The 1,153,433-nt window shown below is 43.9% G+C and overlaps 6 protein-coding genes and 7 long non-coding RNA genes across 77 annotated transcripts in view; 4 read left to right on the top strand and 9 right to left on the bottom strand.

The window, feature by feature from the left end:
* LOC120399870 overlaps window positions 1–9,538 on the bottom strand; it is a 20,504-nt gene extending 10,966 nt beyond the window's left edge. The window contains exons 1-3 of the long non-coding RNA XR_005595395.1: window positions 9,418–9,538; window positions 4,929–5,227; window positions 4,254–4,380 (exon numbers count right to left, since the gene is read on the bottom strand). This is a non-coding gene — a long non-coding RNA (uncharacterized LOC120399870). The remainder of the gene's footprint in view (window positions 1–4,253; window positions 4,381–4,928; window positions 5,228–9,417) is intronic.
* Window positions 9,539–19,139: 9,601 nt separating this feature from the next.
* GAP43 (growth associated protein 43) lies at window positions 19,140–95,043 on the bottom strand. 4 transcript variants are annotated; one of them, XM_039528144.1, is made up of 3 exons: window positions 94,939–95,043; window positions 54,505–55,111; window positions 19,140–19,435 (listed from the first exon to the last, which is right to left on the bottom strand). In XM_039528144.1, exons 1-3 carry the CDS (start codon window positions 94,966–94,968, stop codon window positions 19,347–19,349), a joined length of 726 nt encoding a protein of 241 aa, XP_039384078.1. In that variant the 5' UTR covers window positions 94,969–95,043; the 3' UTR covers window positions 19,140–19,346. The 4 variants fall into 4 exon arrangements, 3 of the variants coding, with proteins under 3 accessions (XP_039384078.1, XP_039384079.1, XP_039384080.1); XM_039528145.1 differs by lacking the exon at window positions 19,140–19,435 and adding an exon at window positions 50,930–51,056; XM_039528146.1 differs by lacking the exon at window positions 19,140–19,435 and adding an exon at window positions 52,857–52,891.
* LOC120399785 lies at window positions 27,019–75,758 on the top strand. Of its 9 annotated transcripts, none has more exons than XR_005595388.1 (4): window positions 27,019–27,147; window positions 50,872–51,039; window positions 57,567–57,706; window positions 75,537–75,758. It is a non-coding gene; the product is annotated as an uncharacterized LOC120399785 (long non-coding RNA). The 9 variants fall into 9 exon arrangements; XR_005595391.1 differs by having other exon boundaries at window positions 57,561–57,706; XR_005595385.1 differs by having other exon boundaries at window positions 50,872–51,064.
* Window positions 95,044–268,847: 173,804 nt separating the features above from the next.
* Window positions 268,848–301,295, bottom strand: LOC120377777. Its single transcript, XR_005587486.1, has 3 exons — window positions 300,996–301,295; window positions 271,070–271,133; window positions 268,848–268,946 (listed from the first exon to the last, which is right to left on the bottom strand). It is a non-coding gene; the product is annotated as an uncharacterized LOC120377777 (long non-coding RNA).
* A 35,178-nt stretch (window positions 301,296–336,473) lies between these two features.
* Window positions 336,474–983,352, top strand: ZBTB20 (zinc finger and BTB domain containing 20). Of its 41 annotated transcripts, XM_039497059.1 has the most exons (16): window positions 373,758–373,885; window positions 452,138–452,196; window positions 495,885–496,006; window positions 549,754–549,958; window positions 572,893–572,968; window positions 619,435–619,531; window positions 628,426–628,503; window positions 697,779–697,916; window positions 757,626–757,718; window positions 818,606–818,660; window positions 860,436–860,577; window positions 900,058–900,142; window positions 931,932–932,033; window positions 942,453–942,640; window positions 968,420–970,021; window positions 981,857–983,295. In XM_039497059.1, the coding sequence occupies exons 13-16, from the start codon at window positions 931,969–931,971 to the stop codon at window positions 982,273–982,275; spliced, it is 2,274 nt and encodes a 757-aa protein (XP_039352993.1). In that variant the 5' UTR covers window positions 373,758–373,885; window positions 452,138–452,196; window positions 495,885–496,006; window positions 549,754–549,958; window positions 572,893–572,968; window positions 619,435–619,531; window positions 628,426–628,503; window positions 697,779–697,916; window positions 757,626–757,718; window positions 818,606–818,660; window positions 860,436–860,577; window positions 900,058–900,142; window positions 931,932–931,968; the 3' UTR covers window positions 982,276–983,295. The 41 variants fall into 41 exon arrangements, with proteins under 41 accessions (XP_039352975.1, XP_039352997.1, XP_039352995.1 ...); XM_039497041.1 differs by lacking the exons at window positions 549,754–549,958; window positions 619,435–619,531; window positions 628,426–628,503 and adding exons at window positions 336,474–336,824; window positions 398,103–398,234 and having other exon boundaries at window positions 373,841–373,885; XM_039497063.1 differs by lacking the exons at window positions 373,758–373,885; window positions 549,754–549,958; window positions 619,435–619,531; window positions 628,426–628,503 and adding exons at window positions 336,474–336,824; window positions 341,545–341,609; window positions 469,966–470,048.
* LOC120377756 lies at window positions 697,338–731,618 on the bottom strand. 3 transcript variants are annotated; one of them, XR_005587484.1, is made up of 7 exons: window positions 731,458–731,618; window positions 729,237–729,351; window positions 722,518–722,662; window positions 719,038–719,138; window positions 715,451–715,554; window positions 699,916–700,283; window positions 697,338–697,511 (listed from the first exon to the last, which is right to left on the bottom strand). It is a non-coding gene; the product is annotated as an uncharacterized LOC120377756 (long non-coding RNA). The 3 variants fall into 3 exon arrangements; XR_005587483.1 differs by lacking the exon at window positions 715,451–715,554 and having other exon boundaries at window positions 731,458–731,611; XR_005587485.1 differs by lacking the exon at window positions 715,451–715,554 and having other exon boundaries at window positions 699,916–699,947; window positions 731,458–731,608.
* On the bottom strand, window positions 869,848–909,766 carry LOC120377788. Of its 2 annotated transcripts, none has more exons than XR_005587488.1 (6): window positions 909,577–909,766; window positions 905,681–905,781; window positions 894,363–894,520; window positions 891,955–892,088; window positions 873,515–873,612; window positions 869,848–870,294 (listed from the first exon to the last, which is right to left on the bottom strand). It is a non-coding gene; the product is annotated as an uncharacterized LOC120377788 (long non-coding RNA). The 2 variants fall into 2 exon arrangements; XR_005587487.1 differs by lacking the exon at window positions 909,577–909,766 and adding an exon at window positions 909,029–909,111.
* Window positions 983,353–1,013,176: 29,824 nt separating the features above from the next.
* Window positions 1,013,177–1,065,246, bottom strand: TIGIT (T cell immunoreceptor with Ig and ITIM domains). 2 transcript variants are annotated; one of them, XM_039491028.1, is made up of 5 exons: window positions 1,065,113–1,065,246; window positions 1,064,292–1,064,441; window positions 1,019,191–1,019,514; window positions 1,015,275–1,015,384; window positions 1,013,177–1,013,988 (listed from the first exon to the last, which is right to left on the bottom strand). In XM_039491028.1, exons 2-5 carry the CDS (start codon window positions 1,064,371–1,064,373, stop codon window positions 1,013,755–1,013,757), a joined length of 750 nt encoding a protein of 249 aa, XP_039346962.1. In that variant the 5' UTR covers window positions 1,064,374–1,064,441; window positions 1,065,113–1,065,246; the 3' UTR covers window positions 1,013,177–1,013,754. The 2 variants fall into 2 exon arrangements, with proteins under 2 accessions (XP_039346962.1, XP_039346954.1); XM_039491020.1 differs by lacking the exons at window positions 1,064,292–1,064,441; window positions 1,065,113–1,065,246 and adding an exon at window positions 1,023,119–1,023,376.
* DRD3 (dopamine receptor D3) lies at window positions 1,053,952–1,073,248 on the top strand. The gene is made up of 7 exons (XM_039491012.1): window positions 1,053,952–1,054,154; window positions 1,058,316–1,058,615; window positions 1,067,900–1,068,012; window positions 1,069,282–1,069,424; window positions 1,070,175–1,070,365; window positions 1,071,402–1,071,741; window positions 1,073,052–1,073,248. The coding sequence occupies exons 2-7, from the start codon at window positions 1,058,334–1,058,336 to the stop codon at window positions 1,073,246–1,073,248; spliced, it is 1,266 nt and encodes a 421-aa protein (XP_039346946.1). The 5' UTR covers window positions 1,053,952–1,054,154; window positions 1,058,316–1,058,333.
* A 22,336-nt stretch (window positions 1,073,249–1,095,584) lies between these two features.
* Window positions 1,095,585–1,117,840, bottom strand: QTRT2 (queuine tRNA-ribosyltransferase accessory subunit 2). Of its 5 annotated transcripts, none has more exons than XM_039527830.1 (9): window positions 1,117,446–1,117,614; window positions 1,113,941–1,114,170; window positions 1,112,973–1,113,028; window positions 1,110,445–1,110,521; window positions 1,106,237–1,106,446; window positions 1,104,952–1,105,151; window positions 1,101,669–1,101,820; window positions 1,098,408–1,098,525; window positions 1,095,585–1,097,002 (listed from the first exon to the last, which is right to left on the bottom strand). In XM_039527830.1, exons 2-9 carry the CDS (start codon window positions 1,114,138–1,114,140, stop codon window positions 1,096,771–1,096,773), a joined length of 1,245 nt encoding a protein of 414 aa, XP_039383764.1. In that variant the 5' UTR covers window positions 1,114,141–1,114,170; window positions 1,117,446–1,117,614; the 3' UTR covers window positions 1,095,585–1,096,770. The 5 variants fall into 5 exon arrangements, with proteins under 5 accessions (XP_039383764.1, XP_039383758.1, XP_039383784.1 ...); XM_039527824.1 differs by lacking the exon at window positions 1,117,446–1,117,614 and adding an exon at window positions 1,117,663–1,117,840 and having other exon boundaries at window positions 1,095,586–1,097,002; XM_039527850.1 differs by lacking the exon at window positions 1,117,446–1,117,614 and adding an exon at window positions 1,110,870–1,110,946 and having other exon boundaries at window positions 1,095,587–1,097,002; window positions 1,110,440–1,110,521; window positions 1,113,941–1,114,026.
* An 80-nt stretch (window positions 1,117,841–1,117,920) lies between these two features.
* Window positions 1,117,921–1,151,696, top strand: CCDC191 (coiled-coil domain containing 191). Of its 4 annotated transcripts, none has more exons than XM_039527720.1 (17): window positions 1,117,921–1,118,040; window positions 1,118,477–1,118,515; window positions 1,119,729–1,119,870; window positions 1,122,344–1,122,490; window positions 1,123,020–1,123,198; window positions 1,130,157–1,130,353; window positions 1,131,177–1,131,327; window positions 1,133,714–1,133,904; window positions 1,134,881–1,135,130; window positions 1,136,656–1,137,131; window positions 1,137,760–1,137,854; window positions 1,144,464–1,144,546; window positions 1,146,586–1,146,687; window positions 1,147,826–1,147,969; window positions 1,148,813–1,148,965; window positions 1,149,442–1,149,596; window positions 1,150,994–1,151,696. In XM_039527720.1, the coding sequence occupies exons 1-17, from the start codon at window positions 1,117,972–1,117,974 to the stop codon at window positions 1,151,124–1,151,126; spliced, it is 2,706 nt and encodes a 901-aa protein (XP_039383654.1). In that variant the 5' UTR covers window positions 1,117,921–1,117,971; the 3' UTR covers window positions 1,151,127–1,151,696. The 4 variants fall into 4 exon arrangements, with proteins under 4 accessions (XP_039383654.1, XP_039383645.1, XP_039383660.1 ...); XM_039527711.1 differs by having other exon boundaries at window positions 1,130,157–1,130,380; XM_039527726.1 differs by lacking the exons at window positions 1,117,921–1,118,040; window positions 1,118,477–1,118,515 and adding an exon at window positions 1,118,314–1,118,428 and having other exon boundaries at window positions 1,130,157–1,130,380.
* Window positions 1,121,438–1,141,327, bottom strand: LOC120399529. 3 transcript variants are annotated; one of them, XR_005595213.1, is made up of 7 exons: window positions 1,141,008–1,141,327; window positions 1,139,026–1,139,205; window positions 1,136,537–1,138,172; window positions 1,128,579–1,128,825; window positions 1,122,589–1,122,662; window positions 1,122,339–1,122,468; window positions 1,121,438–1,121,938 (listed from the first exon to the last, which is right to left on the bottom strand). It is a non-coding gene; the product is annotated as an uncharacterized LOC120399529 (long non-coding RNA). The 3 variants fall into 3 exon arrangements; XR_005595211.1 differs by lacking the exons at window positions 1,121,438–1,121,938; window positions 1,122,339–1,122,468; window positions 1,122,589–1,122,662; window positions 1,128,579–1,128,825 and adding exons at window positions 1,135,006–1,135,113; window positions 1,135,260–1,135,300; XR_005595212.1 differs by lacking the exons at window positions 1,121,438–1,121,938; window positions 1,122,339–1,122,468; window positions 1,122,589–1,122,662; window positions 1,128,579–1,128,825; window positions 1,139,026–1,139,205 and adding exons at window positions 1,135,006–1,135,113; window positions 1,135,260–1,135,300 and having other exon boundaries at window positions 1,136,537–1,138,240.
* LOC120399535 lies at window positions 1,150,419–1,152,868 on the bottom strand. The gene is made up of 2 exons (XR_005595218.1): window positions 1,152,823–1,152,868; window positions 1,150,419–1,150,765 (listed from the first exon to the last, which is right to left on the bottom strand). It is a non-coding gene; the product is annotated as an uncharacterized LOC120399535 (long non-coding RNA).
* Between the last annotated feature and the right edge of the window lie 565 nt (window positions 1,152,869–1,153,433).

Below are 1,153,433 nucleotides of genomic sequence, written 5' to 3'. Positions count from 1 at the left end.
TTCTGTTTCCTGGCACCTTGTGTCTTTTTACACCCATTTAGCTCCGCTGCCCTTCTGATTCAGTATCGTTTTACACCCACCATGCAGAGGTGCGAAGTGGAGGGTAACAAAGAATGAGGCCTGTTGTTTCTTAAAAATTGAAAGAAGGGGAAGGCGAAAGGATACATTTTGGGGCATGGACTCCACTCCTCTCCGTGTCTGACTGACCAACCCTTCCTTGTGTCTGATGGGATGCTGGCTCAACAGGTTTCAAGGCGCGGAAGGCAGAGATAAAAGAACAGGGGAGAGCAAATGATTTCAGATCCCAGTGAGGCTTAATGGCAGAGGCATGGCAGCCTTCCAGTGAGACCAGTGACTGTGATTTCTGCCAACCCAGACAAGGTACTCACTTGTGAGCTTCAGACCCATTTGGGATAGGAAAAGAGAGTGAGCTCCACTCCTTTCCAGCCATCCCTCCTTTAGTCTCTCCTCTCACCCTTTCTTCAGTACCTCTCTAGTCACATTGCCTTCGGATTACCAAGCAGATGGCAGGAGGGACACAGCCACACGTACAATCACAGAGAGGCACCTATGCCTCTCCTCTCATGGGTGCACACGTGCACCTACACACAAAGGCCATCCATGCAAATCCACACAGTCACAAGCAGAGGCACCCATACAGCCAAAGGGCCTACACGCAGGCAATCTTAGCTCAAACGTCACATTAATATCACTACCAAAATGGAATCATACTATTTAAAGAGCACAATATAGTTCTATTCATGTTGGTGGTCAGCTCTTGTTCTCCCCCTTATCTGATCAGCTTCACAGCCACACTTTGGTTTATAAATGTAGAGCATTTACATGAAAAAATAAAAAAAACACCGCTAATGAGTAAGTGCTTGCTGGCCAGAGTATGTTAAAGTGAGCAGACCTTGATGTGGCCAATGCACAATACAGGAAGGTTATTGTAGGGCAAAATAGAAAGGGGACTCCACCGGTTTTGATGGTTGCAGGTTGCCATGGGTGCTGATATTATGTAGTAAAGCTATATTACATCAGCTTGTATGGTGGGGTGGAAAAGAGGACAAGTAGGAGGGGGTAAGAAATATGTAAAAAGAATCCACAGCCAACCATATACATGTATGTCATCCACCATGTTGGCCAATCAAGGGACTGAACCGGGGACTTCCAGAGTTAGGAGCATAAATCTGCAGAGCTTGAGCTAAAGAGCCATCTTCTGGTGATGTCTCAGCCTCGCATCCTCTATGGACCAGGCACAGAGTGAGAGACAGAGCACACACAGAGCAGTGAGTGATATACATACAGTGTGTGGAACATCCCATGGGCTCCCAGCCACTTTCCCAGTGTGTTGTGCAGGAGGTGGGAGGGAACTTACTGTGCTGTTTGGGTTCCCTTGAATTTTGTTAGGGGAGGGGAATGTGCAGCTAGTGGCTCAGCAGTTACTTAGGTGAAGTAATTTACCCCTTTTCTTACAAAAAATTGAGCTGAGGATCTCTGCCAAGGAGCTAAAGGGGAATTAATTTTTTTCCCATCTAGTGAAGAGACAGAGCTGGCCTGTAACAAACATAAGGGGAATCCTTTATTGAGGTGGCTCGACACAGACAAACCCCATGTTCGCTCTGGCTGCCACACATCCCAAATTCTGAAGGGCTATAGGCTCTCAGAGATCCTCCCTTTGACCCAGGGGGTGGCATACTGAGGGGGAGTTCGAAGTCTTTCTATGAAGAAGTAGCTACTCTATGAATCAAAGGAACTGAGAGAACAGCTGCTCTGTTTTATAAGGGATCTGGACTAAGAAGGGTAGACTAAGAAAAGGGCTTAGCTCACCTGTGGGCCATTTGGGTTCTGTTTGCAATTATAAAAGATTCATTTGTTTGGGAGCAAGGGAAAGGCGGCTGTGGGCATGCCCAATGACATACATTTAGGCATCTAGGGAACGTTATTTGTGGAAATTGAAGTGCCTAGGGAATCTACGCACTGAAAGCATTAGGTGCTAGCTGAACAGGGGGGTTGAGAGGATCTTAATTTTGGATTTGGGCCCCTAAAATGGCAGTTAGGTGTCTATGTGATTTTGAAAATCCCATTAGGGCTAGATCCACAAAGAGATTTAGGTGCCTAATTCCAATTGGTTTTAATGGGAAAGTTAAGCACCTAGGGAGGTTAGGTACCTAGGTGCTTTTGAAGATCCCTCTAGACATCTATATATATGTTTAGGTGCTTAAGTGCCTTGACAAATCTGGCCATTGTGCGCTCTGTGCCTCAGTTTCCCAAGTGTAACATGTGGATACTAGCACTGCCATGCCTCACAGGGATATTGTGAGGATACATACATTCACGTTTTTGAGACTCTCAGATATTACCGTGAGGGAGACCATATACATAGTGAGATACATAATCATCAATGTTAAGGTGAGAAGAGACCCCCCCACCAGAGCCTTCAGTCCGACCCAAGATCATAGCCACAACTTTAGTATTACTAAACTATGCTCTGATTAGCTGAGCCATCGGGCTGAGCTAACTGGCCAATCTGTCTTTGGGCAACCTAGATTTATTTCGCATCACAACTAGTCCTTGCCTGAGCACTCACGCAAACCTGCTCATGTGAATATTCATGAATAGTGAATAAAATGGGCCATGGAGCTTGAGCATAATGGTGTGGGCCATTTTTAAAATACAGCATGTGAACAGGAAAAGGGCATGTCCTCTGTACAGTCCAGTCTGGATGCACATGTGTGTGTCTGTCTGTGTACCAATCAGTCTCTGTGTGTATATTTGTGAGCTTTTTCCATGGTTTTGTATGGCACTGGTGGTCGTATCATTTCTCTATTGCAAGCTTATTAGCCATTGCAGGCTGATTCTGGCGCTATTGTCTGTATTGAAATAAAGCCTCAGAGTGCACTAATGGGATTTTATGGCATTAATGCAGAGCACAGTAGAGTGAGAAATGGGTTTTCTGGTCCTGGGCTTCTTGCTCTGACAGCTCAGCCAGGCAACCAATGACGAGCTAAATGTAACTCTGGACATTTTAAAGGCTTTTGATCTGTGCAGCATGTTGAAAGACCATTGCTTTGAACTCTGCTATTAGATAAGCCAAAGGAGATGAGGGGAGCTATTGGTGTGAAGCCCCCCACCCCTTATCAAGCTGAAGGCACACACATATATATTAGATATACCATGGAGAGAGGACTAGGGGAGGCAATGGTGTGAGTCGGCTTATCAGATATACTGAGTAGGGAAGCATGAGTGGGGCTATTGGCGAGTAGCGCGCACACCCCCTCCTCCCCACAATACATTGCGAAAGTGTCAGGTACCTATTGAGTAGGGGGGGGTCACCATCCAGATTAATGGGAATTGAATGAAAGACCATGTTCTCTTGCCAATCCCAGTGTGAATCCTAGACCAAACTGGTTTCAGGAAGTTCTGGTGAGCAGTGGAGAGCCTCAGAAATTGTGGGATACATAGCACTACTTTAGATAATATTCAGCATCCTGGAAGATTTTGGCATACAAATTTCGAGTACAGGTCAGAGTGGGAAATGGATAGGGAATTCAATGTCAGCGTGGATTAGTACACAGGATATTCTTTCTCTAGAGATGTTGGTTCAAGGGTGCTAGGTCACAAGTGAAACAAGGTAGTCTCATCCAATTCCCCAGGGAGAGGCGGCCATGCATCACAACTCCATCACACACACTTACAGGATTAGCCACCTGCTCAGAAGTGGTCAAGCCTGCAGTAACGAATGGTACTATAGACCTAGTTGTCTGGGTTGAGGACCACACACTGGCAGAGCTGTGGGGGCAGCCCGGCTCTGGAATCGCTGAAGATGCGGCAAGACAGGAGTGAGGGGCATTGGCAGAGGTGGGTGGGGAGCCCAGGACTGGGATAGCAGAGGAGGCTGCAGGGCAGGAGTGAGGGGCATTGGCAGAGCTGGGTGGGGAGCCCAGGACTGGGATAGCAGAGGAGGCTGCAGGGCAGGAGTGCGGGACATTGGCAGAGCTGTGTGGGGAGCCCAGGACTGGAGAAGCTGTGGGGGATGCAAGGCAGGAGTGAGGGACATTGGCAGAGTTGGGTGGGGAGCCCAGGACTGGGATAGCAGAGGAGGCTGCAGGGCAGGAGTGCGGGACATTGGCAGAGCTGTATGAGAGAGAAAAGGGGGCAGGACTGGAAGAGTAAGAAGTGAAGGAGTTCGAATTTGAGGTGCTATATGGCTGTTAACAGAACAGTGTAAGGGAAACTTGTGCAGCACCTACCGTGCACTGCTGTGGGATCAACATTAGCCAGGCTTATTGGCTGCTCCCTTTCACAAGCAGCTTAATTCCCCTGCCAGCTGTTTCAGACAAGAAGACTTGATGAGGGACTGTATGCAAGACTTAGCACCTGCACCAAATGCAAAGGAGAAAGGTTACAGGATACGAACTGGTACCCCCTGTCTCAATATGGTGCCAAGTCCTGTATTAAGCTCTAACCGAAGGAACTGTACGCTACACTACAGGGGCACACAGGTGATTATATGCTTCATACCCTGGGCTGCATATTCTGGAAACAGATCCGGAACTGAACTTTCCCAGAGAGTGGCAGGCCAGATCCTCAGCAGATGCAACTTGCAAAGCTCCACTAATTGCAGCCGAGCTATGCTAATTTATGCCAACCCAGGATCTAGCCCTGGTGTGCTTTGCAGCATTTCCATCAGCAAAACCCAACCCATTGGTTTTCCATCCAACACTACTTTTATTTGAGAGAAAGGAACTGGCAAAGCAAGAAAGAACAAAAGTCAGGTCTCCAAGAGAGGGCGCAGTATGTGTGAATGCACTGTGACAGGCCGCAGCCCCGCTGAAAACGACATGTCTCACACCGGCGGAGTTGCTGTGCATGTGAAGGTATAGCGCACAGAAAACAAAAGGCATCACAGTTTTATAGTCACACACCTCACAGTTTTGGATCCACGGATTTGGTTCAGCCCATGATGATGATAGGAGCCAGTTGCAAAATTCAAATATGAATTTCAAACCTTCCAAACTTCTGGCTTGTTTAGAAGTGGGGTTGTCTTTATCTGCTCTGGGAGCACAGTAGGGAAGTGAACAGAGATCAGAGAAAGCAAACAGAGATCAGTGTCTGCTTAGAGGAGGCATTCACAGGACATTAGAGATCATACTCCCGCTGCTCTCAGTCGGTATCTCTGCTGCTGTGCGGCTTCCGCTCTGTAAACCTTTTTTTCTCGCTCCCCCTGAAAAATAGAAAGTGAGAGACGGAGCTCTTGATCTTCGAAGCTGGCTGGCAGCAGGATAGAATCAGGCAAACTAATTCATTGACATGCTGCACAGAGCTGCCTTGGAAGAGCCTGTGGGCGGGTGATGAATACCTGGTAATTAGGCTGATTGTGGGCTCCTCTATAACAATTCCACATCGATGCTGCACATTCGGCAAACTAGTTCATAAACATTTGACGCCTGGGGCACGCATGTGTGTGTGGGCAGCCTGATGAATATTTTCAGATTAAGCATAAATAGGGAGTTTGGGGGTTTTTTGATCCTAAATCATGCTCAGGGCAAGAAGTTGGGCTTCAAGAATATGTGGAGCAAAGGAATGTCATATGGAGCAAAAGGGGCTGGGCCCAAAGGAAAAATAAATGTCAGTAATCTCTGGTCTCACAGTCTCCCCACTGTCAATCATAGGAACAAGCCGATCAGCTTCAAGATCTTGCTCAGCCAGCAAGTCATAGTGCTGATGTAAAACAAGCCAAGCATAGCTTTTGTATCCACCTCCAGGTGCCCCTGACATTTTTGCCGAGGAAGCATTTTTATTATTTGTCTAGTGGTGGGGAACTGTTCTTCAGTGTGGATTGGATCCGACCCTAGAAGTCAATGGAGTCATGAGCAAGTCTTTATGTCACACTATTAATGAGCAAGTTGGGTGGCAAAAGTTTGGCTGAAGCTCTGAAAGTCTCTCCCAAAGTTCTGGGAGTTTGGATCTGGAGCTTTGATTCAGGCTTAGCTGTTATTTAGTCAGATAGATTCCTGGTTCAGTGGGCAGGTTTGGTGGATGATCGCACATTGCAGAGTGGCCCATTTGATATCATGATACTGATATGCTCCAGTTCCAACCATATCTACCATAGTGTTGGGGGCAGTGTGCTGCTGGGAGGTGCTATTTGTTTAAGGTGGACATGTACTTGTCTCCAGACACCCCAGCATGGCCCTCAGAGGCACTTTGCAGTGAAAGGTACTGTAGATATTTCATCTACCTACATGCTCAGTATGGCATTCTGCCTTGCTATGGATGGTGTCATTCATGACATTGGCATATTCTATATTTGAGACCCAGGCATGACATTAGCAGCTGCTGAACAGTCTTCCCCCTCCAATGCTCCATCTCCCATAGCCCTGGCATGCCAAGCGTGGTGTCTAGATAGTGTCCTAGCACTGGAGTGGGACTCAGCAGACCTGGGTCCAGTTCTCAGCTCTGCCATTGGTCAGCCGGGTGACCTTGGGCAACTCATGTTGCTGATCTGTGACTCAGTTTCCCCCATTGTAACATGGGAATAATGATACTGACCTCCTTTGTAAAGTGTTGTCAGATCTGCTGATGAAAATCACTACATTATAGCTAGGTGTTGTTAATAATGCCTAAGACAGAGAGGAGGTACAAAGTGCTATCATTCATAACCTGTGCAAGCTCCCTCTCTCATCATTCCAGCCTGGCACTTGGCCTGCTGTGCTGCAAAAGGCACTGCCCTCACTCACGGTGCATCTCCCAAAACTTTAGTGTGGCAGCAAGGGGGAGACTGAGGCGAATGAGCAGTGGAGTAAATTAATTGCCTGCGGGCAGTTCCCACTGGCTTTTAGAACCATTGTGCTGTTCCTAGATACTAGCATGGCAGCACCTTGCAAATGGTGATGGCAGATAGACTGTTGTAGAAGGGGGTGGGCAGGCAGTAACTTCAGATAGACATTTCTGCTCAGTTAGTTTCCTTCCTTTCTCCTTGTATTAATCACCTCCCTGGGGTAACTTCAGATCACCCTCCTGACCTGATGTAAGCCCCTGTTAGACTGAGAGGGAAGAAGCAGATGGGGAGTGGCACCTGGAATGAACCATTCCCCAGAAGTTTCTGATTCAGCTGATCAGAGCAGCAGCAGGTCCCTTTATTAGTCTCCCCAGCTCCTCTGCAGCCCACTTTCCTCTTTGTCCATCTTGGATGCTTCTCTAATGGAGGAGGAGGTGGTGAGCATGAAATGCACCATGAGAGGCCCATGAATATTTCAAAGGCAAAAGTCAGGGGACTCCATTAAATCCCATTTAGTCTCTGTCGATGGAGCTGGAGGGTGAATAATGAGAAACTCCAGCAACATTGGGAAGATTTCAGGAATACAAAAAACAGGACCCACATGATTCTCCAGGTGGTGTTACCACCCAGAAGCCACCATGCCCTACCAGCCACACCTTAACTCCCTCTTCCCCTAACACCATTCCCACCCCACCAGCTCCTCCTGCCATCCTATCCTTAGCACCCACCCAACGACTGTGCTCTCCAGCAAATCCAATACTCTTCCCAGTAATGTCCCACCCAACCCCTCCCAATACTTCGTCCCAATACTTCCCAACCCCTCCCAATACAAAGCCCCCAGCCACCCAACATCCCTTCCCATAACCTCTGCTCAACCTTCTCCCACAACCCCAACTGTTCTCCCCAAAGCTATACACCAACAGCCTCTCTGCAGTCCTGCCACCCCACCTTGTCACCCCTTTCTCACCATGTAGTGAGCCCTCTTAAACCACCCTACCCCAGCTGCCCTTCCCAGAAATCCCTCCGACCCCACCACAACCACTCAGACACGTCTTTCAGCATCAAACCACCACAGAAGCCGTGGCTTTCTGAGTGGCAAGAGGACAGTGCCTGACAGACCCGTATGTTTCAGCAGATACAGCTCTTCCCGCTAATGGACCCAGAGGAGCACAGCTTTCAAAGGCTTCAGCGTGGAAGTGACAAGCTGGAAAGCCTTATTAATGGTCTCTCTATCAGCAAGTGCTGCAAAGGCAGACTGTGTAAAATAGTTCAGCACTGCTGCTGTCTAATGACTGTTTGGCAAAACTACCCCACCCCCATCTGCAAACATCCCCCATGGTGTTATGGACACTGCTGACATACGACACATCAGCCTCCTTCCCACCTCTGTATCTAGCCACCAAGCTCGCTCTCTCTCTCTCTCTCTCTCTCGTTTACCATCCTCAGGCATAAAACGCAGCAAAAAGCCCTTAGAAGTTTTACAGGGAACTGGTGTGTGTCTGAGTTCATTCAGGCCTGCTCTTAGCCATCTAGTCCTGGGCTTTGGGCTATGAGATTTCCTGTGTGATTCGAGGATTCACAATATTGCTCTAAGGGGAATAATAGCTCCATTGTCAGGGACAAGTCTTTTTTATGATGACAAGAAATTTTGTGGAATTTTCAAAGGTGGTTGTAAATTGTGAGTGGTCCTGCTTCCCCTACACTGCTCTGCTACTACACCTCACTTGTGATCTATAGCCCCCGCTCCCTGCTGTTCCAGGCCTCAGTTCCCCACACAGCTCTGCCTGTGCTCCTCACTCCTGCCCTGCAGCCCCCGCTGCTGTTCCAGTCCTGCGCTTCAGCAAGCACCCCTACTATTCAACTCAGTGTTTCGCTTGCAGAGACTGTCGGTAGACATGGCTGTTAACTTCTGAGAGTGGATAGTGTAAGCGGGGGAATGGTCCCGCTATTGTGGGGAACTTTCCTGGCTTCTGTGCTATCCCAGTGAAGTGGGCTAGTGAAAGGATCTGAGTCCTCGCTCCCACTTCCTTTACCCAGAGACCTCCCTGCCCTTGAAGACTCTCCTGTCTGGCAGAGTTCTTGTAGCCCCAGCAAGGCTGGGCCCAGGATTCCTGGGGGGCTCAACCCCCAACCCTGCTGTGGCCACCTAGGACAGGGGCTAAGGTGTCCCCACTCCGGGGTACCCTCCCTGCACTTGGCACCTCCCTGACCCACTGATTATTCCATACAATTTAAAGCAAATTCAAGTTGTTTACTTAACAATCAATTTAAAGAAAAGAATAAGAATAAATGGGAACGGTTACAGGGAAACACATCACCCTGCTCTGCGGCAGGGAACATCACAAACAGTGTCTCTGGGATGTCAGGGCAGTTCACAGTCTGTTCCTTGTAGGCCCCAGGCCTCCTTCTCAGGCCCTGGCTGTGCTGCAGGGATGCTGTGGGTGGGACACTTGAAATGGTGGTGACCACACACCTCCGGGCTTTGGGTGGTGGGACCCTTCTTCCCAGTGCCAGCCCCCCGGCAGGTTAAGGTCCCCCTCCCAGCCTGGCCTGCATGGACCCTTGGCTGGGGGTGTCTTTTTGTGCTGGGCCCTTTGCCCAAGGTCCCCCCTTGGCTGGCCCCAGTTGCTCACCACACTCTGGCTCTCTGGCTGCAGCTCCGCTCCCAGCACAGGGTCTGCTCTCCCTGGGCTGTGCCTCTGGCCCCGCTGGATCTGACCCGGCTCCGCTCTCCAGCTCAGCTTGGCCCCTGCTTCCTCCTTTGCTCGGCCCCACTCTGTCTGACTCCGGCACATTCCTGCTCACACACAGAGGACGGGACCCACACTGGCCTTCTGTCTCCCTGATTAGCCGGCCTGCCCTGTCAATCAGGCTGACCTGGAGCATTGGCCTCTTGCCATTGTTCCTGGGGACTGTCAGTCTCAGGGTCCTGATTTGCCATCAATCCCTCCCCTTTTAGTGCTGGGAGCTAGCAACCAAAACACCCCCACTGAGTGTTAGTAAGGGGGCAACAGTCCCATTACAATAGCAAGCCCAGCACCATAAGAACACTTTGCCGTTGCGTGTCTTTTTTTCCCCACTTTGAGGTTTGCACAGAGACCATTGAAACAGAAAGCAGGCCCTGCCCACCATGCCCTTCTGCCCCTGCTGCCTCTCGGGCAGGCCCTGCTGCCTGCCCTCCCTGCCTGCTCCAGCCCCCTACCTCTGGGATTGGCCCCACCCCCGCCCATCATGGCCTAGCCTCCACTGGTAACACATAGTGTTTTGGTGCTGGCAGATGGCAGGGACTAGCAAACTGACCTTTTCTGATCTCAGCTAGATGTGAACCTGAGACATTGAGGGAGAAACTTAGGTGTATTAAACGAGCTGGGTGCTGGCTGGTGAGTCTTGCCCACATGCTCAGGGTTTAACTGATCGCCATATTTGGGGTCGGGAAGGAATTTTCCTCCAGGGCAGATTGGCAGAGGCCCTGGAGGTTTTTTGCCTTCCTCTGCAGCATGGGGCACGGGTCACTTGCTGGAGGATTCTCTGCAGCTTGAGGTCTTCAAACCACAATTTGAGGACTTCAGTAACTCAGACATCGGTCAGAGGGTTGTTACAGGAGTGGGTGGGTGAGATTCTGTGGCCTGCATTGTGCAGGAGGTCAGACTAGATGATCATAATGGTCCCTTCTGACCTTAAAGTCTATGAGTCTATGAGTTCATCCCTATGAAATGTTGCAACAAAATGTTTTCATATTTGAACAAAAAAGAAAGGAGGCAGAGCAGTATCACTGTCCTGTGGGATCTGCCCTAGAGTTTTCTGATTAAACACATCATGTTCAGGTCTGGTTCTGCCCTGGAAAGTCTTTGTGTAAAAATGGCACCTTGCGCCACCTGTTTGAAAAGTTAAAAGGCTTTTATTAATACTTGCATGATGGTAGCAGGTACAAGTCCCAGCTAGAGCTGGGGCCCCATTGTGCTAAGTGCCGTTCAAACAAAAAGTAAGAGACAGGCCCCACCCCAAATACTTAAAGGCTGGAAAAAAGGAAACGTCATTTCCCCCATTTGACAGACAAGGTTCTTTCCTGATGTCATACAGAGCCTCCATGAGCGAGGCAAGACTTAAATCTAGCTCAAAGTCCCCTGCCTAACATGCAAGATCATCCAGCAACTTGTGAGAATCTCATACTTTGCTCATCTCTTTGTGGCTGATTTATTTGGCTCACTTGTGTGGCTCACTTTTTTGTGCAAAATGAAATTTAAAAAGGGAGGAAAAATTGTTTGAAAAAGGATCTTCATGTCTAATTAACCAAAATGTAATCAGTGACGCAAGAGAGTAGTTTCCTTTGCATATGTGTATTCCTTTTATCTATTTTTCTTAAAGGCTTTTCTGTTCATCTTTACAAGACAGCAGCCTCTACCAATCTTGATATCATGATGATGTAAGTCATTTGCAGGCGTAAAATAATACAACAGAGCAAAGTGTAGCAGATCAGGAGCCTGTGAAGAATTGTTCCCTACAAAGCGACAAAGAGTCCTGTGGCACCTTATAGACTAACAGATGTATTGGCGCATAAGCTTTCGTGGGTGAATACTCACTTCGTCAGATGCATGTGGTGGAAATTTTCAGAGGCAGGTATAAATATGCAGGCAAGAATCAGTCTAGAGATAACGAGGTTAGTTCAATCAGGGAGGATAAGGCCCTCTTCTAGCGGTTGAGGTGTGAACACCAAGGGAGGAGAAACTGATTTTGTAGTTGGCTAGCCATTCACAGTCTTTGGTTAATCCTGAGCTGATGGTATCAAATTTGCAAAGCAGTTTCTCCTTCCCTGGTGTTCACAACTCAACTGCTAGAAGAGGGCCTCATCCTCCCTGATTGAACTAACCTCGTTATTTCTAGACTGATTCTTGCCAGCATATTTATACCTGCCTCTGGACATTTCCACCACATGCATCTGACGAAGTGCGTATTCACCCACGAAAGCTCATGCTCCAATACGTCTGTTAGTCTATAAGGTGCTACAGGACTCTGTGTTGCTTTTTACAGATCCAGACTAACACAGCTACCCCTCTGATACTTGTTCCCTACAAGACACTTCATAATAAATGCCAAGTCAATGGCAGCAAGTTTAGCATTGAAGCTCTGAGTGACATCTTTGGGCATGATGAGCTTTTGCAGATGATGTCAGTAGGGCAATAGGTGTGGCACATTCATTGCCAACCCACTTGTCTTGCCAGAACATAAGAAGCTACCAACCAAACTCTGCTGCAGGAGGAGAGCTGAAGAGGTTAAGAGGGTGTGATAGGCCCACAGCCATATAAGCATTTAGGCAATGATTTTATCAATCTGGGGATAGGCTTGGAGGGGATGAATAAGTGGCAGAGAGCTCTATGCCATCCAAGGATTCCCGTCTCTCAGGGAGAGTCCTTGGCTGTCCCTTTAAGGTTTCCATGTGTCATGTGTGTGCTGCTGGGGCTTCACTGCATGCCAGTGGTTTTCAAACGATTTTCTGGCGACCCAGTTGAAGAAAATGGTTAATACCCACGACCCAATGGAGCTGGGGATGAGGGGTTTGGGCTGTGGGAGGGGCTCTGGGCTGGGGCAAGGGGATGGGGTGTGGGAGGGGATCAGGGCTCTGGGCTAGGGGTGCAGGCTGTGGGGTGGGGCCAGGGATGAGGGGTTTGGGGTACAGGAAGGGGCTCTGGGTTTGGGGGGGCTCAAGGCTGGGACAGGGGATTAGGTCGCAGGCTTACCTCAGGTGACTCCCGCTCAGCAGTGCAGCGGAGATGCTAAGGCAGGCTTCCTTCCTGTCCTGGCACCGCAAACGGTGCTGCACCCCGGGAGTGGCCAGCAGCAGGTCCAGCTCCTAGGTGGAAGCACGCAAGCGGCTCTGCGCTGCTATCGCCCGCAGCACTGCCCCCCCATCTCCCATTGGCTGGTTCCTGGCCAATGGGCATGTGGAGCCAGTGCTCAGGGGCAGCATGCAGAGCCCCATGGGCCCCCTACCTAGGAGCCTGACCTGCTGCTGGCTGCTTCCAGGGTGCAGCGCAGTGTCAGAACAGATAGGGACTAGCCTGCCTTAGCTGGGCAGCACCACTGACGAGACTTTTAATGGCCCGGTCAGCGGTGCTGACCAGAACCACCGCGACCCAGTGTCTTACATTCCACTACCCAGTAGTAGGTCCCGACCCACAGTTTGAAAACCACTGCTGTATTGCATCTAGTCTTAGCTAAGCCACTTTGAATTTTCAATACCAAATACTTGAAACAAACTGTTTGCAAACAAGCTACAGACCATGAATTATTTGCAGAAGTTCTTTGGGAAGAATGATTGCATTCAAGAATATGCTGATCTATTAATCTGGTTTTAGTTTTAAGTCTGGCATTTTGGCCATTTCCACATGAGGCTCCATGTTACATTCTCCCTCTCTATATTCCCCAGACAGTGCCATGCTGGATAGGGTGTGTGACAGTGCACCCAATAAGGCATCATGGAAATATGCTTATGAATGTATATATATGACGTAACTGGAATAATATTTTATGCTACATATGCCATGTAACATATCGCTGTAAAGGTTATGATCTACTGAATCTATTCATCCTATTTGTATGCCTGTGTCGTTGTTGTATTCGAAGTTATGAATATTGGCTGTGTACTTGCTTGGTTTCTAAGTAGCCTTAGTAAAGCATTTGGTCAGCTTCTTGAGAAAGGAATGTACAACTTAAGTGCACAATCAAGAAACACATAAAGGACAATGAATCTTGGAAAGCTCCAATCCATATACGCTGCATCCAAAGATGCTAAAGGAGTTGGCCGATGTGATTGCAGAGCCATTGGCGCATTATCTTTGAAAACTCATGGCCATCGGAGGGGATCCCGGATGACTGGAAAAAGGCTAATGTAGTGCCCATCTTTAAAAAAAGGAAGAAGGAGGATCCGGGGAACTACAGGCCAGTCAGCCTCACCTCAGTCCCTGGAAAAATCATGGAGCAGATCCTCGAGGAATCAATTCTGAAGCACTTAGAGGAGAGGAAAGTGATCAGGAACAGTCAGCATGGATTCACCAAGGGCAAGTCATGCCTGACTAACCTAATTGCCTTCTATGACAAAATAACTCGCTCTGTGGATGAGGGGAAAGCAGTGGACGTCTTATTCCTTGACTTTAGCAAAGCTTTTGATACCATCTCCCACAGCATTCTTGCCAGCAAGTTAAAGAAACATGGACTGGATGAATGGACTATAAGGTGGATAGAAATCTGGCTAGATCATCAGGCTCAACAGGTAGTGATCAATGGGTCCATGTCTAGTTGGCAGCCGGTATCCAACGGAGTACCCTAAGGGTTGGTCTTGGGGCCGGTTTTGTTCAATATCTTCATTAATGATCTGGAGGATGGCGTGGACTGCACCCTCATCAAGTTTGCAGATGACACTAAACTGGGAGGAGTGGTAGATACACTGGAAGGTAGGGATAGGATACAGAGGGACCTAGATAAATTAGAGGATTGGGTCAAAAGAAATCTGATGAGGTTCAACAAGGACAAGTGCAGAGTCCTGCACTTAGGACAGAATAATCCCATGCACTGCTACAGACTAGGGCCCAAATGGCTAGGCAGCAGTTCTGCAGAAAAGGACCTAGGGTTACAGTGGACAAGAAGCTGGATATGAATCAACAGTGTGCCCTTGTTGCCAAGAAGGCTAATGGCATTTTGGGCTGTATAAGTAGGGGCACTGCCAGCAGATCAAGGGATGTGATCATTCCCCTCTATTCGACATTGTTGAGGCCTCATCTGGAGTACTGTGTCCAGTTTTGGGCCCCACACCACAAGAAGAATGTGGAAAATTGGAAAGAGTCCAGCGGAGGGCAACAAAAATGATTAGGGGGCTGGAGCACATGACTTATGAGGAGAGGCGGAGGGAACTGGGATTGTTTAGTCTGCAGAAGAGAAGAATGAGGGGGATTTGGTAGCTGCTTTCAACTACCTGAAAGGGGGTTCCAAAGAGGATGGAACTAGACTGTTCTCAGTGGTATCAGATGACAGAACAAGGAGTAATGGTCTCAAGTTGCAGTAGTGGAGGTTTAGGTTGGATATTAGGAAAAACTTTTTCACTAGGAGGATGGTGAAGCACTGGAATGGGTTATCTAGAGAGGTGATGGAATCTCCTTCCTTAGAGGTTTAGAAGGTCAGGCTTGACAAAGCCCTGGCTGGGATGATTTAGTTGGGGATTGGTCCTGCTTTGAGCAGAGGGTTGGACTAGATGATTTCCTGAGGTCCCTTCCAACCCTGATATTGTATGATTCTAAGCCACTCTTCTTATAAAAAACCCTGTTTTATTTGCAAAGCGCTCTGAGAAATGTTAAGATGCAGTTGATACCTCCCCTGATAGCAGAAAAAGACCCCTATTTCAAAGACAAGGAATGCCTAGGAAGAGAGAAAAATGTTTCCATAGGTTGAGGAGGGAGGAAGGGCTTCAACCAGGAAGGAGTGAGGAGCAGACTGTTCATCTTCATCAAGCAGTGAAAGGGCAGATTAAAATGTTGGGATCCAAAGGCAGAGGGGCTGGAAAACCCTAATGTCATTCTTTCGACCCTTTCTGTTACAGTCAAATCTAAAAAGAAACCCTAGTACCATGATGAAAGATGAGGCTAAATAAAAGATGTCACCCCATGAACCCCTCCTTCTCTCAAATACCAAGAGCTGAATTCCAACTCTGCTGAATCTGTGCCCGAGAAAGGTTTTGCTTCAGATGGCAGTGTCTGAGAAAGATCAGACATTTTGTGCACCAGGAGCCACAAATGCGCTATGCCTTTCCAGAAGGGGCTGTGCTCAGTTTCCCTGTGATAGCAATTCGCCTCATACTCCCAGACCCATCAACTTCCACAACAGAGATGTGGAAGTGGGTGAGGTCTGACAACTAGTCCAGATGTGCCAAATTTGCTGGGTACTCGGGCAGCAGGGTTTCTAGGGTTTATGGCCCATCATGACATGGGAGAGTTAGGTTATATGCTATATATGACACAAATCTGTTTTAGAGAGACAAGGTGGATGAGGTAATATCTTTTATTGGACCAGCTTCTCTTGAGAGACAAGTGTTTGAGCTGCACAGAGCAGAAGAGCTCCGTTGCTATCTCTCTATAGTCGCCTCCTCTTCCTTTCTTTCAAATATTTCTAAGCACTGTAAGTGGCAATGCCAGGATCTATATACCAGTGGAACATTAAATGAAACCAGCTGCTTTTTGGTTGCATTTCCAGCAATCCAGTTTACTTTCAGATTAAGATCTCTGAGGCAATACCATGCATTTTTTACTTTTCTCTTTGAGGAGGAGGAGAGAGGAGGAACATAAGAATGGCCACACTGGTTCAGACCAGAGGTCCAGCTAGCCCAGTATCCTGTCCTCTGACAGTGGCCAGTGCCAGGTGCCCCAGAGGGAATGAAGAGAACAGGTAATCATCAAGTGATCTATCTCCTGTTGCCCATTCCCAGCTTCTGGCAAACAAAAGAGGAGTGGTGAGCCATTCTTCTGAAGCTGTTGCTTCTGTCACTGCATGAGACAGCCAGTGGCAAATGCATTGTGGGTAGCAGAATATCCACAGCCAGATGGAGCCTTTCTTTTGGTGTTACAGCTGTGAGGCCGGTTATTCCCATCTCCTGTCAAGGGCAATATTGCACAATAAGAGCACGGGGCACCATGGTTATCTAGTGTTGCCAAGAAGCCACAGTAAGAGCTGATGGGGGAGCGGGTGACAATAATCAGGACAGTGAAAGCGCACCACTCTGAGGAGTTATTACAGTCTTAAGAGAGCTTTTACAGAAGAGGCTATAAAAAGATGTTTCAGTAACACATTTAAATTGTTCTCTCTTACAGCTAATAAAGAGAACAGCAGATACTGACAACCACACTGCTTGGGGTGATAAGCCTGTCAGATCGCATCCATTAAGAAAGGCTGGCCCTAGGGAGTACTCGGCTGGTGATCTCCAAGGAAAACCCAGGGCAGGAAGTGGCACTAGTGACAGGAGGTGGTGCCTCTTGCTTCTGGGTCTGTGCCGAATCAATCTTCTAGCTCAGGGGTTCTCAAACTGGGGGTGGGGACCCCCTCAAGGGGTTGTGAGGTCATTACATGGGGGGTTGTGATCTCTCAGCCTCCACCCCAAACCCTGCTTTGCCTCCAGCATTTATAATGGTGTTAAATATTGTGATGAACTAGGAATGTTCTTAATGTTTTCTCTGAATACTGTGTTGGTGCCTCAGTGTCCCCTATGCTTAAGTATCTAGCAGAGCAAAGGGCCAGTGCACCTCAATGCCTGACGCTCTGTCTCCTAGAAACTGATGGCCTGGGCCCCTTCTCTGCAAAGGTGCCAACTGAAGGTGTTAGAGACAAAGGAGTCAGGTGACCTCCTGGCCCAGGGAAAGGAGCTGAGCAGAGGAGGAGGGGCTGGAGGGGTTTTCAGTGTGGAGCTGGCTGGGAACGAGGAGTGAAGTGCAGACGTGGGGGTCTGGCTCACTGCCCCCCAGAATGGACCCAGCCAAGGGGTCCAGTTCGTGGTACCTACAAGCTCTGTTTTAGACCGTCATCCTGTCATCGAATAAACCTCTGTGTTACTGGCTGGCTGAGAGTCACGTCTGACTGCGAAGTGGGAGTGCAGGACCCTCTGGCTTCCCCAGGACCCCACTGGGGCGGGCTCGCTGTGGGAAGCACACGGAGGGGCAGAGGATGCTGAATGCTCCAAGGAGAAACCCAGGAGGTGAAGACGTGTGAGCTTCTTGCCCTGAAAAAGTCTGCTCCAAGGGAGAGGAGGCTCCCCAAGGTCCTGACTGGCTTTGTGGGGAGCAGTTCCAGAGCATTGCCCAGGGACTCCATGACAAATATATTAAAAAGTGTATTTAATTTATTGGGGGGAGGTGTCGCACTCAGAGGCTTGTTATGTGAAAGGGGTCGCCAGTAAAAAAGTGTGAGACCCACTGCACTGGCTGGCTGCTAGGATGCACTGTGCTGCTGGAGATCAGACTATAAACTTAGGCCCTAATTAGAGCTGAGGCTAAAAAAGTTCAGCCCTTTCTTTGAAAAATAGGATGCCGTTCCCTTGCTCAGTACTGCTATTTCACCAGTTCTAGCCCTGGCCACATGGTCACGAACAGCCTGTCTCTCTGAGTGGTGTCCAACCTAGTCCCCCAAACATATTATTTCTGAAAAGTCAAGAGGCCCTAATAAATACTGGAACTACTGCTCTGGGCTCAGGCAGAGCTATGTGAGCTCTGATGCTGCTCTCCCTGGGGCCCAGCAGCGAATCAGGCCATGGCGCAGCTGGAGCTACTCTCCCCCTCGCTCCTCTACAATGCAGCAGGGGAGCTGTTGCACCAGGAAGGGAGAGCAGCCAAGGAGCGCTGCTGGCTCACCCCTAGACCTGCTCCCTTGGGGACGAGGAGCTGTGAGGCAACACCTCCTTTTAAAGGCACAGGGCCTGCTGAGGGAGCACATTGTCAATTCCTAATCAAACACAGATTTTCTTCCTAATGCAGTCACCATTGAGGGCCACAGCTTAGAGCCTCGAGGCCGCACGTGGCCACGCCTGAGCTACCCTAGAGTCTTCACCATGCGGTGTTGAGTGACTGTCATGATCAAACCCTAAGGGTCCCACAGTAGGTTGGGTTTTTTTGGTGTGTTTTATGCAGGAGTCAGCACATTAACCCTGATGCCCAGGCCAAAATCCAACCTAATGCCAGCCTGCCTCTCTGAAATTCCCTCAGTAGTTTCTGATGGCATCACCACTGTCCTGCTGTGTTGTGTTGGCTGGAGCAGAAGATGCTCCACCCAACATGTTGTCCAAAGCAAGAATCTCCCAACATACTCCATCAGGACGGACGGCACTATATAAACGCAAGACACTGGTATCATGATCATTATTCTTATTTATTATTATCATCGTCGTTCAGTTTGAAAAAGGAGCCTGGAGCCACGCGTGACGCTAATTGGCACATTTTGCTTTATTTTTTAAAACAAACGGGGGTGGGGGGGTTAATTTTCCTTCGTTTGTTTGTTTTTTTGTTCTCTTTAGTTCATTCCATCACATTGAAAAAGGAAGAAAAAGAAAAATGTGGGTTTTTTTTCATTTTTAACTCACTTGGTAAGTCTGGACTCCTCAGATGAACGGAACATTGCACACACACTTGGAACAGAGAGGGAGGGGAGGGGGAAGAGAGAGAGAGAGCGCTCGCGGCGGGCAGACAAACACACGCACGCGCCAGATCAAAGAACTCTGATACAGTGCAAGAATTTTCCCAAAATGATTGGATCATCATCATTACCAAACAACTCGCCATAACAACACCAAGAAACAAAGAAATGTTTAAGCCACACTGGTCGACTGGGATTTTTCCTGCTTTTTTTTTTTTTTTTTTGCTTTTTTTTTCTTTAAATGTTTGCCACACAGAGAGAAAAGGGGTTTAAGTGGGATGCGGGAGGGACGGACAGGCCCACGGGGGCGAGCAAGAGGTGGGAATCAAGATCGGGGGTGGGTACAGGAAGAAGGATACAGGAAAGGGGAAGTGAGGGGCAGTAGGGAGTCATTTCTTAATGTTCAGGCATTTTCTTGGTCCGCCTTGTTCTCATCTTCTTTCACCTCTTCCTGCTGGGCACTTTCAGTAGGTTTGGTTTCTTCTACAGCATCTAGTGGGGAAAGAGAGACGTGAGGGTTAGTTGTCTGAGCTACAGTGTACTTTTCACACACTTGTTGCAGGGGTCCTGAATGACTCCAGGTCCTTGTTCCCAAATGGGCCAAAATCTGACAGTTCTTATCTGGCATGTGTGTAGGTGACTGTGTGAAATGAATTTATATTGTCCAGATCCTAGTGGACAGGTGTATGCTTCACACAAACCAACATCATGATAAGCACTAATTAACCTTCTGATTTAGGGAGCCAGAACAGAAAGGCTGAAGGAGTGAATCAACCATACAAACACAATTGTAGAGAGGCAACACACCTGTTAGATCACCTAGTTTATCCTAAATCCCTGCCCAACCCCTAGAGCCAGTTGCAGGTTGTTTCCTTCTATACATTAGCTCATGTTTTTTCCCCGGTCTACTCTTAAGTAGGCCGTGAAGAGTGAACTCTCCACTCACTCCTAAGTGTTTGGAAGGTTACTTAGCCATACGGAAAAGTCCTATAGATTTTGATAGGGATGAGACCAAGGTTCTCTATACACATGACAGAGTTCTGCGGAAATTATTCTAGAACCCTATAGAATTGAATAGCAAATAGGAACCTATATCTATAGATTTTTTTTAAAAAGTACAGAAGTCTATAGCAGGGAGCTAATTTTCTATTAAATGCTATAAGAAGTTATAGAAGGGTTCTTATTCTCTAATTTCTCCTTCAGGACTTTCTATGGGCTCTAGTGGTGCAACGGGTTAGCACACAGTACTTATAAAGCAGTGTTGTGGGGAGTGATGCTGAGGTTGTGAGTTCAAACCTTGTTTGATGCACTAGTTTGGGGGGAGGGATAGCTCAGTGGTTTGCACGTTGGCCTGCTAAACCCAGGCTTGTGAGTTCAATTCTTGAGGGGGCTGTTTAGGGATCTGGGGAAAAAAATCTGTCTGGAGATTGGTCTTGCTTTGAGCAGGGGGTTGGACTAGATGACCTCCTGAGGTTCCTGACATCCTGTAAAGATACATCTGCCTGAGCTGTGACTAGAGGCCATCAGACAACTATCACCTGCCCTCAGTTAACATGAAATGTTAAAGTAAAATACTTTAAACAGGTGTCATTCTAGACATGTATTAAACAAGAGATCAGGAAGGGGGGGGCATTAGGGGGGAGACAAAGTAGATGGAAGTGGAATGATTTAAGTTGGAATGGACCTGCTTTTGGGTCATCCAGCCCATTCTCCTGTAGTAAGGGGGGCTGAGTGAACTGTTGCTGAAGCATCCCTGACACCCACACATCTTGTCTGAGCCTAGGGGATTGCTGGGGCTATAAACCAACTTTGCACTTTTGTAGTTTGTGATGCAAAGCTGCCGTAATGCACTGGAGAATCTGGTCTGCTTTGCCCAACGGTAACTGACTACACAAGATACAACGGAGTGGAGAATCAGGACCATAAATAGTGAGCACACGGATAGAAGATTCCAGGACTCACTTGTCATAATGGTTGACTTCAGGACTGTCCCTCTGTGTGTATAGGGTTGGTTACATTTCTTTAAAAACAGTCATATTAGTGTAGTGCTGGTGAAAGGTAGTGAATTGACACCACTGCAAGCTAAAGTGCTTGGTTCAGCAGTGCAAGACGCACAGAAAGGGCAGTGGCAGAGCAAACCCTCTCCTCTCCCTCCCCTGCCCCCACTGATGTGCCTCAGCCCTGAAATGCAGTGACCATCCTGTAAAGGGGAGTTTGGTCACATGTAGCCCATTCACTTCTTGCACTGGACTAGGACTCCTTGCTGAACATCAGTGAGGCTGCCTCTTGGCATGTGGATAGTCTTAGGAATTGAACTGAGACCAACTCAATTTTGCTAAGCTATTCAGTGCCATCAGATGGCAGACATGCATTTACTACCAACCTTGGCAAACAGCCAAGACCCCTTAACCTACCTCTTTAAATACCTTCCCTAACCCTACGTCCCTAAGGATAGCCTTTAAAATGTGTGCAACCCCCCTGCCTCCTGAGCCAATTAAGTGCTTTTATTGCACTTACACTGCTTGGACGCCAACCCAGGTGTCACACTGAGCTCCTACTGTAATAGTTCCCCAAAAAAATCTGTTGTGCAGCACCTTGGCCCAGTAACCCTGCCTTGTCCCTGGGGCTGCAGACTTCCAGCCAGCAGAAGCATATACATGTTTGCTTTCACTTGCTCTTAAGCAACAAAATCCAACAGCTTTGCGAGGCCTCCCTTGCATGAATTAGTACAACTACAACAATCAACAGGGAGTGAAATAAGCTGCTGATTTAAATGGGACGCACACAGGGTTGGGGAGCCCAAACAGGTCAAGCGATCTTAATGGTTTTACTAAACTTTCTTGCAGCTACAACAATTTTACATTGGTTGGGTCTCTCCCCCATCCCACAACTCATCTCTAGTGCTGGCTAGCTGAGGGTTTTATGATGGAGAAATGGAAGCACAGAGAAAAAGATGTGATTTGCCCATGGTCACACAGTGGGAAAGGACAATAGAACCCAGGAGTTCTAACACCTAGGGGTGAGTTTTAGCTACAAGATTGTTTTATCTGCTAGCAGCGCAGACTCTGCAAGGACTCATCTGAGCCTTCTGAAACAAAGCCATCTACAGATTTTCTTACAGGCAGGCATACACAGGATGGGTGGGTGAAGCATGCATGCTTGCACACACACACACACACACACACACACACACACACACACACACACACACACACACACACACACACGCAAAAAGCTAGAGGTGGGTGAACCAGTTCAAACAACATAAGAACTACCCCTGGAATTTTGTTCTGTATTGGCATTATGTACAGTGAAAATGTATATACTGCTGTGCCAACATTAACTTAATCAACTCCCCAGTTAGGTGGGTAAAAATTAACTCAGTTTTACAGAGATGGAGGAACTGAGGCACAGAATGGTTCACATGACTAGTCCAGGCTACACAGTATCAGAGCCTGCTTTAGAATTTGTGTCAATCCCCATGCTCAATCCGGTAGGTCATAACACCTCTCTATGTACCTTAGCAATTAAGGTCCTGGTCCTGAAGCCTGGGGCATCACTTAAAATACCTATGGACTTAATTGACAGTTTTGGGTGGTCAAGAAATGCAATACCAGGCTCTAAATGTGGGGTACTGGCAGGCTCAGAGCAGTGCATGGAAGCTCACACTAATGCTGCCTTGTGCTGTTCATGCTCAGTGGATAAACAGAAGGCTTCAGTGCACAATGTTCTGCCACACTACAGCCCCTTTACATTGCTCTAGTGCAGGGGTGGGCAAACTTTTTGGCACAAGGGCCAAGAATGCTCACAAAATTGGGGCTGGGGTGCAGGAGCGGGAGCAGGAGCTGGGGATGTGAGCTCTGGGGTGGGGCTTGGGATGAGTTTGGGGCATAGGAGGGTGCTCTGGGCTCAGACCGAGGGGTTCAGATGGCAGGAGGGGGATCAGGGCTGGGGCAGGAGGTTGGGGCACAGAGAGAGGCTCAGGGGTGCAGGATCCGGGTAGTGCTTACTTCAAGTGGCTCCCGGAAGCAGCGGCATGTCCCTTCTCCGGCTCCTATGCAGAGGCGCGGCCAGCTGGATCTGCACACTGCACCATCCGCAGGCACTGCCCTTGCAACTCCCATTGGAGCACCAGAAAGGGCCATTGGAGCACGTAGAAGCCAGAGGGGGGGCCATGCCTCAGCTTCCAGGAGCCGTGTGGAGCGGTCCCCCTGACCCTGCATCCCAGCTAGAGTGCCAGAGCTGGGCAAGCCCCAGACCCTGCTCCCCAGCAGGAGCTCGAGGGCCAGCTTAAAACGGCTAGCAGGCCAGATCCAGCCCGTGGGCTGTAGTTTTCCCACCCCTGCTCCAATGGGACAAAGGGGCTGAAAAGTGGCAGATCTCACCCCAGGTCATACTCCTGGCATAGGGGAATCCTCAGGTGGCATGGAACTTGTGTGGTGGCTCAACACTATCCCCCTTCACTTTGCCCAGTATCAGGGTCATAGGCAGAGCCATAAGGACTTTATTGACAGCCTGGCCTCATGACTGCTCTAACTTATACTGGGACTCACCTGGCCCCTGGTTGGGTCTGGAATCAGGGAGCCACAAAAGTGACATAAAGCCACCTTTGTCACCCACTCGGGCCCTGCACCAAGCACAGCTCGGCTGGACAAGGGAATCAAGGCTTCAGTCACCAGGGCAGTCCCAGTCACCTTTCACCAGCACTGAATTCACATAAATAAACGAGAAACCTGCTCCATGAAGAAAGTTAGCAAGCAAGATTCAGTTATCTGCCTCGCTCTTGCTTGGATCTGAGCAGGGAGCATCTGGGAGGGGAAGTGTTCTGAGCACATGTGCACCGGCTGCTGCTGGGATGTGTTTTTGCTTAACAGCTATGGCAGTGTCTCACTGAATTTGAGGACAGTGAAAAATCAGAACCTACTGGTCCGCAACGAGGTTTGATCACAGGTGGCAGCACAAGGATATACAATTGTGTGCAAAACAGGTTCAAAGCACAGAAATGCTACATCACAGAATCCTAGACATCAGAGTTGGAAAAGACCTAGGGACAGATCCTCAGCTGGTATAATCTGATGTAGCTCCATTGATTTCAGTACCAATTTACACCAGCTGAGGATCTGACTCCTAAAAGTATGTAAAATAGCCTCTCTCTCTCCCCCTTCTCTCACTAGAGCATGCTTCTTCCTGGGTATGTGTTCTGACCAGGGATTTCTCCAGTCTAACTTTAAATGTCCCACACGAAGGGGCTTCCACCCCTTTCCTTAGGAGACTACTAGGCAGTTATCTATTAGCTGTCACTTGTCAGAAGGCTTTTCTTGATATTGGGCCTAATTCTCCACTCCCTTGCACCTTGGGTTGTCATTTACATTGGTGCAGCGTGGATGTGTAATTTGCCTGTCAGCAACACAGGCGGTGGCATTTGACACCCACGTTGTACTCTCGTTGTATAGGCATAAATAGTGATACGAGATGCAAGGCAAGGGAGAATCAGGCCCATTGAGCCAAAATTTTCCTTCCCTTTTTCAAAATTGAAATGCACCAGCTGCAGCTCCTTTTGGGTGGCCAACTTTCCACCCCCATAGAAACTGCCACACCTGCTCCTGCCAGGCATGCTAAGATTCAATGCATTGACATTGTGAGACCTTCTCCCATGACCCTGCCTCTCCATTTTTGTGGGCGGAGTATGAACAAAGAAGAGGCATTGGTTTATTTGGAAACAGGCCAGTGGGTCTGAGATACATGGAGCTGGAGCAGGAGAGGCTCAGATAGCTAGAGATGTGGCAGGAGAGGCCATCAGCTGGAGCAAGGGAGGCTGGTTATGTACAGACAGCAAATGGAGCCCCAGCACCCAGAAAATGAGAGGAGAGGCCCTGGGGTATGTCAGAACATGGAATAGGATGTGCCAGGAGATTGAGAAGAAATGGGAAGGGCAGTGACATGAAGCTGAAGGGACTTGGGATATGCAAAAAAATAAAGCAAGGGAGGCCAAAGGACAAAGAAGGAGTGGCTTTTTGAATTCTTCCCATATGTGTGGTGATTCTGGGTTAGGGACAAATGTCAGACTTGAGATTCAGCTGAGATGCAACCACTCTCATTTTAATCCTGGATTTTGGAGGAGAAGACCTGGTTCAGAAACCCACTGGGCCACCTCAGAGCCCTTGTGTGATGCTTTAAATTGACATGGTGCATTTGCACCAGTATTAAACTATGGGGTTGTTTGGTAGATTGAAGCTGAAGTATATTTCTGTGCCCTCCTGGAGTGGACTTTGGGCCTGATTCTGAGAGGGGCTGAGAATCTACATCCCTATTAACTTCAGGTGGCAGTGGTAAGTGCTCATCACCTCTCTGGATTCGGTCCTCCAAGTACTGTGCCAGGGAGTGTAAAGCATGGAACTGAATTACAGAGCCCTGCTGAAATGAACTTGAAAAAATCTCCTGCCTTTCAGTGCTCCATTTATTTCCTGGAAAGGGGGAGAACTGTGTCTGAGAACCCCACTGGCAAGTGAGTGCCTTGAACATATGCAGCTACGGTTGCTATAAAGCTGAGCTAGGCAGGCAGGCAGCAGTTTCATTGGATGGTGGCACTTCCAGCTGCTTTCGCCTACGCCACGTTCTAATGGCTGAGCTTGCAGGACCCGCTCCAAGTCCCTCCACTGCCCTACATTAGTGAAATTAGGTTGAGTGGATTTCTGGGTAAATGTTGCCTCTTGGGACCTGCCCAGCTCCATTTGACTTGCCAAGATTAATTAAATTCAAGCAGACTTCAGCACCTGACCATAGTAGTAGTAACCTCTCCACTGATCATATTTTTGTGGCTGGTGGCTTTGGTTTTGTTCTCTTTTTCCTTTCTGTTCTCTTACAGATCTGTAAATTGTCACAGTCAACACCAAGAGAAAAGAAATTACACAAACACTTTGAGTTTAATACAGCCGACTCAGGGATTTTGCCTTTGTCGCTTTTCCATGATTTTCAGAATTATTGCTCATGCTCCTCGCTCAGAAATTATTGTCTCATTCCTTATACTACAGTATTCCACATCCAACCAGCTTGCATTCACCTTGACCTCTGCTCTGGCCCCAGCCTAAGGGAGTCACAATGGTGGTCTACCTTCCCCTCTCCCCCAGAGTCCTTCACTGCTCTCAAGTGTTGTGCAGGGTCTACTACACTGCTATCGGCAGTCATGTTCCAGCCCAGAGGCAGCTGTATTTAAATTATATTTTTTTTTAACTTTGGAAGCTCTGGTTTAGGGGTCCCAATCAAAACCTCAGATCTCAGCCACTCCAAGCTGTGATGATGTTTGGATCCAGAGCTGAACTTCTCAGCTTGGATCTAGCTAGCTAGCTACCCAGCCACTCAAAAGCTGATTCCAGGCATAGCATGATAAGTCTGAGACTGTTGAAATGGAATCCATTTCAGGCTCAGAGCCACTGCAGTTACCATTCTCCCTTCCCCATCTATCTCTAAAATGCATCCTTGCCCCAGTCCCCCTCCACTGAAATGCCTCATACATCACGTAGCCTGTTAAGAGTTCCATGGAAACCACTGTCCCTTTGAAGGCCCAGTCTGCTTCACTGAGTGACCTTTGTGGGCCTGTTGAATACTGGAGAGAGGGGAAACAGAGTCTATCATGGGTCTCTCCTCCATGAGGAATGTCTCCTGCTAGTCTTCACAATTGTCTGATGAGTCACTCACTACAGTCAGATCAGTAGCTGGCCCACAGCACACCTAGAGCGCCTTCTCAGTTGAAAGGGAACAATAAAACAGCTTTTTTGGAGGGAAGTGTCTGTCCATTGTATAGAGGGCTCCTTTCCTATAAACAGATGTATGGAAGTATAATTCTTGATGATGTGTAAATCTACCTGTTTACTCACACTATTCCTTTCTTGTAACTTCACACTTATAAATGAGGGGAAAGGTGTGTGGGGCTGGTAGCTCTCCACAGGGCCCTCTGCAGTTCCATCTTAGCTCAGGCTCCCCTCGGGAATATTGTGAGCTCACCTCCACCCAGGGATCCTGGTGACATCATAGAGCCAGTGAGCTCAGAGCGTCCTTAGTGATCACACAAGGGGGGGTCTCAATCCCCTGGCACATGCAGCAGCAGGTGGCAGTGGTGCCCAGATAGCCCAGAAGACATCAGAGAGAAGTGGATGGGGGAGTAGAAGATTGCAGCTCCCTGCATTGACTCTTAGAAGATTTCTCAGGTAAGGGGGTCATGGAGCATGCTGGGGGAGGGAGTCCCAGGAAAGGGTTGGGAGGGGGAAGGTCAGGTCCTCAGGAAAGGTAGCAATCAGTCACATATCACTAATATTCATTCCAATTTGGGTCTCCCAATCCTGATACTCCTCTCCGTGTTGTGATCAGCCCCATATCAGCCGAGATCCAGAGCTGGGCAGGGAGAAGAAAGGGGCAATGCTGTTGGTCCTAGCAGACCAAATTGTCTGCTGCCTCACATTTTCTGACCAAGCTAAATCCTCTGAGGACAGTCAGATCTGTCTCTGTTGCCACAGCTGCCTTCTTGCTTCGTCAAGCTGAGGAGAAGGTGGCTTTGGGATTTTCCCCACACACCCCGCAGCCTGTGGAAAGGAAACTCCATTCCATCATTGGTCATTCATGTGTGCAGTAAATGGAAAGGAAAAGGGTGGAAGTGTGTGTGTGGCGGGGGGGGGGTGTAGGGTTGAGGGGACCTAGAATTGCAGCTCAATCGCAAGGCATCTCTCACAGTGTCTAGACACCAGCTGCCTGGTTGCCATGGAAACCCTCCAACTTTGGCTGATGGGCATCTCTCCAGAGAGATAAGGGGAGTGGGGGAAAGGAGAGATGCTCTTTGTGAATGTGTGGCGTTAACCCTGATACAACCGCATTTATAAACGTTCTGCTTCCTTGGGAAAGGGAAGAACTGACTCCTCGTCATTCCCTTCACCGCCACCCCTCCCACATGCACATATATGGTGCTACACCCAACGGCTGAGGGGCATTGGCTAAGCTATTGCTGGCAGGTTGCTTTTTCACTCCTATCTACTGCTCTGTGGTGTCAGTATGTTCGCTCGCCCTCAGCAAACCAATGCGTTCTGCACTGAAACAGGTACCATAACTGAGCCATTCAAACCCACCAGAGAGGGGGCTACAGAGCCTATTATGGCTTTACAGGCAGCAGGGCCTCCCTTGTCAATGGGGAGTCTCCCCTCACACCATTTCCCATAGGCAGCTACAGCCTCTGGGAAGGTAGCACCTTCCTCAGTTGGTGCAGCAGCAAAATCAGCAATGAGGCTTGTTTCAGGGATGCTTTATATTGTACTTCGAAGGGGAGGCCTGGTGGCTCACTGTCTTGGAAAGTGGTAGGGGAGCATCTTTCAAGTAAGAAGATGCATTGAGCAACAGAAACCTTGTGCAGCTGCAGAGTGGGCCACTGGCATCTGGCTGTAACACTGCTGCTTTCAATGCATTTACGCTGAGGAAGCATTTGTCCCACAGAGCACGACCAAGGTAGCAAAGGCTCAAGGTTCAAGTACAGTTTGCACCCCACATAGAACAGGCATAATGATACGGAACCACCTCACTGAGGGAATCAGACTGGAGGTTCATGGAGCTTCATTCAGTAGATCTGAAATTACTGTAAATATACATCAGCTGGCAAGGGCTACAGATGCCAAGGGATGGTTATTAGCTCAGTTTACTGTGTTGTCACCAAACAGGTTCCCTCACCTGCGGCGCACACGGCCATATAGCCGTGCTCTGCGGGTATGTGTATATAAAGTACTTTGCTCTTTTTTGGAGGCGGGGGGGGGGAGTGACTATAGTGCTTGTACAAGAGGGCAGCCTGGCAGCCCTGGTTCAGGCTAAAGGACCCTATCCATAGAAAAAGTGCAGCATGGAGAGCAGCCAGTGAGCTTCCCGCAGGCTGTTCCATAGCCAGATGCTGTGTCCCCAGTTCCCATATGCTTCATTCTGGGCGCTGGGACAATGCAGTTCTCAAAAGGAGCAGAGATGCTGGGGTTGCTCATAGATTGGAATTCAATCTTTGATGCACCTGGGGCTTGATCAATTAATTAAAGCTTTGAAAATTAGGACCAAGGCCTTAAAGTGGCTTTGGAAAATGACTGGGTCCCAGGGGAGGGGCCTGAGCAGAGGCCTGGTGTGCTCACTGAGGCCTGAGCCATGGAGAAGGCAGGCAGCTGCGTTCTGAACTAGCTGGTGCTGGCACACCATCTTCACATTCAGCTTCAGGTACAGTGAAGTCAGAAATACAGCTGGAGGGGACAAAGGCGTGGATCAGTGTGTCCAGGTCCTTGTACAAAAAGGGATGACATTTCCTAGCTAGCTGTAAGAGGGACAAGGCTTTTTGAGATACTCGTGCTACCTGATCATCCAAACTTAGTGAGGAGTCAAACAAGACCAAGAGGCTTCACACCACTTTAACGAATGGGGGCTGTGTGCCTTCAGCAAAAGGTAGAGACAAGGTATTGACAAGCTCATCAAAGTGTTTTCCCTTCCAGACAGCATCTCTTCAGTCTTGCCTGGGTTCAGCATGAGCCAGTTGGTCTTTTTCCAATAGCTCATTTCCTGTAGACATTCTAGTAGCAGCATCAGTAGAGAATAAGACATACAGCTTAATGGCATTGGCATGCTGTTCACAGCCAAGCCCATGGCATCTCACATCTCTCCCTGTGGACTCACGTAGATATTGTAGAGGAGAAGTAGCTATTCATCTTTATTCTGAGTTCTGTTGGAGTGATTCTAATCCTGGGCCATCTACCCCTTTTATGGCACATAGGTGTTTGTAGCAGTACCTAGAGTAATAGATTCTAAGTCCAGAAGGGACCATTGTGATCACCTAGTCTGATCTCCTGTCTAAACACAGGCAATAAAACTTCCCCAAAATAATTCCTAGAGCAGATCTTTTAGAAAAGCATCCAATCTTTAAATGATTTAAAAATTGTCAGTGATGGAGAATCCACCACAACCCTTGGGTAATTGTTCTAATTACTCTCACTGTTAAAATAATAAGCCTTATTTCCAGTCTGAATTTGTCTAGCTTCAACTCCCAGTCACTTTGTATGCTAGATTGAAGAGCCCATTATTACATATTTGTTCCCCATTTAGATACTTATTAAATGTAATCAAGTGACCCATTAACCCTCTCTTTGTTAAGCTAAATAGATGGAGCTCTTTTTTTAATCCTTTAAACATTCTTGTGGCTCTTCTCTGAACCCTCTCCAATTTATCAATGTCCTTCTTGAATTGTGGGCACCAGAACTGGACACAGTATTCCAGCAAAGATCATACCAGTGCCAAATATAGAGGAAAAATAACCTCTCTATTCCTTGTTGTATGCTGTATCAAAACTGCAGAGAGATCCATCAGTATGAGCATGGAGATTTTACCTGTGTCCATGGCCATAACGTCATTGTTGGGGGGAGTGGATGGCTTGTGGCCAGTGGTAGTTGACAACAGGTGATTGTATTGCTGTATTAACTCATTGGCACCTTGACCTTGTAGTTGGATGTCTTGTTCTCCTAGGGTGAGATGAAAACCAAGGGAGTTCATGAGTCTTTTTTGGGGGGGGAAGAAAGGTGGACGAGCTTTGGCTCACTGTCCTGGCAGGAAGGAGGGAAGGCTCTGATCTTTGCTTGCAGGAGGCAGTGATGAGACCAAGAGAGTGGTATGTTGGTGACCTCTCCAATATCCATTCCTAGGCTGAAGATAATGTCCAGCATATGTGCGGATCCAGAGACTGCCTAGCAGAATCCCACAGAGGCCATGAGATCTAATACAGTTGTATCAGTGGCCTTGTCTATGTGGAGAATGAGATCACCGAGGACAAGGAATCTGGGGGATTCCACTACTCTTCTGGTCAGCAGCTCTGCAAGTTCCTCCAGTAAGCTGAAAGAGTTTCCAATTGGAGTCTTGTACCCTACTAGGAGCCCTAGGTTCTTCGTGTCCTTTGCCTGACAGACCATATAGGTGCACTCAAATGTTTCTGTTTCCAGACTGGAATGTCTTCTGCATCCTAGGCTGGAGGGCAACAGAATTGTTCCTGTACTTCTTCTGCTGTTCTTGGTGCATTCTGGGGTCTGTCTTAGCTTTTGACATCTGGCGAGTCCTGTGGGCTTCCTTCCAGTGCCTGGTTTTTGAGTTTATCCTAGTGCATGGTGTTCTCAGGGCACATTGTGACAGTTTGAGTCATTTCCTGCAATATCTTTGAAAAACTTTATTGAATTAAGTTTAAGTATCTTTGGAATCCATTGTATTGAATGCAAAGTTTATGTATTATTCTGGGACTGGATGTAACTTCTTTGAGGGGGAGACATGGTCAATTCAAAACTTGGGAATGAATTGAGCTTCAAATGATTATTTTAAACAAGAAGGAACTTTTGGGATAAACAAGAAGGAACTTTTGGGATAAACAAAAGTTAAGTGTGTTTCCTAGGAAATACCAGGGGGAAGGTGAATGTAAATTTCCACCTCTGGACACAACCATTTGTGGCTACGCCCTGAGGAGAGAACCATTGTCTGCTGATTACCAGTTCCTTGAATCTGAAGTTCAAAAGCCCAAGTTGTATAAAGGACATGCTGATGTATTCATGTGTGTTCTTGCTCTGAGCAAAAACGGTTATGAAATTGTAATCACAGAAGAACCCCTGTATGGGTGTGAAGGACTGATCACTTACCAGAGTTCTTGCTGGAGTTGGGGTGAACTCCGGTAAGCTTGCTAGCACGTTTGTAAATTCTTTTATTGTTTTAATATGTTTTCTCTGTAATGCTTTCACTTTAAGAATAAATGTGCTTGCTTAGAAAGAGTTGTGTGGTAACTTAAAATGGTGGGCAATTGTTCATAGCCTCAGAGGAGAAAGCACAGCAGAGACAAAGGCCAGTTTATGCTGTCTGGCATGCTGGGAACATCACAGCCTAGATAGGGAACTGTGCAGCCTGGAAAAAACCCTGATCAGAAGAGAGAGAGGCAGGTCTCCACCAAAGAGAGGTGATGGCTGAGGAGGCAGGAGCCTAGCTTGGGTGCCCTTGCTGGACCATGGAGGGGGAATCGTGCCCTAAACTGTGACATATGTTTCCTCAATGCAGTGATAGTGGGGTTTGGAGGATGTGGTGTAAGGGGGTTTGAGATCCTTTGAAGGTGCTGGTGTTCCTGTTCTCCAGATCCTGAGAGACTGGCCATGTTGTGCTGTATCCAGAACATTTGCATGATTATCCTTAAACAGGTTTATCAGATGAAGGCTGATCTTAAATTACAGGATTTTGGCATGAGTGGTAGAGGGAATTTTCCCTCCTGCAGAATTTTGAAAATCTCAAAGCATTTTACAAACATTAATTCTCACAGCCACCTCTGTAAGGTTGAAAAGTATCATTATCCCCATTTTACAGAAATTGAAGAATGGAAAGAAGAAATTACTTGACAAGATTGCCCATAGTGTTAGTGGCAAAGCTGGAATAGAACCCAGAAGATCTGATCTAACTCCCAATCCCCTGCTATATCCACTGTCTAGGCGACAAAAAGCAGCCAGCAACTTTTGGCTGCTCTCTGAGCTGGATTTAAAGTGGTAAAGACTCCCAGTAATCACTTTCCTGACCCAGCCAGTCCCCTGAGGATGTTATTCCACAGTACCACAGGCAACTGTAATACTGGCATTTCCTAATTTTCAGCTGCTTAACTTTGCAACCTTAATTTTAATATAGTTTTCTGGAATGTTTTACATAACATACACATATATAACACACACACACACACACACACACACACTTAAAATGAACTCTGACCTCTGTGGTGCCTGCATTATGACCTGCCCAGATAGTACCTATTTCTCAGGTCTATTCCAAACAACAACCCTGGGGTGTGAGCAAGTGCCATTAGCCCCATTTAACAGATGGAGAATGGAGGCATCACACTGAGTAACTTGACCCAGGTTACATAAGAAGTTTATGACAGAACCAGAAATTAAACCTATGCCTCCTCAGTCCACTACCTTACTCACTTGACCCTCCATCCTGACCTCAGTGTTACTTTCACTGTTGTACTTACTACCCATGGCCTTCGCAGCAAGAGCTGCTGCAGAGCCAAAAGTCCGGAGAGGGATTTAGAGCCTGAGAAATTCCACAAAAGCCCTGTCGTAGGCCAAAACCTGAGGCTGGGCATTTTTTCAGAACTAGCACCAGCACAGGGGGGTATGGTAAGTCATGACCTGATTGGCTCCCAAGCCAGGGGACCTGAAGGAAAGGCAATTCACAACCTATTTTCTGATCTCTTTCTCTTCCCTAAGAGCCTACAAACTGTAAAACCTGCTCATCCTACTCCTTCTGAGAAATACTTTGATGTGTGAACAGCTTGAATACGCAGGTTTTCTTCCAACTGTGGAATGTGACATTTGACGGTAGTAGGAAGCTCCTATTGGCACACAGATTGGAAAAGATGTCCCCATCCCATGTAGCAGCAGTGCCCCTCTGTGTGACATATCTGTGCCCTATTTCTGGGGATCTTGCAGTCTCTAGAAGATGCTTTGGGAGATGTGTGTGGGAACTTGTGTCAAGGCAGATCAGTGGTTGAAGTGTCCAATTTTCTTCAGCCTGTCATCCAGAAAGAAGATGCAGTAAAGAAATTAGAGAAGGCTTAATATTATAAGGAACTGAAAGGCCCAGACAGAAGAAACCACAGCTTGCTTACCATGGAAATTACTCAAGTGCGTAAGGAGATTGGCTGTAAAAGCAGGTCTATCTTAGCCAACAAGCTCTTGAGGCTGAGGGTACAGCAGTTTTAGGGGCACTGTTTTGGCGAGGCCTAGCAGGTGTGGGGGAGCTGTGATGAAAGCTATGTAGACAGGTGGGATCCTCAGGTGCATGTTTACTTGCTGCAGCTCCTACGGGAGGGTTTGTAGCTGCGTGTTAGTTGTGCAAAGGTGAAGAGGCAGGCTGTGGGTGAGAGAAAGGCTGGCTGAGCAGAGCCAAGGCGGACTGTAAAAAGAGGTGGTAGCACCAGTGGGAGCACGGTAACCCACTGATAGCTGAGCCAGGGTAAAAGCATTAAGAACACGAGGGGAATGCACAAAACTGTAGGGTCCATGTGCTCTCACTGAGTTGATCCAGCTCTGTATATAACTTCCTCCTTGTCATAATGGACAAGCCTTGTCGCCACAACATGGGACGCAGGCCTTGCGTGTGCTCCTCTCTCCAATTGGACATGGGGAAAATGGTGCTCCCTGTTTGCAGCAAAAAGCTTTGGAAATTCTTCCAGTGCCTTCTGAACTGATGACAGCCCCTAACCCTGTGACACCCTCCCCCCCCCCCCCCAGACACCACTCCACCCTCATCTCTTATTGACAAAAGAACAAATTGCTTCAGCCTTACTATACAACCCCACGCCCACCTCCCCTCCCCCAGTCCAATGGATGCATACCATTCATGATCCGCCTCACTGCCCAGTGTCCATTAATATACACTCTACAAGGCTGATAAATTGGGGATTCACAAAACCTGCAAGCCTTCCACTAAGCCAGATTGCCATGGAAACCAGATCTGCTCTTAACATGAGTGGAGTCTCAGAAAAGTGAGTTGACACCATCCCCAGTTTGTACCCTCTGGGACTGATTCTCAGCTGCCTATCTTTTATGCCTCCGACACAAATTATTGGGCCCAGGACAATAGGGTGACCAGACAGCAAGTGTGAAAAATCAGGATGGGGCTGGGGGGTAATAGGAGCCTATATAAGTAAAAGACCCCAAAATCAAGACTGTCCCTGTAAAATCGGGACATCTGGTCACCCTACAGGAAAAGGGTAACTGAAGGACATTCTGTGCCCTGTGTTATGCAGGAAGTCAGATTAGCTGATCTAATGGTCTCTTCTGGGTCTCACATGCTATGAATCTATGAGTGCATGTTACACCTGCTCAGCAATCACTTTACACTGGTGTAAATGACTGCAATTGGGGCCTGGAACCTGGGACTTTTGACCAGGGTATAGAACAGAGTAGGAATGACAAAGCAGGAGGGAGGCCTGTCAGTAAAGTCTTACGCATGAGGACTAACCAATGTTTGCACAGGCATTCTTTTCCATTAAGATGGCTGCCAGTGGCATAAAGAATTCCAATTTTAATTAGAATCTGGGCATTTTTTAAACTACCGCTCACAGTTTGTGCCCTGCAGGAGGGACTTTCCACCCTCTGAACTTTCTGAATGCTGCACCCAGCAAATAAGGGGCAGCTGCCTTTCAATAGCTGCCTTGTTTTAATTGGCTGACAAGCTTTTTACAATAAGACTTCAATTGCTCCGTTAATGAATTCAGGCTCAATGAGAGACCATCCCTGACTAGGCGGCTATGAAAACAGCTCTAGATGACCAGAGTGCAGTGGCAAAGCCCAGCTCTTTAATTACCCAATCAGCCCACACACTGGAAAATACAAGGCTTCTCCATTGTTGCCCAGTGCAGTGCAGATCTCTGGACAGCAGAGGGCACTGGTGTAATTCTCTTACTAGCTGTGGCATGGGTCTGCATAACAACTCAACTGAGCTCTGATAACGCTGGGAGGCTTGATCTGAGTAGTGTGACCAGATGTCCCAATTTTATAGGGACAGTCCCGATTTTTGGATCTTTTTCTTATATAGGTGCCTATTACCCCCCACTCCTGTCCCGATTTTTCACACTTGCTGTCTGGTCACCCTATCTAGGTAGGGTGTGGGATCCAATGCCCCAAGCAACCCAAATGAAGACTCCAACAAGCAGACATGGTCCAATGGAGGTGCTCTTTGTTGCTAAAGCTGATGAACAGACTCTAAAATTAACTTTATCAGTGATGAGCAAAACTGGGTCCTAGAATGCATGCTGGGTCTGAGTCTCCTCTCACACTGGGGTAAATCAGGAGTAACTGCACTGAAGTCAGTGGAGCTGCAATGTTGTGACACTCGTGTGAGAGGGAAATCAAGACAAGGAGTGTGTGTTCCCAGAGCCATGACTGGAACAGGCAGCCCTGTAGCATTATAATAAACTCCTCCTCCTATAAGGGCCAGATGGAAACTCCCTGTACTCTTAGTACCGGAAATAATGTCTGGGTTATGCTGCCTAGAATCCTTAAGAGGTGATTGGTTGATCTATCCCTGGAGAGTGACCGACAAGCCCCAGAAGATTGTTAGTAGTGAAGATTAAGGTCTCCCTGTTTCTCCAGTGGAAAAATATTCCACAATGTGCGCACAGTATGACAATTGCCCTCGACTGGTTGACCTTGAAACTGCCTCTTTCCCCAGTAAAGGAAAAGGCAATTAAAGAAATCCAGTCATTCTTTGCAGCAGTGACTCTATCAGGGCCGGCCCTAGATTGCATTAGCCAGCTAGGAAAATGTGTGATTGACTGACTTAACTTAATCGGTCCCTGCTCATTTCTTCCCTTCAACCCACGCAGCTCAGCCACTTACGGCGTCATTTCCTCCTCACAAATACTGTCTTTGTCTCCACTGGTCAGAGTGTGGTGGGTAACTTTAGGTTCCAGACTCTGGCTAAAGCAGTGATTTACAGGAAATGACCAAAAGGCTTCTGATAGGCGTTTGGGACCCACAACTGTATGGAAACATGAGTAAGCAATTCAGGATTTCTGATTAACTGACCAGAAATCCCCTAAGCAGTTGCCTACTGATCTTCCCATACATCTCACTCTTTCAAGGTTCCTGTATGCTTCCCTGGATTGTCGGGCACATAGGGACCAGAAATGTAGTGATCCCATGGAATATCCATCTGTTTTATCAGTGCTGCTTCCTGACACCAGGATCTGACTACAGCACCAGTCCTTTTGACTAGTGAAGGAAACTAGTATTTTTTTCCCATTAGCAATGAGTAATATAGTGCACTAGCAGTTCCTTCCATGACTGCTTTGTCCCGGCTAGGACTTAGTAGACCCTGTGTGGTGACACTGGTCAGCACAGGTTGTGTTAGTCATTCAAGGAGCTACAGTGCTAGACAGAACCACAGGTTCTGTGTCCAGCAGCTTTGGTAACAAGTCTCCTTTCAATTCATTACAACTTAGTCCTGTGTCTTCCACAAGGGACACTGCAGGCAAGACTATACAACAGGTCCATGTAGTGTAAGTCCCTGAATATACAGACAGGTGCATTTTATACAGGCTGCATGCCACCATCACATGCCAGCCAGGCTGGGAGAATGTCACACTCAGAATTTCCATGTGGTAGCCCATTAAACTGTCACTCCCCAGCTAGGCTGGCCACTTTGCTCATTTCTACAAGCACAAGTGTGGAAGGGATATTTGGTAGAGAAAAGGGTGGTAGGGTTGTCTTCTCCATTACTCAAGATTGGCTGGCACTTTCCCTTTAGTCCCTATGGTAAAAATCAGTGATTCCATCCATCTTCCTCACAGTCGTTTGGCTGCAGACCTGAAAAAGGTTTCTAGCGCGAGACACAAAGAAACCTTTTCTTTCACACTGTGTATCTGTTGAGTGCTGTGACAAGTGGGAGCTGAAGCCCCTTGAGACCGAAGTCTGCTGTTTATCCAAAGAACATCTGCTGGACTGGCAGCAGTGTAGGGTTGCCAACTTTCTACTCGCATAACACTGAAGACACTTGCCTTGCTCCCTGCCACTCCCCTCCTCCGATGCCTTGCCCCCCACTCACTCCATCCCCTTCCCCCCCGTTTAGGGTGACCAGACGTCCCGATTTTATCGGGACTGTACCAATGTTAGGTCGGGACACTGACAAACAAGCCCATTGGATCCTTCCATCCCCCCCTCACTGCCCCATTGTCTCCTCCCCAAATCCCGCCTCTTTCCAAGCATGCCATGCCCAGGAGACTCATCTGGCCTGGCCCGAGCAGGCAGGACTCCCACCTGGGCAGGGGACTCGGGAGCAGCGCGCTGCAGCTCCACTGCTGCGGGGAGCCTGGCCAGTTGCGTCTGGGCTGGCTGCCCGGCTGGTGCAATCCCGTGGCAGAGGCATCGGCAGCCCAGTCTGCAGGACTCGGCGGGATGCGGGGGCTGGGGCCTGCTGGATTGCACCAGCTGGGCAGCCAGCCCAGGTGGCCAGGGGCTGGCGCCAGAGCCGCAGCTGCTGAGCGCAGCAGCGGCTGCTCCCAAGTCCTGCTGCCCAGGTGGGGAGAACAGCCGCTGCCTGGCGCCTGAGTCCTGCCTGCTCGGGGCCAGCTGGACTCACACTCACCCCGGCCCGCTCCCCCCTCTCTCCCCTCGGGGCCTCCAGCACTTGCGGAGGGAGGAGGAATCGGTGGGGATTTTTTTGCTCTGATTTGACCTGGGTGATCTGGTCACCCTACCCCCGTTGCTCACTCTCCCCATCCTCACTCACTCATTTTCACTGGGCAGGCTCAGGCAGTTGGAGTGTGGGATGGGGTGAGGGCTCCAGTTGGGGGTGTGGGCTCTGGTGTGAGGCCAGGGCTGAGGGATTTGGGGTGCAGGAGGGGGCTCTGGGCTGGGGCTGAGGGGTTTGGAGTGCACAGGGAGCTCTAGGATGGGACAGAGGGTTGGAGTGCAGGAGGTGAGGGCTCTGGCTGGGAGTGCAGGGGGTGAGGGGTTTGGGGTGTAGGAGGATGCTCCAGACTGAGACCAAAGGGTTCAGAGGGTGGGAGAGGGATCAGCACTGGGGCAGGGGGGTGGGGTATGGAAGGGGGTCAGGAGTATAGGCTACAGGTGGTGCTTACCTCAAGCAGCTCCTGGAAGTAGCAGCATGTCCCCCCTCCAGCTCCTATGTGGAGGCGCGGCCAGGCAGCTCTGCGCACTGCCCCTTTCACAGGCGCCATCTCCACAGCGCCCAATGGCTGAGATTCCCAGCTGATGGGAGCTGCAGAGCCAGCACTTGGGGCGAGAGCAGCGTGCGGAGCCCCCTGGCTGCCCCTACGCATAGGAGCCGGAGAAGGGACATGCCACTGCTTCCAGGAGCTGCCTGGAGCCACGGCAGGCAGGGAACCTGCCTTAGCCCCACTGCGCTGCTGACCAGACTTTTAATAGCCCGGTCAGCAGTGCTGACTGTAGCCACCAGGGTCCCTTATCGACTGGGTGTTCTGGTCGAAAACTGGACACCTGGCAATCCTACAGCAGTGATATGTGTTTCCTCTTGCTGCCCTGGCGTTGGGCCTCATCCCTGCCCTAGAAGAGCACCCTCTATCGGCAAGAGTGGGGTTCAAATTGCATTGCCCATGCACTCTGGCTGCCCTGCTGAGACTGCCCACAAAGGGTGACAGTGGTGGTGGGTTTTGTGATGTGGACCCCAGTCCACTGAGAACTAGACAGAGATATCCCCGCCACACACACACACTCATTTCGCATAACCACTGATATATTACGTTTGAGAACTTTGGAGCCACCGCTTCTCATCTGCCATCCCTAGTTGAACTCTGATCACTCTCTAGCCCTCACCATCCAATGGTCTATTGGCCAGAATATGAAGAGAAGGTGGAGCGGATAACTGCAGCTACCTAAAGGATCATCAATGAAAATGAATTTAAATGCATGTACTAAAAACTGCTTAAGCGATTTAAGGGTCCGTGGTTCGCTCAAAATTCTGATTGCACTCCAGGTCCTGCAAATGCAATGCATGCAGAACTTCTATTACAATTGATGGGCGTTCCACCTAGGGAGGCCACAGGTCTCAGTGGGCAGAGCACTGGACTGAGCATCAGGAGAGCTGGATTGTAGTCATGGCTCTGTCACTGAGTTACTGTTTGGCAGTGAACAAGTCATTTCACCTCTCTGTGCCTCAGGGTCTCCTTTTCTGAAGTGGGGCTAATGATCCTTACCCTTCCCCATAAGTGCTTTGAGAGATAGAGCTGTGAAGTGCTATGTACATGGTAACCATTGTTATTTTGATATTGACGTTTGAGCTTGCAGTGCACAAATGATGTAGGATGGGCCCTAGTATCCCAAAGCATCAACGGAATACACATGAAAACAAAGGGCCAGCCCCGTCAATTGGTTTAAGTCAGCGTAGCTCTGCTAAAGCCAGCTGAGAACCTGGCCCATAGAATTTACAAATAAATACCTTTTAAAATAGTTGAAAATCCGTTGCCTCCTTACTTATCTACCTTGAACTGAATTAAGAGTTCAGTTTTTTAACTCTGCTACAGTCTGGCTCCTAAAACAGTGTCAGGAACTCAAGGAACTCCATGGCCCACCATAGGTCTACATTCAGATCTTGGCAGGTTAAAGAGCTTCTCGTTGACCAGAAAGACCATATAGTATGGTATTTCACTAAATATCAGAACTTGGATGGAGCTCTCCAAAGAACATCTAAGTGCTGCAGCTGATTCAATTAGGGACACTGTTCTCTGTGAGTTGGTACTTAACCAATGTTCCCCCATCATGTTAAGGCACACTGTGTCTGCTGCAGGAGCCATCTTTCAATAAGTTGTACAATCAGTAGTCTCTAAAGGTTCTACGGCACTTTTCTCAGCAAGGGGGGGGTCGACACTGGCAAAGTTCCAATTTGGTTGCTTCCTTAAATTCCTCTGCAGTTTAAACTGGATCTTATATTCTTTACTTCTTTTCCCAAAAGGTTGTGTAGTGAGGCTATTTACTACTGAACAACTACTATGTACCACCCCAGACATGGCTTTGTTTCAGTGGGGGAGTGTTTGTAAATAGTTTTGAGAGTGTTGTGTGAAAGACGTGATATATTAATAATAATTAATAGTAAGTAATGTGTTGTCATCATGAATAATCATGACTATTGGGATCAGGGCCACAGTGAGTGGCCAAACATGACCCATGACTGCAATGTTTATAAAAGAAATTTTACCATAATGGTTCAAAAGGCTTTAGCAATAAGCGTTTCTACAGTGTTGTAGGACATAAAATGTTGTAGTGGGGTTTATAAAGGTTGAGAGAATGAGAACCAATTTCAAATGAAGGAAAGTCATTTCTATTACAACAGCTCATGGAATCCATGTTGACCATCTCCCCATGTTGCACTGCAGTCCCTGGCATCTCTGTGGAGCAGTAGTAGATTTCAATTGAAACACAGGGCCCCAAGTGTAGCCAAATGGGAGAGGAACCAATGGAAAAGGATGGGAATGGGGCATATCCTTGAAACCATTCAACCTAGCAGATTCCATGGTGACACCTAAATTGTTTCTCTGTGCAGCTGCTGCTCCAATTCATGTTGGGATTTAAGCACATGTACCCAAAAAAACCCACACCGATGTTCCAAAATACCAAAAAACTTCAGTACACACAACCTCCTCCCCAAAACACATCTCTCAAAACAACCCCCCCCCCAACACACACACACACATACAGTGTTGTTATCATAGGGTCAGTTGTGGTTTACTCCCACTTTGACCTTCATTCTTCTGCATCTGATACCCCACATGGTCAACACCAAGCCAAACAGAACATGCATCAGAAAATAGCCAGGTGTCTGAAGGGCTTTGAAAGAGCTAAAATAGACCTTTTGTCTCCTCCAACAGAAAGGGAAGACAGAAAGCCAGTGTCTTCCAAAGTGGGCTAACTCATATCATGCCACACATTAGAATTCATGCAGTCAACATTTAGATAGGGGAAGAAACATACAAATCCTTCACTAGAGGGTGTAGGAGAATCAAGCCCCTAGACTCCCTTAGACTCACATGAACTTATCAAAGGGGAACTTAGGCCTGGTCTACACTAAGGGGGGGGGGGTCGAACTAAGGTATGCAACTTCAGCTACGCGAATAGTGTAGCTGAAGTCGAAGTACCTTAGTTCGGGCTACTCACCCGTCCAGACGCCGCGGGATCGAAGTCCGCGGCTCCAAGGTCGACTCCACCACCGCCGTTTGCGGTGGTGGAGTTCCGGAGTCGACCGGAGCGCGTGGGGAGTTTGAACTATCGCGTCTTGATTAGACGCGATAGTTCGAACTCCGAGAAGTCGAACTCTCCGCGTCGACCCGCGCGGTAAGTATAGACCTACCCTTACTGTGGCAGGATGGCAAAGTGTAACATGGGCCTTATTCTCCATTGGCTTGCCTCTAGTGTCATTACTTACACAACTGCAAAGGAGGAATGGCACCCTTCTGATATAGTGGCATTGTGCACCCACTTTGTACAGCTGTAAATGACTAAACAAGGCAGTAGTCCAGAATCAGATCCTAAGACCTTGTACCAAGATATATGGCTCTTCTGTCAAGTCATCCTACGGAAACAAGGTGGTTGAGGTAATATATTTTATTCGACCATCTTCTGTTGATGAAAGAGAACAACTTACAAGTTACACAGAGCTCTTCTTTGGGGCTTCAACATGAATTGATCTAATAAAAGATATTACCTCAATTATCTTGTTTCTCTAGTATCTTGGGATCAACATGGCTACAACAACACTGTAAACAAATCATCCTAGGCTCAGGTGCTAACACCGTAGGTGAAATCCTGGCCCTATTAAAGTCAATAGGGGTTTTGCCACTGACTTCAATGGGGGCCGCGATTTCACCCCAAATGGCTGGATTTCACTGCATTCAAATCCAGCCATTACTACTGGGTCATGCTAGCTGGTGGGTCCACTTAACTCCACATAGAATATAAGTGTAGTTAGAGGGAACTAAGGAGCTAGGACAAAGAAGGTCCCAAACCCTAGGAGCAACTATCATGGGGAAGAAGCATAGGATGAAGTTTATGTCATGTTATTGGTTTTGAATTACCAGTAAAGCCTAGCTCCAGGAAGGGGATGAATTTAGATACTCAGTTATGTCTGTGCTGTAATGAACTCAGCCCATTTGCACTTACACTGAACCCCTCACCTTCCCTCTTTACACATTGCATCAAGTCCACATGCCAAGGTGCCAGAAGAGAGAAGTACATCAAGAAGAGCACAGGGTTTTAAGGTGTAATCATCCCCTATTTTAACTTATATCTTCTTACACCTTCTTCCAGCTCCCCCAGGGGATCTACTTTAGGTTCCCACAGCTCAGCTTCCCTAGAGTCAGCAATGTTGAGAACTCTATTATCGACAGGTCCTGGCTGCTCACACCTTTCTCAGCACTGTGTCTATGAGGCCTTCTGTAGCACGAGATAGCACATATTTTTCAAATGCAAAAGGGACTTCTTATCTCTTCAGCAAGTATTATAGCTCCACCCGGGTCAGGGTCACATCCAGTCATCCTCACTAACATCCCCTCGCCTCCATCTCTTGCTTTTCATACCTGTTGCTCTCCTTCATGATGAAAAGGAGACATTTGCTATTGGCAAAAAAGATGGATGGAAGCTGTGTGGTACCATAAGTAGTAGTTAAGTGTGATTACTGATGACTATTTAAGCCTATTTACATGAAAACTTTGAGTCTCATTGTTGCCAGGGTTAAAAAAAAACAGTCTTTTCCATTAGAGGTTTATCCTGGTCCAGCCTTCCATAGTTCTCTGTCTTTTCATGCAGCTCTACAGGTGACAGCTGTACAATATGGGCTACTGTATGCTAGGAACTCAGCTGAGATCCTCAAACCCATCCAAGTGTCCCATGGATTGAATGAAGTGTCTAAGGACACAGGAAGAAAAGGCTAAAGTCAAGACTCCTTGTATTGTGCAGTGCATTAGATCTACATTATGTGGCAAGGCCCCTCAGAATTATACAGCAAGACCCGTGGAATTAGGTAGAAAGTCCCAGCATAGTGGAGAGACCACCTTCACCAGCAGCCTGTTGCCACAAACCAGCCAAGCCTCCAGAGAACAGCCTACCACAGCCTATAACCACCCCCCACCATCCAACTTATTCTCACAAGTTAACTTGAAGCTCCTCTTTTTCCTTGAGAGATGCACAGCAGCCGCCCAAGGAAGGTTTCTTCTCAGAGTTGACCCTGGCACAACAGGGAGTCCGCAGAACGGGGCTGTGGCTGAAGAGTTGATAAAATTGAACTGGGGGGTGCGTGGAGCTTGTTGGAAGAGATACCTGCCCTGAAGATGTTCTAAAATCCAGAGAAAGAGAGCGAGACCCTGTTCTTGTGGAGTTTTGTAATTCCATAGGGCAGGAATGTCCCTAGCTGTAGAGGTCCTAAGGAGTATATAATTGGCGCCAGCCTGCTTTTGCTTCACTCTGGCAAAGCTCCTAAGGAATGCAGGAAGGAACTACTTTGCTGAGCATCTTGGGAGCTCCAGAGCCAAAGAAGTGCTTGTCCTGCAGAGCTCTGATTCTCCACAAGAGCAGGAGCTGTGCCCCAGCAGAACTCAGCATTGCAACCGACTGCTCCGAAAGCATCCTGCTCCTGTCTACAATTTTTGGCCTCTTTAGCCACTGGTCCACTCTACAGCCAATCATGTGTCTCAATACAAGATTTATGCAGCATTTTTACAAAAGGGAGAATGATCAAGTCAGGAAAGGGACCTGGAGATCACTATAGAGAGCTCAATAAAGACCTCAGCACAATGTGCAGATGCAGTCAAAAAAGCAAACAAGATGTTAGGATGCACATGGAACAGGATGGAGAGGAATAAAGAAGATATGACAATGCCATTACATAAATCTGTGATGCAGCCTCCCCTGGAACACTGTGTGCAGTACTGGTCACCCCATCTAAAAAAGACTGGACTGGAGAGTGCTTAGAGATAAATTACCAGAACGCTCAAGAGCCTGAAAAAGCTCATATATGAAAATACTGGGACTGTTTCTCATAGAAAGGAGATGGATAAGAGGGGACATAATAAAAATGAATGGCCTAAAGAAGGTAGATTGGGACCTTCTGTTATCTCTGTCTTATAATACAAGAACAAGGAGACATTCAATGTAATTAAAGTGTGGCAAATTTCACACAACATGTGATTAAACTGTGCAACTCACTGCCAAAGGAAGGTGTTGAGGCAAAGAATTTAGCAAGATCCAGAAAGGGATTTACAGTTATATGACTATCAAGAATATCCTGAGTTATCATAATAGCAGAAATGTTCAAAGGGATATCAAACCTCCTGCTTCACAGTTTAAGACAATGTCGAGCTATCAGAGATCAGGATGAGCCCTAATATAGGGGGAAGATTAACCCACATCTGCCTGCTGTGGCATTCTTACACCTTCCTTTGAAGCATCTGGTACTAGCCACTGTTAAAGGCTGGATACTGGACATGATGGATTTTGGCTGTAATGTTATATAGAGATATACACCTATCACATAGAACTGGAAGGGACCTTGAAAGGTTGTCAAGTCCAGCCCCCTGCCTTCACTAGCAGGACCAAGTACTGATTTTGCCTCATATCCCTAAGTGGCCCTCAAGGATTGAGCTCACAATCCTGGGTTTAGCAAGCCAATGCTTAAACCACTGAGGCTATCCCTGGCAATTCCTATGATCCTATGCAACCATTTGCATGGCTGCATAATTTCAGAGTGCATAGGTCCACCTTAGCCAAGTCCATGGACTTGCTGCATGGATTGGAAGTGATCAAGGAATGTTCATCTAATCTGAGCACACTGACCGGGTGGAATTTGCCTAAGCCTATCATTTTATGGATGAATTAGTGCTTTCACCTTAAAGGAATTGCAGCACAAAGGGCAGAGCTGTCTAACCCCGACGGCCTTCTTGGATTTGCTCCTTTGGCTAATAAATCCCAACTGATACTTGATATGCTTAGTGTCCAGCTGCAACGTTCAGCCTAGCAGCCTAGCAGCTCATGCTATACAGAGAATCCATGGCTGCAGTGCCCTGCATGACTATGACTGTACGGTACGCAGCAGCTAGCTACATTTCATAGAGATCACGCTAGCTGTCTAGCATTGATTTTATACTGCCAACCATCACCTTAGTATATGAGTGCCTTCCATTTAAAATCAATAGCAATAGTGAAGTGCATTGTGGACTTTGTGGAGTCTCTGGCATTTTTCCCTTTTTGGGGTCAATACTCTGCATGGGCTAGGGGTTTTTGTTTTGTTTTTGGTTGGTAGGAATAAAAGGGGGGTGCTTGTATTGTGAGCATCATGGCTGAACGGCTTTCTCAACAATAGCTAGGTTCTTGCTTCACCTGATCTCATTGGGAAGATTGTTCCATAGCCAGATCCCATATAGATATTACTAAACACAGTTATTACCATGAATATAAGCAGGGCTTGAACTCAGGTCCTTCTGCTCCAAACGTACAACTCCAACACACAGTGTGTAAGGAGAACCTCATTCAGTAATAGTTTTAGTGTTAACACTGGAGCAGGTAGAACGCTCCCTCCTGTAAAGTTTCTATCCACAAATCTGCTACAAACCTTTTGAAGATGTGGTGTCTGCTGCTCCCTTGCTCTGCACCTTGTGTAGTCATTTGCACCAGGGCAAAATGCATTCATAAGCATTTTACACACACTTTGCACTGATGCAAATGACTATAGTGCCCGGGGCCAAGGTGGGGAAGCTAATGATCCAACCAGCAAACCAAATCCAGTGATGAATCCTGTTCACATGCCACCTGAGGCACATTGCGCATACGCTAAGAAGAAGACTACAGTGCAACAGAAAATCAGGCTCAGGCTTTATAGTGCTGGGGCATGCTATGAGCAATGCTAATGTTTGTTCTTAGCTTGTAACTATAGAGCATTACAGTAGACAAGAAGTGCTGGCAAACTGGCTTGCAGGTTACAATTACACCACTGTTCCCCTGGGGAAATGTGCATGCATCACTTTCCTATGCTACTTTTTGTAGATGCAGGGATAAGTGCAACTGAAATAAGTATGCTAGTAAAGGTGCTCTGTATTGTGCCAGTGATGCATAGACCAATGCTAATATTTCAGTTACACACTCTGATCCTCCAATGTAGATCAGACCATACACACTACCAAGTACATTACAATAGACAGTGCTGCCCATAGGCAAATCTTTACATAGGCAATGCTCCCTAGGTTGTCCCTGGGTCAATATTCGGATACAACTCAAAACAAAGCTTTTACATCGTGAAAAGTGTCCCTGGAGACTTGTTTTCTCTAAGGAAGTGAGCGGAAGTGGTGATTGCTAGTGTGCATTGCTCCTGGGATGTAGAGCCCTCTGGGAACTGCAGACCTGCCAGACTTGTAAAGTGATTGTAGGCTGACAGATTATTCCATTGTAATGGGGAGACTACTCCATTTTAAGGTTATTTCACCAAGCAGGAGAGCATTCTTCATTTCTGTACAAAGGAAGAACAATTTGCTTCCCTAAGCACATTTACTAGTTGAGATTTCTGTGCTTCACTGTATTCTTACCTGGTGTTCTAAGAGTGCTTTTGATGTGAGGGTGAGCCAAATTCAGAGGTGAGTTTAAGACAATCTAGAAAAGACAAAAGGCAGTCTAAACGGGTGTGACTCACACCTTCTCCTGCACCCCACCATGTGCATGTTACACCAGCTATCATAGACTCCCTCAAATCAACCAGACTGGAGTCTGATCTCTCTTTACACCTATCTAAATCTGGAGTAAATCCACTGACTTCAGTGGAGACACTCCAGATTTAAACCAATGCAACTGAGAGTAGCATATGGCTCGCTTAATTAGTCCATGTCCACACTACAAACTTTGGTTGGCACACGTTACATTGGTATGCAGACGCCAACGTTTTTATAAACCCCCGGGCATAAGCATACTTGGCTGCTTGTGTCAGTGATGTGTGTATGCACCAGAAGGGTGTGTGTTGATGCAAAGTATGGTAGACGATTTATAGGTATCCCAGCATGCCATGCGCTGCCATCCAGAACAATACATTTTGGGCCATTTTTGCAATGTTTTGTGGGATAGTAATAACTCACCCAGAGAGCTCTGGGAGATAGAGGTCAAATTCCCAGCATGAAATTTTCTCCGTCCCATAATGCCATCCATATCCCTTAGCTTTTAATCTTTTTTAAAACAATCCCACAATCCCATGCAGCACTTTTCAGTCTCTGCCATCTCTGAGAGAATCATGGTGCCCACAGAGTTCTGTACTATTCTCCTGAATGTTGCAAATACACAAGGCATGAGTCTCCTGTATTTGCAGATCCTCAGGAAGTAATGCAACAACCGGGGACATGAGGATTTCTTCAACGACCATTTGCGGCGGGACATAGCGAAAACCCATTCAAGGTTGTTGTTGGTGTTCACAGAGCAGCTGCAGCTGGTGGAGAACTGCTTCTGGGCTTGAAAAATGAGCATTCACTGGTGGGATAGCATCATAATGCAGGTTTGGGATGACGAGCATTGGCTGCCGAACTTTCAGATGCGAAAAGCCACATTCCTGGATCTGTGTGCTGAGCGTGGCCTACCCTCCAGCTCAGGGACACCAGAATGAAAGCTGCATTGACAGTGGAGAAGCAAGTGTCGATCGCACTCTGGAAGCTTGCAACACCGGATTATTACTGGTCAATGGCAAATAATTTTGGTGTTGAAAAATCCACAGTGGGTGCCATTGTCATGCAAATGTGCGGGGCCCATTAATCATCTCCTGCTATGCAGGACCATGACTCTCGGCAATGTGCAGGAAATAGCGGATGGATTTGCAGCAATAGAGTTCTCCAACTGCGGTGGGGCAATAGATGCATCTCTCTGTTTTGGCACCAGAGCACTTTGCCACAGAGTACATCGACAGAAAGGGCTACTTCCATGGTTATGCGAGCATTGGCGGAATCACTGGGGACACTTCACCAACATTAGTGTTGGCTGGTCAGGGAAGGTGCATGATGCTCGCATCTTTAAGAACACAGGACTGTTCAGAAAGCTGCAATTAGGGACATTCTTTTCCAACTGGCAGATTACCTTTGGGGATACTGAAATGCCAATAGTGATTTTGGGGAGACAGCCTACCCCCTTGCTCCCCAGCTCATGAAGCTGTACACTGGCCGTGAATCAAAGGGGGAAAAGCTGCCACCAGCGTGGAGGGCAAAGGTGGAGAGACTGCCTGCTGACTTTGACCAGCCAGACCCAAGGGCTATTACAAGAGCCAGATTTGGAGCTATGTGGTTGTGGGAGGCTTTGAAAGAGCACTTGAACTATCAGCCACAGTAGTATTCTCTGCCAGAGTGTTCTCTGGGCCTGGAGCGTTGCGTGCTGCTAAGAATTGTGTAGTGTTTGCTGTATATTAATAAATGTGACAGGGTTTTTTCCTTAAGCCATGAATCCTGTGGTGCTTGGGTTGCATTTACAAGTGCTGTTTGCTTTGAGTGCCACTATGCATTCAGCAATGTGTGTTGTGAGTTAATAAAGATAATTTGGTTGTCCCAAAATTGAACTTTATTGAGTAGAAAAAAAAACAGTGCAGAAAATCCGTGGGCAAAGAAACCATAGGCAATGTTATACAAATTTTCAACATAACTTAATGGGGTGAAAAATTAGAACTATAAAGGAAATAAATGTTTATGTCCATGTGAGTAAATAAATGTAGTCCATTGTGGCTACGCATACACCAATTGTGGTGCTCACAGGTCATTGTGTGTGAAGCTGTGGGTTTCCTCGCTGTATCCTGGAGTGGAGTGTGGTAGGGATAATGATGTGGCCCATGATGTCTTGTGGTATGTTGGGCAGTTAGGGAGCAGCGACAGTGGAGTGCTCCATGGACTGCAAAAGTGGAGAGTCCAGGATTTTTGGACCCGTAGGCCAGTCAGGGTCTGCAGCATTTGGGTTTGCTGCCTGAGAAGACTCATTATGTCCTGGTGCTTTTCCCTTTCTTACACCTGCTGAGACTCCTGGACTTCTCCTTTCCTCTCTGTCTTTCTCCATACTGTCAGTCATATTGGCCTCCCAGGCCCTTCGTTCATGGGCTGATGCAGCATGGCTTGCAGGAACTTGCTGAATGTGTTCTCCTTAGTCTTCTTCTTTTTCCTGCTCATCAGGGCCAGGCATTCAGCGGGTGTGGCGAGGGCATCCCTCCAGGCCACCATGCCAGAAGCTGCTGATAAAAACAGACAGATGTACCATTGGATTTACAGCCACATGGGAAAGGGAAAGAAATTTCAAAACACCCTTCCCTGATTCCCACAAACACTTTTAATGAGAAATGCTTATTGACACTTCAGCTTTGGAGCACCCCTGTGCAGCACTGCTCTCCAGCCCCAGCCAGGGTGAGTATGGCCCACAGGGGCGAGGGGAGTGGGCAAAGATTATCTGTTGCATGAAGCTATAACATTTCAGACCCTATTCCAGTCCCTATTTCAGGGGATGAGTATAGGACAATGGCACTGGATATTGGCACCATTTCCCACAGCTGGTGGTGATTTTAGCTGGTATCTCACTCCTGATGGTCACAAAGGCACAGAGAGCACAGCTGCTGCTGGCATCCTTAAGCCACCTGGGTCTGTATGCTGCTACCTGTGTACTGCAGTGGTGCCAGCTGAACTCATTGTGGAGTGGCGTGGGAAAGTGTCCTACCATGGAGGAAGAAATAAATCTGCCATCCCCAGAAACCTTCAGGAGAGGATTGCAAAGGCCCTCTGTGCAAATTTCATGGAGACCTCTTAGGAGGATATATGAGACATGCCTATATACCTAAACAAAGAACTCCGCATGAACACATTCACCCTGCCACCTAGTCCAATAGGGGTATGAAAAGCAGATGCCAACTCTACCTCTGTTTATTGTACCACTACCTCTTCTCATAGAAGTAAAACAATGAAAAGTAGATACCTGTGTCTTAGTAACTTGGGGATGGGCCAGGCGCCATCTTTAAATGTCAACATTTTAAGGAAAAATGCATGCACACACTTACCTGAGTTCCCTTCCCCTTCATCAGGATCACCCGCATTTGCTTGGTGGGACTGGCTACACTGTGGCAGAATTTCCAAGGGGTCCTGGAGTTCCCAGCCACGTCTCCCTCCTCCTCACTCTTCATGGCAGGGGTCACTGTCTTGGGCTTCTCCGAGGTTCCACAGTGTTCTGCTGGGTGCCCATGGAGTCTCTGCCAAGTATGGCATGCAGTTCATTGTAGAAGCAGCAGGTCTGCAGTCCAGCACCAGATCTGTTGCATTCCCTGGCCTTGTGGTATCCCTGGCAAAAATCCTTCTGCTGACCCCTGTTGTACCCCTTTCCCTGTATCCCCCTGCATTCTACTCATAGGTGTCCACATTTCTATGTGTGGTCCATAGTTATGCTTCACAGCATCTTCACCCAACAGCCCCAGGAGATCCAGTACTTCCAGTGTAGTCCAGGCAGGAGCGCATCCAGTATCTCTCGGTGTGCGTGGAGCCAGCATGGTTGGTGGGGCGCCGGTTGCACTCAACAAAGGTGAGCCGCTTGGTGTGCTTATGAGGTGAGCAATCAGGAAAAGACATTTCAAAAATATGCAGGGGCCTTAAAGGGGTGGGGGTTGTGGGTGGCTTCTGGTCTCTATGACCCTTGGACAGCAGAGTTTAAAATCGTGACCAAAGTGATCACTGTCTCAGGGAATGGGGCACTGTGGAGGACTGTTAGGGTCGACACAGGTGTCTACACTTGCATTGCATTGACCTCAGTAGATTGACAATGGTTCCATGCCATCTGGGGAAGCGGTTTTACTGTGTCATTGTAACAGGCACTTACATCACCGGGAGACAAATCTGAGTGCAGAGACATGCACATACAGGTGAATGCAAGGCTACTTACGTTGACCTAACTTTGTAGTATAGACTAGGCCTTAGACATGCACCTCCTTACCAATATGTAATGTAGATACTCCTTACACTTCCCTGCTGACTTTGTCCCACTGAGTAGGACAGAGTTTAAGGGGCCAGAAGCCAGGAATGTGGCAAGAAAAGCAACAAACAGGAGAGTGTGAGGAAGTGTAAATTTAAGTAGGCCACCTCCTAGTTTAACTTACATCTTCTCCCAGCTCCTCAGATTGTACGTGGCATCAACCTACATCTACACACAGGGAAGGGTATGTGAGGGGGGTCTAAGGATTCTAACTTAGGTCAGCCTCTGAATTTGGCCCCGTGTCTCATTCATGCCTTATCCTGGGTAGAACCCCACATCTTTGCTTCATGGTCCAGCAGCCCTAATCAGAATTATTTAGAAGGTGCTTTATAATAAAAATTCAGGGAACTCTGAGGCACCAAGTAAATTAATACTGGACACCGGATTGCTTGGTTAAAGCCAGTTTCCAAAGCAATTACCTAAAAGACAAGATTAATAGAGTATCTCAGGCTGAACAGTCGGGGGATGATGGGTGTGTTAGTGGAGTAAATACTGTTCTGGAGGAGCTGCCCCACTTCCTGTTCACTGCAGAAATGTTTAATTTTAAGCATTACAGGTAATGCAATTTGGTTAATTGATTGACTCATTCATTCAGTCTCTCCTTTTCTTTCTTTCACTCAGATGCAGAGGTAAAAGACCTCCCAAGCATGTAGGTCAAATGCCCTCATCCACTGCTAGTGGTACCCCAGGAACATACCAGTAGATGAGGTGATGAGTGTAGCAAAATTCTACCCAAATGAATAACACCACACAAATGTAGAATGACCTGCACTTACTCTTCATAGTAGTAGCAGCCAAGCGTGCCATGGCAATGAGCCAACCAACGAGGCTGGCCAGTAGCCAATTTGATTTATTTATTTTTGGCAGCCTCACACTGCATAGTTCGGTGCTAGTCTTCGACCACAAAAATGATAAAAGATGAACTTTGAAAGCCAAGAGAATGACTTCAGGGAGAAATAGCCTGATAGAGCTGAAAGAGGAGATTTTGAGAAAAGCTGGAGAGATCAGTCCCTGGACTGGCAGAGTGCTGGAGTGACAGATGTTTAGTAGTCCTTGCTCTTTCATGGATGACCAAGCCACCACAGCACTGCTGGGAGTTGGCAGGATAATGCATAACTAAATGATGACTGGGGGGACATGGTCACTGTGCATGAGTCTAGGAAGGGAGTAAACGCCAAGGAAGGAGAAGCATTGTTTAGAGGGACACGGGGAAGTGATAGGATGCAATTAGGAAAAGAAAAATGTAGGCTGTGTATCACGGAACATTTCCTAGCCATGAGATGTAGGAAACACTGGAAGCTCCACTGTGGTAGCCCTACTGTTGTGAAAGCCCTTCACAACTAGACTAGGCAAAGTACTGTGGAACATATTTAGACTTGGAAGGATTAGAAAACGTCGATTTCACCTTATGCACACAAACAGATGAAAAAATAGTTCCATCAATAATCATAACATATGACAGATAGGCAGAATAAGAAAAATGCCACTTGAGAACTTAGAGTTTGATTTAAGGCTGTTTGCTTTGTATATTTTGACACGTGATGTTGACAATTTGTGTTTTAATGGTTGTAAAGCCTTAACTTTTTGAATCTCAGTATCTCCCATCATTAAATAATTATCTGACCCCCTCCACACACACACACACACATAATTTCCCCAAACTGTGAACATTTAAACTAATAAAAATTGAAAAAGGCTTACAAATAAACATGGATATTGACTGTCAAAATTATAAAAAAATAAAAATCAAATTCTGCCACACCTAAATACATATTGCAGGGAACAATCCCACATCAGGGAAATGGATAAAAAGACATATTGGATCTTTTTTTCCCCCATCTCTAATTTCTGTGATCCTAGAACACACCAACTGTGTGAATTTGTGATTGGAAAAGCTGATCAACTAGTGGGAAAGGAGATTTTGTTACCAATATTCATTAGCATCCCAAAGGGAATTTTGATTTGACTGTGGTCAAAAACCTTCTACATTTGCTTTCTGAAAACACTCGAGAGCTTGAGTTCCACTAGCAAGAATATCAAATGAATATGAATAAAAAGCAAATGTTGTGCTTGAATATTCAAATATTCACTGAAAGCTAATTTTAAAAAGTGTATATGCAATGGTAAAATTTACAACTCACTCCGTGTTGGCAAGCTAAGCTATTTACTTATGTTAGAGCATGAACTGCAAATTGTATATTCAATTGTAATGTTCACAATTCCAGTGATCTGCAGGCCAAGAAATATTTACTGAAGAAATTTGCAAATAATTTAGAATACCGATTAGGTGCAAGAATATTGTAAACAGCTCACTGACAACCTGCAAACAAAATAGATGAAAATAATCAAATCAATATCTGCTGTAATAAATTACTTAGCTCTGGTCATTACAATGGAGCTGGTGCATGTATGTCCTCACTATTAAAGGGGACGATAACATCCAAACGAAAGGAATGTTGCACCTGTGCCAAGGGAGTGCAGAGTGGGTGTAAAATTCTACCAAATCAAGATTCTCTGGTTGCTCACACCAGTGATGGCATTTTACACCCACTTTGCACAGGTGTAAATGTTGACACAAAGGGCAAAACAGTGGAGAATCAGACCCTAAAGAATCAAAGTTGAGGGCATGAATTCAGGGGGTTGTCTCTGGGCAGGCCCAAGGGAAATGAGGTTAAAAAAATCTCTTCAGAATCTGCTTTCACCATAGATCTGGATTCAGACTCTTGTTACCCTCAAAAGATTCCCTGCACTGGAGTCCGTCTTCTCCCTCCCACCCATTTAGCCATATCCCATATCATTCAGCTTCCATAGGTATTTCCACAAGCTCAGGGGTCTATTATGAAAATCTCTCTCACCTTTTCCTGAAACACGAAGATGACTGGACTGGTCATTGCCCACCTGTCTTCCTCACTTATAACTTCTTACCACTCTATCTTTGACACTCCAGGGAACCACAGGGAGGCAAGGGGCATTTCACAGTCCATTTAGAGAGAGCCCTGCTCCTTGATGTCCACTTACCTGTCTTCTCTTCGGTTTGGCTGCTCTCCGCCGTCTCCGTTTGTGCTGTTGCCTTGGCAGTAGCATCCTCTGCAGCAGTGGTGGTGACAGCAGCAGGCACATCGGCTTGTTTAGGCTCCTCTTTGTCTTGGGCTTCGTCAGCCTTCAAGGACGGCGAGTTATCAGTGGAAGCTTTAGTGGCACTTTCCGTTTCGGTGGCAGTGGGAGCGGGCTTCTCCTCTGAGGAGGAGGCGGGAGTGGCTGCTTGCGGAGCTGGCTGCTCTGAGCCAGCATCAGCAGTGCCTTCCCCCTGCTTCTCCTCCGAGGGAGCACTGCCATCTTTGCTGCCCTCTGCAGGTGGGTCGCTGTCAGACGAAGCAGCTTCTGTGGCAGCAGGAGCATTGCTCTCTTTGTTCTCTGCCACACCATCAGACGGGGCCTCATCCTTCTTCTCAGCAGCCTCAGCATCGGCCGCTTGGACATCTCCCTTCTTCTCCCCCTTGAGCTTTTTCCTTGTTATGTGTCCGCGGAAGCTGGCCTGGATTTTGGTGGCTGCCTTATGAGCTTTATCTTCTGGTTTGATACCATCTTGCTCAATCTTTTGGTCAACGTCATCATTTTTTTCAACCTTTAAGGAGAAAGGGGAGAAAGAAAGGAGTCAGATAAAGAATTTTACACATGCAGTCAAAGCTTGTTTCATTGATAGCATCTCATCCACCCTTCTCTCGACTGGGCAAGGCCTGTCAAGAGTCAAGCACGTGCTAGAGCAGCACCCATGTGGCAACAATGTGGCAAAACTACCACACTTTTGTTTATATGCATGTGTGTGTGTGTTATTTTGCATAGTCACTTCATACAGCAAGTCAGATCCTGTCCTTCAATTTAGCAACTTCACAGCAGACCCCAGAACAAAGTTGTTTTAACATGGTGGATTCAGGCTCACGAGGTTCTCCCCTACACAGGAAGTTTCTTCAGCGGTATCCAGCTATGGCTGTGCAAAAATGTTGAATTCTTTTCTGTGGAAAATAGCCAATGAAATAAAATTGCATTTCCCTTGACATTTCCCCTCATAATGTCCCCATTGTTTGATGGAATGATCTGAAACGAACATTGGTTTGGAACTGATTTGAAACCAATAAAAAAGAATTTTGATTTGATTTGAAGCACCTTTTTTCTAGGGCTTACTTATCTACTTGGGTTTTTTCAGAAGAAGACAAACTTTTTTTTTTGTTTATATTCAATTTGATTCAAACTGATTTTTTTCTTATTTTGAATCATTTCACTGAAAAAATCAGAAAATGTAAATCAATATGAAAATGTTTGTAAAATTGCGGGTATTGTTCAAAAAGTCATTTTTTTCATTGAAAAACCTTTTTGATAAAAATGCAGTGACCAGTCCTATATACAATACCTGCAGTGGCTCCAGAACCACCCCCCTGACCTAAGCATAGGGGCATGGCCAGGGAAAAAGGGGTATAGGGATATCCCAACACCCTGGCAATATCTGGCCACAACAGTGTCCCTTGGAGTTATGCAAAGGTGATTCAAAGCCACTTTTTCAGCCAATCAGCTGTGCCTAGTGCTCTTTGGCTGCAGCGGAGGACCTGAGCTAACTTTTTTGCCTCTCTTTAATTTCATGTGATTTCCCCCCCCCCCCCATTAATTTGTGATATTTACCAGGTATTTGCTATCAGTTTAGAAATGTTGGGTCTCTATTTATTTTTACTGACTCTTCAAATCCACCCCCCCCCTCCACCCTACAAAACCCAACCCATGCTGCTTTCAGGGTGGCTTTGTGTCAGGCCTCGGTGCTAGCAGTGTTGAGTTCAGTGTCACTGGTGTCTTTTGCCTGGGGGGAATCCCACTGAAGGGTTATACTGAGGTATGATCCACCACGGATAACACACAAATACTCCCTCTCACACACATGCTCACACAATATATGCCTCACAAATGCCCCATCTACAACCACTCTCTCTTGTCCCCAGTCTCATCTGCTTGTGCTTTCAAAGCCAGGTTCACTGAAAGGAAAATAAGTAGATAGTGATAAGTCATCCAGTGTTACAAGATAATTGGTATCTCTATTAATTCCCCCTGTGCAGAGGGCCACAGACACCACGTATCTCATAATCCCTATGTTGAAGTCTTAAGCAGAAATACAATCCATACAGGCCTCGTGCTGGTCTCATGCATCAAGGTAGATTTTACCCTTTAGAGTGAAAGGAGCCATTATGATACGTACTGTACTTCTGATAATTTACCAGCACTTGAGTAGGTAGTTCAACTGCATATTGACAAGGGGATACTTTTCCATCAATATTCCAATCTAGTAGTTATCAAAAGAGCTATTAAAAAGCAGAGGCAAGCTGGTAATGCAGTGGCTTCTACACTATCAATACATGTCTTCAGACACCAGGGCCTGGGCTTCACTTAAAGCTTAGGTCAACATAGCTACAGAGCTCAGAGGTGTGAAAATGCCACATCCATGAGGGCCACCTGTGCCGACCGAAACCCCAGTGTAGATGGAGCTAGGTCACCAGAAGGAGACATCAGTGCACAAGAATGAGCATGCAGATAGATTGCACCCACGCGAATGTGTGAGTATGAGGAGTGGCCACGCCCACATCAATATGTGACAGTGAGCAAAGGCTGAGCACATACATCAGTGTCACCCACATCAATGTAAAAATGAGCATGAGGAGTGACCGCGCCCACATCAATGTGAGAGACTAAGTGTGGGGACTGCCCATACAACATCACTGTGTCATAGCATCTGTCCACACTACAATCCCCTACAGCTGCACATTCTTCCATCAACCTAGCTGCATCGACAGGAGGGGGTTAGGTCAACCTAACTACATTGCACCAGACATGAAATTTTGCACAGCCCTGAGCGATGCAGCTAGGTTGACCTAAGTTTTAGATCGCTTGGAACTGACATGACTTAGATATTATCTTTCATTGGACCAACTTCTAATGGTGAGAGAAACAAGCTGTCAAGTCACACACGGCTTTTCTCTCTCACCAACAGCAGTTGGTCCAATAAAGAGATACCTCACCCACCTTGTCTCTCTAAGTTTTAGGTGTAAACCAGACCAGAGTGAGTGTGGGAAGTAACCACACCTGCACCAACATGTGCACGTTACCATGGGGATGTACCACGCCTACATCAATGTCTGCGAGTGAGCATGGGGACTGGCCATGCCCAAATGGACGTGTGCAGGTGAGCATGGGGACAGTCCATGCCCGCACCAATGTGTGCAAGCGAGCATGGGGATGGACCACACCCACACCAATATGAGCAGATGCGGTTGTGGATATTCACAGCCCATTTTTGCAGATCACAGATCGGATGTGGATACAAATTTGGTATCCCCACAAGGCTCTAACCATGTCCACATAAATGTGAAAATGAGGCTAGGACTGACCATGCCCACTCTAAATTGTGAACATGAATGTGGGAAATGACCCCACCCACATCAACGTGTGATAGTAAGCACTGGGTGACCAGACCCATGCCAATGTGTGAGAGTGAACATGGGGAGTAACCATGCTGACCCAAGGTGACTGCAAATGGGGACTGATCACACCCACATCAGTGAGAGTGTGCCTGGGGAGTGACCATGCCACATCAATATGATGGTGAAAGTTGGGAGCAACCATACCCACATCTGTGTGTGCGAATGAGCATGGGGAGTGACTACATCACAGCTAAGTCAATGAACGAGCATGCAGACTGACTATACCCACATGTAACAGGGTCAGACTCACCCCTGCGGCGCCTCCTACTGGTTGCTCTGGGGAATTAGCTCTGTTCCAGCCAGGAGCGCCCTCTGCAGGCCGGTGATCCACCTGCTCATCACTACTGGCTCTGTATCCCTCCCAGGACCCCGGTGCCCCTTTAACCAGGTTGCCCCTTCCCAGGGGGAACCCCCACCCTACTATCCCCACTTCGCCTCAGTAGTGGCTACTGCCCAGTCTCTATCTAGCCCCCATTCGCTGGGGCAGACTGCAGTATCCAGCACTCATCATTGGCAAAGAGGGTTTTGGACCTGCTGCCTTGGCCTACCCCTAGGTTGCCCCCTGCAACCCCCAGTACCTTTTGCCCTATGCTAGGCCGCAGCCTGGGGCTTTCTAGGCTGGAGCTTCCCCAGCTCCTCAGCCTTTCCCCAGCCCTGCTTCACCCTAGGTACCTTGTCTCAGTTCTCTGCAGCCAGGCCCATCTCTCTCTGAAGGCAGAGAGAGACTGTCTGGATTCTGGCTTCCCTGGCCTACTTATAAGGCCCTGTAGCTCTGTTTGGGGCATGGCCCCAGCTGCAGCCACTTCCCCAATCAGCCCAGTCAAAAGGCCCTTCCCAGGGCTGTTTTAAAGCCCCAAAGGGCAGGAGTGGGTAGCCACCCCACTACACCACATATACCTCAGAGTGAGCGAGGGGACTGACCCCAACCCCCATCCATGTGTAAGAATAGTGTGGGGACTCACCACACCCACATCAGTTTGTGAGCAGGAGTAAGCATGTTCATATCAATGTGTGAGAGTGAGCATTTGGCGTAACCACTCGCACGCTAACCTGAGCATGGTCTGACCACACCCACAGCAACGAGTGAGCCTGGGGAGTACCCACGTCCACAGCATGTGAGTGAGCAGGGGGACTTGCCATGCCCACATCAGTGTGAGAGTCAATGAGGGGATGGACTGTGCTCACATCAGTGTGTGAGGGTGACCACACCCACATCAGTGAGTGCGAGTAAGCCTGGGGACTGACCACGCCCACATCCATATGTGAGAGAGAGCCAGGGGATGGAAGACACTCCTGTGAACATGTGAGTTTGCATAAGGTGTGACCACACCTATATCCCTCAGAGTGAGCATGAGGGTTGACCATGTCCAGTCGACATGAGAGTGACCGTGGGGTGTGACTATGCCCCAAGAATCTAGTGAATGGGTACAATCATGCCCATTGCATAGGGAGGGGGTGAATTTACGTTTACTAATGTTTCCAGAATGCATTAAGTGCCTCAGATGCAAAGTGCTACAGCACTGCAAACTTTCAGCGAGCAGTAAGGCCGGCCTGCCGGGTGACATGGTGTCAACAGGACCATGGAGTCTATGAGCCTGTTAATATGTTATGCCAGCTGCTGTGAGCATCAAACAAGTGCCTGCATTAGCAAAGCTGCCTGTGTCCGTGTGTTAGTAGATACCTAGGGTCATACCTTTCAGCTCTATTTAAGTCTCCCATTGGGCACAAAGGGGTTTTAAAGCTTCCTCAGTCTGGGAAAAACCTCAGCTGGTGTCAAGCCATCTCATCCCCACACAGGCGCACTAGGGGCAGGAAAGCACAAAGGCACCACACAGTGTTCCAGCCAATTGAGAGGTCTCTGTGTGTGACCGCTCCAGGCTGTGTCAAGACTAGGAACCATGTCAACTCCCTGATAGCCCCAGTATCAGGGGAATGGAAGGGTGGCTTAAGGCCAGCTGCATCGAACATAACCACAACACAGTTAAGGATCTAGTCCCCAGCATCCAGCTGTTCCCACACTCATCAGAGAACGTGATGGAAACATCAACCCTCGGATAAAAGGGACACACAAAGAGGAAAGGGTTAATTAATGTGCTCCTGTCCTCTGACCACCATATTACATGGGCCCTGCATGGAGTACTGAATCCCTTTCCCACCATTCCACTCGGCCTTTCCCACCCCAGGCACCCCCAAATAACCATCATCAGTGCACACATAGAAGGTAGCGTATGCCATGTGTTCAATATTTGCCCAGCTCTATTAACCAGAAATTTACAATATGCGCCCCCCACTAATGCAATTACATTAACTGTCTCGCTTGTCAGGAGTCCTAGCTAAGGTCATGGAGACTGACCTCTCCTCTCACCCCCCAGAGGAGAGTCCCTCCAGGTCAGTGATTGAGCCTTATCTGCAGGGCTTGCCTCGCTGCTGACCATGCTGTATCTGCCCTTTGGCTGAAAAGTGAACTCTAGTTCAGAGCCTGGCCTGCCTCACCAGCACTTAAAGTGAACTGCTGTCATGATGACATCACACTCTTAGCCCTGCTGTGATTACATCGTTTCCTCATTGCCTTGATTTGCTCGCAGACACATTGTGTTACACAGACATGCTTTTGGTATCATTTCATATGTGAAATGAAAGGAGGTCTTTGGCAGAGAGTGGGAGGAGGTAAAGCACGGGAGGGATTTCAGGTCAGTGTGTGGGGAGGGGAATCCAATAATAATAATAATAATTAGACCACTTCCAGCTCAGGAGTACAGTGATTCAAACACGGCTAGAACCACTCAATAATAAGTGTTGCATTTCTAGAACATCTACCCCAGAAGCCACTGAGGAATAACATGTTACATTTCCATACCAGCTTTCCTCCTGGAGCATGCCCAAGTACTTCACAAACCATGTATGTGCCGCACTGTTGGAATGCAGCCACTTCTGGGGTGGAACACAGATGCTAACCAGTGCATGTGTCATGCTGCATATACCACTGGGGCAGGGAGGCATTTTGGCCAAGGAAAACCTCTGCTGTCAGGAAAACAGGCACTGGATCTTCATCACTGAGTTTTACACACACTGCAAACAATACCTTACTTACGAAGGTTGGGTCAAAAATAACCCATACACAGTGAACAGCCCGGAACGCAATATATCTTCCCCGGAAGAATGAAGAGGTGAGTCAGTCTTTCCAGGACATGAACATGGTTCCGAGGAATCCCAGTGGAAAAGGGAAATCTATCTGTCTGTCTATCTACACTCATGATATCCGAGTACTATTTTAATGGCTTCTTATTTACTGTTATTATTAATAATAATAATAATTTGTACAGTGACAGTGCCTAGACGCTCCAGTCAGGAATCAGAGTCCAACAGTCCTAGGTGCTGCACGCATACTTACGTATAGAGTGAATTCTGTATAGACAATATGGAAACTAACCAACTGTGCAAGTTATGCACTGACATCATCATTCTGCACAGAGTAGGTGTTGCCTGTATTGTACATGGTGGGTCGAACCCTAGACATTACCGTGATGGAAAGTCAGAAATAGTGACAGATCCATTGATAGTCACTGAAGACAATGGGACTTTGGCACGAATAAGATGTGCAGGATTTTGAAAGCTCTTTGTGAAGCACACAGCTAAGCAGCTTTGTCTCTATCTACACAGCACAGAGTCTGTCTTCTGTACAGAGACATGATCTTGTTCCGCATCTCTGTCTGCCTCTGTCTGACACACCCCAAGCTCACATGATAGGCTTTCCTTTTCAGGCAGGCAGCTCCTGTCAGAGTTTCCCTCTCAGAGGTAGCTGGGGAGCATGAGGCAAGAAGATAAATTATCCCAACATAGAGGAGTGTCGATCAGCTGGAAAGAGCCAGCAGTGAAGAATTCCAGGCATGCAAAATACATTGGCCTTTGACCCCAGTAAGGTTTCCCCTCTCGCTCACAGAGCTGACTTGGCCACTACCACCAAAAACTTGTAGAGGGGGGCAAATTATTGCTAGGGATGGAGAAGGTGCCCCAGACCTTCCAGCTCCATTTAAATGTCCCATATCCTGTCACCGGAGGAGGCATGTGACAGGGAGCACATCGCTCCATTTTTTAAGACCATTGACTGATTTGCTTCTGCTCCATTTTGTGACACTCCAGAAGCCCCTCTGCTGCACACCGGGAGGGCCTGCCTCTCCACCTCTCCCACCAGAGTCCCCTCTACCCCACACTGGCTTGCAAGGGACTGTGTCCCTACCTGTTACCCCCAGAGACAACTCCGGTACACACCCAGAGGCATTACTTTCCCTTTCCTTTCCTTTTTGTCCCTGGACTGTATGCATTAAAGCGAGGATTCCTAGCTCCCTGGTCACTGGATTCAGGGTGTATTACCCAGAAGTTCTGGGTTTATTGTTTTCAAGTATTAACAGAAGAGAAAGCAACACACATTAAATGGACCAGAGTCTGTACCCGTGGAAAGGCTGGCAGAGGCTGATGGTTGGCATTCCTTCTGCAAGTTGGGAGAGGGTGTCCCTCATTTTAGCCTCCCCTCCTCCATACTCTCTTTCCCTTGCCAAAGGTACAGAGCCCTAATGTGAACGGGGAATCTTCCTCATTCTGTCCTTGTCTCTCCCCTGCACTGGGATATTCTGGGGACTCCTCTCATTGATCTGGATGGATGCCACTTAGAAAGCTAGTCCAGGGACAGCTGTTTGCCTGTGGTATTTGCAGGACTCCTGAGGGCAGCTCCCCCGGAGTTTTCCATGTGCCCTACTCCTGACTAGAGCACACAGTAAGGTAAGCCTTGGTGCCATTAGGGACCCTCCCTCAAGGTGAGTGATTTTCCTTTGTCTTTCTTGTTTATAGTCAAGTCAGCCATTGCTCCTTCATTTCCTCCCCATTCTTGTCCAGCCACTGGGATAAGCCCATAACTCTCACATACCTACTCACTCTGGTTTCCTTCCCAACTCTCCATCTTCCTTTCCTCTTGGGAGCCAAACGCATTCCTCCTGACCTCTGACTTGAAGGACAAAGGGACTCAATGAGTTGCAGGCCAATGAGGGGAGGCATTAGTGGTGCCCCAAAAGGTAGATGAGCTGGCGCCTGAGTGTAAGGTCAGAAAGGAAGGAGCTGTGTTATGGGAAAAGCAAGAAAGTTTGTCTGAGACCTGGAAGCTGAGGAGAGACGCACATGAGAAAAGACTGTACCAGCTGTCTCCACAGAAGGAGCGAAGCGTGAATGCATGAGAGATAGAAAAGACTTTCGCACCTTCTGAAGTGAGGAAGCAATTTAGCACTGAGAACAGCTTTGCTTAACCCAGTTAAATGGTGTGAAGACACCAGGATAGAGGATTGCCCCTCCCTGCTCAACCTGTCTGCAGTGTGAGGAAACAAGAACATGATTCCTTTTTCCAGAGTGAGTATTGCTGTTATGGTCAAAACATAATTTAGAGAGGGAAAAGACCTGTTAGTTCATCTAGTTCACCTCCCCACGGGCCAGTGATGGATAGTTCTCTATTGTATATTTAACAGGATAGTGTCCCATCTAGCTTCAAATCCCCCAAGCAAAGAGGCTTCCATCCCTTCCCCTGGAAGACTATTCTACAGCCTAATGGATCTCATGGTTAGAACGGTCTTCCTCTCTTTTCTGGTGCCCAGAATGCAGTGCATTAGTGATAGATAGATAGATAGATAGATAGATAGATAGATAGATAGATAGATAGATAGATAGATAGATAGAGTAGAGTTGCCAACTGTCTAATGGCACAAACCTAAATACACTTGACCCGCCCCCTTCCCAAGGCTACCCCCATGCCCCGCACTTTCTCCAAGGCCCCACCCCCACTCACTCCATCCCTCCTTCCTTCATCTCTCACTCTCCCCCACCTTCATTCACTTTCACCGGACTGGGGCAGGTAGTTGGGCTGTGGGAGGGGGTGCGGGCTCTGGGCTGGGGCAGGTGGGGCTAGGGTGACCAGATGTCCCAATTTTATAGGGACAGTCCCAATATTTGGGGCTTTTTCTTATATAGGTGCCTATTGCCCCTCACTCCCATCCCAATTTTTCACACTTGCTATCTGGTCAATCTAGGTGGGGCCAAGGGGTTTGGAGTGTGGGAGGGGGCTCCGGGCTGAGCCTGAGGTAGGGGGTTGGGGGTGCAGGAGAGGGTGTGGGTTGCAGGCTCTGGGCGGGAGTTTGGGTGCAGGAGGGGGCTCAGGGCTGGGGCAGGGGGCTGGGAGGGAGTGCAGGGTGCAGGTTCCAGCTGGGAGGTGTTTACCCTTGGGTGGCTACCAGAAGCAACCAGCATGTCCAGCTCCTAGGCTCAGGAGTGGCTAGGTGGCCCTGTGTGCTGCCCCTGCCTGCAGGCACCACCCCTGCAGCTCCCATTGACCACAGTTCCTGGCCAATGGGAGCTGCAGAGCCAGCACTCAGGGCAGGGGCATCACACGGAGACCCCCTGGCCGCCCCTGTGCTTAGAAGTGCAAGATGCCGGCTACTTGTGAGAGCTGCACGGAGCCAGGGCAGGTAGGGATCCTGACTTAGCCCCGCTGCGCCACCGACCATACTTTGGCCTATTAAAATCTCCTGGATTGCCTTTAATAGTCACCAGGAGATTGAGACCAATTCTAGGAGACTCCCAGCCAATCTGGGAAGGTGGGCAACCCTGATTAGATAGATAGATAGATAGATAGATAGATAGATAGATAGATAGATAGATAGATAGATAGATAGAAAGGAGTGTTCACACTACTTTAATATTTGTAGATTATTATGTTCTCTCCTCTGTCCATTACTGACTGCAGCCTGACATATTTAGCTTCTTAATCACTCCCAAATCAGTCCCACCAACCCCCTCATCCATTTTCTTTCTCTCCTCTGAACTCCTTTCTGTTTGTTAGTATTTCTGTTAATATGGTGGTCAAATGTTATATCCTCCCATGTCAAGACCCCTAGCACCTCGCTGGGTCAGTGAAGAAAGGCATCTAAATATGCCAAGCTGAACTGATTATCAGGGCTAGATGAAAATTTTCCTTTGAAACAGTTTGACAGAAAATTGGGTTACCAGATAAACAAAAATTTTCATAGGAAGTGTCTGTTTTCCTTGACAATTTTCAATTTTTTGCTAGAAAACCATAAGCCTGAACTCTTCAGTTTTTGGGGTGGAAATATTTTAATTTACAGCAGTTTTTGGCTAGATTTTTTTTGTTATTTTATTTTATTTTCAGCAGTTTTTGGCCAAAAAAATTGATTTCAATGAAACTTTTTTTTTGTTTGTTTTTCTTTTCATTTTCATCAAAATCTCCTGGGTTGTTGTTTCCATTTTCCACCCGGCTTTCCTGACCTTATTAAAAGTACTGCCAATACTAGAGACTGTGTGCATGCTCCCTATTGGGTAAAACACAGGACAGTCATTGTTAGAATGCCCAAGAAATCACATGTGGGTTGCTCACTATGGGACACTTGCACCCTCACATAGGACGGAATAGAATGGATTGCATCAGAGAAAGGTCTCCTGGTGCAATGGCATAAAATGCCCAAGCAGAAAGTGTGCATGACCCTGTGGGCAAACCTGAAGACGAACTCTGTGTACATTTGAAAGCATGTCTCTCTCACCAACAGAAGTTGGTCCAATAAAAGATATTACCTCACCTATCTTGTCCCTTTGTGCATTTGCAATATGCAACTGAAAACAATTTGGTGGCAGAATAAGGAAGGGATTAAACACCAGAGCTCTCAGCCTGCAGCTTGTTTAGGCCTTAAATTGCCTCAGATGGTCCTGCATTGAGGAAGGCCAGCTCAATGGATGCCGGGAATCCTAAATGTACTTTGTGCCCTTCCCCTCACAAGCTGAGTGATAAGTGGAATTTCAGATGACTTCAACTGAAGATAGGATCGGACCAAATCCAGGATCTTAAAACCACTAGACTTTGGGGAAATTAGGAGCCAGATCCAAACACTGTGGCTTGGGCCTATGGAGTTTCCAGTGCGTCAGAGCAGAGACCGTGTTCTTCTATGTGTTTATATAGTCCTTAACACATTCAGGACCTTTTTTGCCTTCACAATATAAATTATTATTATTAATAACTCCCGAACCATAAATCCCTGCAGACTCTGGCGATTCTGGCCTGCATTATACTTTTGTAGGGAAACTCAAAATTCGGTGACTTTATCTAGTTTTGGGTCTCACTATGGAGGCTCCACACAAACGTTGTGATTGGATGATTCTCATTTCCAGCAGTTCAGAACTACTGTTCCCATGAGATCTGGGCATCCCTGCTTCCAGCTTCAGCCAAGACCAAGGGCCAGAGGACAGGTGCTAACCTATGACTAATGCTTCCTTCAGATATGGTGCAGCCAGTCACTGAGGCTGAGCTTCCACGGAGGCCAAGGTGTTGTGACCTCTCCGGAACTCTTTTTAAAAAGGAGGCAATTTCTGTCCCACTTGCTTTCGCCCATTCCCCTCTCTCTGAATGTACCACTGCATTCATGGCTCTGGAGAGGAAAGGCCTGCAGCGAACCCTCTGATTCCTCAATCCTCTTTTTCAACTGCCCATTAACCCTGAACTTACTCGGATGCCCACTGCAGACAGTGAGATGTCACTGCGGTAAAACAGTTCAGCCTAATGATCAGAGGGAGCTGAGCAGCTCCCAGCATCTTCCACACTTGGCTGTGTGAGTGTGGGGCTGTATTTGCTCTATTATTATTATTTTTTAATTTATGTCATTGGAAATAGGGGCAATTATCTTCCCACAAAGCATTTACAGGTTCGTTAAAATCAAACAAACATCCCAAGCAATTAGGGAAAGTGAGGCGCGGATTAATTCCCAGTGGTTTGGAAAACAGCTAGAGAGCAGGCTCCGCCAATGCAGCTGGTTCTCCGCTCCTGCCGCAGCACCAGCCGCCACCGCTGCCTGGGGGAGAGTCTCCCCTCCCAGCACAGACACAGACAGGTGCCACACCCTTTCTGCCTTCTGTCTGGAGAAGCCGCCAGGAGCAAAGCTGAGACTGAAAGAAGATTAGAGTCACCCAGGCTGAAAACAGCAAGGGACAGAGCATGGACCAGGGACAGCTGGACAGGGAAGAGAGGGAGAGAAATGAAAAGGGGGAACTGCAGGGGAAGAAGATAAGAAATGAGATGAGAGAAGAAGGAAAAAGAGAAAAGGGCAGGAACAAAGGAATGAGAGACAATAATTAGAGGAGAAAAGGAGAGACAGGGATGGAGAGAGAGAAACTGGCCAAAATCAAGAGCCAGAATGGGAAACAGACAAAGAAAGAAGAGAAAGAGGTAGGTTGAGAAAGGCACATGGAGAGACGCAGAGTGAGAGACAGACAGACAAAAGAGTAACTGATGCTTCTCTGACGTGTATGAGAGAGAGAGATGCCACAAAAAGGAGAGTGAATAGCTGGACAGGTTCAGCAGAAGCAGACCTGTGTGAACAGAAGACTATTGCTGCCGCAACTCAGGCACCACTTGCTGATCTTTCCATGGCACGCCCAGTGTCACTGCACTGAGCCCTGAACGCCATCTGCAATGCACTGGTTGCAGGGACCCCCGGATGAGCATTTCCCCAGCAACGGCAGGGCTATTCCTGCAAGCGTGGCTGGCGGCAGTGCCCCTCCAGGGAATTAGCCTTGTCAGGAAGGATATTGATTTGGCTACTGATGTGTTAATGTGTGGCAGCTTCGGGCATTGCTGCTCCCTTCCCTTCCCCACTTCAGACAATAGATATGGGTAGCAAACTGCACTAGCCAGACATGGGACTCTCTTCTTGGAAGACAGGGGAGAGGAAAAGAAGGCAGCCTGCTGTCCAGTGAAGCGAACTTAGAGCATCTATAAAACCTTTTCTATTCCAAGTTATCCCAAAGGGACAGCAATGAGCTAGATACAAGGAATGCCGGGAGAGTGTAGGAATATGTTGCAGCCATTGCATGCTCAGTAGTAGCTCTCACGCAGTCTGAGGCCATGTCTACATTACCACTTTTGTCAGTATAACTTATGTCTCTCAGGGGTGTGGAAAAAAACACACCCCAGCGCGACATAATTTACACCAACAGAAGTGCCAGTGTGGACAATGCTATGTCCGTGGGAGAGCTTCTCCCACCGACATAGCTACTGCCGCTCGCGGAGGTGGTTTTATTCTGTCAATAGAAGAGCTCTCTCCCGCTGGCACAGAGCAGCTATACGAGAGATCTTACAGTGGTGGCTAGTGTAGCCACAGCCTCAGATGTTAGACCTTGCTCTGTAAAGGGAGAGGAGGGACTACTGGCCAGAGCAGCAGGTTTATGATCCCCTTTCTGTGCTCAGAGCGTGCCAAGGGATCTTTGGAGAACATACCAGAAAGGAGCAAAGGGAAATGTCAAGGTCTGTTTGCTTGGGAGGTATCTACTGAAATTCCCTGTTCAATCCTTGGCCTTTCTCCCTCCTCTCGCTGAAGACTGATAGCACTGCTGTGGGGTGGGCTGAAGCAGGATGGGCCACACTGACACATGGAACCCTGCAGCGACAGTCACCACTAGGAAAGTGGCATTGAGAGCAGCAGTGAGAGTCATGACACCTGAGTCCTATTCCCAGCTCTGCCACTGACGCCCGGTGGGGCCTTGGTCAAAACACTTCCCCTCTGTGTGTCTCAGTTTCTCCACTTGTAAAAAGGATATAGTGATACATATCTTTATAAAGCATCTTGAGATCTATAGGTGAAAAGTGCTTTGCAAGTGCAAAATATTATCATGAGTATATTATTATTACACAACAAGGGCATCAAACAGACCATGCTTCTCATGTGTCAGCTGAAGCCTGGTTGAGAGCAATTTCATGGTTACACAAGTGTCTCCTGTGCATTGCTGCACTGCTGAACAAGACCACATCATTCTGACACACCAATAATGCAGGAAGAAACTCTGTGGTATCCATAACTGCCTTCCTCTCTGCTCCCGGGGCAAGGGATTATAATAATGAATTGGTGACATTTCTGCAATACTTTTCATCCCAAAGTGCTTTACAGACATTACAGATACAAAAACTGCCTCATCCATGCCTGAAATGCAGCCACTTCTGGGGTTAACCACAGCAGCTGCTTAACAGTGCATAGCAACCATACACCACAGTTTCAGACAGGACGTGAAGAAGACCACTGCATCCAATTAAAATTGCAGGGAGAACTGAAAGAGGCAAACTGTAATTACTCAGACTGGGATTTGGCCAGGACACCAATGTTACCATCTCTTTTCTTATGTGGGATCTTTAGTTATACCCCGTGAAAGAGCACAGTGCCCCAGCACCTCTCTGGCACACAGGTGTCTGTACTGACTCAGAGAGAAAAACACCATCCCCACACTGCAGCACCTAGGTACAATCTGCACATCTCCCATCCAAATACAGGCAGGGCCAAACCTGCTTAGCTTATGATAGCCCCTCCCCAGATCTGACCCCCTTCATTCACTAGAAGATCACCCTCATTTTCTCTCTGAAAAGTTGATGTGCATGTGCTTAGAGATCCTGCAGAAGATCCTGTTGGCCTTGCACCTATGGATTCCTGCTCCCTGAGGCACATGGTTCACACCCTTGATATAGACTCCAGCTGCCTGCCTGGCTCTTTTGGCAGCCTCGGGGTATTGCAGGTGGGAGCAAGCCTCCCAGCCTGGGTAAACAGACTTGCATTCCTGGGGCTCGAGCTAGCATGCTAAAAATTGCCGTGTGGACGTTGTGGCTCAGGCTTGACGCCCTGGGTCTGAGCTTGGGTGTCTAGCCCAAGTCTCCTCCAGAGTCGCAACGGGCCACACAGCTATTTTTAGCTCGCTAGCTTGAGTGAAGCTAACACAAGTCTGTCTACCAGGGTTGGGAGGCTCGCTCCCAGCTATGGTGCAGACATACCCTTTGAGCACAAGCTCTGCCTCCCTGCTGGTCGGGGCTGGCCTACCTGGCACAGCTTCTATCTCCTTGGGGCCTGGTTGGCCCAGTTGGCACCAGTTCTGGCTCCTGTGGACTAGGGGCTGGCCTTGTTGGTACAGGCTCAGGATGCTGGTGCCAAAGTGGCGTCAAGAGCTTAGGTTCTGATTCCTGGGGACTGATAGGGCAGCTGGCATCCCTGGTTCATGCTCTGGCTCCTGGTGCCCAGCTGGCCCTGGACTGATACAGAGACGGGCTCCATGCTCACACATACTATTATGCATATCGCTTGACCCAGCAGATCCCGACACTCTGGCTGTGGAAGGCTTCCCCTACAGGTGTCCAGACACGGTGGCAGAAAGGGCGTTGACTCAACACAGCACTTGAATGAAGTCCCTGTGAGCAGGGAGGGCAGGACACAACCCTGTCTCGTGTATCTGACTTTTCCCCAGCAGCAGCACGTCTTGGATGCCAGAGTCCCATATGCCACCATTTTTGTGAAATCACTCTCGGCCTACATTTCTGATGTTTTTAATTGTACATAGAGGGAAAATATCCCCCTCCCCATGCGCGCACACACACACACATTACCTTCCCATCCCTCAACTCTGTCCAAGAAGTGAGGGAGGGCTGTACACCCAAAATAGCCTCTCTGCTTGGTCACCAGTGTGTGGGAGAAAGATGGGAGTAAAATCTACTGTAGATATCCAGGATATTAGATTTTTAAGTGATAATGGTTCCTGGTCCCTAGCCGTGGCACAATAACTCTCTCACTGGAAAGCATAGCCCTTTAAAAGAGATAAGAATGGGAGACTATGCTTTTTGCTAGCTCATTTTATGATCATGTGGCAAAGAGAGAAGCTCCCTGCTCCCAAGATGTGCAGACACACACCACTGCGATCTGCTGGGTAAGGCTCACCGGACAGGAGAACTGAAGTTGAAAAGGTTTTTGAGTGGAGCCCACGCACCTTTTGCACCAAAAGTTGTCCAAATAAAATGGAGACTTTCATTTGAGAAGCAGATGTGTCCATGTGCTACTGGAGAGTCAGGGCTAAATTCAACACTGGCTGGTGTAAGTGGGTGCAGCTCCATTTATTTCAATGCCCTCTTTTTCCACTGGAGAGCCTGGCCAGTTGCTCCCACACAATTTGGAGAGGGCACGGCAATTCTCATCCCTTTACTATTGGGGAGACACAAAGCACAAGCTAAATGAGCACCTCACCTACACGGCCTTAGCTCCACTAGCAGCGGACAGATAGCACAGGAGCATCCATGGCCTCTGCTCTCAGCACCTTCCCATCCCCACCAACCGCATCCTTGTGGCATTCCCCTTTGTGATGTCTGGCAATGAGGCAAATGACAACAACTAGGGAAGCCAATGGGATGAAAATAGGAACAGCCATCTGAGCAGAGGACAAACCTGTAGAGAAAAAGTCACTCAAATACCGTGGAGGTTAGTGCAGTAAGAGAAGCTATCAGAATACAATAGACATACACCACATGACAGAAGTTGGCTTTTGGTTAAAATTAAGAAAGGAAACAAAACAAACACTGGTTATTAAAGATTCCTCTTAATGGCAAAGGAGCGACGAGATCTAACCACGGGTGTCTGCATTTACACCACGAACACTAGAAGAACTCAGACAAAAATTCAGGGCTACATGCTCTCAAGAACTTTCCTGAAAGAACCAAGATGAGATCGAGTCGGGATGATGAGAACAAAACTGATTCTGCTAACTTCTCCTGCATTCTGCCGCAGTTTAACCTGAAAACCCGAAGATCACACAACCAGTTTCTCCCTCCCAGCATTCACCAATCAGGACTGAGTATGGTTTCATAGTTATGGTAAAGAACTTGGAGTCACAAGATCTAGGCCAGTGGTTCTCAAACTATTGTACTGGTGACCCCTTTCACATAGCAAGCCTCTGAGTACGACACTCCCCCCTTATAAATTAAAAACACATTTTTATCTATTTAACACCATTATAAATGCTAGAGGCAAAGCGGGGTTTGGAGTGGAGGCTGACAGCTTGTGACCCCCCATGTAATAACCTCATGACCCCCTGAGGGGTCCCGACCCCCAGTTTGAGAACCCCTGATCTAGGTTCTAATTCCTGGCTCTGCCATGGATATCCTGAGTGACCCTGACAGAGTCACTTTGCTCCTCTCTGCCTCTGCTGTCTCATCCTACCTCATAGTGGGACTCTAAAGCTAGACTCCTTAATGCTTGTGGAGGGTTTTGAGATTCTTAAATGGAAGGTTCTGTAGTAGGACAAGGTAGAGTACAATACTCTCCGGCCCCTTTCCTGCCTATCAGTGTATCAGGGTATGAAATCACTGACAGGAGGTGTGTTTGTAAGATCTATGTCTCTAGTAAGGACTTTGGAAGGGATAAAATAGAGCAATCCCCCCCACTAAAGAATCCATCACAGGTTACCCAAGAGAACCAGGGCTTGATTTTCTCTTGTCCCTTAGCTAGTTTATGCTGCTCCAGTGCTTTAAAGGGACCATGAAACGGATGAACCTGGCTACCTGCTGCAGGGGTAATTCCTGAGGGCAGAGAACCAGTGTGACAGTGTTATGCCACGCCCCTCTCATAGCCCTTTACGTAGAGGGGATGGCCAGAGGAAAGCGGGGGTTGGCCCGAGTACAGCAGAGCTCTGTCTATTCTTGGCTGCTGGAACAACCCTTTGTGGCCACAGGCAGTTGAATGGGAGTTCGAACAGCCTCAGGGCTGGCCCTGTAATATGGGAAATGCAAATGTGGCTTTAAGCCATCCTCGCTCCCACTCTGTTCCTGCACGGAGCACACAGCTCAGCCAAAAATGCTAACTGGACCTGCAGTGTAGGCTGGGACAGGACACTTTGGTGGCTCTGCAAAGTCAGATCTAAAGGGAGGCGTTAAATAGAGCAGCTAATGAAAGGTCCTGAAGTATATTAATTTAAGGCTCACAGTAGCCTGATGCACATCAGCCCACCTCTAACCACTGCTACACTCTTCCAGAAGTCCCGCCTAAGCTCCCTGCTTAGTGCCTCTTTGCTTTCTAATTTTTCTGCTCTTTGCTCACGGGGCTTCCACCTCCAAATTGTTATTAAAACAGGGCTTGAGCTGGCGCTGAACACCTCAGGCGTAAACTCAATTCTCCTGGCTTTTGTCCAGCCTCCAATCAGCAAGCATTATAGTAGCTTCAAAGTGAGTTCTACTGCCACGTGTTCTTCCCGGACAGATTAGATAGACAGAGATCCATCTGATGCATTTATAACACACCCATCACTGAAGTATATAGGTGCCATCAAAACAGTCTCTTTAGGGTGCTTTGTCCAGCGTCTCTTGCTGAGTTAGCAGAAGAAACCAGGCAGAGGGGGTTTTCTGGATAGAATATGTGAACGGTGTACGTTGCATGAAACTTTTTCCATTTCTTTCTAGTATACTTTGGAGGTGGGGGCAAGTTTTCATCTTGACCAAGCAGAAGGTGTGGGGTTTGGAAATAGGGTCCTTCGCTACCTGACATTCAGTACACAGCCACAAAGAGAAAGTGCCAAGAGGGGTGAACAAGAACATCGCTATTTAGAAGCTGCAGTAATTTGCTTGGGAGCAACTGCTAGTGAAGGATTGACACACCACAGACTGTGAACAACCACTGTAGATCCTTTTGGATTGGAATGGACTCTTTTTTGGGGTCATCCAGGACTGATTTCATTGCTCTTAAGCCCTCCCTGATAGATGGGTATCCCGTCTCAGTCTTGGGGCTCTCCAGAAATGGTGATTCCACAGCTTCCTGTGGCAGCTTATTTCATTATGGAACTAAATATACCCAGCTGCAGCTTAAGCCTGTCCATTCCTTCTTCTTCTGTCCTAGGTACCTAGTGAGAACAATTGGTCTCTGACCTCTTGGTAACATCCCTTCATATATCTGTAGCCCTCATTTCTCACATCAGTCTTCTCTCCTCCAAACTGATCATACCCTGCTCCCTTAACCTCTCCTCAGAGCTCTTATTTCATTTCCTGGAGTCCTATTTTGTTATACTGAGAAATGACTAAATGTCTTCCCAGTTTCCATGAATAGCAAAACACACCATACTAACAATAATAATAATTAGCCATGTCGCCAAAAATAGACCAATGTGTGGAACTGACTCTCAAAGGCAGCCGGGGAAGCTGCAACCATGAACATAGATGGTGAAGAAATTAACTAAGCACCTGGAGAGAAAAGATTTCAGAGAATTCATAAGTGGAGCAGCGTGCCATAGATGGATGACCATCCCTCCTCATTGTCACATGACAGTCCTGAGTTTGACTGCCCTGTGTCTTGTCTGCTGTCCAGCCTCCTGAAAGGTATTCAGAACATTAAGGAGCTCTCTGAGGACATTAAATGTGGGGATGGCTCAACAAGGCTAGGTCAAATAAGATCTGGAGGAAGGAAGTCAACCACTTTTCTGAGGTTCCAATATGTCTGACTAACTGTTTGCACCAGGGTCCTCTTATCTTTAATTTTCACATGGCTCTGAGCTTTCAGGTCCAGATGGAAGGAGATTACTGTGAGGTAAGCCGAGCTTCTGATGATTTACCATGTTGGCGTTATTACTGGTGTTTTTACTACTACATCTTGGTAACATTACCGTGGTGACATCCAGAGATGAAGCAATGAAACAAGCAACGGCAACTGGAAAAGCCAATGGGGTGGTGTGAGACACAAAAACAAACTGCATGAGCAGGATACAAGCTTGCAGAGGAAAAGGCACTCACATACCCCAGAGGTCAGCCCGGCTTATTTATGTATTATCATCATCATCATTATTATTATTATGGTAGCACTCACAATGTGCTAGATACTTTCCAAAAAGAAATGAAGTTCCTGCTCTAACTTCTGCTCTCAGAGGTAGCATCAGGACAAGGCTGGTTCTTACCAGCCCAATTTTCTTGACCCAAGAGAATAACAATCCCTAATACGTTCCCAGATAAATAACCCGAGTTGAATAAATAATTGGTAGAGCTAATCAAATGATGCAAAAGTTGTGACTTGCAAATTAATGTGTACGCCCTCATCACTATTATTTGGCCTGGACATATTATTAGGTGCATGCCAGTATTTCGATAACCATCGGTTTCTCCATGAATATGCTTATCAATCCCATAAGTATCATACATTTTAACTCAAATGATTATTGGTCTGAAAATTCATATAGGAAAGTACACCATTTGTTACTTCCTATTAGCCATTCTTTATCCACCGTTCTCCTATCCACTCAATAATCAGAAATAATGCCACGTGAGTGTCACGAACCAAGCACCAGTAACAGTGAATATTAGACAGTGAACAATTTGCAAGTAACCCATAGCCTGACATCTGTCTGCATAAACAATTTGCTGAATACTTATGAATAATGAAATCAGGGTTGATCTGCAAACAGAAAAAAGGGCTAAATTCACCAAGTATCACTTGATCAGTTCCAGTGTGAGCAAGGAACATGTTCACAAACTCTTTTAGAATTCTTTCAAACAAGTACCTTCCTCAGTGGTTTTGGATATTGACTAACCATAACTGGTATCTATGAAGAGTTAAAGCAAACCTGGAGAAAAAAACCTGTTGATATTTTAAGTTAAGTAACAATTTGATCTCTGTAGAATTAATATGAGCTTTCACTTATTTTTTGTTTTGGTTACAGAAGCCATTGATGATTTGAAGGCACAAGGAAATGTAACAGTCCTCTGCACTGTTATGCCCTCTTCCAATTGAGATTCTCAAAGCACTTTACAAACATAAATCAGTTGCTTATAACTTTACCCAACTCTGAGTGTTCAGGCTAAAGTTTTCCATCCCAGGTGTCTCACTCAAGGCTGAATACATTTGGAAAATTTTCAGCCAAAAGTGTTGGGCTGTTTCTGAGAACGAGGTTAGAGGAAAAGATGTTGTTTCGCCCACCTTAAAAAAAATTCTGGTGACCTTTTATTTGAGAAGCTCTGGTGCCTTCGTGCTTTGGAAAAGGGACTTGAGATTTGGTGGGAGGGAGTGGCCCTTATGGCAGGGATGTGCCTTTTGCAACTCCTGTGAAAATCTATCCAAATGTGGTCAAATTATAAGCCACTGAAAAATCACAGTTCACACACATTCATGTGCATGCTCATTAGAGAACTGTTAGAACTCTGAAGCTAAATTCTCCAAACATTCCTTCTGCACTGGGCATGCCCCAGCCCAGGGACACACAGGACATCCCCTGCAACTGCAGCTCTGGGATGTTGCAGGCAGAGGCAGATTATGGTTTTGTGGGGCCCTAGGCCAGGACAAATGGGGGGGGGCTCCCTCCCCTTTTTCCTGCAGTCCTCACCCCACTCCCCTCAATCCTGCCAGGGAATGGGGTTAGGGTGTGGGGGCTTGCCCTGCTCCCCCCGCCCAGTCCCCCAATGGCCAGGGTTCCTGGGCATGGACCCCATTGGTCCAGTGACTAATCTGCCACTGGTTGTGGACTGAGACTGGCTGAGTGAGAAGAATTGGACTGGAATGAAGAGCCAGTGGTGGGGAAGAGACAGGACTGGGGCAGGTTGGAGGGGCTGGAGAAGAAGGGATCAAGCTTGTGGATACAGGAAGAAGGATCTGCCCAATAGAACACACTCCCCACCAGAGCCTGGAATGGAATCACAGGTGCCAACTTCTCATGGCGCCGGTGGGTGCTCGCGTCCGCCGGCCCCGCCCTGACTCCACCCCTGCCCCACCCCTGTCCTGCCCCCCCATTCCAACCCCTTCCCCAAATTCCCCACCCCAACTCCGCTCCCTCCCTGCCCTTATTGGACCCCTCCCCAAATCCCCATCCCGGCCCTTCCTCCTCCCCTAAGCATGCCGTGCTCCCCCTCCTCCCCCTCCCTCCCAGGCTTGCCGCGCAAAACAGTTGTTTCGCGGCATCAAGCGCGGGGAGCCAGGGGGAAAAAGCAGTCACATGTCATGCTCAGGGGAGGAGGCGGAGCGGAGGTGAGCTGGGGGAGGGGGTGGGGCAGGGAGCTGCCAGTGGGTGCAGAGCACCCACCAATTTTTCCCCATGGGTGCTCCAGGGCTGTTGGAGTTGGTGCCTATGAATGGAATCCAGATTCCTGAGTGTCCCTGTTGCTCTGCTGTCAGCAAATATCTGTGAAACCCACTGGCAAAGTAGGTGTATTGTTGCTGGTCCCCATAGAGGATGACAACATACTGCTGCTATCAGTTATGCTATTAGCTCAAGTGGCAGATTGGGGTTGGCTTTTAGAGCTTGTCTATATGAATTAATTTGTGGCAAGTTAGGGTGTAAATCTAGCCTGCCACTCACTAGCCGTCCATGTAGATTCTGCTGACATGGACTAAGTTTCTTAGTGTGCTTTAATCTACTCTCACTTCAAAGTGAGGTGGATCAAAGCACACTAGGGAACTGCTAGGGTGTCCACATGGAGACTTAGTGCTTGGCAGGCTAGTGAGAGGTAGATTTTCATCCCAGTTTGCCACAAACTACATGTTCACGTAAACAAGGAGTCCGGTGGCACCTTAAAGACTAACAGATTTATTTGGGCATAAGCTTTCATGGGTAAAAAACCTCACTTCAGTTTATGACCAAATAAATCTATTAGTCTTTAAGGTGCCACCGGACTCCTTGTTGTTTTTGTGGATACAGACTAACACGGCTACCCCCTGATACTTGACATGTTCACGTAGACAGCCTTAAAGGTTCCAACACTGCTGATGACTCATGTGGGAAAATATGATGCCACATGATGGAATTTTGGGGGGGAGGGGTTCTGTTTGTTTGTTTGTTTTTAATACCTAGGAAATTACATACACAAAAACTAGGTTAAATGAACATTATTAGGACTGCAAAGTGAAGCACTCAGAAGTTAGGAAATGCCACAGTTAAGGTTGCCTGTGTGGCTTTAATTTGGGCTCCTTGTGCATATGGATTATGCTCAGAGCTGTGCAGAGAATGGAAATTCCATCATGTGCAGGATTTTGAAGTTTGGTTTTGGCTCAATTAGTTACTAAACCTGAACATTTCAAAATTCTCCATGAAAGAAAATCCCCCCCCCCAAAAAATACATATAGTTTGGATTGACCAAAATGTTTTGTTTTGACATCAAAACACTACATTTTGGTTTTGTCTATATTATAATACATAATACATTTAAAAAAATCAAAATGAAAAGTTGTTTTGAAATTAAAATGTTGGAATTCAGAAAATGGCAGAATAGGCTGGAACTGCATTTTCTGACAGAAAACTATTTCATCAAAGTTTTTCCAACCAGCTCTGATTATGGTACAGTCTTTAATTACATGACCACATACTGTTTTGTCCACAAGACCCCTGCCTCATTAAATGCTCGGAACAGATATGCTCTGGGAATGAATCAGGTTTGTAGGAGGCTTGTGTCTGTTGGGTCTTGCTTCACTTGTTGCAGAAGTTGAAAGATTTGTGGCTATGGGATGGGCGAAGTTATAGCCCAGAACGAAAGGTCTGCCCCCTCAACCAAGGGAGAGGAACCAGTGAACCAAGGCCACAACCGAAATCTGGGGCAACAAAGGATAAAAGCAGGAACACAAGTGAAGGTCAAAGATCAAAGGTTAAAAATCAGGGAACCAGAAGGGGACCCAAGCAGAGAAACCATGACAATGCCCGCAGCTCCTCAAAGGCATGTAAGAGTCAGTGGACTCCACCCAGAGGAACTCTGATCAGAGGTGTGACTTAACAAGGGACTGGTACTCAGGAAGGAAGATGCTCTTGGCTGTGCCTGAAACCAGGAAGCACTCGGAGCCAAGTACCTAGAAAAGGGTCTACAGTTTGGTGGTTCAATGGCCATGCTTCTACTCTGAGTGCAGGCTGAGGGGCAGACTCATGTGCAAGACTTTGAAGACTAGGGGACTAGACCTGGGAGGGAAAGTGTCAAAGAGTGAGTCTCCCTGTCAGTAGAGACAGGTTCGAACCATAGCACAGAGCACAGGAAGAGCAGCAAGGTGAACCCTAGCAGGAGACTCAGCGCATAGTATTTGGCATCAGGGAAAGACGGAGAGTGCACCGAGAAGGCCCTCCAGGGTGTAGAGTGGACACATAGCTGCACTGCCATGCTACTGGTGCCTCAGGGCTACTGTAGCCTCTATGGTCAGTGTCCTCCCCATTAGTGGGGGAAAACAGCCAGTGGATCCATGTAATTGTGGATTGCCTAATCCCACTCTTCTTCCAGCTGCGATCTGTGCTCCCCACAAATCGCCCCCTACACTGAGGCACAGTAAACCCTCCTGTGGTGTGCACAGGAGCGGGGTTTGCCCCAAACAGCCTACTTCAGACTCACTTTGTAACACTGGGCCCGCACATCCTAAAATGACAGGTTCCCTGTTTCTATGTTTAAATAGCACAGCAGAAAGCCTTTCCCTCCAAACTTGGTGGTAGATCCTCTCTTTGGGCCACCTACACCCCAGCCTCTGGCTCTAATAAACATTTTACCCTACCAGTTAAGTTTATTAAGTTTGGGGCAGCACAGAGGTCTGTGAGCAAAACTGTTGAGCCAGAGTTGGGAGGTGGCCAGCTGCTCAGAAGCCATGCTGCAGTCCCTGGGCCTGACCCAGCCTGTCCAACTTCAGCCTTTTATAATATTAAATCATATGGAAAAATACTTTTCTCTCTGCTTCTCAGACTGCTGCTGGTACAAGACCTCTTCATTTTGTGATCTGATACTAGAACGGCATTCTTAAGATTCTCTAAGCACTCCATTTCCTATATAAAACAATAGTAATGGGATACTCTGTTATAATCTCAAATATGGGGAAATGTAATCCTTTCCCAGGCTGGATCACACTTACTGACTGAAGCGCTTGTGAGACTTTATACCCAACTTGACAGTATTTTTCTGTTTGTAAGTATTGTCAGCATCTAACACAATAATTTTGGAATGCTGTATCCAATACATTTCAAACTTCCAGGGAATGTTCTACACATCAAGGAACAGATTATTGATTTAGGGAAAATTGGAAAACCAAGAGGGGGGAAACGGGGAGCATATGGAGCCCCAGCCATCTGATTAGCACAGCCACATCTTCAAACACTTCTGCAATGGTGTATAGATCAAACGAGTGTTTGACTGGACCCACTAATGCCTTCCAGCATAACAACATCCCATCTCAACTCTGCGCAACCTCCTAATAGTTTCACATGTTGACACCCTGAATGATTTATTATCCAGAGAGAAAGAATAATAATGGTGAAGGGATGGTGAAAAGGAGGTCTGCATACAGCCCCTGGAACATGGCGGAGAATAAGGGACAGGGGAATGGGACACACAGAATCCCTGGTGTAGGTGGGGGAAGTTGGGGGACTCTAGTATTGGGTGAGGTGGAAATGGGCATACAGATCTTCTAGCATGGGGGAAAAGCGGGGGAATGGGTGGCAGACAGAGCCCCTGGCATGGGAGGGGAAGGGGAAGTGGGAGTAAGGGGTAAGGTAGGTTCATATACAGCCCCTGTGATGGGGAAGATTGGGAAACCTGGTGGGGGGTGGGGAAATAGGGGTATACACAGAGCCCCTAACATGGGTCGAAGAGTGGGAGGCTCTGGAAGGGAAGCCACACAGAGCCCCTGTCAAGGAGTAGGAATGTGGGAACTGGGGAGATGAGAGACAAGGCACACAGAGCTCCTGGAGAGGGGAGAGTGGGGGACCCTGGAATGGTGGCACTCGGGTTGCAGGGGAGTTTGGGGAAATCGAGTGTGGGGGAAGAGGAGCCTCCAAGAGCCCCTGAAAAGGAAACGAATGGAGGGGAAATGGGAATGTGTTGCACACAAAACCACGGTATGGGGGGAGCGAAGGAGGGGCCTGGGTATGGGAGGAGGAGGGAATGGGGGGCACAGCCCATACCAAGGGCAGACTATGGGGGGACTGTGGAGGGCTGCAATAAGTATCAGCCTACACACACTATGAAGTGTGTCTGACCCCCTAGTTATAACAGTATCTAAAATTTTCCCTAAGTAGCTCAGAGTGAACTACAGCCACTCTCAGAAAATGAATCCAAAGGGCTTCTGCTGAACTTTTCGGGAAACACGGCAGTAAGCTCAGTCAGTGAGTTAGAAGCAATAGCATGTGACTTCAGTTGTGTGACTTCAGCCATGTGACTAATCTCACCATTGACCAACATTGACATGTTTGAAGAGAAGTCCAGGCCACCACCAGAACCACGGCAGCAGATGCCAAACACAGCCGAGAGCTGGACTTGGCACACCGTATTCGCACCGTACACAGACTGCAGCTGGGGCAGTTTGGATTCTGACCCAGTCTGTTGCCAGTCAAGGTGACTGTTACTGATAAAAGGAGTGTTTGCACTGAGCGTCATTTTGGTGTGATTCCTGCCTCCTCAAAGGCAGTAGGCGGGGTCTCCAAGCCAAGACATGGGAGGATGGGGGGCAGAGCCTGCAACCTATTACTAGCCAGGGGGCGCAAACTTGACACAAAATTTCAACCCACTGCAATGGGAGCGCTGCAAAATAGGAGCTAGGATACACTTGAAAGGGATATAAACCCTCATTCATGGCACAAGACATCCACTAAGAGTGTAAACCTAGGAAGAAACTTCCCCTATGAGATTCCATCATGGTCCATTATGGGGTAGTACACGTTCTTCTCTGGATGACACCCAGCTCTATGCCACCTTTACATCAAACCATCTCAAGGCTTTCTGAATACCTGGCTGAAATCAGCATATACATGGTAAGCAGCCTGCTCTTCTGGTAGGCAGTGGGAAGTGCTTCAAAGAGCATGTCTTCTCATCCCCCACTACTGAGGGTATCTGGCTTCAGACAGTTAAGTTGTTTTGAAGCCTTTTGTGCTCCTCAATGTTACTGGATGCCCAAATAGCTGTGGTGGTAAAGCCACCTACAGGGGCGGCTCTAGGAATCCCGCCGCTCCAAGCAGGGCAGCGCACCGTGGGGGGCGCTCTGGCGGTCGCCGGTCCCGCGGCTCCGGGGGACCTCTTGCAGACATGCCTGCGGAGGTTCCGCTGGTCCCGTGGCTCCGGTGGAGCATCCGCTGGCATGACTGTGGAAGGTCCGCCGGAGCCGGCTGCCGCCCTGCCGGCAAAATGCCGCCCCAAGCGCGTGCTTGGCGCGCTGGGGTCTGGAGCCGGCCCTGGCCACCTAGCTCCACCTGTGACTGGCCAGAAGGCCGTGCCCCATCTTATGAGCCACAGTACTGGCATACATGACCTCCACAATTGATTACTGAAACTTATTTTAGCTAAGGAGGAAGCAACACATTCTAGAAATGCTCTAGTTGGTACAAAACACAACATCCAGTCTCCTCAATAACACGAGTCACTGTGAATACACCAGCTGGGTGCTCTCCTCTCTGCAATGGCTTCCCCTTGAGTCCCATTGGAGGTCTCTGACCTCAGAGCCTCCCATGGAATTGACCCATGTCACTGAGAGATTGCCTGGGAACACAGCCATTGTTGGAGGCCAACCCAGGGAGAGGTAATCATAAAACTGTCAGCCAAAAATGGGAGGCTCCTGAGTGGGGGACACAGAGCTTACACAAGACCCAGACTGTGAAATGCACTCCCCTTATGGCAAGAATGGCCAGGGACCTCTCAACTCTCTCATCTCTCCAACATAGCCCTCCCTCAGTAAGCTCTTCAGATGAACGTTCTCACACATAAACGCCACCCACGCACCAACACACACAAATAGAAACAGGCAAACAAATAAAAACAAAGAAACAAGCAGACAAATAAAAACAAACAAAAACAGCCTTTACACTAATCAAGCTATTTCTTCTCTGGGCTTGGAAGACAGAAAATTGCTATTATTGTCATTTCTATTTTAATTCTTGTAAGGCACTCAGACACGAATGTGATGGGGGCCAGATAGAAAGACAGGGAGTGTCCTTAGGCAAGTCATTCCACAACTTTCTGTGCCTCCATTTCCTCATCTGAAAGGGGGCTAATACTAGTGACCTACCCCACAGGAGCGTTCTGAGGCTTATTTCATTATGAGACTTGGCCAATTTCAGTTGAAGTCAGTGGAAGTTTTGCCAGCAATTTCCATGCCAGGGTTCTGTCTCAGTCTGAATGATTCTGGACAATTTCAGCCAAAACATTTTTGAGAACAAGGCTAGGGAAAAAACATTATTTCATAATGTGAACAAAATTCTGGTGACCAATTCTGGTGACCTTTTCTTTGGAAAGCTCTAATGCCCCCATGCTTTTGAGGAGATACTTGCAATTTGGCAGGTAGATGGCCTTGGTGTCAAGACCGTGCCTTTTGCCTTCCCTGTGACAAACTGCCCAAATTGGGCCAACTTATGAGCCTTTGAAAAATAGAAGTTCACACAAACTCAGCTGAGACTTCCTTAACCCTAGCTAAAATCTTCAAAGATTCTGCCATCACTGAACATGTTTGAGAATCTCCCAGCTCCGAGTACTGACCAGTCTGCACATGTGCCATCCCCACAGAGCAAGTGAGCCTACAGCTCCATCCCCAAACATCTCCTACGTGTGACAAAATCGCTCATGCACCATCCCCACCAAGTGACAGGGCATGCTCCAAGCCAGAGGTACCAGAATGGGGGGACTCAGGAGGACTTTCCCTGTAATGATTGCTCCCAGATGCTCCAGGCCGGGATAGGACAGGGCACTAGAACTGAGAGCAGGGGGCCTGTCTATTCTCTTGTCTCAGTGACACCCTGCCCCCGTTGCTGACACCCAGGCAGCATGGAGCAGAAAGCCATCTGATTCAAAGGCATAGGGGAAAAGAGCCAGACCTAGGGCCAATAGTCTGGGAAGCAAAGACTAGGACTGGAGGTTGGCAAGAGGCAGAGCCTGGGACTGCGGGAGCAAGGAGAATAGGTCGGGGAGCTGGGGATGGAAATGGCACAGGGAGACAGCTGGCCAGTGGGTCAGGAGGAAATTGAGATCAGAGGAGGCTCTGAGGGGGGAGACAGGGAATGGTAGGGCAAGGAGGAGACTGGGACTGGGAGCCAGTGGGGCAGGAGGAAGAAGGTGTGGGAAGGGGAGGCAGATCTGACACGGAGTTGGAAGATGGAGGGGAGAACTGTGACTGGCTGGGCAAAGAAACTGGGATAAGTAGTTGGGGAAGGCAAGGACAGTGAGACAGAATGAGAAGCCCAGGGAGAGAGACTAGGACTGGAAGCCATTTGGGATGGGAAACATGGGTGTGGCTGGTGACTGGAGACAAGAGGGTGGGAGAGAGAGAAAGAGACAGATTAGGGAGTGGAGGAGGGAGCTAGGACTGGCTGGACAAGGGTACTGGGGATGAGGAGCCAGGAGTAGGGAGAGAACTGGATATGCTGGGAAGAAGACTGGGAGTAGGAGTATGGGGGAGACTGGGAATGGGACAGACTGAGACAGGGAGTCAGACAGGGACAAGGATCAGAAGCCTGAGTAATGGAGACTGGCAATGACTAACATGGGCAGCGGGTATAATAGTCCCTCCCCTAATCCAGGCCGTAGCCCTGTCCATGCTCTGCCCCGAGGCCCCACCCTCACTCCCCCTCTTCCCTGAAGTCAGCAGGGGCTCAGCTCGGGCCAGCGGCCTGGCCAGCTTTGAGCTCAAGCTGGCCAGTGGCTGGGGGTGGTTTGGGTCAGCCTGTGGCTCAGGCCAGTGCTCTGGCTGACCAGCAGCCCAGGACAGTTTGGGGCAGGCCTCCTCTGGGTGGGGCCTCAGGAGGAAGGGGCGGGGCTGAGGAGCTGGCCTCCCCAAAAAGGGGGTTCACCCGCCGCCCATGGCAGGAGAGGAGAATGGGACTGTGAGAAGGAGCTAGTGGTGGAGTAGATATAGAACTGGGAAAGGGACAAACTTGGGGAGAATGGGGAGAAGAGTCTGTGCCTACTAGAACAGGCTCTCCTCCAGAGTCTGGAATTGAATCCAAGATCCCCGAATCTCACGATTCCCCTAGTGTCAGCAAATATCGATGAAACCCACTTTGAAATTGTCCCGTCCCCCTCTAGTGCTGGCCCTATTACTGCTATCAGTTTCTCCATTAGCTCAAGTGGCAGACATTTGTGTGGTGAACCTCAAGGTTCCAACCGTGTTGATGAGGCATGTGTGTGTCAATAAATTGAAGCCTGAATTTTTTTAGGCAGAACTTTCAAAAACTTAGTTTGACTTGTTTTCGCACTGTCTCTGCACTTCTGGGTTCTGACCAGACAGGAAGTCCTGAGTTACCATGTTACAGGCTCCTCTCACAAGGTTTCCAGCTAGGCCACCAGTCTAAAGCACAAGAAATCATATAAGAAAGTGCATCCTCTTTGTTTCAGAGTAGCAGCCGTGTTAGTCTGTATCAGCAAAAAGAACAGGAGAACTTGTGGCACCTTAGAGACTAACACATTTATGTGAGCATAAGCTTTCGTGAGCTACAGCCCACTTCTTCAGATGCATAGAATGGAACATACGGTAAGCAGATATTTATACATACAGAGAACATGAAAAGGTGGAAGTGGCATGGGTACTCCTGGTTTTTTTCTATCCTCTTTGTGATACCCAGCCCAGTTTTAGAGAACCATAGGGTTCAGGAAGATCTGGAGACTATGTCTACACTTTTTGAGGGGGATTCTCTGATCCAAAACCCCTTGAATCTTTTTGGGCTTAACTGTTGCTAACATACAATTCAGAAATGGGGAGATCCTTTTTGCCATATATCTATTTCTAACACATAAAATGGAATTTCCTCTCTTATTTATCCAAATTCAACCTTTGTTGGCTGCCTTTTGGGCACAATGCATGTTCTGCTTATTCTCTTTAACTTTTCATCTCTTCTTTTGTTCTGGGGGGCAGTGGGGCAGGTTGCTTTTCCTAGTCACTCTTTCTTTTATGTTCTTTCAGTTAATTGGGGATCATTTTCTTCCAGTTGTTAATCTGGCTGCCCTGTGTCTATAAAGGCATGCTCTTTTATCAGACCCTATGGTTCTGGTTGGGCCGATTGCTTCTTCATTTAGATCAGTGGTTCTCAAAACTAGGGCTGCCGCTTGTTCAGGGAAAGCCCCTGGAGGGAGAGGAAGGTTTGTTTACCTGCTGTGTCCGCAGGTTCGGCAGATTGCGGCTCCCACTGGCCGCACTTCGCTGCTCCAGGCCAATGGGGGCTGCAGGAAGCGGCGCGGGCCAAGGGACGGGCTGGCTGCCCTTCCTGCAGCCCCCATTGGCCTGGAGCAGCGAACCGTGGCCAGTGGGAGCCGTGATCAGCCAAACCTGTGGATGCAGCAGGTAAACAAACCGGCCCAGCCCACCAGGGGCTTTCCCAGAACAAGCGGCGGCCCTAGTTTGAGAACCACTGATTTCGATCTTGTTATAGGTTTGTTATGGTGCCTTGAAAGGACTTGCCTCCACCAAACATCATCCTCTACTTTAGACATATGTTCTCAGAGTCTCAAGCTGGTATGCAGCCTTGGGGTTCTTCTAGACACCCCACCGCCAAGCTATGGCTGTACAAAACGTCCTCTTCCACCTTTGGCTGGCCTAGAGATTGCCCCATCCCATCAGATTCCAACTTGGCTACTATGACCCATGCATTTGTAACCTATGGCTTGACCATAGCAGTGCAATGAAATAGGAAGGAAAATGCTGACCCTGAAAAAGCTCCAGTTGGTTCGGAATGCAGAGGGCCATCTACTGAACAAAATGGGTTGCCAAGAGCACTTCATTCCAGTGCTTCACTCTGCATTGTCTTCTTATTGAATACAAAGGCATGCTCAGTGTTACAGCACAGCTATTCAAAGCCCTGCCCTGGACTGGTCTGAGCTACCTATGTCAGCACCTGTCAGTCTGTGAATATGATCTCCCACAAGAGTCATGTTTATCAGGGACAAAGAAACAGTCATTCTCACCAGTGAAACTAACAAGTGCAGAAAAACAGAGCTTTCTCGGTAAGCTGACAACAACTGTGGAACTCACTTCCGCAAGAGATCAAAATAACTACTAATCAGATGGCCACCAGAGGAAAATATAAAGCTTATTTCTTTAGGCCCCAATTTCCAGCAACAAAATAATATACCGAAAATGACATAAATGCATCATTCAAAAAGAATTTACTCCTTAAGAGGGAGTTGGAGGAATGGAAGAGCAAGTGAGAAGAACAGAGATCCTGGGCCTAATTCTCTGCTGTCAGATCAGAATGGTAATGTTTCATGCCCAATTGCACTGGTGTAAATGACTCCAGGTGGTGCAGGGCAATGGATAACGAGCCCCTCCCCTCCCTCACCCGCGTATTTATAGCATTGAGAATTTGTAAGGTGCCTGGAGCATGCAATAAATGGATTAGATTTCATCAGACAGAGTGAGTGATAGATGCTTATTGCTAAGGACCTTTTTAAGTATTTGAATAAAAGAAATTCTAAATAATTCTGGAGACAACTGATTACTAACGATAGGCCCAAACCACAAAGTACAGGGGATCTTGATCCTAGAGTTTTGGTTTAAACCTATTATGGAGGGGTAAGGATAAAGCCAGTTGCAGAGTTTAGGTCTGGATACAATAACCCCCCAAATTCCAGGGGTATTCAGAGCAGGGGTGGGGTTAACTCAGACCCTATTAACTCTATTAATTACCAGACTTGTGCCTCTAGAGAAAGGCAGCTCCTATAGAGAGGACGGTTCAATATTGTGAGACGCGTCTGCTTTCTATAAATAGAGATGTACAGCGATTATCACTGGAATTAATTCAAGGAAATTCAGAAGTAGATGAGTAATGAATGGGGCTAACATTTATTGGTTATAATCTGAAAGGAGATAAGTATCTCCTCACTTCCCTTTCTAGGAATCTAGCCCAATGAACCCTAGAAGGGGAGGATAGACTCAAGAGAACCCCTCTCAGGCCAACAAGAGAGTAAGAGAGCTGTCTGCAACCACCACAATGAGATGAGTAGTGGAAGTGAACCCAGCAGATTTGGCAGGAAAATGGTATGTGTGGGGGGTTAGTTATTGCTCTGCATCACACATCCTGGCCTGCTTCAGAATATTTGTCCTCCCCTCCCCTCTCCACCCCCAGCACAGGGATAATGCTAGTGGTAGCCTGCAGATATTGCCCATACCAACATCAGGGATATACTGGGGGGAAACTGCAGTTACTACTCCTCTATCATCATGGGACACTGCTGAGACATTGTGGGGTTGGAGAGGCTACCACCCTGCCTGGCAGCAGGAATATATAGACATGGAGGGGTAACTCACATAATGTGGCACTCTGTCCCCCTCGAGAGGTGACTGTTTCCAATTGCTTCTATAGGCACCCAGGCAAAAAAGACACCTTGAGGCCTGTAAAAGCAACTGGAAACAAGGCGGAGAAGCCATCTGAGCTGCCTCTTCTCTGGGCTGTTGATGTAAAGTGGAGGACGAGAGGAAATAGAAGTTGCCATCGGTGACCAGAGCTGTCCTTAGGATAGGAATGTCCCAGGGAATACTGGAGAAGGAAAGCAGAATAGAGGAAGACTAGGCATGTGCAAAAGAGAGGACCACATGACAGTGAAGTATGCGCACAAGGTGGGGAGGAGGACTTAGCATCTGGGAAGCACGTGCAAGAGAGCAGGGAGAGAGCAAGGAGCAGAGCAGATGGAAAGAGGAGATGAAATGAAGAACAGAAGGAGACAGTGTGATTTAACTTCATTTAAAAAGGACAAACTCCTTGGTGCACTATGAAAAGCTAAAAATACATCACTACTTTCTTAATGTTGTTTTTCCATGCAAGCAATTGCTGTAGGTTGCTACATAGCTGTTGCTTGATCACAGATGGGAAGGGAGGTGGTTGGTGTGACAGCAAATAGAAGGAAAAGCTCCATGATGCCAATGTTGTGTTAAGGTGTGGTCCACACTCAGAACCAGTCTGATAAACCTTGAATTAAGAGGGCAATAGATGGGTTGTGTAAGGCAATGCAAGCAGGCGATAAACATTTTAGGGCTCCACAAATGATCTAGAATGGAGAATAGAACTCTTTGTCTATTAACAGCACCTTCCATGTAAGGGTCTCAAAACACTTTACAAATGTTAACTAATTTAGTCTCCGAAGCCTTCTCAGAGGTAGGAAAGCATTACCCCTGTCTCAGAGAGATACTGACAGGCAAATAGCCTGCCCCGGCTCAAGTCAAACAGCAGAGCTGAGAACTGAACCCAGTTCTCTTGATGCCTATTTCTGTATGTTAACCACTGAGCTCTACAGTTATCAGCATAAGCCCACAGGAGTCCTGAGTGTGCAGATAATCTCCCAGGATGTTCAGGAGGACTCCTGGGGTAAAACATGAAATGAATGTGGATGGGTTTCAGGATCAGAGTTTAGACGATAGCTGGTGAAGGGGGTTGGATGTTGGTTCCATTAAATTTAATCCCGCAATATGCCTTAGTTTCCAAACCCTTCTTCACAGTACTCCAATAAACCCCCTCTCCATTCTGACAGAGATGACACAGCACCCTCCACAGGCCTTCCCCTACTGTGACTTCAGGACAATGGATCCAGTTGCCAGACTCAGCAGGTCTAGTATCCTCTATGCTGAGCTGTGGGCTACAGCTGTTGCATTAGAATATCCACCATGGGACTTCACTGCTCAGAGGTGCCCAAGTGTGCACGGTCTGACAAATATCCCCCGGGGAGGATACTTAACCTCACAGAAAAGGGAAGAACCAGGCAACGCACTCCCAGGTATCCCTGAGCACAGAGTAAACAAGCTCTACTGCAGAGGTGGTGGCGGCAGCAGCCTGGACCTATGACCAGATCCATCACCCACTCTGAAATCCAGGTAAGGTGGAGATAAATCCCAGAGGGATGCAAGAGAAGCAGGAGGTACGTAAAGTGCAGGAAGTCACTGGGAGGAGGGGACAGTGGTAGAGTTAAAGAGGGATACAGTGTGGAGGAAAGCATGGACTAAGTGACTGCTAGTCAAGTTATGCACACCCAGCACGGAGCAGGCTGAGGCTTCAGGTTACATACACTCTCTAAGTTTGGGACCAGAGTAACCATCAGTTTATACACTATTTCAGCATGGGAAAGGCAAAGTCCTCAGGCTCTGAATGCAGACATGCCAAGCCACAAAAAAAACGCAGAAACTGGGCTTGGTTTTGGCTTAATTGGCCTGTGAGTTGCTTGTTGGCTCGTTTTTGGCTTGTAGTTTGTTGCTTCTTTTTTTTTGATTGGCTCCCGGCAATCAGGGGCAAGCAAGGGCAAGCAGGGGCAAAAGCAGGAGAGTCAGGGGTGCACAGCGGGCCCACCACAGTCCCAGGCAGCACGCTGGGGGAATCTAGTCACCTAGAGTGTTGGGGTTCTTAGGGATTGGCTTGTTTTGGCCTGTTTTTGAAATGGGATTAGCTTGATTTTTGGCTTATTGTGAAAGTCGGGGTGTTTATTTACCACATGAAAGTTGGCAACTGTGTCTACATGGTCTCTTAGCTTGAAATGCACTCAGCTCTTAGGTAATAAAAGAATCAGTCAGCATGGGACTGGCAGTGCCCTCAGGTTACAAATAACCTCACAATATAGGGCCGGCAGAGTCTACAGGTTATAGACACCCTTGCAATATGGGACAGTCGGAGCCTACAGATTGCAGCTGTGGCCGACTGGGAAACCCCTCTGCATGGGGTATCTCAGGGTGATATAATGGCACAGCTGGGGGAAAGATAGCATGGTTGAAATGCCTCCATAGTTTGACTATTTCCAGGTCTTGGAATGGCCCCATGGATCCATGGACAGCTGTGCAATTAGAGCAGCCCTGAGGTTACTCTAATAAGATGGTATAAAACCACATTTAACCTGCCTCCTTAGGTCCTCTTCTGAGCACCGCTCAGCCAAATGTGCCATGTTTTACACATCATGTTCAGCAGACCCTCACTCAGAAAGGACTCCAGTTGCACACGTGCGCTCAGTGTGAGACAGAGGCAGCCATGCGAGTGTAACCTACACACACTACACCCTGTCAGGGTGAAGCAGATATTGCCCTCGGGTTATTCACATCTTCTCATTATAGGAGATATGGGAAGCCTCTGGTTATACAGCCTGCTCAGCATGGGACAGGCACCGCCATCGGGTTCTGAGGCTGAAGGAGCTCACAAATGATTTCAACCCTTTCAGCATGAGGCAGAAAGAACCCTCAGTTTTATACACCCTTTCAGTATGAGAGAGCAGGAGTCCACAGGCTGAATACACCCTCTCAACCTCAGACAAGGAGGTGACATGGCATCTATAGACCTCTGTGAATATGGGGGATGAATGGATGCTCATTCCTCTGTTATGGCCTCTATGCACCTGTGAGTGGTGACAGGAAACTTAGATTGGCAGTTAGACTGGTGTCTCTTCCACTAAGCATTATGGTTGTATTTTCCCCTCTGGAAGCACTGCCTGCAATTAATTCCCCAAGGGAGCTCACATGTGCCATCCAGAGTGGTTATGTTACGTGATTTAGGAGAAATCAATTTCTCTCACAGTAAGGAGCTCACTGAAGGCAGCAGAGGATGAGGTGGGGAAGAGTGGGATGGGTATTTCTGTGGAGACTTTCATTTCAGAAGAAATCCACACAGACACTATCCAAGGAAGGAAAATAAGAGCCATAAGAACTTTAAGCAATGAACCTCACATGCAGAAACCATTTACCAAAAGAAACAAGAGCCAGATCCTCAGCTGGTATAAATCAGCATCTCTCCTTTGAAGTCAGTGGCTCTACAACAATTGACATCAACTGGCAGCCTGGCTCAGAAGCTTTTTTAAGAAGGAAAAAGACTTCTCTTTCTGTGCTAGCATCTAAAGGTACGAACACGCCTTGCAAGTTTTGCAGCATCTGCATCATGCAGCATAATTAAGTTATTTTAAATGAGGCCTGAGACATTTAATATCCTGAAGCAATAAAATCTCAGGTTGATGTTCATTCCTCTCTCTCCTTCTCTCTCTCTCTCTGTCTTTTTCCCTCTCCATCTTCACCTCTGTGGCTCCCAGTGTGAGAAGACACCGAGCTGGTTGGCTGTAATTGCTGGAACAGTCCCCTAACGCTTGCTTCCTCTCCAATTGCATTAAACTGCATCTTTATAGATACAGCCCTGTTTATTCATGCTGCTCATGTGGAAGAGGAAAGAAATGCAGACTCTCTCTGCCTCCTCCTCCTCCTGCCTTTCATTTCATGGGTGTGGCAGGGTTCAAACCTTTGCAGTCTCTCACAGACACAAGTGTGATGAACAGAGGACAGTACTGGAGGGAAAGCCATAAAACACGGCTGGCGATGAATGAAAATCATTTCACCCACAAGTGGGAAACCGGCTTGTGAGTTATCATTTAATCATTCATGCAATCTAGTACTGAGCACTTGCCCTGATAATGTCCATCCATTCTAGTGTAGGTATATGGAATGCTTATCTATCTATCTATGCATGCTATGCTATCAAGAGATACAGTAGATAGCACAGTATATTTCCAAATAGTATTAAATAAACTTTAGGGCAAATTTCAAAGGTTCTTCAACCCAGTCTCTCATTTTGCATCTATTTAGCTCCAGATTTTATGGGTATAAATTTGCAGGTACAATCAGTTGGTACAGATGATAGAATTTAGACATCTAGGTCTCTTCATTTGCAGGTGCAGTCAGTCAGCTATTTAGTTCTTTTCCACTATTATCTCCACTCACAAATATATATGTATATGTGCACACACTTTCTCTAGAGGTGTGTGTGTATATACACACCCACTCCTGTAATTATATATGAATTTAAAGAGATTTCTCTGAATCTGTATTTGTAATCTTAGCACTTTGCTCTTTTTCAATCAGAAAGGCAGGATGATGGGAGCTTCCCCAGAAAAATGCCCCGAAAGAGGAAAGCTGTCTTTATTTTGGAAGGAAGCTCCTGTTTCCTTATGAAGAACCTGATCTGATTTCTTTCCATTTGCGAAAGGTTAGGGCAGGGAGAGAGGAAAGCAGGCTGAAAACCTAGGGGTTTTTTTCCCCCTCCAAATTAAAGCTTCTTTTGGGCTATCATCAGCTCTGCTTTCCAAAGTTTTACATTGTCAATGTAGCAATTTTGTGTGTGTGAATATGTATGAATGCATGTATGGGCATAGGAGTATGAATGGGTGTGTCTGGCTATGTGTGGTTGTACTGGGGCTGGAAGGGCTGGATGTGTGTGTGTGTGTGTGTGTGAATGTACGGGGGGGATGAAGGGGTGTGTCTGGGTGGGTGACTGTATTTAGGGGTGTGTGTGTATGCCTGATCTAGTAATATGTGTGTCGTAAGTTTATAAATATTTTGTAATAATTATAATTATAATAATAATAAAGACAGGAATAACATATATAGATTTAAAGAATGGGTAAAACTGGGTATTAACCATGTGTGCTAAAGCCCAGCCTATTAAAGTATGGTGAAAAATACCCCCTGTGGCTCTTCCCAGCTTATGGCCTCCAAAAAATCCCACAGAGACTGCTATTTTATTTTAAAATTTGCTGTGCCTCTCCACCCACTGCCCTGTCATTCTGCCTCTCCGTCTGCCTTCCTCCTCCTCCTCCTCTTCTCTTTTCATCCCACATTGGCCGACTCAACGTGCTCTGCTGGCTGGTTGCAACGTGTTCCCCCTCCCACCCTTCTCAGGTTTTAGTGACTGTATCATTAATTGCAGAGTAACAGAAACCTGCATAGGGAAAATATATATAAGGCTGGGTCTCTTTCTATCCCATTCACCTGCCCCTTTCAGTTATTTTACAATATGACTCCTTGGCTTGGGAGCACACACATTGAGGCACAGAAATGCACCTTAACCTTCATTGTAATTATATACAGTATTCTACAGTAATTGTCCAAATCGCTACAGCTTCCAGCAGTGTGTTGGGCTATTACTGTAGAGTATTGCAGTAACAGACACTGTATATTGCAGTTACAGACACTGTAAGGTATTTATAATGGAGGTGCCAGTTGCCGTTCTGTAGTTACAAGAGTGAGACAAGATTTACACTTAAAGCAGGAATCCCACCTCTTTGTTATTATCCCTAGGGAGAAAGTAGTCATAATACCTTTGAAATGCACCAAGGGCCAAATCCTGCCCTGACTACATTGGTGCAAATCTGGAATAGTTCCAACTGAAGTCAAGGGAGTTAAACTGAGGTAACAGAGAGCAGATTTTGGCTTTCAAGTGAACAGTTTGAAATGGAAGGGGTGTGGGGGGGAATGAGCTAGCTAGCTTTTTTATTTCATTATTTTTGGCTTGCCGTGTTTTATTGTTGAAAATTAGCTGTCTCCTCGCCCCTCTTGCCACCCTCATCAATGAAAGCCATGTGGTACCAGTAGCGAGAATGAACTGGTTTCCAACAGGTTTGTACCGTTCGTCTCTCTCATCCCATCGGAGCTCAGAGCTAATAGAGGCGTGGTCCTCTGTCTCTTTACCAGCTGGTGCACAGTTGTCTAACTGGTCGTACTAAGAAAGGGATCGCAAAGAGGGCTAGGTTTCCCCCCCCCCCCGACTTCATGGCCAATTACTTTTGCTATTAATTAATTGTACTTGATATTATTAACACCAAAAAAAAAAGAAGAAAGAAATTACCAGTTTATTTTTGTTCACACTATTTTAACTAAATGCACCTGTCCCCTTTGCCATCTCAAAGCTCATGCACATAAAGCAGCTTTAATCTCTCAGCGCAAAGAGCAACAGAAAGCCAGCATCCTGATCTTGGATCACGGTTCACTGAGTATCTTTTTATTTATTTATTTTTGTGGCAAAAGATGAAGAATTGCTTCCCCCATCTTTGAGGTAGAGCCACCTCTCATCACATTTCCCTCCTCCCCCTTCCACATCCACACCCTCAGAATCAGAGACAGAAAACCCTATGCAATGCATCTGCCCACAGTTTAAAAAAAAAGGGAGGGGGATCCTTGTTTCTCCCCAAACATGAAGATAGGCCACCCTCTCCCCACATCACCAGCACTAGAAAGACAAACAGTCATCAGGAAGGGTGTGAAAAGAGCCTTCAATTGCAAGATGCTAAAGAATTGCAAAGAAGACATCTGCTTAGAAGCAGTTAAAAATTCCTCCTCCCGCCCCTTATACACATACACACACATCCAACAGCCTGGGAATTTCTCCACAGAAAGAAGTATAAAATTGTCAGCTCTACCTGTTTTGTTCTTCTCATACAGCACAGCATGATTGTATTGTCCCCTTCCTTCCTTCTTCTTCCTTCCTTCTCCTCTCTCCTTTTTCCTCCTCTCTCTCTTATCTCTCCCCCCCACCCTCTCCACTCCCTCCCTCCCTCTCTCTCTCTCTCACTCTCTCTCTCTCTCACACACACACACACCAGGGCAGTTAGCTGCAACTGTAAGGTCCACAGCTATTGCTCATCACACATGCACAAGCTGGCTGTCTCTCTCTCTCCCCCTCCTTCCCTCCCTCCCTCTCCGTATCTTTCCCAGAATTGTTCACTAGCTCTCAATGACTAGTCACCTCCCCACCCCACCCCCCACTACAATCCAGGCTGCCGCCCCCTCCCAGTCCCCTGCCAGTCTCATGAATATTTAATCATCTCCAATCTGGACCCAATTACCCAACGACTTTCCCACTGTACTGAGACTAGCAGGAAAGGGAACATTATAGATTGTTGAGGGGGTGGGGTGAGGTGTGTCTGTGGGGGCTTGGGAAGGGGAAGTGGGTGAGGGCTTACATTTTTCTGCCACTCTTTTTCCGCATTGGCACTGGAGTAGTTAAAGCAGAGAGCACAGGGCCCCAGCCAAGAGAGGATTTGTATGTTAAGAAAACTAGTGGGGTTATTTCCATGGCATTTCATGCACAGGTGACATGCTGTAGGTGGGAGCTGTGGTAGGTGGGGAATAACAATATATGTATGAATGTCTGTGGATCTTCTCCTTTCCCCCTCACATGCACAGTCACAGACAGATATGCACATACACACATGGGAGGATATGCACATATACCTACATACATGCCCTATAGAATATAATGGAACATAACTTTTATACAGGTTTCTGTGCAATTTAATAGAAAATTATATTCTTGCCATAGAGTTATATAGGGTGGTTTTACAAGCAACCTATAGGAAGGATGTTGTTCTCTATTGTCTTTCTCTACTGATTTTTTAAATAATTTCTGTAGAATCCCATTGATTTTTTTTCTTTATTAATTTCTATAAAACTTGCCATAAGGGACACAGGCACAATCACACACCCACAAACACTAACATACACACATATGCACCCAAATACACACGTATCAGATGCTATAACGTTGTGCTTTCTCAGAATTTATAGCAGAGTGACTATGTCTGATAATATGGAAAAGAGAATCTAGGCAATGCATGGATTTCAGCCAAAATATGACAGTGATGAATACACTAGAAAGGAAAAGATAGATATAATCTATCTAACAAAATTAGGATTAAGCCTCCTTTTTTTACTAAAAGCCAGATTCTGAACTCTGTTACATCAGTGTAAATCAGGGAGTACCATCACTGAAGTCTCCTTCTGAACTACTACATTGATCTAATTCTGATTTATGGTAAACCAGCCTAAGAGCAGAATGTAGCCCCAAGTAATTATTCTGGCTTTTACGTTTTAAATATAAGCAATATGTGGTTACTGGAATAGCCTCAGAGCAGATTCCCTCATAGTCATATTCAGTTGCTATGACATCACTGTAAAAGGAAAGTAAATAGAAAGGCTTGCAAACATAATCTATCTATCTATGTCTATGTATGTAGTTTAGGGGAACTTCCTTGTGTGGTACAGCAGGTACAGTGTTAGGTCTGGATTTGTGATCTGGAAGGGGGGAAATATAGCATGATAATGAAATTCACAGACAATACTGAACTGGGAAGAGTTGCAAACAGTAGCTGACACAGAGGAACAGTACATAGAGACCAAAGGGTTAAATAACAAAATGAGATTCAGTTTGGAAAAATGCATCCAGGGGAAAAGAATCCAAAATATGTGTAATTAAGAGAAGTAAGAAACCTGAGAAGTGGTGCTGCAGAAAATGACCAAGGGTTGATAGAGGGTATCAAATTAGATAGAAGTTTGCACTATGGCTGCACATGCCAAAGACATCACATCCTGGAGAGGAGAAGGAATACGGGAACATTTTCAAAAGTGCCTAAGTGACTTAGGAGTCAAAGTTCCACTTTCAAGAGTCATATGGCCAGAGTTTTAAAGGTATTTAGACACCTAATCCCTATTGGGGTTTAAATAACTTTTAAAATCTACAGTCTCATTAAAATCAACATGTGTAGGCTCCTATGTCCCTTAGGCACATCTAAACATTTTTACCTTTAGGCACATAGGAATCAAAGTTATTGGGCTGTCTAGAGGAGTGACTGGATAAAATGTAAGGGCCTGCGAGGTACAGGTCAGCCTAGATGATCTAACGGTCCCTTCTGGCCTTAAACTCTATAAATCTATTCTGCTAAAATGGAGGGAGTTTAGAAAGAGGATCAAAAATTGGGGGTGGGGCTGGTAGGATGGGGTGGGTGATGAAGAAAGATTTAAAAAGCTAAATCTGTGAAGCTTGACTAAATGACAGCTAAGGGGGCAGAGGAGCACGATAAAGACATAAAGCCCAAGGAGGGAATTATTCAATGTGATGCCTAACTCACTGTTCAGTGTGTGTTACATCTCCCCCTCTAAGCAGTCCACAGAGTACATGAGTCTACTACATCCAGTAGCTACCCAGAGTTACTCCTTTAAATGAAGTGGAAGAGTCTCATGCTTTTAGCCTTAGAGGGCCCTGGTTCAATCCCACCAGCAATGACACCTGTTGGTTGCTGTTACATGGTACACTGGGCTATAACTAGGAGAAATGAGAGGAAACCAAGAAAAGGGAAATTGAGGCTGAATAGGAGGAAAGATGTCCTGATATTGATGTGTATTAGGCTGTGGAATAGTCTCCCCAGGGGAAGTGGTTTGGAAGCCCCACCATTTGGGATGTTTAAAGTTAGCATAGAAAAAAATATTGAAGTGATGAATGCTGCATTGGCTGGGAGAAGGACTGGGTGATCTCATGATTTATATATTATGGACATATGTGGTAGCCTTTCCTTTTTTAAGGTTGTAGTCTTATTCCATGATGAAGTGATTGGACCAGATTTGCAAAGGTATGTAGATGCCTAACCTGCATAGGTGCTTTTGAAAATGCTATAAGGCATCTCTTTGCCTCTTTACCTTTGCAAATCTGGCCCAATGTACCTAGGTTCATCTTGCACCTGGGGTAACTGAAGAAGAAAGGGTTCAAATGACTTGCCAAAGGTCACATAGATCTTTTCTACACAAGATAGTTGCAACGATTTAACTTTGTGACCCAAGAACCTCTTAATGCCAACTGACAAAGGGGTAGAGAGGGGTTACAGGAATTTCCTGAGTCTGGGATGTATATTCTGGTCCACCAAAGAATGCCATGTGAGGTCTCAAATGAAAGCCAGTGACACACAGGTCATCAATATCACTGTGAAATGTATGTATGGGTATTAGGTACGGAGCTGTGTATCTGTACCATAAAGTTATGTTCTTAAACATATAAAGTTAAAAGCGGGTCACCAAAAGGTGACATGTCTTAGACTGGTTCCTCCAGACCAGAGGTAGGAGGCATCTCTCTCTCTCTCTCTCTCTCTCTGTGGGAATGTAAATTAAGTACTGTTCGTTAACACAATGGAGGCCTGTTCACATACCAAGTCAAATGTTAACCAAGTGATGTGAAATCAACAAGAAAGGGGCACACAGGAAAAAATAAGCCACAGGGGGTTATCCTGTCTATGAGTAAATACCTTTGGAGGTATTTCTAGAAGGCAAAGAATACACCCTTGCACCTAGGAAGTAAAGAGATAGTGCATTTGCATTCATGGAAGCAGGGCCGGCTTTATGAAGGGCGGGGCCCGATTTGAATACCTGGCAGCGGTCCGCGGCACCGAAGGACCCCCCTCCGCGGAAGCCCTGGAGTGGACTCCCCTCCTCTACTGTCAAAATGCCACCAAAGACCCGGAGCAAACCACCCCACACCAGCAGGTGAGTAAAAAAAAAATTAAAAGATGCCTAAGGTGCGGGGCCCTCTTAGGTGTGGGCACGAGGCCCGATTCCAGGGAATCGGGGGAATCGGCTTAAAGCCGGCCCTGCATGGAAGCAAGGTCTCAGACAGCTTAGGATGAAAATGCTGAAACGAACTATGAATGAGATGAAACTTCTTTTAGACAGGAGGTTAACCTGTTAGTTACGTTTAGTCTCTAAAAAGCGTGTTATGATTTTGGCTTATATGTAGTTATCTGTTTCCAATATTCTTACTATTACTTGAATCTTTGATAGTAAACTTATTCTTGTTTTCATTATAATTACATCTAAGTGCTGTGATGTTAGCAAAGGGCTGGTCCTAAGATGAATCTTACAAGCTGGTGTGTACTGGTCCTTTGGGAACAGCTGACTGGTAACTCTGTGAGTATTCAGTGGATCACAGGCTTGACACTGCAGGGAATGTTCCAAGGATCTGGGGGTTTGTGTGTACCTATTGCCACCTACACAGAGAGCGTGCAGAGACCTAGAAGGCAGTGCTTGTGTTGCCAGAGGCTGATGGATTCAGGGAGCTGACCCACAGCAGGAACAGACAAGTCTGCCTCGTGCTAAGGGCAGGTAGTGGTGAAGTGCCCTCAGTCAGGGGCGGCTCTAGACATTTCGCCGCCCCAAGCATGGCGTCATGCCGTGGGGGACGCTCTGCCGCTCGCCGGTCCGCGGCTCCGGTGGACCTCCCGCAGGCGTGCCTGCGGAGGGTCCGCTGGTCCCGCGGCTTCGGCGGAGCTGCGGGACCAGCGGACCCTCCACAGGCAGGCCGGCCGGAGGTCCACCGGAGCCGCGGGACCAGCGGACCCTACGCAGGCATGCCACCAAAGGCACCCTGCCTGCTGCCCTCCTGGCGACCGGCAGAGCGTCCCCCGTGGCATGCCGCCCCAAGCACACGCTTGGCATGCTGGGGCCTGGAGCCGCCCCTGCCCTCAGTACCTCTGTGGAGTGTCACAACCTTAAATCAGTTTAAAAACCAATGTAGTTAAACCAGTGCAAATCCTTGCATGAACTTCCTTATTTCAATGGAAAAGTGACTTATTGCAGTTTAGCTTTAATTTATTCCTGATTGGTTTAAAATAAACTAAAATAATCCTGGTTTAAACTGAAAAAAACAAAACACCAAGAGTGTCCATGTGGGGTTTTGCACCAGTTTAAAGCAGAGTTTGTCTACACAGCAGCTGGGAGGTACATGCACAGGGAGTTACTCCTCCCAGCTGCTGTGTAGACAAACCCTAAATGGCTTTAAATCACACTTTTCAATAAACCAGGGAACTTTCTCCTTTAAGCAAAGGATTTAACTGCCCATTGGGAGAGTGCTCTAACCCACCCCATGATATTAATGACTGGCTGGCTGCTTATACTCAGCAACTCAATATACACCTGTTGCCATTACACTAGTCTAGGTAATTTTTTACAGGTGTTTTACATTTATTCACTATCATTTTTCTCTTCTTCTGAGCCCTATACAGCCCAAGTTGACTCTTGGTAACAAAGCACCCAGTGCCAGGGATAGAGATACAAGAAAAGGTCCCAATAATATTTTTAAACATTCTCAAAAACATTCCTGTAACATGTGTGGCATTCCTGTGGCACGGAACACATGATAGTGTGTGTGCGAGAAAGATTTTAGCACTCATGGGGGGTGGCCTACATAACTCACAGGTCATTATTTATTATTATTCAGCCTCAGCATTCTCAACAATGCAAATGTTTACTACAATTAAATTCCAGCTTAGTGTAGTGCTTAGAAACCATAATCCTTCAATAAAATTAAAATCTTGTCTGCTTGTCTATAATGAAGTTAAATGTCACAACAGAAACCAGACTGCAGATGTCACATTAGCTATTATTATTAGTGTATCTAGTTAGTACAATTGGGTGTATGGCACTATACAATGCACGTTTGATATAGGTTCATGCTCTATGGACCTTGCGATCTATGGTCTTATTCCTGCAATCTTGCAAGCTGATCTCCGAGTCTGTGTGGAGCTCCACTGAAGCAGTGGATCAGAGCAAAGCTTTAATACAGTCCTGCCCTCTTTAAAGCCTGCAGCCTTTGTAGGCCTCCTTCCCCTTCCCTTCTCAAGGAATGGTATTGAGATTTGCTGAGCAGACAGTTCATGCAATGAGTACGCAATGTTTTTAACATTTAAGTGTTAAATGTATCTTAATAAGTTTTGTGACCATCCCGTGAATCAAGAGGAATGACTGAGGCTGGGAGAGAAAGCAGTCGCATTGATGGGGTGTGGTGGCAGCAGCGGCAGCAGCCTTTGAAATGTATGGAGCTGTAGGTAGGTAAGTCATGGCTGTTGAGGGCTAGCAGGAAGTTCACAAGCAGAGAAATCTTGAATGTTTGCACAAGCCAAATCTGTAGCTCTGAAAGAATTAGAGGTTGGGGCTTTTTATAAACTCTTTCTTGCTGTGGAAAACAGCTGTCCTGCTTCTGATCTATTTTAGGTTTGAAGAGAGTGGAAGCACCATGTTCGTCAATCAGTCTGATAAATATGGCATGTGTTTTCCATTGACTTCATTGATAGTTGAGGTTTCTCCTTGGAAAAGGGGGAAACTCCCCCCTAGTGGAACCCTCAAACATCCTGTCATAGCCTTTAGAATACCCATTGTCCTCCAGATTTTGAGCACAATGGTGGAGGATCAAAGGAAGGATGGGGTGAGCTACCCAGCCCAAAAGGGGCTGCTCAGCCCAAGATCCAGGCTCAGATCTGAAGATGGCCCATGGCTAGGGCTTGGGCTTGATATAGCTAAAATCTCGTTCAATTGCTTTCCGTTATTTTGGATGAATCCCAAGAGGAAGCAGAAAATGGGCTCATTGTGGTTTTGGATCTAGCCCAGAAACAGAACTGTAGGGGCTCTGAAGAATCAAACTGCAACTCCCTTGAAATATGAATGGGTCTGGATTTGGCCCATAAATGTTATTGCATTCAGTCTGGAAATTAATCCTGGGAACCATAAACCTCCCCTTCCCCTTCACCATTATAACTGTGCCCTTGTATTTACAGGGGCATGATAGCACATGGTCCTGGAGATAATACACTGATCCTACAGTGTTGTTTCAGAAACATGCTGCTATTCAATAAAAGTCACTATAGTGGTCTGGAAAAACCCTCCAGGACAGATGGAATTTTAAGGGTCTGGGACAGTGTATATGAAGAAATATCCAGTTCGTTTATCTAAAGTTACAGAAGAAAGGCCTGGTTAGACCCAGATCTACAGTTTACCTGTATTGAGTTTCTTGCTGATCAGTATTAGCCCTTTGGATAGTGCAACATTTAATACCTGGGAGACTGGCTAGTTTCCAAAGTGTTTGTGAAGGCACTGGGGAGCAGGGATGGTTTCTGGGTGACTGGACTTGGAGCAGGTTCTATTCTATTCAGGTTCTTATACAGCCCACATCACTATAGCATTTGGGTACCTTCTGGAACTGCATTAAGTGACAGAACTAGCATCTGTCACTTGTGTATGATAGTGGGACACTTGTGAGAAGCCAGTCCTGCTATATTCCTACTAAGAACCTTTCTATCACCCCCAACCTGTGTTCCCAGAGGTCCAGCCTCCTGCATCCTCCTGGCATGACCTTCAGCCCACCGGTGCTGGTGCACTCAGTCTAGGAGTTGAGGTAAATCATACCATGAGCTGAGGTCAGGGAGGAAGAAAGACAGTGTGAAAAAGGCAGTGGGATGCAGCAGGTAAGTGAGGCCCAATAGCAGAGAGGACATGAAGTTTTCTACCTACTCAGATGATGGCAGGAGGAATCTGGTGCTCAGCAGAAGGGATTTGGGTGGTGGAAGGATCTTCCATAGCTTGAGAGAGAGAGACGGAAGAGAGAATTTATTTAGCTTATACAGCAGAGAGGATAAGTACACTTAGTCTTGACATTTTTCTGTTTTCTCCGGTGTGCTCAGTCGCAGAGTGGAAGGGGTGGATATTTATTTTAAAAAGCATATACTGTCAACCAAAATACAACTCCCACCCACTGATAGTCATGAAAGTGAAGCACTGGTGAGAAAAGTGCTGTGTCTTTGTATTATATTATATTATTCAGTGAAAAATGATGAATTTGACAATCTGCTTAACTGGTGTTGAGTGCTCATGTAATGAAAGATCCCATTGTTATGAATATGTGCAAGATGGCAGAGCTATATCTGCTGTAGGAACATAATTCTGAGTTTTCCTCATTTTTGGAGTTATTCCAGTCACAAGGTCAGGGTTGTAGTTACATGGTTTTTACATAGAATTTCCTTGGGTTTTGTTTGATGTTTTTATGTGAAATATCCTTTTATTTTATTTTTTTAAAGACAAGACACATCTGTGTCTAATCATCTCAGGGTTACGTACATCACAAAGCTAAGGAGGAACTGGCCTTTTCATTCAATAGTAGTCCCAGTTAAGGCCAAAAACTTTAGATGACGTTAGCCTCCTCTCTGTCAAGAGAAAAGGCTAAAAAGAGACCAGAGAATACAATAGCAAGTGATACGACAACACCAAGCACAAAGAAATAACAACCCCACAGAGCACCAGATTATTAAGTATTAAGACACTCCAAACAGGTTGCATAGTTTGTAACAGCATAGGTTGAACAGAGCAGCATGGCCTTTCTTGTTCAAGCTTCTGGCTACTGTCTTCTACAGTCTGTGAAAACAGCCATTCATTCAAGGAAGCACATATATCTCTAATATGGTTATGCCATTAGCTTTAAAACTGTATATACTGCTGCACTGGTGACAAAAGAGGGTTATTGTTGTAGGCTTGATGGCAGGGCTCATCTTGGAGTATCTGCTATTTAAAGGGTGTATAATTGTGCTGTACGAAGCTGAGAAAGCATTTCTGCCCTTTTCCAGTGTCATTTCATATAACTCTATTACATTTGAATTTGGGATCTATTCCTGACTGCCTCTATGACTCATTCTATGACCTTGGGCAGTTTAATTTCTCTCCTCTTCCTCCATCTGTAAAATGGGATAATAATATTTATCTACCTTTGAAATATTTATCTACCTTTGAAAGGGACTATAACAAGTGTAAAATACGGCATTATTAATAATCACAGTTAAGTGTTTTTTCCACCATTCGCCCCTCCATACATCACAACTTATCCACATTGCATCTTGCTGCATGTTTAAGACAAACATACTGTACATGATGACCGCACTTTCTAAACCATCCATAGCTTGGTAATTTTGAAACCATATGAGGCAACGCTCATGTTTCTCATTCAGGGATGTGTACATTCCAAGTCTGAAGTTTTAAGGATGGGCTGTTATTAAATTATCTGAGCACGAAAGAGAAAAAAAAGCCCCTGAAAAATGCCTTAGTAGCTGGACGTCCATATATTTTGTTCACATTCAAATAATTCTAAGGTAGTTTGAACAGATCTTTTTTTAAATGAAATTTTCCACAATAATTTGATTTTGGGCTCAGATCAAATGTGAAAAAAATCTCTGCCAGAAAGGGAATTTTGGGAGAACGTTATAAGTAACTGAAAAAAAAATCAAGATTTTGAATGGTAACACTATCTCTCAACCACAACTATGGTCAAGCATCTGTATACTTCGAGACAAGCTGGACCTAAGTTCTACAGAAAAATTCTTGGATTCTGTGGCAACTTCATTTACATTAAAAAATTCAAATTAAATATGAAAACTGAATAATACAATCAGTCCAATGGCCTCTGTTATTGATTTTGATACTAAATTCAGCTGGTTTTACATTTTCCTCACATATTCAGTTTTCAGTGTGCCATAAATTTTAATCTTTATCAGATATAATTATATCATAGAAATTGTCAGGGTGCAAATCTCTAGGTTTTGGCAACTGTGGCTTTTGACACTTAAAGTGCTATGGGAGGCAGGTGGAGTTTGTGGGCTAAGGGTATTGGCTGGATATTTCTGCTAAAATAATTGTCAGTGAAATCGTTAATGTTAATAAGTCATTGTTATGTTTCAGAGTTAACATCCCATTGAGATGAATGAGGCAGTTCACATCTCTGTTATTATTACAAGTGTCTGCAGACTCAGGAAGGCAAGACTGCAGTGGTTTACATCGTCGCTTTTTCCAGGGTTTTTTTTTTTAAATGAAAGCTAGGACTTTTCAGTTACCAATATTTTGCACACCATGAGCATGGAACAGTTTAATACAAAAGCACAAGCCCCCTGCCACCTGAGCTCAAGGAGAATGTCCTTGAGCTGTAGCAGTGTTAAGACTAAACACACACTTTTGGATAAGGCTGATTCCACCCAGTAGGATACAGCAGTACATGCGCCCACTAGCTAGAAGGTTCAGGTTGATCATTCCTGACTAGAATGTCAGAGTCATGCCCTCCACTTTGGGCAAATGCCAAGTCTAGAGCCAAGCTCCCATAGCAGCTATTCAAGAAAATCTTCATGTTTCTCTGGCAGAGTCATGCTCCTAGCATCCCAGTGTTGGAATTGAGCCGTGCATTTAGTATAGGACTGCAGCTGCCACTTATTTATTTCCCCGGCGTAGTAACTTTACTGTTGCGTCCAATCTACAGGTGCCTTTTGAGTGACAAGCAAGCAGCAAACAGACACTATAAGGCAGGCAGTTGGCAGGGAAAAGAGCCGCCAAAGAAGCAATTGCACAAAGCTTATTACAAAGGGCAGCTAAGTGATGCATCGGCCCCCTCCCTTGCAAACCACATCTTATAAATATTAGTTTGAAATTATCCTTGTGGTATAAGCTGGCTTGGTGGTGATGTTGTGTGCATGTGTGTGTATAATGTTCTCTCTCTCCCAGAAGGAAGACCCCTCCCCTCCCCCCGCCAACAGCATGGTGAATGGTTTCAGCTCGATTTACAATCCTTGGCCCTGGGCTATTTCTACAGTCAAACATAACCCTGCTTTGGTGTAATAGAATTAGCAAGATTTTCACAAACCAGGGTAGACCTGGCACACTGGCTTGTGCTTTTATGGTCTTGCAGGATAAAAAAGGGAGGTAGGAAGAACAGAGGTTATGATCTGGGGTGAGGGGGCATGCTGACAGGGTGGGGTGGGAATCAGAGTTGCCACCCTACTCTGGTCCTGCTATTGCAGAATTAGCATCGAGTAAGTTTGGAGGGGCATGGGGCACAAGTGGCTGCTGACGTGCATTTTACTTAAAGCCAACTTTGAAAGTTGGGGAAGGGGGATGAGATAAAGATTGTATTTTAGTCCTATGACAGCTGGCTGGACTTGTGACACTGCATAAGCTGCTAAATCTCACTTTGTGGGTTATTAGCAGCAGCTTGCATGATGAGTTTCATTCTAATCTTCCAGTGGCAGGAGGCTTTGGGGCATGGACTGTCATTTATTTTGGTTGCACTGAACCAAGCACATTGGAGCTCACCCTGGTAGAGGCCTGTAGGAGCTATTGTAATAATAATAATTAATAATAGGACTGATGCTAAGAATTATCACTAGATTTTATTTTCAGGTTGGTCCTGGCTTCTCAAATGATAAAGGGGAAGTCATTCCTGCTGGGCAAGATGAAATCATGCCTGAGTTTTCCCTGTCACTGATGGAGGAGCTTGTGAGCTGCCCTTGTGTCTGCTTTGGTATGTGTCCAGCAGGGAGAAGGTCAGTCAGAAAATGGGGGAGCAGGTGAAGGAAGGTGTTGCTCAGAAAACTTTGACTTTTTATTTAAAAATTGAAATTTTTTGGCCCAAACCCACATATTCAGTTTAACAAAATGATGATAGTTAGGAGACACTTTGTGAAAAAAAATTTGTTCAGTGAAAAAAAGATTTTCCATCTAAAAATAGTTTTGATGGAAGATTTTCAACCGGCCCTATCCTTAATTCCTTTCCTCAATCCAGTTTTCAGACTGTAAAATACCTTGCTTCCACCACACCTTACAGCAACAACCTCCTCTAGACATTCCCATTGCTTCCAGTTAGCACAGCCCCCAGCGACTTGTACCATATGTGCATGGTATTATTAGTGCCTGTGTTAGGGCTCACACACAGTTTGTGATGAGTGCCTCCTAGGAGTACTACCCAAGCATCCTCCATTCCCACTGAGGCCATTGCAAGTTGAATGAGTTCAGCATCTGCATCTTGCTGAATCAGGTCCTTAGGTGGTAAGTTCATGGAGGCAGGGGAGTTGTCTTGTGAGAGCTTAGTACAATGCTGAGCAAATATCTGGGGCATGACAAATAACATTAATCCTGTTAGTCTGTTAACACAGTAGAGAAATAAGGAGGAAGAAGTCTGACAAGGAATAGAACTTGAATCAGATTTCTGTACCCACCTTGGATGGTGCTGCTCCTAAAGAAGAACCTGAACTGGATTTCTTTGTCCACCTGAAACTGGCCATCAGTGCGGCTCTTGAGAGGAAAGGAACCTGAAATAGATTTCTTTGCCCTTCTAGAATGTAGTCTTCCTTACATCCCCTGTAAGCAGAAGAATGGGATGAGGATATATATATTCCCCATTGGAAATGGAATAGTCTACAGCTTCCTTTCCCCCATATGGTGTACTTGGGTATTGCACTCTGGCATTCCAGATATATTCTATACTGTATGTGCACCACAAAAAACACTCAGAATATCCTGTTTCCTATTCCAGACACAGGAATGAGTAAGGAGGGGGCATGCTTGGCGTCTTCTACAGGCAGTACTAAACAACATGATTAGCTATAGCAAAACCAACTGTAGCTGTTAGTGGAGACGAGCACTGGAGTCAGTGTGTGTGCATGCATGTGTGTGACCCTTCTCCTTTAGCTAATTCCATGGCCTAATTGCTTAGTGTGCCCTGTAGCTCCACACAATAAAACACATTGTCCAAATATCCTGCTTGCTCTGAAGTCTAAATTAATCATTTTTGTTTCTGGAAATGGGCTTGATGCCTCCCATGAACCCCGTTGTTGCCTAGGGTCATACCACAGGCAGCCTGCCTCAGTTTCCCCTCTTGAACTGTTGAAATAAAACTTCACCCAGGCTTTTTTGTGATCAAAAATACCCCTCCTTGGGGATCAAGTTCATTAATGTAAAATAAACTCCAAATAAAACTCAGAATTCTCAAAACAAAGTCCATACACAACAAAGGTTTATTTTCCTCCTCCCAGGCCTTCCTTTGGCAGTCCCTACCTGGCTGGAGTCTCAGGCCTGATTCTCTGCTAGGCCCTGATCTCTCTCGACTTGACTCCACTCCACTCTCATCTCCCCCAGCTTTTCCCCCTTTTGCTGCAGCTGCATTCTGCTCTTTATAGGGCAAGCACCTGATTGTTCCCAGGTGTCTCCTTAATGATCAGGTGTGGCTGGCCCCAGGCCTTCCAACCTTTAGGGGCATGCCAAAATGTTATACTGTCCTAGGTAACTGGAAGAGTACAGAAGAGGAAACACAACTAACCTGCCAGCATTGTCTGGCATAGGGGCTTACTCTGGGCTCAGTTTGGGTCCTCTCTCTTCTTCTTGCTGCATGTCGCTGCACTAATGTAACAGCACTGATCCCAGAACAACACTCTACAAAAATAGTTCCAGTTGAAAAAAGGAAAAGAAAACTCTGGCCCCATGGATGTTATGGGATTCAGCTTTCTGCATGTAATCCTTTAATTGATCTTTCTGATGAGGAGAATTTGATGCTTAGTTTTACTGCTTCCTGGATGAGCTTTAGGCAGATCTCACTGGGACTAGGTCACACTCATTTGGAAAAAAGTAGATCCTGGGAAAGCATCTGGCAAGCTTTCCCAGAGAGTTCCTTATTGACCTCAGTATATGTGCAATGGCACAGAGGCACTCCAGGAATGAGGAGGTGGAGGGGCCCATGGTTCCTTGATGATATTGCAGTGTTCCGTACAATGTCACAGACAGGGGCGGCTCTAGAAATCAGGCTGCCCCAAGCAGCGCGGTGCGCTGCGCCGCCCCTTCCCCCCCCCGGCGGTCCCTTCTCTTCCCGGCTCTGGTTGAGCTCCTGCCGGCATGCCGGCAGATCAGATCACGGGGCCGGGGACGGCAGACGAGCAGGCAGCGCGGGCGAGCGGGCTCAAGCGCGCAGCGGGAAGGGGGGAATAGCAGTCATGCCTGCGGCGCCGTCCTCGCCGTCCCGGGCTCCGGCGTGGCCTGCTGCCCTGCCAGCTCAAGCCTCACCGCCCCCAAATGCGCCCCAGGAAAGGGGGCTGGCTGGCTGCCTGCTTGGCTGCCTGCTGGGCGCCCCCTGGTCACAGAAGATTCTTGTGTAGGAGGATGAGAAGCCAGGGGTTCACAGATAGCATCATATGTTTTGTATCATAAAGAGGGAACTGACATTTGCAATGATGTCACAGATGCATATCGGGTATGAGGAGGAGTGGCAGAGGGTATTCCAGTGACATTGCTGCTTACTGTATGATGTCACGGAGACTTGGTTGGTGTGAGGAAAAGGGCTGAGGATCCCTCTTTATAGCATTATTGACACCAGAATGCCACAAATATTCCACTTGTAGGTTCTTGTGAGTCCCTTTGTGGTACTGAGGCTTGTGTATCACCCTGTACCACTCACTGAAGATATGTGGTGACCTCTTGATCAGCTCAAAAGTCCCATTTTCAGATACTTGTAGGCCTCTTCAGAGCTGTTGGAACTCTTGAACTGGCTTAGAGTCCTGTGTCGTACCCACCCCCCCAAAAAAAAGTGGGCCTCCTTTGAGGCACATAGGCCCCATAGATCTCCCTGCAGCCCCCATTCTCAGACACTTGGGGAGCCCCTTGGCGCACATAGAGCCCAATGATCGGCTTGCACCCAGGCACTCAGTGACCGCTTCATGGCACAGGAGCCCTTACTCTGCCACTGCTTCTAGTTAGAGCTATGTCAAAGGGGAGTTTGGGTCTTTAGTATATATGCAAATAACTAGAGAGTGCAGGTCAGCACAGCCATGCAGAGGGGGTATTAATGACCCTATAAAATATTTCAATGTATTCCATCCAGCTTGTGGGACAAGACTGGGAAAAGGGATTTCTATATTGAAATGTTTTGGGAGGCCTAGTCTTAAATTCATCATCCCTTGCCTAAGAAGAAACTGTTCCGTTTTGGAAATCCCTATGGACACTTTGCATGCTGTTGGAAGGGACTGGGCCTCAGGCTGGGAGAACAGAGTTAAAAGACTCTTTGAAAAAGGAGACAAACCCCTCTTATCGAAACGATGACAATACTGTACTGTGACACTGGCAGGCCAGGTACCAGCTCATGCCAAGGCCCCTAGGCCTCACTGAACATGGACAAATGCAAAACTGGAAACCAGTCTGACTCATCTGTGTTAGTACTGTTAAATAGGTATTAGATTTCTAATAGTGTGTTTAGTATTTAGACAACCAAATACTTATGAGTTGCTGAATGCCTTTATCTCACTTGTATTATCTGTATCCCATGCTATAAGGTAGTTTTTAGGTGTTTGCTCTGAAGCTGTAAGACACTCCCCCCGCCCACATACACACACACACACGCAGAGTCAGGAGAGAAGCATTACCAAGTCTGAAATACTAGTTTTCCACAAGTGGTGTCATCTCCTGCCCAGCCAAAGAAGGCCCATAGACACCAGACAAGCCATTGTGGAACATCAGAGGACCAAAGACTTTGTTGATTGCTCCTTCCACACCCATGAAAAGGAGATGTGCAGATGGACTGATCTCATCAGCTTGAACTCTGGGGAAAGGCAATAAAAATCCCTGATGAGAAGGAACTGGGTCTTTATGGTGCTTGGCCTGGGTTAGGCCTCGAGGACACATAGAGATTACATATTATGGCAGCTTCTATCACCCTTTGGAACCTAAGGCTAACTCATTTGTGTGTGTATGTTTACCTGCTTTAACCTTGTAAATAACCCTCATTCCTTTTTCCCAGTTCATACATCTTTAGTTAATTTATTATAGGATTGACTACACATGTGGTCTTTGATATAGGATCTAAGGTGCTATTGACCTGGGGTAAGTGACTGGTCCTTTGGTACAGGGAGTAATCTGAATATTATTGTGATTTATGGTGTAAAGGACCATCTATCACAAAGGCAAGCTTACCTGAGAGGCAAGAGATGGGCGTACCCAAGGGGACTGTTTGTGACTCCACATTACGGCTGGTATAGTGCTTGAGGAGTTCACACTTGATACTTGGTTGGTGAAATCTAAGTATAGAACTCACAACCAGTTTGGGGTTTGGGCCCTGCTTCTTCACAGTCTGCCCTGAGGTTAGTACTCGCACTCATGAGCCACTCCAGACAGCTTGACAAATACCTTGTCCTTCTGTAGTACTCAACAGCCAAACATTTCATAGATCAACACACTTAGCCTCCTCCCCCCATCCCCCTAGAGAAGCATAGCATCATCTGCATTTTATGGATAAGGAAACTGAGGCACTAAAAGGAGAAATGACTTGCCAAGAATGGACAAGCACCCATGAGTCCTGTGCATTGCCCATATTATATGGAGATATACCTATCCCATAGAACTGGAAGGGACCTTGAAAGGTCATTGGGTCCAGTCCCCTGCCTTCACAGCAGGACCAAGTACTGTCCCTGACAGATTCTTGCTCCAGCTCCCTAAGTGGTCCCCTCAAGGGCTGAACTCACAATGCTGGATTTAGCAGGCCAATACGCAAACCACTGAGCTATCACCTACCCCCCCTAGATAAATATTCCTATTTGAAGATGAGCCACTGGGGAAACATTCAGCTAGACCTGGAACACTAATGCAGCACACCTGATTGGGTTGGGTGAAGAGGCAACGTGCAGGATCCAGTCTTCACTTACATGCCACTGAGTAAAGGTCTCGGGATTTGGCCCTAAAAGCCTTTCATAGCCCTTGCCGGCTCTGTCACTTTGGGCTGATATAGTTAACAAGGCTTCTGGATTTTACGCCTCAGTGTCATGGTATACGTGTGATGAAAACGAGCCAAATTAACACCAATCTAGCTAAAAATAAAAGTGTGACCTCTGAGGTTGAGCCCGTAGTGCACGGTGAGAGTGGTGAGGTGGGATTGGCAGAGCCATGCGTCCATCGCGGCTGTCACCACGGCACACCCACGCCAACATCTCCACGGAGACACAGCACATTGCTAGCTCTTGCATCACCAACTTGTTGCCAGGGAAACAGGAGGATGCAAAAAAAATCTCAATGACATTCAATTTTGTGACAGTCAAGAAACCCCTGAAAGGGATTTAAAAGGCGCCTGGATATGAAGCGGAAATTGGGCTTCTAATTACAGATTCTCAACCAACTCCTTTTTATTCCCTGGTTATTTTGTCTGCTCACGTCACTGTCTTCCTGCCTTTCTCTGTCTTCCAAGGCACAAACACCAGACATCAGTGAAAAGAGAATGAGAAAGAGCTTTCCTGGAGTGAGGGAAGACAGGATCGGGAGATATGGGGAGGAGGTTATTCAGTACAAGCAAAAGTAGAAGTCGAGCTCCCATAGCATAATAAAGGACATGGGCATAATTTTCAGAAAGAAGGATGTGTGGAAACAATACAAAGTGGGGGTGAATGCTGTTGTAAGAAGCGTGTATGTGCATGCATTTCTGTATGCAGGTGTGTGTGTGTGTGAGAGAGAGAGAAAGTAAGCAAGAAAGCACAATGCTCTGATATTTGCATGTGGGCTCGTGAATATTTGGGTATGTACCCAAGAGTGTATCAGTGCAATGTACATAAGTGAATATAACCAGAAGTGTATGAATGAGGAAATGCAGTATTGGCAACCCCAAGTGGTCAAAAAACGAGTTGGGCCCATAAGAAATCACAAGGTTGGCTTAAAAATCATATTTTCAAATAATAATACTAAAAATTGCAGGGTTCTTTTTATTTGGCTTCTGATTTTTGAGCCATTAGGGGTCATATTTTCAGGCTTTTCTCCTCAACCACAAGGCCTAGAAACTTAGGAATTGACTACACAGGAAAAAGCCCAGAATAGCTACTAAGAGTGCCTTTGTACAGTTTAGCTTAATCCACTTTGGAAGTGGATTAACTTAAACCACAAAAAAGCACTCCTGATATGGAATAAGAATGTACACATGGGGAGCTGGTATGGAATAGTTTGCATTTTAAATTCACACCCTAACTATTTTGCACTAACTTCCACATGAATTCCCCATGTTGTTTTTTAAACGAAAGCTGAGATTTTCATGTAATCACCTGACTCCAGGAGCTGAACCATTAAAAAAAACCCCACCAAATATTGTGAGACTCAAAATAATGAGAGATTGAAACACTGCATGTGTGTGAATGGGAGTGTGTGTATAGCAAGGTGTATCAGTGCCAACAGGTGTGTGTTTGTGAATGGGTGCACATGTGAGTACTTGCAGGCAATTTCAGTTCAATTCAATGAGATTTTATTGGCACTACACACTATACAAGTGCTGCCAAAGTGGATCTGTCAGAGATATTTACCATCTACCCAGCATAGGGCTACATGCATGCATCTTTTGGGGTTTGCATGAGCATGGAGAGGAGTGAGCATTTGAGTGTGTGGACAAATGTACCAGAGAATGTGCATTTGTTTAAATCCACCAGCTGCAAACAATAGATGCAATTACTGCCTAAATCAATCTCTCTCTATCACCCACACACCCTCCAAAGCTAGGACTAGCAACTAATCCTTCATCTCCAAAATATAACAGCCCTGTACCGCTTGAGCTAAAGAAGATCACCATTAGATTGCATTGGTACTAAATCTGTCATAAGATCTGGGGACTAGCTTCTAGAAGGCAATATTGCTCACTCACTCAGACCTGCCTAATAGCCGGCGTATCTGGGGAATCAGCTTGCTACTGTCCACTCCCAGCTGGCAGTGACTCAGCCTGTTACCTAGGTCACTCGCTCTGCGGCCCTTCTCTTGCTGGGCCAGAGCTGCTGCGCCTCCCCTTCATGGCATAGCCTTCCGGCCAAATCACTATCGTCCTCCCCTTCCAGGGTATTATCAAAGTCTCCTTCCTCAAAGTCTCAGGCAGTCTCCATCTGCACTGTGCTGACTGTAACACTCCTGCAGTGACTGGTAGGGGAACCCAAGCCTGCCCTCTATACCAGATTCCAATTCAGGGACCCTCAAACCAGCAGTTCATATCTATCCCTCTCAGGCCCTACTGCTCCTTCCCTAGACTGCTTCCAGTCCTGCCTTTCTCAGGCTCCTGCTCTCCCCCTGTATCCGGGAGTGTGACTGCAGCCTCACCTCACTGCAGCCTCTGCACTAGACTCAGCTTCTAGGCTTTATAGAAGTCCCATCTCTTCCTGCCCATTCTCAACCAGTGTCCTTGGCCCTTAGCTCCCCAGCAGGTGCAGCCTAAGGCTAATTGGCCTCTCTTGTCACTTTAACCCCATCCGTGCTGGTGTGGGGTGAACACCCCATCACAGAAGCCTTTCATACCCGATCACACAAGTGGTACTGGGGAAAAACAAGGCCGAGGTTGCTTGTGTGTAATATGCCATTGGCTGGCTGCTTCTTGACCAGACGTGGTAAAAGCCTTTGTTTCATCTGAAAGACAACACCTCCAGCAACACTGAGGAGGGCCATTAAGGTCAGCCCTGACCGGGAGGGAAGAACTCTGTATTTTCACTCACAAAGATCACCTGGGTTTTCCCTGAAGATCTCCCTATCCTAGAGTTCACCAGATCTAACCCTGCTTAATCTTATGGACTCCATCAGTCTGGCAGCCAGTGGTGGTGGTACGGCTGTAGGCCAGAGAGTCAGACATATAGGCCAATAGTAATTACCAGTAATTGCAACAAGGGCCCTATAGAATGACCCTGGGGCATCCGCATTGATGCTAAAAGAGTTCATCCAGGCTGAATCTTGGCTCAATTCATGATTTCATGTCATTGATAGTAAAAAGCTGCCGGCCCATCCCGGATGGAGAAGAACCATTGGTATCCAAATAAGAATGTCACTGTGTCCCTCCTCCTCTGTCCCATGGATATTCCCTGAATGAACAACAGGACCTGATGACTTCCCTTTTCCCTACTCATTTCTGTTGGAGGCAGTTGTGGAGAAGGGTAACAAGCGTGTTTTTCCAACATCTTTCCATGAATACTACGCGGCACCATCAGTGTTGGCAGGGTGACAACCTGTTCCAGGGTTGCCATGTCCCAGAGGAAGCCATTACAGGTGTTGACCATTGACCCTTGACCTGATCTTGGAGGTTCTATAGTTGAGGGTAAAATATAATCTATCTGCTAAACATGCTTTTAGAAATCATAATGGAAGTTACTGAAGCTGTAATAGCAATTAGAAGAACCAAAATATATGTATTAAAAATTTCCTTGGCTATAGATCTTAAGCATTAAGTGTTTAGGGCTTAGAGTGAAGCCCAGTAGAAGTTGGCATTTAGCCTGAGTATTATGTGCTTGACCAAAGCTTATGAAATGATACGTGCTTAACCTAAGGTTATAAAATTAAGCAATATGTATCTTGTGATAGTTCAGCAATACATCTTGTGATAGGGACAGGTAAACCACAAACGAACAGTTAGTAGCATCTTAGGAGCTTTTTGCAATAAGAGCTAACTGCATTGACATATCAAAACTATTGGGAAAGAGAATGATGTGACTGGTTGGGTTAACTGTTGGAAATGTAATTATGGGCAACTGGAATACCACATATGGACAACCATACCCATAAAATTTGGTCTCCCAGAATACCAAATATGAATGGGGGCTGAGACTTAAACAGATGTGGTCTCAGCCATCTGTGGTGGAATGGAAAAAGGTGTACAGAAGGTTGTCAAACCCATCCTGAATCAGGACAGTGGGGGACAACATGGGGCAACTGTGTCTAAATGGTCTCTATAAGGTTGTAAGTACGCACAATGTCACATTGTAAGTATGGACAATTCAGGAAACCACTTTAATGTACTTATCTCGTTCTTATACTTATGTATATTGATTTTTCTATTATTTCAATTATATGCGTCTGTATTAAGTAAAGCTCAAAGTTTCTGTGTGTGCTTCACCAATGTCATCTTTTTAATTAACTCTAAGTAGCTGCCTGAAAAAGGAACCTGTTATTTGTGACCCTAAATTAATCCCAAGCTACATGGGAATGGCATCAGAGCAGTGACCATTAAAACTGTGCAGGTGTTGTTGTGGAGAATGCCAGGCTAGATGCAGACACTGTACTTATGTAAGAATAAGCAATTCCTGACCTGCCGGTTCTGCATTGCTTGATGCGGGATTGCAAGTCATAGTACATGCCTGCCTCTGAGCTCCATTATTTTGGGGGATCTTCTCTCACACATACACAGCAGGATGAAAACATTGGGAACAAATAGCCTGACCAATGCAGCCAAAACCAGATTAAGACCATCTGAGACTGTACACGCATCCCTACATAGAGCCCTCCATAGACCCACTCACATGCTGTGACCCAGCCTCTGCTTGGGGTGGTAGTAATAGAGACCACCAACACAAAAACCCTCTATTGGACTGGTGTGGGGGCCACCACAACTCCTTTTGGGGCAGGCTAGGACTTCCCTCCTCCTAGGAATACAGCTCCCTATCTTCAGGAAGGCTGGGTTCCATACAAGAAGACTCAGTATTCACCCACCCAAGCAGAAATATTGGTGGGGCCACTACAGACACCACTCCAGAAGAGGCATGATGTCATCTGATGCCTGAATTTGGGAGTAAAACACTGGTGGGAAATGGGAGAACAGGAGCTGCTGTAATGATGCAGGGACTGGTCTGAGTCAGTGAGCGAGCATATATTTCTCTCCCTCTCTCTAATGTATACAGTGTAATCTTATAGCTCTCTCTGTAAAACATGCACACAACCCTACCACACACACCCCTGTGCAAAATCTTAACCCTCTCCCTCAAACCACACACACACACACACTCCATTAAGATGACCATATTTGCAAAATAAAAAAGCAAGATGTTTTTATGCCAACAATTTTAGGGTACTAAAAAATGCATACAAAAGCAAAAAGTACACCCTTTTTGAAAATGTGTGCTTGGTGTCACTGCTGCCAGCTTCTGACTCAACAGTGACACATGCATATTTCTCAGAGTGGAGGATGTTTTCCAGTAATGTAAGTGCTCTGAATGAGTTTATCATGAATCTCTAACAGGTATCATGGACATTCACTTTGGGCAACAGCTTTGATTGTGTCTACACCCATTTGACTTTTCTCTTCACTCCAACCGCTGTTCATCACACTGGGCTGGTAAATGCAGAGCACATTCCACTAGGTGTTGCAGAGCATCTTGAACAAACATTTTTTTTCAAGTATTTATTTTCAATTATTCCATTTTTTTTAAGTTTCATCAATAAAAACAATGGACATTTCAAATGTTGGGTTTCCTTGCTGGGACTCTCAAACACACACAATGTAATCTCCCTCCCTTTAGCACACACATGGTGTAATCTTTCTCTCTCTAATATATAGAAATGCACACACACGCACAATGTAATCTCTCTCTAACACACAAACTCTGTATTCTCTCTAACACGGATGCACAGAAACACAATGTTCTCTCTCTAACACTCACACATAGTAATGTCTCTTTCTAACACAATGTAATGTCTCTCTCTCGAACACACACAAGCGCGCACCCACAAACAGTAATTTTAAAACACACTCACATACGTGCACAGTCTCACTCATTCACATAACTAGGGTATCTACAGTAGTAGCAAGAAAAAGACAGAGGAAAGTGAGGACTTCTACTTGGCAGGAAAGGAGAGCTACTAATGGGCAACATTAAAAAGATTCGGGTGTTTAATGCCTATTCTGCATCAGTTTTCAGTAAAAAAAAAAAAAGGAAATTGTGACAAGATACTTATCCCAATTAACACTAACAGCAAGAGGGATGGAACACAAGCCAAAACAGGGAAAGAACAGGTTAAAGAATATTTAGATAAGTTAAATGTATTCAAGTCAACAGAACCTGATGAAAGTCACTCTAGGTACTTAAGGAACTAGCTGAAGCAATGTCAGAACTGTTAGTGAATATCTCTGAGAACTCATGAAGGATGGGTGAGGTCCAAGAGGACTGGAGAAGGGCAAACATGGTACCTAGCATTAAAAAGAGGAACAAAGAGGACCTGGGGAATTATAGACCACTGTATATGCCCGGACATCACTGAGACATTTCCGCCAGCATTTCAAGTGATCGGCCGAACCTGCAGATGCGGCAGGTAAACAAACCAGCCTGGCCTGTCAGGAGCTTTCCCTGAACAAGCGGCAGCCCAAGTTTGAGAACCAATGTAGTAGAGAATATGCTTATAAAATATGCAGATGACACCAAACTGGTAGGGGTTGCAAGCACTCTGGAGGATGGGATTAGAATTCAAAACGACCTTGACAAATTGGAAAATTGGTCTGAAATCAGTAAGATGAAATTCAATACCGATGTGCAAAATACTACATATAGGAAGAAAAAAATCAAACACACAACTACAGAATGGGGAATAGCTGGTTAGCTGGTAGTACAGCAGAAAAGGACTGGGGGGTTATAGTGGATCAAAAATTGAATATGAGTCACCAATGTGATACAGTTGTGAAAGAAGCTAATGTCATTTTGGAGTGTATTAACAGCAGTGTCATATGTAATTCCCCACTCTCCCCAGCACTAGTCAGGCTTCAGATGGGTGTTCTCTCCTGTTCTGGGCAGCACACTTTAAGAGAGATGTGGAAAAATTGAGGGAGTTCAGTGGACAGCAACAAAAATGACAAAAGGTTTAGAAACCCTGATCTGTGAGGAAAGGTTAAAAAACTGTTTATGAGTATTTACCAGATTTGACTCCCTCAGACTGTTCCCCAAGTTGAAGGAAGACCTTAGTGGGAAGAGTTTCAAATAGGATGAGGTGATTGCAGCAGGAATACTGGAACTAAGGGTGCTGTGGTGCAGAGCAGCCGTGGCTTGAAGTGGTTCCCCTCAGATACAGAGTTTACAGTTTGGTTCAATGGTTTTCAGCACCCCCTCTATAAAAATTGTTTCAGCACCACATCAGGGAGTTTCTGGACATACCAGACAAGGATTTCTACATGCCGGGTATAGCAAAGCTGCTCCTGTGCCGACCAAGTGCATCAAAGTAAAGGAGGATTATATTGAAAAATAAATAAACTATTGGACGCAAATCATGGGGTTTTTGTCTTTGTCAGGCTAGAAACTTTCTGAATGCCCTTCATACGCTGATAACTCATAAATAATAAGAGACTCAAATGCTTGATACAAATGTGAGAGTTTATATAAAAATAGAATATTGGCTATATTATTATCATTGTCAAACATTGTATTGATATGTTTCAGGATATGTACTACAAGCAAATTACAATATGCAGTTACATCAGTATCTCCTGTGACATATAATGTGCCATAAACCCTGAGAATTCAAAAGCAGAAGAGAAAAATGTATAGAGGAGGTTCCACCTCCACTTAAGCTATTATTTCCACAACAAAAGTCTATGGTTAGCTTGACTGTATTAATAGGATGATGTAAATTGTTCTAGTTCTCTAACTGGAATAATAGAACCACTGCTTTTGGGAGCACAGGTCCGTAACATAACGGGGGTTGGATACCTCAGGGAATGGGGTACAGAACATTTCACCTTCGGGTCATTGGTTTAAATATGGTCCAGGCTGAAAGTGAGTTAATGGCCTCAGTCCAATTTGTAGCATCCCCCCCCCCACCCAAGCATCTCAGATGTTCTCTCTTGAGCAGTCTCAGTAGCACTGTATGGACCATGGAGCCCAAACTATCCTTTCTTGCCTAAAAATGGTGCTTCTAGGTCAGACTTTAGGTACATTGGCCCCTGCCAGGATAATACCTCTTCTGTTGTGACACTGAAGGGACTGCTCTCCAGAGATGTCAATCTGGCTACCGCAGACACTAAAAAAATCAATAAAACCGGGCATATGACAAAACTAGAATCTTTCAGACCATTTTTTACAAGAGAAAAATTTACTAAAATTCTACAGTAGGAAAAGTGCATTACCACAGACCGTGAGAAATCCCTAGGATCTATCCTAGCATTGGCCTCTATTTCTCCACAGAAGTGATACCGCAGGAGCCGCTGCGGAGTTATAAGCTTCCCCCTCACACCACATCCCCAATATGCCTTCTCTCCCCTGACCCTATGAAAGGGAAGTTGTATCTCATGGCCCATTCAATAATGACATAACACTTATACGTACCATCTTCTACCTGGGGATTTGAAAGCACTTTACAAACTTCAAACTGCAAGCCCTCTCCTTACCCTGAGAGGCTGATAAACATCATTATCCCTGTTTTACAGATGAGGAACTAACTGACTTACAGCATGTCAATAACAGAGCCAGGAATAGAGCACAGATTTCCCTAAGCTTAGGTTGGTGCTCTAGCCAATTGGCAATATTGCCTCCCTTGCCCTCTGTGCTAAGACTACTGATAGTATGGAAACCTGTCCAGTAGAAATTGTTAACTAATAAACAGACTGGGACATGAACTATACCCTAAGCCACTCCAGGCTTGTTTACTTGTCCTGGCATTTGGGGTCCTTCAATGATCTTCATGAATGATATTTTTAGGTCATTCCTGATTGACTCCCAAGGAGTATTTGGGGCAGGGGGGAAGTGTCTCTTTCTTCCCTCTGTTCTGCCAATTAAGGGTTTCTGACCTTCAGACCTTATTTCACTTGTGCATATGAGAGAACTATAATTGTATTTAGAAGGTGCCTTCCATTCCCTCAATCCCCATCATAGTCAGTCTCTGCAGATATCTGAGGGGAAAGCCTGGCAGGTAACACACAGTGGCCTCCCGCAGTTAGCCAAGCCTCCAGTGGGATTGTGCTGTTGGTCATCACAGAGTCAACACACAGTTGGTTCCCTTGAATAGTTGTTGGCAGTCTGCATCACTTCCTGGCAGTGTCTGGGCCACACATGTGCTACTGGAAACAAGCACATCCTTTCCTCCAGTGGCAGGTATATGCTGCACAAACAATCCCACACGGTCAACAGCAGAGAAACACTTTCTGTGGATGCCACTGTCACCACCATCTTTGTCTCAGCTGCCTCCCAACTTTGTTGTTGTCTTACCGGCCATAACCCAGGCCCTGCTGTCAGAGTTTCCCAGGTTGAGTTCAGCCTCTGGACTCCTACAGTGCTTCCTTTTTTAGCTCTAATGAGATTGACCTATGGGGGATGCTCCGGAGCTTCCTGTCATCAGTGTCCGCATGCCTCTTGTAAGCCTTCTTTGCCTCTTCTAAGTGGCTCTTGAGCTCCTCCTGGATGAGATGGATTTGTTGGATCCAGTTGGTGGCAGCTGGTAGATTTGGGTGAAAATGGGGGTAGAACCTGTAATTCGCAAAGGCAGGGCTCTGACCAGTAGAGGCATGGTCAGTGCTGTTATATGAAAACTCTGTCTCTGACAGGAGTGTGGACCAGTTATTCTGGTGATAGTTTACAAAACACCTCAAGTATTGTTCTAGTACTTGGTTCACTCTTTTGGTTTGTCCATCTGTTTGGGGGTGTGTATCTATTGGGTTTCCGGGAAACGGGGCGGGCAAAGCCCGCCCCATGCTAACGGACCCCCCCCCCAGCCTAAGGGGAGCTTCCACAGGGCCTCAGAAACCCACTAATTGCAGGGGACAACTAATAAAAGAACAGGGACAGGAGTGCGGTCAAAGAGTCATAAGAAGGGAGCCTGACGGGGACACCGAGCAGAGAACCCCGGACAGCGCCCACTGCTCCTCGAAGGTGTCAAGGGAGCCAGCGGACGCCGCCCAGTGGAACTCCGCCCGGAGACGTGAACGGACTAAGGATCAGAAACAAGCCCCACAGTCGCAGGAGTCTCCATTGGCCAACCGCCTCTCCCTGGTCACGTAGATGGCCATTTTTGCCAGGGCGAGGAGGAGGTTGACCAGGAGGTCCCACGACTTCGTGGGGCCATGGATAGGGAGTGCGTGGAGAAGCAGGTGGGGGGAAAAGTGCAGCCAGAAACGCAAGAGGATATTAGTGAGGAGCCGGTATAGGGGCTGCAGCCTAGCTATAGGCCAAAGGTACTGTGGGTTGCAGAGGGCAGCCCAGGGGTAGGACAAAGCAGCAGGTCCAAACCCTCCTTGCCAGGAATGAGTTGGCTGAGACTGCAGTCTGCCCCAGAGTGTGGGGCTAGACAATGACTGGCAGTAGCCATACACTGAGGCAAGGTGGGGATAGAAGGTGGGGGTTCCCTGGGAAGAGGGAAACCCAGTTACAGGTTAAAGAGGCACCGGGGTCCTGGGAGGGACTCGGGCCAGTAGCAAACAGGTGGATCACCGGCCTGCAGAGGGCGCTTCGGGCTGGAATAGAGCTAATTCCCCAGAGCAACCAGTAGGAGGCGCCGCAGGGGTGAGTCCGACCTGTTACAGGGTGGTATGTGCTGGAGATGGATATGCAGATGTCCAATAACGGGAGCACTTCGTGTCAAAAGCGAGAGATAAACTGTGGGCTTTGGTGTGAAACTATGTGGCCTGAAAGTCCGTGAAGACAAACCATAGTTTGCACCAGGAGTAGGGCAGTGGTCTCATCAGTGGGCACGTGGTAGTAGGAGATGAAGTAGGACATTTTAATCAGTCCACAACCATTAAGACTACTGTGTGGCCATCAGATGCTGGAAGTTCCACAATGAAGTCCAGAGTGATGGTGGACCAAGGCCTGAATGGAGTCTCCAGGGGCACTAAGATTTTGAGGGGTCTAGTCTGGGACCTAGTCCACGTAAGCATTGGCTTTGGCCTGCATGTGGGGCCACCAGAAAAAAAAACAGACAACCATGCAGGAGATCTTAAGGCAGCCAAAGTGACCCACCAATGGAGTGCTTTGGCACAGCTGTAGCACCTTAAGTCGGAGGAGCCCCAGTGGAACATGTGCGCTTGAAATATGTTACCCCATCCCGCATGTAGCAGTGCATCTTAGCCCCTAATGGAGTAGACTGTTTCTTGGATGAGGAGGTCTTCTTTTGAGGCAGATCAAATGAGGGAAACTAGGTGTTGATAGACTGGGGCAGTGATAAAGTTACTAGGCTTGAAGAGGTAGGGTGACTCAGAGGTAGGTTCCTCATTTTCCTTGTAGTATTCCCCCTTCCATGACGGAGCATCAGCTTTCCCATTTCAGTTTCCTGGGTGGTAGGTGATAGTAAACTTGAATCAAGAGAAGAACAAGGCCCACCTTAACTGCCACTGGTTCAAAGCTTGGGCCTTATAGAAGTACACAAGGTTCCTATGGTCAGTAAAAACCTGTACTGGGTGCCAAGTTCCCCTGAGGTGTTTATGCCATTCTTGTAAATGAGTTTTGTCCAGTATTTCAGAGTTCATTTCTGCAGCGGTGAGTTTTCAGGAGTAATATGCACAAGGATGAAGAACTGACTGGGGTCCGAGTCACTGTGAGAGTATCACCCAGAGGGCCATGTTGGACACATCCACCTCCAGTATAAATGGACAAGTCAGGTTGGGATTTGCAGAATCACTCAGGAAGGTGATGGTGAAGGCAGACTTGAGCTGGTCAAACGCACGCTGGGCTTCAGGCAGCCAAATGAACCAAGCAGCTTTACGAAGGAGGGAAATCAGGGGGGTATTTGTTCAGATAAGTTGGTGATGAATCACCTATAAAAATTCACAAAGCCCAGGAAGTGTTGTGTTCTCAGAGGGTCTGAGCTGCTTAGGGTGACCAGAGGGCAAGTGTGAAAAATCGGGATGGGGTGGGGGGTAATAGGTGCCATTATAAGAAAAAGCTCCCAAAATTGGGACTGTCCCTATAAAATCAGGACATCTGGTCACCCTAGAGATGCTGCCCATTTGTAGATGGCCTCCACCTTCTATGAGTTCATCTGAATGCCCTCCAGAGAAATCATGTAACCCAAACATTCAATGGTTGCCTGGTTGAAGGTGCACTTCTCTAGTTTGGCATACAAACCATACTTCTGTAGACTCTCCAGGATGGACCAGACATGATGGTGGTGCTCTTCAGGGCTCTCAGAAAACACCAGTATATTATCAAGATAGATGAACACATATTAATGCAAGGTGTCCCTATACACATTATTTACAAAATGTTGGAACATTGTGGGGGAGTTGATTAAGCTAAACGGCATTACTTAGTATTCAAAATGCCCATATTGGGCATGAAAAGTGTTCTTCCATTTGTCCCCAGACATAATGTGCACTAGATTGTATGCCCCCTGAAGATCTAGTTTAGTGAAGATCCTGGTGGTCCTCAGGCAGTCCAACAATTCCAGGATGAGGGGCAGAGAATACCAGTTATGAATAGTCATCTGATTTAGTGTGCAGTAGTCTACACAGATGTGCTGTGACCCATCCTTTTTTGCACAAGAGGACTGGTGCCCCCGCTGAAGAGGTGAATCGTTGAATGGAACCTTTTGGATTTACACACGTAGGGCCTCAAGTTTGGTTCAAACACGGTGTATATCCATTCGTAGGGTACCTTTGCCCCAGGTTGTAGGTCTAATGGATAGTTGTAGCCCTTCTGGGGGGTAATGAATCCATGTTTTTTTTTCCCTTCAAACATATCCAGGGAATCTCCATATTTGTTGGGGAGGCCAGGGCTGTGGTCTAGAGCCTCCTTCTTCTGGCTAGCCCCTGCCATCTGGGGGCTCGCTTCTGAGGGTCTTATCCAATCCTGGGGCCTAGGGTGCAAGTCACCTGGGGGTTGGTTGATTTGTTGGAGGCAAGATGTCCGGCAATATTTGGAGGAGATGGCAATGCTCCTCTGCCACCAGGATATCCATAGGTCTTGCTGCTCCAACCAAAGAATGCCAAGAATTATCAGGAAGAACAGAGAGGGGATAACATCAAAGCATATTATTTCCCAGTGCCCTTCCATTGCAGTTTCTAGAGGGATGGTCTTTTGGGTCGCTGGTGCCAAAGATAGGAGTGACCCATCAATCGTCTCCACCACATCCGGACTGGGTTTGGCTGGAGAGGGATCCAGATGGTTTGGGCTGCCTTAGAGTCTACAAAGTTGGCAGTGGCTCCAGAGTCTTCCATCACCAGTTGCAGAAGTTCTGGACTCAGTCTTGCCTCCCCCAAGACATGCAACCGCAGCCGCAGCTGGAAATGTGGAGAGGCCCTGTGGTTCCCAGAGTGGGTTCTACTCAAGGATTGGGGCTGGCTCCGGAACATAGAGCGCTGGTGAAGCCGAGGCTGTACCCCTCGCCCTCCCCCATTAGGCCTGGTCTGGTCCTTTTCCTGAGCTCTTTTGAACTGGACAGGCGACAAAGGCATGTCCTGGAGACCCCAGTGAAAACAGAGGTTCAGCTGCCATTGACGACCTTTCTCCTCCAAGGTCAGGCATTGTTGACCCAGGGTGACCTGCATGAGTTCTGGACTCAGTTCTATTTCTTTGGCATAGCAGGCAGATATGGGGGCATCAGGCTTCCCCTTCTTTTCTCCTGCTTGCGCAGCTGAGTCAATGTGCAGGGTGAGATCAATAAAGGCCTCTGGGCAGGTGGGATTTTCAATGCAAGATAGCTCATCTTTTGCCTCCTCACTGAGTCCCCACCAGAACTGGTATAGCTGGGCCACCTCATTCCATTTGACATCAGCCGCATGTAGGTTTTGTGCCTAGGCAGCAAGCTGCATCACCTGGGCCTGCAACCAGGCAAACTGCTCGTGCAGTTTGTGCTTCAGTTGCAAACTGCATAGCTTGGGTCTGTAGCATGAAGTTCTCCGCCTGCAGGTGGGTGACTTGGTGCTGAAGGTCTCAGTCCCTGGAGGAACAGCTGTTCAGAGGGCAACCTGCCCCTTCTGTCTTCTGTGGAGAGGCTGGATGGAGGGCTGAGCAAACTGCCAGGGCCGGGCTGTGCACTGGTCAGTTACCAAGTTGCAGTCAGGAGATAGGTTTAGGATCAATAGCCATCCTACTGAAGAACTAGTATCAAACATGTCAAGGAATTTCCCATTGTGAAGGCATGGCAGTGTGTGTGTGTGTGCAGGTGGGAATGGTGATTTCCAACATGGGATACACTGGAGGGATGTGCCCCATGAGCAGTATATGTGATCAATTTGGAGCTTGGTATAATGCTGGGACAGTTGCTTTCAGATCTCAGCATGAAATGTTTGGAAGGGAAAAAAACCAAGGACACACTTAATCTCAGGACAGACCTTTTTTAAGTTTGTCCAACTAAATCCCAAGATTCTGGGCTGAATTGGTCAGACCTGAGTGTTATGTTGCCAGACTCAAAGTCCATGCTCCAAGAGCCATACTTTCCCCCGAGAATGGGGGGAAAGGGAAACAGGAGCTGGCTGTGGGAAGAAGCATCTGGTCTTGCTGTGTGTGTTTTCCAGGAGCCCTTTCCAAAGCTCAGGAAGAAGGAAAAAGCTGGCCACATTGGGAAGCACATGGCCAAGAAGGCCCTGTGAACCTGGAGCCAATTCTAGGCATTTGGGAAAAGACAAGGGCTGGATGCACAAGAAAGCAGCTGGTTCAAAGGAGTGTTATGCTTCAGAAGGCCATCCCTTGGCTGTCGAGCGAAGAATGTGCATTTCAGCTGTAAGATTATTGCCAACGCCAACCATTCAAAATTGATGACTCAGGCCCTCAAAAATCATAAAATTTTTAATATAATACATGGTGGGTTCTTTTTATTTTCCTTCTGGCTTTTGAGACTTTGTGTGTGCTTGGCTCATGTAATCAACCTTTTGTTTGCAAACAAGCCGGGGGGGGGGGGGGCGCGTGTTAAATGAAAGCTCAGATTCTTCTCTTATCACATGACTCCAAGAGCTGGAGTTTTAAGAGACATATCCAACATTGCTAGACCCATGATTGACTGATGAAAGTTGGCAACATGTCCCTAAGAGAGACATGTTGCCAACTTGCTGCCCCCATGTTAAATCATCCACACGCACATGACTAACAATTGTTTTTATGCGTATGGGTTTGTGGAACTTCTGAGCCATACCCCATGATCAAGGCCCCATGTATTATGTGGTAAGTCAGACCTAAACTGGTGGCAAGACTTCTTCACTACAAGGCAGCCTATCACAGTGACTCTCAACCTTTCCAGACTATTGTGCCTCTTTCAGGAATCTGATTTGTCTTGCATACCACCAAGTTTCACCTCACTTTAAAAAGTACTTGCTTACAAAATCAGACATAAAAATACAAAAGTGGCACAGCACATTATTACTGAAAAATTGCTTACTTTCTCATTTTTACCATATAATTATAGAATAAAGCAACTGGAATATAAATATTGTATTTACATTCCAGTGTATAATATCTAGAGCAATACAAACAAGTCATTGTCTGTATGAAATTTTAGTTTGTACTGACTTTGCTAGTGCTTTTTACATAGCCTGTTGTAAAACTAGGCAAATATCTAGATGAGTTGATGTACCCCCGGAAGACCTCTGCGTACCCTCAGGGGTACATGTACCCCCGGTTCAGAACCACTGGCCTAGTGGATCGGGAAAGCAATGAGAGCTGCACCCACTGTAGAGCTCACACTGGAGTCTTTATCCAAGCCAACACTTTCTGCTAATGTAGAGTCCACATATCATTGGAATACTCAGAGGGAAGTGGTTCCCAGTAATGCACATCATGGAGTCCTTGTTTGTCTCCCCCAGATCTTACCAAGGGGACTGAGTGCTGCACCCCCAGACTCTAAGGGTCTGTCTCTCTCCCTTAATCTTTACTGAGAGGCAGGAGTTTACATCCTTCTCCAAGTCTTCAGACTCAGGCTAGCAAGGCTATCAGTGCACTAGAGGCCACACACTCCACCCCCATTGGCCTCTGATCTTTCATCAGTGGCCCCTCTGGCTGTTTCAGGAACAACACTCAAGTAAGTGCAATGGGCTGTTGCCCAGATGCAGGTGGCTTGAAGATGAGGAAGAGCGTACAGGGTATAATACTAGGGTAAGACTAACGGCTTTAAGAGTTGGAGAACCACAAGCCCATGGACACAATGCCTCCCATCCCCACCCCACTGCTTCTAGAGAGTGAGGTTGCATGGCAAGTTTGCGTGTGACAGCACCATCTTGGCTCACATACCAGCCATGGAACTGGGGACCTCCAGACCTGAAAACATGACCTGTTACTTATTGAGCTAAATATTCAACACTCTGGAGTGTGAGGGGCTGTAATAGACTCATATCCTCTGTGGATTGCTTGGAGGGGGAGCCAAAACACACACAGAACAGTGTGCTACATATGCATTCCCCAGGTGTTTCTCATGGGGAATGTCTCTGCTTCTCCTATGGATCCTGAGTGCCTGGGACACAAACAAAAGACGAAAGAGCCCAGCCTCATGCCATCATTACTGCCTTATGGGAGCTCAAGTGTCACTTGTTACTACAAAAGGAAAGTATACAACCGTGTTAGGGAGTTCTAGACTTAGGCTCTCTACAGGGGATGGCAGGGCAGCCCCCTCACCTTCCCCAAGGTGGGCAGAAGGTCAAAGGCCAGCCAGCAGGCGGCACAATGAAGCTATCCCCAGAACATGTTCTCCCCACAGCCAGTAAAATGCAGAGGGCAATTGCTAGGAAGGAGCCAGGCTAGCTCTCTGGTGTGAGAGTCCTGCTCCTCAAACTCAATTAAGTGGATTACAGATGAGCTCATTCCCAGCTGTGGGTCACATTCCATTAGAGGCAGGCTTGATGCCAAGTGGAGTCAGCAGTGCCGGGATGGCAGTGCCGATCGAAGTCATCCTGCCACTTACCGGCTCTGCCTGCATTCTCACCGGCTTGCCATAACCTGCAGGATTTCCCACCCCACTCCCTGTCATGCTGTGGCAGACCCATCAGTCATCCTGGCTAACTCTCCTAGTGAGATAATAGAGGTCAGCATTAGGTCGGCATGAGAGGTCACAGGCCGCTACTACCCTCTCTGTGAAGGCCCAGTGCTCTGTTATCTTTAACACTGAGAGAATAGCCTGATGGTGGGGAAGGAGGAGAAAAATTGATGAGAGCAGTGGGATTTGATGAGAGCAGGAAGAACAAGAAGAAAGGTTTCATGGGGGATATTCAAGATGAGGGGCTGTGTGGGATGGAAACAGCTGGCACCATTAATTGTGCCAACCTTATCTCATGTGAGGGGCAGCCAGGGAGGGAGCTCAGGGCTTTCCACTCACCATGGCCAGGGGTCCCTCCTCCCCTCGAAACAGATGTGATCTCACAATACGTGTGCTACCTCCAAAAATTGTGCCTAGATCGCAGAGGTGTGCGTGTTTATGTGACAGTGGGTTTGCGTGGGGGGAATGAACAAGTGTTTCAGGAGTGGATATACGTGTTTGTCGTGTGAAAGAGTCGGTCTGTATGTTTGAAAGAGAGAAAGACAGAGGAGGGTGAATGACTTTGCAAGAGGCGAATGTTTGTGTTTGGTGGACAGAGAGATGGGTGAATGAGTGTGTGTGTCATATACAGGTTAGAGTTGATCAAATAGTGTAAGCATCTGTGAGCATTTCACCAAACTAGCGACCAGATTTTGCTTTGGCCTGTTCATCCAACTTTGTTCTGCATTGTTTGCAAATGTTCCTAGCAGCACGGTTTAATTCATAGAAATAGGCAGCCAGTGCAGAGAGCCAAGTGTGAGTGAAATTGATTGAGGAAGAGGAGGTTTATGGACATAGCCAAGTCAGAGAGGCTTTGCACCATCTGGAACTTGTGTACTGAGTCCCAGGCGAAGGCCTACAAGTGAGATCATTCATCCACTTCCCCATACCCCATGCTGAAAAAAAATACATCAGACCAGCTGTGGAGTAACACATGCAGCCTGGACAATGATTCTTATGGTGAATGAGGCTGGCACAGCATAGGCATCTGCCATCCTGGTGCATGAGACCTCCTCCACTTGTCTTTCCTTCTTTTTCACACCTACTCTTTATTTCTGTCTCTCTCTGTTTATTCAGCAACACCATTTTCTCTGCAATTTGGCTACTATTGTTGCAAGTGCCTTCTCCTCTCCAGAACAGCTTCACTGCACATTCCCATATCATGGATCCTTCTCTTTTCCTGGCCGAAAGTGTACTTGGTGTTCCTGCCTATAAGTGGACTTGTATATCAGCTGATCCTTTTGTTTCACCATCACCATACACAAACAGCAATGGGCATTGTAGCAGGGTGGACCCTGCTCCTGCTGTGAGGGGTTTAAAAGCGGCCTGGCAGGGCTTGAGAGCTGCGGCTCTAAAAGCTGGGCTGATTGGGGAAGTGGCTGCAGGTGAGGCCATGCCCCAAACTGAGCGACAGCTGGCCCCTATAAAAGAAGGGAAGCCAGAAGCCCAAGACAGCCTCTCTCTGTATTCAGAAGGAGATGGGCCTGCCTGCAGGGAACTAGACCAGGTACCTGAGTGGAGCAGGGCTGGGGAAAGGCTGAGGAGCTGGGGAGCTCCAGCCTAGAAAGCCCCAGGCTGCGGCCTAGCAGTGGGCCAACAAGTACTGGGGGTTGCAGAGGGCAGCCCAGGGGTAGGCCAAAGCAGCAGGTCCAAACCCCTTTGCCAGTGATGAGTAGGCTGATACTGCAGTCTGCCCCAGAGTGTGGGGCTAGACAATGACTGGCAGTAGCCAATACTGAGGCAAGGTGGGGATAGAGGGTGGGGGTTCCCCAAGGAGGGGAGACCCAGAGAGAGAGGGTTTACTGCCGGGGGGGCAGCACCCCATGTGAAAGGGCACCGGGTCCAGGGAGGGACACAGGGGCCTGAAGACAGGCGGATCACCGGCCTGCAGAGGGCGCTCCAGCGCTGGAACGAGCTAATTCCCGGAGTCACCAGCAGGAGATGCCGCAGGGGTGAGTCCAACCCGTTTACAGGCATATAGAATGACGCCTTCTCCCTCTGGCCAGAAGGGAGAAGATGTGTTTCCCATCTAACAAATCCCTCTACCAGGCAGGAAGAGGAGAGAGAGAGCAGCAGGTCCCGCCTGGAAAGCCAAGGCATGATGGAATGGAGAAAACCATTTTCATACTGACTTGTGCATACAATGACTTTCACAGAAGCTGATTTGAAATGGTGGTGGAAATGTCTCAGTGACGTCCGGGTATATATGGTATCTTTTCTCCATTGTAATTCCTCTCTCCTTCTGCTATTAACTCTGTGACTCTATTTCTTTCAGTCAAGCATGGTAGGACACAACTTCTGTGAAAAATCCTTTGCAAAATACAGCCTCGCATCCCTTGAAATGAGTGATGATAGCTGCTGAGCCTGCCACAGCACAGACAGCAAAACTCGCTGCTTGCTTTTAATTACACTGAGTCAAATTAATGTGGTTGAGGCCACTGCTGTTCTTTGCTTTGGAATTGACGCTTCTGCCAGGCAATCCTGCTGCTGCTGCTATTTCTACACTGTCTCAGGAGGAGAGATCAGGAAGGGGACATTCTAATTGGCTGGCTATGGCTCAGACCTCAGAGCAAGGTGTATCAGTCATACAGCCCCCTCCCGGGGTGCTCTCATCTCCCAACAGGCATAAGCTTTTGCAATATGAACTAGTTTTATTGTCCAGGATTTTTGGGCCCATCCATGTTTGCTAAGAGCTCCTGTTTCCTCCTTAAGGCTTTGCCCCAACTCCCATTAAAGTCAATAGAATGACTCCCCCTGACTTTAATGAGCATGGGGACGGGGCCTTAATCCACTTCCCTCTTTCTGGAGTTTCACATTCTTTGGCACCCCCAAGTCTAAGAACTAGAGAGAAACCTCTAGCCTGTGTCTCCCAGCACTGTCTCCTGGGCCATGCAGGTCATCCCACTTTGCCTCTAGCTCTGGATCATTTGTCGGCATCATTCTTGGCAGTCACGCAGGATTCGAATTTTCAACAAGAATTTCCAGGATATTTGAACAAGGAGTACGTGTGGCACCTTAGAGACTAACAAATGTATTTGAGCATAAGCTTTCGTGGGCTGATACAGACTAACACGGCTACCACTCTGAAACCTGGATATTTGAGTGAATCCTTAGGTTTGTTAAAGTGAGTGAGCAAGTATATTGCATCAGGCAAACAACAGGCTGGCATGGATGCTTCAGGCCTGATTCACGCGGCCTTGAGCCTTGTGTTGTCATTTACACTTGCACAAAATGGGTGTACAATGCTAGCACTCTGATATGATAACATTTTCCATCCACTTTGCAAATGTAAATTTCTACACAACGTGCAAGGCCCTTGAGGATTTCGAGATGTGTTCCCCCATCCCCAATACCATCTATCATTCCAGTACTTCACTAGCTCTGCTGATGCACCTCACTATGACCTGCTGCCCGCTGCCATTCCAGTCCTGAGCTCCCCTCACACAGCTCTGCCAATGCCCTTCACTCCTGCCCCGCAGCCCCCCTGCTAGTCAGCCCTTCACTTCCCATGCACATCTCAGCCCATGCCCCTCACTCATGAGCTTCCTGCTGCTGTTCCAGTCCCTCTCTTGAGAAGAAACTAACTACCTTGCCAATCTATGCTGTGGTTCTGGTCTCTATGGCTGTCAAGTGGAGACTAGGCCCTGATCAACCAGTTCAATTCACTTTTAACATACAGTACTGTAACACAGACTGTCAGCCCTGGAGTCCCTGGGATGACAAAGGCTGGTGCATTAACCTGCAGTAGACACCTGGAATTGCCACTTTACAGTTCATGGAGGGCACTGCTTTTCTACATCCCCATGCTAGAAATCATTCTAAACTCTGCAGTGAGGACAAACTCCACATGTTATCCTCTGGCTTGTTTTGTCTGGGTATGAATCCCTACACGATGGGGTGTCCACCCCACACAAGCCCTGAGTGAGTTAATGTGGGCCAGAAGGTGCCAATTAGCATTGTATGCTAGTCCTCGAGGGGAACCAGGGACTGATAATGACTAATTGCCAAGGAAGCCCATCTGGGGGGCGGGGGGGGGGAGGCTAGGCTAAGATAATAATAAAGCCAGGAAGTGAGAGCAGGAAGATCTGCAGTCACTCCCTAGAGAGAAAGGGAGTTGGTTAGGGACAGGGAGGAGATCCAGGGGCTAGTAGAAAGTTTTAAAAGAGGCCTAGAGAGGTGAAGTAGCCATGGGGAGTGGAGGAATCTCCAGCAGTAAACCCAGAGATAGGCATGGAGATAGAGCAGTGGTTCTCAAACTGTGGGTCGGGACCCCGAAGTGGGTTGTGAGTTCGTTTTAATGGGGTCACCAGGGCCGGTGTTAGACTCACTGGATCCCAGGGCAAACAGCCGAAGCCTGGCCCCAAGCACAGGACTGAAGCCTGAGCCCAAGCCCCGTGGGGATGAAGCCCTCAAGTTTTGGCTTCAGCGCTGCATGGCGTGGCTTGGGCATGGGCTTTCTGCCCTGGTCCCCAGTGAGTCTAACGCCAGCTTTGCCAAACCCTGAGCCTTGTCACATGGGGCTGAAGCTCATGCCCTGACAACTTAGTTTCACGGGCCCCCTGTGGCATGGGGTCGTGTAGTAATTTTGTTGTCAGAAGGGGGGTCACAGAGCAATGAAGTTTGAGAACCACTGAGATTGACGGATGGGGTAGCCAGGAGCTCTGGGAAACAGCAACAGGGTCTGAGGCTCAGCAGACCTAGATTGTTAATCATAGGGTCCCTGGGCTGGGTTCCCCTACCAGACACTGGGGAAGTGGCACAGGCCCTGAAGCTGGAATAGAAGACTACCTGAAATGGCATATGGACAGCTGGTCCAGTGGGACTTGATACCCTGAAAGGGCGTGCTGGAGGGACAGAGAATATAGTGAAGTGGCTGGCGGGCTGAATCACGAAGAGAGAGCATTCCAAGTTGTGAAGAGAGAGTGGGGTCACAGAGTGTGAGTAACTGATGGCAGGGGCTGGCAGCTGGGGCAAGAGCTAATTCCCAGCCCCAGCCACAAGGAGGTGCACCTGTGGTGTGTGGACCCCTTTGCACGTTATCCTGGCTTTTCTAAATCTGTGAGACTTTTGCCTTCGCAAAACACCTTCTTCCATCCTGTAATCTAACACAACAGAAGTGCTGAGACGAACTAACCCTCCCTCAAGAGCTGCTGGAGCTGCAGCTGCGGGATTCAACTGGGCCAACCTGCTAAATGTTCTACAGGAGAATGGCCGGTGCCTCTAACAAGATTCCTGACACGGAGCTCCTTGGAGGGTGCAGCTGCCGAGATGTATTTAGCATTCACTGGGCCAGACCTTTATTAGAGCTAATGTAATCTGCAGCCTGCTGCAGTGGAATCCCAACACTCTCTTCTTCCTCCTCCTCCTCTCTGCACGGCCAGCCACCTCACTAAAGGCTCTGCCAATCAATGAACTGAGATCCAGAAACTAGCCAATTATGCTCTCCGGGGGTAGAGTGTTAGGAAAACCGCTCTTTGGATTCGCGATGGCCATGGTGCATTGGCACGGCTGTCTTGCCCCCTTGCACCTATTGGCACTTGATGGAAATGTGGCGCACTGGGACAAACATAAAAGCACATCCTGAGGGGAAGGGGGGATGGAAAAGGATCCTGGAAAGGATCCACTTGTTTGTGTCACCCTGGAATAAGGCACATTTTCTACAATATGTTTCTCGGGCATGAAACAAACACACCCCCTGCTGCCTTCGCCTTTGATTTTTTTTCCTGGGCTTGTGACATGATTTAAGAATCTGAGCATTTGCCTAGCAAAGGGTTAACTCCCTCTGCCTCTCTCTGCCTTTTCCTCTCTCCCTCCCTCTCTCTCTCTCCATTTCCTCCCTCCCCCCACTATCCCTTATTTAAATACAAATATCTCCCCCCTCTTGTCTTTCCTCCCACAATCTCCCCCCATTTTACATCATGCTAGAATCACCATGGAAACCGGAACACTAGCAGCTGGCTGCTGCTGCTGAGACAGCCAAGAATTCACAGATAAAGGCAACAGCAGCAGCAAAGAGGTGTGAGACCTTTCTGCGGAGATGACATTTTCCTTCTTCACTGAGACATTGATGAGTCTGGAGAGGGGAGTCTGGCTAGTGCGGAGGAGGGGGGTCAACATCAGCCACCTCCTCTAGAGAGCAAAAAGAGTGGAGGCAGGATGATGAAACCTGCCCCCTGCCCTGGAGAGGACCCCAGGAGAGCGGAATTCAGTCCCGGCTTCTTTCCACGCTGCTTTACCTAGGGATGCGTCAGCTCTAACCTGGAGGTTTCTCTCTCCTGAGCTTCTAAGTGAATCCAATCTCTGTGTCCATTCAAAGCATCCAGCAATGGAAACTGCAAGGTCTCCAGGCTCTCAGGAGCTGGGAGGGACAGTCAGTTTGGGTTCCCTTATTCTACTGTCGTTAGGAGTAAAGACACAGCTTTAGTGGGGCACATGTGCACCAGGCAGGTTCCTTTTTTTCTAGATCTGTAGTCAAAAGTATGGCAGGGGTGCTGGTGTGAATTCATTCGGGATCCATTTTGCCTTTTGCTCCTTTCCAGAAGGAAATCCAAATGGACTTCCAATGACCAAACTCTCCTGAAACACAGCAGGTTAGCTTCAATCTCACCTTGGATAAATGACTCTCCAGTTCAGACATTCCACCTCAACTAAGAGGTGCATCTCTGGAGACACCCCCCCTCCCCTTCTACTGAGGGTATGTCTCAACCGCAGGGTTAGCCGAGGCTGTAATTCAGACATTGCCCCAACATGCCACCCATCCACACACAACACCCTCTCAGTCAAGTGTACTAGTGATAGGGTGACCCAACAGCAAGTGTGAAAAATTGGGATGGGGGTTGGGGGTAATAGGAGTCTATATAGGAAAAAGACCCAAAAATCAGGACTTTCCCTATAAAATCGGGACATCTGGTCACCTTAACTGGTGATTTCAGCACAGATTAGGGCGAGAGGCTAAAACCCAGGTGCTGCTTTCACTTGGGCTGGTAAGCTGTCCTCTTTGCAGCAAGGACACTGGTTAAACCATTTGAGTACTGATGGACCTCCAAAGCCGCACAATTCCTCATGTACCCAAAAGGACCGACAAGCTCTCCCACAATCCACCAGGAAAGATTCACAGAGCAGCTCAGCTTACTGCCACACAAAGAACCAGGGACTATGCCCCCAGAAATCCTAGCAACACATATAGGGAGTGCAGTAACTCAAATATGACTTTGAAGTGTGGCAGTTCACACCTGGCCTATGCTAACCCACATGTTCATCTCCCAACTTAACTCTGCAGTGAAGACATAGCCAAAGGGATGTCTTTAAACTAAATTAAAGGAGAGTGTGGAATGGGGCTTTGCCTTCCTACCATTCACACTGGACCCTATTTTACCCCATGTTCCTACCCCAGATCCCATGGCTGGTAAAATACTGTCCTCAGGAGTGTCTCAGAGACTCACTATACCTACTCCGATGTAAAGCTGCAATTGGGTCCCAGCCTTGGCCTTAACTCGGTTCTTACCCTTGGTACTGACCCTAAACCTCTCCCTCATCCTTTGCCTAATCCTAACTCTCAGACAGCTGCAGTGGCACAGAGCCAGCAAACAGAGCTGTAAACAGAGGAGTTTGAGTGGGAGTTTTGTTGGAGGAGAAGGCATTTGTAGAGGCTGGACTTAGGTGGGAAGGTTATGACAGATACAAAGGCAGCAGTGGTAGTGACCCAAGCAGTGGAAGACACAATGAAGATGACTGGATGTGGAAGCTGCAGCATGTACATGATCCTGGAGGGGGTACCTGAAAAGAGTTTCGTCTGCATGAAGTGTCGCCTGATAGAGCTAATGGAAGAAAAGATCTGAGGATTGGAGATGCAGGTGGTAACTCTGGTTGAGTTTAGAAGGGGGTTCGGGCCATATGATGGAGCAAAGACATGAGGGGGCTGAAGGGAAAAGCTCAGACTTGCAGATGGAAGCAGGACCAAATAACTCTGAGGGGAGATTGCTGGGTGAGGAAAGTGGACAGTGGAAGCATGTGACTAAGAGAACCAGGCAGAGGAAAACATGGGCTAGTGAAGGAGAAATAGAGCTCAGGAACAGGTTTGCAGAGTTGGAAAATGAAGAAGGGGCACAGCAGGTGGTCGCTGAAGGTGGGAGGGAAAGGAAGAAGAGAAGAGCAGCTAGTTCTATAGGAAGAGGGGAAGCATCAATGGAGATAACACCAAATATGAGCCCCAGGAGGATACGGGATGGGTTGCAGAGGATTGCAAGGGAGAATAAGAATCGAGAGGACTTGCAGCCAGAGGGAACAGGGGATAGATCAGAGAATTGCACCATCACCAGGAAAAGGCAGGTCTACGTGATTGGGGACTGAGAAGAATAGACAGGCCTGTAACCAGAGCTGATCCAGAAAACAGAAGGGTGTGCTCTCTGCCAGGTGATAAGATATGGGATGTGGACCTGAGGCTGAAGAGGATCCTAACGGGAGCGGGAAAGAATCCACTGATTGTCCTTCATGTGGGAATGAATGATACGGCTAGATTCTCACTGGAACATATCAAGGGAGACTATGCCAGGCTGGGGAAGACACTCAAGGAAATCGAGGCTCAGGTGATTTTCAGTGGGATTCTGCCTGTTCCTAGAGAAGGGCAACAAAGGTGCGACAAGATTATGACGATCAACAGATGGCTCAGGCAGTGGTGCTATAAGGAAGGCTTTGGGATGTATGGCCATTGGGAGGCATTCATGGACAGAGGACTGTTCTCTCAGGATGGACTTCACCTGAGTAGGGAGGGAAATAGACTTCTCTGGCAGAACTGATTAAGCTTTAAACTAGGAATTTGGGGGAGATGGTTGGGAGATGTTCAGGTAATCTCCACACCGGATTTTAACATTGAGAGGGAAGAAAACGAAATAAGAAAGGATACAGCTGTGGGTAGGAGAATGGACATAAGGAGGAAGGGTACTGTAGATACCAATCTAATAGGTGATACTGGCGGTAGAATGTCTGGGCCTAATCAGGTAAAGAACGTGAGCGAAGCCAAACAGCAAAAATTAAGATGTTTGTACACCAATGCGAGGAGCCTAGGTAACAAAATGGAGGAACTAGAGTTACTGGTGCAGGAAGTGAAACCAGATATTATAGGGATAATGGAAACATGGTGGAATAGTAGTCATGACTGGAGTACAGGTATTGAAGCCTATGTGCAAAGGTGGTGGAGTAGCATTGTATATCAATGAAGAGGTAGACTGTAAAGAAATTAGAAGGGATGGAATGGATAAGACACAGTCTGTCTGGGCAAAAATCACATTGGGGAAGAAAGCTACTAGAGCCTCCCCTGGGATAGTGCTTGGGGTGTGCTATAGACCACCAGGATCTGATTTGGATATGGATAGAGACCTCTTTAATGTTTTTAAGGAAGTAAATACTAATGGGAATTGTGTGACCATGGGAGACTTTAACTTCCCAGATATAGATTGGAGGACAAGTGCTAGTAATAGTAATAGAGCTCAGATTTTCCTAGATGCGATAGCTGATGGATTCCTTCACCAAGTAGTTGCTGAACCAACAAGAGAGGATGCCATTTTAGATTTGGTTTTGGTGAGTAGTGAAGACCTCATAGAAGAAATAGTTGTAGGGGACAACCTTGGTTTGAGCGATCATGAGCTAATTCAGTTCAAACTAAATGGAAGGATAAACAAAAATAGATCAGTGACTAAGGGTTTTGATTTAAAAAAGGCTAACTTTAAAAAAATTAAGGAAATTAGTTAGGGAAGTGGATTGGACTGAAGAACTTGCAGATCTAAAGGCAGAGGAGGTCTGGAATTACTTCAAGTCAAAGTTGCAGAAACTATCAGAACCCTGCATCCCAAGAAAGGGGAAAAAATTCATAGGCAGGAGTTGTAGACCAAACTGGATGAGCAAGCATCTCAGAGAAGTGATTAAGAAAAAGCAGAAAGCCTACAAGGAATGGAAGATGGGAAGGATCAGCAAGGAAAGCTCCCTTATTGAGGTCAGAACATGTAGGGATAAAGTGAGAGAGGCCAAAAGCCATGTAGAGTTGGACCTTGGAAAGGGAATTAAAACCAATAGTAAAAGGTTCTATAGCCATATAAATAAGAAGAAAACAAAGAAAGAAGAAGTGGGACAGCTAAACACTGAGGATGGAGTGGAGGTTAAGGATAATCTAGGCATGGCCCAATCTCTAAACAAATACTTTGCCTCAGTCTTTAATGAAGCTAATAAGATGCTTAAGGAGAATGGCAGGATGACAAATGGGAATAAGGATATAGAAGTAGATATTACCACATCCGAGGTAGAAGCCAAACTCAAACAGCTTAATGGGACTAAATTGAGGGGGCCCAGATAATCTTCATCCAAGAATATTAAAGGAACTGGCACATGAAATTGCAAGCCCATTAGCAAGAATTTTTAATAAATCTGTAAACTCAGGGGTTGTACCGTACAACTGGAGAATTGCTAACATAGCTCCTATTTTTAAGAAAGGGGGGAAAAGAGATCCGGGTAACCACAGGCCGGTCAGTTTGACATTTGTAGTAGGCATGATCTTGGAAAAATTTTCAAAGGCGAAAGTAGTTAAGGACATTGAGGTCAATGGTAATTAGGACAAAATACAACATGGTTTTACAAAAAGTAGATCTCCTTCCTGATCTCCTTCTTTGACAAAGTAACAGATTTTTTAGATAAAGGAAACACAGTGGATCTAATTTACCTCGACTTCAGTAAGGCATTTGATACGGTTCCACATGGGGCGTTATTAGCTAAATTGGAAAAGATGGGGATCAATATGAAAATTGAAAGGTGGATAAGGAACTGGTTAAAGGGGAGACTACAATGGATCGTACTGAAAGGTGAACTGTCAGGGTGGAGGGAGGTTACTAGTGGAGTTCCTCGGGGATCAGTTTTGGGACCAATCTTATTTAATCTTTTTATTACTGACTTTGGCACAAAAAGTGGGAGTGTGCTAATAAAGTTTGCGGATGACACAGAGCTGGGAGGTATTGCCAATACAGAGAAGAACCAGGATATCATACAGGAAGATCTGGATGATCTTGTAAACTGGAGTAATAATAATAGGATGAAATTTAATAGTGAAAAGTGCAAGGTCATGCATTTAGGGATTAATAACAAGAATTTTTGTTATAAACTGGGGACTCATCAGTTAGAAGTAACAGAGGAGGAGAAGGACTTCGGAGTATTGGTCGATCACAGGATGACTATGAGCCGCCAATGTGATATGGCCATTAAAAAAGCTAATGCAGTCTTGGGATGCATCAGGCGAGGTATTTCCAGTAGAGATAAGGAGGTGTTAGTAGTACCATTATACAAGGCACTGGTATTCCTCATCTGGAATACTGTGTGCAGTTCTGGTCTCTCATGTTTAAGAAGGATGAATTCTAACTGGAACAGGTACAGAGAAGGGCTACTAGAATGATCCGAGGAATGGAAAACCTGTCTTATGAAAGGAGACTCAAGGAGTTTGGTTTGTTTAGCCTAACCAAAAGAAGGCTGAGGGGAGATACGATTGCTCTCTACAAATATATCAGAGGAATAAATACCAGGGAGGGAGAGGAATTATTTAAGCTAGTACCAATAAACTGGCCATCAGGAAGTTTAGACTTGAAATTAGACGAAGGTTTCTAACCATCAGAGGAGTGAAGTTCTGGAACAGCCTTCCAAGGGAAGTAGTGGGGGCAAAAGACATATCTGGCTTCAAGACGAAGCTTGATAAGTTTATGGAGGAGATGGTATGATGGGATAGCGTAATTTTGGCAATTAATTGATCTTTGACTATTAGCGGTAAATATGCCCAATGGCCTGTGATGGGATGTTAGATGGGGTGGGATCTGAGTTACTACAGAGTATTCTTTCCTGGGTGTCTGGCTGGTGAGTCTTGCCCACATGCTCAGGATTTAGCTGATCACCATATTTGGGGTCGGGAAGGAATTTTCCTCCAGGGCAGATTGGCAAAGGCCCTGGAGGTTTTTTGCCTTCCTCTGCAGTGTGGGGCATGGGTCACTTGCTGGAGGATTCTCCACACCTTGAAGTCTTTAAACCATGATTTGAGGATTTCAATGGCTTAGACATAGGTTAGGGGTCTGTTGTGGGAGTGGGTGGGTGAGATTCTGCGGCCTGCGTTGTGCAGGAGGTCAGACTAGACAATCGTATTGGTCCCTTCTGACCTTAAAGTCTATGACTCTATGACTCTCATTCCAGCCCAATCCCAATCCCAACTCTCTTTCTTACCATAGCCTTTTCCCTGACGCTAAACCTCTCGCTGATGGTAAACCTGTCCCTAGCCCTCTCTGACCAGGTCTCATTCTGCCCAATTTGTGTGTAATGCTGCATTGTGCCCCTAATCCTTGGCTGTAGGTAAGTGCCAAAGAGCAAGAATAGCTTCTCTCTCCACACTCAGGCTTCTTCTGAAACTAAGATTTTGATTGTGGATTAGACAAACGCCTATTCTCAAACTGGAGTCTGATGCTTGACTCAGACCAACAGCTACCTTTCCCCCTCACTTCTGCAGGTTACACCTCCTCCCTCAACTCTCTCAATCCTTCTTCCCCTTTGCTCTCCACAACCTCCAGGCTGGAACAGTCCCTAATACATGGAAGCGCAGGTACTGCTGTCTCTGTTTGATATCACTCAGGAAACATCTATCACTCAATGCCATTAGTTAATTATAAGATCTGATACAATCTAATAGATATGGCTATTAGATGTGAACCATCTCAGTCGAAAAGCATCAGGTGTGAGAGCTGACAGCTCTGTGTAAACCACTCTCATTCTATTTTATGTGCTTCTGACACACTCTTTATTATGCCAAATAAATGTAAACTCCCCTACTAGAGTCACTCACCTACCAGCCATGTACACCCACACCCATACACGTACATATACATATAGGTATTCAAGGCACTCCAGTAATACATATGCATGGAATGTTAAGGTTGTGATTTAAATACATAAAGAGTCTAGGGAATTCAAGCTGTGTTATGTGATGATAGACCAGTTCTCTAACCCTACCATCAATAGAGGGTGTTAGAAAGAACACAAATTAAAAGGATACAAATTTTAGGTGTAATGTGGGACATCCCACTACTCTTGGATATACAGATTGCTGCTGAGGTGTGGATGACTTCTTCTTCCTTTTCCCAGTCAGGAGATTGTGCCCTTTCCTCTTGGATGAGGACCTAGACATGAGGATCCACGCAGTTGTGACTTCCAAGGCTTGACTATTGCAATGACCTTGATAAAGCTCCAACTGTTCAGAATGCAGCACTAGCCACTGAGTGTCACAAATCACAAGTACACATTACATCAGTACTCAGCTCTCTGTACTCATTCCCCATTGAAAAAAGAGTCAAGCTGAAAGGTTTTAGTCTTGTCTTCAAAGCCCTTAATGGGATTGGCCCTAGTCATCTGAGATATCATCTCCCCCTACATAACTATGGCCTTCCATGACATCTACATTCCTTTGGAACAATGGAATGGCCAACTTCAACAATGATATTCATGAATCCAGCATCTGGCCCACAACCATTCCACAAGTGAGTAAATTGACCATGGATCTTAACACTTCCAGAACCTCATGCAAAACTCTCTTCTTTAGACCCCACTTTGCAATAAAACAAACAATGAAGGAAACAATGAACAAAAGGTAGAGGAAGTGAAACAGAGGGTTTTTAAATCAATATGCCTTTTCAGAAAGTCCCCCCCACCCCCGCCACTTTAGCTGACACTTTCTGACACCTCCTTCTAGCCCCTTGGAGTGTAAGGTACACCATCTTAGGTCTCCTTAGGCTCATTTGCCAATGTGTAACTTATACTGTCTAACACAATAGTCCTGAATTTGTAGTCACCTGGGCCTTTGGTGCCTCAGCTCCTTCACATGGTCATTAACTGCCACGAAATGCCCTTCCTCTTGATCAACATTGCTTGCTTAATCATAAACTGAGTGGACTGTTGAGAAATTTTCAAGCCATCTGATTGGTTAATGTGCAGGGCACTAATTCTTTAGAGATGCCCTGCACATGCCAATGAAACATCATCACCCTGTGACAGGGTCATGGGACCCTGTTTGTTTTCTGGCAGACAGGGAGTTAACTTGTAGCTTAGGCCTCAGCCATGGCTGGAGACATAAGGCAAGGCTGGGGACCCAAAGCAAGCAGAAATTAAGGTGACTGTTTAGCTTATGGTGCACATATGTCCAGAGCTGTACCCTGTTAGCTTGTCAGTTATGAACATGAAAGAGTTCCTTCCTTTCTTTCACCTGAGGAACTTACATTTAAAAATGCTTTTTAGGGCTGCATGTGTTAAATCTCAAAAAAGAGTGCCAGGCAATGCATAAATGAAGGCTTCTCCAGCAGTGTCACCTTGGACATCCTGTACATGGTAGACATGTAATGACACTGGGGGAGATTCTCACCCCTTCCTGGACTCTGCAAACCAGGCAAAGGGGTCAGAGCAGCATCAAGGGCCTCTAAAAGCTATAAGCTGTCTTCTGAGGACCCTCACAAGCCATGATGATGAGGGACTGTCACAGGCATGACTGGGGGTAGTAGCAGCATGTTGCAGGCAGGGCTGCAGCACATAGCACTGCAGAAACTTTGGGCACCAACTGAGGCCCATTGGCAAGAAGGGACAGATTGCCATAACCTAGCCCCCTCCCCCCTAGTCTGTCTCGGTTACCCCCGGGGCTACTTTGGCCCTTACAGCAGCCCAGAATTGGGAGGGCACAAAGGTAGCTTAAAGCCCACTGGGCTGCAAGCACAGAGTCTCACCTGTAAAGAGTGATATACTGAGATACATATTTAACAAGGACAAGGCAACAGAATATACTTCATGGGCCAAATTTTTCTCTCATCTATGCCTCGGCAACCCCACTGAAATCAGTAATGATGCTTGTGTGTAAATGAGGACAAAAGGAGGCCCAATATGTGCTGAAGGGCCAAGTTAACATTGGCATAGGAACCTTCTTCACCCCACTTCCTAACATTTTTATATTTAAGTCATACATCCTTGACAGTGAATTAGTGTAGCTTGTCCCATTGTCATTATATTATTGTAATTAACCCATCCTGGGTCATCAGCCCAGATAGAAAGCAGGATCTTCATCAGCACAAGTTCCTACCATTGAGGCTAAATGCCTTGAGTAACAGACTCTTTATCCTCCATGTGGACCAGCCATTACAGGGAAACTCCATCCCATAAACTTAGCCAGCGTGATTTGTGTTTACATTATATTGTGTGGCGTCCTGCCATTTTGCTGAACCATATGTCTCAGTGTCCAGTGTTGGATGATCACGTAATGAGAGACTCTCTTGCAATGTGTATGAACAAGGGGACAGAGATATGATTGCTGTGGGAGCCTTAGCTCTACGTAGCTCTGATTTATGTGCGATTAAAATCTCAGCCTTAATGCTTCATTAACATAGGTTCCCCTATCCCCTGCCTTTTTTCTACAATTTTCTGTAGAAGGAAGCCTGTCAATTGTTGCTCAGTTCCTGGTCTATTCAGAGGAAGCACCATGACCTACACGTCTGCCCCTGACCTTTAGCCTGATCAATAAAACTACAAATTGGTCTTTTCTTATCCTCGGCACTTTAGTCATAAAATCTCCATTGAGATGGAATGAGACTTTGAACTTTATCTCTACAAGTCGGGAATATACTCGGGGTGGGGGTGGGGAAGATTGGCAGCATTTCAGCCACCAAATTTAAGGAGCCTCTCTCTCGGTGCAGCATCCGCATAGTTTATATTCAGTCGCTGTAGCACATCTTATCATCTCTATATCCAGACAGTTTCTCATCACTTTCTGAACTTACAGAGCCTCTGGTGTCTTTCAGCAGTGCTACTGCTTCCCATAATCCTCCTCTCTGTGTCTTGTCCCTATATGCATGCACAGAGATCCTGGGCTCTTCTGAGGGTTGGTGGCCAAATTCCACTTCCCCCGAATGCTACCCTTTCGGCTACAACAATGTACAATAGCAGGAAAAATAACACTGACAAGAAGTCCTAGAAATCAACTTTGTCCTCAATGTATCAGTAGCTGGGGATGAGAGATGTGGATATGACATAAATACACTCCCGCTTGAGTGCCTAGTAATAAATACCTGTTTCAGTACAGAGTTCAACCTAGCAGGGTGGAAAGAGCAGAAATTGCTTTGTGGGTTACAAAGATGAGAGGTTTCCGTGGTAGCCATATTAGTCTGTATCAGCAAAAAACTGAGGAGTCCTTGTGGCATCTAAGGGCTTGGCTACACTGGAGAGTTGCAGCGCTGGTGTTGGGTTTACAGCGCTGCAACTTACACAGCATCCACACTTGCAAGGCATATACAGTGCTGCATCTCCCTGGCTTCAGCGCTGGCTGTACTCCTGCTCTGCCTCGGGTATAACTATTGCAGCTCTGGTGATGCAGCGCTGCTCCGCCAGTGTGGCCACCAAAAGCGCTGTAATTGGCCTCCGGCAGAATTTTCCCATAATGCTTTTAACTAAAGAACTCTCTTTGTTTTGTTATGATGCCTCTCTTTGTTTTGTTGTGAACTCGGGGCTCCCGGAGCTGCTTATCTAAAAAACAAACACAGCTCCTGTTTGCTGTGAATGAGGCAGGCAGGGGGATGAATGTCTACAGCTAGTGTTTGCTTTAGGAGAGAAACAGCATGGTGGGGAGGGGGAGGAGGGGAAAGGGAGTCCCTCGGAGCAACTGCTTATCTGGTCTGCAGGCTATCTGCATTTAAGAGTGAATGAGGCGTCGGGGAAATGGTCAGAATTTGCAAGGCAGGGAGCTTACACAGTGTCGGCTCCAAAAATCCACTCTCTCTCTCTCTCTCTCTCCCCCCCCACACTCCCTGTCACACTCCACCCCACCCCCCTCTTTTGAAAAGCAAGTTGCAGCCACTTGAACGCTGGGATAGCTGCCCATAATGCACCACTCCCAACACCACTGCAAATGCTGCAAATGTGGCCACACTGCAGCGCTGGTAGTTGTCAGTGTGGCCACACTCCAGCGCTTTCCCTACACAGCTGTACGAAGACAGCTGTAACTCCCAGCGCTGCACATCTGCAAGTGTAGCCAAGCCCTAAGAGGCTAACAAATTTATTTGGGCATAAGCTTTCGTGGGCTAGAATCCACTTCATCAGATGTATGAAGTAAAAAATACAGGAGCAGGTATAAATACATGAAAGGATGGGGGTTGATTTTACCAAGTGTGAGGTCAGTCTAACGAGATAAATCAATTAACAGCAGGATACCAAGGGAGAAAAAGTATCAGAGGGGTAGCTGTGTTAGTCTGGATCTGTAAAAGCAGCAAAGAGTCCTGTGGCACCTTATAGACTAACAGATGTTTTGGAGCATGAGGGAGGAAAAATAACTTTTGAAGTGGTAAGAGAGTGGCCCATTACAGACAGTTGACAAGAAGGTGTGAGTAACAGTAGGGAGAAATTAGTATTGGAGAAATTAAGTTTAAGTTTTGTAATGACCCAACCACATACTGATGAGTGAGTTTGAGACAGCCCCTCCCAGTGTGGGTGTAGAGTATTGAGACACTAAAGAGTTAAACAGTGTTATACTGCATCCATCACTCAGAGACAAGCTTTCTCCCTGCTACTCTCAGAGGCCTGTACTAGCAGCAGACAATACAGCAGACACAAAAAGCAAGTCATTCCCAATGTGTGTTTCCAATTATTCCTGAGCCATAATCACTATACTAGGCCACAGGAGACTCCAGGGGGAGAGGCACAGAGACAACCCCTCCCAGCGTGGGGCTGAATGAACTGTGTTGGGGGGAGATATATTCCAAAAGAACAACAGCCAGTGGTGGAGCTGAATTATAATTCACCTGCAAAGTGAATTGGGTTGAATGTATTACTACTGCTACTATTACTACTACGATGATGATGATGATGATGCTACATTTAATTGTATTGTAGTCACACTCAGAGGCTCCCATCGGGGCTCGGGTGACATTGTGCTAGGCAGCATACAACACACAGGGAGGGACAGTTCCTGGACCTGATTTTCATTTACACCAACACCCTTCACCACAGCTCTGGCAGTGTAAAGGGGATTAAAGCAGGTGTAACTAATTAAATAGAATGGCCTTTACAACCATTGCAGTTAAAAGGGCCTTAATGGGAAAGAGCATCTGGCCCCGACAGTCTTATTTAGGATGATACACATTGAGACACAAGTGTGACGAATGATAGTTGGAAATGGTTATAGGGTAGGTATATGCAGAACTGGAAGGATTTATTCCACCCACCCGACAGTGAATTTCCTGGTGGTGAAGTCATGCTACTCCTCCGCTCCGACAGAACAGAGCATAGCAAGGGCATGGTGCCGTTACTGAAAGGCTGAAAAACTATAGGTTTTCACTCGGCTCTACAGCCAAGAGTCTCTTGGGAGGGGCCCTGAATATCCTCTTGCTTCACTTGAGGGCATTTAGTTTAAGCACGGAATAAATTAAACACAGCTGTGAATCAGAGGAAAAAAATCACAGCAGGCTCTCTTCAAATTCCCTTCAGATAGTCAGCCACCTCCACACACCTGAAACACACGGTGTCCCATCCGGCTAACAAGTGGCCAGAAAGCCAGCCTCATGCCACTGCTCCACGCTGGAAGGACTGGAAGTCTGTCAGGTACATGCTAGTCCAAGAGGAGTTGTGGGAAACTAACACCTCTTCCTGTGTCTGTTGCACACTCAGCGGCAGCTCCAGGCACCAGTGCTCCAAGCGCGTGCCTGGGGCGGCAAGCCGCGAGGGGCGACCTGCCGGTCGCCGTGAGGGCAGCGGTCAGGATGCCTTTGGTGGCATGCCTGTGGGAAATCCACCGGCCCCGCAGATTCAGCAGCAATTCGGCGGCAGGTACGCCGAATCCGCAGGACCGGGGACCTTCTGCAGGCTGCCACCGAATCTGCGGGACCGGGGTCCTCCTGCAGGCAAGCCGCCGAAGGCAGCCTGCCTGCTGTGCTTGGGGCGGCAAAAAAGCTAGAGCCACCCCTGGGCATGCTGTATCATGAATGGGCCAGATGGTGTTACTTACCCTGCTGAGGATACAGACATGCTTTGCCATACCTCTGCCTTGGCTGGAATACAGCAGTTATTCTGTGTTAGTATCACAGCACGACACAAGGGTGAGACTGATTTCTCCAGCTTTGCACACCAGATAGGGAAAGCCTAGCCTTTAGAATGGTATCACAGGCCTTTAACAATCACATGTGGTCAGGACCAGAGCGCTACACATCTTAAATATTTGTATTGCAGGAGCATCTAGAGGATCCAGCAAAGATCACGGCCTCACTGTGCTGGGTGTGATAGCAGCAAAGGGTTGCCAACCCTCCAGGATTGTCCGGGAGTCTCCAGAAATTAAATATTAATATTTAATTAAAGATTATGTCATGTGATGAAACCTCCAGGAATACATCCAAGGAAAAGAGTAACTTCCCCACACAGCTTACAGTCTCAAAAGACGAACAAAGAGTGAAAGGGGAAATAGAGGCACAGAGACAGGAAACACTTGCCCAAGGTTGGTCAGGAGCCAAGGTAGGACGAGAGCCAAGGCCTCCTTTGGTCAAGTGCTCTATTCACTGGACCAAACAACCTCTATTAGCAAAGTTTCCCCTAATACCATGCTGGGGCACTGCTTCATTGTACACTCCACATCAAAAACCTCTCTTCTGTCCTTTTCATAGTGCTTCTTCTGCTAGTGACCTGATGTCTCTTCTCTTCATCTTCTTGTAACACCAAAAGTGTTGTTCTTAGCAAGGACCACCAACGGAAACGTGTTTGATTTTATTGTTGATTATCATTATGTATTGCTATGTCCTTCTTCTACCCTTCCTCAGTGCTTTTGATCAAAGCAACTATTTAAATAGGTGAAATGGAATGTCCTTGGGGACCACTTCAAGTTGCAAAATTCAGATCTGACTCCAGATTTCAAACACCCCCATGTCCATCAATCGGTCCAACCCTCTGTTGAATCTGTGGTTCCAATCCTGCCATCAGATAGATCTTCATGGGAGGAATTCTTTGTCCATATAGAGACCCACTGCATCTGACCGTAAGATCCAGTTGCAGGACAAGGGGCAATGAGTGAAATCCTGACTATGGCAATAAACGGCAAAATTCCCAGTGACTTCACCGTGGTCAGGATTTCACTCTGTGTGTTTACAGTGTGCTCATTGGCGTGGTCTCTGAGCATGTAACTTAAACCACTCCACATGATATACATTTAAAATATGCTCCCTACCTTCAGACTTATCTTGGAGAGGATGTGGTCATTCTGACCTCTTTATGCATATGGTTGAGCTGTGTTAGGAATAAACATGTCTGGTACTGAGTTCAGTGAGAGTATATATTATTGTAGACAATAAGATATTATCTTCTCCACTGGAATTACTGTGAGTTGATAGCATTTTGCAAAATACTGAAATAGTATGTGGCTTAATCTCTTGTGGGCTTATCATCATGCTATCTGCTACAATAAATCTTGGGTCAAATGCTGCCTTCACTTATACCCTAGCAGCCCCAATGATTTCAGTAGTATCAAAGGGGGTATAAATTAAAGCAGAATTTGACTCCTTATAATATCTCATTAATTCCTACCAGTGACCATGTCTATAGATGGTACATATAACCACTCTAGTTTATTATATACTGAGCCAAATTCACCCTTAGTGTAACTCCTCTGAAGTCAGAGTACACCAAAGAAGAACTTCCAGACCAATAATTTAAGATGATCTGTGTGACATATATTGGGATTCTTGCCCGTTTTCAAAATATATTGTGGGGTAATGCATAGGTTATATTGGGAACCTGAGACAGTAGTAAAAGTATCAAGTTCATGGAAAAATAATAATAGAACTTATCTTGCATTAACTTTGAAAGTCTCTGCTGTTCTACAGCATTCAAATGTTAAACTGCATTTCCTGTGTCCTAATCCAACATCAAATTGTCCGCTTGGGAGTTTTCTGTGTGAGCAATATTATTTTTTTATTATCATCAAAACGCTCTCAAAGAGTGGTGTCAAACAGCTGCCCCCAGGGCCGGTGCAACCACCAGGCTAACTAGGCAGTGGCCTAGGGCGGAAAGTAGTTGGGAGTGCCCATGGCAGTCCTCAGGCATAAGCAGCTGGGTATGGCACCTGAAAATTTGGGGCACCTCTGGGTCTTAGTGTCCACCCCACTGGTGTTCCTATCCCTGTTCTAACCCCTCCTGCAGGCTCTGAGTCTTCCTGGGAAGGGGATCTCATAGTTAAAAGAGAAAAAGTCTCCAGCCTGCCAGACCTATTAGCAAAACACTGAAACTGTTAAAGAGCCATTCAAGGGGTAATGAAGCCATTTAACCGGCATTTGCCAACCCCCAGGTATCTACTGTCCGTTTCTGAATGTACTGACAAAAACAGTTGTGCATGACTGTAATATTTACTCAGAAAATGTCAGTCTACAGGACCTTAGTTTAAAATTTGCTTTAAAAATATTTCATTAGTGAGTTTGTGAAGATTATAAAATCACATCTCTAACAAATCCTTGCATAGATTTTTAGATGCACAATCATCTTTAGCCTTAAATGCTTGGATCTTCAGACATATGGTTTTTTAAATAAATTCTTCAAAAGACCACCCTTATCTAAAATACACATTTTAATTGCTATAGTAAAAAAACTTACTTCCAAAGTCTTCCTGTCCTTTCTGTCCATCCATTTTTCCCTCTCCACGCCCCCCCCCCCACCCCCACCCCCCGCAAAGGAAGCAACAGCCCTTTGCTTCCTGATAGCTGGACAAAGAGTTTCCCTTTCTTTACTTCTGACTACCTGATGAGCTAGTATTAAGCAAAATCCGTACCCTAGGGTACGTCTTCACTACCCGCCGGATCGGCAGGTAGCAATCGAATTCTCGGAGTTCGCTATATCGCGTCTCATCTAGACGCAATATATCGAACTCCGAACGCGCTCCCGTCGACTCCGGAACGGCGGTGGCGGAGTCGACGGGGGAGCTGCGGACGTCGATCCCGCGCCGTGAGGACGGGTAAGTAACTCGAACTAAGGTAGTTCGACTTCAGCTATGCTAATCTGTGACTGATTAATTTAAAATAATGTCTGTTTCAGTGAGTTAAATATGTAGTAATCTGGAATGAGTACGTTTAAGAGTATGTTTAAAATATAAAATCAGCTTAGAAATACTGATTAAGAGAATGTAAAACAGAGAAGAGCTTCATCATATATTCCATAATATTTAATGTTGTATTCAGCAAGACAGCTGACTCACCCTTACTACAAAGCTTTTGCAAATAAATGTCTGACAAACTTCAGGGCATATCAAAAAACCTGTGACTGACATTTTTTATTCCCAAGTTTAGTGTTTTAATTAGGTACCTTCTGCATGTCCATTCTGTGTGAGGGAGAGGGCACAGGGGTCTCTGTGGGGAACTGTGACTCTCCGCCACCATGAGGCAGGCTGGGCGTCTTGTTATTCTTTCTGTCTTGTCCCTCTGCCCCTGCACCCGCCGGGCTGCAAGCTCAGGCTGCCATCGGGCATAGGGGCACCAGTTTAATAATACTGCATAGGGCCCCATAAATCCTTAGGACAGCCCTGGGGGCACCAAGAAGCGGTGCCCTGGCTTGGCAGGGAGGGGCCGCCTTCTGGAGGCACTGGAGAGCCAGAGTGTCCTGCTTACGGCGGCGGCGAGCCCCAGCCATGGAGGAGCCGGCGTGGTGCAGGGGGGCAGCAGCCCTGCAAAGGCGGTGGCGCCGCTAGTGGGGAGCAGCTGCGCCACCCACCCCTCCTGCCCAGGCTGCGGCCTGGTGCCTGCCCGGGGGGCTCCTTCAGGCTGCAGCAGATGCATGCGGACAGAGGCCCCTGTGTGCCCTCACCACGCTCGGGCTCAGCGGCTCCTGGGCATGTGAGCTGCCGCCGGGTCGCGGGGCCCTTAGCCTGCTCCAGGAGGGGCAGTGGCGGTGGCAGCTCACGCTCCCGGGAGCCGCAGAGCCCGAGCGTGGTAAGGGAGGAGCCGGGGGGGTGCATGGGGGCCTCTGCCTGCATGAATCTGCTGCAGGAGCCCCCAGAAGGCGGCTCCTCCCTGCCGAGCTGCTGCAGCGGCCCAAACCCGGCAAAGCCAGTGAGTGGACTCAGGGCGGGGGCCGGTGGGGTGGGGAGGGCTCACGGGGGGGCTGTTCACTCTCCAGGTGAGTTCAGGGAGGGGGAAGGGGGAACCTGGTCTGGGGAGCAGCCCCCGGGCACGGCCGGCCCCTGGGCTCTATAAAGGCTCGTTGGGATTTGCCCCTCAATGAACCGATGTTACGGGGGTGGAGTGGGGTGGGGCGCAAGGTGGAAGTTTCGCCTAGGGTGCAAAATATCCTTGCACCAGCCCTGGCTGCCCCTCTTGGGGTATTTATGTGGCCCACATGGCATATTCAGCTTCTGCAGAATGTAAATTATTTTTTAAAGTGTCCAGCCTCTATGGTCTTGAGCAAAACCTGTCAAATGTGAGCTGAGACTCTGCTTGCATCCGTAGCTACTTGAGCTTGAAAAGATTGACTCTGAGACCTGTGATCTCCTGTACCCGCCACGAACCTCATTGCAAGCCTAAGGATTGCCCTTGAAATGTCGCACTTAGCTAGTTCATTGCTGGTCATTTAGTGGACAGAATGGAGAAAGATGGAGGAGTGATGTTGGGGTGGAAACTGGAAGTTGCTGCAAGGAAAGAAATACAGATGCAAGAAAGGAGAGACACACAGAAAGATGAGGAACAAAAAAGAAAAGAAAAGAAAGATGGGAAGGAAGAGAAACAAAGGGTAGAAATAGTAATAGTCATAAAGGTGAGCACATTTTCACACAGGTAAGTGTGTAGGCGCCCTAAGCCCCCCTGGGCTAAGCAATGTACAAACACAGAGGTAGACTCAGGTCTATCTATTCCAAACCAAAACACATCTTAAAAAGAGTTAAGTTTGAAAACGTGTTTCAGTGGAGTCCAACTCATAGCCCCCCCCCTTAAGATACTTAATCCTCTTCACAAAATATATACTCCTTACTCAACTCAAAGAGTTAAAAATCCTGGAAATGAACAGCTAAGGGATTCAGTCACTGCCTCGCTGCCATATAATCCCATCATTCCACCTGACATAGAATGCCCAGCCAACTTTAACTTTGTCCTCTTCCTTTGTTCTGTAATAGAATGATGCTATTGGACGCATACTGTTGATTTTATATATTATTTATTAAATGTGCAATAAAGATTTCAAGATGACTATAGTCTTAGGGTACCTTACATTACATTTTATAAGTTTTATCACAGGGTGATGTGTTGGAGGAGCTGAAGAATGTTTTTATGAATAGACAAATATTGTTTTGAACTGAAATGATTGATCTGTTGGGAATTATGAAGAGTGTTGATTATAGTGTTGTAGGTTTTTGTAAGTGTATGTAGATCTTAAAAGTGTTTATTTTAACTATAATAGTAATATCGTGTAGCAATTCACATGGCGGGGTATTTGTTTGTTTTTGTAGTGAAGAATGTAATAGTATATAGTAGCGTTACTGTAAATTGCAACTGGATCTCTTGAATAGGAAATGTGATTTTATAATTGCCTAGTAGTTAATTCCAGGTAAAATTTTCAAAAGATCCAAAGTGACTTAGGAGCATAAGTCCTATCTTAAAAAAAGGACTTAGGAGCTCATGAGCCTAAATCTTATTAAAGTCAATGCAACTGGGGAACCTAAGGCACTGAGGTGCTTTTGGAATGTTACCCTTCATCCTTTGTGTATAATTTTACAAGTTCTAGGGGGGCAAAATTAAGGGTGAGTGAGAGGTGTCAGAGGGATGGGGAGATGATGGATGATGTGCAATGTGGCATAGGAAATTTCAGGACTGGGGGTTGAAAATAGAGTTTATGATCATAATGGGATGTTAGCTTCAACTTTAACAATTGCGCCACTAGTTCCACTCCATAATCCATCTAGCTATCCCATGCCACCCTCATCGTTGCCGTTTCTGAGTGTTTACACTCTGTGCCAAACCCAGCTCATCTTGAGGTATGTCTACACTATGAAATTAGGTCGATTTTATAGAAGTCGGTTTTTAGAAATCAATTTTATACAGTCGACTGCGTATGTCCACACTAAGCGAATCAAGTCAGCGGAGTGCGTCCTCACTACCATGGCTAGTATCGACTTACAGAGCATTGCACTGTGGGTAGCTATCTCACAGTTCCTGCAGTCTCTGCGACCCATTGGAATTCTGGGTTAAGCTCCCAATGCCTGATGGGGAAAAAACATTGTCGTGGGTGGTTTTGGGTACATGTCATCAGTTGCCCCTCCCTCCGTGAAAGCAAAGGCAGACAATTGTTTCGCGCCTTTTTTCCATGCAGACGTCATACCACAGTAAGCGTGGAGCCCGCTCAGCTCAGCTCACCGTCATTGCTGCTGTTGTGTCCTGGGTGCTGCTGTCAGCAGACGGTGAGGTAGGACTGCTAACCGTCGTCATCCACCGCTTATGCTGCACCTCTGCTCTCCTGCTCTTGTAAATGAGCTTAGTCTCAATAGCAAATTTCTCCATGTTGTCTGAAATGCGTGCGGTGCTAACTGTCCTCATCCACCACTTCTGCTGCAACTCTGCTCTCCTGCAGATGTCATACCATGGCAAGCATGGAGCCCGCTCAGCTCACCGTCACTGCTGCTGTTGTGAGCATTGTAAACACCTCATGCATTATCTTGGAGTATATGCAGAATGGGCTAAGAGACGCCAGCACAAGGAGGATTTTGATGAGGACATAGACACAGACATTCCTGAAAGCATGGGCTGTGGCAACTGGGACATCATGGCAGCAGTGGGGTTGGTTGATACAGTGGAATGCCGATTCTGGGCCAGGCAAACAAGCACAGACTGGTGGGACTGCTTAGTGTTGCAGGTATAGGATGATTCACAGTGGCTGCGAAACTTTTGCATGCGTAAGGCCACTTTCCTGGAACTCTGTGAGTTGCTTTACCCCACTCTGAAGCGCAGGAATACCAAGATGAGAGCTGCCCTGACAGTTGGGAAGCGAGCTACGATAGCCCTGTGGTAGCTTGCAACACCTGACTGCTACCGGTCAGTCGGGAATCAATTTGGAGTGGACAAGTCTACTGTGGGGGCTGCTGTGATCCAAGTAGCCAATGCAATCATTGACGTTCTGTTATCAAGGTTAGTGACTCTGGGAAATGTGCAGGTGATAGTAGATGGCTTTGCTGCAATGGGGTTCCCTAGCTGTGGTGGGGCGACAGATGGAATGCATATCTCCATCTTGGTACCGGACCACTTTGCCAACCAGTAAACCGCAAGGGGTACTTCTCAATGGTGCTACAAGCACTGGTGGATCACAAGGGACGATTCACTGACATCAGTGTGGGATGGCTGGGAAAGATGCATGATGCTCACATATTTAGGAACTCCAGACTGTTAGAGCAGCTGCAAGAAGGGACTTATTTCCCAGACCACAAAATTACCATTGGGGATGTTGAAATGCCAATAGTTATCCTTGGGCATTCAGCCTACCCCTTGCTCCCATGGCTCATGAAGCCGTACACAGGCAGCCTGGACAGTTGTAAGGAGCAGTACAACTATAGGCTGAGCAAGTGCAGAATGGTGATACAGTACAATGTGCCTTTGGACATTTAAAAGCTTGCTGGTGCTGTTTGCTGACTAGGTCAGACCTCAGCACAACCAACATTCCCATTGTTATTGCTGCTTGCTGTGTGCTCCATAACATCTGTCAGAGTAAGGGGGAGACGTTTATGGCGGGGTGGGAGGTTGAGGCAAATCGCCTGGCGTCTGATTTTGAGCAGCCAGAAACCAGGGCAATTAGAAGAGCACAGCAAGGCGCGCTGCCCATCAGAGAGGCTGTGAAAACCAGTTTCATGACTGGCCAGGCTTCAGTGTGACACTTGTGTGTGTTTCTCCTTGATGCAAACCCACCCCCCTTTGTTGATTTTAATTCCCTATAAGCCAACCACCCTTCCCCCCTTCAAAATAAAGTAGCTATTGTTTTGACACCATGCATTCTTTCTTTAATAATTAAAAAAAATGAGATAACGGACAAGGTAGGCTAGGTGGGGTGGGGGAGGAGGGAAGGACAAGGCCACATTGCTTATTGTAGCCACACTAAAAAACAAACTGTTTGAATGACAGACTGCTGTTCCTTGGGCCATCCTCTGGAGTGGAGTGGCTGGGTGCCCGGAGCCTTCCCCCACCCCCCGCGTTCTCAGGCATCTGGGTGAGGAGCCAATGGAACATGGGGAGGAGGGTAGGCGGTTATACAGTGGCTGCAACAGGAGTCTTTGCTCTTGTTGGCTTTCCTGCAGCTCCAACACATGCTTCATCAAGTCCATTTGCTCCCCCAACAGACGCTTCAGCATGTCCATTTGCTCCCCCATTAGCCTCAGCATCGCGTCCTGCCTCCACTCTTCGCACTCACCCAATTCTTTCTTGGCCTCTGCCACTGAATGCCACCATGCATTAAGCTGTGCCCTATCAGTGTGAGAGGACTGCATCAGCTCGGAAAACATGTCATCGCAAGTGCATTTTTTTCACCTTCTAATCTGCGATAACTGCAGAGATGGAGATGATAGGGGGAGTGTAGAAACATTTGCACCTGGGGGAGAGATAAAAAGGGAGAGTAAAATTGGGTTGGCTTCTTACGCCTTCATAACACGTGGGAATGTTTTCAAACTGCAGCGCTCCCCTTCCCAGAGCAAGCAATGCCGGTTGGGTTTCACATTTAAAAGGAAGGGCTGCAGTATTCGGGTAGATGTACAGCACACACCTACCCCCACCCCACCACATGGCTATTCTCTGGGATGATCCCTTCTCCCCTCCCCCTGCCACGTGGCTATTCTCCGGGATGATCCCTTTTAGCCAAGCACAAACAGCCCAGCATGAACGGGGGCCTTTTACTGTTCCCTTACAAAAATTCCCCTATTTCAACCAGGTGACCATGAACACTATTGCTTTTAAACCCTGTGCTGTAGTTACAAATGTACACTCAACAGAGGTGCCTTCTCCGGCTTCAGGGTTGGGGGATCCTGCCTTGGGAGGGTATTGGCTCCAGGGTGATGAAAAGGTCCTGGCTGCCGGGGAGAACGGATTCACCGCTTGCCTGCTGCGCATTCTCCTCCTCCTCCTCTTCCTCATCCACAAAATCCTCCTCCGTATTCCGTGAAACTCCCCCTTGCAGGTGTCCACGGATAGTGGTGGGGTAGTGGTAGGGTCCCCCCTAGAACGCCCTGCAGCTGTTCATAGAAGTGGCATGTATGGGGCTCTGACCCGGAGCGACTGTTTGCCTCCTTTGTCTTTTGGTAGGCTTGCCTGAGCTCCTTAACTTTCATGTGGCACTGGTGTGTGTCTCTGTGTAGCCTCTGTCCAACATGCCCTGTGAGATTTTGGGAAATATATTTGCATTTCTTCTTTTGGATCGGAGTTCTACCTGCACAGAGTCTTCTCCCCATACAGCAATCAGATCCAGTGTCTCCCTTTCAGTCCATGCTGGAGATGGTTTGTGATTCTGAGACTGCTTGGCCACCAGTGCTGCCGCCATGCTGACCAAACAGGAAATGAAATTCAAAAATTCCTGGGGCTTTTCCTGCGTACCTGGCTAGTGCATCGAAGTTCAAAGTGCTGTCCAGAATGGTCACAATCAGAGTCGACTCTGGCTTTTTTGCTGCCCCAAGCAAAAAAAAAAAAGGGGGGGGGAAGGAGTGGCCAGAGCAGCAAAGCGGGGGGGGGGGGCGGGGAAGCAAACCTGGGGCACAGCCGGAGTGGCAAAGCAGGGGGGAAAAAAACCTGCAGCATGGCTGGAGCAGTAAAACGGAAAAAAAAACCACAGCATGGCCGGAGCGGCAAAGCAGGGGGAAAAGAATAAAAATGGCGTGGCTGGAATGGCAAAACAGGGAGGGGAGGCAGCCGGGGGGAAATGGCGCGGCCGGCAAAGCAGGGCAAAAAAACAAAACAAAAACACCCTACAGGGTGACCAGAGCCAGGGTGCAGGGAGACTCCCTGTGCTGCAGAGTGCACTCCCGGTCTAATGGGGGGGGAGGGGAAGGGAGCAGGGGGAGAGAGAGAAGGGGGCGGCCAGGGCTTCAGTGGGGCACTCACCCCGCGGCCCCGACCGCCGCGCTGCACCGCCTGCCGGGAGGGCTCTGCGCTGCTCCGGTCAGCTGGGAGGGAAGGACGCAGGCTGCCCTGCCGAGTTTGCTGCAGGGCACTCCCCTCCTCCGCCCCCTATAGGGCCGCTGGATTGGGGAACCAAAAAAAAAAGCGGCCATGTCGCCCTAGGATTGGGCGGAATGCCGCCCCGTAGAATGTGCCGCCCCAAGCACGAGCTTGCTTGGCTGGTGCCTGGAGCCGGCCCTGGTCACAATGGAGCACTCTGGGATAGCTCCTGGAGGCCAATACCGTCGATTTGCATCCGCACTACCCCAAATTTGACCCAGCAAGGTCAATTTTAACGCTACTTCCCTCGCCAGGGAGGAGTACAGAAGTTGATTTTAAGAGCCCTTTAGGTCGACGGAATGGGGTTGGTTGTGTGGACACAGTCATTTTTAAATCAACCTAATGCGGCTAAATTCAACCTAACCCCGTAGTGTAGACCAGGTCTTAGTTAAGTGAACATTCCACTGAAGAAGAGTGAGTAGGATTTTGTCAGATGATGGCTAAAGATGAGGCATAAGTATGATCTGGGGCTATCACATTCCCGGATCAACCTGGAAACCGTTCCATTGGAGCTGTGCCGTTCCCCTCTCACCCAGTGTCATCAGCACCCCCGCAAGTCACTCGCCCTCCTGCCCATCACTGTGTCTGCAAAATGCCTGTGATTTCCTTTTTAATTGAAAACAGCTGTTGCTAGGGAACTGTTTAAAGCAAAGATGAGAGGGAGGGAGGGAAGAGAGTTGCCATTGAAGGACGGCAGGCCAGAGGCTGAGGAGTGGGAAGGAGGCTGAGGGGGAAAAGAAAAATCGAAGAGAGTGGGGTTGGAAAAGGAATTATTTTTCATTTTGCCACAGAGCAATAATTCATCTTTCCTTCCAGCTCCAGCTTTTCTAAAACAACTTCCCATGGACTTTTCCCACACTGCTTTCCTTTCATTTAGCTCATTTTCACATTCTACTCTTGCACTTAATTTGATTTTTTTCCCCAAGTCAGCTTTATGTGTGTGAGGAAAAATACAACCCTTACTTCAGCCTCTCTCTCCCTCTATGATCATCACTCTGTGGCAATGAAATTTATTGTGCATGTCCTGTTTTACACATTCATATTAAACCAACAGCTTTCTTTCTCTCTCCCTCTCTCTCTCTCTCATGTACTATATGTCATTCTTCCTAGAATTAGTGGGATCCTGAGAGGTGACTATGGTTATGTGTCCAAGAATCACCTTGGGGCATATAACTACTTCCCATTCATAACCATCCAAGCTCCAGATAAAATCTATTTTGTCCAGTCCTAGGGCTTGAGCCAAAGCCCACTGAAGTCAATAGGAGCCTGTCCACACTCCCTCCAATGGGTTTGGCACCAGACCCTTTGTGATAATATTACAAACCACTACACACAACAGCCTCTAACACAAGGTCTTCAACATCAAGGGTGCCATCCTGCCAGCTGCTTAAGACCCTCAACTCACAATGAAGTCAGTAAACACTGAGCACCAATCAGTGCTTCCATTGCCTGCCGAAGTCACTGGGGATCTTTCTAGGGACGTCAATAAGTGTTGAATCAGGCTTTCAGAACTTTGCCAAATCAGGGTTCAAGCTACTAATGTCAAATTCAGAAAGGGCTGGGTCATGTAAATCCTTACTCAATAGGGTAATCTTCACTCACACAAGGGATTCCTATTAACTTCAGGGCTGTAGGATTTGGCTCCAGACTTGCTGATTTTAGGGTATGCTCCAAAGTCTATCTCAGATTTTTTTCCTGAGAGTGTGTGAGTAGGAATATATATATGGAGAGGGTGGTCTGAGTTGGGTGAATTTTAATGGTGGACATTGTTAATGCTGTATACACAGCTGGAGGAGTGGATCAGTACATTTTAAATCAATATAAATAGATCAATAAAAGTATACATTTTATTACTAAACAAAAAGAAAAAAATGTCTTGCAATTTAAAAAAAAGATTTCATGTGGCTAAAAATAAAAGGACGTGTGTGTACACACACACATGCTCAATAAAGAAAATATAGCATACTATATGTGAAATCTCCAAACTCAACTGTGGCATAAATATCCCCAAAAGGAAGCCGTCACTTGTAATAAAAAATTACTGCAGCATTGGTTCTAAATGCTAGAATTTACTTATGACACGGGGTTGGTGGTGGGAGATGCAGTATTTCACTTCCAGGTGGCTGAGCCAAAATCAGCCCTGGGTAGCAGTTATTGAAAGTTATTAACAACTGATGGCTCTTTAGCGGAACATGTGAAAGGAGCTGGCGGTTTCAGTGCACTTCTTAGTGGACAGGTGCCCATACCACAAAAACCACCGCACTTTTGGCACTCGTGTTTTTGTTAGCAGTTGCAGTGGAGAGGCTGGGGACTGAATGAGCCTTAGAAACATAACTCATCTTTCTGCCTCAGATCAGGTCCTCCAGTTCAGTGTTGTGGCCCATTAATGGGAGTGTGTGAACAACAGTGCCCTGCTGCTGTCGATGCTGTACCTACTAGATAGAGGACTTCCATCTTCAGTGCTCTCCGCCCCTTTCATCTCCTCTTAGGGAAAAATATTGCTGAGCCTACAGCAGCCCATTCTTCACTGTGACCCTGGGTGAAGGATCCAAGTCCCAGAGTCATGCCTGGGCTCTTGTTTCCAATTTGGCAGGCAGGTTTTGGAGAGAGGAAGCACCTTCTTGCATCATTCTGCAGGGATTCTCTTGGCTGGACTGATGGAGCCATGATGTTGATTGGCAGCTCAGCACTGAGTCCAGCTATTCTCAGCCATAGGTGTCATTGTCATGTTGCACAGGTGATCCTGAGGACAAAAGAAATACAATGGAAGAATGGGGATGATGTCATCCTCTGGACATGGACAACTCCCTACATCCCGCTGCTCAGCTCCAGGGAAGATGACTGAACTCTGAAAATGAAGGATCTTTGACAAATCAGAGTTGCTCTTTAGAGGTTGTTCGCAGTGCTCTGTAGCATGCATTTGTGACTGACATTTATGTTTAACATTTTGCAGGCTTTGCTTTCGCCATGTTTTCTTCCCCCATTGCTTCTTGGCAGACAAATAAATCCACCTGTCTTTTGGTGGCTGCCTGTCACGCTTCCCCTCCTCATCTCCTGGGCTCTCTTCATTTTCTTCCCTCAGTGTCATTAGCTCAGAGGCACATCTGCTCTGCAGCTGTATTTATTTGCTGCTTGACTTTGCAGCACCTGCCATGCAGTTCATCCTCTGAAACTGTCACACCCCCGAGGTTCTCTGTGTATTGGGTGGTTGGCTCATTAAACCCTTTCATCTTTTACATCTTTGCTGCCATATGAGAAATGCACCGTAAAAGTGGCTTGCAGAGCTTGAGGGGGTGAGCCTTGATCAGCAGAGTGGGGAAGGCAGGGGCAGCCACTGGGCCCAGGCCACGTGGGTTTGTGTTCTTTATAGTTTCCCTTGTGTGTCCAGATAGATTGTATGTAAGAAGATTCAGCAATTATCCTTCTTCCATGATCCTAAGGAGCCCTGAATGGTGTCATGTGCCCTGTGTTGGGTAATAGCACGAAAAGACTTCAGACTTGTAAAACCAAGAAAACTATTTACCGGGATGCAGCCATTATAGCTATCGCTCCAGCCATGTGCGCACAGATGGTGTTCCTTGTGTATCCTCTGTACTCTCCCCTCCCGCAACCTGTGCTCCTCCTACCAAGTTCCATGCAGCACCTCTGTGTCATCACAACAACTATCTATACAGCCAAAAAGCACAGAGTGTGGCTTTTCGAGACTGCCACTGCTGCTCCTAGCCAAGCCAGGGGGAGCTGCTGCAAAGGCATATCAAATACTCCCTCCTTCTCACCCTTTGAGTGTGCTGCCTCTATCGTGTTCCTAATCCTGACAATCCTGAAACAAAGAACAGGTGCTGAGCCTCAAACTCATCTCTACTCTAACTCTCTCCAAGAATAACATGTTGCACCTACCCTTGCACCTCTCATAAACAGCCTCCTGGCTGCTTTCCTGACAAAACCCTCATTCAAAATTGGCTCTCCTTAGGGAAGTTGTGATGCTGGCTCCCTTCCTCCTCCTGTTTTTCCTCCTCATTTATATTATCCCCTCTCCTCTCTCCATAATCTTGGCTCTGTAGGCAAGAGTTGGATCAAACCTTATGGGTCAGCCAGAGATCAGATAGCTGCTGTGGTGTCTCAGCACTAATAGAGTCAAGAGCCTTCCCTATGGAAACTAAGTGCTGAGGCTGAAGTTAATGGCACAGCAAAGCGTAGATGTGATGTTAACAATAGCACAAGGCATCCCTGAATGGTAATTATTGATATGGCCCTTACCAATTCTACTAGAGGTTGGGCGCTTCCCAGATATCTCAAGTTTCTTTTTATTTTCTTAAAGGTGAATTCATTGCTGGTGAAAGGTGCCAGAGTAGCAGCCTGTAGATCTCTGTATATCCACAGAACAGGATCATCACTGGCAGCTGAAGTGCAAACTTCCCTCACACACTCTCTGTCCATTACCAACAGTGGCAGCTCCAGGCACCAGCGCTCCAAGCACGTGCCTGGGGCAGCAAGCAGTGGGGGGTGCCACCTGGGAGGGTGGCAGTCAGGCAGCCTTTGGCGGCGTGCCTGCAGGAGGTCTGCCAGTCCCACGGATTTGGCTGCAATTCGGCAGCAGGTACGCTGAAGCCATGGGACCAGCGGACCTCCCACAGGCATGCCGCCGAATCCGCGGGACCGGGGACCTCCCGCAGGCGTGCTGCCAAAGGCAGCCTGCTTGCCATGCTTGGGGCGGCAAAAAAGCTAGAGCTGCCCCTGATTACCAATATAGATTCATAGATTACAAGGCCAGAAGAGACTGTTGAGATCATCTTGTCTGACCTCCTGTATAGCACAGGCCACAGAACTTCCAAAAAATATTCCTTTTGAACTGGAGCATATCTTTACAAAAAAAGTCCAATCTTGATTTCAAAATAGGCCTCAGACTTGACTTGTAAAGACCATCCCTTGGGGCAAGAATGGAATTCATTCTCCATGGCCTGCTCAGTTCTTGGCTCCACGGCTGTAACTACTAACCACAGCCCAGCTATGATGGAGCTTTCTGTGATGTGAGTATTGGCTACTGTCCACTAGGAACAAGAAGGAGACAACCAGTTATTTGCCTCTGTTACATTTATACCTGTAGTATTTGCCTTAGTTGAGATGACCACAAAATAATCCAGGTTATGAAGACATTAGTCATCTAAGGGCTTCTCTACATAGAGATACTAGGAAAAGTTAATCTGAATTAACTAACGGTGTAAATTAAAAGTGGATTAATTAAATTGCACTAAACCTCTGTATGGATACTCATTCATAATTAAAGTGGCTGTAATTTGGTTTAGCACCATCATTAGCAGAGGGAAGTTAGGGAAGCTCCTGCCAGCCTCAGTACATGGAAAGCCCTGCCACTCCAGACAGTTGGGTCAGTCACAGCAGACCAGGACAAGGAAGCCCAACAACCCCAGCTGAGACGGGGTGGGATTCTCTGGCCCAGTTGCAGTCTATCCTAGGGCAAAGGGATTGAAGCATCTCATATACACCAGCCTGCCCCTCTGCCTGCCACAGATCTGCACCCCCCTGGCCCCTACCACTGCTCCCACCCCAGTTAATCTGACTACTGTCACCACCCTTTTCCTTAAATCCTCTTCTCACTTCTCTGTACCTCTTCCCACTCCAGACTCACCCCATCCCACACCAGGAGAGGTCTGTGTTTCTCATTTTTCATCTCTTTGAAAGAGAACCTTTTTCCTTTAACCCATTTCCTCCCGCATCCCATTAAGTTCCCTCTAACCCTCATCAAGAAGGTTTATGCCACTTAATTCTTTAGCAGAGAACATTGTTTTTCCTGTTGCACTGTAGCTTCTCTCCTGTGAAAAGAAGCTGAACTTTGGGTTTGAAATGGGAATGTGCTCTCAAACAGGGCTGCCTTGGTTCCCCCCAGTTCACTGCAGAGCATTAGACTGCAGCCCTATGGGCTCCTGGTCCTTGCAGATTTCTACAGCTGGACTTCAGCACCTCTTCCAGTCTCTTTTCCATATTCCTGTATAAGCAGAACGTCCAAGGAAACAAAACCCTGACTGAACAAGGTTCTTGGCTATTTCAGATGTCCTGAGCACCCCTGAATGGGTCTAATAGGAGCCGGAGGGGTGCTCAGCACCCATGAAAATCATCAAATAAAATGATAAAAGGGGTGTTTAAATGCAGAACCAACCCAAAAGTGTATGCTTCCAAAAGCCAAAGAATTATTTGCAGTTCTGACTGAGCAATGAGCATAGGCGGACCTCATTCTGATTGTATGACCTCGTACAAGTTGCGTCACCTTTCTGAGCCTTAGTTCCCTCCTCTGTAAAGCAGGGGAAATGATACTGGTCTGCCTCACAGAAAGGGGGTGCAAAGCTTAATCCATTCATGTCTGCAAAGCACATTCAGCTCCTCAGGTGCAAGGTGCCCGCAGTGGACTGACACTATTATTCAAAGAAGCATATTCAGAAAAGGCAGCATTTGGAAATTGTTCATGGATCTAGGAATGCTCTAAAAAGACATGTGCCCATGTTAGCTATGCCCTTGCGTTTTAATGAGCACCATGGGTCCAAAATGTTGGCTTTTTTTTTCAATCCTTCTTCTGCCTCTTGTTTACTTCATCAGAGTCTTTTTCATTTGCATTACAAGTTAGGGAGTTTCTCTTCCTAGGTGCTAGGTGCTCTCAATGCCCACCGACTTCAATGGATGTTGATGGAACTCAACACCTTGTAGGCCTGGTCCACAGCATCCTGTATGTTAGAAAAGGAAGGAGGGAGCAAATGTGTGTGTGTGTGCCACTGAGTGTGTGGGTGTGCGCGCGGGAGAAAAAGAGGAAGTAAGAATGTGTGAGAGCAAAAGAGAGACCGAGAGACAGAAGGGTGTGTGCGCGCGCGTACACGCATGCACGCATGTATGAGACAGAGACTAGCATTGCCAAAATTGAAGTGATAAATCATACCTGAGATCTCCCCAGAGACCTATAAATAGGAAACTGGAAGCATTTCCTTCTATTTATTTTTATAAGTGCAATAAACTTTATCAGCTTTTACTATTGGAAACTTGTGCAATATTTATGTGCTGTTTACTTTAGAAGTTATTCCGAGGTTAGTGTCAGGAGGCTAATGAAAAAGCAAAGTGGGAAGGTAGGGGGAAGAGGGCTTTTCCTATCTCCTGTCAGTAAAGATGTACAACTGCTGAGCCACTCTGCACTTCTGTGGCTGTCACTGGCTCGAGATGTGCTACTGATTCTCTAGTGAGCACCTACTGTAGGCCCCACAACTCCACAGAGGTCATTAGGCACCCAGGCTTTGTTACAAAAGTTATGTACTCGCTCTTGGGCTCCCACAAGGAGACAGGTGGAGAGAGAAGAGAAGCTGTGCAATGAGATGGGGGGTGGCGGGGGTGGCGATGAGAATCCCCTGGACAGTTCGGTGTACTAGGACCCTCTGTGTATGCATCAAAATCCATGAAAACCTTCAGTTAGTCATCAACTAAAGCACAAGGGTAGGGCATGGAGGGAAGCTCCTGCCTTTGTTTTGTAGGCCAAGGGCTGTCATTAAGGATGAATCAGTGGGTTTGGATAAAATAAGGGCCATCCCTACTCCCCACAGAACTTCACCCAAAACTCAGACCAAATGTCAAAGTCTTTTTTTATGTCCAAAAATGATTACTTTGCCCTCCTCCTCATTCTTTTTCATTTATGGCCTTTCTACACTTCCGATTTCCTGATGGAAGCAGAAGCATCAAGATACTGGGATAGGAAAGGTTGTTCTCAACATTTTCATCTATGGAAGGAAAAAAATCTCTCTGAATTTCTAGACAGTCTAAAAGAGTTTTCTACTATCTGTCAATATGAGGGCCCTTCTCTGAACAGGCTTTAGAGATAGTTTTGGTTTCAGCATAAGGAACAGTGACTGTAAATAGGCTGCAGGGCACAGCTGGCACCAAGGGGAGCCCTGGAAAGAGCTGTGGAAACAAGAGCACATTGAAAAACACTTAACAATGAGAGGAAGCAACTTACTCAAGCTTGCCATAGTAGGAAGGCAGGCCCAGTCCACAGGTGCAGAAGGCAAAGTGGTTCAACACATCCAAGATGGCATCAGCAAAGAACAGGGATCATGTTACCATTGCCTGGGGACACTGCATTGACCAGAGCTGTGTTTCTTCTACGAGTTAAGCGCAGAAACTGTGCTAAGAGGGAACATGATGTCCAGGCCCTTAGCACACCTCAAGAGGACATGTAGTTTATCAAAAAGAAGATGAAGAGGTGACTTGATTACAGTGTATAAGTACCATTGTGGGGGGAAATACCAGATACTAAAGTGTTTTTTACTCTAGAGAAGAATGGCAAGAACCAATAGCAAGAAGTTAAAACCAAACACATTCAAATTAGCATCAAGGCTCAGATTTTAAAATAGTGTGTGTGGGGCTATTAACCAATGGAACAAACTGCCATGGGAAGTGATGGATTCTCCACCTCTTGAACTCTTTGGATCATAGAATCATTCAAATGTAGTGCTGGAAGGGACCTCAAAAGTTATCCAATCCATTCTCACTCTTCTGAGACAGGACCTAGTAACCCTAGACCATCCCTGACAGGTGTTTCTTCAACCTGTTCTTACAAACTTCCAATGACAGGAATTCCACAGCCTCCATGGGAAGCCAACTCCACAGCTTAACAACCCTGATAGAACATTTTCCTAATATCCAATTTAAATCTCCCTTTGCTGTGGATTAAGCCCATTAATTCTTGTCCTACCTTCAGTAGATACAGAGAACAATTGATCCGTGTCCTGTTTATAACAGCCCTTGTTGTATTTGAAGACTTTTATTAGGTCCAGCTCAATCTTCATATCTAAAGACTATACATGCCCAGTTTTTTTAACCTTTCCTGATAGGTCAGGTTTTCTAAACCTTTATCATTTTTGTTGCTCTCCTCTGGACTCTCTCCAATTTGTGCACATCATTCCTGAAGTGTGGTGTCCAGAATTGGACACAATGTTCCAGCTAAGGCTCACCAGTGTTGAGGCGAGCAGGACAATTACCTCCAGTGTCTTACACACAGCACTTTCTTGTTAATATACTCCAGAATGATATTAGCCTTTTTCGCAAGTGCATCCCATCGTTGACTCATATACAATTTGTGATCCACTGTAACCTCCAGATCCCTTTTCAGCAGTATTACCACCTACCTGGTTCAAGACTGGAGGCTTTTCTGGAAGATATGCTTTAGACAAACACAAGTTATTGGACTCAGCACAGAAATAACTGGGAAATTCTATGGCCTGTGATCTGCAGGAGGTCAGACTAAATGAGTTGATGGCCCCATGTGGCCTTAAAAATCTATGACTATATGAAAGAGGAACTCACTAACACCTATAAATACAAAACACTGCATTTGCTATTTGATTACAAAGGAGCCCACCTAAGAAACTATGCCTTCCCACCACAAGACATTGCAGAATATGTGTGTTACATAAGGGTGATATGGTGATATTGGGTGAAATCTTGGACCATTTAAATCAATGGGCGTTGTATCATTGACTTCTGTGGAGTCAGGATTTCACACATTGTTTCATGCAATATTCCTCTGAGAAATTACAAATATTCCTCAGGAGAAATGCCATAAAGCACCCTAGATCTGTTGCTTGTCACCTGGCATCAAATGGGTTAGCAGAGCATTTTGTGAAGACATTTCAAAAGCATTAGAACAAACTTTAAAGCGGAACCTTGCACTGTCATATTGTAAATTTACTGTTATCGTATAGATCAACGCTATAGTCCACCACTCAAAAAATTCCAGCAGCATTATTTTTAAACCATAATTTACAGATGAATGGTGATTTACTTATAGCAGATTTAGCAAAAATTAAAAAAACAAACAAACAAAAAAGTCAGAAAAGCAACAATATATGCCTCCTAGGATTTTATACATCAGCCAGAAAGTTGGTTGTGAAATAACAGGGAGAAAGGAAGTGGGGACAAAGTGTCAGGAAGTTTATAGAACCAGTAAAAGGAGAGAGGTAAATGGAGAGATAAGGAAGAAACGTGGATCAGCTTTTACAAGACAAAGTGTAAGGTCTGAGGCCTTTTCCTTTAGCCATAATAAGAGAGCAGCAGCCATGAGCCAAGAAGCAGAAAGTCACATCCTCACATTCCATCTCAATTACATTAAAACAATATACTATTGGGCTGTTAAGAAGGCAATCCTGTCCTAATAGCACCCACGGTTACCGGATAAAGAAACAGAGCTTAAAATGGTTAAAGAAAACTTGGTTTGATAGCATTCTGTCTGGCAAGAAATCACTTATCAACAGTTGTGGTTGTGAAATCCCCACTTCTTTCTTGTTTATCTGTATGGTCTCTGCCTGGTTCTCTGATTGTTTCAGTCTGTTACATAACTAATTTTGCTAGGTGTAATCAACTACGGTGGTGGAGTATGACTGGTTAAAGAATTGTTTTATAATATGTTAGGATTGAGTAATATTTTAGTAAAATGATTGGTTAAGGTACAGCTAAGAAAGACTCAAGTTTCACTATATAAACTGGGGACCTAAAGGAAGTTGGTTCTTTGGAACCAACCTCAGGTCACAGCCCCAAGATCAGAGCTGCCAAACCTCAACACCCTGCAAATCACACCATGCAGAAGCTGGAGTCCCCAGATGACCTGATCCTAACTGACCATCAGGAAAAATTCATCTGATTTATTGGGAGTGGTGAGCATTGTATGCTTAGCGTATGTATTCTGTTTTGGTGATTGTTAATAAATAGAGGTTAAGGATATTACCGTGTAAGGCTCTTTCACTGGTAAAAGACCCCTTAAACCCACAAACGATTACGCCCTGAGCTCTAGCAATGGGGTAAGAGTGAGTGCCTTTTTCCTAGCACACACGTAAGGGAAAGGGTGGGGTGCTAAATCAACCAGGTTAGGCCTCGTGCCCACGGAAGGGTAAAGGTGGAGTATCCTAGAGTGTAGCAAAAGGGTTCCGAAAGGGGAAAAGGCCCTGAAAGTGAAACTGTCATGACCATGCAAATATTGGAAGGAAACTGATTCTGCTCTTTACTGGCCTGAAGATGTAAATGAAAATGTTACCCAGAAGGTGATTCTGAGGATGCAGATGAGGAACCTTCCTTCTCAGAAGACAGTTTTGGCCACAGCATAACTGCCAGAAGACAAAACCGATACAAAGTTCAGATATTTTCAAGAGAGTGTATATGTAACTGAAAGAGGATGGTGTGATTGTTTCCTGTTCCCATACTGAAATATTAAAGTCTCCTTGGCTCTACTGCAAGGACAGGTGTAAGGCAGATGCATTTTGTGCTTCACTTCTCACACAGAATGTTACAAACAGTCACTGTACGTTACTCTTGGAGACTTTATATTTGTTCTTTGTTTTGTGTACTCTTAAATAAACTAATCTAAAGTGGAAATACATGCACTTTTGTTTATGAGAAAACACTGCATTTTGGGATTTATTTATTTATTTCCTTCATTCTTTTAAAAAAAAAAAGTTAGGAAATTCCAACCCAAAAAACTAAAGATAATGTTAAGATTGAATGGTTAAGCACCCCAAAGGCAGGAAATGCCAAAGGTAAGGTTTTCCATGAAACTTTAACTCTGTCCCTTTTGTTGATTTACCTTATGGTTGCAGCTGGACAGAAAACTTTGAAAAGATGGGGGAAGGGGGCTAAATTTGCAAAATGTTCACAAAATGTTTTCAGTTTTTCCAACCTGCTTTAATTATGATACAGCCTTTTTTTCAAATAATACAATATAATATCATACATCTTTTTCCTGCAATTTTAGATACACATTTATAGCATTTTGTATTATGCTGTGCTGCTCTGTGTATGCCTGACAACCAGAGCCCACAAAAGTAATTTATATGAGAAGTACGTAATAAATTCTTTTTACACAATATGCTGCTGATTAAGTAGAACAACACAGAGTACCAGGAAAAAAATTGTTGCCATATGTGGTCACCTAAGTACACAGCTAAGTCAAACTTATAGTTAACTGCCTCAGCCCCAAAAATACACTCAAAGACTGAACTAAATATGTATGCAAAATTAAATTAGCTGTGTAGCTACCTGGTAGAGTCTCTGAAATGCACCTAAGGAAGGTAGAGCAACTGCTTGGTAACAAATGTCCTGATTTTAGAGGTGTTCGTTTCCATAGTTCCTGTAAACTTAGAGTAATAGAATTCAAAGCCAGAAGGGACCACCAGATCAGCCAGTCTGACTTCCTGCACATCACAGGCAACCCACCAACACCACTCAGCACCTGCACACTAAACCCAGCAACTGAAATTGGAGCAAGGTATTACAGCTCTCAGGAGACTCAACTATAATGTGCCACAGGCAGGGCCGGCTCCAGACCCCAGCGCGCCAAGCGCGCGCGTGGGGCGGCATTTTAACGGGAGGGCGGCAGGCGGGTCTGGCGGACCTTCCGCAGTCATGCCTGTGGGAAGTCCAACGGAGCCGCGGGACGACCGGACCTCCCGCAGGCATGACTGCGGCGGGTGCGCTGGTCCCGCGGCTCGTGTGGACCTCCCGCAGGCATGCCTGCGGAAGCTCCACCGTAGGCGCGGGATCAGCAGCATGTCTGCGGGAGGTCCCGCGAAGGCGCGGGACCGGCGCCCGGCAGCGCGAGCGGTGCAGCGCGCCACCCTGCTTGGGGCGGCGGAATTCGTAGAGCCGCCCCGGCCACAGGCACAGAATAGGATGGACTGAGGTGCACCAGTGCCTGATAGGGTTGCCAACTTTCTAATTGAAGAACACTGAACATCCTTACCCTGCTCCCTGCCTCTCCCTCTCCCCCAAAGACCAGCTTCTGCCCCCACACCTTCTCTGATGCCCTGCCCCCACTCACTCCATCCCCCCCTCTCTCCGTTGCACACTCTCCCCCACCCTCACTTACTCGCTCATTTTCACCAGGCTGGAGCAGGGGGTTGGGGTGTGGGTGCAGACTCTGGGGTGGGGCCGTGGATGAGGGGTTTGGGGTGTAGAAGGGGGCTCCAGGCTAGGGCTGAGGGGTTCAGAGTGCAGGAGGGAGCTCAGGGCTGCGGCAGGGGGTTGGGGTGCGGGAGGCGGTTTGGGGTGCGGGCTCCGAATGGCGCTTGCCCCAGGCACCTCCCAGGAGGCAGCAACATGTCTCCGGCTCCCAGGTGAAGAATCAGCCAGGTGGCTCTACACGCTGCACCTGTCCACAGGTGCCACTCCTGCAACTCCCATTGCCCACGGTTTTTGGCCAATGGGAGCCGCGGAGCCAGCACTCAGGACGAAGGCAGTGCACGGAGCCCCCTGGCTGCCCCGTGCCTAGGAGCCAGACAGACATGTTGCCGTTTCCTGGGAGCCACACAGAGCCTGCCAGCCCCGCTGCTCCACCAACCAGACTTTTAGCGGCCTAGTCAGTGATGTTGATTGGAGCCACCAGGGTCGCTTTTCAACCAAGTGTTCAGTCGAAAACCGGACACCTGGCAACTCTGGTGCCCGAGGCTCCTGCAATGGCAGGAAATTGATTAACTGAGATCTAAACCCACACCTCACGTTACCCCCACATTGCAGAGGAAGACAAGAAACTCCAAGATCACTGCCAATCTGATCTGGTGGGAAATTTAGTGGAACTTGTGGATTTTCAGCACCTCTAAACATCTGGTTAAAATTGAGGGCCATGTAACATGGAGAGAAAGGAAGTTATCATAAAAAATCTACTCACCGATGTCTGACCAAGACACATTACAAATGAACGGGCCATTCTTCCATGCACAAAGAGCAGCCATTGTCAGGAATCAGGGCCTGCAGCAGAGCCTGTCTCCAGGCAACCTAATAAGTGCAGCTGGCCTGTAGTAGGCTGCGTAATTGGATAAACTGCCTGATTGCATGGAAGAGTCAGTAGACCAGCTCTTAAGTGCAGCAGTAGCAGCAGCAGTTCAGTGGCTACTCAAAGCATTTGTCCATGGCTGTGATAGCTCCTGGCTTGTTCCCCGCCCTGCCCTTGCCCTGCCTTGCCTCACTCCAGATAACTCAGTTCTGACCCTTGGCTCTGGTTTCTGCCTCTGGCTGTGGCACTGGGCTCCAATTCCACTGAGGGTTACTGATGCCTTCTCTAACCAGGCCTGCCCAATGCCTGCTCTATCCACTAGGGCAGTGGTTCCCAAACTTTAACAACCTATGAACCCCTTTCACTAAAATGTCAAGTCTTGTGAACCGCCTCCTAAAAATGAATCTTTCCAGGGATTTTCTCTTTTACCGGAGTATAAATTATAAAAGCAGTGATCTTGGAAATATAAAATTTGTTGTTATGACATGCTTATTACACACTATTTATTATTTATCATTACAGTATTTTTATTACATTATGAAAACGGCAACACTCTTCCAAGCTCTCACTTTCGTAGCTTGTATCACTTTGAATAAGCCTGTTATAAGACAAGGCTCCTAGGTTTCATCAAGGAGTATCAGATGTGAAACAGCGTGAAGGTATGTAAGAAGCCAACTCACAGAGTTCCTCCTGCACAAGCATTCAGGTCTTGAGCAGTCCAGGCAAACAACGCATGTTACAACAAAGCTTTAATTTGTTCTTCATAATAATTTTTAAAACAATACTAGCTGTCTATTTAATTTTAAAAACAGCAAAAAATATCCACCTCCCTTTCCATTTCTTATAAGGAGTCTTGAAGTTTAAATCTCCTCAGTGTGATAGAGATGCTTGCTTTGATCTGCTTAACTCTTGGAAGTCCAGGGGCTCTGGGCTGCTGGCCCGGTGCTGTCCGGGGTCCCTAGGGACAGCTCTGTCCGTCATTAGGGAATTTTTTCCCGAGAACCCCCTGTAACATTTTATGAACTCCAGTTTGGGAACCACTGCACTAGGTCCAACAACCCACATCTCAGTCACTGACAGCCATAGATTTTCAATAAAAACTGACTTTTATTTTAGATAAAGAAAAACAATAGCAAGAAAGAAAAAAACTAAATCCCCAGGAGAGAGCACAGTGTGTTTGACTCCTCTGTAACAGGTTGCAGCACCTCTGAGAACAAAACAGATGCCATTTGTGCATACAAGAGGTCTTAGGAATGTAAAGGTGCAATACTCTGAAAAGAAATCTTGGAGGACCTATGTCACAGTTTCAGGGTAACTGCACCGATATTTCCCCCTCATAGGTCCACTTTTCACCAAGTCTCAGGTCTCCAGCCGCCATTTGTTTCTGGGTAGGGACCCTTGTCCTACTTCCTTCTGACCAGGGTTTAAAGTCTACACAGCCCCCTACCATACACTGTGATATCCCCAGCAAACCAGTCTGCGTAAGGGCCCCCACCTGGGCTGTGCTTTCTCTCTGAGGACAATGACTGTTTTTACTAGGGACCACACAGCTCTTCCAAAGCTAAGTACATTTATTCCTTGGGCACAAGCTTTACAGAGAAAACATATAAACATAATAAAAGTTCCAGTATGCTTACTAATAAATGAACCAGAAACTACCCATCCTCCTGGGCTGATGGGCCGATGTCCTTCCCCAACCCTTCAGCAAGGGAAGGGGGTTGGTCCTTGGACAGAAGGTCCTGCCCATTTTCTCACTGAGAAAGAAGGTCTGTTTAAACTCAGCCTTTTATTTCAAAATTCCTGCTTTGTCACCCAGCCTCCTGAAAACAGGGGGAAGCCGGTCCCTCTCCATATAGCTCAGGAGATCAAGCTTCAAAGGCTGGGAATTTACATATCCAGCCATGGGATTTTGTATTAATCACCCCCTAGTCATTCCAGATTCTACAGGCCACCCCTTCACCCTGCAGTGATCCAGGAACATACCAATACCCATCACCTGTCTGGCTACAAAGGGCTCGTGTACAGCTCATGCTGTCTGGCCCATCTCAGTTTAATCCTCAGTTGAGGATTTTGTACTTTAAACACAAAATATAACACGGTCTCCAAAGATGCTGCATGTGGCTTTCGGTCCCACCTCCTCAGAGGTTGGAGCCTGGGGACCCGTTTGGCCTGACCTCAGCTTCTCGGTGAGGAGAGGGAAGAGTATTTACTCCCTACCCCACTGGGGAAGCGTTTTGATCTCCATGCCCTGAGTCAAGGTGACCAACAGTCCCTCCCTCACCAGGCTCTGGGTCCTTTACATTTTCACAGACCATCAGGCAGTCACAGAGTGTGGGAAGAAATTCTCCCTTTTTCCTGGCTGTAGTTACCGCTGTCATCTCCCAAGCAGGTGTGGTACCCTTTGCCTGGGCATTTCCCACCTCTGGGTGGGTGTCAGAGATTTGGCAGTGCACTGTAGTTGCCTCAATATCCCCACTTTCAGATGGAGACACCATCATCACCTTGCTCTGTAATGCCCTGTTTCCTGGTAAGGGTGGACAGAAAGCTTATTTCACTGGCCTGGGCTTCAGGATATTACAGGGTATGTCTGCACTACAAAGTTCAGTCAACATAAATTACAGCTGCCAACTTTAGTACATTGCTCGGGTGCATACACACTTGGTTGCTTGCATCATCACTCCACGTCCTCACCATGAGTGGTTCTGTCACTGGAAAATGTGGTACACTATAGGCAGGTATCCCAGTATAATCCATGCCATTGTCCACTGCAATGCCTTCCATGACATTTGCACAGTGCCTTGCTGTCTACCAGCAATTCAATCTGGTATTTCTGGGAGCTAGGGATCAAGTTCCCACAATGCCACTTTCTCCATCCCATAATGCTTATTCCATACCATAATTTTCACATCCTTTTAAAAACTCCCACATGCTGCTTTTCAGTCTTCACCATCTCTCTGACAGAAGCACAAACCCTGCAAAGCTTAGTGCAATTCTAATGACCATTGCTAACACATGACATCCAATTCTATTGCATTTGCAGAACTTCAGTGATATACAGCTACAACCGCTGGTGCCAGGAGAAAGAAAAGGAGATTTTCCACAATGATGACTGGATGGAGACAGAGAATAAAAACATCAGGTTTCTCCTGGCATTCATGGAGCTGCTCCACATAATGGATCGATGCTTCTGGGCCCAAGAAACAAGCCCCAACTGGTGGGATCACAGCTTAATGCAGGTTTGGGATGATGATCAGGGGCTGCAGAACTTTTGAATGAGACAGATCCAGGAATGTGGCCTATCTGCTAAGCTCACCCCAGCCCTCCAGCGCAGGGACCCCAGAATGGGGTTGCTGCACTGACAATGGAGAAGTGATGGTGATTGGACTCCACAAGCTTATACACCAGATTGCTATTGGTCAGTGCCAATCAGTTCGGAGTTGGAAAATCCACTGCAGGGGCCATTATTATCCAAGTGTGTAGGGCCATTAAGCATATCTTGCTGCACAGGACTGGGACTATCTGCAGGTTCAGGAAATCTTCAGTGGATTTGGAGCAATAGAGTTCCCAAACAGTGGTGCAGCAATAGTCGGTATACATGTCCCTGTTCTGGCACCACCCGGCTTGCCACTGAGTACATAGGCAGAAAGGGATTCCATGGTTATGCGCGCACTGGTGGATCACTAGGGGTGCTTCATTTATATCCGTGTGGGCTGGTCAGGAAAGATGTGTGACACGTGTGTTTTTAACACAATTATTTTCCAAAAGCTACAAGTAAGTGAATTCTTCCCCAACTGGTGCATTCTACTGGTGATATTGAAATGCCATTAGTGATTCTGAGAGTCCCAGCCTATCCACTTACTCCCCTGGCTCATGAAGCCATACACTGAACACCTGAGCAACACCAAAGAAAAGTTCAACTACCAGCTCAGCAGGTGTGGGATGACTGTGGAATGTGCTTTTGGTAGATTAAAAGGTCACTGGTGATGTTTACTAACTAGACTGGATCTCAGTGAAGCAAACATTCCCCTTCATTATAGCTGCATGTTGTGTACCGCATAATATCGGTGAAGCGCAGGGGGAAGTCTACTGCCAGGGTGAAGGGGCCAGGTCGACTGGCTGGCTGTTGCATTTGAACAGCCGGACATATGGGCTAATAGAAGTGCCAACTGTGGAGCTATACAGCTGAGGGAGGCCTTAAAAGAACATTTTAAGTCAGCCACAGCTGTGTTGTGTGATGCTCTTATGAAGCAGTGCTTCCCTGTGTGCATGGAGCTTAAATGTGCGTGGGCGCTTGACTGCTGTTATGAATTTTGTAATGTGGCATTTGTGCTTAATGTCCATTAATAAATAGAGTCTGGGATTCAAAAAACAGACATTTATTGTGCCCAAAGAAACAGGAAACAAAAGGGCAAATACACAAGTCAAACATTTTAAATGTTACCCTTCTGCCAGGTAGAGCCAGCAGCAGCCAGGGCCGGAATCAATATATAGGGGTTCCTTTCCATCGATCCAATATAGAACTGGCTCAAGCCCCACCCAGTAACCTGGGAAATTTACACATCGCCCCTGGATGCCTCTGAGAGGTGATACTTCCCCACTCGCAAGCACAGAGTCTGAGTGGAGAAAAGAAACTTAATATAAGGAGGGAAGTAACTTGGCATTAATTTGGGAAAGCACCACAAAGAGTTCATAAACATAAACCATGAGTAAAAGACCCACCCCAAGTAGGCTGGGCAGTGCCCTTTCCCCCTCAGGTTCTTAAGTCCAGCAACCCAAAAGTCCCCTTCACATGCCTGACCCTTCTATGCACCCCACTCACAGTTGCTGCCCCTGGTCAGTGCAGACCCAGAGTTCAGAGGTGCATCTGCAGAGTTCACCTCCCACCCTGGGTTGGGGGTAAAACGATGGGTAAGAGGCATCTTACTCATTCATCAAGCCTCTCCGCCACTGCCCTGCTGGCTGCTCGTCACGCCTCTCCACCGCCGCCCTGCTGGCCACTCATTGCGCTCCTCCACTGCCCCCCCTCCACTGGCTGCTCATTGCCAGCCACCTGCTTGCTGCTCCCGCGAGCTGCTCCAGGCAGTCTCTTAGGGTATGTCTTCACTACCCGCCAAATCAGCGGGTAGCAATCGATTTCTCGGAGTTCGATATATCGCGTCTCATCATATCGAACCCCGAACGCGCTCCCGTCGACTCCGGAACTCCACCGGAGCAAGTGGCGGTAACGGAGTCGACGGGGGAGCCGTGGACGTTGATCCCGCACCGTGAGGACAGGTAAGTAATTCGAGCTAAGGTACTTCGACTTCAGCTACGCTATTCACGTAGCTGAAGTTGCGTACCTTAGATCGACCCCCCCCCCCAGTGTAGACCAGGCCTTAGTGATTTAAGCTCTGTGCAGGCTGGGCCAAAACACAGTCCTGCCACAAGAGATTTCCGCTCTGGGCAGAAACACAGTCTCATCACAACTGGTTTCAGCTCTCAGTGAGCCATTTAACATTATAAAAGCAGCTCCTAATGAAGCCTATTTAACTCTATTCTTTGAACAGTGGGGAGAAACAGGTTGAACCAGTCTTACAGAGAACCTTGGCTGAGAGTGTGCAGCTTCCTGAGGGTATGGCTACACTTACAGCTGTACAGCGCTGGGAGTTACAGTTGTCTTCGTACAGCTGTGTAGGGAAAGCGCTGGTGTGTGGCCACACTCACAGTACCAGCGCTGCAGTGTGGCCACATTTGCAGCATCTGCAGCGCTGTTTGGAGTGGTGCATTATGGGCAGCTATCCCAGCATTCAAGTGGCAGCAACGTGCTTTTCAAAAGAGGGGGTGGGGTGGAGTGTGACAGGGAGAGGGGGAGAGAGAGAGAGTGGATTTTTGGAGCCGACACTGTGTGTCAGCTCCCTGCCTTGCAAAATCTGAACATTTCCTTGACCCCTCATTCACTCTTAACTGCAAATAGCCTGCAGACCAGATAAGCAGCTGCTCCAACGGACTCCCTTTCTCCCCCTCCCCCGCTGTTTCTCTCCTCAAGCAAACACTAGCTGTAGACATTCATCCCCCTGCCTGCCTCATTCACAGCAAACAAGGGCTGTGTTTGTTTTTTAGATAAGCAGCTCCCGGAGCCCCGAGTTCACAACAAAACAAAGAGAGGCATCATAACAAAACAAAGAGAGTAATTTAGTTAAAAGCATTCTGGGATATCTCCTAATACCCTGGAGGCCAATAACAGCGCTGGTGTGTGGCCACACTTGACGAGCAGCGCTGCATCACCAGCGCTGCACTCGTTAGTTGCAGCGCTGTAAAGCCTCCACCATCGCTGCAACTCTCCAGTGTAGCTAAGCCCTGACTGATGAGATGAGATGAGATGAAATGAGATCTGATCTCCTCACCCCACCTCTTCCTCTCACAGGGCTTGGACATTGGAGCCCTTGTTTTGCCAAGGTTCTTTTAACTGAAAGTGACTCCTTCCTTTGTGACAGGTTAAGGATAGTCCTTCTTTTCTGTATTCCCACAATAATTACAAACATTCAGTTCTATCATAATTTGTGGCCCAACACCAGCCAAGTTGATTACAATGAGCAAAACTCCCCTCCAACAGCTGAATAACTAGCAAATCTAAGCAAAGCAGGAGCAAATTGTATTTACATAAATGCACCCAGGGTCTCTTCCCCCCTCCCAGCTAGCTATCAGGGAAGTGACCCACACTTGTAAAAATCAAGTGACCAATAACATCCATGATTACATATTAAACATATTACAAAGTTTTGTTCATGTTACAAAACATGTAGTTCAATGTGCTTAGTGGCTGATCCTGTGGTTATCACAGGTCAGTATAGTTGTAGTCATAATTCTCCTTGTTTTCCTCTGGCGTGGAGAGGTAAGGGTAAGGGTTCGTGCCATGCTATCACCTATTATGTGGGGATTATAAGGAGCAGCAACCATGGAGTTTTCCATGGACTGGAAAGGCTGCTATTTCTGGGGTCTTTGAGCATGTGGCTCAGTAATGTCCTGCAACATGTTTCTATTTGCCAGAAGCTGGAAATGGGCAACAGGGGATGGATCACTTGATGATTGCCTGTTCTGTTCATTCCCTCTGGGGCACCAGTATGGCCATTCTTATGTTTTTAACATCTGCTGGAGCAGAGCCATATGCCCTGGTGCACTTCCCATTGCATTTCTTGGTCCCTTGGCCTCTCCTACAGCAACTGCTCTCTCCATTCCTGTCCTTGATGGTGGACATTTGGTGCCTCCAATTCCTGTGTTCATAGTCAGCAGCTGTAGAAGCGTGGAGGATCTTGCAGAACATGTCCTCCTTGGTCCGCCTCTTTCTTTGCCTGATCCAGGTCAGGCCTGCATTGGGGCTGGAGGAGGCAGCTCTCAAGGCCACCCCACCAGAGGCTGCTGATTAAAACAGACAGACACATCCTTAGATTTACAGTCACAACAGAAAGGAATACTCTACATTTGCAGGTGTGCAGTGCTGGGAGTTGCAGATGTCTTCGTACAGCTGTGTAGGGAAAGCGCTGGAGTGTGGCCACACTGACAGCTACCAGCACTGCAGTGTGGCCACATTTGCAGCATTTGCAGCGGTGTTGGGAGTGGTGCATTATGGGCAGCTATCCCAGCGTTCAAGTGGCTGCAACGTGCTTTTCAAAAGAGGGGGGTGGGGTGGAGTGTGACAGGGAGCTTGGGGGAGAGAGAGAGAGAGTGGATTTTTGGAGCTGACACTGTGTGTCAGCTCCCTGCCTTGCAAGTTCCGAACCCTTCCTTTCTTTTAAGTTTGCCCAAGGCGATATCAGTGCAACCCTCAGCTCCTCTCACCTCCTCGTTCATGCTCCCTGCCTTGCAAATTCTGACCACTTCCCCGACCCCTCATTCACTCTTAAATGCAAATAGCCTGCAGACTAGATAAGCAACTGCTCCGACAGACTCCCTCGCGCCCCCCCCCCCGCCGTGCTGTTTCTCTCCTCAAGCAAACACTAGGTTGTGGACATTCATCCCCCTGCCTGCCTCATTCACAGCAAAAGTAGCTGTGTTTGTTTTTTAGATAAGCAGCTCTGGGAGCCCCGAGGTCACAACAAAACAAAGAGAGGCATCAGAACAAAACAAAGAGAGTTCTTTAGTTAAAAGCATTATGGGAAAATTCCAGAGGTCAGTTACAGCGTAGTAAGATTAATCACTGTTTACACTGGCACTCCAGCGCTGCAGCACCAGCGCTGCAGTCGTTATTCCCCAGGCAGAGGTGAAGTACAGCCAGCGCTGCAGCCAGAGATATACAGCGCTGTATGTGCCTTGCAAGTGTGGACGGTGAGTGAGTTGCAGCGCTGTAAAGCCACCACCAGCGCTGCAACTCTCCAGTGTAGCCAAGCCCATAGGTCTCCAAACTCCCTTACATTATTCCCATAAAGACCTTTAATAACAAATGGTAATTGTTCCTTTAGGTTGGGAACATCTCGTTACAGCACTGCTCAGCAGCTCAAGCCATGGTGAGTATGAACTAGCAGGGCGGGAGAATTGTTGCACGGAAGGTTTAGATGCTGGGTGTCCCTGGGTATGAGGATAGGGAAAGTGCAGTGAATACAGCCAATATTTCAACAGGCAATGGTGATTTTAGCTGATATCTCACTCCAGAGGGTGACAAAGGGCCAGAGAACTCAGCTGGCACTGGTCTCCTAAGGCTACTTCTAGCCTATTTACTGCAATGGCATAGTTGCATGGGAATGTCTTCCATTGCTGGGGAAGAAGCAGGGACGCCCACTGAGAAATGTTTGGGAGAGTATTGCAGAGTAACTTCACGAAAGTTTCCTTGTGATTGCTCTACAGAATAAAAGGACATCCCTATTCAGAGAAACAAAGTACTCCCTATGGAGAGAATTGTGCTCCTCCTCTACCTTCTGCCCAGGGCCGACTCCAGGCATCAGCGCAGCAAGCGCATGCCTGGGGTGGCAAGCCGCGGGGAGTGGTGTGCCGGTTGCTGTGAGGGCAGCAGTCAGGCAGGCTTCGGCGGCATGCCTGCAGGAGGTCCGCTGGTCCCGCGGCTTTGGCGGCAATTTAGTGGCGGGTACGCTGACGGAGCGGGACTGGCAGATCACCCGCAGAATCACCGCCAAATCCACGTGACCAGCGTACCGCCCACAGGCGTGCCACCGAAGGCTGCCTGACTGCCGTGCTTGGGGCAGCAAAAAACATAGAGCCACCCCTGCCTCTGCCTAGACCAAAAAGCCAAAGTAAATAAACTGGATGCTGCCTCTACCTCATTCTTCTACATCTGTCTGAGCACAGGATAGTGATCAGATATGGACTGTGTAATTTGGACTGCATTACTAATGTTTTACAAATAAAGTGAGCAATCAAAAGTAATTGCTTTTGTTCTCTAAACACATGGATGGGAAGCTGCCATTTTTAAAAAGGGAGGAAGGGACAGTAGGTTTCAGGCAACAAAAAGGTAAAAAAAAAAATCTTATAAGGAATAATTAATATATAAACTTACCCGAGCTTCTTTTCCCTTCATCCCAGGGCTCATTTGTGTTTGCCTGGCAGGACTGGTTTGACTCTGATGGAGTTTCAAACTTCTGACTTGCCGCATGGTTTGCAAGTCCCTCCAGTTTTCCCACACACACAGTGGCTTACTCCTTGCTGTGTACTGCAGGACTCTCCATGACAGGCTCTTGCAAAGTGTCATCACTCACTTTCAGGGTGCTGATGGGTTCCTGCCAAGTACAGCATGCAGTTTGTTGTAGAAGCAGCAGGTCTTCAGGGGTCTCCAGATCTGTTGTTGCCCTCCCTTGCCTTGCCAAAGTTCCTTCACACAGCACTGCAGTTCATCCCTGTGGTGCCCGAGTTTTAGCATCCCTGTGCAGTCTGCACACAGATGCCTATATTTCTTCAGCCACTCCTTAGCTGGACTTAAACAGCCTTTTCTCCCCACAGGGTGCGGAGATCAAATGACTTGTTTCCTGCTCCAGACAAGTGCATATCTAGGATCTCTCTGTGTACACAAAGCCTGTATGTTCAGATGCTCGGAAAAGCAGACAATCAGGAAACGGCATTTCAAAAACATGCTGGAGGCTTTGTGGACAGAGAAGGAGCGCTGGCAGTCTTTTTGGCACCCTAGGCGGCGGAAGGTCCCGCTCCTGAAATACCGCTGACGACCGCGGCGGCCGAACATCCGGCCGTCGTGGTCGCCGCCCCCCAAATGTTAGCGACCGCCTAGGTCTCCTAATGGGTTGTGCCGGCCCTGGGGCAGAGACAGATTAAGGTTTCCTGGGATCCTGGGCCGGAGCAAGTGGAGAGCCCCTCCCCACCCCTTCTGCCTACAGTCCCACACACAGCCGCACCCCTTTCTGCCCCTTCCCCGGGCCCACTCCTGTTCCACCCATGGTCCCATCCCATTGCGCCCCTGCACTGCAGCCCCACAAGCCATTTACTCCTTTCTGCCTCCCCCCCACTGTAGCCCCAAGAATGGAGAAATACTGTCCTCCCACCATGGCCTCGGGGCCACAGCAGGGAGTGAGAGCTCCTCCAGTCCCGGGGCCACAGCAGAGGTCCGGGTGCTGGGACTTGCCAAGCCATCCCACACTTCTGCGGGGGATCAGGGTCAGGGTTCTGGGACTTCCCCTGCCCCGCCCAGTGCTTCTGCCGGGCAGCAGGGTTGGGGCACAGGGCGTGCCCAACTCCACCCACCCAGCGTTTCTGCCCGGGAGCAGGGTTGGGGCACAGGGGCTTTACCTACCCTGCCCTGCCCACCTGGCGCTTCTGCCAGGGCTCGGGGCTTCCGCCACCCAGCGGTGAATTTCTGTTGCAGGCAGGGCACCCATTTTTCCTGGCCCCCCTGATTAGCCAGGGCCCCGGGCATGGGCCCCATCTGCCCATAGGATAATCCACCACTGTTTGGGGGGGGCGGGAAGTTTCCAGTGTCTGTGACCACTGGGTTGTTGGGCTCAAAATTATGACCAAAGCAACCAATGTCGCAGGGACAGGAGTGTTATGGGACTGTGACTGAAGGACTATTAGGGTCAACACAGGTTGACACAGGTCTCCCACTGGGGACCAGACAGATCTGCACCCAGGAGGAGGTTGTGTAGCCTTTAAACCCCAGTCAGAAGGGAGTGGGACAAGGTTTACCTACCCGGAGACAGATGACGGCAGGAGCCCTGAGACCTGACTGGGCACTCCTGGAGAGGACCACAGAGGAGGGAAACAAGGTGCAGTTACCCTGAAATTGTAACAGTATGTGAGATCTAGGACAGTGTGAATTGGTCATAAGTGCCAACAGCAATGAAAGCAAGTACAGGGGTTGCGTTCTTGAAAAGGGTGATGGATACTGAAACGACGTATACCCGGGAAATTTTCCCCATAAGAAATAATGTAATAAGCGGGGGATGCATTTGCAATGTCATCACACTCACCTATGACAATGCTCTTTTCACCTAAACAGTGTACGTAAACAGTGCACCTCTTTACAATGACAGGTTATACAGTACACATTTTACACATAAAACATTGAATAAAATAATGTAGAACCCTAATAACACCATTCAAACACATAGAACATTTTAATATAGTAAATACAGCACAGTAATACAGTATAAAACAGTGTCAATCACGCTAAATTTAAGTAGGGGTGGCGGCTGCATTTTCTTGGGCTGAATTTTCCATAGCTGGCTTTTCCATTGCAAAAGTGTTTAAAAAGGATTTTATCTACATCTGCTCTCCTGCACGAATCTTTGAATGAAAGCGGGGAGGGATAGCTCAGTGGTTTGAGCATTGGCCTACTTAAACCGAGGGGTGGGAGTTCAATCCTTGAGGGGGCCACTTAGGGATCTGGGGCAAAAATCAGTAATTGGTCCTCCTAGTGAAGGCAGGGGGCTAGACTTGATGACCTTTCAAGGTCCCTTCCAGTTCTAGGAGATTGGTATATCTCCAATTATTAAACTAAATAGATCTTCCTGTAGCAAGCCACTGCATCATTGAAAACCCTGGAGACTTTGGCAGACCATTCACGAAAAGGATCACTGCTCTGCATGATTTCTGTAATCTCATCCAGCAATCCAAAGAAACAGGAGAGATTCTTTGTTGTCCTGCCCTACGTCACCGTCATCATCGGCCTTGCTTTCTTCAGATAGCCATTGTTGGTCAAGCTCAATCAGTTGCTCATTGTGAGACTCCAACAACTCCTGTACATCATCCTCCATCTCTGCTAAGACAACATCCTTTGCCAACTTGACAATTTCTTGCTCAAGAGCAGGAATGGCATCAAATCCCAAGAAGCTGTGAACAGCATCTAGCCATGTATATTGCCAAACGCCATTCATACATTGTGAAGTGACCATTTCCCACAATGCATGCATGTTTTCCGTGCCATTCAAGATGTTGTAGGATTTCCAAAACTCCTTTACACTGGACTTTCCTTCACCTGCCATCTCCTTAATCAGCGTGGAGAACGTCCTCTGTAGGTAATAAGTCCTGAACGTGGTCATTACACCCTGGTCCATAGGCTGCAGCAACGATGTGGGTGGCAAAAATAGGACCTTGATGTTTGGGCAGAGGGCTTCATAGTCCAGTTGGTGGGCACTTGTGTTATGCAGCAGAAGGAAAATCTTAAAAGCCAAATTTTCCTTCTGATAGTAAGTCTTAAATTCAAGGACAGCATGGTCTACAAACCACTCACGGAAAATATTGCATGTCTTCCAGGCCTTTCTGTTTGACTTTTAAATTATGGGGAGATGAGAATTGATGTAGCCCCTCTTTGCTCTTGGGTTTTCACTGTGGCAGACAAACAAGGGCTTCAAATTGTAATTGCCTTTTGCATTTCCCCCAAGCAGAAGGGTTAAGCTGTCTTTTGAGGCTTTGAATCCAGGAGCAGTTTTCTCGTCACGAGAAATATAAGTCCTTGTTGGCATCTTCTTCCAGTAAAGGCCTGTCATGTCAATGTTAAAAACTTGTTTTGGAGAGTAGCCACCTTCTGAAACAATTGTGTTTAGCTGCGTAGGAAACATTTCTGCTGCTTCTTCATCCACACTAGCCACTTCTCCTGTGAGTTTTACATTATGTATATTAGCACACTTCTGAAACCTGTGGAACCACCCATAACTAGCATTGAAGGTCTCCTTTTCTTCTGTTGAGCTCTCTCTCCCTCTCTTTTAAATCATTATACAGGCTTTTGGCCTTCTCCTGAATCAAGCTTAAACTAACAGGCGTTTTCTTTTCATGGAGGTCATCAATCCAATCAGCCAACAAACATTCCATCTGCTCCATTGTACTGCTTCTCTGTTTCGTTATCTTCATCGATGACAATTTCGGAGCACTGCAGGGGTTTCACAAATTCAATCAGCACTCCTAAAAAATTGAGCGTACCGTCGAAGCAGGCAAACCAAGTCAATGAGCAACGTTGGCTGCACGGTCACCTCTTTCAATACACTTTATAACATTTAATTTCACTTCTAATGTTACACTCTTATGTTGCCTGTTAGACACAGGCCCACTCTTAAAAATTTTAACGCGTTTTGCACTCATGATGGCTACAGGACAGTGCTGTACTGAGTGCCGCCCCGCCTCTTCCCACCCCCCTCCTACCCTGCCTCTTTCCACCCCCTCCACCCACGCCGGGCCTCTTCCTGCCCAGTTCTGCCCTCTCCTCTGAACACCCTCCTGCTCCTCCCCCCTGCACCTCCTGAAAACCGCCTAACAGCTGACCATGTCAGACAGGAGGCCCTAGGAGGGAGGGGGAGGACTTGATGCAAGTACAGTACTGTACTGTACAATAGGGGAACATGTTCCAGTTCACGTCAGTCCCAATCTGTGCAAACGACGGATATGTGGATCAGGACCAGCGTGAATTGGAACACGTTCCCCTATTGATGAGTGTGGCAGGGCAGGGGTATAAACCCTTGGATGCCCTGCTAAAGGGGTGGCTCCCCCCTGCTCCCTGGCAGAGCAGCCGGGTGCAGGGACCCAGATACTCAGCAAGGAGATCAGCTGCAGACCCTAACAAGGGCAGGCTCAGGGAATCAGTGAGCCAAGTGGAACCAGCTGGGCTGGTGACTGAGAGGCGATATAAGCCCAGAGAAAGGCTCAGTGGGAGGCTAGCCAGGAGAGAAGACAGAGGGACGGCGGCTCTGTCTCTACCGATACAGGAAGCCTCAGGGGCCGAGAGACCCAGGGAAGGGTCGGTGTGGGGGTCGATGTTGGGGGAATTGGGTTTGCACTGAGCACTGTAATTAAAAAGACACAGGTGAAACAACTGAGAGAGGCATTGGGACCCCTTCTTTGACCATCCTAAGCACAGAGCACAGGGATGAGCAGGAAGGAACCTGTGCAGACCCTGTGACACTGGGGGCTTGTCCGGGATTCTCCTAGCCACCGCTATTTGTGGCTGCCAGCATGGAGGAGACCCTAAAGGGGCTGGTCAATACAGTGCAAGAGATGCAGCAGTCACACCGGACAGAAAGACAAGCCCGGATGACATGGCAGGCGGACCAACAGCAGGCCCTCCAGGAGTTCATCAGGGAGCAGTCAGCGGCCCAGCAACAGATCCTACAATGCGTGGTGAGTCCAGCACCCGGAGATGGGACCAGAGCCCCAGGGTGAAGGCTCTGTAAGATGGGCCCCACAGACGATCCTGACGCCTTTCTGGGGACATTTGAATGGGTGGCTCTGGTGTCCGGATGGGAGAGGTCGACGTGGGCCATGCAACTAGCCCCATATCTGGAAGGGGAAGCCCAAGTGGCGTTTATGGCATTGAGTGAGACCCAAGCCAGGGACTACGAGGTGGTAAAGGCCGCTATCCTAGATAAGGTTGGACTCTCAGAGAGGTCCCATCAGTGGTTTCGCCCATTGGACAGAGGGCCTGAGGCCCAGGGCATTCGCCACCAGGTGGCTGAGGCCTGCCACCCAAACAGTGGAGGAGATCATGGACCAAGTGATCCTAGAGCAATTCCTCCTGGGGCTCCCGGACCCGGTGCGCATTTGGGTCCGAAGACATCAGCTAGCCCATGTGGCCGATGCGGTCCAGCTGACGGAAGAGTACATAGAGGCAGAGAGGTCCAGGAAGGCAGTGAAGCCTGGTAAGGGAGCAAGACCTGTAAGGAGCCCACCGGACTCTACACCCAAGAGGAGGTCGGACCTGGGGCCCACCTACAGCTGCGAATTGACCTGTTGGCAGTGTGGGCGCCCGGGCCATAAAAAGCATGACTGTCCGCAAATGGAGTGCACACTGGCTGACTTTTGTGGGTGGACTGGGGGTGGAATGGATCAGGGAACAGCCCCTGACCACCATATCAGTGGTGCTGGGGAGGAAGCCCCGGAGGGAGGGGTTGGACTCCGCCTCCACCCGCTCACTGGTTCGAAGGGGTCTAGTGAAAGAATGTTGGATGATTCCAGGGGCAAAGGTGGCCCTTCATTGTGTCCATGGTGACACCCGAAGCTACTGGATGGCCCAGGTACCTATGGAGGTCCAAGGACGCTTCCGGTGGCAGCGGGTAGAGGTAGTAGAGCACTTATTCTACCCGGTCCTTCTGGGAAGTGATTGGAGACCCCCTACTGGCGAGGCACAAAGTCGGGAGGGGGATCCTGGAGGAGGGGCACGGAGAACCCAATTAACGAAGTGAAATGAGGGGAGGGAACAGTGGAACGCCCTAAGATAGCAAGAACCCCCCTCGCGATGCCATGGGAAAGTGGGGAGAATGAAGTAGAAACTCCTAAACAACAAGTAGACGGACTCAAGGAATGTTGGTTATGCGGCAACAAAGGACCCTCCGGGCAAGAGTGCCAGGAGTGTGGCTCTCGAAAGCCCGGAGAAGGCAAGGGCCGGGGGCCCAAACCCAAACTTGGGGTACCTAGGCACCCTGCCAGGCCAGAGGGATGGACCAGTGAGGAGAGAGGGTGACCAGCCACGGCCAGAGCAGGGGTGTGGACTCTGCTGAGCAAAGGGGCATACGGGGGAGACTTGCCCCTACCGTGGATGTGGTGGTGGGGGCAGGAAACCCTGGGGAAGACTCACTGCAACCCATGGAGGGGGCAAAGGAACTCCCGCCAAAGGGAGGATATGTCCGGCCGAGAAGGGGCAGGGGCTGGTGGAGCCTGGCGGCTCATTGAAGGGGGGAGATGTGTGGCAGGGCAGGGGTATAGCAGGATGCCCTGCTAAAGGGGTAGCACCCCCCTGCTCCCTGGCAGGGCAGCCGGGTGCAGGGACCCAGATACTCAGCAAGGAGATCAGCTGCAGACCCTAACAAGGGCAGGCTCAGGGAATCAGTGAGCCAAGTGGAGCCAGCTGGGCTGGTGACTGGAGGAGATATAAGCCCAGAGAAAGGCTCAGTGGGAGGCTAGCCAGGAGAGAAGACAGAGGGACGGCAGCTCTGTCTCTACCAATACAGGAAGCCTCAGGGGCCGAGAGACCCAGGGAAGGGTCGGTGTGGGGATCAATGTTGGGGGAATTGGGGCTGCACTGAGGACTGTAAATAAAAAGACACAGGTAAAACAACTGAGAGAGGCATTGGGACCCTTTCTTTGACCAGCCTGAGCACAGGGACGAGAGGGAAGGAAGCTGTGCAGATCCTGTGACAATGAGCGACGGATATCTGAAACAATGGAGAAGGGGGAGACGTATACTCAGGACCCCCTGTGTTGTAGAAGGGGAAAGCAGAGAGAAAAGTGTCTCAGTGCTTTTGGGAAAGGAATAACAAAAAGAGAGACTGAGGGAAATGAGTTAAGAGCAGCTGAAGAAAAAATCAGTCACGCTCCATCCAGACTGAATGCATCACTTCAGTGGAGATTGTGCAAAGATCTACAGGTAGAGCAAGAGAAGCTGCAGCTGCAGAGAGGCAGACTGCAGCTGGAAGCCCAGCAATTTGCAGACTGGGAAAAGCAGTGTCAGCATAAGGAGAGAGAGATGGAAAAGGAGCATCATCAGCTCGATATGAAGAGACTGCGCCAGCAAAACCCTAACTGGTAGGTGGAGTGAGATGCCATGTATGGTACCTGTCCCAATGAGTAGCATAGACTCCAAATTATGTCCTAGCTTTAGGGACAGGGAGGAGAATGATGTATTTCTAAATGCTTTTGAAATGGAGTGTGAATTGAACAAAGTGGGGCAGGAGGACATGGTGCTGTGTCTGACTCCACTGCTGTCAGGGAAGGCTTTAGACACTTTCACCCATATGGACGGAGATGACTAAAAAGATTAGGGCCTATGTAAATAAGCTTTGTTGCAAAAAGATTGACCCACAAACCACAGGAGTAGGAGGAAGTTTCAGTAAGTTCAGGGAAAAGGGCACATGACGTACGCTGAGGTTTCAATCCAAATAAGAGGTTATGTAAGGAAGTGGAGAACTGGTTGGGGGATTACCAGAGTTGATGAGGCCTATGAATTAATGATTTCAGAACAATTCTATAAACTCTGCCACTCCAACCTATAATCATGGTTAACAGACAAAGATACTAGAGAGGTGTGTTTAGTGGGGAGCTGTGGACAACTGACTGGGGTTTGATGGAAAACCTAATAGTGATGGAGTAGGATCAGATACCCTGAGCAAGCCAGATTGCCAAAAAGCCAGAACCTGGGTGTGCTTTCTCTCTGAGGACAATGACAGTGTTATTATTAGTGACCATACAGGTCTCCCAAAGCAAAATACATTTATTCTTAAGGCAAAACCCTTACAGTGCTTACTAATAAACATATCAGAAATCACCCATCTTCCACTTGGGGAGTTTGATAGGGCAAAGACCCTCTCAAACCTTCAAGCCTGCTAAACTCAGGGTTGTGAGTTCAATCCTTGAGGGCCACTTAGGGATCTGGGGCAAAATCAGTACTTGGTCCTGCTAGTAAAGGCAGGGGGCTGGACTTGATGACCTTTCAAGGTCCCTTCCAGTTCTATGAGATAGGACCTGTCCTTGGACAGAAGGCCCTTTCCATTTGCACAGTCAGCCTTTCATTCCAAAAGTCCTGCTGTGTGCCCCAGCCTCCTGAAAACAGGTAAAGCTGGTCCCTCTCCCTATAGCTCAGGAGATCAAGCTTCAAAGGCTGGAAATGTACATATCCAGCCTTGGGATTTTGCATTAATCACCCCCTAGTCATTCCAGATTCCACAGGACACCCCTTCACCCCACAGTGATCCAGGAACACAGAAATACCCATCACCTGTCTGGATACAAAGGGCTATGACTCGTGTACAGCTCAGTGTCTGGCCCATCTCAGTATAACGGCTTTTTGAGTTTTTCATGATTTAAACATAAAATATAACACAGTCCCCAAAGATGCTGCATGTTTTTATAGGCAGCAGGTTTAAAATGAACAAAAGGAAGTATTTTTTTTCACACAATGCACAGTCAACCTGTGGAACTCCTTGCCAGGTGTTGTTGTGATGGGTTGGGTCACAGAGACCTCCTTTGACTGTCACCTGATGTGCTGAGACTACCTCTGAGCCCGTTTTCTCTGCCAGTTTGGGCCTCCAGAACCCTGTCTTGTTGAGCAAGATACGCTAATCTGCTGCAACACAGACCCAGGGTCTGACCCACACCCCCTAAGCTGCAGATTTAACTGAAAACAGCTTAGCAAGTGCTCCTGTCTCTAGCACCCAGACACCCAGCTCCCAATGGGATCCAAACCCCAAATAAATCTGTTTTCCTCTGTATAAAGCTTATACAGGGAAAACTCATAAATTGCCCACCCTCTATAACACTGATAGAGAGATATGCACAGCTGTTTGCTCCCCCAGGTGTTACTTACTCTGGGTTAATTAATAAAAATAACTTTTTTGCTTATTAAGTATAAAAAGTAGGATTTAAGTAGTTCCAAGTAACAGACAGAACAAAGTTACCAAGCAAAATAAAAACAAAACACGCAAGTCTAAGCCTAATACATTAAGAAACTGATTACAAATAAAATATCACCCTCAGATGTTCCAATAAGCTTCTTTCACAGACTGGACTTGATCTTAGTCTGGGCCCAATCCTTTCCCCAGCACAGTTCTTGTTAGCTCCAGCCAGCGGCGTATTATCGCCTAGGCCAACAAGGCCTAGGCCTAGGGCGGCAAATTTGCAGGGGTGGCAGATTTGCTTGTGACCCCTCCCCAACTCCGCCCCTTCCCCAAATCCCTGGCCTGTTTCCTCCCACAGGCGTGCCGTGCTTCCCTCCTTCCACCTCCCTCCCAGGCTTGCTGCGCAAAAGCGCTGGGAGAGAGGGAGAAGCGAGTAGTGGCATGCTTGGAGGAAGCAGAGCAGAGGTGAGTTGGGGCCCGCGGGCGCAGGGAGTAACCCAGGGGGGCCGGGAACCGCTCCCCGCCCCAGCTCACCTCCGCTACACCGCTGCCATCCCCTGAGCACCCCTGCCATCTCCCCACTCCCTCCCAGCCTTGCAGCGCGAAAGCTCTGGGAGGGAGAGAGGGAGGAGAAGCAAGTAGCGGTGTGCTCAGGGATAGCGGAGGTGAGCTGGGGCCAGTGGGCGCAGGTAGTGACTCTTGGGGGGGGGGCGGGGAGGGAACCACTCCCTGCCCCAGCTCACTTCACTCCACTCCACCGCTGCCATCCCTCTAGCATGCCGCAACACCCCTTCTCCCCGCTCCCTCCCAGGCTTACCGCGGGGAGCAGAGGTGAGCGAGGCGGGGGGGGGGCAATTTTTTGAGGGCCTAGGGTTGCCAAATTTGTTAATCCACCACGGGCTCCAGCTCAGATGGTAACTATGGGATTTCTCATGACTAGAATCTCCTTTGTTCTGTTCCACCCCCTTATATAGCTTTGGCACAAGGTCAGAATATTTTATCTCTCTGGGTCCCCACCCCTCCTTCTAAATGGAAAAGCACCAGATTTAAGATGGATTCCAGTACCAGGTGACTTGGTCACATGTCCTGTGAGACCCCCAGCCTTCTTTCTTCCTGACCTGACTCACAGGAAGGCTTGCAAGTAAACAGAGCCATTTATAACCAATTGTCCTAGTTGATGGGAGCCATCAAGATTCCAAACCACCTTTAATGGCCCACACTTTGCATAATTACAATAGTACCTCAGAGTTATTTCATATTTCTAGTTTCAGATACAAGAATGATACAGTCATACAAATAGGATGACCACACTTATAAGCTTTGTAATGATACCTTTCAAGAAACGTTTTGCATGAAGCATATTCCAGTTACATTATATTCACACTCATTAGCATATTTTCATAAAATCATATGGAGTACAACGTCACAGTTGTGAAGGCCAAGACTATAACAGGGTTCAAAAAAGAACTAGATAAATTCATGGAGAATAAGTCCATCAATGGCTATTAGCCAGGATTAGCAGGAATGGTGTCCCTAGCCTCTGTTTGCCAGAAGCTGGGAATGAGTGACAGGGGCTGGATCACTTGATGATTGCCTGTTCTGTTCATTCCTCCCGGGGCACCTGGCATTGGCCACTGTTGGAAGACAGGATACTGGGCTAGATGGATCATTGGTCTGACCCAGTATGGCCGTTCTTATGTGGTTGTGATCTCTGTTACAGCCTGGTTCTCCCCTGCCTTTCATCTTGTGTAGTAATTTGTACCTATGCAAGGTGGGTGTGAAATGCCACCAAATAAAGGCTTATCCACTTATTTTGCCTAGATGTAAAGAACTACACAGGTGCACGGCCACAGGGAATCAGGCCCACTGTGATCAGAGGAGTTGCAGTGTGGAGGTGAAGGTGGCTTTTTGAGTTGGTAACCAGCCTATAAATGTCAATGGGCATTTCATTAGGCGGGGAAGGAAGGACATGTACAGACTGATAAGAGGCTCAATGCCGACAGCAGCTTCTTTCCAGCATACGTGGCCAGCCTACGTCTGTCACAGTGCAGACTGACTGAATTCACTGCCACTGCATGGTGCTTTCATCCTTAACATACTAGCTAAGAGCCAGCTATTTAACACTTTAGGGAATGGCCATTTACCTGGAGGTTCTGTCCTGAGGTAAAGAGAGGATTTCTGGCTCCTGGAGAACAGCCAATCTTGTCCTGTCCACCCTGCCAGGAAGCCCTCTTCATCTTCCCTCCCAACATGATCTAATCTCTCCTCCCCACAACCCCTTACATCTCCTTCAAACCTGGAACCATCTTTCCCCTCAGTGGAGACTCTGACTGTGTCTCCACCGTCATCCCAGCCCCTTCACTGTAGGCTCTGATTATATTCCTCCTTCCCCCCAAAACCAGCCCACTCACCGCAGGCTCTGTGTCCCCCCGACCCCAGTCCTAGACTCAGTACCAGTTCTGACTGTATATCCCCTCTTCTCACCACAGGCTGCAAATATTCCTCCTCCCCCAGCACAATGCAGACTCTGAATGGCCCTGTCGCAGGTTTTTCAGTGATCTTCTTGCACAGCAAAGGAAGAGGCTCTGTGCAACAGTCAGCTCATAATCTATCAAGAGACTTGCCACCATGAAAGGCAGCCACGCCTGAAATAAATGTAGGTGCTACAGTTTTGCCAACACTCCCTATTTTGGAGAAAAACTCTACCCCCCCCCCACCACCTTTTTTTTAATCAATTTTTTTCCTGCTTTTCCCTCTATCCTTGCAAAATGCTCTCCTGGTGCAGGGCATCAATGGAGTTAAGCTGTGTCCTTTTCTGGGAGCCTAGTCCAGCTCTTCCCTGGCAAGCTTGACTTTGCTCCTGGTTTGTATCTTCCCCCTCCTCCCTAGAGACTCTCCTCTTCCCTCCCCCTCCCATAGCTCCAGTGAGATGCTGGCTCCTAATTAAAGTGCTTGTGATTCCCTACTGGAGCAGTGGCGCCATGTCCTGAAACTGTCCTGCTCCTGCATCCTCCAGAGATGGCCCAGGCAGGCTCAGACACCTTGCAGCTTCCCCTGTCACAGACTCTCTCATGTTCGCTCCATTTGGTTTATTATTTGTTTTTTCTCCTGTGCTAATTTCCCTCCCACATTGCAGGCAGGGAAGAGGGTGGGGGCAGGAGAAATGCAGCTGATGTGAAGATGCCACAGAGAAATGGAGAGGGAATCAGCAACTGGGGGAAGTGCCAGGATTGAAGCAAAGGCAAAGTGTTGTCCTGTGCTCTGCATGTTTCCATTTGACTCATCCCTGCCGTTTACAGAAGCCAAATGCGCCACACAGCCTGCACCAGCCAAACACAAAATACACGTGCACATATCCCCCGGCTAGGGAGCAACACGTTACAGAATCCGCACACGTTTGTGCTACCAACACACAAATATTCCATACAGACTCACCTCACACAGCGCCATAAACACAAACACGATGCACATCCCATACATTTCTGCTTGCATTATCCATACCCATGCCGCATACCAACATTGCAGACAAACCGATAGGGCAGGCATTTTGCACACTCAGCACATATCAACACCACACGTCAATACATGCATTGGGTAATTCACACAGACTACTGGCTCAAACTACAGATTCACATGCTTCACCCATAAATATGTCCCGTATTGTGTAGAGTGCACATTACACACACTGAGGCCAAACAAACACACTGGGCCAGGTTCCCCAGTCTGAGAAGGCCACTGAACGCTGCTCAGGTGGTGCAAATTGACCATACACTGACCAGAAGTGGCCAGCTCAGGATCCCCCTTGAATAGTGACCTCTCTGCTCGCATAAAACTGACAGAGGCTGTGTAGCTGCCTCCTGCACCAACCAGTCTCCTCTCCACTTCCAGCATAGAGGATGCACCAGAGGCATTGCAAAGTGCAGTGGAGCTAACCCCTTACTCAATTGGCATAAGATCCCTGTGGCAGGGGTGACGACTCACAGGCGCGGCACCTCCTGCTGGTCATCCAAGGAATTAGCTCTTTCCAGCCCAGAGCACCCTCTGCTGGCTGGTGTCTCACCTGACGCTGGCCTCAGTGTCCTTCCTGGACCCCGGTGCCCTGTGCTCAGGGGTTCTGCCCACTGCAGTACCCTCTCTCTCTGGGTCTCCCCTCCCCAGGGAAACCCCCAACCCCCTATCACCACCTTGCCTCAGTGGCTACTGCCAGTCTCCATCTAGCCCCCGCTCACGGGGACAGACTGCAGTCTGTAAACCACCCATCATCAGCAAGGGGGTTAGGACCTGCTGCCTTTGCCTATCTCTGGGCTGCCCCTCTGTAGCCCCAGTACCTATTTGTAGGCCCTTTTCAAGACTTGCAGGCTGGGGGTTTTCCAGGCTGGAGCTCCCCAGCTCCCTCTGCCCTTCCCCAGCACTGCTCCACCTCAGGTACCCTTCTCTCCCAGGCAGCCAGGTCCTTCTCTCTCAAGAGAGCTAGAGAGAGTGTCTGTCTCAGTCTCTGGCCCTCAGCCCTCTTACAGGGCCAACTATGGCCCCACCTGTGGCTGCTTCCCCCAATCAGCCTAGCTTTCCCCCGCCGCAGCCCTCTCCTAGAGCTGTTTTAAGCCCTGCAGGGCAGGAGTGGGGTGACCATCCCGCTACAATCCCCAACAGACATTACACCAATGGCATAAGAGAGAAGCTCAGGAGCTGCTCTAAAACTTACACTGGGGCCAGGTAGCAAAGGTTTGGGGGTACCACAAACAGCTCCCTAATGCTCCCCACTTGCCTGCACTGAGTAGAGTTTGGCTGCAGAAAAGGACTTACCCTAATATCATTACATACATGTTACCATAGGCGCCAACTCCATGGGTGCTCCATGGCTGAAGCATCCAGGGCGGAAAAATGGTGGGTGCTGAGCACCCTCCAGAAGCACCCTTATCTCCCCCAGCCCCGCACAGCACCTCCCACCCGCCAGCAGGCCCCACTGATCAGTGCTTCCCCCTTGCTCCTCATGCCTCCCACCCGCCGCAATCAGCTGTTTCGTGGCATGCAGGAGACTGGGAGGGAGGAGCGAGGATGCAGAGCGCTTGGGGGAGGGGGCAGAACTGAGTGGGAAGAGGCAGGGTGGGGGTGGAGCAGGGACAGGAAGAGGCAGGGCATGGGTGGGGCCTTGGGGAAGGGGTGGAGTGGGGCGGGGTCTGGGACAAAGCCAGGGGTTGAGCACCCCCCAGCACTTTGGAAAGTTGGCGCCTGTACATGTTATAACTATTTTGAACACTCCATACAAACCCACTCTGCACATCAAACACATGAATAAGGAAACGTGAACAGTACTGATATGTGTAAACTCACAGACACATAAAATGCACACATCATATACATTCCCCACATGTCTTATATGTCATATGTACACAAACTAGAGCCATCTACATGTAAAAGATCAGCTGATTGAGGGCAAGTCACTCCTGGCTCCCATGGAAGGCATTTATGTCTACCATATTATTATAAATATTGAACTACAAAATAAAATTAGCGTAATCCTATATTTTGATTATGGGTAATATTTTCAGATGTGCCTACATAGTTTAGGAGCCCAAGTTCCATTCCCAAAAGTAATTTCGGCCCTTACAAGCTGCAGGCCTTTAACTTTCAATGAAACTTGGGCTGCTAAGTGCTTAAGGCCTGGATGCACAAAAGGAGTTAGGTGTTGTGACACTAAGGCCTGGTCTACACTGGGGTGGGGGAGGAGGATCGATCTAATATACGCAACTTCAGCTACCAGAATAGTGTAGCTGAAGTCGACGTATCTTAAATCGACTTAGAATCACTTACTTCGCGTCCTCACAGCGCGGGATCGAGGGCTGCCACTCTCCCATTGACTCCGCTTCCGCCTCTCGACGTGGTGGAGTTCCGGAGTCGACGGCAGAGCGATCGGGGATCAATGTATCGCATCTACACTAGATGCGATACATCCATCCCCGATAGACTGATCACTACCCGCCGATCCGGCGGGTAGTGTAGACGTACCCTGAACATCACTATGCCTTACTTTTAGGCACTTAGAAAAATCACTGCAATTCACAAAGCCTCTGAGTTAGGTGCCTCCACTCCTATACAAAGCGTGGGGAAAGACGGGTGCCTAAGAATGTGATCCACAAAAGCCAGCTTTCTAGGCAGGGAGCTGCCTCAGCTAGCCAATGGGAGATGCCGAGAGGGCGCTAAAGCCCAGCTCTCTTGTGGACATAGACACCTCTCTGCAGCTAGACTTAGGAGCCTATCTCTGCTAGTGAGTCTCAGCTGTGAACCTTCTCCTAGATTTAGGAACCTACACCACTTTAACAAGAAGCTGGAGGAGGGCCTCCCTCATAGGTTAGGGCACTCACCTGGGATATGGGGACCCCCATTTCAAATCCCTCCTCCACTCTCAGGAGAGTGCTTCAACCATTGGAATACAGGATATTCTAATGTGAGGCTCCCTCAATATGAAAAAAAAATTCTATGTTTGTTTTACCTTCCCCTCCTCCAAAAAAAAGATCTATGAAAACGTAAGTTGTCTCTTGAACATTCCAGTTTCAGCAAAGAGCCATTATCTTTTTTTGAAATTAAGTTTTGATGCAAGATTTTCAACCAGCTCTACCTGACAGAATGATTGCTTTAGCTAGTGAATAATTTCTGCTGGGAATTTGGCAGGAGCTCCATCATTCAGGACTGAACATTAGTAAACATACAATGGGTGCAGAATGCGTAGTGGGCAGGGAGAGTAGTCTGGATAATACATTGGCAATAGGTCTTGTCTAGCTTTGACTTCTGGGATTATGTGACTCAGCAGTTTCCTACCACTGCCAGCCCCATGAACCATCTGGGTCTGAATAAGAAAGTATTCTTTTCCTGTGCTCACCCTGCCATCCCTGCTGCCCATCTCCATGAAACTCCTTGGCTTCCCTCTGTGTAGACTGGATTGATAGGACATTACAATAAGGATTTCAGGGCTTGACACCCAGCAACAGTGATGGAGAATATGATAAGTTAGGGGTGTGCTTCTGTAAGGTAAGGTTTCAGAGTAGCAGCCGTGTTAGTCTGTATCCAAAAAAAAAAGAGGAGAAGGCATGTAAAGACTAACAAATTTTTATTATATGAGCTTGAGCTACTAGCTACAGCTTCTCTACTTCATCCAAAGCTGTAGCTGCTAGCTCAGCTTCGTCTAAATTTAATAAATTTTAGTTTTAAAAATACTCTGTATAGTAAGGCATTTCTAATTCATCCATTGCCATAGTCTCTAGGTTCCAGGTAGTGTGTATTTTGTTCTTATGTCATGGCCCGGTGGTGTTGCATACAACAATGTGCGCATGTGAACGGGTGCTTGAATGTGAGTTGCTTGCGTGTTTTACCATGTGATGGGGTGTACAAACCCCACACTGGGTCCAGGTAGCCTTGCTCCTCCAGACCTGCAGCGCATGCTCCATTGGAGAGGAAGCCTAAAAGACAGCAACTCAATGCAGAACAGGGAGACTGGGGAGGAAGACAGACCTACTCCGAGGCCTCCTGGACAAGGGTGCCAAAGAAGCCTCTCTGTGAGGAATAGGATGGCATGCTGAGCCCAGTTGGACCTTAAGGGTTAGTTGTCTTTTCTTTTGTTCCCTTACATTGGAGTTGGAGCCATGGGGATAGACAGGTGGTAGCGACCCAGGGAGGGTGACTTCAAGGACACTCCAGAGTGCTGGAGACTGTTGACCCTCATAGGACTCCGAGTAGGAGCCCAGTGGAGTGGGGGGGGGAGGGGCTCCCCTCCCAACTACGCCTGCTGCGGGAGGGGCATAAGCCACATTCCAAGCTCACTCCCACTCTGATAAGAAGAGGACAAGGACACTGCAAACCCAAGGAGAAGCTAAGCTCATCCTCCGGTGAGGAACTGGACTGAAACATCTTCCTAGTGAGAGGCAATACTAGGAGTGCTATTCACAAGAGCATCTGGCTCTCCAAAGGTTCTATGACATTGTAATATATGTTTACATATCTAGGGATATCATTTCCCGAGCTGATCAGAAAATGAGATTTCTGCTTCATGGGAAATTCTGACTTTTTTAGTTTTGTTCTCAACTGGGACAAAAAGTCAAAAACTTTACATTTCCTGTGTCATGGAAATTCCTCAAAAAATTCTATTAAGGACCATCAGAATGTTTTGTTTTGATAGTATCGAATTGTATCATTTCATTAAGGTCAAAACATTCCACTTCAAGACATTACCATTTTGTTGAATTTCATGTTGACTGGTAGATTATATTAAAATATTAACTCTGCTATATTATATATTAATATTTTTAATATAATAAACATCAAAACAAAATGAAACAATACAGTCAAAATGAAATGTCCTTATCTTATTGAAATGAAATGTTTTGATATTATCAAACAAAATTAGAGTCACAATGATTCACTGAGTTTTTCCCATCAAAAATTTCATCAAAATGGAGACGCTTCCACAGAAAGGTTTGATTTTAATGAAACTGAATTTTCTGCTGGAAAACTCTTTTGCTGAACATTTTTCACCCAGCTCTAATGATTTCACAGTGAAGTGTTTGTGGACAAATACATGTGCAGGCAGCTCTGTGTGTATACTGATGGCTGTATGTGTGCATGAATGTATGTTTTTGTGGCTTCAGGTATATATGTACTGTGGTGTATGTGGGGGGGGCTGATACTAGGTGGGCTAATGTGCGCAAGCACAGGAGTATTTTGGCTGTTGTACTTTCAGGCTGGAGGTCTGAACACTTGATAGTAGCATTAGTTTCATTTCCTCATTTTGCAGATGGGGAAACTGAGGCACCGCCACTTGCGCAAAGTCACAGTACATCCAGATCAGAGCTGGGACTAGAACTCAGGTCTCCGGACTCTCAGTTTTATCTGCTAACACGCTGCCTCTCTGTAGTGACACAGGGAAACTAACGTACACACATATAGAGTTACTAGTACACTCATGTTCACCACACCCCTATGGACATGCAGGCACACAAACACCGACCAGTATGTACACACACTACACAGCCATCCATATGCATACATGCTACAGTTCAAAGTATGCTGGGCAGTTGCCTAACAGGGAATATCCTAGGGATACTTACTCCCCCTCACTCCCTTTTATTCTGGAGGCTCCTCATACTTTACATGCTGTCCTTCCTCATTTTGTCACAGAGCAAAAGTATATAAGAACAGCTATACTGGATCAGGCCAACGGTCCATCTAGCCCTAGGCCCCTCCCCCACTCCATCCCTTCCCCCAAGGCCCCACTCCGCCTCTTCCAGGCCTGTTCTGACCCCACCCACGCGTGCCCTCCCTCCACCTCTTCCTGCCCCCACTCCTCCACCCCCTCAGCGCCCTATGCATGCTGCTGAACTGCTGATCACAGTGGGCAGGAGATGCTGGAGGAGAGAGTGAGTCAGGGCCAGCTCCAGGCACCAGCTTATCAAGCAGGTGCTAGGGGCGGCAACTCCGGAACGGGGCAGCACTTTCAGATATTCGGCGGCAATTCGGCGGAGGGTCCCTCACTCCCGCTCGGAGCGAAGGACCTCCCGTTGAATTGCCGCAGATCACGATCGCAGCTTTTTTTTTGTTTTTTGTTGTTGTTTTTTTGGCTGCTTGGGGCGGCAAAACCCCTGGAGCCGGCCCTGGAGGGAGGAGCTGATCAGCGGGCCCATCGGCGGGTGGGAGATGCTGGGGAGGAGCTGACGGGCAGGGCTGCTGGTGGTTGCTGAGCACCCACTATTTTTTCCCAGTCAGCACCTATGTAGCCCAGTATCCTGCCTTTTGACGGTGGCCGGTGCCAGATGCTTCAGAGGGAGTGAACAGAACAGGGAAAGTTATCAAGGGATCCATTCCCTGTTGTCCAGTCCTAGCTTCTAGCAGTCAGAGGCCTAGGGACATCCAGAGCATGGGGTTGCATCCCTGACCATCTTGGCTAATAGCCATTGATGGACCTATACTCCATGAACTTATCTACTTCTATTTTGAGCCCAATTGTACCTTTGGCCTTCATAACATCCCCTGGAAACCAGTTCCAGAGGTTAACTGTGCATTATGTGAAGAATTATTTCCTTATATTTGTTTTAAACCTGCTGCCTATTAATTTCATTGAGTGACTCCTGGTTCTTGTGTTATGTGAAGTGGTAAATATCACTTCCCTATTCACTTTCTCCTCACCATTAATGATTTTATAAACCTCTATCATATCCCCCCCTTAGTCCTCTCTTTTCCAAGCTGAACAGTCCCAGTCTTTTCAGCCTCTCCTCATATGGAAGCTAATCATTTTTGTTGCCCTTCTCTGCACCTTTTCCAGTTCTAATATATCTTTTTTGAGATGCATCGACCGGAACTGCACATAGTATTCAAGGTGCGGGCATACCATGGATTTACATAGTAACATTATGATCTTTTCAATCTTATCTATCCTTTTCCTGATGGTTCCTAACATTGTTAGGGTTTTTTTTTTGTTTTTTGGGGGGCTTTTTTTGACTGCTGCTGCACATTGAGCCGATGTTTTCAGAGAAGTATCTACAGTGACTCCAAGATCTTTTTCTTGAGTGGCAACAGCTAATTTAGACTCCATCATTTTATATGTACAGTGGGAAGTATGTTTTCCACTGTGCATTGCATTGTATTTATTAATGATGAATTTCATCCGCCATTTTCTTGCCCAGTCACCCACTTTTGTGAGATCTCTTGTAACTCTTCGCAGTCTTCTTTGGACTTAACTATCCTGAGTAATTTTCTGTAGTCTGCAAATTTTGCCACCTCACTCTTTAACCTTTTTTCAAGATCAGAATATGTTGAACAGCACTGGTCCCAGTACAGATCCTTGCAAGACCCCACTATTATACCTCTCTCTACTGTGAAAACTGACCTTTGTTCCTACCCTTTGTTTCCTATATTTTAACCAGTTACTGATCCAGGGAGAGGACCTTCCCTCTTATCCTATGAGTCCTTATTTTGCTTAAGAGCCTTTGGTGAGAGACCTTGTCAAAGGCTTTCTCAAGGTCCAAGTACACTGTATCTCTTGGCTTACCCATCTCCACATTTGCTGACACACTCAAAGAATTCTAATAGATTGGTGAGGCATGATTTCTCTTTACAACAAATTGTGTTCATCTATGTGCCTGATAATACTATAGTTTCAACCAATTTAACTGGTGCCGAGGTTAGACTTATTGGCCTGTAATTGCCAGGATCACCTCTGGATGCCTTTTTTTAAAAATCGGCCACATATTAGCTATCTGCCAGTCATATGATACAGCACAACCTACTCTGTCATTCCTATATTTTAATGCCCTGGTATTACTGTGTCCCACTGATTATTACCATTTCACCAAGTTTCTGTGATGTCTATTCTATCAATATTCTCATTTAATATCAGGCACTCAAGCTCACCCATCTGAGCATTTAGACTCTTTGCATTTGTACACAAACAATTATAAAATTTGTCAATATTTAGTTGTCTGCCTTTGTGTGATGTAACAGAATAGGACTCTTTTTTGTTTGACTGTTTCTCTTCTGCTCCTACCTGTACTTTATCAACATGTAACCTCTCCTCTTTACTAGGAGATAGAATATCCCCTTTAATACATCCTCCCTCACAAAGGACATGTCTCTCTGAGCCATGTGTGCCTCCGCACCTGTTTGCTTTCCCCCTGTCCTTAGTTTAAAAACTCCTCTACAACCTTTTTAATTTTACATGGCCAGCAATCTGGTTCTGTTTTGGTTTAGGTGGTGTCCATCCTTCCTTTATAGGTGTCTCCTTTCCCAAAAGGTTCCCAATAATCCTAAATCCCTCTTTTGAACACATTGGGGTGCTAGCCTGGTACTTGGGAGACCTGGATTCAGTTCCCTGCCACAGACTTGCTGAGTGACCTTGGGCAAATCACTTACTCTTTGTGCCTCAGTTCCCCATCTGCCAAATGGGGATGACAGCACTGCCCTACCTCACAGGGTACTGGAGGATAAACTCATTCAAGATTGTGGGTGCTCAGATACTGTGGTGATGGAGGCTAGAGCTGATTCAGAAATGCTGTTTCGTCAAAACAGAGGTGTTTCATGTTAACATATTGCTTTGGACAAACACTTCCTCAGGTCTAGGATGGAATTTCTACTCAGAGAAAGAGAAAGCCCCCACCCTAGAATAGCTAAAAACCTGGAGGTTAGGGCACTTATCTGGGAGATGGGAGAGCCAGATTCCATTCCCTACTCTGTCTAATTCAGAGCACGGATTGGAACCTGCTTCTCTCTAATCATTGTGCTATTGGCTATCCTGGGTTGGATCTCTCTCTCAACAAACTTCAAGAGCTCTTGGTTTTGTTCCACAGTGGAACAAAAACAAACTTTTAAATCCTTTGCCAAGCAGAATTGTTGTTTTCCTTCTGCTCTCAGCTATTGGGCTTTATAGAGGCCCCTCCTGTTCTTATCTAGACAGCCCTCATGGGGCCATATAACACCTTAAGATCGCTAAACTGGACTTTCTTTTATAGGTAGCAAGGGCTTTTATATATAAAAACCCAAATCTTGAAACAGGATCCTAGCCTTTTTTGCTTCAGCCATTGAGAAAGGTGAGGGGGAGGGAGAATAACATGAAAAGGTTGAGAAACACAGAGAAAATAGCTCTTTTCCCCTTGATCCAATACACACAGCTCCTGTGAAATCTAGTAATAAGCACTCATGGGAAGGGAGTAACAGGGAAAGTGTATATGCTCAGGTTACAGTAACAGCATAGCAGGCTGAAGAGGGGACATAGACCACTTCTGTGAGATATAGAGCACCAACCACATCACATAGGGCTGAGATGCCACCTTATACACCACTTAAAGCTTCATGTCAGCAAACTAGGAGCCCAGTCTTGAAAGGTCGAAATTGCTGGGAGCTTTGTCACTGAAGTCAATGGGAGCCCAGGAGTAGGCCTAAAGAGACAGTGCAGTGAAGTGCTGCTATAATATGATCACCAGGGAAAGAGGTCAAGCGCAGAGCTAGCAGGCACCACTTCCCTTTTCTGAGCCACCATCCTGTAGGGCTTGAAAGGAGACGAGTTTGCTCCTGAGAGAGTCACAGGGCAAGTGTTATTGGAGCTAAAAAAAAAAAGATAGATCAAACTGTTAATACAAACCAAACCAAAAGGCTAAGGGTTCTGCTTTGATTCGTATTCTCTCCGGTGATCTGTGACCCAGTCTGACCTTTTCCTGTGACTCCTTCCCCTCTGCAGTCAGGGGAAGAATTAGTCACTGAATACAAGGACACAGACCCAAGGCTCTAGTGTGGTTTGTGAGCATCTAAGCTGATTTCTTTAGGATGAGGGCAGTTTAATCCCATGCACCATTGGCTGCAGTTCACGGCACTGTCGTGATAGCCATCCATCTTGAGAGGCTCCCCGGGGGGGCGCAATCTGTTGACTGGTCCCAAGGCAGAAGCACTCTCTAGTTGTTATAGATAGATACCCTCCACCCTAAGTCATCTTGATGTCTTTCCCCTATAGTCCTGCTGAAAAGGGACAGGACAGAGAGGAAGTCAGACTTTGTAAGTCTCCCTCTCCAGAGCCACAGTTGGAAGGGTGAGAATTTGACCCCTGAGTTGCTGAGGGTGTGCAGCAGAGCTCCATGCATTTGTTTTTACTTACCGCTGAGCACAGCTGGGTCTGACTGACTAAGTTCTTATTAAACAGGGAGTTAATCTTATCAAATGCCTTCCTTAATGAAGGCTGACTGCCCTTCCTCAGGGCCTAAGCCTGTCCCAGGGGAGAGTACAGCAGGGGACACAGAAGTGAAATGGATGCCCTGCCCCCAGTGAGGCATCCCCAGATTTGCAATTCAATTCAATAAAAGATGGGGCAGGCTGCTGTGCTGCCTCTAAAAGGGTCAGGAGGTTCCAGGGCCTGCAAGAGCAGGGGCAAGGAGGAAGAATGGTTGTTATTCTTCTTCATTCCAGCATGAACGCTTTGCCCCAGAGACCTGAAAAAATCACATCTCTGATTCGATTACAAACAAGACCGGGAGAACAGGAAAGTGCTAGGTAGCTGACGCCAATGCCATTCGCTCACACATTCGCAAAATACCAGAGCCATCACTTAATATGAAAAGTGAGGTGGCAGTAGCTTACAGTCAAGGACTGGGCAAAGGAACTCTTTGCCCTGATATCATACTGAAGAAAGGCTTTCTCCAGTTGTCTGGGCCCCTGTCCAACCGCAGGCTTCAAAGCATCCATTGATCTTCATGACATATTCCAGCAGAGCACAACTCCGTAGTATCATGCTAATGGGTGGATACAGAGCCACTGAGCTTTTTTGGTGGCCTCACGATTACGTGACGCTACATCAGCCTCGTCTAGAAATATATGCTGGGGTGTGTCAGGAGGCCATCTCAAGATACTGTTGTTCTTTCAAACACTTGACTGGCTGAGATACGTTGCTAGAGCACACCACTCACAAGCTATAACACCAGTGTAAGTTACCAGGCTGTTGTGGTCTGATCAGGCCAGTAAGAAGTGAGTAAAAGAGGGTCTGAAAACTGGCGGGAGCTCATCTAATGATTCCACAATCTAGATATATAGCATTCTTAGCAGTCAGCACCTTCTTGTCCTGAAAGTGTGAGGTTTTATCATTGAGGATTACAGCACAGTGTGTACAAGAAGGATTCAAAATGGTTTAACACAACCAGAAGAAATCCCCCTGCTTGCAGTATAACCCAGTCCAATGACACGTAAGTATGGAGCTCTATCTTCCCAGCAGCCATATTCCCCCTTCTGACTACGCTATAGCTGTTTTGGATTGCCAGCATCCCCTCTCAGAGCTTTCAGTCTCCAGTCCTGCTTCATAGCTCCACCCCATATGAGGCAGAATGTAACACTATAGCGTGGATCTCCAGCAGGGGCACATCCAGAATTTTTCTAAGTAAGAGGCCCAAGCTACCTGCCCAGTAGCCCCAAATTGAAGTGGTGTTGCAACTCCAGGCACCAGGTTGCAATACCACTCACTCAGATTACTCCCAGCTCCCCCTCTGTCACACCAACAAGGAAGGGGCTCCACTGTTACACCACTCAGCTCTGGTCAGGGGCGAAGAGGAGCCATGGGATTCCTGTCCCTGCCCCACTCGTGCCCCTGATCTCCAGGGAAGAGCTCGGCCTTTCAATTTCACTGTCAAAGAAGTAGTAAAATCTGATTGGTTTCCTCCTCTTAGCACCACTAAGAATAGATGACAAATCCCCCAGTTGCTCTTCCACACAGGATACAAGTGACACTCGTTAAAGTCAATGGTGGTTACTGCTTTCATCTGGGGTGAGAATAGAGGGCATCCCTGAGATGGCACACTGTTACCTAAAGCTGAACTGGCCAATGGCACAGAATGTCTGCTCTGCTGGCTTCTTACAACCCCTGCTTCCCTGAAGGAGGTGCAAAAGTTACTGTCCTGTGTCATGATGCACTGAATCATAGCATGACCAAATAACATATGCCTTACCCCATCTTGCACCTGGGGTGAAACAGAACAAGTGCAGGCAGCTCATCTGAGAGGTCTGATTTTAAGGCAGCCTGACACTTCCTGTTATAAAACTCCGTGTTCAGTTGCTTATAACTTCAATCAGTATGGTTAAAGATTGGCAATATTTTCCATGCTGGGTGCCTGCTTCAGCCTAAAGTTTTTTTAAAAGTTTCAGCTAAACTGCTTCTGCAGTTTCCAAGACCAAGATTAGGGCAACAATTGATTAGTTTGCCAACATGACAAAAAAATTCTTACAACTTTTTCACTGAGAAGCATCCCTGTGCTTTGGAGCAGGTGCTTTGGAGCAGCTACTTGAAATTTGGCAGGGGAGTTGCTTTGGTGTCAGGGAAGTTCCTTTTGCTGATCCTTTGAAAAATCTCAGTTCACATAGGCTCAGTAGAGGTTTGCTAAGGTTTGTCAGCTACACTCTCCAAAGATCCCATCCCAGGATTGCAGGGTCTGAGCAAGACTTTCCCTCCTGGGCTTTCCATACGTCTGCCACAGCTACCCAGGCACCATGGAAGGGGAAGCAGCCTGACTCAAATGCAGAGGTGATAAGAACTGGACCAGTGGGGTGAGGGGAGGGCAGCGAAGGGAGTAGACGGGGGCAAGGAACCAGAGGAGGAGTGGGACTAGAAGCTGGAAGAGGTGAGGGGAGAAAATGGGATTGAGAGTTGGAGGAGGAGGAGTCTGGGACTGGCTGGGCAAGGAGACTGGCATGAAGAGTTTGAAGGTTGGAGACTGGGACACGGATAGGCTGGAGGGGGCAGGGCCAAGGGAAGAACAGGAGCCAAAGGGTCTGACCAGTAGAAAAGATTCTCCTCCAGAAGGAAGGGAATCCAAGATACCTGAATCTTAACATCCCTCTGACAACAAATAGCTGTGAAACCCACTAGCCAAGTGTGTCTGCTCCTCGTCAAGTGCTGTTTGTGAAGGCAATGCATGTGTGTGGGGGGCGGGGGGATGGGACCAAGGGGTCATGTGCCTCCTCCTCAATTTCTGCCAGGGTTTGCCAGCCCCACTGGGTTACATGTTGCAGCCAGGCCCCCTCTCTGTGCCGCAGCTGCTAGAGCCTGTGAGCCGCAAGCTGTACCTTGTGGGGAGTGGCAAAAGCAACAGCTGGGAGCTGCAGGGAGTGACTGTTGCTTTCTGGTGGGGAGAGTTAGAGGGTAAGGTGGGGATTGCCTGGGGGGTCATGACTCAAGCTGTTTCAGGGATGGCTGAACCTTTAAATTGTGCCTCCCCCTCCTCCTCTCCCACTGTCAGCAGGCACATGTCATCTCTGGCTGTTCCACAGAAAAGGTGGAAAAGCTCCGGGGGTAGGGTCTGCATGGTGGATCTAAAGGTTCCAGCAAACCCAGTTAATGTCCCATGTGTCAGCATGAGAGTACAAGATGGAATTTTGTTTTCTTCAGTTTTTTTTCAATACCTAGAAAATTACTCGCTAAAACCTACATTAAGAGGGCAAACTCAAATTCTCAAAAGCTAGGAAATGCCAGAACTAAGGTTGTCTGTTCAGGACAGGATGATCCTAGACAGTCTACACTGACTGTCTTTCTAAAAGCTATTCTTAGTCCAACCGCAAGTTATTGGGTTTGAAGCTGGAATTACTGGGTGAGGTTCTATGGCTTGTGTTACACAGAAGGTGAAACCAGATGATTAGAATGGTCTCTTCTGGCCTTAAAAACCTATGAATCTCCCAGGAGCCCCCTCTCTTTTCCCACCCTTCTTTCTTCCCCCATCACCTTTCACCCAGGAGCCTCAGCTGCTTGTTACCTCTGTGCTGCCTGAATTCAATTACGGTTTCTGCATTTTGTCTCTTTCCTCTGTGCCTTTCCCAGGACAATTTGTGGTGACAAGAAGCAGAGATACCAATTCAATTACACACCGTCTCCTAGCTCCCATTAGCAATCCCAAGCAGGTCAGTGTGGAAGGGTTGAGGGGGGGACTCATCCTCCAGTACATAGGAGGGGGCTGCAGGAAGCAGTGCCTAAGGATCCTGTGATGTGTCAGTTTCCCTAAACCTCTATGTGCTTATGACGTTTCTAAGGGGGATGAAAAGAAATACAGAGAGTGTCCTTCTCAATCAACTTGGCTTAGTAGTTTCTAAAAGAGGGCGGTATCTTGCACACCTGGCACGTATGCCTCCTCTATACACACTTATTGGGAGATTGGCACCCCTTACGCCACCAGCATGACTTAGCAATGCCATTTCTTCTCCTCTCCATAGGCTATGCTGACTTGCTCCAATATAGTGGATCTTGACTGAGCCAGTTGTTCTATACACCCTGTTCCCTCACTGTAACACCACTAGCTTCTACATAATGACTTTTGGAGCAGATTCTCTGGAGCTGCACTCTAGGTAAGCTGTTCATACACTGTATATGCAATTCAAACCCAAAGGACATGGACACCATGAGGAGTTACACCCTAGTCCCATTGACCCACTGTTTTGGGTTCACTGTGTCTTACCATCTTCACCAAGAGGGTTAGTGTCACCAGTGGCAGCACTGTTGTAGTCACCCTTATTATCAAGACCACTGCTGCCTGTAGCCAGCACCACTAACCTCACCAGCACCAGTATTAACACCTTTGACATAGTCATATTAACATGTGAAGGAGATAGAAAAATGCTTGCTGTCACTGATCAAGAGCAGATAGACCTATAGGGACTTTTATTTTTCTTTCCAAACCCCATACTTATTTCCTTGTCTTACGCCAGTTCCATCCTTGGGCTAGGGTGAGTGTTGATCTCAGAGTCCTGGCCAAATGGCAACTCGGGGCCCTTTAAACTGCCCCAAGAAGTATCAACTGGAGAAGTTATTCTTCCCTTTCTGAGTACTGTTGTGAGGGGTCCTTGAGCAAATCGGCTGTGCTTCAGTGGTGGCTGAGGGACACTTACGCAATAGAAAGGGAAAAATCAGAACCATTTATCTGAATTGCATGGAGTTGGTCGGCCAGGGGAAGGCAAATAAAATAGGGCCTGGGCCTAAACCAACCAGGTTTTGGTTCTGCCCAACCAAAACCTGGCTGAATAGGCTTTGCAAACCGGTATGTCTACTAATTTTGCCAATCTTTAACTAAAACGTGTTTGATTGGGGCACTTTTTGATAAAAGGAGCTAAAGAAATGTAAATTTATTATTATAAATAGTGGTCATTATGCCTTACTTCACAAGAGCAAATCTTAGTCTTTATAGGTTCAGAGAAACAGAGACATGTGGACTCTTAAAACTCCATCTGAGCTTCATTTCACCCATCTCCTTCTCGGCTATAGGGAATCTCATGGTGCAGAGATAAGATAGGAATAGTCTAGCACATCTAATGTCAAACTTTTTTCTTTTGGATAACTTTTAGCCAATTTCAAAACAACTGAAGAGTGAAGGGATACAAAGTCCAAGTTAAACTCAAATATTATGAGGTTCATCATCTGCTTAGGAGATGTGGTGAAAAAAGGAGGAGAGTAGGAAAGCGAAAAATTAATTAAAATAGTATGAAAACTGCAGCAGAGAGAGAAATACACAGAGAGAAAGAGAGTGTGAAACAATGAGCAGAAAGGGTAAGAGAGCAAATAAAGAATGTCAAAATGAGCAGCAAAGACGTAAAGGAGAAAATTTTTAATAAAAAATACATGATGAATACAGCTGGCCAAAAATACCTTTTTTTCACCCAGGGGAAAAATTGACAAATGACAAAAAGGCTTCATTTTCAGCAGAAAACTTTAACTTTTCATCAAAACCTGAAATTTTCAGGCCAAAAATGGACAATTATTTGGTTTTCACTTTTCTGCCAAAAAACTGAAATTGTTTGAGAAAAGTAGACGCTTTCCTTGAAAACGTTTACTGACTCAAAAACCCATTTTTTCCATTAGAAACAAAATTTCAGTCAGCCTTAACATAGATTGGCTCACTCTGAGGCAGCCTTGTTTTGGTCAGACTCTTCTATTCCTAATACCAGCTATTTCACATTTCCCTTTAGCAAGAAAAAAAAACCCAGCCCCTATATTTAATGTCTCTGTCTTGGGGGTGTAGGAGCATCAAATAAATTACAGGGGGGGAAAAGGATTATTATTCCATAATCTCAAAAAAGAGTTGGAGAGATTCTCAAAAAGCACACATTCCAGGAGATTAACACTCCTCCGACTGTGCAATCTTGGTCACAAATAACACACAAATAACACTCTGGATTCACTTGTGTCTTCTACAAAGCCATTAACAAAATCTTCCTTCCTATGGGTATGCCAAATGAGCTTGCTCTCACACTGCAGCGGGGACAGAGGCAATCCATCACCTGGCCCTTCCCCCACTCATTAGACATCCAGCACCAGCCAGGCTTCTCTCAGAACATAAAAGGCTGACTTTTAAAACTTGTTTCCAGCAGCAGGCAGTGCTTTTAGATTTAAAACGCTCCCCTGGAATAATTGTCCTGTTTGCGTGGGCGTGTGCGGGAGATTCCAGCTTTCAAGATGCTGGTTTACAGAAAGCCCCGGTCCCCTAGGATTCTGCCTCAATCGGGCAAGCAAACTACACTCTTCTAAAGCAGAAGGGGACATAAGGATGTAGGATCCGGCCTCATCCTGAGCTTTCTTCTACTGTTGCTGCTGCAATACTGTATGTCACCCTTTACATACTGTGCCTTTAAGATATGACAGCTTAAGTGAGCTGTCAGTCCAGAGTATGCAATTTGCTCTTGCACAATCTACACCTTGCTCTGGCATTTTTATAATAGGACTGCATATCAGATGGGAAAAAATGAGAAGGACTTTGTCTTTTCCATCTCTGCTCTATGATCCCTTATAAAAGGTTTACCTTACTAGTTCTACAATTCTGCTGGGACTTTCCCTCTTAAAGGAGGGAGACCCAGACATCTCTTGGAGCAGCAGCCACCATGGAGCTCCCAAAAAATTGGTGTTGCCAGCTGAAAACACAGCAAGAGGCTTGAAGCAATGAGATTTGAGGAGGAAGAAAGGGGAAGGAAGTAGTAGTAGCTTTGCCCACACATGTCTTTCACACGAACCAGCCTTACTTTTTGAGTTCATTTAAAATCATCTAGCTGTGCATGTAACCAATCACTTGTTTCTGATCATTTTTACCCAAATCCTCCTTTTCCCCTTCTTTCCAATTATTACACCCACCTGCTGAGTCTTGTCATAAATTACATTGTCCGCTCTTTGATGCAGGGATTGTTCTTACCCTGTGCGTACAGCCCCTAGCACCGTAGGGCCTGCATTCTGATTGAGACCTCCGGGCACTGTTGTAGCACATCTAATACTATTAAGGGAGAACTAGTTACATCTTGAAGGTGAGTGCCTAGCTGAATGTTCCTCATCCATTTACGCTGGGGTTTTCAAAATAACCTAAGGGAATTAGGTGCCCAAATCCTATTGAAGTTCAATAAAAGTGGAGTATTATTAGGCTCTTTTGAAAATCTCAGCCTTACTCTTCACAGAATGGAAAGGGAAAGTGATACCAACAGCAAAAGTTCACTACCCTGTTGTCTTCCTGCAGGCCCATGATCTTCATCCAGAGGCACTTCAGGGGACTAAGGGGCACCTCAATCTTCAGATCAGAGTCACTGAGATATGACATACAAATATAGCCTAAACATTGCTCAGTTTGGGGTATCCCCATGTGACACCACAATGGTAACTGGGAACCACACTGATAACCATTCAATTCAGATGATAGGATCATAGACACATATATACAAACACACACATCTCTGTACCAGACAGATGATCTAGATGGGTGCAATGGGGAGTGCATGCTGCTACCTTACATGGGTGGCGCAGCTCATGCTGCGCCATGCGGTCTCTAGAAGACCAGAGAAAATCTGGCAGAGTCAGCTAGGCCCCTCGGAATCCCCTCCAGCACCGGCCATGACTTGAAAGCTACAATCAGAAAATCCAGCACCCATGGGTGCTTTTTGTTCACTCTTTGCACTACCTTGAGCTGGACAGTAAAAATCAATGAATTCAGTTTAATTTTTGTTTATAGCTGCTTTCACTTCCACGTTTTCAATGGTCCCATTTTGGGGTTACCTTACAACCACTTCAAGAAAATTTAAACAATTTCTGATGGAATTTTTAAAAAAATAAAAAGTCATGGAAACATTTCTGTCAGTCTCAGATTTGGAAACAGTCTATTTTTACAAGATACAAAATTTGGGTCCAATCTGAGTCAACAAGTTCCCTTTAAAAAACAACTGGTGGTAAACATTTTTTTTTTTAAATCTGCCGCGCCCCACACACCCAGTGATTTTAAAATCTACGTAGTACTTTACCCACTGTATGAACTTTCTATATAAACTAGCTTATAAAAGTGTGTTGGGTTTAATGAGGCAATTGGAGTCATATCAGTTATGTGTACAGCACCTTTAAATAGCCAAGAATATGGCTTTCTAGTAGCCATTTTGTGTTTAATTCAGCGAGGACTTACAAAAGAGACATGCAATATGATCTGTCATGTGGTCTTTATTTTTGTTCTTCTTTGTGTTAGTCCCATAATCCAGAAGTCAGCGTGAAAGTTTCTGTTCGTGAGAAACATGACATGTCGTGGGGCTAAATGGAATGCTGAATGTCCATGTGACAAGACGCCAATTTAGCCCATGAAACCCTCTTGCAGTGCCCAGCCAGAAGGGATGATTGTTTTCATATTTTGTTTAATTTAGGAAGTGACTTTAGTGGCTTTTGAAAGGAACTGAATTGACAGCCCTATAAACCAGAGATACCTGAATACCCAGTATCAGAGGGGTAGCCGTGTTAGTCTGGATCTGTAAAAGCAACAAAGAATCCTGTGGCACCTTATAGACTAACAGACGTTCTGCAGCATGAGCTTTCGTGGGTGAATACCCACTTGCATCTGAAGAAGTGGGTATTCACCCACGAAAGCTCATGCTGCAGAACGTCTGTTAGTCTATAAGGTGCCACAGGATTCTTTGTTGCTTTTACTGAATACCCAGGAAACAGTTGCAGCATTGCAAACTCCAACACGCTGCTGAGCCAATGGACCCTGAACCTGATTTAGGGGGGGTAATTTCTTAAAGAGAAGGAGAGCTCATTCTGCAGGCCCATGCAGTCCTTGGCCTCTCTGCTGAGACTGCCAACAAGAGAGCTAAAATATTGCTGGCAGATTTTTGCTGGGTGGACACTTTGTCCACCAGGAACTGGACTGAGACCCATCAGCAACAACTTGCAGCCCTTTTAATATTAATTGAAAGCTAGCCTGTGCTGGATTCAGATCGATGTTGGAGAAAGTGGTTAGGGTCAAGTGGCAAAGTGAACAGAGCTTTGGATTTCCTGTCTCTGTGTGTGTGTGTGTGTGTGTGTGTGTGTGTGTGTGTGTGTGTGTGTGTGTGAGAGAGAGAGAGAGAGGAGTTGACGTTTGACTGGTACAATCCCTTGTGTGTGTGTGAATCATCTGTGAATGAAGCATAGTAATTCCCACCACTCGCTTGTTCTCATTGTTGCTTTTCATCTCCATGCTGACTCTGCTCTCTAAATGTATCCAGAGAGTGTGTCTAGGAGGGCGCCAATGAAGCGGAGATGTGCTTAATGCAGACGCCATTAATAAATCACTGATAGTTAAGATATAGATTGGGTGATGGGTGGCAGATGGGAAGGAGGAATGTCAAATTGCTTTTTTCATATAGATTATTGGATTAACAAGGAAGCAGCGGGTTTGTGGCAAACTAGTGTAACAAATTACTATAATAAAAAAAAAAAGGATCTCATTGCAGGCTAGTAATAACACCATGGCGACCATTAGCTCTCTGGAGAGGTTCTCAGAGCGCAAGCATCCGTCTTCTGGCAAAGAGACGGCCACTTGCACATTAGGACATAGAAGACTCACACTTGAGTCTTCTTCCCCTCTGCCAGCTCACAGCACATGCTGTTGAAACAGGGTGGTAAATAGAGGCTGTTGTGAATAAATACCGCAACTTTTCATAAGTGCAATGAATTATTCACCTCACCTCCCTGCTTAGGCACTCCCTGCTCCTGCACACAGAACATGAGAATGAGATCAATGGCCGAACAGCAAGCTGCCAGTCTCTCTGCTTCAGGGCCCTGAGCCATAGTTCCCTGATCAATTTTTCCCCTGTTCTAAGAGCCAGCCACGTGTTCACATCCTGGGGTTCAGGAGGTTACTTACAAGTGTTACATGTTCCTCTTTATTCACAAATGACTACTGTCCACATGCACTGTGCTGTATGCAACAGCATGTGCCTTCCATAGGCTTTAACCCTTTCATGACTGCCAGAAACCCCATTGCTTTCCAGCTCCACCGAGGAAAAGTACCCCAGAGACTGAGGGGTTAATATAGTGGGAAAGGATTCATTATCTGGGGGAGATATGGGGGAAGTATGCAGGTATAATTAAAAGAAACTAATAATACTAGGTAAAGGAGAAGTTGGGGAAAATGTATACAGAAAGGGGAATATAATATAATATAATTAATATAGTAAAACTAGTAGCTGAAAGCCCATAATGTCTCATGAGTGTGGCAGTTGGAGGCAAGTAATCCACCCTCTGTTCAATCTGCCTCATACAACTAATGAAATTGTTTCATGTGGATTAGCTATAGAGAAAGGGTGGTGACTGGTTGAATTACCTCTGATATCACAATCGTCTAGGACACTTGGGATGGCACAGATGCATGCCTTATTGTAGCTGGAAGCCTGTGCTGTTGCAAAGCTGTAATTCATAAAGTCAAAACGGCTGAGAAATAAAAACTGGACGGTAACAAACCATGAATCCCAGCGATGATTGAACTTGATGATGTTTTAAACAAGAGCTCCCAACCATGCTTGTAGCTACTTCCATCACTTCACACTGACTTAGACATTTTAGGTTTCAGAGTGACAATTCTGGAATATTAATGGAACATAACATAAAAGTTACAAGCTGGCCTAGTACCCCACTATATGGTCATCAGTTTGTTGCAAGTGGACACAGTCTCTAGGTCCCAAATACTTCCAAGCCAACTGAGTCTGAGCGGAGTCTAGTCACTGTTTCTAGGACTGGGACTCTAGGTCACACTCCCAGGCTCAGACCTCTTGTCTGAACCCCTTCCTTGGGGCATGGGATGCCACCATCCAGCAGCACTGTACCCTAAAACCAATGTCTCAGACCTCCAGAGTCCCCCAGTTGCTTACATGCACTCCCTCAGAGCTCCACCCAGGGTATGGGCTCTCTGGGCTTCTAGTTAAACCTCTTTGGGGACAACGTGACAGGAAAGCAAGGAACGCAGGCTTAGCAAAGGAGTTTAACAACAGCAACTTCACTGTTCTAGATATTTGACAATAACAAATGTCTTGAGATGCACACTCCCCTCATCTGACCTTGCCTCATCTGTTCATAGGGACCCATGTTCCATGGGAGAGGGGCATAGTTGAGCCATTCAGCATCAACAGCCCCCGATGGCTCTCAGTGATGGCCCTTCAACGAGGTGCCAAATGCCTTTGCTGGGCAGGGCAGCTGTGTGAAAGACAGCACCATGGGCTGCTCTAGGACAAGTCCAGACTAGGACAAAGCAGAATTAATAATTTGATACAGACCTATCCCACTCTATCACAGTCATATACTAGTACACGTAACATAATATGTGATCACATAATTAAAGAGTACAATATAATATGAGATTATTATACAAGTTATCATATATTGTAGCATATATTACAGTATATACATATAATGCACATACATAGGGGGGCTAAAGTAAAGTTGCACAGGCAATATTAACACCACCATTTCCTTACTTCTGAGGGCTCGATTTGCAACCTTAATTGTGTTCCTTTAACATGGGTTTTGTGTGTTCCAAGATTTTCAGATTGCTTGTTTAAAAAACAGTATGTGGTGTCATATTGACACCCAGCTCACCCTTCCCGGCTCCTCATCCAATCTAGCTCTCCCAGTCCCAGTCTCTTTCCCTGGGCTCCTCATCCAATTCCACTCTCCCCTCCACACCTCTCGCTGGTTCCTTGCCCCAGACTCTTTCCCCAGCCAGTCCCATTTCTCTCCCAATACCCTAGCTCTTTGTCAGATCTCTCCCCTGCCCTCCTCGACCCTGGCCCTACACCAGTTCCTAATCCCAGTCTTCATCCACCCAGTCCCAGGCACCCCCGATCCCCAGCTCCTTGTTTTATCTCAATGCCCCACTCCCACCCAACAAACTGACTCCCAGTCACCCACCCTGTTTCCTTCACCAGGTCCCAGTCTAGCTTTCCCTTCCCCTCTCCCTGGTTTCCAGTCCCAGTCTGCCTAATCTGAGTTCCAGTGCCTGGTCCCACCACAGCCATTACAGGGAAAGTCCAGTTTTGCCACTGTAGTCCTGGGCTAAAGCATGGTCCATCTCTCTGTAAGGATGGCACATGCACAGTTCAGTCACATGTAGGATCCATGAAGGCATGGAACATGCTCAGTTGCTCTGTATGGGGATTTTTCAAAGGCTTATGACTTGGCCAAATTTAGATCGATTTTCCTAGGGATGGGAAAGGGCACATCCCTGACACAAAAAAATGCCCCCTGCCAACTTTTAAGTCCCTGCTCCAAAGAATGGGGGTAGTAAACCTTTTTTCAAAGATAAGATCACCAGAATATTTTAACATGGGCAAAACAATGCACTTTTCCTTAGCTTCATTCTCAGAAATGACTGAGAGTTTCCCAAACAATTCAGCCTGAGGCAGACACCCAGCATAGAAAATTTCAGTCCAAACACAAAGTTTTTTACAAAGTTATAAGCAACTGAAAACAGGGTCTTATAATGGGAAGTGTCAGGCCACTTTAATAATAGATAGTGCTACCAGCCCTGCCAATTAATGGTAATATAATTAATATAATATATAATTAATTAACTCAAAGGAGTAGCCAATTGTTTGACTACACTCGTGGTTCATACTTAAAAATGTTCAAGAGCCCATATAACTAAACTTAGCCAAATGTATTGTCTACAGACAAAGCAATACAGTACAAAAAGTAAATATATATGCCCTCCTACAGGAAACAAATTCTTGCAGCACATTCACCTTACACAGAAGGTGTGCTTCAAAGATACGTATTTCAGTAGTATTTATAGTATTTTGTAAATTGTAAAATCATTCTTTACATGTCACTAAAATCCAACCCACCAGCTCATAACAGTTCCTGAACTTCTTGTTTTGTTCTGTACATTATTTCTCTGTTTTGGATACTACATTCCAAACCAATTGGGTGCAGAGGTACATCCCAACCTGTGGTAGGCCACACCACTCATGCATCTTGGCTTTGACAGGCTTCCTATATTCTAATGCCAAAGCTAACTTCAGCTTTGCAAAATGTTGTGGAATACCTGACTCGGGTGAACAGAATTGTGGGGAAGCATAATACAATCAGTTAACATAACTTCCCAACACCCATATGTGTAATGTATATTATATCAATGCCATTCGCATAATACTTATTGATGTGGTGTATCCTATGCCTAACATATATGTATTGGCTAACAATATAAATTATAATATATAATATGCAGCTTGGGTCTTTTTTACTTGGGGATTTTGGGTTGAGAGAGTATCATGTATATGATAATTATAGAAGCCAAAAATGTCTCAATGATTTGGAATCATCAGGTTATACACATTGTGAGATCTTATTACCATTATGCATCATTTTCACTCCCCATGTTCTCTCCATTGTCTGTTGCACTCATTTTTTATATTTTGACACTGGATATACCATAGGCTGTTTGAGGTAGGAACTGTGTCTTTCTATATGTTTTCACAGCATTAGGGGGCTCTGATGCTGGCTGGAGCCCTTGGTATTAAGAAATAATAATACATGTCTTGTGTTCTAGCAGTAAACCTTCGGTGCCCCTGTCATTGCCTATCTTGGGAATGGACATGGCAGGTGGCAAAAAGGGCTTGTCTCAGGCATGGCTGGCGGACTTAACTCTGCCACGGGACAAGGGAAAGAGCCTCCACACCCACTGTCATGGTCATGCCAGGAACATCCCATGATACCAGGCAGTTTTGGGAGCTCAGCTCACCCATCCCCAGTCATGTCAAGTGCCTGTGCGAAGGAGTTGCTCACCATTTGGGGACATGATTGGTACTCCCAGTTGCGTTGGAAGAGGGAACAGACATGTTTGGGGATATACCAATGGCACACAGCTAAGCTGTGAGTAGGGTTTTGGAAAGTCACCCATTCTGGCACACTCATCTGTTGTGAGGTATTGTGCCTGTCCTATTGATGAGGTGAGGATAAACAGAAGGAGCAGGTCAGTACAAGGTTCTGTTGTCATGCTAACACGTTATCTCATCCAGTGGCGGATTAGCCACTGGGCCAATGGGTCCCGTGCCCAGGGGCCATGGCCAATTGAGGGGCCCCTGAAAATATCGGGTGCCCTCACACCCCAACCCACTCTGATTGCCCAGCTCTCCTGCTGGGGAGTGGGGTCGGGGCACAGGGGCTTGTCCCGCTCCCCCCGGCCCACCCAGCATTCCTGCCTGGGAGCGAGGGAAGACCCCATGCCCCAACCCAGTTCCCTGGCAGGAGCTCTGGGGAGGGGGAGGATTGGGGGACTGCAGGCAGAAGGGGTAGGGAGAGGTCCCCACTTTCTCTGGCCCAGGGCCCCACAAACCCCTAATCCGCCTCTAATCTCATCACAACCTCCAAGTCTACCGGCAGCCCCAGCGCTCTCACTTCTCCCTGAACCCCTTGTTGGAATGTAGCCATCAGTCAAAGTCCCTCTGGCAGGTTTAGTGTCTCCAACCTGGGCCTGGACTGAGGGAAATAACCTGCAGATTTACAACAGCTCAGGACAAATCCACTAGAAAACGTCTAATTAAACTACTGCCCAAATCCCCACTATTCAGGCTCTTCTGGGTCAGATGGGTGGGAAACAGCAGCATTCAATGGCCAGAAGAGGAAAAGTCAAAGTCTAAAAAAACCTGTTTTTCTCTCTCAGTCCAGTTCCCAGCAGTCAGCTGTCCACATCACACACCACCACCCGCACAGCTGGCACTCAATGGCCTCCTTGTTGGTAGTGTCATCAGAAAGGCCAAGGATTGACTGGATCATGGAGACAACCTCCCACTCACCCCAGGTCAGGGCTCAGGCACATTGGCAGTCCTGCCGCTCCCCATGTTATACCTAATCTGTGAATGCACAGAGTTCAGTCTTCAGGGCTGTTAATCTGGCACCTCTCGCCAGCACTAAACTCACATTTCAATTAAAACAAAAATCTCATATAAAGAATAAAGTCAGATAAAATGCTTATGCCTCAGCACTGACAGGACAACACCAGGGCTATTATTACAGCTGGGCCACAGGCGCCATAAACTGTGATTCTCCATGGAAACACTAATCCCTGTGAAACCAGATCTCCATTTGAAACCCACAAAAATAGCTAAGAAATGGAAAGGCTAAATAAAAACTTTGGAAACATGAGATCAGCAGACCTGTCCCTATCCCCATTTCCAACAACCGTCAAGCCATCTTTTAGGGTTAAATAAATCGTACTTCCAAATATATGCAATCCCTCCTTCTATCCCTCTCCTCCAACACACACCTCATTTTTTGACTCTACTTTGTTATTTAAACAAAGAAAAGATCAGGACAATTCCACCCCAATTCCCTCCTTATATAATTTACTCTGGAGGGACAAATGGAGGTTCTCAGTAGGTAGTGAAATATTTGTCCAGAGCACGTTCAAGAGAAATACACAGCATCAACATGCATGTAAGTCTTGTTAGGTGGGACACTACATATCACACTGGTGTGCAATGGATCCGTGACATCCAATATCTTGATAATGTACCAATTCACTGGCCATGGATAGCTCTGGATTCACCATCTGTGTTCTGCACTGGACTGGGTTTCTAAATACACAAAACACCCCACAAAATCTAAACAGTTACCTCTCAGAAAAGGCAGAATTTCATTTTCTCTGTTGAGGAATCTGAGCCACAATTTCGGGGCTGGAATCCCACACTTTCGGTTTCCATTTTGGGGCATTTGCTGCTTGGAATGTAACTGTAAAGCTGAAAGTCCAAACTACCTAGCCATGTTTGAGTATTTGGTTTTGTACCCTTTCTTTTACATGAGGGTTGACACTAAGTTGTTTATCTTACAGGACAAACTTGCCTGTGTTGTGATGTCTGATATCATTATCACATCATGGTGAAAGGTGCTGATGTGGTGCCATGCTCATACTCAATGCTAAAGATGATTGGAAAATGGAATTTCTGTCCCACAGAAAATTCCCATATTTGTTTTCATCTTCTGAGACATCTCACGAGCTCAGCCACAGGAATAGACGACAGTGCATCATGGTTGTTGTAATACAGATGGAGAGCAAAGGCTAGGGAGGGGAATGGAAGGACAAAGGATCTGGAACTACAACTCCCATGGGGCACTACAATGGTTCGGGTACACACAGATGAATGTTCATGAAATTAAATATTTCATTGTGGGTTGGCCTAATCTGAAATTATTTGGTTTTGTTTCCATTTCTCTGATGGGGATATTCCACCAAAAATCGATCTTTTCCTATGGAAAATGTTGTTTTAGACACACACCAAAAAAACAAACAAACAAACAAACAAAAAACACATAGTTTCTCATAGGATTTGTTTTGTTTGGATTTTTTTTTAAACACGGCCCTCCTCCAGACCTGAAAGGAGTGCACCTGAAAATCGTTCAAAGTGGGATGACCCCACAACATTCAGGGCTGGCAGCAGCTATGCCATGTACATATCTCTGACATGTTCCTCCTAGTCTCCAATGGGACACCGATTAGGTGTGGCATGACGCAGTAGAATCTGTATGGGAAACAGTGAGGACTTTCCCATTGTAGAGTATTGGATTTATTTGATTTTATAAAATGTGCTTATCAAGCCCCCTAGGCATATGCATGACTATGAAGACACACTAATTACATAACAAATCTATCAATTAACACATTGACTCAACATATGCAGTGCTGATGTAGCCATGTCAGTCAAAGGATATTAGACACACAAGGTGGGTGAGGTAATATCTTTTATTGGACCAACTTCTGTTGGTGAGAGAGACACTCTTGAAAGCTTACCTCTCCCACATTGACTCAGTGTCAGTTAAAGAATTCAATAACATCTTCTGCAGGAAAGAACCTCAACCTCTCCAAACACCCTTTGAAAGTCTGTGACGTTGGATGAACTCTTTGCTTTGGCAGACCTCTAGGGGCAGTGAGTTCTAGAACTGAGGATCCGCCACAGTAAACACCTGCCTGCAGCTCAGAGACTGTTAGTATAAGCACTTGCTTCTGTTGAAAGCACCTATAGACGGAACGGAGAGTTGAAGGACTCGAAACATGTAGGGCATTATATGTCAAAACCAACTCCTTGAATTGCATCCGGAAGAGAATTGTAGGCCAGTGTGATCCAGGGAGCACAGGTTTTATGTGCTTTCATGAGAGGCACAACAAAGTAAGCAGTTGCTGTGTTTTTATATTAGCTAGAGCTTCCAACTGGTCTTCACATTTAGTGCTGTGTAGAGAACCACATGAGAGTAATACAATCTGCAGGTGACGAAAGCAAGGGCAGTCAGCTCAGGGGAGGAAAGATCAGTCTTAGCTGTGAACTAGATGAGAACTTCATGCAGTAAAAACAAGCTGACTGCAAATGTGGGGAGGCACTGTGGGTTAATAATCACTGAGCCAGAACAGTGCCATGGGATGGGACTTTTCATAAATGCTATGGTATTAAGGGAGGAGGAACTTTTACCCTTCCTCCACTCATGGCAAAGGAATGATATGCCGATGACTGGATTCACTGCCAGATCTCTGCCATCAGCACACCCATCTACCAACTCACTTCAACCCATGGCAGGAAGTGATAGACAGACATTAATGGTTGTGAATGCCACAGTTCTGCAATATCCCACCAGGCTCACATCCTGAGCCATGCTGGTTTTTATTTTCTCAGGGAACTTTAATGCAGCAAAGTCTAAGCCTCTCCTAGCATGAAGGAGGTTCTCGGCCCTGCCATGAGACTAGAATGGGCCTGACCTCAGTGTGGAGGCAGGTCATTATATACCCAGGCTGGGATTTTCAAAGGGCCCGAAAGGAGTTAAACATCCAAATCACATTGACTTTCAATGGGACTTGTGCACCTAATTCCCCTAGAATCTTTTGAAAATCCCAGTATCTACACCCCATGCCAGTGATCAGACCCACAGTGTGTCCACCTGTATATGTCAGGCTAGAGGTTGCCTGATGTAGGCACAACACAACACTGACACAAGAACTGGCCAATGCATGTGAGCTCTGTGTAGGCTGAAGTCTCCCTGCTCCTCCCCACAGACAATTAGTATGCTCAAGAAAGGCTTTGTGTACGTGTAATATCTGCAAATCCTGATGCAGGCTTCCTGCCAAAGCACTGATTTTCCTGATGGGTGTTATTGCCTTCTTCTAGTAATTATTGATAATGTTCTTGGATGAATTACAGACATTTGAAAATGAATTAGATTGTACGTCTGTGTCTCTCCCCCTTCTCCCCCACCCCCCAGGGGTCGACATCTCTCAAATGTTGATATGTATTCATTACAGCTGCTAAGACTTGAAAGGCAGAGCTCAAAGGAGAGCTCAAATCAACAAGAATGGGAGTGCTGCAGTGAAAGCAGGATTTATTGATAGAAGGGTAGTGTGTAGGCAGCATTCTAGTGGTTAGAACAGGGGAACAGCTGACTGGACACTAGGGTTCTATCCCAATCTCTACCACTGTCTCTCGGAGACCTTGGACCAGTCTCTGTGTCTCAATACCTCTCTCCCCTAGAAGGTGGGCAATGATACTTACTCAGTGCTCTGAACTATTCAGTGTGAAATATCATTCAAAATAAAATGACATCCCAAAGAGCTGACAAGTGGACCAAACTATCGCCCTGCTTCCAGTTATCAAGACAATTGAAATACCCCAAAGAAACACTCTTCAGAACTAGAAGGCATGAGTAGCTATTAGTTATTATTAGCTATTAGCCAGAGGCTGCTTCTGTTCACAGGTAAGGATGATACGCTGGTGGAGAACTAATAAAGAAATGGATCCGTGTTCCAGCTCAGTGCAGATTGTCAGAGGAGATGTGCACATGCACATTAATTGTGTTCTTAATGGAAACTTTTGTTCTTTCTTGCTTAGTTGTGCTTTCCATCGAAAATACAATTCAGAATGAAGTTTGGAGGACCCTCCTTATTCCTGCCCTTACGGCCTGAGATGATGTGAGGAACTGCAGCTGAAAGATGACTCTGTTGGTTTTGATAGTGGGCAGAACTGCCTCATGTATATGTATTCACTTAGAGACCTATGTATCCGGAAGCACTGTGAGGGAACCCAGCGTGCTCTTCCATGACTCATAGCTTTCATCTAGCTCCCTTCCTGTCTTCAGGTACAGTTTCTTGATTGTATTTCTCCAGTGCCATATTCTTTCTGAGTCTCCTGCCAGTAGGCATTTTGCTAGTGGTGGTCCACTTAGGGGAGGAGAGAAGATCACAATGACTGCAAAGACTCACAAAAAAATGCACAGGATAGTGGTTTGCTGTGACCAGACTGGATGCTGGCAGACAAACAGAGGCATCAGAGAGAGGAGCTCCAGGTATTCAGAGGTGGAAGAAGGGTCCCAGACACCAAAGGGGAAAGTGATGGAACCTTGTATGCCTTACTTCAGATAGAACCCTGTAAAAACTAGGGTCAGCCTTGTACCTTGCAGACTGAGGGTAGCATCCACACAGATTATAACCTGCAGTTGACTAGAGCACTGACCTCTGAAGGGCTGTGAAGCATCATTTCTCCCCTTTCACACAGTCTAAGAATACAGATACATGGACTTCTGTGGGTTCTTCTGAGGAAACACTCTTACCTCTTACTCTGCCTCGGGTACTTTTTTAGTGCCTTTCCTGTTAGATACAAAGTTCTATTTCCCCCATCTTTGTCTTCTTCCCAGGGATTTTCACACTAGTCATTAATTTAACACTGGTGAAAGGTTGACAGCACCAGAAGCCTTTCTCCACAGAACAGGTTCAGTACAGGCAGTGTCAGGGCAGGCTTCTCCAGCCCTGCCCCTGCTAATGTGTCTCAGCGCAGATCTACAATTACCATAACTAAGGGCAAAAGGATAGTTCCGGCTCCATGGCTTATTCAATTCTTATTCTCTCTGCTGATCTAGCCAGTGAGGGGGCAGTTTGTGCCAATTGTGCTGGTGATCACTCCTCCACTAGGAACTGGACTGATACCAGACTCATTTCATATAGGCCGACATACAGCAATCAGCTGGTAGAAATTTGCAGTCACTGTTGACGTGTGCTGGATTCATACTGGCTAGCTCCAGATGAATGGCTCTGTAAGCCATTACTGAACTGAAGATGATGTGACATCTCCCCCATCTCCTGCAAAGATTCGTTTTATAGTACTTCTGATGAATAGCTCTTGATTGATTGAGGAATGTAACTTTTTAAAAAAGAATACACAGGAAAGAAAACACATCTCTATTTCCCAATGCATTAAGAAGATCTTCCTCTGAGATATTCCATCTCAGCCTGAAAATGTGCAGACTGGACAATGGATGCCATTAGGTTTACAGGGAGATATTTTATGACCTACGTAAAGGACATAGAACCCTGGGCTTTAACTATTTCAGGCTCATCATAAGAGGGATGTAAAGCAGCTTGCCAGCAATCTTTCAAGCAATCCACTTCCTTAGCCAGGTGCAAGGCCTGTTTCAATCCTACGTCATTCGAGTGGATTTGGAATCCATTCTGCACAGGTGAGAGTATCTCCTGTAAAATTTAACCCAGGCGATAGATCATTAAAGAAGTCAATCACGGGTTAGAAACATACTGAACACAAGTATGAATGGGCTGAGCACTTACCATATTCTTAACAGAGTACCCAGACTCTGAGTTCATGGCCAGACTCACCCCCTTCCTGGGGCTGGACTTTACTGATAATTCAAAAACAATTACACAACATAAACCGCAAACTGAGTTTCAATCTCCATCTTTTTTCCCCTTTAGGGTTCTCTACATAACCTCTTCTGTCACAGGTCCTTAGTTCCCTCCTACTCTCTTTATATCAGCTGAAACGAATTGGACCCACGTGCCAACATGATTCAGATGAAAGATACAAGGGGGCAGACACTCATAAATCAGCATAGGTCCAATGAAGTCAATGGAGCTATGCTGGTTTTGCACCAGCTGAGAAGCTGGCCCATTAATAAATGTGAAGGATTAGGTATTTAAGGTAATTTATTGCTTTAGATACATGTACTTCCCCTATTACATGGACATTATCGCAACTGTGCTATGCACAAGGGAGACTTCATTGGGCCTTTCTAGAGGCAGTAGCTTGCTCAATAAAGGGTTCTATCCTGACTTCTACTGTTAACATGATAATCATTTTAAATCACAACAACAAAAAAATCAACCTTTCTGTGCCTCAATTTCCTCAGGGGCTAATACCCACTTGGATACCCTCTGATGAAAGGAATTATATATGTGCAAAGATTTATTATAGTAACTACCCTGAGTGAGGACACACCTTTGACAGCATAGCTCCTTCTTACACGATCACAAGTAAGACAGAAGCTTTGAGTTACTGTAGCAAGATAGTCCTGGTTGCTGACAGGCAGCTTTAATGTGACTGTTATCAGTGCCTTCCTCCAAAAGATAAGGAGACTGTTAGAAAGATCGCAGTGGTTTAGGGAACACTGGCTGAGGCTGTTCTAAATTAATAGTAGGGGCAGCCTCCTTTGACGTCTCTTAAAATAATTTGGTGGGACAAACTCGCTGAGCTTCAGCCACAAGGACTGTATTATTCATGACACCACTGTATTTGCAATGTCTTTCCTACTTATTGTTTGCATCTTCTCTGTCATGTCCATTTCTGAGGGGTTGATTAGAACCCAAGTGGGCTGCGTATTTGTCCCAATAACAGGCTATTTAATTTCACACTGCACATGGCTGCAGAAAGTGCCAGGACCGGACTGTTTGGGGGAAAACAAGACAAAACTCAGGGGGCCGAATAGATGTGATATTTTCCTTGTTTTAACATCCCAGAGGTTTGTATATCAGTTTCCCTTCTTTATTTCAGTGGGACAGTCAGTGAGATAGATCCATCGCACTGGCAGAGCAGACCACAATGTTATAATTCCCACATCACTAACAATACATCAACAGGTTTTGCAAGGACCTGTGCAGTGTATTAGGTCAGTGTGAAACTCTGCAGTCACAGTTTATTCACACAATGAACCTTTACCGTAGGTCATGTGGTTATAGAGAGACATTTCCATGTTACTTTTTCATGCTGGTGAAGGATGCCAGATTGACAGCCCTGGAGAGGACGGGCCTGATTTTCAAAGGTAGAGATGGCAGTTGGATGCCTAACACCCTTTGACTTTGAAAGTCTCCCCCTAAAGCCATCTCTCCAACATGGGGAGCATTGGTGTCTGTTTCCTGCAAACTGTCCCACCAACATGCCTTATCCCTACCAGGATAGTTTAGCTCTTCCCCCAGAAGGCTCAGAAGGGAGTTAAATCTCTACAGACCTATTCAAGCCTTGGCTTCTCTGCTTAAACTCACATGATGGATCTTAGCTAGTGCCAAACATGGCAAGGGGTAGTGATATGTATAGAAGTCCACTGGGAACAGAACTGAGACCACCAGCTCATTTCACATGGACCAACAAACAGTCGACACTCTGTGGTTAATGTAGATCAGAGATTTTCAAATTGGGAGGGGTGCAGAATGTATTCGGGGTGGGAAGGCATAAAAAGCTTTAGGAAAAAATACTTACTGTGGGCATTCAGAACTGGGCGGCTGCTGGTCGGGCACCCAGCTCTGAAGGCAGCACTGCCACCAGCTGCAGCAGAGAAGTAAGGGTAGCATGGTATTGCCACCCATACTTCTGCGCTGCTGCTCATGGTGGCATTGTCTTCAGAGCTGGATGCCCAGTGAGCAGCAGCTGCTTTCCACTCTGTCTTCAGAGCTGGGTGTCCGGAGAGCAGCGGCTGCTGGCCGGGCAGCCAGAGACGGGGGACATAAATTACTACAGCCACAAAGAAGGGGGGCACGATCAAATAAGTTTGAGAACCACTGATGTAGTGCAACACAGAAGTTGGAACTCATCGATTCTAGTTGTGGTATGTCGTCATGGATGGTGATGTCACATGATGAATTGACAATGGATCATCTTGTGCGAGGGGACATGGTGTGGGGTAGAGAATGAGCATAAGAGAATAAATGCACCTGAATGGAGCCCATAGCCTCCATATATATGGATTTCCTCTGCAGAATCCTTAAGGTTGTCAGTTTTCCTCACTGGGTTTCCTAGACAACAGTGGCTTCACTCTGTGCTTTCCACCTTATGTATTACAATGCTCCTGATCCCCTTCTCCCCAGAGCTGGTTTTATGGGGGTTGGAGGGCTTTAGTGGCAATTGATAGCCATTCAGTATGACAATGTGTAGGTATGGGGCGAGGGGAAAAGAGTCAGAGTGACTTTATGGCCTGGTAGTGTGGTCTCCCAATAGAGGCAACATGTGGGGGGGAAGGGGGTATGCAGGGTCACGTGCCCCCCAGATTTGCTGCTTGGCTTATACTGAGCATGCTCAATAACTACTGAAGCCAGCTATCATCACTTTGCTTCCCCCGCCCCACCCGCATCGGCAGACACGCATCATCTCTGTCTCCCACATCCTAGATGAGTGCCTGAAGTTCAAGTCCTTGCTTAGGAAACATAGAACAGCTTCAAAGGAGACAGTGAGGAAGCCTCATACCAGAGTATTTTGTAGCCCAGTGGTGAGGGCAGTGTCCTGAAATGGGGGAAACCCAAGCTAAAATCCCTTTGGTCACCTCAGACCCAGGACAGGGGTGTGTGATGAGTTGTACCTGGGTTGCTGCCATCTCACAGGAGTGCTCTACCCACTGGGACAAAACCCTCTTCCTGGTGGGTGAATTCTTTGCATCCTTTTGTCAAAAACAAACACCTTAGAGTCATTTAGACACTACCAAAATGGTTGGACTCTTAAGCTTTTGCAACTTTTCAATTTGCCAAAAAGTTTCGGAAAATTACATTTTCAGTTCAACTCAAAGACCAGTTTTTCCCCAGTGAACCAACAAAATCCATTATTTACCCAACTCTACCCAAATACTACATTCCTCCCCACTCACAGACACACACACACAATTATTTCTGTAGGTTAAAGGCATTAACAGTAGCAAGCTCTCCTCACTAAGTCTGTACTGTGAAGGGCAACATCTAATTATTAACATCTTGGCCCTAACACCATGGCACAATGATTTTGCCCCATGGAGCAAAATAGCTTAATCCCATCTTGGTTGATGCAGAAGTAGTTACCATCTTTTCCTAGACTTGCTCAATCATGTGGTCCATGTAGAGATGCTAGAGTTAACCAACCAATATCAATCCACTCCCAGGCCCCTTCCTGACAATTCAGGGTCTCCAATTAATGCAGCTGTGTGAGGAAAAATGTGCAGAACCCACAGTGCAGTACCCATCTCCTCCACCGAGCACTGCAAACACTCTATATCTGGTTCCTATGGTTTCAAAAACTGCTCCCCTACTGTGGTAAGGAACTAAAAAGGGAAAGTGTCTTTTTTTTCCTGAGATGAATGAATGCCTTACATTGCATTGCCCAAGGCTTTGTCCAGTCTACTTTTAACTATCCCAAGTGATGGGGTTTTTATTATTCCTCTTGGGAGATTATTCCTCAGGCTTTCTGCGTACATCTGCACAGCTCATGGTAGCATGCCCCCAGTCCAGGTCAACAGACTCTGGGTCACTGGATTTGTGCTGCCATGCTAAAAAATAGTGTATAGATGATAAAAACAAGGAGGAGTCTTTGTGGCACCTTAGAGACTAACACTTTTATTTGGGCATAAACTTTTGTGGGCTATAACCCACATCATCAGATGCATGGAGTGGAAAATATAGTAAGCAGGTATAAATATACAGCACATGAAAAGATGGGAGTTGCCTTACCAAGTGTGGGGTCAGTGCTAACGAGGCCAGCTCAATCAGGGTGGATGTGGCCCATTCCCAACAGTTGACAAGAAGGTAAGAGTATCAACAGAGGGAAAATTACTTTTTGTAATGACCCAGCCACTCCCAGTCTTTATTCAGGCCTAATTTGGTGGTGTCAAGTTTGCAAATTAATTTCAGTTCTTCTGTTTCTCATTGAAGTCTGTTTCTGAAGTTTTTTTGTTGAAGAATGGCCACTTTACTGAAAAAAGCAACACAGTGTCCTGTGGCACCTTTAAGACTAACAGATGTATTGGAGCACAAGCTTTTGCGGGTGAATACCCACTTCGTCAGACGCATGATAGTTTACTGATACAGATTAACATGGGTACCCCTCTGAAACCTGTATAGATGTTGTGGCCCATGCTGGAGGTCACCCCACTCCCCCCCACACCTCCCTAGGCTTCAGAGCCAGAGCTGCAACTTCAAAGCACTGTCTACACAGGTATTTTTAGAGCAAGCCCAAGTCAATCAACCCAGGCAGGGAGGCTTGCTACTGTGGGCTGTGTAGACATGCCCCTAGCCCAGGGGTGGGCAAACTTTTTGGCCCTCGGGCCACATCTGGGTATTGAAATTGTATGGTGGGCCATTAATGCTCACGAAATTGGGGTTAGGGTGCGGGGGGGGGGAAGGGCTCTGGCTGGGGGTCCAGGCTCTGGAGTGGGACCAGAGATGAGGGGTTTGGGGTGCAGGAGGGTGCTCCGAGCTAGGACCGAGGGCTTTGGAGGGCGGGAGGGGGATCAGGTCTGGGGCAGAGGGTTGGGGCACAGAGGGGTGGTTCAGGGTCCGGGTGGTGCTTACCTCAAGCAGCTCCCAGAAGCAGCGGCATGTCCCTCATCCGGATCCCACACAGAGGCACAGCCAGGCGAGTCTGTGCACTGCCCTGTCTGCAGGTGCCACCCCTGCAGCACCCATTGGCTATGGTTCCCAGCCAATGGGAGCTGCAGGGGAGGTGCTTGGGGCAGGGGCAGCGTGCAGAGCAGAGCCCCCTGACTGTCCCTATGCATAGGAACCAGAGGGGGGACATGCCACTGCTTCCAGGAGCCACGCAGCATGGCCCACAACCTTGCTCCCTGGGTGGCGCGCCAGAGTGGGGCAAGCCCCAGACCCCACTCCTCAGTGGGAGCTCAAGAGGTGTATTAAAATGGCTGATGGGTTGGCTGTGGCCTGCGGGCCATAGTTTGCCCACCCCTGCCCTAGCCCTTACTATTAGAAAGTTTCCCTGATATTCAGCCTATTCTTCCTTTTTTCTGTGGCTTCCTGATCTCCACAGGGAGCATTATCATACTTATTTCCTTAGTTTAAAGCGAACAATTTCTGGTCACACCCTTTACGTGACTCTACCCTGCTGTCCCCTCCTATTCTTCTCCCCTCAGTGTGTGACATCATATAATGATTATCCCTGAAGTTACCAAAAAAAAGTAAAAATCCAACAGGCTACTGCACAAAACCTGACAGAAAAGGAGCTTCCCAAGTGCCAGTGAGAGGTAGTAGCTCAGACTATGGATTTAAAGGAGGAAGTCATTTCTCAGGAATTCACTTGCATTAAGAACTGCTCTTCTGGCCTGATGGTGAATGGGAATCTCACTTCTTATCTGACAGATATGTTGTCGCTGAAGGGGACATAATCAAGTGTTTATGAAAGCTACAGCTGATTTCTGTTCCATGGGACAATCCCCCCCCAAAAAATGTCCCCCTTTTGTAACAAAGTTTTGACATCTCCCACGAAGGGAAAATCTGGAGAAAAAAAATTGCTTTGAAATCATCAGAATGTTTCATTGAGAAAGTTCTGAAACAAAACTGACTCTGGAAACCCAAGCTCTGTGTCTTCCAGCTCAGTAGTGGCTCCCAGGGATTCTAGGCTCCCAATTCCATATCAGTCTGCTGGGGCTGATGGTGAGCCAGGAAACTAGGAAGCCCTGGGAAGCAGGGGATCCCAGCTCCACAGCAGGAAGCCTGAAAGTCTGGGGTTCACCAGCCCTGAAAGCTCAGGGGACCCCAGCAACTCCCCCAGTCAAGCTGACAGAAAACCAGGCCAGTTTTGTTGGACATTTGTCCAAACAGAACACTTCAGTTAAAAGTTTTGGTTTCAATTGATTGACATTTCAAAAAATAATAATAATAAAAAATTCCTCAGAAATTAACAAAGGAAGCCTAGCTCCTGGGGTGTTGCAGAAACACAATTAAATAGTTGTGTGTGCCTAGAAGAAAGTGCCAATCTGATGTTTCCACTTATTTTTCCAAAAATTTATTTCCCAGTTTTTAAAATTAACCTTCTCCCCTCAGCCCTTTTTGTTTCGTACGCTGAAAAGCAGTGGAACAACTGATCCTCGGGATCCAAACTTGGGTTATGGAAGCTTGGGGTTGGATTTGGTGTGTTTGGAAACCTGCCCATGTTTGAGAAAGGAGTAGGTAACCATGTGGAACTGCTCCTGTAGGTGGCCCCTTCCATTGGAGGGAAGACTCCATCTTGTACCTAGTGAAGAAGAGAAATGGACAGAAGTGGAAATGCTACAAAAGGCTATTTCTGGGGAGGCAATATTGTCTAGTGGTTTGAACAGGAGACTCCTCACTCTGCCACCGACTTGCTGTGTGACTGTTGACAAATTGGTTCAACTCTCCGTGCCTCAGTTTCCTACCTCACCATCTGTAAAATGGCCACATAATAATGCCTCACATGTCACAGGAGAGTTGTGAGTCATAATCCTCATTTGCAAATTGCTTGAGATGCTCCAGTGGATGGCATTACAAGTGGATAAAGCTTTTGTTCACGTTTTGCTATTTCAGGGCAATTCCAAAAACATTTGGAGGGAAAGATAGGATCAAAAGCAGGCTTTACATGCCTGTTATCTGGTCTGCAGCATATCTGATGGGATGTTCAGATCTCGAGATTGTCTTGGGGCTTGTCTACACTTATCGGGGAATTGGCGCATGGCAATCAATGTATCAGCAGTCGATTTAGCGGGTCTAGTGAAGACCCACTAAATCGACCACAGATCGCTCTCCCGTTGACTCCTGTACTCCACTGAATCGAGAAGAGTAAGGGGAGTTGACAGGAGAGTGTCTCCCATCAATATCGCATAGCGTTTACCCCACAGTAAGTAGGTCTAAGCTATGTAGACTTGAGTTACGCTATTCATGTAACTCATATTGCGTAGCTTAGATTGAATTTCCCCTGTAGTGTAGACAAGGCCTTGGAGACAGTGTACGTGACATTTATTTTCAAGGCACCAACCTGTGAATTTGAGAGGTTGTAACTAATCTATACGCCTGACCAGGGGGAATTTAAGGTGCACAAAATTGAGTGGGATTTGATAGGAACAAGACTTTGGATCTCTCTCACTCACACTTCAATCTCCCCTTTCAAACTGATATCTCAAACTTTACTTATTTCAGGAAGTCTTATACTTCCCTTGCAAAAAACATAAAAGTCTGACTAATAGACAAAGATCAAATAAAATGCCTTAAGCCAGTAGACCTCTGTGACCATAACTCACTGCTGAAAATGAAGGCAATCCAGAATACTACACGCTTCCCAGATGATCCCCATAACCATCCGCTAAAATAAACAGTTAGAACTTATCCATTCATTGTGTTTCCATGGAAAAGCAAACCCTCAAGTCATGCAGAAGTGCTTATATAGTCTCTGAAGTCCCTAAGATCTGTCTTTTAGTTCCCAGATGTGCTATGCTTGGGGCCAACAACATGTGATGCATTCTGGGCTGCTTTTTCCCTAATTGCAAATTTAGGTATCTCAAAAAAGGACAAGCACAATCCAGCTCCACTATCAGTTCTGTTAACACCTGAGGGTAGATATTTGCCAGAAATGGCAAAGGTCCTCAACATAACTATTCAGCTGTGGAAGGAAGCAATGGTGATGAAAAGGTTGCTCATTGTAAGTTGCTTGAAGCTATATGTACAGTTGGCAACCTTGAAAAGGGAAGCTTTTACCTGTACTGTGATCCTGAATTTATTACAGTAAATTATAGCACTTACCTACACTTAGACTGCAGTAGCACAGTGAGGTGTTTATAGTGCAATATAAAGGGCTCGTTTTTAAGACAGCTGACTATAAGAACCATAATAATAAAAATCATCCAAGACTAGCCAAGATCTGGCCTTGAATTTTTAAACAGATTTTAAGTGTGGGAATCTAATTTTGGAGCACACATTTGGAGATGCAGTATAGAAATATAGGATGAAATCCTGGGCCTATTTACATCAATGGGAGTGTGACGGGTTGGACCCCGACTTCTGGGATGCCACCTGATTTACTGGGGTTTCACTGAGCCTGCCTGCTCCACTAGCCTTGGCTCCCTCACCCTGTTTTGCTGAATTAGACTCTGTGGCCAATGGCAACACACACACACACACACACACACACACACACACACACACACACACAGGTAGGGGCGCACCAGCTGTAGAATCACACAGAGTCTGCAAACAGCTCTCTATGGGAAGACTCAGCTAGGAAATAGCCCAGCACTCAAGTGCAGCTCCCCTCTGGAAAGTACACCCAAAATAATATTGTCTTGCACTGTAGAGAAATCTATACACTGTAAGCTCATAAATCCCCCCCCTCCCCCAATGTGGAGAAAGATATGCACAGCTTCTTCCCCTCCAGTTATAAATTGCACAAACTGAGTTTTATCATACACAAAAACAAGTTTATTAACTATAAAAGACAGATTTTAAGGGATTATAAGGGATAGCAAACAGAACAAAGCAGATTACTAAGCAAATAAAACAAAACATGCAAACTAAGCTTAAGATATTAAAGAGACTGGTTTCAAGAAGTAATTTCTCACCCTAAATGTTGCTTTTGGGCAGGTTGCAGAAATTATTGAGGGTAAGCTACCCTGCTTGCAGCTTAAATCTCCAGACACCATATTCACAGACCAGATCCCTTTTCCAGTCAACTCTTCCCTTCCCCCGCCCCCGTGTCTTTGTTTCTCAGATCTTTCCTGGGTCATCTTTCTCAGCTGTCATCCTGGGTGGGGATTCAGTGAAGAGTGAGCCAAGATCAACTTATTCCCCAGCCTTAAACAGAATTTACATAAGGCGGGAATCTTTTGTTTCCTAGTCTTGACCTCCCCCTCCTTTTAGTGGAAAATCACTAGAAGTCCAAGATGGTGTTTAGTACCAGGTGATATGACCACATCACCTTGTAGTCTCAAAGCAAAGTCCCAGGATGCTTCTCAGGAAGGAGAGAGATTAATATCTTCAAAGTCTTACTGTTTCTTCCTAATGGCCCATCAAGGCTGATGGCCTGTTGTCTGATGGGTGTTTCCCAAGTAAACACAGAGTTGTAATTGTTACATAGTCAATATTCCTAACTTTAGATACAGAAATGATACATGCATACAGATTGGATAATCACATTCAGTAAATCATAACCTTTCCAGTGATATCTCACATGACTCATCTTGCATAAAACATATCTTAGTTATGCCATATTCTCCATAGAAATATTGTTATGATAAGAATATTTCTATGGAGAATATGGGATGTAACATCACAGGCAGTTTTGCCATCAACTTCAATAGGGTCAGGATTTCACTCATGGGCTCTGGTTATTTGAGCATTCCTGATATATAAATTATCAATGAAGTTTTACTACAAGATACACAGAACCCAGTTCACTATTGTGGCTGAATTGTGCTCAGCACCAAACCTGAGAGGAAAGGGAAAAGATATCATCTTTACCCCTCCCCTATTCTGAATCTGTCTGAAGGTCATCCAAGCTCCAGGCAAAGTTAGAGAAGCCCAAGGTGATCCAACCATGCCCTCTTTTCCCTGGGAACACTCAATACCCAAAACTTTACTTCCCAGTTTTTAAAAACTTTTTTTAAAAAAATTATTCTCCCAGCTCCTCCCCCACTGGGCTTCACCCTTAACTAGGCCTGGCCCACCCACCAGGTGCAATTAGGCAGGTTAACTAGCCTCTCAGGCCCATATTAACCCTTTCACCACCTGTGTAGGATAGATACCCCACCACAATATCTCCAAGTGTTTCACTAAAGGAGGGCAGGGCATCATTCTCCACAAGCCTAAAAGCAGCGCCAACCCTAGGTGTGTTGTCACAGAGGGAAGAAAACATCTCAGCAAACATCTCCCCTGGAAAAGGCACAAGCAAAACAAAAAAGGGAACTTGGTGCCCCCAAGTGCTGGCACCCAGCAGGGATGCCCTGATCGCCCACCCCTAAGACTGGCCTACCTAAAGACACACAATGGGAGAAGTAGGTACAGAACCCAGGACTTCCGAGTGTCACACTCACTATGCCATACCTCTTTAGAAGGTTTTCCTTAAACATTGTAGGCCTATTGCACACTGGCAGCAAGCAGCCCAAAAGCAGGTAGATCCAGTCCCCCACTGGCCAATTCCAGTTCAGAGAGCATTGCCAGGGAAAAGGGTGTGTGGCCAGGGTCAAGACATTCATATGCTGGTTGAGCCACCATTGCTGGAACAACCCCCCCTTGAGCCCTTGTCAGCCAGTGAAGACTGGTACATCCTTCAGGCTGTTTTAAATTATTCTGGGAACTAGCCTGGCACCTAGAGGGATCCATGATCATGGGACAAAGAAAGATGGGTCCTTTGTGCCCCACCCTGCCCCTCAACAGCACTAAATGCTGCTCATCTGCATTTGGGGAATCTGGCCTTTTATTTCCTTAGCATATACAACTATTTATTATAAAGACACAAGACTCTTAAACAAGGTTGGAATTTCAGTAGGAACAAGGTTGAAAACATATCCCATAGAAACAAACAATGGGAAAGTTGCAGCCAGCTCTGTGGCTGAATAGGCTAATTTGTAGTCTGAGTGCTGAGAGATATTTCATCTCTCCTTATCTACAGGTCACAGATCACAGGTGGCCAGAATGTGTCCCAGTGCAGTAGCCCTAAATCCACTTCTTTGTGTAGTGCAAGGATGTGCTCTGATTAGAACGGCTGAAAAAGCAGTGCTAATGTTAGCCAATGCAGCTCTGGGTTTAATGCTTGTTTTCTCTCTCTCCAGAACACTACTGACCCACTTACTGGTTTCCTTAACAAACCTTTCCCCACGTGTCTGTTTTCAGGTTCTCTTGAACAATCACCACCAACCTCCCCTCCACACACATAACCACAGAAGCGGAAAGCAATGTGAAAAGGTCAACAATTCAGCATTCCCAGAAAAGGCAATTAATTCTGATTTTCTATTTTTGAGTTAAGGGAATCCATACAGGGACCACTGAATCCTATGATGTGGTGCAAAGGCCATCCCATAACCAGGTGAAAAAGTGCAGAGAGTTTTTCACTACTGAGCAGGGAGGAAAGGTACAGGTTGAAGAGTCATGCCATGACATGGGGAAAATAATCATCTCCCCATATATGGTTCTGGTGCAGATGAAACATTTTATTCAGTTCTGGATCCCTTGAAACCAGGAAGATATTGACAAACATGGAAGGAAAGTTTAAAGAAGAGCAACAAAAATGATCAAGTGGCTACAGGGAAGAGTAAAAATACTTAATCTCTATGGTTTATTAGGAGACAACCAACGAGAACAGGTAGGTTAAATTTTTCAGACTAATTTTTTTTCTACTGAAAAAATGCAGGTACAGGTCTACAGAAATATTTTACAAATTCATATTGAATTGATGAGATTTATTGGAATTTTTTTTCAGCTGAAGCAGAGTCAAAGCATTTCTTTTTGATGTTTTCAAAATGAAGCGTGTCAATATTTTGATTCAAAATTACTGTTTTCAAGTTTATTTCTATTTGAAAGGTAAAAAAGCTCAAAAATAAACTATTTTGTTTTGCAAAACAAAAATGAAAACATTTCATTTTGAGCTTCACAGAAGTGAAAAATTTAAAAAAAATTGTCTTGGTCACTGAACTGAAATCAGTTATTCACCCAACTCTAATGACAAGTCTATAAAAACCTTATGGATGTAAACACAAATGAGGAAGAGCAATTATTTAGTAGGGCAAAGGAGTGACAAAACTAGGAGTATTAAGATGAAATGGAGAAAGGCAAAGTTTAGGCTGGGTATTAGTATAAATCTCATTCTCAGGAGGCTTATTAGGCTGTGGAAATTGTTTACCAAAGGAAACGATGGAAGCTCTCTCACTTGGGGCATTTGAAATGGTCTGGACAGGATATTTATTATATGGACAGCAGGAGATAGGCAATGTGAGCAATCAGAAATGGGATCTTTCCTCCCTCTGGAGTCTAACATTCTCTGTTCAAGAGAAGAGAATTGCTCAGAGGAGAGAGTGGAGAGTATGTATCCACCTTGGCTAGGAGAGATGACAATGGGAAAAATCAAAGAGGAGCTATCCTAGGATTGTTTTCACAAGCAAGTGCCCAATCCAAAGCCAGCTGAAGTCAGTGGGAATCTTTCCATTGACTTCAGTGGAATTCAGATCAAGTCCAACAAGACAAGATGACCTGACAGGAAGTGCCAGGGTCAATCAGAGGAAATGGCCATAGTGTTGTTTATGATGAGGTGATGGACAAGGAAGGATTCGCCCCTGAGGGAATAGAAGCTGAGCAAGGCAAATGTGACAGGAGTTGCAGATGGCTCATGAGCAATGGAAAGGAAAATGGGAGGCTTTCGGATTGAGGAAAAGATGAGCCTGGGGGGACTGCTTTGGGGCAATGTGGTAGACAGCGCTGAGGCTAGGAGATGGCTGGAGCAGATACCTGAGAGAGTGGGAAGTTGTCCAGGATTGTGGAGGAGATGACAGAAGCAGAGAGAAATAGGGACACATGAAAAGGATGAAACAGAGGAAAGAAGGGGAAGGAAAGGAGAACATTTTGGGACAACATGTATGGGGAAGAGTAAGGAAGTGGCAGAAGAGGGAGGCACGACACCAAAGGAAGTTGGAGGATAGATGTTAATGGCAGCTGAATGCTGAGATAAGTTGGAAAGTTGAAGAGGAGGTAGCAGCAGGGAAACTGAATGATGGAAATCATTAGCAAATCAGGAAGTGGAAGGGGAAAGGAGTTAAATAAGTGTGAAGAGTGCAGAGAGGATCATAAGAACTAGTATAGTCCTGCCACTAGAGCTGGAGACTGGGATTCAGAAGACCTCTTCCATTGACTTCCTGGGTGACTTTGGCCACTTTACTGCTTTGTGCCTCAGTTTCCCCATCTTTATAATTGGGATAATGAAACCTTCCTTTGTAAAGTGTTCTGGGATCTGCAGATGAAAAGAGCTTATTAATTAATTCCCATGGTGAGTGTCTGAAATCCTGTCCATACTTCTACACAACCTGAAATTTAAGGGTTGGTACTAGTAAAAAGGCATTGTACATCACCAGAAAATAAAATCAAGGCACCTTAAACTCATTGTACAACTGGATAAATGGCACAGCTTTCCTCCTGCTTCCACAGGTGGCCACTGAAATGCTGTGCTACCTGATCGAAGTCCAGTGAATATGCCTTTGGTGAGACTGACAAGAAAACCTAACATTTCCCAAGGAAAGCCTTGATTCCAGCAGCTTTGTGTATTATGTACACACACACACACACACACACACACACACACACACACACACACACACACCTCACTCTCCCTGGTCTGTGGTTAATACTGAGTTACAAACCACCCAGTGACAGCCCTGCAGAGACAGGCAAAGCCTGCACTGCATTAAACCAGTACACAAAGCACACTGAACCAGGTTTTTCAGGAAATATCACACTCATCTTCCCAGAGAAAAACAGTGCTTCATAACTCACATCAAGTGATAACTTGGGTCCAGGACATTTATGCCCTGAGTGAGCCAGTTTAGCCTTTTGTCACAGGTGTTTCATTTTTTTGGCCAGGACTGCTGGAATGAAATGCTTCTACCACATCAGCGGGCATGTCACTCCCTCACCAGTCACATCAATCACAGAGTCTCCGGGGAATCAAATAGCCTTGTCTTGTGCTTTCGGGTGAAACAGGAAGTCCTATCCCCATTCCTCCCCTTTCTGAAGGAGCAGGAGGTTTGTTCTACCAGACGCAGAGGATGTGAAGAGGCTAACCACCACACCCAGTGGAGAGAGACTGCGTCAAAGGAGCAGTTTGAGATATTGCAGAACAACAAGGTGAAACAAGGGGACCATCCACACTATAGTTTTCTACTGGGTTTGCAACCAAGGAGTAAAATAGCTGACTCCATACACACTGGGTCCACATGCAATATAGGTAACCCATGAGGCCAGATTCTTGGCTGGCATACTGGCACAGCTCTGTTGACTTCAGTGAAGCCACGCTAAAATACACCAGCTGAGAATCTAGCCTATGTGCACATCTAGTTCCTAACCATGTTCATGCTCCACGTTTTGATATACAGCACTGGGGTCTGCTTTTCAAGCTGTGACTGGGGTGTAACATGGTTCTTCTGAGGTGCAGAAGAAGGGACTGCCTAACCATGTCTGTGTAAGTTCACCAGTCCTCCTGCCTCCTAATTGTCTGTGCTGGAGGATGTCCCAGAGTACGCTGCACCATGAGACAAACACACAAGTGTGGAAATTAATGTGGAAAATTCCAAATTGCCCCATGTGGAAAAAACACCCATAATCCTTAGACCCTGACACCAAATGCTGAGGCAGTTGTCCCTGAATGCACTGATACAAACAGTTGCGCAACATGCTAGGTGTGGACAAATCAATCTGGTTCTAGGCGTGAAGGCAGAGTTAGAAACTGGTAATACAAAAGCAGGCTAGGGGAGGAGGGGCTCACTATAGGGGGAAGCAAGACTAGTCAGAGCTCACGCCAGCCAAGGTCCCTGAGTTGGACCTACCTTATATAGCTCTCCCTTAAACTGTAGGAGCTGCTTCGTCCCCACAGTGTGCAAGCACCTGGGAATATGCCATTGTCCTATAGGTTAAGGTGAGATTTAAGGATAATGGATTCACAAAGGAGACAGAGAAAGAGCTCCAGATAGATAAGGCAGCACAAGTGAATGAGATATAACCAGGTGCAGAAAGTCTTGGGGAGAAGAAAGACAGGAGATCAGAAGGACAGAATAGGCAGGAGGAACAGCAGGATACATCAGAAGGCAGGTTCATGGAGAGTTTTGAAAACCAAGAGAGGGCAATATTGAATCAGAGCTGGAGATAGTTCAGAAGTCAGTGAAGCTGACAGAGAATGGGGAGGAGATAGTCTCACTTCTGGGAGCGAGACGAGAGTCAGCATCCTGGACTCCAGGAAGTTCACAGAAAGTGGGGATTTAGGAAGACTGTAAGAGAGGGGCATGCAGTAGTCAAGAAGGGAAATAAATCGCCTGAGAAAAGATCTCAGCAGAAGCAGGACTATAGTGAGGGGTAAGTATCATCAGTTCTGGAGGCAACAGAGACTTAAAGACAAAGAAGAATTAAAAAGGAAGTTTAGGGCTAGAAGTGACCCCAAGATTTCTGGCCTCAGGAAGTAGCATTAAGGGCTGAGTTAAACAGGGTGTAGGGGGACAGTGATGTGGGACAAAGAATGATGTGCTTCCCTCAAGAGGAAGAGGTCACTCTCTAGAAGGTTCAGTGGTAGGAAGGTCTGATGCAGAAGGGAGGTCATGGACTCCAGCTGGGCCTGGAGATGGGAGATCAAAGGAAGAGCCTCCCAATGGAAGTGGTAGAAGCCCCATTTTTGTCCAGTCCAGTTTTATGTGAATGAGAAAATACACATAGGGAGCAAAGTGCACTGGTAGCGAGGAATGACTAGACGGGGCCAAAATATCTCACCTGGTGAGGCAGTTAAACTGTTTATCTCTGAGTGCTGCACATGACACTCTCCTCCATGTGCACAGGAGCGTGGACTCAAAGAGAAGGCTGAGTTGTCACAACAGGCCCTCCGAGAAACAGTTTGATACACTGAGTGATATTTCTTACTGGTTAAATATTTGGGCAGGTGTTTTGAGAAGAGCTGGAAGTGTTGGATAAACCTTTGTCACATAAAGCCAATCATTGGACCAGCTCCTCTCCTGGTGTAAATCAGCATTGAAATTAGTGAAGTTCTGCTGATTTGCCTCAAGTTGTGTTTTAAGGATGGACAGAGTTCAAGTCTTAGTCTGACGTCTTTAGCAGAGGGAGGAGAGTGAATTTCAGCATCTCGGTTCCTAGCGAGCAATGGTTTCCCTGTCTTTAGAGAAAGATAACATTTTTCCAGTATGACTTAAAGGAAAGGTCTGGATTCAATTAACTGGCAGAGAAAATGATTTCTCCTGCTCCTTCAAACAGCAGTTGGCCTTACATACCAAGGTCACCTGCAACATGTTAGACAGTGAAGAAATGGGGATGTGGAATGAGGAAGCTCATGCTGCAGCTGCTGGCACCTCGGTAACCTTCATGAACAGCAATTCTGCAGAGATCTGTAACTGTTTTAAATGGGTTAAAATAAAGCCTGTTATTTAATTTAGTGTGCATGCTAGGAGGGTCAATATCTATCACTCTTACCCTTTCCCTCTCCCCCACTCTCAGGCCTCTAAGGGCAGAGGTTTAAGTCCCAGCTGAGGAAACAGGGCTCGCTTCATTTAGTAGTGCCGCAACATGACTGCTGGGGATGTCATGCTTCTGATGAGACATTAAATCAAGGTAAACTCTAATCTCATGGGCATCCCTGTCTAAGGAGCACAGGAAAAACATAGCTCCCATGCTTTGACCTAACACTACAATATGGCTCTCAGTCCTGCTTATGCTACATCACAGGTTCTTAAAGGGGCAGGTTCAAGTGTTAGGCTGTAAAGGGGGTGGGGGGACACACCACAGGAGCGCCTCCTCATGGCCAAACATGGAATGGTGGCTGGCTTTCACTCCAGCACCCCTTTCTGACAGTCACTCCATTGCTGCAGTGGTCTCTGTGATGGGTTCGATCACAGAGATCCCCTTGGGACTGTCACCTGATGTGCTTAAATTACCTCTGAGCCCATTTTACCTACCAGCTTGGGACTCCAGAACCCTGCCTTGTTGAGCCAGACATGCTAGCCTGCTGCAACACAGACCCAGGGTTTGGGCCACACCCACAAAGCTGTAGACTTTAACTAAAAACAGCTCAGCAGGTTACCTGTCTCCAGCACCCAGACACCCAGCTCCCAACGGGATCCAAACCCCAAATAAATCCATTTTACCCTGTATAAAGCTTATACAGGGTAAATTCGTAAATTGTTTGCCCTCCAAATCACTGATAGAGAGTTATGCACAGCTGTTTGCTCCCCCGGGTATTAATCATTTATTCTGGGTTTATAATAAACAAAAGTTATTTTATTAATTATAAAAAGTAGGATTTAAGTGGTTTCAAGTAATAACAGCCAGAACAAAGTAAGTCACAAAGCAAAATAAAACAAAGCACGCAAGTCTAAGCCTAATACATTAAGAAACTGATTACAGGTAATATCTCACCCTCAGAGATGTTCCAATAAGCTTCTTTCACAGACTGGACTCCTTCTTAGTCTGGGCCCAATCCTTTCCCCCGGTACAGTCCTTGTTAGTTCCAGCAGACATCTCAGCTGGTAAGCAGGGGTTTTCTCATGACTGGCAGCCCCCTTTGTCCTGATTCACCCCCTTTTATAGCTCTGGCACAAGGCGGGAATCTTTTGTCTGTGCTTGTCCCCACCCCCACCCCATCAATGGAAAAGTACAAGGATTAAGATGGATTCCAGTGTCATGTGACATGGTCACATGTCACTGCAAGACCCCTAGTCTCCATTCTTCCTAGGTTGGCCCACACATACATAGGAAGGTTTACAACCAATTGTCTGGGTCAATGGGAGCCATCAACATACTAAACCACCATTAATGGCCCACACTTTGCATAATTACAATAGGACCTCAGAGTTATACTTCATATTTCTAGCTTCAGATACAAGAATGATACATGCATACAAATAGGAGGAATATGTTCAGTAGGTTATAACCTTTGTTATGATACCTTACAAGAGACCTTTTGCATAAAGCATATTCCAGTTACATCGTATTTACACTCATAAGCATATTTCCATAGAACATATGGAGTGCAAAGTCACAGTCTCTCTTCTGTAACTCGGCCTTCAGGCCAGATCATGATATTAATGACCACCCATTTCAAGGTAATAAAGTTCAATAAACAAAAGTCCACCAAATAGTTCCAAGACTTTATGTCAGGTCTCTGGTCCCTGACTCTGGGCTCATGACACTTTGCCAGTGGCTAGTAAGGGAACCCAGGCCCTCCCTCTACATTGGGTTCAGCCCCGTTACCCTGTCACCGGTAGCTAAGGTTTGCACAGTCCCATCCCTTGCTGCTATTTCCCTGGGCTTCTTCCCCACAACGTCTCTAGGCTGATCCTTCTCTCGGGGCCAGGGCTAACTTTTCCCCCCCAAGTCCCTTCCTCACTGCCCCCTCTGCTCCTAGAGAGAGAGACTGCAGACTCTCCATCTGTGTCCCCTTCTGCTACAAACTTCCTCTCTTCATGCTAAGCAGCCTGCTCCTGCCCTCCAGGTGCAGCCCTGGAACATGACTGACTTCTTAGGTCCACATTAACCCATTCATGGCCTGTTTGGGGTACACATCCCATCACATAGGCTTTTTTATTTAAATAAAGGGGAGGGATTTATAAGAATGGCTTTGAGGTTAAGGAACAGGCACAGGACAAGGAATCTGGAAGACGCTCTCCCTGTTCTGCCACTGACTTGTTGTGGGCTCTTGGGCAAGTCACTTCACCTCTCTTGTGCTGTGGTATCCTCATCTGTAGAAAGGTAATGATCATACTACTACCTAAATTACAGGCCTTTGCTTAATATCTGTAAAGCTCTTTGAGACCTTCTGATGGGAGGAGCCACATAAGTAAAAAGTATCATAGTAAGGAAGAAGCAAAACTGAACAATACAGATCAGTTACACCATCCACAGTCTAATACACTATCCAAGGCAAATGGAATGCAAACAAAATCACATAAATTCATCACACACTGGGTATCAGTCAGTGGAATTCCTTGCTTCAGAAGCCCATACACAAATGCTATATCTAGATTTAGAAAGGGTACACGTAATGTTATGACTAATAGTAACATTTGCACTTATGCCAGTGAATATAAAGGGGAATCAAAACTCAAATCTTCGAGCATAAAGTGGTTGCTGCAAAGGGATCTGAAATAATTTTTTCAACTACCTGCAGCATCAGAAAACTGACCAGGTGCATTTTAAGCCTCTTTTGTCTTCCTCTGATATTCAAGTTACCCGTGTGATGGGTTGAATCATAGAAACCCCCTTGGGAACTGTCAACTGATGTGCCAAGACTACTTCTGCCTCTGCCTTCCCTGCCAGCTTGGGACTCCAGCACCCTGTATAAAGCTTATACAGGGTAAGCTCATAAATTGTTTGCCCTCTATAACACTGATAGAGAGATATGCACAGCTGTTTGCCCCTCCCCCCAGGTATTAATACATACTCTGGGTTTATTAATAAGTAAAAAGTGATTTTATTAAATACAGAAAGTAGGATTTAATTGGTTCCAAGTAGTAGCAGACAGAACAAAGTGAATTACCAAGCAAAATAAAATAAAACACTCAAGTCTAAGCCTAATACAGTAATAAAACTGAATACAGATAAAATCTCACCCTCAGAGATGTTTCAATAAGTTTCTTTCACAGACTGGACGCCTTTCTAGTCTGGGCACAATACTTTCCCCTGGTACAGCCCTTGTTCCAGCTCAGGTGGTAGCTAAGGGATTTCTCATGATGGCCGCAGCCATCTTTGTTCTGTTCCACCTACTTATATATCTTATGCATAAGGTGGGAATCCTTTGCCCCCCTCTGTGTTCCCACCCCTCCTTTTCAATGGAAAAGCACCAGGTTAAAGATTGATTCCAGTTCAGGTGACATGATCACATGTCACTGTAAGACTTAATTACCCACTTGCCAGCACACACACCTACAGGAAGACTTACAAGTAAAACAGAACCATCTACAGTCAATGGTCCTAGTTAATGGGAGCCATCCAGATTCCAAACCACCATTAATGGCTCACACTTTGCATAATTACAATAGGCCCTCAGAGTTATATTTCATATTTCTAGTTTCAGATACAAGAGTGATACGTTTATACAAATAGGATGATCACACTCAGTAGATTATAAGATTTGTAATGATACCTTACAAGAGACCTTTTGCATGAAGCATATTTTAGTTATATTATATTCACACTCATCAGCATCAGGGCCGGCTCTACTGTTTTTGCCGCCCCAAGCAGCACGCCGAATTGCAGCCGCGGGCAGCAGGGGCAGTCCGTGTGCCGTTACGGCGGCACACGTGTTTCCGCAGAGGCAGCAATTCGACAGCAGCTTCTGTCTTCAGCTGGAAGACAGAAGCTGCGCTGCCACAGACAGTGGCACATCGACTGCCCCTGCCATCCGCGGCGGCAATTCGGCGCGCTGCTTGGGGGCAAAAACACACGGACTGCCGCCCCTTGCAGATTGCCGCCCCAAGCACCTGCTTGGAATGCTGGTGCCTGGAGCCGGCCCTGATCAGCATGCTTTCATAAAATCATATAGAGTGCAACATCACAACCGGTCACTGAAGAAGACAGGATATCACACTATATGCGTCAATGGTCTGAACAAAAGCAAATGTAACACACACATGGAATTTAATCATGTGTATGAATGTGTGTATAGTCTCTATATTGGCAGTATCTTTAAAATCTAATAGAGAGGTGAGGGGCACATCAAGTCAAGACACACATAGTCAGCCCAGAATTGAAGGAGAAATCTGTGTAGCTTGTAATCTTGTCTCTCTCACCAACAGAAGTTGGTCTAATAAAAAAATATGACCTCACCCACCTTGTCTCTCTGTCTATATGAGGTACTACCATTATCATAGTAGCTGAGCACCTCACAGCCTCTAATGTATTTATCCTCACAACAGCCCATGAGGCAGAATAGAGCTATTATCTACATTTGACAGATAGGGAACTGAGATACAGATAAACTAAGGTTATGTCTACTCTAGAAGCACTACAGCGGCGCAGCTACACTGATGCAGTTGCACCGCTGTAGCGCTTCTGATGAAGATGCTCTAAGCAGACAGGAGAGAACTCTCCTGTCGGCATACTTACTCCACCTCCCATGAGAGACAGTAGCTATATTGACAGAAGAAGCTCTCTCACCAACATAGCACTGTTCACACCGGCGCTTAGGTCAATGTAACTTACATCACTCAGGGGTGTGGATTATTCAGACCCCTGAGCAACATAAACTATACTGAAGTAAGCAGTAGTGTAGACAAGGGATAAATGACTTGATCAAGATCATACAGGAAGCCTGTAGCAGAGCTGACAACTGAACACAGGTCTCCCAAGTCCCAGGCAAGCTCTCTAGTCACTGTCTGGACCATCCTTCATTTTGCCCCACCCCACACTCGCCTGGCCATTTTACAAACATAGGTTATCCCATCTGATTTCAATCCTTGGAACAAAGACTTCAGCTCAGATCAGGATATACAACACATTTCTCCCCAATGTAGACAGGAAGCCACAAGTATCAAAGATGCTCGTTGCCTAACCCACTCCCACGATGCAGAGGCTTGTGTCTGGAAATAGTCCCAATGCCCCTGCTTCTTGATGGAGTCCCAGAATACAGTGGTACAACTATGATTGTATAGGCCTGGTTCTCCGTGCAGATGCAACAGTGTTAGAAACAGCATTACCCTGAAGGAGGCGCTGAGCCATCCCAAAAATAATCAAAGGCGCTGACCGTCAAGGCAGCCACAGTGGCTTCCTCACTTCACCTAGATGCAAACACAGAGGGAAAGAGGAGAGGTAGATACTATGGTTAGAAGCAGAATATAAATACTCTTCATGGCCCTGCATTCTGTGCAAATTCAGAGCAAAGGGTGTGTAAAATGCTCTCATTCTAGCTTACACCCGCTTTGCACTGGTCTAAAGCACTGCACAAGGCAATGGAGAATCAGGACCAGAGAGAAGAGTGTAATGGAGAGAAAGATTGATCATGCCAAAATAAGAATTAAAATGTTGAGGTATTTATTTCTAGGCTTTTCTTCTGGGATGAATGGATCCTTCAAACATCCCCTGCCACCTTTTGTATTCTTTCACTTTTTCCATTCCTTCAAAAGAACCAGTGAAATAAAGGGAATTCTGAACCAAAATGTACCATGTGTATCTCATTTGTTTAGGAAGGAACTAAGGATGAAGCAGCCAGAAGGGATTCAAGGAGCTCAGATTTCATGAGATCAAACCAACCCCCCACTCTATACTGCCCAACAACTTTGGGGAAGTTCTGATTGGGATCCTAGCTTCATAGCAAGGGCCCAGCTCTAGCACACATGAGTCCAAAGCTAGGACTAGGAGTATTTTAGTCATCACGTCTATAAGGGTTGGACATAATGCAATCCATCATGACACCAGAACTGCAGCTCTCATACCTCTCCAGTGATCTAGAAGTGTTGGGGACACTGAGGAGAGACTGCATTTTCCATTGGGGAGGAGGAAAAGTGAATAAAATATCTGAAAATGTTAGAATATTATTTTAAATGGGGAACAGAGAGATCAGAGAATTCCAGTACTACCACTTAATGAAAAACAATTAATCCCTTCATTTTAGTCCAGTCATGTGCAACGAACATACAGAGCCAAATTCAACACCACTGATTTCATTGGGTTCACATCAGCGATGGATTTCCTTCTGCACACAAGCATGTTGTCATACTCCCCACTCCCCGCCATCTTTAAAACTTTCATTTGACTCTGTCTCTCCAACTCCCTTCCTGTCTCCTTCCTCTCCCATCCTTCTAAACTCTTTGAACATGCTGTACTAAATTCCTCATCCCAAAGTCATTCCTGGATTGCTTCCAATCCAGCTTCCACCCTTTCCACGCTCAGAAACTGCTCTCAACAAAGTCTGAAATGAACATTTCCTGGCTAAATCGGAAGGCCTCCCTCTTCATCCTCTTGTCTCTCTGTTACCTTTGATACTGTTGATCTCTCCCATCTTGACAGTGTGTCCGTAGAGCCCCTCAGAGTTCTGTCCTTGATTCCCTCCTCTTTTTCCTCTAGACTTTATCCCTGAATGATGTTCATTCATTCACACATGTTAACTACCACCTCTATGCTAACAACTCAAATATACGTCATCACTCTGAATCTGTGTGAGGGGTTGGATCACAGAAACCCCCCTGGGAACTGCCAACTGATGTGCCAAGACTACTTCTGCCTTTGCTTTCCCTGCCAGCCTGGGACTCCAGCATCCTCTGTCTTGTTGAGCCAGACATGCCAGTCTGCTCCAACACAGACCCAGGGTCTGAACCACATGCCCCAAAGCTGCAGGTTTACCTGAAAGCAGCTAACAGAGGTCTCTAACACTCAGATGCCCAACTCCCAATGGGGTCTAAACCCCAAATAAATCCGTTTTACCTTGTATAAAGCTTATGCAGGGTAAACTCATAAATTGTTCGCCCTCTATAACACTGATAGAGAGATATGCACAGCTGTTTGCCCCCTCCCCTGATATTAATACATACCCTGGGTTAATTAATAAGTAAAAAGTGATTTTATTAAATACAGAAAGTAGGATTTAAGTGGTTTCAAGTAGTAACAGACAGAACAAAGTGAATTACCAAGTGAAATAAAATAAAACACGCAAATCTAAGCCCAATACAGTAATACAACTGAGTACAGATAAAAACCTCACCAGTTCCAGTAAGCTTCCTTTTACAGACTAGCCTCCTTCTAGTCTGGGTCCAGCAATCACTCACACCCCCGGTAGTTACTGTCCTTTGTTCCAGTTTCTTTCAGGTATCCTTGGGAGTGGAGAGGCTCTCTCTTTAGCCAGCTGAAGACAAAATGGAGAGGACTCCCAGGGGTTTAAATAGACTTTCTCTTGTGGGTGGAGACCCCCTCCTCACTCCTATGAAAATTCCAGCTCCAAGATGGAGTTTTGGTGTCACTTGCGCAAACCACATGTCCATGCATGACTCAGTTTTTACCATCCAAACTACATCCCTGTGAAAACTCAGATGTGGATTGGCATCTTCAACTTCATTGTTGGCTTAAGTGGTTTTTGATTGGGCACTTAATTTGCACTTTTCTCAAGAAGCTGACCAAATGCTCTACTAGGCTAGTTAAAATCAAGCAAGTACACAGCCAATATTCCTAACTTCAAGCACAAAAATGATACATGCATACAAATAGGATTAATAGATTCAGTAGATCATAACCTTTACAGAGATATGTTACATGGCATATGTAGCATAGAACATATTCTAGTTATGTCATATATACATTCATAAGCATATTCCATAAAGCCTTATGGGGGGGCACCATCACAATCTGGTCCTGGGTTTCATTCTTATATCCCTAGCTCTCTGACATTTCCTCTGGGATGGTTTGCCATCTCTAGCTCAGTGTACCCTAATCCAAACTCAAAGTTTTCTTCCAAAATCCTCTCCACAAGCTGCATCTGCCACTGCTGTTAAAGTCCCCATACTCCTTATCAGCCAGGCCTAAAACATGGTAGTCATGTTTGACAGCTCCCACATTCAGACTGTGGTCAAACCCTTTAGCTTCTTCTTCCACAAATTTGCAACAGCTAGATCTCTTATGCAGGAAGCTATGACTACAACAACCTCTCCTCCTTTGTTCTTCTGGACATTCACTCCCTCAACGCATATAAATTGATCGGCTGTATAACACCATGCCCTAATACCTCAAGACAATGGCTAGGAAAATCCAATTGCCAGCAGGAGAGTCTGCATACAGGCCTTACACTCCATCCCCTTGCTGCTAAGCCAGTCAGGCTAGGAATAATGTGAAGGGAGGGTGCTAAACGCCTGGGAGGACAGTGTGATACACCTTTTTAGTGACCTCCCCTTGGCTGACTGTAGAATGACATTGAAGGGTTCCAGCAGAAGTCATGCCCAGCTCTCTTCAGCTGGCAGGACACAGCAAGGGCTCTTTGATTATGATGGGAGGTGCCAAGAGAGTCTACATGAAGACACATCTCCACTCCCTGACCTAGAATTATGCTAAGAAGATTTGGGCCTGATTGATTAGTGTTGTTGAAGACACTTCTGCTATGTTTGGGAATAGCAAATCACTCCCATTTCCCTGTCACACCCCTAAATACCACTGTACTTTTCAGGAATTCATTGTGCTAACAGTTCCCATTGTACCATCCAATGAGGATAGGATAGAAAGCATGCACTCATGAGAGCCACTGCATGACACGGACCTTTTCTCCTTATTCCCATACACAATCACAAACTCTCTCTCTTGCTCACACACACTTCAGCAAACAGACACATGCTTTCTCACACAAGCTCTCAAACACAAATTTTTGTGTATTATCTTTCACACATATTAATTCACACACAAAGACAAACTCTCTCTCTCTCACCACACACACAACACACAAACTCTGTCCCTCAAAAATGACATACCCACATCAGCCTGTTCTTAAGCTCCAAGAGAAAAGGAGCTGGCTTCTCCCTTGGATGAAGTGTTACTGCTCTTTTGTACAAATAAATAATGATAAGCCATTAAGGCCCGAGGCAGGGAATGCATTAATGTACAGATTATGTGTCTGTGATTATGATGTACAGAAATGTATTTACACTGCAGAGTACTGGATCTGTTTCTTTATTGCAGGATCAGGACTATCTTTTATCCAGAGAATAATGAAACAGCCTTGAAAGCTTCGTCACTGCACTGCAGCAAGGAGCTGGTAAAATGGGCCTTCAGAGCCTTTTTCTGCCACTCGGAAAAAAAAACACAACAACCCTGCACCACCTCCCAAGGGCTTCAGATACTGTTTCCATGGCAACACTACATCTGAGTCAGAACTATTAAGGATCACCATGGCAACAAGTGTCTCACTTGCCATTTCCAGAAAACTGACAGTGTTTGGACTGGAATCATCACACCATATAAAAAGGGGCAGGGTTGTTGCTGCACCGAGAACCATAGTATGGGCCAAGTCCTGCTCTGGTGTAATTACACTGAGATCAATAGGCCAGACTGATCTACAAGGAGCATCCATTGAGTTTGATGGAGCTGCACAATTGATTACTTTGGATGTAGAACTCGAATATGAATACCTGATGTGGTATTTTACACCATAACTCTCAGGATTAGGGGGAGGCAGGGTTAAGAAAAGTTACGGTGAGTTGATTATTGATGTAAAGAGTTAATTATAGGTGGATTGTAGCCTATAAACTGCAGACAAAAGGATAACAGTAGGTAAAACACTTTAATCTGTTTGTAGATTTCCACCCACCCCTGCACACACATTTGTCTTCATGCTCCTCTGAATATTTTGCAGAGACAGAAGTCTTCAGGGATTTGCATTTCACTCTCATCAGCAAATGAGCAGCAGGAAAAAAAAAATCACACTCAGACTCTAGAATGGCACCAATACTGATATTTGCACTGGACATATAGATCTAGGGCCACTTCTGGGGTCCCATTGTTAGGGGGCAAGGGGGTATTCTGGGTCCTGGGATGTCGCTACTTAAAAATCAAACAACCTTCCAGCCATACAGGGGAAAATCCTGGAAAATCTTGGATTTTAAGAGTTTAAAGATATAAAATTTGGCTAGTATGTCAGAATTTTGATGTGATTTATAATTTATATAAAGGAAGACTGCACATATTGTTTATATTTTGGCCCCTCTGACAATAATTTGGGGCCTTTTGAAGGTTGTATGGATGGGCAAACTTCCCCTTTGCTCCCTCTTCACCCCAGTAAGTGCCAGGCTGCACAGATCCACAGCAATGGTGCTTTCCCTCTCCCTCTATTCTAGTGAGCAGGATTTGGTTTTGTGGCCGGCAGACTAGGTTGAAACCACAGGCAGAACAGAATCTGGACCCCAGTGGGTGGCGGGGGTGAGAAGCATCCCGAGATGTCCACTTTATGTTTCTATTTTTTAACACGTCTGAAGTGACTCACACCATCCCCTCCTCACACAGTTTTTGGGCATAATCCTGTGAGATGCTGATCACACAACTCCCAGTAAAAATCAGCAAGAATTCCAGGCACCAAGCACCCCTCCTGCAGCACTCAGCACCTCACAGGATTGGGACCTTTAACTAAACAAAAGAGAGTTCATTTGGATTTGGTGTTCAGCTCTACAGTCGCTGGGGCTGGACCTCCCCACACACAAGACACAAGTTTTTATAACCAGCTGGAGTGGTAGCTTAACCCCAGGGAGTGTTTGTTGGCATGGAAAATTTGTCAATGTGGATTACATTTAGTGACACAAGGTGTAGTTTGCTTGGCAAAATATATTGCATGATTGTTGTTTGTTAGGTGGCATAGGACTTACCACAGCTCTGAGATCCATTTTCAGTGCAGCAAGCAGGGCCTTTAAGCAAACCCTCTTGAAGTACACCCTTCATTCTCTAACAAGGGCCACCTGCTCTCACTACACTGTCAAATAAAGGCTAAAACACCAGATCTGAATATGGTGATGCAGCTACAGGTAGGTGGTGGGTCTTGCACCCAGGGATATGTGGGATCATCACTCAGTATAACCTAAGTCAGCAAAAGAGACGGAAACTGGGATGTGCCACCTGGCAAGCAGAAGGTATGGCACTGTCTAGTTCTAGGGCCTCATCCTCCCTGATTGATCTAACCTCATTATCTCTAGCTTGCTTCTTGCTTGCTTATATATACCTGCCCCTGGAAATTTCCACTACTTGCATCCAAAGAAGTGGGTATTCACCCACGAAAGCTCATGCTGCAAAATATTTGTTAGTCTATAAGGTGCCACAGGATTCTTTGCTGCTTCTACAGAACCAGACTAACACGGCTACCCCTCTGATGCACATACATAATAAGCATAGAAATAAACAGCACTATTTCAACAAATATCCACGCTGTTTTTCTTCCCATTCTAGCACTACAGCTGAACTCTACTGTTAATCCACCGTGAATACATAATAGGGGGAACATGTGCAAACAAGTATTTGCATATCTATAAACCTCACATTATAGGGGTACATGTTTGTGACCTGAGTTTGTGCGTGCTCATAACTGCATGTTACAAAGAAATAAGTTTTACTTCAGTTTCTGAGTGCCAGTGATAGAAAGCATAAAATGCAGTGAATTGATCCTCAGAAATACATATATTTTCTGATGAATACTAGGGGAAGGGGGCATGCCCCTGCCTCTACCTCAAAGCTGTTTCACACCAGTAGTTTTATAATGTGCAAACATGATAGCCACCATCTTAGTGGAGTAGTGTGGATGCAAATCAACAGTATTGGCCTCCAGGAGCTATCCCAGAGTGCTTCATTATGACCGCTCTGGACAGCGCTCTCAACTCAGATGCTCTGGCCAGGTAGACAGGAAAAGGCCCGCGAACTTTTGAATTTCATTTCCTGTTTGGCCAGTGTGGCAAGGTGCAGGTGAGTGCAGATCTCATCAGCACAGGTAACCATGATGGAGTCCCAGGATCACAAAAGAGCTCCAGCATGGACCGAACGGGAGGTACGGGATCTGCTTGCCATATGGGGAGACGAATCCGTGCTAGCTGAACTCCGTTGCAGTAAACGAAATGAAACATTAGAAAAAGTCTCAAAGGGCATGAAGGACAGAGGCCATAACAGGGACACACGGCAGTGCCGCATGAAAATTAAGGAGCTAAGGCAAGCCTACCACAAAACCAGAGAGGCAAACGGAAGGTCCAGGGCAGAGCCACAGACATGCCGCTTCTACGCTGAGCTGCATGCCATGCTAGGGGGTGCAGCCACCACTACCCCAACCCTGTGCTTTGACTCCCTCAATGGAAAATCACGCAACAAGGAAGTGGGTTTTAGGGACGAGGAAGATGATGATGAAGAGATTGAAGATAGCTCACAGCAAGGAAGCGGAGAAACCGGTTTCCTCAACAGCCAAGATATGTTTCTCAGCCTGGACCTGGAGCCAGTACCCCCCAAACCAACCCAAGGCATGATCACGGACCCTGTAGGTGGAGAAGGGACCTCTGGTGAGTGTACCTTTGTAAATATTACACATGGTTTAAAAGCAAGCGTGTTTAATGATTAATCTGCCCCAGCTACTGCAAAAGTCTGTTAACGTCTATGGGGATCGAGCGGAAATCCCGGTGTTTGCTGGCATTCAGACAACATCCATTCCTTATCTCTCTCTAGTGTTATCACTCTCCTGAGGATATCATTCACGGTCACCTGGTTGAAATAGGGTGCTTTTATTAAGGGGACATTCAGAGGTGCCCGTTCCTGCTCTGCTATTTGGCTGTGGCTGAACAGAAATGTTCCCCGCTGTTAGCCACGCGGTGCGGGGAGGGGTGAAGTGATCATCCCAGAGAATAGTGTGTGTGGGGGGGTGTTATTTGGGTTTGTGCTGCACACTAACCTGCAAACCTCAGCCCCTCCTTTTAAATTGCAAACCCATTTTAAATGGCCAACCTAATGTCCGCTTGGTATGGGAAATGAGGGCGCTGCTGACTGAAACCATTCCCACATGTTATGAAGGTTAAAGAAGCCAAAAGACTGCGGCTTACCATGGCTGCCTGCAAGCCGAATTCTGTTGCCTGGCACTGCGTGAGTGCTCTCACACCACACCGGCAGGCCCTCAATATAAGAGGCAAAAATGCTACCTTGTAACAAAAGCACATGTGCTGTGTAATGTGAACAGCAAGGTTTAACGAGAAACAATGATCCTATTGTTCTCTAAAATGTGTCTTTCACCACCAATCTCCCTTTTCCCCCAGCAGCTGCAAATGTTTCTCCTTCGCAGAGGTTAGAGAATATTAGAAGGCAAAAAAAACGCACTCCATATGAGATGTTCTCAGAGCTACTGCTGTCCTCCCAGACTGACAGAGCACACCTGAATGTGTGGAGGCAGACGATGTCACAGTGCAGGAAATCACAACAGGAATGCGAGTAGAGGTGGGGGGCTGAAGATGACAGGTGACATCAGCTTGCTGACAGAAGGCAAGAGTCGATGCTCCAACTGCTGGAGCATCAAACTGATATGCTCCAGCGGATGGCTGAGCTGCAGGAAAGGCAGCAGAAGCACAGACCGCTGCTACAGCCCCAGTGTAACCATCCGCCCTCCTCCCCAAGTTCCATAGCCTCCTCACCCAGACGCCCAAGAACGCGGTGGGAGGGCCTCCGGCCACCCAGCCACTCCACCCCACAGGACTGCCCAAGCAACAGAAGGCTGGCCTTCAATTAGTTTTAAAGTTTTTAAGTTTAAGTTTTAAAGTGTGGTGTGGCCTTGTCCTTCCCTCCTCCCCCACCCCAGCCTGCGCTTCCCTCCGCCCCCACCCCTCCCGGGCTACCTTGGCAGTTAGCCCCCTATTTGTGTGATGAGTTATTAAAGAATGCATGAATGTGAAGCAACAATGACTTTATTGCCTCTGCAAGCGGTGATCGAAGGGGGGAGGGGAGGGGAGGGTGTTTAGCTTACAGGGAAGTAGAATGAACCGGGGGGGCGGTGTTCATCACGGAGAAACAAACAGAACTTTCACACCCTACCCTGGCCAGTCATGAAACTGGTTTTCAAAGCTTCTCTGATGCACGGCGTGTCCTGCTGTGCTCTTCTAACCGCCCTGGTGCCTGGGTGCGCGTAATCAGCGGCCAGGCGATTTGCCTCAACCTCTCACCCCGCTATAAACATCTCCCCCTTACTCTCACAGATATTGTGGAGCACACAGCAAGCAGTAATAACAACAGGAATATTGGTTTGGCTGAGGTCTATCCAAGTCAGTAAACTGAGCCAGGGCGCTTTTAAACGTCCAAATGCACATTCTACCACCATTCTGCACATGCTCAGCCTATAGTTGAAAAGCTCCTGACTACTGTCCAGGCTGCCTGCGTATGGCTTCATGAGCCATGGCATTAAGGGGTAGGCTGGGTCCCCAAGGATAACTATAGGCATTTCAACATCCTATGATACAGCATGGCCAGAGGGCAGCAGGAGAGTGTTAGCAGGGAGCCTTATTCCCTGTAAGGGGAGGAAGGTTTGCTATAGATTAACTAGAGCACCTGAAACCAATTAGAGTATCAGCAGTGAGTCACATGATATAAACCCCTGCTTCAGGTCAGACAGTGTGGGTTGTTGGAGCAGGAAGGTTTGGTTGGAGCAGAGAGCGGTTTGAAGGAGTTGAAGCAGAGAACAGTTTTGAAGAGAGACAAAAGGAAAGTTTGGAAGAGTGCTGTGGAGGGCTGAGAAGTCCAAAAACCCTAGGTAAGGGGCACCTGGCTTGTGCAGAAGGAAGGCAAGAAGCCCCTCCACAAGCTGAAGGGCTGGAGAGGGAAGTAACCCAGGGGAAGGAACCACCAGTACAAGTGGTTCACCACTAACCTCAGGGACCCTGGGTTGGGACTTGGAGAAGAGGGCGGGCCCAGGTCCCTCCCTCTCCACTCCACTCCTCAAGGACACTAGTGGAGTAATTAAAAATACTGGTTCAGAGGCAAGCAATGGCGCCCTGAACCTTCCCCAAAGAAGAGAAAGCGCGAGACCCAGCATAACAGTACCGGCAATTTGCCACAATCCCCATTGGTTATTTTCTGGTCTGGGAAGAAAGTCCCTTCCTGCAGCTTTTGAAACAGACCAGAGTTCCTGAAGACGTGAGCGTCATGTACCTTTCCCGGCCATCCCACACTGATGGTGGTGAAACGTCCCTTGTGATCCGCCAGTGCTTGCAGCACCATTGAAAAGTACCCCTTTCAGTTTATGTACTCGCTGGCTTGGTGCTCCGGAGCCAAGATAGGGATATGGGTTCCATCTATCGCCCCACCACAGTTAGTGGATGGCTTTGCTGCAATGGGATTCCCTATGACCTGCACATTTCCCAGAGTCACTACACGTGATATCGGCAGAACTTTTATTGCATGGGCTACTTGGATCACAGCAACTCCCACAGTAGATTTGCCCACTCCAAACTGATGCCCAACTGACCGGTAGCTGTCTGGCATTGCAAGCTTCCACAGGGCTATCGCCACTCGCTTCTCAACTGTGAGGGCTGCTCTCATCTTGGTATTCTGGCCCTTCAGGGCAAGGGAAAGCAAGTCACAAAATTCCATGAAAGCGCCCTTACGCATGCAAAATTTCCACAGCCACTGGGAATCGTCCCAGACCTGCAACACTATGCGGTCCCACCAGTCTGTGCTTGTTTCCCGGGCCCAGAATCGGCGTTCCACAGCATGAACCTGCCCCATTAACACCATGATGTGCACATTGCCGGGGCCCGTACTTTGAGAGAAGTCTATGTCCATGTTTATGTCCTCATCAGTCCAGTCAGTGCGCTGCCATCACCTCCTTGCCTGGTTTTGCTTTGGCAGGTTCTGCATATACTTTAGGATACTGCACGTGGTGTTTACAGTGCTTATAATTGCCACAGTGAGCTCAGCAGGCTCCACGATCCCAGTGTTATGGCATCTGGGCTGAGAAAAGGTGTGAAACGATGGTCTGCTCTGACAGAGGGAGGGGTGACTGATGACACGGCTTACAGGGAATTACAGTTCACAAAGGGGGTGGCTTTGCATCAAGGAGAAACAAACAACTGTCACACACATATGGCCTCCTCAAGGATCGAACTCAAAACCCTGGGTTTAGCTGGCCGTTGATTTCACGGAGGGCGGGAAGAAGCAAATGAATACAAAATAAGTCAGGTCTATTTCTTGTTTTGATCCACTCCATCTATCTTTTACATCTTTAGGGTGGCAGCAGACAGTGCAGTTTGACTACTAGCCATTGTCGTCTCCTGGGTGCTCGACAGAAGGAGTCTGCCCAGGCGCCTGTGACTGACCTTACCAAGGTCGGTTAAAAGAGCACCCAGGAATATGATGACGATGGCTACCAATCATAATGCACTGTCTGCTGCCAAAAGGCAATGAGCTGCTGCTGTGTAGCAATGCAGTCCCACGTCTGCCAGCACCCAGGAGACTTATTGTGACGGTCAGCTATGCGGGTTCCATGCTTGCCGTGCTAAGGCGTCTGCATAGGTAACCCAGGAAAAAAGGTGCAAAACGATTGTCTGCCGTTACTTTCACAGAGGGAGGGAGAGAGAGGGGGGGCCTGACAACATTTACCCAGAACCACCCGTGACACTGTTTTTGCCCTATCAGGCATTGGGATCTGAACCCAGAATCCCAATGGGCAGGGGAGACTGCGGGAACTGTGGGATAGCTACTCACAGATACACACAGTGCAACGCTCTGGAAGTCGACGCTAGCCTTGGTACTGTGGACGCAGTCCGCCGACGTAATGTACTTAGAGCATTTTTTGTGGGGACACACACAATCAACTGTATAAAAACAATTTCTGAAAAAACAACTTCTATAAATTCGACCTAATTTTGTACTGTAGACATACCCTCAAACTGGGTTATCGCTAGAGAACTCTGCAACGCTAGGCATTACAGGAAGTACCAACCAGCAGGGCTTGAGTGGCAGCCCCTCATAGCCCACTGATTGGCTCATGCTGATATATAACCCAGGAAGCCAGCATAAGGAGCTGTCTGACGAATGATGCAGATGGCCTGCTTGCTTCTGCTCCAGACCTTACCTTGCTGTAGACCTTGCACTTTGGCTTCTGATCCTGGTTTGTCCCCACCTCTGCTATTTGCCTGCTATCTGTAACCTGGTGCCTGACCATCTGGTATCCTGACCTGGCTCAAACCTAACCCCGCTATTCATCTTTCTAACTGCAATTTGATAATTGACAATGCATGAAGGCCATTCATGGAGTATCTTAGAATGTTAGAGGAATAACCACTCACTTTTCTTGTGGAAAGTTTAGTGCCTCACAATAGAATTCAGGCAGCAGGAGCAGCTGAGACTAGGGAAGGATAAAATTCCACTTTGGATCAAGTCAAACTGACTCAAAACTTTGCCTACCTCTTGAAATGAACCTTTTCAGGTTTATAAAAAATTTTGGGTTGACTCAAATGAAGAGAGAGGCTGAACAGCAAGACTAAGTTCTGGATTTTATATGCTTCAAGGTGTATGGGTGTTTAAAACAGTGGTTTGGCTTCCTGGCTTTCAGGTGTTTGTTTCCATAAATGTTTGTTTATCTGTTTCTAATAGGAAGAGCTGAACTAGTAAAACTGCAGTCTCCTAAAAAGTAAGAGTGGAGCTAGTCAGAAAACAAGTTGTCCACCCCACAAAGTTTTGAAATCTCAAGTCATCTCAAAATCAGGACCAAAAAAAGTCAAAACTGCAAAATTTTCACTAAGTAAAATTCTGAAAACATTTCATTTTAGGTCAATTGAAATGTTTCATTAAGACTTTTTTTAAATAAAATTTCTAAATGAAAAATCAAAAAACCTTACATTCCACAAGGGTTGAAATGGGATGTTTTCCCTGTTTGTTTTACAACTATAATTTCATGGAAATTAGATAATTTCATCAAAGTGTCACTTTCCAGCTGAAAACTGTTTTGACTAACACTTTCTGACTAGTTACAGTTGAAAGGCAAATTCATGCACCAACATGGGGACATGGGAGGCAGCTTGTGTCTCCTCCTCTATTTAGGGGATCTGGGGCTGCTTTCGCTCTCAGTACAGACTAGGACAACTTGAGCACCTACTTCAGTGACCTCTACAGAGCTTTACTTGGGCACAGAATAACCCGGGTGCAGGTGTGCCCTGGCCACACTCCTCCTGCCCCTTTCCTTCTTCAGCTGCCCCACATCCAGCCCTCAATCCACTTCAAAATGGCCCCTGTTCTAGGGGCTGCTGCCTTATGTAGGGGCTTTCTGCACTGGGCATAGTCCTGCTTAGGGAGGCCTTACACAACCTCAACTCTTTTGTGTCAGCTGAACTGCTTGGAGCCCTAGGACAACAATGATTTGTCCCTCCTGTGTCAACTTCTCGTAAGTGGGAAGGGAGAGAGAGGTAGGGGTGATGTGCTCGAGTTGGAAGATTCTTGGTGCTGTGGCTAGGCAGCTGTATTTTGGCTGAAACAAACAGGAAGATTTTTTGAAGGATTTTTAATGCTGAGTTGAATGGAAAAAAAAAGCAGTATTACCAACCCTGAGTTCAAAAAAGTTAGCAGCACCCCTCACTCAAAAAATACCTTTTCTTTCTTAAAGCTAATCATGATTTTTTTTGAAGTTGAGTTCTTATTTTCCTTCTGCTTTCTCAGCATTTAGGTTACACTGGAATCACAAACTAAGTTTTATTTTCCCTGCAATCCTGAGGGCTAGACATTTCCGTTTAAAAAATAAAAGCTGAGATTCTCACCTGATCACATGCCTCCTGGAGCTGGGGCTTTAAGAGAAACACCAAATATCAAGACACTCAGGCTAAATTCAGAACAGCTGGCAACACTAAGGGTATGTCTACACTACGGGATTATTCCGATTTTACAGAAACCGGTTTAGTAAAACAGATTGTATAAATTCGAGTGCACGTGGCCACACTAAGCACATTAATTCGGTAGTGTGCGTCCACGGTCCGAGGCTAGCATCAATTTCTGGAGCATTGCACTGTGGGTAGCTATTCCGTAGCTATCCCATAGTTCCCGCAGTCTCCCCCGCCCCTTGGAATTCTGGGTTGAGATCCCAGTGCCTGATGGGGCAAAAATCATTGTCGCGGGTGGTTCTGGGTAAATGTTGTCAGTCACTCCTTCCTCTGGGAAAGCAACGGCAGACAATCATTTCGTGCCCTTTTTCCCTGGATTGCCCTGGCAGATGCCATAGCATGGCAACCATGGAGCCTGTTTTGCCTTTTGTCACTGTCACCGTATGTGTACTAGATGCCGCTGACAGAGGCGATTCAACAGCGCTACACAGCAGCATTCATTTGCTTTTGCATGATAACAGAGATGGTTATCAGCCGTTCTGTACCATCTGCTTCCATTGTAAATTGACAATGAGATGATGGTTACCAGTCCTTCTGTACTGTACTCTCTGCTGCTGTCATGGGTGCCCCTGGCTGAGGTCGGCCAGGGGCACAAAAGACAAAAATGGGAATGACTCCCCGAGTCAATCCCTCCTTTTTGGTATTTAAAAATAGAATCAGTCCTGCCTAGAATATGGGGCAAGTGTACTAGAGAACCAGTGTATCAGAGAACGAGAGAGCACAGCCACTCCATGTCAGATCCCACAGAAATGATGAGCTGCATGCCATTCACAGGGGGTGCCCCTGCAACAATGCCACCTGTTGCTTCCTTCCTCTCCCAGCCTTCCTGGGCTACCGTTGCAGTGTCCCCCCATTTGTGTGATGAAGTAATAAAGAATGCAGGAATAAGAAACAGTGACTTGTTAGTGAGATAAAATGAGGTGAAGGCAGCCTCCAGCTGCTATGATAGTCCAGACAGGACATTAAGCAGTGTGGGGGAGAGGAGCCCAGCATCCCGCTGCTATGATAGTCCAGGCAGTACAGAATCTGTTCTTTACACATGAAGGGCAGGGGCTGATGGAGCTCAGCCCCCTGTTGCTATGATGAAGACAGTTACCAGTCGTTCTGTACCATCTACTGGGAATGACCAGGAGTTTTTTACCCAGGTGCCCCCAGCCGACCTCACCTGAAGCCAGCCAGGAGCACTCACGGGCTGATGATGAGGACGGATACCAGTCCTGCACTGCACCATCTGCCACAAGGCTGATGATGATGACGGATATCAGTCATACTGCACCATCTGCCACCAGGGAGGGGGAAAGAGGATACTGCAATTCACTGCTGCAGCATCACGTCTACCAGCAGCATTCAGTAAACACAGGGTGACATTTAAAAGAGTCAAGAGACAATTTTTTCCCTTTTACTTTTGGGGGGGGGTAAATTGACGAGCTATGCCCTGAACCACCCCGGACAATGTGTTTGACCCTACAGGCATTGGGAGCTCAGCCAAGAATGCAAATGCTTTTCGGAGATTGCAGGAACTGTGGAATAGCTTGTGTCCTCAGTCCCCCCTCCCTCCCTCCATGAGCATCCATTTGATTCTTTGGCTTTCCGTTACACTTGTCACGCAGCAGTGTGCTGAGTCCCTGCTGTGGCCTCTGTCTGGAGATTTTTTAAAAATGCTTTGGAATTTCGTCTTCTGTAACGGAGCTCTGATAGAACAGATTTGTCTGCCCATACAGTGATCACATCCGTACGGTCCATGCTGGAGCTCTTTTTGGATTTGGATTTCGGACTGCATCGCTACCCGTGCTGATCAGAGCTCCACGCTGGGCAAACAGGAAATGATATTCAAAAGTTCGCGGGGCTTTTCCTGTCTACCTGGCCACTGCATCCGAGTTCAGATTGCTGTCCAGAGCGGTCACAGTGGTGCACTATGGAATACCGCCCAGAGGCCAATACCGTCGATTTGCGGCCACACTAACCCTAATCCGATATGATAATACCGATATTAGCACTACTCCTCTTGTTAGGGAGGAGTACAGAAACCAGTTTAAAGAGCCCTTTATATCGATATAAAGGGCCTCTTAGTGTGGACGGGTGCGGCGTTAAATCGGTTTAAACACGTAGTGTAGACCAGGCCTTATTCTTTCTTTTCCTCAACTCCCCCTTGTGTTCTTAAATATGTATTGCATTTAACTCACTCCTGTTCTGTTAGCAATACATACAACAGTAGCCTAAGCAACATTAGCCCAAGTTTAATGTTCGGAGTAAATAGTTGTAGACTCATGTCAGTGGAGTGCAGCCACAGACATTCCAGCAAAGTCAAAGGGGGGCAGGGTGGGGGGGAGGAGTACTCTTTAGTTTTTTTAAAAAAATAAAAAAAAAGGAAAGAAAGAAAGAGAAACCCCCCCAACAGTAGTTTTGTGCTGCGAGTGCTGAAACAGAGACACAATGCTCCATCTCCCAGGCCCATGGTACACCGATTGATATCAGATGTACTGAGGCCCAATCAAGAGAAATTTGCATTGCATTTGCTGGGACCCCACCTCTTTCCATTTCACTTTATTTTCAGACTTGGGGGGAGGCTCAAGGCCCCAGTACAATTATTTCTCCTTTTTCCGCCCTATCGTGTTATCCCTGGGTGACAGTGTACCCATCAACTGCCTGCACTGCTTATTTAGAACACCAGGAGTGCACATATGCACACCCTGCCCTGCTCTCTTACCTCAGCCCTGCCTTTGAGGGATTGACCCCTTCTAGGAGTAAGAAGGGAATTCAGTCTTCGTGGCCCATTTACCCATTCGACTCTGCTGATTTGTAAGGGAGGAAGGAGGCCAGCAGTTATGTCCTACTGAGATCTTGACTCTGGCAGAGCTGCTTTAGGACCATCATTTTCAGACTCTCACTTGCAGAGAGGCAGCTTTTGCCCCTTTTTTTCCCCTCACCCACAAATGCCTCTCCACCTCTGATGTTCTTAAGATATTAGTAAAGTTGTCCTGGTCTTCTCTAGCAACAATCTAGTCCCAGCCAATGTCAGGCTCACTCCTCTGTCTCAAGTGTATAAATATTAAGTAATTTGGAAGCTTCATGGACTTGAATGAAATGCCAAGCCAATCATTAATTCAATAACCCTGAACTGTTCTTCTACACAGGGATGGAAATATGAACAGGCCAGACTTTCAGAGGTGCTGAGCACCTGCAGCTCCCACTGACTTCAACTGGGGCACAAGCGTTCAGCACATCTGAAGCCAATATTGAAGGGAATTTATTTTTTTTTGGAGGGAGGGGGTCATTTAAACCAAGAGGTTCAGATTATTTGGATAATCTTCCACACTTCAGTGCCCTTATCTGGCCTGAACAACCTTACCTCTTTGGACTCATCCAGCTGAGAGACTAACAGGGAGGGAGAGAAAGGCAGCTGCCACTGGACATGGCAAACACTGGGGGGAGGGGGGGAGGTCTTGGGGTGGGGAAGGAGATCAGTGCAGGCAGCTGGTGCAGCTAAATGAAGGACCCAGGGGAACTTAGAGATACCGGAAGGGCTGAGACAGGCAGCTGAGGGATGTAGCAGAGGAAAATGAGAGAGACGGAGAGCTGACTGGGAGAAGCTAATAAAGCTTGCCTGTCAGGGGAACGATATGAAGGGCAGACAGCCAGAGGAAAAAAAGCTCACTCGAGTCCACGGACCTATAACTGGGTTATATAGCTACGTAATCCACTTAAGCTTTGGAATGGTCCTGCTCCCCCTCCCCCTTCCCCATCCCCTCATGCTCCTCCTCCCTTCCACCTCTAATATACAGAAATGTTTCCTCGAAGCCTCACAGGAAGTCTTGACAGCAGTTCAATTTGATTAGAGCTAGCTGCAGAGTTTTCCCAGTGTACCTTGGGAAATACAGCCTCCCATACACCTCAGGAACAAATAAGATATCGATAAATTCATACTGTGCAGAAGAGAGATTCTGTAGAGAGAAACAGAGGCGGGGGGATTATTTTTACCTGTATAAAGGTATTAAATGTGGATATAATATAGTTTATTCAATAAGTCATTAAATGTTAAGTGACAGGAATACTTGTCTTTTCCATTATATGTCATTTACCCTCAGAGAGAGCATAGGCGCTTGAGATGTAAAAGGCCTCTTACAACGTCTAGTCCACTGCCTTGCAAATGAAGGATTAATTGCATTAAGGGCCACCACTGACGTCAGTGGAATCAGGATTTGGCCTTAATTGCACAAACACAGATCCATTACAATGTTGCAGTCCAAGAGAAACTCTCTCTTCTAAGCCAAGTGCAGTTCTTAATTAAATGGCTTATCCAAATAGTTTTTCCATATGCTATGCAGTGATTGTCCAACTTTCTGTTGTTTAACTCCTATTACCACAGCACCATGCGAGTGATCAACACTGCAGGGCCATTTCAGAAAGACAGGTCCGTGCCCATGAGGGTCTTATCTAATTCAGCACATGGATTGGAGCTAGGGTGACCAGATGTCCCGATTTTATAGGGACAGTCATGCTTTTTGGGTCTTTTTCTTATATAGGCTCCTATTACTTCCCACCCCGTCCCGATTTTTCACACTTGCTGTCTGGTCACCCTAATTGGAGCACTGGATTAACAAACTGACGGATGGGGTTGATGTTTATGGGAAGGATGAGGGATACAGTAGCAAGGCCTGATCCAAAGCCCATTGAAGTAATGGAAGGATTCCCACTCATTTCAATAGGCTTGGGATCAGACTGGAGGAGAGCCAGATATGCATTTTGCTATGTACATATCTTGTTAATTGCCTTTAAATTAGTGATTAAGGAGCAAAGTCAGGGAAGAGACCCAGGAAGAGGTGAATGAGGCAGAATGTATAGGCAAACTAGGTTGCATGGAGGATAGGATCAGGGAAGCTGTTTCAAGCATAAGGCAGGGCGAGAAAAGATGAAGACACAGCAGTGGGGATACAGCTACACGCTGCAATTAGACACCCACAACCGCCCTGTGCCAGCTGCCTTGGGCTAAGGGTCTGTTTAATTGTGGTGTAGATGTTTGGGCTTAGCCTGGAGCCTGAGCTCCGGGACCCTCTCCTGTCACAGGGTCCTAGAGCCTGAGTTCCAGCCTGCACCCAAATGTCTCCACCACAATTAAACAGCCCCTTAGCCCAAGCTACATGAGCCCAAGCCACATGAGGCCAAGCCAGCTGGCACAGGCCACCCATGGGTTTTTAGTTCTAGTGTAGATATACCCTAGGAGACCACCAGAGGATTAAAAAGTCTCAGTGAGCTGACAGAGTATAGGGGTGTGACCAGAGGAGTGATGGCAGCTGGAGATGAGATATAGTCAAGGACAAAGCTGTGCAGGGCCTCAAGAGGAAGATAAGGAGTTCACAATTGATATGGAAAGGCCGATAGGAGCCAATGGAAGACTCAAGGAGGGGATTATGCATTTGGAGTAGCAAACAAAGAGGATTTTAACTACAATGTGTTGGATGGACCTACATGGTGCAGTGTGAGAACTGAGAAGGCAGGAGGTAGCAATAGTCAAGGTGATAGATTCTAAATGGTCTTCAGTAAAGAGTAATTAAATAGTGCCACAATAAAGGCCAGAACATGAATGGGTCCCAAGGAAGTCCTAAAGTCCAACTAAGGGGGAAAAAAAGAAGGGTATCTTACATTACCAAGCTACAGGGGATTATTTCACCTACAGTTGTCTGTAATAAGACTATCAGTCAGCCAAGACGGATGTTTATCCCCTAGTCTCCCAACACAGTGTTTGAAGCCAGTAATTCCCCAAATACAAACAAACAAAGAATTGTTCTTAAAACCAAGATGATGAGCCCCATCCCTTTGCCCCTTCAATCAAAACAGAAAGCACCAAGTGAAAAATATAACCCTGGGCAAGAAAAGAGGGCATTTCACAAGAGCCCAAAAATAATAATAATGTTTGCAGACAATGCAAGTGGAGAGTGAAGCAAAACAGAAGAATAAGATCTTAAAAGAACACCACACAAAAACACAACCAAACATTCCAAGGGCCATCGCCAGGATACAATGAACTAGTTAAATATAGAAGTCAGCACTGAAGGCTCAACTTCAATTGAACATCAGCAAGGTGTTCAGTGTTGACAGCAGAGCACTGGGAACCAGGACTCCAAGGTTGGCATGACTGCTGTTAGCTGAACTTGAAGTAGGGCGGGTGCCAATTTCAGAAGATGTTTTCATATATTGTTGGCTGGAGAGAGGGGGTCAACATTAGAGATGTCTGAAGCAAGCCAGGCATTCCCAAATATCAGGAGAACTGTGAGCAAATCATGACAGTTGGCATTTTTCTGAATGCTGGAAAATCTCAACTCACACTTATTTTTAAAAATAAGTTTCTAGGTATCACGGTTATGGTAAAAACTTGAACGTATGAAGTGACTGGAGTTGAGTGAGCGATAGGTTTTCCATCCCACAAGAATTGTCATTATTTTGAAAATTTTCCCTTTCCACATCAAGACAAAACTGAGGCCTTTCAAAACTTTTCGCAAAAATGGTTCATCCCATTATAGCTCAGTGTTTAAGGCACTCAGCTGAGATGCAGAACGCATGGGAGAACCAGCTGCAAGAATCTGCTCTGCCTGAGAGTAGGGGCTTGAACTTGGCTCTCCCACATCCCCGGTGAGTCTCCTACCCACCAGACTGTAGAGTCTAGAATACTCTTTCCCAGATCATGAGAGACTGGAATTGATCAGAAAAGAAGGAGGCTTTTTCCTACAAAAGATTTCAACAAAAGATTTAAAGAATGTTTATTTTCAAACAGTTTTTTTTCCAGGTTTTCAATCAAAACATGAATACAGAAACACAGGGGATCATTTTTCAACCAAAATGTGAAAGTTTTCTGAGGATGGAAATGTTTTTGCTAAAATTTCCACTTCATTGAAACTCTGTTTTTCATCAGAAAAAAAATGCTTACTCAGAAAGTGTTAGAACTAGTCCGATGTCAGGCTATTCTCTCATGCCCTATTCTCTGTTGCCAGTACAGGGATTCCAATATTTTCCACACCATTTATGTGGTAATGACATGGTATGTATTGCCAGGGCCAGTGTAACCACTAGGTGAACACCAAGGTTTGGGGGTGCCAAAAAGCAGTGCCCAAACATTTTTTTTACACTATTGCTCCCAGCGGGGGGACAGCTCACTCACAGCCACATTAGCACCTACCTGTGCGGGCGCCCTCTGCAACCACGGGCCCCGCCACCTCCCTCCGCCATGCTCCGTATCACTGCCCACCTGCGCCCCCCCTGCCAGCCCAGAGCTGACTCCTCCCTGAGCCCCCGGGCTGCCGCATCGCTCCCTAGCCCACTCCCTCTGGCTCTGGCAGTCCCAGACCCCCTGCCACAGCAGCGGCTGCTGCCCAAGGGCTGCCGGCTGCAGATTGGAGCGGGTGACATCAGCCCGCCTGCAGCTGGCCCTATTGACAGCAATGCAGTGGCGGGAGCAGGGGCGGGGGTCGGGGAAAAGGAAGAGGAGACCGTGGCCACCAGTCCACCTGCGGGGGTGGATCATGGCCCTGCCAGAGGATATAAGGTTAAAGAGCTGCAAAAGTGTCACCGTCCTCAGCACATGCCAACTTCCAAGGCTTCATCCTCATCCATCCCTGCAGCCCTATGGAGCAGGTAAAGAGAACCCCATTTTGGGGGAAACTGAGGCAGAGAAAAGGGACATGACTTGCCCAAGGTCACCCAGGGAATTATTGTCGGAGTCCTGCTTTGAACACAGGAGATCAAGACTTCTAGTTCTGCACTGTCTCAGACCATTAGACCAGAGGCCTTCAAGCCCTGAGCTCTACACCTGCCCACACAAGGTATTAATCTGGGATTCAGTGGCAGCACATTGCAAGTTTTCAGTGAAGAAACACGCCTGACTCGAACCCTTATGGCTACAGGGAAAAATCTTCCAAATGTGATGGGCATCTAGCTGACACAGTTCTGTCTGCATGAGTCTGCAGCCAGCCTGGGACAACAGCTCTAGGAAATGCAGCAGTAACTGTTAAGTTTAATTGTGACACCATCAGAGCCAGATTTTCATGCAACATGGGTGACCAGTTGTGTGGTGCACAACCACTGCAAGTGTGCGAGCAACTCAGGTTAAGTGCAGCTGAACCCTGGGCAGGCTGCAGCACCCAAGAATTTTTTGTTCTCCCACTGAATGACAGCAGATGCACCAGTAACTTTACTAGGTAGAAGTTTAGTGACCACATTAGGGCCATCTGCCCCCCATCATTCTCCTGATTGCTTGCACTGTTATTGATGGGAGATCTGCTGTGGATTGAGGGGTGTATACGGACCTGCGCCTTTGCAGGCTCAGTCCTGGCCCAGCATTCGAAATAAATTGCCCTGAGTTTCAGAAGTACTGAGAACCCTGGAGTTCCCACAGACATCGGGGGAACCGCAGGTGCTCAGCATCTCTGAAAATCAGGCCCAGAATAACACTGACCCCTCTGCCCTGGCCAGAGCTCTCTGAGTAAGGGGCTTCAGCAGCGATTGGCATGGGGCAGAGCAAAGCAACCAGGATGGTCATGACGGAGGCTGGAACTCTGTCCTCACCTCACACCTGTGGGGAAGACAGGCCTTCAGACACCCCCTCCCGCCTGCATTGCACTTTCCAGCCCAGGAGCAAGGAACCATTTCACACCTTGGCACTGTGGGGAGCTGAAGCCCAGAACAGAGAAGTAACTTGCCTGAGGTCATGCAGTGAGTTGGTGCCAGGGTGGAAAATAGAAGCCAGATCCCAACTCCCAGCTCTGTGCTCTGATCCCCAAAACAGCCCTTTCCAGATCTATGGGGGGAGGGGAAGAGAGAGACTCAAGGTCATTTATTTTCATTAAATATGTAGACTAAATAATGAAATTAATAAATTTTCAAGATGAACGTGTATTAATTCTAATGAACAATGCCACATTATGCAGTATTCATTTTTGAAAGTTTATAATAAGCGATGCTCTGAAGGAAGGAGCGGGCAGGGGCAGGTGCAAGGTGGAAGTTTCGCTTAGGGTGCAAAATATCCTTGCACCGGCCCTGTGTATTGCACATACATGACAACACATGTGAACGGTTTGTATTCTTAGCCAAAAGGAACAACTACAAAATCGATCAAAATGTAGGGCTCCAGCATAATAATGCCAATTTTCCTTTCAGTTCCTGTGACAGCTGGAACAGAAAGAGAACAAAAGGACAGTGGGATTGTGTCAACACACACAAGCATTTTAGAGTAATTACAGATAGGCGTCATTCACTCTGCTGTTGAACACTAAACCTTTGGTGCTAGGAGGCTTTCTTGGTGCTTTGATCCTCATTCTTTTTCACTTAATTAGTTCAGCCTAATCATTCTCATGATATGATGCAACACTTGCAGAAGAAAGGGGTTCCTTGCTACCAAAGATAATTATTAGATTTCACTATGTATTCCCTCTTTATGGGACTGGAATAATTTAACCCATATAATAAATGTGTACACACAAATCCAATAGAGAATTATGAATTTGAAATTGGCATTACAAGCTAGACAAGCATGGCCAAGGTACAAACAGGACAAAAAGTTTTGGGGCTCTTGTCATAGGTAGATGCAATGGATCAAGCATCTGCTCAGGCTTGGGCTTCCCAGCATATTTGGAATTCAATCCCTCAAGTCCATTTATTGTTTCTGATTCAGTAGTAAATTGATCTGTAATGCGATATTGTCTTTGTCAACTCTCTCCTTTTTCCCAGAGCTAGGCAGTTGTCCCTCACTGCCTTTTAATGGTAAGTCTTGTCTCATTTCTAATAATTTGGGGGGGAGGGAGGGAGGGGAATCTCTCACACGCCCTCATTTTGGGCAGAGAGAAAGATTTTCTTGTTCAATTTCAATCTCTCCTCCATCAGTCTGTTGCACACTACCTCTAGTTTACGATCATCACTGATTCTGTATTTGGTAAGAATCTGGCTGAGTTTGGCACATTTCATTGGGGTGAGGTCATTTGCTAGAGTGAAGACTTTCTGTAGGGATCTGTAGCAACCTGGTTGATTCCTGATTGTAACCCATTCTTCCCAGTAACACACACATTGTTGCTTTAGGTTTTTATCTAGAGTTTTGAGTACCATTCCTTTTGTTTTGGTGAGGTTATTTGCTTCATGGTCCTAGAGATTGGTGTTGCTTAGACTTGCAGTTTTAGAGGGTTGGATTATACTTTCATTAAGTTACAGTCTTTTTTTATCCTCACTGGCTCTGTGGTGGAGGGAGCATTTGCAGCATTGGTCAAGCCAACACCAGAAGCTCAGTGTTCTTTTTCATACGTTGAAAAGACATGTGCTTTCTCCACATGCATGTAACAAACCTATAGCAATGCCTGCCCTGATGTCACACCTTTTTATATTTTCAGTTTACTTCAGTGAGGGACATGAAATACATCAGGTGAGGTAGAATGAGAGGAGATAATGCCATATGAAAATCTCTCTGCAGCCAATTATGCCTACATCCCAACCCTACTTTCTTTGAGTTCCTGTCATACAAAGTAGACTGATGCACAGCAGAAAGTAAATGGATACTGAAGAACTACTCAAATGTTATCTTGCCACATATTACATGGCCCTGAGTTTGTGGGAGAGATGGGCAAGAGGAGAAAAAGAAATGTCTGTTTGAGGGGGGCTTTGGACTCAAAGAGATGAATCCCTTTACTTGTGTGTATGTAATGGGGAGGGGTATGTGTGTCTGGGTGAGATGATCTCCCTTGCTTTACTCCTCCCCTCCCCCATCTCTCTTTCTGTGTGGCTGAGCGTGCACGCGTGCCTCTCTCTCTCCAGGGAAATGACTCACACCTGCTCTTCCCTTGATATTATCATTCCCCATCAGAAGCATACAGCCACTATGATGTCAGCCAAGCTGTTCTATGTTAGATCCCTGCATCGCTTACATCTGCTCCTTACCCTGTTGGATTCAAATCTGTGTGGCATTCTGTCCAGATGTCTTCCTGGGCTTGAGTCCTTCAGCCTGGTGGGTCAAGAAATTAGTTCCTGAGTATTCCCATTGTCAGAGAGGTGCTATTTTCTGAGGGCCCCAGGTAAAATATTCCCCAACAATTAACATCAGAGATTCGAATAACTTGACAACTTCTCATTTCCGAAGGACTGACTCCCTTCTTCTGCATTTACTTTCTTCCACTCTCTCTCCCATCCTACTTAAAACATACCTTTTTGCATGTGAATCACTGCATTATCCTTCCCTCTAGTGCTTTCCACCCAAGGATCTCCAAAGAGTTGTGTAAACATTAAAGAACTAAAAGTCCTGACCCCTCCATCAGGCAGGAAATAATTATCACCTTCATTTACAAACTGGGAAACTAAAGGCATGGGAAGGTTAAATGCCTTACCCAAGGGTAGGTATGGAATCAGCAGCAGATCGAGGAAGAGAACTGAACTCTCAATTCCGAGTTTTTGTCACAAGACCACTCTTCACCTCTACCAAAAGGATGGGTGTAAGCTGGTGTGGCCGTGCCTCCACGTCTGCCTCTGAGGGAGGCTATGCCTCCTTGCTACAATGAGCAAACATCTAACCTTAGTTCAGCTCCATGAGCGTTTGCATCCCAGAATTTCACTTGGAGTTTCAGGATCAAATGGGCACAAAGAGTTGAAATGACATTCAGTCAAGATGGCCCAGTTAACTGGTTTTGCCTCAAAAAACATGCAACTCCTATATGATTCAATGTAAAACTATATCCCCCCCACACACACAAGTTCCTGAACTCCAGGGAAGCTTCCAGAGACCTGGAGCTAAAGTCATTGAAACATGGCACAGAACAAGTTCCAAGTGGTTTTGAAATTCATTGAGAACATTTTGCCCACAACTACTCCCTGCTATTATTTTTATAGCTGTGTTCCCAAAGTGCCCATTACTTAGGGTGAGCAGATATCCTGATTTTATAGGGACAAGCCCAACATTCATGACTTTGTCTTATATAGGCGCCTATTTCCCCCGCAACTCCCTGTCCGGATTTTGCACACCTGCCATCTAGTCACTAACATCACTGCAGTATCTGGTGCTCTTTACAGTTATTACTGAGTCCAAGGAATATCCATGAAGGAGTACGATTCTCCTCTCCATATAGCCATTCAGCACTTGCCTGTGTGCTTGGATACTGTAGTTATGTGTTCTCTAGTATACTAGACACACAGGTAGCACTTACAACCAGAAGGGTCTGATGACTCCCCTCTCTTTATTGACATTCAGCACTTGTCTATGTAGTGTACTTCCAAAGCACACAACTACAGTATCCAAGCAATAGACAGGTAGCCCTAATAACCTGAAGAGTCCGATTACAAAAGGAGTCACAGTGACTTCTAGTTATGAAGATGTTTGCCTCAGGAGGGAAGTCTTGCACCATGCCCTGCGGGTTACAAGGTTCAGGCTGATCTCCAGTGGAAGGCAATCCCATAGTGGCGGGCCCTTCCTGGAGAAAGCTCTTCCTCCAAAAAGGTCCTTGCTAGGCTTTATCAATGGGTGTGTCCCTATAAATCACAGCTGCTACTTCAGGGCTTGGGGAAAGGGAAAGACTAAGACAGCCAGACGTCGGCATGTTTGATGTTATTTTCTGAAATATTCAGCACCCATCACTCAGTGGGCTAATAGGAACTTCAGGTGCCCAGCATCTCTGAAAAAAGATCAAGTTCTGTCAAGGCTGAATCCCCACTTTGTCATACCAAGTGCAGAAAGTGGGGGCCCACACGGATCCTAAAAATTAATACTTGCCACTCCTGGCTTGTATTAAACTCCCAAGGATATAGCTTTTTTCTGACCTGGGCTTGGTAAATGCTGCCACCACCCATAAAAAACCACCTTGGACCCAAGAATGAGAACTTGAGAATCCTCCCTGTGGGGGTACCCTCAAGCCCTTTCACCCCCCCTCCAGGGAATAGCTGAGAAAGAAAACAAAGGAAATTAGCTGTGGTCACCAGCTAATTAAACAACATATACACAAACCTCTTAGGGCACCAAAAATTCAATCCTGTTATTAAAAAAGCTAAGTTTTATTAAAAACAAAAAGAAAGAAAATACGTCTGGAACTTAGGCTTTTGCTAGATTTAAAAGAGCAATTCCAAAAATTAAGCACCCAAAATAGCTTTCTTGGGGGTTCAGCTTAAAGGTTACAAGCAAACAAAAGCTCTGGGGTTAACACAGAGGAGATCCACAAGTCAAAATAAGAAATAAACCTGAGAGTGTCTAACTAAACATTCCCTATCCAAATTATTTCTTCTAGGTATGGAAAATACTTTTTCATACCTGGTTCAAACCTTACACATCATTTTTGCTTATAGCACTGCTGCTCCATCACTGCTTCTCCTGAGAACAACAGACATAGGGAAAGTTTCTTTCCCTATTTTAAAAAGTTGTAGCCTTCCCATTGGCTCTTTTGGTGAGATGCTCACTTCCTTTTCTTTTACCTGTGGGCTTGTTAACCCTTTACAGGTAAAGCAAGCAGAGAACAGCTACCAAGAGGTATTTTACAGCTAACTGGCTGGGTGGGTGTCTATCAAAGGGAGCTACACCCCCCTTCATTTATCACAAGCTCTTAGAGCTCTGTTGATATGGACCAGAACTTTGAAATAATTAGGAGAAAAAAAATACGACTTCTCCTTAACATGCAGATTTGACCAGCCTTTTCCATTAAAACCACCAGCAGCTACCCGTAGAATAAAATGGCATCTGTAGCTGTGTTTCTCTCTGCTTTAATTTCCTACAGAAGAGATGCTACTGATCTCGTCCACGGGGCCTTCCCAGTGACAGTGCTGGTAGTATTTGGGAGATGTAGTGCAGGAAAAGGTCAGGTTTCTGAGGGGGCCTTTAGGGTGACAAAAAGCAAGTGGTGTGTGTGCTTTTCCTTCCAGAGTTTTTATTCTAAGTCTCTGCTTGGTTTTGTCTCTCATTGTTCCAGGTGTCAGCAGAAGGCCTAATAAAAAAAACCACAGAGCATCTTTGCAATTTTGCAATTCACTAACCACTCACTGAGTTCTTCTGCTTTCTTGTCTGTATCTCCCAGATGTTTATCTTTCTCTCCCTATCAATTTGGCTAATCTATTGCCTACCTGTCTTCCCTGGCTTCCTGCTCCCTGTAATGTCACTCGATGCATCACTTTCTACTTTTAGTTATTCTATCATTGATCAGATCAGTCATTCGGCAGCTTGCAAGTTCTGCCCAGTGCCTTCATTTAGTCTGATAAGGGTAATACTTAGCACTTGTGTAGCCCCTTTCTAACTGAGGGTCTCCAAACACTTCATGAAGGTCAATGGAGGTCATTACTCCCATCTCACGTATGTGGAAACTGAGGCAGAGAGAAACAATAGGTGTCTCGCTCACACAGTCACATACAGAGTCTGCGGCAGTGTCTGCAGCAGGGTCAGGTCTCTTCCTGACTCCCAGCCCACAATCTCGAGCAGACTACACCACAGAGGCAGTTAGTACCATGCTTATTGTCACACTATCCAGCCACACAGCCTGTAAAGTTTAAAGGGCCTTTAAACAATTGCACCGATGAAGAGATACATAGTGCTGTTACAGAGATTGTTAGGCAAGTGTTGGGTTGGCAGAATTACTGAGCTCAAATACATAGTCAGACTGTGTCCCCTGGAACCCAGTAGAATCCCAGTATTTCTCAGTTACATTCATATTTTATATATTATATAGTGCCACTAAGCTGTGTTGGTGCACTAGACCTGCAGTATCCAAAAGCTGGACAGACCCCTAAAACTCCAGCCTGACCCTGGCGTGTTATGCTCTTGCTGCTAGATTAATCTCAGATCTGCTTTCCCTGCCACGAGCACCACAGACCCAAACATTTTCCATTCTCCCCCCTCTCACTTACAAGGCCTTTAAATTTTTAATAAAATGTGATTGATTAACGTTTACATGCAAAAACAAAAGCATCTATTGAGCTGCACTTATGCGAATCAATGTTTCCAAGAAACCCAAAGCCCCAGCCCAGTGACGATGGAGCCTTGCTTTTGACTAGCAACTTTTCATGCTATGCCCTGGCTTCTTTGGGTTAACATCTTTTGGACGATGTTTTAACAGGCCAGGGTTAAACATGATCCCCCGCAGCCTCAACTATCCAGTATCCTCCTCTGATCCCATGTGTGGAAGTGAGAAGGTGGCCTGGGTCTCTCTTTGGAAAGGGAGAGAAAGAAGGGTCATTCAGGGTGTGAGGAGAAGGGGGAGAAAAATTCAAGCCCTCTTAGATTTATCAGGGATGCAGAGGAAACATCTTTTCAATGGCTAGTAATCAAGGGCCATAATTTCTTCTCCCACATGAAGGCTCACGGAAGGGGAGAACTTACCTGGAAGGATCAATTACTTCTATTGAACAGCTTCATCACCTTGGCAACATAGGAGGAGGCAGAGACTTTGGCCTACAAAATAACTATAGGCTGAGGCGCCGTTGATAATGGTTCCAAAGACCCAGGGATCTCCAGCTATGTGTTTATGCCTGAGAACCTGTACAGCATAATCACAAGTCTCTGGGATCCTCCCCACACACACCAGTAAATCCCTTCAGACACCCTTTTAACTCCCATTGCATGCTGCCATCAATGCCCCACTCAAATGATTCCTCCAGTAGGATTTACATGATGTGCATACATAAAGTCATTAGATTACATGCAAGGCCCTCACCCTTTAGACTGCACCAAGTTTCATACATTTGTTTCAGATATTTTCTCCAGGGAGTAGTTAGCTTGGGTGGTTGGAAATGGGACACAGAGCTTTTTACCTCAAGGTGACAGTTGTGAATTTGGCCCGAGTCAGTGGAGGCCATCAGTTGGTACCATCTGGTAGAGGTTTGGTGGTCTGTGAGAAATGACCTGGTGATTCTCAGGATAGCATTTTCCAAAGTGACGTAAGGCACTTAATTCCCATTTTCAAAAGTGATTTGGGCACTTAAGAGCATATGTTAGATACTTTCAAGAGATTTAGGAGCCTAAGTGCCTAAACCTTTTTGGAAAGAGGTCTAGTTTTGGGGGGGTTTTAAATGGATAGGTGTCCACATCACAAACTGATTCAATACGAATATCTTCAATGACAGCTCCATAGAAGAGGCCAAGAAGTGAATGCATCATGAAGCCTGAACTCCCTTCTCACCTCCAGAGATAAAGTTAAGGGAAATTGGTGGGACACTATGGAGCAGCATGCACCGTGGAGCAGCAGGGAATGCTGTTTCAGAGATAACGAACCAACTTTAATCTCCAGGGTTATTAAGCCAGCACCTTTCATCAATGCTAAATTTCACTTTTTCCCCCCCATAAAGAAAGAAAGACATTTCTCGTAGAGAGAGGCAAACACAACTAGCACAAAGTGGAGCAGAACTAATGTGTTTAGTGTAGTTGCCTATTTTATTATTCCTTGGAGATGTATTATTTTAACTGGTTTATTTATGGTACTTGAAGTTAAAGATTCCTTTGTCCTTGGAATTTAAATAAACTGTTGCAGAGTGAGATTTCGGAGTGAGGTGGGCAGTTAATCAGGTATTTGTCAAAATAGCCTCCTGGTATTTTTTTAAAATACCTTTTCAGACCAATATATATATTTACTACAAAACCTCTGCTCGTATGAGACTCCATCTGCGTGGCTTGTAGGGGCCAGACCAGTATTTAGGAACAATCAGAGAAGAGACTAGCCCCAGAGACTCCATTCTGCGCTTTACACCAAGCCAAGCGCATACTGGAGTTTTGGGGAGTTTAATGAGTGCTGCATGGATCCTCCTGCAGTGCAGATATGATCAATAAAGCAAATTATTCTGTACCTCATTCTTGAGGCTCTGTGCTGTGAGTTAAGGACCTCCTAGTCAGCAGACAACAGGGCTCTCAAAGTTGTTGCTGGAAATCCTCCAAAAATCAAGGGGTCACCCCATTCTCCCCTTCCTTTAGTACAATACAATAAAGCAATTTAAATAGATTTGAAAGGAAACCGCTGCATGTAATACTCCTAGACATAATACACAATAACCTAGATTTTTAAGGTGTTCAGGGCAGGCACCACATCTTCCATTTATCTATAAAATGCTACATGCACCCATGGTGCTGAGAGATTTTTGGGCTTTTTTTTTGGCACAGTAGAAATAATAATAATAAAAAAATCCCTAAAAGGTGCTAAACACCAGCAATTCCAATTGACTTCAGTGGCAGCTGTAGTAGCATCGTGCCACTCAGAATTTAGCATAATAATAATAATAATAAACTTGGGACAACACCTTTCATCCCAGAGATCTAAAAGCACTTCAACATTAATCAAGCCCCATAAAGTCCAGGGTGGCCAGTAGGACTGGTTTTGTCATACACAAAGAAGCTTAGAGCTTCAAAACTATTTCAGTAACGCTGTACGGGTGACTACATGCTGAAAGAGGAAATCATTTTTCTCATTAGCTTATGGCAACAGAACCCTAGAGCCAGACATTATTCCAATTTTGCAGATAGGCAAACAGGCACAGAGACCTGAAATGATTTGCCCGATGTTACCAAGGCCTGGTCTACACTAGGACTTTAAATCGAATTTAGCAGCGTTAATTCGAATTAACCGCTCAACCGTCCACACCAGGAAGCCGTTTAATTCGACCTAGAGGGCCCTTTAGTTCGAATTCGGTACTCCACCCCGACGAGGGGAGTAGCGCTAAATTCGACATGGCTATCTCGAATTAGGCTAGGTGTGGATGCAAATCGAACTTAGTAGCTCCGGGAGCTATCCCACAGTGCACCACTCTGTTGACGCTCTGGACAGCAGTCCAAGCTTGGATTCTCTGACCAGCCACACAGGAAACGACCCAGGAAAATTTGAATTCCTTTTCCTGTCTGGGCACTTTGAATCTGATGTCCTGGTTGGACATCGGGGCGAGCTCAGCAGCACCTGCAACGATGTAGAGCTCTCCAGCAGAGGAGTCCATGCAATCCCAGAATAGAAAGAGGTCCCCAGCATGGACAGACCGGGAAGTCCTGGATCTGATCGCTGTGTGGGGCGATGAGTCTGTGCTTTCGAGCTGCGCGCTCCAACAAACGGAATGCAAAGACCTACGAGAAGGTCTCCAAAGCCATGGCACTCAGAGGATACAGCCGGGATACAACGCAGTGCCGCGTGAAAATCAAGGACCTAAGACAAGGCTACCAAAAAGTCAGAGCGGCAAACGGACGCTCCGGAGCCCAGCCCCAGACATGCCGCTTCTACGAGGCACTGCATGCTATTCTAGGTGGGTCTGCCACCACTGCCCCACCAGTGACCGTGGACTCTGAGGATGGGATAGTGTCGAGGGGCAGTTCCTCGGCGATGTTCGCCGATGGGGAAGATGAGGAAGGGTTTGTGAAGGACGACGCAGGCGACAGCGCTTACAATACCGCTTTCCCCGACAGCCAGGATCTCTTCATCACCCTCACAGAGATCCCCTACCAACCCTCCCCGGCCGTTAACACGGACTCAGAATCAGGGGAAGGATTAGTCGGTAAGTGTTATAAACATGGAAACATTTATTTCTTAAAAAACAGGAATATATACTATATAAAAACTAGCTAAAAAGTTGTCCATATAAAACTATATAAAACGACGGTCCTCACATATATGGATTGATTAGAAATCCTCTTCGGTCACTTCCACGAAGGTCTCGTAGAGGTGCTCGAAAAGCCTCCGCAGGAGGTTCCTGGGGAGAGGCGCCTTATTTGGTGCTCCGTGGAAGCACACTCTTCCGCACCAGGCCATCCTCACGTAAAGCGGAACCATTGCCTCCACCAGCATGGCTGCATACGGTCCTGGTCTGTGCAGGGATTCCCGCAGCATTTTTTTCCTCTCCCCTCTCTCTCCCTCTCCCCTCTCTCTCTCTCCCCTCTCTCTCCCCTCTCCCCTCCCCTCTCTCTCCCCTCTCCCCTCTCTCTCTCTCTCTCCTCTCTCTCTCTCTCTCCTCCCCTCTCTCTCTCTCCCCTCTCTCTCTCTCTCTCTCCCCTCTCCCCTCTCTCTCCCCTCTCCCCTCTCTCTCCCCTCTCCCCTCCCCTCTCTCTCCCCTCTCCCCCTCTCTCTCTCTCTCTCTCTCCCCTCTCCCCCTCCCCTCTCTCTCTCTCTCTCTCCCCTCTCCCCTCCCCTCTCTCTCTCTCTCTCCCCTCTCTCTCCCCTCTCCCCCTTCTCTCTCTCTCCCCTCTCCCCTCTCTCTCTCCCCTCTCTCTCTCCTCTCCCCTCCTCTCTCTCTCTCTCCCCTCTCTCTCTCTCTCTCTCCCTCTCTCCCCCTCCCCTCTCTCTCTCCCCTCTCTCTCCCCTCTCCCCCCTCTCTCCCCCTCCCCCTCTCTCTCCCCTCTCCCCCTCCCCTCTCTCTCTCTCTCCCCTCTCCCCTCCTCTCTCTCTCTCTCTCTCCCCTCCCCTCTCTCTCCCCCCTCCCCTCTCCCCCTCTCTCTCCCCTCTCCCCCTCCCCTCTCTCTCTCTCTCTCTCTCTCTCCCCTCTCCCCCCTCTCTCCCCTCTCCTCTCTCCCCCCTCCCCTCCCCTCTCTCTCCCCTCTCCCCTCTCCCCCTCCCCTCTCCCCTCTCCCCTCTCTCTCTCTCTCTCTCTCCCCTCTCTCCTCTCTCTCTCCCCTCTCTCCCTCTCTCTCTCCCCTCTCTCTCCCCCTCCCCTCTCCCCCTCTCTCCCCTCTCTCTCCCCCTCCCCTCTCCCCCTCCTCCCCTCTCTCTCCCTCCCCTCTCCCCTCTCTCCCTCCTCTCTCCCCTCTCTCTCCCCCCTCCCCTCTCCTCCTCCCCTCCCCCTCTCTCTCCCCCTCCCTCTCCCCCTCCTCCCCCCTCTCTCTCCCCTCCCCTCTCCCCTCCTCCTCCCCTCCCCTCTCCTCCTCCCTCCCCTCTCCCCTCCCTCCTCCTCCCCTCTCCCCCCTCCTCCTCCCCTCTCCCCTCCCTCCCTCCCCTCCCCTCTCCCCTCCTCCCTCCCCTCTCCTCCCTCCCTCCTCCTCCCCTCTCCCCTCCCTCCCTCTCTCCCCTCCTCCTCCCCTCCCCTCTCCCCCTCCCTCCTCCCCTCTCCCCTCCTCCCCTCTCCTCTCCCCTCCTCCTCCCCTCTCCTCCCCTCCCTCCCTCCTCCCCTCTCCCTCCCCCTCCCTCCTCCCCTCCCTCCCTCCCTCCCCTCTCCCTCTCCCCTCCCCTCCTCCCCTCTCCCCTCCCTCCTCCCTCCCCTCTCCCTCCCCTCCCCTCCCTCTCTCTCTCTCTCTCTCTCTCTCTCTCTCTCTCTCTCTCTCTCTCTGAGAGACCCGCCTCAGGGTAATGTTGTTCAGCGACTGCTGCATCTAAGTAGGGCAATTAGTGTACTGTTACTATTGTGACTGCTTGACTTTTACTTTGCATAGCAAAGACCTTCGTTCAACAGGCACGTGTTGGAGGCCGCAGAGGAAAAGCATACACTGATCTTTCCCGGGCACAGCCGCGAGGGGCTGGAACAGAGTCGGACTTTATGCTTTCCAGATTGCCTTCTGCGGGAGGGCACAGCTACCCATTAACTGTTAAGCAGCCTATAGTGTAGGGCTTACCAGGCCTGGCTGATAAACGGATTCAGCTGTACCGCCCCGCTTGTCCGATCTCCGGTGCAAGACCGCAGCCACTGAAAGCGTCTTCTGAAATCTCGAACTTGTCCTGAGAGCTCGTAAGACTAGGTTTCCTGTATGGTCTTGTTCACAGAAACTGAGTAGACTGTGTTCACTGTTCGCAAACATGTATCTTTTCAAGGAAATCACTTCCTTTTTCCCATCACACAGCTGCGGCTCTTTCACGAACTGCCCCGCCATCCCCCTCACAGAGGCTGGCGCAGATTAGGCGGCGAAAGAAAAAGACTAGGGACGACATGTTCTCGGAACTGATGGCCTGCTCCAGAGCCGAGGCGGCCGAGCAGAGACAGTGGAGGGAGACCCTATGTCAGCACCAGTGCTCACACATCGAACGGGAGGACAGATGGCAGCAGGAAGACCAGCAGGTGACTCAAACGCTGCTTGGGCTAATGAGGGAGCAAATGGACACACTCCGGCGCCTTGTAGATGTTCTGCAGGACCGCAGGCAGGAGGAGAGAGCCCCCCTGCACTGTATCTGCAACCGCAATCCCCGCCACAAAGTCCTGTCCCCTCACCCAAAATAACAAGAAGGAGGCGCTAGGGGCGTGAAAACTGGCACAGCACCCCAGCAGAGCGCTCATGTACCACACAGCTCTGATGCCATAAACTTTGAAGTGCTTCCCTTCCTGCATCACCCAGTCCCAAATCCAAGTTTCATCCCCACTGTGTAGTTGAGTATTAAAAGTAGTTTGTTGTTATTCACTGTTTCCGTCCCGTTTTCTTGTCAGAAGACTTTGTGTGAAGGGGAGGGGTTTTGTCGCATAGGACAGCCTCCATTACCAGGGTACAGACTTGGGGCAGGATCAACAGCAGGACACACACAGACTGCAGTCACTAGGCACCAGGGTCAGTCTGGGAGGTGTATGCTGCCCCGGGGTCCTAGCGCCTGCCATCCACAAATGGCAAGGCAGGCTGCCCTTACCATGCCCTTCCACCCTAGCCACGAGCCTCTCCGCCCTGAGCCCCAGCAAGAGCCCTCATCCACGGACACATACTCACCCTTCCCACCCCTCACCCCCAGCCCAGAGCCTGCATCCAAACTCTGTCCCAAAGGCGCACCTCACCTTCCTGCAAACCCACCTTCCTGCACACCCACCGTCCTCCCCAGAGACCGCTGAGCAGGAGCCTGTCATTCCTCTAGTGTAGCGGTCTGTACATCAGTGCACACCGTACCCACCACAGTCTGCGTCCATGTTTCAACCCTAGAACAGGAATTCATAATTAAAGAAAACTTTGTTAATAATCAGTGTTCAATTAATTTTATTTTAAAACGTGTGTTAGAAGGGAAACCTGGAGGGTATGTAACCGCAGATCGAAGTCAACAGTCACTGAAACAGGCTCAGGTTCAGCTTCTCTGTAAGTCAAGTGGACAGTCATAGGTTACCCTGCTCTCTGAGGAACCTAGCTTTCAAAGCCTCCCGGATGCTGGCGCTTCCCGCTGGGATCTTCTATTGGCACAGCTGTCTGGCTGAGCGTAATCAGCAGCCAGGCGATTTGCCTCAACCTCCCATCCCGCCATAAAGGTCTCCCCCTTGCTCTCACAGAGATTGTGGAGCACACAGCAAGCTGCAATAACAACGGGGATATTTTTTTCGCTGAGGTCCGGCGAGTCAGTAAGCTCCGCCATCTCCCTTGAGATGTCGAAAGCACCTCCACCACCATTCTGCACTTGCTCAGCCGGTAGTTGAAGAGTTCCTTCTCACTGTCCAAGGCGCCTGTATAGGGCTTCATGAGCCAGGGCATTAGCGGGTAGGCTGGGTCCCCGAGGATCACTGTAGGCATCTGCACATCCCCAACCGTTATTTTGTGGTCCGGGAAGAAACTACCTGCCTGGAGGCGTCTAAACAGACCAGAGTTCCTGAACACACGCACGTCATGAACCTTGCCCGGCCACCCAACGTAGATGTTGGTAAAACGTCCCCTATGGTCCACCAGTGCTTGCAGCACCATAGAAAAGTAGCCCTTTTGGTTAATGTAGTGGCTGGCCTGGTGGGCTGGTCCCAGGATAGGGATGTGAGTCCCATCTATAGCCCCACCGCAGTTTGGGAATCCCATCGCGGCGAAGCCATCTCTGACGACCTCGACGTTTCCTAGAGTCACTACCTTTGAGAGCAGTTGCTCAACGATTGCGTGGGCTACTTGAATCACAGCAAGCCCTACGGTAGATTTGCCAACGCCAAAGTGGTTCGCTACTGACCGGTAGCTGTCTGGCGTTGCAAGTTTCCAGAGGGCTATGGCCACTCGCTTCTGCACAGTCAGGGCTGCTCGCATCCGGGTGTCCTGGTGCTTCAGGGCAGGAGACAGCAAGTCACAGAGTTCAAGGAAAGTGCCCTTACGCATCCTGAAGTTTCGCAGCCACTGTGATTCATCCCAGACCTGCAGCACTATGCGGTCCCACCAGTCCGTGCTTGTTTCCCGGGCCCAGAATCGCCATTCCACAGCATGAACATGACCCATTGCCACCATGATCTCCACTGCGCGGCGTACCCTGCTTTCTGAGAGGTCTGCGCCACTCTCCTCACCGCGCTGCCGGAGCCTCCTCGCCCGATTTCTCAGCAGCTGACTGTGGAAGAGGTGGACGATAAGGTGCGAGGGGTTGACAACGGCCATAAGTGCAGCGATGATCACAGCGAGCTCCATGCTTGCAGTGCTGTGGCGTCTGCGCTGTAACCGACCAGAGAAGGGCGCGAACAGATTTCCCGCCGGCGCTTTCAGGGAGGGAGGGTGTGATTGACGGTTCAATGACGACAGTTACCCAAAACCACCCTCAACACATTTTTTTCCCCCAGCAGGCATTGGGGGCTCTACCCAGCATTCCAATGGGCAGCGGGGACTGCGGGAACTGTGGGATAGCTTCCCACAGTGCAACGCTTCCAAAGTTGACGCTGGCCCCGTTAGTGTGGACTCACAAAGTCGAATTAGTGTCCTTAGTGTGGATACACAAATTCGACTTCATAAGGTCGATTCCACAAATTCGAATTAAGTTAATTCAAAATAGTCTTGTAGTGTAGACGTACCCCAAGTGACTCAGTAGCAGAGCTGGGAAGAGAAATGTAGTCAGTCCAGCTGCCTTCTATGCACCTCTCATGGCCTAGGATCGCAGAGAGGCAACCTGCCTCAGTGTCCCCTCTTGGACTGTTCAAATAAACTTCTCAGGCTTTTTATTGGTCAAAAAACACCCCTCCTTGGGGACTGGTTTTATTAATATAAAATAAGCTGTGACTAAAACTCAATATCCCAAAACAATGTCCATTCATAAGTCCATGCAACCCAAGGTTTCTCTTCCTCCTCCCAGGCCTTTGTATCTGGCATGTTTTCCTCACTTTGCAGATTCTACCACAACTTCCCACCATTTCCCCTTCACTGCAGCTTCCTGCTGCTTTTATGTTGGAAGCACGGGATTCCCCTCAGCTGGGGCTTGTCCTGTGATCAGGGCTGGCTTAGCCCCAAGCTCTTCAGCTCATGGAGCAAGACACCCTGTTGCAAGAATCCAGGAATCCTGACTTCCATTCCTCTACTCTTACTATCTGAGAAACTTCCAAATACAGAATGCCATTGGCCCTTTAATTCTACTCAGCTGATGTCCCCCCCCCCTCCCCTCGCCAGCTGTTACACAGAATATGCTTTTGACTGTTTCCTATGAGAACTGCTGGCGCTCTCTACTGCAGCCCACATGTTTTGCTAACAGTAGGGGATCCTCTCTGGCTGTGCAGGGCCAGCAATTCCACGGACCAGCGTGAAGGACATAATTCGATACTTTAAGCCTTTTGTGGCTAGGATAGCTTCTGTGACTTTGAATGTTGCTTTTATACTGATAAACACTAAATGACAAGAAAAATACAACCTCTCTCTTGTGGGGAGTTCCCAGGGGAGCTCCCACCTTTTGAAAGCATCCGTGAACATTTTTCTCTCTCTCTGTTTTATTTGCCAAACATAGTATTGGCATTTGGATGGCTTTGGGAATTGGCAATGAGCTACAGTGACTTACCTCCCAGGCTCTAGTTTGAATCTTTTCTAAGTCCATGGTGACTCAAAGTTGCTACCGTACAATACCTGCTTGGTGGCACATGAAATGAGTTTGGTAGGCCTCAGCCCACTTCTTTATGGACAGATGTCTACAACACCCTACCCACACAATTATAACTCATGGCCTCTCTGCTCAGATTGGCTAAGGACTGTATAAATATGGAGGAGTTACTTGGTGACCTTTTCATAGTAAGCTTGATGCACATTGATGGGCCAGTGAGGGGAAAGCCTGTGTCGTAAGCTTTTAATATTCTTGGCTTCAGTTTCCAGTCTTGGGGGCTGCCAATAAATTCACCAGCACTACGTTCACTCAAATAAATCGGAAGACAAAACACATGAAACTCTGTCCGGGGCACTGAAAGCAATTGGTGACAAATCAGTCCTTCTCCATGTCCCAGTTGCTGAACCTCCCCTATCAAAAGAGCTGTCTACTCCACCCATAATACCCTAACCCCAGTTTCCATACCCACATATGAGAACTCCCCCATAAGAGAACTCATCCACATACTTCACACGGATGCAAATGATTACACAAGGGTGTAAGGCAGTGGAGTATCAAGCCCCAAGAATCTGTCCAGATAAGGGATTCTACAGGGGTCTATAAAGATGTAGAAGAGCAACTCTTAAGTAAATTTGGGAGCTAGTTAGTTTGAATCTCCCTCTGCTCAGAACCCACCTTCCAGCTTCTTAACCTGCAGCTCAGGGAAGTGATATTTCCCCCTTCACATAACACAAGAACTGGGGAATCATCCGATAAAATTAATAGGCAGCAGGTTTAAAACAAACATAAGGAAATACTTCACACAACGCACAGTCAACCTGTGGAACTCATTGCCAGGGGATGTTCTGAAGGTCAAAAGTATAAGTAGGTTCAAAAAAGAATTAGTTAAGTTCTTGAAGGGTAGGTCCACCAATGGCTATTAGCCAAAATGGTCAGGAAGGCAGCCCAATGCTCTTGGTATCCCTAAACCTCTGACTGCCAGAAGCTTGGACTGGATGACAGGGATGGATCATGTGATAATTGCCCTGTTCTGCTCATTCCCTCTGAAGTATCTGGTACCTTCCATTGTTAGAAGATAGGATACTGGGCTAGATGGATCATTGGTCTGACACAGCATGGCAGTTCTTAAGTAAAATTATTAAGTATCACCCAAAAATATTAAAATCATGGGAAACTGTGGAATTCAGGGGCCCCATGTCTTAGGGAACATCTTACAGAGGCCATGCAAAACAATTAGCTAGCCACATTTTCATGGGAATCATGTAGTATTTAGAGATGGGCCCAAATCAAACCCCCAGAAATGGTCTTCTTGAACTTGTTCAGCTGTTGATCCAAACTAAGTGGTTCAGCAGCATTTCTTGTATTAGCAGTGTAAATATGCATGGTGCTATATAAAACCGACTTTATCAGAGCCCCTGCATGACCCAGGAACTTTCTCCAGGCAGACAGCCACCAAAGTGCTGCTATTCAGGAGAGGGAGTATAAAAAAGGGTGGAGACGAGAGGTAAAGCTCTTTTGTGGACAGAATTCAATGTTACTTGGTGTACATGGCGTTTAGATACTAAGGTCGGAAATGTAGACAGATGGACTGGATAGATTGGAGATGTTGAATGAATAGATTAGATAACAGAGGACGGACGGATGGATGAATCAAAACACAGCTGCACCCTTTACAATGCAGCACAGAAGTGACAAAAATTCAGGGAAGGGAGGTTGTGGGAAAGAGGAGTTAAGTGGTTTGGGAGGGCTAAGTGTAGTAAACTTCCTGGAAGAAGCTGGGTTTAAAAAGGGATTTGATGAGAGAGGGGAGGCATTTGGACCCTTATCTGGAGCCCACTGAAGTCAATGAGAAGACTTCAATGGGCAGTGGATGAGAGTGTGGGCAGACACGAGGGTGGCAGGGCATGTTCCAGATGTGGCAGGAGGAAGGCTAGATGGTGCTAAACTGAGACTTGAGGGGGAGACAAATGGAGAAGTGGGAGGAGAGTGCAGAGGCAGACAGAGAGCAGGAAGAAGAGAAGGGAGACAACTGCAATGTGCTCAGTAGCAGAGCTGGGAAGAGAAATGTAGTCAGTCCAGCTGCCTTCTATGCACCTCTCATGGCCTAGGATCGCAGTGAGGCAACCTGCCTCAGTGTCCCCTCTTGGACTGTTCAAATAAACTTCACTCAGGCTTTTTATTGGTCAAAAAACACCCCTCCTTGGGGACTGGTTTTATTAATATAAAATAAGCTGTGACTAAAACTCAATATCCCAAAACAATGTCCATTCATAAGTCCATGCAACCCAAGGTTTCTCTTCCTCCTCCCAGGCCTTTGTATCTGGCATGTTTTCCTCACTCTGCAGATTCTACCACAACTTCCCACCATTTCCCCTTCACTGCAGCTTCCTGCTGCTTTTATGTTGGAAGCACGGGATTCCCCTCAGCTGGGGCTCGTCCTGTGATCAGGGCTGGCTTAGCCCCAAGCTCTTCAGCTCATGGAGCAAGACACCCTGTTGCAGGAATCCAGGAATCCTGACTTCCATTCCTCTACTCTTACTATCTGAGAAACTTCCAAATACAGAATGCCATTGGCCCTTTAATTCTACTCAGCTGATGTCCCCTCCCTCCCCTCGCCAGCTGTTACACAGAATATGCTTTTGACTGTTTCCTATGAGAACTGCTGGTGCTCTCTACTGCAGCCCACATGTTTTGCTAACAGTAGGGGATCCTCTCTGGCTGTGCAGGGGCCGCAGCAATTCCCACGGATCAGCGTGAAGGACATAATTCGATACTTTAAGCCTTTTGTGGCTAGGATAGCTTCTGTGACTTTGAATGTTGCTTTTATACTGATAAACACTAAATGACAAGAAAAATACAACCTCTCTTGTGGGGAGTTCCCAGGGGAGCTCCCACCTTTTGAAAGCATCCGTGGACATTTTTCTCTCTCTCTGTTTTATTTGCCAAACATAGTATTGGCATTTGGATGGCTTTGGGAATTGGCAATGAGCTACAGTGACTTACCTCCCAGGCTCTAGTTTGAATCTTTTCTAAGTCCACGGTGACTCAAAGTTGCTACCGTACAATACCTGCTTGATGGCACATGAAATGAGTTTGGTAGGCCTCAGCCCACTTCTTTATGGACAGATGTCTACATCACCCTACCCACACAATTATAACTCATGGCCTCTCTGCTCAGATTGGCTAAGGACGGTATAAATATGGAGGAGTTACTTGGTGACCTTTTCATAGTAAGCTTGATGCACATTGATGGGCCAGTGAGGGGAAAGCCTGTGTTGTAAGCTTTTAATATTCTTGGCTTCAGTTTCCAGTCTCGGGGGCTGCCAATAAATTCACCAGCACTACGTTCACTCAAATAAATCGGAAGACAAAACACATGAAACTCTGTCCGGGGCACTGAAAGCAATTGGTGACAAATCAGTCCTTCTCCATGTCCCAGTTGCTGAACCTCCCCTATCAAAAGAGCTGTCTACTCCACCCATAATACCCTAACCCCAGTTTCCATACCCACATATGAGAACTCCCCCATAAGAGAACTCATCCACATACTTCACACAGATGCAAATGATTACAAAGGGTGCAAGGCAGTGGAGTATCAAGCCCCAAGAATCTGTCCAGATAAGGGATTCTACAGGGGTCTATAAAGATGTAGAAGAGCAACTCTTAAGTAAATTTGGGAGCTGGTTAGTTTGAATCTCCCTCTGCTCAGAACCCACCTTCCAGCTTCTTAACCTGCAGCTCAGGGAAGTGATATTTCCCCCTTCACATAACACAAGAACTGGGGATCATCCGATAAAATTAATAGGCAGCAGGTTTAAAACAAACATAAGGAAATACTTCACACAACGCACAGTCAACCTGTGGAACTCATTGCCAGGGGATGTTCTGAAGGTCAAAAGTATAAGTAGGTTCAAAAAAGAATTAGTTAAGTTATTGAAGGGTAGGTCCACCAATGGCTATTAGCCAAAATGGTCAGGAAGGCAGCCCAATGCTCTTGGTATCCCTAAACCTCTGACTGCCAGAAGCTTGGACTGGATGACAGGGATGGATCATGTGATAATTGCCCTGTTCTGCTCATTCCCTCTGAAGTATCTGGTACCTTCCATTGTTAGAAGATAGGATACTGGGCTAGATGGATCATTGGTCTGACACAGCATGGCAGTTCTTAAGTAAAATTATTAAGTATCACCCAAAAATATTAAAATCATGGGAAACTGTGGAATTCAGGGGCCCCATGTCTTAGGGAACATCTTACAGAGGCCATGCAAAACAATTAGCTAGCCACATTTTCATGGGAATCATGTAGTATTTAGAGATGGGCCCAAATCAAACCCCCAGAAATGGTCTTCTTGAACTTGTTCAGCTGTTGATCCAAACTAAGTGGTTCAGCAGCATTTCTTGTATTAGCAGTGTAAATATGCATGGTGCTATATAAAACAGACGTTATCAGAGCCCCTGCATGACCCAGGAACTTTCTCCAGGCAGACAGCCACCAAAGTGTTGCTATTCAGGAGAGTGAGTATAAAAAAGGGTGGAGACGAGAGGTAAAGCTCTTTTGTGGACAGAATTCAATGTTACTTGGTGTACATGGCGCTTAGATACTAAGGTCGGAAATGTAGACAGATGGACTGGATAGATTGGAGATGTTGAATGAATAGATTAGATAACAGAGGACGGACGGACGGATCAAAACACAGCTGCACCCTTTACAATGCAGCACAGAAGTGACAAAAATTCAGGGAAGGGAGGTTGTGGGAAAGAGGAGTTAAGTGGTTTGGGAGGGCTAAGTGTAGTAAACTTCCGGGAAGAAGCTGGGTTTAAAAAGGGATTTGATGAGAGAGGGGAGGCATTTGGACCCTTATCTGGAGCCCACTGAAGTCAATGAGAAGACTTCAATGGGCAGTGGATGAGAGTGTGGGCAGACACGAGGGTGGCAGGGCATGTTCCAGATGTGGCAGGAGGAAGGCTAGATGGTGCTAAACTGAGACTTGAGGGGGAGACAAATGGAGAAGTGGGAGGAGAGTGCAGAGGCAGACAGAGAGCAGGAAGAAGAGAAGGGAGACAACTGCAATGTGCTCAGATACTCCAGGATAAAAATATACATGGAGATGGAAGTGAGGACAAGATTATGCAACAGCTTTATTTACAGGTGTAACAACATTCTTGCCCACTTCATACTGCCTTTATTGTGCAGCATTAGAAATCGGCCATAGCTGGAAATGGGAGATTAAAGGCAGTAAAGAATTACTAAATCAATTAACTCATTTTGACTTCAGTAATTATTTACAAACTAGAAATTACCGAAATTTCTCTCCTCTGGAAAAAAAAGGTGCCACAAAATAAACTAATTGTTTAATTAGTAACTTGGGGGTGTGAATCAATATTTACTTCAAAACAAGTTAACAATATATAAACACACCCCTTTTCCTTTTCACTGTGTGGGTGGCGATTTCCGGTTATTGCTTAACTACAATGTGGGCTGTGTTTAGAAACCATTGTCAATCCTGGAGAAAGATGATGCAGACTCAGCTTGTTCCAGAATTCAGTATTATTAACTTCATCTCTGCAAGCAGTGGTGACTGGTACAGAAACACTCACTACAGTATCTGGGCGACACACACAGTCAAGTAAAAGGGGCACAGCCATCCTGTCTTCCTCAACCAATGCACACAATAGTAGACAGCAGAGACCACATTAATTACAGGCTGACCCAGTCACAGAGTTCTGTATGAGGCTCCCGTTTCAGTATCCTTCCAGGTTCCTTTCTAAGGGACTAATATGAAGCCCATTAAAGTCAGTGGGTCCCAGATCCTTAACAGTGGGAGCTAGGCACCTAAATACCTTTAAGGATCTGGGCTTAGGAGTCTTTCCATTGGCTTTGGATCAGGACCTAAGAGTTCTGTTCTGTAAAGTGCTAATTCCTGGTGAATCTTGGTGCCCTCGACTCTCATTGATGACATTGGTGCTCAGCACCTCCAGTAGATACTCAGCACCTTATAGGGCTCTCAGTCCACAACTCCCAATTTTATTTTGCTTTGCAGGTGAATCTGCCAAGGCCATCTCACCTCACATCTGAATAAGATTGAGAGTACAAGCAGCTGAGGCCACCCATATTCATGGCATTAATGACCACAGGGCAACCACGACAGGCATACATGCCTCCATATCCTTGTATTCTCCAGTCAGGCAGGATTACATTGCAATGTCATTGGGAGTGACCTACAGCCACAACAAATGGGTGTAATGTTAGGCAGTTGGGGTTTTATTTACTTTAGGGCCCCTAACAGCTCCTAAAAGGATCTCTCAATTTTTAATAGGTTATATTTTAAAATAAGAGAATGAATGAAGCTTTCTGAAACTTAAAACACCCTTGCCGGATGGAAGCTTTAAATTACAGAGTATATGCTGGCTTCAAACTGAAGTGCACCCATTCATTATTTATAACCACTTATAAATTTTAAGTAATCTGCTAAGAGTTATTACCTAACACTTGCTTTTCAGTGTCCACAATATATTGGTTACATTCACACAGTCAACAAGCCTGCTTGTAGAAGACTTCCAATGAGAAGGAAGAACTGGGCTACCCTTCATGTAATTTCAATTCCTCTCCTTTGCCACCAGTAGGGCTCACGCCGGTCATCTGTTCAAAAGGGGGTATGATGGTCAGTTACCACAAATCACTCCTACCTTCCAGGAAAGGGAGAGGAGTGACTACAACGGGTGCTTTGCCAAAAGCAAATTCAGAAGGGCACAGGTGGCCAAAACACAGCCCAAAGAGCTCCATTAAGTGGTCCATGGTCACTGTCATTTATAATGTGGGGGTGCCACCCACCCAGAGACTGCAGATCCCAGCCTGATGTGCTCCATCTTACTTCAAGCAGGGATTGTTTGGCTCAAGATGGAGCACTACATGCCAGGACTTGTGGACTACACTCAATTTTCTTCATTTTTTAAAGTACATCTTTAGGCACCTATTCAATCCAATGGACTGGAATTTGCTCTATTTAAGGTATATTAGGGATCATCCTCAGCCTCCGGGGAAGTTGCATGCATGGGCTTTGATTGAGCAAAATGCCGATATCCTCAAAGGGCACAACTTGAGCCACACCGCCATCTAAAACTCTTCATGATGAGTTCAAGATACACACACACACACCCCTATTGTATGGCCAACTGGGAGTTGTCCACAGGGAAGCTCTAACATCCACCTAGCTGCATTTTAGGCCACTTTCAACTCCTTGACTGAAGGAAAGAGAAAATCATGAGGTGTTTAGTTTTTAAGACAGCAAAACCACTTCAGAGTGATCTACAGGATGCTATTTTTATCCTCGTTTCCTTAACCTCTTTCATGGCACGTAAGCCTTGGAATAAAAACCAATATCACCTACAAAGCTGTATGGTGTTTCTGCCTCCCCCTCTCACACACTCTCGCTCCCTGCAATTTATTTTTGTTTCAGTCAAAAAGTTGAAAGTGTCTGAAATGCGACAGAAAGAGGAAGCTGGGCTGACGTCAAAGTCTCACGGAGAATGTTTCCTAATAGGCCTTGAAGAGGATTAAACCGTGCTCTATGACAGTAAGGGGTGTTGGTTTTCAAATCCTTTTTACTCAGGATTTGCATTGGTATTTTCATGCATGTTACCTCCAAGCTAGACCTAGTATCAATCTGCTCTCACTGGCCCTCTTATTAGCATGCATGAAATAAGCATTAGCAGAGTGGACATCAGCAGTGAGTGATGGCTTTGGGAAATGAATGGCAGGCAGTTGCACATCAGAATCTAACTAGTGGGACTGAGTCAGGTTGCTGTTGAAAGCTCATGCTTGGTATACTGTGTCACCGGTTAGAACACAGCCCAAAGCTTGATAGGTTGCAAGCTCCTCAGGGCAAAGAGCTTGCCATCTCAAATGACTGTGAAGTGCCATGCACGTCTAGGAACTCTATTAACGATGACAGTGACAGAAGAATAGGAGACGGAAATACGCAGGTGAAATTACCTTTGACAATTTTGACATCCTTCATGTCAAGTCCTGCATTGGTGACAATAGGGAGGGGATGTTGTTTCAGGACACTGGTGGCAGGATCCTTCCATCTCAGTCACTGGTTCAAATCCATCCCAGGATCAATAATAAGGACCAAACGCTGATACCATACTATTTTGTTGTATACTTCATATGCATTGGTATTCTTAGTTTACTTGATTTTCCAAGATGCTGGGTGGGATTTCACTTCTTCTCCAAATGTTTTGGTGAAGAGGCAAATCTTGCAGCACCATCTGAGAACAGCAAGGATTGGATTCTTATTGTTTTCCTATCGGCAGATGTTACATTAAGAACATAACAGCCATAGTGGGTCAGACCAATGGCCCATCTAACTCAGTATCCTGTCTGGCCAGTGTCAGATGCTTCAAAAGGAATTAACAGAACAGGGCAATTATCAAGTGATCCATCCCCTGTTGTCCAGTCCAAGCTTCTGGCAGTCAGAGGCTAAGGAACACCTGGAGCATAGGGCTGCATCCCTGACCATCTTGGCTAGTAGATTAATGGAGGACAGGTCCATCAACGGCCATCTCTCTCATTCTTTTTTTAGCCCAGTTATACTTTTGACCTTCACAACATCCCCTGGCAACAAATTCCACAGGATGACTGTGCATTATGTAAAGAAGCACTTCCTTATGTTTGTTTTAAGACTGCTGCCTATTAATTTCATTGGGTAACCCCTGTTCTTGTGTTATGTGAAGGGGTGAATAACATTTCCCTATTCACTTTCCCCACACCATTCATGATTTTATAGACCTCTATTATATCATCCCCCCTTAGTCATCTCTTTTCCAAGCTGAACAGCCCCAGTCTTTATAATCTCTCCTCATATGGAGGTATAGAATACAGGGTTGGAAGGGACCTCAGGAGGTCATCTAGTCCAACCCCCTGCTCAAAGCAGGGCCAATCCCCAGACAGATTTTTGCCCCAGATCCCTAAGTAGCCCCCTCAAGGATTGAACTCACAACCCAAGGTTTAGCAGGCAAATGCTCAAACCACTGAGCTATCCCTCCCCTGAGCAATTAAGCTCTTCCATATCCTTAATAATTTTTGTTGCCCTTCTCTGTACCTCTTCACATTCTAATATATCTTTTTTTGAGATGGGACGATCAGAACTGCATGCAGTATTCAAGGTGGGGGTGACATTATGATATTTTCTGTCTTGTTATCTATCCGTTTCCTAATGGTTCCTAATAGTCTATTAGCTTTTTTGACTGCTACTGCATATTGAGCAGATGTTTTCAGAGAACTATCCATGATGACTCCAAGATCTTTTTCTTGAGTGGTAACAGCTAAATTAGACCCCCATCATTTTGTATGTATAATTGTTGTTGCAGAGTCTTGGACTTGCTCATGAAAAAGATTTCCCTCAGGCTATCACAATGTGCTGGATTAGCACAGCTACCATTGTGGGTCTCAGAAGGAGAGGCAAACTCTGAGCAGAATGTATTAAGGGCTTTGTAAATCTTTACCAGCACCTTGAAGGGGATCTACTACTAATGGGGATAGGGAGCCAGGTCTTTGCAAGGCTATAAGATGTTTATAACACAGTTTCTTACATCTACCCAAGCAGGACCAAACCATGTTTGGATTAAAATTCAAAATGATCTGGACAAACTGGAGAAATGGTCTGAAGTAAATAGGATGAAATTCAATAAGGACAAAGGCAAAGTACTCCACTTAGGAAGGAATAATCAGTTGCACACATACAAAATGGGAAAGGACTGCCTAGGAAGGAGTACTGAGGAAAGGGATCTGGGGGTCATAGTGGACCACAAGCTAAATAGGATTCAACAGTGTAACACTTGCAAAAAAAAAGCTAACATCATTCTGGGATGTATTAGCAGGAGAATTATAAGCAAGACATGAGAAGTAATTCTTCTGCTCTACTCCATACTGATTAGGCCTCAACTGGAGTATTGTGTCTAGTTATGTCTACATCTTTCCTGAAATATGGTGCCCAAATTGGAGAAAGTCCAGAGAAGAGCAACAAAAATTATTAAAAGGTCTAGAAAACATGAACTAAGAGGGAAGATTAAACAATTTTTTCAGTCTGTAAAAAAAAGAGGGGACATAACAGTTTTCAAGTACATAAACAGTTGTTAGAAGGAGGGAAAATAATTGTTGTTCTTAACCTCTGAGGATAGGACACGAAGCAATGGGCTTAAATTGCAGCAGGGAGGTTTAGGTTGGACATTAGGAAAAACTTTCTAACGTTCAGGGTGGTTAAACACTGGAATAAATTGCCTAGGGAGGTTGTGGAATCTCCATCATTGGAGATTTTTAAGATCAGATTAGACAAACACCTGTCAGGAATGGTCTAACACTTAGTCCTAGTCCAGTCCCTTGCATTCATGGCAGATGACGTCATGAGGTCCCTTCCAGTCCTACGATTCTATGTTATGATACAGCTAGGGCACAGTTATGTTATAGTATGGTGCCCCAATACAGTAAGGACCCAGTGTTACCCTGGTCCCCTATATGGGTTGTTCTAGAATAGGGGAGTTAAATGTCCGTGCAGAATTTCTTCATTCTTCCATTGGGCAGGAGTTTGCACCATGGTGAGAGATGCTGGGTTGCAGTATTCTATACCCAGGGAGCCCTCCGCCCATTGATTTCTGTGGTTCTTGGAGAATCCACCCATGTGCCTTGCCTCTGGACTTCCACCTGGCTCCCCATGACTCTTTGAAGCCCCGCAACAGCTTGGCTCCCATAGGAGCCTTTGCAGGGGTGGGGAAAAAAAAAAGGGTATCCACAAGGAGGAAGCGGGGTAAGTTAATATAGACTCTGTAGTAAATTCCACTGAGGTGCTCCATCATAGGCTTGAGGATGAAACAATCCACCAGGGAGCAGATGACTTCCTTGGCCCCTCCCCACGCACATATCAGGATCATCACAAAGTCACTTCAAAGGGGCTTGTGGGGGGTTGAGGGAATCAGGACACAAAGATGGCTCTCCCTACACCTTCTTCTGTGCCTCCTGAGCCAGATCAGAAGGGGTCAACTCCTCTCCACTCACAGAGGGTCAACAGAGCACGGGACTCTAGATTCTGCAGGGCCCTCATCCACCCTTCCATCAACAAAAGTAGTTACTCGAGCTCAGCTGTGTGGAGAAGTCTGCTTTGCAGCTACCTGTGCTGTTCCTACTCTGGATAAAATGAGGCCTAAATCTAATCCACAGGTCTGTCAAACTGGCACCTTTCCTGAGAACACCACCTTCCCCAGAAAAAGACTATGTACTAACTCAATAAGGCAACCCCACAGATGTGGCTAGAAGGACATACTCTGTGGCAACTAGGCTAAGGGCATCAGCATGCTGTTCATTAGGCCCTGTCTTGTAGTTAAGTACAGGCTTCCCAAGGGTTGTGTTGTGCATCTGTGCTCTTCATCATTCCCTCCTGCTTCTCATTTTCAGGCACTGTGTGAGGTGAATTCTTATCACAATTCTGACAACACCACTTGGATTTTTGCTCTTGCACTTGCAGCTGACTTGGACAAGCCAGGCTGATGAGCAAATGAGGATTGTCACAGATTTTCTTAAACATGAATACAGATGAAACAGAATGGTGGAGAACTGGCTTCCCTCAACCAGGGGCAACTCTAGGTATTTTGCTGCCCCAAGCACGGCAGGCAGGCTGCCTTCGGCAGCTTGCCTGCGGGAAGTCCCTGGTCCCGCGGATTTGGCGGCAGCCTGCGGGAGGTCCGCCAAAGCCGCGGGACCAGCGGACCCTCTGCAGGCATGCCGCCGAAGGCAACCTGCCTGCTGCCCTCGCGGTGACCGGCAGAGCGCCCCCCGTGGCTTGCCACCCCAGGCACGCGCTTGGCGTGCTGGTGCCTGGAGCCGCCGCTGCCCTCCACCCCCTGAAAGCTACTTCTGATTTTAAAGTTGTGTTTAATGCTCTTTTCCAATGACAGCATGGTTTCAATGGGGGAAGGGAATTCCTGTGTTCGGCTGTGCATAAGACTCTATGGTGCTGCCCATCTCTTAACACCAATAGAGTAATACCAGGGATGAATCTGGCACTCTGGGTTTCACTCTTCCTGTTAGCATCTTGTTCAACATGCAAAATATGTTCATTCAGTGTAACACCAACTTGGTGGCACACGTGTTTGATGCAACTTCGAGGGCTGATTCTAGAAAGGCAGAAATATGGGCACAGTGTGTTGAGCACCCTCTTCCGGTAATTCTAGCTATCGTACTCCTTAGTACAGTATAGGAAATTGCCCATTAGATGTCACTTCCCAGAATTCTTAAGAGGGAGTTGGGTGTGCGTGTGTTTGAATAGTGAAACATAAAGACTAGTGGATTGTTAGATGCAAACTTCAGTCTTATTCTTTCCTTATTTAAAAAAAATGACTCTCAAATGCACATATTAGACCACAATTCCTGTACTGTTTTTGTTATTCCCTGAAATCATGGCTGTATCACCCTCAGGTTCAAAGTGCTGCTTCTAGAAAATGTTACAGGTGAAAAAGACCTGCTCGAGTGTGTCTCATTAATTACTACTTGTCTAGCACACTAAATATGTATGGCATTTACAACACATATAAATAGACTTTCCTGAGATCCTGTCAAGATTAAAAATATTTTTTCTTGCCTATACTTAGAACTGAATATTAGAATATTAGAACTGAAATCTTTAGCTCAAATCTCTCTGCCTACGAGCTTTACCACTGTTTTGCTAGCACCAAAAAATGAGATTCACATCGATTCTGCCCATAGAAGCCCAAATTCTCCACTGTTAACCTCTTGTCTGTCTACATACAAAATTTAAGATGAACAACAAAACTAGGTTGGCAAGTTTTGCTATCCTTTTTCTGGTCAGTTTCATTTCCCAGTTCCTGCACCCTTGCAAAATGCCATTGTGTTTGCAAAGAAATGTATGCAGAATAGGGTGGCCAATTTTGGAGGTTTCATCGCATGACAATCTTTAATTTTTGGAGACTCCAGGACAATCCTGGAGATTTGGCAACATTAACAGAGGAATTTTTAAATTAAAAACAAAAATAACCTCTTTCCACTGAAATTAGAATAAAAATCATAAATATACAATCTTTAGAAGTATTTATTTCTAAAAAGGGGGATTATAAAAGTTAACACCCATACCAATTTGGTTCTAAACTAACTGGTGCTACTAGACATGCCATCTTTTGCCTGAAACCTAAAATGGAGGTTCTGAGTATTAATAATCAGTAAGGGTGTGATCCACAAAGGTACTTAGGTGCCTAACTCCCACTTTTAGGCACCACTGCAATCCACAAAACTTGCACTCAGCTGCTGCTGAACCCTGTAAATGCCTACATTTCTGCCTCTAAGCATGCACACTGCAACCTTACTCCAGGCATCTGGGAGCATATCTCCTGCCTCAGACCCAGAGCGAGTCACAAACCGGGAGAAGTGAGATGTTTGGCTGCCTAAGTTGCATGGGGAGGCCCGATTCAGTCAGTGTGCTCAGAGACTGCCTACCAGATTGGGCCTAGGGTTGCCAACTTTCTAATTGCTGAAAACCAAACACCCTTGCCTCACCCCCCTGCCCCACCTCTTCCCCAAGGCCCTGCCCCTGCTCAATCCTCTCCACTCCCCCACCTGCTCATTCTTCCCCCTCCTGGGACTCACCTACTGCCTGCAGAGCCAGGCTGGAAGGAGCTGACACGGAACCTGCCCGCCTGCCCAGTCGGGGCACAGCAGGGCACAGTCCCCGGAGCAGAGAGGTCAGTCCCCGGAACAAGGGGCCAGGACCAAGGCAATCGGGGCACAGTGGGGGCCAGTCCCCGGACCAAGGGGCTGGGCCAGGGAGAGGTTGGACTGTTCCAAGGCCAGAAGCTGCTCCCTGCCCAGGCTCTCCCAGACCGAGCTCTGTGAACGGAGCCCATCGACTGCATGGTTTCATCCTTGCACCACAGCTGTCGCTATGGAGAGAGGCCTAGCAGCCTAACGCAGAGCACTGGAGGCCCCTGGAGCCACTGGCCTGGCCCTGAGCGCACCCTGCAGCCTGTCTGCAAGAAGGCATTTGCAGACCCCTCACCCCTGACTGCTGCCATTCTATCAGCCGGGTAGTGAACACTGGGCTGGGACTAGCCTCAGAATGGAGTGGGAAAGGAGAGCGGGGCCTGACAGAGGGAGAAAGGGATCATTCACACACACAGGCAGAATAGTACATTACACACACACACACGATTTTCAACACAGTTGTGTGCGCAAAAAAGCCCCACTCACAATTATGGCAGTTGTATGTTCAGATAATCAATTTGCATGCTTGATCATCATAATTGCAATTGAGATCATTCGCAGATGCTTTTTGTATTTTTTTTCCATATGCAGTTCTGCATTTAGCACTTGAAAAAGTAGACCCATGGTGTGTGAGAGTAGGTAGGGAGAGTGTGTGTTCTCGCCCTCTCCTTTCTCTCCTGTAAGTAGAAAACCACCATCCTTGCTGTGGAGGATGGAGCTTTCAGGCAAGGGCAGCCTGGCCTGGAAGGAGCCGCCATGTGTGGGTGCGGGGATGGGACGGAGCCGGCGGCTACTGCAACCAATCAATTTGAGCCTCAGGGGAGTTCACAGAAAATAGCCAGAGAGGGAGGAGGATTTCCCTAATAAGCTTTAGTTGAGTAGATAGGGCACTCACTCAGGATGTGGGAGTCCCCCATCTCATATCTCCCCTCATCCTGAGGGAGGGGGGGATTTGAATAGAGATCTGCCCCCTCTCAAGTGAGTACTCTAATCACAAAACTATAGACTCATTCTAACTCTTTCACCAGCCCAACTCATATTTAATTATTCAGCTATTTAACTAAAGTGGAACAACTTCAACAGGAGAGAGACTGAGGGAGCCCTTCCCCCCACCTCATCAGACTATCCCACAGCCCAGTGGTTAGAGCATTTCCCTGACAGCTGGCTGAGCCTTATTCAAATCCCTTCTCCTCCACCTCACAGGGACAGGGGACTTGAACTGGGGGTCTCCCAGACCCTGCTTGAGTATCCTAACCACTGGCCTAAGGTTATAAGAGAAGACTCCTCTCCCACCATCTATCCTGTTTCAGGCATTACCTGTGACTTAGGCATTCAGCTGCCTATCTTTCCTTTGTTCATGGATCATAATCAGAACCATTCACCTTGGTGCAGCCTGGACTTAGACATCCATCTCCGTGAGAGGAGCAGGGCTTACACACCCTCTGGTTGGTGTCTCCCATTGGCAAGTTTAGGCAGCTTCCCCAACTGGTGCGCTGGCTTTGTGGTTTGAAGTCTAAGGCTCCTATCTTTCACCATTCATGGTATAAGAGCCTAACTCAGGCTTTGTGGATCACAGTGTTGTTCCTGTAATTTTCTAGCAATGCTTAGCATTGCAGCATCTAAGTTCCTTGATGGATCTGTTCCCATAGCCTTTTTTACAAGAGTAGGGACGTCATACTTCCAATAACCTAGACCAGTTTTAATGCAACTTAGTATATTTTGTCTAGCTAAATTTCTTCTCCAATTTCAGTTGGATTCAGAGTTCTTTTTCACTTTCTGTCTACAAATGTTGTGTACTGTAGATTAAGCGCCATTAAATAGCTTCATTCTACACCAGAGGTTGCTGCATTTCAGTGGTAAATAACATGATTCCTGTATATAAGTGTGTGAAAAGCTTTGAGAAGAAAGTCACTCTATGAATTACAATATTATTTACAATCTACAGAAGAATAGCTAGGGAATTATGAATAGCAACAGATGAACTACTATAAAACAATGACCTTATTTTCATGCAGATATATTTAGGGAGAGGAGAGTAAAAGAGGAAATAAGATACATAAGCAACAAGGTTACTTAAGTAGGTTTTTCAGATTTGATCTCTTAGATGCCGGTAGCATTGTTTCACTGAATAACTTTTCCTTGCAAACACCAAATGTCTTTAAACAGGAAACTCTATCTAGTACTTTTCATCTCCAGGTATTCACTAATTACACAAGTCAAAAGCAGAAATACAGACCCAGGAGTCCCAATACCAGGTCTGTGCTTTGATGACTAGACCACATGCCCCACAGAGTTGGCAGTTACCCAGTGCCTAATGTCTACCCCTGTGCATTCTGAATGTTTTGACAAAATTGTTCCTTGGGTTCATTTTGCATTCTGCCAGAAGCTCATCAGATATTAATGTTTTCCTATGGCTCCAATGCTCTCAGTCCCTTTAGTGCATGCAAGAAATACAAGAAAAAACACTGACCTCATTTGCTTGTAGCACACCAAGTGTCTTCACTTCCAATTACAACCAGTCACAGAAATGCAAATCCCCTAATTTTCCATGGGAGGCAAGCATTTGAAAGAAATCAGATGACCCTTGCTCTGACCTTTGCCATGATCTTTGGAAACACTAATTATTGGGCGTGCCAAGTGTCCTCCATCTTCCTGCTAAAATCAGTTAGGATCAAGGCTTTAGGTGAAGACAAGCAGGTCAATGAGCGTCTGTTCCTGCGCAGTGCTGAGTATTCTCAGCTCCCACTGAAGTGCAGTAGAGGGTGCACAAATGGTATCTTGGAGCAGGTGTTCTGCATCTCACAGGATTGGGCTCTAATTGCCTTCTGGCTGCCTTTTAATCAGCAGCTGCTGCTTGTGTACATCTGGCCAACAGATCAAACCAGGCTGTCCCTAAACTACTTCTTCATGGTTTCCAATTTGTCTCTGTGGGTAGTTCTGGGGTTGGCTTTGCTGTCTAATGGCCCCTATGGTTTAAGTCCTGTGTATCACAGAGACCTACCTCTCTCCTCATGTTTTAAACCAGCAGTTGATATCCAATGGGATATTCCAGCTAGCTGTCCCAAGATCTGTTTGTCAGGGAGTTTGGCATTTTTAGCAGAGGTCCATAGACTATGAAATATTCTCTCTTCCTTAGTCTGACTTAGACCAAACACATTGACCTTTATTATGCATTGCAAAGCTTAACTATTTCCCCGGGCTTTTTGAAGGCACAGATTGAGTAGAGGGGTAACTGGGTTGAGTGTGGAGGGTTTAAAAGGCTAGGTAGGTTGGGAGTACTGATAAGGGATCAACCTGACTTTTTTGTATGAAGATAAGCCTTGAAGTGTACATGGAGCTCCAGGCTTAGGTGCAGTCTCATAAATAATACTCAGTGAAAGAAAGCTCGCACCTTTCCATGGCTGTTTTAATTAATACCTAGCTTCTAAAGCAGGGGTTTGGACCCCTCGGGGGGTTGTGAGGTTATTACATGAGGGGGGGTTGTGAGCTGCCAGCCTCCACCGCAAACCCCACTTTGCCGCCAGCATTTATAATGGTGTTAAATATATAAACAAGTGTTTTTAATTTATAAAGGGGGTCGCAATTGGAGGCTTGCTATGTGAAAGGGGTCACCAGTACAAAAGTTTGAGAACCACTGTTCTAGGGATAAAGGAGGTCAGGATCATTATCTCCATTTTACAGATGGGAAAACTGAGGCACAGGAGGTGATGTGCTTGGCCAAGGTCACTCAAACGGCCAGTGGCAGAGCCAGGAATAGAGCCCAGGTCTTATGAGAGCTAGTCCAGTGCTCTAGCCACTTAGGGGCACTATTTCTCTATGTGTCCCATTCTGGGCTTCTCAGGGCAGAGATTAGTAGAGCAGGCAAAGTGTTATTTGTATCAGAAACCCCAATGGAGAAGGCAGCTCACCTACCAAGTGTGGCTCTATATTATAAGCCAGAGTTTGACCTCTGTTTCCATTTTCTCATTGCTTCTCCTGCAGCACACATTTTTTATATTTGTGTATAGGTAATGAAAAGGTAGACTACGCTCCCTCACTTCTTTTTCCTTCCCCCCACCCCACAATAAACTTAAATGTATTGCTGCCCCTTGTGAAATATAGAGCTGGTGCCTTTGTTCCTCTCAGCCACCACTATGGAGCTGTCTGAAGAGGAGACTGCCACGCCTAGTGGCTGGGACAAAGGCAGGGATGAGGAACCGTGAGGTGGCATAGAAAGAATTCACTTTGACTTTATTTATAGGTGTGTGATAAATTGTCCCCGGCAACTCAAAGGTGTAAATCAATCGCTATCGCTATAAACAGGCACATAAAAAAGGGGCTTAAAATGAATGTCGGTTCTAAAATGCCAGCTGATAGAGCATTCCTTTTCCTAGAAAGAAAGGGGTGTGTGACCAGACCCTTCTTTTCAGCTGAGGGAGTATGCTGCCCCCTCTCGTCCAAGGAGAAGAACTGCAATTCCACCAAACTAGGTCCACAAAGAATAGAATTCCTGCCAGTCAAAATGAAACAATAAAACCAAACCAAAGGGGCTGGGGGCTATTTGAGACATGGCGCAGGCACAATAATTACATGCAGAGTTCAACTGCTGCAAAATTCAAGAGTACTTGGATCTCAGGTATTGGTTTGGCCTGTTATAAAGATAACAGAAACTGCAGATTCTGAAACCCCACAACGTTTTGTGTGCTTGGACCTGGTGTTACCAATGGGGCCATTGAGGGGAAAAGTGGGGACCATTGTTAAAATGTGGTTTGGATTCTGACAAACCACCCCCACCCCGCCGCCTTCTCCAGAACTGTTTGGGCTCCAGGTTTTGCTTTGGCCCATGACAGAGATAGGAGCTAGCTGTGAAATTCAGCTCCAGGATTGGGTTATGATTACAGTAACTTATCCTTCCCAAAGTCCGGGAGTGAGGGCTGTGGAGTTTAGGTACAGTTCTACAAGCAACATGACCTTTTTCTTTAAAGACTGGTTTGTAGATTGGGTGTTCAGTGGGATGGCTTTTCATACTGACCAACACTGAGCCGTGCGCAGACTTGACCTCTACTATGTCAGTTTATACAGAGGTCTCTCCTGAGCAGGAGCTCCTGTTGATACTGAATCCCCAGGGTGATTCTACTGTGCTGCCATGCAAATCCCAGTGCTGTGTTTCCATCACTATCAGCAAGCTGCCAGGTGGATTAAACGGGATTCTTTTATTCAAGCAAACTCACAAATAGGATTCTCTTCTCTCCTCTTCCCCAGCTGACTCCTTCCCCTGGGCCCCCTCTAGTGTTCTTGTGTATGCATTGCATTCACTCATTACTGCTCAACTCCATTGACATTAGATACAATGCTGCCATGACATGTATTCTCATATTAAGGTGTAGGAAGCTATGCCCAAACTCCCCATGCCTCTGGAACAGAAAGTATCCCCAAATCCACATTTGAGAGCTGTATATGTTGTTTGCTAATGCATCAAGCACATGTCTACGTAGCATCTTTCATTCCAAAGGATCCCAAAGCACTATGCAAGCTTCAGGATCAAGCCTGCACCATTTAAGTCAATGGGAGTTTTGCTACAAATTTCAATGGGAACAAGGTTTGGCCATGTAAGAATCACTTCTCCTACTTTTGAAATGCTGCCAACTCCAGGTTGCAACACTACAGGCTAGAGTCTAGCAACATCAGACAACAATTAAGAATAGGAAATGAGGAAGAAGTTTACAGGAGAGACAGTGAAGATTTAGGGTGGCAAAACTGAATATCACAAATCAGCACGCTACCGACATTAGCAACCCTCATTTTGAAAAGGGGACAAGGGATCTCTAATGTCCACATGTGGTCAGGGCCTCAGGTTATGTTTCATTTGAAAGTCGGTACATCCAGCAGCACAGTACTTCTGAACATCATGGTAGGGCTTTGGTTCAGTAACGATTCACATGGAAGACTGCCATCTAGTGTAATTCCAACAAAACTTTATGGAGCATCTTGGCTTTTCTTGGGATATTTCCTGCCCCAAACCTGTGGCAGCTAATATCTCAGATGTCCCAGATGGGAGGATGGGCTCAACTATTTTATATTAGGTAGAAAAAAATGGTTTAACTTGCAGGTGACCTGAAAATATCTGGAAGGGAAAAAAAATCCTATAAAGCTACTTTCAATAATGTTTTTAGTCAATTTAATCCTGAATCAACAACCTTTTATGGGACGCCTTGGATTAACATAGAGAACAGATATGGCACAATCATCCCCAACTCCCTGCCCTGACAGCGTGCCTCACTTCTGATCTGCAGGGACCACCTCTAGGCTTTGCAGAGCACTGGAGTCCTATTTCTGTGCCAATTTGTTCCTAGATCATTCTGTGCTCATCCTCACAGTGAAACAGTTGTGCTGGTGCTTTTGTGATGTGGACCCTTATCCACTGGGAATGGGACAGAGACCTAGCCAACTCACTTCACAAAGACACACTGATTCTAACAACTTTAGGCTTGGGCTAGATTCAAGCCAATAGTATAGAGCAGAAAGTCTCTCTAGCCCACTCCTTGGTCCATCCATTCCCTAACAACCACTTCACTGTAACTTTAAAAAGGAACTAAAAATTCCACCCAGAGATCAGACTTCATATCACTGATGTCTATGGGAGTTTTTGCCATTCACTTCAAAAGAAACAGGATCAGGCCCATTATCTGTTTGGTTGGGGCATTTCAACACTGCAAGATTCAAGCCAATAGTATAGAGCAGAAAGTCTCTCTAGCCCACTCCTTGGTCCATCCATTCCCTAACAACCACTTCACTGTAACTTTAAAAAGGAACTAAAAATTCCACCCAGAGATCAGACTTCATATCACTGATGTCTATGGGAGTTTTTGCCATTCACTTCAAAAGAAACAGGATCAGGCCCATTTTCTGTTTGTTTGGGGCATTTCAACACTGCATAGCACAGTGATTTGTTTCCTTCTTAAAAATATATATATTTGTAGGCAACTCAAAGATATCGGGACATTCTAGGGCATGTCTAAATGAGTTAGCTTACAGCCACAAGGCAAGTCACAGGAATCGTGCCCTGTGCGCAGCACGACTGTCTATACTACATTGTAAACCCAGGTCTGTGGGACCCTGGGCTTGTGTGCTTGCTGGTTCCAAGCCTGTGCTGCAGCATCCACACTGCATTGTAAACCTGAGCTTACAGTTGCTGGACCCAGATTCCACAGCCATGTTAATGCATCCATTTGTACGGGGAGACTTTGGCAAACCAGTAAAGTGCCTGAAACGACTATGGCTTATTGTTAAAGACAGCCTAGTCAGCAAGCTGTTAAAAGCAAGTCTCAGCTTGACCAAGGCAGGAGGGCAGGGGGATTTAGGGTGCCACCGAAAGGGCAGCTTGACCCCGCGCCCTTCCTGATAAGAATTGTGTTAAAATTGCTGATACATGCGTTTTCAAAGAGTAGGATATGCCCCAGGAATGTCTATTGAGGTCTCAAGACTGCAAGTTCTGGAAAAACCCGCACCTGGTTAATCAATAATCAGAAGGAACCTCTTGCTTGAAACTGCTTATTTAACAAGGTTTCTTTAATTACTAATGTCTAAATAAGGGGAAAAAGCTTGAAACAGGTGGGTCTCATTTGGGAACTGACCTCTCCCTCTGGATGCATCTTCTGTTCCCCAGCGACAGACGGGCTGCCACTGTGTCACTCAAGAGCAGGGCCGGTGCAAAGATGTTTTGCGCCCTAGGTGAAACTTCCACCTTGTGCCGCCCCCCCACCCCGCGCTCCTGCCCTGAGGCAACCCCCACCCCGTGGCAGCTTCCCCCCCCTCCGCCCTGAGGCGCCCCCCACCCCAGCTCACTCCTCCTCCGCGCACGAGCACGAGCACCCCAAGCATGCCATGGCCGCTTCACTTCTCCTGCCTCCCAGGCTTGGGACACCAATCAGCTTAGGCGCCACAAGCATGGGAGGCGGGAGAAGTGAAGCAGCCATGGCGTGCTTGGGGAGGAGGCAGGGAAGGGATGAGCTGGGGCAGGGAGTTCTCCTGGTGCCGCCCCCCCCACCCTTATTTGCTGCAGGCGGCCCTCCCCGCGCTCCCCTGCCCCAGCTCCCTCTGCCTAAATGCCGGCGGCGACCGGGGCGGCTGAAGATCTGGCCGCCGCGGTCGCTGCCGAAGAAAATGGCGCCACCCAAATCCCAGCACCGTAGGCGACTGGCTAGGTCGCCTAAATGGTTGCACCGGCCCTGCTCGAGAGCCACACTCAGCTTTGGTAATTATCAAGGGTTGGGGGTGTTTTACTAACTTGTTGCGGACGTAAGTGCTTGAGACTAGTAAAGTTTAGCTTAAATGATAGCACTCTTGTGTTGTCCTGTCTGTGCCAGCCATCTATCAGTTGGACGGCCGTGTCTCCCCTGATTTATTTCCTGACACCTCCTCACACAGAGTAAAAGTTATCAAGCGCTTTGGGTTGAAGGAACCCTGGGTAACACATTCTGCACTAGACAGACCTTTTGACAGGTCTATGGCTTTACCTGTGTCCATACTGCAATGTAAACCCAAGGTTAATGGAACTCAAGTCCCTGGATTCTGGGTTTGAGAACCCAGGGCTTGAGCATCTACACTGATTGCTGACCCTAGGCCAGGGGTCAGCAATCTCTGGCACACGGCTCGCCAGTGTAAGCACCCTGGTGGGCCGGGCCAGTTTGTTTACCTGCCACGTTGGCAGGTTCGGCGGACCGCTGCTCCCACTAGTCGCGGTTCACCGTCCCAGGCCAATGGGGGTGGCGGTAAGCTGCGGTCATCACATCCCTTGGCCCGCAGCACTTCCCACTGCCCCCATTGGCCTGGGAAGGTGAACTGCAGCCATCTGGCATTCTCTCCAGACCCATTTGGATGTCAGTGTTATCAATGCTGTCCAAAGGTGAGCCATTTCCCCCTGAACGGACCTATGACAATGAGGGGCTGCTGAATCAGTGCACTTAGCCAGAGAGTGCACTGACCACAGCTGGGGCTGGATGCACCCAGGTAAAAGAAATCAGAGATGCTCTGAGCTCCCACATTATGGAGTTGCATTGGTCAGTGGAAGAGGGAGAATAGTACTTTTATGAATGTGTTTACAGCACATTAGGTACTGTCGTACCCCGCAATGAAATGGGAGGGATTGTTTGCCATGCAGTATACTTATGAATGACATGGCTGCTTATGAAATGTGGGGAGGTGGGATGATTGCCATTGTACCTCTGAATGACATGACCACTTATGAAATGGGGGGCAAAAACTGTGTATTTACAGTATGGTTTGATGTAGATAACAGTACCGATAAATAGTGTTTGCATACAACTTCCTAGTTGTTCCTTATCATGGGTTTACCTTTATCGTTTGAAATACACATTATATGATGTGATGCAGTGGTAGCAATACAATTTCTTTAAAAAATTTAAAACGTTTTGAGCATTTTTTGGAAAAGCACAATATTATACCATTGCCAGGCAGGTCAGCTACCATTAGCAAAGCAGAACACCAGTAACAACGAAACCTTTAGCAAAATAAAAACAAAGTGCATGAACAGTACAAACAATGAAACCATTTCCAAGACAGAAACCCCCTTCTATCGCATGTCCCTTGGCCTCCTGTTCTCCTTTCCCTTTCTTCCATGTTTACCATGCACTTGGTGCCGGGCCAGGTGGGGCGGAGGGGTTCAACCTGGAGGACTGCATGCCCTGCCCAGCTGCTGCTGAGGCCTGCTTGCATGGGCCTCCTGGCTATGGAATTATCTGAACTATTCCTGGTGTGCAGCACATACAGGAGAACCTCAGAGTTACGCACCCTTCGGGAACAGAGGTTGTTGGTAACTCTGAAATGTTCGTAACTCTGAACAAAACATTATGGTGGCTCTTTCAAAAGATTACAGCTGAACATTGACTTAATACAGCTTTGAAACTTTACTATGCAGAAGAAAAATGCTGTTTATAACCATCTTAATTTAAATTAAACAAGCACAGGAACAATTTTCTTACCTTGTCAAAAAAAAATTTAACTTTCTCTTTATTTTTTTTAATAGTTCACGTTTAATACAGAACTGTACTGTATTTGTTTCTTTTCTTTCTTTTTTCTTTTTTGGTCTCTGTTGCTGCCTGATTGGGTACTTCCGGTTCCAAATGAAGTGTGTGGCTGAATGGTCAGTTCATAACTCTGGTGTTCATAACTCTGAAGTTCTACTGTAGTACCATGGAGGGGAGTTAAGCTGTGATGTGGATGCAGCAGGAGCCTGCACTCTTGCATCCATTAGTAAAAGCAGCTGCTCAAAAAGTTCTTTCTGCTGTGCTCTACCTTCCTGTCTTACCCAAGGTTCTGCTCATTCGCTACAACCCTGTCCTCAAGTTCTGCTGCCAACCTGTGCCTTTCCTCTAGCCTTTAAGTCCTTCTCTTTTTGGTATTGGGTCTGCTTGGTGGGGCTGTCTGGAATGTCAACCACAAGTTCATCATGGAAACACTTCCTCTTGGACTGGTCCACAATGGTGTAGTGTCCAAGGCTTCTACTAGAGTGGGGGCGAATGGCCACAGTACTGCAGCCTGTAGGGGTTGAGGGGCATGAGCACAGAATTTAAAGGACATAAAATGGTACTTTGCAAAACTTCACTTCAATAGGTTGTGAGAGGGATGCTTCAGACCACAGAAGCTCCCTGGAAATAGCCTGGTTAATCACAATGAAAAAGTGCACAGAGAAGGCTAACTTAGAAATCACAACAGTTTTTTTTTCCTAAAAATTGCAGACCGCTTTTAGGCAAGGGCAGTGACCATGGCGTGCTAAATAACCCTCTCTACCATTTCAGGCATTCCACCATTTGGAGCACGTAACAGATCTTCTGGATCCCAAATGGCAAGCCAGCTGTGCATGCTACTGAAGTATTCAGTCATATGGTGACTGAACAGCCCATCTATGAGTGGAGTAGGCTGGCCAGCCCTTCCCTAAATGTGATTACCTATCTGAAGTTCCTGCTATGGGAAAAAGTTTGCAGCTATCAGCACCCAGGACTGTGTCAAAATTCATGAAGGAATCCACAGGATGCTGTGTTAGCAGCTACATGGCTTGGTACCACCCCACAGTGGCAATACAGCCTTTTGTGACTGCACACAAATATACCGAACATTCCCTCTCGTCACATTTCTGGACTGCATTCAAACACCCAGCCATAGGTCAGACCAGTCCGCCGTCCCGGGCTCCGTGACTGCCGCCGGGGCATGCCGGCGGGCGAGCTCACAAATGGGTCAGACAAATGTATTCATCATCCATGGAGTATGCGGACTACATTTAACTGAAACGGACTACATTTCAACCTTCCCACCCCTACAGTTCACTTTTTGCAGGTAGCTCAATACACTGTTGGATCAGTACAGAGCGGCGTGTTTACAGAGAAAGTTCTTATTTTTTAACAAACCAGCATGTCCTACCACGATTGTGCTGTTTTTTAGTAGGTCACTTTCAGATGCTTGTTTCACTGTTTGCACTTCCCAGTCTCCATTCTGAATTTCACATCGGGGGTGGTGGAGCCAGCAATGCCAAGACATTGGCATGCAGTCCACCATTAGGCAGAGTCCAACATGTGGGGGCGAGGTACGTGGGGTTATGTGTCCTCCCATATTTGCTGCTTGGCTTATATTGAGCATGCTCACATGGACTGAGCATGCTCAGCAACACTGCTGAAGCCAGCTGCCCTTACTCTACTCTCTCCCACTATCGGCAGGCACAGGTAGTTTCTGCAGTGGATACCTGCTGCTACCCAGGGCTTGTAATAATGTTTGCATTTGTTCATAAAATGGAAATCCCTCCCTTAGCTACATTAATAAACCCCAAAATGGAGTCAGAAACGTACCTGATTCTGGGGCAACTACTGCCTCTTCCATTTTTGCTGCTGGTTCCATGGACGGCCACTCCTCCAGAGGGGCAAGAAAAAACTCCTCCAAGCGGTGCCCCAGGATGTGCTGCAGCTGCTCTGCGACAATGCCTCTTTTGGGACCAGTTCCAGCACCAGAGTCACTTCAGTGGCCTCATCTGGTACCTGCTGCTGGCTGCCATCCATTCCCATGCTAGAGTCTGGGGTCAGCAGGTCGCCATCCCAGCTGGTGCACCACTGTTTGCTCTGTGCTCAGCACAGTACCCAGGACCTCTCAAACGCCTCATAAAATGGGCACAATGATGGCAAGTTCCCAGAGGTGTGGATCTGGTCCCTGGCTTTCCAGTAGTCAGTCTGAGCCACTTAATTTGCTCCCTGAACTGTCCAATGGTCAGGTAAATTCCCAGTACTGATAGCTTTTTCACTATTTGCTGGTACACATACTCATTCCTGGTACTCTGGCTAAAATCAAATGTTTTGCTTGCCTCGCACCAGAGATTCACCAAAACTTGGCTGCGCTCTAGGACAAAGTGTGCTTGGCAAAGGAATTCTTGTGCTCAGTGGCCATTACAAATGCACCTGTTGTTTGCAGCTCAGCAGAAAGAACAAAATGGAAGGTTTAAATGCCGAGGAGCTGTACTTGAACAAAGGGGGCTTCTTCTGTTTCCTGGGAGTCAACTGGTGACTTGTAGGATAGAGAGGACAAAGAACACTGGCTCATGGGATTGTGGGATAACGTTGACAGACTCTCAGGGCCTTAGTCTGGGGAGGCTGTGTCCACATTTCAAAACAATAGGGCTTGAGCCCCTGGGTCCCGGCAAGACTTTGGCTCGAACCCACTCCCCTGGTGCGGTTCTGGAGGCCAGGCCTGAGTCTGACAGATTTGCTTGTGGACAAAAGGGAATTTGGTCCGGCACCTGGGTCTGAGCCCAGTCTTACTTTTCAGTGTAAGCAAACCCTCTGGTGCTTAGGGTCCGATTGTAAAGGTATTTAGGCATCTAAGTCACATGAAAATGGGTCTTGGGCTCCTAAGTCACATAGACTTTTGAAAATGTTACCACTTATCTCCTTAGAAAGCATCCCTTGGCGAGGGTCAAAAGGAGTTGTGTTGGAAGCACAGCTCACCTACCTCTTCTAAATGGGACAGTTCCCACTTGACTCCTTCTCCTAGGCTTCAAGCTGAGCTGCACCCCGCGCCCCCGGCCCTTCACTTGCAAGTGAAATGAGGATGCATCAGGCAAGAGAATCTGCAGGGGGAGTGACAGAAGGGGCTGGTGCCTGGCTTGGACAGTATATAGGTTTCTAGGCCTTCCTGACATTGTGAAGAGCAGCACTGGCACCTGATGGAAGAAGAATTGTCCAAGCTGAGTGTCCCCTAGCTGTCCCTACAGGTATATCTGTCCCCTTGCTGGTTCTGCCTCCTCTCCAGGGAGATGGAGAAGGAAAGAGGCAGAGCCTGCTCCCACCAGTTCTTCCTCCCCTCCAAGAGAAAAGAGGGACCCTACAGCCAGCTTCCCCTTCTCTAGCCAGAATCCAAGGGAAACATAATGGATCTGTGAGTTCCCTCTGTCCTCCTAGAATGGGTGATATGTGTGAGAGGAAATGAGCAGGGAGGTGGTTGGGAATGCAAAGATTATCCCTCTTCACAGCATCACACTATCTAGGCATGTGCTTGCAGACACACACACACACACACTTGACTAGCTATGTGCCTGTTTGTGGCTATAGATTAGAGCTGGCTGGAAAACAACAATTCTGTGTTTCAAAATTTGTTTTCATTCCCAGGCGGAATGAAACTGACCTTTTGAATTTTTTTGCAAAAATATGTAAGAAACCCAGAAAAGAGCTGAGGCGTCAAACCAAAATAATCTAGGGGAAAATATCCAGTTTGATTCAAACCAAAACAAATTTTTTTGTCAAATTGAAAAACTCCAGAAATGAAATTTTTGCTTCATTTAAAGTCACCAAAACTTGTCAGTTGACTCAAAACAATTTTTTTCCTAAGTTTTTCATTTTGATTCAGTCATTTGGGGTGATTTTCTCCCTTTTATGTGGGTTTGGGGTTTTTTTATACTGGCCAAATTTAAAGTGAAAAAGCTGTTTCAAACTGAAAAGTCTAAATGAAATATTTTGATTTTTTCAAACCAAATTTTCCCCCCACTGAAACTATTTGCCAAATTATTGGACCCTGTGATGGGGTATCCACCCCATACAAGCTCTGAGCCAGTTAATATGGGCTAGATGTGGTTATAATTAGCCTTATAAGTTGCACCGGGGGGAAGCCAGGGCATGATAAGCACTAAATGAAAATGAAGCCCCTCTGGGGGAGGAGCAGGGCTAGGTGTGTAAAGCCAGGAGGTGAGAGCACGGGGGAGGTTTGCAGTCACTACCTAGAGGGAAAGGAAGTTCACCAGGTTCAAGGAGGCACTCCAGGGGGAGCGTAAGCCTTGAATCCTACCCTGCATTAGGGAAATTGACAAAAGGCTGAGAGGTGTGAAATAGCCATGGGGGACAGAGAATGGTCCAGTAATAAACTCAGAAATAGGCAAGGAGATAGAGAGGTGGGATATGAAGGAGCCCAGGGAAACAGAAACAGGGTCTGACACTGAACAGATGTAGGTTGCACTCAGAGGCTGGAACTCTGCGTAGCGAGTAGGCACGACTTCCCTTACCAGCCCCCGGAAAAGTGATACTGGACTTAGACTTGGAACAGAAGACTGCCCGAGACAGCATCTAAACAGCTTCCCTGGTGGGATTTTGTTATCCCAGAAGTGGGGGAATATATAGTAACCTGGCCAGAGGGCCAAGTCAGGGAGAGGGAGCACCCAGCACTCCCTCCAGGAAGAATCAGGGAGGCTTTGTTACCTGGACTGGTGGTTCCCCATTAAGTCAGTGTCTCCTCATGGTCTTTCTAGTCCTCTGGAGGACAGTCTTGCTGGTAGCTTGGCCTGAGCAGGGAGGGTGGTCAGGGCCTCCAACAGAGGGCAGAGAAGGCCTGATAGATTGCATCATGCTCCTCTTTTGGTCTACTTTAACCACTGCTCTTTGGAATGAGTTTTTCTGTGACTTTAAAATATTTTTTTATTCATTTAAAATTTATTTTTATAAAAAATGATTGTGATAATGCATTGAGACTTTAGTGATGATCTATCTATATTCATCTCTCCATCCTGAGAGGGATGGATGTGATCCAGGGAATTCAAAAATGTGCTGAAGAAGAAGAGTGTCCAAGCAATCTTCTCTGAGATCCTCCCTGCCCCATGAGTGAAGCGAGGCAGAAGATTCTGGAAGTGAACCGCTGGTTAGGTAAGTGGGGTAGGGTTTGGGTTTTGTGGAACATTGGTCCTCCCTCTATAGGGAGAGGAGGCTCTATAGTTTGGATTGCCTTCATTTCAGTAGAAGGGTAATCAATCTCTTGGAGGACAGTCTGGTTACACTAGTCAAGAGGGTTGTTAAACTAATAACAAAAGGGGAGGGTAAAAAGAGAGAAGATATGAGCACTTAGCACAAAACTGAGATGTCGAGAACAAAATTAATCAATGAACAAAAGAACACGAAGAGAAGGAATTTTTGAATTGCCTATACACCAAAGCTAGGAGCCTGGATAACAAACAAAAGGAATTGGAATTGTTCATTTATTAACAAAATATTCAGCCTACTTGGTATTACTGAAACCTGGTGGGAGAGTCGTATGATTGGAATGTTAATATCAATGGTTATAACCGATTTAGGAAGGATCGAGTTGGCAAAAGGGGAGGAAAAGTGACATTCGTGTTAACAGGCATTACCTGTTTCTGAGTCATTGATAATTGGGAAGCAAATTATCTTGAATGCTTATGGATCAATGCCCTAACAGCTAGAACACAAGATCGGTTATTTGTTGGTGTCTGCTACAGACAACCAAATCACATTAGGGAACAGGGTGACCAGTTTCTTTTGTACCTATTCATAATGTGTGGGGGGGATGTGTGAGTGATGATGGGAGACTTCAATTTGACTGACATATGATAGTCAGTACTAAAACATCCTTGATATTTCTAAATAGTATAGATGACAATTTCCTAACTCAAAAAGTTAGGAGAATTCTATATTAGACCTTGTCTTGACAGAAGCTGAAGAACTGATCACAGAACTAAAAATTGATAGCTTAGGTACAAGTGGTCGTGACTTGATCACATTTATAATGTGAAAACTTAATACAGTCCAGAGCAGTTATATAATTTCACAAAGCTGAAAACAAATATGAGCCAAATCAGCTGGAAGGAAGAATTTAATCAGATCGTTGGGAATTTTTCAGAACACTTTACTAGATGCTCAAAAAGCCATGACTGAGGAAGAATGCTTTTTAAAAAAAACTGGTTTAGAAGAGAAGTGAAGATAGCTATAAAAATTTATATAGCCTATATATGCTATAAATATAGTAAGTGTAAGAAGGGGAAGTTGATAGTCAATAATATAAATCAGAAGCTAGGAATTGTAATAAATTGATAAGGGCAGCAAAACCACCCAAGGAGAAATCTATGGCCAGCAGAGTTGAGGATAATATGGAGTTTAAGTATATTAAGAACAAACAGAAACCTAACTATGTTCTATTATTAGGTAGAAATGGTAGAATTATCAACAATGACACAGAAAAGGCAGAAGTGTTTAGTAAATATCTCAGTTATGTATTTGGGGAAAAACAGATGATGTAGCCATATCCTATGATGATTATAAGTCTTTCCATTTCACTAGTATCTCAGGAGGATGCTAAATAGCAGTTACGCAAATTAGAACATTTTTAATCAGCAGGTCCAGAGAATTTGCAACTAAGAGTTCTAAAAGAGCTGGCTGGAGAGCTCTCTGGGCCATTAATGTTGATATTTCAATAAGTCTTGGAACACGGGAGAAGTTCCAGAAGACTGGAAGAAAGCTAATTTTGGGTTAATATTTTAAAAGGATAAATGGGATGACCTGGGTAATTATAGGCCTGCCAGTCTGGCATAATGGAGCAAATGATAGGGGACCCATAAAGAATTAAAGGAGGGTAATATAACACTGCTCTACAGCCAAAATGCTTCTGAAATAAATGTAGTCAAACTTTACTAATTCTGGGTCACTGAGAACGAAAATGATGCTTAAAATTGTTGATTGGCTCTAGTTTCAAGATATGCTATTGGGTCAGTATATACGACCCTTGACTTGGGAATAGCGGAGGATAAGTGAGTTATAAAGGGAAGGGATCTCAATTTAAACCAGAAATGACTAAAATACATCTTTGACTGGATCTATGAATAAATCTATGACTGGGGGGTTTGGACAGTACTTGCTTTTTAGGCAAAACAATGAATGATGCAATCTGAAGCTGGTATTGCGTCATACATGATATGAATTGCATCATGTTATTCCTAGAAGTCATGGATGATGCAATCATAATGAAGCTTACATCACTCTGCTGAACAAATTGCCCTATATCAGCTCTATAAATCATACAGTGTCGTGCTCTCTTATTTGTCAGTGTTTGATTTTGCAAAGGGACACATTTCTGTTTAGCCAAAGTGAGCAGAGATGCCTCCTACTTGTGTGAACAGTGCAGATAACTTCTGCTATGTTTGTGGTGAAGTAACTTTTGCATCACAAAAGCGCAGTATAACCACTATGGTTAAGAAAGCCTATCACCTTTATTTTGGCTGCAAAATTGGAGATCAGAACAAGAGGTGGGCCCCACACATACGCTGCAACACTTGTGCAACAAATCTTCACCAGTGGTTGAACAGGAAAAGGAAATCTATGCCTTTTGCAGTGCCAGTGATTTGGAGAGAGCCAACAGATCATACCAGCAATTGTTACTTCTGCATGGTGCCTCCAGTTGGGAAAGGTGTGTCAAAGAAGAAAAAGTGGACTGTGCATTATCCAAACATTCCATCAGCTATACTCCCAGTACCCCACGGAGAAGGACTGCCGGTTCCTGATGCACCAGAATCATTCTCACTTGAGTCAGACGAGGAAGAGGAAGAGGATGAAACTTCTGGTCCTGAACCATCAATGTCACAGGACCCACATTTTCTCCCATCCTCCTCCTCTGAACCACACCTCATAACACAAGGTGAACTGAATGACCTTGTCAGGGATTTGGAACTACCCAAGAGTAAGGCAGAGCTGTTGGGCTCCAGACTACAGCAGTGGAATCTCCTGGCAGGTGATGTTAGGGTTTCCATGTTCCGTGACCATCAAAAGGATCTTGTCCCATTCTTCTTCATGGAAGATGATCTTGTAGCCTGCAACAAGATCGATGGTGTGATAGCAGCCCGCAACATCGTTCACGATCCAGATGAGTGGAGACTGTTCATTGATTCATCGAAGATGAGTCTTAAAGCTGTTTTACTGCATAATGGCAATGTTTTGCCATCAATTCCAGTTGGTCATGCAGTCCATATGAAGGAAACCTATGACAACATGAAACAACTTTTGAGGTGCATAAACTATGACCAACATCAGTGGCAGCTTTGTGGCGATTTGAAGGTTATTGCTCTCTTGCTTGGTCTGCAGACTGGATACACAAAGTACTGCTGTTTTCTCTGCGAATGGGATAGTCGTGCAAGAGATTCCCACTACATCAAGAAAGATTGGCCACTCCGACAGTCATTGGAGCCTGGGAGGAAAAGTGTTCAGCATCCACCACTTGTTGAATCAAGAAAGATTTTGTTACCACCCTTACACATCAAGCTGGGTCTGATGAAGAACTTTGTCAAGGCCATTGACAAAACACAAGCAGCTTTCAAGTACCTCCGTGGAAAATTTCCAAGGTTAAGTGAAGCTAAGATAAAGGAAGGTGTCTTTGTTGGTCCTCAGATTTGTGAACTTCTTTGAGATGATGCATTTGACCATACACTGCGTGGCAAGGAAAAGACGGCATGGAAAGCCTTCCAGTTAGTGGCAATAAATTTTCTCAGAAACAACAAGGCAGACAACTACAGGTTGTTGGTGGAAAACCTCCTCAAGGCATACAAAAGCCTTGGTTGCAACATGTCACTAAAGATACATTTTTTGCACTCTCATCTAGATTTTTTTCCACTGAACTGCGGAGCAGTGAGCGACAAGCACGGCGAGCGATTTCACCAGGACATTGCAACAATGGAGAAACGCTATCAGGGCAAATGGAGCCCATCAATGCTTGCAGACTATTGCTGGACAGTGACAAGAGATGCTCCATTTAAAGAATACAAGAGACAAGCCAAGAAGCGCTGAGTAGACACTGAATAGGACTAAACTATGTACATAATAGTTTTTTGCCTTTTGTTTCATAATAAATTTTAGTTATATAACCCTTTTGCCAATTTTTAAAGTGTTACATAAACAGGACAGGTGAAATATTATCATGTAAAGCAACCATAAACACATGAAAAGACCTAGGTTTACAATTTAAAACTCTACTATCTACACAATATACATAGACATAAAATGTAAAAACTTAAATATCTTAGAAACAGTAGCCAATCAGTTGTTTTAATTGTCACATTTGAATTCATCACATCAAAATACATAATAAATAGAACATTTTATCTCTGAAGCAGACGACTTCTCAAAAATTGTAGACCAGTGTAATTAATGCCAATCAACATGGATTTATGGAAAATAGATCCTGTCAAACTAACTTGATTTTTTTAATGAGATTACAAGTTTGGTTGATAAAGGTAATACTGTTGATGTAATATATTTAGACTTCTGGAAGGTGTTTGACTTGGTACTGCATGACATTTTGATAAAAAATCTGAAATGATGTAAAATTAACAAGGCAGATATGGATTAAAAGCTGGCTAACTGATAAATCACAAAATATAATTGTAAATGGGGAATCATCATCAAGTAAGTGAGTTTCTAGTGGGGTCCTGCAGGGGTAGGTTCTTGGCCCTTTGCTACTTAACATTTTTATCAATGACCTCAAAAAAACCATGAAAGTATCACAGATAAAGTTTGCAGATGACACAATGATTGGGGGAGTGTTAAATAATGAAGAGGACAGATAAGCTGGGCATAAGCAAACAATATGCATTTTAATATGGCTACATGTAAATGTATCCATCCAGGAACAAAGAATTTAGGTCATACTTAAAGGATGACAGAGACTATCCTGGGAAGCAGTGAGGCTGAAAATTTTTTTAAATCAAGACTGGGTGTTTTTTCTAAAAACTCTCCTGTAGGACTTACTTTGGGAAAGTTCCGTGACCAGTGTTACACAGAAGGTCAGACTAGGTGGTTCCTTCTAGCCCTTGAATGTATGAGTGTATGAAATAATAAAATACTCAATGTGCAGGGGAGTGATGTGTGCAGTTCTGGGAATGGGCAATTCCTCTGATGCTTACTCACAAGAAAGGGAAATATGCCCTTTTAATCTCACTGCTTAAACAGTGAACCCCTGTGCCTTTCTTCTTGGAATAGATGACCTCACAACTTCTTGCCTTGCACCCCACTGCCTATCTGTGGCAAAAGGTGGTCCCCCCTTGCCCAGTTTAATTAGCAGATCTTTCACTTTCTCATTGCTGTGAGTTGGCAATGTGTTACCCACCTCATTATTCACACTTTGCTCAATGACCACTGACACAGGGCTTTTCCTCTTCCTTACTGATCTCACTCTCAGGCAACTGACCCTTTCATTGCCTTTCTGTCATAGGCTCCTGATTCTTGCATTAACCTACCGTCCCCCAGCACTAATGCAAATACTCAGCCTTAGGTTCCATTTTGGGCAGTGCACCTGAGTTGGTGCTACTGTGATCCACTCCATAACTCCTTGGTTATGTCCTCAGGCAAGCTATCCGTGTGCCAGCTTCTTCTCACATCCTGTCAAATGTGATAGCAATTACTCATCCTGTGATACTAGGAAGAACACTCGCTTGTGGACATGAAACTGATTGATTAATCTGACCATTTCCCACTAGATGGTATTGATGGCCAAACCACAATTTCACGACAACTCATTGTTAAAACATAAGGTTCCAGTGCTGTGTGATCGCTAGGCCAGGATGTCATAGTGATCCTGAACCCTAAGATCCCCATCTCATAATCAGAAAGAGGTGGCATGGTGCAATGGTGATTGCTTCTAGCTGACCATCTGCTGCTGCTAGCACCCGGAGAGGAGAGGAGAGGAGAGGAGATGCATTGGCACTCAAGCACCATGGTGCCCCATCAACCCCACAGATCATATCACAATGTGAAAATGGGTAAGTGAAGGAGCAGGCATATGCTAGGAGCCATGCAATTCTTTCTTAATCATCAGTTGCAGAGCACGTTATTGGTTGTCCAGGGGAAGGAGACAACATTTCTTTTGGGAGGTGGGGGAAATGGGCAATAATTTGGTGGGGTCCAGGTCCAGTATAGTCTTAATCCATTCCTAGTATACTTTATCATATAATGTCCCACTACTCCTTGATTACAGTTCTTAGCCTATTTTCTCTTTAATAATAATTCATTGCACTAATATAGCACCTCGCATCCAAGAGTATGTTAGTAAATATTAACCCTTTTAATCCTTTTTCTTTCTGTATATTTGATTCATTTATATGTTAACTATTATTTAGGATCTTTAGGATATTAAAGTGTATTGAATTCTAAGGTCCAGCACACTAGTCCTTGATCGATAAATAACCCTATTCAGGAATTCTATGTGTTAGATTGTATATTATACTCCTGGATGCCTCTATGTTAATTCAACTCTAGATAGTCTGGGAAACCATTCCCTTAATATATATATAATGCTTACATAAGCATATATTAACCTGGGAAACTGATAAGGGATAATTGTCACAACAGATAAGAAAGAATGATTATGGGAAGAAAGACCCACTGAAATGTGTTATCTTGAAGAACTGCTAGTCCTCTCAGCTCTAAATGATCATGCCTTCACACATAAATCAGGTAAACTTAAAATGTTTAGAAATAATATCAGAACATATGTTTCTTTTGGCAAAGAGATTTTCTTTCTTTGAAACCCCTATATAATGACACTGATATGAGAACTTAGTGGGGGGGAATGAATCTGCTGTTTCCCTTCAATTACAGTGAAGAAGAGAGGCAGCTCTTTATCATATCACATAAAGGGGGAAATGCATCTATTTCAGTATTCTGTATAGTGCTCTACTAATCTCTGATAATCTTTGATTAAATAATTCCAATTAAGCCTGTTCAACAATCTTGCATCATCAATAATTCAGACATGTAACACAAGAATCTTAATAAGGCAGGGTGTGTAAATATCGTTATCCCTGTTTTACATAGGGGGGAAATGAAGCACAGAGGTGAAATGATTTGCCCAAGATTCCACAATGAGTCAGTAGCACAACCAGGAACCCAGGAGTCCTGATTCCCAATACCTTGCTCTAACTCATATTACAAAGGCCCCACATACTGCATAGGAAGCTAGACCTATATTTTTATAACAAAATTCCTGGATTTTGCAGCATTCTGCAGCAGCAGACTAAATATTCAGTTGCAGCTTAATTTTAATTAAAGGTTTATTTTTATTGATGTAAAAATGAAAGTGAATAATAGTGTGTACACCAGCCCCTGTGTTACGTATTTTATATTAAATTCACATTTTTGTTTCTCACATTTTCAGTGTCAAAGGTTTGGTTCTGACAGTGCATAACTCCTGTATGGAAGATATCAGGGACAAAACTGCAGATGAAGTAGAAATCAGCTGGAGTTTTTGGTACCTGGGGAGGTGATGGAGGGAGTTTGGAACTCTGGTGTAAACATATTAGGTGGATTAACAGTGAAATAGTCAGTGTTGAAATGTAATGCCCAACATTAGGTTTCAGAGACAACAATCCATTGAGAAGAATGGGACAATTCACATCCCTCAGAGCTGTTACCTCAAACTGTTCACAAACTTGGGTAGGCAATAGTGCATCACTTACATTTCATTCATATTTTCAAGTTTTTCTTGGTACATTTAAGGCCTTGGATTCTGGAGCACAAATTTGTGTCAAAGAATGGATGCTATTCCCAGAGACTACCCTGCATGCAATACACAGGCCCCTTCCATAGCACATCTGATTTGTGCTGAGTCCATCTCTTGCCTTTATTCTAAGAGTTCTTGGCTTTCACATAGTCCTTATGATGAACATTGCAGCCACTTTAGCTGCCACTCATCTGCTTTATAAATCAACAACACTGGTACCTGTGTATTAGTACCCTGAGAGCTTTCACACATAACATATACTATAAATGAAACAAAATGGACATACAGTATACACCCATGAAAATTTCACCTGTTCTGCAGTTATTTTATACCCTGCAGAGTGAATTCCATAGAATAACATTGAGTTTCTATAAGAAAAAGCCACTCCGTCCCTGCACAACTGGAGAAATATTAGAGATCCAGGATTCTAGGTATAGGGCCATGGGCATCACTTTGAAGTGCTGCTGTCCCCAAATGTGAGTCAAAAGAGTTAACGCCATGATTTTACTGTAAGCCTCTGCTGTGTATTGAAAAGGCTTCATCTCTCACTGTAACACCAGCCTATGCTTCTTGTTGTAGGTTCTTAATCCTCCTCCTCAGAAGGTGCCGAGGTCACCTTTGATGTGTGCTGCTTTGCCAGTTATTGCTCCTTGTGATGTGTGCGTAGTTCAGTCTTTTGGGACTCACCGTTTTCATGTTCTGATTGTGTCAACATTTCTAAGAGAAGAGCCTTTTATTCACTCTTTACAGCCTGTCCAGATGCTGTGCTGCCCACCCTGCCTGCTCTGGCCCAGCCTCCAGTGGACCAGCACTATCCAGCCTGTCCATGGTGGACCAGCCAAGGTAGCCACTGACTACCCTTCCTGCTCTGTTGTGTGGTGGCGCCTACAGACCCCATTCAGAGATCAAGGACTCTTTGCACTAGACACTGTACATACAAATAATTCAAAGACAGTTCCTGCCCCTGAAAGCTCACAGTTTAGGATTATGAAAAGACAAAACAGGTGAGGGTAAAGGTAACAGTAAAGGGGCATCAGCCACCCTCCCCCCCCTCCAAATTAAATAGTTTTTATGGAGTGTTAGTAATTAGCAAATGCTAAACTCAAACCAGATGTGCCCCCCTCCATCAGCTAGTGGGTTCGGAATGTAGTTCCACACTGTTCAAGGTGACTTGGAAAGCAGGGTAGACAGGAGGACTCCAACATCTGGCATCCAGTGGGCCTTTCTAGGGTTTCACTTTCCTACAGCTTAACATGTGCTGGATCCATAGTATCACTCAGAAGTGGGAATGGTTTCACCACATACTATGTTCACAGCCCAAATGCTTCTACCTTTTGGAAGGGAGAACAGCTGGGGGATTTTTATATCAGTGGGATGGAGTTTCTGATAATGCTTCCCTCTGATGTTTGGATGGAATGAGATGAAGCTGCCTAAACCAGAGCTGGACAAAATTTGATATTTGTGTTTCGTGGGAAGTTATGCAATTTGTTTTTGTTCTGATTCTGGACAAAATGAGTAATCTTAATTTCCAATGAAATGGAAATTCCAGAATTTCATTTCAGAAACTGAAACACTGCGAAACAAACAGGGTTCTACTGTATTTTATCTGACCCTCTGTTATCCGGCTTTCCATATTAACCAAATAACCAGTGTGCACTGGTCCAGAAGCAGGCGATCTCTTCTGTAATCACTAGATGGCAATGCAGCCTCACACTTTCCCATTCTCTGGATTATCTGAATTTTTGATTATCCAATATGGAGTCAAGTCTCAATTAGATCATAGAATCATAGACTTTAAGATCAGAAGGGACCATTATGATCATCTAGTCTGACCTCCTGCACAACGCAGGCCACAGAATCTTACCCACCCACTCCTGTATCAAACCTGTGTCTGAGCCATTGAAGTCCTCAAATCATGGCCCTCTTGGTGCTCCATAATGCTTATGAGCTGCTCTGTGCTTTGGTGCCGGTGATCCACATTCTGCTGGTGGAGCCACCTTTCAGTCTCCCGCCACTCCTGTATTTTTTGATTTTCAGTAAGGGACTGCTGCATGAAATCATGCAGCAGGTCCTTTTTGGTTCTTTGTGTATGCTTCCTGATTCTTTGTAGTCTTTCGACCGTTGATAACAAGGATGGCTGAGATCTCAAGGTTGCATCGGGCACCTCCTCTGCAGATGAAGGGAGTTTTGCTGTGACTAAAATTTATATAATTCGACCCACCACAGATTTGCTGCAGTGAAACAGGCAAGAAACATGTCAACTTAAGCCAGTCTCTCCCAGGCCTTACAGGGTCCATGGCTCCATGGCAATCCCACCATACTGACTTTTTCAGAATTGGGGATCCCAGGGCTTTCAAACTCTTGGGCCAGCTGGCTCACTGGGATGCCCAACTCTCACAGCAGTGGGCTCACCAGACTGTGGGAATCAGGCATCTGAGGGAGCCAGCCAGCCCAGGAGTCTGGAAGCCATGGAGTCCCTGGTGTCAGGGGTGGGGCTGCCCTGGAGCTGTGGATCCTGGAAGCCTATCCGAGGACTTCCAGGCTCTTGACTCTGCAGCAGGGAGCCTTGCAGCCCTGAGAGGTCTGACAGACTCCCAGGGCTTCAGGCTGCCTGCTGCAGAGGCAGGAGCCTAGACCTCAAGACACTTGGCTGGAGTGGGGGCCTCTAGGGATGTCTGGCTTTGTGGTAAGGAGCCTAGAAGCCCTGGGAGCCACAGCTGAGTTGGGAGCCTGGGTTGTAGCGCATGCAGGGCTTCCAGCTCCATGGCTGAGAACCTGGAAGCCCTGAGAGTCCCCGCTAGTGCTGTCAGGCTAGTTTGATCCCTGGGCTGCAGGAGTCAGGCAGCTGGGGGAGCCAACTGGCTCAGGAGTCTGAAAGTCCAAGCGTCCCTGGCCTTGGGGCAGTCTGTATGGCTGGGCTCCCCCAGAGCCATGGACACCAGAAGCCTAGGATTCCTGAATCCAAGGCAGTCCTTCAGCCAGGGTTCCAATAAATCATGCAGGTGAACTTGCAGGAAACCAGGCAGCTTTCAACAAAAACCTGGCAGAAGATTAATCAAAAGTGACACATTTCTGCAAAATGTTTTGCTTTCAATGAGTTGGCATTTTCCAAAGGAAAACTGTTCTGCTGGAAAATTTCTGACGAGTTATAGTCTGAACCTTCTGTGCCTGGCAATCTGCAGGGAACTTTGGTTCCAGGACTTCTATATAGGCCTTGCTGATCGTACTGCTCTTTGTGTTCTTCTGGCACCATGGCTCCTTAGAATGTGTATTGGCATTGGATTCACCCCATCCATACACTGTGGCTGAGCAGTAGATGCTGCAGAAGGTCGCTGATGGAATTAATGGGTTCATCAGCATGAACTCCCATGTGGCTTTCTAAGTGGGAATTTGCAAGACACAGAGGATGCAGCTGCAAACTGCGCTACTCCATGGCTCTGCCTCCAAAAACCTGCTGGGCAGGAGGATTCCCTCTGCTTGAGAAAAAGGGAAGTATGACCCACTGGTTCCCTCTCCTCTTTTCCCTGGGCTGATTGTTAATCCTTCGCTTCCCTCTGAGCCAGTTAATGGTGGGAACATCCAGCCCTTCCTGTGGGTTTCTCAAATAACTTTGGTCCTGGAAAAACACTTAGTGGCCTTGGCACTGAAAATGAGTGGGTTTGGGAAAAGAGCTGATCAGAATAGAATTACAATCCACATGTCAATTTTGACTTGAACAAATTCATATTCTTGTTCAAAGTGATAGTTCTTTAACTTCCAGAGGGATGTAAAACATGAGTAAGCCACTGCTGAACACTCCTTTCTGATTAAGTAGAAACTGCATCCCAAATATTATTACTAAATAAGGCTCTTTGTTTGAGTTTCAGTCCATAAAGTACAACCAAATGACTTTTATCGTGCTATCTAAACATTTGGTCTGGTTAATGTCTAACTACACGTATTTTTAATATTTGTAATAATTAAATTATTCCAGGAGAAGCTACTGATCTTGGGCCAAATGCTGATCTCAGTTACACCAACAATTAGCATAACTGTATTGCTCAACTTTGTCATGTGCTGTAAGCATTTGTGATGCTGTTTACTTGCTCTTCCATCTATCCACCAAGAGGTGGCAGCGTCTGAACTAGTTTCTTCTCACAGATTTTAAGTAAAAGGCAGCCTGAGCAGCTCCTCGAGTTTATTTTTACTCTCTAAACAAGTTGGATTCCCACCCCGGTGATTTAAAGCTCACTTCTCAGAATAAAGACAATAGGGGAGAGAGGCCAATCCCTGGAGCCCAGAGAAATACAAGAATGGATTTCACATCAATACATGAAATAACTAGGAAAACTTCACAGTCAATATATCATGGAATAGCTGTCAGAAAGGGCTAAGAGTCAAATATAATTTTAATTTAAAAGCAAAAAGGAAGAAAACCTAATTGAATTCCACTACATCCGGTTTTGGGGCACTGCTGCCTCCTGCAACCATTTTTCGAAACTATACAAAACTGTGACTGGTTAAATAATGAGACTTAAACTAATTAAGCCTCCTAACAGTCCTGTAAAGTAAGAATTAAATGCATTTAGCAGTTTGGGAATAGGAGGCAGAGACTACACATAGTTTTTGGACTGGAATAACTATTTCAGCTAGGAGTGTGATTTTCTTCCAGCATAGTTATACTGGTACAAACCCTATTGTGAAGACAGTTATACCAGTATAAGGGTGTCTTATAGTGATATATCTTACTGCGTTTCTGCTGTGGAAATAAGTTATCCCAGTATAGTTAAAGCAGAATAACTTTTGTGTGTAGACAAGGCCTAACTACTTTACCCAAAGTTCTAGCACAAGTCAGGCAGAGCTAAGAATCTTACCCAGGTGTCTTCATTCCCAGTCTTCTGCCCTAACTGCTATCCATCATTTTTTTTTCATATTACTTTCAACTACATCTTAATATAAAGCACCATGATCAGTAAGATTTCACAATGGTCTGGGTATGAAAAGTGATTTATAGCTACAATGGAAAGCAAATATTCAAAAGTATTTACCACGGCACACTTCCAGTAATACTGGCCATTTTGTGGATGCTTTCAGTGGAGTGTAATTTTTATTTAATAGTGCTTTCTATAGGGCCTGGCAAATGATATTTAGTTGCACAGCAGAATTACTGAAAAAAATGATGTTTCTTACATTTATATAGCACCTTTCATCCCACAGGGCACAGTGAAAAACTACACACAAAGATTACTTTATCCACCCATGAGCTAAAATATAGCAGTTATTTAATAGCTCTCACCTATCTGATAGCTTAAGTTTTTGTACTGCTACCCATCACCGTAATATCTGAGCACTTTCCATGTAAAATTGATTAGAAGTAGCCAAGTCCCTAGTGGACTTCCTGGAGTCTGTGGCTTTTCTCCCTTTTCAAGGTAAAATAATTCTGCTTGGAGTAAGGTTTTTTTGTTTGTTAGTTTGAGGGTTGATTTGTTTACTAGTTTCATGTTTTCTGGGTTTTAAATTTTGTTCTTAGGGGAGGGACAGATAGAAGGAGTGCAGGAGCTGTGAATGCAATACTGTGCAGCAGTGCAGGACAGGGTGTGAAGAAGTATCCAGGTGAAACGGCAAGGGGTGTTTAAGAAGGAAGAGATCTTTTATATGTGAGGTCCTCAGTTACATCTCACATAAAAGATAGCATCTCTAGTAGCACAGGATCAGTTAGCATTGAGCTGCACCATTGTTATGATGCTAATTCACAGACAGAATGACAGTCCCCAACACCACTGGAGTCCCCACACCACTTCCTGAAGCTCCTGAGGCTTTCCACTGAGGTCTCATATCATAGCACTGAGGCAGACTGTAACAGAGTGGTTTGCCTATGGGCTGGAGAACCTGGGGCTAAGCCAGCCCTGATTACAAGATGAGCCCCATCTGCGAGGAGTCAGGTGATTCAAATATAAAAAGCAGCAGGAAGTTGTAGAGGGCACATGTATGTTTCCCTGAGGGAACTGTAGCAAAAGAGCATCTCCTGTGGTGGTCCCTGAGGAAGGGATAGCACCTCAGGCAGGAGGCACTGTACTGAGTTCAAGGCTGGATAGAAGATTTCCTTTGTGTTTGCTTTTGGTAACGTTAATTTAATTTTAAAAATTGTGTGTAGCTTTGTTTAAGGAGCCCTGAAGGAGAAAACAGGGGCAGGACACTGCAGAGGCTGCCCTGGCCACAAGGGGGTGGTGGCAGCCATGGCATTACACAGACCAACACTATTTGCTTGAGATGGGATAAGATCCAGATACAAGGTGGTATTGCTATAGGCCTTGAAGATATTAAAAGGGCTCCAAGAAAAGAGTTTCTTAGCCAACTGATGAAGAAAAGTGTTTTGTTTTCCCCCTGGATTTACAGTGTAACCAAGCCGGACACCTCTTGGGTTGGGTTAGCTATCGTGCCCACAATGGCTTTTTACAGCTTTGTTCTAGTCCCATTCAGTGTGTGTCGGGGGAGGGGGGGGATGCAAACCCTATCAGAGTTGGCTGTGCGCCTAAGCCAGTATCCCATTCCTGCTCAACCTTCTCCTTAGGTTAATTCCCTCTTAAGTCCTCAACAGTGGTGAAACAACTTAAATTGTGAGTAGTGAGGAGCGCTGGTTGGGAATTTTCCATTAAAATGTTTTTTTTCAATAGAAAATAAAGTTTTTGCAATATCAAAATTTTCTGAAGGAAAGTTGATTTTGCCATTTTTCCACTGGGAAAATAAAAATGAAATATTTAATTTTTAGCCAGGTCAACTTGAATTGAAATGTTGAATTAAAGTTAAACTGTCTGAAATTAATGTTCACCTGAGCTATTGTGGTGCCTCATGGAGTGGTAGTTCAGGTACTTCATGACCCTATTCTCCTCTATGGGCTGACTTCCCTAGCTGGAATACATCTCCTACAACACAACAGTCTCTCCTCTCTGGTTGAACCACCATAGTGCATCATGGGATATGTAGTCTGTCTGAGCCATAGAAGAGAATGGGGCCATGAGCCACCTGAATTACCACTTCATAAGGTACCAGAAGGCCCCATGGCTGCTGGCATGGACATAGATTGATGCTGAACCAAACCAAAATGAAATGTTTCATTTAATTCAACAGACTAAAACGAAATGTTTCCTTTCAACCAATAATGAAATGTTTTGACATTTTGGAATTGAATTTTTTTTTAAAGTTCAATTTCACTGAAAAATGCAATCATTTGATATTTTGGGATGAACATAAGCTTGAAATATCTGAATTTCCCATGAGAGAGAAATAATGATTTCTGACCAGCAATAGTAATGACTGACTTAAACTTCCACAGAACAAACTGGTATTTAGATTCCTGAAGATCATAACTGTGATGCAATAATATTTTTAAAGTAGGCCAAATTGTGGGCATAAAAACCCTAACAATTATACCCTTTTAATCTCTTCCTAGAAGCAATAAGGCTTTTGATATTATTGCTATCTTAAATATTAAGGAGGAAGCAAATTACAGTTACAATCATGTGAATACAATAGATCAACGCAATTGTCTCAGACCAATATTCAGTCAGATTGCCACAAACTACTCAAAAGCAAGTGCTATTTAAGGAAATAAATAAATAAGACTCTTTATACTACTACTGCTGCTGTATGGTGTGTCAACCCTCCATCTTTGCCAATTTAATTAGCAAATTTAATCCCCAGTCCTTCAAATATTTAAGCATAGAAGTAGTCATGGATACTCGCATAAAGTGTGTAACTGCAGGATTGGGGCCTCAGTTGGTTCTATCACTTGTGTAATTTTACAGATTTTTTACAACATCCTAGCTTCCAAAACTTTCCACCAGGTAATTAGATAACAGATCTTTAAAATGTTATCCTCTGAAAAGACTATAAATAGGGACATACCTGCAGCTCCCATTAACTTGAATGAAGTTGCACCATAGCTGAATTTGGTTAGAAGAAGCAGATATACTGATTAATAAGATGGCCTTTTATCAGAACACTTTTCTTACCATACTTGCTGTGTATCTTCGCTTCATCTAATACTCCCACCTTAAATACAGGACATATTTGTGGTCAGATGCAGGCAACAAGTATCATCCACTGAGGGGAGAATTCCTTCCCTAACACTTCTTTAACATTCTTCTTCCTTTATTCAAGGGTCCATGAGTCCATTATCAAGTGTATTTATTCTCAATCTAGAAACACCATCAGGTACATATCTATCAGTCACATGATTCCTCATTCAGTAAAACACCTCATTGATAGAAGAGTGTTTTAACACTATCCCCAAACTGATTTCAGACAGTTTCGACTCTGAAATATTTCTGTATAAAGTGTGTTCAGTTTTTCTGTAGTGTGCCACTGTTTTGACAGCCCAGCTGAAATTACAGGTATGCTGCCATTAAACAGAATATACCTGAGAGATATTATATTCCTAAAAGCATTTTATTCCACAGTCTTTCTCAGTTTAAAGATGCCGAACGGGCCCCAGAAAATGAAATTAAAATGAAGGCTCCAATTCAGTAAAGAACTTCAAGACATGCTTATATTTCAGCATGTGAGTGGTCAAACTAATTATGTGCTTAAAGTTAGGCATGTGCTTAAATGCCTTGCTGAATCAAGGCCTTGGGGGAATACTTTCTTCAATACTAATGGGAATTGTTTTGCTATGTCCTCCTACAGTATTTTGTAAATAGAGGGGTAGGTATGTAATGCACAATGGATGTGCCCTGTTTTCAACATGAATAGAATCCAATTCACCATTGTCCTCCACCTTGTGCGGTCATTTACACCTGTGCAGTATGAGTGCAAAATACTCTCAAAAATCAGAATTATAGATTTTTTACACACTTTTGGCTGTCACTTCACACTGATGTAAATAGCTACACAACATGCAAGGTCCATGTCTTGCTCCCATACAAAAGTGTAGTGATAACACATGCATGATACACACAGATCTTTGTGTGTTCTGTCAGATTATTGTTTTGCCATACCATCTTCTTCAGAGGCTTTTCCAGTGCAGATATTGAGTTCTGTTTCAAATGAGAGGTTGACTTTGATAGTGGACACCAGGTATATGAACTCGTTCACCACTTCAAGTTCATAGTTTTTGATCTTGCTGAAGGGTGCTTTCTCAACTCTTTGGCACATTATGTTAGTCTTTTTTAGGCTTATAGTAAGCCTGAAGTCTTGGCAAGCTTTGGAAAAACTGTCCATTACACTTTGAAAATGAGCTTATGTGTGGGTTGTCACTGTTGCGTCATCAGTAAAGAGGAGATGTTGGATAAGGGCCTCCCTAGTCTTGGTTTTAGATCTGAGTCTTACAAGATTGAATAGATTCCATCAGATCTTGTGTGCAAGTAGATTCCCTCAGTTGAGGAATCAAAAGCTTGTTTCAGTAGCAGGGAGAAGAAGATCCCAAACAGAGTTGGGGCAAGTACACAACCTTGCTTAATGCCACTAAGAATCTGGAAAGCCTCAGACACTGAGCTGTCATATGGGACTGTGCTGTACATGTTTTCATGAAAGGACCAAATCATGCTTAAGATCTTGGGGGGACATCCAATCTTTTCTAGAAGCGTGAATAGCCCACTTCTCCTGACAAAGTCAAAAACCTTTGTGAGATCGATGAAGGCTATGTAGAGGGGCTTTTTTTGTTCTCTGCATTTCTCTTGTCGTTATCTCAGTGAGAAGATCATGTCTTTAGTAGACCTTTCAGCTCTGAAGCCACACTATGATTCAGAATAGACTCTGTCTGCAAGGGTCTGAAGTCTGTTCAGGACAACTTGGGCAAAGGCTTTCCCATAATACTAAGAAGGGAAATGCCACGATTGTTGTTACAGTCGCTCCTGTCACCCTTGTTTTTATAGAGTGATGATGTTGGCGTCTCTTATTTCTTGTGGTACTTCACCTTCTTTTCAGCATAGGCAGGGCAACTCATGAAGATGTTGCAGTAGAATAGATTTTCTGCATTTTTTGACCTTGGATGGTATGCAGTCTTTTCCGGGGGGCCTTTCTATTGGAGAGGCCACCAATGGCAAGGCTAAGCTCCTCGACAGTCAGTTCATCGTTGATTTTGTTTATAACAGGCAGCTGTTGATGACTGCATCCATAACAATACTTTCATGAGAGTAAAGCTCAGAGTAGTGTTCTAACCAGTGATCATTCTGCTTGGTCTTTGATTGTTTCCCCTGTTATTGATTTCAATGGGGCTATCTTCTTTGAAGTTGGTCCCAAAGCTTTCTGGATCCCATCATACATGTTTCTGATATTGCCTGTATCAGCTGCTAGTTGGATGCTTTCACATAAGTGCAGCCAATAGTCATTGGCGCAGCATCGAGCAGTTTGTTGTACCTTGGTTCTTGACACTCTCAACGCTTGTAAGGTTTTTTTCATTTGGGTCTCTCTTGTAGTTGGTTTGGGCTGTGCATTTGGCCTCTATGACTGGAATATGTGTCAAACCAGTTGGTCTTATTTTCCTTCTTCCCAAAGACTGTCAGAGCTGCATCATAGATTGTATTCTTCAGTTGTTCTTGGCACTATCACTGGTGTCAAGGGCTTGTTGTAGTATGTTCTTGTACTGCTGTGACTTTTCTTGGTCCACTATGGCACTGAGGTTAATATAAGGACATCCTTTAAATCTGTGTATTTTCTTTGGTTTAAGTCTGAGCTTGTTGCATACCAGAGAGTGGTCTGTGTTGCAAACAGTACTTTGATAACTGTGGGTAATGAGTATGGTGTTAAGGTTGGTATGCCTTATGATAAGATCCAGTTGGTGCCAGTGGCCAGATCTGGGAGGTTTCCAAGACACTTTGTGTTGCGACTTTGTCCGGAAGAATGAGTTTATTACACAGAGGTCGTAATAGGAATAAAATCTAGAAGTCTCTGACCATTTCCATTAATCTTACCAGTTTCATGTTGACCAAGACAGTTGGTCCATACTCCCCCCTTGCATTAAAGTCCCTTAGCAGGAAAACATATTTGTGCTTTGGAATCTTGCTGATGGTGATGTTCAACTGGTTATAGAACTGGTTGTTGATGCCAGAAGACGAGGAGACGGGATATACACACTCACAAGATTAACTGGGCCCTCAGATGTAAACAAATATAGTGCCAAAATTCTCTCTGATCCATTTCTAGGTGGCTCAATCATCCCCAGAAATGAGTTCTTGATGGAAAATCCCACTCTGTGCGCTCATGTTTCTTCAGTGTTTTTCCCCTGCCAGAAAAAATGTGTAGTCTTTTTGTCTGAGAGATCCGCTTGATGGTAGCTGTGCTTCTTGGAGGGATGCGATATCCACATTGAGTCATTTCAGCTCATCATTGATCATGGCAGTTTTACGTGCATCGTTGATCTGTTGAAAGTCCTCAGATACTCCAATTGTCATGGTGTGAACATTCCATCACCCTGTCTTTAAGGGTATTTTCTTTCTTTTATCTGGTTTGCCTGGTGCATTGGTTACAGTCCACTTGTCAAGTTATAAAACTCTAAGCTCCAAGCACCTATGGAAGCAGGCAGACTGTGGCGGGACAACATGCTATTGTCTGGTGGCTATCCAGTTTTATGGAGGGCAGTGGTTGTCCAGTGAGATACAATGATCTCTCCCACCATCGGGGTTCAACTCTGCACCAATTGAGTAAGAGCTTAGAACCAGTGACTGCTGCCTCCCGTGTTGTGTCGATGCTCGAGGCAAAGCTGGAGTACCTCTTCAGGGCGCAAGCCTGAGCAGATGATATGGAGGCCCTGAGCAGAGCCGTAACTAGGTATTTTTGAGCCCAAGGCAAGAATATAAAATTGCGCCCTCCCCCAGGGCCGGCTCGGTGGCGGCAATTCGGCGGCAGGTCCCTCAGTCCCTCTCGGAGGGAAGGGCCTGCCACCAAATTGCCGCCGAATAATGAATGAAGCGGCGGCGGTAGAGCCTGTGATTTTGGGGGGTCTAACTCATGATTTTTGACTGCTTGGGCTGGTAATGTTGCTTCCAAGATGATCTTTGGTTCCAGTCCAGTTCCAATCCAGAGAGGGACTCACAGGTTAAGAGAAGAGGGAGGTGCTGGATATCAGCAGTGGCACTACGGATCAGCATGTGTCCTGAGAATGCTGGGAGTTCAGGTCTGCAGGGCAGGATCAGGGGTTGCAGGTTTGTAGAAATGTTGGTGGTGATGAGAATCCGACCCCACCCAAATTCCACCCCCACACCTGCCCAAGGCTCTGGGAGGGAGTTTGGGTGAAGGAGGAGGTCTGGGGTGCAGGCCCTAGGCTGGGGTAGGGGATTGGGGTGCAGGCTCTGGGATGGAGTTTGAGGATGGGAGGGGTGCAGAGGGATGGGGTGCAGGGGTGAGGGTTGTGGCTGCAGATGAGGGGTTTGGAGTGTGGGAGGGGCTCAGGGCGAGAGTAGGGGTGAGGGCTCTGGCTGGGAATGGGAGGTTTGGGGTGCGGGAGGGGCTTAGGGCTGGGGCAGAGGGTCGGGGTGTGCGGGGGATGAGGGCTCTGGCTGGGACTGGGGATAAGGAGTTTGGGATGCTGGAGGGGCTCAGGGATTGGGCAGAGGGTTGAGGGTGTGGTGGGGGGGGTGAAAGCTCAGACTGAGGGTGTGGGCTCTGGGGTGAGGCAGGGCTGGGGATGAGTTTTTGGGGTGCAGGCAGGCTGCTCCGGGACAGGGGCCAGAGAGGAGGACTCCCCCCAGCCCTTTCCCTGCCGGCAGCAACAAGCTCTGGGGGAGGAGCCCCCCTTTCTTGCCCCCCCAGCAGCACACTCACCCCCACCACCGTCACTGCATGTGCTCCTAGAGCCTCTCTCAGGTCCAGGAATCTCCCTCACCTCCCCCGTGGTGGGTGCCAGGGGGCGCTGCGTGCACCTACTCCCCTGCTGTTGCCCCTGACTGTAGCCTCACTGGGGGGTGAGGGATGGGGCTGCCTCCTGGCCCAACATGGGGCAGAAGCAGTGACTGGGAGGGAGGGGTGGGGGCTGTGCTGGTGGAGGGTCCTGCAGGAAAAAGGGAAGGGTTTGAGGAGGAAAGGCAGGCTCAGAGTCAGTCTGGGGGAGAGCAAGTCAGGGTCAGGGGACACTCGGAGGAGGCACAGGGGGGCAGCAGGTGGGGCTGGGGGGATCAGCTGGGTTATAAATATCTCTGTGCCAGCGGCTTTTTTTTTCTCTCCACCACTTTCTGCGCCCCTCGGCTTTGTGCACCTGAGGCAAATGCCTCACTCACCTCACCCTTGTTACAGCACTGGCCCTGAATTAACCATGCATCAGGACCCACCTCTCAGAATTACCAGTAAAATCCAGAGGAGAGGAAGAACCAACACATCTGGTACCCAATCCGCTGCAGGAGTTGACAAAAAGATTAGTACCACCTGACCGCCTCAGATTTTATGTCTGAGTTTACTCTCATATGCTTACATTCTCCCAAATCCATTCATTAGCCAGTGGGGCTTTTCTGTCAGGGGTTGCTCCCTTAGTCCTACACCCTCCCGGGCTACCCACAAGGCAGTGGGTTTGATGAGCCGCAGATAGTACCATCTACTCTCATTATGATAGCAGGCATAGCCTGACCCGACACTCAGACCAACCTGTAAACCTTGTATATGATGGAAATCACTTCTGATCTTCTCAGAAAGCTGAAGTCCCTGAGAGAGAAACAGGGGGGGCTAGGAAACAGGCTGGAGCTGAGAATCTCCTAAATTCTTTCCCTAGTGATGTCACTGGAATGCTCTGTGTCCTTGGGCTAGTGACTTCTCTACTGTATGCCTCAGTTTCCCCAGTTGAAAAATTGAGATATTTTCCTGACACACAAGTTGGCATGAGGTTTAATAAGCATTTGTGAAAGGCTACATAGATGGTAATATTATAAAATGAGTGCAGGTTTGCAAACCAACTTCTGTAAAGTTTCCTTCACACTTGGTTCCTTGGTTGCACAACAGAAAATGTAATAAAATAACAGATGAGTTCATAGCTTCAGCCCTTGCATGTCACTCATCCCGTCTTTAGGAAGGAAACGATTGTGGGTCCCTCCCTCCCACACCCATGGGCCTGACTGCTTGCACTCCCCCCAAGGCAGAGGTCCCCAACACGGTGCCCATGGGCACCATGGCGCCCACGTCCTGGCCCCCGGGAGAGCACCCGCCGAAATGCTGCTGTGGCATTTCGGCGGAGACGCCTCTCGATGACGTCGCTTCTCGACGGCAAGCGACGTCATCGAGAGGCGTCGCTGCCGAAATGCGACGGCATTTCAGCGGGTGCTCCACCGCCACAGTGGTCCTTCGGCTGGTGCCCGCCAGCCAAAAAGGTTGGGCACCACTGCCCCAAGGCATCCCTCTTACCCACCAATTAACAGTGGGGATAATCTTTTCCTCTCACTTTTTATGTGGGGACATTGGGCCTGACTGTCCTCTCGCTCACTTCAGTTATACACAGGTCGAACATGGTTCAATACATCCAGCGGACCGCTCTTTCCATGCAAGGTGGAACACTGTGGTCTCACATACCCTGTCTCTGCCCCTGCCAGGGGCACTACTGCCCTAGTCTCCCCTATGCAAGGGGTACTATGACCCCACTCTCCCGCCATCTGCCCTACTCTCCCCTCCTCTGCCTCGGCAAGGGGCACGATCGTGCCCTCTCCCCCCAGGCCTGGGCATTATTGCCCGCCCCCCTGCACGTCCCCCCCCCCCAGCATTTCTCTTGCTCCCCGCTCAGCCCTGGTGCAGCCCTGACCTTCCCCCCTTTGCAGGCTGGACCTGTTCCAAATCCCCCCCCCAGTGTTGGCGATGGTACAGGCTGTCTCTCCACTCCCGCTCAGCTGGGAATGGTGCATTCCACATCCCTCCCTGGCACAGACACTGATTAACTGCCGCCGGTGCCAGGCAGAGGGTTAAGGGAAGGGGGGAAGGGATGATTGGCCGGCCGCATGCCAAGACCTGAGCGGCGGCTCTCTCCTTATTGGCCAGCACGGTTGTCGGCCACACCCCTTCTCCCTCTCCCATTGGTAGTCGTCGCTGTGAGGCCCCGCCCTGCCCCCCCTCCTCTCCGGGGTCATTTAAGTTTATGAAGAAAATAAATAAATAAATAAAATGGGAAATAGAAATGCGTAGAAAGGGGAGGATTCGCAACCTACCTTGCTGTGTTGGGCGGGGTGTCTTGGGTAGCCAATCACCACCCAAGCGCCGGGGAAACTGACAACAAAACTAATCCAATCAACACCCTGCCATCGCGAAAGTGGACTTTATCTTTCGGATCTCTACCAATGACAGACGAACTTCACTTGATGAACAAGTGGCTGGACCAATCGCCTGGGCGCATAGCGGACTTGAGAGCACCGCTATACCAATAAAGAACCAACATCCAGAGGCGGGCGGGAAGGGAAAGAGTGCGTGCTTGTGGGCGGGGCCCGTTAGGGAGTAGCGTGGCTCTGAGCCAATCGGCAGATGGGTATCCGGGGCAACAGGCCAATGAGGGGGCCGGCTAGGCGGCGGCGGCTGTATGTGAAAGTGTGGAGCGGCTGCGGAGGGAAGAGAGAAGATGAGAGAGGTACCGCGCTTCCGGGGTCAGCCGAGGGTTAGGGGGCGGGGCCGGCAGGTTCCTCGCCCCGCCCATTGGGGGTACCTGTGGGGTGGGGACTGAGGGGAAGGGGAAGGGGAGGGGTTCTGGGGGGCAGGCGGCGCCCCCGAGCTTGCCGGGCTGCGCGCGCTCACTCGAGCCGTTGCTGAGGTGCCCCGGCGGGGCTCGCGACTTCCCGCGCCGCGAGGGAGGGGGGCGCCCGCTGCGCTGGAGCGGTGACCCTCGGCCGGGCTCTCGGGGCCGAGCAGCGGCTCCCCCGGGTCGGGCGGGGTCCGAGCAGCGGCTCCGCGGGGCGAACTTTGAGCAAAAGAAAAGTTCTGCCGGAGGCGCGTCCGGAGCGCGGGTCCCGCCCTGGGGTTCAAATCCCGCTGGAAACCGTTAAACCCCCGCTACGTGCCCCACTTATCTCCGCCCCCCGCCCCGGCGATTGCAGCTCCAGCGCGGTGTCCCCGGCCGGGCGCGGCAGGGAAACGCTCCCGTCCCGCCGGGAACGCGCCCTCGCCACTGCCGCTTTTCAGCGCTAAAACTTCTGTCGCTCCCGGGGGCGTTTCACCCCCCCCCCCCCCGGAGGACTCAAGTTGTAGCGCTGGAAGTGGCGGTGTGGACACAGCCGGCAGCTCTCCTGCCTTCCGCGCTTTGGACCCCGCCGGGGCTGGGGTGAGGAACCCGCCTCTGTCTCCCGCCGCGCGGTGCGCACCCTGCCCTGGGGACCGAGCATCGCCCCGCGCCGATGAGCAACCGCCGCCGCAGTCAGCCCGCTCCATCCGCTCAGTCCCTGCCTCCAGCCCGCCCCGCTCCCTGCCTGCACTGTCCTGCCGCTCCCCCCGGTGCCAATAGCTAACGATTATAACTAGGGCTGAAAATAACTGTAGAAGGGGGGGAATGGCTCATGTGAAGAGAAGGCAATGTGGGGTTTGAATTGTCCAGGTGAAACTCAAGTGTTGAATTTAAGATACTACCTTGACTCTGAAAAATGTCTTCGTGCAGGTATCTTTCTATTGCCAAGTCTGAGCTTGTCCCACTCATGTCACCAGGTGCTTGGAACTTTTTCTTTTTTGTGCCTGACAAAATAACACCTTTATCTCCTGCTCTACAAAATAATTTCCTTTTTTGCTTTGTTACATAGCAGTTAGGTACCATGTTTTATAAAAGGGTGGTAAATTTATTATAAAGTAAATGAAAAAAGAGCAGCTTGGTTGCTCAGGAGGGGTAAGGTGGAGCTCTATAACACAAATTATATCTGTTTTGGATTTCACCCTTCAGACTAGTGGAGAAAATGTGCACTTTGATCCTATGGCAGGGGGACAGCCCTTAGGACAGTTCATGGAGCAGTTTTGACATTAGTTTTCAAGAAAGTCAGTCATTTGCAATTCCAGGGCTAAGCATCTGCAGATGCAAAGTTCACAGGGCCTCCTATCCCAGATTCCTGCAGTTCCCTCAATAGAAGTTAAATGAAAGGGCTACTGCCATTTACTTCTCCACCGCTAAAAAAAGAAAAGTGATGTAACTGGTTGTCAAAGAGAAAAGATTGAAACAATGATGCCCTGTGGATAGGCGATGCCTGTTGATACTGGTAGGGAGAAAATCCACTTTTGGGTGTTTGGATAAATACAGCATCAGGACCGACATATATTTTCACTTTGAAATTGGATTGTTTTTTTGAAAACATTATAAATGGTTATTCCAGTGTTTTCTAAATTATTGAAATTATTTTAAAGTTCCAAAGCTAACAAAGGAGAAATAGTGAAATGTTAGTTCTGTTCTCAGCTGGTGATAAGGAGATATCAGTTACATGATTTAGAGCAGGGGTAGGCAACCTATGGCAACACAAGCTGATTTTCAGTGGCATTCGGTCCTGGCCACCGGTCTGGGGGGCTCTGCATTTTAATTTAATTTTAAATGAAGCTTCTTAAACATTTTAAAAAACTTATTTACTTTACATACAACAATAGTTTAGTTATATATTATAGACTTATAGAAAGATACCTTCTAAAAATCCTTCTAGAATCCCATCCCATTCTCTAAATAAGTTCAGAATCTTGAGGATATGCACAATCTTGTAAAATTAAGTTGGCCCCTGTGTTAAACAGCATAACAATAATAACTGCAATAAAACAAATAAAAGAATATCAATCTGGTAAAATGAACCAAGCCTGCTTGAAGCCAAGTTCTGAGATCGAAGTAATTATTATAGGAGAAAAACATCTTTATATTCTAGAAATGTGATTATTTATGATTATACAGCAGACAATCCTGAAATTTGCACATTTCAGTGGGTCTTTCTGGAATGCATTTTTATATACAAATCATATCTTTGAAATTAAGAGGATAATAATAACACTGCTCTTCTACAGCATCTTACATCTGTGGAGCTCAGTGTGCTTTGCAAGCATTAATAAATTAAGCCAAAAACCAGCTCTGTGTGGTAAGAAAGTAGTATTATCCCCTTCTTATGAATAGGGAAACTCTGAGGCATGAGGAGGTTAATGGCTTGAATGTCTTTAATAATAACTCCGGATGCTCAGAACTAGAGCTGGTTGGGAATTTTCTATCAGAATATATTTTCTGATAGAAAATGCCCTTTTTGCTAAATTCAATTTTTCTGTGGGAAACTGTCAGTTTTGCCAGAATACTTCAGTTTTCTAAGGGGAGAATCATGGCTGGCTGCTGGAGGGCTTTTGTCACTTATACTTTCTGCCTTCAGAGAGAATGTGAAATTGACAAGAGCCTTCGAGGAAAAATTCCGTTTCAGTTCTGATGAAATTTTTTAAGGTTTTTACTTTGCCCCAACTTGGGATGAAATTTTTTCTGAACTTTAAAATGTTCCATGTGGGACAGAAATTCTGTTTTCCTGCCAGCTTTACTCAGTATCTTTGAATACTGAGAATCAGAGCCTCAGATGGTGCAAATTAATGTAGCTCCACTGAGCTTAATCTCTTGAAAATCTAACCCTAACTCATTAGTAACTTGCCCAAAGTCATACAGCGAGTGAGTTGCAGAGCTAGGACTTGAACCCAGAGCTCTCAGCTCCCAAATCTGTTAGAACAATTATACCACAAACTCTTTTTTCTGCATATAAACATTATATCTTGAAGTTTAGTACAGAACATTATATTCTTCCTCGACAAGTTTGAGTAATGAGATCCAGAATTCATGAGACTCCCTGATTGTAATTTTTCTAAAAATTCACGTTCTCAAAATCTTTTGAATTGTGGTCTTACTAGAAAAGATAGTAAACACATTGTAATTAATGTACATAGAACACTGACTTAAGTGTGAGAAAGAGAGAGAGAAGCCTGAAAAACAGCTTTTGTTATTTAAACCTTTCTTTCAAAGTACAAAAGCATTTGATTGGCATTCCACTGATTTAATAGTCCATTTGTAATGTGGGAAGAACATTACAGAAGATTTGAGCATTATTTTAAATCTAATCATTTAATCTGTAGGTGTAAAAATCCCAGATTTCTTACAGAAGAAAACTTTCTGATGGAATGTATGAGAGAATTTGTGATTTAATATCTAGACAGTTGCCAAAGTTTTGGATATTTCACACCTTTCCAAAAATTAGTGCATGGCCCTCAAATGAGTCCTAACCCAGGTTCCTAATAATACAGTAAAATTAAGTGGCCAGCTAGAATGTCATGGTTTCCATTACTTAATTGTGACACAAGGGCATCCTGCTCTAAAATCACAGGTCTCTGCCACTTAAGCTAAAAGAGAATCTTTAGCTGTTAGCGGTAGAGGTCCTATGACACAGAGTTGAACTATTCAGAATCAATCCAGCAGAGGGCAGTGACATATATACCTACAAGCCAATTCATTATACTATTTTACTTTTACATACATTTGTCATCTGTACATGCAAAAAGTCACCTTGCAAAGGTGAAAATTATTTCTGTATTACAGATGGAGATGTCACAGGGGCAAGAAAAAGATTCTCCTTCCCCTCCCCCCATATAATCCAGACAAGAGCCACTGTAATTGATTAAAGGAAAAGAGCATAGGACTTCATAAAGTCCATTGGGACTCCTCTAAACCCATCTAATTTTCCTTGGAGGGACTTAAATATTAAAGTGATGGGTGCTATAGAAGATCCTAAATTAGGTGAAGATACTTGGCCAGAGTTACACAGCAAATCAGTGGAGGAGCTGGGGACAGAATCGCTGCATCCAAGACCACAACTCTACCTCTTGGCTTCATTGTTTTGGGTGTTCCCTCCATCCCAACTCAACTCAACATAAACCTCAGTCTGGTCTTGATTTGGATATACAGCAGAAATGTAATAATTCAAACTAATAACTCGGAGAGCCATTTGTGGAATTATTTATTTTGCAAATTAATAACAATGAAGAAACAGATAAAAAAATCAAGTATACTCTATCATACAATATTCTTTGTTCACTTGTTTAAAATAATGGTGTTATTTTCATTATCTGTAATAATTTAATTTAGGAAATACTCTGTGTATTTTGTATAAGAAAGTCTTATGAGACCTCAGTATAACACTGTCTTTGCTATTAAATCTTTAATGAAAAGTGGGGTGTCAGGTCTTCTGTATGGAGTTATCTGGTTGGGATTAAGAATTAATAATAATCCATAGCACCCATCATATAAATACAGCATTTTTATAGTATTCTCCAGTTGTTAAACCACAGCCCTTGTTTTCAGTAGTTCTGGGTTATTTTCCTAGCTCTTCTGCAAGCTTACTTGATTTCAGTGGGACTGCTTGAATAGGGACAGGAAATCTCAACACAGGTAGGATTTTAAAGCCGTAGGTGTAACCTCTTTTGTGTCCAAGTTATTCCATTTGTAAAATGGGGATAATACTTTACCCACCTGCTAGTATGGGGATGGGATTTGTGAGGCCTAATTCATTATTGTTTGTAAATACTTAGGAATCTTGATATGGAAGATGTTGTAAAAGAGAAGTGCTATTTTAATGTCTTCACAGCACTCAACAGATATTAACTAATCCAGATTCAGATGTAATTACATACTTTGTAAAATACGTTTTTTCTAACCTTATTATTGCCCTGGGCTGTGGATGGCTTGAATGATTGCACCTGAATTAAATGTCTGTTGAATTAGCTGTTATAGAAAGAGTGTACATATCATTACAGGTTCGATAGTAATGGGAGGCTGACATGGGTGACTTCATGATTACAGTAAGGTAACCAGTCCAGACTTGCTGAAGACCCTTGACGCAGAGTAGCAATGAAGCACCATCAAAACAAAATTAGCTCCTTGTAATTTTCATGAGGAAAATATGTTGGGGCTAAACGTTGGGAGTTTTCAACCCAAACTAAAAATTGGTTAGTAGAGGTGGGATTTTCAAAAGCACCCAAATGACTTGTGAATACTTATGGCACATTTGAAAATTCCACTTTATATGGTCTGTTGCATGAATGAAATCCAATGAAACCTGATTTATGCAGTTCAGAATGTGGACTCCCGGGGGAGGTACGTTAGTAGTCTTGTACTGTACTCTTACTTCACTTGGAACTACAGATGACTGAGAGATGAGACCAATCAGGAAAGATGGGAGAGAGAATATTACCCTTTGCAATATAAGTTTTTTCAGAGAAACAGACATGACGCAAGTCTTACTTTTTATCTAGGTACAAGAGGAACAATTCCTTATGTCCTCCCTGCTTTGTTTTAAAATAGAAGTGCCTTAGTACAGATCATTAATACTCCATGTTCCATGATAAATATACTTAAAGGGTTCACGGATCAGGGTTAGGTTGCTGTCTGGGGATTTGGGAGACCCGAGTTCAGTTTCTGGCTCTGTCACAGGCTTTTTCTGTGACTTTGGACACATCACTTAGTCTCTCTATTCCCTATCTGTAAAATGGATATAACAGTATCTTCTTATTGCATAGGTGTTTGAGGATAAATATATTTAAGATTGTGAGGTGCTCAGATATTATGAGGCTTGTATAAGTACCTTAGATAGAAGGCATTTCATGGATCTTCTGACTTGACACTAGAGGCCAAATTCTGGCTGTAACTTTGTTGACTTTGGTGGAGTTAGTCCACATTACACCAGAGAGCAGAATGTGGCCCTAAAGATTAAATTAATCTCTGGAGTAAATTAATGACATCAGTGGAGTTATATATGGGATACATTTGGTTTTAGGATTTTTACAAGAGATACTATGCTGTGTGAGAACTTTGACCACGTACCAAGTGAGCTAGACCAAAAAAATTTAGGCTGTGTACACACTACATCTTAGGGTTGGTATAAATTATGTCAGTCGGGTATGATTAAGTCACCCCTCGAGCGATGTAAGTTACATTGACCTAAGCGCTGGTGTGGATAGCGCTGTATCGGCGGGAGAGCTTCTCGTGCTGGCATAGCTACTGCCACTCATGGGGGATGGAGTAATTAAGTCAATGGGAGAGCTGTCCTGTCGCCTTAGAGCATCTGCAGTAGCAATGCTACAGCGGTGCAGCTGCGCAGCTGTAAGCTCTGAAGTGTAGCCATAGCCTTAGTAAAATAGTCCAAAGTTTTCCTTGAATTGTACTGCTACACAATTTACTGTTGTAAGTTTATGTGTATTGAAGCTAGCAACTCTGTCTCTTGAGCAGTCTATCGAAGGACTAGATAAGGGTATCAACACGGCCCTGTCCTAATGTAAAAGGAATACAAAACGGTTTGGTTTTGCTGTCTTGTAGTACTTGAAAATGCACGTCTCACACCCACTGGTAATTAAACAAATGACTTAAACTCCCACACAACCTCTTCCCCACCCATTCTGAGTTTTGGACAGCTAGTGCTTTTGGCTTAAAAAGGTCAAACACTCAAAGCTTGCGTGGCAAACCACACTCAGAGCTGTATGTAAAAATAAAAACACAGGGATCCATTTTACATGTACAGTGTTCAAATATTAATCTTCACAAACTCCCTGGGAGAGACATACTGTAGTGTTATCCTCCTTTTACAAAGAATTAAAAGATCAATCAAGAAAGCCCTAACATTTCAAAAGTTGCTGTTAATTTAGGATGCCTCTGTTTCTGGGTACACACCTTGAGACACTTCGAGGCTGATTTTTACAGGTACTGAGCATGTACTTGTCCATTTGAAGTCACTTGAAATTGTGGGTATTCAGCACCTCTATAATCAGCCCAAGCTGTTTTATGTTGGACACAAAAATAGATGCCCCCAAAGCTAGTGGACACTTTTTGACCATAGTGAGACAGTAGCAGAGTCCATTGAAATACACTGGGAGAGCCTTTAAAGTTCCTGGTTCCCAGTCAATTATTTGGACCACTAGGTCAGGTTGTCACTTAAATATTCTTAAGTATAGTAAGGTGTAGTGTGAGATTGAAATAGCATCCCTATTTAAGAAGATCAGCCTCTTCTTGTTTTGTTTAGTTGGCAAATGATTTCCCACTCTATCTTGCCAAAAAGCTCTCCTAAACTAGTGCATTTCAGTGGAATTTAAACGTACGTCCCTACTTCTGTCCTAATCAGACCTGGCCCCTCTTCTACCATCATAGCATATGAATAACTTCCATTGAAGTCCATACAAGTTATTCATATCATATGGCTGGAAATCAGGATTGCCTATTTATAGCATTCAAATGTTGGCAAGTGTGAGACTAGTGAGAAACTTTAGTCTCACACATATAAATTAGTTTGTTTAGAAGAGTCTTACATGCAGCAATAGCCCTTTTAACTGGGCCATTAGAATCACTGGTACTGTTCAGTGGCTGTCTTCTTGTTTAGATCTGTCAGGCTGCTGTGTAATAAAGGAGGCCCTGATATTGCTGATTGCAACGATATACTTAGCTATGGCAGCCTTAGCTATTATTTATAGCAGTGCTAATTATATCAATAGAAATAGCAATATTAATACTGTTAAGTGTCAGAATCCATGCTTGACAGCATGAAATAAACACAGCCACAGTGAAACAAAGCAGCCAGCTCCTCTCCATTGTTAGTTCACCAATATACACTTCAGGGAAAATATACACCCAGTTTAATTGCTCAGAGACTCATAATTTCAGCTGATCTCACTAGATCTCTAGCATTTCTAGTTGAAAATTCATAAGATTATTTGTTCCCATGAGATTTATCCTGCATCCAAAGTCAATCCAGAAAATTCAAACTGGGATCAAAGCCACAGGAATGGATTCTGTTTGAAAGCAGCCAAACCACCTATGCCAGAAACTCAAAGCTTTGAATTCAAAGCTCTGATTCTAACCCAAATAATTTTTAATCTGAATTTTCCCATTTTCATGTTGACTAACTCATTAGTGAAAACTCACCAAGATTTCAACACCCACTGTTGCCATGAACATTATAACCAGCCCTAATCGGCATCTTTTAAAGGGCACAAATCACATTACCAAAAAATAAACAAAATTAAAAGAAAACAAGAGCATATTGAGACTCATTTTCTGGCTGCTTTTTTAACATTTAAAATGTGCTTGATTTTCTGTCATAGCTCTTGTTACTTCTGCCCACCTCTTGTGACAGTATTTTAGACTGGCTTCCCACAGGAGCTTACAAATCAAGCAGGTTAATGTCTTCATTAAAACTGAATAGCAGTTTACTTTGGGAAAAAACATATTTAATATTTCAAGATATTGAACACTAAACTACTATTAAGCTTTAACTAATGCATTTACTTTGCTGACACTTACTCTCCGATGGGACATGTAGCTCAAGTTAATGTCACTAGAAGTGATGTTTAGGGCTTCAGGAGAGAGTGTTTCCAACCCACTCTAGACGATTTTACTTCACTTTCGTCTTGCTGTACTTGAGAAAAAGTTTTAAATAAGTGATTCCAGCAACTTGCAATTTCTACTTTGGAAATGCACTGAGTATTAATTTCCCCTTTGCAGTCTTAAATAACCTTTCAGTTGCCCTAGATATATGTGGTCTATGCGACAAAGAAGGTGGAAATCTAGTGGCCTTTGGACATGTATGGAATGTCGTCTCACTTCTTCTGCTTTCCAAGTAAAGTATAAAGGTGCCTGACAGGAAAGGTTTGGAGCTGTGTCACCGGAGATTGCAGACCTAGCTTACGGTCTGAGTGCTTTGAGGGAGGGTTGGTCAGGGCCAGCTGTAAACTAAATGGTGCCCCAAATGAGGAGCATCTTTAGCTCCCCCCCCCCTCCGTTTATTTCCCATCAGATTTGCTCCTGGATGCAAACTAGATTGCAATTGAGCTTTTTCCTTCCTAGACTGAGCTCCTGAAGGCTTTTTCTGGGACATCTTTTATTTTTTACAGGGGAAAACAGATAGTATTCAGGAGAGTAAAAGTCTATTTTCCACAGACTCGGGAAGTCATCAAATGTTATGTGTTAAGCATGGTAAAAGAAGTAACAGTATGTCTTTTATACTGTTGTGTAGATAGGGGTTTGATTGATATCTCTGGCATCTCATTAAATATGTCCTTTATTAGTCACTACTTATACTCTTCAAGTCTTAAAACAGAAGTAAGCTTTCACAATTACACAATAAAATAAGGTTCACAATATTGCAGCTGGGCTCTCACTTCACTTCAGTTCATTCTTATATCTCACTGACTGACTGGCGATACCCCACCCCTTATATGCCTGCGAGGGCATGTCTGACAACGTTTTAGGAGGTTTGAGGAAAAAGTAGTTCTCAGAAAGTCTAAAAGGTTCCATGAGATTCTACAAAGGTCCAGAAGGTTAGTGAAAAATGAATCCACATACCGAATACCTGAAACATGTTACTTCAAATATTCTATTTTCCCTTTTGTCACTAGCAGCAAAAACAGCACCTGAGCCTGGTGCCCTCCAAGCCCGGCACCACAGCTTGAGTCGCCTGCCCCTAAATCCAGCCCTGGTTGGTTACTAGTGCAAAAGCGCAGAGATATGGCAAAGTCTGAATCAGTGCAACAACTGGCAGATTCAACACGGACCATCCTCACTGCAGGGTATTTTCCTATAAGATTCCTGCTCTTTCCAGGAATCACTTGTAATAGTGCCATTTGGGGCACAGGGACATGAGCATTGGGAATTGGATTTGTTTGGGTTTTTTTGTTCACGTCACGTTGGAAATCGCATGCGTTTAATTTGCTTTATCAATTTTTTTTGACCTCTGGGATTTGGCAATCCAGCCGTTTACCTATTTGTTATCAGACCCATGTGAAACTGTGCTGCGTCATTGGTTCTGAATCCAACCATAGCAGCTTCTCAGTGGCAGATGCAGTTGTACAACATTCCTCGACTGGCAAATTCAGACCAATCCACCTTGGTATCAACTCAGCTTCTGCTAATTTATCTAGAATTAAAATAATTTTATAGTTCTGCTCAAAGGGAATACTAACATTTTGTCGTGAATTAATGAAATTTCTATCATTGGACTATAACAACCACAGAATTTCTTTGACATCTCTTTAAACCCCATGATCGGGTGATATGTGAGTAAGTTTCCCCAAGGAATTAAGAACTTTCCTGAATTATTTATATAACGTGCAGGAATTCTGGTCATGTGTTGCATACTAGGTTGATTGTGTAGAGATTACAAGATGAGTGAAGAAGAAGGAAATAGTGGATGTGCCTAGTAGATAGCGATATGAATTAGCCTGTTATATGGACTGGATGAAATAAATACCTGGTATAATTCCACTGAAACCAGTGGAGTTATATCAGGGACAAAACTGGCCCACGGAGCTCAGGCTCCTGGTTATATTCTTGAAAGATCTCACTGGGGAAAGTGAATTGCTCATGATTATTAATCCATTATCGAGACTTTCACTTCTACGGCATCGATAGACACTTGGCCTAACTTGGTAGTAAGTGACCAAAAGCCATCATCATTCGATAGCTGCTTAGTAATCCAGTTCCTTAAGTCCACATTCAAAGCTCCATCTCTCTCATCATAATTGGCTGTAATTGGTTACTGGTACTAGGCTAAAGGGTAATTAGTGAGTGGGCATGGAACATGAATTGTTTTTTATCACTAGACATGGTCCCTCCAGATTTGGATTCAGTAGAGTTGAGAGAATAGTGTGCAGTGAATAACTGCATTCCAATAATTCTGTCTGTCATTCCATTTGCAGACTAAATGAGAGCAAATTGTGATATCCTTGAATTTATTCATTATGCACTTTGTTCAATGTATTTTCTCTTTGACTTCATCGATGGATCACACACAATTCACCTGTGAGAATTTGACACTATGTTATTTGAAAATAAATTTGTGCTTAGTTGTGATTGCTCAGATAAGTAGCATGGTATTGTTTCTGTTCCCTGAATGGTTGAGTGCATTACTACTAGTAGAGCAAATGCATCTGCAGACTTACCATTTATTTTTTGTAAATGCCCAGGCATATGACTCTGAAATTCACATTCTGTGAACACTTGCTCCAGTAAAACTCAATCTCTTGAATGTTCACAAAATGCAGATATGAAAGGTACAACAAGGCCAAAATTAATGCATTTAGAAATCAGAGTGATTGGGTCAGGGGTCAGTAGGGTAGTGTCTCATTTGGGGTGCCATGTGAGCGAAGTTTACTCTGCTGATGCCTGTGCTGAACCTGCCTTCTGGATGAATAAAATATTTTGTTATATAGGGCTGTTAATCTGGCAATTTTTAGCAGCACCAAATTACTGGCAGCTAGGGTGACCAGATGTCCCAATTTTATAGGGACAGTCCCGATTACTGGGGCTTTATCTTATATAGACTCCTATTACCCCCCCACCTCCGTCCTGATTTTTCACATTTGCTGTCTGGTCACCCTACGGGCATTATAACCAGGGCTTTAAGAAATCAGTTTTAATCAATGCTCTCCAGACCCCTATACTAGTATTAACATTATTTATTATTTGTATTACAGTAGCACCTTGAGGTCTCAACTGAGACCAGGGCCTCATTGCAGTAGGTGCTGTACATATGTTAGTAAGAGACAGTCCATGCCCCAAAGAGTTTATAGAGTCTAAATAGTCAAGACAGGCAAAAATGATGGGAAAAAGAAGTAAGTATTATTATCCCCATGGTATAAATAGGGAACTGAGGCACAGTGAGATTCAGTGACTTGCTCAGGATCATGTGGGGGAGGGGGAAAGGAGATTTTCAAAAGCACCTATCTCCCGTTAGGTGTCCAACTCCCACATTCACTGAAACTGCCATTTGTACCTTTGAAAATTTCCCCAGAGATTCAGTTGCAGAGCCAAAAATTGAATCCTGATCTCCTCGAACCCCCACAAGACCATTCTTCCTCTACTTTAAATACTTTTCAACTGATAAAAACAGTTTGAACAGTGTCTGTAAAGAGTTTACTTTTATGCAGGCCCTCCTAAACAAAAGCAAAATGATGGACTGCAGAAATAAATTAACCAGTGATCACAATAAAGAAAATCATAATCTTGTTATGGAAACCAGAATTCGTCTGTAAATACTGTCATCTTATTACACTACTGAACAAAAATCCACCTTGTAAAATGTTGGTACATTGCAGAACTGTAGAAATAAAAAATGATCTGCTTGAATATTTAAATCTCTCTTTTAAACAGACTTTAAATGCAAAACTAAAAATTGTTATACAGCACCAACTTCTCCCCCTGTATTTCTGCAAACACTATTTATACCTGGGTTGCGTTTGTTTTTGGGAAGAGAATAAAATTTATGCTCTCATGAAGTTCCCATCTCTGTCTCCCCAAATAGTAACAACACTTAGCACTTTTCCTCTTCAAAAATCTGTACACATGTTAACTAATCCTCATGGCTCTTTCCATTTTACAGTTAAGGAAACAGAGGCAGATATAGAGGTTTTCTGAGGTCACAGAAGCTGTCAGAGTCAGATTACATCTCTGGAGTGACGTGTGCTCAGGCCACTCCAGCATCTCCCCTAATAATATTTTACAAGCATGAGCCATCTGTGTGTGTATGATGAGATCAGAAGCAAGGAAGTATGTGGTTGCCAAGAGAATTTTAGTAAGCAGTGAACATAGTTGTAGGACAAAAAAAAAAAGAAATCCCACAGCATTAATAAATCGAGTTAATAGAAATCTGCACTTTAAACTTTTCTTGGATGATCTTAGATTTTTTTTTTCTGCCCTTGTAACATTTTAGGGGGTCATTTTTCCTTCTGCAAACATAATTGTCACTGATGGTAATGGGGTTTTCATGCAAGTATTGAAGGCAGAATAGATTCCAAAACCAGTAGTCAATCAGTTTGCAAAAGGGAAAAATAATACTGCTTTTTCTGAATCTCTTCATTTACTTAGCTTAACGACAGCCAAACTTTCTGACTTAGTTGCTTCACATTGATCACAAAGTTAGGCTTCGGGTGCAGGACTGCTAATACATTGGCCCTAATACTGCTCACATTGAACTCAACAATAACATTCCCATTATCTTCAGTGACAAGAAGACCAGGTCCATCTTGCTGTCTTAGATCATTTTATTGGCATGCATATTATAGTCCTTTGTCATACACAATTTTTGGCTAAAATAATTAGGGCCATCCTTATTCAGTCCCTACTCAGAGATTCAGTCCTTATTCAGTCCTTACTTATTGATTGATGTCAGTGTGGAGAGTTTTGCTTTTAGTAAGAAGATTGCTGGATCAGGCCCTAAAATAATAAGGCTCCAGTGTTTCCAATTTCTACCAGACCTGAGTCCTATCTTTTTTTATTCATTAACCTATGACAACAAGTGGTACATATGGCTGTAAGCGATAACAGTCTGTGATGCTTTCCTACTGCAGAGTCGCAGAAAACTGCATGTGAACAGTTTTAGAAGAGAGACTTTCTGAGCCACAGTTCAAGGGTTGAAGAGCTACATGTTTGTCACCCCTATAGAATCTGAGTAAATTTCCAAGATTAGAATGGGGGTAAAGGGAGGGGCAAGGCAAAAATAGGTTCAGCATGTAACCCCTAAAGTGTCTGATACCATTGGCAAAAATTCCATGAACCTCAATAGGAGCTTCACCTGTGTAAGAAAAATAGGATTGGGTTAAAGAGTTAGTTGGAATTGCATAAAATAGCTTTAAACATGTGAGGATATAACATAAAAATACACTGGGGCTTCACACTTCCTTTGAGCACCGGAGAAAACCTAAAGATCCATGTAAAGATAAGCAGATTTAAAACAACATTTTCTTCCTCTCTTTTTCTCTTGAGTTTTGCATCATTCTTTAGGTAATTAGGGTCAAGTTTTTCCATATAGTTTTGACCCAGCCTTTATTTTGCATGACTCAGATTTCACTCCCAAGTTTTTGTGAATACCATTTTGAGGGTCCTATTTATGTATTTTTAACATGATCAAAATTTCAGGATTTGTGCACATGATTTATATTTTTTCACTCAAATGAATGCTGTATGCTCATGCACATAAGAATTTTGGAACATACAGAAATGGCCTACAACAGAAACTGGTTAGGCAAACTCAGAGATTATATATTGCGGGCCAAATTTTTACATATACAATCCCAGTGTTGACACTCCTCACGAATTCATTGAGTAATGCAGTTTTTCTCCCTGCTGGAACTAGTCTTGCCATGATATGAGAAGTTCCAGACCTGACACAATTTCCAGCTCTGCTCTCTTTGATTGGCTGCCTTCCCCAGTTGTCCAGCTAATGGGGAAGAGCAGCCAATCAGGGCTGCTGTGGGAGGTAAGCACAGCTCTCCCCAAATTTCTCAGAAATTTAGAAGAGATTTTGGGAAGGGGAGAGGGAGCAGTGCCATGATTCACACAGGATAGGGACGGGAGAGGAGGGAGTAGAAAGAACTCAGGAGCTCAGGGCAGTTCTGCTTCCTCCCTTCTTGTGAAAAATGGGTCAGTCTGGGCTCTGCCCCTCCCCTCTCTCTCCCTGTAATACTAGACTGCAAAGGGAACAAAATCAAGTAGTTAGACTGTTGGGGTTTGGGGAGAAGCTGGCAGCTCTGCTCCATCAGGCAGCTGCGAGAGCTCCTGCAGCAGGGCCAGAATCGCCTCACTCTGTACAGCTGGAAGAGTTGGCAACTGTAATGGTCACACATACGTATTTAGGGGTGGCAGGAGGAGCTCAATAATCAAAAGACAGACAAAAAACACAGTACAACCCTTAAAAGTAATCTGATGATTTTGGGGGCAATCTCCTAATTTTTGAGCCTTTGGGAGCACTGCAATTCCCTCTCATTACTGGAGAGAATTTCACATCTGCTTAAATGTTTGTGAGTATGTCATTCTCTAGTGGCTGCATCCCACAACATATATAACCTCTAATCCTGTTATTGGTCCAGGCCATGTACCACCCCCCCCCAAATGGGGGCACAGAGGGAGAAAATCTCCAGAGAATCCCCTTACTGAGATCTCCCCAGTATCCTGTTGTCCCTCCTGCCCCAAAGAAAAGACTGTGGAACCTGCTCCCAAACATAGAGGATCTAGGGGGTTTTGCAGGAGGCTAGACCCATGAATATGTGGAAGCTCTGTACTTCCACACTGGTGCAAGTCCTTTCCTCTTTCCTCTGCTACCTGTGGGCCCCTTCATTGTGCCTCTCCTCAGACATCCCAGGGGAGGCTCCATAGAAAAATTAATAACTGGAGTTGTATGGTATTTTGTGGGGAATCGCCATAAAGCCAGAGAGGGGGCTGTGTGTGCCCTCCTAATCCCAGCTCTGCCTCTGGCCTTCCCATTCCTCACCTAGCCCTCCCACTCTCCTCTTTCCTCTGCATGGTTCTTGGACCCCACACATTTCTGAGGGAATGGTGCTGTGGAGGTGGCTGACTCCCCCCTTCTGTGTGGGAATGGGAGAGCCAAGTGAGCAGGGTCTAGGTAGGCCATTAATTTGGTTTTAAGACGGACAGTCCTGCTATTCTAAGGTTTGTTTGGTATTGGATGGGGGACACCATTTTGAAGAGTGTGCAGCCCCGCCTCCAGCAGCGTAACTTGTCACCCACCATGCATGTAAGGTCACGCTCGTGGAGGCGCGGTCATGCAGGCGGGGTGGGCCCATGCTGTTCCTGGAAGTACTGGAATGTCTGGTATTCTGGGGATGCATCAGTGGCCACTGAGTAAGGTCCCCTCCACTGATGGATTTCAGGGCACAATCTGGAACATTTCTTATGTCTTTATGCTACTATTTACTTTTGAGTACCCAAAACATTGTGAAGTATTTCATAGAAATAAATAACTGCAAAGGGTGGGATTTTTCGAAAGGGCTTAACATTGGCCCAGTTCTGCTCCTGTTGAAACCAATGGGAATTTTACTCCTTTGGGAATGGATTTAGGCCAGTGCTGAGCATTTTTAAGAATTCAACCCATAGTCTGTGACCCTAGGGATTTACTTTTTAAAGAGACCATTTGATTGATTGGTTAATAGTAAAGTTGACTAATGAAGATAATTCTTTAGCTCAAGTAGCAGAACTCTGTGACTTTGGAACTGAAAGTCCTGGGCTTTTTGTTTTTTGTAACCATGGAGTTCTATTAGTGTTTCTGTCAATTTGTTTTATTAGAAAACACAATTTATTTGACTGTGGTATGCTACCTAAAATTGTTATAATTTGTTTCTTTATTTCCATAAACATTGCTGGGTTTATTTGGAAGAGTGATTACTTTGAAAAAGTTGCACCAAGTAATCCTAAAAATATATTGGTTATCTACAATATCAAATTTTCTCTTTTAAGCTGTGTATAAAATTTTTCTAAAACACCAGTTAAAAAAAGAAAGACATCAAAATCTATTTTCAGCCTGGCATATCAGACCACACACACTTAGTACGGAGGAGTGGGTTGTTATTTTGGGCAGAATTATGGAACTTATGTGAAGCTTTTTATACAATGTTAGGTCAGAGCAGATTAAAGTTTATTTCAAACTCAGCATATTTGACCTCAAGCATCATAAGAGTCATGTAGAATTGGCCCATGCAATTACATTCCTACAGCGAATGCCATAATAATTATTAATTTCTTTCATAACTCTCTTCATAATTAATATGGGTTTCATTGTGGACACTGATATTCTCTTTTTGATTATCTCTACCATTTAGATTGGGACTAGTAAAACTGTGCCTCTTTTTAGTCTGATGACCAGACATTTATTTTCTTTGGCTAGCTCTCATCATTTGTGAACTGTACTGGGGATATTGACTGTCATGGAAATTGCAGGTGTTTTAGTGCTTGTTTCACACAAAAGCAGGGTCATATTTTAGCACCTGAGAATAATAGTGCTTTGATCTTCTCTGGCATCTTTCATATGAAGATCTGAGTGCTTTATGAGCATTAATTAATGAAGTCATACAGCATCTCTGTGAAATAGGGAAATATCCCCCTTGTACTGTTAAATAAACTGAGACTTAAAGAGGTTATGTGAATTGCCCAAGGTCACACGGTAAGTTAATGTCAGGAATAAATCCCAGATCTCCTGATTCCCTGTCTTGTATTCTAACTACTAGGGCCTTCTCCCTCCTTGCATGATAATTTTTGATGTGGGATAGTTGCATCTGGCAGAAGATGCTTTTAAAAAGGTTATAGTAACAGGCGATATTTTATCTGCCTAAACAAATATGGACCTTTCATGTTACTTTTGAGTTCATTTAAAAAAAAACCTGTTTTCAGTATTGTAGCACATTACAATTTGTATCCAGTAAAATGTTAGAGGGTATCAGAATTTGTTTTGAAAAGAAAGCTGAGATTGTCACGTACCTGCAGGGCTCCAGGAAACGGGGCTTTAAGAAAAAAAACACTGAATATTATACAATAAAATTGTGAGAGTTGGCAATGTTGGAGGAAAACAACCACAAACAAGTTTTGCAATTTATAGTATTGTGCATTTTATAATATTTCTGCAACAGGTAAGCTTCCTCCTGAGACAGTTCTATATTTTAATAATAAGAATCTACTGTATAATTCAGTTGGGCTCACTGTGGACGCAAGCACACCCTGGGAGAAAATTGCTTTTGACTGCACAGAAGTTGCTGCAACCTGGCCCTCACCCTTACTATAAACATCGAGGCTGGATTCCAGCGAAAACTCAAGACCGGTACCACTTTCATCAATCTGTCAGCGGCATGTGACACAGTCTGGAAGGATGGTCTGCTACTGAAACTGGCCAAAGTGATCTTCTGTATGCTTGGCAGCTGAAGGATGCACATATACGTTGGAGGTAAAACCAGCAAGCTGCACACTTTGAATAGTGGAGTAACACAGGGCTCTGTACTTACTCCAACACTCTTCAATGTATACATGAGCAATATGCCTGAAATGATAGCACAGAAGTTTGTGTATGCTGATGATTTGACACTCACAACTCAGGCCTGTAGCCTTAAAGAACTTGAAGTGACTCTTATTTCTGACCCTAAAATCATAGAGGAGTACTTCCAAAAGTGTCAGCTGAGACCAAATCCAAGCAAATCAGTAGTCTCTATTTTCCACCTTGACAACAGAATTGCACAAATCACTGTCGATTTTTGTGGTGAAAGGGTGCATTATGACCCAAAGCCAACATATCTCGATGTCATCTTTGACCACAGACTGACCTTTCATGACCATCTCCAAGAAAGCCTCTAAAGCAAAGTCTTGAATCAACATAATTCAGAAGCTAGCAGGGACAAGCCGGGGATGCTGTGAACATTGTTCTTGGCCCTGTATACTCTTTGTACAGTCACATAAACTGGAGTGGACAAGAAGCTGCCATACCCAACTTGTGGATAGACAGCTGAATCAGACCATGCAAATATCACAGGAACTTTAAAATCAATACCTCTACCATGGCTTTCTGTATTAGCAAACATTGACTATCCAGCTATCTAGTGAGATATAGCCACAGTACGAGAACTTAAAAGCGCTGATGACTACCCAGAACTTCCCATGTGGAAGGTTATGGATAACATACCCCAACAACGCCTGAAATCTCAAAAACCACAATGGACCACATGTGACTGCCTCATGTCTCTGGATCCAGCCAGAGAATGGCAGAGTGTCTGGACTTCATCTACTGTTCCAAACAAGCACACTATTACTGACACAACAAGCCACCCCCTACCCCCGCGGGTTTTGACCTGCCACAAAGACTTTGGACCACATTGAACCATGGAATTTGCAGCTATGTGATGCACAAATAGAAAATCAAAGATCCTCTTTGTGTGACTGCGATGAGAACATCCAAACGTCGAACACATCATAAAGCAGTGCCCCAGATATATATTCAAAGGTGAATTGGATGATATCCAGAATGTCACAGAGGGGGCCTTGAAATGGCTTATGGACCTACACATGCATCTACAGAATGTTGCTCTGCAGATGCCATGCATACGTGTTGGAGAGAATACAATATTAAGACAAAATTCTCATGTGATCCCATCCATCAGAGATCTCAGGCATGTATTATTTACACTAGCCTAAATAATCTTGGTGCCCCATTTTGAAAGGTCCTGAGCACTGCCTGAGGAGCTGTGCCCCTTCTGCTGCCACTGATTTCACTGGGAGTTGAGACAATTCAGTCCCTCTCAGGGAGGTGCCCAGCATCTTGTAGGTTCAAGCTCCTAGAGACAAACTAGGACAGAAGAATTCTAGCTATAATTCTAGCTTTTTAGATAAATTCAGCCATCATACAATCAGGGCCGCCCAGAGGGGGGGGCAAGACGGAGCGGGACCCACCGCCGAAGTGCAGCCCGGTATTCGGCGGCTGGGGACCCTTCCGTTCCGGGACCCGCCGCCGAAGTGCCCCGAAGACCCGCGGCGGGGCCCCCCTCCGCCGAATTACCGCTGAAGACCGGGCTGCGCTTCGGCGGCGGGTCCCGCTTCGGTGGTAATTCGGTGGCGGGGGGTCCCCACCGCGGGTCTTCGGGGCACTTCGGCGGCGGGTCCCGGAACGGAAGGGCCCCCTGCCACCGAAGACCCCGGGCCCCCGGAATCCTCTGGGCGGCCCTGCATACAATTGCCAAATCCATGAGTAGGCAATACTGTGGATTTAACAGGCAGCAAATATATCATATTGTTAATACTTGGAGTACAAAATCTCCCATGTTGGGGAGACTAAGTGCAGGCAAGGACATAGTAGACTTTTCAAAAGTCCCCCATGTACTGAGATGCCTTACAGTCCGTCTGTGAGTGGCCTAGCAAACACCACATGTGAAATATAAATATGGAGAGACTTAAAAGTGGAATGAGATTCCACCCCTTTGAGTTAATTTTATAGTATGCCACATCCAAGGGTTGAGTGTGTGTTGGATCTAATGCTAGTTGAATTGTGTGGCAGTTAGTAAATTCAGTATGCACTGGAGACACAACAGGACCCAAGAGGAGACATGAGAAAGGAGAATAATATGGTGGAAATATTTCAGTGATTTTTTTTTTTAAGAAAGAATGAAGTTTAAACCCATTGACTGTTTTTGTTTCCTTCAGTCAAAATGCAAGAATGAGCTCCTGTTTTCATGCTGAGTCAGTCCCTGTGACTCACTTTATTGGTCTCCAAATTGTCCAGCCTTCATCAAAACTGGTTTACATAGTGTTTATTTTCCTTTTCTTTTTCTTTTCATATATAATATTAATAGATACACAAATCAATCTACATCACTTTCTTTTCTCATTTACTTTTATTTTATTTTTTACATTGTAAAATTAGCAATGATACACAATTTACCAAAGATGTATATAATCCTGGGTTTTATTTGAAATTCTACAGAAATTACAAACTCTCTGTTATATATTTTTCTCAATTAAAACGTAATTTTAAGCCCATCTTTTACTACTAAATAAATGAAAGTTTTTTAGGCCCAGATCCCCAAAGGTGTTTAGGCTCCTAACTGCCATTGAAATCAATGGGAGTTAGGCACCTAAATACCTTTGAGGATTTGGGTCTTGCTACTTCCACAGGGCACTGGACTGGCTGACACATTTTCACAGTTGTTTAGCTGAAATACCTGTCCTCCACTGGGTGGAGAGCAAAAGGGGGTTCTGATCTATTTCTCAGCCTGGGGGGGAAAAACTACTTAAAATTGAAAAACCCCTCAAAAAACCACAAAGATTTAATGAAATGAAACACTATCCACAAGCTATGTGATTCATTTCATAAGTATATTTACCCATAAAACACAAAAAGGAATATATTGTCCAAAATGAAAAGTTTGCAATTCTGTAAGTAAGACACAAGAACAGACTAATTAAATCCTCAGCCTACTAACTAGCTTTACGCACTAGTGCACTTTTGGTGACTTATTTGCTTTTACTACCTAGTCAAGCCAATCTGAACAGACTAAAAGTATGTAAAAGTGATGCTGAGTTGGCTGAACAGAAGTGCAGGTGTTTTAAAAACCAACAATTCTGAATTCAATTGCCCTGGCTTCTGTGATTTAACGTCCATATTTTCCCACCATTTTAATTAAATACACTGACACAACCTACTTTGTAAATAGAGATTTAGGGTAGATTTAGGTTTTCAGGGTATAAGAAAAGTAAGGAATATGTTTGATCAATCTCTTCATCTTTTTCTGGGTTTTACCCCTTACCTTTCTGGTTGGGATCAGTCAAGTCAGCTAAGAAATGGAAAGATTCCAAAGGGCCACTGAATAACTTTTTATTTTGTCCGTCTGTGGTTTTAGTTCTTTGTTAATTAGATCAAACCACACTTCCACTGAGGTTCCAACCGTAGTGTCATTGGCCTGTAATCTAAATCTTTTGTAAATATAGTGCCTCTGTTTAAAGTTTCTTGCTGTATATCATGCAGGCTAAGTTTTGATCAAAATCCTCCTTGTTGCCAGTGCAAATTTCACCATACTTGTAACTTGATGCAAATGTAGCAATACATCTTCCTGAGAGTTGTTACTGGGGAATGGGGGCATCAGTCCTCTCTTTTTGCTCAGTCAGTTAGGTAGATGGTGGTTTCTGAAGAATTTTTGAACTTCCACAATGTAATTTATGACTCTTAGAGTTTTTTCTCTCTCAATGATGTTGAAATACAGTGGGGAACATCCAAAGTCTAGAAGATTGCACCTGAGAAATTCTCTCTCCTTTTTCATCTTATTTCTGTTGTCTGAGCAAATAGCAAAGATCTCGCCATGCTTTTCTCTGCATTCTTGGATGGCATCTTTAGCAACTTCATCACAATATTTGTGCTTTTAATTTTTGATGTAGAATTCAGTGTTATGCAATAACACATTTCCCTGTGTGGATGCTTTAGTCATTATTAGGTAATTTCTTTTGTTTATCTAGCCATCTTGCATTAATGTCATTGTTGGTTCTTTTAGTTCTTCCATTAATTTCCCCTCCCCCCCCCAATTGTTGCACTTGGAGCATCTAGTAGTGGACCTCCAAGTTGAATGCTGTCTGAATGCAGTTGTTTCAGTCAGTTTTTTAAATTGCTCCATTGAAGACAATGTTCATATAAAAGAAGATTGCATCTTTCTTATCAAGTTCAAATTGTTTTTATGGCATAATCACTTACTGATCTTTGCAGTTTTTGGGGTGTTGAAGACAAACTAAGATAGCTGATGTTGAAAAGTTAGTAGGAGGGTTGGACTTAAATTGACATTGCAGCTACATTTCATTGATGATGATGGCACTGAAAATCACTTTCAGGATCATCAAACTCATCAAAGGTACATCTGGTCTTCGAGGATCTGAAGAAGCAAAATTTTCTGTACTTTTTGAGATGGGCATAAATCTGTCCTATCTGGCTCATTAACACTTCTTGACAATGTTTACATGAATTATCTCTTTTCATTATGTCAGTCCATTCGGACACTTGTTTCCTCTCACTTCCTTCAACTTTAAACATGATGAGTCAGTTCCGTACACTGATGTTTGGTAATCTTTAAACCCTGAACGCAGTTTGTAGCATTGATCAGAATCTTTCTTATTGACTACAGTTAGAATGAGAAACAACTATCTAGTGAGTTCAGTGCTGTGCAGAATGAAAAGTGAGATGAGCTAGCCAGCTTTCTATACAACCTCACTATCAAATGCCCTTGCCATGTACCAGAAGTTTCTAGATCCTTGAAAACCAAGCAGTCATACCTGTTCACATCTACACCCATTAGCCTATCCACAACATCCAGTGACAAATGGTTCTGTTCACTATCCATATCCCTCTCTCCAATCATCAGTGACACCATTCATTCCCAGATAGGCTGCTATGCAATTTGATAAATTTCTTACTGTTTCCTAAAAGGAACAAATATCTTGATGTTCTCATCATTTCTCTATTAAGTTTTTAGAATGGTTATTTTTTTCACTCAGATTAAAATTTGAGCCAAATGTTTCTAGTATCAAAATGCTTTTCAATATATGTTATGTTCCTATCAATGCTTCAGAGTGACAAGCATTAAAAAAAGAAAAAAATTTGCAATAATCCCATTTGGGTTGTTGTTATATATGAAAATATATCTCAAATAAAAATGTATCTCACATTCCTTGCTGAACTGGCTATAAATAACAGCAAAAAAATGCAATAATGTATCACTACTTTTACAGTTACATCCCTTTGGACCATCAGATTGTAGAGAAGCATTCTAGACTAATTCTGTTGTCTAGAGTTGCAGTACTCCTAGCCAGTTTGCACTCTTGTTAGCAGGTTAAATGCAAATCTGATATAACAGAATAAATGTACTGCAGTTTTGCCTGGCATTGCACCATCTCATCAATCCCATCTTTTATTAGGGATTTTTAAAATTGCATCTTCTTATACCTACTGTGCACCAGAGGGTTCCATCTTAGAAAGAGAAATGTTTTATGTTATCCAAATTTGCACCAATCTTGCTGCCTTCAGTGTTTGACTACTTCCATTCTAATCTGCCATCAGTTCCTGTAAAGTTCTTCCAGTTGCCTATTGCTCTTCTTAGTTCTCTTTCATTGATAATAAGATAGCAACTCTCAGACTAAATAGGTGCAAGATAGTGTGCATGTGCCACCTTTGCTCAAGTAGTGTGGGCTATGCTTTTGGAGTCAAAGGATCCTGAGTTCTATCCCCTGTACAGCCATGAAGTCCTGCAGTGGGGATGTAATGGCAGTGGTGAAGTCATTTTTGGCCACAGACTCATGATATTGGGTAGTTAAGGCAACAATAATTTGCTCACCAATTTTACAGACTGTTTGCTGGGACCCTTAGTATGCCTTCTGTTCTCAGTAATGTCACATTTTTAATCCAGACTCCTGTTAGCTTTAGTTAGAAAGACTGGAAACATATTCTTATACACCCTTAAGGGAAGTTATTTCATGCTTCTTAAGGAGAGCTACTTAGATTATGCTCTTCTTCCTTATTTTATTTCCCATTCTGTCCATCTGTTTTTTGATAGATTTCATTCTTTGATCTAACCCATCAATTTTAATAGGAATGTTTTCTGCTTCCTTCTCCTGTGATGTACAAAATATTTGCATCTCATATGTTTCTTTAAGCACAATAGCAGAGATTTGCAAAGCCATCTCTGGGATTTAGACAGCTATCTTCCATTAAAATTAATGGAAGAAGATGGATTTGAAAATTTGTAAGTCCTGAGCTGTTTTAATCAATGAGCCTTGTTGAACTGAAGGGAACACCTGTTGTAGGTGAAGATGGGTGAGCTTGAGCCTTGCAAATAGCACTGAGAGCCTGTAAGTCTTTTGCCTTGCTTTTTTATGGCAGAGGCCAGACAGAGCTGACTCTTGGTAGCTTGGTGAGCTGGTGCTTTTGCTTGGGGGCTGCCATTTTGTGCTCTAAAATTAAAGCTGTGATTTAGAAAATAGTAAGCCTCTAGCCCTTATGGCCACAAATATAAGCTTTAAAACATGAACTGGATGTGAACTGATGCTGTGCTGTCTGCAGATAGCCTGAAATTATAGGTCTGGGAGGTGTGAACTGGGCCATTAACTCTGAAGTCTAATGGTAATCATATGAATGTCATAATTGCTAACTATTTCACTGCTTATCAAAGAACACAAGAAAGAAAAGGGATGATTATATTTATGAAGATTTTTACAAGTGTGATCACATTTTCGCATCATGACTGGTTGGAGCTTGGATTAAGAGTGGAGTTTTGGAAAGTATCACCCCTTAATTTTGTCCAGTGACCCCTGGACTCCCCTTTCCTGTGTCTATTTTAAATAGTGAATGGATAACATGAAAAATACTTATTGATACACTTATTTGCAGTGAGGGTTTATGGTATTTCAGATAGATAAGCTTTCTCATGTCTTTGTGTGTTACAACTTGTGTTTGATTGTTGTGCATTATTTATTTGTTTATTTGAAGCCTGGGGAATCCCAGATTTTGAGCATGAGTTTTCCCTAACTTGTGGCTATGTGTTGTATGGGTTGGAATATATGTGTGGTACTTGTATCCTTTATTCGAGAGAATATCAGACCTGAAGAAATGAATGAGATTTTTGTCTCCATCTCTTGGCTGCAGATGGAGGATGTAAGCCTTAATACTTGTGCAGCTAATGGAGACTTTCCTTTAGCTCAAGTGGGAGCACTGTTGTTTTTTTAAACTGAAAGTCCTGAGGTCTATTCTATTTATGATCCTCAAATCTGTGAGGCTAGGATAGTGTAGTAGAGGTGACATCCATTAATTCTCAGGCAACTACAAAAATTATTTTGAGTTATGTCCTTAACCTGCATCCTGCTACCTAATGTAGCAGGTATATCTAGTTAAATGCCCACTGATGTCAGATATGAGTTATACCCTGTTGTTATATTGACTTCACTGTAAACTGCAGTAAAACTCAGCAGGTGGAATAGGAGGCTGGCAATGTAGTAGTTAATATAAAATGCCTTTTATCAATCTATTATTGAAGGAAATTGATCTATCAAATGCTTTCAGCGTGCCCTCAAAGCAGGAGAAATCTGGAAATGAAACAAATTAAAAGCAAAAAAAAATGAATGCAACATTATAGTTGATATTTTAAATGACTGGAAGTCAAGAAATTAAGTTAAAGTTCCCCCAGCAATTGCAACCGTAATTGTGCTTAATTCCATAGACATTACAATGGGGGTCTCGTCTTATTACATGATAATAGATCATTTATGCAGTTATAAAAAATGCTGTTGTACACACCAGTATGTATACAACTGAGTGTATTTGCAAAGCCTGACTGGAAGAGCAGTATAAAACATAGTGAAGTTCTTTTCCATCATGTCATTTTGCAAACACTATGACACCTTAACCTGTGTTGTATGCTCCTGTATGAAAGACCTTGCAGTAATTAATACAATGTATGCAAAGGGGAAGAGTTTTCTCTAGGAACCTTGAGCTGGATTGTAATCTCACTTAGGCCAGGTTTACAGTGATATAACTCTACTGACTTCAGTGGAGCTTCCTCTGATTTTTACAGAACTGGGCCTCTTAACTCTGACTCTTGTGTAGTTGAAATCTGAATTAACATCGTCTTTTGCTTTTAATTTGCATGGCTTTTAATAATAAAAAACACACTCCGTCTCTCTCCACCAAAGAGAATTTTAATTAATATTTAGTTTTTTTTAAAAATGCACCTCCAAACGCATACTGTAAAACAGCTGAACAAACTGTGTTCAAACCATCCAAAAATATTCACCTCCAGGCAAAGAACTAGATTCTAATTGGAACCAGTCTTGCTGCGTTTTTCGTTGAGATCAGGCATGAGATCTTATGTTTATATAAAATCAAGGAATATTCAAACAAGGACAATCCTTTGCTTTAATGCATCTAGCTGTTGCTTCTTCACCAGTGTCTTCTTGTGACTAGACGCTTTAAGGATCATCAGGGCTAAATCCTGCTCACCTACACACACAAAGTCCCATGAAGTGTGAAACAGATGATTAAGATTTGGCCCTTAATTTGTTGCATTACTAGTGAAACAGTGAATTCTTCATAAGCTGCTTCAGTGCTTTTGGATACAGAGGTCTCTAATTCAATTGCTGGAGTGGATTCCTCAGAATAATAATACAAAAGCATTTTTTGATAGTTTTATTGGTTAACTTTCTGTGCTCTGCACTGTTACTGGCCACAGCACCCTTTGCAGCGTTTGGTCTGCCAAGGAACAGCAGAAGCAGAGCTCGGGATATTTTTGTGCACCTTGGATGTGATTTTGTGCTGTACCGCCTAGGGGTGAGGAAAAAGGTGACTATGCCATGTTTGTGACTTCCTGATTACAGGCTACCTTATGGCTGCATGCTGCAGGCCTGCCCCATCATCAGGGCTATGTTTCATATGGCAGGCTTACACAGTGCCTGTGCTTGGGAAAATTATTCCCTGGACAGCTCAGAGATTTATATGGGGCAGCAATCAGCATCGTAGTGGGGCCCAATATTGCTCCTTTTCACTATTGTCATCAACTCTCCTGATTTTTTCCGCAAATCTCATGATATTTGATAGGTTTCAGAGTAGCAGCCATGTTAGTCTGTATCCGCAAAAAGAACAGGAGTACTTGTGGCACCTTAGAGACTAACAAATTTATTTGAGCATAAGCTTTCGTGGGCTACAGACCACTTAATTGGATGCATAGAATGGAACATATAGTGAGGAGAGATATATACATACAGAGAGCATGAAAAGGTGGGGAGTTGCCCAACCAACTCTAAGAGGCTAATTAATTAAGATGAACTGTTGTCAGCAGGAGAAAAACTTTTGTAGCGATAATCAAGATAGTCCATTTAAGACAGTTTGACAAGATACTTAACGTGGGGGAAATAGATTCAATGTGTGTAATGGCTCAGCCATTCCCAGATATTTGATGTTTTTCTTAAAGCCCTAGCTCCTGGAGTCAAGTGAACATGTGAGCACTCACTTTAGTAAAAGGTAAGTTTCTAGTCCTCCTAGTACTATACTAAAGTATGAAATCTTGACCCAAGTGCACCTTAAAGTTTCAAAACCCAGAAGTCCAATAATGTTTAGTCTCATGATTTGGGGGCCTGACTCATGGATTTTGAATGGTTGGAGTTGGCAGTACTGTCTTTTCTCACCAAGTTCTCCTTTCTACATAGATATTCTTGTACGTACTCTGTGAAATAGTAAATCTCAAAAAAAAAACCAAAAAACAAGTGAATGTATTTATTTATTTTTCTTTCCTTGTTCTGACCCACATCAGAGTCAGTTTTTTCAAAAGAGGCTACTAATTTTGGGTACCTACATATCTGGGCCTGATTTTCTGACATAGTAAGTGCCCACAGCTCTAATTGATTTCAGCTGGAATTGTGGGTGCTCAGCACCTTTAAAAATCAGATCCTAGTTGTCTTGAAATGATATCCAAAATGAATGAATTTTGAAAATGTTGGCCCAACTATTTTTCAGGTGATTTGGGTGCAGGCTCACAGACTAGTGAGCAAAAACTCCCTCACTTACACCAGGGGAATCAAAATCCTAGCCTCCGAAGCCTTTGCTAGTGATGTGTCTTTCTTGTTTTTTTGCACACTTAGGGTCAGTTCCTCAGCTGCTAGAAATTAGTGCAGCTCCACTGAAGGTTCTGGCCCATACTCATTAGGCAGTTGCAGTAGAGAGTAGTGTTCATTATAATTTGATGTGAATACAGTAAGAATATGATAACTCTATACCTATTAGGAGTCCGTGGTTTTCACTATGTTCTATGCAATGTCCACCTGAAACCTCTTAGTGACAGTAAGGACAGGCTGCAAAGGCCCGACTACTTGAGCCAAAGGAGAATCTCTCATAGTAGTATAGAACCTCTGACGCAAAGTTAAGCAATTCCAATTCTAGCTAGTAGAAGACAGTGGTCAATGCACGTACTGACCAGTTCATTACAATGTTTTTCTTTTTAAAAAATAGAATATTTTTAGTTCGTAAAACCACTTCATAGTCTAATTCTGTGCCTCCCAGAGGGTATTTATAATTGAATCGTGGGGTGTCTCATTCTTGTTCCAGATGGCAAGAGGACTGCTCAAATTTCATAGTCCTTTAAATGTTGCCTGAAATGTCATGAGGCACCCTATAATTCAATTATAGGTAGCCTTTGGGAACCATATAATTATATAACTGAGGGTGACAATGGACTAGGCTATGTAACAAGATCCCATTGCGTTGTAACTGTACTGTGTGGGAGTGGGTCTTATACAGTAGCCGAACAGCTAAATCGGTCTTGAATTGTCCACTGGTGCAAATAAAGGTAATGTCCAGCACCCCATAAACTTAGTGGATGGGCAGAAAAAACAGATGCATAGTTAGATAGTGGAGCTATGGGCTTTACTAGGTGCCAATAATTGTAGCACAATAAAGGGACTGACGAGGTTTATTTATTTAAAAAAATTAAAGAATTGAGGACCCCAAATATATGTGTGTGTATGTTTAGTGCTGAGGGGCAGGGAATAGAGCTTATTCATTTTATTGTTCTCTGATCTGGTAGTGTAGTAAAGTGTCATTTTGTTGTGAAGTTGCATCTCCACTTGTCATCTCTCCGAGTTTGTCTACATTAGGGTTTTCTGCACTGATGTAAGGTTTACTGATGCAGACACCCAGCATAGATGCACGGCACCCATTGAAACAGTGGGGATTTGCACTGGTAGAGCTACGCAGGTGCACAAATCCCTAATGTAAACTAGCTTTCAGTGATTCTGTCACGACTCGCTGTCATAACAGTACACAGAATCTTCTTTTAGGGGAGCAATGTCACCTCAGAGTGGTGATGCAAATGTACACATCATCCTGACATATGGATGCCATCATCATGCAGTGAGGTCACATGACAGCAAAGGATCATCATATAGGATGTGGGTTATGATGCAGTGATACTACATTATGACTTGGACCCAGATCCTCGGTTGGTGTCAATTGGTATAGCACTATTGAAGTTAACGGAACGATGTCAGTTTTCCCCAGTTTAGGATCTGGCCCATAATATTTGTCAGGACACTTGATTAAATAATATTAGGAGAAGTCAGCTACAGTTTAGAGGCTGTGACTCCACTCTTGTCAATGGACTGGGTTAATTGAGATCCTGTTCCTAATACAAAGAGGGTGTGTACTCTAATGGTTTGAGTATGGGACTGGGCAGGGCCAGCTCCAGGCACCAGCCAAGCAGGCTTGTGCCTGGGGGTGGCAGATTCTAAGGGGCGGCATTCCCTCAAATCCTTTTTTTTTTTTTCCCTGCGTCGGCGCTTTGGCCGCCCCGCAGGTTTTTTCTTTTTGGTTCACTGCTTCAGCCGCCCTGTAGGGGGCGGTGGCGCGGAGGAGGGGAGCGCCCTGCTGGGAGCGGGCTGCGCCCTCCGTCTGCCCCAGCTGGTGCCAGGTCTGTAGCAAGCCCGGCAGGGCAGCCCATGTCCTTCCCTCCCTGCCGACCAGAGCGGCGCGGAGCCCTCCTGGTAGGCGGTGCACCAGAAGCCCTCGCTACCCCTCTTCTCTCTTCCCCCCCCGCTCCCTCTCCCTCTCCCTCTCCCTCCACCGCGCTGCCCGGGGCACGTCTGCAGCGCCAGGAGTCCCTCTGCACTTGCGCTCCGGCCGCCCTGCACGGTTTGTTTATTTGCTCACGGTTTGCTTTTTTTTTTTTTTTTTTGCTTTGGTGCTCTGGTTGCCCCGCAGGTTTTTTTTTTTTGTTTTTTTTGCTTGGGGCGGCAAAAAAAAAGCCAGAGCCATTCAGCCGTTCCTGGGACTGGGAGTCCAACATCTGAGTTCTGTTCTCAGTGAGCAATTTTCTCTTTTTGCCTCCATTTTGCTGTCTGTAAAATGGGAATAATAACAGCCCTCCTAACTGAGGGAGTAGTAAGGTTAGATTCATTAGTGTCTGTAATGCATTGTGAGATCTGTGGATGAAAGCTGCTATATTAGTAGAAAGTGTTATTTTGTTGAAGTGGGTCTGGCTTTCAGTAATGACTACTGAGATGGGAGAACTATTGAGATGCTGTGCATTGTGCAGCACACCAAAAGCACATTGTAATTCTCTCCTTCTCTCTTCAGTGCATCTTCAACAGCAGTTCTGCAGGGATAAGAAGTATTTGCATAGTCCTTTTACATTTTTGTTGACCCCCGCTGATATAAATTAAACACACTGTCCTCTTGTTATCCTTAAGTTTAGAAAACCTATTTTTTAATCACTTCATACAGGTATCTAATTTGAATCAGGCTACTGAACTGCAGGGCTCTTGTGGTTTTTTAATTGGCATCTTCCTCATTACATTTGAACAAAGTTGCACACACACTGCAGGACATCGATAGAGACAATTGAATCACCAGTTCTGACTGTATGGTAGCAGGATGGTGTGATGCACCCTGGGAGTCCAGGAGACCTGGGTATGCTGTGGCAGGGGCTAACTAGAAGTAATAGGGTTCAGACATATTGTTCTTAGTGCTTCTAGGGTCTGCCTGTATTAAATGAAAGAGTGCTGCAACAAACAAACTTGTAATACCTTGTATAGCACCTCGTGTCAACTCACAGAAGCAATTGTACTAGTTGGTTGCAATGCCTGGGACGAGGTCTTTCACTCAGGACCAGCTGAAGCAGTGTAGCCTACAGCAGCCAAAATGAGATCCCAAGTGTTGTAGATGCCCTGGGTCAGTTGCGTTTGGAAATTGCCCAAAAGCTCCTATTCACAGCAGCAATGCTGGGCATTCTGGTAAAAAGTGCTTCAGAGAAGTACCAGGATGCACTGGTGAAGTTGCAGTTTGTCAGTGCGACGTATTAAAAAGATATGTTCTGACCTATCACAAGGATGAGCAAGACAGCCAGACAGTTCATGGAGCTGATATCTCTGCATGAGTGTCCTCACTTAAAGTTCAATCCTGCTTCAGTTAAAATAGGTAAACTCCTATTGATTTAAATGGGAGCAGGATTATACCTTTAAACATAGTTTTAGCATGTTCCAACTGTTGCTGCTTAGAAGAGTTGTTCGAACATACCATGACAGTGAGCATGGGAGTATGAAATAGAAAAGGGATTTAAAAAGAGAGAACTGAGGAACATACCATAGAACATATTCTTTGGCACTAAAGTATGCTCTTTCCATCACCGACTGCCTGCCATGCAGAATGTTGTCCCTTGCAAGCAAAGAAGCTTTCACAGTAATGTCGGTTCTGGTGGGTTCGCCCAATCTTTCCCTTACTAAGGAAGATCAGCATGTTCTTAGGGCTTCTGCAGCTCCTTCGAAGAACTGTAGATGGGGCCCCTGCTGTGTGCATCACTGTGATTCCTTACCCACCTTTAGGAGCCTGTCATTATTTCATTAATTTGAAGGCTTTATTGGAGATGCCATCTTCCTGCAGCTGCTTAGTTTGCAATTCCCCCCCAAAACCCAGTCCTGGACGGGAAAGACAACAGAGATTAAGGAGGAGTGAAGGATAGAGCATTATGTACTGGTTAGAGCACCAGCCTGGAAGTCAGGACTTCCAGATTCTTTTCACAGCTTTGCCACTGATTTTTTAGGTGACTTAGGTCAGCATTTTCAAACTTGTAGGCTTAAAGTTGGACAGCTAAAATAAATGGCCTGATTTTCAGAAATGCTCAGCACCTGCAGCTCCCATTTTCTTCATTTGAAGCTGTTGGTTCTCAGCACTTCTGAAAATCAACCTATTTTTATTTAGGTACCGAAATATGGAGTTATATGCCTAATGTTATAAATGTATAAATGGAATGTAATATATTTTTGTCTCAACCTCCATAAACCATATGGCGTTACATCAAGGATGAATCTGACTCTCTGTCCTTTCTAAAATGGAAATAATAGTACTTCACTATATCCCAGGAGGGTTGTAAGGCTAAATCAAGCAATGTCTGTAAAGTGTCTTGAGATCCTCTGATGGAAGCCACCACATAAGCATAAAGGATTGTTACTGTCTTCTAGTTATCACTCTATCATCTTAATATCAGAGTCATGGGGCCTGATTCCCCAGAGCCTTGCATCTTGTGCTACCATTTATACATTTGCAAAACACCACCAATCAAAATCCTCCATTCACATATGCCTCTGGTAGTGTTTTACAACCTCATTTGGATAGGTTTAAATAGCCAGCTGCATGAGTTACAAGATTGTGGAAAATCAGGCCAATGGTTTCTATGTTGTACCTCAGTCAGGCTGAGATCTCAGTGGTCAGGGAGGGAGACCTTGCTAGTTCTCAGATGCATGTGAATCATGACTGTGATATTAACACTTGTGAATCAAGATAGGTTGCTCCTTCTTCATGTTAGGTTTGCTCGAGGGGACAGAATTTACAGGGCTGTGTGGTGTTGTGATAGCAGCAGATTTTAGCCCCAGGGATCTGCAAAGTCTGAATCTTTGTCTCCTTGGTTGCCACTGCTTACAGGGCCCCCCACATCTCCTAACTATTTCTACTGAAGTGGAGAGAGATACACCACATCTGCCAACTGTCTCTGCTTTCAGCCCACCATGATTACCATGAGGCACACAACTGGCTATGCCCCCGGGGACACCATTTCAGACATACTCTTAGCTGCCTCTGCCTGCAGGGAAAGCTTCCAAATTGCCTGTGCATGGGGAAGATAACTAACAGATTCTTCTTGATTCTTCCTCTGGTTTCTCTGGACAGTTTTAGTGGATTTTTGCTTTAAGATTTGGTAGAGATGGGCCTGTGTTTCAGAGTTTGGATCGAGAGCTGAACTTTTCCAGATTCCCAGCAGGTGTCAGATTGGAAAGATGGGGGTAGTTTGGATCCCAGGCTAGGAAGTTGAAATCCGGATCTCAGCTTCCCTACAGTTTGAGGGGACTCAAATACAGAGCTGAATTTTGCAAAGATTCGTGAAGATCAGTTCCAGTTCAGCTCAAGATGCAATCTCTTTCACATCTTGAGACAGTTTGGACCCGGCTCTTTGGCTTATATGTGACTCCAAACTCCCTGACAGCTTGAGGGAGTCCAGATCAGGTACTGTGGTTCTGAACTAGATCCAAACTTCATTCAAATTTTCCTGGTTTATTTCTGGTGCTCCTTTTCAGAACAGGATCTGAACATCCCCAAAGCTAGATGGGAATCAAATCCAGCTCTTCAGTTCTTATCCAGATCCAAGCTTCCTGAGTGCTTGAGGGAACTTGGATCTGTTTTTCCAATTTGGATACAGATCTGAAATTCTAAAAAGATGCAGTAAGTTCTGATCTAGTTCTGATTAAGATCTAAACTTCCATCAACTTGAGAGGGTTTGGATCCAATTCTCTGGTTCAGAGCCATATCTGAACTTTCCCAAAGCTTAAGAGGTTCAGATTCAATTCTAGGGCCTTAATTTGGATCTAAGCGTCCTTAAGCTTGAGGGGCTCAGATCTGGTTCTCTGGTTCAGATCCAAGTCTGAATTTCTCCAAAACATGATTGGGGTTAAGATCTCTTTTTTTCTGATTTGAATAAGAACATAAGAAAGGCCGTACCGGGTCAGACCAAAGGTCCATCTAGCCCAGTATCTGTCTACCGACAGTGGCCAATGCCAGGTGCCCCTGAGGGAGTGAACCTAACAGGCAATGATCAAGTGATCTCTCTCCTGCCATCCATCTCCATCCTCTGACGAACAGAGGCTAGGGACACCATTCTTACCCATCCTGGCTAATAGCCATTTATGGACTTAGCCACCATGAATTTATCCAGTCCCCTTTTAAACATTGTTATAGTCCTAGCCTTCACAACCTCCTCAGGTAAGGAGTTCCACAAGTTGACTGTGCGCTGCGTGAAGAAGAACTTCCTTTTATTTGTTTTAAACCTGCTGCCTATTAATTTCATTTGGTGACCCCTAATTTCATTTGGTGACCCCATTTGGTGACTGAATCCACTGTACTTAGATGAGAGTGAACCAAGAAGCTCAGATCTGGATCCAATTCCAGTTGCCCCCAAATATTAAGGGCTGTTTATCTCTGATGTCTTGAATTGGACCTCTATCTATATTTTTGGATTTGAATCTCAGGGACTACCAAGGTGATATGAAATGTAAAGGTGTGTACAAATCCCAGTGAACTTCAGATGCTGAGTTTCACATAGGTCAACTCATGCTTATCAATAAATCTCCTGAACTTAGCTTCTATATTCTTCCTCATAATGATAATGATACTTTGTCTTTCTATCTTCCTCTGAAGGCCAAAACAATTTACAAATGTTAATAAATTAATCCTCACAGCTCTCTTGTGAGGAGAGTAATTATTACTTAGATGCATTTTACAGATGGGGAAACTGAGGCAGAGATGAAGTGACACATCCATAGCCAGCAGAGCCATAATTAGAGGCCTCTTCATGCCCAGTCCCCTATTAGGGCCAAATTCTGATGTCAGAGACACCTGTATAAATGTGGAGTAATTTCATTGACTTCAGTAGTGTTTCCCTCACTGATACCAGCAGTGAATTTGCCCCAGTATTACTTAAGGAGATGGACTGGTGACCCTAATGAATCTTTTCCATCTTTAAGTTCTCCGATTGTATATATTTCCCTGCCGCTCACCACTAAAATATGAACAGCATTTGTTGATTTGTGGGGAAGGTTGTTTCTGAAAAATTAACTTTCTGAAAAACATGCTTAATCTCTTTCTATTTACTGTATATCACTCTGTAAAGGGAGTGTTTGCTATTTAAGTAGAAAAGGATATACCGGTCACCATCAGGAGGTGAAATCACCAGCTACAGACTAGTTAAAATTATGTAGGCTCAGTATGAAGCATGAAGAGCTAGTCAGCTGCTAGGATTCAAATTTGTGGATCTAGAGAGTCTAGATGTTTCAGATCTGCTATTTAAACCACTAAGCCATCCACTCAGGAGCAATACGATTTAGACATATTGGTGGGAGAATAAACACTTGGCATGGGATGCAGTATTGCCTTGTAATTAAAGTATTAGACTAGGCTCCAGGAGAGCTCGATTTTAATCTCAGCTATGCCACTGATTCACAACAGGGCCTTGGGCAAATCACTTCACCTCTCTGTGCCTCAGCTTCCCCATCTAAAATTGGGGCAATAATAATTGTATCTACCTTTGAAAAATGCTTTGAGATCCTTGGCTGCAAGGTGATATGCGTGTAAGTACAAAGTATCATTATTCTCCTGATCCTCCAGCCTTACTTCTCATTTAAGTCAACGGAAGTTTTGTGCGCATGATGACATCAAGTTTGTGTGGTCAGAAGGAGGGCGGTTACAACATTTTAAGGGTAGCGTGTAGAATTGATGTAAACCATACATTTTCTCTATATGGGGCAGATTTTTTTTTGGTAATATTTGAGTTTTCTGTAGACATAAGCAGTCTATTGCTTCTCTCCCCTTTCTCCCCTCCCCTGTGGGAAAAATGGGGGTGGGGGAGTAGTCTTCAGCCCAGACCTTTATTTTAAATAACCTTGGCCGGGTTGCCATTGGAAAAAGATTTCTTTACTTGAGGGATTTATTTCTGTCCTTGCAACACTATGTACTATATGCATTGCACCTGTTCAGACATAAGCACAGTTCATTATTACAGCTGTAGGGGCAGAAGCTTACTAACACGTATATATTGGGGGGAGAGAATATTAGGGAGAATGGCCCTCTCTTTTAGTTTGCTTACTGAGCAACCTCTTGTAGAGACTTCCTCCTCCTCCAGATCAGTTTTCCCTGCTCCCCTATTGTCTGGGGAAACCTGTCTTCGGGAGCTTCGTTCTTGAAAGATCTCATGACTTTAAAATCATCAATGGGCTTTGTGTAGCCTGCCTGTCAAAAAAGATATGTTTACACCTTCCCTGCATGTGTTAAAGCTATAAGGTTACGGAGCAGAATGGCTGATACATTTCAGTGCTTCATGCTAATATGCACAAAATGTATTTATGATAATTACATGGACTGTCTGAAACAATGCATTCCAACATTCTGTAACATAAATATGAAAGGTGGAGCCAGCTGGCTGTAAACAGTTTATTTGTCAGCAGTCCTGATCTGCACTATATACCTTTTTTACACTGTCTCAGTCTGGCAGTATTGAACCTGTTGCTGCATTAGCCGAGTTGTATTTTGCTAGATAGGGGAAGGAGGGTTGTCTGCTGTCTGGTAGGAGGGCTTTGTCTGTGTGTGCCTTTCTCTCTCTCTCCCTCTCACACTCTCGCTTGCTCTCTCTCTCTCTCTCACTCCCTTTCCCGTCTCTGTGGTTTGTAAGGTAGGTTGCAGTGTGTGTATATACACAACATCAAGAGCAGGAAAATGGACTCATTAGGGAGGCAGGCAGTCATTACCACTCACACTGTACTTCCAGGGAGACAGCGACTATGAGGAGACAAACTGAGGACTGGGGAACAAGGTAGGCCAGTCAACTTTTATAAAAAAAAAAATCCTGCTCCCCCCCTTGCCCCATGACACTTATTTATTCTTTCACCCCCACCCTCTCGATTTTTAATATAGAGATGTAAGTTTGTCAAACCCATTTACTAGCTTAAAATTTTGAACATCTATAGAAGGCCTTAGCCTTTACAAATGTTTTTTCCCCTTCTACTTATTTCAGGGTGTGCCCTCTTATGATTCACTTTAATTACTTTTTTTTTTAACATCAATGAAGGAAACAAATATGTTTGTTTTCCAACACTAGTTCCAAGTAAATCAATATCTTTCTCTCTTTTAAAACAGCCCTCTCCGTATGTCTGTGGGTCTCTGCTTTTTCTTTTCTGTTTATGCAGTTCCATCTGTCCGTCCATATATCATGTTCTCCTTATTTACTGTTAAATGGGTTTTTGTTAGTATTTGCCAATGAGTTTTAGCTGTATTGCCGGTGACCAGGTTTAACTGTGACTCTTGTTCTTTGTTTTATATCTACTATAAGTTTAAAGTCCATGTTTATTGTACATTAATAAAAACAGAAAGCAGGTTCCACTCTTTCTGCCAGGAGTTTTATTTTAAAAATTTTGGGGGAGAGGGAGAAGGGGAGGTGATTTTAATTAGCGTACATGTACTTTTCCCTGTTGGATTTTTAAAGCATTTATTTTAATTTTTTTAACTCTTTATTTTACTTAAGAGGGAGTGGGAGATGCATTAAATCAGCAACATAAAAGTTAGAATATAACATCATAGAGGCATGACTGGGTTAATATGAAATCAAACTTTCTAAGAGGGAGTTTGTATCTTTGATTGCCCTCCCCCCTTTATACATGGTTGTGCTTGTGTTTCAGTATGTGTATTTGGAGGGAGGAGGTAGATATCCTTTTACAGTGGAAACAATTTATGAAATCTTTTGAGCCATTTTTGTCTAGAAACAGTAACTATTTATTTACCATATTTTCATTCCATAAATAACCTTTGTATTTGTTATTTGAAACATACAGTGGCCTGTGGATTAATTATTATTATTTTTCTGTGGTTGTGCTGCATTTCATAGCCCATTTAACAATGTTGAGTTTTTCAAGCTAGCCTTATCATGGGTTCTAAAGGCTGGTTAAACAGATCCATCCAAAATGGGCTTTTTATCTGAGCTCTTGTCAGTGCTGTCGGAGAGTAAAACTGCTACTCTGTTGGTTAAAAAAAATTAAGACAGATAGTGAGTGGCAGTGAATTTATATAAAACATTCTGGAGAATCCATGAGTAATTATAGAAAATGGACGCTGATCAGTGGAGATCTCTTGACAATAAAAATAACCTTTTAAAATAGCAAATTATTTAATAGTAAGAGGCAGACTATTTAAAAAAAATCTATTAGGCCTTTCCAATAAAACATGTCCATAAAGCAATATTCCTAGCCCACATGGGATTGTACAAGAGATTCTTCAACACATTATCAGGGTTCACATCTTGTGAAATGTTTATTAAAAATCCATTGTTTTAGGACAGTAGACAACTTTTGGTACTAACAGGTTTATCTTTTGTATTTTTACATCCTGTATCTTATAACTCTCTCATCTCAACAAAAGCGACTCCTCTCTGGACAAACCAAATCAGTTTAAACCCAAAACAGCAAATAATCCACTGGCTCTGTAGATACAGAACCCATTCACTCCATCTTATTCGTTTTTTTCCAGGGCCTAAGCGGAACTTTTCAGTGGCTTTCTGTAGCATTTTGTCAAGAATCAGTGGTCCATCTGTTAGCTCAGGAATTAAATTTAGTGTTTTCCAGTCCCTTTTCTGCCTCTTTTCAACTCAGGCTGCTAATTAACATTTGGTCGACAAACTTTAACTGTTTTTATTGCTACAAATTACATGTCACTGTAGTAAGATACTCTCCCCTCCCCCTAATCTCAAACCTTGAAACTCTGATTTGAGCATATAGGGAACTGAAGTATTTCCAAAAATTAAGGGGTTTCAAATGGGGGAACATTTGATGCCGTTTTGTTGGGGGTTAGCCTGGAGGGATGGAGCTGGAATATTAGCATTCCCTCCTCCCATTTCCCCACGTGAAGTATGTGTGCGCATTTCTAGTCACCCATCACTTTCTTTTGAACCAATACAGGTGTGTATGAGGTCTTACAGCACAGATTTCTATCTGGGTGAGTTTTTGTGAAACTGATGTTGGGACTCTTTAATATATGATTAACAGAAGTCATGGTCCTATCCCAACTCTTCCAAATAACTTTAAAAAAGATTACAAAATATGAATAAATTTTATGGAAACCCCAGGAAAGAAGAATTGCTTAGTGGGAAAAGCAGGATGCGAGAAACATTTTTTTATCATCCAGCAGGAAGAAAAAAAATTAAAATTCTTTTTAAAAAATACGTTCCATTAAAATGATTTAATTCTCTGTGAAACCAAAGTATTTTCTATCGAAAGACTCACTCTGTCTATGTCACAAAGTCTGTTTGCAATGTGTATACAAAAGCAAAGGGGAGAGTGTGCCTAAGTAAACTTAAAGCCAGCATATGATGCTGTAGTTGGAACTCCAAAAGCCAAAAGTCTTTTGGCACAGGGGTGTATAACAGAGTTGGAAGACCTGACATTAGCCAGCCTCATATTGTGGGTTCTATATGTTCCAGTCCTACCAACCCTTTCAGTCTAACAGAGTAGAACCCTGCAGTGTTGAGTGGGTCGCAGTATGCTTTATTTTAGTGTTGGAGCAGACAGTTATCTAACACACCCACATGAGGAAGTACTCTGGAGCAGTTATTTCATGCTTTGCCATGCCCTGTAGCTAATGCAATTTTGGACTGAATGGCGTGTGTATATGCCTCTTTAACTCCTTTGAGATCAAAGTGAGTGCTGGATTTTTTAACAGGGCAAAATACGGGGATACCAGATAGTTTAACCCAAATGCCAAATATATACTAAGTCAAATTATTTTTAGTAATTTTTTTAGGAGGAGAGATAAATATCAATCTTTTTTTATTTTAATATACACAGTTGTTGTAATTTCCTGAGTTGGATATATCATAATAGTAAATATTACTCATAGTTTTCCCATTTCCACATTTTCTCCATAGGCCCAGCTTACTCATAAGGGAACAGCTGCAGAACATTTTTAAACATGTATTATCATTTATATAAAACTGAGATTTAAATGGAGAATGAGATCCCTGCTATAGAATCCTGTAGGATGGTTTAAAAATCCCATAGACAGGAACTCATACTCTGTTAGATTTTATAGGTTTTAAAAGTCATTTCAGGAGACTCTTGCTTAATTTCTACAGCCCATATTGTGCCATTAGTTTTTAAGCAGAAATATACCAAACAGGGGTTTTGATTATAAACTGATGGCATATGTCCCTATATAATCCGATTAGTTTCATTCCTATATCATTTTATAAGTTTTTTCCACAATGATGTGTTGGGGAAGATGGCTACTATTGCGAGGAGTTTACAAATGTGAGAGGGAAATTAATAACTCAAATCTAGCTTCAAGTTATTTAGATATTTGGGGAAAAAAAAACTTTGACAAAACCTAAGACCCATAGAATTGTTTCAGAGTTCTTATAAACATTCCAATTGGAACAGTTGTTTTTAAAACAACCAGTTGTTCCCTCTGCAGGGTTTGCAACTCAAACCTTGCAGCACTGAGAAGCTGATGGTAAACAAAAGTGAAACTGACTTCATTGATTTTGCTTGTCTGGCCCAGGAAAATTCAGAAAATAAACAAACAGCATCAACAGTATAAAATTGGATTTTTGATATTCTTTCGCCTCTAATAGTCCACGGTTTTATTGATACTTTTTAACAAGGTCTAAATCTTGAGGCTCTTATGAAATGTTTACTCAATTTTAGCTCAGGCATGCTGTCGTTGATTTATCAAGGTTTGAGTAAGGGGTGAATAAAATTTGAGTAAAGAGCTAAGGATTTGCCCCAATTCGGTTTTTAAGTCAACACTATCTCTTGTATTCCTGTTCATTATTTATCTAATTTTAATGCTTAGTCCTATAGTAATTATCAAATTATCTTTTTAGTAGAAATCTGGCACTTCATGATGATGACTAATTATGCATGTTTGGTTTCTGCGTATACTGGACCCAATAGTACAGTCTTCCCATGTATACTGTATACATTGCAGTCACTTCAATGGATGTTCTATTTGTATAGGGTTTGAAGGAATGGGCTCATAAGAAATAACTGAAACATTTGTGGCTAGCAGGGATATGGGTATGTGCTTGTTCCATGCTCTGTGGGCCAGCAGGGGCTGAAAGTATTATGCAGTCAGTTTGTCACATACCTCTTCTATGGCCAGTGTGGGATCAGTGTTTGATAGATAGCAGGGGGTAGGAATGGGAGGTACATCCAGCTTTCATTGTGGAAGGCTATCTGACTTGGAGCATTTGAGAGGCCTGGATGGAAAAGTGGGATAATGGCAGAAGACCATGCTGAAAAAGAAAATAGTTACTCTCTGACAGCCCTTTGTATGTATTATGTGAAATGAACATGGGGCTCTCAATCCAGTTCCTAACGGGCAGATGTCTGTATTACAAAATCAAATCACCAAAGCCATTGGCACTAGGTGGCAGTGTGAAAAGAAATGGCAAGGACTGAATGGGCACAAAGACAGAAGTCTCATGAGAAGTGGTTCCCTCACCATCAGGAATAAGCCATGTCAACAGCATAATGTGAAGAAGATGTTATTGCTGCTGCCTGTCCTATACCTGTCCTGTGACTGTCAATCTGGCATTATTCAGCAACTCCTTGTGTGTGTGTGTAGATAGATAGATAGATAGTGTGACAGGGTCAGGCCAGATGGCTACATGAGAGTGCTCAAAGGTAGATACATTAGCTCCAGGTTAAGCAGGTCCCTTTTCCCTGGGTAAGATAACAGGGACTATCCCAGAACACTCAGGAACTTTCTAGAACTAATTAAGGCAGGCTAATTAGGACTCCTGTAGCCAATTGGGAAGTTACTAGAATTAATTAAGGCTAATCAGGACACCAGGTATAAAAAGGCTCTCACTCCAATTAGTGAGGTGTGCGTAAGGAGCTGGAAGTGAGAGGACGTGCCGCTGGAGGACTGAGGAGTACAAGCGTTAACAGACATCAGGAGGAAGGTCCCGTGGTGAGGACAAAGAAGGTTTTGGGAGGAGGCCATGGGGAAGTAGCCCAGGGAGTTGTAGCTGTTGTGTAGCTGTTCCAGAAGGCACTCTAGAGAGCTGTAGTCCACAGGGTCCTGGGCTGGAATCCGGCGTAGAGGGTGGGCCCGGGTTCCCCCCAAACCCTCCCAACTCCTGATCCAACACAGGAAGATCTCTGAGGCTAGCAAAATCCGCCAATAAGCGCAGGACCCACCAAGGTAGAGGAGGAACTTTATCACAATATGTAGATAGATATACACCTCTACCTCAATAAAACGCTGTCCTGGGGAGCCAAAAAGTCTTACCGTGTTATAGGTGAAACCTCATTTTATCGAACTTGCTTTGATCCACCGGAGTACGCAGCCCCCTCCCCCTCCCCCCCGCCTAATTCAAACACTGGCACAACATCTAGGGCTTGATTCTCTAGTGTCTTGTACCTTGTGTCATTATTTACACCTGTTCAAAATGAGTGCAGAATATTACCACTGGTGTGAGTGAGTGAGAAGAAAATTATGCTTTGGTAGCATTTTATGCCCAATTTGCACAAGTATAAGTGACAGTGCAAGGTCCCAGGAAGTGGCAAAGCATTTTCATTTTGTCCCTTCCTCAATGTCCCAGCCAGAATTAAATTAGTGGTTATCTAATTTTGTATTTTAAAAGTACTGAGTTTGGTAAACTCAGCAGTGAAGAGGAAAGAAAACCTGAATGGTAGGCTGTGAATCTGCATGCAACACACTGAATAGTTCCTATAGAAACTTTTGGAATACTGAAGTATTACCATTCTATAAATTACATAAAGATCATCTGAAAATGTAATGCTCACACAATACATTTACTTTGGAACTGTGGCACTGCTAATAATGTAGGCAAGAGTGGCCTGCCCTTTGGTTCTGGGGCAGTTCATCTAGGGAAAGTACCTGCACTCTATTAGAATACTTTTAAAGTAAAGTAGTTGCTTTCTAGTCACTTGGTTCAAGGTGATTAGTGGCTGGGAATGTGATCAGTCCCTTGGAAATATGAATATGGGGTGGGAAAAGTGCTTTGTGGGACCTCACAGTGATCCGTCCAATTGACTGAAAGAAAGTTAATTATTGGTGTGCTCCCCAAGGAGTCCTATGCCATTTTCCTTAGCTGGATAGATGGTGGCCATGATGTAGGAATTTGAAGATAATGGTTAGGGGGGAATCTTTGAGACTCCAACAGGGATGCAGACTCGAGATAGGAAGTGAGGTTGGGATTGAAAACATATCCATAGGCATGCTTTGTGTGTGTGTGTGTGTGTGTGTGTGTGTGTGTAGGTTAATATTTGACAGAGTAAATGTCTTTTTTGTTTGAAACTGTAAATTAGCCCCAGCTTTTTTTTTGTTCTTTGTTTTAATTTTCTCTTTCAAAAATACTACTTAAGCACCAAATTATCCCTTCTGCCCACAGATGAAGGTGACATAAAACCAACAGATCCCTGCTTGGAAATTGGGTTGTGTACAGTTGCTGTGGTGCCCATCTCCCCCTCTCTATAACCCTTAGAGTCTCTGGCTCCATTTTCTAGTAGGGGGAGGTGCGACAGGACCTGTTACTCTCCACTGTGTTGGCCCCTAAACTCCGAGCAATTTGGTAGATAACTGAATTACAGGAATTGGAGGTGGATAGAATACTGAGAATTTGAAAATAAACAAACAAACCATTGTTTAGATACCAGGACAAATTGTTTAATTGCTCTTGTGCTCCCTCTGCTGGTTCTCTGTAGAACTAACAAATCCTATCCCTAGAGTCATGCCCATGCCCTCTGTGAGGGTGCAGTACAAAATGGGATGTTAAAAAAGTTGATTTCAAGCAGTTTTGAAATGAACAACATTGGTAGAGAAAGAAGGCTTCATATGAAGAATATGAAAAGCAGTGGATCCTAGAAACAATACTTTACATCATTGTTCTTTTAACATTTGAATCATCCTAACCTGTGATTCTTCCATCTACCCTTCCTTTGTCATGCTTCTGTGGCAGAGGAGTCTTTCTCTGTGTCATTTCCCAAAGTCAGAATTTCTCTCCATTGTTGCTGCTATCACTAAGATATTTCCTACATGAGTGCTCTATAGAAAAATATTCTTACTGGTGCAACCATTAGTTTTAGCTGAGCTAGTGGGAGTAGTGGTGGAAACCTTAGGGTAGATAAGGCTTTGGCAGCTCTCGGTATTTTTACAGCTGCATCAGTTAAATCTGCTCCTCTGCTGAGTACAGCTCTGCTCGTCTCATCCTGTTCCATGGCCTGGAAAGCTTCTGTTCTTCAGGGTTCTATTTAGCCTCTTTTCTCATTGTGATGCCTCTTACTTTGTGTTTTAAGATATAGACTCGTTTGTTTAATGAACTCCCTCCTTAATAGGGATATTTTGCTTCCCACTTCATATGTTTTTCACATCCATCACTTCCCAACTTCATAGTATCAAAGTTTTCTGAATGTTAGAGATGACTAAATCCTGGATAAAACCCAAGAAAGATTGTAGATTCCCCTGGAAAATCTGGAATGTATTGAAGACTTCTGAAGGGGTGATGAGGTCATACAAGATCCTGCTGCCTTTCCCACCTAAGCAAAGTATCATGATAAAGAGCCTTCTTTCACAGCCACAGACTTTAGTGGGAGTTAACTGTGTAGAGCTGCTTCAGGACTGGGCCCAAATTGTCAGTTCAGACTTATGGAAGCTTTTGTTGGTGCAAGTCTCATGCTTCCCTTCCAGGTGACTGCTTGGTTGCTCATTGGTTGGAGTGACCCAACCCACATAAAAATCTGATTGTCACTGAATAATTTGAATCTTTGTGGCCCGAGTCCACTTCCTAGACCCCATCTGTTTTCGAAGGGTCAGAAAAGAAAATGAAAAAGCTCACTGATTTATTTTCCTTCTCCTTGTGGGTTTCTTGCCTTTTTGGGGAGGCCGTCAGCATCATCCTCTTTTATTTCCTCTTCCCAGGCCCCACTTCATAGTCACCTACCCATCTGGGCCAAAGATGTAAGAAATTGACCTCCTTGTGGGCAGTCTCAGCAGAGACATCATGAAGAAAATGGGTCACTGAGACCTGAAGCTACTCTCTGACCCCTGAGTCCCTCCAGGTCAGACATGAGGCACAGTAGCAGGGAACGGTGTGGCGGTAGGTTGCCCTACTGCTGGACCTGCTTTGGGGTAAACCGAGAATTCAGTGCCCAGGGACATCAATACGGCCTCTTTCACTAGCACTAAACTAACAAGTACGAAGGCTCAGTTGTCACTGACTCACGGACAAACTGTTTGAATTCCAAGAAGTTTGTTTCATAATTTCCAGCATTTCATAAAAAAGCTGTTTTTTTTTTCTTCTCCCAATGACTGCCAAGTTTTGAAAGCTTCAAACTTGCTCCACTTGGAGGGGATTTAAAAGATACTGACATTTGCTAAACATGTTGGTTCTCTCTGAGCTGTACAGACAGACTTCAAACCATTTGTCCTCCAAGCCAATCCAGCACGGCCTGAAACATTTCATTGATGTGGAAGCAACTGCTCCTAAATGGTTCAAGTGTTTTCACAGTATGGTCAGCTAAACTGCACTAAATATTGAAGAAAAAAAACAATCAAAGAGAAAAATCACACCTTTCCCCTATTGTAGGGTTTTTCTAAACATCTCCAGAAATTAAGACTTCCTCCTCACAGAGGGTAGTGTACCTGTGTCATTGGCCTCCTCTTTATGGCACAGAGCCTCTAAAATAAAACTTTGCTCAGCATTTTCTAGACAATTTTCTTTACTTGCATGCAGAGAAAAATGAAGGGTTTTTTTTGTTTTTTATCAGCGTTCAGAATGCAAAGCTGTAATGAGATTATAATGCTGCAGCTGGGGTGTATGGGTAAGTAACCATTAAATAATGTCTTTATTTTTAGGGTGTCATATCTGAGGAACCTTGCATCCAATTCACTGCAAATCTCCCTGAAAAATTCTAGTTGGACCCCATAACTAAACTAGAAATTTTGAGACTGATCTGACTGTCTTTGTGGATTGTCTAATAAAGACACCCATGGCATGTGGAGTCAGGAGGCTTGGTTTTTATTCCTAGTTTTGTCACTAATTCTCTGTGTAATTTTGAGCAAGTCATTTCCCCTCTGTGCCTCATTTACTCATCTGTGAAATGGGGATAAGAGTGTTTACCAACCTTTGGGAGGGTGCTTTGAGACCACTGGAGAAGCATTGGGTATAATTTTATTATGATAAGCACTTTTCACTGTCAGACTTGGGCCTCACAACACCTCCCCAAAGGTACATAGCAACCTTTCCTCCCTTACTTCAGTGGGTTTGCTTTGGTCTCTTGATCTAGTTATTGAGCACTTAGGCTTTTTCTATGTGATTTCAGAAAAGGTCTGGCACCAGAGATCTCATTTGGTCTCTGTCTATAGCTGCCTCCAGTAGAAGAAGCTGTGTTTTGTTTTATTAATAGTTTAAATTGTTTATTTTTACATTATTAGACAAAGGCCCTATCTAACCTTGAGTTTTAACTATGTTCGGCAGACACCCCCCTCCACAAAATATGATTCATGCTAGAAAGGCTCTCATAACATTCCAAATCCCAGTGTCACCTGGGCCTTAGTAGTGTTACAAAATGGTTTACAAACCCATGTGATAGATTAGGTCTGGATGTAGGCTATACCATATCATGTCTATGGTAGGCTGTGGTTCTGGTTAGACTGCTTCAAACTCCAGCTTGATAGTTTCTATTTAAAGAGCTTTCGGGCAGAGAATATATAGAAGATAAAAAATGAAAGCTTAGTCAGGCTTCCTCCATTTGTGGATCTGGGGGAAAACCTACGGCAAGCATTCCTTGCTGGCATCACAGGGCAGTGTTTGCTCCATAGTTAAGTTGCAACTGATTTCCCCTCCAATCCACAAAGACAGTCAGATCAGTCTAAAAATTTCTAGTTTAGTTATGGGGTCCAAATGGAATTTTTCAGGGAGATTTGCAGTGAATTGGATGCAGGCTTCCTCAGATACGACACCCTAAAAATAAAGGCATTAGACACAGTTCCAAAATTCTTCTAACTTTTCTTTCCCACTTCTTAGGAAAAAAAGAGCTAAAACTAACTTTATGGGAGTTCCCTGTCAGAGTTAGTGCTCAGGACTAACATTTAGTTGATAGAAGTCTGATCTAAAAAGTTATTAAAATCCGATTTGGTAATGTCACCAGAGAACACTGGCTTCAACATGGGGCAGGATAGGAGAGAGGTTTGGGAAGAATGTGAGCACTAAGAAAGACTGAAAGTTGAGATGCATGCAGCGGGGAAGAGCTGTGTAAAGAAGATGAGGACAAAAGGCCTGAACTTAATGCAAAAAGAGGAGGATAACTTGGTCACAGTGGCAGGTAACTGAGATAATTCTACCAGCGGCATTTAATATAAACAGGAGTGGCGTGAGGAGGGATGTGGGCATAACTTTTTCCTTCTCTTGCATGGGTAGTGAACTGGAATCATATTCTTACAAATTCAGAGGACTGTGGCCCAAATCCTCAAAGCTATTTAGGCACTTAACGCCCACTGATATGGGTTCTGTTTTGCCCTGTGTTACATCAGTATAAAACTGGAGTGATTCTGTGGAAGTCAATGGGGTTACACTGTGCTAACTGAAATCAGAATATGGCCCTATGTTTCTGTGGTAGAAGCTGAAGTTTGGATTCACTTTAAGCAGAAAAAAACACACATGAGATTTTATAAGTGATTCCTATCCAGCAGCCAGTTTCCTTTAGGGTGGTGCTGCTGAGTATGACACCTTCACTACCTTAGATATCGTTTCTCTAATGGAAGCACATGTAGGTGTAATATCAAGATTCTTATCAGATCTTTTTTTGAAATCTTATCTAATGAGGACACCCTTTCAAAGAGATCTGTGCTTAGGTTTTCCTGAGAACTTTGAGGCAGATTTTTGAGGGGGCCGGCTTCTTACTCAACAGTCAGAGAAGAAACATCCATTCTCATCCACATTACACACTGGGGAAACTTGCAAAAGTATTAAAGTCCACGAGAGAGCTTGTATATATCAGTCCATATAGGTTCCAGTCAGTGATGCTGGAAGTAGAGCTGAGGTGCACGCGCTGGCTTGAAGTGGTGTCCATCATATACAGGGTTTGCAGTTTTGTTCAATTGCTTTCAGCACCCCTCCTATAAAAAATATTCCAACACCATTGATTCGAGTTGTACAATATCTGTCTTCATTTTGTAGCATCAGAATAAGACCATGACCCTAATCTGATTCTTTTGCTTGTTCTTGCCAAAGGATCACATCAACTCCGCCTGAGTTTCTCCTGAGCTCTTTAGTTAAAGGAGCAACACAGGCACTTCAGAATGGAGAGCAATTATCAATGGAATACAGCCAGAGAAGGAAATGACCATGGAGAATATCTGGGCAGTTTAACCAGAGGCAGCTACTGATAACAACAATTGTACTTTCCATTTCTGTAGAAACTTTTGTCCAAATATCTTGAGCAGCACTTTACAAAACTCATGAATTTAGCCTCATATCACCCTGAGGAGATAAGACAATATTGTTATCCCCATTTTGCAAATGGGGAAACTCAGGCAAAGAGAGAGCACTTGAATCATCCACTATTACATAGCGAGTCAGTGGCAGAGCCTGGGATAGAAGCTTAATGATCTGACTCAGAGCCCCTGACTTAGCCACAAGATCATTCTTCCTCATTTCCTTCCCAACGTATTGAAATAAAAGATAAGGCTTGGAAAGGCAAAATCCATCTTCCCTGTACAAGGGAAGCTCAGATTAGCCTAATTCTCATTTACACTAAGGCCTCTTTACACTAGTCTGGCAATGTAAAGTGTGTGGGGGGGTCCCAGCAACTGTAAATTACACTTGTATCCACTTTAGGGCCCCTTTACATTGCCAGTGTGAGATAAAAGGGCTCTAGTGTAACTGAAAATTCAGCCAAATGTGTCTAAGGATTTGCTAACATGTCAACAAATTCTGTCTTCTACTAGCAGAATAAAAAACAGAATGATTCTTAGGGTTTCTTTGTTTGCTTGTTTTATTATTTTTTAAGTGCTGTCCTGGCTCTAGTTAGCATAACTTCAGAGACTTGTAAAAAATTATCCAGTTGGCTTTTCCACACTTGCAGATGCCCCTCTGAGCTCCAGAGATAGTACTAACTCAGTTCAGTCAAGAAGGAGATGTTAGACAGCTGGACCATTCTGGTACCTGTTTCTTGTGCAGTGATATCCACAGCGGGAAAGTGTGACTGGCTGGGGTTTTTAGTGGTGTTCCCTTCTTCAGTGAAAGGAAAGAAGTCACCAAAGGAACACAAAGGCTCCTATGTGTGAGGTAAGTGGTATATTAAACTTTTGGACAATTCTCCAGAGTTAGGTGGATATAACTGCCATTAACCTCAATGAGAGTTACAAGTATATAGGGAAAAAATAAACCCTAAGGGTTTTCTGGACAGGGATATTTAGAGAAGATTGTTAGTTGTCTGTTTAAATCATCAATGGAGTCTAAGCATGTGCAAGTAATACTAGAGGGCACACAAGTGCTGGACTGTGCAGGGATGCATTTCTGCTGATAAATCTGTCATTGAGAATAAACATTATGGTAGACTGAATTGCTCATACATTCAACCTGAAAACTGGAACTTGTAAGTGATAAGACTGTACAATAGATTGTTGCACGTACCTTTCTGTTACTTGAGATTCGGGTTCAAATCTCAACTCTTTCAAGCTTGCAAATAAGTTTGATGCTTCTGTCCTAGTCTCTAATTAATATCTGTTCACTTCTTGAAACCAATCTGACTCTCCGTCAGTTGATGCTCAGGACAAGTCCAGGGCTGAAGACAAACAGGATTTTTCATTGGCCAGCATAAGTAATACTTTTTTTCTTGAGTGCCAGATTCAGCTAGTGTGATGTGTTTATACAGGCAAAGATTGGAATGCTCAAAAAGGGGTTTCATTTATCAGAGACATATGGGACTCACCATCACTGGATATATTTGTGAGACACTATAACAAAGAACACTCCTCAGCCGTGTCTCACATTTCAAGGATAGGAGGGCAATCTGGATAAATGTCTTTTCTAGGAAATTGATGAACCAGCTTTCTCATATGTACTCTCCAATTTCAGTAATCCATAAGAAGCTCATAAAAGCCAGGAGGGAGTCAGTAAAACCTCATGTTTTTATCCTCCAAAAGGACACACAAGTCTGTGAATCTTGGGGCTGGGCCAGATGCCATGTGCACACCTCTTCTGCATTTTCATTTTTTCTTGGCCTGTTGTTTCTGTATGCTGCTATGATATAACTTTAGACTGGCACAGTCTGATAACATGGCTACAACAGAGTAAGGATCTGAACTTGCTGGGAAGAATTCTGACTTAACAGAATATAAAAGAAAAATCAGTCTCTCTATATTGTAGAGCTAGTAAATATGTATTTGTTTTCTCTCGTACGGAATTATTCCCAGTTTCTTTCTCATTTATGCATAGTGATCTGTTTGTAGATGGCTCAAATGGGCTCTGAAATCCAGTTGGTCCTGTTGATGGTCATTCGGGCAATGGTGATCCCATGAGATATGTTTCTATAGATAATTGCAATCATATCCTTCTGGTCTTTAGGATTTTTAAGATTATTATCCAATATTAAGTTGTAATCTCTTAGAGGCAGGGACTGTCTTGTGTTTGTGCAGCAGTTAGCACCACGGGGTCTGTACCACATAGGTGTCTCTGGGTGTTACTGTAATAAAATTATCAACTTTTATAAAGTTGGCAACTTTTTAGTAGATAAATATCTCAATTTGGTCTTCAAAGTATTACTTACACTCTTCCGAATTTGTGTAGCAGATTTATTACAGAGGTACCTCTGTATTGCTCTGTGTAATGGGGTATATGGGATGTTTGGCATTCCTTACCTATCTTGCCTGCAGAGCCCAATCCAGTAGGCATTTTCAGAGGCCACTTGTTGGATTCCCCAGCCCCAAACAGTGATGGTACCAGTGCCCATATAACCTTTAGCCCAGTGAGTAAGGCACTCACCCAGGTTGTGGAAGACCCAGGCTCAGTTCTCCCTTCTGCTGGCAAATAATTTAACTTGAGCATCTCAAGAGAGTGCTCTACCCTCTGGGCTGCAAGGTTTGTTTTTCTCAGTCTCTCCTGTTGGAGCTGTTTCACTTTGTATAAGTAAATATTCACTGAATCAGGGAGGATGGAACCTGGGCCTCCCACCTCCCCAGTGAGTGCCCTAACAAGTGGGCATCACCACTACTTTCTCTTCCTCCTTAGCTTTTTGCACAAAAGGGCTTAGATTCTGAAGGGGGTTCATGCCTGTGAATTTTATGCAGAGGGAGGTGCCTCCCTCTAGCCAAGAGTTACATCTATAAATCCCTTTGAAGGGTGGGACTTAGGGTCTACTTCTTGGCATTTCCTTTGGGCTAACTTAGGCAGCTCCCCACACAGTGTGTTGGTTTTTGTGTATCTCATTCATAGGACCTAACTCTCCCCATGCATTGTATAGGCAGCCTAGGCGCTTAGTTCAGGAATGTGGATTACACTAGGCACCTAAAAATTAGGCATTGCTAAGTCCCCTTGTGGATCAAATCCTAAAGAAGGAAGCAGTATCTGGTGATTTAAAGCACACATCTGGGAGTTCTGAGATCTATTCTTCTTCATATTGAACTTAGAGAGTGAAACGATAGGTAAGGAAGGATTGTCTTGAGGAAGAAGTGCGGAACTATGCATCAGAAAATGTGTGTTCTGTTCCTGGGCTCTGTCCCAGATTTCCTGATGGATCTTGGGCAAGTCACTTCACCTCTGTGTACTTAGGCTTCCAGCTACAAAATGGGGGGTTATGATAACCTCACAGGTGTGTTGAAGCTTAATTAATACGTGTAAAGTGCTCTGAGTTTCTTGGATGGAAGGCACTAGAGAGGGGGCAGCATTATTGCCACATTCAGCTTCTTATAACTTACAAGACAAATTATTAATACCACTTTCACTGCTTTGTCTCTCAAAGCTATGTTTGATTTCTGAATTTCTTCAACAAGCCAGTCCATACCATCTCTAAATTTCTACACAATGTTCTCTTTTAGAGCTTTAATAATTTCCTTCTTCTGGTGCTGTGCATAGTGAGATCATTAAAAAATGGCAGGTAAGGTGAGTGGCAGTGACACAGGATATTTAGGTGCTAAGGTATATGCTTGTTCCAAGCATGGAGCTCCCACTGAAGTCAATGGGAGTTCTGCTCTCCAGAAGGAGGGTGAGAGCTTGGTCCTTCTGAACAGCATAGGAGAAGTGGTTGGGATGACACTGGTGTTGAGCCAGGGTATACAGTTGTAGGGACAAGAAGTGAGTGTCCATTTGGAATCTCTGGGTGATTAAAGGGTCTGTAGATGAAAGGATAACCTCCAGGTGGTGGAAGAACATGGTTTTGGTTATACAGGGGGATGTATGTGATTTATATTTTACCTACAAAGGATAGAGGGTGGATTCAGGAAGAAGTGATTTGTTGGGATGACATGGGTGAATAATAAAGTAGATGGATGCAAAGAGTGAAGAAGAACATGAAATTAGGAGATAAGAGGATGCTGTAGTTCTGCAGATTTTACTGTCTAGATGCTTGCATTTATTCTTGAGTTTCTGTGGCGGGGCTGAATAGCTGTATGTCATGTTCTCAGTAAAAACAGAATCCATAAATAGTTTTGTAGGGAGTCAGGATTTTATTTTTCTTGTGAGGTTGGACCTTTTGTGACTTTTCACTCTGCCATTTTTTTTTCTCATTTTACTGGTGGGATAAAGTTTATATTGCTTAGCCCAAATTCAGATATACATATTTTAATAGACTTTCATCTCTTTCTCTGTCGCTTTGTTTATCTGTCTCCGTCTATCTCTCTGTGTGCCTGCTGCTTGTCTGCTTGCCAGTTTTTTCTTTGTCTCTATCACTTTATCATTGAACCCATCTGTGTAGAAAATGGGATATTTGGCTGTCTTGTATTTTTTTTTTATATATTTGTGTTGTTTCATACCTCAGACTTAGGAGGATAAAACTCACACTCCTGGGGGTGTTAGGCGTTCCAGCTCTTGAATTTAGGAGGAGTCGTGATGCTTTTTGCGTCTGTTTGTCTGTCCATCTGTCTGCCAGTCTATAATAAGCTGTGCAGCGAGACAGCAGTTTACTATCTGTGTGTGTGTGAAATTAGCTAATTGGTGTTAGCAGCAATATTTTCACATGTTTTATAAGCAAAGTGCAGCAAGGTATATAAATGTAGATATGATCCAGACACACACACACACACACGCACGCAAGCCTGTCGCTGCTCATGCATAGACGCTCTGAAGTAATTAATGTTAATAAGATTTTAATGTGCTTGTGAGATCATAATGAGGAGAAATGAATGCTCTGATTAGAAAAAGGTAACTGTGTGTGTTTTGGCTTAGAACAAGATTTCCTATTTCTTTTTTTTATAAACCTCAATTTCAGAACTTGTTTGTGATTGCATCAATCGTTTTTTATTTTCAAATTAGAGGTCTGTTTAGCCATTTGAATGATTAGCCAAATAAACTGGTAAAACCTTGATCATAAGGAGTGGTGCAGATTTTTTTTTCTTTACAAAGCAGTGCTAGTGTACTGCTGGGCTGGGCTCCCTCATCCTTTCAGCATTACATTTTAGTTGTTGTTGCTGCCTTTAAAGCCCCATCGGAAACTGCTTCCAGAGACAGTGCTCATTTTTACAAATGTAGATGTTACCTATATGATTCTGGGATGCATAATCAACCACTAAAAGTATTGTGCCAAGACACATTCCTGTCCATCAGTAATGGCGACTCCTAAGAGTCCCAATGATCACAAGGTAGCTTGATAACGTGTTTTCAAATAATTATTTTCCTTTAAAAATAAAATTAGAAATCCATTATTTTTTCCTTCCAAATGTAAGAGGTTGGAGACTATTTGCAGGAATATATCACAAGGTAAGCTGCTCTCTCATCATGGACTCCAATGCTTGAGGCTTTTTCTTACATAGACACCTGTTACCCCCCACCCCCTGTCCTGATTTTTCACACTTGCTGTCTGGTCACCCTACATCATGGACTCCAATGCTGTACAGTCACCATTCACACACTCCAGTCTGGCTAAAATCCAGATGGACACTAGGGGTCCTTCTCTCCAGCAAATCATGTGAAAATGTGGTCTACCAGGTTTGACTTCCATTTGCATTATGATTAGTGTTGTTATTTATTTTTAGTAATAACCTGTGATAAAATATCAAAGAGTTTTGCTCTGTAGTATTACCCAAAACCCCAAACATGATTTGTGTAATTATTGCTAAATTTAAAAAATAAATAATTTTAAGTTTATTTTTGAAAGGATCTTTTTAATTAAAAACACAAGTAAAAGTCTAGCTAGATTACAGTGCATTTCATTTGCAATAGCACCCACTTCTGTCTGTGACATTTGGCAAGCTGCTTAAACAAGATTTGTGTTGTGGTGGGGTATTAGCTGTAGCTCTAAATTCAGGAAACTAAGGTTCACTTCCAGAAGATGTTCAGATACCATGATGGTAGGCACAGTATAAGAATAGAACCATAATAATGTCACAACAGTTTCCAGCCCCTGATGAATCAAGCACAGGAGAGCTAGATATAGCTTTGACATGACTTGCAATCTCAAAAGAAGATGAACTGACGCAGCCTTTATTTATAATGAATGAATTTATTCTGGGGATAGAAAACACCAGGCATTCTGTATAACCCCTAATATCCTTCTAAATGCCTTCCAGCCAACTGCTACTAGGGAAATTACCTCCAGTTTATTATGGGGAATGAGGTTCAGACTTCTTAGCCAATAAAAATAATAGTATAGAAACTTTCATCCTGCGTGCGCATACACGTGTATACACACACACAGACACAGACACAGACAGACAGACAGACAGACAGACACACACACACACACACACACACACTAATATAGAAACTTTCATCCTGTGTGCGTGTACACACACCTATCAAATAGCTGAAGAAGTAGAAACCTAGTCTAAGCCACTAAGGACTCTAGGGCAGGGCAAGAGAATGTTGTAATTTTGTTAAGCACCTAGACTTACATAAATAAAATACTATTCAATTGTTCTCTGTAATCTTCTGGACAATGGTTAGAGGGAAGCCCCCTTCCTTTAAAATCACAGATCTTAGTTACAAATCTAGATAATTTTATTAGCAGCTTTGAAAAATTGAAAAAATATTATTATCCAGCTTGTTTCGTCTGTTGCTTTTTTGCATTGCCTATTTCCACTTATTTCCTGTACACTAATTCTGCCATTTCCCAAGACTGGTTTAAAGGATGTCAGAGAGTGAGAGCGGGAACAAAGTAATGGCAAACTCCAACAAAGCCAGCTATTGATCTCGGTGCATGAAGTGGCTAAATAATGCAGGGACCTTCTTTTTAATTCCTTTTTTTAAATAATCTTGTTTTTAGGGATCCCTTTAAAGCTTCAGGGTTGAAAGAGCTGAGCTCCCTTGAACCACTGGTTCAAAACCTGTCTGAATCAGCTCAGCTCATTGTCCTTCTAAGAAGCAAATAAACACTTCCATAGAGTTCCCTGTATGTGGAGACTTTGAACAAGACAGTGAAACGCAAGCGTCTCCCTACTATTGAAGGGGAATTAAAGATCCTACTGCACTCTTGTTAGACTTTTCCCTGCTGTCCTTAGACACCATCATTTTACTGAGCAGCTGCTGGGTGTTTGCCCCAGAGATGGCTTCATTTCACTAATTGCATATGTAGTCTGAAGTGCTTGGGGATAAAAGGTGCCATAGAGAAAGGTGCTATATATTTGTAACAGGTTAGAATCTTTTAAAGAAATGTAAATATCTTCATAAATTCAAAATTTGGTGACTTTAAAAAAGATGAGTGGAAATGCAGCTCATGGGTTGAATTGTTCCTTTTGGGCCTCTTGGGTGCAACACTGCCAAATGATGTGGTAAGGTGTATCTGAAGGATGGAGACAGAAGTGATTGTTTACTTGAGTATAGTGGGCCATTGACAGTGACAGGCCAACTTGAATGAAACACATTTTCTCTTAAAGGGACCTAAACTTCTTGTGAAAAGGGGATCTGATGATTGTTCAGGTTGTGACCTATAGAGTGTAGATGTGTATTGTCACTGCGTTTTGCTGTCTCAGTTGTTTTACATTTATTAAAGATGAGTTTATCTCTAAGTATACATATAAAATTAAAAGTACATTCATTAATTAAAGTTTAAAATTGATAATTGACCATGATTTAAGGAGTCAATGAAATCTCTACTCCGAAGAATGCAAATCTCATTTAGAGCACCCTCTTGGGCAAAATCATCTGCAAATAGATGGGCCTGGAGCAATGATGGGCAACCTGCGGCCCGTGGGCAGCACATGGCCTGTCAGGATAATCCGCTGGTGGGCTGTCAGACAGTTTGTTTACGTTTGCACGGCCACCTGTAGCTCCCAATGGCTGTGGTTCACCGTTCCTGGCCAATTGGAGCTGCAGGAAGTGGCGCGGGCCTCAGGGACGTGCTGGCCCCTGCTTCCTGCAGCTCCCATTGGCCGGGAACAGTGAACCGCGGCCACTGGGGGCTGTGGGCGACTGTGCAAATGTAAACAAACTGGTGGCCCACCAGCGGATTACCCTGACGGGGCTGTGTGTGGCCCATGGGCCGCGGGTTGTCCACCACTGGCCTGGAGCATGCCTGGAAGGTCAACATTCTCTAGTTCTGTCAGACTAGTAGATGAAGTAAGTGGTAGTGCTGAAGGCCCGCAACTGGAAATAGTTACCCATTAGCCCTAAAGACATTTAGAATTGGAGATGTTAGTTTTAGTGGCTTGGCTGATCTCAATTTCTTTGGTCCAACATGAAGAGAAAGGCAGTCTTAGACCAAGACTATATAAGCCAAGATTCTTAAAAATGGGTAGCTAGAATTAGGAACCTAAATATGGATTTAAAAGCCTAAATAAGTGGCCCAATTTTTAAAATGCCCCATGAAGTCAATAAGAGCTGCTGGGTATTCAGAACCTTTGAACATCAGGAGCCTAAATATGGACTTAGAAGCCTAACTTTAGGAACCCATTTTTGAAAATCTTAGTCATAAAGTGTTAGGTAAAAAACAGCATACTACACTGTATCTGGTAACTAACTAAAAGCCAGTGCAGGCTGCAGAACACAGGTGTCAGATACTTCCTGAAAGAAACACCATTAAGTATGTAGGCAGCCACATTCTGCGGTAGCTGGAGCTTTTGCATGATCTTCAGGAACAGCCTCTGTGTATAGTGCTCTGTACTAATCTTATCTAGGAGTGACAGCATGGATAACTGTAGGAAGACAGGAATTGGTGAACTAAATAAGGCAGAAAGTCCCTCTAGTTTAGTATCCTGCCTCCAACCATGACCAGAATCAGATGCTTCAAAAGAAGATACAAGAATCCCTGTAATGGACAATTATGAAGTAACCTGTCTGTGGGGGAAATTGCTTCCTACCCCCTATCAGAGAGTAGATGGCTTTTTTTGCTGAACAATCAAGGTGTACAAGCGAGTCTCATCTTACGCTGGGGTTACGTTCCACTGTCAGCGCGTAAAGCGAAAATCGCGTATAGTCAAAATTACATTGAGTGTAATGGTGGGCGGAATTGCCTGCACTACAGGTACAGTATTTAAATTGTTATTTTTCTCTTTTTTGTTTTTGTTTTTGCCGACCGCGCAAAGCTGAATTCGCGCATGTTAAATTAGCGTAAAATGAGACTCGCCTGTATATCCCTTACATATCTAATGTCATTGCACATGTTCTTATTATCCATCAAGTGTTTAATCTTTTTTAGGATTCTGCTAAGCTCTCCTTAATATTTTGGGGCAGTGATAGTGAGTTCCACAGATAAATTCCGCATACAAAAGACAAGGGCCAATTTTTCCAAATGTTTATGTTTGGAGACTGGGGCAGATGCTTGAAAATTTGAGGTGAGTGTTCAAAGTAGTACATGAATGCAAAGACCCCAACCCTTGATAGAACTGCCTTGATAGGATTCAGGTATGTAATTCACCACTCTGTAGATATAGTCCCTGGGTTCCCAGCTCCATTATCTGTTAGACTTGTGTACACTGCCATTAGCAGAATTCCATTGTAAACAAGATTGCCAGTATTCATCATGAAAAATCCATTAAATACACAATATATGATCTATATGCAATAGGTGGTGTAACACTTGCCTATGCCTATAGGTAGCACAGCTGGAAAGCAATCAGTCTGTATAAGAAGAGTATTGTTTAATATTCAATTAAATTTGATGTGATAGGGAAAATAAATGCTATGATAATCATCTGTTGAAAAAATTCTGCAACATTTAAGACCTGCTTTGGTTCCCCACTGAAGTAAAAGGTTTTGCCACTGACTTTAATAAGAGCAGTATCAGGCCTTTTTACATATGTTTTTGTGGCTAGTGAGGACAGAAGAGAAGAATGGCCATATAGCTAAAGCACCGACAAGGGAATTGTCAGAGCTGGGTTCTAGTCCCAATTCAGCTGTGGTGTTTCCTTGGGCAAGTCACTTCACATTTCCTACCTCAGTTCACCTATCTATCAAATGGGATTGATACTCCCCTCCCTCACAGTTTAATTAATGGGAAGCTCTTTGAAGATCCTCGGAGGGGAGGCATTATGGAGAGGGAGCGTGTTACTAAATGTTGGCTTAGAAAATGACTGACTTCTTTATAGTCTTTTCTGTGATACTTGCTACAGTATCATCTGAGCACCTCATAGATATTAGTGAAAAATCGAGCTGTGAATAAAGGCTAGCTTAGGCTAAGGCCCAACCACAGACTTTTCTGCCTTCCCCCCATACCTAGCGGTCAAATCCCATCCAACTACCCTGGACAGACTAGTGCTTGTGCATTCTGTCCTAATGGGCCAAAAAGACTGGCCAGATCTTTTTTTCCTTTCTGACCATGTCTTCAGCCCTCTCCTTCTTCCTTGCATTGGTTCATAATCTGATCTGACTGAAGGATTTGAGATTCATCATGGGAGGGGAAACACCATCTTTTTATGAGTTCTAATTTTATTCTAATAGCAGAAGGCTCACAAGCAGTAATCATGTATGATGTTTTTTGACTACTACTACTTGCTGTGACTTCCTGCTAGAAATGGCGTGGTGTTCGAGGTGGAAGGGCTCACCAGATACTGGGCCCATATCCCAAAGAGCCACTGTTTTTCTCCTGAAATGATTTGCTTGTTTTAAAGCATCTGGTGCATACTCACAATTTAAGTAGATATTTGACAATCCAGTGTAATGGGGCTGTTTTGGAGGGTCATAAGAGAAGAGCCCTAAAACCTTGGAGTATGTCCACACTGCAGCTCAGAGTGAGCCTCCCAGCCCAGGTAGACAGACTTGCAGTAGTGGGGCTCATGTCAGTGTGCTAAAAATAGCTTTGTGGCCATTGCATTACTGGCAGAGGCTCAAATTAGCCACCTGAGCTCAGACCCAGGGGGTAGGGTAGGCTTGTGCTTGGGTTGCCAACCCAAGAGTTCACCAGGGCCACTATAGTCACATGGCTATGTTTAGTGCACTAGCGCAAGCCCCCCTGACATGAGTCTGTCTCCCCAGGCTTTGAGCCTCACTACTAGCTGCAGTGTAGACATGCCCTTGTTTATCTTGAGCTACATTTACAAAGAACATGCCATACTGGGATTCAAACACAGTGGAGGAAGATCCCTTCTTGGGTTATCAATAATGCAAAGCTTTAGCATATAAACGCACTTCATCCTGCCTGGTAACTCTGGCCCTCCCTACATATCTGATGTTCCTGCTACAATCATCCGAAGGATATTTCCATTGTTCACATACATAAAGTAGGTACACAGCCACATGCGTTTCCCTACATACAGTTTACAAAGTATTATCGCTAGTGTTTGGTTTTAAGGGGAAAACCCAGCTTTTGTCTTTCAGTCCTGCAGAACTTGCTTTCAGAGAAGGAGATCCAAAACTTGTTTGCTCCTTAATGTTTTTTTTTTGTTTTGTTTTTCCTCCTCAGGGGAATGCCTTGTATTCAAGTAGCCCAATCTTGGAAAAGTGTGGGTTTTTTTGTTTTGATTTTGTTTTTTGGTTTGTTTTGAGAAAGCATCCTTGAGTTCCTGCAATGTCCTGTTAATTTTTTGGTGATAACTCTCTCCATTATTGGGGTTGTGATGGAGAAACCTACATATTATTTGATGGGCATGGCCGGCTTTTAGTGTATGGTGTTATGCCATTGGTTCACTTTCTTTTGAGACCTACTTTAAGCTACTTGCTCTCATAGAGGGAAAATCCTTTCTGTGTGATATTGTCCAATAAACAGAATTGTAGGTAAATACTATTTCACATTGACTGCCTCCCAGGGTGCAGTGAGGATTAATTAGTTAACATTTGCACACTGCTTTGAGGATGTTAGATTCTTTATGTGTGTTAAATATTGTGATTTATGAGATTTTAAAAAAAAAAAATTATTTTGCACACAGTTTTGGAGCAACAGTTGATGCAGATATCTGCCAAAGATAGATGATCCTGGACAACAAATTAGATAGTCATTTATGTTGTTGGGTATAGGGGAATGACCAGTGCTATTTCTGCACTTCACAATATTCTGCATCACATCATGAACCCAGAAAATGATTCTTTCTCTCTGTACAGCATTAAGGAGACCACAGCACTGTACCATTCTGGCCACTTTGTAGCCAAAAAGTTGTCAGCAATTAGTTGTCAGAATTCATAGAAGAGCAACAGAAGTTAAGAGACTAGAGAGACTGAAATACGAACAAAGATTACAAGAATGTAATATGTGCAGTTTGGACTAAATGATGACTAAGGTATATAATAACCAGCTACATGTATTTGAAGGGTGTAAAGCATTAAGACAAAAAAGGAATTATTTAAGATGCTCCAACAGGGTAAAAGTAATGAGATAAAATTGAGTAAAGAAAAATTTGAGTGACTATCAGAAAATCTTCCTAGTAATGAGATGTACTAGATATGTGGAATGGCTTTCAAAATATGTGGTGGAAACTTTTATAATTTCTTACAGGACCCAGCTCATGTTTAGAAAAGAAGGCACCATGACTTCCACCCCATCAATTCCTGAGCAACTGTCTGGAACACAACAGCTCTGAAGAACAAAACTAGAATTTACAAAGCATTAAAGAATGCACCAGAAAAAGTAATATATGGGATGGGCAAGATTATGGTAGATTTTTTTTCCATCTCGAATTTCAATGACTCTCCACTGATAGATATAGTTGGTAAAATCACGTGGAGAAAAATGGCCATAAGGAAATATACTCTGTAAAGGTGTACATAGCCTGCTGTCCCAAAGGGTTACAGCCCCCAGTTAGACTGCTGCTTAATAGGAATGATGACTCTGCTTAATGGGGACCCCTTTCCTTGTTCACAGAAACTTTTAACCTTTCATTAGTGTGATACAGGCAGAAAGAGTAAGATTTTTTCCCCATCCCCGGTTTCTTCTTATTAAATTGTTGTATACATGTCAACTAAACATTCAGGACTGTGTTGCCAGCATTGCTACCATTGGCATAGGGCCGGTTCAGGCCCTATCCCTGGGCAGATTCTGCGTTCGCTTAACTCCATAGGTTTCTCTAGTATCAAAATAGGCTCTGCAGCAACTTGGGCAATGATAGCACTGTTAATCTCATGTATGAGGGATTCCTTTTAATGGGATTGAATAATCCATTGGGCAGCCTGGAACACCTACATCTGGGTGATAGCCCCTTAAGCGCACCTATTGGGGGCAGAAGCATCTTAAAGCTGAAGCACTTAATTTAAGAAGATTCTACTGCATTGACATATGCAGGAGAAAGGAAACAAAACAATTCTCTATAGTAGTCTAAATGTGAAACCAGGAACCACTCTCAACATCAGTAACCCTTCCTTTCCTTTAAGCCATTGGAAGCAGAGCAGGAAATCACACCTTGATGAACCAAATATATACCATGGGCCACTGATCCAGAGGGCTTTGTATGCTGACAGCATCTGGGTCTGTCTTGTAAATGTACATGGTTGGGCTAAAACGCAGGCCATTTAGTGGTGTGGAGGCCACTGGGGAAAGTTCTGATTTGGGCTAGATTTGAAATGTGGTCAATTTTGCACAGGGGAGAATGCGTGTCTGGTGTGATGTGTGCATAGAGCATATAGAATCCTGGCCCATGACACAGCCAGTCCCTACCCACCCTGAACAATACTCTTCTAAAGTTGCATTTTAGAAGACAGCTAGCTATTTGCCTCCATCCCAAAAGAATAAGTCTCTCACTGGTTGAAAATGTTGGGCTCTCTGCCCTGGTTATTCTCTCAGGGAGTGTCTTTCCCGTCGTTGCTGGCACAGCCCTCTGGCATGCATGGCCAGCTGCAGGCTAAACCCTGTAGAATAAGAATTCTTTTATCCCTTTGTCTGCTGCATTCAGTTTTCTGAGTTTGGATGATCCTCTTCTGTAACTTCAGGCATTGTTAGTTTCAAAAGGCAGCCTGGATGCACCAGAGCAAGTGTTGCAGAGAGAGATACAAGGTTTTAGGACTAGTCCCTCTGTGCTGTGTTGCTATAGATCATGTCACCTTGGTGGATAAACAGTCCAAAAATAAAAAGAGCAAATGATACAACAAGGAATCCAGTTATATTTTTATATCTCATTAGGTTTCACTCCTCCTTCCAGCCTCATTGGCAGAGGTACCGAGGGGAGTGTAAGTCTCCCATCCAAACAGGGGTGAGGTTAGCCTGCACTGGTTGTGTGGGTGGGCCATTATTTTGGCTATAGATATGTACAGAGATTATATGGGAAAGAAATTAGGATTTCCCTCCCCGCTCCCATCTCATTTGGGGATACCCTTCTTTTATTGCGAGTGTGGAACACCTGTTGAGTGTGTTTGTTCTTGTAGTCCACCCAGAAGTTCTTTATTTAGGTACTCAGCTGTAAGAGTTGCTGTCATTAAATGTATTTTAACAGAGAGGGTTGCTCAATGCTGCCCTGAGCTGAGGGAATAGAGGTGGGTGAATGGTTTCTGGTGGGCTGAGCTTTCCTTGGATGGTGGTGGCAGGCAGGGAGAGAAGCTGTTTGATAAACTTGTGATATGGTACTTACTACGTGAGTCCCACTGGTCAGGTCTGTGGGATCATCTCATGAATCCAGGGCGTTGGCTAATATGGTCCATACTAGTTGACGAATAAGGGTTATCTATAATTGTCATTGGTGATTTTTTTAAGTCCCTGATTTTTGTTGAATAACCAAAATCTGGCTGAATGATTCTGCTGGGACTTGATTTGTTCAGCTTTCTCCATACAAGAATATAGTGCAGCTTGAGTCCAGAGAAGCACTGGCAGAGGGTGTTGCGTTCCCACTGTTGTGGTGCATAAACCATCCTCTTATATTGTGAAATTCCTATCCCAGGTGACCCTTCTGTTTTTTCTGGCCTGGTGCTAGAGTCATCCAACTGGATGACTTCAACATCTATGTAGACAGTGGCTCTTCTGGAGATTTGATGGCTTCAATGAATGATGCAGTCCTTTGATGGGTGGCTTCTTCCACCACATTCATGTGTGGGGACACTCCAGTCTAGGTTATAGACTGAGATACAAGATTGATTGCACCTTAACCTTGATCCAATGATCACTTCCTCTGGTTTAAAGTTGGGGCTCACCTTTGGTCCTCTTGGGGTGGAGGACCAATCCTCTGAGTTCATCCATGCAGATTAGTTTACCTTTGTCATCATCCTTTGATACTGTTACCCATTACATTTTGCTCTTCAGAGCTGCTATATTTCAGATGATTGTTCAGGAAGTGATAGAATGGGGGCTATTGTGCCTCTTTTTATAGACATGATATTGGTGCTGTAGGAATTTGTGTTTCAGTCTTGTGGCCTCTAGTTAGGATCTATATGTAGTTATTTATACCTCACTTACTTGTTCTGGGGAGCATGCAGTAAAGGGCATGACTCGCAAATGTGGCGCTGTGATGGTAATGATATTTGGAGAACACCAGTATTTTTTCTGTATTTCAATCACATAGCAATGTGTGTTGCTCTTAGCGCTGAGAAAATGAACACCAGTAAGTAGGAGGTGACTGGATTTCCCCTCCCCCTTCCATTGAGCCTGAGTACAGAGTAAATCAGGAGTAAATATTGACTAAGTTGCTGTCAACAGCTGTAGAGGAGCATGTGACGGCTCTAAAGCTATTCTTTTCAGCAGGTGTTGCCATTGTGGCAAGGTGTCCCAGTAAGGTTGTAGAGTGTGATGGCCACAGTTAGAAGGTTAAAGTTCTTTACAGAGAAAGAATATAACTTCAGTATGTACAAACAATGACTACTGGTTTCCAATGAGAACACCAATGTTTTTGCTGCGCAGTTTTTGATCCTTTTGTACATAATGTAAAGTTCCTCTGTGAAAAACAAAACACAAAACTTCCAAAAATATCCTTCCTTCCAAGTAATCTATATTGTTATTCTTAAACTAATTATAAAATAACAAAATTCTACTCAATGTAGCTCATGCGTTTCCATGGAACGTCCTTAACTATTCACTGACTCATTGCCTATTCATCTATAGCTAATATTAAGGCACTTTTGTTGTGGTTTTCTAAAGTATTGAGGTTATGTGAGTCAGATGCAGTTTAGAATGAAGATTATATTTAAATAATCAAAAACATGACTTGCCAAACAATATACTAAAAAGAGGAGAAAAATAGCATTTATTTCTCAAATATGAAGTACCTTTTAAAAAGTTTTTTTTTAAATAAGTAAAAACAAAAAAAGTTATGTAAGCCAAAGGGTTTAGCAGACATCGTTTTACCTTCTTCAAGGAGACAAGGGGCTTTGAAGGTTTCCACTTCTCATGAGAGAGGCACATTCTTGAAGTTTTTCACCAAGGATGTGGGGGAAGAATTTCTTCTTGAAGACTGTCACCAAGAAAACACGGGGGCAGATGTGGTGCTATAGAGAACTTTCTTCTTGAAGTCTTTCATCAGACTTTTTTGTGTGTGGCGCAGAGTGGGGTGTAGATGGTAGATTTTGTCAAAAGCACTTTTTATTTAAATTGATTATGGCTTTCATACAGGTTTTCACTGATAGTGTGGAGTTAGCCTGGGGATTGTAAATTTCATTGCTGATATTTCAAAGAGTTACCTTGTTGTTACAGTTGCTAGGCTAGCATTTCCTAGACTTTGGTAGTATATTGTGGTAGTTTGTCTTGCTTCCCTTCTTTCTGATGGGCTTTCTCAGGAAGAGTGAGAGGAGTGGCAGATCTGAATCCCAGTATAATAAAAGTAATGGATGAATTTTGCATTGGGGGGTAGATAAGAGATAGATAGATAGATCCAAAGAATTAATGACAGATATAGTATTGTAGTCAGCAAAGGCACACTGGTGATTTACACTGGTGAGAGAATCCTGGATGGGCCCAAAAGCTGGAAGAGTGCGTTTTTAGAATTTGTTTGCAGTGTTGTAGCCAAGTGATCCCTGGATATTTGAGAGAGAAGGTGGGTGAGGTAGTATTTTTTAAAGGACCAAATTCTGTTGGTGAGAGAGAGAGAGAGAAGCTTTTGAGCCACATAGAGCTCTTTCGTAGGTCTGGGAAAGGTACTTAGGGTGTCACAGCTAAATACAAGATGGAACAGAGAGTTTAGCATATATCGTTCGCACATATTCTAAGGGACCATTCAAGTGGCCAGTTTTTAGAATTTCACTCTTTTGGCACATAAGGGTGCTTTTTGTTCAGTGTTGTGCAATAGTGCAGAGACTAATACTGCTGGCATGCCAGAAAATGTCAGGCTGTGTACAGGCCAGATTACAGTCAAAAAAATTTCCACTATAAAACTATGCATTAACTTGCATGTTTCTCTATCAAAAATAAAATACTTTTGGCCTTTATTTTAAGTGATGCCTTGCACAAAAATATTTTAACAATATATTAAAAGTCTCATATTCTTTTTTCCATTACAACAATTTTTTTTCTCCTCTGATCTTTTTTTAATAACCAAAGGAACAAATATGTCTCAGTTCTGAGCTTTAATCTGGTGCTTCGTGTACCTCTGATGACCTCCTAATCACACTCTCTATGACACATCAATCCATTGCTATGGAGAGTGGGTGATTTGGGCTGTCATGAAAGTGTTGATGTAACCATATATCCTGCACACTTAGGACAGGAAAGTTCAAAGAAATGCATCAACAAAATGAATGAAACATTATGGGAACCCATAATTCAGCTACCAAGCATCCTTTTCCCAGTTCACGAGTGGTTCTTTATCTATGTTATGACTTTAAGTGGGAGCCCCAGGTGTGAAGGTATCTGTTCCAGAAAAGATAACTTTGTTGTTGTTTAAGCAAAAACAAATATTTCAGAGCTGATGCAAATGATGAAATGTAAAGATGTGAAGGAAGATTAGTAAATAGTCACAATGCCTATGTCTAAACAGCGAAGGAGAATGTAGAATGTGGAATTAATTTATGTTGTACTCGTTTCCTGACTACATAACCCTTTGTCTCTGTGGTATGTTCTCTTTGATACCAGTGATCTTTCTCGTTAGTTTAGAACCTAAAAAGTCAAAATGTCTCCTTTGGAGATAGCAAGCCTAGCTAGACCACAAGATGTAAATGTGTCATTAGTTTTCATTTTGATGGACTAATTTCTTCCTCAGGAAAACTTAAAATTGATATTTTAATTTTAAAAAATGGTATTGCCTTTAATATTGAGAGGCATGATATGAGAACAGAACTGGGAGCCAGGAGCTACTGAGTTCTTTTCCTAGCTCTGATACTGACTATCTCTGTGGTCCAGGGTAAATTACTTAATCTTTTTGCCAGAGAATCCCCATCTGTAATATGAATGTAATGATATTTGCCTACATAACGGGTATTGTGAGGGTTAGTTAATGTTTGCAAAGTGCTTTGAAGATGGAAAGTGCTGTAAAAGGTCTAAGTGTTATCATTTGATGTTCTCATCAAATGGAAGACAAATATGTAATCAAACACTTTCATCTTCAAAATCCAACACCTCTTTCAGCTCAGTGGAAACACAGGCATACATTTATGGCATTGTGGAATTGTCTTTGTTCAAAGAACATGATGTCCCAAAGTAAGAAACTCTACTTTTTTTTTTTAAAGGAGGTGGACTGTGATTGGAGAAAACCTGTCCTAGTATCTGAAAATAAAACATTACTTTGCCTGTGAAATTAGTCACCATTTAAAGTTAATTATTTAGACTTTCATTTTCAAACATGTTTGTAAGGTTTTTCTTAGGCTGAGGCAGCGTTATTCTAGTTTAGAAAAAGGACTAGGAGATAAGAGACCTGGGTTTTATTGCCCACTTTATCTCTGACTTGCTATGTGACCTGGCACAAGTCACTTGCACCCAATTCCTGCATTTAAAACCATGCAGTAATGGCCCCCCACCCCCCTCCACACCTGTCCAAAACCCTACTCTAGTCAATGGGGATGGATGCATGTCCCAATGGAGCATCAGGACCATAAACTCTGTGCCTAATTTTCCCCATCTGTAAAATGGTAATAATACTTTAAGATCTTCAGAAGCATTCTGAAAGTTGCAAGATCTGAAATGTGCTCATGAAAAGCATACAAGTTGTTGGCATGCCTGTGAATGTATGGCAGGGCTTACACCACCTTCAACATATCCCTATTTGATGACCGGGTTTAAAAATGGTGAATGTGTGTGTCTAACAGGCATGGCCTTGCACAAGCAAAGGGTTAAGAGATGAGGCATTCCATTCTGGGTGAATATTTATTATTTATTTATTTTATTTATTGAAGCTGAGTGACTTGCATCTCATCACTTAGGCAATTCTTGAATTGTGGTGTGGGTGCTTTGTGGGTGTATACCACAAAGGAAGTTGGGATAAAATAGCTGCTTAAAAAGAGATTAAGGGGTTTACTGTAGTGCCTCCATGGGTTGTAATTTAAAGGGAAAGGAGCCCAATTCTTTGTGTTGCTGGTTCTTTCATGAGCTGCAGGTTTTAACTTTTTGGAAAGATTCTCGTATCTTTCTATTAGCCAACTTCAGGAGCTAATCCAAACCAGTCAACACAATCATACATTGCACTTGATTCCTTGTCATTATAGAACGCATTTTGGTGTTTGGCTTTGTCATGTGCGCATCCTAGTGTTTCTTGGCAGATTTGGAATTGGTGGGCAGGCGGGAGAGTGCCAGAGGACCATATCCAAACTGTTTACTTTTTCCATCATTTTCCAGAGCTATAAAATGTTAAATTTTGGATGGGGGAAAAAAGGACACGAGGAAATAATAAAAAAAAATAAAGCTTTAGCACAGTTCTGACTAATACTGGATCCAAACTAAAGACTCCAAATCCAATTACCCCATAAACTTGTCCTAGAAAAAATATTAACTGGCTTCTACATAGTCATTTTGAGGGACAAAGGTTGAACTTTGGCATCTCAGTATAATATATGTATTCAGTGTCAACCGGCATCATTTTGCATGCTAGAAGCACACCTATTTGGCCAGTGACAATAGGCAGGGACCTAGCATTGTCCATCTTAATCAGTTTGCCACCGCCACAAGATTTCCAGAGATAGTTGTGCCTGGCAGCATGGCTTTGTAGGAGGTCTCAGGCAGCCTTGTGGGAAGTTTGGCTTTCATATGACCAGATACTAGATGGTGGAGATGAAAGGCTAAGTGCTGGTGTCACTTGCATTTGGTGGAAATTTTGCTACTGACTTCACTGGTAGCAAAATTTGCTCCCCAAATAAGTTTTTACGTGTGAAATTGAGTCAGTTGCATGTCCTTGTCTCACTGGATTTTTAATGAAGCATTATAAAGTTCTTATTCTCCACTTTCCAGTAGTTGTAACTGGAATAACTTGAATTTGCTCTGCCTCTGTGACATGATTTTTGATTTAGTGTCATCGTACACAAGTAACTTCCATCTAATTATTTTTTCCAGGGAGGATCCTGAGTTTCAGTACTGAATCAGCTACCACAGGAACTTTGGGTAACATTTTCAAAATCTCCTATTTTTCAAAAGTGACACATAATTAGGTGCCTGTGTCTCATTGAAAAAGTCAATGGGACTGAGGCTCCTAATGACATAAATCATTTTGAAAATGGGACTTAGGTTCCCAAGTCACTTAGGGTATGTCTACACCACAAAAAAGGACCCATTGTAGTAAGTCTCAGAGCCCGAGTCAGCTAACTTGGTCTTGCGGGGTTCGCACTACAGAGTTAAAAATCACAGTGTAGATGTTTAGGGGCTCTGAGACCCTCCCCTCTTGCTGGGTTTCAGAGCCTGGACTTCAGCCTGAGCCTGAATGTCCAATTGTTAACCCCATAGCATGAGCCCCAGAAGCCTGAGTCAGTTGTCCCAGGTGCTGCATCTCACTGTCGCTGATCCTTTCTTTTTCTTTCTTTTTTTTTTTTTTTGCGATGTAGATGTACCCTTAGACACTTTTGAAAAATGTAACCTTTGTGGTGAGGAACCGGTTGTCTCAAGGTCCCTGAGACATCAGAGTAATCGAAAAAGAAAGTGTCTACTTGTGGGGCTGGAGGAGCAGGGAGGAAGCATCCATTTGAGTGGTATGGAGGAAGAAGATCAAAGAATTGGAGGGGCTGAAGAGTAATGGGAGGAAAAGTCTATGGGAATCTGATTTTTTGGAGGGGTGAGGGGAATGCAGAAATGGTAGTGAGACCTGGCTCATCATTTAGCCACCACTTAGTTGTAAAGGAGTTTTGCAACAAGTAGGGAGTTAACTCCCTGCTTAGACCCCAGATAGTTATACAAGTCTAATAATGAGACAGGGAACAGTCAGAGGGAACTGAAGAAACATTATAATAGCTACTGTGTAGTGAGAATTTAGTGAAGGATTCTGAGAAGATAGAGCTTCACCCTTTGTGATTACAGGGTTTGGTTGTGTCACAAACTGGGGGGAAGGAGGGTTTGAGGTTTTTTTAAAGCCATTTTTTTAAAACCTGAGGTTGTAATCAACACCCTGAAAACTCTGAAAATAAAACCCAGAGGAAGATAACACCTTGATCCCATCAGAAAGCTGCTTTGTATACTTCCTTCTTGCTGGCCCATGCTTCCATCTTAACACCAGAGTCCTAACCCGTCTGTTTGAACTTCCTACTTGTTGAACATTTCAAGGTCTAAATGGGAGATTAGACTTACTAGATATGGGGCATATGTTCTTATGTTCTTGCTCAAATCAAGTAACCACTTTCCAGATCGACAGTATGTTTGAGGCAAGGCTTTGCTGCATGTGTTATGTGGGAGAGCTGCAGTACACCTGTTGTGTTTTCTATTTACTAGTATTAGCAAGGTTACTGTGAGACCGAGGTGTATGGTGAATGGAATCTGGTGAGAGAGTCCCAAGGTCATTAGTAGTTTCACTTTGGCACAGGGCAGTTTGAAGATAGACTGGGTTGATGACAATGAAGGTCCTGTTTAACTAGAGATAGTATTTAGCTCCCCTCTGTGCCAAACATGCAGGTCAAGTATTGCCTTCTTTGTTCACTGTTTGTGGATGTGCTCTTTCATGAAGCATGCAAGAAGAGCAGATTTTGTTGACCTTGGGAGATGTCAGAGAGCACTACACTTTGTAGTTGGGACACTCTGCCATGGTTCCAGGACTCTATGATGAAGTTAAATATTTGTTTTTTAAAGACTTTACCAGTTGCTATGAAGTTATAACATGCTAGAGAATTGATAGATAGGGGAAAGTTGTCTCACCTGCCACAGATTCTTTGGTTGAAACATTCTTAATGAGACCATTATTGGTGAGGACAAGATAGATGGCCAGATCCTCAGCTGTCATAAATCACATAGCTCCATTGAAGCCAGTAATTGTTGTGGAGCTACAACAATTTACATCAGCTAAGAATCTGGCCCAACAGGACAAAATGAGAACTTGGTCTCATGCAGGGTAATACACAATGATAACATAAGGCCATTATAGGGCTGGCCCATTACTTTTGATTCTGTACATCTGAGCATCTCTTTTTCCTAACTAAAGGGGAGAAAGGGAATTTGATTATGGCTGTGTTTTGTAACTGGTTTCCCTTTTCTTCACATGTCTATCTCTGATTACATAGAATGTTCATTAATGAATTTTCCCCCATTCTTTGGAAAGAGATCAATAGTAAAATTACTTTTATTTGGAAAATTTAAAATAAATATTTAAAATAATTTCTAAAAAAAACATAGACTAAACCCACTGTGGTTTCTGTCATGTCACTTCTTTTTGGTCTTCTTTAATGTCATTCTTGTTGACTTCAGCTAAACCAGTCAGTAGTACTTAGCCCACATTAAAGCCTAGCTTCTTATTTTTGGTCTAGAGTTTGGAAAGAAAACCTTCTAATACTCAGAGAACTATATAAACATTTTGCCTCTGTAAATCAGAAACAGCTTGATGGATTAGTTGCATGTTTTTATTGGGTGATAGTGGTGTTGAAGAAAGAGGGGACAAAAGGTTGAATGTAGGCAGGTAGGATTGTATGCCAAAGTCTCTAGACCAACACCATTTGAAACTGCTGGAAGATTTAACTCCGAAAATTGGGGCTCCTTAAGGCAAATTGGAAAGTAAAGTGCAGAAATATTGCAGGAAACAGTTTTAAATTGTGGTTCTTCCCTAAAGGCTGGCTCCCCAGTCCTCATGCCTTCGCCTTACATCCCCTTCCCTAAAAGCTTTCTCTGGTCTAAGAAAATGTTGAAATGTTTATTTTATGATGGTAAGTATAATATTCAAAGTGCTCCAACTTTAGGGGCTGGCACTATGCTGGGACTGATGGCTCATCCCTCCATCCCACCATAATACTTCCTTAAAACACTGGACGATGGAAAAAGGTGTGAAAAGTAGCTTCTGAGTCTATATCCAGTAGCTATTTGTTCAAAATACCATAGATTTCATTTAAAAATGAAATTCTTGCTTTAAATTTAAAAAAGCATTTGAAAAATGTGCACTTGATTTGGCAGCGTGCATGAAGATTCCATCCCAGTGCACTTTAAATTATCTGAGCTATTTTCTCTCCCCTCAACCTTCTGAAAATTGGAGTTTATAATGAAGATACCTTTAAACTAAAGGTTGCAACCATGGATTTTTTTTTTCCCCCATAAAGAAGAAATAATTGTTCGAGTGCTTGCTCATGTCCAGGACCGGCTCCAGGGGATTTGCCACCCCAAGCAGCCAAAAAAAAAAAAAAAAAAAGCCGCGATCGTGATCTGCGGCAATTCAGCCGGGAGGTCCTTTATTCTGAGCAGGAGTGAGGAACCCGCTGCCAAATTGCTGCCGAATCCCTGAAAGTGCCGCCCCACTCCTGAGTTGCCGCCCCAAGCACCTGCTTGATAAGCTGGTGCTTGGAGCCGGCCCTGCTCATGTCCATTCCGCACACATTAGGTGCGTGTGCTCGTCACATGCACTGGTGCTGGAAGTTTTTCGCTCAGCAGTATCCACAGGGGAGTGGCTCTGGCGCCCTCTGAAGTGGTGCCTGCATGGCGCAGTATAAGGGGCGCTGCTGGCTCCCCCACCCTTAGTTCCTTCTTGCCGCCAGTGACGGTGCACAGGATGTTCACTGCCCTTACTAGCATTGCTTAGGCTTTGTTCGTATGAACTAGAGTTCTTGTAAAGTTATCGTACATAGTTAGTAGTTGAGTTAGTTAGCTCTTAGCAGTAGTTAGAGTTTTGTTAGTCCCGTCCGGGACTTAGCCGGGGACGGGGCATGCCATAAGGAATTCAGGGTGGTCCTTGACGAGGACATGCCCACTGCCAGGATGGCCCTTCAAGTGGTATCTGACATAGCAGATTCCGCCGCCCATACCTGGCATCCGTCATCTCCATGTGGTGAGCGTCCTGGCTGCTCCTCTTTGGATTGTCCTCCGAGGCTCAGCAGTCAATTCAGAACCTCGATGGCCAGGCCCTGTTTGCGGAGAAGACAGACAACAAATTACATGGGCTTAAGGACTCCCGAACCACCCTAAAAACCCTGAGGTTCTATGTTCTGGGCCCGGCATGTAATCAGTTCAAACCGCAACTACCCCAGGGGCAAGGGAGCCAGCCCCGGCAGGACCTGCAGCACAAAAAGCTCAAGGGCTGTAGACGGTGCGCAAGCCACCTGCCCCCACCCTCTGCCCAGTCAGGCTCGACTCGCTCCAAGCAAGGAGCATAAAAGTCCCTTCTCATGAGCATCTTCTTGAGCAGGAGGTTCAGGGGCTCTTCCAGCTGGTGGTGGTGGAGGAGGTCCTGCCTCCTTACCAGAACAAGGGTTTGTATTCCTGGTATTTTCTGATACCAAAGGGTGGTCTGGGTCCCATCCTGGGCCTGCGAGACCTCAACAGATACCTAAAGAAGCTAAAGTTTCACATGGTCTCCCTTGCCTCCATTATCCCCTCCCTGGATCCGGGAGACTGGTATGCTGCCCTTGACCTGAGACGCATACTTTCACATAGCAATCTTCCCAGGACACAGATGATTTCTCTGTTTTACGGTGGGTTCAGCCCACAACCGGTTTGCAATCCTTTTGTTTGGCCTGGCTACAGCACCAAGGGTGTTTACCAAGTGCATGGTGGTAGTCGTGGCCTACCTCAGGCGTCAGGGTATCCAGATTTATGCATACCTCGACGACTGGGTGGTAAAAAGCAGTTCCAACGCTCAGGTCCAACGCAACGTCGCTGTACTACAAGCCACGTGCCTCTCCTTAGGACTACTGGTCAACCACAAAAAGTCCACATTAGTTCCAGTTCAAAGGATAGAATTCATCGGGGCCGTACTTGACTTGGGGGAAAGTGTTCCTGCCATTAGACATGTTTCAGAACCTGACTGACCTCATCGAGGAAGTGTCTGCATTTCCCCTGACAACGGCCAGGGTGTGCCTGCACCTGCTAAGCCACATGGCAGCTTGCACATATATGATCCACCATGCCAGGCTCCGCATGCAGCCCTCGCAGCAATGTCTGGCGTTGACCTCTTCCCAATCGAGGGACCACCTGGACAAGATTGTCACCATTCCTCTAGTAGTTCTCACCTTGCTGCAGTGATGAACTGATTGCGAAAAGGTCCTGGAAGGTGTCCTGTTCGACAGTCTCTCACTCCATCTGTTGAGCTAACGTCAGACGCTTTGGACCTTGGTTGGGGGGCGCACCTTGGACATCTCCGGAGCCAGGGGATGTGGACTCTGGAGGAAGCAGCATTACACATAAATGTCAAGGAGCTCAGAGTGGTCTGACTGGCCTGTGGAAAAGTGGTGAGATTCCTGACGGAGAATACAGCCTCGATATTCTGCATCAACAGGCAAGGAGGAGCGTGCTTGTTGGCTTTCTGCCAAGAGGACCCCTGTCTCTGGGACTTCTGCATCAGCCATGGCATCCATCTGGAAGCTGGTCAGCTCCCTGGCATCAGGAATGCCTTAGCAGGTCACCTCAGGAGGGACTTCCACTCATGGTGAGAGGAGTCACTCCATCAGGAGGTGACCTGCATGATCTTCCAGAGGTGGAGAACTCCCCAGGTAGATCTCTTTGCCACCAGGAGAAACCGAAAGTGCCATCGGTTTTGCTCCCAGCAGGACCTGAGCAAGGCCTCCCTCTCTGATGCCTTCCTCCTGTCATGGGCTGAAGGTCTGATGAACGCGTTCCCTCCGATCCCTCTGGTCAGCTGGGTCCTAGTAAAGATCAAAAGGGACAAAGCACAGGTTATCATGATCGCCCCTGCATGGCTTCGCCAACACTGGTTCAGCACGTTCATGAACAGGCGGTGGCCTCTCCCTGGCCCTTTCCCTACTATCTGGACCTGCTGTCGCAGGATCATAGTCAGCTCCTACAGCCCAACCTCAAGTCTTTACATCTCTTAGCGTGGATGCTCCATGTTTGAATCCAGAGGAGCGTAGCTGCTCGGAGGCAGAGCAGGAGGTCCTCCTAGGAAGTTGGAAGCTATCCACAAGACTAACTTACCTGGCCAAGTGGATGAGGTTTTCCCACTGGGTGTCGGAACATGGCATTTATCCCTCGCATTCTTCAGTGCAGTCCATCTCAGGCTACTTACTGCAGCTCAGGAACCAGGGGCTGGCGCATTCTTCCATCAGTGTGCACCTTACGGCCATCTCTGCATTCCATTAGCCGATCCAAGGTCAGACTGTCTTTTCTCATGACATGACTCTCAGGTTCCTGAGGAGCCTCAAGAGGCTTTACCCGAAGGTTGCTTTCCTGGTGGCAGTAACGTCAGTGAGACGAGTCTCAAAAATTAAGGCCTTGACCTCGGAACTGCCTTACACAGTGTTTTATAAGGACGAGGTCCAGCTGCTGCCCCACCCAGCCTTCCTGCTGAAGGTGGTATCTTCTTTCCACGTGAGCCAGGATGTATTCCTGCCAGTGTTCTGTCCCAACCCACACAAGACTGCCAAAGAGAGGTGTCTGAATGCGCTGGATGTCCGGAGGGCCTAGGTTTTTTATTTGGAGCGTACCAAGCCTTTCCGTAAATCGACCCAGCTTTTCATCACTACAGCAGATAAGATGAAGGACTTTCCAGTTTCTTCAAAGAGGATTTCCAACTGGATCACCTCTTGCATAAAGACCTGTTATGAGCTAGCAAAGGTCCAGCTGCCACCAATCATTAGGGCCCATTGATTAGAGCACAGGCATCGTCAGTGGCCTTCCTGGCACACATCCCGATCCAGGACATCTGTAGAGCCATGACATGCTCCTTGGTAGACACAGTCACGTCTCATTATGCCGTCACTCAGCAGGCCAAAGACAACACTGGGTTTGGCAGAGCTGTATTACAGTCTGCGCAGCTGTGAACTCCTACCTGCCTGCATGGGAACTTCTTGGAGTCACCTAATGTGGAATGGACATGAGTAAGCACTCAAAGAAGAAAAGACAGTTACCTATTCTGTAACTGGTGTTCTTTGAGATGTGTTGCTCATGTCCATTCCGTGACCCGCCCTCCTTCCCCACTGTCTGAGTTTCTGGCAAGAAGGAACGGAGGGTGGGGGGAGCCAGCAGTGCCCCTTCAGAGGGTGCCACTTCAAAGGATGCTAGAGCTGCTCCTCGGTTATGCTTAAAGTACTGCCCAGGATCTTTTCAGGGGGAATAAGGCAAAGCGCCACATTTATTGGTAATACATGTATCAATCCACACTGTATCATATGATATATATATATTACACTCATGCACTTACATACACACACACAAGCACACTCAGTCTTGTTGTTACCAATTAGTTGCTCCCCTTAACTTCACTGGCCAGGTGAGTTAGATGGGGGAGGGGGTGGAGCCGGGCTTCTGTCAATCCGGATCGATGCTCCCAGGTTGACAAGACGAGACCCAGGGTCCTCTGCAAGACACCTCACATTTATAGCCGCTTCACTCTCATGCAAATCTGTACCAGATTCAAAATTTGTGTCTGTGTCCATTGATCCTTTGTGCTGCTTTTCTCTGGGTGTTGTCCCAATGCTGTTCAAAGAGGGTGTTTTCAAAAGAAGGTGCTTGCTTCTAACCCTCGAGGCTGTCAATATGTCTGCTCTTCTTTAGTGAGCCCACTTGAAAAGTTTTATTGTCCTTGTGTCTGGCTTCCATCCCCTCTCCAACTGTTGCAGCTGTCTGGAGGTGCTGCCTTCCACGCCTTGTTCATTCACACCTCATTCATTCAACAGGACAATTGATTGGTGGGGGGATGGGGGGGAAAATCTTACTCTATCCTTAGCAAAGAGACATTCTTCTTCTATCTTATTTTATCCTTAGGGGATATAACATTATACCAAGGTTCAATGCAAAGTTTCTACATGAGGCTATGATATCAAGTTTCCATATACCAAGGCTCATCAGTACAAGATTTCTATATGAAGCTTTGATACAAAGTTTCATGAAAACAGAGGTCACAGGTGGGTAGACCCACTACAAGGTTATCTGAAGAGACACAATGTACAGTCATATGCAAATTATCAGAGATTTATCTATACCCTTACAGATACTGCTGAGAGAAAAACTTCCAGCACTGGAGCATGTGGCAAGCACACACACCTTATGTGGAATGGCCATGAGCAACACATCTCGAAGAATACCAGTTACGGAACAGATAACTGTCTTTTATTTTACATAGAGAGGAACCTTAATCAAAGCCCTAGCTATGAACTTGCAAAAAAAATCCACCATGGCTAGAACCCATGAACTTTAGCATCAGAACCTTAAGACACAACTTCTGTGCCCCATATTTCCATAGTATCTGAGTACCACACACTTTTTAATGTATTTATCTTTACAATGCAGTGAGGTAGGGACGTGCTATTTCCATTTTACAGATGCAGAATTGAAGCACAAAGAGTCTGTGATTGCCCAAGGTGACACAGGGCATTTGTGGCAGAGTAGGAAATTTAACTCAAGTCCCAGGTTAGCACCTTAACCAGTGAACCATCTTCCGTGTCTGCTCAAAGGTTTGTAAATAGAATCTCTTATCCTTTATGTTGCAAGCCACTGCAGGGAGAGAGAGTGCAGACACTGAGGCAGTTTGTTATACGCTCCCTTTTTAAGAGAAGCTCATCCGTATTGTCTGAGAGTTCAGGTCTTTTCTGGGATGCCATTTTATAATGAGCTTTAGGTGTAATAAGACATGACTTCTATAAATGTAAGTTTGGAGTGGAACTTTGGAAAGTTTGGATCTGGATGTGAACTTTCCAGGTCCCGTTTGTAGTTTCATAGAATCTTTCCTTACCTCTTCCCACCCTGGGAAACATTCTTTGGTAAAGTTATGCAGGTGGTGCTTACCAGAAAGATACGGAGAATTTTCTTTATCCTGGAAAAGCTGAAGACCTTCATCAGGGCCTGTGAGTTCTTGATGAAATGGACATCTTGCCCAAGGACATGAAGCACATCTAGCAAGTGCCAAATGCATTTGCTGTCTGTAAGAGGAAAAGATGGAGGTTAGGAATGGATATTTCCTGACCTAGGTGACATCTGGAGGGCATTTTAGGCAGAAGGCTAGGTACAGTCCTTAAAACCACCTTGTCTTTGTAAAAGATGAGGAGGAACAAGAAATTGAAGTAATTTCTCCTACTCCTTTGGCTAAAACAAAAAGTACTAGAAATATGGAAGGGCTGGGGGCAGAGTGCATGTTACAGATTCCATAGGCTCAGGGAAGGCCACATCATCTATTGAGAATCAGGTTCAGGCTCCAAGGAGAGAAGAGGAGAGAGGAGCCTAATTTTGAAACAAATGATTAGAGGATATAAACCTACCAGGCTGCCTTCTACCTTACTTAGTTTCCCCATCTATAAATTGGAGATAACACATACCTACCAAATATAGGAGAGTGAAGGTCTCCGAGGTAATTCATTAATGTTTATAAAGTGCTGTAAGTTGATGAAAGTTATTATATAAGTGAAACATATTGCGATTTATGCTGTTTAAGGGGCTAGAGGTTTTCAGTGCAGATCAACAGTCACATTGTCTGTAGTCTGCATTAGGGAACTCTACGGCGCAAAAGGCCTCATAATTAGGCCATTGTCCATGTTAGATATGTGGTTTGCACCATGTTACTTTTTAGTCCAGTAAACAAATGAGTTCTAAAATGTACACACATGACTAAGCTGGATTCTCTAGGCCTGATCCAGAACTCATTGAATTAATGGAAAGACACTCACTGACTTTTATGGGCAGGCACTATGGCTAGCTTCACAAAGAAACTTAGGTATTGTGATGCTGAGCATCACCGTGCCTAACTTTTAGGCACCTCAGTCCCTATACAATGAATGGGGAGAGATAGGTACCTTAGAATGGGATTCACAAAAGCCAACACGCTAGGTGACTCTCCTCCTAAGGTAGCCAATGGGAGGTGCCAAGCCAAGGGGTGTGTTCTAAGCCCCGCATCTCTCTTGGAGATAGGTGAAAAGTCCATTCTGTGGGGAGGTGCCTCCCTCAGCTTGGGATTCTCAGATGCAAACCTTCTCTTGGCATTGGTCACCTACATCATTTTTGCAAGAAGCTGGGAGAAGGTGGCTCTCCCTCACAACTTTTAGCCCAGTGCTTAGGGTACTCACCTGGGATTGTAAGAGACTCCTACTTCAAGTCCCTCCTCTACCTGGGTAAGGGAAGGAAGGGATTTGAACAGGGATCTGCCACTTGACAGGTAAGTGCCCTAACCATTGGACTCAGAGATTTTCTAATGTAGGCCTCACTCAGTCTTTCTTGCTGAAGCTGTTGCACTCTGGATAACTAATTTTAAAAAAGTGGGCCAGACTCTTTAGCCTGATGGTTAGCATACTCACCTGGGAAGCAGGAAAACCACAATCCAGGCCCCCTGCTCCAGTGTTTTTTGTTTAATTATTTAGCCACAGTGGAATAGCTTCAACAGGAGAGCCTGAGGGAGCTTCCACGTCAGAATATGCTATAGCTCAGTAATTAGGGCACTCACCTGAGAGGTGGCAAATTTCAGGTCAGATCCCTTTTTCCCTCTCAGGTAAAGGGGGACTTGAACTGGGAGTATTCAACATCCCAGATTAGTACCCTAACCACTCTGCTCCATTTTGTTTAAACTCATCTATAGGAGTCCAGTCTGGCAGATGAGATCTGAACACAGCTACTGAATGCACCTACTGAGTTATGTGGAGGGACGCCTATCTTCTCCCAGTTTGTGGGTTGCTCTGTGGCTTAGGCATCCAGATGCCTGACATGGGGTTGTACCACACATGCTCAGAGGTAGAAACATAGGCGCCAAGTGAGTGTAGGTGCCTACAGGTGTCAGGGGCCAATGAATGGGGGTTTATGAATTCTATTGGAGCCTGATTCTGGGATTTCGGCTCCTGAAGTGTCAGTTTTAGGTGTCTGAGTCCTTTTGTGAATCCAGTCCCAGGGAACTGATCCAACTCCCACTAACTGGAGCTGGAGTCAGCCCAATGTGAGGTTATGTAATCCTATTGAACTGCCTAGAACAGTTTAAAGGTTGTTGCAACTGGTGTGCACCTACCGTGTTTACATCTAGTCTAATTAAATATGACTACTTCTATGGTGAAGTTTGAGAACATCTGGATCTCTTACTTCCTTCTTTGGAATCTCTTTTCTGTGTTAAATAAATTTAAGCATTTTGTTAAGGATATCCAAGTAGCTGGCTTGTAGTTTCTCAATACTCCACCACAACTTTGTGGCCAGAAAAAGGAACTGTCTTAGCAGTAGCCATGTGCAAAGCTTCCAGTGGGAGTCATATATACATATTCACCAGACACTGCAAAATTGACATCAGTGGATATTGCGTTTGGCTGCAATCCTTACATGGGCATTTTAAAGAGTTCTCAACAACTTCTACAGTATTTATTGCTTTACAATTAGTGAAAAGGTCAAAGCAACACTGTCAATTTGAATAAAAAACAAAAACAAAAAACCTAGCTCTTAAACTAAATTTCTTTTTAAAGTCCCAGCTTTTGATAGAGCACCCTCTGAATATCACATCAAGAAATAAAAACAATAACCCTTTAATAGTTTTAAAAGACTTTCTTCTCCCCCATATATGATTATAAGGGACCATATAGCAAAGGAGAGACTAACTAAGGCCCCAGTCCTGCAAAAAAGCTCTTCATGGTTGAATCTCTGTATCTGTGTGGAGGTCCGTTCATGGCCCCAGGGTCTGTGCACACAGGATTGGGGCGTAACTAACTGTACAGGGGAACAGTGAAACTGAATGTATATAAAGGGCTGTTAAGCACACATACACTGGAAAGTACATTTTTCTAGTTCTAGTGGTCCTTAGCTGTTACTTTTAACTATAGTAGTACAAAACATTTTTAGACAAATGTGATTTGTCAAGTGCAAGGAGTCTCTTTTTATAAGAGTTCCTTATTCATATTAATAATCTGCTTCCTAAGTATTAACATGCTTGTAAGCACCCAGTGGTCTGAAAAGATGGCAGTGCAATTCTCTGAAAGGAAACTTTTACTTTCTAGTTCAGTTTGTAATGTTCAGATCCACTATCTCTCCCTTCCAGCCCAAAGTTAGGGTGGGATGGATGTTCTTCTTTTGCCATGAAGTAAGTTTCTGAATGAAAAGTGAGAGGGGGAGATTGTTATTTGAATGCTTTTGACTAGTGGATTGGTCTCAGTACCCATCAGGCTGGACTAGGGCTCCAAAATCTAGAACCTGAAATATTAACTAAACTGTCCCATGGAATGGAAGCATAGTGTCCTAGTTAAAGCACAGCACTAGGAATTGGGAATGCTGGAACTCTAGTAACAGACGTCCTGTGTGACACTGGGCAAGTAAGAGCACCTTTCTGCCTCTGCTTTTCCATCTGCCAAAAAAAAAAAGAGGGTGGGGGGTAGGTAATTCATTGGAGTTTGCGGAATGCTTTGAGTGACACTCTCTACTGCCTTCTATCGAGGTTAAGTATTATTACTCAGTCTCTAGTGCCACTGAAAAATTTCTTTTTTTTTTTAAAGGGAGTAATTGTTGTGAACACTAGGACAATGGGTGTAAATTGGACTCTTCTGAATGGCTGTGTCAAATCTACCAGCAGAGTCCTGTCCATATAAATAGCACCTGGAAAATCTCCAGGTCCAGATCTTCAGTTGGTGTAAACCAGTGTAGTGCATTGAATTATGTCAGAAGATGATCTGACCCTTATTCCTTTCCCCCTTTATAATATTTTAAGAATGGCCACTGGTAGGCAGCTTGAAGACATTGTTGAACTTTTTGAGTGTCTCTGATCTGATGCCATCTAACTAGGGATTATATATTGTGGCAAAGTACCTGCTTCTCCTCAGCTGACTCAGTCCCTTCTTGCCTTGGAGACACAGGCTTGGGCAAAGTAAAAGCCTTCCCAGTCACGCAGGGTCTGGCTGATCCTCCTCTCAGTCAGTCCCTTGCTGTTTTTCTCCCCTTCTGGGGACAGAGTGTAGTCTCCCTTGCTGGAAGAGGGCAGAGCCTTGCTGCACCTATTCGCTGGCAGCTTCTCTGCTTCTCTCACTCCCCCCCTGTTTCCCTGCCAGGGAGGGCTTAAAAAGGTCACCAGCAATTCGGGCCAGCTGAACCAAATTAGTTCCCTAGTAACCCCTGTTCCAGCTGAACCTAATTTCTCATGGCTGTCTCTCCTCAATGGATAGGGAGAAGCCTTTTAACCCCCCTGGGACTAATTCCTACCCCTCCCTTTGTAGCCATTTTGCCTGGGTTTGCCACATATCCCCCCCCTGCTCAACACTACGGGGTTGGGATACTTTGGTCGGAAAGCAGTGCACCCTCGACAGGCCATCTGCATTGCCATGTTGGGTTCCAGACCTATGTTGTACTTTTGAAGTGGAAGGGTTGAAGCGACAGAAACCATCTTGTTACCCTCGCATTTTTGTCCTTGTTTTGGTGCATTCACTGCAAAGGGGCATGGTCCGTGACCAGGGTAAACCTCCGCCCAAGTAGATAGTAGCGGAGGCTTTCTATGGCCCATTTTACTGTCAGGCATTCCTTCTCCACTATGGCGTATTTCCGTTCCCTAGGTAGGAGCTTCCTACTGAGGAAGAGGATGGGGTGTTCGTCATCTCCGACCATTTGTGAAAGCACTGCCCCCAGCCCTACTTCAGAGGCATCCGTTTGTAAGATAAACTCCTTCCCCCAGTCCGGGGCTACTAGTACGGGGTCTGTGCAAAGGGCCGTCCTCAGATCAGCAAAAGCGGCTTCGGCTTCAGCAGACCATTTTACTATGTCTGGGCCCCGAGCTTTGGTTAGGTCTGTTAACGGGCATGCCCTGGTGGCGAAGTGGGGAATGAACCATCTATAGTACCCCACTAGTCCCAGGAATGCTCTGACCTGTTTTTTTCGGAGTGGTCGGGGCCACTTCTGTATAGCTTCTAACTTATTGAGTTGGGGCTTCACCACGCCCCTCCCCACTATATACCCAAGGTACTTGGCCTCAGCTAACCCAATTGAACATTTGGAGGGATTTGCAGTCAGTCCTGCCTTCCTCAGAGTGTCCAGGACTGCTTCTACCTTCTCCAGGTGTGTCTCCCAGTCGGGGCTATAGATAATGACGTCGTTGAGATAGGCTGCCGCGTACTTTCCATGGGGTCGTAACAGTTTGTCCATTAGCCGTTGGAAGGTAGCGGGAGCCCCATGCAACCCAAAGGGGAGAACAGTGTATTGATATAGTCCTTCTGGAGTTGCAAAGGCCGTCTTCTCCTTGTCGGCCTTGGCCAGGGGGATCTGCCAATAGCCCTTGGTAAGGTCAAGGGTAGACATAAACCGTGCCTTTCCCAATCGGTCAATCAGCTTATCTATCGTGGGTATAGGGTATGCATCAAATCGGGACACCTCGTTCAGCTTGCGGAAGTCATTGCAGAACCTCATACTGCCGTCCGGCTTAGGCACTAAAACCACGGGACTGGACCATTGACTATGAGATTCTTCGATGACTCCTAAGGCCAGCATCTTCCTGACCTCTCTCCTAATCTCTTCTCTCTTGGCCTCCGGGATCTGGTATGGCTTGATGTTCACCTTCACTCCGGGCTCTGTGAAGATGTGATGGTGAACCTCAGTCGTCCTGCCTGGCTTTTCCGAGAACACATCCTGGTTGCGTTCGATCAGGCTGATCACTTCTGACCGTTGTTCCGGAGTCAACTCCGAGGATATTCCCACCAGGTTGGGCTGGTTGCTTGTAGGGGATGGTGTCTCCAGTGCAACCACCGGAGCTTCTCTATCCTTCTTCCAAGGTTTCAGCAGATTTATATGGTAGATCTGCTCCAGCTTCCGGCGACCTGGCTGTCGGACCTTATAGTCGACTTCTCCTATAGCTTCTATTACCTCATATGGCCCCTGCCACCTGGCCAGGAGCTTGCTTTCCTCTGTGGGTATGAGCACCATCACCCGGTCCCCTACCTGGAACTTCCGGGTCCTCGCTTGACGATTGTAGTACGTCCGTTGTGCCCCTTGGGCCTTCTCCATGTGTTCGCGCACAAGGGGAGCGACTCGGGCTATTCTGTCCTTCATCCCCAGCACATGGTCCACAACGTTTCTCCCCAGGTTCGGCTGTTCTTCCCAGTCTTCTTTAGCCAGGTCCAGTATGCCCCTGCGGTGGCGACCATATAACAGCTCGAAGGGGGAGAATCCAGTGGAAGCCTGAGGGACCTCCCGCACAGCAAACAGTACATAAGGCAGCAGTCTTTCCCGTCACGACTAATCACTTTCCGCAACATGTTTTTCAATGTCCTATTAAAACGTTCAACAAGGCGGTCTGGGGATGGTAGACCGACGTTCTAAGGGTCCGTATGTGGAGCATGGTATATAGGTCCTTCATCAGTTTAGACACAAAGGGGGTCCCTTGGTGGGTATGGCCTCAGGGTATCGTGTGCATAATCTATACTACTAAAAAATGTGTGATGGCCCCCCGCTGCTTCTCTACAGATGACTGGGGACCAAGAGTTGTTCTATAACTTGCTCTTGGACCCGGACTACTCTATATAGTAGATCTTTCTTAATCATGTAATATGGCCCTGGGCCCTTAACTCTCCCCTCCACTGGGACCCCATTCACCTCAACTACTTCCTTATGAATATTGTGGTATATGGGATCATTGGCCTGATCCTGACCAAAATTCCCACGTGCGGTCCCCATTTGACCAAATTCTGGGGGCTCTACCTCTGTCTCCCCCTCGGGGAGAACCCCTGGGGAACCAGGCCCGACGATAGGGTTGTTGATGGCCGACCCAGTCCCGCTGTCAGCCGAGCCCCTTCTTTCCCCTGCCAGCGGAGACTTCTGGTACTGGGTCAGGATCCTCGTCCCCCTCCTTTTATCCGCCCTCCGTTCCCTCAGAGTCTTCCTGGGCTTCCCCGGCGGAGAGAACAAATCCTGGCTAAACTCATGGAAGGCTGGGGAAGGGTCATCTATCTGGACCACACCTTGGGTCCCAGGGTCATTATTTTCTTCTCTCTCGTCCCCGGGGAGTAGGCCATCAAACCCCGGGAAATCTCGTCCGATAAGGACAGGATAAGGGAGATTCTGAACTACTCCCACCGTCAACTTAGTGGGGTTTCCGAGAACTTCTATGCTTACAGGGATGGTTGGATAATAGTTGACATCCCCATGCACACAGGATATTCCCGAGCGTTTGGCCCGGGATAGTTGGTCCTGCCTGACCAGCTTCCCCGAGACTAATGTGATTGCACTTCCCGAGTCAATCAATGCTGTGGTCTCTATACCGTTCATCTTAACGGGCCTAGTGTATCTATGCGGGACCATCGCAAGACTTATTAGATCACATAGTCCCCCTATATCTCCCAGTTCACATTGCATAGGCTCTCCTAGATTTGGGCATTGGGCAGCAATATGCCCCAATTCGCCACAGGCATAGCATCGGTACCCCGCTCGGGGCAGCCCCCTATTTTTCGGGCTGCTGGGATTTATCCCCCGAGTCTTTCTTCCCCAGTCTTCCGGCCTCTCCGGGACTGCCGGCTGCTCTCCCGCCTCCTTCTTCCCCTCCATTGTCCGGCCTGGCGCTAGGGCAAACCGGGGCCTCGGCGCAGAGACTGGTCTCCGATTCTGGCGCCTCCCTTCCTCGGTGGTCCGAGAAAGTTCTTGGGCTGTTAAGTGTCTCTCTACGAGAGCAACTAGTTCATCACAAGAGGAGAGATCATTTTGGTGGACCCACCCTCGTATGTCTGGCGGCAACCCCCTCATGTACCTGTCCAATACCAGGATTTCCACCACCTTCTCCAGCCCATGGGTCTCGGGGCGGAGCCACTTCCGGGCGAGGTGTATCAAGTCAAATAGCTGGGACCTTGGTGCTTTGTCAACCCGGTATTTCCACTCATGAAAGCGCTGGGCCCTTATGGCCGGCGTCATGCCTGTCCTCGCCAGGATTTCCACCTTCAACTGGGGGTAATCCATAGCTGCTTCTGTGGTCAAATCAAAGTAGGCCTTCTGGGCCTCCCCACACAGGAATGGGGCCAGGAGGCCTGCCCACTGGTCTTGAGGCCATGCCTCCCGCAGTGCCGTCCTCTCGAATGCGAGGAGATATGCCTCTATATCGTCATCTGTAGTCATCTTCTGTAAATAGTTGCTTGCCCGTAGCAGCCGGGTCCCCTGGGCCCCGTGGGTCAGCGTGGCCAGGGCTTTCAGCTGGTTCACTACTTCATTCAGGGTGGCTCGATCTTGGGCCACCTGGTTCATCAGCAGCTGGTTTGTCTCCTGTTGGACACGTACTGACTCTTGCTGGGCCGCCACCTGTACTCTGGTAGCCTCTTGTTACGCAGTGGCCCGTATCAACGCCTTCACTTCGTCCTCCATTGGTTTTTTTGTTTTGTTTTGTTTTTGTTTTTTGTTTTTTTGTGATTTACCTTGCCCTGAGATGGCTTGCCACAGAGCCACACTCACTAGCACAACCCACTCCTGACACTACGTGTGGCAAAGTACCTGCTTCTCCTCAGCTGACTCAGTCCCTTCTTGCCTTGGAGACACAGGCTTGGGCAAAGTAAAAGCCTTCCCCGTCACGCAGGGTTTGGCTGATCCTCTCAGTCAGTCCCTTGCTGTTTTTCTCCCCTTGCTGGAAGAGGGCAGAGCCTTGCTGCACCTATTCGCTGGCAGCTTCTCTGCTTCTCTCACTCCCCCCCAGTTTCCCTGCCAGGGAGGGCTTAAAAAGGTCACCAGCAATTGGGGCCAGCTGAACCAAATTAGTTCCCTAGTAACCCCTGTTCCAGCTGAACCTAATTTCTCATGGCTGTCTCTCCTCAATGGATAGGGAGAAGCCTTTTAACCCCCCTGGGACTAATTCCTACCCCTCCCTTTGTAGCCATTTTGCCTGGGTTTGCCACAATATATGATGCTGAAGAATTTTGGTCGAAACCAATCCATTACCTGCCCTAGTTGAAGTTGGTCTCCAAGGGATATAAATTTGGGGAGAGGGCTGAAATACCATTAAACAGATTGTCCCCTGATTGCACCCTGTCTGGAACATTATTACCCAGCTATGTGTTGCCCCTTGTTTCTTTGTGCTTTATTAATATGTGTGCATATAGTATATATTCTATATTTAAAAAAACCCCAAATCAAGAGAATGTCTAAAGTTGTACTATTAAGCACTCATAATTTACGAACTTCAAAAGTTAAGGTTGGGCATTCTACTTCAAAGGGATACAGCTAACTTAAAATTCACACTTCTCTCAAAACAAAATTATACTTAATATTGTTACAGATAGCACCTTAGATTAGAATAACTGAAACAGGTGATGGGAGGGGGAACCCCAAACTCTTTCTTTGTTATTTCATTTTGTTTACTTTGTGCATTTGATAGGCCTTTCTGTACAGTAAATTTGTTTCTCTTGTATATTCAGTTTCCCTTATTGTTTGTGTGAGTCTTTCACATAGCAACACTGGAGAGAAAAACCTTTTAAAAAATAGGTGGACAAGGGATATAGTGTACGTGGACTTTCAGAAAGCGTTTGACAAGGTCCCTCACCAAAGGCTCATAAGCAAAATAAGGAGTCATGGGATAGGATGGAAGGTCCTCTCATGGATCAGTAACTGGTTATACGATAGGAAACAAAGGGTAGGAATAAATGGTCAGTTTTCACAGTGGAGAGAGGTAAATAGAGGGGTCTCCTGACGATGTGTGCTGGAACCAGTGCTGTTCAACATATTCATATATGTTCTGGGAAAAGGGGTAAACAGTGAAGTTGCAAAATTTGCAGACAATACAAAATTATTCAAGATAGTTAGGTCCAAAGCAGACTGCGAAGAGTTACAAATGGATCTCACAAAACTGGGTGATTGGGTAACAAATGGGCTGATTAAATTAAATACTGATAAATGCAAAGTAATGCACGTTGGAAAACATACTCCCAACCATACATACAAAATTATGGGGTCTAAATGAGCTGTTACCATGCAAGAGATCTTGGAGTCACTGTGGCTAGTTCTCTGAAAACATCTGCTCAGTGTGCAGCAGCAGTCAAAAAAGCTAACAGAATGTTAGGAACCATTAGGAAAAGGCTTGATAATAAAACAGAAAAATATCATAATATCAGTATATAAATCCAAGGTATACCCACACCTTGAATACTAAGTGCAGTTCTGGTTGCTCCATCTCAAAAAAGATATATTAGAATTGGAAAAGGTACAGCGAAGGGAAACAAAAATTATTAGGGTATGGAACAGCTTCCATATGAGTAGAGATTGAAAAGACTGGGACTGTTCAATTTAGAAAAAAGAAAATGTGGGGAGGGGGAGAATATGATAAAAGTCTATAAAATGAATGGTGTGGAGAAAATGCATAGGGAAGTATTATTTACCCCTTCACATAACACAAGAACCAGAGGTCACCCGATGAAATTAATAGGCGCATTTAAAACAAAAAAAGGAAGTACTTCTTCACACAGTGCACATTAACCTGTGGAACTCATTGCCCAGGAATACTTGGATTCAAAAAAGGATTAGATAAGTTCATGGATGATAGGTCAATCAATGGCTATTAGCCAAGATGGTCAGGGATACAAGCCTATGCTCTGGATTTCCCTAAACTTCTGACTGCCAGAAGCTGGGACTGGATGACAAGGGATGGATCACTAGATAAATTGCCCTGTTCTGTTCATTCCCTCTGTGATGGGTTGGATCACAGAACCCCCCTTGGGAGCTGCCACCCAATGTGCCAAGACTACTTCTACTCCTGCCTTCCCGGCCAGCTCGGGGACCCAGCACCCTGTCTTGCTGAGCCAGACACTCCCAACTGCTCCAACAAAGACACAGGATCTGAATTACTTGCCCCAAAGCTGCAGATTTACCTGAAAGCAGCTCACAGAAGTGTTCCTGTCTTTAACACTCAGATGCCCAACTCCCTATGGGGTCCAAACCCCAAATAAATCCGTTTTACCCTGTATGAAGCTTATGCAGGGTAAACTCATAAATTGCTCGCCCTGTATAAAACTGATAGAGAGAGATTCATAGATTCATAGACTCTAGGACTGGAAGGGACCTCGAGAGGTCATCGAGTCTAGTCCCTTGCGTTCATGGCAGGACCAAATACTGTCTAGACCATCCCTGATAGACATTTATCTAACTTACTCTTAAATAGCTCCAGAGATGGAGATTCCACAACCTCCCTAGGCAATTTATTCCAATGTTTAACCACCCTGACAGTTAGGAACTTTTTCCTAATGTCCAACCTAAACCTCCCTTGCTGCAGTTTAAGCCCATTGCTTCTTGTTCTATCCTTAGAGGCTAAGATGAACAAGTTTTCTCCCACCTCCTTATGACACCCTTTTAGATACCTGAAAACTGCTATCATGTCCCTTCTCAGTCTTCTCTTTTCCAAACTAAACAAACTCAGTTCTTTCAGCCTTCCTTCACAGGTCATGTTCTCTAGACCTTTAATCATTCTTGTTGCTCTTCTCTGGACCCTCTCCAATTTCTCCATATTTTTCTTGAAATGCAGTGCCCAGAACTGGACACAATACTCCAGCTGAGGCCTGACAAGCGCAGAGTAGAGCGGAAGAATGACTTCTTGTGTCTTGCTCACAACACACCTGTTAATGCATCCCAAAATCACGTTTTGCTTTTTTTGCAACAGCATCACAGTGTTGACTCATATTTAGCTTGTTGTCCACTATAACCCCTAGATCCCTTTCTGCCATACTCCTTCCTAGACAGTCTCTTCCCATTCTGTATGTGTGAAACTGATTGTTCCTTCCTAAGTGGAGCACTTTGCATTTGTCTTTGTTAAACTTCATCCTGTTTACCTCAAACCATTTCTCCAATTTGTCCAGATCATTTTGAATTATGACCCTGTCCTCCAAAGCAGTTGCAATCCCTCCCAGTTTGGTATAATCTGCAAACTTAATAAGCGTACTTTCTATGCCAATATCTAAGTCGTTGGTGAAGATATTGAACAGAGCCGGTCCCAAAACAGACCCCTGTGGAACCCCACTTGTTATACCTTTCCAGCAGGATTGGGAACCATTAATAACTACTCTCTGAGATCCATGGCTGTTTGCTCCCCCAGGCAGTAATACATACTCTGGGTCAATTAATAAGTAAAAAGTGATTTTATTAAATACAGAAAGTAGGATTTAAGTGGTTCCAAGTAGTAACAGACAGAACAAAGTAAGTCACCAAGCAAAATAAAATAAAATGTGCAAATCTATGTCTAATCAAACTGAATACAGATAATCTCACCCTCAGAGATGCTTCAGTAAGTTTTTTTTCCTCAGACTGGACACCTTCCAGGCCTGGGCACAATTCTTTCCCCTGGTACAGCTCTTGTTCCAGCTCAGGTGGTAGCTAGGGGATTCTTCATGATGGCTCCTCCAGGTTAAAGATGGATTCCAGTTCAGGTGACATAATCACATGTCACTGCAAGACTTCATTGCCCACTTGCCATCACACACCTATACAGGAAGACTTGCAGGTAAAACAGCCATCTGCAGACAATTGTCCTAGTTAATGGGAGTCATCAAGATTCCAAACCACCATTAATGGCCCACACTTTGCATAATTACAATAGGCCCTCAGAGTTATATTTCACATTTCTAGTTTCAGGTACAAGAGTGTTACATTTATACAAATAGGATGATCACACTCAGTAGATTATAAGTTTTGTAATGATACCTTACAAGATACCTTTTGCATGAAGCATATTCCAGTTACATTATATTCACTCATTAGCATATTTTTATAAAACCATATAGACTGCAATGTCACACCCTCAGAAGTATCTGGCACTGACCAGTGTGAGAAGACAGGATACTGGGCTAGATGGACAATTGGTCTGACCCAGTATGTCCTTTGTATGTTCATTGTTCAAGTGATAAAATAGAGGAGGCCTTGTTAATTTCTCCCTCACAGAGCAGGGGTAGTTCTATGAAGGCCTATTACGCATTCTGGGTGGAGGTGTTTGGCTTTGATCAGTCACATTTATCTGTCCACATTTCAAGGATTTCCATGGTATTGACATTTCCATTTGAGGAATTTGAAGAATATTCAATTATATACAGGCCATGAGACATATTTCCTTTTTTTTTTTCATATACTCTGCCAACTGTTCCGTGCCAAACTTTAAACTGGGCTGCTATAACTCTAGGATTTTTGTGTGTCTGTTACACTGAGGTGTACACTCTCTCTCTCTCTCTCTCTCTCTCTCAAAGCTCATACCATAGCATTATAACACAGCACTAGATTTTATCTGGAGGATTATTGCTTGCCTGCTTTTAATTTATATAATGTTTTGTTAATGGCAATACCTATTTAAAATGCCCAATAAAACACTGTAACATTAATTTAAATAGAAATTCCAGTCATTTTAGATTTTCCCCTATTATAACAGGTCAGGCTTTTAACAGATGTCTCAATAACTTTGCTATTAGCAGGAATATTTCATGAATTAAAATCAGGCCTCTTTGTCTCTGTCACTCATTGAAATGACCTAGATATTTGGCAGATGGAGAGGACTTGCTCATGCCCTAATAGTGGTGGGGTAGGATTTTTTTTTTTCAGTTGTGATTTTTGGATAGAAGAGAAAGATTTAACATAAGTTAACACAGTCTATTTTTTATTAATACCATACTTCTGTTGCCCTTTACAGAAAAACCATTTTAGGCACAACTTTCCTGTTCTGGATAGGAAACATCTAGGACATTTCTCTCGGGCATCAAACTTCTGTCTTAATGTAAACCTTTAAATGAAGCAGGGGACAATTTGTGTGTGTGTGTGCAAGTGCGCACGCACGGTAAACACTCCTCTTGAGATCTAAAACCTACCTAAGCTCATCTGGGGTGTAGATTTTCTGCTTGAGTATTTGCATTCTGCTTCCCGGGAGTGGAGATGGTTTCAGCATTGAGCTAAGGGTCTTTCTAAAACAAGTTCCTGACATGCTGTCATGCCAGCACATGTTACTGTCTTCTTGCAAGTGTCAAAAGGGACTCAGGGAGCTAAAAACCTCATTGGCGGTCCCGATGACAGCAAAGCCTGGAGCCCTGCTGTGAACACGCAAACCATAGAGAGAGATTTAGTTGTAGATTTGGCTTGCTTAGCTGCTGCAAAATCGCTCCCAGATGTCCTGTGCACCAGCGCAGGTAGAAATTACTGCTTATTATTTTTAATGTATGTTTGATTGGAATGTAACTAATTACACAACAAAGTAAAAAAAAAAAAACCGCCCACATAAGCATGGTATTTGAGAAAGTAATACATCCTACAGCCATAAATCAAGAGATAAAATACACAGTGGATTTGAGTAGAGTTACATCAGGGATACATTTGACCCACTGTGTTTTTCTTCATAAATTAAGGGCTTGATTCAGAGACTTGCAAAGCACCTGCAATTACCATTGACTACAGTGAGAGCTGCAGGTACTCAGCATTTCCCCAGATTAGGCCATTTGAAACAATTGTGTTAGTACTATTTTATCAGATTAGTTAAATTGTTCAAAACATCATAAATATTTGGAAGTGTGTAGTGACAGGTACTGCTGTTAAGGTGATACTTCATTGCTGAAGATTCTGCCTGGTTACAGAGAGAAGTAAATTGTTCCATACATTGAGAAAACATGGGTCAGTCTGCAACCATGAATGCTTTCCTAGTGGTTTCTCTCATAGTAGGTATTTTCATGGAATGAAGTGAAAAATCAGGAAAGGTGCTCTGTTAGTGAGCTTGTCTTTCCCATACCTGCTGTTCCACTCCTGATAAACTGTGCTGGGGTATATGTGTGTAGGGGTAATCTAATAAATAATAATACTTAGCACTTAGCCCTTTATAAATATTAACTAATTATTTATTTATTGTAATGTGATTAAGTGCCCACTATACCTACTTCACATTTGATGTAATCCAAATGGAATCCTAAACCCTTTTGGGGTGAGTGGGTTTGGGATTCATTTTAACTCTTCAGTGCCAAGAGTCAGAACTTCCTATTGTAAGATCTCCCAACAAGACAGGCACCTGCCATAGTTCTGCTGGGCCTCATCATATATATGTTTTACACCTGTGTACCATGCCATTAGGGGAAGAGGCTGAAAAGATAGTGTGGCTACAAGGACTTTCTTCACCAGCCAAGAGAAAATAATGATGGTTGAGATAAAAGCATTAGATCATTGGGTTAATCATCTTGTTGGGTAGCACTGTTATCTCTTAAATGAGAAAGGAGGCTTTTTTGATTTATTAGAGATTTTCCTACAAGTGGGATTAAACACATAATCCCATAGAAAGCCATTGGATATTTATTATTTATGTATCCAAGCAAAAAATCAAAACAAACCACATTCCCTTTTTAAGCATTATCTTTTAACTCTTTTCCTCCTCTTAGTCATTCTTTGTGCATTGAGAGAGAAACACTCGCATATAAAGGCAACGGGCAAGGATGTGGTACATCCCGTACCCATTAACACTCTCAATTAGCACCACTTATCTTGAAATATGTCCAAATTGGAACACACAGGATGTACGTCAAGGTTTGGGCCAGACAGAAACATGAAAAGATTATGGTATTTGTGGAGGTGGTGAGACACTGGCCAATGAGCAGGAGAAAGAAAAGGCACAGAGCCCATCTAAAGAGATGCTTCTTCTTTTTTTTTTTTTTTTTTAAATTTTGATTATATGATGACTCTTTCACCATAAGTACAATTCCCTGAGGACTTATTAATGCTTCAGTAGCATTACAGTGAAGATACCATGCGGTCCGCTTTAATAGCTTTCTGGCTTGAACCCCAATACATAATGTTCTTGTAATAGTTTATGGGTGACTGCAGTAAATTGGTAGCGAATGTTTTCCATTTTTTTTGGCTCTTCTTTTTAAATCTGCTGGTGGAACATTTTGTTCTTAGAAAATTGTAAAGGCAATTGATCTGCTTTGGAAGTGTGCTTACCAGTTTTGTGTCATGTAAATATTTTTTAAAATGTATTTTTCCGCACCATATTCTAAGCTGTTGACCAACAGTAAGTAGCTGAGGTCAATGAAATATTATGGGGACCTGAGCAATTGGTGAAAACCAGCTGGACTCCACCTACCCTGACTCAAGTTTTGTGAGCACTGCCAAAAAGGCAGTTTTCCCCCACTGATGCTTGCATTGTTCTAATCTGATCAGACAAAAGTAGAAAAATTGTTTTTGTCCACGATGGAATAAAGTTTCCTCATGCAGGTTCATATTGAATCCACACAACTTGTTGAAATACTAGCAAAGCTGGATTATTTTGCATTTAGTAATGGGAAAAGAGCCTATGAAGATTGGGTCACTTTTGATTCATAGTGAGATCTGGATCTGAACTTAACTGCAATTATGGATTGAAATTCTATGGCCTCTGTTATGCAGGAGGTCAAACTAAATGATCATAGCACCCCTTCAGGCCTTAGATCTATGAGTTCACAGCTCAGATCTATATAATGTTCCAAATCAAAACTTCCAGCTCAAACATCCCACTCCTCACAACTGGAATAGGGGTTGGAAATCTGAACCTGGATCACAGTTTCATAGAGGGCTCCTGTCTATAATGGGCTAAACCAAAATTGTGGGTCCAAATGCCCTGAATTGTTGTCTTTAAAGAAAGTAGAAGTGGTTGAGTGTCAGTGAACACTGTCCTTTATCGAGCAAGTGGTGCTTCTTAGCATACAGTGTGTGCCTCAAGCTAAATTTCATTTTTTCAAACAGTGAGCATCCAGGCTTATGTACAATCCCCCCCCCGCCCCCCCCAAAAAAGTTTGTAGATTAGGTTCAAAATGAAAATGGGTAGCATTCTCAGAGATAACATTAAACACATGTAAAATAGAGGACAGCTAATATCCACCCTATTTCCTTTAGTCTTCTGTGTGTGCTGAAACATTAGTATTATATAAAGGTTATATTACCAAGAACACTGGACTGGGGCAAAAAGGGAATTTGAAAGAATGTGAGTTAAAGTCTGAAGATCTACCAAGTGCAGGTGGAGAGTTGTTCAAGGAACATTTAAAGCAACAGAATGTAGAGTCTGCCCAGTTAATGTCCATGTATCCAAAAAGACAGCAGGAGTCAGTTTGATGGTTATATAAAGCTGCAGAGAGTTGCATAGGAACCGAAAGCACTGAAAAAGTGTCACTGAGGGATATAATCGGCCAAATGAAACAGTCCTGTTTGAAAGTAATGATGGAAACAAGAAAATCTGGAGATATCATATGCCTTTTAAGTGTAATCCTTCACTATATAAAGTGTTCTCTTTATGCTGTTATGTGTTTGATGGAGCACACAGTAAAGTTGCTATACTTCATTGCAATGTCTGTCTATATAAAGGACTGTCTCTGGTACGCTGGCTCTCAGATCAGCTGTTTATATATTTTTTAAAATGCTCCCATCTGTTAAATCAAACTTGTTAATATAGGTCTACAGGATTCAATAACATTAATGCTTTAAGTATCCAAATGAAATGTCAGAGTCCAATTGCATATACAGAGTTCAAATGTGGCAGTGTCCTGAATCCACCTCTACTACTAACAGGCCATTTAATAATCCGCATAAGTATCTATAGACATCTAAGTATCAGGCTTGTGAGGGGCAGATGTACAGATGCAGTTACAGCATCAAATCCAAGCAGAAGCTTTTCCACCACATTAAATTTGGGTCTGTTCTTTGGCTTTGCTGTTACAGCACAATTAAGATTTGAGCCTTAAACAGAAATCTGATTTACTGTGGCAAATCTATGAACCCACTGATGTTCCCCTTGAAGTGAAAGGTAGTCCATTTTTCTGGAAGCAGGATCAGGCCCTACGTGTACTGCAAGACAGCTTGCCACTCCTCTACACAGCTTCCCAAACTTTGTAGGGTTTTATTATTTGGCATATAAGTAAGCTGATATTGTTGTTGTTTTTCTAGGGGCCATTGCAATTTATTCTTATAATGATCAACTGGCTGTAGTAAAGATATGTGCCCCTTTTTTGATCCTGGCAATGACAGAGGATTCAGTGTAGGTTTTGTATATTACCTTTCTTGTTTCTGTTCTTTTGTATCCATGGTTTTTTTAATTTACATTGCATTGTGAGAGGGAACCCTTGTCTTCTGTTGTGTTTTTCCCTGCCACTCAAATTTTGCATCAACACAAAAGGTTTCTTCCTCTCTTGGTGCTCAGTGTTTGGCCATGGTCATTATGAAGTGTATTTGGAATACACAAATTGCAAATTATATATTAAATATCATTTCTCTAAATATCTTTCTCTGCTGATATCTGATTTTTAAGGACTGTTTCTCAGGGGGTAGAAGCCCAATCCATGAACAAAAGTGTATTCAAATAAGATTTGCACATGTTATTTTGTATTGATTTTTATTCCTAATTTATAGTGCACCTGTCTGAAGTGCTAGGTGCTCTACAGTAATTTAAAATACAACAGTTATGAATTAGATTATAAATAGACACAGAAAACACAAAGGAAATGGCTACATAGGATCATACAGTAGGATAATAATCCCATAATAATTAAAATAACCACAGTCGAGAATAATAATCCGTTTATGTGCCTTCGTCCAACAACTAAACCCTTCCTCAACTCCCCTCCCATTGAAATCCCAAGAGAAAAGATGGATTTTGCAGCATATCTGGAAAGTTAACAAATCTGGACTTTGTCAGTGTGAGCAAGTTCAAGAGTTGAGAACCCTTTCCAGTGAGCATCCTGCCATCATCTCTTGCTCATTTAATAGGACGGGGCTCCAACTGACCTGGAAATGCTGCGGTATCACATTGAAGGGTATGTATGGGTTTGGAAGGAGTCTCCTTAATAGCAGGATCCAAAACATTTAAGGCTTTATACAGCAAACCCCCAAATTGTTGAAATTATGCATATCAGTGGTGTTTTCATGGTCTTCACGTTCGTCTATATCAGGGCCGCCCAGGGTGGGGGGCAAGTGGGGCAATTTGCCCCAGGCCCCAGGCCCTGCAGGGGCCCCCACAAGAGTTTTTCAGAGGCCCTGGAGCGGGGTCCTTCACTCACTCTGGGGGGCCCTGGAAAACTCTCACGGGGCCCAGGCCCCCGGGGCTTCTTCCACTCCACTCTTCGGTGGTGGGGGGTGCCAAAGCGGGACCTGCTGCCGAAGTGCTGGGTCTTCAGCGGTTATTTGGCAGCGGGGGGCCCCCACCACGGGTCTTTGGGGCACTTGGCAGCGGGTCCCGGAGTGGAAGGACCCCCTGCCGCTGAATTACCGCCGAAGCGGGAGCCCCCCGCCGCCGAAGACCCCAGACCCCCTGAATCCTCTGGGCGGCCCTGGTCTATATGCATAAATACTGGGATGTATGATTGTAGTCATGCTATTGCTCACAAAAATGTGGGTGTGCAGTAGTGTGTGCAAGAGGGTCTTTAAAAGTACAGGAATTTGTATTGTCAAAAATTGGCCTGAAATGCCATTCACTCAAGAAGAGCAATGTAGTGGTCTAAGCAGTCTGGAAGTTAGGATGCCTAATTTCAGTTCCTCATTCTATCGCTGTCTCCTTTCACCCCTCTGCTTGATTTTCCCCATTTGTAAAGTAAGAATAATGCCAGCCTTAATGAAAGTGCTTTGAGATCCTGTGATGGAAGGCAGTAGTGTTATGTTATGTATTCTTGTTATGTTATCATTAACTGTCTTCTGTTAATAGCCCGTTATATGTCAGGTGTCCAGACCTAAAAAACCTATTCTGTGTTAAAATTGAAATGTAATGTAAAAAGTCTCTCTCTCTCTCAAATTCTACCTTGTCTATTGGTAGAAGAATCTGATTCCATAATTGATAAGTAAACAGTCAAGCAATTATCTCTGGTACATACTGTAATTCACATTTTAAAAATTGCCTAATACAGATTCCCCTTTTAAAAATAGAGCTGTTTGGGTGTATCAGGGGCATGCTGTACTTCTAAAAAATCTGCCATTTGAAAGACACTGTTTAACCTTTGCTCCAAACTAAATAATAGATGTTATTCTCAGATAAATACATCATAGTCTGTAGCCTTCTATCAAGTAATGTTTTATTTTATTTGAATGCCTTACTCCCTCACTCTGCCCAATCTGAAATAAAAAACCAAAGGAAAAAATGCATTGTAGATAAATTTAATGTTGTATAAATTAATAATTAAATAAAGTTAATATACAAATATCTTGGCAATTATTAGCAAAAGTAGAAAGTTCAGAGTTTAAGAAGTTCTCTTCCTTCCCTTAAACACTTAAAAACAAACAGTTAACAAATAAGGAGAATTCCTGCTTATGGTGTAGGTCTTGCTTCTCTGTGCATGCCTGAATTGGAAAGTTCCCTGCGTTATGGGGCTGGATGCAGACATCACTTGGACAAAACTATTAGAATGTGACCTACTCAACTTCTGTTTTTCGTCATTGCTTGTAACTATCATGATGTGAGCTAGGTAAAGGAGTGGTGGGAAAAGATGATTTTGAGGATCTATGGCCGTTGCCAGCTAGCCAGAACTCCTTATCTTGATAGTATTTTGGGCACTATAGAAAATTACCAATTGTCAACTGAAGTGGGAATTATTAGAAGGTCAACATATGAGAGAGTCCCTGTGTTACGCTAGAGCACCTCATGCACTTAGTGGCAAATTCTCGTCCCATGATCTCAGCCTGAGTTAATGAGTTGCGCACAAGGGAGAGTGGGAGGGAAATTCTGTTCTACTGTATATAGGTTTGCAGGCCCATTGAGAGAAATGTAATTATTTTCGGGCCCTGGTACATCATGTTTGCTGGGGTTCCACCCCCTTTATTTCTGGGAATATTTATAAAGCTGTTTTGGGGGATCCCCGGAGCTTGAGCCCCCAGTACAATTGTCCTCCCTCCCTTCCCCATCAGCCCTGTAGGTTCGTATACTGCACTTATCACCTTAATAACTGAGTGCCTTCCAGTAGTGCATTAAGCAATGTGACTAATATCTGTCACGTGTTGTTTGTTCTCTCATCATCTCCCCAGTGGGAGAAGGATGTGCTGTGGAGTGTCAAGTGTTGGTAGGGTTATCTATTTAGTTTTTTTAAATAGTTGTTACTCTGTATTTATGTTAAACAGGGCAAGGTCAAACAAATGTGCCTTGCACTTAGAGCAGAAGGTGGTGAGGTTTGTGATGGTATTTAGTTCTTGGGGGAGTTAATTCCACAGTCTCGGACTGGCCCCAGGGAACATTCTGTCTCCTCCACAGACAAGCTTCACCCTTATTTTAGAGAGTTCCATTGTGCCTAGGGTTGTCATCTTTCTAATCACACAAAACCGAACACCCTAGCCCCACCCCTTCCCCAAGGCCCCACCCCCTCACTACATTCCCCCTCCCTCAGTGGCTCGCTCTCCCCCACCCTCACTCACTTTCACTAGGCTGGGGCAGGGGCCTGGGGTGTGTGGAGGGGGGTGAGGGCCCTGGCTAGGGGTGTGAGCTCTGGATTGGGGCTGGGGATGAGGGCTTTGGGTGCAGGAGGGGGCTCCAGGCTGGGAGATGGGGCTGAGGGATTCGGAATGTGGGAGGGGGCTGTGGGTTGAGGCAGGGGTTTGGGGTGAGGGGTACAGGCTGTGGGCTGGGGCCAGGGATGAGGGCTTTGGGATGCAGAAGGGGGCTCCAGGTTTGGGGGGGCTGGGGCAGGGGGTTAGGGCTCAGGTTTAGCTGAGGTGGGTCCCAGTCAGCAGTGCGCTGCCTGTCCTGACACTGCGTTGCGTGTGTGCCGGAAGCGGCCAGCAGGTCCACTGCTAGTAGGCGGGGGGAGCAGGAGGCTCCGCACGTGCGGCTCTCGCCCACAGGCACTACCCTCCCAGTTCCCATTGGCCGGGAACTGGCCAATGGGAGTGCTCAGCCAGTGCTCTCTGGGCATGGGGCAGCGCGTGGAGCACCGTGCCCTACCCCGCAAGCCTGACCTGCTGGGTGCTTCTGGGGCGCAGCGTGGAGCCAGGACAGGTAGGGACTGGCCTGCCTTAATGCCGCAGCACCACCAACTGGACCTTTAACGGTCCAGTTGGCGGTGCTGACCGGAGCTGACAGGGTCCCTTTTCGACCGGGTGTTCCGGTTTTAAAATGGACACCTGGTCTCCCTAATTGTGCCAGAGGAATGTGGTTAGACTCCTCCCACCATAAGCCAGGGATCAGAGATGGAGAATGTCTTTAACTACTGCCCTAGACTCCAATGCTTCTCCACTGTGACATGAACAATGCTGTAAACCATGGCTTGGGAACCGCGGGCATATGAATTTGACCATAAACAGAGAGACATGATATAAGAGATAATCATGTGAGTCGAAGAGTGGTGTTTCTAGCAGCTGGCTCAACACTAATTGCTAGGGTTATGAAGAGTATATAAGCTTCAGCTTAATGCAGTACACTTCACTGCTGCATTCTAAATCAGGACCTGAATTCTTTCTGCATGTATTTAACTGTTGCTTTTTGCCAGTAACTGAGCGAAGAAGATTGCACTTCCACTTGATATTTGGCACTTCAGGAATGATCATTTGTTCATGTCTGGAGGGAGAAATTAATCCCTTTCAGGACTGAGAAAGTGACTACCTGTGAGTGAAAGTTTCAGTATCCCATCATGTGACTTCATCAGTAACCTGTGTTTTTCAGGGAAATCTTTCTCATGACGTACTGTATGTGGCAACAGCACTAAGATGTATTATGTAGTATTATATACTTAAAATGAAATCGTCAGGAGCAGCTCTTTCTCTTGTTGTACGTGCTGGTATCTTTCATGCATGTTGTCCTATTTTAATAAGATGAGAGTTTTTAGTTTTGTGTTAATCTTCTCTTTGGAGGGGCAGTTTGAAATGTTACTTTCACGAGTTCAGCACTCTCAATCCCTGGTATGCAGTTTAATACTGTAATTTTCACGTCTTGCAAGTCTATGTGAGAGTCAAGCATTTTCTGAACACTACAGATGCCTGATCTTTGTGTTCCCACAGACAATGATACAAACATTTCCCATTATTCTGAAAAGACATTTCAGCCTGTCACAGACTCACAGATCATGCCCACTCTAGGCCCTGTGCGGTCCGTGAGGGGAACCCCTTTCAGTGAGACAGCCCTTCACAGCGGTCCTCTCTCTCTCAGGCTTAAGCCCCTCCACCTCCTGGAGCCGCACCTCTCTGAGCCTCAGCATGTCTGTATCTCGCCGTGGGCCCCCTCAGGGAGTCCACTCGCTCTGGACCCTCGGGGCCTCCACCCCCTGAAGGGGTTGATGCAACCCTGTTCTCTAGACTGGAGTGACTCTCAGCCAGCGTAAAACAGGAGGGTTTATTCAGCATTGTCTACAGCACGGGAAACTCTCTGCCCCTCATGCCTGGCCTCCCTCAGCCCAGCACATCCATGTCTTCCCTGCATCCAGGTGGGCTCTGCCTGCTCCCCCTCCCCAGCCAAGAGCCCCCCTGTTTCCCAGCTGGGCATCTGAGATCACCGGCCCCAAGCCATTGTCTTCTCTCCAGGTAAACAGGGTCGTAAACAGGGTCACTGGGCCTCCTCTCCTCTCTTCTGTCCTCTGGCCCTCTCCGGCTGGAACCAGCTGGTTAGGTCACGGGGTCCTCTCTTTACAGCCCATTGCCCTCCCACTGGCCAGAACTTCCTGTGCTGAGTCTCCGGGTCGTCAGGTCACCAGTCGCTGGGGTGTCCATTCTCCAGACCATCGGCTGTGGTCCCAAGTTCCCTTTCCAGTCCTCTGTAACAACAAACTCCCTCTCCCCTCCCCTTGTTAAGCCAGTAACCCCCAGGGACACTAAGTCCCACCCCCTCTGCATGCAAACCATCGGAAAACCAAGGAAAAAACAAGAAAATCCCCCAGTTCGTCACACAGCCCCAGCCAGGTTTATTTTTACTAGGACACCCAGGAATTTCCTTTCTTGAATAGTAAAATTTGAGAGCAATGCCGGGTAGCTGATTTTTATAAATTTTCTTTAGGATTTGCTATGAATTGGTTTTTGCATTTATCATTTTATATTGGGGTTGAACCTCACAGACTCAGACATATTGAGGCCTCCTTGTGCTAAGTGTTGTACAAATCTAGAGTGCCTGCCTCCAAAGTGCTTACAGTTTGAACGACTATTTGGGGGCTGAAGTTAAAGATATTTTGCCACAGTCGGCATTAGAGGTTTGTACATTGGGATCAGATGCAGTAGCACGGGATGTCTGATGGAAGTCGGGGCTCATGGTCTCACCATTGCTTGCTGTGGTGCTGTTACCTCAGGCAAGTCTCTCAATGTCTCTTTGCTTGTTTCATAATTTATAAAAAGGGGATAGTACATGCCTACTTCCATAGGCATCTTGTGAGGTTTCATTCGAACTTACAAGGTGCTTTGAGATCCGTGATGAAAGTCTTTATGTAAATGTGAAATATTATGTTTAGAAATGAAAACTGATCGGGACAGAGATTTATCATGGGAATTCCCGTGCAGCGTGTTTGTATTAATTAATAAGAAATAAGGATGGCCTTGTTAAGGAGCTGAACTGGTACTTAGGAAATCTAAGGACAGGTCTTCACTTCAAATGCTGTATAGAGCAGCTGTGCCATTGTAGCACTTAAGTGAAGAAGGGAGAGTGTCTTCCGTTGGTGTAGTTAGCGTCCACCTTTAAGGAAAGTTGATTATGTTGATGGGAGAAGCACTCCCGTCAACATAGAGCTGACTACCTGGGGAGCGTTAGGTCAATATAACTACGTCGCTCAGGGGGGTGGATTTTTCACTCTCCTAAGCGACATAGTTGTACCAATATAGATCTCTAGTGTAGACCTGGCGTAATTTCAAATTTCCACTCTGCCACAGAGTTCCTGTTTGACCTTGGGCAAGCAACATAATCTCTTTGCCTCGGTTTCCCCTCTAGAAGTGTTAATGGAACTCCTTTTCTCTCACTAGCTGTCTCTCCAGACTATTTAGGCTGTACACACTTGGGGGACTGTCTCCCACTATGTATTTATGCAGTGCCTAGCACACTGGGGTCCAGAGCTCACTTGGGGCCCCTACATGCTACTGCAATACAAATCATTACTAATTATGATAATGTATATTCTGAAAATATAGTACAACATGATACGGTTCAGAAATCTTATCTGCCTCTGGTTAGTCTAAGAGGATAGAAAGCTAGTTAATCCATTAAACTGTTTTAAATATAAATCAGTGACAGTCATTTTATTTATATATATATATATATATATATATATATATATATATATATATATATTTTGCAGGAAAATATAAACATTTTGGAGCACAAATATATATAGAATTAAAGCAACAATAAAAAAAATCCAGGAGATCCTAAGTTCATGTTTTTGTGGCTATTCCCTAAGAAAACAGACTTCTTTATGTAAGAAAATATTTACACTAAAAAGTTGTTAATTAAAAATAATTTGTTATAACATTCACTAGAATGGGCTAAATTCATCCCTGGTGTAAATTCATTGACTTCAGTAGTGTTATCCTGTAAAGACGACTTTGACCCAATAAAATACCCATGGCTCTGCTGAGTGCTGACAAGGAATCCTAACCTGAAAAAGTAAATCCTCTTGGGTTGTTTCCTTCATAACTTGAATCTCTATACACTTTGTGATATTGGTTCAAAAAATATGGCACATTCTTGCCATGGAGCAATTTACTAGCTTGTAACATAATAAAAATAAGCAATATTTCACTATCTGGGCACACTTCATCCATGTCTTTGAACTGAATGATGGTGTTAATAAACCAGTCATCTCAACGTCCTTAAAACTGAATGAAATGTTAAATGAATGTTAAAATTCTAAAATATCCTACTGACTTGATTGTCCAGGAATTGATGTTGATTAACATAATTGCTATTTTTATACGGGCGTTAATTATTTTAATATATTGCATTGGGTTTGTGCTCATTCTTGTTACTTGGTTTGTGTGTACTGATTTGTACCCTTTCATGATTATAAAAAATAAGTAAAGTGTATTGTTACAAGGAATAAAAGAAAGAGAAAGAAAGAGAAGCAGCTCAAATCATGCCAACATTTATTTCTATGCTGGGTGCCACTGAATATTCAAAATTCACTGTTCCAGGGACCTGCATTAAACTATTGTATTTTCCTATACTTACGTTAAGAGAAACCCATTGCAGTGGTTCAGTCACTGCAGAGTGGCAAACATTGAATATTTAATGGTCCCCTCTGAATGTAAGTGGGAAAAGATGCATTTTCAGAGAGGTTTTGTAGATTTTTTTTTTCCTAGAGGAAATGTTAAGAGAAATCATTTATTGTAATTTTTGTATATGCCATTTAGGTGTTATATGTGTGTGCACATGTTGAAATATTTTTGAAAAATTCAGAAAAGTACTTGGGGAAGAAAAAGAACATCAAATTGTCTGTCTCTCTCCCCCTCCGCCCTCTCTTTTAATTAAAAAAATGGTTTGCATGTCACTTGACAAGCATCCACTGCAGTAATTGAGAAAAGCTTTGGAATTGAGATTTGTCAGGGATTGTAATAAACAATTACATTCCTTTTAAAAAATGGTACACAAATACCTTACCATGAAAAAAAGACATTGCTGTTGCTGTGGTCACCAGTTTTGCAGGAAGACAAGTCTGCTGTTTGCTAAAGCTTGAACCTCTAGCTCAGCTGCATTGTAAAAGGATTTATAAATGTGTTGACAAGTTATGGCTTTCGAAATATAAAAATCCAAAGCACTGTGGGTGCTAGCAAGACCTTCTTTCTGGATGGCATCAACTTTCTTAACTGGGATACCTTGGGTTTCAGAACCAGGACAGGATGCAACTCAACCCAGAATTTTACTGAGACTCTCTCTCCCTCACAGTGAATATTTACCTGCATCAAGAGAGTCTCAGAAAAACAAGTGTTTATAGAGAAATGTGAGTGAGGCACTTGCTAGGGATCAAGGGTTATCTGCCTTTTTTCTGGCTTCAGAGAAACAGTCACTTAGTGTACCCTTTTCAAATCAAAAGTGGGTGGTAGAAGGTGCCGTCTCTTCAACCCATAATGGCTCAGTCATTTCAGAGACAAAAAAGATTCTAATGCAGATATTTGGCCAAATATGTCCCTGGTGTAATTCCATAAATCAGAGGAATCACATTATAGATTATTTTGTCCTACTGAGTTCATTCCTTGGTGAGACAGAAGCATAGAATATCAGAGTTAGAAGGGACCTCAAGATGTCATCTAGTCCAATCCCCTGCTCAAAGCAGGAACAATCCCCAGACAGATTTTTGCCCCAGATCCCTAAATGGTCCCCTCAAGAACTGAGCTCATAACCGTGGGTTTAGTAGGCCAATGCTCAAACCACTGAGCTGTCCCTCCCCACAAATGACCTGGTCCCTGGGGACCTCAGAGTTGCCTGTCAGTTTGTACCTAATTCAGACTTTTTTTTAAGTACAAGGAGAGTGGAAAATAATAAACAAATATTTTGGGGTCATTTTTGAACAGCTTTACACCCAAAATATCTGAGGATAAGTAGTTGGAATTTGGCAAGGAAATAGTTCTCACTCAAGTGCTTTTTAATATTCTGGGGAAGTTTGGTTTTGATTTGGCTGAGTTCTGACCCTTTTGAAATTACACGCTCCTCATGCACAGGATATTTTTTACTGTTGTTTTTTTTTCCCAGCTAAGCTTCCTTGTTTACATTAAGAAAGGTTGCATTACACATGAGCCTGTGGCTACCTTAAGTGCCTTGTGAAAAAGTGCACTGAAAGCGCTTATGGCTCAGTCAAGGGCCTCCATTCCTCTCAGTCTGGTGAGATGCAAAAAGGTTAGGGGAAATCTGCTGTGTGCTTTGTTAGGTGCAAAGAATGAAGTTCCTTTGTATCTTAAGATCTCTGCAACTAGGAAATATACTTTGTCCCTTTCTCAGCTAGACAGTATGAAAGGTTCAGAGGAGAGGGTTTGTGGTTGAAAGTTTAAAAAAAAAAAGCTACTGTTAAAATTGCTTGTATAATCTTAACTCTGCCCACTTGGGCCTATGAAATATAACATGGTCCCTAACTAAATAATTACATAGCATTTCTCAAATATCTGCAATATATCCTATCATTATTTTCTGCAATCTTAGCTATATGTGTAGCAAATGGTATTACTCTGTGAGTATCAAACAGAATTTAATTTATATGAGAAGTATACAGTAAATTATTCTTATACAACATACTAAATATTACACATACAGCATAAAGTGACAATAAAATTTTGCTAGCATATGTAGGTCACCTAAAATAGCAGCTAAGTTAGCTCTGTAATGAACCTGGCTTATCCCCTGAATTGCACCTAAGGAAGGCTGTGGTTGGAATGAAAATGTATAGTGCTCGAATATTGACAAAATTATTAAAATTCAGAGAAGAAACCTCATCATATAACAAGTGTGAGACAATAAAATCATGCTGGATCATTATAACAAATAAGTAGAAAAGAATACAAATATTACAAAATACCATGTGTGTCTAAATGTGATTAAAATGTTTTTTAAGAAGTAGCATGTGATTGTATTATTAAAGATATATCATAAAGTTTATCGACAAGGAGAGACAGAGTTAAGGTTCAGGGGCAAGTTTTGGCATTACTTGCCTTTTGCATGATTTACTGTGTAACTTCAGTTTGTATTCATATGTGTTTTGTTGGACTAAGGCAAGGAGGAGGTGTCATGCCATCTCTTCCATTGAAAGGGTAACTGGGAAAGGCCTCCTGCCAGTCAGAAGCACATTTGTTGAGTTATAATGATTTATCTCTTTACTATGACCTGGGCCCATCTGTAAAGGCAACCAGATGTCTGATGGCATGGTCTGCTAGAGAGGAGAAAAAATTGCTTTGAGATTTGAACACAGAAGAGCTTAAAGGGCACACTCTATCCTCAGCAATCAATGCTCTGTCACATTTTCAGCGATGATGTTGTTACCCACCTAATTTCCCATATGCTCTCACAACATAGCAGTAGACTGTATTCCATCAGATCAGGGACTGGAAGACCTACCAATAAGTCCTGTGCTAGGCAGAATAATGAAGCAGGAAGAACCTCATGGCAGGAGGTCAGTCCTAGGAGATTGCTTGACCAGATCCTGAGGGATATATGATGACTTTTTTGCTTAAGGCACCAGCAAGAAGTTTCTTGCAGTCAGGGGCGGCTCTAGGAATTTGGCCGCCCCAAGCACAGCGGCACGCCGCAGGGGGCACGCTGCCGGTCGCCGGTCCCGTGGCTCCGGGGAACCTCTTGCAGTCATGCCTGCGGGAGGTCCGTTGGTCCCGCGGCTCCAGTCGACCTCCCGCAGGCATGACTGCGGAAGGTCCGCCGGAGCTGCCTGCCGTCCTCCTGGCAAAATGCCGCCCCAAGCGCGCGCTTGGCGCGCTGGGGTCTGGAGCCGGCCCTGCTTGCAGTAGGCTTAAGAACGAGAATGACCAAGCTGTAGAAGATGAAGATGAACCAAGATAAAGTTAGATACGACTCATTCATTTGTAGTAGTAAGATCAGTAAGCAATGCCATATGGCAGAAAGAGCTACTTTCTTCTAACATTGAACAAGAAACTTTACTAGAATAAAGAAAACAGGGTTGTCCCTAAAGCTACTATGTCTTTCTCTGCTTCATTTGTAGAACTTCTGTCACCTTCACTGGCTCCCCCTCCTGCCATGCTTCTTGCTGCAGATTTAAAGAAACAGTGCATATAAACCACACAGGAATCATGATTTCACTCAGACTTACTAGGCAGGACCAAAGAGCTGATTCACTTGCAAACTCTGCATACAAATTGATTTTTAGTCCCATGCTTTAATACTCCAGAGAAGTACTAGTTGGAGTGTGGCAGCATGGGGTTAACAAGAGGCCTATATTCCTTCTAAAAATGCCGTATAAAGAAACTGTTTTTGTCCTTAAAGAAAGCACGTATTTCATGCTCTAAAAGTCTGAGGTTTGTAGTTGAAAAAGATTAAGTAAATAATTCAGGATGTGTTGTGTTTACCTGTTAATAATTAAGCAGGTTAGACTGTGTATTTCTTATAGACGCTGAGTTTTTATTTTATTTATTTATTTTATTTGGTTCATGTGGGCTGATTTTTAAGTTAAAGACTCTTCTGCCAAGAGGGAGATAGAGAAGAGGGGATACACAAAGCCACACAATAAACCAATGTGTGTGGGGAAATGTGTTAGCTGGAGAGAATGGGGAGAGGTTAGTTCGAACAAGAACCCCTGCTCTTTCCTTTCACTAGAGCAGCCCCAACTGCACATGGTGTTCTGAGAGAAATTTTCTTATGGTTCATAAAGATTTCAAGGAATAAGCACCAGCTTTGACTCAGGATATTCAATGATAGTGACTAAGGATAAAGGAAGCTTTCTTTGTTATGAGGTAAAATTTTAATTAGGTTTTTATTAACAGGGGGAGACTTTTTTGAGTGGAGGCAGGTTTAGCTCAAGCAAAGAAAATGACTGAGAAGATTTAATCTTGTCCAATATTGGAGATGGGATACAAGTTTGTGGTAACAGAAGTAATCGGTGTCCTTCCTTGTTGTCTGAATTACATCTTCGTGTGAGGTGCTAGGTTGCCATCTATGAAGTCTAAAATCCTCCTTGTCAGTACAACAGGCCAGTGGCAATATATGCTTCCCTTACAAACATACTTGATACTGCCCCTTGAGGAGCCAGGTTCTTTAGTGGAAGATAGCTCCTTCCACATGGCCCATTCAATGCTTGACATCTTTGCTGTCATTAGAAATGATCAGGCCAAATAGTGCTGATTTGTTATTAGAAGGTGAATACTTGACTACTGAGAAGTAGACTGAGATCAGCATTCAAATAATTTTATGCACAGCATCTTATTACATTGAATCATTGTTGACATAGGCTAGATTTTAGACTGTAACTTAGAGGGGGAAACTCCTTTAGCCCGCTACTAAACCTGTAAGCCATTTGGTACCCTTTTTCTTAATCCTGACAAAGAGATGTTTTATATGTTGTTTCCCCCTGCTGGGTAGCCGTCCACCCCACCATTAATCCCTGATGTGCCAAAAGCAAATCAATCAATTGAATCTTTCAAACTGTTCATTTGGTCTTGGCAGAGGAAGACATCACTTGGTAGTTTTCACTCACCTTTCCCAAAGCTGAGGGAAAGCACTCTGTTGTGAGAAAAGCCATTTGGAGTAATTGGCCTTAAAAGACAAAGCTGCTGAATTGTGAGAGAGATATTTGAACTGTAAATAAAAAATCAAAGATTTAAAAAACTGTTTATGTGAGAATTTACAGTCTGATTTTCTTGATCGTTGAGGTCTTCATATGTTATCATAGTATGATATGATTTACAGTATTTGCCTATCTGCATTGGTACTTTCCTCTAAAGAAACGTATATTGCAACTGGTGCCTCTTTCCAGGGCTTCCTTCCTACCTTGCTAATGTAACAAACGCATTTCAGGTCTCATATTCCAGACTCTGTTTTTCCTTTTAAATTTAATTAAAGATTCAGTATGTAAAGGTAATGGCTGGGTAGTATGGTGGACACTGCAAGTATTCTCTGATTCTCTTCTGCCATCATGGGGCCGGTGTTTTAACAAATTTGGGTTTTTTTGGTCGTCTGGCCAGACAATTGACATAAGGCTTTCCCCAAGAAGAATATGAATAAATAGGCTTTTTCAGTTGGAATTTAGACTGGCACAGGGAACTGAATGGCCTGTTTACTAAGAATTTTTTTGTACACTGAGAACAGACTTGTAACGCTGAGAATTGTTCCTTTAAACGTCCTATGTAAGCATACCAAACTTCCTCTTTTGCAGCTGAGCCGATTCAGATTAAATAATTAAGCCTGGTCTACACTAGGCGTTTAAACCGGTTTTAGGAGCGTAAAACCGATTTAACGCCACACCCATCCACACTAAGAGGCCCTTTATATCGGTATAAAGGGCTCTTTAAACCGGTTTCTGTACTCCTCCCTAACGAGAGGAGTAGCGCTAATATCGGAATTACTATATCGGATTAGGGTTAGTGTGGCCGCAGATCGACGGTATTGGCCTCCGGGCGGTATCCCACAGTGCACCACTGACCGCTCTGGACAGCAATCTGAACTCGTATGCAGTGGCCAGGTAGACAGGAAAAGCCCCACGAACTTTTGAATATTTCCTGTTTGCCCAGCGTGGAGCTCCGATCAGCACGTGTGGTGATGCAGTTAAAAATCAAAATAAAGAAAGAGCTCCCGCATGGACGATGCGGACGTGATCGCTGTAAGAGCAGGCAAATCTGTTCTATCAGCGCTCCGTTACAGAAGACGAAATTCAAAATCATTTTTAAAAAATGACAGACGCCATAGCAGGGGCTCAGCGCACTGCTGCGTGACAAACGTAACGGAAAGCCCAAGAATCAAATGGACGGTCATGGCCTGGAGGATTCAAGCTATCCCACAGTTCCTTCAGTCTCCGAAAAGTATTTGCATTCTTGGCTGAGCTCCAAATGCTTCTAGGGTCAAACACAGTGTCCGCGGTGGGTCAGGGCATAGCTCGGCAATTTACGCACCCCCCCACCCACCCCCAGAAGTGAAAGGGAAAACAATCCTCTCTTGACTCTTTAACATGTCACCCTATCTTTACTGTATGCTGCAGATAGACCCGATGCTGCAGCACTCAACACCAACATCCTTGCTCCCCCCCGCCATGGGTGGCTGATGGTGCAATACGACTGGTATCCGTCCTCGTCATCAGCCTATTGGCACATGGGGCAGTGCAAAAGGACTGGTAACCATGCTGACTAGCATCGGTGAGGTCTATCAACGGTGCCTGGCCCTAATTTTTCCTGGTAGATGGTACAGTATGGCTGATAACCATCGTCATAGCAACAGGGGGCTGAGCTCTGTCAGCCCCCACCCTTCATGTGTAAAAAAAAGATTCAATTGCCCCTGGACTAGCAGAGGGATGCTTGGCTCCTCTGCTCCACACTCCTTACTGTCCTGTCTGGACTATCATAGCAGCTGGAGGCTGCCTTCCACTCATTTCTCACTAACAAGTCAGTGTGTCTTATTCCTGCATTCTTTATTACTTCATCACACAAGTGGGGGGACAATGCTACAGTAGCCCAGGAAGGCTGGGGGAAGAACAGAATCAACAGGTGGGGTTGTTGCATGCGCACCCCCTGTGAATAGCATACAGCTCATAATTTCTGCAGGATCTGACACAGAGCAGCTGCGCTCTCTGATACAGTGGTTCTCTAGTACACTTGCCCATATTCTAGCCAGGACTGATTCTATTTTTAGATACCAAAAAAGAGGGATTGACTCTGGGAGTCATTCCCAATTTTGGCTTTTGCGCCCCTGGCTAAGAGCAGCCAGGGGCACTTATGACAGCAGCAAATGGTGCAAAACGACTGGTAACCATGCTCATCTTTTTACCAATTTATGGATTGGTAGATGGTACAGTATGGCCGATAACCATCTCTGCTGTCATGCAAAAACAAAAGCATGCTGCTGTGTAGCGCTGCTGAATCGCCTCTGTCAGCGGCATCTAGTACACATACGGTGACAGTCACAAAAGGCAAAACAGGCTCCATGATTGCCATGCTATGGCATCTGCCAGGGCAATCCAGGGAAAAAAGGCGCGAAATGCTTGTCTGCCGTTGCTTTCCCAGAGGAAGGAGTGACTGACGACATTTACCCAGAACCACCCGCGACAATGATTTTTGCCCCATCAGGCACTGGGATCTCAACCTGGAAATTCCAAGGGGCGGGGGAGGCTGCGGGAACTATGGGATAGCTACGGAATAGCTACCCACAGTGCAACGCTCTAGAAGTCGATGCTAGCCTCGGACCATGGACGCACACCACCGATTTAATGTGTTTAGTGTGGCCGCGCGCACTCGATTTTATACAATCTGTTTTACAAAACCGGTTTATGCAAATTCGGAATAGTCCCGTAGTGTAGACGCACCCTTAGTTGTCTTGTACTCAGCAGGTCAAGTCTACGTTTGGCAGTCTACTTGTTGAAATCCTCCAGTCACTACCATTGAACATGGTAGATTCGCACTAGCCATTTGATAGTCTATTTTAAATTTTATTCAGTCAGAAAAGCTTAACTCTTGAAATGAGTTAGATGGATCTCAGTCTATTTCTCAGTGGACAAGTGTCTGTACCAAAAAAAATCATTACCATGGTTGGTAGTAATTGGCCTATAGTTTGTAGCCCCATAAAAGAGGCTGTATCAGCCATTGAGACTTAACTAGTCCACAGTCTAACCACTGGAAGTGGCCTCCCCAGTGAAAGGTTGAAGCACAGTGGTGAGCCTGTGTTAGGAAATATGTACTATATCTGTTCTCAGGCTACAGGATTTCAGCTCCAAAGTTGCATGAGTACTAAATTCACACAAACATCTTTTTGAAAAGAAAGGTCTTAACTCTGATGCATACTCCATTTTGGCGAAGTCTTGCTTTTACCTAATATTCATGTTGGGTTGACTGAAGTGTGAGAAGAGCCAAGTGACTTGCTTGTGGTGACACAGTGAATCATTGGCTGAAATCCTTTTGGTTCCTGTGTTCTTGCCATGATCAGTAGTGATTCCCCCGCAAAACACTGAATAAAATGGTTTGCATGTGTGATGACTGTGTGTTTGCTAGGTGAAGAATTGTACTGAAGTGATACAAATATGAGTGGAAATTGTATATTCTACTGATACAGAATCTTAAAGGGAGAGAAGAATCCCCAATTATCATGCTCTAGGGTTCTCCCCCATTTCAGTAATGCTGAAATCTCAGTAAACTCTAGGGCAAACATAAATAACACAGATGTTCTTGAACTGAAAGGTTAAGCTTATCTTGGTCTCTCTTGGTCAGATTGCAATTCATTGAATAAACTTTTTATCAGTACTGTAAGTAAAGGTCACAAGCATTTACCATTTATGGCTGATGTCAATTATGCCACTCACTTATTTTGGTATTAGTATGAAAAGGAAGCAATAAAATATAACAAACATATAGTCCGTTACTGCTTGTGGGTGAAAAATTCAGTTTAACACAGTATGTTACTGTTATCTATATGGACTATATGAATATGTAACTTGCTTAGATTAATTGATCTCTGTTTTGTTATAGAATATTGACTGTTTAGGCATGTGCTTGGGTCCCTGTGTGCCCCCTGTGTTTGGGTATATCTCACTCCAGTATGTTAATTTGTTTAGAAATCAGTGAGTTCAGTTTATTGATTTTGTTCTTGTAAAGCATTCATTTCCAGCAAATTACAAAGGCTATGTGTTTGCCTGCTTGGTGCCTATATGCGGATCATTAATGCCTTGCAACCCAGAGGTAGTAAGTCAAACATGAGACAGCATTGCAAAATCTACTGAAAATTAACTTTTGATTACTATATGGGACTTGATTTTGAAAGGAGACTCAACCTGATCCCCTAAATATCAGTCACCTTTTTGCATTTTGTGGGTGCTATTAGATACTGAGGTATCCAAACGGCAATATTTGTACCAGCAATTAACTGTGGGCACAGGAATATGGGAAAAATTAATTGTGGGTAAAAAAAAAAAAAACAGAAGTTAGGGCTCGCACTGAAAATCTAGCCAATGGCTTGTGACTTTGAACTCCTTGCAATTTCAGTAGGGCTTTGTGTCTCAGCATCTTAAATACTCAGTGTTCATCACAAACATAAAGTTTTGTTAATGTAAACTTTGGTTGTCAATTAAAATAGCAATTACAAAAACTATATAGCACGAATGTTTACCATTAATAAAATATAAGCATTGATCAGTTAAGATATGGTGTAAGTAAAGACTGTAATACTCTCATCTGTTTATGAGAAAACTCATACAGCACAGTCTAATACCAGCCTTAACTCTGTCCACAAACCTAACACATCACTTTTGTAGTTATAAGATGTTTTAGCTGCAGATGGAACAGGGAAGAAAAGTTGAGATCCAGATCTAGATCCAAACCTTTGCAAAGTTTGAGCAGTTAGGATCCAGCCAGAGTTAAGGTTGTTGTTGGAATGTCCAATATGACTTTTTACACATTTTGTGTGTGCAGTTGCATGGTTAATGTTGTTTATAAGCTGGCCATGAATATAACTGTTTTATACTAGTTAGGAATCAGTTGTGTGTTCCCATGCCTTCTTACCATGATGAAAAATTCTAGTGCTGTAATCAGGTTGTTGTGAATGTGTTGGACTTGCCAACCCTTCCCTGATTTTTCCCTCCAAAAACTATATGAGAATCTTCAGTGAATCATAATGAGGTTACTCAGCTTTGTGCTAATGCTATAGTGCTATCATACTGAAGGTTCTTTCCAGCGCTGTGTGAATTTTTGCTGACATAACATTTTGGGAGGATTATTAGTAACAAAATTTAAGAAAAATAAAATTCTCAGAACTTGAATGTAGTACCTTCTAAATGGCAGGGCTGTAATACTAGGCTAAGCAGTCCCATTGGACTCCTCTGAAGAGTCTCAGGTTTTTGGGCAATGGAAAATTATTACCTTCTTGGAGTGATGAGTTCTGAGCACATCTGAAAATTGGGCCACTTTTATTTAGATGCCTCAATATGGATTTAGGAACTTGGGGGAAATTTTCAAAGGCACAAAGGGCAGTTAAGGACCTAACTCCCATTGCAAGTCATTGGGAGTTGTGTGTGTAATTCTCATTTGTGCCTTTGAAAATCTACTCCTAGTTTTTGGCAGTCAGCTTTGAAAATTTTGGCCATTATGATAAGTAGAACTAACAACTTTGATGCTATCTAGATATCTTAAACTTTCAAGGTTAAAACAAAGTCTTTTATAAATTATATATGTATAATTATAAAACATTAGACTCCAGTTCTTCAATTTTGAAAATGTGTGATGTTTTTTAACTCCTGAACTATTAAAAGTATTTACTTGTAACTTTTCCCAAAAATGCTTCTGAAAGGCAAGAATAAGTGGTATAATTTTGGTTATGACAAGCATTTGTTTTGTCCCTAATGATGATAAAACCCCACTTTTAAAAAAAAATGAAGGGATTTGTAGCCTTGGAGTCTCTGTGAATGCCTACATAATATGGTATTCATGTGCAACTTTTTCCCTATAAAGTACATGTGTGGTGTGATGTTTTCGTTACTAGTGCTTCTTATTTACATGTTCTTCACCTGCATACTGAATGTGAATGTGTAGGACTTTGTTTTGTCTTATTCCAACAGATGGATATATGTTGATATATACACAGTGAGCCACCTACTTCTCCAACTGAACACTGAGTCATTTGAACGTTATGAAAACTCAAGGTGTTGGCTGAGTAAATCCCTAAATATAAGCATTTCTTTTCTTTACAGCAGCATAAAAGAGAAGTGTTAGGAGCTGCTCTTAACCCTTTGGAGTCGGAAGAGAAAAGGTAATTTTAAGCAACATTTTCTGGATATTTAAAAGTACACATTGTATCTACTTGAAAATGCTATTTACCTAGCACACTCAGGCTGATGTTTTTAGAGAGTTCAAACATGAGAACTCTGAAGAACGGGAGGGATGCTGGGGCAGGAGAAAGAGAATAAAAAAATACAATAACTTTTTGGAAACTTTTGCAAATTTTGGCAGAAATTATGCAAGAACAGATTACAAATTCAAAACCACCATAAACATTAATATATATAATTTACGCAATACAAGTTCACAAATATTAGGAATTCAATGGGATTTTCAGAAGTATTAAAGATTGGTCCTGGTGCAATAATAATATATATGTATATATTTAAGTTTTATTAATTCAGTTTGAGACAAATGCTGCATCTCCTTTTTCAGTCAAGAATCCTTCAATAAGAGTTTTGCCTAACTGAAGAGTGAATAAATCTAAACAACTAATTAAAATATTCGGTCATTTTACTACTGTGTATAACAAAGCACTGGCAATATTAAAAATTGATAATCTTCCTACTTATTAAAACGTGAACTTCGTAAACACAATGTAGTTTTGTAGTGTTCCTGTCCCTTCTAACAAATATTTGAGTGAGCTAATTTACAAGCAGCTCTGTCTGTGAAAACAGCATATTTTGAGAAAATATTAGAGAATATTCACAGAAAGCAACTTTTGAATTATTATTTGTAAGTATTTGGACTTGAAACAAGATGCTGAGAGCTACTCATCCTGTCCGAAAACAGAAACATGATTTATGTGTCCAGTAAAAACATCTTGTCTTTCAAATGTAAGTTTTCGTAACGACCTGCTCACCAATGAGATACAGACTAAAAATTATTCAAGTAATATTCAATAACAAATTTAAGAGAATAATGCGTAGATAATTCAGGAACATATTAAAAAGTATAATTGGTTAACTATACTGCCAGCTGTGACACTCTGGGTACCTTTCCCAGACCTGAAGAAATGCTCTGTGGAGCTTGAAAGCTTGTCACTTCCACCAACAGAAGTTGGTCCAATAAAATATATTACCTCACCTACCTTATCTCTCTTAAATTATCAGTCATTTGCCCTGCTGTAGTTAGCATTTGCAGCATATATTTCCACTGTTTTAGAAGTAAGGGCCAGACTGTGGCCTGGTAATGCATTGTTGCACAGGGTCATAAATAGGGGGAAGACCACTTCCTCCCCTCCCCCCCCAACTAGGGTTGCCAAGCATCCAATTTTCGACCATATGCCCAGTCAAAAAGGGGCCCTGGCAGCTTCGGTCAGTACCACTCCCAGGAGTGACCGGCATGTCCCTGCGGCCCCTAGGTGCAGGTGAGATCAGGGAAGCTCCACGCCCTGCCCCCACGCTGAGTGCTGCCTCTGCAGCCAATGGGAGCTGCAAGGTTGGTGCCTGTGGGGGCAGGCAGCGTGCACTGTGCAGAGCTGCCTGGCCACTCCTCCATCTAGGGTCCGGACATGGTGACTGTTTCCAGGAGCAGTGCAGAGCCAAGAAAGGCAGGGAGCCTGCCTTAGCCCCGCTGCACCACTGACTGGGAGCTGCCTGAGGTAAGCAAGCCCCAGCTGGAGCCCACACCCTGAACCCCCTGCTCCAGGTCAGAACCCCCTCCTGCACCCAAATTCCCTCCCGGAACCCACACCCCCTCCTGCACCCCAACCCCTGCCCCAGCCTTGAGCCCTCTCCTGCACCCACACTCCCTCCTGGAACCTGCACCCCCTCCCGCACCCCAATACCCTGACCCAGCCTGAAGCCCCCTCCTGCACCCAAACTCCCACCTGGAGACTGCACCCCACATCCCCTCCTGCACTCCAACCCTCTACCCCAGCCCTGAGCCCGCTCCTGCACCCTGAACCACTCATTTCTGGCACCACCCTGGAGCCCTCACCCCCTCCCACATCATCCCACCCACCTTGCCCCAGCCCAATAAAGAAAGTGAGTGAGGGTGGGGGAGAGTGAGCGACTGAGGGAGGGGGGCTGGAGTAAGTGGGGGGTGGGGCATCAGAGAAGAGGTAGAGCAGAGGCAGGGCCTTGGGGTAGGACAAGGATGTTCGGTTTTGTGCAATTAGAAAGTTGGCAACCCTAACCCTGACTCTTGTACATCTTGGCTGCAGATGGGTATAGAGAGGGAGAGCCAGGTCTGTGTGGTTGGTGTGTTTTGTCCAGAAAGGATCAGAAAGGGAATGGGAAATGGGGGGACCCTACATTTCTTCTCCCACCTTTGGTGGCTGGTCCATGGAAGAAGCTGATAATCTGTTAAGTTGCTGTAGTGAGTTACTTTCCCCAGGGACAAGGCAGGGAATTTAGACTTTGAAAGACAATTCTTTTCCTGAGCTCCCCATGGGGTGGTTGCATCTGCTCCTCACCACTTATGCAAGACTGTGCCTAAAGACTCATTCTAGTCCTATGTATTTAATTGCGGCTAACAAAATTTGTTGCAAAATCTTACACATGGCTTCTCTTTAGGAACAGTGAGTTGTCCTATTGTACTCAATAAGACTAATCACAGTGCTTAAAGTTAAGCAAGCATTTACGTGTTTGCAGGATTGGAGACATAGTTTTTAATTTCTTTTTTGCTGAAAGTGTGGGAAAATATTTGTTAAAATGTGTTAGGCTTATGCGATCTTCCCCAATCATCTGGTAGTTTGAGAGAAGCAAAATTCTTATTTCTATTTATCCACAAAAAATCTACAGTTTTGGTAGGTCCTTAACTGTAAGGCATGAAGAAGAATGGACTGTTATCATTTTTCTCTTTACAAGCACGGTTAAACCTTCCAGCTAGAAAAGGATGGGTCGTATAATTTATTACGGAGAAGTAAACTGCAGATTACATTGCAGGAGGAAGGGAGACAGGAGATCCAACAGATATGTGTGTGTGTAGTATGGAGTATGTACATAAGTGTGGTATGGAGTGCATGAACTCTCACTTACAATTTCTTCACACTTGGGCACACCTCAGACATTTTATTTAGTAATACGATATGCAGATTGTTCAGGAGCCAGCAGCAGTTCTTTCACCTGAATGTCAAAACTGACAAGATTCTTAAATCAAACCTCAGCAACAACTTGTATTTTAAAGCAAGCAGCCCAAAGATCTGGGCACCAACTGTGGCCAACATAGTGCAGAATTGTTTTCCCACCCCTTTAATTCTCCCTGCTTTTATCTCTCTAATTACAAGGAGCATGGTTGCAGTGCAGATGAGCTATAAATCTATATGGAAGTATGATCAAAGAGCAGGAATACTTGTTGAAAACTGGGAGATTTCTGGCATTTGAAGCTGCCCAGGGAAGATGTTTTCTTGTTTTCCAGATGCATCTAATCAATTTTCCCCTTGATTTTTAAGACCCCAGTATGCTGCAGGGGTGGGTGGTGCAAACTCCTAATTCACCTGTTTCCGTATGTTTTATTTTTGGGGGATATATGGAACGTGGTTTAATTTGCTACATAGCTGATTACAGAAACCTTAATGAATACTGCCTATGATTGGGTGACAAATTTTTTGCTTGAGATCCAGAACAGAACATTTCAAAGTTTAGGGATGTTTGGATCCAGGGCTTTTGTTTTGGCTTTATATACAGAGGTGTGTGGGGGGTGGGGGGGCTGTGAAGTACAAATTAGAATTCAAACCTTTGGGGTGTTCTGCTCCGGTGTCCTCTGTCAAATTTAAACATGTGATAACATTTCAAGGTAAGAAAATACTGCACAAGTCTCCAAGCTCAATACCTCTTCCCTTCTGCTCCCTCCCTCTGCAAATGTCTGCAGATAACAATGTCCAACCACCCACGCTCTTATGTCTCCTAAGGGATGACCTTATGGCATGTGCATCCATTAACCAATTGGCTAGATGGGCCAAAGACAACAGTTAGCGAGGGGAAGCACAAAATTGTGTGTGCATGTGTGAGAGAGACAGAAAGAGAGATTTGACTGTTCAGATGATTTTTAAAAAACGCTTCTATTTCCATGCTGATTTTCAGCCTCAGTTGTGTATTTCATTGTGACCCTCTGAATTCTCCTCCATAACTTGGTCACTGTGTCCATATGTACAATAGACATGGAATCTCACATAATCATTTCCCTGCCACTGCATACACCTCGGGCATTGATGCACCTGGGTCCCTCTTATTCTCTGCCTGTTGCCAGGGGCGGCTCTAGAGCCCAGCGGGGCAAGCAGCTGCCTGGGGCGGCCCTTTCCCAGGGGGGCGGCAGGCTGGCTGGGCCCTGCCGCACATGCCTGGCCGCGAGCGAGGGAGAGCCCCGACCTGGGGGACCCCGCAGGCAACTGCACGGGACGGTTCGCTGGTCCGCGCAGCTGCTCAGCTGGACCGCCGCAGGCGACCGCGCAGCAGCTCAACTGCCCTGCGGACCCGCCCGCCCGCAGCTGCGGAGGCCGCAGCTGAGCCGCGCGCGCAGCCCGCACCAGCCCCATGCCATGCAGTCAGGCCCGCCCGCTGCTCGCTGCCGGCGGCGGCTCCGGGCATCATTGCTTGGGGCGGCCAAATTTGTAGAGCCGCCCCTGCCTGTGGCATACAATAGTTTAGTATCCTGAGGGCTGTAATCCTTTGGTCTAATTGTGGTTGTTGGGCTTGCTATAGGGGTGGCAGCCCCTGATATACAGGAAATCAGACAGACTAGGTGATCTGGTGGTCCTTGTTGCCTTAAGCTCTATGGCAGGGGTAGGCAACCTATGGCACGCGTGCCAAAGGTGGCACGCGAGCTGATTTTCAGTGGCACTCACACTGCCCAGGTCCTGGCCACCAGTCTGAGGGGGGCTCTGCATTTTAATTTAATTTTAAATGAAGCTTCTTAAACATTTTAAAAACCTTATTTACTTTACATGCAACAATAGTTTAGTTATATATTATAGACTTATAGAAAGAGACCTTCTAAAATGTTAAAATGTATTACTGGCATGCAAAACCTTAAATCAGAGTGAATAAATGAAGACTTAGCACACCACTTCTGAAAGGTTGCCGACTACTGCTCTATGACAATGAAAGATGACAATTTGGTGCTGTTGTTACCCTTCTCCTGTGGGTGGGTTTTTATTTCCTGTATTTAGGTGGCGTGGGCAGAAACAACATTTTAGGCTTCTCCGAAGGCAAGATAGAGGGATTATGTATTGCTCAGTTTGTGATCAGAATGAGATGACCTGGCCATGTAGGACAAACCCCATCATATAGTGCTCTTCAAGAGATAGCATGGGCATAGCAGCTTCCAGATTCTCCAACAATGCTCCTTTTGAAAAAATGGCTTCTAAAATCCTATTTTTTTCCTTGAGCAAATTTGAGACAGAGCATATACAACAGAATATTTTGTTATAATAACTAGTTCTAGAAAGTACTTCTGTCTTGTGTATTCTTCACTCCTCCCCATCCTAACACTGCCTCTTTAAAATCATTAAAGTAAATGAATAATCCACACACAGAGCAAAGCCTTTCAGAGGGAGAGAGTTTGTTGAAGGAAGAATTTGCTTTTTGGTAAATAGTTTCTTTCAAGGTCTTGTTAAATAAACAGCCAAAGCTTCTGTTGGAAAATAAAAAATAAAGCTGTAACTTAGAAGTTTGTCTATGTAACTCTACATAGCTTCGGAAAGTTAAATCACTGACAAAGCTAGAATAGGGTAGATTGACTCCACCTTCCTAACACTGGAGATGAGACATTAGTGCTGGGTGTTTGTGCTCTGAGATAACCCTGGGACAAGTACAGCTGTTTTTGTGGTGGGATTCCCCTTAATGTACTGCTTTATAATTCTTAACAAGCCCTTGGTGGAGAGGTTGCACTAAGGGTTATGAATTCCCTGATTTGGCTTTCTTTGCTTGTCTTCCTTTTGTTCCATAGTTGGCTGTGAGCTGCAGGTAAAAAAACAAAGTGAAGAAGAGTGGCTGTGATATGTTTGGTTTTGGCTGACCAGGGTTAGTTAGAGGCATCCACAGACTATCCCCTCAGTTAAATAGACACACTTTGACCATCTGTTCAAGCCCTGCCACCATAGCCACGCCTATCAACATTGATACTTGCCAGCTACCGTTAAAGTCATTCACTTGCAGCAGTGTCGGGGGTAATTCTAGATAGGTAGTATCAATAATGTTGCTATGTGTAGCTGGTAAATAGTGATATCAGTATTTGTCACATCCTGTAAACATCAGGTATGGCAATCTAAAGGGAAAGTTGTCATCCCTGCACATTTGTTCCTCATATGTGAGATGGAGAAATCGGCTTCTTACTTTTGCTGGCACTGGAGTTTGCTGTTTTTCCTACCTTGGTTGGTTCGAAGCAACCAGCCAAGAGTGGCAGGACTGCCTGATGGGGAGCGGTGACCAGCTTTGCTGCGGTGGCTGCTGCTGTTATACCTGCCATGAATAATAGCCCAGTGCGCTAGTTAATCATTACATTGTAACTTTTTCCTGTTCCCTCATAACTGATCACTGCCTAGGGAACATGGGCAACCGCAGTCGAGCCACCGACACAAAGTTCAGCATTGTGTGTGTGTATTTCTGTTTACACATATGCATATGCGCAGCATTCTTCAGCATATGTTCCGGTAAAGCTAATAGAGCTGGGCCAGTCTGTCAACCTGTCTGTCTTTTGGGGGGGAAAAGGGTTACCCCCCTCCTTGCCACTTCTCAAACCACATGCAAAAATGTTTGGTCTCTTTATGCAAAACTCTGCAGTGATGTTGCTCCTCAGCCAACTGTAGTGGAAGAATGGAATCACAGGATGCTAAGGTTTTTGCTGACTTAGAGAACTTTTTAGGATTAGTTGCCCCTGAGCTGTGTTGATTTTTGAGGATTGTGAGCTGGCACTCGTGCAGTGAACAGGACAACACTTCTGTCCTAATCTACCAGAACTCAAACCACTGGGATTCAGGAAAACTGTGGACTATGACTAGATATCAATGGAAACTTGGGGTCTATTGGGAATTAGATAGTTAACCACAGTGAATCTTGCTCACATGCACATGGTTGAACTAACTGCCAGGTTATAAGTCAGGAAGGAATTTTCCTTCACAGCACTTTGTTTTTTCACCTTCCTCTGGTCCATAGACTGTCTCTTAGTGTCAGGTGGGTGTGGCCTATGTGACCATTTGCATTTGTGCAGGGTGATCAGACTTTGGTGCACTTGATTCCTTTCAGTCATCTCTTTCTGTGATTCCATGTACTGCAACAGCAAGGATGAGAAATCATTCAGTAACAAGCAGTCATTTTGTTACTAAGATGCCTGTGCCCAGGTGTAAGAATAGTTTAAAATGTTGCCCTTTAGCTGATGTGGTGTCTGCATGGAGCAAACTAGCTTCAATCAGTAAACAACTTGCTTAGCTCAGGCAAATGGCTTTTTTGCCATTTACTGAGCAAGTGCTATTGATGGAGCATCCATAGAACCACCAGGCATTCAGACACTGCAGTTGTGGCTACCAATATAAGAACTTGGTTTGACAGAGAGAGCTGCTGTAAAAGGCAGGGACAAACATCTCCTGCAGGAGGTCTGGGATTTTTGCTTTCAGCATGTTGCTGCATCCCACAAACTTCAACAGCCATATCTTTTGCTGGCTGGATGAGTTATGGGTTCTTTTTTTCCTTTCTCTCTTTTTAATCAGACAGTTATTTTCTTCTTGGAATTGATTCAAGGACCTATGTGGCAGTGTTATAATGTTATCCAGTGTACCCTCCAGGTGCAAAGTTAATTTGTAAGACTTTCAGTCAAGGCTGATTCAAGTTATGCAGTAACTACAGTAGTGCTACCAACAACAGGGTTAAAAAAGAAAGAAAGAAGCAAATAAAATGGCAGATGGCAGAGTTGGAGACATCAAGAATCCAACATGTGTGTGGGCTGGGCCGCTGAAATGGCAGCAGCATGTTACAGGGTTAAGTGGAAGATATTTTCTCAGAACTGCATTTGGGCTTTCAGACTTAGAATGGGTAAAGTCTATATTATCTTTTCCCTTCCAAGTGCTTGGAGTCTTATCTGCATAATTCTCATTAGTGTTAATGGGTCTTCAGTGCGTATGTCCCTTTGTATGAAGAGGAGAAGAGGTCCTTTAAAGGTGGAAGAGAAAATGCTGGGAAGTGGTCAGAAACTCCTGGGGGAAAACAGGCAACTGAACACTAGTTTAATTTTTGCTGGCAAGAGACCAACAACAGTAACCTTCGTAGTCAGTCCAGAGGATGGGTTAAAAAAAAAATAAAAAAAAATCCTGAAGTAATGACCCCAGGCTACCAACAGGGAGAGAACTTGTGTCCTTGAGCATGAAAAGTACTTTTCTTTTATCTGCATTAAAGTATCTTTGCAGAGCTAGATATGGGCACATCAAAATGATCTCATAATGGTGCTTGCTGTGTTCTTTGAGAGTTGGAACTGCTCAGCTTCTTTAGGCCTTATGTCCCAAGGACTCAAAGCCCCACTCTGACAGCCTTCCCTTATAAGTGCCTCTCACCAACGGTATAAAGAGAGAGGAATGCCTGCAGTCTAGTTACTCTGTGATAAAATATGGCACCTCAACCCCAAACTTTTTGCTAATATACAAACACATAATAGGCATCTTGTGGGTGAATTTTACCTTGTTTGTGCATATAACTTAGCGTTCCAATACATGACATCAGCCTCCTTGGAATTCCACAGACCAGAAAATGGTAAGTTTCCCAGATGAGCTCCTCAATCAAGACTAGATGCATCTAGTCCTTACCATGCTGGTGATCAAAGGAGGTCTTTGAATCTTGTACTGAAGAGTCTAATTAAGCAGATTATTATTATTAGTAGTAGTAGTATGTTATTGCATTATTGTAATTGCTAGAAGATCTAGTTATGAACCAAGATCTCATTGTGCTAGGCGCTGTACAAACACAGAACAAAAAGATGGTCCCTGCCCTGAAGAGTTCACAATTTAAATATAAGACAATAGACCATGGATGGATACAGACAAGAGACAGACTGAGGGTGTACCATAAGGAAACAACTGGACAGTATTGGTTAGCATGATAGGTAGTGGTCTCAGCACACCAGCAGGTAGAGTCTCCTGGATATATGTTGGGAGGATTAGTCTTGTTGGGACTCTTGAATCTACAAAAAATAGGATAGTCACCCACGCCCACTGTGGAAGTCTGGAAGATGCCCCTTGTTGGGCTGCTATGTGGTTCATCTTTAAGTATTCTTCTTCCCAGGGTGTATTGTTACAGCTGGCTAATCTCTGAGGATAGAAATAAGAATATAAGTATGGCCATACTGGGTCAGACCAAAGGTCCATCTAGCCCAGTATCCTGTCTTCCAACAGTGGCCAGTGGCAGGTGCCCCAGAGGGAATGAACAGGTAATCATCAAGTGATCCATTCTCTGTCACTCATTCCCAGCTTCTGGGAACAGAGCTTGGAACACAATCCCTGGCAATCCTGGCTAATAGCCATTGATGGACCTATCCTCCATGAACTTATCTAGATCTATGGAAGCAACATTGCAAGGGGGAAACTAATTAGCTTTGTTGCTCCTCAGAGCCTCAGTTCTTGAGAGAGAGAAAAGCCCTACATGTGTTTCTAATGTTAGTGACCAACTGCATATGTGAAGTGGCTCTCTCCTAGAATGATTTGCTTTCCATGGTTCTGAGCTTCACACATGGACTTCTAAGGAGAAAATAATATAAGGAGAATTCCAGATGCTGGCAAGTAACTTTAGTTTCTCTAGGTCTTTGCTATAATACAGGGGGTCAATGTTCAGTTGCCTGGGTTTTGTTTATGGTTCAGAGCCAGTAACTGAAAGGCAGCAGCAGGTAAGGAGTATTTTGCACTTTCCCTTAACTAGCATTAGACAGTTGTGCTGAATGATTTCATTCTCCAGTCAGATCATTCATTATGCTGTCTTGGAACTGTGAGCTGTTCATGTTTCCAGACCTGCATAGTCATTCTGTAGCGTTGCAAGTCATTACACTAAGCTGGCTGCTGGATTTTGATCTCAGCCAATAAAATGACCCTCTCTACATCTGTTGTCTACTTCAGTGTACATCCTATATGTTTGTGTGTGGATAATATCTATCTGTCTGTCTCACAAAATAGATTCTGTGTTTATCTCGATATCAGCATTCGTGAGCAAGAAGAATCACATATTGTCACTGCACAGACAGTTGTTTTCACATTGTCACTATGTGTACGTCTACACTTTAACCGGAAGTGTGCTTCCCAGCACGGGCAGACAGATGTGCTAGCTCTGCTTGAGCTAGCACACTAAAAATAACAGTGTAGCTATGGTAACATGGGTAGTGGTTGGGGTTAGCTCCCTACTTATCTATCCAGAGGGTCTGGGCAGGTTTGTATTCAGGTGGCTAGCTAGCATTGCTGCCTGTGCTACCTCCAGCTACACTACTACTCGAGCAGAGCTGTCTGTCTACCTGCACTTGGAAGCATGTTCCCAGGTGGAGTATAGACGTACCCTGTGAGTGCCACTAACACAATCAGCAGTGTGGCATCAGAGCTAAACTTAGTCCTGCATGTTCAAGTTTTGCTCTTTTTAAATATAGAAATCAGAGTGGGACTGAGTTGCAAAATCTGGGTCGCAGTAGAAGAGCGCATTTCAAACCTCCCTCAAAATACAGGGGTGTTAGTGTTTTGGATTCCATTTTGGTCTATTAGAGAAATGCCTGTGAGGCCCTAATTGTGACATTGGGGAGTCAAAATCCAAACCCAACCAAAAAGTTCAGGATACCGATGCAGGCCACCTTTAATGGAATTACAAGGTTTCACATACCGATCAGACAATACAGTTAGCCATGGCAATACATTTACAGTAGCTACAAATAACAGGTGAGTATTTAGATAGTACAGTGAACTATTTGATTATATATGAGATTTGAATGAGCCATTTGCTTGTTTGTTTTTAAACACAGAGTTTTCTAAAGAGAGATTTTTCTGTTCATGAATTTTTGTCAGCAGGAAAAGTAAGGAAATAACCCATGGACCCAATGCAGAATTCTCACCAGGCAGAAAAAATTCCTGAGCTAAGCCTGAGCAAACTTCACACTTATTTGACATGTTCACTTTCTGGAATGCTCTGGACAAATCAAAAGGATGAGCTTCTCTAGCTTCAGAACAGTTTTTGTTATCATCCTGGCCCTATCTCTCCTGGCAAACATGAGCACTTTTGTTTTCAGACATTTCCTTTGTAAAGTCAATGTCCATAAGGGACATCCAAGGACCCCAGAGAGTCAAAGGGCCTATATTTTCATAGGTTATTAGAAATATGTAAATAAGCAACATCACAGAAACTTTCCCAAAGGGATAACAGATGAAGCCATGAAGGAAAGATAAAAGTGAAATTGCAGAATATAAAGGAACAACCCCCAAATCCATACTTTTCTCTTAAGGGAACACAGGCTCAAACCACAGTATTGTGATGCAGACCCTAGTTATTAACATCCAAAACTTTAGTGTGTTTGGATCTGGGATTTTGCTAGAGACCATTTCTAATCTGAAAAGATCTTAAGGCATCTTGGTGCAGTTATAACCTGTCCCTAAAGCTATTTTAGTTACACACGATGCCTATCCATGGTGGATGAACAGTAGAGTAAGTCTTAAACATTTTTTTTATTTCCCTTAGAGGAGTTAAGTGTTAGCACAGTTTTATTGAACTAGAATTTAGATGAACTGGAAGGAGGTAATAACTTATACAGGAGACGTTCCTGGGAACCAGCTATACAGACTGGGAGGAGAAGCTTTTGGGGGGTAATTTTTTTCTTTTTTTCAATGTGCTGCATACATTAAAGAGCTGGCAGAAAGTTGACAGTATTTTAAACCTGCACTGGTTCCAGGGCATCTGTGTTGAAACAGGTACCTCACTTGCTTGGCTCTCCTGAAGTAGTTTTATGGACTGAAGCACCGTACATATAGTGCACAGTGGCACTATTAGCATTTCAGAATGAGGTTGGGAAGCAAACTTATCTAGCTACAGCTACAGACTTAGGTGTAGGTAGTAAGGAGAGACAGTAACTCTCAGTAAGCATAATTAAGCCTAATATAGACTGTAAACTGTTACCTTATACTTCTCTGCAGACAGTGTGGGGAAAGGGATTAACCTAGCAGATATGGACACTAATTACTACCTCCTTAATATTAAAGTTACCATCAGGAAGGTCTGTATCATAAATAAAACATAGTAGGGGATGAGAGACTGAGAAATATGTAAATTCATTGCAGAAAAAAAGACCAAATTAAAAAAGAAAGTTGAGTGATGCTAGTGGAAGCACAATGGCACTCTGGCTAATTAGCAGGGCAAGTATGATAAATCCTTGACTTCTCACTGATAGAGCCTGCAGAGTCCAGTCTCTAATGCATAGCTGCCTCTGCGTGATTTAAATGAACACCACTTTTGGGGTTGTTGCTGGAGCACAACCTGAAGAGTGTACAAGTGTTTTCTTTTTTTTTCTCAGAAGTTATCACCACATTTTTCTCCTGGGAATGAATTGTGACCACTGTAGATGTACTAGCTGATCTCTTGTCCTGAAAAAGGGTTGGTTTTTCGTGCAACTGACAAACCTAAAGATTCCAAAGATAGTCTTGTTGTATGGTTTAATAAGCATCTTCTTCAATACAATCAAGAAATAGTATGTTGAGATAATGATAAAAATATAACAAATCTTCAGATGATGTGTTTGCATTTACCTATAAAAATATATTGTCAAAGGAAGGATGTTCTTGTGTCCAAAGGACGAGAAAAGAAGCCAGGATTCATGGGGTTTTATTTCTGAATCTTTCACTTGTGCATTGTGTATTACTTTGGTTAAGTCACTTCACCTCTGTGTGCCTGAGTTTCCCCATCTGTTGAATGGAGATGATAAAAACTTCATAATTCTCTTCCCTTCACAACTGTTATTTAGTAAGGTCTTCACTTGGGACGACTCACGTTATTAAGGATTACTCAGGTAATTATGTCCTGCAGGATTAAGCCTTATTAGATTTTACTGTGTCACTATTGTTACTACTTAATACAGTTGAGTACTTTGTACCCGAAAACATATGTGCACATTGATGTTGGTTTATGGAAGCACTTAGTTTTCCATATATCTCTGTCTAGACCACCTTCAGGTTCAGTCATGTCAGTATAAACACTATTCTGAGCTAACTCATCAGGGAATAATTGGGGATATAAACCCGTCATTCATATCCCAACTGGTTAGTTGACAGAGCCAGGTCAGGAATGGAAGTATGAGTACTCTGTTGTTTTAACAGCTGTGACATTATGGCATTTTATTAATCCAGACATATTTGTGCAAAATTAGTGTTGACTTCTACTATATATTACCTTTTAGTTGTTCATTAACTTTTATTATCTGTGCATATCAAAGGAGGCCTGTTATTGGACAAGTTTTATTTGACATTTTGGGAAGCTCTTATTATAGGGTTTCCTCCAAAGGAGGGTGAGGAAGAAGGTTCTCATTAATTACACTTCTGCAGACATTGTGCATTTTTTTAAACAGAAGCAGATCCTTGCAGTCTCGCAACCCTAGATGTTTTCTCTCACGTTGTGGCCCCTCCCTCACTCCAGAGACTGCAGCTTGCTCTTTGTGAATTGGGCCTCCAGACAGATCACGACGTGGTTTCCCCTTCTGGGGTGAGGAATCTCACTGGCTCCGCTGTCCGCTCTGTCCGTGATTGGTAGAGGAACCTGGATTCCAGCCCAGGACCCTACAACACACAGCCAACAGCTGCTCAGTTCCGAACCTTGCTGCTCTCTCCCTGGGCTATTTCCTACTCACCTCCCACAGGCATTCTTCTCCACTCTTCTGGATATGCCCTTCCCTTGGGGCCAGGGTCCCAGGGTTCTTCCCGCTCTCATGCACAGAGGGTGGCTGCAGACATCCTCACTGCAGCCATTTCTGTTGCCCGCTTTCTGGCTTTATACTAGCCCCGTCTCTGCTCAGCTGAACTCCATCTTCCAAACAGGGACTGCTTCTCTCCCCTAAACTCCTCATGTGTGGCTTATCTCCAAACTGGCCCCTTTCTCAGCTTCCTTCACCTGTTTTGGGCTGGTGTGAGGTGAACACCCCATCACAGGCCTTAAAACAGATCCCCTAATAATGTCCATTGTAGGTCATGGTCTTAACATTTTCCGTAAAGGTTAGCAATCTCTCTCAGACAGCAATACAGGCAGTCCTCGACTTTACAGTGTTCAGTTTATAACGATCAGCACTTAGAATGTTTCTGAATTGACACCCTGATTCGACTTAAGACAATTGGTTTTGACTTTACGATGCTCGGTCCTGCAATGGAGTGGATTGCAGTTCCGAGTTACGACGTTTCGACTTCCGACGCAATTTTCAGGAACCAATTGTGTCGTAAGTCCGAGGACTGCCTGTATCTTTCATTTGTCAGATCCACTGTCCAGTTTTCAGCTCAGGTTTCCAAAAGAGGGATATTGTTTCAAGCAGTATGAACAAGTAGCCCTTTTCTGTTTCAGTTAGAGTTTTCTTCCACCCTGCATCCTTAATGTAGAACTTTTAGGATGACCAGCAACAATTGAACTTTTATTTCCTTTATAATGAGAATGGCCTGGTCTAAGAAGTTTGATTTTAGTTCAGTCCACAAATTGCTGAAGATGTGTATCTGTCACAGGGCGTCTCCATCACGACCTGGTGGACCTCACTGCCCCGCCAGTTCAGATGGTTCTTCAGTCACAAATGCACACCAGGCTCTTTATCTTTAACCAAGGTGTGCATTTTTTCCCTATTACATAACAATAACATGCAACACGTGTATAGCAACAACAGGCTTTCCTGCAGTCCTCATTCACTCTCGGAGCTTCCTTCTGAGCTCCTCTTGCACTCCCCCTTGCTTCCTGTTTCCTTTCCTTATATTCTCCCCAATTACCTTGTTAACACAGTGATTGTCACCCAAGTGCTCACAATGTCCCACCCGAAAGTATATAATTGCCCTCAGATGGGCCTGCAGCCTTCTCCAGGCTGCAGCAATGTCCGTGATCAGGGTGCTGCTGATAGCACAGTGTCACAGTATCTAACTCCAAATCACCCATCCAACAAGCAACTGGGTAACTGATATTAAATCTCCAGCAATATATTTATAAAATGTACCAGATACCTACTAGCTGGAGCACTAAATCTAACAGCCCAAGGTAGATATGAAAAGATGAGTGATACCATGAGCAAGGTCTGGGGGCAACATGCTGTTGCTGCCAGTTTGAGGGAAGCTGGAGGGTGCTGGGATGTCTACCAAAGTGCTCAAGAGCTTCATCTTCCACAACAGCCCCTGGCTGACAATATTTGAGCTTTATCCCCTTTCTAGCTGATGGAAGAAAGAAGGAGCTTACTTTCTCTTCTCCCCTTCCAGTGCCTCAGTATGAATAAAGGGCTACTTGTTCATACTGCTATGACCTGGATGGGTCTGTGTGACTTGGCTCCTCACTCAGCCTTGAGGTCCTCCTTTGTGAATAACTCTTGAGGTCCTCTTTGTTAATAATGCCAGTGTTTGCCTCCGCTTTCCTAAGCAGCAGCAGTGACACTGTGAGCCTGACATTCTCATTTTTGCCCACAAGGCTTTGATTAGCAGCAGTGAAAATTACCCAGAATCTTGTTAATGTCATGCTATTGCTGCTTTGCAAAGCTCTGAGCAGTAGCAGAGGCACTGGAGCCATTGGTGTACAGAATAAGGAAAGGAATACTGCATTGAGTCACACGTGGTTTCTGTTTGAAATGTGTTCTTGACATCTGTAAGGGGTAGAGACTTTTTTAAAGAAAAGCTTAACTTCTTCAAGTACAATGACATAGGAATGGATTTGTCAAGTATTTATAGATGTATCATAATTCTGTGTAGCAGGTATAATAAAAATTTCCATCATAAGTGTACTTCCAGAAGCAAATAACCTTAGCTTCTTTTAGAAATTACACTTAGCACCTACATGTTCAAAGCACTGAACAAACATTTAAGTAATCCAACAATTCACTGTGAGCTAGGTGTTATCCCCATTTTACAGATGGTGAAACTGAACCACAAAGAGGTGTGCCCAATGCCACACAGCAAATCAGCAAAAGAGCTGAGATTAGAGCTCAGGGCTCTCCTGACTCCCAATGGTTTGTTCAGTCCTCCAGACCACATCACCGCTCAACAGCTGCCTCTTAATTGCTTCTGAGAGCATTCATGTTAAACAAATTATGAAACAAAGTAACAAGCCTGAGCAGGTCTAAAAACATGAAGAATGGTTTGCACCTTCTCAGCAAAATCAGGAGAACACCATTTCTGCAATGCTTCATTTCCAATTTGCATCTTAAAGATATGTGACCTCCTCCCTCTCCCAGCTTGGTGCCTCCATTGCAATATACTTTATCTTGAAGTGATTCGATTTTATTTGTACAAACTGCATTCGTCGTCTGCAATAAGGATGGCTAAACACATTCATGCATTGTTCTAAAATTTAGGTAAAGATAATCCATTAAAATAAAAATAAGTAATGCTTATTTTTTTAATTAGGAAGTGTACTTAAAAAATAAGGACAAATCTAATTTGATCAATGAGATTTCTTGGTTGTCTGTTAAATTTCCTGACTAAATAACCTCAGAAGATGCAATGTTTCTGCCAGTTGTTCCCAGCCCTTCCCCCTCTGGATGAGTCAGTCGCACATTTCTGGATCTAAATTTTCTTTTCCCTCAGTCTTTGTTAGTAATATGAAAAGAGCTGGGTTTTGAAACTAAGTTGGCTTTTGAAGAATGATTATAACTCTATTAGAATGAAGAGATATATGCCCTCTGGATGAGATGTGAAATCAAAGGCTTGGCCATTAAAGATATATGACACTTTTCACAAGAGTTAAGGGCATAAACCCCGAATGAGCTGGTTAAATATGAGTTGGGTTAGTTAAGTTCTGCATCCCTGAATTCCTCTTGCACTTTCAATTGAATATGTAAAAGGTTCTCAAATGTTTTTTTATAATATGGATCACATCTGTAATCTTAAGATTTAGTCAACACTTTTCCAGTCCATCCTTTTCCAGTACAGAATTGTTCTTTATGAAACATTTTCTCATATGCTGCCCCATTGAATTTTAAATGTCCCAAGTAATGGGGCTTCCAATACTTCCCTTGGGATACAATATCAGAGGCTAACAAATTGGGCACACTCCATCACTTTGGCTTCCGCTTGATAAATAAATATCCAGCTTCATGGTAACTTCATCAGCCATATGGCTACTTTGCATCAGAAATTTTGGTGCGCAGTCATATAGGCTTCCATATATTCTTCCCTAAATCACTGCAAGGGGGAAGGTCTCTCCTATAGAAGATATACAGTGTTTTGCTGTGCAGTTCCATAGGTTGTAGTTCTGAAATCTTATTCTATGTGGTCTTTTTTTTTCTCTGTTTCATACCTCCCCTGAGATTTCTTCCATCTGTTGCTTGATACCACATAGCAGTGGCTGTCCAGGTTGAAGGAGGTCTTAAATGAATTAAGGAGGAGTGATTTCACAGAACATTTTTGTGGAGTTATTTCTATCATTTTTGTTTTCTAGGAATATCCCAGGAGTAGCTTCCCTGGTTGATAGATGTCAGATCACTGAGGAAAATAAACTTGTACAGGAAAAAAATCACTTTACAATAGCCATTCAGTAATTTTGCAACTTTTTCGCTATCATCTTTTTTCTTTATTATTTATAGTCAGCATTAAATATTATAAAACAGCAGCGTGACGTCCTGAATGTGTGGATCACTAATCCTATCATGGGTCTGAAAAAACAAGTTTGTCTCTCATTGTTCTTATTTTCTTCTCCAGAATGATCAGTCTTTGTGGAATGTTCTTCTTAGCAGAAAGAACTCTTCTTTAGCTTCGGGCCGCTACAGGATTTCCATCCTCTGGTGAGAGAGAGAGAGAGAGAGAGAGAAAACAGTTTGCCAGGTGTTTCGACTTCTAGAAAATGCCCCTCTGCCTCTCCAGCAGTCGCTGCCTGGGGCAAAAGCCCATATACTGGGACACCAACATAGCAGGGCAGGAAAAATTATAGGCCTCCATGTGAGGCTATCAGGTAAAATTTGGAAGGCTGAAGTTGTTTGTTCTCTTCCAAACTAACGTCTCAATCTTTTCCTCCCAAGTTTCTGTATTTGTTCCTTTTTCTTCCCTTTCTCCTTCAGTTTGTTACTCCTACCAATATTTATGTATGCATGTTAAGTGCAGAACCTATCGTAAATACTGTTGACATAACCAGTGTCCTGATTTTGTATGTTAGGCTCTGATTCAGGAAGGAACTTCAGCATGTGTCTAACTTCAAGCATGTGAGCACTCCCATTGACTTCAGTGGGACTATCTGTACAGTTAAAATCACCTGCTTAAGTACCTTCCTGAATCAGGGTCTTAGAGAGATGCCATTGTGTTTCCATTGCTGGAAAAAGAAGAAAAACAGTTCTCACTCCACCAGTGAGCTGATGCAGTGAGAAATGTAGGGCTGGATACCAGCTGTGAATGCCAGCCGAGTAGCATTGTAAGAAGTTATAAAATACCATTTCAGTCAGATTGCACAGATGCACTTACAAAAGCTACCATCAAACTAGAGTTCTTCATTCCATTTATCTATTTGAAGGTCCTAGTTTTATGACAAATGAAAGACTATTAAATATTGAGCAAAGAAATTTCACCTGGAGTCAGAGCATTTTAATAAATAAAGATTTAAAGAAACCAATATAGCTCCGTGGAATGTTGTCATTCCTATCCATACCTCTAAATTTTCCTGTTTACTCTTATCCTTTCCCCCACGTCATCTGTTCTAATGCATCCTTCTCATAGATTCAGAGATCTGAAGGCCAGAAGGGACCACTGTGATACTCTTTTCTAGTCTGTCCTCCTGTGTAACACAGGCCATAGAACTTCATAAAATAATTACTAGAATAGCTCTTTTAGAAAAAAAATCCAGTCTTAATTTAAAAATGGCCAGTGATGGAGAATCCACCACAACCTTTGGTAAATTGTTCCAATGGTTAATTACTCTCACCATTCAAAATTTCATGCCTTATTTCCAGTTTGAATTTTTTCTAGCTTCAACTTTCAGCCATTGGATCCTGATTATACCTTTCTCTGCTAGATTTAAGAGTCCACTCTTAAATATTTGTTCTCCATGTAAGTATAGATAGACTATAATCAAGATATCCCCTTAACCTTTTATTTGCTAAATTAAATAGATTTTGTTTTTTTTCTCTCGTTGTTGTTCCTCCTTCATTTCCCCCTTGGTGACCCTGATCATTTGTGGCCAAATCCTGAAGTTTTTACTCCAGCAAAACTCCTATTAAAATCAATGGAGCCAGGTTTTAACTCCCTGTGTTTTGGCCTTCGGTTCTTACCAGGTAGTTTTTACCCATAGCAAACTATATGCATTTTGGGACATACATTTAAGCCAACATAAAGGCATTGGTTGTTCATTTACTTCTAGAACGAGTCTGTTTCCTCTTGGATCTCCATTTGGAAGCTGATTAGGAATATGCATGATGCTATAACATGCAAATTCTAATGAGTAGGTGGAGAATAAGTATTTTCTGTGTGAAATGTTAGTTTTGTTTTACTCATTTAAAGACAGAGATTTCAATATGCTTGTTTAACATTCAGCAAGCTCTCAAAGTTAAGAGTCCTGAGGGTACGAGGTGTTTAAAACAAAATAACCTACATGTTGAAGAGATAATTAGATGCGGGAGGGAAGATGGGAAATGTAGGGAGTTCAAATGGATGAGGGCCGAGATAACCTTAATGCCCCAAAGAACACCACCATTCTCTTCCCATCTCCCACAGGGCTGCCCTAGATAAACTGGCAAATGGATGCCCCCACCAGTCTGCAGTAACCCACTTGTGAATTAATGAACATTTTACTGCACTTAATATTTTGTTGATATAAAATATTATATCAATAAGCAATGTATTTTACTACTAACATTTATCTTTTAGTTTTATTTTCTGCATGGAAATTGAGTATATATTTTTGACTTGAACAGCCTATGCCTGTGCATGGGAGTCTATTTTCAGTGAAGAGCAGCATGAATTAGTGCGCAACTGTCAATAATGGGCCCTGCACCCCTGATTCCTGTCTTCAGTGAACTGAAAACATTCAGCCTACACATTAGATGCCAGCAAATCCCTTCATTGAGGAATATCTGCCTTCAAGATGGGATTTGCAATATGGATGGCATCATAAATCACATGCATTTAATTCTGCTGGCTGTTGGGATTCTACTAAAATGTAATGCATGACACTCCAGACAATGAGGTCCAGTGGAAAGAGCAGGGAACTGAAAATAAAAGAACCTGGGTACTGGGTACTGGTACTGGTTCTATCACTGTCTGTGTCTGCTTTGGAATAGTCACCTCTCCTTACAATATCCAGGTTTCCCCATCTGTGAAAGTGGGAATAATGATACTACTTATACACCTTTGTAAACTTATACATCTTTGTAAAAGCTCAATATATAGTTGGTGCTAGGTATTTTTATGTCTTGACACTTCAGTACTAAGACCCTCAACTGGAACCTCAGAGACTGGTTAGTGTGCAGTTGCTTCATGCAATTGTCCTGTGGTAGAGTGCCTGCCATTAAAAACATAACATTTACCAGTACATTGTGATTGTGATACAGTGGCTTAAGAAAATAGCACAGTTACTGCATGTACTTTGGTTAATGACTGTTGTGTTTTTAAGCCAGGTAGGATGGACCTGAGGAGTGAAATCTGTTGTGTTGATCACTCATTGCTATCCATGCGAGTAATGTATTTGAATAAATATTTAAGGCTATATGCAGCCCTCAAAATGGGCTTGCAACTCTTATTGACACTACTGGGGTTATTGTGTATTGATAGAAGACATTAGTGGCCCTTGAAGTGGTGCTGTGAGACTCGGGGAACATGATGAAAATAGTAACCATTACTGTAGTATTTTTTTTTACACTGCAACACAAAGGCAGGGTCAGTTCCTCAGATGGCATAAATTGGCATAGCTTCATTAAATTAAACAGAGTTTATGTTAGATTATACCAGCTGAAGATCTGGCCCAGGGTCAACAGAAAAAGGGACATACTGCTACAAAATCCAATATGGCAGCAAATGTACTGAGAATTGGAGAAATGACTTGAGGAATAAAAGTTCTGTCATTATGGCTGTAATTCAGCAAGATGATTACATGTGCATAATTTTAAGCATATGACTTCAGTGGGAATACTTATTTCCTTTCTGAAAGTTACTCTCATGCCATTAAGTACCTTGCTGAATTGGAGCCTATCTTAATGATGATTTTGATGGAAAATCTAGGATGTCACTTCAAAATAAACATTGCAACTTTATCCTTTTATTTTTTTTAACTGCAGACATATTTGTTCAAATGCCACCTACAAGCCTTATTTATGAGTGAATAATGACTAATATGTTGGGAAATTTTGCTTTTTGTTCTTAAAACATAACTCCCAGTAAGTTACGTCTAATTTGTATGAAAATTTGAATGTACATAAATCTTGATAAGAACTGGATATCTAACTTTGTTTTGTACATTGTTGCCTTTGTATTAAAATATGTAGCTAATTTTTAACCTGGAGAGGAGCTCTCCTGTAGCTTAGTTAACATTTGTAAATTCCTATCAACTGTAACCAAAATTAAGAAACTTAGTGGAAAAAGTGTCTGCCTTTATAATGATTTTTCCATCAGTGTGATTATTTTAGCATTAGCTACGTAGCAAAAGCTATCACTAAGTTTGTGAAACAGCTCCAGAAGTTCTGACCCCTTGCTTTCGGTTGCTCTTGACTTCCATAAAAATTAATTTTTGGGGGGCTGAAATTTTCCCTGCTTGGTGACATCTGAAATGTAAATTGGTTGGGGAAAATTTCTTGAGCTGTTCTTTTTATACAAGGCTGGGGAAAATATCCTTTTTCTATAATAAAAAATATTACATGCTTTTCTTACATAGATAACTCATAAATGGCTGGACTTTGAACTGTGGTGTGTACGTAGTGCCCATTCTGGAATATGTCCATGTATATCTAGAAAGTGTATATCTAAATGGGATAAGTACTCAAAGAACAATTCAAAAGCTACTCAGATGACTAACAGGTTGCAGTGGATGCAAATTGCGTCTGCTTTAAACTTCTAATAAAGCATCAAAATGTGATCATTTGTGCTCTGAAAGGTACATATAAATAAATTAGCCTTTAAACCATCTCCAGATATAAAATATAAGCTCAGGTTTTTAAGAAGTACCAAAGGATGCTTTGACTGACAGTCAGTCTTTATCACTATAAACTTTCCTGTATCTCACAGGAATTTATATACTATAGTGACTCCTCTTTGTTCTCAGTATCAAATGCCATAATTTTCAAATAATGGTGAGAAGGGGGTGGGGGAAGCAGAACACAATGTTCTGCTATTGTTTTAGTTCCCTAATTATTGCACGCTTCATAAAATTAAATGATACCTTAGCTGAAGAATCATTGCCTGTGAGAAAATAAGGTAGGGCCCTATCCAAGTTCCATTGAAGTCAATGGGAAGATTCCTATTTATTTAAATATGAATTGGATCAAGCCCAAAATTCTCACAAAATTTAAAATCCTATATTAACATCATACGGTGTCATCATATCGTCATATCATAGCTATAATAACCATAAATAATTAATTTGATTAAAAATATGCATAATATATACAGACAATTTCAGCATAGTTATAAGAAAGGTATAAATTCCATTAAGAACACTATAGTTAGAAACTTTTCTAGCAAAATTTAATCATGCACAATATAATCTACATCTTCTTTCATAAATACCAGTGTGTTTTAGAAGTTTCAGCATAATAATAATAATAATTAATAATAATACTTATTTCAGTTTTTTAATCTTGAGAGTCTCAAAGTGCTTTACAAAGGACCAGTATCAGTATCTTCATTGTATAGATGGGGAAACTGAGGCACAGAGCATATAAGTGACTTAGGGTTATATGATAATTTAGTCACTGAGACCTGGTCTACACTACGGGATTAGGTCAAATTTAGCCGCGTTAGGTCGATTTAAAAATGAATGTGTTCACACAACCAACCCTGTTCCGTCGACCTAAAGGACTCTTAAAATCGACTTCTGTACTCCCTGGTGAGGGGAGTAGCGTTAAAATTGACTTTGCTGGGTCGAATTTGGGGTAGTGAGGACGTAAATCGACGGTATTGTGCTCCAGGAGCTATCCCAGAGTGCTCCATTGTGACCACTCTGGACAGCACTTTGAATTCTGATGCACTAGCCAGGTACACAGGAAAAGCTCCTGGAACTTTTTAATTTCATTTCCTGTTTGGTCAGCGTGGCAAACTCAGCAGCACAGGTGACCATGCAGTCCCTCCAGAACCGTAGAGTGTAGAATGTTTCTATGCTCCCCCATCATCTCTGTCCCTGAGGTTATCGCAGATTAGAAGGTGAAAAAAACGCACTCGCAATGACATGTTTTCCGAACTCATGCAATCCTCCCGCATTCATAGGGCACAGCTTAATGCATGGAGGCATTCAGTGGCATAGACCAGGAAAGGACATGATGAAGCATCTGTTGGGGGAGCAAACGGACATGATGATGAAGCGTCTGTTGGAGCTGCAGGAAAGCCAACAAGAGCACAGACCCCTGTTGCATCCACTGTATAACCGCCTACCCTCATCCCCATGTACTATAGCCTCCTAACCCAGATGCCCAAGAACGCCGGAGGGGAGACGGGGGGGCGCGCTCCAGGCACCCAGCCACTCCACTGCAGAGGATGGCCAAAGCAACAGAAGGCTGTCAGTCAAACAATTTGATTTTTAGTGTGGCTACAATAAGCAATGTGGCCTTGTCCTTCCCTCCTCCCCCACCCTACCCAGGCTACCTTGTCTGTTATCTAATTTTTTTTTATTAATAAAGAAAGAATGCATGGTTTCAAAATAATAGTTACTTTATTTCGAAGCGGGGAGGGTGGTTGGCTTACAGGGAATTAAAATCAACAAAGAGGGCGGGTTTGCATCAAGGAGAAACACACACAATTGTCACACCGAAGCCTGGCCAGTCATGAAACTGGTTTTCACAGCCTCTCTGATGGGCAGCGCGCCTCGCTGTGCTCTTCTAATCGCTGTAGTGTCTGGCGCAAAACGGTTGTCTGCTGTTGCTTTCATGGAGGGAGAGGCGACTGATGAAATGTACCCCAAACCACCCGCGACAATGTTTTTTGTCCTATCAGGCATTGGGAGCTTAACCCAGAATTCCAGTGGGCGGCGGAGAATGCGGGAACTGTGGGATAGCTACCCACAGTGCACCACTCTGTAAGTCAATGCTAGGCATGGTAGTGAGGACGCACTCTGCTGATTTAATGTGCTTAGTGTGGACATACACAATTGACTTTATAAAATCGATTTCTAAAAACTGACTTCTATAAAATTGACCTAATTTTGTATTGTAGACATACCCTGAGTGAGGAATATCATTTATGTCTACCGATCCCAAGTTCAGGGTCTATTCACTGGTCCACTGATTTTCTACATAAAAGACAGTAAAGTTCATCTATGACCCAGTTTGAAGAAAAATGGTTTAGACTGTAATTATAAGTCTCTTGACTTCATTGGGGTTGTATGCAAAAAACAGAGGGCAGAATTTGTCTTCTAAAATATTGTGCTCAAAGGTGGTTCTAGGTGTTCTGCTTCTCAGAGCACAAAATGTTTCTGCACCCTGAGCAGTGTATTAAAAAAAAAGGCCAGGTGGCCATGCAACATGGCACCCTCACCCTGGCTATTGATTTAGCACCCTTAGAAGTTGGTGCCCAAGGTGGCCACTATGGTTGCTCAATCTTGAGGCTGGCACTAATTGGGTGGAGATTGCTCACAAAGGTATCTTAATTTTTCAAGTAACATTTTCTATATATTGGACCAGAACAGAAGGTTAGTAGGAGATAAATGCCTTGGGTTATAAATAATTATGTGTGAGCAAAAAGCAATACAATGCACTTAGGAACAGCTTGGCGTTGCTATAGAGTGAAAGTGTATTAATCCAAAACAGAAGAGTGATGGCTTGCATTGTACCATAGATGCTCTTCAAAAGTAGTCTCCATGTTTGCTTAGATCTGGATAGAGTACCCTATAGGTTTTTGAATATCTAGGATATATTTTGATGATTTTCTTTATGGAATAATGTCTTATGTAACCATAACTTGAGTAAGAAGGGACAGTCTATAACAGATCTAAAGTTGGGTTATAGTCCTGCTGGGGCTGAATAGATAATTGATGCTCTTTTAAAAAGTATGGTAGCTTTTACTGTAGAGTGACGTGTCAATGGGACCCTCTGTGGTCTGGGACCAGACCTACTATGTTTTGAGAAACTACTGGGGAAAACAATAGCTTTCACTTGACTTCTGTCAGAGCCACGTTGAGGCTCTCTCCCCTCTAAATTACAGCTGACCGTCTCATTTTAGAGAGGAAAAGGTGCCTCCAGAGTTGTAGCCAAACTGCTGGTATTCGGCTGATACCATGCTGCCTATGGATGCTTATTGAGTGTTCAGAGAGAGCCCCTGGAATTGTTGATGCCATTAAATGCTATCACACAGTGGGTGAACTTCTATCTGTTTTCCTTGAATAACTTAAGAAGTGTCTTTGTCTGCCATTCAGTCAGTGGCAACCTTGGATTCAAAGAATGAATAATCACTTCCAGCTGACCTGCATTAGCACATAACTGGAACTGTTCTTCCAGTTCTCTTGCCAGTGATAGCATTAAAGGAGACATTCTCCAGAGAAAATGAAGACAAATTTTAATACAGGAAGAGACTATCAAGTCTATACTAGGGATGGAGACTAAGATCTCCTTCTGATGACTAGTAGCACTGTGTATGTATATTGTCAGGATTACTTTGGTAGTTTTAATCTCTACCAGCTGGACTGAACCAAATATTGCACAGCCCCAGGATTCTTTCAGATTTGCCCTCCCCAGCACAGGGGGAGACATCTTTGTTGTCATCATCTCTTAGCAGGAGGAGAGAAGTACTGGAGGGTCCTGGTAACCTGCCAAATGAGGGATTGCAAATCCTTCTGTGAAACTCTTCTAGAGGATTCCTGAATCTCAGGCTTTCATTGGGGTGCCCTATGAACTTTCCTGTCTTCAGAGACAATGGGTTTTGAGAGTTTGCCCTTTTAAAAAAAGTTGAATACAGATTAGGGAAAATCAAAGTCCCCAGACAAATCTTGAGTTGCAGAAGCCCAACGGGAAGTGTCACCTGTTAATCCATGATATTGCCTCTTTGAAATAACCAGATCACAAAAGTTGAAGTGGTTTCTAGTAAAACTGCTTTTGAGGACCTTATTACTATGTATATGCCCTGAAAGAGAATAAATTGTGGTGCAGATGCCTTCCTTGCCTAGAGAAGTGGATGATCCTCTAATGAGGAGAGCAGCTTGGAAGCAGAAGGCAAAGAATGAGCCTGCATTGGAAGCTCATAGTGATTTTATTGCGAACAGTGCCACCTACATTTTTTTTCTTTGGCTTTTTGGTTTCTACAGGAGTTGCCTTTCATTTATCTGATGGAAGATGAACTATGGTCACAGGTTATGCACTACTTTTGATGTAAAAATCTTTTGGTTAATCAGGCCATGACACTCTTATCTCATACACTCCCACTGCAGTTTATCTACAATCACAGCCATGGCTCGATGCCTGTCATACTGCCTGACCAATGTAGTATCAGTGCATTCTGAGAAGATCTAGACAGCTACTCCAGTCTCTGTTGTTGCTGCTGGAAAAGAGGAGTTGTTCACGATGCCTCTTCCACCCCACCTCTTCTACCACACAGGATACTTAGATTTCTTACATAAATCCCATAATTGATTGCCCTTCTGGAGGATACTTTCCATTATAGAACCTGTCTGGCAGTTCAGGTTGCTGCATCCTCTACTTTTAGGAGTTTTTACTTAAGAGCTTTGATGATAAGCAAGGTGGTATGCTGACAAACAACAAATGTAAACTGAAGTGGTACATGAAAGTTAGGAACACAGAGAGGAGGCTGCACATGCAGATGTTTGGGTCCCACTATATTGCCAAAATTGACTGTGGGGATGCTAGCCTGTGGACCAGACCAATTTGTACCCACTGGAGGAATACAATTGCGGTTGGATTGACTGAACGACTAGTTGAGAAACCTTTGAATAACTAACCCTATTTTCATCGTTATGTGACTAGAACTATCACCATCATTAGAGCATTAAACCATCTATAGATGAGGTGCTCTTCCAGGGGACAGGAGAGTTGCAGTGTTCAGCTGCCAAACTGAGCTATGGCCATGTCACACACAATAATAAACTTAGATGCCACCATAAACAATCTTGAAAATTATGTATATGGTTAGTTTAGGAACAGTTGCTTTGCCCAGGAAGATTTAGTTTAGTTGTAGAATTTGGTTTTTAATAGGGCCCTGTTTTTACATAGAGATGAATGTTTCCTTAGAACAAATGAAAACTTTACACATTTTAGCTCAAACTGTGCTCTGCTAAGCCTCCCACATTTATACCCATCTTCCTGGCAGTCATCCCAAAATATGTTTGGGTTGAGGCATTATGCATTACATTTGGTAAGGCTTTAGCATTCCCTCTTGCTCACATCAATCCTTATTTCTGTTTGCTCTTGTAATTTACAGTTAATGAAAATTCTAAGTTTACCTTTGTTTTTGTTGGCTTCTGTACAAGAGAACCCTTCAGCCCTTGCAGCCTTCCATCCAACTGGAAAGCAGAATTCGAGAAAGCAAAATCTAACAGAGTAGTTCCATTTTAGACAGCAGACTGGATGTTTATGTCAGTATGATAGCAATCTTGGAGAAACATTGAGTGTCTTGCTCCAGGCCTGACTTTACTTACTGGGGTGAGTAGGCTTACAAAGCATCCCAAATGGACAGTAGCCCTCAGTTAATCATAATGTAACAGAGCCAATCATGAAGTCCCTAATCAGTTTCTCCTCGATCCTTGCTTAGACAAGACTCCTGCTCAAATCCACAGGAATTTGCCTAAGTAATGACATCAGAATGTGGCTCAGAATTCACTCAGATGACCTTAATGTGATGTGGATGATATTGACAAAATAAACCATTCTGGAGCCATTACAGTCTCTCCTGACAAAATCTACTTTTAAAAAATATTTGCCTCATGGATTTTCAGTCCTGAAATAATTTTTCAGTCTGCTGCATACCACCCATGCACAGGAACTGTATATTTAAAAGATTACTATGTTAAACAGGTGTCTGCACATATACAGTATGTATAGTGTGTGTATATAATTGTGTTTATATATATAAAAATTATACACACTATGCATACTGTACATTTACAGTTTAACATTATACACACATATATAAAATAAAAACAAAATTCCTACACATACTAATTTTTAAAAATTCTGCTTAAAAATATAAAGTTCTCATTTATTTTGGTGGTCATACAGTGTTCCAGAGTGGTGTCTTTTCAAATTTAAAAAATCATTTCTTGGATAAAAATGTAGACAAATTTAGAAGAATTATTCAATCCAACAGAAATTGTAATATAGTCATAAATTCCTGAAAAACACCAAGTCTTTGCAGACCTGAAGAAGAGCTTTGTGTGAGCTTGAAAGCTTGTCTCTGTTACCAACAGAAGTTGGTCCAGTCAAAGATATTACCTCACCCACCTTGTCTCTCTAATATCTTGAGACCAACATGGCTACAACAGTGCATACAAAGTCTTCACAATGGCAAGCCTGACTGACTCTTGGTTTAGCATCATGTGCACACCACTTTAGTCCAGTCCATTGTTCTCACTGCTATAAAAGTGTAGCTTATCAATATGGGCTCTGATCCAATTTTAAAACTTAATTTTCTGCTGTTCAGTTCATCTTGTGTAGCCATTACTGATGCTGTGCAGTCTGATGCATTAGAGGACAAGGCATGGGAGAAAAGCACTCTTTGCACCTGTTTAAAATCTCCAGTGCTTTGTGTGGTTCCTGGGCAACAGGCAAGAATCCTGTGAAAAGCTAGGCTGCACTTGCTCAATTGTCGCTGGCAGCTGTGACTTTGAGAGAGCACATAGCAGCTCCTTAGCAGGTTGCTTGTGTTATGTGACAGGCACTGATCATGGCAAACTCTTGGCTGATTTTTCTTCATTTGTGCCTGTGATCAAGGCTGGGTTGCTTGGAGTTGCATACTTAGCCAAGAAAAGAATTAGAGAGCTCTAAGGTGAGTTTGTCATTGGTGAGGGGCAGGGAAGTGAGGCAGGGATTAATTGTGACTCAGTGCTTTCTTGACTGGCAAACGGGGAGAGAAGCACAGACATTTCTCACCACACGGTATTTTTCTCTACATTTTGTGTTCTTTTCAGGATCTTTTTGCAGTGATGCCATGTGGAGCACAAGGGCTCATAGCCTGGGAACAGTGTGTTTTTTGTTTTGGTTTGTTTGGTGGGCGAGTGTACATTTTAGGTTAGAAATCTCTCATATAATTTTTTTTTATTGTTGGTTCTGATCTCTTGAGGTTGGCACGTCTGGCATTTTTTCTACTGGGGCTAACAATCACATCAGTCTTTGCTGCATGCCCGATCTGGGTCTATCCTCAGTGTCATCTTAGCAACTGATTTAGTCACACAGCACTTCCGTGATTGGCAAATTCAGACCATTTCATCTTTGTATCCGCTCTACGTTATCCAGTATAAACATCCCTATTCTGCCCTACTCAAAGGATGTCAGTATTTGATCAGTAGATTTCAGCAAATTGTCCAAATCTCAAAATATTATGAACTATTGACATCCCCATCCTCATAATGGCAAGCCTGGCATTTCTTTGAGATTGCTTTAAACCCTATTTATGCGCATACTGGTTCAGCCCAGAAGGATTGGATACACTATAGCCTGTTTCTACTTAAGCTTGTATCAGTGTCTTCTTTTCTGAAACTTCTGGAAAAATCTCCTTTAGACACACAGTGGAGCTGATGACAGTACAAGATGTTACAACCACTTTATTAGCCAAGATTAAGAAAGAGTGGAAGAGTATCTGACTACTAGATGGGCAGGTGTTGGCAAGGACCTTTACTTGATATCGCTGTTGAATTTCTTAGTTAAACACAATAGAAATATGGCTATTAAGCAATAAGAGTCAGTGTGGTGTAATGGACAGAACACAAGGAGCCAAGGAATCCTGTGTTCTCATCCCAACACCTCCGTGACTTGCTGTATGGTCCGAGCCATGTCGCTCAACTTCCCCGTGCATTGATTTCCGCGTCTTGAAAATGGGGGTAATGGTGGTTGGCTCCCTCACAGGCTTAATTCTTGAATGTCAGGAATGTTGAAATTCTTGGATGGAAAGTAGTATAGAAATGAAAAATATTATTGTAAACTCGTTTTAATTGTGTCTTTAAGTCCTGTGGCGTTTGCATAAATTCAAAGAGTGTGTCTACTCTCATTATATCTTTTATCATCTTAAAAACTCAAGTCACATTTCTTCTTCAGCATAGAGGCGCTTCAGAGTTTATTAGCCACTGCTTTTGTGATTGGTCAGTGAGGGAAAGTAAATCAGTGTGGAGTGCCTGATAATGTTCTGAGATCTGTGGTTTTGGGTCTTTTATCTGCCCATGCAGGTTGAAATTCTGGCCCCATTGAAATCAATGGCAAAACTCCCTATTGACTTCAGTGATGCCAGGTTTTTATCTGCAGTGTTTAATTTTGGAACAGTAAACATGTAATATCAGTTTCCAAGACAATGTATGTGATACCTTTTAGTTCTACAGTTCAATAGCCTTTGACCTTGTTGAGCACTCACATTGGTGCATTTCGTGACTGCTCCATGCATACCAGCCTACTGTACATACTGGAAGCATAGGAAGTTAGCAAATTCATTTTGATCCTATACCACTGTTTTTAAAGTGACAAAAGGCAGATATTTGTAAGACCTCTTCTGTTAGGTTAGGACATGTTGTAAGCCAGTAATAATAGCTGTGCTGCACTGTATATGGAAGTCACGAGTTGTATGTTTACTAAACACATGATGATATGTGTTGCATTTTCATATACTGATTCCTTTTACATAGAGATGATGTAACACAAGAACTGTCTGACTTCCATTGTAAAACCTGCACATGTCTGGAAGGTGGAATGCAAAGTTTCTTCAGAGGCCCGTGTTCATTCTTCTCTATAATTCAGCCAGTGGGATTGACAGAGAGTGATACCTTTTGTGGTGCTGTTGGAGCACTGGAATATACACTACAGTATTAGACACTTCTCTTTGGCCGGCAGATGGCAGATGAAAGTGAAAAGCAAATTTAAACAAAATCATGGGCGGGGGAGAAAAAGTTCGGGAAAACAGTCAAATAAAAACATGGAGCATGATTTTCTTTTGAAACTCATGAAATTAATTCATGTGCAAACACAGATTGCTTGGGTCTTTTTAACAAGGGTGAACCTTTCTTATGAAGCATACAGGCCTCCAGTCCCAGCCTCCAATGAGGCAAGTTTGCAGGCTTTTTTTCATTGCTGGAAATTCTTAACTGCTGCAATGCAAACAATATCAGAGAGCTAATGTTACTTCACTCTTCATGGCCTATAGTTGTGTGACACTTGTAATGTCTCTTTGAATGTGCATTATGTATTGTTATACCCTGAGACAAATCAATGGCACTGCCTTAAATCAGCCCAACACCCAGTTAAACACGCATGGTGTTAAGGAGTTTGGAGCAGTGGAACTGATCTCATAGAGTGGCTTTTTTTAATACAAGGCTGAAGTGAGCCGTGTTTAACAGGCCAGGCTGTGTTACTGTTCTCACTGCAGGTGTTCAGATGGAGTCTGTACAGTGAAAGGCTCTGTAAGGAGACCAGCCCCTTGGAAACATTGAAGTGCATATGCAGGACTGGCACATTCCTATGTATTTAAGAAGTTCAATAAACATTATTTGCAGTGGGTGGATGTTAGTACATAGCTTTGTCATGGGTCTACTGGATTTGTGCTACACCCCTAGCTTTGGAACAGCCTCTTAGAGGAACGCGTTCAGTGTGCCAGATCCCAAAGGGGCTCACTCTTCCTCCAGGGTAGGCCATGCGGCCTCAATGCCTCCTAAGACTGAATCTTTGCTTCAGCACTCCTGCTTCATAATGTGAGCTCTGTTCAATGAGTCCAACAGTTATAGACTCCTTGTACACTCTTCAGGGATTAATGCAAGTCACCAAGTATTTACAGTGACACTTAAGCAGTGTTGTCAAAACAGTAGAGATTATAAATCAACTGGAACGCAGTATAGCAAGTCCTTAGGTTAGCACAGAGAAATGAAGGTTAAAGCATCGTCCATTCTGATTAGCTCAGAGCCCCAGCCAAGCTGTAGATGAACCCCATGTTCAGGCTCTGTGTCTTTCTCAGTCTGATCTCCTTGATCAGTTTCCTGGTGAGAGTCCAGGAGCCTCACTTCCTCCAGAAGTCAACACTCTATCCTCCCACCTTCACTCCTTTGGTCTCGAGCTGGGGTCTCAGCTTCCCTGCTGAGAGACAGGGAAATCCACCTCCCTCTGGGTTGTTGGTTGCTAGGTGCCAATGTCCTGTTGCATTGTCTTCTTGGATTTTCCATTAATATGGGGTCAGCCTCGGCCAGACCTTTTTAATGACCCACTCGTACTCAGACAGCTAGGTGACATACGCACTTATGTCTCCCAGCCTGCCCTGAGAGCAATCTTAGTCCCTTTTCCCCCACTGGGTAGCCATGCAAAATATAGAAGAAACTGAGACATACATGTGAATTTTCTATAATATTTTATTAATCCTACTTCATCACAAGCTCTTTTTAGTGAGTAGTACACTCCTGTGTATTAACATTCTCATATGCCCCCTCATTCACAAACTGCTTCTTATTAGATAGTGAAAGGAGGGTTATGACTAGGCTGTTTGTATTAGAGTGTGTGTGTTTTGCCCTATGTTGTCTTTAATAAAGATGGATAGACTTTGATTAAAATAATGCTACTTTTCCAAAAATCCCCATCCTAATGAATTTCAGCTCCTCAATCCGCATGTCAGTTTGCAAACATGTGAGGAACTCTCAAAGGTCTAAGCTGTTGGATGCCCAGCAGGAGCCATCATCTGCCACCAGTGCAGAGCTGTCCTGACTGCTTAGTCTTGTCTCAGGTAGTTGCTTTTGAACTACCCAACAGAGCACTGTGATGGGCCACAGTATGCTACGTGCTGTGTAGGTACATCTAGTAACAAAGGATTTGGAGGATGCATGGCATACAGCACTTGCCAAGGAAGCAATTTAAAAGAGCTATCAAGTATCACACCTTTGTCTTATTAACAACTTCTGTAATTTGTCAAGTCCAAGGTGAAGACTATAGTGAGATAGTAAGATCAACAGCAAGGGATTTAAAACCTTCTTTAAGAGAGGTTTGTTAATGCAAGCAAGGAAACGCTTGGAGTAGAAGGTAGCAGAATAGTATACCTTTCCAGACAAGCGTGTGTCAATTCCTCTGTATTTACTCTGCTCATTGATCATCCTCCATTCCTGAACTAGCTTTATGTCAGCACCTGTCAATGAAGATTTGCTCTGGCTTCCTTGAATCTGATGATGATTCTCAGCATGGTAGGCTCTGGACATCTTCTTTGAGAGTAGTTGTTGGCCCGATTTATACAGATAGGACACTGAGCCAAATCTTAATCCCAATTTTCTCTTCAGTTAGCAACATGCAGTACTTTTTTCCTCTGGTGGTGGTGGTGATGATGATTTTTGCCGGAGACCCTGTGTTCTTTTGAAACCCTGACCAATGGATATTGAAGGGGCATAGGATGGGAGAGACTAAGGCCTGGGCTACATTAGCGGGGGGTTGGGGGGCAGAGTTCGACCTAAGATATGCAACTACAGCTACGCTATTCGCGTAGGTGAAGTTGAACTATCTTAGTTCAACTTACCTGGCCATCCTCAGGGTGGCGAGTCGACTGCTGCAGCTCCCTTGTCAACTCCGCTTACTCCTCCTGCCAAGGTGGAGTACGGGCGTCGATTCACGGATCAATTTATCGCGTCCAGACGAGACGCGATAAATCAATCCCTGATAGATCGATCACTACCAGCTGATCCGGCAGGCAGTGTAGACGTACCCAAAGTCTTTCTTGTACAATCCAAAATGCATTATCTTTGTAGGCATTTATATTATCATCCTGCAATTCTTTATCACCTTCTACCCAAACATCCCACCATACTTTTCGACTGGTAAACCTCATAACCCCTTTTGGGACTACGTCTGTGTGTGGTAAGGAGTATAATCCTGGTTTTACTGAGTGAGGAAAGTAACTCTGCCAAGCCACACAAGGAGACTGTAACAGAGCCAGGAATAGAACCCAGGTCCACAAGACCATCCTTCCTGCCTTTACAGTAAACTTGCTGCAGCATTGTTGTGGGTAACTCATGCTGACATTAAGAGCAATGTGAATTTAATACATCAGTTTCTCTGTCTTATAAATGAAGAGAGGTTTTTTTCCCCTTCCTTTGAAGTTTTCAAGCAGAACTTGCCGGTGACCCAGTTTTGCTAACAGTTCTCTTAACTAACCCCTGTACTCACTCATACGGTTTTTTTTTCCTCTTCCACCCACTGTCTGTCTAGCCTGGTTTAAAATTTTCATATATGTACTTTTAAAAAATTGATTAGTTGGAGAGCTGCCCGTTCTTCTGCGCTGTATAATAAGGATTTAAAAACTGCACTCTGAATTCTGTATAGTGTAATTAAAAATGACCCAGATTTGGACCTGAGAACACCAGGACTTAGCCAAACTTGCCACAAGCTGAGTTCTGATGGCAGATGGGAACTAATGAGGACACACTGCACTCCAAAATTTCCCAGCTGCTTGGCCCCTTTTTGTACAAACAAGGTTTGGAGTGAAGTCCCGATCCCAAGAGCATGTTCAGCAAATATGCTGCACCCAGAGTTTTGGGAACACTGTCAGACTGTTTCAGAGTATTTTTAAGGCCTGAGCTCCAAAGGGCTTTCTCGGTATGTTGTAGCATTAGTGCAAACATGCTACCCCCAAGCTTCCCTCTTATCCCTGGGGTTGGAAACGATCACCTGCTTCCAGATGTATTTGGATTTTTCTTTTTCCCCCCAAGGGAGACTTGCACTTCATTTTAACAGGGCACTAAAATCAGAATGGATTTAGTCTCCCTTCAAGCTGTGGGTCTCTTCAACCAGTTCAATGTCCTGGGACTATTCAGGCAGATGTAATTGAATCAGTTTGAAGCAGCTGTAGCTGGCATGTGGTCTCTCAGATTGCTAGCACCTGCTTGTTTTTCTCTAACTCACTACAGCGAAAGTAGTGCCAAAACCAGCATTGGTCTTGGAGTGGATAAAGCACTCCAGATCCTGTGTCCCATTCCCCTTCCAACCTAGCCACCTCATTACTGGTGCCTGAATTAAAGTTGTTGGTAGTGAGCAGGAACAGGTTTATGCTTCTCCTGAAACCGCGTCCCTCCCCCCTTAAACCAGTGTACTGCCAATACAGGCTCTTCTCTTCATAAGCAATAAAAGATGGCTTAATAGTGATCAGGTGCTCTGGGTCCCTCTGCCCTCCTTAGAAAATTGGGAAGACCGTGCCTTGCTGTATCAAATTAAAACACATGCACCAAATTTATTTGTTGCTCTAACAGTCTTGCTGGCACAATCGGGGTTTGTTAATGTCTAACAAATGGCCAAGTGGTTCTGGGATGTTCTGTACAATATTCCTGTTCTCTGGTGGCGAGTCTGGTAGACTTTACTTATTGTATTGCTGCCACAATCTAAACTTTATTATGCTAAGATTTGAAAAGGGAATGTGAGTCACTTGGTTTCCTTCCTGTATTGTGTGATCTATCATAATCTTACATTCAGATTAAACACACTGGTGCACTTGGTCAAAACACACCTTGGTGTGGGTTTAGGATGTGAGATTACAAGATGGCATATTGAAACATTAATTTCTTAATATATCCCTCCAGTGGATTCCCTTCAATTTCAGTATAAAGTTTATGCATCAAGTCCTTGTCCTGTTTTTTAAGTCTTTGCACAACATAGCTCTAGTCCACATCTGCCGCTTCTCCTACTATTTCTCCCAGCCTTCTTTCACACATTCCACATCTCACACCTACCCACTCTTTTCTTCTTCTATGCTGTTCCTTTCTCCTCAAATCACTTATCTAATCTATCCATGTCTTTTTAGGGTGCCCCATCATTGTAGTATCTAGGTGCTGTGAAAACACTTCATTCCCTGATTTTAGTGTAATTGTATTCTCCTCCTCCATTTACATCTGTTTATATTAGCATAGTAAAAATCACCATAATATCCCATTGCATTGACTTGTGTTTTGTAATGACAGGGCATACAACTATGAATGTGACCACTTATTGCCCTGAAAAAAAGAGGGCCAGATTTTATAGGGACAGTCCCAATATTTGGGGATTTTTCTTATATAGGCGCCTATTACCCCCCACACTTTGTCCTGATTTTTCATACTTGCTATCTGGTCACCCTAAAGACAGGCCCTCTCCACCTCTTCCTTTTTCTCCCCTTCCCTCCTGTTTTATGTGGAGTCAGGTAGGTGCCTGACTTATTCTCACAAAAAATGACTTAGTTGCCTAAGCCACCTGACTCCAGGAGAGGGGTTCTTTATGGTGGATCACTAGCAGAAATAGGTGCCTCACTCCCTGAGAGGGACAGGGTTTAGGACACACCCCTCTCTTTGGCATCTCTCATTGGTTAGCTTAGGCAGCTCCCTGCCTAGAATGCTGGCTTTTGCAGATTCTGTGCTAAGGTTCCCATTCACCGTATAGGGAGCCTAGGTGCCTAACTAAGGCTTGGTGGATCTCGTGTTGTTCCAGTGATTTTTCGAGGCACCTAAAAGTCCTAAGTCCCTTAGTGGATCGGGGCCTGATATTCAGAGGTATTGAGCGCCCTCAGCTCTCATTGACTTTAGTAGGAATTGTGCATGCACACTCCCTCTGACAATCAGTTGCTTCAGAGAGATAGTATCAGAGGGGTAGCCGTGTTAGTCTGGATCTGCAAATGCAGCAAAGAGTCCTGTGGCACCTTATAGACTAGCATGAGCAAGAAGCAGGCTAGAGATAACGAGGTTAGTTCAATCAGGGAGGATGAGGCCCTCTTCTAGCAGCTGTGGTGTGAAAACCAAGGGAGGAGAAACTGCTTCTGTAGTTGGCAAGCCATTCGCAGTCTTTGTTTAATCCTGAGCTGATGGTGTCAAATTTGCAGATGAACTGAAGCTCAGCAGTTTCTCTTTGAAATCTGGTCCTGAAGTTTTTTTGCTGCAGGATGGCCACCTTAAGATCTGCTATTGTGTGGCCAGGGAGGTTGAAGTGTTCTCCTACAGGTTTTTGTATGTTGCTATTCCTAATATCTAATATCAGCTGCTAGAAGAGGGCCTCATCCTCCCTGATTGAACTAACCTCGTTATCCCTAGCCTGCTTCTTGCTTGCATATATATACCTGCCCCTGGAAATTTCCACTACATGCATCCGACGAAATGGGTATTCACCCATGAAAGCTCATGCTCCAAAACGTCTGTTAGTCTATAAGGTGCCACAGGACTCTTCAGAGAGATAGTGATAAGTGTCACATGAGTATATAAACAGAGACAATAGCACATTAGAAAGCAGTCTTTTGTAAGCTACCTTAGTAGTTATTGAGAAATAACCAAGTTTGCAGACATTTGCCTTCTGATTACCTAAGTATCACTAGTTAGGCCAACCAAAACCAAAAAAGGATCTGCAGAGTATATGGTTCTCTGGGAAGTAACCATAGTTTTGGGTCAGTAATTATAGCGCATATAAAGTCACTTATGCACTGCAGAGTGTAGTGTTAAGCTATTAATTTTTAAAATATATATATTTAATTTTAAATTATCAGTTTTAGGAGTCGTATAACATAGACCACAGAGTTGGCCAGGGCCATGGCCTGACCACTTTTTGTCTGGGCCACACCTGAGTGACAATGCCACTCACTCAAATTGGAAGGGATGGGTTTAGGGACTCATGGGCCAGAAGGGCTAGGCTGCTGGGAGGAGACACCTGAAAGGGGAATAGGAGAGTCAGATGGGGGCAGAAGGGGAATCTGTGGCCCTTCAGCCCCCAGCATAACTCCTTTTCTTTGATTCAGTTAACCATCCAAGTGTATGTATATTATGTCAACATTTTGCCCCTGGAGTAACATACTTTCAATAAGCAGATCTAATCCATCACCAGTACCAGGTGAGGGTGACTGAGCGCCATTAATAAGCAGACACTGAAGTGGAACCACACAGGACTGGGCATGGGAGATTGAGCCTTCCAGGTGTGGGTAGGTCCAATCAAAGAGGTTAGTAGCAATGGAAAGCAATCACCATTAGGTGAGATTTTGGTGACCTTACCTGGAAATGAGTTGCTGAGTCTGTTTCCCCCTGGAAAATTCCCACATAAAATAAATTGCCACCAGACCTGGCACTTACAGACACCCTTATCTGCAGTCTCAGTGGAGGCCATGGGGTTCAATGGATCATAGAGACAAGACTCCTCTTTCACCCATGCCGATGATTCCTACAGAACAGCCTTAAAGCACATTGGGAAGCGTATTTGGGAAGCTTGCATTGCCACTGTCTGTGCCATACCTGATGTATGAATGGAGAACTTTATTCTCTGGGCTTGTCAATCCATCACTGAATTCACACACACACAAAATTAAACAAACAATTAACAATTTAATACTGCAGAGATTATAAAAGACACTGTGCTATATGTGTAACCAATAAATTAAACCCTCTATGCCAATCAAACAGGGCTGATTTCCTACAGTTATACAAAGCCATAAGGGAAACAGTTTTTAGTCTCACAAGAGCATTTCCAAGAAAGAATCTCAGTCCAACTCCATCAGTTCTGCACTCTATTAGTTGGCCCAATTGCTTCCTAGAAAAGTCCCCCAGCCCTGTTAGAATGTGCAACTCTCCTAGACAATTCCTTACGTACAGGACATCACACCCAGGATTCTAAGCTTGGCCTGCAAAACAGACAGATGGGATAGGATTTCAGTGGCCAGAAGCCTTCACATGTTGCATGAAAATTTACTGATTCAGTATTCTCCCACTTAATCAGGATGCTCTTAATCAAGAAATCTGTTAAATTAGGTTGTGTCGCAGGGAAACGATTTAGCCTAATGACAGTGAATGGTAATGGATGCTGCTTAATCGGGACAGCGTTGCCAATATTTCTGCTTAATGGGGACACATTTGGCTAGTGCTAGTGGGTTAAGTGGTGTTTAACCAGGTGTTTAACGGGTGTGAAATTCTAAATTCTAATCTTTTAATATAGCAGTCGCCAAATAAAGGTTAAGAGAAGAAGAAGTAAAGATTAAATACAGCATAAACCATTTTTATATGGTACAACATTTTACTATATTTCAAATCTTTTTGGACAATTTTTTTTCAAATGGCTGCTTCTCTTAATTGAGACAACATATTAATCAAGACAATAGACCATCCCAATTAGGGTATCCCAATTAAAAGGATTATCCTGTAATTTGAACAAAATATCACTTGGTATGAAATCTAGTGCCAATATCCAGTTCATACAGGCCTAAAATGCAACTAAATATGGAAATCTTTTGTTTTCAGTGGGCAAATTTTAAACTTCTTGTGCTGCCACCAAATGACACAGTTTTCTTTCTATCTAATACTCAGGGTTAAGGGTAGTTACCTTGATTACTCTGAGATGTTATGGAAGCATGTTTTGAGGAAGACTTCTAGCCTTCTCCACTCACTACTATTCTTCAGATAGACCTTGTCTGGAATAGCATAAATGGTGTCTGGATGTTTTAACTAACATGTTTTAAAATCTCAGTGTAAACATGGCAAATTGTACTTTAATACAGGTTAGCTGTTTGAGGTGAACCTTGGTGGGTAGAATAGGGTTCTGCCTCACCAACATAACTCATCATCGTGGCCACACTTAAAAATTTTCTTCCATGCTGAAAGATTCTACCTCTTTGAGAAATATTCTCCATACTTAAAAGGGAGCTATCAATACTTCTCAAAATGGACAAAGCTATAAGTGCTACCACTGTAGCTACAAAAAGCAGATCCAAAATGATGGAAATTTACTGGATGCGTGAGTAGGGAGTTTTAAAAATACCTAAGAACATAAGAACAACCAGACGGGTCAGACCAATGATCCATCTAGCCCAGTATCCTGGCTTCTGACAGTGGGTGGTGCCAGATGCTTCAGAGGGAATGAACAGAATAGGGCAATTTATCAAGTGATCCATCCCGTCATCCAGTCCCAGCTTCTGGAAGTCAGAGGTTTAGGAACATCCAGAGCATGGGGTGGTGCTCGACCATCTTGGCTAATAGTTGTTGATGAACCTATCCTCCATGAATTTATCTAATACTTTTTGGAACCCTGTTATACTTTTGGCCTTCACAACATCCCCTAGCAAAGAGTTCCACAGATTGACTGTGTGTGGTGCGAAGAAGTACTTCTTTGTGTTTGTTTTAAACCTAGTGCCTATTAATTTTGAAAGTTGACTTAACTCTCTTTCTACTTAAGTCAAGTGGAATTTTAACATTGACTTAAGTAGAATCCGAGTAAGGCCACTGCTGCTTTTGATAATTCCACCTGTAAAATCTAATCTAAAATGTAATAAAACAGTTGTGTAGAAAAAAACAAAAATGAAAAAACAAAACACCAAACACCAAACCTAGAGGTTTATAAAGGCAAGTGTTAATTTATGTGCACATTATATAAGAAGCAAAAACACTTTTCACTTGATTCTCCTCTTGCTTACTCCAGTTGCACAGTTGATTTCAGTGGTATTACTCTGGATTTATAACAGTAAAGGAGGAGAATCAGACCTTTGTGTATACAGGAAAAATACATCAAAATAATTCTAATTAACCAAACATGATTTTAACCTTTATCTACCATGCAAAAATCATTGTTAAAGTGAAGTTAAAGTTTCAGGCCCATATCATTGGTTTTAAGGCAGATTGCCTGCCAAAAATGTCAGAGCATAAAACAAGAAAGACCCCTTAGAGTGCTAGTAACCCAAGAAATGCAGAGTTAATGTTGCACTTCCCAAACAAGGTATCCAAACTATCTTTGCATCATAGAAATTATAGAAATGTAGGACTGGAAGGGACCTTAATAGGTCATCTACTCCAGTCCCTTGAAGGGAGATTATTTAGGAAATTATGGTGAAACAACTTCTGTGGTACTGTAAAATATCTAGAGTCCTCTGGTATTTTTGACCCCGTTAGAACTGATTTAGCTGTGAAAGTAGTATAGCAATGGCTTTGGTCATGTTGGTTGTTGATCTTCTGCTGAAAATGGCTGAAGATAAGGTGTCCGTATTGACTCTTTTAGCTCTGTCAGCTGCCTTCTGTACCACTGATGGTGATTCATCTGTGGCCGCTATGTTGGTGGGGTAGCTCATGAGAGACTCTGTGATTTTTTTTTTCTGAGAGATCCCAGGGAGTAGAGTTGGATGATTGCTTATTTTCCCTGAGGGCATTCTCATAGAAGGTTTGTGGGGTTTTATTTTGTCATCCCTATTGTTTTACATGTATATGGGGCAAAAAAAAAGGATTAGCGAGGAGGTTTGGGTTGCATTGTTTTTTGGATGCAGTTGATATCCAATGTTGTTTTCCCATCCCTTTCACTTTTACCAGCATTGTGGGGTGACTTGCTCAGTGTTCAACAGAGATGGTGGCGTGTAAGAGGGCTAGCTAGCTGACACTCGCTCCAAGCAAGAGGTAGTGTGTATAGTGTTGGGGAAATAGCCAAAGCAAGTACTCAGTATTATAACTGCATAATATTTGACATTTTCCTGCTGTTTGTTTCTAAGTGCATTTCCCGAGGGTTGGGCTGGTTTTCAGGTGATTCCGGATGTTCAGGTAGTAGTGGTTGCTAATCATGATTTTTGTCATTTGCTCTTGGCAAGAGGGTTGCATTCTTTCATTTTGGGACTTTGTGTTTTATCTCCTCAAGATAGGATTATTGTATTGCACATTATTTGAGGCTAATTCAACGTGTTATGCGGCAATTGTGGTAGTGCGCCTGTTAACTGGAATGTCTCATCAAAAGCATATTGCATTTCTTTTGCATGAGCTGTACGGTCTGTCATCTGATTTTCAGTTGAAGTTTAAGGAGTTGACTTTGACCTGTAAAACCCTAAATAACTTGGATCCCAACTATCTCATAGGATCCTTTCTTCCTGGGTGATACCATGGCAGCCACAACCCTCCAAGACACTCAAACTAACAACCCAAAGGCTTTAACAATAGGGGGCTGCAGATATGGTATGATCTATAAGGGATCCTTAGCTTTGGAACTTCCTTCTTCCCTTGCTCTGCCACAACCAGGTTTTAAGAACATAAGAACGGCCACACTGGGTCAGACCAAAGGTCCGTCTAGCCTAGTATCCTGTCTTCTGACAGTGGCCAATGCCAGGTTCCCCAGGGGGAATGGACAGAACAGATAATCATCAAGTGATCTATTCCTTGTCGCCCATTCCCAGCGTCTGGCAAACTTCAGCTTTTGGTAAACTTCAGGACACACTGCAAGGCTCACATGTTTTCTGAAGCAGGAGAGGGGAAAGGATGCAAAGACTGCTTTTTAAGGGTGTCTTTTTGGGGGGGGGCAAGGCGGATTAGGTTTGGTTGAGATATATCTATATTTAAAGCAGAGCTGATTGGAAAATATATTAAAAATAGCTATGGGGGGGACGAATTCCCCCCATTTGAATTCTTTTAAAAATCACATTTTTGAAAATGTTGAAAAATTGCAATGAGCACTAATTAAAGGTTTATATTTGTAAATATTTTGTAATGTGCCTAGAGCTCCAGTGAGGCACAGCAAGGGATAGTCAGAACAAAAAGAATTCCTATACGCTCTCTGAGATCCTGATTTGGGTCTTCAGTCCTCAGACCTGCCTTGTTGTTAGTACCTGCACCATACACCTCTGCAAGGTCTGACCAGAGAGTGATCCCCTTTCGTCATGTTAATGACGTAAAGCTTCTGTACTCTGTCACATATGGCTAGGAGAAACTGAGCAGCCCAAATGATCAATGGGGATTTCAAATCTTGGGCCTGATTTGGAAACAATTACTACTGGCCATAACGTTCCTTAGCATGAGTAGTCCCATCCCATTAACTTTAATGGATCTACTCACACTAGAAAGTGCTACACCTGGTAGCACATTTCTGTAGGATCAGGCCCTTGTGATCATTCACTTGCCCCAAAATGACTAGAGAATTTTTTTCCTAGTCAGTGACCACATGCCATGCTCTTTTTAAAATGTAAAATTCTAGAATTTCACCATTGAGCAAAGAGAAGAGGTCAAAGGCAGGAGAGGCCGGAGTGATTTAGGAAATAAAGCCAACAACTATGACATCATGCAGTAACAAACTGCAGGACGGATTCCATACCTGGGCTTCTCAAGGGGCTGAACATACCCGAGGGGACACTGGGGTGATCAGTACACACCTAGCCATGTACTTTCCCCCCTCCTTTAATGAGGTTCTTTAGTGACATTTACATATGGATTGGAATTGAACCAATCAGTGTACCTGGACTTTCCAGTGTGAAGATTTGGAGGGAATGCCTTGGATGGTATATATTTTGTTTGGGTGGGATATGGACAGGACTCTCCATCTTCTTTCTCTAAAGACTTCCCTTATATGAGGTCTTAAAATTCTTTCCTCCTCTTCTTCTAGGGAACTAGAGGGCTTGACTTCTCCTTTACCTCCTGCATTTACTCTGACCACAGTCCCTCCCTGTTCTCACAAGTGGAGCTCAGCCCTGCTTCCCTTCCTGTTGATTCCCAGTCAGCTACGTGGTAAGTTTCCATTATCTCTATAGTTGTTGCCGTAGGGTAAAGTCCTGGCAGCCTTTCTATAAAATCTATTAGTGCTGGGCATTGAGGGCAGAGTACTTGATGCCAATCAAAGATCATTTGGTCTCCCAGTCTGACTCTAAGGAAAAGGTGGTACTGAATTAGCATTGGAGCTGAGCTTCAATGTAGATTGTTATAAGAATAACATATGAACTAAAATGTGTGACAGAAATAAATCCATCAGATTCTATAAAGGAAACAGTGGAAAGCAAAGAAATCTTGGACCCTTAAATCCCATTAACCAGGCCAGAGAGAAAATGTGTTAAAAGGGAGCTGCACTGTATCTTTTTTCATTGTTTGATGAAATAATCTTTTTCACCCTTTAAGTGGTGTGTTTAAAAATCCTGGTATTTCTGAAACAAAGGGAATACACAGCCACTGAGCTAGCTGGTTTTTATACCTTCCTTTTCTGAGTATTGTCCTTCAGTATAATACAGAGCCATTTCTTTGTTCTCACAAGCTAGCAGTTAAATTGTATGTAAATGTATGCAAATTAGATGCTGTCTAATAAAGAGAGTCATTAGACGGAAGAAATATTTAGTTTGGGGGGGAAGAAAAGAAAAGAAAGCCGGTGTATTTTGCAATAGAAAATGTAAGATAGCAAGAAAAGAAAAGAAACCCCTCAAACTTTGGGTGAAGATTTCTAAAAAAACTATTAAAATATTTTATAAAAGGTCTGGTCTACTCTTGGTCTTTCCATTTGTGAGTGTGTATGTGTATTTGTGTGTGTGTGTGTGTGTGTGTGTGTGAGAGAGAGAGAGAGAGAGACCAAGATTACAAATATGTACAAACTTGCACATTTTATGTGAATATGTTAAAACACATAAATACCCCTACATGTGGCAGTGATATAAATATTTAACAGAAATAGCATTATATGTAATATATTTGTGAAATATTTATATTACCTCCATGTAGGAGATATATAGATATATTGATCTATCTATAGATATGTGGGTGCAGATTAAAATATATATATTTGTGTGTGTGTGTGTGTGTGTGTGTGTGTGTGTATTTGTGGGTATATATAGAGCTGGGTGAATAATTGATGTTTCAGATCAGTGGCAGTTCTGAAAAAAATAATTGGTTCAGGTCAAACTGAATCTGAAATTTGTTCGAATTTTTGGTGAATTTAGAAAGTCTGTTTCAGCTCAATTCCACTGCTGTGATTTGAACCTGCATCTCCCACATCCCAGATGAGTGACCAAAACACTGAGCTAAAGCTTATAATGGCAGGTGGGCAGTGGTGCCACTTCCTTCTCTTCTGGCCATTTTGTGAATGGTCAAAAATATTAATCTCAAATGCATGTATAGTTTTAGTTAGACTGAAACTCCTTTTTTCTTCTAATAAACTATTTGTCCAAGAATTTCATCAAGCTCTCTATGTATATATTTATGAAATGATTTAAGTGTGTATGTATGTCCGGGGGAGGAGAGGGGGATATAATTATTAGTGTATGTTTCTGTATACCACATATGTGCAGGTGATAGCCATGTGATAAGTTCCAGAGGCATGGATTAATTTATTTATCATCCACCTTTGACTGCCTCTCCTGCACTCTCCCCACTAATCTGTCTATCTCCCAAGGATTTTTTCCAGTGTCCCAACTCCCAAGCAGCGTCAAGCATCCACCATTTAATTAATTAATTAAAATCAGCCTCCCACAGAAATGTTTCTCTTCTCTCCCTCAAATGTAGAATTTCCCACTAAATTACCACTGCTTGTAGGATGCACAAGATTCAATCTTGGGCCAGTGATTTTTCTGTTGATACAAAAGTCAGTTTTTAAGTCTGGTATCTCAGTGTCCTAAAATCCTAGGAAGTGGGCGCTTTATACCATTGAAAGTGGGAGATTACCATCTTGTGGATGGAACACACAAAGTTTGTTTAGACCTAGAAAGTTCTGAAGTAATAGACCTTACGTTTATGCCTTTATTAGGAATAGAAAGGCTATTTCTCATCGGTTTTAGAGGTTTCTGTAGCTTCCTCTGACATGCATATCATTGAAACCCAAGGAGCAGAACAGCTTTTAGAGTTGGAGCCTTTGTGTCTAAGGCACCTAACTTAACAGGTGGGAGAGCATTTTTTTTTTTGTCATTTATCACGGTTCTTGTTAGTAGATATTTGTGCTTGAAGTGGTACATTTTTTCATAGCAATTTTGCAAGGCTGGAAGTGTAAAGATATATATGTATATGTGTATAAAATATATGTATATAAAAATAATATTTTTCAAATATTTACATATAAAGCCAAAGGGATTGGCCTCCTTCCCAGAATTACTGGAACTACCTTCCCCAGGAACATTTGGACTTGAATAATCTCTGCAACAACACTTTTCTTCTGAAACTAAACAACTTTAGAAATGGGTGACTGGCTCTTGAGACCACTCACTGTTAATTTGGGTTCCTTTTCTTGTGGTAATAGAAAGGCCTCCATGGCTGGGAAATATATTTTTATTTAATTACTGTAAGGTTCTCTTTTATTGCTCCTTTCTCCCATATTTTTCCTTTATTTCCTGATACTTTTGTAGATGTTCTAGGGTATCTAGCATTGTGTATCCCAGGGGATTTGGGCCTGTTTAAGATTTAGGCAGAAACCATGGAAAAGTACATGGTTTCTCACAGTTTTGAACCAAACCAGTCAAAATTTAACAGATTCTATAGCGTTTTGAGGGTTTGTGCAAATCTGAAACCCAAAATGAAAATCAGAGGATTTGAATTGGAACAGAAACAGAAGCTATTTCACATGGCTGCACTCAGGGCCATGCGTTCCTTTCTTCCCAAAACATGTTTGTGGGAGGCCAGTTGCTTAGGTAACCAGTCCATACAGGAAATAAAAATGGTCCAATGGGAGAAGAAGGATTGTGCAGTGGTTAGGGAACTAGCTTGGAACTTGGAAGACCCAGCTCCACCACAGACTTCCTGTGTGACCTTGGGTAAGTCATTTAGCCACTCTGTGCCGCAGTTCCCCATCTACAGAAATGGGATAATAGCACTTTCCTACCTCGCAGCAATGTTGTGAGGGCAAAAACAGTAAAGATTGTGAGATACTCAGATACTATGATAATGGAGACCATATAACTACCTAAGATAGAAAGCTAGATATACAGACTTGGTAACATAGGCATGTAATAGAAATGCTATACTGAATCAGACCAATGGTTCATCTATTCAAGTATCTTCCAACAATGGATATGATCAGAGGCATAACCAGTATCTATCTATCTATCTATCTATCTATCTATCTATCTATCTATCTATCTATCTATCTATCTATCTATCTATCTATCTATCTATCTATCGAATAAAATATGCTGCACTAAACTAATTCTGGCACTAACAAACAGGCTGTGGGACTAACAGCTTTTGATATTACCTAGTGCTTATTATTGTTATTATTATTATTATTTCTTTTTAATTATGCAAAGTGCTAATCAGTTTGATTATGCACAGTGCTAATCAGGTTAATTATGCAAAGAGCTAATCAGTTGTTCTCTAAGCACATGAGGAGAGCAGAGGTGCTGGTGGTGAATGGCGCTCCTAGATGGGGGTAGTCACGGCAGTCATTCCTTATTAAGAGAGGAGTAGGTGAGATGACAGGGGGGTTTCACCTCCATTAAAAAATAAAGAAGGCAGGAAAGAGCCCTGATGATGGTGGTTCTGGAAAGGTAATGTCTTCTCTCACAGCAAGGCAGATTTTTTGTTTGTCATACTGCCTGGTGTTGGACATTTGTTGTTAGACTTTGAGTGAAGTGACTTGGGCAAACACAGTAGAGAGAACAACAAGGAGTCCGCTGGCACCTTAAAGACTAACAGATTTATTTGGGCATAAGCTTTCGTGGGTAAGAAACCTCACTTCTTCAGATTATTGGAGTGAAAATTACAGATGCAGGCATTATTATACTGACACATGAAGAGAAGGGAGTTACCTCACAAGTGGAGAACCAGTGTTGGCAGGGCCAATTCGATCAGGGTGGATGTAGTCCACTCCCAATAATTGATGAGGAGATGTCAATTCCAGGAAAGGCAATGTTGCTTTTGTAATGAGCCAGCCACTCCCAGTCCCTATTCAAGCCCAAATTAACAGTGTTAAATTTGCAAATGAATTTTAGTTTTGCAGTTTCTCTTTGAAGTCTGTTTCTGAAGTTTTTTTGTTCAAGTATGGCTTGAGAGAGGTATTGTAGCAGGTGTCACATGTGAGGCAATCTTGTCAGGCAAATTTTCGTTGGAGGGTTGGAGTCCACTTGATGGGGAGGGGTGTGTAATCAAGAAGGCTAAAAATATTAAGAAAGTCTGCCCTAATCTAACAAAGAGAACCATCTTTGGAGCACTTGCACTCAGAAAGCAGATAATGAGTCTTGGGAGGTAGAGGGAACATAATATATGATCAACAAAGATAAATTTGTGTTAGGAGATTATCAGATGAGCGCTCACAATGAATTTCATTAAGTAACCGATCCACAAGTAGACATTCTTCAGGCAAGTCTTAACAAGGGATCTTACTCCACGCTGCCCTTCTTAGTCTGCAATCTCATGATAATTACACATTTTGGGTAAAGCAGAATTTTTTATGAACCAGTAACCTCTTCGCTGGTTCTCACAATTTATTGTTGGTCCAACTTGTCCATTTTGTGGTGGTTGATGATTAGCTAATTTCTTCTCAGTATCTTTTATCTGAATACATTTTACTGCCGGCATGTGGGGAATAGGAATTATTTTTTACTGTTTGTCTAAGAAATGGCACACCCAGAGTGGAGAGTACTTGCTTCTGTCATATTTTGGGAAATGCCTTGAAGATATTCTGGAATAATTAAAACAAAAAATGACTAGATTGTAATAAATTCAGTACTTGAATTTAGTAGGCAGCAATACACAGGAAGTTATGCTTGAAATTAACTATTGTAAATGGCTGCTTATTAGGAGTAGTGCCAAATTATCAAGTACATTCAGGACAGGAAGTAACATCAGTAATTTGTAGCTGAAACTAATATTTGAAAAAGAACGTGTGTTGCCTTCTTGATAGCTAGTGAACATCACTCAATGGAACTATTACCATCTTAAGGAAACAATCTTCACATGAAGAGAGAAGGGTCTGCTGACCAGTGGCTGGGCTTACATTTACATGTATGCATTCTATTTCTTTCTTGCTCACATGTGCATTTCCTCTAACCTTAGGAGCATAAGAATCATTATACCATTTTAGACCAATGTTACATCAGGTCTTGTATCCTGACTCCAAAGAGGCCTATGCTTGATGTTGCAGAAGAAAGTGAAAAAGCCCTTACTGCACTCACCCACTTGTGCAAATACTGTATATGAAGGGAGGAATTCCTTCCTGACCCCAGTAGCAATGAACAAATGGCCTGAAGCATAAACTTTCATTATTCCATTGTTTTAAGTATTCAGGGCCCACTGAAGATAATGGAAAGAGACTCATGGACTTCAGTGGGACTTAGCTCAGTCCCTTTTAGAACACTGGTCACTGTAATATCTAGATGCTGCTGCAGTGGAGTCACTACTTGCACCACGCCTGATTTTGGCCATGTGAGTTTGAGGAAGTGAATTCCACAGGCTGAGTACGTGTATTCTGCCATTGTTTTATTTGTTAGCAGTAGCTTTGGTACTTGCTTGCACGTCCTATGTCACTTCTGACTTTTGCTGAGTGATATCCCTTAATGCTCCCCCTCTCCCCCCCACCCCCTAAGAACCATGTACTTGGGCATCCTTCGACTATATAAGTCGGTTGGCACTAAGTGAATTAAAATATTTCCCCACTATTCTAATGTTTAAATTGTAAAGTAGTCCTGGAAAATACTGCTGCAAAGCAAAACCAACCAAAATACAATTACTTTTACTAGCCAACCCAAAATAGATTACAACTGGTGGGAGGATTCTAGTAACCAGGAATGTTTACTTCCATCCTGCATAACTCATCTGTGCAAGCAAATCTATGTTTGGTGGGTGTGAAATGAATCCACTGAACTTGTCAGCATGCTATAGATGCATGGTTACTGTGATCTGATGTGATACTAATTGTTGCCCCAGGAGGCCTGCTAGTTGTCCAGAGCTAGATAGGTGCACTCAGCATCCTGTGCAGATAGCAAATGTTTTTCAGAGATGGAAACAAACTTTCTTCCTAGTCCAAGAAGCTATCAGAATTGACTTCATATCATGGTCACCAGAATGCTTGTTTGGGTTTCTGGTTGGCCTCTTGCTTCAGGTGGTTTTTGTATTACCTGCATTAAACAATCAATTATAGCAACTTCACACACAATTACTTTCTTTTCAGTAGTATTTATATTACTGTGCTTTAGAGATTACATAACCCCTAGTGGGAATTGTATGTTAAGCATATTGATACACAGAAATCAGCAATATTATAGCCGCCAAGCATAAATATTGGTAATGACATTGACGGAATTGTGTACACACTGTTTGCATGAGACAAAGCAGCCAGCCTAGCATAGAAGTTAGATAAGGAATTAGCTTGCATCTTTATGAATGATTAAACTGAGACACTTGGTCTGTGAAACAGTGGCCCTTCAAATTTGGATTTCAGTATCTACTTACGGGCAAAACGCTCCCCTGCCAAAAACCCACCTCCTAATTCTGGATGGATTTTCCCATGGTATTTAGCAAATGCTTAATCTAGTGACATTGGGTTTCTACAGCAATTAAACATATTCCAATCACTGGTGAATAGAAAAATCTAATGCTGATGTGATAACTGTGTGCCTGGGATAGATATAGTAAGTGCTGGAGGCTCTTCAAGTAAAGTCGAACTGGTCAGGAAACAGCCGTCTCGGTTCACTACTGTCTTTGAATCCCATATTTAGCATGTCAGAAAGGTTTAACCTTCGCTTAGATTTACAGGCAGCTGGATTTTCCCAAGCGTTGGAGACTATATGCACTCCACTCCTCCCTCGTCAGCTCTTTGATGAGACACAATGGGAGAGTGTGTGTAGTCAACCACAATAGAAAAAAAAATCCTGATTTGCTCTTGTGAAGCCATTGGCATCATGCAGCTTCAGAGGAGACAGATGCTCACTTGGGTCCTGCACTTTAGGAAGAATGGTGGCCATATATACTGAATTATCTGTTTACCTTTCCATTGTTAACTGTATATGCTGTATGAGAAGGGAGGGAGTTTGAAAGTTAGGCTTATATTTTAGCTGTATCCCTAGTTTTCACTCAGATCTTTACAAATTCGTCTCTGATTCTTATAAAGAAAATAGTTAAAGGTTTTGTTATATTGTGAGTGGTCTTCACCACCTCTAACCTAAGAGTTGCTATGTACTTTGACACCATGAATATAATCCATATACTGCCATGTCTGCACGTTACATTCTAAAATCTAAACCCTCCTGAGGCACGATCATGACATCTGTTGCATTCCACTAGTTCAGAAGGTTGCTCTCTGACTCAGGTAGGGGACTAGAAGCCAGGAGATGTGTGTTTGATTCCCTTTCTGTGACCTTGGACAAGTCACGTCCTCTCTCTCTTTACCTCAGTTTCCCCATCTGTAGAATAGGGATAGTGATTCTGACTGACTTCATGGGAAGGGAGGAGGGAATGGGGATGGAGGAGGCTTACCTCATTGTTTCTCAAGCACTTTGATATCTTTGGATGAAATGAAGTATATAAGTGCAATGTATTGTAGGCAGTTATAAGTGTTAAGTGACATTACTGCAATTCTGAAGGAAGTTATAGTAAATTCACAATAAAAACACACAGATTAGATAAATTCTTCCAAAAAATTTAAGAGGAATAAAACTCAGTTAGCTTGGTACTGGCCTAAGGGGTTAGAAATAATTAAGGAAGCATAAACAAAGAATCCTAGGTCTCCTGTGGTTTGAGAAGTGGGTTCTGGTCTGAGCTGGGATCTTTTAAGTCTCAGTAGCAGAATGTCAGCATTGTAAAAGTGCTTTTGGAGTTCCTTGAGGGTGTATTTATTCAGAGGTGCAAAGCACCCTCAACTGCCATTCACCTCAGCAGGAGCTGTGTGTGCTCAGTGGCCCACACGGGATTGGGCCGCAATAGGGGATTAATGAAGAAAAAACTGTAGGTGCTCAGACTGGCAATTGTAAATTACTAACATGCATTCAGGGTAAGAATGTACACTTCCTTTTGGGCTGGGGAGATTGTGAATGTTAGATCAGTAACTGGATTACACTAGCAGCCTTTTTCCTCTTCTGTTCTCTCATACCCAGTTGCCATGACAAGAGTAAAAGAAGAAGAAAAATATCTTAACACATACACATCTTATTATGACACAAATAGTTGGAAGAAGCCCCACTGGCATAAACTAACACAAAGTGACACTTTGTTTAAAAAGTTGTTTTGAATGTCTTCTCCCATTGATCGAATGCAACTGAGATAAATAAACACCCTGTGTGTGGTGCAGCCAGGCTGAGCGTTTATGTTCCTCCGAGTGTTTATACATTCCCTGGTGGTTGTTTGTATTGCTATTTGTTGACTGTAAATCCCAGACCTGTATATGTTTGTAATATATACATTAGCAGCAGTGGTGCAGTTTTGGGTGTATGCTCAGGGTAAGACTTTTTATGAACATGACCAGATGAACAGGTTTTTTCTCCCTCCAGTGCAGTGAATTAGTCTTTGTGTTTGTGGAGGAACAGAGGGGCTGCTGTAGCAGGCATTTTAGTCAAGCAGGACATGCTGTGCCCTGCTCAAATTAATGCAGGTGGATATGCAAGAAAAGCAACATAGGATTTATCTGGTAGGAATCAAGTTAGTTTAGCCTTTTGTCTAATTAGGAAACAGGTCTGTTGGGCTCTCAGGTTATTCAATGGTGATGAGGATGACATATGTTTCCCCTTGAAGTAAAATGACTGAAGTCATTACGCACACCAAAATTCATGGGGACAGAGACACCCCTCTGCCCCGCTCTGCTATGGTGGTTGTTTAACAGTTTTCTCTCTCCTTTAAAGTCAAATACTCTCTTTCTTCATATGTTGCTACTGCCAGCATCTTGGTCTCTATGATGGTGAATGAAGAGAAAGCTCTGGAGCTGATCCAGGCACCTCTTGGTCCACGGAGAAGGACTGGTGTAATCCCACAGACTATGGAATTACACCAAGGAAGAATCTAGCCTAATCAATCAGCCGACATTCCTCTAGTGACTGTTCCTTGAACCTTTCCCTTTAACTGTGTCTTTATCATGTTAGTGCATTGTTAGTGTGAGTTAGCATTATTTATTATATGGTGACCCAAATTGCTGTAGGCATACTACATGCATGCATGCACACACACATGCACATTATAGTTATAAGGGTGGCCCGAAATGGGTGCCTATTTTTCAGATTGCCCAAAACTCCCATTACAAAAACCCTGTTTTCAGTTGCTTAGAACTTTGCCAAATGTTAACCATTTGATCTGAAGTTTTCCATGTTGGATAGATGTCTGTGTCAAGGTGAATTGTTCTGGACAGTTTTAGACAAAACAAAACACGTTTATTAACTACAAAAGATAGATTTTAAGTGATTATAAGGGATAGCAAACAGATCAAAGCAGATTACCTAGCAAATAAACAAAAACGCAATATAAGCGTAATATACTAAAGAGGTTGGATGTGAGTAGCAAATTCTCACCCTAATTGTTGATTTAGACAGTTTGCAGAGATTCTGGAGGGCAAGCTGCACTTGCTTGCAGCTTAAAGCCTAGGTATTCCTTTCAGCTCCTCTCCCCCAGTCCACTCCTTGTTCCTCTGGTCTTTCCAGCAGCCTTTTTTGGGCAGGGAGTCAGTGAAGAACCATGATGATGTCACCCCTCCGCCTTAAATAGCTTTTGCATATGGTAGGAACGGTTTGTCTTCCCTCTTGGTTCCCACACCCAGTCAGTGGAAAAACATTGGTATTCCAAGCTGGAGTCCAGTACCAGGTAACTTGGTCAGATGAACCTATAGTGTCACAGCATGAGTCAGAGGCTGTTTGTAGCACCCTCAGGAAGACTCTCCAGGAAGGCTCCCCAGTGGGAGATTAGCTTCTTCTAAGATCTATTGTTCTCCCTAATGGTCCATTGACTTGTTCCCAGCCAGCCATTTAGACTGATTACATTCTGCCTAGTGGGCTTTCCCCAGGTCTAAACACATTTGTAATAGATGCATAGACAATATTCCTAGTTTCAGATACCAAAACGATAGATCGATACAAATAGGATAATCATATTCAGTGAATCATAACCTTTTCAATGATATTGTACATGACCTATCTTGTATAAAATACATCATAGTTATGCCATAATCATATCATAATATTACTATGAAGAATATGGGATGTAACGCCACACTTGGAATTTGGCAGGGGGTGGCCTCTGAGTCAGGGATGTGGCTTTTATGACCTCATGAAAATCCACCCAAATTTGACCAAATTGTAAGCCTTTGAAGAATCATGGTTTGCATATGTTCAGTAGAGACTTCTTAGAGTTTAACAGCTAAATTCTCTGAAGATTTCATCCTCATTGCTTGAGGGTGCGATAGGGTGACCAGACAGTAAGTGTGAAAAATCGGGACGGGGGTGGGGGGATCCTATATAAGAAAAAGACCCAAAAATCGGGACTGTCCCTATAAAATTGGGACATCTGGTCACCATAGGGTGCGATCAAAACTGGTACTACTAGCTGGGCAAGGAGACTGGGAGTGGGAGCCAGGGTTGTAGAAGGGTGACTGGGAGCCAGTGATGAAAAGGGGAGGCAGGATTGGGAACCTCCTTGACTGAGAATAACACTGAGATCAGATGAGGACCTGGAGGGAGGGGGAAGACTGGTACTGGCTGGATAAAGAGATTGGGACTAGAAACCAATGTGGCGGGGAAATAGGGGCTGAGAGGAGGGGAGACAGTTCTGAAAAGGAGCTGGCATAAGAGGAGAGGGTCTAACTAAGCAAAAACTGTAGCAAAGAGGAGGGTGAGAGTGAGACGGAGACTGGATGAGCAGCCTGGGGAGGGAGGACTAGAAGGCAGTGAGGGATTTGGGGAAGAGAGAGGCAGATTGGACAAGGAGCTGGGGGCAGGGAGACTGGGATTGTGTATGCAAGGAGACTAAAGTCAAGGAGTTGGGAAAAGAACAAGTGAACTGGGACTGGCTAGATAGGGATACCGAGATGAGAAGCCTGAGGAGTGGAGACTGAGATTTGGTAGGCAATGAGAGAGATTGGGACATGGAGCCAGGAATGGGGAAGATACAAGACTGGGACAGGGACACTTTGGGAAGTTATGGGGCGGAAGGGGTCAAGCTTTTGGCCAGAGGGAACAGAATGGGGAGTAATGTCTGTGTCCACTAGAGCAGTGGTTCTCAACCTTTCTTCATTTCCAGTGTGGACCCATTTGGAAATCTAGTGTCTGTATTCTGTTCAGTGAGTTCTCAGTATGTCTTTCGTGGACCCCTTAGAGCGGGTCTGGGAACCACAGATTGAGAACCACTGCACTAGAGCACACTCCTCTCCAGAGTCTGAAATGGAACCCAAGATTTCTGAGTCTCACCATTCCTATGCTGTCATCAAATATCTCTGAAACACACTAGTGAAGTATGTGTCTGGTGCTGGTCCAGGGGATTGTAACCTAGTATTGCTGTCAATTACTCTGTTAGCTCAAGGGCCAGAGATCTGTACATGGGAATCTAAAGGTTCCTATCCTGTGGGTGATCCTTGTGCTTGTCAATATGATGCCAAGTGATGGACTTTCTGTTTTTTTATGAGTTTGCTTTTTTTTTTTAATGGCGCAAATGACAAATAAATAAAACTATGTTAAAAATATTATTAAAGTTATGAAGTCAAGCACCCAAAAGTTAGGAAATGCCAGAATTAAGGTTGCCAGAACAATTTTAACCTTTTCCTACATTCATATTTGAATCTATTTAGCCCTTTCTATTCCCTTTCCTAGAAAATGTAATACCTGTAACAACACCCCATTCTACCCTCTCTATGCAGAGCCCCCTAGCCCTTCTACCAGTATATTTCCTGTACTACTTTCTCAGCAAACAACCCTTTCCTTCTGAACAAATCTCCTTCCCCTGCACAAATTAGCAGATCTCAGAATGTTGACCTCACTGCTTTCACTTGGTGGTAAGGTCACTATGATGTGAATTCTGCCCTGACACACAAGCACAAAACTCCTCTTGACACTTCACTAGGAGCTGCAAATATGAGAGTGGAATTTGTCTCCCTTTAGCCAGGCCTCTTCATTTTCTAAGCAGTGGAATTTAAGCTGTTTTCTAATGATTTTTCTCTTCCATATTGCGTTGCTTTGAAGAGAAACCAGGCCTAAGAGTCACTTATTTTCATCAAAATACAAAGAGTATTTGTTTGTTTCTTTTTTTTTTTTTCAGTTGACACAATAAGCATTATCTGAAGGGAAAAAAATAACAAACAAAATGGGAAATAGGGTGGGAAAATGTAATAGGATCTATGAACACTTTCTGCCTTGTCTGAGTAAATGAGACCTGATGAGAGAGACAGCACAATAAGGGCTGAGGAATGCAAGTGAACTGATGTACGACGATTGTTTTATTTTACTTCTTTTCATTTTACTGGATTGAATTTGAAAGAGAAAATTACCATGGACGGGAAGGTTTATGATAGAAATGCTCTGGACTGCTGTATCCTTGACATGAACCTGTAGAAACATGAAAAGGAATGTTAAGTAAAGCAGTGTGTGAAATTTATGGGTATGCATCTGAAAATATTTTTTGAGGACTGTCCAGTACTTTCTCGTACAAGTGGCTCTGCCTCTATCATTGTCTTGCATCCCTTATATCTTAATTCATTTTATTGCCAAATTGAAAAATAAATTATCTCTTCACCTGCCAGTTTATGAGCCAAAAAAAAAAGTTGATTTCATGGTATGGTCTTTGTAATGATATGGAGTCAACCTTACTTCATGTGGACTTTGGAGGAAGCAAAGAAGAGATTTCCCCGAGAGAATCCATCTCAGATTTTAAAATGAGTGTAGTGTGGGCTAAGACAGGACTTTGGGAATTCAACAGGTATTGTCTGGGATAACTCAGTAGTGCACATATGATTAGTAAATCACACAGGGTCACTGTAATAAATGAAAGGGGGAACTAGCTCTCTTTGATGGACACCCAGCCATCCAGTTACTGTAAAATCCCTCTCGGTAGCTGTTCTCTACTTGCTTTACCTGTAAAGGGTTAAAAAGTCTTACAGTCACATTGTGTCTTCTGTATTAAAGGCTGCCAGAATGGACTTTTTGGAGAAAATCTTTGTGCTAATTCTCTTGTGGAGATCCCTCATCCTTCCATCAGGAGGAAGAAGCCCCCAAACACTGCTGTTTCCTCTCCCCGCCACAACTAATATGCTAGAAATACATCTTTTCCCCAGCGTATACAAGGCTGGAGAGGGCTCTGCTGGCCTTTATGGCGTAATGGTGTAATGAAGATCTGTATGGTGTAATGAAGATCTGGCCACCAATTATGTACCCTACTGTCAAGTCTCAGTTTCTTGATTCTAAGGCACTCCCACTAACCAGGGACATAACAGGCATATTTTTAGGGTGCCTTTGCCCTGTCCTTTCTCACCAGGTTAAACTACTGTTTGTAATCTTGATCCTTATCAACACTATTCGTGAAACCACACCAACAGGTTAGCATGCTTATTGCCATCTCTTTCTAGCATCATTTCCTTGACTACTGTGAACAAGGATTTGTTTTCCTACAAGCCATGGTATAAATATTCCCTTAGGGCCTGACAACATCTATAAAATGTACCTAATCAGAACACTGTGTTGTAATGTGGTTTCATCCCATCCAGGCAAGCAAGACCAAATTGTGGTATTTCATAGTCTAACTTTCCTGCCTGTGCAATTTAATTTAAGGTTTGTTGAATTTCTCACTTAACCAAAACGTGGTTGTTAATTTTCTTATTTAAGTCTAACTCTTAGGTCTCGATCCTGCAAAGCATTTAAGCATGCACATCCTCACGTGCACCTACTCATGTGAGCAAAATCATGTACATACTTAAGTGCTTTGTAGGATCGGTACCAAAAAGAGTACAGTATTTCTTAACACAACATAGTTAGCAAAAGAATGAGGCTCCAAAGACTCCCTGCCTAGTGTTACTTCAACCACTATTTCTCTTCTTTGTTGCTCTCATGCCTATGAGTTTAATAGCAAGCTCAGCTGAAGAAAAGAGGTAGCAAGAGCAGGAGTTGCTCCCATTCCTTTGGTGCAGCTCCTTGCATGTCACTCACTAGAAGAGGAGCTGTAGCTAGAGTTATGCGAGATATTTTACTTCTGGGGGAATTCTGCACCAGTGTGTATGTGCAGAATTTATGTGTTCCGCAGATTTCTTTGCTTCCACACAGAAAAAAGGCTTTCTCATGGGGAAGCAAAGGGAAGTCACAAGAGCAGCAGTATGTGCCCAGGGCAGCCAGTAGAGAGGTAAATCACTGTTGGGCAGGAGGTGGAACTGGGGAAGACCTGGCTGGTGGCTCCTACCGCGTGCTGGGCTCAGCTGCTTGTATGGGCTGCGCTGGGGAGAACAGGACTTCCTCTTCCCCTGCACAGCATCCGGGGCTGGGTCAGACCCACCCCCAGATTTCTCCCCTGGCTGTAGGAAGCTCTGCAAACCCACTCACCAGCCCCCACTTCCTGCACCCATTGCTCCTCAGCTGCAGGAGGAAGGATGCCTGTACAGGGAGCTACTCCTCCATCTGCCCAAACCCTGTGCATCCAGACCCCCTCATACCCAGACCCTCCTGCCAAGCATCACCCCTCCCTGCATTCAGAACCCCGCTACGATGAGCCCCACTCCTCCTGCACCTGGGCCACACCAACGAGCCACCCACAAAAAGATCCCTACCCTGCCAAGCCCCAACCAGATGCACCTGGATCCCCACCGCACTAAGCCCCAATCCCCCAGAATCTGGACCTCCCCCACACCCAGACCCCGCGCTGAGCCACAACCACCTTCACCTGGACCCCCCTGCAGAGCCCCATTACCATTGCACCCAGAAACCCCCAACAAACCCCTATGCATCCAGATCCCCTCTGCACCCGGATCCCGCACTGAGCCCAAATTGCTCCACACAGAACCCTCTCAACCCACACCTGGATCACCTCACGGTAAGCCCCTCAGCACTTGGATCCTGCCTTGTTGAGCCTACCTGGTGCACCTGGCACAGAGGGGCAGGGCCCTGGGGAGTTTCTGGGGCAGGGCCTGTTCCTACACTGTGTCAGGGTTGGGTACAGCCTCACCACTGAGTCTGGAGGAGAGTGGGGCTGCACAGTGATCTCCCACCTCTGTGCAGCCAGTGGCCTGTGCTCCCCAGTGCCACGCTGAAGCCTCCACATTTATTTGACATATAAAATTTGCAGAATTTTGGAGAATTTTAAAATATTGTGCGTAGAATTTTATTTTTTTGGTGCAGAATGCTCTCAGGAGTAATATTTGTAACAAAATACTAAGATGCACATAGTTAAAGTTTTTTTTACCATCTCAGATACAAATAATTTCCTCAAAGGGTGTCCTTCAGGTACACCCAGGGGTAAAAGCAACTTAAAGGACTTACCGGTACGCCGGAGTCCTGAGCAGGGGGGCGGGGCCTCAACCAGAAGAGGCAGGGCCTTTAAATCCCTGAGCCCTTTAAATCGAGATTTAATGGGCCTGGGGCTCCATCTGCATTAGCGACGGCTGGGAGCCCTGGGCCCTCTAAATTGCCACCCCAGACCCAGGGCTCCCGGCTGCTTCCACTACCCGGGGCTCCGGCAGCGGGACTCTGGCCACAATTTAAAGAGCCTGGGGCTGCGGCCACTGCTGGGAGCCCCAGGCCCTTTAAATTGCCGGCCTGGGAAAGTCGGTCTGGTATGGTGTATGGGCTCTTGCTGGTACACTGTACTAGACCGTACCAGCTTACGTTCACCTCTGGGTACACCATAAAAAAAAAAAAAAGGAAAGCTAACCCATTTCCAGAAAATAGAATGGCAATGAGCTTGTTTCTGTGTGGAAATAGCTATTTGTCCAAAAGTTTATGGGTTGTTGTTGTTTTTTTATCAGTTTTAAGGGACTACAATTGTGTGAATTGAAATGGGAAGAATTTCTGCACAAAGTCCCTGAAATCACAGGCTGTAAGCTTTGCATGGCTCCAGCTGCAACCGCTAGTCTGACATGAAGATGTATTTGTGAAGCTGAAATGTTTGCAGGCTAAAAAACAAAAAAAAAAACAAAAAACCTCCTTTCAAATAATCAGTGTAAGTTGTAATGTTCAGAAATAAAGTGCCATGTTCTGAGCGGTATTGGACATCTGCAACTCCCACTATTTTCGGTGAGGTTTCTGGTGTTCAGAATCTCACTGGATTAGACCCAGGACATGCCCCTTGGTCTGAGCAGGGGCGGCTCCAGGCCCCAGCACGCCAAGCGTGTGCTTGGGGCGGCAAGTGGCGGGGGGCGCTCTGCCGGCGCTGCGAGGGCGGCAGGCAGGCTCCCTTCCACGGCTTGCCTGCGGGAGGTCCGACGAAGCTGCGGGACCAACGGACTGTCCGCGCAGCCTGCCTGCCGTGCTTGGGGTAGCAAAATTCCTAGAGCCGCCCCTGGGTCTGAGTACATTTAACTTATACGTTGGTCTTTTGTGGGAGCATGGCTTAGTTTTTGTCAACTTCTTGGATTAATGTGCATTCCTTTTTTGACTGGAAAGCCACTTGCTTTGTGGACGCTGGCCCCAACCTGAGCCCTGGGGGGAAGGGTGTGCTTCTAGCAAAAGGATGGAATAATAGCAGCTGCAATGTGGGTCTGGTGCCACACTGAAGCCAGGACAGGGAGGGATGGTGGATTCTTTTCATGCCAGTCCCTGCAGTCCCTCTCCTCCCACTCCTCACACAGCCTGACAATTCAAGTGATGCCCTTTAGGAAGGATTTGCCCCATTTGAACTATTTACAGGAGAGCTAACTGAGAGAGATGGTGTGCTAAGTGTTTCTGGTTGTGACCGATTCTAAGAAGCTGCAATTTTCTAGCTTAAGGCTTGATTCAAACATTTAAAATGTGGCACAGGGTTGTTGGAGGGTTTTTATTATTATTATTTATTTAGCCATAATCCATGTCTCCCACAGCTGCAGCTTTTGAAATTGAAAGCCTCCTTCCTTCCCCTTCAGATAAACTTCTTAGATCAGACAAGAAAATTCTAGATACAGTGACTGCAAAAGTGCTGCTTCCTTCCCCAAGAGTGGATATCCTGTGGGAAAGGTTACCTATGCTATGGGTGTGATCACAGGGCACAATGTCTGCACAACACTGGAGATAGGTCTGAGAATGTTTTGAAAGAATTTAAAAGCTGGCTGTTATCCACAAATTATTGGAAAAAAGAGCCGTTTGCATCAGCTAACACTTCCTACAGATATTTTTTTCTAACCCTTTATGCTCTGCAGCCTAAGAGTAGTAATTCTATCCCAAATATGTAATAATAATTTCAGTTGATTCTACTAAAAGGAATATTCCAAAATTTTGTTGTTTGACATGTGAAATGCTTCTACTGTTAAGTTCCAGACAGTTTCTTTTTCCCCCAATATTGTTTTGTCTCACCATACAACCTTGAAAGTTTAAAATTGACTGGTTTACTGTAAGAAGCATTAAGTAAATGCAGTTTCTCTATTTTTAATAACAGTAGCTCAAATTTCATGTGAGATCACACTAGTCCTCCAAAGTAATTAAGTTTATGGTTTTCTTATGCACTTCAAATGCCCGTGATGTGCAGTTAATAGTATTTTTCAGACATGTATTAGGACACCTCGGCAGCGATGCCAGTGTGGGCTGGTGTCTATCAGCAATGCAGACACCACAAAGTAATGGAAATTGCAAGACACTCTGCTGTAATTTGTCTAAAAATATGCATGACAGCAAAGGCTGTTTTACCTGAGTTTTCCAAGTGGTAACGCTTTGAGTTTGAGTGAAGCTTCACAAGTGAATAAGGCATGAAACAAGGTTTCCAACATAGGTTGCAGAGTCCTTTATAACCTACTATTTTGGTATGGGCTGAATGTATCCTAGACCTTGAACCATATCTGAAACCCAAATCTGACTGTGGTTCCAGCTAAACAAGTTTCAGCTATAAATTGGCTGGCATAACTGGCACTCTGATTAAGTCCTGCTAGCTACAGTCATGTTTATCCAGATCTGAATGCTGATTTGGTTCTCAGTTTGCAACTTGAACATTAGCTTTCTAATGAACAATGAAATCTGAACATCTCAGAATTTGGGAACATCTGGATTTAAATCTGGAGAATCCACATTTTGCGTGTGTTCAGAAGTGGGGTATTGGTTCCACCCATTGTATACAACTAATGGAATTAGAGCAGGATTTTGGGCCCTGATTCCTTTTCAAACAGCTCTGCCACAATAAAGTTTCACACAGTATCTATATTAGGGTGACATTCAGTAAATACACACACATTCGCAGTCCCCATACACAGACACACTCCCTATGGAGAGCTAAAGTAAAATTTGCTTTGTGTGGGGATTTAAGCAGATAGTGGAGTCCAGTGGGCAAGATGTGGGGCAGTTCCTCAGCAGCTGGTTAGTCTGTGAGCTGAATCCTAGGGACATTCCACACAGGGCATTGTGGCTACTGGATCTGCACAATCACTGACCATGTGGTCATGCCTCAGCCCTTCCCTGCCTGTCCTAAAACAACATTTGCATGTGCAAATCAGGTAGTCGGCCATCTAACTACCCGCTTTGTTCATGCAAATTTGGAGGCTTTTTTGCCCATGCAAATTTAGATGCCAGGGTTCTTCCATTACATATAAGTGGGAGTGGAGTGGTAGCTTGAAGGGGAATTAATAAAAACAAATGTCCAAGTATTGTCATTCTTTTCAGTCCTCTCCTTAATCCGATTAAACTCACATTGACTTTAATGGGAGCTTTCCCTGTGTAAGGACTGCCGGATTTGGCTCCATAGGCATTAGCTCATAAACTCCGTGGGCAATTTTCTTTGGATTGTCTTGTACTTCAAGGGTTAGTGACAGCACCGTCCAACACTGGCTGGGAGCTGCTAGGTGATATTTGAAAGAATATGCTGTATATGAGAAAGTGATGAGTGAATGGAAATTAAAACAAAGGGATTGAAAATAGACCTGTAATCCATCTAGTCTGGTATCTCAATAAACCAGGGACATTTTTTCATAGCAAATTTGGGGCAGATATCACAGCAAGTGCCATGAAAGCAGGGCCTTTCTCCCACCCCCTTTCCCCATCTATTAAATCTACATTTGGAAGGTGGATGGTGCTGACTCATAAATTAAATTGGAGTAATACATACAGTGTATATATATTTCTGTCACTTTGTCTCAAATTAAACACGAACCTTCTCCCCTGACAAGATGATAGAAAAGTTAATTGCTCGCCCTGGCTTTAAATTGGAATTTGAATTTGCAAAATGCTAAAGGTTTATGAGATCTAAATCATGAGGAGCTTAAATTACATTCCTGTGATAAAATATTAATAAATCAATTAAAACATAAGCCGAGTATAATATTACTTTTTTTTTGTAGGAACCTTGAACACAATAATTCATTAGAGTGTGCAGTAACAATTATTGTATCTTTTTTAATTTTCTTTTTTATTAGTTTTTTTTAATGTGGAAAAGACAACATCAGATGGGAACACACCACACAATGGGGGAACATTATCCTAGTACAGAATCTAGGCATCCCATATACACACAGTGGGAGACCCTTGCCCCAGTACCGAATCCAGGCATCCCATCCTCCCCCACCCTACACAGTGAGAAAATATTGCTCCATTATGGGATCCAGGCATTCCACAACCACATTCACCAGAGAGTGGAGGGGAACATAGCTTCTGTATAGAATCTAATCATCCTATAACCACACACATTACACAGTGGCAGAGCAGTATCACAGAATAGAGTCCAGGCATCCTGTAGCCACACACACAGTGGAAGGAGCATTTCCCCAGTACAGATGTCCCATTCTACAACCACACATTGTAGTATGGTTGCAATACAGTAAGATATATTCACTGTCAATCAGGGGAAAGAAAGAAACAAGACAGGTAAGGTAATATCTTTTATTGGACCAGCTTCTCTTCTTCAGAGCTCTTTCCAGCCTGAAAGCTTATTCCTTCCACCAACAGAAGTTGGGTCAATAAAAGATACTACCTTTCCTAGTTTGTCTCTGCCATATCCTGCGACCAACATGGCTACAACAATATTGCAAACAGTCAGGGAAAAGACATAAACGCTCAGTGGGCCATGGCCTCCCGTCTCCCACCTGGAAATTGGCAGTGACTTGGGGTACGAGGGAACTGACTAAACTTCCCTTGTTTTTTTCTGCCTCCCTCTTTGACCTGCCTCTTCCATGGCACTTTACACTTCTCTCTCTCTCTCTCTCTTCATTGGTACCAAGCTTGTCATGGTTTCAGTAAGGTAAAGCTGGGTTGAGTTTTGAGTTCGTAATGAAATCCAATCCTAGCCGAGTTTACGCTGCTTTTGAGTTTTGTTGTGAACAATTTACACAGATTTAATCTTTACACAATCTATTTTCTGTGAACTATATAAAGAGCACTTCAAGCACAGTATGAAACTTAGTTATTATTTGAGGAAGGAGGCGTTATGCTAGCTCAGCATGCATTTCTTATATGTAAACACTAACTCACAAGGAATGCAATTAAATCTATATACCTGCTTACCTCTGGTGCCTGTCAAGGTGTGGATTCCTTAGTCAAGGGCCTTTCGCCATGTGAAAAATGACTGGACTGTATGTCTAATACAACTGCACTTTGTAAATTGTCTAATTACTATCTTTAAAATATTTTTGTTGGATTCTTTAAACATTGCTATTGTGAATTCCATGTTGGTGAAAGGTGCTGAATTGACAGCCAGGGAGACTGAAATCCTTCTGTGTATTCATGGAACAGATACAGCAAGAAAAACAGCTGAGCAAGCTCTCCACAAACTTCCCCACTGCCTGAGCCCTATCTACACTACAGCTTCCACCATTTTTACCACTGGTGGACATAGGCGCTGACTTCCCCACTTTCCCATTGGTGCTCGACCCCCTCTCTGCCCCCAGCCCCCTCTCTGCCCCCATCCCTGTCCCCACTCCACCCCTTCCATGAGGCCCCACCCCCATTCCAACCCCTTCCCCAAAGTCCCCACCCCAACTCTGCCCCTTTCCTGCCCCTATTCCAACTTCTTCCCCAAATCTCTGCCGCAGCCCCGCCTCTTTCCTACCTCCTCCCCTGAGCACACCACGTTCCTGCTCCTCCCTTCCCCCAGCTGTTTGGCGGTGGCTGGGTGCACTCAGGGAGGAGGAAGTGGGGTGGGGGTAGAGGGGAGCGTGGCTGCCAGTGGGTGCAGAGCACCCACTAATTTTTCCCCATGGGTCCTCCAGCCCCGGAGCACCCATGGAGTTGGTGCCTATGCTGGTGGAGTATTCTGGGTCCCATTTTTGTCAGAACTGATAGACAAGACTGGAATGGCATTTGCCTGCTGCATCCTTTCCTCGCTCAGGTCAGCAGAGTCACAACACAGAGAGAACTCTTCAGTGGAACATAAATCAGTTGGGGGCATCAAGTGTGGGCTCAGGTCAGGTCATCCTCTTCTGGCATGATTGGCCATAGAAGGCTCTATTGGGTAGGGAGCGAGAGTGCAGTTGCTTCCTTTCTGCCTACTACCAGTATGCAGCCAGCATTCAGCCTCTCCGTGCAGCTGCTCTTGGCCAGCTGAGAGCAGTTGGGGCCATAGTCAGTGGGAGGAAGAAGTTGTGAGAGGAGGGGGTTGGTCTGGGACCAGATGTGCAGTGGTGCTTCTAGCCACCCTGTCCTAGAAATACTCTCTTGTGTTCCCCAGTCCCCATGGCACACTACAGCTGTCTTTGGGCAGTAGAACTCCTTGTGGGTCCTCAGATTCCAGCACTGTAAGTTTATGGGTCCCCTCCAGTTTGAAACCTGGATCAATGGACCCCTTGATCCTGTCTTAAGCCACCCCTTTTCTACCTCAAACCTGACCTGGAGGGTCACCGCTTAAAGTGAGACTGTAGTTCATGTGCCTATGAGCCATTGAGTCCTTCAGCTCTCTGCTTAGCATGCCGGGTAGTGCAAGTTGTGATGGTGTGATTTCTGATAATATAATACAAAGCTATATTATATTTCTATTGTGCCCTACAATTCATGGCCACTAAACTCTTCATCAATATTAAGTAATTAATAATTAGCTCTTATACATATTTTTTTCACTATCCGCATTTTGCAGATGGGAAGCAGAGGGAAGTGTCTTGCCCAAGATCACATATATGTCAGAGCTGGAAATAGAACCTAGCTCTCCCTACTTCCAGGACTGCATCCTGTATCATACTACTTCCCTGAATTAAGCCTCACACACATTTGTGAGATAGGTAAAAGTTGATATCAGAAGTGAACTGAGACCCATCAGACTCATTCCATGTAGATCACTGAACAGTCATCAGATGCTATCTCCTTTTGGTCATAACCAAAATGGGACAGTATTTAAATCAGCAAGCTAAACCTGAAAGCCATCAATCCTTTCAGCATTAAGGTCCAGCCCAGTTGTGTTGGATTCAGGATAGTACTTTCATTAGCTAAACAGATTCCATACTCCATGACATCCATTTTACAGACTGTCTGAATCTAGGACATACTCCTTTAAACAATTTTAAAATGTTGGATTAGCTGAAATGGTCCTTGCTCTTAGCTTTTCTCATTGATACCGGATGTTTCTAGCAGAGATTAAGATATCTCTACTGGGATGGAATGATGGGTTTGCTTTTTAAGTGAAGTTCGTTGTCAGTGAAGTCCCCTTCTTGTGGTCGTAGCACCTTACTGGGCTAATTGACACATTCGTTCTCTGCCAGCAGAATGGCGTGACTGGGGAGATGGTAATCACCCTTCATTAAAAGCACCCTTTGCCTCACAACCCAGGCTGGGGGTTGATTTTAGGTTTGGGTGCTGGGTGATTTTAGGTAGCTGCTAGAAGTAGAAAAGGAAAGAGAGTGTAAAGCAGTGCATCAGTCCATGAAAATTAAGGAAGAGAGGTTAGGTTGGTTACTGGCATTGAGATAGCGGACTACAATTTTTGTGGTTTTCCCCGTGGACCTTCATCCTTGCCTGGCTTTTACAGGAAGCAAAATCAGCTCTTTACCTCGGCTGCAGGAATCCTCCTGTCCATTTGGACGAGAGCTGTTGTAAGAATTTCCATGTCTGTTGGGGGCACCGCGGTTCTCACAGACTATGGTAAACATGATTTGGCTCACACACTCTCGTAATCAGGTTTACTTGTGCTGAAACAGAGATTGCCCTATTGCAGTGCCAGGCCTCTAGCAATACCAACTGTTAAATAATAAACAGGCCCTGGTTGTTGGCAGTCTCTCTGCCCTCCTGACAACATGGAGTACCCATTTTCTGGGTTTACCTGCCTGCGTGTGTTCAGAAACACAGAACAGTGTGTGTGTTGTGTGAAGGTAAAAGTGGCACAGAGGCATCAGTCTAAGTCTAATCTGCTTAGTTTATTATTCTCCTAGGACCTCGGGTGATATAGAAAACATGCAGTGCCTTGGCAGCACTAACAATGGCTGTGCTGTCATTCTAGATAATATTACAGACTTTTGCCTACCGCTTGGGATAATTGTTTTTCCTCTGTTCATTTTCCCCTTCTACTTTGGTTTTTTTCCCCCTTGTTTTGTTTTTCTTTGGTGAATTATTTCCTAATCGGCTCTACTTTTGGTTCTGTTTTCCCTTTTAGTTAAAAAAAAAACAAAACAAAAAAAACAATAAAAACAAAATAACGAAGGTTTAACCTGCTTGTTCTCCCGTTGGTGGAATGATACATACTGTTTTATCAAATTAGCAGACATTACCCTGGCTAGCTGTGCTGTTGCTCTATGTGGGCAGCAAATGTCTGGGCAGATGATGGTTGTGTTTAGGGTAGGGAAAGTGGGGAGAGTGAAAAGTGAGAGGTATTTGTTCCTCAGGGCCCATATAACAAATAACTACCATGAAAGCAGTTTCTATCAAGGATCGACCATGTGTTCTGTACAGATCACACATGGAGCCTGCCCTGTGTAGTTTACAATGCAAATGGTCAGTTGAATGAAAATCAAATGTTCAGTAAATTAAAGACCTCTGTTGAAAAGATCACTTCACTACCAGAAAAAAAATATATGTATTTAACAATTCATCTCTCTGTTCTGGAGACATCTCTGTAGTTTTCATTTATTTCATTTTATTTCTCCTGCCCCTATTGCCATGCATGTAACGCACAGATGTGGAAGGTTGTGTGTCCTGGGGTTTTTTTTTGCCTGGAGTGAAACTCAAGAGTCTGAAAGCAAGTTAAGAAAAAACATCCAACTGGTTTTATGAAGAGGAAGAGATTATTCTGACAGAGTTAAATTGAAACTGCAAGAGCAGGCTGGACAGTAAGCGAATTCCTGTTCTATCTGGTTTCCTAGAAACCAGAGCAGGGCGGAAACTGGATTTTTTTGTGGGGGAAATGTATGTTTTCAAATTTTTTTAGTTGTAAAACAGAACAAAAAAAAATAGAACTTTCCCACAAAATGACACAAAAAAAAGTTTTGGATTGAAGGACTTTATTTCGATGCAATCAATATGTTTTGTTCCAACTGCAATTTTTCAATTTTTGTGTTATATATTATAAAATAACACAAATACAAAATATAATATGTAACAAAATTGAAAAGAAAGGTTGATTCAAAATGGAATATCAAAACACTTAATCCTGAAAAGCTGAAAATTGAACTTTTCAACCTTATCAAAAAGTTTTTTTTCCCCATTTTTCCTTCAAAATTAAATTGTGCTGAAATTGACATGTTTCCATGAGCTGTTTTACTTTTGACAAATTCACATTTTTCTGGGGAAAAAAAAAAGTTCCATCTGAAAATTTCCGACCAACTCTACTAGAAACTCCACCCATGCTCACCAGCACCGTATCATGTCAAGTGACACACATTGCAACATCAGAGTTAAACGTGATTAATGTTCATACCCTGAGGGCATGACACTGTAGCTAACTCCTTCTAGATGAAACATCCCTCTACAAATTAAGTCTTTCCAGGGTTTCACATGCACTACAACCTGAGAAGTCTTTTAGGCCATTGCATCTTAGTATATAATATTTACACTAAGAAACAGGAGATGGAAAAGACTGAGGTTCACCACTGCTGTTGCCCCTAGAAACAGATTGTGTGATACATCCTCATCTGTTCTCAACAGTTGATTCCAGCTGAATACTCCAGAGGAAGGCAGGAAAAAAAACAAAGTCTATAATCTTTGGGCCAAGTCATGTGGAATAGTATTTTCAAAAATGTCGAAGTGCCTTTAGGAGCACAAGCACAAGTACTATTGACTTTCAGTGGTATTTGGGCTCTTAAGTCACCTAGGCACTTTTGAAAATTCCGCCCATAATCTTTACCCCTGGAAAAATTGGAAGTTTGGTCGAATAAGGACTGCAGTGTTTGACCCTGTATATATTGAGCCTGAGAAAATGCCTTTTTCCGCTTGCTGTCATTTGACTTTCTACGTACCGAAGTAATAACTACTAAACGCAGAGGTTCTCTTTTTATTTATTTCTCATACAGACAAGCCTGAGCTGCAGTGTTCCTATCTCTTGTTGAAGATTCCCACATTTCATAGGTATCAGGGCCTGGCATTTTTGGTTTGGATCCCTTCTCTACAAAACAGCAGACTTTGAATAGCTTTAAGTCAGTCCTTGTTTTTTTTCTTGTGCTGGAATATTGATGCAATGCCAGCAGATAACTTCCAGGGGGCTAGAACGGGGCAGCTACAGGTATTAGGGAGAGGCGGTGCACGCAGTAGATTAATGAAGTGTCTTTGTAATTGCTCTTGTAGAAGCTGAAAACCTTGTTTCATTAAGCAGAAAAATAAACTACAGAAACATAAAACTTGCTCTGCTTTCTATGAGTGTTTCCTTTCTTAAAATGCACATTTTAATCTATTGAATCCTTTCTTACTGCTGACCTACTCCTTGAATCATATTGTTTTCAGGCAGTGGGCAGAATAGGTAGATGAGTGGCATCTGCCAGTCTGTAACTATAAAACAAATCTATTATATTTATAATCTGAACTATATAGAGAGGGCAGGAGGGAAATTTCAAACTAAATATTAAGGAACATTTCAGATATTTTGCATGCCAGTTGCCCTACCACATTGGGCTGTGATCTTGTTAGTTTTCCTAACTTGAGGTGAGTTGTGTCTGGTCCATACTTGGACAAGAGAGCAGCCATGAAGATACATATGCTACAGGGTGGGTATGGTGGTGATTCTGTAGGTGGTGCTTTTCTTTCAACCACAATTCTGAAACAAGGGCCAGCATGGTGTTAAAGTGCACTGTGCTTGTGCAGGTTCTGTCTTCCATTCAAGGTCTAAAATCTGAGGTCCTTACAGCTTTTGGCCATTTAAGATCCCATTACCACTTTTTGACAGAGGTCTGCATCTGAACTGATTTTTGGTTTGGGGCTTACACGCTGAGGTTTCACAATTTAATGTGCGCATTCAAACCTAAAACTCAAAGAAAAATTCAAGGGTTATTAATCCCCATGAACCGAAACCAAAGAAGGTTAAACACAGCACAAGCCACTGTGAAGGGAAATTGCCAGATTTTGTATGTCCCAGTTATAGTATGTAGACTGTTTACTGTAGGGTACCTTTCAGGTAGTTTCATAATCCAGATTAAGACTGAATCTAGAAATGGGTCTGTGATGGGGTGTATAAACCCCACAGTGAGCAACAAGGGGCTAAGAACTACTCTGGGTTTAGCTCGCCCTGCCCTGTAACACCTGTAGCAAACGCACTAGTTGGAGGAGGACTTAAAGAGCAGGAGAGCAGCTCATTTGTGGGCAGACCAGGGAAGAGAGCAGACTTGCTACTGGCAGTTCCAGGGAAGATCAGCTGAGGGAAGGCAGAATCTCTCCCAAAACAAGTGCCCAAAGGTCCCTCCCTGAGGGAACAGAAGGCCTGCTGCAGGGACAGCCTGAGCTTGAATCATTCCCCTCTGATATGAACTCTGGACTTGATTGATTCCCCTGTTTTTGTTTGGACTGCCCCAGCAGGGGAAAGACCTTGGACTGAGCTGGCCCAGGAGGCTGGACCATATCACAGGAGGAAACAGTGGCTATGCTGTTGCCACCAGGAGGCACCTTGTGGTGAGCTGACAGCCCTCACGCTGCCTTACCCTATATGGCAACCTTGTTACAATCGCAGGGAGTGCCCAGGGAGGGCTGCCTTAAGCATCCCTGGCTGTCAGAGTCTGATAGCCCTCAAGGGGCCCTGGGTTGGAGCCTGGTGGAGTGAGACGGCCTGGGCTCCCCTACCAACAACCGCGCTGCATGCCACCTGCCTAAGCCCTAACAACTAGGCGATGCTCCTGTACCAACCAACCCTGAGCTAGGGCTGTCACAGGGTCCAAATAACAAAATTCAGATTTGAGTCTGATTTTCAAGCACTCCAAAATTCAGGATCATTTGGATCTGAGGTTTTGGTAAAGAAGCCATCTAACTGAACCATATTAAAAATGAACTACAGTCACTTAACCAAAGCAACCCTTTTCAGGGTAAAACTCACAATACATTGCCCTCTAGATAATCCATGTTCAAGTGTTACCATAGACTCTCCTTCATACAACTGCATCTTTTGAGTGAACATCATTTGTTATGGTCACTGAGAACAAGAATATCCTGTAGTTTAAACACAGTAGGTCACATAAAACATGACCTTACAATTTTCATTAATGAGGGATCCATGGATTCATACTTTCACAGAGTTTAAGGCCAGAAGGGCGCTTTAGACCTAGATCTAGTCCAGGGGTTCCCAAACTTGGTTCGTGGCTTGTTCAAGGTAAGCCCCTGGCAGGCTGCAAGACACTTTGTTTACCCGAGCGTCCTCAGGCATGACCGCTCGCAGCTTCCAGTGACCGCGGTTCGCCGTTCCCGGCCAATGGGAGCTGTGAGAAGTGGTGGCCTGGCCCGCACCGCTTCCCGCAGCTCCCATTGGCCGGGAACGGCAAACCACAGCCACTGGGACCTCCAAGCGGCCGTACCTGCGGACGCTCAGGTAAACAAAGTGTCTTGCAGCCTGCCAGGAGCTTACGTTGAACAAGCCACGAACCAAGTTTGGGAACCCCTGATCTAGTCTGATCTTCTATCTACCACAGGCTGTTAAATTTAACCCTGTGTTTAGTCTAACAATTTATGTTTGATTAAAGCATATCTTCCAGAAAGGTATCCAGGCTTGATTTGAAGACATCAAGAGATGGAGAATCCATCACTTCCCTTGGTTGTTTATTCCAGTGGTTAATCACCATGACTGTTAAAAATGTGTGCCTAGTTTCTAATTTAATTTTTTATGGTTTCAGCTTCCAGGCATTGTTTCTTGTTATGCCTTTCTCCTGTATATTAAAGAGCCCATTAGAACCTGGTATTTTCTCCCTTTGAAAGTACGTACACACTGTAATCAAGTCACCTCTCATACCTAAACATATTGAGATTTTTAAATCTCTCGCTGTAAGGTGTTTTCTTGAGCCCTCAAATAATTTTTGTGGTTCTTTTCTGCTCACTCTCCAATTTTTCAGTTTTTTAAAAACTTGGACACTAGAACTGGACACGGTATTCCAGTTTGGATCTCAGCAATACCATATACAAAAGTAGGATAACCTCCCTGCTCCTTCTCACTACTCCCCTGTTATACATCCCAGGATCCAGTCCCAATTTTTGCCACACTGCTGCAGTGGGAGCTCATGTTCAGTTGCTTGTCCACTATGACCCCTAAGTCCTTTTCAGAGTCACTGCTTTCTAGGATACAGTATCCCATTTTGTAGGTATGGCCTGCATTTCTTGTTCCTAGATGTATAACTTTGCATTTGACTGTATAAAAACAAATTTTGTTTGAATGTTTACCAAGCAATCCAGGTTGCTCTGTATGACTGCCCTATCCTCATTACCATTTATCATTCCACCAATCTTTGTGTCATCTGCAAATTTTATAAGCAATGATTTTATATTTATATCCAAATCATTAATGAAAATGTTGAACAGAATTGGAGCTAATATCGATCCCTGAAACATACTAGTAACACACCCATTTGATGATAGTTCCCCATTGTCAACTACTTTCTGAGATCTGTCAGTTAGCCAGTTCTTAATCTATTTAACATGGGCTTTATTGATACTGTATAATGCTAATTTTTTAATTAGAATGTCATGCGGTGCTAAGTCAAACGCCTCACAAAAATCTAAGTATATTACATCTTCACAGTTACCGTTATCAACCAAACTTGTAATCTCATGAAAGAATGAAATCAGGTTTGTTTGACAAGACCTATTTTCCATAAAATCATGTTGACTGGCATTAATTATATTCCTATCCTTTGATTCTTTATCAATAAATTCAGCCTTGGCATATGTGGGTGCAACTTCACTGATGTCAGTAGAATTGTGCATGGTTCTATTTAGCATCTTGCTTAATTACAATATTTTTGAAGCATGCTTGAGGTTTTTTGGTCTGTTTCCATTTTTTATAAATGCCATGAGTAAAGTATTTTAGTTAATGTCAGGGCCCTGAGAGCCAGTTCATACCTTCTACTCTTAGGTGTGCATGATTGCATAAAAGACCCAGCTGATATTGTCCATTGAGTGGAGAGTAAGGAGGGTCCTCGACAGCATCTTTGCCCATCTGATTCATCAGCGTGCCTGTAGAATTTCTCATGAAGGTTAATGCTGGGTCTGAAACTTTCCCTGTGCCTTGGTCAGTGGTGTGTCCCTAGTCATTGTGCATTTAATACTAAGAACACAACTGTGATCATTACTGATCATGTATATACTACATGGCTGTCCACAGAACACCATCTAAACTCCCAAAGTTCTTTCTCGTCATACACTTTGCTCAGTGTAAAACTATGGATGTGTTCTCTGGAGGCCAGGCTCTTCTTTTGTTGTTCAAAGTCCTAATCAGGAATCTACAGGGAAATTCCTCAAGGAGTTTCAGGGTCGTAGGCATGGGTAAGGTGACTGATGCAAATGTGTCATAAGGCAGCTTTGTTGCTGAGGGGAGGGAGGCTGAGGACTAATGTAAATGCCTCAACTCTCCACTAACATAGCTTCAAATCTGTATCATTTCCCAACAGTTCTTGGGACATTTGGAGCCTCAGACTTCCTGCCCTCTCTGTTGACCATGAAATGTTTGTCATAGCCCTCATCTCCTACTGGGAAGCATATTGGAATCTCTGCAAGCAGGATTTTGTAGAATTTTCTACAGGATTTTATATGGGAGGGCATGATGTGGCCCTGAGTTGTATATTTTTAATTTTTAAGTTTACTAAAAAAGTATGCATGCATTTGTGTCTGACTTTAGGGTGAGAGAAGTTAGTGAAAATTGGGCTGGCAATGATGGGGAGGAAAAAGAATTGTAGTACAGAGGAGTTGTCTACTTTAAAAAATTAAATCCGAAAAAACTAATGCTCATAGGTACAGATAATGGCATTTGGAACACTGGTGGTTACAGTCTGCCCTGATCCTGTTTTTATTAATAACAGATATGTGTGCTCTATCCTGGAAGGACATCATGGTATGAACATAACTTTACTGCATGCGACCCACATCTTTCTCCTGGAAATAGGCCTGAGCCAACAAGTTTTAGGATCTGGCTCCAATTTTTCCCCAAAATAAAGGGGCGTTCAGGTCCAGGATTTTGGTTTGGACTCATCTCTTCTTCTTTCTCGGGGAAATTGACTAACAAGAACTTTTTTTAAAAGTCTCTTTTGCTTCACCGTCAGCCCAGTTTACCCTTACTTAAAAATAACCATGAGCTTAATAAACACTTATATAGCCCTTTTCTTCTCCAAAGCACTGTACAGAACAAGGACCAGTCTTCCAAAGCACTCTTGTGAGGTAGGTAAATATTATGATACCCATTAAGTTTGCTGGGGACAAACACTATTTCTTTGTATGTGTTTGTATAGTGCCTAGCACAAAGACTCCCATTTTTCATACTCTGGGCATTATTGTGATATAAATATTTGAATGATGATAATGTATGGGTGGGAGAAGCTGAGGTATGGAGATTTGTCAGTGTTGTCCTGAGCCTTTGGCAGATGTAAGATTCCTGACTCCCAAACCCATTCTCTTACCACTAGACTATGCTGTCTCAGTAAGTAGTATACCCTGAACGAAGATACAAAATATTCCATTTTGGTAAAGGAGTTTCCCTTCTCTTCCATTCTACCATACATATATTAAAATATGTAATAAAACAAGTTGAAAACAAATCTTTAGTCCCTGCCTTATTTTTCACCCTCTGGTTTATCATTTTGATTAACTGTATTTTGTTCATTAGCAGTTTAGCTATTAATTAATTAAAGCCCTCCACCTTAAAAGCTCATAGTAGATCTAGCATGGTACCTTACTGTGCCTTGGGGAGCTTGAGTGATTCATTAAATCCCCACCCCTCGCCCCCTTCCAAAACCGACAGTCAGAATAAAAAGTGAGAATAATTACAGCTACGCAGTTATATTAGTGCTGAAAGACAGGGTAATCTGAAGACTCCTGAGGAATTGCTAACAATACCAATAGTTTTTCATGAAAGAGAGAGAGACTGTCAAACTAGAGATTTAAACAAAGAATAAATAAAATGAGTTAAATGCCATCCAGGGCCAGTTTAGAAGCAATACCCAGTATGAACAACCAGGACAGAGTTGTTTAAAACATCAGTATTGCTGCCAGCTAAAGAAGTTTATTTGTATTTGTATTTTATTTTTTGTCCCACTGAAAAATTCACAATGAACACCTGGGAGCAAAGAAGAATTCACCTCCTGTGAAACAGCAGGTCATCGTCTGTAGCCGCTAACTCCAAAGGAGGTGTATAGTAATGGAGCTGTGTGTGGCAACCAATTTGCACGAATGCTGCATTTATACAAATTAAATGGCATGGTGTATTGTTCAGTCTTTCATATATATATATATATATATATATATATATATAATAATCTTCTCACTTTAAATAATTAATGGAAAAAAATGATCTCTTCATAATGCCACAAACTCACAGCAGGCAAAACTAATTTTACATGATATGAAAACAGATTTTATTTATTTAAGAGTAATATTTAAAGAAAACAACAACTTTTTTGACACCAGCTGCTGGGAAATAAATAGAATATTTTATGACAAAAAAAATCCAAATGTGTTAAAAGCTGTTCTGGAGAGATGGAATAAATAAATAAATAAATAAATAAATACATGGGCAGATAAATTTAAATGCATCAATGCAATTCTCATTCTTAAAGGGTGATTTATCGGGGCAAGAGAAAACCTCAAAGATGGCTGAGCTATGTGTGAGAAAGTTTGCTTTACAGCAGACTGCCTATATCTTCAGTGTGGGGGAGGCAAATGATTTTTAGAATTTCAGGTAGCAATACTACAAGACCTTTCACCTCCAGTAGTCCAGATATTTCCTCCAATATGTGTTACATAAAAGGCAACCCTCATTGGTGCTTACTTTCTCCATTTCTGACTGTGACTCGTAATTGGGTGAAATCTCTAAGGAGTGCAGATATAAATGTTGAACCACAGCATTTTTTTTTCTTGATATGGTTTAAAGAGTGTTGTGAAAACCATGTTGAAGAAAAAATAATAGGAATACTGTAGACCTCTTTTTTTCTCTCTCTCTAGAGTAATTAAACTGAGAGCTGCCACACAGCTTGCACCATGGTGCAAGGGGAATTGAGGCTTGCAGTGCTATGTGTTAATAACTTTGTATCACAGCAGTCTTGCCGTTGGCATTGGGCTGTGGATGGGCCCTGTGCCATCGGCACGTCTGGGTTTAATCTCGGATGCGTGAGAGTCCAAGTATCCAGGCAGTTTGCAGTTCCGGTGGGGCAGGCTGGGTGGGTGAAAGAGGAGGGGAAAAGGGAAGAGGAGAAGGAGGAGGACAGGAGGAGACTTGTGCAGTGTTTTCGGGCAAAAGCAGTGGGAACAAATGCTGTTGGCAATATAAATGTTGTTTATTGCATTTTTATATAAAATTGTTTAACTTAAAAATTCTTAGTGACAGTGGGAATGTAAATCCAAGACTGAGCGCCTGAGTCACCAGCAGAAGTTTATTATTATCCCTTATAACAGCTGAATTCCAGCCTTTCTGTGTGCTATAAAATGGGGCAGTTTTGTCTATTATTGGCACCTGGTGCACAACTATAGTTAAGGGTCTGTCAGCAGTTCCATAGTAAGCCCCTATTTTCACAGGTTTATAACTCTGCTGTTAAAAATTCACTCCTGGCTGAAACTTGGCACATGAGATGAGATCTCAGCAAGTAGTGGTGAAACTGGCTATCCTGGTTTAACTTCCTGACATTAAAATGTAGTATAGGTGTGTGAGCAGCTTCTTTCAGTAGTAGGGTGACCAGATGTCCCGATTTTATAGGGACAATCCCAATTTTGGGGGCTTTTTCTTATATAGGCTCCTATTACCCCCCATCCCGAATTTTTACACTTGCTGTCTGGTCACCCTATTCAGTAGGCAGATGAGAGCAGCATTATGCCTCTCGGTAAATATGGCTTTAGAGATGCTGGCTTTCTTAACAGATCTACCCACATGCCAGGCAGCATCCTTATGAAAAATTTTATGTATAAACTACTGATCTAACTTTAATTGGTTTTACCCAAGTAAAATTCCACTGACTTCAAAAGCTTCTCTCCTGATTCACATCAAGGTGAGGTCAGAATCAAGGCCCATGTGATTCTTTCTTTGTAAAAATAAAACGTTCTGTTGTTTCCCCTCATTTTAAGGCATAAAACCCATTTAATTAGTTAATGTTTCCATTTAATTAGCTCCCATTCATTAATTAATATTTGTACAGAGCTTTAAGGATGTGCTAAGTATATTATTATTTCATAACAGCAATAATACTCTCCAGTGGGTGTAATTCAAGGCCATCATACTGATTGGGTGTTTACAATTACGCAATCTTTGCCCTGATCCCATCTAAGCCAATATAAGGCATTCTGTGGTCACATTGAAGAACACTGTCTATTGGGTTTCCTTGCTTTAATAAATCAAAGAACAGGGGTCAATACATTTATTGAAGGGTCATCTCTCTCTTAAACATGAGATGCCTTTTTGGGCTGTTCTTTTGAAAATATGGCAGGAAACTATTCTTGATGTTACAAGTGGTCACAGTGAGGGTTTAAGCTGTCCTCAGAATTGTTTAGTGCTCCCGTTGCTGGTGCAAAGGTGTGTGTGTCCTGCAGACAAGCCTGGGCACTCTTTCAACTGTGTAAATTGTTAGTCTCTTCGGTCAGTTGAACAATTGGATTGGTTCAGCCATGAAATAGAAAGTTGGCTTGAAAAATGAATCTTTCTATGTCAGTGTCAGATGCATGGAGGACAGAGAGTTCATGCAAAGTTCAACTAGTAGGGTGGGGGGGAAAAAGGGTCCAAAAATCAGCCCCTGATTTTGCACCCAAAATATGCAAAAAAGTCATCCTGGGTAAGGAGACTTACCTGTTTGTCTTGTGCAATTTGTCTTGCATAGTTTTGTGGACACAAACTAGTATGTAGTTTTTGAAAATGTGATCCTTTGGATCATATTAATTCCTGGTATAAATCAGCTGATGTTAATGTAATTATACCATAATGAATCTGGCCCAGGGGGCCAAATTAATCTTCTTTATGCTATTATAAATCAGGAGTAAGTCCATGGACATTTATAATGCTGGTGTTCTGGATTTACACTGGTCTATCTGAGAACAGAATTTGACTAGCTCTCTAGTAAAGTAAGAGAGAATTGCTCGTCACATAGAAGCCCAGAATTTGGATTGAAGAAATCTCTTTTGAACAGGAGTCATCTGGTCTGTCACCCAGCATCCATGGTTGAAACAATTTTATTATCCTGAAAACTATCATCCCTGATCGATGGGTATCATATCTAACCCGGATTATCTCCAGTGGTGATAGTATTAATTAGTTATATGCCATTTTCTGGGAATTACTTCCAGATGTTTGGATTTATTACTCAGTGGAAGAAAAAGCTCAAAGTAATGGATTGTTACTAGCAATGGGTTGGAGCCAACCATTTGCCAAACTTTGGGGTGTTCAGATCCAGGCTTTTGGTTTCACTTTGCATCTAATTGTAACAACCTGGAAATAATTCCGGACAGTAGCCAATGCCCAAAATGGGACTTCGCCACTACAAAGAGAAGTGGCTCAGATGGATCTATTTTGAACTACAGTAACTACAAGTGTTGGTGGTGCTGCTCCTACACCAACTCAGTTTTAATGGTAACAGAGCACAAGAGAGAGACTGAGTTCAGTGGGCTGAATAACTAGTGGATCTCTGCATGATCGGCCTTTGAGTCCTCAGTTTAAAAAGCATCATTAACTCGGTGTTACCTTTCAATGCATTTCTAACATCTTTCATTTGAGATGAGAGGCCTGTGTGCAGAATCTAAGAGGCTTATTCTCTTACACAGAAGTAATGCTGTTAAGCTGCTAGAAATCTCAGCAGCTTAATATAAATGTTTAAATAAAAAAAGTTAGTATTTTAACTGAATAACCTTCAGATATAATTAATAATGAAATCCTAAGCAGGGGACTAGGGGAAAGCATTTGAATTCTTTCTGTTTGTGGAATAGGTGCAGGTCTTTCGTGGGGAGATGGAAATGGGGTCTGAATACGAGCTGTAGTCTGGAAACCATCAGTGTGTGCTGCATACATGATTAGGGTTGGGATATGATGTAGAGCATAAGGTAATATAAGAGCAGAGTTGGGCCTAAGCTGCCAAGTTCAGGCCCAGATAAGTTTCCAAACTTTCCCAATATGCAGGAGTATTTGGATCCAAAGTTTTTGGTTTGGTCCCAGAGCTAGATTGGAGATGTACGTCTCTTAAATTCTCCCTCTTCCACTAGTGCCCTTAGCTAATATACCCTCATCTCCATCTATTCATCAGTGCAAGTCAACCTGTCATAGAAGGTATAACCCTAAGAAATACTGTGATCGTGAGTAGAAGGTATTACCTGGAGTGATGCTGCATTGCTAGCCAGGTGAGGCTTACCGCACTGTGACTTTCTCCCCAGAAGTTCTTCCTCACAAGTGGGAGGGTTAGTATCAAGAATTAAGACAATGAATGTGATAATATTGACAATGACTCAGAAGAGACAAAAGAAATACCTAGCTTACCAAGGGCCTTTGTTCAGGAGGGCCCGTATTCTTCACTGAAGTTGGAGCTATTCACTTGCTTCTGCAGTTTTAGTAATTAGAGCCTACATTAGCTCTTCTGTACTTATAGGATTCATGGGAGTGCTGCCAATTCACTCCTTCTTACAGTATTTGAGAGCTTGTTTATAACTAATACATTTGCAGTGCAGCATGATTATGTGCTAGTGTCTCTGTCCTCGCTAAATAGAAGGTAATGCAGGTTTGGGTGTGCATACCTCAAAAATTAGGCATGCCCAGCCACAACCCTTTCACAGCACAGAAGGGAAAGGTGAAAGATGATGAAGCGAATAGACACTACTCTTTATTTAACAGCTCTTCATACAGTGCCCAGCACTCCACAGGCCTGATAAAGGGGTAAGTTGAGGGATAAATTAGGGGTTACTTACTCAGCTGAAGTTCATGGCGCTACTTGAGCATAAAAATGATAGGAGAGGAGAATCACATCCAGTATATGCAGTAATTTTCCTACAGCTATCACAATGTGATATCTGAGATACTGTGGTTATTTCTTACTGAATGAATCAATTGATATTTTACTGACAACTGCTGTAGAAAACAGTGGTATTGGCTAATGAAGCAGGCCTACCATTTGTCTGTGGAGTGACATTTATTTTTAAAAAATGTATATTATGATAAAACTTCAATCAGTTCATTAAGTCTGAGAGGAGTGAAATGAAAGAAGCCGGACCAGATCTCCTTGCAAACCTTTTTGTAAGGTATATTCCAAATAAGGAGAGGCACAAAGCTCCCATTATTGTGAACAGGGCTAATATGTTTATTACAAGAGGGCACTGCTAAACTATATACTCTTTTCTCCACTGGCTCCTACCTCAGTGTCAGTTTTCTTTCTATTCCAGCACATGGCAAACACCCTCATCTCAAACTATAGGATGTTTAATAATTTCAGATCTTTTCTGTGTTTTTATCGGGGAGCAGGAGGAGGCTTGATAGCCACCTCACAGTGCTTCATTTTGAGTGACATACTGTTTGTCTTGTGATTAAGGGTTCTGGAACTGGCTGCTTACAAGTGCTAGTTCACAGAACTGAAGTGGTTTGGAAATCAATTTTACCTCTTACTCAGCATCATCAAGGTTCAGGATACTGACTCTCCTACTAACACCAGAGTTTCCTCTTATAATAAATCTTTACACTTAGCACGTTTCTCTTGAGAACATCAGTGTGCTTTTTAAACATAGGTTTAAACATCAGTGTGTGAGAGTTCACCCCCATTTCACAGGTGACATTAAACTGAGACACAGGCTTGCCCCCAATCACATAGCAAATCTATGCCAGAGCTGGGGATACAATTTAGGACTTCTGACTCCCCCTCCTGTTCTTTACCCAGCACAAGACTATCCTTTCTGCCCTGTCACATTGGTGTAGAAGTTACTAAACATTATAGAGTAGACATAACAATACCAGCTGAGCTCCATTCAGGAATAACTTAATAGGAAGGCTTTAGTTGAAGGAGACACTTCCAGAATCCTATTAATCAGGACTGATGAAGGAAAGTGGAGTAGAAGGAAAGACTTTCAGTGGATTAAAAGGAAAAAAACCCTGATATTCAGGGATCTGGGTTCTGCTCCAGGCTGATATGTGACCTTTGGCAAATCACTTCCCCAACACTAATATGGGACTAATGATACTTTCCTATCTCATGGAGATAGGAAATTCATGATGGTATGTAAGGTCCTTGATATCTCAAGTGATAAAGGGGAGGAGTCTGTAACAGGCTGGCAGTATCTCCACCCTGTTTGCAGATAGTGACTCTGTTGAAAGTTTTAAGTGGGTTCTGCTGGTTCACAAAAGCAGGTGAAAATGGCTCTGTAGAGAAAGGGTGTTGGGTATGGGCTGAGCAATTTGGAGGGATGAATCCTAGGAATAGGCAAATTTGGGGAGAAAGTTTAAGCTGAACTCTGTTAGGTGGTTGTTGTTTTCTTTTTTAAATAAAGACAGATCCCAATAAGAGGTGAATTTTTCACTCTACACAGTGTGCACTCCTTGTTTTAGAGCTGGCTGGGAAAGGCATTTGCTGAAAGGCAATGTATTATATAAATATAATACCCAATAATTTAGTTTCGCCTTGTTTTTCTACACCAGTCTGGCTGTAACTAGTCAAAACACCGAGGCTTGTTCTCATTTCTTGTCTGTAGTTTATGCTGTAATCAAACCTACATATAGTTTTTGATAGGCCTGATCCAGTGCGAGCAGTGCTGCAAGACGTTTGGTAGTGTTGATATGTGTGCAAGCTGCAACACAAACTCTGAAGGCACATGCTGGTGGCACTCCAGCCATTAGTACTACGTAGGCATCAAACACTTTGTTTGGTTCACCCAGGAATGAATGGGTGGTCCATAAAAAAAGGAAGTAAAGATGTTTTGGCTAGAAGGTGATGTGGCTACAAAAGTTGCACTAAGTAGCATTACACACTAAGGCAGGGATCCCCAATGCGGTGCCCGCGGGTGCCATGGTGCCTGCCAGGGCATCCATGTGCGCCCGCCTACTGGCTGCCGGACAAGCAGCCGCCGAAATGCTGCCGAGAAGTGGCAATGTCAAGAAGCGCTACCGCCGAAATCTCGCTGAATTTTGGTGGCATTTCGGCAGCAACGCCTCTTGACGTTGCTGCTTCATGGCGGCATTTTGGCGGCTGCTTGTCCGGCGGCCACAGTCCTCTGCAGCTAGTCGTCTGGCGCCCACCCCACGGAAAAGGTTGGGGACCACTGCACTAAGGCCATATCTGCTCTACAGCCGCAAAAGTTGCACAGTTCCGGTGCTGCAGCTGTGCCACTGTAGCGCCGTAGCATAGATGCTTCCTACATTGATGGAAGAGGATTTTCTGTTGATGTAGGTAATCCACCTCTCTGGGAGGCAGTAGCTAGGTTGATGGAAGAATCCTTCCATCAACTTAACTGTGTCTACACTGAGGTTAGTTTAACCTAACTTTGGTGCTCAGGACACAAAAATTTTCACAGCCCTAAGCAGTGTGGCTAGGTCAGCCTAAGTTGTAGGTGTAGACCAGGCAAAAGGTACACATGTCTGTACCTGCATACTTACTTTCACACCAGTTCAACTACTCCATGTCTCTGCACTGGGAACCTTGCTTCTTCTGGCTTTTACCTGATCTAATTAAACTCACATACAACTAGGATAACCCTAAATTGGTCCCGCTCTCACAGACATTTCCATGCCGCTCCAATTTTTCCTAGCTGCAGTTCCTGAGCTGAATTTTCTGTTGCATAACTCAGAGGCAAATGCTGACTCATTCCTTGATTAGGGAGAAGTCAATACGTTGCAGATTTCTCAGCCAGGATCAGTTTTCCTTCATTAGCTCTCCAGCTCCTCCTTCCCTAACATGGTCCCACCTTGTCATGTGGTTTCAGTAGTCTATCCTGCTGTGCCACTGCCTTCCCAGGGAGGGGGGCGTCACTTCTGGGGTCAACCCATTTCAAAGAGTCTCTGGCATCCCCCCCTGTTTGCCAGGTGGAAGATCCAATCTCCTCATTTTGGAGGGTGATAGCTTAGTAGGGAGGGGGTTGAGAATAGTAGTTAAGGTTTTGCTTAGCACTTCCCTCCGTAGCCTCACCTGCCCTTTCTGTGACCAAGCTCCTTGACTGTTTCTATCCCTTAACTGGCTCCCAAGAAATTTTCCTGCAGCAACCTCTTCTTATGGAATCCCTCTGACCTTATTCTCAGAGGAAAGATGGCTTTATGACAATGTGTATCCCAGGCCTGCCTTTCCTCATTGGTTTCCTGGAGGCTCTGTCTCCCACCTGAGGAGCAGAGATCTTCCTGACTTTCCCTCTTACAACTCCATACCCCATGGCTCCCCAAATGTTCCACCCCATAAGCACATTCTGATTAACTGAGACGCAGCTTGTCCCATCTTTCTTGGATTTTGATTGCTTAGCTCAGGGTGAGACTGAGCTGCCTATTGGTGCTGAAGCTGAGCAATTGAATATTCCATGAATTTTGTTTTCCCTCCTCATGTAAGGGTAACATTGTCCCTTTTAGGATCAATTATAATACTTTATCGTAGTTCGCTTTTGTTACTCCATAGTATCACTCAGAAGTTGAGATGCTGCTACTCTTTCCATAGCTACTGCAGTCATGTGTGGGCTTTTCTACTATCAAGACACAGGCTATTTTTGGTATTCTGTGGGGAGCACTCAGTAAGTATCGACAGGCACAATGTAAGATACCTTTAGGGTCCCCAGGTGGAAGTTATCTATGACTAGGCAAGCCAAATGAAATGTAAACCAGTTTATTGAGTCAAGCCCTTGCTTTGTTTTTACCATCATTTATTTATAGAAGTCCAAATCTTCCCAGTCATGGAAGGGCTCTGAGAAGTTGAAATGCAGCAGAGACCATTGGTGTCCCTGTCTATAGGAACAGGCAGGGTGTGGAGCACAGGACTGCACAACCCCTACATGTTGTGGAGCACGGTTACAAGGCTGCTTGCTCAGCAAGCTTACGGTGAGGGGGATATAGTAGATAAGTCCACAAGTACATGGATCCCATGGCTATAACTCATGTAGTCTCAGTGTAGGAGGCAGTGAATGCCTCTGCAGACCTTGGGCTGCAGTAGTTACTATCTAAGGGTTGTCAGGGTTCTCCAGGCTGGGTTTCTAGTTTGGAAAGGAGGATCCCATTCTCCAAAATGCCATGCAGTCCCACTGCACATAACCAACTTAATCCAGTTATGGACAGGAAGCAGGATTTGGCCCACAACATGTAGCTCACTTGGCATGGCATGACATTGTCATGAGCAGTGGAAATTGGTTGCAATAGCAGTACCACAGTTATAATTCATTACACCATTTATCTCTACCCCCTTATCCATGGCTTTGAAATTTAATCCTGCAACGTGTTGTTTTAGCATTTAGTCTTCCATTAACGGTACTCATACTGGTGGGATTACTAAGGATCTGTGGAAACTCCACTTGCAGCCACGTGGTTTTAATTCTTCTTGGAATTAGGGACTCTGTTTTGGGACTGCCTCCCTTCTAATCTTTATTTTTTGATGGAGTCCAGTACATCTAGTGAGAAGAAAATACTCTTCATTTTGTCCCAGAAGTTTCCCCCCTCTTGCTTCTTTTTACCTTAAAACAGTGGTTTTCAACCTGTGGTCCATAGACCCCTGGGGGTCTGCAGACTATGTCTAAGATTTTCAAAGGGGTCCACACTTCCATTTGAAATTTTGTAGGAGTCAGCAAATGAAAAATGATTGAAAACCACTGCCTTAAAATATTAAGAATGACAAAACTGGTCTTCCTTCACTGTGCTTGGGAAATCCTTAGAAGTCTCAAATGTAGACAATGAACTTTCTCAAGTCTTAATTGAAGGCTGTGTTGATTCTTCAAGTGAGATCTGTTTCTCCCAAGTGTTACTCAAACATTTGAGTCAAATAGAGGTTCACAAAACACTGTTAGAAACAATCAGAAGACTGAAAATGTTTACTCTCCTAATAAATCAAATTTTAATTTGCAAGACAATTCTGAAGTCAGATTTCTACTAATCCTCGGCCTTGCATGGTGACAGGTTTCAGAGCGGTAGCCGTGTTAGTCTGTATCAGCAAAAACAATGAGGAATCCTTGTGGCACCTTAGAGATTAACAAATTTATTTGGGCATAAGCTTTCGTGGGCTAGAACCCACTTCATCAGATATATGGAGTGGAAAATACAGAAGCAGGTATGAATACATGAAACGATGGGAGTACCTTACCAAGTGTGAGGTCAGTCTAATGAGACAATTCAATTAACTGGAATTAATTTACGATTTGGACACCATCAAATTAGGCCTGAATAAAGACTGGGAGTTGTTGGGTCATTACAAAACCTAAACCTAATTTCCCCCATACTAATTTCCCTCTACTATTACTCACACCTGCTTGTTAACTGTTTGAAATGGGCCACTCTCATTACCACTAGAAAAGTTATTTTTCCTCCTTTGGTATCCTACTGTTAATTGAATTATCTCGTTAGACTGACCTCACACCAGTCTAGTTTTTCTGGCTTCTAGCATTCAAGCTGTTGCCATTTTATAATGAGGGAGAAACATTTGCAGAATATATATGGAATGACTTTTGAGGGTGATGTGTTTCAGGAACCTACCTATTTTTAGCTAAACATTCAATGTGAGGAGGTGATGATGACCCAGAGACACCCCTAAGAACTTTTTGGAGTGGATTACGTTTATGGAGCTTTAAGATAGGAATCCTCAAATTTGTCCATGTTATCAACCACATTGTAACAGGTGTCATCCCCTGTACCAGATGTGGACTGGCTACAGGGCTTGCTTATACACACCAGATGCTCTACCAGGTATGGGTTAGGGTTGTTTAAATAAGGTATTTTACATACAGCTCCACTTAGTGGCTGAACAGTAAAATACAGTTTAGCATTCCATTCCATCTCCCCCTTTAAGTTCTACATTACAATTTACCATATTTACCCTATAATGCTGTCTTTGAAGTTCAGTATGTATTAGTCTGTTAAGTGTCTCTGAATCATATTGGTTTTCTAATTACACAACCTGAATGCATAAAAATGTGGTTATCTGGCTGTCCGTTAGTTGCAACGACTGGCTGTGTTGGTTTGGAATCCTAGAGATGTCATTGTTTTGTTCTTGTCTGCCATCTGTAGAATCACCCCTGTTGATTGCTCTTTCTGAGGAAAAAACTGTAGATGTTAATGGTTTCTGTTGAACTCCTCACTATTGGTTTCGATCACATATTATCTGGGCACTAAATTATTTTTCTTTACAACAGCTGGAGTTGTCTATCCTTTTTCTCCATCCAATTTGATATGAAAACAGTCACCAGGTTCTAGACCTGGCAGTTCTCTAATTGAGTGATATCTGTTGTAAAAGTGGTCATAACCTTTTTTAGCCTTTGTATCCGATTTGCTATTCTCTTCGTGTCTGGCCATTTTTTAAATAGATTATTTCCCAAAATAGGAACAGTAATTCTGAGTTGTCTTCTGAGGAGTTGTGCCGGACTATATCCAATAGCCACTGTTGATGCTAATCTGTAACTCAGAAGAGCAAGGAATGGATCTTCCTGTGGTAGGATTTTCTTGGCTGTCTGTATAGCTCTCTCAGCCTCTCCATTTGCCTGTGGGTAATGTGAGCTGCTAGTAATATGATCAAACTCATATTTCATTCGGAATGACTTAAATTCTGCAACAGTGAATTGTGATCCATTGTTCACCCCTAGTTGTTCTGGAATACCGAAGTGAGGAAAAGTGCACTTCAGTCTCTTGGTAACACTATGGCATTTTATGCCTCCCAAGTACATTATTTCTGTATATCTGGAAAAACAGTCCACATCAATGAGGTAATGTTGTCCTCTGAATTTGCAAAAATCCGCAGCTAGTCTCTTCCAAGGTCTGGCTAGTAGTGGTGTTGTTATTAAAGGTTCTTTGTGTTATGTTAGTCTGTTTGTTCTGCGAAGTTCACATGCAGATACTTTATTTTTTATGTCCTGGCTGCCAAACAGACTTGTTGGCCCACTCACGCGATTTAGTTAATCTTTGATGTCCTTCATAGGTGAGATTTAGGATTTCTGTTCTCATTTCATTTGGAATTACGATGCAACTGCCTTTAATCATGAGTCCACTTGCTTAATTGTCTACGCACCACAACACAGTCTCATGCCACTTCCTTAGTATCCTTTAGATACATGGGTCAGCCACCCCTAATGTAGCTTAGAACTTCCTGAAGTTGCATGTCTTTTGAGGTTGTGTTTTGTAGGTGGAGTCATCTCTTTTCTGATACTGGTTTGTATATGTGCACAGCATCCACATATACCTTTACATCATCTTCGAGCTCATGGGTAGTTGAGTGTGATGCTTGGCTCTGTAACAGAGGGTCTACTACTACCAGATTTTTCCCCAGGAACATATTTAGCAATTGTGTTAAATCTCATTAGCCGTAGCAATAGACATTGGCATCTCAGCTGTGCTTGCTCCAAGACTTTTCCGTTGATGAGGGTTACAAGTGGTTTATGGTCTGTTATCAGTGTAAATTAATACGGTCCACACAGACATACATGTGCATTCACTTGCCAGGCACTCCTTTTCAATCTATGCATATCATTTTTCTGCTTCTGTGAGTGTCTGAGAGCAAAATGCAACTGGCTTCCACTCAGGTCCATGGTGTTCTAACAATACATCACCTAGGCCATATCTGCTTGCATCCACACTGAGCATTATGGGATTGTTCATGTCATAGTACTTGAGAACTGGAGCTGTTGAGATAATTTATTTTACCTTTTTGAAGGCAATTTCTTGATTTGGCCCCCAGAACCACAATGTATTGGACTTTAACAATTCATTTAGTGCTTTTGTCACTGTAAAAAAGTCTTGTTGGTATCAACCAAGGTAATTTACCATCACCATTACACGTCAGTTCTGGTACCTTCAATTCTCAAAAAGCTTTTATTTTCTCAGGCCTAGGATTGATTTCATCTTTGTGTATTGTCTGTCCCAAAAGCTTGATTTGGTGTAGGCAGAAAATGCATTTTTCCTTGTTTACCTTCAGTCCAGACTATGTGATTAGGTTTAGGATTTCGTTAAGGGTTTTGTTGTGTTCTTCCATCACAGATCCATATACCAGAATATTATCCATGAAAACAACAGCTCCATTTGTGTTTCTTAACAATTCTGCCATATGTCTTTGGAAAATTTGAGGTGCACTGATGTGACATTACCCAGTTCTGTGTGCAGTTCTGGTCTCCCATGTTTAAGAAGGATGAATTCAAACTGGAACAGGTACAGAGAAGGGCTACTAGGATGATCCAAGGAATGGAAAATCTTATGAAAGGAGACTCAAAGAGCTTGGCTTGTTTAGCCTAACCAAAAGAAGGCTGAGGGGATATATGATTGCTCTTTATAAATATATTAGAGGGATAAATATCAGGGAGGGAGAGGAATTATTTAAGCTTAGTACCAATGTGGACACAAGAACAAATGGATATAAACTGGGCACTAGGAAGTTTAGACTTGAAATTAGATGAAGGTTTCTAACCATTAGAGGAGTGAAGTTCTGGAACAGCCTTCCAAGGGGAGCTGTGGGGGCAAAAAACATATCTGGCTTCAAGACTAAGCTTGACAAGTTTATGGAGGGGATAGTATGATGGGATAGCGTAATTTTGGCAATTAATTGACCTTTGACTATTAGCAGGTAAATATGCCCAATGGTCTGTGATGGGATGTTAGATGGGGTGGGGTCTGAGTTACTACAGAGAATTCTTTCCTGGGTGCTGGCTGGTGAGTCTTGCCCACATGCTCAGGGCTTAACTGGTCACCATGTTTGGGGTCGGGAAGGAATTTTCCTCCAGGGAAGATTGGCAGAGGCCCTGGAGATTTTTCGCCTTCCTCTGCAGCATGGGGCATGGGTCACTTGCTGAAGGATTCCCTGCACCTTGAGGTCTTTAAACCACGATTTGAGGACTTCAATAACTCAGACATAGGTTAGGGATTTGTTACAGGAGTGGGTGGGTGAGATTCTGTGGCCTGCATTGTGCAGGAGGTCAGACTAGATGATCATAATGGTCCCTTCTGACCTTAGGTCTATGAGGGTACAATCTGGACTGTTGAACAGATGTGTACCCTTAATTCACTAGCCTGGGGTGCCTTTTACATTATTTTCCTTTCAGAACATCCAGTCCTGGCCTGCTCACACAGCCTTCAGCATGCAGATTCACTCCCAGCTAAATATATGAGCTCTCTGACCAGTCACTCATTAATTAAACTGCAAAGCAACACCCACAAATTCTTAGTCCCAGCCTTATCTCCCAGAAAATGTGCCTCTTGTACTGTCCAGCACACTACTGAACAGTGCAAGCTCATAGAATGTCTGTCATTTCATCAAAAGAAAATGATATATGTACCAGCTTTCTTATCCCAAATGGAGTTTCCCACACACCTTAATCCAGACATACTTGTTAAGATAAAATAATAAGATAAGTTTATTAACTACAGAAAGATAGATTTTAAGTGATTACAAGTAATGATGCGTAAGAGTGAAGATTGGTTACAAAAGAAAATAAAAGAGTCATACTCAAGCTAATACCTCACTTATCAAGCTAAGTGAATTTAAAAGCAAAAGTTTTATCTCACCATATGCTGTTGTAAATTTCACAGGCTGGGTCTCCTTTCAGTCAATTGTGAAGTCAATTGTTTTCTTCCTTCTTTATACTTCAATTTTTATGCTAGAAACTTCCTTGCTGAGTCATGGTGTCTTGCAGTCCATTGTTGATGTGAGGTTTGAATTGTCCTTGTGATGTCAATTTTTTGTTTATACCTTCTCTCATGCTGGAGGATGGCCACTTACATATGTGATGACCCTTTGACACCTGTCTGTGGTGCTAGTGAGTCTTTGTCTCTGAAAAACTGGTTTGTGGATGTCACCCAGAATTACAATATATTTCAATAACAGTCATACAATAGAATCTTATAACTGCATATAGTGTCGCTACATATATTTTAACTAGGACTTTTCAAGTGATAGCTCACAAGGCATACTTTATATAAAATGTATCATAGTCTTGTAAAAGTGGTAACCATAATAGTAGAGTGTCACAACTGTTAATTCCAAAAGGTAATCTATGCAAGGAAAATCTCCCTAACGATGTGATAAATATAGTCTGTTTAGCACTTTTCTTTGGCTAAAGGAATTTGCCAGAATTCGCTCCAGGCATCCAATTTGGAGAATACTGTCACTCCTTTCACATTGGAAAGGAAATCATTCAGTATTGGAAGGATATATTTTTCTCTCACAACTGTTTTGTTAAGTCTTTCAAGATCCACACAGATTTATATTTTCCATTTTTCTTTATAACTAGTACCATAGGGAAACACTATGCTGTTAACTCAGAGATTTTCTCCATTATGCCAAACTGTTCCATTCTCTTTAACTCATTTTCCACTTTATGAAGTAATGGGATAGGAATCCTGTGAGGAGTGGCACACTAGATAGTTCAGCATTGTCTCTTAAGGCTATTTGTACTCAATATCCTTTAAAAAGTCCAGTATCACCAAATATTCCATTGAGTTCTTCCACCTTTCTCACTGCCATGCTGTGGCTCACAAGGCTATTGTTCTGTGGTCCTTTGAGCCATAAGCTATGAATGCATGACTTTTGTCTTTTTAAGTTGTTTCTGTGGTAAACTGGACCATAGAGTTCAAAATACCTCCAGGGCTAGCTAGATCTGTGTCTGACTTCAGCTTTGGGAGGGGTTGAAGATGACTTTAAGTCCCTTCTGAGATTATTGTGACATCAGCTCCTCAGCCAATTTTAAAGTCAGTAGTCTTGTGGTGTATATTCTGTTTTACTCTCGAGGCAGATTCTATGACATCACAAGTGATAGGTCCCAGAAAAAATGGATCTTGATTGTCTGTAATATGAGTCAATTCTTTGACTGCTTTGGTGTGGCAAACAGCTGCAAAATGTCCATATTTCATGCATTTATTACACCACGTGCCTCTGGCTGGACAAGCACCATGTCTTGAGATATGATTTTTTCCCACATTTTGCACATGTAGGCTGGAATTTGTCCCTCTTATCCTGGGCATTCTCTCTCCTTGCCTCACGGGTCTTATGAGTAATGACTTTTAGCACTCAGATTGCATCTGTTAAGAGCTTCTAAGCCAGATACTTGTATTTCAAAAAGTTTGGCAAGTTGCTCTTGTTTTTTCAGTCTCATAAGCTCAGACTGCTTTGCCTTTTGAATAGCCATGGCTAGGGTTAAATCTCTTTTTAGTTGTAGCTGCTGCGAAAGGTTTTTATCTATTAACCCAATAAGCAGCCTGTCTCTGATATTTTCATGTTTTACATTCCCCAAATCAAATTTTTTTAGCCAATATATGCAGAGCTCTTCTAAAACATTCAACATTTCCCCCTCATTTTTGAATCCTCTGGTAGAAACATGCACTGTCATAAAGCACACTTCTTTGAGCTATAAAGTATGCATCATACATAACTAAACCTATTTCAAAATCATCTTTGTGACAGTCTTCAGTAAAGTCAAAGGATTTAAAGATATGCTCTGCTTGCTTCCCCTTAGCACAAATTAAAGAAGATACCTGTATATCTCCAGTTTCTTTGTGGAGTTTGTTTGCAATTTGAAATCTTGCAAAATAGTGCTTCCAGTCTGTCCATTGTAAAGGTTTGTCAAAGCTGCAGTTCTCTGGGGCATTGAAGAATGGCATGTTGATGAGATCTTGCAACCTTTGTTGCTTTGTTACTTCTGTCTGCAACTTTTGTTGGTGTTCCTTCTGTCTCTGTTCTTAGTTTACTCCTGACACCGTGTCATGTCCCTGTACCAGATATGGACTGGCTTCAGAACTTGCTTTTACGTACTAGATGTGTTCATCCTAAAATCCTGTAATGCTCTGCCAGGTATGGCTGAGATTTGTTTAAATAAGGTATTTTATTCACACCACCTCCTAGTGACTGAACAGTATAATACAGTTTAGCATTCCAATACAAAGGGAGGGCATTTGTCTCATGATCACCTCGCCTCCTCTTTGCAATCATATGGCTCCCCTCCTCTCCAGTTTGCAGTTACATAGCCCTCTCTGCAACAGCTACCACAGTTGCTCTCAAGGAAAAGTAAAGTATTAAATGTATTTTAGCTGCCTTTTTGATGCAGTTTAGCAGCTGGAAATAAGGTGAGCCAATGCCACGTGACCAACCAGCTCTCTGCGGGCCACCAGCAAGTGCCCTGCCAATGGTGTTAGGACCACAGTTTGAGAGCCACTGCTTTAAGAGAAATCTAGGTAGTGTATTGCCTTCCAGAAGTACTCCAGCATAAACACTGCACTGGAACATTTCATTAGCCTTTGGAGAATAATAAAGAAATGCAGGGTATAATAGGCTAATGTGTTTAAGTGGCCTTGGTAGAACTCTACTTAACACAGTGGGAATTTCTACATCACACAGAGGTAGGAAACTGTTCTGTACACATTTACTGTGTGGGGCTTCCTCCTCCTGGGCTGTCTGTGGTTTAGACCAAAAAGAAACAACTTTCCTCCTGTAGTTCACCAATGAAAGAAGCATTTTTAAATACATTATTTGGAAAGATCTATATTTGTCCCTGTGAAGGTCAGGGACCCAGCAGCTCTTGTTTGTCTGTAATGAGGACTTCCAGTCAAACAGGACAGAGCTTAGACTATGTGAGTGAGTTACAATCCTGAATTAGATTGGAGCTGTGTTTCAGAAGAGGGAGAGTTGTTGCATTGCCCAATCAGGGGGCTCAGTCATGATTTGAAAATATAAGGTAATGTTTATAGGGCTGCAGTAAAGCTCAAAAGGCTATGTCAAAAGAGGAAGACAAGAAAATGGGAGATAGTGTGGTTGAATGGTTAAATTAGAGAACTACTAGGAGTTGAAACTTCTTAGTTCTGTTCCTATGTCTCCTACTGACTGACTGGGTAATGCTGGGGAAGTCATTTAATCATTCAATGCATTGTTTTACCCATCTGTAAAAAAGGGAATGCAATTATAAAGCACTCTGAGAATACTGGAGGAAAGACTTTGGTTATAGCTGGCCAATTTGTTCCATGTTATTGTGCCCAGTTGATTTTAGTGGGGCTAGACGGTGTGTAAATTAGGGCAAATTGTGGTCCAGAAATTATTAAGTATTTTATAGTATTATTTTATATAGTAATATTCTTTTGACTTATTTTTGTTAAATTAAATACATATGCATAATGAAAGAATATTGTAAAGAACTTAGGCAGGAAGAAGGACACATAGATGCCAGTGCGTAAGTGGTTAACATTTTTGTTATTTAGGAGTGTGGGATAATGTGATAGGTTTAGTAAATTTGAAGGAGGGAGCTAATTTTATCTATATAATGTAAATGAAAAGCAAGGTTCTTTGGGAACCATTTCCGGACTGCAGTTCAACATCAAGCTGCTGGAACTCTGAACCCTCTGCATGACCATGAGGTGCATAGGCATTGCTGGGAACCCCCAGATGGATGACTCCTGACTGGCCATCGGGTGAAATTTATCTGTCTGTTGGGAGTGGTGAGCATAAGAGATTTGCTTGGTATATGTATTCTGTGTGTGTTGCTAATAAATAGATGTTTAGAGCACAACTGTGTAAGGCTCTTTCACTGGGAGAAGGTTTCTTCCTGAGCCCTGGGGGTAAGGATAGGTGCTTGACACCCTGAAGCCTCGGAAGAGAAGTGGTGGGGGTGCCTAAATTGATTGGGTCACGCCTTGAGCCCTTGGTAGGGTATAGGTGGGGTGCCCTAAATTGAGCGGGTAACAATATAGATTTATATAATATATGGATGCTGGTATTTGCCTTCTTTTAAACTGTCATCCCAAAACTTACCTATGGTATCTGACATCCTAAAATTACATTTTTTCCTTGATAGATCAGAATAGCAATACAATAGTCGTTAGAGAGACACTTTGGATGGATGGAATAGCAAATTCAAGCCGTTAATATAAGATGTTTATATCCTGGCAAGCTCCTCCTCTTTTGCAAGTGCATCCACAATGGAAGATGTAGGTCCAGATTGTGTCTCATGGACAGTAATCTATACTGGTGGTGGTGTAAAGTGGACCTGAATCACACCAGAGGGAACTCCAGGGAACATTGTGGAGTTCTTGAGCTTGTGGGTGGGAAAAGTGAGCTTCTGTCCATAGCTAGCAAGCTCTGACCAATCTCATCTTTATGGTGAGCACAAAGACTGCAATTGTCGTCAGCCCCACCTGAGTGGGAGTGAAGGGCAGTCACCTTGAGCCCTTGCCATCCTTGTCCACCCTTAAAAGTAGTAATTTTAGCTCGTTCGCTATATCTTTGGATTAAATTCTTTCTAGTTTAGCTTTTTAGGTATCTGTATAAAAATGATAAACACATCAAAACATGTCACATGGCTATAGTTTTGACTCAGGGTTCTGGTGGCATCATAAACCTCTGAAATATCACTGATGATATTATACCTACAGAATCCTCAATGGAATAAAAAGCCTGGTTATGCAATATGTACTTTCTTACATTTTATTAGTGAATAGCACCCTCATTGCATTTCCACCTTGCTCTTAAATATTTGCCCTCTGCTTAGTGTTAGTACAGAAGTTTTAGGTGAGCAGTGTTAAAAAAAATCAAATTGGCTGCTATTTCTTTATACCCACACAACTGAAGGTTACTGGTTTTAAAATGCTTTTTTGTTGCTCATGAAATTCAAAAACAGCTTTGATTTCAAACATGAAACTTGGCAAGTGACTGGTCCATAATGTGTTCTAATCACTTCTGGTATTTTGGAAAAGACTTGAAAATGACGGAGTTATTATTTTATTTAGAAATCTAACCACTATGCATAGACCTTAATTTTTCTCACCCTGCCATGATAAAATTTAGACAGATTTTTAGCATATGGCTTTGTTGTCCCTGCCCCGGCATTCGCACTAATATGACAAATCTTAACTTTGCATTTTCTTGCTTTTCATAGTTCTTGCTTGTCACAACTTTAATATTATTTAAAAATGCTAGGCTGCTTCTATCTCTGTGGTTTCATTGATCACCGGGGTGAATTTGATTATTTCTGTTTTCTTTAAATTAGGGCTGTCAAGCAATTAAAAAAATTAATTGTGATTGATCACACGATTAAAAATTAATCGTGATTAATCGTGTGATTAATAACACTGTTAAACAATAATAGAATACCATTTATTTAAATATTTTGGATGTTTTCTGCTTTAAAATATATTGATTTCAATTACAACACAATACAAAGTGTACAGTGCTCACTTTATATTTATTTCATTACAAATATTTGCACTGTAAAAAGCAAAATGAATAGTATATTTCAATTCACCTAATACAAGTACTGTAGTGCAATCTCTTTATAATGAAAGTTGAACTTACAAATGTAGAATTATGTACAAAAAAATAACTGCATTCAAAAATAAAACAATGTAAAACTTTAGAACCTAAAAGTCCACTCAGTCCTACTTCAGCCAATCACTCAGACAAACAAGTTTGGTTACAATTTGCAGGAGATAATGCTGCTCACGTCTTGTTTACAATGTCACCTGAAAGTGAGAACACGCTTTTGCATGGCACTGTTGTAGCTGGCGTCGCGAGATATTTATGTGCCAGATGCGCTAAAGATTCATATGTCCCTTCATGCTTCAACCACCATTCCAGAAGACATGCGTCCATGCTGATGATGGGTTCTGCTCAGTAACGATTCAAAGCAGAGCAGACCGACACATGTTCATTTTCATCATCTGAGTCAGATGCCACCAGCAGAAGGTTGATTTCCTTTTTTAATGGTTTGGGTTCTGTAGTTTCCGCATCAGAGTGTTGCTCTTTTAAGACATCTGAAACCATTCTCCACACTTCGTCCCTCACAGATTTTGGAAGGCACTTCAGATTCTTAAACCTTGGGTCGAGTGCTGTAGCTATCTTGAGAAATTTCACGTTGGTACCTTCTTTGCATTTTGTCAAATCTGCTGTGAAAGTGTTCTTAAAACGAACTTGTGCTGGGTCATCATCCAAGACTGCTATAACATGAAATATATGGCAGAATGCAGGTAAAACAGAACATTAGACATATAATTCTCCCCCAAGGAGTTCAGTCACAAATTTAATTAACACATTATCGAGCAACATCAGCATGGAAGCATGTCCTTTGGAATGGTGGCCAAAGCATGAAGGGGCATATGAATGTTTAGCATATCTGGCACATAAATATCTTGCAACGCCGGCTACAAAAGTGCCATGTCAACGTCTGTTCTCACTTTCAGGTGACTTTGTAAATAAGAAGTCAGCAGTATCTCCCGTAAATGTAAACAAATTTGTTTCTCTTAGCGATTGGCTGAACAAGAAGCTGGACTGAATAGATTTGTAGGCTCTAAACTTTTACATTGTTTTGTTTTTGAGTGCAGTTAGGTAACAAAAAAAAATCTACATTTGTAAGTTACACTTTCATGATAAAGAGGTTGCACTTACAGTACTCGTATGAGGTGAATTGAAAAATACTATTTCTTTTGTTTATCATTTTTACAGTGCAAATATTTGTAATCAAAAATAATAATATAAAGTGAGCACTATACACTTTGTAGTCTGTGCTGCAATCAATATATTTGAAAATATAGAAAAAATCCCAAAATGGGTTTAGTAAAATTCAATTGGTAGTCTATTGTTTAACAGTATGATTAATCACAAAAAAATAAAAAAGTTAATTTTTTGAGTTAATCGCGTGAGTTAACTGCGATTAATTGACAGCCCTACTTTATCCAACCTTACCTGTTCTATACTTTATATTTAGACCACCTTAACTCTCTGATATCGTCTCTTATATTTTAAGCGTGGTTCTTTTTGAGGTGCAAGTGGATCCAAAGTGATGTTCAGTCTCAGCTGTTCTTAGTATTGGTCAATCAGTCAGGGACAGCAGACTTACTGGGTCAATTACTTACCTTCCTTACAGCCTCTGTAGTTATCCCACATGTTCAAAGTGGGTAGAAGTTGCATAGGTGTAAGTGATTGCACAAGATGCAGGACAGTGGAGAATCAGGACCGTGGTTCCTGGAATATATGCAGGAATCATCTCAATGGAATCAGTCCAGCAAGATGCAGAGCACTCTGGTCCCAGTCCTGCAAAGCTCTTAAGTATTCCATCCTCTCTGCCTTCGGTAAGAATGGCCCTATTTTACTCTTTCCATAAACCTATTAATTGGTCCTTAAATCTAGTGATTATATTGTTGCTTAACTGAAGTGGTTAACTGTTCCAGGGAATGATTGTCAATTAAAAGAGTTTTTGTTTGTTTGTATGTTTATACTAATATCTGAACTCAAATGACCACGGCCCCAACTTCAACCTATTATTCTGTTTTAACACTGGTGACCAATATGAATGCTTGCTGGTATTTTCTCTTTTCTGTTTTGTTTCCCCTGAGAAATGTGTAATAGACCTGGGCCCAAGCCAAAGCACAAGAGCTAAATTTCCCCAAACTTTTGGGAAGTTCAAAAGTGGGTCTGAATTTCACCACTTATGGGTGATTGCGTCCCTGTGTGTGGAGTGTGCTGGAAAATATGAGGGGGCTCATGTTGGTGGGTTACATTTAAAGATTAAAGGTCAGATTTTCCAGACTGTGTAGAGGATTTGGAAGCCTAATTCCCATTAATTTCTTTGAAAAGCTCACCCAAAGATCTGTGAGATGTATGAAAGTGTTTTTATGCTGACAATGTCACTGTAAGATTGAGTCTCAGTCTCCTAATACAATAAGATATTGTTCCCCAGGCCTCAAACTCTAATACTGCAGTTATATAAACTGGAACAATGCTAAATCTCTGGGCATGGCTCTTTATATTGTGCAAGATGAAGCTGGCCTCAGACTTTAGATTTAATGGCCTAGTGGCAAAAGAATATGTGATGTGCCCAAGATAAAGTGTATATCTGATTTGTTTTTCTGCCCGTACTAAGACCAAAATGCAGCCCATGTGTAACTGAGAACAAGTACACTGTCTCTGGCTGAGTGGCATCTGTCTATCCCTGGTCTGAATTCTGCATTTGGCCCAAATCTTGATTTACCAAAACAATTTGTGTGTGATTTTATTTTTTACTAATTTTAATAAATTAGAGGTACAAAAAGGATTTACAGCTTGGATATGCTTCTGAATATAGCATGCTTCATGGGCGCTCCAAAAAAATTATGCCATTTTACAACTTGTCAAAGCTGCAAGACTAGACCAGTGATTCTCAACCAGGGGTACGCGTATCCCTGGAAGTACTCGAAGGTCTTCCAGGGGATACATCAACTCATCTAGATATTTGCCTAGTTTTACAACAGGCTACGTAAAAAGCACTAGTGAAGTCAGTATAACCTAAAATTTCATACAGACAATGACTTGTTTATATTGCTCTATATACCATATGCTGAAATGTAAGTACAATATTTATATTCCAAATGATTTATTTTATAATTACATGGTAAAAATGAGGAAGTAAGCAATTTCTCAGTAATATTGTGCTGTGCCACTTTTGTATTTTTATGTCTGATTTTGTAAGCAAATCATTTTTAAGTGAGGTGAAGATTGTGGGGTACGCAAGCCAAATCAGACTCCTGAAAGGGGTACAATAGTCTGGAAAGGTTGAGAGCCACTAGACTAGACAATACAAGACCAGACAACACTCCATAGTTGTAGGGGTTACAGTAATAAACTAGGAGAAGATGTGCATGAATAGGGAGAGGATTAGGAGGGGTCATGGGGAGAGGGAAAGAGGAGGGAGTTACATGGAATGGAGGCCTGGTATTCTTTGAGCAGTCTCAAAGTTTTTTATCTAAATGTATCTAGAAACAGAGGCCAGATATCTTCTAATTCATCTCTGCAGTGATAAGCTATCCTTTAAATAATTGCTCAGACAAGTCTGAATACCACTGCTCTATTCTGGGCATAAGCCTCCTTTTCCATTTCTGTAAAAGCATGTGCTTGGTGATCATTGAAGCCCTCAAAACCAATCTTTTTTGTGGAGTTAAACCCAGCATATCAGGTAAATATTCTAGGATAATATAACTTTCTGCAGAAGTTTGGCTGTTGAAGGCAAGCATTGTTTTAGCTCTGATGACTACCTCTTTCCACAGCGGGCTGACTGTTAGATGGTCTCATAGCATATGCATCAGCATTCCTCTTGCTTTATTACAGCACCAACAAATAGAGGATAAAGCCTTTATCTTGTGCAACCTCCGTGGCATCCAATGCATTTTGAATAAAATCTTTTGTTGTATTAAGCGTAGCCTGAGATCCACAGAGGCATCTTTAACCTTATGTGGTATGCTCTGCCACTGATATTCTTTGTGGTCTGTGTTAAATCTGCTTCAGACTCTTTCACAAAACCTCCAGACTAGTGGACTTCCTCTTCATTAATAAAGCATACGTAATGGACATGGGCCTGGGGAGTTTAAGCATTTCTAAAGTTGCCAGTAGTTTTGGGGTCTCTGGCAGTCCTGGGCTAAATTGATATGTTAGCAAGTGTCTTAGCTGTGTGTAATGCCAAGTGTGGCAGGTCATAGCACTGCTTTAGCATTAGAAAAGGACAGACCTCTCATCATTGACCAGTTGGGAATCAATATGGTGCCCCTGCTCAGCCAGTTCTTCCAAACTGACAATATCTTTTTTTAAGTTATCATGTCCCATCTTACAGGGCAAAACTGAGTTTCTGACTCAGGGCCTGATCCAAAGAACACTGAAGTCAGTGGAGATGCTCTCATTGACTTAAGCAGGCTTTGGATCAGCTCCTCAATGATTTCAGTGGGAGTTGGGCCTAAGTGCAGACTAAGATCTTTAGGATTTGACCCATATGTCAAAATGCCCATCAATGGCTATTAGCCAGGATGGTCAGGAATGGTGTCCCTAGCCTCTGTTTGCCAGAAGCTGAGAATGGGCAACAGGGAACGGGTCACTTGATAATTACCTATTCTGTTCATTCCCTCTGGGGCACCTGGCACTGGCCACTGTTGATACTGAGCTATATGGACCTTTGGTCCGACCCAGTATGGCCGTTCTTATGTTCCTGTATGTCTTTGTAAAGTAGCCAAATTTAGTTCCTGCAATGACTGTTATAGATTCATAGACTTAAGGTCAGAAGGGACCATTATGGTCATCTAGTCTGATGTCCTGCACAACGCAGGCCACAGAATCTCACCCACTCACTCCTGTAACAAACCCCTAACCTATTTCTGAGTTATTGAAGTCCTCAAATTGTGGTTTAAAGACCTCAAGGTGCAGAGAATCCTCCTGCAAGTGACTCGTGCCCCATGCTGCAGAGGAAGGCGAAAAACCTCCAGGGCCTCTGCCAACCTTCCCTGGAGGAAAATTCTTTCCCGACCCGAAATATGGCGACTAGTTAAGCCCTGAGCATGTGGTCAAGACTCACCAGCCAGCACCCAGGAAAGAATTCTCTGTAGCAACTCAGATACCACCCCATCTAACATCCCATCACAGACCATTAGGCATAATTACCTGCTAATAATCAAAGATCAATTAACTGCCAAAATTAGGCTATCCCATCATACCATCCCCTCCATAAACTTACCAAGCTTAGTCTTGAAGCCAGATATGTCTTGCCCCCACTACTCCCCTTGGAAGGCTGTTCCAGAACTTCATTCCTCTAATGGTTAGAAACCTTCGTCTAATTTCAAGTCTAAACTTCCTAGTGTCCAGTTTATATCCATTTGTTCTTGTTATTCTTTTAAGATGTCATATAATTTTAAATGACCTTTGAATCTTCTCTCTCTAGTCAATGTAATTTTGGAAGTCTGGTGATCAGCACTCTAACGGTATTTCATCTATGATCTTACCAAAACAATATGAAATGGTAATATAACCATGCGCTCTCTAACCTCTGTATAATCCCTGAATGGATTTTTTTCTAGTGGTGTTGCACTAAGAATTCTTGTTCAGTTTATCAATAGTTACTCCCAAGGTTCCTCCTTCATCATAACTATTTTCCAGATAACAACCCCTTAGTTTATATCTGGTCTGTGTATTATTATTCCCTAAGCGTCTTTTCTCACACTTATGTTTGAGTTGACACTGTCTCATGCTTGTTTTCAGCCCAGAGGTAATTTTTAAAAAAAGTCTGAAGAAAATCAACTCAGCTATTTTTGAAGATAATTAAAAAACAAAGGAAACTAAATGCAAATAAATAAAAAATGTTGGTGCATATGTTCTAGGGGATACAACTAGGATTAAATTAAGGATGAGAACATTTGGGCTGAATCTCAATCATGAACTGCTCCCAGGCACTAAGGGTATGTCTACACTACAGGATTAGTCTGATTTTACAGAAACCAATTTTTGGAAACAGATTGTATAAAGTCGAGTGCATGCGGCCACACTAAGCACATTAATTCGGCGGTGTGCATCCATGTACCGAGGCTAACGTCGACTTCCGGAGCGTTGCACTGTGGGTAGCTATCCCATAGCTATCCCATAGTTCCCGCAGTCTCCCCCACCCACTGGAATTCTGGGTTGCGATCCCAATGCCTGATGGGGCCAAAATTTTTTCGTGTGTGGTTATGGGTAAATGTTGTCAGTCAATCCTCCCTCCGTGAAAGCAAAGGCAGACAATCATTACATGCCCTTTTCCCTGGATTGCCCAAGCAGACGCCATAGCACGGCAACCATAGAGCCCGTTCAGCCTTTTTTCACTGTCACCGTATGTCTACTGGATGCTGCTGACAGATGCAGGACTGCAGTGCTACACAGCAGCATCCCCTTGCCTTTTGCAAGTTAGCAAAGACGGTTACCAGTCATACTGTACCATCTGCTGCTGTCATGGGTGCTCCTGGCCAGCCTTGGTGAGGTCGGTCGGGGGTGCCTGGACAAAAATGGGAATGACTCCCAAGATTCTTGTTTTGACCCTATCAAATTGCAATAGGGCCTTTCATTACACAATTACAACATTTCTAAGTCACCTTTCGTCTAAGATCTCAAACTGGTTCACAGACATTAAGGGACAGATTGTGCCTCTTGGAGGCAGAACTGTAGTGGGGATGGAAGAGGGAGGAGTACTCTCTGTGTAGTGATGGTTGGGGGTATTACATCTGTTTAAGATACAATGTCTCTAGGACACTGGGGAAAACTCATTGAGCAGCAACATTTGATACATCTGTAGAAAAGCGTAGCAAGCACTACCTTCAGCACTAGCTGACGCACAGGGCATAAGGCTGTGGGCATGCTCGGGCCTCACCCATACATGCTACCTCTGGGGTGGCAAGCACTTCTGGCAGCTCTACTGGCCCCTTCGTACTGTCCAGAGTACTTGCAGCAAGTTTATATCTGTTTCCTACATGGGGCTCCCTGTAACCTCTTCCTTCTCTCTAGCATACCCATGTAAGAGACCACCGCAACAGCACTAATTGATTAAGCTTCACAATATCCCTTTGATGTAAATAAGAGATAGAAAAGAAACACTATCATAGAAACGGAACCTCCTGTGGCATAAAATAGCAACTAACAGTACCCAGCTTTACTACACAACAGCTTATCAAAGGAAGTAGAAAATAATACTGTATCAAAATGAAACTGCCAGAAAATTTAAGGAAGTGGAATGGAATTACTTGAGTTGAAATTTGACCATGACACCAGAGCTAACATCCTACTGTTAGGAAAAATGCCAGGGTATCTTGAATGTCCACTAGTGGTCAGGACCCTGGTGGGAAGTCATTTGATAAAAATTCTTCTTGTAATGCTCATTCACAAAGGAGCAGAGTTTGTTTGTTGTGGAATCCTACATTCTAAATTTCAGGACTTCTACAGCATCTATATTTAATACAGTTTTTTGCTTTTGATTTACATTAAATATGATTTCATTCTGTCCCAACCACATCTCAGTTATGCTGAACTCAGTGTAGTTTTGATCTGTGTTCTCTGTCTGTATTTGGTATATGTCCTATCTTTGAGTCATCTACCAATCTGATCACTACTGAAATTTTAAATTCCTTTCTTGGTCTTTAACAAATCTGTTTAATAATAATGGTCCTGGCACCTATCACTGTGGCATCTGAGTAGATTCCTCCTTCTATTCTCATCTAACATCACTGATTAATAACTCATTGCTTCCTTTCCCTCAGACAGTTTTTATCCACCTTATTGTATTATTATCCAGACCATAATTCTGTAGTCTCTCTATGAGCTTCCTGTGTGGTACAGTGTCAAAGGCCTTGCTAAAATCCAAACAAATTATATCCGCCACATTTCCTTTATCCACCCAGTTTGTCACTGCACTGAAACACCCGTCACAATGAAACATTTATTGATGTAAGTTTCTGTGTTAAACCAGAGCAAATGTGAAGGTGCTGCTGTGATTATATGATAGAACCTGCTTCTTAACAGGTATTATCATTTTATGCACTAAAGATAATTTGAGCCATGGGAGATGATATCATTCAACAAGAGCAGTGGGGCTGTGAAGATCAGAGCATTATGAACCTTGAAAAGAACGGGGAGAAGCTTATATGCTACAATGACTTGTAAAAGTATAAGCAAAGTCCTCAAGCTGTGTTCTGAGTGATACTCAAAGAATATCAGCATCAGAGCTGCCTTCACAGAGAATTGTATCTTTATAGAAAGAATTGTTTGGGCAAGGCCTCGCAAAAGCTGCATGCTGTCACTATTCCTGTTCCTTGGGAACATAAACAGGATCTAGGGACAGCTTGTGCAAGAAAACAGTTGGAATAGGGAAAATCATGGTTTTCAGCAGCCAGCTTGATTATCAGCATCACCCCCGCGTAGGAGGAAAGATTCAAGAGGTATTAAGTGGATGCTGGGTCCCACCTCAGCTGCAGCACAAATAATACCATAGTGCATTTCAGGATGCCAGGCCAAGTCTTGCATAGAGTTATAAAGAAACTTACTCCAGCAGAGTGAGAAGTTCAGCTACTACTGTGCTTTAGCAGCTGGGCTTCTGAAGAGCTGCTTTCTCATTCCTTGAATAACTCAGATGAGTGGACTGTGATGCAGGTGGCCTAAGTGAATACTGGGAACTAGGGATCTAGTTTTGACCTGGCAGTGACCATTATGATTATGTGTACATAACAGTTTCCATGCTAGCCCCCTGTTTCCCCACTTTCTGAAACTTTCATTTCTCAGGCCAACATTTTCCATGATTAGTTTCTGTCCAAAAGTGACACTTTCCCCCTTAAAGTTTGAGTAAAAACAGTTCAGCAAATTTGTGATTCAAGGAAAGTAGGAAAAAATAAACCTTTCCCATGATTAAAATGTACAGGTGTGTCTGTTTGAAAACCTTTTCAGATGAAACAGCTACGGTTTGAAAGTTGAAATTTGGCAAGAAGATAGTTTTCACTGAGGAGCAGGATATGACCTTGTTCTGCAAAAAACTGGTTTTGATTTAACTGCGTTATGAGCTTAAAAAAAATCACACTCCAAGTATGATAGACTTTATTCACTAAACTCACTAGGTGCGCACCAACAGAAGGATGTGGTGCACATGCATAAACAGCTAGGGCACGTCATCTAAATGACGGTGAATTGGAAGGCAGAACGGGGGAAAGCTCCTCTGTACTTTGTAGTGTTCACAGCAGTCTCAATTCAGGAAAGCAATTAAGCACATACATAACTTTAGGCACATGTTAAAGTCCCCTTGAAATCTTGCAAGTCTTCACCAAACTGAGTGTTGGGCTGGTAGCCAAACTGTTGAGTGTTGAGCCAAACTGGCTGAGTTTCCTCAGCTAAAATTTATTTTCTTTATTTATTATTTCTTTATTCTGTATCTATCTACCTACTTTACTTACGTGGCTCCTATAATCATAGTATCTGAGCTCTGCACTATTTTTAGTGTATATTTTGTCACAGCACCCCGGTGAGGTAGAGAATCATTCCCACAGTGATGCTGGAACAATTTGTATAGTGGGGTGGGGTGGGAGGTGCTGAGAGCCATTGAACCAAACTATAAACCCTGTATATGGTGGAAATCACTTCAAGCCAGCACCCACAGTGCACCTAGTTCCATCATCTATGTCCCCATTTTACAGAATAGGAACTGAGGCACAGAGGGACTAGGGGTATGTACACTGCAATCATGGGGTGTGATTGCAGCATGTGTAGCCATACCTGAGCGAGCTTTCATCTTGCTAGCTCGGGTACCAGAGCAGTTCAGCTGCAGCAGTGCAGGCTTCAGCGTAGGCTGTACAAGCCTTCATGAAGCGCAGGGTAATTACTCAGATGGCTAGCCTGCCCTAGAGCCTGTGCTGTCATGGCTGCACTACTATAGTACATGGACTAGGTTGATTAAAGCAGGCTCAAGTATAGCTACATGATCTGCAATAGCAGCCTGTGACTGGAGTGTAGACATACCCTTAGTGACTGCCCAAGATTACTCATGAAATCCACAGCCCTACCTGGTTTTCTGGTCATGCCTTCAAAACCAAAATGCGAGGGGAATCATTTTGGCCATATCCTGTCGTCCTTATTTAGGCCCCAGTCCTGAGATCAGTGTGGGTGGAACGTTGTACATGTGTGAAGCCCCACTGAAATCAATAGTCTTGGTTTTTTACTCAGTTCCTGGACAGAACTCTTTCAATGAAATCACTGGCGTTTTACCTGAGTAAGGGGTAAGTAAGGATTTCAGTATTTGGCCTACTGTGGTTATCCATTACACAGTATGAGCAGCTGTTGTAGGGATCCTCTCTTGAAAGATCCACAGGATCAAGTGCCTTTGCTAGTAACAATAGAATTGGTAATAATAAGGGGATTGAAAATGATTGACTGATGTTATAAATTGTCCATATGTGAATCCCAAAGCTATCATAGGTGATATACTATTTTGATTGGGAAATTAAATCAATCTCTGATTGCTATTCAAGAAATCATTGATCAAGGAATATAAATAAACCTGATTAATTTACTACATCTAAATTCAGATGTTCAAGGAAAATCAAACACTTTCAGACTCACACCGTGAGTATGCATGATACCTACAGCTGAGGAACAGGCTGCAGAAGGGAATGTGCTCTTTGATAGGGAATGATTTTCTTTTTATTTTGTGAATAAATTTAGTTCTTCTTCGAGTGCTGTCCCTGTGGGTGCTCCACTGTAGGTGACGGTGCGTCCTGGTGCCGCTGATCGGAGATTTTCGGTAGCAGTGCCTGGTCGGGACGCACGCACTCAGTTGGTATCTCCCGTCTCGTTGGAATCTTCCTGAGCGCGTGTGTCCCGCACCCTCCTCAGTTCCTTCTCAACCGCCCTCGGCCGAAGACGGGACTCGGAGCAGTGCTGCCTTTTCTTCCCTGGTTTTTGAATGAAACAATTAAATAGAAATAGTTAGTTAGTAATATCCTAGTTGTTTTCCTTCCTTTAGAATAGTTACTTAGTTTAAAAAAAAATTTTTTTTTCCTCAGGTTTGTCTCCCACTGAGACTCTCTCCCCTGGCATTACTAGTTCAATAATGCCAGGGGCTTCAGGATTCAAGGAATGTGCTTCCTGTCAGGACTTTATGCCTATGTCCAATGGGCACTCGCGCTGTGTGAAGTGCCTTGGTGAGACACATGTCCCTGCCAAGTGTGTCCACTGCACAAGCCTCAAAACCAGGGCTCGTCCTGACAGGAACCTGCCACTGAAACTGCTTCTCATGCAGAAATCCCTGCAGCCGCCTCTGGAGACAGGTAATGGCAAACCCTCTCCCTCACGCTCCCCGGCCAGGTCTGAATGACCGGGAGCATGGCTTCACCCTCTCTGGAGCAGAGGCAAGAAGCATTGCAGCTGCCTATGGAGCAGGGCAGTAAACCTGCTCCCTCATGCTCCCCTGCCAGGTCAGAACTGACCGGGAGCCCGGCTTCACCCTCTCACGTGAAGAGGCAGGAAGCCCTAATGTCTCCTCTCAGAGACACTCAAGAGGGTAATTTATCTCCTGCAGAGTCTTTACCCTTGGTGCTGTCAGCGCGGAGAGCAGGCAACTCTGACCGCCCCTGCACTTTACAAGCAACTCTCATGGGGCTCTAAAGCAGGGACCCAACTTCCCGCAGCGGGAATCTCTCCTCGGCACCGGTTTCCCTGGAACTGACAATGGACCCGGTGCCAACAACGAGTTCCACCTCCAGCACCGAAGCCTGCCTGCTACCCCCAGCAGATTCAGACCCTCTGCGAGGCTCTCACAAACAGCTCTCGGCTCCTGCCAAAGTGAAACTAAAATCACTTTGGGCTGCCGCTCAGACTTCATGCTCTGCAGCACACCAGCCTACGGAGCAGCCACAATTCCTGCATCAGCAGGATATCTCTGTGGCCCCTAGGCCTGACTCTCCGCTCCGGGACAGGGAGCACTCATTGTTTGAACAGCAGCTCTCCCCAGGTGACCTGGATACTTTCACTGATAGTGAGAATGGCACACAGCAGCAGGCAGGGTTCTCCCTGCTTGAGTCTTCCCCCACAACCAGAGCTATATATACCCCAAGACATGGGGCATCATAAGAATCAGCCTCAGTTTCCCTACTTTGTCCCCCAGTGGTCGGGACCCATTTTTTTTTCTACCCGATGCCCTGGCCTCAGTGGTACCCGTGGTCGGCTCCTGCCACTGCTTCTCCTTGCGCTCCTTCTACCAGACCGCAAGCTCATCCTATGCCTATATCCCCAGCTCTATCAACATCTAGAGCTCCTGAACCCCCTCCTGAAGACGTGGGCTATGACCTCTTCCCTGTTTTACTGGCTCCTGCCTCGCCATCAGCCGCAGAAGTCACCCTTATGCCTCCACCTCCACAAAACATGGACGGCTTTATGCAATTCCATGAACTCAGGACATCCCTTTGGAGGAAGTCCAGGAGACACAACATAGGCTTCTCAAAATCCTCCAACCCTCTGCACCTTCAATGATAGCACTACCCATAGAGAAAGCTCTCCTAGAACCAGCTGGTACTTTCTTGCAGACCCCGCCTCCATTCACCAACATGCAAGAAAGCTCAACATAAATACTACATGCCTGTGAGGGACATTGATTTCTTATTTTCCCACCCACAACCCAATTCTATTGTGGTTGATGCAGCAACACACAGAACAAAGCATCCACGCTACTGGCCCACTCTGCAGGACAAGGACCTCAAACGTCTTGACCTCCTGGACCGCAAGGTTTATACTCTTCTACTTTGCAATTTAGAATTGCAAATTTATTCTACCCTCCTTGCAAGCTATGACCATGACAACTACAACAAGCTCTTTGATTTGCCTCCCATATACCGAAGGACAGGAGAGCAGACTTCCAGTTAGTCCTCGTCCAAGGTCAGTTGGTGTCTAGCATGGCACTATAAGCATCCCTGGACGTGTCTGATCCAGCAGCCCGCACCACTGCAGTGGTGATGTGCTGGTCTTCTTGGCTCTCGGCATCCGATATCCCCAAAGATTTGCAGTCGAAAGTGGAGAGTCTTTCCTTTGACAAAGATAACCTCTTTTCTCACAAACAAACCAACCCAATATGAAATCTTTCACACTATGAAAGACTCTAGAGCCACTTTCTGCACGTTGGACACTTACCCGTCCCTCCCCAGGAGACAAGACTATCAACCTTACCAAACGCCCAGCGCAGAACAATATCACCAACCCCAGTCTACACCATATGACACTGGTAAAAACCGCAACAGACCTCTTAGATGCAGGCAAACCCAGGCACAACCAACTACTTACCACCATTGGGTAGCAAACAATTTTGAAGTGCTGGTTGGGGGTACATGCAACCACCCCTTGACTCCACTGCCTATTTGCCCATTTGGCTACCGCCTCCAGACTTTCCACCATGTCTGGCAACAGATCATGCAGGACCGTTGAGTCCTGGAAATAGCTCAGTCAGGTTACTCCATCCCTTTCCTATTTTCCCTGCCTATCCTTTCTCCTTCTTTGTCCCTCTTAGGGACCCCTCTCACGAGCACCTTCTCTGCGTGGAGGTGGCTCATCTTCTCCACCTAGATGCAGTCAAACATGTGCTGATGCAACATCGGGGAAAGGATTCTACTCCCAAAAGAAAGGCGGGGGGTGAAGACCTACATTGGATCGACGCCAACTGAACATGCTTGTACAAGTGCAAAAATTCAAGAGGGTCACATTGGGCACAATAATACCCACTCTGCACAAGGGGACTGGTTCACAGCTCTCACCCTTCAAGATGCCTATTTCCATATATACATTCATCCAACCCAGAAGACATAGTTTTCTGCATAACACTGACTCCGCCACCAAACATATTGGCCTCCTTACATTGGTAGACAAGACCAGAGAACCTATGCACGGACGTTCCCTTCCATCCACACTCCCCAGTACTCACGTTAACTATGGTCGCTTCCCAGATAGATTGCGGAACACACTTAGGCAACCACAAGGCACGGGGCTGCTGGTCCCTATTAGAAACGCGTCCGCACATCAATCTCCTAGAACTCCGAGCTGTCAGGCAGGGAGGAGCTCAATCTCACTCCCTATGCACAACGGCCATTAAACTATGGAATTGGTGCATACATCATCACATAAAAGTCACCGCTTCCTACCTGCCCACGTGTCATAACACTACCACTGACACACTCAGCAGACAGTTCTCCGAGAAACACGAATGGGAATTACATCCATCAATACCGCAACAGCTGTCCTCCCACTGGGGCACTCCATTGATAGACCTGTTTGCCACTCCTCAAACTGCAAATGCCATCTATTTTGCTCCAGAACAGGACTCGGAAACACACCTTATTCCTTGGAACAACTCCTTCATGTACGCTTTTCCACTGATTCCACTCATACACAGGGTTCTACACAACATCACAGAGGACAAGGCCCGGGTCATACTTTTTGCCCCAGCTTGGCCCAGGCAGACATGGTGTCCTTACCTGCTACGCAGGTCCATCCATCCTCCCCGTACTCTCCCCGACAGACCACATCTCTTCTCCCAGAACTACGGTCAGCTTCTTCATCTGCAGCTCTGGAAACTCCATCTGACGGTGTTGTTCTTTCAAGGTTTCAATCCCACAAATTAGCCTACTCAGAACAGGTCCAACATGTCCTCCTGCACAATAGAAGGGACTCCACTCCTAAGACTTACCTGCAAAAGTGGAAATGCTTCTCCATCTGGTGCTTCCACAGATGCTTAATACCCCAGACTGCAACCCTCCCTGACATCTTAGACCATCTTTTCAAACTAAAACAGGACACATTTTCACTCAGTTTTATCACAGTACGTCTCGCGGCCCTTACCACCTTCCATGACACTCTGGACGGCTATTCACTTTCACACGCCCCACCATGAAACGCTTCCTCACAGGCCTGCAAAACTTCTACCCTGAGATTCATTCCCTGGTAGCCTCCTGGAGTCTCAACCTAGTTCTCTGCACTCTTATGAAACCTCTTTTCGAGCCCCTGGCCACTTCATCCCTGCTCCACATGTCCAGGAAAGTGGCTTTCTTGGTTGCTATAACGTCAACAAGAAGGACTGGTGAAATAAGCGCCCTGCTGGCCTATCCTCCCTACACCATTTTCTCTAAACACAAGCTTACCATACAAACCTGGCCCAAATTCCTCTCCAAGGTGGTGTCTACCTTCCACCTTAACCAGTCAATACACTTACGTGTATTCCATCCCAACCCTCACATGACTCCACAGGAAGCTGCATCACATACCCTCGATGTCCGACGGGCTCGTGCATTCTATCTTGACAGAACTAAACCATTTTGTGAATCCCCTAGGCTTTTGTTTCTACTACCAAGAGATCAAAGGGTGATGCTATGTCTAAGCAAAGACTCTCCAAGTGGATCTCCACCTGCATCAGATCTTGCTATCAGACTCAGAATATTCAACCACCAGAGAGTGTTAGGACTCATTTTACTAGAGCAATGTCAACATCCATTGCCTTCCTCCCCACAGCGTACCTGTTACAGATGTATGCAAGGTGGCCATGTGGACATTTGACCACACATTTGCCAAACATTATGCTATCGCATGGGATACTATAGCAGACACCATAGTCGGCCATATGGTACTTTCTACCTTTGTTCCTCACACAACTCCAAAATCCCACCAACCATAGTGGGTACTGCTTTACATTCACCTACAGTGGAGCACCCACAGGGACAGCACTCGAAGAAGAGAAGGTTACTCACCTTGCAGTAACTGAGGTTCTTCGAGATGTGTGTCCCTGTGGGTGCTCCACTCCCCACCCTCCTCCCCTCTACTTTGGAGTATTAGTATGATTTCTTCACAGTAGAGAAGGAACTGAGGAGGGTGCGGGACGCACGCGCTCAGGAAGATGCCAACAAGACAGGAGATACCGAGTGGACATTTTTGGATGGAAAGTGGTATAAGATGATATTCCCACTCTTGCCTTGTTTTCTTTATATTTTGATTCAGTTTCACTACCAACATGTAGCTAGAATAACGCATCAGGATTTGTAAGCTACACTTATTGTATGTCAAGATTCCTGTGTTAACTATGGTTATTTTCCCCAAATTCTTCATGATGATAATGAAAATGCTATGAATAAAATAGGCTGTCATGTAACCTTGCTGATGCTCCTGTTTCTTGAGTTGGTGGATCCTAAGCACATGACAGAGATCAAGGACTTGGACTGCTTTGGGGAGAGGGAGTCCTTTTCACCAACAAGAGTAGACCCTGCTGATTGATTTGCAGAGTGCCATTGGACATTACATTTTCTTGCCCCCTTTCCTACTAGAAAGGTGAGTATGGCACAGGTGAGGACTTCAGATTGGAAACTGACACTAGGAAGATACCATAGAACAAGATGTGAGTATCCCAGAGACCAGCCTTTAGGGATGTTAAGGCAGATAAACCTATACTTGGATTTACTTGGGAAAGGGGAGAACCCTTATAGAAGAAACAAATATTGGGTGAAAATCACTGTGGTGAAGAGGGCCAACATAAAGCCTATGCACCACATAAGTCCCACATAAACTGTCAAAATAGGGTTTCGGGGTGTTTGTGTGTGTGTGTACTCTTTTTGCTGGCTCTGTGCACAGGGATACATTTCACATTCAGTGAATATTTGTTGTTTTCTCGGTTGAGATCAATTTTCAGTTGCATATATCAAAAGGAATAGCTTTTGGCTGCAACTGCCCCAGTCTCTTCTCTGCCAGAAAGTCACAATGTGATCTTTGAGATGTTACAAGGGGGGAAAAAGAAAGAACTAGAAGTTCGGATCAGGAAACTTTATCTCTCACCCTGACAGCTGCACCATTAGCTAGTTCTGATAGACTCACCTTATTTGTCTGGTTTTCTTCACTAGTGCTGTGTATATGCCAGTCAAGAGAGGAAAGGATAGTCTTGTACTCAAAGGACAGCGCAAAAGGAGTCAAGAATTCTATTTCCAGCTCTGCCTTTGATTCCAGGGGGCAAGTCACTTAACCTTCAGTTTTTACCAGGACTGCCCAGAGGGGGGGTCAAGTGGGGCAATTTGCTCCAGGCCCCACAGGGGCCCCCACGAGAATAGAGTATTCTATAGTATTGCAACTTTCTTTTATGGAAGGGGCCCCTGAAATTGCTTTGCCCCAGGCCCCCTCAATCCTCTGGGCAGCCCTGGTTTTTACGTCTGTAGAATTGGGATATGACGTTCTGAGGCTTAATTATTAAAGCTTACAAAGCACTTTGAGATCTTCAGATGGCAATGCGAAGTATTACAGTTATTACTGATCTGTGACACATTTGTTACTTTCCGATCTCAGACATGCTAAACCCGTGGAAAAAACCCGCAGAAATTGGGCTTGTTTTTGGCTTAATTGGCTTGTGAGTTGCTTGTTGGCTAGTTTTTGGCTTGTTGCTGCTGCTTTTTTTTTTTTTTTTTGATTGGCTCCTGGTAAGCAGAGGCAAGGGAGGGAGAGAGTCAGGGGTGCACAGCGGGCCCACCCAGTCCCAGACTACACGCCAGGGGGATCTAGTCAGAGTGTTGGGGTTCTTAGGGACTGACTTGTTTTGGCCTGCTTTGAAATGGGATTAGCTTGATTTTTGACTTATTGGAAAAGTCGAGGTGTTTATTTACTGCATGAAAGTTGGCAACTGTGTCTGATCCTGGGTTACTTTAGTAAGTTTATCTTATGACATTGTATTACACGAATATGTGGATTCCCTTTCCTTTCATTTAATTGTTTCTGCCTAAGACATCATAATTTTTGGTCTTCTGTCAACTGATTTGTTGTCTACTGAGTTGAAATAATACTTTAACTCCTTAGAATAAATTGCTGATCACATTCACATGTGCACTTTGTATATGTGCATGCAAGAGCATGTGGTGGGATGAGTTTGTAAAGTATATGGATACGATGGATACAAAAGAATACACAAATGTCTTCTTGTGTAATATTAGCACACTGATAGGTGCCTCAACAGAATCGTAGATAGGTAGGTAGGTAAAGAGACATGACATGGAAAACACCTTTATTCACATAAAATGATATTAAAAACTACTTTAAAATGTTATAAAATTACAATATATACACAAAAGATATTAATAAAATACAGCAAAACACATCTTAAATGAACAATAAACATGAATCACTAAAGTAGCATCATCATCAAGTTCACTCAAAATATTGTTTACACACCAAGTCAACTGGAAAGTGTCCAGATTACAAGTCCATTTATCAAAGGTGTAATCAGTCTTCAGTCTGGCCACAGTGTGCAGAACACCCCTACCACATCACACCGCTTCACCCCGGCCTCTTTGTTCTGGTGAGATTTCAAAATGGCTAGTTTTGCCTGACACAGCAAAAACTTAGGCAGGAAAATGGCCTAGTGCGAGCATTGTATCTCACTCTGAAAACAAACACGGGCTTGGAGAAAACCAGTCCCAAACCACTTAAAAGTTGCTGCAAAAAAACCAAAAAGAGGAATTAAACAGAGGCAAGATAGGAAAAAATGAAACATCATGTCTGACACCAAACAGAAGAGGCACTGTGCAGGCACCTCAGAGGCAATATGGTGCACCAAACGATTAGTTGCTACAATCCTATGCAGGACCCTCCACTGCAAGTCACCAGGACACTTAGGAAGAGGTTTATACAACCTCCTCCAAGCCAAAGACCCAGAGTCATCCAGGGACAGAGGCATCCTCGAAGACTGTATCAGGGAGATCAGAGAGGGTGGTAGCACAACCTCACACTTTGACACACATACCACAGACCTGCTTGTTGGTCATGTTTGCAAAAGGAACATTCACCAAACCCTTGCAGGACAACAGTCTGCCTGGCTGTACAAGGATCTCATCCACAGAATGGCAGACAGCTAGAGAGGAACACCGGATTCCCCCCTGGAAGAACCATCTCTGAAAAAACGTTCTGCAAATACTGAGCAGCCCTCTGAGGGAGTTCCACCTGGAATTCAGAGAGGACCTTATCCAAAAAATGCACAGGCAAGATTTTGCTCTGAACAGCAAATGCTATCGCCAACTTCTAGCTTGACCAACTGGGAACAAACCAGTGGGACAGCTTGGTCAACCCAGCCTGAATAAAGGCAGAAAACAGGCTCCTGGAGGAGAGAGCTTCAGCGGAAAAAAGTGGGCTAAAAAACAGTGGCTCTTCCAAGAGCCGTAATCTGAAAAACACAGATTTCACCACAGTTGCCAGGCATTAAAAAGATCATTATAGAATAGAAACAAATCTAGATTCTGTAATTGACCAGTTGCCAACAAAAATAGGTGAGAATTAAATCCCGTCCCATCAGCACGATGGAGAAGAGAGAAGGCAATGGATTTCCAGGCCAGGAGGGAGTCAGAGTACAGCAACCACTAAGCTAAACGGACCAGAGGTGAAAGGCTACAACCCTGCTGACTAAATCAGTGAGTCCCTGACCCCATTCGTCTAATTTGGGGGTACATATTCCCCCCAAATATAATAATATGCCTCTGAATTTGGTCCAGGAGGAGAGTCCAGACATACTAGCTGGTGCCACATCATTGAGGACACATGGTTATTGGCAATCAAAACCTGTCCCCAAATAGAGAGCCTAGGAAGAAGCCACTGCCCTTTCTCAGGTGCCCTTGCACCATCTTTTCAGCCCCCTCCCGGTTGCTTAATGTATATTGTTCAGATGCAAAAAGGTCCCCCAACACCTAAATCCCAGAGCTGCCCATATGCAATTGTTAGGGCAACAAAGGGGGACTGTTGCACTGCCAAGAGCCCAGTAAGACTGAATTGCTTTTAGCCCAGTTTATGCAAGCAGATGCCTATTCATTGTGATACAGCAGGGCTAGAAGGCAGCAAGAGAGTGATCGATGTGAGGTATATAAGCCATAGGCACCGACTTCTGTTCCCGCTGGTGTGTGCTCGATCCCCCTTTGCGCCCGGCCCCGCCCCCACTCCACCCCTTCCCCCAAGTCCCCACCCCCACCCTGCCTCTTCCTGCCCCTGCTCCACCTTCACCCCACACCCCCTTCCCCAGGTCCCCGTCCCGCCTCTTCCCTGCCTCCTCCCTTGAGCGCTCTGGGTCCCCGCTCTTCCCTCTCCCTCCCGGAGCACCACCAAACAGCTGTTTGGCAGCAGGCAGAATTTCTGGGAGGGAGGAACAGGAGCAGGAATGCGGCATGCTCAAGGGAGGAGGTGGGGAAGAGGCGAGGGGAGCTTGGCTGCCGGTGGGTGCGGAGCACTTGCTAATCTTTCCCCATGGGTGCTCCAGCCCAGGAGCGCCCACGCAGTCGGCGCCTATGATATAAGCCCCAGGATGGTCAGAGCCTTATTCCCTGTAGACTAAGGAGAGGTTACTAAAGGTTAATTAGAGTAACTAAAGCCAATTAATGCCCCACCCAAGACCTAATAAAAACCCCTGCTTCAGTCAGATGGGGGGAGGGAAGGAGAGCTGACTGTAGTTTGGAGGTGTGCTGGTGTTGACCAGAGGATTGGAGTATCAAGGGAAGGGAGACCCTGCCCAAGCAGGGCATGGGGACTCCCCCAGCACAGAGGACCGAGAGAAACCCTGCCGAGGGGGAAAGAGGGCAAGAAGCCTGTGAAGCCGAAGGAGCTGGGACCGGAATAGAGGCCGAACTTGGGTCCCTTCCCCGCTCCCTTTCTCTCCCGCTCCAGGTCACTTGCGAAGCCCAAGAATACGGGCAGGGACAGCACCCTGACCCACCGCACCAAGGAAAAGCACGGGACCCACCAAAATAACATTGGCCATTTGCCACATCATGCACTTGTAAACAAACGCAAAGTGCCTGCATGTCACTGTGAGATATGATAAAAACTGAGATATCATCAGGCCGACAGACGAATGGGGAAAGGATCCGGCACTCTTGGCACAGAAAAGCCAATCAGACAGCTTGTGGGGAGGTGCAGAAACTGCTCCAAATTAAAGCACCATGGGCGGTGGGTATAATAGGCCAAGGAAGGCTTAGTCTTCCCTGGCACTGCCGCCCACCCACCACTGGACACCTGGGCTGCGGTGGCGCTGCCCCTTCTCCAAGGCCCCTGCTGCTGCTGCCTGCTGGCCATGTCTCCTCCACTCCACCTCCCCTCCAGAGGTCCCCACTGCTCACAGCATCCCTCCTCCTCAGTGATGGGGAAGTGAGGAGTGACGCAGAGAGTCAGCGATGGGCGGGGGAGGGAGGAGGCTCAGCTGGGCGCTGGGCCGGTGGCTCGGCCAGGGAGTCCGGTGCTCGTGGGGCTGGCCCAGCTCTGGGGCCAGTCTGATGCTTGGGAATGACATAACATGCCCCACATTTGGGTTCTTGCAGACAAATGGAATCATCTTAAGAGCAGGAACTACCTTCCCATTGAGAGAGATCAGACACTGGTGTCTCATTGTGAAGGAAGGGGGGGACATTGGTACTTTAGTAGCAGGAGTAAACAAGGGGAAAACTTGAACAAAAGCCTCCTTGACCCAGAGTCCCTCCTGTACCAAACGATTCACAAACTATTCTTGCATGAGGAAAATCACTATAAATTTGCTCATTCAAGAGGCAGATTTTGTATTAGCACAGCCAGTAATCTTATCTACACTCAGCAACACATCCTGCACAGTGTAGGAGACAGGAGGTACACACTGAATCCCATGCTTATGGATTAAACTGCTAAAACCCTCTGAGGCAGAGAACCCCACCAACTCCTGCAAGGAAAAGGAGATGGGGGACCAATAACACCCCTAAAGTAAAGAAACAGCAAGTAACAAAACCAAACCATACACAGCCTAACAGAAACCTGGCTAGTGCATAGAGCACATAAACTCAGCCTCACTCTCAGAAGCTCCCACAATCCTGAGAAAGAGAGAATCCATCTCTCTTTCCTGTTTTGTAATAATGAGGACTGGAGAGATCCATGAGAACGTAAGACTAGCCATCCTAGGTCAGACCAGTGGTCCATCTAGCCCAGAATCCTGTCTTCTGATAGTGGCCAATGCCATATGCTTCAGAGGGAATGAACAAAATAGAGTAATTTTTGAGTCATCCATCCCCCGTCCTCCAGTCCCAGCTTCTGGCAGTTGGAGGTTTAGGGACACCCAGAGCATGGGATTGCATCCCTGATCATCTTGACTAATAGCCACTGATAGATGACATTATCCAATTCTTTTTTTTTTACCCCAGTTTTACTTCTGGCCTTCACAACATCATCTGGCAATGAGTTCTACAGGTTGACTGTATGTTAGGTAAAGAAGTACTTCCTAATGTTTGTTTTAAACCTGTTGCCTATTAATTTCATTGGGTGACCCCGGCTCTTGTGTTATGTGAAGGGATAAATAACACTTCCCTTTTCCCTTTTTCTACCCCATTCATGACTTTAGTATAGTCCTCTGTTGTATCCCCCTTTAGTCATCTCTTTTCCAGAAGCTCTGCAAACTTTGCCATTACATTAGCTATGCTTCAGTCATCAGGTATAGAGGCTGATTTAAGCGATAGGTTACACACCACAATTAGTAGTTCTGCAATTTCATATTTGAGTTCCTTCAGAACTCTTGGGTGAATACTGTCTGGTCCTGGTGACTTATTATTGTCACCTAACAATATTCTCCCTCACATCCTCTGCAGTAAAGACTGGTGCAAAGAATTCATTTAGTTTTTCTGCAATAGCCTTGTCTTCCTTGAGTGCACCCTTTAGCACCTTGATTGGCCAGTGCCCCATTGATTGTTTGGCAGGTTCCTGCTTCTGATGTACTTAAAACAATTTTGCTGTTATTTTTTGAGTCCTTTGCTACTTGCTTTTCAAATTCTTTTGTGGCCTCCCTAATTATACTTGACTTTTCAGAATTTATGCTCCTTTCTGTTTTCATTAGTAGGATTTAACTTCCAATTTTCAAATGATGTCTTTTTGCTTCTATCTGCCTCTTTTACTTTGTTGTTTATCCATGGTGGCATTTTTTTGGTCCTCTGACTGTTTTTTTAAAATTTGGTATAGACATTTAGTTTGAGCCTCTATTATGGTGTTTCTAAATGGTTTCCACACACCTTGCAGGGGGAGGGATATCTCAGTGGTTTGAGCATTGGCCTGCTAAACCCAGGGTTGTGAGTTCAATCCTTGAGGGGGCCACTTAGGGATCTGGGGCAAAAATCAGTACTTGGTCCTGCTAGTGAAGGCAGGGGGCTGGACTTGATGACCTTTCAAGGTCCCTTCCAGTTCTAAGAGATAGGTATATCTCCAATTATTTATTTATTTTATATTTATTCACTCTTGTGACTGTTCCCTTTAATTTCCATTTAACTAGCGTCCCCTCTTCTGTGTAGTTGAAGGTATCTATCTTCTCCCCTACAAAGATATTAAATTAAATTACATTATGGTTGCTATTACTTAGCCATTCAGCTATATTCCCCTCTTGGACCAGATCCTGTGCTCCACTTAGTATTAAATCAAGTATTGCCTCTCCCCTTGTGGATGCCAGGACTAGCTGCTCTAAAGAGCAGTTGTTAATGGTGTCTAGAAATCCATACTTTCTATTAAAGACAGGCCTGAACTAAAACTCCACATTTGAATAACCCCAAAACTCTGGGGGTGTTCAAAATATGAATCTGGATTCAGATCTAAAGTGTGTAGCTTGGGTCTTTCTTTGTATTCTGCTAATGAAGGGGACAGCTTTGACTGTGAATTTGTACATTCTAAAAGTTTCACTGCCATATTTTCAAAATAAAATATTTTAACCAAGATATGTACTTGTTTGTTTTTATTTCCTCTTACTAAAACATTACATATATAAAAATATGAGTTTTGTTACCATGAGTCCCAAACCCTGGCAGCTTAATGTCAAATTGTTGTAATGTATTAATAATTTTTCTCATTTGGACTTCTGGGTTTTCCCTTTTTTTCCTGTTTTCAGAGATTTTACATTTGGATAGAATTAAAACCATTGATTTTAAATGCTGCTATAACATTTATACTCAAACTTATGGTGTAACCCTTGGAGTTTTTAATGCCGTTCCAACTGGTATTTGAAAAATAACAATTGTTTTTGATTTTGCATCTGTTCAAGTGGTCTGAATGTCTATAGCTATCACTTCGTAATCTACTGTTTTGCAAAGTAAAAGGGCATTGATTTTACAAGATAAAAACTTACAACCAGATCAGCTATTTTGTATCCTTTAGCAAAGGGATATATAGGCCCTGTACTTTTTACACCTTGCACAACAGATTTCCTCTTTCTAAATTTGCCTGTCTTTCTTTTCCCCTCTGTGCAATTGTCTGAAAGTACTTCGTGTTGTAGAACGGATTTTAAAAATATTTTTGGCTAGCATTATTTAAAATCATATTTTCTCTTTCAGTTTGTACATTCTGGTCCTAACAGTTTCCTTATTTGGCTGAAATTAACATTTTTTCCCCACACTCATCGGTATGTGATGTTGTCTTTCTGTCATTTTTAATTGTTATGCCTGATTTTTCTTTTAGAAGGTAGATTGTTGAAATTAAGGGGCAGGAGGTTTCTTTCCATGTTAATCTGAGATCCTTTAATGCAGAGGCATATTTTGCTTTTGTGAATTGCTTTTTTCCCCCTCTTTCTTCATTACAGACTACTCTGGGAAGAGCTTTTTTTAACCAAAAAAAAAAAAGGCCACGCTTGACTGATAATGCATTGCTTTGGATGGTGAAACATTATGAAAGTTTAATTTTTAATTAAATCTGAAATACCAATTATAACTGAAAGAGATTTTAACCTGTTTCTTTTCAGACTGCCTGAAGTTAAATTTTAGATGCTGAAATCACTGCACCTTAAAAACAAAAAGATTAAGCTGCACTGCATTCCTGTAAGTAAAAGCTTTTCCGGTACCTTTTGTCAGTATTTCTCTGAATACAGTGCACACAATAAAAGTGTTAGCACAGTAACTGGACATGGATAAAGGTCAGAGTGCCCTTGGATGGGATTTACAAGTTTAAATGACATTCATTAATTTTTTTAAAGGAAGTTGTGCTAGATCTTTACCAGGTTTTATGTCAGACCCCAAACTGCTAATTCTTTCTGCTGGCTGTTTCAAATTTTATTAGGAATGGTGTGTAGCTTTGTTCCAATCGACATACATTTCCTGTTATCCTGTCACCAAGGATTCCTGCACTTTAATGCAGGGATAATGGAAAATAGCAGAGATTCCTGATGGCATCAGAAATAGAATTCATTCTCCTTTGTGATGTCATAGGACATTTTTGTCCTTTGTTATAAGAAAAATCGAAAGAAAGAGAAAGTTTCTGGTGACATCACAACAGAAGTCATCTGCCTGAGGACATTGGATGGGATCAGAAATGCATAATTCTTCTGTGCGTGTGTGTATGTGTGTTCCCTATTGTGCTAGGAAACAGTCAAAATAGCATATCTTATGTTTTCGAACGAGAGATGAGGCTGTCTCTAAGAGCCCCATTAGTCCATAAATGCATGTCAGAGTCTACATCAGTCTTGTCTATCCTTATTTAGAAGCTGTTTTGTCAATGTACTCGAGAGAACAATTAATACTTGGGATTTCAATGCATGAATAACAGGCAAGTGAATGACCAGAGAGTGTAAAAGATTCAGATGCCCTGAGTTTAAAAAGAAACAAAACAAAATCTTAAACATGATAGGGGGAAAAGGATTTTAGTTGGGCAATAAAAGGTTGTGAAATACTACAAAGCAAAGTCAATCTGTTTTCTCATCTAAGATGAAAATGTAAGTTTGGTAATGAAATCCAGAAGCTTATGAATTCTTCCTAAGTGATATCTTTGTTTTATAGCACAAAGTGTTTCACTGTTTTAACTGTTACATAAGGGGGTTTTCACCCCCTTTCAACTCTAATCAATTTACTTTGGAGACTAGCTGAAGGGTACAGCATACTGCGGGTACATAATACCCCTTCCAGGAATGGAATGCCAGGCATGAGTCAGTGAGGCAGATTGTGCCATTCTGGCACCAATCCATTGCGTTTTTACATTACTGGCAGGGGCATGCCATTGTGTTGTTAAATACTATGCATTAACTGCAGACTGTGGCCAGTGAATTGGGTTTAAAATGTTCTGCTCATAGTTCTTAACTTCCTACCACAAGCAGTATCCCTGGCCACCATGGTCATCACTGTAACTCTGAGCCTATGACCTAGGTTAAAGGTACTAGCAGATTTAGTGGTACCAATGACATAACATTGGGAGGGGGGCGCAGAGAGGTGGGGTTGGGGGAAAAGACTTTGGAATGTATGAACACTGAATCTAAAAGCCCTTTTGTAATTCCCTGTATGTTATAAAATAATAATCAGGAGAATTTTGCTTGGAATGCATTAGACATTTTCTTACCAAAATTTAATAGATCTAGGAGTGAATTAAGGCTGGTTCTTTGGATCTTTGGGATACAGATGGTCACTGGGTCCTTGATGGAGCAGTGAGGCGAAGTACTATGTAGCAGTATATGGCCCTGATGATTGGCTGCCAGCTGGGCTGAGCTATATCACTTGGTAAGCATATCAGGGACTCATTGGTAGAGGAAAACAACTTTAAATGTCAGTTGTTATCCTAACATAAATGTGGAACCGACCTGCAGAAATAGAACATTAGTATCGCCATTTTACTGATGGGAAAACTGAGACGCAAAGGTTAAATGACTTGCTCCAGGTCACAGAGCAAATCAGACCTAGAGTTGTGAATAGGACACAGGATCCTGACTCAGCACAATTCCATCCTTCCTTTTGGTCTATCAAACTCTCTCAGCTGGACCTCTGCTTTATTGCATGCATTATCTTATCTCCAACTTAATTCCATCATTCATTTTTCAAAACTATCCTGCCTGTAAACTCCTAAATGCCTCCTAGATTCTGTAGCCTCAGCATACAGCCCCACCTTTGAAATATACCAGGATCGTTGTGCTTTACGATTCTTATACTGTGAGTAGCATGGTGGAGGGACTTCTATGGTTGGACATGCAAATCATGATAATGAAATCTGGACATTCGAGTGTCCATGTAGGCAGTAACACAAAACAATTATAATGCATGGTGGTTAGGCATAGAAGAAAAGATACTTTGAAGTTTTGCGTTGTTTCTTACTGAGGTTCACTGTGAACAGTGGCTGCTAATTTCTGAGATCTGGGATGAGATTAATCCCAGTATATGGCTTTCCTGTAAATAGAGAACTACCTATTTTTTTAAAAAAAAAATTGGAGTCTGAAGAGATCATTCCCAGGCTGTGATGTCCCTACATCATCTAATTGTTCAGAATGTGGGCTATCTCCTCAGCTGGTGCAAATCATATATGCTGTTGACTTCCATGGAGTTTATGCCCATTTATGCTGCTGAGGATCTGCCTGACAGTCACCTGAAAAAAGGGGTTTTCTAAAGATAGTGCGACATAATATTCAGAGGAAATGACTGTGTGATTGAACCTGCAATGTGCTGAGCACTCTGGGTCCAATCCAGCACTGTATTTAAATGTATACTTACTGTTGTACATTTATTCACTGAAGTCAGAGGGATTACTCACATACTTAATTTTAAGCACGTGTTTAACTGCTTTAGTGTATGAGGGCTAGCACCTAGCAGGATCAAGCCCTTTCTGAGGAGTAATCTCTGCTCCAGGTGAGTATTTGTTTTCCTTTAACATGAACAATAATGGGAGTCAGATATTTGCACAAAGGAAAGATACTGTACATATAAGCTAAAATTGTCCAAAACATATATGGGTGTGGGATAAATTTTCAGAGCAGTGTCTAGGGATTTAACCATGTTTCCCTTATCTAAGATTTATAAGAATTGTATATAGTAGATAAATTTTTAATGTATATGCTGCCTTGAAAAATTTCAGCTCATATGTGGCGTAGTGGTCTGAGTACAGGATTAATAGCCAAGAGATCCTGATTCTTATCCTGATTCAGACACGCATGGCATTGAGCAAGTCACTTAACCTCTCTGGACCTCACCATTCATATCTATTTTAAAGTGTGGATAATACTGACATACCTATGTGAACATTATTAGTTAGTGTTTGTGAAGCTCTTGAAAGTGCTTAGCATTGTTATTATAAACAAACACCTTGTGTGCACAAAACACCTGGGATGGAGATATAGTCACTCACAGGGATGATCTTTCACAACTCACTTGTGCCTTTGTTTTGTTCCATCACTCAAAGGTATCAAGGCCAATTGTAATTTACAAAAATACTTCCCATATCATTCTCCTCACTGAGTATTTTTATTGCAAACTTTCTTTCTTTCTTTGTCTGTCTCCATACTTTTCTCCATGCTGAATTAACCTTGCTTACCAAACTTTATCCCCTCCTCTGCACTATACAGCAGAGACATTTGCATAGCCTCCAAATTACAAAGAACAAATTCATTTTGTCTACTAATTATGTTTGCTGATGATGTATGAAACAGACAGAAGACAGTTTGAATTTTCATAAGTTCAATTGAGCTTGCAGGCATAAGAAAACGAACTGGCAGAACCCAAGCCAATGTGACATGGAATGCAGGGATCCCAGAGTGCATGCTGCATGCATAGCGTCAGGATGTCAGGGCTAAGAAGGGCCTCTTCCATCAGAGGAGTGCTTTTAAAAGAAGGAAATATTTTGAAGCAACAAACAATCCACCCTAACATATCCTTCAGGTTCTCCTTTACAGTGCGTTGAACATCATAGTGCTTGGGGGACATGGGCATCTGCTCACCAATATTGCAACTTACTGTTTTAACCAGAGTTTCATGCCTGAGATATGTTTTGTTTTCCCCAGCAGTTCTCTAACTCCTATTCCTCCTATCAGCTCCAACACTGCTCACAGGATGATGGCAAGCTAAGCTCTTTTTGCCAAAAAAAACTGTAGTAGAAAGAGGTCTGCTGGAGAAGACATTTGTATAAAAAAATTGTTTGGGATTCTGCCTGCCCTAAATAGAACTCAATGTCTTGGGGCTGTCATCGAAGAATTGTATTAGCACTAACAAAGGGAATGAATTTTGCCTTCTCTTTCTCCTACAATGAGGCATCAATCCAGAAACTCCTGGGGATAAATTCTACCCTGATTTTTACTCATGCAACCCCATCAAAGTTAATGCAGTGGTACAGATGTAAGTCAAGGCAGAATTTGCCTCTAGCATTAGATTGGCTGAGAAGGCAGAAGTCTGTTTCGCTGCATCATCTGACCTGGGGTACAGGTTTCAAAAGTGTGTAGGTGACTTAAGAGTCCAAGTGCCATTGGATTTCAATGTAGGCTCTTAAGTATATGTCTCTTTGGAAAATGGGACTCAGGCTTACTCACGCACTTTTGAAAATTTTATCCTTGGTTATTTATATTGTCAGCAAGGCCCCCTGAAGGTAACGGGCCGGTACTCTGTGGGGTGCTGACAACTTCTTAACCCTGTTTTTGAGACAAAGATGGGGAGGGTGTTAATGTAGACATTTGGGTCCAGATTTGTAGATGATGATAATCTGCACAGTTTCACTGAAGTCAGTGGAGTAACACTGATTTATGCCACTGGAATATCTGGTCCTTAAACTTCAGATGAAATGAGAAAATCCAAGGTACTTGTTTGTTCCTTAAAAAATCACCTTATTTTAGGTCTTCTGACATGGGACATGGTCACAGTTTAAAGGTGCAAATACAGTGGATGATCAAAAGAATAAATATGCAGCGGGGCTTATGGTAATCCTTTTCTACAAAAAGCAAATTTCTCAGGAGATTATGCAACTTCACGATTGACTCTTTGTTGTCTTTGAATCTCCAGCTAAACATCCTCAAAAGAACAATAGTGAGACCATTTTGGGTACAATAGTCTTGGAACTCTGATAACCCAGTAGATATTTTTGTTTGCTCTTAGGCTGGCTTTAATCAGACCATCTGCAAGTCAACTGATAGCAGTTAGGACTGAACCTTATTTATGTCCGTTGTGCATTTTTTGTTTTAGATATCTGGCGTTCCTTTCTAAGGCTGTACTTTAAGTGCAGGCTGATGCACTCACAGTGTAGAAAGTATATTGTACCATGCAGCTTTTGTTTTAGTGGTGTGTTTGCTACATTAGGTGGAGAGAGGAAAATAGCTCTCTAGTGTACAGTTGGTCTATTAGGCGTAGGGATATTGGTCGTGAGTCATTCATTTTAGAAGGTGCAGGGATTTCAGTGTTGATTCCCTGAGCAGTATTGCTTTAATAAGTTATAAAATACTGTAGCATTTCAACACTTAAAGAGGCTACAGTGAAACAAGACAATCTTTCACTCCACTTATCAAAGCATTTGCTGGTCTCACTTCACGGGAGATGAAAGACTAAAGAATATTGAGCAAGGAAAGTTAATCTATAGCCAGAGATGTCATTAGATAAGAAGTTACAAAAAGAAAAGAGTTGACACAAACATGCTGGCTTTTGCCAGCCCTTGCTATAAATGTATTTCTTCTCCTCAACACACAAAGCCAAATTCTGCTGCTAGACTAGTGTAAATCAGGAGTGAATCCACTGAAAGCAGTATGGTTATTCAGGATTTACATTGTTGCCAGGATTTGGCAGAATAGACTGGAGATAGTTAAATACATCCCTTGAAATGTCAAAGCCTCAGATATATGAGATACATGAACCTTCTAGGCAGGATCCTCCACTGGTGTAGGTCTGACTCACCCCAGTACATGATCTGGTCCTCTGTGTCTAGGGTGACCAGACAGCAAGTGTCAATAATTGGGACAAGAGTGGGGGGTAATAGGAGCCTATATAAGAAAAAGACCCAAAAATCAGGACTGTCCCTATAAAATCAGGACATCTGGTCACCCTGTCTGTGTCTGTATCTCTTCCATCACCACCACCCATCCTTAGATAATATCACCTCTGGGACAGATTTTTATCTCAGTTACACCAATGTAAATCCATCAATCTCAGTAATTTGCACTGGTGCAATGAGGATCAGAATGTTGCCGTCTCCCTTTTTCTAAGAGTACTCTGGGGAGTTCAGCTGTGGACACATTAGCAGTTCTGGTGCCAACACAAACTCTGCCTAGTCTTGTGAGGTCTGACAGGAAATGTTCTCATTGAACACGTCTTTAAGAAGTGCTGTATTTTCTAATGACAGAAGAAGTCTGCTTCCAGAATACGTTGTGCTCATCCCAGAGCTCCCCATATCCTCCATTTAAATGGAGCAACTTCTTCCTCCCAACCTGTTGCTTCTGCAGCTCTGCCCATCACTGAGCCTGCTGGAGGTGGCAGCGGGGAAGCACAAATGGAAATGGAAAGCACTTGGCAGATGCTCTGTGCTGTTAAAGGCCTTTGGAACAGGGTCTGGCTTTGCAAGATGTTTTCAATGTCAGTAATATTGATGGCATCCCTGAATCAGAAACTGCATTAACAAATCTTTTGAACCAATTGGTATCCGTGGTAGCCTTTTTTTTAATTTTATTTTAAAGAGGCCTATAACATATTGTTAAACATCTCATTCCAGTTCCACATACTGTTCTCATGGAAATTTTGGATAATGAAAGCCTTTTATAAGATGGAAGTAGCTTATCTAATCTCTTTAAGACTGGCAAGAAGTAATCAGGAGTCCTGTGACTCTTAGCAGCAGCACATTTTCAGGGAATTAGGCACGCATTTCCCAGCAGCAATGATGGGAATTGTGTGCCAAATTACTGCAAACCCTTGCTGAAAATGAGCCCTCTTAGGTCATGATCCTGGCTCATTTGTGTAGGCTTCATTGGAATCATTAATGAGAATAAAGGCTGCAGGAGCAAGCCCCAAATGGAAGAATTGCCAGTATCATTTTCATAACATTCGCCTGTGGCAGGCAGCTTCCATGTGGCCTTGGGAAAGATAGAAATGGAAGAAGATCAGTTTCCCATTTGGTCCATTTTCCTAGTAGCTCTAGCGTGCACTCCTTGTTTCATTATCTGCTTAGTAGAGCTTCTGGTGGCTAGGGAGGAGGGGAAATCTTATTTACCAAGAATACAATTTTTTGTTTTTGCTCACATTCTTTCTCTAAAAAAATGCTAGTAGTCACCCCCATTGAGATATTTCTCCTCCTGCTACTGCTACTTCCATGTGGGAGTCGAGGCTGGAGGATGTCTGTGGAATGGGCTTGTTTTCATTTGAATTGTCACTGCTCAGAATGTGCCATCCCCGAACCCCTGCCAGGGGCAGATTAGGAAGTGAGCCTTGGATCCTTGGGTTCTGGGACTCAACTTCTCAGAGGATCTAAGCAAAAAACAGGGGGCAGTACATGGCACAGTTGTTTGAAGACAAACAGCTGCCTGCCGGAGTGGGCTCTAGGAAAAGTCAAGGACTTGTGCATGGGAGGAAGAAAAAGAGTTCAACCTAGGTTTACAGGAGGGAAATATGCTGGGAGAAGTGATCGTCTTAGAGAGGAAAGGAGTAAAGGAGTAAAGAAGCCTGAAGTGTTTTTGGCAGAGAGACGATGTCTGGGAGAATCTGGACCCTGTTTGGAATTAGACCAGTCCTGCCTAGAGAGTAGAGTGGTGCAAAGGTTCCCAAACTATACTCCTACTTTTCTTTTTTGCTGTGCACCTCTTTGGAAATTCGTATTCCATGCATGCCCCCATCTTTCTAAAAAACAGTATTTCAGTGGTTGCCTTGCATCTAGGAGCTCATTCTGACTGATGTGTCCCACTGCTCTCCCCTGAGCATCCCCTGCCAGGGACATGCTCCAGGTGGGTGGCCCCAGCAGATCACAGACAGCTGGGCTGCTCCCTCTTCTCCTCATGTCCCTGCTCTAGGACTTCACAGGCCTCACTCAAGTTCCTCTAGCCTGGAGGTAGCCCCAGAGCTTGTGAGGGCAGGGAGGAACTACCTCCCAAGGTACATGTGCATCAGCCTGTGGAGAGGTGAGTGAGCAGGAACGGCCCACCACCTCCTGCCCAGAGAGAGGCTGTGCCCCCATGCTCCTCGTCCTTCCCTCCTTGTTCTTCCAGCCTGGCAGCAATGGCAGGAGGTGGAGCAGAAGACTCAGACAGTGAGAGGACTGTTAGGGCCTTGAATAGGGGCGATGAAGATCCAGGAGCCAATAGACTATACTATTTTCAGTATGTATCCACCACGGCTGTCGCTTGAGCTACGTGCATATAAAGTTATAAATTCTTATCACTTGATCGGTCCTGCAGGAAGGAAGTGTTTTTTTGTTTTGTTTTGTTTTGGGGGTGGGGGTTGGACACACATACAGTGATCTATACATCACTGTTTTATAGTTAAAGGGCAAATGTAATTGTGCCAAAAAGTGTTTCTTCCGACATCACAAATTAGTGTAAAGCTTAGATGTTTCTCCTGCCTGTTTTTCCCATGGTTTTTAAAACATCCTATGCAATTAAATCTAGCCTTGGGACCTGTTGCATTCTTCGTGTCATGAGACATTTGTAAGTGATGTGGCAAACTCCCCTTCACTCTAGTGATGTCTTTGTCATGTTACAAGCCCCACAAGTGTGTGTGCTGACACAAGGTCTGGGAATGCTTTAAAGGAAAACTTCAGTGATTAATAATACTTTAGATATCTAGTAAATATTTAGTTTCCTAAAGATACCTGTCATGTCACCTGAATGTTTTGCTGCCCTGTCTCGAGTGTATACCTCTTTGGAGGAACTTAGAATAATTCTTTCTGCAATAAGGTGACCATGACTACTATGTATGACTATAAGGTATAACAAATATGGTATTTATCTGGTAGTAAATATTAACCCTTTTATTCCTTGTCATTCTGTAGATTTGATTCATTTATATATTAACTTTTCTTTAGAATCTTTAGGGTATTAACAGAGAGTATGTTGAATTCTAAGGCCCAGCACACTGATTCTTGAATGATAAGTAATTCTATTCAAGTATCAGAGGGGTAGCCGTGTTAGTCTGGATCTGTAAAAGCAGCAAAGAGTCCTGTGGCACCTTATAGACTAACAGACGTATTGGAGCATGAGCTTTCGTGGGTGCATGCATCCGACGAAGTGGGTATTCACCCACGAAAGCTCATGCTCCAAAACGTCTGTTAGTCTATAAGGTGCCACAGGACTCTTTGCTGCTAATTCTATTCAGGAATTCTATGTGTTAGACTACATATTATAATCCTGGGCACTCTATGTCCACAGAACTCCAGATAATCTGGGAAACCATTCTCTTCATATCTCTCTCTTGGTAGTCCATCGATCCGATGATGACAAATCTGTGCAGATCATCTATTGTTGGTCTCATGGTGTGCCCTCTGATGACTGTACAAGCCAATTCTAGAGGTGCACATTTTGCTGCAGATGGTGCATGGGAAGTTCGCGGTCAGTGGGTTGTGCACTGCTGATGCTCTGTGACCTCGTTCGCGTGCCTCTTGTAGACGCCGGCAGTGGTCTTCCTTGAAGGCGATGCAGGTATTTCTGACTGTTGCACGCCACTGTGTTCTGTCGCTGGCGGCGTCCTCAAGGTCCCTGGGTTTGATACTGCTATACTGCAGATTGGCTTTGATGGTGTCCTTGTAATGTTTCCGTGGACGACCTATATGCCAGATGCCCTGGGAGAGCTCACCATACAGAAGCTGGCGGGGGATTCTGTTGGCATCCATGCGGCTGACATGACCGGTCCAACGTAGCTGTGACTTCATGATCATCATTTTGATGCTTGTCATCTGGGCTCTCTTGAGGACCTTGAGATTGGGCACTTTGTCTTGCCAGCGGATATTCATGATGTTGCGGAGGCAGCGCATGTGGAATACTTCGAGCTGCTTGATGTGATGCCTATATAGTGTCCATGTTTTGCACCCGTACAAAAGAGATGAGAGAACAACAGCTCTGTACACAAGCAGTTTTGTTGACATCCGGATATTGTGGTGGTTTAAAACTTTGACACGCAGACAGCCAAGTGCCTGGCTTGCTTTGGATATTCGTGCGTTGATCTCATTATCCAGTGATCCATCACTAGATATGACACTACCCAGCTATTTAAAGTTCTCCACTACTTTAAGCTGAGTGCCGTCAATGGAGATACTCGGGACAGAAGCATTTGATCCAGGTGCAGGTTGATGAAGAACTTCTGTCTTTCCAAGGCTGATAGTTAGTCCGAAGAGTTGCGAGGCCTCAGCAAACTTGTTGACAATGTGCTGAAGATCATTTTCAGTGTGAGCCATGAGGGCACAGTCGTCAGCAAAGAGTGCCTCAAGAAGGAGTTTCTGCACTGTCTTAGTCTTTGCATTCAGGCGACGGAGGTCAAAAAGTGAACCTCGTGCCGATATTTCAGGTATATACCTCGGTCCAGATCTTTCATTGCATGGTTAAGGATGCATGCAAAGAACAGGTTAAATAGGACAGGAGCGAGAACACATCCTTGTTTCACGCCATTGGTGATGTTGAAGGGGGCTGATGTGGCTCCAGCAGACAATACTTCACCTGTCATGCTGTCATGAAAAAGGTGTATAATCTGGACAAATTTTCTTGGGCAGCCAAGTCGTGTTAGAATGGTCCAAAGGGCTTCCCTGTTGATGGTATCAAACGCCTTTGTCAGATCTATGAAGACAGCATACAGGTGCATATTCTGTTCAATGCACTTCTCTTGTATTTGTCTGACAGCAAACACCATATCGACTATGCTCCGGCCAGGTCGGAAACCACATTGACTTTCAGGTAGATTTGCCTCTGAAATACTGGCAATTAGGTGGTTCAAGATGATGCGGGCGATGATCTTCCCACCAACGGAGAGGAGGGATATGCCTCTATAGTTTCCACATTCTGCTTTGCTGCCTTTGTTCTTGAAAAGAGAGACAATAGACAAAAGAGAGGAGTCTTGATGACAAACTGACATCCCACGGACAATTGATCGGTACTGTAACCGAAAAGTGGGACCAGTTCAAGCAGATAGTGACTGACACAGCAATAACATCTCTTGGACCAAAGAAAAGAACACATCAGGTTTGGTTTGATGAGAACCAAGAAGAAATATGCTCAGCACTGGAAGTAAAGAGAAAAGCCTTTATCGAATGGCAGAATGACCCCTCCTCAGTCTCTAAACGGGATCATTTCAAGTACCTTCAGAGCAAAACACAGAAAGACCTCCATCAGATACAAGACAACTGGTGGGAGAGCAAAGCCAAAGAAATTGAGCACTGTGCTGAGACTCACAACTCAAAGATGTTCTTCAGTGCAGTTAAGACTGTCTATGGACCTTCTAAACCAAGGACCACCCCATTGCTCTCATCAGACAACACAACGCTGATTAAAGATAAAGAAGGCATCAACGAAAGATGGCGAGACCCACTTTAGCAACCTTCTCAATAGACCATCAACCGTGAATAATAATGTCCTCAATGAAATTCCACAACAACCTGCTCTGACAGATCTTGACTTTCCGCCCACTATAGATGAGATTAAGAAAGCTGTTAGCCAGATGAGTTCAGGAAAACCTCCTGGAAAAGATGGGATACCAGCAGAGAGATACAAAGCAGCAGGTCCAGCAGCACTAGCAGCGTTCCACAGCGTGATCATCAGCATCTGGGAGGATGAAAACATACCACAGGACCTCCGTGATGCTACTATTGTCTCTCTTTTCAAGAACAAAAGCCCTTCATATATATAATGCTTATATTAGCATATATAAACCTGGGAAACTGATAACGGATAATTGTCGCAGCAGATCGGGAAGAATAGTTATGGGAGAAGAAAGGCCCACTGAAATATATTATCTTGCTAGTCCTTTTAGCTGTAAATAATCATGCCTTCACAGTTAAATCACGTAAACTGAGAATGTATAGAAATGATATCAAAACATTATTCTTTTGGCAAAGAAGTTTTCTTTGTTTGGAAACCCTATATAATGACACTGGTATGGGAACTTAATTGGGGAACGAATCTGCTGCATCCCTCCAGGTACAGTGAAGGAGAGACATCATCATCAGTCATCACATCAAAGGATGGTAATGTTCTTTCTATATTCTATATAGTGCTGTACTAATTTCTGATTGATAATCTTTAAATAATTCCAATTGAACCTTTTTGACAGTCTTGAGTTGTAATTAACTTAGACATGCAACAATATAGTTGATTCATAGATTCAAAGGCCAGAAGAGACCATTGTGATCATCTAGTCTGTATGTTATGAGTGGTCCTGAACCAAATCCTTGCATCCAGCCACTCCCTGAATTTCAGGAAATTTCAGAATCTGAACCTGGATCCAAATTTCATAATTGACTCTTATTTCTATAATGGGCCAAACCAAAACCACAGATAGGAAAATTGGTGGGGAACGGGAAGGTTTGAAACCAAGATCCGGATCAGCATTGTTTGGCTTACTCTCATCTCAAAGTCATGTTTAGAACCACTTGTCACTCTTTCAATATTTCCATTAATTAAATTTTATGCTGGTGTCTCTCAGTGGGAGCTGACGCTCTACAAATATTTCATTGGACTGGATTTCTTGCTAATAAGTAGATTAAGACACAGAAAACACATTCTTACCATTGCAGTCAGTAGCATCTGGGAGAATTTCAACGCTGTTTGGTAAATTATACTTTTTGTTAATATAACAGCAGCTAAAATACTTTTTAATTTCCCCTCTAGAATTTATCTTTCAGCAACTCAGGCAGTCTCAGATTTCCTAAGTATGCCATTGGCGAGACATATTTCTTATGGCCCTGTTTTGTCAGATTTTCATGGCCACAGCTCTCTATATGATTATTATATTTAATTATATTTTAGACACATTTTAACTTTTGGAGCATATCTGGATGGGCTTGGGGTATGGCAGTGACTCTGTTGCCTTCCCCGCTTCTTTCCATATGCACTAGCTAGCAGCATGAGAGCAGTGTTGAGGGAGTTCACGACAGCTGTAGCAACTGGTGTAACTGAGCAAATTCTCCATGGTGTTCTCACTTTTTGAACACAACTCCAATGCCACTGTATCTAGGGTACTGACTGTGCTTTCTCTTGTGCTGTCAACCTCAAGGTAAAGGAGGAAATGCAGGCGTTTCCTGAGTTGACGTAGAGGAAAGGAATCTACAGGGTGAAGATAAATATTTGATGTCCTTTTATAGATTTCAAAAGAAACACTTTTTGGCACAATTACATTTGCCCTTTAACTATAAAACAGTGATGTATAGATCATTGTATGTGTGTTTTTGCCCAGGAGAAGAGAGAAGAGCTCTTAGGGTGATCAGGGGAATGGAGGGGCTATCTTATGAGAGGAGATTGGAAGAGCTTTGCTCATTTAGTCTCTCCAAAAGAAGGCTGAGAGGAGATATGCTTACTCTCTATAAATACATTAGGGGAGTAAATACCAGGGAGGATGAAGAGCTATTTAAGCTAAAGGACAATGCTGGCAGAAGAACAAATGGATATAAACTGGCCATGAACAAATTCAGGCTGAATATTAGAAGGAGGTTTCTAACCATCAGAGGGGTGTGGTTCTGGAACAGGCTCCCTATAGGAGTTGTGGAGGCATAAAATTTAATTTTAAGAGAGAGGTGGAAAAATGTATGACTGCGATTGTATAATGGGATTGCTTGTGATGGCAGGGGGCATGCTTGAACTATCCTGGGGCTCACTTGTGGTTTAAGTCTTACGTTTCTAAAGTTCCATGCTTCAGGGTTTCAGCTGGCCATGGCAAGGATCAAGCAAGGATATTTTTCCCCATCGTTTTCTGGGAGGTTTTTATCTCCTTCCTCTGAAGGATCAGGGACAGCCATGGCTGAAGATTGGACTTTGCGTGGTGTGGCACCGAGCATTCTTTCTTTCACCAATGCCTTGCCATGCACATTCACCAAGTACATCAGGAACCTAGATGCCAGTTACAAGAAGATCTAGCCGTGGGAACCATCCATGCCCCAGACCTCCTGCGGACCTTCCACTGGGCCTGCCCTGAGAAACCTGGTCCAATGTCTCTTCAGAGATAGCTTCAAACAGAGATGAATGATGTCAGGGGCCAGTCCAGCTAGGACCAGCTGCTGGCCTGCTCCCTGACTAACTTCACTGCTAGGCAACCAATGAGCCCAGATGCACTGCCTTGGAATTGACAGAGTAGTTACAGCACATGATTGGCTGCTGGTTTAGTAGCCCCTCTTATAAGCCTGGCACCAAGAGCAGATCGTCAGCTGCTCAATGCGTACCATGCACATAGCTGCACTTGCCCTGGTCTTGCTTCCAGTTCCTGCTCCTTCCCTGATCCAACATGCTTCCAGTTCCTGCTACTGCTCTATGTCCAGCCTGCTCTGGCCTTGATTCCAAACCTGCTCCTGTTCCACTTGCTGCCTGCTCCAGCTCCAGCCCCTGTTCTCCTAGGGCTTCTGACTTCTGGCTTCAATCCTCTGCTCTGCCTTTGGCTTATGACTCTGGGTTACCCTCTGGCTCTGGCATTCAGCTTCTATCCATCCAGTACTGACCCTGAACTTGTTCCTGGACTCTGTCCCCGTGGACCCTAAGTAGTATGCTGAACTCTTGTTTCAGTCACTAGGCCTGACTGCCCATGGCCTGCTTGGTCACATCACCGTATGTGGAGTCGACGAGGAATTTCCCCCTAGCTCAGACTTGCCGTGACCTTGAGATGGAGGGGTTGCCTTTCTCTGCAGCATATGAGGGCAAGTCCCTTGCCAGGATTATCTGGGTATATCTTACTTTATCATTTTCCTGCCATTGCAGGGGTCTTGAGCAGTGGTGCACCTCAGTCCCTCCTATTCACGGCCTGTGAAATATAATAGTCTAGTCTCCTGTGGGCTGGAATACTTTGGTCTCATTTCGGTTGTTGGATTTAGTGTGCAGGTGCTGGGTAGTGTCGGAGGCCTGGGATATACAGGTCAGACTAGATGATGTAGTGGTCCCTCTTGTCCTAAGCTCTGTGACTCTATCACCTAATTTTTGTTTTTTAGGGTTCATAAGACTATTTTTCTTATAAAGCATGGCTCTCTTCTTTGTCTTTCCACTTTATAAGACTCCTGTGTTCCCTTGGCTGATTTAATCTTTCCAGCAAAACAATCTGCTCTTCTTGGGAACTCAATTCTATCTGCATTTTAAACACACTTTTCTCTTTCTATAGTTGATGCAGTTCAGTCTCCAGATCAGCTCTGCCCTGGTACTGTACTTCCATGCAGGGCAGATCTGCAAGCTAGGGTGACCAGATGTCCTGATTTTATAGGGACAGACCCGATTTTTGGGTCTTTTTCTTACATAGGCTCCTATTACCCCCCACCCCGGTCCCAATTTTTCACATTTGCTGTCTGGTAACCCTACTGCAAGCCCTCTTGGTGCACTGAGGTTTTCGAATGTTGAGGGCTTGTGGATTGGGCCCCAGGTCTGTATTTGGTTAAGTTTAGTGAAATAAACAAAGCACATTCTGGACAATTCAAAATCTCAATTTACTAGCCTAATGTCAGCTCAACTGGTGTGTGTATTTAAAAGCTAAATTTTACCACCAATTTGGTGGGCTAAATGGGAGATATGTTAAGGAGACATGTGAGTAAAGCCCCCACTAACTACAGTGGGAATTTTACCTGCCTGTATACTTGAAGGTTTGGATCCTGCATTTCTTCCCACACTTATAAAGCTGAGACATTTCTTTCTAATTCATTGCCAATATGAGGTATAAGATTAATCCACAAATCATTCTCAGAAACCTGTTTGTTAGCAGCTCTAGATTATAGTATGGTTTTGATTGGCTGGAAGGGGCAGAAACAGGAACAAGAAAACAAACAAAAATTCTAACCCAAACCTAACTTAATAAAAATTACAGGAATTGGTGTTGCATACAATTGCTTCCTCTGTGGCTCCTGTGTTATGTTTGTTCAATTTACCAGTCCAAACAAGATTTTGCTCCTCTCTGCCCTGTAGATCTGTACTGGTACAGAGGAAAATAAATTGTTTTTCTTTATTTCTGCTTCATACATCATACCCACAAACCCAGTGACATTGTCAAGGTAGGAGGGGGAGGCATTTATGGGCAATAGGTATGTATACACATAGACACAGTAACTGTTGAATGTAGCTCTTGCTGCAGGACCAAAAATAAGTAAAGACCTTTTGGTTTGGCTCATCTTAAATCTCTGTTAAAATAGAATCACCTTGAGTGATGAGCCAGCAAAATGTGTAAGTAGAAATGCATGGCAAATCTATATACACAGTGGATCAGAGCAGACAGAGGGAGAAGGGACCTATTAGGTCACCTAGTAGGACCGATGGGTTGCCCCAGGTTTAAACTCCTGGAGGCAGAAAGGGTGGAGGATCTTCAGCTTTGGAATTTGCTCCTTCTTGTGGTCCTACAACAGCCAAATCTTATGCTCTTTACAAAACAATGCAAGATACATCTCTGTTTCAATTTCTGATGTACCCATCATTTTTGTATCTAGGTGCCATGTATATACATAAAGGTCCCATCTAATTCGCACTACCTCTCCTCTGGCACTAAAGTGGAAACATTTCGGTTGTCACCTGGCTTTTTGCTGACCTGGTATGGTCCAATAGCAAACTGAGTTTTTGCTCTGAGTGATTGGGGCTGGGGGAGGGAAATCTCAGAGAACTGTCTATGCTGTGGACAGTTATTACTGGACATAGGTATTTCATTGCGATAAACACTGTTAGATATTGTCTCATTGGGTACTCTCAAGACTAGTAAATAAATATAAGAACATAAGAACAGCCGTACTGGGTCAGATGAAAGGTCCATCTAGCCCAGTATCCTGTCTACCGACAGGGGCCAATGCCAGGTGCCCCAGAGGGAGTGAACCTAACAGGTAATAATCAAGTGATCTCTCTCCTGCCATCTATCTCCACCCTCTGACAAACAGGCTAGGGACACCATTCCTTACCCATCCTGGCTAATAGCCATTAATGGACTTAACCTCCAGAATTTATCCAGTTCTCTTTTAAATGCTGTTATAGTCCTAGCCTTCACAACCTCCTCAGGCGAGGAGTTCCACAAGTTGACTGTGCACTGCGTGAAGAACTTCCTTTTATTTGTTTTAAAACTGCTGCCCATTAATTTCATTTGGTGGCCCCTAGTTCTTGTATTATGGGAATAAGTAAATAACTTTTCCTTATCTACTTTCTCCACACCACTCATGATTTTATATACCTCTATCATATCCACCCTTAGGGCTTGGCTACACTTACAAATTTGCAGCGCTGCAGCAGGGTGTGAAAACACACCCTCTGCAGCGCTGCAAATTGTGCGGGCTAGCGCCAGTGTAGTCAAAGCCCAGCCCAGCGCTGGCAGCCAGCGCCTGTCCGCCCCCAGGGTGGGGGAGGAGGGAGGAGACTGGGAGCATAGCCTTAGTCTCCTCTTTTCCAAGCTGAAAAGTCCTAGCCTATTAGGGGTTTGGAACGGGTCCCATATGAGGAGAGATTAATCATTTTAGTTGCCCTTCTCTGAACCTTTCCTAGTGCCAGTATATCTCTTTTGAGATGGGAGATCACATCTGTACGCAGTATTCAAGGTGTGGGCATACCATGGATTTATATAAGGGCAATAATATATTCTCAGTCTTATTCTCTATCCCCTTTTTAATGATTCCTAACATCCTGTTTGCTTTTTTGACTGCCTCTGCACATTGCGTGGACGTCTTCAGAGAACTATCCATGATGACTCCAAGATCTTTTTCCTGATTCGTTGTAGCTAAATGATCCCCCATCATATTGTATGTATAGTTGGGGTTATTTTTTCCAATGTGCATTACTTTACATTTACCCACATTAAATTTCATTTGCCATTTTGTTGCCCAATCACTTAGTTTTGTGAGATCTTTTTGAAGTTCTTCACGGTCTGCTTTGGTCTTAACTATTTGAGCATTTTAGTATCATCTGCAAACTTTGCCACCTCACTTTTTACCCCTTTCTCCAGATCATTTATGAATAAGTTGAATAGGATTAGTCCTAGGACTGACCCTTGGGGAACACCACTAGTTACCCCTCTCCATTCTGAGAACTTACCATTTATTCCTACCCTTTGTTCCCTGTCTTTTAACCAGTTCTCGATCCACGAAAGGACCTTCCTTTTTATCCCATGACGACTTAATTTACGTAAGAGCCTTTGGTGAGGGACCTTGTCAAAGAGTTTCTGGAAATCTAAGTGCACTATGTCTACTAGATCCCCCTTGTGCACATGTTTGTTGACCGCAACATAGTTGTTCCCTTCAGTATACTTTTCATAGCTAAGTCCAGTGTAATTTTAGCTGTTAAAGTGGGCTTCTACCACTTCCTGGGGAGACTAGGAAGATAATTATGACATTTTCAGCCAACTGTAAAATTCAGTACTTGGTGTGGGTTCAGATTCCAAACCACCCCCAATCTAGGGAAGTTGGATGAAGCTGTCTTTATTTTGGACATGCTCTGTTTTCATCTGAGACACTATTCAAAAGGTACTGGCTCAACGCCCCTAACTCTTCATTGCTTTATTGTCATTCTCATCATTAAGCAACTCATCTTGGAGAAGTCCTGACAGTTCACAGTAAGTAGGAGCATCTTCTGACTTGGCAAATGGAGTCTCAACATGAGCTATGGAGCAGCTGTTACTCATTTTATCTACATGATGATGACCTGATCCTGGATTATTTTTGGGTGATAAAGGAGATTTCATGTTTGTAAGCAACCTTTACAATAGCTTTGTAGTATGCAGGCTTCTTGTAGCCATGTTGGTTTCAGGATATTAGAGAGATAAGGTGATAAGGTAGTATCTTTTATTGGACCAACTTCTGTTGATGAGAGAGACAAGCTTTTGAGCTTATGCAGACTCTTCTTCAGGTCTTTGTAGTAGGAATTAAAACCAAAACCTGGATCCGTACCCCCATGCAGAAGTGGATTAAGACAAAATGGGTTCTGGATTCACTCCTACCAAAGGCCCTCCTCCACACAAGTCAAATTTGTTTGTGATGCACCTGGCTCCTGCTCCTAATGTCCATGGCAGATACCAACATACTGTGGTGGTGGGCCCTCACCCAGTAGATCCTGCTTTAATTCAGCCTCTCTCACACAAACTTTGTGAAAATACAGATCCAAACTTTGTAACTGTAGTCAGCAGTCTCTTGCTTAACTGTTTAATGCAAGTCAGGATTTAGAGAGCTAAAGAGAACTGCAAAGTCTGCCTGTTGAGCTGCTTCAGTAAGGAATGCCTCTTATTTTCATTACAGCCAGTCCCTTCTCTACAAGGAGGGACACTATAATGGCAGCGCCTATCTGTGCTGGGCCAAGCCATCTTCAGATATTGGATGTTAGACATTTGCTACCGTAGAGATGCACATTCCTTTTAATAGTTGGTGCCTCATTCCTATAGCTCCCCAAACTAAGAAGAGATTCTGTGAATTTCTGATCCTCAGTAATTGAGCAAAGGGCACTAACCTTTTGGCCCTTGAGCTAAATCGCCATCCCTTGTGTCAGGCACTTGGTTTTACTTCATGGAAAGAATGTTGTTTCCAGGTCTGAGGAGTTCTATGGGACATTGTTTCTTTATTTCTGTCAGCTCACCAGATGGAATTATGTTCATCCAGTTTCTTTGGAAAAGTTGTCTCACTGTGTCCAGAATTTTCAGACATTTTACGGGGATTCTGTTAACATTTTGGGGATGGAATTCCCAACTTTTTACAGTACTTAAATGATGGAAGCTTTGAATTATGCTGAGCCCTAGTGTAGTGCTCTTGACTTGATGGTAGAGATGAGTTTCAACTGCAGTTTGAATCCAGATTAGGACCTCCGTATTTCCAGGGAAAAGGAAGAAATTCAGATCCAGCATTTGGATTTGGGCACATCCATACTTTCTGCTGATCATTTATTATCCAGAGCTTCAGTCCAGTGATACCCATAAGGATCACAGTAGCAAAACATCTTCTACTATCAGACCTCATCCATGCAGAAGTGCATCTAACATGCTCTATCCCTTTCCCATTAGAACTTGCCACAGGATTTCATTTGAAACTTTTTTGGGTCAAAAAATGGCCTTTTAAAAAAATAGATGCATTTTTAGCAGAAATTTTCCTGGTATTGAAATTTTATGATTTTTTAAAAAAGAAAATGACAATAACCAATTTTTTTAAAGTTTTTTTTTTACCATTCCCTTTTTTCAGTCACAAAATGGGATGACAGGGAGGAAGGGAAGGAGAGGAAAAATAAACTAGAGAAAGCAAGGGGGAAAAACTGAACAAAAGTTTTCATTTTTTTAATAAATTTTTTTATAAACATTCACAAATTTTCAATAAAACAATGTTTTTTTTAAAAAATCATAAAACATACTTACCATTTTTGAACAAGCTCCATTTTTGCTCATTTTGAAGACCTAAGTGGATGTCCAAGCAGCGCCTACTGAAGGAACAATTTCAGGTTACATGATGTACATGACTTCAGCAAGCTGATCAGTTGCGTATTTTTCCTGTTTCTAAGGAACAGAGACAATAAGTGTGAAATGAAACATAACAGGGAGGCACAGGAGTGCAGATCTGAAGGTGGAATTTGCATTGGCTGCACTTCAGACAGATGGTAAAAAACTTAAAACTATTCTCAGGTCCTGAGACCTTTAGTCCCCTCAGGTTAGTAAACATATCATAAAGAATGAAACTAGAGAGTCTAATTCTTCAGAGAATCTAATGATTCGTACTCCCTAAAGAGCAGGAGCCCTGGGAAAACTGCCTGAGTTTCACTGTGTTCTTCGATGCACTGAGATGTTTGTTCAGTGCAGTATATTTGATAATCATAGAATCATAGAATATTAAGGTTGGAAGAGACCTCAGGAGGTCATCAGTCCAATCCCCTGCTCAAAGCAGGACCAACACCAACTAAATCATCTGATAATCAATCACATGCTTGATACAGTAAAAATCCTCCCAAATGTGCAACATAGCTATCCTGAAGTTTACATCCACTACAGGATGGAATGTCTCATTTATTGCTCTCATCTGGCAGCACAGTGTCCCAAAGAGTGGCCAAAGTCCGAAGCATTCTGCCGGCAAAAAGACAGAAAGCCAAGGGGCTCTTCCTCAGTAATTAAACTGGGAAATCTGTGGTTTATTATGCATTCTCTCTCTTTTTCTCGGCTCTTTAATCACAAAATGACTGATCTTGAGAGATGCAGCGTGCCTCTAGCACCCATTGATTTCAATGGAGGTCAGAAGTGGTTTGCACTTACGAGGATTAAGCCAAATTTCTAGTATATGCTACAATTCCTGGTGATGTGAACACAGCTGATTTGTTGTTTTTTTCCTACTTTTAAACTTGCATGTGTGAACACAAACATGCATACGCCACCCTCTATCCTGGAGCGGTCAATTACCAGAGTGAGAAGAGAGCTCAGTCTCCATTGCTGATTCACTCCTTGGTAGCAAAGAAGCCAGTTAATGATCGCTATGGTGGTGATGATTTCTGTGATGCAGGCTCTTGGCCAGCAGGAACTGGACTGATTCATAAAAGTCATCTCAAACAAGCCACAGAATGGCCATCAGAAAGTAAAACCTCACCTGGGCTGGATTTGAACCAACCACCAAGAGGTGAATGGATCTGTTACTATCCTATTGCCAATTTTCAGAGCCAGCATATGTTTATGTGCACATGTATGTGTGTATATATTTTAAAACTTGAATTTTTATTCAGTGAATCCATCATTCAAAATCAGATTATAAAAAAACCCAAATCTAGATGAAAGTTCCCTCCCCCACACCTCTCGCTACTCAGTTAAGAGCATGGAGGATTGATTGAGAGAATTATTGTTGCTATAGTATGATGATTTCATAAGAGAAAATCTGATAGATTTGACATGCTTCATAAAATATGCAGAATGGTTATTCTTTGGCAAATTGCAACATTTACTTGCATGCTCTGCAGCCATCACTGTCTTGTGCTTTGGCATTTTTCCCTCTTGCATGTGCTTCACTGTGATCCTTTTCCTGTTATATTCTCTGCACTCCACAGTGTGTTACCATGCTTACTTCTTTTCAGCTGGCTCCACATTGCCAGCACCACCTCCCAACACACACCTAATACATCCCTTACTCAGTAGGCCATTGTGACACTTTCTACGCCCATCTTCAGAAGCTGAACTACCGGAAGCCAACCCTTTTTCCCAGTTGCCAAAACTTTCCCTGCCCACATCCACCCCTTGCCCTTCTATCTGACTATTATTTGTTCATTACTTGGTGCTGACAATGTGTTTGATGCGGTATAAGACACAAAGTACAGTCTGTCTCAGTCCAAAGAAGTTTGTGTTCTACAAGGCAGATGGATGAGGAAACACTTATGATGCTCCCACCTCCAGTAATGAGCTCTCTTCTCCCTATCTTTCTTCCTAGAATTTACAAGCATCTTTTTCATAGTCATTTTTTATGTATTAAAGGGGAGGTTTTCAAAAGGGATTTGGCCTCCTCAATCCGTTAGGTCTTTCAAAAAATCCCAGCCTAAGAGATATCACTGTGCTTGTCCTTTTATAAAAGCCAGAGAGAGATACACTCCAAGTCCAGATAATGGTGAGCACCCTAACCCTACACTGCTGCTATGTACTGCCATACTGGACATGCCATGTGGATGATAGAAGTCTGCCTAAGTACAGTCTTCTACTTAGCACACAGAAATGTAGGGCTAGCCCTGGTGAGTATACTATACAACTAAAAAATAAATAAAAAAATCCTGGAGTCTGATTATAATTCAGATAAATTCTCCAGCACTCTCTGCACTGAACCTCTTGTAGTGTCACAGAGCAGAATGTAAAATGTCTGAGAATGGTTCTTCAAAACAACAGCAATGCCACTGTACGATCAGGCACTAAACATGTCAAAACAACAGCAAAGAAACAAAACTGGGACCAAGCATCTGAAACCAGGGACAGTGTCATGAAAACCCAGCCAGTGGTGTGTTTCTACTATGAAAGGAAAGGGGGGAGGGGGTAGTTACTTATGAATCAGTACAACTGTGCTTTGTTCTGCATGAGTGTTTTAATAGAGCGAGTGTAATATAAGGATCAGGTGGGCTCGTGGGAATGGAACAAAAGGTTTTGTAAAATTAAAGCAAAATAATTATAGCTCTAGGTGCAGAGTGAGCACACTCCAGCAGTTGATAGCAGGTACCTGCTCAGAAGGGAGGAGGGGGGAACGAAGCTGGAAGAGTGTGTGTGTGTGTGTGTGTGTGTGTGTGTGTGTGTGTGTGTGTGTGTACAAAGGCTTTTAATAAGTGTCAGTTGTGAGCATCTTTTAAAGTAATTAATGCACCCACACAAAAATTGTTAAAATGAAATTTTAAGGAATTGTCTCAAATGAATTAATTAACAACAAAAAATCACTGTGGAACATTGTGTCTTTTTGTATTAAATAAAGGAGTAAAGACTAACAGGAGGGGATCCTGTGATATGGCATGTAAAAGCTTAAGGTACATAGACAGGCTGCCAGAAACCAAATACAAACAAGGATCCAAATATGGGAGCAGATCCTCCCTCAGCTTGTGTGGGATCCAGAGGGGCTTTGAATGGCATATCGGGTATCGGACAGTCTTTTGCAAAGGGGACTAATCCATGTGCATCCTGCAAAGTTCTCTGCAGAACAGTGATGTTTGCTCATTATATTCAGCCCAGTTTTGTCCAAAGAGGCAAAAGCATTTGAATGGCCAGGGATGGGTCTCCTTAAGCAGGTCATCCACCCCTTATACTCTGCATATAAATATAAACACCTGAGTGCACAGGAATCATTTCCCATATAACTAGTTACTTCTCCATTGTGGGTGTAACTAAAGGTCAAGTGGCAGTGACCAGGATGCAGAGTATGGATGCCAGGTGCTCAGGGTATATCTTTCCCTTTCTCCATCTGCACATTTCCTTTAGTTTCAACACATGCAGAATCCACCCCATTTTGAGGGCATAAATCTAACAATAAATACATAGCACACCTGGCTTTTTGCATTGCTGATTTGCTTGTATATCCTGGATCTGCTCATTCTTTTTGAAATTTCCAGACAAAAGTCCCGGTTAAAGTGCCGTCTACTCAGAAACTGAGATTTGGCATTGTTTGTCTCTCAGTGACTCCCAAACAAATGTGCTCACTTTATATGTATAAAGATGCTCTGTCTAACTGCCAGTGCCAACAACTTGCCTTGGCATCTGCAGGTGTCAAGCTGGGTTCTTGCCTACTTAATAGCCATCACGAAGAAATCTAGCTCAACTGAGTGTAGTGCAGGAGCAATTGAGGAGATGTAATAAGACTACTGGAGATGTTGCTCAAGAGGAAATGAACCCAGCATGATTACAATCTGGTTTAGATATAGGTCTAAAACCTGCCCCCAAGGACATGTAGGATCTGATAGGTGGAGTAATTCCACTGCACGCTCAGGCAGGATATAGAGCCTTTAGAAGGTGAGTTATGTGGAGACTTCTACAGTCCCTGTGCTGTAGTTGTGAGGATAGAGTTGATGTGTGAGTGGTAAGAGGCTTTAGAGAGAGAATGTCATCATCTCCCTCTTGGTCTCCCGCCCCAATTTCCCTTTAATCAAGACTTGCTCAGGGTAAGAGGATTTTGCTCATAGACACTACAGTTTTATACCCATAATAGAATGAGAGAATGGTTCTCACTTGAAGCAAAGTAGATATCTTAGGTTGTGGTTTCTGCCAGAATGTGGAGGCTGAGATCATACTGAAGCTTTGTGAGCTCCATTTGGTGCCTTTTACTTCCGTCTTGTTTCTCTCTCTGCAGGGGATGTTAAACTAGATTTGTCCTGTTTCCACAGCAGGGTTTTGGTTTATTTTGTTTTTCCATAGCATTTCATTCTGTGGCCCAACTCCAGAGGAGAGTGTACTGCAGAGACGGATTTGAACGTCAGCTAGAAAACGTCTTATGTATGATACACCCTTCATTGTTGTAAATTATGGTAGCTAGAAAATTACGGTACATTTTCAATGCATCAATACAATGGCTAAATTGTATTGTAAAATTACTATTTATCCCTTAACATAAAGAAAAACTACAAGACAGGTTTGCTGAAGGATTATTTAGTTGTGTAAGCTTCAAGATTGAAACTCCTTGATTCTGTGTAGTCCAGGGCCAAATTCCAACAGCCATTCATCTCTTTATACCTCTGTGAAAGGTAAATTGAAGTTCATGCAATTTACTTTAATGGTTTTCCTGGCGAGTCCTTAAAACTGAGGTCCTGTTAGGTCAGGGTCACCATATAAAAGAGACTGGGGCAGTTTGGGAAGAGGAGGAGTCTGCTTTGGTGTATGCAGCCACAACTTTCTCCTTCCCTACTGTTGTGCAGTATGCTGTGTTTCATTCATCTCTCAGCTTGATGTTTTACCACAGGGGTGGTTGCATTTCTAGTAGTTCTGGGTGTATGTATAGCGCTTTGGGCTCTTTCAGAATGAAAGGTCCTGTCTAAGTATAATATGTTGTTTTAAGTTTACAATCTAATGTGGGTTATTTACCATATAGCTCCCATTAAATGTACAATAATGGCATTTATGCATCTGCCTCCCTCACCAACTCCTTTCTGAGTGTATTGTAGGCAGCACAGCTTACATGTTTGCGTTGATCTCATTCCCAAGTGATTTGTCGGCATGGTGTGTTATGAAATACAAGGTCAATAACAGGCCAAGCATTTTGACAGCATGGTACTGTGTTGTACACTAGGAAGGGAGAGGTCAAGAGTAGCTAGGCAAATCCCAGGTCTTTCGATGTGCCTTGAAAGCAGTGCAGTCAGCCTTCAGGAGTTGGAGCATGGTGAGGTTCCTGAGTTGCTCTCTGTCGTTCATAGCAGGACAGAGTATGGCTCTGACAGAGGCTGAGTGCCCATAATGTTTGTTAAAATCAGAGAGCTCAAGGACTCAGTTCTTGGCACCACTTACATTCATCACCTGTCCTCTTCTAGCTCTGTCCAGTAACATAGAGCCAAACAATATATATTGGCATATTAAAGCCTTTCCAAAGCATGAACTTGAGAAGGTAGGGCATAAAAGCATCATTCTTCATTGGCCTTTCTTTCCCTTGGTAGCTATGAGCTACTCCAGAAGATGTTTATATTCCCATAATGTTTTCCTCCAATCAGCCATACTTTTTTAGTAACAAAAAACAAAACAAACAACAACAACAAAAATAAATAAAAGCTGAGGGAGCAAGAAGGGGGGAACTGCTCTAAAGAAATCACCACCGGCGGAATTTTTACAAACACTCAGCATTGGTCTAGCTCTGCTCCGATTGAAGTCAATAGGAGTTTTACCATTACTTCAGTGGAGCAAAGTTAGGCCAATGCTGAGTGCTTTTGACAATCCGATCCCTCTTTTATACATCTTCCCTTTAATACATATTTCTCTGGATCTGACTCTGGGGTGGGGAGATTCCTCCTCTCAATATCAGGTAAATGTTCTCTATTTTTACTGTTTGTCTTCAGCACAATCAAATGCAAGCTTCCGCCTCTCCTTGCATCCCATTTAGACTTAAACCAACACAAACACATTGGCTTTTCTAAATATTGTTTCCTCCCTGTTTCTCCTTCATCTGACCCTTCTTCTGTCTGTAGGAGAACTAACTTAATTTTCAGAGAAGGGAGGTAATGATGACTAAATAAGATAAGGTCCAAATCTTAGTCCCATTGAAATGGCCGAGCTCCAATTGATGTAACTGGGACTCAGATTTGGCCTTAAGAAAACATAAGGGGAGAGTGACATTTATCTGCCATTCCTCCTGAGTTAGAACAGCACTTAGCAAGACCCAGTGGTGGGTGCCTAGGATACTGGCAATGAATTTGGAAAACAAAAGTTTTGTATGCAAGACTCCATGAAACCTATTGTCCAATGGACCAGAGAGAATCCAGACAGCCAATGAAAAACCTGACTAAATCAATCCGAAACTAAAATGGAAGCTTGTTATGCAAGATCATCTGTCTCCCCATTTATTTTCTCTTATTTGTCTATATGGTAGTGTCTGAGGCTATGCCTTTGGCCAAATTCCCTCAAGCCCATCTGTAAAGGGATGTACCACTACATTCCTCAAACTGCAGTGCCAAGCATTGTGAATGAAACACGGTGAAAGGAGGAAGGAGGTTCAGTCTCAGGTACCCTTTAAAAAATGAACATATTTGAGGCAGTCGGCTGTTAGCTTGCACTAGGAATGCATGTCCTCAGAGAGCAGATTTCACCTCTTTGAATTCCAGCTTTTAATTAAAATATCAAAAAGAAGTCTTGGCTGGTGGTTATAACAGAGAACTGGGAGTCCAGAGAGGGCCAGGACAACAAGGAGTGGAGGACTAGGAGGCAGGAGAGGGCTTAGGATGACAGGGAATGGGAGACTGGGAGTCAAGGGGACTGGGACAATAGGGAGCAGGAAACTGGGAGTCTTAATTCTATTCCCAGCTGTTGATTTGTAATCCTGGGCTTGCCTCTCTGTTCTTCAGTTGTCCCCATCTGTAAAATGGGTAAAATAATATCCATCTTTGCTAAATACTGTGAGAGCCTCTGTCAAAAGGTACTACAGAGGGCAAAATAATCTTAAAAGAATAACAGTCAGGCCCCTAACCTAGTATTACCCACTCACCTTGTTGCAGATGTGTGCAGTCTCTAAAGTATAACAAAGGATACCTGTGGGGGGGGGGGGAGCGGATAGGGCAGGCAGAATAGAGATTCTACTTCCATGAAGCTGGGGCTGCATTTGAAAACATTTCTCTACACACTGTTGTAAACCAGAGTTTTCCCTTTCCACGTTTCTTGTAGGAGTTGAATTTTCCAGTTGGCTTGACTTTGCTGTCAAAAAAGTCAAGCTGATTTTTTCTTTGCTCTGATTAAGTTAATAATGGGGTGAATAAAATGTTAAGAGCAATTAAGCCAGGGAGAGTTTTTAATCTGTTTAAAAACAAAACACAATAAACCAACTTCACATATCCAACGTTAGAGAGATGTTTTGAAACCTTTCCTTTCTCTGATGAAAGTACCATGTAAAATCAAAAGTTTCCATTCTATGGAAGTCTTTTTTTCTCTGATCTTCAAGCCATGTCTGCTGAAGTCACAAGTAACAAAAATGTTTTTCTTTCTTGTTGTTACTTCAAAGTTATTTCAGGGTTAGGGCTTCTCATGAAGATGAAATGGCATTAATTTTTTGCTGTGTACCTGGTCGCTGAGGCCCAGATTATGCTCTTCTGTAAAAATACTGAACAGAAAACTCCATGGCCTTGAAGCAAAGAGGGAGGATGGTTTTGTACTTAGGGCGCACAAATGTGACTTGGGAGATCTGGGTTCTTTTTGTGTCTCTGTCTGCGTGACCCTGGGCAAGCCTTCTCTGCCTTCACTCCCCGTTTGTAAAATGGAGATGATAATACTTCCCTACTTCACAGGTGACCTGAAACTAAATCTAGGGATATTTGTGAGGTTCTCAGACACTGGTAATGACCCCAATAACTAATACATGTATTGGTGGATTTTCCACTGTTCACAGTGGATAGTGAGGGGTTTCCCTCCCAGCACACAGATATCTTGAGGTTTGTTAGGAGAGCTGGTATCATTTGGGGAATGCAGATAGCAGCTCCAAACTACTTTCTGAGAACATCCATCTCCTTGCCAGCATTTGCTTGAGACAAGCTCCTCCTTTTCCCCCACTTCCTGGGCAGTGAAGTTTGACAGCATAAGATAGGAGTCCACATAACAGGGTCAGCATGATCCCCACATGTCTGAAGACGGATGATGCTGCAGCAAGTGGTCTTGCAATCTGGCCAGTAGTTTGGACAATGAAGCAGATTTCTCGCTCCTTCATTCCCTTCCACTGCAAAAAGCAGTGGCTCCAAAGCTGTGATTTACCAAGTGTCTTGTGTCAGTAGTGATCTGCCTGTTATTGATTATTCACTGGTTTATTGGTGCTAAAGAAGCTTATCATATATGCCCTGGGCACAGCAGAGGGACAGAGTTGTGTTTGTGCATATGCACTGAAGCCTTGAAAATTATATTTCCCATTCACCCAGGGCAAGCAGTTCTGTCTGATGGGCAAGCAAACTATATGTTATATTAATACTGGGACAGGCTATCACATTTTTGCCTATAGTGTTAGATTTTCATGCCAGCTTTGCAAGGATGATATCCTGCATGAAGAGCAACTGAAGATCTGTATTTATTAATGAATTAAAAACTCAGTTAGGAAATAGTGATGATTGACAATATGTATTGCTGGAACCTACTTAACATCCAGAAAATGTATTATAATTTCCATAGAATAATTCTTCTGTCTTTGAAAAAAAACCAAACCCTCATAACAGTGAAAGTCTGTGCATATACAATTACAGGATGCAGCTGCTAATCATTCATGCCATATTTTCCTTTTTCATTTTCTAACACCTTTTGCATGTTACACCTTCCCACCTGATCCAAGCAATACCCTATTGACACATTCTGAACAATGTATTGTTGCATATGTACAGAAAAAATAATGTTTGGGTTTTTTTTTGTTGTTGTTGTTTTTTTAAGGAAGAAATTTAGCTCTGTGAAGAGAGCTAGCAAAAAGCCTATGTGCCAGTTAGGTCCCATCCTGAGACAGGGAAGCACAGTTTCCTCCCTGATGCTCTACTTCCTGTCCTTGTCTGTCCTGGTACCTCGCCCCCCTCCATTCCTTTGTTCTGTACAATTTAAGCAACATTAAGTAAGACATTTCTCTACAATTGGTAAATTATGGCATCTGTAACCCAAGAGAATAAAAACCCAAGGTTGCTAACTTTGTGCATTCTTCCAATTACCCCTGTCTGAATGGGTGCTAATATTTGCTTTCTTCTTCATTGATGATTACAGTTGAGTTTGGGCTGCAGAATTTAGATCCAGATTTTGGAAAACATCAGCATTTGGACTGGGTTTTGTTTCATGCCCATATTTAGTACTGATAGTGTTCAACTTTGTTTTCTAGGGCTGAGACCTGCAACTTGTTCTGCTTGAGTAGAACTCTGTGCTCAGGCAGAGTCCCACTGACTTCGAGAACAGGTTGCAGGAGTGGAGGCCAAGTTGTTTTCAGATGGCTTCTACTTTCAGGTTCTCTGTATGAAATCCTAACTGCCTTACTTTTTTTATCATCATCCTCATCCAGGCAAAACCCCCAGTGGACCAGAATTTGATCTCAGTCACACCAGCATATACTGTATATGGAGTAAACTCTATTGATTTTCATGGAGTTCCCCCAGTTTTTTAATGTAACAGACAGAGACTGGCTCATTGACTTCAATAGGAATGTGCCTGGATAAGGACCTCAGGATTTACCAACTGATTTTGGCCACCTGGGCCATATTCATCCCTCATTTAACTCCAGTGATATTAGTCAAGTTACACCAGGGATGAATTTGAACTGCAATGTCTATGTAATTACACCTTTCCCTCCACTTCTTACATTTTACTAAAGTTTAATTGCTCTGTATTCTGAGTGCAGCTTACTTGTTGTGGTTAGGGATGCTCAGATGTGGTTGATAGCAGGGCGATAACTATGCCATTATAGCTTAGATAGATAGATGCTAATAGCTAATTCAGTGGGGAAGAGCAAGATTGTGTGGTACATAAAAAAAAAACATTGAGACATTTTGAGAGAGATCCATTTTCTTACCAGACATGACTTCAGAGTGTCTCTCCAACTTCTGAAAATAAGTATAAATTTCAAACTGAAAACAAATATGTGTGGTAAGAGCATCTAATGGGAAAAAATACAAGCAAAACGTAGAAGGGACATAACAGGGACCAGGTGCCCCTTTTATTTCGGACAAATTTGGAAGGGAACCCTCCCAAAACATGTATGTTTAAGCAAGCCAAGTTCATCACTGCTGATAAGACATCATGCCACGTCAACACTTGTTCCCCAGTCCATGAGGGAAGGGGGGACTCGCGCACTTTGCTGTCATCCCTCAGGAGATGAATGTGAGAGAACTAAGCAGATCAGAGTGTATGAAATCTGAGAAACGACAGTGTTTTGCACTAATGGGAGCTGCACAAGGTTACCTGAGGACAGTGTCTGGCTCCACTGGCTGATTGCTTACAGTGTTAAAAAAACAGTTAATGGGGACATCTTTTAAGCAAACCAAATATCCATTTTTGCTATGCAGTCTCTGTTGAGAAGAATGTAATTTTACGTGAGTTGCATTGGATAAGTAAGAATTTATGTGTTGACTTGATTCAGTAAATTCCCATTTAAACAGTTGTCCCTATTAAGTGTGTCAACTCTTTTTTCCCAAGCTGTCTTGTGAAAAGAAAAACAAGTACATTAATGTTAAAAGTTTAATTTAAGTCAAAAAAGTTAAGAAACTCTTGCATTAAAGGAACATTATTATGTTGAAAATGTTTTTTTCAAAAACAAATTTCTTTTCTGACAGTTTGCTTTGATTATGTAAAGTAAATTTTAAAAAACCTACTTTACTTTTCATTATTTGTACTGTTTATTTCTCTTCTAAATTTGGACCATGGAAACAGACTTGTCAGTTTCATTTTTGTTTATTGTTGAAAGTTTCACTTTCAGATTCTCATATATCTTTCATATTAATAGTACTTAGCAGTTACACAGCACTTTTAATCTGTAGAGCTCAAATACATTTACAAAGGAAGGTTAAATTATTATAATTGTACAATGAGGGAAACTGAAGCTCAGATAGGTCCAGATGATCATGGTACTACTTGTGATATTTTGACATCATGTAACATTTTTGTTTTCTTGTGTGGAAATAAACTGTTGACAACAACTACACTTAATTATTCTTTTTCAGAAAGATTCAGGCAGAATGGACTGTAGTGATGATATGCTCTTATTTAAAGAAATCTGCATCACAGCTGATAATACATATTTCTGTGAATAGCACTAAGGTGACCATCTTCAATAGCACCATTTAACTTTCTGTCATGTTACACTTTGGAAACACTTGCCACCATGGTATCTATCTAAGCACCAGCACCACTAGCACAACTAGGGACTGTTTGTGTTACACTCAGTGAATGATAATGGGTTTATTTGTTTTGGAGAAATTTTATGAAATGATTGAAACATTTTTATTGGTTTTAAATGTTAAAGAAGTCTATTTCTACACAACTGAAATAGTGAAGAAAATTTGACCTGAGAGCATCCCTTCAGGCTGATCTACTGGCCCTTAATTTATAGATCTTGCACACTGGACATCAAAGTCAGATTTAATCCTAAATTTCACTGCATGTTTGAGACCCTTGGGGAAAATTTATGACTGTTTAATATGCAATTAATATACCAAAATGTTCTTAGCCAAAAATGGCTCTATTTTTCAAAGGTTTTGCCCTCATAAAGGGCCCTCGTCTTTGACATCGGTAAGAGTTTTGTTGTTGTCTTCAATGAGAGCATGAATGAACCTAAGCGAATGCTGAAAATCTACCTATCTTCTTCTGCAGACACTTGCATAGCTGGTTAATCTATTAATGAGGCATTTCCTATGAACCAATTTCAGAGGAATTTTCAAAGTTACAGATTTGAAGTCCAGATGAGACCATTATAATTAAGGCTGTAAGAAAATCACAGGTAGCAATTTTGTTAAAGAAACTGCAACTTTGAACACAAGCCACAACTTTTTGTAGTTGTCAAAATTTGTAGAGGTTTTGCGACCCTATGCACCAGATCACAATGCCATTCTCTCAAATTTGGCTTGGCCACCCCTCCTTCATGTTTGCCTTTTAGAGCCAGATGGGACACACGGTATCTCTTCTGCACTGCTGCCCTGCTTTGTAAGGTAGGCTGCAAGCCTTGAGTCCCAACTTTCACAAACTAGCCGTAACTTTTCAACCAAAATATCACAACTTTCTTATAGCCTAATTATGATCATAATTATGATCATATAGCCTGATGGGTTTCAGAGTAGCAGCCGTGTTAGTATGTATCCGCAAAAAGAACAGGAGTACTTGTGGCACCTTAGAGACTAACAAATTTATTTATAGCCTGATGTTTACTCTTGCCATTGAGATATGCTACACTTCCTCTCAGTTCGTTGTCTAATATTTCTTACATAGAAGGCATTGTATGTGCAGAAGATGCCCAGGACCCTTACAAGGTTCAAGGATCTAGCTAGTCCTTTTTTGCTATATTTCACATTGGCTGCTTGGTGTATTGATGCAAGTTAAAGAATTCCTAATATCTTGTCTGCTTTTAAGCAGCTGATATATATAATGCAAAACATGAAATCAATACATTTAATAAGGGAAGATTAGTAACTTGGATACAGTTCATACATCGAAAGCATGATGCTTTAAATTCTATATTTATTCATAAGGAATTATTGTCATAACCTGGCATATTTTATCATCTTGAGGTTAAGAGTGATATCAAAATAGGTTAATACCATAGTTCCTAGAATCTGACCATATCATAGGAAACATGTACAGAACTTCCACATACAGCTTGTATCAAAAGAGCAAGAAATATAAGGCCTTAATTGGCAACTTTGGTCACACAAGTTGCTCTTACTCATCTGAGTAAGAACCAGTCCCAAAGTGACTTTGAAAACAGGGCCATGTTTTGCCCTAAGAAACAATCTGAGTGATCGAAACTGGGCTCTTTGTCTTACACCTGTCTAGATATGTTACTTTGCAAGGACCAGGTGGAATAGCTACAGTATCAGTGTGCTGTGGATCACATTGGAATGTTGTTCCTTGAACCTTGTAAGGGTATTCCTGCTTCTGACTCCAGACCCTAGATCTGCATTTAGCAATTAATATGGGTAATTCACGTCACTCTTGTGGTATTTTATTTATTTTTCCCAAATATACTATTTCTCACCCTCCTCATAACTGAGCAGAATGACACTTGGCTATATGAAATTTCTATGGAAATACAATGTGCACATCTAGATTTCTTACTATACCCTCTTGACCCATTATTGCATGGTGCTAATCTAGTTGTGCGATGCTGATTGCACAGATTTACACACTCTTAAAAATTGGTTGTGTGCCTAAATCGTTGACAAAGACTCAACGTGTATGCCCAAATGCTTAGTTTTTCAAAGCATGGGTGCATATGAATATTTAGCCCTTACAGTTACTACAACAGTTTTTGTGGGGGCATTTCCTTGTTTTTTTCAAAAGGGTTCTTTAGTAAGCGGATTACTGTTGTAATAGGCCATAAAAGCTGCTTTGAACCAAAAGTAATTGCTCCTTATTTTGAGAATTAACTTTAAATTTTTAACAATGCTGGAGTAAATTTTTGCAGTCTGGTTAAAATAGAGGCTCACAGAGAAAATGTTCTTGGTGTCTTGGTGCAAATGAGCTGTTCTCTAGTGCATGGAGGAACATATGTGCCCCACCTGAATACAATCTGGACCTAAAGCAGTAGTTCAGCTGACTTGTCCTGAATCTTGTAAACCAGATGAATGTGGTTGAAAATGTTTATAAATGGCATGTGATCCCCACAGACTGAGTCACGGCCTTCTAGTTTCTTGGGCTGGAGGTGTAAGGTTATAGAAAAACGATCAGTAGGGAAAAGTTCTTAATTAAAGCTACAAAATAGCTTTTTGCTAACTGAGACATGGCATAGTTGGAGAATGATTGGTGAACATGTTTTGCTTTGGAGAAAAGACTTTTTGTCCTTGTGACGCAGCAAGGGACGGATTATTGAATGTGCGAGTTAGGAGAAGAAAAATCACAGAACAAGCAAATGGAGTATTTACTGGCAAGTAATTGCTCTGTTCAGCTATGGCTCTCTTCCTAAATTCTTGGCATTCCCAAGCACTAGAAACAGAAAAAATGCATCATTACAAAGTACATTTTTAAAAAAACCATACAAAGGCTGATGTTACAGGCTCATGCAGGTATGAGTTGTGTGTATTAATGTATATGTTTCTCAAGATTTAGATTGTGCTGTTGTTTACTGGAATACTGTACTGTTTCCAAGGAAATTGGAAATTTGGTTTCAATGCTATGTTTGTTGCAAATTTGGGGGAAGCAGAAGGGTCATCAAAGGCTGTTGTGCGTGCTTTGTATCTGCACCAAATATGTCTATGTTTTTAAAAAAAATACTTCTGTACAAACTGAATGGGCCTAATTCTACTCTTAGTTAAATGAACACAGTTTCTTTAAGAAATGCCTGTAAATAACTAAACTGCCTTCATTGGGAATAAAACGGTGAAGAATCATCAGCCCCTATTTGCCTACATCTAAGGCTATCTAATTTTATTTGGAAAATACAGTAGAATCTCAGAGTTACAAATACCACAGTTACGAACTGACTGGTCAACCACACACCTCATTTGGAACCAGAAGTTTGCAGGCAGCAGAGACAAAAAAAAAGAAAAAAAAAAGGGCAAATACAGTAGAGTACTGTGTTAAACATACACTACTAAACAAATAAAGGGAAAGTTTAAAAATATTGACAAGGTAAGGAAACTGTTTCTGTGCTTGTTTCATTTAAATTAAGATGGTTAAAAGCAAAATTTTTCTTCTGCATAGTAAAGTTTCAAAACTGTACTAAGTCAGTGTTCAGTTGTAAACTTTTGAAAGAACAACCATAACATTTTGTTCAGAGTTACAAACAACCTCCATTCCTGAGTAGGGTTGCCAACCTTCCAGGATTGCCCTAGAGTCTCCAGGAAATAAAGATTAATGTTTAATGAAAGATTATGTCATGTGATGGAACCTCCAGGAATACATTCAACCAAAACTGGTAACCCTATTACTGAGAGATGTATTGAAGCATGAGCTTTCGTGGGTGAATACTCACTTGGTCGGATGCATGTAGTGGAAATTTCCAGGGGCAGCGTCCGACGAAGTGGGTATTCACCCACGAAAGCTCATGCTCCAATACGTCTGTTAGTCTATAAGGTGCCACAGGACTCTTTGCTGCTTTTACCGATCCAGACTAACATGGCTACCCCTCTGATACCTATTACTGAGGTGTTTGTATCTCTGAGCTTCTACTGAGCCTATAGAGCCTTTCCCATGTATGGATCTTTTTGAATGGCTCTGAGAAATTCCCCACTTCAGCAGTAACTGGGACATGCCTGGGTCTGACCTTCTTTTTCTCTTTGTTTTTTGTTACTTTGATATATAAATTCCATTTCAAAGTAGCGATAAGGCACTCCAGGCCAAGAAATTCTAATGTGGTTAAAAGTAACTCAGCCTTAACATATAATCATCAGTCTTGTCTTGGTCATCATATACATGATATATGTAGAGAAAAGTAGTGCTAACAGTATCTGTGCCTAAGATCGGCATCATAATGTCCACACTAGACATTTTGTATACGAGCGCATATGTATATTCATGTCTATGTGGACAGAACCATGTTTAGCAATTTTTGCCAAGGCTGTGAAATATTTTGCCACCAAAAAACAAACAAATCCTTTAGTGACTATTCCTATGCTCACACCATACTCTGCATTAATGTGAATGATCAAAACAATCTGATTTTGAATGTGTAAATAGAGGTGCCATGTATCCCTGAATACCCTGGAATGCCCCCATGTCCCTGTTGGTTTTACAGGAAGCAGGCCTTTGTGCTCTTTTTTGTAAATTCCAGCAGACTGGCCACCTGAAGGGATCACTGGGCACTGAGCTGAGCAAACTGACAGCTGGCTGGCAGGCTGGTGAGCACATGTGCACCTTATGGCCCACCCGGAGATTTGTCACATAATGGTAGCATACCGGCTCCCTTGAAGCTTCCCGATGAGCACCACAATAGACAGCATCACATGCTTCAGAAAAAAGTGCTAGAATCTCCCATAATGAACAGTTATAGAATAACCCACCCAGAGGGGAAGTTTCTGCTCAACAGCTATCAATTAGAGATTGGCTTCTGCCCTGAAACCATGAGGGTGTACAGTCCTTATACGTATACTGTATTGTAATGCAATTGTGGCTGTTCTGTTTATCCATATGAATGTCTGTAATTATTTTTGTATTTCTTATTCTATTATTTAACATGTTTATTACCACAGTGCATAAGGGCCAACAACATTTGAGGCCTCATTGTGCTCAGCACTGAACAAACACGGAGAAGCAGACAGTTTCTGCCCTGAAGATCTTACCATCTAAATAGCTAAGACATAGGGCAGGAGAAGGGGTAGAACACATAAGCAGAGAGACCTATGAGATGGCAGCAAATGTCATGTTAGTTCCATGATTTTTTGGAGAGGGCGAGGGTGATATTTACTTATAGAAAGGGGTCAGCTAAATAGAAAGAAAAGGGAATGGTGCATAAGGGGGACAGAGAAGGGGAGAAGAGGGTGAGAGGAGTAGGTGTGGAATGAAACTTAGGTGAAGAGACAGTGAGGAAGGAGGACTAGGAGGGAAAGTGGGAGAGTTGGAGCAAATAGCCAGTCAGCATGGAGCAGACTTCTCCTTTTTTTAATCTTAGTAAATTCTTGGCCTTCCTTATACCTTGTGACAATGAGTTCCCAATCTTTTCAGCTTCTCTTCAGGTGGACATGTCTTCAGTCCTCTAATCATTATTATCACCTATCTCTAAACCTCTTTTATTTCTGCTGTATCCTTTCTGAGATTGGGTGACAAAGTATCCCAGGTGATGCCATAACATTGAGTTATATAATGGCATTACAATATTCCCACAACTGTTTTCATCCTCTTCCTTATAAATCATAATATTGTTTCATTTTTCAACTGCCACTGCACATGGAGCAATTTTTATTGTGCTGTCCACAACGTTAAAATAGAGCAAGCCCTGGAAAAGGCTTGAATGTCAAAAGTAAGATCCAGTAGAAAACATAGCTGTACCTCATGGTAGACTAGAAAGATTGCATAAAATGGTGCTGTCTGGGATGAGAACAAAGTACAGCATGTCCTGTGGCTTCTGGACCATCTGCAAGTGACTTGCAACAGACATGAGGATGCCAAACAAAAGCACAATTGTGATATAGTGAACGTATGAATCAGTAATTGATCCACCCTTCCTGGAAAAAAACAGGCGAAGTTTGAGAATATTCCTAGGGTGGCACTATGATACTTGAATGATATGAATTGCAGGCATTAATTCAAGACTAACAATCACATTAAAATGTCTAGACCAATCTTCTTTCAGTCCAGAGTGGCAGATTTTTTATCTATACCTGTTTACAATATACTGATCAAGAAGAGCAGCACCAATAAGAAGGTGTCTTGTTTCCATGTAGTGCAATGGCATGCATGAGTTTTGCTGGAGGTAATTGAGTTTCACCCCCATCTCCTTCCCTCCTCTCCCTAGTTAAAAAATGCAGAGGCTGTCCTGGTATTTTTGAACTACAGTGTAAATGATCACCTTCAGCAGTAAGGTGGTAAAGCATACTTACTGCCTTCTTACATACCCCAAAGGGAGCAAACACATGTCGAAAAGGAAATGACTGAATAGAAAGCCCTGAAGTACCACTGAACTAATAGGCATCGCTTCCATTTTAGATTCTACAACTCAAAGAAACCCTGTTTCCCAAGAGAAGATTTAGTAATGAAGTGGACTTAAAGTCTAAACAAAGGGCTAGGTTTTCAAAGTTACGTTTATGTTAGATTATGCAGAAAGGGCATTTACATGTTTGAAAGCAACCACTGCTAAGAGGGAAGATGAGTATGTGGCTAAAGAACAGCACTGAGGCAGGACATCTGGTTTGAATACTGGCTCTGTCATTGACTTGCTGTGTAATCTTGGGCAAGGCATTTCACCTTTGTGCTTGTTTCCCCATTTACAAAAGCAGGGTAATAGCTGAGGAGTAACTAATTAATGCTGCTTCACTACTTTGTGAACTTTGGATTGCAGGTGATAGAGAAGGGAAAAGTGTGTTGTTATTAAAAACAGTATCTGCCTTTTTATGTATTTATGCTTATTCTCTGTGCTTACTGCAACTCTAAGTACATTCCAAAAATTTGTAAAATACACTTTTTTAATAACTGTCTCAAGCAAGACAACATATCTAGACCTTTAATAAGGAAGGAAAAAACTACTACTATCCATACCTATTTCCAGTCCAAGCATCACTGTCCAACCCAGCTTCCCCCATATCCTCTGTCACTCCAATTTCGCCTTCCGTAATTCACCTTCCTCGGTGCACACTAGGAAGTATTTGGGGAGACAGGTGGCTCTAAGAGCATGTCTAGAAGTTCACTGCATCTAGGCTATGGGGCACCTGGACCAAGGAGGGAAGCGAGTTCTCTCCCCTTGCCTACCTTTTCTCAGTTTTGATATGGGGCTGTCTAACTTGGTTGCTCAGATTCTGGCCTTTAAAGAACACAGTTACTGTTGTCTACAGACATATTAACTTATCCCACTTGTTCAGTCTTCATCACACTTGCTTCCTGTAATCTATTGATGATTTGGGCATAGAGCTTTGATCCACATTCATGCAGCCATAAAACCCAAGCTGAGACAGAAAATGCTTGGAGAATACAACTACCATATGCTAATAGGCCTGATCTAGGCCCTGATTCAGCAAGGTACTTAAGCACATACCTTACTTTAAGCATGAGTAGTCCCGTCAAAATCAATGGCACGTGCTTGCTCGGCCAATTCCATACAGTGCTGAGAGCTCTTCAGTGGGCCTGTTTATAACAGCTTTTATCTGAGGATGTCAAAGCACTTCAGAAAGATGTGTAAGTATTATTACCCCCATTTTATAGATGGAAAAGTGAAATCCACAGAGATGGAGTGACTTATGCAAGGCCACACAGTGACTCAATGGCATGGCTAAAAATAGAACCCAGGTATCCTGGCTCTTAATCTTCTACTCTGAGTACTAGAAGCCTGTATCCCTTATTTCAGTGCAAAAGAGAGGTTCAAGAACCAGAGAACCCAATACCTCTCAGAATCCTTGGCTAGTAGTGAGAGGTTAGGAGATGGGAAAATAATGAACAAGGTTCCAGGCCCTCTCCTCAGACTTTTCAAGTGTTAAAATCAGTTGGTAAAGTTTAGGTTACTAGGAAAGTACAATCCATTAAACCCTACCAGGAAACAAACTCTTAATAACCATCATCAAGAAATAAAACAGGAGTGGGCACAGTTCACTGTAGATCATTAATTGTATGCAGACAGTTTTCCTAGGGGAAAGCCACAGTGTCTGAAATACACATGCAGGTGCCTGGAACATCATATACATGCAGTTGCTCTGTAAAAGACAATCCCCTAGTTCTAGGACTGGCACAAAATTTATAAAAATAGAGGCAGGGGAGTTGAAAAGACTACAAAACCATTGGAAGAAGTTTAAATAAGAAAGAAGATTGAGTTGAAAAGTCTGAGACTGCTAGAGGGGTGGGGAGTAAAAGATCAGGAGATGTTTGTAAAAAACGGTGGGTGAGATGAGGGTTTGATCACAGAGCAATCTTGATGGAGAGTAATATTGTGAGGAGAGTCCTCTAGCCAACTGCAACAGAAGCCATTGATATACAAACATCCTTCTCCTACTCCTGCACCTGTGGAGTGGGACACAAATCCTGGCCCTTCAGTTCCCGTGTCCTGTGCCTATTGAGCTAGAGGAGATCTCTCTTAGCTGTAAACTGTAGTAGGACCCTTAATCTCTCACTGGCCCTGCAACTAGTGGGCAATGTCACTCATTCATTCATATGAACAACTCCAGTTCAAGCAGCAAAGAGTCCGGTGGCACCTTATAGACTAACAGACGTATTGGAGCATGAGCTTTCGTGGGTGAATACCCACTTCGTCGGATGCATGTCACTATAACTGTATCACAGCTGTCCTGCCTATTTCAAACACTGCTCAGATAACTGCAGAATGAATTCACCTCTACAAGCATGTCTACACTGCAAGTGAGGGTACGATTTAGCATGGGTAGGCAGCTAGCACTGCTCACAATGGTATAGATGGGGCAGCATGGGATTCAGCTAGCAATCTGAGCACATACCCAGGGCCCCTGGCAGGCTTGTACTCGGGCTGCTAGCCATGCTGAAGCCTGTGCCCCCATGGCTTCACTGCTGTTGCTACCCATGTTAGATTAAAGCTAATGACCGTTCTCCTACCTGGGCTGTTATCAACCCTCTGTTTGCACAGACAATGTCCCTAAAGCAGCAGTGTGTACAAAATGACCCAGGGAGACCCTTTGGCCTGGAATGTAAAGGAGGTTTCAGTGGAAGCAGCAATGAGCAACACTAGTGAAAGCAAAGGAACAGTTCAGTTAGTTTTATTAACAAAATACTGTAAAAACTGAACTGAGAAACTTGCAAAAATTTCAAGAACTTTTCTTGATTGCCTCCTCTCTGTGACAGAATGGGAACTACTGTCAGGTGAGTCTCCAGTTTTGACAGCCCTTTAAGATGACATGTGAAAGGTACATAGACTTTAACCTGTGATACAGTGTCCTTTTATGAAGTGATTTGCCCCTACCATGCTGCTTTAGTATGGTTGTTTTTTCACCACACCTGTTCACATAGTCTCACTTGTCCCTGATCTGATGTGATCTCAGAGAAATGCAAAGAAGAATAGAAAGCATATGGGACAAAATAGGTATTACCAACAGGGCCAAATTACCCTAAAGACCATGGCAGTTTGTCAGCCCTCAAGAAAAGATACTCGCCACGAGATGGAGGAAAAGGGAATTAGCTTTGTGAGCTGCTGTGATGTCAGGGAGGTACTGTATGGCAGACTTACCTTTGATTTTAGCATTGGCAGTAGGACAAACTGTGGAGTAGGGAAGCTTCTTATGGACATAGTATTTGTTGTATATACATAAATGATAGGTGGTGGTGAAATGAAGTGCAAAGAAATTGATTCAGCCCTTTTCTGTTAGTGCCCTAAACCTCTAGACTCTGATGGCCTAAATTTTGGCCTAACTTGCACACTCTCTGACTTTAGTGGAGAAGAATTTAGCCCAGGTAACTGGGGGTTTGGTTGTTTTCTTCTTCATATTTGCCCAGTTTATTTTGTATAATTCATCTTTTCTGCAACCTTATTTTCTGCTGTTTTATGCCTGATGCTTTGAATCCCACCACCCATGCCACTGGTCTTGGCATTTTCCTTCCTCCTCTAAGGAAGGGCGCAAAGAAGGAGGATGGATTTTACTTGAGAGGAAGAGTAAGGTGCTGGTTCCCGGGGGAATAAAGTGTTCCCGAGGGGCCTCGTTGGAAGGAAATATTGTTCTGTTGTGGTGTGGTGAAAAAATATTGGCCAGGAGACTTTGCGCTAGTCTTTCCAGTCCTAATTCCAGCTCCTACTGCTTCCCACTAGTAGAATTTCTACTCCTGGTACTGCCTGTAATACCATAGGAAAACCTCATCCAAATTCTTGATCAGAACTTTGGAACAAGTGAAGGAGACTCCACCCCAAAAATCCTGTTTTATATAACACCCAGCCTGCTATATATTGGGGCAGGATTGTCTTATGCATGAAGTCTGACTAGATAACGATAATAGTTCTTTCTGGCCTTAAAATCTATGAATCTAGTCACTTCTTCATAGATCCATAATGTGGATGTGTTCAATGGAGCTGATAGCTAGTTACTTTAATGCAGACTATTAGTGCATTCATTCAAGAACCTCTCAGTAAACAGAGGATCAGTCTCCTTTCCCTCCCCCTTCCACAGGACCTCTACTTCTTGTGGCTTTGACTCCGACCCCATGTGCTCCAAAAGTACTTCTCCTCGTGGCTTCTTTCTTGGCACTTTCCTTACCTCCCCTGCTTCCAAGGCCTCCCCAACCTTATTGCTGTTTTTCAATCTCCCAGCTCCCTGCCAGCAGAGAAGTTTCACAGTGCGCACCCGCAGCACTCACTGTTAATTTTTCTTTTTGATGTTAACCTGGTGTTGGTATATTGCTCCTTTTCAAATGTTTAAAAAAAAATTGAAGGCATCCCTTGGAAAGGCTCAGTAAAAATCCCTAAAGGAGCAGCCGTCATCCATATTGCTACATTTTAAATTCCAGCCCTGTGTTTTCTAAGCGTGCATGTCTGTTTGCCTCAGCTTTCCATCCCCTCCATTTTTTTTTCACATTCAGAAATCTTTCGTTCCTGATGAGTTTTCATTCCTCCCAATTAAGCTTTTTAAATAAAAAATAAAAGTTAAAAGCAACTGCCACGTAGGATTAGCACTAAGTGAGCTGCTGCCAGCAGGTAGTTCCCATCTAGTGTAAATGGCTCTGTACTTCTGCAGCACTAAACAGTGCAGTTCACACTTGTGAATTGCAGGGGCTGGTGATGACAAACATATGACTTCTGATAAGTGGGTGAAGGTGACAGAGCTATGTTGGTGTCTCAGACCTATGAGTTACTGAAATCAAGTAATGCCTCACTTTTGAATTACAGTGCCATCATGCCCATGAAGTGCTGTAGGGAGGAAGTGTTGTCTAATTGTTAGAGACAGGAACTGGCAATAAAGCACATGGATCCTCTTCTTGGCTCTGCTCTAGACTCTGTGACACCTTGGGCAAACCAGTTAGTGTCTTTGGGCCTCAGTTTCTCCATCTGTGAAAGGGGATAACAAGAAATCCCTATTTCACAGGGCTGTTGGGAGACTTCATTAAGCGTGAAGCACTCTGTTGTTCTTAGATTTGCGGGTTGCACCTTTTATCTGGGAATTTCAAAGTACTTCATAAACAATTGATAACGTGTCACAGTACCAATGTGAGATGAGGAAATGTTATCATCCCCTGTACAGATGGTGAAATGGATGTGCAGAGATATTATGTGACTACTTTTTATTTTAACAGTTAATGCACAGGGCAAAGCAAAGTATTATAATAGGGATGGGCAGCATTATGGGAATTTGGAGGTGGTTTTTAGTACCTTTTGACTAAATCCCAAAATTCAAGAGGGTCAAGAAGCTTAAATAAATGGTTCTTTCTTACCTATCTGTGCTTTAGAACATTGTTAATTTATTTAGAGCTTTTTAAAAGAGCTCAGCATCCAACAGCACCCATTGTATCCCATTGTGGCACTTATAGTCAAACATGGTGAGCTCTTTTGAAAATCTGAAGGTGTCTAGAGCACTTTACAAAATCTGGCCCTTAATGCTTGTGTCTTTACCAGTGGTACTGTCACTAATAACCTGCCCTTGGCTGGAGGCTTGGCCTACTTTGCGGAGATGAAGAAATGGCAGGCAGCTGGGAGAACCTAGGAGAATCAATAAAGGCAAAGAACTCTGGCTATCGTAGGGGAAACCTGAAAAGACCAATTCCTTCATTCTGAGCATATTATCACTTTCCAGCCAGAGGTGTTGAAAAATTGGCCAACTCAGACTAGAACATAAGAACGGCCAGACTGGTTCAGACCAAAGGCCCATCTAGCCCAGTATTCTGTCTTCCTACAGTGGCCAGTGCCAGAAGTTTCAGAGGGAATGAACAGAAGAACGCAATCTTTGAGTTATCCATCCCCTGTCACCTAGTCCCAGCTTTTGGGAGATGGAGGTTTAGGGAAACCTGGAGCATGGGATTGTGTCCCTGGCCATCTTGTCTAATAGACATTGATGGACCTATCCTTCATGAACTTACCTAATTCTTTTTTGAACCCTGTTATACTTTTGGCCTTCACAGTATCCCATGGCAACAAATTCCATAGGTTAACTATATGTTGTATAAAATAGTTCTTGTTTATGTTTGTTTTTAACCCTGCTGACTATTAATTTCATTGGGTGACCTGTTGTTCTTGTGAAGGGGTAAATAACACTTCCCTATTCACTTTCTCCTCACCATTCATGTTTTTATAGACCTCTATCATATCCCCTCTTAGTTGTATCTTTTCTAAGCTGAACAGTCCCTGTCTTTGCACAGTGTCCAGATGGGTATGTCTGTAAATAATTAATAATAAAATGGAGTAGAACAGGAAAGAAAGATTTAGTACTTAAATGTCAATTGGGTACCAGAAACCAAGAACTTGGGGAGGAGAGGCTATGTGGGAGGGGAGCTGGCCAGCCCCTTACCCTGACATCAGACTGGTGTCTGACTATAACCCCTTTGAGTCTAAGGGCCAGTAAGAACACTGCATTGATAAGGGCTTCAGTTGTCTTTTTATAGGTATCCGTTTTCCTAGGGCACTCCTATCGATATAGTCTTATTTCTAGAATTCAGGAAACCCAGGCTCCCAGTTCAGTTAGGTATTTAAGCGCATACCTAATTTGAAGCATGCAAATGGATTTAAATGCAACTAGTTGTGTGTTTAAAGTTTGGCATATGCTTAAGTATCTACCTGAGCAGATCACTAATCAAGATTCTCTAGTATGGGGCTAGTAGGGCAGGTAGTAAAAATACTGATATCACATTCCCCAGGTTCATGCCCTTGCACCCTGCTGAAACATTGCTTGCAGAAAAACATGTTCTGCAAATTTCTTACTTCCATTTTCATGCCCCTGAGATGCTTATGTTTTGTGAAAATGTTATCATGTGGTTTCCCAAACATTCAAAAATGGGGGAAATTATTTTACTTAAAAGTAAATTAAAATGTTGCAAAACTTTTGTAAAAGTCTGAGCAATTTCAAATTTGCGATAAGAATTCTGAATATTGTTGTGGATATTTCGCACAGCTTTAACTAAGACCCTCTTCACATACATTATTCTTTATATCTGTTTTTAAATAATATTTAAAAACTTGCAATTCAGTATCCAATCCTGTGAATGGGAGTATACTATGGTCATAGTAGGAAACTGACATGGAATGGGAAACTGTGGTTGTGAGATGAGAGGAAGATACTGGGCTAAATTCTGCCCTCATTTACATCTCTGGACAGTCAATGTGGTTGCCCAGGGCATAAGTCAAGATAAAATTTGGTTCACTGTGTTGAATTACAAGGCTCATATCCTATTATAATTAATTTTGGATTAGATATATTGTATACAGCAGCCTGGTACTGTAGTCTGATATACCAAATAAAGTGATTAAATGGAAGGATAAATTCTCTTTGCTTTCACATCAACAATAATATTGTCACCTTTCATATGGAGCTCTCTAAGTGCTCTGTAAACAATAATGTATTACAACATCTCTTAATGCTTCTGTGTTATGGATAATTATCTCCAGTTTACAGGTGGAGAAAATGGGGCACAGAGAAATGAAATGACTTGCTTAATGCCACACAGCAAGTCAATGGCAGATGTAGGAATAGTATCCGTAAGCCCTGACCCCTAGTCCTGTGCTTTAAGCAGAAGATCAATAGTATCAGTAGTGTGCACATCAATTCAGGTTGATTTCAGCTTGTGCAGAATATGCTTCCCCTCCACTGGCCCAGTTCTCTTAACACCATCATTGTTGCAAGATCCAATCTTCCAATCATTGATTCTGTACATAAACACTGGCTTACTAGGCAGCTCTGCCTTTTTAATTCTGTGGCAGTTTATAGTCTGAACACATAGCAAATAATATCTTTTAAACTGTGTTTAACTCCTGTTATTGGCAGACTGTAATTATATAGATCTCTATATACCAGTATACATTGAATATTTAACTGCAATATGTATGGGAATCCCTTCCCCCTTGAGATTTCTTTACCCATGCATATTGATATAGGTACGGTATCTAAGTGCCTTTGCAATTAAATCAGGTACATTATGGAAGAAGAACGAAAGAGAGACTTCAGCTGAGGTGAAATGAAAATGTTTGGAGGAGAGCAAAGTGAGGAGAGAGGACCTGTGTGGCAGGTACATACTGGCACAAAATATAAATATTTGATTTCTGCAGTATCTTTAGGGTAAGCTTTTCGAAAGCTCTCAACACTGGCCTAATTTTGCTCCTATGGGAATAAATGGGAGTTTTGCCATTGATTTCAGTGGGATAAGAGTTAGGCCAATGCTGAGTTCTTCTGAAAATCCCATCCTTAAATAGGATAAGGTTGGCCCATATGAGAACTAAATAAACCCACCACATCCCCTGCATTTATTTTTTTTTAGAGGCACAGATAAGTAGAGGGCTATGGCCTACTTCACATACAGAGAGAGAGCTGTGGCATCCCACCTCATTTTCTTGATTTCCAAATTACTGCCTCCTCAGTTAACTCTGCTGAGCAATAGGAAGCCATTCATCGGTACAGCCAAAAGGCTAGGCCTCTGGTCTTATTAACTCCATGAAGTTGTCAAATTTCTGAGCCAAGGACTTTTCTACTTGAGCTTGTCTGTGAAGCACCATGCACGAGTATCATGCAGTATAAATAACAGGAGATTATTAACTATATAAGGTTCTTCATGGGGAGGAAACACTGTGTAGTATTTAGAGCTGCAGAATGACAGCGTGGATTGTAGGGTTAATTTCCCAGCTCTTCCACTGATTTATAGTGTAACCTTATGCAAGTCAGTTAACCACTTTGTGTCTATTTCTTTATCTGCAAAAAGGTGTAATAATGTTACTGTAATAATAATAATTAATAATTAATAAATGTTGGTAAAGTGCTTTGAAACCCTGGATAAAAGTTGCTAGATATACATGCAAAGTTTTGTCATCAGGCCAAATCCTAGGCCCAGTTTATATAGCAGCATTAGCCCAAGGCTGGCATGTAATCTGATTTAGCACCAGATAGGTCCTAAAGATGGTTAGTCTATGTATAAAAAGGATGGAAGGGATTCATCTCTGCTGTGTGCACAGGGCTACCCATGGAAGTCAGGATCTAATGCAAATGAGCTCCCTCCTCTGCCGAGTAGCCCTACATCAATCCTGGTTCTGTTTCTTCCCCACATTCTGGTTGCAAAGGCTGCTCCAGCCCTTGATAGCAATAAAAGACCCTGTGAATCTTCTGGAGGAAGGAAGGCAGGAATGATTTGTGGTCACTCAGTGTGTTTTGGCTTTGAAGGGCTATGGGAAGAGGTCAGCAAGGGGGGATCTATTGGCTAATCATAGGGTTGTGGGGGTGGTGATGAGTTTCTTGGATCTGATCACCCCCTGTTATGCCTCTCAGCCTGACAGCTCTGTTCTGGATTTGTCCATCGAAAAATCTGTCTGTGGAGTGTGCATCCCAGTCAGCTACCTGGCTTTTCCTGTGGAAAGCTCTGCAACTCAGCCATCCCACCAGGGGCCTAGCTGCTGTGCATGGCTAGGAAGAGTCTTGTTCCTATGAAATGGGGTTGGGTTGGATGCACAGGGGCTACTCAGCCACTTGGGAGTAAGTGGGAACTCTGGTTGCTTTACGATTCTCACTGTGCTCTGTGGCTGTGGAGCCGCAGTGAGACTTGGTGCCCCAGTGGGCCCTACTTCCCGGAAGGATTTGGCCCTTTTTCTAATCATTCTGGTCGTGTAAATTCACAATCTGTTTTCTCACAATGTGGTCAAGTTAGAGCCTGGATCCAGTAACAACTGTGAATCAATAGCAGCCTTTGGACAGAGAACATATGGTTATTAAATGCTGTATGCTCACTGGAACTATCCAGAGATTTTATATTCTGTATATCCCCAAAGTGTAAGTCATGAGGGAGGGTGCATCATGAATGCCGTGCTTTTTTTGAAATAAAAAGTTGAAACAGAGTCCCCACTGAGATTTTAACAAGCTGAGTGGTGGTAACCATAGGAATTTGGGAAGCAAGACCTCTTCAGGCGGAAGGACACATCAGTTGGAAGTAACAGAGGAGGAGAAGGACCTCGGAGTATTGGTTGATCACAGGATGACTATGAGCCGCCAATGTGATATGGCCGTTAAAAAAGCTAATGCGGTTTTAGGATGCATCAGGTGAGGAATTTCCAGCAAAGATAAGGAGGTGTTAGTACCGTTATATAAGGCACTGGTGAGACCTCATCTGGAATACTGTGTGCAGTTCTGGTTTCCCATGTTTAAGAAGGATGAATTCAAACTGGAACAGGTTCAGAGACGGGCTACTAGGATGATCCGAGGAATGGAAAACCTGTCTTATGAAAGGAGACTCAAAGAGCTTGGCTTGTTTAGCCTAACCAAAAGAAGGCTGAGGGGATATATGACTGCTCTTTATAAATATATCAGAGGGATTAATATTAGGGAGGGAGAGGAATTATTTAAACATTGTAACAATGTGGACACAAGAACAAATGGATATAAACTGGGCACTAGGAACTTTAGACTTGAAATTAGACGAAGCTTTCTAACCATTAGAGGAGTGAAGTTCTGGAACAGCCTTCCAAGGGGAGTAGTGGGGGCAAAAGACATATCTGGCTTTAAGACTAAGTTTGATAAATTTATGGAGGGGATGGTATGATGGGATAGCCTAATTTTGGCAATTAATTTGGCAATTGATCTTTGATTATCAGCAGGTAAGTATGCCCAGTGGTCTGTGATGGGATGTTAGATGGGTTGGGATCTGAGTTACTACAGAGAATTCTTTCCTGGGTGCTGGCTGGTGAGTCTTGCCCACATGCTCAGGGTTTAACTGACCGCCATATTTGGGATCGGGAAGGAATTTTCCTCCAGGGTAGATTGGCAGAGGCCCTGGAGGTTTTTCGCCTTCCTCTGCAGCATGGGGCATGGGTCACTTGCTGGAGGATTCTCTGCAGCTTGAGGTCTTCAAACCGCAATTTGGGGACTTCAATAACTCAGACATAGGCTAGGGGTTTGTTATAGAAGTGGATGGGTGAGATTCTGTGGCCTGCGTTGTGCAGGAGGTCAGACTAGATGATTATAATGGTCCCTTCTGACCTTAAAGTCTATGAGTCTATGAGTCTTGGGAGACAATCTCAGTCCATCCCCTCCTTTGATTTAGCACTTGCATGCCAAAATATTCTTTACATCCTAAAAATGTATGTCTAATCCCTTTTTTCTTAGCTTTCTGTTGTATTTTTCAATGACTACGCACCCTATGACAACATCCTGTCCAGCATGCAAACATTACTGCCAAGTATAATCCAAAGCTCCGCCAAGCCATTCCCACAGTCCAGACAGAGCTGTCTCCTCCTTCAAGACACACTAAAGCAGTCATTATGTCAAATTCCACTCAGCCGGAACTATGGGATGCTGTCACTATATGAAATAATCCCAGCGAATAACTAGAGGGGTTTTCAAATCAGAGTCAGGATAAAATACATGTGTATCCAATATGCACAAAAGAAAAATGCTAAGAATATACGGTTGAAGCCAGTTGTCAATGACAGCTCCCTTTTCACACATTCATTGTTAAACTAGTTAATATATGTACTGATGCAGGATGGTCTTATAGTTTGAGTATGGACTGTATTACTGACTTGCTGCCTGGCTTTTGGCAGAGTTATTGAACCTCTTTTATTTTCCATCTGTAAACTAATGATGCCAATACTGACCTGTATCACAGGGAGGTTGTGAAGATCTTTGCTATATAAGTGGACCAAATCACATTAATTTCAATTGGAGATTTGCATGAATGAGATTTTGGCCTGTCATTATTAATATTATGCATGACTTTTTCTGTGGACTCCACCCCTTCTCCCTCCCAAGGAAAATACACGGGTCTGGGAATAAAGCAAAATTTCAAACCTGGAGTCATCCAGCCCCAGAGGAGCATAGTAATTCTTTGTTACTAACCACAAAGTAATCATCTCAATAAAAATGTCTCTTGGTGTTTGTGGCAACATTGGTTATTGGTGTCACCTGCCCTCTCAAGCCAATAGGGAGAGTGTGATATATCTCTATTGCTAAGAAAAATCTGCCCTATGAAAGAAACTGTCTTTCAATCTTATACCACATATTCCATCCCCTTGTCAGTTTACATTATAAATAAATAACAAAGCAATTTGACATGTGCCCATTGATTAAAAATAAAAGTTGTCAGAGTGAGAGGAGAAAGACAAAAATATGAATTATTAATGATAATATTAAACAATGCAAAAAAGATGCTTAAGATGCAGGAAAGTCCCTAAAAAGTCACCTGGTGAAGGGGAAAGAAAGGACAACAAAAAAAGCCCTTTTATCCAACTCCTCTGTGGCCCTTTCTTTCGTGACTTGGGTCAAAGAAGTTTATAGTGGTAGTGTGAGGGGAAGAATGCTTATGTAGGCACCAGAATAAAGAGTCATTCTGTTATTCTGTCTATCTGATCTAGTTTACCTAATCTATGGCCTTTCTAATGTGCCCTTCCCACAGCATCTAGGCATTGCGCAGGATGGAATGGGCCCAATTTGAAGTACATCAGATCCCATCATACTCTGATGGTTGTCAATGCCTGCTTTATTTATGGCCTTTGTTTTACATTTTTGTGTGCGTTCAGTGCAGATGACAGTTTTATTGTTGTTACTACTGTGGGGCCGAGGAGCCTAAATCATGGACCAGGACCCCATCGGGCTTGGTGCTATACAAACACCGGACAAAAAGACAGTCACTGCCTCAAAGAGCTTACAATCTGAGTATAAGACAGTTGAGAAACTAATCAACAGCGCTGGTAATAGACAGGCACAGTGGTAGAAGACGCTGGACAAACACTGCCACATTTGCTAATTTCAAGTTCTGTGCACACATACAAAAGAAGGGGCGCTTTCCCCTTCAAAGCGCCACTTCTCTCCGGTCACTGGCTGCGTGGCTGCCCCTGCGCCGCCTGAGTCCTCCGGCCCGGGCTCGCAGGGCTGCATTCTGAAAGGGGCTTTAGAGCTGCAGGCCAGGGCCCCGGGGCCCCCTTAGCCCAGGGCCCTGCAGCCCCTAAAGCCCCTGCGTTCTGAGTGGCCCTGCGGGCTGGAGGGGGGCAGCTCCCAGAATCGTGGCCATTTGGGCAGTACCGCGCTGCGCAGAGCCACCTGCACACTCCCTGCACCAAACAGGAGCTGCCCCAGGTAAGTGCTCTGCACTTCCTGCCTGCCCCAGCCCTGAGCACCCTCCCGCACCCTAACTCCCTTCCAGACCCTGCATCCCCAGCCCTGAGCCCCAGGGGTAAGCCAGGGGCACCTCCCCACCACAGTACAGTACTGTACAGTATATAATGCCTTTTGTCTGCCCCTAAAAATTTGCTTGGAACCTAACCCCCCACATTTACATTAAATCTTATGGGAAAATTGGATTCGTTTAACATTGTTTCACTTAAAATTGCATTTTTTCAGGAACATAACTACAACGTTAAGTGAGGAGTTACTGTACATTGTCAGTCAAGCTTAGCCAGGGACTAAGTGGATACACCTGTTGAGTTTAATGGAAATAACGTACATCAAAGGCTGAATTTGGCTTTGCTTGAGATTATTGGACTTTTCTAAATATTAATTAATGTAACCGAATTCCCTTCAGTATTTTAACCTATTGCACCTGACCCTCAGCATTTTGATTAACAGTGATTTGTGCTTTGAATGTCCAAATCTCCTAAGCTATCTTGAGTGGTTTGGTAATGGTACATACTCTATATATTTGCTTAACAAAAAAAACCAACAACATGGAACACAGTGAACACACACTTTCAAGAGAATGGCTCCCTACAAAGAGAAAATTTGAGAGACTTTACAGGGATGGAATGAATGAAAAGGACACAGAATTCCGTCCATACATACAAGCAGAATTGTAAACAAAAGTCAGATAGAGCTATGCAGAGAGATGCCAGCAGAATATCCCATTCTCTTCTTCCTTTGCAATCAAGACTTGAAGACAATCAATTCATAACTCTTTGTATTCTGCTGGCACTGCAAATGACCTTAGGTCAACATCTCATATACCTCTAAAAGAAGCACACGCTAACCATTAACAACATTGCCGTCTGAAAGGGAAACTCTTAGAGGAAGAATAGGCTTGAAAATTCAGGAAGGACGCTGAAGATGACTTCAGATAGGGAGCTTTAAAAATTCAGAAGAAACCACAATAATACTACTCCAAGAGCACTTTTCATCAAAGGAACTCAAAGCGCTTTAAGTCAGGCTTGCTACATCCATATGCAGTATTACAGGTCAGTAAATGGATGCATATTTATTTTAAATGATTTGCCTGAGGTCATGGAGCGAGTAAGTAGCAGAGCTGGGAATAGACTCCAGGAGTCCTGACTTAGTTTCCTGCTGAGCTCCTAGGCACACTGTCTCTTGAAGAGTTGCATGGCTCTGAAGGCAAGAAAAATGCTGGAAAACATGGTAGTTTCTCATTGCACAAGGAGACTCCTTTTTCAATTAATTTGTGGTTATAATATGTCTGTACTCCACTGACCAATGTCCCCAAGGTTGCTTCCAGTCCAAACCCATGTCTCCTCTGTGGGTGCACATTGCACTACTAAGCCTTTCAGTGCTCTAAACCAAATGTCTTGTATTTAATGTACAGATGGGGGGAAATATAGCCACTTAAAAAGCAGCACTACCAATGAAGCACAGAAAGCATAGATAAAATACAAGGAAATCTATGGAGCCATCAGAATCTATGCTGCAGCCTGAGTGCTTCCACCAATCTTAGACTTTTTTTCCTATAGAGCAGCGAACAGAAGATTGCGCTGTTAGCAGATGATATTATTTTTATCCAAACCCCAATCTAGTATTTGCCATCTCAGTGAGCTCTTGAATAAATATGGATTGGTCTCTGAGTTTTTAAACAAATATTTTCAAGTCTGAGAACATGCCAGTTGCATGGTCTTTGGAAAGACACTCTTTTGGAGAGAAGCTTCTTCATGTCAGCTGGTTTTCCCAAGGGCTTTAAGTATTTGAGGGAGAAGGGGCGGGAACAAAGAAGCAAAACTCCCTCTTTCAAAATTTGGCTAAACATTTTAAAGCCAGTGGGCCAGAAATTTGGTTGGTGTAAATGATTTGCAGTCCGTACTCAGATAAAGCTCACACTAAGATGTAAACTGAGTTCTTTGCGATTTGTTCAGACATGAATTTTGCCAGATAATTTTCATCAGGATTGTGCCCAACATATTAGAAGCTGTAAAGGTTGATATAGCAAGACAATTCATGCTTTCTTTCTTAGAATCCCAAACCATTTAGTTAAGGGAAAAATCTGAGCCCACATGCAATAATGAAATTCAGTTACAAACAAACAAAAATTCACATACTGGAAGGATAAAGAATGCCAGGTACTTACAGAAAGCCTAACTGGCATTGATACAGTGTGCAAGTTGATTATGTACCACTCTCCTGACTATTTAGGAGTTTAAAATTGGGGGTAATTCCATTGAAATCAATGGAGAAGTGGCAAAGAGTTGTTGAGAAAGAGAGAATGACGAGGTAGAAAATATCCAAAGAGAGCTGCTAGTGAATATGCCTTAATAGAAGAGATTTATGGGCAAAAATATTATATATCTTGTGGATATTCTCAGGAGTGGAAGAATTCCCTCACATGGTTGTTTCATGAAAAGTGCAGTTGTCTCCATGAGGAGTGTTGAGATCCCTTGCTTCCATTCACTTAAAGAAAGAGAGACTTGGTCTTTCTGCTTCATAGGAAAGCTATTTCAAAGATGTTCTAAGCTGATTTTCTCAGGCACAATGGAATAGGGTGTCTTCATCTAAACTGAACAGGCTCTGTATGGCTGGTATATGGATGGGGAAAATTAGAATTTGAGATGTTAGATTACAAGCTTTCATGTCAAAGCGAGGGTATCATGACACAGAACCAGAGTATATGTGTGAAATGCCAATGTGGGATACATCTCTAATGGCACTCTGTTGATTTAGCTCAGCGGCCTCTTCCTAGAGACCAGTAATATCTATAAAATTTTGGTTTTGGGGTAAGCAAAGAGTGGGCGTTGAAAATGCTTGTTAGACATTTTGCTAAATTCTAGTGCAGTTTTCAACTAATATAGCAAGGCTGAGGTTTTCATCCCATTTCCCTTTGGACATAAGCTGGATTGGTGTGCATGTATTTTCCGAGCCATGAGTAGCAATGTTAACAAAATTAGGCTTAGTCCCAAAGTTGGTTAACTGTGTCTTCCGAAGATGACAAGCTGATTCCTGTGCTTTGCTTGAGGATATGGTCTATAACATCTTGCAAAAAGGGAGTTGTGAGTCTGGGAGTTAATATTCATTTTTCACTTGGGGGATACTCAGAAGCTTATTTTCTGTAATATTTATAGAGGAATATTATGAGTTTCCCTGAGTTTGTTGATTAGCCACAGTTTGCCAGTGCAGGGAGGTATTTTTCTTTTACATGCAGAATAAATCTTGTAAAGATAAATGCCATTTTTGATCCTGTATTTATTACAGGATTGGCTCATAATTCTCCCCAGCTCATTCAAAAAGGAGGTGAATAGATCTGCCGCTGTTTTATTTAGCAGGACCAAAGATCTAGGTCTGGTTTGGTTAGGCTGCAAAATAGATACATAGAAGTCTCACTTTCTCAAACTGGAAGCCTTCAATTGAGTGATAATCCTCTGCTACAGTATAGAAGAGATCTGGATATGCACAGATATCTTAATAAAAAAGTTCTTATCCATTGAGCTGTTCATTGACAATGTTCCCTAATGAACTGGTATGGATAAGTCATATACTAATGGCAAGCTAGCTCATGGTGTGTAGATGCCCACAATTGCTTTGTTTTTTTCAAGTCAGTCAGCTGGTGACCATCTGACACATCCAATAGATCATGGGACTTTCTTACTAGCTGCAGCTAGTTTATTTTGCACAGATCGCCTGGGCATGAGTGTTCACAGCCAAGGCATGGATGGTGCATACTGGGGTTTAGGAAGCAGAGTTTTCTGTTCATTTCTTCATTCCGCTTTCTTGTTTTGCCAGAAACAGATGGAATTTGATTTTCTTGCAATTGCTATGGACCGAGAATAACAACTCTGAAATCGATGAGGATGTGGAAAGGTACAACTACAAAAACACGCAGGCACTAACAATCTGGACACTGAAAGCATAAAAATGTAACTTAACATGCAGAATTACCATGACTGGCGCATGATTTATTGTCTACACTCCAACCATATGATAGTTTATGAGACTATGCTCTCCTAGTAGCCATTAGAGGTCTCTTTTAGCTATCCGTTAACATTATGTAGAATGATCTATTTACAGGCAAAGGCTCAGATCCTCAATTGGTGTAAATTGACTCAGCTTCACTGAAGTCCTACACTGATTTACATGAGCTGAGGATCTGGCCCAGGATCTTTACCTACAAGTGTCAGGTCTACCTGTGGTATGTATTGCTTGTGTGGTGGGCAGTTAAAAGTAACTAGGAATGCATGAAACATTTATTTCCATTTTCTTCATTGATGGTCTTCTGGACCCCTTTGCTTATCTTGATAATAACCAGACAAAATCTGAAGTCCTTTACAAATTTTCTTCTCAATCCTTATTCGCTCAAAGCTCCCATTGACTTCATTAGGTATTTTACCCAAGCAGGAGCAAGTAAAAAGTTAGTAAAGTATTACAGGGTTTGGTGCATTCAGCTGAAGGAGAGATGAAGGGGCCGACTGCTTCAATCGCAAAATCTGAAGAGCTTTTGAATATTGCAAATCCTGTTGTGACCTTTTCCTAAAGCATTCTGTACATACCTTCAGTAGAAACATTTTGTTTTGTCAACAATCAAAGCTGAAAGATTTAGTTTCAAGATACCTCACCTGGAATCGAGCTTGAAAGAACAGAGGATAATTTCTTCCCCCCTGCTCCTCTAATTTATTAATCTTGTGTGCTGGACAGTCATACTGTTTCCTGTAAACACCACGTGGGACAGAGATATTGTAAATCCTTCCTAATGCTGATGCAGTGGGAATGAGGCACTGAGTTATGCTAGCAAAGCCTGTTTTTTGTTTTGAAAACTGTATTTCTTACATGTTAATAGATTTGATAAAGACAGGGAGCCTTAAAGGTGAGGATCATTGATTACCTTGACTAACTATTTATAACCATGCTCAGTGTTAATTGGATTGTGGAAAGCCATTGATGCTTTTGTAAAACACAAAAACAGTTTTAAAATTGAAGAATGGACTTGTGGTTAAAGCCCCGGTCTGGGAATCAGAAGCATTCCCAGATTTGCCAAGAGTTGCTGTGTGACCCTGGTGCATGTCACCACTCTTTGCCTCAGTTTTCCTATCTCATAAATCGGGTTGTTAATGCAGGGGTATTGATTTATTAATGCTTGTAAACTGCTCTGGTTTGGATAAAAGGCACCACAGACATAAAGTATTATTAATTGATGTTATATTTGACACACTTAACATAATATATTAAATATCTATTGAGGGTATATATATTACAGAAAGTGTGGGTGACTCAAGTGGAAGTAATTATGGATATGTCTTTAATTGGGAAGAACAGATTCTTAATCAGTGCATCACAGTCACAGCCCCCAGGATGTCTTCCTGTAGACTTATGATTTAACTTAGTTCATCTGACTAACATATGGGCTAAGAACTAAGAGCTTCTTCTGAGTCTGGGGAACATATGCAGTTACTTTTGGCATAGGTGTCTGGGTGTTCTCTTCCTCTCTTTCATGGTCTTGTCCAAGCATTCATCTGTGACTTAAATTTCAAAAAGCAAAATCATTCTGAAAGGCATGTTGGTAGGTTTTTTTCTTCTAAGTGGTTGGTGGAATGGAAAGGAGTATGGTGGTTCCTAAGTATCTTTGATCACTTACATTTATTGGGAATAGTTGAAAATCTAATACTCATGCTAGTTTTATTACATTGAAGTTTATGGGAGTTTTGCCACTGAGTTCATCAGGATTTGGAATTTTAGGGCCCCGTACTACAAGGTATAGAGTATTGCTATGAAGGGTTTAACATGCATAGTGAAGTCACTGCCTGCTTAGGGTGCTCAGCGCATCCACAGAGCTGCTCAGAGTCATGTGGCATCAGGCCCTTAATGTGTAATCTCAGTGCTTGTATATGTTATGTAAACCTGTGACTCTGTCCTGGACAGAGGGAATGTGTGTGCATTGTTTACAGTGTTGCCAACTGTCACAATTTTATTGTGAGTATTGCAATTTCTGTTGTTTTTCTTAAAGCCTCAGCTCTTGGAGTTAGGTGATTAGGTGAGAATCTCATCTTTCGTTTAAAAACAAAAAAGTTGTGCAGGAAACCTTGAATGTGTGACCCCCAAGGTAACCTAAAGGCTCAGAAACTAGAAGGCAAGAAAAAAAGAATCCAACACCGATTTTGTTTTAATCTCATGATTTTTAGTCAGTCTCAGGATTTTGGTGGCCTGATTCATTCAACACTTGGAGTTGGCTATGTTGCACTTACGTTATATTTTCATTTTGGCACGGGGTGGATTAATGATCTGAGCACCAGGTTTGCAGTCCCTTGCCATTTCTGCAAATGAAGTTCAAATCTCCACAGCAGCAACTTAGTCCTTTATCCTTTTGAGGTATATAAATTAACTGCCTGGTAGCATACTAGATGTTTGTATTTCAGCTGAGGTCATAAAACTGTGGCACTCACTGCTTTTGTGGGTGAAATTTACCTCTCTGCAGAGCGCTAGTAAAGCAGTGGGACTTTGTTAGGCATTGTGCTGGCCCTCTGAACCAGCATGAATGTTACCCTGTGTGAATATTGGAGGGACACAGATTAAAAATTTGCTTTTTCTGTGTATCTATCTACATGCATATGCACATATAGATAAATAATTGATCTTTGTTACTAAGGACTGGCTGATCAAAGTGAGGTCTAACAGGCTACTTGATGGCATTTCTCTATTTGTCTGTCTGTTTGCTAGAGGTTTAGCTCAATGTCCTTGGGAAAAAATTCCTCCTTCTTTCCCCACTTTAGTGCAGCATGTTTTGTACAATTTGTCTGTCTAGCTGGCTCCAGAGGTGGCTTCACTGGGGTTGTGGGCTGATGGAATATTTCCTTGCATTTCATTAGAAATTTGGTTGAGAATCTTTATATACATAACATGAGGTCTTTAAAGTGAGATTTTGTTCACATACTATGGTTAGAGTTGGATTAGGGGAGCTGGGGACTTAATCTTTTGTCTGTAACAGTATTAAGGGCCTTGAACTGGTCTATGTTTTGTCAGCAGGGCTATCAGAAACTCTTCAGACTAACTCCATACAGTTTTCACAATACTGTGATGAGAAAGGGCTATCTAAGAGCAGACTGTAAAATAGAATAAAAAATAACCACTGGACCCAGGCTTTTTGCTTCAGCTGTTCTTTTCCTGTCTTCTCTTGGGCTCTATTTCTTCATCTTTGTCTCCAATTCTTCATGTCATTTCACGGCAACAAGCATGCACGTTAATTCTTAGTGAATATTGATGAACTAAAAGCCAAGCTTTATGCCCTAGTTCCAGAGACTCACTGCCCACTGACCTCTGTGTCTGATCTGAGGAAACAGTTAATCTCTGTGGGCATGTAAACTTTAGCTAAAAATGCTGTCTGATGTAGGATGTAATAGGCTTTTGCTTGCTAGATGATTCAGGAAGAAAGCTTTTGATCTTCAATCTTGTGAGAATCTGAGGTGAAATTCTGGCCCCAATGAGGTCAATGGGAAGTTTTTCCATTGACTTCAGTGAGGCCACAATTTCATCCCTGGTGGTCCTGGCTAGCTAAAAACTTTCACTGCTAGCCATCTCTCCCACCAAGAGCAGATGAACCTGTTCCTCAGTGAAGAGGAGTCTGCAGATATTTAAATCATCTCAAAAGATAGAGGGCAAAGGATGCCAGACTGTGAGAGTCTATGGCTAGTAGGCTGATCCCACCCACAGAACAACTAAAAAGCCTGCAACAAGTTTATATATACAGTTTTACAGCTTGAGAATGCTCTTGGGTCAGTTATTGGGTTTAATTATTATCAATTAAATACACAGTTGTTTAAGGAGATCAATGCAGGTTAAAATAAAGGTGTTCTTAGAAATACCTTTCTAGCTGACTGGGAGAATTCCTGACAATGGGCTCGAAAGCATTCTCATAGTGGATGCTTGAAAAGTCCTTATCTTATTTACAATGGAGCTACACTAAATCCTTGTCTCAAGGCTGAATTGCCTTGCAGTGAAAGAGCAATGAGGGATTTGGATAAGGGAATGTCACTCGTTCCATTCATTATTGATTACAAACCCATTTGCTTTCACTGTATTTCTGTATTTTTATTATTTTAGTAAACCTGGATCTCTACAATGGATATTCTCAAGATCAGATGCGTGACTTCACATGCAGGACCTAAAATAATGGATGTTGATAGTTGAAACTAGAGATGAGAATGAATCATAAGCCCAGATCTTAGCCCCTCCAAAATTCATGGGTGTTCAATGTAGGAATCCAAGTCCAAACATTGCAGTTGATTCTTTTCTTTGTAATGACTCAACTGTTACATCCAAACACCCCTGAACATTCAGGCATTCACAAGCCAGATTGATCTGATAAACACCTGGATTTTAGAGCTTGGATCCATCCCTAATTAAGATTTTTTTTTAAATTAATCAATAGTCCTGCTAATAGTGAGTTTGGGAAGTGAGAGTAACCACTGGAACAACTTACCAGGGGATGTGGTGGTTTTTCTGTCACTTGAACTCTGAATTGAGATTGGATGTCTTTCTAAAAGCTACGCCCTAGTTCAACCATAAGTTAGTGGGCTCCATGCAAGTATCACTGAGTGAAATCTTATGCCCTGTGTTGTGCAAGAGGTCAAACTAGATGATAATAAAGATCCATTCTGGCTTTAACATCTGTGAATCTTTTTACAGCTGTCTATGAATTCTTTTTGCTATAGAATCAATTTAAAAAATAGCTACAAAAAAGTTTCACAACTACGATAACTCGTTTGCCTGATCATTTGTTTAGTTTATTATTATTTTAGTTTATAAATTATTTGTATTGCAATAGCATCTGGAATCCCCAGACAAGATCAGGGTCCCACTGCAGTAAGTGGTATGCAAACACTGAGTAGGAGCCCATCCCTGCCCTAAAGAGTTTACAATTTAAATACATAAGGCAGCCAGTGACAGACAGTGTATAAACAAAAATGTCAAAGGATGTGTCTGAGATTTTGAGTTGGTCAAATTACAGAGATGGGGCCAAGCAATGAAGTTCTGATCCAGATTCAGAAACCAGTTCCTCACACTCAGAACCCCAGGGGTTTGATTTGTGCTCATTTCTAACATAAAATGAAACCATTTCAATCCTAATTGCATACACACTGCTTGCCCCATCCTCACCCTGCCGTTTTGAGTCTTCATACTCGTATAAGTTAGATATAGAGCTAATTGGAAAAAAAAATTCTCTGTGAAAAGTTTTGATTTTTTTATTGGAAACACACACCTGCACACATTCCATGAATATTCAGATGAAAACGTCTTGGCTGTTGATTGAAAACTTCTGAGTTTTCAACTGAGAATTTCCTGACTGAAATGATACAATTTTCAAGGAAAATAGACACTTCTGGGGAAAAAATCCCAATTATCTGTTGAAAAATACAGTTTTGAACAACCCTAGTTGGGAAACAAATGAACAAAGGTTGGTCCTTGATTCACATCTTTTGTGATTGGTATGGCTTGAAAAATACACCCAACATCTGCAAACCCAAGGCAACATCTGCAAACCCAAGGACTGAATCCACTAGCCAGGATGAAGATACTTGGTTTTGTTTTTTATTACTTGCTGTTTCTTTGCTTTAAGAGTGTTGTTGGTCTCCCCTGCCTCCATCCTTTTCCTTGTGGGTTTGGAGGGGTTTTCCCCCTGGGGTCCACTTCAGAGGGGTTTAGCAATTTGATCCACAAGCATGGGGTTCGGTGTGTGCCTGCTGTCTCCTGCACTGGAGGATGTGTTGCTGAGTGTAGGTAACGTTATTGGTTGTATTAATATAAAATCTGCCTCTTGAATGAGCAGATCTGTAGTGATTTTCCTGGCCCAAGAGTAGTTTGTGAATCGTTCAGTACAGGAAGGACTCGGTCAAGGAGGCTTTTGTTCAAGTTTTATCCTTGTTTACTCCTGCTACTAAAGTACAAATGTCCCCCCTTCCTTCACAATGAGACACCAGTGTGTGATCTCTCCCATTAGGGGAAGATCGTTCCTGCTGTTAGGATGATTCCATTCGTCTGCAAGAACCCAAATGTGGGGCATGTTATGTCATTCCAGTGCCAGGTTTATGTGGCTCTAAATACCCCTGAACAGCCCTTGAACTTGGTTTTAAAGTACCACATAGATGAGGCAGATTTTACAGTATTTGCTACCTTTGAAAATATGAAATGTTTTCTTTGTGGTGACCCTGATTCTGCATATGCACTGCTGGCTTGAGGGTCCCTGATAAGAATGTGGGACCACTGTACAGTGGGGAGCAGGGGGTGTTGGGACATCCAAGGGGCCAGCAGGAGACAGAACCTGCATCTGCACTGCCAGATTCTGTCTCCCCGCACCACTGCCATACATGGTCTGCCATTGTCCAGGGAAAAGCGCCCCCCCAGGTGCCCTCTGTCGTGACTCCATCACTTATACCTGGACAGAGGCGAGTCCTGGAGTTTGAGCTGCACCTCTCTGCAGAGAAAGCAGAGAGAGGTACTAGAGATATGGGTGAAGAACAGACCGATGAGACGGATTTATGCAGCACTATTTCTAAGAGGACTAAAACTTTGGCGGTGCCTGAGCTGCTGGCACTGGCTGAGGATGGAGCTGTGTGCCCTGAGAAGGAGAATAGTGTTGTGTTGGGTGATAGCTCCATGCCTGGCGTTGCCAGTGGGGTACTGTCCTCCTCTGACATGGTGAGTCCTCAAGCCCTGATCCTGCATGCTGCAGGGATGATGCTGAGTCCCAACCCACTGTCTTCCCCTCTTGAGACTAAAGATATGCTATCTGCTCGCAGTGAAACTTTCTCCCTCGTGAATTATGAGAATGTTACAATGGTGGCTGAATGCTTTAATACCAAATTATAAGACTTGAATTTCACTGAGATGTTTGCTGTGTTTTGGGAACATTGGCAGCAGCATAAGCCTCTGTATGAAACAGTGGTGGGAAAGTGTATTAGACAGTGGTGGGATGTCAGAAAGATCCAGATCCAACTGTTCTTCCTTAAGTGTACCGGGCTGCCACGCAGTCCTTGCATTTGGCCATGAGTGTCCTGGAATGAGACATCTTCGACCTTCATGGCAACCTTGATTTGGAAAACCCAGTGCAGAGTCACCAAACCTTAACCGAGAAGTACCAACTCCTGAGATGTTTGGTGGAAGAGATGGGCAAGGAGCCCTGATTCAGGTCCATTATACTCTGCTGCATGCTATTGGCACTCCCACCATGTTCTTTTTCAGGTTGGAAAAAAAAGTCTATGGGTCATCAGCAGATTTTTTCCCCTATGACTGTCAGATGGTCATCTGATGGCTGACACTGCTGAGATCCATAACACAGCAGGTTCTTTTTATGGTACGCTGTGATGTGCTGGCAATGGAGGAGCTGCACCAACAGTTACCCCATCTGACTGGTGAGGAACAGTGGTGTCTGGACACCCCGCTGTTGCTGCAAGAGCTCTCTGTTTCAGTCCACCAGTTCTCTGCAGAGAACCCTAGGTGCCCTAGGTATTGATGGTCTGCTATATGAAATTTACTAGTATTTCTGTCATATTATCAGTCCTTACTTTTTTTCTGGTGGTGCTGGAGTAAATCCAGGAGAAAGAACTGCCCCTCAGTTGCTGCAGGACAGTGATCACCCTGCTGCACAAAAAGAGGACTTCTGTGACTTACAGAACTGGAGACCTATTTCCCTTCTCTTATCTGATTATCAGATTTTATCCAGAACCTAGCCAATTGACTGAAGGACTGTCTGGGCTCTTTACACACCCTGATCAAATATATTGTATTCCTAACGGCTGTATTTTGGATTATTTGTTTTTAATTTGTGATGTTTTTACTGTTAGCAAACATTGTAATCTGATGTGGGGCTTGTTTCAATGGACCAGAGGAAGGCCTTTGATAGGGTTAACCATAGTTATCTTTTAAAAACATTAGAAGCTTTGTGGATTGGGCCAGTGTTCTCTTCATATATTTCTTTACTGTACTATAACATTTGTATTGTCCTAAAAATAAATGCAGCTCTTAGCCACTGCTTCCCAGTTTGCAGAGGCATTCGTCAGAGGTATTCTCTGTCTGGGATGCTGCGTGCTCTGAGTTTGGAGCCATTCCTGCACCACCTCCCCCGCGAAGCTGTCTTACTGGCCTTTCTGTGCCATGGTGCCGGATGCTTCCCTGGTTCATCCGTCTGCCTTTGCTGATGATATCTCCGCTTTTTATCACATCTGACAGTGACGTGCAGGCACTTTGTGCTTGTTTACAAGTGTATGAACAGGCGTCTTCTGCCCACACTAATTGGGCTAAGAGCAATTCGATTTTACTGGGCTCCTGGCAGTGCAGCCCTTTGTTGTCTCAACAATTGCCATGGGGCAACTCTCGGATTAAGGTATTGAGGGTCTTTTTCAGATCAACAGTAACAGTATATGTTAAGGAACTGGGAAGGGGCTGAGGAGACGGTTCGGGGCACTTGCAGAAATGATGCTACCTCCTTCTTGGACTTTCTTTTGCGGGGGTGGGTTTTGATTGCCAGCAGCCTTGTGACCTCCATGTGTGGCACCAGCTAGTGTGTCTGGACCCTCCCTGGGCCTTTAGGACTGGATTCAGAGGCATATTTACCATTTCTTTTGGAATCGTTACACTGGTTGTGCCCTCCTTTGCTGTTCCTGCCATTACATGACAGGGGTCAGGGGCTCACTGATTTAGTCAGGATTGCAGCCAGTGCTTAATTTGTAATTTGCCTGGGATGAGCCCCAGCACCTCTAGGCTTGGCAATTCATAGCCCTGGCACCTCTGGGCCATTTTTTACATTGAATGTAAAAAAATTTCTGGAGCCCTGGCACCTAATTGCTTGATCTCCGGCACCTCTTTCATTACAAATTAAGCAGTCGTTGCGGCCTTTCATTTCTGGCCTGTTCAGCGGTTGCTGTACGCTGACTCCCCACTGGCCTGGAAGTCCCTTGCCTTCTTTCTCCTCCATCATGCTAGTGGGATGGGCTTTTACTCACCAATTTTTTTGGCACCTGGTTGATTACAGAGTCTATATTTGCTTCCATTCTATAGTGCTCTTTTTTAATGCCTGGCATCTGCTGCAAAGTGTGCATCTGGACCAGGCCTTTTCCAGTTTATGGCTCTTGGAAGAGCCACTGTTCCTCCAGTTTCCTTCAGGAACCTGTTTTCTGCCTTTCCTCAGGCTGGGTTAACCAAACTGTCTCATCTGATAGCGCCTAGCTTGTCAAACTGGAAGTTGGCAATACCTCTTACTGTTTAGACCAGAATCTAGTCTGTGTATTTTTTGGATAAGGTCCTTTCTGAACTCCAGGCAGCGCTACCTCAGCAGGCTGCTCAATATTTGCAGAATGTTTTTTTTTCAGGGATTGTTCCTTCGGGGGGACTCCTGTGTTCCCCTCACTCCCCTTCTGTGGATGAGATCCTTGTGCAGCCAGGCGGATTGTTGTCCTGCAAGGGTTTAGTGAATGTTGCTTTAGCAAGCGTGACCAAGAAACAGCTTTGTGGTATGTGTGTCAAAGTGCAGAGTTATGCTGCCACCCTTTTTGATCTCCCAGATACAGCCTGGAGGATGCCTCTGTCCTGAGTAACTCTATGTTCCCGGCTTGGAATATGTTGTACAAACCTCCTTTTCCTGAGTATCCAGTGACTTGCAGTGGAAGGTCCCTGCATAGCATCATAGCAACCAATTGTTTTGGGCACCATATTACCTCTGAGGTGTCTGCACAGTGCTCCTTCTGTTCGATTTCAGACACAGCATTTCATTTTTTCCTACCTTGCCTCTGTTTGATTCACCTTTTTTTTTTCTTTTTTTTTTTTTTAAGCTGCTTTTCAGTGGTTTGGGTCTGGTTTTCTCAAAGCTTCTGTTTGTTTTCAGAGTGAGATACAATGCTCGCATTTGGCTGGTTTCCTGCCTGGCTAAATTTTTACTGGGTCAAGCAAACCTAGCCGTTTTTGAAATCTCATCAGAACAGAGAGGCCGGGGTGGAGTGGTGTGATGTGCTTGGGCTGTTCTACACACTGGCTGTGTCCAGGCTGATTACACCTTTGATAAACTAACTTGTAACCTGGACACTTTTCAGTTGACTTGGTGTGTAAACAATATTTTGAGTGAACTTGGTGATGATGCTACTTTAGTGATCCATGTTTAATGTTCACTTAAGACATGTTTTTTCATTATTTTATTCATATATTTTTATGCGTATATTGTAATTTTATAACATTTTAAAATAGTTTTAATGTGATTTTATGTGAATAAGGGTGTTTTTCATGTTATGTCTCTCTCCCCATCTCCACCCCATAGCCTCCCATTCCAGAGTCTCCTGACTGCTGTGAGGAGGGAGAAAGCAGAAATTTCCATCACTGCCCCCCATTCCGCTTCCATTTTGGGATTATCCTCCCCAGTGAATATCCTCAGTGTCTGCCTCTACTGTTGTTTTCCCAGGTAGCAGCAGAGTGAAATTGACCTGCTTCCTATCAATTTCACAGCTGCCTGGAAAATAATAAATGGCCATATTGGTTTGTTTTCACTTTGGTGCAGCTGGGTAAAGCTATGGGCAGAACCAGAGGTACTGGAGCTGTCTCTCTGCAGACTCAGAAAGACAGCATCAGTTTTCACTTAGTTCATGATTGGACAGGTATATTGTACAACCATAAAAACTAGAAACTTAGGGCAAGATCCTCAGCTGGTGTAAATCAGCATAGCTCTATTGGCTACAAAGAAGCAATGCTGATTTCCACCATCTGGGAATATTACCCTTTCATTTATTACATGAAAATGTAGGTACTGTAGAAACCAATGGCACTTGCCCAGGAAAGCTGCCTACCTGTCACACACAAGTGGGTTTTTCAAACCCTGCAGATTAAAATTCAGGCAACAGAGAAAGTGATGAGTATATCCTGCAGGTACTGTATAATGTGGGACTGGGAGGAATTTTGTATTAACAGGTTGTTTAAATGGTCATCCACAGACCACCAAACAAAGTGGCAGAAGTTGTAATGCTTTAATCAATCTGCATTTACTTCAGCTACAAATAAAATAAAGGGAAGGGTATAACCTTCTTGGTATAATGCTTCTTGATCTGATGTTATTTTTTGCAAGTTAGACAGCTGTGCAGGCCCCATCAGCTGGTGCTCAGGACTAGCTATCAAATCGTGAATCTGCGGACTTGCTCTTCAAATCCCAGCACTAATCTCAATGATAAAGAGCTACCTTTCGATTAATCCTGCCCTGGACTTTAGGCGAAAGATACTGCAGTTTAATTACTGAGTGAAATCCACTTTGTCTGATCTGCCAGTCTGCACTGTAATGTCATAATATAATCACCACCGCCCCTGTCTGAAGCTCTAGGGCTGTGGAGTCCAAGGACCTGTTTGCTTGGAAGGAATAAAATGATATTCAAACAACCACCAGCTTCGGTGTTGTAATTACCAAAACCTTGTTTGCATCTGTCTGTCATTATTGCCATTGGTTTCTTAAGACACTAAGAGACAGGGAGAGATAGTGATGGAAAACGACAGCAACCTGATGGGTACTGAGAAAGGTGTGGGAGGGCTTGCCTTCAGAAACTAATCCGTGTAAAATATTCTGGCTAATTAAATTGGGGCTTTTTCTAATACATTTCCCATTGACTTCAGTGACTCCTACAGGTTCAAGCGGAGTCAACCATCTGCTGTGTCTCCTTGCAATTAAAATCTAGTGACTGAATTAGATGAACACTCATGGCTTCAGCTGATGTTTCGGGAGGGGAAGGGGTTGTGCGTGCATGTGTGAATTCACTGCTTGTGATTGATAGCCCCAGAGTGTGAAATCAGCTCTTTACCCACACAAGAGTTACAGCATAGTTGGTTTTGCCTCACTGGCCTATTAACAAGACTCATCGCTGACTTGGAGGGACCATTTCTTTGGGCCAGGGGAGAGCTCATTGCTTGGTGCGGTGAACTGTTGATTGCTTTGTGCAAGAGGCTAAGTGCCCTCCAGTTCCAGGTTAATGAACAGGAATAGCAGGTGCTCAACATATCTCAGGATTAGTTCCCCAATCTCTGTGGCCTCTTTGCTGAGAGTGCCAACAGGAGCACCAATCAGTGTCAGCTGGGCCTTCTTTTTAATGTGCCATGGACACTTGTACTCTGGGAAGTGGACTGCAACCCCACACTCATTTCACAGAGGTCACTGAACAGGTACCAAAGAGCAGTGACTTTTGGTCACTACTGAGCATGGCTTAATTTGGATCAGTGATCAAGAGGTGAAAGGCTTCAAATATCCTAGTACGAATTTTATTTGGGTATTTTTCTATCCATTCCAAAGCAGCTGCTGAAAGTGTTAGAGATTGAAGCATGCCTATCTCAGCTCTGGAAAATAGTTTACTCCAATAAAGGGTTGCCAGATGTGCTCACTGCTAGGCAAAAAACGAATCAAGCCCTACCCCCTATCTCCTACTAAACTGTCCACACCTCCTAAGGCAGAGCGCACCCTCCCACCCAAATGCTGTTTAGCTGCATAGGGAGGTTCTCCTCCTTGATGGCATCTCTTGAACACCTGGTCTCTCTTCTCTCCTTCCTTTCCCTACCACATCTGTCCTTTCATCCCTTTTCTTTCCCTCCCCTCCCCTCCACTGATTCTCTTGCACCTCATCATCTTCCCATTCTCTGTTCTCCGCTCCAGCTCCCCCTCTGTGCCTTCACCCCTTACTTCCTCCCTTGCTTTCTGACTCTTCTCTCTCCTTTTCCCATCCAGATCCTCATTAGGTTCCTCCTTCCCTAACATTATGTTCCCTTCATCCCACACCTTGCAATTTGCACCCCCTCACTCTCTGTTTTATGCCACCTAACCTTCTCTCTGGTTCCTCTACTGGCTCTCCCCTGCCCATTCACTTCCCCTGATAATGCCTACAATTTCCATCTCTGTCCCTCTGTTTTTAGAGTGGACACAGTGGATCCCAACCCATAGTTTGATCACCCTTCCCATGCTGATTCCACATCAGAGGATTGGCTTGCTCGGCCCTTTTGTCAGTCTTGAGAAGTGGACCCAGACGTGTTGGATTACATGCCATGGGCAGATTTCAGTGCAGTAACCTTCCCTTCCCTATAAAACCAGAGCAATATCTTTTGATTGAGACATGGGAGTGGGGAGAAATATCAGACAGCTCAGTGTGTGTGTGTTTCTGTGTGTGTGTCTTAAGCTTACTGTACATTTACTTTCTTCCTTTTCCTTTTGTAGCCTGTAGCTGACAGCAGTGCCAAGCATTGCCTGTCAACAAGGATGGCATGTAGGGGTGTTTTGCAATGGAAATCTTGCTTTTAACCTAACTTGGTTTGTCACTAGTGTTTAAACTTCGCAATGGTATTTAAACATTATAGTGTGCAAACTCTGCAGCATGCACCCAGAGGGACTTGCCTAGGAATCTTCCCTGACCAATCTTTGATCAGCAGCAATGGCCCTAATGCTTTACTTGAACGTTCCTTTTGCCCTCGTTTTAAAACAGAAATGTCAGAAATAAAATGTGCAGAGCCCCATTTAAATCCCAAGAGAGTATTTTTCAGCATGACAGAGTTCATCTAGTGATATGGCCTTCCTAGTACCATCCCGCTGCTGTCATGATCTTGCTTCTCAGGAGAAAAATATCTGATATCTCTGAGGCCTGAAGAGGGGTGGATGGGCAGTTAATACAGAAAAGATCACGTCACCAAAGCACCATGTAGAGTGTAATGGAGGGCAGGAGAAGTCCATAACAGCACCTTTTTAAAAAAAAATGAAATTTGTGCAGACAGATCCAAGAGAATTATGCTCCTTTCCAATGAGACAGTGGTCCCTGCAGACTCAGCATGTGGCTCAGTAATAGCGTACACAGTGTGGGTGAGCCTGCCCTGCATTGCTCAGTGCAAACCTGTGGGTATATGAAGGAGCTTTCATTATCCAGTATTCTAGAAGCCCTGAATTGCTGTCCTGGTGATCAGTGCATTTATAAATGTTCACCCAGGGTAATTCTTATCTTTAATGTATTGTCTGATAAACACTTTGATGTCTGTAGCCTTGTGTCTAGGATGGAATTTCCACTGAAAACAGTGGCCCATGATATCCCTTGTGGCTTTTTTGTACAGTTGTGGAGTTCGGTATAGGCTGAGTGACCTCCAGAGTAGCAGCGTAGTATTGGGACGGCCATAGTTGCTCACCAACAGACTGAACCAAACTGCTTATCTCTGGCTACGCAGTTTCTGCCTCCCACTTCCTCCCCAGAAAGTTGTCATTGTTTCTATAGAGTGTGCAGCTGGTGTCAGCAGGTCTTAGGTGAACTGCACCATCCTTTGGGATGACTACTGTGGGACTTCCATAGAAGCCCTGCTGTGCCTGGTGCAACAGATTCTGTGGTATCTTCAGAACTAGTGGTTCCCACTCCAAGGGATCAAGGACATGCAAGGATGCTCTTTAGTCAGAGGAAATGGCACACACAGGGGACCAATGGACAGGGGGAACAACAGATAAGGGAGTGATTTGAGGAGACATCAAATCCCATTCTTCCTCAGGCACCAGTGCAACCTGGACTGGCCCCCTTTGCATATTTACTTTTTGCCTTGTGTTACCACCTCTATCATTCTCTTTATAGCTTAAAAGCCAGATCCTGTAGCCATTTCCTTTGTGAGCCCCGTTGGCTTTAATTGGACTACATGTGAGTCAGGGCTACAGGATTTGGCCCTCAAGCAATGACAGCAGCAGCAAGTGCTTCTGCCCATCTCATCTTTGTTTTTTATTTCCCGGGTTAATGTACAACTGGGCAGACAGCTGTTTACAAATGTGGTGGTAGATAATCAGGATATTGTTTTTCCTGGATTAATAAGATTAGAGGTTAATTTAAGGGGACAGCACATAAAAAAAGAAGTAAATGAAATGATTAACCCAAGGGTTTCTGTTAACCTCTTCTCATGCCCCAAAATGGAATTCGTGAAATTTGCTGGTAGAAATAAAGGGTGTGATTCTCCCCTCACTGAAACTGGCACAAATCAGGAACGACTCCAATGAAGTCAAGGGAGCTGGTAAAACTGGCAGGGAATCAAGTACCAAGGTTGTACTTCAGGGGCTTTCAAGCCCTGCCCCAGGATGTGTGAATAACTAGGACAGAGCAATTTTTTTTTAAATCGAGGATTGTATCATTGATTTTATCATCTTAATATTAAGAGCCGGCCAAAATATTTTTGATTAAATGGGCTGTTTCCTCAAAACTAAAGTGGTTTGCGGAGATGTATTGATTTTGACAGAGTTTTTGATGAGAGAGTTTGAGGTCTGGGGCTCTCTGGTCACTTCTGACGAGAGCGTGAGAGAGATCTTTGATCCAAGCCCAGCCATTTTGGCTCAGTTCTTTTCTATGAAAGCTTTTGAAAAGTGTTGTTTTCAATTCAGTACAGAACATAAATACATTCTAAATTGTCATCCTCCGGCCAGCTGCAATTAATACTATCCCTCCCCATCAGCCCTGTGTCAATTTGAAGGCTCCTTGTTCTACACCTCATTCTGTTGTAAGTGTTTGGGCAGTGGGAAAAGATCCTGGACTGAGAACCTTGGGGCCTTACGTTCTCCATTTAGCCATAAAACAGGGAGAGCTTGAGCAACAACAATGCAAGTTTCCCCCTTACACACCTGCTAATGAGCTCTAAGGTGACCAGCGGGGACTATCTCTAGTGAAAGAGAAGGGTTGATTTCTCTCTGGCCCCTTTAGTGATACTGCCAACAATGTGTGTGGAGGAGACAGGGGCAGTTAGTGGCAATCGCGATGTAACTGGAGTTGGGCCATCAGTTCATGTCACACAAGAGGCTTGCCAACCCATCAAACACTTTTGGATCACTGCTAACCTGGGCTGGATTCAAGCTAGCAAGCTACAATTAAAAGTTCCTGGGCCTGAATCTCCACTGCCTTGCCTATTGTGTAGTAATTTGCCCCTAGTCAGAGTGGGTATAAAATGATCTCACCATCGGAAGTGAGGAGAGATGGTAGTGTTTTACTCTCATTTTTTACAGGAGTAAATAACTACACAGGGGCAAGGCAAGGGGGAATCAGGCTCTCCATACTTGTTGCAAATCATTTGAGCTATCTAGTCCCCCCAGGGCCTACTCCTCTTCTGAATCTTGAAAGGTTTGCTCCTGGATTATCAGCTGAAGGATCCCTTTCTTCTTCCCCACATAGTGCAGTGGAGAAACTAGGGGGACAGCTTACCTGGCTGTCACCGCATCTATTGAAATCATCCACAAGTCTAAAGAGATCAAGATCCTTTGAATTGACTCTTTCTGTTACCAGTGTGGAGAGAAATCCCTTAAACCTTTGGCTTTCTTGTCTCGTACAGTCTCCCTTTGTGAGTTCAGGTCCAAGGTCCCTGTTTTTATTTTTCCTGGGGATAGCAGATGTACTAGCAGTGTCTGACTTTGTAATCCCTGCAGAGAGATAGAGCCAGCACTGGTGGTGTAAGGTGTACGAGATGAGCAGATGAATAGAGCCCTGGGTGGATACAAAATGTGTATCTGCATCTGATCCGTGATCTGCAAACATGGTCTGCGGATATCCACAGATTTGCAGGGCTCTACAGAAGAACACTGCATATCTCACCCCACCTCGAAGAACCACTTCCTTATCAAATCAAAGTATGGCCTCAGTGGCAAAAGGTGACAGTGATGGTGGCTTCCCCTCAGCAATTGATATTTGGCGTTTTTGGCAGGGATGCAAAAGGAAGGAGGGACACAAGTGTTGCTTTCTAGGGCCCTGCAGACTGAAAATGATTGTGTTTCTAACGCTATTGATTTTTTGCAGCAACTGATATTTCAATCTGGGTGCAGCGTGTCTGTGAGTCTACGCACACTGTCAAGAAGAAATATGATAGTGTCTTAAAAGATTAATAATATCGCTGGTCCTCAGGAGGCCTGTCTTAATTCACTGGCCTGTTCCTTGGCATGTACTGTAATTTATCTAGTCTGATTTGAATAGCAAATGGCAATCGGCTGCCATTAGGGAAATAGGCATCATTCTTATTGATCCAGCATGGGCTGAATTTTATTTAAGGAGAGCTGCAAAATGTTATTAACTTTAGGGTGAGAGGAGGATTTTTCCAAATATTTTCAGGAGGGAGGGTGGTGAGAAATACTGTATCTCAAAAATAGTAACATGGGTTGTAAGAAGAGCAAGGGAAGGGGTAATCACTCCCACTGCTCTTACTAGGGCACAGGTTATTTTCAACCCAGCTATTTACCTTTCTTCAGCCCTTTGCATGCTGAATGGCTTCGGTAGTGATGTACGGAGTTGTCTCTAGGTGAAGGTAAAGGGACAGGAATGGCACTTAACATTTTGGAGAAAGAAAATGTGACGCTTGTTCTTCCTATTGACTCGGGTACAATTAGAGGTGACTGTTCACTGTGATGCATGAGTGGTTGGTCTCCCATTCCCCATTAACCTTAATGGGAGGCATGCCGTTTAATCACCACACATCATGTGGTATATGTGCCCCTTGCTGACAGGCTGCGTGCTGAGTATTTGTAACTGCAACCATACTAGATTTTGGGGGAGAGGCGGGAGTGGTTGGTCCAGGTGGAAGGGAGATGATTTTATAACAAAATATTATAGAATTGCTGGCTGGATTACATGTTTATACCAATCCCTCACGAGAAGTCACCATAAAGTAGTGTAAGAGCCCTATTGTCACAGCTGCTCTAGTTCCAGTCTCTTTCAGTGACTGTGAGAAGACCTTGCTGTGGGAAGTACTGCCGGGTATAATTCTGGAGCTATTGCTTTAAGGGAGTTCACAGCTAATTCAGTCCCAGAGTCTACCAGCAGGAGACACAATAACAAATGTTACAGGATTATTAAACACATCTATTTAATAAAATGAAATTAATAAAAATGCTGATTATCTGGAAAACTTTCTCACTTTGTAATTGATTAAACTGTGGAATTTTCCCCCAAAGGACAAGGTGAAAGCACTGTTACATGGCACATTTAAAATAAGATTAAACAAAACATGAGAAAAACATAGTAAGGAATACCCTTGCTTGGGGGTGGGAGGAGGAGGAGATGATTTAATACAGTGGGTCTTTCCAACTTTAATCTTTATGATTCTTTGATACATCAGTCTCTCCCCATCAGTGGTCACTATAAAGAAGGGTCCAGGGGTACTACCTATTAAGGAGCGCACAGATACTTCAGTCCCAGCTCCCTCAGTCCCAGCAGGAGGCACTGGATATAGGGGAGTTTACAGCTATATAGAGAATGGTGCAGGAGGGCTGGATATAGGGGATTTACAGCTATTCTAGATGAGCTTTGTAGACACTGGTACATGAGGATCCCATCTATCCCACTCTCTACCTGAAGGAGTCACTGTAAGGAAAACAAGATGTCAGAATGTGCCATGGAAACAGCTCCTAGCTGGTGCATTTCTTTTTGATTGCACCTAAAGCTGCTGTAGGGAAAGACAATAAAGTGCTCTGGGAAATAGCCAAGTGCAAAAGCAATAAAATAAATTGAAAACAACTTTGTTTTTCTGAGCGGCAGTAATTGCTATACATTGTAATGTTTGCATAAGAAATTAGTTAATGTGTAGGAGAATGACATGTGATACTTTTTATGTGCCTGACGAGTATAGTCTCTGAGTGAATGACTTATTAAGGTTAATAAAGAAAAATTTGCTTGTGACTTGTAATGATCCAGTTGCTAGAATTTAACATCCCCTTATGTATAGTTGCCTATAGGGGGGAAAACAAACTGCACATATATTCTAATAGCCAACTGGCTATGCTTTTATTTATTATTTAACAGTGGTATGAGAACAAACTGTGTGTTCTAAATTGTCGGTCTGTCTGTCTTTCTGCCTGCTTGGGCAGGAACGTTATGGCTTTCTTAATTCTCCTGTGTGATTTATCATCCCCAATTCATTGTTTTGCATAACTCTGCTCAAAATGAAGAAATGTCATTATTTTGCAGTGAAAAAGTTGTCATTTGCATAATGCCTGCCATTAATTATTGTGAGACTAATGCAGTTGTTGATATTTTTAGGGCACAGTGGTACAGCCTGCACCTTGTATAATGTCATTCTGAAAACATTGGTAGTTAATAGGTGCCACAACATTGCACAAAATGCAGAAAGGAGGAGGAGGAGAAGAAGAAGGGGACATAATGGAACAGGCTGTGATCTTTATTTAGCATTTTTTTCTGAAATACTTGGTGAGAGACGACTATAAAAGGAAGCAAAAGGAACAGGAAGCTGTGACACTCAGGAGCAAGAGGGAATGGAAAAGCAGAGATTTTTCTCTTCTGCTTTTATTAATCAAGATGGACCCGAACTAAAAAGCCTCAGATTGACCACCCCTAAATTATGGGGAAATTCAGCATGCTTCAGTGGCTAATTGTTCTAATCTCATCTCTGGCACTGACTCCCATTAATCAAGTAATTTGCTCTCTTTATCTTAGTTTCCCCATTTGCAAAATGGGAACCTTTTGTAAAGCACTTTGAGACCTACAGATGTAATGTGCTGTATAAATATCAGCTGCTGTTGTTATTTATTATCTGGCACCTGCCTCTCTAAAGGGGGGAGAGAAAATGTCTGGATCCATCCTCTCCCACAAAACTTTGTACAAGGTTAGATATGGTTCTTGGTATGAACTTTGCATCTGGGTTTATTAGTATGACCTAGGTTCCAGTCAGGTAGTTTGGAGAAAATAAAACAGTCCTGTCCAGTTAGATTTACACATATTGGATGAAATTCATCCCTTGTGTACCTTCATTAACTCAAAAGGAATGGGTTTGGCCCAATGATACTGGAAATGGACAGAGACGAGGACAAATTTGTAGTTAAGCATTAATGGGTGAAGGCCTTGTCTGATATCTGCTGACCACTGGAATTTTCATTTTTCCCTGACTAGTTGAGAGCTGCTTCTGTTTCTTTGAGCAGTGCGGGTGAAACAATGGTGCTATGTAAACAGCAATAGTTTCCTGAAATAAGTTGATGGGCTCAGACTCATTGGATGAGACTTTCTTACTTTTATAATTTGCATGCTTAGAGTTCTGCTCATGTAGTTTTCATGCAGTAATTCCATGGTATGCTCACAGCTTGAATACTGCATGCAGTTCAGGTTGCTCAAGCTCTAAAAAATTGTATTAGAATTGGAAAAGGTACAGAGAAGGGCAACACAAATGATTAAGGGTATGGAACAGCTTCCATACAAGGCAAGATTAGAAAGACTGGTATTGTTCATCTTAGAAAAGAGATGACTGAGGCAGGAATATGATAGAGGTCTATGCAATCATGAATCGTGTGGAAAAAGTGAATAGTGTTATTTACTCCTTCATATAACGCAGGAATTAGGGATCACCTAATGAAATGAATAGGCAGCAAGTTAAAAACAAACATATACAAGTACTTCTTCACACAACAGATCGTTAACCTGTGGAATTTGTTGCCATGGGATATTGTGAAGGCCAAAAGTATAACTGGGTTAAATAAATTCATGGAGAATAGGTCCATCAATGGCTATTACCCAAGATGGTCAAGGATGCAACCCCATGCGCCAGGTGTCCCTAAACCTCCATCTTCCAGAAGCTGGGACTGGATGACAGAGGATGGATAACTCGATGATTGCCTTGTTCTGTTCATTCCCTGTGAAGCATCTGGCACTGGTCACTGTAGAAAGACAGAATACTGGGCTAGATGGGCCATTGGTTTGAACCAGTCTTATGGCTGTGGTAGCTAATTCTCTGCTTCATTTGTTTTAAATAGTCAGCAAGGGAATGGCAATGGGCATTCTTCAGGTTATATTTGCAGTAGAATGCTAGCTGGGAAACATGGGTTTTGAATGCCACCAAATAGAGATCAGAGAACAAGCTGTCCAGTTCATTCATGATGCAGAGTTGAAGGACACTTTTCCTAACGTGTGGATAGCTTTGAGGATTCTGCTTGCGTTGCTGGTCACAGTCGCGAGTGGGGAAGACAGCTTTATGAAGCTCAGGCTAGTGAAAACTTATCTTCAGTCAATGATCTTCGACGAGAGACTGACATCACTTCCTATTTTATCACCTGAAAGTGCCATTGATCAGTCTTTGAATCTCTCTGACGCTGTGAGGGCAAAGGTGAGAAAAGTGAGCTTTTCAACTAAAGGACTAAGGTTAACATTCTAAAGCTACTGTAACACTATTTAATACTAGTCCACCTAGTGTTGGTGCACAGTTCAGTCTCTTGATGTTAGTACATTTCAGTTATTCTTAAAAATAAAAAAATTCTATAAGCTGAGAGGAAATGAATTTTTTATTTGCTTATATGGCATGAATAAATACAGATTTACAGATCCTAGCATGCAAATTTATCATCTTATATGACCGGGATAAATCATGCATGCAAATCGTGCATCAAAGTCGTGAAATGGGCTACAAATGCAATAAAAAATTAGGTATTCAAAAATTTAACAAATGGGGGGGGCACCAAATATGCTCGTTGCCTGGGGTGCCATTTGGTCTAGAGCAGCTCTGGCTCTGACGCCAGTTGCGGGGGGCATTTGCCCCTTCCCCAAGGTTTTTGCACTTGCTCAAAGTTCCATTGACAGTGGAGCTGCAAAGCAGCAGCCCCTTACTAAATCAGTACAGCTGCTTCTGGAGCAGTCCAGTGTTGCTTTGGATGCATGGTCACAACACCACTCAGTTTTGACTCTGCACAGATGGAGGGGAGGGCAAGCCAAAGTTCAGTGAGTGGCATTGTGATCAGGCATGCGGGACCACAACACCACTCACATTTGTCCTGGCCGTCTCTCTGTCCAGACAGGAATTTTCCTCCTTCCTTCCCTGCTCCCCGCTTCCCCCTCGCAAGAAATATCCAAAATGGCACCACTGCTTATGCTGATAAGCATCATAGAAAAGCAAGTGAAGAAAGAAAAAAATGTCTTCTTCGGTGCAGGGTTTAGATGGTGTTCGGTAAATAAAGCATGGGGCTACACATTGAACAAGGAGGATAAAAAGAAAATTGAATCTGGCTCATTCACTGGAGTGCCATCCATTCTGCAGAAAACCTAATGTATGATCATGGAATTGAGGACTGTATTGTAATGTGTACAGTTTCACAGGAAGACTGGATTTTGTCATTTCAGCTGTTGAATGCTTCACTTTGCAACCTTAATGTTAGTTATTTATTTTAGATGGGATATGCATATTTACCTGTTCACTGTGGGCCAAACCCTGCTCCCATTAAAATCAGTCAGAGTTGGCCATTAACCAGGATTTGGCTCTGAGTGCCTGATTCTGATAGGTGCTGAGCACTCTTGGCTATCATTGAAGGCAGTGAGTGTCGTGTGTGCTCAGCATGTCTTATAATCAGGTGCTATATCATTAATAACAGAAAATACATAACTGACACATTGATTAAATTATTCTAGAATTCGGCCTCTTTAGAAAAGCTGCTATACATAGACCCCAGACCTCATGATTGTTCACTCACTTCTCTCACCAGGCATATTTCACTGCAACTCCCACACTCTTTGGCTTTAGGGGAGGCTTGGTGGAGAGGGTATACTAGTGTTGCTGTATTTGTGCATGGAAAGATTAGTGTCTTGATAATCAATATCCAGCATGTCAGCAGTGCAATAGCAAATCAACAGTAGCAACCATTAAAGCTGGAGTCTCTCTCTGAAATAGGATAGTGAACGTATATTAGCTGTGTTGTGACTGCTCACCTATGGCTGGTTATCATGGCAGACTGGCCTATCTTAATATCCAGAGATTTTCAGGAGGGCCTTCCCATTTCTGAACCATTAGTATGGTGTTTCTGCTTCTGCCTTTCAGCACTAAAGACTAAGTTGTTGTGAATGGTCCTGTGTGAGTGTAAAAGGAGGAGTAAAGTGCACGTGGAGCCAGTGCACCCACAAAGAAGTCAGCCATAATCTTATTGGCTGTAATGGGGAGCATGGGAGAAGGGATATGTTTCTACTCATCCTCTGCACTGGCAGAGTTGCTCTGGGAGAAGAGTTGGCTATACCTTTTCCTGACATATTAAGTCCTGTTGCCCAGTGAACTCTTCCTGGGCATACTATCTCCAGGTACAATTGCTCAGGCAGTCAGCCTCCTTTTTCTCCCCAATATGTCTCAAACCCCCGAGGAGAGAGACACTGTTGAGCCCCCATATCTTAGTACTCATTTTGAGATAGAGCATCCCGGGACTGCAGACCACTTTTTCCTTGCAAGAGCCATCAGAGTGAACACCATGTTACTTAATATCACTGGAAGTTTTGTCCTTTTTACATGTCCATTAACTTTCTTGAATAGAGGTAAGACTCAGGAAAGAGACAATTTAGTATAAGATCTTACCAGATACCATGCCATTGCAACAGTCAGTCACTCATTCGTAGTAATACACTGGTGGGATTAGAAGTTGTCAGATTGCACTCAAGACATAGCTTTGCTTTTGTTTTATGTACAAAACATAGAGACGTTGTTGTCTGTTTACTTGTCAAGAGTGCTGCCTCCCTAAGTCGTGGGGATGCTTCTACCTCAGAGGACCTACAGAACTCAAAGCCCACCCAGTGACATGCTGTAAATGTTTTTTTAACAAATAATTTTCAGTGTACATCAGAGTCTGAATAACATGGGAAGGAAACTGAATAAGTTTTAATAATAAAGTTTACCAATAACCAAAATGCCCTGCATGCCTATGGCTTTGTGGAAATAATTAGTAATAGATTCAATTTGCCATTTAATTAATAAATGACAGGGAATATAACCTTGTTTGGGTTCACTGAGGTTTGGATAATTGAGGCTGTACCGTATTTTAAAATGTGAAAAATCAATCATTATTCTATATGCTTGAGATGATACTGGCTTAAAAAAAACAACAACCTCTATCTGGCCCCTATAACAGCATCAGAGCCCAATGAAGTCATTTCCACAGAATGAATGACTATTTCAGAATGCATTGAACAGGAAAAGATTTGGTCTGTGCAGAAAAGGTATCTCACTTTTTAACAGGTGTCTTGGATCTGTGACTTGTAATACTATAGGCTACTGTCAGCCTTGTGACTCTACCTCTGTCCAAGCATCAGTGTGAATGAACTTCTTACTGCACAAAGGAGGAACCAACACGGCACTGCATCAAGGGCCCGATTCTGATCTCAGTTCGCCCAATGTATGTTTGAGGTCCAGTGTCAAGTTTACAATGGTGTAACTGAGATCAGAATCAGACTCTGTCATGAATGGCCAATAGGAGTAGAGCTGGGTGAAATTTTCTAGCTGAAACTCCTTTTGGTGAAAAATGCAGATTTGCCAAAGCTTTAATTGTTTAGAACATTTGTATTAATTTAGTTGCATTGTTCATTTTGAGGAAGAAGAGGGAAAATTGTTTGAATATTTTCAAAATGAAACATGTCATGTTCTTCTCAATAAAGAAACTGTAAAGTAGAGATAGGAACTTCTTTGATTTAGGCCACTGTCTCAACGTATCCTTTAATCTGTTGTTCTGGAGTTTTTGCTTTAGTAACTATGTCTAGAAGGTATTTACCTTGTAGCATATAGAAATTCCACGAAGGTAAATTCAATTCCATTCTGAGCTATTCAGAATTCAGTAGTGCTATGCCCTGGAAAAAAGTCTCCAGTGATTGACAGTCTGTTGGCTTCCCATCTTTTGAAGTTAGCATCTTTCTCTACTGGAAGAAAACCTGGTAGCCTGCATATCAGGACAGTTAAGAAGGATTTTGGTTCTGTACCAAGGTAGCTGTTAGTGTCTATTCCTATATTTCCAGCAGGATTCATAGGATTTAATGTTGTCTGATCTCAGGGAGCAAAATGGCTTTGCCACGAATGAGATTGTAAAGAATAAAAAGGAGAGCAGAATGCTTCTTCAATGGCTTTGCTATGCTGGGGCTGCTTTGAGTTTCTGTTCAGTATAGCCATTTCCAAACATATCAAATGACAGCTGACCAGTTTTGGAATTTCTACTTGGGGAGGTCATTGCCTCCTTTTCCTTTCTGTCTCTGGAGCCTCAGCAAGCTGACTCTTGGTCTCTTTTCATCCTATATACAATTTCTGAATATTCTATGGAGTTCTTTTTTTATACATCAAAAGTGGAAGTGCATGACTTAAGGAAGGATGTTCACTTTTATCAAGCTTACTCAGTCAGTTGTAAATAGTGGTACATGGTATCATCTTAGAAGTTTGACTTTAGGTATGTAAAAGGGTTGCAGATTTAGTATTAATTATCTAATTATACTGGGTGAAATCTATACCCCCAGGTCTTTGAATCTCTCAAGTGGCCTTTGGCCTAGAAAGTTAAAGAATCTCTTGTTGGATGGGTGCCTAAGATCACTGCCTCTGATTAGTCATATTTACATAAAAAGCATATATTGAGCTGTAGATGTCTTAGACTTCTTTGAAGCATTTAATGAAGACTCACATTTCACTGAGATAAAGCAAGATGAAAAGAGCAATCTTATATTATTTATTATGGATTGTGGTGTCCCAAATCTCTGGAGAATCTGCATTAGCTATTACAGCAATTCAGTGGACAAAGCAAACAGAGACGTTGACAAAAGACATCCATGCCTTGGCTCTTTAATGCCCCCTGAAGTCAATGGGAGTCTTTCAATTGATTTCAGTGTGCTTTGGCTTAGGCCCTAAGGCTCTGATCAGGAATCTATCAAATAAAGCAATACAGATGAAAATATTAGATAAGTTCATGGAGGATAGGTCAGTCAATGGCTATTAGCCAGCATGGTCAGAGACGCAACCCCATGCTCTGGGAGTCCCATAACCTCTGACTGCCAGAAGCTGAGACTAGAAAACAGGATGGATCACTCAGTAATTGCTCTGTTCTGTTCATTTCCCTCTGAAGCATCTGACACTGGCTACTGTCAGAAGACAGGATACCAGGCTAGATGGGCCATTTGTATGACCCAGTATGGCCGTTCTTATGTTCTTAACAGTTAGATGGAGATTATAAATTGATGTCTGACATTAAAATTCCCTATTGCTTCAAAAAGATACTCCTCAAGAACCCTACCTTCTCCACACTTAATGCTAGAAAAAAGGTACTTGTTTTGGTTTGTTTATTGTGATGACGTTTAATATTTACTGAATATTATGGTTTATATCTCTCCTTGAAATAAAGCCAGATTGGACAGTTTGAATTAGTAATAGTAGGACTAGAGATAACTGGTTTGCTAAGATTGTTAGTCATATTTTATTTTCAGAGCTAATAAAAGATATTGGTTGAAATGATCTACCACCTTCAGGATTTGTATGTGGTTATACTGGCTTCCAAACAGGAAGAGGGCTATTTTCCCAGTTCAAGGGAGTGACAAAACATTTGAATTATACAAAGCACTAGAAGCTCCTGGAAAGACTGATAGAACTCACTGTTAAAGCCCTGGACATTTGCCATTTGGAAGGTCCCATATACCATTTTGAACTTCATCTGTCAATATCTCTGCTTCAAATATTACATTTTGTTCTTAAATAATCCACAGGATTTGGGGTTCTTCAAAAAATTATGCCTTTGTGCTATAGAAGGTGTTCCTGAGGGTGTTCAAAGTGGGCGAGGGGGCAGATTGGTACAACTTAATAACTGTTTCTGTTATTGCTTTCTTATCAAGTTTTTCTTCTGTTACAATTGGAGGTATAATGGTTGGGGCATTGGTGGAATGGCATATTTTTGAAAGCATACGGCTGGCTCTTTTTCCAAATTCAAAAAACCGTTGTTGGGCATATGAGAGAGCTGCTATTGCCTAGAGATGTGATAATGTTGCCAAGTTGCACATGCATATCTACAGCTTAAGCTTTGTTTTTTGGGAAGCGCCAATGATTAGTTGTTGACGAGATTTGAGCTTCTTTTCTAAGATGATCCGAAATAGCTCCTTTGGTTTGTAACAAGTATGTGTCACGGTCATTCCTCTAATGGATGCTTTAAATGTCTCCCACAAAACTGTGAAAAGAATAGCCTTTTTGTCCTTTATTCCAAAACACCATTGTTTGTTCATTGATAACTTAGATAAATGCTTTCATTTTTAGCATATAAGAGGGGAATCTCCATCTAGGTATCTGGTTGCGGTGTTGGGCACTGTGCATTTAAGAGCTGAGCTTCCCAGACAGAGACCCTAGGAGGAGTGCAGTGAAGGTCTCATTATACCCAGTCAGTTGGAACCAAACACAGAATAAATCAGAGTTCTGGCAAATGCCCTGAGCACTGAGTAATCCCTGAATACCATACTGGTCTTTGACATCCTGTGCTTCTAGCAATGTGTATGCTGGTGCATGATCTGAGATAAATATCACACTTATCTTAGAAGTTATATCTTTTGGGGCTGTTTCAGCCTTACTGAAATAATAGCTCCTCTAGATCAGGAGTCATGGAAGTTGGAAAGAAAATCTTGCGTTTAGCAGCCTGATCTACACGTTGCTTTTATAACAGTATAACTATTTTGGATTGGGGTGTGATATTTTTGCCAAAATATTTATGCCAGCACGCTGCCTACTGTGGACACAATTATATTGGTATAAAGGTGTGTTATACCCATCTAGCATATTCCTTTTCCATTATGGGAGTAAACTATGTCTGTACAAAGTGGTCCAACTTTTGTGTTTAGTCGAGGATAGTACTGAACATTTTAGAGTTCAGTTCAACTGGAAATAGAGGGGCACTTTGTCTAATCTGGGTTCTACCAGAGCATTAAAATCTTCTCCAAGTAATAATTTATTATTTGTTAGTGTAATTCCTGGTGGCTGAAATGGTCCAGAGCCACCATCAAGAGGTGTGTGGGTAATCTGGAAGCCAAGGGTTCGATCAGTATTAGATACAGTCTTGGGCAAGGTCAGAATTCTCATAAGGATTGGTAGCTGGGAGATCCAACCCAAGGGGGCCGGGTTGGCAGGAGAGGGAGGCAAGGTCAGACGAGGTGGCAAGGCACGGTCAGGTGAGGCAGCAGGCAGGATCAGACAAGGCAGCAGGGCAGTATGGCTGGGTTAGACACAACAGAGTGTCAAGGTGCTCTAAAAGGCAGCAACCAGCAAGCAATGGCCTGTTTCTCAGACAGCTTCCTCTTCCTGTTCATTATATAGTCCAGATATCCAATGGGAATGCTGTCTGTCCAGCCAATCAGGGACTTGTGCTGTGGCTGCTGTGGAGCTCTAGATCTTTAGCTCTAGATCTTCAGCATGAAGGCCACTGGTTAGAGGCACTGGTTCAGAATTATTGCCATAGCATGGAGGCTAGGGATGCTATCTGGGGACCCAGCAGGCCTGGCTTCAATACTGGAGACCTGAGGGTAAGACTGGATTAATTGGTTTGTAAATCTGAGAGAGAAATTATCATGAGGTACTTACATGGACCAGACATTAAGATATATTTCCAGACAATGTGCCAAGAAGAAAGAGGTATTTGTTTATGTATTAACATTATATAGCTACTCCCTTTCAAGCAACGTAGGATGCATTACATGCATGTCCCACCCAATATTTTCTCAATATATTGTATACAGAGGAATTTAGATGCATTTCCTGAATTTGAGCAATATTCACCTTCATTTCATAAAAAAGGATAGAACTTTCTTACATTTTAGCAGGTAATAGATACTTATAATGTTCTCTGTATAGAATTTTTTAAAAAAGCAGGATAAATGAGGTGGGAGGTTGCACTAGTCTAAAAAGTCTCCTCTAGGTATAAATGTTGCTTTGTAGGACACCCTCCAAAGGTAGATTATTGGGTAATCAATAGGGTTGCCAACTGTCTAATCACACAAACTCAAACACCCCTGTCCCGCACCCCTGCCCTGAGGCCCCACTCCTACCCCACCCCTTCCCGAGGCCCCACCATGCTCACTCCATCTCCTCTCCCTCCATCGCTTGCTCTTCCCCACCCTCACTCACTTTCGCCAGCTGGGGTAGGAGGCTGAGGTGCAGGAGGGGGTTCAGAGGGGGGGAGGGGGCTCCAGGCTGAGCCTGGGGAAGGGGATTGGGGTGCAGGAGGACATACGGGGTATAAGCTCTGGAAGGGAGTTTGAGTGCGGAACATGGGCTGCAGGGACATGCCGGACGCTTCTGGGAGCGGTGCAGAGTCAGGGCAGGCAGGGAGCCTGCCTTAGCCCCGCTGCGCCTCCTGACTTTTAGCGGCCTAAAATCTCCCAGTTTGGCTTCAGTTGCCTCCGGGAAATAGAGCCTGATTCCACAAGAGTCCCGGCGAAACCGGTCAGGGTTGCCAATCCTAGTAATCCATCTGTTGCAAAATGAATAATTAAATAACATTTCTCAATTTAACAGTGTTCTTAAATGCACTAAAACTATAAACAACAACCTGCTGGGGCAAAATGAATAGACTGGTTATTATATGACCACAGCTAAAAATAGTACAAATGGCCAGTCATTACAGTTATCACACAGCTACACCTCTGTCTTGATATAACGCTGTCCTCAGGAGCCAAAAAATCTTACCACGTTATACGTGAAACCGCATTATATCGAACATGCTTTGATCCACCGGAGCGCGCAGCCCCGCCCCCCTGGAGCGCTGCTTTACCACGTTATATCCAAATTCATGTTATATCGGGTCATGTTATATCAGGGTAGAGGTGTAGTATTATTAGCTAATTGTTAGTATTCTCATAGTGGTGCCTAGCTGATAGTGCTGAAATAACGTAGCATGCTAACTAATGGTCATCTCTTCTCCCTCCTTTTAAACCCTTATTATTTTTCTAGGACAGGGAGTTTTTCAAGCACTATGAAATTTGTTTATTTTGTTTAATATTAATAAACTTAACCATGGCAAAATGTAAAGTATGCCTATGCCATCCAAACGTCTTAAACTGGCAGTATCAGGAATTAATCAGTGAGTTAAGATGTATCCTTGAGTGTGCAAACGACTTTAGTTTACCCCTATTTAGCAGTCTTAGTCAAATATGAGGATCAAGAATTGGGACTGTCAAGATCATAAAGAAAGAAAAGAATAATGAAAGACTGTAGGGGTTCTATATACATGAAAAGGATATAAAAAGGTATTTCTTATATGCACCTTTAGATAGTCTGTAGATTATGTGGGGAAAGCCTGCTTTCAGACAGGACCGTCAAAGAGTAGTTTGTTATAAAATTATTATAGGAAATGTTTTCCAATAATTAACATAGAACATTGCAGCTAAGCATGGGCCATAGACCTAAAAAACAATTATTTAAATATCTTTCATTTAACAAATAGTATTGCCATCTTAGTTACACACTAGCCTGTGTAATTTACACCAAAAATATTTTAAGGTCTTTTTAAGTTATGTTCGTTTGTTTTTATTTCTTAATTTTTATTTTTTCTTGACTCTGCAAATTTCAGATCTTGTTTGGGGTTTTTAAACATGCTATAAAAGTTTGTATTTTCTGAAAAATCTTCAGGGTCACTAGGTGTAAACTAATATACCTAATACCATGGATTCTGACGACAGTCCTTGCTGGATTGAAAGCAGTTCTTTGCTGCCATAAAAGAAAAGAAACATCTTGATAAAATCTCTATATTGTCTGATTTTAAAGTTAAGTAGGCTGATAAGTACAGATTGGGATGAAGGCAGAGACTTGCAGCTAGATCCTTGGTGCCCAGTAGGATCTAGCCATTTCTATCCTATTCCCTTTTACCTGTAAATCGAGTATTCTGAGGATCTACTCAGAGGGAAAAAAAATAATTGGATCAGTGTTATCCACTCCTGGAAAAGCCAGGAGTTACATATTGAGTCTGTGACCTCTGTTTTCAATGACTTTTAAGTAGTTGGGAAGCCAAGATGTAGCTCTTGAAATGAAGATTTTCACAGGTTGAGGCTGTGCAGCTCCTTGAAATTCTTCCATATCTTGAGTGCAACAGGGCTGCATACAGGTGCTCTTACCCACCTCCCTCTCACAAAATCATGGAGAGTTCTGTGTGTGACCCAGAGAACTCTTGATGCCCGCTGGCAGTGGGCATAAGGGTACATAAGGGTAACAGGAGTCTCTTGTGCCTGGTATTTATATTCTGGTTCACCAGAAGGGGTCATGTGAGATCTCTAATAAAAGCCAGTGTCACACTGGTCATCAGTATCGATGCAAAATGCATGTATGGCTATTGTGTAAGGAGTTATGTATATACACTGAAAATCATATCCCTAAGGTCTCTGTCTAAGGACTGGTGACCAGCAAATGGGAAAAACAGGTTTTCTTTCAGGCAAGAAATGTTTATTTATCTGCCTGTTCACATGTAAATTAAATAGTGTATGGTTCACAGTGGGCCTCCACTCACCGGTCTGCATGGAATGCTAATGAAGGATTGTGAAATCTTCAGAGTGAGGAAATTATCTGGAAGTAGTACACCCCGGGGAAAAGAGGTGGACCCTAACTTGAAGTGCACATCAAAGATCCGTGCTGGTATATTTAGGGGTAGAAAGAAATACCCTGGCATCCTTCACGAAGGAAGTGAGTGAGTTTGTTTAATGAAGAACAGGATTTCTGCTGGCCTTGGTTGAAAACGCTGGAGAGAACTTTGGGTCAGATTAGCTTCTTTAGGCTGGAGGATAATGTGAGTTAAGTTTAGTGTCTAGGAAGCATGTTACAATTTTGTTTTATATATAAGCATTTGTTTCCAATATTCTTACTATCACTCGAATCTCTGTTCTTTGATAATACACTTATTCTTGTTTCCACTATATATCTATATCTACATGCGGTGTGTTCAGCAGAGTGGTTTTGTGAGGTATAACAGGTAAGCTGTGATGTACTGTTCCTCTGGGAACAGCAGGCCTGGTAATTCTATGATCGTTCCATGGATCAGGGGCTGGATGCTACAGGGAATGCTTGGAAGACTCTGGCGAGAAGGCGGAGGCCTGGAAGGCAGTGCTTGAGTTGCCAGAGGCTGGTGGTTTCAGGGAGCTAATAAATAGTAGGCACGGACAAGACTGCTTCCCACTAAGGGAAGGTAGTGGTTAGGTGCCTCACAACCCTGTGTAGCCCAGGGAAGCATCATAGCATGCAACCGTGATTCCTTTCTATTGTTGTTTTGGGGCTGGTAGGCCCTGTTATCATTGAAGTCCTGGAGGAGATACCCTCTCATGAAGGTTCTTTTGTTCCTGCTTGAGTGAGACCCCTTTCTAACACGTTGTCTAACAGAAGGTGAGTTGGCAAGGGAAAAACTCACTTTGTGGTTCGGGCCTAAGGGAAATGTGCTACTGACATAACATCCCTTCCAAATGCCTCATCAGCCTGGGTCTGGAGTCATCCCTTGGTCTCTCATCATGGGGTACCACCCACTTGGACTCAGAATCAGTCTCGGTGGCTGCTTTCTACTGATCTTCTTCACAGAATTTTCTGCTGTAGCATGGGGACAGTTCCATTAGTGGTAGCAATGGTGGAGGTGCTAGTGTAGACTCAACTTTTTAACTGCTGTGTCACCCAGGCATCCTCAGGGCAAGTCTGTGTGACATGGCAGTAAAAACACTGGTGGGTGCAAATGCTTGCTATACACAGATGTTCCCAGCACTGCTACCACCAACAGAGCTACAACAGTGGAGAAACGTAAGGAAAACTCAATGCAGACAAGGCCTTTGACTCTGTAGCCCAGTAGCTAACAAAACTTCCAAAGGCCAGCTACCATGAAGACTTATTCAGACCCCCAGTATTCAGCTGTGTATCACTCTGTGTGTTTATATACATTTCTATAATGCATGTGTTATATATATTTTGCACATGTTTATATTTATACGCCTGTGCTGTTGCTGATGGAAATTCATGAGAATACAGTACATTCATGCATATTCTTGGGTGTATCAGCATGTGTTTATATATATATATATATATACACACACACACACATAATTTTGTGTATATATATATATTATGTATGTGTGTAGAGAAACAGATGCACTGTAGGCAGATAGAGCAGATAAATATAGATTCAAATAGAAGCATAAGTGTATAAATATAGACACTATATAGAGTGAAAGCAAGCAGATCAGCACAGTTTCATTATTACTTGTATTCCATATAATAAAAGAGTAGCTGACATTGAAATGACTGCCTGGGTGACACTGTCAGATTTCAGAAGGCACAGTGTAAGGTAAGAAAATAACCTCTCTCTCTCCACTATCAAGAGCATGTAAGCAGGAAGATTTATTGCCTTTAATTATTTGCTTGATAAAAGTTTTGCATGATCTTTTTGGGAGTGAGGAAAGAAGGTGGAAGCAAGGTACAAATATGTAATTTCCCCCTAAAATAAATAAATAATGTAAATATCTTGACCCAGATTAAGTAGAAGGAGAACCATCCCATCTACCACACACTGCATCTATTTCTATAGTGAGCCACATGCATGATTTTCAACTTTGTTTCTTCTGGTGCTGGTCAGGTCTGCTTTGCTTCATTTCTGCCTGTCTCTGCAAATGAGCTTGGATAGCAATGAATGAGGAAAGATTTTAAAGTACAAGGGAAAAAATTAATCATGGCTACTGGTGTGTAAGTGTGTGTGTGTGTGAGAGAGAGAGAGAGAGAGCATGCACACTTTTGTCCCCCATTTGTTAATCACATTGTGTCTGCTTTTACTGGTGAACATTGGTTTTGGGTTTTTTTAGTCCATTTAGCCCTGTCAGACCATCTAGTTTTGACTAGTCTAGTCTGTGGTTATAGTGATATACACCTCTACCCCGATATAACGCGACCTGATATAACACAAATTCAAATATAACATGGTAAAGCAGCGCTCCAGGGGGGCGGGGCTGCGCACTCTGGCAGATCAAAGCAAGTTTGATATAACGCGGTTTCACCTATAACACGGTAACATTTTTTGGCTCCTGAGGACAGTGTTATATCGGGGTAGAGGTGTATATATTTAGAAACAAGATGTCAGGTGCTGTCTCCCAATAGTTAGGCCTAGTAGGGTGGGGACTGGGCTGAGGGTAGCGGTGGAATTGAGATCCAGGGACAGGCCGGGGTCAGAACTAGGGTTGCCAACTTTCTACTCAAACTCAGGGTGCACAAAACCAAACACCCTGCCCCTTCTCTGAGGCCCCGCCCCCACTCACTCCATCCCCCCCACTCTCTGTTGCTCGCTCTCACCACACTCACTCTCTCATTTTCACCAGGCTGGCTCAGGGGGATGGGGTGTGGGAGGGGGTGAGGGCTCCAGCTGGGGGTACAGGCTCCAGGGTGGGGGCCAGAAAAGAGGAGTTCATGGTGTGGGAGGGGGTTCCAGGCTGAGGCATTGGGTTGGGATGCGGGAGGGAGTGAGGGCTCCGGCTGAGGGTGTGGGCTCTGGTGTTGGGCCAGGGATGAGGGATTTGGGGTGCAGGAGGGTGCTCTGGGATGGGACTTAGGAGTTCAGAGGGCGGGAGGGGGATCAGGGCTGGGGCAAGGGGTTGGGACACAGGAGGGGGTCAGGAGTGCAGGCTCCAGGCGGTGCTTACTTGAAGCAGCTCCCGGAAGCAGCGGCATGATACCACTTCCAGCTCCTACAAGGAGGCGCAGCCAGGCGGCTCTGCACACTGCCCCATCTGCAGGCGCCGCCCCTGCAGCTCCCATTGGCTGTGGTTCCCGGCCAATAGGAGCCGTGGAGCCGAGGGTTGGGGCGGGACAGCGTGAGGAGCCCCCTGACTGCCCCTAGGTGTAGAAGTCGGAGGGGGAACATACTGCTGCTTCTGGGAACCATGCGGAGCCATGGCAGGCAGGGAGCCTGCTGTAGCCCTGCTGCTCCACTGTCCAGACCTTTAACAGACCAGTCAGTACTGGTGACTGGAGCTGCCAGGGTCCCTTTTTGGCCAGGTATTCCGGTTGTAAACCAAACACCTGGCAACCCTAGTAAGAACTGAGATCAGAGTCTGTAGATGAGCCAGTATCAGTACCATAGCCGGAGTCCAGATGCAAGCCAAGGGTCAATGCTGGGTGGTAAAAGTCAGTGAATAAGCCAAATCAGTGCTGTAGCCAGAGTCCAGATACAGGCCAAAGGAGCATGTCAGTAACATGGTTGGAGCAAGCTCAAAGTAGGGCAAGGACAAAACTGGAACAGTGGTTCAGGCAAGACTGGGGCAGGAACTGGATCAGGCTGGGACTCCGGAGAGGCTGGTACATTGTGAGGCAGCAGGAGGGTTCCTGGCCAAGTAGTGCTCTTGCACAAACTGATCCCCAGCTCTGGCGGGGCTGGGAAAGTACCTGAGCCTGGGGATCATCTGACTCAGGCTCTCCTCAGCAATAGGCTGCTGCTACATGCCTGAAGGGTACGTTAGTGCAGCTGACCAAGCAGCCCTGGTTTGCTTGCGGGTTCTGCCTCACACAAGAGGGTCCTAATCTTATTAGATTGAAATATTTCTCAATGCCTATATTCAAGTTGATCTGAAAAGGCAGAAAATTTGTCTTCCTTTGGGAGAGCTTGGAATTGCTGGGGATTTCCAGAATATTGTCAATAGCATGCTTTGTTTTTCTTTTCGACAGTAAATATGATAGTCAAAGAGGCAGTGTAACATGGCTTGAGAAGGGGACTGGCAGCCAAGTCTCCTGAGTTCTGCTTCCAACACTGACCTTGGCCACATCACTTGACTTCTCTGTGCCTGTTTCCCCATTTATAAAATAGAATTGATAATAGTTTTTTCACAGGGATGGAGTTGAATAGTGCCTTACTCTGTAAGTAGTCACGTTGAGCTCATTGGAACTACTGATGGAGTAAGGTACTACCTAAGGTGAGTAGATAAATTAGAATATGGCTCCTAATGTTTTCAAAGTGCTTTGAGATCCTTGAGGAGCAAAAGATACAAAAATGCAAATGATTAATCATTATTATATACCAGGGGTTGGCAACCTTTCAGAAGCGGTGTGCCGAGTCTTCATTTATTCACTGTAATTTAAGGTTCCGTGTGCCAGTCATACATTTTAACATTTTAGAAGATCTCTTTCTATAAGTCTGTAATATATAACTAAACTATTGTTGCATGTAAAGTAAATAAGGTGTTTAAAATGTTAAAGAAACTTCATTTAAAATTAAATTAAAATGCTGAGCCCCCCAGACTGGTGGCCAGGACCCAGGCAGTGTGAGTGCCACTGAAAATCAGCTCGCATGCCGCCTTTGGCACGTGTGCCATAGGTTGCCTACCCCAGTTATATACTATAAGCAAGCAGCCCATCTGTTTGTAACTTTTTAATTGTTTTCATATAGGCTCTATTAGCTGATGAGTATCTTCAGTTTTCTCTAGTTGGACTAGCTGAATAATGAAGCAGAATAGAAATAAACACCAACATACACACACACTTAGAGTATAAGCAACATTAAGGGTGTAAGAAAAAAACCCAGGAAATTAAAACAAGGCTGGCAATCCCTTAGTAATATTCGACCCCTTGTGTGTAGACATTGACACATCTATGGTATAATATGTCACACCACCAACTGGGGACTATTCGTCCCTTCTTGAGGACATACTCAGCTCCCCTTAACGTTACATTTTGAAGGACAGTGTATATTTGTGAAATCTAATCTAAGGGGAGTGTTTAGTAGTAAAAGTAAAAGCCTGGAAGAACTCAGGACTCCTGGGTTCTGTTCTTGATTCTACTGCTGAATTGCTATCTGGCCTTGTGTAAGTCACTTAAGGACACAGTTTTCAAACTTGTGTGCCAATCATTAAGTATCCAGATATGTATTTTGACACTTACATACCCATATTAGGCATCTAATGTTAATGCTGATTTAGGGTCAGATTTTCAAAAGTGTCCAAGGGCCGTATTTTCAAAGGTATTTTGGTGCCTAAAGATGCAAATAGGTGCTTAGTGGGATTTTTAAAAGTGCTTAGGCGCCTATCTGCATCTTTAGGTGCCTAAGTACCTTTGAAAATATGGTCCTAAGTGACTTGGGAGCCTAACTTTCAATGGGACTTAGGCTTCTAGGTCACATAGGTGCTTTTTTGAAAATTTTGTCCTTAGTGAGTAAATATGGATTTGTGTGCCTAACTTTAGGTAGCCAAGTATGAAAATAGCCATTTCCCTCTGTGTTCAGTGAGTATTACAATGCATATCTCACAGGCTAATTGTGAGGCTTAATTGATGTTTGTACAGTACTTTTGATTACTTTAATGGAAAGCAAAGAAGGTTTGCACCAACAGTGTGCCCTTGATGCCAAGAAGGTTAACGGCATTTTGGCCTGTATAAGTAGGGGCACTGCCAGCAGATTGAGGGACGTGATCATTCTGCTCTATTCAACATTGGTGAGGCCTCATCTGGAGTACTGTGTCCAGATTTGGGCCCCACACTACAAGGAGGATGTGGAAAAATTGGAAAGAGTCCAGCCAGAGGGCAACAAAAATGATTAGGGGGCTGGAGCACATGACTTACGAGGAGAGGCTGAGGGAACTGGAATTGTTTAGTCTGCAGAAGAGAAGAATGAGGGGGGATTTGATATCTGCTTTCAACTATCTGAAAGGGGGTTCCAAAGAGGATGGATCTAGACTGTTCTCAGTGGTATCAGATGACAGAACAAGGAGTAATGGTCTCAAGTTGCAGAGGGGGAGGTTTAGGTTGGATATTAGGAAAAACTTTTTCACTAGGAGGATGGTGAAGCACTGGAATGGGTTACCTAGGGAGGTGGTGGAATCTTCTTCTTTAGAGGTTTTTAAGGTCAGGCTTGACAAAGCCCTGGCTGGGATGATTTAGTTGGGGATTGGTCCTGCTTTGAGCAGGAGATTGGACTAGATGACCTCCTGAGGTCCCTTCCAACCCTAATATTTATGATTCTATGAAAAGTCTGAATATGGACAATCACTGTGGGGAAGTCAGGACTGGATATTGGCAGTGTGGTCCAACTGTTAGGACAAGTGCAAAGTATGATACTATAGTACTTCCTCAAGCTAGCAAAAAGGGTATAGGACATGTTTTCTGCCTGCATTTTGAGTTAGTGGGACTGTATTACACAGTTTTCACTGTCTATTTTAGGAGTAGCATTAAAGGGATACAAGAAATATAACAAATTGACATGGTAAGATGTAGTATTTTAGAGACTCCTAACAACTATTAATGACCCAGAAAGTTCTTACAAGTCCTCCTGGTCTCTTTTTTGCAGCTGTAAAACTACAGCTCCATAAAATGTTTAAAACTCATATGGCCAGATTTTGAGCTGGAATAAATGAGCACAGCTCCAAGGAAGTCAATGGAGCAATGCTGATTTTCACCAGCTGAGGATGTGGCCCACAATATATACTAGAGATGGGAAAGCACCAAAACGCTGGTCCAAACATCCCTTAATTTTGGGGCCATCTCTGCTATTTACCAGTTAATCTGTAACTACTTACTACAGTGTTATCCAGTTATTTTCAGCAGGTATATTGGTTTTCAAAATAGAACTCCTCCCATAGGAACCAATCCAAGTCTGAGTGAAGTCATATGAATGTCTTTCCATTGACTGGGATGGGAGTTGCATTGGGCTCTTAGTTACAGGTCACTCACAGTACAGTTTCAAAGTCTGGCATGGAGGTTATCCTAACGAAGTACCAAGTGCATTTATCTTGGTTTCCAAATGTTATTTGCGACTTCCCTCTTCCCCTCCTTCCCCAGCACTCAAAAAAACCCTTATAAAGGGATTCAACTGTACTGTTTTCTATATTTGCAAAGAGAAATTTAAAAAAGCCTTGCCCCTGGTTTGAGACCATGTGCATGTTATGTTTCAGCTCATTACAGATCAGATCATTACAGCTGAGTTATGAAGTCTTAAACAGTGAGGTTTATAATGGAAACACTGACACAGCCTCAATTATAGTGATTCTGGCAGGGTTGGCCATAATATCCAGAGACACTTTCCTGACTCTAAGGTCTCTGCTAGTATCTTTGGACCTTCTTTTCTGAGTCTCTGCCAATTGCACTGCAGCTCATTTTGGCTACAACCATCTTGGAAATGTGCCAGTGTGTATCAGCCATTATAAACCATACCATTACACATGGTGTGATTTTTTTAATAGCTTCTGCTGTGTCATGGTAATTTCCAAAATGGTGGAGCCTGGGAAGTTCATATGAATCAGAGAAACCCGTGGGAGGAAAATAAAAGTAAATAGCAAAGTACGGCATAGTTGTTGCCAGCTACATCACTGTAATGAAAACAGTTTTAACATTTGTGTGCAAAAGGTTCTAGTAACTCTCAGTAGCAGAAACAGTTGCTGTATATCACCATAGTTATTTTTCTGTTGCCATTATTTCTGTTCTGTACTATTCATTTTGTCACTGTCTGCCCACAGCAGCGTAGCACTACATTTGTCCCTTCCGTTTATCCAGCGGTTCTCAAACTGTGGGTTGGGACCCCAAAGTGGGTCACGACCCTGTTTTAATGGGATCGCCAAAGCTGGTGTTTAGACTTGCTGGGGCCCAGGGCAAAGCCTGAGCCCTGCCGCCTGAGGCCAAAGCCCAAGCTGCACCACTTGGGGCCAAAGCCTAAAGGCTTCAGCCCTGGGGAGTGGGACTCAGGCTTAGGCTTCAGGCAGCAGGGCTCAGGTTACAGGCCTTTGGGCTTGGCCTTTGCCCCTCCCCATCTAGGGCTGTGGGGCTCCAGCTCAGGCTTCAGTCCCTCTTCCTGGGGTCCTCCCGTAATTTTTGTTGTCAGAAGGGGGTCGTGGTGCAATGAAGTTTGAGAATCCCTGGACTTCTATTCCATGAAGAGACAAACCCTGTATTAAGAGAACGTTAAGATTGTGCAGGTAAGCCCTCAAAGTCAGGAAATGCCAGAGTTAAAGTTGCTTATAAACTTAACTCTGTCCCTAGTACATATACCTAATGATTCAGTCTTTAATTACAGGACTACATATTATTTCTTGGCTAATAATAAAATATCATACTTCTTTTCTGCATCCTTAGATACACTCAGATTCTATTCACATATTACTCTAAGTATATCAAATCCAAACAAACAGCTACAAAAACAAACAAACAAACAAAAAACATTAGTGGAAATTATGTTATTCATATGTATCTAAGGTTGTAGAAAAAATGGTCTATTACCGGAGAAATTAAATGCTGTACCATAATGCATATGCACAAGAGGGCAGTTTAAGTTTGAATGTGCAAACTTAACTTTTGGATTTCATGACTTCTGAGTACTTAACCATGCAACTGTTAATGTGGTTTTTTTAATGAGATTTCTTAGGTCTGAAAAAAGAAGAAAAGTTCGGAATCTGGAATTATTATTTACCTAGGCCCCCCTCCTTCCATCCCAGAATGTATATGCACACAAGGCATTTTGTGAGACAAGGATGTCTGCGTTTAGCTGCTTCACTCATTTCATAGCTTCTCAGTGAGACAGGAGCCCTTGATTCATTTAAGGCCCGATCCTACTCTCATTGACTTCACTAGGAGTAGGGTGAGTACGCCAATCCCAAGCGCTATTGAACATCCTACCGAAAGTTTTCATTGTTGTGGAAAACGGTTTGCCCTTGGTATATAACATTTTCAACTGTGTGAGCCAATGCACACTCAGTGAGTCAGGGCTCCTGCCAAAGTTCATCTTTCTACCCCCTGATCCCACCCACTTTAGTACTACAGATGTTTAAAACAAGTTTTCAGTAAAGTACTGTATAATGGGTAACGTTAATTTTTTCACTCTTTTTATATGCAAAAACAAATGAACTTTGTTCAAGCCTTCCTCAAAATTTTACATTTAGGCAGAGAGCAGGTCTAGAAAATTGCAGTCCAGGAGGCAAAACTTTCAAAAAGTTAGGAATAACTGAAAACAAGTTGGTCATATTGGAAACTTGTTGTCTAGCTTTGCCATAGCTAGATCAATAGGTCTCTACCCATAAACTATATTAGAGATGGATCTGAACCATATAGGGTATGAACCCCCACATTTTTGGACAAGTTTAGATCCTGATCTGTATCTCAAATTTACAACTCAGTACTCATCTCTACGAAGTGGGTATTCACCCACGAAAGCTCATGCTCCAATACATCTGTTAGTCTATAAGGTGCCACAGGACTCTTTGCTGCATCTCTATATATAATACATATACACACTCTGGGCCAAGTTCATTGCTGGTGAAACAAGCGTAATACCACTCACTTGGAATTGCCCTTGTTGAGTCCAGAGCTGAATTTGTCTCAGTGTATGTGTTCTTCTTTCCTCCCACTACATCTCTCCTGGATATCTCAACCTGCCAGAAACAGTTATCCTACAAGGCATCACTGAGAACTTCTTTGTCAAAACTTTTGCCAGTGACCCATTGACTATGAGGTAGTGTTTATGTCTTCCATAGGTCATTCCTTTCATTAGCATTCTCCTATTCAAAAAAAGGAAATGCACCTTAATACATCTTTTTTTATCAGCCCACTTTATTTTAATCTGTGTGCCTAATGCAAATTGCATGTCCTATTACTCCCTTACAAATAACTTTCTCTTTAGTTCTGTAAGAATCAGTTTCATTTTAAAACAATTCAGAGAGTTAAACAGAAAGCTTGTGACTTTTTTAGCAGACTTCTTCCAGAGGAATTTCAGAGAATTTTGCTTTCCCCATCAGACAACAAAATGAATGAGCATGTGTGAGTGCGGGTGGGAGAAATGTGCTATCTTTCTCCTCATCCCTAAGTAATCTATCTAATGTACTGACAGAGAAATCCAGGATGGACAGTAGTGGGTAGTTAGTATTAGTCTTGATGGACCTGAACATACACCCTGTATTCAAACTCCCCCAATCTTTTTTGAGGGAAGGATTAATTAATGTTCTTTAAACAGGAAAAAGATTATATATATGCTGAGGCTGTAAGCTCTTTTGGGCAGAGGAATGTGTCTTACTCTATTGTGCTCCTGTTGAAGTCAAGGGGAGTGTTGCCACTCAGTTCAATGGGAGCTGGAGCAGACCGTAGGGAACTTCAACAAGGAAGTGAATGGCAGATCACACATGAATGGCATGAAGGATCAGGCTAATAATAATAAAAAGTAGCTTGATATTATCTCTCATTTCTTTACAGAGGTGTTCTGTATCAGGTAACTTGTATCTCAGCTTACGCAATTTGGATTGCCCATAGTGATTTCCCCTTTCACTGACTTCCAGAGTATCTAACAGAATAAATCCCTGCCCTTGGTGGATATGCCATAGGAGAAGAATATTCATGTGCATAGACCATGAAGAGTAGTACTAGAGCCTTACAGAGCAATACCCCTACTCGTGCCTCACACCGTGTCACAGAAAAATCCCTGGAGAAAACACATGTAAATATAGCTCATTAACTGGTGTCAGAAATGTTGTGTGCATAACTGGGCACAACCTGTGGCATCACAACAGGTTAACCAAGTCGGTGATGATAGGGGTTGGTTTGTTTCTTGAATTTTGCAAGCCTGCTTGTGAGACCTGGAGACTAAAGTGCTTTATCCATTACCAGAATACGCAGTAGCAATGCATTCTTCCCCAGCACTGCCCTGTGAGGGGCCTGTACAAGCTCAAAAAATGCTGGTAGTTCATTCTCCTTACAGTTTGTATGCTCTGTGTCTCTGTTGAGACCATGTTAACAAGGGAGCCAATTAGTGCCATTGGCAGTTTTTGTGATGTGTTCACTTGTTCACTGGGGACTGAACTGAGGACCCAACTTATTTCACATAGGACCTCAAATGGTAATCAGCTCAGAATAGCTTACAGTCACTACCAACCAGGACTGAGTCTCAGTTGGTGACTTAGTCAGATGCTTTATAACCCATTGAGCCATCCAGTCCCCTTCTGAGTATAATTCTGTATGTATCTTCACTGTAAGGATTTAGCAGTGATATTGAAGTGCCAAAGAAAGAGACTGGCTTTTTTTGCATAGTCCATAAACCCCAGGAAATAAATCAATGAATGGCCAGATGGTCAGTTTTGTGTCTTTCTCCTATAGAGCAGTTGACTCTGTTTTACAGCTCTTATGTCAGGTAGGGCATTTGGGGCCCCAGGACTGCGATAACGCCTGTCACACATCTCAGATGAAGGGATGGATTTCACAACTTGGAAATGAGAGCACTGAGCAGTAGGGAGGATAGGGGAAGGGAGGATTTCACCTGCTGTTAGAAGGACTTGACTCATCATGCATGTCATTATAGGGCTATAGAATGTACAACTGGTGACTTTAATATCCTTGCAGCCCTTCTTGTAATGGGTATAAGTCAACCTGCAGCCCATAGGCTGCTTGCGGCCCAATCAGCACAGAGCCGCGGCCCATGTGACACCCTCAGGGCCATACAGCTGGTATTGGATGGGGCCCACAATGGTAAATAGGTTGAGAACGACTGGTATAAATCTACAGTTGATGTATTATGCAATATATAATGCCTTGGCTTCATCTTCATGACTGATTGTAAGCTCTGTGGCAGAACCTCTATGTTTGTATGCCTACCACAACTGGCGCTACTCTTGACTATGGCCTCTGGGTGCTACTGCAATGCAAAATAATAACAATAATTAATAATAATAAATAATAATAATAATATTTCCAGTCTTGCATAATGGGGGACGGCGTTGGGGTGCTCACATTAGACACATTGCAGGCACAGGTTTATGATCATTGTGTCAGGGCTGTGCCACACATCCATTCTCCCAAAGACCTAAACAAAGAGCAATAGAACAGAAATGTTGGAAAATGAACATTGTTGTTTCAGGCAGGTGGAATTCTTCCTTCAAATGGTTCCTTTCCCTGCCCTCTCTTGAACCCCCTACCCCTCTCTCGCCCCCCCCCGTCTTTCCCTGTGTGTGTCTTTCTCTTTTAGTGCTCTGAATTCATTATATGGAGTAGTGTAAATCAATAGTAAACGCTAACCGCCCACTCTGTACTCAGTTACGCAATATCACATACCGTATACACAGAGACAAAAAGGGAAAAAGCACACACAGCCTTTACATTCAAGAGCTCTTGCATAATTTTACTTTTCTACAGCCAAAAAAAAAAAAAAGGGAAATAACAGATGGGGAGACTTACAGTTTTTTTTCCCTCTTCTCAGACTGTTGAGAGGGGAGTTAGTTTAACATCCATGGCCATTTCTAATTGCCCTAGGCTGCAGCTAAACAAGCCAGAATTACTAGTGCCTTAACTTGCGTTGAAATAAGACTTTCTTGACCCTCCATGATGTGGTGCACTTTCCAGGTAATATAAGAAAAACTATTGTGAAATGTGTAAGGCTGCTTTGGTTATATATCTATATCTATAGATATAGATATAGATATATATATGTTTTAATGGAAAGAGAAGAAAAAACACTTAAAGTACTCGATGAATTTTAAAATGGGAAAGGGGGTGAGAATTAGAAGAGGCTGGATTGATTTCTCGTGTGTGTGTGTTGTTGCTTTTTTCCCTTCTCTGAAAACAAACGATCTCTTGATGTAATATTGATGTAAAAAGCCAGTTATGTAACCTTTGTCTGCCTCTTGCTTTTGTTACCTCAACGGACTATATAGCTTTAATGTTTTTCCTCACAACAAATTATATTCAAACATGCATATCCTGAGGAAGGGGCAGAATGCCTGGGTGCCCACAGCACAGACTTTAATTTCTAGCCTTTTTAAAGGCTTCAGACCGGAAGACAATGGATCTATTTAAGATCTCTTTTTGGCTTGTGCACTTCTCATTGAGCATTTTCCTGTTGCAGTGTTCCCTGGAACATCCGTGACTTCTGTACAGTGTGTGCGTATCTCTCTCTCTCTCTCTCTCAACTTTGGATGTATACAATGGAAGCTTTCTCCCCCTCCCTGCTCAACCTAACCCCCAGTGTTAGGTCACTCTCCACATGATAGTGGCAAGTGCAGACACATAGTAAAATTTTACAGTGGATTGGACTTATGGTATTTAGTTTTTTCCTGTATAATATTTCATTTCAGTTAACTGATTGATGTCCATAGAGATCCAGAAATTCTTTTGATAAGAGTTGTTTTATTTTCTATTTTTTAATGAATTTCTGCCTGACAGATAGACATATAAAGGGATGCTTTGTACATATGGATAAACTGAAATAGATATCTTCACTAAGAGAAATTAAGATAATGGGTTCTGGGGGTTCGGGAAATGGAAGGGGCTGTAGTGAAAAATGTTGATGTTCCTTGACTGATTGTATTTTAGGAGCAAAAATGTTTCTACATTTATTGAAGTTGTTGGATCTTCACTGATTTAATCCAGCTGAGGGTCTGACCCATTGTATTTAAATGCATTATGTTTTGATCAGCTTTCTTCTTTCCTTCATAGATAGTTCCCTGCTGGGTGCACATTCTTGATTGTATTCTTCCATGGTGTAATGCTGCTGATTTTTCTGGAATAACACAAGGGATGTAAAAAGAACAAGAGTACTTGTGGCACCTTAGAGACTAACAAATTTATTTGAGCATAAGCTTTCGTGGGCTTATGATGTAGTTGGTCAAATATAAAGTCACAGGGCCTGAATCTCAGTTATACTAAGACTCTTTATGCCTCTCTGGCAATGTAAAGGAGCCATAAAATGAGCATAAATGTAATTTATATCCACTTTAAGGCCCTGTTAAACTGCTTCAGCAGTTGCTGGAGCAGTGCAGAGGAGCGTTAGTGAAAATGAGAATCAGACCCAAAGAATCCTCTTTCACATTATAACTGATCACCAAAGATTTTACAGAGGATTTCCATATGAATAATAAGTAAGATGGTTTAATGCTAACAGACAGAGATCTTTGAAGCGTAGACATCTTTTCAACAGTTGTCCTTGAGATAGAAACTTCAAATGAAAATAGACATTTTTGTGAAAATAGGAAGAGCTTTTGAACACTGTAAGTCTTTGTAGTTCAAACTTGGGAAGTATATACATAATCAAAAATCTATTTGAATACCTGGGTTCCCTTCCTGATTCTGATGTTGCCTCCTTCTGTAGCCTTGGCCAAGTCACTTCAACTCTCTCTGCCTCCATTTCCCCCTCTGTACATTGGGGATAATAGTAGATGTCTACCCTATTGTAAATCACAGGGAAATTATAAGGCCACTTCATTAAGGTTTGTAAAGTGCTTTGAGGTCCTCATGTGAAAGGTGCTAAAATCATATTCATTAATAGCTGGTTAACTGCTTTGAAGAGGCAGAACTTTATGCAAGTGCTAAGTATGATTATTAGCATTCCAGTTAATATAGTGTTAGCTGTTGGAGTGGCTCAGATACCTCAAAATGAAATGTCTTTCAACAAATCTCCTCGGGGTTTTATTCGTAAGTGTTCTAGACTGTACTAATCAGAACAAGAGAGATACATAGTCACAGTGGGTTTTCAGAAGCAGAGTGTCTGTAGGCATGCAGTTTTTCCTTCTCAAAGGCCTTTTCCTTCTTTCCAAACCACAAAGTAGCTGCTTTATAGGATGTTGTGTTACCCCCGCCCCGGGGCCTGATTGGGCCTTCACTCCCAAGCCTTGCCTTGTTATTCCACAGTGTACACTTGTGTGAGGTCTAAGCAGGGAATTAGCCATTGTACCCTGTCACACATACTTATAATTATTTTCTTTGCAATTACTCATTAAGCAAGAAGTAGGACCCCTGGAAATACATACTGCAGAGAATCTGGCTGTAATACACATTTAGGTGGCCACCAAATTTCATGTTTTCTGCAGAATTCAAGTTCTCATTTCAATTTTTAAGCACGTTTTTGTCCATTATATTTACAAATAAATGCCTGGGAATTTGACCTTATGCAGTGCTGTCCTCCTGAGCTCAGAAGCAAAGAGAGTGGGGTATCAACAGTGTTGTAATACTGAATTCTACTGACTCCCAATTCACTTTGCATCTTTATTAGCTAGAGCTTTATTTAAAGGAGTTCTCATTGTTGACATATCTTGTGATTTCTTCGTGTCTCTCTCAATATTTGCTATTTTGCTGAAAGTCCCAGTTCCTCAAGTCATATGATTATGTGAGACTTTGAACATTCATTCGTTTAAAAGGTAAGCTTCTGGATCTTGATGTTGAGGAGAAAAGCTTGAAGTATGACACTCTAGAGTCTCAAAAAACAGATGGAAAATAAAAGGAAACTCAAATGGATTCTGTTTTTTTAAATATTGTGATTTTAAAGCCATTCTCCAGATTTTTGTGGCCTGACTCATTCTTGGGGTTGGCAAGGCAATACTGTAGAAATAGCCAGTGCACATGCTTTTGCTTTATCCAATATGGTTGAATTGATCAGAAAGGTCATTCATTACACAGGAGTGAGGTGGCAGGATTTATTTTTATTGACATAAATCTGAAGGAGAATATTTTTTCTATTGACTGATGATTTGGGAGCACTTTTATAACAATTTTTTGTCCTTCACCATCGCTAAGGTATGACTGGTGAGCAAGATAAGATGGCTGTTTTTTTTTCCTTATCTCCATTTGATTAGGAGATTGCAACCATTTCTTTGGGATTTGGATCTCGCTGCATGGCACTACTTGAATCGATTTGGAAATTCAGACTTTTGCTATGTATGCTGTGTGTCAAACCACAGGCACATTATACCAATACTGCATAAACTGAATTAATTGCCTGCTGGAGTTTCCAGATGGAGTTTATTTGTGTTGGGTTTGATCTATAAAATGCTAAATGTTTTGGGACCTAGCTGAGAGGCCACCACTCTCCCCATGTGATACCTCTACATTTTAGATCAGCAGAGACACTCAAGATGAAGCTTTCTCCATTGAAAGAAAAGAGATGAGAGCTGGGCATTCTCAGTTTTAGTGTGTCCCCCACTTTTGTCCAAAGAAGCCTGTATCTGTTGACTTTCAGGGCAAACTGCAAAACTCGTCTCTTTAGCTATACTCTGGAGGAGGCAGGGGTACACCACGAGCTGGCAGTTGTGGGCAAGGTGTTTGTCATTGAATATTCTGTTTGGTAATTTCTGATTATGAAGGTTGCAAGAGGATGCTGATCTCACCATTTCATGACTGTGCTCTGAATAAGTGTCAAAGGCACCTAGAGTTTTCAATAGATGCTTTTTGTATTTACTCCTTCTCATAGCACAAGAAATAGAGGTCACCAAATGAAATTAATAGGCAGGACAAAAGGAAGTGTTTCTTCACACAACACACAGTCAACCTGTGGAACTCTTTGCCAGAGGATGTTGTGAAGGCCAAACCATAACAGGGCTAAAATATAAACTAGATAAATATATGGAGGATAGGTTCATCGATGGCTTTTAGCCAGGATGGGCAGAGATGGTGTCCCTAGCCTCTGTTTGCCAGAAGCTGGGAATGGGCACCAGGGGATGGATCAGTTGATGATTACCTGTTCTATGAATTCCCTCTGAAGCACCTGGCATTGGCCACTGCCGGAAGACAGGATACTGGGCTAGATGGACCCTTGATCTGACCCAGTATGGCCGTTCCTATGTATGCAAATAAAAACAAATAAATAATAGCAATATCTTTCCACAGTGAGAAATTATTTGCAGAAAAGGGTTAAGAGAAAAGGAAGGTAAGGAAGTAGCTGAAAACACTCTGGTTCATGATTTTGACTACAGTTATTTTTAAATGATTTTTTCTGAAAAGATTTTCATTATGTTCCCTGGATTTGCTATGCCCCTTCCCCTGACAAGAAAGGAGTGCAAAGTTAGGATCCAATCCAACCCATTCCCCTCTCCCCCAAGTTCTGGGATGCATTTGAGTATGGATTTTTGATAAAGGAGTGTCAATCCCATAGTTTGAAACTTGATCTGCTCTGTTTGGTGATGTACAGATCCATGATGTTGGTTCAGGCCCATCTCTGCTTCTAAATGTCAGCTGCTCTTGCTTTGTACTGCAAAAATTAAACAGGGAATGTTAAACATTTCCCAATTTAGCATTTATAATGGAAAGCGGCTGCAGTGCCACAGCGCACTGCTGCAAGGGCAGACATTCACATCAGGAGTGCTTTAAAACTACTTTTGTTTTCTCTTGAGGCCCACCCATTCCTCCTCCAGCCTGGCTGCTTTGCTTTGCAGGCAGGTGTAGGCTGTTTTAAATTTTACTTTCACTTAAGTAGGAACTAGTTTATTTTTGCAAATGAAGTTTAAAGCAGCCCAGCCATCTGCAAAGCAAAGAAGGAGGCAGCAGGTTTCTTTGACATTCAGATGTCGGTGATTCTCAAACAGCACCAACATGCAAGCAAAAATAGCTCCCTTGGCACCTATGATTACTAATATTTATTATTATAAATCTAGTGTCTTAGGTCTAAATCTGGACCCCAAGTTTTTAAAAGTTTCCTTGTTGCTTTTGTTCAGCCAGTTGAATAGTTGAGGCCAGCTCAGGGGTGTTTTAATCAGGAGATTTGGTTCAGATCTAGTCTTGGAGTGCAGTGGAATCACATTCTTGACCTAGTGGCAATACAGTCCTTCCAATAATTTGGTCGGTGATGTCACATGGAGAATTGTGACTTCCCTTTTTGGACAGCAAAAAGAAGAAAGTCTGGGGGCTCTTAAACGTGATCCATAAAGGAAAAAAAACCACAAACCAATGTCCTCCCCCCAAAAAACCCCAACCAACCTACAACACAACAAAAACAGTTGTGCCCTTTTTGGTAGGGTTAACATATTTCAGGTTCCCCTGTCAGAGGACACTGCCAGAGGAGAGGGGAGGGAGGGGGTACTTGTGGTGGGGGTACTCACTGGAGGTGGGGGGCAGTGTCAATCTCTGTCAAGTGTCAGGGTAGCTAGAACAAGCCCAGGGTGCAGCGACAGCTGCCAGTCAGCACCTTCCTTCAAGACCTCCTTCCCAGGGCTGGGAGCCATGTCCTGGGTGGGTGGGATCCAGCAGTTGTGGCTGCAGGGGAATGGACCAATCAGTTGTGGATGCAAGGGAGGGACCAATTGGAAAACGGACCATTCTGGGCTTTTTCTGAGCTGCAATGTCTGCCCTGCAAAAATCCTGGATATTTCCTGTTGTTTGAAAAATGCGCCCAGAGAGAGGACGGAGCCTCAAAAAAGAGGAAATGTCCAGGAAAACCTGGACGTATGGTAACTCTATTGTTTGGCAACTTTATGTTGAATAAGAAAGGCCTCAAAGTTTTTGTCCCGCTTTCTGGTTTTGTTTGAGGGTTCATTGGTGGGCTCAAATACGTATTTCAAGCTTTCTTAATTGAAATACTAGGGGCATGTTGTATCTTTTGCAAAGTTATCTTTTGTCCCAAGCATTTCTTACACATTGGAGTTAAATACATGTCAATAACATGCATTTTAAACAGATTGACTAAAAAACCCTTTCTTTTTCAAGTGTTCAGCTTTCAAACACTTCTCTCTTATGATATCAGAACTTCACTAGTTCTTTGGATAAAAAATTTTCTGATTGCCTTTATAAATAACAGAAAAAAGCAAAATACCTGGGTTGTTCTCCCCCCATATGCAGGTAACTTTTAAGCACTACTTTAACCTGAACATATTTACACCCGGATCTCACAACCATTTACACACGAATACATTTACGTACATCAGAAGTCCCTTTCAGATGTATAAATTTAACCATATGTGCATGTTTGCTGGACTGGGGTCTTAAATTGTGATTTTCTTTTTTCAAAGGGAAGCTTTTTTCTTTTCTTTAACCGTCTCTCCCCTTTCCCCCCGCCCCTCTTTTTAGCATAAAACAAAGTTTTAGTTTTTAAAACATTTCATCCTCTTTTGATTGCATCTGCTCAGGAGGCTGGAATTTTTGTATTGTGCATTTATTTAAGCTCATGGAGAAAAGACAAGCCCAGTATCTTGGCAGACATGAAACTGAGGGTGAATAATCCATAGTTTGTTCTCTCACCATTGCTACAATTTATACCCAGAACACAAGTAGTAAACAAAACCAAACAAAATCTAGTTAGCTTTTATTTATAAAGTGATTAATGAAAAGTAAAGTTCAGATGGAGCTACAAATCCTGGTGGTGCACAATGGGTTGATTTATTTTGTAAATAGACCATGGATAATTAACCATAAAACAACATTTAAAAAAAAAACTTGCATAACAGCGCTGGTTTCATTTAGTTCCTGAGAGTTGCACAGAGGGATAACGACTTATTCACAACTGGTTATGACTGGTTACAGCCAAGCAAGAAAAACCCATGAGCAGCTAGAGAAACAAGTCATTAAAACCCTGCTGCACATGCAGTTTTATAATGACGCATCCACTTATAGTTACATGATGGCCAAAGCTACACTTTTCGGGTAACGCTAGAGCGGTGAATCTGTATTTGGACTGTGCTGATGCTTGCCATGTTATCACATGCTTTAGCTCAAACCCTGGCTACAAAGGACAACCCAGCAGCTGGCTTGGGCAGCTTTTCAGAAACTGAGGAGGAGAGGAGTCCACCATTTAGCATTCATTGCTGAATAAGCTTCTGAGGTGTCTGTCTATGCCTCTTTAGTCTGACTTGGGGGAAATGGGTGATGGATCATTGTAGCCAAAGATCTACTTGCCCTTCTGCCAAATCCCTCTTTGAACCGCAGTGAGCAGAGTACTTCCATGGAGTTGAGATCTGTGGTATGTAAGATGTGTGTGTTCCTGCATGGCCTCTCCAAATTCTGCCTCTTCGTGTTTCATGGGTCACATTAGTCATGGGGAAAGGGCCATTCATGCTCAAGGAGGAGGAGGCAGGATTTGCCTGTGGGTACATTTACTACTGGTTAAAGATGCTGCTGTTGTAGCCCTGGAGACTGCGTATGTACAGCTATAGCAAGGACCCTTGTAGAGCAACCAACGGAGACATCTCAGGCTTGTCTTCACTGCAATGTTAACTTGAGTCATCTACACTCAAGTTAGCTCCTTGCAAGTTAGCAACCACTCAAGTGAGAGTGGTTGCTCTGCAACGTAACCCTCAGGAGGCACAGTTTTTGTATTACCAAGGGTCTCATTTATTAACAACAGACATAAGCATAAATAGCACCTTAGATACACGGAGGGGCATTCCTTGGCTTGGGCTCAATCCAGCTGGCAGTCTCTGGCTCCCTATCAGGAAACAGCCTCTTTTTCTGGAACCCATCCCAGGTCCTTCTCTGGATTACTCCTTTTCAGTCCTTCCTTAAGCAGGGGGCCCCAGATATCTTTGGAACTGGGCTGTATCAGTTAGTCCCTCATTCTCTCCTTAAACAGGTGTCTCCACAGCTTGATCCCTCTTGGCCCATGGCTGGGGGTGGAAATTTGGCCCAGTTGCTCCTCCATCATGACAGAGGGGTGGCCGGGCCAAATTTGAGTGGCGCTCTGAGCCTGTGTGCCTGGTCACACTCACCCTCTCCCCCTCCCCCCGCCACATACTTCCAGTCTTTCAGATGCCCATAGGCACTGGGCACCCCTAACCCCTGAGATTTAGGTGCTTCCTGGGGAAGCGGAGATGCAAAAGGAAGATGGGACTAGGTCTCCCAGAACTGCCTGACCTCTGTGGGGATGGCCTCTCTGGGTAGAGCTCAGAGCTGGGAGTTGAGTGGGGACACTGCAGGGCTGAGTGCAGGTCAGTGTGGGGGGAAGCATGCAGGGCTAGGCATGAGGCAGTAAGAGGTGAGTGTATGTAGAGCTGGGTGCAGGGGGAGGATGCAGGGGAGAGAGCTTGAGGCTGGGTGCAATGAGAGCTCTGCGCCTCCTCCTTAGGAAAATTCTGGTTGCTCCCCTGGGGGTCCTCAGCAGGCCACCTTTCACTGCTGATCTCTCCTGTATATAGAACAGTATAAACAAGTCATTGTCTGTATGAAATTTTAGTTCGTATTGACTTCGCTAGAGCTTTTTATGTAGTTTGTGGCAAAACTAGGCAAATATCTAGATGAGTTGATGTACCCCCGGGATCTTTCCTGGTGTTTGACCTGCTATGGGGGAGGAGGCAGCCTTTAAACTGGTCCCCTTCTTCAATTGGTTGGGGAAGAGAAGACTAGATGATGACAGTGGTCCTTTCTGGCCTTGGAATCTATGACTCTACTAATTTTATCCTTTTGGAAACCTGTGATCAGTGACCAACAGCCATCTTAAAACAAAGTATTTTTACTTAGTTGGAACAGAGCATTGGAGAAAAGGGAATTTTAAAACACCAATCTATACGCATATTTAATCTTGTGCTTCACTACCAGCTAAGTTAGACAGACTTTCTTCTTAAGTTGCAGGAACAAAGATATACATTCTCCTGACCAGCACACATGCTCCTGTGTGGGTCCCAGTCTGGTTCTCTCTTCTGTTCAGACTTGTTTTGGGTGCTCCTCAAAATGGCTAGAGCCACTAAGAGTACTTGCTCTGGCAATGCCTCCTAACTGTTATGTAAGATATGAGGTGAGGGCCTCCTCCCTCTTTCCCTAGGTGGGTAGGCTTTACTATCAACCCCCTATATGGTCTAGAGGGGTTCTCAACCAGGTATATGTGTACCCCCTGGGGGTATGCAGTGGTCTTCCGGGGGGTACATCAACTCTTCTAGATATTTGCCTAGTTTTGCCACAAACTACATTAAAAGCTCTGGTGAAGTCAATACAAACTAAAATTTCATACAGACAATGACTTGTTTATACTGTTCTATATACTGTACATAGAAATGTAAGTACAATATTTATATTCCAATTGATTTATTTTATAATTATATGGTAAAAATGAGAAAGTAAGCAATTTTTCAGTAATAATGTGCTGTGCCACTTTGTATTTTTATGTCTGACTTTGTAAGCAAGTAGTTTTGAACTGAAGTGAAACTTGGAGGTACGCAAGCCAAATCAGACACCTGAAAGGGGTACAGTAGTCTGGAAAGGTTGAGAGCTATTGGTCTAGACATACCACACCAGTCAGAGATCCAGATGCACCGTTGATAATTATTACAGAGCACCCCGCCAATTGTCACTGGTGCATTAGCAGAATGATAAAGCTATTGTATGTGAGGAACCAGGGTAGGATAGCAAGAGATACTGAAGATCATGATGAGAGCTGGTTGAAAAAATCCCTAAAAAATGTTTTTCACCTAGAAAATGAAGTTTTGTCAAAATCGCAACACTGTGGGAACGTGTTGATTATTATTACATTTCAGTCTGAAAAAAACCCTGAAACAAAGTATTTTAACATTTTTATAATAATTTTTTTTTATTTTTTTGTTTCAGACAACTTTTTGTTTCAAAATATATTTAATTATAAGTAACAATGAAATGATTTTAACAAAACAAAACATTTTGATTGACTCACAACAATTTTTTTAAATATTTATATTGTGGGAAATTTTCAAATTTGATATTTCGTTCTGATTTGGAACAAAAAACACTTTAGAAACAGCGGAGGTTCCAGAAAAATGAAAATTCTGGTTCCTGCACACTTCTGAATGGGACTTTGGAAGAGCTGTTTAGGGGCCCAGAATTGGAATATTAAGAATGCTGCAAAGTAGGATTGAAGAACATGGTCAGAGGTATCTGGGGATCCAGGAGTATGATAGCAGGATATATTGCAGCCAGTCAGAATTGAGACACACTGATAAAGCTTAGGTAGGGTGTGGAGAACCCTTAGACTGTGTATGAGTGTACTGCATATTGAGCTGTTTTGATTCACATTCATGAACCCCAAATGTATTCATATCTTTCAAAGGAATGATACTGTTGACCTCACTTTCTGTGTATGTATATAAAATAATGGACGTGACTTCTTGGGATAATTTAAGATCTTTTAACAGGACTTACCATCTCCATTACACTTACTCAGAATTTGTCTTGGAGTCTCTGTTCTTATAGTCATCTAGCCAGTGAATTGGGCAAATCTGTTTGAGCATTTCAGGGGCTCTGGCCTCCTTACTTGTGCAATGGGTTAGGCATGGGCAAAATCTGCAAAGTTTGTACCCAGAGCTGAATCCAAATATCTTCAATGTTAAAGATGTTGGGCCATACCTGTATTATGAAAGTGAGTGTAAGCAAGCTGAATAGAGCGTTGTGCATACACGTTCCCACAGTGTTGCGATTTTGACAAAACTTCATGGTGGGAGGGATAGCTCAGTGGTTTGAGCATTGGCCTGCTAAACCCAGGGTTGTGAGTTCAATCCTTGAGGAGGCCACTTAGGGATCTGGGGCAAAAATTGGTCCTGCTAGTGAAGGCAGGGGGCTGGACTTGATGACCTTTCAAGGTCCCTTCCAGTTCTAGGAGATTGGTATATCTCCAATTATAAATATAAAAAACTTGAGTTTGTCGTAGTCTGAGCTGTTGGTAAAAGAGACCCTTAATGGACGAGTCCCTGCTTGTTGTAGTCAGCATCTCCTGACTGTATCCTGCACCCAGAACCTCACATCTTTTCTCCTCAGTATACTACATGTCTTTTTTTCTCTTTGCTTGTACAAGCCTGATGTGTCTGAATAGTAAAGCCCTTCTCACAACTCTGTGAGTCCAACCTGAGACAACGGTACGGCTACAGCTATACCACATCAGGCAGTAATCTTGTCAAAACCCAGGTTAACCAGCATTGGGACTGGACCAGTAATTGAATGGGAGACCTCCATGGAAAGCCCAGGTGAATTAAGGAGTGGTATCCGTGACTATTAGGGATGCTTTCCTTCCTAACTCAGAGCCAGAGCAGATTGCTGGGGAGTGCTATACTGTAGGTGCCATTTCAGATAAGACATAAGATTCATAACCACATCACATTCTAAGTTCTGAGGACACTTTTTGCAAGAACTGGAGCAGTAACCATGATGTCATGCACAGATTCCAATTTGGTTAGTCATGTTCAGTTTTCCTACATTCAGCTGGTACAATAAGGTCCTTCTTAATAAGAATAAAAGTGTCAGAATCTAGGGCTACATAAATTACAGATGGGAATGATCCAAAACTCCAGATCTTAGCATCCCCTCCCCCCAATTTAGGGGAAATTTATGTCTGCAGACTTACTTTGTAATTTGGGCCCATCTCTCAAAAAAATGCAAATCCAAAAGGCGAGGGTTTTGCTTTCATTAAACTACCTGCTTTATGGTTCTGTTTTTCAGACCTTGCTTCTTACTTTGTTAAATAGGAAAAAAAAGCCTTTGTTAATCAAATAGATGCTCTAGAAATGATGCTGAGCAGTTTCAGTGCTTTAGAGTTACAGGCCTGTGACAATATAGTCAGAATAGACGCTCTGTCCAACAGGTGTCTCCTGTTTTCATAAGAAATTTGGTATGTGACTAAGCATATAACATTCTGTATCAGTATAAAGTGAATTTATTGTTAAGAAGGTTGATTTAATCTGAAGAATAGATTTTCCATCGGCCTCCAAAGTGAATACTGGAATGGTGATGTATTTAGACCTTAAAAAAAAAAAAAAAAAAGCTCCCCCACTTCAAAGCTGTAAAAGTAAAATAATAGTTTACAGTGTGGACACGGTCAAAAATGTTTCTGCATGGTGGTAGAGCAATGCACATGAAAAAGGTAATGATATAAGCAATAAAATATCCCACGCAAACAGAAAGCATCTGTAGATCTTGCCTGGCTGTCTGGTATAAACAGTGAGAAATCCCTTTCTCTCTGTTTCTTTCGTTTCCCCTGTTATATTGTAATAGATGAATGCTATCACATCTCTCTGGGCCTCAACCCCAGGCTCTATTATCAATCTTTCTGCAGAAAGTAAAGGCCATCTCTGCAGTCTGGAGGGGTGAGTGTTCCAGTGGATATATTCATGTAATGTGACTTCATATGATTTTTAATTAAATGTATTTTGCCATATGCTGTGTGTCTTGTAGTACAAAAGAGACAAGTAGGCTGCAATGCATATAGAGCAATTTCACCCCTTGACTTCAGTGGGCTTTGGATCAAGTCTGTAATGGGGATTGTGCATTCAGGCTGCTGGAGACAGACAGACCCTATGGTACCCTCTGGCTCTCTAGCTCCCAGACTGACTTCCACAGCTTGTGCTGCCCACTGTCTCAACCCACAGTCTCCTTAGTCTGTGCTGCTCTGGCTGCTAATAAAGATATGGCCCTTCTGATGTTATCACAACATCATGTGTTGCTCTGGGAAATTCCTCCCTGGTGTGGAGTTCTCCATGCCCTTGTTGGAGTGCTGAGGATTCCTCTGTCTTATTTTGCATCCTTTCTTACTCTCCTCAAACTACCAGGTAGGACACACTGCTGGGCAGTTGAGGTTGTTAAGTGTTGTGCCAAAGGTAACCTACATTCAGCTCTTAGTTGGTGGCTGTTAACAACAGAGCCAGTAAGAAGTCAATCATTAGGCAGCACTCTTCCCTCTGAGTCAATGTTGGATCAGTGTACTAGGGGTCACAGTGCTGCTGAAGGCATCATCTTTCACAGGAGATGTAAAAGCAAGAGCCTGACCATTGTCATTAAATTTCCCATTGCACTTTTCAAAAGAGTGTGGGTCTTAGAAACAGTGCCCTGGACAAATTCCAGGTAATTATAATGGGCCACGCTCATCCTGTTGGATCTCCTGTTGGGGTTACATCAGTGATAGATTTGGCTCATTTCTGCTTTCCTGGTAGTTTCAGGTTGATCTGGGATCCTTCTTTACTTCATGTCCTAAACTACCGGTACATTGTAGTGTTGCCGTTTTGTAGTGTTGAGGTTAAAAAAGCTGCTACCTTCCACCCCATAGGTGACTGCATTTCAGAGATAGCTACCTTGTACTCAGTAGTTTTGTATGTTAGTGTAAGGCCCTGATCCTGCCATTTGTGCACAAGCAGGCAGGTCCCTGCTCTTGCACAGAGTCCCATTAAATTCAATGGGGATCTGCAAGGAAACAGGCAGCCTCCAATGCAGAGTCACTTGCTGGACTGGGCCCTTAATTTGTAAATGTATTTAGGATTCTTTCTATAAATGTAAGATCATAATTTTTCTTAGGGGAATCCTGATTTTGGCCACGCTTTCATAGAAGACCTAAAAAAAAGATCTCGAAATACCTTTGTCGCTGAAACAATAGGAGGTTATTGACTTTGTGACATAACAAGGTGAAATAATGTCATAAAAAATGTCATGGTGGCAACTATAGGTAGAGCTGGGCAAATAATTTGCAACAAATGATTTGGTGGTATATGTAGCCTTTTTTTTAAATCTGCACCAGCAGTATACCAAATCTAGGGAGTCGATCAGTCTCTCTAAATTCAGTAATCACTGGACTTTATTTGATGAACATCTCTGAAATGTGGATTCTGTGGATTCATTGTGAATGGAGGTAGCGGAGGGAATGTTACAGATTAGGGTAAGGAACAAATTATGGCTGGTCCTGCATGAATGGAGTGGGGGAAGAGGGCACAGTCACTCTCCCCAGTGCCCCACTGCCTTTGAGAGCCAAAATGCGGCGCTTAGTAACTTGTCCAATGATGCACACAGAACAGTTGAAGAGCTGAAAATAGAATGCAGGAGTTCCTGGCTCCTAGTCTAGTATTTAGACCACGTCTTATGTGAAGCCTGTGCTCTGTACCTGCCTCTGCATGCATCTTCCTTTGAAAATGCATGCCTCCCCCTGGCATGGAGATCCCATGGATTTTGTGAGCCATTACTAAAGAGAACCAGTCACCAAAGAACTGCTGATTTGTCTTAGCCTCTAAGACTTTTTCTCACAATTCTGCCTTTGGCGCCTGTCACTAGCAGTCAAATAAGGACAATTTTACCATTCTCTCCTGCTGCTCTAATTTTTTTTCAGTGCCAGTACATGTATTTGTTATTCTTTATAACTCCCTTTGAAGTTGGGAATCCAAGGGGAATCTAAAACCTACCAGATGTTTCTGCTGTTGGAGAGACAGAAGACAGCAAGGATTAAGTTTAACTGAAACTTAGTCCTGTACAAAAAACCAGTACAGCTAGAAATCTTGCTTGGATAGATTTATTTATTTATTATTTATTATATTTGCACTTGCCATCCTGGGTAGGTGATACCTCATGTCATCATGCCCAGGAGAAAAATGAATGGTTTATCCAAGTAAATAGTGTATCAGCAGCTGCCTGTGTTGATTTCCCTTATGGGATTTCAGTTCCATTACGCTGCATATTTCCCACCCACACTTTTTATACTGCATTTTTTCTTAAGGAAAATCACTCCCGTGTCACTTTAAGTTTGGAGGGTAGACATGCGGATCCATCCAGAGGGAGTTCAACGTAGCCAGTGGGTGGGGAGGGTGATGTGCATAGAAGGGGGGAATGGCCAGAAGGCAGGATCAAACAACATTTATGTTGTTTAACTCTTTCTCCCTTCATCAGTGTTGCAGTGGGGAGCAGGAAAGTGGTGGGGAAGCAGACAAAGGTGACTGATTTATGAACAGAGAGAGGCATGTTAATTTCAGCTCCCTGGGCATAGGGAAGGAAAAGATGTCTACCATACAGAAAAGGACAAATCTGTTCAAGAAGAAATGCTATTTTCAGCGTCTAAGATTATATTACAAACAACTGAGGGTGCAAAAAAAGTTCAAAACTAGTTGTTTTTTTTAAAAAGTTACAGTACAATATTATGAATCTGCACACCCTCCAGGACCTCTTAGATTCCACGTCTGTGATCTGAGATGGAAGATCCTCTCAGTCACAGCCAGGAAAGAGGAAGAACATAGTCAGAAATCTCAAGGCTCCCAAGGGTGTTTAGAATGGGAAGACAGCACACAGAGCACAGGGCTTTGTGGCATTCATTATTGGGGATAGCTCAAGCCATAAAATCCTGATCCAGATACTCATTTAAAACACCACAAACTTAAGGAGTATTTGGTTGCCAAATATTTTTGGTTAAGGCCCATCTCTCTTCTTCACTGGTATAACTCTAGGTGCTTTTGGTTACCTTCCTTTCTGTTATGGTGGCGAGGAAAGCTTCTCCATGTCCTTCTCTAGGAGTCCCCTTTATTTTTTCCCACCAACGTTCCCTGACCCCACCATGAGAAAGGAATGCCTTTGGATTCTCTCAGAGCCACTCCTTAATTGTCTCAAGGGGTTAGTGATGACCTTCATGATCCATTGTCCTCCCTCCTCCACCACAGACTGAATGTGCTGCCTCTTTAGTACCCCAGACTCCTGTGCACCACCCTCATTTGTTTTTTGGTAGAAAATGAGAGCCCTGGATAACTACGTTAAGCCTCATAAGCAGCAAATGTAAAGTGCATATACTGTTACAAGCACTTCTCAGTGCATGAGAGGGAGAAACTCATTTGGCTGCTGATTCACTTATTTTAAGCTGCTTTCCCCCATTTTAAAATATAAAAAATTCAGATCCTGGAACATTGGGTGATGTGAATGTTCTGTAAGGATTTGAGAAAAGATACAAAAGAAAAAAATAATCAATTTTATAATTTTATGTTCTTATGGCCTGAATTCTCAGCTTTGTACCAAGGGGAAACAGGTTGAAATTGGGGAGTTTGGGACCCAACCATTTTCTCTTCTTCCTTTTCCTTTATTTATTTATTTATTTATTGTCAAGACAGATGGTATGAAAAGCATTTATATTGGTCTCGTTGCTGACGGAGCTTAACCTAATAATTCAGGACTTGGAACTGGGTGTTTCAATAAAGAAAACACTCTGAGATTTTTCCATTCAAAATGCCATTAGAAGTTTTTAATTTGACAACATCAGAAATCAGTGTCCTGCCAAGACTGAATTCCTGTGCCATCTTGCTCTTGGGACGAAAACACTAAGAGGGACCTGTTCTGAATGTTAGGGTTTTTAATAATTCCCCCCCCCCCCACAACTGAGACAGTTTCTGCTCCGTGTTGTACAGCAGGATCATGAGCTCAGGAGAGTCTACATCATCGCATCTTCCTGTGTGTGTTTTTTCTGGGTACTTTCTTTTTAATACTGTGATGCTTTCACCACATAATCCCAGGTCTCTTTCAGACCTTGTGTGGCTACCCAGAGACATTCAAACTTGCCATAGAGCTAAGCAAGTAAAAAAACACAAACAAAGGTTGGAATAGAAATGTGAATCTAGTATTCCAAAGCAGCAGTCAAGGCTCCTCAAGGGAGGTGGGATGGGCCCTGCCTATCCTGTTGTGTGTGAGATTGGGTGTGATCTTTGCCATGCCAGCTGCTGTGTACTTGTTTTAACACCTTTATGTGTCACAGAATCATAGAATATCAGGGTTGGAAGGGCCCTCAGGAGGCCATTAGCACTTGTTCTGTCATCTGGTACCACTGAGAACAGTCTAGCTCCATCCTCTTTGGACCTCCCTTTCAGGTAGTTGAAAGCAGCTATCAAATCCCCCCTCATTCTTCTTTTCTGCAGACTAAACAATCCCAGTTCCCTCTGCCTCTCCTCATAAGTCATGTGCTCCAGCCCCCTAATCATTTTTGTTGCCCTCTGCTGGACTCTTTCCAATTTTTCCACATCCTTCTTGTAGTGTGAGGCCCAAAACTGGACACAATACTCCAGATGAGGCCTCACTAATGCCGAATAGAGCGGAATGATCACGTCCCTCGATCTGCTGGCAATGCCCCTACTTATACAGCCCAAAATGCTGGTAGCCTTCTTGGCAACAAGGGCACACTGTTGACTCATATCCAGCTTCTTGTCCACTGTAACCCTTAGGTCCTTTTCTGCAGAATTGCTGCCTGGCCATTCGGTCCCTAGTCTGTAGCAGTGCATGGGATTCTTCTGTCCTAGGTGTCAGTCCCACCTGTCTTCTTTCAAACAGTATCAATGTCCACTGGAAGGGAGAGTGCATACCTCCTCCTGCACATCTGAAGTGATCTGTTCTGGACTGTGTCCCCTCTAAGGCAAGTACAAGGACATACTCCAATTCTGTCTGTAACACATTATCTTACCATCATAAACAAAGTCAAACAGCAAGGCCAGACAAATGATAAAATGAAATTAATCTCTTGTCATCTCTTGCAACCCTGAACACCAGAGACTAAGCAATGACTGCAAACCAACAGGGAGCAAGAGAACAAACTGCAGCCCAGACTGTGAAAGACATCACCAAATCCAAATAGTCATACAAGTGATTGTTGGAAAAGCATCTGCTTTCTCAGAGATTGGCTTGGATTTTAGATTGAGGCCCAGATTATGTTCACCCCTGCATGAATGCTTTTGTGGGGAGAGAGAGGGTGTGTTTTGCCCATAATATGGCAGTTGGTGCTCTTGAGCACATGGGGATGACTAATGCTGCCTGCCATGATGAGTCCTCCAGGGCAGAGAACATCTGGATGGGATGTACACTTCGATATGGTCCATGCCAGCTACAATCCAGCTCAGAGCTTTTTCAAAGATGTAGCAAGGACCTCCATTGAGTACATTCTGCACTGTGCCCATGGAGGCACTATATGTACTCTTTGTCTTGGCAAGCCAAATGCCTCCTGCCACCACTTTTCAAGCCATCCACTTACTTTCTCCAGTCATAATGTCCCTGTGTCTCAAGGGTATAACTGGGCCCTTGCAGCCCTGGATTCCTTGATCTTCCTTCCACAGACCCCTGAATCCCTGGATAGATACAGGGTGTCTCATTGACTTGCTACTGGTCCATATTCACCCCTGAGATTGCTGGGCCCAGATCACAAGAATGTAAAGATTCTAGCTAAATCCTCCCTGTGCAGAGGAAATAATAATTCTCAGTTGCTTTCTTAGCATTTACTGTGACATCCAAAGACAAATACAAACTCATCTCTAGAATCATTATTCTCTTTGAAGAACACAGATTGTCAGGGGAGACAGTTTACTGTGTATGGATTCACTTAGAAGTTCTGTCCCCCAGCGTGGTTCTCCAGCTGCCCCGTCACATCCTGAGTTGTTGTTTATGCAACTCTTAAATTTCTTTTCATTCTAGAAAGGGCCTCGTCATTTTCTGTATGTGTGCATGTATTTTTATTTCTCATTTTTAATGGTTTCAATTCACAATATACAAAATGGATAGGAAAAAGGTAACTATTACACTAAATATATGTAATGTATATGGGTGTCCTTTGTATATGTATTAGTTTACATTTCCAAAGGTGGCTAGTGATATTTTTTGTGTCTCAGTTTTTGGGTGCCCAACTAAAGACACAGCTAGGTCCCTTTAAGGTGTATCTTGGTCACCTAAAATAGCTAGTTACTTTTGAAAATTTAGACCAATATGTCTGTCTACACCTCTACCTTGATATAACACTGTCCTCGGGAGCCAAAAAATCTTACCGTGTTATAGGTGAAACCGCGTTATATTGAACTTGTTTTGATCCACCAGCATATGCCGGCCCCCCCCTCCCCCCCCCCCGGCCTCCCCGAGCACGGCTTTACCGTGTTATATCAAAATTCGTGTTATATCGGGTCGCATTATATTGGGGTAGAGGTGTATTTATGTACCTCTAATCTGTATCTATGGATCTATATGCAACCACCTATGTCTAAACAGTGAGGTGGGAGAAGCCTGTTTGGACTAGTGATTAGAGCAGTGGACTATGGGTATTGGTTCTTTACTGATTCAGAAGAAGAGTGACACCTACTGAATTACCAACTTTATTTCTGGTAGCACCTAAGCATTCCATTATTTATTTAGATTTTCAACACTGTTAGAGGCACCTATCTCACATCACAGTCACACTCTATCAGACCGCTTAATTGAGTCTGCTTTTAACCCATCACTGTTTCAAAGTAAGAAGGACAAAACCAGGAGTGGTGTGGAGCCAACCCTGAGTTGACATTAAAATTCATAGGTTAATTAATTTTTATTAATATAAGTTTCTATTAAAATATAATGGCAAGAGATCAACACAGACTGATCCCACAAATATTGGGAGCAGCATGTACAGTTCTAAGGGTGGAGTATGGTTCAGAGAGAGACCACCATGAAAGTCCAACAGGCAGTGCAAGATGTTGTTTCCTCACATCAGAATAACAATAACGACTTACCCCATAGCAGTAAGAAATGGAAACAAAATGCTTTCAGTTTTGTCTTTAGATTTAACTATTTTCAGCGCAATACTGTGGTAGGTAACAGCATCAGATTCTTTTTCTTTGCATTCTTTCCTGCTGGCCAGTGTTGTGTGGCTCAGCTAGCCTTGTAAAGAAAATGATAATTTCCAAAAAACAAACCCCACATACCACTTTCAATTCTATTGTCTCTGGAGGGAAATGTAGAATGGAAACAACAAACAATGTTAGAGATAATCATGAGGGGTGAAATCCAGGCCCTACTGAAGTCAGTGGGAGTTTTGTAATTGACCTCAACAGGACCTGGATTTCAACTGCAAAGCTTGGAAAGAATAGGGATAGCATACCTGAGAGAAAGGAAGGAAGGGCCAGTAGTTAGGGCACTCGCCTGAGACTTGAGTTCTGGATTCAGTTCCCCATCTGCAAAATGGAGATGATAGCACTTCCGTGCCTCACAGGATCATTGTGAGTGTAAATACATTAAAGACTGTGAGCTGCTCAGACAGTACAGTTATGGGGCCCATATTATTTGTTAAAATAGGCATAGGGACTCAATATGGTGAGTCAAGTGAATGAGTACAAGACAGAAACTTGGACCCATGCTAGGAAATACTTCTTCCCTCTTCTTGGGGTCTGTTGAATATGCACTAATTATTGTTTCTGCGGACCCCAAGTTACTACACAACTTTTCCTTGTAACTTTCCATATGTAATTTTCATGGCCAAAGGCCTGTTGGCTCAGTCGTTAGGCTACGTGTTGGATTATATGTTGGTTTTGTCCATTAAAGCATTTAAAATCTAGAATATAGTATTTATAATACTTAGATAATTTGTATTATAAGATTGATCTTATTAGATTTATAAAATGATGATAATTGTAACAGAATAATGATAAACATCCATTCCAAGCCATTTATGTACTTGTGTACGTAAATACATGTGTGTGTGTGTGTGTTTCCATTGCCCCACCTCGTCACAACTAGACTGTATAAAACAGCAATGAACGCAGCTGTGTATATGGAGATCCTCAGGATTTTAAAACCAGGCCCTCACATTATGCTACATTTGAACCACTTCAGTAAAGAAAGAGAAATCTACTACGTGGCTGAGCATGAAGGAATATGAAAAGGTGCAGTAACCTTATCTGCGAAAAGAATATGATAATATTCATTGACAGGGGAGCTACAATGAGCAATTATCCCAAGCTGTGTCTTTCAGACAATGCTGTCCGTTTTTCCTCTTTGATGAGTACAGCTGGGCATGTGATGCCAGGGCAAGAAATTCCTCAGTGTCTGGAAGCCTACTGTACTGGATATAGGTTTGTCCCTGAGAGCTGGCAGTCAGGAACAAAATGTGGAAAAGAGGACAAGGTTCTGCAGCTTTGGGATTGTAAGGAATTGCTAGTGGCAGGGCCAGGAGAGATTCTTTCAATGACACCCCACTCCCATAGATGTGCACAAAGAATACATCTTGTGCTCCTCAAATATTTCCAGTTGCACCTTGAGGGCCAGACCCTCAGCTGTGTAAATTGGCATAGCTGACCTGATTTCACTAGAGCTGTTGATCTGGCTCCGAATTCCTTAACCAGCACAGCTCACTTCCTTTATAGTTTAAATGTGTGTGCTGGATGTTTCTTCCGTGCATAATAATTGGGACTTTTTACAGAGTTTTTTTTCATCTTCAAAGCACTTTACAGATATTAAAAAACTAAAGCTCCCTGATAGGAAAGTAAGTGGTCCGCAAAGTTTATACACAATTGTGCACTCTAACGTGAGGTTTATTTGGATACAGAGTTTCAGTCCAGTCCATCATGGGGTCAGCCAACAATTTGGATCTGGATCCAAATTTCTCCAAGATTTAAGGATGTTCATAAGCAGTGTTATCATTTGGGCCTGGTACTAATAAATGTTGTTATCCCCAGAGATACAGAGACAGAAAGTGATTTGTCTAAACCACAGTCGGGCAGCATTGGTGACAGGACTGGAATTCCCTGCCTCCCAGCCCTGGGCTCAGACCACTTCAGGCTGTTTCTCTCACATACATCAGATCTTGTTTTGTCTGGTGGTGTTTGAAATAAAAATTAGTACAGCCACAGTGTGTTATGCCTTCTCTTGGGGACGGTGTATACTGTTCTTAATAGCCTTTTACTTTGTTGGTTGTTTTGGATCAGTCCATTGATTACAAGTTACAATCCCTTTTGATCATCTTTATACAGTATCACTAGCAACATCTTTTGTCCAGTACATCTGATTACTTTGGCTCTTACCTGCTGTTTTGCTGTAATGAACTGAATAAATGGTCCCCATTCTCTTTCTTAGTCTGTTTTTTCAGACAGTCCTTTGTAGGTACTGCTTTGTAATGTTTTCTACTTTCTCCCTTGACAGCTTGAAGATTCTGGGTAATTCACTAATCAGTCAAATAGTTCAAATAATGGACCCCCAAAATGTAGGTTGTTAATTATTTTTCAATATGATGGCAAATTTAATGTGTTACAGTGGAGCCTTTTGGTAATACCTGAAATAGCTTTGGACATACTGAGAACTAGAATAATAATTTGCACTTACATAACACCAGGCTTTGGAGGATATCAAAGCACTTTATAGCATTTAATGAATGAAGCCTTCCACACAGGAAGTGCTAAACTAGTATAATCCCCCTTTGCAGATGGCGAAACTGGGGCATGGAGAGGTGAAGTGACTTGCCCCAGGTCACGTGGATCAGGGTTCCGGCCAGAATTGGACAGCATAAGTATTTGTTCCAGTCCTGGGCAGGAGTGTGACACTTACCAGGGTGGTAGTGTGCTCCCCGGTCAGGAGGTCTGATCTTTTTTGCTCTACATAGCCAGAGTACTTGTTCCCCCTTCCCTAGGACACAACTGTGCTGACCTGATGTATAGTAACATGCTCTCTGGCTGTCCCACAGGTACTGCTCCCAGTGCCTGATTCTCTAGTGCACTCCCTGGACTTCCTCATCCCCAGATGTCACAGGAGTACTCCTCCTGGGGAGGTAGAACCAGTTCTGTGCTCCTTTTGCTCTCTCTCTCTCCCACACGGGAGAGGTCCTTTCACTTTGGAGTGTGCTCTCTCCTCTGCTAGTCAACCCCTACAAGAGCAGGGCCCAGTCTCCTCCCCTTTGCCCTCTCATCTGCTGAAGGAGCAGCTTTTTCTGATATTCTGGACCCCAGCTTTCACTAGTGCCTGCAGTGCGTTCCTGTGACTACCCCCTCCTCTGAGCCCACGGGGAAGTTGACTGATGGAAGAGAGTGAGTGAGGTCTGCCCGGACTCTGTGTATTTGTTTGGGTGAAGGTGAGTGTGGTTGGGTGAGAGAGAGAGAATTAATGTGTTATAACAAATGAATGGGTGCCTGGGTGATGGAAGGAGAGAATGAATGAATGTAAGAGTGATTGAGAGCATACAGGAAAGAGTAAGTGAGCCAATGTGTGGGTGAATTAGAGAATGAACAAGCATGAGGAAGAATGGGCAAGGGAGAGAGTGACGTGGAACAGAAACCATTCCTTTATTCTCTCAGTAACCAGCCATAGAGTATCATTTTGTTTACTGTAGTTTTTAGTATGTACTGTGGAACTGTGTATTTTCTTGAAGCATTATGAGCTTTCAACTCTACAAAGTAAAATCATCTACTTATATGTTGCTCCATCTGTTTAAACTGGACACACATAATAAATGTCACTGTGCAGTGGCCTAACAGGATTATTTCAGGATAATAGTCATCTTGAAAATCCTGGCCTTCATGTTAAAAGGAATCAGGACATTGGGTAAAAACTGTGTTGTGACTAATCTTTGTGGCAATATAGGGTACTATGTAATGAGCATCTCCACTGTGTGTTAAGGCTATCCCTGAGATAAGGATATCAGACTTCAGAGTCTGTGTAAAACACTTTTGTAAACAGGTGCACATAGCTTTGGGTTTTTTCCTCAGTAATTGGAGCAAAAATGTTACTGCTTGAGTGTTACCTGTAAGTTATATCAGCTGTTAGTGCCTTTTTCTGTGCTCGTGTCAGTGGTATTTTTGAGCTGGCATAGGATTTGCTTTTTAAATTTAAAAATAACACCCCCTTTAATTATTATTATTGTTGTTGTTATTGTTATTTATTTATTTATTATTTACATCATAGTAGCGACTAAGAGCCCTAGTCATGGACCAGGGCTCCATTGCGTTAGACACTATACAAACAGAACAAAAGGATGGCCTCTGTCCGCAAGAAGCATATAGGAACATAGGTTCTAAACTGCCATTGGATCCTCATGCAGGATTCCCTATCAGTGGCCAGGCAGTATACATCAATAGCTAGGGGCAGAATATGGCCCGTAGGATTGACTATCCTAAATTGAACTAATATTTCTCTAAATCCAGTGTTCTGCTTTCAGTAGTGGCCCATGAAAAAGGCAAAATATCCTCAGACTTCTTCAGAATGGCATTTAAAAATTATGTTACAATATACTTGCAAAGTACTATTTCATCCTTTAGGTTATATTCTCTGGTTACAGTACATACAACTGATCATTGAAAAGATCCATTTGAGGAGAAGTGAAAACAGTTATAAATAATTATACATACTGTGATCCAAGCAATCAGATGTTGTAGGTCACCAAATGATTGTCACTGGATTCCAGACTGAATTAATCTATATATTTCTTAGGATTTTTTAAATGGATCATTTCATCCATAACTATCAGGAGTTCTTTGACTAGATCAGTCAAGATAAATATGCTTAAAAGTAATAAGACTTTGCACTACTCAAGCACTATCTGAACAGGTATTCCAGTGCTTTACAAATGAAGAAACTGGATTACAAAGAGGTTGAAAGACTTGACCAGTGACACACAGTCAGTTTGTATCAGAGTTGGATGTAGATGTAGGATTTTACATATTATGTTCTGGTTCTTGAACAGGTACAAAATGTGAAAAAGTTTATAGATGTGGAAAACTGACACTTCCCTATGATAATGTAATATGGAATAATAAAAGACTGATTTCAGACTTTTAGATCTATTCTAGTGATTTTACAGTAAGCTAGAAATGACCAAACAAAATAAATGATCACATATGTTGATAGCATACTAATCCAGTCAGCCAACCAAAGGCTACTTTTGATAGCCCACATGTTTATTAAAGAAAGCACGTTTTCAGACAGAGTAATAACATGTTTGCTTGATTCCGATCCTTCATGTCCTGCACATCTTTTGACTCTTCTGAGGAGGTTGTCCTTGGCCTGACTTCATGTTGTCTTGGGCTACTAAACTGTGGGGTTCTTCATCCCTGATAAACAGCAAGAAAATGTTTGCATTTGAGTACCAAGAGAATTTCATTTGAAGCCTGTGGAAAACTAACTTTTCTCATATAAAGGATTCATCTGCACAACTGTGTCAGATTCTATTTTCAATATCAGGCTGCATCATCATGCTTCAAAGTTGCCGTTAGTGCACTTGTGTTGCTCCTGACTAGCTCCTGAGACTCTTTTTGGCTGTATGTTTTATGATTTTTATTTATTATTTCCGGTCTTATTACAATTTTCTTTTTAAACAGCAGGCCGAGCTGACTCACTGCTGTTGACTCCATGACCTGCTTCCCATTTCAACCGCCACCTGTTTAAAAAGTTTAGTAGCTGACATTGTATCCCCTGGGATCGTCTGAGCAGTGGACCAGTAAAAAGCAAACCAAAAGGTAAAACTCCTCCTTGCTTGTGAGGCAGGAGCTCTATAGTCACATAAGTAAATCAGTGCTTTGCTGATTGTTGAACCTAGGGAATGGGAGAGAAAGAGGAAACCTCATGGCTGAGCGAAGAGAGCTGCTTGAAGTACAAAAACTGGTTTTTGCTATATCAGCTGCCTGGAGTGTTAGGGGAAGAATACTTTCCTGTTCTTGATATAAAATACACTGAAATGGAAGGGAGATGCAGAGCAATCTAGTCAGTAGTCACTGGAGTAGGAGTTAGGATTCTATTCTTGGTTCTACCATTGACCTGCTGTGTGACTTATTATTTAACTTCTCTGTGTCTCAGTTTACCCATGTGGTAAGTAGAGGTTGTAAAGATAGGTACTGTAATGGTTGCTGTTACTATTTTAATTGCTTGTGTTCTGTTAGTGCCAACAATGTTCTAGGCTCTGTGCATACCCAAGGAAAACACAGTCCCTGTCCCACATAACTTACAATCTAACTAATTATGTGACTAGTATGGGAGTGACTGTTGAGAAAGATAATATTAGTATATACTGTATATAATGGTAATTAATAATTGTGATAAGCCTCCGTGCATGCTTATTGTGAGCTAACTAGATATTTCTAGAGCTCTGAGCAGACTTTGACTGAACCAAGTGCATTTCTTAAATGTGCCTTCTCTCCTGACAAGTCAAATTTCTGTATGCTTATAACTAACCTTTACAAGACTAATAATTCTCACCTTTTTCATGGGGCTGTTGAGGCTAACAGGACCACGTTGTTAGGTAGCTTTGCACCACAATCTAGGCTTTATTTTTGTTAAATGCCTTACAAATCTCATATTAATAGAAACATTTGGTTTAATTTTTTTAAATGCACATACAAATGGTGGGAGGGTTGTTTTGGTTTTGGATTTAAACATTTCCCTACAGTGTTTTTACAACCCCAAAGGAAATACATTGTTCTAGCATAGGAGAATCTCCAACTGAAACTTACTAGAAACAAAAATAAAGCTGAGAAGCCAATTTTCATTTCCCAAGATAAGCAGCATGTAAAAAATAAACCAACCTCAAAACATAATAATAGTAGAACATTAAATTAGTTTCAGCTTAATAGCCCCAAGTGTTATTAGTAACACAGGTAAAGAAATTACTTAATAAAAAATATATGATTTTTAACTTGACAGTGTCCCTCTTAATTAAGTTATGAGATCCTCAGATGAAAGATGTTATAAAAGTGCAGTGTGTAGCTTCTATTATTTATAAGAGAATGCTAAAGGTCTAGCTCAAACCGATTAAAGCAAGGAAAATCTCATTGAAGTCTTTCATTCTATTATGGGTATTTCTAAAGACACCTATCTCACCATGGTATCTCTAGTACTGTATCTGACTAGCTCCTTAAATCACCCTCTTTTGATGCAGGAATTGCAGATATTTGCAGTCATTTTGGCCAAGTCATACATATATTGGAAATGCAACTAAGTGCTTCTGAAAAAAAATGCATTATTTTCAAAGGTGGTGACTGTGATGAAATAATATTTGAAAGCCTGGATCTACTGCCCACCTAAATTACAAGTTTCAAGTTATACTAAATCAGCCTCTTGCTACATATTTAGTTTTTCACAGAACCTTCAAATATTTGTGTCAGTCTGGTAGCTGAGCATCCTCCCAGCCTATTATAGGGCCAGATCCTGCTTGCTTTATTGAAGCAAGTCCCATTGACTTCACTGGAACTAATTAAGTGAATAAATGAAGCCGTATTTGGCCCATATGTGCAATTTAACTTATCACTGGTGTCTCTTTCCACAGTATTTAGCCCAGTTCTCAGTACTGAGATACTGTAGAAATTACATTATTTATAATATGAATAGACTGTAAGGATGAAGTCCTGGCCCTGTTTAAGTCAATGGAAAAATTCTCATTGACTTCAGTGGGGTCAGGATTTGATCCTAAATATCCAAATTATAAGCCCTTAGGGGCAAGGATCTACTAGTAGCATTTCTTACCTTGCTTTAACTGCTTGTCAGATTCTTGGGCACTGTAAAAACAATAAACAATAAATGATATTCAAAATGTATACGACATGGGCATTTTTGTAATGCCCGGAAGTCCGGCAGGTCAAAAGGCTGTCCCAAGCAGTAGTTAGAGTTTGCACAAGAAGCCCGATTTCTGGGAAAGCCAATCCAAGGGAAAGGTATGGCAAGGCAGCTGACGGAGTCCGCTGAGGCAGCAAGGCAGTCAGGTGGATCTGAGTGAAAATGAAACCTTCCTGTAGGTGGCGCACGCCTTCTTAGCTGCATCAAGCTGTTGCATTAGCTTCTCTTGGATTTGTTGGATGTGGTGTATTGATCTAAGGCTGCAGGGACAGCAGGCACTGTGAGAAGAGCAGGATGAAATGGGAGTGAAAACAGTAGTTAGCAAAAAAACCCAGGCTAATACAGATCAAGACATGGTCCTTGTTATTCTATGCAAATTCTATATATAGAACCAGTGAAGAGCAAATGTTGGTGGAAATTTGTGAAGCATTGTAGGGACTATTCCAGTACCTCCTTCACTCTTTCCGATTAACTGTCTTTTACAGATGATAGGAGATTGAGGTAGGGAGACGCACCACTAGTAAGTGAAATACCACTCTCCAAAAACGTGACATAAACTGGGGTCCCTGGTCTGAAGTAATGTGTCTGGGAGGCCATGGAGGCAGAAAACATGGGAGATGAAGAGACAGGCAGTGTCCTCAGTGGTGGGGAGTTGTGCGCAGGGAATGAAGTGTGCCATCTTTGTAAGCTGGTCGTCCCCTGGCCGGATCCTGACTAGATTGTAGGCTCTCGGGAGATCCAGCTTGGTGAATATCTGGGCTGTCCTTACTAGGTCTAGCAGCTCTGGAATCACGTCTGCATGGTATTTTATGGGGGGAGAAACAGTTGACCCTAGAAGTAACAAAGCTCTTTGTGCTGCTTGAGACAGTGCACCCTCCACCACCAGACCTGAAGGATGGGTGGGGTGTCTGGCTGGGGATTCTGGAAACCTGGACCTGGGGCTGAAAGGCAGTTGGTTCAGCAGTACTCTGAGCTAAAAGTCACAATATGGTACCTCCAGAAGATACTCGGGTATTGCTTGGCGAGCCAGGGGATTCCAAGTATCACAGGGAAGTGTGGGGACCAGATTCAGCTGAATCAATTGAGTTCATGATGTTCCCCAATTACTGTTTCCAGACCTGTCGTTTCCTGACTGACAGGACCAGAGGTGAGCAGTGAGCTGTCAGCTGTCTCATCCAGGTTGGGGTAGCCTGGGGAGACCAAGGAATTGTGCTACAGTGGTATCTGTGGAACTATCCCTTGCCCCAGAGTCAGTAAAAGCCTGCCGGAGAGGAACAGCTTGTCTGGAGTTCTGATGTAAGAATTGGAGCTGTAGGTGAGGGGACGATCTTAAGGGGGTGGGGCAGATACCTGGAAGGACTTGGCCAGTGAAGTTTTCCTTGTTACCCAGGTTTGGCTCCTCTGATTGAGACTGGGCAGCTCAGCAATGCTACCCCTGCGGGTTCCATGCCACTTTCCTTGGAGCAGGAACGAAACCAGGAGATCGAAGAATTGGTCTGAGCAAACTATCACGCCTGGGAATCAGGCTGGTTAATGGGCAGTCCTGATCGGCAGTAAGAGTTTACTCAAGAGATCTGATCGCTGGGAGATCCAATCTAAGGGAAAGGTACAGCAAATTGGCTGGCAGGATCGGGCGAGGCAGCAGTGCTGGGTCAGGTGGGTCAGAATAGTACCTGTGGGAAATGGCTGATTGCTCAGACAAGGTCCAGAAGGGAAGCAGGAAGTTTATGCATAGTCATCAGCCAGTGAGGTCCAAGACCCTGTCGCAAATCAGGAGGCATGTCGCAGAACCCTGGAAGCTGGCCCACCCAAGACTCTGAATTCCCTGATCCAATGCTGCTTTCCAAAAACCTGCTAGGCCTGAGTTTGAGAGCAGCGTCTTGACAATTTGAAAGAGAAGTACTTGTAATATATTTGAAACACTTGCTGCTCTGCCTTCAGATAAACCTCTAAGTAACACAGATAATAAAGTTGTTTATTTTAAATACTTCCTTCTAGGAATATTGCCAGCCACATCTTCAAGGGAAAAAAATGGGCATGATATCTTAATATGATTATCATTGTAAACCAGTTTTCTATAGGGGTTCAAGCTATAGCTCCTAGAACTGATAGAATATAATTTGTCTTATGACAATCAAGCCTGGCATAGAAAATGAATATAGAGAAGGCTTCTCCTTAGATTAACTCTGTGCTGCTGATGTGTTCAATAAGCCTGTTTCTTGTTTTGCTTTGTAAGGATCCCCCTTATAATCCAATCCCTTAGCGGCATTTTATCTGCTAATATGTGTAATGACAGGCATTCCTGCTGTCATTTATGAAATTAGAAGACATTTATTTTTATTCAGTGTTGAGGTTCAAGTCTGCTAAAGTTTCTTGACTGGAATAGAAGTTGTATATACACATGTTTCTGGAAGAATTCACTGGCACACCTGGTTGTCTAACTCTGCCCTCTTTTCACTTATCATCAGTCAGTGCTGAACAAGTCACAACTCACTGCATGTGTGGATTTTCAGCATATTTGAAAATGCACTGTGCTTTTAATTCCTTGCACTTCATCTTCAAAGTACACTTACGTTTGCAGCTATTTAGTCTCCTCTCACTCACACTGGTGCGAATCAGGAGTCTGAAGTCTATAGAGTTGCACCATTGTAAACTTACACGAGAGGAGACTCAGACCCATGGCATTTAAACTACAGAAACAGAGCACAATGTTTTGCGTATTTAGCCATCTATGTAAAGGGTTTTAGAGAGCCTTCTAGGGTGTGTGAGAGTGGCTCAGATTTTATAAGGTATTCTGAGAACCCTCTGTCATAAATTACTCTTGGCTGGAGTGACTTATGGGGAAAGCAAACCATCTTGCAGGCCTTATGCTGCTGAATTTAGCCAATTACGCTGTTTCCGGCTCCAATCATTGTTTCTCCTTTAAAGCAATAGAAACCTCCTTTGCCAATCTCCGGACATCTTTTTAAGTCATGATTTAGAAATCTACCATCGGCTCCCGGGACTAAAGTGTTTCCTTTGGCCACCAACAGCAACAGTTACTGAACTGGGTCGCTTGTAACCTTTTCATCCTTGCTTAGTTTTACCAGTGTTTGTCAAAAACAGTAAATAGATGTTATGCTTCTTAACTCTGCAGATAATAAATAGCGGTGATTGCTGCTGCCTTAGTAGGCATCAGGCATCTGCAAGTCAATTATCTGAATACACAGGTGCTCACTACTTGGATGAAGGAAATGCAAGTTTCATATATTTTACAATCAGCATGATATTGGACCATGAAGTCTGTAAGAAGTAGGGTGATCAGGTGAGTGTGGTGACCTTAGGACATATGAAGTCTTGTATTACATTCTGAATTCTGATGTTGTATCTATAATATCTGATATGTCTCATCAGCCAGTCCCTAGTTCCCTAATTCAGGGCACAGGCATATTCTGTCTGAAGTATGAATTCAAGCAGTACTGGCCCATTGTTTGAAGGAAGATGTGTTACCACTGTGGAGTAAGTACATCTGTAAACCAGACCATAGTGCAAAGTCCTAGGTTTTTCAAAGCTTTTGGGGGGTATAATGTGCTGCTCTGGGGAGCTGCAGAAATGTTGAGATTAATCATCTGGACACAAGGTTGTGACTCTAGGGGCTATTTAGCATGGAGTTAGCAGAAGCACTAAAATCACAAGCAAAATGTTAGGGTAGGTCACTCAGTTCTGCTGGGAAGAAATATTGTGCGATCTAAAGATGAGCCTGTATAGAATAGCGCAGGCAGGGGCAGCACCAATAAAACCTGTAACTGTCACTAATTTCACCCTCACTGGTATTTGGTCTACGCAACTGCTGTTTCCTCTTCCTAATTCACATTATAGCTGAGATTTTTTGTTTATCCACATGAGTAGACAAGCTCATGAAATGGTCTCAAGCAGCAAATGGCTTTGGAAGCCAGACAAAGCGAACTAATCTCCAGTTTATGAATGTTTTGCAATGCTGAAGGAACAAATGCTGCAGCAAACAACTTTAAAGAGGCACTGGGGTGGGGGGGTTGCTGAGGAGAAGTATTAACGATAGAAGAGCAATAATGCCCTGAGAAAAATGACATGCTGGGTAAGGCAATTTATGTTAAGGAGGACAATAGAAGGATCAGCTAGAAGGACACAGGATTTGGGGTGAGGGAGGAAAATAGAGGAGATGGACTATGTGACCATGGAGAAAAAAGGGGTAGGAAAATCTAGTAGGCTCCCACTAGCCACACTTTGGTTTGAAAAGGGAGATTTGAAGTTTTTAAAAAAACCAACTTCTTCTCCAGATTGATAAGGAAGGGCAGTGCAGGTGAGAATCTTCTCCACTATCATACTGCTCAAGCTGCTTCTAACTGCTATCCAGAGGAGCAAATAATGCTTTGAGCTCTCTGGATGAACGTCTCTATAGAAGTCCAAAAGATTGTTTAAAGGCCAGACCCAACAGTTCTTAGTCCTTATTCTGGCCAAACTACCATTCAGAATTGAAAACAATCAAGCATCCATTCCTAACCTATTGTTCTTATAAGCCCAGCAACCTTGCCTGGTGCTAAATCAGGTTAGAATGTTGCTCCTGGTTTCTTTGTGAGTGTTTTTGGGGGTAAGAAGGAGAAATGTGGATATCTTCCATTTGTTTGTGAACAAATGTTACCTAAGGTTGGTAATCACTGGCCATTATCAAGTAATAACTTGGGCAGTTCTTTGGGTATATAGTCCTCAGCTCTTAAGATGCTGAACGATCCTTGCTGAACATTCCCATGAGGTGCTGAGCACCCTCAACTTCCATTCAAGTCATTGTGAGTTATGAGAGCTCAATAAAGTGTTCAGCACATGCAGAAACAAGTCTTTAATGCTCAGAGGCAGTCCTTACTTGAGCAAAACTTCCACCGAAGTCAGTTGAAGTTTTCCCTGAGTGAGGACTGAGTTAAAAACTTAGGGCATAATTCTGATCTCACACTACCTTTTACCCAGGTGTAACTCCCATTACTTCAGTGATATTTGTCCTGATTTACACCAATGGAAAGGAGACCAGAATCTGGCCCTGCATAAGGACTTCAAGATTTGGCCCCACATCTGTAGTTCTTTTTTATTTTATTTATTTCTTTAAAAGGACAGTTACACTGGACTATAATAACCCTTACCTCAAAGTTCACTTGAAATAAGGTTTTTTTATTTAAAAAAAAAACACACCTAAAAATAAAAGTTGAGCTATGCTCAGCCAGGGTGGGAAATTCCATTGTGGCTGAAAGCCCATGGCAGGTAGAGTGGAATTTAATGAAGGAAACTGCTGTGTTTTTGTGTCTTTCTGTATGTTTTTCCTTTAAAACCAAGAGCTGGGCAGGCTTCCCATTTGACCTGATGTGACCTAAGCAAATTACTTCTTATATAAAAACAACTGCAGACTTGGAGAATGTGAAAATGCACTGTATCCTTTTTCCAACTCAGGGAAAACGAAAGCCTGAGAAACAGGACGGCCCTGTCAATACTGGTTGAGCAAAACTATCACTCAAGCCCAATAAAGGGAGATTGGAACAGGCTTCCTTATGCCAGAGGGATTCATTATAAGTTAGATCTCTTTATGCTTTTTTTTAAAACAGACACACTTACCGTCGGTAGGAGAAAAAATCCATTTTTTGGATTGTGTGTTTTGTGAGGGGAGGAGAAAGGAAGCTCTGATAAAAGAGGAAAAGAAATGTTTGATCTTATATTCCAAAACTAAAAGAAGTAAAATAATCATTTTAAGAGAGAAGGAGGAAAGGACAGCTTTTAGTTTTTGCTGCAGCTCTGAAACAGCCTAGTTGCAGCGTTTCAGGGTGTGTCCATTGATATTGTATTCAGATGTCTTGCCTTGGCATGTGTACTGACGGATTTATTTAAAAAACAAAGCAAAAGAAAAAGCATTGTGTGCTCGTGAAATTACTTCATGAAATCCTTCCCTTTATGAATTATTTTGATCACAGGCCTGTTGTTTAAATTTCTAAAGTACTGTGTTTTTTTAATTGCCTTCTTTTCAGAACTATCTGCTCTAAAGTTGGCATCTTCCACATAACAGCATTCAGAGATTAAAGGCGGGAGGGGGCAGAGAGGAGGTATGGAGGCTTTAATCTGACCAGAGGACTAATGTAATGCATAATCAAATTCACATCTGCTGTGGGTCACAAATGAAATGAGTTTAAGGGTCTTGACTTGCAGACAAATGTAAACTGGAGAATGTGTTCAGTTGAGGGACAAATAAACACTCTTTGATGACTCTCATACTCTGTCATTGTATGGGAGATGAGAATAGAAATTGTTTTCAGTCTCTTGCTGAAAATCGAGTTAAAGGGCTTCCCAATCAGGAAGGGACCATGTGGTAGTCTGTTGGAGAAATACAACCTTGTGGAGTGTATACAAAGCCATTAAGAATCACATTTCCAAAACATGGCATTTGTACACACACAATCACCTTCAGACACAATTTTTTGCACACTGTCACTAATGGTTGTGCAAATGGTTTTGAGCGTGTATATTTCATCGCTGTGTGTACAAGTGATTGAATGGACGAAGTGGCACATGCACAAATGGAGACTGTTTTGAAAATCACCCTAAAAATGAAGCTGGCCAAGAAAGTTTTAATATTTAGGATCCTTGTGGGATCGATGCTGGTAACTTGCACGAGGCAACATTCTTTGTCAGCATTGTCATTGCTTAGGTCCTGTGTTCATTCAGAAAATGAAAGATGATACTCTTAAACTAGGCATACAAGGAAGCATGTTCTAGTGGTTAAAGCACTGTGTTACGAGTCAGAAGAAAAGGGTTCCATTTCTGCCTGTCCCCTGGACCTATTGGGAGACCTTGGATAAGTAACTCTGTTTATTATTTATTTATTATTTGTATTTATTAGCATCATGGTATTTGGGAATACCATTCTGTGTCTCAGTTCCCACATATGTAAAAGGGGAATAATAATGCCTACCTCACATGTGTTTGGTGACGCTTAATTCTCGAATGTTCTTTAAGAGCTTCAGGATCCTAGGACGGTAACCAATATAGCTCTTGAAAGTACTAGTATTCGTACTGTGTGTAAGTGGGGATACACAGAACTGGTGCCATCAGCCCATTATTAGTTCAGGGGGTTAGTTGTTTGTTTGTTTTTCACTGCTTTGTTTTCAATACCAGCCTTCTGAATTTCCTGATTAGCTCATGATTTCTAAGTGTTTTGCAAGACCAAGGAAAAGAATAAATGAAGAATTACAGACTGTTGTGAAGTAGATTTAAGAATCGCCATTTGGCTGCCTGGCCACCATGCTAAGCAAAATATACTTTGTTCTTTGCTTTGCGGCAACTCTCTAAAGGCAGTATAGATCTCAACCCCTGGGTTATTTGTATTCAGCTGGATTCAGGAGGGTTACAAAGAGACAAATAGTGCAAAACCTATTACCAGATTCTAGAGAGACTTCACCAAAGCCTAGTGACTCTCTGTTCCCAGAAATTCCTTGCTGGAGTCTTTTACATCTAGTTCTGGTTTACAGAAATGGGACCATGTCTAGAACTCTGCTGTGGTTACTACAACAGCCCTTTGTCTTTGCAGATTATACAAGTTCTTCTTCTGTATTGTATTAGGACAGCTTGAGATGCAGCGGGTTGAGTATTGCTGAGCAGGCTTTGCCTGATGCTTTTCAGTGCTCATGCTCTCTCATAGGAGGCAGTGGCATATTGTACTTGATGGCCTGAAATCTATAACCACATTAACTTCTTTCTTTCTTTCTTTCTTTCTTTCTTTCTTTCTTTCTTTCTTTCTTTCTTTCTTTCTCCATACAGTATTCTGAGACAGCATATACACCAAGTCATATAACTTTGTTTTATATATTCTTTTAAACCTCTCCTCCCAGACCAGCTGACTCAAAACTCATTCAGTTAGTTGTTCATTTAACATGTTATTTTTGGAAACATAACCTCTTTATCACAGTTTTTATAACTAGTCTATTAAAAGGTACTGGAGGAACAATCAAACCATCTGCATGAGCTCTGTACTCTTTCTATAATAACAAATTAAACACACTTATACATGTCACCAAAATTTTGTGACACTGTGAATACCTGACCTCATGCAGTGCAGCTGAGAGTTACTGCAATTAGGACTTCTTGGAATATGCAATGGTTTGTGTAGAAAAGTTCATTCATCTTTAAGGAAAGGCCTGAGCCTTCTGCTGCAGTTTTAAATTTGCCTTGTCTGTCTATTATGGACTTTCAGAAAAATATAATTACAAAAGTAGAATGTAACCTGTGTCTTGAGAAAATAAGGACTTCTCAACATTTTGCAGTGCAGGTCACACAACACATTGATGAGGGCAGTATAATTAGACAGAAATTTTCTGAGAAAGATAATTGGGATAGGTATTGACTAGAATTTTAAAGGTTTTGTAATGGACACTACCTTTTGTAATACATTAGTAGCCAGGGAAGGAGAGCTTTGTTTTAAGGGATCTGGTTGGGAGGGTTCATTTGTTTTTGAGACATGTGGTTCAATTTGTGGATTGTATTTATAAATATTATAATGTGTCCAGAGCACTGACTGGATGCATTTTTTAAAAATCAAAATAATTAAGCTTTTCAAGCATATTCATTGTTAGAATATTTTGCATTTATATATCTACTTTGACCTCAAATGTTTCCAAGGCACTTTACAAACTTAGGCCCAGATCCTGCAAATATCTATGCATGCACTTTAAGCATGTGAGTAGCCTCATTGAACTGAACGACATTCAGTGGTATTGCTCGTGTGGTTAAAGTTAAACATATGCATAAGTATTTCATGATATGGGCCTTAAATTTCTACACAAACTATGCAAGTATCTTATCATCCACCATAAAAATATGGCCATTTCTGGGGTAAAATTCAGCAGTGATTTGACTACACAATAGCTTAAGACTGAAAGCGAAGAATCTTATGCCCAGTTGAAATTAGAGTGGATATACATAAACAAAATGTATTTACCCAAGTTGGAATTTGGCTGGGACACTAGAATTAATGTACTAAATTTCTCCATAAATTCTAAGCATCTCATATTTTTGTCTCATATAAAAGATGCTGCAGATTTCTTAGTGGGCTCTAGTGACAATCTAATGAAACATAGACTTCTTCAATCCATGAGTGCATATAAGGCATTTGACAGGGTTGAGTGGCATGTCATTTGGTATTTGAATAGCGTTTAGGTTTAGGGTTTATAAAGTATGGAGCTGGCCTCCTGTAAGTAGCCTAATAAATACTGTAAACTTCCCAATTAATTATGTGAAGCTAAAACAGGTGCAATATATGGTAAAGTTATTCTTTTCTTACCCTGCTCTTTGATGTAGGATTTAAGTTGCTTGATTAGTCAGTCAGGAATCAAGATAATAGTGACATAATTTAGCACTGCGTAGTGTTTCCCTTTGGGCATACAGTGCACCACTGAATCCCAGAGATGCATCACCATTTGAACACACCACAAACTATCTGTGCTTGTATGCTGTCCCTCTAATAAATGAAATGAGAAAAATTCCAAATACCTCTAATAAACTAGTCAAGGGAACTTACCATTGACTAGAACATTTTAATAAATCTCATGGGGTAATAAATTATTGTGGAGTATACATGCCTAGAATCCTTCCCCTACAGTGTGACCTGAACTAGTACTTCTGAGTCCAGTGTAGGCTGATTTGACTGCACTGTAACATAGTGATATGTGTCAGCTAATTGGAGATAATTGTACTATTTCTGCTATGTTTAAAATAAAATGGGTAAAAATTGGTTGTTATTGCTCTTCCATGTACATCTACTCAGTTTACATAGCTTTGTTTTCTGAATGTTTAAATAACTCATAAGGAAAAGCAAATCCTCCTAAATGTCTAGCTTGAAATTATTTCTGCTGCTGGATCAAGGAAACTTGGATTTGCCAGGCTAGATGTCCTTTTACTGTGAAACTAAGCTCTGCTACATTCTCTACTTCTTTGTTCCCCTTCATGGCGGGGGGCCCCAGATGTCTGAACTTTGAGTCTGTTTAAACTCTGGGTCATATTCTCATCTCAGTGCATGGATGATTTCCTCAGAGCACTCCTACTAATACTAATGGAATTCATGCATGTAAATCCCTTTTACTTCTAGGGAAGAAGGGATCCCAAAGATTTTATCCTCCCAGCTGTGCATTTGGAATAGTCTCAGTTGGAAAAGATGAGAAATATGCCACTTTACAAAGAAAAAATATTTAGAGGAAAAGTTTTATTTTTTCCCTGCAGCGAAATAGAATCAAATACATTTGAGCAGAAATAAGTCTGAGCTGTGAAGTTTGGTTCTGGATTTAAACTTCCCCAAAGCTTGAGAGAATTAGGATCCAAGGTTCTGGTTCAGGCCCATCAGTACTTTATGAGCAGAGAAGGACAGAATTAGGATTAATTTTGGAAAAGCAAAACTGAGGGTAGTTCATGTCCAGCTCTCAGTTTATCCAGACATGCAAGTTCAGTGTGTTCAGATAAATGACTGTAGGTTTGCTTTGTTTCTTCTTTTGAGCCCTACTATTGCTTGTTCCATGAGCCTGTATGTAGATTGATTAAATGGACCTTGTATCCTACAGGGAAGAGTGTTATTGGCCTAAGCATCAGTTCTGGCTTGCGGGTACTTAGACTTTATGCAGCCACAGTTTTGAGTCCCAGTAGGGTTGACTCAGCCCTCCATCTTTCCAAGATAAATGATTATGGTAATTTTTTATTGTGCGACATTCCCAAAGGCCTTTAGGTGTTTCATAAAGCATGTACTTAAACAAAAAAGGGAACATACCCTAATAAAATCTATAAAATGTCCCATTTAGGTACCATGTGTCACGTTTGACCACATCATTGTGGAATTTAGACACTGAAGTTAAAAAATTGGGATCAAAATCTCTGGGTCTTTTTTATGATGGTAGTAAGGAGATCTTTGTGTTAAGGCTCAGAACTGGAAGTAGGCAGCCTCAGGTTCTTTTCTTAGGTCTGCCACAGAGTTGTTGTGTGGCCTTCTGCAAGTCATTTCACTGCTTTGTGATTCAGTTTTCCCATCTGTGTAATAGGGTTAATGATACTACCAGGGATGTATGTGAGGCTTTATTTATTGATGTTTGTAAAATGCATGGAGATCGTCTGATGAAAGTGTTAGAGAACAGTATTGTTATTACTGTGTATCACTGCACTGTAAGCTCTGGGTGGCCTGTAGCTTGCTGTTTGTACATCAGAAAATGGCTTTCTTAGGGCAGGTCTACACTAAGGGTGGGGGTCGAACTAGGGTACGCAAGTTCAGCTACGTGAATAGCGTAGCTGAATTCGAAGTACCCTAGTTCGAACTACTCACCCGTCCAGACACCGCGGAATCGAAGTCCGCGGCTCCAAGGTTGACTCCGCCACTGCCGTTTGCAGTGGTGGAGTACCGGAGTCGACCGCGGCACTTCCGGAGTTCGAACTATCGCGTCCAGATTAGACGCGATAGTTCGAACTCCGAGAAGTCGAACTCACCGCGTCGACCCGGCTGGTAAGTGTAGACTAGCCCTGATTCCAGTAGCCACTGAGTGGCTTAAGTGTTGAAAATTGAGAATTAGGGAATGAAGATTTGTACAGATTTCAGAGGTCAAATCACTATAGATTGTCTGCTGAACCAAGAAAATGTTGACTGTCTAGTTGCACAAATACACTGCTTAATAATATCTAACGTAAAAAAAATGTTTCTTAGATAGAATAGCCATGCTGTTTAGTTTTCAATAGCTGGCAGAGTGATCTCTCATAGTAATTCAATAGCTCTACAGCAGGGGTCGGCAACCTTCAGCATGCGGCGCATCAGGGAAACCCGCTGGCGGGCCGCGAGACATTTTGTTTAAGTTGACCATCTGCAGGCACGCGCCCTCCCCCTGTGGCTCCCAGTGGCTGGGAACGGTGAACCATGGCCACTGGGAGCTGCGGGGGGCTGTGCCTGCGGACGGTCAACATAAACAAAATGTCTCGCGGCTCGCCAGCAGGTTTCCCTGATAGGCCGCATGCTGAAGGTTGCCGACCCCTGCTCTACAGTCATGTTTATGTGTTGTTGATTTTTTGTTTTGTTTTGTTTTGCTGTTAGATTTGCAGATTGGGTTTTAGTCTTCTGCCAGCTGTAATGAGCATAAATGCAAACCCATCCCACTTGCCTTTTTATTTCCCCAAACTAATAAATATTTTACATTTATATATTGTACCACTTTTTACTGAAGGGACTCAGAGCTCTTTATACATATTAATACATTAAATCTCTCAGTCTCCCAGAGGTAGGGCAATATTGTTATCTTCATTTTACAGATGGGGAAACTGAGGTACAGAGATGTGTTATGACATGGGCAAGGTCATGTAGCAGAGCTGAGACTAGAACCAATGACTCCTACTTCTGTTTCTTAACTAGAGGGACACATCCCTGATCTCACTTTATTAAAGGCAACTGTAATTTTCCTTTCACTGTCTAGTAGGGAGACTAGAAAGCTCAGTTTTCTCAGGACCCTGTGCTAAGCAGCTGTATGGACTTCTCTGGAAAGAATTGCTAGATGAGGTTATGCAGCTGTTACTGTTCCCTTCAAGATAGCAAGAGTGACACCTTCATGCTTTACAATCACTCTTTGCTAAGCCTGGGAGAGCGTGAGTTGAGGCCACTTCTGGCCCAAGTCCCAGGTGTGTTGTGCTGCCACCATGCCAACCAGTTTCATATTGTTATTTCTTGTGTGTATATATATTATGTATATAAAAATATAACTATATACCCTAGGGATGCACTGGATATAGCAGCTCCAGTCCCAGTGATCTGGGACTTAAGGCTGTTAGAACTGATTTTAATTTCCCATAGCACTCCTTTCTTCTGTGTAAAGCCAGTAGAAATGGTTCGTGCTCGCCTTGGAGAAATTTTTTTCCCAACCACATCTGAACAGTAAGGTCAGGACCTCACTTGTCTCAGAAAATTGGGAGAGACAGCTTTCTAGAAAGGGGTCCCAAAATAATCAGTGTGGGAGTTAATGATAGTGTAAATTGAACAAACTGCTTGGAAACTGCCTTCCCTTCCCTGGTCTTGTGTGCCCTCAGACCGGAAAAGGGTAATGTGACCTTTAGGGTCTTTGTGATTAGGGTTGCCTGTTCTTAAATCAAATAAAAACTTAGCCCTCTCTCCTAAGACAGTGGGGTTGGAAGAAGGAAGGTAGAGTTAATCGAGGGGCCAGCGCAGTTATTTGTAACATTACTGAGAGACAGTGATTTAGGCACAGGAATAGCAATCAGGTGGGCCTACTTCCAAATAATCCAGGCTCTAGCAAGCATCTCCCTCTGTGGTCTTGGTAAAATCACTTTACCACTTTGTTTCAGTTTCCCCATGTGTAAAGTAGCAAAGATGATACTTGCCTATCTCAAAGAGCTGTTGTGAGAACTAGATAATGTTTGCAAGAACTATTTGACATGAAAATTGGCTGCATAAATGTATGGGGGAGCAGGAGATTAAACCCTCTTACACGGCCTTGATGATTTCCAAGGAAATTCAGGTGAACTGTACCTGAAATGTGGGACTATATTTGTAAGTAATCCAGGGAATGCACATTTATTTACTTTTTTATTCCTTGTTAATTAAAGAAATGTTTGAAATACATGGGATGCTTAGTTTCAACTGGCAGCCTCCAAGCTAAATTATCTTTTTCTGAGCTTCACTATGTGACCAAAGCACTAAAGTAGGGAGCATTAGATTTTTTCTCTTCTAGTTATCTTGTGCATCATGTCCTACAGTTCATTTATATTGCATGGAGCAAATTCAGAACACTGCACCTTTACTGACTTGGAAATTGACAAACATTTGTCATCTTTGTTTTCTTTTTGTCTTTTTCTACCAAATTATACGCTTTGTATCCTATGGGTCTTAAATTCACTCTTGCTACAGAGCATGGAAAAAAATCATTTTTACCACAGTTTAGAAGAAACACATTGCCACTCAGGTCCCTGTCCTGGTTTTCAATACCAAAGTAATGAGTACCTGAGTTCCATGAAAAAGTTTGTCTGTTGAAATGACCTTTTAGAAGCCAAATTAACTAACATTAACATTGATTTAGTGGACTACAGCCTATAAGAAATTGTCCATAACAAAAGCTTGCATACACTTACTCATCCTTTGATTTAAGGAGTCACACTATTACTCAATGACTCAACCTCCCTCTTGCGGTTACTGGGAAATTTAAGAAGAAATAAAAAAGACAAAGTATATTCCCACAGCACAACAATGCCATGCATTGTAAATCAGTGCCAGCCAGAGAGATATCAGGAAGCAAGGTGAAATCAGCACATATTTGTTAATTCCAGGAATGTTTCAGATGTTTGAGGGCTGTTTCTGGACAGAACAAGGATAATGGAGAAACTTGGAGTTTCAGTTTGTTAGAGGAACGATGAGTCTTGTGTTTGAGGTTTTTTGCACTTGGGCTCTCATCTAATTGCACTCTAGGTGATTAAATCTATCACACTGTTTTTGCAGGAGTTGCAGGAAACTGTATAGACAAATGCAGCAAGTAGTATTTCTTCTCAAAATCCCTTCTGGGAACTGAGAGCTTTTTCCTTCCGTTTTCTCTCTCGCGCTCGTTCTTTGAACAATAATTTAGCATGGAGCAGGAGGCCACAATTCAAGCATCACAGTTCAGATAATTTCAACTAACAAGTATGTATTACAATTAGTTTGTTTGATCATTTCTTGGTACACCTTTATCTTTTCCAGTATTATATCTCACTCTTATTCCTTCCTGTCTTTTCTCTGTGCCTTCGTTACTGATTTACCAGGTCCTTCATAAATACCTACATACAGTAGATAGGCAGCTATTTGCAACTCCACTCCCTTCATTGCATCTACTTGACTCATAGATCTTTCCTGGTGCCTGTTCTAGCTCACTTGTTTCTTAGATTTCTACTCTCTCAGATTTTTCCCTTCTCCCACAAGTTTAAGATGTCTCTTATCTTATGGACTTTATGCAAAAATTACTGGATGAAATTATGTGGCCTGTTTTATGCAGGAGGTCAGATTAGATTACCACAGTGGCCTCTTCTGGCCTTAGTATCTGTGAATATTTATTTTTTGATACCGTAGGTCAACTTTCAATGTACTATCCATCTTGATTTTATAACCACATGTGCAGGTTTTGCAACCAGACATTTGTACATGCAATATTTTAGATTTGTTTAGACAAACTAGGAATTTAAATGTCACTCAGCCCAAACTGTATGAGTACAAATTCCCAAACCAATCCAAGTCTTCCATGTCTGAGTAGAAAGGGGGGGAAAAAAGAGGCATGCAAGAAAAAAATAGAAGCTTGAATCCAAAAATGTGACTGTTCTGCTTTTTTCTCTTCCCTCTTCCAGGTACATCACCTGGTATCCAGCCTTTAAGATGTTCCCAGGCTTTTCTCTTTCAGAATTACTGTACCTTTTCCAGCTCTACTTCTAGTTCTGCTATTTCTTCCCATCAGAGCTCTCCATTCACTGGATCCACACAGTTTACTCCTATTCCAGACTCGGGGCTTGTCTGCACTACAAAATCAAGTCGAAGGGTATGTTTATACTACCCGCCGAATTGGCGGGCAGCGATCGATCCAGCGGGGGTCGATTTATCGCGTCTAGTCTAGATGCAATTAATCAACCCCTGAGCACTCTCCCATTGACTCCTGTACTCACCGCTGTGAGAGGTGCAGGCAGAGTCAACGGGGGAGCAGCAGCAGTTGACTCACCGCAGTGAAGACACCGCGGTGAGTAGATCTAAGTACGTCAACTTCAGGTACATTATTCACATAGCTGAAGTTGCGTAACTTTGATCGATTTCCCCCTGCCCCCAGTGTAGACCAGGCCCAATTAAGTTAAGTTGACATACAGTCACCACATTAATTAAAATGGTGGTTCACGTCCACACTATGCTCCTTCTGTCAGCAGTGTGCGTCCTCACCAGGGGCGCTTCTACTGACTGAAGTGAGGCCTTGTGGGGTACTGAAAGCTGGAGCCCTGCACTGGGGCTGTCAGTTACATAGACTGTAACTCCAATATGTTCCTTACCACATGTAGTTCTGAATCTCCCCAACAACTTTAAAGGTTCTCAATCTTTTCTTTCATTATGGACAAAATTCTCTTTGCTCATTTTTCATATCCATTAGGGCTGATGTGGAGCCAGCCCAGCTCCTCCTCATAGCTGAATGGGCAATGTAGAAAGCCATGCATCAGTCAGCTCAGAGGTGATGATGTATCCAAGCTCTGCTGGTGAGAGAGATGCCTCCTATCCTTTTATCTCTAACGTCTGATGGGATTTGGCGAGCACCTGTTGTTGCATCCCTGTCCACAAATGATGGCCAAGGACAAATATGTCCTCAGCTACCAGTGATGTTACAGGCTGACATGACCTCATGTACTCCTCTCTCTTCCATCTTCTAGTATAAAGCAATTCAAGTTTAAGATAATTTGCTATCTGGAGATCTGCACTGTCATGCAAGAGACCTGAGAGAAATGCCTGTTCCTTTTTCTTCACAAGCAGGCATAAGTTTGGAGTAATGCAGTTAGTGTGCACAGTGCCACCAGGGGAGGAACTGCCTCATATCGTATAACAGCAATCCATCTGACCAGTGAAGGAATGGCACTGGCAAGGTCTGAACAGAGTTCTCTCCAGTAGTGGTAGCTGGGACTTAGGACTTCAGTGGTTGAAGCTACATTTAGAGCTGGGAGAAAATGAGTGATTCTCATGGTTCCAGTCTGGACACAGAAGATGCCACTGGGGAAAACAACTAAAAATCAGGATAGTCATAGCTTTATGTTTGGGGGACTTTGGGACAACACTGGAAGTTCTGTGCTAGTAGAGAGTTGGATGCCTGTACAGTGTGGGAATCCCTTCTGGATCTATATGTAGGTCTTGGTCTGTGACTGTTCTCTCAGCAGATTTATTCCTTGTCATTTTAATGCATTAACTGAACATGTAACAAATGAAAACTACACAATGAGCAGGTTCTGCCCCTCCCTCTGGTCTAATTTGGTTGGATGCACAAACTGTGAAAGGCATGTAATCAATCCCAAGGATATCTCACTTCTATGTGCTCTATCCTGACTGTCAGCCTACAGTCACATCCAAAAGGATGTTCTTTAATCTGTGTGTGTGTGTGTGTGTGTGTGTAAAAACCCTCCAGTAAATAACTGTGGAAAGAAGGAAAAAATGGTTACAAAAATAAACATTCTGTGCAACAAAAAAGCATGCTGTACTGCTAAAGGAAACAGTGCAACTCTCAGGAATCAGTCCTTCATAAAGGACTAAGATTGTTCAAACTCTATGTTTTCCATGCACCAGGGCGAATGCTTTAATAGTTTACAACTGTATTTGAACATGGAAAACTTAAAATTAGCCAGCTTTTTGGAGGGATAAAGATTGACACCAGTCTTTCTAGACAGTAAGGCATTTCTTTTCATTCAGAGTTAGTAAGTGAACTCAATTATACAATTTAAGGGATGTGTTTAGGGAATTGGCCTGTCTGGGGCTGCTGAGCAGATCTGAATACAACTCTGTGCTGGCCCTTTGCAAGCACTCTCATGAGGCTTTGTGGCCTCATGGCTAGAGAACTGGGCTGGGACTCAAGAACTCTAAGTGCTAGTCCCTGCTCTGCCACTGGTCTGCTGGGTGACCTTGGGCAAGTCACTTCCCCTCTCTGTGCTTCAGTTTCCCCATTTGACCTCCCTGTAAAGCCCTTTGAGGGCTACTGATGAAAAGCACTGTATAAGAGCTAGGTATTAGTAGGTTTGATCTGCCAGGGTCTGCACCCCTTTCTCACAAAGCTTCAATTTGACTTCTGTGTTCAAAGCAAAACTCAGGTGAGCTTCCAGGGTTTCAAAGGTTCATGTGGAAATTACACAGAACTTCAAATCTTGCCTGGTATCAAGGCAACGGCCCCAGAGTCACTCAAAACTGGGTTCGTTTTCACTTAAAGGGTTTGTGAACCGCAGCAAATCTTTCATCATCTGTCCTGAATTATTGCTTTGCAATGAAATCAGAGTCTTCTGCTGAGCTGTGAAGGCTTTGTTGATCTGTGTAGCACTGTCACCACAAAAGCTAAATTCTGATCATACAGCCCTGAAATGCCATCATTACTCTGATGCACGCCCCATCCAGCCACCAGCTCTTCCCTTGATGGCAATACTTGGATCCTTCTTTCATTGTTGTATTATGTATGGCCCACATGGCAATGCAGCCTTGTTTTGTGACCTTGTAGGATGCTACTGAGCATGTTCAGGCATCTTGCCACCATACCCTGCTCTTCAGTACTGACATGAGGACGGGCTCTCTGACTGAGAGGCCTTCACATTAAGTTACCTGACATTTACTGTGGTTTGGGGTCAAATAAATTACTGGGTTTAATCATGTTGTGTGGCAGTGTCACTTGACCCTGCAAAATTCTCTTGGCTTGAGCATGAACTCCATGAAGACATAAATTGGCTCCAGGTCCACTTGATAGGTTTGCAGAGCAATGACCCTTGGGCTGAGTTTCAAGTTTGTAACAAACTCAGGATATTATATTTTGTTGTGTGAATACTTATATGGCTGTAGCTGGGAGCAAGGCTCTGGTAAAGGTCTTGCCCCTGATAGAGGGAGAGAAAGCATTTCACTTTGCTTAACAGCTAAGTATGGAGCTTCACCAGAATCCTTAGCCAGGTTTCTTTTCTGAAGCATGGTAAAAATGCAAAAAAGTCTGTCAGTGTATCATCTCCTTTAGTAAATAATTCCTCTCAGTATCTGCCACAAACCATCACGTGATAAACATCGAACAAAAGTTTGAAATGTTAAAGGAATAAAACTGCTCAGGGAGTAAATTATCTTTACAACTGGCCAATATAAAATAATACGGTGCAAGTGTCTTAAAGTAGTAATTGATAAAGGAATAAAACTGCTAAAAGAATATATTCTTCATGCACCGAGGCTAAGTGTTTAATAGTGTTCAGCTGTATTTAATCTCCAAGGGCCCACAGAACAGGCACAGAAAATGAACTTACCCTAAAGAAAATAGATGTGGGTGATCTTTCATGAGATCTCACATACATCTGCTTTACCTGCTGTCTGCTTTCAACAGCCATGGAGTGCTACAGCAAAGTCACTGTGAGGAAAAAAGTCGATGAACATCATAGTAATACTTTGCCTTTCTCTAGCTCCTTTCATCTGAGGATCGGAAAGCGCTTAATGGAAATTAGTGAGCTATGCCTCACAACCTCTCTCTCCTTCAGTGAAGTACTTAAGAATTTTTTGCCTCAGTTTCCACAACCAGTTTTATGGTTGTGGAAACTGAGGCACAGAGAGGTTAAAATTACTTGCCCAAAATCAGATAATGAGTCAGGGATAGAGCTGGGAGTAGAGCTCAGGCGTTCTGACACCCAAGCCTCCACTCCCTTTGTAACTCATGTTTAAATAACTCATCTCTGCTATGAAAGAGGACATGTCAGGCGACTCATTTACAACAAAGTTATCCCCCAACATGGTTATAGCACAGCTCAGTTTTTAACTATGGACTAGATCCAACTATATTTTATCTAGGTGCCCAGTTTTGGTGCCATCTTGCAAAGCCCAAGGCCGTAGCATACTTTGGGTGTAGAGTTAGAACATGGTTTGCTTCCACTAAGGACTGCAAAACCAAATGGCATTTAGTTGTAATTGTGTTGTAACTGGATCCCTTGACACAGTAATTTTTACAGCATAGACTATCCCAAAATTTCATAGTGAGCTGAAAGCATTAGTTTTACAGAGAGAAAGGATTAAGGAGCTATTGCACCACATTGTGTATAGGTTTCAAAGGTTGACTCTCCTGATATGATCTGACAAAGGGAGTGCATTCAGAGACGGGGTAGAGTTCTCCCAGGTACACTATGGTATGATTTGATTCCTGTTTGGCTGGAGATGTGTCTGTCCCAATCCGATATTTTAAAAGATTGCACTGGGGGAAAAGGGAGATCTGCTTTTGATGTTCAGGTGGAGCCTTAAAGAGTGTGCAGAAGAGATGGGGGGACAGATTGGGGGTTGAAAAGTATGAGTCAAAATGCATTCAGATAGCACTTTAGAAGGGTGGTACAGTGTGTGCTGTATGTCACGTCCTAGTAGAATCTCTGACAGATCTGTGGTGATCACAGTTGCCGTGATCACAGCTCATGAGTCGTGCAGAATGCATCCAGCAAGGTTCTCCCTAACTCTGGGTCATTCTGAACTGTTTACCTCTCATTCTCCCGTTATTGTATTGGCTACTCAGTCAGTCCCACCATACAGCTGAAGTTCATTCTCTTAGGTCTCAGCCTACCTCCACTGAAGCTAGTGGATGGTGCACCTTGATTTTGATGGGAGTTGTACTGGGTTTTTAATGTATCTCTCAACTACTTTTCTGTATTTTCTCTTTTCTTATTCTTGGCTAATTCTCAATTAGCTTAATTAGAAATGAACCCAAACCAAAACCACAAAGCCAAACACCCTCAGAAGTGAGTCCAGATTTTGAAGCATTTCTGGATTGAATCTCTTCCTAAAAGCTTGAAAATAATGGGCCAGATTTTCTGCCCTGTTCTGCTTGCTTTGAGATGCTCAGATGGAGGGGATGTGAAAACCTTCAGTGAGCAGGTATGGAAGAATAGAAGGTGGGTGGGTTTGGAAAGCAGCACATCAAGAAAGCTACTCATAATCTGTGTTCTTGGATCACAGATTACTTTCATTCCTAACTTATTCATTGCATGCTGACCATAATAATTAATTCAGACATAATAACATACTCTATAGACAGTGCTAAAATGCAGTTTCCATTTTTATTCCATACTTTCATGTGCTTACAACTTTCTCAAACTAATTTGGGGCTGAAATTTTCCATGCTTAACTCAGAGGTGAATTTTTCTGAAAAATATAGTTCTTGAAAACTGTGTGTGTGTGTGTGTGAGAGAGAGAGAGAGAGAGAGAGAGAGAGAGTAGATTATGCTCTCTCCAACGTTTCAGTAACAAAAGTTTGTGTCTGCGTAATTTAAAATAAACTCAAAACCAATGTTGTTCAAACTTGGCTTGTTTTGTAGATCTCACTGAGATCTAAGTAATGAGCCAAATTTTGTTCAGTTGTTTCAAAGTGTGACATTTTGCACATTCATAATATGTATAGACTTGGAAACTGTACTTCTGTAACTTTTCCATTGAGACCACTTTTCATGCTCATGGTGACCAATTTGTGATTGTCAGGAAATCCATAAGCTTCCATTTATTAGCTAATATATTTTCACCGGCTTTCCTGAAAAGGGGAGCAGAGTTTTTCATTATGGAATATTCATGGAATAAAATTCAAATGAAAGATGTCTTGGGGCATCAGGAGGGAGGCAGTGGTAGACAGAAGCAATGTTGCCTATACAGGATCCAAGAGTGTATTTGTATTGGTGCAATGGATGAGTGTCCTTTTGTGGTTGCAATTATGTCTACTTTTGAAAGATTCACCATAAGTCTGCTTCTCAGTCACTCTTCACTTTTGACCCAAATTTAACCTCTGCTCCATCAAATCCTATTATTTATCCCGCTTTTCTATTGGGAACATTCTCCCTGACGATCCATGTTGAAGCTTTTTTCACCTGAGTCTAGAGATGATCCTTAATTCAAATCTTGGTTCTGAATATCGTTTATTCCTTATCTGTTCTTAGCTGCTGATAATCTTCATGCAGTGAATTTTACATTGCACTGGGTCCTTGTTGACAATGATGCCATGTAAGTAAAAAAAAGTTGCCACCCCTTATTTTTGATCTTTGTCTCAGATCCAGCTTTAAGATCTTTAAGTAGGTGAAAATTGGGGCCTAAGTACTTGAATATCCATTTAACATATCCTGACAATTTCCTTTTAATCTATCAGATACTTTAAAAGTCTAATCTCTCTTGTTCTATCAGTAGCTTGTCTTATTTGAGTGGCACCTTTGGGTCTAATGAATCTGGATGTTGGTGACTCACCTCTAACTGTGCAAGAGATCCTGGGGTGAAAGTTTTTACCTGTCATGCACCTCGGAGTGGGAATTTTCTGCCAGTAGTATTTGTGACATTGACATTATTTCACTTTCCTATGTCAGACTCAGGTCTTACTTGTGGACTTGACAGATTTCAAGTTATGTGAACTGTGTCTGTTTTGTAAAAGCTTTTTTAGGAACAGGGGCTTGAGGGTTTTAGTTTTTGTTTAGAAATGGGCCTGAACCCAAAGTTTATATGTGCACCAACCTAGGGCTTTGGGGAGTTTTGAACACAGGTCTGAGGTTTGCAGCTTGGGCCCATCTCTAGATTTTGTTGGTAGAAAATGTACTGCATTTATTGTAGGGTAAAGGTTTTCAGGTTAAACATACTGTTATTATGAATACATGATTGTTAAATATGGACTGTAGATACCCTGAAAGACTAAATGTCAGATCATAGAGGCACAGCATGCTTGTACACGAGGAACACAAGTTTGGAAACTTGCCACACCTTCTCCCCAGGCTGGTAGAACTCACCTGAGTTAAGATGAAGGCTGGATGCTTCATAAGCATCTACTGATGGTTTATATACAGGTCTATAGAGGTGTCAGTGTTGGAAGAGTTCGCTCCTCACCCCGGTGCACACCCGCCTCCTAGACAAGTGGCTCATGATGTAGTGGAACTGTGGAAAGAGGAGGTGAGAAAGGAGTATGGCAAGGAGTATGGCAACGGGACCTATGAGAAGCCAACACACATTAACCAAATGTCATGTGCCTTTTTAATAAGGTTTCAGGACAGGAATCATTACAACAAACAGTTTGTCAGGACCCTGGTGCAGAGCTCCCAAACAAAATCCACAAACCCAAATCTGTGAGTCATGTTAGGTTTGTCTCCTGGCGCCTGAGAGAGAAATCACCACCCACTGCAGTCTCCCTGGCTTCTACTCTCTATTCCTCCTCCCCCCCCCCCTCATGTCTCGGTTTCCTATGCCTGTGTTTAAATAGCTCAGCCCAAGGGCAGGAAGGGGCCTCCTAGATTATTGCCCGGTTGTCCCTTAAAGGGGTAGTACAATTTTCCCCATACACTGTTTCCAACAATGGTTATATGCAATGCCTTTTGTACACAAAGCCACTATGCTAAGCTGGAGGTGCACATCCTGGCCCTCTAAATAGAAATGATTGAAATAATGTGTATATATATTGGGAGGGGTATTGCCTGAAGCTTGTTCATTAGTTAATAATCCCTTCTGCCCTCCCATGTCTAATCTTGTAAGGAAATTGAGTTAATAAATCCAAGATATTATTAAATAAAGTAAGTATTTAATATCACTTGTCCTCTTTGAATCCAAGCTGCAATACAACAGAATTTCATTTTATAAATAACACCTTTCGTGCTTGCACCACAGGGCATGATACAAAAGAATCTAAATAGAACATGAATGCTGTAATCAAATACAGACCCTAGGAAGGCAGATTAAAAAGGCATGTTGTTGGTTAGAGCAGTAGACAAGGTAAGTATAGTGGGTCACAGCAGAAAAGCTAGTTGCAAATACAAGGGCACAGTCAAATGAAAATTATTTGCTTGCCCACTCCAAATCATGAGTGACTGTTCCTGCATCCATGATCTGTTTTTTTAAACACAGGAATATTTGGGGGGTTGTTACATTTTAATAGTTTCTGCAAAACAAAAAAAAAGCCACAAACAAACCTGTGTTTGCATCAGGAGAAGACTAGCAGAATATCTATATTTATACATCTAGATACTGCCTCAGGAGGAAACTATTGGAAAGTCAGTTTATCTGATCTAATGTAATGTAGCACTGCTGCATCCATAACCATAATATGTAGGCATCAGATTACAAGAATTAAATATAAGAGGGGTTCGGATGCTGACTTGAGAGATCTGGGTTCTGTTCCTAGCTCTACAACAGTTTTCCTGTATGACTTTGGTTGTCACTTAGGGCCATATTTCCAATGTATTTAGGTGCCTAAAGAGGTAGAAAGGTACCTAGTTGATTTTAAAAGCACCTAGGTGAATATTCTCCCACAGTATTCTCTCTGCAGTGTAGTGGAGAGAAGTGGTCTGTGAGGCAGGCATGTCCTATTCCAGTAAAGGCTCTAAAGATGGAGACCAGGACCTGATTGTGAATCCAGAATTGGATGGTGAACCATTGCAGAGCACAGAGGAATAATGTGCTGTGATCCCAAATGTGTCTCTCACTCAGAAGATAAGCAGTCCGTCTGGTGGACCAGATTAAACTTCCATGTGACCATTTGTAAATGTGGGCAGGTGTGTAAGGCTGGTCCATGCAGCAGAATTTTGAAGAGTGGGTTAAGTAAGCAGTGCACACACCTCATTCATAAATTCATTCATTTTAAGGCCAAAAGGGACCATTATCATCATCTAATCTGACCTGATTGAATGGGACAGATCTAGTACGTACCATGGACATTTCTGGAGGCATCTTTCCATGCAAATGCAGGCTTCATGGGATTCAGAAATTGGAAAAAGAGAGTTACAGTAGTCTCCCTAATGTTCCGCAACATCTATCTAGGTATCTATATGGCCTCAATCGCCATAGTATCATATAGATTAATTAATTTATCCTTGCAATGCCCCAGTGTCATAGGAAAATCTTATTAGTTCCATATTACAGGTAAGGTGGTGAAGGAAAGAGAGAGAAATCAGACTTTGAGTCTGTGTGGAAGTGAACCTGTCTCCTGAGCCTAATTCAGTGCTCTGAGCACATGCTCCCTGTTTCTCTAAAATAACAGCATTGTCAATATCCACATGTCATAGTCTAGTAGTATTTGTGAGCTGCAGCATATACAAGGTCCAAGCTTAGTGACAAACGCAGAGATGTTGTTTGATGAGTGAAAGGAGTATTATGTTACTGAGGTGAAAATATGCTAGAATAGATTACTTCCATGGGAGTGGTGCTGTTTGATGGAATGTGCTCTAGTGGTCAGAGCAGAATATGAGTACGGGCAGTCCAGAATCCTGGGTTCTGATCTTGGGTCTGCTACTGATTACGTCTGTGACTCTTAATTTGTGTGTGCCAAATGGTAAATTAGTGAAGTAATACTACGTACAGTGGTTGACTGGGGTATTTGTAAAGCGCTATGAGATCTTGAGAAGAAAGGCTCTGCAAAGGGAACAAGTCATTACATTCTCAAAGCTTTGTTTATTTTGGGCACACTGCAACTTTCAACACACACCCTCACATATGGAGAAACGTACAAAAGGGGACAAGGGTACCGGGATGTTCCACAAGCGTTGTAGAGTTTGTAGAGAAGTGTTCTCAACCTGATGAGAAACCAGGAAAATAGTGTCTAAATCCAGTGGATCCCAAGAATCCTTTGAGGGAGGTAGTGGCAGCCCCATTGTGTGTCAGCCTTTCTGTAGCGCTGCCCAGCCTGTGGCCTGTGCTCTGTCATCTCAAGACCTTTCCTCCCCACTGGGGTTACAGAGGTGGAACAGAGGTTAATGGAGATAAGAGTTGAATTAACATCCATGTGGATTTCTGCAGCTTATCCCCAGTGTTGTCTCCAGCATGCATCCTCCAGACCTACAGAATCCTAACTGCATGAAGAGGAGGAGACTATGCAACTGCATCTGCATCACTCTCCTACACTCCCTCCTACTTCTAATGTTTTTTGATCTCCTTTGCCTTGCATATGGGGTCATGAGAGTATCAGGCTCCTTGAGACCTATATATTTTGCAGCATACATCAGACAGCCAGATAAGCCCCTGAGTTGCTCTTGTGTTTCTAAACGACATAGTTCAGTAATACTGGGAAGTTGTGTATTTTGAGTGCACCTGTAGAATCACAGCCTGATGTGCCAGTCTGCCAGACTCTAGTCCCAGAGATAACAGGCAAGACAGGCTGAATCAGTAAAGCTTCAGTGATGATAGTATATATATATATATATAAACAGGAAAAATGTCTCAAGAAGGAATCTCTGAAGAGACCTCACTAGAACATATAGTACACACAGTGGAGATGTTTCTGTGGCCAACTGATTATTTTTGCTTAATTAGGTATGAGCAAATGAGTCTAATAGTGAAGAACAAATCCCTAGAACCAGTGTGTAAACAAAGTCAGTGAAGAAAAAAAATAAAAATAAAGTCTTCCAAAGCGGCCTGCCGCATTGAAGGTAAATGAAATATTTAGTGGCGGCAGCAGCAAAAAAATGAAATATGAGCTCTTGCATCCCAGGTTATTAGTGACCTGTTAAAAGACAGGCTGCAAAGTGCCTTTACCAAATTAAAACTTTGAAAAAGGGCACAAATGGGAAATGTCAAAATAAAGAATTGGAGGAAAATGATTGTCCTCCTGACTCTTATTATTTTGTGATGCTGAGGCTGTGGCCGCTGGTAACGGAGGTGAAATAAGAATGGCATGATTCAGAGTTGCTCCTAAAATCTGTAATGGAAAGAATCTGCATTGACTGGCAACCAGTGGAATTTGCTGAGATTTGGATAATGATCTTCATAATGCGTCTGCTTCATAAGTTGTTTGTTTAGTCCTAAATTTGAGAAACCTCGTAGGCTTTTTTAATGGAAGGTTTAATTCGGTCTTCTTTTCCCTGTTCATACTGTAGGCTTCCCTAATGCTCCATGATACTAAATAATCCAAATGCCAATGTGCTTAATTTAATGCCTACTACCGATCTCTAATTTATTAATCAAGAGGGCCAAGTAATGCCCTCACTTCCATCTATGCAAATTCTTTGAATTCAGCAAATCATTGCAACCCAGCTTGCAGATCTTATCTTCTGCATGGAAGTGTTGGATGTTTTACGAGGCTTGGTCAGGAATTATTTTCTCAACTTCCGTTCAGGTTCTTGTACCACACCCACCACCATGCTACCTGAGCACCTACTATTTCTGACTTTTCATTGACTTCAGTGGGGCTTCACTGAAGTGAGGGTATAATTTGGCTCAGTGTTCATATAAGAACTGTCTCCTCAAAACCCAAGCAGAAAGTGTCTTATTAAGTGAGGAATGAATGCAAGGATAATCCAATAGATGACCAAACAGATGAGAATAGGTTCTGGGGAGCAGATTAGAGCAGTGGGCTGAGTTCTGCGTTCTATTCTTGGCTTTCTCCTGACTCACTCTTTGACATTGTGCCTCAGTTTCACCATCTGTAAAATGGGGCAGTAATACTGGTCTGCAGTACCTCACATTGGTTTTGGGAGGCTAATACATTAATGTTTTTGAATCATTTTGACACCCTTTGTTTGAAGGCTCTACAGAAACTATCAAGTGTTTTTACAGTGGGCTTGAACTTCCACCACCACCCACAATTAAAAAAATCTGAGTGTACTGAAACTGCAGATCGATTTTAGTGAGGAAAAAATACATACCAGGAAGGGGGCTCGGAGGAGGTTGGCTGTGTAAGGGAAGAAACTGAAATATGACCATTTTTATCCCAGAGAGTCAGATTAGCAGGTTGATAAACTTACCTTGGGTTCAGGGTGGTCATTTACTGTGGATGGTGCTGGAGAGGATGTGCATTTGGATTCGGATTACACATTAATAATGCTTGGTATCACCATGCATCAGCCAGGTGGTCAGATCTACAATTGATCAATTAGACTGGCATGATCCATTAGAGTAAGTTTTCTGTTTCCCACACCTCGTCATGTGATGTGTTGCTGATGTCACTCTGACTATTCTGCCTTAGGAGGGGCCTTTTAAAATTCTTGTTTTGTTCTTTTTATGGCCTGCTTGGAGTTATATACCTCAAAATGCTCTAACAATAATAACTTCCCAAAGAGGCCTGAGCCTGAAAGAGCAGTATTTATCCATAACTTTCATCTTCAATTCACTCAGCTTTTATTTTTTATCTTACCTCCTATCTAAACATGCCTCTGTCTGTCTAATCTGTCTGCATTGGTAAAGCACCTATCATGGAAGGGAGCCCAGAAAGAGAGAGCACCACTTCACTAGCGAGGCACCATATTAAAATATGCATTTTTAATTTGTATCTGATGAACACATTGGTGCTCAGGAAAGCAGTATGGGTGAGTTGTGCAACTCTTCCACTGAAACTCAGTCTGGAATGACAGAGCTCCTACTGTTGTAGTAGTGGCCACACTCTCACGGTTCTGCCAGTGGACTCACTGCTATTCCAACAACCCTTCCCATCCTGTGTCCCGTCCCCCCCGCACTCACAACTGACGTTTAACTTGCAGCACCCCTGCTGTTCCTGTCCTGGCCCAACACCCAACTTTTCAGTGCACCTCATTCTGACCAGCAGCCTATTCTATTCTAGCCCTGGGCCCACACACAGCTTTACCAATCTACCTGTAGCATCACCCTGCTCTTGTAGTCCTGGACCCTCCCCCAACATAGCTCTGATATCTAGCCTTCAGTGCCTCTACTGTTGCAATCTTTGGCCTCTCGTGGGCAGAGAATTGTGACTCACACTGCATTGTGCCAAGCTGTGCAGTTGTTTTGGTTTTAGACAAGAGTCTAGGGACTGTATTGAGATCACCATGCTCACTTCACTTGTGACCTATGATAAGATAAAACCTATCTGTAAGTAAATATGAATTCCAGTCTTTTGGGATGAGAATCATGACATTAGCTTACTAGCCCATAAATCTTCTCAGAGCAAGGGGGTGGGGAGGGGTGGAAAGGGAGAGCAATAGTACCTCCCTTGCAATGCTCATGGCCTATCAATGCCTCTATATATTTTATTTGACCTTCCTCCTTCTTTCCCTTGCCTTGAACTTCCCTTCTGAAACTGTGCTAATGGCGCAGTGATGATCAGAGCTAAAGAAACTTCGTTAATAGGCTGCCACAAGAAATCCTGGAACAGTGACATCTGTTGAATTTGGACAGTTTTGTTTGTCTACTGGGAAATTGCATGAACGTCCCAACAACGTTTTTTTGTTTTGTTTTGTTTTTTAAAGTTCATGTTGTGCTTTTTTTTTTTTTTCAAGGGAGGTAGCTTCAGGAGACATGGCTGCTTTCTTGCTTTCTGATGTAGTGTAAAGTTTTCCGTTGAGAGACAATAATGTACATTCCTCTGGCAGGATGGGATGGATTTTTGTGTTTCTCTTGCTGTTGTTTATTTATAAGACATTTCCTCTTGGTTAGTGGAAGTTTGATCCTAAGAGGCTCCAGTGATTTTCCTTCCCACCTCTCCCCTCCCTAATTTCTCTGCCTCGGCACTCGCTCTGGAACACAGTGAACTCAAAAAGCCCATCAGGGCAGGGGGAGTTTAGCAGCCAAGCCTTACCACTCTCGAGAGACTGTGAGGTGATTCTCCTTCGTCACTGCTTGGATCAGAACTACAGCCTTGGTGAGTGGTGAGGTTCCAGAATGTGATGTGTCAAGGATTCTATTCTTGGTGCCTTTGAAGCAAAGCAGGAAACAAAGCTTTTTTATTATTATTTTTTTAAGTAACAACAATCACGCTGCAAGATGGAGCTTTAAACAGTTTTTGCAGAGCTGAGGAAACTGCACTTTGTATTCACTAGGCATTGACAGACCAAATAGATCCTGTGTTTAGGATGACTTAGCCTGTATTGGTAGGCTTTCCTGCTGCCACCAGTGGGTGTCAGACTTAGCAACAGCTAACAAGGCTTGTAGGAGACAAGAGGACTGGATGAGCTGGTAAGGGGGAGAGTTTGTGGGGGAGAGAAAAATGTTAATCCTTCACTTGGAGTTTCTGTCTGGCAACTTTTCATGTCTCTGTGTTCTGAGCATTTACATTATGCTCTGAATACCTGATTGCTCAGCCAAGCAGAAAAGAAACTCTACAGTGGATGCATAGGAAAAGAAAGTCGTTTTGTGGAGGCCACCTCTGGGAATAGGAAGAACTAGTTGGTTTATAGACTGCAAGTCCGTGATTTTTAGTTTTTTGTTTGGAGTTTTTGTTTGTATGTTTTTTCTACCTCTCTTCCTTGAGTCCATATAGGGAAGTGGCATATCAAGGCATTGGGGAAAATACTAATTCCTTTGGTGAGATTTCTATCCAAGTGCTTTACAAACATTAATGACTTAAGTATTACAACACCTTGTGAGGGACTTAGGTGGAATTATGCCCATTTTACAGTTAGGGAAAATGAGGCAGAGCAAGCTGAAGTGATTTGTTCAAGGTCAAGGGAGAGCCAGTGACAGAGCAAGGAATAGAACCCATAGCTTCTCACTTCTAGTCCCAAACTACACCCAGTCTCTTTCCCCACTCCATGTTAAATAGATATCACTTTTCCTAATCTCATGATTGTTTTGCCAGTGCAGGGCAGTGGGTGGGTTTTTCTGATTCTCCTTTATCATCTCCCATTTTATCTGATTTCAAGGAAAAGGCATATTTTCTACAGTTAATAAAGTAGGAATAGGGAAAAAACACAGGGTAGGAGTCAAAATATTTGCATTTTTAGGTATTATTCTGTTCTCTGAAACATGTTGTCCTTGGCAGAAGAACAAAATCTTTAATGGTGCCAGCATAACTCACATGGGATACTAGTTGTGGAGTGCTATCCTCTCCCACCCCCCTGTTTTTGAACTGGATGCTTTCAGCAGGTGTATCAACACATATGCGTCCCCTACTTCCATGGAGACTTAACTCCTCGAGCCATTGCCATTGACCCATATGTGCATATTAGTGTACTTCATAGAGAAAGTCAGCCACCTCTTACCAGGGTTCTTAGGCTGTGTGGAGCACTTATAAAGACTTTGGGCCTGACTCTTCTCCAGCTGAAATTACTAAAAGTTTTGCCATTGACTTCAGATGAAGCAGCATTGAGCCCAGTGTGAAAGCAAGTATTTTAATTTAGGGTTGGACTGGATATTTCTTTATAACCAATAAGTAAGATTTGGTGATTTCACTCTGTGGCTGCTTCTGCAAATATTTTCTGTGGTTTTGATCCTTGTGGGGTTCTCAGTCCCTTCCAGAGTTTCAATTTCAGCTTTAAGTTTGACTGAACCTGAAAACTCCAAGTGGAATGCTAAGTTTCATCTGGCTTTGCATCAGAACCAAAAAGAACAGTGACGTCTCATGTTTTTGATATAATACCATAAATTGGCCCTAGGATTTCTCAAAACTGGGCTTAGCGTTCACTGACATCAAGGGAACCTTCCTATAAACCTGAACTAAGTGTCCAGCTCTTAACAAAATCCACAACCAGATGAATTTTGTGGTGTGGTTGCTCTCATTTTGCCTGGTTCTACCGGTAATGAAGTTGTACATATAAATAAAATAATTTTCTGGTCATAATTTACTAGGGATGGGCCCAAATCCAAATAGTCCCAAACTTTGAGGTGGCCGAGATTAGGATCTAAACTTGCCTGCTGGTCCTCCAGCTCTCTAATGGGCCGTAACAAATCAACTGCTCAGAACATCCCCCAACTTTGAGGAAGTTTAGATCCAGATCCAAACATAAAGGCTGTTCTTTGTCTGGATAATGGGCTGTTCTGGACACCCATATACTTTAGGAGAGTTTAGATTAAGATCTGACCTTTGAAGCTTGTCCTTTATGTACTCACTCCCTCCAGATCGAGTAGATCAGACAGACGTCAATACTTCTGAAATGGAAAGTTGCTCAAAGCTCAGTGCTTCTGTCTGAAACTTCTGTTGCCCACGTAGTTCTTGTTCTCTGGGTACGCAGAAGACATCAAAGGCAACGTCTGTCACTGGTAGCTTTCCCCAGCAGTCTGCGGATGAGAAAGCAGGGCTTAAACTAGCCTTTGGTTTAGTTTTTTAAGAACATTTGTGGTGTTCTAAACCTCTTGGAGTTTAAATTATTGAATTAATGTATTTATTTTGCAAGCCTTGGAAGTAACAAGAGAAAATGATGTTGTTGTCTTTCCTCATACTTATATACAGTACTGTGGAGAACTTCCATAATTTTCCTCACTACAGTTTCAACTGTATAGACTACAGCTCAGGATTCTAGTGGAAGAGGACTACCTGGGGGTTGAAATATATGGGATTAAAATCTGTGATTTCAAGGAGTTGGAAGTATTTTAACTCCTGCTTAGACTACTGAACCATCTCCTTCAGCGATTGCCTATGCACTACAGAAAAGTCAGATAGTAAATAATCTCCTTTGTCAGCTCTGTAATATTTTATCACAACTGCTTTCACAGTCAGCACAACTATATATAGAATGTATATATGGATTTTTGTATAAATGCAGGGATTTGCATATGATAGTTAGCACTACTGTTGTATAGCACCTTCCAGTTGAGGATTTCAAAGTGCTTTGTAAACAGTTATGAATTAAATCTCCCTATTTTACCCATGGTGAAATTGAGGTACAGAAAGGTACGATTACAAGGGCAAACAGTGAGAGTATGGCAGCACTGGGAATAGAACCTGGATATGCTGACTGCTAGACCTGTGTTTTAACCACTAGTCTGTACTTCCTTTTGCATAGATATGTGTTGCAGAATGAAAGCAATCATCAGTATCTTCACAGTGCTTTAGAGTTAAATGTTTGCTGGTCTGTAGCTGTTAACTCCACATCAGTCATGAACATGACACAGACACAGATTCAAAATAACTAATATTCCTCATCATAAACACAAAATCATAGAATACCAGGGTTGGAAGGGACCTCAGGAGGTCATCTAGTCCCACCCCCTGCTCAAAGCAGGACCAATGCCCAGTTAAGTCATCCAACAGATTTTTGCCCCAGATCCCTAAATGGCCCCCTCAAGGATTGAGCTCACAGCCCTGAGTCTAGCAGGCCAATGCTCAAACCACTGAGCTAACCCCATGCTGGCTCCAGAATCTGATTTTGCAAATGCCCCACATTTGTTTAATGGTCCAAATCAAATGCTTCAGTTAAAGCACCTTGGAATTTTGAAGGTGTCCTAAATCTAGATCTAAGTTTTGTATCTTCAGCCTGCCTCTTTTGAAAATGTAACGATAGCCTCGACATCCATTCTTGTCAGATTTGCAGAGCAATCCACACTGTAATGGCAACACCACCAAATTCCTTCTTGTAAATCAAAAACAAAAAGCGAAACTAGATTTCATACAATACACATAATATGACAGGAAAAAATTACTGAAGTAAAACAGCAAGATTTCATTGTAACTAGTTAATTATTATAATGATATAGTTCAACCCAAATAGGACAGAGCACTAGGAAATACCACAAAAAAATTAACTTTAAATTAAGGTTACATAAGTAATGTAACCGTATTAAAAATATGAAACTACAGCATTACCTTTAAATAAAACATTAAAAATTGAGATAAAGGGCATTGTACTGCATCCATACATGGAAAAAGGTCGTGGTTAGGCTGCAGTTAGTTAAAAGACTTCAACCTAACTTTGACCCATTTTTCTGTTGTAGACATACCCTTTGTGTGCAAAGTACTGGAGGTCTTCTCCTACCTGCCATAGGAGGACTGTGGGAATGTGGTCTCCTCAAGTTCTGCACACATACACTACGGTCCACAGGAGCAGGGACACTACAGTCTTTGAGTTTTGCTGGCTAAGCATAATCATTTTTCTCTCAAAACACAGGCCAAGATTTTCAAAAGTGACTAGTGATTTTGGGTGCCCAACTGAAGATGACTTAAAGGGGCCTTTAAGTTGTCTGAAATTGGGCACCCAAAACTGAGGCACCCTTGAAGTTACTAGTCACATTAAGGTCTAAAATTGTATCTACCAAGTTTTGACATGTAGACTTTCCCTCTACTCATGCCTCCAAGTGGGACATAAAAAAATGGCCACATGCATGAGAGGAAGCACAAAGGAGGTCTTTTCTTGTAGTAGGGGGTGTTTATTCTTTCAATTCAAGAGGACGATGCAATTCAAGAAATCTGAGTTCTAATCCTAGCTCCTCTCAATCTGGGTGACTTTGGGGAAGTCACTTAATTCCATCCTGTGCCTCAGTTCGCAATCTGTAAATTGGAGATAATGCTTCCTGACTTCACAGGGGTGTAGTGAGGATTCATTCCTTACTGTCTGTGAGAGGCTCAGATACTACAGTGATTAGTGTTATAGAAAAGCCTATCAATACAGCAAATAAGATACCCCCATTGCGGGATTGTTTCTTTTTCCTGTGTGCATGTTTCAAGTTCCTATAATACATATCAGTTCCAGAGCTAGCATGGGTTTATACTGCTGACAAAACAAAGCAGGTGCAAATTATGGTGGAACTGAAATAGCCTGGTGCTTTGAAGCAGCGGATTGCCCAGTTCACCTCAGGGCATATGTCTGAGTTCACAGAAACATGGCTATCAAGCGCACCCTGAGTCATTAGATGTGTTATCCAGCAAACAAGAAGCCTAATCATATTTTAGTGGGAATATTCTTATGATAAACTCTGCTTTAGTGAAGCTCCATATATACAGCAATTTCTTCTGGCCGCGTATATTACACAGCAAAGAAAAGCTACCCTGCTGCGTATCAGAAGGCTGTAATTTCATTTAGGGGTTCTATTGACATCGTAAACTGCAAGAGCAGAGCTCAAGTGGCTATTTAAGTCATAGGAACTTCAGGCTGAAATTACTGCCTAGCAGTAATTGCCCCTCCCCCCCCAGGGTATGCATGCCCATATGTATGTACTTAATGTTTTCATCTATGTGCCTATAAATAATAAATCTCTTCAGAGGCTTGTATAGTGAGCAGTTCCATAAAATGACAGTTATCTGCCACCCTTGCAATCGGTACTAGCTTAGTGGCTGGAAAAGCCAGCGCAACTTCCAGAGTGTGGGGGAGAAGGATAAAAGAGGTGAGAATGCCAAGATATAAGGCAAGGCTTCATTCACAGGTATACCTAATACTCCAGTGGAGGGAACTCTGTCTTTTCTGCAGTGTGGCTCAGGAAGCTGAAGCACATTGGGAGCAGCAAAGGAAGAACATGCCCGTGCTCACTAGTGAAGCTGTTTGTTGCCTTCATAGCTGACATATCTGACCTTTCCCACTTGTAATTTACAGATGTACATCCTTGCACATGTGAAGATAAATGTACTGTGCCATCCTGTGATCCACCCCAGCACAGCGCATTTCCTATTTATACCATGCCTCACTAAAGTCATTCCCTGGAGTCCCACGAGTGACATTCTGCCGGGGAAAGAGGCAATAGAGGAAATAGAGTGAGAGAGAGAAAATATGAGAAAAGGATTCATAACTAAACCGAGCGCTCATAGAATCGGAGATCTATAGGGTTAGAAGGGACCGCAAGTGTCATCTAGTCTAACCTCCTGCCAAGATGCAGGATTTGTTGTGTCTAATCCATGAAACCAGAGCTTCGCAGGAGTGTGACCTGATGCACCAGAGAGGAAGGAATTAAACAATTTTTTCAAGTGAAATAATGCACAGGGCCAAAGTCAAACTGATGGATGTTAGGACGTCTTGAGCTAAGATTTCTTCTCTGTTCATCCCCTGCCTCACAATATCAATCCTTGCATACTCTGAGAGCAAAGATTCCTCAAATCTTCTCAAAAAGAGATGGATAGGGGAATGACCAGGCTATGATCTGCCTGTTTTCCCTTTCCACTGCACAGGTGACACTAACCAAAATAAAGGCCGTTCAATGGCCTCTCTGAATTGATTTTATTGATTTCAGTCTGTCCCCTACTGGACAGCTATCCACAGCTGGAATCCCACCACCATTAATGGGCGCTCTCTCACTGGGAGACTCAAGAAAAATTCCAAAAATTGAATGGTCCATTTAAAACGAAATGTACTCTCACCCTTAGGGGACTGGGGGGTGGGGGTGGTGAGGAAATGTGCATTGCTCCTGAGTCCCTGTTTTCCTAAGAAACAGAAGACTTCCTAGTTTCCTGGTCTGTCAACCTGACACATTGCACAAGTATTAAAATTCATGTTTGGGGCTATTTCAAGGGGTAAGTGAAGGCTTAAGGATATTTGTTATTTTTTATCAAGGAGGTGAAGTGGGCCATTGGTTATCACATAAGTCAGGAAGTCTGACTGAGAATCCTTGATTGAACAATGACTATGCGACCCTGGGCAAGTCACGTTGGCCAAAATTTTCACAAATGCCTATTAATTTTGTGTGCCTCAGTGTTCAGGAGCCTGATTTTGGTGTCTCAAGTTGGGCACCCAAAAATTAAGGCACCCAAAATTGGTACACGTGAAAACTGAGACCTTAGCTTCTCTTCACCTCCGTTTCTTCAACTGCTAGGACAGAGATAATTATACCATTTGTAAGTTTCCTTGAGATCTCTGGGTGAAAAGTAGGTGCTAATTGTTACCAGTAGGAATACAAGTCATATTTATTTATTTTAAATGGACCAATTTCTCCATTATTAAATTTAAATTAAACAGAATGACAGCTAGTCATGTAAAACTTTACGTAAAAAACACTCAGTTAAGTTAGTAACTCTTCCATCATTTAAAAAAAAATTTTATTTTCCTTCTGGTGCTATCTATGGCATCCATTGGCCTGGAAAATCAATTAAACTGATGTCTCTGCTTCTTAAAGTGACACCTGAGACAGTGGCACAGTTTAAATGAAGAGCAGTGTAGAAATTAAATAAGCAACTCATATAAACATGAGGCATGAAGGTCTGCATTGAAAGGACAGACTCCTCTCTGGGCAGGGTTTAAGCTCTGCATGCTTCCATTTAAATAAGAAAGGCTTTTACCTCGTAGTGTATGTAAACATATTATCCCAGTGCTGTCTGTTAGGCAGGGGTGAAAGTAACTTAAAGGACTTACCGGTACTCTGGAGTCCTTAGGAGGGGGCGTGGCCTCTACTGGAAAAGGCAGGACTTTTAAATCCCCGGGCACTTTAAATCACCATCAGAGGGGGCCCCAGCCTCTGGCAGAGCTTTAAAGGGCTTGGGGCTCTGCTGCAGTAGTGGCAGCCAGAGCCCCTGGCATTTAAAATCATCGCAAGATCCCCACTGCCACTACCCTGGGGCTCCGGCAGTGCAGCTCAGGTGGCGATTTAAAGGGCCCCGGAGGGTAGCAACAGTGGGAACTTTGAGCCCTTTAAATTGCCACCCAAGCCAAGCTGCCAGAGCCCTGGGGTAGCAGCGGCAGCTGGCGGCTTGGGAGGTGATTTAAAGGGCCTGGGGCGGTAGCTGCGGCAGGTGCCCCAGGCCCTTTAAATTGCTGCCCAAGCCCCGCTGCCAGTTCCCCAGGGCTCCGGCAGCAGTGCTCTGGCGGCAATGTAAAGGGGCCAGGGCTCCAGCCGCTGCTGGGAGCCCCAGGACCTTTAAATTGCCACCAGGGGAAGCCGATCCGCCCCGGTACGGCGCACGGCTCTTGCCAGTACAGCGTACCAGGGCGTACCGGCTTACTGTCACCTCTGCTGTTAGGTATTCTCAGGGACAGGGGCGGCTCCAGACTCCAGCACGCCAAGTGCGTGCTTGGGGCGGCATGCCGCGGGGGGCGCTCTGCCGGTCCCCGGAAGGGCGGCAGGCGGCTCCGGTGGACCTCCCGCAGGCGTGCCTGCGGAGGGTCCGCTGGAGCCGCGGGACCAGCGGATCATCCGCAGGCACGTCTGCGGGAGGTCCACCGGAGCCGCGGGACCGGCGACCGGCAGAGCGCCCCCCGCGGCGTGCTGCCCTGCTTGGGGTGGTGAAATGTCTAGAGCCGCCCCTGCTCAGGGAATCCATTAGAGCAAGCTGATCTGCCTGTCAGTGGGCAGGTGCTATAGATCCAATTGTTACTGGGCCAGCTTCTTAACCCTTTCATTTTGAGAAGAACCAGGCAGCTGCTGCTGTTCCTTTCTTTCACCCCATTATTGGTGTCTGGTTCTGGTCACTGCTGTTTTCAAAGACTAGCTTGTAAATATAAAGTAGATGAAGGAAAATTGACGCCCTTGAACCAAATATGCTCTGTGGCTGGCCTCATATTTAATGTGGAGGCCCAGCCCATGGAGACAGCAGCCCCCCGCACACAGTGGGATCAAGATAATGCAGTGCATGCTGGGATCTCTAGTTTCCATGGGCTACATCTCTACCTTTAATAATGATGAAAGTGGCCACAATTTTTTAAATTTTGTGCAAAACAGGCAACTGAGTCGGTGTAGTGCTGAGCACCTTCTGTGAGGTGCTGAGTCCCTGAAGATACATATTCTCTATCCAGCACTCCAGCTCCTTGAGTGGCGCCTTGCTTATGCAGAAATTTGAGTGCCTGAGATGTAAAGTTATGTTACTGTATTGGTGTCTATCCAACAAAGATGTGTGTTCTACTTGTGCCATGTGGAAAAATGAATAAAATATCTTAAGTTAAAAAACAATGTATAAACACCATATGCATGTACATAGCACACACATAACTTCTCATTGAAAATATCACAATGGGATAAACCTTCCAGATTCTGGATGTAAAGAGGCCGTAGAGGCTGTAACTTACTTCGTCGGGAAATGATGTGAGGCAAAGGGGGTATTTCCTCTAAAATCTGTTGAAAATATAATAGATAAAACAATGGGTTTTACAAAATTAAAGTATCATTCTGCCTGTCTAATGTATTGCATTGCTAATGGGCCCATCATCTTTGTTTCCGGGCTCTGCAACATAATGTTTAGCCACTAACTTGTGTGACAATGGGTGAGTCACTTCACCTTTTGGTGCCTCAATTTCCTCCGTTTTCCAAAGAAGGTTATGATAGTGACCTACTCTCCTGGGAGATTGTGAGGCTTAATTAATTAATGTTTGTGGAGGATTCTGATGCTTGTTTTAAAGATGGGGAAACTGAGGCAGAGATTGGTGATTACTTTCTTAAAATTATACTGTGAGTGCAGGACACAATCAGGAATGGAACCAAAGAGTCTTACCCACCAGTCCTCTGCCTAACCATTAGGCCACATAACTATAGTTTTAATAGTAGACAGAATCACAGATGATCATTCTGGCTTTCAGTGTTTAAGATTTGTGTTTCTTTTTTTAGTAATTTAAAATGAGCTGTGATGGGTTGTCTTTAATGTATACAAGCTCAATAGTATCATTTTGTGACTTCAGTGTGAGACTTCCAGCTTGCCTGTGAGAGTAAGTAGTGTGAACATTTCCTTTCCATCCTTATTGGAGTCTCCATTCTGAAACGCTGGTTGGGTTGGGCAATGCTACTGCTGTTTCCACTGTATTAAGATTAGTATTTTTATTCTGTTCAGTGATACCTTGTTATTCCGTAACATTTACCCTCTTCTGTAGGGGCAATATATGGGTGCAAGAGAAAGCTGAATGACTGGTTACATTTTGATCTGTTTTCTTAGTGGGGAAGGAGATGCACCTTTGACAGGGGAAAAGGCAAATTCAGGTCTTTTAAAATCAGTAGAAGAGACACGTTTTAGTGAGCAACAGGCTGAATGGGCTTGACTGTATTTTTTAATTCTGAGCATATCTAGGAAGCAGGTGGAGCTGAGTGATGTATAGAGAACTGCTCTGTCACTGTGGAAAATTAGAGATTTGAACAAGAAGATGGGCTTACTAGTAAAATGAAAGCAATAGCAGTTTATGATTAATGGCTTCTGGCAGAGGCAGCAGATTTTATATTTTTTTGAGAATTAGGAATTGATCCTGGGACAGTTATGGATCAGAGTGGCATGTGGGGGGTGCAGACTAGTAGGAAACCCCAGCTGGCTTGTGTGCTTTCACTGCATCAAACATTTGTTAAGTTAAAGGGGTCATCTGCAAGTTGGGAAGTTTAAAACATGTTTTGAAATATTTTAAAGGCTTAACAGCTCCATTAGGAACACAGTATTTACCCTACTGGAGCAGACTGTCAGTCCTTCTAATCTGGATTCTACCTTTGAAGCAACCAATACTGGGTGTTGCAGGGGAAGGTGTTCCCTCCTCAGTAGTGCAAGGAGCCAGTTGGGCAATACTGAAACTCTGGCATGTACACTAATTCCTTCCTGACCCTTGCAATGATCAGCTGCAGCCTGAAGCTTGCTATAGGATATGATATACCGTAAAATGCAAAGGTAGATTTGTCTTATCAGGTGTAACTTCAGGTGTGACTCGTGATCATTAAAATTAGTCACCAGCTTGTGAGGATAACAAAAAACTATATATTACAGAAACTAAAAGAAAAAGGAAATTTGCAGAGCCCCCTTGTTGTCTTTGTTCTTGGCAAATAATTAGTCATTTCAATACATTGTGAAGAACTTTACAAAAGATGTTTTTTCCCCGAGGATATGTTCAGGGTCGTGTTGTTTGCCCCTCCCACTGCCATTTTGGCATTTCCTTGAGAACAAGAATCACTTTTGCTTTGCACACCATTTAATTATTAAACAAAGTACTATTTCAGATTGATATTTTCTCCCATGTAAAATAAGCAAATATATAACAACATGTAGCTCTTACATAGAATTTTTCATCTGTGGGTCTCACAGCACTTGACAAAGGAGATAAGTATCATCATCCCTGTTAATAAGAGATGGGGAAACTGAGGCACAGAGAATTGAAATGATTTAGCCATGGTCACCCAGCAGGCCAGTGATAGAGGCAGGAATAGAACCCTACTCTCCTGTTTCCCAGTCTATGGCTCTATCCATTAGACAATACTGCCTTTCCCAAAGTGACTTGTTTATGGCTAGCTTAGCTTTTCATGCTTTCTCGTCATCCGTCTGCTGAAACAGAGAGACTTCGAAACAATATAAATGGTAGTGTCCACATCTTCTCTTCATTAGAGATTTGAGTATTGCTGTTCAAATATTCTATTATCAGGACATCAATCCCATTCTACCAGTTCCCCAGCAGATATTTTCTCCTCTGGGAACGTATCTCAAATCCCTGTGACATACAGTTCAGAGACTCTTCCCTTTGGGAACGGATTCCAAATTCTGATTATTATTCACACACTTTGCTATTGGGGGAATTAATCTCAGGCTCCTGGCTACTGTTCTGGGACTGAAATCTATCTGTAATTAAGATTTTTGTACTAAATGGAGATTGACAGAGAGCTCCTGTCTACTGTCTGATTTTTCTTCTGGCTGGTAAACTGAATCCAGGCTCACTGATGGGTCAACACAAACTATTCTGACCACCAGTGTTTCTAGAAGGCCACTGAGAGCTCAGAATCTGGCTGAAGCCTGTGGGACAGTTGAAGTGTTCTCTACTGCTGAACTTCTGCAGAAAGGTGTGAAAATTGTCATAAGAAGCAGAGCAAAATGGAGCAAAAATGGTGTGGGCGAAACAGCTGGAACATTGACTCAGAAAGGAGGAGATATAAATGAATGCCTGCAGCCCAGCTCTTGTGAGCAACCCTACAATAACAAACCAGTTTGCACACGAGATGGCACTTGAAAGAAAAGTTCAGGAGATCTGTAATGGGAAACAGACTTTTTCCATTTTCAGAGATGTTTATAACCAGCACTACCACGCTGGTAGTGACCCAAAGATGTTCCTGTTTGGTGGCCTTGTGAAATGAGTTTGGTGGGTCTCAATCTACTTCCCGGTCAACAGGTGAAGGGCCAAGGAGGCTGATCTATGCCATCTTCCCAAGATATGGTCTATGTAGCTGTGCCCAGTGACAAAGCAGCACAAGGAAGTTTGCACTGGCACTGTGCGTAACTTGTGACTATAAAAGCTTCATTCTCTAAGCCTGTCAGTCCAGTGCCTTTCGCCAGCACAAAATTAACACCACTTTTGTTTAAAATATATCAATTAAAAATTTCAATAGGGAAACTATTTTCACTTAAAGCTTCCAAGGAATCATTTAAAAAGAACTGTGGGGAGAAAAATGATAAAACGAAATATCTGAAGAAAAATACCTCGACATCCAATCTACTTCTTTTATGATTCCATCACCAGAAAGTAAGCTATTGATAAACTCTCAGTTCAAAATGACTGTTAGATAAAGGAAAACAATAACAAGGAGAAACAAAAGCAGTACAATGATGAGTGGCAATATAAAACCCATTGATGGGGGGGGGTGTAAGCTGCAACAACGCTGAGGACAAAACAACTGCTCTCTCTCCATGCAGGCAGAGTTCTTACAACTGTAAAGGTACAATACAGAGAAAATAAAAACAACCCCCCACAGTACCATAGCTACCTAGAGCCCCCTTTTTATTCAGTCTGGAAAAGCTGGATCAGAACACCCCCAGATTTAGCAGTTATTGGGATCTGGACCTACATTGTGTGTCTCGGGCCTGTCTCTACTGTTACTAGAAACAGTGTTTCTAGTGGTGACAGTTGGCACATGTGTTCTCTAACACTTCAGAAGAGATCCCAGGTTCCTTTTTTCCCCTCTTCTTTAGCAGTGGGCAGCCCTGCAACCTTTTGATCATGCCGACTTTGTACATTACATGACTGAACTCGGCTATGCCAAACACCCTTTTAGGAAGTTGACATTTGTGTGGTTTAAAAAAAAAAGAAGAAGAATGAATCCCAACTGCTTCCTCCTGCCCTTTTGATTAAGAGAGTGGTAAGTCAGCAGGAGAAGTGCAACTTTTAACAAGCAGGGGTGTGCACAAGTTGATTGAGATCTTTCTGTAGCAAAAAAAAAAAAGGGGGGGGGAGGAAAAGAAAAAAAGATTGATATTAAATAACTCTAATCAGAGCTGATTACAGGGAATGAATTCATTGATGGGAGAGATACAGAGACAACAAAAGAGATAGCTAGCTAGGCAGGGATAGCCCATGGGATAATCCTAAACTAGGTGAAGGAGTTAAAAATTAGAGACTTCATTGGTCATTACATTCAATGATTCGGTAATCCTTTCTTTCCTGCCACTTCCTGCACTGATTGTTTTGTATACATAGCCTGACCTGCTGCACCCCATGCTACACTTTGGTTCCTCCAGCTCCACCAATGCACCTCAATCCTGACCAGCAGCAGCCTCTGCTATCCCTGTCCTAGGACCCTGACACACTTCTGCTGATGCAGCATTTTAGCAATAGAGATGGAGAAGAGAGGACTGCTTTTAGCACTGTTATTCAGAGAAAACAGCAACAACATTTAACGAGAACTGATCTAGGGGTTTGTAAGAAAAGACTGGGACCTGGCATGATGTTGGGATCAATATGAGGATATGCCACTGATTCTTTGCACGAGCTTGGATAAATCACAAGACTTATTCCAGCCCTAAATTGATCAAAATGCCAAAAGCTCATTGAAAAACCATACTCTTTCTGAAGTGAGTTAAAAAGTTGCACCAATCACCCTTTTCGGACATCCTCATCTCCAGTTCTTTTACTTTTTAAAATCCCTTTAACCCCACTTTATGATGTTCCCCTGACGATGCAGACAAACTTCCCATGGTTGTTTGTTACAAACAGCTCTATCTGAAACCCAAACCTGTACAACTCCATCACTGAGGAGACAGAGCTTGCATTGCCCAATGGTACATTCAGCGTTTGTGAGGACAGAGATCATCACAGACTGGGCTTTGTGATAGGCCTGTCATTTCGCAGCACAGGCTTGGGAATGAAGTGTGCTGTACTGTCTGTAACGCAGCCTCAGACTGATCAGAGTTCAGGGAAAATACATTTCAGTGCAACTGATTGAGAGTGAGTGAGCGAGCGAGCAAGAGTCAGAAAGGAATTAAACATCTCTTTGAATAACAAGAATACCTAGAGTTACAATAGTTAATGCTACCAAATTCTAGACGATATATTAAACTTCCTGCTTCAGAGCGGAAGCCAGTCTCTATTAGGGAGTAGGATGAAACCTTCATAGGGGCATATCTGCCTACTATGAGGTCTCTTGCACCTTCCTCTGAAGCATCTGTTGCTGGCCACTGCTGGAGACAGGATACTGGTCTGGTGGACCACTGGTCTGATCCAGTACAGCAGTTCCTGTGGGAGAGAGACACACACACACACAAACAGAGATAGTTCAACCAATCACTCAAAAGTCCTAATGAAAGAATATTGAAGTATATTCTATCAGGGCCCAATTTCCAACCATGTGTTAAATGGATCCCTTGTGAAAAATCTGTATTAAATTTGTCTTTAATGATTAATGAAGTATTTAAAGAGGAACACCTGGACACATTGCCTCTCCATGGTTGCCTGTTACTCATCCCAGCTCCTGGATTTAGTCTTTAGCTCAAGCAGCTGAGGTTTGTGAAGCACTGCAGAAGATCCTGGTTTAAACCCTGCTGACTGTCAGTGTTGGGGAGGAGGTCAGTACATTGGTACGTGGCTGCTGTGAGGTGCTGCAGCCTCCCCACTCCCCAATTTTGAAATCTCCATGTGCATCTTCACCAGTCCCTGTTTGAAACCTAACCAGCTTCAGTAGATGGCAGTAAGTGGTTTAAGTGCCTCCCTTTGGAATGGATGATGGGAATGGATGGATGGACTGTGGTAAAGAGTTGGATGCCATTCCAAGGAAATTTACTTGGATCAGTACAACAATAGTTGAGAGGTACTCAGGAGTGCAGGCTGCAGAACTGAGGTGTTAAGGCTGCAAACAAACTGTTCTTAAGTGAAGAAGGACTTCCAAGGGCCACCGTGCTACTTACAAGTGAGGCTGTGATGCCAGTAGTCAGAGTTCAACATGAGAGAGATCATAAACCAATTTCCATCTGACTTATCAAACGAAGAGCTTTGTGGTTTAAAAATAAAACACATCTCTACCTCAATATAACGCTGTCCTCGGGAGCCAAAAAAATCTTACCACGTTATAGTTGAACTTGCTTTGATCCACCGGAGTGCAAAGCCCCAACCCCCCTCGGAGCACTGCTTTACCACGTTATATCTGAATTCGTGTCATATTGGGTCGCGTTATATTGGGATAGAGGTGTATTTTGCTTTGGCAACAGAATGTGCCAGTCCTTTCATGTTAGTGCCCAGTATAGTGTGTGTGTGGGGGGGGGAAGTAAGTCACAAATAACCTGACTGACAAGATGTGACAACAAAATCTCATTTGCATATTTTCCTCTTCTTAAAATGAACTTGTAGGTGGCCAAGAGACAGAGGATGAATATTTCTGGGCAGAGAGTTAACTTTTTCCATAGTTGAAAATGGAACTGGGGAACTATCGGGTCTTGTGTTAATGAAGCTTATGTATTGCTACTTGCTAGCTTGCTTGCTCTCTCTCCTCACAGAAGGGACTACTCTCCAGTCTAGGATACTGTCCACTTGCTGGGCCTGGGTGTAAATCATACCCAGCTTGTAGCTAGCATGTGTGACTAAGCCTACCCCACCCCCACCCCCAGTGTGTATGATATAGTTACTTTTAGGGACACAGCACATCAGGGAGAGGGAAAACTGCCCTTCATAGATGGGTGGCTTTTAATACAGAGCTTCAGTTGCTTTGGAAATAAACTCTGAGCTTCTCAGGACCTCAGTTTAAATCCTGGTGATTCTGGCCTGGGCAGCACCTCATTTCTTGCACAAGTCTTATCAAGTGACCCTGCAAACGGGTTGAGGGAGGGAAGAAGCTAGCCCATAGCTGAACATCTCTTCCCACACCCCACTAGGTGTCACCACATTCAATAGAAATCTACAAGGAAAGTTTTGTAGGGGGGGACATGAGGACAATTCAGCCTGATAGGAATTAACATCTGTGCTTCTGTAAACAATGGAACAAGTAGCATCTGGATCCGTGACTCCAACGTGCTGTGCATAGAGGGGCTCAGTAAAGCAGTATTTTTAATGTAGTTTGCTTATAAATGGCCCATTTTTACCTTTGCGTGTATTATCCTCTCACTTTCCCCTTCTTTAAAATGACGTCTCGTGCATAGGGTTGTCATTTATGTGCTGACTGCATTTTGCATTATTACATTTTAATGGTGTTTGAAATTCTTTCATTCGTATTCAACTTCACTGGTATAAATGCAGAAAGAAAAATAATCAGCATATTTGTTATCACATGACATTTCATATTGTCAGATAACTTTATACAGCTTCTCCATTAAGATCTAGCATAGTACCTATAGTAAACAGGGGCTTCAACCAAAACTTTCTCTAACAATGCCCCGAATTTAGGGCTGTCTGAAATCCAGATGCAGATTTTGCAGTTTAAGCCCTTTTGCACCCAAAATGGGAACTGTTTAACTGAACCTACTCCTTAGTGGGTTTGGATAAAGGGAGATCCAGATCTGTATGATCCCTGGTTGTGGTTTTGCAAAACCATCATTATCTCAAAGCCTGCCTTTGCATTAAGGATGTATGGGATGATCTAATACAGTGCTTCTCAACGATTGGTCCGTGGACCAGTGCTGGACCCTGAGATCTTTCTCACATAGTTTAGGAAGGCAGTAAAGCTGGTCGCTGGTATCAAAAAGGTTAGAAACACCGATCTAATAGATCTTTGGGTTTTTCCTTCCTACACCCTCTCTAACTATAATGATCCTATACCATCTAATAGTGATTTCTACCCTTTGGAACAGAGTTTTGTGTTGGGATAAAAGTTGCTTTAATGTGGATGCTGTGGGATTTTTTTTTAATTCTTTTTCTCACTCTCCATTTCATGAAAATTCATTAATCTGTGACATTTAAAGACTCTGTCTGAGAGGTGTCTGGAGCAGCGGCCGGCTGCATACATCAATAGTTTCTTAGAATCTGGCACTCTGTCAATATTTGGGAGCCTCAGTAACAGCACTTAAATGCAGCGCCTGCCAGCCGTCACGCTCTTAGCATGTCTGTAAGATTCTGAATGAACGGATATTAGCACGTCAAGTCCTTTCATGACTGGCAACACTTTAGAGACAAACCGCTTGGTAGGTATCTTACCTCCCCACCCCCCTCCTTTCGGGCTTCTCCTCTTTCTTTGTCTGATGTAGCTCATATATTTACACACAAATATGTATCCCGCAAAGAAGCTATTGTAAAACCTGAGGTCAAAGGTGGTGTTATGGCACGCTGTATGTAACAGTGGAAATGGGTTGAGGCTAGGGCTGGCTCAAAAACAAGAATTCTGTTTTGAGAGAAATTTTGAGTTTTTGGAATTTGTTTTCATTCCATATTCAGTGAATCAGACAGAGCAGGGATTTAGACCCTAGTCTCCTGCATCCCAGGTGAGTGCCCTAACCACCGGATTATCGAGTCATCCTTTTGCTGTTTCCTCAGTGAATATTTAATGATAGGTGTAAAGAGGACCCACTCCCACATGAGAGAGATTGACTGTCTAGCCAAGTAATCAGGGCCCTCATCTGGAATGTGGGAAACTCACATCCTCAGTTGTCCTTGCTCCCAGTCAGGCAGAGCAGGGCCAGGGTCCTCTCCATCTCTCGTTCTCTGCTTTCAACCAGAAATTCAGTCCTGGACTTGAGCACCCTGTCTCAAAAAAAGTTTCCTCAAACCTGTATGTTTCCATGAAAAAGTTTCAGTTTCAACAAATGCATTTTCCAACAAAAAAAAAAAAAAAAGCTGCTCCAGAAAATTTACACCCAGCTCTGGTCAAAACTATTTGGATTCAGAACAAAATTAGGCTTACAGTGGAATCTGCGCTGGATGAATTGGAAACAGTTTGGATTTAGATTTCATGGTGCCAAAAATCTTGTGAGAGTTCAGCTCGAAATAGTGAAAATCTTGGACAAAAAAACTCATGAGAACTGCTGCTGTGGCAATATTTCAGCCAGCTCCAAACCGGAACTGGAAAATGGGCCATTTCTGAGTTTGAATCACCCTCAAAATCAAACCTGTAGGAGCAGGTTCAGAATCCACACCTTCCCCTCCTCTCTCCTTGCCTCCCCCACACTTCATAAAATGGATTTGAAGCTCAAGCTGTATGCTCCCAGTTACCTGTGTAACCCTATTGACATAGTGGAGAAGCACCAGGGGAGCAGAATATGGTCCATTATTTTTAAATGTATTTTTGGCATGGGTGAGAAATACAACAAACTCACTCTGATTCATAAACATCTATTCTATTGCATTTAGTCTCCATTCCCCGCCCTTTGCTTTGCTGGTGCACTATGAGCAGGCAAAGACCCTTCAGTGGTTGTTATTATTAATCATGTTTCTTACATGACCCTAAGAGTCAACCAAAAGTGAAACCCCATTTTGCTGAGTATTGTACAAAACCAATAGGAAATAATCCTTGCACCAAAGTTTACAATCTAAGTAGACCAGACAGATGCCGGGGTTGGAGTGGGGGGCAGTGAGGTATAACACACAAGCAGAGTTAACTATATGATGCTGCAAACTTCACTTTAGTGCCACAGTTGTTGTTTTGGGAGTGGGTACTTCAAAGGAGATCAGCTAAATGAGAAAAAAGGGAAGGTGGGTGGGTGAGGGGAATGGGGTAGGGGACAAGATACTAAGGGAGCAGGTGTGGAGTGAAGAGACTGTGGGGAAGGATTAGAGCAAACAACCAATCAGGACAATTCAGAGAAAGTCCAGTCAACACTCTACAAGTTCTCTACCTGACTATATGCCTCTGCTTTGCTGCATCAGCCCGTACCTGCTGGAGTGTCTTTGGCTTCTCGCTGCAGTTTTCCCTTCAAGGTCAGATGGTGGGTAGGAGGGGAATGAGTCATTCTACCTGGAACTCACCTCCTTTTCAATACCCCCAAATCACCTCTAATAACCCCTAGTTCATCCTCCAATAAGAGCGGCCAGCACCCCCTAACCTGAAATCACGTCACTCCTTCTTCCAGTGACGACTAGAACCCTTAACCTCTGCAACCCCTCAAGAAACATCCCAAAACACCCTTCATTGAACTTCCAATCCTCCTCCAGTCACACTATGAAAGACTCTATATGACAATCTGTTACTCTGCTGTGATGAGCTTGTGAGAGTGAGCCAGCACCAGGAGTAACTAACAACCCACTTCCAAATGTTACTCCCATCACCTCAGCATTGTTCCTAGACACCCACCCATGTACTATTTTCTTCCTCCAACCAGAATTTCGTGGAAGCTCAACTTTCTGTTTTATCCCCAGAACACCTGAACCTGTTTATTTTTTTTTCACTTGCCTAAAACAATCCTGATACACCCTAGAAGGCTTTTGAATAGGTCTGCAGAGGTAATTAGCCACCTGGTAACACTGCTTCAGGCAGGCAAGCAGCAGAGGGGAAATAAAGAGGCTCAGGAGCTCTGTAGACACTGGTGGTGCTACTGGTAAGGCAGCAGCAATGGCCAATAAGTATAGGCAGCTAGCAGAAAAAAGCTTTATTTTGAATTATAATAATTGCTCTTTTAGCTTAAGCATGGGAAGGTTGGATGGGTGGGGGAACTCTTGTCTTAAGGGATTTGTTCACTGCGAATGAAAACCCTGGATGTGATATGATCACAGTGCCAGTGATCAGCATGGTTTGTAAACTTGTAACAGTCCACTAGCAGGTGGTTGGGGTGAGACTCAGTCTATCGGGCATGAAGATTCAGAAGGGTGAGTTGTATCCCCCATTATTGAGCAGTGGTAATATGCATTTGCCAATTATGGAGTAGCAGCCAGAGGAAAATACAAGCAGGGTGGGTTTAAAACTTCAGTGAAAGTTTTAGGTGAGTGAAGTATGCAGGATCAGGCCTATGCCAGTAGAAGTGTCCAGCATATGGGTTGTTAGAGGAATTGTCTGTACTGATCTCTCTGTCTATGCTTTGTTCTGCCTTATTGTCTCTGAGAAATAACACAGGAGCCTAGAATAACCATCCTTTTGTACCCAGGGAGCTTCAGCTCAACATGTAATGGGGCACATTTTCAGCACTATTTTAAAAACATGACTAAACTTACTGCCAGTGAGAGGCATTTATGCTCTGAAAATTCCCTTGGCCCAGCCCTACGTGTTGCAGGTGAAGAGTTTGTGTTGTTGCTTCATTTTCTATTCTTGTATTGTTTATTTTCTTTCCAGTTCTAAGGCCTTTTTTTTTTCTTTCCATGAAACCAGTAGGGATTCTGAGATCCATGGGGACTGCAAAATAAGTACAAAGCGGCTTCTTTCCTTCAGTCACACAGACTTTCTGTAGTGCTTTAGAGACATGCCTTAGGCTCATATTGGTAACTGAATGGGCGCAATTTAGCCATGTGCTTCCCATTAACACTAATGAGGGTTTCCTGGCTAATGCCCTGTGCAGAGAATTGGGAATACACCTGTTAGCATTCTGTTAAGGAGTTCTTCCTCTTTTAATTCAGGTACTTCTCTCTTGCTGGGAGGGCAAATGGGGTTGGTCCTTGGAAGCAGGGGCCCAATAGGGCTGAGAGTATCTTGGGATCTGTCTTGCCACTGTATAAGACCATGCTGGCCACTTGTTTTCTACCTTTTAAAACTGGGCTTGAAGAGGTGGAAACAAGAAGTTTACATTTTAGTGTTATTGTAATAAATTAATAAGACCATTAGTTTTGTATCTTTGACAATCATGGGAAAACCAACCTATTGCCCCTACTTTAAGATTGGACAACCATTGATTATTATTTGTATTGCAGTAGACACTAGAGGCTTCGGCTGAGATCATGGTCCTGTTAGGGTAGGCACTGTACAGACACAGAGTAAGACCCTGTCCTGAAGAGCTTACAGTCTAAGAAGATAGGACTGTCACAGAATGGGAGGGCAGATAGAGGCACAGAGAGATGAAGTATGTTGCCCATGGGCACACAGCAGAGCCAGGAACAGAACTGAGGTCTCCTGACTTGTGCCCTAGCCACTAGGCTATACTGCTTTGATGGTTACACACTCTTGTATGTGATTGAATGCTGTTGCATGCCTATATTAATTATACAGCCAAACTCTGACTGTGTGGGGTGAAGGCGTGTGGAAAAGAGTACAGGAAACCTTTCCGTCTGAAGCACTACCAGAATTTTAGTACTTGAAATGCCTGAGCACAAAGTGATAAAGAGAGATTATGCTTGGGTGCATTAAGGGCTCAGCTATGACATCATCCTTCTTCAACACCTCTGTGGACTTCCCTAGTGTTCCAGGAGCCATTCTGCTGTCCTGAGCTTCACAGACAAATTGCTTCCAGCAACTATTGCTGGTGCGATACCCTTTGCTCTGTCCCACCTCGTATGGTAGTTCCTTGGGGCACAGGCTGTATATCCCTGTACAGTAGATGTGTACAGTGCCAAGAACTCGACATGCTATTCAACAATAATAATAGCATGCAATACTGTACACTGGAGGGTTGAGTAGAGTGGGGAAGATCTTATGCCTCAGGCTCTTATATTTTCATTTTCAAATGTAGTAGTATTTTGAAAAGTATTGCTTACAAGTTAAAATTTGCATTTATCAGAGCTACTCACAAATGGGATTTACAGCAAAGCTATCATTAAAGGGAAACAAAGCAGGAGAAGGAACAAAAGATACATTCTTAGCAAAGTTTGAAATGCAGACACTTTCAGTGTTCCTTGCTGCTGCAGGAAAGATGTCTTCCTCCTCTCCTACTGCTCTGTCCCCCTCCCAAAAAAATAGGCAGGCAAGTGAGCAAATACAGGTTTCTCCCAGGAGACTAAACTGCTGATGCTCAAATTCCTCTTTATCTCTGGTGGTAGCATTTCCCAGTGCTCCACATCAAAAATGACGATTTAGTGTTTCCTGCATGATCATTCCCACCCTGACTGAGATTTCCCCTAATTCCAGTTCAAAATCACAGTGACTAGTTAGCTGTGTATTGCTGACATTATCAAGGGGATGTTGAACCATCTCTCTATCTTAGATATTTCTAATGCACCCATCACCATAGTATCTTTCTCTAGCTTATCCATGTGCAGTATGTTTGATACTATCAGCATCACCATGGTATGTACAAAATTAAGTGTCATCTTAAATGTATCTGTAAATTATTCTATACTCCTTGCTTCAGTCACTGTTACTTAATTTTTTCCCATCGACATTTGTCCATGAGAAATTAAACCAGGACATTCTTAAGCCTTCATTGTTGGGGAAGACTTGTGCAAAAAGATGGGGTTTGCATCATGCGCTGAATGTGCTCCATCTAGTACACATTCTGATGCTTTCTGCAAAGGAGAAGAGACCATTACCCGAATTGCATTGACGCTCACTACCAAGAGCTTCATCCAGGGATTCGTCAGCCACAGTGCTCCTTTTGGGTGAAATTCGCTCCAGTGTTCAGTGCCTGCACAATTCTTTGGCTCTACTCAAGCCCAACATGAAGGGCTCAGGTGGATTGGGCCTTGTGTGGTTTTTCAGTAATGAGATTAATTTCTCCCTTTGAGCTTAGCTGTCTTGGTGAATTGCAGATGGAGAGGGCAGCCTCTAGGATAATCAGTCTGTATAACCGATTAAGGACTTTGAAGATTAGAAACAGACTCTCTGGCATATGCAGAATTCTTCAGTATTCATTTCCCTCAGTTCAGTTTTTAAAATCATAGTTTTAAAAAGCACTAATGCCAAACCTGGACCCAGTAGACCAGAGGCAGATGGACTGTCAAGCAGGGAGCAATGAATAAAATGAAGGAGACGAGGCTCATCCCCATTCTCGCCAACCCCCTCGTTTCCTCTCTGATGTAGTAAGACTAGCTTTCTGCACAGTGGACTGTTACAAGTTTACAAATCATTTCCTCTTCTATGAAAGTTTCTCTCTGTCCTGTCATTACCTCTGGAGTACTCTGACATCTCTGACCAAAGCAGTAGTCTGCTCTGAACCATCGGCTTCCTCCCTCCTTTCCTTCTATCTTATTCACCCCAACTCCCTTGTGATAAATCTATGGATGGGGGCGTTCACCTTATCTTGTTACTCACTGTTTCTTCTGTCCTGCCTGTGCAGCACTATTTGCTAGGTCCCAAATAATGGTAGAATTAGAGTCCTGAAGCAAAACCCAGATCCAAACACTTGAATTGACACAGTAGTGTGCAGGGAGGAAGTTAGTTGATATTCATTCACATCTGAAAAGGAATGTTGATATGACTTTGTTCGCTTTCCATGAAGATCTGCGTGCTCAAGCTTTTGTAGTTAAAACCTTTTTCATTCAAATGCCCAGCTATTCACCAAAAATGAATTTTGAATTATACGTTCGCAGTTCATTCTCTGTCAGTTAGCGTGTGCTGCTAATTTTAACAATACATTATGCAATTCTCAATTAGCTTTTCTGAGAGGTTGGTTCGTTTTGTAAATCACCCAATCAGAGACTCAAACCAATACCACGTGACTCGCCAATGCAGCACAAGTTACAATTCACAATTTGAACAATCCGCAGACTTCCTTCACTGAAGAAAATCCCAAATAATTTAGTATAACAGAGAGACAATTTCACCATCTTTTTTGCTGACCATTCTGTGAAGTAAAAACAAAATGTAAAATTTCTCAAATATTTAATTTATTGCAGATTATGCACTCAGCTGTACTAAGCACCCTGAATACTGAGGAGATTCAGATCTCGTACTGAATTTCTCTGTTGTCCTGTATCTCTGTGCCAGGTCAGTTCAAAACTATGGATCGGAACAATCCCAAGCCCTAGGGAAATTCACATATGGTTCTGGATTCAAACTTAGCAGCTCATGCCCATCTCTTTGTAGAACAGGGTCCTATGCACTCGGCACTCGCTATTCTTTAAAGTAAACAAATGACTGGAAGGAATGTCTAAAGGCCTTTCAGGCATGTGGTTGAAAATAGGCCTATTAAACCATAACACTATGTGATTTCCCATAAAACCCCTTGACATCTCTGAGGCAAGAAGTGCCACTGCAGTGGTAGAGGATCAGTAAAGCAGGGTCTTGTGCTCTCACAGCCAATGACATACTTAAGAAAATGCTGTCATTATACTCGCTGTGCTGGAGAACTGCATGGAACTGCTGTTTATTGGTGGTGGTTGTCCCCATTCCTAGGGCACCTGAATGTGTGTTTGCACTCCCTGCAGCTGGCCCCAACAAAAGGTTGGCCTAAATTGGAACCTGAATCGTGTAGTTCTGGGATTAATCCATTTCCTTCTGCTGGCCTTGGGTATAGTGCTCATCTTTCTCTTATGCCAACAGCAATGATCTATGTGGATTAGTCAGCGGGGAGCTCTCATACCCCCTGGGTACATCTATGCTGCAGTTAAAAACCCATGAGTGGCCCATGCCAGCTGACTTGGGTTTGCAGGTCTTGGGGCAAGGGGCTGTTAATTGTGGTGTAAACATTTGGGCTCGGTGTGAAGCCCGGGCTCTAGGACCCTGTGAGGTGTAAGGGTCCCAGAGCTTGGGCTGCAGCCCAGGCCCGAACATCTACATCACTAAAATAGCCCCTTAGCTCGAGCCCCATGACTCCAAGTCAGTCTAATTGCAGTGTAGGCATACCCTGTACAGCCATCATTCCTGTTCCTTTGATCTCCATCTACCCCATAACCATTATCTTGAGATACAAGTTGGTGTGGTTTTGCTCCAAGAACAAGACAACCCCAGTCTCCTCTGAGTGCTTCTCTCAAGCAAACAGTAAGACTGAAAATTGGGAGTTTGCCAGAAAACATTCGAAGGAGTAGCAGTGGCAGGATAATGTTGGTATGAGTGGGAAGAGAACTCTGCCTTCCTTTTACTGCTCTTAAAGATGTTCCAAACATCTAATGTCCATGTGCCATAGATAGATAGATTAGTATGTCATAGAAGATTAGGGTTGGAAGAGACCTCAGGAGGTCATCTAGTCCAATCCTCTTCTCAAAGCAGGACTAACCCCAACTAAATCATCCCAGCCAGGGCTTTGTCAAGCTGGGCCTTAAAAACTTCTAAAGATGGAGATTCTACCACCTCCCTGGGTAACCCATTCCAGTGCTTCACCACCCTCCTAGTCAAATAGTTTTTCCTAATATCCAACCTAGACCTCCCTCACTACAACTTGAGACTATTGCATCTTGTTCTGTCATCTGCTACCACTGAGAACAGCTTAGTTCCATCCTCTTTGAAACCCCCCTTCAGGTAGTTGAAGGCTGCTATTAAATCCCTCCTCACTCTTCTCTTCTGCAGACTAAACAAGCTCAGTTCCCTCAGCCTCTCCTCGTAAGTCATGTGCCCCAGCCCCCTGATGATTTTTGTTGCCCTCTGCAGGACTCTTTCTAATTTGTCCACATCCCTTCTGTGTGTGTGGGGGAGGGGGAAACTGGATGCAGTACTCCAGGTGTGGCCTCACCAGTGCCAATTACAGGGGAATAATCACTTCTTTTGATCTGCTGGCAATGCTCCTACTAATGCAGCCCAATATGCTGTTAGCCTTCTTGCCAACAAGGGCACACTGTTGACTCATATCCAGCTTCTCGTCCACTGTAATCCCCAGTTCGTTTTCTGCAGAACTGCCGCGTAGCCAGTTGGTCTCCAGTCTGTAGCAGTGCATGGGATTCTTCCGTCCTAAGTGCAGGACTCTGCACTTGTTCTTGTTGAACCTCATCAGATTTCTTTTGGCTAGGTCACTCTGGACCCTTTCCCTACCCTCCAGCATATCTACCTCTCCACCAAACTTAATGTCATCCATGAACTTGCTGAGGGTGCAATCCATCCCATCATCCAGATCATTAATGAAGATGTTGAACAAAACCGGTACCAGGACCAACCCCTGTGGCACTCCGCTAGATACGGAGCTATGTACAAAAGTACTCCTTGATATCCTCCATACATGCTGTGTTTGTGTGCCTCAGATATGTGGGCACGTGGATATGGATATCAGCTCTTGATGCAATCCATGTACAAGGCATTCAGTACACTGTAGAATCTCCAGTTACTCTTCAATATATACACAGAGCGAAGTACTAAGAAGGAGTCACAATATTAAATTAATAGCATGAATTATTTAAAAACAGTTAAAGGAACTATATTTTCAACAACACTGGCTTTAAGCATAAGTAAGTCAAAGACCTGCTTTTACTTTGCAACCTCAGCAACTCATGGGCCGGCCACTTCTGATCTCTAACTTCTAGTGGGTTGGAACACAAATCATGAGGCCACCCTTATTGACCACTCAGCATGTAGTGGATTTTGCTTATGCAGGAGCTGTTGGTATCAAATACTGTGGCTGGATTTTTAAAAGGGCTGGTTAATTTTATGGCAGGAAGGTATTTTTAACCTGTAGATAATACTGTTCAACTGACAATATATTGTCACAATTGGGTTGTATTTTCCCTTCCTCTCACCATCAGGTATTGGCTGCTGTCTGAGAAAAGATACTGGTATTGTTATTATTTGTATTATTGTAATGCCTAAAGGCCCCAACCAAGATCAGGGCCACTGTGTGTTGGGCAATGTACAAACACATAGTGAGAGACAGTCCCCGCCCTGGAGAACTTACAGTCTAAATAAACAAGAGGGCAGGCTGGGAAATAGAGGCACAGAGGGGGTGAAATGACTTTGCCCCAGGGCAAGCTGCAGGTCAGTGTCAGAGCCAGGAATAGAACCTGCCAGCCAGTCCATTCTACCTTCCCTGACTTGGCTCCTCAATCACTATTAGTGCAGATGCTTTGTATGACCTAATCATGCAGGGCTATGTTCTGTAGGTACACTAGTGTGTGGAGCTTCCTAAAGGATCATATTTTCCATAATTGCCAGTCAAGGAAAGTTTCTCACTGCTCTTTATGATCCCAATTTGTGGACTAAAGAATAAGGGCCCATTATGTTGGCTGGTGGCCATATTGATTTTGTACACGTTACTACTACGTTTTGTCACCACAGAGGAGAGACATGCTTCGTTTTCAAAGCCTTGATCTGAAAGGCATGGTTTAGCTGACTTTTCTTTCCTAATCATTGCTCAAAAGGGTCCAACTACAGAATTCTGTGATATAAATGGACATTCAAATCTACCAGAGGAAACATTTTAGATTAGTCTTTTTCTAGTCCTGATTTCTTTTTTGGAGTACGCTGCACTCTGGCGATCATCTCTTCCAAAATATCTCTGAAATAAAATATTTTCCCTTGGTTCCAAAAAGCTCATTTTGCAACTTAGCTTTGCATTACATGTATCACTCTGTAACAGACACCAGTTCCTGGGAGATTGTTGTAATCAAATAGAAGTATGGGGTGAGATTTTCAAAAGTACTCAGCATTAGCCAAATTCTGTTCCCATTAAAGTCAATGGGAGTTTTACCACAGACTTCAATTGGAGCAGAGTAATGCTGAGAACTTTTAAAAAGTCTCATCCATGTCATAGAAGAGGTAGATAGATGTCACTAGTGTTTGGCTTATGAAAACAAGACATGCACAAAGAGAGGTGGCAGAGACAGAGAGCAAGCTATAAAGTTCAGATCCAGACTTCTCCAAAACACAAAGGGGGGTTGGAGCTGGAATTCTATATAGTTCAGTCTGTTAAAGTTTGGATCTGAATCCAAATTCTTCCCAAATTTCAAGAGGCTTCAGATTGAAGGGTTTAATTCATGGCCTTCAGAACAGGTTAACTTCTTGTACCAGCCTGTTTTCAACTACTGTGACTCTTTTTTTCTGAGAAAACACACACATACATGCGCGCGCGTGCACACACACACATTCTTGCGGGGGTGGAGGTATAATGTTTCTGTGTATACTTTGGTTTGGTGACTGCAAAATCTATTCTTGTAATAGGTGTGTTCTTTTAACAGGTGTCCCTTTAAGTTTACTGTATACTTCTCAAGATACTGTGTTTTTAAAAAAGTATCCTATCCTATTAAATAAAGTCTGGGTTCTTTTTTTTTGTTGTTGTTGTTTTTGTTGTTCGTGCATAAATTGTTTTGAAATTATCCCTCTAATTGTCAGTTTCAGGAAAACCTTTGATTGTCAGACTAGCAACTTTTTTATTTTTGTTTTCTTTCTGGTGCTTTTACCTTTTTATGCTATTTTCTGTAGAAGTGGTAATTATATGTTCTGATTGTAATGTATGCAAAACTCAATTTGTGTATTTTATTGTTTCTTCTTTTTCCCCCACTTTTCTTTGCATTTTCCCAACACCTGCATTGTGGATTGATGGCAAGAGCAGCAGTGGCTGGCACTTTTCCTCTACGTTGCGAGAGAGAGAGAATTGGCTGGAATTGCTTTCCATATAGCCGGCTTGAAATTCAGCATTGAAAAGGTATCATCTCATTTTCTGTCCTGAAACCAGAGGTGAAAACCACAAGGAAATAGTCATCTTGGTGCCAAGCCACCTGTTGATTCACACCAGAAAAGCCGTTGGCAATACATTCCTAACCGTATCCAGTTGGAACGGTTGAATGCCTGACATCTGTGTACCTACAGAATCTGTCTGTACCTATGCATCAGGTACACAGGCTAATTCAGTAGCCTTTTGCCTGAAAAAACCTGGGTTCATATTTAGGTTAAGGCAGAAGGGAATAGAGTTTTCTGGTCTGAGTCTAGTCCTTTGACTAGTCTATTGTATATCTGCTTCACATCTCCAATGCACGCAATTTGGCATGATTGTCAGTCATGTCTCAGTGAAAGCCCATTTGTGAAATAGCATGGGGAGTTGTAGAACAAACTGAGTTTTGTTGGCAGACCTGTGTGGCAAGTACAGGACTGAAATAGCAAAGGGTGCTGCAGAACAGGATTGATTAGATGCATTAACTCAGTGGTTTGAGCATTGGCCTGCAAAACCCAGGGTTGCGAGTTCCCTCCTTGAGGGGGCCATTTAGGGATCTGGAGCAAAAATCTGTCTGGGGATTGGTCCTGCTTTGAGCAGGGGGTTGGACTAGATGACCTCCTGAGGTCCCTTCCAATCCTGATAATCTATGGTTCTATGAACTGCGTGAATAGCCCGGGACTGAATAGCAGAGGAGGCTGCAGGTCAGGACTGAGGTGCATTGGCAGAGCTGAGTGATGGAATCTTGCATAGTGTCAGCCTGCACAATGCCCAGTTCCAACTAGTGCTATCGGTGCTTCAGTTTCTGGTGCACTAGAATTCACCATATCAATTCAAAGTTAAATTAAAACAATATCCTGTTCTCAGACCATCATGCACACACCCAGTTACCCAGTGTGGTATGTATGTAATGCAGACAGCTACAGTGCATTTAAATTACATTAAAGCTCTGAGCTAAAACTACAAAGCTAATCAAATTTGAGTTAAGAGATTGCTAACTCGGCCTTTTTTGCGCTTACACCTTTTACTATATATGTTCCTATATGTGGGTCCCCCAAAGAGCAATAGTGCTAGAAATTATGGGTAACTTGATATATAGAACCAAATTGTGTCCATGCTTACATGCTGTACAGCTCTGCTGAGGTTTATAGGAGGACGTGAGAAAGGGCATAATTTGGCCCATGGTATTTATATTTATCCATATTGCTTTGTGCTTGAGAGATGAATATTTCCTGTGAGTCTGAAACATTGTCCAGTGTTGTGCAGCCATCCCATATGTATCTTTGGTGGGATATCTAATCTATTGGGAAACAATGTGGCAATGAGAGTGAAGCTGCACAGTGATTGGGCTATCCTGAGCTTTTCAGACCGAAAAATCAAGTTAATATGGTTATTGTCCTCCAAAGCCTCCCTAAGATTGAGGCAAGACACTCAAATGCATTGAAAAGTGCACTATTTATTTATGAAGTTTGCCATCACAAATATTTTATGACAGAAGGACTTCATAGCCTGCACTCTAACATGGGCTATCCCACATACTTCAGATCCAGATTTCACAGATGTTCACAGATGGGTGGGTAGGATTAGATCTGGTAGGAGTGATAAGGCCCACTGAAGTTCGGGGATGTCCAGAACTAGAGTTTTTGATGGTCACATTTCTAAAAACTAACCTCTCGATTTTCTTAAGTGCCGAGTCAAGTTTTAACTGCACAACTCTTATTAATGTCAGGGAGTCTCTGAGCAAATCAATTCCCAAACAATTCTTTCACCATTTTTCTCCTAAGCACTTTCCTTTCAAAAACCTGTGCCCTGCTGTTCAGACTAACATTTGGCCTATCGGTTAACTTCTGTGGGTGTGTCACGTGGCAGCTGCTGACTATGCTTGCTGTGTTGACAGGAGTAAAAAATAGTAAGAACATGTTTTGTCACTAAAATAAGCCAGTGTGGTATGGGATACATACATGGGGCAAACTCAGTCATGTTTTAACTCCATTAAAGTCTGTGGATAGGCAAAGTTCAGTGGTTTTGACTTCAGTGGAATTACACCATTGATTAATTTTTAAAATTGTTGGGTTTTAGGGGTTTTTTTGTTCCATGTTGTGTGATGAATACAACATGTGCTTTATTTTGCTGCTGTCTCTTTGCTCATACCAACCACTTCCACAAAATTAACACCTAGTGTATTCATGAATTGCATTTCTGAAATTCTTCCATTCAGTTTATAATGTAATCCACTTGAAAGACTGTGCTGCTTGCAAAATTTGAAATTTCAAAATTGCTGTGTACCTTCCTGACAACCAATATAATTTATGTCATGTTGATGAGCCTGAGATATTTCTCAATGTTAGCCTCACGGGAACAAGACAAGGAGGAGGAACTTTTGACTGATCTTGTGGACGCTGCTGGTTCTAAAACCTCTTATTTGCTGGAGTTCTTAGAAGTTTTTGATTTGTTTTTTCTCTGTCTCTGCCCTAATTAATTTTATGGGACGTCCCCATAGACATAATTTATATGACAAATGAATTATATTAGCAATTGCTGTCGTAGTCTGAAGCCCCTCGTTTATGGTAAATTTAATGTGCTCCTCTGTTCTTTTCCTTTATAAACTGTGATCTATCAGCGGTCATCTGTTTTCTTTATTTTTCAGATAATTTTGATTGCATAATGTCTTTATTGCCAATATAAAATATGTAAATTTATAAATACAAAGAGCGAAATATTACTGTAATTCAGAATTGGCTGGCACAAAAAGCCTCTGAAATTGCACTAGCTCTACATTTTTGGTTGGTTTCTTATGGCTGATCCAGTGGAAATATATTTTTGTAGAAAAATAATCAAATCGTATCTCCATTCTCAGCCTACTTGCCAGTTTTCAGCTTGGTGCAACATGAAAGGATGATTATTAACCCCCCAGAAGAGAGTTTATTAAGGGAAATGCTGACATAACCTTAACTAAGCCAATGCCAACACGAGCTGCAATCATTTCATTTGCCCCATTCAAAACTGTCCCACTTACAGGGCTCCTATTAGTGGTATTGTTTAACTCTTTCAAGCCAGTGAATCTTCACAGCCTTTTTCCAGCAGCAGTTGTGTGGTAATGTGTTTTGAGCCAAATTCTCCCCTCTTATACCTGTGCAATTTCACTGACTTTAATGAGGTTACATGGATGAAACTGAGAGTCACATTTTAACATTTCTCCCTAAGCCCCACTCCAACTTCTGAAGGATTAAAGGGACACCGGATCTGCTTCTGTTCCTACTGAAGTCAATTGAAGTTTTGCCTTTGATATGAATGGGGTCAGAATTGGAGCAAATGTCGTGCAGTTTAGGGCCAAAATACATGTTTTGTGTGGGAGGTTTTTTAAGGGCAAAGGGATTTACAAAACACACATAAATATAAATGCCATATGGTGCTTGTGTGTGAGGCCTGGAAGGAGAAACTGGCTAATCTAGTTCCTCTTTCCAAGGTGAATGAAGGGCAGAAAATAAACAGCTTAAATGGGGAAAAAGTAAATTAGGTCTGTAGCACTCCTTCACTTTGAAATATCTACAGTAGTATATGTAACACAAGTAAGGAAATTTAATTCCTAAATGAAAGGAAGGCTAATGGTAAAAGTGTTGAACAAAACTTAAAATGCAAAGATACGTTGGAAGATAACAGTAAAGCCAATCCTGGTTCTGATTCAGGAAATCACCTGAGCACATGCTTAAAGTTAAACACATGCGTAAGTGATGTGCCATATTGGGGCCTCTGTGATGTTCCAAATCATGGAGCTGGGCAGAGCTCAGCAAGCAGGCCTGATTTAGTTACCACGGACTGTAATATACATCCTCAGAAGGAATCCTGGAAAATGCCTGGGCAGTCATATACTAGTTAGATGGTTTTCAAAACATGCTCTGGAGGATGATAGCCATTGGGACCTTGTGCATGGAACATACCTGAAAGGACAGGATGATGTCTAGTAGTTTTCAGTTCTATGTGCGGTTAATTTTTTTTATTGATTTTCATAAAGAAATGGGCAATGAAAAGTACCGACATTTTTGTTTCTTTTTTTCTCATTCTCTGTTGTTTATAGAGACCCCTAAGAAAGCTCAAAATGAAATGACTTTCACTAGCAAGTTTGTGGCCTGTAATAGGGTGCTCAAAAGGCTGGGCGGCCTAGTGATTGGCACACCTGACATCTGGCAGCTTGTTTCCCTGGCAGAAGTGCCTCACTCCTTAAAAAGGAATAGTAAGGGAATCCAGGCCCCCCTCCTCCTCCTCCAGGTCCGATCCCAGGGCCCTGTGTGAAGCAACAACTGCAGAGAATCTAAGTTCGCTGCCCTGGGCTACTTCCTACCTCTGTTTCTTCAGTTTGGGGCATGGCCTCTGTAGTCCAAACAGTTTGTAGTGGCTCGACTCGAGTGACACCCCCAGTGGACTTTTTGTGGCATCCAGCCCCAGCCCTCCCTCTTGGTGGGAGCAGATGTAATATTGCAGGGTCTTAACTCCATAATGTCTCTGTGGTTCAGTCACACAGTTCACTCACCGCTGGGTGTTCCTTGGTCTCCTCTGCAGTCTCTCTCATTCAGGGACTCGGTGCTTCTCCCTGGTGGCTGGCCTGGCTGGCAGCCTCCTAGTGATGCTCCTAGAGCTCCCGTCAGCCTCCTAGAGCTGTCTCCTGCCTCGTCACCAGTCAGCCCTGAAGTGAGCCAGGTTCTCTGGTTTTCTTCCCCCTTCAGGCCCGACATTGGCTGCAGGTATAGCGGGGCAGGGCTAGCTGAGCCCATGGATGCTCTTTAACCCTTTTTGTGCTGGTGTGAAGTTACTCAGCCTCATCACATCACCTTTTTAAATGCGGTAAAGACTGGTTGCTCCCTGGTCTCACTTTTTCTAATGGTGCTTAGCAGTTGCATGATGATTAGATGACCTCCTGAGGTCTCTTCCAACCCTAATCTTCTATGATTCTATGACATTTTTTTAAAAAAGCTTCCTTATTAAGACTCTTTCTTTCTTTTTTCTTTTTCTACTGTTGATTCAGAAGACAAGATAGCCATATTTTTTTTTAGGCCCTATGCAAATATTTGTTTCTATTTTGAGCTGGTGGGTTATTTTATTTTTTCAAGATTGAATTTCAGAATCTTTTACTCTCCACTTGCCCCTGCCCCCCCCCTCCACCATTCTAAGTTAAATTTTAAAATTTGTGAACGTTTCTGATGTTCTTGGCAGAACTTTAAAGCAGTTTCTGAGTTACCACAATTTCTCTTTCCCTTCTTTGGTAGAGTCCATAGTTCAAGATATTCTGTGGACTTCAGCTACTGCCTGCTAGCATTTGAAGGCCTGTGGAAAGGCAGAGGACATGCCAGCAGCTGTCAAGCTTGACCTAACATCTATATTGTTTCTCAGTTCACTAAGGGGAATGAATGGAGCAGATTGTTGAACTCTGCACTATAAGAATGTGGTCATGATTTCGAGGAACAACTGCCCATCTGTCTCTGGAGTCATTTCTGAGTGCAGTTTGTACTTCCTTTGGGATGGTGGGAAAGAGGAGCTTTAGAGATTTTAAATGAAAAAAAAAATGTCAATGGGACAAAATCATCTATTGAGTAAAATCCTTTGATTGCAATGAAGTTACACCAGGGATGATTGTGGCCCAGTAATTCCATGGTGTAGAATTGTACATCGGACAGGTTCTGACTGTGATGGCCTTATGCAGAAAGTGCTGTTGTTTCTTGAAATCTCTTGATTGTGTGTGGTCCCAGAATTGCAGCATTAATTGTACTTGCAGCATGATAGCATTTCCTCCTGAGTAGGATTGATACTGAACACCTATCCTGAGATTGCCAACATAGTCCCAGTTTGTCAGGGTGACCGCAGAGCCCATAAGCACAGTTAGAGATTACTTTAGGGAGTCCTGAAACATTATTAGTGTGTTGATGTGTGTGACACCTTGGAGTGATGTTTGAAGCATAGCTTTTTCTGTCTGCCAGGCCAGTAAATAATATCCAGTGTTTCCATTCATATAAAACATAACAGGTAAGCAAAATACACAGAGAAATGTTTTTACTTCAACTACATGGTTCAAAAATCTTTGGGCTAAATTTTAAATATGACATGGTGGTGTCTATGCACCGAGAACTGTCAAATTGCATGTCAAATTGGGCAGGTAATTTTACTAGTACACTTATTATCACTTCAGTAGGCAGGACTTGAGAGCATAAACTTTATTGCAGGCTAAATGAGAGAGCAAAGATAACTTGGCAATCTTGGATCACGGTCATCTAGTGAAGCAGGTAAGTATGTATTAAAGATAGTTATGGAGGGGAGTGTCAGCTAGTGGGTAGCAAAGAGTCAAGAAGCCAAGACTTTGGGGTTCAACTCTTGGCTCTGGAAGTGGGGGAATATAGCTTAGCAGTCAGAGCAGAGGACAGGAAGTCAGCACTGGAGCTGTGTAAATCTCAGCATTTTCACACTAGAGGGAATTGTGCACAACCTCCTTGGTTTTTATTCACACCTCCTTGGGTTTGCTGTGAGTTTCAGGTTCAGACAAACCTAAAAGCCCAAACTAAAACTCAGTTGAAACCACCAAAGTTTTCTTTTCTTTTTTTTTCAAGTTGAAGCCACTGAATTTCACTAGTTTTGATGCAAATCTATAACTTTTTGCCATATTCATTTGACACTGGAACCAGATTTGCTTGTAAGGTTTGTGATCCTCTATAAACCTGATCTAAGAAATATTCCCATTGATAATGAAATCCCGGACCAGGCATGTTTCACCAGCCTTTGAGTTTTGAAGCAAAAAATTTGTCCAGTTCTACTTAGGACTAGCCATGGTTCTGAATTAAGTCCCATCTCAACCCCCAAACTTTGGGAAAGCACAGATCAAAACTGCTCAGCTTGGCCTATCACTGCAGTGACCCCAAATGCTGGGAAGGTCAGATTCAGCTCCAGCTTTCTGCAGCTCTGGCACATTTGGACTTGGAATTCCCCCAGCCCCCTGACTTCCGTTCCCTGTTCTGACACACTAACTCTTAGTATGTCCCTGACCTTTGGCGTGGTGCACCTCAGTTTCTCCATCTGGCAAAGGAGGATAATGCTTACAAGTAGCTCATCATGTAATGGTGAGGCTTAATTAATGAATGTTTGCATAGAGCCATGAGATCCTTGGATGAAATGGTATAAGGGCATAGAATTATTATTGCTATTGTTATTAACTATGTGCTTAAACCTAGACAATGTATTTGCACATGTAAGTAATTATGATGCACTTCAAGGCATTCTGTTTGTAATGCTTTGCTTTCCATTTCCTACAAATCAAATTACTGAGGGATAGATTTGATTTCCACATCATTTTGAAAATATTTTCTTTTTCTTTTTTTAATTTCCTTTGTATTAATTTTTGTCAAAGTTCAAAACACAAACCACTATGACTAAATGCATAAAACCAAACAACCCCCCCAAAGTATAATAAAATTAAAGACAGCATAAGATCATATGCATTCAAACAATATAAATCATACCTAACAAACATGATTGTAATAATATACCTTATCCATGTCTGATCCACTAATAACAAATACTTATTCAGAGTACAAATAACTTATTCTTTTTCCTAGAGAGGGAGGGAGAAACAGACCACACATTCAAATTATATCTTGCAGTCTAAATAAATATGAAAAAGTTGCCAAATCTTATAATGAAAATATGAGATTGTTGGGATTTTTATATCTTTTAGCAATAATAGGACTGAAGAAAGAAGGGCAGCTTTTACTGCTAATACGGGGCCTGATCCCATAGCCTTTCCATGAGTAGGCCTGCTGCCTTCAATCAGACTGCTCATGTGTTAGACCCGAAGGCACAGGCTGAGGTTATTTTTAATGCTTTTTTCATAATACTGTACAAAGTATTTCAGAAGTGTAGGTTTGACAAGCAAATTATAATTAATATCTGTGGCCAGTTTAAAAAGATTGCTACGAAAGGAAAAATTGTTACTAGAAGGTAATTAATATTTTCATCACAGCATCAAGTAAAAATAGGTTTTTGTCTTCTTCTCATTTCCTTTCTGATTACAGAGGCAATTATTGTTTGTGTAAAGGAATAAGATCATCTTCCCTGTCCCTCACTCTGGCTACATCACCTTTTTTTTATTTTTTTAATTCCCCCTCTGCCTCCCTCCGTTTCAGTTCAATTCATTTCCATTCCGAGAGGATTTATTGGCATGACAAGCTATACAGGTGCTGCCAAAGTAAAAGAAAGTCAGTCAGCCACCCCACCCACCCTCCATATTTCTGTGGAGGATAGTATGATCCAGGGTAGTAACACACTGTGCTTGGGGTTTGATTCCTTGTGTCCCTTTATCATTAGTGCTCATTCCTGATCTGGGAGCATAATGCCACCTTTGCCATCTCTCTCCTGTCTCCCAGGCTTGGGCACTGTTTTGCCTCGTTGCTTTCTGATGAGAACTTCTTTTATGGTTCCTGATAATTGGAAGAAATATCTTTCTCACACTTCCTCCCATTAGGGACTTTGGAGTAGAAAGTCTCCTTTTGTGTCCATCTCTCCTTTGTCTCAGTAGCTGAACAGTCTCTCATCTCTGATTTCAGACTGTGGTTTGTACCTGTAAGTTTTCACCTCTAGATTGTGGTCGCTGATTTGGTAAGTGTCTGCTCTAGTTTTGCATATTTCATTATGGTGAAGAATCTGCTATTGTGATAGCCTGTGAGGTAAGCTAAGAGCAGCCTAACTAGGCTCTAGTCTGCTATCATTTGATCCCTAATCCTTTTAGGATTCCTTGACAAGGGGGTGGGGTTAACTCAGGGAGAGCAGGGTTTAAAAAGACAGCTCCTAAGTGACCAGATATATTAACGAACAGGAGCAGCAAATGGGAGTTTCGTGAGGGAGTGTGAGAGCCAGATATGCCTAGCAAGCATGTGCTAAACTTATGCCAATAAACACCCCATCTCCCTCCAAAAACAAAACAAACAAAAAAACCCTCAATAGTAAAAAGAATACAGGCAGAAGTCCAGCAGCAGAGTGGGGTCTATACAGTTTATTGCACTCAATGCAGCATGTACGATTACTTGCTTTGTGGGCAGATGGCATATGTGTGCTTTTCAGTGCAAGCAACTCATGGCCCTCAGAGACCGAGTACAGGCTCTTGAGACCAGAATGGCTGAACCGAAGGAACTAGGGAAGACAAGGAGTTACATAGAGGAGACTTTCAGGGACATAATAAAGGGGACCCACCCTCAGTCTGACAGCCTCTGTGCTGTTCAGGAGGAAGAAAGTCTTGAGGATGGAGACCATCAAGCTGGAATGAAGTGTAACAATCGCATAGTTGGGATCTTCCTTCTAGATGACGTCATGGTATCCTCTTGCACTGAGGATACCCCTCATGGGTAGGGGACCCAAGTTATTTGGAAGAGAAAAGTAATAGTAATGGGGGATTCGATTATTAGAAACATAGATAGTTGGGTTTGTGATGACTGGGAGAACGCATGGTAAATTGCCTGCTGGGTGCAAAGGTTGTGTACCTCTCAACCCATGTAGGTAGACTTATGTGGTGGTGGCGGCCCACAGTGTTTTGATCTGAACTGCACTGACACTTTCAGTTACTCTTCCCAGATCAAGATAATGATTTACTTGTCTCTGTTGGGTACCTAGTGTCTTGTCTTGATTTCCGATGCCACCCAGCTTGGCCATATTTTAGTTGTCTAAATAGTCTTGGGCTTTAACTTTGTTGGATCTTCCTTATATAAGTTCCATTCATTTAATCAGGATGGATAGAGGCTCTGATGGGGCCCTGTGTGGTATGCATTGAGCATCTGCCTTTAGGATTCTTGCCAGGTAGCAATTGTGCTTTTGGGAGTTGTTTAAAGATTGAGTGTTCGTATTCAATCAACATAACTAATATTGCAGTATGATAGCATGGACCAATCACAGTTCTGTTTACTTTGTGAGAGAGCAGTCCTGCAAATCTTACTTTCACTAGCAGTCCCATTGAAGACAGTGGTTCAGCTCATGTAAGTAGGGGCAGATTTCTCATGTTTTGCAGGATGGAGACCTTAAACAAAAGTATAGCTGAAATCCTGTGCAACATATCCCAAATAATGTATCCCCTTCAGAGACTGACAGGAGCAGGTGTTTAGGAATAACAGCACCTAGTCTGTGGTGTGATCAAAAGGCATTCTCAGTGGAAATTTCACCTAATTCTGTCCATGGCACATAAAGCACCATTTCTGTATATGACCAAAAAGTTTTATTCCAGTGCACTTTATTTAAAAGTAGTACACTATAGTGAAATGTCTTTCACTGGCAGCACAACCAGTGTAACCATCACACATACACAATGTCTCAAGCAGCCTCCCCACTGGAGAAAGTACACTCACAGAGTACTTGATGCAGTCCCTGTACACTATGGAACATATGCCGCCTGTCACAGAGTTTGTGGGAGACAAGGCCCTGCACCCCCGGCTTCCTGCAATTCACCATGACTCTCAGCCAGCCAGTAAAATGGAAGGTTTATTTAGATGACAGGAACACAGTCCAAGACAGGTCTTGCAGGTACAGATAACAGGACCCCCTGAGTCAGGTCCATCTTGGGGCCAGGGGGGCCTATCTGGCCCCCCTCCATTTCCCCAGCCAGCTCCAAATTGCAACCTCCTCAGTCCCTCCTCTGCCTTTGTCTCTTTCCTGAGCCAGGAGGTCACCTGATCTCTTTGTTCTCCAACGTCTTCAGTTGGCACCTTTGCAGGGGAGGGGCCCAGGCCATCAATTGCCAGGAGACAGGGTGTCAGCCATTCTCTGTGCAGACAGCATCACACTCGCCCCATAGGGCTCTGCAACAATCACACACCCCTAGACACTCGAGAAATGCATTGAGGAAACTGAGGCATCCACACAGCACTCAGAGAAAACATTAAGAACATTCCCACTTCATCACCCCCCACACACACATTATAGCCCAGCTGTGCAAGTGTAACCCACGTACTTTCTGGGTGTGGTGCTCTGTCCCATCTAGTGTCACTGAGACCACTTAGAGAGAGTTAGAAGCAGCAAAGAATCCTGTGGCACCTTATAGACTAACAGAAGTTTTGCAGCATGAGCTTTCGTGGGTGAATACCCACTTCTTCGGATGCAAGCAGTGAGAGTTAAATGAGTTTGTTCTATAGTCTTAGCTAAGAGCCAGTTGGCTTTTAGCTCATGCAGTAGAGGCTCATGCACTAAGCTCCAGAGGTCCCAGATTCAATTCTGCCTGCTGACAGTGTAACACAAGCCTCATGCTGGGAAATATATACAAATGTGCATGTTTGCACACACCCACACAGTACCCCCTGAATGCAATCATCATGTGTTGGGGAAGTACAAATGGACAATACCTGGTGCAGCCATCAACATGGGAAAATTCATTCATACACACACACACTACTGTTGGCACAGCCACCACTGTTTGCAAAAATACACATATGATGACACATCACACATCAGGGAGAAACACAGACTACACCCCATCCAGCCATTACACCTTGAAAATAGATATAAAATGCCAAGTCAGTATGAATACGCAGCTCATAACAGCCTAAGAGAATAGATCACACCACAGCCAGGTACATCTGTTCTTGGTACTAACCATTATCGTTAGCTTAAAACACTTAAAATCACTGAGCTTCTTCAAGTCTAGGGACAGATTATTCTAAGAAGAATCTGCTAAATAGATTTAGCAATTCAGGGAGTGGGGACCTCAACTACATTAAAGTGATACATTTTGCATCTCAAAGGCTGTAGGCTGTTTTCAGAGGAACAGTCTGAATGAAGACCGACACTAACACAATATAGCAATTTCTTTATCTCTGTTTAAATGTGGAAGTGAAACCCTTGGATTAACAATGATGGTGCCAAGCTGGAAAGCAACTTGTTAGTAAAAAATCATATTTGCCTTGCACTGTGGGCCACCAAATAACACATACCCTCTCCTCAGATTGGTGTGTGAGATGTAAAGATCTCAGTAAGACTGGACTTCAAGTTGTCCAGTTCAGCTAAAGAAATAAAAGCTACAGCCCTTGCTTCACAGAGCTCTTTGCTTTCTAAGAAAGAAGAAATGTCTCCTTGTCTCATTCTCTTCCAGTCTGGGCCTGTGGTGTTATTGCAGTGCTATGAAATTTGGATTACAAGCACCAGTAGAGCCAATTACTGTGGCTCTGTGATGAAGTATCCTAAGAAAGTGCCTAGAAGACGGGTGATGCTTTGACTTACATGCTTCAGTTACTGCTGGTGTGATGTGTTTATGCTGTGCAAGAGGTGTTCCACCCAGGCTTGGGAAAAGGATGTATAACTGTTCTCTGGGCAGTGGGAGAGGGGCTGTTTGCCCGATCTGGGTAAAGAGGAATAGAGGAAGTGGGCTAGGACCAAATGATTCTGGTGGAAATAGATTTATAAATAGCATCTTAGACATTTTTTTTTTTACAAAACTGAGATATTGCAAGAGCAGGTCCCATTACTCAAGTCGTTCTATATTGGTTCAGAACAGATCCAAGGAAAAGGACAGAGGTTTAACTTGTGTTCCCAGGAGTCACAACAAGGTAACAAAATCCAGCTGCACCTTGCAACTGACAGGACCTAATGACTGATTAAGAGGGCTAGGGATCTGGGACAGCGCACAGCCGAGGAAGTTCAAGCATGGATTCTGCACGTCTCCACCCAAATTCTCAGCTTTGTCAAGCAGAGAAACTGAGGTGTGCTGAACCTTGAGGGAGCAAAAAGCTGTAGATGTGCATGAGGAGCAGTGCCGATTTCACATCATATTCTCCCCGAGAAGGCACTTCACTTTAGTGATTAGCCTGTGTGGTTAGGAAAGAGGTGGAGACAGTTGCTGCCACAGTATCACCATCCCACAACCCTGCAAGGGTTTCTGAGGTGAAGCAGTTCTGACCCTGTCAGCATGAGCTTTTATAGCATCTTCCCCACTGTTGAGTAGGCTTGCTGGGCTGGTTTGGTGGCAGCTGAGGATTCTGCCTCAACACTCTGGTGGTGCAAAGTGACTTTCAGTGTGGACCAGTATCTGATCTGCGGTTACTTGAGCTACTATTCCTGATCATTAAAGGCCAGATTATCATCTCCGATGGAAAAATCCAAAGGAGGGGGCTGGTGAGGAGACCTTTGTGGAGTTTTCCAGGAGCCAGCCCATCTGATGGGAGGAGTTTGAAGCATTATGGATTTTGAGGCCCTTTGGGAGGGAGACCACTTTCACATGGAGACAAGAGCCATCCTACATGGGCAACTGCAGCTCCACTGGCTCTGGGAGCATAGTTCCAGCAACAGCAGCGCTGCCTTTGTGTGGGCACCCACCCTTAATGCTGTACAGTTGGTGGGAATCCTGAGGGAAGTAATATAACTCCCAATTGTGTTACCCCCTGACTGCATGTACACATTGAAATTCTTGGGCTCTGCATGGGCAGTATCCTAGAGAGCGGCATCAGCCCTTTTTCTCCTCTGCCCCAATCTTTGAAGTCCACAGTGCTCCATCTCTGTAAAGAATCCTGTGGCACCTTATAGACTAACAGACGTTTTGCAGCATGAGCTTTCGTGGGTGAATACCCACTTCTTCGGATGCAAGCAGTGGAAATTTCCAGGGGCAGGTGAGTATATATAAGCAAGCAAGAAGCAAGCTAGAGATAACGAGGTTAGATCAATCAGGGAGGATGGGGCCCTTTTCCAGCAGCTGAGGTGTGAAAACCAAGGGAGGAGAAACTGGTTCTGTAACTGGCAAGCCATTCACAGTCTTTGTTTAGTCCTAAGCTGATGGTGTTAAATTTGCAGATGAACTGGAGCTCAGCAGTTGCTCTTTGAAGTCTGGTCCTAACGTTTTTTTGTTGTAGGATGGCCACCTTAAAATCTGCTATTGTGTGGCCAGGGAGGTTGAAGTGTTCTCCTACAGGTTTTTGAATATTGCCATTCCTAATGTCTGATTTGTGTCCATTTATCCTTTTCCTTAGAGACTGTCCAGTTTGGCCAATGTACATAGCAGAGGGGCATTGCTGGCATATGATGGCATATATTACATTGGTGGACGTGCAGGTGAACGAACCGGTGATGGTGTGGCTGATCTGGTTAGGTCCTGTGATGGTGTTGCTGGTGTAGATATGTGGGCAGAGTTGGCATCGAGGTTTGTTGCATGGGTTGGTTCCTGAGCTAGAGTTACTATGGTGCGGTGTGCAGTTGTTGGTGAGAATATGCTTCAGGTTGGCAGGTTGTCTGTGGGCGAGGACTGGCCTGCCACCCAAGGCTTGTGAAAGTGTGGGATCATTGTCCAGGATGGGTTGTAGATCCCTGATGATGCGTTGGAGGGGTTTGAGCTGGGGACTGTATGTGATGGCCAGTGGAGTCCTGTTGGTTTCTTTCTTGGGTTTGTCTTGCAGTAGGAGGCTTCTGGGTACACATCTGGCTCTGTTGATCTGTTTCCTTATTTCCTCATGTGGGTACTGTAGTCTTGAGAATGCTTGGTGGAGTTTTTCTAGGTGTTGGTCTCTGTCTGCGGGGTTAGAGAAGATACGGTTGTACCTCAGTGCTTGGCTGTAGACAATGGATCTTGTGGTGTGCCCGGGATGGAAGCTGGAGGCGTGAAGGTAGGCATAGCGGTCGGTAGGTTTTCGGTATAGGGTGGTGTTAATGTGACCACCACTTATTTGCACCGTGGTGTCTAGGAAGTGGACCTCCCGTGTGGATAGGTCCAGGCTGAGGTTGATGGAGGGGTGGAAGCTGTTGAAATCATGGTGGAATTTTTCCAGAGTCTCCTTCCCATGGGTCCAGATGATGAAGATGTCATCAATGTAGCGTAGGTAGAGAATGGGCGTGAGTGGACGGGAGCTGAGGAAGCGTTGTTCCAGGTTGGCCATAAAAATATTGGCATATTGTGGGGCCATGCGGGTGCCCATAGCGGTGCCACTGATCTGGAGATATATATTGTCATTAAATTTGAAATAGTTGTGTGTGAGGATAAAGGCACAGAGCTCAGCAACCAGTTGTGCTGTGGCATCATCAGGGATACTGTTCCTGACAGCTTGTATTCCATCAGTGTGTGGGATGTTTGTGTAGAGAGCCTCTATATCCATGGTGTCAAGTATCAGAGGGGTAGCCGTGTTAGTCTGGATCTGTAAAAGCAACAAAGAATCCTGTGGCACCTTATAGACTAACAGACGTTCTGCAGCATGAGCTTTCGTGGGTGAATACCCACTTCTTCAGATGCAAGAAGTGGTGAATACCCACTTCTTGCATCTGAAGAAGTGGGTATTCACCCACGAAAGCTCATGCTGCAGAACGTCTGTTAGTCTATAAGGTGCCACAGGATTCTTTGTTGCTTCTATATCCATGGTGGCTAGGATGGTGTTTTCTGGAAGGTCACCAATGCATTGTAGTTTCCTCAGGAAATCAGTGGTGTCACAGATATAGCTGGGAGTGCTGGTGGCATAGGGTCTGAGTAGAGAGTCCACATATCCAGACAGTCCTTCAGTGAGAGTTCCAATGCCAGAGATGATGGGGCGTCCAGGATTTCCGGGTTTGTGGATCTTGGGTAGTAGATAGAATAACCCTGGTCGGGGTTCTAAGGGTATGTTGATTTGTTCCGGTGTTAGTGTAGGGAGTGTCCTGAGTAGATGGTGCAGTTTCTTAGTGTAAAGAAGAAAAGCATCTCTGTAAAGCAACACTGGAACGGCATCTGCTTGGGTTAAGAGGTGGAGGCAAAGTGCTGCAGAGGTGACCATCTTGTATATCAGCCGGGGAGATGAAGACACTCCGCAAACAAATCCCAGAGGGAAGATCTCTGCTTCTAGTTTGTGTCATCAGTACCCTCAGCATATGCCTAATACAGCAATTTAGGGTCAGGGTAGGAGAAGTAAACTCTTTGCAAGAAAAAACAGCTAATAAAGTTGCCAAGAACAGATATTTTATAATCTGTGCTGAATCTCTGCTGGAAAACATGAACAGCAATGAAGCTGAGAAGACACTAAAAGAAATTCGGGGCAAAGTGCCAGACGCCCAGACGGAAGCAGAATGTGGACCAAAAAGATTGCGACAATCGGGTAATTATGGTTTATGAATTTCAGCTTTAATCTGTAGTTCAGTGAGTCCTGATTAAATATCTGTTAAACACAATTAAAGTTTGTTTTTGTATTTCACCGTCTTGATCAGAATAATTAGAGACTGCGTGTTTCATGTCAAAAGTAGCAAGAGGAATTTTAGTGAATGAACATCGTTTTTAAAAGCCATTTGTAGCACCAGCTGTTGGCATTATTTTATATTTTAGTGTTATCAGCATAAAGACGGGTCCTCTTGATGCTGAACGCTTTCCAGCAGGACCAGGATGTTATTCTCCTATATTGAGCCCAAGCTGAAATTTTAAAGGCACAAGTTGGGAACCATGTTTGACCGCAGGGCTGTTTGGAGAGTGGGGCTTTGGAACTGTGATATTAAGACCACACACTTAAATGGTGGAGGATGAGAAGTGCTGTAAATAGGTCGTGTAGCACCCTGCATGTGCTGTTCTGTCAGAGATGCTTCACATAGATTATGTGATGAGTGATGGGAAAGAACTGTGCAAAGGGCACATATCTGATGATCTGAGTTTGAATTCCCTCATGACATCTTGGCAGAAGCTCATAGAGTCCCATGGCTTAGGTGTTAGAGTGATATCCCATAAAGATAATTGTGGTAGCATGATAAATGCTCTTGGGAAGGAAGCATTAGATTCTACCAGTGATCTTTAGCCAAGGCAACAGGCTCAGGTGATGAGCCCATGCAGAGTCTGAAAATGATTGACATATTCATTTCCATTACTCCAAGAAGTTCACAAGTACATTGTTATTCCACAGTGGGAGTTTCACCTGAGTAAGGAGTTCAGGATAAGGCCTTCTAAGCTCTTCCATCAAAGGATGAGAAGTGAAAATCAGAAAAGATTTGAAAGGGAAAATAGGAATGAAATGGGAAGAAGACAGGATAATAGCAAATAAAAGGGAGAGCCATTTGGATACAAGTTCTGTATATGGGAGATTTTTTCAAGGAGCTGAAGTTTATCTGAGTGCTACCTGCATGTGGGAAGAATGTATAAAGAAGTTTTAGGATTTTTGAGCCCTTTGGTTCTTTGAATATTTGTGATGCTGACCATAATTAGCCTTAATCTGTCCCTTCTTACCACTTGAAGTGAATTTTCTGTCACATTCAGTTGTTGCTGAATGCATCTTTGAGATGTTTTAGTCAAGAGGATAAGGAACAAGTCTCAGAGAATCTTAGAATTTAGAGATGGAAAATACCTACTGGAGATACTTGATAGCCAATGCGAGTTTCTTTCCTATAGTAAGTACATTTTTACTGTTCTGTGGAGTTTAATTTCAGATTTCCCAAGTCATGGGTTTTCCACTACTGTCTAAGGGGAAATGTCTCCTGCTTTGAGACTTTAACTGATGTCAGCCCAAGGAAAGCAGAAGTCATTGGGTTGTGTATAAGATGAATAGACAGAGTCTTCAGTTGTTCTTTGAGTAGTGTCACTTGGGTGCCTCACGTCACGATGTTTGCATGCCCTTGTACTCTTGAGCAGAGATTGTCAGTGTCTGTGGGTCTGCATCTGTGCTCTGACACCTTAATGTCCTGGTGAAAGGGTATATAGGGAAGGGGCAGACCTGCTGCCACTCTAGTTTCTGAACTGCCTGCAGCTTGAGTTGGAGCATCACAGTGTCCATTAGCTTCCTATGCAGCTCGTTACCTCTCTTGCTTTATCTTTTCTTTGGTATTTTCTTTATTTTCTGTTATTTAACATTGATTGTGCTTTTGGGCGACGTGTGTGTGTGTGTGGGGAGGCGGTGTTCCTCTTCCTTCTTCATTTGCTCATTCTGGGCCTTTGGGGTTTTTTCCCACATGTCTTGATCCATGGCCTCATGTATAGGTTGTGCCCAAGACGCCGGGCTTCAAATCCTGCCAGACTTGCCATAGGTCTTCCCCCACAGCGAAGGACATTCAAGCTTTCTCTGCTGCCTGGGAAGGACTCTCATGCCCTCCAAATGTAAGATCTGCTCAGGTTTTAAATGCAGACCTAAGAAATTGAGGAAGGACAGACTAAAATTCCTGCTAATGGAGCACTTTCTGAGATCCGCGGGGTCCAATTCACCCCCTTGTACTTTGGATCCAATTGACCAGAGAGCCCTGGCAACAGTGTCTGCTGCAATGGTAAGGAAAGACCCCAGGGGCCCTTCAGAACCATCCAGACCCTCAAAGAATAAAAGATCCTATTCTCCAGAATGGGATGAGACAATGGCAATGTCAACCCTCCTCCCTTTCTCCCCCCCCCCACTGGGTCTCAGGAGATTTCACATATCACACAGTTACTGCTGAGGCTTCCATCACCTCTGGTATCGAGACCATGGCACAAGCTATGAAGACCGTGCCATATACTGAGAATCATCAGGTAAACAACTTGGAGCAGTACCAGCACTGTTCTCAGTGCCTTCAAAACACAAGAACTCCAGACCCTATCCAGAGTCCCTGGTACCTTTCAGGCTGCTATTCCATGAGGACCTTTGACTCCTATAACAGCCTGAATCACTGTTACTGCAGGGTTATTGAGAGACATTCTCAACTGGTACCAACTCACCTTCTGAAGCCTATTTATCCTCTGATCCTACTTCAGTGGTGACTCATCCTCCAGAACCAACACAGTCATGAGCCCCACACAAAGTCTTTGAGGTTACAGAGAGACATTTCCAGCTGGTAGCAACGCTACATCCTCCTGTGCTGTCTCACCAGCCAACCAACTATTGACCTCCAGATACCGGCGCAATTTCAGGACCCTTTCCAGACCCAAGTACCAACTCAACCATCTGTAGCAGCACCGCTTGCCCCTCTCATAGACATGGGTGATGATACCTCATCCAATTCAAGGTGTCTATACAAGGTTCCTTGTCCTTCCAGCCTCCATCCCTTGAGGGACAAAACTCTTAGCAGGAGAAACTCTCACCTGGCTATCCTGGTAAGGACAACTTTGGGGCCCTGCCTCCTTCCCTTATGCCCCACCGCAGTGGGCTTATTGGAAACCAGGGGCCCCTTATGGTGACCAGTTCTATGAGGTCCCATCTTGTAAGAGAGCACATCAGGAACAACCTCAGCTCTTGGGTCCTGCTCCATAGGAGAATTTTATAAAGGAGCAAGAGCCAGCTGAGGAAGAAGAAACACCACCTTCCCAAAAATCCTCCTCCTCATCATCAGATGAGGTTGTCGTGCCTCTCTCACCATCTTACACTGATTGAAGTGAAGGTCTCTATGGTTCATTACTAATCTCTAGAGCCATCCCATCTGCCAGCAGCTTAATGTTTTAACAAGCAAGTTGTGAAGTTAGATGGAAAATGTTAATGTGGAAAAGAATTGGCCCACCAATAGTTTCATGCTGAAAATTAATTTTAAACACTGACCACTTTCTTGTAAACTCTCACTTAGGTCTCCAACTAAAGAGAAAAAAATAGTGCAAGAAAAGACAAGATTTCTAAATTAGCTTTCCAAGAAAAATGTAGTTACTTTAACTCCTAAATGAAATCAAGGTTAATGGTGAAAGAGTTGAACAGAATTTAAAAATCAAAGATACTTTGGAAGATAACCTTAAAGGCATATCAAAAATATAGTTGTCTTTTTTTTTAATAAGCTACAAGCGCTGAAGATACAGTGCCCCCGATAGAGCTGGAGGAGAAAGGATAAAAGCAGATGATCATTTGAGTCTGTTTACGTTAGAAAGGATATCTGGAGCAAATCTAGGAAGAGATGTTTTTTGGATGAAACTTCCATAGCGTTGGGATCGTTTACCAAGTTTTGAAGCCGAGGTATGATAAAAATGATCAGATCGCTCTAGGGAAAGAGAGAGAGGATATTCATTTCAGAGCATGAAAAGGCCAAACTTGTCTAGCTGTGGAATGTGGTAGAGTATAGACAGAACATCCATTATGACCTACTTTTAAAAAATACTAGAAAGTGTACAGTTTCCTTGTTTTCCTCATAAGATGGTTATTGTGGTGAGGCAAATGGCATTCACAGGATGTTTGGATGAAAAGGTTGTTTTCGTTTGTTTGTTAAAAACAAAAATAAAGGCATGAGAAGTCAGTGAGACTGCACATGTGAAAATGAGAGAAGAATTTGGACCTCTGACTCTTCTGTTATCTTTTCATGTATTCTGATTTACTCCGATCTGATATTCAGCACCAGTTGCTTAAATCCATCCAGCTGGATGAGTGAACTAGTCCAAATCTATTACTCCCATATTTGGGATCATTAAAGTCAGCATGGTATGTGGTTCTCAAAAATGGTCTCCTTTATAAGAGGTGTGAGCAGTAATTTATAATTCAATAGCTGCAGGTCTTTCATAATGCATGTACAACCCCAGTGAAACAGGATCAATGTATTCCCTTGGCAATAGCATTCGTAGGTCTTCTATAGTGCTTTATCCCATGCCTGAGGCTCATTTCTCTTTCAGAGAAGCATTGACAGCTGTGATGAATGGGAGTAACTGGGAAGAGGCATGTCTAGGTGTTTAAACAGATCAGATTTCTTTTTATAGAACAGTAAACCTTAGGTCACAAATCGAACCAGCCTATCTTCATGGAAAATCTGGATCAATTCCATGCTACTTAAGTATTAGCTGGAAAAACTCAAGAGTAGTTACACACTGACATTAACAAGGGAGTGTTCTTTATAGTCTTTATACATTGTGTCAGCTCTAAGCTCACATGAAGCTGTGGATGAATGCCATTTGCCCATGTTGAGTTGCCTCCCTTGTCAGGAGGAAAGATTGTCCATCCATCGCTATTATTTACAATGAAACTCATTACTTGACAGCCAATAAACATCTCATTCACACCGTCTTCAATTAATTACAAAGTGACTAGAAGAATCAGGATCAGTTTGAATTGGAAAATGATTGTCAATTATCATGAGAATGGAGTGTAGCATTCAGAACTACAGGGTGCTTAGACCAAAATAGAGAATCATGGCATATGAGGTTGTGTAGTATCTATGGAACATAGTTTCATAGTCCAAAGGAGGGATGGCTGTTGGCCACATTGTAGCATATTATAGGTTCCATTTGACCAGAGGTCTTCCTATGACCACCTGTTTTTTTTCACATACAGAGCATCCTCTGCTCTGGGGAGCTTAGTATTGCAGGCCAAATTTTCTGAGTTGCTTAGCCTAAAGATGCAGGTAAGTGCCTAGTGAAATTTGTAAAAGCATCTAAGCAAGTTAGGCACCTAACTCCCATTTGAAATTACTGGGAGGTAGGCTCCTAACATACTTAGGTACTTTTGAAAATCTCACGAGGTGGCTATCTGCTTCTTCAGGTACTTAAATACCTTTGAAAATCTGACCCTAGGTTACCACATGAACTAATGTCACAGAAACAATCACTGGTAGAATTCTCAGTACCTTCCAGTCTGGTCCCATATAAGCTCCAGTCTGCTGCTTTCGAACTACAGCAAAAGCTTCTTCAGCAGCTCTGCTTTGAGCAGGGGGAAGTAGGCTGTAGCACTGGAAGGGGCTTCAACCCATTACACAAGTGCTAAAGTAGCCTTGAACAATGAGGAATTGACCCAAAAACCACCAAGGAAGAAGCTGAACAAGTACTAGAAGGAGAAAGGGGAATAAAAGGGAAGCTAGAAAATATGAAATTACTATTGACTTCCTAACGGATGGAGAAAAATGCGTACAGTCAGCACTGCACAGAAAGCAAGAACAACATACTTATTGTCCTCATGTTGTGCTCCCTAAGGAGGGAGGAGACTGATCTGAAGAATGGTAGGCTTGTTGGGTGTCATATTTACACTAGAATACTGTACAGACAGATCAACTGCAATTTGGACTTCAACCAGCCAATAGTGAGCATGGCTTGGCTTGATAAACAAATACTCAGCAATAGACCATATTCCACATCACCAGTCCAGTTATAGAGAGAGCCTATAACAATCACTGTCCACTGTATTGTTTTCACTATCATAGATTGGTAGATAAGGCATTCAACGACACTAGAAGAGAACGTAAGAACATAAGAACGGCCGTACGGGGTCAGACCGTTGTTTCATCTAGCCCAGTATCCTGTGTACCGACAGTGGCCAATGCCAGGTGGCCCAGAGGGAGTGAACCTAACAGGTAATGATCAAGTGATCTCTCTCCTGCCATCCATCCCCACCCTCTGACAAACAGAGGCTAGGGACACAATTCCTTACCTATCCTGGCTAATAGCCATTAATGGACAACCTCCATGAATTTATCCAGTTCTCTTTTAAACGCTGTTATAGTCCTAGCCTTCACAACCTCCTCAGGCAAGGAGTTCCACAAGTTGACTGTGCACTGTGTGAAGAAGAACTTCCTTTTATTTGTTTTAAACCTGCTGCCCATTAATTTCATTTAGTGGCCCCTAGTTCATGTATTATGGGAATAAGTAAATAACTTTTCCTTATCTACTTTCTCCGCACCACTCATGATGTTATGTAACTCTATCATATCCCCCCTTAGTTTCCTCTTTTCCAAGCTGCAAAGTCCTAGCCTCTTTAATCTCTCCTCATATGGGACCCGTTCCAAACCCCTAATCATTTTAGTTGCCCTTCTGTGAACCTTTTCTAGTGCCAGTATATCTTTTTTGAGATGAGGAGACCACATCTGTACGCAGTATTCGAGATGTGGGCATACCATCGATTTATATAAGGGCAATAATATATTCTCTGTCTTATTCTCTAGCCCCCTTTTAATGATTCCTAGCATTCTGTTTGCTTTTTTGACCGCCTCTGCACACTGCATGGACATCTTCAGAGAACTATCCACGATGACTCCAAGATCTTTTTTCTGATCCGTTGTAGCTAAATTAGCCCCCATCATGTATAGTTGGGGTTATTTTTTCCAATGTGCATTACTTTACATTTATCCACATTACATTTCATTTGCCATTTTGTTGCCCAATCACTTAGGTTTTTGAGATGTTTTTGAAGTTCTTCACAGTCTGCTTTGATCCTAACTATCTTGAGCAGTTTATTATCATCTGCAAGCTTTGCCACCTCACTTTTTACCCCTTTCTCCAGATCATTTATGAATAAGTTGAATAGGATTGATCCTAGGACAGACCCTTGGGGAACACCACTAGTTACCCCTCTCCATTCTGAGAATTTACCATTTATTCCTACCCTTTGTTCCCTGTCTTTTAACCAGTTCTCAATCCATGAAAGGACTTTCTCTTTTATCCCATAACAACTTAATTTATGAAAGAGCCTTTGGTGAGGGACCTTGTCAAAAGCTTTCTGGAAATCTAAGTCCACTATGTCCACCGGATCCCCCTTGTCCACATGTTTGTTGACCCCTTCAAAGAACTGTAATAGATTAGTAAGACACGATTTCCCTTTACAGAAACCATGTTGACTTTTGCCCAACAATTTATGTTCTTCTATGTGTCTGACAATTTTATTCTTTACTATTGTTTCAACTAATTTGCCCGGTACTGATGTTAGACTTACCAGTCTGTAATTGCCAGGATCGCCTCTAGCGCCCTTTTTAAATATTGGCATTACATTAGCTATCCTCCAGTCATTGGGTACAGAGGCCGATTTAAAGGACAGGTTACAAACCCTAGTTAATAGTTCCGCAACTTCACATTTGAGTTCTTTCAGAACTCTTGGGTGAATGCCATCTGGTCCTGGTGACTTGTTAATGTTAAATTCATCAATTAATTCCAAAACCTCCTCTAGTGACACTTCAATCTGTGACAGTGCCTCAGATTTATCACCTACAAAAGCCGGCTCAGGATTGGGAATCTCCCTAACATCCTCAGCCATGAAGAATGAAGCAAAGAATTTGTTTAGTTTCTCCGCAATGACTTTATCGTCTTTAAGAGCTCCTTTTGTATCTCGATCATCCAGGGGCCCCACTGGTTGTTTAGCAGGCTTCCTGCTTCTGATGTACTTAAAAAACATTTTGTTATTACCTTTTGAGTTTTCAGCTAGCCGTTCTTCAAACTCCTCTTTGTTTTTTCTTATTACATATTTACACTTAATTTGTCAGTGTTTTATACTTCTTTTTATTTATCTCACTAGGATTTGACTTCCACTTTTTAAAAGATAGTTCAAGCTCTCAAGCAAGAAGGAAACACAGCTACCGAAATATCAATTCAAAACACATCTTGAGTGACGAAAAGAAACAACTGGCCTCATCCTCAGGTGATGTAAATAATCGTAGCTCCATCAGTCTCAATGGAGCTATGGTGATTTACACTACCTGAGTATCTGATCCATTGTCCATACTTAGGCACTAAATAAGTGGCCTGATGTTCAAACATACCGAGCCTGGGAGATTATTTTCGCTAGCATTTTTTAGCCTAACTTTGGGCTCCCATTTTTTAAAATCTTAGCCAAGAAGAAATTTCTCTCCAAGGTACAGTCCTCTTTCTGTTGCTTTCCTGAGTCATAAAATGCTTGAAGGAAAGGAAAACAAAATAACCTGTATTTCTTTTGTGCTTGAATCTATGAGTTCCAGGGCCTCCTAATGAAGGAAACAAAAATACAGGGTTTGTCTGGCAAAGCAACTGTGCCAAACAGCAACATTCCATATTTACAATGCTCTGAGGAAGCTAACAGCAAGCAGGCTTGACCATGGTTTAGGGAATATTGTAAATACCATGGTATAGGAAATACACAAACACCGTAGTAAAAAAAATACCATGGTTGCATAAATGTCCATTTTTTAAAATAGCACTCACTGTAAGGATCTGATTCAAAGCTCACTGCAGGCAATAAATTACCATTGACTTCAGTGGGCTCTGAATCAGGGCCCAGGGCCTAGATCCTCAAAGATACTTAGGTGCCTAATTGCCATTGATTTCAGTGGGAGTTAGGTGCCTGAATAGTTTTGAGGATCCGGGCCTACGTGCCTAAATGCCCAGTAAATACTGAGAAAATAATTTAGTTGCCCAGTCTACATGCTCAAGCTTGAAAATACTTCCCATCGCATAAGAATTCATTTTTGTTTTTTCCTGGACTTGGTCCATCCAGTTAGTCCAATTGGAGATCCCTGAATGCTCTAAAGAAAACATTTTCCAAGGAAAAACTTGAGGTTAATGTTCTGTACCCAATGAAGGTTAAAGAGACTGTGAGGAAAGACATTCAAGGGGCAGAACGACTTTTGGAACAAGTTAACAAACCACTGGCAGAAGACTCTTTGAAAGCAGGATTTGAAGAGGACCTTGCTTGAACTGAGGGCTTTATTGGTTTAATGTTAAAATGATTGTGGTGGCACGCTGTTCACAATTGCAACATTCATTAAGCGGATTGTGGATTATTTATCATGTAGTTCTTTTCCTTTTGTGCAATGTACTGAGTTCAGCAGAACATAGCAAGAAATTATGGCCTTGTGTTCTTTAACAGCAGCTTTGTAGTTAAGACTGAGATGGCACATTGATTTTGGAGATCTGATTCTCCAGGCTTCCTATACGCAAATCTCCCCTTGACTTCAGTGAGAGTAATGCATAAGTGACAACTGCAGGTCTGGGCTCTTCGTTCCATTCGCTTACCAGTTTCCCTAGGGTTACCTTTTGGGTTTAGTTTCTCAGAGGTGTGGGTGCGGTGGCTTTTTGGTGAGATAAGTTTTATAAAAATCCATTCAGTTGCTTTTGAGTTAACTGCAGGAGGGGAAAAAGCATTTATTGACTTCTCAGACACGTCTTTGTGACACAGATAGCTCCATGTTATAATTATAGTATAACATACGAAAGAGGGGCTGAGGAGGCCATGTTCAGATATGGATTAAGTGTAATTGAGATTTGGGGCTTGGGTTCAAGGTAGAATCAAGGCTAGAGTTTGGGTTCAAATTTGAATTCAACAGCACTGATATCTTGTGAGCTCTTTTTGTGAAAATGTTGCCATCTGGAATGGAAATTATGCAAGACCGGCTGTCTCACAAGATTTCTGCTATATTGTGCCACAACTGCCCATGAATGGCTTGAGTTTGGCTGCATTTGGACTGGAACCAGGAACAAGCCCCATCTGGCTTTCTATACAACTCAGCCAAAACTGTGGTTGCAGCTTTGAAACAGAGAAATTTAATCCAATTTGAAAATAATCCACCCTCTTTCCTTCCTATCCCTGAAATTCATGGGGGTTGTGTCAGTGCATGTAGATGGACATAATAAGGACTTGTGCCTAGTTTATGGTCGGTGAAGGTTGAGTCTGAAATAAGAGTTAAAGTTGTTTAAAAGTAGCATCCTGTTTAACCTAGTGAGGGATTGTTCTATTGTGAGGTGCAATGCAGACCAGTAAAGAGTTGTGTCACCTCTTACTCTGTAACCCGAGTGCCTCACAATGCCTTGCCACTGTGGCTCTCTGCCTGGGATGCCCACAGTCAGCCCCAAGCATGCCCTCTGTGTCTATGTACTGGGCAGCCCTGGTGCAACACTTTGGATCCTGGTGCATTCCTGCAATACCACAGCCTTCCACTGGCCTCCACCAGCCTTGGCTAATGACTGGTAAGGTGACTCCACACACTCTCAAAAACATGTTTTAGAATCATAGATTATTAGGGTTGGAAGGGACCTCAGAAGATCATGTAGTCCAACCCCCTGCTCAAAGCAGGACCACTCCCCAAATGGCCCCCTCAAGGATTGAACTCACAACCCTGGGTTTAGCAGGCCAATGCTCAAACCACTGAGCTATCCCTCCCCCACTGTTTCTGGACAGGATCCTTTTCCTCCCTTCTCCAACCGCCTCTCCTACTTCCTCCTGGTGTGGTCCCAACTGACCTCAGACATCTGGGTCCTACGGACCGTGAAAAATGTTCAGCCCTGTTCTGGAACAATCGGAGGCATGTTAAAGTTTGTTGCTCCTTTAAGGAGTCAATATCCATCAGTTTGTTACTTTAACTGGAGTAATCAAACAGTTCAGTTCAAACACCACACTGGATTGGTTTAGATTAAAAATAAAGCAAGTTGATTTCATTCCAAAGAAATAGATTTTAATGGAGTGCAGTAATAAAGCTTAAAATCAGAAATGGTTACAACAGAAATAAAGATAAAATGTTTTCTGGTAACTAAAACGTAACAAGCTAGACTTGGTTCAAGTTAAAATTCTCACCATGTGTTTTCATGAAGATGGCTGACCAAACCTCTGGGTCAGGATCTGTCCGTCAAAGGGCTGGTACCTTTGTTGTCTTAGGTGAAAGATAGATAACATGAGGTTTCCTTGCCTCTCTCTTTTATAGTCCAATGAGCCTTTTAAATGGATTTTTCTGAAAGATACCTCCAGACCAAAGTTTATTTCCAGCTGTGAGGTGGGCAACATGGAGTTTGCCTTGTTGGAAGTGTCCTACTGCTTCTTTCCCCTCTGGAGTTGTCTGCTAAAATGCAAATTATTTAGTTTCTGCCCCCTCCAGTGCAACTGAATGAACATTAGATATGTCATTGTCAATCTCTTTCCCTTGCCATGATAGTGTGAGGGTGCCTCTACCCCTCGTTAGATTGATGGGTCTGTTTACAAGATATGTGAATATATTTTCATTGTCTTTCAAAATATTTTGGAAGTAACTCCCAGGTGGGGAAACTACATTCCTTTATCTGGGTTAGACCTATTTAACAGCGTTATCTAGGCTAGGGCATCTGGTCTTGAACATATGTGAGTGACATCCTACAAGGGGAGTTCATAACCTTATGTATAATATTGGTACATACGTTTTACCATTATGTTGTTGACAAGCAAATTCTCAGTTTTCAAATAATACCTCACCAGGCATATTTTGTACAAAGATTATTACAATAATGTGTAGGATGTGTGAATTGAGGGTGCTTCATATCACACCTCCCTCTCTTACAATGCTGCAAAATCATTAGCCACTGGTTGACCCAGAGGCAGCAGGTTAGAGCCCTTTTCCCTGGACAGGGCATCTGCCACCCTGTTCCCCCTCCCCCACCCCTCTTTTATATGTACAGTTTCCATATCATATTCTTGGAGCATCATGCTCCATTGTAGTACTTTGGAATTGGAGCCTTTAGTTTTATGAAACCACATTTGTAGATAGTGAGGAGTTAGGACCCTGAATTTCTTGTTAAAGAGTAGGGCCTGAGCTGTGTAACCGCGGACACTATGACATAGCATTCTCTTTCTATAACAGAATAATTCTGTTCAGCTGGTGTCATTTTCTTGCTTAAGAAAGCAATGAGGTATTTCTTGTACCTCTCCCATGATTGCATTAGTACAGCACCTAATTTGATGTCTGACATGTCTGTGCATAGCTCAAATATTTGGTCAAAGTGTGGACTAGCCAGAACTGGCTTTTCAGACAAGATTTTCTTTACCTCTTGACATGTATTTGACCATACTATTTTGTTTGGCTTTGTCTTTTTCCATAAGTCTGTGATTGTAGCTGCAGTGTCACTGAACCCACACCCAAGCTCTCAGTAATAATTTATAAGACCTATGAAAGATTGGACCTGCTTTTGGGTCTGAGGCACAGGCCAATTATCAATAGCTTCAACCTTTAATGGATCAGGTGTGATTTGACCACCACCTACCCAATGTCCCAAATAAGGAACACTTCCTCCTCCAATTGATCTTTGACAACACAATCCCCAAGTGTTTCTTGTGATCAAATGTTGCTAAACACCATTATATCATGGACGTAGGCCTTTGGTGAAGTCCTGTAATCCATGTAATGCTTGGTTGACCAGCCTCTGAAAAGTGGCTCTTGCATTAATTAATTCTAAATGTTACCATTTGGGTTAATTAATGTGCATCATTATCTAAAGGAATTTGCCAGTATTCCTTCACTAACTCATAAGAGCTGAGATATTTAGCTTTGCTTACACTATTCAGTATATCATCAATTCTAGGCATAGGATAAGGGTCTAGGGCTTTGGGGCTTTTGACAGACTGTTGAGGTTAGAGGTGTTGAACCAGAGCTGTCTAGCACACAGACACTCAGGTTGACACCCATGTGCTTGTAGGCTGGTTGTGAGTGTCCCAGGTGGGAGCTACATCAGCAAGGCATTGTAAGGCACCCAGGGTTGCAGGACAAATCGTGGCACAGCTTCCCACTGGTCTAGATTGCACCCTGAACCCAGTGACAGGATGATTTGAACCGGGCAGTCTATAGGACCTAGAGATATTTCTGAATATCTTACAGCAAACATATATCTTCTAAGAGTCTGGCTCTTTGTACCTGAGGCAAAGCAGTTGTAACTGTCCTAAGCTTTCCAGTTTGTCATCTGTACAATGCAGAGTTTGTTACCTAGACAATTCTAAAGCTCAGTGATATAACAAAGTCAAATGATGATACTGAGGAGATGTAAATACTTCCTGAGATAACTAAGCTGTGAGTCGCAAAGAATTGCCACTGAAGAATTGGTAGTTAGATATCTGAAAGTGTAGCACTGGTACTGGTTTGGGCACGACAGATACTGGAAGGTAAGCAGGAGAAAGTCTTGTCATTGTTTGGATGAAGAATTAACAGTTTGTGTAATAGCATATGTATCTTTGATGCAGTGTTGATAACAGGCTTCAGATAAGACTGACACTGATAGGAAAAAGAGATTTTCTTCTAGCTTAAAAAAGTAACCCTACTGCTTTGGGATGCAGAGGTCCTCTGTTGAATTTTGTGCTGGAATGAATTCCTCCAAAAAAAGGATAATCCTTCATTTGACATTTACTCACTTGGTTACCTTCCTGTAGTCTGTGCAGTGCACATCAGACTTTGCAAATGTTTTTTGTTCTTGCCAGACTGCATTTATTCATTAGCTGTGTTTATTGTAGTAATGGTTGAGACAGCGCTTTCATTGTAAGCCCCCTATCTTCAGTGGTTTATAACTTTCTGAAACAATTATCATTTTGGCTGAAATTGTTCAAGCTTATTCTAAGCTCAAAGATGAATATTGTTGCAGAAAGTTTTTTTTAAAAATCCATTAAGTCATTTATGAGGACAAGATGTTCCAATAAATGTAGGTGCATTTATTTTTGATGACCCACTTATTCCAACAAAGTATATTATTATTATTATTTATTTCCCCATTTTAAATTATTTTGCCATTTAAAAAAGAACAAGAACATATTGTAGTGGATTTTTGCATGTATCGTTGTGTGCACAAGTAATTTGCCCTCTGTTCCTTGTGCACAAAAATGTACAGGCGCAGAACCCCTTTGTGTTCAACATGCGGTTTTGCGCATGAAAATTCCGTCCTTTGTGGATGCAAGTGATAGTTCATTTAGATTGTCTGTCTGCAAATGTGATGGCGCACTCAAGATTTTGTGGACTAGAATGGAAGCCATGTTTGGAAAACAAGGCTCTAGTTGTAAAAACATGTTACTTGAGTGTTAAGATTGAGATTTTACTTCAACAAAAGCACAACCAATATAATTCCAGTCCTTTGCAATTGTGGGTTATATATCTTTCATGATATATGCACTGGACAATCTGAGATACTATCTGGCAAATAATACAACATAATGTAATTGTAAGGTATTACACTTTTTCTGTACTGATCTTCCAGAAGCTTACCCTGTGCATGTTTTATAACTCAGATACACTCCTTTATGCACAGATGTAGTGCTTGATGTCTGTTTTGCTGTGTACTGTGTACATAGTGTCAATGTGATTGAAGTTCTATTAGCCACGTACATACAAGGGGTCCAGTTTTGCTTTTGTTTACCCCAGTATAATTCTAGAGTAATTCCAGTGAATTCTGTGGGAATACTACATAGGGTATGTCTACACTACGGGATTATTCCGATTTTACATAAACCGGTTGTGTAAAACAGATTGTATAAAGTAGAGTGCATGCAGCCACACTAAGCACATTAATTCAGCAGTGTGCATCCATGTACCGAGGCTAGTGTCGATTTCCGGAGCATTGCACTGTGGGTAGCTATCCCATAGTTCCCGCAGTCTCCCCTGCCCATTGGAATTCTGGGTTGAGATCCCAATGCAAAAGCAGTGTCGTGGGTGATTCTGGGTAAATGTCGTCACTCAATCCTTCCTCCGTGAAAGCAACAGCAGACAATCATTTCGTGCCCTTTTTCCCTGGATTGCCCTGGCAGACGCCATAGCATGGCAATCATGGAGCCCGTTTTGCCTTTTGTCACTGTCACCGTATGTGTACTGGATGCTGCTGACAGATGTGGTACTGCAGTGCTACACAGCAGCATTCATTTGCCTTTGCAAGGTAGCAGAGACGGTTACCATCCCTATTGCACCGTCTGCCATGCTATTGTAAATTGGCGATGAGATGACGGTTATCAGTCGTTTTGTACCGTCTGCTGCTATCATGGGTGCTCCTGGCTGGCCTCGCTGAGGTCGGCCGGGGGCGCATAGGCAAAAATGGGAATGACTCCCCGGGTCATTCCCTTCTTATGTTTTGTCTAAAAATAGAGTCAGTCCTGCCTAGAATATGGGGCAAGTGTACTAGAGAACCAGAGAGCACAGCTGCTCCGGGTCAGAGCCCCAGAGATCCCACAGAAATGATGAGCTGCATGCCATTCTAGGGTGTGCACCTGCAACAACCCCACCTGTTGCTTCCCTCCTCACCCAACCCTCCTGGGCTACCGTGGCAGTGTCCTCCCATTTGTGTGATGAAGTAATAAAGAATGCAGGAATAAGAAACACTGACTTTTTAGTGAGATAAAATGAGGGGGAAGAAGCCTCCAGCTGCTATGATAGTCCAGGCAGGACATTAAATGGTTGTGGGGAGAGGAGCCCAGCCTCCCGCTGCTATGATAGTCCAGGCAGTACAGAATCTTTTCTTTAGACATGAAAGGGGGGGGGCTGATGGAGCTCAGCCCCCAGTTGCTATGATGAGGACGGTTACCAGCCGTTCTGTACCATCTGCTGGGAATGACCAGGAGTCATTCCTATTTTTACCCAGGCGCCCCTGGCCGACCTCACCGAGGCCAGCCAGGAGCACTCACAGGATGATGACGAGGACGGCTATCAGTCCTTTTGCACTGTACCATCTGCCACCGGGGAGGGGAGGGGAGAGGATGCTGCGGTTTAGCGCTGCAGCCAGGGGCGGCTCTAGGCACCAGCAAAACAAGCTGGTGCCTAGGGCGGCAAAAATGTGGCGTCCCCCGCTGGGCGGGCAGCGGGGGCTGCTGGGGGCTGCGACCCGCCCTGCGCGGGAGGTTCACGCCCCAGGGCGACTGGACCTGCCGCCTGCATGCGCATGCATGACTGCGGAGGCGCTCGGCGCGGCTGGCGCCGCCATCACTCGCATGAGACCTGCGCAGCCTCGCGCGGAGCCGCGCGCGCCGGCGCGCGAGCCGCAACAGCGCAGTCGTCCGGCACAGTCCGCTGCGGCGGGAGGCCGCGGGAGAGCCCCGCTGCTCCGCTCCGCGACGGCGGGCGGCGCCTGAATGACTAGCCTGGCTGCAGCATCCCGTCTACCAGCAGCATGCAGTAGACTTAGGGTGACATTGAAAAATGGCGAGAAACGATTTTTTTCCCTTTTCTTTCGGGGGGGGGAAGGGTGTAAATTGATGACATACACCCTGAAACACCCGGGAAAATGTTTTTGACCCTTCAGGCATTTGGAGCCCAGCCAAGAATGCAAATGCTTTCCGGAGACTGCGGGGACTGTGGGATAGCTGGAGTCCTCAGTACCCCCTCCCTCCCTCCATGAGCGTCCATTTGATTCTTTGGCTTTCTGTTACACTTCTCACGCAGCACTGTGCTGAGTCCCTGCTGTGGGCTCTGTCTATCATAGCCTGGAGATTTTTTCAAATGCTTTGGCATTTCGTCTTCTGTAACCGAGCTCTGATAGAACAGATTTGTCTCCCCATACAGCGATCAGATCCAGTATCTCCTGTACGGTCCATGCTGGAGCTCTTTTTGGATTTGGGACTGCATCGCCACCCGTGCTGATCAGAGCGCCACGCTGGGCAAACAGGAAATGAAATTCAAAAGTTCGCGGGGCTTTTCCTGTCTACCTGGCCAGTGCATCCGAGTTCAGATTGCTTTCCAGAGCGGTCACAGTGGCGCACTGTGGGATACCGCCTGGAGGCCAATACCATCGATATGCGGCCACACTAACCCTAATCCGACATTTCAGCGCTACTCCTCTCGTCGGGGAGGAGTACAGAAATTGGTTTAAAGAGCCCTTTATATCGATATAAAGGGCCTCATTGTGTGGATGGGTGCAGGGTTAAATCGGTTTAACACTGCTAAATTCGGTTTAAACACGTAGTGTAGACCAGGCCTTAGTTACATCAATGTAACTGAGAGCAGAATATGGCCTAGTGCAGCAGGATTAAGATAGTGTGTGAACTTTGACCCTGAATTCCTTGACTTTTGCACAATTAAAACCTCAACTTTAACATTGCATTAACCTCGCTTTTTTCATTTAATTATAGATATTGGGTTAAAAGCTCTAAAAGTTGTTAATATTTTAAGTCTCCACTACTGTTTGTAATTGAACAATTTTTTGTATCATTGTTTTCTGTTGTAATCAAGAGAACATTAACATGCACAGGAAATCAATCTGAAACTCAAGATTAATATTAATCTGCTAATGTCCTGTCCTAATGTTCTCCGGAATCCTTTCTTCTATAGCGCATTATGGTACTATAGTCATCAGCTGTTGGGTTACGGTTTTCTTATGTTTGAACTCTGTCCTCATGTGTCTTTCCCTTTTAGTTTGCTAGGAAATGGTGGTTATTCCCTCATAGACATAAAGCAAAAGTACCATTGCCTGTGTAATAACAAGAATGCTTAAAAAATATGTAGCTTGAGATTCAGCATTACATACATGAATGATCTTTGAGAGTTATCCTTATGGAAATTAACCACGGGCTGTATTTCTATATGATATAGCCTTCATTTCTTTGTGTTGAGTTAATATCCTGGTCCGTGTGCCAAGCCGGGGTAATTGGGCTTGGTATAGGTAGGTTCTGTAACAGCGCTTTACATAATTCAGCGTAGTCACTAGTCCCTTCCACGACTGCTTCGTCCAGGCCAGCATTTAGGTAGATCTTGTGTTGAACTGTTGGGCAAGAGTCAGAGAAAACTACAGAGTCACTCTGTGTCCAGCCACCTCGGTAAAGAATTCCCTTTATATTAATTACAGCCCACATCTGTCCTACAGGGATCCTACTGATGAAGCCCTTCTCCCAGTCTGTGAACTGGCTGAAGGTGCTGCAGAAGCTATTTCAAATTTAGGGCTGAAGTAGTGCCCACCGGTGCTGATCCATCCTCTATGGTCAGTGGATCTATATAATCACAGCTGCCCTAGCCATGCTGCAGCCTCTTACCTAGCCTTCCTCTAACTCCCCACTCCACTGCAGATCCAGACACATGGGACAGTGCAGCTCTGTGCATGAAAAGCTATGTGCCACATAGACTTTCCACACTCTGCCACTCTCATATGCACAGCAAAACTACACCAGTCTTTAACTCTGTGTAGAGCTGGGTGGCGACTGGATTTCCCATTTCATGGAAAATTGCACCATTTTGGGAAAAAAAATGTTCTGAACGAACACAAACAAAAATGATGAAACTTCTCAGGAAAGAAAATTCGGGGGGGGGGAATATTTTGAGTCAATCAAAACATTTTGTGTAGATGAAATTGAATGTTTTTTTCAGATTTGCACTTCTTTATTTTATATTATAGAATATATCATTTTAAAAATTGAAACAAAACGTCATTTCAAAATGGAAACTGTAAATGTTTTGTTGTGACCTAATTGGAACTCTCTGCTCTGGTTTCTTTTTCAAACAAAATTTTATTAAAATCTACATGCCTCCCTCTAAAACATTTCATTTTTGACAAATTGGCATTTTTGATGTAAATAATGTATGTTCAGGGCCAGCCCTCGGTGTTTTGCTGCCCAGAGTGCCCACTCTCCTCTGAATAGTGGACCAAAAAAAATGGCCAAGAGGCTGAGCAATTTGGTGCCCCCAAAAGTCAGTGCCCAGGGCATATGCCTTGATCGCCCACCCCTAAGGCTGGCCCTAAATATGGAACACTGATGGGAGAAGGGGTTGTCAGTATATGCCCTATTATACTGTGTTTAGCACAAAAAGTAAAAAGGAGTGGGGGAGGAGTTGCTGCAGCAAAAAAAGAATTGAGGCCTGGACTTCCACTTGAAAATGAACTGGAATCCCATAAGATCAGAATCAAGGGGTTTTGTATCACCATCAACCAGCGTTATCTCAAGCACCTAACTTTTATGAATCAATATTAGAAGGAAAAATGAACTGAACCAAATGTTAGACTAAGGGCTTGTCTACATAGGAATACTCAGGAAAATTAATCTGAATTAACTACAGATTAGTTTAGTTTAGGTTTATTCAGTTTGAAAGTGAATTAAGGTACACCAAATTGAGGTCATTTTCATTCTGAATGAAAGCGTCCACACCAGGCCATGGTGCAGTTTAACTAATGCACTTTAAATTCACACCTTTAGTTAATTTGGATTAATTTTCCCGAGTGTTCCTGTGTAGACAAGGCCTAAGAGCTGCTAGGATGAGTATTTGGGGGAAACTCTACTTTATGGTGGAAAAAAAATCTCTGTATAGTAGATCTAAAGAAAGGAAAGTTCAGTAGTGTCCATTTCCACCTGTGACTGTTGGAGAATATGGAGACTTATAAAGAAGACAAAATTGGCAAAGAAATGTGGATGATTGTGTGGTAGAAACTACAGAATGAGATAAAAGGATCATTGGATTTTTTACAAATATAATTTAGAATATAGAATAATTTCGATCAGCTGTAAATTATATAAAAGAGTCATGCCCCAGGATGCCTACTTGTGCCAATGAAAATTTCCTTGGTTATCTGAAATATCAACTAGCAGGAACAATACATGCATTTGGCATGATATTCAGATAACTGATGTTGTGCTATATGGGTGAAATAATAGATAAGGAAGTCCATTTGATTATAAGAGCACATGAGCCCAGTATAGCATGGTAGAGAAGCCAAGGAGACAAAGGGAATGTGGTTAATGTGAATAAGCTGTTTGTGGGAGATATGTGTGAAACACACCAGTCTTTACCTTTCCCACCCCTGCAAATATTGATTTGTGTTTGGGGTTTATATGGGAGAGAAAAGATTGTCCAGTAGTTAAGGTGTTAGCCTTGGACATAGGGTTCAGTGCCCTGCTCTATTATATTCTTTCGGTGTGACACTAGTCGCTCTGTGCCTTAGTTCCCCATCTGTAAAATGGGAATAGTAGCACTTCCTTACCTCATAGAGGTGTCAAGGGGATAAATACATTAAAGATTGTGATTGTGTTCAGATACTGTGGCGATGGGGGTCATATAAGTACATAAGAGAGAGAGAATTAATTTGAAATCTCAGGGTGAAACTCCACCAAAGCAGCCAAAGTTTCCTTGGCTGTACTAGATTTTGCATGACTTCAGTGTTGTATCTCAAACACAGAGAAGGGAAGTGACTTACTCAAGCAGACAATCCCCATCTCGTGACTTCCAGTGCCACTGCTTTAGTGCTTTAGCTTCAAGATCATACTTCCTCTCATAGTCTATCCTCCTTCTGCTCGACAAGAATACTGATCAAAGCAGGTGAAAATCTGATATTTTGAGCCTACTACAGTATATCCACTTAACTATGAGACACACAAAAGACAATGGCTGTGAAAGAGATGCACAGAGCAGGCATTTTTACAGCTTAACCTTTTAAAATTTTGAACATTCTGTTTCCAGAGGCTACATAAGGAATGGAAGTGAGCATGGCTACTTTGAACTCTTTTCCGAGACCTTGCTTTCTATATCGATCCAGTTGCACTTTTTCAAAGGATTCCCAATTCTTAGAAATAGGAACAGAGGATTTGAGTATTTTCATGACAGGCACAACCTTTATGCTAAGTTTCTGTTTCTTGCTGAGATACTGAGTGACTCTGGGCTGATGGGACTGCAGAGCTGTTCTGCAGTTTCTTAGGTGCCTAGCTTGTTCTTTTGATTCTGCAGTGTTCTCATTTCTTTAAAAAGCACTTGATTTTATAACTGAAGATATCCTTTTGGCAAAGGGAGAAACTGAGGAACAGATAGATGCCAAACATCATAGAGAAAGTGAGTGAGTGACAAAGTTGGGATAGAGTGCAGGGGTGAAATCCTGGATCCTTGAAATCAAAGGCAAAAGACTCAGTGACTTCAGTGGGAACCAGATTTCACCCCAGCTTTCCCGACTCTTTCTTGTGCCCTGTCCACATAACCTCTAGTAATGATGGCCAAAGAGTTGGGAGGGTCTGTTCGGATGAGCACCCAAAAGGGTAGAAAATCAATGTGAAGTTTTGAATCTGCAGAGCTATGTGAAGAAGCTCCTGAGAACTGTCTTGTGTGAAGTTTGTTGGCACTTATGCTTCCAGGCCTAATTAGAACCTGGAAATGTAGATGCAAAAAGCAACAATTAATTGACAGTATGGGGAAAGTCAACCGCAATTTTCAAACTTCAGACAAGGTTCAAGGCCCAAATATGCAGCAGCTTTCTGCATGGACTTCCTGTTGATTTTGTTGGTCTTCCCAGAGCTATTGCAGTTCTGGAATCATTCCCTCAGTTTGAGTTCTGGGTGGAAGATCAGACCTGTTTGTATTTTCTCTGAGCCCCCACACCGTTGCAGTCCAAACTTCATACCGTCAACTCTGCCCCCAGCCCCTTAGCTCTGGGCTAATACCAAGTGGGCGCTGGTGTAGGTTGGCACAGAGGGCAGCGACAGGATGAGGTGGGTGGGGTGAGACATCAAGGCTCAGGGTCTCTGGCTCTCTGTCCCCTACTCTCTGTCTCTAGCACAGCAGAGTGGTATTGATATCCACGTGAACTGTAAAGAGGCCTTAAGACAATGGTCGGCATTGCCTCTTGTAGGGTATTAGTCATTTCAGGGGGTTGGGATCAGGTAGATCTTACATTTATATCCCACATACGTAAGACTGTACAGTATTTACCAGAAACTGAACAATTTAATTGTATATTTTTGTGGGCTCCAGCTACAGCACAATGCAGCCACTGCACAAACATCTGTTTAAGGACTGAACCTGTTAAAAGAACATACTGTTACTATAATGTGGTGATTCATTTTAATAGTCTCCTACTGTACTTTCTCATACTCTTTAGATCCCGGTGGAAAACAGTGTGCTCCTCTTGCCAGTTAGAAGTTCTCACATACAATTACTTGCCTCAGAGAGTCACCAGGAGAAAAGGAAATTAGAACTCATGACTTCTTGCACCACAGTCCTGTTCTGGAAACCAGCATTAAAATAATTCTAACTGTACAGAAGGTGTTTGGGTTTTTTTTAAACACAGGACTTAAATATATCTGTGTTGTTGTTGCTGCTGCTGTTCATTACTGTACTAAAGGGCAAACGAGTAGATTTTGTGCCAGGGAGCCCTCATCCCAGTCTATAGCATGGCAAGAAAGCCTCTCTGCAGAAGCTATTGCAGCCTTGGGGCTGGTAGATTTTCATGACAGTTTTGCAAAACTTCCCTAGCCCCTATACCATGCTTCCTTCTCAACTTCTATTTATAGACCTGTGTGTGACTAAAGTACTTGGTGAGCATTCACTTGCCAACAGTCATGTTTTCACAAGCATTTTTGGATTTGAGTCACAGCTTTGCCATTTCTGAGAGCAAATGCCAATTTGAGAATGGAAAAAATGGTGAGCTGTCACCTTCTTGATTAAATTGTGATTTTTTTCATACATTTACTCCAGCTATAAATTTTCCCAACAAATCCAGCTTTTCCACACAAAATGACACTAATACATGTACAAAACCGGGTGATTTTATGGTGCCTTTGCCAAGGTGAGGATGCTTTCACACATTTCTGTTGGGAAAAAGATGATGATGTTTGAAACTCAGAAGCTAAAAGCTGTGTCCTGCAAAGTTCCCCCTCCCACACAAGGTGCTGAGGGCTCTCAGCTCCCACTGAAATCAGTAGGAATTGAGAGCTCTCAGCACCTCACAGGATCTGGGTCTTTGGTTTTGCATGGATTAAAACCTTGGGAGCCAAATTCAGCCTTTAGGTACCCAGTCACAAAGGGTTTATGTAGTTGTAAATGAAGGCAGAATTTAGCCTCCTTGTCTTGCTTGTAGTATTGTAATCACTTGTGTACTGCAGCTTTAATAGTCTAGTTGTCTTTCTATATTACACAAACTACATGAGTGTTTGATCTGATAAAGCATGTTTATAGAAGAACAAGTTATGAATGACTTAAGTAGGTAACCATTTGTCATAGCATAGATGTCTCAGTGAAGGAATGCTGACACAGTTGTCCCTTGTAAGGGGTTAATTTAGCATCAGCATATCTGTTTTATCCTCATTTTTCTGGGAATTGTGACTCAGATGTAAAAATTTCACTCTTATCTGGAAGCTGGCATATACTCATAGCTGTCACCGTTATGTGCCTGGCAGAACCCTGCAACCCCGGGATGGTGAAGTCCCACCATCACCATCAGTATGATTCCTATACTGAGGCTGTGAGCAAAGTAGGTGAGTTAAGACTTTAATAGGGCCTATCTGAATCTAAATGTTAGGCTACCTAAAAAATGGTAACTTCAAACAGAGTATTCGTCCCATCTCTGCTCTCAGAGAGATGGGACTAAGGATGAAACCATTGATAAACACTGTGGCAGATGGATCTGCACTGCAAGACACCGATCCTATGCTGAAATGTGGCAGCTCCTTGGAGTCCAGTGCTCTGTGTTCTCAAATTCAGAAACCTTTTCTATGCATGGGATCTGGATTTTGTGCTGTAAGATCCTGTCTTAATAGGCTACCAATTAGGCTGTAATGAGGAGACACTCAAAAAGTGCTTTTTTTAAAAAACCAAACACATAGTGAACTTTTATCCTTTGTTACACCATGCCTCCTCATTGAAAACAGTGGGGTTGCACAGGGCTCACAGAATGCATATTTTGCAGGCAGTGGGGTTACACATGTGTAGCTAATGGCATAAATTACAGGCAGTCACCTTGCACAGGTGTAGCTTATGTCAGACTGTGTTTGCACTGGTGTGGCTGATGGCATAAATTTTAGACAGTGGGTTGCACAGGTGTCACTATGGGGAAAATCTGAAGACAGTGGGATTGCACAGGTATAACTGAGGGGATAATTTGGCTCTCAATATTAGGGGAGCACACTGCAGCCATATTGTAGCTTTTATTGTATTAGGTTGGATTTTATTTCTGTCGCTGTCTACTTAATCCTGGGGCCTGCCTTGCAGCTGTTTCTTACTTTTTCAAATTAAGTTCATAGTTTTGAACTAGGATTAATTATTTCACTACATAAATTTGAGGAGGGGAATGTTCTTAAACCAGCACATTCTGTTAATAAAAAAAACCAAACTTGCCCTTCTAAAATAATTATACCAAGTAATTAGACAACTTTACCCTTTGATGTTCACAGCACTCTTGTCAGGTAAGCATAGAAATGAGCCTGAATCAGAATGTTGGATCTGACCTACCCATTCAGTGCCTGCACTCTAAGGGTTGTTTAGATCTGGATCCAGACACATTGTCATCTGGACACCAGGAAGTTAACACTGAAACTCTCCAGGAAAGCAAGTCTGTGCAGTCACCAGATGCAGAATTAATTTTGTTATTGTTAAATGACAAAAGTCCTAAAGAGACAAACTTCAGTGGGGAATGGCGGGGGGGAAGGCAGGAGGCTGCAAACTGACCTCTACAGAAGTCAACTGAGGGAGCATGACTGTCCCCTAAGAAGGCTTTGGAAGACCTGCTGGGCAATCCTAGAGAAGATTACCAGGATTTGACTAGGTCCTCCTGAATATGTCAGAGGGAATTGGTATGTTGGTTTGCCCTTTGAACATATCAAGGAGGAAGGAGGATAGCAAGGTACTTGGCCTACATTCAGAGAACACAATAAAAGGTGTGGGGACTAGGGCTATGTGGGGATGGAGAGAAGGAAGAAGCATTGTATGGAGACAAGTATCGGGGGTAGCCGTATTAGTCTGTATCCACAAAATTAATGAGAAGTCCGGTGGCACCTTAAAGACTAACAGATTTATTTGGACATAAGCTTTCGTAGGTAAAAAACCCACGCCATGCATCTGAAGAAGTGGGTTTTTTACCCATGAAAGCTTATGCCCAAATAAATCTGTTAGTCTTTAAGGTGCCACTGGACTCCTCGTTCTTACTGTATGGAGAGGAACTGTAACAGGGACCCTTACAAATAAGGAGATCTAGAATTCTGGAACCTCACCGATGGTTTGTGGATTTTTCACAAAGCTAGTTTGAGCTTGCAGTCCTTTCCCCCTACAATTTAAACTCATGGTTTTTCTTCAAGATTGATTACAATTTAAAAGTATTATCCTAGGTAAAGGGAAACCTCTGCTATATATTATAGAAGAACCCCCAAAAAGCAGGGCAGATGCTAGTGGTATTTAATTTCCATTCACTTTTTTCTCCCTCCTCAATATTTAACTCTCTCTGTATTTGATTAGCACTCTGACCCTACTCCTTGCTGTGTTGTATCTTTCTCAATCCACCCAGAAGCCCTGCCCGCACCCATTGCTTCTTAATTCATAAGTTTCTCTGCACATATATGTTTGTCTCCCCTTTTCTGCTTCTAAATTCACAGTCTCTCCTGAGTGAAATGAAACTCAGTAACACTTGCACTAAATTTTGGAGCCTATAGTGAATGCATGTGAAATCAGGCTGTGTGGGGCTCACTTCTCTCTGCTTCTTGATGGTTTGTATAAGCTTCAAAAGGAGAGTCACAGTTTTGGAGGGGTTTATGTAGATTAAACCCAAACCACTGCAGGTTCCTCCCTCAGTAGGTCTTTACAAATTTGACAATTTTGATTTAAATTAAATGACTGGCTTTTTAAAATATATTAGTTAAGTTTGTCAGTTTCAGACTCTCTTTTTCAACATATGAGCCTAAAAATTGTTTTGATTTAAAATTTAAACTTGGCAAGGGATTAGTTCATATGGTAAGAATTTTTTTTAGTTTATAATATGTTTTAATCATTTTTGGTGTTTTCAAAACAAATGGTGAAATGTGTTTTTCCTTCTATATTTGGCTAGCCTCCTCTAAGAGGCCTTAGTTCTCTCTTGTGTGTATATTTTGCTGTCAAGGATGCTTTTAAATAGACAGGGGCCTTGTGCTAGATCTGAACACCCACGCACTTGGGGAAAATTCAGATCCAGATCCTTCAGACCTGGACTTTGCATCTGAAGTCCACCTCTGTTATTAAGCAGATGTCTCAGGCCAGCAGGGCACTGGGTAATGGGGTCATGCCAAATGGTGCAATAGGTCGTGGGGCTGTGTTAGTGTAGCAGCCAGTATTTGGAGGTAGCTCAAATATAAAAATAGGTGTGGAGCTAGCCCCATAACCCTGTTCTAAATAGCCTGTTTGGCTACGAAGCTCTTTTTAAGGGTAAATTTCTATTCTTCATGCTGAGGTTACAGTGACGCAAAATTGCCCTCAAATGGCGCGTACTCACTCTTCTCTTTCAGTCCTACTCAGACTATGTGTGATCCTGACATTCCTGCTTTGCTATTCCCATGCAGCCTAGTTAAGTCCTTATTTTGAAGTGATCCTCCTTGACAAATAGCGGCCCTAGCTGTGCAGTGGAAGGGAAAACAGGGTGTAAGTTAAAACTACATTTATAAGTTTGTTGAGCTCAGCTTAGCATCCCAGGGTACAGAATGTGCATGCTTTCAAAAGAAATTTAAGATTGGCCTCTTGACCAACCAGTACAACCAGCTGTACTGGAGATTCAGGACTGGGTGGTATCAGAGGATTAGTAATGGCATATGGAGCCCATCAGTTTAAAGTCACACATTCATATTTGACCCACGTTAGTAATGCCCAGAAGTCATTATTGTAAGATAGCTGTTGGATGGCCTCTGGGAAATGAGTTGGGGATTTGAGCCCAATTTCTAGCGGACAGGTGTCCATATCACACATAACCCATTTGTACTAAGTGTCCCTGCCTTTTGTGACAATCTCAGCAAAATGACCAAGTATGGAATGTTAGACTCATGGACTGAATTACCCAATCTCTCCTATGAGCGATCCCTCTATGAAAAGGCGGAAGCACATTAGCAGGGGCAGTGCTGGGGTAGCCTGCCCTACCCTGTCTGTACTGTACCTGTTCAGTGGATAAACTCAGGCCATCAGTTTCCAGAGCTCTCAATCCAGCACCTTTCACTAACACTGAATTTACTTTGAAAGTTCACAGAAAGTATTTCGTAACTGACAGCATGTACACCATTGCATATACATCCATTTGGTTTCTACTTTCATATCATGAAAAATATAAACAGGAAAACTACATTTTGAATTCATTCAGTTCTTCCTTCGCTGTTTATAAAAGATAAAAACTGCTTTTTTTTAAAAAAGCAGGATTGATTGGTGTCATGTACATGTTCATTCACTTCTGTTTCTGCAAGATAATAAAAGTATTAACATGGAGGTGGAATAATGGTGTTTATAATTCCATCACCACTGTTTATATAAGATAAAAACAGTTAAAAAAAAAAGAGAACAAAAAATAGCGAGAGAACATTTGCTGTTACATACATACATTTTTTCCACTTCTGTTTATAAAGAATGTGGAGAAAAAAGTATAACCAGTTGAAGAGGACTTGATGCTGTTTATAATATGCTCAGTGCTGTTTACCTAAGATAAATTAGTTTAGAGGCTATGTAATGTGGCTAGGGAGAGGGGAATTGAGGTGACTGAGGGGCTACTGGGGCCGTGTCTCATATTCTAAGAGCCTTATAATCTTTTCCTTTATTAGGGAATGTGGAGGTTGTATGTTGCATCATTCCAGTGGGAATATGATACACTCTGTAAGGCAGGGACACATGGACATGTCATGCCAGCCAATGGCATGTACTCTGCCTCAGGGGTTCTGAAGCATTCTCAGAGAAGTGGGAAATGAGAACAGGGAAGATACTACAATACTTTGAAGAGGTCTCATGAACATTAAACCCTTTGGAATCACTGACCATAGACACAATCTAATAATAGATTTTCCTCTGTGACCTTATTTTGTTCTGCAGTTATTCTTATCAGGCTATTCCTGATTTCCTTGAGGGGAAAAAGACTTTTAAAATGGCTTATCTTTTATGGAGGCAATGGAATGGCTCCTTTGAGGTTTGGTTCTACTCTCAAACCAGCATTGACTTTTTGATTCTGTCCAACCCATTTCTCCTCATACATAGGGCATATTGACAGATCAGGTAGGCTGCTGGGTATGAATATTCACTGAGGCTGAATAATGATGTGTCCTTTCTTGATGTGAGCCAGAGGGACTGTATATGCCTAATAGAAGTAGAGTTGTGTGGACATTGCAAAAAAAATTATTAAAAATTGCTTTGGCCGTACTCACACCCCTTTTGTGTTTGCTTTGTGCAAACATTCAAGCATTTACTCTCATGCATACCTGCAAAAAGTACTCTTTAAAATCACATGCTGCTGTACTTTTAGATAGGGAACTATCAACTCATTTATTTGCTCTGTAAGAGGGATATTTTATATAGGATGGGATTCTGCTCTGCCCAGGGCTCCCCAAGGTCCTGGGGAGAGCACGGGCAGAGAGAGACAAATGGATCAGACAGGAGTCTGACCTCGCCTTCCACAGCTAGCATTGTGCCTGCAAATACAAGTATTTTGTGTGAATGGGATGCGAGAAAATTAAACTCTGTCCCTATCTAATCAATTGGACAATATTAGTGTTTTTGGAAGTCATGCATCAGGAAGGATTATGTAGCCTAGAAAGTTATTAAAATTCCCTAAAACTATTTGTTTCCTCTCACTAAACTACTCCCTGCCTTGAGAATATCAAAATTCCAGTGGCTTCTTCAAGACTTCCTCCTGATTATGCCCTCAGTTCAGCAAAGCACTTAAGACATGTGATTGAATCCATCTCTGCCAAGCAAAGCATTTAAACATATGCTTAATTTTTAGCACGTGCTTAAATTCATTCCTGTTAAGCAAAACATTTAATTTTAATCACATTTGAGTCCCATTGAAGTCAGTGGAACATAATCAAGTGCTTAAAGATAAGCACATGCTAAAGTGTTTTGTTGATTTAGGGCCTATGGGAGTTTTGCACTAATCCAGTCAGGAAGCAGAACCAATACCATGTGACTCATGAACAAAAGCAACCAACTGTGTCGATTGGTCCAAACTAACCAACACAGAGTACCAAATATCAAATATTTGGAGCAAACTGTTCATGATCAGTCCATAGCATTGCCCCACAACAAGCAACAGCAACAAAAACACCAGTTACATTGAAGGTAATTGCAATCTGCTAATGGATCATCTATGAGCAGAGAAAGGGAGCTAAATTAGTGAAGTAAATTATTCCTTGAAAATTATTCTCTCTGCTCTCATTATTAGCTTCTACTTCCCCTAATGCTAATACAGAGGTGGATGCAAATAGCAGGGACAGATCCATAAATCAGCTAGGGATGGAATATTAAAGGGCTGTAGTCAAAAACTTTTTTAAAGCAAAAAGTAAACTAACATGGAATTGAAATTTTATTTCTGGAATTGAGGGACACCTCTACCACCTCTGGGCCTTCTGGGTTGTTTTATTTGTTTTAATAGGGCACGCTGAAAGAGAGGGAACAAAGATTTTACCATTCAGGGTTTCATAATGAAGTTGTTCTACCTTGCTATTAGGCATGAATGGCAGCATGTGCTGAAGGGAAGCCAGGGTGGGTCAGCGAGTCAGAGCTGTGTGGGGAGCCCAGAACTAGGGTAGCAGGAGGTGCTGCAAGTTAGATTGATCTGGTGGACGGGTGGGAGATTAGACAGCATTTGCCTGTGCTGTGACTGCCTCAGTGCCCATAATGAGCTGCTTTCCCATAAAGGATTTGGGGAGGAAAGTACTGTGTTTGAATAGGGTCCCTTTAAAAAGTAGTTTTAAAACTGCTCATTTTCCATTCTAATCATGTATATCCCTCAATAAGACTGGAGCCAGATGCTGGTAGATCTGAAGAAAGCAATCCAGCCCTTTTCTTATCATATCTGATAGAGATGACAGAATTTAAAAGCCCAGTGGCTTTTTCGATAGCCTCTAACCAGAACTGGGACTTGCCAGGCTTCATTTGTCTGGCCAAGCAAGGCTATATTTCTCTGCTAAATCCCATGAAGATTTTAAGCAGAATCTTACACTTAGTATCTAAATTAATGATATTCCTTTGTTTTTGCCATGACAAAAACCACTCTCCATTAGATACATAATGTTAAAGTTTTTGTCTTGGACGTATTCTGTAAAAGCTTTTTCAGCTTCATCGTTTTGACAAGCTGATTCTATTAAATCATCCACAATTTTCATGTATTTTTTTTCTTTTCTGACATTAGAAAACTGTGATAATTTGTGGGGTTACAAGGTTGCTCCTTCCCCCCCTCCCCAATCACATTTTGGAGGAACATCAGCATTTTCAACACAGCAATTACTGCTGTACGTGTGGTTACTCCTGGGGGAATTCTGCACAATGCAGAATTTTGCAGAAATTAACATTTTGCTCGCGGAATTTACTTTCCCCCACAGAAATGGGCTGCAATGCTGCTAGCCGCCACTAGGGGCCACTGGACCCAGTAGAGCCTAGCTCACACATAGAAGACAGTGCTCTGGGGAGGGAGAGGGAGCTAGAGCAGTGGTTTTCAAACTTTTTCTGGTGACACAGTTGAAGAAAATTGTTGATGCCTGTGATCCAATGGAGTTGGGCATGAGGGGGTTGGGGTGTGGGAAGGGCTCAGGGTTGGGGCAGAGGGTTGCGGTGCAGGGGTGAGGGCTGCGGGGTGGGTCCAGGAATGAGGGGTTCAGGATGTGGGAGGGGACTCTGGGCTGGGGCAGGGGGTTGAGGCGTGGGCGGGGGTCTGGGCTGGGGGTGCAGGCTCTGGGGTGTGGGGCTGGGGAAGAGGGGTTTGGGGTGCAGGAAGGGGCTCCGGGTTTGGGAGAGCTCAGGGCTGGGGCCGGGGATTGGGGCATGGGGTTGGGTCAGGGCTTACTTTGGCAGCTCCTGGTCAGCAGCGCAGTAGGGGTGCTAAGGCAGATTTCCTGCCTGTCCTGGCACCACAGACCACGCTGTGCCCTGGAAGCGGCCAGCTGCTGGTCCGTCTCCTAGGCGGATGTGCGCAAGCACCGCCGCCCCCACCCCCCACTGGTCGGTTCCCAGCCCCCACTGGTTGGTTCCCAGCCAATGGGAGTGCAGAGCCAGTGCTTGGGGTGGGGGCAGCGTGCGGAGCCCCGTGTCTAGAAGTCGGACCTGCTGCTGGTCGCTTCTGGGGCGCAGCATGGTGTCAGAACAGGTAAGGACTAGCCTGCCTTAGCTGGGCAGCACCTCTGACGGGACTTTTAATGGCCCAATCGGCAGTGCTGACCAGAGCTGCCGTGACCCAGTGCCTTCCATTCCACAACCCAGTATTGGGTCACGACCCACAGTTTGAAAACCACTGAGCTAGAGGGTTCCTGGCAGCTGCAGTTCCCAGCATGCCTTGAGGGAAGGTGAGGGCAGTGCACAGGAAACTCCATGCAAGCTTGGGACTGAGCATCAGGCTGTTTCTCCCTCTGGATCCCTGCACTCTGGGGGAGAGAAGTGTGTGTGTCTGGGCTGAGGGGGCATGGATGGGCTTTGTCGGGGGAGAGTATGATTATCTGGGCTGGGGGCCCCATGACTGGACTATAGGGGGAAGGAAGTGTGGGTATCCGGGTTGGGGGTCTCTGTGGCTGGGCTCTGGGGGGAGGGGTTTGGGATATATTGGCTGCAGTGGCCGCGTGGCTGGGCTAACGGGAGGGGGCCATGGGTGTCTGACCCCCTGGCTGGGCTTGGGGGAGGGCAGAGAAACAGGAACTGGGTTGTCGTAGGGTTTCTTTAATTCTCTACTTCAGGGGGAATTTTTGTGTGTGTCTGTATTGTTACAGACATATTTGCTGACAGGTATTTTGAAATAAATTACCAAAATAATTGAAACTGGCAGGTTATGTAGTGTTATGTTGACAAATAAAATTTGCAGAATTTTGCAAAAAATTTAAAATATTGTATGCAGAATTTTTAATTTTTTTGGTGCAAAATGCCCCCGGGGGTAATGTAGTGTCTACTTGCTGGACTGCTCCATAACTTCTCCTTGAGCCCTTTCTTAGGACTTGGACATGATCTCATTTGATAGAGCACCACTGGTGGTTTGTTAAACTCTGATTATTAAAATGCTCTGGACACAGATCAGGTTTCTTTACTTGGTATTTATCAATGTCTCACTTGCCTTGAAATGGAAACTGCCAAGAATTTTGACAAATGAAGATTTCCTAGTTGCACTCAAACATCTGAGCAGGCGAGTGTCCTCTACTGACTTTCTGTTACAGGATGGTAGTCAGTCACTGAAGGCACCTCTCCACCTCCTAAGGCACCAAAGGGCTGTGTGCTGCATTTTGCTGCTGGCACTGATCAATGCTGAAGAAACAGCACAGATATAAACTGGAAAATCAGAAGCATGTTTACTAGAGCTGATAATTTGTGGAGGTCAAGGAATAATGATGCTTAACATTTTTTTTCCAAATATTAACCTCACAACGCCTCTGTGAGGAGGTGAATTATTATTCTCCCCATTTTACAAGGGGAGAAAACTCAGGCTTGACTCCGCAGAGAGACATATGGAGTCTAGGGGGAAACTAGACCACAAAACCACTGCTTGAGTTCCAAGAATTACTTTCTATCTGCCATGCAAGGCTTGGTACAAATGAGCATCATTACAAAGCTACCTCCTGGCATCACTCTGGTTGAAGTCAATGGGAGGCAATGACAATCAGTATTTATGAGGTGACCCTCAAAGCAGAACAACCCTTCGTGTGTGTTCCAAGGGAAGGAAAATCTATCTAAGGTATTAATATGGTTCCTATTACTGTGGTATCTAAGCCCCTCAAAATCTTTAATGTATTTAGTCTTAAAATGCACCTTTGAGGTAGGGAAATCCTGTTATCCCCCATTTTACAGATGGGGAGCTCAGGCACCTAGACACTAACCTGTCCACAGTTATGCAGAAAGTACATGGTGGAGAAAGGAAGCAGAGTTCCAAGGTAGCACTCAGCTACTGCACCACGTTTCCTTTCTTCTGCCTTAAATCCCTGCTTGTTGCCACGTATTCTCACATTGCTCAAATTAACAGCTTCCTGATCCCCAAGACTGAATAGCTGGCTAGCTCAGCTTCCCAGCTTATGCACAGTCATTTAAAACAGCAGAAGCACTGGCTGCATGCACAGACCATTATCCTAGTTGAGTTGTTAAAGTTACCTTAATGCTGGCTTTATTTTCTGTAGCAGTACTGAAGGAAAATGTTTCATTTGAAAGGTCTCAGACCTCTATCCTCCCAGCTCCTGATCACAGTAATAACCAACCTCAAGGAGTCATTAGCGAAGACTCAAACAATATCCTGTAACAAGTCAGCAATGAAGAAATTGGCATAGTTTATCTCTTGATTCATGTTCTTATGGAGATAATGAGTTGCAAAATAAAGCCAGCATTTCTCTTGTGCTGTACAAAATCTTTACAAGAGACATTGGGACTGATTCTCCCCCCTTCCCCCCTTACTAATGTTGAATATAATCCTCCAAGAGGCTGTAATAGCCAGAGCCCATCTACAGAAATGGCATGCCTCTTATAAAGTGGTTCCATTTTTTATTTACTGTGCTGATCTTTATGCTGACTTGGCCTTGGTTGGTGTAACTTCTTGCATTGTTTACAGGTGCTGGGCAAATGGTTTAATGTTTATATTCAAATCCAACCCATATTAAGATTTTTTTTCATTCAGGAAATTAATATGATGAGCTATATAAACTGGGTTTGGATAAACTCATGGATTTGTTTGCTTCTTTGTTGTCTTCTCTCTTTTGTTGTTGTTGTTGTTGTCATTGTGAATAGACACCTATGCTTTATAGGAAAGCTGATAAATGGATAACAAAACTCGTAACTCACCTCTCAGTGACTTGTAAAATCTCTGTCTCTGCTATTTGGTTTGGCTTCTGCCATCAAAGGTATGAGGTTTTCTTCAGCAAAAGGAATTTTCAGATAGATCTTCTTTAAAAATTTCTAGTGTCATTTGATGTTGTTCAAAAACTGGGCATCAGGAGATTTGGGTTCATTTCCTAATTCTGCTGTTGATTTGCTGTGTGACTTTGGACAGGTCACTTTACCTTGCTGCTCTTTGGCTTCTTCCTCTGAAAAATGGAGATAATGATAATTGGCCAAAAGAAGTGAGGCCTAACATTCAATTTGATGGCATTTCTCAGTTTGTCTGACTATATTATGCTAAGATTTGAAGACCACATCTGATCAGTTCCAAAAATTCAGGGAATGGTCTAGGCATCTATGGGAAGAAGAGACCTATTGAATTTGGTGACAGCTGGGAAATTGGAACATGGGAAAAGCCTGATTTCCACACAGTGCCTATTTGGTGCTGCAAGCAAAGAATGTCTCCCCCCCCTCACACCCCCACAGCCACCCAAAGCATCCCAGGAGCGGTGGGGAGAAGTTGAGAACCAGCAACCAGTTATGGATCCTGATTCTTTGCCCCAGTGTAGGTTAGAGCCTGAGGGATGTTCTTAGGTGCACTGGCTGGCTGTATTCCCAAAGGATCATCTACTGTTCCAGCCGGAGCACAGCTTGTTCCAGTCTTCTCCCCCAAAACACCCCTCCTAATACTCAACACACCGTCAACAGACAGGGACTGTGTGAATGAAGGCATAGGAGCCGGCTAGCCCATTTGTATGCCTAGTAGGGTTTCCCCAAACTGAGGGGATTTTCCTTTTTAGCTCCTGAGAAGCATAAAGGAGAACAGAACAAGTAGGAGAATCATCTCCAAAATATTGATTGTGACCCCTTGGCCTTTTTGAAATTATGTGTTTGGCCATCTGGCTGAAAAGGTTAGATACCACTGATGTATAGCCATTCTCTATTTACTGTGAGCTTAATTCTGCACTTACTCATGCAGCTGCATAACCCCATTGACCTCTGTGGGATTGGAGGGGTGTAAAAGAGAGCATAATTTTTCCTGTAATGCTTTTTGTCTAGGTCCAAATATTACATGCTACCATGAGAGCACAGTTTGTTACAGGCAGTACACATGGTAAAAACTATAGAACAAAATGAATGTCACTAAGGTTAAGATCCCCAGGATTTGCTGCTGTTGTGTATGATGTCTGACAATTTAGCATGTTCCTGTATGTCTGCATAGTCTCATGGTGTGATTGTTTTATTGGGTATACCGATGGAGAAGAAACTTTTGGTCTCTTTTCTTTAAAATTTTGTATTGAATTTTGTTCTGTAGATCTAGGCTTTTAATATATTCCGGCTTTTTCATCATGACTGCTTAGACACTTCATCCCTGACTTATAATGCGCCCTAATGTTCCAGTCCTAAACCACAACATGGGCTGCACAGCTCTCCCAATATACCATAAATCTGATTTCTAAGGCCTACTTTTATTCTTGGGTCTTCGCAGAGCTCTGCAAATGCACCTCAATCGTCTCCTGCAGCATCTGCTGCTATTCCACCCCGGAGGTCTCCACATACAACTCTGCCAATGCACCTTAGTTCTGTCCTACATCTCTCCCTGCTATTCCGTTCCTGGGCTCTCCTCACAGCTCTGCTCAAGCCCCTCACTGCTGACCTGCAGCATCCTTGAGGGAAGAGCATTTCTGAACCCAATGCCCCAAATTGAAAGTGTTAATTATGTCTTGGAGAAAAAGGAGATTTGGGGGAGAATTGGCATGTCTGACTTTGGAAAGGAATTACATAGCGCTCATTGGAGTGCCTTGGCTCTTGAGTCGCAAGTGCAATTCAAAAGCCACCATATAAGCAAATTATCAGAACACACTAGATTTTTTTGATCACCCTTGGAAGTCTTTAATACCAAGCAAGAAAGTAATAATTATTAATAAAAAACATCAATCAATAACTGTACTCATTTCCCAGGGTCTCTTCCTCACATCAGTAACCTATTTATATGAGCCATTGGACTTTTAAAGTAATTATCTAATTATTAACACTAGACAATAAGCCAGACTTCAGTAATTGCTTTTATTAACTACCAATGCATGTCATCAGTAGTACAACATTTTTCAACTTAACATTTCAATATTTAGTGTTTGAGTTATTCATATTCAGTTTGCTTAATACTTCAGTATTCATTTTAATTTGACTTTGTGAGTCTCGGAACACCATATTCATAACGGCTTTGACTTCTTCCAGGTGACATAGGAATTTTCCAAGGTGTTCTGGGTCTCTGTAATCTCTTTGACGTTCACTGATGGGCACAGAGGAAACCTCTGTTTTCTTAGGCTGTGATTCAGAAAGGCATCTCTATTCGGGATAACACTTAGCACATGCTTGAATTTAGGTACGTGCTTAAGTGCAGTCCTTCATCGAGGTCTTAAAGCTGAGTCCAAATATTGCAATTAAGCCCTCTTTTCAGAAATGGCCAACAGAGGACATTTTTTTAATCAGTTGACTCAGAATCAACTGATTTTAAGTTGTCCCTGTTGAATTCCCTCAAGGAATTGGTTTGTGACTAAAGCTATTACAAATTATAATTAACACTATTTCTTGTCATCTTTAAGTCAAAATATATGCTCTAGATATAGGTGGCTGGCTTATGGATAACATAATATTAACCCTTTGTGGCGCTTTGTGAAAACTTATTCTCAACCACAAACTAGCCTCAGCAGCTCAGCTGCTGAAGCTGTGATGTATCTTCTGGAGAGCTCTCCAGCCCTTTCTTTGAACGTGCTTTCTTCAAAGGTGCTTTGTGTGGAGAGACTGAAGATTCTCCTTAGGCAGCAAGAGACTCCTGATGGATGTTAATTGGAGTTCAATTTTCAGATACCAGAGAGTCCTCTTTCACTGTATGTGTCTTTCATTGTTTTCTATGAAAACTGCGGTTAGGACTTCTTTTCGGTGGAGTTATCTAAGGAATGTAGCTCATATACAATTAGAGTTAAGATTTTGATTTTGATTAGCTTCCTGTGTCTTATGTAAAAAACTGTATCACCCAATCTTATTGTCAAGCAGCATTTATTCAAAAGTCTGTTTCCCCAAATTGTTCCTTTTATATCTTCAAGTGAAAGCTGTATAAACTCCTTGATTTATTAATAGATCGTATGTAATGTTTGTGTGTGTGTGTATAGATATATAAATATGTGTGTATGTGTATATATATAATATAATATAAAGCCTTATACAGTTAGTATTCCTTAATCTTAACATCTATGTTACATCTTACTAAAAGAGCAAAAAGCTGCAATCAAGGCTGTTTCTTTCATCTGTTTTTAATTACCAACAAAAGGAGGGGGGAGCTCTTTTTGTTCCAATACAAGTGCAAAATGCAACCATATTTCAAAACAAACTAACTTATATACTAGGTAAAGGAAGGACAATGTATAGTTATCTTGCATTATGTACATTTTAAAATGTGTAATTAAGAAAACTGCAACTTTCTTGTCTTTAAGTCGAGAAAAGGGAAATCTAGCTATTTCTCCTATTATTGGAGAGGTCTCTTCTGGAGATGTTTTATAAGCTTTGTCCTTGAAGAATAGGTAACCTATGTATCATAAGTAAATAAAAATTGTTAAGTCTTTATCACATCCTATTATGCAAAACTTACAGAACCAGTAATTTGGTTACTTTTTTCACACAGTATCATACCTTTCTATCTTCAAATTCATTTTTTTGGTTTCATTATAAAACATAATTAATGCATGCATATAAAATACATTTCACTGTATATCAAAACATGTCTTAACTTTAAAGTATGTGTAAATATCACTTGTTATTTGTGCAACTCTGTGCTACTCCAGATGTGAGATTCCATACACAGCTCTGCCATTGCTGCTTAAAGCTTGACTTGCAGCATCCCGTGCTAATAGTTTGCCTTGATTGGATAGAGGCTGACAATCGTGAGACCATCTTCTAGGTTCTTTCTGAGTCTTAGCTTCCTTAGCATGAGTCCATTAGGGTGACTTTCATTTCCTGTCTTGTTTGACAGCCCCAGAGCATCAAGTCATTCCTTTATTACATCTCAAGAAGGGATATACTGCTCAACTAGAATGTATTAGACTGAGAAGCTGCCTGTCTGCTAATAGGAACAAATAGAAGTAGAAAGGTATGAAAGAAGACTGAGAAGCTGGCCATTTACTCCTTTGGTGTCTGCTTCTGATCCTGTCATTGAAATCTACCAGTATGTCTGCACTAGAGTTGGAAGTGTAATTTCCAGCTTGGGTAAATGCATGTGCATAAGCTTTGATTGAGCTAGCATGCTAAAAACAGCAATGTGGCCATGGCAGCATGGGCAAGCTGCCCAAGTGAGTACCTAGGGTCTTAGACAGGATTGTAGTCAGGTGGCTAGCCTGTCCCTCCACTTTTACCACCTCAGCTACATTGCTACTTTCAGCGTGCTAGCTTGATCAAAGCTAGAGCACATACCTCTACCCAAGCAGGAAACTACACCTCCAACTCCAATATGGGTGTACCCAATGAGAAAACTCAATGGACCTCAAAGGGAGCCAGATTGGGCCCTTGAAAACAGAATTTGTGGGAGGACCACCATTTGACTGCCTGCTCCGTTTGTTTCCATGCTGTAACACGCTCTGGTTGAGTAGCTGCACAGCACTGAGGTCCAAGTCCATGACTACAGTCTTGGGCACTACAGTAATACAAATAGTAAATAATAATAATCAATCCACAAGCAAATATCATTGTACCGTGACATCTGTTAATAACAGGCAATAAGAGGACTGCAGATATTTTAACTGTTAATAGGTAGCCATTTAAGACAGTGTGACAATAAAAATAAGTCCTTTTAGATCAGTTTTCCTTGTGCTTTGCCAAGGCACTTTTCCTGATGCCCACCTCTCAGTTTAATGCAACGCCCTTTGCCAATGCACTCTCACATTGATAGGAGGTTAAAAATTATGTTCTTGAAGTGAACCCCTGATATTAAAGAAGGTTCCACCTCTGGCCTCCTTCGCAAGCTGATTGTAATATAGTTTGTTACACAAGTGGGCAGGTCAGTACATTGCCAGAAGCATTTTAGGTGGCCACCTGCTACAGTGTGAGTTAATGTAAAGGAGATAGGAGATCTCACAGGGATTGAGATTTTGCTGGCCATTAACAGAGGTGATTGCAAATAGCAAGAGGTAATTTGAACAGGTTTCACTATACCAGTTTTCCATCTGCTGCTGGCTACTGGTTTTTGAGCCGATCCCTTCACTCTCATGTCAGCTATTTGCGTGCTCTATCTTGGATTCTGGATTAAAAGGACATTTAGTGAAAAGGGACATAAATCAACAAAATAACAATGTAACCTGTAGAAATATGAATCTATGTAGATTAATCCATGTTTCCCAAATTGCATACTAGGTCGTAATTCAATCAAGGGGTAGGGGTCTTGTGACGTTTATGAACATTTATGAATAGCATGAGGGCTCAGATTAAATGTCAGCCCTGATATTCAATTCAGGATCACGTATTATTGTTGTTCATTAATATATAAAAACAACAATTATATCCACTAAAATCCTCAATTTAATTTTGCTGTAATCTGTCTCTGCCCATGTCAGACACGCAATGAACTTTCTCTCCACCTCAGATTCAGATCATTCACAGGGCTCTATTAAATTTCAGCTCAGAAGGGTCTGATGTGTTGCCGTTTTTTTCCAGACATGGGCTTGGATTAGTTTGGGCCCTATTTGGATTGAGAATGTAATATCATTAGGATTTCTCTATTGCCTTGTTTGCCCCGTCCTCCTTTGGCACTAAGTTCTATATCAGATACTATAAGGGTAAAAAACATCCAGTGGTGTAAAAGCCATGAAAAGCTTACAGTGCAACAGAACCTTCAGTGGAGTTGGTATACAGCACAGACTGCACGTGGTAGAGCTGTGCTCCATGCCAGCTCCACATAGGCCCTTGGAGAGGGCAGTCGGAGGTAGGAGCATGTCCAGTTAGTTCATGATTACATGAATCCAGTGCCTGTCTTCCCTGTGTAACGGATGTTCAGGAGTTGCACCCTCTGTTCCAGTCTAGGCTTTGAACTAATGATAGTCAGCACCTCTATAGTACATTTTATTTGTTAGATCTCAAAGCACTTTGCAAAGATAATCAGCATTTCTGTTTGACAGATTGGGAAACAGGTACAGAAAGGTGAAATGCCTCTATCCAAGCCACATCTGATAAACATTTTCAAAAGCTCATTCAGTGACTTAGGAGCCTGCGTCCCATTTGCAGAAGTGACTTGTGCACTTAGGATCCTGTGGGCTTGTCTGCATGAAGCAGCAATGTGCACTATCGGGTTGTGATTTCTAAAACACACTAATGTGTTACACATTGATTGGTCTGTGTAGACCCTGGTGGTGCACACTAAAAGTTGCCTAGCATGCCTCTAAGTTAAAGAACACTTGGGAAACTTTAGTGTGCACCAGCAGCAACCAGTCTACACCGACCAATTAATTTCCAACATGTTATTGCACTTTAGAAATCACGCCTGTATAGGACAAATTACCCTGCTGTGGAAACAAGCCCAAAGTCTTGTTGATTTTCAATTATAGGTAGGTTCCTAGATGCCCGAGTCATTTTTGAAAATGGGACTTGGACACCTAAATCACTTAAGTCCTTTTGAAAATTTTACTCATTGGGCCAGATTCTGCCAATCTTACTCCTATGGAGTAGTAACTCAGACCACAAGTAGTCCCATGATTTAAATAGGACGAGTCAAGAAACAACGCTAGAGGAAAGTACTATTCAGTGTGAGTAAAGGTGGCAGAATCTGGCCACTGGGAGTTAATGGCACAGCTAAGACTAGAACATGGTGTTCAGACTCCCAGACTATTTACTGGACAACACTGCCTTGAAGTAGTGGCCATAGAGGCATTAGTGGCATGACCCACATCTTGCTGGTGAGTTAGGAATTGGATTTTATCCCCCCGACCACCACCATCGCTGTGGGCCCTTATGGAAAATCCTCTTACATAAGCTTCAGTGAGGATGAGGGTGGTAAAAAGTGAAATCCTGCTACGGTAGTAGTAGTGGCTTTTCCTTGGGAACTGTTAAATAGTCCTAGGAACTGGAGAAGGAGAAGATTAGTTGGTCATCTTGTACACACCCACCACATATATTAATTTTGGGTTGAAAACACATGACATTAGAAAGAGAAGGATAACAGTGGCATATGAGTCAGAGGATTATTCCACTTATAACATGGAGTACTGGAAAGTAAATGGTCAATTTTCATAGATTTTATTTTTTTACATGTTATATAATAGTGTGTCCTGGAGAAATCTGCTGTGCTAATGCAATGTAATTAGGTTGTATGTCTCTAGTGACAGTGTGCGTCTCAAAGTGCCGTATAATAAAAAGTTACTCTCTATCATTTTAATGGGTCAAATTCTGCTCTTAGTTTCAGTGAAGTCAATGAGGTTGCAAAGGGGTAAGAGAGTAGAGTTTGGCCCACATCTCATATGTTTTCTATATTTATCTAACATTGAGTGAATCACAGTTTCCTCAGATACATCCTGTTTTTTCAACACTTCACATGGAAAGTTTTATTTTTATATTTTGCACAGGACTTAAAATCAGCGCCTGGACCACTTGTGATCATTAAAGATTTTATGGCACTTTTGGCAGAATGTTAGCCCTGGTGACTTGCCAAATTCCAATTTAGGCCTAGTGTAATTACTCATCTAAAATTTCCCTACAGTTTTCATTGGATATAGTGCTCTTCCTCACTTCTTCCATTGAACATTTCTGTAGTATTGCTATGCACTGTTAAACAGTTGTTGAGTGCCACCCCAGAACTGACTGCCTTTCAATAGTTAATGTGATTTTTGTATATGCTCTCTGTGGCCTAATTCTGCAAAAGCCGATGAATATGTTCTGCAAAATGGTGAGAGCCCTCGCTTCCCAATTAAGTCAATGTTCAGTACTTAACTTTATAAACTAAGGGCCCAGTCCTATAATTTGGCATTTTTTGGCATTAAAGTTGTTACTGTAAATGATGCAAGTAGCAACACCTATATTTAAGATTGGCTGGTACTTCCCATTATAACACCCTATTTTCAGTTGCTTATAACTGCCAAACTTTAAGACTTTGGGCTGATATTTTTTACGCTGGGTCTGCCTCCAGCTGATTTTTCCCCCCTCCTGAAAATTTCAGCAGAAACAGTTCAGCCATTTCTCAGAAAAAGATTAGGGAAAAAATACATTATTAAAAAATTACCATGTTAAAAGAGTCTTACAATGGTTTCACTGGGAAACTCAAGCGCCTCTAAGCTTGGATCAGAGACTTGAAATGTAGGTAGGGATGTGCCCTGTTGCCACTCCTGTGAAAATCTACCTAACTTTAACCAAGTTATGACACTTTCAGTTCGCATCTATTCACTGGGGTCTTGTTAGAGTTTGTCAACCAAATGCTCCGAAGAACTTTAGGTTGAATTACTGCTCCCAGGTACTGGGGCTGTTGCGGTACTGGACACAGAAATGGAAAGCAGGGAGACTGTATCTCCTGTGGTCTCACTTCTCTCCATGTTGATGCCCAGTCAGCAAGGAGAAGAAGGAGGAATGGACAGGGGGTGGCGGCTCCAATCACAGACGATGGAAACGGGAGAGGGGGAAGGGACAAGTCAGTGCACCGGGAGGGGGGTCTCCCAAGCCCCCACTGCAAAACAGCACACCCACACCCCGCCACCAGCAACTGAGATGGAGGGGATAGCTTAGTGTCCCTGATACCCCTCACTGCAAAATAGCAAACCCCCGCCCCACCCTACCCCACCCCACTGCTTGCAAGCCAGATGCTGAGGAAGGGAGTAGGAAACTTTCCAGTTGCGCCACTGCTGCTTCCCTGACCCCAGCTCCTCCTTCCCCCACAAAAAAACCCCTCTCTTCCAGACCTTCCCCTCTGCACATGCTGTCCACACAGGCAGGCTCTGTCAGGTAGGGCAAATGGACAGGGCTGTATGCCCTGGACCTGCGCTGAAGGGCCAGGGTTAGGAGGGGAGTGGAAAGACACAGTTTGGGGGTGAGGGCAATGCCCCTATATGCACCCCAATCTCCACCTTCGAATGTGATGTCACAACGTCACAAATGTTGCTGTTACACGGCAGCTATGTTGCTGTTTCCAGGCGGACAATTCACAGTAGGGAAAGTGTTCCTTGCAAGTGGCAGTTGCTCTTACAAGATGTCGCTGCAAATAAGTTTCTACTGTATCCATTTCCCAGCATTCCATTCTGCCGCTGGGAGGTTCCACTTGACCCTTTTAAACTCCCCTACTATCATACCAATTTGTTTGATGAAAGGATTGCAGAGCTCCTACTGATGGACCTATAACTAGAGCTGTCGACATTTTTTTCATCAAACAGTAATTGAAATAAAAAGTGGGTTTTTCTCTCAAAAATGAAAATTTTTACTAAAAAAATTAATTGGCTTTCAATTTTTAAAAAATTGGTTTTGAAAATAGGTTTACCAAAAGCACAAATTTTCATGTCAAACACAGTTTGACCCTTTTAACCCTTTGACCCTATTAACTGGGCCATTAAAAGTCCAGTTAGTGGTGCAGCGGGGCTAAGGCAGGCTCCCTGCTTGTCCTGGCTCTGTGCAGCTCCCTGGAAGCGGCTAGCATGTCCCTTCAGCCCCTAGTCGCAGGGGCAATCAGGGAAGCTTCCGCATGCTGCCCCTGCCCCCAGCATCAGCTCTGCAGCTCTCATTGGCTGGGAGCCGTGGTTAATGGGAGCTGTGGATGTAGGGCCTGTGGGCGCAGGCATCGCGCAGAACCGCCTGGCCTCTCCACCTAGGGGCCGGACATGCCAGCCACTTCCAGGAGCAGTGTGGAGCCAGGGTAGGCAGGAAGCCTGCCTTAGCCCCGCTGCGCCACCGACCGGGAGCTGCCTGAGGTAAGCACTGCCCGGGCGGAGCCTGAACCCTGAACTCACTGCCGTAGGCCAGAACCCCCTCCCGCACTCTAACTCCATCCCTGACCCCGCACCTCCACTTCCATGAAATGATCCTTCAAAACATCAATCTTTTGTATAAACCTTTGCTTTCAATCTCAGATAGGAACAGGTCATCCATCTGGAACAACTCAGAGTAGCAGGGTTTGACTCATCTTGTTCATTAATTCATTCCATGTTAATATGTCCTGGACAATAGGTTTATAGTATAGCTCAGATGATCCATAACATACATAGGTAAATCCAGAGACTCTGTGTTATGCTAAGTACTTAGACTACCAGAAGGCAATAGTTCCCCCAAACATTCTCTCTTGAAGCAGAGATCTCTTTTCTACTAAGGCTGTAGGTAACACATCAATTTTAGGCCAAAGACAGAAGAGACTGACATGCCACTACTTATCCACAAAACAAGCAGCTGTAGTGTAAGCTTCCTCACCACTCTGCCCCCATAATGTGCCTCACCTCTGACCTGCAGGAACTGTATCTAGGGCCAAGAAGAGGAGTTCACTCTCTGTGGCAAATTTAATCCTTAACCTCTCTCCTGAGACTACTGACAAGGAGGCCAATTAATGCCAATTATGGTGGTGGGCTTTGTGAAGAGAACACCTGTCCACAGGGACCACCATGTTATTTCACACAAGCAACTGAAGAACCACCAGATGGTAACATCACTTAATCTCTGCTGACTTGGAATGGATTCAGACTGGCATCCTAGGGATGAAAGGCTCCCTAGCCTGTTACCAATCCCCTGAGCTATCCAGTCCCCTGGTTCTGATAATTTCTGAGTTTGCAAGGTTTATGTGATCGATGAAGTGAAAAATTTATTTTTTCTACAGGAATTGCAAGAATCCCTGCGGCTCCTGGGTCTCCTTTTTATTTTGCTGTCATTTCGCTTATTTATACCTGCTTTATTTCTTCATGCTGTTTTTCCTGTTTTCCCCTCAGATCCTTGGCGATCAGTTTGTGCTCTTCTCCTGAAGGAACCTTTTCTGTGTCTCATGTAAGTACTCAGCATTTTGTACCTTTCAGTGACAAGAGTCATGTGTTTTATTCAGGGCCCATTCAAGCAAATCTGAAGCCCCTGGGAAGTATTTTCTAGGTCTCTCTGGCTGCAAGGCTCGGTATTCAGTGGGTATACTTGTTCTACCCAATTGTCCCAAACTTCTGTACAGCATCAGTTTGTGAGACTCAGAATGGTTCATTTCCACTGTGTGATGGGGAGAATAGGGAGCATGTGCAGAAGTGGTTTGTACATTTCTAAATTGAATTAGGGAGGCAAGGGATGGAGGTTTCCTTTTAGATATGGGTAAAGCCTGCCATGATTTCCTAATGGGTATTATCCCATCCCAGAGCTCTCATTCAGCACAAAGCAACTTGTATTCCACATCATCCAGGACTGGAACAGGTACAGAAAATATTTCATTAGCATTTCAACCTGTGCTCGCTGGAATACAACTTCATGACCTGGAACGCCTGCAACTACAAAGTTGGCAGCAGTATGTGAACCCTCACTGCTTATATTGACACCAGTGTGTATGACTGACCATCAGCATAGTTTTCACTAAGTCTTAGGGTATGTAATATAGTTTCTTTAGCATGCCCCAACAACAGAGGCGACACGTGGTGGCACACATAGGGTCACGTCCCCCTCCAGATTTCTGCCAGGGTTCATATGCCCTGCCGCATACCACCAGAACCTTTAAATCAGAGGTTTTCAAACTTTGGGGCACACCCCCTAGAGCAGTGGACCCCAACCTTTTTGTGACCAGTAGCACATTCATGTTTTCAGAAGAGTGTGGCGGGCGCCAACGATTTTTCAAGGCTTATATTGTATTTGTACATTAAATAATACAAAAGACATCATATTTAATATTACATAGTATATGAATCCATAAGATAAAAAGGGTAATTTTACATGTAAAAGGTATTAATTAAATTATTCGGCAATTACTCTTTCACCTTACCATGTGAATTTGCTCTGTTTTATCTACCTGTAAGAAAAGTTAAGGAGTTTTTACAAAATAAATATCATAAACAGTTTTCATCTTATTTATTTTAAAAAAGCAAAACATTGTTGAACTGCTGGTCCAAATATATTTATTATTCTTACTTTAACATAGAATGAAGCCTGCAGCCCCGACGTTCTCCGTCCCCAGCAGGCGCGGGGCCATGGTTTCTCTTCGGCTTAAGCTGCAGCCCCGTGCCTGCCGGGGACCGAGAACACCAGCGCCCACAGCCTGCAGCCCCGGAGTTCTCTGTCCCCAGCAGGTGCGGGGCTGCGGCTTCTCTCCCCTGCTGGGCACTAGGTGGGTGCATATAAATGCCCCGGCGGGCGCCATGGCGCCCACGGGCACCACGTTGGGGACCACTGCCCTAGAGGGTATGGAGGAACATTCGGGGTGTGGGGGAGTGATGATGCCAGACAGCTTGAGCTTCAGCCCAGCAGGACTGGTGAGGGAACGCCACCTCTACCCCAACTCACCTTTTTTTCTGGCTTTGGGAGATGCAAACAAAAATTGTAACTCAAAGAGGGGACTCTGCTCCAAAAATTTGAAAAACTGCTGCTTTAAATTGTGGGGGCCCCCCACTATCAACAGTTATGGGTCGTTTCTGCCCAACAATGCTAGAGTTAAAAAAAATCTATCAGTGGTTTCCTTTGCAAACCTGTGTTATGCATGGCTTTTCACTTGGGCTTGGTCGTTGGTATGTAAGTTGTCAGCTCAATGATTTTTTTTTTTGGTTGAAAAAAATATTGCTTTAATTTAGGGAGTTGTTTTTTGAGATCTGGGGCGGCAAAAATGTAAAATTCTCTCATGGTTTGAGGTTTGCTTTTTACAAATGTTGCCAAGTTTGAGGATATGGTGGTGTTTTTTTAATTAAACAAGTTTACATTTTCCTAATATTTCGTAATACATTGGCATTGTGAAATCGAGTGATTCTGGAAAACAGTAAGATGACTTAATACAATATATAAGGAACCTTAGCACTGCCAAGCAGTCATAATTGTAACAGGTAATTAGAGATTGTCCTTAGTTCTGGCCTAAATTTTCAAAAGTCTCCGCTAACTTTTTGTGCCTCAGTTTATGAGTGCCAGACTTGAAACCCCTTGAACCTGATTTGCAGAGGCATTGAGAATCTGCAGCTCCCATTGACTTCAACTGAAGTCGACACCTCTGGAAATGGGCCTTTAGGTATCTTAAATGGGAATGAAAAATTACTGGGTGTTGAACATTTAGGCCTAAAACTCCAGATCCAAACTTTGGGGGTTTTAAGATGTGCTCTACTTTTGCAGCCTAAACCCATGTCCAATACTTGTTCAGTGGAAAAACAATTGAACGTTAAAGAACTGTTTGGAAGAAAAACAATGTAATAAGCAGCTCTTTTTTAATTTGCTGAAAGCATTTACATCTGCAAGTTTATACACAAGTTATTTTTTTTTTTTTTTGTTTCTGGGAATATTTTTCAAAGCAGAGGAAGTGGAGTGGAAAAAAGGGAGTGGAAATTCTTAATTTCTTCAGGTGTGTGCTGAAACATTCTCGCACCTTACGGAGTGTTGTTTGGTTGGTATCAAACATTACAACATGTGACTTTGAGATTTAAAGTTGACTCTCAACATTTGCCATGTTGCTGAAGGAAAAATGGAACATTTTTTCCCATAGGAAAAATTATAGCCAGAGATATGATATGATTATTGCACAAAGTGGTATGACAGTGCCAACTCCTATGCAGATGAATTTACCTATCATGCTTATTTCTTTCCTTTCCTCTTTCTCTTTCATTATAAGGTGTCCCATACTCATAAATTACAAAAATGTCCTGCTCCACTTTCACTCTGATGTATTTGCTACATATAGGTAGGAGTCTATGCATATGGGTAGAGCTCCTATTTATGTTAGTGGCAGTGCCAGGCTTGTACATCAAGGGGTGCAGAGGCCTTCAAAAATGAAGTATGGCTTACGTCTAATGTGACATTTATTTGGCCGAGTAAGGAAATTGATTAAAGTCCCACCAGCCCTTTGCCATCATGTATTTGTCCAACGGGTGGTTCATAATGGCCCCTAACAAATCCTGTTATTCTCACTGCAGAACTTCAGACTATCGATACAAAGTATGAATGATGTTCAAAGGCTTCACATGTGAACATTTATGTTAATCCTTTCTGCATCAGCAGTCATTCATGGAAACCCAGTGGGGACCACATGGCATCAGCATTTATTGTAGTTGACCATTTCATAATTGTTATAGTTCTGTTATATAAACTAGCTCTGTGCTTCAAATCCCACTCTGTCAGTGACTTACCATGTGATGGTGAGCAAGTCATTTCTCCTCTCTAAGCCTCAGTTTCCTAATCTGCAACACTAAAGAGTCGCACACTTTGTTGTGTCTGTAAGCGGAGTTTCTTGCACACACTGAGGTTCCTTTCATTCCCCTCCCCCCAACACCCTCTCATCTCTCTCTATTTCAGGGACATATATAAATTTGTAAGCTTGTATAATTTTTAATTTGTTAAATTCTTTCTTTCTTTCTTTCTTTCTTTCTTTCTTTCTGGAAGCTAAATTATTCAGGGTGTAGACATTTCAATTCTGTTGGGACAATGGGCAGAGCTGAGATGGGAGTGTTGGTATGCTGAAAGGTGTTAATGACCTATATATCTTTTTGAATGTTCTGCTCTGAAAAAAGCCATTTATTCCACAGCTTCATGAAGCCCTCTCTAGTAGAGGAATGATGACCTAAAGGAAGCTGGGGGGCAATTTGTTGACCTTATCATAGATATGAGAATCATCAGTCAGATGGTCAATGATATGTGTGTCAAAACACACTTGGCAGTGTCCCAGACTGCTAGTTGTCAGTGTCTGAGCATGACTATTCATTATATCAGACAGATGATAAAATAGTCTCTGATATCCATATGTGTGTTCCATGCTGCTGGAACTTGCTCATCAATTAATTATCCTATAGTCAGCATGCTGTAGCATAGAGTGTTATACAAATGTCAGCTAACTATCACTCTCAACACTCCTGTGAAGTTTGTTAGTATCATTATTCCCATTTTACAGGCAAGGAAACTGAGACATAGCATAAGTGACTTCCTCGGTTCAACAGAGGAAGTCAGTGATAGAGACAGCACTAAAAATCAGGAGTTACTGGTTCCTAGTCCACTAGACCACATTGCCTCTCACAAGGGTCACCCAATCTTTCTTGACGTGAGAACAGAAGTCCTCACTGTTGCATGTCTGGAGTTAATGATTATTCAAGATTGTCAAAAAACAGGCTCAATGTGAATTATTTAATCAAAGATTATCAATCAGAAATTAATTTGGCACTATACAGAATACAGAAAGAATAGATACATTACCACCCTTGATGTAAGGTAAAGAGCTGGCTCTGTGTCTCTTCCTCACTGCGACTGGTGAAATGCGCCGTTTCATTCTCCAACTAAATTCCACAACTTCTGTCATTATATGGGGTTTTTAGACAAAGAGACCCTTCTTTGCCAGAAATCCCTTGCCAGAACCATATGTTCTGATGTGATTTTTTATATTCTGATAGAATTTCCTTTAATATCTGTGAATTCTTAGTTTAAGAACATAAGAATGGCCATACTGGGTCAGACCAAAGTGGCCAATGCCAGGTGCCCCAGAGGAAGTGAACAGGCAATCATCAAGTGATCCATTCCCTGACGCTCATTCCCAGCTTCTGGCAAACAGAGGCTAGGGACACCATCCCTGCCCCTCCTGGCTAATAGCCATTGCTGGACCTATCCTCCATTAATTTATCTAGTTCTTTTTTGAACCCTGTTATAATCTTGGCCTTCACAACATCCTCTGGGAAAGACTTCCACAGGTTGACTGTGCGTTGTATGAAGAAATACTTCCTTTTGTTTGTTTTAAACCTGCTGCTTATTAATTTCATTTGGTGCCTGATTTATGTGTGAAGGCATAATTATTTATGGCTGAGAGGACTGACGTTCTTCAAGATAATATCTTTCAGTGGATCTTTTTTCTCCCATAAGCATTCTTCCCTATTGATTTCCTAAAAGGAAACATCTGCTGTAACAATCATCAGAATATCTGGAGTCCTATGAACATGGAGGTGCCAAGGATTATTAGATATAGTTTAATGCATAGAATTCCTGAATAGGGTGATTTACAGGTTAAGAATATGTGTATTTAGTGACAAACTAACTTTCAGCAAATTCAGGAAATATGAGGCAGACCGAATGCACCAGTAACAGCCAACAAAAGCTGTAGCAATGGTCACAACATTAAAAAAACTGCTGGAAAGCATCTTTCTGTTTATCAGAGTTGTTGAGCGTTTAGATACACAAGCACTTTTCCCAGCATCTGACAGGAGGCTATGACCATCTAGGCCAACTCTCCTTAACTGTGAATCAGTGAAAGAGCATTTGCATGACAAAAGGGCTATAGTATAATAAATCTTACAGTATCTAGCAATTTTCTTTCTGAAGTATCCCAGGTTGCTTAATAAACTGATATACAAACTATCCACGAGAATCACTCCATCCACCTCTGAAATTCAGCTCTTTGGAGGAGAAATGGAGCATCTGCTTAAGATGGATGGTAATACTACACAACATTTTGGGATAGAAAATGAGGAGTACCTTTCCCAATTACTGAATATCTTCTGAAGAGAAATAATGCTCTGAAAAGGGAGCGCATGGGCAGACTCTCTTAACTTGGCATTTGCAAAGAGAAGAAATGGTGAGACAAGATTAGAAACGGAGTAGAGGTTTTATACTGGTGTGTGTACAGAAATCACATCATATGACTAAGAAGGCACTCCAGAAATGAAGGGCCTTAAACACAAGTGTCATGACCTTAAATTGAATTCTCCACCATAAGATATAACCACTGAAGGCACTTAAGCAACAGGATTACATGAGGAAACTGAGTGTTGTGAAAAAACTAAGATGAACCTCATGATTTGCTACCTATTGCAACTTAGTAAGACTAGATTCTGATAATCTATCCAGGAAGTCCTTGCAGAAATCCACTCAAAAGAGGGAACCAATGTATGTTCTAGAGTTTTGGCTGTATCGTTAGTTCAGGTGTGAATTTTCAGACTGTTTAATGATTGATAATGGCAAATGCTAACTAGAAGTTAATGTAAGGATGAAAAGTAGAGACAGACTCTTCAGTGTATGTAGTTTTATAGACTGTGATGACTATCACTGTTCTTCTGAAACCCCAGGTTGTGGAGCCCAAAACTGGATCTGTTCAACTTGAACGAGACTGAACCTAAGGAGTGGCCTGGACAGCAACTTAAGATAAGGAGCCCTCCAATGGTGCTCCCTTGATGTTGTTGTATGTTATCTCTCATCCAAGTAATGTAATTGAATTTATTAAAGGTATTTGGATTCTAGGGTGCACAGAAACATAACAGGCTGCAGCTGCAAAATCTGGATCTGGATCTGGAAAATTCAGGGTGAGTAAAGATTTTAAATTTAGGAAGGAACCAAGGAAGGAAACAAAGAAAGAGATAGAGGGAGGGAGAAGAGAGAGAGAAAAAATCTGATTTCCCAGTCCTCCTTTATACCACACCGATGCATTCTTTTCTAGACTCAGATGGAAGAAGGCCACTTGCTGAATCACTGGCAGTGCTGCTTGCAGCAACCTAGAGATCTTCCATCCAAATATTAAGACTCGTTTGTTAGAGCTGATGGGATCATAACGCCAGGTGGTTTGACTGCAGGCCATGTTGTAGTTTTCAGGATAGTGCCTTCGCTGTAGTGGGAAATTATCTTGGATCTGGCATGCCTGTTGTTATTCTCTACCTATATTGTCAACCGTCACACAAGTAGATTCCACACTACCACCTTGAGTACATTGGTAGTGCTGCTGTTACATTTTTACAGACCAAAAAACCCTGCTTAGTGCAGTCAGTGCTGACTAATTTCATATTGTATACCTATCTCTGTATAATTTATACTGTAGACATGAAGCAAAACAGTAAAGACAAATAACACTGAGTTCTAGTTACCATGAAAATCCCAATTTGCAGATATAACTGCCTTTACCAGGGCTTCAGATCTCACATCTGGGTGTTCAAACTGGCACTTGTACACATACCCACTCAAAGACCTAAGTGCCAGACAGAGCCTCCAAATTTATTCTGGGTGTCCTACATAAGGTACCGTGTTTAAAAATCAGTTCTTAAGAGTGTTTCAGCAATTTCATTTTCCTCTCTACCCCTCTTGCTTTAAAAAAAAAAATCCATCTGCCTTCCGGCTGCCTATATACAATCAAACAGATGCACACATCTGTATGGGTGTCACTGATGATCCATTTGCAAACCACACTTCGTGACAGTTGCTTTATTTAGAGGCTGGGAATAGGAATCTTAGAGATGAAAGATCCACAGCATATGAAGACACAATGTTTTCTTCTCCGCAGTTTCCTATTCACTTCCACTTTCTTCTCTTTCTCTTTTTTTCTCCCTCATGTGTGCACTTAGTTCATACTCAGGGAATACTTTTCAAATCATTAGAGTGCCCACCAAGCAACACCAAATTTTCTGAGGACAACCCAATGGCAATTTTTTCTGGTGGTACTCACAGGACGCATGCATGTCTGGTTTTGACCCATCTCAACAAGCTGATTCCTATCTCTTATGGCATCAACAATGACAACCCTGTGATTCCTATTTTTCAATTTTTGACTTGTTAAGCAGATGATAGACAGCTTGATTCTTTAAGCAAAACCTCCCATGCTAGAGTAGGCCAAATCCACAAAATAGAAGCCAGATACAGATTTCAAACACTATACAGTTCATGTCTATAGTTCTCTTTCAGTCACTTGTAAAGTTGGAGGCCGTTTGTAAAATTTGAATATGGATCTGGGTTCAAATTCCAACTGCACCTCTTTATACACCTCCCCTGTCTACACACAAAACAAGATGATTAATGTAACTACAAAGCAAACTACTGCAAGAGCAAGATCAGCTTTCAGATCTCTGGTATAATGTAGGGACTGTAGCTGCACTATAAGATTTCTTCTTTTGCTTTTGTATAAGGATGCATCACAACCTCTAGCTTTTATGGAACGTGTGTGTCACTAGCAGTAGGATATCTGGTACTTTTCACACACTTCAGCATTTACAAGAGGGCACATTTAACAGTCCTGGTTTCAGGTCTTACTGACATTGCTCCAGTGTAAATCAGGAATAATTCTACTGAAGCCCCTGAAGTTATTTCAACATAAATAGGTGTAAGTGAGATCAGAATCCGTTTCAATATCCAGTCTTGCAAAATTCCATTTGTTCGCTCACCTAGGGAGGGTTAATTTTGTTTTGATAGGCAAGTGAAATATCATTTGTTATTTTTCATTGTCTTCGTGGCAAAGGGCAGGTGAGCAGATTTTGAGCCTTAGCTGGTGAATGTTCCTGATGATTTTGCAAAAGTGTGCCTAGTGCCTTACGATAGAATCAGAGAGATCTACCTGTACATGAGAGTGCTTGGGCACTTGCATCTGCAAACCCTTAATGTATGTATCAGTAATGAAAATCTTAATTAAGAAAGCTACATCATTGTCCATGAACACTCTTTCTTTCTCCCCGTGTGAAGTCCTTTGTGTATTGCAGCATCTACCTGGCCGAGACAGACAGAGCCCTCAAAGAGCTTGTCTGCAGATCTTCTCTTGATTATTAACAGCTAGTGAATGACAAAGTCTCAGTCTCCTTTTGTCTTGTTACTGAGGCTCAGAACTGCAGAGCACATAATGTACGATAGGGTTGGATGGTTGGTTGGTTTGTTTTCTCAGTGTTTTTTAAACTTGATTTTATTATGTTGGTAGGGCTAAAAATCTGACACTGTAAATCAGAATTAATTTAAGTAGCTCATAGTTGCCAAAATGTGAAAAGATGCCCTTTCACAAACACAAATGTACCTTTGCATTTAGAAACAATGCACTGGCTTAGACCACGTGATATGTGCACACACAAAAATGATGCTGATATAATGTGGAGATTGAGATTAAAATCTCACTAAACTCAGGAAATTCAGAGTTAAGGTTCCCACAGCAACCTTACCTCTGCCCCTGTAAACTGTGTTCATTTCCATGAGGTCTTTCACTATCTGATCACATGCTGTGTGCTGGGCAATGTGACATACTACTTTTAGAAAAGACGGTAAGGTGGGAAGGAACTGTTTTTTTTCTGTAATCATATTGTGGAGATTATTTCTTTGCCAAGCACCAATAATGTGTTTAGCGCTGTTCAGAACACACATACAAAACTTCGTAATCTAATGGATATATAAAGCCAAAACACTGATGTACATACAGGGACAGATTGTGCCAACCCTGTGTGACAGCACAAATGGGAGAGAGGGCATCAAGAGTCTCTCTCTTACACACATATATTTGCCCCTATGCAACAGCCAGGCATAACTGCACACCTTGTGCCCAGATGGGCCAGATTCTCGTCTCACATACACCTTTTGTAATTCCATTGACATCAGCGATTTCTCGTGATTTTCACATAAACAAAAAAAGAATCAGGCTCAGGAAGGTCAAGGACTGTAAGGGTCTAGCGTCACCAACGCCACTACTCTCCTTGAGGTGGGTAAGGAGCAGCCGTATGCACAGATTAGTAGAGCTCAACCCCACACCTAGGGCTTGTCTATACTTACAGCTAGAGCTGCACTAGTGCGATCGATGCAGCGGTGTCGATTTAGCAGGTCTGGTGAAAACCTGCTAAGTCAATGGCAAAGCACTCTCCCGTCGACTCCAGCTCCCCGAGAAGAGGAAAGTTAGTCAGCGGGAGAGTGTCTCCTGTCGACACAGCCTGGTGGATCTAGTTTTATCCATTTCAGTTACGTTATTCATGTAACTGAAGTAGTGTAATTTAGATGGATTTACTGCGGTAGTGTAGATAAGGCCAGAGAGCAGCACGTGTTGCATTCTTGCACAAGTGTTGCAGCTGCCATTCACCCTTGGAAGAGTTACCTCCGCCTGAAGGAGGAATTCCAGCTGAGACCCTCAGATTGTTCAGTGGCTGAAAAGCCGCAATTTGTCCCACATTGTGTATCACACATGTGCCCTTATATTGTAGGAGTGAGAAAACAGGATTAGGAATGAAACCCATGTCATCTATCAAATCCAGTCTAATCTGTTTTAGGTATTACTAATATACCATCACTGTGGTACCACACCATAACCACAAGTTAGTCCACGAGGTAAGAAATCAAAATCTAAAACATTTCACGTTAAATTAATTATTAAAGGGCTGATTCTCACCTGCCTGGCACTTCGCTTTGTCATGCATGACTGTATAAAGTGAATGTAAAATGCCACCAGTCTGATCTGGTACTGTTTTACACCCACCATGCAAAGATGTAAATGACAATGGAAACTGAGTCTCAAAATCTTCAAGAGACGCCATTACCATCACAGAATAGCATGAAGCCTAGAATACCTGATATTTTCAGATCATCTCCAGCCAAATTATAAGCCTGCTCAGTTTCCAAACATCATCAGGGTTATCCAGATCACTAGGCCATTTCTTTTCATGCCCTGAGCCACTGGCCTTTTAGTTGCAACTTCTTATGTCAATAATGTATGCATCCCAGCATGCACTCAAAGAATGTACTTATCATTATTTGATTTTTATATGCTAGTTTTAAAATGTTATAAACTCTTTCAGAGATGACACACTGAAAAATTTTAGAGGGGTTTTGTTTCAGGAGAAAGAGTGGTGCTATTGATTGCTCACCTAAGTAACAGTTCCAAGGTCTTTAGAGGCAATATAAGCTTTCTGTATGATCATTCAAATTTCTGGGGGAATTTTGTGCCAAAAAATTAAAAATTTTGCACACCATATTTTAAAATTGTGCAAAATTCTGCATATTTTATTTGTCAAAATAACACAATATAATCACTCCATTTTCAATTATTTTGATAGTTTATTTCAAAATACTGGTGAGCAAGTATAGCTGTAACAATACAGACAACAAAAAAGATTCAGGAAATGTTGGGTTTTTTACAAATAGGTTCCTTCTTAGGCATATGAATAGAGAACCCCCACTCAGCCTCCTCCTGTCCCATGTGGCCTTGAACCCCCTTTCCCATTCAGCTCTTGGCTCAATGTTGTCACCCTCTAGCTCCTGTGCCTTCATCCCAGTCTGTCCACTCCACTACCCATTCTGAACCCCAGTCTGTGTGACACCCCCCCCACCAGCAGCCCCGTGTGCCCCACTCTTTCCATCCCCCCATATCTCATGCCTCCTCACCTGGCCCCGTGGGCAGGGCATTGTGAGGAAGACAGCTTCTGCCCCCTCCCTCCCCGCCGCTGCCTGCTCTGGCCTGTGAGACAGCTGCCCTCTCTTCCGGCGCCACATCAGCCTCTGGTGAGTGAAAGGTGTAATTTCAGCTTGCCTTCACCTCCCTGTCAGTATAAATTATTCTGGGGGGAGGGATCTGCGGGACATTAATTCTGCACTTGCGCAGTGACACAGAATTCCCTCTGGAGTAAATAGCCTGCAAATCTAACTTCACACCTCTACTCTTATCCTTCACACAATTCAGTAGATTCACTAATGGCTACAATCTGAAAATCATAACACAGAGCGTATTGGAATCTTTAAGGCAGTAAATGCTCACTTAGCTATTCTAAAATGGTAATAACTTTGTTATTTGAAAACCAAATGCTTTCAAACATGGCAAAGTTGCTACTTCTCTTTCAGGACTATGTATATGTCAAGTTTGATGTTTTAAAACAAAGCCATATTTTAATTATACAAGCATGTTTAAGGGCGGAAAGCTTATGGAAAAATTAACAGCAGGAAACTATCTTTTACATAATAGGATGACTAAAAAATGGCTAACTGGATTTTTGTGAAACTTTCCTAAAAATGTCACTTTTGGATAGAGACAAGGCATGACAAGTGTCTGACCAAAAGTCAGTGGCACAAGCAAATAATGGAAGGGATTTAGTATGACAGTCTCATCTCAACTTCAACTGTAGCATTGTTAATATGATACTGTAATAAAATGATAATTTGCACATGCATAACAGCATCCTTCTGTGAATCTCAAAGTTCTTTACAAAAATGTAATGAATTAAGCTTTGTCACATCCTTGTGACTTAATGAAGTGTTGTTATTCACATCTTACAAACAGGAAAACTGAGGCACAGAGATGTAAGGGACTTGCTAAAGGTCATATAGGAATGTAGTAGCAGATCCAGGATTAGAACCCATGTCTTATGTCTCCTCTTCCTATGCTTCAAAATACAATTCTTTTCTAAAACACAACTTTCTAAATATGACATAGTAGAGTTCTGTATTTATTGTCTCTCACTGATTTCTTTATCATAGTGGTTCTCAAACTTTTGTACTGGTGACCCCTTTCACATTGCAAGCTTCTGAGTGTGATCCCCCCTTATAAATTAAAAACACTGTTTTTATGTATTTAACACTATTATAAATGCTGGAGGCTGACAGCTCACGACCCCCTCCATGTAATAACCTCGTGACCCCCCTGAGGTGTCGCGACCCCCAGTTTGAGAATCCCTGCCTTATCATATATGTTCCGTTTGAAAGTAAAGAGCTGTTCTTCTTTGAATGATTGTACATGTCCATTCCACTTCAGGTGTGTTCATGCCCAGTGCACTAGTGTTGGAGATTTTCCCTTAGGAGGTACCTGTCAGGTGGCACGTGCCCTCTGCTGCCTCATGCTGCTGTGCGATGGTATAGTTGGCACTCGTTAACAGTTGATAGTTTGTAGTCTTAGTGTAGTTTTCTGCTAGTAGGTTTCTTGTTTTATTAGTGTACTTACTGTACACTTCTGTTCCCACTGGTTTGGGATATTGACATCCAGTGCTGGTGCATACTTCAGTTCCCAAGCTTCAAACTGCATTGGATGCAAGGTGCTGGTCAGTGCCCTAATTCCAGGTTTGTGAAGTGCCTAGGAGAAACTCACATCAGGGACAGGTGCCAAATCTGTAGGGACTTTAAGCCCCAAACTAAAAAGGGTAGGGAGGTCACACTAAAGCACCTTCTTATGGAGGCAACTCTGCTCCCACCCTCAGAGCATTCCGGTTTGGGGAGGGCACCAAGCACCTCTACTTCTATTACAAGTGCTACTCCTGTCATGGCAGAGTCCTGTCTCCAATCTTCTTCTCCAGTACCAAAGAAGAAGCACCAGAAGACTGCATTGAGGGACCCATCATCCAGAAGATTGAGTTCCCCAGCACCAAAGTCCAGGAAAAAAGCTGGGAGGAATGTAGAGTGTAATCTTGCTGAAGCAGTCTCTGGTACAGATAGCACCTCAGGCAGGGTCATTGACGCCAGCACCAATGAGATGGATCTCTAAGGATGCACTATCCTGTTCAGCAATGCCATCATCTTTGGTTCAGAAACAGCTGCTGCAAAGATTCTCCCTGTGCCTTCAACACCTGAGGCATATGCCATGGCGTGCAATATGCTGAGTCTCTCAGTGCTGGCTTCGCCCATGAGGTTCAAGGAGAGATTAAAAATACTGGGACTTTTCAGCTTGGAAAAGAGAGATAATGTGGCGATAGTGAATAGGAAGGTGTTATTTACTCCTTCACATAAAACAAGAACTAGGGGGTCACCCAATGAAATTAATAGGCAGCAGGTTTAAAACAAACACGAGGAAGGACTTCTTCACACAATGCACATTCAGCCTGTGGGACACTCTGCCAGGAGATGTTGTGAAGGCCAAAACCATAGCAGGGTTCAAAAAAGAACTAGGCAAGTTCATGGAGGATAGGTCCATCAGTGGGCTACTAGCCAGGATGGGCTGAGATGCATCCCCATGCCATGAGTGTCCCTAGCCTCTGTTTGCCAGAAGATGGGAATGAGCGACAGGGGATGGATCACTTGATGATTGGCTGTTCTGTTCATTCTCTCTGCATTGGCCACTGTCGGAAGACAGGATACTGGGTTAGATGGACCATTGGTCTGACCCAGTATGGCCGTACTTATGTTCTTATCTTGCCTGGTACTGACAGATGCTTTCATGGATTTGCTGGCTACCAGAGGTCTTCCAACAGTGGCCAATGCCAGGTGCTTCAGAGGGAATGAACAGAACAGGCAATAGTCAAGTGATCCATCCCCTGTTGTCATTTCCCAGCTTCTGGCAAACAGAGGCATGGGGCACTCAGAACATGGGATTGCATCTCGCTACCAGGGGAACCTCTGGACACTATAGTATCGCCTTCTATGATAGCACTGAGTGGCAAGTTGGCAATGATTTCCCTGAAATCATCTTCTCCAGACTCCCAGCACCAAAAAGCACTGCATCTTCCTGGTTGGATGACTCAAGTTTGTCGTCTGAGTTGGACGTTCAGTCTTATGTGTAAAAGCCCTATCATGTTACCCATCACTCTCTTCCACAGGGCTTTCACCCCTGGTATTCAGTAGAGCTTCTGCATTGGACAGCTAGTAGGAAGCCATGATCAGGAAGAAATTGGTCTCTTGTGCCATATCGATGGCTGTATTGGAACTTGTGGGGGTTTCCTCCAGTCTTCAGATCCTGACCCTATCCTCCCCTTCTACGTCCTCCACTAGACATCATGAAGCTGCATTGCAAGAGCTTCAAGAAGTTGCTCCCAGTACTGAGTTTGATACCAATCATAGGTATTCTGCCTCAGTGAATCCCCCTTTGGAGAAATTGGGGGAAGCTCCACCTCAGCCAGCCTTTGGTTCCTCCTCATCATCATTCAAGAAGGCAACGTCTGGTGTTTCCTCTCCTCACCTGAATGGTTACAAAGCTCACTAGGATATCTTAAAGAGGGTGGCACCCTTCCTAGATATACAGGTGGAAGTAGTTCAGGAGAACTCACACAGATTGGTTGATATATTGGGATCTGTGGGCCTTCTCAAGTACCACTCCTCATAAATGAGGCTACTCTGGATCAGAGCCCACAAAAGTATTGTGGCAAACACTATCTTCCCTGCCTCCTATAGCTAAAAGAACTGAGCAGAAGTCCCCTCACTGGGGTCTGAACATGATTACACGCAAAAGAGAATGCTAGGGTCAGCAGGCATCTGCCCAAAATCAAAAGATGGAAAGAAGCTTGAGGGGTTTTTTGGCAGAAAAGCTTTTTTGACAGCTGGACTACAACTCTGGAATTCTAATCAGCAAGCATTGCTAGGACATTATGATTTCTCCTTCTGGGACACAATGTTTTATTATTTATAATTTTTTATAATTTTTTCCAAATACAACAAATATACCAGAATACTAGATTCATCGTAATACATAAAGGGACTAGAGAGGGTTAGATAAAGAGAGGGGAGGGGAAGCAATATATCTGTCTTCAGGATCTCCTTTATTCATAGACCTCTAAAAAGTCAGTCCAAAATTGCTTTGAATTTTTTGGGCAGTCCCTTTCTGCAGAATGCCAGCCATTCATTAGCTGCAAGGTCAGCCATATCAATGATCGAGACATCAATATTTGGTGGAGATTGACTTTTCCATTTTTGCAGGTTTAATTTTTTAGTGACCAAACCTGCCCACTGGAACCACACCGCCTTGCTACTAGGTAATCTCTGGGACAATGTTGTAAAATTTACCAAGAAGTTGCTAGAGGAGGCAAGACAAGAATTTATCATAGTAGTGGACAAGAGAAAGATGGTGGCTAGGACCTTGCTTCAGGCTGCATTGAATGGTGCGGATTCTGGTGCCAAAGCCATTACAATGCATAGATGTTTGTCGCTACAGTTATCAGGTCTTCCTCAGGAGGTCCAACAAACCATTCAGGATCTCTCTTTTGAGAGACCGATTCTTTTTTCCCAGCAGACTGATGACAAGCTTCATAGTCTTAAAGACTCTAGTGCTACACTCAAGTCTTTGGTTATTTACAATCCTTTCACAAAGAAGAATCAGCTCCATCCACAACTGTCCTGTCATTATGCTTCCTTTTCACCTTCCCACCAGGACCAATCTAAGAGGAAAGGGGAAGGTTACAGGGAGACCACCATCGCCTCCTTTTTCATCTACTGCATGCTCATTCAGACAGACTGGGAAAACGAAGGAGTTAGTTTTGGGTTCCTGTCAAGGGAATCTTTCCAGATTGCAGTTTGCCAGCCTCTCCCTACCCCTGTTTTTTCTGACAGGCTATCCCATTTCCTAAGTGCTTGGACCCATGTCTCTACAGACCAGTGGGTCTTAAGCATGGTGGATACGAGATACATGCTTCAGTTTATTTCTACCCCCATCTTGCCCCCCTTCCCCATCTCTTCTCAGCGACCGCTCGCATGAGAAAGTTCTCCTTCAAGAGGTACAATCTCTCCTCCAGTTGGGAGCCATAGAGGAAATTCCTCCTCTGCATAGAGGAAAAGGATTTTATTCTTGAATTTCTTAATTCTAAAAGCAAAAGGAGGTCTCAGACCCATACTAGACCTTCGAGAGCTGAACAAATATATAAAGTTTTTGCATGGTCACTCTGGAATCCATTACCCACCCCCATCCCCAGATCCTGGTGCCCTTGACTTAAAAGACACATTTTCATATAACAATATATCAATACCACAGGAAATTCCTCAGATTTATGGTCAACCAATCCCACTATCAATTTGCAGTCCTGCCATTTGGGCTATCTACAGCCTCCATGATGTTCTTACAAAATTAATGGCAGTGGTGGCTTCATTCGTAAGGAAATCAGGAGTTCAAGTGTTTCCATACCTGAACGGCTTGTTGGTGAGAGGACAATCCAAGAGCTTGATGATATCCAGTGTGGCCAAGATCCAATCCACCTTAGATATACTGGGATTGCTGATCAACGGGGAAAAGTCAGTCCTCTCACCTGTTCAGAAAACAGAGTTTATAGAGTAAGTGTCTCTTGGATGTTAAACCAATCTCTTCACCTTGCAACTCCATGCCTCATTCTCCTCATCTGTAAGATAGTGATAATCATGACTTTGCTCACAAGAATATGAGGCTTAAAGTTCAGTTATGCTCAGAAAAGTGTCTTTACAAAACCAGTACCTTCTTACTCCACAGACATGCTCTCTCTGCTTATAGAGAGTCCTATCTGCTTTACTAATAAGACTGCACCATTCCTTACTCTTGTTAGCTCTGGAGAACCAATGACTCTGGGAGCAGGTACAGAATGCCATTCTGCCTTATGTATGATCAAAAGAATTGTTACCTATGTTTTGATGTCAGAATCTGGACTCTCAGGAGGAGTATGCAGCATGATGTTTAGGGGGAGGAAAACATCTTTTAATGTGTATTTTGAGACCATTTGATCTGGAGTCACTGAGATACAGTAAATGTGATCCCCACAATGCCATTTTTACAGTCACATACTAGACCCAAACTTTAATCAGTTACAGCTACATTATTAATTTAAGCCCCAGCCCCACATCAGGGATGATGTGAAATTGCACACTATCAGAATGGGGGTTCAGGGAGGCAGTGCATCTCAGGGAGGCACATGCCTCCAAGAGCTCTCAGGCACCTAGGGAGAGCGAGGCCACACAACCCCTTCAGAGGCTATAGTGTGTTCTCCCCCATGTGGCCAGTCTGCTATGCCAACCATGGTGAAGGGGTGGGCCATGGCTCTCTTCCTCTTCTCCCCTTTTGTAGCGGCTAGTGCTGCTAACATTTCTCACCAAAAGCAATCTGTGTGCCTCAGTGGTGCACAAACACTGCAGTTAGGGCCAGCTCCTGCTCAGGGATGGAGGGATAGGATGCTTTTTGCACTTTTCCAACAACTTCACTTGTGCATCTTTGCAAACAAACTTCTGATCATAACATTCTGGCCCATAACATTTAATTGCTTTGAGATCCGTGTATTGAAAGTACCAGTACTTTAAATGCTGAATGTTGTTATTGCATTGTGCTGTATTATGACTGTACAGTACATATATATCTCACACACCAAGAGTTGTCAGGCTGAGGTGCAATGAGATGTCTTGGCATGTTTTAGACCATGTGATTTTGGGTATTGGTCAACCAGAGGGGATATATTGAGATGAATGGATGGAGAAAACAAGAGAAAGAGAGTAAAAGTTAAAATAATTGAGTTTGCGAATCTGATAGAGATAAATCCTTCCTTGGATAAGTTTATGGAGGGTCTGGTATGATGGGATAGCCTAATTTTGGCAATTAATTGATCTTTGATTATTAGTAGGTAAATATGCCCAATGGTCTGTGATGGGATGTTAGATGGGGTGGGATCTGAGTTACTACAGAGAATTCTTTCCTGGGTGTCTGGCTGGTGAGTCTTGCCCACATGCTCAGGTTTAACTGATTTCCATATTTGGGGTCGAGAAGGAATTTTCCTCCAGGGCAGATTGGCAGAGGCCCTGGAGCTTTTTCACCTTCCTCTGCAGCGTGGAACACGGGTCACTTGCTGGAGGATTCTCTGCACCTTGAGGTCTTTAAATCACAATTTGAGGACTTCAATAACTCAGACATAGGTTAGGGGTTTGTTACAGGAGTGGGTGGGTGAGCTTCTGTGGCCTGCATTGTGCAGGAAGTCAGACTAGATGATCATAATGGTCCCTTCTGACTTTGAGTCTATGAGTTGCATCTTTTAAGACCTATTCTGAAGGATCTGTAAGCATCTTCTATGTCCTAGAAAGACCGTAGTTTGTGTGACTGAGTAACAGGCTGGCAAATTCCCTGCTTTCCTATTCACTAAAATCCAACTAGAACTTACAAAACATCTGCCTCCAAAATAAATAAATCCAACCTAGTGCATTCCCCCCACCCCACCCCCGAAGGAGGAACAAGCCAAAATCTAGTAAGTGAAGCAGCTTAAAAGACACATTCCCACCTGTAACTATAGCACTTTGTGCCATACAGTGAGCTTGCTGGAGCTGGCACATTTTTAATAATACAGATGCATAAATGCAGCCTGCTTGAGACAGAACCATTGCAGCAACTTTTTTGCTGCTGCGTCATTCCAAGGAGTTTTCACTGTGTATAGTTTCCTTAGCAGGGCAACCTTTATGTAAGAACATTGATTTCTTTTGTCAGGAGCAGCAGTGGCCACTATAAAGAAGGTTTCCAGATGGTTGTCATTCTATCCTCCTTGTTTTTAGTCACTAATAACTTCCTAAAACCATCACCTTTTGAGCTGAAATTTTACAGACTTGGCCTCTACTCAGAGGTGATTTTTTTAAATGTTTTTATTGTTTGAAAGCTTGAGCAAAACTGGTCTGGCTGTTTTTAGTGAGTGGCAAGTGTGTGTGGTGGGAGGTGAGGGAGAGAATTACTCCTGTCCCGTTTTTAAAAAAAGCCCAATGACCTTGCAAACTTTTTCAATAGCTTGAGCCATGAAAAAGGCAAAGGTTGTGAAAGAGGAAAATATGGCATGGAAATAGCCTACAGTGAGGAGCAATGCATGGCTTTGTTTCTGGGGAAATTGTTGTTGCTTTGACAGTTAGTCAATGACCATTTGAAAATTAGATACTTGAGCATTGACACATATTTTGTTTCACTAAAGCCTGTGAAGAAAGGGTATGCTCCATACATGCATGTAGCCCACTTGACCTTACAGGTAATTTAGGAGTCCTTGTCTCAGACCATTTGCACCTTACAATGTGTTTTATCTGAGCTCTGCAATTGCCCACCCATTCATCAGATACGGTGTTAAAATTATTTCCATTTGTACTTGGAGCAGAGGGCAATGCGAGGAGTACAAACACTGATCAAAAACAAGAGGAAATACCTGGGTTCCTGTGTGCTAAAATGAGCTCATTAGAATTTCAGAGTAGATCTGCTCTTATGTTCCTATTTTCATTAATTTGTTGCGAATAAAGCAACAAAAATACAAATGAAACAGCCATCTCAAGCTGCTGGGTTTCCCAATACTTGGCAATGTATCATCCAGTAATAGGTAACAATAATGGGGTTGCCTCTTGAGCTAGTGACTGTGAGAGGTGTACCTGTTAGTAACAAAGCGTGAGTCAGAAACCATGCAATAGTTAAGAGTCTATCATTTTTCCATCTTAAAAATCCAGAGACAATTTATCCACAACAATGCTGTTTTTCTGACAATTCTAGCTGAGCTAGAAAAGTCTGTGGACAGCTAAAACTTGGCAAATTAGATCTGAGGTCAGGAAAGACTTTCGTTTTACAAATTTAAAGACCAAAATCTGTTTTAGTATTTCCTAAATGTCAAAACAACCTCTGACCCTGAAACTGACTTGCTGTGGATTCTATTTGTGCTTCTCTAACTAGAAAACAGCCTAATATTTTTTGCAATGAAATGCTGTAGTTGTTAGTCATCGATTCAGAGAATTTAGAGATGGAAAAGAGCTATTAGCTCATCTAGTCCTTCCCTCTGCCAAAGCAAGAATGGGTGTCATTCATTTTGATGGCAAGTGGAGGGAAGGAGACTTATTAACCTTTAACTAAACTTCCAGTTCATTTTCATAATGTACATTACTTCTCATCCACTGCTCAGCCCTCTGTGGGTATCATTTCAAAGCACCTAACAATATTTCATAGAAGCATAGGACTTGCTACTATATACCAGATCAGACCATTGGTCCCTTGAGTTTGGTCTACCCTGTCCAGCACCTGAAGTTCAAACAAATATGAAAACCATGTTTAATGCACCTGACCAATTGCACAATGCTGTACCCTAAAAAGTCGTTCCTGAGCCCTAAGGTGGAGCCTCTGCAGCATGACATTTGAGTAACTCATCTTAGTTTACATAACTACAATAATACTATTTTCCATAAAATTAGCCACATTCCATTGCGGAGGGCCAGTTCGTTGTGGTCCGTCCCTCCTGCTACCATTCTAGCATCGCACCTGACTTTCACCCTTCGCCTCATAGGTGGCGAGCCCACCAGATGGGTTCACATCGCCTTTTGCGTGGAAGGCAGGTACAGTATCTCTGGACTGGCAAACCAGGGTGGTGGTCCCGATCTTTGGGAAAGGAGACCAGACGGTGTGTTCCAACTATAGGGGGATCACACTCCACAGTCTCCCCAGCAAAACCTATGCCAGGGTGCTGGAGAGGCGGTTACGCCCATTAGTTGAACCCCGGATTCAGGAGGAACAATGCGGATTCCGTCCTCACCATGGAACAAGGGACCAGCTCTTTGCTTTCTCTCATAGATACTCAAGGGGTCATGGGAGTTTGCTAATCCAGTCTACCTTTGTTTTGTAGATCTGGAGGAGGCATATGACTGCATTACCCAAGATGTCTTATGGGAAGTGGTGTGCAAGAATGAGGTGCCGGTGCTGCTTTTGCATGCTATCCGGTCCCTCTATTCTCAGAGTGAGAGTTATGTTTGTATTCTTGGCATTAAGTTGAGTTTGTTCAAGGTGAGCATTGGACTTCACCAAGGGGATGTGTCTTGTCCCCACTACCATTCCCGATTTTCATGGACAGGATATCAGTGTGCAGCTGAACTGTGGAGTGCATCCAGTATGGGGACTTGGGGGTGGCATCTGTGCCGTTTGCAGATGATGATGTCCTTCTTGCTTCTTCAGACTGTGATCTCTGATGCATACTCCAACGTTTCACTGCTGATGTGAAGCAGCTGGGGTGAGAATCAGTGCCTCCAGATCAGAGGTCATGGTCCTCTCCCGGAAGAAAGCATTACTTGCTCTCTCCAGGTGAGGTGGGGAACAGCTGCCCTTAGTGGACAAGTTCAAGTATCTAGAGATCTTGTTCATGAGTGATGGCAAGCGGGAGCATGAGATCAATTGGCGGATTGCTGTGGTGGCGACAGTAATGCAGGATCTGTACCAATGCATGGTGATGAAGTGAGAGCTGAGTTCTCAGATGAAGCTCTCAGTTTACAGGTCGCTTTATGTCCCCATACTCACCTATGGTCATGAACTTTGGGTAATGACCAAAAGGATGAGATCACAGATACAAGTGGTGGAAATTAGGTTTCTCCACTTGCTCTTCAAGATAGGGTGAGGAGCTCGACTATTCAGGAGGGCCTTGGAGTAGAGCTGCTACTCCTCCAGATTGAGAGGAGCCAGTTGAGGTGGTTTGGGCTCCTGATAAGGATACCCCCTGGGAGGCTTCTGTTGGAACTATACTGGGCATGTCCCACAGGGTGGAAGCCCCGAGGCTGACCCAGGACATGCTGGAGGGATTATACCACCCAGCTAGGGAATCCCCCAGGAGGAGCTTGAACTTGTTGTGGAGGTAAAGGAGGTCTCGTCCTCCCTACTCTCCATGCTGCCGCCATGACCCTCACCAGGAAAAGTGGCATACAGGAAAAAGAAGAAGCCTTAAAATTGTCCAGCCTTTCTAAATTTTGCCTTTGATGGATTCTTCCCCTCTGAAAATCTCCCCCACCCCACTTACCCCTTCTTGACTTCCTCTTATTCTTACCCCTTCCAATTCTTTCAAAGGTCAAACAGCCTCATGGTGACACTCTGTTCAGTAAAGTAGGGAGAGGATTTGGCTCCTTCCACTGAATAGAAAATGTCATTAGAGAAAGCATTACAGAGCCCTTCTCCTGCCCCCCAAGAGCTATGTCCCCAGCCTCTGCTGGTCTGGAAGCAAAAAAACAAGATCAGATCCTTTTAGTACTCTTCACAGGGGAAAGATATATTCAAAAGGTTTATAACTTTCCAAGAAATGAGTTCAGAGCCCAGGTTTTCTTCTGCTGCAGTTCATAATTGTAACTAATATTACTTTGCTCTTCTCTAATGTCTTCCATCTGCAGACCTCAAAGTGCTTCACAGATATTAATGAATTCAGCCTTGTAGCACCCGTGTTGGGTAGGCAGGTATTAACTGAGGCACAGAATGACTTGGACCCCTAGTCAGCAAAATACTTAAGCACACACTTCTTTTAAGCATGTGCTTCAGTCCTGTTAACTCAAATGGGACTGAAGCAGATGCTTAAAATTAAGCATGTGCTTAAGTGCTTTGCTGAGTAGTAGATTGAAACTTGAACTTAAGTGATCTGCTGAAATGGGAACTTGGTGCATAAATTAACTAAATGAGCCTTACAACACCATAGGGTAATATTATTCCTACTTCAGAGATGGGGAAACTAAGACACATTCTTTGCCCAGGGTTTTGAAATAAGTTCTGAAAGGTGCTGCCTATGGAATTAAACTTCCTTCTTTTCATTATCTTTTGCGGTGGCGTTACTTGCTCATGCCCCATAACTGACCCCTAAAAGATTTAACCAGAACCTTTGGACATTGGATAGAATTTGGAGACATTGAACGCACTGTTTCACGGAGACAGTTGCTCTGCCAAGTCAGACTTTAAAATTATTAATAATTAAAGACATTCAAATGTAAAAATTTGTACCTGCTCAGCAATACACTAGCCTAATATAGAGCAAACACCTACCCATCTGTAGTTAAATCACTTAATCTAGAACTAATCTATCGATCAAACCAGTTTTTAAAATGAAATAGTTATATCACAAGAAATAATTAATAGTTTAAAGTTTAAACCCATAGGGACAAATTCAACAGTGATCTTAATGATACAGTGAGTCGCAAGCTGGACATAAGTGAGTAGAAAAGTAGGTGTAAGTGGCAAAATAGTGTGACTTCCACTTATTTTCCTCTACCCCTGACTTCATCTTCATATACTTTCCTGTCAGTTTCATTTTCTGCTACATGGGCTTTTTGCCCCTGCATGCAAGTTCCACTTGTTTTACGAGAACCTTCAATGGCAAATTTGAGCAAGTTTACCCTGCTTTGCCATCTACAGTAGAACCTCAGGGTTCTGAACACCTTGGGAATGGTGGCTATTCATAACTCTGAAATGTTCGTAACTGAACAAAACATTATGGTTGTTCTTTCAAAAGTTTACAACTGAGCATTCACTTAATGCAGCTTTGAAACTTTACTATGCAAAAGAAAAATGCTGCTTTCCCTTTATTTTTTTTAGTGGTTTGTTTAACATGATATTGTACTGTATTTGCTTCTTTCATTTTTTGTCTCTGCTGCTGCCTGATTGTGTACTTCTGGTTCTAAATGAAGTGTGTGGTTGACTGATCAATTCGTAACTCTGGTATTCATAACTCCAAGGTTCTACTGTACCTCCATTTTGTGACCTGACATTTAACTTGCACCATTACTGACCTTACTAATGCATTTGGCTCAACGGACCTGATTCTGCATTTGGTTACACGATTTATATCCCAAAGTAATTCCATTAAACTAAGCAGAATTGCTCCTGATTCACTCTGATATAAGTGAGAGCAGGATCAGGCTGATATGCTTTGCTGATGGCAGGTTTCAAGCCTTCCAGTTTAGAAAAAATAATGAACCTGTCTGAAAAAACTTAACCTTCTCTCCTCCAACACAACCCAACACAAAACAATAGATATAAACCAGTAACATTTTCTTCAGCCTGCATGAAGAAAAAATCTCCATCACAAATCAAAGCAAGACAAAGAGACTGAAACCCACCATCTGACTCCTGGAAATCCAGAGTAGAAAGGGAAGATGCTTAATCCTGTGCCGGGCATTTAGTACCGTGCTCGAAGCACTGTGATGTGGCACTTAAAGCTCTAGGGGACCTGGAAAAAATGTTACAAATGCAACCAAAACTCTCATGAATATGAGCCTCTTAACAGCATATGAGCTGGTCTGCAATGGCCTCAGGAAATCCCCCTGGCTATACAGGTCCTTTTTATCTGCTACACTGCTTTGACTCAAAGGGAAACCTCACATCACCTCCTTGACCAGAATTGAGCACACATGAAGTCTGCAATGTGGTGCTTTCCTATTTCCTTATTTTCAGTTCATTATTTCCCACCTCCGTCTCTGAAAAAGCATGGCCCACTTTTACTTGCCATTCTCTTGCTTCAAGCATATAGAGCCCAATCCTGCAAATACTTGTTATCCGGCATCGTGCTTCCTTTGGAGCCAGATCCTCAGCTGATCTAAACTGACATCGCTCCATTGATTTCAATAGAGCCATGCTGATTTTCACCAGCTGGTCATGTGACCCATTGATTGTAATGGGATTTGACTACTTGTGGTAGTAATACTACAAGTGATTCTGTTTGTTTGGTTTTTTTACAGGCTCAGGACCGTGTATTTGTGTGTACTATTTACAACAAAGAGCAAATCTGCTTGACTTTTGATTTTGTTTTTCACATTTCATCACAAACTTGAAAATGAGCTGCATTTGCCAAAATATTGAGCTGCATTTCACACATTTTTCACTCAGAATGGGCCCCTCGGAAAAACTGACATGTTAAACACAGCAAGAAAATGAATATATTGACATATGGCTCTTCTTCCTGAACTTTGCAAAGAGGTCAGCTAACACACATCTTAAAAGACTAGACTCCCTATTCTATTACTAGCATGGTCTTATGTAATACCCCAGCACTGATGGTACTTTCTCCAATCCCACTAATGCTAGACTCATTAATGGTTTAGGAAGTGGGTTTTTTTGCCCACAGATTATCCTTTAATTGGAGGGGAGGGAGTGTTAAAAAGTTATAAGAAGGAAACATAGAGAAATGTAGACAGTAATATAAATATTTCTTGTGAATCTACCTTTAACCAGATTTTAAAGCACTGGGTTAAATTTGTTTATTGAAAACTTTAAAAGTTTATCTCAAAATGAAGATAAACCCATTCAACCTAAAGCTGTCTTTGAAATTCATAATGTGGATGTTCATGTTTTCTTTACAAATATAGTTGTTCCATAAAATTCCACAGAAAATTTAAAAAAGGAAGAGGCATGAAATCATCTGAAGCAGCAAACATTTTTCGGAGAAATTTATCAGAAAAATTGTCTTAATTTTGTACAGCTCTAATGTGCAATATGTGTGTATCCAATTATTTACAGAGTAAATTACATCTGTGTGTATGTGTGTGTATTGATATATCTATACAGCTATATGCATTCTCACATATATCATTTTTAAATTAGTTATCTTTCTGAAGTTTAACTTTTTATAATAATATTTTAAGTGCCATCATTTGTGGGGAGAAATTTTTTATAATCAAATGTGCTATGCAAGAATTAATGTAACTGCTCTGGAAATTCCCCTAAACATGGTGGGCCAGATTCTCATTTAAACTAAGGCCTCTTTACGTTGCTCTTTATTTCCTCTTTAAGGCCACTTTACATTGCCAGAGTGATTTAAAGGTGCCTAAGTGTAAATCAGAATCTGGTCCTTATATAATAGAACTGTAAAAAGTTCTACCTTAGATGCTATAATTATGGCCCCATCCTATAATTGACTACGCACAGATGGACCCGGCACTGAGCCTAGTTCTTAATTACATGAAGGCCCCTTTATGCCTCTGCAGTGCAGAACATGTTTAAGGGCTCTATACCCTGCTCCCAGCCCCCAGTGTAAGGGATGGGTTGTGGACATGTTAAGGCATGATCAGACTGCACTGCACCAAGGCTACTTCTCTGTGACCCTAAGGAGCTATTGGAAGCAAAGTGTAAAACAGAGCAGCCTTCAATGTGTTTAATTTAAACTAGGGGCTATGCAGGACCGCGTGTGGTCCCAAATACAACAGGTGAAATCTTGGCCCCAGTGAAGACAGTGGGAGTTTTACCACCTATTTCACTGTGGCCAGGATTTCGCCCAAGGAAAGCCAAGATGCCTTAAAGTGGTATAACGCCCCCTTAACACTCCTTTCTCACCTCCATTCTTGCCAAAAGGATAAATTAACTGAAAATCAGGCCCAGAGAAACAGAGAGAGAAAGAAATTAAGTGACTTGCCCAAGGATAAATAACAAGTCACTATGAGAGAAAAATAAGATCCCAGAAGTGCCTGCCTCAAAGTCCCCTGCAGTGCTGAGACCACTAGACATGCTGTCTCTCCACGTTTTATTAGAGAGATTAAAATATTTTGCAAGACAGCTAGGGGCAAGCTTATAGGGGATGGAGGGTAGTGTGTGGTACCCCCAAACTTACTAAAAGTTCCAACCTTCTTCTTATGTGTCTGTCCTAACTAAAGATTATTAAAATAACTACAACCTATATTCAGTGGACTAGAGCTGGGAAAGCCTAAGGAAAGATGGGGACACAATGCAGAACCCTCACAAGACCAGTATATAAGGTTTGTGAACGTGTTAGCAGGGGAATGAGTTGCAGGAGACATCTAGAACACACTTCACTTGGGCATTTAGAAGAATCTGGGACAGGCCTTTCCTTTAAAGTTTCTTGTAGCAACACTCTTATCACCTAACAAGGAAAGTGTGAGTGCAGATTAAGCCTCCTCAGTCACTGAATAGCTGGTACTTACTTGTTCATAGAGTCTCATAAGAAAAGTAGAGTTAATATAACATGCTGTGCTGTTTAAGCATTTTAATTTTTGATCAGAAATACAGTCTGTTGTACTGGTAATTGTAAATGTATTTTCAAACAACATTTAAAAAGTGGATTATGGGGAGGAGATGGGTAAGGAAGGAAGCTAATGATTTCACTGTCTAAACATCTTCCCATGCCTTATTTGAGGCACAGAGTGCAGTGTTAGGTGTCTTTTTCTAATTCTACCCTGAACAGTGACTGTATAAATGGAAACTTACCTAATCTTCCCTGTGTGTGTTGGAGTCTGATCTGGTTATTTTTAATGATGTAAATACGTTTTTACTGCTTTTTGACCCTATACATCTAAGAGGGAGCAGGAATCTATTTCGTCTTGTGTCTCATCAGCTAGATTGTTTATAAAGTCTCTATAGGCTGAACTTTTGGAAATCAATTGAAGCAATAGGACTGCAGAGATGTTGCTGAGGACATAATTTGGTCTTCAGGATTTTATTATTGCTGATCATGTGCAAGAAGGGAAAAAAGACTTGATTCCTAGATCCCTGAGTGAGTTTGCAGTGCTGGCAGTTGGAAAAAGCTTAATTTACCAGTAAAAAATAAGCACATTTGATTTGGAGTCACTAAGAGACAATGAACGTGGAGCGCTGATTATGCCATTTTAATTGAGTCACTTTTCAGCATAGAAGCACTCCATAAGATTGGAGAAGATGCAGTAAAAGGCTACCATGGCTATTTTAAGGAATGAAGGCAAATTCCTATGAGGAAATGCTTTGGGAGTTGAACACAACCAGTACCAGATGCTTCAAAAACAGGTGCTAGAAAGCAGATCCAATTATGATACACAAGGGGGTAAGCTTGGGAAGTCTATACATAGGGTAAAGATGTAGGAATGAACCTGTTCATTGTGCTCAAGGGTAAATTCCTTGTAATCAGAAACTAAAGTTAAGACAGGAGAGATTTAGGTTGGATAGCAAGTATGGCATTTTTCACCTTATTGACATGTGCATATGTGTGTCGAACATAATAGCATGAGCTAGTAGCGATCCTGAATGGATAGGCAAGGTATCTACATGGAGTCTCATAACTTTTTTGGTAATGCCTGCCTGTAGGCAGGGGATTGAGTATACAGTAGACAGACCTTCATGTCTTCCTGTCCAAAAGGTTCCTGTTGTTTAGAAGTTTATCTATGTCCACGCCCTCTCCAACAGGCTGTGCAAAGTTAGACCTCTGCTCTGAATAAAAATCACATTGCATAGACTTAGAGCTCTTTAGATCTAAAACAGTCAATGAAGTCTGAAGGAATAAATTTAAACAAATTGTCCTGAGAGAATATAGTTACACCACTTTTGTCAGGTAGACAGATTTCTTAACCTGCTCATCTTATTTCTTAACTGTCCTTCATTACAAAGCAGTTCACGCTTTTTAGAACTAAATTTTCCTCTATACCACACAGATCTGGTGATTTCCCATTAATGTGAACTGACATGTGAAATGCTAAATGTCATCAGTGGGCTTATAGCAAAAGTTATATTTATTAAATAAATGAACGTTGTCATTTCCAGCTCCCTCCTACCCTTCTATTTTTATTGAGTCCCTCCTTTGGGGTCATCTTTGTAACACATTAGGGAGTTGGTAGGTTTAGAACTGTGCTAATGGTGGCTTTTCCTTGTGTAAATCCTGCCCTTTGCTAACAGGAAACCCATTGGCAGTGTTCATATGTGAATGTCTTTCCTATGTTATATACTCATTTTATACTTATAGAATGCATACCATGCATCAGGGCTTCCCAACTTCTTCCACTGTAGCTTACCTGTTTCCATTAGGATAGAAATAGCAAATACTCCTCAGGCTGATACACTGGGCTTTCATTTCAGTTCTTTGGCTAAAACTCCAAGGCACCGTCAATGATTTATATGAAGGAAGAATGATAGTGATAGTGAGAGACGGAAACAAAGAAAGAGGCCATAAGGGTGTAGCTGAATTAATAACTGTGATAAAATCTCCTGAGATGAAAGTGTTGTTCAATTCTAGACTCGTTCTTGGCCTCTTGCATTGATGCTTCATTTCTGTCCTCAGTTATACAAGCGAAATTCTGATTGAAATCAGTGGCTGTGTGACCAATGTAACTCAGGGTAGAATGAGACCCACTGATAGCAGAGCCCTTAGGGCTGCTTTCTACTCTAGGAACTATAGGAGATTCAGGAACCAGTTCATCAGGAGCTCATTGTCTGCTAATGAAATACATGTCCTATAGGAGAAATTCACCTAGGGTGAAATCCTGGACCCACTGAAATCTATGGCAAAATTCCCATAGACTTCAAAAGGCTTGGGATTTCAACCATAGTATCTAGTACCAAGAAAGTGAACTGAGAAGTCAATTAATCAGGTTCTTCTGATGAATCTTTTGGAAAAAATCTTTAGCCTCTTCTGAGAATGACTTAAGAGAAAAATATGATGTTCTATCAATGTTAAAATTCTTACAAACATTTCGCTTAGAAGCTTTGGTGCCTCCATGCTTTGGAGCAGTGACTTGCATTTGGCTGGGAGAGAGAGGGTGTCCTATAGTCAGGGATGTTCCTTTCGTTTTCCCCGTGAAAATCCTTCTGAATATGACCAAATTATAAATCTCTGAAATCAGCTATGTGTGCTTGTTCAGTAGAGGTTTGTTAGAGGCTGACAGCTGGATTATCCGAACATTCCATTTTAATGGCGCATCCTCCATCCCCACAGAGCTCCGTACTAAGCACACTGAGCATGGTCGACCCCCACTGAGAGTGATGGACATGGTCAAGCCAAGGGCATCGGACACCAGAAGTGAGTGCAAGGAAACTGCCTGTCATGGGCTCTCAGTACTCAATCTGCTGGTGTCCACTTCCCAGGGAGCCTGGATGAGAAGTAAAAATCAGACTGATTTGAATGGGGGGGGGGGCGAGGATGGAGATAGGTTGGACAGGTGGGGGGATAGTAGGAGGAGGAATGGGGACAGGCTGGTGCAGGGGGACAGGAGCAGGGGGAAAGGGGACAGGCTGAGGGAGGCAAAAGGATGGGGGAATGGGATGGACTTGGTTGGGGGACAGGAGCTGAAGGGGATAGGAGCAGGGAATATGGGAATCCGAAGGGCCCAGGCTGTGGGGTATGTGGTTGGGCACAAGAGCAGTAGGGGACAAGCTGGGGATGGAGGCAAGAGGGTCTGTAAGCATTAGAGCTCCCTCCCTTCAGAACCTGGAATTGAACCCAGGATTCCTGAGTCGCAGCAGATAGCTGTGAAACCCACTAGCAAAATATCTTTCTCATCCCTCTGTGGTGGCTGGTGCACTTTGAAGATAACAGCATACAACTGCTACCAGTTACTGTGTCAGTTCAAGTGCTGGAGTTTTGTGCTGTAACTCTAAATCTTCCAGTCATGTCAGGGTCAGTATGGTCCCACATGATGGAATGTGATTGTTCAGTGTGGTTTTTTTTTTTACAAAACTAGGAAATTATATTTAAAAAATTCATTAAAATAAGATTAATGTTGCAAAGTCAAGAACTCAAAAGTTATGAAATGCCAGTAATAATGTTGCCTGTGCAACCTTCGTTTGGCCCCCTTGTGCCATTATAATATTGCCTAGTGCCATAATGATATGATGTGATTGTCTTTGATTACATGAGTACATACTGTTTCTTCCAATGGACCCCTGACTCAAGTGATCAGGACCTCACTATATCTCATCAGAAACGTAGCACTTCCATCCGCACAGAGCCAGTTAGCACCTCATTGGATTATTAGTTCAGTAGTTTGCAGAAAAAAGAACACTAGTTTATTTCATGGCGATTTCTAGAAGCTCCTTTTTTTAAATGAAGGATCTTTTCCTTCTTTGTGGGCTCTTGACTGCACTGTATTTCGCTGAGATTTTCTTTTGCGCTCCTCTGAAATGACCTCATTTCTGTAGCACAGCTAACGGACATTGTTCACTTCTCTATGGGCAACTGTTCTTTGTGTGAGGGAGGGGGACTTGTATGTTTATCAATCTGTTTTATGCCAGGTGATCTGTTTGCTTCTTTAGTGGAACTGTCTCCCTTTGAACCGGATTAGTTCTTTTGATAATCTGTCCTTAGTCGGTGGACAGCAGCTGATGGGCAGAGCTGGATTTAGGGGTAGGTAGGATATAATCCGGTGCTCTAGGTGACTCTAAGTGACAAATGGCCAACCCACCCTCTTCCTGGAGCACAGGGCAGTGGGTACAATGCTGTTGCCAGCTGTCAACTGTCCACCTACAGTATGGCATATACATACAGCTAGCACTAACCCCGCTGATAGGTTTGTCACATGTAGAAAAGATAACTCTGAATTAATGTATAGAGCATGCTTCTTTTTAAGCATTATAATATAATATAATATATAATATAATATACAGTATGAGAGGAGATGCCTACAGCTAGTCTTCCAGATAGACAATCATCTCCTCAGAGTCTTAAGTGTAAAGGATGATCCCTTTTTCTCTCTACCCTGTTCCCACACTTTAGAAATGAACCTGTGTGGCATAGCTGTATCTGTGCAAATGGTGATCTACAGCAGATATTCATAAAGTGGAATTTATGGATTTAGTTCTCCAGCCCTACCCCATTTGGAATATCTAGAACATACCATACCTCCTGCACGTAATACATTTTCCATGTGTGTGTTGGGGGTAGGGAACGGGGGGGGGGGGGGAATTCCCACCATTTTGATAAATGGATGTCCTGTGCACATAGTGTCCTGAGGGTTAAACATCTTCTAGTAGCAGCAATGATGTTACCTGCTTCCCTTTTTTCAGGCAGAAAGGGTGGCTATTCCATACCTGTTAAAAGCAGAGTTTTCAGAAGTGTCATGAATACCTCCCCGTGCCTGCCATGCAGTACTTTCACTGTACTGTTTATCACTACAATTAATCCATTTTAGCTGCAACTCAGATTGCAACCCAGGGCAGAATGAATAGATTGTCTTGCACCTATTTGTAGTTAGAAATTTTGCCTTTAAGAAGACCCTGTGCTATGCTTAGGACTTATCGATCCATAATACCTGGGATTGCCTTTCTATCTACAGCATCCATCCATCTACAATTGGTGTCTGCGTCTGTCAGTGGCATCTGTCTACCCTACCTAGCCGTTGATACCAAAGATATACCCACATAGAGCATATAGTCTCTGCACCTTAAAAGCCCACCTGATCCATCAGGAAAATTCCTCTGAATAATATTAAGCTGTGGTTTTGAAAACAAAAACAATACCTCTAATAACAAAATCAACCATCCTGCAGGACAGGTAGAATTTGAAGGCTACAAAATTGTGTGTGTTTGTGTCCACCAATAGAACCTTTGATAGCATGTTAATAAAAAAGAGAGAAGGAATCTTCTAGCTTTTTAGGGAGGGCCTCTGTATAATGCCATTTGTATTTGTACTTTTTGTTCGGTGGTAAGTTTTAATAGTTACCCTTTGAGGATTTTCCAGTCTAGCTTATCAGAATACACCAACAGTCTTTTTTGTAATATTCGCATTTCCCCTTTGGTTCAGCCGAGCCCACTGACAGATCATTCAAATTCAATTGTTTTATGTCTAAGCCGAACAGCTAATTAAAGTAGGGATGATTAACCTGACTGGCAGCGTCGCTCGCTCGCTCTCTCTCTCTCTCTCTCTCCCTCTCTCTCACTCTCTCGCTTGCTTTCTCTCTCTCTCTCCCTCCCTCCTGTTCCAATCAGTCTTTTTCTCACACTCTCTCTCTCTCTCTCTGTCTTTTGCTCTACTGTTTTTTTTTTCTCTCTCTCCTAAACGTGGTCTGCTTGCTGATGGCAGAATGGCACTCGGAGATTTGTGCATTGTGTCTGGTTTCCTACGGGCAGGCTGACCCAGTGCCTCTAGGGACTTATCAATAGACCACTCAGAAGAGACAGAGACAGGAGAAAGGAGGAGGGGTGGGGGGGGAGAGAGAGAGAGAGAATCAATATCAAGAATAGAAGGAGCTCCGAAGCCATTTTTTTTTTTTTAAAGAAGTATCAGGACTTGGGAAGAGGGTGACAAAGAAGGTTTTTCAAAGAGGCAGTGGAGGAGGTTCTAATAAATTTGGAAGGAAACAGTTCCCTGTCTTGGGAAAAAAGGAGAACTCCTGGCTGATTAGCATTCACACCAGGTATGAGATGTTCCCTACCCCTTATCACTGTGTCGCAAGCAAGATGGAAAGCTTTTTTTTTTTTTTTTTTGAGATGGAGCGAGCATTTATTTTGGTATGTTTGTTGTTGGATGGAGGGGGAGAGAATCTGTGGGCATTCGTGTGATGGGAGCAGGAAGAATGGAAGCAGGGCAAAAGAGGGGGGTGGGGAGAAGAGTATGGAGTATGTTACTGTGTCTCATCTCTTTGTGCACTCCTGGGGGGGGTTACCCAAGTTCATTTCCAGCAGGTGGATTTAGACGGGGAGTTACTTAACGCTTGACCGCCAGTTTTGAAAAAAAAAAAAAAAAGCTTCCTATATCTATTAAAGGAAGCTCCAATTTTTCCCCCCTCTCTCTCTCTCTCTCTCTCTCTCTCTCTTTTCTCCCCCTCTCTTCCTAACCAGACAGCGGGAGGGTTTCTGGCTCTCAGCCAGCCCAAAAGCCTCTAAGTGTTTTGCACTTGTTTCAGGGAGTCGCTGCCCGGGGATTTTTTCAGCATTTTCACTAGAGAACAAAGAGTTCTTTACAAAGGGTAGGGGGAGAGCGAGCTTAACGCCTGAGATATGTTTTTCTATTTTTATTAGGGTGTTTTTTTCTCCTTAAAGGAAAGTGACAGAAGCAGACCACAGAATATGTGACAGCAACAAAATATATTGAAAGGAGATTCAGTTCCCTTACCCCCAATTTATATTTTGGAATAAATCAAAGGAGAGATGGAGGGGGGAACGGGATCAAGTGAGTTTAATATATTGCTCTTTTCTCCATTTTTTTAAATCTCTCTCTAAATCCAGCAGCTGCTTTGCTGACTTTACCTGGCTTTTTTTTTCCACCATAAAAGTTATGCTGTGAGCAGCTTGTTTACTTTTTAAAAAAACAAAAGAAAATAACAAACAACGAGATTCTCACTGGGGAAAGGAGGGAGGAAATGAGGGAGGGTGCAATGGAAAATAAATGAGTGGAGGCAGGAATCTTTCACTTTCTGCCACTTAGGAAAAAAGTTAGTAATGGCTTGTGGAAGCTGGGTTCCTAAAATACAGATGGGGCACTATGGCATGCATCAATGGCTACAGCTTTTTCCTTGCCATCTTTCTAAAAGTCACCTCTCATTGGCAGCCTCAGATGTTTAGTGGGACTTGGGGTTTTTTTTTGTTTGTTTGTTTTGTTTTGTTTTGTTCCTCCTGCTAGATGGGACCATCTCCAGAGTGGCTACATTTCATCTACAAACTGTGCTTAGTTCTCTAATGGAGTCACAGATAATGATTGCACAATGGATCTATGTGCGTTATAGGTTTGTGTTTATGTATGTGCATTTTGTGTAATGTGCATATTCTTATGTGCACTTGTACATGTAATGTACATAGGCTATCACACATATAATATACAAGCTAATAGTACATTGTGGTGAAGGAGATGCTTGTATATGAAATGTATGTGTGCATAGTATACAAAATACACTAAATCTCATCCACAGTGCCTCCTGTACATTTGTTCAGATGTTTGAGTACACAGACCGCTGCAAATTTGCAAGCTCAAGGAAATGCTTTTTAAGCTAAACTCTTCCTTCCTTCTTTTATTGATTTATATTTTCCTTGCTTTGTCAAATTTCAGACCCCAAAACGACATTATTTATCAATCATACAGGAAACAAGGAGGAAAACAATATATACACACCCAAAAAATCATAAATACACAATGTATAGAACTAGATCAAAGGCAGTTCTAACAATTGTTTTTGGATACAAAATATCATTAGTATTATTTTTTTTCTTTTATTCATGCTGCATGCCTCTCTCCCAAGAAGTGATCTTTTATAGCTACATATGTACTGCATACATTTATACGACATTGTTTTTTGGCAACCCTGCATTTAATAGGTGCATATTCAGAATTAATGTGTTTACAGAAGATGAAAGAGACAAATTCTTCTAAGTACAGAGTGACTTCTTTGCAGTGGAGTCACTCTGGATTTACACTGGTGTAACTGAGGACAGAGTGTGGTCCGAAGTGCCTGATGGACTCCATAGTTGCGTGTGAAATGCCAGAGTAATGAGAAGTTGGGAGAAAGTGGTGGACACTGCAAGAAGTTCAGTGGCCTGTTGATAGACAATTAGAAATGTCAGAAATTCCCTTCCGTTTTGTGGTGGTGGTGTTTTTTAAGTCCTCATTTCCTTCAGTATTCTGGAGACTTTTCTCACCTTCTGACATTTCATTGTTTTAATGTTTTCTGTGATTTTTGTCTCTCCTCCCCCCCTCCCAAAAAAAATACAAAAATTACCTAGAAAAGTAAACACAAACATGCTGAGAAGGAATTCGGCCTTTGAAGTTTTCCATAGAAGAAGAGATCTCATTTCCCCTCTCCCTGAATATTTTTTTCTTTTCTTTTTCTATAACATGCTACATGAGCATTTTGTGTCTGCAACCCCGAAGGTGGCGACAGAAGGAGCAGGGCATGCAGTACTGTAATCTACATAAGTCCCCCCTCAGTCTCAACTCGAAGGCATCTTCCTCCGGCTATCTCTGTTTCCAGAAGTACAGTGAATGACGATAGCTGTCTTCCTGGGATTCTTCATGGACCGGACCTGAGAGTAACACATTCACAGTAGAATTGTGAAAAGAGAGAGAGGGGGGGGGGAAAATAGAAAACAAGGGAAGAAAAGCTCTTTGAGCAGGAACACACTGGCTCTTTCTTCCTGCAGGCAATCTGCTCCTGGCGACATGTCCTGCACTATCAGATATCATATGACTCCTTATTTGGACTCCCTTTCGTAGAAGGGGCCTGTTAGGATTCTGTTTGTTTTCTTTTTCTTTCATTTCCTTCTCCCTTATTCCCCCCCTGTTTTTCTGTGTCTGTGTGTATGTTTTCCTTTCATTTTCTCAGGTTTTTGTTCTGATGCTTTATTTAAAGACAAAGCTTTAATTATTTCCAAAGGCTGATTATAATCCTCTGCCAAAATTGAACTTCACTGTAGATTTTTCTTTTAAAAAATACCTCTTTTGGTTTTATTTCTATCATTTCCCCCTTTTATCTCCCTTACTATTCCTCAGACTTGTGTGCACACATTTATATATATATATACATACACCTTTTTCTTTTCTACTTTAGTGGGATAAATTAGGAATCACCTGTCAGTGTAAGGGAGAGGAGAAACACTGGGCCATTGGTAGCTGATTCAAATCTATGCTGCTAGTTTCACTTCAGTAAACATTTATTTATTTATTTTATTTGACATCTTTTATTTATTGAATTTGAAAGCTTCATGGATCATGAACTGTAGGCTGAGCTTTTGTGCGTCTTTATGAGCAACAGTGGAAGTTCAGAAGGAGGCTGTTAGGAAACGAAAATATCTTGCATGGGAAATACAGAATAAAGTACAGGATACAAATCAGACCTGGGGTGGGTATGTTACAATGGACGTTGCCTGGAACAGAGCATTGATGGCTAATAACTGAGGGGGAAGGGAAGAAAGCAACTGGGAATCAGAGGTGTATGACCATATGAACAATCCTTATGGAAACAGCATTTGTTTTAGGGGCCTACCTTTTAGCTAAGTGTTCCCCGCTTGGGCTGGTTTTAACAATAAATCATTCATATGGAGATTATTGTTACATTTTTTCTGAAACTCGATGTACTTATGTCTTTACTTGTGGAGACTTCAAAAACCAGGTACTGTCTGCTGTAGAGAGTCATTAAAGAACCCGTGGCATTCTTTATAAGAAGTGGACATTTAGCCTTGGTTTCCAAGGGCCAAAATTTCTCCTCCCCAAACCGCTCTACAACCTGCTGTGCACTGGCTGGTTGCCATCTTCAAGTGGAAGGAACGTTTGTATTTTGTATATACAGTTAGCATGCTATATTTTGGATAGATGGTACATGTGTGCATAGACTGTGATGTAAAAAATGGGCCACTTTATTATTAGTTTATATTTGAATCAGCAGATGAGCACTGCAAAGCCCATATGTCAGACATATGTCACTAATACAGACTTTGTTACAGACCTAGAGGTAGCTGCATTTCAGTGTTACCCTACATATGTAGAACTAAATGCAGAGGTCCCTACTCATTTTTTATCCAAATCTGACACTGTTGAACTCAGTGAGAGTTTGCCCAAGTAAGGGCTAAGTGAAAACAGAGTTGGGATTTAAGGATTAGGCCCATTTCTTATAAATGGAAACAGAAAAATAATGTCTGTATGCATAATATCACACACAATAACATCGATGTATAATATGTAGCACACAGTCTTTGCAGTAGAGATGCTATAGCCCTTCCATTCTTAAACCTTATTTTTCATCTCCTCACTTTCAGCCTCAATCATAATTTTCTGAGAAATATTTCATGATCTGTCTCAACTGTTTGAAGCCAACGTGTTTCCCTTTTTTGCAGTCATCTAAGCATGAATGAAAAAGAATCTTTAACCACTTAAGACATTTTAAAGGTCTCTCTCTCTCTCTCTCTCTCTCTCTCTCTCTCTCTCTCAACATTTTGTATTTAGGCACGTACATGGTCCTGAATGAGTAGCTGGGGTTTGTCTTGGAAGAAATTTGGTTTTGAAGTAAATGTTATGAACATTTAAAAATTATGTACTGTTCCTGCATGGTACATTATGTTCCTTGTTGCTTTAAGCACGTACCAATGTTCTGAATAGTCATAGCTGCAAATATTTATTTGCAAGATCATTTTCGTAGACACCCATGAATCTAGTTGACTTGACAATAAGTAGAGGGGTCAAATTATAGCTGGAGACCTTTCTAGGTAGAATGTAGGTATAGTGACTTCTAAACCCTCTTGCAAGTTTTGACCATATGATCAGGGTGAACTCTGCTCAAACTCTTTATTCTAGAACTACCACCCCCTGAAACTTTTTAACTTGGTTACCTGCAGAGTTGATTATTAAATTGTAACGCTCATGTAAATCCAGATAATGATATTGTGGATGTACAGGTGCATCATGAGATTGTGGAGTCACATAAAATTAAAACGGAAGTGACAGTAGGTGGATGTTTGAAAGTGCAGGGCTGCAGTGGTCTTAGGCTAAATTCATGACTAGTGTAACTCCATTAGTATAACTTGAAGCCATTGGAATTACACCAGGGTTGTGCGTGATTTGATGTGACTGCTCCCATCTGATTTTTAAAAGCCAAGCAGAGTTGGGCCTGATCATTATTTGGGTGGGTGATTGCCAATGAGAAGTCAGTTTATGTAACACCTGTTTCTATAGTGCATCAGAGTGTTGCTTTTGGGCCTCTTAAGATGACTACTGACAATAGACACAGATTATTCTTTAGCATGATAGGTTACCCTGCTGCCTTTAAATACCAGAGATCTCCAGTTAAATTTCTTGGTGAAAACGAGTGCTGACAAGTAAGGATAAGCTCATTTAACATTTTGCAGAACATGGAGTTCCTCTGGTCTGTATTTGCAACATCCGTGCAGGCTTTGCAATTTTGGTTTATTTTTGTCAGGTTTATTTTGCATTTATTTATTAGATGAGTTTATTATTGTTATGGGTGAGATTATATTTTCATCCTAAGCACCAATTTTCAAGAGTTTACCACTTTCACAATAAATAAATCGGAGCTGAAGTGTCTAATATTTGTTCTCAGCTCAGAGGTGAATATTATTTTGGAAGATATGAAAAAAATAGTTGTTTTCATTTTTTAGGACTGGGCAATCAAAGACACTTCTGATTACTTACATTATTTTTTCTATTTCTATTTTAATTTTTAGTGTTTAATACAAATATAAGTTATAAGCAACTAATTTCCTTAAAGTAATTAAATTTACAATTTTTAATCTCTAAAAATCCATGTAATGGTTTCTGTAACCACTGTAACTCTGCCACATTGCAGATGCCACTCTCCTCTTAACACCTCTTGTATCCTCCTTTTCCTAAGCCTGGGAAAATACTTAGGCTTCTAACAGGTGCCCAAAAAAACTCAGATCCAAACACTCCTGAACATTTGAAATCATAGGGAATCCAGATCCATATTTTGTGGTTTGAGCCCATCTCTGCTGAAAAAGATAACATTTAATTTCCAGACTTTTGTGCAGTTAAGTTTGCAATCATGGCATTGCATTTAAGATAATAAATCAAAGTGTGTTCCTGATCCTGTTCCCACTGGAGTTAATGGGAATGGAACTGGATCCTTTGGGTAAGATTTCTCATAGCATTTTCCAAAAATGTATTTTATGTCAGATGGCATTTACAGTTTTGACTGTCTGGAGAGCAGTGAAGAAATTAGTTACCTAGAATATTTTGTGTGCATTCTCTTGAATAGCATGGATCATGAAACTCTTTCACCTGTTAATCTCAACTACATATCCCATAAAGTTTAAAGAACTAGTGTGAGAAACAATTTTTATTCCCTCCCCCATAAAAAAGTTGTGTGATGATTTTTCTGGCCAGAAAACCGGGAAATACCAAAGAAAATTGTGTGTGCATATGTAGGAAGGTGCCAAGTCTTCTCCGGTGAGGAGATCAGCTGTTCTTGTCTTTTTCTTTACTTTTTTTTTTTTTTAATTTTGTTTGTCACTTTTTTTTTTGGCTTGCTGAAGCATATCCCCATAATCTTCAGAAGCCACAGCAAATTCCCAGTGCCACAACAACACTGTACAGCTGGAGAGAGGAAAACAGAGCTGATCAGCTGCAGGCTTCCCCACTAATGAAATGAGCCAGCAGGCTGCTTTGCATTTTACGTACTGTTCCTGCCTGTGTGCTGCAGGGCCACAAGGGTGTACAGCACATGGAATTTTTCCCTCTGTAACTAATAACTTTTCCCCTCAGGGTCCAATCTTGCAACCGCTCTATGCATGGAATTCCCACTAAAGTTAGTGGGAGATCTGTGTCCTGAAGGCATGGTTGAAATGGGTGCTCATTGATCACATGGCCTCTCCTGCTAACAAAGTTGAAGGTCCAGTCTATTTATCTGTCTTTTTCTGAAGGAGATATTCATAAAGAGAAAATATAACATATAATGTGAAATGTAAACCTGCATTTTGCAGCCATACTACCTTGTATTTTGTTCCTTTCAGCCAGGATCAGGCTTGGCCCGTATTTGGGCTGGAGGACCATCATGACATACACATGCACTGCAGAAAGTGGAGTCAGTGACTGAGTAGGGGACACTTGTATCTGATCAGTATTGAACTAATGCCCCAGCGTGATGGTGGGGGATGATCTGTGGTGCTGGAAGTGCTGTCTTTTGGATGGAATGTAAAATAGAGATCTAGGCCATTTGTGTCCTGTCTCAAAAGCCTCAGTGGGTGTGGGAAATTGATGGGGCTGGCAGTGAAGGGGGGACAGTCCCAGCAGCAAGGGAGGGAACATTTGCTGAGGGAGACCAGGTAATTCCTCCCACCCCCAGGAATCTCTGGTACTAACTGGCCAGCATTCCCCAGCTCCCAGGATTCAACGTGGAGAAGGGACCATGCGTAATCTCTTTCACTCCATTGTAACACCCTTCCCCCTCATCTGGCCAATGGGTGTCAGAGAGTCTCGGAGGAGAGGAGCTACCCGGTGTCCCTCAGGAAGTGTCCCCTCCCTCACTATTAGGACTGCCCATCTTTGCCACCATCCCCATCAGGTTCCGCCTTCGCTGAGGCAGGTGGTTGGCATTTATGTCCTGACTAAATATCAATTGTGGTCATTGCATTCTACCTCCTTAAATTCCCCCTGAAGTTTCAATTGGACACTTCCTGACATGAACTGCTGGAAAAGCATTGCTGGGTATTGTTAAACAGCTGCCAGGGGGGATATGGTAGAGGTTTATAAAAACATGACTGGTGTGGAGAACATAAATAAGGAAATATTATTTACTCCTTCTCATAACACAAGGGGTCACCAAATGAAATTAATAGGCCGCAGGTTTAAAACAAACAAAAGGAAGTATTTCTTCACACAACGCATAGTCAATCCGTGGAACTCTTTGCCAGGTGATGTTGTGAAGGCCACGACTATAACAGGGTTCATAAAAGAACTAGATAAGTTCATGGAGGATAGGTCCATCAATGGCTATGAGCCAGGATGCACCAGATGCAAAACCATGCTCTGAAGTGTCCCTAGCCTCTGTTTGCCAGAAGCTGGGAATGGGCGATGGGATGGATCACTTGATGATTGCCCTGTTCTGCTCATTCCCTCTGAACCACCTGGCATTGGCAACTAGGTGAATCATTGTTCTGACCCAGTATGACTGTTCTTATGTTATCTCCTATCCGGAGACTGCTGCATTTCACTGATGGGTAAAACAAAATATTTGGGAATCCAGTCAGGATGAAATGTAAACAATAATATTAGCATTAACACACTGCACTTCTATAGCATAATTGAATTAAAGACGACAAAATGCTTTATAAACGTTAATGATTTAAGTTCCACAACACCCAGATGATGATTGTAAGTATTATCACCCATTTTACAGATGAGGAAACTGAGGCACAGCGAGTTTTGAGTGACTTGTCCAAATTCACACAGCAAATCGTTGGCAGAGCCAGGAAGATAACTTGGGAATCCTGGATCACAGGCCCACGCTCTAACCACTAGGCCACGCTGCCTCTCCAAATGTAAGTTATTAACATATAGTTTCTCTTTCACGTGAACTGTCATCTATTATATTGCCACATTTGCGTATAGTTACCAAAGCTATTTGCATTTTAAATAGTGATTTGCACACACACATCTCTGTCTTTATATAACTATCCAATGGAGCAGGGATCGGCAACCTCTGGCACGCGGCCTGCCAGGGTAAGCCCCCTGGCGGGCTGGGCCGGTTTGTTTACCTGCCGCATCCGCAGGTTCGGCCGATCGCGGCTCCCACTGGTCGCGGTTCACTGTTCCACACCAATGGGGCTGCGAGAAGCCGCGGCCAGCACATCCCTCGGCCTGCGCCACTTCCCGCAGCCCCTATTGGCCTGGAGTGGCGAACCATGGCCAGTGGGAGCCACAATCAGCCGAACTTGTGGACGATGCAGTTAAACAAACTGGCCCAGCCTGCCGCGGGCCGAAGGTTGCCAATCCCTGCAATGGAGTCATGATGCTGAGGTCTTAGCAATAGTATTAATACTTTGTAAGCTCAAAGCACTGTATAAATGTTGTAGTAAGTTACAGCAATGCTATAAATGCAAAATTTGGAATGGGTCTAAGCAGGGCTTGAAAAATTCCATTCAGCTTAGGCCAGTAGAAAACATACCTGGGTGATTGTCAAATCTTGAGTTCTTACACTTTTAAATCTAGCCCTTATGGTTATGAAGATAATCTTCCAAATGGAAATGCAGTTTAAATCAAGGTCCTGTTGATTTCATAAGTCCGCAGTCTTACAGCTGAGTTGCTGCTGAAAGCTTTTCTAAGCTGCAGAGGGGTAAAAACTGACAGGTCTTGACAGTTTTTGTAGCTGCAGGTGGGAACCCTTGTGAAGCTGACCAGAATCAGGTCAGTTTCAATCTGAGGCTCTTTGGGAAAAGCTCTGAGTGGAAGCAGCCGTGGCAGGCATTGGAATTGTGCACAAGGGAGGACCATCCAAAAGTGGATGTTGTGGAGGGGAGTATATTAATGGAGATGCCCATCACTGCCACTCTTTCAGCAGCTGGCAGGCTCTGGAGTGGGAAAGGATAGCCAAGAAGTAGGAGAATTCTCCTATTAGTCAAAGGGAGCTGGGTGGTTTTCATTTATCAAACACTTACTAGCTGGAGGCTTCAAAAGATAAGAATACCAAACAGAATCCAGAGACAGCAAGTTGGGCAATGTCTTGGCTTCTCCCCAGGGCATTGGTTGAAATATATTCATAGATATTAAGGCTAGAAGGGAGCATAATGACAATCTACCCTAACCTGCAGACACAGGCCATAGAACATAACCCAATAATGCCTGCTTCAGACCCATATCTTCTGACTGAGCTACAGCATATCTCTTAGAAAGACATCTAATTTTGATATATAAACTTCAAGTAATGGAGACTTCACCACACCCCTAGATCATATGTTCCAATGGTTAGTTATCCTCCCTGTTAAATATTTACTCCTTTTTTTCTAGTCTGATTGTGTCTACTTTCAGCTTCCAAACACTGAATCTTGTTATGCTTTTGTCTGCTGGATTAAAGAGCCCTCTGCTGTCAGAAATTGGTTCCCCATGTAGGTATTCATAGTCCTTAGCTTGGTCCTCTGACTGTTAGATGTCTGCTGAACTTTTGAAGCCAGATGTGCAGTTGAAGGGTTGGGGGTGAGTATGTAGGTAGAGTTAGGTTGTGGATGGGGAGGAGGGTGTAGGGGTATAGAAGGGGAAGGTGACTGATGGGATAGAAAAGAGAAACAGCATACTTTGAAAGAGATTTTTTTTTTCCCTGTGTGAGCACGGTGGAAAAGAGAAAATTCGTTAAAAAGGTGGAAGTCCCAGCAGAGAGAAGGAAAGGGAAAGGGATATAAGGGGTTGGAGGGAGAGAGAAGCATCGGAAAGAGATAGAGAAAACAATGTGAAAAGAGATACATCATGAGCTATTACAGGCAACAAAAAAAAGGGGGGGGGGGTTAAATGAGCCAGTAGTGGTCAGAAGGTACAACACAAATGCAAGAGAGACAAAGTAACTTATGTTAAAAATAGAGCAAGACGATTAACAATCTTATAATTGGATACAGTGCACAATAAATGTCAAAGTGTTGTTTTAAAATGAAGGAAATGTGGCTTTATATGTATATTTCAGCCTGGCTAATAAGGACTTAGGGCCATATTTTTAAAGATGTGTGTGTATATATACACACCTTAAAAAGTACAGCCCTTAGGCTCCTAAGTCACTTAGACGCTTTTGAAAATGGTGTCTTTAGTGCTCAGATTAGTAGGGGACTCGTACATTTTTCAACCCATGGCCTGAACACAAATGCCAATTTGGGGAAATTTTGGATCTCAGCTTTGTGACTTGGGCCTATCACTGCTCAGGATTGAAGTCCTAGCCTTCTGGATCTAATAAAAGGGAAGCTGGCTTAGAAGGGAGAAAGCATTTCTTAAGACACAGCTATTTTCATTAAGAGCAAAGGGACCAAAGAAGTGAGCTCTCCAAGTAAATCTGTCTATGTGTAAATGTTATTTTGATTTTCAAGTTTGTTCTGGCATGAATACCTTGCTGTAGTACTGAAGTGGTATATTGGCTTTCCTCTAGAGAGCATGTTCTGGTGGTTAGGCTAGAGGATTCAGTCATTGATCTGGCTCTGCTACAGACTCAGTGTGCAACCTTGGGCAAGTCATTTCACCTCTTTGTCTGCGTTTATTTAACTATAAAATGGGACTAATAGTTCTCTACCTCACAGGGGGTTATGATGCTTGCTTCAGCAAGGCTTGTACAATGTTTTGAGATCATTAGATGCAAGGTGCTGTAGAAGGGCAAAGTGTTATTAATCTTTGATTCTCATGCAGTTAAGTATAGAGAAATGGGAATACTTAGATCTTTGCCTCTCAGATTCCCAGGCATGTCTATCTTGTACTTTTATTAACTTGTAAAATCAGTTTGATAACGCCTGTCAGTAATGTTATAAGAGTACTGTGTGTGAAGGTAATAAATTCCACACATTGAAAGTAATGTATTACCACTCTTCTCTTCTTAAATCTTGATAAGATCATTTGGCCAAGGTAGAACTAGGGTTGGCTTCTATTCAGAAAAAAATAGCATTTTTTTTTAGAAGGACTTAGATTTCCTCTTGAAATCACAGGCCTGAGTCCTAACCAGACCAGGAAAATAAAGAGGTTGAGACCAAATAATAATTTCTAAGCAGCTTCTATAGCAGTGGTGAGCAACCTGCGGCCCACGGGCCATACGCGGCCCGGCAGGGTAATCCACTGGCGGGTCGCCAGACAGTGTGTTTACATTTGCATGGCTGCCCACAGTTCCCGGCCAATGGGAGCTGCAGGAAGTGGCGCAGGCCGCAGGGATGTGCTGTCTGGCGGCCCGTCAGCGGATTACCCTGACAGGCCTCAGGTTGCCCACCACTGTACTATAGGCTAAACACTGACGCTGCTAATCTGGACCAATCAGTCTGACTTTTAAGAAGATATGTGCTTTTGTACACTTAAAGGGGTGAAAAGCAACCCTTCAAACTGTCTTTGTATGGCTGACTTGTCTCTGATTTGAATGAAGTCCATGGAAGTAAACTCCACGATACTTATTCCTTGCTAGAAACTCATATCTGGGTTTTCTTGTTGATTGATGGATCACTGAGTATAGTACTCTGACGCTTTTCAAACAGTGCTATCCCAGTGAATTTGTGTGAGCCAAAAAAGACTCAGAAGGAGCAAAAAGTATAACTGATAAAAACATGAAAATCATTTCTAAAACCATTACTGCCTGTCACTAGCATGGTGAGGATTTACATGGTGCTTAAGGCAATTTAAAAAAAGGAATGATCAATATACTTGGGGCCTAAACTAACAAGGAGAGAACAATTTAATTCATTCCCAGTGCTGAAACCCAACTTTTACCTGCACAAAGTACTGCTCCAATGTTTCCACGTACTGTCTGGTGAGATAGCTAACTGGAAGAGCTGATGCGGGGAGGGTGAATGGTCAATATTTACCTCAAAATTTTTTGGAAGAAATGAAAAAGATCTAAATATTAGGAGAAATGATTCCTTTTCTTGGCAAGAAAAAAAAACTGAACATTTTTTGGTTTAACTAAAAAACAAATTTGTGTCAGGTTTTGGTTTTATGTTAATATTTTATGTGAAAATTAGTTGCTTTTTAATTTTGACTAAATGAAAATTTCCATTACAAATTGTTTGGGAAAAATCATTTTTATAAATAAAGTCAAGCATTATTTTTGACCAGTCCTTAAGAATAGTCACTTACCATGAATAACTAACAAATAGTGCACCTGACAGAGTAAGCTTGATGTCAAGAAGAGTTGGTGGCAGTGGTCACTTTAGCCTTGTTGATGTAAGGTTGGTTTGGGTTAAGAGTGTGGATTAGGAAAATGACACTGCTTGTGAGGGTCATTCATTGTGAAGAGTTGTAAGGAATGTGATAGCATCACTTCCTGTGCTGCTGAATACCCTGGTGAAGGGGAGTATCTCATTCTGGGGTGCAATCCAGACCAGTGACAAGTTGTGTCACCATCTGCCCTGCAACCTTGGGTGCCTCACAATGCTTTGCTGCTGTAGCTCCCACCTGGGCTGCTCACAAACAGCCAAACGGCATGCAGGTCACACTCTGAGCAGCTATGAATAGCTGCAGCCCTGGGGTCCAGCAACTCTGACCCAGCAGCAACATACCAACCACACTCTGGCTTCCAGCAGCCTTGGTAATCTCTTGCAGAGTGGCCCCAACACACTCCCAGTCCTGGATTTTCCCCAAAAATGTGTGTTCTACACTGTCCAGCCCTCTCCTGAACAGTTCAGATATTATAGGTCCATTGCCCCGTAAGGGATCAATGTACAACAGTTTGCTACTATAATTGGAGTTACTAAACATAGAAGCATAGACTGATAGAGACCTCAGGAGGTCATCTAGTCCAACACCCTGCTCAAAGAAGGACCATCCCCAACTAAATCAAACAATTCAGTTTAAACACAACATTGGATTAGTTTTGATTAAAGAATAAAACAAGTTTATTTAATTACAAAGAGAGAGATTTTAAGTGAGTAGAAATATAAGTCATGGTTACAAGAGAAATAAAGATAAAACACTTACTAGTAACTAAGGTTACTAGTAGCTAAGGTTACTAGTGGTGCGCATCCTCACCTGGAGCGCTTTCACCAACCTAAGAGGATCAATATGGGGAAATGAGAGCCTGGTCTCTCAGCTCCACTGGCAGCTTCCTGGAGCCAGGCTGCCCCACAGTCTCCTGGCAGGCTGTCCCCCTCAGCTCCCCATTCCCCACTGGGTCTGGGGGAAGCTGCCCAGGGGCTTCTTGCCTCCTTGTTCTCCACTGGGAGTGGGGGGAAGCCACCCGGAACGTCTCGCTGCCCTGTTCCCCTCCGGGAGTGGAGTCAAGCCACCAGGGCTTCTCACCCCTGAGGAGTGGGGTCCAGCCGTCCAGGCTTCTTGCCCAGGCTCCTAGCCAGGAGCGGGGTCCAGCCACCCAGGCTTCTCTCACGGCTCCCAGTTGGGAGTGAGGTCCAGCCGCCCAGCTCTCTAGGGAAGCGGGGGGCAGCTGGGCTCTAGCTGCCCAGTTTTCTTGTCAATTTTACGACTCCAGCACTAATAGTTGATATAAATAACACAGTGTCTACACAGACACTGTGTCACCCTAACTACACTTACTTAAGCCCAGCGCCTCTTGTGGAGGTGGTATGTCAGCGTAGTAGGGCACTTAAATTAGCAGGAGCAAGGCTGTAGTGTGTACACTGACATAGGGTACGTCTACACTACGGGATTATTCCGAATTTACATAAACCGGTTTAACAAAACAGATTGTATAAAATCGAGTGTGCGCGACCACACTAAACACATTAAATCGGTGGTGTGCGTCCACGGTCCGAGGCTAGCGTCGATTTCTGGAGCATTGCACTGTGGGTAGCTATTCCATAGCTATCCCATAGTTCCCGCAGCCTCCCCCCCCCCCTTTGAATTTCCGGGTTGAGATCCCAGTGCCTGATGCGGCAAAAATCATTGTCGCGGGTGGTTCTGGGTAAATGTCGTCAGTCACTCCTTCCGCTGGGAAAGCAACGGCAGACAAGCATTTCATGCCTTTTTTTCCCTGGATTGCCCTGGAAGATGCCATAGCATGGCAATCATGGAGCCTGTTTCGCCTTTTGTGACTGTCACCGTATGTGTACTAGATGCCGCTCACAGAGGCGATTCAGCAGTGCTACACAGCTGCATGCTTTTGCTTTTGCATGATAGCAGAGATGGTTATCAGCCATATTGTACCATCTACCAGGAAAAATTAGGGCCAGGCGCCCTTGATCGACCTGACGGATGCTAGTACGCATGGTTACCAGTCCTTTTGCACTGCCCCATGTGCCAATAGGCTGATGATGACGATGGATATCAGTCTTATTGTACCATCAGCCACCCATGGCGGGGGGGGGGAGCAAGGATGTTGGTGTTGAGTGCTGCACCATCGCGTCTATCTGCAGCATTCAGTAAAGATAGGGTGACATGTAAAAGAGTCAAGACAGGATTGTTTTCCCTTTCACTTCTGCGGGTGGGTGGGGGGGTGCGTAAATTTTCAGAGACTGCAGGAACTGTGGGATAGCTTGAGTCCTCCAGTCCATGAGCGTCCATTTGATTCTTTGGCTTTCCGTTACGCTTGCCACGCAGCAGTGCGCTGAGTCCCTGCTATGGCATCTGTCTGGAGATATTTAAAAAATGATTTTGAATTTCGTCTTCTGTAACGGAGCGCTGATAGAACAGATTTGCCTGCCCTTACAGCGATCACGTCCGCATCGTCCATGCTGGAGCTCTTTCTTTATTTTGATTTTTAACTGCATCACCACCCATGCTGATCGGAGCTCCACGCTGGGCAAACAGGAAATATTCAAAAGTTCGCGGGGCTTTTCCTGTCTACCTGGCCACTGCATCCGAGTTCAGATTGCTGTCCAGAGCGGTCAGGGTGCACTGTGGGGTACCGCCCGGAGGCCAATACCGTCGATCTGCGGCCACACTAACCCCAATCCGATATGTTAATACCGATATTAGCGCTACTCCTCTCGTTAGGGAGGAGTACAGAAACCGGTTTAAAGAGCCCTTTATACCGATATAAAGGGCCTCTTAGTGTGGACGGGTGTGGCGTTAAATCGGTTTTACGCTCCTAAAACCGGTTTAAACGCGTAGTGTAGACCAGGCCATAATTAGGTGGACGTAAGCTACCTTACATCAACTGAACTGTGTAGTGTAGACCAAGCCTAAAACTTAACAAACTACACATGGGTCAAGGTAAAATCTTTACCATGTGATCCCATCAACAGGCTGACCAAATTCTCAGGCTAATGAACATATTAATGCTTTACACTTATATAGTCTCCTTTGTATAAGGATCTCGAACAACTTTACCAGAGTTGGGATCATTAACCCCACTGGGATTCCCAAATACAGAAACTGAGGCACAGAGAAGTTGCCAAGGGTCACACACTGAGTCAGTGACAGAGTCAAGTGCCGAACCCAGGCACCCTGACTCCCAGTTCCTTGAGGTAATCATAAAGTGCATGATGCCATCCTGTTACCGAATGCACCCTGTATTCAGAGCCTACACACTATTGTAGTAATCTTTGTACAAAATATGACTTGTGAGGTATCATTTGAAAACTAACTCATTGATCAATAAGATGGTGAAATGTGTGTAGTAACATTATATGTAAAGTTATGAACATAAGCTGAAGTTATGGCTGAAATGTGTTCACTGGACATGTCTAGGGAGGGAGTAAACCTGTTTCTCAAAAACGAAAGGCAAGCTGACGCCTCTAGCCAGGTGACATCAAAGTTCATTGGTTATAATTCTAGCAACAAGAACAGTGCAGCTAGGTTGATAGTTTGGTACTGAATTAATGGTAATTGTTGTATTGAAGGTGTAGTTTAAGTCCAAATGTTGAAGAGAAACAATGAAACTATGTTTCTCAGTCATGGTGACATTAAATGCAGTCATTTTTAAATAGATATAAGCAATGATTTTTCTATACAGTGTATAATCAATCTGTGGAACTTGCTGCCACAGGATATTTCTGAAGCAAACACTTTAGCAAGATTCAGGACAGCAGCAGGCATATAGAGCTGTCATTTTCAAAAGTGCTTAAAGGAATTAGCGCCTAATTTCAATTGAAAGGCCCCTTTGAAAATTTCATCCTATATGAATAGCAACAGTATTTGCAATACACTAGATAGATCATTTGCTTGTTGGTTTTTTTTAATCTATTCTAAGATAGAGAACCTTTCGTGGACACCTCTCCTCCTAACTCCTCACCTTTTCTTGCTGCAGCTGTAGTGTGGAGCTGCATGAAAAGACAATACCAATCTGAATCTGAGTCCTTCCCGCACTGCCAGACATTGCTCAGGGCATGAACAATGCTCTGCCGTTTCTGTCTGTCATGTTGTTTGCCAAAGTGGCTACCTTGTTGTGTTTCTATAACTTAATATTTTTATGAGGGCTTGTTATTAGGCTTTTACTCAACCCCCAACCAAGAGGAGCAGTAGACTGCTTTTTGTCTGCTCCCTAGCCTTTGACCTGTCCCGCTTGGGTGGCCCTACCAGAAGCTAAACCTCCCACCTGCATAGCTCATAGGGTCATGGAACACACAGGTCTGCCACCTCATCAAAGGCACCCCAGGAAAGGAATGCCATTAAAGAGGTAACATTAAAATTAACATACTTTGTTTTGCTTTATTACCTCTCTCTGTTTTGTATCTGGGCTATTCATTTCCATTCCCTGGCTGTTAGGCCAAATTAAGCTTTCCCTGCTTCGTGTAGTCCCCACTACCTACTCTCACCAGGCCAGCATGGGGCTTGTTTCTGCCCTCTGTGTGATTTCTGCCCTCTCCACTAGGAGTATCTGCAGAGTTGATCATAGCTGAATTTACACCAAAGAAACTCCTGATGAAAGAGAGATGCAAATCTGCCACAGAGGGGGCAGAAAGGTGTGTTTTGTTTTTGAGTTTTCCAGGGATTAACCCCCCTGCCCTCCGAATCCCTGCATGATCTGGCCTAGTCTACAGCTATCAGGAAGCATCACTCTTTCGGCAGTGGCAGTGCGTCATCGTTGCTTACTGAAGCAGCTCCATAAACCACCTGCAAATGCTCCACAGACCGCAGTTGGAAAGACACTGAGGTTAAGAAAATTGGAATAGATAGCCACCTTTATACTACTGATCATCAGTAGGCTCAGGAAGACCATGTAGAACTGAGTAATTGGCTATGTACATTATTGGGGATTGTCACCTTCCATGGAAGTAATAGGTGTTGACCACTAAAGCAGGGGACTGTTACCAGACAGCGCGAACCACTGGTCTGATGAAACAAGCTGATAGGAAGTATGTGATGTCTGTGGCCAAGCTGAAGGTGAATGAAATAACCACAAAGTAAATTGCTGAGAATGTGGATTGTAGGATGCACTATAGACACGAGGCAGATGGGATGATTATGGGGATCTTTGTGAGACTGTGGACTAGTTCTTCTGTTTCACCACCTTGGCATGAGGCTAAACTTGCTGCTGGAGGTAATGATGAATCGTTAATGAAGATCAGACTGCCTGAATAACGGCCCTGGCACTGAGAGCAGAAAGTTTTGCAGATTTCTGTGTGTGCGCGCACTTGCTGCTACTGGTATTCCTGGTGGGTGGCTGAATCATCCTGATGGCATTCAACAGGAACCAGCTGTTGAGAATATTAAAATGCAAGCATTTATTCCTCTAGAGAGACAGTAGCATCTGCAAAGTTTTCCTGTCTTGATAGTACAGATAATCCCAGGGAGCGTTCTCTAGTAGTTTTAACTCTCTATTCGTTCATATGTTTTCTTTAAACCTTTGTCTCTGCAATTAAGGCTAACTTAGACCTAGATCAGAGCTCCCAATTGTCGTATGCAGGCAGTTTGCAAGCCCTCATTCCAGGCTTACTTATCGGGTGAGTTATGTGGGGAGAGGGAAGCAGGACTTTATCCCATCCTGCATGTCTATTTTCACCACTAGTTATGGTCTTAGAAGGCAATGCGCAATCAGTCATGGCTGGAGTCTTCCATAAGGCCATGTTCCTACACTATTGAAATCAATGGGAGACTTGTCATGAATTCCAAACTCAGCAAGGTGAGACCCCGAGGATATGTCTACACTGCAATTAGGCATCCATGGCTGGCCCATGTCAGCTGACTCAGGCTCATGGGCTCAAGCTAAACTGCTATTTAATTGTGGGGTAGACAGCGAGTTTTAGGTGGGAGCCTGAGCTCTAGGACTTTTTGAGGTGGGCCAGCTGTGGGGGCCTAATTGCAGTGTAGACCTACCATAAGAGAATAGGCTGTTGACTTGATGGAGCAATATGTTGATTTTGTCCACTGTTTTTCATATTATTTATTATTTCTGGAAAGTTATTGATGTGCATGACACTTAACAGACAACATAAAAACAAGAGCTCCATGCCCCAAGGAACTTAGGCCTAGATCCTCAAAGCTATTTAGGTGCCTAACTCCCATTGAAATCAGGGGCCTTACAGTCTAAGTATCAAGTCCAGAGAGATGCATTGACTTCCATAGGAGTGGTAGGCACTCAGCATCCCTCAGGAACTGGCCGTCCGTTAGACTAAATGGTACAGTGAGTAATAAATTTGAGGAGGAAGAGAAGGATGAGGGCTACAATAATTAAAGATCATGAGAGATTCTTCTGTGAATTAGCTTACTTAAAGATATGTATCTATATATTTTCCTTGCTTTGAATATGTTAATACATTAATAGTTTGAAGGAACAAAGTACACTAATAAGAGACGAAAGGTATAGGTTCAGAGCGTGTCATGGCATGAAAAAAGGTGCAAAATCATTTGGTGGAGAAGGAGACACAGTGAGTTGAGACAAGGGCAGACTTCAAGGAGGGCATTAGTAGGGGAAGAGAGACAAGATGTAGACAGTGCCAGAGCTGTGAGGAGCTTTGAAACTGAGGATGGAGGTGTGTGAATCTGATGCAAAAGGAGACTGGAAGCCAGTGCCAGAGACTCAAGGGAGGGGAGTGACATGATCAGGGCATCAAGGCTCCAATTCAGCAAGATACTTAAGCATGTGCCTAAACCTAAACATGTGAATAGTTCTGTTGAAGTCAGAAGAGTTATTTTTAATTTGACGCCACTGTACATAAGAGGAGGGTTGGCCCTGCTCCTCCTGAGTTGGGATATTTGTTGTGTCTGATTTAAAAGAGCAAACCAGCACATTGCAGTAAGCATCCTGGTGCAGCACTCTGGATCTATTCTTGTTTCCACCTTGTTTCATCCCCAGACACCATGCTGTACATGACTGAGTGACAACAGCAGCCTCCGTACCTGATAGGATGTCAGCAAGTCAATGTTTTGACAGGATATTACATATGCAATGACGGGGACTGCAAATCTCACTCTGCAAAGTTTATTGATACTCTCTCTTGTGATATGACAGGCCAGGAAAATTGTTGCAGGAGAGTTTAGATCTAAGCAGTAGTGACTTTATTGCAGCTCCTGATTTTTTTCTTTCCTTGTGAAGAGCTGATGAAGTCCTTCAGATGTGTAAGACGTGAAGTCAGAACTTAGTATGGCATCATCAGAATGATGGATGGCTTAGAGAGTCATTGTGCTCTCATCCTTTTGCTTGTGAGTGTTATAATGTTTTATATTTAAAAAGATAATAATTTTAAGGAACTCCTGCGCAAAGGTCTTTGGGCTTTTTAACAAAGAATAATTTAATGAACTAGCCAATGTATTAATCATTGCCTTCAGCTAGTAAACTGTGTCATAGGCTCTGTTCTACAAACAATTAAGTCTCTTTTAGCTCACAAGCTAAGGTCTTTTGCTTTTAGAGGAGTATCTGGTTCTGTCCCACTTAATCACAAGTGAAATAAACCTGTGGTTGACTTGTGACTTACTGGTTTGTTACAATAAATAAAAACATGATTTATCCTGAATAAGGTGACACAACCAAAAGAGATCCTCGAAAGCTCCCAACAACATTCTGCAGCACTTCTCCTAAACATACATTACTGATGCTGCCCCCTCCCCTGCCCCCCCATTTAACAGCAGAAGGGAACAAAAGAAGCTTAAGCCCTGCCCTGAAGGATGCCACACATGTGATTTGGCAACCATAAGAGAAAACAGCCTTCCGGATTCAGGCCTTTGACAGAGAAGACCCTGCCATCCCCATTGGATTATGTTTAGGGATGGACTGGTCGGTAGTGACTACATTGACAGTTTCAATTGCTGTAACAGAACAGAGAATATCAGCATGGTCCCTTGGGTATATTGCTTAATAGAAAGATGTTGCAGTGCACTGGCAGAACAACAGCCAGTGTGTAGCTCTCAAAGCCACATAGTTTATAAGTCGCCTGTTCTCATGGACCTGTGTTCTCTTGTGCTGTGCAATCTGTGAGCAATCTGAAGAAAGGATCAAGTCGCCTTTTGTTGGAAGCATTTTCATTTTTCCACTGTATAATTTTTTGCAGGTCTGCTAACTTCAAACCCATAGTAAGAGAGGCCGCTTTCCCTTTAATGCCTCTATATTTCATCATGGACATTTCATCTCCTCTTTTCACTGCTTATCTGCATTACGTATGTACCACTGCAGAATGATAATGAGACGGGGGTTAAAAAAACAATGTTTTGAGCTGTCTCTTGTCCTCTAACAGCATGATCCTCCAGGGTGATACCCCTCCCACCCAGCCTAAGTAGCTAGCAAAGAGAAATTTGGACACAAATGCAACCACCAAGAACGAAGTCGTAGTTCTGAGCTATGATAATACATTCCATCCTGAGGAGGAGGGGAAAGCTGCCGGTGGAGTAACTGCATTTCTGCAGAGCTATTACCTGGTTCTCCCATTTCCATCCTATGTTTTGAAACTGCATGAGATTGTTTGAGTTACTTATGTTACTTACGTTTTTGGCGATGGGAAACTGTAAGCCTTTCAATTCCATCAGTGCAGTGTTGTCCACACTGACAAATAGCAGAGAGGCAGGGGCTGTCCCTTATTCATCTGGAAATACAGTGTGACAGTTCAAGACAACTAAGTGGTAAACTACACAATAACTGTGTAATAAATACGTTAATGGTAGCCACTACAGCATTGCATTTTACTGAGTTAACCCTTGTGCAAACATTGGGCCCAATCCTATAGCCTTTTAAGTCCAGTCCAGACAATGAAACTTTCACTTGAGTAAGGAACTGCATGATCAGGCCTCTATTGCAGTAAATAAATGTGCCATCAGCATGCAATACTCCCATCTCATTCAAGTTTATATAAGTCCCTTGCAAGGGATTGCATCGTTGATTTAGTCCATCTCACTCTCAACACCCTGTCCCCAGCTTTTTTTCCCCTTCAATTTCCATTTAATGGGTGAAGACAACCACTTTCATCTTTGGGTATCAGAGTTAACACCCAATTGAGATGAATGGAGCAGGTAACACTTTTCTTAAAACTGTTGCTTTAAGCTCTTTTTCTGCAGCCTCAGATAGACAGCCCTGCATCTGCTCAGACATGGCAGGTTCTTTTAGCCACTTGAAGGGGTAGAATCTTTTTTGTTGTTTTTTAAATGAAAACTTAAATTCTGCAAAACCACACAGTACCACCAATTGACCAGTGCTGTTCAATCTGTCCACTAAATCAACCGCTGAGAAATCACTTGACTCAAAGCTAACACATTTCATACAGCCTGATAACTTTCTCCTGCATTATCTGGATTTTCAAACTTCTTTCATGCCCATTTCTCATTTGATAGGAACATTTCATTCTGCTTTGCTTTGTCTACATTTTTTGAAGCTTTAAAATATTCCCATTGCAGGTGGACATTGCACTGCCTCTCTATCTGGGAAAAGGAACTTTATTCCCGAATGGATTTACTTTTGCATCAAGGGAAAAATTAGGAAAAAATTACATTCCCTGAGTGGGGGTCCAAACAGCCTTGATTCCTCTACAAAAGTTTATCAAGAATTCCATGCACTCTTCAATAAAAGAGTTGTGGAACAATATCTGTAACATTTCAGAGCCAGACTGAACAAATAGAATAAGAACACTGGTGAACTGCTAGCTTGGTGCTTCACAAAGGCAGAGTGAGAGATAATCCCCAAGATTAACACTCCACATAGCACTGGTTTGGTCAACTCTTAAACTATATTGATGAGATATCCTCTTCTTTTATTGGATGTTGTAGACCATAACACAGTTCTTAGAAGAGTACCACTCCCAAAAAGCATTTTGCATTTCCTCCTTAGAAAAGGCAACATTTTTGCTTGCATCTTTAAAATCAAGAAAATTCCCCAAGGCTGGATGGATTAATGTTTTATACAATGTACGGTTATAGTTCCAAAAGTAACTTCTATAATTCCCATACCTCCCTCAGTGTGATTTTGCAAATGCAAGGGTTTTTGAGCAGACTAAACTCTGCTCAGTGCACACAAGCTACTTCATGTCAAATAAGTTAGTTATCTAAATCACGGTTGGGAGAAGACACCTGCAATTTTACATGTCAGTTTGAGGACCCTTTGAAAATTTGACCCATAGCACCCATTCACACTACAAGTATAGGTGTGCTTTGGTGACCTGGTCATGACACTTCCATCTGACAGGGGCGGCTCTACGTTTTTGGCCGCCCCAAGCAGTCATGCGCGGGAGGCGCCCCGGAGCCGCGGGAGCAGCGGACCTCCTGCGGGCATGACTGCAGAGGGACCGCTGGTCCCGTGTGGCTCGGCTGGACCTCCCGCGGCTGCGGACGGTTCGCGGGTCCGGCGGCTCCGCTTGAGCTGCCGCAGTCATGCCTGCGGGAGGTCCAGCCGAGCCGCGGGACGAGCGCCCCCTCCGCAGTCATGCCTGCGGCAGGTCCGGTCATCCCGGGGCTCCGGTGGACCTCCCACAGGCATGACTGCGGCAGGTCCCCCGGCCCAGCCTGCCGCCCCCTAGATTTGGCCGCCCTAGGCACCAGCTTGTTTTGCTGGTGCCTAGAGCCGCCCCTGCCATCTGATCCAGTTGAGTTGTAATTACACAGCAACTTTTTCCCCAACACACACATGTCAAACTTTGTGTTCACATCTATTATGCTGCTTAGCCACATTCTGCAATGTGCATTCTGAGAAAATCTGGGGAGCTATTTTATAATGTTTCAGCAGTGGGATAGCTTGCTCAGAGGATATGCAGACAGAGTGAAACTAGCTGCCTATGAGTCAGTGCACGCTGGGTTATCTGACTGCAAAGAGAACTGTGAGGAAGGAGAACCAACCAATAATGCTGTTTTCTCTCCCCCATTTTCTCCCATAGACAAATTAGCCAAGTGCCATATAGTGAGCTGTTGCATTATTGGTTCCCAGTCACCATCACGATTAGTGCAATAGAAATGCACGGATAGACAGCCACACACAGAATATGAAGACTTCATTATTTTTACAAAGTTTACTATAGCACATTTACTGATATATTGTAAAGTATTTTCATAAATTAAAACTAAGCAGTTGTCAAAATAAATGATCAAAGTATGTTCTCTGATGCATTATCCTTGATATTTATTTTTATTTGGTATTGTCTGTTCACTTTTTGCTAATTTCCAAAATTTGCTCACTTGCGATGGGTCACTCTCTCGGTCATTATTGTGAATTAGCAAGATTGTATTCTCTATCCTGACAATATATACAAAATATTATGCTAACGGGAATAACATTATCTGAAGCACATTTATGTTTGTGCTGGAAAACTAGGGTCACAACAGATAATCCAAAGGATTATTCTATGATGGATTATCCCAGTGAATGTTTTCCCAAAATATCTGCTCACTAAAAGGTCATGTCATATCTGTGCTAGACACTCTGTCAAACCACATCTTACCGTCTGCAAGAGGATAAATTCCAAAAGAAAATTATGGGGGTGACAGAACTGAGTGACATGTGGTAGGCATGTCAATGAAGTGAACGGCATGCCACACACCTGCTTTTTGGCTGTGCCATGCCACAAGTTAGCATTTTGGATGAGCAATTTCCGTTCTGTTGTTTTCTCTCAACACATGGTGTTCAAAAACAGTTACAAGAAAACTGTACCCATTTGCTCATCCTAGAAGCCTGCAGTTTCAAAAGATGATGCCAGATTAATTTTCACATCTATAGTATTTCAGAGTGGATACATTCTGAGAAGTGTGGCTTATCTTTTGATATTGCAATGCAATGGCTGGAGCAAAATGTATGTCCTTCCCTTTAACTTTCATGCAACACACAAAAGCTGTTTATATTTACTGTAATCAAAATCTTCAAGGTATTTCTCAAATCCACATAATATTACTGAATTCTAACATTTGTACTGAGACTTTAACATTAGCAAATATATGTGCAAAAATACAAGTATACATCAACCTTTTTTGCTAGCTGTGCATTTATAAGGAGGCTGCTGTTTTTCAATTATTCTGCTTGAACCAGACTTCATTTAAGCCAGTACTAGGACAGTAAAATCCAATTTAATGGTGTGCTATGTTAAAACAGCTCTTTTTGGCCAAACCACTTCCCCTATCTCCCCCCCTTCCACCCCTTTTGGGAGGTGTGGGGGGGATCCATTACCGCCAATGTAGAAGTGATATGACTATAACAAAAAACATTATTTGGAAGATGGGAGGATTCATTGGCACATCACCACACAATTCAGATAGGAAAAAGGCCTGGTTCTTTTCTAATTTACACTGGTGTAACTCAAAAGTAACAATATAAGTGAGAAAAAATCAGACCCCTATACTCTAGTTAAACATCTTATCTGAGATACATAGAAAAGATCTGGTGTTAGATTTTGGACCTTAGAAATGTGCTGTCTTGCAGGTGACTATATCTACATAATTGGAAAAGAGAAGAGATTTCCTTACTTTAATCTGATATTTATCTCCATCCTCCTTAAGGCAGGAATAAAGCTAAGGGACTTAGTATCTTTCTTGAATTCCTTACAACTTACTGATATTGGCTGTGGTTAGAAGCTCCTCATGATGTATTTTAGAGCAGGATGTCCTTATCGCTAGAAACTGAGCCATTTGTTGCTGGATCTGAACCCATTCAATCCTCCCTTTATTTCTGTGTTCCATTGGAATGTCAGCCCATCAAAGTGACATGACTAGCACAAGGTTAGCTTCTGTCATGCCCTTAGCCTGTGTATCAGGTACATTACTCAACAGTCAAGCAATTTATAGGCAAATGGTTTTAAATGCAGAAATAGAGTTAATTTCAGGGGGCCCTTTTTAAGAGACCAACTGGACTGGGCACCAGCAAAGACAGATCAAGTAGGGCAGGATCGATGTGTTCACTGTATTTTTAACAAGAGGCATTGATGAGCTCCTCCATGGGTAGGCTCCTTAGGATAAAATTTCAACCTATTACATGGGGATTTAGACACTCCTTTCCCGTTAACATCAATGGGAATCATGTGGCTAAATCCCTGTGCAACACATTGAAATTTACTCCCATGTGTCTTAATACATTATGATGTGGATACTCTCCTATACGGAGAGCAAATGGAACGAAGAAGCAGCTTTAAGTACTAAAGCATCCTGCAGGGTTTGTTTTTTGTAGTGAACAGCATTTCTGGTTGTGTGCGGGACACTAGGTTAGAGGCCAAGCTTCAGGACACAGGAAAAATGGATGATAATATGTCTGTATTACTTATTAATCTATGGGATAAATTGGATAGATGGCTGGCTGGCCCTTCATCCATGAGAGTGGGATTTGTCATTTCTCTCAATTCTCCACCACCACATGCCTCCTGTGGATCCAGCTAGTGTTCTTTTGACTACAAGTTACCGTTTAGGATCACTGGCTTTCTGTTGATTTGAAGTCTGGATGCCAGCCCATAAATGTTTTGGCCTTCCTGCCCTATCATGTGTAATTTCCACTGAAGTGAGAGGGTTGGATGCATGAGGGGCTTGGGTACATCCATGGACCATGCTTATTGGACACATTTAAGGTCATAATACAGTAAAAGCTTTTTTATCTGCCATGTTGGGGAAATGGGGGGTGCCAGTAAGTGAAAAATTCCGGTTAACTAAGAGGGAGAGAATTTGGGTGCGGGGGAAGGGGTCCAGGCTTGGGGGTTCAGGCGCAGGAGGGGGTGCAGGACATGGGTTCTGGGAGGAAGTTTTGGGGGGTCAGGGCTGGGGGTTGGGGTGGAGGAGGAGGTGCTGGATGTGGGTGGGGCTCACCTCGGGTGGCTCCCTGCAAGTGGTGACATGTCCCACCTGCTCCTAGCCAGAGGCTTGGCCAGGCGGCTCTGTGCGCTGTCTCTACCTGCAGGCGCCGCCCCTGCCATTGGTTCCCAGCCAATGAGAGCTGCAGAGCCAGTGCTCAGGGCATGGGCAGCGTGCAGAGCTGCCTAGCCATGTCTCTGCCTAAGAGCAGCTGGGATTTGTCACCGCTTGCAGGGAGCCACCCGAGGTGAGTGCTGCCCAGATCCGGCACCCCGAAACCCCTCCTGTGTCCCAACTTCCTGCCCGGAGCTCCCTCCTGCACCCCAACCCCTCACCCCCTCCTGTACTCCGAATCTCTTGTGGCCGTTCCTCTGCCTAGGAGCAGCCAGGACTTGTCGCCACTTCCAGGGAGCCACACAAAGCCAGGTAGGGCGTCTGCTGGCCCCACGCCAACCGGACTATAAACCAGACTTTCAATGAAGATCAAAAATGCTGTTTTATAGAGCTTTCCGGTTGGTAAAGTGCAGGATAACACAGCTTTTACTGTAAGAGGCCACTTTATTATCTTCCTGAGCAAGGAAAGAGCATGTTTTTGACACCCGTTATTTTTCTTTGAGTAGATGCAGCCATGTCCATGTATTCCACTTAGGTGTGCACACACGCAGTGCACTGGAGCTGGAGAACGTTGCCTAGCAGTATCTGTAGGGGAGGCATTTGTGTCTCGTGGTCATAGCCCCTCCCCTGACTATATGAGATGGTGCCGCCTTGACCCCTCCTCAGTTCCTTCATACTGCCTGTGACTGGAGCCAGAGCTCTATATGGTGCTTAACCTCACAATTCCTCTATCCTTTTAGTGACTTACTCTTGTTGTATGTAGTTAGTTAGTACCCTTAGTGTTAGTTAGGTTTAATTACGTTTTCTGTGGTGGTGCCTTCATCAGGGTTCAAACACTGTCCATCATCTGGGGGAGTGATCCCCAACAATGATCCCCCCCCACTTGCTTTGCGTAGGTGAGACCCATACCAAAGAGTGGTGTTTGATTTGTTAATCGTTCACAATATGGACTCAGGTGGCTAAGGACCTTTACGTAAAGCAGCACCTTCTCAAACAGGTCATGCAGCCTGATTTGAAACTGAGGCCTACATCAGATCGCAGGTTGCCCTTGGGTTCAGAGAGTGTTACTATTTCATGCTCTGGAGTCAGTGCATTTCTGAAGAGGTGGAGAAGCTGTTTTCCCTCAATTGCACTAAGGAAAAGGACTCATAAGACCAATTAAGACCATTCCAAGTCTCATGGAGACTCTTCTTCCTCCTCCAGGAACAGTATGGCACAGCATTACTGCAGGCATGTGGGATGGAGCAAGTCCTTCCAACTTGTCCCTGGTAGGCGTAGGGTTGTGAGCAACCTCATACTGTTGACTCCGGTTCTGGCCCTGGAGCATCCGTTGAGTCCGGTACTAATGAGGGTGATGCCAGCACCAGCTGTTTCCTCACTGGTGGCATATCAGGTGGCAGTGGACCTCCTCTGCCTTTCCATCCTGAGTTCTCCATGGCTCTAGGACTTCACCAGGACTATGATGTTTACAACCCTGCTGTCTGGACAGGCTGCTGAACCTTTGGTCCATTGGCGCCATATCCCAGTATTTCCATGCCTAGACTACAGAAGTGAGGCCGGTGCTGGGCTCGGCCCAAGGGACCTCCTTGGCTCCGTGAGACTGCTCAGCACTGCTGCACTTTCCACCCTCCACCTTGGCACTGTCAGCTGCATTGGCACTACCTCTGACTTCAGTACCGACAGCACACCCGGCACCAGAGACAGTGGAGGTGTACTCAGTGCTGTTTCCACCATCAGCACCAGTTCCTGCCTTGTTCTGAGCAACAGATTAGTTGGACTGATTGCTCTTGCCCTCCGTGCTGGCTCCACCCTTATCCCCAGACACCTGAGTTGCCTCAGCATCCAAGTCGGGATCCTCCTCCCACTCTCCATCACCTGACCCACATCAAGGGCTGTTCATGGAGCAGCCTGGGTACCAAGATTGGCACTTATCTCTCAATCAAGACAAGGGTCCTTGGCTTGGAGCTTACTGGCCACTAATGCCCTACCCTTATGCCCAATAGCTTCCATGGAATCTGTGTGGTTGCTCCTCGGTCACAGAGGTTGCACTGCTCTTCACCATTCCAAGGGAAGATCACCAGGCATTGTCAGTGGTTGGGGCTGTCAACCCACTGCATGTTCAGGTCCCAGGTAATCTTCCCCTTGTGAAGCTTCTGGAGTTGTCCCATTCAGATCCATGAGTTCAGGAGCGGGATCCAGCCTTGGCGCAGTTTACTGCCTCTTTATCATTCCTGGATGATTCAGTGGTGCCTGTCTCTTCCTCCCCTTCAGTGCCTGAGGACTTCAAGGCCAACCAGATCATTTTGTGGTGTGTGGCTGCTTCCCTGGGCATTCAGGCAGAGTTTCTTCAGGAGAATACCCATAAGTTGCTGAACATTCTGCAGCCATCAGCCCCAGGGAGAGTGGCCCTTCCCATTAATTATGTGATCCTGGAGCTTACATAGGTTCTTTGAAGCATGCCAGCTTTGGTACTGCATACTGCAAAGTATTTAGAGAAATACTGCTCTGTACCGGTGCAGGATTTTGAGGGCTTTTACTCACGCCTAGCCCCTAATTCCCTGGTTGTAACTGCAGTGAACAACAGAGCTCAGCAGGACAGATTTAAGTCTACTCCTAACAACAAGGACTCTAAGAGGATGGACTTAATGGGTAGAAAGATCTATACCTCCTCTTCCCTGGAAACACAGATTGCAAACCAGCAGGCATTGCTGTCCAAATATGACTTTGTGAATTAGATAGCTATTTCTAAATTTACAGACCAGCTAACTGAAAATTCCAGGGAGGAATTTTGTGCATTCATCACTGAAGGCTGCTTTATGGCCAAGATGTCACTACAGTCCGCGTTAGATGTCACAGACACTTCAGCCAGAGTGTTTGCCTCAGCTGGCCGTGACCAGGAGAAAGGAAACCTGTTTGCATTGGCCCCAATGTGCAGCAGGCTATAGAGGACTTGCCCTTTGAGGAATGTGTGCTCTTTTCAGACAAAACTCTGCACTCCTTCAAGGATTCTAGGCCTCCCTACATTCCTTGGTGGTGTATACACCAGCAGTGCAAAGGCACCATTACGGTGGTGAACAACAGCAGCAGCAACAGTACTACCTGCAACACCACTTAGGGCAGTCTTTCCCTCTGTCAAGACAGTGGGACTATGCCTGAAAGGGACATAGTTCCCAGAGGCAGAGACATTTGGGTCCTGTCTTTGGCCAATCAACACATTCTCCCCTGGCATCCACCAAGAGCCGTTTTTGACTTTTGTCCATTAGCCCAGTCCCTCGGTTTGAGGACAGGCTAGCTTGCTTTCACAGTGTTTGGGGCTCAATTACCAACAGCATCGTCAGATCAGGATATGCTATCCAGTTCCTCTCCATTCCTCCTCCTCACCCTCCATCCCTGTTCCCCTTCAGGGACCCCTCTCATGAGGTACTGCTGCTCAAACTGGTTCAGTCTTTACTGGCTTTAGGAGTGGTGTGGGAGATTCCTTCGAAGCATCAGGGTCAAGGCGTCTATTCCTAGTACTTCCTGGTTCCCAAATCCAAAGGAGGGGTAAGACTTATTCTTGACCTCGGCAGCCTCAGCAAATACATCAGATACATGAGGTTCTGAATGGTCACCCTATCAACTATCCTCCCCATGTTGATTCAGAATGACTGGTTTGTTGCTCTGGACCTTCAGGGCACTTGTTTTCATGTGGCAATTCTGCTGAGCCACAGCAGATTTCTCTGGTTGGTGATAGCAGACCATCATTTTCAGTTCACGGTCCTTCCTTTCTGTCTGCCTTCAGCCCCCCATGGTTGTGGTGATGGTGTACCTCAGAAAGAAGAGAATCTATGTCTTCCTGTATCTAGAAGACTGGCTACTAAGGAGTGGGACCAGAGAAGTTCTTTCTCACGTACACGTTACACTGTGCTTATTCGACCATCTGGGTCTCATCCTAAATACTGAGAAGTCAACATTTGTCCCCACTCAGAAAATCAAGTTCACTGGGGCCCTAGCAGACTCTACATATTTTTACCAAACATTTTCAGACAGTTCATTGCCTTTGTCTCAGTCTGCAGTCTCCATCTTCCACAACAGTTCAGGTGTGCCTGAGGCTCTTGGGCCACATGTTCGCATGCACACACGTGGTTCAATATGCCAGGTTGTTTCTTCGTCCTCTTCCACTGTGGCTCAGAACAGCCTACCATCCAACTCTTCACTCCATGGATGGGTCCACCTCTCTCCATTCATCCTGGACTCCTTGCAGTGGTGGACAGTTCAGGAGAACATATGTCAGGGTGTTCCCTTTGTCCAGCCTTACCAACCAGGACTGTTGTCATTGATGCGTCCCTGATGGATTGGGGAACACAGCAGGGGGTCGCTGAAAATTCAGGGTCTGTGGTCAGTGCATGAAGCTTCATTTCATGTCAACGAGCCGGAACTTTGGGCCATCTACAATACCTGTCACCCTTTTCTGGACTGCATCAGGGGTAAAGTGGTTCACTTACTTACTGACAATACCACCGCGATGTATTATGTGATCAGGCAAGAGGGAGCACACTCCAAAGTGCTCTTCCAAGAGGTAATCAAGCTATGGAAATTCTGCGTCGAGGAGAGCATCACTCTGATAGCTGACCACTTGCTTAGGATCCAGAATCATCTCACGGACCATCTCAGCAGGAATTTTTCCTTGAGTCACGAGTGGTCTCTGAAGCCCAGTGTTCTGCGAGTCATCTTCGCAGCTTGGGGCATACCAACAACTGACCTGTTTGCTACAAGGGACAACAGGAAATACCATCTGTTCTGTTCTTGAGGGAGATCAGTCCAGGTTCCCTGTCTGTTACCTTCTACCTCAGCTGGCAAGCAGCTCTCCTTTTTTGCGTTTTCTCCAATATCAGTCATTCCACAGGTCATCCTCAAACTGAAAACGGATTGGGCCAAACTCATCCTCATTGTCCTGGCATAGCCAAAGCAGTGTTGGTTTTCAAAACTTCTCGCATTGTTGATTCAGCCTCCCATATCCTTTCTTCTCCATCCCGTCCTGCTCACACGATCACAATCACACTTTGTGTCCTGGGCTCAGCTCCCTGCATCTCATGGCATGGCTGCTCTATGGTTGAATGAGCAGAAAGAGCAGTGTCTGGAAGCTGTTTGACAGGTCCTACTCAACAGATCACTGGGGTGTATTCAGGACATCCTGGAGTACTTACTGCATCTTCAGTCATGGGCCTTATGCTTAGCTCATTGAAGATGCTCTGTTGGTGATCGCAGCATTTCATCCACCCATTCATGGAAGATCAGTATTTTCCATTGCCATGGTAATAAGATTCTTAAAAGGAATTCTTTGTCTTCATCTGCCGGTGTGGGAACCAGATCCTTTATGGGACTTTAACATGGTCTTAGTAGCTCTCATGGAACCTCTGTTTGAGCCTTCAGCATCTTGTCCCTTTCCTCTCTTGTGTCAAAAAAACTGCATTTCTGGTGGCGGTAACATCTTCAAGGAGAGTGTGAATTGCAGGCTTTGATGGCAGAACCTCCTTATACACAATTCTCCAAAGACAAAGTGACGCTATGACCAGGGCCGGCTCTACAGTTTTCACCGCCTCAAGCAGCGCACCGAATTGCCACCACGGACGGCAGGGGCAGTCCGTGTGCCCTTAGGGTGACAGGCGCATTTCTGCGGTAGTGGCAATTTGGCGGTAGGTTCTATGTTTAGCTGAAGCCGCCGCAGACAGCTAAACATAGAAGCTGCTGCTGAATTGCCGCCACCGCGGAAACGCGCGTGCCGCCCTAAGGGCACACAGACTGCTCCCGCCGTCTGCAGCGGCAATTTGGTGCGCTGCTTGGGGGCAAAACAACAGGGACTGCCGCCCCTTGCAGATTGCTGCCCCAAGCATCAGCTTGGAATGTTGGTGCCTGGAGCCGGCCCTGGCTGTGGCCACAGACAAAGTTTTTGTCAAAAGTGTTCTCTCGGTTTCATTTGAATCAGGCAATGTATTTACCTATGTTTTTCCTAAGCCACATTCATCCTCTGAGGAGCAGTGCCTACATACACATCAGACAATGTCGAGCCTTCTACCTGGGCAGAACTAAACCCTTTTCTGCTTTGCCTCATCTGTTTGTGTTGTATGGAGATTGTCTGAAAGGACCGGCAGTCTCTTCACATACGATCTCTAGGTGGAAAACTTCCTGTATCAATGCGGCATACAAAATAGCTTCAACTACACCTCTTCAGTTAATGCAATCTCATTCCACAAGCGTGCAAGTCACATCAATGGTATTAAGTGATTTCTCGATATTGGACATTTACAGGGCTGCCATTTGGTCGTCCATACATATGTTTACGGATCATTATGCCATTATCGTGGCATCCAGAGCAGATGCAAACTTTGGGAAGGCGGTCCTGCAGTCCTTGTTTAAGTAGACTCCAAGCCTCACCCCTATAAGTGCTGCTTAGGAGTCATCTAAGTGGAATACACAGCTGCATCTACTCAAAGAAGAAGATACAGTTACTTACTGTAACTGTGGTTCTTTGAGATGTAATGCAAATGTGTATTCCACGAACCACCCTCTGTCCACTCTCCGTCAGAGTCTAGTCTCCGCATTTGGTATGAAGGACCTGGGGTTGCTGCCTCATATAGCCAGGGGAGGGGCTATGGCCATGAGGCACAAACACTGCCCCCTATGAGTTCTGTAAGGCAAAATTCTCTGGCTCCAGTCCACTGGACATGCACACACTTAAATGAAATATATGTCTGCATCCCATCTCGCAGAACCACGCTTACAGTAAGTAACTTATTTTAAAAAAAGAAGTGACTATAATACAGCAGCAGGCACGCACATGGAAGTAATAGTAAAAAACTTGGAGCCTGATTTTCAACAGTGGCATCTAAGTCCACAGATGCAATTTTGTGTCTATAAAGAATGGTGTCCACCATGAATTGAAGGTGCATTTGGCACCTCTAAATGTACTATCTTTTGCACCTACAGAACAGATAGTCAGATATCTAAATGCTATCAGTTGTGCCCATGATTTAATTGCAGGTGCAATTATACGTGCATGGAAAATTATAGACTGCATTGAGGTCCTAATGAAAGTCATGCCCCTGAGCTCATTTGACCTGTTTAGATCAGCAAGTCAAAAATAAGACTTTTATTTCAATTACAGTCCATTTGATTTTGAACCTAATGATGCAACTAGAAGTCTATTGGCTTAACTACTGAGACCCAGGAGAAGGATGTCTAGGATCTTGTCTATCCAGCACAAGAGGGGTTCCCATTAAATTCACTCTGATCTCATTAAGAGTCTTATATTTGGTCAAAAGATCTATTTTTGTTTTTCCTGGTCTTATTGAATCTGTTGTTGATTCATTTGGCAGACAGATGTTAATGAGACTGCCTCACTCAGGCCACTGCGGAGTTTAAGATTTTTCCATGCCACTATATCTGTGCAATGTGTTGGAACCACAGATGCTGGTACGTCTCCCTTGTGAAACTGAATTTGAGAACAGTTTTATTAATATACTGACTAAATATATGAGTGTGGCTAATCTGTCTGCCTCCAATAAGGGGTGAGGAGGCTGTATTTTACTTCCTTTAATAAACAGAAAAAAACCAAGTTATGCCTTTCCTGTACTCTTTCTTCATCCCTATTTTAACATGTTCTTTTAAAGAACATCCTTAGAAAGTCTCCATTATTCCAGCTGCCTTTAGGTGTCACCAAAGGCTTTGGGTTCTTTCCTGTTACCTAGCACTCTGTAATCCAAAATTATGCCCTTCCCTCTGCTAGAACGGCATTGACACTATAGGCTTTTCCCTTCCCGATCTTCTAGTTTAGTCAGTTCTTGGTTTTATCCATTAAAGCACTGGCCTTTCTAGTTCTACCTCTTCCAGATACTACCAACATTCTGATTAAAAATTGTTATAATTAATTGACTAAATATTTTGGTTGGTAGAAGAAATGCAAGTTTGTCAATTTTTTTTAAAGAGTGCTAGATAGGGGACCACAGTTACTGGTTTTGAAGCTCTAATTTAGGGGAGTGCAATTGTACTGTAGTTTGGGATAGATGGATGCATGCATGGAGGAATCCTGTTTACTAGTTTGTGCAACCACAGAGTGGGAGAGGTGTCTTCATTCTTCTCTGAATATCCCCATTTCCTCTCTCTGTGCTACAGGCCTCTTTAAGTTTAATCAGTTCTTCAAGGACTATAATCAGTCAGTCAGGGGCTGACCTGAGCATTTTAGGGTGAGAGAAGCTGCTTCTTGGCCTTTTGACCACAATCATACGGTACCATCTTTATTTGGGTACTATATTTTACCCTTAACAGGTGATGGGAATGATGTTCTAATATCTATCTTCCATCTGGAACCATCCTAAACTGCATGGATAAAGGATGGTTGTAATTTATTTTGAACCTTTACCCAACTTATACCATGAAAAGGGTGTCCGGCAGTATTTTCTTCTTTCAGCCATCTGTTGGCTGTACTCAGTGACATGGATGAAAAAAATTTGGAAATCACATATGCTAGCTCCCATTTTATATAAGCTTTGATCCCATCTGGCAGGGTCAGCAAGGAAAATAGCACCCTTTTTAACAACACTATATGGGGAATCCACATTAAAAATTGTACATATGGAGTTTTGACATACACAAGAAATTACTTGTACTTAAACTTTTTCTGTGTCCCTGACTATCTAGCTTGGCTCCCAAAGACTTAAAAATTTTGCCAGAAGCCTCTTGTGACTATGAATATAGAAGTCAGTTCATTTCTTGTATAGGGGGAACAGTGTTAATGGATAGTAAAGGGTGTGAGTTAGAAGGGTCCTGTCATCTTGTCGGAACTGAGCACTCTCTCAGTATGTATCTTCAGGAAGGTAATTTTATCTCTCTAGGATTCATCCAGACCAGCTATACAGTAGCATAAATATCAGCATATCACTGGCAGCCAGATGCTGCATCTGTACTTCCTTGTAAAGTAAATTAATAACATAATAATTACACTTGTTAAGATAAAAGAGATAGGGACTAAATCATATGCTTGGGATGGTATCCATTGCATAGCATGGTGTTCCGAATTAAAGCATGTCTTTTAGGAACTGGAGTATGTTACAAGATGTTAAGGAATTGCTTCAGGTTTAATGCTTTTATTAATAAGTTCCAAAAACTAACACCATCCATCCAACTCAACTTTAACATTTTTTGTTTGTGTTGTTTTTGGGGCTGGGGCTTGATTTTTTTTTTAAATAAAATGAGAAAACTAGTCAAAAAAGATCCTAATGTCCAGGTGAAGAAATTGAAATTAGCATAAAGTTTACTTAATCATGCTATAACGGTGTCACAGAAGGCATGCATGCCAAAAAACAAGGAAGGAAGCAGGAAGGCAAGTCAAAAACCCAGTATGGTTAAATGGCAAAGGTATAAGAGGTTATTCATGCCAAACAGATATCCTTCAGAAGGTGAAAATCCAACCCAAATGAAGTTATATAATCATAGATTAGGGTTGGAAGAGACCTCAGGAGTTCATCTAGTCCAACCCCCTGGACTAGATGGATTACTGTTCTGATCCAGTATGGCAATTCCTGTATTCTTAAGTATTGTTTCAACAGAAGAAGAAATTTCAAAACATTGAGAGTCAGATCTTGTGCCACTTCTTGGCATCTGCTAACCTGTGTTGTGTGAAGTAAGCACTAATTGGCATGACAAAATAAAAATATATGTAAATTCTATCCAGAAACTGGCAGGAACAACTTGGGGAGCCAATGCAAAAATTCTATGGACCCATTCACCGGCCCTTGTTTACTCTACCACCGAATATTCCTCACCGTTCTTAACAACAGCTCCCACACATCACTCATCAACTCCCAACTTAACACTGCCATACAGATCATTACCAGAACAGTAAAATCAACACCACATCTGTGGCTTCCCATACGGGCACACAATCACCCACCCGAAATTCATTGTGATATGAGAATTCTTTGGGAATCCCATTGTATTCCAGGGAACAAGGATATCCCAATACATGAAGACATAAATAAAATACTGAGATTCAAAATCAAATCTAGAAAACCTTTTTGGCTTTCAGTGCAAGTGCTCAAAGACTCAGGGATTCCTCCCAAAGATCAATGGTGAGCAAGGTGGAAAGATTTCAACATCCTAAACAAACGTCTCATTGAGGATCCAGCTGAAGAACCAATGGCTTTTCCCTCCGAAGAAAGATATTGAACTGCATCTGCACATCATGTGACAGATGCACGTACCTCTTCCATAAATGGGGACTGAGACACAATCCTATTTGTGACTGCAGAAATGGACTTCACACTGTGGAACATCTTGTCAACCACTGTCCCAAGTGATCGTATCCTGGTGGTATCTCTGCCATCCACTCCATGACACCTGAAGCAATCAATTGGATCACCAATTTGGACTTAAATATCTAAAGTTGCTGTTTTTAAGGTATATGAAAGAAGGCAACTAATGGGCAAAATAAATGGGACCATTTATTTCAGAATCAATATCTTTGCATGTAGATGTAGGGAAAGAGATTGGACCAAATGTGTTGCTGGTGTAATTGAATTGAAGTCTAATGATTTCAGCCCATTCTGTGTACATGGCCTTACTTTTGTAAAAGGCCTTATTAGACATCTCAATTCCCTTTGTCAGTTTCCCTCTAAGATGTGCTGGAGTTGTGAAATACTCAGCCGAAATCCATTGTGCTTTGTGTCAGTGCAAGCTTTTCTTCATATTCTTCATATTCATCTTCTACCATTCCCAAATTGCAAGTTTGTCTTATCCTGAATAAGATATTGTCTCATCCTGAATAACTAGATCATAGTAGGACACTTAGAATATGGCTATGCCCATTATTGTAAAGTAAAATCAACAAACTTCATTATAAAAAAAACACCCCAAAGAAATAAACAGAGAGATGCTTGCATTAAACATTCAGGCGTAATATTGCCCCCATACCATGCTCCACCAGGCAGATTTGAAGTTTCATCAATAGTGGGACTGATGTAGAGATAATTGCACTCTCCGAAAGAGAATGGAGCCAGGAAACAATGGCTATACAGTTTCCCTGTGACCATGGTGTGGGAGGGAGGGTCCTTCATATGTAGTACTTCCACACACACACCAACGAATGAAATTTACACTTGCTATTAACTGTATATGTCAGTCCTGGATGAGTGCCAAAAGCACTGTCAAATCAGGCGACCAGTAGTTATTTAATAGTCAATATATCATAAATCACCAGGCCTAAAAATGCATGCCATATACCATGGAAAGCTGTGGTTCTCAACTTCCATATGCTTTTCATTACTCACCATGACAGTTCATGATATATGAAATCTTAAAGCCACATCTTTCTGGTGATCTTGCCTTTTTACTCACTTCAATTCTGACATGATTTTAATGGGTATCATCTTGAGAACCAGTAGAACTGGAAATCAAGGGTCTGATCTTCTCAGGCCTTACTCATGTGAGACAATGAGACTACTCACATGAGAAAAGCCTGAAGATCAGGTCTCACAATTTGATATCATCTGAAAGTAGGTTGAGATCCCAGCTTTCAAATAGCAAGACCGTAAGAGCAGCCAGAACTGTGTGGTTTTAAAGTCTGACGCCTAGTGTCTACACTGCAGTTAGACACCTGTGGCTGGCCTAGGCCAGTTGGCCTGGGACAGCTGACTTGGGCTTGTGGGGCTCAGGCTAAGGGGTATTTAATTGCATTGTAGACATTCAGGCTTGGGCTGGAGCCCAAGCTTTGGCACCCTTCCCCTTACAGGGTCCTAGAGCCCAGGCTCCAGCCCAAGCCCGAATGTCTACACTGCAATTAAAAACCCCTTAGCCTGAGCCCCATGAGCCCAAGTCAGCTAGCACAGGTGAGCTATAGGTTTTTAATTGCAGTGTAGACAAACCCCTAGTGACCTGCCAGTGTTAGAAACACTTTTGTGGCCCAGTAAAAAAGCTTTGAGGGTCAGTAAATTGTTCCCAACACCAGTTCTAGATGATGACGCAGAAAAAAAGATTCCCTCTGTCCCCCACACAACAAAAAGAGTGCATGAAACCAGTCATACAGCATGATGCTTGCTATTCTGAGAAACAACAGCTGAGCTGGTCTTAACTTTGAATTTGTCTCTGTGTATTCCAACCTTAACGTTGTTAACAGAAAACACAGCTTTTTTGCTGATCTTCTGTGAGGGATGATATTATTTGTAAAGGAAAGTGAGCCCCTTATGAAACTGTTTTCAGAGCGCACCATCATACTTATCATGGTGCAGATATATATGTAGTGAGTTTTTATAAGTGGATTATTGATATGATCATTTGGTTCAATTGCAACCTTTGATATAAATCTGTAATGCAACAGGGCAAAACTAGAAGAAACTCTGTATTTTCACTTTGCAAACCTTGGCAAGGATATAATGTTGTATTTGCCAATTTTTGGAAAATCTAAAATGATGGAATTTTGCTCTTATGCCCAGCAGTGAAACAACACAAGGCATGGCCCTGAAAAAAGATGCCAGGGAAGTGGAGGCATCAGTCCACCAACCTTAGAGCCTACTTTGTGAATAGGCTCTAGCAGTTAGGAAGTGTTGTCCAGGAGCAGAAAATGGGGAATCTGCCTTTTTGGATTCTACAAAAGAAAAAAACACCTGACTTATTTAATATGTTGCTGATGAAAATACATTCACACACTGTATCCTGGGGTAGGGCAAATCTCAGCTGAAAGTGAATTTATGTGGCTGAAGTATAAAGCCCTGAAGAAAGAATATTGGGGGTATTATAATGGAATATATATAATCGGAGTTTGTAACAATTAGCTCTGTTATTAAAAACAAGAGGACAAGCTGTTTCTTCTCTTGATACTTGCAAAAGTTTTCCAAATTTCTCTCATTTTACAAAATGCCAGTTCATTGCTGCAGCCTGGAGTGAAGCTGTTTACAGCTCTGTTCTAAGTAGAAAGTTCAAATCAATTATTGTCCATTAGAGTTAGGTATAACTGATGAAATATCCCCAGAGGAGTATTGTAAATGTATCAAGATGTCCTCCCCCATTACAGAAATGGGGAAGCATGGCGAATTACTTACCTTCCCTCTTACACTTAATGCCTCTGAAATGCTGCCAGGCAGAAAAAGCGTTTCTTCTCTCACTGCAGTTTAAGAGAAGTCGTTGCTGTAGTCTGGGTTCTGGAAAACCAACAAAGCTCCAGGTGCTGACCCACCTTAGCATTATTTACAGACAGGAACAAGAATAAAAGATAGGGAAACACCATTTAACAACAGCAATGGATTCAAAATCTAAGCAGAAAATACCCAACCCAAAATCCAGGACTGGAGACTTGTTTCTAATATGATTGGGAACTTTTTGTGCAGTAAACTGTATAATAAATTCAAGCATTAAAATTACACTGACAGAGCTTTAAGGGTAGAATGCAAAGCCAATAAAAGCCAAAAAATCCATGCTCAAGGATGTGCCCTAGTGCCAAGGAATGCTGGGACATGGAACAGAAGCATGTAGGACTTAACCATTTGTGTCTATCATGGAACTACCGTCAACTTGCATTTTCTCACGTCTTATTTGTCAGGCTCATGTATTGTGCTGTACTGCCATATAAAAGGACAGGGCTTCTGCCCCAAGAGGACATTGTTTCATGTCAGGCCCCTACCATGCACATAAATGTTCATAACTGACAGTTTCTTTTAGTTTGTAGTTTGAGCTTTACACTGTTAAATGCACATTTCATTTTTCAGTCTACAGCTCTGGCTCCCAGATGTGCCCAAGACCTCTTCAGGGCAGAGTTGCAGTGGTCCCTGCTGTATGTGACTGCCAGTGCCATTTAGCCTGAGTCAGCAGTGGCAGCAAAAATAAAGGGAACCTCTAAGCAACAAGGGTTGTCCCTTTGCCTGTCTTTCACTGGCCACCATGCAACAGATTGGAGCAGCAGGAGGTGCTGGCAAAGGAAGGAAAGAGAGGAGAAACAGGGGCGGGGAACTGCCATGCCTCCTAACTGGGCTGCAGAAGTGATTCCCATGTATATAATGATGTGTTTATTTAGATTTATAAATGCCTCTATAGCTGCCCATGCTTTGCTCCGAGCACCCAATACAGAAATTAAAATACACAATACGATACTCAAATTAAAATACACAATACTCAGCAACAGATATAATGAGTATAATAAAATAAACCCAAACTCATGCAGCCCCCAGAATAGCCCAGCCCCTAAGCCTGGGGGAAGAGAAATGACTTTGCAAAATGCCCAGAGGTTACCAGATCTGATGGAGCACAGACAGAAAGTAAGGTCCAAGGTCAAAGACCCTGAATGAAAGTTGCCCTGTCAGCAGCAACCTCTCCTCTGTAGGGCCTCCATCTCAGCTGCCTCTGCTGCTCTCAGCAGTAGGACACAGAAGGACAAGAGGTCTTTCGAGTAGGCCAGTCCCAAACCATTTAGCTTTCTAGATTAATAGCAATGCTATAAATTCACCCAGAAACTGTGTGCGCCTATCCCAGCGCATTGGTGAAATGTACCTGAAATGAGAGCAGAGAGTGGCAGGTCGTTCTTTCTGCTCTGCTCGAGAAACGGAGTGCCCAGGGTGCTTGGTTTTTGCTTCCAGAAGAGCACCTGTCTCCACAGGCTCCTCCCCTACTTTCAGCATGATGAATCCTTCTAATAAGTGTAGTGGAGGGGGAGGGCGTAGAAATGGGGTAGTACCAAGGAAGATGAGAAAAGTGCGACAGAAAAGCCAGAAAGAGGACTAGATGAGACGGAGGGGGAAGAATCTGAGAAAGAACGGCTGAGAGCTGGGGGAGAAAGAGGCAAGAAGGGGGAAAAGTGGAGACAGAAAAGGTCAGCAGAGATGAGCAAAGAAAATGGGCAAAAATCTTTGGAAGAAGTGACCAGGGCATGGCATAAGGACACATGGGAAGGACAGGTATGTTTCCAACACAGACTGAGGGGGCTTCAACACCAAAATGGAAAAGGAAGGTTGATCTAGTGGTTAGAGCACTGAGCTGATACTTGAGAAACCAGAGCTCAGATCGCTGCTGAGCCAAAGATTTCCTGTGTGATCTTGGGCAAGTCACTTAGGCCTAGAGTCACAAAAATAGTTAGGTGCCTAAGTCCCAATTTTAGGCTCCACTGCAATTCACAAAACTCCCCATGAACCCCGTAGGTACCTAAAGGTGATCAGCGCCTATGTTTTTTCAGTAAAAGTTCCCTAGGTGTCTATGTTTCTGCCTGTGACCATGCACAGTGCTGCCTCCCTCTAGGCACCTGGGCACCTGTCTCCTGCCTAAGCTCCAGAGTGATTCATGAACCAGGGAAAAATAGGCATTTGGCAGCCTAACTCATGTGCAGGCCCCAATCCGGTAGGCTCCCTCTGAGCATGCCTGCCAGACCACACCTCTCAGATGAGTTCACCCAAAATAGCCAGGGGAAGAGGAGAAGAAGGAGGACCTTTCTTATGCCTTTTATCCCAGTGGTTAGAGCACTCACCTGGATTGTAGAGATCCCTGATTCAGGTCCCCCTCCACCTGCTGGGGAGAAGGGATTTGAGTACAGTTCTGTCATCTCTCAGGTAAGTGCCATAACTGCAAAGCTGTGGGATATTCTGGTTCAGGTCTCCCTCAGTCTCTCCTATTGAAGCTGTTTCACTATGGATAAATAATAAGAGAGTCATTTGGGCCAAAGAGAGAGAGAATAAGCATAAGACAGCCTCCCAACCTGAAGCAAATACTCACCAGCAACCAGACACCATACAACATAAACACTAACCCAGGAACCTATCCTCTCAACAAAGCCCGATGCCAGCTCTGTCCACATATCCATTCAAGTGACTCCATCATAGGACCTAATCACATCAGACACGCCATCAGGGGCTCGTACACCTGCACATCTACCAACGTGATATATGCCATCATGTGCCAGCAATGCCCCTCTGCCATGTACATTGGCCAAACCGGACAGTCTCTACGCAAAAGAATAAATGGACACAAATCTGACATCAGGAATCATAACATTCAAAAACCAGTGGGAGAACACTTCAACCTCTCTAACCACTCAGTGACAGACTTGAAGGTGGCAATTTTGCAACAAAAAAACTTCAAAAACAGACTCCAAAGAGAAACTGCTGAACTTGAATTAATATGCAAATTAGATACAATTAACTCTGGCCTAAACAAAGACTGGGAATGGTTGGGTCATTACACTAATTGAATCTATTTCCCTATGTTAAGTTCTCCTCACACCTTCTATTGGCCATCTTAATTATCACATCAAAAAGTTTTTTTTCCTCCTGCTGATAAGAGCTCATCTCAATTGATTAGACTTTTCCTGTTGTTATGCATACTTCCACCTTTTCATGTTCTCTGTATGTATAAATATCTCCTGTCTGTGTGTTCCATTCTATGCATCCGAAGAAGTGAGCTGTAGCTCACGAAAGCTCATGCTACAATAAATTTGTTAGTCTTTAAGGTGCCACAAGTACTCCTGTTCTTTTTGTGGATACAGACTAACACGGCTGCTACTCTGAAACCAAGCATAAGAATGACTCTATAACCTGGTGATTAGAGTATTCACCCAGGAAGTGGGATCCAGTTCCCCTGTTCCAGTGACTTTTTAGTTATTTGGTACATCAGACTATCCCACAGCCTAATAGTTAGAGCACTCACTTGAGAGGTGGAAGACCCCTGTTCAAATCTCTTCTCCCACTCAGATGGAGGGGGGACTTGAACTGAGGGTCTTCTATGTCCCAGGAGAGTATCCTAACCACTGGGCTAAAAGTTGTGAGGGAGGTCCTCTTTCCCCTCCACTCAAACCCTTGTTTCTTGCAAAAACAGCATAGAGGATTCCCAGCTGTGAATTGCTAGCAGATCTAGGTGCCTTCCTGCAGCCTGGACTTAGAAGCCTATCTCCATCAGAGGAGCAGGGCATAGCATACACTCTGGTCGGCCACTCCCATTGGCTAATTTAAGTGGCTCCCTGCCTAGTGTGCTGTCTTTTGTGAACCACTGTCTAAGGTGTGTATCTCCCTGCATTCATTGTATATCGTATCTCCCTGCATTCAGACTCAGGCTTTGTGAATTGCAGTGATTTTCTAGGCACCTAAAAGCTAGGTGTTGTGATGCTCAGCATCACATCACATAACTCTTTTTTGTGAATCCACGCCTTAACCTATCTGTACCTTAGTTCCCAACCTGTAAAATAGGGATAAGTAGTGCTTTCCTACTTCACCAGCGGGTTGCAACTGTAAATATATTATAGATTGCAAGGTGCTCAGATACTGTAGTAGTGGGAACTGTATAAATACCTAAGATAGACAGAAATGCTGGGAACCACTGGTCTGAAATGTAATATGTGAACTGTGAAATGTAGGTTTGGTCCTATGAAGTACTTTTGTTCTCATCAAAGGGAAAGGGAGAGGTATGTTAAGGTCCTGCTCTCTTCCGCTTCTTAGGTGTAATTTTCAAAGCATTTCGCAGGGGGGTTAGTTTTATAACTCGTATCAAAGTGAATTAATCACATAGCTAAGTGTCTGACTCTGAGAGATGCTGAGCCACCTGCAACTCCCATTGATGTCAGTGGTGCAGGAGCTCAGTACCTCTCATGATCAGAAGAAATCCTTGCTGACAGCTTTGGGATTTTATCTTCTAGACTTTTTCTCCTCTCTTCCCCTCCTCCCCTTTACAGGTTAGTAAGTGTAAAAAATGAATCTGGTTGTAATGTATAAGACTGACAAGAAGCACATTTAAATTTGACATTGATTTTGCTTTTGTTCTCCCAGACAAAAAGGGATTCCCTTTTTGCTGACTGCTCTGTCCGTGGTGCTAACAAGCAAATGTCTTCTCCTCTTCCATTTTCATTGCTATGCAACCTAGTCCACTAATGCACTACTATTTCACTTCTCAATACATTTAGTTAAGGTGAAAGCATAGCTTGCAGGAAAGCAGCCAGCTAACGGTCTTGCTTTTGAGATGATGATGGGCTATTGCATAAATTAATCTATTGACTTTTTTCAGTGGGGTGAGGAAGAACCCTGTAAATTCCCTGTACTCCCCACAATTTATTCCCCATTGCCACCACCTTCAGACTCCATACATCATAACAATCCTTTCTCTGACAGATGAGAGCGGAATGGTGCTCTCTACCATCCCCAGAAGGTTCACTAGAAAATTACATCAATGTTCATTTCTCCCAGCAGCTAAGTCAGCTGCCTCCATATCTCTCCCAGCCTCTCTTGGTCACGGGAGTCAGTGGGCCCAAACTGGAATCCTCATATAATAGCAAAATGCACTGCCAGGCTAAATCACGTAATTAATGTATAGATTTCAGTTCGTATCGATGTAGTGTGGATAGAGTGTACATAACTATGCTGTGTGGCATAAAGTCTTTAAAGGCATGAGTTTGGGATGGCCACATTGCTCAAAAGTAGAGAAGCCACCAGTAGGTAAGTCATGCAGAACTTCTGACATGCGCGCTGGTTAATCCTTTATTCCATCCCACCCCCTCATGTAATTCATATATGTTTTTATATATTACAGCAAAACTGCTTACAAATGTGAATGTTTATGTTGTTTGTATGAGTTGTCTTATCCCTCCACCTTTAAACATACCTTAGTACTAGAGCTGGCAGGACACTGCGGAAAAGTTGTCAGTGAAAATTTGTTCACATTTTTAATGTCTATTTGATTTGACTATATTTGTGCCTCTTTTTCTGGCATTTCACAAATATTCAGGTGAAAAGTCTTCAGTTAGCATCTGGCTGGATTGATTTAAATCACTGGCTTTAACCATGATTTAAACCAGCAATTGGAAAACCTTGATTTAAACCATCTATTTTAATCTCATTTTGCATTTGTACTTTTTAGTTATTTTCCTAAAGAAAGGTTGCTTCTCATAGCTTGGGAATTACTGAAAACATGATGATTTGCAACGAAATATAGCCTTCGCATTATATTTGGTGCTGCCTTTTTTTTCTTTGCTAACTGGGCAGATACACTGTATCTGTCCACTGTCTACATATATGTAAGTAATTATTCTTGATGTTTACCATTTTTATTATGTTATAAAATGGTGAATGATGCATTTCTTATTTACTAGGTGATGATTAATTTTTTACTTGTGATTTGTGTCAAGCTCTATTTGGACAGAAATTCAAATTAAATTAAAAATGCACCAAACCAGCATTTTTTTCCTTAAATGGGCTGGATACATAAGAAAAAAAAATGATCCGAAAGTTTATCAAAACATGTTTTACATTTAAAACTTAATTGATTTATTAAACAAAGGAAGTATTATCTGTAGTTATTGAGTTAAGCTGATGATCTCTAGTTACCATGTCCTTCAAGATTTTAGAACTAGTAGAATTCATCCTCTTACACCTAGTTTTTAGTCAAATATTGGAAGAGGAAAACAATGTTTTTCTGCTTTCTCAACTCTGATTGGTTTCTTAACCTTGAATGAACTAGCCATTGAGCTGAACAAGTTGAATAAACTGAAATTAATAAAATATTCTGGCTGCACCTGCAGAAAAGGCTACTAATGACAAAAGCTGGTTTAGCACTTCAAAAAACTCTGCTTCTAGTGCTTAGCCAGTGACTTCAACCAGCTCAGTGGTTTGACTCATATAATATAGTAAGATTAGGCCTTAACATAAACTGTCATAATTTCAAATTTAATTTTAAATAGGTTTATTTTTTTAAAATAGGTTTATTTTTAAAAAATAAACCTGTATTTAAATTTTAAAATATTTGAATTTAAATGTTAAAAATCAATTTTTTTTTAAATAATCAATTTCTATCCTGCCTGGTTAACAAATCAAGGAGCAGAAATAATTCCATGTGACTTAGTTGACCTTTGAATAAAACAGTATGAATAACAAATGGTAAAAGTGAACTGTTCACAAACATTCGATAGGGTGAAAAACATTCATCCAGGTCAGTAAGCGAATACTTAGGAATAGCAAATATGTTTGCAAAATTTAACTTGGCTCACAAAATGCTTCCCAAAAAAGGGGTAAATGAGGGTATGTTTGCACAGCAAAAGCTGTGTATTGGCTAATCTGCCCAAGCTATCTTGAATCCAACTAGCACAGGTAACAGTAGCAGTAGAGACAGAGTAGCACAGGCTTCAGCATGGGTAACACAAGCCTGGCACAGACCCTGGGTACTACGTACTTTGTTCATTAGGTCGCTCTAAAGCCCATGCTGGCTTCTCTGTTATTGTTACTTAACGCTAGCTGGATTCAAACAAGTTTGGTGTAGGCTAGCCTGTGCACTGCTTTTGTTGTGTAGACATACCCTGAGTTTATTAATGTATTCACAATGAATACTACAAACAGTTCTATCTTTATATATACACCTTTATATATTCTGTAGATGCCATACACGTTATAGAAAAAATATTTGAGGAAAAATTTAGAGGGTTTTTTTTTAATATATTGGAACAGTTTGTCACCTGTCTTCATCTGCAAAGCCAAGTCCCTTAGGTTCATGAATCCTACAGTGTAGGGCACAGTGGGAGAAAAATATTCAAACTAATAAATATCAAAACCCTACAAATGACCTAAAATAGCCTGTGAATGACATGACATTAATTTTGATCTCTTGGGCATGATCAGGGCTAGAAGTGAGGGCTGCATATCCAGTTAGGAAGTCGGGAACCTCTCCTTCGCAGTGGAACAAAACTCTCCTTTTTTCCCATGCAAAATATCAGATGTTTAAGCAGTGACATTTGTATAGATAGAAAACCTGTCACTGGGGCAGGATTGAACCCCCATGCCTTGGGCAGGTGTGATTTTTAAGGAGGAATTGTGTATCTGTGAGGAGAAATAGGAAAGGTTGCTTTAGCTTGTTGAAACTTTTTAAATGGTGGCTGTTTGAAGATGCACAGTGTTTTGAAATATTAGAATAAGCCTTAGGAGAAAGGATTTGTGCTATGTTGACTATGCAGACCTATGATAAATTTATTTAGCACATAACTATGCAATCTAACACAAGGATATCTGTTCTAGATATATGGTATATGTTGTTTTGTAAAATGGACATTAAAAGAATGAATCTGACTAGATGACAAAGATTTATACTGTTGAGATTTCATCAAAGTGGTTGAGAGCTTATTAAGCTACTTTTGCAAAGTACTGTGAGGCAAATCCTGAGAGGTGCTGAGCAGAGCATGAATTTTTATATTTCAGGAGGAGATAGTAGCAACAAACACCACATTCCTTATGTGTTCAAAGACACCTGATCTCCACCTTTGGTGCCTCACAGCAACCTGAGGTATGTAGATTTCTGCTGTGACCATGCACCTTGCCAGATGCTATTACTGATCTATTTCATCAGAACCTTCCCTAGGCATCTGTGGTCCCTGTGATCACCCTCAGTGGAAGCAGGACTTAAAGAGGCATAATTGTCATGGGCTTTGGGCGAGTGTGAAAGCTTCTGTTTCAGTGTTTGTGGGGGGAACAGGAAGCCCATGAATCTATGGGTCAATCGTGTAAGTACCACTATAAATAGACTCTTGTAAATGAGAGGACAAATTTCTCTCATTTGTGCCAGACAGACATACAGTACGTGCGGTTTATCAGGCAAACACTCTCTCAGTGTATGCAAAATAAGCTTCCCATGAGACCTTGCAAAAATATAGCAAAAAAAGCAACTCTTTGTTATTGCAGTAGTCACGCGCTACTGAGCTATGTAAGCCAAGGCTACCCATAAAACCACTCATAAACTAAGGAGATTCACTGTCTATGTTTTTCTGCCTTCTATCAGAACACTTGAGACACCATAGTTCCCAAGAGCTTTAATGCAGTCTAAGACTTAGATAACTTTTATCTTCGACTTTGCAGAAAAGTGACTTGCCAAAGGACCACCCTATCATAGTCAGGGGCGGCTCTATGTATTTTGCCGCCCCAAGCACAGCAGTCAGGCGGCTTTCAGTGGCGCGCCTGCGGGAGGTCCGCCAGTAATGCGGATTCAGCGTACCTGCTGTCGAATTGCCGCTAAAACTGCAGGACTGGTGGACCTCCCGCAGGCGTGCCGCCGAAAGCTGCCTGCCTGCCGCCCTCACAGCAACCAGCAGGCCGCCCCTGTGGCTTGCCACCCCAGGCACGCATTTGGCACGCTGGTGCCTGGAGCCGCCCCTGATCGTAGTTAAACCTGAGGAAAGGTTACATCTATAGGGTCAGATTCACAGCCTGTTGCAGCTGCACATCCTGGCTGGATTCCCCAGCTACTCATCCTGAGCATAGAAAAACCACTTCGGGGCAGGCCACATAGTGTTCATGTTGCTGGACATGCCTTCCCTTTGCCAGAGGTAGACACAGATTCAGTGAGGAAATAGCATTGGAGTGGGTTGCATGATGCCTCCCAAACATCCATGCAGGTAGCAGTTAAGAAGGCTGAACAGAGCCACATAGCCCCAAAAGTAGTCTCCAGTCTGACATCTTTGAAGTGGGCATGGATTCCCTCTGCCAAGCTGGTTACAGGACCATCTGGGTCTCATGTGCCCTCTAGAGGATTTGTTACATATGAAATATTTGAATCATAGAAGAGTTTTTTGTGAGTTTTTGCTGATAAATTTCTTTCTTTCTTTCTTTCTTGCAAGAGAGGCCACAGTCCTTATGTGTTTATCATAAGGGAACAGCTGGAAAGTTAATCAGATGGGCACAAGTCTGATAGTCCATACCAGTGGAATCTGGGTAGCTCACTCTTCATGATCATTGCAGATCTGGCCTGTATTTAGGTTTCTCCTCTGTGCAGGCACAAACCCAATTAGAAAACCTGTGATTTCTCTTCAGTGTACCAGGCTGACAGCCTGGGAAAAGGAAGTGAGGAGGATGCAGGGAGTCATTGGGCTAACAGTGATCGGCAGTCACACTCAAAATGTCTGTCCAATCAAGGAAGGCGTATTGGGCACAGAGGTCTCACCTCACTGTACAAACTGTAGCATCTTGGCACATGCAGATGTTGTGCTTGCTGTCAATCAATCTCTGACAGCCAACATTGCCTCTACAAATACTTAATTCCCCCCTGTGCTTGGTGTGAACTGAGGAGATTAGGAAATAAGAGTTAACTAAAGGTGTGGGAGCAAGGCTGAGAGAGTTTATCATAATAAATGCAAGCTAAAGGTAAACATAAAAATTATGACCCAGCACTTAGATGCTACCCTGATGGATGACATTGACAAATCTGGGAGACATGGACAGAAAAGCAAGAAAATAAATTTAGATGAGAGGATATTATCATAAAGTAAGTAAATCTGAGTACAGAACATAAGTGGAATGTTAAAGAAGGACAAAAGATAAATAAGGGATAGCCAAAAGGAAAGAAAAAGAAAAGGGAAAATGAGATGAAGCAGCCAGGTACAATTTATAATGCATCCATTCATAAGAATACCTACTCTAAAGGATATGAGGGTGATTTTCAAAACTGCCTATGTGAAATAGGTGCACAAATCTCATTGAAATTAAATGGGACTGGTGCTCCTAACTGCTTTTGAAAATCCCACCCTATATTCTTAACAGCAGACATTAACGCTAATGAGTGTTGCCTGACTAAAAGCCTACAAATCAAGGTTAAAATAGACCCCTGGCACTTCATTAAATGCGAATGCATATATTGTACAATGTGTGTGTCTGAAGAGTGGTATTTTTCTGGGTTATGGGTGCAGCTGGTAACAGTGCCAACTGTTAAGGTTGCCCATCATAAGACCGTTGCTTATAATTTTGTCAAATTTTAAACATTTGGGTTGAAATTTTCTATACTGCATATATGATTCAGACCAATTTGTTCTGGAAAATTTCAGCCAAAGTTGTGGAGCCATGTCCAGAAATGAGGCTAGGAAAAAAATAAGGTGTTTTGCCCATGTTAAAATATTCTGGTGACTGTTTCTTTGAGAAGCTGTACCACCCCCATGCTTTGAAGTAGGGACTTGAAATTTGGTAGTGGGGTGGCCTTCCTTTTTGCATCCTGATGAAAATCTATACAAATTTGGCCAAGTTATAAGCGTCTGAAAAATCACTGTTGCCTATGCTCCATAGAGATGTGTTAGCCTCGATCTCTGAAGATTCTGTCCGCACTGAGCATGCTGCAGCTGGGAGTTGAGCAGGATTTTCCCTGCAGTCGCAGTTCTGGGCAGCTGCAGACTGCTGGATCTGCGTTTTAGGTACCAGAACTGAGAGCAGAAAGAGTCTGTTTCTCCTGTGCTCTCAGTCTCTGACCCCTCCTGCCCCACTGACAATTTGTGGGCCTATCTCTAAAAAAGTAGCAAAGAACATAATGGGCCTGATTCTTAACTGCCTTGCACCTTGTGGAGTTACTATCACTAGTGCAAAGTGGGTGTATGATGCTACCAAACCAGAAATCAGTATGCCCAACACTGGTGGGAATATTTTCCACTCATTTTGCGCGGGTGTAAAGGAGCAAGGCAGTGGAAAATCAGTATGTTTTCTAAATTTGCTGGAAACCAAAATCTCACTGGGACTAAGACCACATAGGCCAAAATTTAAACCAAAGCAAAACTTAATGTCTATTATAGGAGGTTTATTGTGTACAACCTGGTGAGATGCTCACTTAACTGTAACTGAGCTGCTAAAACAAAATCTATGTTTACCTACTGATGCCCCGAAGATTTGAAATCAAACAGATCTGTTAGCAGCAATGCAAGAGTTGCTGTGTTCATGCTTTGGGCTTAATAGCATACCTCCTGATCCGCCCTGGAATATTGTTCTGGGAGGTGAGAAGGAGGTGAAAATATGCTCTGCCTGGGCAGAAAATGTCTTTGGACCATGAAAAGCCCTCTGGATGGGAAAAGGTGCATCAGAAGAGTGTCAAAAGTAGAATTGCCAGCAGGGTCAATAGAAAACCATGGGCAAAATCTGCCAGATTTAACGGAACATGAATTCAACATGCCAGGCTTTAAAACTGTGCTTTTCTTTAGCTAGTTTTTCAAGGATATTAGAGAAGAATGTAAATCAGGGCATGCCTGACCAACCCAGGAGTTTAGGTGATGATTAATTTAAAAATGAAAAAAAAAAAGATGTTTGGCATATTTTAAAAAAGTCTTTGGTAAAAATTAACCCTTTACTTCAATGTTAAAATAGTCCTTTTCCGGAGCCAGGCGCCACCTTTTATATGGTGCATGGGGCTTCCATTAGCTTCAGTAGGATCACTTTGTGCAAATCCACAGGGCAGAATTTGGCCCCAGATGTTTCATAATTAAGTTCCAGTGGCTCACGCTGTAAGTTTGTGTGTTGGATAACTCGCTTAAGGCTGTTAGCATTTAAATAGCCACAACTGGGGCTTTCATGTTAATGCGCCGTTAATCCTTCCACTCTGGTAGCTGGGTTTTCCTGCTCTAGCATCTGTTGCTACCAGCAGTAGATGCACCCAAATTGCTGGTGCACAGGAGGTCAAATGCAGGGAAGAGATGGTGCAGATCTTTGCTGGAGTTATTTTTATAGCTGCCCCACTGTGGTTGTAGGATAGGCTTGTATTGCATTGTTTCTGTCTAATGAGGCTTCTTTGTGTAAGATTGTCAACCAAGTCTGATAGTATCATGGGTGTCATAATAAAATGTCCTAACTTTGCATTTGGATCTGATTACTCCTGAGGGAATTCTGCTCCAAAAAATTAAAAAATCTGTGCCAAAAAAAATTCTGCATATTTTGTCAATACATAAATGTGGAGGTTCCAGCATGGCAGTGGGGAGCACAGGCTACTGGCTGCAAGGAGGTGGGAGTTCATTGTGCAGCACCTCCTTGGAACACGGACTTGGCAGTGAGGCTGCACCCAACCCTGACAAAGCGCAAGGGCCAGGCCTGCCCCGGAAACACTCCAGGGCCCTGCCCCTCTGTGCCAGGTTCACTAAGATAGTAAGCCCTGGCCCCTGATCCAGGTGTGGGGCAAGCAGGCTCAGGATCCAAGTGTGGAGGGGTTTAATGTGGGGGGATCCAGGTGTGGGTTGAGAGGGTTCTGTGTGGGGCAATCTGGGTGCGGGCAGCTCAGTGGGTTTGGGGAGAGGAGGGATCTGGATGCACAGGGGCTCACTGGGGGGGTTCCAGGTGCAGGGGGAATGGAACTCTGTGGAAAGGTCCAGGTGAAAATGGTTGGGGCTTGGCAGGGAGGATCTACGGGTGGAGGGCCTCAGCAGGGGTGTCCGGGTGCTGGGAGAGTGGGGCTTAGTGGAGTGGGGGTCTGGGTACAGCTGGTTGGGGCTCCATGGGGTGGGGGTCTTGGTGCAGGGGACTCATCAGGGTATTCCTGGTGGGGATTTGAGTGTGTTGGGGGCTCAGCAGAGGGTGGTCTGGGGGCAGGGGTGGGGGATCCGGATGCAGGCAGGAGGGGCTTGGTGGGAGGGTAGAGGAGTAGGGCTCAGTGCGGGAGGTTGGGTGCAAGGGGGCTCTGGATGCAGTGGATGAGGTTCAGCGGGGTGGGGGGTTCGAGTGCAGGGGATCGGTGGTTGTGTTCTGGGTGAAGGGGGGTGAGATTTGACAGAGGGTCTGGGTCTAGGGCTGGTCTGGAGGCACGGGGCTTTGGCGGACAGGGGAGCAGCTCCCTTTACAGTGACTCCTCCCCCTGTGGCTGAGGAGCAATGGGGGCAGGAAGCAGGGGGCTGGAGTGCAGCTTCCTACAGTTGGGGAGGTTTTTGGTGGTGGCCTTGGCCCTGGCTGCTCCTTGCAGGAGAAGAACAAGTCCCATCCTTCCCCAGCCAAGACAGGACTAACAGCTGAGCCCAGCACAGGGTAGGATCCACCAGCAGGAGCATCCCTAGCCCTGCTCCTACCTGCATGAGCCCTGCCCCCCATGGTGATTTACCTCTCCATCGGCTGCTCCGGTCACCCAAAGCCATGCCACCGCACTGCTGGGGATGGGTGCATGACCACTCTTGCAGCTTGCCTTTGATTCTCCATCATTTTCTGCAGGGAAGCAAAGAAATCTGTGGAGGACATGAATTCTGAGCATGCACAGTGGTGCAGAATTCCCCCAAGAGTAGGATCTTCAAGATCCCAATTTTTACTTCAGGAGGTGTTGGATCAGACATCAGATTGGAGGTTAGGTGTGTTAATACCTATATTGTGGGACTAAGTCCTTAATGGGGAGTCCAAATACCAGGTTTGGATGTACAGTTGAGTAACCATATTTGAAAATTAGGACCTGCATGAGTCTGACTGACCTTTATTACTTAGGTTTGCAAGAACTTGGAGTTCTTGTGCAAACTTGATTCCTTCTGCATATGTGTGCTTTTTTCCACCTGTATTTGGCAAGGAGGTTACAACTGGATCTTTCTGGATGTGGGCCTTGCCATGGGTTATCTGTGCCATCCTCACCATCAGATGGGATTATTCCAATCTGCTCTACATGGGACTACATTTGAAGCACTTGAAAACTTCAGCTGGTGCACAGCCCAGCTTACTTCTTTTCTTACATAACAATGTTTCCAATATGAAGCATGTCATGCCAGTGCTCTGGAGATTGCACTGGCTTCCAGGTGATTCCCAAGTGTAATTCTTGATCTTGCTTTTTGACCTAGTAAGGGCCTTTATGGCTTGGGTCCTACCCATTTAGCAATGGCTTCTCTCCTTGTGCTTTTACTTAACAAATGACTGGGATGCTTGACCTGTCATTCCCTTGCAGTGTTCAGTGTCTCACTGGTGGATGATCAGCTCTGACATTCATTTTCCTCTCTTGGTCTGGCAGAGCAAAAGTTTGTTGACTTTCAATAGAAAGGCCTATCTATTTTCCCAGGCTTTTTCTGAGAGGCTGAATTGAGGGGAGGATGAGTGAATAGAGGGAGGGAGGGATTTGGTTTCTGTGGCCTGGGAACATTTTAATGGCAATAGTGGGCAAATTCAGACTCTTCTTTGTATATGAGTTTTAGGTTTAATTTATATATGTGCCTAGTGTTTTTGGGTAGGCTCATTTTTATAAACCTTAGCAAATAAAACTGAAAAACATTTTATGGTTTAGGGAGTTGTAAATACTGTCAAAGTGATAAAAATTACATTATTTCCAAACAGTTACAGTCACTAGTGAGTTTTGTAATTCTCTGCTTGAGTGTTTAGAAAAGCTATCAGCTGTCAGTCACAACAGCAGTGCCCTAGAGCAAGGATTGCAGGGATGGGCAGGCTGAACAGAACCCTGGCGTAAGAAAAATATCCCCATATATATATATATAGAGAGAGAGAGAGAGAGAGACTTGTGGATTTAACTTTTTTAATTAGTTTGTACATGTGGAGAGAGGGCTGTGATTAAACATTACATTTCTCAAATACCTACTTAAATAGTATCTTAGCTAGAATAACTGCCAGAAATGCCTCGTCTGTTGGCTATGCAGAAGGTTTTTTATGGTGTTGCTTAGGTTTTTGAGCACAGTGCCTGCAGAAGATATGGTAAGCAATGAAGTATCACATGTAGCTTCTAAATATGAAGATCAAGGTACCAACATGCATAATCAGTTGGAAAGCACATGCAGAGGCAATCGGCCTTGTTTGACACAGAATCAAGCCCACTTTGTTGTAATACCTCACAGTATCATGTGCCTGCATGTCTTTCCTAGTATTTTCTCAGGCTCAGCAGGGATTCCCTCCAATTCTTTTAATGAGAGCTACAAGTGTCCCTACTGTATATCTGGACAGGTACATGGGGTTAGTTGGCAGGGGACAGCAGAAAGCTACAAAGCTGTTCAGAACATGGACCACAAGGGAGCATTCCTGCACACAGGTCTAGCATCACATGCAAGTAACATTACTGCTGCACATCGCTTTAATTCTCTAATGATGTATTATATGCTGGACCATAATCCTGTAGGTGGAGTTGAGGGAAGGAACCCTCTGGAGCGAGTATATGAGCCCAAAAAAAGAGATCTCCACTAGTTTAGGTCACAATTAAAATTGAGTTTGGTGGTATCTCAGCCTAATCCCTGTTGAGCTTTCTGTTCACATCATAAAACCATCCCATGGTTGGCAGGCCCTGCTCAAGAGGTCTAGGACTGGAACTGCAGAGAATGCTAAGGGATAGGAAGGAAGTGCACTGGCAGAGCTGTGGCAGAACAGAAGTAGACAGGGAAGCTGCAGGTTGCTGACCTATAGTGGTAGTACTGGGTGGAGAGCACAGGGCTGTAATAGCAGGCCAGTGGCAGGTGCATTGGCAGAGTTCTGTGAGAGACCCTGACAAAGTGCTTGAGCTCAACATGCCTAGCATTAGCCAGCGTTTTTAGCCTTTCACTTTCATGAGAGCTAAGATTTCCCAGATTCTCTCCTCCTCCACCAAAATAATAAGGTATTGGAATCTGCAGAAGCTAAACTGTGAGCATTCTGTGGAGCGCTTCCTATGTAGGCCAAAAAAAGAGGCTTCAGTTCCTGGGTTCATCACTTCATTCTCTTGCCCAGAGAGAAGTTTTTACCCTAAAAGTTAATTAAAAGAAATATAAAAAGAAAAGCAAATGTCATTCAGATAACATGCTGATACGCCTATTTTTCCATCTGATGATAGGGCCAAATGCAGTGAAAAGCCAGTATCCTGCTGAGCCTGTGATTTCAAACTTTCAGCAAAGAAAAGTTTATTTCCCTTCCTCCACCCCACCTGAATTCCTTACTGTCCAGTTAGGTAGGGAAGTTCAGAACTAGTTGCACTGCAGGTTGAAATCACACAGGGTCTGGTTTGGTTTATCTTGTGCAGTAACTTGTACATCTCAGGTTTTGCTGGTGGTTATCCTGCCTCCATTCCTGGATTCTAGAGTGCTTGTGAATGGGAATTGACAGTAGCATTTCATCTCATCGCTTTCATATGTCTGCCCTCCCTCCACTCCCCCACCCGAACGGCATTATGATTTTTCTCGCTGTATGTGCGTGCAGCACTGCGTGGCATTTTAGTGCTCAGTTAGGGAAAGAGTTGCTTTTTCCCTTCACAGGCCTAAATATAATGTTCAGAGCTAGAGAATCATTACTGATGTAGATTGAGCCCCTCTATTGTGACAGCCTGCTCCTGCTCCTCTTGATGTCACTGGGAGTTTTGACTTCAATGGAGCAAGATCTAGCCCTTTCTTTGCAGGGCCAGGTTTGCAGAGTTTTAAATCTCTGCTGATTGTAATAACACAAGTTATCCCCTCAGTGGGCCACCTAGCCCCAATTCAGAAGGTCATTTGCCCCCTGTGGAGTCACTTACCCCCACTCATAGTTACATTTGATCCTTGTTCCATAGGTGTATCTCTCCATTCACCTCAGCCATTACCCTGCTCGACTAGTCAGTCTCTCCTCACTGTATCACCTGAGTTTAAAAAGGCCATTTCAGCTGTCTCTTTACAGTGCCATCTGGGACTAATTTAATGGAGTATCCACTGGGCATTAATTTAGTCTCCTTCTAACTATTCTTCATTTTGTCTGATGAAGTTTGTTTCACGTGTTTCCATATTATTAAAACAGAAGGGTTGTTTTTTGTTTTGTTTTGTTTTGTTTTTGTTTTTTGCCAGAAAAAACTCTTGTACCTTAGAGTCATGGAACTGGAAAAACTGTCAATATCAAATCCTTCCTAGCACATCTCCCAAGATCCAGTGCAGGATTGTTCTCTGCATCACATCTCTAGTGCTTTTTCCAGTCTAGTTTTAAAGTTCCAGGCAAGGGGGGCTTCTGTCTCTTTCCTTAAGAAGCTATTCCACAGCCTAATATATTTTCCTGTCAGCCTAAATTTTCCAACTCTTAATCTTATGTCTATACCTTTTGTACTGTTCTGTGTAACTCCTCTCCTTTTTTGGTATTTTTACACCTTTCAACTGCATACTGTTATCTGTTATCATGTCTCTCCCCTCTCTTAATCATCGTCACTTAGCCAGTCTATACAGATTGAGCTATTAATGTTAGCTAATAAGTCAGTCCTTCCAGCACCTGGATCATTTATGGGGCTTTTCTCTGAACTCTCCAATCACTCTGATGAGAAAGTGCCCAGAAATGAATGTAGCATTCCAGGTGATGTCACCTCTGAGTCATATAGAGACTGTATTACCGTACCTCACTGCCTTTGTGATGTGATTGCTCAATTTTTTAATGATGCAAATTTTTCTTGACTTTTTCCTCTCGGTGTTTGGTTTGGACTATGGCCACCATCTGGGGTGCTTATAAAAGATTCTTTGGCAACCTCCATGCTGTTTCTATGGATCTGAACTTAATTTTTCATTCAGGCCACTTCTGATTGAAACTCTCTTGTTTAAATTCCACTTCCTTATGTTTCTCACTGAACTTTTGATATGACACCCCCTCCCCCCGGTGTGGCTGTTATGGTGACTGTTATTTAATGGCTCAGATACACTTATGTCCTGAACCAACTCCCATGGACTGGGTTTTACACCATTTTTCCCCATGTATATCAAAAACTTGCATTCAGCTAGCCATACACTCCCACTAAAGTCAAGCAAGTGCAGCTGTTTGTAATGTAGGGATAAGTGTGATATCTCGCACATCCAGGGTAGTGGCCCCTCAGGAGAGTAACTTTAAAATGACATGGGATCTGTAGCAAAATGTGAATTCCAGACTTCTTCCCCATCCTGAACTTCTAGAGGAAGTGAACCCAGATGGCTGACCTCTACCTATATAAACAATGGACGGAATCAAAATCCCATATCCATATATATATGAACTTTGAAGATGTTTGGATTCAGATACAAGGTGGCCACATTTCTAATTGCACAGAACTGAACACCCCCTACCCCACCCCTTACCCGAGGCCCCACCCCTGCCCTGTCCCATCTCTGAGTCCACACCCCTGCTCACTCCATGCCTCCTCCTTCCATCTCTCACTCTCCACCACCCTCCCTCACTTTCATCGGGCTGGGGCAGGGTGTGGGAGTGGGTGATGTCTCCAGGCCCCAGATGTGGCCAGAAATGAGGGGTTCAGGGTGAAGGAGGGGGCTCTGGGCTGGGGCATAGGCTTGGGGTGCAGGAGGGGGTGAAGGTTTTGGCTGGGGGCGTGGCCTATGGGGTGAGGCTGTAAATGATGGTGCAGGAGGGGCTCCAGGCTGGGTCCGAGGGGTTTGGAGTGCAGGAGGGAGCTCAGGGCTGGGGCAGGGGATTGTGGTGCAGGAGGGGGTGTGGGCTCTGGGGTGGGGCTGGGGATGAGGGGTTTGGAGTGCAGGAGGGGGCTCAGGGCTGGGGCAGGGGATGAGGTGAGGGCTCTGGGAGGGAGTTAGGATGCAGGAGGAGGTTCCAACCTTGGGCAGGGGTTGGGGTGTGAGAGGGGATTCAGGGTGTGGGCTCCGGAAGGGTGGTGCTTACCTCAGGCAGCTCCCAGAAGCAGCCGGCGTGTCCAGCTCCTAGGCGGAGCGGCCAGGGGGCTCTGTGTGCTGCCTACGCTTGCAGGCACCACCCCCGCAGCTCCCACTGGCCGCGGTTCCCGGCCAATGGGAGCTGGGCAGCCCCTGCGCCTAGGAGCCAGACATATCGGCCGCCTCCGGGAGCCGCACACAGTCAGGGCAGGCAGGGAGCCTGTCTTAGCCCTACTGTGCCATCGACCGGACTTTTAGTGCTGACTGGAGCTGCCAGGGTCCCTTTTCCACCGGGCATTCGAAAACCGGACACCTGGCAATCCTATTCAGATACCAGTTTTGCTTTAGCCCCTGCTATCATAATTGAAATTGGTTTAAAACAAGCCAACAAATAACACAAGCAAAGCTTCTCAAAACATGATGCATGAAGAGCAGAACCTTTTATAAAGTCCATGACGGCTACCACCATGCAAATCCAATATGCCTGTTCAGCATTTAGTTACTACACTGACAGGCTCTATAGAAATACTAGATTGACAGATTAGTTTCTGTGGGCTTGATTGTTGTCTGCCTTACATCTTCTGTTGTTATTTAGACCTATGCAAGGTGGGGTGGAAAATCCCCGTATCCTAGTGCACTCTATCCATATCTCTATTTATCTCTGTCTCTCTAACCTAATTTATGTATTTACTCTGTCTAGGTTTTTGTACCACACCCATCACTGTAATATGAGAATCTTCCAAAAAGATGACATCCAGTCAGGAGGTGGTCTGATTTCCTTGCCTATTTCCCAAGAGGCAATTAGTATTATGGATTCTGATTTGTGGTGGATTTGGGGGTGGGGGGTGTTTAGCATCTCACTCATCTCCTCCTTCCTTCTCTGACCTCTCTAAATTCCACCAGTTTTCTCGACATTGATGTATGTCACTATAGTATTATCCTGATTTTTCCAGATGGGAAAACTGAGGAGAAGGACAGGGGCCATGCAATGCCTGAGCGGCAGAGCTGGGAACAGAATGCACATCTCCTGACTCCCTGTCCTGTACTTTAACCACTAGATCATAGTTCCCTTTGATTGATGAACATTCTATTGGATGATGATGAAAACAATGTAAGACTCATTTTTTATTTTAAAAACAGATTTTTTGATTATTTCTTTTTGATCTTCTGTTCTTTAAACCTTTTTTTTTCTGCCAGTTCTCCTTCATAGCTGCTATTTACTGGCAGCCATGTATTTTCTATCAAACCAGTAGAACTTTAAGACATACCTAAACTATTTCACAGTAGATAAATCAAAATTGATTGGGTCTTTTTGAGGTGGAAAAAAAGGATGCTGTGCATAGCTCTTTTAATGTAAGCAAATCAAACTGTGCTGCTCTGCATTTTCACCTTTAGCTTCCTTTGCTTAGTACATTCTGATTGATGAATCTGTTTTCTTGTTTATCCTTTTCTTTTTTATGCTTATCCACTTGTAATAAAATACCCAGCTATCTTCAGTGTTGTATTTTCATACACTAGTCAGAAATCTCATTGTCGCTCTATAGCCAACTGAAAATCCTTTTTCTTTTTTTCCTCTCGGGAGATTTGTGTGGCAGCTCAATCCTGCTGCAGACTATAACCTTTGCCTACTTTTTCGTTACTCACACCATGAAGTCATAGCTGTCTGTGATATCACAGTGGGCTACTATGGGAAATCTTGTGATGTCTGAAGGAGAGGATTATAACTAGGTTAACAAAGCAGTGGCAGGACCGGAGTGATAAAGGTGTTTATCATACCATAAAGCATCTCAGTAATTAGAAGTGTAAGGAAAGACATTTCCTGTTTTTGAAGGGAGAGCTGGAATTTCAGTTGTTTTTTTTAAATGTATCATTGATTAAGAAAGTTCACATGTATAAAGCAAGCAGAACTGAAACCACACTTTTTTTTTCCCCACACAAACAAAAAGGAGTGTGGGGGGAAATGTGCAGGCAGCCTTGGTCTATAACATTGATTTGTAACCAACAAAGGAAACGTCTACTTATGAGACACAAATCAATGTAACCAGACTGTGAAAGTGCAAACAGAGATGTGAGAAAATTATTTGATCATTAGTCTTCCTTGGGAAAAAACAGAGGGCCAAATTCTGTCCGTATTTACATGGATGCAACTGCCACTGAAATCAACAGGAGATGTACCCATGTAAGTGGGAGGAGAATTTAGCCTAGAATCTTTCTGATGAGTGATGGTTAAATATTAGAGTCCGGGGAAAGGGTGTTTGTGCTCTAGGGCCACCAGAGAAGGCGGGGAGAAGGGTGGATGCAGTCCAGACTTTGTTGTAAATGAAGTGGCAAGTTCAGAAGCTATATTAATATCCCCCTCCTACAGAGGTGAGCTACATGAGTTGCATACCTAGTTGATTTCAGGTGAAATCTCAAAACAGTTTACACAAACCTGAGCCCTTGCTGCTGTAAGATGAGCCATTTCTTTAGAAGTAACCCAGTGCTGCAGTTTCTAGCAAGCAGGGTCATCCTCTAGGAAAACCCAGTATTACCAAACTAGGCAGTTGCTTATCCTAGACAATCTGGAGGTCCAAGTCCAACTGGACTTCTGACAGTTACAGACATTGGATTGGAGAATCAGTTTCCCCTGATCCTCATAAGTTCCTTATGCCTAAGGGTGTGGCTTCGCCAGTGCTTTTTGTACCTATGTAGTTACACCAATGTACCAGCATCAGTGCAAAAATCCCCAGTGTAGACCAACCTTGATCACATCACCCAGCAATTCCAGTGAGGAAAGTCTTACTGATTTTAACCTCAAAAGTTGCCCCAGAGAAGATGCAGACTCCATTCCTTCAGTAGCATGTTCTGCTTCATTCTAGCCTTCTATCCTCCTTCACCTACAGCGCTTCGCTGTGCTTACACTGGTAATGGGCGTTCTCCATACTCCTCAGTTTGATTTCATTAGTTCAGTTACTTGAAAGAACTGGAGAGGGAAGCACACATGGCCTGATTCCTCTAACACTTCGGCTATGTCTACACTGCGCTTTTGTTGTTAAAACTTTTGTCACTCAGGGGGGTGAAATAAACACACTCTGACCGACAGACGTTTTAACAACAAAAAGCGCCAGTATGGACAGTGCTTTGTCGGCAGGAGATGCTCTCCCACTGACAAAGCTACCGCCCTTCGTTGGGGATGGTTTTATTTTGTTATCAGTAGAGCAGCTAAACTGTATACCGGGGTAGGCAACCCCTGCTGTATACCTTACAGCAGCATGGCTGTAGCGGCAGGGTAGACATAGTCTTATACCAGCTTAGATAGATGGACAATATTGCTCTGATTTATGGCAGCTCATTTCTGTGGATTTACTCTTGATGTATACCCTGCACGGGGCAAATCTGGCCCACAGTCTCTCAGAAGATAGAGCCAGCCCAAGCAAGTGATATATCTTTGAAGGAGTTGTTTTTTGGTTAAAATCCATTTTTAAACTAAAATGGGTTAAATTAGCTTTTTTTAAAAACCAAACAACCCAAAGCTGGCATCCATTTCAGTTAAACTCCCCTTCAAAGCACTGGATGCAACAAGTCATATTGTTTTAATTTGCAACAACAACAAAGTGGGACCCCTCACTATTCTGGCTTCTAGAATGGATTTGGGGGTTTTGAGATGGAAACAAAGCTTGCCGCCTAGCCTCACACACAGAGAGTATTTACCCCTGGGTATGCGCTGTGTCCTAATCTTTTACATTAAGTCGCTCTCTGTCAGGGATTGCTGTTATATAATACATGTTGTCATCTGGAGTGAGGCACAGTTGCGCATATTTAGCTGGTTTACTTTGTAATGCGTCATTACAAGTGACCGAAAACATGGTACAGGAAGTTGTTTGTGTGCTTTTTTTCATTGCTTATGCAACTCCCAAACGGAAAGTGTTCTTGAGACCAGATGGTAAAGAACTGTCTATGGCTAGTTCCATTTTCCAGATGCATTGGTGTTTCATGTCTACTTGAAGCCAGTTCAGATGGCTTTGTAAACTTGAGTCTAACTTTTGTTTAACCCTTTACTATGCTGCTCATGACAATTTTCCGCACTAACTTCAATCCAAAGAAAAATTGTCAAGATGCACTAGAGACTGTGTGCCAAGCTATCTAGGAGGGGAATGTGACCTGGACATCATGCTATGATCAGCAATTAAGAGATTAACTCTGTTATTCCTAAATTAGTGTTATAGATTCAGAAATTCATGTCCAAGTTCCGGCTTCAATAAGATTCTTTCCTGCATCTTTCTCTCTAACTTTCACACAGTAGCACAGTGACCAAGACCTGAATGTGTTACTGCCTGACTTGGGGTCACTAGCCAGTGAAGGAAAGTTACTTTCAGTCCCTGCAGAAAAGCCACACTCCTTGCCTCAGGGCAATAACACAGTCCTGTGACCATATCTGCATAATACAAGTCATCTGCAGTTACAGCCCAGCATGATTTGGGAGAATTTTTACTTGCTTGGCTCCTTAGAGTTTTTACAGTGAAGCCTGGTGCAGCAAGGCACTATTTGTATTCATTTTATTTTTTACTACAAATGAAGTTACTGGCCCAAATTTTTATCATAGTTACACCCATCCAAGCCTATTAACAAGGTTGCATGGTTGTATCTGAGGGCAGAATTTGGTTGGCCATTTCTGCATGAAAGTGAGTCTGTCATTGCTGATTAGCTTCCATCAGTCCTCACCACATCTCCACCTTTTAAGGGAAGGCTGCTCTGTAGTTTTTTAAGAGGTGAAATAAACCACCTTTCTTTTCTGAGTGAATCCTGAAGTAGCACTAGGTTCCATCCTGAATGCTCCTCACAGATCCTTATCTGTCCAGAAGCCGACATTGTCCATACCCTTCCTGGACTACAAAGTTTAGCGAGCCACTTACGTGGTGTTTTGCTAGGCCCAAATCCTGGCTTCTTTTCACTGTGTACAGGACATGTAGAGATCTAGTTTGGAAATGGATCTGCATCTTAGAGAAGAGGAGAACAGGCTTCAAAGAGTTTTCACAGAAAGTGTCTCTGAACTGCTTGCATACTGCAGGGCTGCCTTCTGCTGGTCTACCATCCATGGTAGCATGAAGGAATGAGGACAGGGGCAAGGACATGGCCGGAAGATCCATGGTTAAACAGAGATGTGAGAGGGGCAGTGTGTGTTAGAGAGAAGGAGAAATAGCTGTAGAGGCTACTGCAGACCAAGGGCTGAAGTAGCAGCCTAAGAGAGAAGATTCCATCCCCCCACTCCCCACTCCCCCCCCCCACAACTTTAGTAGAGAAACTTGTACATTTACTTCAGCTTTGTATAGGGAGGAAGGATTTAGTCGTCCCTAGGAACAGTGACTTCATTCCTTTAGTAGCTGTAGTATGCATCAGTGCTACCGAAAACATGCAGTGGGCTCTAAAGGTTGTGCAGGTACGCAAACACACATGCACAGAGCAACTAGCCTGGTTTTGGCTGGCTCTGCAGAACCAGTGCACAGCCAAAGACTGAAAGAGAAAAACCTGCTCCTCTTTCCTTCACCTCCCCTGGTGCTAATGTGCTTGAGCAAACACTTAACTCAGTGGCATTGCTAGATATTGTAGCATTGCCTGACAATGCTAGCATGATGGTTTTGCCTGCAATTCTAAGCAGCTTTTTTCATGTGCCTTCAGACCTTTGTTAAAACCCTTTAGTCTGAAATTTCTTGTTTCAGACCAGCAAGGATCTTTGGATTCACAAAACATTTGGTCTCCTTTTTGTCAAGTGAAAAATAAAGGTATTTGTTGCATAAAATATTTCTAAGAGATACTGGTCCAGTGGAATTTTTTGAACCATATCTGAATTTCAGACATCTCAACGTAAGTTTGGGTTCAGGCCCATCTCTAATTTCAGATGCTTTTGATAACTTAGAACCACTTTGTTTTCATAATAATAATACTTGCTATATCATACATAATCCATAGGTCCCAAAGCAGGTAGGTAGCATTACCTCCAGAAAGAAGAAGTGCTTTTCCCATAGTCATACAGTGAGTCACGGTCATAACTTGGAATAGAACCAAAATCCCCTGATGTGGAAACATAGTCATGGCTGAGGAAAACATTAAGATGAGAAATAACAGTTGTAATCAACCATTTTCCACTAGGCCCTCAATCAAGTTGATCACTTACTGTATGCCCACAGTACGCAGCTAGGGCTGTCAACTCTGACTGAAGCTGTTCCAGGAGATTTTTTTTTCCCAGCATGATATAATGTCATTTTCTTAAAATAGCCTATTAAAATCTCCTGGATTGCTTTCATTAGTCACCAGGAGATGGATGCCGATTCCGGGAGACTTCAGGCCAATCCTGGAGAGTTGGCAACCCTATACACAGCAGGAATAGGTGTAAACTGAATGCCCAGATCTGAACAGCCCTGAACTTTAGGAAAGTCCAGATCCAACTCCACTTCCAAAATTAGTTGCTCAAACCCATCTTAAATTTGTTACAATATAGCAGTTTGGGATGATCAGGATCTGAGTTTATTTTGGAAATGCAGGATAAACTAATGTCATATGTCAGGGTGAAAACTGATAACTGCAGAGGTCAGGAGGAATTTGTTCTCTGTGAGCATCGTTATGCAATAAAAACATAAGAATGGCCATACTAGGTCAGCCCAGTGCGCCATCTAGGCCAGTATCCAGTCTTCTGACAATGGCAAGTGCCAGATGCTACAAAGGGAATGAACAGAACAGGCCAATCATCAAGTGATCCATCCCCTATTGCCCGCTCCAGCATCAGGCAGCAAGAGGCCTAGGGACACCCAGAGCATGTGGCTGCATCTCTGACCATCTTGGTTTGTGGTCATTAATGGACCTAACCTCCATGAAGTTATCTACTTCTTTTTTTAATCCAGTTATAGTTTTGGCCTTCAGAACATCCCCTGGCAATGAGAGTCACAGGCTGACTGTGCATTGTGTGAAGTACTTCCTTTGTTTGTTTTAAACCTGCTGCCTATTAATTTTATTGGGTGACCCCTGGTTCTTGTGTTATACGAAGGAGTAAATAACACTTCTTTATGCATTTTGTTTACATGATTTATGATTTTATCAACCTCTATCATATTTCTCCTCAGTCATCTCTTTTCTAAACTGAACAGTCCCGGTCTTTTTAATCTCTCCTTGTATGGAATCTATTGCATACTCCTAAACATTTGTGTTGCCGTTTTCTGTACTTTTTCCAATTCTAATGTGGGTTTTTTTGAGATGGGATGACCAAAACTGCACACAGTATTCAAAGTCTGGGCAGTTATTAATAAGCCATTATTGTTGTTATTACTGTGTATTATTTGTATTACTATAGTGCCTAGGAGCCCTGGTCACAGACCAAGACCCAGGGTGCTAGGTGCTGTACAAACACAGAATAGAAAGACAGACCCTGCCTCAATGAGCTTACAGTCTAAGTGCAGTGTATTATGGCTGCGTTTATGGCTTCCTTTGAAATATCAGATATTTATCACTACCAGAGGCAGGAGACTGGATTTGATGGACCCCATGGTGTGCTCCATTATGGCAAATCAGATGCTAAGTTTTGTCCCATTAAGGAAAAGTACAGATGGTACAATATCCTGCAGAACATAAAATGGCAATAGGGTTTTTTTAGTTTTAGTCTGAACGTTTATAATTTCTGTGATCTCATTCACACTAGATAATTGTCCACTGCCTTTCTGATAGCTACTTTTGAGTTACAATAATACTTTGAGTGTCTGTCGACCCCTTACTCTGAAGATCTAAAGGTGCTGAACAAACATTAATTAATTTAGTCTCAGAGTACTCTAGGAATTAGGTTTGTCTTAATACCCCAATTTTACATGTGGGGAAACTGAGGCACAGAGCGACTAAGCAAATTAACCATGTGTCAGAAGCTGGGAAAGAACAGATGTGCCAAATCCCAAATCATGGGCTTTAACAAAAAGCCCATCCTACCTAGCTGTAAATTCAGATTGCAGATCTTTTAAATCTCAAGCTAATGAAATTCACTTTTCATTAAAATCCCAAGGTACAAGGATCTACCCTACATCTGTCCTGACACACAGCAGGGATCTCTGTACACCTGATGTAGGCTGAAAGGAGGGTGGGTGAGAGGTGGCATTTCGTACAGTTGAACCCATACTTTCAAAGGGCAGATTTAAGTTTCTTATGCCATTTGGAGCTAGATCCAAAACTCAATATAGAAGTTTGTGGAAAGACTCTCAGTGACTTCAGTGGGCTTTGGATCAGGCTCTTGGTGAGGTTCTCCTATTCTGCTATTTTATGTGGGTGGGTGGAGGGTTTGGGGTGGTTCAGAAATAAGAGTGGTGTTGAAGACTTGTGAATTTCCTGAGTTTCTAGCATTTAGTTTTTTGAAATACCCCTGAAACATGCTAGTAATATTGTTTCAAAGTGATGTATTCGCCATTTTAATTCACCTCCCCCGGAATGATACAGTAATGAATTATTTCAGAAGTTGCCTGCCGGGGTAGAGTAAAGAAGGACCACAGATGCAGAGACAGTCAGGCTTTCAGATCAGGATCCAAATGAACTTTGCAGCTTAAACTCGTCTCAAGCTCAGAGGCATTGGCTGGGTTTCTTGTTGCTCCCTCTGGGTGTTCTGTTTTTGCAGGAAGTGTTGCACATTCCTGAAGTGTTTAATATATGTGCTGCATTTTAAAACAATAGTCACCAGCTCCTGTAATTCAGAATTTTAAAAAATCACCTTTACTCCCTCCCTGTAGTGAGAGCACTGGGAGTGTGTGTGTGTGTGTGTCTGGTAGGTAGACAGATTCTCTACCTGGAAATGGTTTGCTATTATTAGACATTCCGTTACCAGGGGTTATGTAAGACAAGTGAAGCTCTGTTTTTTAACAGAGACATGATTCATGCTACTTGTAGTAACAGTAACCATCTCCAAACGAGACAGAAAGCAGACACAGACAAAAGGCTGGAGAAATCAATGCTGGCTGAGCACAGCCATTCTCCTGCTATCTTCCGCCTCTCAAACAGAGCACTTGGGTTATCAGGAGTGGAGATTGCTGCTAATTCTGGGTCTCTTGAAGTCTCCCAGATTCACTGAGTTGATGCATCTGTGTCAGTGGCATTGGCCTGGAGAGGCTGAGTCTGCAGGAGCTTTGACAATGGATCCTAGTCAGCACTCCTTACACCATTCCCAACAGTGTCTCCACTATGCTGTGTGAGACTGAAGTAGCTGTGAACACAACTAGCACTCCTACTCTATTTCTCAGTTACTTCTGCTGGGAAAGACTGGAACCAAGACAACTTTTGGCTTCTCTGTAGTTAACACTTCTACATCATTTTTATAGTCATGTGCCGGGAGAGTTAAGACCTGGAGTAGCTTTGAACTTCTGCCAACACTCTTCATTAGAGCAAATTGTGAAGTCTGATTGGAACTAAAATAGCTGTGTCTCCTACAGTCAGCACTTCTGCATCATTCTCTATAGTGCCTCCTGCTGGGAGAGGCAGGGATCAAAGTAGCTGAGTGCTCCACCACAGCCCCACTCACCGACATCATTCTCTGCAGTGATTTCTGCTGGCACAGGGAAGGTATGAGCTTCCCTAACAGCCGATGCAGCACCATTCCCCTCAGAGCCTCTTGCTGATATGAGAATGGAGTATTTGTGAGCCCCACAAAACCAACACACTTACACCATTTCCTACAATGCCATCTTCCTGGAAAGGCAAAGGGTTGCAGTAGCTGTTACTCACCCAAAGCCAGTGTTCCTGCGCCACTCTCTGCAGTACCTGGAAGACTGCTGTAAATTTCAGCAAAAACGCATCTAAACCGTTCTACGTAGTAACTTCTGCTGTCAAAGGAGAAGAAACTAAGGAGTTGGAAATGGTCTTTTTAGTACTCAGAAAACAGAACTCCTACATTAGCAGCACTTATCTAACAGGAGAGGCAACTGCCTTCAGTTTTTCTCAAAGCCTTTTGAAATAACTGGAGAAATATTCCTTAATATGCCCAGGAGAGAGCTAAATACTGAACTCCAATAAACCCCAAGTGAATGAGACTGGCAAATACTGGAATAAGAATAATTAAAATAATATTTGTTATTATTTAATTCTTACTAATGCACTATGCCATTTGCAACAGGGATCACTTTACCTGCTACTGGTATTCAGCAGTCATTCTGTCTGAGCCACACTATACACACTTTCAGGAGAGGAGTGAAAAGTAGCACATACAATTCATTACAAATGACTCTGCTCTCAAATTCTGAATCCAACCTTTCCTACCAGATGTACAGAGTGTTTGAAAGCCAGATCCTAACATGGCAGCTTGAGCTGTCATCTGTACATTTTAGACATACTTAAGGAATCCTGTGTTGAGACAGTTAATACGTTAACTTATTTAAAATATCAAATAATTATAATAAATATACATTACACCTCAGGACCTATTTCATTCAATGACTTGACATTTTAAATGATATATTTCACAAATGTGCATAACCATCAGTTTGGTCAAACAATGGTTTGGAATAAATTCACGTGTTCATCTAAAACTTTTTAGCTTAGTGTTTTGTCACTGAAGTGTGAAACAGGAAGTCTACGGTGGCTTTCTCCTTGTTTTTCAGGAAGCAATCTCTTTGATCAAATCTTCAAACTCCAAGACCACAGTGAGTTATCACTCAATGGATAATGGAACCAAAGCTCAGAGTTTCCCTCTCTCACCATGGATCCCGTGTATTTTTCTTTAATCCTTTTCAACATAAATTAAATGAGCATTCAGTTGTGTAATTTGAGTCTGGAATCATTAAGTATACAGGAAGAGCCATATAAACATCTGGAAAAGTATGTTCCTGGTTCTTTTTACCTAGTCTTTTCACTGGGTTGGTTACTGATTCTATAACTGTTGACTTGCAAGAAAATTGGGATGCTATTACTGATAACATGTGAAACTTAGCATTTTTAGTATGGTGAGAATCTCAGGAGCTGGGGATGAGATATTCTCAGTGAAGGATGTTTGGTTATGAACTCCTTACCCTACAAGCTCAGGGAGAGCTTATGGCTTGCCTCTCTTAGAGCACAATGCAACACACACATTTTCAAATGGGCCTGCTGTGACATTCCCCAGGGTACAATCTGGACTGTTGAATAGTTGTGTCCCCTCAATTCTTTAGCCTGGGGTGCCTTTTACACTGCTTTTCTGTATAAACAGCAACTTCTGGCCAGCAGATTATGAATTTTCAAATGATACATCACAAGGCATGCTTTGTACAAAATTTATCACAGTCTTGTAAAATTGGTGACCATAATAGGGCAGACCATCACATTTTCATATTTGCTAGCAAGTTTTCTTCTTCCTAAAAGACATTTCTCTCCAAATAAAGTCATCTGCTAAAATCTTGCTGAGAGAAGAAAATAATTCTACCAAGATGATGCTGAGATATTTTTAATTCTTGCATTTGTCAATTTTAATACATTTTGGTGATTGGTGTGTTAGAAATGGATGAGTAGATGAAAATACATGATGAATCCGGATTTTCTTTTGCTGCTTTTTGTTCTCTGCATATCTGTGACAAGTTGATTCATACCTGGTATAACTCCATTCACATCAGTGGAACTACACCGGGGATGATTGTGACTTGTATTGCATAGTTACTGCACATACCTACAGCATCTTTACTGTAAGGTGACCCACAGGAATGAATCAGTTAGCAGCCAGTTTCTTTTCATTAGCCAGGAAGGGATGAATCCAGGCTGATGGTTGCAAATAACCATGAAAGAGTGAGAACCAAGGATCTTGTGGCCACCAAAAAGACCAAACCGTACTACATTAAGTGTTGTACACTTCTGACCATTCTCTCCAGGATAGTTGCCAGGAGATGCATTATTTATTGTTACATGATACAGTCAATGTACATAGACAGGTGAGAATCGATTGTCGGTTTGCAACCCTCTTACCTATGAGAAATAGAGATCTTTTCCTCTTTGAGGAATTCTTCCATTTATTGACACCCGTGGAACGAAAAGCTTGTTGTTTTGGAGAGGTGCTGAAAAGTTTGCAAGCATAGCAATAAACTGAACCAGTTTGTGAAGAATAGACCAGCCATTCTCTCTGATGCTTGCATTGTTTTTGTTCTGCCTCAAAAATAATGTCCTTTCAGACTTCGTTTGATATCTCCATGATGTTGAACAGATTTGGAGAAATCACCAATATTTTGACAGGGTTCCTTGGCAATGAAATGTTCATGAAGCTCATCTGTCATAACTAGCCAAAGCAGTGGAGGGGATGGATACATTACTGTTACCATGTTAATTCCTAGTCATTTTCTTGGTCCCTAGTGGGTGCAGTGATGGCAACTCATTTCAGTGGCAAGGGCATTGGTTATGATGATGTTTTCTGGGAATGGACTCACCTTTATTCTTTGCTGACTGAAATTGCACGACAATGTAATTCTGTCCAAATGTTTTTCTTGGTGACTAAGCAGCTGCCCTCATGCTGCATTGGCCATCTTCGATGACTGCTGCTGCTTGTGGCTTCAAAAAATTTCTGAAAGGCAGCTTGTTCTCTTCTTTAATTCTTCCTCTATCTATGACCTTGTTCTCCTTTTTTTAACTCCTAACTCATACATCTGATTAATTGTAACCTGTAGTAAGTACAAGGCTGTGTCTTAGTGTTGTACTCTCGGCACATGAATGTATGGCCTGTTTCCGAGCTCACGCTGGTTTTAGTCTTAGAAGTAGTACATCTATATCTTAGGACAGCACCCAGAGTCCCTAGTCAGGATTGGGGCTCCACTGTGATGAGTGCTATACTAATATAGGTATGAAACAGTCCCTACCCCAGAGGCTGAACGCAGGTGTAACTCAATTCACCACGGGAGAGTTTTTCCTTATTTCCATCTGCGCAAGTGAAACCAGAATCAGGCCTCAAATATTTGTCTCACTTACTCATGTCTGACTTCTATAGGATGATAAGAAATGTTTACACACTGTAATTTTGTGAGGCACTCAAATACAATAATGATGGACACTTTATAAGAATGTAGACAGGCAGAATTGGATGTAATGTAATGTATTTTCAAAATTTGGATAAGATATTTCAAAAATGTAGTACAGGAAAATATATACATTATATATTAGCCATACCATGTTTGTGTGACTGTGAGAGTGTTTTTCTTATCTATGCCTGTGCATAAATCTGGACTTGATGAGATCTTTCTTAACAGCAAATAGCCAGGTCTTCTGTTTTATATCTTAAATGAAACCTCTCCAGTACCTGCTAGCACAATGCTGGGCCAGTGGTGTTTGGGCTGACAAAATGAAGAGCAGCACATTGTGGCAGAAGGGATCACTTATACTCCATGGGATTTTGGCAGGAAGGGGCTTGTTCTTTAGACCCCTGCTCTGAGACAGGGGAAACTTTGAACTGGAAACTCTCATTGCAAAAGGGAAAGGAATATCAGATGCTGACCGTGAACACTACTTAAGAGTCAATCCAATCAGTGACAGAGGAGCACAAAAATTCACAAGAGCCCCTTGATAAATCCTCCTCTCCAGCCTGCTAGTTCTCCAGGAACTGACAATTCAGTGTATTATGATGGGGTCTGGACATTTTTTTTAAAATGCCAAATTCCAGCTTAAGCAAAGAATTGGGGCTTAAGCATGGTGAAATGTTACATTGTCAGATAAAAAAAGGGGGGGCGTGGCTAGGGAAAGAGAGAAATAGATACAGATAAGTAATAGAGATTTTGTATGACAAATACTGGGAACATGATGCAGCCTTTACTATAAACATGAATAGCTGTTCCAGATTTTGATAGGAACCCTTGGGATTTGAGGGAAAGTATTTCTCTCCAGTACTTTTTACAAAGATGTATTTATGAGAAACTGGCCTTTACCAGACTAGAGCAGCATCCCAGTGCATCTCATTTAAATGGTTTATCTACAAATCCATAGAGGAATGATTGTCTGAGTTTCAGGACCACATGTCTGAAATAAATACACAATGCTCCTAGCAGGGCAGGGGAAAGGCAAGTTTCCCTGCAGTGGTGGTATTTATCTGCTATGAACAAACCACCAGGGCTTTGGAGCAGAGCCCAGAGCTGGAACACGGAGCTGCTCCGGAGCAATGGAGCTGCCTGTTTTTGCCTGGAGCTGGAGCGGAGCCAGAGCACAGCTTCAAAGCCCTGCAAACCACACTCTGATCTTCTTACAGGGTGCCCTGTGCTCCTGAGATTTCATGTTTTCTGAGGTGCAAGTTTGCACCTGTACAACAGAGGCACCTGTGTGCAGTAGTTTTAAAAAAGAGCCACTGTGGCTTAACAACCATGTAAAAGAAGCAGTGAGAGATAAAAAGGCATCTTTTAAAAAGTGGAAGTCAAATCCTAGTGAGGTCAATAGAAAGGAGCATAAACACTGCCAAATTAAGTGTAAAAATGTAATAAGAATGTAAAAAGGAGTTTAAAGAATGGCTAGCCAAAAACTACAAAAGTAATAACAAAATGTTTTTTAAGTACATCAGAAGCAGGAAGCCTGCTAAACAACCAGTGGGGCCCCTGGACAATCGTGATACAAAAGGAGCACTTAAAGATGATAAAGTCATTGCAGAGAAACTAAATGAATTCTTCATGACTGAGGATGTTAGGGAGATTCCCAAACCTGAGCCGTCCTTTGTAGGTGACAAATCTGAGGAATTGTCACAGATTGAAGCGTCATTAGAGGAGGTTTTGGAATTAATTGATAAATTTACCAGTAACAAGTCACCGGGACCAGATGGCATTCACCCAAGAGTTTTGAAAGAACTCAAATGTGAAATTGCAGAACTATTAACTATGGTTTGTAACCTGTCCTTTAAATCGGCTTCTGTACCCAGTTAGCTGGAAGATAGCTAATGTAACACCAGTATTTAAAAAGGGCTCTAGAGGTGATCCCGGCAATTACAGACTGGTAAGTCTAATGTCAGTACTGGGCAAATTAGGTGAAACAATAGTAAAGAATAAAATTGTCAGACACATAGAAGAACATAACTTGTTGGGCAAAAGTCAACACGGTTTCTGTAAAGGGAAATCATGTCTTACTAATCTATTAGAGTTCTTTGAAGTGATCAACAAACATATGGATAAGGGGGATCCAGTGGACATAGTGGACTTAGATTTCCAGAAAGCCTTTGACAAGGTCCCTCACCAAAGGCTCTTATGTAAATTAAGTTGTCATGGGATAAGAGGGAAGATCCTTTCATGGATTGAGAACTGGTTAAAAGACAGGGAACAAAGGGTAGGAATAAATGGTAAATTTTCAGCCTGGAGAGGGGTAACTAGTGGTGTTCCCCAAAGGTCAGTCCTAGGACCAATCCTATTCAACTTTTTCATAAATGATCTGGAGAAAGGGGTAAACAATGAGGTGGCAAAGTTTGCAGATGATACTAAACTACTCAAGATAGTTAAGACCAAAGCAGACTGTGAAGAACTTCAAAAAGATCTCACAAAACTAAGTGATTGGGCAACAAAATGGCAAATGAAATGTAATATCGATAAATGTAAAGTAATGCACATTGGAAAAAATAACCCCAACTATACATACAATATGATGGGGGCTAATTTAGCTACAACAAATCAGGAAAAAGATCTTGCAGTCATTGTGGATAGTTCTCTGAAGACGTCCACACAGTGTGCAGAGACGGTCAAAAAAGCAAACAGGAAGTTAGGAATCATTCAAAAAGGGATAGAGAATAAGATGGAGAATATCTTATTGCCCTTATATAAATCCATGGTATGCCCACATCTTGAATACTGCGTACAGATGTGGTCTCCTCATCTCAAAAAAGATATACTGGCACTAGAAAAGGTTCAGAGAAGGGCAACTAAAATGATTAGAGGTTTGGAATGGGTCCCATATGAGGAGAGATTAAAGAGCCTAGGACTTTTCAGCTTGGAAAAGAGGAGACCTAAGGGGTGATATGATAGAGTTATATAAAATCATGAGTGATGTGGAGAAAGTGAATAAGGAAAAGTTATTTACTTGTTCCCATAATATAAAAAATTGAGTTACACCAAATGAAATTAGGCAGCAGGTTTAAAACAAATAAAAGGAAGTTCTTCACACAGCGCAGTCAACCTGTGGAACTCCTTGCCTGAGGAGGTTGTGAAGGCTAGGACTATAACAGGGTTCAAAAGAGAACTGGATAAATTCATGGAGGTTAAGTCCATTAAAGGCTATTAGCCAGGATGAGTAAGTAATGGTGTCCCTAGCCTCTGTTTGTCAGAGGATGGAGATGGATGGCAGGAGAGAGATCACTTGACCATTACCTCTTAGGTTCACTCCCTCTGGGGCACCTGGCACTGGCCACTGTCGGCAGACAGGATACTGGGCTAGATGGACCTTTGGTCTGACCCAGTATGGCCGTTCTTATGTATACACACAGAGACAGAATTCTGTCTTCCTCTCCCGCCTGGGTGTAAAGCAGCACAGCTGGTTATCTACTGACTGCTAGGAAGAGGGCCCAGCTTCTACTCTGATGTCTGCAGTCAGGGTGCATATCATCCCATTACAAAGGATCAGAAAAGTGCACCTAGAATCATTCATTTGTGCCACTAGACAGCTCTTGAACCTGATATTCTGGATGGCACCATCTCCTTGCAGATGCTTGAAGAATTTCACCCAAATATGTTTCTGAGTGTCTCCATTCCAAAAAGTAATAATGACGAAGACCAAAACTATACTTGGCATAGACAACCCAGATTTAAAATATCTCTCTGATGAAGAAAATGGCTGTAAAAATGGTCCCTTCTTATTCAAGAGATCTACCCTGTGTGTGTTCAGAATCCGATCTGCTCCTTTTAATGACATAAACAAGTTCTTACTGCCATTTAGTCCTGCAGAACCAATACCACATGAGGACAGCAAGTGGGATTATTTGCTGCCTCACACATCATCAACAAACCAGTTTGCTGGGGGTGATATACAAGGCAGAAAGAAACAAAGATTTGCAGGTCCCAGTGCAGGTTTGTAGCACTGGCAATCTCAAAAATCAGCTTTTCATTACAAAATTGAGCCCATTTGACCATGTATCACTGAGAGAGAATAACTCCAGATCTGGACATCAGGTGCTGAATCCCTGCACAGAAATGCAGAGCTGTTTTGCTGACTGACCATGGCATCTAGATCATGTGAGTTTTATTAGCTCCAAGCAGGGAGTAGAAAAGGAATTGGGGGGTGTCTGAGGCAAAAGGAACTAGAGTTAGGGACAGAGAAAGAGGTGTCCTTCAAGAAACAACCCCTGGAAGCAGCCAGGTTCAGGTCCAAGAACTGGCAGGAAGCTTATGTTTGCTGCTATTTAAGTTAACAAGAAAGGAAACCACAAGAAAGTGGATACATCTAGATTATTTTGTTTGTGTGTACTGTGTTAGGAGCAAAGTAGGAACATCAATGCTTATGTGAAATTTAAATAATAGGCTTTGACTGATCATTTCTGATCAATGGTGCTGATTAATGAACAACTCACATAAGGTAGCAAACAAAGAAGGGTGAAGACACAAATTACAGATGGGGAAAGAGGAGGATTAGAGCATCAGGATGTGGAGTTATGGTAAGGGAGCCCATTAATCATCAGCACTGTTATAAAGGATCACATTTTGTGCTGACTTTATGCCCCTTGCAACTCTACTGAAGCCAACACAGAAATTGACCTAAAGTGCACCTCTTAAATCACAATCTGAAGTACCTCACTGCTATCATAAATGAACCTTCTTTAATACAAATAATGAAATGATTAATGTGTCTTCCTCCCTCTAAAATACTAAATAAGACTTGGGTGGGTTGGAATACATGTAAATATATATCGAAATATGTATAAAATACCCAAGTTAGTAACATTAATGGAAAGTTTTTAACTAATACTTTGTACTTCCATAGTGCATTCATGGAAGAAACTCAGTGTCTTCAAAATCTTAATTAAGCCTCGCAGCAACCCTGTGGAGTAGATGTTAATATTCTTGTTTTATAGCAGAAGGAACCAAGGTGCTGAGGGGCCATGTGACTTTCCAAAACTCACACAGTGAATCAGTGGCAGAATCACAGAGAGAACCTAGGAATCCTGACATCCAGTCCCCTGCTTCCTTACTGTTATTTGTGAAAGATGTTTTATTTTTTGCCTAATGTTCTCATGCTCCAAAATCCATGTAATCTGTTAGCCTTCCCATCTGGCTCAAGACCCCTTTCCTAGAGTGTTTCTGGATGCTGCTTTCCCCACCGTGTTCTCCCCCCCCCCCTCCCCCGGTCTGATCAACCTTCAGTTTCATTGATTTTATATTTTAAATGAAATCATCTGTGTCATGTATCCCACTCCAGTATGTTTTTAATATTAAATGAAAACAGCCAAGCTGTTCAGGCCATACAAGAAGCTCTGAAGAAAGGAACAATGAAGCTGGCTAAGTGTTCTGGGACTTACAATCTTCTTCATGCTCTTCACCCAGAGTGGGTTTTTTCAAAAGTACCTAAGGGAGTAAGGCTCTTAAATCCAGTTGACTTTCGATGGGAGTTCAATACCTGATTCCCATATGTGATTGTGAACAGCCCATCCCCAACATCCTTTCTTCCTGCCACACTTGGTTATAAACCACAGAGTGAGTGTTGGCCACACCAATAGAACGAAGGATTGATTAGATTAGAGTCCCAAACACCAGAGGCACAACAAATGACACAGAAAGAAAGAGGTTTCAGAGTAGCAGTCGTGTTAGTCTGTATCCGCAAAAAGAACAGGAGTACACAAGTACTCCTGTTCTTTTTGTAGAAAGAAAGAGGTGTAACAAAATACATATGGCTAACTCTGTCCCTCCTTAGTCTTGACTTATGTGAAACTTCTAGTCAATAGACATTTTGTCTGACTGAAGGACTGGGGGCCTGATCCTTTGGTCTTTCTGCCTGAAAATCTACTGTGGAAGTTAAGCATGCAGATAAACTGTAGGATTGGATCCTCTGTAAGGACTTCAGGATTTAGACTATAGAAAGGTGGGGAGAGGAGCAGAATAAAAGACAGAACGACATGGATGAAATGTACATAGGAAGCAAGGTCGAAATTAATAGAAGGGGAGATAAGGGGTGTATGGAAAACAAGGTAAGCAGGGAGAAGGATTGAAAGGAAATCTTATGCTAAATGTTAGCAATGAAATCTAAAACTGTGCACATATTGGGCATCATTACACCCTTGAAATTCAACCCTTGATGTTTGTCACTCTGGTTTGTGAACCCTTCAAGCAAATCAGGAGCTGACTTACGGCTCCACTCCAAATACAAGTGAAACTCGGTGGTTCTGAATAAGTTTTGTACTGATCTTTCAAATTTGTTTAAATATGAAATTCAAAACAAACTTTAGGGAGGGCTGTGTGTCTACAAAAACTGGAACCTCAGAGAAAATGTGTGCTTGAGCCCCTGTGAAGTGTAACTGCCAAGTGGTGCATCGTGTGTCTGTTTATACAGATCCAGCTTGCCATTAGCCATCATTATTACAAAAGGTGCACATTAAACTGATCCTGAAAGTATACTTTGTGAAATGCAGTATTACAGTGTCATCTAAAATGCACTGAGAGAATACTTAATTGTGTTGGTAGGCACTCATTCCAATGTGTCTGCTATATTGATTAGTGGTTTTGAATATTACTGTGATGAGTTTCCTAGCATACATTCTGACCTGCTCAGTAATGTTAATTACCTGTGAAATAACAGTGACACTTTGTATCATTTTTGTTCACCTGTGGGTTTGTTTGATTTTGTTGATAAAGCAAATATTCATTTTTCTTCACTGATCCTACTGAAAATCCTGTATTCATGCGAGTAGGACCATTGGCTTCAGTGTGGGCAGGATTGGAGACACTGATGTCCATGGAGCTACTTGCATGAGTAAAGTGAGCAGGATTAACTTGTCATCTGCATGTTGGTTTAAGATACACTTCCATCCTCCACAGCCAACTACCAAAGGATTATAGTAGTTAGAGAAAGAGAAGTCCTATTAGTCTAGTGATGGATTCAATCGCAAAACATTTAAAAAATCTCAATATTTTGTAGAGTCCAGAGATTTGGTTTAGCCAGTTATAAAAGCAGGAACCATTGCAAAAGTCCGGTCTGGATGCTGAATTCCCCGTTCTACCAAATATCAAGGATGCTTGGTTTTGAAGGGTTTTTATGGGGCCTATTCTGTATTAGACCATTGAGTTTACCCCCTCCTCTGGGCAGGATATGGCCTCCAGAGAAGACATTTCAGACATAAAACTGCTACTAAGGTTAGCTGAAAGACTGAGAATAAATTATCTCCCTGGTTGTTTTTTTCACTAAAGTAGCACCCGCTGGTGTCCAAATGAGGAAGTAGGTGGGGTTTCTGCCTTTGGACTGATGCACTTTTATTTTAGCCACTGTTTCTGTGATACAAAGAAAGCAGGAGGAGGAAGGCAGGTCCTTTTCCTTCCTTCACCTGTATTTTAGCTTAGAGGCAGCTCTTTCTGTCTTCTCCTCTGAGCAGAGTTAGATGACATGATGGGAAAAATTCTGGTGCCTTTTCTACACTACGGCGCCTGCTGTTGCTCAGTGCAGCTGCAGTCATAGCAGGCAACCTGCAAGACCAGGAAGGAATTCTATTGTGTGGCAGTTTACTGCTTGATTCCCCCTATCTTACCTATGCAAAATAGTTTGGATGGTTAGGCCATGGAGACTAGGGACTGGAATCTATCCTTATTTACAGCTGGGGTTGCCTCACTCTGCCATATAGATGTGGAGAATACTGATTAACCTTGTAGCAAATTCTCTCACTCTTGATAAATTATTAACAATTCCCCCGTCGTCTTTCCTTTTGTTTCTTTCCAGTACAGACACAGCCTCTCTCTGTCCCCTGCCCCAATGAATGTCTGCACTAGGGCCAAGGCTTGGAGTGATTTACCTGAAGAGTGACACCATTTGGAAACCACTGTAAGTAAATTTTATGTCCTACAAAAGACTTCTTGTTTCAGCAAAAAGGAAACAAAAAACAAAAACAAAAAACACTCAAAAACCTTCAACACCTGGCCATTGCTGGTGAACACGAGCTAAATTTTACATTACACATTTACCTGGGAAGTAAGTGGTAAAAAACACACCAGTAAAAAAGTTGGTAAGTATTGGCCTCATGTTGTAGTTCAGCAGTGGTTTGACCTCTGTGCATCTTCTAGCTGTGCACTGCTCTGGTAGGAGCCCCCTGCCTATTACTCAAGTTTAATGTGGTGTCTTCATGTCTCTCAGTGGAGTTTTGCCCTGTTTTTTATTAGATTTCTTTGTCTTTTGTAGAGTTACTAGTCTGATGCGATCAGTGCATATTATTTCTTGTTGCAGTTCCGTGCAATGCAGTTTGGTTTCCCTGCAGCTCATTCAAGTTTTGAGCTGTTCTTGTCAAGTCTCAATGATTCTTGTAGTTCTGTGTAATTCAGGTTGGGTCTCTGTGTGTCACTGTAGTTTTGCAGAAGCTTGGTTGGACTCTGTGCTTCTCAGTGAAACCTCCTGATGTTCTCAATGGGTTTTCTGCCTCTTGTAGTTTCACAGTGTTCTGAAATGATCTCTTACCTGCTGCCCTAGAGGGCATAATCTTATAGTTTTAAACAGTAATGGACACCAGATCTCTGTTCTTCTTAATATAGTTGTTGGTTTGTTTTTTTGTTTGTTTGTTTTTTGCTGTTCTAGTGAAATTGACTTGATTCTCACTTGTAGCTTCCTGCTTCAATGCACAGGTTTTTGTGCATTACATAGTTTTATCCTGCTCGGGTTGGATCCCAGTGCCATTTTGATCAAGTCTCCCTCCCTCCCATTCCAGTTTTGTGTTCTGTTCAGATTTCTCTGTCTCTTGTAACTTTTTATGGTGCTGCTGTCAGAATTCTGTGTATCTTTCCATCTTAGTTTTGTGGTCAGGTATCTGGTCAGACTTCTGTGCTTCTCTCAGGGTGGGTTGGTTGGTTGATTTTTAACTGAACATACTCATATCTCTGTCTTGCATAGTCAGTTTCTAACCACACATCGCATATTGTCAATGTCACATCTGAGGCCTGGTCTACACTAAGCGTTTAAACCGGTTTTAGGAGCGTAAAACCAATTTAACGCCACACCCGTCCACACTGAGAGGCCCTTTATATCGATATAAAGGGCTCTTTAAATCAATTTCTGTACTCCTCCCTAACGAGAGGAGTAGCGCTAGTATCGGAATTACCATATCGGATTAGGGTTAGTATGGCTGCAGATCAACGGTATTGGCCTCCGGGTGGTATCCCACAGTGCACCACTGACCGCTCTGGACAGCAATCTGAACTTGGATGCAGTGGCCAGGTAGACAGGAAAAGCCCCGCGAACTTTTGAATATTTCCTGTTTGCCCAGCATGGAGCTCCGATCAGCACGTGTGGCAATGCAGTTAAAAATCAAAATAAAGAAAGAGCTCCAGCATGGACCATGCGGATGTGATTGCTGTAAGGGCAGGCAAATCTGTTCTATCAGCGCTCCATTACAGAAGACGAAATTCAAAATCATTTTTAAAAAATCTCCAGACAGACGCCATAGCAGGGACTCAGCGCACTGCTGCGTGACAAGTGTAACGGAAAGCCAAAGAATCAAATGGACGCTCATGGACTGGAGGACTCAAGCTATCCCACAGTTCCTGCAGTCTCCGAAAAGCATTTGCATTCTTGGCTAAGCTCCAAATGCTTCTAGGGTCAAAAACAGTGTCCGCGGTGGGTCAGGGCATAGCTCGGCAATTTACGCACCCCCCCACCCACCCCCAGAAGTGAAAGGGAAAACAATCCTCTCTTGACTCTTTTACGTCACCCTATCTTTACTGAATGCTGCAGATAGACGGGATGCTGCAGCACTCAACACCAACATCCTTGCTCCCCCCCCGCCATGGGTGGCTGATGGTACAATATGGCTGATATCCATCATCATCATCAGCCTATTGGCACATGGGGCAGTGCAAAAGGACTGGTAACCATGCCGACTAGCATCAGTGAGGTCGATCAAGGGCGCCTGCTCCTAATTTTTCCTGGTAGATGGTGCAGTATGGCTGGTAACCATCTTCATCATAGCAACAGGGGGCTGAGCTCCATCAGCCCCCACCATTCATGTGTAAAGAAAAGATTCAATTGCCCCTGGACTAGCAGCGGGATGCTGGGCTCCTCTCCTCCACACTGCTTAATGTCCTGTCTGGACTATCATAGCAGCTGGAGGCTGCCTTCCACTCATTTCTCACTAACAAGTCACTGTGTCTTATTCCTGCATTCTTTATTACTTCATCACACAAGTGGGGGACACTGCTACGGTAGCCCAGGAAGGCTGGGGGAAGAATGGAATCAACAGGTGGGGTTGTTGCAGGAGCACCCCCTGTGAATAGCATACCGCTCATAATTTCTGCAGGATCTGACACAGAGCAGCTGTGCTCTCTGGTTCTATGATACAGTGGTTCTCTAGTACACTTACCCATATTCTAGGCAGGACTGATTCTATTTTTAGATACCAAAAAGGAGGGATTGACTCAGGGAGTCATTCCCAATTTTGGCTTTTGCGCCCCTGGCTGATCTCAGCCAGGGACACTTATGACAGCAGCAAATGGTGCAGTGCAAAAGGACTGGTAACCATGATCATCTTATTACCAATTTATGGTATGGTAGATGGTACAGTATGGCTGGTAACCATCTCTGCTGTCATGCAAAAGCAAAAGCATGCTGCTGTGTAGTGCTGCTGAATCGCCTCTGTCAGCGGCATCTAGTACACATATGGTGACAGTCACAAAAGGCAAAACAGGCTCCATGATTGCCATGCTATGGCATCTGCCAGGGCAATCCAGGGGAAAAAGGCGCGAAATGCTTGTCTGCCATTGCTTTCCCAGAGGAAGGAGTGACTGACGACATTTACCCAGAACCACCCGCGACAATGATTTTTGCCCCATCAGGCACTGGGATCTCAACCCGGAAATTCCAAGGGGCGGGGGAGGCTGCGGGAGCTATGGGATAGCTACGGGATAGCTACCCACAGTGCAACGCTCCAGAAATTGACGCTAGCCTCGGATCGTGGACGCACACCACCGATTTAATGTGTTTAGTGTGGCCGCGCGCACTTGATTTTATACAATCTGTTTTGCTAAACCGGTTTATGTAAATTCGGAATAATCCCGTAGTGTAGACGTACCCTGAGAGAGGGTCAGGACTCACAGTGAGAAACACTGAGATTAGGAGTGGCGTGAGTATCATACATGCAGGCGGGAGATGAACGTGTAGTAAAACACTCAAAAAATATTGCTTAAAAATTCTGAAGAATAGCTTGCTCTCTCTTACATTTTTAAAACAGATGCCTCGATTTATATATATACTGTGTGCACTAATTATGTTAAAGCCAAATTATGACTCAAAAAGCCAGTGGAATGCTTGCTTGGGTACTACAGATGCTGCTCTCAGGGGGCAGTGGCTGGAGGGGGAGACATTATGCCTCTGTTAGGCGTAATACTTGGAATGTGGAGGACGGAAATTCAGTCAGTAGCAGTCTTTGTTACATCATTAGCAATCCCCTGGCATTGTCCTCCAAGCACTAGCTGGTATTCCAGGGAGCAGGGCTTGACTATGACCCAGCCCATCCAGACACACTCCTTAGGGCTGCTAGCAGTGCTAACATATCCTGGACTATGCGGAGGGTCACCTGGAGCCACGTGCTCCCTCCCCCCCTCAGATTTCTGCTAGGGTTTATTTGCTCTGCCTTGAACCCCGCTGCATACCACCAAAACCTTTAAATTGTGCCCCCCTACCCCAACTATCAACAGTTATGTGGCATCTCTGCTTGACCCCTTGTGCTTCAGGAGTGCAAATGGTCTTATTATGACTGCCTCCTTTACAGATGCACTAGGGAAGGCAGGGCTCATTCTAACCTTTTTGTCACCTCCCATTCCCAGTGCATTCACACAGGAGCAATCATAATTTGACCATTAAATAATAATTCAGCTTTGTATTTCTCACTGAAAAGCTTTGCTCTACAGAATGTGGCAGGCACCTGCTCTGTGTTTTCTCTGCTGCCATAGCACCCCAGCCCTGCCCGCAAATAAGTCCCTTTTCTAGAGGCTGGAGATTCAGCCTCCACCTTTACCAGCTCACCGCCTCCCCGTGCTAACAGATGCTGATCTGAAGGGCCCTAGGCATCTTGGTTACCTTGGGCTCACCTATACCTTGCTCATTTAGCTGTTTGATAGTGTGCTGTGCTCTGTGATGGGGCTTAAGGAAGTAACTAGTAGAAACTCATAAAAAAAAACCACTCAGCTGCCCTGTCTCATACAGTAATCCCATATCACACCGGAGTGAAGAGTAACTAGGAGAAATTGAATCCTTTTAATAACCTACATCAGTTGAAATGGGCTTGACACGCTTCTAAAAGTGGAGAACCTCAGACACAGAGCATTTGGGTCCATTTCCAGAACTGGGATTTGGGCCGATGTCTGTTTCAAAGGGCCTCAAATGTTCGCTAACTGACATGTGGGAAATGCTAGCAGCTGAGCAAACTGAATTGCCTGTCTGTGAGGGAGACCAGACCAAGAGGTTTGCTTGTTGTGACATGTTAATACATCTGGGGGAAATTAATCCCAAACACAGATAATTGTTGTGAGGGTGAAACCTGGGGAGACATAACGTTTGAAAGAGACTGAGGAGGATTGCTGGACAGCAAATTGTGTGTGAGTTTGCAATGCAATATGGTAGCAAGAAAAATAAGTACAATTTTGGGTTTGAGAGGCATCCTGAAGTAAGGAGATAGGCCTCCCTACCTGTATAGCTCTGAGTCTACCACACCCAATCAGTTCTGATCCATTCTTCCTTTAAAACAGACAGACAAAAAATCTGTGTTACTCTACATTCAGTGCCTAAAATCATGTTGAAGCTGCATTATTATGAGATGTCAGGTTTCTAGACCTTTATGAAAGAATACTGCAGTGCTTATATACATAAAAGGGGGGATACTTCTTTACCCAAAAAGATATTGGCACTTCGGAGGGATAAGAGGCTGGAGGGACTGATTTACAAGAGAAGTTTGAAAGACCTACTAAATAAGTACTGTTTGGTTAAGTGATGACTAATACGCGGCAGGGACTTGATAACAGTCTATGGATATTTGAAGAGTATATAGCCAAGAAAGAAGGGGAAATATTTTAAGTGATGAATATCATGAAACACTTCCCAAGAGATGTATCTGGCTATGGAAGAGTCTTCCAAAGGAATTGGGTGGAAGCCTCATTACAAGGGCCATTTAAAAGTAGACTGGATGAAACCATACTAAATGAACTCTAAGGAACAATCCTGCATTGACTAGTTGAGTAAGATAAATAAGTTTTTGCCATGTCTAACTTCTAGGCTTCTATACATCAGGGCTATCTACCATAGTGTCCTTTTCCCCTAGTGTCTTGTCCCTGTTTTCCTTTATAATGAGGGTAAAGATGATGATGATGATGGTGCCTTGCGTGTTTTCAGACTCAGCTTCAACGACTGGAAGAGCTAATATAATAAACCACAGCCACATACAGAGAAAGAGCATGGTTCTCCCTGGGGATCAAACCTGGTACCACCCGCACCTGGGGCTTGATTCATAGCCTCATGAAACTGAGTAACTCTGTTAGCTGGGAGTAAATAGGCTGTTACTAGAAGGAAACATGATCACATGTACTGAAGTAGTGCATTACACTGACACCCACAGGTGAAATTATGATGTGCTACTGCCAAGCACTGTAGCCAGCTCAGAGGAAGAATCTGGGAAGATGTACAAACTGTAATGACGTCGGAATACTTTATGGTCACTTAGAGAAGCTGCCCCTCCCACCAAACCCAAACCACAGCCATTGTTGTCTCCTTCTCCCATTGTTTATGCACCTGCCAAATCCAGCTGTTCCATTCCTTTTGACACAGCCAACCAGTGGTCACATGCTGAAGCTACTGACTGAGGTGAGACAGTGCTCCAATTTACCTCCTGGAATAAGGAGATAAGAACACAGTGTGTAATGAACGGTTCAGGATTTGCTGCCTGTCCATAGCACTGATTTATAGGAGTCTAAGCTTGGGGATTGGAGAAATGAGGAGAGGACTATTCATAAGGCCTCAGTGCCTGTGCTCCTACATAGGCAGTTTCTGATCAAAGTGAGTGCCGAGCCTTTTTTCTAATAAGTTTTCTCTAAATTCTAAGTTAGCTTTGATGTTTCCCTTGCTTGAGCTTCCCTCCTCCTGCTGGTTCCTTCTCGTATGTTTAAGTTACTCAGATACAGGGAAAGCTCTCTGGTCAGTAAGAAAGGAGAGGAGTAATGCTGTGAACACTTATTTCCCTGGAGCCAAACAGCATCATTGCCTCCTTTCCCTTTCCACTGAGTACATGAAGTAGGGCCACAGCATTCTGATTTGGAATGGTTTCTGTTGTGGGGGCCTCCTGATAGTATACTGTCTCCTTTGAGAGCAACGGTAAGAAATAAACCCATTCAGAGAGGAAAGAGATTAGAGATGGGGGTAGAGGATGCTATCCATAATGTCACTGGGGCCACAGTCTGTAGTGGATTACATCCACCCTGACTAAATTGGCCTTCAACATTGGTTCTCCACTTGTAAGGTAACTCCCTTCTCTTCATGTGCCAATATATATTTATGCCTGTATCTGTAATTTTCACTCCATGCATCTGAAGAAGTGGGGTTTTTTTACCCAGGAAAGCTTATGCCCAAATATATCTGTTAGTCTTTAAGGTACCACCAGACTCCTCGTTGTTTTTTAGCTTATAGTTGAAACATTTTCTAACCTGCCTCTGTACTTGATTCTGAGTGCTTGTGATGCAAGAGAAGTAGAAATTATTTAGCAATATGGCACTCAGGCTATTTCTTTACTGCAGAATTAACTCAAGTTATCTACACTTGAGTTAACTCCTCTCAAGTTAGCCTAGTCTGAGTGAGAGCAGCCACACTGCAAACTAATACTTGAGCTGCACAGAGTGGTTGGATTAGCAGCTCAGAGTGCTAGTGTTAGCAGCTGATGAATTGTACTAATATGAGCTGTTGCCTGTACTCCATGACGGGTCAGCCAACTCGAGTTAAAACCATCAACACACTCGAGTACAGGGTGTGTGTGTGAGGATGGGACATGAGTTAGGTGCAACACTTGAGTTGTAGCTCGGGTTAACTGCAGTGAAAACAAACCCTTAGATGTTGTAAATCTGTTACCAAGGATGGGGATGTTCAGCCACTCCAACCACCCCGGCCCCCCAGATCCACTGCTGGCTGAACAAGAACTGGCATTGCCTGAACGCTTCACAACAGTGCTGTGAAAGAGGTGTGTGTGCGTACACATGTGCAGAGGGAGGAAGGTACTGGGAATGAGCGGAAGCGGGGGGATATTTCTCTACAGGCCCTAGGAAACGTGACAAGAGTTAGCCTGTGATAACGTTTGAAGTGCTCTCATGGACAAAAGGTATACTTTCGTTACTCAAGTTTCTAAAATACATTGTCATGTGGCAATAGATTTTGTGGCTAGAGGTAGATTTTAGCAGCAGAATTGTTATCCAGATTTCAAGCATGCTGGAATTGGGTGAGGGGGACTGAGATGCTTGATTTATTTTTTAGACCTTTCTCTGTATGAAGTATACTTATAATATTTCAAAACTGTCTGATTTTCATGCAGTTCACAGTGATGCAGTTCTACCCTCAGTTATTCTAATACAAATTTGGAGTAACTCAACTGAAGCTAATAGAGTTACTTCAGATTGACTCTGGTGTAAGTAAGATCAGAATTTGGCCCATTATATTTTCAACATATTTTTAATATATGTTGTTCCCTACCATACAGTGTACAGGACGGAGTATTCTCCACTGCACTAAGCCTCTGATTTTGGGAAGGGCAGCTCCCCCAACATAAAATACACTAAAGCTGCCAGCACCACTGGGGTTAACAACAAATCTAACTCAGCCTCGATTCACCTAAAAATCCCGTCTAAAATCCTAGACCAGCCTCTTTGGAAACAGAAACATGAGCAGTGGGAAGACCAAAATGTTTTTGTGCTTTTCATCCAATTTGGGAGGTCCAAGCAGAACTGACCAGCACAAGACAGGTGCCTGCAGCTATGTAGTTTTGACCACTGAACCCGGTCACTCGAGCATAAGGAAACCTGGGGTGGTTGGCCTGGATTCTCCATGCCTCTGTGTGTGTGTGCGCGTGCGTGCGCGTGCACCCAGTTTTGCTTTGTGTTTCTTCATGCAGTGTCTGCCTTTTCTTTATTTCTTTTTCTTTTTCACATTTTCCTTCCTTTTTTCTATTGTTTTACTTTGGGTTTGGGTGCTCGGCTGGGTTTTATTGGGGGGGGTGAGCTGAGGGGAGGCCTGTTTAACTTTTTTCACTTGAGCTTTCATTTTCCGGCTGAGGAGACACTTCATTGGAGTGTGTAATTTTAACACTTACAGCAAAGAATTTAAAAAAAAAAAAAAAAGGAGCTTGGCAGACTTAACCTCTGGCATGGTGACCAGGAGGAAGATTCCAGGGAGGTTTTGTCTCACTACAGTGTAACCTGGAGCCAGGTGGTGCTCTGCTGCCCTCTGAAGGTGACCAGCTAGAACTGGCAGCCACCAAGGTTTGACAAGAGCTTCCACATGCTATGCCCTCAGATATGCCAGGCTTATATAATTCTTTTATATAACCGGAGACAATGTTCTCCATTAATGGCAAAGTGGCTTTACTCTCTGTTGCATGATAGATGCTCTTTCTTTCTTGTGTGCATCTCTTTTTCTTTCCCCCCCCACCCTCCCTTTCTGGTGCTTGGACCCTAGAACAGGTTTTGTAAAATCTGTTAAAAAAAATAAAAAGATAGGCAAGAGGCAGGACTATTTCTCAAAGATATGATTTTGCTGTCTTAATGAGCCTGTATCTTTGCAGGACACGTTGAGTGAGGATTTTGGTGGTGGAGATATAGGAGAAATCTGGTTGTGTTGTTTATTTGCATTTACCAGGGCAATAGGCACTTCAGAAGGGGCTGCTGACATAGCAACCATTCGAGCCATTTAAGGAATTACGGTGATGGATAGTCCAGTGATGGATAGTCTACCGTTCGTAGAATGGTTGCTGTGATGTGGGGAAACTGGATAAAACAACAAGAGAACCCTCAGAGCTTCTGTAACATAAATGGAGGGCTCCCTGGGTGAAAAATAATGCATAGCCATTGTTGTAGAGAAAACATTTTAAGAAGGTTCCATTCTTCAACAGTTATTTGTGTTTTAAGTGGGCATCATTCTAGGCCAAAGAAGAGCTTTTGAAATCAGGCTTCATTAGGTTGTACCTATGAACAGCAGTAAGTGACACATCCTGCCATCACGGCAGGTAGTACCTGAATTGCGATGTTTACCCCTCGTAACTTTCTGCTCACTTCCATGAGCACTGCACCTGCCTGGATCCAGACATACAGTAGGGCAGCCAGTCTGCTGGCCAAAAGTTACAAGTCGTTGCTTCTCCAGGACAACGATTTTGCAAACTAAACGCTGCAATTAGAGCTCCAGCTGTAATTTACTTCTATAAAGAGAGAGGTAGCATTTTCTAGGATTTAAAGCACAGAGCTCTGGGCTTTTTTCCTTTCTGTGACAGACTTGCTGTATGCCCTTGGGCAAATCACTTTCCCTCTTCACACCTCAGTTTTTCCCACCTGTAAAATGAGGATAATAATGCTTACCCACCTCACGTGGGATTTCTGAGACTTCATTCTGGATGTTTCCAAAGTGCTTGGAGGTCCTGGATGGAGTGCACTAAAGAAGTATAAATATTAGACTTAGTAATTTTAAGGGAGGTAGAGGAAGCCAGCATGCAGTATGGCTATTGCTGGTTGTGTAAGGCTCTAAATCTTATTGCTTCACCTGTATAAATGACCTCTGCCTCTCTAAATTACCCCCTTTCACCATCCTTGCCCCCTGCACCCATAATCTTCTTCACAAAGTACCAGCTTATACTTTCACGCTTCTTGAACTGGAAACATCAGTGTTTGTTTTCCAGATACATTTGCTATATATTTCTGTATAACTTTCAATTCAGAGTGATGCAGCCTTGATTAATATTTGTCACATGTAGCTCAGACTATGTAAAGCACTCAGACAGGTTTTAATTTATATGTAGTCAGTTGGGGCAGAATGGGGAGCTTCTGACTTGGTCTATATGCTTTAATGTGGCCATTGCATCAGAGTGGAAACAAGGAGCAGCTTGTTTCCAAACAAGAGGCATGGAGTCCTCCCTGCTACCTCCCTTTAAGAAGAAAAAAAGCAAGTTATCTTTAACAGATTCTAAAAATGCCTTTTCCCAAATACGCAGTTAGTCCCTTCAAAGGTTTCTTTGTTTATTTTCAGGAAGAAACCCAAGACAGCTGAAAACCAGAAGGCGTCTGAGGAGAATGAGATTACTCAGACGGGTGCAAGCAGCGCCAAGCCAGGCCTTCCCTGCCTGAACCTTGAAGCTGTTCCGCCTCTGAGCCCAGCCCTCACCCACTCATCACAGTCACCAACAAACCTGCCCGCACACACAGGGTCATCTGACTGTGAGTACACCAATGTACTGACGAGTTGCTGGGAGCTACTGAAATACCATTCCACACCGTGAACCAGCTTTCCCAGCCTGATGCGTGCTGTTTCCATAATGTCATCAGCAAGGCCTCATCAGCCTTTCCCTCCTCCCTTTTTTTGGTCCACTTATCTTCAGAATATTTTCCAGGAAGTTTTCCGTGATAAGGTCGTGATTATTCAGTCAGCCTAAAAAAGCTAAGAGAGTTGCACAGATCAGGTATGCAGGGCTGGGCCACATGGCTGCCCACCAGCTCCCTCCCTACCTAGGACTGGGGTTCCTCATCTTCATGTAGCTGTGTTTCTCCTCATCCCCGCTTGTCTTCTGACTGCAACCCCAACCCCAACCCAGGCCACAATGGAGGAGAGCAATTAGGGAATGCAAATCTCTAGCAGATGCAACAGGGCTTCTGGCAAAGAATGCTCTGTGAGGTGGATTGGGTTTAGCATGTTGGTGACCTGGAGGACTCAAGGCCCAGTGCAACCAGATAGGCCAGATGCCTTTGCTGTTGATATGTTTTCAGTGTATTAACTCAAATATGAGTCAGCACAGATTTCCTGGCCTTTTTAAAATGTTCTTTTCCATTTCATCCAGAAGCAGCAAAGAATCCTGTGGCACCTTATAGACTAACAGACGTTTTGCAGCATGAGCTTTCGTGGGTGAATACCCACTTCTTCGGATGCAAGAAGAAGTCTTGCATCCGAAGAAGTGGGTATTCACCCACGAAAGCTCATGCTGCAAAACGTCTGTTAGTCTATAAGGTGCCACAGGATTCTTTGCTGCTTCTACAGAACCAAACTAACACGGCTACCTCTCTGATACTTGATTTCATCCAGGACACCAAAAAAAAATTAAAAAACCAAAAAACCCCAAAACAAAGAAATGAGCAATTGGAACTTGATTTTGAAAAGGCAGAAATACACAGCAGATCTTCAATATATTGAAATTTTACAACCATCCCTTCACCTGGTTATGTCAGCCCTCACATTCATCATTTTTTAAGGGATGTAGTTTACCTCTTTTGGAGTGTTTTTTTAAGATATTGTAAAATGAACAAGGGCGGAAAAAAAGTAAGACGAGGAAGCCAGCTTCCAAGAACTCAGAAACCAGATAAACTTTGTGAAGGTCAATACAAAGAAAATCTGGGCATGGCAGTAAAAATACCAGGTAAAAAATAAGATATAATTTTCTTTTTTTAATTTAAACAACCTGCCTGAAGGCCAGTCTTGGAAGCAACCAAGTTATTGGGATAATTGCTATCCAAATCACTTCAACGGCAATTCATTCCTGCCACCTTCTGACTTTATTCATTATGAGCCTCTTCTTGAGATCTCAATTTGAATAGAACCAGTAAACAGCATTGGGAGGCTTCCCTAAAGCTGGCCCAGTGACCTGGTAAAGAGAAAGAGGCATGAGACAATGGAAAAGGAAGCACCATGCATTTTGGTGCAAAAGAAAATTCTCTTCAAATTTGAGATGCCTGTCACTGGGATTTGGGTTTGTTTTGTAAGGTGGTTGAAGCATTAGATCTGTGTACCAGGGTATCTGAATCTGTTACAGCAGGTTACATGAGTCCTTATTTATTTTACATGTATTTGGAAAAGAGATTTGAATTTATGGACAATATTTTCAAAATCGGATTTGGAACATGCATTCACTATTTTACATGTGCAATCACTTGTTCATGAAAAAACAACAAATATTTACAAGGTGATGTTCCCCAGAGTACCTGGGACCTCTCTACATGACTCAGCTTAAGAGCAATTTTCTGAATATAGGTAGCAAATATACCACGACAGCCAGCTGCACCTCATCTTTAAAAGACAAAGATGAAGAAAGTTTAGGCAGTAGTTTGAATGCCAAGGGCTGAGGCAAGCAGTTAACAAAAAGTCTGGGCAAAGAGATGTATTATACAATGCTCTCTTAAGGGCTCCATCCTATGTGGTGCTGTGTGCCATCAGCCCCCACTGAAGTCACATTGACTCTGCCCCGTGTAGGATTGGGTCTTAAATGTTCCTATTCTTGGGCTTAGACATATTACCAGTGAGAGGAAATTCCTGAAGCAAGAACTCTCAATCTAGAATGCATTGCTTCAAGCTCCCATCGCTTTCCCTGCTGGGAGAGATTAGTTTAAGCATTCCAGGCAAATGCAGGTGGAATGGCGGTTCAGAAGGAGAGGTGGTTTCTGAGATAGCTGAGTCCTAGTTCGTGTAGGGCTTTGCAGATAGCAGCCAGTACCTTGAATTCCCTTGGAGTTATACCAGACGTTAGAGTTCTAAATATCTCATGGTGTACATGCGGATGCTGGTGTACAGAGTGAAGAGTTGTGAAATGTGAAGAGTTTGGGTGTAAATTGCAGACACAGGCTAAGATCCTTCATTGAAAATCTGGCCCTATATGTTCATAAATAGTTACAAGGAAGCAATGAGGCTATTGTCAGAAGGTGCACAGATTCCACACACTTTCCTAATTACCAAAAGAGCAAAAGGTAATGGTTAGTAGGGGCCAAAACCTAAGACCATACTCCACTTTCTCCTCGGACAAAACTCCCCTTGGCTGCGATGTGTGTAGAGTGAATAAGGACTTCAGAACATGGCCCCATGTGAATAGGTTAGGTTTTCAAGAATGTAGATAACACAGGAGCTGTTCAAACATCAGTGACTATGTAGACCTATGTTTTGGGAGTGCCAAAAGATAAGAACATTCCGGCAGAAAATTTCAACAAATGCTTAAGGCTATAATAAAAATAAAGCTTCGTTCAGACTCTGCTATATATATATATCTTAGCAGATGTGTCTAAACTCATAGGAATCCCACAGGAATGGTGCAGCTGAATCTCTTTGTGTCTATTGATAGTTAAAAGCGTTATTCTTAGACACTGGAAGGGCAAAGACAGCCCATCTATGAAGGAATTTGTTACAGATAAGGGAAAGACAACACCTTAGCAAAGAGTTTCCATGGGACTGAAGAGCAGGTTGGATGATTATTGAAAAAAATGGGTGGTATGGGGTTTATGATTTAAGAGGACACAGAAAAGGGGGCTGGCCTGAAGGTAAATTGTCACAGTGAGTGCAAGTCCACGCAGGAAAGTAAGACAAGATAAAGAAGAAACATGGAACAGCAGTAGTAGGTGGAGGGGATGAAGGGATGCAGAGGTCATTTATTTTTAATTGGGGGCCAAGACAGTTCTTGTATATAGAAAGGAATGCACTTTTTAATCTCTGGCGATGGGCCTGAACCACAACCCTCTGTTCATATATCCCCACGTTTCATGCCTGTCCAGATCCAGATGTGGGCTTCACAGCATTGCAGACCAAGACAGAAACACTGAGCCAGGTTCTATTTGCATTTTTCTCTTAGTAAAATCTGACTTTCTTATTTTGATGGCTGTTTGCCTTTTAAACTCCACAGGGCCTTTAAGGGAAAGGAAGAGAGAGAGAGGCAAATACTCTTTGGGATTTCTAAACTCGACAGGGCACTGAGGTAGCAGGGAAGGAAACTCAGGATGGTATTTTTCCTGAGCAATCAATACACCTTCCTTGTGACTCAGTGGGGCTGTTTTGCCTAGTGCTAGTGTTGGGTTCTGTGAAGTTGCAGGTTAGTGGAATGTTGTCATTTCCAGTTTTTATGTTTTAATTTGTATATGTCCCCCCTCTGGGGTTCTGTAGTAGGAACAAGATGGATGTGTATCCTCCTGGCCTCCTGTCTCCTTCTCCTGGGCTTCACTGCTCAACTCTCCTATGGACTGCACTGTGACCTTAGAGCTCTGCACAGCACAGAGGAGATGCTGGGACACATTGTTAGAATGCACCTCAGGAGAGCCCCTGTCCTGTTCCCATTGGACTCCAGGGGGAAACTCCTGTTGACTTCCTTGGGTGCAGGGTCAGACAGCGTGTTCACATTAAGAGTTATCTCATCTATATTTTTGTTAAACTGCATGTGATATGGAATGGTATTTCAGTTACATAGTCAATGGGTAAATTTTCAAAAGCACTAAAGTGACTTGGGCTCCTAAGTTCCATTGGTGTTTAAGTCAATGGCACTTAGGATCGTAAGTCATTTAGGTGCATTTGAAAACGTTATGTAATGACCTTAATTGCTAATTCCCTTTTTAAGAGACATTAATGTTAAGTTGATGAAGTGTTACCAGGTCTCATGATATTTGGTGCTTTTCTTAAAGCCACAGCTCCTGGAGTGAAACGATTACATGGGAATCTCAGCTTTCCTTTTTTGAAAGAAAAAAAAGTTTCTAGCCCTCATGGTTGCAGAGTAAAGCTTGAAAACGTGTCCCCAGTGTATCCTAAAGGTTCAGAAGCCAGGAGGCAATGAAAAAGGGCCAGGATTGTATTCATTTATGTATTACTCCCATGATTTTTGGACACTTGGGGTTGGCAGTACTGTGCTGCTTTTGTTTGTGAATCACATTACACTCCCCTAGATACGTTATAGCTACCCACTGACATTTCCCAACATTTCCTGACTCTCAAGTGAAATGTGCTGGTCTCTCTAATTCTCAAGGTCACCCATTAGTATCGCTCTTCAAAGGTGTGAGTCACCCTGTAATCCCTCAAATTACATACTTGTATTAGTAGCTCAGCAATTTCATTCATAGTTCCTTGATGAATGCCGTCCATTACAGTTTAATTTCTTAAGCTATTCTATTACCCCCTCCTTTATTTATTTATTTACTTATTTCTTTGCTTGTTTGTTTATTTTATAATGTTCTCCTGGATGGTGCCATCACCTCATACCCTGAGATCATTTTCCTTGCCCCATCATTCTCCATGCTGAAAACCAATGCTAAAAAATCACATAGATTGTGAAATTGCTGTATCCTCTTTGATTACCCTACCTTTTTTACACACCGGTGGCCTACCTAACCCACTAAGTCTCTTCTCTATTTAATCCGTCTGTCCATGCTATCTAAGGTATTTCTTAGGCACCAGTCATTGCCTTGTGACCTTCTTTCTGATGTATTTAAAGAATTTATTATTACAATACTTTCTTTATACCTTCAGCTATTTTTCTTAAAATTTCCTCTTCAATTCTTTAATCTCCATGTTACATCTTGCCTGGTACAGTTTATGCTCTGTTCTATTAGCATCACTTAGGCATGATTTCCATGTTTGGAAGGAAACTTTTTCAGCCTTAATAAACTCTTGTGCCTTTTTACTTAACCATCCTGGTGTTATTCCACTTCCTTTTTCGGTTGTTGCTGTTGTCCTGGGATATGCATATTGATCCTAATAAAGGATTTTTAAGGCCACCTGCCTGCTGATTTCATGGATTTTAATTTCTTATCTTTTCCTTTCAGGCTCTTTCAAACTAATTTCTTCAATTTTCTTAATAATCCTCCTCCTTGAAGTTGCATGTCAGAGCCTACCTTGTGATATGATCCTCCTGCAAGGGTGTCAAACTTAATAATATTCTGGTCGCTGCAATTTGATGGCTTAACTACACATATTTCCTGAGCCACCTCCTACTCAGGTGCGTGAAGACTTTTAGTTAAGAGTAGCTCCTTCCTAGTATGCTCCAGAATGAGCTGTCTCATACAACAATTATATGTCAGCAATTCCCACACTTTTGAAAGGTGAGTCTCCCATCAAGAAAATGAAAAGTAATCACACCCCTTTCAGCACTGTCACGTGGCCTTAAAGGCCTACTCATCTTAAGGTACACATCTTCCATGCCCCTCCTGGCTAGTCATTTGCACTCCTTTAGGATGTGCAAGCCACACTTTAGGAAACATTGATTTAAGGGATCGAGGAATTATTAACCAGACCATGTCCTGTTACTCAACTACTTTGGGTAACCAAAGGTTACAATTATTAGTAGGGTAGATTTTGTTGCCATTCTGTTCTCTCATTACTCCAACTTAGGAACTTTTTGCAAACCTCATTTGGCATTCCAGACTCACTTGCTCTGCATTTCTCTTGCTTTCTGTCTTGAAAGCAGCCTTAGTACCTTGTGCCATGATCCCATTCAGTCATTCTAAATAGGGTAGGGCCTGGTCAGCAGGGACAGCTCTAGGTTTTTTGCCTCTCCAAGCAAAAAAAATGTTGGCTGCCCCCACCTCAGTCCTGGGCTCCCCCGCACACGTCCCTGCTACCCCAGCCCTGGGCTCTCCCCCCCCCAACCTGCACCCCCTGCCACCCCAGCTCTGGGCCTCCCCCGCACCCGCACCCCCTTGCCTCCCCAGCCCTGGGCTCTCCCCGACCCGCACCCCCTGCCATCCAAGCCCTGGGCTCTCCCCCACCTGCACCCCTGCCCCCAGCTCTGCGCTCTGGCCCCTTCACCCGCACCCCCTGCCACCCCAGCCCTGGGCTCTCCCCACCCCACCTGCACCCACCTTCCGCCCCAGCCCTGGGTCACTGGTAACTTGCTCCCATGGTGGGTCATTCAGCAGGAATTTTGCATGTGCACAGAGCACAACAGGATTGGTTCCCATATGGTTACAGAACTGCAGTAAAGTAGAACAATTTTCAGCTTGTGTGATTGGAGGATATCTAGATGCATATTATAAGACTGTCCTCCATAAATGAGGAAAAGTTGAGGTGCCTTTATTATTCTTTTGTTCCACTCTTTGTTTCTATGGGGAATTTGCCAATGCAATATCACTGTCTTCCTTTTAAACAAATAAAACTTAAAAAAAAAACTAAAAAAAAAAGGCAATGGCTGTTGAAAATAGCAATTCCAGTCCTAAAAACCACTGGGAAGCATTTCTTGCTCAATTTTATCCTACTTTTTCTACAGCAAATTACAATGGATCAGTATATTTGATTTGGGAGAAATGAAGTAACAGCTGCCCAAATTGAGCTTGAGCACTCCTGAATTTTGAGGTGTTCAAATCTGGAAGGCAGGTGCTAGATTCCCTTTCTGAATATTAGTGTAACCCTTCTGCCCCTCTGAGTTGGCAGCAACAAGGGCCGGGTTCAGTATCCAGGGGTTCCATTTCAATAACACAATGCAAAACTGGCTCGAGCCCCCACCCAGTGACCTGGGACAATTACATACCACCCCCCGGGCGTCTCTAGGAGGCAATACTTCCCCACTCGCAAGCACGGAGTCTGAGTGTAGCAAAATCCTTTTAATAAAGGAGGGAAACATTGCGGCATCACATTGGAGAAACACCACAAACAGGATTATAACACAAACCGTAAGCAAAAAAACCCACCTCCAAGTACGTTTGGCAATGTCCTTTCCCCCTTAGGGTCTTAAGTCCAATCACCCCAAAATCCAACAACCCGAAAGTCTCTGGTCAGTGCCATCCCAGAGTTCAAAAGTTTATCTGCAGAGTTTTACCCCCCCAGCCTGGGTGGAAATGGGGGGGGCCACACACAGGGTGTTAAGGGACACCTTACGTGGGCCAGGGCCAACTGCTCCACCTCTCCGTGGAGTTCTGCTGCAGCCTTCACCACAACCGGCTTCACTCCACCAGCTGTGCCGCTCCTCCAGCCGACCCATGAGCCGCTCCAGCCAACCCGTGAGCCACTCCAGCCGTCCCCGCAAACCGCTCCACTCACTGTTCCGTGGGCTGCTCCAACATGCTGCAAACTGCTCCGCTCTGCCAGCCGCTTAGCGATAGATCTTCAGGCTCTCCCACTAGTTAACACAGCACTCAGTGATCTCAGCTCAGTAAGCTTAGCTCTTTTAGTGATTTCAGCTTGTAGTAGGGGAGCCCCAGTGCTGGTGCACCATTGGCCTAACGTGAATTCAGCTCAGCAGCCTCTAGATGGACTCCTAATGGAATCAAAATTAGCTGTGCTCTTCAACAGTGGAGAGAGGAGGATGTGCAATTGGTGTTTCAGGCCCTCAAAAGGGGCGCATACCATCCAGTGTACACACCAGTCCCCAACCTCTCTCTTTTCACTGGGTTTTGGCACCCATGTCCCTTGTCTAGCAAGTGCTACTTAATTGATGGTAAGACTCTTTGTCATAAAGCAGTCTCATAGTTCCTCATTCACATAATCAGGGTGACAACACTTTATTCCTCCTGCCCCAATAACAAAGAAATTGGGGATCCCAGAGCTGTCAAAATAACCATCCCAGGCTGCCTCGGGCTATACTAGGTGGGGTGGGTGTGCCAATGCAAATACCTGAAATTCCTTTCCACACTCCCCATAATTCACTACCAGATGTCAGGGTAGAGCTCATCTTGACTCTGCTTACATCAGCTAAATCTGGAAAGGAAAAGTCAATTTCTGCTTCCATGGCTCAAAAGTGGAAATCCTCCTACGTGCCTGATACTGTATCTAAAGCTGCCAAAGTCCCCTAGCAGAGCCTCCCCTCCCTTACTTTTCATTTTAAATTCTAGTGGGATCCAAATACCTCCCTTGCTAGGCTTCAGATAGAGAGGGGCACTGTCCATTTAGTCCACCCAATTCCTTCTTTGGGGGCTGCAAGGTGAGGTCACACCAGTATCCCTAATCCAGTCCGAGGATGTCTTCTGAGGGGGATATCTGGGCCAAAGCCTTCTACTCCTTGGGCACACTTGTTCCCCATTCACAGTGCCACCCCACTCTAGCAGTGAGCTCTCCATTCACAGCAAGCTGCAGCATGAGGTTTCAGCGACCATACTCCCTCCCCCTCCCTTTCCTGTTGATAGAGGCCAAGGGAATGCTGGGAAATGTAGTTCTTTCCCTGCTCCAGGGCTGGCTCTATATGCAGGGAACTAACCAAGGAACTACAGCTCCCAGGCTGGATCCCTGTGGGCTGCCATCACTGCAAATGGGCTGCCCCAAGCACCTGCTTGCTTTGCTGGTGCCTAGAGTTGCCCCTGCTGGTCAGCACCTGAAGGAGAGGAAAAACCCAGGTGCTACTTGAAGAGATATTCTTGACTGAGTAGGGCTCTCGCATGGGCTGTGCTGCTGGGGATACTAAAACATAAAATTGAGATCCTAGTCATTACAGCCCATAAATGTTTGCAAAGCATTTTCTCATTCTCTGGTGGAAGGCACTAGAGCAGATCATACTATTACAGTACATACAATATGTTTTGAACTATTATGGAAGCGAAAATAAGGTATTTGTGACTGAAGGGTGCCACCCAAACTTCTGACTATGTCTTACCAGCCCTCTGTGTGATGAGTGAACACAACTATCTGTTTATGGAAGCATTGTGCATTTGGGTTCCATAGCAATTCAGATATTACTATTTATAGTGGCACCAACAGTGTGTTCAGTGCTCTCTCAGTATTTATGTTTGCTGTGAATATTTTTGTTGTTTCATGGAGTCATTTATGAGCACAAAATAACATGAGATCTAGTCTTACATTTCCACCATTCAGGAACTGAAAGAAACAGTGAGAAGTCTAGATCTCTAGTTAATTCATCACTATAAAAGGTTCCTTGAGGTATTCTCAAAGCCCATGAAACATGTAAAAACAAATACTAGAACCCTCACGCATCCCTAATTTGTGCACTATGCTTGGCTGAAAAGATCTCTGCATAGGTAGGATACACAGCATACTCTGTACCAGTTAGTGACATGTGCGGGGTAATGCTGCTCCATGAAAGCCCCCAAGAGAGAAGTAGTGTGAGTTAAAAGTAGTCTCCCAAAAGCTATTTTTGAGTTTTAACCAGTGACAATGTAAGTATGGCAATAGTGTACATATATTAAAAATCTTGAAAAGTTCTTTATACCTAGAAGAGAGGGGTGGTAACATGTAGATATTTTTTTGGCCGAGGGGGGGAGGGGAGGAGTGTGCTAGAGGAAATAAAAACAAAAAGGGTGACTTCTCCACACAGATTCATGGATATCTTATGCAACCACATTGAGTTTAATAGGTGAACCTTGTGCTGTGATTCCATTCAGTCATTCTGGAAAAGGTAGGGCCAGGAGTACATGAATGAGAGAAAACCCGTGCTTAAGGTGATGTTCTTGACTGAGAAGGGTGTGGGATGTAACTGAGGGCAGAATTTGATCCACAGGTGATAACTTATCCACTATATTATAATCCCCTGTTAGTGTCAGTGTATGTATCACACCAATTTTTAAAAAAAAAATTCAAATGTTTTATTGGAATATTAAAAACTGCAATATCTGCTTATTGCCACAGTTCAATCTAAGTATCAGGGGGTAGCCGCGTTAGTCTGGATCTGTAAAAGCAGCAAAGAGTCTTGTGGCACCTTGTAGACTAACAGACGTTTTGGATCATGAGCTTTCGTGGGTGAATACCCACTTCGTCGGATGCATGTCATCCGACGAAGTGGGTATTCACCCACGAAAGCTCATGCTCCAAAACATCTGTTAGTCTATAAGGTGCCACAAGACTCTTTGCTGCTTTTACAGTTCAATCTAATAACATCAAATAACCCTAAGTGTAGCCTAGGGCTGAATCTGTTTTTATTACTTACATCACACCAAAATTAAATGAGGTGATGTTGGAGATATACCTTTGCTTATGGTTGTACAGGTGTAGCTGAGGACAGAAATTGTTTTAGTAGGCTGTAATGTCCAGAAACAAAATCATGTCTTATGCTGAGTATGTGCCACTATCACTCTGCTCATATGGGCTAGATCATAAGCAGCTGCTGAACAGCCATGCAGAGATGGAAGGATGCACAGAGATTCTTCCTGCATGGGGCTGAACAAGGACCTTTCACAATAGCCGTCTGTGTACTCCTGCTCTCTGGTGTTCCTTCTGGGGGGAGACAGCTCCCTCCTTTCCCTGAAAACTCAACATAAAAAAGCCACAGTCCAACTCTTAAGAGCTCTATCTCTCTCTCTCTTACGTTATTTCTAGGGTTGGAAAATTTACTGCAGCAGCCAGTCTTACTAGTTAAAAATTACCCTTTTGTTAACAGATCAAGGAGACACATCAAAAGACTAACCAAACAAAACCAAGCATTATTCTTCAAGTGATATCTCTCTGGGTGCTCCACTGTAGGTGCAGCAATGCCTTTGTGTCTGGAGTCAGAGATCTTCAATAGCAGTGCCCCTCGGACCACACATGTGCAACTCCCCTCTCTCGTGCTGTGGGCGGGACGTATATATAGCACTGTGTGGTCCAGCCACCCTCAGTTACTCCTCTATCACCTGAGGTCTGATGGTAGCTTCTGTCCTAGGATGACCAGATAGCAAGTGTGAAAAATCAGGACAGGGGTGGAGGGTAATAGGAGCCTGTATAAGAAAAAGACCCAAAAATCGGGACTGTCCCTATAAAATTGGGACATCTGGTCACCCTATTCTGTCCAGACAGAAACCCCTTTCCCACTTCTGGCTCAGGTTTTCACAAGCTGCTTCCCCACTCCAAGTTATTGCAATCAGACGCTGTGTCTGTAGATAAAACAAATTCCACACACTACTTCCCTACTACTCCCTTTCCTTCACAGACTGCTACAAATACTCCCTATAGAGGGATTCTGGGCTGAGCAAAAACCTTCTAAACAGATAATTATCTTAAGGGGTTTTAATCTATATTTTCCTTTTAACCAAAGCCCACAGGCTTTTAGCCTTACTGTATTTAACCACACTCAAACTGATACACTTCCTCCCAGTCTTGGGAAAAGGTAATTGGTACAGGGGCAAATCCAGAGACGCTTAAGGGTAACAGTTACCATTTTGGGAGATGGTCATCAGTGCAGCAGTGCCAATTATTACATTCACTCCCCTCCTAAGGACTGTTTCCATTGACGGTGTAAATCCCTGCAGTCAAATGCAGAGAAAAGAGCAAAAAGAGCCAACACTCATCTTTCTTATGAGGCTTCAATCTCAGGGGCACCTTGAGGGTTTGGTCAAAGTCCATTAAAGCTAATGAAAACATTCCCAGTGACTTCATCGGGCTTTGAATAAGGACCTTAAAGAAGAAAGATACATCACCAGTGAAGCCCACATTTTCCTGGGAGCAAATTCCTCCCTTCTCCAGTAAACATCCCTCCATTTTAAACTTGAAGGAAAAACCCTCAAAGACACAGTAACTTCATGGGCATTGTTGGCTCCATCTCATTTGTTCAGTAGATGATACACTGTAACAAGTACAGCATATCCTATGAGTAATACAAATTGGCTCTGTGAGGGAAATACTAGCAATAGAGAACACCCAGATTTTAGTCAAACAGCCTTAAACCCATAGCAGATAAATGAAATCTGGGCCAAATTTGGATTTAGTGTAAGCAGGTCTCACTCCTGTATCTTTGGGAACAGGTGAGCACAGCAGAAACAGTTTTCACTGAGACATTAAAAAGTTCAAGTAATAAAGATAGTAGCAGTAGTAGTAGTAGTAGTAGCTTGATTTCTCATCTGAGGAAATGGTGCCATCGTGTGGCCATTTTGTTTTGTTTGTTTCCAGTTATGGGAGGGCACTTTTATAAGCTGTTTTCTTCTACTTTTTTTTTTAATACACTGGGGGGGTGGAGGGTAGTGTAAATCCACATAACCCCAGTGAAGTCAATGAAGCTATGCTGGTTTTTACCAGCTAAGGATCTGGCCTTGGGGTTTTTTTGATTTATCATCTGATTCCCTGCTGTTTTCTGTCCAGTTTGCTGTCAGTCTTGGAGACAAAAATCAGCAAACCCTGCACAGGACTGAGAGAAGGGAAGTAAGTGTGTGCGTGGTGTGTGATTTAAAACCAGAAAACAGATTACCTTTGTTTATCAAAAATTGAAAGGATACAAATGACTATAGGAATAATGCCTTCTGCTCTGTGCCTCCTTGTGGATATGAAGGGCCCTAACCATAGGAGTGCTAATCCAGTTCCACTGTGGAAGGATGCAGGAAGGAATCAGGAACCACATTCCAAGGTATACACCCCAGGCAGAGGCAACTTTCAGTGGTAGATGGGAGGAGAGGTCAGGTACATTGCATGTGTTTTTAAAGCATTCCTCTGAATTGCAAGGAATGTAAAGGTTCAGGATGCTGCTTGCAGGTTAAGGATGCTATGCTGGATGAACCTTTCATCTCTTCTACTCTCCCTGTGTTCCAAGAGTACATGTCTGAAGAGAAAATGTGAGTGCTAAATCCTATTTCTTGTAACAGGAATAAATCTTTTAACTTAAAAATAGTTGGGCATGTCATTGGCAGTTAGAAACCAATGGTCACCAAGATACTGTGAAAGGAAACTGCTACTTATAACCAGTGCATTGCAATTATAAGTAGGCTGCTGAGTGTCAGGAGACATGGGTGGGAATCAAGGCATTGAAAAAGTATAGGAAGAAAACTCAGTGTCTTTGAGCCTGGAGAACAAAACTCTAAAGGCAGCAGAGAGTCCTGTGGCACCTTATAGACTAACAGACATATTGGAGCATGAGCTTTCATGGGTGAATACCCACTTCATCGGATGCATCCAATGAAGTGGGTATTCACCCATGAAAGCTCATGCTCCAATACGTCTGTTAGTCTATAAGGTGCCACAGGACTCTTTGCTGCTTTTACAGATCCAGACTAACACGGCTACCTCTCTGATACAAAACTCTAAAGGAATCAGAGGAGCTAATACCTGGCCTGTCTCTGATGCCTTTCATCCAAGGAATTCCAAACAATTTGTAATGCTCGCATCTCTTCTGTAGGTTAGGGCCAGTAGTATTATCCCCGTTTTACAGATGAGGAAACCGAGGCACATGAGAGTGAAAGACACACCACAACATTTCACAAAGCTGGAGTAAACAAGCAATGGGCAAGCAGAATCCTCCTCCCATCCTGCAGGCAGAGCATGGGGTAGAACCATGGTGGCTGCTGCTCCAGCCCAGGTGGTGATAGAGAGGCTGCCACCCCCAGCATGGGGGTTTGTGCTTGCTGGAGGTAGGACATTCAAATTCTGGGCACCACGCAGTTTTATTTGCGGAAGGTCTGTGTTTAGTCTTTGTTTAGATGCCAAATGGATTTGTCATAATTGGGCAAACGAGTAGGGAATTGTGCAGGACAGTTTGCGCAGGAAAGGAGAAGAATGTGTGTTGCATAAAATAAAAGTAAAAATCTTTTCAACTAAGATTTCAAGGCAAAGATAGGAAATCAATGGGAAGTGCAAATTCTTGCTCATTTGCCAGACACCTGGAGAAATTCTACATTTTTTATTCCATGTTGTTTTGTTCCTCTCAGATAGATTTAGTTATTGGGTTAGAAAATCCAAAGATGTTTGGTGGATTTTAGCACACAGTCCTTTCTTACACAGAGTACATTACTGACATGTTAATGGTTGTTATGCTAGTAAAAATACAGTACTTCCTGTTAGATGTAGACTGCTACATATTTTGATTCTAGCAACAATCTGGTAGGGTTAAAGGCAACTTGTGTAGTGTCATCTGGTGTTTGTTTTAGACAGATACTATACAAAGAGATACTGATTTTCAAGATGTTCAAGCAGATGATAAGGCGAAAACTCCAGTAAACCTTTAAAGCAACAGAAAGCTGGGGTGTTCCTGGTCAGCTCTCCCGCAGAGTTTGCAAATGTTCCTCCATCCTCCCACATCTCCCTACCAGCATTTCCCCTTAAAGTCCCCTTTCAAGGAGGGCACACGGTCATAGGACCAACCTGAGCAGGATAGACTTCTGAGCATTTTGATTTGAAAGCAGATCATTCCCTTGAGCAACAGAAAGTTCTCCCACTAGTCCTGGCTTCAGGAGGTAGGATCCTGCTATAGGCCAGGTATATAAAAGTACTGAACTGCATTATTCCAGTCATATTTTGAAATCAATGGAAGGTAAAACAGTGGTGAATCAGGCCCACAACCTGTTAAATGGAAAGGAAAAATAGTTCCCTTTTCTCTTTGACCTGTTCTTTATCATGTGGATTTGTCATATATTCTCAGCCAGAATCAAGGGGTTGACTACAAACCTTTTGGTGAAATTTTATGAAAATATATTAGCATTCCATTCTAGGTCCTTTCCAGCTCAGGAAATTCAAAATATTTAGGAAATTGACTGGCTCCTCCTTAAAACATAGGACTTACTAGGGTGACCAGACAGCAAGTGTGAAAAATCGGGATGGGGTGGGGGGTAATAGGCACCTATATAAGACAAAGCCCCAAATATTGGGATTGTCCCTATAAAATCGGGACATCTGATCACCCTAGGACTTACCAACATGTTCATGTGTTTTCATGTGAATGCTGAACTTCAGCTGAACCAAATGTCAAATGTATGCAAATCTTGAAGTTTTTACTCCAAAATAAAGTTCCTTTTCATTCAGAAGTGGGTTTGCTTTTTAATGAAAACCTATAAAATTTCCAAGAGGGTGGGGGCAGCATTAGACAATGTTTTTAATATAAAATGAAGAAATCTTCAGATCTGGAGGATTTCTGTGGCTATTTCGTGCAGTCCTAGTGAGAATGTGGTTCCTATCTCAGAAGGTTAATTTGGGGGGAAAATGATAGGAAACATTCACTAAGTCTCCAGTGTATTTCAGTCTAGATTTTAGAACATCAGGACTGCAGGTATAATGTGCCACTGTCTTCTAAGTGAAAGCAGGAGTGCTGAAATGAATCAAGCAAAGCCTCCTAAGTGGTACTCAACCTGCTGCACCCGCCTGCTCTAAATGCAACACTGAAGAAGCACAGTGATGACTTGTGAATCGGCAAAGAGAAGGTGCTTGAAGTAACTGCAGCAGCAATAGCAGATGCACAGTCACCCCTCTGTAAATCAGAATTCAGGATTACTGGCCTCCCATAATTGCTTTGAAGAGTCAGAAGATTGTGTAGCTCCAGCACTTGTGGAGCAGTTTTATAGAACCAGAAATTACAGGTTTCCAACAATGCTTGTAGGGAAGCAAAGGGTTGCAACAATAGTGGGCTAGGAGGAGCAAATGGTTATGCTGGGACCCAGCTGGGCTGCAGTAGCAGAAGAAGGTTATATTAGTTTGCTGTGAAGGGGCATATAGGAGCTAGTCTCTGGGCCACTGACATACAGTGAGTAAGTGGCAGAACCAAGAAGAGAACCCAGGATTCCAAACTCCCAGGTTCCTGCCTACCAATCAGATTCTGCACCCTTCTGAGTAGGAAGTGGCATTTTGATGATGGACGGGCACTGACAGGAGTGTGAGAGTTAAATACGCTTTTTCAAAGAAATTAGCAGAAAAACCAGGTTTATCCAGTGTAACATTTCAGGAGAAGCACTGACATGCATTGTGACAGGCATATTAGAATGTATCCCCAGGGTAAAGTGGGAAACTCCTCTTGGGATCCTATCATGACTTCAGTGGGAGTTCAGGATCCTCTGCACCATTCAGGCGGTGCTCAGCACCCCTCAGGATCAGGCGTTTGGTATGCACGTGAAGAAGCTCATAGCCGATATCTTCAGAAAAGAGAGGAATCCAAGTCAAAAGTCCAGGGCTAGCTTCTATGCTACATCTACTGAGTGGTACAGCAAAGAAGACACAGCCCAGGGGCATGGGGGACTTTATGCCACCTTTGCACCCTCCAGGTTCTGGATTTATATCGGCCCTATATCCCTACTGAATAGGGGGGATTCTTCCCCAGCCTCTCTTAGCTCTTGCGCGCAGCATTGACCCTCCAGATCTTGATTTAGAGCAACTCAAACTGAAGAATATTTGGAGCCAGAAAAGCCCATTTAAAAATAAGTGCCCATTTACAAAATTTGAATCTAAGTCCAAAATCAGATTTCATACTCTGCCAAAGTTTGAGGGTGTTTGGATGCAGGGTTTTGGGTTTGGCCCATCTATCTTTCAGGAGTATAAGGTTATTAGTGATGATCAACCAGGTCCAGTTAATACTGTATAAATATCAGTTTGACAAATTTCCAAACAATTCTCCATTGCATCTGGGGAAAATCTAGGCAAAGCCTGACTTCAGCAGAGAAAATGCTTACGGGATATAGGCTCATCTTTCTTTTTGCCCTTCAGGTGAGAAGGTGAAGGAGGGCCCTTCTGCTCCGCTCTGCCGGTTATCCACATTAAAGATCCCCTTGTATGTTTAAAAAAAAAAAAAAAGAGAGAGAGATAATGCTGGTGTCCTGCCCACCATTCCCTTTCTGAGTCAAAGAGGTTTAAAGTACAAGGCTGTCTGTAGAGATACTGCTGCGCAATAATGGCTTCTGTTGCCCAGTCACTGCATCTCTAGCAATGCAATAGTCATTACATTGTAATGAGATTTGAGATACCATGATGAACACTGTAGAAAATCAAATTCTATGATTTTTTTCAGCTGTCAGCATTGAAGAATCGAGCATTTACTTTGCAGTTGAGGACACCTTGTGGCCGCACAGTAGAAACTTACTACAGTAAATAAGCTTTAAATTACTTAACAGTAATGGGTGGCTTTAGCAGTCTTCAGTACCACTTAGATCCCCTGCTAACTGAACTGTTACTGAAGGATTCCAGGGATCATTTTCTGCATTTATGTTAAACATATGGTCACCTTTATTGGCCAGAACTGCCAAACTTTGCGCAGCTCTCTTTGCAATATTTTTGCACATAGAAATCCACATTCAAAACTGCTCCATAATTCAGCGTCTCATCACTACCATCTACATTTTCCATAGCATCTAGCAGGCTGCATGCTGTTTCCTTCTGCCATCCCTTTCCCATGCGGTACTATGCATCAATGTCTCTTTCTCATTTTTATTCTAATGTTAAAACCCTATTTCTTTTAATCAATACATTTGCTGATGGGGAAACAGCATTTTTCCGACATGCACAGCAATACATTTCACCATTATGCCATGGCAGCTTCATATCCCAATCCCAGGAGAGCTGCAATGTGCATAATCTATGCAAAAGAATTTTCTCTTTCTTTTTCTTTCTTTCTTTCTTTCTTAATGAGCCAAATGCCTATTCATTGCCTATCTAATGGCTTTTGCATTTTCACACTCTTTCTTTCTTACCCAGCTTTTGAATACTCTTCCAATCAGAAGTTGCTTTCACAGAACAGGGACAAAACCTTCCTACAGTAGCTTCTCAGAATGAGTCCGTCAAGATCTATATGTTGCTGTTCACCGGGTGAAAAGAAAGGGAGCACTTAACAAAGGCTGCTTGAAATTTCACAGAAAGGTTTCCCACTGTCTTAACTCTAAAAAGAGTGGAAGGCCTGGGACTAGACCGAGACCACAGTCGTTTCCCCTTTGCCAGACATTCTATGCAGTCACTTTTGGGGGCGGGGCGTAAGCATATTTTCATTACACTTCATTCTGATATCATGGGCTTTCAAGAAATTGACACACATTCTTGCTTGCCATATAGTGTTCCTGTTCCCCCTTCTCTGTATTCTTTGTAGCTAAGTAATGTCTATTTTAGATTCAGACCCACACTGCAAAGCTCACATTTAATGGGGGTGTCTGACTTTGGACTTTTGGTTTGGCACATTGTATAGGTAAGGGCCAGACACAAAGGTTGGGTCTGAATTCAGTCTTAGAGTGTAGGAGGTGCTGTTGGACCTGGAGCCTTGATTCAGGCCAATGCCTATAGTTAATGTGGCATTACTGCACGTTTGTACTACTAGATTTCATGTATTAGCATGTTTGACAATGTGGCAAATGATCTGTTTTCAAGCTTTCTGGGGTTGTCTTTATCTTGGATAGCTACAGCTATATCTAGTGACAACTGGCAGACAGAGACCCAGAAAGAATTTCATCATATTCTTTCCATGCTTTTCTGCCCCCACTCTCTCCCTGTTTCTCCTACGCACTCCAAGACTTTCTTGTTTGTCCTAGTTATTTGTATTCTAGCTGAGGCTCTCATAGGTATGGGCACTTCAGCTGCAGGTCTGCTCACTCTGACACAGTGGGGAAGGGCTCCTTTTGACATTTGTAATAGGTGTGTAGACTGGGAACCTGGGTGTGTTGATTGGAAGGAAGGAAGGAATTTGATAAATGAAAGTTTTGTAGTAAGTCACTAAACAATGGATTTTCAAACAAAAAGTTTTGCCATGATGCTAGTAACCAAAAGCCATTACTGTCTGTCTGCTCATTGTATATGAAATGACTCTAGTGGAGGTCAGTCCAGTTCCTAGAGGACAGAGGCTAGATTCACTGAGGGATTTAGGCACTTCACAGCCACTTTAAGTGCCTAAATCCAAAATTTAGAGGCTCAAAAGCCCCCTCTCAGCTGCCAGCTAACCCAGTAGACACTTAATTCCACAAGCGCCTAAATTTCTGCCAATAGGCATGCACCCAGCTGCCTAAATCCTGATGCCTGGTGCCTAGCACATGCCTACGCACCAATGGGAGTCTCGAACTAAGCATTTCCTCACTTATCTCACCTGTGGGGCCTGATCCAATAGGTGTGCTACTGGATTAGGCCCAGTACAAAACAAAGTGGGGGTGTAACCTGTTCACTTCAGGAAGTGGGCAACCCAGGTTCAAATCCCCTCTCTGCCGGTTGTGGGGCAGGCATTTTTAAGTGTTTATACAAAATGAAAAACCTTCAACAGGAGAGACTGAGAGAGTTCCTTCCCCTTCCCCTCCAAAAAAAATTCCCAGAGCCCAGTGATTAAAGCACTCTCCTGGGAGGTGGGAGACCTGGGTTCAGGTCCCTGCTCATCTCAGGCAAAGTGGCAGTTGAACCTGAGTGTCTCATAGCATGGGTGAGTGCTCTAACCACTGGGCTCTAGGGTGAAAGGGAGAGGACACCAACAAGACCTTCCTCAGGATCAGAATTAGGCACCTACATTTCTTGAGGAGTGGGGCTTAGCCTGCATGCCTCTCCTCAGTATTTCCTGTTGGCTAGCTGAGGCAGTTCCCCACTCAGTTTGCTGGCTTCAGTGAATCCCAGCCTTAGGAGCCTACTGTTCCCTATGCATTCTATAGGGAACCTGGGATCCTAACTCAGGGGTATGGATTCCATTAGGCAACAGGGCACTGCAATGCTAAATCTAAGTTCCTTTTGTGGATCTAGCCCCAGCTGTCCACATCACATCAAAAATCCCCCCACAATTAGTTCTGACTGGTCCCTGGTTGGCCATTTCAGCAGAGAATCATAGAAATAAAGCCATTAAGTCCAGCCCTCTGTGCTGTGGCAGGACCAAGTAAACCTAAACCATCCCTAACTGATATTTGTCCAACCTGTTCTTAAAAACTTCCAGTGACGGGGATTCCACAATCTCATTTGAAGCCTATTCCACAGTTTAACTACCCTTATAGTCAAAAAGGTTTTCCTAATTTCTAACCTAAATCTCCCTGGTTCAGGTTAAGCCCATTACTTCTTGTCCTACCTTCTGTGGATATGGCAAACAATTGATCCCTGTCTTCTTTATAGCAGCCCTTAACATCTTTGAAGACTGTTATCAGGTCCTCCCCTCAATCTTGTTTTCTCAAGAATAAACATGCCCAGTTTGTTTAACCTTTCCTCAAAGGTCAGGTTTTCTAAACCTTTTATCATTTTTGTTGCTCTCTGGACTCTCTCCAATTCATCCACATCTTTCCTAAAGTGTGGCGCCCAGAACTGTACACATCACTCCAGCTGAGGCCTCACCAGTGCTGAGTAGAGCCTGGCAGTTACCTCCTGTTAATACACCCCAGAGTGACATTAGCCTTTTTCACAATCACATTCAAGTTGTGATCTACTATAACCCCCCAGATCTTATTCAGCTGTACTACCACCTCGCCAGTTATTCCCCATTTTGTAGTTTTGCATTTGATTTTTTCCTTCCTGAGTAAAATACTTTGTACTTACCTTTATTGAATTTCATCTTTTTGATTTCAGACGAATTCCTCAATTTGCCAAGGAGGTTTTGAATTCTAATCCTGTCCTCCAAAGTGCTTGCAACATCTCCCAGATTGATGTCATCTGCAAATTTTATAAGCATACTCTTCACTCCATTATCCAAGGCATTAATGAAAATATTGAATAGTACCAGACCCAGGACTGACCCCTGTGGGACCCCACTAGATATGCCCTTTCAGTTTGACAGCGAATCACTGATAACTACTTTTTGAGTACGGTCTTTCAACCAGTTATGCATCCACGTTACAGTAATTTCATCTATACCCCTTTTCCCTAGTATGCTTATGAGAATGTGATATGGGACTGGGTCAGAATCAAGATATATTGCCTCTGCTACTTCCCCCTAACCACTAGGCCAGTAGCCCTGTCAAAAAGGGAAATTAGGTTAGTTTGGCATGATTTGTTCTGGACAAATCCATGTTTGGCTATTCCTTATAACCTTATTATCCTCTTGGTGCTTACAGATTGATTATTTAATAATTTATTTAAGTATCTTTCTAGGTATTGAAGTTAGGATGATGGGACTGTAATTCCCCAGGTCCTCTTTGTTCCCCTTTTTAAAGATAGGTACTATGTTTGCCGTTCTCCAAGGTAATTGCTAATGGTTCTGAGATTGCTTCAGCTAGTTCCTTAAGTACCCAAGGATGAATTGCATCAAGCCCTGCTGACTTTAATACATCTAATTTAGCTAAATATTCTTTAACTTTTTCTTTTCCTGTTTTGGCTTGTGTTCCTTCCCCCTTGTTGTTTTGAGTATCTGATCACCATTAACCTTTTTAGTGAAGAATGAAATAAAATAGACATTAAACACCTCAGCTTTCTTGATGTCTTCAGTTATTAACCCTCATTCCCCACTAAGTAGAGGACCTTTTTGTCTTTCTCTTGTTCCTAATGTATTTTTAAAACGACTTCTTATTGTCTTTATGTCCCTGGCTAAGTATAACTCATTTTGTGCCCTCACCTTTCTGGTTTTGTCCCTACATACTTGTGCTATTCTTCTGTATTCCTCCTTTGCAATTTGCTCAAGTTTCCAGTTTTTGTAGGATTCCTTTTTGATTTTCAGGTCATTAAAGAGCTTGTGATGGAGCTATACTGGCCTCTTACAGTTCTTCCTATCTTTCATTTGCATTGGGATAGTCTGCAGTTGTGCCTTTAGGCCAGATCTCCTGAACTTCTTTTTTCCCTTAGGTTTTCTTCCCATGGGACCTTACCTGCCAGTTCTCTGGGTTTGCTGAAATCTGCTGTTTTAAAGTTCATTGTCCTTAGTCTACTTTTCTCATGACTGTCTTTCCTTACAATCATGAAATCCATCATTTCAAAATCACATCACCCAAATTGCCTTAGACCTTCAGATTCGCTATCAGTTCCTCCCTGTTGGCAGAATCAAGTTTAAAATGATTGCCTCCCTGTTTACTTCCTCCTCGTTCTGAAACAAAGAGTTGTTCCCAATACATTCCAAGAACTTATGGGAAATGTTGTGTTTTGCCATATTACATTTCAAACAGATGTCTGGGTCGTTATTGTCCCGCATTACAAACAGGTCTTGTGTTTTGTGTATTTATATTGCTTGTTCTAGAAATGCCTCATCCACCTCCTCTTTCTGATTTGGTCGTCTGTAGTAGACCTCTACCATGACATCATCCTTATTTTTTACCCATTTTATCTTTACTCTGAAACTTTCATCTGGTCTGCTTCTGACCTCCTTCAGGATCTCAGAACAAGTGTATATATTTTTGATGTGTAGTGCAACACCTTCTGCCTTTTTATCCTGCCTATCCTTCCTGAACAAGCTATACCCTTCTATTCCAAGGACTGAATGGAGCATAATACAGAATTCCCCTTTCTCTTCAGGTTAGGGCTTGGGAATACTAGAGGGATGTATGAACAAAGCTTGCCCTGAAGCTGCTCAAGTTGTACCTGTCCTGTGAATAAACAGTAGACTTTAGTCTTGTCAGTCCAGCAACTTTCACCAGAGCTAAATTCTAGTGAAATAAATAAAGTTGAACTGAAGTATCTTCTCCTATGAATGTGTTTGCAAAAGTACAACTTCCAAATTAATGGGGGCTGAACTGGTTCATCGAAAGGAGAAGGGACTCACAGCACCTCTGAAAATCAAACCATACGTTTATAGAATCAGCCTGGTGCTTCTGGGGTATTCCCTCCGGTGTTCTTTGGATGTGAGCGGTAACCATTTTGATTTGGTAAGCTAGGCTGTTGTACGTCTTGCTATTATTTAATAAATCTTTTTTTTATAAAATGGATTAAAATTACAGGGAGAACTGGTTTTAAAGATCAGTTTGAATGAAAAGGATACCTCATGATCAAAGCAGATTGCAATAGGTATGTTTTGACCTGGCAGAACTTGGGAAAAAGAGAATGTCGTGTGTATCCGCTCAATTAGACGTCGTCATGCCCTTGTCCAGGGATGGCCTTGAAGAAAGGAGGTGCCATCCCTTCAGCAGTCAGCCACAGCACACTCCTGCTTCTGCAGGGGCCCCACCCCCATGGTGCTTCCAAGTTGTCTGTCTTTCGGAGGGAGATTCTTTGTGTTTTATCTTGAGTTCATCTTGAATTCTCCTGTGATCTGACACATAAGGAAGTGTCCATGGCTGGCCAGGAGGACTTTGGGAGGTGGTTGTCTTGGTGTAGGAGGACGAAAAGGACCACTCACATTACTTGGTGTGATACCTGCAATATCTATGAGTGAATGCCTGTGAGGTACCTGCAGTATCTAGGAGTGGTCTTTCCAGTGCCCTCGTCAGGCGGGGATAAAGCTCATGTGTCCTGGCAAGGCTTGTGAACAGAACAGATATAATTCACAGTCTCCATGATTCCACTAGTGATTTCCCAAGCATTGCTGCCATATGAGCATCACCCAGGAGACCAGTTTCATACAGAAATTAGTGCAATCCCTAATACTGGCCTGTTTCCTTCTGCAGGCATCAGGCTTCTTTAGGCAGCTTGTCCCCTTTCCAGTTCCTGACCTTTTTGGTCCCCTTTTATCATCAGAGAATTTAAATAACCACTTGTGTCCAATATGGTTTCTCTTTGAAGCACCAGAAGAGAGGGTGCTTGAGATAGCAGGAATGGGTAAATGAGGAGGAAAGGGCGTGAGTGAGAGGGGGCTGCATTGTTCAGCAAATTGCAGTTGGTAGCATTTTGCTGCCTGTCTCTAAGATGAGAATAATAACAATGACCAAATGTTCTTTATGTTGGACTTAGAAGAACACTGGAAAGCTAAAAATCATATATTCAGAAATGTAAACATTCTTACATTTGTTATTAATATCACATTAGATGCTGTTTATTTGCTTTAAGTTTTTTCTTAAACCATAAAAATAAGCTAGTTGATGTACTGATTTTATAGAGTCAGTTTCACTTTCAGTTTCTCATGCACTAGCACATGACTGCAGTGAGTGTGGGTTGCAGACATGGGATGGGAAAGTTTCTGATGGAATGTTCACAAACATGCTAACAGTGACATTTGTGTTGGTCTTGGATCTTAGCAACATTAATAAGGCTATTATTCATTAATAAGGCTATTATTTAGTTAGCCTTCAGTGTGTAGTAAGTTCTTCACAGGCACGTACGAAGACACATCTGCCTCCAAATTCTTATTATCTAAACCAGTGGCTCTCAACCTTTCCAGACTACTGTACCCCTTTCAGGAGTCTGATTTGGCTTGCGTACCCCCAAGTTTCACCTCACTTAAAAAGTACTTGCTTACACCATCAGACATAAAAATACAAAAGTGTTACAGCGCACTGTTACTGAGAAATTACTTATTTTCTCATTTTTACCATATAATTATAAATCAATTGGAATTAGGGTGACCAGATGTCTTGATTTTATAGGGACAGTCCTGATTTTTGGGTCTTTTTCTTATATAGGCTCCTATTTACCCCCCCACACACACACACACACACCAGCTGTCCCAATTTTTCACACTTGCTGTCTGGTCACCCTAATTGGAATATAAATATTGTACTTACATTTCAGTGTATAGTTTATAGAGAAGTATAAACAAGTCATGGTCTGTATGAAATTTGAGTTTGTACTGACTTCGCTAGTGTGCTTTACATAGTCTGTTGTAAAACTAGGCAAATATCTAGATGAGTTGATGTACCCTCAGAAGAACTCTCCGTACCCCCAAGTGTAACACGTACCCCTGGTTGAGAACAACTGATCTAAAGGGACAAGAGCGGGAGAAGAGAAGCAATATTAAATCAAAAATAATTCTTGGGAGAGAGAGAAGTGGACTGAGAGATTAAAAAGATAGTTATTTTTTAGCCAGCTGTAAAAGCAGTGAGAGGTAAACAAGAGGACCAGTTAGATCTGTACCTCCACATTCGGGTCTTGTCCAAACTATCCAGACTTTTTGGTTAAGCCAAGTTGATGAAGTTCTCCTGGGAACAGGCATTTTGGCCAGGTTCCTTTTACTTCCCACTTCTGGTCAGGCAATAAATACCCTCAGACAGTGTTTGTCTTGGTATTGCAGCAGTTCTAGTCCCAGCCGGTGTAGTGTCAAAAACCCCACGGTGCAGTGAAAATAGGGGAGAAGTTAATGGATCTCCTTTGATTCATGACCAAGGGTTAGTTCACTTTTGAGTAATGAATGACCTAAACCAAAACCCTGGACACACATACAATTGGAATTTTGGAAAGGTTTCAAATCTAAATCATGGTCCAGATTTGGATTTTGCAAATGGCTGCCACCTTTATTAAAGGCTGAACTACAATACAGAATCTAACTATGCCCTAACTTTGGGGATCTCAAAATCCAGATCTAGATAGAGGGACAGAAATTTATAAACTACAGCCTCATCATATTACCAATGTGGTGTAAAAATCATTACTGTAAGTGAGAATCTGACCATTAGTGTCTTGTCTAGTTTTGCTTGAAGATTCAAGGTGTGGGTCTCTGCTCGTCCATCCCATAGAGATCCTGCTAAATCTTTTCCCTGGGGAGTTGATAGTCTCCATGCATAGAGGTGATGCTTTGTGCTCAGTGCACCTGTATGGTACCTCTAAGATGTTCCCTGTGGCGTATATCCAGTGGGCAAGTGTTTTAGCCAGCATCTCAGCAGTGGACATGCAGAGGACAAGCCCTGATCTGTCCCTCTGTTTTGTCTCATCCTTTGCTACAGGTAACATCAGTTGCAAGGGGATGACAGAGCGCATTCACAGCATCAACCTTCACAACTTCAGCAATTCTGTGCTCGAGACCCTCAACGAGCAGCGCAACCGTGGCCACTTCTGTGACGTGACGGTCCGCATCCACGGGAGCATGCTACGCGCCCACCGCTGCGTGCTGGCGGCTGGCAGCCCCTTCTTCCAGGACAAGCTGCTGCTGGGGTACAGCGACATCGAGATCCCCTCAGTGGTGTCAGTCCAGTCCGTGCAAAAGCTCATTGACTTCATGTACAGTGGGGTGCTGCGGGTCTCACAGTCAGAGGCCTTACAGATCCTCACAGCTGCCAGCATCCTGCAGATCAAGACTGTGATTGACGAATGCACAAGGATCGTCTCGCAGAATGTGGGGGAGGTCTACCCAGTGATTCAGGACTCTGGGCAGGAGACGCCCAGGGGGACCCCCGAATCGGGCACCTCAGGGCAGAGCAGTGACACAGAGTCTGGTTACCTGCAGAGCCACTCGCAGCACAGTGTGGACAGGATCTACTCGGCTCTCTATGCCTGTTCCATGCAGAATGGCAGTGGGGAGCGCTCCTTCTACAGCGGAGCAGTGGTCAGCCACCATGAAACGGCCCTGGGGCTCCCCAGAGACCATCACATGGAAGACCCCAGCTGGATTACACGGATCCACGAGCGCTCACAGCAGATGGAGCGGTACCTCTCCACCACTCCAGAGACCACACACTGCCGCAAGCAACCACGCCCAGTCCGGATCCAGACCCTGGTGGGCAACATCCACATCAAACAGGAGATGGAGGATGACTATGACTACTATGGCCAGCAGAGGGTGCAGATCCTGGAGCGTAATGAGTCTGAGGAATGCACTGAGGACACTGACCAAGCAGAAGGCACTGAGAGTGAGCCCAAGGGGGAGAGTTTTGACTCTGGAGTCAGTTCCTCCATTGGGACTGAGCCTGATTCCATGGAGCAGCAGTTCATGGCTAACCTGGGCCGAGAGGGTCAGCAGGAACCTTCCCAGGCAGAGCAAAATGAAGTCCCTGCTGAAGGCACACAGACCCAGCCGCAACACCTAGATGCCAACACTTCCTCGCCAGACAGAAGCAATGACATTGAAATGGACAGCAAAGTGCTCACTGTCAGTAACAACAGCGAAAAGGGGGCCTTGCAGCCTTCTGTCAACACAACAGTTGCCCAACCATTGCCAAGCACCCAGCTTTACTTACGCCAGACAGAAACCCTCACCAGCAATCTGAGGATGCCGCTGACCCTGACCAGCAACACACAGGTCATTGGCACAGCTGGCAACACCTACCTGCCCGCCCTCTTTACTACACAGTCTGCTGGCAGTGGACCTAAACCTTTCCTTTTCAGCCTGCCCCAGCCCTTAGCTGGCCAACAGACACAGTTTGTGACAGTGACCCAGCCTGGCCTGTCAACCTTTACTGCCCAGCTGCCAGCCCCACAGCCCTTGGCCCCATCTGCGGGCCACAGCACAGCAGGGGGACAGGGTGAAAAAAAGCCTTACGAGTGCACTCTCTGCAACAAGACTTTCACCGCCAAACAGAACTACGTCAAGCACATGTTTGTACACACAGGTGAGTGCACGGCCACTTGGCTTATCTGTGAGCCCAGGGACAGGCCTTTACAAATATGCAGTTGATTTTGACGGGTATTCCATTTCCCAGTGTGCCAGTCCCTAACTCAGACGTGAGACAGCCTTCAGATCCTTACTGGGTTCCAGTTATCTCTGGGCACTATTACTGCCGTGATGAGAATATAACTAGTGTTCACCACAACATGGGAAGGGAAAACACTGGATGCCTGATCCATCAGCCTTTACTCACATGATGAGGCCTATTGAGGTCAGTGAATGAGTAAGGGCCTCAGGACAGGCTCCTGGTTAAGTCTATAGATGGTCCCTTTAGGGATCTAAGGGTGTCAAGGATACAGGAAAGGTAACTCTTCCTTTATACAATGAAATGTGTCTTAAGTGACTATCCAAGGAAATAATTAATACATGTTGCCTAGCACAAGTTGATCTTTGATTAAAGGTGAAACAAAACGTTATTGGAAACAACATGAGGAATCTTTAACTGAGAGCCATTAAAGCATTTGTCTGTTGGAGGAGGGGTCATTAGTATTGGGTCATTCACTGCTATGTGCGTCTGTGTGCATGGAATACTTGGTGGTGGTGTGACGTTCAGTTGGTTGCATTACTCATGAGTGATGAAGCCAAGTCTGAGTTATGCAGGTCGGCCTAAATAAGTGCCAAGACAACCTTGTAAAAATGACCTACAACAGCTTTCCTATACATTCAAAATGTATCTGCATTAAAGGCTGGTGTCTTGGGACCTTCTAGGGTTAGAAGCAAAAGATGTGTGTCCCACTGGGAAACTGGGAATCTTTACTTCCAATTGGGATAAAGCTCCCTTTTCTAGCCTTGGAGAGTCTTGAGACTTTGAAGCAATGACATTTCTTGTATGGAAAAGCTGTCCTTGGTTCAGGGCTGAATCCCAGCTGTCAGGCAGTTATAATTCTGGGAGGAAATTCCACATTTGGAAGGAGAAGGAAGAAATATTTACCTAGCTGCGTGAGCACTGAAATATTAGAATAATATGGATGGGGTGGGAAATGGGCAGAGTGCAGGAGAGGCAGTCACAAGAGAGAGAGAAATGTCTCTCGTGCTTCTCCGATTTCTCACATAGATATCACTTCCACACACCTGGCATATATGTATATATAAAATAGTGTGTACATAATTTTATTTATATTTATATATAAATAGCACTTAGATGCTATTGTGAAGCATGCTCTAAAACACCTAAGATATACATTATTGGTTATATATTATATTGCTTTATAAACCATATATAAAAGTCCTGTGGCATTGATATATACTCTTGCTATATAAACAGTAATTGTTACAGAAGCAATAAGGACTTCTGCCTTGTAAAACCTTATAGGAGATAGTTATGCAGGCTGCTTTAGGTAAATCACATGATCAGCATTGAGGAAATCTTTGCATAGAAAGCAGTCTTAAAAATCATCAGGCTGAATTAGAGCCCTTTCCTTGATCCACTCACACACACTATAGAATCACTTAAGGGTCACCCAGGGTTGGACTGGGCTGCAGGGGGCAGTTATGTATAAAAGTATTGTGGCGTTCAGGGTTGACACAGCAAAACTGGCATAGCAGCCCCTTGCCAACCTTCTCTACATGCAGCACTTGTGTCTCAGGATATCTTGCCATCACCAGCTGATACCTACAGTAGTTAATTGGCAAAACATTAGACTAGTGGTTGAGAAATAGCCAGGATCAACCATAGAAATGCACCCAGGTGAACCAATTCAACATGAGATTCACCTTGCTTGTCCCAAGTGGAGCATTTCCATATACATCTCACTTCTAGGCCAAATATAAAGCAAATCAATGGTGAAGCAGTCCTGAGTCCAAAGAGTACCTAGTGTGGCCGTATCTCAGCTCCCTCTTTCCAGTCATGGATATGTAGCTAAAGCCTCTGCATTGCCTCACTCCAAAAAAAATAGAAAATCAAGTCACAGAGTTTCATCCCAATTCCCAGAGCTAGAATGGCTCTTCCATGAAAGATCCATTTGGGTTAGCTGTTCCAGTAGCTAAGAATATGTCCTGCAGGTTGTAATAGGAGCTTCAAGCCAGCAGAAGGATAGCACATGTGGAGTAGTTAAGGAAACATACAGGGCCCTGCCTAAATATTTGACCTAGAGCTGCCACTGACTCTCGATGTTCTCAGTCCTGATTCAGCAAAGATTCTCTTTTGTGGATTGGAGAATTCAAAATTCATAGACCTTCAGTGACAAGTGTTTCAGTGGGCGAAGAGGCAAAGGGGAACTCTTAACATATTTCCCAAGTGACTTGCATTTCCATTTGGGAGCTAACTGACTTCTGGGATACTCTTGAAAACCAGTACATGGGCGAGAAGATTCCAGGCACACCTGAAAGGAATCTGTAAGAGTGCTGTGCAAACTTGACTAGATCCTTGGCCAAACAGCAGAAGCCAGGGGAATAGAAGACCAACTGTGTCCACTGCTTGGATGGCTGGAGGAGTGGCTTCATTGTCAGAGTGCTCAGGCCTGTGGAAGGAATCCCAGAGAAGAAGCTCTAGAAAGGCATCAGAGCAGCAGGGAACAAGTGGGGAACCATGAAATGCACAGGCTGTGGCTTAGACTTGCTGTATGAAATGCAGTCCCAAGACCCTTAGGAGACTTCGAGCCCAAATAAGAATTCAAAGACCTGGAGTCTATAAAATATCCGCCCAGCTTCCATGCTTCCAAAAACTAAATGTTGGTGTGGTTTGCATACAGCATAGGTGCTGTAGTACACACATACGCACGCCTCACTCCCACACATACAGGATCAATGCTCTGTCTCATGTCGACTGGCATTAAGCTATCCAACAGTGCAATTATTTAACTAAGATGTACAGTATTGTGAAATTAAAGCTCTAGAAAACCTTCCTTACACATTTGAAAGCCTCACTGCCTTTTCCTTCATGTCATGGTTTGATAATTTTTGGTCAGTATTTCATGCCACTCTTCTTAGTGAGATTCAGATATGGGAGAAAGACCCCAAATGAGGAACACATACATTTTAGAAGTGCACATGGCTAAAACTGATATGGGGTTCATGTCCTGAAAAGTAACGTTTCCTGTAACCTTAGTTTCTTCGAGTGCTTGTACATTTCCATTCCGATGCAAGTATTTGCCCACCCCAATCACAGTTGCTGGAATTTTTCCCCCTAATGTGATACACCATCAGGTCAGCTCTGGTGTCTCCTGGTGCTGCGCACTCATAGCGCCAGAATAAAGAGCCCTGCTGACCTTGCACCCCCTCAGTTCCTTCTTACCGCCCATGACGGTTGCTGGGACTCCTCTGGTTGCTTCAGCAAACTTCCCAGTGGTTTTTCACTATCTTTCTAGTGTAAATAGTTAATCCGTTGTTTGTAGTTAGTCAGTTTTTAGTTATATTAGTGCTGGACCCTTCCCTGATCAGTTAGCAAAGTTTGTCCGTTCCCCGGTGCTGGGGCATGCCTCGGCCATGGAGCTTCAAGCCTTATGCTTCCTGCGGCAAGTCGATGCTATTGAGCAACCTGCACTCAAGCTTTCTCAGGTTCTTGGGAAAGGCTCATAGGAAGGACTGCTGCCAGATCTGTAAGAACTTCAAACCTCGCACAAAAAAGGACCAGGAAGCGAGATTGAAGGTCCCTCTCAGGGAAGAAGTTCTGAGACCCGCTTCAGAGCCGAATTGCTTGGACTCAGTACCGAGTAACTCGGCGTCGGTGCGGAGCGCTCCTCCCACCAGGCAGGAGTCTCGACACCAGTACCCAGCTCCAGTGCCTAAGAATAAAGAAGCAGCAGCTGGAGAGAGCTGGGGGCGGGATAGCTCAGTGGTTTGAGCATTGGCCTGCTCAAACCCAGGGTTGTGAGTTCAATCCTTGAGGGGGCCATTCAGGGATTTGGGGCAAAAATCTGACTGGGGATTGGTCCTGCTTTGAGCAGGGGGTTGAACTAGATGACCTCCTGAGGTCCCTTCCAACCCTGATATTCTATGAATCCCCAGCACCAAAATTCACCAGACATGAAGACCGGGATAGAGTGAGATCCGTGCCAAGCCACTCTTCCACCTCAACACCCGGTACTGGCAACTCTGGCACCTACACAGGCTGCGCTGACTCTGGCTTTGGAGGCACCAACCTTAGGCAGGCAACATGGCTCCAGTATGTTCAACTCCTGAAGCATTCACAGCAGCCAAGGACCTCCTTTCATTGCCAGTGCCTCCATCTTTGGCAGTGCAGGAGTCAGCATTACCAGTGCCATTGAGCAGCAGGGAGCCATCTTCTCCCAGGTACCAGGACTATTTTCCAGGGGAAAACCCTCCTTGAAGTCTCATCGCTGGCTTCACCACTGCGGCACCAGTCTCCAGCACCGACGGGGTCCACACTGCCCTGGTCGCATCACTGAGACTCCTCATCATTGTAGTTGGAAATGGGGTCATTCTCCTCTTGCTCTCACAGCTGCCCACACTACTCCCTGAGGCACTTGTACTCCTCTATGGCCCCAAATTCAGGGGTGCCACCAAGTGCTTGGCCCTTCTGAAATCCATGGGGGCTGGTGCCCATGCAGTGGCCCTTCCAGAATCCATGGGGTTTCCCCCCAGCCCAGGGCTCTCTCTCAAGATCCTCCTAATTGGTGGTCTCTGAGAGCAGAGCACCACCAGTGCCTTTCCCGGAGGCTCCTGATCTGAACTCCGGTACTGAGCCTGGTACCGAACTTCAAGAGGAGGCCCCATGGGTCCGGGGAAAAATGGAAGGAGGGATGGAGGCTCCTCAGTCGGTGCTGGCTTCCTCCTACTCCTCCCCAGATGAGGCTGTGGTGACATCTGGTGTGTCTCCTCCCCAGGATAATCACAAAGCTCCCCAGGTGGCCTCAAAGCGAGTGGCCTCAAATCTGGGCATCCAGGCAGATGGCTGTGGGCCATTCAATGAAGCCATCATGGACCCATTTAAGGTGTTGTGGTAGACCCCCACATCCCTTCCTCCCATGGCAACCTGTATGAAATGGCGTTATTTCATGCCAGAGGAGGGTTACGAGTTCTTACACTCACACCCCCCTCCGGGATCCCTGGTAATGTCAACTGCTAATGAAAGAGATTGCCAAGGGCAGTCGGGAGCAATGCGTAAAGCAAAGGACCTCAAAAAACTAGACTTGTTTGGCAGAAAGGTGTATACTACGGGAGGGCTGCAACTTCGCATAGCAAACCAGCAGACACTACTGGGCTGCTATGACTTTAATATGTGCGATGCCATGCAAAAGTTTAAAGACTGGCTGCCTCAAGAAGCCAGACAGGAGTTCTCTTCGCTGGTCAATGAAGGAAAAACAGTAGCAAGGGCCTCCTTACAGGCAGCCGTGGACACTCTGACTCTGCAGCTAGATCCATGGCCTTAGCTGTAACCATGTGTAGGAGCTCATGGTTGCAGTCGTCTGGGTTTCCTCAGAAGATTCAGCAAACCCTCAGAATCTCCCCTTTGAAGAATCTTGCTTTTCTCAGAGCAAACTTGATGCTAAACTCCTAAGGATTCCAGGGCAACCTTGACGTCCCTGGGGTTGTATACCCCAGCGGCTTCTAGGAAACATTACAGGCCCCAGCAGGCTGTCCAGTACTTTGCCCCATCAGCCCGGGAGGACCCACAGAGAAGAAAGGACAGGGGGGTTAGGCATAGGCCTCCTTTGCCAGCTTTCACCTCGGGTCCAATGCAAGTTGCCCACAGGCACTCAGGGAGCTCAAAGCACTCCTTTTGTCAGGATGCTCAAGGTCGACATCCCAGTCCCTGTGATACTGGATCCAGTTACCCCTCTGTTTTTGGACTGCCTCTCCCATTTCTTCAGTGCCTGGGCCTGCATCACTTTGGACTGCTGGGTGTTGAGCTCAAAAATGGGATACACCCTCCAGTTTGTGTATACCTCACCTTCCCACCCTCCCTCCCTATCTCTCTTCAGGAACTCTTCTCACAAGCAACTATTAATACAAGAAGTCCAGTCTCTCCTTTGGGTGGGAGCCATAGAAAAGGTTCCACAAAACTTGAGAGGAAAGGGATTCTACTCACATTATTTCCTGATTCTGAAAGCCAAGGGTGGTCTCCGACCTATTCTAGACCTGTGCCGCCTCTACTGCTACCTCAAGAACTTAAAGTTCTGCCTGGTCTCCCTGGCTTCCATCATTCCCTCTCTGAATCCAGGGGATTGGTATGCCACCCTTGATTTAAAAGATGAATGCTTTCACATATCAATTTTCCAAGGCCATAGAAGGTTCCTCAGATTCATCATAAACCAGGTATGTTACCAGTTTGCTTTGCTTCCATTCAGCCTGTCAGCTGCTCCGTGAGTCTTCACCAAATGCAAAGTACAGGTCTTCCCGTATCTCAGTGACTGGCTTGTCAAAGGCCAGTCCAGGACTCAGATGGAATCCAATATCCACATCATCCAATCGTCCTTCCAGGCCCTAGACCTGCTAATAAACACACAAAAGTCCACTCTCGTCCTGGTTCAGAGGATAGAGTTAATCGGGGCAGTTCTCGATTCCATTCAGGCCAGAACCTTGCTTCCAGGAGACCAGTTTTGGGAGATCATGACCCTGAGAAGGTCCCCCAAGGCCCATTCGGTTATGACAACGCAGAGCTGTCTGAGTCTCCTGGGCCACATGGCATCACATATCATGCAACACACAAGGCTGCGTCTCAGATCTCTTTAAGTGTGACTGGCCATGGTTTATTCACCTGCCCATCAGCATCTGGACTCAGTTCTCACCATACCTTCTTAAGTCCTCATCTCCCTGGAGCAGAGGCTGGACCACCGCGTGGTCTGTATGGGTGTACCCTTTTTGCAGCCCAACCTTCAATGTCTTTGGTCTCGGATGCGTCATTGTTGGACTGGTGAGCCTACTTGGGGTCCCTCAGGACTCAGGACCTCTGGTCCTCAGAAAAGATCTCTTTCCATATCAACATCAGAGAGCTCAGGGTGGTCCACCTATCCTGCCAGGCATTCCTACCTCACATTGTAAACAAGGTCATTTTGGTTCTTACAGACAACATGATAGGTATGTTCTACCTCAACAGGCAAGGTGGAGCATGCTCTTCCCTTCTGTGTCGGGAAGCAGTTCATCTGTGGGAGTTCTGCATAGCACATTCAATCTATCTCAAGGCTTCTCACCTCCTGGGAGCACCGAACCAGCTGGTGAATTGCCTCAGCAGGTCCTTCTCCACTCACCCTTAACGGTCCCTTTGGCCAGACATTGCAAGGATCATTTTCCAACAGTGGGGAATTCCCCCATTAGACCTACCCAGATCAACAGGAAATGCCACCAGTTCTGCTCACTGCACGGCCACAGCCTGGGGTCTCTCATGGACAGTTTCCTGTTACCGTGGACAGATCACCTGTATTACACCTTTCATCTTATCCCACTAGTGCATGAGGTTCTGATGAAGGTCATTCTCATAGCCCCAGCATGGCCAAGGAAACATTGGGTTGCCACCTTATTAGGCTTTCTCGGCAGAGGCCCCACTCCTGCTACCTTTGTTTCTAGATCTGATCTCCCGAGACCACAGTCGGCTACTCCATTCAAACCTCAGCTCCCTCCATCTGATGGCCTGGAAGTTCTATGGCTGAATCCAGAGGAGGAGGCATGCTTGGAGCAGGTCTGTAAAGTCCTGCTAGGCAGTAGGAAGCCCTCCACCTGGACCACTTACTTTGCAATTCTCCATCTGGTCTTCCCAACATGGAGTTCTGCCCTTGTGTTCCTCTTTGCAGCTTATTTTGGTGTACCTATTACATCTGAAACAACAAAATGTGGCTATTTCTTCAGTCAAGGTCCACCTCACAGTGATTTCGGCCTTCCATCCTCTAGGCAACAAGAAGTCTGTCTTCTCGCATGAGATGGTTATCCTTTTCCTTGAAGGCCTAGAGAGGTTGTACCCCAGGGTAGGGATCCCATTTCTTCCTGCGACCTAAATCTTGTCTTATCAAGGCAATGTACTCGTTAGTTCACCTCTCCTGGAAAGTTGCCTTTTTAGTGGCCATCACCTCGGCCATATGGATTTCAGAGATTCGTGCCTTCATGTTGGAGCCCTGGTATATGTTTTTCTTTAAGAATAAGGTGCAGCTGCATCCGCACCCAGCTTTCCTTCCAAAAGTGGTTTTGCAATTTCACTGCAGTCAAGCAATCTTCCTACTGTGTTCTTCACAAAACTGCATTCAAACAGGGAGGAGCAACCTCTACACTCTTTAGATGTTAGACTGGCCCTGACCTTCTATATACAAAGAACCAAGTCATTCCATAGATCTGCTCAGCTATTCATAGTAGTAGAGGATTCTCAACTCACTGTGCTATCACCCAGCAGGCCAGAGACAATGTCAGCTTTGACCGAGCAGTATTGCAGTCAGCATGTTAATGAACTCCGAATCCACCTCTTATGCAACTGCTTGGGAGTCATCTACATTGGAATGGACATGTGCAAGCACTTGAAGAAGAAAAAATGCTTACTAACCTTTCTGTAACTCTTGTTCTTCGAGATGCGTTGCACATATCCATTCCAAGACGTACCCCCATTCCTCTCTAGTCAGAGTCAGCTGGTAAAGAAGGAATTGAGGGGATACAGGGTCAACAAGGACCTTTATACTGGTACTATGTGCATGCAACACCAGGGGGTACCAGAGCTGACCCAATGGACACCACTAGGGGGAAAAATTCTAGCAACTGTGCTTGCGGTGTGCACACACCTACACTGGAATGGACATGTGCAACACATCTCAAAGAACAAGAGTTACAGAAAGGTTAGTGACTATTTTTTCATGGCTCTGCTTGTTTTGATGCAAATAATTCTCAGTAGGAAAAGATGACAGAAGGATTGTTTGGTAAGGAAATAAATTTGCATCTGTAAAAAATATTGATTTATTTGTGAGGTTCCTCGGAGAGACGATCCCACAAAGATTTTGAAGCAAATGATGGCGTAAATACCATATCACAATATATATGAGGATATAATAATGCAAACAGTTGCAAACATGGAGGGAGAGCAGGAGGATACATTTTCCTGGCTAGCAAACTATTGACCATGTGAAGCCAGGGAACAGGAGTTCAGAGGGATATGAAATGGGGAATTTCCTGGTTGACACAGATAAACTATTGAACGTGTGGAGTACGCATTTTAATGGGTTGGCTTCTGCTCCTGCTGAAATCAATAGGCAAAACACTTATTTGCTTCAATGGAAGCAAGACTGGTTCTGAGGAGGTATAGGTCAGATGATCTGATTAATCTAGTTACAGGCACGGTTAGATAATCCCATCTATGCAGCAAACTCACCATGCTAAAGCCCCATGACAGCCTGACAGTTGTGTTACAGATGTGCTGGAAACCCACATGTTTAGGAATCGTGTTTACCATGTTTTGCATTGAATCAGTAACACTACCTGCTATTACCTTTTTAAAACCTCAGTAAAAACCGATAGTGGAGAAGAGGTCCTTAGTTTTGTATATTTGTACCATCCAGACTAATGCACTTGCATTGAGGAAGTAGTAAAATGGGGAAGTGCAAATGGAGGGATATCAACAGGCCTTTGCTTTGTTTGCTCAGAAAGCTCAATTGCACAATGTATGTGGCCATCACACCCAGCAGTTCTCTTTCGACCAATCTCATCAAAGACCTCGGATCAAAACCCTAGTTGTTTGCCATACTAGATGGGAAGGAAGCTCTCCCTTCAGCCGCGTTTATCTATGCAGATTATTGAAAACCTGTGACCCTGATGACTGGCAAGGGTTGCTAAACCTTTTCCTTAAATCCTAGATGAAAGAATTTGTTATTCAGAGAGGCAGAGATGAGAACAAGTGGTGTAAATTTGTACCACATTGGCGTACACAGGGGGAGAGAGGAAGCGCTTTTGCCAATAATATTGCAAGCTGTGGGACAGATTCGCCACTGGTTTAAGGAAGTGCAATGCCTGAAGACAATGGAGTTGCACCCACTTATGCTAGCCACTGATTTGGCCCCATGCATTCCCTGTCTATTCAACTGCAAAGTAGCTGGAGAGGAATAAAGGCTCATAATAAACGTATAAGCCCTTCCCCACCCAGTCCGAATTAAATGATCTTTTCCGACACAGAGTTTGAGCCATATACTGTAATCTCACAGCAGAAGAAAGCAATTAAATGTTGCCAGTGGCATGTTCTTGTCTCTGCACATTGATATGAGACTAGGCCATATTGCAGTTTAAAGTAGCCAGCACATATACTTTAAGAGAAAGCAGAAATGTCTCTTCAAAAAGCATCTCCAGGGGCTAGGAAATTGGAGTGACCAATGGGCAAATAAAAAAAAGTGCCATTACAATCTTTTTAAATGAAATGTTAGAATCCTTCTGAGTGGCAATAAGTTCCTGGGATGATGAATTAAAACACTTGAATGCCCCGAATATGATTTAAGAAATAAAGTTAAGGAGTTACAAGTTTTGGTGTGGCATTTAGGGATTTAGATGAATGCTAAAATGTGGAGTGAATATCATGAAAACATTGCCTGACAGTACAGTGTATAAGGCTGGGAATTGTCTCCCAAAGTAAGGGGTGGAACATCCTGTGGAACAACTGAAGCTAATCTGGACAAATCTATCACATATACTGGACTAAATGATGCCATCAGTTGCACCCTTCTGGTCACTGGGTTGCCTGGATCAAACTGAGGGCAGGCTTAGACCCACTGTAGGGAACGATCTTAGATTGGCTGGGAGTGGAGAATACACTGGGATAGAGGGCCACATCCCTAATTCCCACGATTGTTGGTGTTCGATTGAAATGGCAGTCACACCATCTAATTCTTGTGTCTGTCATGCGGGAGATGTAGCCATTGTATGAGCTTTTGCTTTGTGCAGCTGGCCCATGAATTTTTGTATGTTCAAATAGCCTTTATAGTTATTCTTGCAAATTGTTCAGCTGCCACGTTTGACCAGAACAAGGAGCAACACATTTAAACCTCTCTTATGAAATAATAATCCTTTGCCCTTCTCTAGCACCTTCCATCTGAGAATCTCAAAGCACTTTACAAACATTAATGTATTAAGGGTCACAGCTCCCATGTGAGGTGTGGGTCAGTATCATTATCCCCAGGTGGAGAAACCGAGGCCCAGAGAGATGAAGTGATTTGACCAAGGCCAGCCAGAAGGTGAGCGCTAGAAAACAAGAATGAAACACATTTTCTAGTTCCCAGCCCTGTGCTCAGAGAGCAACTGTAGCTGAGTGGTTAGAACATGTGTCTGGGAGCAAGGGAGAGTCGGGTTCTCTTCCTGACTCTTCCAGCAACTTGCTGTGTGACCTTGGACAAGTCATTAAGGTCCAGATTTTAAAAGGTATTTAGGCATTGCTGTGCTCAGTGATGCAACGCCAAACAGATTTAAGAGCCTGCATCTCATTTCAAAAGGGAGTTAGGCACACTTAGGAGCCAAAATCCCATTGACAGTTGATGGAATTTAGATGCCTACATTCCTAACTCACTTCTGAAAATGAGATATAGTCTTCTGAGTCAGTTAGACTTTGCAATGCTGAGCACAGCAATGCCTAAATACCTTTAAAAATCTGGGCTGAATCTCTTTCGCCCTCTGTTTAATTGGGGATAATGATCGTCCCCTTTGTAAAGCATTTTGAGATCTATGGATGAAAAGTATTGTTTATGTCCCAAGTTTTGTATTATTATTAACAAAACCATTCTTCCTCCCCCAGATCATGTCTCCAGAGATTCCAGAAAGACCTGGAACTAGCCTATTCCAGAGAGCCTCACTGAACTGAGCTTAATTTGTTAAAAAAATTTTTTTGTCTGTTTATTTGTTTATGTTTCTCTCTCTCTCTGGTACTGGGCAGGTGAGAAGCCCCACCAATGCAGCATCTGTTGGCGCTCCTTCTCCTTAAAGGATTACCTAATCAAACACATGGTGACACACACCGGCGTGAGGGCCTACCAGTGCAGCATCTGCAACAAGCGCTTCACCCAGAAGAGCTCCCTCAACGTGCACATGCGCCTCCACCGTGGGGAGAAGTCCTACGAGTGCTACATCTGCAAGAAGAAGTTCTCCCACAAGACCCTTCTGGAGAGGCATGTGGCTCTGCACAGTGCCACCAACGGCACGACCGGCGCAGCAGGCACCGGCACCAGGGCTGTCCCTGCCGGGGTGGTGGCCTGCACGGAGGGGACCACGTACGTCTGCTCTGTCTGTCCAGCTAAGTTTGACCAAATCGAGCATTTCAACGACCACATGAGGATGCATGTGTCAGACGGATAAGTAGAATCTCTGTCTCTTTGTTATGAACAAAAAAAAAATAGAAACAACAACAAAAAAGCTATGGCACTAGAATTTAAGAAATGTTTTTGTTTCCTTTTTACCTTTTTCTTTCTTCCTTTTTTTCTTTATTTTTAGTTTCGTTGTTTTTGTACTACATGAAGAACTGTTTTTTGCCTGCTGGTACATTACATTTCCGGAGGCTGGGTGAATAATAGTTTTCCCGACCTCCTTTGGATGGTGGCCTTAAGGCCAGGTAGTGCTTCAGGAGCTCCACTGGTTGGATCTCTAGCTACTGGCCTCTAAATACAACCCTTCTTTACTACAAAAAAACAAACAAAAAAATAACAAAAAAAAATCTTTTTTTTTTCTCACTTGTGAAGAGCACTACAAAAAAACAAAACAAGAGTATATTACGAAATCTACAAGGCCTACTGTCGTTTTACGTACACCGCTTGCAGTGTTTCAATGGACGTAATTCACAATTCTGACCGCTCTCGGACTTCACAGTATCCAGTTAGAACTGTGGAATATATCACTACTGGTTGAACAACAACCAGACGAAACAAGGCCCTACTGGTTTCCACCATTTGTCTGCTTTATCTCTCTCTCTCTCTCTCTCTCTCTCACACACACACACACACACACACACACACACACACACTCACTCTAAAAGGGCTGAGGAGAGGGCAAGGGAGTTTGGGTTGGATGGTGCGGTGTCCCTTCAGGATCAGGAATAAGAATCACACCTTCTTCTCCTGGATTCTGCTCCATCCTATGCTCTTAAGCTCACCCGCCCGTCCCGCTTTCCCCTCACCACAAACACCACCTTTCAGCAGACACCAGGAAGATTCAGACAACAAGCAACGGTGGCTTTCTTTTGTAATTTATTCAGTGTCTTCGCTGAGCCCAGAGCCTCAGCACAATCAAGAGGGACTTTCACGGAAGGCAAAGAGAAACGCAGAAGAAAAACAAATATAGAGGTTTGCAACCTGTGAATCAAGGTACAAGAGAAGGATTCGTTCCCACAATCTTTGCAAAAAAAAAAAAAAAAAGTTACATCAGGATTTATTCTTGTGGAAGAAAGAGGAATAGAGGGTGGGTGGGAGAGGCTAATTAAAAAAATAAGAGTTCTTGGGACTTTTTTAATTGAAAATTTTATAGAGGGGCAAAAGTGACGTTTACCAGATAGAATGCTGATTTTTTTAAATATATTTACAACAGTATTTGTGTAAAAAAAAAACAAACAAAAAAAGTGAGATTGTTAAAAGTAATTTTTCTTTGTTTTCTTTTTCGTTTTGCGTACACTGCCACTAATATCTTCTCTTTTATTATATATATACACATATATATATGTGTGAGTGTGTGTGTGTGTGTATATATGTGTATATATATAAACTTTTAAATTGAGACTGTTAAGGTTAGCTAACCTGCTTCCAGATAGAGGGAGGGTGGGGGGAGTGATCCTGATTTTTGTTTTAAAAAGAGGAAGGATGTTTCTTCATTTTTTATTCTAGTATTATTGTCTTTTTCCTTTGTTGGTTATTGTTTTGAGAATAACCTGGGTCTGTGAGGGCACTGTGAGGTCATCTACTATAGTCTGGCATTTGAACTGCTACTTTGTTTGGATATTTGGTTCTCTTTTGGCTCTTATCAAGGTCCTGTTGTTTATTTTTTGGTGTTCCATCTTGGATTTTGTTCCTGTTGAAGGGAGGTTCATTGTGAGAAGCAGGTTTTCTAGCAATGTTCATTTTGCCTCTGGAATGATAGAATTTATAGTCAAAAAGTATGTAAGATCCGGAGGTTAGGATTTCCCTTCCTTGTGGTCACTGGAGAAGAGTTAATCTGCTGTATTGCTGTCACACTTCCATCTTGCTCACTACGGATCTTCCATAGCTGTGTGGAAAACTGATCTCCCATTAATTTGTATTGATGCCAAAATAACTTTCTTTCCATACAATTTCTAATAATCTGCCCTTCCCTCAAATCAATGTCAAATCAAAGGACATGTCTTGCATTCTTTGTGCACCCAAAACTGTGCAAGGAATGCAGGATCAGCATTTAAGATTCCTGATCAGCATGTATGTCAGTGTCTTTATTTTGTTCTGTTGTCTCTCATCTGGCGTTCTCCCTTACCTCCCTCCATGAAGACCTTTGTGAGAATGCCCCCAAGGCAAACTCTCAAAGTACTTCGGTTCTTAATTCAGCTGGAACAGTGTCTGACACTATCTTTGTATTGTTTGAAATCCTTATCTAGGATTAGCACCTGCTGCACTCTGGACTTTATATTTTAGGCAGAGAAGAAGCACCTAACAATAATATGCAAAGAAAGAAAGAAAGAAAATTTCTTTAGCTCTTAAATGGGTCTGTATTTAAATTAAACTTTCTTAGGTTTACAAAACGTTGCTTGTAAAACCTGAAAATTTCCAAGTCATTCTTTCCAGACAACTTTCTAAAAATTGAATCCGCAGATTTTCTCACTAAATGCTGAGTATTTCTTAAGCCTACAACGTCTATTTCAGATGTCTGTAATTTAGCACAGGTGACTTAGTTGCTGTGGGTCAGATGTATATGATTACTGACTTAAGGGGATACTGTCAGAATCTTTAGGCTCACATTTTTGTATAACATACCCTCAAGATCCTAAATATGAAAGGCATGATTCTTAATTACAATAAGATTCTGTAAAGTGACTTCAGGCTTAAATGTAAATAAGAACCAGGCCCTATTTTTTTTAATTTACATTCTTCTGTTACCAGTTGTTTTTAAAAGTGACATATTTGTATCATTCTCCAATATTTTGACTTGGCTACGAAGGACCGCAAGTTAATTAGCAAATATTATTCTCACATCTATATTGATAATATTGATGCTGTCATGATGAACCAGGAAGTGAAACAGAGAGAGACTAGGGTACAAAGAGCAAAAGTTAATGTCTGCCAAATAAAGAACCCACTAAATCTGTACAGGAAAAAATGTTCCAACGACGATGGGGGGAGGAAACTATACAAAAAGTATTTGACGGTATCCCTTGGAAGTGAAGTGAAATGAAACGATCAGACCCAGCTTTGTCTCGTGAAAGATTTCCCACACCTTTATAGCTGTAGCCTGCCCATTCACCAGCTGAGGCCTGGAGAAAAGCTGTTCAAGTTGCCATTGAGACATTTTGTGAAGAAGCCAAGACACTGGATAGTTGCAATGCGAGTCTGATGTCAAAGGAGATACACCGGAGCGCATGAGATCAGGATTTACATCCTCAGAATGTTGAATTTAGACAGAACAATTCTGTTCAGATTAGACAGCTTCAATTTTCAACCTTCCCTAAATCAAACAAGCGTCATCTTCAAAGTACAGATTTATAGCAGGACCTCATCATTTCTCACAAGTGCATTGAAGACCCATTGTGAATGATTAAATTGTGCTAATTAGAGAATAAATAAGGAAACAGATTTTAAATAAATAAGAGGTAAGGGTAATGCATCCCCGAATGAACTTTAACTGATTTGAGCCGTTCAGGCCAAGATTTTCAAAAATGGTTGCCTTAAATTTAAACTGATTGTAGTACATTATTAGGTTCAGTAACAAGTGGCCTGGTTTTTCTAAAGCGCTGAGCACCCTGCTGCTTGGCTATAGTAGTAGCTGATAAATGCTCAGCATTTGAAAATCAAGCCACTTATTTCAATGCCTCGTTGTGGAGTCAGGAGCCTATCTTTTAGGCACTCATCTTTGAAAATATAGGCCTTGTGTTTTAATTATTTCATTATGTGTGCAAGGTCATGCCGGTGGAGAAGCAGGCTGGCCCACGCTGTTCTGAAATTACCAGAATGTCCGCTGTTCTTGGCATGTATCAGTACAAAGGGCCTTATTCTGCATCCCTTGGGCCTGATTCTCATTTACCCTGAGGTTCCTTTTAATGTAATTTACACCCACTTTAAGGCCCTTTTACAATGTCAGAATGCTGTAAAATTGGCCTTTGGATAAATGAGAATTAGCCCCCTGTGCACCCAGAACTCCCATGAAGACCAAATGAAGTCAGCTGAGCATATAGGAATTACTGTACCATTTTAGATCTGACCAGTCAGACCCCTAGCCCAGTATCCTGTCTCTGACAGTGGCCCGTACCAGCATCTTTAGAGGAAGGAGCAAGAATCTCTGTAACAGACAATAATGGACTAACCTGCCCATAAGGGAAGTCCCTGTTAGTCAGATATCTGTTTATACCCTGAATCTTGATAGTTCATGTCCCTTAATTTTGTACTCTAGCTAATATAACTGCCAACATTCTCATTCTCCTATAAATGTCTAGTATCAGAGGGGTAGCCGTGTTAGTCTGGATCTGTAAAAGCAGCTAAGAATGTGGCACCTTATAGACTAACAGACGTTTTGGAGCATGAGCTTTCGACGAAGTGGGTATTCACCCACGAAAGCTCATGCTCCAAAACGTCTGTTAGTCTATAAGGTGCCACAGGATTCTTAGCTGCTTTTATAAATGTCTAGTTATTTTCTATTTTAATCCTGCTAAGCACTTGGCATCAATAATATATTGTGGCTGCAAGTTCCAGAGGTGGTTATTTGCATAAAAATATTTCCTTTCCAGTATTAAATATATTGCCATTGACCCTTTATTCTTGTATTATATACAAGGGTAAATAGGAGCCTGAGATTTACCTGCTCTCTGCCATTCAGTTGAAGTCTGCCTCACTGGGAGATTTGAATGTTCAAGGAATGCAGAACCAAGCCATATATCTTTGTTGAGAACTAAGGAGTGAACAACTGTTGTGTGTGTAGGTGTGAATTCTGGGGGGGGGGTGAATTAGTGAGGTCCTACTGTAATTATCTCTTGCCAAGGAGGCAATGGCACAACTCATAGTTCATGGGAACTATCTAGCAGGTAGTACAATGGCTGAACACACCAGCTTTATGCCTCTGGATCTCTGGAGACTTGAATAGGATGAGTTTCACATAAGGTCCTAATGTTGTCCCTGTCACAGAACGCTCACAGTTTGGCACAATTACTAGTCTCTTATAAGGGGAGGTAGAGGAGTGGAATAGATGTGGATATTTTGCATGAAATGCCTTGAAATAGCTTGCACAGCAGCTGGCTCCATTATGCCTGCTTCTAGCCAATGCTTTCAGCTGCACTCAGATTCACCCCAAATTTGTGATGAATTTCTACTGGAAGGAGAGATGTTTTTGGAAAGGCAACAATAGCACTTAAGGCTGCCATGGATGCCCTCGGAGAATTAGATTTGCACCAAGGTCAGCGGCCAAGCAAAGTTCATTTTCCTTTGTTAGTTGTTTGCATTTTTTTAACCCAAAAGAGAGACACGAGTATAACCACTATGAGCCCAGTCCCTCATTTCTTGCATACCCAAATTTCCAGTGGAGTTTGAGATGCCCACTTAATGCTGGATCATTCACTTTGCAAGCAGCAAGCTTAGGAAACAAACCTCTTGTGTTCAGTGGGTGTTTTCCACTGGGACTTGCTTCTCTTAGGGGCGAAACCAAAAACGCTGAAGGATGAGACACAAAAGAGACTCATTTCAAGATACTTTAATCCCGTCTGAACTGTGAAACATCCAAACCATTTCAGACATGGACAGTCCCTCAGGGAATGTCTACCCAGCATTTTGTACTGAGCAGGATTGAGCCTCCCGACCCACAGTGATAGACTTGGGCTTCACTAGCATTCTAGTGTATAGACAGCACTTAGAAGTTGTGGCTTGGGCTGGAGCTCTGGATCTGAAGCCTGGGGAGGGAGGTGGCCTATTTTTAGAGTGCTGTTAGCCCAAGTCTGTCAGCCCCACTTGATCCCAAATGCTGGGTTAACATACCCTCAGTGTCCAAGGCTGTAGGTCTGTTGTCATAATCTGCCCCACTCACTGCTGAAAATGACTCCTGCTCAGCAGGGCACACCACCAGCCCGGCAGTAAGTTGTCCAACCCATCCTTCTCCCCATCCCTGGCTACATTGCAGCATTGTCCATCTTAGCTGCTAGCAGGGAGCGTCCCTATTCACCGTGTCCCTTCTGCTTCTTAAGCAGCAGGGATTGCCACTGCAATGGCACAGATCTCTTTCTCGCCTGCTTTGCTTCTCCACACTGCCTCGTAGTCAGATTTGCCCACTCTCACCCTTCCACAGCAGCACAGATGTGACTGCTGACTTACTCCAAGAGTGCCCATCACCTATTCTCTCTCTCCACATTCCTAAACAAAAGGATGTCTAGGAACAATTTATTTCTCTAAGATCAAGTACAGTATCAATTTAGTACCTGATACGTCCTCTATCAAGGGAAGCTAGATCCTTGATTATCTAATCAGCTTATCCCCATCTTCAGCTCCTGTGAACCCTTGAAATAAACCCAATATAAGTGAATTCAGCAGGGGGCCAAACTGAAGCAGTTTCTAATCCAGCCAAAAACAATTGCAGCTTTCTTCCCTTCCCACCCCCGGCTTACTTCATCATAGGTGGAATGGAAATAAAGTGTAAAAACAAAGAAAAACCATGTGGTCTGAAGAAGGAAAGATGCATTTTATTCATACGGATTAGCTCAGCCCAGAGCAAAAGCCAAAGGAAAGCATAAACTCCTTTTAGCATAGAACTGTCAGGTATATTCCGTCGCCATGACACTCACCCAGGCTAAGAAGCACCTGTCTAAAAATGAGGCAGCCTCACTCTCGTATATTATTTTAAAAGTAAAAGGCTGTTTGTTTCGTTGTGCTTGCATTGACAGTGGAGGGGAATATTTAAATAGTATAAGACCATCAGAAACCGAGAGTTCTGGGGCTGGAATTGATGACAGGAGGAGAGAAAGAGGCCAGGCTTTGTAATCTGGTTAGCCCTGATGTTGATTCCTGTTCAAGCAGAATACTGTCTCTACAAAGAGGAGGAAGTTTTAGTAAATCAATTGGACTAAGTCTGACCTCTCACCAGTGTAAATCAGCAGTAACTCAACTGACATCAAAGGAGCTACACCAATGTGAAACTGGTGTGACTGAAAGGAGAATCAGACCCAATGTTTTATATATGAAAACTTACCAACTCTAAACTAATATTTCTAGTTATTAAAGAGGACACTGTCAGGTACTTTTGGTCCAAAATGTAGGTTCTCTAGTTTAAAAGAAAACAAAAGAATGTTTTACAAACCTAATAGAAATAGAAATGTTCTCGTGCTATCGTTTAACAGAGTCAAACAGTATTTTTTTGGTTGCATTTAAACAGTCTCCAGCAATGTTTGTTCTCCACATATCACAGCCCTGTGCTAGTGCATGAGAACCAGAAGGTGGAACTGACAGGTGTCACTGCCCCACCATGAATGAGGTGAAACTAAGTAGAGAATGAGGAAAAGTAAATTGGAATTGTAACATTCCTGCAGGCTAATAACTTAAGATGTTAGTAACTCAAGTATGGATATTTGTGTGGGTTTTTTTTAAAATAGGAGAGGGCCAAACTCATCCCTACCGTAACTGCAGTGAAGTTAGTTGTCACACCAAGGATGGAGTTGGCCAGTGGTTTTTAATCTCACAATACTCTCCCTTTACCAATTGAAAACTATCCAAAATAACAACAAAGGAGACAAACTTGCATAGTTTCCGAGGCTTTTGATAACGTAATGAGTGCAATTACCATGAGAATCCACCTTCATTGTTTCTGAAGTTAAAAATACGATCCCATGTCTACAGCCTAAGATTAAATCTATTTCCCTATTGCCATTCCCTTCCCTGCACTCAGTGAAATGAGCTTGTATGCACAACAAGACATATACTAGGAAAGCACCTAATGTTTCTTTAATGCAAATTTAGCATAGCAGAAATCTGATTATCAATAGCCCCTGTACAGCCCTTTGTCTTGGACTGGACTGTGCATAGCAAGATACAGCCATGCAGTGAACACAAGGACCCAGTCTCCTCATGAATAAGAACTGCCAGAGAGAAATGGGAGTACGAAATCGGTGTGAGTGGGGTCAGGAAGGAGTGTCTTCCAAAGCACACTGTTAATTTAGATTGTAACCCTCAGCATTACACGTTTGTGCTAAAAATAAAATAAAATAAAATAAAACCCACCCTAGCACTATGATTCAAAACCTACGGAAAGTAGGATCAAGTGGAATGTTTCTTGGGGAAGCAAATATATTGCAACCTTATGTAGAATTGCTGCCTTAAAACAGAAATCCCGCTGGCGAGGGTGGAGTGTCATTTTTTGTGTTGCTATATAAATAGATCTGATTTAAAACATTTATTTGTGTGAAATGCAGTATTTTGTGTTTTCCTCTTCAAGATGTGTGGCAGCACTTGGGATGGGAGGGGACAGACAAGCTGTGACAACTCCACCAGTGGGAAAGTATGAGCACTAATTAAGAAGTATCTGGAATCTATTTGCACTGCATTCTCAGCTGTCTGTTAATTTCAGTGATGGCTCCAGGTTTGGGATCTAAAATAGTCCTCTTGTCATTTTCTTGCTCTTGACATTGTCTCTTCATAAACCACTACAGGACAAGTCTTGATCTCAGGCAGAACTCCCTTGATGTTAATAACTTGAGTACAGGCTTTGAGATTTGGCCTACTCACTCAAAGTCACCAATCCCAACAGAGCTGATGAGAGAGAGAGACTCCACTGAAAAGTTACGTCCCTACTTTAATGAAGATTTTCTTTCTTTCTCTTTCTTTCCTACAAGTCTTTATGTTAAATTCTGCCCTTAGTTTATGCCAGTGTTTCTGAAACTGGGGCCACCGCTTGTGTAGGGGAAGCCCCTGGCGGGCTGGTCCAGTTTGTTTACCTGCCCCGTCCGCAGGTCCAGCCGATCGCGGATCCCACTGGCCGCGATTTGCCGCTGCAGGCCAATGGGGGTTGCGGGAAGTGTTGGCCAGTATGTTCCTCGGCCCGCGCTGCTTCCAGCAGCCCCCATTGGCCTGAAGCAGTGAACCGTGGCCAGTGAGAGCCGTGATTGGCCGGACCTGCGGACAGGGCAGGTAAACAAACGGGCCTGGCCCGCAAGGGGCTTTCCTTACACAAGCCACAGCCCCAGTTTGAGAAACACTGGTTTACGCCAATGCAACCCCTTGCTGTCAGGATTGTAGGGCTGTCATTGACAGCAGACATTGGCCCTTTGTAGTGTTCAGTGATGACTTCTGCTAGGAAAAATGTAGTGTCCTCCCATAATCTTTCTACTACGGTGGATGTATCCCTGAGGTCCCAACATGCATGACACTTCTGTCAGATTAATCCCATGAGCTACAGGCTTGTGTTTCCTCTCCTGGTGCAATGCAATTTCATTATCAGCTAAACCTTGCTTATGCTAAGAAGTTCCCTACCTGTTCTTCAGCAGTGGTGCAGCTGCACCACTGCTACCAATATCAGCTCTAGGGTAGGCCAGACTCAGGTGACATTGTGGCAAAAGCACCTGTGCATCGTCTCCTCTAGACCTTATGCTACTGGCAGCACTAGTGCAACTTCAGTAAGAAATTTCCTAGTGTTGACATGCTCTTAAAAGAAGAATTGCAGCAATATGCATTGTGTACATCTCATGCAGTTGACTCACTGGTGATTTCTACGTTACTCAGTATTCAAAAGTGCTCTCAAGAGGTGTTCATAACTTGGTTAGACATTCAGTAAATGTGGACCCCAAACTGGGGCTTCACAGTTGTGCAGCTCCATGTTCCTTAGTAACAGGCAGGTATATGCTGTGATTCCTAGTTTTAACTAGGTGCCTTGTCCATCTAGGTTTGCTTCTGTTCTCACCTCTAGTTTGCAGCACTGATGCTATCAATATTTGTCTCAAGAATGCTTGTGCTGTCTCAAAAATCACCCAAATACTGTGTTGTCTCAAAAATCACCCAAATACTGACTATGTAATATTAGATAGAAAAAGAATATCACGTTCATAAGGAATTATGACATAATCACACAAATGTACATTTCACTAAAATCCATTGCAGCTTTTTCCTGTGATCTTTCAGTGAAGTCCTTAGTCAGTTTTCATTTAGTCTAAACTCTCATTGACATCAATGAGATCTTTGATAGAATAAGAACTGATTAAAGACTTCAGGTTTGGCTCTCTGTATATGGGGCTTTGTTTTGTTTTGGAGTGGGGAGGGTTGGACAAAGAGAGATGATCAGAAAAAGAGCTTAGAAAGAAAGGGTGGTTGCAACATTAGCATGATTCCGTAATACATTATGGACATATATGTATGTATACAACGTATATGCATGTCTCTCTGCTTTAGAAAAACACCCATCTCTGTGGGCCAAATGCTATTTAAGTGAGTCTTTGCCCAAACAGGATCTTGGTTAAAAACTGAGTGTTGACTCAGGATTTTGCCCAACATATTTTCATGTGTACACATACCAGTACTGCAGGGATGGCCAAGTGTGCCTCACAGCACCTCATGTGGCCTTACAGCGCTATCAAGATAGCCCAGCATTGCATTCCTCACTGCAACGGAAATGTTCACACATGAAGGCTCTCTGCTCCCGTGGTCACTCGCTTATTTCCATCTGCTGTGGTCACGTCTTTGAGTTAACAAGAACAAAAATAAGTTATGGGACTTGAGCACAGCAGCAGTAATGGAGTAGTTTGACGCCTCCATTGCCCTAAAAAAAGGAGAGGAACTGAATTAGCAAATCATCAAAAAGTCAGCAGCACACTGCATTAATGAGAATGAGGACTAGCCTTGGGACCTTCAAGGTCCCGAATCTCTAAAGCCCCATATCAAACGGCTCCTTCTGCAGCTGATGTACTATACTATGCATAGGCCTGTGCATACATATACACATATAGCTAATCCAGTCTGCTTGTGCAGCAACTAACAATAATTCATGAACTGTCTCCTGAAACCAAGGTGGCCTTTGCCAAAGTCTTTCCAGGAGTATGTGTTTTTACTGTGTCTAGCAGACCAATCGACTATCAGGAGGAGGAAAATTTCAGTGAGCTATAAGAGTATTCTAGGTGTAGTTCGTGCATACATCAGACTGCCAAAAATCATGTCACGCTAGTTTATTTAGTGGGCTTAAGTGAGCAAGTTTGGCTTTGGTCACCTACAATGGAAGCATGATAGCCCTGAAATAATAACCACCAATTTCTTCACTCCGGAGTTCATTTGCAAGATTGGAGTTTTGCTGTTGTGACATATATATATATATAGTTTTGCTCATACAGAGTTGAGTAAATGTTATTTCTCTTCGTGTATCTTCAATTATTGGTGGCATTTTCCTTCCTCCTTTAAGTTAGACAACAATTTATTTTTTCTTTTCTTTTCTTTGGTTTTGTTAAATGTTCATCGTTTTTCTATAGTTAAAATGTCTTTGATTGTCACTGAAGGTATTTCTTTTATTGGAAAAATATGTTATTTTTATTAACAGTAGTAGTGACTTTGTGGAAGAAGAGAAGTTGCTATTTAGCTCTGCTTAGTTAAATACAATACACTACAATGCAGTATTTCTGAAAACTAGAACATACAGTACACAATATATATAACAACTTTATATCTATATATATATACATAGTATATTCATTTTAAATTTTGCATCTGCCTATGATCATAGAAAAATGATCGCTTACATTTATCATTCACCACCAACCTGCTGCAGCTATTTTGAAGCATTGATCATTATTACAACTCTAGTTTGCTTTTTATATTATTGGCTTGTGTATTGTCTTAACAGGTTTTCTTTTCTAGATTTTTTTTTTAATCGATCTGTTTAGCAAAATGTAGGAAGGTGAATGTAAACAATCCCAGCATAAAACAGTATTAGGCTCTACAAAAACTTTACGATTGTGTCCTGATATCCCTTTTATACCAGAAGAAAAAGCAATCAAAAACCATGAAGGCATCCTTGAGCTCTCTTCAAGGATATTCAGTTTCATCGTTTCATTTTGGGAAAGCACATGGCAGGTTTCCTTCTGCCATTACTGGCCGAGAAGAATGGTGCCATGAAGTATCTTGATCCCTTCACTCTTCTCTATTCTGTTTCTCCAAAAGTTTTCAAAGGAGAGATTCCTGAGATTCCCCACAAAGTTAATATTACAGTAATGGAAACAAAATTCTCTGCTGCTATCTTGAATGTGGCCAGTGGAGTTTGATATGAGTCAGAAAAATAATTATCTTTACCTATTGCCGTAAACATGTCTGATCACACCTTACGTGTCATCTTTGCCTTCCCCATTTTCAGAGGGGTAGCCGTGTTAGTCTGGATCTGTAAAAAGCAACAAAGAGTCCTGTGGCACCTTACAGACTAACAGACATCTGTTCGTCTATAAGGTGCCACAGGACTCTTTGTCGCTTTTCCCCATTTTCAGATCTCATCAACCTCCAGTAGATACAAGTGTCAGCTCAGGAGGTTTCGTGCTTTAGTTTCCATGTTGGATGTTGTCTTTTCTAATTTTTGTGCAACACTCCAGAAATGCCTAGTTGGTTTGAAGTCTGGGCCAGATCTTATTTTATCCGAACAGATTTACCTTATCCCCAAAGAGTTGCTAAAAAGATTTAACTGGAGAAAGGCTTAACCAAACCCTATATCCAAATGCTCCTGAACTGTAGGGAAGATTTGACCCGGAACCAAACTTCATGGTTCAGATCCATCTCTAGAGTCAATGCAACAGCCATGCCTCCCTTGATTGAAATTACAGAGTGACTTTTCTTTCCCTTTATTTTTTCATGAGAGAATCAGTATTGATACACCAGATGGGCCCAAGCTGCAAGCCCATATCTAAACTACATATGAGTTTGGGGAAATTTAAATCCGTTATTCTCTTTCAGGCCCATCTCTCTTTGGGTAAGATTTATCTTAATCTTCTAACTGAATATGGCTAAAGCTAAGTGGACGGGGATAAAGTATCTATTGTACCTAATTTCTTCATTCTCTGTACAGAGCTGCCGGGAATGAGGGATAGTCCATATAGAAGCTGTACTTCCCCAGATACGAGAAGAGCTATGTCACCATAAATCAGTTTACTTAGAACTGGTGTTGGAGGGAAAATGTTATCCTCAGGCTTGGTCTACACTTGCAAATTATGTTTGTATAACTACGTCACGCAGGGGATTTTCCACTCCCCTGAGCCACGCAGTTATACTAACCTAACTCCCAGAATAGACAGTGCTATGTCAACAGGACGTCGCCATAGCTACCACTTCTCAGGGAGGTGGATTACCTACGGCAACAGGAGAAGCGCTCCCATTGGCGTAGGCAGCGTCCTCACTGAAGCACCATGGCAGCACAGCTGCAGCATGTTAAGTGTAGACTAGCTCTTACTCTGTTTGTACAATAACGAAGTAGGGACTTCAACTTGGAGATCAGCGGGTATTGACGTTCTTTACATACTCTATTCTGATCATCTAACCTACGTGCTTCAGTGGAAACCAGATTACTACAACTTCCCATTTCTTTCCTTTCCCCATTTCCACTTGCAATTTAAACATTACAGTCTTCCAGCGGCGATGTCAACATCCAACCTGTCTTTGTTCTCTGTGTACTATTTTGACTCTTTGAGACAGGAGGGGGAAGGGAGCAGCCTCTCTAAAGCGATTGCGCAGGTAACAAATAGTATCATTTTGTGAGATAGGGGAGGCTTTTTTTTTTTTTCCTGACAGGCACTTCTGGTCCAGTTAGTCCAAGGAATTACTGCTTGCCATATTCATAAAGTTAATTCCATTTAGCTCATGATACAGAGAGCACTGATCCAAAGGTCCATGATTTCTCATCACAGCCCTTGCCTTCTCCTCCAATTAGTTTCTAAATCATGTTTATTTTCCTAATGAGCTTTTTCTCCCTGGTGTGAATGCCCAATCATTTAAGCAACTACACAGCCATTCCACACTTTCCTCTGCTAATCCTTTGTAAATTTCAGTAACTCACTTAGGATAAATTATTAGTTACCATCGTGTCTCTTGATTTATCTTTCCTGTTGCTTTTATTTTTCCCAATGCATTTTTTTTTTGGCAAAACCTCGGTTCATTTTACAACTATGCAGTTTACAGTGTGTATTTTTAGGCTAAAAGTGGTCTGACAAACAGGATGGTAACAGACCTGTAGATTATCCACACTAGAGATTGTACTTTTAGAATGTAGTGTGTATAGGATACAATCGCCTAAATGAAAGTGAAACTAACAAAATAACCAGCTGGTGAAAACTACTTTACATATCAAGACAGTCATTTGTTATCCAGAAATCTTGCATTTGAGCAGCATTTTGAATTCTTATCTTTTCTTTTGTATTTTCTGTAGAAATGTAAACCAGAAGGATTGTGATGTTCTAAGGACCCACTTTTGAACTAGCATGCTTTGTCATTCTCTTACTGAGCAGGTTTTGAAAATGTATAGACTCCTGGATTTGATACTTACCTTGGCATAGACATCAAGGAAAGCTATTATTCCAGTATATCATTCATTATAACTTTCTCTTTCTAGTCCTTAACTGGTTAACTAGACCTTGTAGACTAATGCAAGATGCAATCTCATGTTTCTATAGACTGTAGCACTTGTATTCAGCAGGCACCCATCTCAAGTTCCTTTTCTTCTTCTTCTTCTTGTACAGCAGTTGAGTAACACAACAGGTTAAGTAACATTGTCACTACTAGAGGGAGCACTTATACTAACAAAACATAGTTTGTGCTACTTATACATGGCTAGAAAGGGATTTTCTTTAAGGCTCTTCACTGTAAGGTTAGATAATAAAGGAGGGAAAGTTTCTCCTTTGGAGCCCTTGTACCAAAATGAGAGGTATTGCACCAAAGAAAGGGAGACTTCCCAGGAAAAAGGAGGGCTTGCACACTCCACACAAGGGACTTCTGTTCACCCATGCCCAGTACAGGAAAAGAGTGAAGCTTCAGCTGCTGCTTCTGTTCCGCTTTAAAAAGGATTTTTTTTTAAAGCTCAGAATGCTTTTTTATTGGTGGGGGTGCAGTCACTTGAGTCAGGGCTACACTTGTTCATAAGTGCCCTAAACACGTTTCACTGCCTTGAAGTTTGCCTCATCTCCTTTTTAACTAATTATCTGCACACCTGTTGGGTTATTCCTGATTTCAGATGTGGTGTGGGTGCACACCCCTGAAGTTTTGCTCTGAATTTCAGGTTCAAAGTTTCAAATAAAAATTTGGGAAAGGACTGAGTTTCCCAGTAACTCCATCTGTAACCATAACTCAGCCTAGAAAACCGGGCAGTAGGAGCTAGTCAGCACAGAAAGGATGGGCATTCGTAGTCAGATTCAGTGGGATCATTACTTCCTATTGTAAGCTGTTCTGAGCCCTACTTTGTGGGCCTCATCCTGCAAGCCTTATTCACGTGAGCATTCTCCTGGGCTTCCGTGCACCCACTCACATCAGGAAGGCAAACCAAGCCATATGGAATGCTAGAACTCTAAATATCAATATCACCTACTCCCTTTAGCATGTCACAGGACTTGCCTGAACATGGCCTGTTTCTGCCCAAAGGTGAACCTGACTCAGTGTTTGGGTTTCCCCCACCAGGCAGCTTTCACCTCATTCAAGGGTTTGATGATTAAAAGTTTCCTACCACTTTGCTAGGCTGATGCTTCTCCTATTCGAAAGAACTGAACGGAGATGAAGCTGCTTCATTTAGAACAAGGCACAAGATGTTTGTGTCAGTCTCATTACTAGCCTGGACCTTTTCTTCCTCCCACAAGTCCATATTTTTGGTTGGCCTTTAAACATGTAATTTAATTTTATCGTACCTAGAAACTAATGAAAAAGAGAGCCCGAAGTATGGACACAATCATTTACATTTTACTCTCTACCAACCATTAGACACCTTTATAGTGCCAGAGTGGAGCAAAGGAGGTCCTAGTGTAAGTGAGCAGCAGGCCCTGTGAATTTCCAGTGGTATTACTTGGAGTCAACTGATTTTAGTCAGGCTACTTTAGGCAGAACTATTTATGTATCACTGATCTCATGAAAACGAGGTGGGTGAGACAACCCTGCTTCTGTGCAATAGAATAGACCTGCCACCCCAGTACCTTTGAAGTTTAGAATCACACTGCGCTATGCAAGGTTGTCTGTAGGCAACCTCTTTTCATAAGGTACCACACTGTTTTGTAAAGGAGAATGGATGTGAGTGACTATCAAGTGGCATGAGCTCAACATTTCAGCAAATAGAGATTATGGCCCTGAAGTGCAGCCAGATGAGTATCTAGGACTTTTGTTGATGGTATTTTGTATTGGGTAGGTTGGTGTTACATATTTTACATAAGAGCTAGTGAGTGTTGTATCAGTTTTATAGTTTATAGATTCTCTGACATGGGGAGGCTCTGGGGAAGGACTTCAAAGAATGATTATATCTCTGTCAACTCTGATTCCATATAGCTCTTTTCACAGTGGGCTCTCAAATAGATATAAACAACAAAACTAGTTCTTACAACTGTCATTTTTCTGCAGTTGAGGTATACAGGGTAGATTTGTGATGTACCTCCAGGATCTCCACATCCCTATTTGGACTCTGCCTGCTTAGATACATCTAGGAACAAAGAACGCAGGCCATGCTTACAGGATGGAGGACTCTATCCTGGGAAGAAGTGACTCTGAAAAAGCTTTGGGGGTTATGGCAAACATGAGCTCCCAGTGTGACGCTTGTGGCCAAAAGAGCTAATGCGATCCTGTGCATAAATAATGGAATCTCAAGTAGGAGTCAAGAGGTTATTTTATCTCTGTATTTGGCATTGGTGTCCACAGTACTAGAAGGGTGTTGGTAAATTGGAGAGAGTTCAGAGAAGATCCACAAGAATGATTAAAGAAAAACATGCCTTATAGTGATAGACTCAAGGAGCTCAGTCTAGTTAGTTTAACAAAGAGATTGTTACAGTCTATATATACCTTCATGAAGAACAAATATTTAACAATGGGCTCTTTAGTCCAGCAGAGAAAGGTGTAACACGATCCAATGGCTGGCAGTTGAAGTGAGACAAATTCAGACTGGAAATAAAGTGCACATTTTTAGCAGTGAGGGTAATTAACCATTGGAACAATTTCCCAGTAGGGGGAGGGTAGTGGATTCTCCATCACTGGCCATTTTTAAATCAAGATTGGATATTTTTCTGAAAGATCTGCTCTAGGAATTATTTTTGGGAAGTTCTAGGGGTGGTGTTCCACCGCTGATCACAGTGATCCCTTCTGGCCTTGGAATCTCTGATTCCTTCCTTTCTTCCTTCTGATTATTTGAAACCGTGTTAAATCTTTCCTGCACTGAAGTGGAACAGCGTGTGATGAGTGCTCCTGTCTTCCTGAGGAGGCTAAGGGAGAGAAAGTCGGTCTTTTTCCTTTTCCCCCTCCACTATCGGTCAAGGATTCGGGCTGGGGGTGTTTGTCTGGACTCCGTGTCCTCCTGAATAGCAGTGGAAAAATCATCCTCCCGTATAGCGCTTTGCATGTGTTTATGTTTTAGCTCAGTGCTTTGTGATGGGGCCTGTTCTGTTTCCATGCTCTCAATGGCTTCCTCACACTCCTTTCTGATTGTGTGAGGCTTAAAGGGGGACTCTTGAAGACTCTCAGATGTGTAAATAATCTTCAAACTATTGAGTACTCCCAGGTCCTTCCTGTGCTTTCCAAGATAATCTTCTAATGACCATTAACTAAGTGGCAAGCCCTGGATGGTTATTGTTTTAATAAAAACAATAAGGGAAGGTGAGCCCTGATTGGGATTCAGTAACCCACATGTCCATGTTATAAGTGTGCTTTATTTTGTTTTCCTTGGGCATTTTTGTTTTTAAATACTGAACAGTTCATAGCTGTGCTGATAATTTCCACCTCTACCACCCCCCACCTCCCCCCGAAAAGGGCCCTGAGAATATATGTGTGTGTGTGTCTGTGTGAGAGGGAAAGGATTTGTCTGTCTGTTTTAGGGTGGCTGCTGAGAGTTGCCACTTCAAAGAGTTGATTGCACTACAGAACCTTCAACTGGGCACTGTTAAAGTAAGGACTGTGTTATGGGAACAGGGAAGCTTTATATCTTTTCTACACTTACACAGGCCCTTTACGATGGAGCCATCTGATCATCTTTGTGTAAAAACCACTACTGACCTTTTGCTGTATCCATTCAATTCAATTCTCGCTTCCTCGTATTGCCCCTTCACAATGACCTGCCTCCTCTGCTTTTCAGCCATTTGACTTTTATTGTTCCTTTTTGTTTCAAGTAATAAAGGTTACATCTGCTAATGACAACTCTGCATTGAGCGGGCGGAGAGAAGACGAGGCATGTGAAAGTATGGCTGGGAGACTGCAAATCCCACTTTGTTTGGGGGGCATGTGTATACTTTAATGAGAGTTGATTTGGGGGTGGGGGAGGTTTGAGCTTTTGGTCTGGATAAGACTTTTTATTTTTGCACTAAGTATGACTGCACTGCATTGCACTACTGAAATGTATTTCCATGTGGTGGGATTGGAAGGGTACGCAAGGGCCCAGTGAGGGAGAAGAGACGGGGGAGGGACAGAGCACAGGGAGCAGCAAAACACTACATCTTTTCAGATCCACCTTCACCTGGCAGGATAACACTGGCGCTATCTTTACTCCGGGCAACTAATCAGACACTGAGACAGCTCTACTGAATGTCTTCTGTCCATCAGTTACGGGAGAAAGAGATAGAGCTGCCAATGAAATCAACCAGGCCTCCTAGGACAAGTGGTTTCGAGTGTTCGAAAACTCAGCTGAAAAACAAGATTTGTATGTGGACTGAGGGAGATCTGGGAGAACTGTTCAATATGAAATTGAAATCCCTGTTCTAGGCTTCAGCACAAAGTCACTAATCTCTAGTACAGCATCAAATGTCAGATAAACTCCTAGCAAAGCACTTCTTTGCTCTGTATCCCTAGTTTGTATTCCTTCAGTCTAAGCATGAACTCTCAGCCCAAAAGGTGAAAAAGGCTACCAAAGGGTGGAAGATCATTGCAAAAGCACTTCTTTTAGAGGGCTGTTAAGGGAACAGTGCAATAAACAAGAGTTATGAACACGTGTTTTAAGAAGTGCTGGTCAACCCTTTGGGGAGAGATGTGGGGCAGGGGGAGCGATGGAATGGACCCCAGATTAGAATATTCTTGCTTATGCAGAACATCCTCAATGTCATTTATAAGTTCCTGTTGAGATTGCTGAAGGGATCAATGTTCTAAGATTCTTTCTTGGGGCCCTCAAGTGAATAGCCAACCTTAATGGGGGTCTTCTGGCTGGAACCAAACAGAACCCTGAGCTGAACAGAACCTTTGTACTCCTGGTGTAGGTTGGTCTATGCCTTGATTTTAACAAGCGTACTACAAAAGAACGGTTAGTAATATGCAGCCAGATTCACCCCTGCTGTAACTGCACGTGGGCCACAACCTCACAAAAGATTGTGTTGAATTGATCAAATGTCATAAAATTAAAGCGTGGACATAACCTCTGCCAAAAGGGTAGAGATTAATTAGATTACACCCGGTATGGAAACTCTGCGCTTCACGGAGCAGAGCAAGCACATGAGCTCATCTGCTCCAGTTCTGCAGTGCAGGAGTCAACTCTTGGCACAAACTGGTCAGGGAGTGAAGATTTCAAACGCTGAACAATGGGAGTTGAGCACCCAGTTTTGTGCCTAACTGTCCATCTGGGCCCTTGAAATTCTTCCCATGGTTCTCCACAAGCCAACAAATTTCACAGCAGATTTTAGGTTGAGAAATAACGTCTGGCTTCATGGGCACCCTACTGTGAATTAAGGAAGGATTGGAGCTGAACCCTACACTCAGAAGGGGGGTCACCCCTTATTTAGAAGGGTGTCTCAGAGTGCACAGCTAATTGCTGCTGCTCAGGCGAGAAAAAGATCTCGGACTTAGGAGTGTTGGGGAGGTCTGTCGCAGAGGCTGGGCAGAAACAACTCTAGCTGGGGAGGAGTGTTTGGATTGAAGGGAGTGTCTCTCTAGGGGGCCCTGAAGTGCCAATGACTGGTTAGCTTTAACCCACCCCTTCTAGTAAAGTTTGGGAGAGAATAATAAGGGATGTCTTCTGCTGCAGTGAAGCCAACTGCATGTGTTGCCAGTGGCAGTCCCATGGCTAAAGTGAAGTTGAGGGTTGACTGAACCTGCTGTGTCCAGAGTGCCTTTTTTGCTGTGGTAAAATAACAAACTTCTTTAATTTGAGCTCTTCTGGCTGATTGCTGCAAACTCCTTCCATGAGATTTGACTGGATGTTGGCCATCTTTTGGCAGGGGGTAGAACATTGTGTGCCTGCACTGCTGTGATAAGATGACATTTTGCACTAGCTTCTAACAAATAATGCAAACTGGAGACTTAAAGGCCCTGTCCCCACTGGCCTTTGAACCATGCTCAAAAAGTAGGTTTGAATTCAGGTTAAACTTGATTCCAGCCAAACCAGTTTCACCCGAAGTTTGGCTAGTGCTTGTAAATGAGGAACAGGTTAGTTTAAAACTGCTTTTGAAAGCCACATTCAAGCCTAGGTGCTTTCACAGTGCCACTGCTCCATCAGGTCCCACCTTGGGCTTAAGCATGGTTGTTTATTTGTAATGTTTTTAAAATAGGTTGTTCCCAGTTACATGTTAAGCTAAGCCACGTTTGAAACCAGTTTAACTAGACCTGAGATTAAATACAAAACAAAATTTTCCAGCATGGTTCCAAAGCTCACTCTAGACAATGCTTGAGTGAGAAACTAAGGCTAACTTGAGTTTTATATTAAGAATCCAAAACAAGTACTGTCAACTAGCGATGCCACATAATTTAATGTCCCGTGTTATCTCCAGCTGGAGAAACACTATTTTTCCACAATCCTCCACTTTTCAGCGTGCTTCTTTTCTCTTAAGCCCAGATGGCATTGGTCAGTTGGTTAGATCCAAAACAGAACTGCGCCTTACTAGTTAATCATCATCTTGTTTATATATCTTCTCTTCCTAGTCATTGAGAAACACTATGGATGCACGCTCTTCAGAACTGTGCGGCATAGCTAGGGGTTAATAAGATGCTGATGGTGTTTGCACTATGACTCTGTGAGCAGTAATTTGACACCGTAACTGTGGCGAGGGATGAGGGGGAATGAAATTGACACTTTTCAGAAGTATCAGAAGAACAGAAAAGGCCCAGAAAATATTACAGAGCCATAATAACAGTGCTATAGCTAAGCTTATAGAGAACATGTTTCTGGTGGCGGGTCATGCTTGAATACCATAAAGGCTGTTTTCAAAACAGTAGAAAGGTTTTGCATCCCTGTCTCTGCAAAAATGAGAGATTATGCTCATAGGGTGACTGTGCACATTTCCCCAGATTAATCATCCACTTTAAGGAGAAGGCTGAGAAATCTCAGATGTTCACACTGTCTGGTGCAGTCTTACTTTGGATTCAGAACTTCAGTCTCTCCCTCTATGGCCAGCCTCATTCTCATTAGCCAGTCCAAGTTCTGCACTGGCCTGATGGGGTTTAAAGGCTATCAAGAAGACCAAAACACTTGGCCCCGCCTACATGTCTTGGTGTCGTCCCCCCTCCCCCCTTTTTGGTTTTTCCACCAAAGCAGCAGTGTGATTAGTGATGAGTGGATGACAGATACATTTTTGGTCCAAATGACAAGCTACTATGCTGAGTTGGGATTGGCTTGCTGACGTCCTTGAGGACTGCAGCAAAATCTAGAGGCCAGGCTCAGTTTGCTGGGAGGTTATATAAGCCTATAGCCTCTGCTGCTTGCCTTGCCAAGATTGTTTTGCTCAGTCCCTGCTGGCACCCATGTTTTAAAAATGGAATCCAACCATTGTGTCGGCTCTCTTCTGCGCCGTGGCTGTGTTACCAACCTCTCAAGATACATCGGTTTTTATTTTGCTGTTATTAATGTGTCAGTCTTCTGCAGACCAAAAAAAATCAGTTTATAGACATATAAGACCAGTGAGTGAAAGGTGACAATTCAAAAGAAAAGGTGAGCGAGAAGCAATGGTTAATCATGTTAAGTTAGAAATCTAAGCGTAGCCTTACCTATTTCTTAACCAGTGCTCACTAGTCACCCAGTAGTGGGGTCAGATAGGTTTCTCTGCTCATTCATGCTTGTATCCTCTCTCTTTATATATATATATATTCCTTTTGTTTGTTAATGCAGATGCACACAATGTTGTCTTTTACAATGCCTGGTTTTTATTGTATTGTATTTTTTTTATCAGTCTGTTGGTTTCTTTTTGAAGGACAGGAAAAAAAATTCATTTTTATTTTGAATTTTTGAGAAAAAAATGCACTGGAAGTAAAATTGAAAACATTTGACTGCTTAAAAGGAAATCACACACCCACCTAACGGAACAGGCTAAGAAAGATCCAGCCCCCGCCCCTTCCATAGTTCAGGGGTGTCCTCTAAAAAAAGGTCCCTGTACATAGAAGCTAAAAAGACCAAACCCAAACAAACAGCCCAGAGCAGCAGTGTTGATCCCAGCAATGCAACTGGGAGTATTTGGCACAGGTGGTTTTCAGGGTGGGGCAACAGTTATAAAATCCAGCCCCACATGGGCCAAATTCATCCCAGCTGTAAGCAGCTATAACTGCAATGAAGTCAAGTGAGTTACACCAGGGATGGATTTGACTATATGTGTTCAATCTCCAGCAAGACTTCCCCGTGGCACCCTAGTCCCTACAGCCATTTTTTTAATTGATGTCAGAATGGTCTTTTGGTGATGTGTTCTATTAGCATACTAGCCAGTGGAGGTTGCTCGGAGTAGGCAAAACCCATTCCCTATTGAGTAAATGGGTTCAGTGTGCACCATAAGTTTTGCCTGTCAACCTTCCAATGTAATCCGCCCCATTGGTAATAACTGATATGATCAGACACCGGTGCTGAGATCCTGCCCTTGCAGGAAAATTGACTTCGAGTACTCAAAACAGTAAAACTTTTCCATAGTCTGATCCAAAAAAAGTCCCCCACTCGCTTGCACTTTCAGGGCATACGGGAAAGTCCTCTCTGTCTTTCAAAATGGCTACAAAGTTGCTTTGCAAGTAAAATAAGTAGAACAACCTCTCACGATCCTGGTCTCTGAATAGCTCATTCAGCCCTGAACAATATCCCTTCAGTATGGTTCCTGTCACTTGACTACAGGAGAGCTGATATCCCTGTTGAAATAAACTACAAAGATGCAACATTTTAAAAGGCAGATGATTTCCCCTCATGCCATAGTCTTTGGCTTTCCCTCCATCAGCTCACAATATTTCCTAGCCTGCTGGCTTGAAATCATGTGTTAAAATGTTTGCTTGCTTCTGGTTTGTTTTCAAAGGAGGGTATGTGGGTGGGACGAAGGCAGGATCCATTGTTTGTCACTTCACAGTCCTAATAGTTGGTTTGTATCTTCCATGTTTTATGCAAAAACATACCTTTTAAATTAATAAATAATTGTGCCCTAGACTGAAAGATAAATGTTTAGGAAAGGGAAAAAAAGATGTCAGATTTGTTTTCTCTACATTTTTTTGAAGATTTATTTGGAAAGGAGGGGTACATATTTTTGTTGTGTAATATTTTCTATTTTTGAATGCATTTTCTTGGTACAAGACTTTTGTGGATTTTTTTTTCTTGTGAAGACATTATTTAAAAAAAAAAAGAAAAGAAAGAAAAAACGAATTGAAAAGTTTGCCCTTAAGGATATGCTGCAGTTCTGAGGTTTTAAAAAAATCATGATGTGTTAAAGTTGGGGGATTGTATTGTTGGGTTTTTTTGTAATTGTTACAAGAAGAAGTTTATATCCACTGCTGTTAAATATTGTTTCAGATGAGTAAGTAAAGGGATTGTTCTTATTTTTTTTTAAGAAAGTTATTTATGAAATGTCACAAACACTGGACGGTGAGTTTGTGTGGAAGCATTTTACCACCTTGTGTCTTCACAGAACTGTTGGTGACCCTATTTTCCCTTCCTCTGCCTTATGACTTGCTGAATGAGGTGAATTCAGGGGCAGAGGCGTAACAAGGTAGAGCCTGATGGGGGTGGGAGGCAGAAACAAATGAGTCTTCAACGCAGAGGCTGGAAAAAGCAAAGGCAAAATTGTATTGTGGAACCCTGCCTACGATGTGATCATCCAGCTTCACTTCTCCTCCTTGTAGCAGCCTGAGGAGAGAGGCTTACAAGGGTCTGAGTGAGAATGGCGGTGCTCATATCCCTGTCTGTAAATGACACCTCAGCTTCTCACTAACCATGCCCCTGCTCTTGTAAGCCCCATCAAGCTCGCCAAGTAAGAGCACCTGGATCTTTGTGACCAACCAACCCAGCTGAGACCTCTGGGCTCTGTACCTTTGTTTCCAATTGCTTTCTGTAAACTAGAGCTCTGGGATGGGTTGTAGTTTCGGCCACCAAGTCCAGCTTCCCTTGGCGTTCCTGCCTTCCATCAGGAGGAGCCCTGGCTAGCTATGAAATTGGAGGGATAAAGGCAGTAGGTTGCCACATAGCTTCTCCGTGTTTGAAGAAAAGAAAGAAGAGGGCTAAAGTAAGAGTGAAGCTGAGATCTAAAAACTCATTAGGTTGGAGGGAAGGGAAAGGGGAGACACCAACAGCTGTAATAAACAACTGGAGATATGTAACTGGGCTACATTCTAAGCCAACCAGAATCTTTTCTGTTCTGGACAATAAGAGCCAAATCTTGAGATTGTCAGACAGAAAGCTGAACAGTGGCCTTCAGTTCTCCTGCCTTTTAGTCTCCCTCTCTGCCTCTTTCTCTTTCCCCTGAAACTACTGCTTTGTGGGCATCTGTTCCAGTAAGCACTTTTCACCCTCCATCTAAACAGCCCTTGCTTTCAAAACATGGGGTTCGGTCAAGATTGACTAAAAATCATGTGCCTTCTTTTCCCCCTTTTGTAATTCAGCCACCTTCTCCCCTCCTCACAGCTCACACACATAAGAGACAGAGGAAGCTGTCAAAAGTGCTTCTTGTCTACTGGCATCCAGCAAAACAACATGAGGGGGAATATTTTATTTAATCTTTTCTCTTCACACACTTACACAGATCTTCCCAGGGCAACATCTTCCTCTCCTTCCCACACACCCATCTTATCCACAATCCAATCTTAATGGGAATTGGGGGGGGGGGTCTACTCCTGTTCCCATCCTAGCACAGTGAAACAATTTCTCTCTTGATCAGAGTTCACGCCCCTTAAAAAGTTAGTGACAAGAAGAAAAAATGTTTGTGGCCTTATGGAAATGATTTTAACCCATGATTTAACCCTAAAAATGGCCAACCCATTTGTGCCCATTTTTATAATCAGCCTTTAGGACCTTTTCTCTCAGTCCCTCCAGAGGGTGATGGTAATGATGGAGGCTAAGCTGGCTGACTAGCACTTAAATTTGGACATTATGCTTCCCTTACTGTAAGTCAATCCAGTCCAGAGCCCTGCTGTCTGCTTGCTTTACTCACATCCTTTCCACTGCATTCTCTGCTTTACTAGTCAACTTGAGTATTATGATGACCCAATGGGAGGTTTGTGGTGGCTGATTTGGATTTCATATAGTTCTGGATCTTTTAGAGATAGAGGGGCATAATAGCTGCTAGAGCAAATGAAACTTCTGATGGGCTGACTGCAGTATTCCTAGGGTCAACAAACCCCATCAAATCATTGTAGTGCTGTCCCCCAGGCCAAAGATGAAAAGTAAAATGGCTCTTTGGCTTAATGAAAACTGAGCTACAACCAGATAACGGCTATTGTTCAAAGAAAGACTGTTTAAAGGGAACTGTCAGGCAGTAGCCCCACACACTGACTTACTTTCCCCCACATATTATCTTGTTGCATATAGGCAGGGTCATTTTTAATGGGGGGTGGGGGTGGGCAGGATGCATTGTAAGGAGTTTTTTTTTTTAGAATGAGTGCTAGAATCCCCTTCCTCTAGCAAACCTCTAACAAACAAGTTTGCATCTGGAATGTGAATTTGGCAAGAAAGGGGAGGGATTTTAAACCCAAATTTCCCACAAGGTTCTAATCAATAGCAGATACCACAAAGAAAGATACGAAAAATGTCTCAACATCATGAAATGATTTGGAACATCATATATATAAATAGTTGCTAATCTTGGACAAGGACTTGAAATTTCTACTTGAATGTTAAGCTCTGGGGGGGGACGGAATTTATTCCCCCCATTATTGCATGTATTGGGTGGGTGGGTGTGGAGACAAAGGGTGCATTCCTAGAGGTCTTTGGTGCTGACTGGGTTAAAACTCTTTTCCAAGACCTGGATTTAACACAGTTAATGTACACAACAATAACCTGTATCACATGCAATATTTTGCTGAGGGGAGGAGAGTATTGTGGGAAATGCATTGGTTGGCTGGCTGGCTGACTGGGTAGTCTCCCCTCCCTCCCCAGCTTTTGGAAAGTTGTGACTTCTACAGTGCCTTATTCCTAAGAGATGCTGGCACTCAAACACAACCCCCCGCCCATACACACACAAGTTCAGCCTCAAAAACAACACCGACTGAGGGAAGAGTCAAAGTGTACCTCAGAGCCACACACAGGAAGGGTAGAGGTCATTAGCAAAAATAACTGAAGCCGTGGTGGGACTGATACAATCACCTTGAAATCTGGACAATTTCAAACATTCCAAATTTGAGCAATATTTCTTCCACCTCGCCTCCCCCCTCCCCGCCAATGGTGCTGCTATACTGCCAGGAGTCCAGTTTGCTCAAGAATAGCTGCCCAACCAGAGCCCTGTCATGCAGGGCCCCATTTGTTGGCATTGTCAAGTCCAAGGAGGTTTAGACGAGTCAGGCTTTTTCCACTACTGTAAGTGTTTTCCATGGGGTACGTGAATGCCATTTATTTTGCTTTAAATGCACTTTAAAAAAAAATCAATGCTCCAGACTGTTTCAAATACATAGGAGGAAGATAGTGCATGAGTGTCTGAACCCAGTTCACTTTATCTCCAGTTAAAATATACTCTGTGGTGTGTGTATGTATAGACATTTGTGTATACACACACACACACCCATATCCATATACACACCCCAAGACACACAAAGCTTAAGTAGAGAGTCTGTCTATAGTTAAGCTCACAAAACCGGATGCTACACAAACACAAAGGCAGCAGAGGAATTACGGTTGGGCTCTTGAAACACATCACAAAAAATGAAAACAGCTATTTGCCAAGTGACTTTGGTTCTTTCTGTACGTTCAATAACTATAGTAGGTGTTGGTTGTAACCAGAATAAAAAGGAACGGTGCTAACTGAAGGCAACTGAATGAATGGGCAAAAACCCACTCGGTTCAATAATGCAATTAAAGTGCTACACCAATTCTCAGCTTGGTTGTTTGGGGTTTTTTGTTTTTTAACTAAAAACATAAATCTGCAAAAATAGATGATCCTCCCACAAAAACAAACCCTGTCCTGAAAAAGCCCTTTTTATGGAAGATGTCAGATCTCAAAACTTTTGGCCTTGCTCTCAATCAGCACATGCAAAATCAGTACTTTTTTAATGTCTGAAACAAAACAAAAATAGAAAAAAAAAACTTTTTGAAGCACCTTAATGTGGCTTCCCATTCCAGGAGTGGTAGCCACCTTTTTTCTTTGAGCACCTTATTGATATGTTATGCTATCTGCTGTCTTTTTGTTACCTGTTGGCTGAATGGCTGGCTGTTAACATGTACACACGTATGCAGGGGCGAAGGGATGGCTGTGTGTGCACCTAGTGCACACAGGCCTTTCTATGAAATGCTACATGTGCACCCACATGCACGCACACCCCGCTGTGATATCTTTGTGTGTGTGTGTGAGATGCTCCATCTATGTTCCCGTTCCTCATGGGATTGGTTTGAATTTAGAGGGAAATTTCTTAACCTGTCTCTGCCCTTTTTGGCGGACAAAGTTAAAAATTCATAAATGGCTGAGGGAGGGGACATTTCCTTATTGGGAACGAAGAAATTCCCAACAATCATTCAAAGCTGAGTGAATGGGAAACTGCATTCAGGCCTAAATCCTGCAGTCTTTGGGCAGGCAGCCTCCCCGCCCCCTGCTTTCAGTGGCAGTTATGCCAGAATAAAGACTTCATGATTTGGTCCCCAGCAGGCAAAGCTGCTTCTCAAGAGACAGGTCTTTGCCTCTACCAATGTGCGTTGTTGTGGCTGTGTGTGTTTTTATACACTCACTCACACTGCTACACAGATATCTCTAGAGATACAGTTTGTGAAGATATGAAGAGCAGGTCAAAAGTTTAGAGGGGTTATGAGTTCCTTTTGTTTCTCTTATTATACTCTGTAAATGGTATGTCAGTTATTAAACAAGTAAACAGAAAATTGTTTTAAAAAACCCTTGCATACGCCTTTTCTATCAAGTGCTTTAAAATATAGAATAAATACACACATCCTGCCAGTTTTTTCTTACAGTGAGAGTATCCTTACCTGCCATTTAATATTAGCCTCGTATTTTTCTCACGTATATTTACCTGTGACTTGTATTTGTTATTTAAAACAGAAAAAAAAAAAGAAAAAAAAGAAAATTAACTAGCGCTTCATTATACTATATTATTATTATTATTATTGTGACATTTTGGAATACTGTGAAGTTTTATCTCTTGCATATACTTTATACGGAAGTATTACGCCTTAAAAAATACGGAAATAAATTTTACAAGGTTTCTGTTTTGTGTGGAAGAGTAATTGATGTTGCTAAGAATGATGTTTGTTTTTTTGTTTTTGTTTTTTGTTTGTTTGTTTGTTTTTTGGTTTTTTTTTAATGTTACCAGCACTTTTTTTGTAAGTTTCACTTTCTGAGGTATTGTACAAGTTCACACTGTTTGTGAAGTTTGAATATGAAGGAATAATTAAAAAAAAAAAGTAAAAAACTTGGTAGGTGTCTTTGTGGGTTTATTTTCCTCCTAGACAAGGTTGCATGTAAAGACACAATCCTGCAGTTGATAGGACAGAACCACACTGGCGCACTCACTGTATGACTATATTGCAACATTTGACTCTGGGGCTAAACTTCTCCAGAGGACCCTGTAACACAGAGAACTAACTGAATGGAAGCATAATATCAGAAAATATGGCAAAAAGAAGACTTCTTACAAATAGAAGCTTTTTGGTCAAATAATATTTAAAAAATCCATGACAACAGCAGACTGTAAGTAACCTGCTGTGCATCCCTCCCTTGCTATTCCAGTCCTTGGCTCCTCACACACAGCTCTGCCAGTGCCCCTCCATCCTGATCTGCAGTCCCCCTGCTAGTCCTGTCCTGGGACCCCTTACAGGTCAGCTAGTGCAGCTCACTCTTAACTGCAATATCTTTACTACAGACACCCCCGGTACAATTCAGCTTCTCTATTTCAGTCCTGAGCTGCAATATCTTGGTTCAGTGATTTGCATAAACCTACTCTTAAGATAAGGCAAAGGTCACCAAACTCTCTCATTGCTGACCTAAGTCAAGCTTGAACCCAAGACTCCATTGGTAAAAAGGCAGCAATGGCTACTGGAAGTTACAGGATTTCAAGCCAGAGCACAAGACTTTCCAGGCTGGAGATGCCACTGGAAGGCCAAGCAAGAGTTGAGAGAGCAGATGCCCTACGTATCCTAACCTCCCCTCCACCCCAAACTCAATTCCTAGTTTTGATATTTTTTTTTCACATCCTTGGCCAAATCCTGGTCCCACTGAAACTAACAACAAAACGCTCAGTGACTCAATGGGACCACAGTTTCATGTCTGGAGCACACTTTTCAAATGTGGAGGCTTAATTTAGGGCACTCAGTTCTGCCCGTGGATTGAGTCCAAATGCATAAATGAGGTATCCTAATTTAGGCGTCCTCTTGTGAAAGTTAGGAAACACACCTACACCCCCACCCTCCTTCCTCAACGCTGTTGGTTTTGCCCTAAAAGATTAAAAGTTCAAGACAAGATATCTTCCATTTGTCATAAGCCTGAAAATGAGATCCTCCTCCAATGAGATGCATAAGAATCGTCCCCACAGTCCTGGCAAAGCAACATCATTGCTAAAAGATGAGGGACATAGAAACACATTGGATAATCATTTCCATAGCAGGGGTTGAAAGACCATTTTAACAGGAATCTAGAAAGTTTTTCTCATGCTAGGAGGCACTCTTCTCAAAACAAGGTAAACTCACCAAATCTGCACCCCAAGGCCATATTAACAATCCAAGGACATATTCCAGTAGTTCTCAGCCTGAGGATTGCAACCACAAGGCATGTTGTTAACCAGCAGGGTCCTGTGGGATCAAAAGGCTGCTTCCCATTATCCAGCAGGTCCCATATGCAAAGTGAGTGGTAACTGGCTGCCCTACAGCCATTTTCATGCCTAAATTCTGTGAATGGTGCTGCATTGACAGCTCTGGAGACTAAAGTCCCCTATCCATCTGTCATAGGTTTCACCCCCACTCTGAACTTTAGGGTACAGATGTGGGGACCTGCATGAACACTTCTAAGCTTAATTACCATCTTAGATCTGGTTTTGCTGCCACCATCCAGATGTCTATGTCATCTGGAAAACTCTGTCTTCCCTCCCAAAACCTTCCCCTCCCTTGAGAGACTCCTCCACCAATTCCCTGGTGTGTCCAGATCCAATTCCCTTGGATTTAAAAAACAGGGGAAAAAATCAGTGAGGTTCTTAAAAAGAAGGCTTTTAATTAAAGAAAAGAAAGGTAAAAGAAAAAAACCTCTGGGAGACAGCATACAAGCTGATCTCACAGACAACAAATTTAAAACACAGGGTGTTCCCCTGCACAAAAACCTTAGTACACACAAGAATACCCAAATTTGATTATTTCCCTAATTGCACAAAGACAAGTTACAAAAGAAAATAAACATAAACCTATTTATTCCTTTCTAAAACTTACTACTCTGATAAGCGGCTGGTTCCTTGATCTTTTCCACTCCGGCTGAAACTGACTCTAAACAAAGGAAACTTCCCTCCTTCCTTTTGAAACATCTTGTTCCCCCATTGGTTCCTCTGGTCAGGTGTCAGCTAGGCTAGGTGAACTTCTTAACCCTTTACAGGTAAAAGAGGCATTAACCCTTAACTATCTGTTTATGACACCGTCCATCAGATCAGGTACAGTCCAGGCAGCAGCAGATGGGTTGGCACCATTCCCACACATAGCCCCCCAGTTAGTGTTCCTCAGCCCTGCTCTTGAGAGACCATCCCCAGAGATGAGAGGAGAAGGCAATGTCCATGGCTCAGTCATTACCTTGCTTCTCTCCTGAACCAGTTTTCTTCCCCAAGTTGTGATGTGGTCACTGGTAGCCCTAGGAAACTGGCCTGTGACCTCCACGCAGCCCTTCAGTTAGTAACAACGTCTTGTCGCTACCAGCCTGGATGGGATTTTGAACAAAACCCAGAAGGTAAAGGCCCTTTCCAATCTCTTGATTCATCCAGTGCAAACACCCTGAGCCTGTCTACAACAATGCTGTGTACTTCTCCCTCCCATCACCACCACACATATCCTTTCTCTTGACCAGTCAACCTCCAGACTGTTTTACGAGACTTGCTGGAGGAAGCAGAAAGGTTTCAACAAAAGATCTGATGCAGGATCATTATGCTTCCCCACAGCCAAAACTCCCTCCTCCCCACCCAGCTACCCCATTTGTACCACAGTGCTCCTGCTGCTGTGGCTTTTGTATCGCAAGACGTTGAAATAGTCATGACCATCATCGGACTCCTCCTGAGCTCCCACGCTGCTGGCAGATGCCACGCTGGCCTCTGCTGAGCTGCCTGTGGTGGGGTTTTGTGAGCTGCAGTCCTCCCCACTGCTGCTGGAAGGTGCCTTCTGCAGGACATGGGGCGGCACATGGATCTTCTGAGTTTGTTTCTACAAAACAAAGCCACAAGGTTTTTTTCCTTCAATCATTTTAAACCAGAGATGGCCCCAAGGGCCATTCTTCAGATCCATACTTTCCCAGAGTCTGGGCAGGATTTCTGTCTACAGGGTGAGATCAGGCTCATCCTTACGTTTAAACAGCTGCTCAGATTCCCACCATCCTTCCACCTCTTTCTTAAGAGGGGAGAGAGAGAGGGGTGGGTTATGGAGGGGTTGAGGAGGTTGGGTATGAAGGGGGCCTGAGATGTGCCCTTACACTGGTGGAGGCCCCCTTGAGAAGCAACCTCACCCTTGACTGGTGTGGAGTAGGGTCCTCCATGAATCCAGCCCTCAGCCAGTATAGAATAAAATGCCTCCCATCATCGACCAGCCCCTTTGTCCAGTGAAGCACGTACAGGCCCATGAGATGTTCCCACACATTTGACAGCTGACAGATTAGGGCCCCCATCTGACATGTCCTCACACCTAGCTGGGGGCCCCAATCTTAGCCAGTGGGATGGGCATGGGGCCTGAAATGGCCCCTCATGCTCAGACCATTTCTGCAGGAGTTGAGAGGTGCCCACATAGTAGCTAGTGAAAGGAAAGCGGGGTGATTACTGAGACACACCGTCACACTTCAGGAGAACCTGAAATATGCTCTCAGCAAGCAGTCTGAAAGAAAGAGGGCCCAAATATAAACCCCATTCTCTGCTGACTCTGAAAAGGTTTCTCACACTCATCTAAGAGGGAATGCTGAGATGCATTCAGCCCAGATGGGGAAACATGAACTGTGCCTTCACTCTCAGCTAGGGGAATGAGGAGGGACCCCAGATATTCCATCATAATCAGTCACAGGATGGGTGATATGAGCAATTCCCTCACACTCAGCCCAGGTGTATTAGGGTGGTCAGCAGAGCTCACTGGGGAGGGACTTAGGGGCCATAGCAAAGCCCTCACTCTGAGCTGGGTGCTGAGTTACTAAGGCACAGGATCTGAGATAATTTCTTGGCCATGCTGTGAGGATTTTTGAGCAGATGCTCAAAATTCAGCCAAATCAAGTGAGTTCCTGAGGCTGTGGGCAGCAGAGGTCAATACGCTAGGAAGCACAATGAGCAACTAAGTGAATGCTGGAGCTGGGGACAGCAGAGATCTGTCCACTTAGACACCATGTTTCCCATCGAAGTTACTCTGCATCTTTAAATCCAATCAATGTAATTAAAGATTCAATAGCTAAGAAAAGTAACAGGGGATGAGTGGAAGGGGAGCTGGTGACCTTACCGGGACTAACTTCCGGTTACCTTTCTCCTGAGGATCCAGAGTACGAAACACACTAGGAGCAGAACTCCCAATATCAGGCTGATGATTATGTATGGAAGGTTCTTCCAAAGGGTCGTCTCCTCTGATGTTCCTGAAATTAAGTGAAGAGAAATGTGAGTTTGGCATTAAAATCACCCTTGGCCACATTCACCAAAGGCATGCAGAAGGGGGTACAAGGCTACAGCTGTGATCCTCAGGCCTGATGCTAATCTCACACTTATTTTACACTAGTGTAACACCATTGATTTCAGGAGAGTTACTCCTCAATTACGGTTGTTTTAATGAAATCAGAATCAGGCCCCACGTGTCCAGGTTTGGCAAAGAAACCCTGATGGGAGGGCACTCTATCTCCTTCTTCCTCAGGACAGTCTGGATCTTCCTCCAACTGGTTTCATCTTAAACAATGCTGAGGGTAAAACCTAGTGATGATAAATGCCCGATGGAGACCACCCTGTTTAATTATTTCATGCATAATACAACAAAGATATGCTGTATTCAGCTCAGGCCAGTGAATCCTGCAGCCTAAGTCAGTTTCCGTTTCTATGTAAGCAAAGCATCTCCGTGAGAAGAGGCACTGCTGACAACTGTACCAAGTCTTTCTTACTCCAGCAGAGATCACGGGTTCACATGTGCACCAACACTTCAATGGGGAGCCCCGTCCTACACTGTCTGTGCTCAGCACCTCCTAGGAGAAGCGCTCATACCACTGCACAGTCAGCCCGTAGTGAACTACCGGAAATATACCAGGGCTCTAACACCAACCTTCAGTAAAACACAAAAGCAACCTGTCCAACTGTCACCAAAACCATTCTTTTTTCAAATCTCACTTTGGTAGGTTGTCTGCCATAAGCTGATATTTTAATACCCTGAGGGTTCTTCCTATTGACAAGGTAATAAATAACTGCATCCCGAGATACAGAACCTGCAAGGCCAAGTCATTGTTGGTAGTTGTTGAACATTAGATTATTACCACCAAGTGACAATTGGTTTTGGAAAGCCCTGGAGAACAGGATACACCAAAGGACCAGGTGGGGAGAGCGGGATGGGAAAAGGAGGCAAACATGGTACCAATCTGCTAAAAAGAAAAGAGGAGTGAGTCCGGCAGTTACCACCCTGGAATTCTGACTTCTAGCTCTAAGGAATTGTAAGTGGTATTCCTTGGTCTCAAAGTGGCCCACCATCTGGCCCGTTGCCCTGGATTTGAGGGGTGTGTATACAATGTGATCAAGCTACATGCAACCATATTATGTGCATTTAGCCACCCTGAATTAATAAAATAGCCTCACCACATCGTTAAGGGTTAATTTGGAGACAGACTTTCAGAAGCAAGGTCAAAACTAGCTACAGTTTCTGCTAATCAGAATGGGAGGAGGGGACAGACAAGTAAACACCTGAGTCTGAAAACCTTGGTGGCTGGAAAACCTTGAATCTAGATGCCGTTGCTATTAAAAGTTTATTGAAAATTAGAAAAAGTGATGATCCAGTAGGGTCATTATGACCTATATGTTTTGTAGATGTTAGTTATAAAAGATTAGCTAATAGCGTGTACTTGGGAGCAGTCCTCTGAAGCCATCTTGAGAGACGTTTTTCCTGACACCCTTTCTCCCCGGCAGGTGAGCAACTGGCCACTGCGAACCTGCTGTTAATTACTCAATACCTTTCCATACCAGATGTTAGGTAAACATCTGGTATGTTCTAAACCTATTGCTTATGTCTGCATGTGCTTACATCTAATAAACTGCGGTGTCAGACAAGAGCACCCTGACTTGCATTTAATCCTTGATCAGACAGAATAGCTCTGTTCATAGACGCCCACTTTCTCTGGCAGCACTGGGTGGCCACGCCCCTGCCCCAGGCCCCACCCCTGGCCCCGCCCCCATTCCAACCCCCATCCCCAAAGTCCCCACCCTAACTCCGCCCCCTCCCTGCCCCTATTGGATCCCTTCCCCAAATCCCTGCATTGGCCCCGCCTCTTCCCCCAGCGCACCACCTTCCCCCTCCTCACCCACCCTCCCTCCCCGTGAATCAGCTGTTTCACAGCACAAGCGCTGGAAGGGAGGAGGGAGAAGCAGGACATGGTGGTGGGCTCGCGGAGGAGGTGGAGGCAAGGTGGAGCAGGGGGGCGGGGCCACGGGGAGCTGCCGGTGGGTGCTAAGCACCCACCAAATTTTTCCGTGGGTGCTCCAGCCCCCGAGCACCCACGGAGTCAGCGCCTATGGCTCTGTTCCTACTGATTTATTCCTGACCCACCTAAAGTGAAATAGTTATGTTGCCACTGCTGGGGGTTCTGAAAACCCCGGGTAACACCCCCACCAGCTGCTGTATGTTTCCCCTCTCCCCAGCAGCACCAGACCCCTACAGGTAGAATTGTACCCTTGTATTAAGGGCAGAATTTGGCTCCAATTAGCCTTCACACTTCCTGTATGGTAGGCGAGTATTATTAGAGACAAATCCCCAAACCAAATCAAGGGCAGATCACTTCCTCTCTCTGCCCCTCTAAATGCAGTCATCTCTACCAACCACTAGACGATCCTTACTTTTGTAATTCAAGTAAACAGATCTGGCAGAGCACTGGGCTAGTGGAAGGAGAAATGGCAAGTGAAATTGACCATAAACAGAAAGTGACATTGACCAATCTAGCTTTATTGTCCAAGCTAAGTGAGAAGTGCAAAAAGTAAACAAACAGTACACAATCCACAGAAGTGATGAAAAATAAATTAGCTCTTAAAATCTTTCAGCTTTAATAATATAATTTACTAGTAAAGGCAAAAGGTAAATGTTAAAAATAATAATTTTGGCCATGTCACCCACAAAATGAATCTACTCTAGGGAAAGGAAGAGGGTGCTCTGGATGGTGCTAATTCTTCAATTGCAAAATAAACTTGTCAAAGGTGCCTAAAGGGGTAAATTTTCAAAAGTGCCTAAAACACCACTCTTAGGCTCCTAAATAGAAAAGGGTGATATTTTTCAGCTAGAACTTTTTTTCACCGAAAAATGTAGATTTGAGTCAACTGAAATATTTTAAGAAGTCAAGTTAAAAAATTGTATCAATCAAAAAAATTCATTTTGAAATGTCAAGACAAAACATTTCAATTTTTTATTCAAAGCTTTTTTGGTTTCAAAATTTACTTCAATTTTTTTTAAAAGGTTAACAAACCTTACAATCATTTTCAGTCAAACAAAAAGTTTCATTCAACCTGAAATGAATTAATTTTCGACTTTTTGGTTCATCAAATTGGGGGGGGGGCAGAAGGGGGGGGAGTTCAGTACAGCCCACAAACTGAAAAAATCAGTTATTCATGCAGCTCTTTTCCTACAGGCTTGTCTACACACACAAATTTAATCCAGAATAAGATAGGGTGTGAATTTAAAGCAGTTTCACTATTCCTGATTAACTCCATGTGCGTAACTATTAGGGCTTGTCTACACTAGCACTTTACAGCGCTGCAACTTTCTCACTCAGGGGTGTGAAAAAACACCCGAGTGCTGCAAGTTTCAGCACTGCAAAGTGTCAGTGTAGACAGTGCTACAGCGCTGGGAGCCACGCTCCCAGCAGTGGGAGCTACGCTCCTCATGGAGGTGGTTTATTAGAGCACTGGGAGATCTCTCTCCCAGCGCTGTGCCACGATGACACAAGCCATGTTAAAGTACTGCCACGGCAGCGCTTTAACATTGCCAGTGTAGACAAGCCCTTATTCTGGAATAAGAGTATTTTATTATGAATTAGCTTAATCCGCTTCCAAAAAGTGCCTTATTCCCTTTGATTAACATGGAGTTAATCAGAAATAGCTATTCTGAAATAACTCCCATGTAGACAAACCCTGAGTCACTTAGGTGCTTTGGAAAATTTTACCTGCACTCCATAGATCTGAGTTATCTGTAGTTTTGTTGGCTCACCTGTCAGTTCCAGGAACATTCTCCCTTCAAATATCCCATAAGGGAAGGTGTGAAATTCACAGCAGTAATCCCCAGTGTCATTGACTCCTAATAAGTGGATTGTTATCCCATATTCTGCTGCCAGCGATACCTTCTCAGTGAATGCCGGCTGGACTATGGCTTTATCTTTGCTTAGGTAAACTGCAAGCATGACCTTGTTACACCTGTTCCAGTTCACCTGCGACACAATGGCATTGGTCAAAGAGAGAGAACACCACAGGGTGATGTTGCTGTTTTCAACTGCAGAAACATTCCCAGCTGTTAGAATTTTCTCCGTTGTGTCCCCTGGAAGACAGCAAACCAAAGCATAGTCATCAGAGTGATGCAGTGTAAGGCTCCCCCACAGCTTGTGAGAGAGAAAGTTCATTTGATTACCTAAATTCCCACTCCACTGCAGTCATTGAAATCAGATTTTAAAAAAAAAAAGCTATAACCAAACAGGAAAGAACTATATCTGAGAAGGAAGAGAATTCTTTGTGACAGGTTCAGTCACAGAGATCCCCTTGGGATTGTCACCTGATGTGCTGAAGTTACCTCTGAGCCCATTTTCCCTACCAGCTTGGGACTCCAGAACCCTGCCTTGTTGAGCCAGACATACTAGCCTGCTGCAACATAGACCCAGGGTCTGGCCCACGTCCCCAAAGCTGCAGATTTTAACTAAAAACAGCTCAGTAGGTTACCTGTCTCCAGCACCCAGACACCCACCTCCAAATGGGATCCGAACCCCAAATAAATCCATTTTACTCTGTATAAAGCTTATACAGGGTAAACTCATAAATTGTTCGCCCTCTATATCACTGATAGAGAGATATGCACAGCTGTTTGCTCCCCCCAGGTATTAATCACTTACTCTGGATGTATTAATAAACAAAAATGAATTTATTAAGTATAAAAATAGGATTTAAGTAGTTTAAAGTAATAACAGCCAGAACAAAGTAAGTCACAAAGCAAAATAAAACAAAAACATGCAAGTCTAAGCCTAATACAGTAAAACTGATTACAGGTAATATCTCACCCTCAGATGTTCCAATAAGCTTCTTTCACAAACTAGACACCTTCCTAGTCTGGGCCCAATCCTTTCCCTGGTACAGTCCTTGTTAGTTCCAGCAGACATCTCAGGTGGTAAGCAGGGGTTCTCTCTTGACTGGCAGCCCCTTTTGTCCTGATTCACCCCCTTTTATAGCTCTGGCACAAGGCAGGAATCTTTTGTCTGTGCTTGTCCCCACCCCCACCTCATCAATGGAAAAGTACAAGGGTTAAGATGGATTCCAGTGTCATGTGACATGGTCACATCACTGTAAGACCCCTAGTCTCCATTCTTCCTTGGTTGGCCCACACAAGAAGGTTTGCAAGTAAATAAACCATTTACAACCAATTGTCCTAGTCAATGGGAGCCATCAAGATTTTAAATCACCATTAATGGCCCACACTTTGCATAATTACAATAGACCTCAGAGTTGTACTTCATATTTCTAGCTTCAGATACAAGAATGATACATGCATACAAATAGGAGGAATATGTTCAGTAGTTTATAACCTTTGTTACGATATCTTACAAGAGACCTTTTGCATAAAGCATATTCCAGTTACATCACATTTACACTCATAAGCATATTTCCATAAAACATATGGAGTGCAACGTCACAGTCGTCTCTTATCCTAAGGGAAGATGGCCCCAGAAGAGGAGGGCTCAGATCTGTTGGTGGACCAATGTATGGAAGCCCAGGATTGAGTGATAATAGAAGACCAAATTGCTGAGGAAGGATTTTCTTCCACTCAGGGAAGATGGAGATATGCTTATATAGCAGTATGCAACTGCCATAAACAAGCATCCCAAAAATTTCAGATTAGCACTCAAATGTCCAGGTACTTATCTCAAACTCATTTAAATTATCAAACCTCCTTTGGCCTGGAATTTGGGAAAAGCCAGATTTGAAATATTATTTGGTTTCAGAAGGTTTGGAAATATCAACAACAGTTTTTTGGAGAATTGGGTTTTTGTTTATTTATTACATTGACTGTTTGGTTTGGGTTAGCGAGGGGGGGGGGGAAGGGGGGAATTGTGGCCAGTTTACTCTTATCTTTGAAGCACTATGTACAGAATCCTGCTGGTGAAATGATACTGACTTAGATGACCCATAGTTTGATCTGCTACGGCAACTTCTATGGGATGAAAGTCTCTTGAGTGTACAGGTAAGTTTGATTTAATAAAAAAAAACAAAAAAAACAGTTCATTCATACCACTAGTTTATGTTCCCAGTACTAACTCTCCCCCCAACACCCAAAATCCCTTCCTGTCCTCACAATTTCACTGGACTTAGAAACTGGAAACAGATGCAAAATCTAGTTGTGCAGTCACTCATTCATTTAGATTGGTGCAGGCATTGTGGCCAGAGCAAAAGAACCAAGTGACGGCTCCTGGACTCTGTTCCTAGCTCTACTACTGACTCCCTGTGTGGCTTCAGGTAAATCACTTAATTGCCTCATGCCTCAGTTTTCCCATATGTAAACCAAGGATAGTAATACATCTCTAACTGAGTTACTGCAAGGTTTAAATCATCAATGTGTAAAGTGCTTTGACACTAGAGATGTCCAAATAACTGAATGTTCAGTTCAGGGGCAGGTCTGAGAAACAAAAATTCTCTTTGGGTCAACCCAAAACAAAAAAAAAGTGTTCCAAAATTCCAAAATAAAAACATTTTGACTTTTTCTTTTGGAAAGATATTTTGTTTTGGAAATGCCAAAGTGAACCATTTCAACATTTCTGATTTTTTTTTAAACCAACAGAATCGTCCAAAACTGACCTGAATTCATGAATTGTATTGGTCAGCCCAAATGTACATTTTTGCTTCCCCCCACCCCACCCCAAAAAAAGTTTTGCGTGAAAATTTTCATCCAGCTCTAAGACCTTTGGGTGAAAGGTAATAAACTACAACAGAAAAATTAAGTATGACCTGCATTCAGCTGTACTGAAATGCATATTGTTTGCTTGAGTTCAGTTTACTAAACAATCTAGATTGCTCTGTATCAATGACCTGTCCATTTCCCCAGTCTCTGTCATCTGCAAACTTTACCAGTAATGATTTTATGTTTACTTCAGATCTTTGATAAAAATGTTAAATAGCAGAGGGCCAAGAACCTATATCTGCAGGACCCCACAAAAAAAACAACAAAACACACACCTTCTAAAATTATATGTTAAGGTCTCTCCGTTACCCAGTTTCTAATCCATTTAGTGTATGCCATGTTGATTTTGTATCATTCTAGTTTTTTAATCAAAAAGTGTCGTGCAGTATCAAATCAAATGCCTTATAGCAGTTTTAAGTATATTACATCAATACTATTAGCTTTATCAACCACATTTGTAATCTCATCAGAAAAAGATATTGAGTTCGTTTGACAAGATCTATTTTCCATAAGCCCGTGTCGATTAGCATTAATTATATTACCAGATGGCTGGGACAGAGCTAGCAAGGTAGCTATACAGTTTTAATGTGATTCCGATAATCAGCATGACTAAAAAGAAAGCTGCTGATGGAAAAAAGAAGAGGGACCCAAATCCAAGAAAATGGTAAGACTGCCAACAAAACTACAGATAACGCAGATCTATGGAGTGTGGATAAAATTTTCCAAAGCACCTAAGTGAATCAGGATTTATCTACATGGGAGTTATTTCAGCATAGCTATTCCTGATTAATTCTGTCTTCCTTACTCAATTTCAGATGCCACCAGCATCCAATGAAGCACAGAGAGGTCAAAACTCACTTGCCCAATGTCACCCAGCAAATGCAAGGTAGAATTAGCAATAGAACCCAGGATCCCTGACTCACAAGTCTCTGCAGTAACTTATAAGAAATCATAATAAGCTAGCAAACTCCTAGAACTATACCTGAAACATGCAGGAGAGGAGCCATATGCCACAGCAGCTGTCCCAGAAGGAGAGGATAACCCATGCTACCAGAGAGTCCCAAAAAAGGCATCTGCTTCCTCTGGAGACTGGCAGGGCTGCAGAACTGCAGCTGTGAAAACACCGCAGCTCGAATTGGGGGGAAAGGGAAAGAGCTTTGGGGCAGGTGGGGTGAGCCAACTCATTCTTGACGCAACACAAACCACAGAGCCGTGGAGAGCGTGTTTCAGAAAAGACAGCACAGAGAACGCTTTACAGCAACAACCAGGCAGTGGTTACTTGTAACTGCAGGTGACTCAAACACCACTTTACTCATTAACAAAGGTGCCCTTATTTAGGCTTCCTGACCTCAAACTCTGATAAGTGGCTTACGGGAATCCTGTGATAACCGATTTGAGCAACAGCCCCTATTCATACAAGGGGATGAGGAAATTACTTTTGAAAGATCACCATGAAGTTCCATGTCACCAGGAACTTAACCTACCAAGCAAAAAGTTTCCACCTTACAAGGAATCAGTGAGTTCCTTCAGGCACTGAGTGCTAACACAGATGATTTGTATTGCTATTACCTCGCTCCAGTTATTCCTAGCACACAAAAGGCTGGTCTTAAACTGAAGCCAGCAAGTCACTGCCCTGCCCTTCAGGAACATCTCCCATAGACTCAGGAAGATGTAGCCTCTTCCTCTTCCCTGCTGCAGCTGGGCTGAGAGGGGAGGCAACTCTCAATCCAATGTCCCCCTGAAAATAGCACAGTGGGAATGGAGGCTTGGTGTTTTGAGGTGGCCATCTGACATCATCTCTGCTTGAGGCCACACACTCTGTAAGGCTATCCTTGCTCCTACAAGCAATAGTATTGCTATCAGTACAGTTATGTACTGGTATCTGATTGGGGCTTTGCACAGAACAGTGGTTCTCAGTCAGGGATCCAGGGGCCCCTTAAGGGGCCATAAGCAGGTTTCAGGGGGTCCGCCAAGCAGGGCAGCATTAGACTCGCTGGGGCCCAGGGCAGAAAGCTGAAGCCCCACCACATGGCGTTGAAGCCCGGGGCCCTGAGCCCAGTCACCTGGGACTGAAGCTGAAGTCTGAGCAATGTAGCTTTGTGGGGACCCGTGTGGCGTGGAGCCCTAGGCAACTGCCCTGCTTGATACCCCCTAATGCCGGCCCTGGCTTTTATATGCAGAAAAATAGTTGTTGTGACACAGGTGGGCCGTGGAGTCTTTCTAGCATGTTGGGGGGGCCTCCAAAAGAAAAAGGTTGAGAACCCCTGGCATAAAAGACTGAACAGTCCACCTTAAAGAGCTCACCATAAAAAACAAACAAACAAAAAAAAGGATGGAATAGCAGCAGCCATGTCTCTTTCTAAAATAACTGTAAAGAGCGTGTGGCTGACCTGTGCCTGGTTAGTTTTATTTGGGATCTATTTTAGTGCCAAATTTAGCAGTGGCAATGAGGAAGACAACTCCACCTCGACACCATACATGGGGGGAAAAGAGCAGGCCACTTTTTAAGAAATAAAATAATCTGCAGACCCAATTTTCTAGCTGCTAGTAGTCTTGGTAGAATAAAGGCTCCCGAGTCTGACAGATCATCATTCTCTGAAGTTTATCACCAGTATATTCCAACTCTAGATGCCAACAAAACAGCCAAGGAGTTTCAACTGTAGTCTGTGGTCTGCGTGCCCATGTCATTCAGCTGTATTCTACTATAGTGCAGAATGGCTGAATGACATGGCCATGCAGGCCGCTTGTCTAGATGTGCTTTTGCCATTCAAGCATCTCATGTCTTTTCCAGTTAATTTTTACTGCTTCAGAGAGAAAGAGAGAGACTACAAGTGAGCTCCAACAGTGTCTCAGGTAGTTCTAGATCTTCCCCGTCTCCAGCACTTCTCAGGGTTAGAGGACAGTGGCAGGACTGATTTGTTGTTCTGTCCTGAAAGCTTTCAGGCCACAGGCCTTAACTGAAGATTTTCCCACTCTTCTCTCATTTTGCTGCTTTCTGTATTTACAGACTGAAAAGAAAGGAAGGTGAGTCTCTTCACTGCTGGGGGAGGACCATTTCTCATCTCCGGTTTCATGCTCATAAAAGCATGCTTAACAGGCTGAATTCAGCGGTGAACTAAGAAATCAGAGGGAATTTAAGTTGGTGTAATTTACATCTTCTTTAAGATGGTGTAACTGACACCTCCTTACACCTGACTCACCTTGACATGGAGATCACACCAGCTTCGATGCCCTGAGATTTAGGACCTGATTACCACCCTCCCAGATTGGCTGGGAGTCTTCTGGAATCAGGCTCAATCTCCTGGGGGCTACTGAAGCTAATCTGGGAGATTTTAGGCTGCTAAAAGTCCGGCAGCACTGCCTGGCCGGAGCCTGAACCCCAAGACCCCTGACCCAGCCCTGAGCCCCTTCTTGCACCTGAGCCCCCTCACAGAGCCGGCAACCCCTCCTGCAGCCCAACCCTCTGCCCCAGGCTCAGCCCGGAGCCTCCTCCCACACTCTGAATCTCTCCACCCCAATCCCCTACCCCAGCCCGGTGAAAGTGAGTGAGGGTGGGAGGATGGAGTGAGTGGGGGCAGGGCCGCAGAGAAGGCAAGGATGTTTGGGTTTGTGTGATTAGACAGTTGGCAACCCTAGACCTGATTCATCACTGTATTACAACTTTACCCCATAACAGCACAAAGGAAGCAGATAATCTAGCTCCCTATCTTCCCCCACCCCCTCCATTTCTGTACAGTTGCCAATAAAACCTCTTTTTATTTAAAATTACCTGAATGGGGCTATTAGTGGAGACATCTATTGGCTGGTATCTTTGAGAGAGAACCTTACCCTGGAGGCAGCAGCACCAGGAGTGGGTGATAAGTAGGCCACAAAAGGTCAGCGGCACAGTGGAGGCTGTGGCCTCCCTCCCACAATGCTGCCAGGTGGCTGGAGAGGCCCAGAATGGACACACAGGAAAGCAAAGGACCTGGAATGTACCAAGCACTGATCACCCTCCCAAGGAAAAGGAGTTGGTCAGACATCACATTTGTGCTTACAGACCTCAAATAGAACTATGGCTGACAGGGAAAACCAGCTTCTCCCTTAGTTCAGCAGACAGGCTGTTCTTAGAGGCAGAGACTTCTGGTTAAATTTCTAGCCAAAAACAATTCTTTCCCAGTAAGGAAAAACCATCATTTGATAACTACATCATTGGATACCTTCCTGAATTCCACAACGCCTGCTCCATCCCCCCTCCACACATTTGGAAAACTCAAAAAGAGATGAACTAACATATGAAACTTCTCTACAAAAAGGTTCCCCTACGAATTGAGATTGTGTGAGAGAAATTTTAGCCCCAAAAGTAATTTGACGTGGGTGGGTGAGGAAGTTGCACGCAATTGAAGATTGGAGGGTACACTGGAAAGAGCATTTCAAATTTAGTATCGTAACCACAACCCTCTACACTTATATTCTTGCAGCATGTGTGCTGGTCATTCTGTAGAAGCAGAATGTTCTTTGCACTTCAGAGGACAGCACAAGCATGTGCTGTTGACATTGGAAATGTTCCAACCACATTATGATGAGCCCTTCTTTACATTTCATCATCGAGCTGCTGCTCTTCATACACTTGCTTCTGCAGCCATCGAGTGTGGAGCAGTTTCGCTGGCTTACTTGGTTTTCAGGCGCTAGACTTAGTGTAGAAGACAGTGCAGGGCTTGGAGGGCTGGCTGTTGGTGGGCCATCCTTAGGAACAGTCATGTAGGCTCCTTGCTAGCACCTGGATTTCCAGTAGCCATTAGAGCCACAGAGAATTGAGCAAATGGGCCACCAACAAAATCTATGGGAGAGGTGGTTTCTCACAAAGTGAAGTCTTCCATATTGATTCAGTGGGCTTGATCATTTGTATGCAGAGACACTATGGGCCTGTCTCTCTTCTGTGCCCACTTTCTGTGAAATGCACAGGGGAAAGGAGGGCCTCCAAGGAGCCAGTTACATCTTCCTGATTCTCAGGCCAGCTCCGGGCTAACCCCAGCCCAGGGCTGGTGACAGACCCCAAGGGGCTATCTGAGACTAGCTGGAAGGCACCAGCACCGGCCTTAGCTCCTCCTGCTCTTAGCCCCACACTGTGCCTAGGAGTGGTGGAGTGTAAGCGCCAACCATGCTTGCTCTCATGCAAGCTAAGGATTCCTCCACACTGGGGGGAATAATCAGCTGGGAAGATGGGGCCAATTTCCAGCCTCTTTTGCTGTCAGAGCAGAGTACAAGGACCAGATTGCAAGAGGAAATCTGGGCCTATATCCTAAAGCACCATATAAAACGCAGCCCTGCCAATGCACCTCAGTCTTCACCAAGAGCACACACCCTGCCATTCCAATCTTGGGCTCCCTGCACAGCATGAGCAACAGCACTCCTCCTCTTCCAGTTCTCAGCCACTAACAAAACGTTGTCAATGCACCTCAGTGCTGACGAGCAGTGCTGCAGCTAGCTCAGATCTAGCCAGCTCTTAGCAGAGCTCAGACTCTGCATTTTAATCCTGACATTCCAAGACAGCACAAACTGGCTAGGGACTTCCAAAGATTAAGACAACTTCCTTTTCCTATGTTATGGCACATAAATCTTCAAAAACACAGGGTTTGACAAACTGAATGAGAACATATCCCACTTCTGGAGTGTTGCCCGCTGCCAATAGTAAAACATACACCCTTGAAGAGGTCTCTACTTATGACCTCAACCAACACTGCTAAGGGCTTTAAGATTCAGTAGAACTGATTTAGGGCCTGAATTTTAACATCTTTTTTTAAGTTAAAAAAAACCCCACGTCTCTAATTTTTGTGGGTGTGATTCTGGGGTGTGACTCCGGGGTGTGACTCCAAAGGAGAAGCAACAAGCCATTGAGCAGTAATTTTATTCCTCATTCTGCCACTGAACTGATCTGTGACATTAGGCCAGTCACATTTTGTCTTCCCTTCCCCTCCCATCCTTTGACTTGCTTATTTAGACTGTAAACTCTTTGAGGCAGTGATTATTTTTCAACTTTGTGTTTGTACAGTGCCTAGCACAAAGGGGACCTGCTCCCGGTTGGGGCCTTGGGAACTACTGTAATATAAATCATGAACTACAACACAAGTGGTGTGCCGAGTCTTCATTTATTCACTCTGATTTAAGGTTTCGCGTGCTAGTCATACATTTTAACATTTTTAGAAGGTCTCTTTCTAGAAGTCTATAATATATAACTAAACTATTGTTGTATGTAAAGTAAATAAGATTTTTAAATGTTTAAGAGCTTCATTTAAAATTAAATTAAAATGCAGAGGCTCTTGTTCCTACCTCTTGTATTGTCCTGGGTAGCAGCAGAAAACGGGGGAAGACACATAGCAGGGACTTTCCGCAGATCTGCGAAAGGTCATTCACCACCTCACATCCCACCAAATGAATTTACAATCAGTGAGATTTCTGGATGTCTGAGCCACTCTGCTAATCCAAAATTGCCACGTTGGCCTTGGTGTTTATCACCCCGGTGGTGGGCAATAGAGAGAGCAATAGGAAACTTTGCTCTGCCTCGGATAGGAAAATTTGTTTATGGGGTGGGGCCAATCATGTTCTTCCTAGTGAGTTATGAAAACCCCATCAGATGTGTTGATTGTTACCATCAGAACAGATTAGTGATTCTTGGATGGCACAGTGCTCTGTGACCTCAACCAATCACTGTACCCCAGCTGGTACATGCTGTCCTCTTTCTTTCTGGTATGCATTCCCTCAACTGAATGGGGAAGTTCCCTTCAAAAAAAATCTGATCTTCTACATTCTCCAGCTAAGGGAGCAGAGAATATACAATCGGACCTAGATCTCTGCCAAGGGATGAGATGGAGAGATGCAAAGGGGATCGTTGGAAATACTGGATTGGGGGCAGCAGGAGACAAAGACTCTCCCTTTGGGCTCTCACTTTTCTTGGCCCAACTCACTCCCTGAAGCTTGGAGGGGCACCAGCTGCTGCAGATGCCTCAGAGGGGAAGCAGAGCTGATGGGACAGGCAAAGGAAGCCCTGGAGCATGGCTCAGAATTAGATGCACACATCATTTAACCAAACTGATAGTCAGAAAGTTGAAAGAAGTTTAGAATTTCCCTCAGAAAAAGCTCTGAGCAAGGGTATCAGGCTGGTGGGTTTTACCCACATGCTCAGGGTCTAATTGATCACCATATTTGGGGTCAGGAAGGAATTTTCCCCCGGGATCAGATTAGCAGAGACCCTAGGGTTTTTTTGCCTTCCTCTGCAGCATGGGACATGGGTCACTTGCAGGTTTAAACTAGTGTAAATGGTGGATTCTCTGAAGTCTTTAAACAATGATTTGAGGACTTCAGTAACTCAGCCAGAAGTTAGGGGTCTATTAAAAGGAGTGGGGGGTGAGGTTCTGTGGCCTGCAATATGCAGGAGGTCAGACTAGACGATCATGATGGTCCCTTCTGACCTTAAAGTCTATGAGGCCTGGCTGAGCCACCGACCACTGGGGAGTCAGAAAAAACTGGAGGGACCTTCAGGGCCAGGCTTCCCCTGTTTCCAGTGACTGACAGGTCTGGTTCTGCCCTCAAGCTGGAAGCAGGCTCAATACCCATTATAGCACATCTGTAGTCCTTAGTATAACCAAAAAAAATAAAGATTTAAAGCTAACAAACTCATTTTTATAACTATACAAACAATGCAGAAGTATCCATTAGGGAGGCAGAAAAATACCTCTCACTATTTGGCCAAATACTGCTTTTAATTGGTGCAAGTACAGGTCCCATAGCTAACACAGGAGATAAATAAGAAGTATATAAAATAATGACTGGTGTAGAGAAGTTGTGCGCTCCTATTTCTCCTCTCTCATATAGACATTTGATGATAAAAAGCGACCAAGTTAACACTGAAAAAAAGGGAACAAACATTCTTTTACATAACACGTAATTATCCTGTGTAACTCACTGGCACCAGGTATCATTGCAGCCAGGAGCTTAGCAGGAGTCAAAAAAGATTAGACATTTATATGGATAATGAGAACATACATGGTTACATTAGTCTGGAAAAACTATGTATAAGGGATATTAAAAAAACTCTCATGCATCAGGACACCAGCCAGCTATTAACTGTCTCAGGTTAGAAAGAAGCTTCCTCTAAGAGCAAATTATTCTACAATTCTGCAATACAAAGTTTCTTGCGCTTTCTCCTGAAGCCTCTCTGGCACAGGCACAGGTCTATTCTCTGTAGCTCACCACAGTACATGAGCATCTTCCAGAAGTGCATTAAGTGACATGACTAATATCTGTTACATGTGATTTGTTCTCTTCCCTCAGGAGGAGAATTGTGTGTGCAGTGTAGTGTTTTGTTTTAGCAGGGTAGTTTTTATGAACATAGGCATTACTACATTTTGTTTTTTTGTCAAACACACAATACTGGACTAGTTGGACCACTAGTGTGATCCAAACAGCTTTTCTGAAATGGTCTCACCTATCTGGAGTGAAAAACTTGTCTGAGCCCAATAGTGCCAGACCTCTTCAGTGTGTAAACACACTTATCTGTTTCCATCGCTGGATGTCCTGAACGCTTCTGAGAAGTCAGAGGGAAGAAACAGGCACTGCAACTTCTAAATATGCTCAGGAATTTGGTGACCTTCAATCTTCATTTTCTGTCTCTGCATCTTGTCATGAGAGCTTTAAAGATAGGTTTATCACCTAACCACCAAGCAGGGTTCTGGTTTCCTGTGGTGACCACTTAGACTGTAAGTAGTAACTTCTGAAAAACATGTTTCCACTTGTAGCTGAACCAAGCAACCTATTTTTGTTAACTTGGCAGAGCCAGCTAATGCAGAAGCTAACAAAAAACATGATCAGTGTTGGCCTTTAGCGTGGGTTTATGAGGAAATTCACAGGGCATTGCTTTTCCTGGGGCTCCACACTACGTGCAGACAAAGTGATGGTTGGCTGGGTCATAGGCTCGGATGCTATACAAGCACAGGCTATGGTAGATTTATGAATGAGATGTATGCCTTGAGGATCATAAACATACTTCTTAAGAACACACTGTTTGCCTTCAGAATGGGCTAGACAAAACATCAGAACAGAGAATTTGCAGCCCAGGGAGAGGGGATATTGGCTTGGGGCCCGTCCAAGTTACAGCAGCCTTCCTGAGGCTGTCCTATGGGCCACAGCACTGTCTACAATCTCTGCAGTGCTGTACACTGTGGCCCCATCCCCAGCATGCCCCCTACACCAGGACTTGCAAGGGAGTCCTTGCAGAGCAACGTTATGGTTGTCTTCTGCAGAAGGTGCTACTTCAGCTGCAAGTCTCTCATCACCTGAGTCCTCTTGGGTAGGCTGGGTCCCCAAGGATAACTATAGGCATTTTAATGTCCCCAACAGTTATTTTCTGGTCTGGGAAGTAAGTCCCTTCCTGCAGCTGTTCAAACAGACCAGAGTTCCTGAAGACGTGAGCATCATGCACCTTTCCCGGCAATCCCACATTGATGTCGGTGAAACATCCCTTGTGATCCACCAGTGCTTGCAGCACCATTGAAAAGTACCCCTTGCGGTTTATGTACTAGTTGCCAAGGTACTCCGGTCCCAAGATAGGGATATGGGTTCCGTCTATTGCCCCACCACAGTTAGGGAATCCCATTGCAGCAAAGCCATCCACTATGACCTGCACATTTCCCAGAGTCACTACTCTTGATAGCAGCAGCTCAGTGATTGCGTGGGCTACTTGGATCACAGCAGCTCCCACAGTAGATTTACCCACTCCAAATTGATTATTGATTGACTGGTAGCTGTCTGGCATTGCAAGCTTCCAGAGAGCTATTGCCACTTGCTTGTGAACTGTGAGGGCTGCTCTCATCTTGGTATTCTTGCACTTCAGGGCAGGGGAAAGCAAGTCACAAAATTCCATGAAAGTGCCCTTTCACATGCGAGAGATTCGCAGCCACTGGGAATCATCCCAGACCTGAAACACTATGTGGTCCCACCAGTCTGTGCGTGTTTCCTGGGCCCAGAATCAGCATTCCACAGCATGAACCTGCCCCATTACCACCATGATGTCCAAATTGCCAGGGGCCATGCTTTGAGAGAAGTCTGTGTCCATGTCCTCCTCGCCTGCTTTTGAAGGTTCTGGTTCTGCACATACTGCAGGATCATGCGTGAGATGTTTACAATGCTCACAACAGCAGCGGTGAGCTGAGCGGGCTTCATGCTTGCTGTGGTATGGCGTCTGAAGAAGAGCAGGAAAGCAGAGTTGCAGCAGAATCGGTGGATGACGACAGATGCCACGAGAATAGATATTTATACCGAATGACGAGAGGACCTGTGAGGTGGATTCATGGCACCAGGAGAGCAGAGTTGCAGCAGAAGCAGTGGAGGATAACTGTTAGCACCGCACACATTTCCCGAGTACCCAGGAGCCCATGACAGACATGGAGAAATTCACTGTCCAAGCAATATGAGCAGAGCAGAGTTGCAGTGGAAGCAGTGTATGACGACGGTCAGCAGTCCTATTGCACCGTCTGCTGTCAGCAGCACCCAGGACACAACAGTGGCGGTGTTGGTGAGCTGAGCTGAGCGGGCTGCACAGTTGCCATAGTATGGCGTCTGCACAGAAAAAAGGCGCAAAACAATTGTCTGCCATTGCTTTCACGGATGGAGGGGCAACTGATGACATGTACCCAAATCCACCCATGACAATGTTTTTGCCCCGTCAGACACTGGGAGCTTAACCCAGAATTACAATGGACAGCGGAGACTGGGAACTGTGGGATAGCTACCCACAGTACACTGCTCTATAAGTCGATGCTAGCCATGGTAGTGAGGACGCACTCTGCCGACTTAATGTGCTTAGTGTGGACATATGCAGTCGACTGTATAAAATCAATTTCTAAAAATCGACTTCTATAAAATCGACCTAATTTCGTAGTGTAGACATACCCTTGTACACTCCAGTCCTTGTCTGCTGCTGAGCATAGGCAGCCAACTTTGTGCCAGATTGCCAGGCAAAAAAACCTTCATTAACCTGGAGTTAATGCTGAGTAGAGGTACCATCAACTTTTAGTGAGAAAAAGCCTTAAGACAGTGTTTCAATTGTTAAATAAAGTGAAAGTTCAAAGTGAAGGTGCCACATAAAAACAAACACACATGGTAAAATGCTGAAACCTGTTAGCCAGCTTCAGCCTTAACTGTGCTGTTCTCCAGGTTTCATTGTTTTGCAATGAGAAGCAATTTTCACCAGCCTTAACCAGGCTGCTTTTAAGCCCTCGGATGCAGTGTCACAGACTAAGGTATTTCTTGTCCTCCTCAGGATTTCACTCCAGGGAGCTATTGTGTAGAATTTAAATACATACCTGGGGCAACATAATTTTTTGTTTCTCACCAAGCTCAACACACAGCTCATCCTCTCTGCATTGAGAGAGCTGTGCTCTGGGACTGGGATGGGAAGAGAGGCTGTGCCTATGACTCTATAGGCCAGGTCTGGCCAAACTGTGGCTCGCGAGTCACATGTGGCTCTTTTACAGTTAAAGTGCAGCTCACAGAGCCTGCCCCAGCCCCATTCTTCACTTACCAGACTTGGTGGGGGGAGCTTGGGACCTCTGCCTTGCAGCAGGGTAGGGGCTTCTGCCCAGCAGGGAGGAGGGTCTTGAGGCTTCAGCCCCGTGGGGCACACCTGCTGGGGCTCAGGGTTTCAAGCAGGAGTGAGGCTGAAGCCCCGAGCTCCAGCAGGTGCCTCCCATGGGGCAGAATCCCTGAGCCCCAGTAGGGGCACCCCGCTCTCAAACTTCTTAAAATTGTCATATGTGACTTGCAGGCTCACTAAATTTGGCCACCCTTGCTATAGGCCCAGCTTCACTCTGTGGGCCCAATTCATCCCTTGTGTTAGTAAGCACTTCTCTACTGACTTCAATGTAGTTCCTTCTACTGTGGGTAGTGGCAGCTGTAGAGCTTGGTGTTAATGACCATACCATGTGGTAAATCGGCCTGGGAGTGAAATGGATTAGGATTACACTGCTGGTGGGGGAGCAACAGACTGGCCTCTCTGTGTGTGTGCGCGCATCTGCATATGTGAATGCCCATATCGTGCATCTATTTAGCTGTCTGCACCTGAACTTCACATTTTGCAGTTCTCTCCATGGCCACATGGTGTCCCCAGTGTCACTGTGCAAGGAAGCAGTGGGTAGAAGCTGTTCAAAGGAAAGCAGCTCATCAAAAAAGCAAGAATTTATCTTTAAAATGTCCTGAGCTACTATCAGAGATAAATCCAGCATTTGTCACTGCAGTAATAAACCTATGAGACTAAGGGGAGAGAAGGAGGAGCAAGGGAATGTCAATTACCATGATGAATCTATTAAGTGAGAACTCACTTTCTAATACATGTCCAGGCCCGATTACACCCATTCTCACTCCAGACAGCAGTCGCTTATCCAGGAGGCTCTGACTTCTCACTTCAACTAACTGGTTCAACTTATTGTTTGAGGCCCATCAATTACCAACAAAGCTTCCAGGTAACTCTTAGATCAACTCGGACTAAGAATATGTTTTATTGCCACTCTCTCTGCATGACACTTACGTTAATTCATTCTCTCTCTGCCCTGATACGGCCTCACTCAACTTCACTGTGCCACCTCCCTCACTGCCCCATGCAGCTTCCTCCATAGCCCCTCTGCCACCTCTCACCAACACAATAGCCTCACCTACCTCTCCTGTTTCACCCTTCTCTGCATTTTTTCCTCTGTTGCATCTTTGGATAAAATTCTGATCTGCTCAGAATAATAGATTTTTCAATACCCTATGGTTCCACACCAGAGATTCAACCAGGGACCTCAAGAGACAAAACCATGAATTGCTACAACTAAAGAGCCAACTGTAATATACACATATCCTCTGCAGGTCAGACCTAGATTGGGACCTGTAAAACAAACACACACACACACACACACACTTACTTTTGGGTTATAAGTACATTGTGGGCCTAGCAAAACTTTCCTGTCAGTGAATGCAACTTGAACTACTTGATTTCTCTTCATTCCATCAACAGCCCCACTTCCCCACCGGGTACGAATCTGTTGTTTCTCATTACTGATATTATAATCTTACAAGAACAAGACAACTCTCAATGAAACCAAAAGGCAACAATTTTAACAAAGTGAAACTTTGCTTACAAACATGTAACTGATATGTGGAACTCACAGCCGCCAGATATTTTTCAGACAAACTGCTTAGTAGGATTCAAGCAAGAATTAGATATTTATCTGCAGAACAAGTGCACCATCCCCAGTTATCCTAGCTAGGATAAACATTTATAATTGATATCAAGATTTATGCTTCAGGGCACAAGCCAAACTGACTAGCCTACATTCAGAAGAAACATCCCACATTGGAATGTTCTTGCATAATTGTCCATCACAGCAGCTGTACTCCTTCCTCTAAAGCACCTGCTACTCAGAGGAAGTATTGCCTTGTGGTTAAGGTACTGACTGGGACTCAGGAGAATGGCGTTCAATTTCCCCCACCACCACCCCCAACAGACTTTCTATGCAACCTTGGACATGTCACTTAATTGCTTTACCACCATTCGTAAAACTGGAAGGATAATACAAAGGTTATCTGAAAGGAAGTATGTCTTGTATGGTTAAAGTCTTTGGAGAAAGAACCATCTCTTACTGTATGTACAGTACCTAGCACAACGGGATCACGATCTCAATTGGGGCTTTGGAAGGGTTGCTTTAATATAGATAATTACACCTGAAAAAAAAAACTACCTTAAAAAGACATGAAGGTTGCAAAGTCAAGCACTCAAAAGTTGGGAATTTCGGAATTAAGATTGCCTGTACAACCTTGATTTGCCCCATCCTCCCTCCCATGTACGCATTATGATACAGTCTTTAATTATATGATCACATAATATTTTTTTCCCAGCATGCTCAGTCGCTCTGTGGAGATGGCGCATACACAGTCCTGTTGGCTCATAAGGCCTGTGTGGGGCTGGAGCATGCTCAGTGCAAATGGAATCTTCAGAGAAGTTGGCTGCAATCTCGTAACAAGTCTCTACTGAGCAAGTGCAAACAGATTTTTCAGAGGGTCAAACCTTGGCCAAATTTTTGCAAATTTTCACAGGACCAGGAAAATGCACATCCTGGACACTAGAGCTAGCATTCCTCAACAAAATGATTGTCAAAGCTTTATTAACAAGGGCAAAACAACTTATTTTTCCCTAAGCTTGTGCTTGGAAAGAGCTTAACTGTTTTAGCTGAAACTTAAAAAAAAAAAAAATCAGCTTGAGGCAGGCATCTGGCATGGAAAATCTCAGCCCAGATGGGCAAAGTTTGGCATAGTTATAAGCAACTAACAAGGTCTTATAATGGAAAGTAACTAAAAGCAACATTACCTGCATTGCCTATAATAAAGGTACTGTCAGATACTGAAGTAGATGGGCTGTTGGTCTAATCCAATATGACAAATCCAATATTCTAGTTTGCTTAACACCAGTGTATTTCATAGTGCATAGAACTTTGAAGGAGACATAGTCCCTGCACCAAGGAACTATCAATCTGTTTAATGAATTATAGAAATCAGATGCACAAGTGTCTTACTTATCTATAATATTGAATCAACTGCCAATTTACTACCCTCACTACCTCTGCTTCTAGTAAAACCTTTCTTCAATATAACCACTCCTTCCTACTCTCAAAGAGATTCTGCCCAGAGTAAAGAAACCGTACAAGTACCCAAAATGTGTGTTCTTCACTCATTATATGTGCCCCACTGGAGTGGTGTGTTTTTGCACTTATCAATCAGTACATTTGTTGATGGGGACTCTTCATTCCATCTGAGTACAGTGTTCAGTCAAAACAACCTGGAGGGAATAACAGAGTCCCCAGTTTGGGGACTGGATGGCGCTGGTGACTGGTACTGGTGTATAGTGTCTTTCACTAATAGGTCACTGATTCATGTCCAGCCCACATTAGTAGCAACTTAAAGCTGTTACCGGATGATGGCTGTTCAGTAGTCTGTGATTTTTCTTTTCTGAGTCAAGTGCTCCGTGATCAAGCAATCACACCACAAACATTGCCACAACTGGCCCCCTTCTCAGCACAGAGGTGAAGGAGTGAATGACAGGCGGAGACTGAACTCCTTTTTTCACTGCTAGAGTGGGTCCCCTTGGTCAGGGTGGGAAGCATGCTGGCACGAGGTTTTGGACAAGCTTGTGCCACTATCTGTTCTGTGGAATAAGCAGGGAACGTCAGTCTCCAGAGCTGTCAATTAGACATCTGTCACCAAGGCTGAATGGCCGTATGTTCAAAAGGGTGGCCTTCCCTTTTGCAGGTGCAAATCAAACAATTAGGAGGTACAATTGATCAGAGTCTCTCCCGTGAAAAAGGGAAGCCAATCATCAGCATGTGGAAAATTTGCCCCCAAGTTTACATCTTGCCAGTCACTGAAGTGATGACTCCCCCCCCCCCGCCACCTTACATCTTAAGCTTTAGCATTCAGAGAAAGAAAGAAGAAAGGAAGGAACTGAGGAATCAACTCAGTCTTGCCAACTCTCATGATAGCCCCATCAGCAGAGTGGGGGCTATCCAGTTTATTGTGCCAAGTGCAGCATGTATGATTACCTGCCCTGTGGGCGGGTGGCATGTGTGTGCATTCGGTGCAAAGAGCTGCTGGCCCTCAGAGACCGCGTACGGGCTTTGGAGGCCAGGGTGGCGGAACTGGAGGAGCTAAGGGAGGCAGCGAGGTATGTTGATGAGGGCACTTTCCGGGACACTGTAGATTTGTCCCACCTCTGGTCAGACAGCCCCAGTGCTGTTAAGGAGGATGAACGGCTCAGGGAAGGAGACCAGTCAACGGGAGCAGAGGGAAACCTTCCCGTAGTTGGGACCCTCCTTCCAGATGGTGCTGGGGTTGCCTCTCGCTCGGAGGTTACCTCTCCAGGGGAGGGAACTCCAGTTGCTAGGAAAAGGCAGGTGTTAGTAATGGGAGAGTCGATCATTAGAAACATAGATAGCTGGGTTTGTGATGACCGGGAGAACCGTATAGTGACTTGCCTGCCTGGTGTGAAGGTTGTGGATCTCTTGAGGCATCTAGATAGACCTATGTGTAGTGCTGGGGAGGAGCCGGTGGTCGTGGTACATGTAGGTACCAACGACATAGGGAAGGATAGGAGAGACATCCTGGATGCCTAATTTAGGCTGCTAGGAAAGAGACTGGAATCCAGGACCTCTATGGTGGCATTCTCAGAAATGCTTCCAGTTCCACGCGCAGGGCCAGGTAGGCAGGCAGCGCTTCAGAGTCTCAATGCGTGGATGAGACAATGGTATATAGAGAGGAGGGGTTTAGATTTATTAGGAACTGGGGAAACTTTTGGGATAGGGGACCCTATACAGGAAGGATGGGCTCCACCTAAACCAAAGTGGATCCAGACTGCTGGCACTTAATATTAATAAGGTCACAGAGCAGTTTTTAAACTAAGAGATGGGGGAAAGCCGACTGCTGCAGCGGAGCACATGGATCGGACAGAGACTTCTCTTAGAGGAGAGTCTATTGATAGAGATTCTCTAGGTTCTAGTCAGGAGGAGAGAATGGAAGAGGATAAAGTATGGGCCAGATTAGAAGAGAAACATTCACATAAAAAAGAATCTGACATCAGAAAAGGGCAGACAAATAAACAGTGACAAGTTTTTAAAGTGTTTGTATACAAATGCTAGAAGCCTAAATAATAAGATGGGTGAACTAGAGTGCCTCGTGTTAAAGGAGGATATTGATATAATAGGTATCAAAGAAACCTGGTGGAGTGGGGACAATCAATGGGACACAATCATTTTGGGGTACAAAATATATTGGAAGGACAGAACAGGTTGTGCGGGGAAGGGAGAATGACACTATATGTGAAAGAAAATGTAGAATCAAATGAAGTAAAAAATCTTAAATGAATCCACATGTTCCATAGAATCTTTATGGATAGTAATTTCATGCTCTAATAAGAGTAGGGATCTATTATCGACCTCCTGACCAGGACAGTGATAGTGATGATGAAATGCTAAGGGAAATTAGAGAGACTATCAAAATTAAGAACTCACTAATAGTGGGGGATTTCAATTATCCCCATATTGACTGGGAACATGTCACCTCAGGACAAAATGCACAGACAAAATTTCTCAATACTTAAATGACTGCTTCTTGGAACAGCTGGTGCAGGAACCCACAAGGGGAGAGGCAACTCTCGATTTAGTCCGCAGTGGAGCGCCGGACCTGGTCCAAGAGGTAATAATAACAGGACCGCTTGGAAATAGTGACCATAATATAACAACATTTAACATCTCTCTGATGGGAAGAACACCTCAACAGCCCAACACTGTGGCATTTAATTTCAAAAAGGCAAACTATGCAAAACTGAAAAGGTTAGTTAAACAGAAATTAAAAGGTACAGCGATGAGAGTGAAATCCCTGCAAGCTGCATGGACGCTTTTTAAAGACACCATAATAAAGGCCCAACTTAAATGTATACCCCAAATTAAGAAAAACAGTAAAAGAACTAAAAAAGAGCCAATGTGGCTTAACAACCATGTAAAAAGAAGCAGTGAGAGATAAAAAGGCATCTTTTAAAAAGTGGAAGTCAAATCCTAGTGAGGTAAATAGAAAGGAGCACAAACACTGCCAAATTAAATGTAAAAATGTAACAAGAAAAGCCAAAAAGGGAGTTTGAAGAACAGCTAGCCAAAAACTCAGAAGATAATAATAAAATGTCTTTTAAGTACATCAGAAGCAGGAAGCCTGCTAAACAACCAGTGGGGTGATCGAGATACAAAAGGAGCGCTTAAAGACGATAAAGTCATTGCAGAGAAACTAAATGAATTTTTTGCTTCAGTCTTCACAGCTGAGGATGTTAGGGAGATTCCCAAACCTGAGCCATCCTTTCTAGGTGACAAATCTGAGGAATTGTCACAGATTGAAGTGTCACTAGAGGAGGTTTTGGAATTAATTGATAAACTTAACAGTAACAAGTCACCAGGACCAGATGGCATTCACCCAAGAGTTCTGAAAAAACTCAAATGTGAAGTTGCGGAACTATTAACTATGGTTTGTAACATGTCCTTTAAATCGGCCTCGGTACCCAATGACTGGAGGATAGCTAATGTAATGCCAATATTTAAAAAGGGTGCTAGAGGTGATCCTGGCAGGCAATTACAGACCGGTAAGTCTGATGTCAGTACCGGGCAAATTAATTGAAACAATAGTAAAGAAAAAAACTGTCAGACACATAGAAGAACATAACTTGTTGGGCAAAAGTCAGCATGGTTTCTGTAAAGGGAAATCGTGTCTTACTAATCTATTAGGGTAGGTCTATACTTACCTGCCGGGTCGACGCGTACAGTTCGACTTCTCGGAGTTCGAACTATCACGTCTAATCTAGACGCAATAGTTCGAACTCCGAACGCGCTCCCGTCAACTCCGGAACTCCACCACCGCGAATGGCGGCGGCGGAGTCGACGGGGGAGCCGCGGACTTCGATCCCGCGGCGTCTGGACGGGTAAGTAGTTCGAACTAAGGTAGTTCGAGTTCAGCTACGCTATTCGTGTAGCTGAACTTGCGTACCTTAGTTCGACACCCCCCCCTAGTGTAGACCAGGCCTTAGAGTTCTTTGAAGGGGGTCAAACAAACATGTGGACAAGGGGGATCCAGTGGACATAGTGTACTTAGAGGTCCCTCACCAAAGGCTCCTATGTAAATTAAGTTCTCATTGGATAAGAGGGAAGATCCTTTCATGGATTGAGAACTGGTTAAAAGACAGGGAAAAAAGGGTAGGAATAAATGGTAAATTTTCAAAATGAAGAGGGCTAACTAGTGGTATTCCCCAAGGGTCAGTCCTAGGATCAATCCTATTCAACTTATTCATAAATGATCTGGAGAAAGGGCTAAACAGTGAGGTGGCAAAGTTTGCAGACGATACTAAACTGCTCAAGATAGTTAAGACCAAAGCAGACTGTGAAGAACTTCAAAAAGATCTCACAAAACTAAGTAACTGGGTAACGAAATAGCAAATGAAATTTAATGTGGATAAATGTAAAGTTATGCACATTGGAAAAAATAACCCCAACTATACATACGATGGGGGCTAATTTAGCTACAACAAATCAGGAAAAAAATCTTGGAGTCATCATGGATAGTTCTCTGAAGATGTCCACGCAGTGTGCAGTGGCGGTCAAAAAAGCAAACAGGACGTTAGGAATCATCAATAAGGGGATAAAGAATAATACAGAGAATATATTATTGCCCTTATATAAATCCATGGTACGCCCACATCTCAAATACTGCGTACAGATGTGGCCTCCTCATCTCTATTGGCATTAGAAAAAGTTCAGAAAAGGGCAACTAAAATGATTAGGGGTTTGGAATGGGTCCCATATGAGGAGAGATTAAAGAGGCTAGGACTTTTCAGTTTGGAAAAGAGGAGACTAAGAGGGGATATGATAGACGTATATAAAATCATGAGTGGTGTGGAGAAAAGTTATTTACTTGTTCCCATAATATAAGAACTAGGGGCCACCAAATGAAATTAATGGGCAGCAGGTTTAAAACAAATAAAAGGAAGTTCTTCACACAGCGCACAGTCAACTTGTGAAACTCCTTGCCTGAGGAGGTTGTGAAGGCTAGGAGTATAAGAGGTTTATAAGAGAACTGGATAAATTCATGGAGGTTAAGTCCATTAATGGCTATTAGCCAGGATGGGTAAGGAATGGTGTCCCTAGCCTCTGTTTGTCAGAGGGTGAAGATGGATGGCAGGAGAGAGCTCACTTGATCATTACCTGTTAGGTTCACTCCCTCTGGAGCACCTGGCATTGGTCACTGTCAGTAGACAGGATACTGGGCTGGTTGCACCTTTGGTGTGACCCCGTATGGCCGTTGTTATGTTTTTGAGTTTCACCGTATTTTGCGTTTTTCTTAAAGCCCCAACTCCTGGAAACGTGATTATGGGAGAAGTTTCAGGTTTCATTTAAAAGAAAAATGTTTCTAGCCTTTGCGGTTACTGAGAAAACTTTGAAAACACAAACCCTAAAGGCCAGGGAACCAGAAGGGAAAACAAAAACCAACATGTAGTATTTTTTTAAAAAGTCTCCTTATATTTAAGCCAATCCCGTGATCTTTGGGGCTGGCAACACTGTCCTCGACCACAGAGTCTTGGATTTGTTTTTGCTCCAGTGCTCTTAACCTCCCCCCGCCCCAACTTCATCAGTCACAATAATTCTGAATAGTTTGAGCTGCTATAGAACTTATCAAGTGCATCTTTCTCCATTAAAGCTTCACAGCATGACATCCCCATTGTTCTTACTCCTTCTCATACACTCTGCTCTGACTAATCTATACATCGCTAAAAGAAACTCCAGCAAACTCTATTATCATTGCTGGGCTGTACATTAATATCCCAGAATTCCAGTCAGTTCTTTTCACAGAGCTCTGGTTTTATGGAAATAAATTAATTAATCCCCAGCTGCATTAAGATTTCACAAATGCAAGTGCTGTGCAGATGGATTCTGATTAAGCTGCTATTAGGTCCTTCGGGAACAGCTCTTAAACCAAGATTTTAAAACCTGTGCAGCGTGTAAATGGCAACTAAAAAGGCAAATGCAGATAAGAACAGAGAGTTAAACTGTTTGCTCTTCTCTTCTAGATGCACTTCAGGGACTGTACAAAGTAGGGACACAGAGAGGCAGCAATATGTCTTATCATTTTTTTCCCCACCAGCCACAGAGAACGTGGCAAAAGTTTGTATTAAAAGATTTTCAAGACAGGCAGCAAGGCAGATTGTGCTGAGCTTGGTAGAAGAGTCACGGCGGGGGGGGTGGGGTGTCTTGAGTCAGCAAGTCAGTCACTGAGATGTGAGTTGGAAAGGAATCAGAGGTGCCTTGGTTGGAAAAATGAGGGCACACAGACAGATTTCAAGTTCACACCCAGGGAGCAACCTGTCTAGTGCATACACCTTAGGTTCACAGAAGCAATTTTCACTTGAGATTATTTTATTATGTGCTCTGTGTGTGTGTGTGTTATAGTTGAAGCTCCACTGAAAGCTATAGTTAACGTTACCAGAGCATTTCCTTTCTAACCTCCCTTTCTTCATTTCCTCATAATTTTCTGGCACTGTCACCTTCGGGGCTGTAATTCTACAGTTCTGCCATCAGCCCAATGATCAAAGAGAGTATGAGCAAAAATGGTTAGGGCACTTTTGAGAATGAGGAGAATGGGAGAAAATATATTTTCCTCTTTATAAAAATGTATCTAATGACATTTTCTTTGCACAGCAGTAGAGCCAGTATGGCTGGGACTAGAAAGTTGAAATTTAGAAGGGAGATATAAGAAGTGCTTTGGAGGATTTGGGAAAATTTGATTTGAAAGTAAAGCTTCTGAAAAGTCATACTGCCTATAAACAGATTATTCAAGAACTACCTCCCAACCTTCTAAGGGAGAGAAAGCTGCACTACACATGCACAAATTAGCTACCTAGTAAAAAAACGTAGAGGTTGCAACAGCATTTCACCCAAAGTGATGGTTTGCACAGTCAACTTTCATTAGGATCCATAGCCTCACCTCCAGCTAGTTGCTCAGCTCATTCAACCCAAGTTAACCGCAAACAGGAGAAAGGGCCCCAAACACGCCTTGCCACACGAGCCCTAAAAACACACACACACCGTTATCTCATGCAAGAGAGGAATTAGACAGATGATTTAAGTCTTTTGATAGGAGTGTGATAAAAATAAACATTTTATCTGAGAGTAGAACAGAGATGGCAGAAAATGAAATTTGAGCTGAGAACCTGTGGGTGCCAAGTTTCAAGGCTTGAGTGGGAGAATAGGATGTCACGAGATTTGTAATTAAAGGCACTTGCAGAATTACTGAAAACGAACATGCAAGAAGCTACATGATATATAGCCCAAATGAATCAAAGCAGCATAAACAGCACTGAAAAATCCAATGCTGTCCAGTGTCTATATGTCAGTGACACAGGCAATCAACTAGGGTAAATCCAGAAGGGATGGAAGTTAAAAAGAACACAAATTTCAGGGCTGTATGGAACTAGAGTTCAGGCCCATAGGACCTATACTGTCCTTTAAACTGACCTTTCATCCTATCCGCTGTAGCAATGAAAAGCTGAATCAATTTACGGAAAGTCTTGGTACATTCTAAGTAAAAAGCCAAGGCCCTCCGGATGTCCATGCCACGAAGACGCCTCTCTTCACTGGTCTTGTGCGGTTTAGGACAGACCACCATGAGGAAGATGTCCTGGTTCCTATGGAAGGTGGAGACCACCTGTGGCAGGAAGGCCAGGTGGGGCCGCAACCGAATCTTCTCTTTGTAGAAGACAGTGTACTGCAATTCTGGGGTCGAGGCTTTAATTTCCAAGACCTGTCTCGCTGACGTCACTGCCACCAGGAATGCAGCCTAACGTGACAGATGGGAAAGGAAGCAGGAACCCAAAAGTTCAAAGGGCGGGCCAGTGAGCCTAGAGTGGACCAAATTAAGATTCCACTGCAGGATGGGAGCCCACACCTGCGAAAAAAGAGTCTCTCCAACCCTCTCAAGAATCTGTCCTGTCAGGGGAGAACACCGTCTGTCCTTGGATCAGTGGGTGAAGTGCAGAGATGGCCGCAAGATGTACTCTAATGGAAGAGTATGTCAGGTCCCGGCTCCTCAAATGGAGCAGGTAGTCCAGGACAGCCTGTATGGAGGAACACGAGGGAGAGATGCCGCGGTCGGATGCCCAGTGGGAAAACCTCGTCCACTTGGCCAGGTAAGTCAGTCTGGCTGAAGGCTTCCTACTTCCCAGAAGGATCTGTTGGACTCCTTTCGAACAGGTCCGCTCCTCCAGGTTCAGTCACGCAGCAGCCACACCGGGAGGTAGAGGGAGACAAGGTTGGGGTGTAAGAGCTGACCAGGGTCCTGCAATAGCAGGTCTGGTCGGTTGGGCAGGGGCTAGGGAGGGGCTGCTGACAGGCTCATGAGCGTGCTGAACCACTGCTGGCGAGGCCACATCGGGGCAATCATGATAACCTGCGCCTGGTCTCTCTTGATCTTTGCCAGGACCCTGCTGATGAGTGGAATCAGAGGGAACACGTACATCAGGTTCCCTGACCACGACAGGACGAAGGCATCGGAGATGGAGTCCTTGCTCAGACCCTATCGAGAACAAAACTGGTGGCATTTCTTGTTCTATCTGGTAGCAAACAGGTCCACTTGGGGAGTTCCCCACCTTTGGAAGATCATTCAGGCTACCTCTGGGGCTGGTCCTGCCGAGGCTGGCTCCCCTGGCCCTGAGGCTGCTGCAGTTTGAACTGCTTATGCGCCAGGGCTGGGACATAGAGACCCAGGGTTTTCAGGGTGGTGCAGGAGTCCTTGACACCATGCAACTTGCTGTCTGTTTGCTCTGCAAATAGGGCCCTGCTGGCAAAGGGCAGGTTCTGCAATGACTGCTGGGCCTTGGTGGACAATCCAGAGAGGAGCAGCCAAGAGACTCACCGCACGGAGATAGCGGAAGCCATGGTGCGGGCAGCAGCAGCAGCAGCATCTGATGCCACCTGGAGGGCTGCCCTGGCCTCAGTCGTGCCCTCATCGAGAATGGCTCAGAACTCCTCCTTGGCAGCCTCGGGGAGCAACCCTTTGAACTTGGCCATGACTTGCCACATACTGAAGTCATATCGGCCAAGGAGGACTTGGTGGTTGGCTCTTCTCAGCTGAAGTCTGGAAGACTAATAAACTTTACGTCCAAAAAGATCCAACCTCCTCAAGTCTTTATTTTTGGGGGTGGCCCTGGGTTGTCCCTGCCTCTCCTTGTGGTTAACCGCCTCGACCACAAGGGAATTGGGGACTGGGTGGGAGTACAAGTACTCATGCTCTTTGGTTGGCATGAAGTACTTGTGTTCAGCTCTTTTAGAGATAGGGGCCAGGGAAGAGGGAGTCTGCCATAGGGCATTAGTGATTTTGGAGACCTCTCCATGAAGTAGTGGGGCCACCCTGGTGGGAGCCAAGGACCAAAGGATATCAAACAGAAAGTCTGAGGGCTCTTCCAATTTATCTGCCTGAAGCCCCGGGTTAGAAGCGACCATCTTCAAAAGTTCCTGGTGTGCCTTGGCATCATCCTGAGGAACTGGGTGAGTGGGCCCCATGATAGCCTCATCTGGCAATGACAAGTCTGATGCTGGTGTCACAGGAACCTCCACATCTATTGGTGGTCCAGCAGCTTGCTCCCCTGGGTCCCCTGGACCTGCGGGGTCTTACCCCCTGAAGCCTCGAGCACCAGAGGGGGATGGGATGCCTAGGCCGCTGGCCTCTCCGAGGCTCCCAACACCAATTGGGCAGCCTGAAAAGTGTGGGTGAACCCCCAGGGGTTCCACGGGTACCATGGCGCTGGTCGGTCCCAGGCCCTTGGAGACGGTTGGGGCTGGTCCTGGAGTTCTTGCCGGGTGGCACATGCCCCAGAGGGTCTGTGCCAATCCACCAGCAAGGTACACCTTGAGTCCCCAATCAGTGCCCCTGGGGCGGGGACCATAGAGGGCTCAGCTGATCCTGCCTCTCTAGTCCTGAGGTGTGACAGCTTTGGGTGAGCAAGCGATGGCGGGACATCCCTCTCAATGGGGAATGGTGTCGCTGAGTGGGGGACACACATATAGGTCCCAACCTGGGTTTTCCCTAAGACTGGGGTACCGCTGGAGCAAGTGTGGGCGGCATCGAGAGGGTCAGGATCTCCTGTGCCGCTTGAAGGGCTTCGTGCATCGACAGCACCTGAAGCTGGCTGGGGCCTGCACTGCTATCTGGGGTCACAGGTGAAGTACGGGATGGGCTGGATTGCTCAACCTGAGCTGGGGCCCGAGTTCCCAGTGGGTGCACTGAGCTGCCCGGCACGCGTCATGGCTCGCCCTCCGCCCTCTCCTTTCCCCTCACAGTCTTTTCAGCTTCTTCACCAGAGCCATGGAGGGGGACTGGTGCTGGCTCGAGGACGGTGCCGACAGAGCACTGCGTACTGAGGCCACAGTGCTCAGTGCAGAGTTGGGCCACTGCTCCGCACCTGGAGTGAATGCCAACTCCATCAGGAGCGCTTTCAGATGGATATCACGCTTCTTCTTCATCCTAGGTTTGAAGGACTTGCATATACGGCACTTGTCACTTATGTGCTCTTCACCTAAGCACCTTAAGCAGCTGGTATGTGGATCGCTGACGAGCATAGGCCGCTTGCAGTGATCGCAGGGCTTAAAGCCTGGGGACTGGGGCATGCATCATCCCCCGGCTGAGTCCCATTTGGGACTAACGAAGAGTTGAGAACTACTATTAAGGGTAACTAAGCAATACTAAATATATACAACTACTAAATATATACAATTACAGGTTTTCAAAGTTCGCAAGAACTGAGAACGAAACAACACTAGCTGAAGCAGCAGAAGTTCCAGCACAGTCACTGGTGGCAAGAAGGAACTGGGGGGGGAGGAAGCCAGCAGCACCCCTTATACTGCACCATGTCAGCGCCACTCCAGGGTGCGCCAGAGCCAGTCCCCTAAAGATACTGCTGAGGGAAAAACTTCCAGCACCGGTGCATGTGGCGAACACACACACCTAATGTGGAATGGATGTGAGCAAGCACTCGAAGAAGAAGGGTACTCCATGCACAAGGGAATAAAGTAAAAAGGGTTCTAACAGAAGCAGAGCAATGACGGAGGTTGGCATTTCTGGTAGAGAGAGGAGGGGGGTGAGGGAATTGATATAACAACATACAAAAGCAAATAAATAGGGAAGATTTCAATTGTGAAGCATATGAAGGATATGGACCTGAACCAGAGGAAGGATGGTCTTATGGTTAAAGCAGTAGATTTGGCAAATCACAACCTTTCTGTCCTCAGCTCAGTCCATGTCACCTTCCTCATTGCATCTTTCTACTGATTCCCCCTTTTCCACTACATCAGATATATATTATTATTAATAGAAATACTACAGTGGTACCTCCTAGTGGCTCCAGCAAGCTAGAAAAAACAGTCCTTGCCCCCAACACACGCATTGCATCTAAACTATATACAAAAAAACTGCATTAAAAGAACATTATTAAGCCAAAGCCAAGCTCTCAAAAATTAGGAAATGCCATTATTCAGGTTGCCTGTGCAACTTATGCATATCCATTATGATACAGTCTTTAATTACATGACCACATATTATTTTATCCACCAGACCCGGTCTCATTCAGTGCATCTCGTTTGCTCCTTGTCCGTCTCCCTACCTGATTCCCCTCAGCTCCTTGCCCCAGAGATCCCTGTGAGCTCCTCATCCCAGTTCACACACCCCCGTGGCTCCTTGTCCCAGTTCCTCCACCCCTGCACCTTTCTGCACACACCCCCCCACAGCCTTTGTCCCAGCCCCATTCCCTCTCAGCAATACATCCCAGTCCCAGTCCCAGATCCCCAACTCAACTCCATATCTCAGTTGTTCACCTCCACCTCCCTGGGACCTCATCCCAGTTCCACTCTCCACAGCTCCACCTTCCAGTGACTCCTCCCTTTGGTTTTTCATCTCAGTTCCCTCCTCATCCTCAGAGCCACATCCCAGTCCCTTACCCTGAGTTCCTTATCCCAGTCTCCCCACTGGTCACCTGACCCCAGACCCAGCTCCTCACCATTCTGCATTACAGTCATTTGCTTCCTCCTTCCCCTCCATGCTGCCTGGGTGCCAGCAGGTGCAGCATTGAGAGCACAGGAGAGACTCCCTACTCTCAGTTCCTGCATCTGGCATCCTCCCAGCAGACAGAAGGAGTAAATGCAGGGAAAGTCCTGTTCAGACCCTGAAGCCCTAGGCTGAATGGAGCGTGCTCAGTTGCTGGGTGAGGATAGTTCATGGGCAGTCTGGCCAGCACAGCACAAGGAGCTGTGAGGGAATGGAGGATGGCCAGTTGCTCTGATCCCCCACCAAATTTCATGTCCTTGCTCCAAAGTCTGGAGGCACAAAAGCTTCTCTACAAAACAGTTGTAAGAATTTTTTAACCATGGGAAAAAAACAAAATATTTCCCTTGTTTTGGGAAATGGCTTAATTGATTTTTTTTATTTCAGCAAAAATCACTTAAACCAGACACCCAGCATGGAAAATTTCAATTTAAGTGGTTAAAGTTTGTCAAAGTTATAAGCAACTGGAACCAAGGTCTTATCATGGAAAAGATTAGGCAACCTGAACTATAGACAGCCCTACCTGTAATAGGCACAACAGATGAGGGGTGGAGATGAAATTTCCCTCAATTTACAGATGGGGAACTGAGGTATAGAGAGATTCAGTGACTTATCCAAAGAAATCCATTCCAGAGCTGGGAACTGACTGGCAGTATCCTGAGTCCCAGTTCATTGCCTTAACTATAGGACCATCCTTCCTAACTTTCTAGCCTTGACTTCGCTGGTACAGTAAGAGGTGAACTTGTTCTGTCAAGTAAAAATTTGCTGTTGGCGGGGGCCATCCTTTCTTCAAATAACCAGTGAAAGGCCTCCAGCATTTCACATCCATCTCCACAACAGTCTGCCTGAAAACTCCAGCCCTCTGCTTCCCACTGCTCATGAGGTGGCACTTCTCCTTGGTAAACATCACTGATTTGAGTGGTGATTGGGAATGTTTTTCCTGTGCTCCTGGAATGTGCTCCCAGAAGGAATATGCAGAAATGATCATTATTTCTCCCCTTGATTTTGGCACCCAGATGTGGGTGTACTAGGCTGTTTCCCAGCTCAGCGTATTTGCTGTTAGGCATTAAAGCGCCTCTGTTCAGATATTTTTCCAGTACTGCGTCTATCGTTTCAAAGTGAATTCCCTGTGGGTGAGCAACATAGGACTGACAGCTCTGGTTCTCTGTTAATCAACAGAACAATTACAGCATAGGCAATAAAACATCTGTTATTCTGTCTCAACCCACTGATGTGCCACAACAGTGAAGGAGCAGCGCTGGGGGTAAGAGGCTAGCTGTGTCTCCATGGACCATTCAGACTTTGGCCTGTCTGCTGGGTCCACCAACAAGGAGGCCAATTAGGGCATCAGTTTATGGGATGTGAACAGCTGTCTATTAAGAACTGGACGGAGACCCACCAAGTTCATCTATTACAGGCCATTGACTAGCCTTCGGATGGTAACAAGTGTCACTCCCAAGCAGCTGTTGCCTAGGGCGCCAAAATCTAGGCGCGGGGGCTGGGCGGTGACCCTGCAGTCATGCCTGCCTGGGAGGTCCACCGGCCGGCGAACGACGGACCTGCCGCAGCAGGCGACTGAGGGGGGAGGGTCCGCCGGCTCGCTCCGCTTCGCGGCGCCCATGACCGCGGCAGCTCGGCCCGACGCCGCGACCCGCCGCGCGCCGTGCCGCCGCGCGCGGCGCAGCGAGCGCAGCCGCCGTCCGGCGGTCCGGTGGACCTGGAGCTCAACGGGACCCGCCGGAAGGGCGGAGACCGGACCCCGGACGGAAGCGGGGCACACGCGCGCACCGCGCTGCCTGGGGCAGCCTAATTTCTAGAGCCGCCCCTGCTCCCAAGCTAGGCTGGATTTGAATGCCTAGGACAAGGGTCTCTTAGGTATTACCAATGTGGCTTCATAACCCAGCCAGTGAAAGTCCCGAGGTATCCTGGCCAAGATAGGCCATTTGTAAGCTAAATGACCTATTACATTTCCTCTCCTTCTCTTCTATCTATCAGCTGGCCCGATGTCACTAACTTTGGTATGTTGGGGGAACAACACTTTCTTCCTGAAAGCTGGTTCCACCAGGCACCTGCTGCAGCACTCCCACCTTGAGTCGTCATTGATCCCCAGGAGTTTGAGGATGATTGTCCTCCATAAAACGATAGCCAGGTATTGCGGGTGAATCCAAAGGTGGCTAATGAGACTGATCTGGGATCCACAGATCTTGTCACAATTGGGGCAGACATTTCCCAATGGAAGGGATGGATCTGGACTGTTGAATCAGGCTGCGGCATGTTCTTTCCGCCTTTCCTGTTTCTCTCTTTCCTGTTGGATCTCAAAATACTGGGATCCCTGCCACAAGGTCCTTTTCCATTTTGGTCAGTCAAGGGCTTGGATTTCCCATGAGTTTGTGTCAGTAAACGCACCTTGAGTAAGGCAGAAATCAAGGATGGGTTTAAACTCTATTCACCTGCATGGAAACATATTACATGACATTTAGGCACACTGGAGCTGAAAATGGGAGAAGCAAATGTGCCTAACCCTGCCAAAAATAAGAGAGCCAGCTAAGATAGCATCACAGTACACAGCACCCCCCACAGAATCAGGACTAGACAGTAATGGCACCTGGATAAAGGGGATCAAATCCCAAACGCACCGTGAAGCCCTCTCATGGGCAGATTTGTACAGAAGTCTGGGGCCTCAGAGCAGGGGGCTGGACTTGATGACCTCTCGAGGTCCCTTTCAGCCCTACATTTCTATGATTCTTTCACATGCTGGGCACGCTTGCATAGCTTATCAAGCCAATGAAGTATTATTGAATTGAACTCCATGCACTGCTCAATCTTGTAGGCAACAGAACTGCTGTGATTAAATTTTTCCTGCTGTCATACACTCTAGTGACCAGTACTTTTTTGCTTTCCACCTCAGTTTTCATGGGTGTGTTTAATGTTCTCCCTTTTCCTTTTGTGTCTCAACTTAGATTTTCTCTCCTTTGATATGTTTCTTTCAAATATTAATTACTTTTTACCTTTAAACTTGAGCTATATTACACCCACAACCTATGAAGTGAAGCTGTCTGGGGGATATAGGGTAGCAGTCAACCAGCACACAACACAATTGCTTGGGAGAAGAGAAATTGTGTCTAAAGGAAAAACTCTACTCGTACTCGGAGTGATGTGAATTCTTTAGGCCAAAATGCTCGAGTTAAGTTTGCCAACTTTCTACTCGCACAAAACCGAACACCCTTTCCCTGCCCCGCCCCTCCTCCGAGGCCCTGCCCCTACTCACTCCATCCCCCCTCCCTCTGTCGCTCGCTCTCCTCACCCTCACTCACTTGCTGATTTTCACTAAGCTGAGACAGTGGGCTGGGATGCAGGAGGGGTTGAGGGCTCCAGCTAGAGATGTGGGCTCTGGGCTGGGGGGTGGAGCCGAGGAGTTTGGAGTATGGGAGGGGGCTCTGGCTGAGGCAGGGGGTTAGGGTGTGGGAGGGGGTATGGGCTCTGGGCTGGGGGTGCGGGTTCTGTGGTGGGACCAGAAATGAGGGGTTCAGGGTGCAGGAGGCAGCTCTGGGCTGGGGCAGGGGGTTTGGGTGCAGGGGGGTAAAGGCTCTGGCTGGGGGCGGGGGCTCTGGTGTGGGGCCATCAATGAGGGATTGGGGGTGCAGGAGGGGGCTCCACACTGGGGCTGAGGGGCTCAGAAGGCGTGAGGCAGGGGGCTGGAGGGGGTGAGGGCTCTGGCTGGGAGTCCAGGCTCTGTGGGGGATGGGGATGAGGGGTTAGGGGTGCAGGAGGGTGCTCTGGGCTGGGATCAAGGGGTTCAGCAGGCAGGAGGGGAATCAGGGCTGGGGCACAGGAGGAGGGCAAGGGTGCAGGCTCTGGGTGGCGCTTACCTCAGGCAGCTCCCGGAAGCCGCGGTATGTCCTCCCTCCGACTCCTATGTGGAGGTGCAACCAGGCAGCTCTGAGCACTGCCCTGTCCGCAGGCACCACCCCTGCAGCTCTCTCAGCCAATGGGAGTCGCAGAGCTGGTGCTTGGGGCAGCATGCGGAGCCCCCTGGCTGCCCCTATGCCTAGGAGCCGGAGAAGGGTCATACTGCTGCTTCCAGGAGCCGCGTGGAGCCACGGCAGGCAGGGAGCCTGCCTTAGCCCTGCTGCACCGCCAACCAGACTTTTAACGGCCCCGTCAGCACTACTGACGGAGCCGCCAGAGTCCCTTCTCGACCAGCATTCCAGTCAAAAACTGGACACCTGGCAACCCTAGTTCAAATGTGGCAATCTAAAGTTTCAGGCACCTACATGGAAGTGGCCTGATTTGCATTAGATGATATCCTGATGCTCCCCTTGACTTCGGCAGAAGCCAGACTTGCTCAGTGCCTCTGAAAATTAGGCCACTTCTATGTAGGTGTTTGAACAGGGATTTAGGGACTTGGCTTTAGGCCCCCAGGGGGTTTGAAAGTGTTGGCCTTAAAGTTTCTGCAGAGGACCTCAGTTTGAGAGTTCTCAGTGGGAAAACTCACACAAAGTAAACTGAGTGATACTCAGAAGGATGAAGAGTGGATATGGCCCCGCTCAACATTAAGCCTGACCGGATTTGAGCCTGAGCCTACAATTTTAACCTATGTTTCCAAGCAGTCTGAGCTGAGGCTTAGTCTATTAAAGCCCTCTCCTTTTAACTGCTTTTTTTTTTTTCTCTAGAAAGCCTTATTGTATATTTACGGTTTGCAATCACCAATCCTGTCTCACATCTCAACTTGCACTGCAAAAACTCATCCCAACAAAAGGGGAGAAGACGACAAAGATGGACCAGCTGCTATAGCAATACCAGAGAGAGAGTGAGAGAGAGAGGGGGAGGGAGGGGAGGGTGTGAGTGAAAGAGAGAAATAGAGAGAAATGATAAAATCAAATTAAAGAGCCATTGAGATTATGTAGAATTGGATGTGTGTGACAGAAAAACTGTGAAACTGTCTATACTGAAGGGAAGAGAGAGAAGGGAAAAGAGGACAGAAGAACAGAGCAAACCTTCCACCTTTTATCTTGTCAGCATCATGGATGAAGACTTGGAGCAGTTGGTCCTTGTTAGCCCTCAGAGACCCTCCCATAATCATCAAGGGAACATATGGCTCCAAAATCAGCTCCAAGGCACAAAGTAAGATGTGAGGGGGCACCTGAAGAACATTCACAGCACAGACTTCACATTGGAGTTGAACACGGGCAATTTGTTTTTCCCTTCATTTGCTCCGTTTCTGTGCCCTAAGAAGGGCAAAGTTAGCCTTCCTCGGGCATGTCTTGTCAGCTCCAAGCAGCTGCAGGGGATTAGGTGTTCAGCTTAACATTCTTCAGGAACACAATCAAATTGTAAGGGTAAGTCATTATTTCTCTGTTGTTTCTTAATTGTGTTTGTGAAGATCTGGCTTACGGTTTCTGCGAGGCTCTAAGAATACACTCAATCTGAAAGAAAAAATGAATTATTATTGCACCAAAAACATTGCTCTCAACCTACAATCTTGTTTGCAAAAAATCCTCTCCTTTGTGTCTGAGTGTTTGGGGGGCACTGACCTTTTCTTTCTTCCTATTTTTATTTTCCCAAATAAATTCACTTGGATTTTCTGAGGTTCACTCACCTCTTTCACACTGACAAGGCATTAAAAAGGGACTGGAAAAAAGGAAGCTTGGAGTCAGAAGTAAGTTGATGTTTTTTTCCACCTAGGTTCCTGTAATTGAGGCTCTTTTACTTTAAATTCCTTAGTTTTAATGATGCAGTGAGCCAACTCAGAAATCTGACAGAGAAAGACTTTCCTTTTTACAGCACCGTATATTTCAAAGGAGACAGGTTTCCATACAGGAAAGATTATTCTCCAACAGAGAAATGCTAATCAACATGGGAATTTTATGCATTGTCTTTATTGATGGCATTTTAAAAAACATGCATGAGGTGGGATATTGACTTTATTTATTGCCCTAATTTTCACAGCAGTTAGGCTTTACTTCCACTGTGTGCATTTGATTTAAACACACACCCCCCAGCACCTGCAGCACATGGAGTCTGATATTACCAGTGTCTGTGATGGGCTATGGATTTTTAAGCCTCTGCTTCTAAAGTCTGCCACTTCCAGGTCATCTTGGTGTTTCTGTCCTTGAATGTGCATGGGGAATGCCTACCTGGTCTGAGAGCAAGGAGAGAGATGGAAATAAAGGGGGAGCTGATAGGGAAAGAGATTCACAAAGTTGTTGCTGCTCCTCCAGACTGAAGTATCCCAAAAGACCACAATGGAGAACAGAATGGACAGGATCAAAACTAGCAATGGATCAACTCTGCTCTGATCAGTTGTCCCTTTAACCAGACTCTCACTACAGCAGGCATGATCTGTACTCAACAGAATGAGAGAAGCACACAGCGCTCAGAGGCTGAGACCTGCAACAGCTGAAACAGAATTGAGGGCTGAATTCTCAGCTTGCCCTTATTTCCTGTGTACATAGGAGTTCTGTTTCTGTAAGACTGTTTGCGACTTTATTGATTTGATGTAATTCTCTGCACATTCTTGTAGCTTTGGATCTTGGACATGAGAGGTCTGTCCACTCTCCAGCTGTGCTATCTTCCTACAGGAAATAGCACAGCTGTCCTTTTTGCATGCACACTCTGTGAGCTTCCATTAGCATACAGAGCAGTTGTATGAATGTGCATGGAGAAAAAGACTAATCCTCTATAATGAGTCCTTAGTTGATATTTGTCCATATTATGCACTACAAACTATACCATAATTTGGCATGATTTATAGTCGGGAGTCTGTGCTCAAGATGAACTCTGGGATGGAATAGTAAGCGGTGCAACAGGTCAGGATGGAGACACATTTAGTAGAGCTGGGGGATGGGCGCAGGACTGGAATAGCAGGGGAAGCTGCAGATCAGGAGTGAGGTATGCTATCAGAGCAGTAGGGGAGCCAAAGACTAGAATAGCAGAGGAGTGTTACAGGTCAGGACTGAGGTGCATTGGTAGAGCTGTGCATGGGAAGTCCAGGAATAGCAGGGCAGTGCAGGGGCAGGGGGAGTTCCAGGACAGGATTGAGGGTCACTGGCAAAGCTGTCTGGGGCCTGGGGCTGAAATATCAAGCAGAGGTAGCAAGTCAGCATTGCCATGCAAAGCTGGAAGGAGCAAGACTAGAATAGCAATTTAGCTCTAGGAGAAAAACAGGTTTCCAATACAGTTTTGTTTAGCTTTTCATTAAAATTGTATTGGTCCTTTGGCTTGTTCACCATCCATGTAGTTAAGACATGAAGCTTGCTTATCAGAGGTGCAGATCCTTAGCACAGCCTCTTCTTTAGGTGAAAGAGTTAGTATTACATAGCTTAAGCCAGTGTTTCTCAAACTGGGGTCGCCGCTTGTGTAGGGAAAGCCCCTGGCGGGCCGGGTCGGTTTGTTTACCTGCCCCGTCCGTAGGTCCGGGATCGTAGCTCCCACTGGCCACGGTTCGCCGCTGCAGGCCAATGGGAGCTGCTGGAAGCAGTGGCCAGTAAGTCCCTCGGCCCACGCCACTTCCAGCAGCAACCATTGGCCTGCAGCGGTGAACCACGGCCAGTGGGAGCCGTGATCAGACGGACCTACGGACAGGGCAAGTAAACAAACCAGCCCGGCCTGCCTGGGGCTTTCCCTACACAAGCGGCGACCCCAGTTTGAGAAACACTGGCTTAAGAGAATAAAAGCTGATTAAATGCTGTGCTGAACTCATATCAATCATAGTACCAGAAGTGCTCTGCCATAAGAGATATCACAGAATGGATCGTGGCTGGGCATAGCTCTAGCTGGTCTGCTTTAAATCGGGACCAGCATAAACTCACACACAACCATGTGCAAGATGTGGAAAAGCTCCATTAACTTTTATTGCTTTGTTTTTTAAAAAATATCAATTTCTTGCTGGTGGAAAGTGCTGACTCATCAGCACTGGAAACTGGATTCTATTCCATAGTGATTCTTATTCCAGGGCCCCACACTAAAGTATCTGAGCACCTCTATGCGTCCCCACAGGTGATGCGGCAAAGACAGTAGCAGGCTAAGCTTCCTTCACACTCCATAGCTAATAGGTCTGGTCCCCTGCGTGGGGGACCCACATTTAGGGAAGAGAGAAGACTTCAGCTTCCATGGGCCATCTAGCCCTTGGCCTCTCTGATGAGATAATGCTGGTTTTAATTATGTGGATTTCTGTCCACTGGCAATCTGGCCATCTGTCCACTATACTTATTGTTCATGACAGAGTTTCTGGTCAAGCATGTGCACAAGTCTCAATTATTACAGGGGAGGTTAAGACATGAAGCTTGCTTATCAGAGGTGCAGATCCTTAGCACAGCCTCTTCTTTAGGTGAAAGAGTTAGTATTACTGGGGCTTTCCCTAACATTTGCACCACCTCCTGGACAGTCCTGTGCAGTGTTCTATACCTGCTTTTAATAAACATGTGCCCAGATGCTTCATTGATAGGGGCATTAGCAAAATAATTAAAGTAAACAAATGAGTTAAATGTCACAGAATGGGACACTGGGACAGCAGCCTTAATACATCTGAAAAAAAACTTAAAATAAGTCATCTAAGTAAATGGAGAAAAGTATGTTTCTTGAGGATGATCGCAGCTGCCTTAAGAGAGCAATTTGAAGCCCTTTGAATTTGGCTCCTACCCTGCTACCTGGAGTGATGAGTCTATCAGCTGAGCTCTTTAGTACAAGGATTGCGCCTTCTATTGCATTTAGAAAGGGCAAAGCACAGTATCAGTGCCACAATAAAAAGTAATGAGCCTACAAGCGAAAATACAATTGGACCTGATCAGTAGTTGGATGGGATACCTTCTTCAGCAAAGAAGTACTGCAGAAAATGGTAATGGCAATTCAATAATGGTGACTCACTACAGCAGGCATGATCTGTACTCAACAGAACAAGAGAAACACACAGTGCTCAGAGACTGAGACCTGAAACAGAGTTGAGGGCTGAATTCTCAGCTTGCCTTCTGAGTTAGTACTGAACTTAAGGCCAAATATGACTGTACGGTGCTCCTGATATTGGAAGTGCCATTGTTCGGCCAAACTATACAACCAAAATCCTGATCACATGCAGTTAAGGAGTCCATAGCAGTTTTTGCAAAAGAAGAGAGGCTAGTCTCAGGGTTCTGCCCAAATTCTAGTTCAGGTAACTACAATTCTGCCCTCCTGGATTTCCTCTGCTCTCTCAGTTGGATGGTGTTTTCCACTAACTCTTACACAGTTGTGCAGTGTTGTTGTACATTACTAAGCAGCTGCTCAACTCCACATGGCTGCATTTCATTGGCAGAGAAAATGTGCATTAGATACACACATAGATTAAAGTCTTGAATCCTTTATTCTCTTTGTACTCAGGCAAAAACTTTGGCTTTAAGAACTCTGCCTAAGTAAAGGCTTCAGGATCTGGCTCATGGCCTGTAGAGAGTGGTGCAATAATTTGGATGAAAGATGCAGATCATAGCTGAAGAAACTGGTTACTAGAGTTGCTCTATGTCTATTTTCAGCTCTCCGCCTGCCTCCCAATGGCACTCTTCACTAGAGTCAACAGCTATTTCAACACTACTAGCTCTGTCACACATGGGCAAGAGAATTCAACAGAGCCTGGACTGACACACTCCCATGCCTACTACGCCCTCTGCTACTGCACCCTGATTTTGGCCATCGTCTTTGGGAATGTGCTGGTCTGCCTAGCAGTGCTAAGAGAACGCACCTTGCAAACCACAACAAATTACCTGGTGGTGAGTCTGGCCATGGCAGACTTGCTAGTGGCCACACTGGTGATGCCGTGGGTGGTATACTTGGAGGTGAGTACATCTTAGGCCATGTTTAAATAGCAACAGTGCCTTGTGGCATTTATACATGAGTGAGACACATTCAGAGCACATGAAGGCCACCCCTGAGTCAGCCAGCAGTGTCACTGTTGAGCATTCCCCATTGCTATACTTCCACAAGCTGAGCCTACTGCCCAGACTGGTGTCTCCTTCTGCTGATCTAAGACGCAGAAGGCCAGGAGAAAGAAGTTGAATCCAGGCCTCCTAAAAAAAAAAAAAAAGTTATTCCTGGGAGAATTCTGCACCTCTCCACAATGCAGACTTTGCGAAGAAGTTGAAATTCTGTGCAAAAAAATATTCTTTTCCTCCACAGAAATAGGCTGCAGAGCTGTTGGCTGCCACTAGGGGCTGCTGGACCCAGCAGAGCACAGCTGGCAAGTAGAAGACACTGCTGGGAAGAGGGGGAGGGAGTGGAGGCTTCCCAGCAGCTGCAGTTCTCAGCATGCCCTGAAGGAAGGAGGCGGCATGCAGGAAACTCCACACAACCCCGGGACCAGCATCAGGCTGTTTCTCCCTCTGGATCCCTGGGCTCTGGAGGGGAGGGGGTGCAACTGTGTGGGCTGGGGAGCACTGCAGCTGGGATATGTGGGGAAGGGGGTGCAAGTGTCTGACACCCCACACACGCACACATACAGAGTAGGCTCTGGGGGCAGAGGGCAGAGAAACAGGAACTGGGTTGTTGTAGGGGTTTCCTTTACTCTCTACTCCTGGAGGAATTTTTGTGTGTCTGTACTGTTACAGACATAGTTGCCGATAGATATTTTGAAATAAATTACCAAAATAATTGAAACTGGTGTGATTATATAGTGTTATTTTGACAAATAAAATATGCAGAATTTAAAAATATTGTGTGCAGAATTTTTAAATTTTTGTTGCAGAATTCCCCCAGGAGTACAAAGTGTACCAAAGCACTGATAGTGTTAGGCCAGCCCTGGGCAATAATTTCCAAGGCCTGTTGGCACAGGCAGAGAGAAGGACAGGGAGCCTGACTCTCCATTGCCCTGCATTCAATGCAGTCAAATACACCAGTGCTAAGTGGGTAGAAAATTATACCTTTTGACTTTGCACTGGTGTAGTGTAAATGACTACAGGTGGTACAGAGCAATGGAGAATATGACCCTAAAATTCAAGTTTCCCCACACAGCAGTGTAGAACACCAACTGTAGGGCCACTCCTGACTCGGTCATTTTTATTGATGGAAATCAATGAAGGTTTATTACATGAGGCTTTTTAAAGCTATTTTTGCACAAGTTCAGAGGAACCCACTGAGATATGTAACAACTGTAGCTAATGTGCATCAATTATAGTCATTAAGCCTGGTTAAACCTACAAAGGCTTTGGGGACTGTTATTCCATTAATGTTTCCTTTATGTTGTCTGGGTCATTCTCCTCAACTGACATCCATTGCAGAATCACCCTGAAGAGAAATGAAGGACCTGCTCTAGTCACAGGTGGTATGAATGGTGACATTGATGATTATTTATGACATCTTAGTGGATCAGAAATGAAAGAATACCATATTGCATGCCACATCACATTCCTAATTAAGTCAGTAGCAAAATACAGAAAAATCTATATAGAACTATCCCACAGCTAACGTAAGGAATATCTAGTACTAAGGTGTTAGATCTATGACTTCAAGAGGAGAAAGCAAACAAAGATGGAAATGAGGCAAAAAAATGAGGGGCACAATGAGAAAAGGTAAAGAATAAAGAAAATAAAAACTCAGGAAGGAGAGACTGGAGTGAATGAAATGTTAATAGTGGAAGAGAAATGCTGTTAGAAAACTATCCTCATTTCAAACCAACTACACTTTGCATCTACAGTATCTTGAGATCCTAGGATGAAAAGTGCTCTGTAAGCATTAATGAGTTCATCAATCCTCTTATTATCCACATTTTATGGATCAGGAAACTGAGGCACACTGTAGTGAAAATTCCATCTCCATGCAGCTTTGAGGCCACAGCCTAAGAATAGGAAGGTGGTCCACTTTGTAGCAGCAAAAACCTTTTCACCCCTGAAACAGAGAAGTGAAGTGCCTTATCCAAAGGAAGACCGAGAATCAGAAGGACAGCCAGGAAGAGAACCCAGGAGTCCTGACTCCCAGCCCACTACTCTGACTATTACACAGCACTTCCTAATCATCTAGTAATACAAAGGTGAGAAACTCAGAGTAGAGAAGGTGGATTTTCCCCATTGTTTGTAGAATAGGTGATCCCACCTATTGGCTGCAGTCTCTCACCTGTGAGCATCATTCTTTAGTACAATGGTGAGTCTGTTGTGTTTTGTCTAATAGCGCAGTGACCAACCATTCCCAGGGAAGACGGAATAATCCACTCCAATATAAAAAAATCATGTAAAATAGTTATTTCCAGGGTCCATTTTTGCCAAGACACATCTGAAGCCTGCTGCCACCCATCTCATAATGTATGGTACGACCAAAGGCGGTTGAAGATTTTACATTTACAAGTCATTTGCTATCCCAAAGCACTTTGTGTGAAGGTTGCCTATCAATTTTTTTTTTTTTTAAACACACAATCTGGCCTGGACCCTGCCCAAGAAATGAACTCTGGACCCTAATGTCCTTGCCAAATGTCATTCAGCCAATACCATCCCTTTCTGAGAAACACTGAGATGGTGCTAGTAGGCCAACCATAGCATAATCTTATAGCTTCAAACTCTTAGAGCCCAACCAGTCAGGTTTCTTGGCATAAAAACACCTATTCATCACAGAGATTGATGATTTGCTGAGGCTACTGCTACCATGGACCTTTCAAAAAAAAAAAATCTTTGATACCATTGATCATGAGCTGCTGTTGACATGAGTGGATGCAAATTCCATCTCCACAGGGGTGGATGGAATTGTCTGACATCTCAGAGGAGGAAGGTGGACAACTGCTTGTCCCCCTGGTGGCCTCTCTGTTGTGGAGTCCTATAGCAGTTAGTCCTTTCTTTCCTTACATCTCTGTGAAGCCAATGCATAACAACATGGGCTACAACATCAGAAGGCTAATGATACCCAGCACAATTCATCAGACCTAGAAGGTAGCCATCACTAGTGTCTGGCAGAGTTTGAAATCTGAATGGAAACCAGATGGCAGAAGCCAAATTTGAATAAGAGAGACAATGCTAATTGACAACGAGCAGCACAATAAAGTACACCGTCAAGTCAACAATAGCTTTCAATTAAGGGAGCATGTTTGCCCCTTAATATCAAAGTGATTCTAAACCTCATGTTTTTACATGGTTCATCATTGCTCCTGGACTCCTAGGTATGGCATCAGTGCACAGATATGACTTAAAATCTGCAGATGTCCATATTTGGTTTTGTATATTTTTAAAAGGGGCTCAGTGGAATGAAGACTATAATCCCATTATTCAATATGTGTTTGAGACATTCACATTTTAATGTTTTTTTCATTTATCATTTCTACCTTTTTTGAGACTCCATGGCTGTCAATCCAATACCTTTCACTGGCAATATTTCCAACAGTGTTGGAAAAGCTAAAAATAATGTTGGTCTTGTGGATAAAGCACAGGACTAGCAGTCAAGAAATCTGAAGTCAATAGGAGTTTTGCCAGGATTTCACCCATGGACTCTATTCCCACCAATCAGAGGGGTAGCCGTGTTAGTCTGGATCTGTAAAAGCAGCAAAGAATCCTGTGGCACCTTATAGACTAACAGATGTTTTGCAGCATGAGCTTTCGTGGGTGAATACCCACTTCGTCAGATGCAAGTAGTGGAAATTTCCAGGGGCAGGTATATATATGCAAGCAAGTCTGGTCCTGAAGTTCTTTTGCTGCAGGATGGCCACCTTAAGATCTGCTATTGTGTGGCCAGGGAGGTTGAAGTGTTCTCCTACAGGTTTTTGTATATTGCCATTCCTAATATCTGATTTGTGTCCATTTATCCAGACTTCAAAGAGAAACTGCTGAGCTTCAGTTCATCTGCAAATTTGACACCATCAGCTCAGGATTAAACAAAGACTGTGAATGGCTTCCCAACTACAGAACCAGTTTCTCCTCCCTTGGTTTTCACACCTCAACTGCTAGAACAGGGCCACATCCTCCCTGACTGAACTAACCTCGTTATCTCTAGCTTGCTTCTTGCTTGCATATATATACCTGCCCCTGGAAATTTCCACTACTTGCATCCGACGAAGTGGGTATTCACCTACGAAAGCTCATGCTGCAAAACGTCTGTTAGTCTATTAGGTGCCACAGGATTCTTTGCTGCATTCCCAGCAATGTCACTCACTCATTGTGATCTCAGAAGCCTGTCACCTCATCTGTCTGTGTCTCAGGTTCACCATGTGTGGAATCAAGTTAAAACCCACTTAATTCACAAGGGTGGTTGTGAGGATTAATTTAATTAATAGTTATGAAATGCTTTGAGATCCTCAGATGAAAGGCACTAGGAAGGTCACATAAGTATCCCACTAGAATATGAGAACCAGAAAGGCAAACTGGCAAGTCCTAGTTTAGTTAACAAAGCTAAGTGGAATAGATGAAGAAAAGAAATATCAAAAATAGCAAAAAGGTCTATAAAAAATTCAGTTGTAATAATCTACGTCAAATTCTGATCTCAGCTATCCCTGGACAAATATTAAGTAATTCCACTGACTTCAATGGAGTTACTCCACATTTAGAAGTGCTGATTGGGGCAAATGAGAACAGATTTCAACCCATCATTTTGATCTAACAAACATCCCTTTTCTATATGCTAAGACTCAGTATGTAGTCAGTCTAGTCTGAATGTGTAACCCTGAGAGGTTTCACTTCAGAGCATTTTCTGCCAAGATTTTCTTCAGTTTCACTTCCAGTGGTTCATATTCCCAGAGTTTTATGTGCTAATGAGCCCAGAACTTTGGAAGCTACCACATTTGACATAAACGAGTTGTGTCAGGTGCACCTGGCTTTGATGCAAATCCCTGACTCCAACTTCTGGTGAAAGGTTCTTGAACCTCCACAGAACTTATGACGAACTTATGAGTTTTGTGTTTGCATCAAACTATGAAGCCAGATCTCCTTTTTGTGATTCTGTTGCAAATGTTTTTAGTATTGTCAATTTCACACATTCAAAAAATGATGACTTTGGTCTCAAACTATCATGACATGGGCTTACAAATTTAGATTTATAAAAATAACTTGTAGGGTCTTTGTTTTCTAGAGTCATAGCCTTTATGGTTCAGGTTTTCAAGCTTTTCTCCATAGCCATGAGGGCTAGAAACCTAGCTTTCATTAAAAAGAAAAAAAAGTAAGATTCTCACCTAACCATGTGTCTCCAGGAGACACATGATTAGGTGAGAATCTTAGCTTTCAAGAAAAGCACCAGATAGCACAATACATCACCATATTTTGCACAGCTCTGCTTCTAACCTGCCTACACAGCTCTGTAAATGCTGGCATGAAACAAACAGTAACTAATGAATAACAACGAGCATTTCAAATACTGGGCAATAGGACCATAAAGGGGAGCTGAACAGATGCTGAATGCTTCATTCATTCAAGCACATAGTTTTCAGTAATTAAAAACATCAGTAAGCAGCAGCGTGGTCTCATTTCAGAGAATTGCCTCCTCGTTTGCTTTCCGCACTTTCCACTCTGCCTGTTGCCTTAGAAGCTGAGATTAATAACAGTGCCACTTACTGACTGACCTTGCATGAGTGTTCCTGAGGTGAGGAATTGTACACCTTTGATTGCCCATGGTGTGGTAGGAAGCCACTTTCATGACACCATCATCCTTTGCTCCAGATGTCGTGCATCACTTTCTGTAGGTCCAGGAAGGCTGGATGCAGACTGGGGATAAGAGGGGGAAGCACATCATTCCACACTTACCCCACAGGAAATGAGGAGGAAAATTATTACACTCACATACTGCATTAGTTTTCCCGCAGAGCCTCTCTGCTGTGATGCATCCTCTTAGGGGGAAGCAGCTGTCTATTGAGGAGTCCTTGAAGCCATGCTCTCAGGAAACTGGGGTAGGTTGGGCAAGGAGCCAGTGCAAATGTCTGGTTGATATCCAGGATCCACTTGGATCCCAGGAAATCTGCAGAGTTTGGAAGGTGAACCCCCAGTTCTTCTGCAAAAGAAGGGCAAATCCAACCTCCTGAAATACGAATTTGGATTCCTCCTTACTCCTCCCCACAGGTTTTCCCTCTGGAGGATAAAATCAGCCCCTGGCATTAACTCACTCTGCACCTTTGATTATACTTAGTTGATAGAAGGGAGGCTTCTTTCTGGTTTCTCTCCTCCTACACATATCACTATGGCAGCAGGAGCTGGGAGCAAGACCTCATGCCATCCCAATAGCTGGGAAACAGAGGTGTTTGTTACAGATATAACATGCTCCCAGAGGTAACATTTTCATTTAAAAAAATGAATTTGGTTTTATTTTTTGAAAGTTCCCCTCCCTTTGCCAGCATGGAGAGAGGCATATGTGTTAAGAAGCATGCTGTGGGCAGCCTTACCTAATGACCAGGACTGGGGTGATCAGGCCTAGTGACCAGAACCCAAATGAGGAGCCAAGTTACCAAGTCCAGGGAACAAGCCAGAGCCGGGAAGCAGAGGGCAAGAGTCAGAACTAGAGCAGCAGCCAGGGCAGGAGCAGGAACCAACTACAAAGAGCAAGGAGTAGGCACGATCAAGACCAGAAACACAGCTACAAGCATGGACCTGTACTGAGCAGCCAGAGACCCAGCCCTGCTACAGGTGTTAAGAAAGTGCATGCAGGAGTCTTCAACCAATCAGGAGACCAGATTAATTAGCAGACTGGGGGCAGGAGGGGAGAGAGAGAAAGAAAAAGAGTGTATGAGAGAGAGATCCTGCCCCTCTGAGCCTGATATCCAGAACAGGGAGGCTAGTGCTAGGAGACCGGTACTCGTTAGGGTTGCCAGGAGTCCGGTTTTCGACTGGAACACCCAGTGAACAATGGACCCTGGTGGCTCCGGTCAGCAGCACAGTGGGGGCCCGGGGCTAAGGCAGGCTCCCTGCTTACCCTAGCTCTACGTGACTTCCAGAAGAGGCCACTAGGTCCCTGAAGCCCCTAGACACATGGCAGCCAGGGATGCTCCGCGTGCTGCCCCTGCACCTACTGCCAGCTCCCATTGGCCAGGAACTGCGACCAATGGGAGATGTGGGGGTGGCACCTGAGAGTGTGAGGGAAGCACACGGAACTGCCCTGGCTGCCCTGAGCCTAGGGGCTTCAGGCACTTGGCAGCTGCTTCTGGGAGCGGCGGTAAGCACTGCCAGAACCCCACATCCCAAACCTTGTCCTGCATCCCAACCCCCTGCCCCAAGCCGGAGTCCCCTCCTGCACCCAAACTGGGAGCCGGCACGCCACACACCCCCAACATCCTACCTCAGCCCTGAGCCCCTTCCTACACCCCAAACGCCTCATCCCCAGCCCCACCCCAGAGTCCACACTTCCAGCCAAAGCCCTCTCACCCACTGCCCCAACCTCTGCCCCAGCCTGGAGCCCCCTCCTGCACCCCAAACCCTCTGCTGATCACAGCTGCCGTGGTATCACCCAGGAAGGCAGCCAGCTGCTGCAATAACCTGCACCCATCCCATTTAGGGATTAAGTGCTTAAAGCCAACACATCAAATTGCCCCCAGAAATGAACTGGGAGCCAGTGCAGATCACAGAGCACATGGGTAATACGGTCTCTACGAGAAGCCCCAATTCAACAAGCTGGCGGCCACATTCTGCACTTAGCTGACGTGTCCAAATGGTTTTCAGGTGTACAGCACATTGCAAAGATCCCGTCTGGAGGGAACAAAGGCAGGGGTCACTGTGGTGAGACCCACATCTGAAAGGAAAGGTCGCAACAGCCTGACCAAGTGCTCTTGGTCATTGCTGCTGCCACTGCATTGAAGCAGGTGAGGAGCCTATCGAAACCATGAACTGTGATCCTGAGTAAACATTTGGGCAAATTCCCTCATTCGAAGCAGCTTTTTCTTCCACTATTTCTGTGGGGTGGAAAGGTTGGGGGCAGCCTTCCTTTCTGCTGCCCTTGATTTTCTGTGGATTAAAAACACGCCTTCTGTCTCCGTGGCTGTCGCTCGAATACTTTTCACCAGCACTAGCAACAAATTTATTAGAGGTCCTGTAATGGACAGTTCATCAAGTGCTCTGAACAGCTTAATGATCCTTGGTGCTTTACAACCTAGCCAGTGGAATTTGAGTCTGGCATCAGTGTGAGAGGTGAGTCAGCAACATGAGTCTTCATTAGAAATCTAGGGGAAATGAACGGTCCAAGGAGCTATGGCCTGTTCTTCAGTAACTAATAATCTAGGAGGTGTTCACATCTGACCTTGGTGTGTTCAGAATTCCCAAAGCATCTCCTGAAGATTCAACTTCCCAACACTAGCACTTAATGAGGACATTACAGTCCTGCAATTGGGCCTCCGCACTGGTGCTTAGCTAGGTAACATGGGCATTTACATGCCAAAGTGTTGATCTGAGCGTATGCAGAATTTAAAAGTCCTCACTAAAATCTGACAGTTGGGCTGAGCATGTAACTAATCTGTCACTAGCCACCTCCATGACATTATTCCATATATTTTACATTATATTTTAAATGTAAATGAAAGGAAACTACAAATGGGCACAAACCAAACCCCCAAATTTCATGACACTGAATTTTGGGAAAGTTTGGATCCAGATCTAATATTCACAGTTGGCAGCTCAGGCCCACCTTTAGAACAAGTAAAATAAGATTTCAGACAAAATCCTGGAGAAGGATCTGTGTGTCAAGTGACTATGCAAAATCCCTGGGCAACAGAGTCACTTTCCCAGTTCATTGGCTCTGGAATAATTCCAGAAGCCAAGCTGGGAAACATTCTTAGCTGCACATTTTTGGTTTGTTTTGTCTGTGATTTTTCTTAAACAGAGGAACTGTGTATTCCATTAATTGTCATTCAATTTCTGTGGCAGTCTTCATGCTAAAACACTGGGGTAGGAGCAGTTTTCTCCTAATTTTCTCACCTTCATCCCCTTGCAGCACACACAAAGCAGTGGAATGGGAATCAGGACTCCTGGGTTCTATTCTTGAGCTACTACTGAGAGACTCTGGGCAAATTGCTTAAACACTACATGCCTCAGTTCCCCCCCCCCCCTCTGTAAAAAAGGGCATAATAATGCATCATTAATGTTCATACAGTCCTTTTGATAGCCTCAGATGGAAGGACCAATAGAAGTGCAATGCATTGGTATCCAGTATGAAGCAAGGCTAATATTTTGAAATTGATGTTCAGGTGACTGGAGGAGTCTGGAATTTCAGCCGTGTCTGCTGCGACATCTTTGTCACTATGGATGTGATGATGTGCACAGCCAGCATTTTAAACCTCTGTGCTATCAGCATTGACAGGTAGGAGCCAAGGAGATTCGCATGAAGCTAGGAGTAGGTCTTGGGACTGGGGATGGAAGGGACAGCAGGCTGCGCCTGCTTGCACAATGGCTAGGTACAAATACCTTGTCTAAATGCCAAAGGTAAAGCAGATATCTGTGAGAACCCAGTCTTTCTTGAAAGTCTCCAGCCACCATCATCATGATGAGTATTGTTGTTGCTACAGTCGTGCCTCCCATGTGCTAGTTGCTGTACAAATATGGAAGATGGCACAGTCCCTGATGGAAAGACCTTATGCTATAAAAAGGCAGGGAAACAGACGGTGGGGAAAAGCAGCACATCATACAAGGAAAGTGTTCATGGGGTGGTTTTCCATGTCTCAATAATAGAGGGGAAGATTTTCAAAAGTACAAAAGGGAATTAGGCATCTAACTCCCATTTGCCCTTTGCAAGTCTTGCCTGTGAGGTTTTAATAAACACTGTTTAAAAGAGAGAGAAGAACTATCTGGGTGTGCTCTCCAGCCTTGCCGTAGTTTTAACACACCCTGAAGTGGAGCAGATGACTGGTAACATTGTGGGACTGAAGGGATTAGTATTTAAATCAATTTCCAGTGAATGTCTGTGGGTGGTGGTGATAGGGATGGCCACAAAACTCAGCACAGACCTCAGAAGGCACAGCTTTAGGGGGCTGAAGTCCCTGGGGGTTGGGAGACTGGGGGGGAAAAAACCACATCCTGCCATTCTCCTTCTGCCATGATTCAGAGGAAACTGTGCAACGCAAACCTTGCAGAGGGCCTGGTCCAAAGCCCACTGAAGTTAGTGGGAGCCTTTCCACCGATTTCAACGACAGGATCAATGAATTGGCTCATTCCCCGAGTTTCCAGCCTTATCTGTCATCTTCCCCAGACCTCACAGCATCCAGAGCTGGTAGCCTCCATTCTAGCCTTCTGCCTCACCACTGGGGCAATATCAGCTGTTCATCAAAATCTTAACCATAGGGATGATGATAAGTGACCGTCTGCTTCTCTGTTGTTCCTCTTGCTCCCTTTCCCACCCTGCTTGCCACCATTGCAAATCCTTGCTCTGATTATTCAATTTCCTGGTTCTCTCCCTCTCTCTTATATCCACTACTTTCACTACCATATTCCCTGTCTCCCATTCTCATGCTCCCTTCACTCCTCCCTGTCAAACCTGGGCCTCTCTCTCTCTCTCTCTCTTTGGTTTGATCATGGTCTCCTTTCCACGCCTTTCTTCCCCCTCCCCCTCTCTTTGGGGCTGCTTCCTTTGCAGGTACACAGCAGTGGTGATGCCAGTTCAGTATCAGTATGGCACAGGGAAGAGCTCCTGCAGGAGGGTTTCCATTATGATCGTGATGGTCTGGATGTTGGCGTTTGCTGTATCCTGCCCCCTCCTGTTTGGCTTCAATACCACAGGTAACAGCAATTTCCAGAGCAGGAGTGCCTGAGCAGGATTAGACATGGGGGCAGGGCCGGCTCTAGACCCCAGCGCGCCAAGCGCGCGCGTGGGGCGGCATTTTCCCGGGAGGGCGGCAGGCGGGTCCGGCGGACCTTCCACAGTCATGCCTGCGGAAGCTCCATCAGAGCCGCGGACCAGCTGCAAGAGGTCCTGCGGAGGCGCGGGACCGGCGCCCGGCAGCACGCCCCCTGCGGCGTGCTGCCCTGCTTGGGGCGGCCGAATTCGTAGAGCCGCCCCTGCATGGGGGTCCCCAAAGTTGGCCCAAAGGCCAAACGGGGCCTACAAAGTCTGACCATCAGAGGCGGCTGCTGAGAACTACAAATCCTTCATCTAAAGAGGGGAAGGGGTTCAATTCACAAAGAGGCCCTATATTTTAGAGCACTCTCCAGTCTGACATTGGACTGTGGCACTTGCTGCCATTCTAGTGCATTGGTCTGTGCTTGATTAGCTCAGCCTAGACTTTACCCAGAAAGTGGAGGCACTCACACAGACAGACAGACAGGCCGAGATGTAACTTGGCATGCTGACCTATATCTCTGGAGCTGCACCTCTGTGACACAGTCCCTAGGCTGCATTAAACACAGGCCACATTTGGCCCATGAGCCACACTTTGGTTCACCTTGATGTGCACCAAAACATCCTTGTAGTTCCTGAAGTCCATAGCAGCCTAACCACTCCCCGCTCTCTCTCTCTCTCTCTCTCTCCAGGAGACCCTAGTGTCTGTTCCATATCCAACCCTGATTTTGTCATCTATTCCTCGGTGGTATCCTTCTACCTTCCCTTCATGGTCACCTTGCTGCTTTATGTCCGGATTTATTTTGTGCTGAGGCAGAGACAGAGGAAACGAAGCCTCTCCAGGCAGGGCAGCCATAGCATCAAAGCCTGTTACACACAGAAAGTAAGACCCAAATGAAAGCAGTCTGAACTCACCAGATGTCAGAGCATTCTCTGCCTCCACCCCCATCTTTTACACTGAGCCTGGGGAGCCTATTGCTTAGTGCTTTCCATCACGACATAGGAAACCTGGGTTTGACTCTTGCTGCCCAATCTGGGAGGGGTTGGGAGTCAAGGCATTCAGTGCTAGGCATGAAGGAAGAAAAATACCTCCTGTTGCTCAGCAGAAACACCCCTGGAATAGGGGCTCCAACCAAAGCCTTGCCCAGTCCTCAAACAAGGGGATACTGTTCTGGAGCTTATATCCATATCTCCACTCTCTAAGACCATCACAGCAGAGAAGGGCAAGGCCTAAATAAGTGTTTCCTCAGAGCTGTGACAGAATGACCCTGCAGCATTCTCGCTTTTTTTTCCTTTCATTTGTATGGATATTTTAATTATCAGAACCTCCGGCTCTCCTCACCTAGCAGACTCAAAGGGTCAAACAGCTACAGAATTCTGCATGCTCTGCTCCATATGTGGCTCCACAATATTGCATTAACGTGTGAAGATTCCTCACAATAATGCTACACTGGAAAATATGCATAAGGGGAGGCAGGGAAGACCACTAAGCACAAATATACTCTGAAGTCAGGTGGCTGGGAAGTGGAGGGTTCATATCCAGGGCTCTTGTTCATCCAATTAAAGATAGAGCTAGGGCACAGGTCCTAATTTAGGCTCCTAACTTCCACTAATATTAGTACAAGTTAGGAGCCTGATCACCTTTGAGGATCTGGGCCTTGGTGCAAAGTACAGATGCAGGGTTCTAGGTCATCCCACTGTGAGATAGGGGTCAGGTGCAAAGTTCAGCTCCAGCTCCAAGAATGGATCTGGAACCTCCCCAAAGTTTGGGTGAATTTGCATCCTGGGCATTGATTCAGGCCTACTCCTTGCTGCCAAAAGGGAACAAGAGCTCCCCTGAGTCCTGCTTTACACATGGCCTGGCAAACTGCATTGTTCACCCATAGCTCCTGACATCTCTGTGGGTTCCTCCATTTCAGGAGCACAAAGAGAGGAAAACTCTGCACCATGGGCACCAAGACCCCCTCTCATCCCATCTGCAGCTAAAATCCCCAATCCAAGAGCCCTCCCCTGAAAAGAAGCTGCTGACCCCCTCTGACCTGCAGCAGTACTGCAGCTTCTGCCACCAAGCCTCCTTCCCCAAGGCCGGGACCAATGGAAATGAGCTAAAAGAGAAGAGGAGACGCAGAGAACAGGGCTTGGAGGTGCATACACTCAGCAATGGCAAAATCTTGACCTCTTTGAAGCTAGTGCACCAGCAGCCCCGGACAGTACAGCTGAGAGAGAGGAAGGCCACACAGATGCTGGCTATCGTTCTGGGTAAGTGAGAAACATTCTGCTTAACCATCTCACAGGGCAGGGTTCTGTGAGGCTAAGTGTTTGGAAAGTGCTTTGAGATCTCCACATGGAAGCTGCAATTGAAATGCAAATTACCAGCATAAAGTAATAAAGGACTTTTGTAACTCAGGGCCCCAGCTGGTGTGAATTGTTACAGTGCCACTGAATTCAGAAAGATCTCTTCTTCCGCAGAAGGAAACATTAAGGGACAAGGAAGAGAGACTTAAAATTTCTGATAATCATCTCAACTTTTGGGTGCCTCTCTGGACAGTGAATGTTTTGATCTATCACTTATTTTTGACCACCACCACCCCAGGTGTAGGTCAATAAGAAAAGTCCCTTCGGGCTTGTCTTCACTCGGGGTAAGCGACCTAAGTTACGCTACTCCAGCTATGTGAATAACGTAGCTGAAGTCGACATAACTTAGGTTAACTTACTGCAGTGTCTACACCGTGCTGAGTTGACGGCAGACACTCTCTGGTTGATGTCCCTTACTCTTTTCAGAGAGCTGGAGTACTGGGTAGGGTTGCCAACAGTCTAATCACACAAACCCAAACACCCTTTCCCTGCCCCGCCCCTTTCCCGAGGCCACGGCCCTGCCCCTTCTTCCAGGCCCCACACCCTGCTCACTCCATCTCCCCCCTCCCCGGTAACTTGTTCTCCCCCACCCTCACTCATTTTCACCAGGCTGGGGCAGGGGGGTTGGGTGCAGGAGGGGGTGCAGCGATGCAGGAGGTGGTGCAGGAAGGGTGAGGTGCGGGCTGTGGGAGGGAGTTTGGGTGTGGGAGGGGGCTCAGGGCTGGGGACGGGGATCGGGGTGCAGGCTCCGGCCAGGCAGCGCTTATCTCGGGTGGCTTCTGAAAGCGACTGGCGTATCTCCTCTGGCAGTGGTTACTAGGCAGGGAGGCCAGAGGGTCTCCACGCGCTGCCCCCACCTGCAGGCACCTCCCTTGCAGCTCCCATTGGCTGTGGTTCCTGCCTCTCTCTCTGTAAATAAGACCACGCCTCTCTATTGGTTTCTGTAGTTTAGTGAGTTACATCTGTCTTAAAGAGCAGGAACCAGCCTGAGTTGGTGAACATGTGCATGCAGGGAACATAACTGTGGTGGGTGTTGTGAACCTCACTTTACAAAAGGGGAAAATGAGACATGGAGAGGTGAAGTGACTTGCCCAGGCACACATCTGGCAGAAGAAGCCAGTCTGGCATGGATATAAGTGAGGGCAGAGTTTAGCCCTGAGCAACAGCATTAATCCAAAATCAATATGTTCTCTCATCTCTCCTTTAAACCCTAGGGACATTCGTAGTCTGCTGGCTGCCATTCTTCATGACCCACATCCTGAATACCCACTGCCAGGCTTGTCACATAACCCCGGAGCTCTACAGTGCCACCACCTGGCTTGGTTATGTAAACAGCGCTCTCAACCCCATCATCTACACGACCTTTAACACTGAGTTCCGCAAAGCTTTCCTCAAGATCTTGTGCTGCTGACAGCGGGCGTGGAAGGACAAAGGCTTGATTTAATAGTAAACCCAGGAGGGTGTGGCAGGCAGGAGCCTACTGAGACAGTGCCATAGTGAGAGGCCACATGGATAGACGCTCTCAGCAATCAACGGAGAGAAAGCTTGGGATCTTCTGTCCCACAAGTCCCAAACGCTTCAGCTAAAGAAGAATCTCCACTGGCTGTTGCTGTATCAGGGTTTCTATCCCCTGCAAGCTGTAGCTACTAGAGAGCAGCCTGACCCCACACACTTCAGCAGGTCAGGCGCTCTGGTCTCTGGAGTGCAGAGCACATACACTGCCCAGTGCAAAACAAATGGGAGCGGGCCAAGTTTGGCTGGCTTCATTCACTGAATCACAAAGCTCCCACTTGGATTCCCTTAAATGCTTAAGGTTTCCGCAAAAGCAAGCTAAAGGTTCTGGGGAGGTGGAGAGCCAAAGAAGCAGCACACACCTCAGTGGCTCTCTAATTCAAACACGAGCACACACCGGAACATTAATCGCAGCCATGTAGCCTCATTAAGAGTTCTCAGGCATCTCTAGCCTTTAGGAATATAGCAGCCACATGGGAGCCTTTAGGGTCTGTCTACACTGTGATGGGAAGTGTGATTCCAGCACGTGTAAACATACCCAAACTAGAATCATAGAATCATAGAATTCAAGATCAGAAGGGACCATTATGATCATCTAGTCTGACCTCCTGCAAGATGCAGGCCACATAAGCCGATCCACCCACTCCTGAAATAATTCTCTCCCTTGACTCTGCTGTTGAATGCTCCAAATCATGATTTAAAGACTTCTAGTAGCAGATAATCCACCAGCAAGCGACTCCTGCCCCATGCTTCGGAGGAAGGCGAAAAACCTCCAGGGCCACTGCCAATCTACCCTGGAGGAAAATTCCTTCCCGACCCCAAATATGGCGATCAGCTGAACCCCGAGCATGCGGGCAAGACTCTCCAGCCAGACCCTCTGGAAAAAGGCTAACAATATCCTATCATTGACCCTTTGTACTAATTACCATTGTGGCACGTTATTGACCTATTGACTAAACCCGTTATCCTATCATACCATCCCCTCCATAAACTTATCTAGCTTAATTTTAAAGTCATGGAGGTCCTTCGCCCCCACTGTTTCCCTCGGTAGGCTGTTCCAGTATTGCAGTCCTCTGATGGTTAGAAACCTTCATCTAATTTCAAGCCTAAATTTCCTGACTGACAATTTATATCCATTTGTCCTCTTGTCCACATTAGCACTGAGCTGAAATAATTCCTCTCCTTCCCTGGTATTTATCCCTCTGATATATTTAAAGAGTGCAATCATATCTCCTCTTATCCTTCTTTTGGTTAAGGAAAACAAACCGAGCTCCTCAAGTCTCCTTTCATACGACAGGCTTTCCATTCCTCGGATCATTCTAGTGGCCCTTCTTTGTACCCATTCCAGTTTGAATTCATCCTTCTTAAACATGGGAGACCAAAACTGCACACAATACTCCAAATGAGGTCTCACCAACGCCTTATATAACGGGACTAGCACCTCCTTATCTCTACTAGAAATACCTCGCCTAATGCATCCCAAGACCGCATTAGCTTTTTTAGCGGCCACATCACATTGCCTACTCATAGTCATCCTACAATCAACCAGGACTCCTAGGTCCTTCTCCTCCTCCGTTACTTCCAACTGGTGCATCCCCAGCTTATAACTAAAATTCTTGTTAGTCATCCCTAAATGCATAACCTTACACTTCTCACTATTGTATTTCATCCTGTTACTAATACTCTAGTTTACAAGGTCATCCAAATCTCCCTGGAGGATATCCCGATCCTTTTCCGAATTGGCAATACCTCCCAACTTTGTGTCATCCGCAAACTTTATCAGCCCACTCCTACTTTTGGTTCCGAGGTCAGCGATAAATAGATTGAATAAAATCGGACCCAAAACCGAACCTTGAGGAACTCCACTGGTAACCCCCCTCCAACCCGACAGATCACCCTTCAATACGACCCTCTGCAGTCTCCCCTTTAACCAGCTCCTTATCCACCTCTGGATTTTCATTTCGATCCCCATCTTTTCCAATTTAACCAGTAATTCCTCATGCGGTACCGTATCAAACGCCTTACTGAAATCAAGATATATTAGATCCACCGCATTTCCCTTGTCTAAAAATCTGTTACTTTCTCAAAGAAGGAGATCAGGTTGGTTTGGCACGATCTACCTTTCGTAAAACCATGCTGTAATTTGTCCCAGTTGCCATCGGCCTCAAGGTCCGTAACCACTCTCTCCTTTAAAATTTTTTCCATGACTTTGCATACTACAGATGTTAAACTAACAGGCCTCTAGTTACCCGGGTCACTTTTTTCCCCTCTTCTTGAATATAGGAACTATATTAGCTAATCTCCAGTCAAACGGTACAACCCCTGAGTTTAGAGATTTATTAAAAATCATCACTAACGGGCTTGCAATTTCACTCGCCAATTCCCTTAATATTCTAGGATGAAGATTATCTGGGCCCCCCGATTTACTTCCGTTAAGCTGTTCAAGTTTGGCTTCCACCTCAGATACCGTAATGTCTACCCCCATATCTTCATTCCCATCAGTCCCTCTATCACTATTCCTTAGCCTTTCATTATCCTCATTAAAGACCGAGGCAAAATATTCGTTCAGATATTGTGCCATGCCAAGATTATCCCTAATCTCCACTCCGTTTAAAGTTTTAAGCGGTCCCACTTCTTCCTTCTTGGTTTTCTTCCTATTTATATGGCTAAAAAACCTTTTGCTATTGGTTTTAACCCCCTTCGCTAGGTCCATCTCCACCCGGCTCTTTGCCTTTCTCACTGCTTCCCTACACCCTCTGACCTCAATAAGGTAGGTTTCTTTGCTGATCCCTCCCATTTTCCACTCCTTGTACGCTTTCTGTTTTTTCTTAATCATTCCTCTAAAACGCTTGCTCATCCAGCTCGGTCTAAAACTGCTACCTACGAACCGTTTTCCCTTTCTCGGGATACATGCCTCTGACAGCTCCTGCAACTTCAACCTGAAATAACCCCAGGCGTCATCCGCCTTTAGATCCCTAAATATGTTAGTCCAATCCACTTCCCTAACTAGTCGCCTCAATTTAGTAAAGTTAGCCCTTTTGAAATCGTAAACCTTAGTCTCAGATGCACTATTGATTATCCTCCCATTTATTTTGAAACGAATTAGCTCATGATCACTCGAGCCAAGGTTGTCCCCTACAACTATTTCCTCAACAAGGTCCTCGTTACTTACCAAAATCAGATCTAAAATGGCATCCCCCCTCGTCGGTTCAGCAACTACTTGATGAAGGAATTCATCTATTCATCTACGTCTAGGAAAAGCTGAGCCCTATTATTATTACTAGCATTTGTTTCCCAATCTATATCCGGGAAGTTAAAGTCTCCCATGATCATACAGTTCCTATTAGTATTTACCTCCTTAAAAACATTAAAGAGCTCTCTATCCATCTCCAGGCTAGATCCCGGTGGTCTATAGCACACCCCAATCACTATCCCAGGGGACGCTCTAGTAGTTTTCTTCCCCAATGTGACCATTGCCCAAACAGACTCCGTATTATCCATTGCATTGCTAGTTATTTCGTTACATTTCACCTCATTATTGACATACAATGCTACTCCCCCACCTTTACCTTTGCATCGGTCTTTCCTAAACAGCACATACCCTTCCATACCTGTACTCCAGTCATGGCTACCGTTCCACCATGTTTCAGTTATTCCTACGATATCCGGTTTCAATTCTCGGACCAGGAGCTCCAGTTCCTCCATTTTGTTACCTAAGCTTCTCGCATTGGTGAGCAAACATCCTAATTTTTGCTGTTTGGCTCCTCTCACCCTTTTCACCCAACTTGGTAGGGACACAGTACTACCAGTATGACCTGTCGGTCTAGTATCCGTCCCCCCCCCCCTTCCTTATACCTAACCGTCCCCCTCTGGCTATATCTGTTGTTATACTGTTGTTCTCACTCTCAACATATAAATTTGGCGTGGAGAGTACCTGGACCTCTCCCAACCGTCTCCCCCCAATGTCTAGTTTAAAGCTCTTTTAATCAGATGAGCCAGCCTCCCTCCTAGAATTCTACTTCCTTCCCTACTTAGGTGGAGCCCATCCCGTGAGAACAGTTCTCTGTCCCCAAAAGCCTCCCAGTGCCCATACATCCCAAAGCCCTCCTTGTAACACCACTCCCTCAGCCAACTATTTATCGCCACAATCCTGTCACCCCTTTGGCGCCCTTCCCTAGGGACAGGTAGAATCCCACTGAAGATCACCTGAGCCTCAATTTCCTTGAGCGTCTTACCCAACCTGGCATAGTCTCCCTTGATTCTCTCTAGCGAGAATCTAGCCGTGTCATTCGTTCCTACATGAAGGATGATCAAAGGGTTCTTACCTGCTCCTCTCAGGATCCTTTTCAACTGCAGGTCCACATCCCGTATTTTAGCGCCCGATAGACAGCACACCCTTCTGTTCTCTGGATCGGCCCTGGTCACAGGCCTGTCCAACCTTGTCAGTATGGAATCCCCAATCAGATAGACCTGCCTTTGCCTGGGGACAGTGCGGTCCTCTAACCTATCCTCCGTCCCCCCTGGTTGCAAGCTCCTTCCATTCCTATCATCCCTTGTGGTTCCCCTTAAGCCATCCTGTATCCTCCCTGGGCCCAAACTTGGTGCTGCCTCCATGGACTCCTCCCCTCTTTCTATCGGACTAGCCGCTCTTCTCTTTTTCCTTGCCCTCCCACCGTCAGCTACCACCTGCTGTACCCCTTCCTCATTCTCCAAACCTTCAAACCTGTTCCTTAGCTCTATTTCTCCTTCACTGGCTCTCCTTTTCCCCTGCCTGCTTCTCATGGTCACATGCTTCCACCGCCCATATTCCTCATCCGGCAGTCCCCTCTCACTGGCCTTAGCCCCTGCTTCCCCCTGAACCTCTGGGCATTCCCCTTCAGTCACTGCTTGCCATTGCTCCATCAGCTGCTCAAACCCCCTTCTATGCTCTACCAGGGTTTCTACCTGCAACTCTAGACCCTGGATCTTTTCCTCCAGCAGCTCTATTAGGCGGCACTTCATGCATACATAGTATTGTTCTGGCTCCCCCGCTAGGACCATGTACATACCGCAGCTGCTGCATGCTCTCATCCTCAGTGTATCCTCTGCTGCTTGGCTCATGGCTGCTGCTGTCTCGGCCTCGCTCGGCGTTCTTACCTGGGGAACACGGGAAGCACGGCGCCGCCCCCTTCCACCGCCCCCTGTAAACTCCCACTTAAACTCCCCTGTTAGCAGCCCTGTTGGCCGGCTCCTGGGCCGCTGCGATCAGCTGTGCCACTGCCTGGCTGGGCGGCCGCTTTTATAGGCCCCCTCCTCCGCCTAGCTCCACCCCCTAATCAGGACTCAGCAGTCTGCCCCGACAGAGAGACACAAGCACCACAAAGACAGATGCAAACACAAATACCTGGCTCCTCCAATGGGAACTCCCACTTAAACTCCCCTGTTAGCAGCCCTGTTGGCCGGCTCCTGGGCCGCTGCGATCAGCTGCTTTAATCTAGAGCTTATCTACACACACATTTCATTTGCGGAAAGCTGGGGTGCAACTATCCCACACAAGCCTGCCATGGGTTAACTATACATGGGGACCCTGCTGATGAGCCGGGACTAGATCAAAGCATATTAATGAACTATTAATGCATGTCAGCAGGACCCACACAGTCGGTTTGTCCATAGCAGGCTAGTGCAAGGTAGATTCACAACCCAGCTTGCCATGAACAAAATGTTTGTGTAGATGATCCCCTAGCCAACATGAGTACCAATAGCAGCGAAGTTGTGGCAATATGAACTTAAGTATGCACTGGCTGCACAAGTAAATACCTAGAGTCCTGGGTGGGCTTGTACAACCTGCACTGAAGCTGGTGTTACTGTGGCTAGTATGTTGCTAGCCAGCGTGACAAAGTTTCTCCTCTACCTTGGTGGGTCCTGCACTTATTGGCGGATTTGCTTGCCTCACAGATTCACTGTGGGTCAGGAAACAGCCCAGAGACCTTCCCCTCTGGTAGGGGCCACAGTCCAGGTCAATTCCTCCTGTGTCTGATCAGGAGTTGGGAGGTTTGGAGGGGAACCCAGGCCCGCCCTCTACTCCAGGTTCCAGCCCAGGGCCCTGTGGACTGCAGCTGTCTAGAGTGCCTCCTGGTACAGCTGCACAACAGCTACAGCTCCCTGGGCTACTTCCCCATGGCCTCCTCCCAACACCTTCTTTGTCCTCACCCCTGGACCTTCCTCCTGATGTCTGATAACACTTGTACTTCTCAGTCCGCCAGCAGTATGCCTACTCACCCTCAGCTTCTTGCACGCGTCTTGCTCCCAGTTCCTCACATACACTTCCTCTCCCCTGGCTCCCTTTGGCCTGACTGGAGTGAGCCAGGGCCGCCCAGAGGGGGGGGCAAAGGGGGCAATTTGCCCCGGGCCCCGGGCTCCGCAGGGGCCCCCAAGAGAAGAGCGGAGGCTCCCGCCTCCGCCCCTCTCCTGGAGCCCTAGCGCATCAAGCGCTGTCCTCAGACAGCGCCGCAGCGTCTCTCCACCGGGGCCCCTGAGCCCGCCCCGCTCAGAGCCGCGTGGGGAGGGGGCGGGGCTGGGAGCTCTGGGCTGAGCGCTGCGCTCCGCGTGGAGCTCACAGCCCCGCCCCCTCACCACGCGGCTCGGAGCGGGGCGGAGCTCAGGCCGTGCCGGCGGCGCGCTGGGGTAAGGGGCTGGGGGCGGGGGGGAGCGGACCCGCTGCCGCCGCCGAAGCGCAGCCCAGCCCGGTCTTCGGCGGCGGGGGGCCCCTTCTGTTCCGGGACCGCCGCCAAAGTGCCCCGAAGGCCCGCGGCGGGGACCCCCCCCCCGCCACCGAATTACCACCGAAGACCGGGCTGCGCTTCGGCGGCGGGTCCCGCTTCGGCGGTAATTCGGCGGCGGGGGGCTCCCGCCGCGGGTCTTCGGGGCACTTTGGCGGCGGGTCCCGGAACGGAAGGGCCCCCCCGCCGCCGAAGACCCCGGGCCCCCGGAATCCTCTGGGCGGCCCTGGAGTGAGCCCTTTTCTAGCATCGGAGGGGCCTTAATTAGAGTCAGGGGCTTAACAGCCTCACCCGACTCTTAGCAGGTTAATTGGAGTCAGGTGTTCTCATTAGCCTGGAGCAGCCACTGCTCTGGTCACTCAGGGAACAGAAAACTGCTTATCCAGTGGCCAGTATATCTCCCTTCTGCTACTCTGCTGTTCCCAACTGGCCTGGGTCTATCACACTAGGTTAAAGCTTATCTGGGTCTCTCTACATGTGCTGCACTCACACCTCTGACTGCAGCGTAGGCATACCCTTAGCTTCTGTGCATATGCTTTAAGAACTTACTCATCCTTTCATTGCTGGTTTCTCTCACTATGGAGAGCACATTGCTAACAGCGGGTGTGTTTGTACTGTCTTCTTGATGAGATGTCAGGAATGTGCCCACTGGGGCGTATAAGAACAAGAGAGAAATTGCTCCCCACAAATCTACTGATGAGACTAAGTAAGTGAGCTAGTAAATAATGTACAGAGGAACCAGTGTTCCCCTGTTCTCTCCATCGAGGGGTTGACCTCTACAGTCAGTTCAGTTTTAGTAGTTAAAAGACCACAATCCAAGCACTCAGACATTACAGAGCAGTGTAGTATGAAAACCTAGACAGAGTGGATAGAATAAGCCATTAAACCAGTTCAGGGGCCAGACCCTCTGCTGGTGTAAATTAGCATAGCTCCACTGAAGTCACTAGCACTATGCCCATCTACATCAGCTGAGGATCTGGTCCTAAGATCTGCCTGTAGGTTTCAATGCTTAGGTTGTTTTCACTGCTAGCAGCGATCTCATTCACTTCACACAGCCTCTTTGCTGCTGGTACCTTTTTGTTGTTTGTTATATATAAACTCATGTGACTGTGCCTAAAATTAAGTAATTTTAGAATCAGTTTTGATGATACCAGCATAGTCTAGCTTGCATACAGAGTCTGTTGTGTTGTTTTGATAATGCAGGAGGGGTTATTGTTCCCTTGGTGAGATTTGTATTAGTAAATTAGATTGTGTCAGCAGCAGCTCACCAGGTTGCCATATGTATAATGTTGCCTTCCAAGGATCAGCAATAAATTGGCAACTAATGATCTACTGTATATGCTGTCATCTCTTAGGGCCATTAAACAAGTGATATTGGTTTGGATTCCACTATAATATGGGTGACAGCCACATATTTCTGTCTTCTGCCATGAGTGGTCTTCTTGCTGCCTAGCTACTATACAGGAACCAATAGCTAGAAAGAGACATAGGTGGAGGGAGGAGACTTCTGCTGAAGGGTTTATTCTACTAGTCCCTAACCCACTTGACTGCTCTATTCACATTGCTGTCCCTCACAAGAACACAGCTTGAGTAAGGGCTTAGCTTTGTTTTTACTGATGTTATAATATTCAAGTACACACAGCTATGGCAATTGCCCCATAGTGTCCCTCGTGGTAGGGAAGAGCGGGGACTCAATTGTAAAGACTAGAATAGAAGGAACCCACAAGGGGAGAGGCAACTCTCGACTTAGTCCTGAGTGGAGCACTGGAGCTGGTCCAAGAGGTAACTATAACAGGACCGCTTGGAAATAATGACCATACTATAATATTATTTAACATCCCTCTGGTGGGAAGAGCATCTCAACATCCCAACACTGTGGCATTTAATTTTAAAAAGGGGAACTATGCAAAAATGAGGGGGTTAAACAGAAATTAAAAAGTACAGTGACTAAAGTGAAATCCCTGCAAGCTGCATGGACGCTTTTTAAAGACACCATAATAGAGGCCCAACTTCAATGTATATCCCAAATTAAGAAACACAGTAAAAGAACTAAAAAAGAGCCACTGTGGCTTAACAACCATGTAAAAGAAGCAGTGAGAGATAAAAAGGCATCTTTTAACAAGTGGAAGGCAAATCCTAGTGAGGTAAATAGAAAGGAGCATAAACACTGCCAAATTAAGTGTAAAAATGTAATAAGAAAAGCCAAAGAGGAATTTGAAGAATGGCTAGCCAAAAACTCAGAAGGTAATAAAAAATGTTTTAAGTACATTAGAAGCAGGAAGCCTGCTAAACAACCAGTGGGGCCCCTGGATGATCGAGATACAAAAGGAGCGCTTAAAGACGATAAAGTCATTGCGGAGAAACTAAATAGATTCTTTGCTTCAGTCTTCATGGCTGAGGATGTTAGCGAGATTCCCAAACCTAAGCCAGCTTTTGTAGGTGACAAATCTGAGGAACTGTCACAGGTTGAAGTGTCACTAGAGGAGGTTTTGGAATTAATTGATAAACTTAACAGTAACAAGTCACCGAGACCAGATGGCATTCACCCAAGAGTTCTGAAAGAACTCAAATGTGAAGTTGCGGAACTATTAACTATGGTTTGTAACCTGTCCTTTAAATCGGCTTCTGTACCCAATGACTGGAAGATAGCTAATGTAACGCCAATATTTAAAAAGGGCCCTAGAGGTGATCCCGGCAATTACAGACCGGTAAGTCTAACGTCAGTACCAGGCAAATGAGCTGAAACAACAGTAAAGAATAAAATTGTCAGACACATAGAAGAACATAACTTGTTGGGCAAAAGTCAACATGGTTTCTGTAAAGGGAAATCATGTCTTACTAATCTATTACAGTTCTTTGAAGGGGTCAACAAACATGTGGACATAGTATACTTAGATTTCCAGAAAGCCTTTGACAAGGTCCCTCCCCAAAGGCTCTTTCATAAATTAAGTTGTCATGGGATAAAAGGGAAGGTCCTTTCATGGATTGAGAACTGGTTAAAAGACAGGGAAAAAAGGGTAGGAATAAATGGCAAATTCTCAGAATGGAGAGGGGTAACTAGAGGTGTTCCCCAAGGGTCAGGATCAATCCTATTCAACTTATTCATAAATGACCTGGAGAAAGTGGTAAAAAGTGAGGTGACAAAGTTTGCAGATGATACTAAACTGCTCAAGATAGTTAAGACCAAAGCAGACTGTGAAGAACTTCGAAAAGATCTCACAAAACTAAGTGATTGGGCAACAAAATGGCAAATGAAATTTAGTCTGGATAAATGTAAAGTAATGCACATTGGAAAAAATAACCCTAACTATACATACAATATGATGGGGGCTAATTTAGCTACAACAAATCAGGAAAAAAATCTTGGAGTCATCGTGGATAGTTCTCTGAAGACGTCCACACAGTGTGCAGCAGCAGTCAAAAAAGCAAACAGGATGTTAGGAATCATTAAAAAGGGGATAGAAAATAAGACTAAGAATATATTATTGCCCTTATATAAATCCATGGTACGCCCACATCTCGAATACTGTGTACAGATGTGGTCTCCTCACCTTAAAAAAGATATTCTAGCACTAGAAAAGGTTCAGAGAAGGGCAACTAAAATGATTACGGGTTTGGAATGGGTCCCATATGAGGAGAGATTAAAGAGGCTAAGACTTTTCAGCTTGGAAAAGAGGAGACTAAGGGGGGATATGATAGAGGTATATAAAATCATGAATGAGGTGGAGAAAGTAGATAAGGAAAAGTTATTTACTTATTCTCATAATACAAGAACTAGGGGCCACCAAATGAAATTAATGGGCAGCAGGTTTAAAACAAATAAAAGGACGTTTTTCTTCACACAGCGCAGTCAACTTGTGGAACTCCTTGCCTGAGGAGGTTGTGAAGGCTAGGACTATAACAGCGTTTAAAAGAGAACTGGATAAATTCATGGTGGTTAAGTCCATTAATGGCTGTTAGCCAGGATGGGTAAGGAATGGTGTCCCTAGCCTCTGTTTGTCAGAGGGTGGAGATGGATGGCAGGAGAGAGATCACTTGATCATTGCCTGTTAGGTTCACTCCCTCTGGGGCACCTGGCATTGCCCACTGTCAGTAGACAGGATACTGGGCTAGATGAACCTTTGGTCTGACCCAGTACGGCCGTTCTTATGTTCTTATGTAAGGATTCTTTACTGAGGCTGCTGGATGCATGCGGACTCTGATTCTCTCGCTCCCAGACTGACACAGCCTGTGCTGCCTTTTGTCACCACACAGGGTCTCCATAAGTCCTAGCCTGGAGTCAGCAAACATGGAATGAGTTGTTAACTACTGTCCCTTTATGATCCCATCCCTTACTGGCGGATATTCATCCCTTGTAATTCCTGAATAGGTTGATCACATCTGTCCTGTGCGGCATGGGCCCCATCTCAAGAGCCAAGGCATCTAAAGCTTGTCTCCTTTCACAAGAAGCCCTTCCCCAGCTGATCTCACGACAGATTCCCTCACTGTACAATATTGAGGCTGATACATCAGTGGCTCCAACTCAGTCTCTTGTCTTGCTCCTGAACTCAGACTTCGATATGTTGTTACCCACACACTTGTCATCTGAAGCTGGTGATCTATTCATGCCCTTGCCTATGCCACCGCTCCTTTGTTTAAAGGCTAAACATTCTCCTTAGCTTCTATATAGCTGAGATCTATTAATATCCTTTTGGATGCTAGCAATTGGCGTCCTTGGGACTGTTTGCTTGGGAAAGTGCCCTGGAAACTGTATCAATCAAATAGAATGATGCAAAGCAAGTTTGCAGCTGCTGGTTGTGGCTTGGTATAGTATTGGCACTTCTATAACACCCTTCATCCACCGTATCCATAATGCTTTACAAACATTAAGTGATGATTGGCCTCCCAACACCCTGTGAGATTGGCATCGTTACCCCCTTTTTACAAAGGGGGAACATGAGGCACAGAGAAGAAAAGATTTGCCCAGTGTCATACAGTAGAACAGTGACATAGTTGGAAATCAGTCTGTGCTCTAAACATCATATAGTAATATTTGTACTTTGAAAAATGTGGCAGACGTGTTTCTGATCTGTACCAAGACAAGCCCATGGTGTCATCCTTTCACCTGGCTCGTGTCTCAGGGCAACACAAACGGTCATACACAGTGTTTTCAATAAGTGGACCATTACGGGGGTGGGGCAGGAATTTAGTCTCTAGCTCAGAGGTGGGCAAACTACGGCCCAGGGGGCCACATCCAGCCCTCCAGACGTTTTAATCCGGCCCTTAACCTCCCGCCGGGAAGTGGGGTCTGGGGCTTGCCCGCTCCAGCGCTCCAGCTGGGGTTGGGGTCTTGCTCCACTCCGCACAGCTCCTGAAAGCAGCAGCATGTACTCTCTCTGGCTCCTACGCATAGGGGCAGCCAGGGGGCTCTGCACGCTGCCCCCATCCCAAGCACCACTCCCACAGCTCCCATTGGCTGGGAACCGCAGCCAATGGGAGCTGCGGGGGCAGCGCCTGCGAACAGGGCACTGCGCAGAGCCGCCTGGCTGTGCCTCCACATAGGAGCCGGGGGGGGGGAACATGCTGCTTGGGAGCTGCTTGAGCTAAGCGCCACCTGGAGCCTGCCACCCTGACTCCCTCCTGTGCCCCAAACCCCTGCCTCAGGCCTGATCCCCCTCCTGCCCTCTGAATCGCTCCGTCCCAGCCCAGAGCACCCTCCTGCACCCCCAACCCCTCATCCCTAGCCCCACCTGAGCCCACACCCCCAGCCAGAGCCCTCCTGAACCCCAACCCCCACTCAATTATCTGTTTGTATCTCATGTGATGTGATAACTTTGGAACACGGCATCTGATCACTTCCAAAACTTCAGGGAATGTTCTATGCATCAATGAGCAGAACCCAGTTGATGATGGTGAAAACCAGAAGGAGAAAAGGAGCAACGCATGGAGTCCCTGGCATCTGGTTAGCAGACCAAGTGGCTTCAACCACCTCTATAATTGTTTATAGAGCAAAGAATCCCTTGATAGCAGCCATTAACACGCTAGCATAACAATACCCCCAGCTCAGCTTTGCCCTTTTCCCCAGGGGAGTTGCAAATGCTGACACTGTGAGTAACTTTATCTCTCAGACAAAACTGTCATGTCAATTTTATCTTACACATCATCCAGGCACTCAGTCTAGATAACTACACTGCCCTCTGGGTGAACATTTTAACTGAGCATTTTACTTCTCAAGAGTAACAGTGAATAAGTTTGGGAGCAGTTAGCCATTCTTTGATTGCTTCCCATCTGATCTTCTGCCCTTGTACCAAAGAAAGATAAAATATCATCGTTTCAAATGATTGCAAGTAGTTGGGGTTCGACACTTACCAACAGCTCGTTCTGATACTCCCATAGAGTTACTGCATGTCTCTGTGTCATCGTGCCTCAGTGAGTCACAGCTGAGGATGCCAAATTCAGGACAAACTGCTGAGAAATTGGGCAGATTCATCCCAAACTGGTGGTTATTCTCTCATTAGATTATACCAAGCAAGTAACAAAAGTAAACTTCTGTCTCACCACACTGGTCGACAGGAAGTCAAAAATTCAGTTTCCTTAGGCATTCCAGCCCTAGTCTCACCAGCCAGACACTAGACTCTATGATGAGTGGTTACTGAAAACCAATGTCATCAAACATAGGGTTCTTCTAACCGCAAGAGATCAGCCACTTAGCCAAGTCAATATATAGCTCAGATCTTACCCAATAATCACACTGATGCCAATCCTTTAGTAACTAAGAGCTAAAGGTTTAATAATAGAAGGAGAGAGTTAATAATGGTTACTAGATCATATACAAACAAACAACTGCAAGTCCTTATGTCAGGTTTGTAGCAGTGATGTTACAGACTAAAGGCTCGGGTAATTTCCAAGAGGTTGGTAGGTCCTCAGTCCATAGTTCAAAATGCTCCTTTAGTTGTAAATCCACAGTCCAGAGAATCAGGGCAGGAAAGAGGCAAAATGGAGATCTCTCAGGGGACTTTTACATCCTCTGCCATCTGCCTGGAAATTTACTGTCTCACAACAAAGCTCACAGCCCAGTTTGTGGAAAGTTACTGGCCCAAGATGGAGTCCAGGGTCATATGAGCATATCACATGTCCTTACACGCTTTGATACTCACAGCGGCAGCCATTGCCCATATTCTTACTGAGGCATCCACAGGCAGGCTTACTGGGTGGGATGAGTTTCTTCTATGTCCCATTGTTAGAGTGAAGAGTCCTTAGTGGGCCATCAACACATAGCTATATGGCCTTGATGTAAATTTTACCTGGTGAGTGTTACCCACGAATACCACACATGCGTAAGCTACCAGTGCATAGCCAATATTCATAACTTCAGATGCAAAGATAATACCGGTACATGCATATAAACAGAATAATCATACTTAGCAAATCATAACTTTTCCATTAACACCTTATATGACATACTTTGTTCAAGATTTGTTGCAACTGTATAAAGTGTAATATCAATTAAATAAATGATCGTATTCAATCATACAGAATCGCACACTGGCTGGCTGAGGTTGGACAAATGCTAAGCATGATATCTTCTAGCTTTTGTTCAATGAGTCCTTGCACAGTCAGATGCTACTGACTCAGTCCAGCTCTGTTACTCCCAAACTAGCCATTCTCAGCCCCCTGCAAGGCAAAAGCCCTTTCAGCCACTGCTTCCCTGGCCATCATCCAGATCAGCCCTTCCTTGGCCCAGCACCTCTCCGACTGCCGCAAATAGAACTTACAATTTCCGACTCCTAGTTCCACTCCCTGCTTTAACCACATGACAGTGCTGGGGGTGAGTGAGGAAGGCCAATGAGAGACTGTCTCATGAATTTGGTCACCTATAGTTAAGTATCTTCTTGCTGCCAAGCACCAGGCAGAAGCTGTATCTCTCACCTTCCCGACCCCCCAGGAATATGAGGCAGGGAAAATAACCTCACAACCAACAAGAGAATTAATGTAATTAAAAATTAATATCAGCATAATTACTTAAATATCGTTAAAAGGCAAAACCAGGCTGCTGTCTGATCAGCAACGTGGGGCTGACCTTTCTGGCTCCCTGCTCCAGGGATCATTGTCAGTTTTAATAAGCTTTATCCCATAGCCACAAATGAGACTAATTGAACAGTACAGCAAATTTACAGCAAAGGCTGTTTCTAATCAGGCAGGAACAGCTCACCATTTCACCCTGCGGTTTTCTCAGCAACTCATCACTGCCTGTGTCAGCAAGAAGGAGCCTGGACATGACGAGGAAGTGGATTCGGGTGACCGGGCACATTGTATCAGCTGTCACATGACAGCCTTTCTATCCAGCCGCGGTGTGTGAACCGGCTGGGTAAATACGGGTGGCTGATTGTCTTGTAGACGGCTGTGGGTTGGGAGGGGATGGCATAATGGGCCTGAGTATCAGGTGTGAAGCAAGAGCATCCAGCTTCTAGCTTCTCTGGAAGCACAGGCTTGAAGCTCATCAGTTCCATTTTAGCCCTTTGTCCTTCTAGTCAGACATGCAGCATTGGTTTAGAATAGGGCTGTCCATTAATCGCAGTTAACTCACGTGATTAATCTCGATTAAAACAATTAATTGCAATTAATCACACTGTTAAACAATAGAATACCAATTGAAATTTATTAAATATTTTGGGATGTTTTTCTACATTTTCAAATATATCAATTTCAATTACAACACAGAATACAAAGTGTACAGTGATCACTTTATATTTTTATCATCTTTACAGTACAAATATTTGTAAACAAATCATTTCATACAAGTACTGTAGTGCAATCTCTTTATCCTGAAAGTGCAACTTACAAATGTAGTTTTTTTGTTATATAACTGCACTCAAAAACAAAACAAAGTAAAACTTCAGAGCCTACAAGTCCACTCAGTCCTACTTCTTGTTCAGCCAATCGCTAAGAGAAACAAGTTTGTTTGTATTTACGTGAGATAACGCTGCCCGCTTAATTACGTCACCTCAAAGTGAGAACAGACATTTGCATGGCACTTTCGTAGCTGGAGTCGCAAGATATTTACATGCCAGATGTACTAAAGATTCATATGGCTTTTCATGCTTTGGTCATTGTTCCAGAGAACATGCTTCCATGCTGATGATGCTCATTAAAAAAATAATGTGTTAATTAAATTTGTGACTGAACTCCTTGGGGGAGAATTGTATGTTTCCTGCTCTGTTTTACCTGCCTTCTTTCATATATTTTGTGTTATAGCAGTCTCGGATGATGACCCAGCACATGTTCATTTTAATAACACTTTCACTGCAAATTTGACAAAATGCAAAGAAGGCACCAATGTGAAATTTCTAAAGATAGCTAAAGCATTCGACCCAATGTTTAAGAATCTGAAGTGCCTTCCAAAATCTGAGAGGGATGAGGTGTGGAGCATGCTTTCAGAAGTCTTAAAAGAGCAAACACTCTGATGCTGATGCAGAAACTACAGAACACAAACCACCAAAAAAGAAAATCAGCCTTCTGCTGGTGGCATCTGACTCAGATGATGAAAATGAACATGCACCAGTCCACACTGCTTTGAATCGTTATCAAGTAGAACCAGTCATCAGCATGGACGCCTGGCTTCTAGAATGGTGGTTGAAGCATCAAGGGACATATGAATCTTTAACACATCTGGCATGTAAATATCTTGCTACAACAGTGCCACGTAAACACCTATTCTCACTTTCAGGTGATATTCTAAACAAGAAGCAGGCAGCATTAACTTCTGCAAATGTAAACAAACTTGTTTGTCTGAGCGACTGGCTGAACAAGAAGTAGGACTGAATGGCTTGAAGGCCCTAAACTTTTACATTATTCTATTTTTGAATGCAAGGTGGTTGTTTTTACATAATTCTACATTTGTAAATTTAACTTTCATGATAAAGAGATTGCACTACAGTACTTGTATTAGGTGAATTGAAAAATACTCTTTTTTACAGTACAAATATTTGTAATAAAAAATAAATATAAAAAGTGAGCACTGTAAACTTTGTATTCTGTCAGGTTTCAGAGTAGCAGCCGTGTTAGTCTGTATCCGCCAAAAGAACAGGAGTACTTGTGGAACCTTAGAGACTAACAAATTTATTTTAGCATAAGCTTTCATGAGCTACAGCCCACTTCATCGGATGCATAGAATGGAACACACAGACAGGAGATATATGTATGTTGTGACAAAGTTCCTCCTCTACCTTGGTGGGTCCTGCGCTTATTGGCAGATTTGCTCACCCCAGTGATCTTCCCCAGTCTGGGTCAACTCCTCCTGTGTCTGATCAGGAGTTGGGAGGTTTGGGGGGAACCCGGGCCCGCCCTCTACTCCGGGTTCCAGCCCAGGGCCCTGTGGATTGCAGCTGTCTATAGTGCCTCCTGTAACAGCTGCATGACAGCTACAACTCCCTGGGCTACTTCCCCATGGCCTCCTCCAAACACCTACTTTATCCTCACCACAGGACCTTCCTCCTGGTGTCTGATAACGCTTGTACTCCTCAGTCCTCCAGCAGCTCACCCTCTCACTCTCAGCTCCTTGCGCCTCTTGCTCCCAGCTCCTCACACGCACTTCCTCTCCTCTGGCTCCCCCATCCCTGACTGGAGTGAACTCCTTTTTAAACCCAGGTGCCCTGATTAGCCTGCCTTGATTGGCTGCAGGTGATCTAATCAGCCTGTCTGCCTTAATTGGTTCTAGCAGGTTCCTGATTACTCTAGTGCAGCCCCTGCTCTGGTCACTCAGGGAACAGAAAACTACTCATCCAGTGACCAGTATATTTGCCCTCTACCAGACTCCTGTACCCCACTGGTTTGGGTCTGTCACAATGTATAAATATCTCCTGTCTCTGTGTTCCATTCTATGCATCCGATGAAGTGGGCTGTAGCTTACGAAAGCTTATGCTAAAATAAATTTGTTAGTCTCTAAGCTGCCACAAGTACTCCTGTTCTTTTTGTATTCTGTGTTGTAATTGAAATCAATATATTTGAAAATGTAGAAAACATCCAAAAATATTTAAATAAATGGTATTTATTATTGTTGAACAGCGTGATTAATTGCAATTCGTTTTTTTAATCGCTTGACAGTCCTAGTTTAGAACTCTCTCAACACCAAAAGAGTTCCTCCCCACTATTTAAAAAAAAAAAAAAGAGAAACTGACAAAAGAAATTAGAAACTTAGTTCCCAGTAACACCTTTACATCAGTCTTGGCAATGCCTGTTGCGGGCACTCGGAACAGCTCCCACTCCATTCTGTGCAGGCCTTGCCAAGTCCAAATCATCTCAACTTCTGCTCCATCCCCCCAGACACCTCATCTCCATTCCCTCATCCACTCTGTGAAAGCCATCTGTAACTCTTCCATGACACCTACTCCATCCCGATCCCTGTTCTGTTCCAACTCACCTGCTCCTCCTCTATTTTAGCATCTAACTTTCCTAAGACATAAGGAAGACACCCCTTTTACATACAGCACACAAAAGTGTTCTTACACATTGCAAAATGTCAAGTACAGTACTGTGCAGCAGAGTGCAGTACAACTAGAAAGGATTAAGGCACATGGTTAAGAATCAAGAATTCCAGCTCTGCCATTGACTTGCTGAGAGACCTTGGAGAAGTCGCTTCACTTTTCCATGCCTCAGTTTCCCCATTTGTAAAATAGGGATACGTCTGAGCTCTATCCTGTGGGGGCATTGCAAGTCCACATAAGTACAAAGCATTATTACACAGCATCCTTCAGCCCAAGGGAGTGCTTCACAACACACAGCCCCACTGAAATGCAGCCATCACTGAGTTGGAAGGTAGCAGTCAGCGGGTGCACAGCAGAACAGAGGGAGCAGGGAAAAGTCTGGCCAAGGATCTAGGAACAAACCCCTCCCACATGAAACATCAGTGGGATCTAATGTCTAAGCACAGCAGACAGGACCTTGGGATTTTTTCTAAAGGACCCACGTGATGAAAACTGCTGTGAATCTACCTTGGAAGGATGAAGGGCTAAGATAAAACTGATGACCTTCATATCTGAGGTTCTATTAGAGCGTTTGGATGCTTCAAACTTGATACTCAGACCCCTATGCCATCTCTTTGGCTAGACTGCGTTATACATGGTGGAAAATATTAAGGCTGAGATGTTCAAAGCTGTCTAATGGATCTAGATGCTCAAATCCCATTAATTTCAATGTGAACTAACTGACCATCCAAGTCATTTAGAAGCAGCTTTGGAAATCTCAGCCTTGAAGTTTAAACAAGCCAGGTCAACAACACAGCGAGCCCCCTCCATCGAAACTACAGTCACAAAGTGCTCTGTGGAGTATTCATACGCATACAAGCATAAAAAAACTGCAGGGGTAAGGGCATGAGCAAGGAAGAGGGGAGGGGTTTTTCTGCTGCACTTTTAATGAGATAGAGATGGTGAGACAGAGACCTATTGAAATTGTCAGAAGCCTTAGACAGTGTCAGTCTGTCTCTTGCCTTCACAGCTCTCATTCCTTATCCGTTTAATTAGACTGAATGGATGTAGAAATAACAGGGCAGCCAGCTTTCATCTCTCACCTCACAGCACAGAAGCCACTGCATGTCCCATTGATATGCCCTAATGGGAAGACAGAGGTAGATGATCTTGTACCCTCTGCCTTTCATACAGTGGCAGCTCCAAAGCAGAAAGAGCAGAAACCTTTTGCTACGGTAGGATGTTAACTCTTCTTTATCCCCTTTCATGCCAGAGCCAGGTCTGTCTATAACCAAGTTATCAGAGGGTTTTAACTCCACTCCCTCTTTGTCGGATTGCTGTTACCATGCCTACGACAGGTACAGACTGGATGGCACATGCGCTCTAAAGCCTTCTCCAGTATGTGCACAGGTTAGCTGCGTTACTGATGAGAGACGAATCTACTAGTGAATTATGCGAGTCACCTCAAAGCAGCACCAGTTAATCCTTTGGACTGCTCTGCACTATCAATTCTATACATCTTGTCCATGTCTTAGGCTGTCCACACTGGCAATTGAACAACAAAACTTTTGTCTTTCAGTTGTTATTCCCCACCCAAAAGACAAATGTTTTGCCGTGACAAGTTCCAGTGTGAACAGCGTGTTGTCGGCAGGAGTGCTCCTGCCGACAATGCAAATGCCGCTCGTTGGGGGTGGAAGTTTTTTGTCAACAGGAGAGCCAACAAACAGCAGGTGCACTGCCTGGCTTTTAGCAGCACGGCTGTGACAACACAGCCATGTCGCTAAAAGCTGTGTAGTGTAGACAAAGCCACAGAAAAACTATTGCAGACACAACTTAGAGGGGGGTTAAATTTTTTATTGGAGATGGTTTTTATAGCCCTCTGCCTGCAAGGCCAGGTCATGACTGAAAATGAGCAGGATTCAGTTTAAAAAAAAAAAAAAAAAGAAGAAGAAGAAAATAGCTACTATTTAAAGCACCTCTAGAATTCACCAAACATTGATTTTCTATCCAGAAGAGTGTCATGATTTTAAAGCTCTCTGGACCAGCCAAGTTTAGAAGGAAATTGTCCATTCAGTTGGAAAGCTGGAAACCCCCCATTTCTAGGGGGATACAACTTCTGTTATCCTGCAGGGTCACATGATATCTGCCTTTAAACCTGTCATTGGTGCAGGAGTGAACATGGCCTGTGATGGGTATTAGGATTGGATAATTTATGGGAGGGGAAAGAGAAATCTCACATCTGGGGGGAGGAGGAAATATTTTTTGAGACAGACTGATATGAATTTATAAAATAAACAGATCTTTGAAACGGCTGAGAGGATGGAATGCTAAAGCAGCCCTGGGAGCAATGAAATAGTGAGCAAAATGCAGGGAGAGGGGTCAGAGAAGCGTGGTAAATATGATTTATCACAGGGCCCTGTGAACTATCGCCACCACATGTGGTAAATAGAACAACATTCCACAGCTGCTGCTCAGGGCTAAACAGGGCAGCTGAGATGATGATATTGCAGAACATTACACTTCTATGCCTTACCCGCTCACTTCTAGCCCTTGCCTCCAGTAATTTTGGGGAGTGAGCCACCCAAGAAAGCTTCCAGAGATGGCATTTTGTACAGGGTAGCACTCCATTCCCATCCCTTCTAGTTTTTGCATCTCAGTAACTAAACAGATAGGGAGGGGAAATTGCCTTATAGTGAGAAGGGTATTATAGGCCACAAATGAAACTAGGGGTAGGTCTATACTTTCCGCGCGGGTCGACGCGGAGAGTTCGACTTCTTGGAGTTCGAACTATCGTGTCTAATCAAGACGCAATAGTTCGAACTCCCCACGCGCTCCGGTCGACTCCGGAACTCCACCACCGCGAACGGCGGTGGCGGAGTCGACCTTGGAGCCGCGGACTTCGATCCCGCGGCGTCAGGACGGGTAAGTCAGTCGAACTAAGGTAGTTCAACTTCAGCTACGCTATTCGCGTAGCTGAAGTCGTGTACCTTATTTCGACCCCCCCCACCCCGCCCCCATAGTGTAGACCAGGCCTAGGTATCTGGTTGGAAGCAGATCTGAGAAGTTGGTAGGTTATCAAGAAAAGAGCTGCTTACTCTTTTCAGAGTCACTGAACACCCTCAACTAACCCTATGTATAGCACAACCTGGTCTATGGTCTGGGTTTTCTGAGAGGCATTTGAGATTGGCCATTGTTACAGGATGTAAGCTAGACCATTGCTCTGATCCAGTATGACAATTCATACCAAATCAAGACATCTAAGGCCAGGTATTGGGGATGGATGTGAAGGTGCTCCACAGCAGAAGAGGTTCCCACAAGCATTCGGCTTAGGGAATTTTCAGGCAGGAGAATGCCTTTGATGGGTGTGGGCAGTGCAATTCTCACATGTTTTTTGAGATGCTGCATGCACACCCCTTTTCTGGGAGCACCAGGGGTATGAAGAGTCAGTGCTGTAGCCCCTACCCCACACAACCCCCTTTGGGGTTTGTTTTGACCTGCACATTGTATTCAAGGAGCACAACCACCAGAATTCTGGATCACAAGGTGTGGAGCATGTGACCTCTCTTCCACTTTGCAAATCCATGCAGGGGCATTCAGAATCTAGCCCCAAACTGGTGTATGTAAACATTCATGTTAGCTTTGGTTTTGATCCTAGTTCCCAACTGGTGAAAAAGAAAAAAGAATCAATTAATCCATCTCTATTGCCAAATCAAAAAATCGCAACTAAACAACCTGTCACTATGATGGCATGTGCCAACAGCTCAAAAGAGTCAGGAAATTAAAGACTGGCACATAACATGGTGTATAAAAGAATGTCAATCCATAGTGCCCTAATAAAGTCAGGACATGGGAAGGTAGTAATATATTTGTGGGGTTGACAGAAGACAGACTTGAAAACTTCCCTGTGATACTGAGCAGCTTTTCATAACGAGAAACAGGTGCAGCTGCAGCTCCCATGTAGATTTGAAGGCCGTAAGAATGAAGTAGGAATTAATACAGGGAAACCGTACGGCCTATGGTCGGTTGGTCAGACTAGGAAGCAATTCAGAGTGTGAAAAATAGTTTTATTGATGTTTTCATAAAATGAGATAAATACATCAATGATTCCAGTATAAGGGACATAAAAAACCTAGTAAGAGGAATATAACAGAGAAAAATAATATTAAAAAAGGAATCATATGGTTTTAAAACAATGCCTGTGGGGTCTCAATCATTTATGTGGCTTCATCTCACATCAGCGTTTGTGTAATCCACTAGGATCTCAGCAGCCAAATATAGCCAACGTGACTGTAGCATGTTCAGTGCCATCCACATGCCAATCTGGGAGTGAGATTCTAGCTCATGAAGGCAGAATGGCAGAGTCAAAAAACCCTGTAGCAGAATATATAGCCAGAAAGACTACAGATCGAATGCCCAAAGAGCCACGGATGGGGACCAGCCCTGTGGCTGATGCTCTGCAGTACCATGCAAGGCCAGACCTAGGTTGGAGGGTCCCAAGCTACCAAGGGGGATTGGTGTGTTGGCTTATTGGCAATGCTCTGAATTGAGACATGGGAGATAGCTATAAACTATATACTATCCCTCTCTCCCTGGACTGGAACTGTGAGGCAGCATGGAGGAGAGGAGCTGGCATTGAACAGCTTTGAAAGCCTCCCATGCAGTCAACATCAGTAGGAGGAATGTTAGCTGTGGCCTTGAGAAGAGAGGTGTTAGGATGAGGCTGAACCTCATTCCAAGCAAATATGTGAAGACTATCCCTTCCCTTGTCCCCCACCAGGATTTCTTTAAAGAGATACAAATCCTAATTAGACTGACATTCATCTGTTTCATTCACTGAGGTTGAAGCAACAGCCCAAAATGGCAGCTGGGAGTCTCCCATAATGCATCTGTCTCCTTTTCTCCCCACGCCAAGCCTGAGAGTTCTGTTGCCCCCAGAAATGCTGTTTGATCACTGAATACAAAAGGTAGTTGCACTGGTCCTGCAAGCCTCTAGAGGGTCTTTTCCAGCTAGTCTCCCTTCCAATTCCTCCACTTAACTGGTGTGAGGGGAAAAATCTTCTTTTCCTGTCGTCTAGCCTTACAAATCCGGAATACACTGCAGGCACTCCAGATAATATGATCCCCTTGGGAAGTGACAAAACCTGGAGCTTTCCCCCCTTCACTAGTTCTCGCTCACCTCTTCTCCCCCACACTCACTGGCCTGGCTATGCATTTCCTGGGTCTCAGAGTGCCTGCCTGAAGATGAGCTCCTTCAGCTGATCCAGCCTGTCATCTCTCAGTGCATCTCGGATGGAGTGGAAGAAGCTGAAGTAGTGCTGAAAGTTATGCATCATGAGCAGGACACCAGCCAACAGCTCATTGGTCACCAGGAGGTGATGGACGTAGGCTCGACTATGGTTCTGACAGCAGTAACAGGTGCATCCGTGCACCAAGGGACCAAAATCATCCCGGTACCTAAGAAGGTAGAGGGGGTAAAAGGGCAATGGGAAAAAAAAATTAATCACAAGTATTAGGGAGCACCCATAGTTACCACGTAGCAGCTGTTTGGTGGCCTGAGTCAAAAGGTTTGTGGGTTTCAGTCCAGCTCTTTGGGGTGTGGAGTCTGATGTGGTCCCCTCTGACACTAACTGCATTGCAAAGAGCACTACATGCAGGTTCATGAACTGAGTGCAGTAAAGCATTGTTTTAATGCCAGTTGACAGGCTATATGAGCGGTGATATTATAGCCACACATGAAATAAGTTATAACAGCTTTGCCTGCATCACTGTATGGTATTATCAAATCAACAAATTACTGCTTTTAAAGTCACACCCCCACTGCATCACAACACACTAAAATGAACTGACAGACCGGGGGAACAAGGGAAATAAACACAGTTTCATTCATGGATATAATGCGAGAGCAAACATTAAGGGCCTGACCCAAAGCCCACGGACATCAGTGGGAGTCTTTCCATTGACTTCAGTGGCTTTTGATTCAGGCCCTAGCTCAGTGGTTCTCAAACTTTTGTACTGGTGACCCCTTTCACATAGCAAGCCTCTGAGTACGACCCCCATTATAAATTAAAACACTTGTTTATATATTTAACACCATTATAAATGCTGAAGGCAAAGTGGGGTGGAGGCTGACAGCTTGTGACCCCCTCCCCCTATGTAATAACCTCACGATCCCGAGGGGTCCCGACCCCCAGTTTGAGAACCCCTGCACTAGCTGAACAGAATAGCGGTTGCAACTGTGTTCTGAGGGTGCCACACCGATAATATTTTAATCATTTTCCACATGGGGGACCTTTATATCTACCTCTGAAACGCAGGATTCTCTGGGATGGTAGATTAGATCATCGCTACGTTCACCATTTGTGTAGTGGTAATATTATGGTGGGTGGAGGGAGAGAAGGAATATAGGCCAATATGTTCAGAAGTGTGGGTGCCTCCATTTTTGGTGCCCAACCTGAGACACATTAAAAGGTCCTGATTTTCAATGGGAGGGGGCTCAGGACTGGCTGAAAATCAGCACCCTCCAGTGAGTCTCAAGTTGGCCAAAACATACTGTGAAAATTGCCATAGGATTTTTAGTAACTAAATGGTCAGAACCTTGGTTGTAAGTCATTTGAAAGATGACAGATTCAGCAGTGCATTGCCCCCCAGTATCAATCTGAGGCATTTGTCCAATACCAACTCAGAGGGAAGAGGGCCACCCATTTAGTGACCAACATTTCCTGCAGCACCGTAACTGTTCAGTGGACATTCCCTGTCCAGTGACTGTCCAGGTGTGACCCTGGATGGAGGATGAAATCACAGCTCAAAGTGTGAAGGCTACAGACACTATTTAAAAGCCACCACACACAAACCCACTTACCTTTTCTCTTTCAAAAATATCTCGAACGAAGTTATTTCTGGGTCAGCTTTTGAGGTTTCATTTATGTCTTTTTCAGTGCCATTTTTTCCTGCATCCTGGATCCCATTTTGTTTACTGACTGTAACAAAACAATATCACTTCATCAATAGGCAGAAGCAGACAAGTAAAGGTGAAAAATATTCTGACAAGAGGCATCTCAGCTGCCCCTTGTTACAGCTTGAACTTCCATCTCCATTATCTTCCTTTAATTATCAAACAACAGTTAAGCCAAATAAATTGTAAGTGATCAAACTCAGACTAGAAGAGTGAGGTGGGAGGGACTCAGATAATCTGATAAAAATTCAGAACTGAAATAGCTGCACAGTTTTTTGCTGATCTGAGTTTAATTCCTTTTATTAAAGTCATTAAAATCCTTGCAGTCTAAATTGCATTTTGTACAGCGTGTGATCACCTGGATTACTGATCTATTTAACATAAAATAAGAACATAAGAACAGCCATACTGGGTCAGACCAATGGCCAATCTAGCCTGGTATCCTGTCTTCCGACAGTGGCCGGTGCCAAATGCTTCAGAGGGAATGAACAGAACAGGGCAATTTATTGAGTTATCCCTCCCCTGTTGTCCAGTCCCTGCTTTTGGCAGTCAGAGGTTTAGAGAACATGAGGTTGTGTCCCTGACCATCTTGGCTAATAGTCATTGATGGACCCATCTGCCAGGTAATTATTTAATTCTTTTTTGAACCCAGTTATACTTTCGGCCTTCACAACTTTCTATTGTGATGAGTTCCACAGATTGACTGTGTGTAGTATCAAGAAGTACTTCCTTTTTCTTGTTTTAAACCTGATGCCTATTAATTTCATTGGGTGACTCTTGGTTATTGTGTTATGTGAAGTGGCAAATAACACTTCCTTATTCACTTTCTCCACACCATTTATGACTTGATAGACCTCTATCATATCCCCCTCAGTTGTCTCTCTTCTAAGCTGAACAGTACCAGGCTTTTTAATTTCTCCTCATATGGAAGCTGTTACATACCCCTCATCAATTTTGTTGCCCTTTTCTGTGCTTTCTACAATTCTAATATATCTTTTTTGAGATGTGTTGCGTTCTGGTCATCCCAATATTCAAGGTGTGGGTGTACAATGGATTTATTTAGCAGCATTATGATCTTTTCTGTCCCTTTCCTAATATTTGGTTAGGTTTTTGGACTGCCGCTGCACACTGAATTGATATTTTCAGAGAACTATCCACAATGACTCCAAGATCTCTTCCTTGAATTGAAACAGCTAATTTAGATCCCGTAATTTTGTATGTATAGTTGGGACTACGTTTTCCAACATGCATTACTTTGCACTTATCAACAATTAATTTCACCTGCCATTTTGCTGCCCAGTCACCCAGTTTTGTGAAATCACTTTGTAAGTCTTTGCAGTCCACTTCTGACTAACCTATTTTGAGCAATTTTGTATCGTCTGCAAAATTTACCCCCTTTTCCAGATAATTTATTAATACAGATTCTTGGGAGATCCTGCTATTTATCGCTCTCCATTGTGAAAGTTGCCCATTTATTCCTGCCCTTTGTTTCCTGTTTTTTAACCAATTATTGATCCACAAGACGCCTTCCTTCTTACCCCGTGACAGCTTACTTTGCTTAGGAAATTTTGGGGAAGAACCTTGTGAAAGGCTTTCAGAATGTCCAAGTATACTATATAACTAGATCACCTTTGTCCACGTGTGTTGACCCCCTCAAAGAATTCTAATAGATTGGTGAGGCATGATTTCCCTTTACAAATGCAGCGCTGATTCTTCCCCAACATATCAGACACACAGATGAGCAAGATAACTCTGTCCTTTACCATTGTCTACTATAGTTTCAATCAATTTGCCTGGAACTGAAGTTAGGCTTAATTGCCAAGATCACCTCTGGAGCCTTTTTTAAAAATCATCATTACATTAGCTATCCACCAGTCTTCTGGTACAGAGGCTGATTTAAACATTTACATACCACAGTTTAGATTTAGATTCTGCTGGAGTTGACAAGGGATTCATGTGCATCCAAACCACATTTTTGCAGTAGCTGAGTTTGATTTTCTTTTTTTTTTTGCTGAACAATTGACTGTTGTGGCAGCGATAATGCAGTTATGGGTGAAGGTTCCACACCTGGATTTTCAGCAGCACATAACTTTCACAAATCATTACCTTGGCATCTGAAATTTCTCAGCGTTGCTCTCAAGTCAGAGGGGCTGTTTCTGGGAAATTATTACTATGATGTATTATTTGTATTGGGATAGTGCCAACGAGGCCGTGGCATGGACCAGGACCCCACTGTGCTAGGCACTGAACAAACACAGAAAAGAGGTCACCCCTGCACCCAAAGAACTTACAACCCAAGTATAAGACACGAGACACAAGGATGCAGACGGCTGGAGGAGGGAGCACAAGGAAACAATGAGACAACAAATGTGCTGAAAGTCTATTCAGCTGGTTTGAATTACTAAGGCATGAAAAACAAAACTAGATTCCAGCCATTAAGAGAACTGTTAGATACTTTTTTGTATTAAAACATTTATGTATAAGAAGGATGACAGTCTCTCTGCATTGCTCAGACATTTGGTGAGACCATGTTGCAATACCAAGCCTTTACTTACTCATTTAAGCAGATACCTTGTGATATGGGGATTTGACTAACCTACATTATTTTGGCAGCATTTATATTAATCAAGGGAGCAAACTGGGTGAAGGCAGGGAAAAAACTGCCCAAGAAGACTGGCTTCCCAACACTGCCCAGCTGGAGAGGGAGAGAAGAGCTACATTACACACTGAATTGGACACTGGCAGGTGCATTCAAATCCCATTGAAATGTATAGGCCCAATCCTGTCCTGCTGAAGGTAAGGGCAATTCTGCCATAGACTCCAGTGGGCGCAGGCCCAAAGGGAGAACCAGGGACTCAGCACATGACAGGATCAGGCATACAAAGGCTTCTGTTCAATGAACCTCAGAGGATGTATAACCATGTTTTGGTTAACTGGATTTGGATAACCCAGGTCCTAAATTAAGGTCTCAAGTTCTCTTTGCTTAACTTCATCCCAAGTAATTTCTCCCCTGGAACGAGCAGGACTCAGCTGCTTTTCTCTGACTTCAGTGGTTACAATACAAATGAGGTACATGGAAGATGACTGTGGAGCATGAACTATGTTGGGCATGATACTACTGTTACATCATCTTACGACCACAACGGCAAGGTTATCATGAAAATCTACCTGCAGCTTCAGGGTCAGGATTGTAATCGTAGCTGAAGGATAGGGCACAGCCCCGCTCTGTCACCTGGTAGGGAAAAAAGCTCTCAAACACGTCCACTCCTCTTTCAATGCATTCGAGTACCTCATCCGGCTTGCCAATGCCATAAATGAGTCTAAGAGAGAGATAAAACAATATAGGTCTAAAGTGTACTGAATGGAACTTACTGGGTCACTGTGGTCTCTCTCCAAGGAGAGGACACAGGTACATAGGAATTGACTTAATGGATTAGACCTGAGAGCCAACCAGTCCAGCTTCCTGCCTCTCACAGTGACCAGCACCGGATGCTACAGGAAAGGTATAAGAAACCCCAAGAGTGGAATACACTGGAATGTGTTTCAGCCAGTGAAAACAGTAACATGTGAGCCCTGCAGTTATTAAACAAGGTGAAAGTTGACACATGGTCTATCGCCAATCATGAGACCATGCTTCTCCCACATCCCATCTGTCTGGTATACAGCAGCACAGTTGAATTCCCCTTACCTCTCAGTGCCCACTGTTCTGCCTTTGTTTAGAAGGTTACACCAGCTACACATTAACTCAAGAATAACGTCAAAACACTATAAATTGTGTTTAAAGTGATTTGGCTCCCTCAACACCCATGTACAATGATTCTATCTCACGATCCATCTCACACCTTACGTTCTGGGTCAGATATTTTGTTGCACATTCTACGCCCTGGGTAGCAAATGATTACCAGGTATGGGGATTTATTTACTACATGGGACTCCTAACTAGCAAAGCACCATTCCATGTGTTAGAGGGTCCTTTTGAAATCCAGCAACAAAGTCACAAATCCACCCCCAGGACGGTGGGTGGAGTTGGATTCCCAAAACCGGAACCCACAAACACATAGGTAACGTGAGTGACTTTACTTGTGTGTAGTCCTCCTTAAGGCAGTGGGACTATTCATGCAAATAATGTTACCCGTGTTTACAGAATTGGGTCCTCAGAGCAAAGAAAGGAATTCATACTTATTTCACCCTACTGTCCCATCACGGTGCATGGGAGATAATCGACAGCTGATCCTCAGTAGAAGGTATTTGGAAGGCTATGGGAGTAGATTCCAACAGGTGCAAAGGGTATTAGGGGATGATACATCTCAGCAGTGGGGAGGCATTCCCCTTTTGGGAAGCACATATTTACTTTATAAAGTGTTTGGGATCTGTCTGCATGAAGAGGCACTAGTGTGAAAAGTCACTGTTGGAGGGCTCAGTTTTCCTCCCCATTCCTCTCCTCCCCATGTCCAGCTCAAATGTGCTGAGTTCACACAAGGGGATTTCCTTTTAGCTGATTTTCCTAAGAGGCAATTTCCCCCCCAACAGCTAGCACTATCAACTCCCCCGGGGGTTGGCAATCCAGCTGGGCTCTTCTTGCCTCTTACGCCATCAGTGGTAACACAGATACTGCTCCTGTCCTAATTTAGCCGGCAGCTTTGTTGAGAATGGGTGAGGCAGAAGAGAATATAATAGTCGTGCTTTCCCCCAGGTGCACTGGCTGTGCTGACAACAGTAAAAACTAATGTGCAGCAAGATCACTAGGAAAATACACAGACTGAGAAGTGCAGTAATAAGGTGCCATTTTTAGTCATTTTTCTGACCATAATTACATAAGACCCTGTATGAGCACAGAATATGGATGGGAAAAGCTTACAAGATGATTTTGTTACATTCCCTGCTCCAGATAGGAATAAAATTCTATTTAAGAATTAAACAATAAGTACTTATTACACGTGATCAACTTCCTGACTGAAATGTTTCTTACAGAGGGCAAGGGTACAACCTTTCTTGCAGATGCTGAGATTTCTAAGAATGCTCTGGTTAAAATGAGAAGACAAAACCGTCTAAGCAATATGTTTAGGCAGCATCTTTCATCCTAAAAGATCCCAAAGGGCTTTAGAGACTATGTAGATAGGCTACACTCCGTCACCGTAGAAAAGCAGCCATCTTTGGAGTGGGACACAACAGCTGTTCTTCACCAACTACACAACACAGTTTTAATAGGGGCATGCGTACATGCATGTGTGTGTAAAATAGCTTCTACAACTAAATGTAAGAAAGTGGGATGTAAGTACCAAGTGAAATTCAAACAGAAGCTCCAGGGCTATAAAGAGCAGTCATGATCACTTGTCTGAAACAGAGACGTAAACTATTTGATAGATGAGTTGGATGCACTTGTACAGTCACTCAGGTTAGCCGGACTGACAAGACTCTGCAGCTCATTGGGGAACCTATTTAAGGTAGCTTGGATGGCAGCAACGTGAGCTATGGAGAGCTCCAAACTCCAGGTACCTCTGAGCAAGAGATTACTGCAAGGCCAGAACCATGCACCTGGATTTCCCTTCCCTTTGATCATCATAAACTGAGGGTTCAAGTCTTAGAAGGTGGCCAGGACAAGGGGGTCGTCCTGAGAGGGAAGCTCAGCTACAGGAGGTAGCAGAGCGTGAATCATTCTCCTCATGAAACACTAGAAAAGACAGCATTCATTGAGTTGATACATAAGAGCCACAGAAGGATATAAATGAGGCATCTGTTTTTACCCCTTCCTCCCAAAAGACTCCAACTGTACCATCTTGGGACTCTTATCATGGACTGAATTGTGTTTTCTGGAGCCTCTGGCATGTTTATAAACATTTCTGGGAATCATGAATGAGTGTCTACCATTTATAAGATTCAGGATATTGCTGCAAATGGCTGAAGCCAGGCACAATTCATGTAGGCAACGTACAAGCGTTCCCCATCCTCATCTGCCAATGCCCCTCGCTCTTGACCTACAGCCCCCCTGATATTCCAGTCTTCTGAGAGGAGACAGTTGTAGCAAACCGGGTAGGAGTTTTTGCTAGGTGGATAACCATTCACTCCAGATTGCAATGACTGAAAATTGTTTTTAGCTATGTTCCAAGTTAGTTATGATCCATGGAGGCCAAAAGGTGGAGGGCTCATACCAATCCCACCCATGATTCTGTCTAGAAATAGGTTTGAACCCAAACCCTGAATCCTCCCCAAAGGAAGAGATCACATCCATACTGTGGGCTGTTCCATATTTCTCGCCCTGTGCCAACTATGCCTTAAAAGTAAAATTGGGGCCACCAAAGTCAGCATTTCAATAGCAAAGGACGCAGCATTTGGCTCACACAAGAATCTTTGAGAGAATAAATGGATTTCCTGGACACTGGCAGGAAGCACCCTCTGGTAATTACCTACAGTAGAACAAGTGGGTTTTGATTTATCCCCCCTTAAATCTGACCTTGGTTTATCCTCCGGCAGCTCCACTGTGACAGAAGCCATCAGTTTCAGCTTGGTCTCCTTGGCCATGGCTTGTCCCTGAAAACCATCCAGCAGGAAACCACCCACAGGTCGCTTGGCAGTCTCTCTAGCCGACCTGAGTCTCTCCTCCAACACGTCCCCACCTTCGATCACTCCAACCATCATGCTGCCCTGCAGCTCCTGGCCAAGGTGAAAGTTGCAAATGTAAGAGAAGCGCACTTCCCCAAACGAAGATGTTCCAGGAAAGCCCACCACCACCCAAGAGCTGGTGCGTTGGCCCAGAGTCTGGACACTTGGCACTCTACATTTGCTTCCTGGGCACCGTTGGGTTCAGTGGTAGTTGAACCTTCCTCAGATGCATCACTTAGGACATACTGTAGTCTAGCGTTTAGAACAGGGGAATATGAAGTTCTGTTTCTGACTCTGCCAGCAACTCATTTAATCTCTGGGTCTCATTAGTCCAATCTCCCATAAAGAGATAAGAAGACTGATCCACCTTGGCAACCTGCCTTGTGTTTCTTAGGCAAAGGCACTACAGAAATGTCATGCATCAGTACAGAAATCCTGCCCCCATGGCTTGCTGCTACCATGGCTCTCACCCACCACTACATGTCTCATGGCCTTTCAAGGGATTTCTAGCATCAGTTCCTGGCAGCCCCACGCTGGGCCCTTGGTCTCCTCACTAGTCAGGTCCAGGCATGCCCCCCAACACTAGGAACAGGGGAAGTCTCTCAAACTCACTGGAAGGGCTAAGGAGTAGTACTGACTAGTCCTATTCAGTTCCCCACAGCTAAACGGACTGTGCTTGCAACACAGGGCTCAACAGGGTTAAAGCTGGAAAAAATAAAATGAAAGGCAGGATAGGTGGGATCTCTGATTTCTGAACAAGGAGAAAATGCTATCCCCTGCTCTACCCAGGAATACAAAGTGACTCTAAAGAATGAGAGACCACTATTCTACAAAAACAGAGGAATTAAAAGCCATGGGGGCTGAACTCCTTCTCACTCCTAGAGGTTAGTCCGTCTGGGTCAAGGGTGAGGCACAAGGGCAGCACGAGGGAAGTTAGCTGGGCTGCTGCCCATGTTATGCCTGATCTATGGATAGCCTAAAGACTTCCATCTCCACTCCAGCCCTAAAATCACTCAGGTCTAACCCCTCCGTGCACACTAGGTGTTCTTTTGCTCACACGCTGAGACCTTCACAAGGCTCAGTACTCACAGAAAAGCAGCTGCAGTGCTGCCGCCCCGGATAAATTTGGACCTTACCGGTGATTTCTCCTGCAGCTTAAGGCACTCATCCAGGAAGAAAAGTGACCGGTCCACAGACTTCTTGGCCCGCTTTCTGGAGATTTCACCAGAAATAGTGTCTCCGTCAGAGAGGCACTGAAGCCAATCCGGCTGGAGAGCACGCTGCATGCTCATGAACTTGGAAGCTGTCATTTCCATTCGCCCTCCGTAGCCCCATATGGACACTGTCTGTCAAATGCAAGCAAAAGGAACACAGGAATGGATGTTAATTGAAGAGGTTAAGAGACCTTTCAGGGGAACTCAGAGACTTTAAGGTCAGAAGGGACCATTATGATCATCTAGTCTGACCTCCTGCCCAATGCAGGCCACAGAATCTCACCCACCCACTCCTGCAACAAACCCTTAACCTATGTCTGAGTTACTGAAGTCCTCAAATTGTGGTTTAAAGACCTCAAGGTGCAGAGAATCCTCCAGCAAGTGACCCGTGCCCCACGCTGCAGAGGAAGGCGAAAAACTTCCAGGGCCTCTGCCAATCTGCCCTGGAGGAAAATTCCTTCCCGACCCCTGATTCCCTGATACGGCGATCAGTTAAACCCTGAGCATGTGAGCAAGACTCACCAGCCAGCAATTGGTCCTGGTAAAATGCCTGCCACTGCAATAACATTCCCTGGACAAGCTCTCAAAGGGACACAGCTCAGAAAACCAACCGCCTCTAGCATCAGGCATGAAGGTCCAGCGGTTTGAGCAGGGGACTGGGAGTCAGGAGTGCTGGGTTCTCTTCCTGATTCTAACATTAACTCCCTGTGAGACCTTTAGCAAGTCACATCATCTAATGCTTCAATTTCCCCATCTTTACAATGGGGATGGCAACACTAACCTACCTCCCAGAGATGTTGGGAAAGAGGCTTGAGAGCTGAAGTGACTTCCCCATCGCCATCCAACAAATCAGTAGCAGAGCAAGAAAACACCTAGATCTCCTGACTCCCAGACTGTGCTCTACCCCATGAATAGTTGCGAACTATGGCAAAAGGAATTGCAGGTGATTTTGCAGTGCCTACACAACAGTGAACTTATACATACACACACTCCTGAGGGTAATTCCATCATTTCCCAAGTGGTCAGATGCGAGTGTTGGAATAGTGAGTTTTGTTATGAGAAGTTGGCCTTGGCTCTTCTCTCTAAAGTTATAGCAGTGCTTGTGTGTATTTTGTTAACCAATTAGAGTATAAAGATGTATGCTGGAAAGAAATAAATGACTCTGTTACCAATCAAACTGATTGTTGAGCTTTGTCCAGGTCCGCCATGCGACGCAACATGCGAGGCCTGAAATTAAGTTCTCTCACATGTTTTCCCATTCTTCCTAGTATGTCTGTGTGTGTAGGCCTTCATCTTCCACTTTTATTATTCTCATATTCTCCCATGTAGGCTGTGACGCTGTACCCCATAATGCTTTATGGGAATATGACATAACTAAAATATGCTTTGTACTACCTATGTCATGTAACATATCTTGGTAAAAGTTATGGTCTACTATATCTATTCATCCTATTTGTATACATATATCATTTTGTACTTGAGGTTAAAAATATTGGCTGTATTTGCTTGTAAGGCATTTGGTCAGCCTCTTTAGGAAGAAATTCGCAAGGTTAAGTACCCCATCAGGAAGCACTTGGGGAACAATGCATTTTGAAATGCTCCAATCCACATAATAAGTCTTCCTGAAGACATAGAAGATACCATGTGGACAATGGCTTCTGCCTGTAAAGACTGAGTCATCCGTGGACATGTGACTTGCCCAGGTGACTCCAGAACTCCATCTTGGAGCTGAACTTTGCATAGGAAAGAGGAAGGGGTCTCCACCCACAAGAGAAAGTCTATTTAAACCCTTGGGAGACCCCTCCATTTGGTCTTCAGCTGGCTAAAGAGGGAGCCTCTCCACCCCCCAGGATACTTGAAAAAAACTGGAACAAAGGGGTGTGAGTGATTGTTGGACCCAGGGTAAATGGAAATTAGTCTGTAAAAGGGAGCATCCTGGAACTGGTGAGGATCTTATCTGTAATCAGTTTGAATAGACATAGATTTGCGCATTTTATTTTATTTTGCTTGGTGACTTTGTTCTGTCTGTTACTACTTGGAACCACTTAACTCCTACTTTCTGTATTTAATAAAATCACTTTTTACTTATTAATTAACCCAGAGTATGTATTAATACCTGGGGGAGGAAACAACTGTGCATATCTCTCTATCAATGTTATAGAGGGTGAAAAATTTATGAGTTTACCTTGCATAAGCTTTATACAGGGTAAAACGGATTTATTTGGGTTTAGACCCCATTGGGAGTTGGGCATCTGAGTGCTAAAGACAAGCACACTTCTGTGAGCTGTTTTCAGGTAAACCTGCAGCTTTGGGGCAAGTAATTCAGACCCTTGGTCTTCGTTGGAGCAGATGGGAGTGTTTGGCTCAGCAAGACAGGGTGCTAAAGTCCTAAGCTGGCAGGGAAAACAGGAGCAGAGGTAGCCTTGGCACATCAGTTGGCAGCTCCCAGGGAGGTTTCTATCACATAGGCTTTTTATATTAGGAAGATAAAGCACTGGCCCAACATTGTCATTCTTGCATGCAAGCTTCTGAGCAAACAAAGATGTTGCTCCTCAAGTGCCAGCCTTCTTTAGCATCATGCATGGGCCTGAACGAGAATTCAAGAAGAGTTATTGAAGCCATCACCACCATGGGCATAATGTGTTTCATCTCTATCTGTAGATAATGTAATTACGTTGTGTGGGCTGCCTGGTAATTGCTCCAACTGAGTTGTTATTGTTCTTCCTACATTTGTGATCTTAGGTTTTTAATAGACATCCAAGTAATTTAGGCCTCTACATTTAAAACAAGAGGATTTTACAAAAGCTAACATGAATACACGTTTTCATGATTTTTTATTACTTTTTTGGTTCACTGAACAGCTTTTCTGTATTTATATATAAAATTCACTCTTCTGCTAATAATCAGCATTGTGTTAGTGCACAAGACCCACCAAAGTGAAACTAATCAGATTTGTTTCACCTCTCAAGCTGATGTGCAAAATGTAAACACTGTTTTGATTTTTTACTAGAATGCTATTTTATTTAATAAAACTAAACCATGGGGAAAGAGATGGCCCAGATGACTGGTGAAAGACTATAGAGCCTCACACCAGAGGTTCAAATCCAACCCGGGACACTGATTCTGCAAAGCAGATCTTTATGACTACAGTCGCAGTAACTTTAAAGAGACTTCATACCAGGATGGGCACCTGCCAGTGCAGATCCAGTTACAGTATCAGGCCCTAACCGCCTGATCTTATTCCCTTTGAAGTTAAAACTGCCACTGACTTCAATGACAGCAGGATCAAACCTTAAGTGAGTAGTGACAAAAAGTTGTTGCCATTTGACAGCATTGTAGCCTGTGTGAAATGAGTAGGGTGGGATTCAGCCCAGTTCCCAGGCGTCCTCTTCACAAAAATCACCATCACAAAAAGAAAAAATAATTACTCCTTTTTGTTGACACCTTCACCAGATACTTCCAAGACTGAATGGTTCATGAAAATTAAACTCCCTCCCACAGCCCCTCAGAGGTGGCTTCCCTATGGTTGAGGCACAACAGTAAACCGTAAGAGCAGAGCAAAGTGTGTACAAGGAGCCTGAACTGCTGCTGTACATAATCTGTGAATAGACACAAGACTTCCTACTCTTGGGCACTCATGTCAGCACCTTCCATCAGCACTAAGTTTCCCTTCATGTGGTCCTCCTGAATGTGTGGCTGTACAAGTGAGACTCATAATATTACGTGGTCTCCTAGGGCTCCATGTTTATTGCCAATAACACTGGAGAAAATTTGCTCAATTTACAAGCCACGATTTTTTTAACTGACATATAATAAACTGCACATGAATCCAGTCTGCTCATCCATATTTGTGTGGCCCTACAAAGTCAGCAGACAGGACAAGAGCACCCAGGACCAGGTCTGGTGCATAAAAAAAGTGCCTCTATCTGACCACACCTCCACTCTAAATCCCAACGGAAGATGGTGGGAAAAATCTGGCCATTCTATCCTAGCATACACTGGTTCACTTTCCTATAACCCCAAAGAGGGCATTCTGTAGCTGCTAAGCAGGGCACACACGATGGCATCTAGGAGACATAAGTTTTGTGAGGTTTAAGTTGGACTCTCATAAGTTTTTACACTCACCATACCTTGTTGTTGTTGTAGCCAGGTGGGCAGGGGGTACCTGGATCATGGAGAGAGCAGTACAGCACTGACTCTGGCATACCTGGAGGCACAACAGAAAAATAAATGTCAGCTGTAATCTTGTAGACCACTATGGCTATGTTGGCAACTTGCTAAGAGATGGCTATGAATTTACAAAAAGGGTAACCCAGGAATAAATGCACATACCTGACATCTTTGTCAGAGACAGACATGGCTTGTTTGATCTCCATAGCAACAACACATTCAGTTGGACAGCTCTGTCCACACTCTACTAGTTACAGGGAGGGGCGAAGAAAACCATAAGAGTAGCATTATATAATGCCACAAACTATATGTAGCCTTTGGACTGTTTACTTGATTAATGCTACTGCTGCCAAAAGTAAACCAGATGCAATGACAGCTGACTCACTTGTCCGCTGAATGAATGCTCTGGGGACATCTGACACTTGACATCGTCTAGGCTGGGTGACATAAACAGTCTCAGACCTGGAGTTTAAAGGAAGGGCAATATATACACCAAGACAGTAGAATGAGCTGTAGCAATGAGAGATTTATGATCATTTCACAAGAAACAGAACAAGCTAGATGCAATGAATGCAATAAAGGTCTCTGTTTTATAGATACAGGTAGAGATTTTTCAAAGCCATCTAGGGCAGTAGTTCTCAACCAAGGGTCCGGGGAGCACAAGAATGTTTCAGGTGGCCCTCCAAGCATGGTCAGGGTTAGACTTGCTGGGGCTCAGAAAGCCGAAAGCCCCACCATATGGGGGTGAATCACAGGCACCTGAGCCCCGTTGCCCGGGGCTGAAGCCAAAGCCTGAGCAATGTAGCCTTGCGGGGGCCCCTGTGGCATGGGGTCCCAAGCAATTGCCCCCCTTGCTTCCCCTGCCTGCCCTGACTTTTATATGCAGAAAACCAGTTATTGTGGCGCAGATGGGCCATGGAGTTTTTAATAGCATGTTGTGGGGGGTCTCAGAAGGAAAAAGGTTGAGAACCCCTTATCTAGGGGATTTGATGCAAAGGCTGAGACTTCCAAAGGAGCCCAAGGAGTTAGGTACCCAAATGTCACTGAAATTCACTGGGAAGTGAATTTCACCTAATGTCCTTAAACTCCTTTGAAAATTCCAACCATAACTTCCACTACAGTTAATGAAAATTGTCTAAATCCTCTAACTGGGCATTTTCTGCACTCAGAACTCCCTCCAGTAGGCATTTTGGGTGCATAAGGAATGCAGAGTCAGGTCTTTACTCATATAAATATATTCCTCATCAACACAGGGCACATGACAAATTTGTGTATATACCATAAAAAAATTATATCAGGAGAACTCAAGGTTGCAATGTTAAGAATTCTAGAACCAGGAAATGCCACAATTAAGGTGTCATGTGCAAAACAACTCCTTTAAGGAGTCCTGGGGACCACAGAGGATGACACTGGTTCAGCACTGCTAGATGACTGTGATGCAGTGGGGAAAGAGGAAGACAGGAAGTGTCTGTTTGTCTAAGAGAGATAACTGATGCCTTGGTGAAAGGCCCTGGAGCCCTTACTTCTCTTTCCCTGGCTAACTAGGGGGTGAAGGGCACAACTGGTCTTAACTCCTGGGTGTGTTTCTTCCTGAAACAAAAGGAGCATTCCTGTAGCCAACCAGCCACCATGGAGCAAGGCAAAAAAAGACAGAGAACAAAGGGAGCAAAATAAGTAGAAGTTTGGTGGGATAGGTAAATGTGAGCTCTCCACTGGTCCGAAAGGATGGCAAGATAAGTCTGTCCACATCCTTAAGCTTGCCCTTCAGGGATTTCTGTGGGCCTGTAACATGGTTCCTTCCCCAGACAGCCACCCAAAACAGTTCCTTCATTTAACAGATCTGCTTTAGGGGCAGGAATACCCGTCAGGAGATCCCACCACTTTTCTAAGTGAGACTGACTGTTCTGTGCTGCTCTGCACTGCTGAGGTTGAATGAGGGCTTTGTATCAAACTAAACTGATTTTGTTTTGTGGGGGAAATAACCTATCCCAGATCAGCAGGGACCTGAAAGCTGTTACCTTCTGGGGACTGTGTGAAGAAAGTTGTTCTTTGTATTGTTTCTAGTGGGAGAGGTGTTCACATCGCTAAAAAAATAATCACAAATGGCACTTATTAACACTCACTGCACAGAGGTCAAGAACTGAAAAGTCCAGGGATACTCAACTCCCTTCTTAACCCAGAGTTGAGTCCCTCCAAGTGAGTGCTGAAGCCCATTGCTGGGGTGTTGTGGGGGAAGCTGTAACTGTGAATAAGAGAACTTCAGTTTCTATTGTAGTGATTGTAATAGTTTACAGCTGCATTAAATCCACTTTGGGAAAAAAAAAAAAGAGCTTCTCACACAACTCACTTGGGATCCACAATAGATTTGCTCTCAAGTTTCTAGGGATGGACAGCTTGTCCCCTAATTCATTGCACCAAGCAACATGGAAGTGTAGAGGCTGTATTAGATGGGATCAGACTGCATCTAAACACACACACACAATTTTACCTATAAATTTCCCAATTCCTTCTTTATATTCCTCCAAGGCTTCGTGAAGTTCTACCCTGTGTCCAAACATAAAAGAATACACATTAGGGAAAAAAAAATGAGAATGAGCCTGCAGAGAGGACTGTGGATAAGCTAATTCCTCAGTATGTTAGAAGACACACTCCAATCTTTGCAAAAAGAGCCTTGAAGTTTCAGCCACAGAATGGAGTCAGAATGGAGATGGAGGAATGACATACTCACTACACCAAATCTCACAAGATCTTGTTGCCCCTGTACCTGCAAGATGGAGCTGTCATATAGATAAGATTCAGGCTTCTTCACTAAAGTGTTGTCCAAATTTGGATTAGACTAGATAATGGAAAAGAAACATAAACCCTGTCTACACTACAACTTCCACCATTAGTACCACAGCGGATCTGCACAAGTGAGGAGTTACAGGTCCCGTTTTTGTCAAGGTACACGCAGCCTAAGAATACAACTTTTAGAATTAGATTAGGGTGATTAGAGGTTTCTTATTAGAGACTTTCACAAAAAGTCATAAAGAAACAGGGAAAGGCCATTTACACCATCCTGTTCACTTTTCAAAAAAGGCTTCCCCTTACATATATCTGCTCTTAGCTCTCACCTACAATAAATGCGCAGCAACACATCCATCCCCAAGAAATCCAACCATAAGGGAAAAAGTGTGATGGTCAACATCTTGGCCAACACACCAGGGACTTACACTGGTAAAAATCAAGAGCAGCTACATCTTGAGCTAAAATGCCAATACTCTATCTGGGGCTGTAACAGTCTCACATCTTGTGGTCTGAGGTGGAATAGCTGTTTCTCTATAATCTCATTGTCCTGATGAATTTTAAGGAGGCAAGTCTCAAACCCTTCTGGTGAAGGAAGGAAGTATTGTTTCTTATTTTCAATGGGGAAACTGGGAACACAAAAGCGGTGTCCCAGCTAAGCTTGATACTCACAGAGTTGAAAGCGTGAGCTGTACAACAGCAGGAACCCCTTTAATTGCCTGCAGTGTGTCATGGGCGAGGTGTGGTGGGGATCCGGTTTTGGTATACAGTAGGCAGCCTGGAAGCTCCATGGTTTGAACCCCATTCTTGCCAAGGTTTGTCAGTGTCCCAAGACGACACCCACTGACCACTTTGGAGAGACTCAGCTTCATCCTGGTTAACTGGTAGGCAGCGTCCAGGTCCTTTAAAGAAAGAGATTATTTAGGTAGGTCTTTCTCCATCAAGATTTTGGGTTTATATTTGTATCTGTAAAAGCTTAGTAATTGACGGAAATGGAAAAGTAAATTGTTTGTTTCTAAGGCTACTTGGGATTCCAATACACCTGCAATGGATCCATTAGAAGCAGTGGAGGAAGAGGTAGCTCACAAGAGAGTTATCATGGTATGAACTTTCACTCAGGAGACAAGGGCGGATAAAAATCTATGATTTTTTTTTAAATCGGATTTTTTTTATAGAATTATTTTTGAGGAAAAAACCTATCTAAAGATAAAGATATATTATAACTCAAAGATACCTCATCATGGAATAGGGATTATGAATTCTAATTCTATAGCATGAGACAATATATTCATAAAATGTTTAAGAAAAGTGTTGTAAATGAGTTCCAATAGTTCATGGATTAGGGACCCAATCTTATGGGGTTCCAGGGGCTTCTGTATAGATTTAGGTTAATCTTTCTACCTATCCACTGGGACTTAGTGTTAAGTCTAGAAGATACCATCAGAGATGCTTAGTTTTGCAACTCTCAAACTGTGGATGTGTGTCTCAAGATAACATGCTTGTTAACAGCAAAAAATGTTTTAAATAAATAAATAAATAATATAGAGAGGTGAGAAATAACAGCCCTTAACCCTATTATCCCTCTGCAAATCTGCGTACACAGAGGCAATCCCTTACCTCTCTCTAAAAGGTGCAAAGTTTCAAAAAGTTCAATGAATAGAAGATAGTTGGAGGCGGAATAGATCTGGACAAGGAGAAGAAGTCTGGAGATAAATGTGAGAAGGCAGGGACAGGCAGTAGAAACAAAAGTAAAACTGCTTGAGCAGCATATTCCAGAAGCCTTGAGGTCTTTCTGAGTGTAGCCTTCATTCATTTGAGATCTACCATACCATTCTCTCACTAGAAGGGAAAACCAATAATGGCAGCAGGCATAAGAGAGACCCAGTTTGGGTCTCATCTATCTCTGAGTTGTGAAGAATATGTATTAAGGTTATAACAACCAACAAGAATGCACTTTTATGTGGAAATCCATGATTAAATCGAGTCTTCCTGACTAGTGATTTAAATCAAATCCACCCTGCAGGAGACCTTGATCTGTTTCTAGTTCTGTCGCTGTATGACCTTGGGTAAGTCACTTCATTTCCCAGTGGTTTCTTCCCCTCTCCCACCCTTTGCCTGTCTTGTCTATATAGATGGTAAACTCTTCTGGACAAGAACTGTCCCTCACCGTATTTGTACAGCAGTTAGGGCAATGAGATCCATGTTTTTACGAGGGCCTCTGGGTGCCAATACAAATGATTATTATTAATACTTAGATTAGTCAAGACTAAGGAAGATTATGAGGAATTTAAATCAAGATAGTACAATGGCAGATAAAATTCAGTGTCCATAAATGCAAGGTAATGTACATTGTGAATAGTTCAGATTATTACTCCCAAACATGGGGGGAGGGGGGGAGGGGAAGGGGGATTCTAAGTTAACTGTAAACACCCAGGAAAAAAGATCTGGGCAGTTCAAGGAAAACCTCTGTTCAATGAATAGCTGTGGTTTAAAAAGGCAAATAAACTGACTGATAAAGGAATAGAATAACTTGGGCAGAGTTGCTGACTTGTGATATTTAGGTATCACAATCTCATGTGCACCCCAATATTCAATATTGATCATAAAAAAAACCTGGAGTTATGCAAATCCCTTAGAATCTCAACTTTCATAGACTATCAGGGTTGGAAGGGATCTCAGGAAGACATCTAGTCCAACCCCCCTGTTCAAAGTAGGACCAATCCCCAGACAGATTTTTACCCCAGTTCCCTAAATGGCCCCCTCAAGTATTAAATCCTAGAATATTAGGGTTGGAAGAGACCTCAGGAGACCATCCATTCCAACCCCCTGCTCAAAGCAGGACCAACACCAACTAAATCATCCCAGCCACAGATCTGTCAAGCTGGGCCTTAAAAACCTCTAAGGAAGGAGATTCCACCACCTCCCTAGGTAACCCATTCCAGTGCTTCCCCATCCTCCTACAGAAAAAGTTTTTCCTAATATCCAACCTAAACCTCCCCCACTGTCACTTGAGACCATTACTCCTTGTTCTGTCATCTGATACCACTGAGAACAGCCTAGATCCATCCTCTTTGGAACCCCCTTTCAGGTAACTGAAAGCAGCTATCAAATGCCCCCTCATTCTTCTCTTCTGCAGACTAAACAATCCCAGTTCCCTTAGCTTCTCCTCATAAATCATGTGCTCCAGCCCCCTAATCATTTTTGTTGTCCTCCGCTGGACTCTTTCCAATTTTTCCACATCCTTCTTGTAGTGTGGGACCCAAAACTGGACACAGTACTCCAGATGAGGCCTTACCAATGTCAAATAGAGGGGAATGATCACATCCCTCGATCTGCTGGCAATGTCCCTACTTATACAGCCCAAAATGCCGTTAGCCTTCTTGGCAACAAGGGCACACTGTTGACTCTCATCCAGCTTCGCGTCCACTGTAACCCCTAGGTCCTTTTCTGCAGAACTGCTGCCCAGCCATTCGGTCCCTAGTCTGTAGCTGTACATGGGATTCTTCTGCCCTAAATGCAGGACTCTGCATGTGTCCTTGTTGAACCTCATCAGATTTCTTTTGGCCCAATCCTCTAATTTGTCTAGGTCCCTCTGTATCCTATCCCTACCCTCCAGCATATCTACCACTCCTCCCAGTTTAGTGTCATCTGCAAACTTGCTGAGGGTGCAATCCACACCATCCTCCAGATCATTAATGAAGATACTGAACAAAACCGGCCCCAGGACTGACCCTTAGGGCACTCTGCTTGATACCGGCTGCCAAGCAGACATGGAGCCATTGATCACTACCCGTTGAGCCTGACGATCTACCCAGATTTCTGTCCACCTTATAGCCCATTCATCCAGGCCATACTTCTTTAACTTGCTGGCAAGAATACTGTGGGAGACCGTATCAAAAGCTTTGAACTCACAAGCCTGGGTTTAGCAGGCCAATGCTCAAAGCACTGAGCGATCCCTCCCCCCTTAAAACGTTCATTTTAAGAAGTCTCTTTCTAGAAAAGAGCTTCCGGCAGGCTCTGCCTCGCCACGATCTGAGACCCCGCGGCCTTTCGCCACTTTCCTGCTACTTCATTTCACACCCCGAGGGGAGGGGGCGCGGGAGGGAGCCGGGCAGGTCTCGGGCCCTGCGCTGGAGGGGGCGGGGGGAGTTGCGGAGCGAGCCCGTCCCGCGCTCACCCCACAGCGGCTGTGGCGCGGGCCGGGCCCGGCTCCCGGCTCGGGGCGCTGGGACCTGGCGGGGGCGGGCTCGCAGCCCCGCTCGGGTTAACTGGCCCCGACGGCCCCGTCGTGGTGACCGAGAGCGGCCGGGCCAAGTGCGCGTGAGCGGCACCGAGACCCGAACAGCCCCTCGAGGCGCGGAAGAACCGACCCGGCCGCTCCCACCCCCCTTTACCTGGCTCGCGCCAGCCGCCTCCGTCGCATAAGCGTCTCTTCCCGGGTCCAATCAGCATCCGACACGTCATCACCGGGGGACGTAGGAGAGCCTTGTCGCGTGGTTGGGGGTAAAGGCGGCTGCGCCGTTGCCATAGAGAAGCGACCCTCCCGGCGCGCTGCATTCCGGGTCTTGTAGTTCGCGCTCCTCCAAGTGTCCGTGCGCCCCGTCCAATGGGGAACTCCGTTTCCCACAAGGCTCCTCTCCCCCCCCCCTTTGTGGCTGAGGCGGGGTGGGGGTGGGGAGGCTGCTCCTGTCCGAGCCTTGGCAATGGCCTTCCCGGCGCCCAGGTCCCGGCTCTATCGCTGGCAGCGCCTCACCGCCGCGGCCAGGCCCCAGGTAACGGAGGGGGCGGCATCACCCCCCCGCCGTGTCCCCAGCGCCCAATCCCGCAGCCTACCCGGGCTCGGCGCTGCCCGGGGGTCACCAGCAAACCCCTGGGGGGCCACCGGCCACCGGCGCCCAATCCTGTTCCACCCCGGGGTCACCGGCGCCCAATCAGGGGGCCCCCTGGGTCACGGCCAGCCCCATGCGGGGCGCCCTGGACAGCGCTGGCCAATCAGGGGGCTCCTCCCCCCCGCCCCCGCCCCCGCGTCAGGGCTGCTCAGAAATGAATGAGAAACCTGGGGAGCTGTTTGAGGGCGGGAGGGATATTTCTGGCGCAGGTGTTTTCATTGTACTCAGGTGACGGGCTCTAGGCCTGGAAACGTTAAAATGAGAGTGAAAAGTGAGCAAAAAAGCATTTTGAAGTTAACATTTTGCATCTTATTTCCAGCCACATTTTGACTCTGATAATGTGGAGCACTGGATCAAGGTAAGGGCACTGGCAAAGGAACTTGTGAAACAAGTAATTGAGTCAGGGAACATGCAGGCTCAGTGGGATGGAAGTGGGGCAGAAAACCTTTCAATCTCATGTTTGCATCCAGTTCAGGTTGATTGACAAAAAGTTGGTGCCATCTGATAATTGCTTGATGGATTCTAGGGAGTAAATTGATGGGTATCTGGTTTCCCTATGTCTACAACATGCTGTCCACCACCACAGCTGGTAATTGTCAACATACCAATGACTAACTTAATTATTTATGAATCAAGTATCTTCAGACATGTCAAATGTAATAAGTCCATGAGGAATGTGAAGTTTAAAAAAAAAAAAAGGCAAATTTTTGTGGCAGTCCATATTCCCTTTTGTTGTGATCCTGTTAGTACTTGGTTGAACCAGTGAGTACTTGGATAAGATGCATCCAGAAAAAAATAGCTAACTGCAGGATTTGATTTTCATGATTCAGTAGATGGTACTGTTCATATTGATTGATTTATGTTTTCAGTGCTATCTTCGTGAGGTCTAGAAATGCATTTTTTTTTTAAAAGCTGAATTTTTCTGCTACAGTTTTAGCTCTTCTAACACAGAAGCGCCTGCAGGCTGGGGTCAGTGGGGGCCTCTGGCCAGCTCAAACCCCAGAGAGTGAAATGTTCCTTAGATAGGTAAAGGTAAAGCCCTTTGTCCTTTTTCAGGGTGAAAGGTGCTATACTGATTCAAGACTAACTATTCATTTTCAGTGCTCTGAGCACACACAAAGAAGCATCAGAAGATTTTATGTAATCCTTTTTTTCCCCCCATTATTTATCTTAAAAACAACCACATGGGATGTGCCTAAATCTGTCCTCTGTCCCAAACAAATCCACCACAGTCTCTGGCCTGAAAACAAACCTCAGAAATTTCCACCCCATGAGGTAACATTTTTGGCACGTTATAGCACCTAAGGACAGGATCTGATCACATAAGCGCTATCTCAGCCTTATCAATAGCATCATGCCCATGAGACTAGTCATGCTTTGAGCCCCAGTCCTATATATATGGATGAACCTTAATTCATGCAGCTCCCTCTGAAGTCAATGATACTCTGCACACATGCAGAGGTCCACTTCTCCAGAGTATCTTACAGGATCAGGACCAGGAATCTGTAGTGTCTGAAGCTGAGTATGCACAAGTTACAAGAAATATATTTCTTCTCTTATTTATTTTAAAGCGAGTGGAACAAGCCTCCAGGTTTGCTGTTTCTGAAGCTTTTTCCCTTAAAAAGTCAGCTTATCCTCAAAGGCCACGTGGTCCTGTGATGGATCTGGAAACAGTAGAGCAGCTGCAGGATCATGATGAGGCTTATGCAGAAGGTGAGTTTGAATAGCACCGGCCCAGAGCTGCTTAAAGGGACCCTATGAAATCCAACTGGGCCAGTAAGTAGATTTGTGTATCACCAATCTTTTTTCAGCACCTGAGACCAAATAGAAATATTTCATAATATGGTTTAGATTTGATCTTGTTAATCTAGAGCAGAAAGTCCTAATGAAAATCAATGGCTGGAAGCTGAAGTCAGACAATTCCAAATTAGAAATACACATTTTTAACAGTGAGGCTGATTAACCATTGAAACAAACTACCAAGGGAAGTGGTGGATTCTCCCTGAAGTCTTCAAATCAAGACCAGATGCCTTTTTGGAAGATATGCTTTAGTCAAACACATGCTATTGAGATCCATATACGAGTAACAGGCTGAAATTTTGTGTTATACAGGAGGTGGGACTAGATGACCTAAATGGTCTCTTAAAATCTATGAATAATTGTATTTGATCTTTTTCATTCCCATGGATGCTTTTCCCCACCTCAAATAAATAAATGTTCCTTGTGCAATGTTGCAGCCCAAACCCTGCAGAACTACAAATCTGAAACTTCAATGTCTATAAGCAAAAGGGAAACTAACTTCAATTATTTCTGTTGTCCAAAGCGAAGGAAATGCAAAAGGTAAACTGACAGTAAAAAGAGTTGGAAGCAAATTGGATTTTTATAAATATTTATTATTTTGCAGCACCTAAAAATGTGCTAGGCACAGTACAGAACAAATAGAAAGACAAGGTCTCTGAGTTCTCATTCTAACAAATTCAGAGTCAGTTCTTTCACTTGCAATAATATGAGGCACTATTAATAGCACAGATGAATAAATCTGGGTACACTCTGATTTCTGTATATAATGTCAAATGTCTCTCACAGATGGAGCTAATTCTCTGCAAGTGCCTGAAATATGGAAGATGCCTTCTTTTTTTCCTCCCCTGCCTTTGTGTTTTTTTTCTTTTTACATATAGTAATCCGTTTGAGTGTTCCAGAACTGCCTATAAGCCTTTTATCTTTGCACCACAATTATAATGCATAAGAATATTGATGATCTGCAGTCACCCCACCATGTTAAGAGACATACTGATAAGGAAAGTGTTTAAAGCTCATTTACTCCAAATATGAGGAGTCTGCACTCTCTTGTCCAAGAATGACACAGCCTCTACAGGACAAACTGACTTCTGTTTTTCTCATTGAATAAACATTGTTGTTAAATTGGGCTAATTATAGACTGAAAGTTGGAATAAAAGGACTTGAAAGGGATTAAAAAGCTTCAGTATGTGTCTGTTTGGGGTTTTTTGAACTTTTTTAGAATAGATTTATAGACTTTAAGGTCAGAAGGGACCATTATGATCATCTAGTCTGACCTCCTGCACAATGCAGGCCACAGAATCTCACCCACCCACTCCTGTAACAAACCCCTAACCTATGTCTGAGTTATTAAAGTCCTCAAATTGTGGTTTGAAGACCTCAAGCTGCAGAGACTCCTCTAGCAAATGACCCGTGCCCCATGCTGCAGAGGAAGGCGAAAAACCTCCAGGGCCTCTGCCAATCTGTCCTGGAGGAAAATTCCTTCCTGACCCCAAATATGGCGATCAGTTAAACCCTGAGCATGTGGGCAAGACTCACCAGCCAGCACCCAGGAAAGAATTCTCTGTAGTAACTCAGATCACATCCCATTACAGACCACTTCTTTAAAGAAGCCTGAAAAGGAAATTTTTGGTGGTGGTGGTCTTTGTTTTTTTTAAAAGGTTGCTTATATTTTTCCTTACAAATATCTGGAATGCTAAGTTATATCCTCCATCATTTTTATTGTATAACTTAGTTGCAATACCAGAGAGACTTGGAGTGAGTGCTTTCTTAGTGCTTAATTAAAGGAGTAGGGTTTTGTATTTTTTTTTTTTAAAAAAAGCTTTTCTTCCAACTGTCAGGCATTTGAGTTATTAGCCAACAAAACAAAACAAATAAACAAAAAAATTGTCTCATTCCTAGAAACAGACTTGCATATGGTTTTAATTTTATGCCCATATGTAGTCCTGTTGAGGCTACATGTATGCATTTGCAGGATCAGGGCCTGAGTGAAAAACCAAACTTTTTAAGGAGTCAGTTTAAAAAAAAAAATCACTTGATCTATCACTCAGGTTTCACCTTATTGGTATCTATGATGTCATGATCTTAATAGTTCTCTTCTTGTCCAGAGAGTCTTGCAGGAAAAACAGACTAGACAATTTCTAATGCATATAACACAAAGAGAAATAAAAACCCCTCCAACTTTCAAGCCTATTCACATATCAAGAATGGGAGAGGTGTGGAAACACCAACCCAATGAGTTTTTCCTTTACAGATCACCCTTCAGCCATTTTTAAACAAACTGCATAGCACATTGCGTAACAATCCTAAGAGGACAGAGTTTTGCCATCTTACACTTACTATGATATTTCTAATCCTAGTAAAACCCTTGATCCCTTTCTCACCGTAGCCCAGGAGCTGCTCAATGATTGGATGAATTCCAAACTGAGACTGGAGCTAGAAAGTGACCAAGAAGAGAATGTTGGAGATGCTGCTGCTGACTCTACTCCTGCTGAAGAGACCCCTGCTGGCTTTCTGAAGTACGAGAGGTTTGATGGTGAGAGCACAACAAAACATTTCTTAACTTTATTTTTAAAGATAAGAGGATAACAGTGGTTAGTTTGTAGGCTTGAAAGCCAGGAGTCATGTACATACCAAGATGATAGTCTCCGTAGGAACAACCAGGGTCAGTAGAGCTTTTGGTTTTTCCCAGCTTGGACATTAACTTGCTGTGTGACATTGCAGAAATAAGCCTAAAACTCTTTGTGTTTCATGGAGATAATATTTCCCTAACTGAGAAGGGCTATAAGGTTTGTTAGATTTGTGTAACAGTTTGAGATCCTCAGATGCAGGGCAGTAAAGATTGGGAAAGTATTATTATCATCATCATCTTCTAAACATAGTGAATTTGAGACTGCTTTAGATTCTTGAGGCTAAATGGAGTGCAATCAATATGGCTTCTTTCATCAGGATTACATTCACAAACTGGGCAATTCTCTGTTTAATCACTTTATGCTTGATGGCATTAGGCTCTGAGGTTTGTTAATTACAAACTAGTGTGAGGTGATCTGGATTTTCTGTTACAGATTTGTGTGGTTATCTGGAACAAGAAATGGAAAGTACCACAGTTCAGGATTTTCTGCAGAATCTTCTGCAAAATGAAGTGGTAGATGGTGGGATATTGGAAGACCTCAGGATTGAAGAAATCAAGGAAAAGAAAAAAACAAGGGACCCACGAATTACCATGGAGCTAAGACACAAGCAGGTGAGGAAAAGGCAGTACATTGAAACTGATATGAGGAAACACTCTTTATGTAACATGTATTAACCCATGGAACTCAATGCCACATGATATAATTGACGCAAATAGATTAGGATAGTTCTCAAAAGGATTAGGCATTTCTGTGAATGAGGATAGTATGCACTAGCTCAGGGCTGTAATATCCATCTCCAACATGGATCTGTGCACTCCAGGAAGCAGCAGCAAGCGACTGTTCTTTGCTAGCCTCCCTGCTCAAGTCAGGAGTAAGCAGAGTGCTAACTGAATAGGGAGATGCAGTTAACCAACCTCTTAAGCATTAAAGTTTAATCATTCTGTTAGTACTCATCTCACATACCTGGGCAAATGGGTGGAGGAAGGAATCCTTCACCCAGGCTGCAAAATGGCTATGTAGCTGTTCTACTGAGGCAATTTTAGCCTATTTGCTGAAGTATCCCTCTGTGCTGCCATTTACCAGGCCCTTTTGTGCCAATGCATACAGAGGGCTGCACAGAATGCAGCTCTGTTCTACATATGGGATGCGGCTTTCACATCACCCTACCTCTAATCTAGCCCTCCATTTGCACTGTGGAGCACTGATGTAGGGTCAGGACCCTAGAGATCATATGGAACTTATACAATTGTCCTGTAGGCTTAGTACAAGAGATTCACAGATAGCTACAGTATCCACTATACTACAGTATCCATCACCCACCCTCACAGGGTCCCAGATGCTGGGCTACAGCCCTAGCTGAAACATCTGCACTGCAATTAAACAGCTCCTTAGGCTGAGCCCTGCGAGCCCGAGTCAGCTGGCACAGGCCAGCCCCGGATGTCTAATTGCAGTGAAAATATACCCCGTGTCTCTCCTTTTTCTCCTCCCCAGAGTACCTTTCTTCCTCCCGGAATGGAAGGGATGGGTGCACAGCTGGTGTCTTCCCCACACCTTGGAGCAGGCTTTGAGGAGGCCGGAAGGAAGTCTCCTTTTCTTTCCTCTCCCTCAGGCTGAGCATCCATCCCAAAGCTATTCCACAGCTCTCAGCAGGGAGACTACCGTATATACTCGATCATAAGCCGGTTCATTTATAAGGTGACACCCCCCTCAAGATGGATAAGTAAAAATGGAAAATTTTTATAAGGGATCAACAAACTTTGGCTCCCGGGCCATCAGGATAAGCCGCTGGTGGTCTGAGATGATTTGTTTACCTCGAGACAAACACAAAAAAACCTCAAGACACATGGTTTGTTTACCTCGAGACACATAGAAAAACATAAACTGTTGAGCAATAGTCAACATGGTTTCTGTAAAGGGAAATCGTGTCTTACTAATCTATTAGAGTTCTTTGAAGGGGTCAACAAACGTGTGGACAAGGGGGATCCGGTGGACATAGTGTAATTAGATTTCCAGAAAGCCTTTGACAAGGTCCCTCACCAAAGGCTCTTACGTAAATTAAGCTGTCATGGGATAAAAGGGAAGGTCCTTTCATGGACTGAGAACTGGTTAAAGGACAGGGAAAAAAGGGTAGGAATTAATGGTAAATTCTCGGAATGGAGAGGGGTAACTAGTGGTGTTCCCCAAGGGTCAGTCCTAGGACCAATCCTATTCAATTTATTCATAAATGATCTGGAGAAAGCGGTAAACAGTGAGGTGGCAAAGTTTGCAGATGATACTAAACTACTCAAGATAGTTAAGACCAAAGCAGACTGTGAAGAACTTCAAAAAGATCTCACAAAACTAAGTGATTGGGCAACAAAATGGCAAATGAAATGTAATGTGGATAAATGTAAAGTAATGCGCATTGGAAAAAATAACCCCAACTATACATACAATATGATGGGGGCTAATTTAGCTACAACGAGTCAGGAAAAAGATCTTGGAGTCATCGTGGATAGTTCTCTGAAGATGTCCACGCAGTGTGCAGAGGCGGTCAAAAAAGCAAACAGGATGTTAGGAATCCTTAAAAAGGGGATAGAGAATAAGACTGAGAATATCTTATTGCCCTTATATAAATCCATGGTACGCCCACATCTCGAATACTGTGTACAGATGTGGTCTCCTCACCTAAAAAAAGATATTCTAGCACTAGAAAAGGTTCAGAAAAGGGCAACTTAAATGATTAGGGGTTTAGAGAGGGTCCCACACGAGGAAAGATTAAAGAGGCTAGGACTCTTCGGCTTGGAAAAGAGAAGACTAAGGGGGGATATGATAGAGGTATATAAAATCATGAGTGATGTTGAGAAAGTGGATAAGGAAAAGTTATTTACTTATTCCCATAATACAAGAACTAGGGGTCACCAAATGGAAATTAATAGGCAGCAGGTTTAAAACAAATAAAAGGAAGTTCTTCTTTACGCACTGCACAGTCAACTTGTGGAACTCCTTACCTGAGGAGGTTGTGAAGGCTAGGACTATAACAACGTTTAAAAGGGGACTGGATAAGTTCATGGTGGCTAAGTCCATAAATGGCTATTAGCTAGGATGGGTAAGAATGGTGTCCCTAGCCTCTGTTCATCAGAGGATGGAGATGGATGGCAGGAGAGAGATCACTTGATCATTGCCTGTTAGGTTCACTCCCTCTGGGGCACCTGGCATTGGCCACTGTCAGTAGACAGATACTGGGCTAGATGGACCTTTGGTCTGACCCGGTACGGCCGTTCTTATGAGCGTCCTCAGGCACAGAGGTAAACCTAAGTAAACAAAGTGTCCCGGCATGCCAGCTGCTTATCCTGACAGGCCGGGACAGCAACTGGTGGGGAAATTTTGGGGTGGGGGGAAGGGGGAGAAGCTGGGAGTCAGGGGAGTAACCCCTGTGACCACCCCCCACATGACCCCACCCCTAGCCAGGGACCCCCTCACTCTCCCCATCCCATCCCACCTAATCTGGGGAGGGCCAGGAGAGGATGTCTCTGGCTTGGCTGCAGCTTGCTCTGGCAGGCCAGACCAGGCGGCGCAGCTGCAGCATGTTCCAGCATGGCCACAGCCTGCTCTGGGGGGTGGGGCCGAGCGGCACAGCTGCAGCCTGCCAGCCCTGGAGTTGCAGCTGCTTCGGAGGCTGGGGGAGAGCAGCGTGGTCAGAAGTGGAGAGACTCTGGCCCCACCTCTTCCCTTCTGGCTCTGCTGCCTTTCCTTGCTCCCTCTGTTGGGGGGGGAGGGACTGTGTCCCACCTCTCCCTCTCTATACCTGTTCATAAGCCGACCCCCTTCTCTGGTGCTTCCCTTTTTTACTAAAAAAATTCGGCTTATGAATGAGTATAATAAATAATTATTTCTCCTCAGGGTGTCAGCATGTTAAATTCTATTGGGAGGACAGGCCGGGTTGAGATGGGGTGGTGTTATGTGGGTAGCTGTTGTTTGATCTATAGACAGTTGCAGAGGTGCTTGAAGCTGTGGCTGTGCTAAAGAGATGGTAGGGGCTCCATATGTCTTCCATTTTCCCCTTTTTGGTTTTCCTGATTTTCCTCAGAAGCAGTAGGGTTCTGCCCTTTGATGCCTAGAACACTGGCATAAATTTTGGAATTGATCATTATTGCATTACATATACGCACACACAGATATGTCACTAAGTTGAGTGCAGTGTTGTAGCTGTGTTGGAATATTAGAGACACAAAGTGGGTGAGGTAATATCATTTATTGGACCAACTTCTATTGGTGAGAGAGACAAGCTTTTGAGCTTACACAGAGCTCTTCTTCAGGTCTCAGCTCTGTGTAAGCGCGAAAGCTTGCCTCTCTCACCAACAGAAGTTGGTTCAATAAAATATTACCTCACCCACCTTGTCTCTCTCAAGCAAGTTGAGTGTATGGCCCCACAAACTCTGCCCGTCAACACTACTACCTTTATCAACCAAACTTGTAACCCTCCAGGGTGATCAAGTTAATTTGACAAGATCTGTTTTGCATAAACCCATGTTGATTGGCATGAATGATATTACTCTGTTAACACTTTATTAATTGAGTCCCATATCAACCATTCCACTACTTTGCCTGGGATAGATGTCAGGTTGACAGGCCTATAATTACTCAGGTCATTCTGTTTACCCTTTTTAAATATTGGCACAACATTAGCTTTCTTCCAGTTCTCTTAAACTACTCCAGATTTCTAAGACTTATTAAAAATCAACATTAATGATCCAGAAAGTTCCTCAAACTTGGATGCAAGTTATCTGAACTTGCTGCTTTAAAAATGTGTAACTTTAAAAACTGCTGTTTAACATCCTCCTTAGTTACCATTGGAATAGAACATATTTCATCATCATATGATATGAACACATCATCTGGATTTTCCCAAGTACAGAACAGAAATATTTATTGAATGCTTCTGCTTTTTTTTCATTATTATTGACAGTTCTACCATTTCCATCTAATAATGGACCAATACCATTGGTAGGATTCCTTATGTTTCTGATATACTTAAAAAAATGTTCTTTACTGTCCTTAACTGTTAACTTTCCATAGATTTAGCTGTGTGTACTTTTGCTTCCCTTACCAATTTTCTACAGTTCTTAGCCTCTAATGTATTATATTCATTACTGTTAACTTCTTTTTTCCATTTGTTGCATGTAGTATCTTTTTTATTACTGCTTTCACTTTCCCTCAAAGGACAGGCTGTTTTTTAAAACTAGCATAGCCTCCTCTTAAATGAGGCTTTTGGGCATCTAGTAGAGTGCTCTTAGGCAGTTCCTGTTATCATTCACTGTTTTCTGTTTAGATTCTTCCACCCAGCTGACTTGTTTCATAATTGTTTTCAGCTTTCTGAAATTGGCCATATTAAAGAACCAAGTGTGTGTGGAATCCCAGGGGGAGCCACGCTGAGGTCACTCAATTAGGATGAACTGCAAAGAATGGGACAGACAATCCCCAAAGCGGGTGGATATTCCAATACACCTCTACCCCAATATAACGCGACCCAATGTAACACGAATTCGGATATAATGTGGTTAAGCAGCGCTCCGGGAGGTGGGGCTGCGTACTCTGGTGGATCAAAGCAAGTTCGATATAACGCGGTTTCACCTATAACGCAGTAAGATTTTTTGGCTCCCGAGGACAGTGTTATATCCGGGTAGAGGTGTACTTAGATTTACCAAACCAGCACAAAATGGCTTCTATAATACCTTACTGGTTATCCAGAAGCAAGCAACTCCATTCCCTTAAAGCAACCCAGCCTCAGGCCTCCATCCAGACACCCAAGTCAGATATGATGAGGATTAATGAAAATCTTATTCATCATATAAGAAGGTTCCACCAATCCCAAAAGATCGGACACATTACCTCCCAGGTTAATGAATATTCCAGATTTTACCCAAATACATGCTACAGCCAATTCTTATTAACTAAACTAAAATGTATTAAAAAAGAAGAGAGTATTGGTTAAAAGATCAATATACATACAGCATGAGTACAGTTCTGAGATCAGATTCATAGTAGAGATGGTGAGCTTTGTAGTTGGGCTAATTCTGAAAGAATTCTTTGCATGTGATAGTCTAATGTTCATATTCAGGGTGAACCAGATTAGGACTAGAGATCTCAGTCTTATGGCTTAAGTTTCCCCTGCATGAAGCATCAAGCAGATCAGCGCCCCTTGCTTTCAGGCTGACCTCAGCTGCAGCAGCTTGCTTTAGTGCCCACCAGTGGGTACCTGGTAACAAATTAAACCACAGTCAGCATCAGGCCTGCCTTCCCAGAGGGAGGCTCTAGCAGACCATAGCCTCCAATCAGCTCCTGGCTACAACCAGGCTTCTCACACAATACAGAATCTGCCATTCTGCTTCCCTCTTTAACTCCTCTTTCCAGGCCTGACTCAAGAACAAGTATAGCAGGGCGGGGTTCATTGCAGACACTACAGCTTGTTAACCCAGGGGTGGGCAAACTATGGCCCGTGGACCACATCCGGCCCGTGGGGCCGTCCTGCTCGGTCCCCGAGCTCCTGGCCCGGGAGGCTAACCCCACTCCCCCGCAGACTCAGCTCGCTCACTCCACCGCTGGTGCAGTGCTCTGGGCGGTGGGGCTGTGAGCTCCTGGGGCAGCGCAGCTGCAGAGCCCAGCCTGACCTGGTGCTCTGAGCTGCGTAGTGGCGGCAGTGGCAGCAGCGTGGCCCAGCTCCAGCGGGTGGCGCGGCTGTAGCGCCGCCAGCTACTGTGCTCCAGGCGGTGCAGTAAGGGGAGCAGGGGGAAGTTGGATAGAGGGCAGGGGAGTTCGGGGTGGTGGTCAGGGGGCGGGGGTGTGGATGTTGGTCCAGAGGGAAATGGGTTGAATGGGGGCAGGGGTCCCAGGGGGCAGTCGGGGGTTGGATGGGGCAGCAGGGGTCTGGGGGCAGTCCGGTCAGGGAGCAGGGGTGTGTGGATGGGGCAGGAGTCCCAGAGAGGCTGTCAGGGAATGGGGAGGTTGGATTGGGCAGAAGTCAGGGTGGGGGGCAGATAGGAGGTCGGGGCCGGGCCACAACCCCCTCCCCTAACCGGCCCTCCCTACAATTTATGAAACCCGATGCAGCCCTCAGGCCAAAAAGTTTGCCCGCCCCTGTGTTAACCCCTTCCTGGCCAGTGTGGGGTTCACATACCCCATCCCACCTCCCCCCACTGGTGTGCCTAAGAACACAGTCATATCCAGTTAATGCCAAATATAGAGATGATAGCTTCTTATTAATTATTATCATCATCATTGCACCCAAAAGCCCCAGCCAGGGACCAGGACCCCAATGTGCTAGGTACTGTACAAACATGAACAGAAAGACAGTCTGTGCCCCACAGACCTTACAGTCTAAGTGTAGGACAAGAGACAACAGATGGAAACAGATCAATGGGGGAGTACAAGGAAAGAATGAGATTTTGTGTGGTGTGGCCATCTGTGTATTGGCAACCTGATTGAAACCCACCCTCTCAGTTCAGAGAGACTCCCAGAAGGCTTTCTTCAGATGATATAACTCTTGTCACTACTGCTGCCTTGACTCATTGCTGTGCTCTTCCTTCTCAGGTTAAAGAAAACTGTTTAAGGCGTCAGAAGGAGCTAGAGTTTCGGAGACGAGAAAAGACCCTGAAAAAACTAGCCCTGGCTGAGGCCAAGCAGCGAGTGCAGGAGGAGAACAAAAGGCAGGCTCTGAAAGCCAGGAAGGAGGAGGAGGAGATCCAGCGGGAGATGGTGAAGCTGCGGAAGGAGATGGCGGAGAAAAGGCACATCATGGGAGAAGCACGAAGAATGTAAGATGGGGTGGGGAGGGAGAGTGGAACTCAAGCTCCATCTAGTCATTTGGGCTACAGGGCCTATGAACCTCAAATGATAGGGAATTTCTTCAGTCATCAGCTTCTGGCTGCAGTGAGCTCTCTAAAAATAGAAGACATGGTAGTCTCAAAGGAAAACTGCCTCCTGGGGCCCTGACCTCTCATAATGTATATATTTTTAAATGACTAATCCTGGAGGCAGCATCATTACTGTCTCTAGTTACATCACAGAAGCTGACAGATTGAAAGAAGGAATCAAATGCCGACATCTATCAACTTGTACACATCAAAACTCTGGCATTTAAAATTGGAGACATCCTCTCTTTAGAGAGGGGAAAGAATGTGCCTGTCCGATGGAGCTCAAAGCTCTGCAGAGGCAGAGTCTTTGCTTCTGCTGAGCTTAGGAGCTCCATAGGGCTCATACCTTCCACAGTGCTGCGGTCCCCAGGGGGCCCTGTGATGGCCACTTATCTCCATAGGCATCTGAGATCCTAGTTCTCCATATGTGCTTTCTTGACATCCCAATTCCCTCTTACTGCTGTGTACTGGAACCCCTTCCTGACTGTGATGAATTTGTGTAGCTCATGGGCACCAGGCGCCCAAATCCCAAAGCTACCCCTGTTCTCTATAAAGGCTGGGCTTCAGTAGCTATCATCTGTCAAAGCTACGGAGGTCATTCTCACAGGATTGGTTCAGAAGGAGGTGAGACCCATACCGCAGTACTCCCTTTATTTACTCTCTACCTTTGGTTCTTGGTGTTTTGTCTTACTTGCAGAGAGAGGAAGAGGCAAGAATTAGAAAAAGCTCAGAAACTGGCAGCACTGGGCCTGTCTCACACTACACCAAAGCCCCTGAAGCAGGAGAAAGAGGAGAAACAAAGGAGATTGCAAGAGCTGCTGAGCAAGATTTACAGTGAAAACCAGAGAGTGAGCATCCTCCTCCTGTATTTAGCACTCTGAGCCAAATTCTGCCCTCAGCTATGTGCTCACGCAACTCTCACTGAAGTCAAAAGCCTGGCTGCTAGGCCTTCTGCCTTCTCCTGAGTGTCCTGGGTAGGAAGAGTAAGATAAACGATCCATTGAGAGAGAAAGTAGAGAATGGCTTGGGAAACTGTTTCCTAATGGTTAGAACAGGGAACTGGGAGCAAAGGACTCCTGAATCCTAATCCTTATTCTGTTGCTGGGTGTCCACGGGCAAGTCACTTAATGTCTCTGTGCCTCAGTTTCTCCAGTGGGGCTTCAAAGGGAGTTGTGGGTAAAACTTCGCTTTTGGAGCAGTTGTGGGCAGAGAGCAGCCCAGTGTGATAGATCAAGCAGACACACAGAGGGTGCCTTGAAAAACTCATGATGAGATTCTCACCCGAAGTCCAGCCCTTCAGCACCAAGTAAAAGGTCTGGAGTGGTATAAAGAGGCCCTAAAAGACCCACTTCTGCTATAAGCACCGTGGAGCCAGCCATAAGGCTGCCCTTTGAGGACCCCCTCATTCCTTGGCATAGGAAAAGGTGGGAGTAGGCTGAAGCAGGCCAGGGGGTGGGGCCACAGCACGGGGGGCTGTGCAGATTCCACGAAGCACTGTGGCCCCTTGGGAAAGCCCCAAGAGCAGTGGTGGGCAACCTGCAGCCCGTGAGCCGCATGTGGCCCAGCCGGGTAATCTGATTGCAGGCTGTGAGACATTTTGCTGACGTTGACCGTCTGCAGCTACGGTCCCCCGCAGCGCCCAGTGGCCGTGGTTCGCTGTTGGACATATGCCCTGAGTACTTTCTCCCACCCCTCATAATTCAGAACATTAGCCCAGGAAAGGAATGTTGATTGGCCACAAAGTTGCAGGTTTCCTGCAATGGCACATCATAGACCTGTCTCCTCGCTTCTTAACGTCAAGTTACAGTTTTAGGTGATGCAACTTGGTTAAAACAGCCGATAGGAAACAGTCTCTTACGGACCCGCATGCCGAGACCAGCTACACTTTGTCTCATGAAACGCAGATGCAGGCACAGAAACTCCTATGTTTCCCCAGACGTTTCCCATGCCGTTTCTGCTCATTGTCAAAGACAGAGTTTGCAGAATGGAAGGGAAAGTCTCAAACAGCAAGACAAAGTCTGTGCTAAAAATTTAGGTTTATTAAACATCTGGAAATGAAAAGACCCTTTTGTATTGAACACCCTATAGAGTGAGTAAGCTCCTTATAAGGAATAAGGTTCCTTGTGTGGCAGCATGAATGACACTATAATATATTTTTAATTAATATATAAGTAATCATCCCTTACATGATATATACCTGTAGCACATTTAACACAGAAGAATCCCATAGCACTCAAATTGAGAAGCCAGCTATCCTGAAGGATCACTTTGTCTATAACTCAAATGCCGCTGCTGCTGGAGGGAATGTGCACAGCAACACTACACCACAATTTAAGACAGGGTGCAAAGAGTCCAAATGAAACTATAGGGGGATTTATGACTGGTAGAATGTGAGCTGTACATTTTCAAGGGCAGAAACTGCAGCTGAGCAGAGATAAGTTAATAATGAAGGATTCATTATTGCTTAAGTAGCTAGCGTGTTGACATTTTGTCCTCTTCATAATTCTCTGTTTGGATTTCCATGTCTGAGAATGTTGATGCAATTAATACAGTACATTATGACAGAAGAGGAACAGCTGAGGAATTGTTATGAGTTGACCCACTTGGAGGATCAAAATGAACAGCATCTCCGGTGACAGGGCTAGAATTAAAAGGTAGATTAGATAGCAAATCACTCTTCTGTCCAAGATAAATCACTTCTAGAGGCAGCCAGTATGATTACTCCTTGGGAGAAAACTTTAGCTTCCCAGTGAAATGAGGGTGAGTCTAGGTCACATTGTAAAGTTTAGCACTGGGAATTGTCTTGTTTGTGCTTGGTCTTTAAAGAGCAGCTTATAGTTTATGGAGTAGTTTGAAAAAGTTCTACATAGAGGGCAGTCTTCTCTAGAATCTTATGCTTTCTAGATTTAGGGACAATCCTGATTCTAGAATTTATATTTCTCTCTCATGGTTTATTCCTTTTTACTTGTAAACTGAGCACATTTTGCTTTGGAGTCACCATGAAACAATAAACATGGAGTCCCGTGATGCTATTTTTACAGTCAGTTTTCACAGTAGAACTGCACAATAAGCATCGTTCTCTTCACATTAGTTCTCTGCCCCCCGGAAGTGTTTGTTGGGGATTTGAAGATATAAGGTTGTTCAAAAGGAAAGGCCAAGGGAAGGATTGTGAGGATCAGCACTTGTGTGATGAAATGTTCTTGCTCACTGGCTCTATATACCTTTTCACTGCAGTGCCTACAGCAGCATTTCTCCGCTTGGTACAAATTCATTCTGGATCGTAGGATTAAAATGGGGAAAGCCAGGGCCCTTGCTGACTGGAAGTGCCAGCTGAAGGCCCTGCGAGCCTGGAGGGACTATACATGGGTCCAGAAGCTGGAGCAAGAGACTGAGCAGTTGGAGACTCATCTCAGAGATCAAAACAGGTAGTGGCCCTTAGCCTATGGAAGCTTCCTTCTCACAGAGAAGCTAGCAGCCTTCAAACAGAGTCTCGTGCTAAGCGGAGGGTTGTGTAATAGTATGGTCTGTTATGTGTGTGTGGAAAGTCTTGTTTCTAGTAAATCTACACGTCACCTGCAGTTGGAGACACCATGGCATAGACTGAAACGAAGCTGGATCTGAGCAGGGACTTGAACACCTCTTTCCAACAACCTCCAATTTCTCTGTTTGGGTGTCCTTCATGGAACCTCCCTCGTTGGCTCACTCTTTCCTCCAGGCCCCAAGCACTTGAAGAGCCAAATTCATCCCTGATTAATCCAGTCATTGACTGGAATTACATCAGCGATTAGTTAGGCCTGATGCCTTCAAGAAGGAGCTTGCTGGTTGGACTCCCCATAGACAGCAGCATATTCTGCAAGTGGGACTATCCCTCACCTCCAGACAGCTGGAGAGGGCAACAGTGTATCCCTTTTACTCCTCTTATAGCACAAAGATAAGAATGGATGGGGACTGTAAAACAAGCAGGAAAATATATTTAAAGAACTATATTTAAATAGTAGATGGTTTTCAAAGTCTTCCAGAATCAAGTGATTATCAAACAGAACTCAGAAAAATATGAAATCTTATGACATCTTCTGGATTGCTCCACCCATTTGGTAAATGCCACCACCTGGAGAGACAGTGTGGCCTAATGGATAGAGCACTAGGATGGGACTTAGGAGACTTGGGTTTTAGGCCCAGCTCTGCCACTAGCCTGCTGCATGTCCTTGGGCAAGTCACTTCAGATCTTGGTGTCTCCATTTCCCCATCTTTAAAATGGGGATAATGACATTCAGTTCCTTTGTAAAGCCCTTGGAGATCCACTGATGAGAAGTGCTAGATAAGAGTGGGGTATATTAATTTTAAGCAGGCTAAGAGAGAGGCCTGTTCAATGTCTGTTAATGGAAGTGTTTTATTTTCCAGGAAAAAACAGTTGGCTATTGAGCATAATCGGAAACAGGTTTTACGGTGCTGCTTTATAGAGTGGCAGCTCTGGAGCCGAGCCGAGGCTGAAAAGAGAGAGCTACAACTGAGACAGGAGGAAACTAGGAAGAAGATGGCGCAGCTGCTGGAGGCAGCATCAGTGGGGAAACTTGGCACAGATGGATCATGGGATGTCGGCAGGACCAGGATGAGACAGGTGACCCCGGATCAACCTGTGAGGCAAAAGGAGGTAAAGTTCTTTCCCATATGTTTCCTCATCCCAGTCCCTCCCACAGTGATTAATCATAGCTCTAAAAGTTAACCTCTGTGGTGTTTTATGACACAGGGATGGGCACTCTCCTAGTGCAGCTTCACGTACCTGCGATGTCATGTGCACATTTCAGCAGTAGTTCAAGCACTCTAGAAACAAGTCGTTAAAGATCAGAGGTGGATGGGAAGGTAGTAGACTTTACAAAAATAAATCTGCCTCTAGTGCTTTCAAAGTATAATCCCACCATATATCATCTACCAAATTGAGGCATGCGCCCTTGGGATCTCTTCTGAAGGGAGATTAAAGTCACTTTCTTTTTTTTAAAATGACTCCATATGCCAAAGAACCATATATGTTGACTAAAACCAGGGTATTAGAAGAAAGTGCTAAATTCTGCCCTTGATTAAACAGAGTGTAACCCTCTCGACTTTTTAAAAACTGAGAGAGCTGAATTTGGCCCAGGAAGTAACCAGGTAATGTACATCAAAGAAAAGAATAAGTATGCGCACAATTGGATTGTAAGCTGTCAGGCAGGACCATCTTCCTTAGGTGTGTATCGTTCCTAGCATAACAGGGCCCTGATACTTGACTGGGGCTTCAGGTGCTACCATAATATAGATAAATAATGAAAAATGAATATATATTCACATCAGGCCAAACTTTTCCTTCATTTATACCAATGTAACCTCTGAGCTCAGTGGGGTTGCATGGGGATAAGTGAAAGCAAAATTCCCCAGTTCCATCTTGTAACCCCAGTGGGACAGTTTCTTCACTGAGATACACCATTCTAATGGGAGCGTCATATTTGTAATTGAGGGCAGAATTTGGCCTAAGAAGTAGATCTGAGACTTAAGTATTCACTAATCATACAATCCTAAGAGGGGAGGCCACATGTCTTAAAGTTTGGGCCTGGTTTGTCACCATGCTCTAGTTTTATGACCGTGTAACTACTTTAATTTCAGTGCAGCTTTGTGGTGTAAAGCTAGAGGAGTATCATAGTGAATCAGTCCCTTTTACGTTTTCCTTAATTAGCCAGATTGGTCCTGTAGACCACCTTGTCGCAGCTGCGTTTCTTTTAATCTTAGCCTTAATGGCTAATCAGAACACCTCAGTCCAAATAAGATTGCATTAACGTTGTTTGGGTTTAGACCCACTCGCTGAATTAATATCCCCTATGTCATCAACTGCATTACAAAAATTCTGAGCCACAGGGCCTCCCCATAAGAATCCTGTCTGATGCCCCACGGGTACATACCAGCCATAAACCAGATGGAGTTGGCCAGTTCAGGAGTCTTGGATGGTGTAGAGCAACCTTGTAGCTCCTGTACCTCCTCCCACCCTGGGACAGCACTACAATTGGTAAGAATTGTATCGCGAGTACACACCTGAGGTTACCCTGCCTCTCAGACTGATTTCACTGTTGCTCCATTCAGAAAAATGCTCCTAGCTCTTCAAGGGCAGCAGAGGTCTTGACTTCAGTCAGTGCAGAATTCTTCCCTTGCAGGTGACTGAAACGCCCCTTCTTCAGGAGGAGCCCATCAATCCTGTAGAATCCTGTTGTCGGGATGCTGGTCAGACCCGTAGTCTTCGTTCATGCAAGAAGTCCAAGTATGCCTGGCAGATTACCCTACAACACACTGCTGTGAATTCACAGGATCACGCCAAATCCAGTAATCAAACAGTTAGTCCCATACAATGGTTTGAGGCACCTGGCAAAAAAGTGGCCCCTGCCTTCAGGGGCCACTTTGAGCACCGCCATGCCTTCCAGCAGCAGCTGATTGAGGAGCAGAGGAGGCAGCTTCAAGAACAGCGGGAGGTGATCCTCGAACTGCAGGGAAACCAACGGCTGAGGAGGGCTAAGCAAGAGGCGGAGCAAGCCACAGCTGTCACCATGGCACTCAACAATCCAGTCCCAAAAACTAAGGAAAAAATGCTGAAGAGAGGGGATCCATCAAGCTGCAAGAGTGTGTCATCTGTAAGGTACAGCCACCTTACTGAGCCATAGTGCGGGTGGACTGTACTATCCAGAGCACCTTACTCCCGCTCACAAACCGAATAAGGTCATTTGGGTCAGCACTTGCATGGTAGACCTCCACATAATACCTCTGTGCAGCTGAAAGTGGTGTTAATGGTGCACTAGATGTTGCTCTCTTCCTTTTGAGCCAGTGCCAAGCCTGGTGTTAGCTGGGCCAGATCCTTGATACTGCTCTGACTGCTTTGCATTGCCCCGAAGGCATGTTAAACTTGTAAGGCACCTTGGGATGCAAAATGCTTTATTGTTGTTAAAGATAGGAGCAAAGTAGATTTATTTAGTACAACAACACTATCAGTACTTTGTGCTTCTGTAACATCCTTCAGCCAACGATCTTAAAACACTTCACAGGCGCTAATTACTTGAGTCTCACAACCCGCTTGTGATGTAGGAATAAGTCATTAACCCTGTTTTACAAATGGGGAAACTGGGACTGAGAGAGGCTGAGTGATTTCCCCAAGGTCACACAATGAGACTGCAGCAAAACTGAGAATAGAAGCCATGAATCCCGACTCTCACCCTTGATTATTATACACAAGGTGATGATACTAGTTTCTTTTCTCTTTCACTTCACAGTTCACCTGTGCCTTTGGGGCCAGAGAGCACAAAGACAGTGACCCAAAGCAGGAGGAGCTCAAATCTACTGACCTCAGCTCATCCCATATTGAAAGGTATCGTTCTGCTTGGTAGTAAAGGCCATTCCTGCCCTCTTCCCAGAGAATAGCGTCTCTTTCCTGACCACATCCCTCCTCCATATGGGTGTTCAACAGTGCATGAGCAAAACCCACTCAATCCCCTCCCAGCAGGATCAAAGCTACTAAACAACAACAGGATGGGTTGCTTTAAGCATGCACTGGCAGCTTGTTACAGGGTCTGGCCCTTTAATAGCCAAGTCAGGCATTTGGAGCATATGGGTCCTTGCAAGTTCTGTGGTTTGTGGTCAGTAAACCAAAGTGCGTTGTTGTCCCCAAAGACCAGGCTTGATTTTTCTGCAAGAAATTATAGAGCTGGCATCTTGTTCACTTCACGCTTTATCCCTTTCACTGCAGGCTAAAAGCTGTAGAGACAAAAGCTGTCTGGCTTCCCTTCCCATTTGCCATCCTATGTGATTTCACACCCTTCCCCCTCCCCGCAGTCTATATCGAGTGATGTGTAAATGTCATCAGAGATGAGGAGATTGCATTTATTAAAGCAATATCATGTTCCTTTAACCATTCCCAGGGCCTGTAGCGTTGTATAAACTTACGTAAGGCCTTAGCCTGCTTGAAAGGTTTCCCAAAATGTGGCCACAGTAATATTTTAAACAGACCTAGGAATAACAAAAATTCAGTAACATGGTTTTTTGGCTGTGGTGCCTGCCTGGCTGCAGCCTTTTCAGCACCCAAGCGTGTCTTCAGCATCTTTAGTGCATGAGCCTAGATTTCCCACACTTTGCTTCACTCAGACTCTCTGCTGCTCTAGGCGGGTAAGCACTTCTCCTGCATTAATGGATGTTTCTCTACAGACATCCCAGTGACTAAATTATAATCAAGAGAACACAATGCAGGATCAGGTGCTGCTCAGACCTGTTCCATTGCAGAGTGTAAAATAGCAGATGTTCTTCAGACAACATAGAGCAATCTACAATACCTGTCACAAGCAATAAAGAGTCCTGTGGCACCTTAGACTAACAGACGTATTGGAGCATAAGCTTTCGTCGGTGAATACCCACTTCGTCAGACGTATGCTCCAATATGTCTATTAGTCTGTAAGGTGCCACAGGCCTCTGTCGTTTTTTACAGATCCAGACTAACACGGCTACCACTCTGATACTTGATATCTGTCACAGGGTTCGCTACTCACCACGGGGACATCTGGTGGCCATGTTGGGGATTAGCTCTATTCCGGTCTGATGCCCCCACTTCCCACAGTTGCTCACACCGCGCTCCTCCTCACTTCCCAGAACTCCCTCTTCCTCTTCATGGCTGAGCCTTCCGGCCAGGCCACTGTACAGGCCTCCCCTTTTACAGTATCAAAATATCACTGGATCAGCTGTTCTCGTGCTGCTCCAGACAGTCTTCCAGTCCAGGGGCAGGTCCTGTGCTACTCTTCCAGCAGCTGGTGGGGAACCCAGGCCCACCCACTACTCCAGGTTCTAGTCCAGGGACCTCGTGTCTAGCAAGTACAGTCTGCTTGCTCCCAGACACTGCTGCTATTTTCCTAGACTCCTTCCTACTTCCCTGCTCTAGTCTCTGCCCCCCGACCCTTCTCTGGGTTTACCAGCCCTTACGCCTTCCTCGCAGGGAGTAACTAGAGGCTATTTCCCCCTCTGACTTCTCACCAGACTGTGTAGCCCCAAACACACCTCCCTTCTCCCAGAGAACAACTGCAGACTGTTTCCCTGCAGCCCCCTTCTGGTCTCAGCTTGCTGGCGGTATACAAGCTCACCCTGCCCCTGCCCAGCTGGGCTTCATCATCAGTTAGTCTTTCAGTCCTGGCTGTCCCCCGGGTGCAGCCTGTCAGGTTAACAGGTTAAGTGATAGAAATACGGTGCCATCCTCATTGAGACAGCCCTTTTGAATTGCAACTCCCCTATGGGGTTGCTGCATTTTGACTGTTCCGTCTCCCCAGTCCACTATTTCAACCACCCAACTTCCACCAGAATTGAATCCTTGTTCTTCCTTTTACAACTAGTTTTCTGGTTCCAGTCAAGACAACGGAGTCCATAGAATCATCCACAGTAGAGCCAGGAAACACCCTTGGGCCAGTACTTGAATATTTACCCCCCAAAAAATCAATCTTAACCAAGATGCTTTGCAATTATTAAAAAGAGGCAAACTGATATAGAATAGAAGATCCACTAAGCCAGAAAGTTCAAGACAGGCATGAAGGGAGACACAGATAGGAAAGGAACTATATGAAAGGGAGAAAACTATACATGAGAAAAGGAGAGAAAAACATTGATAAAGAATTATGGACGATAGGTCATCGTGTCTGAAGCCTGCTTAATGACTATGGGTGGGATCTGCAAAAGTGCCCTGGGATACAAGTCCTATTGATTTTGATTATGCTCCTACCTCACCTAGGTACTATTAAAAATCCCACCCAAATGCTATTTGTGCTAAAGCCTTTTCTCAGCTGTTCATGAATCTCTGTACTGGTGGAACTGCCCCTGCTAGTTTATTCCAATAACCAATCCCTCTCACTATTAATATATTTCCCTAGTGTCTTGGCTCTGTTTCCCCTTCTTTGGCTTTGGCCATCGCTACTGCTCCTACTACCCCGTGAAGCCGTGAATAATTCCTGTTCACTCTTTATGCTGTTCCCTGGCAGAAATGTATTGACACTCATCAAGTACCCATAGCCCATGGGTCCTTTCTGTGCTATGTTGCATAGATTTAACACCTCGGTCATTACCCATGTCTCTTACTTTCTCTCAAGCTGCCTCATTTCAGCCAGTATCGGGCTGTACTAACTAGGGAGGGGCCTGAACCAAATTCACAGATCAAAGGACTCCCAAACTCTGGGGAGGTTTGGAATCTGAACCAGGATCTGGACCAGAATTCCAGAGCTGTTCACCCTCACCCCCAATCCCTATAATGAATCCAGCCAAACCCAGGATTCAGGCACTGCGGTGTTTGAAATCTGGATCTGAATTTAGCACCTCAGTCCCATCTCTAGTGTTTATTATGGATACATCAGTTAGTGAGATCTCGGGGAGACCTGTGAGCCTTTTCTTTCTCTCCCTCATTCCCACAGAGGGAGTGAAGCCTGGACAGCTGGGGAGTGGGCAGCCGTCCCTACTAACTCCTGCTAAGTACAGCCCAGTGACTCATTGCACTTACCTATTGGAAGATGAGATGCTTTGCTGATGGGTTCCACTGCCCTGCTCTGTTATCACTGTATCAACTAGAGATGCGGCTGAACCAAAACCCTAGATCCCAGCACCCCCCACTCTCCTCTCAAGTTTTTGAAGGAGGGGATCAAAATCCAGATCCATTTGACTTGGGCCCATCTCTAACAGCAAAACAGCCTGGCTGGGAATGCCCTGGCAGAACTGGGGAAGCAATTTCTTTACTGTGATAAAAAGACTGAACTGCCTTTGGTTGTTGGCTGTACCTGTCACTGCCTCACTCTGACACTGAGGGGCAAAGACTAGCTCTGACAGAACATACAGGAGAGATGAGGTCATGAGCACTATGACACCTTGATGATGATTTCACCCTCTCTGCCGACCAATGAGAGTGCTGCATTTCAACTGATCTCACAAAAGCCGTGTGAGAAGCAGTGGCATCTCAATAACTGTACACGTACCCCAAGAGTCAGAATAACATGAACAGCTCCATCCTGAAGTCCTTGTGAGTAAGCCTGTGCTTGCCATGTGCTTGCATGAGTAACATCTCCAGGACTGAACCCTTGGGATTTTACCTCTCTCACCAGCCAATCTGTCCAGGTCTCTTGGAGATCCCATTGCAGCTCCCCTTCAATCAGCTACATTGCACCTCTGCGCCCAAACAGAAGGATCAGGAAAAAAAATTCTCCATGGGACTGTTCGAAAGTCTGACTGATGGGTAATGCCAGTTTTTATTGGTAAGGGAGGTAACAGCCCCAGCCATTGTAGGATGGAGAGGCTGGCTCTTGAGGGTTGCAACAAGAGCTGCCTCCTAAGCATCCCCTTGTGGCAGCTCTGTGGCACCCTGCCTCAGTTTCCACTCCTGGAGTCTTGTCACATGTCCAATAAGAACAGCCCGTCTTGGGGTCTGGTTTATTAACATAAAGTTCAGAATAATTCAAACCATCCTTAAGGTCTCACAAATAATTGAAGCAGCCACTCCCAGGCTTTTCCTACCCAGGCCTCTGCCTGCCTTGTCCAATTCTCTGGCTCCAAGAGGGCATCAGGCAAACCCCTCTGCTGCTGCTTTCCTGGTTTCTCAGGGTCCCTGCAAGAGCCTAGCTGCTCTCAGCAGCTGGGCCACTGATTAAGTTTCTCTCCCCGGCTACCTCTGGGTCACCTCTTTATCCAGGCCTCTCCCTCATTTATCCAAGAGGCCCTGATTGAATCACATGTCCCCACCTGGGGAGTGCAGTTGGCCATGTCACAGGTGGGGCTGAGACCAGCGTTTAATTTATAATGAAAGAAGTACTGGGGCTCAAGCAATTTTTTTACATTTATAACTGATGCAGCAAGCCCTGAGGTGCTGGGGCTATGAACTGGGAAGCCTAGAGGTGCTGGGGCTCAGCCCTGGCTAGGCCTGGCACAAATTAAGCACTGCCTGAGACCCATCTCCTTTTAAAGTGCCAGCCACGCTGTGACAAGGATGTTATATGTGGATGGCCTGAGAATAGAAAAGTAAAACCTAGGGACCATGCCCGATTGACTCTTCATTGTCATGCTGGCAACTCTCTCTATCTCTGCTCCCTGCCTTGTAAGTCCGTTTTCAGTTACCACAGGGAGAGGGAATCTATTCAGTCCCATCCTTGGACACTTTGTCTTTTTGTACTTAGGACAAAACTCATCACTTTTGAGGAGTGTAGAGCAAAGGCCTCTCCTATCATGCCCATTACCCAGCTTTCTCCACTCAATAAGAGATGCCCATCTTATAGCCTTGGGTAGGAGTTTTGCTATGATACATGCATCAGGCTGACATTTGCTGCGAGGCCTTTTTAGCTTATGCCCTCTCTCTTAGTTCTCGCCGTTTTAACTCTAGTACTATGTGGTAAGCTGTGACTTTGAACAGTAGAGGTCAAAAGTCAGCCCAATCACTCTGCCAAGGACTAACCTCTGGTCTCAAATCCATTGTTCGCTCAGATACGTGAATCCCCAGGGCTTTTTGTGATCCCGGATCTGATGGGTGGAAGCTGACCATCTAGGCATGGTTTATTTCCAATGTGAGATGTCTTCTCTGCTGGCAGAGGCTTCAATGGACAGGCACATGCATTCAGTAAAAACAAAATTGCAAAGACATGAGGCCTTCTGGGGGTTTGAGTCTCCTTTTATATTAGTTACCCCAGGTGTGGGTCATTTTTGCTGACTAGCTACATGAGACTGTTGTGGGTGCTGGAATAATTTATAACCACATTGAATGATTCCCCAAGCACTGCAAGGAAGCATTGCTTATCTTCTCAAGCAAAATCAGTGTGAACACTCTGCTACACCTAAACTGGCCATTTCCAGGGAATGGAGAAGGGCTGCTTGTACAATGCATGTGCCTACCATTATATTGAACCTGCACTTTTGTACTATCTGCTCAATATCCTTAGCACAGTGTTTCTCAAACTTTTTTCCCGCAGACCACTTGAAAATTGCCGAGGGTCTTGGCAGACCACTTAATGATCTTTCCAAATGTTGTTTGTACCATTTGCTAAGTATTGTAAAACGCTTTGGATAAAAGCACTCTATTAAAAACACCTTAATAATAATTAATGATTTTTTGTTCTACAAATAAAAGCACACAACTCATATTTTAATATCCGTAGTCTTACCTTTCTAATGCGATGGATGTGCCCTCTCTACCCCGCCGCGGCAACCCCCGAGCTGATGCTGGGAAGGAGGGGTGGGGGTCTCTCTCCGGCAGCCGCAGCCCTGGAGCTGGGGAAAGTTGCTTCTTTCTCTGGCCACTGCAGCCCTGCACGTCCCAAATTCCCCCCACCCCCTCTTCTCACCCCACTGCCCTCTCCCACTTACCCCCTAATCCCCCCAAGGCCACCACCTCACCTTACATGTGCATCTTCTCCAGCGTCCAGGCACCTAATTAGTGGAGCCACACCTGCAGTGGTGGGTGGCCCTTCATTCTCTTGTGTGTGGCCACCCAGGTATACACCTTATAGGGAACTATCCGCGGACCATCTGAATGGAGCTTGGACCACAGTTAGAGAACCTCTGCCTTAGCATACCCTGACCACATATATAGCTTCTTACTGAGGCCACCATGTGTCTCATAGGGATGGAAAGAGGAAAGGAACAGATTCTCTGCATTTACCTCCTTCTCTTAAAGGTTCTGTGTTACAGAAACTCTGGACTTGGCTCCTACCAGAGCCCATCAGTGTTGCTCTGAGAGGTGGCCATAGGGGGTCAGTCATAACCAATGTCAGGCATTCCCAACTCTTCTCACAAGTCCTCCACTGCACTGCCAGACTGAAGAGCTGGCAGGACCCAAGCTCCTCAACACTGACTGTGCCAAGCCAAGCTTGGGTGTGAGTTTGGAGACAGAACTGCACATTCGTCCTGTTCCCAAACTGCTACCATGGCCTTGTAGCTCATATATACTAATCCTTGTGTCCCCTTGGTCCTAATTCTCTAGCCATGGAAGAGAGAGCAATTCACCGAGCAGAACGGAGGAGGGAACTGGAAGAGGCCAAGAGAAAAAGAGAGGAGGAGAAACTGGTAAGTAAAGCTGAGAGCTAAACTGAGACATCCCATCTGAGAGAATGGCTGTGAAAGGAAGCCCCTCACAGCCAAGTGCTGGGAAAAGCACCTCTTTCATTTACATGATGAACTTGAGCCCATTGGTAAATGTCTGATATACACCCCAAAAACAGATTAAAAAACCCTATCACAGCAGGATGTCTCCACCCACACAACCTGATGAGTGATTGACCTCCCTGCTGGAGCGCTGAAGGCACTCATTTTTCCCCACTTCTGCCCCTCTTCCAAGCCCCTCCATCATGCCTGCTAGCCTTCCAGCCAAGGAGGATGGGGTGGGATTCTCTTCAGAGCCCATCAGTTCCATTACTGAATGGTCCACATGGGTCACTGTTGAGTGATGTGAAATACTAGACTCTCTGCTTCTCTTGCTCCTGGGATGAACATACTGCATCTTCAGCACTCCTAGAAATAAGAAGTCTCTTGTGCATCCAGGGAGAGTCCCTGAAAATCCTGGGCTCATCCTAAGTGTCACCATCTCTTCACCTGTCAATCTGTCTCTCCCTCCACAAGGTCCTCAAACCTAAGGAAAATTGTTGGACTTCTGATTTTTGTTATCATAGACAGGGCTCAGAGGGTTTTTTTCCCCCCTGCTTCACCCGTTTACGTACAGCATTGCACACCTGGCCAGGGATGTGGGGGTTTTTTCTACCTTCCTCTGTAACATCAGGAGGACACAGATCTTGATGGACCTTTTATCTGATCCAATACAACAAATCCTATAGTTCTTTATTTAGTAGCAAATGTCTGCCAGCAAATAAGGATGATTTACCGTGTGTGTGTGTGTGTCTGTGTCTGTGTCTGTGTCTGTGTAATTAATGTGGTTAGCCCCACTCTACCCCGTGGAAAGTATTTTCCAGGATCTCCAACCTGTATATCCTCAGGCAGCAGTTTCAAACAAATGCCTGGAAGGTTAGAGGCAGGAAGGGAGTTGTTTAGATGTGAATTATCTTTATTATAGGGAAATAAATCCTGAAAGTCAGAAGATCAGATAATCCACATGAAATCCTGAGCCCAGCTGCTTTCAGACGAAGCAGCATCTCACCAAGGACCTGAGTTAGGTGGAATGGAAGGAGGCCAAGCCAGTCTCCATGGTTCTTCTATCACAGGTGTTCTCGTGGGTTATAGTCTCTGCTGGAAACTGTCATACATGTTCCTTTGACAGAGGGGCCCTCTTAAATTCAACCAACTGTTACTATAACGCTGAGGTTGTGATGTTATCTGCACTGAAATCCGGAAGTTCAGAATAAGGATCCTCCAGAAAATGATATTTTGCCTCCTGTGGGAGGGAAGTGTGTAGACGAGGCTTACCCAAACCGTAGGGAAGGATTTAATTGGTGGGCAGGCCAGGGTCCAGATTGTTTCACTGTGTACCCAGGTTTGCCCATCTGTGACTGACACGCCTCGAGGGGTTAGGCAGTGTGTTTTTTGGTTCTTTGATGTGTGTGCTCAAGGTGACAGCATTGTTGAATTGGAAGTGATTGTGCTACAGAAGGTGTTGGGAGGTGGGAAGTTTGTGACAGGAGAGGACGAATGCTTGGAGAATGGTACTGGGCTGGGTGTGAGTGTTGCCTCAGTGAAACAACTTCCTTGATTTTTAGTGTCCGTGGCACATCGGGGGAAATACAAGTTGAGCCCCCATAACGCTAACTTCATGATGGTTTTGTGTGGGAGTAAAAGTAGAACATCCCAGATCATAGAGGCAGCCTGTGGCACTCAGGGCTGAGTGAGAAATGGGGGCTGGATAACCTTCAGTAATGTGTAAAGTTATTCAGGCACAGAGGAGGGTTGTCAAACGCAATGCTTCAGGCTGTACAGCGATCACTTGCAGGAAACAATGTTCTTCCCCACCCTAATGTACATCATTGCACAACAGTTGCTGGTCACTGCTAGAGGCAGGACCCTCACCTTGCTGGTCTTTGGTCTGAATGTCCTTTGTTCCTGTGAACATTCAAATGTGATGAATATGGTTTTATCCCTGCCATGTCCTTCTTTCCAAGGTGCAGCTAAAGGCTGAGGAGGAAGAGCGTCAAAGGAAGGAGGCTGCTGAAAAAGAGGCCCAGCTGGAGAAGAGGCGGGAGGAGAGGAGACAGCAGAAATTGGTGCGCAGAACACTGCATGCCTCTGCCCCCCAACCACGACAGTAGACAGCAAAAGCCATTACCCTCTGGCAACTGTTCAGTGGCCAGAATGAAAAGAGTTGGGATCTCAGTTAGTGTACTGGTGTCCACAGAATAAAACCCACTATCACTGTTGGATGCTCCCATACTGGCAATTTCAACACAGGCTGAGGATTGAATGGACCATGGACGCTGCACTTACTGTCCAGTTGTTGGTCCCTGCAGATGCTTTGTCGGGTTTGAGGCGCATCTGTGAGGCTGTGTCGGGGAAGCCTGCACTGTGGCTGGCTGTGCTGTATCCACCCCTCGTTCTGGGTTGCTCCTTTCATTCATGTCCCTATACCCTGCTGCACCAGAAACAAATATGTAGCCTAAACTAAATAAGCCCTAGAAAGAGTTCTATAGTGTGGTAGCTTCCCCTCCAAAGAATAGGAGTATCTCCTTTGGTACACCAGCAGTTTCTGCCAGGCAGGAACTGCCATCTTAAGGCTGTTGCTTGGGCATGAGCTGTGGCAATAGCCCAAGTAGCAAGATACTTTTAAATCCCAGAGATATGCTTTCGCTTTCCCATTCAGTGACCTAAACCCTGCTGTAGCACTTCAGTAGCACTGCCTACGCCGACGGGAGTGTAGATAATTAACCTCCCCGAGAGGCTGTAGCTAAGTCAATGGAAGAATTATTTTGTTGACCTAGCGCTAGCTACATAGGGGGCTTGGTCGGTATAGGTGTATCTCTCAGGGGTGTGAATTTTTCCACACCCCTGAGAGACAGAGCCATACCGATGTATACATGTGCTAGATTCCAACTTGTATGCCAAAGGAATGGAGAGGTGACCTTCTCTAGTACTGTGGTCATTCTTCCACAATGGTTTTAAGCCTTCATGATTTCTTGAGGGAGACTGTTCCCCTTGCTCCACGCAGCCATGGTTGGCTCATTCCAGTGGCAGCAGATGCGTCTGTATGTGTGAGAGATGTTTGGCCACCTTGTGGTAGTAGCTAGACAAGCTGCAGATTCCTATTTCTGGCCAGGTCAGGATCCCCATCTACTCACTGTCTGTGGTTATGTGTCTTACCGTCCATTTTACCCCAGATTAGTTAAGCTGCTGCTCTTTGAATTGCAGAAAGACCTGGAGAAGCAGAGAAGGCTGGAGACAGAGCAGCAGCTCCTGGCAAAAGCCAGAGACCATTACAAGAAGGTCCTGCTGAGAAAGCGGGGGCTGGAGCCCTGGAAGAGGCTGAGGGAGCAAGCCAAGGAAAACATGGTGGTAAAATGCCTACGGAGGACAAAACCGAGGAAGTGGGTTCTTGAGAGGGGAAGAGAAAGGGAGGAAGCAGCAGTCAAATGGTTTGTGGGGGAGAAATGGGTAATGGACTCTGAAGTCAGAAGGAGATGGAAAAAACTATTGACTGACTGAGTCCCTCCCCCTGCAAGAGCAGGGCACTGCACCCTTCCTTAACAGAGGATGTTTCCAGTATTAAATTCACACAGCAGTGGATCCTCAAAGGCATTTAGGTATCTAACACCAATTAATTTCAAGTACCTAAATACCTGTGAGGGTCTGGGCCTTAGTGCTTTGGAAAATTTGACTCTAGGACTATTTAATTTGAAAGGAGAAGAGCAAGAGGAGACATGGTAGTTGTATATGAAATAAGGAAGGACAGACAAAACCTGAGGTGGGTGCTCCCATGTCCCTGCGTACAAGACAAAATGGCACACAGTGAAATAAAGACAGCAAATTCAAAGCTGATGAAAGCAAATAGTTTCTGATTAGCATGCAGTTACCTGCGATGCTCCCATGATTTGAGGCTGATAGTGTGGTAAGAATCAGTGTGACATTCTGAGTAAGGTGGGCATCTGCAGTTATACAAAGACAAAAATGACTCGCAGTCATGAGGGGCTTTCAGTCCTCACTCGTCAGGCCATGAACTGATCAGCCACTTGGTCAGAAAGACATAGTCAAGCCAGTGTAGAGCGTGGCACAGTTGGGCCTGGTGCGTCATGGGACCTTTTACATTAAAGCTGAGGTAGTTTTGCAGTGGGGTTTCCATGGCTGCGGCCCTACAACATATTTATTTAGGTAACTTCTCTCCCTCCTAACTCTGCCTAGGTGGCACAAAAGCACCACTGCTCGGGATTGCAAAGAAAGTGCCTGCTGGCCTGGCTCCAGCACGTCCAGGAGAGCCTCGCTGAGAAGATGGCTCGGGCTGAGGAATTCTCTTCCCGCATGTTACTCAGAAGGGGCTTCAGGAGCTGGTTGAAGGTGAGCCCAGACCAAAGGGGAGGGGATGTTACTAACCCAACCAACTGCTCTCACACTCCAAACCCAACTTCAGGGCCTACCACATGCACCCACGGGCTCCAGGTGAGCCTTGCATCACATGGATGTTGCATGCTGCCTGCTATGTCACACTGACCTCCCTTTCACATGTCACTTGCCTCCTCAGCCCCTTTCTCCCTTCTCCCCTGTCCGCATCACCCCTTACTCCACTCTACTCCCTTCCTCCCCTTATCACTCCCCCTTCCTATTGCTCATCTTCTCACCCTTTCAATCACAGCATCCTCTTGCTCCCCTCAGTCATTATCCCTTTACTCCACTGTCTGTTGCTCCTCTCTGCCTGCTTTTCTCATTCCCATGCCCATTACCTTCACTAGAGGTTTTCTTGATACTCTTCGGTGGTTGTTTACTGGGGAGGCCAGGAGAACATGCTTACCTCTTTCCCTCTGTCCATTCTCCAGTACAAGGATTATCTCTCTGCTCTGGAAGAGAGAGCTAGCAGGCTTTATGCAGCCTCCCTCAAGAAGAAGTTGTTGTGGGCATGGTTTGACCTGCTCAACGAGGAGAAGAGTGCATTATGGGAAAAGCAGAAGATCGCAGCTGAGCACAGTGATAGGTAAACGTATTCCCCTAGTGGGAGTTGTTCTTACTTGGCATGTACCTACCCTGTGGGACATTTTTGTGTGTCTGGCCTTTCCCCTTCAACCCACTATATCTAGACAATACCCTGCTGTCACTTATGGGTGTAAGGCAGCTCTTGCTTGTGATGTTCTGGTCTCATGATATGCACGGGGCTGACAGTGGGTGCAGAACATCTGAGGTAAGATGGCTCCATGCAGATTGGAAAAGGAAGTTTTTGGTTCTTAATCTTTTCAGCAATTTTGAATTTCCTGGAGGAGGGGCAGGGAGAAGCTGATGAATCCAAAACTGATTAGCTGCAAATGCCACTTGGGATCTGAGAATCCCAGGTGTTCTTCCTACCTCTTACCCGATTCTGCAGTGAGAACTTAGCTGACAGTTTTGTGGATGATGAATGAAGCTGAATAGATTCCAATTTACTCTCCCATAGCTGTGCTGTAGTGCAGGTTTAACAGGATATTTGTTATAGTCAGTACAGTGAAGAGTTAAGTCTCAAAGTCACTGCAGGAAGCAGAGAAGTCCAATCCCATTCCCCCTTCTGACTATAATGGCATTTCAGCTGTGTAATAAATGTGGGATCATAGAATGTCAGAGTTGGAAGGGACCTCAGGAGGTCATCTAGTCCAACTCCCTGCTCAAAGCAGGACCAATCCCCAAACAGATTTTTTGCCCTAAATGGCCCCCTCAAGGATTCAACTCACAACCCTGAGTTTAGTAGGCCAATGCTCAAACCATTGAGCTATCCCTGCAGACAAGCTCCATCACTGGCTCATGGGAAGAGTCAATGAAATCAATGTGGTTTTGGTTTTAGTTTGCAAGTTTAGCTCACACTCCTGCATAGTTTAATGCTGAACCTGATTGACATGGCTAAGATCGGGATGGTGCCTGGTTATCAGTGACAGGCACAGTGAACTTGAGGAGAATCCGGAGAGACTAGAAGTGAAGTGACTGGGCCTGTAAGCCACTGAATTGCACTGAATGAGGCTGCTCTTCTCTCTCACTCCTTCCATGAGGGAGCCTCCCGTGAAGAAGCCACTTTCACCTCCTCTTTCTCAAGGATCCTCCTTAGCCTTTATATAACACCTTTCTCTTCAGAGCACTCAGCAAACACTTACTAATGAATCCTGCCAGTGAGAGGTGTGAAATCTGGAGGGAAGGCAAGAGAGAAGGGCAAAGTGTTAGTATTCTGGGTTGGCTGACATCTGTAATTAAACTGCTTGCACTGGAGACTTTTAACCTGTCACTGCCCTGACTGTAGCAATAGAGGGGATGAATCCTGGGGGTCTCTGGCCGCTCTAGAATAGAGCAGAGGCTTTTAATGGCCGTGTGTGATGGCTCTGTCCATTCATCTCTTTCCCTCTCCCTTTTTTAAAGGAGAATAGCACTGACCATGTTCAGGGCCTGGAGGCAGTACCCAGCACTGATGAAGGAGGAAAGAGAGAAAGAGGCAAGGAGAGAGCAGCTACGCAAGAGAGTAGCCGAAATTCTCCCTGACTTCCGAAGATGACAGGAAGGACTCTGGGCAATGCTTCCTCCTGGATGAGCAGAGTGGACCTAAGTGGAAGGATTCAGCTAGTGATGTGAGCTCACCCCTGTGAATGACAGGAGCTCTTCCTGGTTTGGTGCAGTGGGGGCAAAGGGGGCGTTCTAGGGCCTATGGCCACTTGTTTCAAGTGCCACTTTTAACATTCAGTCTAACCTGAGGATGACAGTGGAAACTGGACTGTTGGAGTCACTCTCTAGCCACCAGGCTGCTTTCCCACAGAGGGAACATGCCAGAGCAACACCCTGTCAGATGGACAGTGAGTGGGGCTAGAGCACGAGAATCAAGGCAGGATAAATTCCAGGCCAGATGCAAACTTTGCTTCCAAACCTCCCCAGGGAGTTTTGCTGCCTTTAGCATAGGGCTATCGAATTGAGACACTGAACTTCCCCCCTAAGGGACAGGAAGCGCAGAACCGAAACTTTTTGTGCTGGAGCAGAGCCCTGGATGCCTTTCTGTTGTCAGTACTCTCCTCTTGTGGTTTGACACAATGTGGCTGTATCTGTGAATAAATGGAATCCTTTTACCCTCAAAGAGAGCTGCATCCTTGAACCACCCATGTCCTGCTGAGCATTACACAAAGTCTTGCCCACATGAGGAACTGTTACTAAACCATTGTATTGGGGGAGGAGAGGTAGGCTAAACTTTAGAAGCAGGTGTTTTGCCATTGAGTTAGCTAACAGGATTTGAAACACAAACATAGCACTTTGTGTAGACACTTGAACACCGTTAAAACCTTTAATTGGTTGAGGATTGACCCTAGCAGCGAGTCTAAATTATAGCACAACCAGCTAACTCAAGTGTATAGGCATGAAACTATCTACGCGTGGTGCTGAGTGGTGTTTCAAATCATGGCAACTAGGTCCATTTTTTAAAAAGCCTCATTTTTCCTAATCCGTTCCTAGTGCCGCCAGATCCTTTGTTTGTTTCCACACATAGGCCTTGGCTAGGCTAGGATTTAAAGATGTATTGTTAGTTAGATCAAGCTAGTTACCATGATCAGATAACTTCTAAATCTCTAGTCCAGAACAAGGCAAACTGAACTTTAGCATAAGCTAAACTGGTGGTGTTGAAGCCTGGGCTCCCCCCAGGTTAATTTAATTCTACCAGTTTAGCACGTGCTGAAGTACAACTTCTCTCGTCTCGATTAGAGGTTTAGAAAGTGTTTGCTAGTCACTAGCTAACGTGAGCTACCATCACCCCTTTATATCCTAGTCAAGATTAGGCATTAACATGTTAGTGTTGCAACTGAGTTAAGAAATAGTGCTGTAGCCCAGTGGTTTTCAAACTTTGGGGACCCAGTTGAAGAAAATTGTTGATGCCTACAACCCAGTGGAGTTGGGCATGAGGGGTGTGGGAGGGGCTCAGGGCTGGGGCAGAGGGTGGGGGTGTGGATGGGGGTCAGGGCTCTTGGCTGGGGGTGCAAGTTCTGGGGTTGGGTAAGGAATGAGGGGTTTGGGGTACAGGAGGGACTCCAGGTTTGGCGGTGGCTCAGGGCTGGAGCAGGGAGTTGGGGTGCAGGAGAGGGTCAGGGCTCTGGGCTGGGGATATAGGCTCTGGGGTGGGGCCAGGGAAGAGGGGTTTAGGGCACAGGAAGGGGCTCTGGGGTGGGGGGGCTCAGGGCTGGGGACTGGGGTGCAGGGTTTGGACATGGGCTTACCTCGGGCGACTTCTGGTCAGCGGCACAGCAGGGGTGCTAAAGCAGGCTTCCCGCCTGGTCCAGCTCCTAGGCGGAGGCACACAAGCGGCTTCATGCGACTCCCGCCCGCAGGCACAGCCACCCCCCGAGTTTCCATCAGCTAGTTCTCGGCCAATGGGAGTGCAGAGCCGGTGCTTGGGGCAAGAGCAGCGCACAGAGCCCTGTGGCCCCCTTGCCTAGAAGCCAGACCCGCTGCTGGCCACTTCCGGGGCACAGCGCCATGTCGGAGCAGGTAGGCACTAGCCTGCCTTAGCTGGGCAGCACCGCCCACAGGCCTTTTAACAACATGGTCGGTAGTGCTGAGTAGAGCGACTCAGTACTGGGTCACAACCCAAAGTCTGAAAACCACTGCTCTAGCCTACACGTGGGGATTTGGTTAGTACAGTTGTTTTTTAAAAAAAAATCTCCTGTCTATATTAGATAGTTGTGATTGCTGTGCCTGCTGAGATCTGCTGGGGCATTCTTGCTAACAGTCCTCTGCTCTGAACACCTGAGCAATGGAGACAGGCAGTTGGGAGACTGGAATTTGCTTCCCTTTCACTAGTGGAGCTGGAAACAAGGGCTCCTCTCTT

The sequence above is a fragment of the Mauremys reevesii genome, linkage group 1, assembly GCF_016161935.1.
Source record: "Mauremys reevesii isolate NIE-2019 linkage group 1, ASM1616193v1, whole genome shotgun sequence".
NCBI lineage: Eukaryota > Metazoa > Chordata > Testudines > Geoemydidae > Mauremys > Mauremys reevesii.
This window is presented reverse-complemented; position numbering and strand designations above follow the sequence as displayed.

What these genes read in the sequence shown, in the direction of transcription:
- GAP43 (XM_039528144.1), bottom strand. Translation starts at nt 94,968, where the DNA reads ATGCTGTGCTGTATGAGAAGAACAAAACAG. An exon ending in GTATGAGAAGAACAAAACAG is followed by an intron (nt 55,112 to 94,938) that starts GTAGAGCTGACA and finishes TTCTCCTTAAAG; the next exon opens with GTTGAAAAAAATGATGACGT. An exon ending in CCAAACCGAAGAGAAGACAG is followed by an intron (nt 19,436 to 54,504) that starts GTAAGTGGACAT and finishes TTTCCCCACTAG; the next exon opens with ATGCTGTAGAAGAAACCAAA.
- ZBTB20 (XM_039497067.1), top strand. Translation starts at nt 931,969, where the DNA reads ATGTCTGCACTAGGGCCAAGGCTTGGAGTGATTTACCTGAAGAGTGAC. An exon ending in GACACCATTTGGAAACCACT is followed by an intron (nt 932,034 to 942,452) that starts GTAAGTAAATTT and finishes GTTTATTTTCAG; the next exon opens with GAAGAAACCCAAGACAGCTG. An exon ending in ACACACAGGGTCATCTGACT is followed by an intron (nt 942,641 to 968,419) that starts GTGAGTACACCA and finishes CCTTTGCTACAG; the next exon opens with GTAACATCAGTTGCAAGGGG.
- TIGIT (XM_039491020.1), bottom strand. Translation starts at nt 1,023,209, where the DNA reads ATGCCTTTTTTGGGACTCTCTGGTAGCATGGGTTATCCTCTCCTTCTG. An exon ending in TCCTCTCCTGCATGTTTCAG is followed by an intron (nt 1,019,515 to 1,023,118) that starts GTATAGTTCTAG and finishes GCTGTCTTCCAG; the next exon opens with GGGACACAACGGAGAAAATT. An exon ending in TCTGGATCCTCAGGAGAAAG is followed by an intron (nt 1,013,989 to 1,015,274) that starts GTAACCGGAAGT and finishes TTTGTTTTGTAG; the next exon opens with AAACAAACTCAGAAGATCCA.
- DRD3 (XM_039491012.1), top strand. Translation starts at nt 1,058,334, where the DNA reads ATGGCACTCTTCACTAGAGTCAACAGCTATTTCAACACTACTAGCTCT. An exon ending in TGTGCTATCAGCATTGACAG is followed by an intron (nt 1,068,013 to 1,069,281) that starts GTAGGAGCCAAG and finishes CTTCCTTTGCAG; the next exon opens with GTACACAGCAGTGGTGATGC. An exon ending in GATGCTGGCTATCGTTCTGG is followed by an intron (nt 1,071,742 to 1,073,051) that starts GTAAGTGAGAAA and finishes TTTAAACCCTAG; the next exon opens with GGACATTCGTAGTCTGCTGG.
- QTRT2 (XM_039527824.1), bottom strand. Translation starts at nt 1,114,140, where the DNA reads ATGAAGCTGAGTCTCTCCAAAGTGGTCAGTGGGTGTCGTCTTGGGACA. An exon ending in CAGCTCACGCTTTCAACTCT is followed by an intron (nt 1,113,029 to 1,113,940) that starts GTGAGTATCAAG and finishes GTTTGGACACAG; the next exon opens with GGTAGAACTTCACGAAGCCT. An exon ending in TCCTGACCCTGAAGCTGCAG is followed by an intron (nt 1,098,526 to 1,101,668) that starts GTAGATTTTCAT and finishes GTTTTGTTACAG; the next exon opens with TCAGTAAACAAAATGGGATC.
- CCDC191 (XM_039527711.1), top strand. Translation starts at nt 1,117,972, where the DNA reads ATGGCCTTCCCGGCGCCCAGGTCCCGGCTCTATCGCTGGCAGCGCCTC. An exon ending in CATCTCAGAGATCAAAACAG is followed by an intron (nt 1,133,905 to 1,134,880) that starts GTAGTGGCCCTT and finishes TTTATTTTCCAG; the next exon opens with GAAAAAACAGTTGGCTATTG. An exon ending in GCTTCAGGAGCTGGTTGAAG is followed by an intron (nt 1,148,966 to 1,149,441) that starts GTGAGCCCAGAC and finishes TCCATTCTCCAG; the next exon opens with TACAAGGATTATCTCTCTGC.